Source organism: Geotrypetes seraphini, chromosome 16 (genome assembly GCF_902459505.1).
Source record: "Geotrypetes seraphini chromosome 16, aGeoSer1.1, whole genome shotgun sequence".
NCBI classification, from domain to species: Eukaryota; Metazoa; Chordata; class Amphibia; order Gymnophiona; family Dermophiidae; genus Geotrypetes; species Geotrypetes seraphini.
This window is the reverse complement of record NC_047099.1, coordinates 28,972,168-30,125,600: the sequence shown is the minus strand read 5'-3', so window position 1 is coordinate 30,125,600 and position 1,153,433 is coordinate 28,972,168. Positions and strand designations below refer to the sequence as shown.

Here is a 1,153,433-nt window from a genome sequence, read left to right as displayed (position 1 = left end):
GGGGAGGGGGGCGGGGTGGGAAAGGTGTGAATTGTAGACTCTGCAGGACCCCAAGACGGAAAGAAACATCGAGTTGTTGGGTTTTTTTTAATTTTTTCAGCATGTCCTTTATAAGCTGAACTCTGGGGCAGCATGTCTCCTACTGGGGGGAGAGGTCTGCAGGTCCCCTCCAAGGGAAAGAAGCATGGAAGATTCTTTCTCCTTAAATTCAGATTGGGAGGAGGGTGGGGCAGAGCTCTCGGGGCTGCAACAGATTATCAGAGGTTTTCCAAAAACAAGCAGATAGGACTTACCTTTGAACCCCAATCGGCTCCCTGCAGCGGCTGGCTGTAAGCGGTAGCATGCCGTCTGGAGGGTGAAAGCCCCGATCTGTTGCTTGCAGAGGCTGTGGATTTACGCAGCAGCATGCAAGACTCCTATCGGCTGCCCTGCAGAGGATGGCTGTGCGTGGCAACATGCAGGGATTCCTGGAGAGATCTCTCGGTCTGGCGAGACTCCTATCGGCTGCCCTGCAGAGGCTGGTTCTAAGTGGCAACATGCAGGGACTCCGGGAGATATTTCTCTACCGGGCCAAGTGCAGGCGGGGGGATTAGCTGAGCCAGGGCATCCCGGAGGCTCCTTGCCACTGTAGCATGTGGATCCCCCGCTGCTGCATTCTGATGAGGATGCCTGCTGGAGGAAGATTCTCGGGCCTCACTTCTCTTCATGCCCTGCGGAGGCTGGCTGTAAGCAGCAACATGCAGGAACTCCTGGAGAGATCTCTCGGTCTGGTGAGACTCCTATCGGCTTCCTGCTGGGGCCGGCGGCTAGCGACAGCATGCAGGACCTCCGGGAGAGATTTCTCGACCGGGCAAGTTGCAGTCGGGGGGGTTGACTGAGCCAGGATGTCCTGGGGGGCTCCTCACCGGATTCGTCTGTGGATCCCCCGCTGCTATGCTCCGATGAGGATGGCTGCTGGAGGAAGATTCTCGGGCCTCACTTCTCTTCATGAAGTCTCTCAGTGCCTTCTTCCTTAGCTTGCATGCCCGTGGTGACATGTGCGCACAATGCAAGCCACATGGAAACCTCGAGCGCCGGATCCAATCAGTGGGCGCACAATTCATGAGGATCCAGTGTGTTCATTCTTCTCCTGCATCCCAGTTGTTTCTTTAGATAATTCAGGCATCTTCAAGTTGATGAGTAGAAAAGTTGTAATGGAGAGCTGTAGAAAAATCTGACCGATGGGAACGGGCGGAAACTAAAGACTGGGGATTAGGGGGAAGCAGGGGGAAATGGGTAGGGCTCGGGCATGCCCAGTGGGGCCCGGGCACTGCATGTGCTCAGAGAGAGAAAAAAAAAAAATCTCTCTGAGCTATTGGAGAGCTTAACCGCAAATTGGGAGGTGTTGGGACAACACCCATATGTGGCTGACTTATCCTGCTTGTCCTAGGAGAACACAAGAGCACATAGTGCCATTGGGGGACTCAGTACCTGGACAGAACCCTCTAAAGTAGGTGCCCTAAGTAAACCTTAAGCCTTGTGCCATGCCTCCCCTCCCCCCCAATCAATCATGATTAACTCAACACCTTCCTTCCCAGAGTAATTAGGATAAAGTACTTAGGTCCCTAATGTTAGACACCTATTTTGGAGGCGCCCAACTAGATAGGTGCCTATAAGAACATAAGAAGTGCCTCTGTTGGGTCAGACCAGAGGTCCATCGTGCCCAGCAGTCCGCTCGCGCGGCGGCCCATCAGGTCTAGGACCTGCATAGTAGTCTTCTATATGTACCCCTCTATCCCTTCAATCCTTTTTTTTTTTTCCTACCTTATCTATATCCTTCTAACTGTACCCTTCTTCATCCTATATCTTCCCTATCTATATCCTTCAATAACTTCTTCTTTCAAGAATTTATCCAATTTCTCTTTGAAACCCTGTAAAGTACTCTGTCCTATCACACCCTCCGGAAGCGCATTCCAGGTATCCACCACCCTCTGAGTGAAGAAGTACTTCCTGGCATTGGTTCTAAACCTGTCCCCTTTTAGTTTCTCCGAGTGCCCTCTTGTCCTTGTAGTTCCCCATAGACTGAATCTTTCCCTCTCCACATTCTCAATGCCCTTCATGATCTTATATGTCTCTATCATGTCTCCTCTGAATTGATTAACAAGCTTTAATCAGTAATAATTGAAATTTAGACGCCCATCAAGAATGAGCGATTCTGCAGTAAGGCGCCTCTAAAAATTTAGGCGGCCTTCAAAAAAAATAGACGCTATGCACGTTAGGCGTGGGCGTGGCTACGTTTGAGGCAACTTGTTGCAGAATCGCTGCTCTTAAACGTCCTTGAGCACTCACATAGGTGCCGATCTTTTAGTTGTACCTAGGGCTGGCCTATTTATTGGGGGCTTCCAAAATAAGTGCCGCTCAGCGTGATTCATTAAACAACACTCAATTTTACTTGAATCGCGCTGAACATAGTAACATAGTAGATGACGGCAGATAAAGACCCGAATGGTCCATCCAGTCTGCCCAACCTGATTCAATTAAAATTTTTTTTTTTTTTTTTTTTTTTTCTTCTTAGCTATTTCTGGGCAAGAATCCAAAGCTTTACCCGGTACTGTGCTTGGGTTCCAACTGCCGAAATCTCTGTTAAGACTTACTCCAGCCCATCTACACCCTCCCAGCCATTGAAGCCCTCCCCTGCCCATCCTCCACCAAACGGCCATATACAGACACAGACCGTGCAAGTCTGCCCAGTAACTGGCCTAGTTCAATTTTTAATATTATTTTCTGATTCTAGATCCTTTGTGTTCATCCCACGCTTCTTTGAACTCAGTCACAGTTTTACTCTCCACCACCTCTCTCGGGAGCGCATTCCAGGCATCCACCACCCTCTCCGTAAAGTAGAATTTCCTAACATTGCCCCTGAATCTACCACCCCTCAACCTCAAATTATGTCCTCTGGTTTTACCATTTTCCTTTCTCTGGAAAAGATTTTGTTCTACGTTAATACCCTTCAAGTATTTGAACGTCTGAATCATATCTCCCCTGTCAGTGTCTAGTTTGGCGCCAACCTTATGGGCGCTTCTTATAGAATTTGCCTTTTAATGGATTACTATCCTCCTACCTTACCAATCAATTTTCCTGCTCTAGACCTGGGCGAACCACAAGACCTCAATCATTTTTTTACCTTTCCATCAGTTAAAGGTTCTACCCACAAGAGTTTCTTATCCAAGCTCCTCGCCTACCAAGATTGGAGTCAACTAGTCCGCTCCTCAACCGCCCATAGGCATTTTAGAAAACTCTTAAAAACATTCTCTCTTCTCAAATTAATCTTCCTAATTTAATAACTTCTTTTCCCTTATTATTGAGTAAACTCTCCCATTCCTTTCCATCCTTACTTTTCCATTGCTATAAGTTTTAATTCCTCTGCCTTGATGATATTATTGCCAATATTTCTGTCACCTTGTTTTTTAAATCCTGTAAACCGCTTTGAACTGTAAGGCTTTTGCGGTATACAAATAAAAAAATGATGTAAAGTTCATTCAGACGGTGAGGGGAGGGAAGGGGGGGGGGCTTTAACAGCCTCTTATACTTCTCAAACTTCTTTGTGCTATGTTCTGTGTCTTTCCTTTTGTTTACTGTATTGGCTTCATTCAAAGGTTTTAAAAAAAACCCCCCAAAAAACAACTTTGCCAGAAAGGAAAAGTCCCTTGAAGTCAGTAAAACTTTTCACATCAGCTCTCCTCATGATATGAAATTACCAGTGCTTCAGCATTTCCCTCTCATTTGTCCATCTTTTGTGGCCAGAGTGGCCCCCATTCAGTCAGAATTAGGATTACTGATCTGAAGACTTTTGTTTTGCAGGGGAGGGTGGTCACTTTAGGAATTCTTTTTCTCCCTTCTTTCTGTTTTGGCAAGGCTCTGTTCCCCCGCCTATCGTTTCTTCATCTGCTAGCGATTACGTGCCTGTGGTGGGACGGCTACTGGGGAGTCTGGGGCCAGCTTGTCCCATAGACGAAGGCAAGGAACGGGAAGGAAGGATGCAGCCAATCTCTCTCCTTTTCCTGGCAGTGTTGGCATGGGCAGCCATCCTGTGCAGGGGGCAGCAGGGAGCACCCCAGCCAAACATCACGAGGTAAAGTGGCCCTTGTAACTCTCAGAAATACAGCATTAAGCGCCTTTCTCCCCACTCACATTTCAGGAGGATTATCATCCATGAGTTGGCATAGGTGCATAGAAATGCAAGATTACCTGTGGGGATGGGTGTAAACTTGCCACTAAGAATATGTATGTGGGTTTCAGTACATGCTTCTGACATGTGCATGAATCAGTGTTTGCTTGCGTGTCTTTGTGGCAGTATCCATGACATCCTGTTTGTCTGTCTTGCCTGTTTAGATTGTAAGCTCTTTCGAGCAGGGACTGTTTTCTTCTTCTTTGTGACTCTGAACAGCGCTGCGTGTGTCTGGTAGCGCTATAAAAATAATTTGTAGTATCTGTATGTGTCGATGTATTTGTCTATAAAAGATGGTTGGGGGGTGAAGAATGGGACACCCGCGTGATAAGCTGCAGCTAAACTGAGAAATCTCCCAGAGATCAAAAATTGAGGGCAGACTGGAAATCATTCTATCATTACTGTCGGGGATGCTGTATGTCACTCCTTTTCATCTAAGTTACTATTTGTTAGCAAGCCACCGTCCTGTCTGTGATCAAGTTTCAAGTTTTATTTATATTTGATTAATCGCTTAATTAAAATTTTTTCTAAGCGAGTTACAATATATAAAAGTTGTTGTATATTTCTCTGTGTGCCTGCAACCCATCAGTGATTCATGGATTACCTCTATATTCTTGTGTCAAGACCCAGTACAATGTGTGTGTACACACCTCAGAAGCAGGGAGCTTCTCCCTCGCCAATGCACCGTAGGCTTACTTATAGGCAGAGCAGACAAATGCCTACAGGTAGCTGCCCCAGTGGGGTGACTGCTCTGTCTCTGTGCAGAACTGTTGACCGGGGCCTGCATGATGATCAAATATCAGACAGAGACTCCATCAAAACTTGTCAGAGCTTTGGAGAGGGACTCCCCGGCTGTGATAGGTAGGATCCAGACCTTCAGCTGCCTAAGGACAGCTGGGGATATATATCTGACATTGCCAATACACAGGGCAGTGTGCTTGTATACCACAGAGGCAGGAGGCTTCTCTCTCACTGACACATCATAGCCCACAGGGGGGGGGGGGTGTTGTCTCTGCATTCCACACATCTGGATAGTTTTCACATTGTTCAAGGACTTTTCGAACAAATCAGAACAGCCAACCACAGTCCAAATCCGTAGGTCTGACTCTTTTTGCAGACTCAGAGAATGATTACTTTAGCTTTCTTTGGACACAGTATCCGTTCCAAACATCTGGATTCATTTAAGTCAGATTTGCTGGCAGCAAAATGCAAGTGACGAGCCAAGACCATGCGCATTCCCTGAAGTTTTTCTCTTTCTTTTTTTTTCCACTTCTTAAAGAGGAACAGTATATGATGGTTCCCAGCAGTTGAAATGCAGACGCAGAGATGCCAAGGTTCGATCATTAAGAGTGTGTCACACTTTCTCACTCTCTTTGAACCCTATTCCTCACTCATCAGAGTTTTAGTACCAGTGTACTCATCTTGATCATTGGGAAACCTTAGAGAACATAAGAATGGCCTTACTGGGTCAGACCAATGGTCCCTCAAGCCCAGTAGCTTGTTCTCACGGTGGCCAATCCAGGTCACTAGTATCTGTCCAAAACCCGAAGAGTAGCAACATTCCATGCTACCGATCCAGGGTAAGCAGAGGCTTCCCCCATGTCTTAATAACAGACTATGGATTTTTCCTCCAGGAATTTGTCCAAACCTTTCTTAAAACCTGCTACATTATCCCCCTTTACCACAACCTCTAGCAATGCGTTCCAGAGCTTAACTATTCTCCGAGTGAAAAAATATTTCCTCCTATTGGTTTTAAAAGTATTTCCCTGTAGTTTCATCGAGTGTCCCCTAGCCTTTGTCATTTTTGACGGAGTGAAAAATCGATCCACTTGTACCCGTTCTGCTCCGCTCAGGATTTTGTAGGCTTCAATTATATCTCCCCTCAGCCTTCTCTTTTCCAAGCCAAAGAGCCCTAATCAAACACAAATCTGAGCACACATTTCTTCCACTGCTTCCCCTTGCTCAGTCCCCGTTTCCTTTTACTGCGAATACATTTCCTCTGAAATCAAAGGGTTCATACTTTTAATCTTTAGGTGGAAAGTAATTTTCGGGTCAAAAAATTGACCCAAATTGTTCCCCGCTTTATCTAAATTCTTTCAGAGGCTCCAAAGAAAAAGCCAATAGCATTTAATGCTGCCTTGATTAATTTGCAAAGCAATACTGCATTTAAATCATTCTCGATTTATACCCGGGAAGCACCGTCTGAATTTCTCACTCTTTGGTCTTCAATCTCACTCCTTGGCGTGATAAATCTCAGTCTTTGGGATGGTTCACCCTTAACATCTTAGGCCTAGATTCACTAAACTCACCTTTCCGATCCAATCCGATCCGTGAGCGACCCATGGCCGAGTCTTCCCGGATGACCGATTCACTACGAGTCATCATGCAAATTAATTTGATCAGGGGCACTCCCCACAGCGACCCCACGGATTGCTGCAGAGTGATCCTGACGGATGCACAGACCATCTTCTCCGCACAAGTGAGGTCAAAACAAGGGGGGGACACTTTAATGGAACACAACATGCTTTAGCCAGAACTATGTGCAGCCAGGAACAGAACACATTTTTAACCCGTGGGTTAAAACCATGGGCTCGCACTGCAGGGACAGGGTGGCAGAGAGCAGGAGAGTCGGCAGAGCTTGCCTTGTGCTTTTTCTACAAGGGAAATGTGTTTAAATTGGTTTTATTTTTGTTTTGATACTGGGATTTCAGGGCGGCAGAGAGCAGGACAGTCGGCAAGGACATGAGCGACTGGTCCTCAGCAGTTGCTTCTTTTTGATCGGCCAGCCCAATCGGTGTTCCTTCGTTGGTTTGCTGAATCGATGCCTTCCTACTTTGCATGCCATTTCCCCTCATTTGCATGTGCGGCTCGGATCGGCCAGAAGATTATTGAATCCGAGAAGGCTCGCAAACTGGCCAGAGAAGGCTCGCAAAGCTTAGTGAATCTAGTGTTTACACATGTGATAGTACAGAATTCCAGTAGGTGGCAGCAGTGCAATGTTCTATAAGGTTGGTCCTAAGTGGCTTAGCTTAGCATACAAGTACAATTTACAGCATCCTGTGTGGAGAGTGTGGCACAGTAATTAAAGCTACAGCCTCAGCACCCTGTGGCTGTGGGTTCAAACCCATACTACTCCTTGTGACCCTGGGCAAGTCACTTAATCCCCCCATTGCCCCAGGTACATTAGATAGATTGTGAGTCCACTGGGACAGACAGGAAAAAATACTTGAGTACCTGATAAACTCACGTAAGCCATTCTGAGCTCTCTTGGGAGAACAGTATAGAAAATTGAATAAATAAATAGTGTGACAAGTTTCAGCCTCTGATAACCAGAGCTGGTATTGTGACATCATAATGCCTCATTCCACCAATGCCTAAGAGGCAACCTCATCAGTGATGTCACAATGGCTTCATTGCCCTATACTTGGCTCACTTCTACTACATTTTGATTTCTAGAGTGGCGCAGTGGTTAAAGCTACAGCCTCAGCACCCTGGGGTTGTGGGTTCAAACCCACGCTGCTCCTTGTGACCCTGGGCAAGTCACTTAATCCCCCCATTGCCCCAGGTAATTTAGATAGGTTGTGAGCCCACCAGGCAGACAGGGAAAAATTATAAATTCATGTAAAACTGTTCTCAGCTCCCTGGGGAGAACGGCATAGAAAATTGAACAAATAAATAGTGTGACAAGTTTCAGCCTCTGATAACCAGAGCTGGTATTGTGACATCATAAGGCCTCGTTCCACCAATGGTAGGGTTACCAGACATCTGGATTTTCCCGGACATGTCCGGGGGTCTGGATGGCTTTTCAAAACCCAGCACTTTTGTGGGGGCGGGGCTTGGGGGGAGAATAGGATGTGGCTGGAGGCACAACTGGGTGGGGCTGGAGACAGAACAGGGTGGGGTCCTATGTCTGGGGATTCTGTACTGATGGGATATGTGGGATAACTTTATAAAATGTCCTTTATGTACTCAAAATTACCCCCTAGGGCAGGGGTGTCCAATGTCGGTCCTCGAGGGCCGCAGTCCAGTCGGGTTTTCAGGATTTCCCCAATGAATATGCATGAGATCTATTAGCATACAATGAAAGCAGTGCATGCAAATAGACCTCATGTATATTCATTGGGGAAATCCTGAAAATCCGACTGGACTGCGGCCCTCGAGGACCGACATTGGACACCCCTGCCCTAGGAGTTGAAGATGCTGGGGAGCTATGGTGAAAGGTATAACTTTCTTTTCTTGGTTTGTTGTTTTTTTTTGAAGGCCCGTGTTTCTGTGCGGAGGGGATCTAACGGCTGACTCTGGATACGTTGCTAGTGAAGGATTTCCAAATTTCTACCCTCACAATAAGAAATGCACCTGGACCATTACGGTATTGTGTTCCCCTCATTCTAATCCACTTTATTTTTCCATTCACAATTTTGATTTACCTAATGGCGGAGTATTTATTTATTTTAAAAATTTCGATACCTTTCTATTCCAAAACGGTTTACAATAAAATTACATGCATAAAATATTGAAAGAGGTCAGAACAGATAAAAACAAAAGCAGAAAGATTCAATCTTTGCAATAGGTCAAATGCTCAAAGAAATGCATCAATGAATAATTGCATTTTCAGCAATTTCCTGAATGAACTCCTATCCCCACATTTCCGAATTTGACCAACAAGGCCATTCCACAGTTTTACTCCTGCACATGAAAAGGTCACGGCCCAAGAGGTTCCCCAAATAGACTTCACTTGACCAAGAGGTTTGACAAGATGAAAATGGGCTTAACAAATATATTTTAAAAAGGAACTAACTGGATAGTAGGTAACAAAATACCAGCTAGTGTTCAATAATACCAAAATGCTCAAGTATACTTAATGTTACACAGAAACAACTTTCAGTACTCACACGTTACAGTTAACAGTTCATGGTGTAAACCTTCACACAACCAATACTCTTAGTCAGACTAACACAGTGGTCTCAAACTCACGGCCCAGGGGCCACATGCAGCCCGCCACGTACTATTTTGAGGCCCTCGGTATGTTTATCATAATCACAAAAGTTAAATAAAACAGTTTCTTGATCATATTTCTCTTTAGCTGTAAACGACAATATTATTATTAAGACTTAGCCAAAAGGAAAGATTTATAAACTAGAAAGTGTTTTACCTCATGCGAAATTGTCATTTCTTTAATAAGCCATTAACTATAGTCTTCCACTTCAGGTGATTGAGGCCAGCAGCGTGCCTGATTTTAAGGCCAAATGGGATAGACACGTGGGATCTATTCACAGAGAAAGGTAGGGGAGGGTCATTGGGGTGGGCAGACTAGATGGGCCGTGGCCCTTATCTGCCGTCTATTTCTATGTTTCTATTGTTTCTGAGGCCCTCCAAGTACCTACAAATCCAAAATGTGGCCCTGCAAAGGGTTGGAGTTTGAGACCACTGGGCTAACAGAACTCTACTTATACTTTGAAGAGCAGATGAGGTATGAGACTATATTATTCTGTGTACACATGGTATGGCAGAGTTGGTACTTATTTTCATGAGCTCGTCGTTCTCTTGCATTGATTACCTTTGGTGGATGGCCTCTGTCCTGTCTCTTCCAGATGTTGGTGGTCAGCTCCTCAGTGCAGGGATCTACGACTCTAACTCAACAAACTCAAAAAAGGACTCCCTTCCTTCTGTGTGCTCCGATGGGGGGTTTTGTTGGGAAACCCTCCCACTTTACTTAATAGACATCGCGCCGGCGTTATGGGGGGTTTGGGGAGTTGTAACCCTCCACATTTTACTGTAAACTTAACTTTTTCCCTAAAAACAGGGAAAAAGTAAAGTTTTCAGTAAAATGTGGGGGGTTACAACCCTCCAAACCCCCTGTCGGAGCCCTAAAAACAGTAAGTTTAAGCAGCACGCGCCTCCGCGCTGCGCTCAATTGTCTGGGCGCGCCTTTGTCCCGTCGCGCTTTTGACCTGACACCATAAATATTAGCTGTTTCACTAAACCAAGCTCACAATCAGCTTGAGAGTGATTATGTTTAACTGTTAACATCCTTTAAAGTGTTATCGTGTAGGATTATGGCGTTGTGCAACAGTTCTAGATGTTTCTCCCATAGGTGGTATTGCAAAAATGGCTTGTAATACTGTGCATTCACAGTGTGTCCCTCACGAATTGCATAACACATAAGACAACCTGAGAGACTATTTTAAAGGATGTTAACAGTTAAATAGTTTGTACTTGTCATGCTTTTTTGCTTCTTCCCTACCAAAGACCACGGTGTCAGGTCAAAAGAGCGCCGGAAAAGTTAAATTTACAGTAAAATGTGGAGGGTTACAACCCCCCAAACCCCCCACAACGCCAGCGCGATCTCTATTAAGTAAACTGGGGGGGCTCCCCAACAAAACCCCCCGTCGGAGCCCCTAAAAACTGTAATTTTCTTTGGCGCGCGCCTCCGTCTTGCGCTCAGTTGTTGGTGCGCGCCTTTGACTTTTGCGAGATTGTCTATGAACTGACCATGGTGTCAGGTAAAAAGCGCGCCGGGACAAAGGCACGCCCAGACAATTGAGCGCAGCGCGGAAGCGCGCACTGCAGAAAATTACTGTTTTTACAGCTCTGACGGGGGGCTGTGGGGGGGGAACCCCCCACTTTACTTAATAGAGATCGCGCTGCGTTGTGGGGGGGTGGGGGGGGTTGTAAACCCCCACATTTTACTGAAAACTTCACTTTTTCCCTGTTTTTAGGGAAAAAGTTAAGTTTACAGTAAAATGTGGAGGGTTACAACCCCCCAAACCCCCCACAACGCCGGCGCAATCTCTATTAAGTAAACTGGGGGGGCTCCCCAACAAAACCCCCCGTCGGAGCCCCTAAAAACTGTAATTTTCTTTGGCGCGCGCCTCCGTCTTGCGCTCAGTTGTTGGTGTGCGCCTTTGACTTTCGCGAGATTGTCTATGAACCGACCACGGTGTCAGGTCAAAAGCGCGCCAGGACAAAGGCGCGCCCAGACAATTGAGCGCAGCGCGGAAGCGCGCACTGTAGAAAATTACTGTTTTTACGGCTCTGACGGGGGGCTGTGGGGGGGGAACCCCCCCACTTTACTTAATAGAGATCGCGCTGCGTTGTGGGAGGGGTGTGAGGGGTTGTAAACCCCCACATTTTACTGAAAACTTCACTTTTTCCCTGTTTTTAGGGAAAAAGTTAAGTTTACAGTAAAATGTGGAGGGTTACAACCCCCCAAACCCCCTACAACGCCGGCGCAATCTCTATTAAGTAAACTGGGGGGGCTCCCCAACAAAACCCCCCGTCGGAGCCCCTAAAAACCGTAATTTTCTTCGGTGTGCGCCTCCGTCTTGCGCTCAGTTGTCGGCGTGCGCCTTTGACTTTCGCGGGATTGTCTATGAACTAAAGACCACTGCAGTCATTGTTCATCTGGTGGCAACATTAAGAAGCACATATCACACACTTTCAAACGTTTATATTAGATTTCCAGAGTTGGCGCATTTTCCTAGGATAAGCAGCATGAAATCCGTTTTACCACTTGGAATCTTGCCAGGGACTTGGGACCTGGGTTGCCAACTGTTGGAAACAGGATACTGGACTTGATGGACCTTCAGTCTGTCCTAGTACAGCAATTCCTATGTTCTTATGTGAGACAAGTGTAGGACGGTTCTTAGACAGTGGAGCGCAAGACGTCAGCGCACCGACAATTCGGCGCAAGACAGAAGCGCACGGGGGAAACAGTAATTTTTAAAGAGCTCCGACGGGGGGTTTGGGGTGGCAACCCCCTCACTTTATTGGTTAGTGTTCGCGCTGCTGTTGGAGGGGGGTTCGGGGGGTTGGAAACCTCCATAATAGCGAAAATGGAATTTTTTTGATTTTGGGGGGGGAAAAGTTCAGTTTTCTCTATAATGTGGGGGATTTCACCCCCCCCACCCCCCACCCCCGCAACGGAAGCACGAACACTAACCAATAAAGTGGGGGAGTTGCCATCCCAAACCCCCAGTCGGAGCTCTTTAAAAATTATTTTTTCCCCCGCGCGCTTCTGTCTTCCGCCGAATTGTCGGCGCTGGATTGTCGGCGCGGTGGTGTCTGGTGCGCGATTATCCCGTCACCGTGTAGGACAATCAAGCCATTGTGACATCACTGATGGCTCTTAGACATTGGTGGAATGAGGCTTTATGACATCACAATCTGAGCACTGGAATGTTGCTACTCTTTGGGCTTCTGCCTGGTACTTGGGACCTGAGCTGGCCACTGTTCGGTCTGTCCCAGTATGGCAAATGTTCTTAGGAGAGAAAAAAATAGTTGTCATCGCAAATGAATCAGTAAGACTGAAAAGGGACTAGTTTATTCAAGGGGCACACACTGTAATAACACTGAAAAAAAAAAAGGTACCAGTTTACTAAAGGCCTGGCAAGGAGCAGATTGTAGGCGTCCCATAAGACTGGAGCACTCTAGATTCTGCATGGCTTCCGATATCTTGATTTCTCAGCCAAAGCCAGGTTGTTTTGGCGCTTTCCTCTCTCCCTCAAGTAAACAGAGAAGCAACCACTGCAGACACTTGCAATTAGAGGATTTAAAAGGGCCGAGTCTGTAATTTTCCTGAACTTAAGCCATGCGGGAGAAGGCTCAAGCTATAAACAGTGGCAGTGAGCAGGATGGCAACATGTTCTCTGGTCTATGGTGGGATCGGAAGAAATTGGAAAAGGGTTCATCTCTCAGTGACCCCCCTCTGTATAAGTTAATCATCCCTCTTCTCTCAGCAACACCTATTCCTGAGAAAGCCCCTTTGCTTCTCGGTGAAAGCTTCATGATGAAGATGAGCACCTCCTTCATACCTCCCAGCTGCTCTCTTTTCTTACTGGCATCTCTTCATTGGCCCCACCCAAAACTTCTCATCTCGCATTGACACCCCTCATCGGTCTTTACTCCCTTCATCTCTCTGTGAACCTCTCAAAAGAGTGAAATGGTGTTGGAAATAATTTGAAACACTTTTAAAGCATTCTAGCTTGCAGTTTGTTTGAAAGGCCCTGCACGGCATCCCTCTGTAACCTGAAATAGCAAATAGCTGCCTGGATACCTTCCATCAACTTTCTCTTTCCTTGTGTCCTTATGTCCTGCTCTCGACAGGTCTCTGAATGGTTTGATTGTGCCCTTTATTGTTTTTTTGAAGAAATCTGACTCTTCACTCTCATTGACATGCCAAATAAAATAGTATCATACATTAAAGCCACCGGATTTTCTGATAACCTATTTATTTGGCCCCATATTGATTTCCAAAAAGCCAAAATAAATGGACAATAGAATAGCAGATGATCTAAAGTCCCAGCTTCGAGATGACAATGCCAACATCTATTAGACTTAGAGCGATCTAATTTTTGTAAACGAACAGGGGTCCAAAATGCTCTATGTAACAGAAAAAAACAAGTTTGTCTCATAGATGCAGATACTGTACATCTCATCCTCCAAGACCAAATTCGTGGCCATTGAGATGCAGTAATTTGATGCTTAATACTCCAAATGTCCCGAAGACCAGTTTTTGGTTTTTTATTCATAAATCCAGATATCAATTTATACCACTGTGCGGCCTGGTGTCCCAAGAAGTCCACCTGAAAGCATAAGAACTCCAAACAATATTGACGGATTAGCGGTATATAAGAAATAAATTACATTACATTACATTACATTATTAAGATTTTTCCATTCAGGGAACCCCGCCTGAATCGCCTGCTTCAGTTGCAACCATCTAAAACTCTGTGATTTATTAAGACCAAATTTATGTTGCAACTGTGAAAAGTCAAGCAGCTTACCATTAGATATAACATCCTCTAAAGCAGTGATTCCCAACCCTGTTCTGGAGGAACACCAGGCCAATCAGGTTTTCAGGCTAGCCCTAATGAATATGCATGAGAGAGATTTGCATATGATGGAAGTGATAAGCATGCAAATTTGCTTCATGCATATTCATTAGGGCTAGCCTGAAAACCCAATTGGCCTGGTGTTCCTCCAGAACAGGGTTGGGAACCACTGCTCTAAAGTACATATACCTGCCATTACCCAATACTTCCAGATGATCTTAAATCCGCCAATTTGAATCTTGGAGTTAAGCCATATAGTTTTATTTGTTGATTTATGTATTGGAATAGGTGTTAGGTTATTCACATATCTTAAGGTTTTCCATGTATCTACTAATATTATAATATTTCTTTATATATCCTAGGCATTTTGATACTAAGAACATTGTTTAGTCGCAGAGGAAACATGAGTCACCATTCCAACCATATCCAATCTGGAATATTTTCAGTGGGTTCTTGGAGGACCCAATACATATCTTGGTGCATAATATAGGATTGATGGTACCTATAAAAATTGGGAAAATTTACCCCTCTCTCCACAATTGGTCTTTGTAAAGACACTAAAGCAATTCTAGCAATTTTATCCAGCCAAATAAATTTTGTAAGAATACTATTTAACTTTTTGTAGAAAGACCCTTTTAAAAAACTGGTATCATACCCATTTGGTATCAAACCACAGGCAAGATCATCATTTTAACAGTTTGTACTCTCCCCCACCAAGATAAATGTAAAGGATTCCATTGCTCAAGTTTTCTTACCTATCATCTACTGGAGTAAGAGAAATACTGGAGAGTGGGCATCTGCATGGGCCCTTATACAGAACAGAGTTAGCAAACTGGTTATTTTCTGTTGCCATTGCCTAGTAAGCAAGCATGAACCCACACCTCTGGACTGGTCTAGCAGAATGATTAGGAATTATTTAATTTGATTTGTTAAATGTGTTTCCTCATCCTCAGGTGCCGGAGGGACAAATTGTGATGCTGTCTTTTCGTGTCTTTGACATGGAGCCAGATTCCGCATGTCGCTATGACTTCCTGGATGTATATAATGGGCACTCAGTAGCCATGCAACGTCTGGGGCACTTCTGTGGCACCTTTCGGCCTGGTGCTCTTCTCTCAACCAGCAACAAGATGATGCTAGAGATGAACTCAGATGAGGCTACTAATGGCAGGGGCTTCTTGGCATGGTACATGGCTGGTATCCCACATGTGAATGGTAAGCAAAGTCAATTTTTGTGTCATGTGGATATGTAGACTTTGGAGCTGTGCTTTTAATTCTCAGGATCCTCTTTCCTTCTGCAGACCATCAGTTCTGCGGCGGGAAGTTAGAGAAACCTCAGGGAAGCCTGAAGACCCCCAACTGGCCAGACAGTGACTATCCAGCGGGTATCAGCTGCTCCTGGCATATAATTGCTCCACAAGACCAAGTAAGAAGGAGAAGGGGAGGTGAAAAATTTATGGCAAAGCATCTCTGCCTCACCCCCAGAAAATGATCATTCCATCAAGATGGAAGCATGATCTCTTCTGGGGAGTCCAAATTCTGGAAGTACAATGCTTCTTCCCAGCTTAACCAGAGAATTCATGATGGCCCTATGGTATCGGTAGGCACTTAAACTTTGCTGTTTTTTGCCATTTTTAATGGTGTTTCACAATTAACTTAGGCACTGAAAAAGCGCTGGTTTTAGAATTTCTTCCTAAATGTTCAATGCTAATTTCTAGTGATCTGGTGACCAGAGCTTATGAGTCTTGGCCAGTATTCAGCTGAGACCTGCATAAGACACTTCTGTGGGCCCCAGCTGTGGGCCCCATCTGCTAGGACCCACCTAAGGCATGTAAGTGTCCTCTGCTTCTCCAATTCATCCCTTCCTCCTCTTCAATGCTGATCCCCGTCTCTGATATCAAGAAAGGCCAACTAAACCCACCTCAAATCCCCTCCCCCTCCCCCCAAACCTCCATGTTGAGTTCTGGTTTTCTAGCGAGATCTTAAGGGCAGAAATGATGCCTACTCTCTCCTGTGCACCACAGCTTCCTTTACAAAATGGGTGCCACAATCTCTAGCAGTAATCTTGCTGTATTAGTGAGTACCACAAGATTGCTGCCAGAGGTTATGGCAGCCATTTTGTTAAAAGAGATGTAAAAAGCTGTTTACGTGGTATATAAAGTTTTTACTAAACATATCTCGAGAAACTATACCATATTCCTCAGCTTGGTCATCAAAGGAAAGCATTGTGCCCTCCACCCAGACTTGATTAAGTGTACACAAAGAAAGTTTAGCCCAATAAATAAAAGTCCTATAATATTGGTTAGGGAGGAAGTCAGGCAAAAAAGAAATCGCAGAGAGGATGAAATACCTTCCATCTGGGAACAACTTAGCTTGCTGTTTGAGCCAAGTGGCCAACGGTACTCTCGTAAGAATATCAAGGTCCGGCAAAAGCTAACATAGTCTATCAAGGGGAAGCCATGGCAAAGCCCACAGAGGGATACTTTCCACCATCTGCTGTTCCTTGCAAAGCCAAGGATTGGACACACCCTTTACCTACTCTTCTATTATATGAAGTTTAGAAACCTTATGATACAAAGCAAAATGTGGGATTCCGATACCACCCCCTAAGTCTGGGTTGATACAGAACAGACAAAAGGATAACTGCACCTTGTCACCAGGAACGGGACAGTTCAGACTGCTCTTCCATACTGTTGAACACCCTGATCAGAAGAGCGCCGGAGCAGTTCCTGCCGCTGCCGGCGCTAAAACAATCGTCTTATTTTTTTATTTCCTTGATATTTTCTTCTGTTTTGCTGAAGCAAGAGTTTTCTTGTAAAATATCTTTAAACAGCAATAAAGTACAACTTTACATACATAATAAAGCGTATTTATGTAAAGCGATGGCAAACAGCATGGTAAACGATAGCATGGCCAAACACTGTCTGCCAAAAATGGTAGAACATAGTTAACAGAGCATGGTAAAACTTGATTTTACTTGCTCTATGGACTTGCCAAGTTCACACGGTAGAGAGTACTTTTGAATTTTCATGGCCGTCTCTGATTCACAACCCGCTTATCACCACGCTCTCTCTCTAGATCATTCAGCTCTCTTTTGGGAAGTTTGATGTGGAAGAGGATACTTCCTGCCGTTATGATTATGTGGCAGTGTTCAATGGGGGTGAGACGGACAACACCCGGCGCATTGGAAAATTCTGTGGGGACGTTTCACCCAGGTGAGCCTGTTAAAGAACGCTCTTCCGGAGACTGTCATAGGGGAAAACACCCTCCAGGGATTCAAGACAAAGTTAGACAGGGTCCTGCTGAACAAGGATGTACGCTGGTAGGGCTAATCTCAGTTAGGGCGCTGATCTTTGACCAGAGGGCCGCCGCGTGAGCGGACTGCTGGGCATGATGGACCAGTGGTCTGACCCAGCAGCAGCAATTCTTATGTTATGTTCAGAGAGGACTATTGAGGAGGAATTCTGATGAGAACTAGATGGGAAGGTTTCCTCTAAGGCAGTGGTCTCAAACTTGCGGTGCGCCAGGTACTATTTTGAGGCCCTTGGTATGTTTATAATAATCACAAAAGAACTGGGCAGGGCCGGAGCCAGGCCGGAATGGGGTGGGGCCTGAGACGGAACAGGGCGGGGCCATATGGCCAGGCTTTTGTGGCCCGAAAAATGTTAGATGCATTGATTTGTTGATAATCTTTCTGTTTTCAGCACAATTTACTCAGATGCCAATGAACTCCTGGTCCAGTTTGTGTCAGATCTCAGCGTCACAGCTGATGGGTTCTCAGCCAGCTACACCATCATACCTGCAGTGGAGAAGCCCTCCATCACAAGATCTGAGGCCACAATTGCTACCGCCCAGGTGCCCAAGCCTGTCCCAGGAAAGAAGCCCAAGGCCACCATAAAGCCAACTACTCGACCCAAGCCCACTGACAGACCCAAGCCAACCAGAAATGAAAAAGCACCACAACCAAAAGTGCCCTCTTCTACCCCCACCAAAGCCCCAGGTACACCCAGCTAGTGACTACTGTAAGACCTGAGGGGCAGTGGCATAGCAAGGGGGTGCAGGGGAGGTGGTGTTCACATGGCCTGGGAGAGAGGGTTTCTAGTGGAGGGCATCTTCAGCTGGCATGCTTGGCACTCCCCTCCAGCTACACTGTTCGACGGACCTGAACCCAAAGTGGTCCACCTATGGCTACTCCACTAATTTGACAGGCAGGACACCTCGCCTTGGAAGATAAGCAGACAGGCAAAAAGGGGGAGAGTGTGGCGCAGTGGTTAAAGCGACAGCCTCAGCACCCTGGGGTTGTGGGTTCAAACCCACGCTGCTCCTTGTGACCCTGGGCAAGTCACTTAATCCCCCCATTGCCCCAGGTGCTTTAGATAGATTGTGAGCCCGCCGGGACAGACGGGGGAAAATACTTGAGTACCTGAATAAATTAATGTAAACCGTTCTGAGCTTCCCTAGGAGAACGGTATAGAACATTGAATAAATAGTGTGAACAGTTTCAGCCTCTGATAACCAGAGCTGGCATTGTGATGTCATAATGCCTCATTCCACCAATGCCTGAGAGCCAACCTCATCAGTGATGTCACAATGGCTTCATTGTCCTTTACTTGGCTCACTTTTACTACATTTTGGTTTCTAGAGTGGCTTTTTGCTTGTCTACTCCACTAACTTGTAATACTAGTGTCTCTAACAGATGCACTGGAGTGGGGAGTAAAGCCACATTTGACTCAGCCCAACCCTAAAGATTAGACCTGCGCAAACTGGGTTATTAACACTGTCTTCCTTGTCCATAGCCAAGCCTCCAGCCACACAGTGCCCACAGCGATGCCAGAAGAAGGGGACCCTGCAGAGCAACTTTTGCAGCAGTGAATTTGGTGAGAGCATGATCTGTCCCTTTCCCCCACATATAGGAGATACATAATAAAGACTACCAGTTGACTAATCAGATAAGCCTAGATGGCTGAAGCATCTGTTCCTTTCTGGGAAGTACCCTAGAGCTCAACAAGGTTTTCCCTGTTTGAACTCCTTTACGGGAGCTGACCCCGGAGGATCCTGGGAAGAAGAACCCAGATTTATCTGTCACAATGCAGTTCCATGCTGCAAATCTTTATTGGCCAAACTAAATCAGGGTTACTTGGCAGAGCCCCTTGACATGACATCTAGAAACTTATTGGTTCATGACATGATAGGGTTATCATACATCCGGGAAAACCCGGACCTGTTCTCTTTTTAGAGTACTGTTCGAGTGTCCGGATGGGTTATTTTTAGGGGGAAATCTGTCAGGGTTTAGCCAGCCTGCAAGCCCACCCAGTTTGGCAGGGATGGATCTCCCGACTCCCCCACTTACCTCTTCCCCGGCCACTGCAATTGAATTTCCAGCAGCTGGCTGTAATAATGAGGTAAGCTTGCTGCCACTGGCCTGCCCAAAAAGCCGCTTCTCTGCAGGTCCCACCTGCGTAGGGACAGGAAATTGCTACAGAGAGGCAGCTGCCCGAAGATTCAATTAGGGTGGCCAGGGAGGAGATAGGTGGGGGAGTCAGGAGCTGGAGAGAGAGGTCAATAGGGGAAGTTAGCAGCATCAGAGGTGGGAGGAGAGAGGGCTGAAAAAGCAGCTTTGAGGTTGAAGGAGGGAGGGATAAAAAAATCAAAATCAGGAGGGGAGGAGTGGGGGCTGGAGAAACAGCATGGGGGGAGGGTTGAAGAAGCATTATGGAAAGGGCTGGAGAAAAGAGCATGGAGTAGGGTAGTGTTGAATGGGAGGGGAGAGACAGAAACTGCAGGAGAGGAGATTGGAAAGAGAGAGGGACACCCTTGGGGGGGGGTAGGGAGAGGGAGAAAGAAGCACTAAAAGGTTACAGATGATAGGAAGAGGGACCAAGAAAGTAGGTGAAAGATGCATTTTACAGAGTATTGGTGGGGTCACGTGGCCTCATTTTTGTTTCAAGATAAGTACTGTTTTAGAAACGCTTTGAATATTATAGCTCATATGAAGAATTACAAAAATAATACCAACAGCAGTGGATTTGAGTAATGTTCATATGAGTTATGGAAGGAAGGGAACAATAAAGCGCACTGCATTAGCGATGACCTGGTGGAAGCACTGAGCACGTAACAGCTATTGGCATTAATTCAGTATTTATTTATTAATTTGGTAATAAATCCAGCATATAGCTACAAGGCATGTGTGGTAAATGAAATAGAATAAAGATATAAAAATGAAATTGAAAGAAAGCGGCATTAATAGAATAAGGAATCGGCTAATGTATTTTCTCCTTTTCCTGCCAGTGGTCACGGGCACAGTGAAGACACTTGCCAAGGTTGCAAATGACAATAGCCTCTATGCTACAGTTTCCATCATTAACTCCTACAAGGTGGGCAGCCTGAACGTCCAGCAGGCTGGGAAGACCATGAACATTAAGATTGTGCTGGTGTGCCCACGCTGTCCCATTCTTAAGAGAGGTACGAAATCAAACTTCCCCGACTTCAATATATTTATAAATGATCTAGAAACCGGGATGAAGTGCGAAATAATAAAATTCGCAGACGACACCAAACTATTTAGTGGTGCTCGGACTAAAGAGGGCTGCGACGAATTACAAAGGGACCTGAACAAACTAGGGGAGTGGGCGACGAGATGGCAGATGAAGTTCAATGTAGAGAAATGTAAAGTATTGCATGTAGGAAGCAGAAACCCAAGGTACAACTACACGATGGGAGGGGTGTTATTGAGTGAGAGTACCCAAGAAAGGGACTTGGGAATAATTGTGGACAAATCAATGAAGCCAACGGCACAGTGCGCAGCAGCCGCTAAGAGAGCGAATAGAATGCTAGGTATAATCAAGAGGGGTATTACAACCAGAATGAAAGAAGTTATCCTACCATTGTATCGGGCGATGGTGCATCCGCATCTGGACTGCGTCCAATATTGGTCGCCGTACCTTAAGAAGGATATGGCGATACTCGAGAGGGTTCAGAGGTGAGCGACACGTTTGATAAAGCAGGGGTGTCCAACCTTTTGGCTTCCCTGGGCCGCATTGGCTGAAAAAAATGTTTCTGGGGCCGCACAAACGTGCAAACGCTGCAGCAAGACAGAGGAGGGAGCCGGCAAGACGGTAAACACCCCAGAGCAGCAGAGGAAAACACTGCATTGCCCTCGACCGGAGCCGCACAAAATACTTCACAGGGCCGCATGTGGCCCTCGGGCCACAGGTTGGACACCCCTGCCTTAAAGTATTGTGTTCCATAGATTAGGACCCTCATATGAAAAGGCTCTCTTTCTAATTGATTGTAGTTCTATCTCTCTCAAGCCTGGGATTTCACATCGGTCAGGTTGAGATAACCTTAGAGCTCTATTAGGTTGATATCTGGCCAGTTGTGTCACAACAGAAGAAAGGTTGATAAGATAATCACATTAGGAATTATGTTTTTACAGCTCTATCAGTGCCGACTCCATTTCTAATGGTTTCCTCTCTAGTAGTTGTCAAGCTGGATAGGCATCCAACCTGACAACCAAACCTTTCACTGTGAAGTCTGGGATCGTGTTGGGTCAAATGAATCCTAATTTTCCCATGATCTTCCATGCTTGGTTTTAGTTTTCCAGTCTGACTCTGTTTTCTTCTCTGTCATCTCCCTATTGCAGGTGGCAGTTATATCTTCATGGGCCGGATAGACGAGACTGGTAGAGGCCAGTTACAACCTGAAAGCTTTGTGGTGCTCTACAAACCAGAGCAGCAGCAAGTTCTGACCAATCTCAGCAAAAGGAGCTGTTGAAGAGGATCAGAGTAGCCAAAGCCAGAGGAGCACACCACTCCCACCCCAAAAGACGTCAGGAGAACAGAGAAAAAGTTAAATCAGGACTAGGACATATGGGACTCCATAACTCCCAGTGGGTTGCTGCCACATTCTGAATACAGTTATAAGATTACCATAAGGTTCTGTGACTATGACATTAGGAATAGCATAAGCCACTTCTGATATTACCCCATGCATGCTTGAATTTGTAGTTCCTGCTTCTCTTAAAGACACAAGAATTCTACGTTATTTGAAGCTGCGTTTAAATCCTAACCCTACCAACGTATCTGTCTGCCATCCCCTCTAGTCCCGTACCACCCCTTCAGTCCCCTTTAATTCCCTACATGAGTACTAAGTTCAGACTGTCCTTTTTATCCTATGTTATTCTGCCTCATCAGGCCCCTCCTCTAGTTCCCTACACGAGCATTATGTTCTGATTCCCCCTTTTGTCCTGAGTGTCTGTCATAATTAGATTGTAAGCTTTTCTGAACATGGACCGTCTCATGCATGTCCAATGTACAGCGCTGCCTGCACCTGGTAGCGCTATAGAAAAAATAAATTGTTGTTGTTTACAGATGCAATGGGGTGGGAAGTAAATCCAGAACTGGACCAGCTTGTGTCCAGTGACTCAGCTATTGGCAAGCCTATCAGTAGCAGAGCCTAGGTGAGCAGGGGGTATACCACCTTTGGAGATCCAGCTTCAGATTCATCCCTACTGATAAAAAAAAGGAGCTTGCTCTTTCTGCTTTTCATCTAGCATTTTTCTTCTTGGTGGTGGCATCATGGGATGTTTCAAATACTCAAGTATCAGTTAAACACCCAGGAAACTCCAGCAAAATTATCCTAATTATGGAATTCTATTATTCATAATAAAAAAATATTTTTAAAATATTACTTTTTATTTTGTTGAAGGCTGCTAAAATCTGAAATTGTAGTTGTTCGCCGGGGGGGGGGGGGGGGGGAGGCAAGGGGGGGATGAGATGACATTTACCCCATGCTTCATGTTCCCTCACCATTTTATGGAACTAAGGTATTCATTTTTAAAGCATATGGATGTCTCAATATGGCTAAAAAAAAGATTCATCAGCCAAAAATGACCAAATTGCGCTTTTCAAAAGGCAGAATTTGGACATCCTACACTACAATTCATCTAAACAGCAAAGGGGCATAATATGGGTGTGTTATGGGACTGTGGAGGACCCAAATTTAGGACAGCCAATAACAATAATAAAACAGGAAGAAACATCCAAGTCATAAAAGAAGGGTGACCTAAGTTAGACCTGTTTCAATCACGTACAGTGCCTTAATTGAGTAGCTGATCAGTAGAAGAATTAAGGCATGACCCCCCTACTTAAACTCCAGTGGTTACTGTCTCCCTCTCTCAACATTGAAAGTGGCACGGGAAAGGGGAACAAGGCTCCCTGACAACATCAGGTATTATGGGTATTCGGAACACAGTAGGAAGCAGGTCTGAAGGGTAGCCGAGTAGACAGTGCACTCAGTGGCATAGCGAGGGTGAGAGGCACCCGGCGCAGTGGCACCCTTCTCCGCCCCTCTTCTCTGCCGCCCTCACCTCCAGACTGCTACTTTCCCACCCCCCTCCTGCCACATGCAAGCTGCTTCCCTTCCCTCGTACTGTAGGGTCATGAAATAGTTAACTGTTGTTTAAAATATTGCTCTGGCCTACATAACTGAAAACAGTGTATAATCTATTGACTGCATCTGCCTAAAATGTATGTCCCTACCTTACCACATTGTAAGCTGAATAGATAAGAGTTTGAGCCATGATGTACCCTGCCCTTCTGTACATTTAACTGCAAGAGTTAGATAGGTGTCCTGCTAGTGACCTGCTAGTGTGAGCTTAGAACCAATGAGTGTTAAGAAAAGTAACACGTGAAAAGCTTTTTCTAGAATTCAGTTGTATAGCCAGAAAAATGAATAAATATCTCTGTAACTTCCTGGTTTCGGCACTTCTGAGCCAGCTTGGAGCTCAGGGGTCCAGAATGCATGCTGTGAATAAAACTTGTACTTTCTTCACGCCTCTGACTTTGTGTGTCCAAGTGACCTTTCATTTGGCGCCCGAACAGGGACTTGAAGGTCTCTTGACCACTGGTTACTCGATTGGTCACTTGTTTCTGGTCCTACGGCTGATATGTCTGCTTAGCCGGCTGCCTTCCTTTTGGGGGGTTGGCAGACCTCAGGACGTTGGACCGCTTCAACTGACTTATCTAGTCTCAGTTTAAAGTACAAGAATCTGTATCTGTATCTGTATCTGTACCTGGAGTGGCCACTATCTGGTAAGTGGGGATTGATCATCCCTATCCTGTCTCTCGTCTCCTGCCTAGTAAGCCACGTGATCTGTCGCTGAAAAGTTGTGGGAAAGGGATTCTAGGAACTGTTATTTTCTGGTTGAGTAACTGAACTGAAATCTGTTGTGTTTTGTGTGTTTGAGAGTGTCTGAGACGTCCTTGAGGACGAAGCGAGTGTGGACCTGTTAGTACTGCGTTTCCCTAGTCCAGAGATGGGCGGGGCCAGGAATACAGGGAAGTGTTTTTGTCCTCCATTGCACAATGGGGGGATGTCTGTCTACCTGTGGGGATCCCTTGATATGTTAGCTAATTTTAAAAAAGGAATTTGTCTTTGATTATACTTAACAAATCAACCCTTATTTGTCTGTGCCAGTTAGAATGGCTGATATTTGGTGTGGGCTGGCCCCCTCTGGCTCCCTGGAAGAGGACATAACCCGTCAAGTTTTTATGCATTCGTTTGCTGTCGGTTCCTCTTCCAGTCAGCCTATTTTGCATTCCAATTGGAAAACCCTTCACCGTCCTTGCTTCAGACTTTGCCAAATTCTTCCCTTCATCTGATTCCCAAGACCTGCAGTATCCCGGGTTTTTTTATGAGTTCTGTCTGTTCAAATGTATCAGTGAAGTTTAAACTGTCAGTTGTTCACAGCATGAGAGGAGAGTACTTTTCCTTTTGTGCTGATAAGGGCCATGAAGTGTTTAGCACTTCAAATGCGGTTTCTCCTGAAACAGATAAGTAGTTTTAGATTTAAAGTTTTTGGCTATGTTATAAAATGTTTATATATATTTAGAAATGTATATAAATGAAAAATATGATTTCTGGAACTTATATTCCATGCTAAAAAGAAGTTCTTTGTCCAAATTTAGTAGTTATTTGTCTAAATTTAAAAATTCTGAAAAGGACTACATCTGTAATTTGATCTCTTTGATCTTTATGCACTTCTCTCTCTCCTTTGTGAAATTCTGTAGGAAGGGGGAGTAAGTCTCTACTGAGACCCATGTTGATTGTAAAAAAAAATAAAAAATGAACAATATTTAAACTTGTGAGTACAGTAAAACTTTGGTTTGGGAGCATAATTTGTTCCAGAAGTATGCTTGTATTCCAGGGCACTAGTGTACAAAAATATACATACTTGTATTGCAAGCCCTTGCTCGTTTGGAACAGTCACTGCATTCCTGCAGCGTCATATAGAGAGGAACCATTGGCTCAGTTGTAAAAATGTGATGCTTCTATACTGTATGTACGTGTATTGCAAGACGTTGCTGATATAGCAAGTTAAAATTTAATCATTGCTTGTCTTATAGAACACTTGCAAACCAAGTTATTTGCAATCCAAAGTTTTACTGTATATTCCAATCTTTGTTTTGTATTTCTGTATATAAAAATTGTAAGTTTACTTATAACAATGTAATTTTTAGGAATGCTTTTGTATTGAAGTAAATATTTTTGCCAGTCAGCTGATAGTGAAGGGACTGCTGCTTTAGAGAGCGCTTGTGTCAGACTACCCTGCTTAGTGGGTGGATCCAGAACTGCTTTTAGCTTAATTTTATAAGTCAGCTCTTTGGGGTAGGAACCTGATATAGAATAGGGATTGAGAACAATTCTTATGTGTTAGTACACATCTTAAGTTCAATTATTTTGTACCTTCTCTAATCTTTTGTAAACCACATAGCTCTTCACGGTATTGCGGTATATAAACTGTTATTATTATTATTTATCTGAGTCTTTCAGATAGTGGGTCTGCCTTTTAAATTTTCCTGTGGCCATATTTACATTGATTTCAAGTATGCCTTCCTCGTGTCACCTACCTTGGCTTTCAAATCTCCAAGGGTACCAGGTCCCTTCCTACACCGAGGTCTAGGCTGTCTGTAGTCTCCCTGTCCCTGATAACTGCAAGGCTCTGAGCACCTTTCTCAGTATTGCAGGATACTGTCCCATCTGGATCCCTGATTTCTCTACTATTGCTCGTCCTCTGTATGATTCCACCAAAGGCGCTGACTCAGCCCCTTTTGTCTGGACCCAACTTCAGGAGCGGTCTTTTCGCTGCCTCCAAAAACTTCTGACTCAGGCCCCTGCCTTCTGGCCCTTCTGCCCAAGAAGCTGAGCTTTATGCCCTCACTTTTGCCCTGCGCCACTCTGCCTCTCAGTCTTGCAATATATATATACTGAGTCCAAATATGCTTTCCTTAACTTGCATTCCCATAGGGCCATCTGGAAACATCGAGGTTCCATTATAGCCTCCGGCCGCCTGATCCATCATGCTCCCCTCATTCTTGACCTTCTTGAGGCTGTACAACTACCCTCACGTGTTTCTGTTATGCACTGCCATGCTTACAGATGCGTGATGGACCTTGTCTCTCGTGGCAATGCCCTTGCCGACCGCACAGCCCGAGCTGCCAGTCTCTGCCCCCTCTTTCGGCTCCTCTGTATACAATCATTCCTTTTCTGGATTCCCTTACACCCCAGTACGCTTCTCAGGAACAGACTTGGGCATGCATTATTTTGGGCCAGTCTGTCCTGAAAGGGGGGTGGATACAAAATGCGCCAATTCAAGTGCCAATCCAGACCCACACACTGATACTTCAAACGCAAGCACAACACCCTCTTAGTTATTCCTCAACACCTGGCCCTCACGATTGTCAAAAGATGCCATGATCTGGCACACTCTGGAGAACCCGCTATGAAAATTGACTCTCAAGAGACATTTCTTTATCAATCACCTTGATCAGCTAGTCTGGAATATGGTCCGACAGTGTGTTGTCGGTTCTAGAATAAAATTCCCAATCAGATGACTGCCACCTCTTGGATACCAACCTATTGGAACATATCCGATGCAGGTTCTGTCTGTAGATTTTACCCACATGCCCATTTCCCGTTCCCTCAGTCACTTCCTAGTCTTCACAGACACCCTGACTAGATGGGTCAAAGCCTTCCTTACTTGCACTGAACGCGCCAGAGACGTAACCAAACACCTCCTGAATAATTCCGTGCCTTGATCTCCTTGTTTTTATAGGCAGTGACAATGGCCCTGCTTTCATTGCCGATGTTGTCCAACAAATTGCTCAGGCCCTCCAAATTGAATAGAAATTATATGCTGCTTACTATCCTGAGAGCTCTGGTCAGGTCGAAAGAATAAACAGAACTCTTAAGACCCTTCTCACAAAATGAATTGAAGAAACTAATCTGTCCTGGCCTGTCCTGCTGCCTTCTGTTCTTTTTCAGATTAGATGCATCCCATCTAAGCCCCATTTGAGCTCATGTCCGGCCGGCCACCACCCATTGTGAACCCAGATCCTGGTTCCTTTGCTACTCTGGGATCAGATATCCTCCAGAGTCAGGTCCAGTCTTTAGCTAAAGCCCTTTAAGAGTTCCACAAATGGGTCCTGGAAAGGGCCCCACTATCGATAGCTACACAAGTCCATGGGTATGTCCCTGTAAATACAGTATGGCTAAAACTTGAAAGTCAGACCCCCTGAAACTTAGGTGGATAGGTCCTTTTACTGTAATAATTTCTTCTCTTACAGTTGTCAAGGTGTCCGGACATGAAACTTGGTTCCACTACAACACGGATCTTCAGCTGAAGCTTTCTAAGACCTCAAAAGTTCTGAATATTTACCACTGTACTTAGCAGGTGTTCTGAATATAATTCTTTATGTGTTTGAGTTTAATTGACTGCCTGTGGTTCACACTGCCTTTAGCAAGTGTCTTGAGTATAACTGTTTGAAGTTTTCTAGGTTGTGCCTGAAAGAAAAATGAGCTTCCTATGTTAGTATATATAGATATGATATTTGTGTTGCCCTCACTTATGTTTCTTTCTTCTGTATTTTGTACTTAACAAGTGCAGCCCCTTTGCCTGATGTTTGTTTGCATGAAGGAGTTAAGTACAGAAAGTGTCAAACATTTGAGGGTATTTTCTGTTTCCAACCTACTGGTGATGAAGTTTAAAAGTGGGCGGAAATCTGCATTTATAATGTTGAGGGTCCACTTATCAACTAGACTCTTATTGTAGACCCCACTCGCCCGGTGTCTTTGTATTGTGATACATGTGTGCTATTTGATGTTTCTCAAGGTCATGGTACTACCCCTAATTCAGTTTTGTGTGGCTCCCTAGATTGACAGCGTTATTATACCAAATGTGCTAAGTATATAGGTCTGTATAACCTGATGCCTTTAAGAACTGCCCCTATGAGGAAACCTTCACTAATGGTGGAGCCTGTCCTTTATGAGAAAGAATACCCCGTCTGCCTCCCTTACTATAGGTCCTAGCTCCGGCCCCTTGTGTACTACAGGCTACTGTAATCCCATGGTTTTCACTATCACTGACCCATATAACTGGAATGCCAATGTCCAAGTCCAGAAGGCCAGAGACTGCATGGCATTGTATATTGATGGTAAAAGGTGAGACTCAGGTACTGATGTATATGTCCGAATTGTATCCCGCTCATGTGCTCCTGTCTATCACTCTGTGGTGTTTCCCCAGTTTTATGAAATTATGAAAGTAGATACTAATATCCTGTAATCACTAGAAATCTGTTTATATAGTTTGCTGAAACTATAGGTCAGACTCTTAATGTTAGCAATTATTTTGTATGAGGAGGGACTGGTATGGGAGAACAGTGGCTATGGGAGGCAATGCAGCTGGACATGTTAAACCTGACTTCACAGACCCTCACTTTTACGTCAGATCCACGACCTTCACGATGGGCCTTGTGAACCTCCATTATTGCTTCCCACTGTCTTCAGCGTCCTTCAGACACTGCTTAATGAAACTTCCTATGAATGATAGTCAGCTCCTGATATTTGATATTGGCTCTGTGATCCGTTTGCCTACTCTTGGTTGCCTGCTTAATGGACTGGTACATGTGTGCTTTGCATGATTCGTCCCAGCTTCTTCCCGATGGTGAACACCTGGGAGCCCCTGTATTCAACACCAGAGGTCGCCAAAAGCGGTCTACTTCCACCAATTCCCTTAAAATAGGTGAATGGGGTGATGACTGGCCTGCAGAACGGATCATTGCTGCTTATGGACCTGCCACATGGGCCGAAGATGGCACCTGGGGCTATCGGACCCCAATCTATATGCTGAACTGCATTATTTGTCTACAAGCTATATTCAAACTGATAACTAATGAGACCACCTGAGCTTCGAATGCTAAAATGCACACTGCTATCTATCAGAACTGCCTAGCTCTAGACAGAAGGTAATGTCTGTGGTAAATTCAACCTCTCCAACTGCTGCCTTGAACTTGAGTAAAGTGATTGAGAACGATGTGGATCGTATCACCAAACTGGCTCATGTTCCTGACCGTGACCTTACTGCAGTTCTGGCGTGACCTTACTGCAGACTGGATCTCTGGTACCTTCAGCTCCTAGTTGCCCTCTGGTTCAGCATTGAAGATCATCTTGCTGGTTGCTGCCCTGTCTTCTCTGCTCCTTTGCTGCCTGCCCTGTATGGTCCCCATAGCCATAAAGCTGCTCCACTGAACTATGGACTCTGTTGTCAAACGTTCCACTGCTGCATTGGCCCTCTCCCAGTATCGTCCCTTACCCACTGGGGACCCCGACTTTCCTGACCCCTAACTTTATTTTGTCAGGCTTGGCTCCTTAGGTACGCCAGCCTGAAAGGGGGGAATGTAGGGTCATGAAATAGTTAACTGTTGTTTAAAATATTGCTCTGGCCTACATAACTGAAAACAGTGTATAATCTATTGACTGCATCTGCCTAAAATGTATGTCCCTACCTTACCACATTGTAAGCTGAATAGATAAGAGTTTGAGCCATGATGTACCCTGCCCTTCTGTACATTTAACTGCAAGAGTTAGATAGGTGTCCTGCTAGTGACCTGCTAGTGTGAGCTTAGAACCAATGAGTGTTAAGAAAAGTAACACGTGAAAAGCTTTTTCTAGAATTCAGTTGTATAGCCAGAAAAATGAATAAATATCTCTGTAACTTCCTGGTTTCGGCACTTCTGAGCCAGCTTGGAGCTCAGGGGTCCAGAATGCATGCTGTGAATAAAACTTGTACTTTCTTCACGCCTCTGACTTTGTGTGTCCAAGTGACCTTTCAGTACCTCTGTAACATTCCTGGCATGAGCAGCAACCCCCAAGCTGCTGCGCCAGCATCGGCTCTTCCTCTGATGTCACTTCCTAGGTGCGGGTCCAGGAAGTGACATCAGAGGATGAGCCGACACTGGCGCAAGCAGCAGGTTGAGGTTGCTGCTCGCACTGGGTACGTTAAAGAGGTACATGGGAAGGGGGCACGCAAGCAGTAGTGGGGTGGAGAGGCGAATGGGTGATGGTGCCCGGGGCAGACCCCCCCCCCTTACTACACCACTGAATGGCAGTAAAAGCCATGTGTCATTCTGTCCTCCTTTTTCTGGAGCCATATGGTAACCCTACTAGCTGAGACCACTTATTAGCGGTATATAAGAATTAAATTAAAATTAAATTAAATTTTGATGGCGAGGCCTGTCACCTCTCCAGCTTCCATCCTTGTTCTGTCTTGTATTTAGTACAGAGGGCTTAACAGTCAAGCCATTCACCCCCACTACCACTGCATAGGCATGACCGAAATAGCGGATGACGTACGTTACTACAACAACCAATCAGCTACGAACTACAGGGCTGAAGGCGGCCTTTAGTTAGATAGGCGGATGGGATATCCAATCAGCTAGTTCGGCCAATCTCTGCTAGCCGGGGGAGCGGAGCTGAGCACGAAGGGCTCTTTTTTTTTTTTTCTTTTCTCTTTTCAGGGGCCGTTGGGCGCTCTCATCAGGTAACGCGAAATCTCATCCCGCTGGCCCTTTTAAAGCCCTGCCCTGACGTCATCAAACACCCGCACTCTCATAGGCCGAGGAGAGAGCCAGTGAGCGCGTTCGCGATGACGTCAGCGCAGGGGGGCCGCTTGGCGATTGGTCGGCTAGAGAAGGGCCGGACGTATTTCCCATTAAGCTTTGCGGCCGAGGGGTCAGTTATGGCCCCGGAGGCACGCAAATACGCGGTTTGAATTTAGCGTCGTGTGACCGCTATGGAACAAGTGGCGTCACGCGGGCCCACTTTGAAGCCGCCAAACGCGGCGACGTCTTGACTTCACCGGTGACTTCACAAGTAAAGTGGACAAACTGCCCGTCAAGCAGGAGGCGGCCTTTTATTCCGTGGTAAGAGGGCTGCCCGCGCGCGCTCGGGAGGAGGGTTGGAGCCCCGACGCTGCTAAGGGAGCTTTGATACATGTGGCGCGAGAGGGGGGTTTACTTTGATGCATGTGGCGCGAGGGGGTGGTGGGGTTGCTTTGATGCATGTGGCGCGAGAGGGGGGTTTACTTTGATGCATGTGGCACGAGGGGGTGGTGGGTTGCATTGATGCATGTGGCACGAAGAGGTGGTGGGTTGCATTGATGCATGTGGCACATAGAGGTGGTGGGTTGCATTGATGCATGTGGCGCGAGAGGGGGGTTTACTTTGATGCATGTGGCGCGAGGGGGTGGTGGGGTTGCTTTGATGCATGTGGCGCGAGAGGGGGTTTACTTTGATGCATGTGGCACGAGGGGGTGGTGGGGTTGCTTTGATGCGTGTGGCGCGAGAGGGGGGTTTACTTTGATGCATGTGGCGCGAGGGGGTGGTGGGGTTGCTTTGATGCATGTGGCGCGAGAGGGGGGTTTACTTTAATGCATGTGGCGCGAGGGAGTGGTGGGTTGCTTTGATGCATGTGGCGCGAGAGAGGGGTTTACTTTGATGCATGTGGTGCGAGGGGGTGGTGGGTTGCTTTGAATTATATGGTGCGAGAGAGGGGTTTACTTTGATGCATGTGGCACGAGGGGGTGGTGGGTTGCATTGATGCATGTGGCACGTAGAGGTGGTGGGTTGCATTGATGCATGTGGCGCGAGAGGGGGTTTACTTTGATGCATGTGGCGCAGAGGGGGGTTTACTTTGATGCATGTGGCGCGAGGGAGTGGTGGGTTGCTTTCATGCATGTGGCGCGAGGGAGTGGTGGGTTGCTTTCATGCATGTGGCGCGAGGGTGGTGGGTTGCTTTCATGCATGTGGCGTGAGGGTGGTGGGTTGCTTTCATGCATGTGGCGTGAGGGGGTGGTGAGTTGCTTTCATGCATGTGACGCAAGGGTGGCGCTCTGCTTTGCTTTGCTTACTTTCTGCTTCCTTTTCTCCCATATGCCCAGCTACTGTCTGAGGGATCGCTTAACCAACCGCAAGAGGACGATGCTCGCAAATGCCCCAGCGGACTAATCCTCCATGCGCCGGGGGCCGTCTCAGGCCCCGGCTGAAGATCACCGTCCCGCCGCTGGCACGGTGGAAGCAGGTGGCAGGAAGAGCAGGCAAGAGCCGGCAGCTTGCCCCGGCTCGGTGCCGGTCTTCGCCTTCCCTGCCGAGCTGGTTTTCTGTGCCGATAATCGGAGCAGCCACAAGCAGGTGCTGACTCTCTACAATCCCTTCGGCTCTGTGCTCAGGTTCAGAGGTGAGGAACCTTTGGGTGTAGGACTAGCTGGGGGTGCTGGATTCACTAGGTAGGATCCATTGCAGGAATCATTCACCACATGGTCCTAGATGCACTAAAAATGGTAGCTAAGACTCTGCAGGTTGCTGTGGGCTGGTATTTTTTTTCGGATGATTTCAAAACGGTGATCGATGTTCAAATGGCTTCCCATGCAAATAAGTTTTGTGGATGTCTGCCAAAATCCCATCCGATCGATTGTTCAGAAAGGGATTCTCACAGATGTGCAGATATGGCAGGGGAAGCCCCAAAGCAATCTCCTGCCAATCAACTGTTCGGGGCAGGAAGACTTTTTTTTAATGTGGCACAGATGGTGTGTTTGTGTGTGTTACACACTCATAATATATGTCCTTATAAAAAAAGTACCATTGCCGCCTCCCACCCGGATGATGGCTGCCTCCCTTAACGAAGGCCCACAGGAAAAAAAATTTGGCAGGAGGGATGCCCACTCCCTCCTGCTGGGTGGCCCACTGTAGAACCAACCCCCCATGCTGCAAACCATCTCCCCTTCCCCATCCCCAAACTTAAAAAAAAACAGCAGGAGGGATGCCCACTCCTTCCTACCCCCATGCCAGGACCCTTCCCTTCCGCACTGCCCATACTTTGAAAAAGAATCAGCAGGAGGGATTCTCAGTCCCTCGTGCCTCAACCACCAACCCACCCCCTTACCTGAAGAAGACAAGAGGCGGGATACCCAGTCCCTCCGCTCACCTCTCCCAAATGGTGTGCCTTCATCTTCCCTGTGTATTCCAGGGTGCCCTGGTCAGGGGATCTCTAAGGCCCTGATTAGCTCAGATGCTTAAGGCCTGTCCCAGGGGGTGTTTGAGCCAATAAGGCCTTAGATCCCCTGCCCGATGCATTCTGGGATACAATGGGAGGGCCCTTAGGCATCTGAGCCAATCAAGGTCTTAGGCCCCTCCCCATTCATCACAGGATGCACCAGAAAGGGGAAGGCCCACCATTTTGGAGAGGCAGTCCTGTGGGTAGGAGGGACTGAGCTGTCTTCAAATAAGAGGTACAGGGGTGGGTTGGAGGGTATGGGGGAGCCAGGGGGCTGAGGCAGAAGGGAGTGGGCATCCCTCCTGCTGATTATTTATTTTTTTAAAGTTTGGGAGTGAGGAAGGGGAGAGGGTTCATGACATTGGGGTGGGGTTTCATGGCGATAGGAGAGGGTAGGCATCCCTCTGGGCTGTAGTGGGAAACAGACAGACAGAAAAAATAATCAGTTTTTGGGGTCGTTATTAGTTGTTCCTAAATTTAGTGCATGGCTTTGCAATGTTGGGTCATTGATCAGATGGCTCATTTTAATATTGATGATCTCAATTTAATACTAATTAGTTTGCATGGCGGAGTCAGAGAATGTACCAACGTACTGAAAACCACATGGTGAGACATTTGGAACATCAGGTTGGAAAACTAAGTCGTTGCTAAACCAGCCAAACTAGTTTAACGACAATTGTTAGACAATTTAGTGCCTCCGGCCCATAGTCCCGCTCACAACCTGTTTCCTGGAGTCGGTAATGCTTCTTACCTCGAAGGTGGTGTTTCCTGGTAATGTGAGTGACCTGGTATGCCCTACTTCCTCTGGCAGTACCTGCAAAAACCTCCACAAATATTACATTGTGTGAAAAGGTCAAATTAATTCAGCCAGAGGAAATTGCCTTCTGCCTCACTATAAAACCAGAAATATATTTATCTGTTGCTGGAAATAGGTAAAAGCTGGATCTTGTGCTTGCCACCTTAAAAACTGCTAGTGGTTCCTTTGAATGGAAAGGATAAGATTCAGAGGATCTGGCTTTCTTTTTTTCACTGAGCAGTTTGTCCAAGTGTCCTTCATACCCTTCAGTGACTTAAAGTGGAAAGCATAGAATTAAGGAGGACCTAGCTTCTTTTTGTTCTCCGTAATCAGGGTAATCAACTTGGAGAGGAAAAAGAAGCTTGTGTTCTTCAGATCCCCTGGATCCTATGCTTTCCATCTGGATGATCTGTCACTGCTGTGTTAGGTTTTAAGGTGGGAAATAAATCATCTGGAGAACATAGCTCTTACCAAGACAGAGAAAATGCCAGTAAGAAGCACTGCTTGCGAACTTTTTTTCTCTGATTGGAACATTAATGCACAAAGAAGTGGGTGGTAGACTTCTTTTGGTAAGGATGGCTCTAACATGGCCCCATTCATGTTTCTGTCAGCAGCTGACTTGCTACGATCAAAGTCAAATACTTTTAAAAACCAATAGGAAGAAATATTTTTTCACTCTGGAATGTGTTGCCAGAGGTTGTGGTAAAAGCGGATAGAGTAGCTGGTTTTAAGAAAGGTTTGGGCAAATTCCTGGAGTAAAAGTCCATAGTCTGTTATTGAGAAAGACATGGGGGAAGCCTCTGCTTGCTCTGGATCGGTAGCATAGAATGTTGCTACTCTTCAGGTTTAGGCCAGGTACTAGTGACCTGGGTTGGCCACCGTGAGAACGGGCTACTGAGCTTGATGGCCATTGGTCTGACCTAGTAAGGCTATTCTCATGTTTCTTATGTCTTAAAATACATTTGACAGGATCTGAGGCACATGAATAATTTTAACTGTGCCTTAATCCTTCCCTTCAGTGCAGGTGTTGCTTCAGATTGTTGAGTCGGAGCACTTTGCTGATAGGGAAAGCAGGTCTGCATGTTAAAGTCCATTTCCAGGGCAAGGCCATAAAGTTGAGACTAAGGTTACTACACCCAAGCTCAGCTTACCCAGTGAGGCAGGGGAGGTGGGGGCTGGGTTCACCCCTTCCAGAACTTCAGCACTCCTTTACCTTTGCTAATGGGGATTCCGAGGCCCCTGTCATTGCTCCTCTCTTCATGCTGCTTCCTCAACCCTTTAATTGGCAGATAATGAAACGGCTGCTTTATGTAACTTGATGTTGAACGAGAGCAACAGTGCAAAGTAACAGGCCTTTGGAGATGCAGATCTCCCATAAGAGCCATAGAAGACACATGTTGCTTCTGAGCAACAATGCCATATAAAGAGTTACTTGAATCTGCTTTTTCTAAGGTACTCATACACTCTTCAGCTCTTCCACCTTCGTCCTTTAAATTTCGCATACAATGTTTTGCCACAAGACCTCAGAAACACCACTCCTCTGTCCCACTCTAGGTGTCGCACAATACCTCATAAAAGAAATGAGGAATTGGCTGACACACCTGATCCTTGGGAAGAAAAGTCTAAGGAGATGGGGCAAATCTACAGATTAGTGAATACCTCAACCAGACATAGGAAAACTCACACCCCATTCTCATACCCCCAATTAAGGAGGTCAAACGGAAAAAACTATATGATGGCCTCCTAGCCACTCAAGCAGCCAAACTGGATAACCAAATCACCAATCTACTGACGACATCCCTAGACTACAAAACTTTTAGAAAAGAAATAAAGACCATACTCTTCAAGAAATCCCTGAAAAAAGAAATAACATCGCAAGTTTCAAACACCACCTCTCACTAAAGCCAACTACCCCAAACAAATAACCATACTCATTTCTTACTCTCTTTGAAAATGACCAAATTTCTTTTTTTTTTGTAAATTCTTGTTGTAATACTTCCTTGATAATTCTTTTGTAATCCACTTTGAACTGCAAGGTATTGGTGGAATAGAAATCCCTAATGTAATGTGATGTAACTCTCTGGGGAGATTCATGTGTTAACTCCTCGCTGGTCTAGTTTCCATTTTATCCATTTCATTAATTTTATTTAAACCTCTTATTTTTATAGTTTTATAATTTTACTTATCTTGGTAATAGTCGACTGTTTTTTCACTTCAGTAGACTAAGCAGTTGGACCCGACATGTTTTGCCGTCGCTTCGTCAGGGATCCACTCTACAATAAATCATATCACAGTAATTAAAATCTCTTCAATATACCCCCATTACCATAATACAAAAAATCATACCCATCTCAACAAAATTCTCCTTACCATAGCCGCTAACATCCAACTAGAGAGTTGCGCGGGGACAGAAATCCCACCCGTCCCCACCCGTCATTCCCGTGCAGCTCTCTACATCCAACCCACACGTTCACTTTTGTTTGTAAGATGGCGGTGGCGTTTCAGGGCTCATTATTTATAGTTGAACAGCTGAAAGACCAACCCCCCTCGGGATAAACCTATTACTGGAAAAGCCCGCCTCCTGCCCCAAGGACGCAAGCTAACTCCCGCAACTACATGCTAACATATCTAAACAGCTGAGATTCCACCGGTCCTATTGGTAGAATCAGAACACAGAAGCCCACTCAATTTCAGCGTTCAAACCGGCTGGCTCAACAGTATCGAGGTTATGGGTCCAGCGTTGTTCTTTGATGTTTAACACTCTCTCCATATTACCTTCCACCCTCCCTTCTTGTTGTAAACAATCTTATCACCCTCCATCTCAATTCAGATACTGTGTGTTTAAATCGCATCATATGCTGAACTATCGGAGCTTGAATGTTTTCGTTGTTAATACCCCCCCAAAACCTATGTATTATCCCTAGACCTGACTTAAGAAGTTAATACCCCCCCAAAAACCTATGTATTATCCCTAGACCTGACTTAAGAAGTTAATACCCCCCAAAAACCTATGTATTATCCCTAGACCTGACTTAAGAAGTTAATACCCCCCAAAAACCTATGTATTATCTCTAGATCTGACTTAACAAGTTAATACCCCCCAAAACTTATGTATTATCCTTAGACCTGACTTTAATCCAGGTTTTTTGCATGGCAATGTGCAGCACTGCTTCTAATCTACGGTACTTGACCAGTTTTTTTTTTTTTTTTTTTTTTTTTACAGGGTCACCTTCTCTCTTAGGTCAACCAAAACAGGCTAATCTAGTCCTAGTTTTGCCCCGCTTCATATATGTTACACTGAGTAGTTTCTGATCTTTAAACAAAATGTAATTTTAGACAACGGGGACCTGAGTAAATACACAACACAGTTTTTAAATTATTTTTTAATTTAATTAAGGAACAAACCCCCTCTTTTACATTGGAGCAGTTACCGTCGCTAAAACCCGCACTATGCATTCGTAAAAGAGGGGGAAAGATTGTTGTTGGGTTTTTAAAAATTCTCCAAGGCCAATTGTCCTCCCTGCCTCATGGGTTGTCATTCCTAGAGGGGTTTATTCCTGTCTCTGTCTAGAGTGGATCTCTTGTCATAAAGCACAAGTGAAAATTTTCATCCTCCATATTTTACCCTGCTCCTTTCTGAGATCATGTCCTCCTTTAGATCTTCGAATGAGACGAACGCATTCAACTCTATGATGTAATGAGAACAAAATTGGATTTGGCTTAGGCTGTCCCTAGTGGCTGGAGCTGGCATTAACATTGGTGCTTTGGCTCATGAATTTAGAGCTCCTTTGATATAGTCTGCAGGGATATTACGGACCTCTCGGGGCAAAACTGAGTGTGAACAACTTCTGGGACTGGTTGTACAAAAGCAGGATGTTTCATAAATTTATCAGTGCTTGAATGTGCAGGGGGGGTGACTCCCTCGAGATATATGAAATCGTGGGAGATTGATATGGGTAAACCTGTTTCACAGAAGGAGTGGGAGCTGTTATGGTGACACGGCTTCCCTGGGCATGGCAACTCCCATAGTGGAGAATGGCTATAAACTCAAGAGCTACTTGCCAAATTGCAGCGGGGCGCTCCGAGGACCCTTTTGGAGAGGCTGTGGGGCGCCTGGTACATACTTTCATATGTGGTGGAGCTGTTCTTTCCTTTCCCCATACTGGTCCTCTTGTGTTTCAGCTTTTGGCCGATATATTGGGCGCTTCTTTCTCTCCCTCTGCTGTAGTGGCTCTTTTCAATCCTGTATGAGGCTGAGGGGGAGGTAGCATTACTTTTGATGGCCACCCAAGTGGTGCTGGCCCAGTTTTTGGAATTCTCAAACTATCCTAGATTGGAAACTGATTGTTTGTAAGCTAAAAGATTGGCACATGCTCTACAAATTGACTGCTTTGAGAACGGGTGCCTGGGGCAAATTTAACAGACTGTGAAGGTCCTTTGAACGATGGTACAGTGTACATGCTTAAAGTATGGTATTTGATGGTGTTTTGCTGTTGAACGGGTTGGGGGGGGGTTGATTGCTTGTTTATGGTGAGGTTATTCTGGATTAGCTGTTGCTTCCTTGTGTCTTACTACACCTTTGTTTGCATTGTATTAGCTGCTTTGCCTGTGTTTTTCGATAAAAGCATAAATAATTTTTTTTTTTAAACCCAGAGCTCCTTTGACAAAACTGCACTAGTGATTCCAGTACATCAAATTGTGATGAAGCCCATTCAGTCCCTCTGGACTTCATCTTTTTGCTGCACTGGAAGCAGTAGTACGGGTTTGTAAAAGGAGCACAGCAGAACTTCTCAGACTTGTCTGGTTTTTGTTGCTCCCCTTCTGGTGTTATTAAATGTGACTCTTCTTTTCTGGTTGCTTAAGTTCTCTGCACAGCTCCATTCAGATATTCGGTGGTGGATGCCAAAGGACATATCCGGCCACAGTCTTGCATAGATATGTAAGTCTTTGCTCTTGCAAAAGAGCTTTTTTTTCAGTTATTTGCACAGTTAAAAGCATCTGACCCAGGTGATAAACCCTTTTTCATTTCTCTGTCTTTGGCTGCTGAATTATTGACTTTTAAACAGTTGGCTATTAATGTAATGTAATGTAATTTATTTCTTATATACCGCTAAATCAATCTAAACAGGAATTTGTTTTTATCCCAGGACAAGCAGGCAGGTATTCTCACTAACGGGTGACGTGATCCAACGGAGAATAGCTGCCTGCTGTCCCTGGATAACAGCTGTTACGGTAAGTAACATTGCTTTTCCATGTCAAAGTCCTGGGATGGTAGAAATTGCTAGTCATTGACTGTCCAGTATCTTGTGTTACAGTTGGTGAAAGCAGACATGGGGAGGCTACAGCAAACCTAGCTAATTTAGTTTTGTTTGAAGGGCATGCACACAGAGTTGCCTTTTACTCGAGGGAAAAGAAAAGATGTATTCTTATCCAACTAAAATAGAATTTAGGTCTCAGAAACAGGTACCAATCCTGGGAAGGAGGGAATAAACAGGGTTCCCCCCAAACCACTCCTTGATTTTTTAATGGTTACAAAACCAAAATTTCTTGGAATATTCTTTCACCTTTGAGGCTACAGTTTCATCAACTCATAAAGTTTCATATGGTATCTATTGATTCCATACGCTCGATGTGCGCCCCACCTGTCACTCGGCAAACATTGAAGCGATAATCGAGCTCGGACCAGACTCTCTGAATCATATCCGGCGTGATCACGTTTATAGCTTCAGTGATGTGTTCCTGCAGATCACCCATAGTTGCGGGGAGTGGAGGTAGGTACACTCTGTCTTTCACATACTCCCAAAGGAAAAAGTCACAAACAGTAATGTCCGGTGATCTTGGGGGCCACTTGAACACCTGGTGATTTTGTCACGTTGCATTGTCTGAAGGTTGTAACTTCTGCACCAATTGCAGCTTATAAGGGTGAAAGTGCAAGAGATCGGTTGTGTAAGAACTTGCTAACTGTGCTTTTTGGGACTTGTATTGGCTGTCATCTTATTTCTAAACATATTCCAATAAGTTTTGATTTTGTAACCATTTAAAATCAAGGAGTGTTTTTGTGGGCACCCTGTATTTAGACTCCTCTTAGCAGTATGAGCTGCTGTAGGCTTTATTTCTCACCTGGAATTATGTTGCACATACAGATTTATCTTTGTGTAATTTTCCTGGACTGTAGATTTAAATTCATATGTAAAGAGCAATTTGATATGTCTTTGTAGGTATAGATGAGGGATTCTTACTTGTTCTGCAAGGGCTGATTATTAAGCTTATAGTAAGAGCTGAACTGGTTCACAGTCCTACAGAATAGGAGTTTAAAAGCATTCCCATTGTAAAGAATACTAGCTTGTGAGAAGATTGGACTTCAACTGAACTAGAGAAGCAAAGCATCCTGAAATTAACACAGTCCCTGTGTGGTGTGTAGAGGGGTAATGGCTGACCTTCAATCACTTCCTCTTGCAGCGTCGTGAGGCACAGGGATATCAGCACTCGGCATTACGGGATAGTTGACAAGTTCCGGATTGAGGTATCGGAAGAGGGCACTCGGAAGATTCTGGGTCAGAAAGATATTCCTTCTACTTTATATCCCACCAAGAGGCTGGAGCCGAGCCCAGTGGAAAGGAGGAGGGAGGCCCCGGCGAATTGGTACCCTTCATATATACTGTCGCTGCAAAGAGGTGAGCAGCTGTTGGATATTCCTATTGCTGATGACTGCTTTGTAGCAGATGGAAATGTGCAAAGAAGGGAAGGAGGCAGAATAACAGCAGTAGAGGTGACGAGTACTCTTTTCTTGCACAGGATCCTCGCGGCCACTCTCTCCTGGCATCTTGGCGCTCCACATCTGCGTAGGAGCCATCTGCCTGTGTCTGCTGATATTGCCTCTGCAGGGTGAGCCCAGCTTGCTGGTCCCAGAAAGCCTTCATGTTTCGGTCATACAGAAGCTGGTGGCTGCCTATGTCCTGGGTAATGTGTTATCATGTTTATTTCTTTTTCCGTGATTTACCTCCGTATATTCATTTAGAACCTAGTTTTCTGAAGTTCAAGTTCTTTCTTTTTGAAAAGGCCTTAGGCCTTTAACCTTTCACCTTCCTAATTCTCCTTTCTAGCTACTCCAGAGAGATCTAGAGCCTGATCTGAGGAGACAAGGTGCTTTTTAATTCTATAGCTTATCTTTTAATATAGTTTTAGTTTTGTGTACCTTTGTATATGTGCATTTCTTTTCTCTTATTCAAATGGATTTCCTTTCCTTTTACATTTTTAAGTTTTATGTTTGTACATTGCTTTGACCCCCCACGTGCTGGATAAAGTGGTTTATCGAATAAACATAAGTTAGGCTAACCTCCAGTGTGGGAAGGGGTAAAAATATTTGTCCATAATGGGTCTCACTCTCCTTTTTCATTCTAATGAAAGAGCATAAGAACCACCAAGAATGTATTAGGCCAGCATCCTGTCTCCAACAGTAGTCAGCCTTGAATTGCTAGAAAGCAGTCTCAAGAGCAGATCAGTTACTTGTTCCTCTCTCCCAGGGATAAATGGTAGCTTTGTTACTCATTTTTTATGGACTTTTCCTTCAGGAACTTGTCCAAACCTCTTTTAAGCCCAGCTGTGCTAGATGCCTTAATCACACGCTTCAGTGTCTACATCTTAATTTATGCAGAGTGACCAAAAAAAACCATTTTTAATTTGTTTTAAATTTGATACTAAGTTTTGTGGAATGTACCCAGTCCTAGTTCTGTTTGAAGAAGTAAATAATTATTCTCTCTTTATAAAATCATGAGGGGGTGGAACAAATATAAGGGATATAATAGACATTTTCTTTTCTTTTTTTTTTCTTGCACCATTCCTGGAGATACTGCAATACCAGGTTGATGCGTGGAGTGGATGAAGCAAGCTCCTATTCCATCTCCCTGTTCCAAAAATCAATTTAATATATCGTCCCTAGATAAGGGACATATCAGATAATAAATTGATAAGAACAGATACTACACTTGATCTTAGCCAAAAGTCCAATCTGCAGGCTGAAGAACTGTACTCTAATACTTTTTCCCAAGGGAGCTATTCTATCTCTTTAATCAGCTTTATTATCCTTTGCATATCTTCTAGTTTTGCTATATATTTTTGAGAAGGGGAGGTAGTCTGTGTTTCACTGTATTACCGATTGAAAAAGAATTGTTGGCTGTAATAAAGAGTTGAAAAATGGCAATAAACTGGTGAAGTGAGAGAGTGGGGAAGGAAAATTGAAAGGGATATACTGCCTTCTAGTGCACTGGGTATAGCAGGCTTGACAAGTGGGTTACTTCCCCCAAAACTGTGAGTTTCTTGCAGAAGGATGTCATTCACATCTTTTAGCTCCGCCTCCTTCCCCAGAGGGCTGTATTCTGTCTCCTCAGTTTTTCCTTGTGCAAGTGAGTTGAGAAAGTGTCTTTCTTATCTGCTCTGAGTAGATTTGTATTTTTGGGTTTTCATCCAAATTTTTGAGGCTTGCGGTGCTCAGAGGACCCCACCAGTCCTGGGACAACTCTGCCTGTGAGAAGAAGGCAACCATCTGAGAACCTGTTCAGCCAGCCTGCATTTTCGCTTTTGGAGCTTAGGGACCTTTTTCCCTCAAAGCTAGGCTTGCACCCTGTCAGTTACTAACTTCCTGCCTACTGCCTCCATCGAATTGTGTGTCCAGAGAAAGATGTGAATAACATCTTTCTGTAAGAAGCTTGTGGTTTCAGAGAAGTAACCCACTTGTCCAGCCTACTATACTCATCTACTGGAAAAAGATTATCAAGGTAAGAGCCTAATCTTACCTCGCTGTAGTTACAGTGAAAGCTGTTTACATATTATATTCAGGTACTTGTTTTGTTTATGGAGAAATACCCAGAGTTACAAAGTGCCGTAGTGGGAATCAAATCTGGTTCCCATGGGTCTCAACCTATCGCATTGACTATTAAGCTCCTCCTCCACTTGGGGCAATAATCAGCATCCACTGGATAGAGCTGTGCCATGGCTTTGGCCATTCAAAAGGACCCCTCTGGGATCTCCCAATGGTCCATTAGCATTTTTGTAATGTCTTGATGAGAGAAAACCCAGGTGGTTTGTGCTGCTCATAAGCGAGGACTGCAGCGTCTATCTTTAATTCTTGGGGGGATTCTGTGATCACCTCCAAAAGCACTGAAGTCTTAAACAGCGAGCACCCAGTCAGGTGCTCTCCAAGATCAAGGGCCTCCACCAGATCCTCCCCCCCCCCCCCCCCAACCAGAGATGAAGCAGCATCTTCTGCTACAAAAGACCCTGATCTGGGAGAGTAAAGGCATTGAAATAGAGCCCTCTTCGTTCGTCTTCCTCAGACTGGACCTCCCCGTCTTGCACATAGCACTGCTGCTGGGGAATTGCGCTCTTCGGGAGGGGACCCTGGCACCATGGCCATAATCCCCGAAGGTTCCATGCGGCCCTTATTAATCATGTAAGCTTTAAACATTATACAGCTCCTGCAGACACTTGTGAGTTCCCTTCTGGGGTTTTGCAGCTGTGCCTCGCTGGGGACATACTTGCAATGCTCTTCGCCTCGAACCTGGACTTTTTTCCTGGTCTTTGCACCATCTGGGCGCTAACACCCCCTCAAGGGACTAGAGGATAAGCCAGTGGCTCCTTCCCCCTCGTGTGGCACGTGGAACATGCCCGATCCTCAGATGGCCATCCAGTGCAAATCTGACATGAATCCAACTTATCCTGGCCTAAGGAGTCCATTCCATCTGTTTGTTTTTAAGCAAAAACAAGGTGTGTTGAGGCAGATAGAGGCTTTTATTCTCAAATTGGGAAGTCCAAGATGGCCACTGTAACAGCGATTTTAGCTCAAAAAACAGCCTGGGAGAGGTACATTGGGGTCCAAAAACTAATGATTTGGGGATTTTATAGGTGGGGGACCCTGACTCTAACCCCAGAACCCAAAAAACCTAATTTGAACACCACCACCACCTTGATTTTGTTTTCAGGCTGTTATCCTGCTACTCACTGTTTCATGCTAGGAGCTATAAGTGTTGAAGCTGCAGACAGCTGACAGGGAGAACTTCTGCCTCATTAGCCTGGAAACCAGACTGCTTGTCTCTTTGGACTGCCTCTCAGGCCCAACAAACTGGCCGGAAATCTCAACCTCCACCGGACCTCGCATGCACAGTTGGGGGGAGGAATATAGTCAGCTCCGATCCTGGAAAAACTGCCACTGAGCCACGCGGTCAGCAGCCTGTGCTCAAATCCACTGTGGCCAAACCTGGAGCAAGCCTTGCTCCCAAGGGATTGGTCCCTGAACTGTTAGTGCAGGCTGTCCAAGTGGATACACTGCAAAGCAGTCTGCCCCTTAGAAGCAGACCCTCAACCTTAGAGTTGGCACATTGTAAACCGCTCTGAACTGTTTGTGGTATTGCGGTATACAAAAATAAAGTTATTATTATTAATCTCTTTCTCCTCAACAAATCATTTCCGGTCCTATTAACTCTCCTCTTCTCCCCTCTTAAATTCAATCAATTTGTACCTCGCTTAATCTATTGTAAACCGCATAGAACTTAACGGTATTGCGGTATATAAACTGTTATTATTATTATTTACAAGAATTCTCGTGAAAAGTGGTTAAACCATCCAAAGGTTTAGGAAGAAAGTGTCTGTCGCACTAGAATGATTTTTATTAATGTAAGACATAGTGTATGGTAGTCTGTAGGATGCCTGTAATATATGTAAATTGATGTTGCAGTTTTCTCTTGCAATTCTGGTATGCTTTTCTTAAGACTTTCTTTAATGTGTATTGTACAGTGCTGTGTACATTTAAGATTGAATGTAAATATTGTGATCTATTGCAATGTTGTGCAAATAGTGGAATAACAAGTTAACAAATCAAATTCTAGAATTAGGTAGTAGTAATCCTTCTATTCCTCAGTGGGACCGTTTTTCTGACTTTTTTCTCTTACTTCCCTGCAGGACTTCTGACCATGGTATTTCTCCAGGGTTAACAAAAAGACATGCATCATGGATCAGTTTTATGATTGTTTTATCTAGGAAAATAAAAGGGGAAGAGTCCTGGACTGCACTGGATTATAGACAGCGGGTGCCGCCATCCCTCAGCTTGGTTCGGGAAGAGGTGCTGTGTCTTTGCAATAAACCCATCTTTTCCCACCTCTGATTTCAGCGTGAGTTTGAGAATACTCCAGCTACAGACCCAGCAAAGGAGAGGTGCTCTTTATGAAGCTTCTGGACCTGGAAGTAATCATTTCTGTAATCACAGCCAGGCTGTCCTCTCTTTTGCACTGCTTGCCTTTATGGACCAATTCATCATTTCCATTCCTGACCCAGAAATAGTGTTGTGTGTGCACTACAGACCCAATAAGGGGTCTGAGCACTTTAGAATAAAATTGTATAGCATTTAATCCTACTGGGGCTAGCAATATTACTGACTAGACTAGTTCACGTCCTCATTGAAGAAGCTCAGCCGATAGCACCTAGTGACTGGTCACTGTTGGTGCTGGCCAGACCACGTATCTGGTTGGTAACTGCTGGAAGGTGCTCCGACAGTGACCTCTAATAATTCCTCAGACACACTCCGAGTGACAGTTGGTGAGCAAATTCTGACAGTGACACCCGCGAGTCGGTGAGTCGTTGGAAGAACTTGGGACAGCAAGAGCCAGTTGTTGATCAGCGACACCACTGGAAGGACACCTAGTGGATAGTTAGCAAAGGGTACTTGTGCCAAGACCACTTTTTCCTGATGTGGATGTTACACTGCCTGTTCAGATCATCTTAAATGCCAGTGGTTTAGGTTGGGGAGGAAATGTTTCTAAATTTGATTATAATGATCTTTTTGTTTTTATCTTAAAATCAAGATCTTTTTTTTTTTTCAATTTAAAATCGGGGACTCTCGTCAACATATAAAATGAAAGAGCTGGAGTACAATACGCTCCTGCAATAGTTTGCCCGCACCTCTTTTTCCAGCCTTGCCCTTGCTGTTCCTTTAGTATATAGAACTATGAACCTTCCCACGTCCCTTCTGCAGTTTTAGTACGTTGCATCCTTTCTGCTGTGCTCCAGAGTTCCAGGGATAGTAGAGGTTTGGATTTGCCGGCACTATTTAAAACAAGAAATCCCCCAGTGTCACAGGATAAATCAAAGTGGGTGGGTGTCCTTGTTCGGCAACATGGTAACTGACCAGAATTTGTCAAAGGATCTACCTTTATTTTGAGCAAGCTTTCCTGTTATTATTATTAAGGGGGGTAATATGCAGCCCACAGTAGTGTTTTTCATACCGTACGTGGACAGCGATATTGAACATCTGGCTCTAAAGCAGATGGCCTAACATTTGTTCAGATAGTTACCCAGTTAGAGGTAACCATTAGCCAGGTCACTCCCAAGTCTGTCATAGCTCTAGATCAGGGGTCCCCAAAGTCCCTCCTTGAGGGCCGAATCCAGTCGGATTTTCAGGATTTCCCCAATGAATATGCATTGAAAGCAGTGCGTGCACATAGATCTCATGCAGATTCATTGGGGAAATCCTGAAAACCCGACTGGATTTGTCCCTCAAGGAGAGACTTTGGGGATCCCTGCTCTAGATAGTATTGGATCAGTTGGGGCTCATGATCAGTAGCATTTGTGTGGAGGGTGGTTGTTTTTTGTTTTAATTTGTCCTTTGAAGCTGTACCAAAAGTCTTAGTATCCCCCCTTTCCCATTTAATATATGCATTCCAACTGCTGCTTTATAGCCTCCAAATGTTTGCTGAGATTGGGAGGTCCAAGCATGTATAAAGTTTAGTATTTCATGTTTCTTAACATAGCATGGCCAACTACAGCTTAAGTGCCAATCTTTCCAACTGTTTGGGTTGGTTTGTTTTATTTTTGTCAGGAATGAAGTGTTATTGTCTGTGTCATGTGTATGGTTTAGTTCTAAATGAGAGAGTCATGTATTGGGTGCTGTGGGAGCTTTTAAACCCACACTTTTTGTAGTAATGGTACAATCTATTTTCACTCTTTACTGTTAAATAAAAGTTTCAGAGTTAAAGGAAGGACTCGCAAAGCTCCTGTTCTGACTTTGTTAATTGTGTAAGTCAGGCATGTCAAAGTCCCTCCTCGAGGGCCGCAATCCAGTTGGGGTTTCAGGATTTCCCCAATGAATATGCATGAGATCTATTAGCATGCAGTGCATGCAAATAGATCTCATGCATATTCATTGGGGAAATCCTGAAACCCCGATTGGCTTGTGGCCCTCGAGGAGGGACTTTGACACCCCTGGTGTAAGTGTTCCAACAGCTGTCACAGCCTGCAGAGTCAAAAAGCCTCCAGGCGCTATTTCATCATACAGAAGTATGGAGCATGATATCAGTATGCCTGGTGGGCTTCAACGACAACTATTCAAGACACTAATTGACACATAGGAAAAAAAATGTCGTCAAATGGAGAGGTTCTACCTTTAAGAGGAAGAAAAGATCACCCCATGCTAAGTTTTAATGCTGCAATGTGTACGATTAAAAAATGTTTGAAGATTATTTAGATTTTAAGTAAGCAGCCTTTATTTCAGATGACTTTTCTTCAGCTGAAGCATTTATAGCAATAGTCTTTATTAATTTTTAAGCTGGGGCCATTTGGATTCTAATCAGCTGAAGCAGAGCTGCCAGATATCTTCCCAGGCAGGGCCCTTTCTCTGCTGACCAGTGTGTATGTGTGTCAGTGACATCCATTGCTACCAGCCCACTTTCAAACTTCAGTGTCTTGTCCCTCAAGAATGCAGCTATGATCAGTGGAAGGATGGCTTCAACATGCCTGTCTCGATAGAGCCAGGCCGGTATATATCCATCTTTGTTCACCTTGCCCCCTTGAACTGTCAATGGCTTATAATTTTATATTTTTTAACTTAAATTTTATTTAATTTTTAAACATATAAGCCTGTAAAATTGCAGCACAAATTCAACTTTTACATAAAAGATAATAGAAAAATCAATGATCTTAACTTCCTACACAACCCACCCTCGACATCCACCGCCCCATCCTTTAGAGCAGTGGTTGCCAACCCTGTCCTGGAGGACCACCAGGCCAATTGGGTTTTCAGGCTAGCCCTAATGAATATGCATGGAGCAGATTTGCATGCCTGTCATTTCCATTCTATGCAAATATCTTTCATGCATATTCATTAGGGCTAATTTCAAGTTTTATTTAAATTTGATAATCGCTTATATATAATTTACTAAGTGAGTTACAATAAAATAAATATACAATTTAACATACAATTTAAAATGGGTTAGACGGACAGACATATAGACAAACTTGAAAACAAGGAAAAAAGGGAGAAATTTACAAAGTTAATGTTTTTCATTTTTAAAAAAGAAAAGAAGCCATGAATGGAAGGTACATGAGGAAAGGTAAAAAAATTTTTTTTTAATATATAAATGGTGTTTGGTACGTTGGATATAAGTCATTTAAAGATTAAAAGCGTCTCTAAAAAGGAAAGTTTTCAGGTTGTTTAATCTATTAAGATCTTTTTCTTCTCTTATATGTTGTGGTAGGTTATTCCAGGTCTGAGGGGCCATTACTGAATATATGTCATGGCATCTAGTGCCAATAACTTTTAAAAAATGGATCGCTAACAGCCTTTGAGCTGTGGAACGGAGAGAGCGTGACGTATTATATGGAATGAGCATCCGGTTTATAAATTGAGGTTTGTGGACAGTGTTTTAAACACTAGAAGCAGGATTTTATAGGTTATTACGGTGATTAACGGGGAGCCAAAGCGAATCAATCAAAAAGGGAGTTACGTGATCAAATTTTTTTCCGTTGTGGATGATTTTAACAGCGGTATTTTGAATTATTTGTAAACGTTTCTTTTCCTTTTGAGTGATATTTAAAAATAGTGACTTGCAATAATCGAGCTTAGCAATGCCAAGTGAATGTATTAAAATATTTAATGATTTAGGTTCCAGAAACTTGGACGTAGAACGGATCAAACGCAAGTGGTAAAAACAGCATTTGACAACATTACTAATATAATCGTGATACAATAGTTTGTCATCGATAATCCCAAGTATTTTCAATGATGGCACTAGGTTTAGATGTATATTATTAATAGTAAATGGAGCGGCCAGATTTAACCCCTGTTTCTATAGAAAAAGTAGTGCTTTAGTTTTTGTTATATTTTAAAGCTAATCTATTTAGAGTAAGCCAATTTTTAATTTTTGGTTGATCTGGTATATTTCGTCTATATTTTCTGGATTGAGGGGATGAGTCGGCTGAATATTGTCTGCGTAAGCATAAGTAGTAAAGCCTATTGATTGCCATAGACTTAGTAAGGGGGAGAAAGAAAAATATTAAAAAGTAATGGAGACAGAATGAAGCCTTGAGGAATGCCATCGTTAAGAGTGAAAGGGTTTGAGATTGTGTTATTGAAATGCACCATAGATGAAGGATTAGATAGGAAAGAAGTAAACCACTGTAAGGTTAGATCGCAGATGCCTATGGTTTTTAACCAATTGGCCTGGTGGTCCTCCAGTGTCTCTTCACTAGTCCAGGTTTTTTAAAATATATTTTTTTCTCAAATCCTTAAAAGTGCAGAAATACTTATTACAATTTTTTGTAGCTAGATAGCTGAATTAGTGCAACAGTGTAACTTTGTAATTCAAGTAAACTGCATTTCAAAGGCCTTTTCTAAGCCTTTGACCTACAGTTTACTTGAACGGGGGGAGTATGCCTTGAAACAGCCTCCCCTGGCGAAACATGATTGTGTAGGCGCAAATTTCCCCTCCTCTCCCCGAATACAGATAATTTGTAACTTTGTAATTTAACTTCAGGCGCGTTTATATAGAGTCAGGACCTCTTTGTTTATGTGTTAGTGAACTTTGTGTGATTTGAATTACCGTATTTTTTGCTCCATAAGATGCACTTTTTCCCCCCCAAAAGTGGGTGGAAATGTATGTGCATCTAATAGAGCAACTATAACAATTTACCCCCCCCCCAGGTACCTTTTTAAATCGCACAAGGCAGAAGCGAGCTTTTTGTGCTCCGGCCCCACTCCCTGAATGGCTGCCGTCAATTCTCAGGTTGCAGGGCTGGACTGGAGTGTGAAAAGCTCGCTCCTGCCTTGTGTGCTGCTGGCCGCAAGATATGAGGCAGCCGTCCAGTGAGGGAGGGGCAGGAGCATGGAAATCTTGCTCCTGCTGATACACCACTGGACCACCACAATTTAAAAAGGTACCCGGGGGGGGGGGGGGGTGTCGCAGCCTACCACTCGACCACCTGAGGGGGGGACAGGTGTAAAGCCTAACAGGGAGAGGGGCTGTCTGCATAGCCTGGAAGGGAAGGGAGCTGGCTTCAGAGCCTGGCATATTTTATTAAGTATATTAGCACACAATTTAGTTCAGAATGGTGTTTTCCTCCTCTAAACCTAGGTGCGTCTTATAGTGTGAAAAATACAGTTATATATGTTGTAATGTCCACTGCTCACAATTTTGTGATAAGTGGTTTAGAAAAATGGATTAGACATTAGAAAACTTTTCACATCACTACCAGCCTGCTGTCCTGAAGAGCCATTCTTGTTGACTGGATATATGCATATTTTTGTTGCAACTATTGATCTTTCCATTAGAGAGAGACGGAGAAAAAGTATTATAGGAAGGTTGCATTTTCATTTTTTTAAGCAGACAAGGAAATGAACAGGAAACAGCCAACACTGTACATCTTGATTGCAAATACCAGTTTATTCAACCAGAAACAAGATCCTTCATGCGGGGCGGGGGGAGCATACTGACAAAAATAAATCCCACTAACTTAAAGAAAAAGGGAAAAATAAAGGTTAAAATTAGGCTTTATTAAACTCGAGCTGCTTGGTCAGTTCCCTATCACCAATGTATGGCTTGGAGTTTCCAGGGCCTTTGCCTTCCCACACCCCAATTGCTCCTTGTCATAGAGACAGAGAAACACGACGGCAGATAAAGGCCAAATGGCCCATCTAGTCTGCCCATCCGCAGTAACCATTATCTCTTTCTCTCTCCGAGAGATCCCACGTGCCTATCCCAGGCCCTCTTGAATTCAGACACAGTCTCTGTCTCCACCACCTCTTCCGGAAAAGTTCCACGCATCTACCACCCTTTCCGAAAAAAGTATTGCCTCAGATTACTCCGGAGCCTATCACTTCTTAACTTCATCCTATGCCCTCTCATTGCAGAGTCTCCTTTCAAATGAAAGAGACTCGACTCGTGCACATTTACATTACGTAGATATTTAAACGTCTCTAACATATTTATCTCCCCTCTCCTGCCTTTCCTCCAAAGTATACAGATTGAGATCTTTGTCTGCCAGCTTGTAAGAGGTCCTATTTCATGTATATCAAGTATTACAAAAATTCAGTAAACAGTTTTCCAATGGTGTGCTTCCTATGAAGGCCTAGAAGACCTGAAACACAGGGAAGGGGAGCTCTTTTTGTACAGTATATACTTCCTGTGTTTGCAGGTCTCGACACAAGGTGGAAGACAAACCACAGGGGTCCTTTTACTAAGGCACGCTATAATGGACACGTTAGCATTTAGCGCGGGCTAAAACGGCCAGCACGCCTTAATAAAAGGACCTCACAGTGACTCGCTGCCCAAGAGGTTCCTTCCTCACTTTTTCTTTTTTTATTGTTAGGTTTTCGTGAGGTTTGGTTCCTTGTTTTTGGTTTGGAGAGGTTTCTAAGTTAGCCAGCTGTGTATGGCCTTTGCCAAATGATTCCTAGGGCACTGCTCCATAGAGAAAATAGAGCTTAAAACAATTGGGATGTGCTCTTTCGTAACTAAAGAGGGCCGTTGTTTTCTCAGTGAAAGCAATGCCCATTCAGAAAAGAGCACCCTTAGGCTCTGCAAGCCACTGCCATCCATAATTTGAGCCCTTCAGGATGTACATGGACATAGGCTGTCTGAAAACTCCAAAACCTTTCTCTTGTATTTTATCAACCCATCCATTTCGCTATCAGGACTTCCCAATTCTCCCACCGAACCTTGCAAGGTAGATATCCATTAGCAGCTTTCAAAGCAAGGCAGTGCAGTGAGCATGAGCAGCACGAGGTGTCTTCTTTACTTCATACAAAAAGAAACTTTAATAAAATAATTTCTAAAACTGCTATAAAGGTCCATTACACAGAATCAGTAGATTGTCTCGTATGCCCAAGAAATCCCTTCAAAACCCACAAAAGAGGCAATACAATTAACCCCTCAATAAGAGAAAACCCAAACCTGCAAACAGTAAGATATCTTGGATAGGGTCATAACGCTTCATTTCATGTCCTTTAAAAACAAATACACAAAGCGCAGGAATCCGCAGGCACGATCCTGACACCATTGCACTAACTCCAAAAGGCCCAGTCAGATTGGGTTCTAGCCACAGGGCCGTGGGACGAAGGGCAAAGAGACGGGGGGAATAATTGAACAATTTACAGTGGTAAGAATTAAGTGTCAGAAAACACAAAGCAGTGTACTGCATCAGAAATCTCTTAAGTATTAAAAATTAAACACAGAAAGGACAAGGGAAGGAGTGGATGTGATTTGATTAGGCAACATCTGTTACTCAATGGGCAGAAAGTGTGTTACTATGCCAGAACAGCTGTCCAACAGTAACAAAAGATGTCCCCCCCCCCCACCCAGTACCACAGTGTTCTGGCAATATAATAGGAAATGGGGGGAGAAATATCGGCAGACTATATAGGCAGTCCCTGGGTTAAGAACGAGTTACGTTTTTAAAGTCAGATTTGTATGTACACTTCCCCCTCCCCATTCGTGGTTCCTGCACTCGCGGTTTCATATAATCACAATTTTTTTCTGGGGAGGGGGAAAATAAAAAAAACAGTCTTAATGTTAAAAAAAAATCCATCTTTTTTTCCTCCCTGCCGCCTTCCCAGTCTTACCTGGTGGTCTAGAGGGCTTTCGGGGCAGGAGCGGTCTTCCTACGCTCCTGCCCCGTGCAGATCGCCATGAGGAATTGGCTGCTGGGAGTTCCCGTAGTCTCTCGAGACTACGTCAGGAACTCCCTACAGCCATTTCCTGATGGCGATCTGCATGGGGCAGGAGCGTAGGAAGATCGCTCCTGCCCCGAAAGCCCTCTAGACCACCAGGTAAGGCCGGGAAGGCAGCAGGGAGGTGGGGGTGGGTCAGAGCCGGATAATCACGGTTTTCAGCATTCGCGGTCCGGCTCTGCCCGTATCCCCCGCGAATGACGAGGGAGAAGTGTAACTCAGAACTTGTATATTTTAAGATACTCGCTGTTTACCTCTGCTCCCAGCTGACAAAAGGGTCACTGTTCCTAACCAGTGTTCCCTCTAAGCTACAGCATGCACAACCACACACACTATTCTTAATGTGGCCATGCATCATCATTCCTGAATCTGCTGCAGAAGTGTAGGAGTTTATGCCACTGGAAATACTGCTCAGTGAAATAGAATGAAGCCGCAACCATGTTCTTAAGTACGAGTTGTACTTAAGTCAGGCGTCTGTAACTCGGGGACTGCCTGTAAACATTTATCCAGGTGTGACAAAAAAACCAATATGTGAAGGCTAGTGGAAGATATGAGGCCTACATTTTGTGTCTGATAATCTGGGAGATGAAGGCACAAGAAGGGCCTATGAGCATGCTAAAATGGTTTTGATTGCACAGATTTCTGACAATAATGTGCACAATGCTACTGTTGTTTTTTTTACAATGTTTAAGGAGGCAGCAACATGTCTTCAAAACTCAAACAAAGTAGCATTAGGAAGCAAAGCAATTAAACTAAAAAACAAACAAACTCTACCAGGACTCCAGATACCATTTTCTGTGCTAGATTCCAAAGTCAACACTGCCATCTTGTGACTGCACAAGGACAAAAAGCACAATGGAAAGGAGACAAGCAAGCCTATAGCTCTGAAGGGTTTATTTCAGCTTTTGGACTTTTTTTTTTTTTTTCCCCCCTGGCACGCTCTCTTCTGCTTTGACACAGGAAGAAAGGGAAAGAGAAAAGGAAAAATAAAAACCCTCAACTAGCAAAGGTGGCCTAATTGAGTATTAAAATGTCAGAGACATCAAAGGTGGAGAAATGTGAGAGCGTGAGATTTCAAAAGAGTGAGGTTGAATATAAAAGTGTGAGATTTTTCAGTGTAAATCACGTATACTGCTTTACTAAGGACACCTGGAACGCGCTTCCCGGAGAGGTAATAAGACAGAGTACAATTCTGGGGTTCAAAAAGGGACTGGATGACTTCCTGGAAGCGAAGGGGATAACAGGGTACAGATAGAGGTTTACCGTACAGGACAGTGAGCGAATAGGGTATGGATATTTCAGGTTAGGTAGGGAACACTTTCAGGTCATGGACCTGGGGGGCCGCCGCGGGAGCGGACTGCCGGGCACGATGGACCCCTGGTCTGACCCGGCAGTGGCAACGCTTATGTTCTTATATAAGATTTGCCGCTGCTGGGTCAGACCAGTGGTCCATCGTGCCTAGCAGTCCGCTCACGCGGCAGCCCTTAGGTTAAACACCAGTGCCCTATTTGAGTCTAACCTTACCTGCGTATGTTCTGCTCCAGCAAGAATTTATCTATCCTTTTCTTGAATCCCTGAAGGGTGCTTTCCCCTATAACAGCCTCTGGAAGAGCGTTTCAGTTTTCTACCACTCTCTGGATGAAGAAGAACTTCCTTACGTTTGTACGGAATCTATCCCTTTTTAACTTTAGCGAGTGCCCCCTAGTTCTCTTCACCTCAGAGAGGGTGAACAATCTCCCTTTCTCTACTAAGTCAATTCCCTTCAATATCTTGAATGTTTCGATCATGTCCCCTCTGTTCAAGGGAGAAGAAGCCCAGTTTCTCTAATTTCTTGCTGCACGGCAACTCCTCCAGCCCCTTAACTATTTTATTCGCTCTTCTCTGGACCCTTTCAAGTAGTACTATGTCCTTTTTCATGTACGGCGACCAGTCATTGGTGAGGCCCCACTTGGAGTATTGTGTTCAGTTTTGGAGACCGTATCTGGCGAAAGACGTAAGAAGACTTGAGGCGGTCCAGAGGAGGGCGACAAAAATGATAGGAGGCTTGCACCAGAAGACATATGAGGAGAGACTGGAAGCCCTGAATATGTATACCCTAGAGGAAAGGAGAGACAGGGGAGATATGATTCAGACGTTCAAATACTTAAAGGGTATTAACGTAGAACAAAATCTTTTCCAGAGAAAGGAAAATGGTAAAACCAGAGGACATAATTTGAGGTTGAGGGGTGGTAGATTCAGGGGCAATGTTAGGAAATTCTACTTTACGGAGAGGGTGGTGGATGCCTGGAATGCGCTCCCGGGAGAGGTGGTGGAGAGTAAAACTGTGACTGAGTTCAAAGAAGCGTGGGATGAACACAGAAGATTTAGAATCAGAAAATAATATTAAAGATTGAACTAGGCCAGTTACTGGGCAGACTTGTACGGTCTGTGTCTGTGTATGGCCGTTTGGAGGAGGATGGGCAGGGGAGGGCTTCAATGGCTGGGAGGGTGTAGATGGGCTGGAGTAAGTCTTAACAGAGATTTCGGCAGTTGGAACCCAAGCACAGTACCGGGTAAAGCTTTGGATTCTCGCCCAGAAATAGCTAAGAAGAAGAAAAAAAAAAAAACAAAAATTTTTTAAATTGAATCAGGTTGGGCAGACTGGATGGACCATTCGGGTCTTTATCTGCCGTCATCTACTATGTTACTATGTTACTATGTGTTGGACGCAGTATTCCAGGTGGGGGCGTACCATGGCCCAGTACAACGACTTGATAACCTTCTCAGATCTGTTTGTGATCCTCTTCTTAATCATTCCTAGCATTCTGTTTGCCCTTTTCGCTGTCGCCACCACACATTGCGCGGACAGTTTCACTGACTTGTCTACAAGTACTCCCAAGTCTCTTTCCTGGGGGCTCTCTCCGAGTATAGCACCGGACATCCTGTATTTATGCATATGATTTTTGTTACTGACATGCATCACCTTGCACTTATCCACATTGAACCTCATTTGCCATTTCGTGGCCCATTCCTCGAGTTTGTTTTATGTCTCATTGTAGGTCTTCGCAATCCTTCTATATCCTCCACCTTGGCTATTTCTCTTAGTGCCTCTGAAAGGATAAATAGAACCAAGCTGTAAGCCTCATCCAGTAGACATCTGCAGGAGATGACTGTGGGCAAGAGACAAGCTCCCAACTCAACCAGGTCTAGTCTGTGGAAGTGGCTGCTAGGATTGACCAAGTTCGGAGAAATACTAAAATATTCCACTGAGTACCAGCAGAGTGATGCCACTGGGAAGGATCAGTGTCTCTACCTCCCTCTGCTGCCAAAGGGATAACATCCATCAGTCAAGATGAAAAAGAAGCCAATTTTCAAAGGAATTTGCACAAGCAACAAAGTTGACCTGGATAAATTTCTTCCACTTAGGGAGGGGGATGTGCTAAACTTACCAATTGTCTAATGATCATTGCTAAACCGGTTTGACCGACCCGATGCACAAAACTGCTGTCCATGTGTTTCTCCGAGCGATCACTCATTCTCCAATCTGAGCATGCAAATGAGGGGATTAGTATTGAAATTCCATGCAAAGTAGGCAAGCGACTGATGCACAAAATGGCTTCTACCAGCAGAAGAAATACCGATCCAAAACTTATCATAAGAACATTAGAAACGCCTTCACCGGATCAGACCTAGGTCCATCTTGTCCGGCGATCCGCACACGCGGAGGCCCAGTTAGGTGCTCCTTGTTGGAGACCCGGGTTTCCCGTATCCCCGGATATGATTTGCAAGAAGGTGTGCATCCAACTTGCGCTTGAAACCATGAACACTAGTCTCCGCCACAAGCTCCTCTGGGAGAGCATTCTCAAAATTCTTAGTTGATTAGATCCCCATGACTCACTCCATTTGTTATCTAACTTTTTATAAACCGCATTGAACTTCAAGGTTATGGGGTCTAGAAATCCAATTTTATATGATGTTATGTTACAAGTCGCTAACTATCCTTGCCGGCTTTTCTGCCCTGAAAGTAACAGAATCAGTATCGAAGTTATACTATAAAAACAAATATAGATATGCAGTGGAACTTATATGTGTAGTATATGCTTATATCGTATTCACATTGAGAACGCGTGTGTTCAAGTTCCATTCAACGCAGGCCCGTTATCAGCTTACACAATAAAAAATGTAAGGGACTGGGGCAGAATAAGGGGTGCTCACAATTCTTTTCTTTCCAAAAGATAGCAAGTAGGACCAGCATTATATATAACACATTTATGCTACCCATAGTAAACTGTAACTTCCCCACCCCCTTCCGTATGGCCTCGATAGTCGCATGTATATGATGTCACAGCTTTGCATTGCTACACGCTTTATGGCACGAGAAGCCACAGAGCATCGCGAGATTGCTACACTGCTCGCTTTTTACAAAAGTTTTTCAACAGCTCCGTCCAACAGCTACCTCCAATAACGAACTCCTTTTTAAGAGCTCTGTCCAACAGCTTCCTCCAATAACGAACACCTTTCAAGAGCTACCTCCGACAGCTTCAACAGCCACCTTCAACAACAAACTCCTTTCCAACAGCTACCTCCAATAACGAACTCCTTTTTAAGAGCTCTGTCCAACAGCTTCCTCTAATAACGAATACCTTTCAAGAGCTACCTCCAACAGCCACCTTCAACAACGAACTCCTTTCCAACAGCTACCTCCAATAACGAACTCCTTTTTAAGAGCTCTGTCCAACAGCTTCCTCTAATAACGAATACCTTTCAAGAGCTACCTCCAACAGCCACCTTCAACAACGAATTTCCTTTCCAACAGCTACCTCCAACGAACTTCTTTTTAAGAGCGCCGTCCAACAGCTTCAATAGCTACCTCCCAAGACACGGGAAATCTCTTTCGGCATTCCTTATATCACATTTTTCGACAACAATACTTTGTGGCTGATGACGCGTGTGAGTAAACCACGCCTATGACTGACATACAATAGGCGCATGCATACATTGCATCAAGAACCAAAAGGAATACTCTGCGCATGCGTTTAAATCGCTCTCACAGCAATCGATCGGATGAGATTAGGGTGAGCCTCTTCTTAAATAGCTTGCATGTCAACTTGGTTGCGCATCAATCGCTCGGCCAGAGAATCGGCCAACAGTGATCCAGTCGGTATTACCAACTGACTTTAGTGCATATAGCCCTTAGTGGCCACACATATATTAATAGATTTCCCATCACGTGCACTTTTAACTATCGGGAAAAGAAAAGATACAGGGGCCGAGAAAGTACACATGAGATTTGATTTTAAAATCCCTTCTTGTACTTTTTGGATATACTGTATATTACACCTGCTGATGCCAAGACCAAAAATACTGTTGTAGTTGTGAGTTTTCACACTGTCCTCACCATAAAAGATAGAGAGAGACATTCACAAGATGGAGCTAAAAAGAGAAGCAGAGATAGGGTGACAGGCTGATGGAGGGCCAAATAAAGATGTGGGGGTACACAAAAGCTTCCTCTTTCTACTCATCTATGCCTTTGAAAAGTCTCTCTCAGCAGTTAGCTTACTTAGTTCCTAAGAACCAGCCGTCAGAGGCAGGAAAGTATGCCCAAATTTCTTCCTACAGGTTAGGGACAGGTGGCTTTTCTTCAGTTAGGCTTGCGTCTCCTACTAGTATTGATCACGATCAGTGTAATGAAATGGAGCCTCTGCCGAGTGAAAAAAGGAGATCAGAGAGTGTACGTACTAATGATGAGTGAAAATTAGTATCTCTGAAAAGTCGCTTGCTGCCTAAGGCTTGGGTAATGAAATTTATCACAGAGCAGGACTGGAGGGAAAGCAAGCGTTAGGCTAGCTTGAAGTGATTCCTGTATAGCTCTCACCCAGAAAAAAAACATTTTGGTGTGGGTTTTTTTGGGGTTCACATATATATACTGCGAACCAAAAAAAAAACCTACACCAAAATGTTTTTTGTCGTATCTTCCACAGAACTCAGCTGAGTCTTATGAAACTCAGGGCTCCTTTTACTAAGCTGTGCGCTAGTTTTTGGCGAGGGGTTAGCGGGCTAAAAACGCTAGCGCACCTTAGTAAAAGGAGCCTTTAGCGCGTTATGTCCTGAATGAAGCTGATGTAAAATGTTGTAAATATTTCCCACCTCACCATGAATCGTTGCTATGGGATACGCACAGAAACGCTACCCGTGTTGTTCTTTTAAGGGCAATTGAGCGAAAATACTATTGAGTTGAACAGCAGCCCTCCCTATTGTTTTTTCCCTAATTGTTCTCTTTTACTTTGCCTAATGTAGTTCTTGCCTTTTACCTTTTGTTCTTATTTGTCTTTGTTTTTAATAGTTTTTATAGTTACAGTTTGGGGACGTATTGTCACCTCAAACTTGTATTTTAGTTAAAGCTTGTTTTCTGTTTTTACAAATTTGTACACTGCCTAGAAGGCTGATTGGGCGCTATAAGAAATTTTAAATAAACTTGAAACTTTTAAGTCATGTAACCCCTCACTAAATTTTGTGATGGGCTTGTCCTTTTTTTAAAAAAAATTTTGCTTTTAAATCTATTTTACTGACTGTAAACCGTGTAGATATATTTTGATGGACGGTATATCAAGAAATTAATAAACTCGGAAACTTGGAAGCCTTGTGAAAATGAATTGATGCTATGGGATATGAACACTGTAGAGAATGACACGGTGACAAAATTCATCACCGTTCCCGCCCCCGTGGGAAATAATCCCATGTCATTTTCTAGTGTCTATTTCAACCTCGGTCCTTCTACACCAGCATTCTTCAAAGCAAAGCTTGCGGGTCAGTGGTTGTGGCCATTCATACTCTGATTCTTATGTGAGCCAAGGATAATGAAGCCATTGTGACATCACTGATGTGATTGGCTCTTAGGCACTGGTGGAATGAGGCATTATGACATCACAATATCTGCTCTGGATACCAGAGACTGTCATTCTTTAGTGTCTATCTCAACCTCAGTCCTTCTACACCAGCATTCGTCAAAGCAAAGCTTGCGGGTCAGTGGTTGTGGCCATTCATACTCTGATTCTTCCCTCTCTCCTTAAAGAATGACATGAAGATGGTTTCCCGCGGTTATCTGCAGGGATGGGAACGGTGATGAATTTTGTCACCGTGTCATTCTCTAATGCACAGAAGCAGACAGTCTCTGTATCAAAATGATTTTCACTGCAGAAGACTGAATTCTGATAAAGAACTTGATGCTGCTAAAAGATAACAGCAGTTGACGATTGCTGAAAGAGTTCCCACAGAAGGGTTGGAACAAACAGCCTTGACGTGCTACTCCGCAAGATCCAAGCAGCAAGCACTGTGGATCGTAAGCCAGGCAGCAGACGACCGCACTTGATTTGCACACAAGAGCACATTGACAATGTACTGAGCCAGGACACGCGAAAAACACATTAAACAACTTGCCGAATAGCAACAGACCTCTGGTTAGGATAATTCATGACTATATGAAATTAAAGTGTCATGCTCAAGAGTTAACGTTACACAACAAAAACACATGCCTGAAACGGAGCTAGCAGCTTTTGACCAAGTACCCGGAGCAGAGCATCAGCTTCATCTGGTTTACAAGATGGAAAGATATTTATCCCAGGACAAGCAGGCAGCATATTCTCTACATGTGGGTGACGTCATCCACGGAGCCCCGACGCGGACAGCTTTTCAAGCAAACTTGATTGAAGATTTCAAGTTTGCTGGTGCTGCACCACGCATGTGTGTGCCTTCCCGCTCCACTAGAGGGCGCATCCCCTCCTCGTGGTCTTCAGTTCTTAGTTTTCCGCGGAGCCAGAAAGCCCTGTCGTTTTTCTCTCCGTGTTTAAGTGCCTTTCTAGCACCGCGGCTTCTTTGTTTTGTGCAGGAGTCGCTGTGCGCCTTTTTTGTTTTTGTGCTTTTCGTAAAAAAAATAAATAAATAAAATTGATCGCCTGTATGTGCCTTCAACAACATTGAAGCGTGAGGTTAATGTCCAATCAGTCATGGTCTCAGTCACAATCTCAAAACTGATTCACAGATCTGCGCTTCATCAATCCTGGGGTAAAGACCAATGGTGTATACTACCAGGAAGTCCTCTTGACGCAGAAGCTGCTGCCAGCGATCTGTCGCATGTCTACATCTTCCAACAGGACAATGCCTCAGCGCATTGAGCGAAGGACACTGTAGAACTGCTACATTGGAAGACCCCAGACTTCATTAGTCCAGACCTCTGGCCCATGAATTCACCAGACCTAAACCCAGCTGAGCACCGGATCTGGGGGCTGATACAGGAATGCGTCGACCAGACAGGAATATTTGACGTCGAAGACCTTAAAGAGCGCCTCATCTCTGTTTAGGCTGAGCTGAAGTAGAGCGTCATTGACAAGTCCATAGCTCAGTGGCAGCCAAGGCTGAGGGCGTGCCTTCATGCAAAGGGAGCACACTTCAAACGTCTGCTTAATTGAAACATTACTTTTTGACTTTACATTTTTCTGCAAGATACGCCACAAAACATTTTGATGTCTTTTTTTATTCAGTTCACAATTCATTTTCACAAGATGGTGTTGTGGGAAATATTACTACAGTTGACGTCAACTTCATTCAGGACATATGACACTAAATTTCATAAGAATCAGCTGAGAGTTTTGTGGAAGATACGACAAAAGATTTTGGCGATTTTTTTTTTTTTGCGGTTCACAGTGTATGTATGTACAGTCAAACCTCGGTTTGCGAGTAACCCGGTTTGCGAGTGTTTTGCAAGACGAGCAAAACATTCTCGCAAAACGTCTCGCAAACCAAGTGTTGACTCGATTTGCGAGCACCCCCCGATAACCGGCATCGCTCCCCCCCTCTCGCAAAGGGCCCCTTCCCGCTCGAATCGGCACCCCCCCCCCGCGAGAACAGGAACCCCCCGCCCGACCAACTTTAACTCACCCCCCCTTTGGCACCGGCACGCAGCCCACAAGTGCCGGTGCCGCTTGAAGATCTTCTTCCCAGTCTCTGGCGGCTTTGAGCATGCATCTGCGCATGCTCAAGCCCTTCTAATTCTCCCTCTCGCCGAGAATCTTGGCAAGAGGGAGAATTAGAAGGGCTTGATGCATGCTCAAAGCCGGCAGAGACTGGGAAGAAGATCTTCAAGCGGCACCGGCACTTGTGGGTTGCGTGCCGGTGCCAAAGGGGGGGTGAGTTAAAGTTGGTCGGGCGGGGGGTTCCTGTTCTCGCGGGGGGATGCCGATTCGATTGGGGGGGGGGCCTTTGCGAGCGGGGGACAGCGGTTTTCGTGCTGGTGCCAGTCCGGGGGGGGTGTGTGAGTTAAAATTGGTTGGGGGTGCCTGTTCTCACAGGGGGTGCCAGATCACGCGGGGGGGTGGGGGGCAGCGCCCTGGCCTCGGGGGTGGGAACGTATCAAAGCGAGTTTCCATTATTTCCTATGGGGAAACTCGCTTTGATAAACGAGCATTTTGGATTACGAGCATGCTCCTGGAACGGAATATGCTCGTAATCCAAGGTACCACTGTATATCACACATAAATTGTCCATCTTTATGAACAGATTAATTTAACAGAAAGGGCTACTTTTGACTTCGGCAGGCTAAAGGTGATCAGCTCATTTAAACTTATTATTTTTATAGTGCTACCAGACGCATGCAGCGCCATGCATTAAACATGCAAGAGACGGCCCCTGCTCGAAAGAGCTTGCAACCTAATTATGACGGACACATTGGACAAACACGGTGAATCAATATATGCTGCTCACATAGGGAAATACAAAGGGACGAAGAGTAGAGGGAATGACAAACATGGTGGTCTACTGAATGCTTTTCTGGATTTTCTGATGTGCAGCGAGTACTAGAGCAACAGCGTGATGTCCTTCGGTAACGGAGAGATTTATTGGCACTGCAGTCTATTGGCCATACTGTGCCAAATACCTAGTCACATAGTAGATGACGGCAGATAAAGACCCGAACGGTCCATCCAGTCTGCCCAACCTGATTCAATTAAAATTTTCTTCTTCTTCTTCTTAGCTATTTCTGGGCAAGAATCCAAAGCTCTACCCAGTACTGTGCTTGGGTTCCAACTGCTGAAGGCTCCGTCAAAGCTCACTCCAGCCCATCTACACCCTCCCAGCCATGAAGCCCTCCCCAGCCCAATAGGTTTCCAATAGGAGATAGTGTCTCTTTTCATATCATCATTGGGAGAAGAATATTTTCTCAAGAAAGACCACAGCTAAGCATTGCTAGAACACTCATCTCTTCTGACCATGATTGGGATTCATTCCTCTCTCGCATCTTGGGGGGGGGGGGGGGGGGGGGACAGCACCTCATTTTAGGGAGAAAGTTGGGTATTTTAAATAAGTATCTTGCAAACCAACTACTAATCATCTCTATATTTCAATGTCTCTCATTGCCCATCTGCCCGCCATAAAGGGTTTAAAAAAGTGCCAGTCTAATACCTTTCGCAATTGCAGCTCATCTCATTCCATCTTTATAAAGATTTTCCTTCCTCCTAACCTATCTCGGCTCCTCAGCCATCCATTCAACCTCTGCACATCCTCACCTCCAACGTCGACATGCTCAAGTTCATCCATTTCACCTACATGTCTCATGAGTTAAATAGAGATTTCACTCTCTTTAAGATCTGGAGCCGAATTCTGCCTTCGCATGCGTGGGGGAGGCGTATACGGGTGATACTTGTAGGCTTTGTCCTGGTGGCCGCCGCGGGCCTCAGCGTCTCCGGTGTAGTAGTAGCGATGACTATGATTGTTGTTGTAATTGTAGTGACTCCAGTGGTGGTTTGGTCGATGCTGATGGTTATGCTTGCGTGGCTGATTGTGTCCCTGGTTGGGGTACTCCTTGTCCTGAGGACTGAAGTATTGCCGAGCACGCCTGGGCTTTCTGCCGCTGCCGTCCAGTGAGTTCCGTCGATATTGCTGTTGGTAGTGGTTTTCCTGGCGCTGGCGGTTCCCCTGCTGCTGCTGCTGGTTTTGCTTGCGGTAAGGCTTAGGGCTATAACTGTACCAGTTCCTCTGGGGATTCTGTATTTGCTCAACGGGTGACACTTCGTCCTCCTCTGCTGGCTCCACAGGAAGCTCTCTGCTTTCTACCAAATTTAATACTGATACTTGGTTGTCTTCTGGGAGGAGAGAGGGGTTGGCGGCATCCCCAATTCCAAGCATGAAGGCGGAGTTGGGTCCCCAAGAATAACGGTGTTGTGGGTTGCTTTTGAAAGGGAAGCGTAACTTGCACTCCAGAGGGGGCACAAAGCGTCCGGGACCTGTGTGCTTGCGCAGACATTTGGCAATTTGCTGCTGTTGGAGGTTCTGCACCTTCATCTGCTCCTGCTTCAGCCATCGCAGCCGGCCTCGGCGGAAGGATGGATCCTCCTCCATCAGCCTGGCCACCCGCTCATCATTGGAAGGTTCCTTTTCACAATCCAGATACTCATTGGTGCCCGAGCCATCGCGTTCCAATTCCTCCAAGCGTTCCGTGTACCACTGCATGATCTGGTCAGTGTCGGCATTTTCCTCGCTGCAGTCTCCCTGCTGACAGAAAAAAAAAAAAAACCCATTTGTTGTGACTGTCCCAGAAGCATAAGCACAAGAGACAGGAGGCTATCCCTCTTTGTTATTTATTACAAGGAACAGCTTATGGTCAGACTTCACCTATGTGGGCTAACCCTCAGTTTAAGAAACAGCTTATGTCTGTTATTACCTGGGACTGGACAAGGATACTATTTAGAGATTAGGTAAAGCAAGCATATATTCTCACATGTGGGTTATGTTATCCACGAAACCTGGTACGGACAGAATCCAAGCACACTGTCACTTTAATTTTAAGGCACTGCCTGTACCACATACATGCCAGTGATTTCCCACCCAACATATGCTCATGGGACCTGCAGTTCAGTTACAAAGCTAAGACGCCAATTAACCCTTTCAGGACCATAAGGATCGTAGGCCAATTTTTGTGGTTTTGACGACATTTTTATGGTAAAAAGGGCTTGCAGATGCCAAAAAATTGATTTTTTTTGTGAAATATCATTATTTTTTTTTTTTTTAAATCACACTTCTGGCTTATGGACAGTGTGGCAAGTGAATCTTCTCGTCAATCTGGCAACGACGCTAATGAATGAATGTCGGAACCAGTTTGTTTACATAAAGGCAGTATCATATGGAATCCGTACATATCAAATTTAGAACTGTAGACTATCCCAATCAAAATTTATAGGATTTTAAAGTTATGGGACAAATATGTCCCTTGGTCCTGAAAGGGTTTTAAGGGAGGTAGGCAGGTTGTGAGAATATATACCTGCTGTCCTTGGAGAACACCTGCTACAGGTAAGTATCTTTGCTTTATCTGAGGACAAGTAGGTACAATATTCTCATATGTGGGATTCCCAAGCTGTCAGGATCTTGGCTCTAGAAGAGATTTAACACTGAATATACATCAGCCTAGTGAAACCCAAGAGAACTGGAGAGAAAGTAAACAAATTTTGTAGAACTGCTTGCCCAAATTGAATTGCTGGAACCTACCTAAATTTCAGAAAATTAGTAAAAACAAACCTGTTTAACCTATTTGTAACCTAAGACCCCTTATGCCCTACCTCTTGTTTCCCAAGATCTCTTATGCCTTACCTCTGTATACTGCTCACCTATATAAATTGTACCTATATTCGTTGATTGTCCAGCCCTTCTTTGTTGTAAACCGCCTCGAACTACTACGGCTTTGGCAGTATATAAGAATAAAATGATTATTATTATTATTATGGAGTTTTTGCTCTAAACTGTAGTGTGTGGTGAAGGTAAGAATTAAAGACTAAGTGGCCCCTTTGCAGATGTCAGACCAGCCTCAGTATATGAGTAGGAGATACAGTCTGGTTACAGGAACTCCAAAGTCTGTTAGGGTTGAAAGCCAGAAAGAGCTTGGAGGAAGTTGTCTGATCTAGAACATCCACTGGGCAGAGATAGAATAGACTGACACCTTGCTCATGACTCATGATGTCACACACAGCATTTGCTACATAATTCACCCCAGAAAGGATCATCTGAGGATCCTCGTCTTCCTCCGAGGCCGGGTCCTGAGATAACCGAATGTAGCAAGCTCGTGGCACAAAGAAAGCTGCGGCTGCCACTTTAATTCCTAAGGCTAAAGCTTCAAATTGCCTCTTGAGAACCACATCTACCTTGCAATCCTGAGTATCATTCAACATTACACCTCCTTCACAGGGCAAGGAAGACCGCTTGGTGACCTATGCTACCAACAAATCCACCTTCAGCTGAACAAACAGCTGTTGAAAATCCAGAGCCATGGTGCTCCATAGTCTTGGCCACTTGCAGGGACCCTTCTGGAGACTCCCAGTGGTCAGTGACTAGCTTCGTGATGTCAGGAAGTGAGGGAAAGAATGTGGTCAGAGTCACTGAGCCAAATTGAGTCACTGAGTCATATTGAGTACTGCGACGTGGATGTTGGTGGAAATTCCAGCTGCAATTCATGCAGCGAATTAGCTATTAACCCTTTCAGGACCAAGGGACATATTTGTCCCATAACTTTAAAATCCTATAAATTTTGATTGGGATAGTCTACAGTTCTAAATTTGATATGTACAGATTCCATATGATACTGCCTTTATGTAAACAAACTGGTTCCGACATTCATTCATTAGCGTCGTTGCTAGATTGACGAGAAGATTCACTTGCCACACTGTCCATAAGCCAGAAGTGTGATTTTTTTAAATAAAAATAATGATATTTCACAAAAAAAATCAATTTTTTGGCATCTGCAAGCCCTTTTTACCATAAAAATGTCGTCAAAACCACAAAAATTGGCCTACGATCCTTATGGTCCTGAAAGGGTTAAGCATAGAAACGCTGATGCCTTGAACAGCCAGGGGTCTTCCCCCTGGTCCAAGGCCACCACTGATTCTTGTCCGCTGGTCTCATACAGAGAACCAGTCTCTGCCAGGGACACTGCATCCTGGGACAAAAAGGGCATGGAATCGGACCTTCCATCCTCCCAGTCAATGTCAGACTGGATATCCTGGACCAGTTCTGGGTCCTCATCTGCACGTGGCGCAGACTGTCTAATCTCCGGTGTCGCCACCACTGTTAGGACTCCAACAGATGCTGGGGGACCCCAGAAGGAACTCTCTGAAGGTCCTCCTGCGCTTAGCCAGTGTGGTACAGAGTCACAAAGAAGAAGAAAACAGTCCCGGCTCCAAAGAGCTTACAATCCAAACAGACAAACGGGATGTCATGGATACACTTAAGGGGAACAGTTAATCAGCTGGCTGGGTTGGAGGGCAGAGGAGTAGGCTATATCAACAAGGTAGGTTTTCAGACTGCTTTTAAACAAGGGAAGGGGCCCAACGGACAAACTCGGGTAATTTATTCCAGGCATAGGGGGCATCAAGATGAAAGGAACGAAGTCTGAAACTGGCAGTGGAGGAACCTCAGACTTAAAATGACAGGATCCCCCTCGCCCCCCCCCCCCCCCCCCCCGAAAATAATAAAACTGCAGAGATCGAAAACACATCTGAGCAACTTGCTTGCAGAAGAAACACTGAGGGGGCAGGAGCAAGCCTACTGGGAAGGAGGAGGAGTTGAAAGATAAGTAATATCATTCTGCAAGCAACTTGCGGGTTCAGATGCAAAACCCTAGCGTTCAAGACTACTAGACAACATTGCGCTAGAAATGAATTGTAGAAAGAAAATTTAAATGAGCAAACAGCAGCCTATAGTCTACTCTCACTTGGGATAGCAGAATTCCTCTCTGATAATATATGTCACCTCTGGTTCAGAGATATGGAGAGTCCAATTCAAATGTGCCAGTATAACATTCAAAATCCTACATGGGATTTTTTTCTCCATTGATTACTCTCTTGTTCAACTCCCATTAGCCTTTATCCTCTAATGCAGTGATTTCAAACTCGTGGTCTGGGGGGCTACATGCGGCCCTTCAGGTACTATTTTGAGGCCCTCGGTATATTTATCATAATCACAAAAGTAAAATAAAAGAGTTTCTTGATCATATGTCTCTTTAGCTATAAATTACAATATTATTATTATTAAGACTTAGCCAAAAGGAAAGATTTATAAACTATAAAGAGTTTTACCTCATGCAAAATTGTCATCATATATAATAAAAAGCTAGCCGCGCATGCGCACTCATACTGCGTGCTTCCATGATCTCTGATCTGTGAGATGTAGTTCCGTGGCCGCAGGAGTGCGCATGCGCGGGTCCCCAGCACTTACCTAGAAGGAATGGCCGCCAGCGTTGGACTCCCTCATGAGCCGCACCAGCGGTGTCGGCTCCTCTCATGAGCCGCACCAGCATCGGAGAAGGCTTCCGACGCTGGTGGGGATCATGAGGAGCCGCAGCGATACTTTACGTAGAAAGGAATGGCCGCCAGTGTTGGACTCCCTCATGAGCCGCACCAGCATCGGAGAAGGCTTCCGACGCTGGTGGGGATCGTGAGGAGCCGCACCGATACTTGCCCGGATTAGGCCAGACCGCGGGTCGGGCAGGGACGCACCAAAGAGACTCCAGCCGCGAGCCATGCGAGGGAGGGAAACAGACTGAAAAAAAAAAGGTAAGAAGCTTGGCTTGCCTGCGGGAAACTCGATAAGGGAAGGGGGACCCTTTGAGCAGGCTAGACCGCAGGAGGGAAGGGGGAGGGACCAAAAGGTGCAGGCCACATCTGGTAAGAGTAGGGAAGGGGGTTGGGTGAAAATGCTGCTACTGCTGCACAAGGACCTGGAGGGGAAGGGAGAGGGTCAGAAAGACAGAGAAAGGGGGCCAGGCAGAGACAGAGACAGTGGGAGGGAGAGAGACACAAAGACATACAGACATATATTCTAGCACCCGTTAATGTAACGGGCTTAATGACTAGTTTCTTTAATAAGACTATTTTTTTTCTGAGGCCCTCCAAGTACCTATAAATCCAAAATGTGGCCCTGCAAAGGGTTTGAGTTTGAGACCACTGCTCTAGGGGAATTCACAAATTTAAATTAGCCTTCCCTTCTAGTAGGGGAATTAAAGCTTTCGGTAGGATTTGTCAATCTTTGGTATTTTCCTTTGTAAAAATTTGGAATGAACTTACCTACCGAAATTAGACTCCTTCCTTCTCCGATAATTTTTCGGAAAACTTTAAAGACTTATTTATTTCAGAAATTTTTAACTAAGGAATGGATATGCTTCACCATTAAATATTATAAAGACGGATCTCACCTGGGGCACAGGAATGACTTGCTCCATCTTCAGCATGCGATCCCGCAGAGAGCGAATCTCCTCATCCTTCATGTTGTTCTGGAGCTTCACCTCCTGCAGGACACCGGTCAGCTTGTCAATGTGTGCCCGCAGGTCATCTACACCTCTAGACCCTCCTCCTCCACCACTGGTACTGTCCTCCCCCCGGTCCTCCCCCACACCCACAGTGTCCCAAACATCGCGGGCCACCGCCCGCCACGTGTCCTTCTCGTTGGGATCCTTCTTGCTGTACATGCGGCACAGCTCTTTCATTTTGACAATGGCCATAGCTTCGATCTCCTGCCGGGTGTGCTTGAAGTCGTTGAGCGCCACCTCGTAGCAGATTTCCTTCACAGCCTGCATCTTCAGGTCCGCCATGGTCACCCATTTCGGGTCCTTGCTAATGCGTCGGCGCTGTGGGATCTGGTAGACACGGATAGGTTCCCGCCTTTTGCCGCTACTAGGTAGCCCGCATTTCTTCACAATGGTCTGCACTTTGTTGGCAGGGAGCTTCTCCCGCAGGGAGGAAATCAGCTTCCAGCTCTCCTCACATGAGCGTTTATCAGAGTCATCCCCGCTGTCTGAGTCGGCATACTTCAAGAAAACAAACAAGAGTTACAGTAGGTTTTAGTTTTGGGTGTACTTTTGTCTTGCCTCTGTTAATTTTTGGTCTCTTAGTTTTCCACACCAGTTAAATAATTTCTGTCACAACAGAAGCAGACTGACATAATCACTCCCATGAAATTCCTCAAATGAGAAACTTTCAGAGCATTACACTAAGAAACAATGAACAAACTCAAACTACTAAAAAAAGGACAAGAAAAATATACAGGGAGGGTTATTTCAGGCTGGGGTGGAGAAGTTGCAGGCTAAACCAAACGAACCGGGAAAAGAAAAAATCAAAAGTCCCCCCTCAGATAATTACATCTTCTAACCAAGAATGAAAAGGCACACAAAAATGTACTCGGACTATATCACACAACACTTGTCATGAATACCGAACCGTGCTCAGAAACTGGTGATTATTGAGACCAAAAACCCGGGACAACCCGGGAGTTTTAGCAGATGGCAGACAAGGTTTCTCTCATTGCACTGATACTGGCTTGGCAACAGCTCAAAAAAATTATTGTAGGAAAACCTTATCTTAATTGCTTGAATAAGACTCTGGGTCCTAACTCGTTTCGCGATAGCTTCCTCTGAAGACCCTTAAGCTGCATCTCAAAAAGTATGGTCTACCGAAACATAAAACACTCTACAACATTACATCAAAAACACATGATCAAACACATACTCGCAACAGGACGTGCCTGTCTCTCTTATGGTGAAAAGCTTCCAAAGATGCAGACAAAGCCCTTCACAATGCTAGACCGATTTAAAGCTCCGAAACCGGAAGTGACATCATCCACTGAAGCAGGAAGTTGAAAAACCAGAAAAAAAACCCCAAAACTTTCTGCTGGTGTAAGAAAGCCCACCATTCAACGTCTTTATTAAGGCCACCAGGAGCGATAGTATCCCGCTTGAAAATCCATTTTTGCTCTTTTGTCCATAATACTTCCATAAGGTTACCACCTCGAGGTAACTGCGGGGGTTCCAACACAACAGACTTCAAGTCAGAGATCACATGAGCGGTTAAAGTCACCACAACAAATTTTGCTTAGATGTTCCCCCACACATGTTTTAATACTTCGTGTGGTGTGGGTCACGTGTGTGACGGGGGAACATCTGAGCAAAGTGTCAAAGTGACCCACACCACACGAAGTTTTAAAACACGTGGGGGGGGAACATCTAAGCAAAATTTGTCGTGGTGATTTTAACCGCTCATGTGATCTCTGACTTGAAGTCTACTGTGTTGGGAGCCCCGCAGTTACCTCGAGGTGGTAACCTTATGGAAGTATTATAGAGAAAAGAGCAAAAATAGATTTTCAACGGGATACTATCGCTCCTGGTGGTCTTAATAAAGAAGTTGAACGGTGGGCTTTCTTAAAGCAGCAGAGACTTTTGTTGGGTTTTTTTCAGGTTTTTCAACTTCCTGCTTCAGTGGATGATGTCACTTCCGGTTTCGGAGCTTTAAATCGGTCTAGCGTTGTGAAGGGCTTTGTCTGCATCTTTGGAAGCTTTTCACAATAAGAGAGACAGGCACGTCCTGTTGCGAGTATGTGTTTGATCATGTGTTTTTGATGTAATGTTGTAGAGTGTTTTATGTTTCGTAGACCATACTTTTTGAGATGCAGCTTAAGGGTCTTCAGAGGAAGCTATCGCGAAACGAGTTAGGACCCAGAGTCTTATTCAAGCAATTAAGATAAGTTTTCCTACAATAATTTTTTGAGCTGTTGCCAAGCCAATATCAGTGCAATGAGAGAAACCTTGTCTGCCATCTGCTAAAACTCCCGGGTTGTCCCGGGTTTTTTGGTCTCAATAATCACCAGTTTCTGAGAACAGTTCGGTATTCATGACAAGTGTTGTGTGATATAGTCCGAGTACATTTTTGTGTGCCTCTTCGTTCTTGTTAGATGGTGTGGAGAAGCAACAGAACATGAATTGATCAAGTCAAAATTCCTGTTCTGTAGCATTTTTCCCACTGGTTAGAAACCTTTTGACAGTGTTAATTTTCTTAAAGAGGAACCAGGTTGGGCCTACAGAAGTTCTATTTCTCAATCTACTGTTAAGAGCCTTAGCCAATAGGGAGAGAAGAAGATGGTGGATGCTGCAGATGGGCTGACTGGATGGGCCATTTGGCCTTTAGGTTTCTATATTTCTATACTTAAAAAACTTTTTCTGGATTTAATGCAATGCTATTTGAAGGCCTCATTCTTTATTTACTTTTCAGTTAGTGTTTTCACTAACTATACATTTTGTTACTTGATAATTATTTTGAACTAGTTTTTTAGCCCATCACATTAACGGGTGCTAGACTTAGGCATTTCTTTCTCTCTGCCCCGTCTGTCTTCTTTTCTCCCTTATTTTTACCTCCCCCATGTCCAGAAGCACCCCTTCCCTGCTCCCCCTGTCGAGCAGTAGCCCTTCTCCGTTCCTTTAACCCCCTTCCCTGCTCCCCCTGTCCAGCAGTAGCCCTTTTCCGTTCCTTTTACCCCTTCCCTGCTCCCCCTATCCAGCGTTAGCCCTTCTCCATTCCTTTTACCCCTACCTTGCGCCCCCTGTCCAGCAGTAGCCCTTCTCCATTCCTTTTACCCCTACCTTGCGCCCCCTGTCCAGCAGTAGCCCTTCTCCATTCCTTTTACCCCTTCCCTGCTCCCCCTGTCCAGCAGTAGCCCTTCTCTGTTCCTTTTACCTCCCCCCTGTCCAGTCAGGATTGCACAGTACTGATGTCACAAGTTAGTCTGTCTCCACCTGCTGGCAGAGGAGCGTAAACCCATCAGTTTCTGTGCTGGTCTGGAGGGACAATAAAGAATGAAGTACATTTTTATCTAAACCTGTTTTGGTCATGATAAGTCAGAAAAAGGTACTGTGGAGATTTGAAAACTAATAACGTCTTAAATAAATAGCCCCCTCTTTTACAAAACCATAGCACAGTTTTTAGTGCCGACCGCTCATAGGAATTCTATGAGTGTCAGAGCTGTTACCGCCATGGCCAGCACTAAAAACTGTGCTACAGTTTTGTAAAGGGGGTGGGGAGGGACAAATGAATGAATAAATCAATCAGAACTGCCTCTCGGTCTTCACGTGAAGTCAGAAATTCTCTTTGCCTTAGGGCTTCCAAGCCTTTGTTTCCTGTCTTACTGAGTCCTGATAATATTTCCGTCTTAGCTCTTCTAGTGAGAGGCTGTGCCAAGCAGCCGTTATTCTGCTGGTTCATTATAACCGCCAGTTTCTCTTCTAACCTAATAATGGATATATTTGGAAGGATTTATTTTTTATTTTTTACCAGTCTCTGCTGCTCCAGTAAGAGGTCAGCCTCCTCCTTCTCTCTCTTGTACTGGTATTCCAGATCTTGTAGTCTGTAAACAATGGGAGAGAAATTAGTGCTTTGGATTGATGTGCTATTTCTACCACATCAACTAAGATGGACAGAGATTATTTTAAAAAAAAAAAACCAAACCAACCAACCTGTTATGGCCTATTCTGAAAAACAATTGTGTAGAATTGTAACCTGCCTTGTTATGTACTGTGAGCATCATAAGAGAGAAGCATGGAAGGGATCTGCTTTGGTAAAGATTTGTCTGTCCAGCCTCAATCAGGCTGAGGAAGAGGGCAAAACGTCGGTGATAAACCAATAGCCTCTTTTGAAAAGAGGACAAGAATTTGAGAAGGCAAGGGCTAACAACGATAAACTAAACCAACAATACTGTACATTCAAATCTAGAGTAAAAAACTAAACCAAAACCAGCACATGGTTATGTGGTCTTCATCATAAGGCATATGGGGACAGACTTAAAGATCTCAATCTGTACACTTTGGAGGAAAGGCGGGAGAAATGACATCCCTCAATAAATTTAAAAGCAGTTTAAAGACCTTTCTTTTTAAAGCTGCGTTTGATGATTGATAGTCCTTTTAAGGACGGTAATGGAGGTCTGTTCCTTTCCATTAGCCTTGTATTTTCAGATAATTTGCCCATTTCCCCCTTCCTTCTGTTTTACCCTCTCCCCATTCCTTTCTATCAAAATATTGTAGTTCTGCCCAGTTACCCCATGTATCAGTAAGTCATTGTTTGTCAGTGCGTCCGATTGTTGTTGTATTGAAATTTGTTTGTAAAGTATTTTTGATATAGTTTCTTTTTTATACAATGTAAAACTGCCTTGATATTTGATAAGGCGGTATATCAAATTTTTAATAAACCTGAAACCTGATAGAGACGTCTAAATACTACATGATGTAAATGCGCACGAGTCGAGTCTCTTTCATTTGAAAGGAGACTCTGCAATGAGAGGGCATAGGATGAAGTTAAGAGGCGATAGGCTCCGGAGTAATCTGAGGAAATACTTTTTTACGGAAAGGGTGGTAGATGCGTGGAACAGTCTCTCGGAAGAGGTGGTGGAGACAATTCATGTCTGAATTCATGAGGGCTTGGGATAGGCACATGGGATCTCTCGGAGAGAGAAAGAGATAATGGTTACTGCGGATTGGCAGCTCTCTGACCTCACAATGCAGGTGCACAGAGCCTTAGCCTATAGGAAGAGGAGATGCAAATGTTAAGAACCTTAGCCAATAGGGAGAGCAGGAGATAATGGTTACTGCAGATGGGCAGCTCTATGACCTCACAATGCAGGTGCACAGAGCCTTAGCCTATAGGAAGAGGAGATGCAAATGTTAAGAACCTTAGCCAATAAGGAGAGCAGGAGATAATGGTTACAGCAGATGGGCAGCTCTCTGACCTCACAATGCAGGTGCACAGAGCCTTAGCCTATAGGAAGAGGAGATGCAAATGTTAAGAACCTTAGCCAATAGGGAGAGCAGGAGATAATGGTTACTGCAGATGGGCAGCTCTATGACCTCACAATGCAGGTGCACAGAGCCTTAGCCTATAGGAAGAGGAGATGCAAATGTTAAGAACCTTAGCCAATAAGGAGAGCAGGAGATAATGGTTACAGCAGATGGGCAGCTCTCTGACCTCACAATGCAGGTGCACAGAGCCTTAGCCTATAGGAAGAGGAGATGCAAATGTTAAGAACCTTAGCCAATAGGGAGAGCAGGAGATAATGGTTACAGCAGATGGGCAGCTCTCTGACCTCACAATGCAGGTGCACAGAGCCTTAGCCTATAGGAAGAGGAGATGCAAATGTTAAGAACCTTAGCCAATAGGGAGAGCAGGAGATAATGGTTACTGCAGATGGGCAGCTCTATGACCTCACAATGCAGGTGCACAGAGCCTTAGCCTATAGGAAGAGGAGATGCAAATGTTAAGAACCTTAGCCAATAGAGAGAGCAGGAGATAATGGTTACTGCAGATGGGCAGCTCTATGACCTCACAATGCAGGTGCACAGAGCCTTAGCCTATAGGAAGAGGAGATGCAAATGTTAAGAGCCTTAGCCAATAGGGAGAGGAAGAGATAATGGTTGGATGGGCCATTTGGCCTTTATCTGCCATCATGTTTTTATGTTTCTACATTATGTTATGGATCTCAGAACACCTGGATTATTCCACATATGCAGGAACTCTTAGCTTTGTCAGATGGAAACATGAAGACATGTTGCCTTCTGTGAGGTACGAATATAAGTGTGTGTATATATCAATGTAAACTGACCTCTTCTCCATCTCTAGTTTGATATCAATGCCTTGCTTTTCCAGCAGCTCCTTCTGAGCAAAGTTCCAATCCATGGGCTCCAGCTGCATCTCTGCACCAGTACTGCTCCTCTCTCGCTCTAGCCGTGCCTGCTCAGGGTGGTTGAAGCGGAACACGTGATTCTTGCCCATCACAATCCGATTACCTACGAAGAGGGGACATTTATATAACAAAGGCACCGATCGGTGGGCGCCAGATGGTAGGCATTCTGTAATCACAATGCTTCAGCTGCAGCTTAGCTTCCCCTTCCTGTCCACCGCCGAGGAGGGTTAGAGCCGCGTCACAGCATTTGCCCCACTGGCCCACAGTAGAAACCTCTTATCGTGGCTTTGTAAAAGGAGCCTTATGAATCCGTTAATAGCAATCAAGTTGTAACACCACACAGTGGGATCTTCTTTCTATTAAAATGTTCAAAATGACTTACATAGTCAGTTTGGAAAATAATAGTGAATATGGTGAAGGACTTGCTATTCTTTTAAAGTACTATAACAATAATTATGTTTGTGACGTTTTCTAGTATGAATTTATTTTAAAAAAAATTTGATTCTGCCAGTCCTAAATTACTTTTCCATGGTGAGTTCCACCACAATGAACTAACACACAATCCCCCCTGGCGCTTAGTGCACATTTCAATACCTATGGATGTTGAGAACGCTGTTGACACAGTTTCGATAATCTTGGTCTGGCATTGGCTTATCCAGTTTTTATCATTGGAGCTCTTTTATAGCGTCACTCGATTGTTCGACAACTAATTGGATTTGACTCCCGATGCAGGCGTTTCGTGCCGAAACACGGCCCACGTCGGGTCATTTAATAAAGTGAAATTTGCTATCTCAATTTATGAGGCTCTTGGTGCTCTTTATTGGTCCACTATAATGTTTAAGAACAGTGCCATTAGCCAAAGCGAGGGAAATTTTATAAGAGATCGCCTAAGTTTGGAGGACAAGCAGATGCCTATTTTTAGCTTCAAAAGAGATTGAGACTTATACAGAACATGGCAGCCCACCTAATTTTTGATCTGAAAAAAAATATGACCATATTACTCCATCTTATCGACAGTTGCACTGGCTGCCTTTTGAGGCTAGCGTATTGTTTAAATTCGGTTGTATCTGTTTCAAAGTGTTGTTTGGTATGGCGCCTATTTATCTGTCCTCATGCTTTGAACGATACAAACCTAATAGGATTACTCGAGGGCAATAGTTATTTGTTCTCTCGACTATTAAGTCTTGTCGTTACAAGAGATTTTTCGATAAATTGCTCGGTTTTCAGGCAGGTAAAATGAACTTATGGTTATGTACCATTATCTCTCAGGTTCACTCATATATGTCCATTAGGAAACTACTAAAAAATGATTTATTTAACAAATTTGTAAACTGATGTTTTAGAATTCTGATTGGTAAATGCATATTGTTTTTATAGCTTGCATATTTAGTGGATTTCAATGTACTTTTAGTAAATTGTATTTTATTCATTGATTGTATCATTTTTATTGTATGTGAACCGCCTAGAACTATGTGGTAGGGCAGTATATAAAAATAATAATAATTATTATTATTTATAGACCCTTTCCACTCGGCACCAAGAGCCCAGGTAGTAAACAATGTAATTTTACTGAAGCAGTGGACATGTATGTGTAAATGTTAGAGTAGAGATGGAGAAGAGACGGCTCAGGGGTGATATGATAGAGATCTATAAAATACTAAGTGGAGTGGAAAGGGTAGATGTAAATCGCTTATTCACTCTTTCCAAAAATACTAGGACTAGGGGACAAGCGATAAAGCTACTAAGTAGTAGATTTAAAACAAACCGAAGAAATTATTTCTTCACATAACATGCAATTAAACTCTAGAATTCATTGCCAGAGAATGTGGTGAAATCAGTTAGCTTAGCGGGGTTAAAAAAGGTTTGGCTAATTACCTAAAAAAGAAGTCCATAGGCCATTATGAGATGGCTTGGGGAAATCCACTGCTTATTCCTAGGATTAAGCAGCATAAAATCTTTTGTACTACTTGGGATCTAGTTTTGGACCTGGGTTGGCCATTGTTGGAAACCGGATACTGGGCTTGATGGACCTTTGGTCTGTCCCAGTATGGCAATTGTTATGTTCACATGTTATAAAGAATGGGTAAATCACAGCTCTGCAAGTACTCTACCTCTGAATATACAGATGTACAGGTGGCTGACACAAAGTATATACTTTAATGGCACTGCGCATAACCCCTGGGGTAATTTTATAAAAGTGTAAAAAAATCCTCTAAAAAAAATAACCCCCAATAAAACAGATTACAAACATCTGCTCAAACAGTGTCACATTAGAAGATCTGAGGGAATTGACCTTCTTTGGACTAAAATAACATTTATTCAAAAATAATGACACAAATGAAATGTCCAGATCAAGCAGACATCTTTGTAATTCAAAATTAAGGAAGTGACAAATGCATTTCTGGAAATTCACTTTTGATTAGATCACTAGACTGCCGCAGGTAAGCTGGGTCCAAATCCCGCGGCTGGTCCTTGTGACCTTGGGCAAGTTATTTAACCCTCCCTTGCTTCAGCTACAAATTATGCCCCCCCCCCCCTTTTATTAAACTACGGCAGAGCTTTTTACCGTGGGCCAGCGAGGTAAATGCTCTAACTGCTCATTCAATTCCTATGGGTGTCGAAGTTTTTACCTTGCCAGCCCACGGTAAAAAGCTCCACCTTAGTTTGATATAAAGGGCACTAAGATTGTAAGTCCTCTGGGGATAGGAGAATACCTAGCGTAGTCAACTGCAACCTACAACTGAAAAAGGTATGAACAAAATCTAAATATAGTCTCCCAGTTTATAAGGATTCAAGTTCTCCAACACTGCTATAGTCACATATTGCCACTTCACTGTCCATTACTACCGTATATACTCAAATATAAACCGAGGTAACCATTTTTTCTGCCGAAAAAAGGTTGACTCAAGTATAAACTGAGGGTTTATATACAAATATAGGTATTGGTGGTACAGGAGCAATTCCTCCTTGTGCTGTCCATCTCTGCATCCCCTGATCCCGCCTTGAGCAGGAGCGATCGTCCTACGCTCCTGCCTCATGCAGCATAGCTGGACCATCCAGGGTGTGCAAGGAATGCCTTTTCAGATGCGGGGGACAGGAGGGAGGTGGGGGTGGTGGGGAACCAGCCGGGACAGGCTCACCACTGGACCGCCAGGCCTCAAAGTAAGCCCGGGGAAGGCCTGCAAAGGGGGGTGCAGAGCAAGCTGGGAAAGGACACAGTAGGGGTTGCTCCTTTCCCAGCTCACCGCTGGACCACCAGGGTTCAAGGCAGGCCTGTGGGAGGCCTGAAAAGGATCCGGGAGGGGGGTAGGGAGTGCACATCAGGAGATGGCTCAATATACACCAAGATCTCTGTTTTTTGGGCCCCAAAATATTGGTTTATATTTGAAATATATACGGTATGTAGATCCAGTCCTCAGGGCATACTTAGCCAGTCAGGTTTTCAGTATACTCACAATGTATATGCACGGAATAAATTTGCACAGAATGGTAGTACATGCAAAATTTATTTCATGCATATTTATTGTGGATCTCCTCAAAACCTGGCTCATTTGGTATGTCCCAGGTTGAGAACCTCTGGTGGTTGAAATTGTCAAAGGACAAGAAGAATGAAAACAAATTCCCCACGTACCAGACTTTAGCACAAATGACTCGGTGACTTCTTTCCCATTGATGTACGTCTCGGCTCCTTCAAAAGGCTCTAGAGTCACAATCACTGCACAAAAGGCAAAAGGGCAGCAGTCACGCCTCATGTACGTTAAAGAGCTCCTTGCTGTTCACTTGTTACATCATACAAAGAAAACACTGGGGGTTCCCCCTCCATTTCAAACCTTGCAATATGTATTTACATGAAATTAAGTACCTTGAACGTGTTCTCCTCAGCTACAATACCTTCTCCATTGCAAGCGTAGGACAGGAAAATCAAAGGTTAGTTAGAGTCTAAAATCCCTATTCATTATTGACTCTATATCAGTGGTCTCAAACTCGCGGCCCCCGCCAGGTCCTATTTTGAGGCTCTCGGCATGTTTATCATAATCACAAAAGTAAAATAAAACAGTTTCTCGATCTTATGTCTCTTTAGCTATAAATTGCAATATTATTATTATTGCTCACAGTGATGTAGTGGGGAAGGGGGCGGTCTGTCCCAGGCGCCATCTACCTCTGGGTGCCGGCACCCTTCCCCCGTAATTTTTCAACTTTGGCGCAACTAACTCTCTAGTTATCCAGCAACGTTCACAAGGATGTGGATTTATACCGTTCCTTTACCTTCTCCATTCTGGTTGGTGCAGGAACGGAACAAGCAGTGTTGCTCTTTAATGAACTGTCCACTCAGCTTAATGTCCACATCAATGCGGCCAACTCTGCAAGAAGCACCGGGATGCACAAAAAGAGAGGGCGGTTACTCTTACGAAGCAACACCAAGCGTTCAGGAGATGTAGACATTAAGAAGAGAACCTGACAGACAGATGGAAGAGTAGTCTGGTGGTCCTGCAGGTCCAACACCCGTCTAAAGGATTTAAAGCGCTGTCTTTTTCACAGAATTTTATTTTTTTTTAAAACATTCTTTATTCATTTTAAATCATACAACAAGTGCACAAAAATACAACATAAGAACAATCATACATCACTTGTATATATCTTTCATTAATATCATGAATACATAAATAAATAAATAACCCCCTCCCCCTACCCACCCATTATCATGAAACATTACATACCCCTACCACCCTCCCTCCCCCTTTATATAACTAAAATTTCATCAAAGGAAAACAATGCCTATTCATTACAATATTTAACCAATGGCCCCCCAAATCTTTATAAAATTATTATAATTACCTTTCTGCAAAGCAATTACTCTCTCCATCTTAAAAATATGACACCAGGAATTCCACCAAAATGTATAATTAAGATTGGTATAATTCTTCCAATTATTCATAATATGCTTAATAGCAACTCCCGTCATTATCATTAAAAGTTTGCTGTTATGTGATGATAATTGACTTTTTCTCCTCATAGACATTCCAAACAAGAACAGTATCATAGGATAAAGCAACATGGTTTTCTAATAAACAATTTATTTGAGACCAAATTGAATTCCAAAAGTTCATAATGCAGGGACAATGAAAAAGTAGATGATCTAAGGTCCCCGCTTCTAGATTACAATGCCAGCATCTATTAGATCTAGAGCTATCCAACTTCTGTAAACGAACAGGGGTCCAAAAAGCTCTATGCAACAAAAAGAACCAGGTTTGTCTCATCGATGCTGACACTGTACATCTCATTCTCCAGGACCAAATGCGTGGCCATTGAGAAGCAGAAATCTGATACTTAATCTCAATGCTCCAAATGTCTCTAAGACCAGTTTTTAGTTTTTTTTATTAAGAAATCCAGATAACAATTTCTACTCCAATTAATAAAGTACACTAGTTTAGATGTGATCCTCAAAATATCCTGATTCCGTTTTCTTTATGCTTCAAGTCTATTAGTGACTCTACGTTTTAATTCGGTTCTGTTCTTTTATACAAATCTTCATACTCTCTTAACCAAAGATCTCGGAAACATCACTCCACCGCCCAATCTGTAATTTTTCTTAGCGGAGAGAATTAAGTGTTAAATCCTCATAGGTCTAGCGATTGGCTGGCCCAGAATTTCCTCTCCGACGTCAGAATTGACGTCGGAGGTGAAGGCTTGTGGGTCCGCCGCTTGTACGCACCTGGCCTGGCTCGGGGAGGCAGGAAGAACAAGATCGCAAAGGCAACGAGATCGACTCGCATTGCTTTTGCGATCTACTGGTCGATCGCAATCAGCCATTTGGGCACCCCTGTGCTAGTATTATGGTTTACGGCTCTAAGGCCCTCTTTTATTAAGGTGCGCCAAGCGTGTTCGCGTGCGCTAAATTAACACGCGTGCTAAACGCTGATAGGATAACATGCGTGTTAGCGTCTAGCGTGCGTTAAAAAGCATAGCGCACCTTAGTGAAAGAGGGGGTAAGTATAAACAGTGATTTGGATAGACCATTTTAGAAGAAACTCAAGTCTATTAGTTACATATTTATTACTATACAGTATAAGAAAGAACTCAGAAAAGGTAAAACAGAGCAATGCAAATTCTCTTGCCTTCCCTTGTGAAGTAAAGAATCTTTTTATCCCCAAAATGTGCAGAGTACGCTGTATTATTTTGTCCTTTTTTTTTTTTGGTTTAAGTTTTTTTATTGATTTTTTTTCATTTAACAACAAGTGTCATAAATTTTCATACAATTATCTTAATAATACACTTGATATTTCTATAATGTATTTTATACATAACATTTCTTATCTTATATTTCTTATGATTTTATATATCATATAACTGTAATTATTTTTCTTATAAAGTTATACAACATATATATTGTAATGATTTTATCAATTATTTTTTAAATTATTAACCTTTTTCCCCTCCCTTTATTACATTGTTTTCATGTAAGAATACATCTATTAATAATATTTTATTTATAATTTATAATAAAGAGTATAAATCCCCCTCCCATATCCCCTCCCTCCCTTTCTTCTTTAACTATTTTCTTATTATGGGAAAATGAAATTCAATTATTACAATATTTTGTTAATGGTCCCCAAATCTTTTTGAATTTATCCATATATCCTTTTTGTGTTGCAAATGTATGTTCCATTTTATATATATGGCAAACTGAGTTCCACCAAAAATTATGGTTCAATCTGTCACAATTTTTCCAATTGTGTGTAATTTGTTGTACTGCTATTCCAGTCATTATAAATAAAAGTTTGTTGTTATTTGATGAAATTTGACTTTGAGATCTTGTCCTTTAAGGGGTTGTCATTAATTTAATTTGAGAAAGGTCACAAATAAACCAAAAGTGCAAATTACTGCCAGGGAGGGAAGGAATAAAGAAGAAATAGACAAAAGGGAAAAACAATCGATCAAAGGCAAGGATAAACAGACAAAGAGAAGAAAGAAGGAAGGAAAATGGAGAAGAATGGAGAGAAAAAAAACCCAACAGTCTTTGCTCAGAGTTCAAATATTAGCATTACCTGGTGATGCCATCCTTAATATGATACAACAAGCATTCAGACATCAGGGGGTCTTCATTCAAATTCACTAAATGTGGTGTCTGCAAATGGGCAAAAGGGAGAGTGTCAAGAGCTCTATTCTGATAAGGAAAGGTGTGGCAGGCAAAGCAAAGTTATTGACCGGTAGTAAGTGATATCCGTCCCCACACATTGGTGAAGTTGTTTAACCGAACCCAGGCTGGGACAAAATCAAAATGCTAAAAAGCTTTCTAGAGCAATGCATTTGCCCATGTACAGGTTCTTCTAGTCCTGTGGTCTCAAACTCGCGGCCTGCCAGGTCCTATTTTAAGCCCTCAGTATGTTTATCATAATCAAAAAAGTAAAATAAAAGTTTCTCGATCATTTGTCTCTTTAGCTATAAATGACAATATTATTATTAAGACAGCCAAAAGACATTAACTATTTTTTCTGAGGCCCTCCAAGTACCTACAAATCCCAATATGTGGCCTTGCAAAGGGATGGAGTTGGAGACCACTGGCTTAACTGTAACCATGACATCCTGTTTGCCTTTGGGAAGCAGAGCTAAGATTGTGATGTCATAATGCCTCATTCCACCAATAAGAGCCAACCTCATCAGTGATGTCACAATGGCTTGATTGTCCTGTTCTCCCCTCTGCTCTCCAACCCAGCCAGTAGATTAACTGTTCCCCTTAACTCAGTGGTCTCAAACTCGTGGCCCGCCAGGTACTATTTTGAGGCCCTCGATATGTTTTATCATAATCACAAAAGTAAACTAAAACAGTTTCTTGATCAAATGTCTCTTTAGCTATAAATGACAACATTATTATTAAGACTTAGCCAAAAGGAAAGATTTATAAACTAGAGAGTTTTACCTCATGCAAAATTGTCATTTCTTTAATAAGATATTAATTATTTTTTTCTGAGGCCCTCCAAGGACCTACAAATCCCAAAATGTGGCCCTGCAAAGGGTTTGAGTTTGAGACCACTTTCTAGACCACTGTTCTTCAACCTTTTTACACCTATGATCCTGCAGAAATTAAAGAATTATTTTGTGGACCGGCATCGGTCCGCAGACCAGCGGTTGAAGAACACTGGGCTAAGTCGTGGGTCAGACCCTGCCCATCTCTACCCAATCTCCACCTCAGTCCCTGCCCTCATAGTCCTAATTGTAACACTATTTTTTTCCATTCATATATACACATAATATAATCTTATTAACAACGCATCGATTGCAATGCGGACCGGCAGTTAAAGAACACAGTTTTGGGCCTGATGCACATGCCGGCCCTGTGGACCGGCAGGAAATTTCTGTGGACCGGCACCAGTCCATGGACCGGTGGTTGAAGAACACTGTTCTAGACTATCTCACCTCTGCATATATCTATTATTTGGAAAAGCCAACTCCTACGGAAGGAAAGTCGATTCTGGAAGGAGTCAAACTGATAATCCCCTTGTCCTCAGAGATACTTACCGTAACAGGCAGATATTCTCACATATGGGTGACCATCATCCACGCTGCCCGGCACAGAGAGTCTGAAAAGTGAACCGTCACTTTAAATTTTTTTAAAAAGTGCTCGCGACTATCCGCACCGCACATGCACGGCTGCCTTAACGCCCGAAGAGGCTCGAGGTACCTCAGTTCCGTAAGCAAGCTAAGAAGCCAACCAGGGGAGGTGGGTGGGATGTGAGAATATCTGCCTGCTGTCCCCGGATAACACCTGTTACGGTAAGTGACTGTGCTTTATTCCAGGCATACGGCACCGCAAGAAAGAAGGGATGGAGTCTGGAGTTGGCAGTGGAAGAGAAGGGTACAGATAAGAGGGGCTTGCCCAACGAGCGGAGATCACAAGGAGGAGATGAACTGTTTCTATTTTAATTATTATTTTAATCACTACTTCAGGTATATGCATTGGAGGTAAATTACTTGCCTAATTTGCTTTTAAACTATCATGTAGCATACAGCAAGTATAACATTATTCTTAAAAATCTCTCTAGTCTCTCAACATTGAAATAAGAACCACTGAACTTTCCAATTAGGTTCCACAGATTGGCAGCCACTTACCTTCTTAGGGGAGAAGACTCCCACTGTCCCGCCATCTTCCCTCAAAGCTACACCCATCTCAGCCAGAAGTGTCTCCCTGAAAGACAAGAAGCCACAACTATTTCAGAGTAGGGAGTCTCCAGACAGGGCGACAAAAAAGTGTTAGTGAAGATCACAAAGGATACATGATTATGAAAGATGGTTTTAAGAAAGGTTTGGACAAGTTCCTGGAGGAAAAGTCCACAGTCTTTTATTGAGAAAGACATAGGGGAAGCCACTACTTGCTCTGGGTCGGTGGCATGGAATGTTGCTACTCCTTGGGTTTTGGCCATGTACTAGTGACCTGGACTGGCCCCTGTGAGAACGGACTACTGGCCTTGATGGACCATTGGTCTGACCCAGTAAGGCTACTCTTATGTTCTTAATGTTAAAACTTTGAGTTAAAAATAAAATAAAACTGAACAGCGGAGTTGGTTCAACTAGGATCACAGAAATATTCTTTTTCAATCGTGTTGTGTCAATCATTTATGCTTTTCTTACCTTCTTGTGTTCAAAACCACAAATCATGCGTCCATAAATCCGAACACAAGCCAGGCGCAAACAGCTAATTCTCTCCCACAGCCCAGCAGGACTCACCTTTCCGTGCGAATAGCTTCTGTTTTGCGTAGTTTTTCCTCCCATGTCTCATTCAGCTCAGCAATGATCTTCTCCGTTTCCTGCAAAATCAATGGAACATCTGCATTTTCATTTTGTGGCCCTTATTAACCTTCTTCTTGGAGAGCGGAGGTGGAAAGGAAGCCCCATCCTCACCAGATTTGTCCCCTGTCACCCACACCCCCAACGTATCCTAATTTGTAAGTGCATATCCTTTACCTCTACAGTGGTATCTTGGTTTACGAGCATAATTTGTTCCAGAAAATAATGGAAACTCGCTTTGATACGTTTCCCCCCCCCCCGAGGCCAGCGGCACCGCTCCTCCCCCCCCCCCCAAGAACCGGAATTGCTCCCCCTGCCCCCGGCGATCGGCAACCCCCCCACCCCGCTCGCGTCGCACACCCTCCCCACCGCGATCCGGCATCCCCCAGGCATCCACTCACCCACCCGATCACATTTCATACCCCCGTTTGGCACCGGCACCAACGCACAGGACATGATTAGAGAAACTGGGCCGGATCGCGGGGGGGGGGGGGAGAATGCTTGTAAATCGAGGTACGCTCGGTTTCTGAGGCGCCGATTTTGCGACTGTTTTGCTCGTCTTGCAAAACACTCGCAAAACGGTGCACTCGCAAACCGAGGTACCACTGTATTTCTAAACTCTTTGTGGTCGATATTCAGCTGACAGTGATGACTAATCTAGCAAGTGGCAATCAGTGTTTAAAAGAACAGACTTGGAGATATTCAGTACCTTTCGGAAAATCTGGACTCCTAGCCCCGCCCCCAGGCCTACCTAGTTCTGATGATGCTGTCAGAGAAAGGAACAGAAGTGTATACAGTGCTCCCCTGCGAATTTGCGGTCCACGATTTGCGGTCCTGGTCATTCGCAGTATTTTCCAGCCATGAATAACCGGCCAGGAGAGGGCAGCCGGAGCGCAGGCGAGTGAAGGAAATTACTCGCGGTATGCTCCGATCGCCTTTTCCTGTACTAAAGTCGGGCTTGATAAAAGGACCCCCTAGTGTATCGTCAATTTAATTTAGCTTGATCCCCCCTGTGTACCGTCAATTTAATTTAGCTAGAGCCATTAAGGAAAAAAAGTGCAAGCTATATCCAAATAAAAGAAATAAACATCCAACACTGCTTTACAATATTTCCAAAGCGTGAAAACATGTTCAGGGAAGATAATACAGTTGCACTTTGATACAGCGACCCATGTAGGTCTGTATGCAAAAGCAAATTCTCCCCAAATACCTGCAGTCTTTCCATGGCTTCTTCTGTGCAGATCACCTGCTCGTCCAGGTCGGAGTATGCTTCCAGTTGTCCGTTAAAGGCTGGTGGAGACAGGGCCTGGTCCAGGTTAGCCGAGGTGGAATGGAAAGGCGGCAACGGCAACTCCGCCCTATCGCCAATACCGCTGTGTTCAATCTTCAGATCTTTCTCGCATGAAAAACACCCAAGCAAGAAAGCCGGAGAAAATAAGCCCAGTGTATGCCCCGCAGTTCTGGAACTCTGTGCCCCCTTTTCTCAGAAGCGTGCCATCTCTAGTCAAATTTAAGAGTTCCTTAACCCTTTCAGGACCATAAGGATCGTAGGCCAATTTTTGTGGTTTTGACGACATTTTTATGGTAAAAAGGGCTTGCAGATGCCAAAAAATTGATTTTTTTTTGTGAAATATTATTTTTATTTAAAAAATCACACTTCTGGCTTATGGACAGTGTGGCAAGTGAATCTTCTCGTCAATCTGGCAACGACGCTAATGAATGAATGTCGGAACCAGTTTGTTTACATAAAGGCAGTATCATATGGAATCCGTACATATCAAATTTAGAACTGTAGACTATCCCAATCAAAATTTATAGGATTTTAAAGTTATGGGACAAATATGTCCCTTGGTCCTGAAAGGGTTAAAAACTTTCCTATATAAAGATGCTTTCAAAGAGTAAAACTCTGTGCGGCGACACTTTCTTTAAAATGTTTACTCAAAGGATAAATGCCTTAAGTTCAGATCTAAAGAGACTAGGCTTTTTTCCCCCCCTTATTCCCTTTTGCATTTTCCCGTCTACTTTCCTATAATTAATGCAGTTCTTTCCCTGTTTTCCTTCTGTATCAAGTTTCTTTATTTTTGATATACCGTCTATCAAAATAAGTGTCTAAACGGTGTACAATATATAAAATTGCAAAAAAACAATTAAAAAAAATAAAAGCAATATTTTAGCAAATATTTTAAAAAATCCTACACGAATTTAGGTTAACGTAGAGGGAAAGTAGTCTATGTCTAAGTTGGTTTAATTTTTTAAGCTGTAAAATGATGACTTTTTGTTTTTAATATGTACGTCGCCTAGAAGGTTTTTTTTATTATTATTATTTCTTTATTAATTTTCAATTTAAATCAAGCTAAACACTTGTACAGAAAGCAATAGTCATAATATCAAAATAATTATAAAGAAATTAAACATCCAATAAGAAAACATTATTATTTAACTATTTAAGCTCAAGTCCTCCTAAAGGAACACACTATACATTTACATGGATGTCTCAAATAAAAGGTTGCCCCCAGAGAAGTAAGCCTAGAAGTTTTATAGGCGATACTATCAAATTTTAAATAAACCCGAACCCTAGCCGTTTGGATGCTGGAGACCGCACCTGCTTTTTGGGCCTGGCGTAATCGTTTCCATGGGCTGATGATACTGGAACGACATGCCCGTCTCACCTTTAAATGAAAGCGTGGTTTTTTTTTTTTTTTTACAGATTTGGGATGCTTAGATTCAGTTTTTGTCTCCTAGGGCTCGGAGCTTAGTTTTGAATTCATTCTAACTTGGGGGCTCTTTTCATCTTCTTTTTTCGCTCTTGGGTACTCACCATGGTGTGTTTGTGGGTAGGGGAGTGATGATGGTATGTAGGGGGGATGTATGATTGTGCTTGGTTCAATTAAGGGGGGATGGATATAAGGGGGGACCTATTGGAGGGGGCTGTGGGGTTTTCTTGTCTGGGGGGAGGGTGGTCTTTGATCGTTGATTGTCGGAAAATATCAGAGTACAGCTCTCTGACGAGTGTGTCTGCTGGTTTCTTTATACTTGGGGGGTTTGGGGTTGGGGATCGTTTAGGGGGTATTTCCTTCCTACTGGTTATTGGGTTAGTGAGAATTATTACCTGCTGTCTCTATTTTTTTTTTTTATATTATTTTTATTGAAAATGTCTGGCTTTGTGTTATCGTGGGTCTTGTGGGACTGGGTTGACCTGCTGTCTCTATTTGGCTGTTCCTACTCACTGCGTTCGATGGGGGGGAGTCTCTTATTACATTACATTAGTGATTTCTATTCCGCCTTTACCTTGCTGTTCAAGGCGGATTACATAAGAATTGTTAAGATATTAAGACGTACTTAAGGAATAGTTTGAACATTTTCTGGTTTGCCAAGGAGTAGTTGGTATCGCAGGAGGAGTTCAGATATTAAGAAGTACATACTGTTAAGATATTATCTTGTGGGGGGTGGTTTCTGTGGGTGGGGGGGGAGTCGGAGAGGTGCTGCAGGGTGGGGGGTACATTATGCTTGAAAATTCTTGATGACTGCCTATTTGCTGTATATTACTCCTTACATGTTACAACTGTTCCGTGTTCCTGGAACGGAACCCCCGCGAATATCGGGGGAGTACTGTATTCTAGTTGTAAGTTGATTTATACATTACATTAGTGATTTCTATTCCGCCGTTACCTTTCGGTTCAAGGCGGATTACACAAGAATTGTCATGATGCTACGAAATACATTTGGTGGATTACATGAGAATTGCCATGATGCTAGTAAATGCCTAACGAGCGGTTTGAATATTTTTTTGGTTTACTATGTTGAGTCGGTTCAGCGAATGGCCACCAGGATGGTCTCAGGACTCGAGGATCTCCCGTATGAGGAACGGCTGGGTAAGTTGCAGCTATACTCACTCGAGGAGCGCAGAGAGAGGGGAGACACGATCGAGACGTTCAAATATGTCACGGGCCGTATCGAGATGGAAGAAGATCTCTTTTTTCTTAAAGGACCCACGGCAGCATTTTTCGGGCCTACATTTCAGGCGGCTATCGCGGTCCTCAGGAGACGCCTAGGGTCGCCTAAGCTTGCCTAAGGCCTAAGCCTCCCTAGGCTCACGAAAGCACCTACAATGTAGGCAGCCTGCCTCAGGGTGCGTTTTTTTTTAATTTAAAAAAACATGCCTCCCGATTGGCTTGTTAGACAGCGGTAGGACGCCTAATGTCACCTACAATTGGGACGCCTTTTATAAAATTTGCCCCTAAGTGTCTTGCTATAAAATTATCCTCTTAAAGATGATCAACAACTGAGCTCTCTTCTCCCACAGTGAACACATGACTGTTACCTCCTAATTCAACAGCAGACAGTCCCTGGGCAAACAGCAGCTCGCGCAGCCGCGCCACCTCCTCCTTCAGCTCACGGATCAATCGGGCATTTGGATCCTCATTGATCACTGCGTTACATTTGATCTGCTTGGCCCGATCAGCATACCTTAAAAATCAAAGCATATTTCGTTCAAGGTATTAGTTCACCCAGGACCCAAATCACGTATTATGACATCGGAGTAATTTTACACAGGCACGCCATAAGAATGGGGATTGGGGGGGAGGGAGGGAGGTTTGTAAATGTACTTATTACTCGTAATGTACTTATTACTCGTACATTACTGTGTAAATGTACTTATTACACAGCATACCATCTTTCCCCCCAAATCTACTCGATTTAAAAATATTAAGATGTACGCAGGGCGTTCAATAGAAATACGATCACGTTTCACCCCTTTTGATTAGCGCCCATTGGTTACCAGTTGAACACAGAATCAGTTATAAAATCCTACTTTTGACATTCACAACAAAATCAAACAACCAACCAGATTTCATCAACAGACTTTTAATTCCCTATAATACATTAAAATCTCTTCGTTCAACGTCTCAGAATCTTCTCGTTATACCTTCTTTAAAATTGATTTTTTTTTTTTTTTAAATCTTTATTCATTTTCAATTCGTTCAACAAGTATACAATGTTATATTGAATAACATACAGAATCACTTGTACATCCTAACCAATATTCTTTAACCCTTTCAGGACCAAGGGACATATTTGTCCCATAACTTTAAAATCCTATCAATTTTGATTGGGATAGTCTACAGTTCTAAATTTGATATGTACGGATTCCATATGATACTACCTTTATGTAAACAAACTGGTTCCGACATTCATTCATTAGCGTCGTTGCTAGATTGACGAGAAGATTCACTTGCCACACTGTCCATAAGCCAGAAGTGTGATTTTTTTTTAAATAAAAATAATGATATTTCACAAAAAAAATCTATTTTTTGGCATCTGCAAGCCCTTTTTACCATAAAAATGTCGTCAAAACCACAAAAATTGGCCTACGATCCTTATGGTCCTGAAAGGGTTAAGTATTGTAAAAACCCCTCCCCCCCTCCCAACATCACCCATGAATTCCCGCAAATCATATACTACACCCCTTTTTTATTATAATATTTCTAATACATAAAGGTGTCTAATCATTTGAATATACAATCAATGGCCCCCCCAAATCTTTTTAAAATTTGCATAATTTCCATTCTGTAAAGCAATGACTCTTTCCATCTTGTATATATGACATACAGAATTCCACCAAAAGGTATACTTGAGTCTTGTATAATCTTTCCAGTTCCTAGTAATATGCTGAATGGCAAATCCTTTCTTTAAAATTGATTAATTAATAATTTTGCCGTCACTGCCCCTACTCTCTGGAATTCGCTGCCTAACCACTTGCGTGGTGAATCCGATTTAAAACAATTCTTGTTCCAGGACGCCTTTGGATAACAACTGTCCTTTTAAGGACAAAATTAAAACTGTTACTTTTTACCCTAACCTATTGTACTTTCCTTTTATGTTGCATTTTTCTATAACGATTGTAGTTCTTCCCCACTTTCCTATTGTTTGAAGTAGGTCCAAACGTTTTATCTGTGCTTTATTATGACACTTGGATTTTATCCAGTATCCCTTGTTTTTATATGTTTTTACGTTTTAATATGTTTTTATGTAATTTTATATTGTACACCGCTTAGAAACCTGGTTATGCGGTTTAAAAAATCTTTTAATAAACTTGAAAACTTGAAACTATCTACCTCAGTGGGAAGGGAGAGAGTTTTCAAAAAACGTTTATTTTCCAATATAGTCCCCCGATAGCTCCAAACACTTCATCCCCTTTTCCTGCGATGACTTTAACTCCTTTGAAAAGAATTCTTCTGTTTGACCTTCAAACCAGGACGCCACAGCTTCCTTGACATCTTCATCACTTGAAAACCGCTGTCCGCGGAGAGATTTCTTCAAAACTCGGAGCTGGAAATAATCCGAGAGAGCCAGATCAGGACTGTAGGGTGGATGGTTCAGCTTCTGAAACCCACATTCTCGGATGGCAGCCTGTGATTGTCGTGAAGATGCAGCACACCTGCTTTGAGTTTTTATCATCTTTTCTCCTTGACCGACTCGTGCAAAGCAATCATTGTGTTGGCGCAAGTCTCTCCAGTTATGGTGATGTCTTGTGTGGCATGAACTCCAGAAGCAAAGGTCCTTCATCATCCCGGAAGACAGCTGTCTTGGACATGCCCAACTTTTCATGAATTATTTTCAAAACTATATCTACCGAGAGGCCCATTTCTTCAGCTATTCGGGAAACCTTAATTCATCTAATCTGACAAAATTAAATCCTCGACTTTCTTGCACATTTCCACAGGCCGTCCAACGTGAGGGTCATCTTCAATGGACTCTCTACCCCACTTAAACTGCTTGAGGAGTGTGTGGCGCAGTGGTTGGATCTACAGCCTCAGCACCCTGGGGTTGTGGGTTCAAACCCCGCGCTGCTCCTTGTGACCCTGGGCAAGTCACTTAATCCTCCATAGCCCCAGGTACGCTAGATAGATTGTGAGCCCACCGGGACAGAGAGGGAAAAATGCTTGAGTACCTGATTGTAAAAACCGCTTAGATAACCTTGATAGGCGGTATATAAAATCCTAATAAACTTAACTTAACTTAAACTTAACTTAACTTCCTCCAAAATTTTACTTTGTAGAATGATGGGGGCAGACTCACCCTAAACTGCAGTCATGTGTTCATGGATCTCCTTTGGCTTTTTCCCTTCTTTTGTGAGAAATTTTATCACTGAACGGTGCTCCAAATCTAGCAGTTTCTTACCTGATTCGCATAAGGACTCTCCTGACATCCTGCCTGTTGGAATGTTAGACTCGAACTGAGCCACAACTGTGTATGGGTAACTTTAAGACATGTCACAGTCTCTGCAGGAAGATGAGCCTGCTGGCCAGAAACTGTATTCTCCAATACTGGACTGTCCAGGACCCTCCGGCATTTTGGCATTGGAGGAACCAGTTGCAAAAGTTGGCCACCTGGGAGGCGAGGGATGCAGGGGGTCTCGGAAGTGGAAGCTAGTGATCCCGAATACATGGGAACCATATCTGCATTCATTGCATCCAAAGGGACGTAGTGAGATATTAAGGTGGGTGTCCCAATACGGGCACTCAGCTGATGATGGGGCGAGAGAGACAATGGGGCGGGGTGGAGAGTACCGGCGCGGGAAGAAGGGGGTTTTTTTTGGGGGGGAAGGGGGGGTGTTCCATTGGGTTTTGATACTCAGTAACAGTTACAGTCTCTAGAGATGAGTGGGGGGAGGGAGGTGGGATAGCTTTCTTCGGGGCTCATAAGAGTCCAGGGTCTCGAGGCGCCATGCCACTGACTCTGGCCTCGCTTGCCCATGGGCAGAGTTGGCAGGGAGTATGTTGATGCTAATCCTAGAATGTTGATGCTTGTTTTTTAGTGTTGAGGACGATGCCTCATTGTTTGTTGATGAGAACCCTACTTTGCCACTGTTTTGCTTCTTCTGTTGTTTGCATCAATAAAAATTGTTTGAACCGTAAGACATGTCACAAAATGCATGGACTTGTTTCAACATGCGTGCTACTTTCTTTCATACTCAAGTAGATAAATTCTTGAATGTCACTCATATCACGAAGCATCAGATCACAGGTCTATCAAGCCCAGCATCTCACCTCTGATAAAAGCCAATTTAGGAAAATAGGAAACACCTGGTTAAGTCCCAAAGAAGTGATTCATTCCTTGTTGCTCACTCTCAGTAATAAATGATGGATTTCCCAAGTCCACAAACTAATGGTTTATAGACTGATCCTCCAGAAACTTGTCCAACTCCCCTTTTAAACCTAGTTATGACAGATACCTTTCACTACATAGTCCAGCAAAAAAAATTCCTGAAGGGGAAAAATCTTTCTCTAATTTGTTTTTAATCTGCCGCAAACTAGTTTTAAAGAGTGTACCATATTGTAAAATGTAAATAACTATTCCTGTTGAAGAAAGCGAACAGAATTTCTTCACAGGCAAGCCATTCTCTCCCTTTTTATCATTCCTTCCCCCTTCTCCAATTCTCCTCATTTTCAAAGCATTTAGACACAAGGCCCGGATTCTGCCTAAGCGGCTTTTGAGAATCGCACACGGGCGTCCTATAGAGAATTGCGGCTAAGCCCGCCTAAGAACCCGATTCTCTAACCGACGTCCATGTCATATGTGCCGATTAAAGAATCGGGTTGCCGCTGAGCTCATCACAGCAAGGGATCTCCCTGCCGCGAGAAGTTTAGCGGCAACCCGTCCCCCCCCCCTGAAGACTACTGCCCAATCCCTTCTGCCAGAACTCCCCCCACCGGTACATTGCCGGCAGTAAGGATACCCAATCCCTACTGCCGGAACCCTCCCACCCCTACTGAACATTGCCGGCAGAATGGATGGGAAACCCCCTCCCTGTACATCACCAGCAGAAGGAATGCCCAGTCCCTCCTGCCGGAACCTCCCACTCTCCCATACATCGTATACCCCTTGCACCTTTCTTTACTCTTCCCCCATTCCTTCCCCCACACTCCTTTTTGCTTTATCCAACTGTCCACTTATCTCTTCCTCTCTTACACCAAATACTTTCTCTTTCTCTCCTTTTACCTTACCACCTCTGTTCCTACTCCTGATCTCATCCCACATTCTAGCTCTCTGTCCCCATCCCTGGTGCCCTGAAAGCACAGTTACTTACCGTAACAGGTGTTATCTGGGGACAGTTGGCAGATATTCTCACATCCACCTCCCCTAGTTGGCTTTTTAGCTTACTTTTGGAACTGAGGAACTGCGAGCCAACGTCGGGCAAGAAGGTACTCAAATGTGCATGATGGGGGCAGTCTCAAAGCTTCGCAAAAACTTAAAGTGACAATACACTTTAGCACTGTCCGTACCGGGCTCCGTTGATGACGTCAGCAACATGTGAGAAAATGCTGCCTGCTTGTCCTAAGATAACTTCCCTTACTATGGCCACTACTCCTTCTTCCCCTCCTACTTCACAGTCCCCTCTTTCTTTCCCCTCCTGCACCATAGCTTTTACCTGAGTGTGCTGAGGGTTTCTTCATAGTTAATATCGGCTGGACTAAGGGCTGCGATCATGGCTGTTCGAGAGTTCCCACCTACGAGAAAGGTCAAGATTTAGTTCAGCTTTAATTCTGGATATACCGCCCTTCAAGCAAAAAGCAAAATATCTGCCCAATAATAATAATTTAAAAAAAGCCGCCCCTCCCAACAAAGCACCCCTCCCTCCCCGAACCAAAATAAATGGCTGGAGGGATGCCTCCCTCCCCCCGTGCGAACTGATATGGCAGGAGGGATGCCCATTCCCTCCTGCCATCAGGCCCCCCTGCCGTCACATTGGGTGCCTTCCCCCTCCCTGTACTTTTAAGTCGGGAACAGGAGGGGAGCTCAGTTCCTCCTGCTCCTCTGCCGGCAACAATGCGGGCCTTAGGCCCCTCCCCGGTGCATCATGTGATGCACAGGGAGGGGCCTAAGGCCCTGATTGACTCAGGTGCCTCGGGCTCCTCCTTTGGGACTTCCTTAGGGAGGAGCCTAAGTCGCTGATTGGCCATTGTTTTGGGCAGGGAAGGGAATCAATTTGAGTTATTATCACACATACACAACAAGTAAAAAAGTATCTTTCAACAGGTTATGGGAAGGAGAAATGAACATAAATGATTATGAATAATGTGACACAGGATGTGGACCTGAAATGATATATAGATCATAAGAGGTCCTATGATCTGTTTTTTCAGTATATTATGATATGTTCATTCTTCAGTATTAGTAAAGTGTTTCAAGGGAAGTTTTAAGAATTGTTATGTAAATGATGGTATTTTATAAACATTTAGAAATAAAAGAAAGGAAAGAGTAGTGAACCTTGATGGTTTTGGGTTTATTAAAAAGCATTAAGATTAAGATTTATGGTTAAGAATGTACAAGTGATTGTGTATAATATATTGTATAAAATTGTAAACTTGTTGATTGATGTAAAAATGAATAAAGAAGTTTAAAAAAAAAAAAAAGTATTAAGATTGGAGCAGCATAAAATTATTTGATCATCGTTTCACCCATTTTTCCTATACGAGGTAACACAGTTGCCGACAGGCCTACAGCAGTCGGGTTTTAGGATCGTAAAACCCGATGCAAAATAGTCAAGCCAATGTTATTGAATCAATCGCTTGGCTATTTTCCATGGGGGTTTTACAAATTTGCACGGCCGGATCGGAAAATGGGCGATCGAGGGGGAAAACACGCGGTGAATGGCCTTTTCCCTGTACCCGTGGCGACCAGGTATTTTCCTCTCCATTTCGGCATGGTTAAGCCACCGTGTCATTCTCTAGTCTTAGGTTCCGACATATAATTATGCTTATGTGAATTCCCAATATCTTTCGTCTCCTACAGCCCTCAATTTTTGTCCACTTGTAAAATCATACTTTGATTTGGGGAACTCGGAAGAAATAACAAAAGCGTCTCTCGCTGCTGGTTATCACCGAGTGGAAGCCAAACATCAACCCCTGAAGCCACCAGTGTGCTGGCATTTCATGACCTATACACAGGGCTCCTTTTACGAAAGAGCGCCAGCGGTTTTAGCGGTGACGGGACAAAAACGCGCGAGGACAAAGGCTCGCCGACAATTGAGCGCAAGACTTCATCGCGCCGCAGGAAAACCTTCTTTTAATAATAATAATAATAATAACTTTATTTTTTCTATACCGCCATAATCTTGCGACATCTAGGCGGTTCACAGTGAAGAGAGCTGTACAATCAGCGAATTACAGTACAAATAGGGAAAGATGGCACTGAGCAGTCAGTGATTATAGAGTACAGAATAGTAAGAATTATAATATTTGTATGTTACAATATAATATTAACGTTACAGTGAGGGGGGCTGGATAGCCAGCGAATTTCAGAATACAGTTGGTGAGGAAGTCAATGAACGTTCAGTGATTATTCAGTCCAATTATTGTAATTTCTTTCCTATTTATCCTCACAATTCAAGTATGTCTTTATACCCTAACTAACATTTTAATATACGTATGTAATTAAGTATGTTTAGTATTTAAAATTTTTTTATTTTATATTGCCAATAATATTTAATTTGTATGTGTTAAGGTATTAATCTGTATGTATTAAGGCTTTGTACATCGCTTAGTGATTTAAAATAGGCGATTCATTAAGAATAATTAAACTTGAAACTTGAACTTGAACTACAGGTACAATTAGAGAGAATACGCAGTATCAACATGATGTGTATTAGCTTTAATAATAATAATAATAATAATAATTTTATTCTTATATACCGCCATACCCGGAGAGTTCTAGGCGGTTTACATCAGTTACAGTAGTATCTGCGTTAACACGCAGATTTACAAACAGTTTGAACAATTTTAAACAATTTATCAGCAATACACAATTTATCAGATAGAAACAAATGTTAAAGCGGGGTTTACAGCATTTTATCATGTAAAGATAATTTATCCGATATAAATAGTTTATCGGATATAAGCAGTGTTAATCGAACTTAACAGAGGATGACTGGCGGAGGGGAGCTAGGGGAGAGGGGAGCAATTAAGGGGAGGAGAAGAGCGGGGGTGGGTGGGGGGGCGTGTAGTGATGTAAGCGGGGGGGGGGGGGTTGTTAGGGGTCTTGTTTGCCGAATAGGTAGGTTTTGAGTGATTTTCTGAAGCCTAGGTAAGTGGGGGCCTCGAGTATCATTTGTGCAAGCCATGGGTTGAGCTTTGCTGCTTGGAAGGCGAAGGTTTTGTCTAGGAATCTTTTAAGGTGGCAGAGTTTTAGAGACGGGAAGGCGAACAACTGAATTCTACGGGATTTCTTAAAAAGGAGGGAGTTGTCCGACTAGGTAATAAATCTATTGAACAGAGCGGTCTTAATTTCTTTCCGGAAAGCGCCGTAGGTCGACCTGCCTCTATCAATGAAGTTGCCTAGCCAGGATTGCTGTCTACCAGCTTGAAACTTAAAAGTTCTGTCCAGAAAGGTCCTGTACTTGCAATCAGTGATCTTCGGATAGGCAAAGAGGTTGCGATTTCTGGTGTCCTTTTGGGGGGTGTATAGTTCGAAGTGAGGTAAGAGATAGGTGGGGGGGGGGACATTCCCCCACACCAGTTTGTAGCAAAAGCAAGAGAACTTGAATAAAATTCGTGCCTCTTTGTAGTAGGGGCTAATGTGATCACTTTTCTTTAGTCCGAAAATTAAGCGGACGGCCGTGTTTTGCACTATTCTTCATTTTCTCACGGTTTTTTTTAGGTATACCCACATAAAGAGCTCCGACGGGGTTGTGTGAGGGGGGGAACCCCCCCCCACTCTACTTAATAGGGATCACGCTGCCATGTTGGAGGGGTGTGGGGGTGTAATCCCCCACATTATACTGAAAACTTTTGCAACACACAAAGGATATATGGATAAGTTCAAGAAGATTTGGGGACCATTAACAGATTTTTGCAATGACTGATTTTAATTTTTTCCCATAATAAGATAATGGTTAAAGAAGGGAGGGAGGGAAGGGGTAAAGAATTTATTCTCTTTATTATACATTATAAAAAATATATCATAATGAATGAATGATAGTCTTATGAGAAATTAATGTGATAAAGGGAGGGAAAAGGGTTCATAATTAAATAATAATTGATAAAATCATTACAATATATATGTTATATAAATTCATAAGAAAAATAATATAAAATATGGTTTATATAAAATACATTATAGAGATATCAAGTGTATTGTTAAGATAAATGTATGGAAAATTTATAACACTTGTTGATGTGTGAAAAAATCAATAAAAAACTTAAAAAAAAAAAAAAAAAAAGAAAACTTAACTTGTTCCCCTAAAAAATAGGGAAAAAGTTAAGTTTCCAGTATAATGTGGGGTTACCCCCCCAACGCCAGTGCGATCACTATTAAGTAAAGTGGGGCACCAACACCCTCCTTCGGAGCCCTTTAAAAGAAGGTTTTCCTGCTGCGCGATGAAGTCTTGCGCTCAATTGTTGGCGCTCGTTTGTCTCTTGCGCTTAAGACTATGAACCGGCTTTAGTGTGCGCTTAAGGCAAGCTACATTGCCCCGCGCACTACACACTAATGCCTCCGTAAAGCTGGCTTATTTTCCGCCTAGCGCGGGGGTTAGCGCGCGCTAAAAACGCTAGCGCGCCTTCGTAAAAGGAGCCCAAAGAGTTTCCGCCGGAAAGCATGAGCTGTCAGGATGCTTACCCAGGTTCTCCTTCAGCAGCCAAGTGAGCACAGAGTCACGGTACGGGATAAATTCAGTCTTTTTCTTCTTGTTTTGCTATCAACAAAAATCAGATACACAAAATGCGATTACTAGGGTGGCTACACTCTCCAGGAGTACCGAGGAAAAGGCAACACTTACCACCTCAGCCAAGGCAGAGATAACTTTCCCCAAGGTTGTCAGGGACTTATTGATATTTGCACCCTCCTAAAAAGAGAGAGCAAAGTGTTAGGCAGAAATTAAAATCTATTGTCACCAAACAGCATGAATTGCCATGAGCAGGACAAAGCCAAGATGACTGTGGGGCTTCTTTTCAAAGCACTCAGACACACAAAGTGCCATAGAAACCTAGAATACCGTATATACTTGAATATAAACAGAGAGAACCTTTTTTCTCCCAAAAAAAAGGGGGGGGGGGGGAAAAGGTTGCCTCAAATATAGACCGAGGGGCTTATAGTCAAAGTGCCCTGCCGTGCACCAGTCCTCCTTCCCTCCCTGCTTCCTTTCCTGTCCAGCTCTGCACCCAGCCCCCAACACACATGAGCGATCCTTCCCTTGTCTTGTCCTAGCCGTGGCTTACGACACCATGGGCAGAACTTCATGACATACTCATGGCTCACCTTTAACCTCATGCCTTTGGCTCCAGAAGAGTCTGCTCTTTCACTTCCAGCTAAATCAACCAGGCTTATCTTACTGACCTAATCAGGAGGAGAGCCAAAAAGAGAAGAACATAATAAACATTCGGGCTAAGATCTCCAAACAAAACATAATACAGAAGGAGAAAGACTAGCAACGTGCATTGCTCCCCACGGAGAAAGGGTACTCATAAAATGGAGTATAACCTAAATCATAATTAAATAATGGTTTTACAAGCGGTTATTCTTATAACACTAAATTAGTTCCAGGAGAAGAGTCAAACTATGGGCTAGATACACTAAAGCTCACCGACCCAGGCGATCCATGGCTGAGTCTCGGCAGGCGACCGATTCACTACAGCGTCCTCGTGCACATGAAGTGATTGGACGCCCGCCCCTTACCGACCCCCAGGGATCGCTGCAGAGCGATCCAGACGCAGGCGCAAACCATCTCTGCCTGTAGATGTGATCCACGCATGCACCTGCTCTCCGCACAAGCTTGAGGTCAAAACGAAAGGGGGAAGGGTGGCTGCCCTCGCTAGAACACCCTTTGCAGGGGAAACAGAACTCGCCACAGTGCGGCCCCGCTTTAAAACCGCGGGCTCGCAGAGAGGCAGGGCGGCAGAGAGCAGGGTGCTTTGGCGGCAAAGAGCAGAGCAATCGGCAAGGACGTGAGCGACTGCTCCTCAGTAGTCGCTTCTTTTTGGATTGGCCAGCCCAGTCGGTGTTCCTTCTTCAGTTTAGTGAATCGCTGCCTTCCTACTTTGCGTGCGCGGATGGGGTGGGAGGTTGATCGGCCAGGAGGTTAGTGAATTGGGTCGGAGAAGGCTCGCAAAGCTTAGTGAATCTAGCGCTATGAACTGTGAAAAGATAAAATTGCTTTCCAAAAATGAGTGGAGGTACGTACCCGGCTGGCATTTGCATTTAACACAAGAGGCATCATCCCAGAGTCCCAAGCTGGCTCCCCGCTGTCGGGTTAAGTAATATCGGTGCAAAATCTTAAATTGAGTGTCCTGATACTCAACAGATTTAGTGAATGCAAAAAGGGTGGCAAAACAGCCCCCTGCTTACCTGGGTGACCTTTTCTCTATTTCTCCTTCTATTTTCCATCTGTAGGCCTATTTCTTTCTCTATACTCCTCGACAGCTCCTCTATCTAGGACTGGGGGGGAGGGGGGAGGTTTGCTTGTGTTTGTGTGTGTGGGGGGGGGATTAGTGAGAACGGGGGGTGTGCCTGTTGTCATGTGTGTGCTTGGTGAGCATGGGTTTTGAGTCAGGCTTGGGGAATGTTTATTTGGTTATTTGAGGGGGTAAGTAAAAATAGGTGGAGTTGGCACTACCTTGTGGCGGGGACTTTCCTTGTATTTCTTGTTCATGGATCCTTCTCGAATCCCTGATGTCTCTGGTTTGGTTTGCATTTACCAGCTGTTTATGTATCCCTTGTGTTATTTGCTTGTAGATTATGGCATGGTTGCCGCCTGAATGTATGTGCTGCTTCACTGCTAATAAACATATGTTTAAAAAAAAAAATTAAAAAAAAAATGCTTACCTGTAATAGGTATTGTCCAATGACAGCATGATTTCCAACAACATACAGTAAATGCATAATATCATCAAAAAGTTGCCAGTAGATCTAAACGAGTTCCTAAAAAGCCTTTCCAAGCTTTTCTGAGCATGTGTGAAATTTCCTGCACATATGCTGCTTTTTGGAACCCCTGGATTCTTTTTTTTTTTAATTATTATTTATTTATAGAATTTTATAGTATTACCAAGCATATACATCTTGTACAGTAAAGTGAGATCAATAACATAATAAACTAAATTTCCAAAATTGAGATATACCATAATACATAATTCAATTTGAAAATAAAGATACATAAATGAAGTAATAAATGATCTAATTGATCACACACTAGTCTTCCATATATTGGATCCAAGATTTAAAGAGAGGAGCAAATATAAATCAAATGGGTTAACAGGAAAACCATGTCTTACTACAGTGCGGGGAGCTAACCTTCCATGGGCGCTGTTATTCCCTTCTCAAGACGTTTCGCTGAGAGAAAACTTATCAGATGAGACGGCTCTGTAAAAATATACTTCAAAGATAAATATCTGACTACACATTTACATGGATATCTCAAAAAGAAAATACCCCCTATTTGAATCACTCCAGGTTTCAGAAGTAGAAATTCTTTTCTTCTCTTTTGAGTCTCTCTAGAGACATCAGGAAAAATCTGAATATGATGTCCCAGGAAGTACCCCTGGATTCTTTAATAAAGCCAGGGCTTCTGATTTTAGGTTTTAACAGATAAAAACGTTGATAATCACTTCCAATGCAAAAAATTTAAATCGACGTTGACTAGGTAAAACACCAGAAAACGACAAGTTTCTTTAGTCCTTTCTAAACCTCTCCGGGCTTACTTTGTAAACACTCCCTACTTTTTCTGCATGGACAACTCCAAAGTGATTCCACTGGAAAAGATAACCAAAATAGTTACCCAATACTGATATTTTATACCTCAACGAGCTCGTAATTAGCTAGAAAATCAACACCTAAATGTACAATTTTGAAACACCTAATAGAGGACCTTACCGGACTAGCACAAACCCAATCTTTTTCAGATCTGTAATTCATCAAGTCGGAGCACGAGTCGATGACACCTAATGCAGAAGACAACCTTAAAAAGGTATGAGCATTTCCCTGGCTAATTAACCTCAGAGAAGGTGACATTATTTTTAGCTGTTTCCTTGAGTCCTGCTAGATGAGTCCAAACCATTGGGTTGTGTCCCCATACTGGTTCAGAAGGATAAGAAGGAACAAACCTTACAGGTCACCCTCCTTATTTGCGGGTTTGGCATTCGCAAATTCAGTTATTTGAAAGCCTCCTGGACCCCCTCCACCCCTTACCTTAAAGCCCTGGTGGTCTAGAAGTGAAGCAGGGCAAGAGCGATCTTCCTACGCTCCTGCCCCACGAAAGCACCAATCAAAAAATGGCGGTCTCCCGAGTTCCCACAACCCCTGGATGTTTTTGAGATTTGTTGGAGTTGCATCGTCCGAGAAGGGAATTAAGATCTGCACGGGATATGAGATTGTCGTGGATGAGAGAGAGCAATGTGATGCACACCAGGCTCGGGAATTTTGGAACTCACTGACAGGTCAGTTACGAATATGTAAGCCTAGGGATACTTTTAAGGAACTTTTGAAGACACAGTTATTTGTCAATGTATGTAGGTGAGTAAAAATACAGCAAGTATTTTAAAAACTCTTGAAGATTTAGGGCTCTTTTTTTTTTTTTTTTAATAATTTCTTTATTCATTTTTAAACTTACATCAAGTGTACAGTAAATATCAACCAAATATAATACATCACTTGAAAAATTTTCAATATCATACACCAAGAAGATTTAACCCCACCCCCCTCCCAAATTCATATACAACTAAAGCAATGTTACTTACCGTAACAGTTGTTATCCAGGGACAGCAGGCAGCTATTCTCACTAGTGGGTGATGTCATCAGACAGAGCCCCGGTACGGACGTCTCACAAGCACGTGTTGCTTGTAGAAACTTAAAGTTTCTAGATGCCCGCACCGCGCATGCGCCGGTGCCTTCCTACCCGGAGATCCGGGCGTGTCTCCTCAGTTCAGGTAGCTAGCCTGAGAAGCCAACCCAGGGGAGGTGGGTGGGACGTGAGAATAGCTGCCTGCTGTCCCTGGATAACAACTGTTACGGTAAGTAACATTGCTTTATCCCAGGACAAGCAGGCAGGTATTCTCACTAGTGGGTGACCTCCAAGCTAACCTCAGTGGGATGGAGGGGGAGTTGGCGACTTAAGAGAATAAATTTTTCAATACTGTTTGGCCAAACTGTCCATCCCGTCTGGAGAGGGTATCCAGACAATAATGTGAGGTGAATGTGTGAACCGAGGACCAGGTGGCAGCCTTGCAAATTTCCTCGATTGGTGTTGATCTGAGGAATGCTACTGAGGCTGCCATTGCTCTGACCTTATGGGCTGTGACCTTACAAGGAAGTGATAATCCAGCCTGGGCATAGCAGAAAGAGATACAAGCCGCCATCCAATTAGAGATGGTGCGCTTTGATACGGGTCTTCCCAACTTGTTAGGATCGAAGGAGACAAAAAGTTGAGGAGTGGTTCTGTGTGGCTTGGTGCGATCCAGGTAGAAAGCCAAGGCACGTTTACAGTCTAGAGTGTGAAGGGCCGATTCTCCGTGGTGAGAATGAGGCTTAGGGAAGAATACTGGAAGTACAATGGATTGGTTGAGATGAAATTCGGAGACCACCTTAGGCAGGAATTTCGGGTGAGTGCGGAGGACCACCTTGTCATGGTGGAATACTGTGAATGGTGGGTCCGCCATCAATGCCTGGAGTTCGCTGACTCTGCGAGCGGACGTAAGGGCTACAAGGAAAAGCACTTTCCAGGTGAGATACTTCAGAGGGGCCCTGTTGAGTGGTTCAAACGGGGGCTTCATGAGGTGGGAAAGGACTACATTGAGGTCCCAAACTACTGGGGGTGGTTTGAGAGGAGGGTTAACATGGAAGAGTCCTTTCATAAATCTGGCGACCACCGGATGGGCCGAGAGGGGTTTCCCTTGTAGAGGCTGGTGGAACGCCGCAATAGCGCTCAGGTGGACTCGTATGGATGTGGACTTGAGCCCAGATTGAGATAGGTGTAGGAGATAGTCCAGCACGGAGGATAAGGAAGCTCGCTGAGGTTCCTTTGACTTAGAAACACACCATGAGGAGAATCTGGTCCATTTCTGGGAGTAGCATTGTCGAGTGGCGGGCTTCCTGGAAGCTTCCAAGACCTCCCTCACTTCTTGTGAGAATTGGTGAGGGGTTACGTTGAGAGGAACCAAGCTGTCAGGTGGAGAGACTGCAGGTTGGGATGAAGTAGTGATCCTTGATGTTGAGTAAGTAGTGAAGGAAACACTGGAAGTGGTACTGGTTCCCTGCTGCTGAGTTGAAGTAGGAGGGAGAACCAAGGTTGTCTGGGCCACCGAGGAGCTATTAGAATCATGGTGGCCCGTTCGAGTTTCAGCTTGACCAGAGTCTTCTGGATCAGCGGGAATGGTGGGAACGCATATAGAAATCGTTTCCCCCAGTTCAGTAGAAAAGCATCTGCCTCGAGGCGATGAGGAGTGTAGATCCTGGAGCAAAACTGAGGCAGTTTGGCGTTGTGGGGAGCCGCAAAGAGGTCTATCTGAGGCGTCCCCCATTGCGTGAAGATTTGGTGAAGGGGGTTGGAATGGAGAGTCCATTCGTGCGGTTGTAGCAGACGGCTTAGTTTGTCTGCTAAGACGTTGTTCTCCCCCTGGATGTATACTGCTCTGAGTAGGGCGTTGTGGCGCACCGCCCAGTCCCAGACTCGTAGAGCTTCCTGGCAAAGGAGGGCCGAGCCCGTGCCTCCTTGCTTGTTGATATAATACATGGCGGCCTGATTGTCTGTGCGAATGAGGATTACCATGTCGTGGAGTCGGTGTTGGAAAGCTTGGAGCGCATTGAAGATGGCTCTGAGTTCCAATAGATTGATTTGGTGTAGTCTTTCCGCACTGGTCCAGAATCCTTGGGTGCGGAGACCCTCCAGGTGGGCCCCCCATGCGTAATTCGACGAGTCGGTTGTGAGAACTTTCTGATGGGGGGGAGAGTGCATCAGCAAACCTCTGGATAGATTCGAAGAGGTCATCCACCAAAGTAGAGACTGCCGAAGAGCAGGTGTGACTACGATGCGTTTGGACAGTGGATCGGATGTCTGATTCCACTGTGATGCCAGGGTCCACTGGGGGATCCTGAGGTGGAGTCTGGCAAAGGGTGTCACGTGTACTGTGGAGGCCATATGGCCCAGGAGCACCATCAGTTGTCTCGCCGGTAGGGTTTGGCGAGTAGCCACCGACTGGCAGAGATGAAGAAGAGACTCCATGCGTTGCCGGGGCAGGAATGCTCGGAGTCGGGTGGTGTCCAGGACCGCTCCGATGAAGGGGAGGGACTGGGTGGGTTGTAGATGAGACTTGGAGAAGTTGATCTCGAAGCCCAAATTCTGGAGGAAGTAGGTTGTAGCCAAGGCCGCCGAAGTGACCTCTGGGGCTGACGGGGCCTTGATGAGCCAGTCGTCGAGGTATGGAAACACCTGTAGACCCCTGTCCCGGAGTGCTGCGGCCACTACCACCAGGCACTTTGTGAAGACTCTGGGGGACGAAGATAGGCCGAATGGTAGCACTCGATACTGTAGGTGCAGATTTCCCACCCGAAATCTGAGGAACTTTCGGGAGGCCGGGTGAATGGGGATGTGAGTGTAGGCCTCCTTGAGATCCAGGGAGCATAACCAGTCGTTCTGCTCGAGGAGGGGGTATAGAGAAGCCAAAGTCAACATGCGAAACTTCTCTTTGACCAGGAACTTGTTGAGGGCCCGAAGGTCTAAAATGGGTCGCAGGTCGCCCGTTTTCTTCGGGACGAGGAAGTACCGGGAGTAAAACCCTCGGTTCAATTGGTCTGACGGGACCGGCTCGACAGCCCGAAGCTGAAGTAAGGTTTGGACTTCCTGAAGAAGAAGGGCGGTCTGCGTCGAGCTTGAAGGATACTCTCTTGGAGGATGGTCCGGGGGGGCCCGGTGGAATTGAAGAGAGTATCCTTCTCTTATGATGGAGAGGACCCATAGGTCCGTGGTTATGGCCTCCCATCGGTGGTAAAAAAGATGGAGGCGGCCCCCTATGGGAGAGGCCGAGGTTATGCTCCCGGGAGGGGTGTCAAAAGGGCTGGGGAGCCTTAGGTACAGCCGGTGGCTGAAGTTTTTGCTGAGACTTCTGGGGAGGTTGTCTCTTCGCAGGCTGTCTCGCAGCAGGCGTTTGTCTGGGCATGTAACGCCGCTGGTAAATCAGGGGTGGCCTGGAAGGTCGAGACTGTTGAGGTTTGGGTTTGGGCCGCAGGATGGATTGAAAGGATTTTTCATGATCCGACAGCTTCTTGGTAACAGTTTCGATAGACTCATCGAACAGGTCAGCTCCAGCACATGGTACGTTGGCGAGTCTGTCCTGTAGGTTGGGATCCATATCGATAGTACGGAGCCATGCCAGGCGACGCATAGCTACCGCGCTTGCGGCGGCGCGTGCCGAGAGTTCGAATGCATCGAAGGAGGATTGCATCAGCTGGAGGCGTAATTGGGAGAGGGAGGCTACCACTTCCTCGAACTCGAATCGAGCTTGGTTGTCTATGAACGGAGTGAACTTGCGGAGCACCGGCAAGAAGAACTCCAGATAGGAAGAGAAAAAGAAGTTGTAGTTTAGCACCCGTGACGCCATCATGGAGTTTTGGTAGAATTTTCTACCAAATTTGTCCATCGTTCTCCCCTCTCGGCCCGGCGGTACAGAGGCGTAGACCTGGGAGGGATGAGAGCGTTTAAGGGAGGACTCGACCAGTAGGGATTGGTGGGAGAGTTGAGGGCCCTCGAACCCTTTATGGTGCACGATGCGGTATCGAGCATCGAGTTTGCTGGGGATCGCCGGTATGGAATACGGTGTTTCGAAGCACTGCATGAAGGTCTGGTCCAGTAATTTATGCAAGGGGAGCCGAAGCGACTCCGTTGGAGGGTTAGGTAAATGCATGGTGTCCAGATACTCTTTGGAGTATCGGGAGCCCGTGTCAAGGGTCACATCCAGATCATCCGCCATTTGTCGGAGGAATGATGAGAAGGACAATTGTTCCGCCAGCGTCGGTCTGTGGGACGGGCTGGAGGAGGAGGAGGCCTCCAGGTCCGTGGACATCGGGGAGTGACAAGGAGAATCGGGCACCGGTGGCTCCTCGTACTCCGGGCCCCTCGGAGGGGACACCTCTGATGAGGAGTATCCCCTACGTTGCAGTTTTTTCTGCGGTGACACCTCCGAATGGCGTGAGGAGTGCCAGGATGAGTGTCTCGATCGGTGCCCGTCTCGGTGGCGGGACGGGGATCGGGATCGTCTGTGCATCGCATGGTCTCCCGAGGCCCCCAAGTGGATAGGGCTGGAAGCAGTGGATCGCAACTGGGTTTGCGATGCGGGTTCTTGCGATGCTACCCAAGTCTGGTAAGGAGTACGGAAGAACTCTTCCTGACTATGCCCAGGGCTTCGAGTATCGATCGAAGGTCTGGTCCCATGTTGGCGCGGAGGCGTAATGGGTTCTAATGGCGGCATATCGGTAAGCGAGGCTTGCCGCGCGGGCATCGCCGCCCTCCCCCGTTCGTCCTCGTCGGTTGTCGAGGTCGAACGGTGTGGGGGAGGGGGCGGACCGCCCCTTTGGACCGGTACCGGGAGGTCACCCTGTATGGCAGCGATGAGCCCGGGTCCGATGGTCTGCATGAGCTCAACGAATTGAGCTTCCAGCACGGACCGTAGCGAAGCCGATAAGGAGGGATCCGCACCGAAAGGGGGTCCTCCTGCACGGACATCGCGCTCCTTCGAGGTCGAGTGCTTCTGCTTAGTAGCTTTCGGCACTTTGATGACCATTGGTGGCACTGTGGAAGGAAGAGGTACCTGAACCGAGGAGACCGGGGCAGGCACCGACGTCGAGCTCGTGGATGGTGTCGGGGTGAGCGATGCCGGTTTCACCACACTCGATGCAGGAGGGGTCGATGCCGGTTTCGCCCGAACCGGGGAGGTATCAGATGAAGTGGAGGCTGAGGGATCCTTAGCTGCGTCCATCTTGAACATCGATTCCCACAATAGGCAACGCCGCTTGAATGAGCATGCCGTAAGGGTAGAGCAAGGCCTGCACGATTTCGGGATGTGGTCAGGGCCCAAACACTGCAAACAGCGCCAGTGAGGGTCCGTGAGTGAAATCGCGCGTTGGCACTTGCTGCACTTTTTAAACCCGGTGATTGGCCGGGACATAGGCCGGAAAATCTCCGCCGCGAGGTCGAAGCCAGTGGGCCTGAGCCACGTGGCCGGCCCGTTCGACCCGCCGGAGGAAATAATCTTCTTTTTTTTTTTTTTTTTTACTGAAAAAGAAAAGAACTGTTAACTGTAATTAAAAGAAAACGAAAACGCGGACAAGGAAGGCAAATTTAACTGAATTCAGCTAGCGCATGAAGAAGTTGAACTTCTCAGCTCCGCGGAAAAGAAAGAACTGAGGAGACACGCCCGGATCTCCGGGTAGGAAGGCACCGGCGCATGCGCGGTGCGGGCATCTAGAAACTTTAAGTTTCTACAAGCAACACGTGCTTGTGAGACGTCCGTACCGGGGCTCTGTCTGATGACATCACCCACTAGTGAGAATACCTGCCTGCTTGTCCTGGGATAATATATACCACATGAAAATAATATCTTACGACAATCATCTATATATTCTTAATGGAAAAACAAGAAATCTCCCCCCTCAAATCCACATGTGTATTAAGATTGGGAAAAGTGTAACTTATTCGTTACTATAATTTAATAAAGGTCCCCACACATCCTTAAATTTATTATAATAACTTTTTTGAACAGCCAACGTTCTTTCCATTTTATACACATGACAAACTGAAGACCACCAAAAACAATAATTCAGTCTTTACAGTCCTTCCAATTATGTGTTATTTGTTGGATGGCAACTGCTGTTAATATCAATAAAAGCTTGTTATTATTAGCAGATATTTGACATTTAGCTCTCATAGACATGCCAAATAAAATTGTGTCATATGACAATGCTACATGGTTCTCTAACAAACAATTTATTTGATCCCAAATAGACTCCCAAAAAGCCTTAATGAATGGACAATAAAACAATAAATGACCTAAAGTTCCAGCTTCAAGATGACAATGCCAACATCTATTAGACTTAGAGCAATCCAATTTTTGTAAACGAACAGGGGTCCAGAGTGCTCTATGCAACAGGAAAAACCATGTTTGCCTCATAGAAGCAGACATCGTACACTTCATCCTCCAGGACCAAATACGTGGCCTTAAAGCGCTGAATAGCGGGGGCTAGCCGCTATCGCCTCCTCTTGAGCAGGCGGTAGTTTTTTGGGTAGCGTGCGCTAATCCGGTGTGTGCGCGAAATTTGTAAAAGGAGCCCATCTATGTGAATGAAATGAGTTATGCTCGGAGCGGAGGATGTAGGAGAGTTTACGAGTATAAGTTGTATTGTTATTATTTATTTTGAATTTTGTTTGGTGAGCTGCCTGGACTTTAAGCGGTATATAAATTTTTTTAAATAAATGATTATATACATTTTTTTATTGCGGCTTTCACAGGGCAAGAGCGTAGGAAGATCGCTTCTGCCCTGCTTTACCACCTTAAATGTAAGGTGTGAAGGGGTCTTGGAGGCAGGAAGAGGCGGGATTTAAGGATTGGGAGGGCCCCTAAAGTTATTTGCGAATATATAATATTTGCTATGGGGATATGCCCCTAACTCCTGCAGATATGGAAGGGGGAGTGTATGCTTTTTTTTCTAAAGACAAGAGGATATATCAGCCACGCAAGTGAGAATAATAACTCCACTTCTAGCTTAGAGCCTTCTTCAGTAGATTAGCCAGCCTGCCGTCAAAGACACTTTTTCCCTTGGAAAATCATCCCGTGGAAAATCAGCCCTTGGAAAATCATCCCGTGATTAAGGAAGCCAAAACATTCTCAACGACACCATCCACGTATCTATGCATTCATCTCCAGGATGCATGCTTCTCTGACCTGGCCTTTACCCTCGACAGGGAGGATGGACGAGAATACCACCTACGCGCCTGTCTGCTTCACCTTCTCTTCCAGAGACACAAAGTCACTTTTGATACGTTCGCAGGGGTACCTGGCAGTATCATTAGTGCCAACGTGGATAAGCAGCATCGGATAATAGTCATCAGGCTTGATGAGTCTTGGCAATCTCTCCATAACATCTTGGATTTTGGCACCAGGCAGACCGCATACCTCCCAGGACATCATGTCTGGTCTGCAGATGGACGCTTCTGTACCCCTCAGAAGGGAATCATCAACCACCACTACCTTACGCCTTCTAGTGGTCATTGATCCAGCAATTTTTGGGATTTCAAGCTTTGGTCCTTCCTCTCCTTGGGATTCTCTCATCTCCTCTACTTCCAGGGCAGCATTCCGGTTCTTCAGTTCAAGGGTGGGTGGAGTCACAGTACCAATCTTGCAGGATTCTGTAATCTGAGTCCAGCTGTCTTCCCTAAGCACAGCCTCTTCTTCCCCACTGCTGGAAATCTTCATGACACCTCATGAACAATTTAATCAATGTACTTCTCATTCTCATGGATGCTTCTCGTCTTCCCACCTCCTCTCTCAGTTCGTTTACTTCCTTCATGAGGGATTGAAGCTGACGACCACCTTGCACATGGAACCACTCCCTCTGCCTGGGTAACATTTTCTGTCTGCACAGAGACAGAAGCTGTAACCTGAGCAGCAGCTTTGGTAGCACGATGTTTCCCAGCCATACTGTGGTTGCAGAAGTACTTACACCTGGATGAAAAAAAGAAAGAGCAGAAAAATCCTACGAAAACAATGTCCTGTTCCTGGTTGGCCGAAGAGGTAAAAAAGCTCTGCCTTGGGGTGGGTGGAAGGAATTAACCTCAAGAATAACCTGCGCAAGTCTGATCTTTAGGAAAGTTCTCAGAGTTGTCTCAAACTAAGAGGCTGAGACCAGCCAGAGATCTCTCCTCAAGGAGCACTTTTCAGTTAGGGTGAGACGATTCAAAACCCCATGAGGCCTGACAGTTTTCCAGGCCTCTCTCCCACTTACTACTCCCCCAATGTCTCGAAAAAGTCCTAAACAGATCCAAAGTCGCCTTTTAGTCAACAGTTCTCTCCTCAAGCAAATATATGCAAATTATATATGCAGTTCACAGGTTAATGCTGAGCCTCCACAACCTCTCTTAGAACCAGGCTTGCTGAGGGTTAGGCTTTAAGAAAGTCCTCCGTAAGGTCAGTATACCTCAGCAAGTTAAAAATTATACACTACACTCATTTTTGAGTGATGTAAGTGTTCCCTTGGGTTTGACACCCAATAATCTCACACCTCCATCCTACCTTCTCTGTGTCAAGGCTGGTCATCTCATCATGCCGTTTCTGTGTAAAGACGATGGTGAAGACTGCATGCGAGCGGCTACTTGTCTCATTCATGTTGGTGGCTGCCACAGTCCTTTTAGGGAAAGAGAAGTGCAGAGACCTTCAGAGCCTTGAAGCTAGGAACAAATGCCATGAAAAACAGCTTCCCCAGATTATTTTTAAATAACATATTAAAAATACTACTACTATTTATTATTTCTATAGTGCTGAAAGGCTTAGTAAAAGAGGGGGTTTAATAATAACAACAACTTTATTTTTAGATACCGCAGCACCTCAAACAGGTTTACAGCAATAAAGAGACTGTGTACAAACAGCGACGTCACAAAAAGGCCTCGTCTCCTGAATTAGATAACCCATACCTCAGATTTCTGCTTTGCAAAATCCGATTCCTTCTACTCCCCAGTGGCATGTAATGAGCAACGCAGCACTGATTCAAGGGTTAGAAATGGCTACCTGGCTTTGTTTCCACAGTCCATTAGGTCTGCAATGTCATCAAAGGAGGTGACCGCCAGTTTGGAGAGGTCTTCAACATAGGGTCCCATGATGGGGTGTTCACGCACTCTCAGATTGCCCTTGCTCTTGGGGTTTAGAAGGTCCCGCACACGCTCGCAGTAAATCTCCATGTAACTCACCTGCAAAAATTCAAATAAATGTAGGGATATTATGCTTAACAGAAATATTAATTCACTCTTACTGGGATCCACCAATTGATTATAGGAGAACATAAGAATAGACTTACTGGGTCAGACTAATTTTTTTAATTTTTTTTTTTTTTAATTTATTCAATTTTTCTATACCGTTCTCCCAAAGGAGCTCAGAACGATTTACCATCAAGCCCAGTAGCCCGTTCTCACGGTGGCCAATCCAGGTCCCTAGTACCTGGCCAAAACCCAAGGTGTAGCAATATTTTATGCTACCAATACAGAGAAAGCAGTGGCTTCCCCCATGTCTTTCTCAATAACAGATTATGGACTTTTCTTCCAGGAACTTATACAAACCTTTCTTAAAACCAGCTACGCTATCCACTCTTACCACATCCTCTGGCAACGTGTTCCAGAGCTTAACTATTCTCTGAATGAAAAAAAATTTCCTCCTATTGGTTTTAAAAGTATTTCCTTGCGACTTCATCGAGTGTCCCCTAGTCTTTGTAGTTTTTGACAGGGTCAAAAATCGATCCACTTGTACCCGTTCTACTCCACTCAGGATTTTGTAGACTTCAATCCTATCTCCCCTCAGCTGTCTCTTTTCCAAGCTGAACAGCCCTAACCGTTTTAGTCTTTCCTCATACGAGAGGAGTTCCATCCCCTTTACCATCTTGGTCACTCTTCTTTGAACCTTTTCTAGCGCCACTATATCTTTCTTGAGATAAGGAGACCAGAATTGAATGCAATATTCCAGATGAGGTTGCACCATGGAGCAATACAGGGGCATTATTAATAATTCCTAGCATCCTGTTTGCTTTTTTGGCCACCGCTGCACATTGGGCGGAAGGTTTCATCGTATTGTCTACAATGATACAAGTACAAGTACAAGGGGACACTCAGAGAAATTGAAAGGGGAGAGGTTTAGAACAAACGCCAGGAAATTCTTTTTCACCCAGAGGGTGGTGGATACATGGAACGCGCTACCGGAGGATGTGATAAGCAGAAGCACGCTACAGGGCTTCAAAGAAGATCTGGACAGATACCTGGAGGACAAAGGGATAGAGGGGTACAGATAAGAGTAGAGGTAAGGTTATAAGGATAGGATTAGAGATAATTTATAAAATTAGTCAGGCAGTGGGCCTGATGGGCCGCCGCGGGAGCAGACCACTGGGTGAGATGGACCTCTGGTCTGCCTCAGCGGAGGCAACTTCTTATGTTCTTATGATACCCAGATCCTTTTCTTGGATACCAACCTCCAAGGTGGACCCTAGCATCCAGTAACTGTGGCAGGAGAACAGGAAAGGAAGTGGTCAAGTGACGAGATGAGAATCAGCGAATCTAGGGTTCAAATCCCGCTTCTGCCATCAAAGGGGGGGAGTTAAGTCCGTTTATTTTACCATAAGATGGATTATTTTAACACAAGTAGCAGCGTCTCAATTATGGGATTCACTGCCCGGATATATCAGAGGATAAGTTGCTCTAGACAGGTTTTCAAAGTTTTTTGAAAACGTTGCTTTTTAAAGATGCTTTTGCAAATTAAAATTCACTTATCGAACGCATCTCTGCAGATTTCCTCTTTTTAGCATTCTGTTCCTGCTTTTTAACCCCCTCCCATTATGTGACCCTTTAACGTAGCCTTTTTTTAAAATGCTGTCGTTCTGCCCCCTTTCCCATTGTTGTCTGTAAGTCTGTCTCTCTTTGTAAATGTAGGTGCAAAAATGTTTTCGTTACCCCTTTTTTTACATTCGCTTTGAAACTATAAGAACATAAGAAGTTGCCTCCACTGGGTCAGACCAGAGGTCCATTGCGCCCAGCGGTCCACTCCCGCGGCGGCCCATCAGGTCTATGACCTGTGAAGTGGTTCCTGACCATTTCTATAACCTACCTCTGCTTCTATCTGTACTCCTCAATCCCCTTATCCTTTAGGAACCTATCTAAACCTTCCTTGAACCCCTGTACTGTGCTCTGGCCTATCACAATCTCTGGAAGCGCGTTCCATGTGTCCACCACCCTCTGGGTAAAAAAGAACTTCCTAGCGTTTGTTCTAAACCTGTCCCCTTTCAATTTCTCCGAGTGACCCCTAATACTTGTGGTTCCCCACAGTCTGAAGAATCTGTCCCTGTCTACCTTCTCTATGCCCTTTAGGATTTTGAAGGTTTCTATCATGTCTCCTCTAAGTCTCCTCTTCTCTAGGGAGAACAGCCCCAGCATTTTCAACCTGTCAGCGTATGAAAAGTTTTCCATACCATTTATCAGTTTAGTCGCTCTTCTCTGGACCCCCTCAAGTACTGCCATGTCCTATGTTATAAGCGTTTGCATCAAATTTTAATAAACATGAAGATTCCACTTTATGCAATGAGACTGTACTAAAATAACCTGACTTGACAGATGCCCTGGTAACCTTGGCTAAATCATTATCTCCCACAGCCACAGGGACCCACTAAGACAGTAAGGGGGAAATTCTAAAACCGATGCCTAAGTTAATCGAAGAACGCTATTAGAAACGGCAAAAAAATGGCAAGGTTGAGGCACCGGAATCTTAGGCCGCTGAATGCCAAAGTAGGCGTGGCCAATGCCAGCCTAAAGTGCCTACGTAGGGGCGATTCACTCAAAGATAGACGCCAGAGATGTAGGCCTGGAAAACCTTGGCCTATGTTTCTGGCAAACAAATACTTCAAAAATTCATTTAAATATAATACAGTGGTGCCTCGCATAACGGACGCCTCGTACAGCGAACGCTGCGCATAACGAACTTTTTGTCTTGCTCCCTATAACGAACTTCGTTTCACACAACGAAGTCGCCCGAGGGGCCCGGGGGGGGGCGGAACTACTCTCGCCGCTTTCTAATGTGAGCCGGGAACAGCAGCACCCTCCTGTCTGAATGCAGTGTTCCATCATCTCCCTCCACCTTACCTTAAAAACCGAGTTTTCCGGCTTTCTTTTTCGGCCAGCCACACACTTTCAAAGAGCAGCACATGCGCGCATGCTCTGTTGTTCAATCTTCTCCTCTGACGCAACCGGAAACCGGAAGTTGCAGGAGAGAGAACATTGATCAACTCCAGCAGCTGCGCGTGCACAGCTTTTTGAGATCGTGCGGCTGGGTGAGGGAGAAGGCTGGCAGGCTCTGCATGTGAGGTGAGGTGGAGGGAGGGAAATGTAGGGCTGCAGAACGAATTATTTTGTTTTACAGGTATTCTTATGGGACAACAGGGCTGCAGAACGAATTATTTTGTTTTACAGGTATTCTTATGGGAAAACGCGTTTCACACAACGAACGTTTCACATAACAAACTTGCTCCTGGAACGGATTAAGTTCGTTGTGTGAGGCACCACTGTATATATTATTATAATAATAATAACTTTACTCTTCTATATCACCATAGTCAGATGACTTCGAAGAGGGCTGGACAATCAGCGAATTACAGAACGCAAATAGTGAAGGTACAACATATTACATAGACCAAAAGGACAATATAAATTTAGTGTGGCTTCTTTTTAGGAGACGAATCTGTTGAACAGTACAGTTTTAATTACTTTCCGAAAGGCGCCGTAGGTCAGCCTGGCTCCCTTGCTTGAAACATGAAAGACCTGTCCAGAAAGGGTTTGTATTTACAGCCGCTGATCCTTGGGTATGCAAATGTGTTACAATTTCTGGTCGACCTTGTGGGGTTGTGTAGCACTAAATGTGGTAGAAGATAGGAAGGCTCTAGTCCCCAGGCCTGCTTGAAACAAATACAGGCAAATCTGAACATTATTCGCGCCTCCATTGGCAACCAGTGTAACCGTCTGTAGTAGGGGCTAATGTGGTCGCTCTTCTTCAATCCGAATATCAAGCGAACTGTTCTGTACTATTCTTAGTTTAGAAACATAGAAGATGACGGCAGAAAAGGACCACAGCCCAACAAGTCTGCCCACTCTAATGACCCACCCCCCCTAATTTCTTCCTTGAAGTGATCCCACATGCTTATCCCATTTTCTCTTAAAATCCAGCACGCTGCTGGCCTCAATTACCTGCAGTGGAAGACTATTCCAATGATCAACCACCCTTTCGGTGAAGAAGTACTTCCTGGTGTCACCATGAAATCTCCCACCCCTGAGTTTCAACGGATGTCCTCTTGTCGCCGTAGGACCTTTAAGAAAGAAGATATCCTCTTCTACCTCAATACGGCCCGTGACATATTTGAACGTACTGTTCAAATACGTACTCAGATAAACGATATTGCAGTAGTCCAGTATTGATAGAACCAAAGACTGCACCAGTAATCTAAAGGATGTAGGGTCAAAGTATTTTTTTTTAATGGTCCTTAATTTCCACAGTGTGCAAAAGCACTTCTTCACCGCCATATTCGTGTGGTCAACCATAGTTAGATGTGTGTCTAAGTGTGATTCCCAGTATTTTTATAGTTTTAGGAATTGGGTATTCGTGACCATTTAGATGTAGCGATGTTCTGGTTATTTTGTCCTTTGGGCCTGCAAGTGCAACAAGTGCATTTAAAGCGCTCAGATCACCAACCGAAAAGTGCTAGAAAGTACAAATGAATGTTGTTTGCTACTCTTTGAAGATTTCATTGATCGATCACGGAGGAGTAGACGACAGTGCTGTTTAGTATGCGAGGTAGGAGTGATATTTATCATGATTAAATTTTTTTTTTTGGGGGGGAGGGGTTTTACAGTGCCCTCCCCCCCCTTCCTGATGATGCTAAAGTGAAACTCGAGTCAACGGGAGGCAAGGTAGTTTTAATCACAATGAGTTGGGGGTGTTTGGTTTGGAAGCTGTACCAACACAGGACCTCATGGGCGCACCGCTTTTCCTCCAAGAATTCTCATTCATTCAAGATAAGTGATTTATTGAACAATGTTATATGTTAAAGTAAAGTTTAGAGTGAGCTATTACCACCTTGAAGGCGGTGCATGGGACCTTTAAGTGCCATGATGGTCCTGGCAAACAACCAGGGTTAGAAGGTTCATTTGTACTTTTTAGCACTTTAAATGCACTTGTTGCACTTTATATGAATTTTTTAAAGTATTTATTTGTTTGTAACTGGTGGAGTATTTTTGGTATTTGTTTTTCAACACAATTATTTATATTTAAAGCTTCTTAGTGTATTATGACTATGTTTCTGGCACCTGGTCTTTGCTGGGAATCCCAATAGTCCACAGCTTGCCATCAGCTGATCGCAGCAGAGGATTCCCCAAAACCGCAGCTTTGGGGAGTCTTGCAGGCTCAGCTGATTGGGGATTCCCCTGCCGCGATTAGCTGAACCAGCAAGGAGATCCCTGATTCCTCTCTTTCCCCCTCCCTCTCATCCACCCACCGACAGATCCTCCCAGTATCTTTCCAAAGAGAGACCCCTCCCTTAAACCCAACATCTCCCCACACACCCCTTGTACCTCTGATGGAACATCAGCAGGAGGGATGCCCGCTCCCTCCTGCTAGCAGACCCACCTCATCAAAATGGTAGGCTTTCCCCTTCCCAGTGCATCTTGGGATGCAATGGGAGGGGCCTAAGACTCTGATTGGCCCAGTCTGTCTGCTTCTGCCCACCAGGACACCCAATGTTGCATCCTAACCACCTTCCTGACACCAGAAGTACGAACCCATGTCTCCCTGCTTGTTGACATAGTATATTGCAAACTGATGGTCTTTCGAGGCATCTCTTTCAAGTAGGGTACGGGTCTCAAGTACTGAATGGATCACCCAAATTCTTCTAGGAAAAAAAAAATGCTGGGGCACTGTTTCCTGTGTTAGACTCTATTAGCGATATCACTCATAGGTGAAGATAAAGAGTCCTCCTTGTCTTCGGAGAGAAAAAAAATCCTCTTTCACGTTTTCTTTTACAACTGTCCTTGGTGAAACCGACAGCAAAAAAGCAAAATCAATCATTTATTTTGCTCTATGAGTGTTGTGTTGTTACATGGATTGGTTTTCGGTATAATTTTATATATATTTATTGATCAGTAAGCTATACATAGTCATAAATACTGCATATTTACTGTGAAAAGTGAGCAGTCTTACCTCCACTGAGAAAGAGAGGTCGGCACACTTGTTCTCACTAATTCTGGCAAACAGATCGGCACAAAGCTATAAAAAAAAAAAAAAAAAAAAAAGAATTTTATTTTGCTATTAAGACAGGAGTTTTAGCATCCCATCTCTTCAATGTAATTCTAACCATGTAGCCTTTGGTCAGAGCAACTCTATTCAATTTTCAAGTACCACAGATCCTGCATATATTTTAGGCTTCAAGTATACATCACATCCTAACTTTCACCCTTAAATACCGAGAAAATGTGGCATGAAACAAGAGTCTCTCTCCTATTCCTTCTCCAAATCCCTTCCCCTCCCTAGTTCAATGCCTCCCATTTCCTGTCTCAGTCCTTCTCTACCTCTTCGAAGATGCTATGTGCTGGCATGGGGCCTTTTAGTACAGGCCCACGTTCAAATGCTACCATGTCCTATCCTCTCCTCAACAGGAAATGCATCATGGGAGTACAACGTTTCTTTGAAGCAGCACTAGAATAGACAAGCTGACAACAGCTGCATGGGGAAGGGAAGGAGAAGCAGGATTAGGGGAGGGGACAGAAAGTGAGAAGCCAGGTCCCAGAGGGCTTAGGGAGGAGAAGGGGAAGTTTATGACTGAGGCAGGGTGGGAGAGGAAGGAAAGGAGAAATGCTGGACCTGTGGCTCGGCGTGTACAGTATATAGGTTACCTCCTTGAGGGTTGATTTTCAAATCTGATGAATAAATTTTGTGATCTGTATGCAAGTGTGTGTGTAGTAATTGCATTTCCTACCGTGTTTCCCTGAAAATAAGACAGGATCTTATATTAATTTGTGCTCCAAAAAACGCGCTAGGGCTTGTTTTCAGAGAAAGTCTTATTTTCGGGGAAACACAGTATCTATCCTCGACACTTGCCGTGTTATACCTATCCCTCCCATCCCTTTGTGCACCGGAACACCAACAACATCACCGATGACATCATCAGTGATGCAGCAGAGGGCAGGCCCTGACAGGGAAGGCCACGAAGCAGCCTGTTCAGAGCGCTGCCACCGGTTTTGAGGCCTTCAGAGGCATGTAAGGCGGTCGGTGGTGTTCCGGTGCACAAAGGGATAGGAGGGAGGGATCTTAACTAGAGCTTAGTTTTGGGTTAGGGCTTATATTAGGACCCTAACCCGAAAATCATGCTAGGGCTTATTTTCAGGGTGGGTCTTACTTTCAGGGAAACAGGGTAGCTGTGGAAACATTAGGCTTTTTGGATGCTGCACACCTGAAGAATTTTGTATTTTCCCTTTTATTTCAGCTTTATGATACAGCCACTGTAACTCCCTCCTTTACAAAAACGAACCGGCGTTTTTAGCACCGGCCATTGCAATAGGTCGGAAGCTCATAGAGCTTTGCCGGTAGCGCAGCTTTGTAAAAAAAATAGCCCAAGTTGGAAAACCTTTTCTTCACCAAAGTGTTGCCTGGGAGCCTTGATAACAGAGCACCCTCTCTAACACAGCAATAGAAGGTAACTTTTGGAAATACTACTGGTATGAATGGGACAGAACCTGTCCCTTGTACTTCTGCCAGCATTGGGACTAGATCCCCTGTAGGATTTTTAGATTAGCACTGGTAGAAAGGGGACTGAATATACTACCAGTGCCCATGCTTCAACAACTAACAGCATATGGATGTCTTTGCAATGTGGACAATTGGCCTTTGACTGCATTCTTCCAAGTTGCTATAATAGAGCCTGATCTTTGTACATGTGAAGACTCTTACCCCCTCTTCTACGAAACTGCGATAACAGTTTCTAGCACGGGGAGTCGCGCTGCTCCCGACGCTCACTGAGTTCCTATGAGCGTCGGGAGCAGCGCGGGCCATTTCATGCGACTCCCCACGCTAGAAACTGCTATCGCGGTTTCGTAGAAGAGGGGGTTAGATTATAGCGGCAATGAGATTATGCGATTCGCATTGGCAGGGCTGGGACAGAGACAATTCTTGCCAAGATTAAGCCGTCTGTTGAACCAAGAGCTCAGTAGACTAACTGGGGGGATGCACAAAAAAAACTTACCGATCGTCGCTAAACAGATCGATCGAATCGGATTCCCCGAAGCACCAAACTGTCCACCGCGTGTTTTGCCCCTCGATCCCGCCCATTTTCTGATCCGATCCGACCCATGCAAATTAGTAAAACCCCATGCAAAATAGCCAAGCGATTGATGCACTAATGTCGATTGCTCTAGACCTGTCGGTAACTGCGCAAATCGTTGGCATGAAAACTTGTTAGTGCATCGATCACTGTTTGGGAATCGGCCAACAGTGATCCAGTCGATCATACAGACTGATTTTTGTGCTTCTAGGCCTAAGGATGATAATACCCTTGGGATGATTCCTTGCTGGTCCTTTTCTTGTTTGCCCATCATGGTGTAGGATTTTCCACCTCCTGTTTGTCCATAAGCAAAGATACAGACATTATACCCTTCAAAAGAATGCAAAAGCATCTCCTCCCCAATGTCTTTATACACTTGTTGCTGTGAGGCAAAGTTTGGGTCTTCATCCTGGAAAAAAAAAGAAGCCACGGGGCAAAAATATTTTCAGAAAAACAAGAAAGGAGATATTACAACATTTAAATACCACAAAAGTATAATACAAAACTTTTGTGGCAAACAGTTATTCAATTTAGTTTCACCGATAATAAAATTAAAGCTAACAATAGACAGAGTATCATGCAAGTATAATACTCATGGAATTTACGGATGAGACCAGCCTAAAGTCTGACAAGGGCTGCTCTGGATTTTTTTATGTTAAATATTTAATCTAATGTTCTTTCTCTCTTTTTTTTTTTTTTTAATTTCATTTTTCAATAACATATCAAGTATCTACTTGTACAGAAAGGTAAAGTCAAGCCAAAAATCTATGTAATACAATACAATACTAAACAGATTATCTGCTGTCTTAATAAGAAATGTATATAAAGCTTAACTTTAACTCAAGTCCTCTAATTAAGGAAAGCAAGATGTAGAATCAGCGAGTAAATATAATATAATATTAGAAAATAAAATGAAGACTAAAGGTTGTATAGACTGAGAAGGTAATCAATGAGTACTCAAATTCCCTCTCCTTTTTTCAGAGAAGCCATTGACAAGAAGGTTGTAAGTTGGCTAGGATCAAAGAATCCATATTTTTGTGTTTGATAAATTATCACACATTTACATGGGTGACGAAGAAAAAAAGGTCGCCCCCCCAAGAGCAATATAACTCCTGGCTTTAACAACAGAAATTCACGTCGACGTTTCTCGTGACAGATCTGGAAACATTTGTATCTTGTACCCAAGAAAAGCTTTCTGTTTATTTTTAAAGAAATTCAAAATTAAAAAAAAAAAAAAAAAAGACACTACTTGCTCACCTTTAACAAATTCCACAATCATTTTCAGGGATTAAAAATAAATCAATCTAATGAAGTCACATAGGCCCCGATTCCATAAAATCCCCCTAAAGCAGTGAATCGCAAACTGTGTGCCGCGGCGAGATTGCAGGACATGGATGAAAACCAGAATTGTTCATAATTACAAATTTCTGCATGCACCGTTCGACAGATAAGAGCCTGACTGAAAGGAATAAGCCACCTGATGCATAAGAGCAGGATGGCAAGGAATACGAGTCGCCTCATATGAAACAATGGCTCCAAGGACAAGAAAAGACAGAGAAGAGAGACCTACGGAAGGTTTCCAGACAGACAAATAGTGCATACGTCTAAACCAGTGGTCTCAAACTCAAACCCTTTGCAGGGCCACCTTTTGGGTCTGTAGGTACTTGGAGGGCCTCAGAAAAAGTTGTTAATGTCTTATTAAAGAAATGACAATTTTGCATGAGGTAAAACTCTTTATAGATTATAAATCTTTCCTTTTGGCTAAGTCTTAATAATAATATTGTCATTTATGGCTAAAGAGACATATGATCAAGAAACGGTTTTATTTTACTTTTGTGATTAGGATAAACATACCGAGGGCCTCAAAATAGTACCTGGCAGGCTGTATGTGGCCCCCGGGCCGCGTGTTTTGAGACCACTGGTCTAAACCATCTGGTATTTGTAATAATCCAATTCCCCCAGTCTTACAGCTATAGTTCCTAACAAGGGTCCACAATTTCACTTGTGCTTTCGCAATTGCTTCAGATCAGGATTGTGCAGACCCTACATTACGAGCACAAAGAACTCTAAAAAAAAGAAAAATACTTACCGAGGTGTGGGACCAATAGGAATAATCGAAGGTAAAGCTCTTGAAGGCATCTTTTGGCTGTTTTGGATTGGTAATACCTGAGAAGAAAGCAAATGGATTACAAACATGTCCCCCAAATGGTTTGTAAACTGAAATAATTCTTCGAGATCTGGTTCAAATAAGCTGCTATCTGAATTGCAGGATGAACGTCAAACGGTTGCAGGACAGTGGCAAAGATGACAAAATTGCAAAAAAGCAATATTGATTTTTTTTTTTAATTCTTTATTCATTTTTAATCAATCGTGTACAGAGTAAAACCATACAATGTCTCATAAACAACACTTGGAAGATCTATCAATATAAACAACAATTATATATATATATAAACCTATAACCCACCCTCCCTCCCCAATCTTATTATTAATATACAGAAATATAACATAAACCCATCCCCCCTCGTCATCATTATCATGGTGTATAAATCAAGAGAAAAAACTGGTGTTTAATCATCACAAAAAGTTGTCAATGGCCCCCATATATTAATAAAAGTCTTATCATTTCCATTTTGTACAGCTAATGATCTTTCCATTCTAAACATGTGACATAGTGAATTCCACCAAAAGTTGAAATTAAGTCTACTACAATCCTTCCAATTGTTTGTGATTTGTTAAATGGCGACTCCACTCATAATTAATAAAAATTTATTATTAAATGATGATATCTGACTCTTTTTTCTCATAGCTGTTCCAAATAAGACCGTATCCTAAGATAATGCTACATGATTTTCCAGTAAACAATTTAATAATAATAATAACTTTATTTTTCTATACCACCACAATCTTGCGACTTCTAAGCGGTTTACATTCAAGAGAGCTGGACATTCAGCGAGTTACAATATGCAGATAGTCAGAGGAAATACAGAGTGCATCAAGTTTAAGAATGCGAAAATATAAAATATACATTTCACTAAGAAATTTCCGAGAGGACCTGTTAGAAAAAGGTCGCGAATTACCAAAAATACATCGAAAACTATAGCAGCTTTGAAAAAGTTATGCTCTAATCAGCCACTTAGATATGTTCTATAGACAGGCATATCCTGTATCTTACAACCAGAATAAGCATACTATCAAATACAGACAGGACGTGGAAGAAAAATGCTGACTTTAAAAAGCTCTTCCCCAAAATAAGAACAGTCCAAGACCATCACAGCTATTTAGAATGAATTTACTTGATCCATAAGAACATAAGAACATAAGCATTGCCTCTGCTGGGTCAGACCAGGGGTCCATCGTGCCCGGCAGTCCGCTCCCGCGGCGGCCCCCCAGGTCCATGACCTGGAAGTGTTCCCTACCTAACCTAAAATATCCATACCCCATTCGCTCAATGTCCTGTAAGGTAACTCTATCTGTACCCTGTAATCCCCTTCGCTTCCAGGAAGTCATCCAGTCCCTTTTTGAACCCCAGAATTGTACTCTGTCTTATCACCTCACCAGATGGAATAGCAGGCTAAAATAGCTCTTAATAAAAAATCAATATAATTTTCTAAGCACTTTGCATCTAACTAAACTTCTCCCTCCGTATTCGCTCTGATAGGAGATTAACAGAACCGCAAATACAGAAAACCTGCAAATAACTTTTTCATGTTATTCGCGGTTTTCTAATAAAAACCATCGTGAATATGGTGAAACCGTGACTAATATGGTGGGACACCTGGCCTGTTCCTGAAGGAGAGGCAAAACACGGTGAAGAAAGCGCTGGAATCAGCAATTTTTCTATGCAAGCTGATGTAATTGGGGGGAGGAGCCGGCAAGCTAAAACCATGAATAATCGAAACCGCGAATGCTGAAGCCACAAATACGGAGGGAGAAGTGTACAATCTTCCCTTCCATGCTCTGTTATTCTGTGAAGACTTGAACACAAGAGATACAGCATGCAAAGAAAGCCAGCTCCTCCCCCTACCCCATCAACTGCCAACTCCAGACTCCGTCTCTTCTGCCTTGCTGCACCGTATGCTTGGAACAAGCTGCCCGAATCCCTACGGCGAGCTCCGTCTCTCGCAGTGTTCAAGGCCCGTTTAAAAGTCCACCTCTTTGAGAGTGCTTTTGACTCCTAACTCCTCTCACCTTGGGCTCTGCATTCCCAACCCTCTATGTCAGTGTTCTTCAACCGCCAGTCCGGTCTGCAGAAATTTTCTGCCGATCCAGAGGGCCGGCACCTCCATCGGGCCCAAGAGATTGTTCTGTAGCCGCCGGTCCTTGGTACGATCAATCGGTGTCTTTGGGACGGCTCCCTGAGTGCACAAAGCCGTGGGAAAAGGCTCCTACCCGCGGCCTGCACCTGACCCGGAAGCCTTCTCTCTGACTTCGCAACGTCAGAGGGAAGGCTTCCAGATGAGGCGCGGGATGCGCGCGAGGAGCCGCTTCCCACAGCTTTGTGCAATGCAGCACTCAGGGAGCTGGCCCGAAGACGCCGCGTTGATTGCACTGTGGACCGGCCCAAAGATAATACCGGGGGGCAGGCCAGAAGGCAAGGCACATGGAGGGACATGGAGGGAGAGACACAACAACGGTAGGGGAAATGCTTTTATTTTTTTTATTTAGTGATTGATTTGTCTGTTTTCTTTATTTAGTGATTGATTTGTCTGTTCAGGAAGAAATGCATTTGTTTCTTTTCCTCTGGGGTTGTACTTGCAGAGTCTTGCATCTTAGGGTTTGTTTGTGAATATTAGTACTTTTAGTTTTTGGTCCTGCATTTGCATGGGGTTATCTCTTTTCTGGTAGGAATGAATGTTGAAAAGCATACAGTATGCTTTGTGTATTTTAATTTTGTGCTTAACCATTATGTATTGTTAATAAAATTGTGTTACAATTAGTACCATTATGGGGGCGGAGATTGGGTGGAGATGGGTACGACTTAGCCCAGTGTTCTTCAACTACCGGTCCACAAAATAATTATTTTATTTCCGCCGGTCCATAGGTGTCAAAAGGTTGAAGAACACTGCTCTATGTCATATCATGTTTTCTTCTTAGATTTGTGTTATCTTTGATTAGCATCTCTTGTATTTGTTTTGAAGAAAACATTGTTGACATATGCTACGGGGATTCATGTAGGGGGTTGAATAATTGTAAAATTGGTGAAGTACAGAACATCAGACATTATTGGATGTTTTATAAACTTTGTATTGTTTGAATTGTGCTTTATAATTAAAAAAAAAACGTTTGAACATATTGTATATTGTACACTTCTCCCTCCGTATTCGCTGTGATAGGGAATTAACAGGCCCACAAATACAGAAAAACCGCAAATAACTTTTTCATATGTTATTCGCTGTTTTCTATTAAAAACCATTGTGAATATAACATATAACATACCGCCATGATGAGACGACTTCTAGGCAGTTCACACTGAAGAGAGCTGGACAATCAGCGAATTACAAAATGGAAATAATAAAAGGACAACATTTTACTCAAGAGTAGACAGAGTAAGATTATTAAATTTAGTGTGTGTGACCGCGAATAACATGGTGGGAGACCCGGCCTGCTCCTGCAGGAGAGGCAAAACGCGGTGAAGAAAGTGCTGGGGACCGGGGATTTTCTCTGTGCAAGCTGACGTAGTTTGGGAGGAGGAGCCAGCGAGCTAAAAACTGCGAATAATCGAAACCGCAATTGCTGAAACCGCAAATACGGAGGGAGAAGTGTAATTCCCTCTCTTCATACTCACTACTTTAGCTCACTTTCTCTTCTGTTTGTACCTATTGTACACCACATTGACCTACCCCAAAAGTAAGCCCTAGTTAAGATCAAACCCCTGAAGCCCCCCCCCCAAAAAAAAAATGTTCCCGACACTCCCTGACTCCATCCCTGACATTAGTGCTGCCCAATTTGCTGAAAAAATTGGACTCATCGATTCAGCAACCCCCACTCCTGCTGATTTAAGAGGCCTCAGAGCGGAGGTATGTCAGTCTCAAGGTGGGAGGGTCAGTGGGGTTCTGCTGCACAGGGGGATGGGAGGGAGGGATAGAAAGATGCTGCACTTGGGGGGGGGAGAAAGAAAGAGGAAGAAATGGGGTGGAGGAAAGGAAGGGAGAGATGATTGTTCTACATGAAAAAAATAAGACATCTCCCGAAAATAAGCCCTAATGAATTTTTTGGACCCAAAATTAATATAAGACACTGTCTTATTTTCGGGGAAACACAGGTAATAATAAAAACTTGGAGACTTAAAAACTCCTATCACTATCCTTTTCCCCTTTACACATGGAATTTTTACCCATAGGGATTGCAAGGTGTTTACCACAATCATGAAGGTACCCAAGAGTGTCCTTCGCGATAGGGACTGCTGTGTCCCGAGCTGGTCTTTCATCTCATCGTTCTTGCTTCGTCTCCGACTGCGTGCTTGCAACGAGATTACTATGAAACCTGTTTCAGCCTCCCCACCTGCTGGCCCCAACAGTTGGTGTGAGAGAAACTTGAAACAGAAGCTAACCCTGTATCTTTTTCCAGCCTGTTATCCAAAGCCCTTGGCAGCGGGCCACCTGAGCTTTTCCAGGCAATTGAATGTCACGTGGCCGAGAGGCATGAGCGAGAGAGAGGAGTGTCATTTCCTAAGAGAGGGAGCTCATACTCTGGCCTTCCTTTAGACAAGACAAACTTTGTATGCTCTAAAACTAAACTAAGCTAAAACTTAGCTTTATACGCCGGGTCATCAACCAATTTGGAGCTCGACTCAGTTAACATTAAAAATTAAAGTACAGTGTTCCCCCGGTCATTTGCAGTCGGCGGTTCGCGGTCCCGGTCAATTGCAGTATTTTCTGACCGCGAGCCGCCGACCAGGAGAGGACAACTGGAGAGGCAGGACAGAGCAGCTGGAGCGCTGGCGCTGGCTTTGATACGCAGCTCCCGATCGGTAAGGCCCGACTTTAGTGCAGGAAGAGGCGGTCGGAGCATACAGCGAGTGATTTCCTTCACTCGCTGGCGCTCCGGCTGCTCTCTCCTGCCTCTCCTGCTGCCATCTCCGGTCTCCCCCCACGAAAAAGAGTTTCAAAGGCAAACTTCTCAGCTCCGCGGAAGAGAAAGAACTGAGGAGACATGCCCGGTGCATCGGGCGGGAAGGCACGCGCGCATGCGCGGCGTGGGCAACTCGAAACTTCTAAAAGTTTCGACCAGCAAGTATGCGTGCGATATGTCCGCATCGGGGCTCCGTTGGATGACGTCACCCACTAGTGAGAATACCTGCCTGCTTGTCCTGGGATAATGCCTCATTCTACCAATGCCTTTGAACCAACCTCATCAGTGATGTCACAATGGCTTCATTGTCCTATTCTTGGCTCACATAAGAAAATAAGAGTTGCCATACTAGGTCCATAAAGTCCAGTGTCCTGTTTCCAACAGTGGCCAACCCAAGTCTCAAGTACCTGGAAGAAACCCAAAGAGTAGCAACATTCCAGAGCTGAGATTGTGATGTCATAATGCCTCATTCCACCAATGCCTTTGAACCAACCTCATCAGTGATGTCACAATGGCTTCATTGTCCTATTCTTGGCTCACATAAGAAAATAAGAGTTGCCATACTAGGTCCATAAAGCCCAGTATCCTGTTTCCAACAGTGGCCAACCCAAGTCTCAAGTACCTGGAAGAAACCCAAAGAGTAGCAACATTCCAGAGCTGAGATTGTGATGTCATAATGCCTCATTCCACCAATGCCTTTGAACCAACCTCATCAGTGATGTCACAATGGCTTCATTGTCCTATTCTTGGCTCACATAAGAAAATAAGAGTTGCCATACTAGGTCCATAAAGCCCAGTATCCTGTTTCCAACAGTGGCCAACCCAAGTCTCAAGTACCTGGAAGAAACCCAAAGAGTAGCAACATTCCAGAGCTGAGATTGTGATGTCATAATGCCTCATTCCACCAATGCCTTTGAACCAACCTCATCAGTGATGTCACAATGGCTTCATTGTCCTATACTTGGCTCACATAAGAACATAGGAATTGCCACACTGGGACAGACCAAAGGTCCATCAAGCCCAATGTCCTGCTTCCAACACTGGCTAACCCAGGTCCCAAATACCTAGCTAGATCCCAAGTAGTAAAACAGATTGTATGCTGTATATCCTAGGAATAAGCAGTAGATTTTCCCAAGCCAACTTCAAATTTCAAGTTTTAATAAAATTTGATGGATCGCTTATTTGTTATTCAAAGCGATGAAGAAATCTAATGGCTCATGGACTTCCAAGTTTATTAAAATTTTGATATACCGCCTTATCCGGGATTCAAAGCGGGTTTACAGAAATTAAAATTACATAAAAAATACAGGACAATGGGCAGTAAACAAGGGCAAATATATATGACATACTGGAACGAAAGGAGATGCGGAGGAACTACAATGTTTGGATAGAAAAGAACAGAAAATGGGAAAGACAAAAAGGAGGGTGGACTTCTCTTTTTAGGAAATTATCTAAACCTTTTTTAAACCCTGCTAAGCTAACTGATTTTACCACATTCTCTGGCAACAAATTCCAGAGTTTAATACACGTTGTGTGAAGAATTATTTTATGTGGTTTGTTTTTAATATCTACTACTTAGTATGTCCAAAAATTTCTTGTACAAAAAACATTTTTGGAATGCCAATATTTATGCACAGAAAAAATTACAGTTCATGTACGGACATCATTTTTTTCCTGCTTTGACCTGTGCACAGAATTGTCACCTCCTATTCTGTCTTAAAAGTTGTGGGCACTGCAATGCTTGCAGCAAAAATAAAAGAAACTAGTTTCAAATCCTCTCAAACTCTTCCACAGAAGAATGAATAACAGAACAAGAAAACATATGTAAGCATGTACAAAAGAACATTTTACATACAACTCCATCACATTCCACCAACTCCAACAATCATCTCACAAGAAATATCCATACGGTTGAACAAGGCTTTGGCGGCGATAACCCTATATGTCGGAACAACATTTAAGTAACCAGATCAACCTCTACCCCCGTTCTTCACTAACACCTTACCAAACTCCACAAGATGAATGAGGAAGAGACAGTGTCAGTTGAATCCATTTCACATAAGCCCCCAGCTACCCCGTCCCCTTCTAAATGTTTGCGTGTTATTTGCTTTCTGTCCATCTAATTTTAGCATGTCAACTGCTTTGATCTAAGGAACTGCAGTACAGTATAATCTCGTTTTAACGGACTCGCATATAACGGACACTCGCATATAATAGACAAAAAATTTGGTCCCCAGAGCCGCTTTTAACTGTAGTTCTGTTCGGCTATAACGGCTATAATGTTTCTGGGGGCCGCACAAATGCGCAAACGCTACAGCAAAACAGAGGAGGGAGCCAGCAAGACGGTAAACACCTGGGGACAGCAGAGGAAAACACTGCATTGCCCTCGATCGGGGCCGCAGGTTGGACACCCCTGCTTTAAAACATTTTTTAGTGTTCTGGTTTTGCAATCATTTCGTGCCGTACCAATGTTTTGCTGAGTTTTGTTATTGATGTTGCAGATATGCTGGTGCAGTGACTGTTGTTCATCGATTTACGTTGTTTCAAGTTGACCTAAATAAAGTTTTTAAAAAATGCAACTCTGGGTATAACGGACTCTCGATATAACGGACCATTTTTCCAGGTCCCTTGAAGTCCGTTATAACGAGATTATACTGTAAAAGACCCCCTTAATGAAGAGGCGAGTTCCAAAACACAGAAGCTCTCTTCTGGATAAATGGCAGTTTTGTAGTTTAAGAATTCCAATCGACATAAAAGAAAATTTTTTTCACTGAATATCAACTCTCTTATGAATACACGACTTGCAGTGCAAATTTCACACATCCTATGACTATATATAAAGGCAGTCTGTTTCCAGTATGAACTCATCTTTGGGGGGAAAAAAATGTACTTAACAGATCCTAGAACTCAGCTCTTCAAACACTGACTTGTCTGCTATTTAATTCACTAAAACAATATTATCCAAGATTTACACTCAAACTGAGAAATCAAAATAGGGTCTTGAGAAAGCAATACGATAAAAACGGTAGGGAGAACGAGAGGGCACTCTCTAAAACTGAAAGGGGATAGATTCCGTACAAACATAAGGAAGTTCTTCACCCAGAGAGTGGTAGAAAACTGGAACGCTCTTCAGGAGGCTGTTATAGGGGAAAACACCCTCCAGGGATTCAAGACAAAATAGATAAAGAGAGGTTGTTCACCCTCTCCAAGGTAGGGAGAACGAGAGGAGACTCTCTAAAGTTAAAAGGGGATAGATTCCGTACAAATGTAAGGAAGTTCTTCTTCACCCAGAGAGTGGTAGAAAACTGGAACGCTCTTCCGGAGTCTGTCATAGGGGAAAACACCCTCCAGGGATTCAAGACAAAGTTAGACAAGTTTCTGCTGAACCAGAACGTACGCCGGTAGGGCTAGTCTCAGTTAGGGCGCTGGTCTTTGACCAGAGGGCCGCCGCGTGAGCGGACCACTGGTCTGACCCAGCAGCGGCAATTCTTATGTTCTTAATATCAATTATAATAAGGAATTAAAACAATAGAAAAAAATATAAAAATAACCTAACATATAAAGATGAAGATAAAGATATAAAAAATATAATGATGAATAGCCACACTCTGCCTACTTAGCTGTTTTCCTTATATTAAATGTGTTTTGCTTATAGGGTGGGATTGGGATGGGGAGATGGTTTTTGCATTGTCTTGTTGAGTTCTTTAGTCTCCGTGCAGAAACTCCGCAGATGACTATCTTATCTTTAGTTTTGAACAAGTTTTGTACATGCTCTGACTGTTGTATTTAATTTGTACGTGTCTTTGTTAAAATAAAATAAAAAATAATTTTTTTAAAAAAAAAGTGTTTTGCTTAAGGGGAGGTACTGTCGGCCAGATAACGGGGACTAGATCACTGAATGATTTTTATTTCTTTTTGAATGATTATCTTCTTGGTTGTATCTAGATATATCCCGCGTAGGAAAATTAGGACCATCCCTCCCCTTTAGAACCACAGAACATCCCCGCTCAGAGTTTCAAGTTCCCTCCAATCCTTCCGCAAACACCTGAAAACTTGGCTCTTTTCAAAATCTAACACCTCCCGCTCTTTGGTTCTTTATCTTCCTAGCTCCTTTCCTATAACCCTTCATTGTAGCTCCTTTTCAACCTAACCCTGTAAACCATGCCGAGCTCTACGCTTGTGGAGATGGCGCGGTATACAAACCCAAGGTTTAGTTTAGTTTAGATATTCTTGAATTTGTTATATAATTTGTAACAAATGAATAAAAATTAAAAAAAAATTTTTAAACCCCCCCCAAAAAAACCTAACAAACCAAGAAAAGTAAAATCAGGAACAAAAATATAGCAAGGAAAAAAAAAAGTTCCTGTATGTGTCATGCCAGGAGACATTACTGCAGGGCAGTCAGCCTAGCATTCTAATCATAGCTCCAATACTTGTGGCTTCCAAGTTGTTCTAGGGGCTGTTTCACCACTGCCAATGATACGGCAAACAGTATGACAAGGTCATGTTATCGAGCTCAGGCTAAACGTTTAAGCTTTGCTCAGTTTCTTCCAGCCACACCCCACAAAAGCCCACACGGACCCCTCTCTCACCTGATCCCTTTGCTCACTTCTCCCCCCCCCCCACCCTGGAAGTCTCCCAAAGATCTGAAGAACCAGCCAGCAGCTGTCAGGATTCTTGCACCAACCTTTCTACCAGAAGAGCTAAATTTAGTTTCAAGCACGAGGGACAGGAAGAAGGCAGCTTTTATATCTCAATAGGAATTTAGTTCTGAGAATTCCCAATACTGGAAAGCACTGTGTTGAACTTTCACCCTCTCTCCCCAATTATATCGGCCTTTTACTGAAATACATGCATCTCCCTATATTTTTTTTTCTTTCCAATGGAATGCTGCAAATCAGAACGGGATGATTCATCATAGTCATTTGACTGTAGCTGCGCCGAATCATCCTCTCCATGTCACCGTCAGTGTCTCTTCTCCTCTCCGCCCCAGTGTCGTAGTAAGGGGGAGTGGAGGGGTGGGGGTCACTCCCCAGGTGCTGTCTTGTTAGGGGCGTAGATGCCTCTCCTCCTCTCGGTCTCCCTCCCCCCCCCACAATACATCTTGAAAAGTTTGTCAGTGCGAGCAGCTCCTCTTGCTCGTGCCGGCCTTGGCTCCCTTCCGATGTAACTTCCTAGTGGTGGGACCAAGACATCATGTCAGAGGGGAGCCAAGACAAGCGGGAGCGGGAGATGAAAGACGCTGCTCACGCCAGCAAACTTTCCAAGAGGTATATAGTGGTGTGGTGGAACTCAAGAAGCAGGGAAGAGTAAGGGGCATCCCTAGTTTGGGGGGGAGTGTGGGGGAAGTATTGGCTCCCCAAATGAGGTCAGGTGCTACTATGATGCACCTGAGCTGATAGCTAGGTGTAGGAAGATTCATCGTGGCCAATTCGGCACTGAAATGCCTACGTTTGACTGTGTTGAACTGGCCGCTTGAAACTGCCACGCTGAATCATCCTAGAAACATAGAAACACGATGGCAGATAAAGGCCAAATGGCCCATCTTGTCTGCCCATCCGCAGTAACCATTATCTCTTTCTCTCTCCGAGAGATCCCATGTGCCTATCCCAGGCCCTCTTGAATTCAGACACAGTCTCTTGTCTCCACCACCTCTTCTGGGAGACTGTTCCATGCATCTAACACCCTTTTTGTAAAAAAACTATTTCCTTAGATTACTCCGGAGCCTATCACCTCTTAACTTCATCCTATGCCCTCTCATTCCAGAGTTTCCTTTCAAATGAAAGAGACTTGACTCATGCGCATTTACATTACATAGGTATTTAAACATCTCCTTCATATCTCCCCTCTCCCGCCTTTCCTCCAAAGTATACAGATTGAGATCTTTAAGTCTGTCCCCATACGCCTTATCACAAAGACCACACACCATTTTAGTAGCCTTCCTCTGGACCGACTACATCCTTTTTATATCTTTTTGAAAGTGTGGCCTCCAGAATTGTATACAATATTCTAAATGAGGTCTCACCAAAGTCTTATACAGGGGCATCAATACCTCCTTTTTCCTACTGGTCATACCTCTCCCTATGCAACCTAGCCGTCACCTTTTCAACCTGTTTGGCCACCTTAAGATCATCATATACAATCACACCCAAGTCCCGCTCTTCTGTCGTGCACATAAGCTCTTCACTCCCTAATCTGTATCGTTCCCTTGTGTTTTTGCAGCCCAAATGCATGACCTTGCATTTCTTAGCATTAAATTTTAGCTGCCAAATTTCAGACCATTTTCAAGCTTCATCAGGTCTTTCTTCATGTTATTCACACCATCCGGCATGTCTACTCCCATTGCAGATTTTGGTATCATCGGCAAAGAGGCAAATCTTACCTGACAACCCTTCAGCAATATCGTTTATAAAAATGTTAAAAAGAACAGGCCCAAGAACAGAACCTTGAGACACGCCACTGGTAACATCCCTTTCCTCAGAGTGATCTCCATTAATCACTACCCTCTGTCAACTTCCACTCAACTAGTTCTTGACCCAGCCCGTCACTTTGGGACCCATCCCGAGGGCACTCAGTTTATTTATTAGACGTCTGTGTGGAACACTATCAAAGGCTTTGCTAAAATCTGAATATACCACATCTAGCACACATCCTTCTATCCAATTCTCTGGTCACCCAGTCAAAGAAATTACCACGCAACGTCATAGGGGGAGGAATGCAGTCAGCTCCGATCCTGGATGCCTGGGAACAGCTCATCCTGCACTCAAGTCCACTGTGAACAGAACCTGGGATGAGCTGCTCAAGCCCATTGTGGATGAACCTGGGAGACTATTGCTCCCAAGGGTACAGACCCTGAGCTCTGAGAACTACTGCTTTAGACTAGCCACAAAGGAATCCTGTGAGGCATGTGCCCGTGGGCTACAGACCTTGGCCCTGAGAGTCTGTATCTTCTCGCAGCCAGAGATGCCCCGGGGTGATTGGGATCCTCTGCAGCACTGAAAGCCTCAGACCGGATAATTAAAAAACCCTGAAAATAATAAAAATTAAACTTGAGCAGAACAGACAGGCTTCCTATTCGCTTGTAGAGAGAAAGACTGAGGGGGTGGAGGGTCATCCCAGAGTAATGGGAAGTGAAGAAAAAAACAAACAACTTTGGGTTCTCTACAACCCTCGCAGCTAATGAGGTTTTAACTGCTGGTCAAGACTACCAGTCCTACTGCACAAGAATGGGTGGGGGTGTGTTGGAGTAGGTACGGGGGTACCCCTAAAACAAAAGTCAAGCTGCATTGAAGTGAGGGAAAAACCAAATAAGATGATGAGAGGAGGAAGGGACCGAGAAAGAAGAGATGGTCTAAGAGGAAAGAAAATGTAGGGTGTGCACAGATTTATTGGGGAAGAGGACTGGCTGAGAGGGGGAGAATATGTGTTGTATAGATGGACCAGGATGGGTTGGAAGGCATAACATGAGCATGGTAGAGATCAGTGTTTCTCAATCCAGTCCTGGAGTACCCCCCTTGCCAGTCAGGTTTTCAGGATATCCTCTTCATTTGCATGCACTGTCTCCATTATATGCATATTCATTGTGGATATCCTGAAAACCTGACTTGCAAGAGGGTACTCCAGGCCTGGGTTGAGAAACACTGGTATAGATGGTCTGGGAGCAGGATAGTAAATTGTGGCAATGAATTGGGGTTGGGGGGGGCATTTATTTTACCCACAAGTCCTCCCTGTGCGTTACAACCCACCTTGTTTTAATTTCCTTGGTATTTATTTATTTTAAAAATTTCTATACCATCTATTGCAGGGGTAGGGAACTCTGGTCCTCGAGAGCCGTATTCCAGTCGGGTTTTCAGGATTTCCCCAATGAATATGCATTGAAAGCAGTGCATGCAAATAGATCTCATGCATATTCATTGGGGAAATCCTGAAAACCCGACTGGAATACGGCTCTCGAGGACCGGAGTTCCCTACCCCTGGTCTATAGCCTAAACAGTTTACAAAATCTTACATAAGTTTTAAGACAATATAAAAAAACAAATAAACGTAACTACAGTAACACCTTGGTTTGCGAGCATAATTCGTCCTGAAAACATGCTTGTAATCTAAAACACTGATATAAATCAAAGCGAATTTCCCCATAAGAAAGATTGGAGACTTCACAACCCCAAAACTTTAATACAAAATGCTGTATGTACTCGTATTGCAAGACCTCGCTCGTTTAGAACAACCACTACACTCCCGCAGCGTCAGAGAGAGAAGAGCCATCGGCTCAGTTGTGATGATGTGACGCGTGTATACTGTATGTACACGTATTGCAAGACTTTGCCTGTTTAGAATAGTCACTACACTCCCGCAGCGTCAGAGAAAGAAGAACCATCGGCTCAGTTGTGATGATGTGACACGTGTATACTGTATGTACTCGTATTGCGAGACTTCGCTCGTTTAGAACAGTCACTACACTCCTGCAGCGTCCGAGAGAGAAGAACCATCGGCTCAGTTGTGATGATGTGACGCGTGTATACTGTATGTACACGTATTGCAAGACTTTGCCTGTTTAGAACAGTCACTACACTCCCGCAGCGTCAGAGAAAGAAGAACCATCGGCTCAGTTGTGATGATGTGACACGTGTATACTGTATGTACTCATATTGCAAGACCTCGCTCATTTAGAACAGTCACTATGCTCCCGCAGCGTCCGAGAGAGAAGAGCCATCGGCTCAGTTGTGATGATGTGACGCGTGTATACTGTATGTACTCGTATTGCGAGACTTCGCTTGTTTAGAACAGTCACTACACTCCCGCAGCGTCCGAGAGAGAAGAACCATCGGCTCAGTTGTGATGATGTGATAAGTGAATACCGTATGTACTTGTAATAATAATAAAAACTTTATTTTTTTTATACACCGCACTACCACAAATAGTTCAGAGCGGTTTACGGAGGAACAGACTGCACAGTATACAGACCTTGCTTGCATATCAAGTTAAAATTTAATAAAATGTTTTGCAAAACACTTGCATACCAAGTTACTTGCAATCCAAGGTTTTACTGTAATCAGATCCTCCGAAAATCAGCAATCAGGACAAAATCAATGCCTAAAAAAAAAAAAAAAAAGGCTTTTACAAACAATTGTGTTTTGAGTCGTTTCTAAAATGCAACTCTATTACCACACTTCCGGATCTGCCCCACAAGTGAGTTCCACAATTTTACCCCCTGCACGGCAAAAGGACATTGCGCTAGTTTCTACGTTTCTGGAATACGGCTCTCGAGGACCGGAGTTCCCTACCCCTGCAATAGATGGTATAGAAATTTTTTAAATAAATTAATACCAAGGAAATTAAAACATGGCTGTAAACGCACAGGGAGGACTTGCGTGTTCTACGTGTTTTTTGGTAATTTGTGGCGCGTTGAGCATAGTAACATAGTAGATGGCGGCAGATAAAGACCCGAATAGTCCATCCAGTCTGTCCAACCTGATTCAATTTAAATTTTTACATTTTTTCTTCTTAGCTATTTCTGGGCAAGAATCCAAAGCTTTACAACTAATACAAAATACTGCAATAAAACTTATCCATAAAGTAGGCAGATACGACCATATCACCCCTCTTTTAAAAGAAGCACACTGGCTCCCTATTACTCACCGCATCACCTTTAAAATTATCTTACTATCCTTTAAAATAAAACTTTCTCATCTGCCCTCATTCCTTGATAAACTTCTCATTCCCTACTGTTCCTCACGCACTTTGAGATCAACTGATCAAAAACTTCTTTTTATCCCCTCTATCAAAGACTTCTATAATACACGTAAAGTAAATTTCGCAGTAACTGCCCCTACCCTCTGGAATTCCCTGCCACAGCTACTCCGCGACGAATCACGACTCGACAAATTTAAGACAGATTTAAAAACTTTTTTATTTCGTGATGCTTTCGCTAACACCTAGAGCCATCATTCCTTTTTTTTTTTTTTAATTTTTTTTTTCTATTTATCAATAATAACCGCTTTCTTTAAAGCGTCCCTCTCCATTATGTTTTATCCTAACCCTACTATCTCCATTTTTCTTCTCAAATATGTAACTTCACCCTCCCTTCCCCTCTATCCTCACTGTCTAGTTCGTCTGGTAATGTTATTTGTATATACACAATACCTTTTTTTAGTTTCTTTTAGCTTCTCTTTCTTTTAAATATACTGTTAACCGGCCAGATATTAACTTGATGGTTGGTATATCAAAATTAATAAAACTTGAAACTTGAAAACTTTACCCGGTACTGTGCTTGGGTTCCAACTGCCGAAATCTCCGTTAAAACCTACTCCAGCCCATCTACACCCTCCCAGCCATTGAAGCCCTCCCCAGCCCATCCTCCACCAAACGGCCATACACAGACACAGACCGTGCAAGTCTGCCCAGTAACTGGCCTTAGTTCAATATTTAATATTATTTTCTGATTCTAAATCCTCTGTGTTCATCCCACGCTTCTTTGAACTCAGTCACAGTTTTCTTCTCCACCACCTCTCTCTCTCTTTCTTTGTCTTTCTCTCTCTCTCTCTTTCTTTCTTTGTCTTTCTCTCTCTCTCTCTTTCTTTCTTTGTCTTTCTCTCTCTTTCTCTTTCTTTCTTTGTCTTTCTCTCTCTCTCTCTTTCTTTCTTTGTCTTTCTCTCTCTTTCTCTTTCTTTCTTTGTCTTTCTCTCTTTCTCTCTTTCTTTCTTTGTCTTTCTCTCTCTTTCTCTTTCTTTCTTTGTCTTTCTCTCTCTCTCTCTTTCTTTGTCTTTCTCTCTCTCTCTCTTTCTTTCTTTGTCTTTCTCTCTCTCTCTCTTTCTTTCTTTGTCTTTCTCTCTCTTTCTCTCTCTTTCTTTGTCTTTCTCTCTTTCTCTCTTTCTTTCTTTGTCTTTCTCTCTCTTTCTCTTTCTTTCTTTGTCTTTCTCTCTCTCTCTCTTTCTTTCTTTGTCTTTCTCTCTCTTTCTCTTTCTTTCTTTGTCTTTCTCTCTCTCTCTCTTTCTTTCTTTGTCTTTCTCTCTCTTTCTCTATTTCTTTCTTTGTCTTTTTCTTCCTTTCTCTTTCTGTCTCTTTTTGTTTCTCTCTCTCATAGTAACATATAGTAGATGACGGCAGATAAAGACCCGAATGGTCCATCCAGTCTGCCCAACCTGATTCAATTTAAATTTTTTTTCTTCTTAGCTATTTCTGGGCGAGAATCCAAAGCTTTACCAGGTACTGTGCTTTGGTTCCAACTGCCGAAATCTCTGTTAAGACTTACTCCAGCCCATCTACACCCTCCCAGCCATTGAAGCCCTCCCCTGCCCATCCTCCACCAAACGGCCATACACAGACACAGACCGTGCAAGTCTGCCCAGTACTGGCCTTAGCTCAATATTTAATATTATTTTCTGATTCTAGACCCTTTGTGTTCATCCCACACGCTTCTTCTCTTGCCTCTTGTTCTGCTTTCCTTTTCCTGCTGCCTTTGCAGCCCACGAACAAGGACCGTCAGATGCTCAGCCGCTAGATCCGGTACTTACACGTAGAGCTCCCTTGCATCTGAATCACGCACTTGGCATCTCTGTTGATTTCTCGTGAGTTGAAGGGCCGTACCCTCACTGCCACTTTCACAGAAGCTCCCGTCATCTTTGGATCATTGCAGATCAGCCTCTGCTGCAAACTGTTCCTAAAATGGTCTGTAAAGGGAAAAAAAAATAAATAAATAGAGTCCTCGGTGCAAAAGCAATTAGACACAATTATACCCAAGCTGCACTGACGGCCCATGAAAAGCTGGCCCTGGCAACCAACCTTACAGCCAGGACTATCGCAATTACTACGGGCTCCTTTTACTAAGCCGCGCTAGGGCATTAACGCACGGAATAGAACGCGCTAAATTGCCCCGCGCGCTAGACGGTAACGCCAGCATTGAGCTGGCGTTAGTTCTAGCCGCGTAGCGCGGGATTAGCGCACGCTAATCTGCTGCGTGCCCTCTAAACGCTAACGCAGCTTAGTAAAAGGAGCCCTAATTTTGCTTCTCATTGACATGTAATACATTCATTCGATCATTTATTTTTTTTTTTAAATGTATATTCCGCTACATCCACAGTTCTGAGCAGATTCCATCAAATATACATAAACGTGACATTTTATTAAATTTTTCAAAGTTGATACAAACATAAAAAAAAGAGAGGAAATCGTATCAAGCACAGCAAATGACACAAAATGTAAAACAGATTGTTCCTCTTGTATGAATTAAACAGATACAAAGGATTGTAAGTGGGGGGATCAGATCGGCAGGACGTATAATTAGACGATTTTCGGAACAAAAAAAAAATTTGGACGTATTTTTCGAAAATGTGTCCTAAGCTATTTTTTTTTAACTTTGGACGACTTGCGACTTGGACGGAAACGGACTCGGACGTCCCTTTCGATTATGCCCCTCTCGGTGAACAAATATTGGTCTCCTTTACGCACCTAAGGCGTCTTTTACTAAGGCGTGCCAGCCGATTTAGCGTGCGTTAAACGCCAACGCATCCGTAGAATATAACGGGCACGTTAGCATTTGGTACTTGCTAATATTTAGCGCGTGCTAAATCGGCTGGCACGCCTTAGTAAAAGACGCCTTAGGTGCGTAAAGGAGACCAATATTTGTTCACCGAGAGGGGCATAATCGAAAGGGACGTCTGAGTCCGTTTTCGTCCAAGTCGCAAGTCGTCCAAAGTTAAAAAAAATAGCTTAGGACACATTTTCGAAAAATACGTCCAAATTTTTTTTTGTTCCGAAAATCGTCTAATTCTACGTCCTGCCGATCTGATCGTCCAAGTCGCTAAATCGTCCATCTTTATACCACATTTTTGTCCAACTTTTCGGCCAAGTCAAAAATGCCCAGAACAAGCCCTGTTGGACGTGGGAGGGGTCTGCAAAGTGATGGACTGAACACCCAGACATGGCACCTAATGGGGTACCTTACAGGGCACTGCTGTGAACTTCACAAAAAGGGTGCCATGTCTTCATCTCACTACAACTCCCTTATAGGCCATGGTGAGCCCCCCAAACCACCTCCAGAATCCTCTAGATCCACTTATCTGCCACCCCAATAGCCCTTATGGCTGCAGGAGTCACTTATATGCTAGCAAAAAAGGGTTTGGGGGATGTATAGGGGAGTGCACGTTTCAATATCAATGCAGTGATTACAGGGGCTTATGGGCATGGGTCCTCCTCTCTATGGATCCCTAACCCACCCCCAAGACGGCTTAAGACGCCTCTGTGCAACACGACTAGGCTTTCCTATGCCAGGAGGCCAGGTGATGATGTTCTGGAGGGGGGGGGGTGTCGGTGATCACTGGGGTAGTGTGTGGGGGTCTGTATTATGTTTGCAGTGCTTATCTGGTAAATTTAGGTGGGATTTTGTGACTTAGACCATGTTTTAAATGGTCTAAGTCACAACGTCCAAGTTCCGTCAATCCTGTGCTTTATAACTTTCGGTTATATATGCAGTACGACTAAGTCTGAGCCTGCCCACGTCCCGCCCAAATCCCGCCCTCGATACTCCTCCTGACAAGCCCCATTTAGCTATGGTCGTTCAGCGGCACTATGGAGGCTTAGGTCGTTTATAAATACGTCCAAAACCCGGTTCACATATCGGCACTTGGACGTTTTTGACCGATGATCGTCCAAGTGCCGACTTAGGCCGGTTTTTGGACGTTTTTCTCTTTCAATTACGAGCCCCTGAGTGTATAGATCCCATACGTTCTGCTAAGGCTAATTCACCTTTTTGATGGTGTCAAACTAAGTTTCACCAAAGATGGGTTTGAAGTAGATTAGAGGATTTTCAATTGGAAAGAATAAGTTTCTGTATATCAAAGAGCTTTTCATTTGATTCAAGAAGAGAAATAGCAGGTGACTGAGACTTAAGAATCACTATTGATAATGAAAAGATTGCATTCCAAATGAAAAATCCTCTTTAATACAGACCAAATTTCTAGCCAGTAGGAATGAACCAACAAACATTTATAAATCATATGCGGTAGGGAATCTGGTTGAGTTTAAACACACACAAACAAATTGCAACAAACCACATACAAAACTCATAAAAAATTTTCATTCTACACCAAGCTTTACAAACCCATGGTAAACTAAAAGCCTACCTACAAAAAAATTAACAGACCTACTTATATTCTCTCTCGAATAACGTTTTCACACCTCTCCTGAATTGCGTCGCAGTAAACAACTGCTCGATTTCAAACTGGGAATAAATTCCACAAAACAGACTGTCAAGTTCTTTACTTGTCTCACCAAATTCAGTGACGGCGTCATCCGATTCTCAGATCCCAATGCCCTCTTTGGCTGGCAACTAGAGAACAACGAGCTTCAAACTGCAGGACGGTTGTCTTTCAAAACTTTCAAGATCAAACTCAAAGCCTTGAACGCAACTCGCCGGGCAACATGGGGGTCAACGTTAAATACCGCGCTGTGATTTTCAGTTCAACGCCTGCACGTGACTTTTTAGCAAGAGACAAAGCAGCTCGGGAGTGTTCTTGCTCTACCTGACGTCAGCAGACAAGTAATTGTCTAAGGATATGAGCAAACTCTTTGATGATAGCATTTAAACAAATAGCACATACCAAGCCTCGTCTTCATTGCAGTCTGAACAGAAGTGATTATAGTCAATTAAACTGAGCCACACACAAATGCTAAGTGAGGGAGGAAAAGGATCACGTGTGTGTGTGTTTGTTTCCAAGTGGCCAATACAAGCCACAAGTACCTAGCAAGATACTTTCCTTTTACAAAATTATCCAAAGCTTTTTTAAACTCTGCTAAGCTAACTGCCACCTGAGTTTATTACACGTTAAGTGAAGAAATAGTTTCTCTGGTTTGTAGCTCTCTAAAATTGCACTGTAAGGAAATCTCTACCACATAGCATCATTTCTCAAACAGTACCAGCTCTCTTCCATTGTACTGTAACCCCCTCCCCCCCAAAAAAAAAACAAAAAACCTGTATGGCAATGTACCACTAACAGCATCCTATACTATTCTAAATTGCATCTATTTAAATTGCATTGTAAGTCACCTTGAACCTATTTAGGCACGGTGCGATTCAAAATCTCAGATTAGATTAAATTTACTATTTAGGAGAGTGACACGGGGCAAACATTCATCCCCATTCCCTCTCCGCAACAAAAGATTTTTCCCATTCGCACCCGGTTCACACAGTGAAGTGCGTTTTGTAATCCCATCCCCTCACCATCCCCGCAGTCTTAATTTTCTTCCCCGCATCTCCTCGCTTAAAGCAGAAAGGAAGATTTTATGTTATTCTAGGCTAGCTTAATACACCACCAATCTTTTCTGTAAATTAGAATACACCTGTTAGATGTCTCTCTAAGAAAAATAAAGTCAATGCACATTCAATGCTAGCCTTTTTCATACACACACACACCCTCACCCAGAATGGAATAAGTAATCACAAACTAAAATCAGAAGTTTGTAGACAAAAGTTAAACTGAACTGCCAAGAAGCCAGACTCTGCATACACTGCAACACCACAGAATGAGAAAGTTATGCATGTCCCCTAATACTGTGCAAAATATCAACAAAAAGAAAATGAAAAAAGCTGACAAATAAATCATCACTTTACAAATTAACAAATAGAAATAAAACAAATAATAAAAAGTAAAATAATACCATTTTATTGGACTAATATATTTTTCAATTAGCTTTCAGAGGCCAAAACCTCTTTCCTCAGGTCAGTACAGTATTCTGTTAAACTCAGAGTATCCTGTCCTGATCTGAGGAAGGGGGTTTTGGTCTCCAAAGGTTAGTCAAAAAATGTATTAAAATTAGTGCAATAAAAAGATTGCCCTATTTCCATTTTCTACATTTATCAACACAGCTACAATACTACTTCAGATAGATTGTGAGCCCATCGGGACAGAGAGGGAAAATGCTTGAAGTACCTGTATGTAAACCGCTTTGAGTGTGGTTGTAACTACAAACTACAAACAGGCAGTATACAAGTCCCAATCCCTTTCCCTTTATCCTAAAGTAAAAGAAAAAATTATTTTTCTACCTTTGTCATCTCCGGTTTCTACTTTCCTCATCTTCTCTTCACTCTCTTCCTTTCATCCAGCATCTTCCTTCTTTTTCTGCCCCTTTCATCCACTATTCACCCTCTACCTTCTATCAATTGTCTGTCCTCGCCCCCCTTGAATATGGCATTTGCCCTCTTTCTATGCCCTTTCCATAAACTATCTGCCCCTCTCCCTTTTTACCTTCTCTCCATTTTTATATCTTCCTATCTTCCACTCCCCCCCATGCCCTGGCATCACTCTCCTTTCTTTACTTCCTTCCCATCTCATCCCACCCCATTCCATGATCTGGCATCTCTGTCCTTTCCCCTCCATCTCTGCCTCCCTTCCTCTACCCCATCCCTATGTCTGGTATTTCTATCCTCTCCCCCCCATGGTTTGGCATCTGTCCTTTCCTCCCTCCAGGTCTGGTATCTGTCTCCTTCCCTTCCATATCTTCCTCCCTCATGCTCTTGCATCTCTTTTCTCTTCTCCACTCCTTCTATCTTTCCCTCATCCTCCCTCTCCATGCTTTAGCCTCTGGCATCTCTTCCCTCCCCTCTCCTTCCCCATGGTCTGGCATAGCTCTCTTCTCCTTTCCCTTGTTTTCTTTCTCCCTCCCCCTCCCCAATTTGGCAGTTTCCAGACATTGCTGAGGGAAAGCACTGGCTCAGCTCCCGTGGTCCTGCCTCTCTCTTCAAGTTGAACAGGTCCCCAGAAGTGGCAGCAATTTCCACACGCTGCCTGCCACTGACACCTAAGCTTCCCCTCTGCCATGAAACAGGAAGTTTACAGCCGAGGGGAAGCTTCCGGGTCAGCAGCAGGCAGCGTGTGGAAATTGCTGCTGCTTCCGGGAATCTGTTCAACTTGAAGAGAGGGCAGGACTGCAAGAGCTGAGCCGGTAAGTATGGGGACTCGGGAAGGGATTCCCCTTTCCCGCAGCACTACTGCGGAATGGGGTGGTTGATCGCTGGAATAGTCTTCCACTTCAGGTTATTGAGACCAGCAGCGTGCCTGATTTTAAGGCCAAATGGGATAGACACGTGGGATCTATTCACAGAGAAAGGTAGGGGAGGGTCATTGGGGTGGGCAGACTAGATGGGCCGTGGCCCTTATCTGCCGTCTATTTCTATGTTTCTAATGGTCTACTAATACCATGGCAGTCCCGGGGGATTTCTTAAAGTTCCCTTGTTACCGTGGTAATCATTCCCATGTCACTCTCTACTTAGTAATTTCATTGCATGCCCCCCCTAGTCCTAGTATTTTTGGAAAGAGTAAACAAGCGATTCACATCTACCCTATACTATACTCTGTATTTTATAGACCTCTATCATATCTCCCCTGAGCCATTTCTTCTTCAAGCTAAAGAGCCCTAGCCGCTTTAGCCTTTCTTTATAGGGAAGTTATTCTATCCCCTTTAACATCCTATCCCCTTTATCATCGCCCTTCTCTGTACCTTTTCTAATTCCGCTCTATCTTTTTTGAGACGCGGTGACCAAAACTTGCGATACAAAGGCATTAAAACATTCTCATTTTTGTTTTCCCATTCCTTTGCTTTCTTAGCCGCCACTGCTAAGAGGGTTTCAGTTATCAACGAAGACACCTACATTATTTTCCAGGGCGGCGACTTCTAATGTGGAACCTTGCATCATGTAACTGTAGTTAGGGTTCCTCTTTCCTGCATGCATTACTTTGCACCAGGGTGGTTGATCCATATCACTAGTTAGACAGATTTAGGCCCTCTTTACAATGCATGTGTTAGCATTTAGTGCTTGTTTTGCGTGCGCGAAAAAGCTTAGTGCACCTTTGTAAAACAGGGGGCTCATTTTAATCATTTACATCCATTTGCAAAAGAACAATGAGGCCAAGAGTCTTTTTCTCAACTCTGTATATTTAATAACATTTTTGCTGTGAAGAAGCAGCGTGTTATCTCTGTACAAATTCACAGTTTTGAGAAATGCAAAACCAAGCATCTGTAATATCATCTTCTAGTCGGGAAAAATTGCCTGTGACATTATGAATGGATTAATGGAATTCATTTATCAAAAAATGTAAATATTGCATGAATATACCCTCCTTGTCCAATCCATCATCCTCTCCAGATTGGACTATTGCAACTCTATCTACTTAAGCCTAACTAAGAAAAACCTCCACAGACTCCAACGGATTCAGAATGCCGTGGCCAAGCTCATCTTCGCTAAAAGTAAATTTGACCATGTCTCCCCGCTCCTGGCCAAACTCCACTGGCTTCCGATAATCGCCAGGGTCCACTATAAATGCGCCTGTTTAACTTTCAAAATCCTATACGGTATCCTCCCTCCCTTTATTCCTCTTTCTTGGAATTCCTCAAACCCTAATACCACCAGATCCTCCCACAAATTAAAACTATCCTTCCCCTCGCTAAAAGGCATTTCCCACACAGGAAAGCTAGGGACCTCCCTCCACTTCAAAATCACTGAGCTCTGGAACAACCTTACCTCCCCTCTTCGGAACTTGAGCTCTCTCCAAGTTTTCCGCAAACATCTGAAAACCTGGCTTTTCTCAAAAAATGTAAGTCTCCCTCCAACTTAGGAATCAAGGAAACTCTTATATCTTGGCATCCCAAGTCCTCTAAATTTTCTTCACACTTCTACCTCTAACCCTCTGTTGTAGTTCCTTCCTATTTCTCCTACTGTAAACCGCGTCGAGCTCTACAAACGTGGAGATGATGCGGTATACAAACCTAAGGATTAGATTAGATTAGAATATACAGCCTCATGCTACATAATTAAAAACTAATCCTTATTATATAATAGCCATACTGGGTCAGACCAGTGGTCCATGTAGCCCACTATACTATCCTGTTTCCGCAGTGGCTAATCCAGGTCACAACTACCTGGCAAAAACCCCAAATAGTAACATTCCATGCTACCGATCCCAGGGGAAGCAGTGGCTTATTTCATGATGAATAACTTTTGGACTATAATGTATCTTAAATAGAAAACTATCTTTAGATAAATGCTTTTTTTTTTTGAGGAAAATCTTGTTTAAAAAAATACAAGTTTCATCTTTATACCGTTTAATTTTTGCAAATAATTAATAAAACATATTGAACTTAAAAAAAAAAATCAGATTTTATTTGCGCTTGCTTACATTAAAACTTATCCGCCATTTTGATGCGCAGCCTCCCAGTCTCACAAGGTCCTCTTGCAATTTCTCATGATCCTCTTGCAATTAAAAACAACTTTGTGTCCTCACCAAATTCAATTCCAAGTTTATTTATTTATTTATATTCCGCATTTCCTACAATTCTATGCGGTACTCAAGTATTTTTCCCTGTCTGTCCCGGTGGGCCCACACTCTATGTAATGTACCTGGGGCGCGGGGGGATTAAGCGACTTACCCAGGGTCACAAGGAGCAGTGTGGGATTTGAACCCACAGTCCCAGGGTGCTGGGGCTGTAGCTGTAACCACTGCACCACATTACGGTAAAAACCTCCGAAGCGGCTGGCATCCCCCCCCCCCCCCGAAGCGGCACTGTGGGGTTCTTCTTCAGATGACCCACAGAGGAGGCAGACAGAGGAGATGGCGTTCCAGCACCCGGCACCCAACAGGGATAGACCCCGGGTTCTAGAACGAATAGTTGCTGTTGCCACTATTTTCTATGGGGAACTTTGTTTTGATAAACGAGTATTTTGGATTGCGAGCATGCTCCTGGAACAGATTATGCTCGTAATCCAAGGTACCACTGTACAGCTTCATAATGAATACTTTATCGCTCTCATTCAAACAGGATATCAAGAGAGTGGATCTAGTTGGAATCAAATCCTGAGAATCCTCAAGAAACTATATCTATATCGCCAGGTGTCAACTGGTCCCACTCCTTGATCCGTTACTAACCTCGGTATATAATAAAAATTTGGAAATAGATATTGAATCAGGATTAGCTATTCCCAAAATCTCCTTAAGATATTTACTAAAAAGAATCTGATCATCGGAGCATTTAGCGCTTCGGGCCGCGGTAGAAACCTCTACCACAGCTTAATAAAAGAGCCAAACACATCAGTGATGTCACAAAGGCTTGACTGTCCTATTCTTGGCTCACATAAGAGCTGCTATACTGGGACAGACCGAAGGCCCATCAAGCCCAGTATCCTTTTTCCAACAGTGGCCAACCCAGGTCACAAGTACCTGGCAAGATCCCAATAAGTAATGATTTTATGCTGCTTATCCTAGGCATAAGCAATAGATTTCCCCAAGGCATTTCAATAATAGCTCATGGATTTTTATTTTAGGATATTATCCAAACCTTTTTTTTAAACACTGCTAAGCTAACCGCTTTCACCACATTCTCTGGCAACAAATTCCAGAGTTCAAGTATGCATTGAGTGAAGAAATTTCCTCCAGTTTGTTTTAAATCTACTCTTTAGTAACTTCATTGCATGCGCTCTAGTGCTAGGATTTTTGGAAAAGAGAAACAAGCGATTCATATGTACTACAGCTGCCCGATTCAGGGAAAAATGTTTCGATTCAATTTGGCATCTTGAATCGATTTTTCGATTTCAATGACACAGCTTTTAAAATTGAATCAATTTTTATTTTAAAAATTAAACAAGCCAGATTAATGCAAATCAATCCTGCACAGACAATGCTAACAGAAAACGAGGTCCTTTTCATACACACAGAACACACATTGGCCACCGTGAGAACGGGCCACTGGGCTTGATGGACCATTGGTATGACCCAGTAAGGCTATTCTTATGTTCTTACCCTCGCTCGGTATGAAATAAGTAATCACAAACTAAAGATAGAAATATGTAGACTAAACAGCCAAGAAACTAGACTCTGCATACAACAAAAACAGTAACAACCATACCACAAAAACAGTAACACATGTCCCCTAATACTGTGCCACCCTCTTGGCCTGCAAATAAGAGGTCTCTTAAGATATCTGTCATACAAATTCTTTATAAAAGTAGTCCTGATGTTAATTTACACTGTTTACCATGATCTGCACTCAAACACTTTCTTCTTTGTAAAGAATTTGTACAAGACATCTTAAGAGACTCCTGATGCAGGCCAAGAGCCAAAACACTGGCAGTGTCGGGTCTTTTTAGTGAATAAAGAATCATCTGACCCAGTTCTCTTGGCATGTCCACTCTTTTGGGGGTGTCGTTGACTTTTCTGTGTACTGTACTTGCTCTAATACTGTGCAAAATATAAAAATAGCCGATGTAAATTTGGAAAAAACAAACAAACGAATAAACAACAATCACCACTTTGCAAATTAACAAATATAAATAAAATAAAATAAGAAAATACCACTTTATTGAACTAAGCCATTTTTAAATTAGCTTTCAGAGGCCAAAACCTCATTCTTCAGGTCAGTACAGTAAACTGCTGTTACGATATCCTGCCCTGACCTAGTTAGTAAAAAAGTATTAAAATTAGTCTAATAAAAAGATTACTTCATTTCCATTTTCTATTTCAAAACATTTATCAGTACAGCTACAATAAAGCAATCTTTTTTTCTACCTTTTGTCATTTCTGCTTTAATCATCCTCTTCACTCTCTTCTTTCCATCCAGCATCTGTCCTCTCTCTCCCTTCCATGTATCTGCCCTCTCTTTCTGCCCCTTCCATTCACTGTGTCCCCAACTCCCCATCCCTCCCCCTGTGGCACTTCCCCTCCTCCACTTCATACAAGGGCAAGCATCTCTCTCTTTTTTCTCTTCATTTGTGGATTTAGCATCTTTCCCACTTCTCTCTCTTCCCTCTGCTCTTCCAGTTCCCCCGTCTCAGCATCTCTCTCTCTTTTCCTCCCTCCGCTGACTTAAGCCTCTCCCTCTTTTCTCCACTGCCTTATCTAATCTCTCTCTTGTCTCCAGGCCATCTCCTTCCCTGTCTGCTCTGTAGTAAGGCATCTTTTTTTCTTTCCCCCCCCCCCGAGATCCAGCACCCTCCCATCCATTTCCCCCCCCAGAGGTTTGATAACTTCCCCTATTTCCTTCCTTCCCTGCCTCCCTCCCTCCCTTGGTCTCTATCCCCCCTCCCACCTACCTACACACCGCTGGCTCTTGCCGGCGTCAGGCCTTCCTTTCTGCTGGATCCCACACCTACTTCCTGTTTCTGCGAAGGCAGGACCTGGCAGAGACGAAGGCACAACGCCGGTAAGAGCAGCGTGATGTGAAGGTTGCCGCTGTGGACACGTTCCTTGACCATGACGACGCTGGGCCTGCACTGAATCGGTAAGACTGATTTTTTTTTTCCCCCAGATCGAATCAATTTGATTCAAGTGAAGTGAATTGGTGAATCGATTTGAATCAGGCAGCTCTATCATATCTCCCCCTAAGCCTTCACTTCTTCAAGCCGAAGAGCCCCAGCCGCTTTAACCTTTCCTCACAGGAAACTCATCTCATCCCTTTTTATCATTTTCATTGCCCTTCTCTGTACCTTTTCTAATTCCACTATCTTTTACAAAGGTGCGCTAAGCTTTTTAGTGCGCGTTATTGTTTTTTTTGTCCTAATTTATAATTTTTGGAAATCTATTTGGAGTCAGATTAATAAATTACTTGAGAACCCAGTAGCACTTTCATATTGGTACATCAATGAGGAAAAAGAGTCAAATTTCCTCCAAAAATAATAAACTTTTACTTATAATGACAGGAGTTGCCATTCAACAAATTACAAGAAATTGGAAAAACTATGATAGATTAAGTTACAATTTTTGGTAGAATTCACTGTGTCATATTTTCAAGTGGAGAGGATATTAGCTATTTAGCAGGGACGTTATAAAAAAAATTCATTGATGTTTGGGAGCCATTAACAAATTATTGTAAAGATTGTTTATAATTAATTTATTTCTTCCCCTTTATTTATTGAAGCATAGGGTAGGGGGGAGGGTGGGATTAATTTTAAATTATCTGAAATTATAAGAATATAATGGAGGGAGGGAGAATAGTAAAATGATTTCAATATATGTAAGATTAATAAGTTATATTAAATTGAATATGATGGTATTATTATGTACTTGTTGAAAGTTTAAAGAAATAAATAAATGCTAACGTGTACATGTTATCCTAAATCCGCCCTAAAACGCTTAGTGCGCCTTCGTAAAAGAGGGCCTATATCTTTTTTTGAGATACGGCGACCGGAATGGCACACAGTTTTCGAGGTGTGGCCGTACCATGGAGCGATACAAAAAAGGCATGATAACATTTTCATCCTTGTTTTCCACTCCCTTCCTGATCATTCCTAACATTCTACTGTATTTGCTTTCTTAGCCCACGCCACACGCCGAGCCGAGGGTTTCAATGCGACTCCTGACAAGGAACTCTGCGTCACACAGCTATAGTTCGGGTTCCTCTTTCCCCTCACGCATCACTTTGACGTCTCGCATTAAACGTCACCTGCCACTTTGAACCTCGGTCTCCCGGTCTCACAAGGCCCTCTTGCCATTTTTAACAGTCCTCTTGCGACTTAACAACTTTGTGTCGTCAGCAAATTTAGTTATGTCACTAGCTTATTTCTATCTCTAGATCAGGGGTGTCAAACTCAGTCACATTAACCTTTTCAGGACCAAGGGACATATTTGTCCCATAACTTTAAAATCCTATAAATTTTGATTGGGATAGTCTACAGTTCTAAATTTGATATGTACGGATTCCATATGATACTGCCTTTATGTAAACAAACTGGTTCCGACATTCACTCATTAGCGTCGTTGCCAGATTGACGAGAAGATTCACTTGCCACACTGTCCATAAGCCAGAAGTGTGATTTTTTTTTAATAAAAATAATGATATTTCACAAAAAAAATCAATTTTTTGGCATCTGCAAGCCCTTTTTACCATAAAAATGTCGTCAAAACCACAAAAATTGGCCTACGATCCTTATGGTCCTGAAAGGGTTAAGGGGCCAAAATCCAAAACACAGGCTAAGTTGCGGGCCAGACCCCGCCCTCATAATAGTACTAATTGTAACACAATTTTTTCCATTCAATTTTCATATATACAATTACACACAATATAATCTTATTAACAACACATAATAACCACAAAATTAAACTACACAAAGCACACTATATGCTTTCAACATTCATTCCTACCAGATAGCTCCTAAGCAAATAATAATAACAACTTTATTTTTATATACCACCATACCACAAACAGTTCTAAGCGGTTTACAAGGGAAGAGACTGTATAGACAGCGAACTTTCGAATTTACATTGGCTTGTTAAGTTTAGTCCGGTTTATCTGGAAGTGTATTGAAAGTACATTAGGTTGAGGTGGGGTCAGAGAAATTTGTCAAAGAGATAGGTTTTTATTGACTTTCTAAATCTTTGGTACGAGAGTGCGTTTGAGATGAAAGTTGGTTATACATTTGTTCCAAAAACTAGGGGACCAAAAACTAAAAGTACTAATGTACACAAACAAACCCTAAGATTCAAGACTCTGCATGCGGTACAACTCCAGAAAAAAAAAATAAACAAATGCATTTCTTCCTGAACAGTGCCAAAATATAAACAGCAGATGTAAATTCTCAAAATGGACACAATTCATTCACTAACTTGAAAATAGAATCATTCCTCCTACCTTGGTTGTCTCCCTCCCTCCATGCTGTGCCTCAATTAGGTGTCTTACCTTCTGGCCCACTCCCGCCTGGCCGCTTTATGCTGCCCGCAGTGTGATGTGCGCTTTCATTGCCGCCTTCGGTGTTAACATCTGGCCGGCTCCCCCTTCCTCACTGCCGCAGTGTGCACAAAATACGTGCGGCAGCTCCTCGCGCCTCATCCGGAAGCCTTCCCTCTGACGCACGCAGGATCCGCCGCCTGCGGCACTGTGTACTGTGGCAGTGAGGAGGAGGGAGCCGGTCAGAAGATAACACCGGGGATGGCAATGAAAACACCGGGGGCCACATCAAACAGTCAGGCGGGCTGGATTTGGCCGGCGGGCCTTGAGTTTGGCACCTGTGCTCTAGATCAGTGGTTCCCAACCCTGTCCTGGAGGACCCCCAGGCCAGTCGGGTTTTTAGGATAGCCCTAATGAATATGCATGAGAGAGATCTGCATATAATGGAGGTGCCAGACATGCAGATCTACTCCATGCATATTCATTAGGGCTATCCTGAAAGCCTGACTGGCCTGGGGGTCCTCCAGGACAGGGTTGGGAACTACTGATCTAGAGCACAGGTGCCAAACTCAAGGCCCGCCGGCCAAATCCAGTCCGCCTGACTGTTTGATGTGGCCCGCGGTGTTTTCATTGCCGTCCCCAGTGTTATCTTCTGACCGGCTCCCTCCTCCTCACTGCCACAGTACACAGTGCCGCGGGCGGCGGATCCTGCATGCGTCAGAGGGAAGGCTTCCGGATGAGGCACGAGGAGCTGCCGCATGTGATTTTGTGCACACTGCGGCAGAGGGAGCCGGCCAGATGTTAACACCGGGGGCGGCAATGAAAACGCGCATCACACCGCGGGCAGCATAAAACGGCCAGGCGGGAGTGGGCCAGAAGGTAAGACACCTAATTGAGGCACAGCATGGAGGGAACCACTGTTCTAGAACATGTTAAAAAAAAAAAACAACCCAAAACTGACATCCTCTGAATTTAAGGTTTTACATAGGTGCATAGAGGTTACATTTTTAATATACTATCTTTAGTATACTTGATGTATGTCTGTATCAATGACCAGCAATATAAAGTACATAGTAACTAGACAGAGGAGGGCAGAGCCTACTATCATTTCACAGGTATGTGATCTGTCGGCATGGCTGTTACAGCACTTGACTTAAAGCAGTTGAAATAGCACAAGACTTCTTATTGCAAGTATTTTCAGGGGACAGGACTTCTGTAGTCCCAAATACTTCTAACAAAAGGTCATCTACTTCTCCCCCTAACAGGCATTCATCTCCCTGAGGATGTTTAGGGAGGAAGGGGCTTCCCACCTATACCAACCTTCAGTTGGAGCCTGGGGCAAGCACCTGAGGTCTTCAGGCAGAAGGGCGATGTGGGCTAGCCATGCTGCTGCCTGCGAGGGAGGAGAGAGGACTTCCAGGATCTACCCGGATATGCCAATATCCAATAGTTCTCATCTTAAGAAGGGCTGTATCTGCCCGGATTCAGCTGCCATCCCCACCAGTGAGGCTGGAAGCACCCGTATTCAGCACTCCTTCCCCACCAAAAGAACAGGATCTTCCAAGATCCACCAGGATCTGACAGTATCCAGCACTCCTTTCCCATCAGAATCTTCCAGGATCCAGCAATTCTCACCTCAAGAAGAGCTCTATCCGCTTAGATTGAGCACCCTTACCACAAGTAAGGCTAGAAACACCCATATTCAGCATTCATTCCCCACAAAAAGCACAGGATCTTCCAGGATCCAACAGTCATTAACCCAAGAAGTGCAGTATCCGCATGGATACAGGGGAATCAAGGTTTTCTGGTGAGACTGGATGCTGTATCCATGTGGACACAGTCCTTCTAGTGGCAATAACTGCTGGATCTGGGTAGATCCATACCATTCCTACCAGAAGGGCTGGATGCAACCAGATTGTTCCAGCATCTCTCTTGCTCCCTATCTATCAAACTTCCCCTGTGATGTCCAGCATTCCTGCCCTTCCCTCATCCCCCTCAAGATGCCCACCATTTCTCTCTTCCTCACCCTCTTTGAACTCCTACAGCTCTCTCCTTCCTTCCCCCTCCCATGATTTCCAGCATCTCTCCTTCATGATATCCAGTATGTTTCTCATGATCCCTTGATGTCCAACATGTTTTCTTCCTGTCATTCCTCTTGATCTCATAAATGTCTGCCCTCCCTTTCCCTCGTGTTGTCCAGCATGTCTCTCTTTCCCCCTAACTAGTAATTCCACTATCCAGTTTATTCCCTCTCTTTTTGTCTTAGCCCTCCACCCACCCAACCCATGCACTTTTCACACACACACACCCTCCATTATCCACATCTCTCTCTGTCCCTCCACCCCCACGTTGCCATGTCACTCTTTTCACCTTACTAGTTAATTATTACACTATCCCAGCTTATTCCCCTTCTCTCTCTTCTCTTAGCCGTCCTCCCACCCCATGCAACAGATTCTATTCCCTCCTCCCTCTGTTGCCTTGGGCCATTACACTTCCTTCTCCCCATGATTCCCCCCCCCATGATTTTATTTTCAGCTTCTCTCTCATTCCCTCCTCCCTCCTCCTCTGTCTTTCTTCTTCTGCCCCTTGATCTCCAAAATGCGCCTCCTCCCACTGTCTACATGATTTTTCTCCTTCCACTGTCCCCCCCCCATCCTTTCACACCACTCTTTGCCTACTTGTTCCCTACATTACGCCTCTTTCACCCCACCCACCTGCCCTTCACCTTTCTCCAGCCGCAGCCGCCTGTTTTGACTGCCCCTCTGGCTGTCATTGCGCAGGGAGTTCCCTCCTCTCCCCCCCCCCCACACGCTGACGTCTTCAGTCCTCCAGCGTCGGTCCCGCCCACACCGGAAGCGAACAGCACGTCGTAAAAGTGGGCGGGTCCCAGCCAGGAAAAGATCAAAGCCACGGGGCGGGTAGCGGGAAAAAAAAACATAAGCCCCCCCCCCCAACCCCAGGACTCCTCGTTTTAAGGTGGTCTTGGGAAAATTCCTGGAGATCCCGCCGTGTCCTGAAAACCCCCGACTGATCCACGTGCAGCATTCCTGGCGAAAATAAGACACTGGAGGGACAGATTATTGGAAGGTTGGCAACTCATCCCGCCTTCCGTCCTTCGCTCAGCAGATCCTCACCGTCATCCTGGGCTGCCTTAAGGTTCTCGCCGGAAGCCCCGGGGCCTAATAAAGCAGCCGCGGCCACTGCTGGTAGCTTTTCCCCCCCTCCCCCCACCCAGCTCCCGTGTTTTCCGTGCGCGAGCCTAGGCTCGGGGGGGAGGTCCCAGCGCTCGCTCCTCCCCCTCCTCTATCGCTGGGCCAATCAGCGCCTCCGCTTCACATCCGGACGTTTTCCTCCTTTTTTTTTTTGTACCTCTGGCGCGATTCCCGCCTTTGGGGGTCCAGATTTTCCTGCTCCCTCCCTTCTCTCTCGCCAGTGCATTCCAGCTCCCGGTGGCTGCCTCTTCGGTCCTTTCCTCCGGGGCCCCCCGAAGCCCCCTCGGTGGGCCGCGACCGGCACCCGCGATCCCCGGAGTTCCAGCCCGGCCCTGCAACCAAACCACTTCCGGGTCGCGGGCGCTCTCGGCTCCGCCCCTAGTCCGGCGGCCGCCGTGTAGCTTTCAGCAGGCTGCTTGCTGGTGAGCGTTTCCACCCCCCCCCCCCTTTTTGCGATGTTCGTAAATTCATTCTAACAAGCTGATAAACAGGTTACCGCACAATAGCAACTCGTTTCTGAAAACTCACCTTCCCGTATCCTCCGCTCATTAAATGATCATCGCCCCCACCTCCCTCCCTCCCTCCATTGCTCATTTGGAATAGAGAATGACACGGGGACGAATTTGTTCTGTCCCCTCGAGTTTTGTTGCTCTCCCTATTCAATTCCTGTGCCTTAACCGCACAACCCTCGAACACTTATGATTTTAAAGTGTCTGAGCCTTGTGCAGATGAGGACGGAGCTTAGGCATTGGTGGAATGAGGCATTATGACATCACAATCTGAGCTCTAGAATGTTGCTACTTAGGATTTTAAAGGGTTTGAGGCTTGTGCAGATGAGGACGGAGCTTAGGCATTGGTGACATCATAATCTGAGCTCTAGAATGTTGCTACCTATGATTTTAAAGTGTTTGAGGCTTGTGCAGATGAGGACGGAGCTTAGGCATTGGTGGAATGAGGCATTATGACATCATAATCTCAGCTCTAGAATGTTGCTGCTTATGATTTTAAAGTGTTTGAGGCTTGTGCAGATGAGGACGGAGCTTAGGCATTGGTGGAATGAGGTATTATGACATCACAATCTGGGCTCTAGAATATTGCTGCTTATGATTTTAAAATGAGGCTTGTGCAGATGAGGACGGAGCTTAGGCATTGGTGGAATGAGGCATTATGACATCACAATCTGAGCTCTTGAATGTTGCTACTTAGGATTTTAAAGGGTTTGAGGCTTGTGCAGATGAGGACGGAGCTTAGGCATTGGTGGAATGAGGCATTATGACATCATAATCTCAGCTCTAGAATGTTGCTGCTTATGATTTTAAAGTGTTTGAGGCTTGTGCAGATGAGGACGGAGCTTAGGCATTGGTGGAATGAGGTATTATGACATCACAATCTGGGCTCTAGAATATTGCTGCTTATGATTTTAAAATGAGGCTTGTGCAGATGAGGACGGAGCTTAGGCATTGGTGGAATGAGGCATTATGACATCACAATCTGAGCTCTTGAATGTTGCTACTTAGGATTTTAAAGGGTTTGAGGCTTGTGCAGATGAGGACGGAGCTTAGGCATTGGTGGAATGAGGCATTATGACATCACATTCTGAGCTATAGAATGTTGCTACTTATGATTTTAAAGTGAGGCTTGTGCAGATGAGGACGGAGCTTAGGCATTGGTGGAATGAGGCATTATGACATCACAATCTGAGCTCTAGAATGTTGCTACTTAGGATTTTAAAGGGTTTGAGGCTTGTGCAGAAGAGGACGGAGCTTAGGCATTGGTGGAATGAGGCATTATGACATCACATTCTGAGCTATAGAATGTTGCTACTTATGATTTTAAAGTGAGGCTTGTGCAGATGAGGACGGAGCTTAGGCATTGGTGACATCATAATCTGAGCTCTAGAATGTTGCTACCTATGATTTTAAAGTGTTTGAGGCTTGTGCAGATGAGGACGGAGCTTAGGCATTGGTGGAATGAGGCATTATGACATCATAATCTCAGCTCTAGAATGTTGCTGCTTATGATTTTAAAGTGTTTGAGGCTTGTGCAGATGAGGACGGAGCTTAGGCATTGGTGGAATGAGGTATTATGACATCACAATCTGGGCTCTAGAATATTGCTGCTTATGATTTTAAAATGAGGCTTGTGCAGATGAGGACGGAGCTTAGGCATTGGTGGAATGAGGCATTATGACATCACAATCTGAGCTCTAGAAGGTTGCTACTTAATGATTTTAAAGTGTCTTGAGGCTTGTGCAGATGAGAACGGAGCTTAGGCATTGGTGGAATGAGGCATTATGACATCATAATCTCAGCTCTAGAATGTTGCAGCTTATGATTTTAAAGGGCTTGAGGCTTGTGCAGATGAGGACGGAGCTTGCAGGAACAAGAAAAAACTCACGGGGACAGGGAAAATCCGTCCCCGTGTCATTCTCTAATTCGGAATCCCCAAGACTGTCTGCTTTTTTTCTTTACTGTTCCAGCATTCTGGATTTTTTTTTTGTCTTAACATCTGTACAGAAGTTAAGAACCCAACCTCAAAAACTTCATAATCGCCTTTAAAACTTCTCTCTTTTAATAAGCTTTTTCGGAATAAACATGTAGTCCTCGTCCATTGCTTTAAAAATTATGTTGTAATGGATGTTTTCTTTCCTCTCCAAAATATTGTAGCTCCTTGTCCTACAAGTGTTTCTGGTGTTTTTAAATTGTACACCGCCTTGCTCTCTCTAGTTCAGTTAAAGGAGGTATAGCATGTCCTGAATGAATAAACAAAATTAAAAAAAAACATCCAAGTAAGGCCTTGTTACTTCTTCCTGAACCAAAAACAGCCACTGGACATGGAACATGTGGATACAACTGGAAATTACTTGAGGCGAATTCTATAAATAATTCTAAGCAGTGAACAATTGGTAAGGATTGAAACTGGACAGTTCTTAGTGATGGGTAATTGGTTATAGCAGTGCTTATCAAACTTTTTGTGGCCATAACCCCATTTTCACAGTCACAGAAAGCATGTAATCCCTGAGCCTTACTTTGCAATCCATGCTGTGATTCCTGGCCATCATACTATGTTTGCTGCAAAACTACAGGTTATCCCTCGCCATCTATGGAGTGTGTGGAGTCCTAGTTATGGTATGGGGATTGATGAGAGGTTCAGCTCAATAACTGGACTCTTGCAACTCAATTTGGGGTTGTGAGTCTGTCCCACATTTTGGGAAGTGCTGGGTTATAAAACAGTTCACCACCAGAGGGAGCTCAAGAGAGCTCTGTAAAGTAACTTTGGGACATGGGTACTTGAGAGTTCTCAACTGGCAGGAAGTGAACTCATTAAAGGACAGTCTGGGAGATGCAGTGAGGAAGTAACTGATGTTAAGGACACAGGTATAGATGGTTAATAATTTTGAAATATTGCTTCTGAAAGACACAAAAGCCTGACTGTTGATAGAGGCAACAAAACAGAAGAGGAACAAGGTAGATAGATACAAATGAGATTAGTTTTCAAGAATGCCAGATCCTGAAGTCTTAAGTTTTGTAGAAAGAATGCCACTACAGACTGTATTGACAAATCCAGACTGATTGACAAAATAACGCTTTGTTGGTCAGGTAAATATCCTGATCAAAAGCCACAGAAGAACATGAACCTAGTAGATTAAAGGGCTGGGGAAGGATTTCTATATTTTAGGAAGTCAAATAGAGTTCTATCTATGCCTGCTGGATAAAAAAAGAAACTTGGGGAAGACAAGGTCCTAGCGGACTGAGTAACTGAATTCTTTGCTTCAGTCTTTACTGAGGAAGATGTCAAGGAGCTTATCCATGCAGAAACTGGTATTTAATGGTGGCAATCTGGAGGAAGAGAAGCAAATCTCAGTGACAATAGCGGCATGCACATCATTTATAAAGATTCTATTTCCTCCGTTTCCAGGTTCATCTGTTGGACCATGACACTTGAATACAAAACCACGGTTTATATTCGAGTTTAACAGTTTTTCTCTTTTTTTTTTTTGAGGGGAAAACTCATCTTGGTTTATACTTGGATAGGTTTATATTCGAGTATATACCGCACTCTTGACCGTGCGGTGCAGAGTTTCTACAAAATTCCCCACCTCTACATACTGCGCAGAATTCTGCCTAGCCTGCTTTTGCAGTGCAGCGGGGCACTGATGTTCACTTTCCGGCTGCCTCCCTCCCTCCTAGCACACTTACTGCTCCAGCATGGCAAGAGAAGGGGCTGCACAGCCCATCCTTCTCTGCCCCCTTGATCCCCACTGGTTTCTTTAAATTGCGCAGCTATATGGAAGTCTCCACAGCTCAAAGGATCCCAATCGGGTCTGTGAACCCACTATTTTCCAAAGTCACACTGCAGACTTCAGAGCATACCCCGAAGAAAGCCACAGCACAGGTGGCTGAAACGTCGGTTTCTACCTGACACTGGCGTAGCGAGACCCGGAAACCTGCAAGAAGCGGTGAGTTTCTGAGAGAAATCATTTCCTTGTCCTCTATTGCCTTTCAGGAATCACCTAACCTGAAGCAATGATAACTAGGACGTTAGTGAAGAAATATATATGAAGTTTAACAAAACGGCATTGTTTTATCATTCTGTTTATTTCTGTGTGCTCAAGGAGGCTAGAATGACAACCATACTAGGTGTAGCCAGCTCTAACACACCTACTCTTTTACTGAGGTGCGTTTTTAGCGCGCCTTAATAAAAGGACCCCATAGAGATTAAGGACTTGAAGATAGGAGAGAAATGAAGGACATGCCCTTTGGTGAATGAGTAGAACTGCAGACTTTTCAGTAGAAACATAGAAATAGACGGCAGATAAGGGCCACGGCCCATCAAGTCTGCCCACTCTAATGATCCTCCCTATCTATCTTTGCGGATAGATCCCACATGTCTATCCCATCTGGCCTTAAAATCTGGCACGCTGCTGGCCTCAGTAACCTGGAGTGGAAGACTATTCCAGCGATCAACCACCCTTTCAGTGAAAAAGAATTTCCTGGTGTCCCCGTGCAGTTTCCCGCCCCTGATTTTCCACGAATGCCCCCTTGTTGCCGCGGGACCCTTGAAAAAGAAGATATCTTCCTCCACCTTGATGCGGCCCGTGAGATACTTGAATGTCTCGATCATATCTCCCCTCTCTCTACGTTCCTCGAGTGAGTAGAGCTGCAACTTCCTTAACCACTCCTCGTATGGGAGCTCCTTGAGTCCCGAGACCATCCTGGTGGCCATTCTCTGGACCGATTCCAGTCTCAGCACATCCTTGCGGTAATGCGGCCTCCAGAATTGCACACAGTACTCCAGGTGCGGTCTCACCATGGATCTATACAGTGGCATAATGACTTCCAGTTTACGGCTGACGAAACTCCTGCGTATGCAACCTATGATTTGCCTTGCTTTGGATGAAGCTTGCTCCACTTGGTTTGCAGATTTCATGTCTTCCCTGACAATCACCCCTAAGTCTCTTTCTGTTTCAGTTCTTGTCAGGATCTCGCCATTTAGGGTGTAAACCTTGCATGGATTTCGGTTCCCGAGGTGCATGAGGAGAGGTATTTATTTTTTTAGATTTTTAATTAAATTCTCCAGTTCAGTGAAAAGCATTGACTATTGTATGGTCTTATACGGGGCTTCCCAATGCTGTCTTGCTGACCTCACAGCATGAGATCTAGTTAGATATACTGCTATTACTATTTATCATTCCTATAGCGCTCTTCAGTTTTATTTCATACTCTGGGATCAATAGGACTGCTTTCATCATGTACTACATCAACTAGACATAGGAAAACCCACACTCCATTCAAGTACCCTCCAATCAAAGAAGTCAAACGGAAAAAAACTATATGATGACTACAAATTATCCAAAATACAGCTATTAAACTAATCCACAATGCCAAGAAATATGACCACGTTAATCCATTATTGATGGCTCCCTATCAGCCATCGCATTTCCTTTAAGGTCATGCTGTTAATATTTAAAACCTTAACCTTTAATGAACCTCAGTTTATAGCTAGAATGTTAATACCCCATAACACTATACGACCACTCAGATCATCCTTCCAAAATCTCCTATCTATCCCCTCTCTGAAAATAGTAGGCACGAGAAGATCTGATATGTTCTCCGTAATGGGCCCCCAATGGTGGAACTCATTACCACAATATATTAGAAATGAAAAGGATCTCACCTCCTTTAAAAAATCCTTAAAATCTTATCTTTTTAAAGATGCTTTTAACATTTAAATTTTAGATTTGTTAAATATTCTCAGATTTTTTTATCTTTCCCGCTCCCCGTTGTTCTCTTCCTTTTTTGTCTATTTCCTCTAAAAAAATTGTAACTTTCCCCTCCTTTCAAGTTTGTCTTATCAAGAATTTTGTCATTTGGTTTGTCTTTTTTGTAATTTTACTTCTTTTTATAATTTTGTACATCACTTAGCAAACCGAATAAGCGATTCATCAAATACTAATGAACTTGAACTCCTAGCAACACAAGCAGCAAAACTCGACAACCCAAATCTCCAATCTACTAATTATGACCCCAGACTACAAAACATTCAGAAAAGAAATTCCTGCAAACGACTTAATACCGCTAGCTCCTTCCACTCCCTAATACCTTCCCGATTCCCCAAACCAACCTTATCTACTCCGTATCTCCTCTAGAAATTACCAGATATCTTCTTCATGTAATACCTTTTTTGTAATTCTTTTGTAATCTGCCTTGAACTGCAAGGCAATGACGGAACAGAAATCTCTAATGTAATGTAATACTGTAAACTGTGAGTGCAGCTAAGGTTTTTTTCTATATTAGAATCCTCTTTTTCTTTTTTTATCTCTGTACTTTATCCTTAAAAACAAGCATTCTACTATAGGTATCACAATTTGTTCTTGTGAAGAGACTTGTAATGCCATAGACAGAAGTGTTGGCAGGAACTGGTACTGAGTGATTTTGTGCTTAGGTTATTTTTAGATTCTTTATCTCCGGGGCCAAGAACACGGAATTCAGCCATGCAAAGCCGATTTGCTCAAGGTTCCAGAAATGGGTCCAAATAGACAAATTTGGAGTAGAGGAAATTCTACTGCATTTGAAGTATTGGATTGTCCCTTTGAAAAAAATAATACTGTGTTTCCCCAAAAATAAGACAGTGTCTTATATTAATTTTGGGTCCAAAAAATGCATTAGGGCTTATTTTCGGGGGATGTCATTTTTTTTTCCATATACAACAATCATCTCTCCCTTCCTCTCCTCCACCTCAGTTCTTCCTCTTTCCTTTCTCCCCCCCCCCCCATGTGCAGCATCTTTCTTCCCCTCTCACCTATCCTCTTGTGCAGCATCTTTCTATCCCTCCCTCCCATCCCGCTGTGCAGCAGAACCCCACTGACCCTCCTGTTGTGATGCGACAGAGGGAAAGCCCCAGTGGGGAAGGCCACGAAGCAGCCCGTTCAGAGCGCTGCTGCTGCTGCTTTAGGGGGCCTCGGAGCGTAGGTATGTCAGGTCTCATCGGGGTGGGGTTTGCTGAATTGACAAGTCTAATTTTTTTCGTCAAATCGGACAGCACTATTGGGGATGGAGTTGGAGAGTGTCGGAGACATTCTGGGGGGTCGATTTTAACTAGGGCTTATTTTTGAGGTAGGGCTTATATTGGGAGCATCTTTAAAAATCATGCTAGGGCTTATTTTTGGGATAGGTCCGCATACCTGGAAAAATTCAATATCCTAAGCGACAATCAATCGGGCTTCCGCACGGACCACAGCACAGAGACCATCATCGCCTCCTTACTAGACCACCTGCACATACTCTTCAGTCGGGGCTCCAGCGCCCTGATCTTACAATTTGATCTAAGCAGTGCGTTTGACCTAGTTGACCACACTATTCTCCTGGAATGCCTGGCCCACATTGGAATCTCCGACCGGGTACTCAGCTGGTTCCAAGGGTTCCTACGAAACAGATCCTACAGGGTACACAAAAATGACAACTTCTCCTACAGCTGGGTGAACTCCTGCGGTGTACCACAAGGCTCCCCCTTATCCCCCACCCTATTCAATATCTACCTCGCCTCCCTCAGTAACCTCCTTCACAAACTTAAGCTCAAATTCTTCATCTATGCAGATGACATCACAATTGTCATCCCTCTAACCAGTCTATCCCAGGATCTTCTCAACTACATAACTAGCATACTCAGCCAGATAGAACTCTGGATGCTCTCCTTCAAACTAAAGCTCAACCCAGACAAAACAAAATTCTTTCTAGCCACCCCCAAAGACAAAATCAAAGACACCACAATCCAGGTGAAAGGATTGGTTTTCCCACTCGAACAAACATTAAAAATACTAGGAGTCACGCTTGACAAACATCTATCCCTAGAAAATCACACAGACCTCACTGTCAAGAAAGGCCTTTCAGCACTCTGGAAACTCCGTACCATAAAGAAATACTTCGATGACACTGCATTTCGACTATTAGTTCAATCCTCTATCCTCAGCATACTGGATTATTGCAATATCATTTACCTAAGCTCCACAAAGAAAATCACCAGAAGACTAAAACTGATTCAAAACACAGCTGTCCGCCTAATTTTCGGCCTGAACAAATGGGAACACATCACCCCCTTCTACCACCAACTGCACTGGCTACCCTTCGAATCCCGAGTCCTCTTCAAGTTCGCCTGCATCTGTTACAAGACAGTATTTGGTCTCTCACCAAAATACCTCTCCCCACATTTCAACATGTATTGCACCAACAAGAAATCCCGCAGAATCCAGTTGTTTACCTTCCCCTCCATAAAATCATGCCAGCTCAAAAGATTCATCGACAAAACCTTCGCCTTCCAGGCGGCCAAGCTGAACCCTTGGCTAGCCCAAATGATGCTAGAGGCCCCGACCTACCTAGACTTCAGAAAACTTCTCAAAACACACCTCTTCCGCGAACAAGACCCTTAATCCTCACTCCCCGCATACACTCCAACCCCCCCCCCCCCACCTCCCTCTCCCCCCCCTCCTCTGGTTTCCCACACCCTCCATTTTATCTTCTCACCCAACTATGATAAACCTGTGCTAAAACTACTTTGCTTCCTTCCACGCTACCTGCAATTCCGACAAAATTTTTGTAAATCCGGGTTCAGACCGGATCCTAATGTAATGGATGTAAACCGCCTAGAACTCTTTGGGTATGGCGGGATATAAGAACATAATAATAATAATAATAATAATAAATATCATGCTAGGGCTTATTTTTGGGATAGGTCTTATTTTCGGGGAAACAGGATACCAGTTTGCATTCAAACCAATTATAATGTTTTGCACAAGTGCTACTCTTTTTTTTTTTCTGTTTTAGTGACGATTCCATTTCTGATCTGCTTATTACCATTTATATAAACGAAATCGGGTTTGAAAACCACATTTTGAGTTGAGGACTGAAAATTACACTTGGGCCTTGAAAAAGAACAGTGAATCGGTGAAGCAGATCAAAGAAAATCAAAACGGCCTTTCCAGGTTTTTTACCTGTTGTTTCTCATCTTTTTGATATTGTAGTTCTTCCCCCTTAATTATTAAGTTTGTATGTCCTATTGGTGATATTATATGTATTGGTCTTTGTAAAGCAACCTATTTTACCTGTACATTGCATAGAAACTCTGTATAGGCGGTTTAACAGATTTTAATAAAACTTGGAATCTCTTATCAAACTTCCTGATCTTTGAATCACAATTTTTTCTATGTTATGTTTATACATTCAAAGATTAGTCAGGCCTTTTCTTTCCAGTTCATATTTAGGAAATTCTTTAGTACTGAATATGCATAATTCTTGAAAGTTATTTGAAAAGGTATGAGGTTACTACTACTATCATTTCTGTAGTGTTGAAAAGTGTATGCAAGGTATCAGTTATCAAAATGGTTTTATAAAGTAAAATAAAAAATAGAAAAGACATTAAAAACAATATCCAATACATAACAAGAAGACAAACAAAAGACTTACTGGAACGAAAGGTAACGGGGCAGAACTACAATGTTTGGATAGGAAAGCTCGGGAAGGGAAAAATACACGGGGGGAGGAGATGCAGGCACATCAGCCAAGACCATCAGGCTAATGAAAGCTTAAACTTCCATAACGCATCATAGATCAAACGCATCTTTAAAAAGAAATGCTTTTAAACTGGCTTTGAATTTATCAAGGGACATAATCTCTCTTAAATGGCTAGGAGCCGAACTCCAAATTGTAGGTGCCGTAACAGAAAAAATACTGGTTCTCGTGGTGTTAATGTATCTTCATGAGAGGATAGACAGCAGATTTTGATTGGAGGTCTGATAATTTTAAAAGGTATTGCTTGCTGGCTTTTATGTTTCCATATATAACATGAGCCAACAGTTCTATTGTCTTGTGAGTTCGGATGAATCATTTTTGAACAAATATATTGGAAGCAGATGTGAAGAAATGCATCAGAAGGCAAAAGCCAGCTCTGAACAGGAAAGAAGCAGAGAAAGAAGAACTTACCGAAAACTATCAAATACTTTTATAGAACACATATGGAAACCTATAAAACATTAAATACAAACACTACATACCAAGCCAATGACTCACTAAAAATTTTGAGAATAAGTCAATATTGAAAATTCCAGATGTAAATAGTCATACCTCGGTTTGCAAGTGTTTTGCAAGATGAGCAAAACATTCTCGCAAACCTTGTCTCACAAACCGAGTTGACTCGATTTGCGAGCACCCCTGCCAATAACCAGCATGGCCCCCCCCCCCCCCCCGCTCGAACCGGCACCCCCTGCCCAAACAACTTAACTTATACCCCCCCCCCCCCGGTCTGGCACCGACACACAGCCCACAGGACGAGAATCTCGGCGAGAGGGAGAATTAGAAGTCCTTGCACATGCACAAGGCCGGCAGAAGCAGGAAGATCTTCTAGCGGCACCAGCACGTCCAGTGCCAGTGCCGGTGCCAGACAGGGGGGGTAAGTTTAAGTTGTTCGTGCCAGTTCGCACGGAGGGGAAGTCTTTGCGAGTGGGGGAGGGAGCAGCGCCGCTGGCCTCGGGGGAGTGGGAATGTATCAAAGCGAGTTTCCATTATTTCCTACGGTGAAACTCGCTTTGATATAAGAGTATTTGGGGGACGTTGAAACAGGTTAGAAACATAGAATATGACGGTAGAAAAGGGCCGGCGGCCCAACAAGTCTGCCAATCAAGATCCCTCCTACCCTCGAGAAACTATCCTCTATTATACCTCTGTAGCGACCCCATCTGCTTGTCCCATCGTCTCTTGAAGTCTAGCGTGCTATTGGCCTCAACCACCTGACGTAGAAGACCATTCCATCTATCAATCACCCTCTCGGTAAAGAAGTATTTCCTGGTGTCCCCCTGAAATCTTCCCTAAGTTTTAGCGAATGTCCTCTTGTCACCGTGGGACCCATAAGAGTAAAGATTTCCTACTCCTCCTCGATGTGGCCCGTTATGTATTTGAAGGTTTCTATCATGTACCCCCCTTTCTCTGCGCTCCTTGAGCGAGTATAAGCGCAGCCTGCTCAGACGATCTTCATATGGAAGATTTTTGAGTCCTGAGACCATCCTTGTGGCCGTTCTCTGAACCGACTCAATTCTATTCACATCCTTTTGGTAGTGTGGCCTCCAAAACTGGACGCAGTACTCCAGGTGCGGTCTCACCATGGATCTGTATAACGGCATTATAACTTCGGGCTTTCGGCTGATAAAGCTTCTTCTGATGCAGCCAAGCATTTGTCTAGCCTTTGCTGAGGCTTTCTCCACCTGATTGCAGCCTTCATGTCTACACCGATGATTACTCCCAAGTGATGGCATATGTTCTCTCCAGTTAATGGTACACAGTAGGATCTATGATGTTGGAATGTATCTCAACTTTTCATGTGTTCTATTCCTGGTGCTCTTATTCTGCCTTCTAGTGATATATGAAAAACTTATTAAGTATTTTTATAAATAGGATGGCTGAGTCACCTTAGCTTCTTTTAAAAGTATTTACTTAAGAATTGAGAGTTGCTCACGAGTGTGACATAAAGTTTCTGATTCAGCGAGTTTAGCTTCTACACCCAACACAGCTACAAATTAGTGGCCTGCTTTCATGAAGTCTCACAATTCTATTGTTCGTTTAATTGCTTTAAGAGCTTTTGCTATGTAACGTTAACCTGCTTAACTACATTTCAGTGTTTCAACAATCCTGCTGCTTGGCTTTGGAGCACGTATCTTACCTGTGTTAATAGTTGCATTACAAGTCATCAGCTACATACGTTTGGTGCTTTGATTTATTTGTTAGGATTTACTGCCATTTTGAAGACATTTTTGTCTAGAGTGAATTAATAAATATTTTTATTTAGTTAGTTTACAACCCGTCCGCCCCAGGAGCCCAGAATGGGCTACAAGGATACATACACAGTAGTCATCAAGATCCATAACTTATAAGTTACAGAGAATTTAAGACTGGTATCAATAACACCCTTGCTAGGAGAAACTAAGAACACGTGGAGGGGCCTAATCAAAAGTGGGCCTAAGTCTGAGATGGGACATTTTGTGCAAGATGTCCACAAACCCAGCAGGAAAAATGTCCATTTTCAAAGCTGCCAAACGTTTATCTTTTATTTTTGAAAAAGGCATTTAGCGTAAAAAGATGTTTTAGAATAAATGTTAGCAATGAATCCTTTCCCTTCTGCCACACTATTTTTGCCACAAAATGAGTTGTTTAGATGTTAGCACTGAATCCAAGGCACCTCCCTATTCTCCCTTCCCTTCTGCCACACTATTTCTGCCACAAAATGAGATGTTTTAGAATAAATGTTAGCAATGAATCCTTTCCCTTCTGCCACACTATTTTTGCCAAAAAATGAGTTGTTTAGATGTTAGCACTGAATCCAAGGCACCTCCCTATTCTCCCTTCCCTTCTGCCACACTATTTCTGCCACAAAATGAGATGTTTTAGAATAAATGTTAGCAATGAATCCTTTCCCTTCTGCCACACTATTTCTGCCACAAAATGAGTTGTTAGCACTGAATCCAAGGCACGTCCCTATTCTCCCTTCCTTTCTGCCACACTATTTCTGCCACAAAATGAGATGTTTTAGAATAAATGTTAGCAATTAATCCTTTCCCTTCTGCCACACTATTTCTGCCACAAAATGAGTTGTTAGCACTGAAGCCAAGGCACGTCCCTATTCTCCCTTCCCTTCTGCCACACTATTTCTGCCACAAAATGAGTTGTTTAGATGTTAGCACTGAATCCAAGTCACCTCCCTATTGTCCCTTCCCAGATGTTAGCACTGAATCCAAGGCACCTCCCTATTGTCCCTTCCCAGATGTTAGCACTGAATCCAAGTCACCTCCCTATTGTCCCTTCCCAGATGTTAGCACTGAATCCAAGGCACGTCCCTATTCTCCCTTCCCTTCTGCCACAAAATGAGATGTTTTAGAATAAATGTTAGCAATGAATCCTTTCCCTTCTGCCACACAATGAGTTGTTTAGATGTTAGCACTGAATCCAAGGCACGTCCCTATTGTCACTTCCCAGATGTTAGCACTGAATCCAAGTCACCTCCCTATTGTCCCTTCCCAGATGTTAGCACTGAATCCAAGTCACCTCCCTATTGTCCCTTCCCAGATGTTAGCACTGAATCCAAGTCACCTCCCTATTGTCCCTTCCCAGATGTTAGCACTGAATCCAAGGCACCTCCCTATTGTCCCTTCCCAGATGTTAGCACTGAATCCAAGGCACCTCCCTATTGTCCCTTCCCAGATGTTAGCACTGAATCCAAGGCACGTCCCTATTCTCCCTTCTGCCACACTATTTCTGCCACAAAATGAGATGTTTTAGAATAAATGTTAGCAATGAATCCTTTCCCTTCTGCCACACAATGAGTTGTTTAGATGTTAGCACTGAATCCAAGTCACCTCCCTATTGTCCCTTCCCAGATGTTAGCACTGAATTCAAGGCACCTCCCTATTGTCCCTTCCCAGATGTTAGCACTGAATCCAAGGCACCTCCCTATTGTCCCTTTCCAGATGTTAGCACTGAATCCAAGGCACGTCCCTATTCTCCCTTCTGCCACACTATTTCTGCCACAAAATGAGATGTTTTAGAATAAATGTTAGCAATGAATCCTTTCCCTTCTGCCACACTATTTCTGCCACAAAATGAGTTGTTAGCACTGAATCCAAGGCACGTCCCTATTCTCCCTTCCCTTCTGCCACACTATTTCTGCCACAAAATGAGATGTTTTAGAATAAATGTTAGCAATGAATCCTTTCCCTTCTGCCACACTATTTCTGCCACAAAATGAGATGTTTTAGAATAAATGTTAGCAATGAATCCTTTCCCTTCTGCCACACTATTTCTGCCACAAAATGAGTTGTTAGCACTGAATCCAAATCACCTCCCTATTGTCCCTTCCCAGATGTTAGCACTGAATCCAAGTCACCTCCCTATTGTCCCTTCCCAGATGTTAGCACTGAATCCAAGTCACCTCCCTATTGTCCCTTCCCAGATGTTAGCACTGAATCCAAGGCACCTCCCTATTGTCCCTTCCCAGATGTTAGCACTGAATCCAAGGCACGTCCCTATTCTCCCTTCCCTTCTGCCACACTATTTCTGCCACAAAATGAGATGTTTTAGAATAAATGTTAGCAATGAATCCTTTCCCTTCTGCCACAAAATGAGTTGTTTAGATGTTAGCACTGAATCCAAGGCACGTCCCTATTGTCCCTTCCCAGATGTTAGCACTGAGTCCAAGGCACCTCCCTATTGTCCCTTCCCAGATGTTAGCACTGAATCCAAGGCACCTCCCTATTGTCCCTTCCCAGATGTTAGCACTGAATCCAAGTCACCTCCCTATTGTCCCTTCCCAGATGTTAGCACTGAATCCAAGGCACGTCCCTATTCTCCCTTCCCTTCTGCCACAAAATGAGATGTTTTAGAATAAATGTTAGCAATGAATCCTTTCCCTTCTGCCACACAATGAGTTGTTTAGATGTTAGCACTGAATCCAAGGCACGTCCCTATTGTCCCTTCCCAGATGTTAGCACTGAATCCAAGTCACCTCCCTATTGTCCCTTCCCAGATGTTAGCACTGAATCCAAGTCACCTCCCTATTGTCCCTTCCCAGATGTTAGCACTGAATCCAAGGCACCTCCCTATTGTCCCTTCCCAGATGTTAGCACTGAATCCAAGTCACCTCCCTATTGTCCCTTCCCAGATGTTAGCACTGAATCCAAGTCACCTCCCTATTGTCCCTTCCCAGATGTTAGCACTGAATCCAAGGCACCTCCCTATTGTCCCTTCCCAGATGTTAGCACTGAATCCAAGGCACCTCCCTACCCTCCCTTCCCTTCTCAACCCCTGTGCCACCCCACTCTTTCTTCTCCCTTCTGCCCCATCCCGTTCCCGCCCTCCTCAGAACTCAACTTCCTGTTCGTGAGGGCGGGAAACAGGCTCGGCCGACGCCTCTCCCGAAGGCCCCGCGGCCTCTCTCTCTCTCTCCCCTGTGTTGCGTCAGAGGTAGCGGCGCTGTGGTGGGTGATGTGAGGGGGGTGGGGGGGGGGTGGCAAAAGCTATTTTGTGGGGTGGGGGCGCACCTGCCGCCCCGTAGCGATGCCTGCATCAAATGAAGCAGGATTAGAGCGTGTGGAAAACTTTCATGACGAACAACTCGGAGATTTTACACACCGTCAAGGCTTAGTTGAGTTACACAAGGGGTGGGGGGGGGGGCGTATATATGTAGGTTGGAAAGGACGTTGCTTACACAGGGGGCTCCCTCCCATAAAATATAGCAGGGGGGGGGGGGATATTTAGGGAAATGTTTTCATCTACCTTTTTTTTTTTCTTTTTTTTTATAAATCTTTATTCATTTTTGCAACTTACAACAAGTGTGTCAATAAATGACATTTGAAATTGAATACAACACTTGAAATTTCCATCATAATCAACATAATAATGATAATATTTAATCCCTCCCTCCCGTATCCTATACAATCACATAAATCCTATAACATTTTCCTTTCTTTTTGAACTACACAGTTAATAAAAATTCAGAACCCCCCCCCACACCCCTTCATTTGCATTGTACTTATAATGGAAAAATGGTATCTGTTCATTACAGTAATTTGTCAATGGCCCCCAGATCTCTTTAAATTTATTATAATTCCCTTTTTGTATGGCTATTCTTTCCATTTTATAGATGTGACACGGCGAATTCCACCAAAAATTGTAACTGAGTCTACTCCAATTCTTCCAATTACTTGTGATATGTTGTATGGCGACCCCAGTCGTAATCATTAAAAGCCTATTAAGCCTTTTAAAAGCATCCTTTGCTATGAATCTGGCGCAGAATGTTTATAAGATGTCGTACAATTGGTATCTCACTCTAGCACTCCTGCTGGCATAGCTGTAGGGGACGTGGATTTGTCTTAGTAAACGATAAAAGGAGGTTGAAGATGAAGAGTGAGGTAAATTGGAAGCAACCACAGCGAAAGGACACCTCACTGTTTTGCGTTCAACCGCAGGATGGCGGAAGCCTTCAATGGCATTCACATCAAAACTATGGGCTCCTTTTATCAAGGCGCGGTAGGGGGGGTTTAACGCGCAGAATACCGCGCGTTAAACCGCCTGCCGCACTAGTCGCTGACGCCTCCATTGACGAGGCGTTAGTATTTTGGCTCGCCGTGATGAAATGTCCGACGCGCTAACCCCCGTAGCACACCTTGATAAAAGGAGCATAGATAAGGTAGACAGGGACAGATTCTTCAGACTGTGGGGAACAACAAGTACAAGGGGGCACTCGGAGAAACTGAAAGGGGATAGGTTTAGAACCAATGCCAGGAAGTTCTTCTTCACCCAGAGAGTGGTGGACACATGGAACGCACTCCCGGAGGTAGTGGTGGGGCAGAAGACACTACAGGGATTCAAAGAAGGTTTGGATAAATTCTTGAAGGAAAAGGGGATTGAGGGATACAGATAGAAGTAAGGATAGGTTTTTTTAGGGCAGGGAACACTTGACAGGTCATGGACCTGATGGGCCACCGCGGGTGCGGACCGCTGGGTGCGATGGACCTCTGGTCTGATCCCGGTGGAGGCAACTTCTTATGTTCTTATGTGTTAAACCACTTTGGCTCTCTTCACAACCTCCTGTTGTTATATAGTCTATTTAATTACTGTTGTTTGACTTCCTGTAATTCTTTATATGAAAAATAATACAGTTTAGCTTTAGCCCTAAACAATAAGGACGCTGAAAATGAGCTCCCACATGAACCCTTGCCATTTGGGCGAAATTAGTCCCGTCAGGGCACGCTAGAGACACTGCAATAAAAGGATAAGTAAAGTTTCATTATAAATTTGATTAATCGCTTATTCAAAATTCTAAGCGATGAACATATCAGCAAAATGACAAAATTGAGGGGGCAGCAAAACAAACAAAGAACTAAACCTTACTGTTGTATAGTCTTTATTTATTTTTCATATAAGTCAAACAACAGTAATTAAATACACTATATAACAACAGGAGGTTGTGAAGAGAGCCAAAGTGGTTTAGCACATATTTTGATGTGAATGCCATTGAAGGCTTCCTCCATCCTGTGATTGAACCCAAAACAGTGAGGTGTCCTTTCGCTGACGTGGATTTGTCCCCAGGCACAAATATTTTGGGAATGGGTTTTGGCCCTGGCCACTGATACCCCAGAGATCCAGTATCCCAAAACAACTGGAGCACTTTTTGCTGGATAAGGGATCTCCAGGGCAGGGGTGCGGGCCAAAACTCGATGGTTGATAGCTCCTATAGTGACAGCTGGTCTTCATTTATTTATTCAGTTTTCTATACCGTTTTCCCAGGAGAGCTCAGAACGGTTTACATTAATTTATCCAGGTACTCAATCAAGCATTTTTCCCTGTCTGTCCCAGTGGGCTTACAATGTATCAGGGGCAATGGGGGGATTAAGTTTATTTATTTTTTTTATTCAATTATTTAGCCCGTCCTTCCAAAGGAGCCCAGGATGGGTTACAAAGTACATCCACAATATAATCGAGACAGGACAGAGATGACATAATTTACAATATAGACATGACAGTAAAACATATACACTAGGAAACATCTGGTGAGAGTAGATGGGGTTTGAACCCACAACCCCAGGGTGACACTCTCCCCCTTTTGGTTCTAGCTGCAACTTGGAAACAGCCAGCTATACCAAACAGAACAATAGTAATAGATAAATTTCAATTTATTTATTAACAGTCCTCATTGCTCTATTGGGGGTGATAGAACAGCAATTAAATGTATTTGGGGGGCGTCATCTTCTTTGATTCTGTATATTTTTACATATTACCGTACATCTAATTGCTTTGATTTTCTTGGGGGAGGGTTAGTTCTTGTGTTGGAATTATTGGGGGAACTACGAGTATGTCAAGTGTGTTATCTTTCTTATCTAGTCATGTTTATGTACAAACTCAATAAAAATAAATATTAAAATAATATTTTAGGAATAAGCAGAGTCTGAAGCTTGGCCTTAAGGAAACTGCTGGTGTTTACTACCAGAAATAAATCCTTGCTGCTGTTAATCAGTCTTGTCATATATGGAAGAAGAAGGAACCAGTGGAAGCTTTATTCCTTTTGCTAAGTAAGAGTATGATTACGTTTTTGTCTCACGCATGGTCTTCCTGATGTAGTATATAGCCTGAAACTGTAACACCTGCAGATACATGCTCCAGTATTACTATTATCATCAATTTCAGATTTGTGACACTGGACTCCACAGAATTGACTATAAATATGCAAGGATCTAGAAATGGAGAATAGTTTTTCATTTGAGTCCAGATCCCTAGCCAAAATCAGAACATCTTGAAGTTGCTGAAAATATTACTATCCCTCTGGGAATTTTCTGGACCTCTGAGGAAATATTATAAGGATACATTAGAAAGAGATATTTTAGTTTTTAAAAATGAGGACATGTCCAAAAAAGACATATAAAGAGAAGTACACAAAGAAGAGCAAATCCTCGCCTTACACAGTATACAGTCACAAGAAAAAGGCAAAGAGGACGTCAGTTCAACCAATGAGAAACCCTTTATTCAGATCTAAAAAACTAATTCCCTTGCTTTGCATCTGTCTTTAGTCATGCTGTCTGGCCTTTTTTTCTCTCTGTTTTAGTGCAATAGCTTGTATCCATACATATGAGATTTTGGGGGGACTCTGGGCTCCTCTTAGTTTTTGCACTTCTCCCGCTTGCCAGCACAAACGGTCCTCACATGCTCTCTTTATGGTTTCCTGTATATACTTTCCATTCTCTTCAAGGCACTACTTGGCTGTAACCACATAATTGTTTTTTTAGATCTGTCTTATGTAGGTATATAAATACAGTACAGTACTTGATTTATATGCATGTCTTTTATGATCCTATATATGTTTATCTTTTATGATATATGAAAAAGTTCTGAACCTTTTCAGCTGGGGACTTCGTCCGGGATTGGATTGATACCGGTTCATGACCTAAGAGGGGATTGAAGGGGCATATACTTCTTGTAAGTCTATTCCATTCCTGCTTGTGTAACATATAAAAAACTGCTGAAACAGTTTATATTTGCCAAAGAAACCACAAGGTCATTTTCTCTTTGTGTTCTGAGCTCTGTGTTTTACATTCTATTCTGTAGCTGACTAGTTTTGCCAAGGTCATTCCTCCTCATGTACTGACCCCCACATCCTGTGTTTTAGCTGAGTGATCTTGCTTCTTGTGAGTCAGGACTTAGATAAGAAACATTTGCTAGAAAGGAACATTTGCTAGACCTTAGACAAACGACAGTATTATATGTCATAGTTATGGAAACTTCCCACCAATCCCCCCCCTATGTTTGCTACTTCTTTCTAGCTGCTTTTATGTATCCTGTTACCAAATATGGTATTTCCTACAGTCATATGCTGAAAAAACTGACCCATGTAAAATGCTATAAATATGTATGCAGTACTCAGAATAAATGGACATCTCTTTGGATATGTAAACAGTCTGCATATGTGTTCTTTCTAAGGAGGTGTCCGCAGATGCATCTGTACCAGAGACGACAGAGAGTGTGTGTGTGAGGCAGTATTAGGACCAGAACCTTTTCAATATATATATTTTAACCTTTTTTGTATTTATTTGATTCATTGTCTGATTACATTAATGTCCATACTGGTTTTGTAATGTTATATATTAGTGTGTTATAATTGTTATTTTTAATGTTTTATTAGTGTCCCCTGAGGAAGGCATTCTGGCAACACCGAAACTAGGATCCTTGTTGGGACCCTATGTATGAATAAAGGATTTCTCATTGGTTGAACTGACGTCCTACTACCTACTGAGCAGATTTTAATGTGATCGTCAGGATGACAAATGTGGAACTTAGCATCATGTGGCCATAATTCTGGTTATTTCTCTTGGAGGCACTTTGTATCTTAGGGATCTTAGAGTCCAGGGCTATGAGATCTAAGGGTCTGTGGTCCATAATGTCCAGTTTACCATACCAAATGTCTCAGTAATGTTACATCTGAGGAAAGGAGTGTTAGCTCCCAAAAACTAGCTAAAAATACATTGTTAGTACAAAGAATAAAGATCCTCTTGTGTTTTCTGTTTATTTTTTCTTGCTGCACAGAATGTACAAGAAATCTTACTTAGAAGCATTTTGTACTTTGCTTGTAACTTAAATATTATACTGTGATGATCTAAAAATTAAATCTTGCTTTAATGTAACTGCATTCAAATTCTGTTATTTTTTTGTGTTGAGTATGGATTTTTGCTTCATCTTGCTCTACCAGGCAATCAAGGATGGTCAGCAGATACCACTCAGTGATTGGAGATATGGGTGTTGATTTTCTTAGCAGCCAACCTATGCTAAAATACGACCATGAGTTCTTGGACACGCCCAGCCTGCAGCCCAGGTAGCTAAGAATCAGGGCAAGTAGCATGCCAGCCCAGGAATAGACTTCTTCCATTCTTATCTCCCTTTATTTGTACTATTACTTATTTCTAAAGCAGTACAAAGCATATATGTAGCACTGTACAGACGCATATAAGAGAGTCTCTGCTCCACAGAGCTTACAGTCTAGTCAAGACAAACATATATTTACCCCCCCAAGAGATTCCTTACTGCCTGATACATGGATGGCTTCTAATAGCTCTGTAGAGAGGGAGAGGCAGGGGCAGGGAAAAAAGCCTGGTTTTGATACCATTTGATTTCTTACTAAACTTGGCTTTTAAAAAGTAATTTCCTGCATAGTTTCCCACTTGCTCATATACTTCTAGAACCAGTATTGTATAGTAACTAAATAACTAATTACTGTACTTCAGTAAAATGTTACGTGTAAAGAAGGATTCAAATCACACAAGTTGAATGTTTTAATAATCCCAATCCACCAACAGCATTCAAAAAAATGTTTAACTAATACTGACACAGGGAGAACAATAGATGGAGAAAAGACCTCAGTGTCTCTCAGGATTCCACAACTTGAGTATCCGAAGGACTTAACTTGCCTTTAAACCATATAATTTGAAGGCAGGAGGCACATTCTCAGTCATAAAAACTCCACCTCACAAAAATTAGCTTATATTCTTTACTCCACTCTAAACTCTAATATTCAATATTATAGGACAGTATACTCATAACCCCTCTTACCATCCCCTCCCTAACCCCAGATCCTACTTTTCCCTCTCTTGGAAACCTTCTCTGATCTAACGTTGTAACCCTTCTTCCATAACTCTTTTTGTAATCCGCTTTGAACCGAAAGGTAATGGCGGAATAGAAATCTGTAATGTAATGTAATAAGCCAGAATCACTTATGTTGTAGATGAAAAAACTCCCTTGCTCAATTTTTACAGATTCTGGAGTCTCGCTCTAATTTCATCTGATCGATTGCTGTGACAGCGATTTAAACACATACGCAGAATAATCCTGTTGGTTTATGCTGCAGTGTATATGCCTGTCATAGGTAGGCATGGTTTATGCGCGCGTTATACGCGTACGTCAACGGCCACAAAGCACTGTTGTCGTAAAATGCAATATAAGGAATGCCGGTAGAGATCTCCCTTCTTTTGAGAGCTGTTGAAAGGAGTTCGAAGGTGCTGTTGGAAGGAGCTATTGGAAACTTGGACAGCACCGTTGTAAAAGCGAGCAGTGAGGTGGCGTTTATACTTTTCCATCCTGTTTTCTTTGTCGCTTGTTTCTTATTGGTTTTATAATATAACTTCGATACAGATTCTAATACTTTCAGGGCTGAAGAGTTGATGGATCGTGAGCGACTGGTCTTCACCAATCACTCTTTTTTGGATCGGTAAACCCAATCGCTATTTCTTCTGCTGGCAGAAGCCATTTTGTGCTTCGATCGCTCGCCTACTTTGCATGACATTTCAATACTAATCCCCTCATTTGCTCGGATCGGAGAAACACACAACCAGCAGTTTTGTGCATTGGGTCAGGAAATCTGATCGATCGCAAAACCGGTTTAGATCGTTAGACAATTGGTAAGTTTAGGGTTCCCCTAGTCGGTCCTTACCATTTACACCAGTCTCTAGGGTCCCTCAGGGCTCAATTCTCATGCCAACTCTCTTCAACATCTATTTAGCACCTCTTCTCACTATACTTCAATCACTCAAATTCACACCATATATTTACGCTGACAACATCAAGTTTAAGTTTATTAGGATTTTATATACCGCCTATCAAGGTTATCTAAGCGGTTTTTACAATCAGGTACTCAAGCATTTTCCCTATCTGTCCCGGTGGGCTCACAATCTATCTAACATACCTGGGGCTATGGAGGACTGAGTGACTTCAGATCCTTTGTACCATTAACCCTTCCAGCTTGTTTGACATTAATTCCATCAATTCTAAATTTACTAACCTGACTGGCTTGTCAATAACAGATTAATTCTTAATCCCAGTAAATCCAAAATTGTACTTTTCTCTAGATATCAAACAGTGCTCGCAGCCTCAGTCCTATTCTCCTTTACATCTGTTCCTCTAGTCCCTTCCACTAGAGTTCTTGGAGTTATCCTTGATTCCTCCTTAACTTTCTATTTCAGAGTTTGACAGTTTTCCAACGAGCAATCTTCAAACTTCACCTGATTCATTCCATACATTCCCCTGCTTCTGCCTACAGCTCTTAATGTTCTCATACGTTCCCTAGTATCAGACATATTGATTACTGCAATTCATTATATAGCGGTATCAAAGCCAAAGATAGGAAACAATTACAAATTATTCAACATATTGCCATAAAGCTAATCACCAAGCACCATAAATTCAATCACGTTGCTCTCTTACTCAAAGCTGCCCACTGGCTTCCTGTTTCACACTAGATCACTTACAAGATATTACTGCTCGTATTCAAAATATGTTCTGCTGATGCACCTCTTTATATTTCCAGTTTTTTAACTCCTTACTGCCCACCCTGAGCTCTGTGTTCCTTAAACCAGAACCGCCTTATCATTCCCTCATTCAGAGAAATCACTCAATACCACCCGAAGTTCCATATTCTTTGTACAAGGTCCCGAGCTATGGAATATGTTACCTGCCCATCTTAGACTTCAAACCTCATTACCTACATTTAAATCAGATCTCAAAACATACCTCTTCTCTGATGCCTACAACTAATATATTTCCTTCTGGGCACCCTCTGTGTTGGACAATACTAGAGCTCATGCTTATGTACTACTTCCCCCCTTTCCTATATTATTTGTAATTCCTCCCCTTTTCCTCACTTTCCTGTCTTTAATTCACTTCACTTCCCTCCTCTCAATCATAGAATGCAAGTCGCTTAGACAGTCATTTTTTGATAAGCAGGATACTAAATCCCCCTAATAATCTTGGAAACTTCAATTGAATTGTAAAGCAGTAAAATAGTTGGGATAAAAACATTAACAATAGTTGCAATACTTTTTTCACTCAAAAAGTATTATATTAGGCAGGGGTGTCAAAGTCCCTCCTCGAGGCTCGCAATCCAGTCGGGTTTTCAGGATTTCCCCAATGAATATACATGAGATCTATTTGCATGCACTGATTTCATTGTATAATAGATCTCATGCATATTCATTGGGGAAATCCTGAAAACCCGACTGGATTGCGGCCCTCGAGGAGGGACTTTGACACCCCTGATATTAGCTTTTTAAAAACTTTTACTCAAGTAAATTTTTAATGTGTTCTTCACTGTATTTTCATTTTACTTAAGTATTAATAGATACAGTACTTGTATTTTCACTTTTACTCAAGTACTTTGACCAACCCTGTCTAAAACTGCAGTCTTGCATATTACCCAGAACCCTCAGCATCCCTTACAAACACTACGACATCTGAGAGAGGATAGGACTAGGCAATGAATATAAGGTAAACCTGAGCTCAATATGGGCCATGAGAGAGCACTCTTTATTATGTATGTGAATCTGTACTCTGTTTAGAATTGTAGATAACATGACCAATGCACTATGTATCAAGTGTCGTAGCACTAAAGCATCTTCTCCAGTTTGGAACGGGTTTTGGGCACCTCACTGAAGTGGTCTTATAAGAGTATTGTTGTTAGGGATTGACTCTGATCTTATGCTTCTTTCAGCTTGGGACTCACCTTCAAGTGTGCCTGCATATCTCCTGCTTGTCTCTGGAGAAAGCAAAGTTGCTTACCTGTAACAGGTGTTCTCCGTAGACGGCAGGGGAATGCAGCCGTACTTGCCTGCCCACCATCCCCTCAACTACTAACTTTCTTCACTGCTAGGGACAAAACTGACAGGGTAAAGGGAGGGGCTCTAGGAGTAGGATCCCCTTGCACATGCCCAGTAAGCTCAAAGTTTACCATTAGCTAGGGGAGAGCAATGGCACTCTGGCTCAATCAGAGGACTTCACCTTCAAGCGTGTATGCATTCTCCTGCTGTTTACAGAGAACATCTGTTACAGGTAAGCAACTTTGCTTTGTACACAAACCCAGGACTCCTGCACAGTAGCAAGAAGCCTTGCCACTAGGCCACTGAACAGGGTCAGAGTACAGATTTGCACAGACATTACCCAATGTGATCATTTATATACGGGGACCTGTATTTCCACAGATCACCTTACATGTGAACGATCACACCACCAGTTGTAATATGTTTGGTCATAGATGGTACAGTTTCTTCTATTATTAAAAATATAATAAAATAAATAAAGTTTTTATTTACAGATTTGGAGAAATAAAAAGCCAGCATTTGTTGTGGCTACATATGTAGGATAGTTTCCCTTTAAATTGATTTTTGATAGTATAGCTGTCTTTCTTACTCCTTGTTGAACTCTGTTTTCCAGCATCCACTGGATAGAAGAGTGTAGCGAAGCATCGCCCACACTGGTATGTATGTATGCTTTCATTCGGTGACTGCTTAATAATTAAAGCAGCAAAGAACAACAGGGTGCATGCCACAGTCCTCTAACTGCACACCTTGGGTGTTGAAATCAGCCTTCAGTCAACCTAAAATGTAAAGGATCAAAGCAACTATTCTACAGCAATATTCTTTTGTCTAAAGAGTCCTTTAATAAAAAGTATAGGATAGAAATTTCAAAAGCCTTTACACAGAAATATTTACTTGGAACAAAACTGACGGTTAGCAGAGCAGTGAAGTTATGCTCTCACTTCCATATTGCTACTAGATTGAGGGGCTCATTTTCAAAAAAGAAAAATGTTCAAAAGACACCATAAAAGTGGTACTTGGATGTTTAGATCGCCAAAACGTCCAAATCGCCATTTTCAAAATCTACTTTCTAGACAGTTTTCTATGCCGTTTCTCAGCAGTGCATCTAAATTTCCTGTTTCTACATAGGCAGGACTCGCAGAGGAAAGGACCTGACACCAAAAGACTGTTAATCACTGCCAAGTCGCCAAAGAGGGCCACTGGTGCAGTTGGAAGGGAGAAGGCCAGATGCAGAACTTGTGGGTGAGAGGGGAGAAAGAAAGAGACGGACAGAAAGAGGGAAAGGAAAGATATCATATTGGGCTGGAGGGAGAGTGGAAAGATGCTGGTTACAGGAACAAGGGAAGAGGGGATAAGCTGAGAATGGAGACAAACAGTGACACAGAAGAGACGGGGCAAGCAGGAATCCTAAAGATTAGGGATTTGGAAATGGAATGGGGAAATGCTGAAAGGGGGTAGATAGGAAAACAGAGGGAGCAATGCTGAAAGAGGCTAGATTGGCACACAGAGGAGGATAATACTGGAAATGGAGAGTTGATGGGGATACAGATGGGACAATGCTGAAAAGGGAGAGAGGCAATAGGGATACAGAGGGAGCAATGCTGAAGGGAGCTAGTACTGGAAAAGGGGAGGTGAAATAGAGACACAGAGAATCAATGCTAAAAAAAGGGAGGGAAGATAAGGACATTGAGAGAGCAGATGGTGAACATGGGGGGGACACAATGAAAATTCTGGAAAAGAGGTCGGATGCATAGGTGAGATGGGCACACAGAAATGTGATGCTGGAAAAGAGGTGGAATGGTGACTGATGGACACATAAGGAAAATGCTGGATCGAGGAGAGATGGGGGCTCAGGTTGGATGGAATGGGGAGAAAAGGCAGACATTGGAAAAAATGAGAGTGAAGAAAAGATAATGAAAGCAGAAACCCAGAGACAACCAAGATAGAAGGTTTTCCAGTGCAACAGGTGAGACATCCTAGACAGATGAGTAGTGTCCACATAGCCGCGTGCCATCTGCAGAAGGAATCCACTCTGGATTTTTTTTCTCTGTGCCTCTGCTGTACTTCACTGGGCTCTTTAGCTCCATCTACAGTTTTCCCCTTTTGCACATGTGCCTGCAGGAGTGTGCTTGTTCTGCTCTCCACAATTTATTATTTTATTTGGTGTATTTTTTGTCCCTTTTTTGGGGTTTCTGGTGCTTGGAGCGATTATTCAGCTCTGCCTGCTTTAAGATTTCACAGATTTCATTCTGCAGCTGACAGGCCAATCCCTGGTGGTACCTGTCAGCCAACCTGCATTTACTTCATAGGAGCTCGGGGCCGTCACCATCTTTCTCATGCCGAACGAGAGTTTGAGTGCTGGCTGTTTGGCATCTGTTGGAGACTTGGCAGTGTCTTGCAGGTTGCTGACTGTGTCTTCTCACCTCCATCTGTCCCTGAGCGCATCCTTCAGTCCGCAGGAAGTACAGTCAGGCATAAGGTCTGACTGGCAGCCCAAAGATCAGCGTTGTAGAGGCATTCCAAGCACAAGGCAGTGATTTTCAGATTCCAGCTACTGATAAGAGAGCTGAGGCAGGTTGCAGCATATTTTCAGCACAGGTCACTGTGAGTAAAGGCTGTAAGACTGTGAGGTGAATCAGAGAAGGTTTGAAATTTAGAAGTTTTGAGGGTTTCTGCATGTCCCCATGTTCCCCCTCCTGAAAAATCCTAAAATTGCCGTTTTTGAAGTTTGTTTAAAAATATCACGTTTTTGGTGCGATTTTCTTAACGGTGGCCATCTTGGATTTGTAGCTATCTTTTTTTCAAAAGCTCCCTGCTTCTCCATAACTGCAATTTTTGCCTCAAAACCTATTGGGATGGAGTCCTTGGGCTCTCCTGATGTGAATTCTTGCCAGGATTGTGCAAATTTAGCGCCTCAAGAGCGTTCTCGTGCCACGTGCTGCATGACACACCCAGGAGAGGCAGCAGAGTCTAGCTTAGCCTCTCCCATGTTGAAGCAGGTGTCCAAACCCTCGGCTAGCTCTGCATTGCAACAAGCTTTTTTCTTTCCTTTTTATTACTGTCTCTCTTCCGGTTAATGCATAAGCCAATAGTGCTCACTCACTGATAGGAAGGGAGACATTTTTGCTCTTCTCTGGCAGATGGCTGCATGCCGTCACCATGGTGTGTGCTGTGTTTTCTCGTTCTTCTCTGGCAAATGGCTGCATTCTGTCACCGTCGTATGTGCTGTTTTCTGACAGCATTCACTTTTTAACACAGTGATAATTTGCAAGCCATTAGGTGATTGCATCAGAGAGCAAAACCTTTGTTAGGTTCACATTAGAAGCCATGTGCTCAGCCATTGGTACATGGCTCTGATGCATGTAGTCACAGGGGATTAAACACAATAAGCAGAGATTTTATGCTGGCGGGTCACTGTATCTCTAAACCATGACTACTAGCAATGGGCAGAGTCTGACCTTGCATAGACCATGCCACATATGCAACTTTTAATTCATGTCATCTAAAAAAAAAAATTTTTTTAACTACCTAGTTGCAGCTGTCAAAGGTAAGAACACTGGTCTAAATGGATCTTTGGTGTGATCCAGTATAGCAATTCCTTTGTTCATATCAAGGGTTCTACTTCTACCTTAAAAATCAGGTTACATATTACTAAAAAAAAATCTGCCCTTCCGTCCCCTCTTCTATCTTAGATGTTCAGCCATACAGTGCACAGACCAGGTATAGAGCCAGGCATGACGTGTCTACAAGAGCTGTCTGCTTGTGAGAGACTTCCTTCCCCTAGAGAACTGTGTGGAAGGAAGAAGATCCAGCAGAAGAAGAGAGGCATCCAGAATAGCCAGGTGATGGCGGCCTTTTACCACATGGAAGATCTGAAGAGGAGGCAAAGCAACATTGATCAGTAGGCAGTCAGCCTTCTTCATATCCAGTTTTGGGTCCAATTGACATTTCCACAGCTCCTTCCTGCTCCTCCCATGTTATTTCCTTTCAGAATGGAAGGATGGTCCCTAAGGATGGGACCAATGTATTCAGTCAAGATTCTACTGTACTGTTTCCAATACAAGGTTTCCTGCTGCTGCAGCTGCCAGGGTTGTGCAATTGCTTATCCTATCTGACCCATCTCTTTGTGCTTCTGAAAGCAAATTTAAGGGGTTCTTCCTAAAGCCAGGTTAAGACTACTTTCTGTTACATCCCTTCCAGAATCCATACGCTAGGTGTTCAGTCTCAACCCGCAATCTTGGAGTTGCAGAAATCCAATAGTTTTCTGAGTACTTGCTTCACACCCTTAGACTGAGAACCAGAAACATATCCAGTTTCAATTTCTGCAAGCAATCCATGCAGGTCTTTTGCAGTTGCTCTGCTTTTTTTCTTTTTTTTTTTTCTCGCTTAAAGTTCATTTTCTTCGGTGGCTTCAGTGCCTTGTGACCCCTTCTGGTGGTCCCCTGTTGGAGGAAAAGATAAAGTCCCGTGGAGCCAGATTGCTGCTTCACAGAGAAACTCTGGAAGATTTGTGGAGCTAGCCTGCTGTGTGACACCCTTCTTAGACTTGGGGTTCCTTCCCCGGGAGTTTGCTTGCCCACTGACCTTGTCACGGGTTTTAAGAGTAGACTGAAAGCGTCTCGAGTGAAAACCTCGTGTTTCAAGGTGCAGGCTGATTTTCCCGCCCCAAACCGCATGGCAAGGGTCCATGGGGACGGAGGTCACAGTCAGAGTCCGGCCGATTGGCAGTCCAAAGATTTTCAAGAACCCTTGAAAATGCCGCGTTTAGTGGCAAAATGGGTCCCCATCGGGCTTGTTAGTATTCTGCACACTTTAAGGTAAGTGATGTTTTGCTGTTTGTAAAAAGCAAAAAAATAATTAACTTATGATACAGTAGAATTTGGTTTACACAAACAAGGAGGTGGAGATAATTTGGTCAGTGATGGAAGTCGTAAACCTTGAATAACTTGGTATTGGATTGAAATATCCCTGGATTGAAATCCGTATCCAAGTGGGTTTCTGAGACCATTTTTCTCCACGATCTCTTTTGAATACCTTTCAGTGGGTTTATTTTATATTTGAGTAGTGTTTAGGTTCCCCACCACTCCAGACCCCAAATCGCTATTTTTTGTTTTCGCCGTTTTGAGTGCAAATTTGCTGACAGTGGCTATTTTGGATTTTAAACAATCCTTTTTTCAAAGTTTTATTTCTATCTCAAAACCCCTTGATTTGATTAAAAATCATTTGGGATGGACTCCCCAGCCCTTAATCTGTTGAATGTGTGCATTGATTGTGCCGGATCAGTGACCATACACCGCATGCTGTAGCACGCTGGGGGAGGGGGCAGGAGCTTCAGACTTTGCCTTCCCCGTGGACTCTAGGGCTGGGAAGCTGGCCTAGATTCGTGACTTCGGAAAAATTATCTCGCTCAGTGGCTGTTCTGGAGTCTAGCGCAAAACGCATGCGTTCTGAGAATGGTCACTCTTGTGGTACGGTGAGCGTGCCTCAACAGAGCTCTGCCATGGTTGCAGGGTGTGACTTTTCTCCAGATTTTTTTTGGCTTCCCTGGAAAGCGTATTCTTCAGATCCCGTTTGTTTGGCGCAGACGGTGGGCGCGTCAGGTTTTTCTCAGCCTACTATGCCACTGGTGGAGCTTCCTGTTCAGGAGTCCTCTCATCTGGCTGTGGCAGACCTTGATTGACTTTCAGATATTATGCTCCTTCTGTCTCCGGGCACTGCTTCTATTTTGGATCCAACTGATACCCATGTTGGGTCTAGTCACCTTGGCCGTCCTGAGAGTCCGGATTTGGGTGATAACCCTACTGTCCACAGACTTTTTAAGCATGGTTCTATCCACCTTTTTATTGCTGATATTCTGAAAAAGCTCAAATTAGATTCTTCACCTTCTACATCTCAGGCTTCGGTCCTAGACCGTTCTAATATGCTGTCTTCCTTTTTTCTATCCCATTCACAGCTTTTTGGTTTGGTTATGGAACAATGGGATACCCCAGAAAGCTCTTTTTGACTTTCTAAAGCTATATCTAAGCTTTATCCTCTGGCACCTGATTTTCAGCAAGTTTCTGAACAGCCTAAGGTAGATTCCGCTGTGACGCAGGTTATCAGGTGCACAGCCCTCCCTAGTGATAGATGCTTAAGAATTCTCAGGATCTCAAGGTTGACATTATGTTGAAAAATCTTTTTGAAGTGGCGTTTTTGGGAATCAAAGCGGTGGCAGCTGCTTCATTTATGACAAGAGCCTGTCATATCAGATTGCTCAGTGCGTCCTCTGTGGAGGTGCACGCCTGTTTTCACTGGTGATGGTTGTGTAGATTATGTAGTGGATACCCTTTATGATCTCATTCAAGTTCTTAGTAAGGTCTCTGCTTATGCAGTGTCTATACACTGGACTCTGGATCCGGCATTGGGCAGGGGACGCTGCTTCAAAGACCACTCTAAGCAGATTTCCTTTCAAGGGCCAGCTTCTTTTTGGTAAAGGTCTGGATGACCTCATGACCACAGCGGTGGCATATGTAAATCATTAAGGGGCACAAGAAGCACTCCCTTGGGCCAGGAGGCTTGCATGCTGATTCGATGGGTGGAAGCTCATCTTCTTTCTCTCTCGATGGCCCATGTTGCCAGAGTCGACAATATTCAGGCAGACTTCCTCAGCCATCAGGTCCTGCACCCATGAGAATGGTCTCTCTCGCAGAAGGCATTTCATCTGATCATATGGCGCTTGGGTCAACCCCAGATGAACTTGATGGCTTCAGCAGAGAACTCGAAGGCCAGGCACTTTTACAGTCAACGGACACAATGCAGAAGCCTAGGGCTGGAAGACTTGGTTCAGCCCTGGCCAGCTCACAAGCTCCTGTATGTGTTCCCTCCATGGTCTCTGGTCAATCGGATCATCCGCCGGTTAGCGATGCATCCCAGCTTTGTGATTCTAGTAGCTCCGGATTGGCCTCATTGCCTGTGGTATGTGGATTTCGTCTGTCTTCAGAGGGAAGAGAAACTCCAGTTCCCTCTTCATCATTACCTTCTCTGTCATGGGCCGGTGTCCGCGCTTTGGTCCTACACAGTTATGAAACACAGTTATTTGGATTAAGTTATCTTGACTCTTTTGTGCTCAAAGAAACCCTTTACTATGGCTTCCAATGGCAAAGGCTTTCCAACAGTGGTGTGCTAATAATAAGGTGGAGCCTGAGAGGGCTCCCATTTCAGTGATCCTGGCTTTTGCTTCAGAAGGGCCTAGACAGAGGTCTGGCAGTGGCCTAAAGTTTAGGTTGTAAGCCTTTTATGTTTTCAAACATGCAGAGGCACTAGTTTGCTTACTGCTCATCCAGATGTGACCAGGTTTATGAGAGGGGCGCTTCATTTGCGTTCCCCCTTGCATCTTCCTTTCCCATCATGGAATCTTAACATCGTTTTGCAGAACCTTGGTGAGGCCCCATTTGAACCACTGAAGAATGCTTCTCTTCTGGATCTAATGATCAAGATTGCCTTTCTGGTTGCCATTGTCTCAGCATATATCGGAGCTTCAGGCTCTTTCGTGCAGGGAACCCTTTCTCCGTATTACGGATGTAGAGTTGTTCTCCATACTGTGCCCTCCTTTCTGCTGTAGGTGGAATCAGCCTTCCATGTCAACCAGGAAGTTCGGTTACCTGCGTTTCATCCCACAGGTTCAGAGAGCAAATATCAGATCTTATACAAGTTGGATGTCCAGAGAATCTTGCTCCAGTATTTGGAGAGGACTAATTTCAGGCTGTTTGATCACCTTTTTGTCCTGACTGCTGCGCCTCACCGTAGTTGGCTGGCATCCAAGCCTTCGATCGCTTGATGGATTCAAATGGCCATTTCTGTGACTTACATCACCTGTGGCAAGCAGCCGCCAATTTCACTTAAAGCCCACTCGATTAAAAGTGTGGCTGCGTTGTGGGCAGAGTCTTGCACGATTCACCCGGATTAAATTTGCAGGGCGGCTATTTGGTCCTCTCTTCATACTTTTACTCGGTTTTTACCAAGTGAATGTGGCGGCTCGTAATGACGCCACTTTTGGGACTTTGGTGTTGAAGGCAGGCTCTTCTGTCCCTCCCTAGCTACTACCATTGCTTTGGTACGTAACCTTGCGTATGGAATCCAGAAGGGATGTAACGGAATGGAAGATTAGGTTTATACCTTAGGATAATCTTCTTTCTGTTAGTCCCTGTAGGATTCCATACAACCCGCCCTCTCTGTATACACTTAATTGTTTTGGAATAGCCTACTTCTTTCTGCCTCAGTTATTCTCCTTACAAGCTTGAAGATTTTCTAGCCAGTTGCCGGATCCTGCGGGTAGTTTTTTGTGAGTATGCTCTTTACTGAATGCTTTTTCTTGGGGTGCTCGATGCACACATCAGGTTGGTTCTACATTGTTCCTCAATGTTGTTCCGAGTTGCCTTTGTGCCTGTTTATTACTTGTTCATATTTTGCAGAGCATACCGGTTCAAGACTTGTTTGTGTTGCTGGTGATCTTCCCCGTCCCCCCCCTTGTCATGGATTTGTTCAGGTATGTTACTTGGCTTTGGGACTCAACTGAATATGTTTCTGGCTCTAAGTCTAAGGGGGTGGAGCATGTACTCAGAAACGTGTTGGATTACTGCAACTCCCAGATTATCACGCGCTAACCCCCGCGCTAGCTGAAAAACTACCGCCTGCTCAAGAGGCGGCGATAGTGGCTAGTGCGGCCGGCAGTTTAGCGTGCGCTGTTTACGCGCGTTAAACCGCTAACGCGGCTTCGTTAAAGGAGCCCTTAGTTCTCCCTCATGCCACTTTCTTATGCTGCAAGAAATTTCTGGCACAGTTTGCCTGATTGCATTTCTTTGCAAAAAAAAAAAAAAGAGAGAAAGAAAAGTAAAATCTTTCCAAGATAAATTTTGCCTTTTTTAGTGATCAGAATCTTTACAATCTTCTGTTTTATTTTTGTTATCCAGAGATTATGCTGTACCTGAGCTTTCCAGACTACCCAGGTCCCTAGATGTACGAAGGACTGCAAAAAGCTTTTAAGGAAGAAAATGTGTGTGATCTTGGAAGCTCAGGTACAGGATCATCTTTTTTTTTTTTTTTTTTTTATATCTTTATTAGCAATTGCGAAGGCAACATACAACCAGGAGTGGTGAAAGCAGAAAAAAACATAACAATCAAAGAAGCAACAAGGGAAAACTATGACAGCAGATGGTTCATAGAGCAGAAACCTTGTGGCTGGATGCCCAAACACACACGAACCCCAAACACCCGGCCTTAAGCCGCAACAATCATACAACAAACAGCCCACAAGCATACCCCCAAACAACCAACACACCCAAACACACACACGTGCAGCCTTTGGTTAATTCTTGTGTTGGTTCAATACAAGGTATCAAAGTCTGCAAATAATCTGATTCTCCAAAGCTCTTTAGTATCTATAAGAGTTTGCCACCATATATGGGGCTCGCAAGATGACTGATAATGTATGTGTTGTTGGAATGATGCTTTTTTTCTGGATGCTCCGCAGGTTGAAGAGACTGCAATGGGGAGGTTACGATGCCAAGAATAGTGCAGAAGTTTTTGAAAAGGATGATGTCTCTTACCTGGCCAGCGAATTCCTTGAAGATGCCCTTCACCCTAACTTCTTAACAAACCTGATCCAGCCAAATGCAACAATGCCATATCATATGGATGGCAACTTTTTCAGCACAACACCTATTCACAGCTCTAGACAGGTAGAGTTACTTAATTCATATGGCCAAAAAAGATTATTGATCATAGAAAACAGAAACAGAGAGCAAGGAGAAATCACCGCTTATTCCTAGGATAAAAACATAAAATCTGTTTTACTCCTTGGGATCTTGCCAGGTACCTGTGACCTGGGTTGGCCACTGTTGAAAACAGGATACTGGGCTTCATGGACCTTCGGACTGTCCCAGTATGGCAAGTCTTATGTTTTTGAGGTAGGTGGTAGGATCTTAAAGAGAGCACAGTAGGAAGGAAGTTAGGCTTAGGGTATGAGTAAGTTTCCTAACTAGATCAACCTAAAAGACTAATTCTTTTCTAATTCTCTCATTGTGTACATAATGTTATATTTCTGATTTTTTCTAAAAGAAAAACAGTTAACTCCTCCATGAATCTAGTCAATTTTTAGATTGACTTGGATGATGTGATAAAACTAGACACTGCAGCTATGTGGACAAATAAATAACCAGGAAAAAGTCCTTCAAAACAGTTCACTAATTCTTTGTCTTGCCCTATAACTTTTGTATCCACAGTGGACTCTTAGCACTGAAGATCAGCCTCCCACTCAAACAGAGCAGGCCATGACTTCCTACATGTTGGCTTCAGTAGACAGGCACAAGCTGCCTTCAGTGGCTTGCTCCTCACCAGAGAGCTTCTGTGGCTTGCACTATCAGTCTGAAGAGTAGAATCAGGAAAGGACACGCCGAGCGGTGATCCCAGTCCCAGAGCACTCAATCCAAGAAAACACTCCGCAATTGGACCTCACAGACAGAGCACAAACAGACATCCAGAAGGAAAAAGCTACCTAACTGAACAGGCTAAACCAATTCTGATTTGATCCCACTGCATGCGTGGATAAGTAAAACAGAACCACCGTGTCAAATATGCAATAGGGAGTAACCAGGATGTGATTAGCATGTTCTCGATCACCACATGTGTCTGGCAGAAAACATTAGGTCCAGCAATTGGTTTTTTTTTTTTAAACTTTCATCACTTCAATGCAGTGTGTGGTACCCGTAGGCCCTGCTTCTGCGAGTCTGAAATCCTAACAACAGAAAACATCCAGACTAAAAACCCTTTTTTGCTTGGAAATGGATAACTCAGAAACGGGATAAAATCTTCACTTGTTGATAAGGTGGTCATATTGCTTCATCTCATGAGAGGCAGATCGAGCCAATGCTAGTTTTACCTCCTAGTTTGTATATGCACTTGTAGTTATAGTTTTAGAATCAATCCTTTTTTTTCCTTCTGTTTGGATCTACAGCAAATTACAAACTACCTGGGCAACATAATATGTGCCTTTATTTGATTATACAATTACTTGACAGGCAAACATTTACCGAGACTAACTTAGGGAACGGAACTTTCCTTATTACAAAATGAGCCTCAGAACCAACTAGCAGAGAAGCAAGCTCGGCTAGAAAATTAAGCCATAATAGGCTCAAACAAAGTTAAATCATAGGCTCCTCTAACTGGGGGAGAAACGCAGTAAAAAAAACTTGAGGGCTCTATTTACGCCCATATTTAGGTAGGCACGTGCTTTTTATGGAATTTAGTTTCTCAAGTTAGGCATCCAACTTTCAATTTAGTCCAATTAAAAACAATGACATGTTCTACGTTTGCATAGTTTCCTTCCAGATATTTATTTGGCTTCTCAGCTGTTGTACCTTTTAGTAGTGTAAGAAATCCTCCCAGAACTGTGGGTGGAAAAGGTTTTAAATATTTTAAATAAATTACTTAATAAATAAATTGGCTAGTTCTATTTACTGCCTCTGCTTTCTCTCTTCTTGCCCCCCATCTCTCTCCTCATCAGTTCCTGTACTGTCATTTTATTCACATTAAGAGCCCCATTTACAAAGCTGGAGCGGTGAGTCCCTGCGTGGCAAATGTGACACAGCCCATAGGAACAGAATGGGCTAGGTTCCATTTGTTGCACGAGAATCACTACCACGGCTTTGTAAAAGGTTGCCCTGTCACTGTACCTTGTGTTCTTTACAGTTCTGACCTCTGCCCTGTAAATAATAATAATAATAACTTTATTTTTCTATACCGCCATAATCTTACGGGGCCTTTTTACTAAAGCTTAGCGTGTGCTAACAGCATTACCATGCACTAAGTGCCATATGAACCAGAGGTATAAAATAAGGTGCAAAACATTTAGCTGGTGCACAAAAAGAGTGCATGAGTGCTGCCTTGAAGAAAGCCACACACACAACACAAGCACAACAGCTGAGCCCATATAAAATAAAACAAAAAAAGTCCTTTGCAGCCTTAAACAACCTGGGCAAATCAGAGCCTTAGGCCCTTCCCTGGTGCATCCCAAGATGCACTGGGGAAGGGAAGACCCGCCATTTTGAAGAAGCGGGCCTGCTGGCTGGAAGGAGTAGGCATCCCTACAGCCAGCCATCTAAGTAAGGTAAAGGGGAGAGGGCGGGGTTTAGAGGCATCGCTCCTGCTGCCGGGGGGGGGGGGGATTGCAGTTGCTTGGCGGCAGGAGCTAGTGGGCATCTCTCCCGCTATCAGGTGGAGGGTTGCTTGACTTTGGTGGCTCAATTTGTTGTTGTTTTTTGGGGGGGGGTTTGCGTTTATTCTGCGCATGTGCCCATTGCTATCACCAGCAATAGGCACATGCAAATTTAGCGAATCTTTTCTACTCTCCGACAACCTCATTTGTATAACCATTTTTTGGAGAATGACTTGCTTTTTTAAATCGCAACTATAATGGCTGTGACAGCAGCCCATCAGTTTTTAACGCAAATTTTTGAGAATCTAGCTCTAAATGCTTTATTAATTGTGAAGCCCCACACCATTTGAGAGATTTAGTGATCTAGGCTTTGACAGTTGGAGTGAGACACTGCTTGCATTTTTATTGTGCTGGAAAACTGAGGGGCAGATGTTCAAAAGCATATCATTTGATGTGATGTAGCATTTGCCCCCTCTTGTGGTCAAATGTGGAAAAGACTCTTGTTATGACATGGGATTGGTCCATCATTCCTCTCAGCTCTGCTTCACTGTGTATAAGCCAAGCCCCTAATACAGGCAAAGAACAGCCTTGATCAGAAAATCAGATTCAAGTTTTACTGGAACTGGAAACTCTTTTAAAAGTCTCCACGTCTACAATTCTAGCTTGAGAATGCCCAGCTCACCAAACTTGATGTGGTTTTATTGTGTCAAAGTTCTCTGCAATGTACTGTACTTTGCCTTTAAATTTTCATGCTCTTTCCTGTCTGTGTGCAGTGTCATCTCAAAACCTTGAATCTGACTAACATAAGAACATAAGAAATTCCTTCACCGGATCAGACCTTAGGTCCATCTAGACCGGCGACCCGTGCACGCGGAGGCTAAGCTAGGTGTTCCCTGATGAATACCTTGTTATTTTTTTTTTATTATTTATTTATAAAATTTTACAATATTTTCAAGCGTATACATCTTGTACAGTAAAGTGAGATCAAACAACATATTAAACTAAAATTGCAAAATTAATATTACTACAAGGAAATACTAATCTAGCTGATCTCACACTAGTCTTCAATATTATTGGATCCGTAATTAAGAGTAGAACATATATAATTCAAATTAATTAAATAAGAAAAATCCTTATCTGACTAACGTGCAGGAAGCTAACTTTCCATGGACGTTGTTATTCCTTTTTCTAGACGTTTCATTGAGAGAAAGCTAATCAGTTGAGATGGCTCTGTAAATATATACTTCAATGATAAATATCTAACTACACATTTACATGGATATCTCAAAAAGAAAATACTAAGGACCGGAGAACTGGCCATGCAGACCAGGAACAAGTCTTCTAGAATTGTTTTGAGATTTCTGTCTGAAATAATTTCGTGTCATGAATAAAAGCGAGTGAAAGTTATCGCTTTCCTGACGAAGCCCCGTGGTAAAATTTGGGTGCGAAACGGAGATCTTCCGTAGAATAATGAGAAAGGAAGTGAAATAGAACATTGAAGTAAAGGAAGTGAGAACAAAATATTGAAGTGAATAAACATCAGGAGAAATATAAAGAAGAAGAAAAGATAAGTGACCCTACACTATATGGAACAACAAAGCAAACAATTTATATATTTATATATTTTATAATAGAAAAAAGAAAAAAATAATAAAATGCACATAATATCAATATAGAAAATAGAGAATACATAAGGGTTCAATGATAGCTCACGGTATCGGCCATTGACTTTGAAAAATACTTCAATACTATGGCTGTGAGCACTTGAGATCCCTGTTAATCTCTAAGAATTGTTTCACAAGAGTGCATCTGAGATTTGTGCGACAGCGCATTGCAATAGGTGGATAGTGAGTTTCACAATATTAGATTGAGTGGTGATAATTTAAAAAAAGACATCTTATATGTTTATCTAAGGGATCTTTGATATGCAAAATGGTACCACAAATTATTGTTTCATAAGTTAAAGGAATCTCAGAATTTAAAATATTATTACTATGTCCCCAAATTGATTTCCTAAAAAAATCAGAATTTTAGGGCAATAAAATAGTAGATGGTCTTAATGTTCCTATGTCTAGGTCAGTGTTTTTCAACCTTTTTATACCTATGGACCGGCAGAAATAAAAAAATTATTCTGTGGACCGGCGGTTGAAGAACACTGGGATAAGTCGTGGGCCAGACCCCGCCCATCTCTACCCAATCTCCACCCCAGTCCCCGCCCCCCTAATAGTACTAATTGCACCTTGCATATCCCGTACCTCATCTGGAAGCCTTCCCTTTGATGTTGCAACATCAGAGAGAAGGCTTCCAGTTCAGGCGCAGGATGCCCGTAGGAGCCACTGCTCGTGGCTTTGTGCACTGAATCAGTGAGGAAGAGGGAGCTGGCTCGAAGATAACGCCGCATCGTTCGCACCGTGGATCGGCGGTTGAAGAACACTGGGCCAGACCCCGCCCATCTCTACCCAATCTCCACCCCAGACCCCACCCCCATAATAGTACTAATTGCACCTTGCACGTCCCGTGCCTCATCTGGAAGCCTTCCCTCTGACGTTGCAACGTCGGAGAGAAGGCTTCCGGTGCAGGAGCAAGACGCCCGTAGGAACCACTGCCCGTGGCTTTGTGCACTGAATCAGTGAGGAAGAGGGAGCTGGCTCGAAGATAACGCCGCATCGTTCGCACCGTGGATCGGCGGTTGAAGAACACTGGGCCAGACCCCGCCCATATCTACCCAATCTCCACCCCAGACCCCGCCCCCATAATAGTACTAATTGCACCTTGCACGTCCCGTGCCTCATCTGGAAGCCTTCCCTCTGATGTTGCAACGTCGGAGAGAAGGCTTCCGGTTCAGGAGCAAGACGCCCGTAGGAACCACTGCCCGTGGCTTTGTGCACTGAATCAGTGAGGAAGAGGGAGCTGGCTCGAAGATAACGCCGCATCGTTCGCACCGTGGATCGGCGGTTGAAGAACACTGGGCCAGACCCCGCCCATATCTACCCAATCTCCACCCCAGACCCCGCCCCCATAATAGTACTAATTGCACCTTGCACGTCCCGTGCCTCATCTGGAAGCCTTCCCTCTGACGTTGCAACGTCGGAGAGAAGGCTTCCGGTTCAGGAGCAAGACGCCCGTAGGAACCACTGCCCGTGGCTTTGTGCACTGAATCAGTGAGGAAGAGGGAGCTGGCTCGAAGATAACGCCGCATCGATCGCACCGTGGACCGGCGGTTGAAGAACACTGTTTTGGGCCTGATGCACGTGCTGGCCCTGTGGACCGGCAGGAAATTTCTGTGGACCGGCCCTGGTGACAGTGCCAGCACCTATTAGATCTAGAATTATCTAACTTATTCAATCTAATCTTATACCTCCCGGCACATTTTTTTTTTAACACTTGTCGCCTTGGCGCTAAACCCTCGAAGTCTCGGCCAAAGCCGCCTCCACGTGCAGCCGCCCAAGCCAGCTCGTGGAAAGTCGCCACGCGCATGCGCCGGCCCTCGCGCCCTCCTCCGACGCCGTTTTTTTCCCCTTCCCCCTTCCTCCTCCTGCCTTCCTTTGACGTAGCTTCCTGTTTCCGGGAAGGCGGGACGCGTCTGAGGAAGAGCGGTTGTGTCAGAGGGGACGGGTCACCCGAAGAAGGAAAAAAAAAAAAAGCTGCGAGATTGGCGGTGGGCGAGCCGAGGCGTGAGTCTGACGGTAGGGCTTTCAGGGGAGCAGCGGGGGGAGGGGAGACTCTGAAGGCGCGTGGTGGGCGCGCGAGGGCAGCCGAACGCGCGCGGCTCGGGGGCGGGGGGGGGGGAGGGAGAGACCCTGGTGGCTCTAAGGAAGAGAGATAACCTGGTGGGGGGAAAGGAAAGACGTGAGGGGAATAAATGGGAAAGGAACCTGGAAGAGGGAGGTGGAGGGGGGGGGAAGAGGGAGAAGGGAAGCGGGGGAGGGAGGGAGAAGGATGCAGGAAGAGAGATCTGGCGGGGGAGGATGCGAGGAAGAAGACACGTGAGGGAAGTGTGGAAGAATGATAGCGAGTTCTTGGAACCGGGTGAGGGGGGAAGATGCGAGGAGGAGACTTGGAAGGGGATAAGGCGGATGGTGGTGGTTGAGGGGGAGGAATGTGTGTGGTTCCCCCAGAGGATGGGGAAGGTCTGACGAATAATGGATACAACCCTAGGCGTCTGACGTGATTTTAAAGTGGATCTATGAGGGCATTTGGATGATGATGATGATGATGAGATCTTGCTTTTTGGTTCTGCCTGTGCAAGCAACGTGCAGTCTTGTTGCAGATTCTCTGGGTTTTGGGTTCCCCCCCCCCCCCCCCCATTTTGATTTGCTAGGCTTCTGTTTGCAGGACTTTGACTTCTTTTAAGGGTGGGCTCATATGATGGTGGTGGCACTGGCTAGTGCTCTTATGGTTAGAAAATAATACCTGATGTATGTCTGTTATTTTGTGCTAGAACTTTGTCTTGGAACTAGAAATAACCTCCCTGATTCCCCATTTGGCTGTTAGAGTGCTTCTGGGTCTGTAAATTGTTTCCACATTAGTACATAGGATAATCCTTTTATCATTTATTTTCCTTTTTCTCATTTTGCTCTTTTTTTTGGGCACTGGCATCACTTTACTGTATTTTAAGAAGCTGTAAAAATTAAATGCACTATTAGAGCAGGTATACTGTTCCTCTGTGACCTCAGGATCCTATTTAATAACTTCAGTCTGTGTGGGACTCAGTAGCTGAGATAATATCAAAGCACAGATGGGAGGGAGGAACTATTGAACATGGATCTACTTTGCAAACTTATGGGCTGTATATGTAAAAAGAGTGCTACCAGGCACACATAGGTTGTATAAATATTTTCGAAACACATCTGTGAAGTATATTTATATTTATTTTTTTCATGATAAGTGTTATGTAAACATGTAGATATACATGTGGTTCATTCCAACGTGAGGGTCTCTGGATTCAGAAAAACTAATTTAAGATGGAATAGTTAAAGAAGTCATTAGATAATTGGAAAATATTTTAGAGGAAACAGAGCAGAAACTAGAAGGATATATAATGTAAGATGATATTGTCATAAGGCAACATTATTTTAGGAATACAAATAAAGATAAGACAAAAAAAGCTGTTTTGGTTTTCTGAGATAGCTGAAAAAGAGGAAAAAATGCTAGCATTCATAAACTGCAGCAAATCATAGAAAGAGGAGGACGGGCAATAATATGTGGAAAAGGGTAAGAGAAACTGGGAAAGTACTGTAGTTAGAAGATGGAAATGAAAAGAAACTGGGAAAATAAATTTTTTGAGAGGTATGTGTTGGGAGAAAATGCAAAAGTGACTGATTCTGAGATGAGGAACACTGTAAAGAGGCTAATGAAGAAAAAGATAATTAAATACAGTATTTGATATTTACTGAGGAATAACTAGGAGCAGGAATGTAGGAAAGTGATTCAAATAGATATAAAAGTAAAGGCAGACTTCAAGCAATTTTGTTAGACGACTGTTCTTATGATGAGCTAGCTGAACTAAAGAAGGTTCTGTCCAACATCATCGCTTTATCTTCCAAGCCTATTAAGGGAAGTTCTGGACATAGGCAAACTGGACATAGGTTTAGCTAGGCTCTCTCAGATGTGCTGAGGACTCGGGAGCTTTGGATTGCCAACGGTCTGGATTTTTTCAGGCTTCTTCCAATTTGTAAATTAAGAGAAAGGAGTTGGGACCTTTTTGTGGTTACAATGAAAATGGTTTAGATTTTATATATAGGTACTTATTTTATATGTGACGCAGTGGAGGGTTAAGTGATTTTCCCAGAGTCGCACAGAGTTGCAAAGAAATCAAACCCAGTTCTTCCTGTTTTTTGGGGGCCACTGCATTAACCATAAGGCAACTCCTCCACTCAGAATGATGGCTAAAGTGATATTTTTCCAGTGAAGAGACTGTGGCCTAGATGCACTAAAGAGGATCAGTAAGACCTTGTGGGTCTGCTCAGATCCGATTTTTGGCCAATTCAAAAAGAACTATTCATGTACTAAAAGGTTTGCATGCAAATGATTCACGCAAGTTTGTTGTAATCCCCAACTCTGCTGTCCGATTGATTGCTATGATAGCGGCTCTCGCACATGCCCCGAAAGCAGCCTCCTGCCACTCAGCTGTTCAGGGCAGGAAACTTTATTTTTTTTTAAAATGGGCATAGATGCTGTGTATGCTACATATACACAATATGTAACTTATAAAAAAAAAGCCCTCCCCCCCCCCCCCCCCGCTAATGACGATCCTCCCCGATGAACGCGGCACCAAGAATCCCCCCAAATTGAAAATTTGGCAGGAGGGATACTCATGGACCCCCCTCCCCCAATAACTTTTCAGAGAAATTAGAGCAGGAGGAAAGCTCAATCTGTCCCACTCAGAGGCTTGCCAGTCCAAAATGCCAGCCCTTCACCTTCCCAGTGCATCATGTGATGCATGGGGAGGGGCATAAGGTCATGATTGGCTCGTGTGCCTAAGGCCCCTGCCCTCCCAATACAAGGGATTAGCTTGACTCGCACAAAATATTTGGCCATTGGAAAAAAAGCCCAGGCAGACCTATCGGTAACACAGACCTGTCATTTTTTTTTTTGGAATCACTAAAACCCTTGTTGCTTTTTTTTTTTTTGTGTGTGTGTATAGCCAAGCAATGTTAGTGCATCAATCGCTTGGCTAGTTTGCATGGAGTTTTAACTAATTTGCATGGCTGGATAGGAAAATGGGCGATCAAAGGGAAAAGCACACAGTGAGTCGGTTTGGGCATGTGGTGGGATCCAGCCAACGGAGAGGCTTCTAGGCACAGAAAGGAGGGTCTGAGCTGCAAGGGTTTTGGAGACTAAGCCCTGCATAGAGCTGTGGAATCAATGAGTTGTAGAGGAATGGGATAGTTGAAAGGGAGTAGGAATTTAAGAAGAATGGGAGAAAGTGTGAAGGGTCTGCTGCAGGCTGAGGAATAGAACTGGCAGTAACTGTAATAACTTTGCATGATGGTGTGGAGGTGGAAACACTGCCTGAGAGAGTGCATACACTTATGTTTGTGTCTCTGACAGGGGCAGTCTCATAAACAGAGCTTCCCTAATAAAATGTGGGCAGAGCTTCCTTTTGAAAGTCCACTGCTAGAAATGTATCTGTGCACAATACTACAGGTCTCCTTCCAAATTCATGGGGGTTAGGGGCGCAGCCCCCCCCCCCCTCCCGCAAATACCATAAATCGTGAATAACTTTAGCACTTCTACAGATATTCCTCTCCCCTGTGGCAGCTCCCCAGGACAAATGGCTGGCCTTACTGGTTTTTACAGGGGAATGCCGGCAGACTTTCAGTGTTGCTCCTTCCTCTGTTGCCACTGCTGTGTGCAGCTGGATTGACAGTTATTCTCAAAGGGCAGTGTGGGACTTTCTTGGCTACATGTGTGCTGATGAATGTGCAGTGACCCACCTCTTAGGACACAAACTTCCTGTTTCCCTGAGGTCAAAGTGCTGTGGATTTGTCAGCACGCATGCAGCTGAGGGGATCTTACGCTGCCTTCTGGAGATGGCTGTTGGTCCATTTACACACGGTGATGGCAGTGAAAGAAGGAGTGGTGCTGGCAGTCTTTGGCTTCCCCCCTGTGGGGGCAGGCTGCAGGGAACAGTATGCCTTCCGCCTTCTAAGGATGACTGGCTACTGTCTCCACATCTTCAGTTCATCTGTTACAAACCTGTAAATGAAAGAAGTTTTCAGCTTGGGGAATTTACCCAGCTAGTTAAGTTTACTGGGCAAATTTCTTTGAACACTGTCCTAATACGTCTTTCTCTCTATCTATATATCCTTTCATAAACACCAAAGAAAGTGAAACTTTTTATCTTGCTGCTTCCATTTTTGTGAAGTTTTTCCACATATGAAACTTTGTAAATATATTCCTCATCCCTGGAAACTAGGGTGGTCCAAAAGGTCCTTTTACAAAGCCGCGTTAGTGGTTTAATGCGCGTAATAGCTCGCACTAAACTGCGGGTTGCGCTAGACGCTAATGCCAGCATTGAGCTGGCATTAGTTCTAGCCACGTAGCGCGGTTTTAGCATGTGCTAAAACCACTAACGCAGCTTCGTAAAAGGAGCCCTAAGTTTATGGGGACATGACCTCCACAAGTTTATTTTTGTTCTATGTCTGACCACTGTTAATATTCCAAATTATAAGCCTTTTGGTGAACATTTAGAGGCCACTCAACAATGTTTAATACATAAAATGCAAGTACAGAATTTTATATTTAATTTTCCATCTAAACCTGAATTGTGAGCAAATATACATGGAAAGAAGTTAAAATACGTGGCGGGGCATAAGTAAAACAAACGTCTAAGTCCGTTTTGGGCCTAGGGCATTAGTCGTCCAAAGTCCATTCTCAAAAAAATATGTTCGAAATTTTTTTTCCCCAAAAATCATCTACTTCTACATCCAGTCGTTTGATCGGCCAGACTGCTAGTACGTCTATCTTTATACTACATTCGCATCCAAAAAATCGTCCAAGTCCCAAACGCCTAGAACAATACCTTTTGGATATGGGAGGAGCCAGCAAAGTGATGGACTGGCCACCCACATGTGTCAAAAGAGTAGTGGGGCACCTTACAGGGAACTTCAAATAAACAGCTCATCACAACTCCCTTTCAGGTCATGGTGAGCCCCCCAAAACCTACAACCCCAATAGCCCTTATGGCTGCAGGTGCCACCTATATAGCAGTACAATAGGGTTTTGGTGGACTCACATTTTCCATCATGAATGCAGTGGTTAGAGTGGCTAATGGGCCTGGGTCCTTCTCTCTGTGGTTCACTAGCCTACCCCCAGACTACTTAAGCCATCTCTGTGCAGCTCTACTAGGCTTTCCTAAGCCAGATGCTGATGTTCTGTAGGCAGGTATGTACATTTTTATTCCGATTTTTATAGCAATGTGGAGGGGTCTGTAATTTGTCTCTGCAGTGGTTATCTAGTCACTTTGGATACCTTCTGGGCACTTAGACTTATTTTTAGATCGCCTAAGTCACAATGTATAAGTTCCGTCCAGGCAGCCTCGAAAATCTTTCGATTATCCCTGCTGTATGACTAAGTCTAGGTCGGCCCACATCCCTCTCTAACCACTCCTTTAAAAACACCCCTTTCAGCTCTGGGCGCACAGTGGGTTTTTTTGGCCTAAAAAGTCACTGAATATGTCTAAAAACCCATTTCAGTTATCAGCACTTGGACGACTTGTCTTTTAGGTCATCCAAGTGCCGATTCGGATGTGGTTTTTAGATGTAATTCTGTTTTGATTATGAGCCCCATACTGTGTTACTTATAGCTGAAAATAGACTTGTTGGCCTAATGATTTATTATGCATTGCTCAATGTTCAGGGATGACTGGTAACTCATTATTCCTCAGTAAATACAAAATGTTTGTTGTGTGCGAACGCTGAATGGTATACTTATATTTAGTTAGTATTCATCAGTGTGGCTTTGGAGCAAGTTGGTTAGGTCTTTCTATGCTGAGAAATAAGGTGAAGGAGGAGCTGCTTCTGCTCCTCATTCTTTGTGAGACTTGAATTAAACTGCTGTATTAAGACAATTGCTCTTTTAGCAGAGTCATTGACTACTGTCATTGATGATGATGGCTGCTTCAAATACTAGTAATTTGGATCATCTCTCCAGTTTGCAAGGTCTTTAATCAGAAGTTGTTGAGCCTTTTCTTGTCCATTAGTGTCAAGAATACTAAAAAGGACATAAATTCTCTTTGTTGTATATGATGCCAGGCTGATGGGACCAAGTGACTCAGGAGGGCAGTCGAGACATTTCACTAAACTTGTGAGATTGTGGAAGCTGAAGGTTTGCCACCATCTTGGACTTTACTTCATTGCTTACTTAGTCTGTCATCAAATAAGGCCAGACCAGCCAAAATTCCTTACAAGTACCACAGATGTCTGGTGAATGTTGATGCAGCCTTGGCAACAGCCTTGTTTGGATATTTCTGGAGTTCTGAAAGCAGAAGTAAGTCATTGAGCGATGGTTTTACAGGAATAGATGCTTCATGCCAGTAGCGAATGTAGATGAGGCTAACAAAGAGAATCAGTTCTTTGCTGCCCTGCCTTTCTTTGGCAGTAAGAAAGATCTGTTGGAACAGAAGTATCTTCGCCATCTACTGTGCATGGTGGAAGAGAGCTCCGGGAGCGCGAAATGATGGATTTGCATCTGGATAACTTCCAAGAAAAATTAAACAGAGCCAAAGAAACTCCTTATAGTCTTCCTTTTCATGTGATGCATTCAAGGCTGTTCAGAAGAATGTTGCACTTTCTTTCCAAAGGACTGTTATGTGTGCATCAAACACATCATCCGCAGCAACATCATATGAATCCTGGTCTTTGTTTGGCTAATTTTTCTGAATTCTTTTGAACACCGTAACATCTGGTCCTCCACTAACTCCAGACAGTTGGGTGAAGACACTTCCAAGCACTAGTTCCATCACATGATGTCGATAGGCAAGCCATGCGAATTCTTGTCCTACTGATGATTCAGTAAAGGTGCATGCATTGTTTCTTCAGGCCTGTATTGCAGTTGTATCAAACGCCAGTCCCTGGACTCGTCTCCAAAGAGTTCATTAATCCAGTACTGTGAGACAGACTTCAGCTTCCTATTTGCCAGTTGCACTGTCAATTTTTGGAACTCCGAGTAACCTGTCTTCTCCATTGACAGTGACAAGTACTGCAATTCTGTGGATCATTTCTTTGCTTCCTGTAATGTCCATGAGGAGTTTTCCATCCCAATGCAGCAATAATGGAGTGTCTGTTTTGTCAAGGAATTTATCCTTCTGAGTGGCTGCCTCCCTTGAACTACGAACATCGGAGTGAGCTTCTTGACAATATAATTTAATTTACATCATGGCCAAGTGCTTTGGCAACATCACCAGAGACAAATGTGGTACCCCTGTGTGTCAAATTAACACTGATGCTCTGACAACTTCAGGATGTGCAAAATGTACTCCTTTGACTATTTTGACCAAGAACTGGAATAAGGGGTTCTGCTGACTTCAAAATCAGCATCTAAATTTGAACAACTGTCAGTCAACTTCAGCGATATTCTTGGAATCAGATAATCCACTAGTCAGAGGGAGAGAAGTAGCAGTTGGCTGTGTAGAACTACTGACAATGACATTTTCTGCCCCCTACTTTGACTGCAAACTTACTAAATTGTTCTTCTCGCACTCTCTTTCTATCCTCTTTGCCAGACATGCTGCATGATGAAACATCTTGCCTCTGCATGATTAAAAATTGTCTTTAATTTTCATTGTGGCTAATGTATCACTGGTAGCATTGGTGACAAGATGTTCTTTGACGGTTTCTTGATTCATCAGAACACGTTTGTTGCATCTGTGCCAGTTCCTTTTTAGCTTCTCATATTCATCATAAAACTTCAGCAATATGTGAATCCCTGAGTCTATTTGCTGATTTAGTATTCTTGCTTCAATCGAAGAACATCCCCATTGGTTGGAAGATGTGAACGGAACAGTTCATCGTTGCCCTTTCCTTCAGCAGTGCTTCTAGTTTTTGACATTCTTACTTCTTAGTTTTTATCCTAAAATGTGGCATCCAAATTGGTTTTCAGCTGCCTATTTATCTCTAAACTAACTTTCTGCTTTGCCTTAGTACTAGTGTTAAGTTGTTTTTATTCAAATAACAATAAAAATATTGTTGATAACAGCTTCAAAGAAGAGGCTACCAATGGAGGCACGAATAATTTTCAAGTTCTCTTGCATATGTTTCAAGCTGGTTTGGGGACTAGCTCCTACATACCTGCTACCTCACTTCATTCTATACAGCCCTACGAGACAAACCAGAAACAGCAACCTATTTGCATACCCAAGCATTACCGGCTGCAAATACAAAACCTTCCTGGATAGAACTTTTATGTACCAAGCAAACAAACAATAACACTGGTTAGACAGCTACATAAAAGGAGCAAGACTGACATATAATGCCTTTAGAAAAGCCATAAAAACTGCCTTATTCAACAGAATTATCACCTAAAAAAGTATCTACACCTAACACTACATATGTCCACTCCTGCTTTTAAGTCTGACATGTCTAACATATTTTGCTGCCTTTTTAAGATTCTGTTTGCTGTATCTCTCTGCCTTTTTGTAAGACTCTTTATGCTCTTTGTAAGATTCTATATGCTGTATCCCGGACTTTTTGTAAGATTCTGTATGCTTTTTGTAAGTTTCTATATACTGTATCCTGGACTTCAAAATATTGTAACTCGCTGACTTGTCCAGCTCTCTTCAGTGTGAACCGCCTAGAAGTCTCACGACTATGGCGGTATAGAAGAATAAAGTTATTATTATTATCCAACCAAAATTAATTAACAGTTTCTTAACACGTTACCACATTGTTATGATTAGGCTAGCCAGCCACATTATGAGAATATTATAGGATCACTAGTCTTTAAGCCCTTTACATTAACGGGTGCTAGAATAGAGTGTCTGTCTGTGTTTCTTTATCTCTCTCTCCTTGGCTGCTGTCTGTTTCCTTCTGTCTGCCCCCAGCACACACCTCCCACCCAAAGCAGCCCCCTTTCCCTCTCCATGGCCCCTTCTGTCTCCCCCAGCACACCCCTCCCCCAAAGCAGCCCCCTTTCCCTCTCCCTGTCTCTCCATGGCCCCTTCTGTCTCCCCCTAGCACACCCCTCCCCCAAAGCAGCCCCCTTTCCTTCTCCCTGTCTCTCCATGGGCCCTTCTGTCTTCGCCCCCAGAGTAAAACTGTCTGTCCCCAGCACACCTCCCCCCCCCCAAAGCAGCCCCCTTTCCCTCTCCCTATCTCTCCATGGCCCCTTTCCCTCTCCCTCTGGCCCCCTGAATTAATCCCCCTGCTTACCTGGCCTGCTCCTCTTCAAAGCAGGCCACGATCGTGGTGGCCGTCCCCAGCGAACTTCGCAGGCCGCTCCCCAACCCGGAAGCACGCTCCCCTGACACGATCCCGTGCATCAGAGGGAACGTGCCACCGAGGCCGGAAAGTGGCCCGCGAGGCCCGCCAAAGCCGGCCACAATTGCAGGCTGGCCCGAAGAGGAGGATCAGCGGCAGCGACAGCAGCGGTGAGCGAGGGCGGGAGGTATGGTTCCAGCTTGGTGAGGTGAGGGCGGGAGGTCTGCTGAGCTTCCTTCGGGTTGGTGAGGGGCGTGGCCAGAGTGATCATTGGCCGGGTTCTAAAATGGAACATGGCCACGGATCACACCACGGCCGCAGTAATCACGCTTTTTTAAAAGCGCATGCGCCACTAACCTTTTATTATATAGGATGAGCAACCTCTAAATTTGTCCCAAACTACTTTACATGAGGTATAGATATTCAGACTTGTGGAAGTATGTTCTGATGAGGTTGAATTTTTATCATAGTCCAGTGTTCCGCAAACTTTTTAACACCGCGGCACATTAAACTCTGCATTGGCTGGAGGGCCTCCGGCAGCGCACGAATGTTGAAGCAACATCGCGTGCATGTGCGAAGGCCATCCAACTGCGACCCAGAGCCTATTTCTATGCCAGTAGGGGTTACTGACGGAGGGGAGGTGCCTGCGCCGGCTGACATCCTATGGAACATGCCTTTTGCCGCGAGAGGCAGTCAGCTGGCGCCTCTCCTTCTCGCCAGCATCTTGTGGTACGCCTGAAATCTGCCGCAGCACGCTAGTGTGCCACAGTGCACAGTTTGCAAACCACTGCCATAGTCTTATGGCCCACCCTACTGGGCACCTCTGATTTGTACCAGAGGCAATGAAGGGTGAAAATGACTACCCAACTTCTTTTTAGTTCTTGGCTCATTGCTGCAGAGCTACCAAGTTCCAGGAGGGAAAGTTTTTGGCCAGTTCTCTGTTTGAACTTGTATTCCGATTTAGTATGCTATTTGTAGTCCCTGATAATACCAGGTGAAATCAGTGGTTCACATCTCATTGTTAGAAATCCAGGACTAGGTCATTCTCCCTCCTGGAACTGGGTAATTTGGCAGTTCTCTAGCTCTAACCGTTAAGGCACTCCATTTGAAGCTTGCACTTATAGCATTCACCTGCTGACTCACAAAAGATTACTGCCTTATCTAGGCTCTGCACTTTCCTTGCTACAAGTTTATTAGTATTTTATATACTTCCTATCAAGGTTATCTAAGCGGTTTTACAATCAGGTACTCAAGCATTTTCCCTATCTATCCCTGTGGGATCACAATCTATCTAATGAATGTACCTGGGGCAATTTAGGATTAAGTGACTTGCCCAGGGTCACAAGGAGCAGCGTGGGATTTCAACCCACAACCCCAGGGTGCCACCGCGCCACACACTTCTCTTCTGGAGAAGTAAAATGTTTTTGTTTTTTATTTTTTTTGGGGGGGTGGATCTCGGTAGGGGGTGGGGGCGCCACAAATATAGTGTAATGTTAATCTGGCCCTAGTTCTGGCAGCAGTGCTGTCAAATCTTTTCAATGCTTCTATAGAGTTGAGTGGTTCTGGTATACTGGAGATAGGCAAAGTGTTCTCTTCACAAAAGCAGAAATAAGGAGCAGATTGACACCTGCATCTCAGTAGAGTAATGGATGATGGGGTTGCAGCAGTGATCTTTACTATGAATATTGAGAAGCATACAGTATGCTTTGTGTAGTTTAATTTTGTGGTTAACCATTATATGTTGTTATATTGTGTGTGTATGTGTATATATATATATATATATATATATATATATGAAAAATAAGTGGGAAAATGGTGTTACAATTAGTACTATTATGGGGGTGGGGGGGTCTGTGGTGGAGATGGGGGGGGGGTCTGGCCTATGACTTAGCCCAGTGTTCTTCAACTGCTGGTCTGCGGACCTGTGCCGGTCCACAAAATAATTTTTTTATTTCCGCTGGTCCATGGATGTCAAAAGGTTGAAGAACGCTGGTCTAGAATGTCTAACCTATCTACTGGAAAAGATATTGTCAAGGTAAGAACATAATCTCTCTTTACTGAAGGGCTGTCTGGTAAGATTTGCCTCTGAGGATGATACTAAAATCTGAAATAGAGTAGACACCCCTGATGGTGTAGAAAACATGAGGAATGATAATATAGTGAAACTTGAAGAATGGTCTGAAAGCTGGCAGCTAAGATTTAATTTTAAGAAATGCAAGGTTATGCATTTGGGATGCAAAAACCCGAGGAATGGTACAGTTTAGGGAGTGAAGAACTTTTGTGCACAAAAGAGGAGCAGGACTTGGGTGTGACAGTATGTGTTGATCTTAAGGTGGCCAAACAGGTTGAAAAGGTGATGGTGAAAGTTAGAAGGATGCTTGGATGCATAAGGAGAGGAATGACCAGTAGGAAAAAGGAGGTATAAGGTACAAGTCTGGAGACTGCACCTTCTAAAAGATTTAAACAGGATAGAATCTGTCCAGAGGAAGGCTACCAAAATAGTTGTTGGTGTCATTATTTTAAGAATAATTTTGATTGAATATTGAGTTTGCAAGATGCCAGGAGGTTGCCTCACTGTTGCCTCTGTGAAGCTTCATCCTGCAGAAACTCCACTTAGGGCATTGATCTTAAACATATGGCCTCAGAGTTGTATGTGGCTCCTGAAGTCTTTCATTGCAGCCCTCAAACAGTTGGCTGAAATACTTTTCATATCCTGTAAATCTGTGAAATCTTATTCGTATGACAAATTTGTTTGAGAAACCGCTATTTGTGAATTTTTTTCCCCTTACCAAAGGTTTAAGGCAACCTGTGAAATCTCATTTATATGACAATTTTGACTTGTGAAACCCAGCCATGCAAGTTATATAATTCTATATATATTTCATCTGCGTCTGGCAGATTCTCTTTGTTGTAAACCGCTCAGAACTGTTAGGTATAGTGGGTAATAAATAAATTATTATTATTAATTTAAATTTTGCCCACTAGTTATAGTAGCTGCAAACAATCTCTTGTGTGTTGCTACTGTTGACAGTACAAAATAAATTAATTTTTTAAAGATATATCCTTGAGGGATCCTGGCAGGGATACAGTTTGAGGGCTGTTCTGGAATCAATTAGTATTAATTTTCGTACAATACCCAGTCTGAGCAAGCAGGTTAAGGCGGTTTACAAAATTAATAGTGTGTGTAAGCTTGAAATCTTTAGGTGGCCCTCAGAGCTTTCTCACATTTTGGCCCTTTACATGAAAAAGGGTGAAGTCCACTACCTTAGAGTATTCCTCTGCCCTGACCTGTTAGGAACTACAGTTATGAAAATGTTTATATATTTATAATACACTAAAATAACTGGCTTAAAGGCTCATATACTATGATAAGGCTTCTTTCATTTCCAGAAAGCACTGATCTGGCTTGGAGAAAGGAGTGCCTCCTTATACTATGCTATTAGTATGTCTGATGTTTGTTAATGTTTTAAATTTTGTGTTTTTTTCTTATAACTTGCTCAGAATTGTAGGATGTTAGCGAGTAAGAAATTTTAAAAATAAATGCTGGGATACCAGATCACTGTTGACTTGAGAAGGGTGCCTTATAGCACTGCGCTAGGTGAGCGGTAATTGTTCTCATTTCTCTCAGTGCTGACACTGTCCCTTTCTTCTCTCTGCAGGTACCTGGCTGGGTCCATTAAAGGTCGCATTGTTTTGAAACAGCTTTTCCAGTATGTGAAGTGAGCAGGTGGAGACCCTTAAAGATGAGTAACAAGGAGACAACAGAGGTGTCTGGTGAGTATAGTCTAGATTCAGGGACTGGAGGGGAGTTACATTATCTGACGAGCAGTGAGTGGTGGTGGAGAATATTTGTGTGTTGGAACGAGAAGGCTCAAATACCTAAACATTAAATCCAATTCTATTATTTCTAATATGTCCCCTCTGAAATTCTTAACAAACTGTATGTTATATTGTAATTTGCTGCATTTTAAGTTTCTACATACTGTAATTTCACTGACTATCTGCATATTGTAACTCGCTGATTGTCCAGCTCTCTTCAATGTGAACCGCCTAGAAGTTGCACGATTATGGCAGTATAGAAGAATAAAGTTATTATTATTATTAAAGCAGTAGTTTGTAATCTGGAGTCTGTGAGGCCATTGCGACAAGTTTTCCAGAGACCAAAAATGTAGATGCTGAGGAGGGGAAAAGGCAGGCTGCCCATATTTCTAAGGAACTCTGCTCTGAGGTGGCTTCTACCTCATCCCATGCCGCCCATTCCAAGAGAGGATAACAGCCTCTAGGAACCCAAATCCGAGCAGGAAGAAGGGGAACAGAATAGGTGATTTGCTGCCTTGAAGAGCCTGAATTATCATGGAGAGGAGGTGGTGGATGCTATCACATGACTCTGAACTGGATGGAAAAGAATATGGTTGATCACTACCACCAGAGGAAGGAAACTGTGCTGCCACCAGTACAGTGTATTCTCGCTATCCGCGTGCTCTGTATTCACGGATTTGCTTATTCATGCAAAATAAAGAGTAACTTATTTTCCCTATACACAGATGTTTTTGCTTATTCATGGCTACGCAGAGTGTAGTTAGTACAAGTGCAAATGAGTGTGTTCCCATAAGGATGAAGATTATTCATAGAGTTGTACATGAGTATTGTTTGTTTGTTTTTTTAATTTCTTTATTCATTTTTTCATATTACAACAAGTGTATCAGAAAAATACATATAATCTTATAAACACACACTTGATTTTCCTTCATGAATACTTTAAGTACAATATATCATATTCATATTTTTATAATGTTTTAGATAATATGTAAATCATTTAATATGTATGACAAATATAAATAAAATAAAAAAGCCCCCCAAGCCCTCCCTTCCTATTTCAGAAAATCTAACCTAATACTTCAAAATGCTTTAATTAAGTCATACATATTATGAGGTAAATACAATAATACCTACCCAGATCCCCACTTAACAAATCTCTTATTATTGGAAAATGTTATTAATCATTACAAAAATCTGCTAATGGTCTCCAAATCTTCAGAAATTTACCAAAGTAACCTTTCTGTGTTGCTCTTGTGCGCTCCATTTTATATATATGGCATACCAAATTCCACCAAAAATTATAACTTAATCTAAGACTGTACATACTTTTTATACAGTATTTTTTTTTTTTTAAGTATAGTAACACTGTAGAGCTAAACACATCTAAAAACCTGTTCACTTGGTCATCCTAAAAGACAGGTCGTCCAAGTGCCAATTGAAATGGCTTTCTGAATTTATCCAGGAACTTTTTAGGTCTTGCGCCCAGAGCTGAAAGATCATATGAGTATTCTTCAATTCACTTTATTTTTAGCTTAACATTATTTTTAGCTTAACATTATTTTTTCTTCCCGTTTCTTAACTTTATGGGCTTCTGTTGGAATTGGAGATGTGCATAATTTAAATCTGTTTACTCTGGTGGGGTAAATCTGCCTTTGGCCTCCAGAAGGTGACTTGATTGCTTTCATGCCCTTTACAGAAAACAAGCTCCAGCTGAAGTTCTTCCTGCCCAAGGAACTACTGGAGTGTGTGCCCTGCTGTGGGCTCCTGCCCAAGGAGCGACTGCGCTGGAACACCAATGAGGTATGGCCACCAACCTCTTACCGTTCACCTCTCTGAGGGACTAATCTTGGAACCCCCTACCTTCCCTACACATTCACTTGCATCAGAATCACTTACTATGTCTAAGCACTTTCACTGTACTTTAACGCTATTGAGGAAGAAATGACCACGAGTAGTATTTACAGAACATGAGAAGGCCTAATACTAATGATTACTAATACCGTGGATGGTATCTTGTGCAATTCATCCTGCTGCAATTTGCAGAGCGGCTCTTGGTCCTCTCTTCATAGTTTTACCCAGTTTTACCAAATGGATGTGGTGGCGCGTTCTGCTGCCATTTTTTCGGGACCTCTTTTTTGTGAACAGGCTCTTCTGTCCCTCCCTAGCTTCCATGGCTTTGGTATGTCAACTAGTGTATAGAATCTGGAAGGGACGTAACAGAATGGAAGATTAGGTTTCTATCTAAAATAATCTTCTTTCTGTTAGTCCCTGGAGAATTCCATATGACCCAGCCTCTCTGTTTACACTCAGTGGTTTGGAATAGCCTGCTTCTTTCTGCCTCGGTTATTCACCTTACAGGCTTGAAGATTATCTAGCCAGTTGCCGGTTCCCATGGGGAGTTTTCTTTGAGCATTCACATTGCCAAAGGCTCTTTCTTGGGGTGCTCGTTGCACCCAGCAGATTAGTTCTACATTGTTCAGTGTTTTTTCCCCGAGTTCCCTTTGTGCCTGTTTATTATGTGTTGATATTTTGCAGAGTATACCAGTTCTCCACTGTACCCCTTTTGTCCTGGATTTACATATATGTGCTTGGCTTTGGGACTGAACTGATTTTACCACAATGTGTGCACAATGTGTTCTGAAAAGATGTGAATTCTTGCAATACCCGGACTGTGGGTTTTATATACTGCTGTTAAAAAAAAAAAAAAAAAAAAAAAGTACATTGATCACCTACAGTGTCGTAGAGGCCATTAGGACCAATCATTCGGGATTGGGAAAGTTGATCATGTATCTGACTTCTATGTTAAGTTGCATTGGGATTGCACTGAAATACTTAGTTGATCGCATTTCCTGGGTTCAGTTCATTTTGGGGATTTGAATGTCCCCTCTTTATGGCAAGCAAGGTTGACATTGTTTGTATAAGTTATTATATTTAACAAACTTAAATTTTGTCCAGGAATGTTTGTACCTGTCGATTTAACTTGTCTAAATTCATGTTTATGAAGATATGTTTCCCATAATTTTGTATTTTTATCTAGTGTACATCGCCTAGAACTTGGAATAGGCGATTAATCAAATTTTATAATAAACTTGAAACTTACATACGGCCAGAGTGGGGTCGTTTCCTTGTGCTGGTCCTGAGATGTGGAATAACATTCTGCTTTACATTAGAAAGCAGAATGATTTGAATATTTTAAAGAAGCTCTTAAAATGAAATGTGGGTATTGAGCACTTATTTTATCCGTTGGAGCTGAAAAATGTGCTTTGGAAGATATTTTGTAACTGTTTGTTATTTATGGATGTTTTTTTAATGACGATTGTGTGTATACTTAGTTTATAGTTTATTTATTTATAGCAGTTACATATCATCAGAGTCTCACCCCTCCAAAAAAGAATTAAAGCTTTTCTTGCTGTCCTAACTTTACGCACTTACACTTCTCCCTCCGCTGTGATAAGGGATTAACAGACACGAAACTACAGAAAAACTGTGAATAACTTTTTCATATGTTATTCGCTGTTTTCTATACATGGTGGGAGACCTGGCCTGTTCCTGAAGGAGAGGCAAAACACAGTAAAGAAAGTGCTGAGAATCGGCGATTTCTCTTTGCAAGTTGATGTAATTTAGGGGGAGGAGCCAGCAAGCTAAAAACCGCAAATAATCGAAACCTCGATTGCTGAAACCGCAAATACGGAGGGCGAAGTGTATTTAGATGGTTAGTGGACTGAATGTTGCTGCTAAATGGCTGATTTGGTGCCCTGCCCTAATTCCGCCTTGGCCTACTCCTAATTTAATTGGTTAGGGCAGTGTTTTCAACCTTTTTTGGGCAAAGGCACACTTGTTTCATGAAAAAAATCACGAGGCACACCACCATTAGAAAATGTTAAAAAATTTAACTCTGTGCCTATATTGACTATATATAAAGTAATTCTCTTGAATAGGAATCAAATAAACACAAAGAAAGTATTTTATAATGCTGCCACCGCCAACAAAACCGTTGGCGGCGGTGGCACTCAAGTGGCTAAAGAGCCGCAGTTTGCCGGCCTAGGGACAACACTGGAGGGTGGCCAGCTGTGCACCCCCTTGGGACGTAAACCCGGGGTGGGGCAGACCGCCCTCCCCCCACCCTGGTATGCCACTATCTGTACCTCACTCCCTCCCTATGACCAAAAATTCTCCTTTCTTCTATTCCCCGTGTACACAACCATCTCTTTCCCTCCCTTCCTCTCTCCAAAGTCCATGCCTTCTGTGTCCAAACACTCATTCCCTCCCCCACCTCAGCATCTCTTTCCCTCCCTTCCTCTCTCCCAAGTCCATTTCTTCTGTGTCCAAAAACGCATTCCCTCCCCCACCTCAGCATCTCTTTCCCTCCCTTCCTCTCTCCCAAGTCCATTTCTTCTGTGTCCAAAAACGCATTCCCTCCCCCACCTCAGCATCTCTTTCCCTCCCTTCCTCTCTCCCAAGTCCATTTCTTCTGTGTCCAAAAAACGCATTCCCTCCCCCACCTCAGCATCTCTTTCCCTCCCTTCCTCTCTCCCAAGTCCATGCCTTCTGTGTCCAAAAACCCATTCCCTCCCCCACCTCAGCATCTCTTTCCCTCCCTTCCTCTCTCCCAAGTTCATGCCTTGTGTCCAAAACGCACTCCCTCCCCCCTTTTGTGTTCCGTGTTTGCCTCCCAGCCCATCTTTGCAACTTTCTCAGCAAAACGAAGCTCAAGCCGCGAGGCTTGTCTTCTGCTTCCTGCCTGCGCTGCCGCACACAAATAGCCGAACGGAAGTATTCTCCGACGTCAGCGCTGACGTCGGAGGGCAGGCTTTGCTTAAGCCCTCCCTCCGACGTCAGCGCTGACATCGGGGAACGCTTGCGATCGGCTATATGTTAGCTGCAGGGCAGGCAGGAACAGAAGACGAGCCTCGTGGCTCGAGATGTATTGAACTCCGCGGGTCCCCCGTCCAGCTCTCTCCTGTCCACGTGGGGCGGACCGCCCCTCTCCCTAGACTGGTGGTACTGCCCTGATGGTGGCCCTGACCGTACGGCACACCAGGCAATATCTCGCGGCACACTAGTGTGCCGCGGAACAGCGGTTGAAAAACACTGGGTTAGGGGATAGCCAATGAATAGTGATATTTTGCTGTATACACACTCGTCGCCCCATTCAGCATGTAGGCAGTTGCAAATGGGAATAACCATCGATACCTGATGTTCTCCTTTCTCATATACCAAATAACTCCCAACATGTTTGTGCGTCTCTGCGATGTGACAGTAGACACATCCTGAAAATTTTCTATTTTAGTCCTAGCTGCCCCACTTTACATGACTATGCTACTGTCATCTCTTAAACATAGAAACATAGAAATTGACGGCAGAAAAGGGCCATAGCCCATCGAGTCTGCCCATACCAATGACCCACTCCCTGACTTTTACTCCCCTATAGATCCCACGTGAATATCCCATTTTCTCTTAAAATCTGACACGCTGTTGGCCTCAATCACCAGCTGAGGCAGCTCGTTCCAATGATCGACCACCCTTTCGGTGAAGAAGTACTTCCTAGCATCACCTTGAAATTTCCCTCCCCTGATTTTCAGCGAGTGTCCTCTGGTTACCGAGGGCCCTGTAAGACTGAAGATATCATCTTTCACCTCTATACGCCCCGTGATATACTTAAAGGTCTCAACCATGTCCCCCCCTCTCTCTTCGCTCCTCCTTACTGCAAACACTTGGAGGCAGGCAGTGTTATCCCACACCTTGTTGCCCCTGCATTGACCCAAGCTATGGTGGTTCTTTTCTACCTTAATGTCCATGCTCCAGTCTTCCTTCCTGTGAGCTTTACTGCCCAGCAATGATCTGTACACTTCCTTCACACTGGCCACAAAGTTTTACAGCTGTTCTTTGAGAATTCCTTGAAGCTGCAAATTTAGTGGCATGACCAGTTTTCCAGGTCCTCAGTTATGTCCCATAGTTCTTCTGTCCCTTCAAACCTGCATATTGCTGCCAGGCCTTCTCTACTCTCTTCTCCACCCTATCCATCTGCTCCTCCAGCTCCTCCTGCCAACTGCCTAGCTCTTACTTCTGCTTTCAATTTATTTATCATATTTCAATTTTCATGTTCCAAATTTCTCCCTCGAGCTCCTGGCACAAGCAGTGAGTTTTGGCTTTAATTGCCACACGCTGCTACATCCCTGAGGCCTTGCTCCATTTCTGATTCTGGTCCTTCTGCCACCCTGTGCGTTGGACCAGCACATGCTGCCCTATTGCCAACCTCCTTTGCTCCCTCCATACAATGGGACCCTGATCTTTTTCTGTGTGGCCTTCAGATATTCAACTACTCTACATATTATAGCACTGCTCTCTACCTGGTGATGGTAGGGGTTTTCTGCTTATTTATTGCAGTCCCTTCATGGGAACTCAGACTCTAGACAGCCTTTGTTCGGGCTGAAGTTGCTTCCCCTTTCCGTCATGCAGTTAAAAATGGAATAGGTTTGCCATCTGGTGTGATGGAAAGGCCCTCGATTCTTTTTCCTGTCCCACGTAAAAAGTACTTAAATATTTCCTACATCTGTCAGTCAGATTTAAAAAAATGGTTTGTTGCCACTAAAAACAATATAAATGTGTACTGTTGTAGTTTTCTACCCTTTTTTTCTGTTGAAGGCAACCTGTAGCTAGGGAATCACGCATTGTTAGCATTTGACATTCTGCTTGTCCTCGGAGAAAACCACATTACTAATCTGTAGTAAGTGTTTTTTGTGGAAAGCAGATTTTTTTTATTCTGCTTCCCTATCACCTTCCTGTGGAGTTGTATTCTTTTATAAGCTAAAGTATGGACTAAAGGTCCTGCATGATACCAACAGGTGGAAAGTGGCACATTATCCCAGGACAAGCAGGCAGGTATTCTCACTAGTGGGTGATGTCATCCGACAGAGCCCCGAAGCGGACGTCTCACAAGCATACTTGCTTGAAGAAACTTCAGAAGTTTCGAGATGCCCGCACCGCGCATGCGTGAGTGCCTTCCCGCCCAATGCTCCAGGCATGTCTCCTCAGTTCTTTTCTTTCCGCGGAGCTGAGAAGTTTTGCTTCAATTCTCTGTGCTGTGTGAACCCGTGTTCTTGCCTTCTAGTACCGCAGTTTTGAGTTATTTTACTCTTTATCGTGTGTTTCATTTAGTCGTTTCTTGTTTTAAAAAAAAAAAATAAAAAATTTGCACAGATAACCTATTTAAAGGCTTTTAGAGACTGAGGTGAAGTAGCGTTTCCCATAACAGGCTCTGTTGACAATGTCAGTCACGGTGGGAGTACTTGTATCTTACCACTTAACACAGGTAAGTAACTTGGTTTTACAGGGTTTCTTTATCTTCCATTGTCTCACCTGGGAGGTTTTCCCGTCATTTTCCTACCGCCTCCTCCTCCTCCACCCCCAAGCCTCATTCTGTGACTCTTCTAATGTTTGTTTGAATTTGTTGACCAGTGTAGATCATGCAGGGCACAGTATGTGGGTGGGTCTGTGTGTTTGCATATACATGTGTAAATATGCATATCTGTTTGTAGGTATATGTGTGTGCATACAGTGAATAGCTGTGTGTGACTAAGAGTAGAGGAACCAAATACTGAATCTGTTTGCTTCTCCTTTTTGCTCTGTCATGCAGGAGATTGCATCTTACCTGATAACCTTTGAGAAGCACGAGGAATGGCTTTCCTGCTCTCCCAAAACCAGGTGAGACTGCAAGAGGTTCTAGGCACAGGTTATTACTGAGAACACCGAGGGATCATACCTTGGGGATAGGTGATATGTCTCTGCTTCGGATGTCAGAGGCTACTCATTCATCAAGGGGCCTTAGTGTATGGTTTAGATGACGCGGCTAATATGCAGCCAGTGGAGATTGTTGGGGAAAACAAAGAGTCTGAACATTGATTTATGTGAGAATTTATTTATTTATATACTTCAACAGTTCAGAGCGGTTTACAGACAAGAAGTCGGACACAACTGAGATAATTAAATCATCTTAATACTCATGACATTGTACGCACTATAAATTTATCAAACAAGTAAGTTTTTATCTGCAGAGACTTCAGGGGACACAGAGGGACCGCGGCTTGGTAATAAGGAAAACTTTTTCACCTGCCTTCTGTGATAGGATGTCTTCTGTGTCTCCTTCCCCTCCAGGCCTCAGAATGGATCCATGATTCTCTATAACCGTAAGAAAGTGAAATACCGCAAGGATGGCTATTGCTGGAAAAAACGCAAAGATGGCAAGACAACCCGTGAGGACCATATGAAGCTAAAAGTGCAGGGCATGGAGGTAAAGAGAGCATAGCTCATACTTGGGCCTTGGGAACCTAGCTATTAATATAGTAGGGCTCATAAGAACATAAGGTTGATATGCAAAAGTAGCTGTGATATTAGTATGCTGTAAAAAAAATAATAATATTATCCCTCCAGAAAGGAGAGAGGACTTGGGAGTGTTCTGAGGTGTTGACATATGGGCCCTGATTCTACAAAGTGCGTCCTGATTGTAGGCAGCTGAAGGCATCCTACAGCTGTCTAATCAACCAATTGGGATGCACGTTTAAAAAAAAAATGCTCCCCAGGCAGGCCGCCTATATTGAAGGCGCCTCCGGGAGCCTAGGGAGGCTCGTAAGACGCCTAAGCTCGCCTAAGGGCCTTAGGTGGGCCTTAGGCGAACCTAGGCGGCCCTACGCGTCTCCCTAGTAGAGGAGGAGACGCTTACAATGTAGGCCAACAAAATGCTGGTCTACATTGTAAGTAGACGTGGCCGCTATACTTATCGTGGCAAGGGATCTCTCTGCCGCTATAAGTATAGCGGCTGCGGCCGCCTGTCTGATTGCCGGCAGGAGGGTGCCCAAACCCTCCTGCCGAAAGATGCCCCCTCCCCCGACACTACCGATCACCGGCAGGAGGGTGCCCAATCCCTCCTGCCGGAAGACGCCCCCCCTCTGCCGACACTAACGAAAGATGCCCCCACCCGACACTACCGATCACTGGCAGGAGGGTGCCCAATCCCTCCTGCCGGAAGACGCCCCCTCCGCACCCCCTCCCCCCGCTAACAGCCCCCAAACCTCCCCCCCACCAAACTAACCTTTACTTGTTGGCCAGACGGGTCTTGCCTGTCCAGCCGGCAGGCCCGCCTCGTCGAAATGAGGCGGGCCCGCCCCTTCCCGGCCCATCCCGCGAAGCCTAAGGCCTGATTGGCCCATGCTCCAGAAGCCTGGACCAATCAGGCCTTAGGCATAGCGGGTCCGCCCATCCCCAATTAATCTAAGGCCTGATTGGCCCAGGCTCTAGGCGCCTGGGCCAATCAGGCCTCCTGAGCCGTCCTATACAGAATCCGGGCTATAATGTACACATCTTAATGGTGATTTAATTACTAAACATAAACATGATTCATTGGCCTGCACAATAGCAGGCATAACTATAACTGTTCAAGTTATATGTAGGTATTTAGTGCTCCACCAAATTGACAACATTACTGAATTATATGAATGATTTGAAACCATTTGAATTAAATGTGTCAAATGATACATTGACTGTCCAGCTGGATATTGTCTAATATTGTGTCCATCAAGTCCAGTATTCTGATGGAAGCAAGTCCTGGTCACCTGAGAGTACACAGAAGGTCATAATGGGCAGGTGAAAAAGTAAGAGATGGAAACACCCAAGTCTGTCTGGCTTTATAATTGTTTGTTTATGAAGATGTCATCCAGAAACTTGTCCATATCTTTTCTTTTCTTTTTTTTTAACTTGGCTATATTGGCCAGGATCACATCTTCTAGTGACAATTACTGCATTATCTAAAAAAAACTCTTCTGTTTTAAATCCATGACTAGTTTTGGGCCTCAGAGCATTTTATGCTGCTGGAACACAGTTCCCAGTGCTGCTGTACACACTCATGTGATGGATATTGGACCTGATGAATGCTATGTATGTTTTCTGATGGCACACGTGTCTTAAAAGTAGTGCTTTGCTCACTGGAAGGATTCACATAAGAGCATTCATATATATTCTGATAGGCTCTGAGAATGCTCCCCATTGGCCATGAGAGCACCCCTGTAATGATAGCTGGTCCCTGGGAGCTCTCTCTCTCGAGTCCTTTTTTTATGAAGGTGAAATGTTACACTTGTTAATTTGGCTCTCTTCTCTCTCTCCTTATTTTCTGGCTGCTCTTCTCACGCCCTTGCCCCTTCTTACAGTGTCTCTATGGCTGCTATGTCCATTCTTCCATTGTCCCCACATTCCATCGTCGCTGCTATTGGCTGCTGCAGGTAAGGACTGGAAAAGAAACAACTCCAGAGATGAGAAATTGGTAAAATTGAGGTAGCGGGGTGGTAGACTTTAGGAGGAATGTTAGGAAATTATTTTTCACAGAGAGGGTGGTGGATGCCTGGAATGCCCTCCGGTGGGAAGTGGTGGAGAGGAATACAGTAAGAGAATTCAAAAAAGCACAGGATGAGTACAGAGGATCTCATTCGTTTTCAATCTTACATCAAGTGCACAAACAATAAAACAATATAATTAAACACATCACTTGACAATGTTTCTGATTTATCTTACAATACATAAAACTACCACCTCCCCTCCCATCATTCCTCTCTTATTTCCCCAATAAGAAAAATGTAAAATATACCTCCCCCCAATTATTAGTACAGAGGATCTCTAATTATAATATGAATAGTATAAATGGAAGAACTAAAAATGGTACCAGGCAGACTTAAGTTTATTAAATATTTGATATACCACCTTATCAATTTATTTCAAGGTGGTTATACATTTTAAAATAGGGTAAAAACAATTAATACAAATTAACAAAACTTTAACAAAAAAACATACTCAACAAACGGGTACGAGTGGGAAGAAAAGGTAGAACTACAATGGTTAAAAAAAAGTAAGAGATAAAGGTATAAACATAAGGGAGGGGTTAAAAACAAATAAGTCCAATACAAGTGGATTCGTAAAAATAAAGACATTTTTTAAAATCCTTAAAAGGACATTTATACTTGAAAGGCATCTTTAAAAAGGAATGCCTTAAGAAAAGATTTAAATTTCTCAAGATTAGTTATCTCTCTTAAAGCATTTGGTGCCGAATTCCAGACTTGCACAATCTGTATCCCATATATGTAATTCGATTTAGGATGGCTTCAGCGAGAGCCCCAGCAATTTGGAACAGGAGGACGGTGTTGGGCAGACTTTCACGGTCTGAATCCTGTAAATGATGAGATGGTTTGGATAGGCTGGAGTGAGCTTTGACGGCAATGGAAGAAAGGAGGGAAGGAGGAGAAAAAGGAATGTATGGTAGAGAAGTGGTAAGCAGAAAATAGAGTAAGGAGGGATGTGAAAAAGAGTGGGGAGAAGGATTAGAGCAGGGGTGTCAAAGTCCCTCCTTGAGGGCCACAATCCAGTTGGGTTTTCAGGATTTTCCCAATGAATATGCATGAGATCTATTCGCATGCACTGCTTTCATTGTCTGCTAATAGATCTCATGCATATTCATTGGGGAAATCCTGAAAACTTGACTGGATTGCGGCCCTCGAGGAAGGACTTTGACACCCCTGGATTAGAGCATGGTTGCCCAAGTCCGGTCTTCGAGATCTATTGGCAGGCCAGGTATTCAGCATATCCACAATGAATATGCATGAGAGAGAGATCTGCATACAAAGAAGGCAGTGCAGGCAAATCTCTCTCATGCATATTCATTGTGGATATCCTGAAAACCTGGCCTGCCAGTAGATCTCGAGGACCGGACTTGGGCATCCCTGGATTAGAGTGTGGTAAATACAGCAATGGCGTGAGCAGTGGCAGTACAAGTACTGATAGGTCAGATTTATCTAAGTAAAACCACAGTCTTTCATTCAGAGATATGCAGAAGCTGGATCCCAACCAGGTACCTTTTTGAATTATGTGGAAGAGGGACAGAGAAGAGGGTTCAGGAGATTACCAAAAACTAAAAATGTGTGCTCTTTGTGCAGTGTGTGCTGAAGGAATATGTGATAATGTGTAGATTTTGGGCTTCGACAACAACTAAGGACAGTACTGGGCGGACTTGTAAGGTCTGTGGCCCAGAAATAAAGAAAAAAGACATTTTAATTTAATCATGAAATTGTAATGCATGTAATTATAGGGCAGACTGGATGGACCATTCAAGTCTTTATCTGCTGTCATTTACTATGTTACCCCCAGATATCTCTCTCTATCTCCATCCTCCTTCCCCCAACCTTGGGGACCCAATGCAACTGCTCACCTCTCCCCTTCCTTCAGAACCTAGCACTGTTTGGCCTACTGTTAAGTGCAGTCTTCAGCCCTGCAAGCCACTGGCAGCCCTACAGGACTGCCTGCGGCCTGCACCGGGCCTTTCCCTCAGACCTGGAGCCCCTTCTGACACAACTGACCTAATGTGCAGACTTACTCTTCTAAAACAATGCTTCCTATCTACACATTTTGCATTTCTGACTTAATTTTCTTATTTGCACAAACTATTGAAAATGTACCTGCAAGTTGATTCGAAGGTACTGAAGAGCCCTAAGCTTGGGAGAAAATCATCTATGAGGGAAGTCTTATCTTGTCAACAGAAAAAAGCAATTATTATAATTATAAAAAGATTTGGGGGCCATTGATAATTTATTGTTATGATTAGATGCCTTTTTACACTGAAAGTATAATTATAATTATGGGAAAGGGGGTGGTATATAGTTGGTATATAGTTATAATATAGGCTTAATTAATTCTATGAATATAACACATGTATGATATTTTCTGATTACAATATTTGTGAAAAGGGTGGGTGGGGAAGGGAGATAATTTATGTATTTAAGATGACAATAGAAAGAATTTCAAGTGATGTGTATGATTCAATTGATGTAATATTGTATACTTGAAGTAAGATGAAAAATGAATAAAGAATTGGAGAAAAAAAGCAATGTTGTTTCTCTGTAACAGGTACATTCTGAAGACAGCAGGACTGATGATGTAAACAAGTTTTACCTGCTTCTCCATGAGTTTGTTTTACTCTTCTGTGGCTTTAGAATTAACTGAGGAGATGAGATCGCTGTATCTTAAGTGCTGAGATGTTGCCCCCTTGTCTGCAATTTTGACAGCTTTAGCGATGATCGCATTTGCCAACCCAGTGCACAAAATGGCTCACTGCATGTTTTTCCCTTCGATTGCTCATTTTCTGATCCGACCATGCAAATTAGCTAAAACCCCAAGCAAACTAGCCAAGCAATTGATGCATTAATATCGCTTGGCTATGCACAAAACCCCCCCAGGAATTTTAGTGACCTTAAAGCGACTGGTCAGACCAGTCGTTTACTTGTCTAACCATAGTTCAGCCCCCTTTTTTTTTTTTAATGGCACAGATGCTGTGTTTTACACATGCACAATATTTGCTGCCAATGATGGCCCTCCCTGATGGCCCTCTGACACACCAGGAACTGACACCTCCCTTCCTCTCCATGGGAGAAAAAATGGCAGGAGGCATTCCTATTACCTCCTGCCAACAGAGCCCACCCCAATGTTAAGTAATAAATTTGTCAAACTGAGTGGTCTTAACTAATTTACGGAAGGAACAGTAATTCGTTGCTTGATGAATACATTCACCTAACCACGATTGTAATTTACCAGCCTGAAACGCTAAAGATCTATCCAAACAAGTCTTGTATCGACAACCATTTATCTTGGGATAAGCGAATATATGAGAGCTTCTGGTTTCCCTCAGTGGTTTATATAACTCAAAATGAGGGGAAAGATAAGTGGGAGACAGTCCAGATATCAGCTTAAAGCAGACACAAGAGAACTTAAAAAGAACTCTTGCCTCTAATGGTAGGCAGTGTAATAGACGATAATACGGACTACCATGTTCATTCTTTTATAGACCAAAGATCATCCTAACGGCCGTATTCTGAATTATCCTCAATCTTTTTAAAATTTTCTTGGGAGATCCCAAGTAAATAATATTACAGTAATCCAGAATGGATAAGATCAATGATTGAACCCATAGTCTAAATGCTACTGGGTCAAAATATTTTATTATTGTCCGTAGTTTCCACATTGCAAAGAAACTTTTTTTTTTTTTTTGCGCTACTAAGTTAATATGTTCAACTAGTGTTTAGATGCCAGTCCAACGTAACTCCCAGAATTCTAATGGAAGCGTTTATTGGGTAGGTGACTCCCTCTGTGAAAAGCTGGTAAATAAATCCAAATAAATAAAGTGATGGTTGCTAGGATGTTTGTGAAAAGTTATCTGAATGGTTGCTTTTTGTGCTGTGTCCACTGCAGCAGCAGACTTGAATACCGATGTTCTTTCTCTTCTGCAGAATCCTGATATAGTATTGGTCCACTATCTGAATGTGCCAGCCATGGAGGACTGTGGGAAGATCTGTGGCCCCATCCTGTGCTCTATTAACAGTGACAGAAAAGAATGGCTGAAGTGGTCCAAGGATGAGCTCATCAACCAGCTGAAACCCATGTGTAAGAGAATCCCTGTGATTGATAACAATCCTGAAACTGACCTACAGCAGTTGGGGAGTTGATCTACAGATTGGTGATAAAGCAGGGATGTATTAATGGGGATTTACTGCTATGGGTGAGGACAGGGTGGTGCATTCCAGGGGTTACTATACTTGAGAAAACGGCTAGAAGTGCATTTTAATATTTATTGTCCTTAGGCAATCACTACAACGGTCAGTTAATTACAGGATTTTTGTTGACGACTATTAGCTACACAATTGAGTGAGACCTTATGGTGCCAAAAAAAACTGTAAGGTCTAGATACACTAAAGATACCGACTCAATCGCTGTTGGCCGATTCTCTACTTGATTCTCCAGCAGCGATCAATGCGCTGTCAGGTTTGCATGCAAATGACTGATCAGATGCTCAGTGAGCGATTGACACGTACGCAGAGCCCTAACAGCAGTGACAGGGGAAGCAGCCTCCTGTCACTGCTGTTAGGGATTATTTTTAATGGCACAGGTGTGTGTGTGGCATGAATTTATTGACTGCGTGTGGACACATTGTATTGAGTGTATATATTGGATATCCGGACTGCTGCTCTTTCATATGCCACGTGCAAGGGGACCTGCTTTGTTTTCTTACTCATCAGGAAGCTTTCTTCAGAGGCCTACTGTTCCAGACATGTTCTATACATCTTATATAAGCATATTCTATTAAAATAGTTCTTTTGTTTGGAATTAGTGTGGGTCTAGCGTTCTTTGTTATATATTGCTAAACCTTTCTTTTAGCATCCGTGCTGGTTCTGTGAATTGGGAAAGATATACATTATAATATTGCAGAAGAGTGACAGCCAGTTAATGGTTTTGTTAAGGAATGTAGGAGAAGGATGGGATAGGAAGGCAGAGGGGTTGGGGTATGGGAGGGTGTGGATGCCAAGTGGTTCTTCTAGGGAGGGTTTACTTCAGGGGAGAGCTATGCATACTCATGAGCTATGGAATACTTTTGGACAATGAGAGGCCATCAGAAGATGAAATGCCTGGTGTGCCTAGCTGGAGGGCCAATTGGATCTTCAAATACACTGGGTTCTATTACTATAACCTCTCCTGCTACTTGAAAATTGTTACCTTTTAAATATGGATGGTATCCATTCCCCAATTAAGAGAGAAAAAATTCTAACCTGGTTGCAGAAAGAAAAGGCGGACATAGTTTACCTTCAAGAGACCCACCTTACTGCTCTCGAGCATACTAAGTTGAAAAGAGACTGGGTGTGGGAGCTTGGTTATTCTTCATTTAATGGGCGCCAGAGGAGAGTGGCTATTATGTTGCTCAAACAATTACCATTTTGTCTCCATACATTGTTGCAGGACAAAGAAGGTAGATAATTATTATTGCAGGGGAAATTTCTGTTTTGTAACCTTTATGCACCTAATATTTATGTTCAAATCATTTTTATTGATTTTCAATTTGAATTCAAGCTTAACACTTGTACAGAAAGCAATAGTCATAATAACATAAAATCATAAAATTAATTTTACATCCAATAAAGAAAACATTATTTAACTATGCTCAAGTCCTCATTCTAGATCCAAGTTTTAGAAACAGCGAAAAAATTAAAGAAAACAAGAAAAAATAAAAATTTATAGCAAGATGCTAGAAGCTGTAGCACTGAAAGTGAGATCTCATAATTATATATAGGGTTCAAGATATTCCTCCATCCAGACGAGACATTGCTACAAAAGTTGTCAATTGAGATGGTTCAAAGAATACATATTTAACAGAGCGGTAACACACTATACATTTACATGGATGTCTCAAATAAAAGGTAGCCCCTAAAGATGTAACCCCAGGTTTCAAAAGAAGAAATTCACGGCGACACTTCTGTGTCTCCCTTGTAAGATCAGGAAACATCTGTACTTTACAACCAAGAAAAACTTTTTGTCTATTTTTAAAGTAAAGTCTTAATAACCATGTTTTATCTAGCGGAAGCGCCACAGTTATAATCAGGGTTGCTGGTAATGCTAAGTCCTTATCAGACGTCTCTAATAATTCTGAAACATTTTAAAGTTTGTTGAACCAATTCTTTTTGCTGGTCTACAGAAGCTTTCATCGGCAAATAATAAACACGTGAAAATGGTGGTAACATTTCCTCTGATACTTCTAAAATTTCCACTAAATATCTCTTAAGCATTTCTCTAGGATTTACCATCTCAAGTTTAGGAAAATGAATTAACCTTAAATTATTATTACGAGAATTGTTCTCAAGCATTTCAACTTTCCTTCTCAAGTTGGTATTATTCTTAATCAAAGTCTCTTGAAGTTGTTTAGATGTGAAGATTTCCTTTTCAATTTTCTGTATAGATGCATTTGAGTTAGTCAATTCTTTTCTTAAATCATTCAGTTCTTTTGCTTGTTTTGTAATTTTTCTTTCCAAGTATTGAAATTTAGGGGTAGTAGACTTTGCAAAACCAGCAATTAAGTCTCATAAGGAATCTAAGGTTAGCACTGCAGGTTTAACCAAAGAAATTGAAGTTTGTAAGATAGTAGAGTGCTCACCATTCTGTGGGTATTCTTCAGGACCTGCCTCCTGGATATCGCCCCCTTGTAAAGTTGAATTATCCCCAGGCATATTCGTTAGGGCTCCTTGACTATGAGCCCCTACCTCCAAACCTTCTCCCAGATCCAATCTTGCCTCTGAGGGAGAAAACACCACGGACTCTGGGGTTTCCCCACCCCTGGGAGAACTAGTGACCTGAGGTTGTGGGGGCAGCGCCCTTGCATCGGGGCTCAGCGTGACATCGTGCCCTAGAGGAACAACAATGGGTTCGCCTCCCTGTGTCCTCAGCAGGCCGCCATCCGACGCCCGAGAGACCTTCTGCATTCGCCTCAGGAGTTGCTCTATGTTGCCAAGAGGGAGAACTTCGGGGCGCTGCGAGGCAGCAGCAGCATTCCGGCCTCTTCTCTTAGGCATGCTTGTAAGTATCCACAAAGCCCGTTCAGGGCTCGAGACAAAGAAAATTTCTTAGGTTGCGGGACAAGCCCGACGCGAACAGTTCAGCGCGTCTAGCTTGAAGCAGCCATCTTGGACCTGAAGATATACCCTGTATCATATTTATAACCATAAGGTTTCGTTTTCAACATAGTAGCATGTATTATAGCATTGTCCAAATATCAACTTGTATTGGATGGAGACTTTAACATTACGGCAGATCATTTATTGGACACCCTGGTATAGACAGAAGGATTATGATTGCAAGGGTGTTAATTTTTTAACTCAACAGCTAGGAGCCTTTGGTGAAATTTGCACCCTCGGGAAAAAGATTATGCCTTTTATTCAGTTATATCTACTCCTGATTCTGTACATGTGCTGATTTATCCCTTCCCGTGAACTGACTTGCAAAGAGAGAATACCGTATATACTCAAATATAAACTGACCCAAAGGTAACCCTTTTCCCCCAATAAAGCAGGAAAAAAGGTTGACTCGCATATAAACTGGGGGTTTATATTCAAGTGCCCTGCCCTGCTAGGCTCTGCACCCAGCATCTCTCCCTCCTTGCCAGGCTCTGCATCCTGTTAACTCCTCCTTCCCGATGCCTTGCAGGCCTCCACCTCGACTGCTGTAAGACCTTGTGGGCTTGTGGTGGGCCAGGACAGGAGGGATCCCTCTTGCCTTCTGTCCTGGTCGACTCTTAACAATTCTCACCTCCCTTCCACCTGCATGATTAGTATAAATAGTACCTTTAAAATCCCTAGTGGTCCAGTGATGATCTTCATACGCCCCTGCCCCATGCAGAGCCGCTGTCTGAATGAGTGCCGTAAGTTCTTGTGGCATTCACGAGGGGGTGTAGCACCATGGGTCATTTGATAGATCCAACCCCAGTACCATTCCCATCATTCATGGAAATCAGAGTCAATGGTGGCTACCCAATAAACATTTGCTAACATAGTAGGGCGCCCCCCCTCCTCCCTGCATTTCTCGTGAGAAGTTTGCTGGTACAAGCAGTATTTTCCACCTCCAGCTCACGCCAGCCTCGGCTCACCTCTGACGTCATGTCCTGGTCCTATAACTAGGAAGTTAGAAGGGAGCCAAGGCCAGCTGAATAGGGGGTGGAAGATGCTGCTTGTGTTAGCGAAGTCTTCAAAGAGGTATGTGGGGGGGTGGCAGAGAGGAGGAGAGGCACCAGTTGGGGGGGATGGGTAGAGAGGGGAGGTATTGGCGGGGGGGCAGAGAGGAGGAGAAGCACCGGTGAGGGGAGGGATGGGTGGAGAGGAGGGGAAACACTGGGGGGGAGCAGAGAGGAGGAGAGCATTGGTGGGGGAGGGATGGGTGGAAAGGAGGGGAGGCACCAGTGGGGGGGGGGGGCAGAGAGGAGGAGAGGCACCGGTGGGAGGGGGCAGAGAGGAGGAGAGGCACTGGTGGGGGGGAGGGATGGGTGGAGAGGAGGAGAGGCACTGGTGGGGGGAGGGAAGGGTGGAGAGAAGGGGAGGCATTGGTAGGGGGGGGCAGAGAAGAGGGGAGGCACAATTCATTATGGTTCATCGCAGCCATCGTGGAGAAGCCAATACATTGCAGCTCTACCTATACTTTATCCAAACTACACTCTAGTTTGGATAAAGTATAGGTAGAAACACCTTTGCACAGATGTCGCATGCTTTTTATGCATGTATGTCACAGCTCAATTTTAGAAAATCCCCTTTCAGCATGTAAAAACTGAATCAAATTACCCCCTTTATGTGCTCAGATAGACCCTTATGGAATTGCTTGGGGGTATATGTGCATAAAAGTAGGCACTTAAAACGCATAGGGGTAGCTATTTAGTGCTATCTTTGGATATTCAGTGCAGGATCATGTCAAGGCACTGGGTTTATGCAGCCAGCTCTCTTTTATGTGGTCAAGTGCGATAGTCAGCACTTAATTGCCTAAGCAGCTCTGCATAAAACTAAGGCTGTGTTTTATGTGGTCTGATTTGGCCACTTAACCGCATAGGCGCCACCTCCACCCCCAAAATAGCCAGTTTCCTGGTTTAATGCCACTGAATTTTAGTGCCTAGCCGCACATAAGCAATATAAGCTTTTCCTGTAAATGGTTAGTCCTGGTATGCAGCTGGAAGACAAATATCACAAGGAGTCCAGCAGAAGACAAACCCCATATCACAAGTAATTGAAATAATTGGAGTAGACTCAATTACAGTTTTTGGTGGAATTCGTTATGTCACATTTATAAAATGGAAAGAACAATAGCCAAACAAAAAGGGAATTATAAGAAATTTAAAGAGATTTGGGGGCCATTGACAAATTATTGTAATGAATAGATACCATTTTTCCATTATAAGTACAATGTAAATGAGGGGGGAGGGAGGGAGGGAGGGATTTTAGAAATTTATTAGATGTTTAGATCAATAGGAAAGAAAATTGTATAGGATATATGTGACTGCATAGGTTATGGGAGGGAGGGGGTTAAATTTTATGATTTAATATTAAACATGATAGAGATTCAAGTGATGTATTCAATTTCAATTGTCATTTATTGAAACACTTATAAGATGTAAAAATGAATAAAGATTTTTTTTAAAAAAAACTAAAAAACAATAAACCCCACGAGAACAGGAGCCAAGCAAATAGTGGGATGGGACAATGGACTTTCCACAATCAAAGGAGCCAAAAGGATTATGTCAAAAAGTTTGTTTCCAATCGCAGTGGTCTGGATCCGACACAGCACTGTGTTTCGGCGTAAAGTACGCCTGCCTCAGGGGGGGGTCACAAATACTACAATTTAAAAATGAACAAATATAAAAAGTAAATAAAAACTTAGCATATGAAAACCTGATAAAAAGATAAGAAACACATAACCAACCTGTAGAGAGAGAGCAACACTCTAAAGAAAGAACAAAAAATTATAGTCCTAAAAGAAAACGCAAAAACCACATTATCCTCAGTGCTATTGCTGCTTTTCATGAGCCAGTCCATGGGAAACTCCTTTCAGCTCATCCCTTGGTCTCCAGATTCATGCGAGGACTTTTCAATGTGAAACCACCTCTTAAACCACCTCCTGTGATCTGGGATCTTAACGTGGTTCTTTCAGCCTTAATGAAGCCTCCGTTTGAACCTTTGGCCACGGCTTCTTTCAAATTTCTCACTTGGAAGGTTCTCTTCCTGATTGCTCTCACCTCTGCCAGGAGGGTCAGTGAGCTCCATGCACTAGTAGCAGACTCACCTTTTACCGTCTTTCATCATGACAAGGTGGTTCTGCGTACACATCCAAAGTTTCTCCCTAAGGTTGTCTCTGAATTCCATCTCAACCAATCCATTGTTCTGCCTGTTTTCTTTCCGAAACCTCACTCTCACTCTGGAGAACAGGCTTTGCATACTTTGGACTGTAAGTGGGCTTTAGCTTACTATTTAGACCGTACTAAGCCCCACAGATCATTCTCTGAACTCTTTCTGTCCTTTGATCCGAATAAATTGGGACATCCTGTTTCTAAACGTACGCTGTCCAATTGGCTCGCAGCGTGCATTTCTTTCTGTTATGCTCAGACCGGACTGACACTGGAAGGTTCTGTCACAGCCCATAGAGTTCGAGCCATGGCAGCATCTGTGGCTTTCCTCCGTTCCACACCTATTGAGGAAATCTGCAAGGCTGGTACTTGGTCCTCAATTCATACTTTTACATCTCACTATTGTCTGGACGCATTCTCCAGACGGGATGGTCACTTCGGCCAATCTGTTTTGCAAAATTTGTTTTCCTAATGGCCAACCTTCCCACCATCCCTCTTTTTGTTAGCTTGGAGGTCACCCATCAGTCAAGAATATGCTGCCTGCTTGTCCTGGGATAAAGCACAGTTACTTATCGTAACAGGTGTTATCCAGGGACAGCAGGCAGATATTCTTGCGTCCCACCCACCTCCCCGGGTTGGCTTCTTAGCTGGCTTATCCTAACTGGGGACCGCGCGCCTCCGTCGGGCAGGAAGGCACTCGCGCGTGCGCGGTGCGGCCTGCTAGAACTTTCCAAGTTCTTAGAGTGCAATCACTCTAAAATTGTCCGTACCAGGGCTCCGTCGGTGCCGTCACCCATCAGTCAAGAATATCTGCCTGCTGTCCCTGGATAACACCTGTTACGGTAAGTAACTGTGCTTTAACTGCCTCATTATCTATAGCAACATAGGGGTCCTTTTACTAAGGCGCATCTAACGCGTCCATTATATTCTCTGGCTGCGTTAGCATTTAGCGCGTGCTAAATCGGCTAGCATGCCTTAGTAAAAGAGAGGGATAGTATATTACACATGCATTATATAAATATCAAAAGAGACTACAAAATCTAAAAAAAGAAGAGAAAACATACCCAGTTGTTCTAATGGGTCAATTAATGAGCAATCCGGAGGATTTACACCACCACAAAGATAAATATCATAAAATAATAAGACAGCCATCAAAAAAGCTAAATTTATTTTTATTTTTTTTATGTTTGTTTTTAAATTGTAGTATTTGTGACTCCTGAGTCAGTCATACTATACGCCGAAACATAGGGCTCCTTTTACTAAGGTGCGCTAGCGTTTTTAGCGCACACGTTTTTAGTGCTACGTGGCTAGAACTAACGCTAGCTCAATGCTGACGTTAAGGTCTAGCGCGCACGCTATTCCATGCGTTAAAGCCCTAACGCAGCTTAGTAAAAGGAGCCCATAGTGCTGTGTCGGGTCCAGACTGTTGTGATTGGAAACAATAAACTTTCTGACATCATCCTTTTGGCTCCTCTGGTTGTGGGAAGTCTATTGTCCCATCCTACTATTTGCTTGGCTGCTGGAAGACATCCACCACCGGCAAGAATCCCCTGCGGATGCAGCCTTTGGCCAGTGTCTGTCCTCCCGGCTCCCTGGTTTCACTAGGCATGCGCACAAGAGCTTTGCTTACTGTGTAGCTCTTGTGTGCTTGAGCCAGACAGGTCCTGAAAAATAATTTCCCAATGTTTAACACTAATAGCGTACATATGATTTGCATGCTATTAGTGCTGAACATTAAGAAGTTATTTTTTGGTGCTGTTCCGGCGGTATTCTGTGCTGTATAGAACACTGCAGGAGTTCTGAGCATTGGCCTATACGTGCTCTTTTATAAAATGAACCTGTTTAATTATAGTTAAGGCATTGTTTAAAGAAGGTACTGATCTTTTTCTTCTATAGTTCATGGGATTAAATGGACATGCAGCAACGGGAATGGAACAACTGAATTTTCCATTGAGCAGCTGGTGCAGCAAATCCTGGAAAACCACCAGGCAAAGCCACAGCTGCGTACCCATGCCTGCCTATGTAACAGCTCCCGAGGTTAGTACTTTCTTTACCTGTATAATATAATATAATCTTCTATTTGTGCATCACTCATACCTATACAGGCTCAAGGTAAAGAGAGGTAAGAGGGGAGAGGAAGAGGAGGGAGAGAGAGGAGGTGGATAGGTAAGAGGGAGAGGAAGGGGAGAGAGGAGGAAGGGACAGGGAGAGAAGAGAGGGTAAAGGAGATTAAGTATCAAACAGATGGGTTTTCAGTTTTCTTTGGAACATGATGTGGCAAGGTTTAGTTCTGGTCTTTTCTGTAAGGCCATTTCGAGTTTTGACTCCTAGGAAGGTAAGCATGGAGTGGAAAACTCGTTTAGAGTGAAGCTCTTTAGTGGATGGGAGATTTAGTAGCATCCGGTTGAGGGTTCTGCGGGAAGTAGACCATGCTATTGAGAAGAGTTGGATGAGTGGGGCCGCAGAGTTTCCATGAAGTATGCGGTGAATTGATGCAAGATATTTTGAAAGTTATTCGTGATGGGATGGGTATAACAGATCTTGAGTTTAGGATAGGGTACTACATGCTTGTTTGAACAGGCTAGAGATACATAGAGAAATCAGTACATCCATCCTGATAGGGGAGGTTTGGCCTGGCAGTTTTCTTAGCCTTTTGAGCTTCTAGTGCAGCTTGGACTGTACAACCATAAGACTGACAACTACCCCAAGGTTTTCTCATTTAAGAACATAAGAATAGCCTTACCTGGTTAGACCAATGGTCCATCAAGCCTAGTAGCCTGTTCTCACGGTGACCAATCCAGGTCCCCCGTACCTGGCCAAAACCCAAGGAGTAGCAACATTCCACGCCAATATCCACCAATCTAGGGCAAGCAGTGGCTCCCCCCCCATGTCTGTCTCAAAATCAGACTATGGACTTTTCCTCCAGGAAATTGTCCAAACTTTCTTAAAACCAGCTACGCTATCCACTCTTACCATAACCTCTGGCAATGCATTTTTACCTTTCCTACCTCTTTTATCTAGCTCTGCAGCTACAGGTAAGGGTTGTGGTTACATAAGTATATAAGATGATGCATGCTGAGTAAGACCAAGGTAGATCTCATTTTCAGTAGTTGCCAGGCTGTGTCACAAATACTTGGCAGTTCCCAAAAAGCAGATCTGTATCTTATAGCTCACTTCCAGGGATAAGTGATAGGTTTTACCATAATCAAAAACCAGGACAGTGAAAACAAAATATAAATCAAAGTGTCAAGATTCCACCAATTATATAAAAGATGATTTTCAAACGGTCATCTTACATAAAAGAGGGGAAAAGCCTCAGAACCCCTTTTGAGCTAGAAAGGTAAGTAACTTCATAGACAACCTTCTTAATAGAACATAAAGCTTCCTAATTTTAGTCATTCAAGTATCACATCTTAGGTTCTTCAGTCTAACTTTAGTCAGTTTTTTAAAGTATACACTTATTTTCTCTTTCAGCTGGAGGCAGCTGTCCAACCGGCAGTCCAGCATGTTTTACTAAGCAACTACAAATTGTTAGCTTCATCAGGAATTAGGACCAAAAATAAACAAAAACTCAGACTAAATAAGACTTGTTTCAAAAACTTTAAAATATTGTACAAAAAGCATTTCTTCTCATTTACTCATACTTCAGCAACTGTCAGCTTGCTCAAACCCAAAGACCAAGTTTGCTGCCTACTCTGACTTCCTTTAAAACACGGTGAGTGATGTATTCACCCTGCCCAAAAAACAAAAAATCAGAGTCTTGAAGAAACAGCTCAAAAAAAGTCTAAAAATAAATGATGCCATTTGATCTTCTCGTTTAATCCAATGGATTCTTCGGATATCAATTTAAAAATCTGCTTAAGCTTCTAAAATAATGTTCTCCGGTCTCCTCTGTATTTAAGGGAAGGGACATAATCAAGCACAGTACAGGTACAAGATCCTTTATCCAAAATTCCGAAAACTGAAAAGCTCTGAAAACTGAAATTTGATGTGAGTCGGAATTAGTTGGTTTCCCCGATGTGACACATGCGGAAACCAACGCAAGTGCATGCATTTATCCTGATCTCTGCACAGTTCAAGTAAGAGGGCTGGAAAGTGGAAAGCTGAAGATTTCTCTCAGTGAGAAGCAGAAAAGGAAGTGTTTATCTCCCTTCAATAGCACAGAAAGTTGAGGTATTGAAGCTTGATGAAGATGTATCTGAACATTGGATGATTGAAGAATATGGTGTGGAAACAACAACTGTATATGATTTAAAGAAACAGAAAGATAAGTTGTTGAAATTTTACATTGAGAATGATTACCAGAAATCAATGAAAATCAGAAAAACATTGCATGGGGCAGAAATTGAAGGTTTAGATCATGTGCTGATTGGATGTTTTTGGAAAAGAAGGCATGAATGCATGCCATTGATTGGTTTGATGGCATTGAAGCAAGCCAAAAAAATATCATCAAGAACTGAACATTGATGGTGAGTGTGAATATTCAGAAGGTTGACTGCAGAAATTTAAGAAGTGCCATGATGATAAATATTTCAATATCTGTGCTGAAAAAGCTTCTACTGATTGAGGCAGCTGAAAGTTACATTGATGAATTTGCTAAGAGAATATCTGATGGAAACCTTGAACATAAGAATTGCCATACTTGGGACAGACTGAAGGTCCATTGAGCCCAGTATTCTGTTTCTAATAGTGGCCAACCCAGGTCCCAAGTACCTGAACAAATTTACAGTTCTGTTGAAACAGCTCTCTACTGGCACTGTGTTCCTAGAAAAATAGTGAGAGCAGTTGATGAACTAGCACTATCTGGTTTTAAGGACATAAAGGACAGGATAATTGTTCTTGCATGTACCAATGCTGCAGGCACACTCAAATTAAAGTTGACAGTGGTTGGAAAAAGCCAACATCTCCGATGTTTGAAGGGTGTACTGTACATCATCTATCTGTGGACTATTATGCAAACAAGAAGGCATGGGTAACCAGAGAAACATTTAGTGATTGGTTCCATAACCACTTTGTGCAAGCGAGGGGGGAGGGGATTTTTTTTTTTTTTCCTTTTGGATTTTGGTGGTGTATTTACCGTTGACATTCAACCTGTGTATGTTCTTGCTTTCTGAAATAAAGAATATTTTAAAAAATGGACGAACATCAATTCCTGATGATTTTTTTTTTTTAATTCTTTATTCATTTTAAAACTGACAAACAAGTGATTAATATTAAAACATTACATTACTAATAAAATATACAGCACTTGACATTCTTATACATATAATCCATTAAAGTAGAAATTATAACCCTTTCCCCCCCCCACCCAACAATTCTTCAACAGAAATCCAATCATTAAATAAATGATGATTAATGTTCTGGTTGTCCTAGTACAGTCATCACTGATGAGAAGGTGGATCGTGCTGACATCGTCATTCATGAAAAAGGCACATTTCTTTAAAAGTTCTGGCCAGGGAATTAGATGTCGGTATCAGATCCACAAATACCATTGACACGGAGGTTCTCTGGTATCGCAAGTTGTGTGCATGGTGGGTGCTGAGGATGATTTCATGTGCAGATTTCCATGGCCTTTTTGGCTTGGTATAATGATGATGAAGGCTTCCTGACACCTATTGTTACAGAGTACAAAACTTGGGTGCATTGTTATGAGCCTGAAAGCAAGAGGCAGTCTTCACAATGGCGTCACACATCTCCAGTCAAGAAGTTCAAGTCTCAAACCTCTATTGGAAAGGTCCTATTCACTCTCTTCTGGGATATGAATGGACCAATTTTGGAGCACAGTCAGGAAAAGGGTGAAAAAGTGAATAGTGCCTGATACAGTCAATGTTGGATGAGGAGCTGAAGCCAAAAATATAGAGCCGTCGCAGAGGATTTTTGTCTAAAGACATTCTCCTTCATGATAACGAGTTCCCTCACATGGCCACTGCCGCTGTTGGGTCAGACCAGTGGTCCATCATGCCCAGCAGTCCGCTCACACGGTGGCCCTTAGGTCAAAGACCAGCGCCCTAACTGAGACTAGCCCTACCTGTATACGTTCTGGTTCAGCAGGAACTTGTCTAACTTCGTGTTTTCCCCTATGACAGACTCCGGAAGAGCGTTCCAGTTTTCCACCACTCTCTGGGTGAAGAAGAACTTCCTTATGTTCGTACGGAATCTATCCCCTTTCATTTTTAGAGAGTGCCCTCTCGTTCTCCCTACCTTGGAGAGGGTGAAGAATTTTGACATGATGATTGAGTAATAAGTGATAAAAAATTTGGAAGCGTTTTTGCTCTTTTAAGAGGGTTAACTTACCCTTTCTAGTGAGGAGGTTAGACCATTATATTCCCCACAGGATTCTGAGGATTTTTCTCTCTTTCATGTAAGATAATTGTTTGAATATCATTTTTTATAATTGGTTGAATCTTGCCACTTTCCCAAATTTATCTTCATTTTTATGGCCTTTCTCAGTAGTTTGTCCAAACTTTTTTTGAGCTATATAAGTTCCCTTGACTGAGTCCTCGAGCAATAAGTTCTACATTTTAATTGTGTGCTATGTTTGTTTTCAATCTCCGATTGTTAACTTTGCACCCTTTTTTTCTCTCCAAAAAGATTTTGCTCGGCAAACGTACAAACGGGACTTTCAAAAGGACCTTGTATGTTTTCCTACAGCCTATGTACGTACAGAATCTTGCGTATTGATTGTTAAATTTCTGGACCGCCTATGACTAAGGGGTTAACAAATAAAACATTCACAATGGTTCAGAGACGGTACAATGACTATGTACTTTCAGTTACAGTACAATCACGAATAGGATAAACGATAATGTCAAAAACTTCACTAAGGGCTCCTTTTACAAAGCCGTGCTAGTGGTTTTAACGCACGCTCCGGATTAGCGCGCCCTAGCCGGAAATCTACCGCCTGCTCAAAAGGAGGCGGAAGCGGCTAGCGCGTGCGGCATTTTAGCGCTTGCTATTCCGCGCGTTAAGGCCCTAGAGTGGCTTTGTAATGATCACAATTCAGATTTCTTTATTTATTTATTTTTAATCTTTTTATTGATTTTTCCATACTTCAGTAGTGCAATACATGAATATATAACACATAATACGTCAATATAAGCACCTTCAACTTAATTATATATAACCAATCATTTTCTCCCACCCCCCCACTCAATGATTATTCAATAAAACACAGCGACATAGATTTTCCCATTAACCTTACCTTCTTTAGATTAATAATATCCTCTCACCCTTCCTCCCACCCCAATTGTAAATACAGAGTACTTTACAGGGTTTCAAAGAGGAATTGGATTAATTTTTGAAAGAAAAAGTTATTGAAGGATATAGATAGGGAAGATATAGGATAAAGAAGGATACAGTTAGAAGGATATAGATAAGGAAGGACAAAAGGGATGGAAGGATATAAAGTAGAGAATGAAAGGGTGACAAAATTCATCACCGTTCCCGTCCACGTGAATAACCGCAGTAAACCATCTTCATGTCATTCTTTAAGGAGAGAGGGAAGAATCAGAGTATAATTGGGCACAACCACTGACCCACAAGCTTTGCTTTGAAGAACACTGGTGTAGAAGGACTGAGGTTGACATAATGACAGTCTCTGGTATCCAGAGCAGATATTGTGATGTCATAATGCCTCATTCCACCAGTGCCTAAGAGCCAGTCACATCAGTGATGTCACAATGGCTTCATTATCCTTGGCTCCCATAAGAATCAGAGTATGAATGGCCATAACCACTGACCCGCAAGCTTTGCTTTGAAGAAGGACCGAGGTTGAAATAGACACTAGAAAATGACATGGGATTATTTCCCGCAGTTATCCACGGGGATGGGAACGGTGACGAATTTTGTCACCATGTCATTCTCTAATAAAGGATCACTTACAGGTCATGGACCTGATGGGCTGCCGCGGGAGCAGACTGCTGGGCACGATGGAGCTCTGGTCTGACCCAGCGGAGGCATATTCTTATGTTCTCTACGGTCAAATTAGGACAGAAATATCCCCCCCTCTCCCACCCTACCTTGGATGTGTATGAAAATAAACAAAAACCGACTTATAATCAAAGACCTGCTATAGTGAAGTAACATAAAATGCCAACGGGCCCCAAACCAATTTAAAAAGATTACCGTACCCCAAACTTTCTGCATTCATTTTCTCATATTCATAACTGGAGCACCACTTGCTTTGTAGTTGGGATGGGGATATTTGTATCCTATCAGTTCTTTGTCAAAACTTGATGATACTGTTTGCCCTTGATGGCTTTTGCTTCTGTTTGTCATTTTGTCCAATTTTGGTGACCGGTTTTTATAATCAATAAAAAATTGTTTCAATCTAAAAAAGAAAATGGGATTCGTTGTGTTAAATCTAAAATATCAATTTTTCTCATTTGCCAGTAAGAATCTCTGGAATTCAATTCCAGGTATAATGAGATTATGCAAAGATCATGTGTCTTAAGAAAATATTAAAAACACAATTATTTGTGGACACCTTTCTTTAACTCTGTGGTTATTTGTTTCAGATTTAAAGAATTCTGTATGGAGGAAATTTGTGGGGAAGATTTATTTGTTTACTGGATTTTATAATGTTTGTGCTTGAAATTGTGGCTGTAAATGTTTTGTGCATTAAGCGATTCATATATTTTTAAAATAAACAAATAGTCTGAAAGGAAAGTTGACTTTATTGATTTGGTTGCCAGATGTCGGTTGTGAATCTGTCTTTAACACCATTGACTATCCTTAGAGTGATGCTGAATATATGGATTTTTTATTTTTAAATGAAGCAACCAGTGTTAGAAAAAAAAAAAAGACACTTGACTGGCTGGAGGAATTGAATATTGATAAGCCTCCCTGGAAATAAGTACTCGCACACACCTTCAGAGGCAGGGTCTGTTAGCGGTTCCTCTAAAACCTGGCACAGATGTATTGATACGTGAAGCAATTTTGCAGCAGTTGGGATGCCTTTCTCCATCACTTGGGAGAATAATCATGCCTTTGTAATGCACCCAGCTGACTCAGGGTTTAGAAAGTAGGCTCTGGAATCAGTCTGATCTTCCCAAGATTTGGGGAAGGGGGGGGGGTACATACAGAACTAGTACAGTAATGAAACGGTGAAGGATATAGCCTGAAATGGACACAGAGGATTTTCATAATGAAAGAGTATGGGGATGAGGGAAGCAGAGCCTCATCAGAGGTGTAAAATGAAAGGAGGCACAGAGGATCCTCAGGTCTGGAGAAGGTTTAAATTGGAGATCATGTGGGTGTATGGTAATGCAGCAGGAAGGGAGAGGGGCAGAGAATAGATAAATGTCTGTTGCCGCGTTGCATATCTCTGTGTCTGGTCTCTTAATTTTTGCCTTTACTTATCTTCCATTTCAGGAACACCTGGCCACATCCCTCACAAGTTCAGCAACACTAAGCACCGCATCATTTCCCTGAAGGTAGAAGTGCGGCCTTGCCCCTATCCTGCCCTGACCGAAGTGCAGAATATTGATCCCAAGGCTGAGCCAGAAGTAAAGGAAGGCAGACTGGAGAAGAATATTGCCCAGGGCAGTGCTGGAAGCAATGAGATGTCGTCTGTCTCTTCATTAGAGACCCCCGACTCTACCCATAGCTCTCCCGTAGCCTTTGGGGAGCGGGAATTGAGTGCCGTGAGCCTGACCAGTAGTACTGTGGCTGTAAGCCCTGTGGCTTATACACTGCCACGCAATGCTGTCATTGTCATGACCAGCCTGGCCCCAGAAAAACCCATGACACTGACACCCAGCCGACAGCTAATTGTGCCCGAGGCCAGCAGCACAGCCATGCCACCTGGGGGCCATGAACTAGCCTTGGCTCCAGCTTCAGGTCTGGCACTAATGCCCAGCCCAGGCCTTGTGCTTTCACAGAACCTGGAAACAAATATGGATACAGTGGACAGCCCGATTGCTTGTTTTGATCCAGACTCCTTTCTCAACAGTCCCAGACGTGGGCAGACCTATGGGGGAGGGGCTGCATTCAGCCCACCTCCCGCTGGTGAGCCGCCACCACAAAGTGAGAGCAAGATTCCAGAGCATGCTGGACTCTTCTCGTCAACAATACTGCCACCAAGGCTGGAGAAGCCAGAACATGGGACCCCCAAAACTTTCCTCTATGGCCCCCCATTGCCCTCAGGATGCCCTCAGAATCCCTTCTTTATCCAGGATGATGAGGAGAGTGGACGGGGTCAGGGTTCTGAATCGAGTTTGGAGCAGCAAGAGGAAGTAAAGAGTGGAGGTAGTTTGAAGGATGAGTCCCTGCCTTCCTCTGTACCCTGTAAACCTGAGGTCACTGAGAGAGAGACACCCATGGACACCAGCTCAAATTCCACTGGTGATAAGAGGACTGTGGACACAAGTGCAGAAGCTGTGTCCAGCATGCGTGACCTGTATTCCATTATTCAGAATGACCTGGGTCCTCCCTCTCCTGTCACTGCTGTTGCCGTGGCACCGCCAACTGCCACTGACCTCCACATTGGCAACTTCAACATCACCTTCGACAGTCAGTTCCCAGACATCATCTCTGATCTCTTGCCAGAAGAGGAGGAGGAAGGGAGAGGAGTTAATGCTAGTTTTGCTGAGGGTCAGAGCCAGACAAATGAATCCACACATGCTGGCTTTCCCCTCCCTGCATCAGGATTCCCAGAGTCATCTACACAGACTGTACCTGAAGCAGCTCCATCGGCACTACCACTGGTCTGCATCACAGACTTCTCTCCAGAATGGTCCTACCCTGAGGTAAGCCATTAAATGAAGGCAGTTGGAGTACAGTTCTGAGAGTGACTTCTAGAAAGTTCAGCAGTTTGGTGCATTGAGAAGGGTGCGAAGCGATTTCTTTAGCACTCTCCAGACCAGTAGAGGTTAATCTTTACGAATGGGTATATATCCAATCATGACCAGCAGGTGGAGACTGAAAACAAAACTGTGGGACAGTATATAATATACTCCCTTCTCTATTTACATCAGTCTTCTTTCAGTCTCCAGCAGGTGTTGAGTGATCTGTACCCATCTCCCTTGGTAGGGCTGTTGGAATTTGTTTACGGGGTTTCTAGTCCCTGTTTTTGGCCGGACGGAGCTTGGGCGGGCCCTGTTTGGGGGTCCGTCTGACCTCGGGGGTGTCAAACCCGGCGGGTCTCAAGCGGGGTCCCTCCCCCCACTTCCTCCACCTCCCCACTTTTTTTTAGAGGAGCCTCAGCAGTAAGCCTTGCCCCCTAAATCAAGCAAGGCATATTGCTTCGAGAGCCTGTGGAGTCTGTTCTGTAAAAAAAAAAAATCCTGAGGTAGTGCCGGTCTGCAGGGTTGCTTCCCTGTCAGTTTAATGGTTTTTACTGTATTTTTTCATCTAACCGGCACTTTGTTTCTAGCTAGGTTGCGTATGGAGCAATTGTGCCCTTCTCCGGGGGAGTGGGACACAATTAGGTCCAGCCGCGAGGCACTCGCGGCCGGACTGAATTCGGTAGTTTGGGCCGGTGAAGTGGTGGAGCTCCGTCGGCAGCGGCTGCAGGCCGATGGTGCCTCGCGAGTCAGCTGGGAGCAGTGGGGAAGCCCGGTCTTCCCCAACCGCCCACGGAGGGATTCCCTGAAGGATTCCCTCTCAGCTGATTTTTTGACAGCTGATGCCGACTTGCCTGTTTTAGCGGCTGGGATTGTTCAACCTTCTCAGCCGCTACAGGCCATGGAGGGAGCATTTTTGGCGGGAACTTCGCCATTTTCTCTGTCTGGCCCCTCCATTTTGTCTGCAACCTCAGGTGACCTTCCCCCTGTATTGCAAACACAGGGGCAGGTTTCAGCAAGGACCCCTGCTGGGGCAGGGAGTCCCTGGGGACCCCCAGGGGTTTTTTGCCCCCAATTTAATTTCTTTCTTTGTGCAGATAATTGGGGGTCCCACGTGCACCTGGGGGGTTTCGGGGGTGGTTTCCCTCCGCGCCCCCTATGGCTTTGCCTCCCTCTTTTCGTTTGGCGTCCCCTCTTCCTCCTCCCTCATCTAAGCGCCCGCGGGGGGGCTTGGATTGCAAATTGGTGGTCGAAGGAGCGTGTTGGCATGATTGAGGACCTGGCCGCTTTGGTGGGCTTCCAGGATCCTCTGGAGGGGATGCCCGCTGGCAGCAGGGCGGCGGGTTTCCCGTCTTCCAGAGCAGATGCGTCCATGGTGCACTTTTTATTCAGAGGGATGAGTTTTTAGACCTGATGTAGCAGGTCTCCTTGGTGCTGCATTTTTGAAGTTGCACCACCGGAGATCCCGCGTATGGGGGCCCCTCTGCTTCAGGGGGTCTGTCCTGTTTCCCGCTCTTTTCCTGTGCGTCAGGATTTTCGGGATTTTGTGCTGGCGCAGTGGCCTACGGGCGCCGTTTTGTTTGGTGTGCGCCTTGGCTCATGGGTATCCCACCCGGAGGGGGATAGGGCTACCTTAATTTCGCCAATGGGGGACGCGGTGGTCTCGGCACTTACTAAGCGGCATACCGTGCCTGTTATGGACGGTTCTGCTCTTAGGGTCTCTGAGGAGCATACGTTAGAGACACTTCTAAGTATAATTTTGATGTCTCTGCCTTGGGGGTATTTGTGTGGGGCTGGTGGCTCGCACCGTGTTTCGGTGGTCTGAGCGTGTCCTGGATCGTGAGTCTGATGACTGGTCCTTAGTGGATCAGGAGGTGGTGAAGATTGAGATGACTGCCTCGTTTCTCTCGGTTGTTCTTTGTGACATGGTGCAGCTAAGTCTGGGACTTTTGATGGCCGCACGCTGTACCTTGTGGCTTTGCGCTTGGTCGGCGGTTGCCGCGTCCAGAACTGAACTTCCCAAAATTTCCCTTTCGGGGGTTGTTTTTGTTTGGAGAGGAATTAAGTCCGGTGGTTCAGACTCTTGACAGACTCTGAGGTGCCCCGTCTGCCTGAGGACCGTGCCCGCCCGACGTCTCGGGTTGGCATTGCCCAGGGGCGTCTGCGGGAATTTTGCAAGTTTCGCCTAGGGCATGGGACTGCTTCTTTCCAGGCTTCCGGTTTTTCCCCGGGGTCGGTTGGCTTAGCGCATGCAGTCCTTTCAGGGGGCCCGTCGGGGGGCTGGGAGTTCCCCCCCGTTTCCCCTGCTTCCCATCCTGCGTGATGGCTCTTTGCCGGCGCCCCCTTTGGTTCCCGTGGGTGCCCAGCTTCGCAACTTGTTTCCCAAGTGGGCCGAGATCACGTACGATCAGTGGGTCCTGGTGGTGGTGCGGGACGGTTATGTACTTGAATTTTGCCCGCTCTCTGCTGGATCATATCTAGCCTCTCCATGTCAGGTGGCATGAGAGACGCTAGCCTTTCGCCAGACCCTTCAGCGCTTGCTAGATCTCAAAACAGTTGTCCAGTGTCCCCTCAGGAGTGCGGTATCGGCTGGTACGCCTTTTCCTTTGTGGGGCCCTAAAGGGAGGGGACCTTTCGGCCCATCCTTGGTTTAAACCGAGGTCAACAGGACTCTCAGAATTACCTTTTATATTTTGATTGAGTAAATAGTAATTTTGTTATATAAATGTTACTTCATTTGTTTTATGTTATGTTGACTTAATCATACTCTGTACAAGAAGTTTATTCTTGATAATATATTCAAAATAAATAAAGAATTAAAAAAAAAAAGAATTACCTTTTATTCGCATGGACACACTGCAGTCTGTCCTTCTGGCGGTTCAGCCGGGGGAGTTCCTGACTTCTCTCGCTCTGGCGGAGGCCTACTTGCCTTTTTTTCCATTCGGACCTCTCCTCAGCTCTTTCTTTGCTTTGCGATGTTGGGTCTGCACTATCAGTTCTGTGTGCTTCCCTTGGGCCTGGCCACAACTCCCCGGACATTCACCAAGTTGATGGTGGTCATCACGGCGGCATTGCAGTCGGAGGGCATTCTGGTGCACCCCTACTGGGATGACTGGTTGATTCGGGCGAAGTCGTTGCAGGAGAGCGCCCGAGTTACGGCTCGGTGGTTGAGTTTCTCCGGTCACTGGGCTGGGTGGTCAACCTTTCCAAGCATCTGGAGTACCTTGGGGTTCTGTTCGACACCTCCTTGGGGAAGGTCTTCCTTCCAGAGGCCCGGGTAAGCAAATTGCAATCTCAGATTCGCCTTCTTTTGGCATCCCGGTGTCCTCGGGCGCAGGATTTCCTCCAAGTCTTAGGGTCGATGGCAGCGTTCCTGGATGTTGTGAGGTGGGCGCGGGCCCACATGTGTCTCTTCAGTATGCTCTGCTCCGTAGATGGTCACCCCAGAGCACAGTTTGGAGGTCCCTGTCCCTCTGTGAGGCTTGGCGCGCTGCAGTCTTCTTTGGTGGCTCCAGACCTCTCATCTGGTCCAGAGGATGAGTCTGGATCTATCGCAGTGGACGGAGCTTCTCAAAGATGCCTGTCTCCTCGGTTGGGGGGGGCTCAGTGTCTAGGTCACTCAGTTCAGGGCACCTGGTCCATGGAGGAGGCGTCCTGGTCGATCAACGTGTTGGAGACCAGAGCCGTCCCTCTGGCGCTGTTAGCCTTCCGCTCCCTCTTGATGGGCAAGTCGGTCAGAGTCCTGTCTGACAATGCCACAGCGGTGGTTTATGTCAATCGTTGGGGCACCAAGAGCACTCAGGTGGCGGGGGAGGTGGCTCGGCTCATGCTTTGGGGCGGAGTCACGCCTTCTGGACCTCTCGGCCTCTCACATGGCCGGGGTGGAGAATGTTCAGGCGAACTTCCTCAGTCACATCTTAGATCCCAGGGAGTGGTGTCTCAGCCCCATGGCTTTTCAGTTGATAATGCAGGCTTGGGGTCAGTCCCTGATGGACCTGATGGCCACGAGTGGCAATGCCGAGGTGTACCGCTTCTTCAGTCGTCGCAGGGATGGACTGGCCGAGGGTCTGGATGCTCTGGTTCAACCATGGCCAACAGAGGGGCTGTTGTGCATGTTCCCTCCGTGGACATTAGTGGGCAGAGTTCTTCTCCGCATTGTTCGCCATTCGGGTCTGGTGGTTCTGGTGGCTCCAGATTGGCCTCGACATCCATGATACGCAGATCTGGTGACACTCTGGTGGCGGATCCTCTTCCTCTGCCTTCCTTGGACGACCTTCTGACGCAGGGTCCCATTCCCATGTTCGACCCGTCTCCCTTCTGTCTTACGGCTTGGCTTTTGAAAGGGGTCGTCTTGGTAAGAAGGGGTATTCAGATAGGGTGATTTCTACACTCTTGGGGTCCTGGAGGCTTTCTACCTCTCAGGCTTCTGTGTGGATTTGGCACTTCTTTGAGGGGTGGTGCCAGGTGCGGGGAGTGGTCTCTCTTCGCGTTTCTATGCCTAACATCCTAGAGTTCTTGCATGTTGGTCTGGATAGAGGCCTGGCTTCGGCTTCTCTCCGGGTTCAGCTTGTGGCCTTGTCAGCCCTTTGGGGGTTTGTGACAGGTCAGCGTTTGACAGCCTTTCCTGATGTGATTCGCTTTTTGCGGGCGGCCAAGGTGCTCAGGCCTCCCGTGCGGTCCTCTGTTCCCTCTTGGAATCTCAGTCTGGTTCTCTCTATTCTGATGCACCCGCCCTTCGAACCGTTGGGCGGCTGCTCTTTGCAGGACCTTACTCTGAAGACGGTCTTTTTGGTGGACATTTCTTCCGCTAGGCGTGTTTCTGAGCTACAGGTTTTCTCTTGTAGGGCTCCCTTCTTGGAGTTTTCTAGGGAGCAGGTTGTCTTGAGGCCTGTTCCTTCCTTTTCTGCCAAAAGTAGTTTTTCCTTTTCATGTCAATCAATCTGTGGTCCTCCCGGTCTTGGGTAGTTGGGAGGGCTCTTCTGAGCAAAGACAGCTGAGCAAGTTGGATGTTGGTTGGGTCCTTCGCTCTTATGTGCAGCGGACCCAGGAGATCAGGAAATAAAATCATCTCTTTGTCCTTCTGACTGGTCCTCTTAGGGGGGCTGGCGCTTCTAGGGCTACTATTGCATGCTAGATCAAGGAGACTATTGCTTCCGCTTCTCTTCTGGGGCAGCAGCCCATTCCGGAGTTTCTCAAAGCTCATTCTACTCGGGGTCAGGCGGCTTCTTGGGCTGAGTCGTCGCTCGTGCCTCCAGTGGACATTTGTAAGGCTGCGGTTTGGTCTTCCTTGTATTCCTTTGTCAGCCTCTTTCGGGTAGATGTTCTGGCGCGTCAGGACGTGGTGTTCGGTGTGTGTGTTCTGGTGTCAGCCCTTCGGGGGTCCCGCCCGTGTGAGGGACTGCTTTGGTACGTCCCATTCGTAAAGATTAACCTCTACTGGTCTGGAGAGTGCTAAAGAAGGAGAAATTAGGTTCTTACCTGCTAATTTACTTTCTTTTAGCTTCTCCAGACCAGTAGAGGCCCCCACCCTGTCTGTTGTTGTTGTTGTTGTTGTTGTTGGGGCTGTTTCGCGGGCAGATTTTGTTTTTTGCTGCGGGTCCTAGTATTTTTCTAGGGCCGGGGAGAATTAAAAAGAACAGCGGCTGTGGCTCGGTTGGCTTAGCTGGCGAGCTGTGGGGACATTTTCCTTCTGGTATTTCTCCTCTGCATTTTCCAACAGCATTTGGGTATGTTATTTGTTACTCCTGTTCGGAGTATTGTTTTCTTTCTGTTTTCCAGTTCTTAGTTCTGCTTGGCTATTCGGCAGACTGATGTAAATAGAGAAGGGAGTATATTATATACTGTCCCACAGTTTTGTTTTCAGTCTCCACCTGCTGGTCATGATTGGATATATACCCATTCGTAAAGATTAACCTCTACTGGTCTGGAGAAGCTAAAAGAAAGTAAATTAGCAGGTAAGAACCTAATTTCTCCTTCCTTACTTGCCAACCACAATGTTGGCTTTGCAGGTGCTGCATCAGCCTTTCTGACTCTCTCTTCTGCTCTGTGTATTGGGTCCTGGATTCTCACCGCTTGGACCAACTTCTGTCCCTTGAGTTCTTGTAGGATCTCATTCATAACTGATTTGTTCCTTGTGACCTCATGCTGTAATCTATCCCATGCATGGTGTGTGCCCTGTGATTTTCTTATGCAATTGTCTCATGTTTGGTTATGTGCAGGGGAGGACTGTTAGTGAAGCAAGAATCTAATCTGTCTCCTGTGTTGAATAAATGATCAGCGAGCAGCCTATATAGAAATCAGCACACTGAACCTTCTGCCATACTGTCGGTTATCTCTCTTTCATCGGCTCCTCTCTTTACCTGATCATCTCTTGTTTCTGATTATTTCTAGGGGGGTGTAAAGGTGCTGATCACAGGCCCGTGGCAGGAGGGGACAGAGCAGTACTCCTGCATCTTTGATCAGATCTCTGTTCCTGCTTCCCTCATTCAGTCTGGGGTCTTACGTTGCTACTGCCCAGGTAACTCTTCTAGGTGGTTTTTAGCAAATGAGTCCTCTCTTTCCAGATCCACATTGCCTTTACTGATTCTCTGCCGTCACATCTCTCTTTAAATTCCCCCCTTATCCTTACTGATCTCCTCTCCCTCACTTCTTCTTGAGTCTCCCTGTCCTTATTGATCTCTCCCTGAGTGACACCTCCCAATTCTTACCGGTCTACTCTTGTATTTCTCCTTGAGCCCCCCACCATGCGTACTGATCCTCTGTTTTTGATTGCCTCCCTGTTGTTTAACTTGGTCATAAAATTTAAATAAAGTATATTAAGTGTAAACTGCTATCCAAAAATACACACCCTGATAGCATTTTGTGCCTCATGGTAAATAACATTGGCTTTAAAATTTGCTATTAAGGTCAAAAACATTCAGTCTTCTTATGGCCATCCTAACATTGTATATTACTGATGCGTTATGTTTATGTTTGTTTGTTAAAATCTTTATAGATCACCTATACAACCAAAAAGGATCAAAGCGGTTTACATCATAACTTAAATTTGTGAAAAGAACTCCAATAAAAAAATAAAAAGGAAAGAAAAATGAAATGACATTTCTAAAACACATTATCATATTACATTTCTAAAACCTATTATATTACAATTAAAATTAAAAATGCAAAATATATATAAATACAAATTAATACAAATCAATGCAGACTGCAGTCTGAAATTCAATTACTCAATTTGGAAAAGCCATTTGAAAAAAAAATGTGCTTTTAGTTGTCTCAAAGTTTTGAAATGATCCTTTCTTAACTCTACTGGTAAATTGTTGCATAAAATTGGAACTAAATAAAAAAAATGCACCATTTCTAGTTGACAACTGACTCCAAAAAAAGAATTGCCAGCGAAACTTAAAAGAATTCAACAATGAGGCAAAAAATGGCCAAAATGTTCCGTGAGTGATTGCAGAACAGCAAAACCACCAACATACAAAGGAATATGTATACTGAAATAATAATAAGAGTGTGACAATGTAAGGTACCCTCAGCGCGCATAAGCGATGGGAGAAAAGCTCCTCTCTTTCTTTCCAGCCTGCCTTGAAGTCCATTTGGATACTTGATTCATGGGTTCCTGAGGAAGGGATTTTGTTCCCGAAACCAGGCTTGGTTGAACCTGGTTTTGTGGTGTTTCATCTACGTTGTTCCCGCACCCCTGGACGTTGAATGAAGACTTTTCAAGCTAAGTTGCTTTTTCGATTTTTTGCTGGGAGTTGCCTGGGGGTTTCCCTGAGTGATTGCAGTTTGTGAATCCATTTTTTTTATTTGTGTTCATTGTGCACTTGTTTGGGATTGTGCTATTTAATTTCAAAACACACTATAGGTACCCCATGATGGTGTGTAGGTGGGGGCTTTCTAGCCTCTACCTTTTCGCTTGAAGCGTTGGAGTTTTTCTCCCGTCGCTTATCCTGCGCACTGAGGGTACCTTACATTGTCACACTCTTATTATTTCAGTATACATATTCCTTTGTATGTTGATGGTTTTGCTGTTCTGCAATCACTCACGGAACCTTTTGACCATTTTTTGCCTCATTGTTGGATTCCATTTCTAGTTGAGGCAAGATGAGCCTTGGAGATATGGGGAACAGCTACTCTATCAGATCTCAATAAACGCCTAGGCGCATAAAACAACACTGGCAGTGTAAATATTGTCTCTGGGGTTGTAATATCAGGTGTTCCATAACCCAGCAGCAAGGGTAGCATTTCCCATAAAAGCATTTGCAACACTAAATGTAGAAACTTGCAACTACGAAATGTAAAAAAACCCCAAAAAACTCTGTCTTCAAAAGACCTCGATTTCACGTTACTATGAAATGTGTTGGGTTAGATGTAGAGAATGACACGGGGGAAAAAAATCTGTCCCTGTCACCGGACCACCGTCCCCTTCACTGCCCCGTCCCCGCAGCATCCATCCTTGCCTCTCGGCACCTCGCTGCCCTTCGGCACCCCTCGCGCTGTCCGTGCATCTCCCTCCCTCCCCCTTACCTTCACGGCGCGTTTTAAGGTTTGAATAGCTTGTTGAAAGCCACCAGAGTGTTTGCGCAGTCGTGTGCGTGTATGGGCGGAAGTTTCTCCTCTGACGCGGGCGGAAGCTTCTCCTCTGACGCAACCAGAAGTTGTGTCGGAGGAGAAGCTTCTGCCCACAAACGTGTGCGACTGCACGTACGCTCCAGCGGCTTTCAACAAGTCTCAAACCTTAAAACGCGCCGTGAAGGTAAGGGGGAGGGAGATAGATTCGGATAGGTAGGAAGGAGGGAGGGGGGCCGCGCACGATCGGTGACTGCGTGCGTTCCCTCCCTTAACTGCGGGGACAAAGCCATTCACTGTTCCACGGGGTGGTGGATGGCCTTGTCCCCTTACCTGCAGTGAGCACCTTTTCCCCCTCCCACCGTTTTGGCGGGTTACCCGAGGCTAGCCGCAGGTAACATCCACCGTGTCATTCTCTAGTTAGATATACATTGATCTTGTTTATCAAATCTTGGTTTGGTACATCCTTTCAAACTAATCTGATGAAGGAAGAACCTACATGGTCATATATTTTCCCTGTTCCCCTTTTCATACCTTGGAATTTTTCCCATAGGACATCATTTGTTTTGTCCTTTCCTTGTGAAAAGACTCGGCCCGCTATTTGATTTCCAGGTTTTGAAAAGAATAATTTGAGCTGCCAGAAATAACTGTAGAAGATTTTTAGAAGAACTTACAAGTTTCAAGTCATTAAGTTAACCCCCAATAAAAATAGCTTGATCTTTTTTTCAGTGGTTTATTAATTTTTATATTAATAAAGCAACAAAACATTTTAATTTCATGGGGCTACAGCATCACATTATTTTTAGTTAAACCACCTTAGCAATCAACATTAACCAAACTGCAACACACTAACTACAAAAGTGCCTCCCTCCACCTCAATATGTTCATGTTGCAATGCTGTGATTTGTGCTTATGTGATAAATATTCTAAACTAGTTTTTTAGTCCGTTACATTAATGGGTACTAGAATAGATGTGTAGACTTAGGCATTTCTTTCTTTCTTTCTCTCTGCCCCCTGTCTGTCTTCCCTTCTCCCTTACTTTTACCTCCCCCATGTCCAGCAGCACTCCTTCTCCCTTACCTGCTCACTGTCCAGCATCCGCTAGGCCGGGCAGCCTCAGGGCTTTTGCTAGGCTGGCCCGCCTCGCATTATCGAAGTGGGCCGGCCTATCAAATGCCCTGCGGCTGCTGCCGGTCCGGGAGTGAGAAGGAGAGGCGTCGTCAGAAGTCAGGCGTCGTCGGAGATCGGGGCAGGAACGTTGCTGGGGAAACCGCCGCACGCGTCGCTAACCGCCGAAAGCTCCTACTGTGCATGCGGCGACACGGAGCCACGGATCAGGGATCACGGCCGCACGAAGTTTCCACTGCGCATGCGCGCTGAGGGTTTTATTATAGCGGATGCCTGTTTACCACTTGGTTGGATGGGAGTTTTGCTTGTTTCCAGTAAGTAACAAGTGTACAGTCAAAATACAAATTCTGTTACATCTACTCTGGATAAAAATCCAAAACCAAGAGATCTGTGGAATATGATGTTACTGATGCAGGCTTTATTGAAACAAAAGAATCCACAATCATTAAAACAATCCAGTACATCCACAACTTGAAACAATGGAGAGGACCCAACACGGTCTGTTTGACCAGTGTTTTTCAACCGCTGTTCCGCGGCACACTAGTGTGCCGCGAGATGTTGCCTGGTGTGCCGTACGGTCAGGGCCGCCATCAGGGCAGTACCACCAGTCTAGGGAGAGGGGCGGTCCGCCCCACGTGGACAGGAGAGAGCTGGACGGGGGACCCGCGGAGTTCAATACATCTCAAGCCGCGAGGCTCGTCTTCTGTTCCTGCCTGCCCTGCAGCTAACATATAGCCGATCGCAAGCGTTCCCCGATGTCAGCGCTGACGTCGGAGGGAGGGCTTAAGCAAAGCCTGCCCTCCGACGTCAGCGCTGACGTCGGAGAATACTTCCGTTCGGCTATTTGTGTGCGGTAGGGCAGACAGGAAGCAGAAGACAAGCCTCGCGGCTTGAGCTTCGTTTTGCTGAGAAAGTTGCAAAGATGGGCTGGTAGGCAAACACGGAACACAAAAGGGGGGAGGGAGTGCGTTTTGGACACAAGGCATGAACTTGGGAGAGAGGAAGGGAGGGAAAGAGATGCTGAGGTGGGGGAGGGAATGCGTTTTTGGACACAGAAGAAATGGACTTGGGAGAGAGGAAAGGAGGGAAAGAGATGCTGAGGTGGGGAGGGAATGAGTGTTTGGACACAGAAGAAATGGACTTGGGAGAGAGGAAAGGAGGGAAAGAGATGCTGAGGTGGGGGAGGGAATGCGTTTTTGGACACAGAAGAAATGGACTTGGGAGAGAGGAAGGGAGGGAAAGAGATGCTGAGGTGGGGGAGGGAATGCGTTTTTGGACACAGAAGAAATGGACTTGGGAGAGAGGAAGGGAGGGAAAGAGATGCTGAGGTGGGGGAGGGAATGCGTTTTTGGACACAGAAGAAATGGACTTGGGAGAGAGGAAGGGAGGGAAAGAGATGGTTGTGTACACGGGGAATAGAAGAAAGGAGAATTTTTGGTCATAGGGAGGGAGTGAGGTACAGATAGTGGCATACCAGGGTGGGGGGGCGGTCTGCCCCACCCCGGGTTTACGTCCCAAGGGGGTGCACAGCTGGCCACCCTCCAGTGTTGTCCCTAGGCCGGCAAACTGCGGCTCTTTAGCCACTTGAGTGCCACCGCCGCCAACGGTGTTGTTGGCGGTGGCAGCATTATAAAATACTTTCTTTGTGTTTATTTGATTCCTATTCAAGAGAATTACTTTATATATAGTCAATATAGGCACAGAGTTAAATTTTTTAACATTTTCTAATGGTGGTGTGCCTCGTGATTTTTTTCATGAAACAAGTGTGCCTTTGCCCAAAAAAGGTTGAAAAACACTGTGTTTGACCATTAAAGTCTTCCTCAGGGGTCCTATGAATGTAAAGATAAATGAAAGCATGTGAATGGATGGTGATCCAGTGAGAAATAAGTACAGTCGTGGTAAGAGTGTACATCAGTTATAAGACACACAGTGATAAAAAGGAGTGACGATACCCAGTGGACATGACCTAAATGTGAGACTTGATGGTGTGAAAAAAATATTTGTCGATGAATGCGAGATGTCAAAAACAAAAGAGTGCAAATGTGACTTGACAGGCAGCCAAAACTGAGTGTGCGAGAAGTGTGGAAGGACAGTCACAGGTGAAAATGAGAGTAAAACAGAATTACGTACCCGATTGGTCTCTACAAAAGATTTTGTGGATATAATAACCTACGCTCTTAGAAGACATAAGATATAAGGCTAATTCTAAACATCTGATTTAGAAATCGAAACGAAAATAAAATGAAGGTAAGATCCCTAAATGGATAGTCGGCGACGAGAGATTAGGAGTGTTTAGGCAGCATCTTTGTAACAGTTATATGGTATAAAAATACCGGTAGTGTAATAGGGGAGTCTTGATACATTTTGAAAAGCACCTATTTGCTGCTATACCATAATTCAAGCTAAGATACCATGCAGCGTCAAAAAGCTAAAAAGAACCGTGCACCAGCATGCTAAGGTGCACTGAAATTTAGCTTGCCGTGTCTAAAAAAAAATACAAAACTGTGCCGGCAGTAAACTAAATAAAAATGGACATGTCTAGAAAGGACAGCGAGTTAAATCAAAATGCTGATATAACCCAAACTTTGGATTGAAGTTGATGCCAGAATACATAATATGTGATCAGCCGGATTAATATAGCAATTAAAATAGGCCTGTGCGTCGATTGACTTCCTCGCCATGCTGAGACAAAATCCTAACACTGGATTGAAATAATGAGACCATGAAAGAAAAACAAGAAGCGGTAGCTAATTATTAAATCAAATTGGTGGAATTCGTTATGCCATATTTTTAAGATGGAAAGAGCAATAGTGGTACAAAAAGGGACATATAATAACTTTGCAAAGATATGGGGGCCATTGGAAAAATATTGTGATGAATAGGCATCAATTCTTTTCTTTTCTTTTCCTTTTCTTTTCTTTCTTAGTTCTATTTAGCACACTCAAGGGGGAGGGTGGATTTGATGTGTAATTCAATAAGATATATTATAATATGTTGTATAAAATAGTATATTCTATTTTGTTGAGAATGTGATGAAGGGTGGGTGAGTGGGGATCTTACACTATTAGTGTTTATGTGTTAGATATTACAGTGCTACATTGGAATTACTTTATGATATATTTTTGTGCACTTGTTGATTTGATTTAAAAATGAATAAAGATTTATAAAAAAAACAAAAAAAATCAAACTTGAAACGGAAAAAAGAAAAAAAAAAGTATCTTTAAGCCATATTAAAAAAAAAAACCGGAGCAATGGTCAGCGCTTGCACCTTAAACAGTAAGTGGAGAACATATTATAAAATCACACTCAGGTGATATTGATCGGTCCTTATTAGTGGAACAAACTCCTGAACAATAGACTTTGAAAGCAATATGATAGCGTAATAAGAGCAGACTTACCAGCGTAGGTGAATGTTTTCCTCGCGCGTGATTAGGTGCAAGTTTTTATGCCTCGAACATGATGTCTTGGGTACATAGTGTGAATATGGTGTAGTGCAAAAAGGGGGAAATATGGCGTATAAACCACTTAAACCAATCATACATGCCTGATGAAAAAAAGTATATATTGGACGGATTGCTAAACGACATGACTAGCCTTAATCTTTTCCTGTCGTGTGTCCCGGACGACGGGACATTCCAGAAATGTCGTTGCCATCGTGGATAAACACTCTGTATGGACTAATAAAGAGCCAGGAACACAAAATATTTGAATTTACAGACTTATGACTTATTTACATTATGTTTACAATAGCCATAAATGATAACGGTGAATAATACAAAACTTTGCTAAAATAATTACGACTGGAACCAGCGTAACGTAAAATTTATTACGATAGGAAAAGATTAAAGAATGCTATTGGGCAGAAGAAAGCAAACCCTATTAAAGTGATGCTGACTGAATGCCGGTTTTTAAAGCAATGTGTAAAATAAGACCTGCCATAGCTTAGCATGTGTGAGTGTCAGTGCTGTAGAAAAGAGTGTGTATCATAAAGGCAACATAGGCTACTTAGACTTAGGGCTCCTTTGGGCTCCTTTTACGAAGGCGCGTTAGGGCCTTAAGGCGCGGAATAGTGTGTAGAGGTCTGCACGGGAACGGGGATCGCGGGAATCCCACGGGGATCCCACTGGAATCCCCCCTAACCCACGGGACTCCCACGGGGACCCCCTTCTAGCCAACGGGACTCCCACAGGGATGGAAGGCTTTGGAAGCAGGGTTCGTCCATATAATATAATAGACACGTCAACCTTAGTAAAAGAGGGGGTTTATAAGTGAATTACCTGAACAGAAAACAAAAAACGGGTTCCATCAAAGAGATTCCACAAGGAAAACAGCAGCGCAGACACAAAAGAAACTGTGGAATTGATGATCCTGTCAGAAGTAATTGCTGCTTTTTATGGGGACGGGCGGGGATGGAGGTAATTCCTTGTGGGGATGGGTGGGGATGGAAAGGATCCTGGCGTGGACGGGTGGGGACGGAGAAGATCCTGGCGGGGATGGGTGGGATTTCTGTCTCCGCAACTCTCTAATAGCGTGCTCTAGCCGCTACCGCCTCTTTCCTCACATTAGCTCTCTTATTTTCTAAACAAACATAGAACATTCCATTGCACACACATTAAGAGCTCCTTTTACGAAGGTGCGCTAGCGTTTTTAGCGCACGCACTGGATTAGCGCACGCTAGCCGAAAAACTACCGCCCTTATCCATCTTCACCAAGGAAAGGACAACAGCTGACCTTCCTCCTTTACAGATATAAATATAACTTTCATGTCACTTTATTTCACTAGGAGAGCTTAGCAGGTCTGTACAAACACTGCCTACCCTCCAGGACATGGCCCATGAGTCGGCACTAAACTCCAGGTGCATTTAAAGCACAGTTACTTACCGTAACAGGTGTTATCCAGGGACAGCAGGCAGATATTCTTACGACCCACCCACCTCCCCGGGTTGGCTTCTTAGCTGGCTTACCTTAACTGGGGACCACACTCTCCTCCGTCGAGCGGGAAGGCACCCGCGCATGCGTGGTGCGGCCAACTAGAACTTTCTAGTTAAAAGTGTCCGTACCAGGGCTCCGTCGGTGACGTCATCCATACGTTAAGAATATCTGCCTGCTGTCCCTGGATAACACCTGTTACGGTAAGTAACTGTGCTTTTTTGTACCCCAAATTAATAAGACACTGTCTTATTTGGGGGGAAATGGTAGTATAAAATTAAACACATAATTAATGCATAATAGAATAAGGTGCTCATCTCGTTTCCTCAAATGGCATTTACTGAAGCATCATTACCTTTTACTTGCACTTTTACAGCTCACTGTTCAATTACCTCTCTTTCATTCCAAGACCAAACTGGCATCTTATACTGATCTCCTTTGCTCTTCTCCTTCCTTGACCAGCCTCACACCTTGAGAAATCCTCTTCCCTCTTTTCTCCAACTATCATGCACCTTATTCATTCTCCCCCTTACATGATGTCTTGGAGTCTCATTCACACCTCACAGTCAACTGTTTATAGTTTCGGACTTGTTTCAGTATATTTACACTTTCTAGCTGCTTGCAGATGCCCAACAGAGTTTCCACATAAACTCACTCTTTAGTTTATCAATTTATTTGGAAACTGCTTTGGAGGTATTTCAAACTCTTTTATCACTGGTCCCATCAGAGCCTCTCTGTCAAGCTGTCATACCTATTGATGACATCGCTTTCTCCTTGCATCTCATACTTTTTATCTCTTTAGCTATATCCTCCCAGTACTACTTGATCACTCACGCTCACTTCTTTTCCTGAGCCCCCTTTTCCTTGCTGATCTCTTGTTTTCTCATGCATTCTCCAGCATCCATACTGATCTCCTGCCCTCTCACACCTCTCCCTAAGTCTCTCTGTTTTTACTGATCTCCTGTTCTCTTGCAGCTCATGAGTCCGGACTGGTCACTCTGGGAGTGGCCAAGGACAGCCAGATAATTTCTAGTTCAGTTCTGTTTGAGTATCGGGCTCGAAATTTCATGTCTCTTCCAAGCACTCAGCTGGATTGGCTTTCCCTGGATGGTAAGTGCATTTTCTGCTGCTACTGGTCACTGTGGAGTAAACAAACATTTTCTGTGTACAAAGCATGTTTTATACATGGAAAAGAACTCTTTAATTTCACATGAAAAATAGGCTTGTGGAAAGCTATATATAGGCATTCCTAGGGGCATAGTTTGGGCAGAGCAGGGTCAGAGTTGCGATGTGCTTGTGTATTGGAAGAATTGGACAAGGCTTAATTATAGTTTTTGGTGGAATTCACTGTGTCATATGCAGGGCTGCGGTATCGGTAGATAAATGTTCCGACTCCGACTCCAGGTACCCGAAATTTCCTCCGACTCCTTGACTCCGACTCCACAGCACTGGTTAATTTTCAGATTGTTAAAATGGAATGTCAAGTTGAGAGAAATGAGCATTTTCGACACCACCTTCTTTTTGCTTTTAATCAAGGTTTTAAGGCCGCAGAAGCTGCTCACAACATTTGCGCTGTGTATATAGTGGGTGCTATAGCTGAAAGAATCGCTCGTGATTGGTATGCCAAGTTCAAAAATGGAGTCGGTAGATAAATGTTCTGACTCCGACTCCTCAGTTTTTTGTACTTCTGACTCCGACTCCAGGTACCCGAAATTTCCTCCGACTCCACAGCCCTGGTCATATGTATAAAATGGAAAGGACATTGGCCATTCAGAAAGGGAATTTTAAGAGGTTTCAGGAGATTTGGGAGCCATTAACAAAATATTGTAACATTTAAATAGTATTTTGCCCTTTAAATATGCACATCCGGGAGGGGGGAGGTGGTGGGTTGATAGGTTAATGAATTTTGAATAATTGATATGGATGATTATAGATATTTTATGTATGGGCATTGTGATTGTTTAGGGGGGATTAATTCTGTAATGGATATTATAAGAATATTAAGTGTGATATTTGAGTATAAAATGTTGTATTTACTGTTACACTTATTGTAAGTATTGAAAATAATATATTAAAAAAATCTTTATTCATTTTCAAGTCTTACAACAAGTGTATAATATTCAATCAGAAAATTTTTAAACAAATCACTTGACAATCTTACTTATAATCCTTAAAATATATACAGTGGTACCTTGGATTACGAGCATAATCCGTTCCAGGAGCATGCTCGTAATCCAAAATGCTCCTTTATCAAAGCGAGTTTCCCCATAGGAAATAATGGAAACTCGCTTTGATAGGTTCTCACCCTCCACCACCCTCCCCCCGCAATCCGGCACCCCCCTGCCGCCATCGGGCACCCCCCCTGCCGCCATCGGGCATCCCCCAGCCGCCATTGGGCACCTCCCCACTGCGACCTGAGGTCCCCCCAACCCACCCAAACTCTCTTTTCTTACTTTGATGTAGCCTCCGCACCGGCACCAGCAAACCGGTGCACTCGTAAACTGAGGTACCACTGTAAATATAAAAGAATCCCTTCCCACCCACCCATTTATTAATACTAAAACAATTAACAATTATCTTTCCCAATCCCACCCCCCCTATACCTTATCTAATACCAAGGTGTTTGAAGTATTGAAAATAATAAAGAAGTGGGAAGAAAATAACATATGCAAATCCATGCATAAATCTACACCTTTGAAGCAGGTGTAAGTTTATATTTATGGTTTATTAAAAACTTTGATAGACCACCTGTCCTGCATAGCATATCAAAGCAATGTACAATATTATTAAAAACAAAATAGAAAATGAATATCGCTCATCACACGTCACTTTATTAAGACCGATGATGAACACATCGCCCCAGTAAGGGCACGAAAAATGAATACAGTAGTGCCTTGGGTAATCAAATTTACTTGATATAAGTTTGTTTTCTATTGCGTTTCAGTTTGTTTTTTGAAATTCTCTGTAGTTTTTTCATTTTCAATTGATTTACAAGAAAACATACACAGTAGAGGTCAAAGTTTACAATACACTTTCCAACACATTGCAAACATCAATCAGCTTTGTTTATATTCAACAAAAATTGTAGACCGGCACCTAGCGATGCCTAATTCAACCATGCCTGTTCTCTGCCCATAACCACACCTACTTTTCAGGTATGCGTCAGAAGGCGCTGTGCGGAATTCTGCACCTAACATTTATATTTTGAATCAGTTGTTCAATTAACTTCAATTACTACGCTATTTAAGCTATTTGAATGAATTTAGGTTAGGTGTTGCCAGGCAGCCTCAATTGCAGCACTAAGGCACTGTTTATAGATCCCTACGTGCTCCCACATTATTAACTCTGTGGCTAACACTTCCACGTCTCTTCTCTGCCCATGCCACGCCCTGTCAGAAAATTTCAGAAAAATGTGGCAATGCATGGTAAGAGGCAAACGACTTCAAAACAACCAATGATCTGGAATTCTCTTCCTATATACTTAAGATCTGAACAAAACCTGCAGAAGTTTAAAAGCAGTTTAAAATGTTTTCTTTTTAAAGACGCCTTTAACTGAATATTCGATATAAGCCCAGCAATTTTAACTTTCCCCCTCCCTACTGTGCTTCCCTTTTATGTACCTTTTCTATATAAAAATTGTAGTTCTACCCCCCTTCCTATTGTTTCTTAATGACTTAAGATGTCAAGTTAGTTAAAGCTGTTTGTCTTCCTGTAACCTCATAAATTTTTAAATTTTATTGTACAACGCTTTGGACCTTAGGATAAGCGTTTAATCAAATATTCAAATAAACTTGAAACATGTAGCCTGTTACCACACATTAACTGCATGTTAACTTCTTATATAAGAACATAAGCACTGCCTCTGCCGGGTCAGACCAGGGGTCCATCGTGCCCGGCAGTCCGCTCCCGCGGCGGCCCCCCAGGTCCATGACCTGTAAGTGTTCCCTACCTAACCTAAAATGTCCATACCCTGTTCGCTCAATGTCCTGTAAAGTAAACCTTTATCTGTACCCTGTTATCCCCTTCGCTTCCAGGAAGTCGTCCAGTCCCTTTTTGAACCCCAGAATTGTACTCTGTCTTATCACCTCTCCGGGAATGCACTTTAGTAAGTGAGCCCCTAAATTAGTCTAATAAAAAAGTGTCGCCTTACTTTCTGAATTTTTTATTTATTAACCTTTAGAGTGGGCTAACACAGCTGCCACCGTGCAGCATTCCCCCGGGGTCCAGTGACTGTTGACAGTGTTGTAATTGTCAGGAAGCAATGGAGTTCTTTGTGGTGGCTAGCATAGGAGCCAACTTGAAAACTTACAACAAATTTCCTCTTATCCAGCAAAGGAAAGCAAAATGCACCTGGTGCAGCCTGTATCTAAATGCGGACAAATCAAAAGTCAAGTCTATCTAGTCCAGGGATCTCAAAGTCCCTCCTTGAGGGCCTCAATCCAGTCGGGTTTTCAGGATTTCCCCAATGAATATGCATTGAAAGCAGTGCATGCACGTAGATCTCATGCATATTCATTGGGGAAATCCTCAAACCCTGACTGGATTGCAGCCCTCAAGGAGGGACATTGAGACCCCTGATCTAGTCTGTCAATAACACTTTTCTCCAACCAGTCCCTCAGCCCATCTACACCACACCTCTTTTCCATCAATATTTTTTACTTCCCCTAATTTCTTTATACCTTGCTCTCATGCTGCTCCATGCCTTTTTGCTTTTTTTTTTTTCTTCTTTAGGGTGGGGGGAGGGGGTGGGGTGTTTTTTTATTTGGGGGGGTATGAAAATTGGTCTGTGTTTCTTGTTCCCATTGTGATTTTGGATTGTATTTTTTTTTGTTTGACCAATAAACAGTTTTTGAACATACCTTGCTCCTTGTCCTCTTCCCCCACCCCCCATCACTCTCTCTCTGTACCTTATAATTTTTTTTTCTCCTTTTGCAAAGGCATAATTTATGTTTTATATTTGAGGTCAGGGAATTTAATAGTTCTTATCTTACTCCACACCCTAAATCTTTTGTAGCCTGTTCTGCTTCTTATTTCCCCTTGACCCTTACTTCTATATCCCTACATTACCCAGCAAGCTCCAGTGTACTGTATTTTTCCCTCACCAACTGCTGTTCAATGTAGGTTTAGCTCACCTATCCCTTCCTCTACAGGTGAGACTTCATTTCCTTGGTAGGTTTAATTCATCTCCATTCTGTGACTCCCTATTTATCATAAATGGGTCATTTTCCTGCTACCATCCAGTTTCTTATATCCCACAAAATTTTGGCAAAGATTCATTGCAGTTTACAGTAAGATTTCAAGATCCATCTTTACATTTATAATGAGATTCAAAGAACATTAATAGACACAGATCATGAGGAATACAAAAAGAAGAGATATGTCTAACATTTTCCTGAAATTATAAGAAGAGGAGAGTTGACGCAAGTACGTGGGTAAGTAAAGGCCAAATACATTTAATGGCTTTAATAGAAGTAACTGAGCAATTGAACATATCACTTTTCCACATAGTCCCCGTGCAAAATGATGCATTTGTTGCATCATTCAATTAGATTCTGCATTCCTGCAGGGAAAAGGGCCTTTCATTTATATGCTTGTAGTTTAGAAGCTTGATGATCACCACCATTGGGGCCCAAATGATGTGCTTGTTCAATTCATAATGGACCTGCCAATGATTGAAAGAGAGACTTCTAACTCTGCTCAGGTAGACCCATAAGATATAAATTTTCATGGTGCCAGCAATTTTCAAGATGTCCAGCTTTTCCTCTTAACTGGTTAATTTGGTATATTGTGCAAATCTGCTGTTTGCTGCACTTGATCTTCTAGGTCAGAGACCTGCTGTCGATATTCATAGTCTCTCGGGGTCCATCCAATGTGTCTAGCTTTTCTGAAATTTTCTGCAATTTCTTTTTTTCATTGATGTCTTGACTGCCAACTTCACTTCATTGATGATTTTGGCCACCCAGCCCAAACTGACGGAGTTTGCACCTGTTGTGTCTCCATCCACCATCTTTGTTTCCTTCTGGTGTCTCTCTTCTGTTCTTTTCTCAGCAGTTTTGTTGTAATTTCTACTACTTCCTGGGAAATAAATGCTTAGTATAGAATGATGTTAGCCAAGGAGCTAAATTGATTTGCTCTAAGGGAATTGGGTGTATTCTCCACTCTTATGCCTGCTCTCTAGCTCACTCTTTACCCCAAAACAGTTCACTCCAACTTAGATAGTATAATAGCGCTAGATAATATATCAATGTTTTATCAATTCCTTCTTAGTCCAGTTTCTTTACAACAGTACATCATATGAATTCAGATATCCACCCTTATCAATAGATACAGGTGGTGGGATTCTTCATGATTCCAAGTACTATTTCCCAAATATTTACTTATTTCAATTATTTTATATAAATATATAAATAATAAACTTAGCTTATTCAAAGTCCATTCCCCTTCCTGATGCGTTTCGCTGAACTTTCTCAAGGTCGGGGGAACTGGACATTACAGCATGATGTACTGTTATAAAGAAACTGGACTAAGAAAGAATTGATAAAACATTGATATATTTAGCGCTATTATACTATCTAAGTTGGAGTGAACTGTTTTGGGGTAAAAAGTGAGATTCTCTTTATATATACTATAAATATTGAAAGATGGCTCAAATGCTCTCTAGTTCAGCATTGCATGACTTCCCAGCATTACAGGATTAAAAAAGAGTGTGGGTAGGCTGGGAAAATGGTAGAATCAGAATCTTAAACTTAGTATGACTTGAATTGGGAGTCAATGTTATTCCTAAAGCCGAGGGTAATATCTTTTAGCATGTACTTGTATTTTGTATAAACTTTCAGTTTGATGTCATGGACCCCAGCCAGTAAGAGTTGACAGTAGCCTAAGAGATTGATAACAGATGCATAGAGTAAGGTCTTCAGTCTGTCATTGCTACTACATCTGTAGCACATGTTAGAATGTGGAAGGTGTTTGAGTACTGGTGTTCAGTTTGCAAGCTATTCCTTCTATCCTGAACCGGTCCATGTTTCGGATAACGCGCCTTCCTCAGGGGTCCATGGTGGTTAAGGTTTGAAACAAAACCGCACAAAAGATAACAAACAAACGCCTATGTAAAACCAACTTGCGTAGTATATGCTTATCTACATTGGTTTTACATAGGCGTTTGTTATCTTTTGTGCGGTTTTGTTTCAAACCTTAACCACCATGGACCCATGAAGAAGGCGTGTTATCCGAAACATGGACCATGTCGGGTCCCTTGGTTGGCAATAAGGTTGTATATCTTACTGCATTTTGATTGGTTTAATAAACAACGCCTGCATCTTGTACATTATCTGCAGTTTGTTCGTTGTTTTTTGCTTGCTTCACTGTAGACTACGTTGGATTCTTCTTTTCTTTGTATTCCTTCTATCCCTCCTTTTTTCAGAGATGGTTGGAGCAAGGTTTGACCTTTTAATTCACTTAAGGTTCAAGTAGCATCCTTCTCTTATTTCAGGGACAAAGTTGGTGTGTTTTTCATAGCAGTTCAGCTAAATGTTATGCATTTTTTACTGGGGTCAAGCAGATTTGTCCATTCTTTAGGGTAGTCTTGTACCAGTGGTATTCAACTTAGTGCCGTCCTTCTTGGCAGGCCTTCTCTTCAAGCCTCTCTGACAGTCCTCCTTGAAAGAACTTTCCTTGAAAATGGAATTGCTGGTTGCTACCTGTTCGTCTAGGTGAATTTTAGAGTTGCAAGCCCTTTCCTGTAGGAATCCCTATTAAGTCTATCTTGGTGGATTTGGTTTCCAGTCGTACTTTTCCATCTTTTTTGTTGAATGCAGTATCTCCATTTCATGTGAATCACTCTTCTGTCCTTCCAGAAGCCTTCTAACAGATAAGATTCTGCATAAGAACATAAGAATAGCCTTACTGGGTCAAACCAATGGTACATCAAGCCCAGTAGCCTGTTCTCATGGTGGCCAATCCAGGTCACTAGTACCTGTTTAAAACCCGAGGAGTAGCAATGTTCCATGCTACCGATCCAGGGCAAGCAGTGGCTTCCCCCATGTCTTTCTCAATAACAGACTATGGACTTTTCTTCCAGGAACTTGTCCAAACCTTTCTTAAAACCAGCTACGCTCTTACCACATCCTCTGGCAACGTGTTCCAGAGCTTAACTATTCTCTGAGTGGAAAAATATTTCTTCCTATTGGTTTTAAAAGTATTTCCCCGTAACTTCATTGAGTGTCCCCTAGTCTTTGTAATTTTTGACGGAGTGAAAAATCGATCCACTTGTATCTGTTCTGCAGGATTTTGTAGACTTCAATCATATCTCCCCTCAGCCGTCTCTTTTCCAAGCTGAAGAGCCCTAACCATTTTAGTCTTTCCTCAAACGAGAGGAGTTCCATCCCCTTTACCATCTTGGTTGCTCTTCTTTGAACCTTTTCTAGTGCCACTATATCTTTCTTGATATTCGCAGAGTCCTCCGTTACCTATAAATCATAATTCCTTCAAAGTATGATAATGTCCTTGTCTTCCTTGGTGGTCAGTATAAGGGTTAGGCAACCTTTATGTTACTCAGTGCATTGGTTATTGAAGCAATGTTCATTCTCAGCCAGAAAATGGTTCTGCAGTGTCATGCTCATTCCACGAAGGACAGGCAGCGTCTTGGGCAGAAGCCAGAGCAGTGACCCCAGAGGATATTTGTAGAGCAGCTGCTTGGTTATCACGGCATTCTTTCATCAGACATAAAGTTGATCTCTGAGACTGAAGTAATTTTGGCAGGGTTGTTTTGGAAAGAGCATTGTCTTGACCCTCCCTGAGGAAAAAGCTTTAGTACATCTCATTGTTCTGAACTGGTTTAACAGGAAGATATGGAACATGAAGCTTACTCTTACTTTGATAATATCCTTTCTCCGGAGACAGCAGGGGATATGCAGGCACACTTGAAGGTGAAGTCCTCTGGCTGAGCCTGAGTGCTGATGCTTTCCCCTAGCTAATGGTAATCTTTGAGCTTACTGGGCGTGAGCAAGGGGACCCTGCTCCTAGAGCCCTTCCCTTCGCCCTGTCAATTTTTTCTTCGGATGCTCCTGAAAGGTCGCAACTCTCCCCCTCTCTTCCTAAAAAAAAAAAGAGAATAGGGACCCCCCCAAGATAAATCCTAAGTTAGAGTTAAAAAAAAAGACTAGAAAAAGCCCTTTCTTTATAATTCTTCAAACGGGGGAGGGGGGGAGGTAAAGGTAGCATACAACGTTAAAGCATTGATGAGGACAAGATAATTACCTTTCTTCTCATCAATGGCGGTATTAGATGAGGGCATTAGGACCGCAAAGATGTTATTCTTTCCTCTCAGTTACCGTGATGGATGGCGCTTCCCCCCACAACTTCTCTTCGCGCTGGAACTTCAAAGAAGGCCGCCAGACCAGAACATTTGCTGCTCGCTCCTGTCTCAGTACCACAAGGGGAGGGAAGCAATTTGCTGCTGAAGCCGTTGTCAAAGAGAAAGTCAGCAGATTTGACAGGCCATAAAAAGAAGCTCCTGACATTGGATAGATGCAACACCTCTTCTCCACCAGCAGCAACCTTGATACAGAGCTCTCTGAAGGAATCTGAAGTGGCTACTGTAAGTTATGAGGCTCCAGTGAAGCTCCCGTGGCCTCAGTCTTGGCTCCACAGTCCTCCTGGCATCGCTCTGTTCCACTCTCTTTATCCTCTCCCATCCAGTGTCTGTTCCCCTCTTTTTCTCCCCTCCCATCCAGCATCTCCTCCCCACTTCCTTCTAGCATCTGCTCATTCTCTCTCCACTTTCAGCATCTATTCCCCTCTCTCATGCTCCCCTTCCAACCAGCATCTTCTCCCCTTCTCCCTCCACTTCCCTTCAGCGCCACTCAACCTTTTCCCTTCGTTGAGCCACTTCCCTCCCCTCACCTTCACGGGCGTTCTATAGAGTTTTCTTTTTCTGGGTGTATGGATGCGGCAGTGTTCTCACAAGTCCCGCATGACTGCCCCAAAGCTTCTCCTCTGATGTGATCTGGGCATCATGGGTTTCTCCTAGCAGTAGGTACAGTTTTATGACATCCGCAAAGGAGTGGATCTGTATTTAATATTTGCGGGCTTTGTCTAGGACAGGTCTGATGAAGAGATTGAATAATAGGGGTGATAGCAGAGCCTTCTACAGAATACCGTATTTGATCGGTCTCTGTTTTTGATAGCACATCGTTGAGTTGAACGCATTGGGATCTGTTTTTCAGGAAGGAGGCAAACTATCTTAGCGCAGTATCTCCGATTCAGATTTCAGAGAGCTGTTCAATGAAGAGAGGGTGGTCGATAGTGTCAAAAGCTGCGCTGAGATCCAGCAGCACTAGAAGGACATCATTACTCTTGGCCATACGCTTCTAGCAGTCGAAAAGGACGGTTTCAGTACTGTGGAATTTCCTAAATCCCAATTGGAAGGCAGATAGGGCTCCTTGTTTGTCGATAAAGGGGGGCAATTGGTTCAACACTGGTTATCAGTGGATAAATCAAGGAGGTGAAAAGCTCCTCAAACTTTCAGCAAACATATAAAGGAAGTCTTAACCATCTGCAAAATCTGCCATACCAGGGAAAACACTTGAAAATACCCCTTGCAGTTCATCTTTACCTTGAGAAAGGTAACTCCGTGTGCCTACAGGAAGCCAAAAAAGTTTTCTGTACTGCCTGTGTATCAATCAGTATTCTGACTTAAGTTCTGTTATGCCTATGAAATTAGTCTGTCACTGCCGCAAGGCGCACATTTGGTAAGGTAAGTGCTGGATCCCGATCTTTATCAAGGAGAACCTCTTGTTGGATATCATTTGCAATTAAACATTTGAATATCACAGAAGCGGAAGCTTTTGTTCTTGAACATCTGGGAACCCTATTTGCAGTCCTTGCACCCAAAGGGCCGCAGTGCAATATTACGGTGGTTGTCTTAATCCGGGCAGTTTGAAGTTGACGGGGTGGAGACTACCTGGGGGGTTTCTTTGGATTTCGGCTTGTGCTATGGGATGGGGGAGGGGGTATACTCTGATTGCAGTTCTCGGTCCGAGTAGAGGGAAGAACGATGGATGGACTGTGCCAGGGCTCCACAGAGTCCAGGGCCCTGGTATGCGTTGCTAGTGTCATTTGACCTAGGTCTTTAGGTGGAATAGTTAAATAAGTGATAAACAGCATTATGTACCTAGAAAATGCGGAAGCTGCTTCATTGTTCCTTATTCGACTTTGATATCATTTGTCTGCTTCTGATGTTTTGCTGCTTTCAACAATAAAATCGTTTGAACCTAAACGTTTGAACAAAAGTATACATTAAACAAAAGAGGCTTTTATTGCCCCTACTTTCTTCTCCTCCCCCTTTATCTCCCCGGGCAGATTTTGTATTGGAACTGCTTTACCCAGCGTTTTCTCACCCCTCATAGGTTTCTATATGTCTGGTTATTGCCCTTCTTTTTTCCTCTTGCTCCCTCTAGTAGTTTGTGTCTGTTTCTTGGAAGTGATTTTTATGTGTTACTGTAGAGGGGAATGGATAGTTTATGGATTGGCTGTGGAGAGGGACAGTAGGGCAGCTGCTGGGGTTAATGCTGCTTTTGACAGACAGTTCTGACAGGTGGCATGGAAAGATTGCAAGTGTGACCCATAACAATGCCCCTCTATAAATCATGGTGGAGCTAGAGAGAGCTGGCAGACCACCCATGCCCTCAGCTCTTCTGAGTACGATAAATATTTCTGTCTCCTGCCCTTCTGTGTGAGATTTTGGGCTGTAATAGAACACTTCAGAGACAGGGAAAGAGAACAGTGACAGATAGGGGATGTTTCAGACACAGTTCCTGGTCTGCGTTTCCTGCATTTGGTCCTCTGGAGCTACAACACTGGTTTAAATTTCTTTATTCAGTTTTGCATATTACAACAAGTGTATCAGAAAAATTCATATAATCTTATAAATATACACTTGATTTTCTTCATGAACACTTTAAGTACAATATATCATACTTGTATTCATATTTTATAATGATTTAAATATTATGTAATACATTTAATAAATATGACAAATGTAAATAAAATAGAAAACCCCCCAATCCCTCCCTACCTAAAATCTAACCTAATACATCAAAATGTATTAATTAATTCATACATATTATGAGATAAATAAAATAATACCCACCCCCATCCCCTCTTAACAAATATCTTATTATGGGAAAATGTTATTAATCATTACAAAAATCTGCTAATGGTCTCCAAATCTTCTTAAATTTACCAAAAGTTATAACTTAATCTGTCATTTTTCCAATAGTTCTAGTCCTTTCCGGTTGTATTACCTCACAGGCAGCTTAACTTTTTTTCAGGATGTATAGTGCTGTAATGTAGCACTATACTAGAACATGAAGCCATTTCAGAACTATGGGGGTTGCAAAATCTTCATTTGGGGCCATAAGCAAAAGAAAATCTGCATGTACTACTGACATCATGGTCAACTGATGCACTTTCCTTTCAGCCATTTGTGAGTAGAGCACAGAACAGTGTATACCTGCTGCTAGCCACTGAAAATGAAGGGCAAGGACCTGGAAATTGCCACTTCTATTCATACCTTAAATAGAGAATGAAGCAGCATTTCAGCCTATGAAATAAAGTGTATAAAAAATTACAGTTTTATATAATCCAGAAACAACAATAAAAGACAATATTATAACTGAAATATTCCATTTTCAAAATACAATTATTATTTTTTTGTTTGTTTTCCAAAATCCTTATTCATTTTTAACTCATACAATCAGTGCATAAAACATGTATTATAAAAATAATTTCTTTTTTTTTTTTTTTTTTTTTTTTTTTTTAAATTTTTATTTATAAGTTTTCCATTCTTACATTATTTAAGTAATATAATATACAATTAATTATTACATTTCTTAAATATTATCATTAATAATACATCATGTTGAAATATAATATGATAACACTTATACAATAATATGTATAATATAAATCCCATTCCCTTCTTATATAATATATTTCATTAATTATTCAAAACCCACCCCATTCATGTATAATTATTTATCCTTGTGCTAAGAACTAATTATTAGAATAATTTGTCAATGGTTGCCAAATTTTATTAAAATTAAGAAGATTTCCCTGTTGTAAAGCTATTATTTTTTCCATTTTATAAATATGACAAACAGAATTCCACCAGAATGTGTAATTTAATTTGGTGTAATCTTTCCAATTTTGGGTAATTTGTTGCATGGCGACTCCTGTTAATATCAGTAATAGCTTATTATTATTTGCTGAAATCGGACTCATATTTCTCATTGCAGTGCCAAATAATATGGTGTCATATGAGAGTCCTACATGATTTTCTAGTAATTTATTAATTTGGGGCCAAATTGAATTCCAAAAAGCATTTACATAGGGACAGAAAAAGATTAAATGATCTAACGTCCCTATTTCTAATTTACAATGCCAGCATCTATTAGATCTAGTACTATCTATTTTTTGCAGGCGCGTTGGGGTCCAGAACACTCTATGTAATAAGAACAACCATGTTTGATTCATAGATGCTGACCTTGTAGATCTTAATCTCCAGGACCAAAATCTTGGCCATTGAGATTCAGAAATTTTCTGTCCAATCTCAATACTCCAAATATCTCTAAGACCTGTTTTCTTTTTTTTATTTAAAAATCCGTATATCAATTTGTACCATTTTGCGGCTTGGTGACCCAAAAAATCCGTCTGGAAACATAGAACCTGTAGGCTATATTGATTATTTAGATTTTTCCATTCAGGGAACCCTACCTGAATGGCCTGCTTCAATTGCATCCATTTAAAATATTGTGTTTTATTTAAACCAAATTTGTTTTGCAATTGTGAAAAACTAAGCAGTGATCCTTCTGATATGACATCATTCAATGTTCTTATTCCTGCATTTATCCATTGTTTCCAGACGATTTTATTTCCGCCAATTCTGATCCTGGAGTTTATCCATATTGATTGAGTTAGAGATTTAATAATAGGTTCTGGTGATAGATTACTGATATATCTCAATGTTTTCCAAGTGTCAAATAAAATTCTGTGGTCTTTGTATTTTTTAGGCATTGTTATGGTTATTAATTGTTCTGGATATAAAGGGAACAGGAGCCGCCATTCTAAATATAGCCAATCTGGTACATTTTCTAAAAGGTCTGGGAGGATCCAATACATACCCTGTCTTAAGATATAGGCTTGATGATACCTATAAAAATTTGGAAAATTTACCCCCCCTTCCACAATTGGTCTTTGTAATGATACTAAAGCGATTCTTGGTCTTTTCCCACACCAAACAAATTTTGTAAGAATATTATTAAGTTTTTTATAAAATGACCCCTGAAAAAATATTGGAATCATACTCATTTGGTAACAAACCACAGGCAATATCATCATTTTAATTGTTTGAATTCTTCCCCACCAAGAAAGATGTAATGGATTCCATTGCTCACACATTTCTGTTATTTTTTTTAATAAAAGTTTTTCATTCTCTTTGATTGTGTCTTCTATTGTATTTTTGATCATAATTCCTAAGTATTTTATACCATCCTCTTTCCAAATAAATGAATATGGGTCAAATAATCCTTTGGTACAATGAACATTTATTGGGAGAATTTCAGATTTATTCCAATTAATTTTATATCCAGAAAAAGTACCATATTTTTCTATTAAATTTAGTATACATGGAATAGTAGTTTCCGGTTTTCTTAAATATAATAATATATCATCTGCATATGCAGATAATTTAAATTCAAAACTGGTAAATGATATTCCCTCTATCTCCTTAGTTTTGTTTATTGCAATTAATAAAGGTTCTAGGACAATATCAAAAAGTAAAGGAGACAGAGGGCATCCCTGTCTAACTCCCCTATGCAAGTTAAATCTATTTGATAAATTATTATTAATATATAATCTTGCTCCAGGAGAGCTATACAATGTCTGAATCATTTTAATAAAACCGGATCCTATACCAAACCATTGTAAAGCTTGGTATATAAAATTCCATTCCACTCTGTCAAAAGCTTTTTCTGCATCTAAAGATATTAAAAAAGCTGGATCATTTATATTTTTTGCTAAATTTAATGAGTGGAATGCTAATCTAGTATTATTTGATGAGTGTCTTTTAGCAATAAATCCTGTTTGATGTACATCAATAATGAAAGGGAGAGCTTTTGCCAATCTTAATGCTAATACTTTAGCCATTAATTTATTATCCACATTCAATAATGAAATAGGCCTGTAATTTGATACCAGAGTAGGATCTTTGTTTGGTTTTGGTAAGACTATAATTATCGATTCTGCCATAGTACCAGAAATTTTTTCATTCTTTAATTGATATTGATATAGATTTAACAGATGTGGTAATATAATATTTTGGAAAAATTTATAAAATTCAACAGTATACCCATCTCCACCTGGAGCGGATCCAACTCTAAGAGACTTCAATGCTGTTTCTAATTCTTTTAAAGATATAGGTTCTTCTAAACTTCCTTTTATATGATCTGGAATATTTGGTCCAATATATGAATTTAAGAAAGTTAATCCGTCTTGTTCTTTATTTTTATAAGAATTGGAAGTATATAATTCTTTATAAAAATCAAGAAATTGTGTTATAATATCTTTTGTGTTGGTATGTGTATTACCTTGTGTATCTTTAATTGCAATAATCTTAGATTTTCTTTTCTTTGCTTTTAGAAAGTTTGCTAATAATTTCCCTGCTTTATTTGAATTTCCATAATATTGTACTTGTTTGTTGAAAATGTCTTTTCTTACAATTTGAGAAGAAATTTCATTGTATTTAACTTTTAATTTTAATAATTCTTGTAATGTATTATTTTCCCATTTCTCAATTAATTTATTTTCTAATAATTTAATTTGCTTTCCCATCTCAATAAATTGTTTTTTTTTTTGTTTGTTAATAAATGTTGAATATGAAATAATATTTCCTCTCATAGTTGCTTTAAAAGCATCCCATAAAATCTCAGCATTAATATCATCTGATTCATTAAATTGAAAGAATTCTTGCATTTTTATTTTAAAGTCTTCAAGAAATTTTGAATCCTCTAATAAATCATTATTAAATCTCCAAATTAAATCAAAATTTTCAACATCATAATTTTGAAGATTAATCCACACACCAGCATGATCTGAAATTATAATGGAATCAATTGCTGCTTTTAAGACACGCTGCGCTATATTATTAGAAACAAATATATAATCAATTCGTGAAAAAGATTTATGGACCTGAGAACAAAAAGAAAATTCCTGATCATTAAAATGAAGAATTCGCCATATATCTACTAAATCACAAGATAGTATCAAATTATCTAAGCCTAATGATTTTATAACTTTACTTGGTTTTTTATCCAATATCGGATCCATTACAGCATTGAAATCCCCTGCTACTATTAAATTAGATGTAGCCAGTGGTAAAAGCAACTGTTGAATTTGTTTAAAAAACTCCATTTGATTCGTATTAGGAGCATATAAATTGAATAAATTCAGGGTAGTATTTCCCAGAACCATTTCGACATGTACCCATCTTCCTAAGGGATCATAATTAATTAATTTAAAATCTGCATTACATTTTTTATTTATTAAAACAGCCACTCCAGCCTTTTTCTTTAAAGCCGGTGCAAATAAACATTTAGAAATAAAACCTCCAGATAATTTTTTTGATTCAATTTCCGATAGATGAGTTTCTTGAATAAAGTAAATGTCCGCATTTTGATTTTTAAGGAACGATAACAATTTCTTCTTCTTAATAGGATGATTTAAACCATTGACATTCAGTGAATACATTTTTAGATCCATCTAATTAATAATTATATTTATCCAATATTTATCCACTATTCTATGATTATTTATATGATTAGTTCCTAGCACATTCATTAAAAATTTATCCCCTATCCCACCCATTAATTTCCCTCCCCTCCCACCCTTTATCTTATTCTGATTTGGAACACGCATTGGTCATGCAAAACCTACAACTCCATCTCCAGGCAACTAATAATTCATTATATTATTTAAAAACATATTTTTGAATTCAATACATTCTTTATATTTCTACCCTTATATTCTTAAAAATTATATTCATTTAATCTATAAAATTTTATAAATATATGAAATTTATATATATTTGAATCATAAATTATATTCAATATGCATACATATAATATAATATTCTTAATAGATAAACATATTTCAAATGTAGCTCTTATTCTCTATATATATCTCTATATATCTTCATATAAATTAAGTATATCCATTTTTAATATAAATATATAATATGAATCTTAATAATAATGTGTTTCAATCATTTTCATAAATCATCTTCATAATAAATTAATTTGAATGAATAATTGATTAAAATATACATTTTATGTCAATACATAAGTTTTATAATAAATTCATATTTTATTAAATATCTATCATTCATTTACTTATTTTCTTATTTATCATAATAAGTTATTATGACTGAATAATTAAATAAAATAAAATATTTATTAGACATCTATTTTGTTAATTATTTCTGTAAATAATCAATTATTTTTCTTATATATATTTCTTAAAATTATAATTTCCTTATACAGAGTTAAAATATTGATTTTATAATAAATTAATATATTTCATTATTAAATCTTATTCTCAATATAACAATTACAAAATTTTTTTTTTTTCAATATTTAATGATAATTTCTTTGTTACTCATTTATTATTACTTAATCTTAATAATTTAATATGTTATATAATTAAATGTATTATCTAATTTGATTAAAACTTGTATTTTATATATAATTTTTATTTATATTTTGATAATAAATATTTTTATATATTTTTTTTTTTTTTTTTTTTTTAATATAATAATAATTAATAATATTGGATGCTGATTTTTAAATATTATTATATTATTGCATCCATTATTCCAATAAATACTATTTCCAGTTAGTAACATTTCTTATGTCTTAAAAAATATTTTTTTTTTTTTTTTAATAATCTTCTTTATTTTCATTTTTTTCCATCTTCATTCTTCTTTCTTCTTTCTTCTTTCTTCAGCTGAATTGTTCTGTTTTTTATATAAACTTAGGATCTTTTTGTGCCAGAAATTCTTTCAGCTTTGCCGGGTCTTGAAAATATATGGATTTATTTCCACTGGATATTCTCATAGTGGATGGATAATATAGACCATATATGTATCCTTTTTCCTTCAGCTGCTGTCTGTATGTGAGGAATTGTTTTCTTATGTTAGCAGTATATTTAGCAAAATCCGGTACTAAAACTAGTTTTGATCCTTTATAATTCAAGTTTTTATTTGCTTTTGCCATTTTTAATATTTCTTGAGCTTGTTGATAGCGTAGCACCTTGAATATCAAAGGTCTTGGAGCAGCCTGGTTTACAGGCTTTCTTGTGGGGATTCTGTGGGCTCTTTCAATTTCTAACGGCCATTTTGAATTGAGCTGAAGCAGTTTAGGTAACAGATTTTCCAGGAATTGTACTGGATCTTCTCCTTCAATATTTTCAACCAGCCCCAAAATTCTGATGTTCTTCCTTTTTCCTCGGTTTTCCATGTCCACCATTTGATTTTTTAAAGCTGTTATTTCTTTTTTATCATTGTCATATTCCTTTGTGAAAGATTCAAACCTCTCCACTTTTTCTTCCAGCACTGTCATTCTCAGTCTCTCAGTTTGGATTTCTTGTTTCATGTTAAGGAGCTCTTCTTTTACTTCAGATATTTTATTGGAGTTTTCAGTCAGCATCAGTTTTATTTTATATAGTTCAGTCATTATATCAGCCTTTTCAGTGAGTTCTTCAGTCTCCATCGGGAACGGGACACTCGATGGTGACAGGGGAGTAACTTTTGTTCTTTTTGCTGAGATACCTGATGTCGAGGGTTTTTCAGCTTTCCCCTGCTTCATATTTGCCATCTCCGACGTTGTTTTAAGTGTTTTTAATCGCGATTTGAAAAAGTAGAAATATTATTTTTGTTCCGTTTGTTGCCTGGATACGGGAGCGCTGCAGTTAGGCTGCCATATCGTGCGCGCTCCAAGCCACGCCCCTATAAAAATAATTTCAATATCGCACTGTACTTATCTAACATATGAACTATAATAATGTAAAATTCCCACCCTCCCCCCTTCATCCCATGTTCAATTAAAATAGAATAATCAATAATATACCACAATATTATAACATCTCATATTTAAATACATCCCAATCCCACCCTCCCCCCTTTTTTTTTTTATTATTGTTTTATATTTTAGCTTCAGCGAAATAAAATTTATTCAATTTTCTATACCGTTGAGCTCAGAACAGTTTACATGAATGTATTCATGTACTCAAGCATTTTTCCCTGTCTGTCTCTGCAGGCTCACAATCTATCTAATGTGCCTGGGGCAATGGAGAGATTAAGTGACTTGCCCAGGGTCACAAGGAGCACTGGAACTCAATTTCCCCATCCCGTCCCCATGAGATTTGTCGGTGTCCCTGCCCCATTCCTGTAAGCTCTGCCATAACTGCACAAGCCTCGAACACTTATGATTTTAAAGGGTTTGAGGCTTGTGCAGATGAGGACGGAGCTTAGGCATTGGTGGAATGAGGCATTATGACATCACAATCTGAGCTCTAGAACGTTGATGCTTAGGATTTTAAAGGGTTCGAGGCTTGTGCAGAGGAGGACGGAGCTTAGGCATTGGTGGAATGAGGCATTATGACATCACAATCTGAGCTCTAGAATGTTGCTACTTAGGATTTTAAAGGGTTTGAGGCTTGTGCAGATGAGGACAGAGCTTAGGCATTGGTGGAATGAGGCATTATGACATCACAATCTGAGCTCTAGAACGTTGATGCTTAGGATTTTAAAGGGTTCGAGGCTTGTGCAGAGGAGGACGGAGCTTAGGCATTGGTGGAATGAGGCATTATGACATCACAATCTGAGCTCTAGAATGTTGCTACTTAGGATTTTAAAGGGTTTGAGGCTTGTGCAGATGAGGACAGAGCTTAGGCATTGGTGGAATGAGGCATTATGACATCACAATCTGAGCTCTAGAATGTTGCTACTTAGGATTTTAAAGGGTTTGAGGCTTGTGCAGATGAGGACAGAGCTTGCAGGAATGGGTCAGGGACAGGAAATTAACTCACCGGGATGGGAAAATGAGTTTCTGCACGTACGGGGGGAAAAATTTGTCCCCTTGTCATTCTCTAGTTGAATGTACAGTAAAACCTTGGATTGCGAGCATAATTAGTTCCAGAAGCACGCTTGTAATCCAAAGCACTCATATATCAAAGCGAATTTCCCCATAAGACATAATGGAAATCCAGACGATTCATTCCACAACCCAAAAACTTTAATACAAAATACTTTTTTAAAAAAAAATTCTTTATTCATTTTAAAAATCTTTCATCAAGTGTACAATAATCATAATAAACACAATAAATCAGAGCACTTGCATATCTTATCATTATAATCTAAACATATAAATGTAACCCTCTCCCCACCCTCCCTCAAATCCCTTCATTCATGTAAAGAAACCTATATTTGAAACCCTCCCCCCTCCTATTACTATATGATGTCTGACTAATAGGAAAATGGCATTTAATCATGACAAAAAGACGTTAATGGCTCCCAAATTTTAATAAAATTATTATAATTTCCATTTTGTATCGCTATTGATCTATACTATACTATACATATACTATACATATTTGTATTGCAAGACCTCGCTCATTTAGAACAGTCACTACACTCCCGCAGCGTCAGAGAGAGAAGAGCCATCGGCTCAGTTGTGATGATGTGACGCGTGTATACTGTATGTACTCGTATTGCAAGATCTCGCTCGTTTAGAACAGTCACTACACTCCTTCAGCATCAGAGAGAGAAGAACCATCGGCTCAGTTGTGATGATGTGACGCGTGTATACTGTATGTACTCGTATTGCAAGACTTTGCTCGTTTAGAACAGTCCCTACACTCCTTCAGCATCAGAGAGAGAAGAACCATCGGCTCAGTTGTGATGATGTGACGCGTGTATACTGTACGTACTCGTATTGCAAGATCTCGCTCGTTTAGAACAGTCACTACACTCCTTCAGCATCAGAGAGAGAAGAACCATCGGCTCAGTTGTGATGATGTGACGCGTGTATACTGTATGTACTCGTATTGCAAGACTTTGCTCGTTTAGAACAGTCCCTACACTCCTTCAGCATCAGAGAGAGAAGAACCATCGGCTCAGTTGTGATGATGTGACGCGTGTATACTGTATGTACTCGTATTGCAAGACTTTGCTCGTTTAGAACAGTCACTACACTCCTTCAGCGTCAGAGAAGAGCCATCGGCTCAGTTGTGATGTGTGTATACTTGTATTGCAAGACCTTGCTTGTATATCAAGTTAAAATTTAATCAAATGTTTTGCTTGTCTTGCAAAACACTTGCAATCCAAGGTTTTACTGTATGTAAAATAAAGAACTAAGGCTGGTACTGCACACACTTGCACGGTCCATCCAGTCTGTCCATTAGTTATACCCATTAAAAATACATGATTAAATTAACTTGTTTCTGCTTTGATACTTCTGGGTCACAGACTGTAAAGTCCACCTGGTATTGTCCTAGGTTCCAGATGCTAAAGTTGCCATCCAAGCCCACTCCAGCCTATCCAATCATCCTGTTTGCAGACTATAAAGTCTGGCCAGTAACATCCTCAACTTCCAAGTTATTGATGCCATCCCCAGACCATTCTATGCCAAATCACCATACATGAGACATAGACGGTGCAAGTCTGTGCAGTACCGGCCTTAGTTCTTTATTTTACATACATTTCTCCAAAGTATATGGACTTGTTCTGTTTCCCTGCTCCCAACTCCTTGTCTAATCCCTGCAAGCTTCATAGCACTGTGTGGGTTCAGTCATACTTGTACATACGTTCATGCTAGTAAAGTGTCTTTTTATATTGCCGTCGAGGGAGGCAGAGAAGGTGCCTCAGACACAATTCTAGTAAAAGAAAATTAATGTGCATGAGAGGAAAAAGAGCAAGAAAGAGTTGAATTGAGTAAAACTTGCTTGGGTTAAGGAGAGCTGACTTCATCTTGCCTGTGTTAGAGAGAGAGAGAGCGAGCCTCAGCTTTCTTAGATGAAAGGGTTGAGGAGAGATGGAGGGGAACCGTCCTTAGTTTGCCTGGATAAAAGGTCTGAAAAGAGAGAGGGGAGGGAAGTGCAGGGGAGCCATCACCAGCTTGCCTGAGAGAGGAGGAAATGTAGGGAAGTCATTCTCGGCTTGCCATTATGACAGGGCAAAAAGAAAGAGAGGAGGGAAGCACAAAAGAGCAACTTGCCTGGGTGGATGAAGAAGGGAGGAGAGCTGGCCTCAAGAGGAGGAAGTGATGTGTGTGAAAGAGAAGGATGAAGAAGAGCCATTCTTAAAATGCTTGGGTGATGGCTATGGAAAGATGGAGGAGAGCCAGCCTCAGCTTGCCTGAGTAAAAGGGCTGTAGAGAAAGAGAGAGAGGAGGTGTGATGCAAGAGCGAGAGAGATGAATTGGGTCTGGGTGACATGGCTTCAGTCCCACTGTCACTTGTAGCTATTTTAGTCCCATAGCGGAAAGCCATGAAGGGGGGGAGGATGGGGGGGGGGGGGGTAAAAGTCCTTCTTTAGTTTGTCATAATGCAGGCCCTGACGTGTGAAGCAAGCCCTTTTGTATGTGTGTTCGTTTTTGGGGAGTGGAGGGAGGTGAAAGGGTGGGAACAGGCAGGGTTGTCTCCGAAGTCCTGTGAAACCTGAGCCCTGAGGTGCCCTCATTATCCAGGGCAGAGACAGAGCAGACACTTCAGTGCTCGGGGCCTGGCTTGGGAGCCTGGTCTCTCCTGGCATCCCTCGCTATGCCTAAGTGAATGTGATACAGAGCTGTCCTTCATACTCTGTGGATGTAAGAAGGGGCTTGTGTGGATCTCAGAGACTGCAGGGACTTTGAAGAGATATTACAATGGACCAGGACAAGGAAGGTACAGTGTAGAGAGGAGGGGCCAGAATGCACTGCCATGTGAGAGAGATATTGAAGGATCGTATGTGCGTGTATGGCTCTATCCAAGTCTGTGTCTGTTTGTTTATGCGCTAGTCACTCTGGGAACATGATCCGGATATGTGTGTTAACGTGCATCTGTGTTCCTGAATATCTCAGTACAAGAGGTTATTAAATTTCTACACTATTGACGATATGTCCTTGGCAATACAAGGTGCAATCCGCATTGTGGGTTTTGTTTTGGGTTTTTTTTTTTTGGGGGGGGGGGATATGAGACGTATTTATGTGGTTTTGATGGGGAGCTGTAGGCTCTAAGAAATGCCATGCATTTTCAGAGAGGACAGCAACTTGTTGGATGATGCTGAGAGTGTTTGCAATAATGCACAAGGCATTATATCAGCACAGTAGTGTGCAAGACTATGAAACATTGTTATGATTAGGCAACACTGATGAGACGTGCAGAACCATAAGAGATGTGGCACTATATGAAGCATTATACTAGCTACACGGCATGGATTGGGTGCATGCAGTTTTTCATATTTATACAGCCTTGATAGTGCATGCGAGGCTATATGAGAGATTTATTTATCAGATTTTTTATATACCACCTTGGGGGAATATTCCGCTTAGATCCAGATATTTAGTGTTGGCATTGAATGTCCAGGTGGTTATGTAAGTGCTACTATGTAAAAAGCTATCCAGGCAAATTAAGACGGCTGTATATTAGGTCCTACTTGCCTGATAATTATCTGGGCAACAGCAGTGCTTATTGGTGGTTTCTGGATAATTCCAAGCTCTGCCCCTTCACTAACTGGAGAGTGTCAGGGCAGTTGGTGGTCTTTGGCGCGCTCTGGTTACATGCTGCTGAATATCAGCATTAGACCCTGCCAGTCTTATTTAGCTGGGTAGGAGCCCTTTATAAAATAGCATTATGTCCATATAGTGCTAACATAGTGGTTCCCAAACCTGTCCTGGAGGACCCCCAGGCCAGTCGGGTTTTCAATGTAGCCCTAATGAATATGCATGACAGAGATTTGCATATAATGGAGATGCCAGGAATGCAGATCTGCTCCATGCATATTCATTAGGGCTATCTTGAAAACCCAACTGGCCTGGGGGTCCGCCAGGACAGGTTTGGGAACCACTGTGCTAACAGAACTGAATAAAATAGTACATTTACTCTGTTGATTCCCGATATTGGCTAACTTTCTTCACACTGTCTTCCTTTCTTAGACAATCAGTTCAGGATGTCCATCTTGGAACGGTTGGAACAGATGGAGAAGAGGATGGCTGAGATGACAGCCCTGAGCCAGCAACAGCAAGGAGGCAGTGGAGATAACCTCCATAATCAGGTGAGCAACCTCGGGACTTCTTCCAGCCCTGTGATGTCTGTTTAGTCTTTCCATTGTACCAGTTTCCTTGATGTAACTGCTTTCATGTTCACAAAGAGTGAAATGGTGTGGTGGCCATGTCAATTAACATAACATCGTACTTATAAACCGCGTAACCGTTAAGTTCAACGTGGTTAACAAAAGATTAATAATAAAATAATATAAGAAACATATTGCTTAATTCACCAAATACTTTGAAAAGAGGTAGGTTTTCAATTGAGCTCTAAAATGTTTATAAGAACAAGCCCTGTGCAATAATGGTCGAAGTTCCCTATCATAGAATGCAGCCTGGAGTGCTAATGTATGTTCTAGAGATTTCTTACCCTCAAGGTAATATGTAGAAATAAAACAAAAACATAACCTTTTTTATTGGACTAACTCCCCCCCCCTTACAAAACCATAGCAGTAACAGCTCTGATGTTCATAGGAATTCTATGAGTGTCTAAGCTCTTACTGCCACGACCGGTGCTAAAAACCACACTATGGTTTTCTAAAAAGGGGGGGGGGGGGTTAATGTAGTTTATGATTAGCTTCCAGAGGTAACCCCCTTCTTCAGATCACAAAGAGTGATTGCAAATCTAAGGGTCAAAACAGGTTAGGGTCACACACTGATGGCTGAGTGCACGACTTCTGACTCTGAAGTTCACAGCCAGGATGCAGTCATCGGTGAATATATAAACTATTGCCGTACTACAAAGCGTGAACTGTCAGAAAAGAAAGTGCACATTTTGACATAATCTGCAGCTCCTTGCCAAAATATCTCCCTTCCTGTCGCCACAAAAATTGCTGAAAGCTCTGGTAATCTAGCAGCCTTTTTCCTGCCCCTGATAAATGAACATAAGATTTGCCGCTGCTGGGTCAGACCAGTGGTCCATCGTGCCCAGCAGTCCACTCGTGCGGCGGCCGTTAGGTCAAAGACCAGTGCCCTATTTGAGTCCAGCCTTACCTGCGTACGTTCTGTTCCAGTAGTAACTTATCCAACCTTTTCTTGAATCCCTGAAGGGTGCTTTCCCCTATAACAGCCTCCGGAAGAGCGTTCCAGATTTCTACCACTCTCTGGGTGAAGAAGAACTTCCTTACATTTGTATGGAATCTGTCCCCTTTTAACGTTAGCGAGTGCCGTCTCATTCTCTTCACCTTGGAGAGAGGGTAAACAATCTCTCTTTCTCTACTTAATTCCTTTCAATATCTTGAATATTTCGATCATGTCCCCTCTGTCTTCTCTTTTCAAGGGAGAAGAGGCCCTGTTTCTCTAGCCTCTCATTGTACGGCAACTCCCCCAGCCCCTTAACCATTTTTATTGCTCTTTTCTGGACCCTTTCGAGTAGTACTATGTCCTTTTTCATGGATTTAGTACTCCAGGTGGGGGCGTACCATGGCCCGGTACAACGGCTTGATAACCTTCTCAGATCTGTTTGTGATCCCCTTCTTAATCATTCCTAACATTCTGTTTGCCCTTTTCGCCGCCGCACATTGCACGGACGGTTTCATTGACTTGTCTACAAGTACTCCCAAGTCTCTTTCCTGGGGGCTCTCTCCGAGTATAGCACCGGACATCCTGTATTCGTGCATCTGATTTTTGTTACCGACATGCATCACCTTGCACTTATCCAGGGAGTCTAGCAGCATCCCCACCTAACCTGCCCCCTGCCCCTAGCGTAAAAAATAATCCCTAGTAGTCCATCAACCTTCATCACCCAATTTCAAGGTGCCCACTTGCTCATACCTCCGGCATCGCCATCATCCATTAGGTGGCAATCTTCCCAGTAAGTCAATAAGCATTGCCTTATTTGGTATGCTGCCCTTGACAATGCGTCAGAAAGAAAGTCACAGTTTGTACCTAAAAGAGCAGAAAGTAGTGTGCAAAACACCAGTCAGCCAACCTTAGAATTAGGGTCATTAGTGAAGCTTGTTGGTTATCTTTTTCTACCACAATGTATTTACATTTGCATCCTGTGGCCCATGTAGACTTAGTATGAGTTTAGATGATAGAAGTTCTAGCCTTAGTGTGACTGCCTTGTGCACAGGGCCTGTCCCACGCATTTAACCTCTGCAGTATTTCTTCTGTAAAACTACTGATGTGCCAGGGGAGGGCAGAGCGATCTCAGCACTATAATTGGTACATTAGGTCAGGATACATTTTAAGCCTATGAAGGTTTGGAAGATTTTTTGAGAGCTCTAAAGAGAGCAATATTCAGCTGCCGTAGTCAGCATTTCTTTAAACACTGGCTGCCGCCAACTGAATTAAACCCAGATGTTTATTGCCAGCCCCTATCCAGGGCCTGGCACTGAATATTCAAGTGTTTGGCAACACCTGAAAGTTATCTGGATTCACCTGAATACAGCTGCTTTTCAATGCATATCACTGTAGCTAACAGCATAGTTAGGACAGCATTATATGTGGTCCAGTGTGCCTGGTTAGCTATCTTGACACTGGTACGGAATATCAGTGGTGTCTGCCTCCGCATCCAGACCACTGTGGTGGACAGAGAAGATAACTAGAAGCAATGGCCAGTTAAGTGCTACTGAAGGTCTGTTCTAGGGCCAGCAACATGGTTTTAACTGAGCAGGAGAATCTCTACCACGTTAAACCTTGTTAAAAATTGACCCCAAAATAACAGTGAGGAATTGAAAGCTCTGTAACGTCTATGGCTGAAATTGTACTTGTTCTGATCAGTTCTTAGATGGAATTCAGATCTGAATATTTATTAGTGCATCCACTTGCCTAACATTTAGAGCAGTTTAAGTTTCAAGTTTATTTAAAATATTTGATTTAATCGCAAAATCCAAATCCAAAGCGATTTACATAAATTAATCCAATGCGATTTACATGTCAAACTCTGGCCCACGTGTAATAAAAGTTGGCCCGCCAGACATTTCCAAATTTATATTTAAGCTGGCCTGCCGGCAGGAATCGCTGCTCCTCTGCCTTCGCCTGGTCCTCCTTCCATCCCGGCTTCCTGGTCTCCTCTTCAAAGCAGCCTGTTGAGGATTGCCAGCCGGCTGTAGCGAACCTCGCAGGCTGCTGTCAACCTACCCAGCACATTCCCTCTGCCGCAATCCCGTACATCAAAGGAGGGGCGGGACCGCAGCTGAGTGGACGTGGTGTGGAGGCTGCTGCAGCCTGCTAGGTTCGCTACAGCCGACCGGCGATCTTATGCTGCTTTGAAACAGGTTAGGGCATGTTCAGTTGAGGTGGCATTTTGGAAAAAGATCTACTGACTTAAAGCTTTTTCTAAAAACAAACAAACAAACAACCCCCCCACCCAAAAAAACCAACAACAAACAAACAAAACAAAACATGTAGACTTGCATATTGTGTAATTGTCAGCAATATACAGGTTATGGGTCAAGACGTGCCTATGCTGGACTGAGGGAGGGGGGAGAAATAATGGGTCTAAAACAGAGAAGAGGGAGAGAGATGGTGGACAATGGGATGAAGGGAGGGAAGGAACAGAAAGGGAGAGAAGTTGGACACAAGGAATGGTGTGGAGGGGGGATAGAGATACTGGATAGGAGGACAGTTGGGAAGAGAAAGGGAGAGCTGGTGGACCCTGGGGTGGTGTGGAAGGAGGGAGAGATACTGGATGAAAGGGTAGTTGAGAAAAGGAGAAATGGTGGGGTCCAACGCTGCAGCAGGAAAGGGAAATGGAAAGGGAAGACAGAGATGGAAGATTAGCACGGAGAAAGAAGAAAACAACAAATGGGCAGGAGACCCTGGCATGCAAGTTATCAGAAGACAACCAGAGCCTGGGACCAATATGATTTGAATAATGACCAGACAACAAAAGGTAGAAAAAATAATTATATTTTCTGTTTTGTTATTACAATATGTCAGATTTGAAATGTGTATCCTGCCAGAGCTGGTGTTAAACAGCAAGCATGAACTAGGACTTTAAAGAGGGAAGAAAAGTCTTTTTTATTTATTTTGTTTACATCACAGAGCCGGCGTGGGGTTGGAGAGGTTGTAACCCTATACTTCTCTGAATAAGGGGTCCTTTTATTAAGGTGCACATTTAGCGTGCACTAAATCGGATAAGGTACCTTAATAAAAGGACCCCTAAGTATCTTAATAAAAAATTTGGCCCGCAACTTAGCTTATGTTTTAGATTTCGGCCCCTTATGTGATTGAGTTTGACACCCCTGATTTAGAGAAACATATGCAAAGGCTTCTACTACTGCTATTACTTATCATTCCTATAGTGCTGCTAGATGTAAAACATTCAAGAGACAATCCCTGCTCAGTAGAGCTTACAGTCTAATCAGACAGACAGACAAACAGAACAAGTAGGGAGTTTCTCAGGCATGGGTGCTTATATGTGAGTGGGGGTTAGGAGTTAAAAGCAACCTTGCAAAAGTGGGCTTTTAGCCTGGATTTGTATACTGCTAGGGATGGAGCTTGACGTACTGACTCAGGCAGTCTTTCTAGGTGTATGGTGCAACAAGAGAGAAGGAACGTAGTCTGGAGTTGGCAGTAGAGGAGAAGAGTACAGATGAGAGACTTTCCCGATGAATGGAATTGCCCGGGGAGGAATAGAGGGAGAGAGATTGAGGGGCTGCAGAGTGAGTGTACATTGTGGGGTATAAGAAAGTGTATGATATGGTACTTGTAAGTCAATAAGAGGAGTTTGAACTGTATGCAGAAATAAATAAGGGAGCCTTCCGTTCTGGAGGGGATAGAAAGCAGGTCCAGCATTGAGGGAAGGGGGACCCCATAGCTATAGGAGGCTTCTGGTCCAGCATCTCTATCTATTACCCTCCTTGTTCTATCGGAAAATGTATTTTTCTTTATAGGGGTTGCTGGCAGCAGCAGGCATTCTGATACACTGCTTTTTGCCTACCCTAGAGCTTTCCCTGTGCCATGTCATCTTCTGACACAACTTCCTGTTTTTGCCTGAGCAGAACACAGCAGAGGATAAAACTACAAGGCTAGCAGTAAGCAACGTATCAGAATCCCTGAATAAAAACATTTCTTAAGGTAGATTAGAGAGAGGAGGTGATTTAGAGAAAGGAGAGAATTTTTTTTTTTTTTTGGGGGGGGGGCTGGAGGGAGAAATGACAGGTCTGGAGACAGAGGGGAAGAGAGAGAGAGAGAAAGAGATGATGGACAATGGACGAGGTGAGGGAAGGTGTTGGAACTGGGGGGTGGAGGAACAGAAGGGAGATATATTTGACAATAGGAGGCAGGGTGAAAAGAGAGAGGGAGAGTAGGCATAAAGAAAGAGGGAAAGGTTTTGAACCTGGAGGCAAAAGAAATGGAGTGAGAAATTCTGTACAATGGGAAAGAAGGAGGGCGAGATGGGCTGTGAAGGTGCTGGTTGAATGGAAGGGAAGGGACAGAGAATTCAGGCTAGAGGGGGGGGGTGCGAGAGGGAAAGGAAAGGGAGAAGACATACTGGACTACAAGAGTGGAAAGAGGGAGACAGAGGGTAAAAGGTGGAACCAGGTGGAAGAGGCAAGGGGGGTGACAAGGAGATCAGTGAGAGAAGGATAGTGAATGGTGAGGCAGAAATGTAGTAATGTGGAATTAGATGTTAAATAGAAGAGCTAGGGTGTAAGAGAAGGACATGGAAAGTTGATAGGTAGCTGACAATTTAAAAAGGAGAATGAGCATATGTGAAGAAGTTGTTTTATTTATGTAATGGTGGTTGAGGAGAGTGGATCAGCAGAGCCCCTTCCTTAAATTCTGCCCTCTGCCCCAGCATATCTAGCACTGGCCTTGGTGGAAAGATCATATATGCTTGCATGGGATTGCAAACCTAGAAAAATAATTTGATGAAAACTAGCCCAGCTCCCCAGGAATCTTGCTGGAGACTGATTTATGTCCCAAGCAGAGCAGATCCTAAAGGCCAGAAATGTCTGAGTGCAACAGAATATGAGGCTGAAAAAGACTAGAACTCAGTGGGCTGAAAATTACTGGTAGAATGGAAAATGTGTTTTAAAATAGCATATGATGGATCTAGCCCCTTTTTAAAGGACAGACTGCAAACTATCAGTCCTTAACTAGTGCATACTGCATAAGAAAAATATTTGGAAGTATTAGAAGACTGAGCCCAGCTAAGGGCTCTGCTTCTGGCTGAGATTCTTCCTACTATTCCTCAAAACAGATGGGTTAGTTTTTGTTTTTTTTTTTGTTTTATAAATCTTTATTCATTTTCTTATGTTACAACAAGTGTTTCAAATAAATTCATTATAAACTTGAATAATCACACTTGATTAACTTACAGATTAATATCAAATTTAAAATTTCTTTAGAAAATCAATATTTTATAAAGTTATAATATTATGTAAGAAATCTAAATTAATATAATTATTATTGAATATATTGATGGGTTAGTTTTTGATGTTTTCCCATATGGCATGGAAATTAGATTTGATAAAAGCTGGGGTAGGAGGGAGGTTTCAGTCTATAAGGAAATAACCGTGCCAAGAGAAATTTAATCTATATTTAAATAGGTCATAGTGAAAACAACTTGGAGTGTTTTGGTAGAGAACAACGAAGCAAAAATGTATCTTGGTGAACAGCTGTAATCAAAGATTTCTTTAGCAAAATGGGTCTTGCTAATGAGTGCCTTGAGTAGGAAAGGGAAGCAAAGGAATGAGCTCAAAGAAGGGAGGAGGCAAGGATTTGGGGCTTATTTGTAAGCATTGATTCTACGAGAAAACGGGAGTTCAACACATGAGAGCAGAGAAAGCTGAGGGTTGGAGGAGGCGTCTAACTTATGGCTTTTTCTCCGGGGGTCACAGTTCTGGTATGGAGAGGCCAGTTGAAGGTGAAGGCCAGTAATGAGGGGAAGGGAGAGGGAAAGAGGGAATATGGGGGAGGAGGAGTGAGAGGGAAGGGAAAGGAAAGAGAATATGGAGGAGGAGGAGTGAGAGGGAAGGGAAAGGAAAGAGAATATGGGGGAGGAGGAGTGAGAGGGAAGGGAAAGGAAAGAAGAAAGAGAATTTTAGAACACAAAGTACAAAAGGAAAACCAGGTGATTCAGATATATACTACACACTGGAGGGACAAGGAACTGCCAGCCTGTGGGCCTGATGTAGGTCATGCTTCAGTACTGTCCAGCCTATGGATTATCCTCTCCCTCCCCTCTTCAGTCCTTGACAACATTTTTTTAAAACCTGATGGGATTTCACTAAAAAATAGCTTTTTGCAAGTACAGTAATATGCAAATTGATGCCACAGAACTACTGCTGAATTTTCCAGCCTTACTAGTCATATATGGTCAGAGGACTCGCACAGCACTTAGTGTGATGTGAATGTGGGCCTCTCCTGAGGGTTCTACCTGTCTTACTGTTTCTGAGCTGGGCGATTATCCACAAGAATCATGTGGTATAAATCAGTCCAGCCTGCTGGATAATAATAGCACATCCTCCATACCTCTCGTGTGTCAGAGCCAGTGAGCCCTCTTTTATCTCAGCCTGCTATATTAGGAAAGAGTGATGGGGGTGTGCAGAATAGTCCAGGGCTTTTGCAGAATGGAATTAAGAGGTCTTTCATTCTCCTGCCAAAGGAACAGAGCACATACTTTCCACAGTGTGATATGCGTACATGGACCTGGGGAGGTGGGGGTACTGCATTTTTGATTATCAGCTATGAAGTTTCCTTGTGCGTCAGTGGAAAAACTCTTCTTACAATAACATTCACCTCTCCTGTCCTGCTCCTTGCCCCTTCCTAGGCTTTCAGTGCATCCTCCTTTGGCCTAAGGCAAGAGGAGAGCAGGGGCTCAGGATTTTCCCCAGTCGTTCAAGGCATCACATAGTTGATTACTGGAGAGGGGAGCAAGATTTGGAAACTGTTATGTTCTCCCTGCTCAAAGTACAGACAAACCAAAAAAAAATCAAAAACACCACAGGTAAATAATATATACTTTTTTTTTTTTTCCAAATCTTTATTCATTTTAACATATACATCAAGTGCTCAAAGACACTCTTCCAAATAATATATACTTAAAAATGTATGAACCAGGGCAAAAACAGATCACATATTACAACAACTAATTCCAGATAAGCACTAGTTCAGATTTAAACTGGGAATCAGAGTACCGTATATACTAGAATATAAACCGACCCAAATATAAACCGAGGTAACCTTTTTTCCCCCTCCCAAAAAAGGAAGAAAAAAGATTGACTCAAATATAAACGGGGTAGGGGGAGTGATATTCAAGTGCAATGCCCTGCCAGGTTCTGCACCCAACCCCCTTCCTTATTGCCCTGCCAGGCTCTGCACCCTGTTCCCCCTCCCTCCCTGCTCTGCCAAGCTCTGCATCCAGCCCCCTCCCTGCCCTGATGATCTCGGCACCCAGCCTCACTTCTTCCTGCCCTGCCAGGTTCTGTACCCTTTCCCTCCTCCCGAAGCCTTACAGGCTTCCACCAGGTCTGCTGTAAGACTTGGTGGGCTGGGACAGGAGGGATCCCTCCCGTCTCATGTCCCAGCCAACTTTAACAATTTTTATTTCCCTCCCACCTTCCCCCCTCATTCCTTTTATATCCCTGGTGGTCCAGCGATGGGCTGGGACAGAAGGGATCCCCCCCATCTCCTGCCCCAGCCAACTTCAACAATTTTTATGACTGGCACTTTGAGGATTTTAGAAAATTGCTCAAAATCTATCTTTTTGCTCAGACCTTCCATGGTTAGCACTTTGCCTCTCTGAAAATGATGATGTTTACCTCTTTTAAGACCGTTAGAATGTATAATTAGTCATTCTGATCCCAAATTTTCATCTTGTATGTGGTTCTTTTAAAATGTATGTATCCTAAATTATGTATGTTAAACTGTGAGCCGCTTTGGAGAAAAGCGGACTATAAATGTTTTAAATAAAACACTGAGCTGTTTCTTGGGGGGATTTGTTTTGTTTTTGTTTTTTAAATTGACCCATTGATTGTTGATATTATGGAGCAGACGGAGCAGAATTCACAAGATATTCTCCTCCTTGGGAACTGAGGATTCAAATTTTATTTCTATTTATTTGGTATGTTTTGCTTCAGCAGACATCAGGCGATTCGTTTGAGGCACGCATTGTTGCGGTTTGTGAGAAGATGATGTCGCGCCCTTGCTGGCTACGCTCAGAACGTCTTGTCCATTATGTTGGCTTCCGTGGGATGACGCTGCTGCACCTCGCTGCTGCTCAAGGTTATGCCAGATTGGTGGAGACCCTCATCAAGTGGAGGTGCGCAAAAGAACAGGGACAGGGCTTAATGAGATCCTTATTGAGAATATATGAGAAAGCACAGTGCATGTAATATAGCAGCAAAATTGAGAACATTTCTGTAAAACAGCAAGGAAGTACTATATAACGCTTCAATGCTGAAATTAAAAAAACAAAACGCACAGCAAAATATTTTAGTAGGAATGGTGACTGTGTTAAGTTAATGAATGATGCTTTCCAGACTAGAAAAAGGTATCTGCTTCAAGTAAGTTTCTAAAAAATTACGTATTTTTCGCTCCATAAGATGCACTTTCCCCCCAAAAAAAGTAGGTGGAAATGTCTGTGCGTCTTATGGAGTGAATATAACAAATTTTACCACCACCCCCAGTACCTTTTTTAATTCTGGTGGTCCAGCAGTGTATCGGCAGGAATGAGCTTTCCGCGCTCCTGCCCCTCCCTCGCTAGTCGGCTGCCTCTTCATATATTGCGGCTAGCGGCGCACAAGGCAGGAGTGAGCTTTTCGCACTCCAGGTTGGCCCTGCACCGCTCCCTGAATGGCTGTCGTCGGTTCTTGCGAGTCCCGCGAGAACTGACAGCAGCCATTCATGGAGCAGTGTGGGGCCAGGCTGGAGTGCAAAAAGCTCGCTCCTGCCTAGTGCGCCACTGGTCGCAAGATGTGATGAGGCAGCCGCCAGCGAGGGAGGGGCAGGAGCACGGTACACTCGCTCCTGCCGATTCACCATTGGACCACTAGAATTTAAAAAGGCACCGAGGGGGGGAGGGGTGTAAAAAAATTGTTAGTCGGCTGGGACGGATCCCTCCTGTCCTGATCTACCACTAGACCACCAGAGGCAGGACAGGGTACAGAGCCTGGCAGGGAGGGGGGCTGGCCGCGTAATCTGATAAGGCAGGGAGGGCCGGGGCCGGGTGCAGAGCCTGGCAGGGAAGAGGGGACGGTGCAGAGCCTGGTAGGGAAGGGGGGACAGGGTGCAGAGCCTGGTAGGGAAGGGGGGGCAGGGTGCAGAGCCTGGCAGATAGGGGGACAGGGTGCACAGAGCTTGGTAGGAGTGTGTGGTTGGGTACAGAGCCTTGCAGGGAGTGGGGAGGGGGGTTGAGAGCAGAGCCTGATATATTATATTAAATATATTACACAATTTGGTTCAGAATGGTTTTTTTTCTTGATTTTTCTCCTCTAAGTTTTCAAGTTTGTTTTTTTTAAGTTCTTTATTCATTTATAATTTACAACAAGTGTACAATAAATAACAAACTTGATGAATCTCTTAACCTTAATACAAAGTGATGAACAAATCTGAAAAATAATATACATCACCAAATTTGTTGAGTCAGTTGAAACAACATAGACAAATCACATAACATAAACCGGACCAAAAGGGAAGTGGGGGAAGAAATACAATGTCTGATAGTAAATGAGACGAGTAAGGGACAGATATAACAATAGGGAGTTATACAAAAAAAAAATAAAAAAAATCAAAAGCTGGAATTAAAAAATGTGACCTAGGTGTGTCTTTTGGTCAGGTGTGTCTTATAATGCAAAATAACGTCATATTTCAAAGGAAAGATTGTGGCACTAATTCTTCATATTCTTTTATTTCTTTTGCCTTAATGTGCCTGACACAAGTAAAAAAGGCATGAAAATCTGTGTCCCCTGTGAAAAGAGCTGGTGATTATCTAACAGGCTTGCTTGCTTTATTTATTTATTTGCTAACACTTTTATTCTGCATGTGCAATACAATATTCACAATATAAACATTTACATTACCAAAAATACCAAAATCTTCATCTCATCACAAATTTTTAAAAAAAGTATTAATATATGCACAGTTCAGTTTATTTAATCTATAATAATAAAACGCTAAGCGCTCATGCGCACTCTTAACGCCGTGTTGCCTGATCTGTAGTTCCGTGGCTGGCACAGTGCGCATGTGCGCTTACCACGCATCTCTCTGTCTCGCAGAGGGCTTGCCGGCTCCGGCCAGACAAAGTTCATTTTTTTGTTCAAAGCCCTCGCCACGGCTCCTCTATCGAACCTCACCAGAGTCGGAGAAGACTTCCGACTCTGGCGGGGATCGAGAGAGGAGACGCAGCTTCGGCTTTGAACTAAAAAATGAACTTTGGCTGGCCGGAGCTGGCAAGCCCGTGGCGAGACAGAGACATGGCTCCCTTACTGCCCCCTCCCCCTTCCCTTCCCGCGGTCCCAACTACAAACCTGCCGATTCCAGCAGCGTGTGCAGCACTCTACACACGCTGCTTCGGGGCCTTCTACTGCCCTGATTTGCTCTGCCACGTCTCTGGAATCGGAAGGTTTGTCGGGACCGCGGGAATGGAAGGGGGGGAAGTAAGGGAGCCGGCCAGACCGCGGGAAGAGAAAGGGGAGGTAGGGGAAATGCTGCTGCTGCACAAGGAAATGGAGGGGTAGGTAATGCTGCTGCTGCTGCTGTGGCTGCTGCACAGGGAAATGGAGGGGGAGGGAATACTGCTTTGGCTGCTGCACAGGGAAGTGGGGGGAGAGAAATGCTGCTGCATAGGAGGCAGGGAGAGAGACAGATAGATAGAAATAAAGACAGACAGCGAGTGGAAGGGAGACAGAAAGAAAAGAAGAAAGACACAGGGGCAGGGAGAGACACAGACAAAGGGGGCCAGGGAGAGAGACAGACAGAAAGAAAGACAGCGGGAGGGAAAGAGAGAGACAGAAATATATATTCTAGGACCCGTTAATGTAATGGGCTAAAATACTAGTATACCATAAATATTTGGTTTACAGATTAGTAAAACTAGGGAAGGAGTTGGTCATGAACCCTGAGGACACAATAGTGGACAAGAGGAAAAGGGGGTAGGAGAGGTTATAGCATTAACAAGGGTATGACGGGAAGGAGGTAGTGGGGAAAATAGCTCTGATAAGGGGAAATTATTCCTCCAAAAAAGGTAAATAAAGCCAGGGTGAAGCAGTTTGCTTTTAACTCAGATTTAGATTTTGCGAAGGATGGTTCACAGTCTCACACTAATCCAAATGCATGTGTGCAAATATGATTTTTCAACAATTTCTTAAAATTTGGTTTTACAGAACACCCCCCTCCCCAAAAAACACCCCAAGAAAACCCTGCTCCTTTACTATTTGGGGAAATTTGATTCTCTGCTGAATTAAGGACACTATGGGCTCCTTTTACTTAATGTGCTAGCGTTTTTAGCGTGCGCTAAACGAAAAATAGTAATGCAAGCTCTATGGAGCCGTTAGTGTTTAGCACATGCGGCATTGTAGAACCTTAGTAAAAGGAGCCCTATACGTTCCTATTGTGTTAACTGTTTGTTATTCCAGCCTGACCTTTTAGTAAGATTCAGGTTTAAAGTCAGACCTTATTACAAGCTTCAGGTTTAAAGTTTGTGTACTGCTCTAAAAAAAATAAAAAGGGGGGGAGGGGGCTTTGGATTTAAATTCTCTTGTTTTTCTGCTCTTCAAAAGTGAAGTTTTGTAAATTCTGTGTGTGCTCTGCTCAGTGGAAGAGGGAGCTTTGAGTTTGGAAAATCCTGTATCTTTTTGTTCTGCTCAACTCTGTAGTGAGATTAAGGATTTGGCTTGCCATTGGACCATTTAAATAGTTGCCTTGAACCAGAGTCTAGCTAGGAGGGGCCATTTCCTGGGTACTTCATTTCCTGGGACAAAGCCTTGTTTTATTTAAAATCTTTCTATACCACCCAGCCTTATCAGATCAGGGCAGTTTACAGTTTCCAAAAACCAAGTTTAAAAGAAGAAAAGGAACTCCATTAAAATAATAGTAAAGACCTAACCACATCCAAAAGAGACGTTCAACCAGAAATCCATTCATACTCCTATTACCATATTTTCACGTAGATAACGCGCACCCGTGTAAAACGCGCATACGGGTATAGCGCGCGGGAAACCGACATATATGTAAAAAAAATTTTATATACCGCGCATGCTGCCCCGACTCTCCTTTCGCCCGCCCCGACTCTACTCTGGCCACCCCGACTCTCCTTTCCCCCGCCCCGACTCTCCTCTCCCCCTTGAAGTCCTGTCCCCACCCTGAAAGCCTGATGCCCCCCCGACGTCCGATTCACCCCCCCCCCCCGCAGGACTGCTCGCACCCCCACCCCGAAGGACCGCTCGCACGCACCCGCACCCCCACCCCGAAGGACCGCTCGCACGCACTCCCACCCGCACCCCCACCCTTAAGGACCGCTCGCACAGCCTCCCGACCCCCCCCCTCTCATCATGTAGAAGCTCCTACCGGTGTCCTGCTGCTTCCTCTTGGTGGTCCTGGCCCTTCTGTGAGCCCTGCGTATGCGCTGCTTCGTCTTCCAGCGGTCCCGCCCTTTCTCTGACGTCATATACACGTTATATGCGTGAAAATACGGTACTTATCAACACTCTTAAGGACCAAGACTAATAGTACAATGTTTTCCCTCATTTCTCTAAGAGCTAAGTAATCCGGAATTGTATATCTCTGATTTTGCTTTCAGCATATCATCTTATACTTTCCCTTTTCCCCTTCAGTCAAACTATGTTCAGCTAGTTAAAACAAAACAATCCCTCCCCCCAAAAAAATGGGTGCAGCTGTTGTGCATATGTTGTGTGTCCCATGCATAGGGGACAAAACATGCACAAGAGCTACTAATTTTGCCCTACAAGTAAACTCCTTGTAATGCATTTGCATAAGGTTTTCGGTGGCTGCTACGAGGATTGGTAACAGCCCCCGAGAACACTTTTGAGCATCGGAGGCAGAGCTTCCGTGCCAGTAAGACTGATTTAACAAGTTTTACCAGCATTACATGCTTTTGAGCCTTGGAGCCGTAGGGTTTTAAATTTAGCCCTGTAAGATACTGGTAGCCAGTGTAGTTTTTGCAGGAAGGGTGTAATGTGGTCTGGTCACTTGTAGTCTTCTATCGGTCATTATGCAGCGTTCTGAATTAGTTTTTTTAATTTATTTATTTGCAGCTGATGCAAACTTTTTGGTTAGACCAGTGTACAGGGCATTATAGTAGTCTAATTGTGATGTTATCATGGCAATGGACCACTGTGGTCAGACTTGTTTTTTTAATATATGGAGAGAGATTTTGTAGCTGCTGTAGATGAGACTATTTTTTTAAAGGTTCTTTGAATTTACAGGTTCAGAGTGAGTGATGAGTCTAGCAGTATCCCAAGATTCCTGAGCTGTGATTTTGGGAGGAGTGTATGTTCTGGGCTCTTTTGGGAGGTTGGACTAGAAAATCGAAAAAATATATAAAAGTTGGGTATTTGTCCACTTGTGTTAGGAGCCTAAAGAATCTCGGTTTTGCTTGTATTTAGGCAGTTTGTTTGCCCATTTCTGAGTTGTGGTTAGACAGTCAGTTTATTCAAAGCTGTGGGTAGATCTTGTTCAGTAGGTAAGAGTAGTTGCATACCATCGACATAGACTGTATGACGCAGGACCTACTCTTACTGGAACAATGGTCCATAACTTGGCAACTAAGTTTTAATGCCAAAAAGTGTAAGGTCATGCACCTTGGCAGCAGAAATCCTTGCAGAACTTACACCCTAAATGGTGAGACCTTAGCAAGAACTGCAGCAGAACGAGACTTGGGAGTGATCATTAGTGAAGACATGAAGACTGCCAATCAAGTGGAGAAAGCTTCATCCAAGGCTAGACAAATGATGGGTTGTATCCAAAGAAGTTTCGTCAGCCGGAAGCCTGAAGTTATTTTATTTATTTATTTTTTTTAAATCTTTATTCCTTTTTATTTCTTTCAACAAGTGTACAGTATTATTACAATTAATTTACATAACACACTTGGCATTCTTAAACAATATTATTATACATGTTTTTATTTCCCCCCCCACCTCCCACCCTTTTCCATATCAATAAAATATTCCTTCCAAATTTATATATAATTATATATCCCTTTTTGATAATACAATTAATCTGACATGAAATCTGTCCCTCCCCCCATCCTTCTTCCTCAAACACTTTAAACATTTTATTATACCCAGTAATGCACAACAATAAATATCCCATCCTATTACATATATCTCCTTATTTTTCATAACAACATATTTCCAATATTTTTCCCTCCCTATCCCTCCCATCCCATCCCATTTCTATATATTATCCCCTAAGGAAAAAGAATAAATTTTACTCGTTATAATATTCAATTAATGGCCTCCACACCTCTTGAAATCTTTTAAAATACCCCCCTCTGTATCACAAGAAATCTTTCCATCTTATACATATGACAAACTGAGTTCCACCAAAAATTACAATTCAATCTAGAACAGTCTTTCCAATTAGTTGTTATCTGTTGAATTCCCACTCCCGTAAGAATCAACAATAATTTATTGTTTGCTGTAGATATTTGGCATTTGGCCCTTATACACATTCCAAAAATCACTGTGTCATAGGATAAAGCCACATGACTCTCCATCAACATATTAACTTGATCCCATATTGATATCCAAAATGCCTGAATACATGAACAATAAAATAAAAGATGGTCTAGCGTTCCAACTTCAATTTTACAATGCCAGCATCTATTAGACTTAGAGCAATCTAATTTTTGTAATCTAGTAGGGGTCCAGAATCCAGAATGCTCTATGCAACAAAAAGAACCATGTTTGCTTAATAGATGCTGACATCGTACCTTTAATTCTCCAATACCAAATATGTGGCCATTGAGATGCATTAATCTGATGCTTAATCTCAATGCTCCAAATATCTCTTAATCCATTTTTAGGCTTCTTATTTAAATAATTAGATATAATTTTATACCACTTTGCGGCCTGGTGACCCAGAAAATCTGCCTGGAAACATAAGAATTCTAAGCTGTAATGATCATTTAAAGATTTCCATTCAGGGAACCCCACCTGAATAGCCTGCTTCAATTGCAACCATTTATAACTTTGTTTTTTATTCAGACCATATTTATGTTGCAATTGTGAAAATTCAAGCATCTTACCATTATCAATTACTTCCGTTAATGATCTTATACCTGCTTTAATCCAATCTTTCCAGACAACCTTAAACCCGCCTATTTGTATCTTGGAGTTTACCCAAATAGTCTGTTTCGATTTTAAAATAGAATCAGTAGTTAATTTGTCTACAAACCTTCTTCAAAATTATAAGTTTTATTCTCATAAGTTACCCTCATAATAGCAGGGTATATCAATCCATATCTTGCTCCCATTGCTCTCAGTTTAGGTCTTAAATCCAAAAGCTGTTTTCTTTTGTAGGCTGTAGCTTTTGCAAAGTCAGGTACTATCCTGGCATTTAAGATCCTTGTTTGTTTTAGCCAGCTTTATAATCTCTACCACCTGCTGATGTCTTAGCAGCTTAAAGATTATTGGATGGGGACCCTTCTGACTATTTGATCTTTTCATCGGTATCCGATGTGCTCTTTCTATCTCCAAAGGAAAAGAACTTTTAAATGGCAAGATCTTTGGGATAAAATTAGTCACAAATTGAATAGGATCATTCTGCTCAATCCCCTCAGGTATCCCAATCAGATGCAAATTATTCCTTCTTTCACGATTTGATAAGTCTTCAAAATCCTTTTTCAACGCCTCTATTTCTCTGTGATCTTTTTTACACACCAGCATCTCTGCCTCAGATTTCTCAGCATGCTTTTCTAACTGCTCAATTTTGAAGTCAACTGCCTGCTTTCTATTTGTCAGACTCTCTATTTCCTCCTTCACAACTTTTATATTTTTAGCGTTATCACTTACTATTTCTTTAATTTTCTGAAGTTCATTCATCAAATCACTGTTATCAATTTCTTCCTGAGGCAACGGGACCACTGTCGGGGATACCGAATCCATTTTTGTTCTTTTTTTACTTCCTGCTCCTGAATTCACCGGATTACTTTTACTAGTTTTACCCGAAGCCATTTCTTACTTCAATTCTCTCTTTTCCTTCACTTTTCTTTAATTTTAACTGCCAAAATCTTAATAAAATTTGCCTGTCACAACAGAGCTAATCCTCTACCCAGCCATCTTCGTGCGCTGCAAAGTTCTAGAATCTGAAGCCTGAAGTTATAATGCCATTGTACAGATCCATGGTGAGACCCCATCTGGAATATTGTGTACAATTCTGGAGGCCACATTATCAAAAAGATGTACTGAGAGTTGAGTCGGTTCAGCGAATGGCCACTAGGATGGTCTCAGGACTCAAGGATCTCCCGTATGAGCAACAGCTGGGTAAATTGCAGCTATACTCATTCAAGGAACGCAGAGAGAGGGGAGACATGATTGAGACGTTCAAATATATCATGGGCCGTATTGAGGTAGAAGAAAATATCTTTTTTCTTAAAGGACCTATGGCAACAAGAGGGCATCCATTGAAAATCAGGGGTGGGAGATTTCATAGAGACAGCAGGAAGTATTTCTTCACCGAAAGAGTCGTTGATCATTGGAATTATCTTCCACTGCAGGAAGTTGAGGCCAGCAGAGTGCTAGATTTTAAGAAAAAATGGGATAAGCTTGTGGGATCACTTCAAGGAAAAAATTAGGAGGGTGGATCATTAGAGTGGGCAGACTTGTTGGGCCGTGGCCCTTTTCTGCCATCATTTTCTATGTTTCTATATATAGAATTTTGTGTCCACTGACCGAAACAGCTCAGCCAGAGGCTTAAGGTAGATATTAAATAAGATGGGAGACGGTATGGACCCCTGTGGCACCCCACAGTTCAGTGCCCCAAGTAAGGATGTGCTGTTACTGAACAGAACTGATTGTTTGTCTGTCTGACAAATAGGATTTGAGCCATGTAAATACAGGTCTTGTAAGCATGATATGTTCCACAGTATTGAAGCTGCTGAGAAGTCCAGCAACACTAGTATGAAGAGAGATCCCCTGACACCGTTTCTGTATAGATCTTCAAGAAAGGACACAAGAATTGTCAGTTCATACCCGGGTCTGAAACCAGATTGACACAGGTCTAGCCAATTGCCTTCATTTAGCCATTCATTGAGTTGAATGCAGACTTGTCCGTTCTTTAAGTTTTGCCAGGAAAGTAATTTTAGAGACTGGTGGGTAAAGGACAGCATAAAATTAAAAGCAAAAACCATAAGGGAATCATGAAAAGCATCCCATTGATATTTTGAAGGGAAATGAGAGGAGAGGCAGATGTGAGATTAGAGATTTAGTTGGGAAGGCTGCAAGATTAGTTTGAGCTGCTTCTGGAGTCACCTTCCTCACTGTTCTCAGCCTCTTCTTCCTCCTTACCATTTGAGTAGTCATTGTATTATAGTAGGTAGTAACAAATAAATCAGTTGACCCATCAAGAATGCTTCTGTCCTCCCCATCCCTTCCCTACCACCCTGACTGCTCCTGTGATTTATCATCCCTGCTTCAGTGCTCCCCCTCTACCACTTCTCTTGTGAATTGTTTCTCTTTCATTCGCTATTCTTTTTTCCCTTCTCCTCACTGCTTCTGTGGCTAGTCTTCCTCCCTCCCTGCTCTGCAGTATATTTCTCTTCCCCCACCTGCCTGTGCTTGCCCATCTATTCTTCCACCTGCAGTGATCCTGCTGTCTTTGTGTTTCTTCCTTCATGCTCTGCAGTTTTTCCTATTTCCTCCCTTCAGTTCTCCTATGGTCTCCAGCCTCCTTTCGCTATTCCTGCAATTTCCCCTTCATTATTGTGTAATATGTCTTCTCCTCAGTCAGTGCTCTTGCAGTCTGTCCTTCTCTTCTTCCTCCTCATGCTCTGCCTTTTGTCTGAGGTCTCACCTCCTTCCTGGTGGTGTCTTGTTTCTCTTCTGCGGTCTCTCATTGCTCTCTTAATTCTTCAGGACGGTGAATGCCCAAAGCTTGGACCTGGAGCTGGAGGTGGATCCTCTTAATGTTGATCACTTCTCCTGCACACCACTGGTGAGTGATTGCTGTCCACAGACACATCTTCTCTTCAACACTGTTGTTCATGGGTAGCCTCCTTACAGGGACTTTAAATCAAGTTAAGTATCCTCCATGCCCAAACATCTTTAAATAATGTAACTCAACATTTAAATGTAAATACCTGTAGGCAGAAAGATGGGCTGCTCTGCGTGTCACATGTCTGATTATATACGAGTTGGTAAGAAGTTGTATATATGTACCTGGAGTGAAGAGACTGAGTCCAATCTCTGTAGTTTATGTTAGCGGACTTAGAAGAATTGGGGCAGACAGAGAGGTATAGAGAAGAAACCACCAGAGAAATACTGAGTGGTTCTACCTCTAGTCTAACAGCTCCTATCTGTTCTGAAAAGAGTATTGGGTTGGAGTGACAGGAGCTTCAGTTGCAGGATTCCCTTGCCATCAGAAAGGTATGTCTAAGAACGTAGACTCAAGAAAAAAGGGTTAAAACTGCCCTTGTAGTTGGCAATTCAGTCATTAGAAATGCGGATGCCTAATTGGCTGGTGCAAAATCAGACCTTACGTGTTACCTAGATAGGATTTTAGAGAGTGCTGTGGAGGAGTTAGCGATCAAGGTGCATGTGGGTACCCTTAACATAGGAAGGTACAGTAGGGAGGTTCTTTAGTCCAAATTTAAGGTTTTATAATGGAAATTGAAATTTGGAAGCTTATGGCTTAAAAAAATGATGCCCTAGGAGAGAGAATAGATTTTGCTAGCTCCTGGAGACTGAATTTTCCCATTTGCCTCTTCGAACATGTAGCCCTGCTTACTACTTTCTGGTTCTCACCAAGGTTAAAAATGCCAATGACATCTAAGGATGCTATATAATATTGAGTCAAATATAATATAGCATTTTGCACATTAAGGAACTAATTCTCGTCAGGCCGCCAAAACTTTAGGCGTCCTATTGCTGCCTAACTTAATTGTTTCAATTAGTGATAAACGACACAGTAATTGACTGTCGTTTAAAACCAATTAAAAGGTGATTTAAAAAAAAAAAACAGCCACCACTAAGCAGCCTCCCAGACTGGCGACTATCTCCCTGGTGGCTAGGGACACATAGTGATGCCAAAGACTTTGGTGTCACTGTGATTCTGATATGACCCTGGAGCAATGTTGAAGTTAAGATGGAGCTTTATAGGGAGATGATGAAGAACATGTACTAGCATACACTGAAGGTTGTATCTTTATCAGTAGAGAAACAATGATGCTATCAATTTTGTCATTTTACCCATGATATAGTCTCATGGCAAAATATGCCTGGTATTCTGTGAACACTGACTATTAAATGTTTGCACAGAGCTCTGTTCTATTTGTGTACACTTAATCACAAATCTTTCCAAAATAATGGAGAAATGCCTGTTTAATCTTTGGTGTGTGAGATAAGTACCCATGAGAATGTGTTCTTGTGTAGATATAATGCATAAAGAGATGGAGCACTTAAATGTGTATATCCATATCTTATCTCAAAATACTTCTAGTTATATACCCATAGACCTTTCTTAGAGACTGACATAGCTGTGTTATCTCCTAGTCAGGGCTTCTGATAACATGAAGTAAAGTTGGAAAAGTATTCTTTGGGTCCCCAAATTAGAACAGATTAGCTTTTCATACTCTAAAGTTGATGCAATAAATGTGAACATAAAATGACATATTTGAAAATATTGAAAACAGGTAAGCTGCTTGTTGCTAATGTGTCCAATTGGAAACAAATGTGACTCACAGAGTGAAAAGTTACCAAAAGTGGGGCTTGTGAATTGCTTGCAATTGGTGCAGAGCAAAATAAAACTAATTTAACTAATATGGACATCAAAGAATATAATGCTTCACTTGACAATAGGCAAAAGTATCACCCCAGTCCCCACCCAAACGATCTCCAAAAGCAGCTAGAGGCTTCAGGCAACCCTCCTCCGTCAACAGATGTTCCACAAGATGAAAGCCGCGAGCAGCCCAGCTGAGAAAAGCAGGGCTATCTCGGCCCGGAGGAATGGCCAAGTTCCCTCGGAGGAGAAGTTGATTCGACACACACAGGTCCCCTCCCAGTCTGCTGACCAAGCTCCCCCACACAGTGTCTTCTCCCCACTCTCTTGTCCATTTCCCTTCAGCACCTTCTCCCCATTCTCCACTTCTCTTCCCCTTTTCCCTTCAGTGTCCTCAGTCCACTCTCTCTCCACTTCCCTTCAGCGCATGCGCATAAAATCAAGCAAGCAATTTTATATCATTTTCATTCTATTCATTCATAGTAATTAAAGTCTAAGTAATGGCAGTCACATAACAAAACATGATTTTACAAAATTAATTCCCTGCACAGTCAAGCCTGCAAGGATTACTAGATGTCTTTCAGCAGCTCCCCCTTACCTTCATGGCGATTTTCTTTTGTCTTCCAGCTGCCCAAGCCAGCTTTCATCAAGTCGCGTGTGGCTGCTGAAACTTTTCCTCTGATGCAAATTCCTGTTTTCGGTTGCGTCAGAGGAGAAGGTTTTTGGGGGGTTTTTTTGATCGCCAGCGGCAAACAAATGGGAAAAGTCTAACCCTTATCATAGTTCCCCTGACCTTGATAAAGATCAGCGAAACGCGTTGGGACGGGGAATAAACGATGACATAAGATAAGTTATCTTGATATAAAGATTTAAATGAGTTGGAATAAAATTGCATATTATAAGCTAGAAAAATAAGCTATATTGAAAGGTTATAAACGTTCAGCTTTGAAGGGAATAATGAAGAACACCACTACTACCAATTTCGATTAAAATGGTGGAATCTGAACTCCCTCATAGCTGTTTATGAGCATTTAAGTATTGGATGATTTTCGATATTTGCAGAAAAGTTTGGAAGACCACCATCCCATGGCATGGTTTTCCAGTGCATTTTCCATGTTGAAGAGAAGTGAAAAATGGAGCGAGAAGCGTCCATTGGGGGAAAGTGGTGTTCTAAGGAGGATGTAAATTGCCAGTAATGTATGAGAAAGGGCTGGGCTGTGTTCAGAAAAATCAGTCATGGGCCTCTCTTTCTTCTCTGACCCCTAGATGTGGGCCTGTGCTCTGGGACACATGGAAGCTGCCGTGTTACTCTACCGATGGAATCGGCAGGCCCTCGCCATCCCTGACTCACTGGGACGGCTTCCGCTGGGTGTGGCTCGCTCTCGGGGACATGTGAAATTGGCCATCCACCTGGAGGAGTTGCAGAGGCAGGACCATGCTCAGGAAGAACTGCTGAGAGGTGAGAACCTCTTTCCAGATGCTGATTTGAGCGAGAGAGACTGGCAGGAGCTGGTCAGGGGCCCAACAGATGCCAGGAGGATTCCTTCTCCATTAGCTAGCAGCCCTGACACAGGTAAGAGGGGTGGACAGCAAGAAACAACAGAGATAAATTTTGATTGGGATCCAAACCACTCTTTCTCCCTGTCCTTTCCTTCATTTCTCTCTGCAGGCCTGAGTTCAAGCAGTAGTATCTCCTCGCCTTCGGAGCTATCTGAGGGGCCTGTTTCCGTCACCTCCGCCTATTCCAGTAGCTCTGCACTCCGGGAATCTCCCAATCGTAGCCCTGATCACCATATCAACCAAGACATCAGCATGGACACATCTGATAGTCAGCGAGCCATTCACTGCAGCCCTAGAGAGCCTCTCTTCTTCATGGAGTATGAGCCTGTGTTGGCAGACTCTCAAGTTTACTCTTCCTCCTGCAGTGGCATGCAGGATCCAAGTGATGAGGAGATACTGAATTACAGCAAGAGTGCAGAGAACGAGAATTACCTCTCCACCATGGACGTGCTTAAGGTATATCAGCCTGATACACGTCATCGCTACACAGGCTTTGAAGGATCATTCCCTGAAATAGGCTGGATAGAAAAGTTCAGGAAAGAGGCCTCATAGAAGGAGATTCTTTGGTCATATTCAAATCCCCTGGTTTAAGAGTAAAGTTCATACAGTGGTACCTCGGTTTACGAGTGCACCGGTTTGCGAGTGTTTTGCAAGACGAGCAAAACATTCGCAAAATCGGTGTCTCAGAAACCGAGCGCGCCTCGATTTGCGAGCGCTCCCCCGCCCCGCGAACCGGCACCCCCCCCCCCACGCTGCCATCAGGAACCCCCCCCCCCCCACCGCCATCGGGCACCCCCGCCGTGATCGGGCACCCCCCCCCCCCCCACCGCAACCTGAAGTCCCCCAGAGCCCTCTTCTTACTTTAATGTAGCACCGGCATGTTGGCCTCCTCTTCTATGCTGGCCTTGAGCATGTGCGCATGCTCAAGGCCTACGAGTTCACGTTCTCGGAGAGAATGTGAACGTATCAAAGCGAGTTTCCATTATTTCCTAAGGGGAAACTCGCTTTGATAAACGAGCATTTTGGATTAAGAGCATGCTCCTGGAATGGATTATGCTCGTAATCCAAGGTACCACTGTATATCCCATTTAGAGGCATTATCTTGGGAGAATCCCTAATAAGTGTCTGGAGTTGTGCATTATAGGAGAAGTCCTGATGAGTCAGATTCAAAGTACTAATGAGACTTCACTGGAGAATACATGAAAAGATGTGTATTGCATCACTGATTGTTTATCTCTGGTCTCAGGTGGACATGATCACTTTGGCTGAACAAATCATTGAAGCCACCCCAGACAGGATAAAGCACGAAGACTTCAGCTGCTCTGAGACTCCTCTGAAAGAGCGCCATGGAAACCTGGCCCTCAGCAAGACAATGTCCTGGCTGACCAGCTACCTGGAGAATATAGACCCACTGCCCAGCCTCTCCCAGCACAAGTAAGAAATTGCATATATGCTTCAGGGATTGTGCTGTGACAGGATGTTTGCCTTGGTCCAGTTCACAAACTCTCCTGCATTATCATATGACCTTTTCTTTTTGCTTTATTTTTTCTGGGGTGGTTTTTTTTTTTTGGGGTGGGGGGTTTGATTGATCTTTAGCAAATATTCAGATTATAAAATCAAGAATGAATTAGAGACAGCAAAAGGAACAACATGAACTATGATGAGAAGCAACAATGATATTTGTCAAATTTTATCAATATTATTTCCCTCGGAGCTCACAAAACCACCTTGTGTGAATCTTTTCATAAAGGCGGTTAATAAATCCCAATAAATAAATAAAATTAAAGCATGAAAAGATGGTCCAAGAGAGAAACGAGAAAGATTCAAGGAGAAATATATATCAGTACAAATAGTGGAAAATTTTTTTTTGTTAGTGTACATATTGCTAATTACTGTTACTTGATTTGGTTCTCCATTTTTACCTGCTCTTAGACAGCTTCCTATGCTTCCACACCTAACCCCCATTTCCTTCTCTTTCCTCTCAGAGACAGCTGTCGTGCCGCCTGTGCTCTTGTCCGTCTTGCTGAGCAAGCCCGCAGTGTACAAAATGAGCCCCCTTTAGGTTCTTGTCGCACATCTCAGGACACTACGGGTCATGGAACACGGAGCAAGAAGATTACTAAGCGGACAAGTGAGACAGCCAAACTCAAGTTGATCCGGTAAGAGTAGGCCAAGTTTCTTATAAATTTGATAAAACGCTTGTCAAAACACTAAGCGTGTTACAGCAATAAAATAGGGATAAGAACAGAGATAAAACCAGAATTAAAAACAACAATATTAAACAGACGAAACATATTAAGACAAACAAGACACAAAATAAGGGTAGTAAAACAAAAGGATAGTGGGGAGAACTACATTATCCCAGGACAAGCAGGCATGATATTCTCACATGTGGGTGACGTCATCTACGGAGCCCTGATGCGGAAGCATTTTCAAGCAAACTTGATTGAAGATTTAAGTTTGCTCTGCTGCTCCACGCATGCGTGCCTTCCTGCTCCACTAGGGGGCGCATCCCCTCGTGGTCTCCAGTTCAAAATTTTCCGCTGAGCCTAGAAGTCGTGTTTTTTCAGGCTCTGCCCCAACTGCCTTCTAGCACCGCAATTTTTTCTTGTTTTTTCTTGTTTCAACTGTTCCTGCTTCGTTTTTCACCGACCCGGAGGCTTCCGGGTCCCCGTGGCCGCGTGGCTACTCGAGCCGCGGCCAGTTTCGATTCTATGTCCCGGCCTTTGACCGGCTTTAAAAAGTGCTCCCGGTGCGAGCGGCTTCTTTCCATCACAGACCCGCATCGCCGGTGCATCCTCTGCCTGGGGGCCGCTCATCCAACCGACTCCTGCCCCCAGTGCGCTACTTTCCAGAACCGGGCCCTCCGTCGAAGGAAAGCCCGCATGGCGGATCTTTTCGCCCCGGACCAACCCGGGATTCGAACAACCACAGCTCTCCCACCAGTCGCTGCTAGTAGAATCCTCCTTGAAAAAGGCCCACCCATCCCGGGTCTCAGCCGCGGTCCCCCCAGGCCGAGAAGGCCGAACCCTAGACAAGTTCGGCAGGAGACTATATCAAAATGCGATGATGGCCTCTATGGTGCAAAGCTACACTTTCACCTTCACATCCTACCTCAAACACCTCATTGGACTATTGAGAGCCTTTGAGACTGACCTACCGGCCTCCCGCCAAGGAGCGTTTGGCCTGCTTTTAGAGTCCCTCTCCAACCTGCGCCTCCATCTATTCCACGCGGCCTATAATGGCTTCGAACTATCCCTGTTGTTTTGACGGGAGTCGCGGAAGGGGGGGGGCCCCTCCGCCATAGTCCCAGGCCTCCTTCCCATCGGGGGTCGCCTCAAAGCCTTTTACCCTCGCTGGGAACAAGTCACGTCGGACGCATGGGTCCTTGGAATGATCTCATCAGGATACTCTCTCAACTTTCGGGCCATTCCTCCAGACAACCCCCCAAGTTCTTACCTAAAGTAGTGTCTGATTTTCATCTCAATCAGTCCATTGTCTTACCTGTGTTTTTTCCCAAGCCCCACTCTCATCCCGGAGAGGTGGCGCTCCACACTCTTGACTGTAAGAGAGCGTTGGCCTTTTACCTCCAACGCACTCAGCCACACCGGAAAGTCCCACAATTGTTTTTGTCCTTCGACCCAAACCGGTTAGGTCGCCCAGTCTCCAAGCGCACCTTGTCCAACTGGTTGGCCGATTGCATCTCCTTTTGCTACGCTCAGGCTGGTCTCGCACTGCATGGTCGAGTAACGGGACACAAGGTCCGAGCGATGGCAGCCTCCGTAGCGTTCCTCAGGTCCACACCTATTGAGGAAATCTGCAAGGCTGCCACGTGGTCTTCGGTTCATACTTTCACCTCCCACTACTGTCTGGACTCACTGTCCAGAAGCGATGGCCGGTTCGGCCAATCGGTATTGCGAAATCTATTTGCTTAAATTGCCAACTTCCCTCCATCCCTTTTCAGTTAGCTTGGAGGTCACCCACATGTGAGAATATCATGCCTGCTTGACCTGGGATAAAGCACAGTTACTTACCGTAACAGGTGTTATCCAGGGACAGCAGGCATATATTTTCATAACCCACCCACCTCCCCGAGGTTGGCTTCTTTGCTAGTTAAGTGAACTGGAGACCACGAGGGGATGCGCCCCCTAGTGGAGCAGGAAGGCACGCATGCGTGGAGCAGCAGAGCAAACTTAAATCTTCAATCAAGTTTGCTTGAAAATGCTTCTGCATCGGGGCTCCGTAGATGATGTCACCCACATGTGAGAATATATGCCTGCTGTCCCTGGATAACATCTGTTACGGTAAGTAACTGTGCTTTAAATGCACCTGGAGTTTAGTGCCGACTCATGGGCCATGTCCTGGAGGGTAGGCAGTGTTTGTACAGACCTGCTAAGCTCTCCTAGTGAAATAAAGTGACATGAAAGTTATATTTATATCTGTAAAGGAGGAAGGTCAGCTGTTGTCCTTTCCTTGGTGAAGATGGATAAGAAGTGATGGGTTTGAATTTCAGACATTAGAGTAGGCATTAGGAACGACGTGTTAAATTATTGAATTTTTTGCCTGAAGTTTGCGCCTCCTTTAGCCTTCAAGCTGAATTGAACTGGCTTCTGCTGGGAAACAGTATCAAGATTCTTCGTTCACAAATGCCCAGCTTTTTTCCCCCCGATTCATAAGTCTCTACAGTGGAGCCACGGATCGTAGGTCTGTCTAGAATCCGCTATGTGTGTGTCCCATGTCCAGCCTGTAGTTACCATTATGAAATGGCTAATCTCCACTTTTCCAGCACCCAAAGGGCTGTGAACATTTGCTTCTCTGGCATCACGAGCCTAGGGATTGGAATTCTTTTTTTTTTTTTTTTTTTTAATTCTTTATTCATTTTAAATCATAAACAAGTCTACAATAATATATCCATTAAAATTTCAATTTGAAATTCTTGAACATATCAACTAAAACAAAAATATATCTCCCCCCCCCCCACCCTACTTAAATTAACCAAAATTCTTGAATCATTTTAAAACAGACAATAAATGTACAGAAATAGATCCATTGGAATTCTGACTTGGGAAACACACGTCGGTCTTCTACATGGCAGCATGCAGTATACTTAGCCATTGGGTTGGTCCAGGTTGAATATTTTAACTACAAAGGAAATCCAGCACTGGAACAGTCTCTCCAGGGAGGTGCTGGAATCTCTGACAGTGAAGGATTTTAAGAGCAGGATAGAGATATATCAGCCTGGTATGGCTTTTATTGCCTGAAAGGATCAAATGAATCCCTAAGCTCCTTTCTACCAGTACAGGCAGTCCCCGGGTTAAGAATGAGTTCCGTTTTTTTGGTGACAGGATAATCGCGCGTCAGACGCTAGCGCGCCGACAATCCAGTGCCGACAATTCGGCGGAAGACAGAAGCGCGCGGGGGAAAAAATAATTTTTAAAGAGCTCCGACTGGGGGTTTTGGGGTGGCAACCCCCCCCCCCTCTTTATTGGTTAGTGTTCGCGCTGCCATTGCGGGGGGTAATCACCTTAATAGGAAGACTTTTTGTCGAAACGTGGACCGTGTTGGGTCCTATATCCCTAATGGACTAGGTCCTTTAAGGCTTTTATGTGGATGAATTTATTTTTATGTGGATGATTTCAGTGTACCTTTGGAACTTTGACACCTTCAAATAAAGTCCATTTAGGAATATCGTCACTCCACAGAATTTTTTTTTGTTTTCTCTGGATTTTCTTCTTTGTGGATATTTCGGGGTCAATTCCTTTTGTTTTTTGTCTTCTTTCCAAGACCACATTCTCACCCTGATGAAGCTACGCTCCACACATTAGACTGTAAACATGCTCTTGCTTATTACTTGGATCGAACCAAGCCTCTCAGAAATTTTACTCAACACTTCCTCTCATGCGATCCTAATAGACTTGGGGGCTCCTGTCACCAAAAGAGCCATCTCCACATGGCAGGCAGACTGTATCTCCTTTTGCTATGCTCAGGCTGGGCTGACACTGGAAGGCCATGTCACTGCACACAAAGTACGAGCAATAGCCGCTTCAGTAGCTCACCTCCATTCTTTCCCCATTGAAGACATCTGTAAAATAGCCACATGGTCATCAGTTCATACAGTCATATCTCACTATTGTTTAGATGGTCATTCCAGATGAGACAGTCACTTTGGACAATCAGTTTTAAGAAATGTATTTTTCCATTTAGATGCCAACTTCCCTCCAGCCCTTTCATTTTTGCCAGGATCATGATAGAATTAAACATGGCAGCAAGGGAGTCCCACATGTGAGAATATGCTTCCTGCTTGTCCTGGGGTAAAGCACTGTTGCTTACCCGTAACAGGTGTTATCCAATGACAGCAGGCAGATATTCTCACAACCCTCCTACCTCTTGCCATTGGATAACACCTGTTACAGGTAAGTAACTGTGCTGTGTATGTTCTTTTCAAGTTTCAAGTTTATTCAGTTTTTTGATGAATCGCCTATTATAAATTCTAGGCGATGTACATATTACAATTTATATAGAAGAAACTTACAAAATAATTCAAATTTCAAAATTAAAACAATACATACATGAGTTTGAGGAATGGGGATAAAAGTTACAATATTTGGGTATAGTTAAAAAAAGGAAAAAACAATGGGAAGGGTATTATAAAACCAGAGCACCATGTAGGAGAAAAATTTCAAAATAATTAAGAAAAGAAAAGGAAAAAAAAACAACAAAAAACTATATTTTAAAAATCGTAGGCATCTTTAAATAAATAAGTCTTTAAAAGTGTTTTAAATTTAACAATATCTAGTTCAGATCGAATATACTGTGGTAAAGTATTCCACCATTGAGGGCCCATAACTGTAGAAATATCTAGTCTTCTAGTCCCAATAATCTTTAATGAGGGTACTGAAAGGAGATTTTGTTCCGATGATCGCAGTGAGCGTTTTGGCTTATAAGGAATTAATAATTTGGAAATGAATTGTGGTTCATTAGATGCTAATGTCTTAAAAATAAGAAACATTATTTTAAACATGATCCTTCCTTCCTACCACCTCCGATGGTCTAATGCTTTCTTCCTTCCTTGTCTCGTCTCCTCATGGGATGCTGTCTTCCTCCCTTTCTTCTTCTTCCATGGTCTCATGTTTCTACACTACCCGTCTCTCTTTTTTTTTTTCTCCCTCTTCACTGTCTTCTCTGGTCACAGATATTTCATGCTTTTTCCCTACTTCTTTCCCAGTCTCATTCTCACTCTCCTTTTTAGGTCTGTATGCACAGAGCCATTGACACCGTCCACAGCCCATGCCTGTCTCAGTCCATTACAGTCTCCTCTGGGAGACATCGCCTTCGACAAGTTTGATCCTCCATCCACTGCCAATTGGTCTGATTTCCTAAATGCCTCTGCTAATGGCAAAATGGAGAGCGAGTTTGCACTGCTGACGCTATCAGACCATGAGCAGCGGGAGCTGTATGAGGCTGCTAAGATCATACAAACAGCCTTCCGCAGGTACAAGGTATGAGATCTAGAAATGTACATCTGTGGAGAGAGATTACAGTGGTACCTTGGATTACGAGCATAATCCGTTCCAGGAGCATGCTCGTAATCCAAAATGCTCGTTTATCAAAGCGAGTTTCCCCATAGGAAATAATGGAAACTCGCTTTGATACGTTCCCACCCCCCCCACCCCCGAGGCCAAGGCGCTGCTCCCCCCCCCTGCTCGCAAAGTCCCCCCCCCCCCCGCGTGATCTGGCACCCCCCGTGAGAACAGATTCTCGGCGAGAGGGAGAATTAGAAGGGCTTGAGCATGCGCAGATGCATGCTCAAAGCCGGCAGAGACAAGGAAGAAGATCTTCAAGCGGCACCGGCACTTGTGGGCTGCGTGCCGGTGCCAAAGGGGGGGTGAGTTAAAGTTGGGCAGGCGGGGGGGTTCCTGTTCTCGCGGGGGGGGTGCCGATTCGAGCGGGAGGGGGCCCTTTGCGAGCGGGGGGAGCGATGCCGGTTATCGGGGGGGTGCTCGTAAATCGAGTCAACACTCGGTTTGCAAGACACGTTTTGTGAGAATGTTTTGCTCGTCTTGCAAAATACTCGCAAACCGGGTTACTCGCAAACCGAGGTTTGACTGTATATAAAAATATAGCTTATATAGCTGCAATAGAAGATCTTGGTAGCAGACAAAAAACGTTTATGGACAGAAAGAGATCATCGCCTACTCTAGCAATAGTAGCCGTCATCTTTTATTTCTCTCCTCTTTCCAGGGTCGCAGATTGAAAGAGCAGCAGGAAGTGGCAGCTGCCGTCATCCAGAGATGTTACCGCAAATACAAGCAGGTGAGGTGCAGTGCTGGCTTTGGCCAACATGAAGGAGCCAATGACATCTCTAATTTTTCATTCCCGATGAGGTATCTGAGTTGGTGAAGCCACCACTTTTGTTAGAAATCTGAATAAAGTAGGGGTGCTGCAGTGCTGATTATCATCAGAACTGCATGATGAATCCTCATCACCTGGGGAACAAACTTCATGTCTATTTCTTGACTTAGTTATATCCCCATGTGCCTCAAGGAGAGCTGCAGTTTTGGATCAGGCTCAAGCAGGACATAATGTACTCGCATTTGGGTGACTTCATCCACCGAGCCCTGGTATGAACGTTGCCGGGCATTCTACAACTTCTGCCTCTGGCAAATCCAGCCCTGCCCATGTGCATGTCTTTGCACAAAACCCACAGTTTCACTTCTTCCATAGAGCAATGAGGACATGTCTGTCTTATGTCTATCATGCAGTTCTTCCTCTGAGATTTTTTTTTTTTTTTTTGCCTTCCTGCCTTTTCAGAGTGAGTAGCGCAGGACCATTTTTATTTTTTTTCTGATCCCCTTTAAATTTGTTAGTGTTTTCAGCCAGGCTAAGGTTAAGGGGTTCTAAAGTCCAGAGAGTAGGAACAATTACAGAAAAACTGGTAGATCTAGCTTTGTGTGATTGAATCTGTAAATTAATAGGAATGTGGAGCACATGAGGGAACATAGTGTAGAGTCTGTTGGCATCAATTCTTTAAAAGAAATACCATAATGAACTGGGAGCCGATGTTCAGACTTTAGAAGGGGAATCAGACTGCCATATTTTGAAGCGCTGTGAATAAGTTTAACCAGTGGATTTTGGACTAGCTGTAAACATTTGATAATGAAGACCATGAAAAAGAGAATTACAGTAGTTCACATGAGTGATGACTGAAGTATAAATTAATAGGCAAAGGGACTGCAAATCAAAGATTGAATGGGCAGCTCTGATCCCTCTGAAGGTGAACAACAGTAGAAATATACTGACTGTCGGCATCGACACTTAGTCTGGCTGTAGCAGTGGGCTTCCAGTCATGGAATGGTGCTCAGAGCCACATGCCACAGTTAATGGACAGGCTGAACAGGGTGCTGCAGCTGCCCAAAGCTTCTGAGAGTGGGGCATTTCCTCAGTGGATCTTTTTCGCCACTTATCTCAACAACAAAGACTCTCGGTACGGTTCCAGACTCAAGTCACACCACAGACTAGCATTGGATGCCTTTCTTCTGGATTGCTTATCCTCGCATTCCTCTGGTTCATAAGACTCTGCTGAAATTCAAGCAGGACCGGGCACCATAAGAACATAAGAATTGCCGCTGCTGGGTCAGGCTAGTGGTCCATCGTGCCCAGCAGTCTGCTCACGCGGCGGCCTTTTGGTCAAAGACCAGCGCCCTAACTGAGACTAGCCCTATTAGCGTACGTCTTTGTTCAGCAGGAACTTGTCTAACTTTGTCTTGAATCCCTGGAGGGCGTTTTCCCCTATAACAGACTCCGGAAGAGCATGCCAGTTTTCTACCACTCTCTGGGTGAAGAACTTCCTTATGTTCGTACGGTTCCTTAGATTCCAATCTATCCCCTTTCAACTTTAGAGAGTGCCCTCTCGTTCTCCCTACCTTGGAGAGGGTGAACAACCTGTCCTTATCTACTAAGTCTATTCCCTTCAGTACCTTGAATGTTTCGATCATGTCCCCTCTCGATCTCCTCCGTTCAAGGGAGAAGAGGCCCAGTTTCTCTAATCTCTCACTGTACGGCAGCTCCTCCAACCCCTTAACCATCTTAGTCACTCTTCTCTGGATTTTATTTACAGTACTTATATACCACTTAAAGCCAAAATTGCTTACAAAGAGACTTCCACAACAAAAATCAACAAATAATATGCAATTGTAAATCCAATGACGTGACAAATATCTCAATATAGTACAAAAAACAAACTTGGAAGACGTTCCACAGTAATCCAAATGCAGGGTAAGGGCCTAAACGGCAACCAGTCTCTTGCCCTTCCTCGACACAGGCCGTGTTTCAATAATATCTTTGTCAAGAGGAGGAACTAAGCTGGAAATGGAATATACACAACACCAACATAAAAAACAAACAAAACACATATTAACTAAACAAAATAAACAATTGCATATTATTGGAGCTACAACTGCACATCACCACTTTAGCACCTGACTTTGCTTTGAATTTGGATCTGACTTGGTTTTGCCTCATTCTAAGATGGTCGGGATGCCCATCTGCTATGTTGGGTTCATCGGACTTTCTAGTAACGTCATCTACTGTTTGTTTATTTACTCTATGAATAGTGCACATCCCATGTGCTGTCTTTGTATTTGTACTCATATATGTTTTTTAGCTGTGTACATGTATGTGTCTTGAGTGGTTTGATGTATTTTGATGATAAGAATGAAATCAATTAAGCTAATAAAGTATATAAGGTATTTATAAATTAGATTATTTTTGTGAGGGGGCGTGGCTTGGAGCGCGCACGATATGGTAGCCTAACTGCAGCGCTCCCGTATCCAGGCAACAAACGGAACAAAAATAATATTTCTACTTTTTCAAATCGCGATTAAAAATACTTAAAACAACGTCGGAAATGGCGAATATGAAGCAGGGGAAAGCTGAAAAACCTTCGACATCAGGTATCTCAGCAAAAAGAACAAAAGTCACTCCCCTGTCACCATCGAGTGTGCCGTTCCCGATGGAGACTGAAGAACTCACTGAAAAGGCTGATATAATGACTGAACTGTATAAAATAAAACTGATGCTGACTGAAAACTCCAATAAAATATCTGAGGTAAAAGAAGAGCTGCTTAACATGAAACTAGAAATCCAAACTGAGAGACTGAGAATGACAGTGCTGGAAGAAAAAGTGGAGAGGTTTGAATCTTTCACAAAGGAATATGACAATGATAAAAAAGAAATAACAGCTTTAAAAAATCAAATGGTGGACATGGAAAACCGAGGAAAAAGGAAGAACATCAGAATTTTGGGGCTGGTTGAAAATATTGAAGGAGAAGATCCAGTACAATTCCTGGAAAATCTGTTACCTAAACTGCTTCAGCTCAATTCAAAATGGCCGTTAGAAATTGAAAGAGCCCACAGAATCCCCACAAGAAAGCCTGTAAACCAGGCTGCTCCAAGACCTTTGATATTCAAGGTGCTACGCTATCAACAAGCTCAAGAAATATTAAAAATGGCAAAAGCAAATAAAAACTTGAATTATAAAGGATCAAAACTAGTTTTAGTACCGGATTTTGCTAAATATACTGCTAACATAAGAAAACAATTCCTCACATACAGACAGCAGCTGAAGGAAAAAGGATACATATATGGTTTATATTATCCATCCACTATGAGAATATCCAGTGGAAATAAATCCATATATTTTCAAGACCCGGCAAAGCTGAAAGAATTTCTTACACAAAAAGATCCTAAATTTATATAAAAAACAGAACAATTCAGCTGAAGAAAGAAGAAAGAAGAATGAAGATGGGGAAAAAAAAAATGAAAATAAAGAAGATTATTATAAAAAAAAAAAAAAATTTAAGACATAAGAAATGTTATTAACTGGAAATAGTATATATTGTAATAGTGGATGCAATAATATAATATTATTTAAAAATCAGCATTCACAATTATTAATATCACTAATTATTATTATATTAAAAAAAAAAAAAAAAAAAAAAAATATATAAAAATTTTATTATCAAAATATAAATAAAAATTATATATAAAATACAAGCTTTAATCAAATTAGATAATACATTCAATTATATAGCATATTAAATTATTAAGATTAAGTAATAATAAATGAGTTACAAAGAAATTATCATTAAATATTAGGAAAAATTTGTAATTGTTATATTGAGAATAAGATTTAATAATGAAATATATTAATTTATTATAAAATCAATATTTTAACTCTGTATAAGGAAATTATAATTTTATGAAATATATATAAGAAAAGTAATTGATTATTTACAGAAATAATTAACAAAATAGATGTCTAATAAATATTTTATTTTATTTAATTATTCAGTCATAATAATTTATTATGATAAATAAGAAAATAAGTAAATGAATAATAGATATTTAATAAAATATGAATTTATTATAAAACTTATGTATTGACATAAAATGTATATTTTAATCAATTATTCATTCAAATTAATTTATTATGAAGATGATTTATGAAAATGATTGAAATGCATTATTATTAAGATTATTATTATATATTTATATTAAAAATGAATATACTTAATTTATATGAAGATATATAGATATATATATAGAGAATAAGAGCTACATTTGAAATATGTTTATATATTAAGAATATTATACTACATGTATGCATAATGAATATAATGTATGATTCAAATATATATAAATTTCAGTAAATTTATAAAATTTTATAGAATAAATGAATATAATTTTTAAGAATATAAGGGTAGAAATATAAAGAATGTATTGAATTCAAAAATATGTTTTTAAATAATATAATGAATTATTAGTTGCCTGGAGATGGAGTTGTAGGTTTTGCATGACCAATGCGTGTTCCAAATCAGAATAAGATAAAGGGTGGGAGGGGAGGGAAAATAATGGGTAGGATAGGGGTTAAAGTTTTAATGAATGTGCTAGGAACTAATCATGTAAATAATCATAGAATAGTGGATAAATATTGGATAAATATAATTATTAATTAGATGGATCTAAAAATGTATTCACTGAATGTCAATGGTTTAAATCATCCTATTAAGAAGAAGAAATTGTTATCGTTCCTTAAAAATCAAAATGCGGACATTTACTTTATTCAAGAAACTCATCTATCGGAAATTGAATCAAAAAAATTATCTGGAGGTTTTATTTCTAAATGTTTATTTGCACCGGCTACAAAGAAAAAGGCTGGAGTGGCTGTTTTAATAAATAAAAAATGTAATGCAGATTTTAAATTAATTAATTATGATCCCTTAGGAAGATGGGTACATGTCGAAATGGTTCTGGGAAATACTACCCTGAATTTATTCAATTTATATGCTCCTAATACGAATCAAATGGAGTTTTTTAAACAAATTCAACAGTTGCTTTTACCACTGGCTACATCTAATTTAATAGTAGCAGGGGATTTCAATGCTGTAATGGATCCGATATTGGATAAAAAACCAAGTAAAGTTATAAAATCATTAGGCTTAGATAATTTGATTCTATCTTGCGATTTAGTAGATATATGGCGAATTCTTCATTTTAATGATCAGGAATTTTCTTTTTGTTCTCAGGTCCATAAATCTTTTTCACGAATTGATTATATATTTGTTTCTAATAATATAGCGCAGCGCATCTTAAAAGCAGTAATTGATCCCATTATAATTTCAGATCATGCTGGTGTGTGGATTAGTCTTCAAAATTATGATGCTGAAAACTTAGATTTAATTTGGAGATTTAATAATGATTTATTAGCGGATTCAAAATTTCTTGAAGATTTCAAAATAAAAATGCAAGAATTCTTTCAATTTAATGAAACAGATGATATTAATGCTGAAATCTTATGGGATGCTTTTAAAGCAACTATGAGAGGAAATATTATTTCATATTCAACATTTATTAACAAACAAAAAAAAAAAACAATTTCTTGAGATGGGAAAGCAAATTAAATTATTAGAAAATAAATTAATTGAGAAATGGGAAAATAATACATTACAAGAATTATTAAAATTAAAAGTTAAATACAATGAAATTTCTTCTCAAATTGTGAGGAAAGACATTTTCAACAAACAAGTACAATATTATGGAAATTCAAATAAAGCGGGGAAATTATTAGCAAACTTTCTAAAAGCAAAGAAAAGAAAATCTAAGATTATTGCAATTAAAGATACACAAGATAATACACATACCAACACAAAAGATATTATAACACAATTTCTTGATTTTTATAAAGAATTATATACTTCCAATTCTTATAAAAATAAAGAACAAGATGGATTAACTTTCTTAAATTCATATATTGGACCAAATATTCCAGATCATATAAAAGGAAGTTTAGAAGAACCTATATCTTTAAAAGAATTAGAAACAGCATTGAAGTCTCTTAGAGTTGGATCCGCTCCAGGTGGAGATGGGTATACTGTTGAATTTTATAAATTTTTCCAAAACATTATATTACCACATCTGTTAAATCTATATCAATATCAATTAAAGAATGAAAAAATTTCTGGTACTATGGCAGAATCGATAATTATAGTCTTACCAAAACCAAACAAAGATCCTACTCTGGTATCAAATTACAGGCCTATTTCATTATTGAATGTGGATAATAAATTAATGGCTAAAGTATTAGCATTAAGATTGGCAAAAGCTCTCCCTTTCATTATTGATGTACATCAAACAGGATTTATTGCTAAAAGACACTCATCAAATAATACTAGATTAGCATTCCACTCATTAAATTTAGCAAAAAATATAAATGATCCAGCTTTTTTAATATCTTTAGATGCAGAAAAAGCTTTTGACAGAGTGGAATGGAATTTTATATACCAAGCTTTACAATGGTTTGGTATAGGATCCGGTTTTATTAAAATGATTCAGACATTGTATAGCTCTCCTGGAGCAAGATTATATATTAATAATAATTTATCAAATAGATTTAACTTGCATAGGGGAGTTAGACAAGGATGCCCTCTGTCTCCTTTACTTTTTGATATTGTCCTAGAACCTTTATTAATTGCAATAAACAAAACTAAGGAGATAGAGGGAATATCATTTACCAGTTTTGAATTTAAATTATCTGCATATGCAGATGATATATTATTATATTTAAGAAAACCGGAAACTACTATTCCAAGTATACTAAATTTAATAGAAAAATATGGTACTTTTTCTGGATATAAAATTAATTGGAATAAATCTGAAATTCTCCCAATAAATGTTCATTGTACCAAAGGATTATTTGAACCATATTCATTTATTTGGAAAGAGGATGGTATAAAATACTTAGGAATTATGATCAAAAATACAATAGAAGACACAGTCAAAGAGAATGAAAAACTTTTATTAAAAAAAATAACAGAAATGTGTGAGCAATGGAATCCATTACATCTTTCTTGGTGGGGAAGAATTCAAACAATTAAAATGATGATATTGCCTGTGGTTTGTTATCAAATGAGTATGATTCCAATATTTTTTCAGGGGTCATTTTATAAAAAACTTAATAATATTCTTACAAAATTTGTTTGGTGTGGGAAAAGACCAAGAATCGCTTTAGTATCATTACAAAGACCAATTATGGAAGGGGGGGTAAATTTTCCAAATTTTTATAGGTATCATCAAGCCTATATTTTAAGACAGGGTATGTATTGGATCCTCCCAGACCTTTTAGAAAATGTACCAGATTGGCTATATTTAGAATGGCGGCTCCTGTTCCCTTTATATCCAGAACAATTAATAACTATAACAATGCCTAAAAGATATAAAGACCACAGAATTTTATTTGACACTTGGAAAACATTGAGATATATCAGTAATCTATCACCAGAACCTATTGCTAAATCTCTAAATCAATCAATATGGATAAACTCCAGGATCAGAATTGGCGGATATAAAATCGTCTGGAAACAATGGATAAATGCAGGAATAAGAACATTGAATGATGTCATATCAGAAGGTTCACTGCTTAGTTTTTCACAATTGCAAAACAAATTTGGTTTAAATAAAACACAATATTTTAAATGGATGCAATTGAAGCAGGCCATTCAGGTAGGGTTCCCTGAATGGAATAATCTAAATAATAAATATAGCCTACAGGTTCTATGTTTCCAGACGGATTTTTTGGGTCACCAAGCCGCAAAATGGTACAAATTGATATACGGATTTTTAAATAAAAAAAAGAAAACAGGTCTTAGAGATATTTGGAGTATTGAGATTGGTCAGAAAATTTCTGAATCTCAATGGCCAAGATTTTGGTCCTGGAGATTAAGATCTACAAGATCAGCATCTATGAATCAAACATGGTTGTTCTTATTACATAGAGTGTTCTGGACCCCAACGCGCCTGCAAAAAATAGATAGTACTAGATCTAATAGATGCTGGCATTGTAAATTGGAAATAGGGACGTTAGATCATTTAATCTTTTTCTGTCCCTGTGTAAACGCATTTTGGAATTCAATTTGGCCCCAAATTAATAAATTACTAGAAAATCATGTAGGACTCTCATATGACACCATATTATTTGGCACTGCAATGAGAACTATGAGTCCGATTTCAGCAAATAATAATAAGCTATTAATGATATTAACAGGAGTCGCTATGCAACAAATTACTCAAAATTGGAAAGATTACACCAAATTAAATTACACATTCTGGTGGAATTCTGTTTGTCATATTTATAAAATGGAAAAAATAATAGCTTTACAACAGGGAAATCTTCTTAATTTTAATAAAATTTGGCAACCATTGACAAATTATTCTAATGATTAAGTTCTTAGCACAAGGATAAATAATTATACATGAATGGGGTGGGTTTTGAATAATTAATGAAATATATTATATAAGAAGGGAATGGGATTTATATTATATATATTATTGTATAAGTGTTATCATATTATATTTTCAACATGATGTATTATTAATGATAATATTCAAGATATGTAATAATTAATTGTATATTATATTATTCAAATAATGTAAGAATGGAAAACTTATAAATAAAAATTTAAAAAAAAAAGATTATTTTTGTGCATTACACCTATTCTTTGAGATTGTTTTTACAAGTTGCTTTTTTCATAAGGGATTCTTTATTTTTAATATATGTGTTATTTTTGAATTCTTTCTTGTTTTTGATTATCTCTCAGTTTTGTTTGGATTGTTTAGCACAATATTTAAAAATAATACATAAAATGTAATCCCTTCCTTCCCATCCCTACCATAACATATGCAATCAAATATATCCTATGAAATACTTTTTTTAACTTATCTAATCATTTAATAAAATTCAGAATCCCCCCCTCCCCCCTCCCATCCCTTCACTTGCATTGTACTTATAATGGAAAATGGTATCTATTCATTACAATATTTTGTCTCAGGAGCAATCTAAGGAAATACTTTTTTACAGAAAGGGTGGTAGATGAGTGGAATAGTCTCCCGGAAGTGGGGGAGACAGAGACAGTGACCGAATTCAAGAAGGCGTGGGATAGACACATAGGACCTCTTAGAGAAAGAGATAATGGTTACTGCAGATGGGCTATTTGGCCTTTATCAGCCATCATGTTTCTATATTGGCTTATCACAGTGTCTCTCAAACGTTTTTTTTTGCTCTGGCACACTAAACGGAGCAAATGGTTTTTGCGGCACATTATAATTGAAATTATAAAATTGCAAAACCAACAAAAAAAAATTAAATTTGAGAGCTGTTTAAAGTTCTTTATGCTTTGTATAGGTGAAACTAGATAGAATAGAATTGCTAATCAATGTGATGGATGTGCTTGTTTTTGAATGCAAATTGATTCAAAATACGGCTCGATGGTCAACAAGCAAACACGCATTTCATCATCCACCATCTGCAGTCATTCTTTTTTCTTTCTTTTTTATTTAATTTCTGTCAGAGCCAAATCCACGTTGCAAAGATAAGATCCAAACGGAAACAAAGCCTTGATTATTTTGTTGCTCGTTAGGATAACTACTGCATTAAAAAAAAAACTAAAATTACTTGCCATAAGTTTTCAAGGACCAATCACGTCAAAGAATGATGCTTGTTTGGGTAGTTGTATCCTTATGCACACAGACGTTCATAACATTGATGAGTCTTGCGCATGCGCTCTCGTGGCATTCCTGGAATCTCTTCAGGGCACACCACTGTGCCGTGGCACACAGTTTGAGAGACACTGGCTTAACAGGTAGTTGCAGGTCAACAAAGATAGGCAAAGCTGATCTTGGTTTTTAACTCTTTTGTACCTCTGAAAGATGCAAGTCAACCATCTCTCAGCAGACGCTGCCCTGTACTAAAACTTACTGCATTAGTTCAGTTCCCAACTCTTACTAACTGGCTGTTCTGTCTCCTCCCTTGCTAGCTGACCTGGATAGCGCTAAAGGTAATGAGCCGCTGGCTCTTTGCATGTTCCCTGCATCCACTCCATCCTTCCTCTCTTCCCAGCCTCCAGCTTTTTTGTTGTGCCATTACAGCTCTTGCATCCTTTTAGCTTTACAAGAAGCATTGCAGAAGGTCTGAGCTGCTTTCAATGCTTGGAAGGCTGACGAAGGGAGCACATTCAACCCTCGGAGAAGAAGAGCAAAGCACTGCTCTCTTAGAAGGATACTTGGTGACTGATCAGTGAGAGGCCTTGAAAGGAGCTCTGACCATTCAGTAGTACTGCTGGAAGGAGCCCTAACAGGCAGAGAATGAAATCCCTTTGCAGAAAGTGATATATGTTCCATTCATTCATCAGTCAGTTATTACTGCTTTACTGAAGTGGTTTAACTGGAAAAGATACAAATTACAGTAGATATGAGGGAAATATTTTTTATAACTCTCCACATGTTGTGAAAGCAACAGGATCTCCCTCCACCTCTTAGGACAAATTCCTGGCCCCCAAACAAACCCCAGCAGATCTCTCCCCCCCCCCCTCTGGTCCTCACTGCTGAATTTATATGTACAGTGGTGCCTCGCATAACGGACGCCTCGCACAGCGAACGCTGCGCACAACGAACTTCAGGTCTTGCTTCCCACAACGAACTTCGTTTCACACAACGAAGTCGCCCGAGCTGCATCGCTTAACTGCCCTCTCTACGCCTGGCTCCCTGTGCAGTGGCGCTACATATTTTAAACCCCCCTGCCGCCGCTGCTGCTGCATATTTTAAACCCCCCTGCCGCCGCTGCTGCATATTTTAAACCCCCCTGCCGCCGCTGCTGCATATTTTAAACCCCCCTGCCGCCGCTGCTGCATATTTTTAAACCTCCCCCCGCCACCGCATATTTTTAAACCTCCCCCCGCCGCCACATATTTTTTTAAAAAAGCCACCACTGCTGCAACTTTAATCTCACCCGCTCACTCGAACTGGTGGTCTAGCAAATTTCCCAGCCAGAAGCGCAGACAGAGATCAAGAGCAAGCCTTCTGTGCTACTGCCTGGGCCTGCGCTGATCTCTGAATGGCTGCAGTCAGCTCTCGCGGGACTCACAAGAACTAACTGCAGCCAGCTCTCGCGGGACTCACAAGAACTAACTGCAGCCATTCGGAGATCGGCATGGGCCCACACAGGCGTGCAGAGGAATTGCTCCTGATCTCTGCGCTTCTGGCCTGTACGCCACTGGCTGGGAAAGATGGGAGGAATTAAAAAAGGTACTGGGGAGTATGTGGGGGGTGATTATAATACACAGCAAGGATCAACAAAACCCCTGTCTCCCCTCCCCTTCACATATATCCCCTCTATATCATGCTAACAGCTCTAACAAGATAAATTTATCTTTTTTTATGTCATCTTAGCATATTTTATGCTACAGAACTAATTATTTTTTTTAACATGTATTGTTATGGGAAAACGCGTTTCACATAACGAACTTTTCGCATAACAAACTTGCTCCTGGAACAAATTAAGTTCGTTGTGTGAGGCACCACTGTATTAGATTTTTTATATGTATACACACAAAAAAAGTTTATTGAACTAGAGGATGGCTTTACATGATGTTTGTGGGTAACCTTGCATGCACTTCAGGGTGCTATAAGCTTGATAAGCCCTGGTGAACTTCTGACTTTTTGTCAAAAAAGTTCCCATGAACTGACTGCCATCCCCTGTTATCCTTTAAATCTTTAGAATTTATTAAAGCGTCTATTTCATATCAATTAAGCAGTGCAAATCTGAAAGCCCGCAGGTTCCAGACAGTTCTAAGAATTGAGAGTAGGTCTCTTTTTCTGAGTTCCTATGTTATCCCAGGACAAGCAGGCAGCATATTCTCAACAGTGGGTGATGTCACCGACGGAGCCCTGCAGCGGACAGCCTCGAAAGCAGACTTGCTTGAAGATTTTTGTAAGAGCTTCCGAGTGCTGCACTGCGCATGCGCGAGTGCCTTCCCGCCCGAGTTAGGGCGCGCGTCTCCTGTGAGGAACCTCAGTTCAACGTTTTCCACGGAGCCGAGAAGTTCTCTTCTTTAGCTCTACAGCCTTCGTTGCCTTCTCTCACCGCGTCTTTTGTTATTTTATTAGTCGCTGTGATCGCGTTTCATTATTCTTTTCTTTCTCATACCGTATTAAAAAAAAAAAAAAAAAAAAACCTTTTCTTTAGCACTCTCCAGACCAGTAGAGGTTAACTTTACGATTGGGTATATATCTAATCATGACCAGCAGGTGGAGACTGAAAACAAAACTTTGGGACAGTATATCCTAGCCCCTCCTCTCTATTTCCCTCAGTCTTCTTTCAGTCTCCAGCAGGTGTTGAGTGATCTGTACCCATCTCCCTTGGTAGGGCTGTTGGAATTTGTTTAGAGGTTTATTGTCCCTGTTTTTAGCCGGACGGAGCTTGGACGGACTCTGTTTGGGGGTTCGTCCGACCTCGGGGGTGTCAAACCCGGCGGGTCACGAGCGGGGTCCCTCCCCCCACTTCCTCCACCTCCCCATATTTTTTTAGAGGAGCCTCAGCAGTAAGCCTTGCCCCCTAAATCAAGCAAGGCATATTGCTTTGAGAGCCTGTGGAGTCTGTTCTGTAAAAAAAAAAAAAAAAAAAAAAAAAAATCCTGAGGTAGTGCTGGTCTGGAGGGTTGTATCCCTTTAAGAAAACTGTATTTTACTGTATTTTTTCAACTAACCGGCACTTTTTTACAGCTAGGTCGCGTATGGAGCAATGAGCACTTCTAAAGGGAAAAAGTGCTCATTGTGCTCCAGACGCGAGGCACTCGCGGCCGGCCTGTGCAAGCGGTGTTCAGGCCGGTGCGGTGGAGGAGCTCCGTCGGCAGCGGCTGCAGGCGCCCAGAGCTCCCCGCCGATGGTGCCTCGCGAGTCGGCAGGGAACGGTGGAGAAGCCCGGTCTTCTCCGTCCGCCCACGGAGGGATTCCCCGAGCCGCCGACGGTCGGGTTTTAGAGGATTCCCTCTCAGCTGATATTTTGACAGCTGATGCCGGCTTGCCTGTTTTAGCGGCTGAGACTATTCAGGTCTCTCAGCCGCTGCAGGCTATGGAGGGAGCTGTTTTGGCGGGAAAGACGCCATCTTCTCTGTCTGGCCCCTCCATTTTGTCTTCCACCTCAGGTGACCTTCCCCCTGTTTTGGCTAAGCAGGGGCAGGTTTCTGCTGGGTCCCCTGCTGTGGCAGGGAGTCCCTTGGGACCCTCGGGGGGTTTTTCCCCTGATTTTTTCTTTTCATTATGCAAAGCCTATTTTCAGGCGGCTGGGGGTCCCGGTTGCGCCCAGGGGGTCTCGGGGGGTGGGGTTTCCTCCGCGCTCCCTGCGGCTTTGCCTCTCTCGTCTGACGTGACGTCCCCTCCGCCGCCTCTCTTGTCCAAGCGTCCGCGGGTGTCGTGGGACGAGGATTTGTGGTCGGAGGAACGTGTCGGTCTGGAGGAGGACCTGGACCCTTCTGAGGAATTCCAGGACCCTCTGGAGGGGACGGAAGCTGGCGGCGGGTTGTCGGGTTTCCCGTTCTCCAGTGACGAGGCGTCCGTGGTGCGCCTTTTTCAGAGAGATGAGCTGCCTGACCTTATTCAACAGGTTTCTTCGGCTTTGCGTTTTGAGGACGCGCCGCCGGAGACTCCGCGTGTGGGGGACCCTCTGTTACGAGGGATCCGTTCCGTTTCCCGCTCTTTTCCTATGCATCAGGATATTCGGGATATTATTCTTGAGCAGTGGAAAACGCCGGAGACGCCGTTTCGGCTGGCGCGCAGCATGGCTCGCCTGTATCCCATTCCTGAAGGGGATCGGGCTACGTTAGCTTCGCCAGTCGTGGATGCGGTGGTCTCGGCTATTTCCAAGCGGCATACCGTGCCTGTTGAGGGCGGTTCTGCCTTGCGGGACTCTGAGGAGCGCAAATTGGAGACCATCCTTAAGCAAAATTTTCAAGTCTCTGCCTTTGGGGTCCAGGCGGCTATTTGTGGGGGACTGGTCGCTCGCGCCGTGTTTCGGTGGGCGGAGCGGGTCTTGGATCGAGAGTCTGACGACTGGTCTCTGGTGGATCAGGAGGTAGCGAAGATTGAGATGGCTGCCTCATTCCTCTCGGATGCTCTGTATGACTTGGTGCGGATCTCGGCTAAGTCCATGGCTTTTGGCGTGGCCGCAAGGCGTGTGTTGTGGCTGCGCGCTTGGGCGGCGGATGCTGCGTCCAAAGCTAAGCTTACTAAATTTCCCTTTCGGGGGTCGTTTTTATTTGGAGAGGACTTGGATAAGTTGATTCAGACTCTGTCGGACTCGAAAGTTCCCCGTTTGCCGGAGGACCGTGCCCGCCCGGCGTCTCGGGGTGGTGCGGCCCGGGGGCGTTTGCGGGAATTTCGCAAGTATCGCCCTGGGCGTGGGGCTGCTTCTTTCCAGTCTCCGGGGTTTTCCCGGGGTCGGTTCTTCCAGCGCATGCAGCCCTTTCGGGGGGCCCGTCGGGGGGCAGGGAATCCCTCCGCCGGTTCCCCCGCTTTCCGTCCTGCACAATGACGCCTTGCCGGCGCCCCCCTTGGTTCCGGTGGGGGCCCGGCTGCGCGACTTTTTTCCCAAATGGGCCGAGATCACGTCCGATCAGTGGGTCCTGGAGGTGGTGCGGGACGGTTATGCCCTGGAGTTCGCCCGCTCTCTGCCGGATTTTTTCCTCGCTTCTCCGTGTCAGACTCCTGGGAAGACGCTGGCGTTTCGCCAGACCCTTCAGCGCTTGCTAGATCTCAGGGCAGTAGTTCCAGTGCCCCCCCCGGAGTGGGGCACGGGCAGGTACTCCATTTACTTTGTGGTGCCCAAGAAGGAGGGGACTTTTCGGCCCATCCTCGATTTGAAAGGGGTCAACAGGGCTCTCAAGGTTCCCTCTTTCCGTATGGAAACGCTGCGGTCGGTCATTCTGGCGGTGCAGCCGGGGGAGTTTCTCACTTCTCTCGATCTGACGGAGGCCTACTTGCATGTTCCTATTCGGACCTCTCATCAGCGTTTCCTGCGCTTTGCGATCTTGGGTCGGCACTATCAGTTCTGTGCGCTTCCCTTTGGGCTGGCCACGGCTCCCCGGACGTTCACCAAGGTGATGGTGGTCGTCGCGGCAGCCTTGCGGTCGGAGGGCATCCTGGTACACCCCTACCTGGACGACTGGTTAATTCGGGCCAAGTCGTTGCAGGAAAGCTCCCGGGTTACGGCTCGGGTGGTGGAGTTTCTCCGGTCGCTGGGCTGGGTGGTCAACCTTTCCAAGAGTCGGTTGGTTCCGGCTCAGCGTCTGGAGTACCTCGGGGTGCTGTTCGACACCTCCTTGGGGAAGGTCTTCCTCCCAGAGGCCCGGGTGAGCAAATTGCAGTCTCAGATTCGCCTGCTTTTGGCGTCCCGGTGTCCTCGGGCGCGAGATTTCCTCCAGGTCCTGGGGTCGATGGCGGCGTCCCTGGACGTGGTGAGGTGGGCGCGGGCCCACATGCGTCCTCTCCAGTATGCTCTGCTCCGGAGGTGGTCTCCCCAGAGGCACGGGATGGATGTTCCGGTTCCCCTGCGAGGCTTGGCGCGCTGCAGTCTGCATTGGTGGCTCCGGACCCCTCACCTAGTTCAGGGGGTGGGTCTGGATCTTCCGCAGTGGACGGTGCTCCTTACGGATGCGAGTCTCCTGGGTTGGGGGGCCCAGTGTCTGGGTCACTCAGCTCAGGGAACCTGGTCCACGGAGGAGGCCTCCTGGTCGATCAACGTGTTGGAGACCAGGGCGGTCCGGCTAGCGCTGTTGGCTTTCCACTCCCTTTTGTTGGGCAAGTCGGTCAGAGTCCTGTCGGACAATGCCACGGCGGTGGCTTATGTCAATCGGCAGGGGGGCACCAAGAGCACTCTGGTGGCGCAGGAGGCGGCTCGGCTCATGGTTTGGGCGGAGTCGCATCTTCTGGACCTCTCGGCCTCTCACATTGCCGGGGTAGAAAACGTTCAGGCGGACTTCCTCAGTCGTCACTTCTTGGATCCGGGAGAGTGGTGTCTCGGCGCCGAGGCGTTTCAGTTGCTAGTGCGTGCTTGGGGGCAGCCCCTGATGGATCTGATGGCTACAAGTGGCAACGCCAAAGTACCCCGCTTCTTCAGTCGTCGCAGGGACGGTCTGGCCGAGGGTCTGGATGCTCTGGTCCAACCGTGGCCAACGGAGGGGCTGTTGTATGTGTTCCCTCCTTGGCCATTAGTAGGCAGAGTACTGCTTCGCATTGTTCGCCATCCGGGGCTGGTGGTCTTGGTGGCTCCGGATTGGCCTCGTCGTCCGTGGTATGCGGATCTGGTGAGGCATCTGGTGGCGGATCCTCTTCCTCTGCCTCTCGAGTGCGATCTTCTGACGCAGGGTCCCATTCCCATGTTCGACCCGTCTCCCTTTTGTCTTACGGCTTGGCTCTTGAAAGGGGCCGCCTGAGTAAGAAGGGATATTCCGACAAGGTGATCTCTACACTTTTGGGGTCCCGGAGGCTTTCTACCTCTCGGGCTTATGTACGGGTTTGGCGTCTTTTTGAGGAATGGTGCCGAGCGCGGGGAGTGGTCTCCTTTCGCGCTTCTCTGCCTAACATTCTAGAGTTTTTGCAGGATGGCCTGGATAGGGGCCTGGCCTGGTCTTCTCTTCGGGTTCATCTGGCGGCCCTGTCGGCTTTTCGGGGGCTGGTGACAGGTCAGCGTTTGTCAGCCATTCCTGATGTGATTCGCTTTCTTAGGGCGGCCAAGTTGATCAGGCCTCCCAAAAGGCCCTCGATTCCCTCTTGGGATCTCAATCTGGTTCTCTCTGTTCTAGTGCGCCCTCCTTTCGAGCCGTTGGATGGCTGTTCGTTGAAGGACCTTACGCTGAAGTCGGTCTTTTTGGTGGCCATTACTTCCGCTAGACGGGTGTCTGAGCTACAGGCTTTCTCTTGTAGGGCTCCCTTCCTGGAGTTTTCGAAGGAGCGGGTTGTTTTGCGGCCTGTTCCTTCCTTTCTGCCGAAGGTAGTTTCTCCTTTTCATGTCAATCAATCCGTGGTCCTCCCGGTCTTGGGTAGTCGGGAGGGTTCTTCTGAGCAACGACAGCTGCGCAAGTTGGATGTCGGTCGGGTCCTCCATGCTTATGTGCAGCGGACCCGGGATTTTCGGAGCTCCGATCATCTCTTTGTGCTTCTGGCGGGTCCTCGTCGGGGGGCTGGCGCTTCTAAGGCTACTATTGCGCGTTGGATCAAGGAGATGATTGCTTCCGCTTATCTTCTGAGTCAGAAGCCGGTTCCGGAGTTTCTCAAGGCTCATTCCACTAGGGGTCAGGCGGCTTCTTGGGCTGAGTCGTCGCTCGTGCCTCCGGTGGATATTTGTAAGGCTGCGGTTTGGTCCTCCTTGCATTCATTTGTTCGGCATTATCGGGTAGATGTTCAGGCGCGTCGGGACGCGGTGTTCGGTGAGCGTGTTCTGGTATCGGCCCTTCGGGGGTCCCGCCCGTGAGAGGGACTGCTTTGGTACGTCCCAATCGTAAAGTTAACCTCTACTGGTCTGGAGAGTGCTAAAGAAGGAGAAATTAGGTTCTTACCTGCTAATTTACTTTCTTTTAGCTTCTCCAGACCAGTAGAGGTCCCCACCCTGTCTGTTGTTGTTGTTGTTGGGGCTGTTGCGCGGGCAGTTTTTGGTTTTTGCTGCGGGTTCTAGTATTTTTCTAGGGCCGGGGAGAATTGAAGAACAGCGGCTGTGGCTCGGCTGGCTTAGCTGGCGAGCTGTGGGGACCTTCTTCCTTCGGGAATTTCTCCTCTGCATTTTCCAACAGCATTTTTGGGTATGTTATTTGTTACTCCTTTCGGAGTATTGTTTTTTCTCTCTGTTGTTTTCCAGTTCTTGGTTCTGCTTGGCTATTCGGCAGACTGAGGGAAATAGAGAGGAGGGGCTAGGATATACTGTCCCAAAGTTTTGTTTTCAGTCTCCACCTGCTGGTCATGATTAGATATATACCCAATCGTAAAGTTAACCTCTACTGGTCTGGAGAAGCTAAAAGAAAGTAAATTAGCAGGTAAGAACCTAATTTCTCCTTATTTTTTATTTTTTCTTCCAGCAGCGGCCTTACGGCCTAGGCCTGGTCGCTTACCTCGTTCGGTACATCGGGCTTTGTTTTTTCTATGTCCCTGCCTCTAACCGGGTTCAAAAAGTGTAGCCAGTGCAACAAGACCCTTTCAATCACTGATCCCCATAGTTGGTGTATTGTTTGTCTGGGTCCTGAACATTGTCCCGACACTTGTTCGCGCTGTGCTACCCTCCAACCTCGGGCCCTTCGTTGGCACTGTGCCAAGCTTTTTCAACTTTTTGGCACGATGGACCAGCCGGCTGACAAGGTCTCGATCTCGGCTTCGGGGATGGCCTCAACCTCTAAGTCCTCGACCTTGACTCCAGCTTCTGCCTCCACCAAGACCTCGACCTCAACTCCTTCGGCCTCGAAAGCCTTGGCAGCACCTCCTCTGAAGACCTTGAAGGGTAAGTCTCCTGTCTCTCCTTCAGGTACTACTTCTAAGAAGCCTCCAGAGTCACAGGCATCCCAGGCCATATCTACCGGCCTACCTGCCTCGACTAGACCTCCAGCTAAGCGTGCCTCCAAGCATCGGGAATACTCAACCTCGAGGTCACCCTCCTTGGAACGCACTGCTGCACCTTCGAGACCTGATCCTTTTGTCTCGGTGCCCATGTTCGAGGACATGTTAAAAGCCATTCTGACCACACAGATTTCCTTGGTCATGGCTCAACTCCTTCGGTCCTCGACCCAGCTTCCTGTGAGCCAGCCTGAGCGGCAGTCTGAGACCCCAGTGGAAGCACCTAGAGGCAAGCCTCGGAAGTCTCGCCGGTTCTTGTCCAGTGACTCTTCATCTACTCCTCGGACACAGTCTCCTCCATCTTGACCGAAGCATCGCTTGAGGCATTCAAGGCATCTCGCTCCTAAGCTTCAGGAGACATCTCTTCAACAGAAACCTTCGCCTTCTTTGGATACTGAGACTTCTATGCCTCATCTATCCAAGGCTACTGAGACTTCTTCCAAATCTGAACATAAGTCTCGCAAAGCTATTACACCGGCTGCTTCTCCTCAAAGTCCATCGAGGTCGAGGACTCCTCCATCGAGACCGCCTCCGAGGGAGCCTTCTCCTGCCTCGACCCACTCTGTTCCTCGAATCCTGGGAACTTCACCATCGAGGGTTTTGAAGCGCAAACACTCACTCACTCAGGTAGTGCAGCTTCCTCAATCACTGTGCACCTCGACTCTGAGCCTCTGTGTCAGTATTCCAGAGAGGCTTCTCCCTCCTACTCAGTAGTTCCTCGGTCTCGCACTCCTTCTCCGGAAGATGCCTTGATCTCGAAGTCTGCCTCTTTTGCCAGGTTCGTCTTCGACATGGGAAAAGCTCTTCAGCTGGATCTCCACTCTGATTCCAAGTATACACCTGAATACTTGGCCGACATGGAGTTGCCTCATCCACCCAAGGAGACCTTGAGGCTTCCTATGACTCCAGTATTGAAGCAAACTTTCTTAAAGAATATGGAAACTCCTTATTCCATCACAGCCATTCCATCCAAGCTAGAATCTAGGTATCGCATAGTACCCTGCAAAGGCTTCGAGAAATCTCAATTATCCCATCAGTCTTTGGAGGTGGAATCTTCTTTAAAGAAAGCTCATCCATCGAAGCTTTACACTGCGGTCCCTCCAGGCAGGGAGGGTCGTATCATGGACAAGTTTGGCCGCAGATTATACCAGAATTCCATGATAGCTAACAGAATTCTCAATTGTAACTACATTTTCATGGCTTATTTCAACCATTTCCTCAAATTACTGCCTAAATTCTACCCGGCTCTTGAGGAACAAAGTCTTCCAGAATTCAAACAGTTCATCAGAACTCTGTCTCAACTTCGCCTCTTCATGTTGTTGAGCTCTCTTCTAGAGTTTCGGCCTTTGCAGTAGCCATGCACCGTCTTGCCTGGCTCCACATTGTTGATATGGATCCCAATCTGCAGGACCGTCTAGCCAACTTGCCTTGCCAGGGGAATGAACACTTTGATAATTCTATTGAAGCTGCTACAAAGCTCCACTCAGAACATGAGCGCTCTATTGCTTCCTTGATTTGGCCAAAGCCTAAGACCCCTCCTGCTCGGCCATACAAGCAACCACCGCGTCGTTATCCCCCAAAAACGACACCAGCTTTCTCCAGGCCTCCGCCTAGAAGGCCTCCACAACAACAACGACAGCAGAAGGCTCAGACTCCTGCTGCGACTAAACCAGCTCAGTCTTTCTGACATTCCCATTCTGAGCATGCCAACCTCCCTGCATCACAATTCTCTTCTGCCCATAGGAGGTCGTTTTCACCATTTTTATCACCAGTGGGAGATGATCACCTCAGATCTCTGGGTTCTCACCATCCTTCGGGAAGGATACTCACTTCACTTTCTTCAGGTGCCTCCAGATAGCCCTCCAAGAGATTGCCTTCCAATTTGTCGCAACTTCCCCTTCTTCTTCAGGAAGCTCAAGCTCTTCTTCGCCTTCGAGCTGTCGAGGAGGTTCCTCTAAACCAATGGGACATGGGCTTTTATTCCCGTTATTTTCTAGTTCCAAAGAAGACGGGGGATTTGCGACCCATTCTGGACCTCAGAGCCCTCAACAAATTTCTAGTCAAAGAGAAGTTTCGGATGCTATCTTTACCAACCTTATATTCCCTGATGGACCACTTAAATCACCCCCAGTGGTCTGGGATCTCAATGTTGTCTTGGCTCAATTGATGATGCCTCCATTTGAACCAACTGATAAGGATCATTTCAAGTACCTTGCTTGGAAAGTAGTTTTCCTGATTGCCCTCACGTCTGCTCGAAGAGTCAGTGAGTTACAAGCTTTGGTTGCGGATCCACCTTTCACAGTTTTCCATCATGACAAGGTGGTCCTCCGTACTCATCCAAAATTCTTACCTAAAGTTGTTTCAGAATTTCACATCAATCAATCTATTGTTCTTCCAGTATTTTTTCCAAAGCCTCATTCTCACCCTGGAGAAGTGGCTCTCCATACTTTGGACTGCAAGCGTGCCTTGGCTTTCTACTTGCAACGCACTCAACCTCACAGGACAGCCCCACAACTTTTCATCTCCTTCGATCCAAATAAGTTGGGGCACCCTGTCTCGAAGCGAACCATCTCCAACTGGATGGCTGCTTGCATCTCTTTCTGCTATGCTCAGGCTGGTCTCCCTCTGCAGGGTCGAGTCACGGACCATAGAGTTAGAGCTATGGCGGCATCTGTAGCTTTCCTCAGATCAACTCCTATTGAAGAAATCTGCAAGGCTGCCACTTGATCCTCGGTTCATACATTCACCTCTTGGCCAATCTGTTTTGCAAAATCTTTTTTCTTAACTTGCCACCTTTCCCTCCATCCCATTATGCTTAGCTTGGAGGTCACCCACTGTTGAGAATATGCTGCCTGCTTGTCCTGGGATAAAGCACAATTACTTACCGTAACAGTTGTTATCCAGGGACAGCAGGCAGATATTCTCACAACCCACCCTCCTCCCCTGCTTGGCTTCTTAGCTAGGTATCTGAGGTTCCTCACAGGAGACGCGCGCCCTAACTCAGGCGGGAAGGCACTCGCGCATGCACAGTGCAGCACTTGGAAGCTCTTACAAAGATCTTCAAGCAAGTCTGCTTTCGAGGCTGTCCGCTACAGAGCTTGGTCGGTGACGTCACCCACTGTTGAAAATATCTGCCTGCTGTCCCTGGATAACAACTGTTACGGTAAGTAACTGTGCTTTTTGACCCCTCTCTTATAGAGTAGGCTAATTTATTACTTTGGATTTTTAACTACCTGCCCTTATCCCTGTAGTACGCTTTGTACAAGAAGATGACGCAGGCTGCCATTCTGATCCAGAGCAAGTTCCGCAGCTACTATGAGCAGAAGAAATTCCAGCAGAGCCGACGGGCAGCCGTTCTAATCCAGCAGTACTACCGGAGCTACAAGGGCTGTGAGAAGCTGAAGCAGGGCCACAGGGCTGGAGCCACCATGCAACAGAAAATCAAGTCAGTACCATAGCGCGCTTGGGTGTCCTTTGGTTTCACCATTATCCTTAGATCTCTGTATGACTATATTTATGTATTGATGTTTTCTAGTGTCTGGGTATGTGTATCTTTTAGGCTGGTTGTCTCTTTCCCCTGATTACAGTGTATCTTTGTGGAAGTCTGCATCAGGCATTGTTTTCCTTGGATAGAAAAGAATCTGTTAACCTTGAAGTGTGAGATTCACCAGAGGAAGAACAGGAGGTACACTTCTCCCTCCGTATTAGTGGTTTCAGCATTCACGGTTTCGATTATTCACGGTTTTTAGCTTGCTGGTGCCTTCCCCAAAATTACATCAGCTTGCATAGAGAAATCGCTGATTCCAAGCATTTACAGAGAAAATCGCCAATACCCAGCACTGTTTTGCCTCTCCTTCAGCCACCATGTTATTCACGGTTTCACCATATTCATGATGGTTTTTAATAGAAAACAGCAAATAACAATCATATGAAAAAGTTATTTGCGGTTTTTCTGTATTTGCGGTTCTGTTAATCCCCTATCACAGTGAATACGGAGGGAGAAATGTATTGTAATTCTTAATTCAAGGTTCACAGATCCCATTCAAATCTTATGTGAAGATCTTCAGGGCGATTATTGATAATAAACTGAATTTTAACATGCTGATCTCTAGCATGGTGTGAAAATGTTTTTACACACTAAGGTTATTCGCTCACTCCATGGTCTTGTGCATGCTTTAACTAGATTGCTGTAATGCTATTCAACAAATTCTTAAATTGACAACCATCCATCGCTACAACTAATTCAAAATAACTATGATCATGTTCATATTTGGAGCAAGACGATTTGATCACATAAACTCACTTTTACAAGCAGACTGGTTGCAGGCTACTTACTGGTTTTCAATTAAAATATTGATGTGGTGAGTGGGGAAAATGTGCACAATATATGTGCTCTGAGCACATATGCAATCATTGACCCAGTACATGGGTCAATTTTGTTACGTCAAAATAGCATAACAATAGCAACAAAATTGGCAAAAATAAAAAGCCAGTCTTACAGAGGACAAGACAGCTTTGACAGCATGCAACACTCACCGGCTTAGAGGTCAGATGTTTCAGTGAGATCTGGGATCAATAAATCACTGCTAAGGGGAATGGCCAAGATGGTGGCTTGATTGCTGGCAGTGCTTACCAGTTGGGAGTTTGTGGTTGGAAATCTTTCTTCCGTGGCCTCTGGTGGGCAGAAGTCGTCTTCAGATTGACCAGCATGCGAGCAGTGTGATCCGGATTGGCTCAGGCGCCCGTGGCATGCGGATCTGGTTCATTGGCTAGTGGCGGATCCTCTCAGACTGCCCCTCTCGCCCGATCTTCTGACTCATGGTACCAATCGCATGTTCGATCCGGGTCCCTTTTGTCTTATGGCTTGGCTCTTGAAAGGGTTCGCCTGAGGAAGAAGGGAGCTGCTTTTCCTCACTTTCTGGAGTTTCTGCAGGCTGGCTTGGAGCAAGGCCTTGCCTGGTCTTCCCTTCTGGTGCAGCTTGCTTCTTTGTCTTCCTTTCGTGGTCTCTTGCGTGGTAAGTGTTTGGCCTCTTCTTGAGAACTGTGAAATTGCTGTGGCATCCAGTGCGGCCATCGGTTCCTGCCTGGAATCTCAGTTTATGTTCTCTCTGTGCTCGTTTGTTCTCCATTTGAGCCTCATGGCATCTGCACGTTGAACATTACTCTTAAGGCTGTTTTCTTGGTGGTCATTACTTCTGCGAGACGCGTTTCAGAACTGCAGGCTTTTTCATGTAGGCCTCCCTTCCTGGAGTTCTCTAGGGAGTGGGTCGTGCTGCGGCTGGTTCTCTTCTTTCGAAGATGGCTTTGCCGTTTCATGTCAACCGGTCTGTGGTTCTCTCAGTCGGGAGGGCTCATTGGAGCAGAGGCAGTTGCGCAAGTTGGATGTCCATATGGTCCTTCGTTCTCATGTTCAGCGGACCCAGGAGTTTCACATGTTGAATCGTCTTTTTGTCCTCTTAGTGGGTCCTTGTGAGAGGGACGGTGCTTCCAAGGCTACCATTGCACATTGGATCAAGGAGGCTATCGCTTCGGTGTACCTTCTCCAAAAGACCCCTCTCGGGGTGAAGCAGCTTCTTGGGCTGAATCTTCTCATGCCTCTGGTGGATATCTGTAACACTGCAGTTTGGTCTGCTCTCCATTCCTTTGTTTGACACTGCCGTGTGGTCATTTAGGTGCGTCGGGAGGTGGTGTTTGGTGAGCGTGTGCTTATGGCAACCCTTTGGGGATACCACCCATGATGGGTACTGCTTTGGTACGTCCCAACCATTTCTGTACTTATCTGGAGGGACACTAAAAAAGGAGAAATTAAGTCCTTACCTGCTAACTTTCTCAGTCCCTCCAGACTGGCACAGACCCCATCGGGTCATTTTGTTTAGTATTTTTGTGAAGAGTATGGGGCCTTTTTGTGGATTTTGGTTGTTGCTGGTTGTTTGTGGAGTTGAAAGAGCAGCAACGTTTAGTTTGGCTGGTGAACTGTGGGGCATTATGAAAGGTTCTTGTTCTAATCAGTATCGAACAGTGTCTTGTGGTCCGATGTTATTCCTTGGTTTTCTCCATGACTCTGGAGTTGTATGTTCTTGCTCAGCCTAGTTGATTTCTGCTTGGCTATTTGTAACGACTGATTGTAAGAGGGACTGCACAGCCCACTTGTACTGTAACTAAAAGTCAATGTCTCAGTCTCCGCCTGCTGGCAGAGGAGCGTAAACCCATCCATTTCTGTGCAGGTCTGGAGGGACTAAAAGAACGAAAATTAGCAGGTAAGGACCTAATTTCTCCATTCCCCAGATGGGATCTCATAAGTGATATGCTTTAAAAGCTTTTAATCCTTTTGTGCGCAGTGGCTCCTGAGGGGCAACAGAGTGAGACCTCCAATGTTTTGATTATACAGAAAAAAAATCTCTCCATCTTACTGTACTTGACAGTTTTATGGTTATGCCAACAGACTGCTTCAGACTTCTGAACCACATCTGTGCATATAACAGGCATCTTTTGGTACAGTACGTAAAATTATTTCAGGCGAGGGTAATTAGGAACATAAGGTCCTTGGAGACCTGTGTACATCAGAAGGCAGATAACTGAAACTGATTTTATCCTGAGGGTTTTTTTTCTATTTTATTTTCCTCAGAGGCTCCTTTCTGACCAAGAAGCAAGACCAGGCAGCTCGGAAGATTATGCGTTTCCTGCGTCGCTGCCAGCACAGGTAGGGTTGCAGTGGCACTCGTTATCAGTTTCTGGAAGAAGCAGAAGGTACTCTTCTTGATGATGGGCCTGCTTTTATATAAAGTAGTGGCCTTTATAGTAAGATGAGCAGCTGTATGTTTGGGCCTAGGCTGAGGCTTTCTCTTCATTTAATACACAAGAATCAAAAGGGAATTAATTAGGGTCATTTGAAGCAAGATTCTGTTTTCCTGTACCATCCAGTCCTAGAAGGGTCTGTATCTTTGTTCCTGTCCTTAGCAATCTAATCTGATCTGGAATTTATGAGTTGCTCTATGCCTACAGAGGTTCAAGGTGACTTTCAGTACAGTTGGAAGATTAGATATGCATTATAGTACAAGTATAGAATGCATTAGAGATACATTAAGGCCTTTGGGATTCTTTGAGAGAGAGATTATTGAATCATGCAATTGAAGAGGTAGTTTGGTACAAGTCAGCGGAGCTGCTTGGAGGTACATTGAAAGAACATTAAGGGGAGAATATTTACAACAAGAGAACTAGCAGGGGTGTCCAACCTTTTGGCTTCCCTGGGCCGCATTGGCCGAAAAAAATATTTCTGGGGGCCACACAAATGCGCAAACACTGCAGCAAGACAGAGGAAGGAGCCAGCAAGACGGTAAACACCCAGGGGCAGCAGAGGAAACCACTGCATTGCCCTCGACCAGGGCCGCAGGTTGGACACCCCTGATAGAGGGTTTGATGAAAGATATCATGAGTCATCTAGCCCTAGAGGAGATGAGCTGTTCATCTCTGTATTTGTCTCCTGAGACACTAACAGGTCGATGCTCAGAACTCCTGCGTTGTTCTCTAGAGTGCAGATTACCGCAGGAACAGTATTGAAAAATAACTTCTCAATGTTCAACACTAATAAAATCATATGCACACTATTAGTGTTGAGCATAGGGAAATCATTTTTCATTAAGGAAGAACCTGCTTGGCACGTGCACATTAGTGAGCGCAAGGAGGTGGCTGATGGATAGAGCACACGGGCTCCTGGAATAGACACCCAAGCCCCGCACTGCTGCCAAACCAGGGAATAAATGGCTGCTTCCTCCTTTCCATCAAGCAGCTGACATTCAGGACAGGATACGATATGCGGCCACTTCACCCTATTGCTGCCCTCTGAAAGAACAGAGCTGGAGGAATTTAGGGGATGGTGCCTAACATGGGCAACTTTGCCCAGCAAGCAATTGGAAATCATATCCTAATTTCAGCTCCAAGATGGCATTAGGAATTCAAGCAGTAAGGGCAGAGTTTGATTGGTGCGTTGTTTCTGAGCATCAAGAGGTATACTGCACACCTTGTTTACGTCTTCTTGACTTACATTTGCATGTTATTTGCGCTGATCTTGTCAGGTGCTAATTGCTTCTAGCGCCAGTGTTAGGTTCTAAACTTTGGCCTGTAAGTAATTAAAAGTGACCAGTTCTGCTCTCATCCCATGAGCCATCCAGATTTAGAGATGACGGTTCTCTGAACCCTGTGCTTGTCCCTTGGAATCATATGGTCCTACAGGCTCTGTAGCCATGAACCTATCCTCTAAACCAGGGATCTCAAAGTCCCTCCTTGAGAGCAGCAATCCAGTCAGGTTTTCAGGATTTCCCCAATGAATATGCATTGAAAGCAGTGCATGCATAGATCTCATGCATATTCATTGGGGAAATCCTGAAAACCCGACTGGATTGCGGCCCTCAAGGAGGGACTTTGAGACCCCTGCTCTAAACCTTCCTGTCTTAGAGGTAACAGACTTGGGTTGGTGTGGTATTTTTCTTGTGTTCACCCCGAGACATCCATTTCTAGATGCAACTCTGTACCCATTCATTGATGTCTGATACTAGAGATGACAGGCTTGGTATCCATGAAGCTTCATCTGGTCATAGAACTGATCGGTTTATTCCCATGTCCACTCCCAGAAACATCCTGTTCTAGAAGTGATGGGCTTCTGTACCATTTCCCCAAAACTTCCATTCTAGAGGTAACAGCTCCTATCTATCTGCTATTCTTTTGGCCATTCTAACCCTAGTCATAGAAACAGAGTATGACGGCAGAAAAGGGCCGTCAGCCCAACAAGTCTGCCCACTCAAAGAACCCTCCCTCAGTACCCATATGTTCAACCAGCCCTAGAAGATAAACTATGCCCCTGTATTTCTTCCTATTGTTTCAGCCCTAGAGGAGATAGGATCTTATAATAATAATAATTTTATTTCTTATATATGTGCCAGACCTTCAGAGGCTGCTTTCCTTATCTTCCCTTAATGATTCCATGCTGCTGTGCTACTCCTAAGAGATGGGGAAAATGGCAACACAGGATTGCTTGAGAAACCTATTGAAAGATGGGAATCTGTCATCTCAAATTCTGCTGTAAATATCATATTTACTGAATGTAGTCCAGAATGCCTAGAGGTGGCCTTTGGAAAAACAATGTTTTGTGGTGAGCTACTGAAATTAGGAAGTATTTCCTGTCTGCATGGAGGCATGTGAATCTGTAAATCATAGAGTAGCATCTTCTAGAAGCAGACAGAGTTCATTGAACATGGCAGGAGTAAGGAGAAGTGCGAGTCCTTTGCAAATACATTTATAAAATGTGAATTTAGCATATTCTCAGAGGAGATGATATCCTATGGAAGGTATTAGCAATGTGAATTGTGAATAAAAAGGATGTTAAGACAATGGAAAGGATGGGGGGGGGACAGGGGTAATGTACAGAGCCACAGAAAATGAGGAGGAGAGAAATGCCAAATGCAAAAAGCAGGGGGAAGAGAGGAGCATTCAAGGGAAAAGCCAATGCAGTAAGCAGCCATACATGGAGATTGTGTTTGAATTTTTTTCATTCCCTGGGCCTGCTGGAAATGCAAGGGGGGGGGCATGGAAGGTAAGTCACACTCGTGTACCAGTGCCACCTGGTTCCTAGATCCAAGGAAACCAGAAACAAGAGGCAAAAGAGATGTCAGAGTATCAACTCTTTATTAAGTCAATCCAACAAAAGTCATAAAAATAGATGCAGTCTATAGTATAATGTCCATCTCGATATAAGTTCAACTGAATCTAGATCACGCTTAGATTGTCCCAACAGGGACAATCCATAGATGCCTTCATCAGGGAATGAATGGACACTGTCCGTGAGGGACTGCAAAAACCGTCTATTTTTATGACTTTCATTGTATTGACTTAATAAAGAGTTCCCTTGGTTGACATTCTGACATCTCTTTTGCCTCTTGTTTCTGGTTTTCTATGATATTGTTGAGGCAAAATTCTTCTCTCCTCTTGTTCCTAGATTCAAGGCCCATAATCGGTGCTTGGTGCTGGTCAAAGACTGTGGTTATAATGACTAAGCTGGGTGAATTTGGAGCAACATATAATAGCTGGAAGCTCTTAGGAATAGTAGGAAAATGCTCAGCTAGACCCCCTCCTTTTCTTTAATCAAATCAAAACATGTACATGGGATCAGCTCAGAAATGCAAATTTCCTCTTTGTTTTCTTTTTCATTCACAAAGAGATTGCACATATCTAAGCTTCCTTTAATTTCTCCCTTTTCCTTCCTGTAGAATGAAAGAGCTGAAGCAGAGCAAGGAGCTTGAAGGACTGCAAAAGCGAGGTTTCACTACCTAAGCTTCCCATTGCATCCCATCAAAGGGCCAACGCCAACTCTTCCCATCTGCTGCACCTACACTCCACCGATCAGAGCGCACTCTCACTGGCTGCAGGAAGCTAACCTAATCTCATGCCCTTCCCACCCATGTCTATGTATATATGTATATAAAAGACAACTTTCAAAGCCTTTTCCAAAATCTTTGAAGTCTTAACGTTGGCGAGAGTTCTCTTCACCTGCTGTGTACTAAGACTTGTACAGAGTGGCAGGAACTGGTGGCACAAACTATGAGAGGGTGGGGAAGAAGAAGCTGGCCGGTACCAGCTCGAGGGAGGGGGAATGAGTGAGATTGAAATACTGAGTGCTTCTTGTGGATTTTCAGTATGCATTACTACAGGTAAGGAGAGAGATGGATAGGTCTTAGGTAGAAGAGACTTCCTCCTAGAATGCTCAGATCGAAACCAGGCTCTGGTTCCTTAAAATGTCTGATACAGGAAGGGGATGTAGCTCCAATCCTGCAGATGGCAAGAAGGTGAAGGACAGCTGGGATTGTACGGCAAGAATTTTTATGGTTGTGTTCCACTACAATAGGAAAGGGAATATTGAGGTCCTGAGACCTTGGCTTGTATGGGCATTGTATACTGTGATACTTTGCTATACCATGCCTGACCTATAATGTCAGTATACAGGTGCATATTAGTATAATACTCTTGGCTTTTAAAAAAATCATGCACTACAAGTAGCAACTTCCTGTAATATTCCTAGCTTACGTACAGCAACACCTCATAAGTCCAAGAAAGCACCAAGCTAGTCGGTCTGTAAATGCCAAAACAAGAGCAAAATAGCAGGCCAGGCAGCGATGATCTGTAAATGAATTGATTAGATTACTAGAACCTGTGGAAGCAGTACTCCAGTGCCTGACATGGCCATGTTTTTGCCCTCTACTACGGCTGCCGTCAGTGGCAAAAAGAACCAAAATGGTATCTTAAAAAACGCATTTATCACAAAGGCAGAGTTTCTCTCCCTTAATCAACAAGTGTTGTAGATGCTGGTTCCTTCTTGTCTTTGACCCCTGCTGGGTTATGTATTTGTATATCTAGGGTCCAGTTGGTGCACACAATATCAGCCAAGAGGGATGTCGGTTTTGTCCTTAAAATATAGATTTAGCTTGAGCTAGTCCTTTTCACCCAGAGATTAGTGTTCTGCAAGCTGAATTATTTCAGAGTACCACAGTTAATACACACGCTCTAGAGCATAAACTGATCCACATTAGTTTTGAAATGTTAAGATTGTGTGCATGTCCTCATGTTTCTGTGGAGCAGGAGCAAGAGAGAGTAGTAAACCTCTGTGCAAACTTTGCTTTCTTTGTGGGACCAATCTGCGCAGAATGACCTTTACAGAATACTAGTCTGCAGGGCATTTATACCTGCGAAAAGCTTGTGTCCTGCTAATGGCCGTTAGGTATGCAAATAACATTGTGCCTAATTTCTGGGAATGCCTGTTGCCTTTTTTGGACTTACATACTATGAAAGTTAGGTGCACATGTTATAGGACACAGAGCAGACCTGTGTGTAAGTCCTAATTACTGCCAATTAAGTGCCAATAATTATTACCTAAATTGGCTAATTACAGGGAAAGGGGATGGGATTTGATATATTGCCTTCAGCAGCAATCAGTGTGGTTTACATTTTATATACAGGTATTTATTTGTGCCTGGGGCAGGGAAGGGTTAAGTGACTTGCTCAGTCACAAGGAGCTGCAGTGGACATTGACCCCCAGTTCCTATGCAGATCTGTAAATGTGCCCAAGATTGTACACCCAGCTTTGGGCAACCTGTACTGAATCTGGCGAACAGTTTTTGCACAGCCCAGCTCACCTGTTTGTTTGTTTTGTTTTAAGGTTTGTGAATGGAGGAGGAAGAAGAGGCCTTTTATCAAGCATAATGTAGATCAGTGGTCTCAAACTCAAAGCCTTTGCAGGGCCACAATTTGGATTTGTAGGTACTTGGAGGGCCGCAGAAAAAATAGTTAAAGTTTTATTAAAGAAATGACAATTTTGCAAGAGGCAAAACTCTTTATAGTTTATAAATCTTCCCCCCTCCAAAGGCCTGCATGTTCCCCCTTTCTTTGCAGCATCCTCCAGCTTCCCCCCTGGCCTCCCAGTCTTAGTTTCAGCTAATTACCACAGCCTACAGAGAGGATCGCCAGTGCTGTAGCATTCCTTGCAGGTTACCATCGGCCTCCACAGCACGTTCCCTCTTTCGTGGTCCCACACCTCTTCTGACATCAGGGGCAGGATCGCGGCAGAGGGAAAGTACTGCTGAGGATGACAGCAGCCTACAAGGATCGCTACAGCACCGGCAATCCTCTCTGCAGGCTGCGGTAATTATCTGAAGGTAAGAGTGGGAGGCCAGGGGGGAAGCCGGAGGATGCTGCAAAGAGCGGGCAGCACTAGTACAGACCGTGGGCCCGCAAAATAGTACCTGGTGGGCCGCCAGTTTGAGACCACTGATGTAGATGGAGGGTTTTTTGGTCACACGAGGTCTGACAGTTTCCCCATGGCAGCAGAGCAGGGCTCACTCATCAGATCTTATAGCAGTGCAAAGGATCGCTGGCAGCTGGGCTCCTAGGCTGCCTTTTCCTTTCACTAAATGATATCCTTTCTTAGAGCTCCTTCAGCCTTGGATGTCATTCACATTAGGACAGACTTTGGCGCTTCCACTGGCACACCCTTATAATCGCATCCAGTCACGTGCCTGCTGCTGTATTCTCTTCTGAAACGAGAAGGGATACACTGATGATACTCTTGGCCTAACATTTAGTTCCTATTCCTATCTCCATTGGTTAATTTTAATTTATTTTTAAACTTGTGTGTTTACATTATTTTTACTACTTTTTTTTCTGCTGACAATAACATTTCCCTTCTGGTGCTTACCAGGACTGCATAATTCAGATTTCTTCAAGTTGTAGCAATGCGAGTGCCTTGGGTTTGGTTGGTAGAATGGATTGGCTACGGCCATCTCTACAATATCAGGCTCAGGTTTGCTCAATTCTTGATATGTCCATCTTTCACACAGCCTACAAAGGCTCAGGAAGGAGCAGTTCTTTCTTTTTTTTTATTGTAATGTGTTTATGTAATTTGTTATTTTTTGGATGTTTTATTGTATTCCGCATAGTATTGCAGGATATGCGGAATATAAATTTTTAAATAAATAAATTTAGCTGGCATTAGTAAATGGTTAATATCCTGCTACCAGTGTGACTTCAGCCACTCAAAGAAAACAGCCTAAACATCATGTTTTTCATCAGCTTTTGACCTGGATTGGCCCCTGTGCAGATGAGATACTGAGCTAGATGGACCATTGGTCTGATCCAGTAAGGTTATTATGTTTTAACTTGCAGGCAGCCATCAGCTACATATACTTCCAAAGCATCTGGCTGCTGAAGGAATCGTTCTCAAACCTGGGGACTACCAGCCAGTCTGGTTTTCAGGATACCCCTAATGAATATGCATGAGAGATTTGCATGCTTGTCACCTTGTTATATGAAAATCTCTCATGTATATTCATTAGGGATATCCTGAAACCCAGACTGGTTGGTGGCGCCCCAAGGTAGAGTTGAGAACCACTGAGAGAGATCCTGAAATCCCAACTACCAGTGAAGTTACTAGGACAAGTCTGGTATGGCATGCTTTAACAGAACATCTCTTTGGCTGATTTTCTTAAATCTGCTTTAAACTGTTGAGGAGGGTGGAAGAAACAGTCACAATGCCAGTAGGTGTACTAAGAGTCTTGTAGTTCTGCCTTTCTCAACCTAGCCACTGGGAAAAAGTGTAATGATATTCCCTTCCTCATTGACAACTGCGAGAAGAGGGTACAAAATCCCAAATCTTTTAACTGCTCAGCTAACCACCCCCACCATTCTCTGCTTCTGCTGAGAGTTGGTATGGGGTGGAGTCCTGGCTCTAGCTAGCACGGTTCTGAGTACACTTCCCCCTCCCTATTCGCGGTTTCGATTATCTCTGTTTTTTCCCCCAGGCCCGCCCCCCCTCAGAATCGCTTGTTGGCATAAAAAAAATGGCCCCGGGACTTGGAGGGGGGGGATGCGATCAAAGGTGGAGGGAGGCGATCGGAGCATGGACCTTACCTGATGGTCTAGCATTGACGTGGGGCAGGAGCGATCTTCCTACACTCCTGCCCCGTGCAGAGCCATGCTGTGAGTTCCCGTGGTCTCACAAGACTACAACAGGGAGTTCCTGTTGTAGTCTTGTGAGACCACGGGAATGCAGCAGCACTGCTCTGCACGGGGCAGGAGTGTAGGAAGATCGCTCCTGCCCCACATCAACCCTAGACCATCAGGTGAGGTCCAGGGGTGGATCAGAGCCGGCCAAAAGTTACACGTGATTTTTCCCTATCCGCGGGCTGCAAACAGGGAGGGAGAAGTGTAATTGCTGCTATGCAGTTGACTAGGAAATAATATTTTAAGAAACAGAAACATAAGGGTATTTTCATTCCAACTGAAAACAAGACGAAGCCTTCATTTTAATGCAATAGCCAGGGAGACAGCTTAAAATATATTTATTATACAGACTGCAAGATAGCTGGTTCAATGCTAGGAAAAGCTCTTCTGAAGCCAGGACCTCCAATAAGTCAGCACAAGTAACGGGCTGGAAGTACTTAAGCAATGCTAACTGAAAGTGAAAAAGTTCTGGAAGGCTGCACACTGCCTGAGCAGGATGGTATGTGACAGAGTAAAATGATAAGGGAAGAATAGATCAGGCAGACAGAAGAATTAGGGGTAGAATCTGAAGGTGGCTGACTGAAATCATGAGGTCTTCAGAATGTGACAGTGGAAAGCATTTCACACTGAAAATGTCATCTTTCACCTCTTCATGCAATGCACTTTGAAAAGGTATTACCACATTTGTGTGTGTGTGTGTGTGTACCATGAATGCATTTGTTTACTCCTAGATGTAATAAATCAGAAAACTGACATGTACAGTGAAACTTGAAATGTGCACTTTGTACATACTGTAATATAAAGATTATACTGATTTCTATTTAAGATTGACGCTGATGCGAGGCAAGACGGGAAGAAAACTTTAGTTGTGGAGCAAAGCATGAATTTAATGCTTGTTGTATGTTCAGATTTTCAACTCAGAGGCATCTCTGTTCACTGTTCCTGTGTTTGCATGATATTAAAAGGACAATACAGTCGATTTGGAGAGGGAGAATGCCTTTGTTATGGATGTACAAAACAAATAAAAATTGCCTTGCTTGAATTTTGTGTCGGGAATTTTACTTCTGGGAGCCTATGCTGATGGGAATTTGCTAAGAGAAGAGTGACCTTGTGCAATAGGAGATGGATTCTGTAATTGGTGTCTAAAAAGATGTCAAAGCGCCCATTACAGAATCATGCTTACTGCTACTACTATTAATTATTTCTATAGCGCTACCAGATGCAGGCAGCCCTCTACAGAGTCTCAAAGAGTAAGAAAACAGTCTCTGCTCGAAAGAGCTTACAATCTAAACGGGCAAGACAGACAAACAGGATGTCATGGATACAGTTAAAGGGAAGGGTTAACCAGCAGGCTGGGTTGGAGCGCAGAAAGGAGTACAGGACAATCAAGCCATTGTGACATCACTGATGAGGTTGGCTCTTATTGGTAGAATGAGGCATTATGACATCACAATCTGAACTCAGCTTCCCAAAGACAAACAGGATGTCATGGATACCGTTAAGGGGAACGGTTAATCAGCTGGCTGGGTTGGAGGACAGAGGCACCTAAAATGTAGGCCAGGGTTTTATAGGCCTAAGTCCTTTATAGAATCACACCTAGTGGTGCTTAAGTCACTCTCTGATTCTAAACACACAGAAAAGAAGCCTGCTTCTAATACCAGTGCCATGATCTTGGGAGGAGGCTGTAGCTCTTTGCTCTCTTGTGATGTGGTGTTGCCCCGTGTACAGTGTTGTTTTGTATTCCTATTCAGTCCTGTGCACATTGCGTCAGAGAGACGGTGTTCTCCCTGGAACAGCGAATAGTGATTGTGGAAGGCTGTGTGAAGCGGATCGATTAAGGAAACGCAAGAGGCCTTCGCCGACAAGTATCCAGGAACAAAACCACCAGCTAAACATATTCAGAGTCTGATTCGGAAATAGCGTCAAACTGGCTCTGTCGCAAACATGAAGAAATCGAGGCCTCCATCAGTCCAGACACCCGAAGTCGGTCTGTGACATTCAGCAGTGGATTGAAATTAGGCCCCGAAAATCAACTCATTCAGCAAATTGGTGTATCACATATGTGTCGGCGAGTGCTGAAATCTCTGAACCTCAAACCGTACCAAATAACTTATGCAGGAAATGAAAAAGCCCGACAAAGCTAAATGCCTAAATTACTGTACATGGTTGCTATGATTGCTGACATTTAGACCCATCGCTGTACTTATAAGGTACTGGTCCGTTGAAAATCCCCACTTAACTCATGAAACACCACTTCACAACCAGAAAATTGGTGTTTGGTGCACGGTATCAGGAATATGTTAACAGTGGGCCCAATTTTCTTTGACTACCGCAGTTTACCTGGACATCTTTGACCAATTTTTCGACCAACTAACACCAGAAGAGAAAACGTACTGCTTTTTTCCAACAAGATGGGGCAACACGTCACACCTCGCGCAACTCACTGGCACAGATTCATGAACTCTTTACAGCAGAGCGAACTGTGAGCAAAGGGTTATGGCCACCATGTTGCCCAGACTTGTCCACATGAGATATTTATCTGTGCAGAAATTTAAAGAAGAAAGTGTACGTCAACAATCCACATACCCTGGATGAACTCGAGGAAAACATCGTGAACGCTATCCGCAGTATCACTGTTGAAGAGGTGCAAGCAGTATCGGCCAACATGATCCGACGTGCCCAAAGGTGCATAGACATGAACGGGAATCACTTTCACCATTTGTTGTAACGTGAATATAACTTTCTCGTTGTTCTCGTCATGGGCTACTTTTCCGTGGCCCACCCTGTAGAATCGCACCTAAGAAGATAGATACCAATCTCCCAATTATTTTTTTTTTCAATTAATTTACTAATTCATTTAGGCACCTCTTATAGAATTTCCCCCTAGTTGCCTGCGCTATAATTTCTGAGCTATGTACCAAGACACAGCCATACCAGAAGACCCTCATTCAAGGCATGACTGAAGATAAATGCCACCTCTATGTATACAATACAACCTTTATTTACATACCACCAGTACCTCAAGGAAGTTTACAGTGGTTTACATAAAACAAATTAATACAAAAATTGTGAATTGGTTATCCTACAATTATAACTTAAGTACAAATTCATCAAAAAGATAGGTTTTCAGATATTTTTTAAATTTCTTAAAGGTTAATTTGCTGAATAAGCAGAGTTTTCCATAGTTCAGCTGCTTGATAAACCCAGGTTGATATACAGTCAAATTACAATTAATATACAGTCAAACCTCGGTTTGCGAGTGTTTTGCAAGATGAGTTTCCTTTGTTCTTGGGTTTCCCTTTTTCCTGTGGTGACTTTTTTTGTCTTGGGTTTTAGAGCAGTGGTTCCCAACCCTGTCCTGGATAACCCCCAGGCCAATTGGGTTTTCAGACTAGTCCTAATGAATATGCACGCAGCAGATTTGCATGCCTGTCACTTCCATTATATGCAAATCTCTCTCATGTATATTCATTAGGCCTAGCCTGAAAACCCAATTGGCCGAGGGGGGGGGGGGGTTCCCTCCAGGACAGGGTTGGGAACCACTGTTTTGGAGTGTGAACCTACCAGGACAGATAGGGGGAAAATAGTTGAGTACCAGAATGTAAACCATTTAGGCTGTAAGTGGTATATAAACACTAAAAATTACTTAATACATACTTTTACTGCCCTAGCCTTTAAACGCCTTCCTGTAATCTTCAGCCTTCCTTTTTTTTTCCACGAATCGACGCGCTCTGCCTTCCCCTTTAAGAGCCAGTGGACCCTGGTTTTATTTGTCCGCCGACGCCAGGCGCCTTTAAGGGGGGGGCGACAAGCGTCTCAGTCATTCCAAGATGGCCGACCTTCTGGGTTCGATCCTGAACTCCATGGAGAAGCCCCCGACGGTTGGTGATACGGAAAGTCGGCGCAAGGCCCGCGGTGAGTCTCCTTTCCGCCGACTCTCTCCACCATCCCCTAGTTGCCCTCTTCTCCCCCCCGCTACCCCCGTGGCTGCGTCACTTACTCCAACCCCTAACGCGCAGGAGAGCTACCCTGGGTCACGCCCACTCGCCTGAGGCGGTCGTTGATTGGGCACTTGTTAGCCAGGCAGTCGCCCTTCCTAGAACTTAGCAGTGGCGAGATGTGATTGGAGAGTACCGTTGTCTTTCCTCCCTAGGCTAGGGTGCAGCTCCTTCCTCTCGTGTTAAAGTTTGGTCGGCTGCTAAAACTGTTGGCGTTAGTTGATGATGGGGGGGGAATCCTTGGCGTTCACTCTGATTGGTCAAACGCGTATCGTTTTAACGGTGCCTCATTGGTCCGATGCGCAATGATGCAAGGACCCAACGATGATTGGTCAGCCATTCCTCACGCGTTTAAAAGCAGCCTAGCATTGGGGGGTCATCTAACCTAGCCAGTAAAGGGTTCAAGGAAATCCACAAATGAATAGGCATGGACTAGATTAGCATATAATAGATTTACATAGTTCATGCCTATTCATTGAGATTTTCTTCTGTGGGGTTGTTCCTTTAAGTGTGTGAGGCTTGGCATCTATAAAAATGTTAATTGCCCAATTTTTTTTGGGACTCCTTACCTGGTCAAATTAGAGTTACAATATTTGTTAAGCCAAAAAAAGGACACCTGACCTCGGCCCCACCCCTGCTAATCATGCCCCTAAATTGCCCCCCCCCTTTCCCTCAGTGCAGCCTTTTACTCTCCAGCCCCCAACCCAGGTCATCCCAGAGTCAGGTATGGGCGGCTCGCTGAGGCCCTCTTTTACTAAGGTGCGCTAACTGATTAGCGTGCGCTAAACGCTAACACGTTCCATGTTAGTCTATGGATGCGTTAGTGTTTAGCGTGCACCAATTAGCGCACCTTAGTAAAAGAGGGGGTGAGTCTCCCCTTTCCCCAGTACCTCCTCCGGCGTTACAATTTCAAAACTTTGGGCAATCAAAAGGGTGCAGGTTTCTATTCCAGATATTTCCTGATCCCCCAAAAGACAGGGAGTTATTGACCAAGCTTAGACCTCAGGAAGCTCAATTGGTTTGAGAAGAAAGAGAAATTCTGTATGCTCTCAATAGCTTCCATAGCCCCCTTACTGGCTGTCCTCGTTGGATCTTCAAGGTGCATATACCCATTCATCCCTCTCACATCAATACCTGAGGTTCCTTCGCAAAAACACCCACTTTCAATTCAGAGTTCTCCTGTTCAGACTATCCTCAGCACCTAGGGTATTCACAAAATGTGTAATAGCCATCATACCTCTGTCTACAAGGGATCAAGATTTACCCATATCTGGACGATTGGCTCATTTCGGCTACGTCACGAAGCCAAAACTGCACTCGCACGTCCAGAGCCTTAAGTCTTCCGCTTCGTGTAGGGTTCATAGTGAACAAGGACAAATCCAATCTTGCTCCAATTCAATGCATATAATTCATAGGAGCTCTGATAAACACTCAGGACTCACGAATGTACCTTCCACTCCAAAGAGCCCTTGTGATTTAATTGCTGATTTGCAAACTGAGGTCTTTAACAAGGGTTATAGCACACCGCATTATGGTGCTTCTGGAACATAAAGCAGCCACAGTCCAAATTACTCCTTAAGCCATGAGACATCTTCAGTGGTTACTAAAAGATCACTGGGATCAGTATTCTCAGTCACTGTCAACGCAAATTTGCCTTACAGCTCAGATTTTTCACAATCTACAGTGGTGGACTCAACCTTCCTACTTGATAGGTGGAATGCCCCCACACACTCCCTCAATGAACACTGACCCCCCTCACACCGCCATAAAAATCAGAATAAAAACGTACATACCTGTCACCGGAACATCAGCACCTGCTATAGGAAAGCCTTTTAGAGCTGCACAGAGGTGTCTTAAGTAGCCTTGGGGATGGGCTAGTGAGCCACAGAGAGGAGGACCCAGGCCCATAAGCCACTCTTAACCACTACATTAATGGTGGAAAATGTGAGCCCACAAAAACCCTACTGTGCTGCCATATAGATGCCACATGCAGCCATAAGGGCTACTGCGATTCTAGACGTGTGGGTATAGTAGGTTTTGGGGATGTTTTGGTGGGCTCAACATTACCTATATGGGAGTTCTGGTGAGATGTTTATGTGGCACCCTTTTTGTGAAGTTCACAGCAGTGCCTTGTAAGGTGCTCCACTGCTCTGTTGCCATGTCTGGGTGGCCAGTCCATCACATTTTCTGGCTCCTCCCACTTCCAAAAGGTCTTGTTCTGGGCATTTGGGACATGGATGAATATTTGGATGAGAATGTGGCATAAAGATAGACGTAGTGGCGGTATGGACTGATCAAACGCCTGGATGTACTGATGGATGATTTTTGAAAAAAAAAGCATATATTTGCGCCCTGACGACTTTGGGCGACTAGCGCCCTACGTCCAAATTGGACTTAGACATATGTTTTGATTATACCCATCCACATGTGTAATGCTGTCGGAGGTGCTTTGAGACTTTTTCTCCATCTTGATAGTTGAAAAATTAACTTGATGTCTCTAATGATTCACCCCCTCCGTTGACACAAACATAACAATTTTGGAATGAATAGTTTGGGATATTATTTTTGTGCATACCATGATTGGAATAAACCTCACTCCTAAGCCAGGGCATGTAGAATTTGATGGGGAAGGTGCTTATTCATATTCCTTCCTTCCTTCTTGTTTTTTTTTCCTTCCAGAACAAGCAGCTCGACTGAAGAAGATGCAGGAGCAGGAGAAAAGGCGAAAGGTGGAGTTTAGGAAACAGGTGAGCAGCTGAACTTGGAGCTGTGGCTGGAGTTCCAATCAATGCTGGCAATTCAGCACTTTATAAAGCTCTCAGTTCTTGGGGCAAGCTGAATGTAACCCCTGGTTCACTCATAAGAACATAAGCAATGCCTCTGCTGGGTCAGACCTGAGGTCCATCGTGCCCAGCAGCCCGCTCACGTGGCGGCCCAACAGGTCCAGGACCTGTGCAGTAATCCTCTATCTATACCCCTCTATCCCCTTTTCCAACAGGAAATTGTCCAATCCTTTCTTAAACCCCAGTATCGTACTCTGCCCTATTACGTCCTCTGGAAGCGCATTCCAGGTGTCCACCACCCGCTGAGTAAAGAAAAACTTCCTAGCATTTGTTTTGAATCTATCCCCTTCCAATTTTTCCAAATGCCCTCTTGTTCTTTTATGTTTTGAAAGTTTGAAGAATCTATCTCTCTCTACTTTCTCTATGCCCTTCATGATCTTGTAGGTCTCTATCATGTCTCCTCTGAGTCTCTGCTTTTCCAGGGAGAAGAGCTCCAGCCTCTCCAATCTTTCAGTGTATGAAAGGTTTTCCATGCCCTTAATCATTCGTGTAGCTCTCCTCTGGACCCTCTCAAGTATTGCCATATCCTTCTTAAGGTACGGTGACCAATACTGAACACAGAAAGACGCAAAAAGAGTGGGACTGACCACAATATCTGGAAAAACTGATAACATTTCTTTTTAAACCACAAATTGAAATGTGGTTGAAAATATGGTAGCCTAGGAAGGGACCTGATATTTTTATCCATATTTGAGATTGTGGTTTAAGAATAAATTTTATCAGTTTTCTAGATACTGTCGTCGGTCCCGTTCCTTTTGTGTCTTTCTGTCAGTGCTCGTGGGATTCATTTGGCTCCTTTTTTTTTGTGGTCACTCTTCTCTGACACATGGTTTCAGCTCAGAGTTGAAAGGCCCTCGTGCACCCTATGGGTCTTCCAGATTCTTTCTTTAAGGCTCATAACCTGTCATTTACCTCTGTCAAATCCAGGGTTTGGGACTTCTCCAGAACAAAAAGTAATGAAATGGTGATTAATGACACAGTGTGCACCTTCTTTGGGTAACATCTACTCGGAACAGAATGAAATTCAAAACATGTCATCAGTTAGCAACAAGTTTCTTTAAACTCCTTGACCCAGTGCTTTTAGGCTCTCTTCATTGGGACATGATTTTAATTGTTGATATGTGCTTCTATCATACAAAGCACCTTTCCTTCACAAAATGAGACATTTCTTCTGTGGTTCCTCTTCTGAGAATCCTCTGCAAGTACACTGTTTAAAAAAAAAAAGCCTATTGCCACCCTCTCCTTGGATTCAAAGCCTCCGAATGTAGGACATACACCCAGGATCAGTCTAGGCTCCAGAGAGTATAATTTCCATAAGTCTTCACAAACTGGTGTGAAGACTGCAACAACAGCACAAAGAATATGGATAATATTCCCTTTTGTATGGGAATCATTACTTGATTGCTCTCTCATAGGAATTCCAAGCACACTCCCTAGAGCCCTCAGCAATCACCATGAGCCCTGGACTTTTTCCTTGACGAAACTCAGAAGGAAGGAATAAGATAATTTTTTGCTCTTTCACTATATCGAAACCACTAAGAGCTAGATGCACTAAAGTAAGCGATCGTTGCTAAACTTGTTTTCACAGCTTGATCAATCAGGGCTTTAGGCTCCTCCCTCAGTATCCTGGATACAGAGGGTGGTGCCTAAGGCCTGATTGTCTCAGACGCCTAAGGCCCTACCCCTTGGGAGAGGCCTTAGGCATGTGAACCAATCAGGGCCTTTGGCCCCTCCCCGTGTATCATTTATGACTGGCGGGCCCAAAGCAGGAGCATCAGAGCGGGCTTCCTGCTTCCAACTTTTTAAAAAGGTACAGGGGCGGTTTGCGGGCAGGTTGTGTCAACTGGCAGGAGAGAGTAGGCATCCCTCCTGCCATTTTTAAGGGGTTTGGGGGAGGGGGGACGGTGGCTCAGGGATGCCTGGAATGGGAGTGGGGGCATGACGCAGGGGTGTTCTGCGTGGCAGGAAGAATTGGGCATCCCTCCTGCCATTTATTTTGTGTTCGGGTTGGAGGGGGACGGTGGTTTGGGTGCCTGGCGCAGGGGGGGGTGGCCATGGCACAGGTGATAGCGTGCAAACTTGATAGCACATCGATTGCTGCTCAAGAATCAGCCAATAGCAATCCAGTCGGTATCTTTAGTGCATCTAGCCCTAAGCTTTGGACACCCTGTACTGTCTACAATATACTACCTTTTTTTGTTGTTACTGTTGTGTTTCTGTGAAGGCACATATTGGTAAGGACCCTCCTTATGTTTGAGTACATGTTAAAAAACTTCTACCATGTTCTGCTGGAGAACCTTGGGAGTAGCCCTAAATATCCATTTATAAAAATGTATCGTTCTCCTGTAGAGTCCCTCAAGATCCTAAATGCCATTTTTCTCCAATTGTGTTTCAGATGGAGAAGGAAGTGTGTGATTTCATCCAGGACAGTGCGCAAACAAAGAAGAAATTTCTGCCAATGGGGAAGATTGAGAGAAGTATCTTGTGAGTTGCATACTTGCCAGAGCGCCTTCTACTTTCCAGCTCCCCAGAGACAAGAAAAATCTGTTTTTACTTGAAAGGGAGCCTGAGACATTTAGCAGCAATCTTGAATTCAAACCATGTACTCTCGAGCAAAAGATGTCACTGAAGGGAGAAAAACTACAGTATTGCAGGGAAACCCAGAAATGTCCATGATTCATCCCCTCCTCCCCAAAACATACAGTACAAAAATTAGTACATCTTTTTTATTAGGGTTTCCAGACATCCAGGGAAACCTGGACAGGTCCTCTAGAGGACTGTTCGGGTGCCCAGACGGACTTTCCAAAACCCAGCAGTTCTCCAGGTTTTGGAAAGCTCTGGCTGTGCGTGTAGGGCCTCTGAGCATGTGCGGATGATGTCATACATGACCACGCATGCTCGGAGGCTCCCGGACGTGGCCCAGAGGTCAGGAATAATGAGACGAGGCTTTTAGGGGGCAGGGCTTGGGCGGGGTTTAAGGCGGAATGGGGCAGGCTGGAGATGGAACAGGGCAGGGCTGGGCATCCAGAATTTTGCTGAGAAAAATATGGTAACCCTATCTTTTTATTCCATAAAAATACATCCCACTACATTGTATGCATTAATGTGTTGCCAGAATTGAAGAAGGGAAGGTTGGGTTTTTTTGGGGGGGGTTGTATCTTTCTCCTCCCTTAACCCTCTACTTCCTATCACAAATCACAGATTAGAAAGCTGAAATTCTGCTCTGAGGGGTAAACAAAGGGGTTATTACAAAACAAATTTCCTATAGTCCTATAGGAATCAAGGAAACTCTTATATCTTGGCATCCCAAGTCCTCTAAATTTTCTTCACACTTCTACCTCTAACCCTCTGTTGTAGTTCCTTCCTATTTCTCCTACTGTAAACCGCGTCGAGCTCTACGAACGTGGAGATGATGCGGTATACAAACCTAAGGATTAGATTAGATTAGATTAGTCCTGGCTTACCGTATATCTCAAACATAACTGACCCAAATATAAACCGAGGTGGCCATTTTAAATCCTTTTTTTCCCCTTCTGCTGCTTTTGGCTACTGCTGCTTTGAGGGATGGGGGCTGTGCTGCAATCATCTCTCCTTTTCCACAGCCCTCAGAAGGGCCAGGCAGCATCTAAAGCCTAGATTGTGAGGTGGATCAAGGTGGCTATTGGTCACCTATGTTTGCAGGAACTGTCAAGTGCTTCCGGGTTTGAAAATCCACTCAAAGCTTCTTTGGGCCCAGGCAGTAGCCCTGGAGGAAATTTGTAGAGTGGTAACGTGGCAAAACCATCATTAGGGGGCTTTGTCTTTCCACTAAATCTGCTTTTCTGCATCCCATTTGTTCGTAGCACCACAGTCTAGATGACTGGGAAGCTGAAATTGTATTACCAATAACTTCTCTTCCTTTTCGTTGGGCCATACCTTTCTGAGACCTATTTATTTATTTTTAAAATTTCTATACCGTTTTTATCCAAAACGGTTAACAAGGAGATCTTTGTATGAATTAAAGTGGTCCAGAAAGCTGGCGGGAGAAATAAAAGGGATCAAGCCTTGAAAAATCCGTAGCGAAACATGTCGGCAACATAATCCCCATTGGTGCGACCACAAATATTAAGTTAAGTACTTTTCTATAAAAATCTAAAAAAACTTCTAAATAATGGAGGTATAATAATGAAAAATAATTTATAAAATACATTAGCGTTTTTGCAACAAAAGTTATATGCACTGAGCATTTTGAAAAAAGAACTAGCGAGGAACGTACTTGTCAAGCTTAAGTCTGTGAACTCAGTGAGCCTGGAGTGGTATTCTGTATAAAGGCATTAGCTTGAAATAATATATGTGTGTGCTTATGGGATATACAAGACTGAGCTAGTCTGCATTATAGAGCATATCTACCAAAATAGCTCTTCTTAGGACCAAACCAGACTTGGTAAAATGATGTCCTTTGACTAAAGCCTGCTGAGGTCTAGCTGCAGGCAGAGCACATCCTGAGATAAGATAGAGACGTTTAAATACCAACACAGCTTAAATACAAATGCGTCGAGTCTCTTTCATTTTCATTTAAAAGGAAACGAGAGGCGATAGGCTCAGGAGTAATCTAAGGAAATACGTTTTTACAGAAAGGGTGATAGATGCGTGGAATAGTCTCCTGGTAAAGGTGGTGGAGATAGCCTGTGTCTGAATTCAAGAAAGCCTGGGACAGGCATGTGGGATCTCTTAGGGCAAGGAGGAGATAGTGGATGCTGTGGATTGGGCGGATTGGATGGGCCCTTTGACCTTTATCTGCCATCATGTTGCTATGTGATCTGCATCCTATGAGCAAGTGTGAACCTTTGTTAATAGTGTAAGTAATGCACAATGGTCTGTTTTAACGTATACCTGCGCCTTAATTACTGATTTCTGGTTTTCTGTGTGTCTCAGGCATGATGTGGTGGAAGTGGCTGGACTAACCTCTTTCTCTTTTGGGGATGATGAGGAAAGCAGATACGTCATGATCTTCAAAAAGGTAAGGGTTGTCCAGGACCCACTGTAGAGAGTCTCATGTGAGGATGTTCTTGAATCCCATGTGGGAATATCTCTTGGTGTACTGGTGCTGTCCAGGAGTCCCTGACATCCTCACAAAGGTTAATGGTCACCCTTTGATCCCCTTTTTGTTCTGGACAGGAGTTTGCTCCCTCGGATGAGGAACTGGAAGCATATCGTAAGGGAGAGGAATGGGATCCACAGAAGGCGGGCGAGAAACGGAAAATGAAGGTACTTTTTTTTTTTTTCTGAATAGATTGTTGCGTTTATTAATTTATTTGAAACGTTTATAGCCTGCGCTAGGTGGAGTAGGGTAATGAGCAAGCAGCAAATTGGCCATCCCTGACTTTCCCATCACTGCCTCCAGTATCATTCGGTAACTAAGTGCTGAGAACAAATTTCAAGTTTCAATTTATTTGATATACCGCAAATACAACCCACGGTTAGTCTAAGCGTTTTACAATAAAATATATTATTAAAAGAAAATTCAAAGGTTCCACTGTACTATGAACTCAATCAATTTTGTTAAGAATAGTACCCTAGATTGGGATATATCCAACGTGCTTACATGTTGCTGGACAAGATCAAAGGCTGCCCATTGTGAGATATTGGTATATAAAGAGGATACATCCGCTGTCACCAATGCCCCTGAGATGTACGTCTTTTAACATATTTAAAAAAACCGTGAAGAGTCCTTAACATAGGATTTAGCCCGCTGTACCAAATCCCTTATGTGGTTATCCAAATACTGTGATAATGGTTCCATTAGAGCAGTGGTTCCCAACCATCCCATCGTGTCCGGGATTGGCTCTCTAATGCAGTGGTTTCCCAACCCTGTCCTGGAGGACCCCCCCAGGCCAATTGGGTTTTCAGGCTAGCCCTAATGAATATGCATGAGAGAGATTTGCATATAATGGAAGTGCCAGGCATGCAAATATGCTCCATGCATATTCATTAGAGCCATCCTGAAAACCCGATTGGCCTGGGGGTCCTCCAGGACAGGGTTGGGAAACCACTGCATTAGAGAGCCAATCCCGGACACGATGGGATGATGTTGATTTGATATGCCACCTATATGATAAAAGTTGAAGGAGTCCTTTTACCAAAGTGGACCTAACTGCTAATTTGTCCATAGGAATATAGTAGGCATCTTAGCAGATAATGTGCGCTATATCAGCAATACAATATCATGATAAAATAAGGGAATTATGAACAATAGAGAACAAAAAGTAAGCAAAACAGTAATGCAACGGGGAGGATAGAGGAAAGAAAAGATTATAGTGTATTTCAAGAAGGGATGGGAGGAAAAGATTAGAACAAGGGGCGGGGGCAATAAGACATCTTTCATTTAGTTAGGAAGTGCAGGCTATTCTGGGGGGAAGAAACAAATCTTTTTTTTTTTTCTCCGTGGCATTCCAGACTGCCGCGCAGAATTTCATAAGCTTTAAGCCAGTGTCCCGTAAACTTTTAGCAGTCATTGCACTCGGAGGCCGCGGCTGCAGGGCATCCGGAAATGCGCGGACACCGACACGATGATGTTGGCCGCATGTGTGATGTCATCACGTCGACATTTGCCCACGCACAGAGGCCCTTCAGACGGGGCCCTAAGCCTGCTATCACTATGCCAGTGTGGGGGGGGGAAGGGGGGTTGACGAAGGAGAGGCGCAGGCCTTTTGTTGTGAGAGGCACACCCCATGCTTACCTCTCCTCGCTGGCATCTCGTAGCACACCTGAAATCTCGCCCTGGCACACAGTTTGCGATACACTTCTTTTTAAGCAAAGCTTTAAATTTGGAATCATATTTATTTAGATTTAGCGCAAGGTAGAAACATAGAAGATGATGGCAAAAAAGGGCCATAGCCCAACAAGTTTGCCCACTCTATTGACCCACCTCCCTTGATTTTACCTCTTTAGAGAACCCACGTGTGTATCCCATTTCTTTTTAAAATCCGGCACACTGCTGGCCTCGATCACTTGAAGTGGAAGTTCATTCCAATGATCAACCACCCTTTCGGTGAAGAAATACTTCCTGGTGTCGCCATGAAATTTCCCACCCTTGATTTTCAGCGGATGTCCTCTTGTGGCTCTCCAGGAAGAGGGAAATGACCATCTTAGGGCCCCTTTTACACAGCAGTGGTAGCGAGTACTGGCGCGGCAAATACAATGCAGCCCATTGGAATTAAATGGGCCACGTCACGTTTACCACATGGGAATCGCTACTGCAGCTTTTAAAAGGGACCCTAAGTTTGTACCTGAGGAAACGAAGAGCTTTAGTGACTCGCTTAAGATCACAAGGAGCAACGGCAGGATTTGAACAGAGCTTCCCCAGTTGATACTTTGTACACAGATTCCTCCGTCCGTAATGCACACTGACTGGATTTTTTTTTATTTATTGCCGAGTAGGAGTTGGCCCAGAAGGAGGCTGAGGAAGAAGCCTTGAAAGGTCCCCTGAAAGTCAATCCTAACACTGACTACAAGGACAAGTACAGCCACCTCATTGGCAAGGTTGCAGCTAAGGACGCAGCTCACACACTGGAGGCAAACAAGGCTTATGGCTGTGGTAAGCTCTACAGCGGTGGACTCCGTCCCCCCATCTTCTAACCTTAAGACTTAAATTCTCATAATTTATAAGACTGGATTGCTCAGGTCACTCCGGTTCTGTTACCTTGGGGCTAGAGGTGCCAGGAGATGGGCATGGGGATAGAGTCTGTCGCCTTTAGGATGAGCACGAGCACAGTTCAGCGCTGAAACTTTTAGTCACAAAACCAGTTACAGGTTTTGTTTTTTTTTAGGTTAAACCATTTTTTAATTGACGATAATTGACAACGTACAGTGTGATATGACAGGCAAACAGAAAATAGCAAAAGAATTAGGAACAACAATACACAAAGTGAAGCGATCGTCATCAATTATTATATAAACCCCCCTCCCTCATTCCAATGCATTGCTATCATATAAGAACCAACCAATTATCCCAGGACCCTTGGTTCTTATAGGTCCCAGAAATAAAAAGCAACAGATTCCCTTCCCCCTGTTACCAGTTTTTAACTCTTGTACAAAGAATCCTTCAATTTCTTAACTCAGTGGCTTTAATTACACCTGTCTTTCTTCATTCAGTTCCTGTCGCAAACAAGAGGGACACACGCTCCATCGAAGAGGCCATGAACGAGATCCGCGCCAAAAAGCGACTGAAACAGTCAGAGGATGATGGCCCTGGATCCAGTAATTCATAGACCCAAGGAACCCAAGAGAAGGGCTGAAGCCCACCTCCCCCCCCCTCCCTTTGGCTCTGCTGTTTTGTCTCTCAGACTCCGTCACCGTCAGCAAAACCGTTTTTGAGTGGGAAAGCGAAGGGCTTCCAGTCAAGCGTCCTTTCCATTCCTGAGCTTGCAGAAGTTCGTTCTTGATGAAAGAGAGAGCAGAATCCCTTGGTTTGTCATTGATCTTGGACTGTCGTTTGTCTTTGGTTTCAAGCACAAAAAGGCTGTTGTAGGTGTACCATCGGAACGTGATGTTGCATAATTAGAGGAGTGCTTTCAGTGCTGGTTAAATGATCGTTGCCAAAGTGAATAGTTCAACCTTTGGTGGATGGGGAATTACTGGTGAACCACTGGACCTTTCTGTTCTGTGCAAAAAGTTGCTGATGTTTTCACTAATCTGACTCATGAATGGAAGAATTTGGGATCTCTTGCTAGGATGTTGTTTATGGACTCAAACTTTAGTAATTACAGATTGTAAGCTGGGGGAGGGAGGGGGGAATTAGCTTCCAAGAAGAAAAGGAGGCAGTCTGTGAACAATGTATATTTTATTGTTGGCGGAGAAGAGAAAACTTTTGCTTTTAATATCTCAAATTTTAGCTTTGGCTCCAATTAGCTTTGTCTGGTATATACTGTAGATCCTTTGACGTGGAGGGTCTGGGTAGAGTATCGCTGATGGTTTTATAATTGAGTGAATTTTGGTGGGGATAGAGACTTTAAACAGAGCGACCTTCCTTTGCAGGACTGAGCATTTACTTTGCAAAGCTCTAAAACAGGGGTGTCCAACCTGCGGCCCGAGGGCCACATGGAGCCCAGTGAAGTATTTTGTGCTGCCCCGGTTTTCCTCTGCTGCCCCCTGGTATTTACCGTCTTGCCAGCTCCCTCCTCTGTCTTGCTGCAGAGTTTTCGTGTTTGTGCAGCCCCAGAAACGTTTTTTTCGACCAAGGCGGCCCAGTGAAGCCAAAAGGTTGGACACCCCTGCTCTAAAACATACTGGCAGAGAGCTACGTGACATCATATAATGAACAGGCCTTTATAAAGCGAGACTAAAAACCCCTTCTTCCATATATGGTTCAGTATTTCAAAATGCTAGTCTCCTTTCCCAGTGAGGTAAGACGTGATATTTTTCCACTTGAAGCAAATAAGGCCGTTGAATATCGGTACAAACCGTCGTAGCGCTATCCTGTCGGTGCCGGGATGGAGCTGGGACTCACCCAGTTAAGAACATAAGAACATAAGAAGTTGCCTCCACTGGGTCAGACCAGAGGTCTGCTCCCGCGGCAGCCCATCAGGCCTATGACCTGTGAAAGTGGTCCCTGACTATTCCTATAACCTACCTCTGCTTCTATCTGTACCCCTCAATCCCCTCATCCTTTAGGAACCTATCTAAACCTTATTGGAGAATTTTCAATACACCAAAGTTAAGACAGCAAAAAAAAAAAAAAAAAAAAGAGTATCCTAACTTGAACCGGCAGTATTGCGTAAATTAGGCCTAGTATTGAATATCTAAGTAGCGGTCAGCACCTCTGCAGCTGCTGACCATCACGGACTCAGTATTAACCTGCACGTGTTTTAACGGCTAGAGTGGTTGTCTTGTTTTGTACTGCTCCATGTCCAGTCGAAAGCCTCTTCTTTTTTAAAGCAAGGTAAGAATTATTTTATCCCCTTCCTTTGCAGCTGTATCTATTTTATGGCGGTTTTTTTTTTTGGGGGGGGGGGGGGGTGTTGTTGTTTTTTTTTTTTTTATTTGAGAATGGAGCCGTTTGCTGCAACTCCAGCTCAAGGCGTGAGAGCACCTGGAAACTCCAAGCTCGCATCCTTTTGAAGCATTTAGAATTTAATTTTTATGTTTTTCAACCCCTGCTCCCCAGACTTGGGAGTGCCTGGCTTTGTTAGATCTTAGATAATAAGCTGGGGGAGTTGTGACTAGTTCCTGGAAGGGGGGGGGGATCACCATGAAAGACCAACTACTGTAGGCAAGGATAAACTACTATCTACCCGGACACTGTGGTGGATTCATGATGTGGAATCGTGGACAACAACCCCGTAGCCAGGGGCCAGTTGCAGCCATTCTTGACCACCTCACTATTTCTCCAGTACACAGCTCCTCCCTACCTTTTCCTAAGACTGCTACTGGCGTATCTCCATAGCGATTATGCTGTACCACACAGCTTTCACTGAGTTTGAGCTAGAGAATGACACGGGGACAAATTTTTCCCTGTCCCCGCAGGAACTCATTTTCCCGTCCCGGCGAGTTCTTTTCCTGTTCCTGCCTCATTCCGGCAAGCTCTGTGTCCTCATCTGCACAAACCTCAAACATTTTAAAATCATAAGTAGCCACATTCTAGAGCTCAGATTGTGATGTCATAATGCCTAAGCTCCGTCCTCATCTGCACAAGCCTCGAATACTTTAAAATCATAAGTAGCAACATTCTAGAGCTCAGATTGTGATGTCATAATACTTCATTCCACCAATGCCTAAGCTCCATCCTCATCTGCGCAAGCCTCAAACGCTTTAAAATCATAACTGTTCGAGGCTTGTGCGGTTAAGGCAGAGCTTACAAGAACAGGGCAGGGACAGCCACAAAACCCGCGAGGACGGGGCGAGGGAATTGAGTTCCTGCGGGGACGGGGGAAACATTTGTCCCCGTGTCATTCTCTAGTTTGAGCTAGAGGCCGCCCATAATCTCGCTCTTTCCTCACAAGGCAGAGGACACCATGCAGTTCAAACCTACTGTGAATTATGTGGTGCTGGAAGAAAACAAGACATCCGGTTTAAGGTTAGCAGTACCACAAACAGGCCTCCAGGGGCAGTACAGGAGAAGATTAGAAACGGAAGGCGGGGGGAAGACAGTAGGGTGGAGGCTGGCACAGTGTCTGACATTTTGTGCAGTGATCTTGGCTCTCGCACCGAACTGTTTTGGAAAAACTTTCCCCCCCCCCCCCCACTTGAAAAACAGTGAAGATTCTTGCAAACCTCAAATGAGCTGCAGACGATGTGCATAGCAGGTCTGTGAAGATAATAGGAGGGGCTGGGGAAGGACATCCTTCCTGAGCCGACCCCGCATTCTTTTTTTCCACTATTGGTTAATACTCGTATCATCAAGTGAGGAAGCTGCAAAGTTTTGAATTCACCTCCGGGACAGTCGTGGAAACAATTTGATTTATTTTTTTCCTCACTTTGCATTTCTTTTTGATTTGTATTTTAGAAGGGGTTGGGGGTGAGTTAACAGTGGTTCCCCACCAGCCAGTCAGGTTTTCAGGAGAGCCCTAATGAATATACATGAGAGAGATTTGCATATAATAGAGGTGGCAGGCATACAAATCTTCTCCTTGCATATTCATTAGGGCTCTCCTGAAAACCTGACTGGCTGGTGGGGAAGCATATGTTTTTTTTTTACTTAAGATCTGGAAGGTTTATAAAACCTTCATTGAACATTTTAGCCTCCCCTCTCCTCAAATACAGCTCTTAGGGAGCTCGTAGAGCTCAGTTTGGATGGGTCTGCAGCCCACATCTTGGTTATTTCTTTTGCATTAATGGCAAAGAGGAGTATTTATGTGCTGCTGATGTGCTGAAAACATTTACAGTTTTAACTTTTTGTTCTTAATCATACCGTTTAAATATTTATACATCTTTTATGCCCCTTTGCCAAAACATGAAATGCACTGGCCAGTTGTGTTCCCTTTTTTTTGCCTTGTGGGTAGGGCGCGCTTGTTTATCGGTAGTTGTGGAATGCAGGGAAGGGAGAGACTTGGCGAGCACAGCTGGGTGTATTCAACCCCTCCGGATTGCATTCAGAGATTATGTAATATATTTGATCTACAATTTTTTTTTTTTCCAGTTGTAGATGAAGGTGAGTTATATTTTCCTGTCCCTGGAGAGCTCATAATCTAAGTTTGTACAATTTGCAAAGGAAGGTTAAGTGACTTGCCAAGGTCGCAAGGAGCCACAGTGGGATTTAAACCAGGCTTCTCCGGCTCTCAGGCTGCTGCTCTGACCATCAGGTTATTCTTCCGCTCAGAAAGGCCTATGCATTTTTGTGTGTCTCATTGCTCTGTGACTTCCAGCTTACCTATGCCTTGGTTTGCTGGTTTCAAAGGAATAAAAGGAAAATCACGTTTTCCTGCAGAGTGACAGCGGAATGCAAAGCTCAGGATGTGGTCTTGACAGCTGACATCAAAAAAGCATAGAGTGGTTAAGGCTGTTAGAGATTTGCCCAGTGATGTCAACCGGAGGAAAATCTTTCTTAGCTTCCTAAACTATCAGTGTACAGCAAGTGTTATGGCTGTAAAGTGATTGTTAAAATGCAAACCTTTTAAATTAAGAAGCTGGTGCAGTACAGGAAACTTTAGGGAAAGACTGGACCTTGGCTAAGCTTTTGGTCCTTGAAGCAAAGAAGATGATTTAAAAAAAAAAAAAGATTCCCCAGCAGGCTTGACCTTTTAGAACAGATTCTCAACTCGGTCTTGGAGTACTCCCTTGCCAGTCAGGTTTTCAATTTATCCACAATGCATATGCATGAAAGAAATTTGCACATAATGGAGGCAGTGTATGCAAATCAAGTTTATGCAAATTCAATGTGGATATCCTGAAAGCCTGACTGGCAAGGTGGGGGGGGGGGGGGGTTACTCCAGGACCGAGTTGAGAAACACTGTTTTAGAAGGCACAAAGCAGCCACTCATATCTTCTAGTCTACAAAATGATTTCTAGGATAGGAGGGGAGCTGTAAAAATAAAAGCCAAAAATAGAATCCCAGCCTTGTTTGACTTAAATACTGTGTATTTTAAAGAGATCTGTAGTTAAATAAAACCCAGTATCTATGGTTTGCTGTTTGTGGTTGTGTTGTGTGTTGTTTTTTTTAAAAGTGGGAATCCAAATTCTTTAGTGTTGGCATCATCTGCCGACCACAGTTCAGTTCAATTTCTTGGTGTACCACCATTCAGACTAGACGATACCATACAATTCAAAGCAGACTTTACAAAGCTAATTAGAGGAGAGGGGAATGGGGTTAAAGGGAAGGGAGAGAGAATATCACCGGCCGGTATCGATCCCAGTTTAGCCCAAAGACACCATAAGCTTCGGTATACAGATAGGCCTTCAATGTACTTTTAAATCAACTGTGATTCAACTCCAGAAGAAGAGAGATCCAGTAGTAAGGCCAGGGTAAGAAACACAAGTCTCTGATACACTCCAAGTAATGTGTTCAAGCAGATGGCAGAAACTGGTCCATACAAGACTGTAGAGCATGAAGAAATGACGGGATTGCACGCCAGAAAGGTATTCATGGGATGCCTGTGTGGAGTGCCTTATGAACCCAAAGAAGGACTGAACGGGAGATGCATGGTCAAATTTTTTTAGTTCTGCTAAGTAAACATGCCGTGGAATTCAGAATGGGATAAAAACATAAGCATTGCCATATTGGTCAGGTTGAGGGTTCACCTAGGCCCGAGATATGCTTCAACCTGTAGCAATCTTTGCCTAATGATGGGATCCCAAAGTGTCTGGATAGAAATGGATAGGCGTGGTAGGATGCCTCGCTCTGGTGCCGTTTTAGGAACCCTTCGTGCTCCCTACCTGACTTGATGCACCTTTCCCCCTGTGCTCTAGCTTTCCCCTAGTTTTGTAGTTAGACTATCGATATTGAAGCAAAAGTGGTCTGGAGAAGCAGCGCATCATGACAGCCTACAGACAATTTAAGGGAAGCTTTAACTATCAGTTTGTAAAACTGTTCATTTACAAAGAAATGTAATACTTATAGCATTCCAGATTTATACCCTGGCCACACAGCCTGCAAAAATCTCACTCTGAGGTAGGGTTGCCCTACGGCTCCAGAAAAAGGAGGACGGATTGAATCATCCGGGTTCTACTTCCATTGAAAGCGGATGTATTAAACAGTCCTCCTTTTTCTGGATCCATTTGGTAACCCTACTCTGCGGGATAGGGCCGTCCTTGTCTTCTCTGTTGCTGCCCATGTTGTACCTTCTCTATGACAAGAGAGAGAGTGTGAAACTTGCACTGCCCCTGACTTAGAGGCAGTGTATGTGTGCTTGGAGGACGGGACCGTGACTTCCCATTTCTAAAGTGCTGTACCAGTAATAAGAGACAGTAATGCACTCGTCAGCCATTTTCTCTGCTCCGTTCGTGGTCGATTTTATTATGATAGCCAAAAAAGGTCACTTGCGCCCTTGAGCTCTGACATCCTGCGTGCTGGCCTCTGATCTTTCAGGAACAGGATCCGGTGTCTTCTGCAGCATTGTCAGCTGTTGCTGTCTCTTGCAGGGTCCTGATGGCTGCAGGTTCTGTTAAGGCTCCCTCGTGTGAAGATCGCTGGGCTGGCTTGGGTGGAACAGTGGGAGAGCTCTTTGCTAACCCTGGTTTTCTTCTTACTCATCTCCGGGCCATAACATTAGTCAAAGTAACTTGTTTGCGTGCATAGGCCACAACCTACTTCTAGAAGTTGTAACCAGCAATAAACCTCCCTTTCATGCTTTTCTCCCACCCGTATTGAAATCCAGTTTATTTAAGTTTCAACTAGGAAAAAAAAAAAAAAAGGTTATTGGCTGTGTAGCATTAACAGCTGTCATGATGGTTGGGGCGGGAGAGATAGAGGCGACACAGCTTTGGCTTCTAAAGCCAGGTTGGTCCTAAGGAAACTGTATTCTGAGATGACAAGAGTAGGGTATCTGCTGGAAAGGATGGGATGATTGGAGGAGGTTCCAGTTGCTATCCAGGAGCAAAATTTCCACCAGGGAGCATCAGCTTTAAGCCAGAGGAGAATGGGGCTCCAGCCCTTCCATGACCACATACAGAACAGGGAAAACTTTTTTGTTCTTTTTTTTTTAATTTTTTTTAAATTTTCTTGCATCATGGGGAGATTGTGTTCCCTTCGTACACAGCCTGGCTGAGACTCCCTTTTTACTTAGCACGGGGGTTCCTGAAATGGTGTCCAGCAAAGTGGGCCTTCTGCCCCAGCTCTTCCTCAATCCTGGAGGAGAAAAGATGGAAATGACAGCGAGGTTACAGGGTAGGGTTACCAGTAGTAAAATCGGGACCCCCCCTAGACGCACCCCCCCCCCCAGGCCCGCCCTGTTGCAACCCAGTCCTGCCCTTGCCCACGCCCGCGCGGATGCCCTCATGCCCAACTCGATTTCAAAGGAAGCTTTTCAAAACCCGGACAAAGTGCTGGGTTTTGAAAAGCTGAAAATGAGAACATGTCCAGGGAAATCCGGACTTCTGGTAACCGTAGTTACAGGGGATACCACGCTTGTTGTCCCTCTAGATTTTATTCTCATTCCCCACGCTCTCCAGCTCCTTCTACAAGCACTTTGCAAATGTTCCATGGGTATCCTTTATAGAATTAAGGAGTAAAAAAAGCAATTGTACGATCTTAGCACCTAATTCAGTGTCTCTCAAACTATGTGCCACGGCACGGTGGTGTGCCATGAGAAATTCCAGAATTTTACTTTATTTAAAAGAAAAATTCCCTTCGTAATTATACACTAGACTAGATGCAAGAGTCTGTCAATCTTATGAGCGACTGTGAGCGTGAGGATACAGCCGCCCAGACAAGCATCATTCTTTGACGTGATTGGTCCTTGAAAACTAAGGGCAAGTAATTTTGGTTTTATTTTTTATGCAGTAGTTATCCTAACTTGAGCAACAAAGCAGTCAAGGCTTTGGTACCGTTTGTATCTTCTTATCTTTGTGAACTTGGATTTTTCAGCTCTGACCTTAGATAGATTGTGAGCCCACCAGGACCGACAGGGAAAAATGCTTGAGTACCTGAATAAATTCATGTAAACCATTCTGAGCTCCCCTGGGAGAACAGTATAGAAAATTGAATGAATAAATAGTGTAACAAATTTCAGCCTCTGATAACCAGAGCTGGTATTGTGACATCATAATTCCTTATTCCACCAATGCCTAGGAGCCAACCTGATCAGTGATGTCACAATGGCCTGACTGTCCTTCACTTGGCTCACTTTTACTACATTTTGATTTCTAGAGTGGCGCGGTGATTAAAGCTACTGCCTCAGCACCCTGTCAATTGTCAATCATCCGCTAGGCACCATTTCTAAAATCGCACTTCGCGGTGCCTAAAGCGTTGAAAACTTTAGGCGCCCTGCCACTGATGTCAGGGTTTTTCTTGGCTTGAAAGAGTGCGCCTGTTAGATACCCAACCGGTGCCCAAGTCAAACCACACTTCAAATCCGGCTGTAACCACACCTACTTTCTGGTAGGCGCCTCGGGGCTGATGCTTGCCTGGAAGTGGTGGGCACTTACCGAATTAGGCGCCTACCAGCTAATTCTCTTTTTAATGGCTCTTTAATGATGCTTTTCAATTATCGGCACCTATTAAGCCTAACTGAATAATTGTTAGGCACTTAGGTGATGATGCTGTGCCTTGCCCATCTAATTTGAGGCACCATTTGTGTAAAACCAGGCACCTGCTTATAAATTGGGCTCAAGGGCACAGTTGGTAAAAATTTGAAAGGAAGCTCTGGAATGAGAGGGCATAGGATAAAGTTAAGAGGTGACAGGCTCAGGAGTAATCTAAGGAAGTACTTTTTTTACAGAAAGGGTGGTAGATGCGTGGAACAGTCTCCCGGAAGAGGTGGTGGAGACAGAGACTGTCTGAAATTCAAGAAAGCACAGGCAGGCACGTAGGAACTCTTAGAGAGAGAGGAAGAGAGAATGGTTACTGCGGATGGGCAGACTGGATGGGCCATTTGGCCTTTATCTGCCATCATGCTTCTATAACCATAAAGCTCTATGACCTCACAGTGCAAGTGTTAAGAGCCTTAGCCAATAGGGAGAGGAGGAGATAGTGGATGGGCAGTCCAGATGGGCCATTTGGCCTTTATCTGCCGTCATGCTTCTATAACCATAAAGCTCTATGACCTCACAGTGCAAGTGTTAAGAGCCTTAGCCAGAGGAGATAGTGGATGGGGCAGACTGGATGGGCCATTTCGCCTTTATCTGCCATCATGCTTCTATAACCAAAATGTTCTATGACCTCACAATGCAAGTGTTAAGAGCCTTAGCCTATAAGGAGAGGAGATAGTGGATGCTGCGAATGGGCAGACTGGATGGGCCATTTGGCCTTTATCTGCCATCATGTTTCTAGAACCAAAATGTTCTATGACCTCACAATGCAAGTGTTAAGAGCTTTAGCCTCTCCTCCTTGGATTAGCAAGCTCAGGGCCCCATCTGCAGGGCCTCCGTGCATGCATGTGATATCACAAATGTCCGCAGGCCCTCCAGCCGTGGCCCCAAGTTTAGAGTTTTGCAGCTTCAAAAAATTTGCAAGCCACTGCTGTGGTCTAAATTTGCTGCTCAGCTTCAACTGAAACTGGCTGCTAGGGCCCAACTAACTCAACCCCATGTATGGAACAAGCCCCTTCTTCCTCCCCCCCCCCTCTATGCATAGAATAAACCTCCTCCCTCCCCCTATGCACAGAACCAACCTTCCCTCCACCCAGGTCTACTATCTATCCCCTAGTGGCTTTGTGGATAGTCAGGGAAGGAGCAATTTCCCATGTGCTTTCTGCTTCCAAAATGGCTGCTGCAATCTCTAACAACAGTTCCATGAGACCGCCATTGGAGGTTACAATAGCCATTTTGAGACTGAAGCTAGCATGGGTGGGAGCGATCCCCAGAGCACTTTGTAAGGTCATGCTTAGTAAAAGGACCCCGTTAACTGGACAAATCTTTTGAACACTGGCTCCATCTATTTTTGAATGTAAAATCTGGCTAAAATGATATTGCTTTCAAGCCCTTGGAAGGTTTGTTAAATGCTGTCGCTACCTTTACCTAGGTTATACTGTTGGATAGGTCAAAGTTACTAAAATAACCTTTTATCGAATCACAACTCCTTTGCACCATTCTCTTACCTCATTAGTTGGTTGTACTTGGCCAAGCGCTCAGACCTGCAGGGTGCACCAGTCTTAATCTGAGGAGATTGAGAATGGGGAAAAAAGTCAGTAGAAAGAAAATGACTGTTAACTTGTTTTCTTCTTTGAATATACAGGAGCTGCTGCAGTCTGCTAAGTGTCCAGCAGGTGGTGGTGTTACCCCACAGCTGACTTTTTTTTTTTCCTGCTACCCACAAATGCCTTAAAAATGATTCAGAAACTTCAAATTAAAACCAGTTAAAATTTACTGTTTTAATTCAGATTTTTATCTCATTTCCTAGCAACTGTTAAAGTGTTGAAAAATTCTTTCCCAAGGGCCTTCTGTACATAAAGAACATAAGCCAGTTTCAGCCATTATAATTATTTGATACCATCATTCAACAAATTCTTCTAGCTAGGAGCGGTCTGGAGTCTATACAGGATAAACAGAATCTCAGTCTAAACCAGGGGTCTCAAAGTCCGTCCTTGAGGGCCGCAATCCAGTTGGGTTTTCAGGATTTCCCCAATGAATATCCATGAGATCTATGTGCATGCACTGCTTTCAATGCATATTAATTGGGGAAATCCTGAAAACCCGACTGGATTGCGGCCCTTAAGGAGGGACTTTGAGATTCCTGGTCTAAACTGTGTGCTTGGAATGAAGGCATGGCCTACGGCAGGGGTAGGCAATTCCGGTCCTCGAGAGCTGGAGCCAGGTCAGATTTTCAGGATATCCACAATAAATATGCATGAGCTAGATTTGCATCTCAAGGAGGCAGTGCATGCAAATCTATCTCATACATATTCATAGCGGAGATCCTGAAAACCTGACCTGATTTCCCCCATGAATATGCATTGAAAGCAGTGCACGCACATAGATCTCATGCATAATCATTGGGGAAATCCTGAAAACCTGACTGGATTGCGGCCCTCGAGGAGGGACTTTGAGACCCCTGCACTAGGGTCAGCATTTAGGCAACATGCCAACTACCACAGATAAAATGAAACCTTTCTGCCCTGACTTTATCTATTAGTGGTGTGAATACGGCTGCTAAGCAGATAATCATCAGGCTGCCCTGGCACTTGTCCAGATATCACTGAGGTGGTCAGACTCAGAGGAAATATTCAGTATGTGTTAGTAGCACCTGCTAACCAGAAAAGTTTGGCACCTAAATCCGTGACCTCTTTTCAGCTACATTTAGAAGCTTAAAGGGAGCACAGGATTTTTAAAGAAACTGGTCTTTGTTTTAACCTTGTAGCCTTTATATGATTCAAACTCGTATTTCAAGTCAAGCAATGGCAGGAGTTGCTGTCAGCTACAGTTAGAGGAGCCAGCCGAGTTTTGGGTGGCAACACAGTAATGGTATTTGGATGACTGATCTATCATCTTTGTGAAGTCCGCCCCGTTTTTAGTTAAGATTGTATTGTCTCTCTGAAATATGTATGTTAACACGTAATATGCCTAGAACATAAGGATAACCTTAATGGGTCAGTAGCCCGTCCTCACGGTGGCCAATCCAGGTCACTAGTACCTGGCCAAAACCCAAGGAGTAGCAACATTCCAGCATCTCAAAGAATAGCAAGATTCTGGAACCCCAGAGCTGAGATTGTGATGTCATGATGCCTCACTCCACAGTGCTTCAGAGCCAACCTCATCAGTGATGTTACAATGGCTTGATTGTCCTATACCCAAGGAGTAGCAACATTCCAGCATCTCAAAGAATAGCAAGATTCTGGAACCCCAGAGCTGAGATTGTGATGTCATAATGCCAGAGCCAACCTCATCAGTGATGCTACAATGGCTTGATTGTCCTATACCCAAGGAGTAGCAACATTCCAGCATCTCAAAGAATAGCAAGATTCTGGAACCCCAGAGCTGAGATTGTGATGTCATAATGCCAGAGCCAACCTCATCAGTGATGCTACAATGGCTTGATTGTCCTATACTTGGCTCACATAAGAACTTAAGAATAGCTATATTAGGTCAGACTAATGGCCCATCAAGCCCAGTATCGCATCATCATGGTGGTCATTCCAGGTCACCCGTACCTGGCCAAAACCCAAAGAGTAGCAATATTGCATGCTACCGATCCAGGGCAAGCAATGGCTTCCCCCATGTCTTTCTCAATAACAGACTATGGACTTTTCCCCCTTTGCCTCCTAAAAATATATGTAAAACATGCAGCCATTAAGCTAGAAATGAAACACAGATTTAGACATAAGACTGCAAAGGCAGTGATTGAGGTATAAAACAGGCAAAGTGATATTTTAAGGACTTTATCTGCTATAACCTTAACATTTGGAAATTCATTGTTTAATACAATAAGAAACCGTTATGACCAGCATGGGCTGGGCAAAGGGGTTTTATGGAAACATCAATCTTGTCTTCATCTTGAAAATGAATTACTCACCTGTCCGGTGCAAAGTCCAACCACAAGGTCAGCAATGAAAGTATCTTCAGTTTCCCCGGAGCGATGGCTGACCATCACACCCCATCCATTGGTCTGTGCCAGCTTACACCTGAAATATATACAGTCCACGATGATCTCACACTGCCACCTCCAAAGCCATGGCCAGGGGGGAGAGGGACATTCATGACCAAGGGAAGAGGTTCTTAGCTTTGCCTTTATTTCTGTTCAGATGAGAGGTGTTGTCATATTTTCCTCTATGTTCCTTTCATCATGGGGTTTGTCCAAAGCTGAACTAAAGGCAAAAGCAGGACCCTAGGGTAGACATTCTTACATTAAGAGACGAGTGTCTCGGGAAATTCCCTTTGGTTTATCATTGTTTTTCAGATTAGGCGAGATTCAAAATAGAGAATGACACCAGGACAATTTTTTCCCTATCCCTTCCCTGCGAGTTCTTTTCCTGTCCCTGCCCCACTCCTACAAGCTCCGTCCTCATCTGCACAAGCCTCAAACACTTTAAAATCATAAGTAGCAACATTCTAGAGCTCAGATTGTGATGTCATAATGCCTCATTCCACCAATGCCTGAGCTCCGTCCTCATCTGCACAAGCCTCAAACACTTTAAAATCATAAGTAGCAACATTCTAGAGCTCAGATTGTGATGTCATAATGCCTCATTCCACCAATGCCTAAATTCCGTCCTCATCTGCACAAGCCTCAAACTCTTTAAAATCATAAGTAGCAACATTCTAGAGCTCCGCTTGTGATGTCATAATGCCTCATTCCACCAATGCCTAAGTTCCGTCCTCATCTGCACAAGCCTCAAACCCTTTAAAATCATAAGTGTTCGAGGCTTGTGCGGCTAAGGCAGAGCTTACAGGAATGGGGCAGGGACAGGTACAGCGACAGGACAGGGACAGGGACAAATTTGTTCCCCCGTGTCATTCTCTATAATGTCACACACATGCTTTCATACCCTCCAAACACGGACAACTGCCAGCTTTTTGAAAAACCGCCCGGACAGAGGACATGTAAATCCGGACATATGTTAACCCTATGCGGCATGCCCTCCCCCCCTTTGTTTTATCTTTCCATACATGTGTTTCCCTTTCAAGCCATTTGCTGTTTTGCCCACTAATGTTCCACCTATCTTTCTCATAGCAGCATTCGCACTTGGGCTCCCACCCTAAAAACTTACGCCTGGATGGACTCTGTGACGGAGCCGATCTGATTGACTTTCAGCAGTAGGCAGTTGCAGGCCTTGACCTCCACCGCCTTGTGGATTCTCTTTGGGTTGGTGACTGTTAGATCATCCCCCACAATCTGGATTTTCACCTCCTTGGTAAACGTTGTCCAATTTTCCCAGTCATCCTGGTCGAATGGGTCCTCTATGGAGACCACTGCATGAGTAGCAGAAGACAGAATAAGGGCGATAAGAGGGAAATGGAGAGTCTACATCCAGTGCTTCCCATAGCGTCAAAGATATGCCTAGCAAGGGCAAACAACTGTATGCTGGAATTTATAGTTTCTGCATTTCTTAGAGATGCTATAGAGCAGGGGTGTCAAAGTCCCTCCTTGAGGGCCGCAATCCAGTCGGGTTTTCAGGATTTCCCCAATGAACATGCATGAGATCTATTTGCATGCACTGCTTTCAAGACCTCATGCATATTCATTGGGGAAATCCTGAAAACCTGACTGGATTGCGGCCCTTCAGGAGGGACTTTGACACCCCTGCTATAGAGTAAAACCAGGATTTGCTCATAGTAACAGAGTAACATCGTAAATGATGGCAGATAAAGACTTTAGAGAAACAGAAGACAGCTCCCCAAAGAAAGAACAAACAGCTGGTGTCCAATCACCTTTATTGTATCTCAAGACGTTTCTGGGAAAGGTGTTCACCTACATTGCGGAGCTATATTTCAGAGGATTGCATATAGGGCGTTCCTATTTTGTCAGAGGATTGGTGAAGGCATAAAACGCTGAATAAATTTTCAGACTCCTGAGGCAGGACCCATTTGGGGCTGAAACACGATCGTGTCGAGTCTTGAGATACAATAAAGGTGATTCGCCACCAGAATCTCCTTCGCTGTTTGGCAGATAAAGACCTGCATAGTCCATCTAGTTCAGGGTTGGTGTGTGTATGGGTGGGGTGGGGGGGGACAAGAGGGCAGCTGCCCTGGGTCTCACAGCTCCAGGGCCCCCCCCCCCGAGTGCTGAGATGGTCTTCCATCCTCCCCATCCTGTTCTGAAGACCCCCCCTCATCTTTTAAAATGTAAAAAGGTTGCTGGTGCTCACGGCTTTCCCGGCGCCGTTTCTCTGACGCGGTCTGCTCCCCCTCTGATGCAACTTCCTGTTTCCACTTGGGTGAGTGTGTGAGTGTGGCGCTGTGGTTAGAGCTACAGCTTTGACATCCTGAAGCTGTGGGTTCAAATCCTGCTCCTTGAGATCCTGGGTGTCACTTAATTCCCATTGCCCCAGGTACATTAGACAGAGCGGGAGCCCACCAGGACAGTTATTGTAGGATATGCAGAATATAAATTATTTTGTAGGATATGCAGAATATAAATTATTTTTTTTAAACACAGAGCCAGGGAAGCCACGAACAGCAATAGAATCGCTGCCGTACTGGCAACCCTTTTGCATTTTAAAAGGTGTGGGGGGGGGGGGGCTTTGGAATGAAGTGGGGAGAAGGGAAGAACATCCCAGCCCACTGGGGCCCCCTTGAGCAGCTGATTTTTAAATGTATGGGAAGGCATGCAGTGGACCCGTGGGCGGTATGGGGGAGGAGGAGAAGGAGGAGAAAGGCTGGACGGTTGTTCATTTGGTGAGTGGGGAAATTGGGGAAGGGGGCAGGAAGTAGAGCAATTGGGGCCCCCCCCCCTTCTTAATTTCTGCCCAGGGCCCCAGTATGCTTAACACTGGCCCTGATCTGGTCTGCCCAACAGTCAAATTGGTTAACAAAATTACTAATACTTTACTCAATTCAACCTTAAGATATCTTCCCCTCCCCCACGGAGATATACAGCAATCATTCTAGCCAAAACTTCTATATATTTTTGGGATGTAAAGTTGTTTTTGGATGGGCAACAAACTGGAGATGACAGTATGTAGGAAAGAGACTGACAGAAACACTTTTCTGCATTTCAGTAGTTTTTTTTCCATGCATTTGAAGAGGAGTTTTGCCCATTTCCCAGTTTTTGCGTTATCGTAGAACGGGTTCATCGCCATCTAAAGAGCTGAGTGTACGATTGTCTGGGAGGAGTTATCCACTACCTACGATCAAGAAAGCAGTTTGTATTCAAGTATATACAGCAATCCTGATCTCTTCGCACTCTTTGGGACACAGACCGTAGAAGCCTGCCTAGCACCGGTCTTACTTCTGAACTTACTGGAGTTGGGTTTTTAAAAAAATATATATTTAAGTCTTTATTCATTTTAATAACATACAAAGTGCACACAAAAATACAACAATTGGCACCAAATAACAGCACTTATTACTAACAATAATAATATAAACATCTTTATCCCCCCACCCCCCCCCCATCCCTCCCAATCCGGATGTGTGTAAAACTCTAAAATTGAAGGCTTGGACTATTAATTGGTGGATGCTAAAGGGCCCCAAATCTTATTAAAATTTTTACCATAACCCTTTATTTCTGAATTCATACGTGCGTATCGATGACACAAGCACAGGGATTCCCACCAAAAGGTGCGATTCAATGCATCGCAATTCTTCCAGTGTTTTGTGATCATTCGTATAGCAACCCCAGTCATTACAAGAAGTCATTTATTCTCAGCTGCAGAAACTAGGGACTTGGGTTGCAGTATAGTTCCCAAAGAGAACCACATCGTAAGACATGGACATGGAGGTACCCGATATCCTATTAATTGTAACCCAGAGTTGTTATTAAAGCCCGTTCCAGCCCATCCTGATCTGAAATATGGGATACAGATCATGCAAGTCTGCACGGCACTGGCCTTACTTCTCCACTGCTATCTTCCTTGCCATCTAAGGACCACTCTTGCCCATCATAACACATCAACAGCCATCCGGGGAAATCCGGACGTCTGGTAAGCCTAGGCATAAGCAGCTACAAGGGGGGGATAGGTTGAGCCTAAGGGGTTACACTAATTCCTCTGGATCTGCAGGGAGGCTTCTACACTGTCAGATCTGCCTCTCTTATCTCCTCTTTTGTCCGAACCGGAGCAGCCGAGCACTGTGGCGCAGTGGTTAAAGCTACAGCCTCAGCACCCTGGGGTTGCGGGTTCAACCCCACGCTGCTCCTTGTGACCCTGGGAAAGTCACTTAATCCCCCCGTTGCCCCAGGTACATTAGATAGAGTGTGAGCCCACCGGGACAGACAGGGAAAAATGCTTGAGTGCCTGAATAAATTAATGTAAACAGTTCAGAGTTCTCCTGGGAGAACGGTGTAGAAAATTGAACAAATAAATAAGTAAAATAGAACACTTCTTTATTCTCTGTTCTTCCTCCTCCTCCTCCTCCTCTGCTAGTCTGGGCATACCTTCTGCCTGCGGGGGCAAGAAAGAAACAGCTTTTCCCTGTTCATTAGGGCTCCTGCACTGCTCTGCTGAGCCACTAGGGGGAGCTGCGCAGGCCGCGAATACTTGTATGTTGGCGGAGGGGTAGGGTTACCAGATATCCGGGTAAATCCAGACACGTCTTTATTTTAGAAGACCGTCTGGGTACCCGGATGGATTTTCAAAACCCGTCACTTTGTCCGGGTTTTGGAAGGCACCCCCTCCCCCCCCCCAAGTTCGGGGCTGCGTCTGGAGGGCCTCCGAGCGTGCATGGAGGCGACACGATGACATCACACGTAAGCACGCATTTGATGTCATCAGGTCGCATGTTTGGAGGCCCTAAGAAGATACGAGGTTTGCGTGGGGGGCAGAGCTCAGGATGGAATGGGGCAGGACCACATCCTATTTTTTTTTTTTTTTTTCATGACGAAATCTGGTAAACCTAGGGAGAGGGAAGGGGGGCGGGCCTGAATGTTATCTCCATTTCCCTGAAGTCGGCAATATAAATCCCAGCTGTGCTTGCAATGAGGGGTGAAGAGGCAAGACCTGAAGGTGTGCCTCTGACTTACCAGGGTAGTGGGCAATGAAACTCTTATATAGCTCGCCCAGCTTCTGTCCGCTGATACGGCGATTGGGATCATCCGGAGACTTGAAGTCCAGGTCATATTTGCCCTCGCGATAGAACTCGGAGGCAGCCACGTCCATGCCAATGACGATCTTGTCAGGGTATCCAGCCTTCTCAATGGCAGACTTCAGGAGTTCTAATGCTGTAGAGGAACAGAGGCATTGCCGTTAGCATACCGCTATGCTGATCCGTGGCGTAGTGAGGGAGATTGGTGCCCTGGGAGGTGATGCCCAGCATCACCAGGCTATTCCCCCCACCCCAACTCTTCCCCCCACCTTCTGCGTGTCTCTTTTTTTTTTTTTAATAAATTTTTATTAATTTTTCATTCAACAACAATGCATTAAAATATACATATACTGTACGTATAATTAGCTTCAAAATTGCATTTAAATTAATCATAGAAATACTTCAAAAACCTTTCTCCCCTCCCTCCCACCCCAACACAAGAACAAAAACAAAATGCATTATTTCAGACATATAGTGAAAATCATATTGAACTTATTGATGTGATATCAGAAGGTGGCCGAGGCTGGGGCGGGCAGCAGGCGGAAGACGAACATTTCAAGAGGTAAAGAGGGGGAGGAGAGGTGCCGGCATTCTCCAAGAAGATGGCGCCCGGGGTGGTCCGTTCCCTCCTCCTTACTAAGCCGCTGGTGCCGATTATATACCCATAAAACAAGAAAACGGCAGAGACAGCTGAGGAATAGAGGTTCACAAGCACAGACCCATGACAGAAATCATTTGGACACACCAGACAGGAACTCAGAACAGACAGCTGAAAAGCTGGGCTCCGGCAAAAGTGAATTTTATATATGGGTGAAAAGAGGGTTCACCCAATAGTAAAGGAATGCCTTATACTGGAAAAATGCACCCTTCAACTGTATAACATTTGGCACTTTTCACTCTCTTGTACCCACAATTAAGTAATGTAAGAGTTGGTGATTATTATGCAAACTAGAGAATGACACAGGGACAAATTTGTCTCCGTCCCCGCAGGAACTCAATTTCCCCATCCCATCCCTGTGAGTTTTTGTTGCTGTCTCTTTCCTATCCCTATAAGCTCTGCTTTAACTGCACAAGCCTCGAACACTTATGATTTTAAAGGGCTTGTGCAGATGAGGACGGAGCTTAGGCATTGGTGGAATGAGGCATTATGACATCACAATCTGAGCTCTAGAACGTTGATGCTTAGGATTTTAAAGGGTTTGAGGCTTGTGCAGATGAGGACAGAGCTTGTAGGAATGGGGCAGGGACAGGAAAAGAACTCGCCGGGATGGGATGGGAAAATGAGTTCCCCTCGAGGACGGAGATTAATTTGTCCCCCTGTCATTCTCTAATGCAAACGGAGTAATGTGAACCGGTGTCAGTTGTGGTGTATATGAGTGTCAGAATGTAGAAAACCATTCGATGCTTTCATTTACAAAAGGAATGCAAAATATGTAAATAGAACAGTCAAGTGTTAGTCTAAAAAAAAGGAGACAAAGGAACAAAACCAAAAGAAGTCTGAAAAAAGATACTAAGAAAGCAAGACTTCAAAATTCCAAAGTGCACAAAGGGATGAATGATTTCTGTCCTCTATCAAGGTCAACTCCGTGTTGTATATTGCCACTCTTCACATTCCCCCGAGGCATCACTTCTTGTAGTACATACAGGCTGAGGGGCTCCACTTTCCATGACATTGCTCTTGAGAAAGCCTTATGCTGCTTGCCCTATGCCCCCCCCCCCAGATCATATTACTGCGCTAATTTTATCCGTGGCCTTTGGGGAAGAGAGACGGGGCTGGCTGAGGAAAAGGAGGGTCTGTCTGCAAAGGTCATTCTCCAGGACTTCAAAATTAGAAACCGCTACGTGCAGAAATAAAGGTCATTAAATAAAAAGAATTATGAGATATCTTTTCATAAGACTAACTTAATACATTTCTTGAGTAACTTTTGGGACCCGATTCTCGTTTCATCAGATCAGATACAGACTGGAGAAAAAGAAAAGATGGCACTGTCTGAACATACAGTATGTTATAAGTGAATCATAGATAACATTACAATGATAGTGTGAAAAGGGAAACAGGGATAAGGGAGGGGAGATGATTTATAGAATCAGGGCCTTTGTATCTATTGGCCACCTTCTTATCACCCTGATAAGAAGGTGGCCAATAGGTACAAAGGCCATGATTCTATAAACGGTGTCTAATTCAGTAGGCACCTAAGAAAAGGCATGCCATTTAAAATTAGGCGCTGTTTGCAGTGGCACCTCTCCCCCATCCCCTTCTCAGCCTCCTGCTCCTTCCTGACCGCCACCCTTCCCCCGTACCTTTACAATTTTTTATAATAGCGCTGGGATCTGCACCCGACTCTAAGTGCATGGATTTACACTAACTGAACCCCGATGTAAATCTCCGTGGGATCCCCTGCGCATAAATCCTAGGAACGTCCTGGCAATGCCCCTCAAAGGCCATGCCTGCTTTTTGGATCCGCGTGGAAAAATGTACGCATACATCTTTCTAGAACATAAAGGTGCCCACGTAAATTCTAATTTTGGCCAATTACCACCACTAATCGACTGCTGGCACCCAGTTATCTATGCTAATTGGCTCATTAAGTAATTAAATTATGCGCACAAACTGGGCATATGCCCAAATGTGCACACACAATTTTGAAGGCTATATAGAGAATTAGGGGGTTAGTAAAGTAAGATCCATGACTTAGCTTTAGATTCTGTCAGCAAGGGGGATCATTCTGTCCTGAACTTAGCTTTTCTAAAATTTACTTCATTTATAAAGTCTAAAATACAATTGCATTAACCTATATAAAAATTTTATGGATCGGTGAAAATCCTGTACGCTCTTCCTGTCTGCATCGCAGAAAACACATTAGGAAGGAAGGTACTAAGCTGAGATCCAAAGGTTTATAATGTATGGCGATTGTTTTGAGTTTGATGAAGATTTACTATGCGGAAAATGATAATTGATAAATTGACAGCTGTTGGACATCAAATTCTATTATGTGCAATTTCTAGGGGGGGAAGGGGTGGACAAAGTAGGAGCATAAGTGGGTCAGTTGCGTGCCTAACAGTCAAGAGTGCATGTTATAATGCTAAGTTATCGTCAACTCCATAACTATATTTTGTTGACCTATATCTTTACAACCTAGCTGGACAGCAAGTCCTCTGCCTCACCTTCATTGTTCTCCAGGATGTTGGGTGCGAATCCTCCCTCATCGCCGACATTCGTGGCATCCTTCCCATACTTGGCTTTGATGACAGACTTCAGGTTGTGGTAGACCTCTGCCCCAATCCGCATGGCCTCCCGGAAGCTGTTGGCCCCCACTGGCAAGATCATGAACTCCTGCATGGCTAACTTGTTTCCAGCGTGTGAGCCGCCGTTGATCACGTTAAAAGCCTGTAGGGGGGGAGGGGAAGAGCAGGTGAGCAGATGAAGGGGGATACAGAGGTTGAATGTTAGGGTATTGGGGGGAATTGGTTGTATGTACGGGAGCAAGGGAATACATTGTAGTTTGGTCTTTCATATAGGAGAGCAAAGAGGAACTCATAGGCTTGTATTTTGTAATCTACCTACTTTTTTTTTTTTTGGGGGGGGTATAAAGTGGAATATAAATATTGAATTCAATTAAGATCAAGTAAGTGAGAACGGGGAAGCCGTACAGTTCTTCAGGTTATGAAAAGGAGATCACGCGCCAACCCCCACGCCGGCCGAAAAGCTACCGCCTGCTCAAGAGGAGGCGACAGCGGCTAGCACGGCCGGCGGTTCAGCGCACGCTATTCCGCAAGCCCGGCGTTGTAAAAAGAGCCCCACGTGTCCCCTGTTGAAGGCGGCAGGGGAATTGCAATAGAGCACTCACGGGAACAGGCAAGATGAGTTCTTTGTTGCCAGCCAGGTCAGCGATGTGGCGATAGAGGGGCACACCCTTCTCAGCGGCACCAGCTTTGCAGACCGCCAGAGACACCCCCAGAATGGCATTGGCTCCAAACTTAGCTTTTGAGAGAGAGAGAGAGAGAGAGAGTCAGAGATAGTTAAGTCCAGAAATTCAGAGAAATTACACACTTACAAGGATATCTAAGAAAAAATAATCCCCCCATCTGGGTCACACCAGGTTTTAACAATAAAAATTCCCTCCTTCTTTTCTGAGTTTCTCTCGAAACATTGCTACTTAGGATTTTAAAGGGTTTGAGGCTTGCGCAGATGAGGACGGAGCTTAGGCATTGGTGGAACGAGGCATTATGACATCACAATCCGAGCTCTAGAATGTTGCTACTTAATGATTTTAAAGTGTTTGAGACTTGTGCAGATGAGGACGGAGCTTGCAGGAAGGGGGAAAATGAGTTCCCGAAGGGAAGGGGAATAATTTGTCCCCGTGTCATTCTTTAATCAGGAGTTAAAAGCTTGTTCAAAAAGCCAGGTCTTTAATACGGACTTGAACGTTTTAATTGATCGTTCAGAAACATAATGCTAAAGGCCCTGAATTCCATAGTGCAGGGGCTGCAAAGAAAAAGGCACTATGCTGGATACTTTCCAGTTGCACAACATGGGCTCCCAGCGGGACCACGATGCTCATTCAGAGATCTTAAGAGCAGAGTATGGGATGGTAAGTAAGTACATATGAGATATTTCATCATAACTCCAGCAGTGTAGTTTTACCAGTGGCGTAGTAAAGGGGGAGGGGTCTGACCCGGGCGCGGTCTTGATAGGGGCACCGGCACCCGTCCTCCTCTCCGCCCCCTCGCTCCTTTCCAATCCCTCCCTGCTGCATGTGTGCCCCCCTTCCCTTCCATCGTATCTCTTTAATTTTTCACTGCGCAAGCAACATTACGAACTTGCTGCCCATGTCGGTGTCGCCGCTCTCTGATGTCACTTCTGGGCCCCGCGCCAGGTGATGCGACGCGGGCAGTTAAGTTCGTGAGGTTGCTCATGCCTGGAAAATTAAAAAGGTTCGAGGGAAGGGGGTGCACGCGTGGTGGTGGGGGGAGGTTGGGGAAGGAGTGGGGGACAAAAGAAGATGGCGGGGGGGGGCACCAATGCCCTGGATGCCACTCACCTTCCTTGACTATAGTTCATATATTGTAGCTCGTGAAGTTAATGTTCGTATTTCCATCAAAACTGCTCATGTAAACCACTCTGAATTGAAGTCTACAAAATCCTGAGTGGAGCAGAACGGGTACAAGTGGATCGATTTTTCACTCCATCAAAAATGACAAAGGCTAGGGGACACTCGATGAAGTTACAGGGAAATACTGTTAAAATCAATAGGAGGACATTTTTTTTTCACTCAGAGAATAGTTAAGCTCTGGAATGCGTTGCCAGAGGTTGTGGTATGAGAGGATAGCGTAGCTGGTTTTAATAAATGTTTGGACAATTTCCTGGAGGAAAAGTCTATAGTCTGTTATTGAGAAAGACATGGGAGAAGCCACTGCTTGCCCTGGATCAGTAGCATGGAATATTGCTACTCCTTGGGTTTTGGCCAGGTACTAGGGACATGGATTGGCCAACGTGAGAACGGTCTACTGGGCTTGATGGACCATTGGTCTGGCCCTGTAAGGCTATTCTTATGTTCTTATGAATTGACTTCATAGTCATTAGTTAATGGTCTCGAAGCTTTAAATAAACAATAAATTTGAATACAGTTGGAGACCCAATGTATGCAAGTCTATCTCATGCGTTTTCATTGTGGTACTTCTGAAAACTCCACTGGCTGGGTTATGTCTCCACAGGAGGGCTGAGAAGCACTGACTAATCCTCTGCCTGACCTCAGACGAGTCACTTATGCACTTATGGACTTACATTTGTTCTCTGTTCCATCCAGTTCGAGCATCAGTTTATCGATCTTTTCCTGTTCTACCACACTCAGTTTCTGCAGAAAAATGACCAGAGATGGAGAGATTAGCAAGAGTGAAGAGAAAGTGTGGCGCGGTGGTTAAAGCTACAACTTCAGCACCCTGGGGTTGTGGGTTCGAACTCATACTGCTCCTTGTGACCCTGGGCAAGTCACTTAATCTCCTTCCCCCCCCCCCATTGCCCCAGGTACATTAGATAGATTGTGAGCCCACTGGGACAGACAGGGAAAAATGTTTGAGTGCCTGAATACATTAATGTAAACCATTCTGAGCTCTCCTGGGAGACCAGTATAGAAAAAAAAAAAAAAAAAGCTCATAGTCCTTCACAGAGCTCCCACAATCCAGCCCATTGCTTAGAAAGTCTTGTGATGCTACTAGAGAATGACACGGTGACAAAATTCATCACCGTTCCTGTCCCCGCGGATAACCGCGGGAAACCATCTTCATGTCATTCTTTAAGGAGAGAGGGAAGAATCAGAGTATGAATGGCCACAACCACTGACCCACAAGCTTTGCTCTGAAGAATGTTGGTGTAGAAGGACCGAGGTTGAAACAGACATTACAGAATGACAGTCTCTGGTATCCAGAGCAGATATTGTGATGTCATAATGCCTCATTCCACCAGTGCCTAAGAGCCAATCACATCAGTGATGTCACAATGGCTTCATTATCCTTGGCTCCCATAAGAATCAGAGTATGAATGGCCACAACCACTGACCCGCAAGCTTTGCTTTGAAGAATGCTGGTGTAGAAGGACTAAGGTTGAAATAGACACTAGAAAATGACATGGGATTATTTCCCGCAGTTATCCGCGGGGACGGGAATGGTGATGAATTTTGTCACCGTGTCATTCTCTATCAAGCTACTCTTTAAACTACTGCTAGCCTGAATACAGTACTAGTCAGTAACTCTCTCTTCTTCCACATTTATTAGGGTGAGGCATTAGTAAGTCCACTTTTTGTTGAAAGCACCATCGACCCAGGAAATTGGGCATGGAATGATCATCATCCAGTCGACAATCTCAATAGCTGAAGTAGGCTCTCTAAAGTTATATCATTTCTTCACCCCCAACTATAAGGGGCCGCTGAAAAGTTCTCAGCTCAACCAACAAAGTCGGGGTAGTCTCCATCGAGGACTATACACTTGGTCCAGTGCTTTTCCACTTTTTTCATTCTATTGGAAAGATACAGAATGAAAAAAAGGTGGAAAATTGCTGAACTACATATGTAGCCCTCGATGGAGACTGCCCCGACTTTGTTGGACAGGCTGAAAACTTTTCAACGGCCCCCTCGTACATTCAAAATCATTTCAACTACAGATATAATAAAATGCCGGGTTCCGAGTTAGGAGTGGCAACCCAAGAAAAAGACCTGAGTGTCATTATGGATAATTTGTAGAAATTTCCAGTGGGCTGCAGCTGCTAAGAAAGTGAATGGAATATTAGGGATATCCAAAAAGGGATGGAGAACCTAACTGAAAATATGATTTCCGTGTACAGGTCCCTAGTGCATCTTCGTTACATTACATTACACTGGTGTCTTCTATCCCGCCAATACCTTTCAGTTCTAGGCGGTTTACAAAAGAATTGGCTTGGGCATTCCCAGGGAGATTACAAGGTTGATAGTTGGAAAATGCATTAGGATCTGGGGAGTCGGGAAGGTTTAGTTAGAGCAATTGACAAATATCTTGAATGGCATGGTTTTCAATTCTTTCCCGAAGGTTTTGTAGTTGGACATTATGGTCATTAGATTGGAGAGGTAGTGGTCTAGTCTTGCTGCCTGGGTTGCTAATAGTCCGTCATATATGTTTTTGCTTTGTATGCCTTTGACTGGGGGGGGGGGTAAAGTGTGCCTTTGTTCTCCTTGGTCTGGATGTGTTGTTCCGATTAGGCGATTGTTTAAATAGCTTGGTCTGTCTTCATTCAGGGCTTTGTATAGGGTACAGTAGAATTTGTATGGTATGTGTGCTTGTACTGGGAGCCAGTGTGAGTCTTGGAATGTGGAGGTAATGTGGTCGTATTTCTTCACCCTGAACACTGGTCACTCCATCTTAACAAAGATAATGCAACTAGAAAAGGTTCGGGAACGGGGCAACAAAAATGATAAAGCTGATGGAACACCTCCTTTGTGAAGAGAGGAGAAATGTTAGATGTTTATAAAATTACGATTGGGGTGTAAGGATAAATAGGGAAGAGTTGTTTAACTGACCCCTTCGAAAGCTACTACCTTTAACCTCTCGTCCCTTTATAGTTAGAAGCACACAAGGTGACAATTTCCTATCAGTTACTCTCTTCCTTTTTTTAGTTCTTTTGTCCTCTGCAGTCCCTGTCTTTAGCTTCAGGTCCTCTCCCTACACTGTGAATGTCCTTTTGTAACCCATTCTGAGCTGTTGGGAGGACAGGATAGAAATCTAAATAAATAAATACTGGAAACCTTTTCAAGGAGCGCAGGTGCAATAGTCTTGTTGATGTGGTCAACTGCATGCAACACGCCTGCAAGAGGAAAGAAAGTGATCAAATCAGTGAGACCCAGACACTGATCCCCTCCCCCCCTCTTCCAGCAGCCACAAATCTCACACCTGATTAACTGCTGAAGCCTTCTTTGGCTCTTACCTTTTCCCAAGTACCTGGATTTATCTCCATCACGAAGTTCTAAAGCCTCATAGATGCCAGTAGAGGCACCGCTGGGAACAGCTGCCCGAAATCGGCCTAGAAGTAAAGATCCCACAATCAATGATGGTGCCCAGCTATCAAATTCCAAACCTCGACACCCTACAAATTCCTTTCTCATCTCCGACTAGCCACTAGAATGTTTCGCACTCCTATCATGGAGACACAAAGCCAGTTGAGTTTTCAGGATTGCCTGAACAAATATCCATGAGACAGATTTGCATGCAATATGTGTCTAGTGTATGCAAATTTATCTCCTGCATATTTATTGTGGCATTTCTGAAAGCCCAGCTAGCAATGTGCGTCTCCAAGATAAGGTTGGAAAACTAGAAGTCATCCACAAGGATAACACAGTAGTTCTAACTGAGAGTATCAGAGGTACGATGCCATCTTCTAGAAGGGAAACTCAAGTTGTTCATACAGCGACACCTGCTGATCTAATGGGGAACAGCACTGGAGCAGTCCCAAAGAAGGATGCTGATAATGAATATGCAGGAAATAGATTTGCATACAGTTGGCATCCTGAAAACCTGACTAGTTAGGTGTGTCCCAAGAAATGGATTGAGAACCACTGGATTATGGATATTCAGACACCTTCTGGTACGCACCTTTGCCGGTATAGAGATCCACCTCAACTGTGGGGTTCCCGCGGGAGTCCAGGATTTCCCGGGCATGAATGCGTTGGATAGACATAGTGCCTGCAGGAGAAAGAGCACAGATTATTAACAGAGTGCTACCAGAAGCAGCTCCCGTTCCTGCGCCTTCACTCACAACTCTGAACTAAGGTGATGTGCTATCACTCCGTGGCAATTACCTAAAAGTAACGAATCAGGCACAATAATAAGACCCTTCTCAGAGGAAAGGATGCCCTCGAGCAAGAGGTCACAGTATGAGGCACCAAGATAGACGAGGAGCTTCAGGAGTGAACCCAGAAAATAATTTCTTCATGAAAAGAGTGATGGATGCATGGAATGACCTCCGCAGGGGGAAATGATGGAAGCAAAAACAGTAACAAAATTCAGTTAAACCTGTGATGAGCTAAGATGCATAGTTGCAACGTAGTGAAGAGAAAACTGAGATTTAATGGGATCTGGTGGCATTACAAAAGACCAACCAAAAAGGAGGAAGGAGAAGAGCCCCTAGGTGTTTTACCCATATTTAACTTTTGACTTCAGTCGCCATTGGGTGTTATCAGTGCATAGGGTAGACGACTTTCAAATAACCTATTTCCATTGGGTAAAACACTTTTATTTGTATTTTCAGTTTAAAAAAAAAATCCTACTCTTAAAAAAAAAACTCAGAGCAATTTACGATTTTACGAAGAAAAACTTACAGTGTAATGTAAACAAAACGGAAAAATGCAACAATGGCCAAATAAAATAAAACCAATAATACAATGACTTCTATCCCCTCCCCTTGGCCAAGTTCTACTCTTCCATTCTTCTGTATGATGAGTACAGTCAAGATGACCAGTTCTGAAGGATAATTGACCTTCTGAAGGATAATTTTGTAACAGGTCATCTAGGCAGAAGGTCAAAAGTGGGCTCCTATTTAAAAAAGACAAAATAAGCACCTAGGATGCTTATTTTGAAGCATCCACATCTAAATGGCAGCCTTTAAGTGTCTGGAGAGACGTTGACATTGAAATGCCATTTCACAAGTATCATTCAGACATGTGGAGTAGAGAATGACATGGGGACAAATTCGTCCCCGTAGGAACTCAATTTCCCCGTTTTGTCACTGTCGCTGTCCCTGCCCCATTCCTGTAAGCTCTGCCTTAGCCACAAAGGCCTTGAACACTTATGATTTTGAGGCTTGTGCAGATGAGAACGGAGCTTAGGCATTGGTGGAATGAGACATTATGACATCACAATTTGAGCTCTAGAATGTTGCTACTTATGCTTTTAAAGTGTTTGAAGCTTGTGCAGATGAGGACGGAACTTGCAGGAATGGAGAAGGGACAGGGACAGGAAAAAAAAAACAATTTGCGTTGTGGGAAAATGAATTCCCGTAGGGATGGAGAAAAATTTGTCCCCTTGTCATTCTCTAGTGCGGAGGCTCACTATATCTAGGTGGCAAGGAGGCATGGGGAAGGTGGGAAAAGGGAGTGGTCCGGGCGGGATAGCAATACAGATGTGCATTCCCTATTTCACACTCGCATGCAGTGGAAAATCGACACATCTGAATTTCGACCTGCTCCAAGGTGTGACTAAGAGCCTGCTTCGGGATCATCTCCATTCCAGTGTTCCCCCACCTTTTGCATACCCTGCACCTTCGTGGGGGGGGGGGATCTGCTCTTGTGGTGGTGGTGGTGGGGGCTTTTAGCGCCAGGAAAGGGGGGAAGGTCATGCTAGGAGGGTCTGGGCTGGTCACATCGGGATGGGACTGCCTTGGCTGAAGGAGCAATGATTTAAGAAAGCTGCTTCTACATCTATGTGAGGGGAAGAAGTATTTTTTTTTTTTTTTTGGGGGGGGGGTTACCCCCCTCCCCAATGTTCAGCTTTCTAAAATTATTTAGAGGGACTTGCTTCTATTTTCCATGAAGCTGCATGTTTATAGAACCTTTTTGTCCTGATTTGGACTTTGGAATTCCCCTCTGAACATCCTTTTGAAAATGCCCCCCCCCCATGTGTCCTTATATCTGTTCACTTTTACACCATCTGGGAGCAGCTGTGAATGTAGGCACATGAAGTACAAGTATATTGTATAACCTACATCAGACTTTATTAGGGAAGGGAAAGGGGACGGAACTTCTATACTGCCTTTCTGTGGTTACACATTCAAAGTGGTTTACATATAGAGTATATATAGGTACTTAACTAAAAAAAAAAAAAAAATGCACTTGGGCAAATCCACTGCTTTTTCCTAGGATAAGCAGCATAAAATCTGTTCTACTTTTTTGGGATCGTGCCAGGCACTTGTGACTTGGGTTGGCCACTGTTGGAAACCGGAGACTAGGCTTAAAAGACCTTTGGTCTGTCCCAGAATGGCAACTCTTATTAATAAAGCAGATTTTGAATAGGTTAATCCAGGAATTCACCGAGGGGGGGGGTAATAGCAAAGGAAAAACCACGGGGCACTTTAACTAAGTAGCAGTAGGATCGGTGCATGCTTCCCATGCGCTAAAATATATATTTTATGCTTTAGCACAGAGGGTATTTTTGGGGGTGGAGAGTAGGCATGTCCTGCAATTAATTGCTTAGCATGTGTGAAGGGGGGTAGTCTGTCCTGGGCGCCATCTTACTAAGGGCGTGGCACCCTCCTCCTCTGTGCCCCCGCTCCTCTCCTTGCCACACACATGTACCTCTTGCCTTACCCTGTACCCTTTTTTACTTCCCCCAGCGCGAGGTTCCTGCCCGCATCGGCACTCTCTCTGATGTCACTTCCGGGAGCCGCACCTAGAAAGTGACGTCAAAGGGCGAGCCGACACCGACGTTGGCCATGCTGCTCACGCCGAAGTTAAAAAGGTACGGGGAAAGGGAAGGGGGGCATGCGGGTGGCCGGGGGGGGGGCGCCATTCACCCTTACTGTGCCATTGCATGTGAGCGCTGCCATGCGCTGACCAATTAGCGCAGGATTAGTTCAGGAGCCCTTAACCTCTGCTAAATACACGGCGTTAAGTGCTCACACAGTCGAGGCCACGCGCTAATTTTGCAATTAAGAGGACGACAGTAACGTCGGCTATTTTGGAGCCATGCTAAAAAGCGGCCACCGCGCGCGGGGAAACCCACCCGCTATAAACAACACAGGCACAGCTTCGTAAAAGGATCCCTATGCGTGGCAGCATAAAATATACATCAGATGACAATTAGAGAGAGGTAAGGAGGAAAAGCAAGGGATTAAAATAACGAAAAATATAAACACATCCTGGGCACAGTTGACATGAATACAATAATGTCAGTTTTTGTTATGACATGTTGCATGCGTATTAAAGTGACACGTTCTAAGCTGTTGCAATTTTTGCCATAAAGAAATATTAAATGGAAAATGAAAGAATTAAAATACAGGTGAAAGTTGGAAAGGAAATAATGTATGCACAAATACCGAAGCCCAATAAAGAAATCTGAGAATTATTTAAGCAGGTTGATCCCAGAATGAGAGGAAATTAATGAACTAGAGTCTGTAGTGCACATTAAGCAAAGGGCTTAGGGTATCTTCACTTTACCTGATACTAGCCTGTGCCGACTGGAGGTCCTCTGGCAGGTCTGGAGCAGGGAGCTGGAGACACCCTACACCGGCTTCTCCTGGCCATTTATACCGAACGCCTGCCCACTTGGCAGCTAGCTAGGGGATCAGCTATAATTTCCCCTCATGCAGCTCTGGCTGTGACCTGAGCCTGGCTGCTTGTGGGGAAAAAGGAGTGGGGGGTGTCAATCCTGGGACTGAGTCCAGGTCCACATTTTTCTCATAACCTAAAAATGTCACTTATAAAATCATTGCGCTCTCTCGCTTCCTAGGGCAGACCTACCCAGTTCCAGTAGTAAGGTGTTTTTTGGTTGGTTTTTTTTTGACCGGTCCTGGTTTTGAACTTACACCTCAAAGCAGCAAAGTGTTTCTAGTGTGTGATCGTACCCATTAAATTTGTACTGCACGTCCCATAATCCATCAGGATGGAGTTTGTCAGAAATTCTTTTCAAACTTCACACCTTTATTAAAACTTTTTAAGCAGTTAACAAAACATTAATAGCGTTTCACAGGTTCAGAGAGAGAGTTATCAACATGGGCTATACGGCAGGCCCTTTGCCGTATGGCTCCAGAAAAAGGAGGACGGATTGAGATATCTGGATTTTACTTCCATTGCTTTCAATAGAAGTAAAAGCCAGGTGTCTCAACCCGTCCTCCTTTTTCTGGAGCCATACGGTAGCCCATGACCCTTCACTAGTACTCATTTTAGAAAGATCTCAAGTTTGAGATGCTGCAAAACTGCAAACGCCCCCAAGGTTGCATGGGGAGAGCTGTATGGCCAGTAAGAAAAAGGAGGTATTGATGCCCCTGTATAAGACTTTGGTGGGACCTCATTTAGAATACTGTGTACATTTCTGAAGGCCGTACATTAAAAAAAGATATAAAAAGGATGGAGTCAGTCTGGAGGAAGGCTACTAAAATGGTGTGTGGTCTTCGTCTTAAGGCGTATGGGGACAGACTGAAAGATCTCAATCTGTATACTTTGGAGGAAAGGCGGGAGAGGGGAGATATGAAGGAGATGTTTAAATACCTACGTAATGTAAATGCGCATGAGTCGAGTCTCTTTAATTTGAAAGGAAGCTCTGGAATAAGAAGGCATAGGATGAAGTTAAGAGGTGATAGGCTCCGGAGTAATCTGAGGAAATGCTTTTTTACAGAAAGGGTGGTAGATGCGTGGAACAGTCTCCCGGAAGAAGTGGTGGAGACAGAGACTGTGTCTGAATTCAAGAAAGCCTGGGCACATGGGATCTCTCAGAGAGAGAAAGAGATAATGGTTACTGCGGATGGGCAGACTGGATGGGCCATTTGGCCTTTATCTGCCATCATGTTTCTCAATTGATCAAAGTTCTTTTTTGTGTCCAAGGCCTTCTCCTTGCTACCACTGAGTGTATTTTTCTCTTCTTACTTTATCTAATCATAGGATTAGTATCTGGCTCCAGAAAAAGGAGCTATTTCTGGGTAGTAGGTTTTAAAACATTCTTCAATATCAACTCCAAAAAGGAGAAAACACCTATAAAAATACATACTTTTTTTGAGACACTTTTTCATAGGTTAGTATTGCCTTCAGATTTTGTATTGCTTTTTAAATTAAAACTTAAAATAAGGTCCGAGGGTAGGAAACGCCTCAGAGTTCCATTCGGAGTCATTATAGAGGATTTCTCCCAGCTCCTTTTTCTTTCTTTCATCGGGCATAAAAACCTACCCTCTGGCACCTTGATTTTTAAACTTCTCACCACATCAATTCTTCAAATTATCCTTAACATATTTCAAACACATATCAAAATACTTGCTGTAATCCCATCGCCATGACTTTTTAAAAATTTCTTTACGTATTTAAATCAACCCGAGGCTGGCAGCATTTCACGGCTTGAGTTGTTTTTTTTTTAAATCATAAATGTAGTAGAAAATAATCATGAGATTTTTGTGAACAGCTTCCAGCCAACTAAATAGCACATAGCCAGCAATATTCAATGGGAGACAGACAGGTATCCCTTGCTGAATATTCAGCTTAGTGGATTGGCCTGTGACTGGCTATGTCACATGACAGCTGGTTACCGCAAATATTGGCTAAGTTTGGTGACCAGATAGAACCGCCTATAAGGGTGGTATATCTTTGGCCATTAAGACTTAGCTGGCTAGCCACTAAGGCTGGTCTAGCCAGCTATGTCTCGGCTAGCCAAAAATAGACTGGAAATTCAATGACAGGGCCGGATTCGATGCTGGCATTGAATTTCCGGTATTGCTGCGGGACGCGGGAGATCACCGTCTTTCTCCACAATCTGAGGGGAGGGGGGGTGGGATAAGCTTCCAGTCAATTGGACAGAATCTTAGAAAAGATTTTCATGACGCAGTTAAGAAGAAAATTAATAAGCCTATAACTCCTACACCCCTCTACCGGTTTACCATCTCTGTGTATTGCTACTGCTTTGGCTGTATAAAAGGAATCAGAAAGTAGTTCCCTTCCAGAATTCCCTAAAGCACCTGCTTCAACTTTTGAGCTAAGTTTGAACATATTGCCTTCTAGTGATCCTCTCCAACAGGACCATAGTGAGGTGTGTGTGAGCAGTGGCAGCTATACATTGAGGACTCCAAAATGTTGTCCTTTCCGTTGACTTCTTTGCTTGCCTGTGATGCGGTGGGCAGGATTAGAGCTTCAGGGGTCATGTTGCATGGGGTGTGTTCCCAGCCTGGGACGGTCCTGTTCCCCAGCAATCTATCTGCCTTTAAAATATTAATGGCTATCTCTACTATCCTGATTGGGCTGTTTAACTAGTCCGTCTCTGCATCATTTGGTTTTGTAAGCCCCATCCAAATATCGTCTAATATTGCTAATATCTGTCTGGAACTCTGAGCTATAAAGGGTTTCATAGAGCTTTCCTAAATTCTTCAGCATCTGAATTTCCTTTCATTCTCTCTTCCATCCCTACCAGCGGCTCCTTTTTTTTTTTTCTTTTTTAGCTGCATCCTGGCAGTTTCCCCATTCTATCACCTGTTCCAAAACATTCCTCTTGTAGAACCTTATCAAATTCTAAAGAATAGGAGGCTTGCGCCAGAAGACGTATGAGGAGAGACTGGAAGCCCTGAATATGTATACCCTAGAGGAAAGGAGAGACAGGGGAGATATGATTCAGACGTTCAAATACTTGAAGGGTATTAACGTAGAACAAAATCTTTTCCAGAGAAAGGAAAATGGTAAAACCAGAGGACAAAATTTGAGGTTGAGGGGTGGTAGATTCAAGAGCAATGTTAGGAAATTCTACTTTACGGAGAGGGTAATGGATGCCTGGAATGCGCTCCCGGGTAATGGATGCCTGGAATGCACTCCCGAGAGAGGTGGTGGAGAGTAAAACTGTGACTGAGTTCAAAGAAGCGTGGGATGAACACAGAAGATTTAGAATCAGAAAATAATATTAAAGATTGAACTAAGGCCAGTACTGGGCAGACTTGCACGGTCTGTGTCTGTGTATGGCCGTTTGGTGGAGGATGGGCTGGGGAGGGCTTCAATGGCTGAGAGGGTGTAGATGGGCTGGAGTAAGTTTTAACAGAGATTTCGGCAGTTGGAACCCAAGCACAGTACAGGGTAAAGCTTTGGATTCTTGCCCAGAAATAGCTAAGAAGAAAAATTAAAATATTTAAATTGAATCAGGTTGGGCAGACTGGATGGACCATTCGGGTCTTTATCTGCCGTCATCTACTATGTTACTATATTACTATGTATGTTACTGGGTTTTTTTTTCTGAGATAATTTCTGTCTCACCTTTTGGCAGTCACATGTTGGCAGGGAGTGTGTGGCACAGTGGTTAAAGCTACAGCTTCAGCACCCTGAGGTTGTGGGTTCAAACCCATGCTGCTCCTTGTGACCCTGGACAAGTCACCAAATCCCCCATTGCCCCAGGTACATTAGAGAGATTGCTTGTGTACCTGAATAAATTCATGAAAACAATTCTGAGCGCCCCTGGAAAGACAGTATAGAAAATAGATCCCATACTATCTTTTTTTTTTTCAAGTTCCTGGAGGAAAAGTCCATAGTCTGTTATTGAGAAAGACATGGGGGAAGCCACTGTTTGCCCTGGATTGGTAACATGGAATATTGCTACTCCATGGGATTTGGCCAGGTACTAGTAACCTGGATTGGCCACCGTGAGAACGGGCTACTGGGCTTACTGACCCAGTAAGGCTATTCTTGTGTCCTTATGTTCACCTGTGGTCCTTTCTTGATCAAGGTTTTCTCATACTGTATAGGCTTTTCCTGTTTCTCAGAGTACTCAATCCCCTTTGTATCATTTAGGTCCAGATACAGATCCCGTGGGGGGGTTTTTTTGGACAGAGAGCACACTCCACCGCACCCATTTAAAAAAAAAAAAACAAAAAAAAAACCGCAAGGTATCTCTATGCATTTTTTTTAAATCCCAGACTGCTATATGGCTAAAAATATCCATACGCTTACTTATACTTATTAGACACCAGCAGCATGCCTATAACAAACATTCTGTATTTATTTTAATTCAATGTACAAGTATAGTTTCAAGTAATAGTTAAGATTACCATATACGGTAACTCCAGAAAAAGGAGGATGGATTGAAACATCCGAGTATTACTGTCTCAATCTGTCCTCTTTACTGCCATTAGAAGTAAAACCCAGATGTCTCAATCCATCCTCCTTTTTCTGGAGCCATATGGTAACCCGAATAATAGTAAACCAAACACAAGAACAGTAGAAACCTACCACTATCAACATTTCCAATGTAAAAATAGTAGATACCCAGGCTTGTGTGGGATGAACACTTGATCCAGTATATTAAACATTAGCCACCCCAAAATTAATCAAGTAGGGAGGAAAAAAGCCTAAGAACCCATTTACTGTAGTACTGTGATAATATACGTGATTACTGGGCAAAAGTTTGGGGCACTATCTGTAACTTGCTGAGAATTAAAGAACCACTAACATTGAATATTATTGTAATGGGTCATTTGGGGCTTCGGTAGCCAATATCTGATGATCAATCTAAATTATTAAGAATTTTGCTTAATTTGGCCATTAAAATCATCATGTTAGAGCAGGGGTAGGGAACTCCGGTCCCCGAGAGCCGTATTCCAGTCGGGTTTTCAGGATTTCCCCAATGAATATGCATTGAAAGCAGTGCATGCACATAGATCTCATGCATATTCATTGGGGGAAATCCTGAAAACCCGACCGGATTCCGGTCTTCGAGGGCCGGAATCCAGTCGGGTTTTCGGGATTACTGCTTTCAAGGCACATTCATTGGGGGAATCCTGAAAACCCGACCGGATCCCGGTCTTCGAGGGCCAGAATCCAGTCGGGTTTTCAGGATTACTGCTTTCAAGGCACATTCATTGGGGAAATCCTGAAAACCCGACCGGATTCCGGTCTTCGAGGGCCAGAATCCAGTCGGGTTTTCAGGATTACTGCTTTCAAAGCACATTCATTGGGGGAATCCTGAAAACCCGAATGGATTCCGGCCCTCGAGGACCGGAGTTGCCCACCCCTGGTCTAAACATACCTCTTCTAAACAGCACATACTGTCTCTTTTCTATGTGGTTAAAGGTATGCATTGACTTTCTGGGGTTTAAGCTTCCATTTATCCAGAGAAGGCTGACTTAAGGCACACTAAAAAGGTGATTAAGCCTTTGCAAATTTTCCCTTAGCTATCCTGACCCTGCAGCGTCCTTGGGTGACATTTTTCTTCAGGCCATCATTTGTGTTAAGGAAAGGGTCACAGGAACAGGAACAGAGCCAGCAGCTGTCAAACTCTGACCTTTACTGCCCCAAGCGTATCACATACTAGGACATGGTCTTGAGGTTATAATAGGGCAAAAAGGGATGCAGGAATAATTGAAGGCAAGTTACGGGGTGTTCAGGGGTTGTATGTGTATATATGGAGAATCTAAGATGAAATACAGAATGGAAAGGGGAATGAGGGAGCTAAAAAAAATAAGAACCAGTGGGGTACCCCTCTGACACAGCTTCCTCTTTCCACCCGGGCGGTTTGCGTCAGAGGGAAGCTTTGGGCTGAGGAACGCTTGCAGTTGCTGTTGCTAATCTTGCTGTCTCTGCCAAGGGGGCCCGATCTGAGTTTGTGGGACCAAGGAACGGATTAATCCAGTTTCTATTATTTTCAGTAGGAAAAATTGTCTTGGAACTCGAACGTTTTGGAACTCGAATGGGGTTGAGAGGAAGGTTAGAAAGCGTAGAGAGAAGTGGGAAGACTACAAGGATGAGGAGAGGTGTTTAGGAATGTAGAGGAAGTAGAGAAATGGCAAGAGCTTTGTAGAACTATATACTGTAAATATAGGAAACATAGTAACATGATGGCAGATAAAGGCCAACTGGCCCATCCAGTCTGCCCATCCGCAGTAAGCATTATCTCCTGCTCTCCCTATTGTCTAAGGTTCTTAACATTTGTATCTCCTCTTCCTATAGGCTAAGGTTCTGTGCACCTGCATTGTGAGGTCATAGAGCTGCCCATCTACAGTAACCATTATCTCCTGCTCTCCCTATTGGCTAAGGTTCTTAACATTTGCATCTCCTCTTCCTATAAGCTAAGGCTCTGTGCACCTGCATTGTGAGGTCATAGAGCTGCCCATCTGCAGAAACCATTATCTCTTTCTTTCTCTGAGAGACCCCATGTGCCTATCCCAGGCCCTCTTGAATTCAGACACAGTCTCTGTCTCCACCACCTCTTCTGGGAGACTGTACAACGCATCTACCACCCTTTCTATAAAAAAGTATTTCCTTAGATTACTCTTGAGCCTATCACCTCTTAACTTCATCCTATGCCTTCTCATTCCAAAGCTTCCTTTCAAATGAAAGAGACTAGACTCATGCACATTTATATCACCTAGGTATTTAAACACCTCTATCATATCTCCCTTCTCCTGCCTTTCCTCCAAAGTATACATGTTCCCATACGCCTTATGATGTAGACCAAGCACCATTTTAGTAGCCTTCCTCCAGACTGACTCCATCCTTTTTATATATTTTCGAAGGTGTGGGCCTCCAGAATTGTACACAACATTCTAAATGGGGTCTCACAAGTGTCTTATACAGGGGCATCAATACCTCCTTTTTCATACTGGCCATACCTCTCCTATGCACCCTAGCATCATTCTAGCTTTCTAGGGGTACAATGGAGCATAGGTGCGTAGGGGTAATATAGGGAGCTTGTGAGTTAAAATAATTTTGTAGAGGTCAGAGGGAAATGGACTGGGAAGGGGAGAAAAGGAGTGAAGGTATGTAGGTGTGGGGATGAAAGAGTTCAGGGGTAAGAAGAAATATAGTGTGTTGAAATAAGGAGAGTAGAGATGTGTAGGGTGAGGTGGAAATAGGGGTAGGAAATGATGGGGATTAGCGCCCAAGAAAAGGATCTGGGTATCATCGTAGACAATATGATGAAACCTTCCGCCCAATGTGCGGTGACAGCCAAAAAAGCAAACAGGATCCTAGGAATTATTAATAAAGGGATGGTTAACAAAACTAAGAATGTTATAATGCCCCTGTATCGCTCCATGGTGTGACCTCATTTGGAGTATTGCGTTCAATTCTGGTCTCCTTATCTCAAGAAAGACATAGTGGTGCTAGAAAAGGTTCAAAGAAGAGCGACCAAGATGGTAAAGGGGATGGAACTCCTCTCGTATGAGAAAGACTACAACGGTTAGAGCTCTTCAGCTTGGTAAAGCGATGGCTGAGGGGAGATATGATTGAAGTCTACAAAATCCTGAGTGGAGTAGAACAGGTACATGTGGATCGATTTTTCACTCCGTCTAAAATTACGAAGACTAGGGGACACTCGATGAAGTTACAGAGAAATACTTTTAAAACCAATAGGAGGAAATTTTTTTTCACTCACAGAATAGTTAAGCTCTGGTACGCCTTGCCAGAGGATGTGCTAAGAGCAGAAAGCGTAACTGGTTTCAAGGAAAGTTTGGACAAGTTCCTGGAGGAAAAGTCCATAGTCTGTTATTGAGAAAGACGTTGGGGAAGCCATTGCTTGCCCTGTATCGGTAGCATGGAATATTGCTACTCCTTGGGTTTTGGCTAGGTACTAGTGACCTGGATTGGCCACCGTGAGAACGGGCTACTGGGCTTGATGGACCATAAGGCTATTCTTATGTTCTTATGTACAGAGTTGGTATGGGAGGAAAAATGCAGAATATAGAGATGAGGCGTTGTGTTAAGGGATGCATGGGAGTGCAAGAGTAGGGAGAGGTGTGTAGATTTTGTAGAGGTAGTACAGGACTGAGGAGTGCTGTTCAAAGTCAGAGTGAGATGGAAAGTACAGTGGCGGACTGGCGGTGCACAGTACAGTGGCAGGATTAATTTGGGAAAGGACAAAATTATAGGAGTGTAATAGAAAGTCTAGGTGAGGGGGTGGGGGGGATGAAGGAGTGAGAAACAAAGTACCGAGGTAGGAAAAGAGATGTTGGGGTTTGATGGGAGTAGAAATTAAAGAGGTAGGAAGTAATTTACAGAAGAGAGGTGGGAGGAGGAATACAGGGACATGGAGAGTGCAAGAGGGAAAACAAAGATTGGGAAAAGTGCATAGGTATGGGAGGGGAATATAGAGGTTGGGGAAAGCATTTGGATGTCATAGGGAATACAGGAGTGGAGAAGGCGCATAGGGCAGGGGTGGATTTATGTGCTGGAGGCTGTGGTAAGAGCGGATAGCATAGGTGGTTTTAAGAAAGGTTTGGGCAAATTCCTGGAGGTAAAGTCCATAGTCAGTTATTGAGAAAGACACGGAGGGAAGCCACTGCTTGCTCTGGATCGGTAGCATGGAATGTTGCTACTCCTTGGGTTTTGACCAGGTACTAATGACCTGGATTGGCCACCGTGAGAACGGGCTACTGGGCTTGATGGACCATTGGTCTGACCCAGTAAGGCTAATCTTATGTTCAGAAGTGGGACGGTAGGTAGGGTTATTTACCATATGTTCCCAGGAAAAGGAGGATGGATTGAGTCATCTAGGTTTTACTTCGTGAGAGAGACTAAGGAGTAGGAAAAGGTTGCATGGTTGGGAGAGGAAGTAGAAGACTGAGGGCAGTTGTGTAGGGGTTGGAGATGAACTACAGATTTGGGGGCGGTGTAAAAAAGTATGCTGGAAAAAAAGGTGCTCAGAATTCTGGTGGGAGGGAGATAGCAATGGTGAGGGGAAGTATGAGGTGAGGAAGAGAGAAAGGGTATGAAGTTCAAGTTCAAGTTTATTAGTATTTGATGAATCACTTATTCGGTTTGCTAAGCGATGTACAAAATTATAAAAAGAAGTAAAATTACAAAAAAGACAAACCAAATGACAAAATTCTTGATGATAAGACAAACTTGAATTGGGAGGAAAGGAGGGGAAAGTTACAATTTTTTTAGAGGAAATAGACAAAAAAGGAAGAGAACAATGGGGAACGGGAAAGATAAAAAATCTGAGAATATTTAACAAATCTAAAATTTAAATGTTAAAAGCATCTTTAAAACAATAAAATTTTAAGGATTTTTTAAAGGAGGTGAGATCCTTTTCATTTCTAATATATTGTGGTAAGGCTTAGAATTCAGGTAGAACTCTGGCTAATGAAGTTTCTAAATGAGTCCCCTCCTTAAACTACACTCAGCTGATGGTAACAAGCAGACATTTCCTACTGAGAGTGTCCTATATATAGAGACACAGTAAAGGTCAAGGAGTACCTTATCACTTGCCCTTCAATTCCAAGCAGGCATTTAAAGGACACGGAAACCCGATCGAAGCCCCACACCCATCCCTGGAGCAAGGTGCCATCTAGGGTGCAACCAAGGAAGGGGAGCTTGTAATATTCTGGGAAAGGGGAACAGAAAGATCAATGAGGATGGGGATAGGTTGAAATAACCGTGTAGAGGTCAGAGGGAAAGAGAGGTGTAGGAGTGGGAAGGGGGAGCACAGGAGTGAAAGGTAGGTGTGGGGTGAAAGAGAGTAGAGAGGTGTAGGGTGAGGTGGGAATGGGGATGGGAAATGATCTACTGAGTTGGGATGGGAGGATAAATAAAAACCGCACAGCAATCCTTCGCAGCTTTTATGTGCTGATTTCAAGAATAAACTATAAACCCGTGGTTTTAAAGTATCATATACGGGATGAAAATCAAAAATATCCACGTGGACTCAACAAAGCAAGAAGAGCAGATACAGCTGTATTTAGTTCTTTAAAGGAATTTAATTATTTAAAGGAAAAAGAGCCTCAGAATCTGGAGCTAATGAACGCTACTGGCTCGAATTCCACACTACCACCAAATGGACTTTTAACTACAAATTCATATAATTTAATTCTTTAATTCTTTTAATGAATTTTGTAAAAATTCTCCATTTTTTTTTCAATAAGGATTTTTAAGTGACTCAATGTTATCCCACATCCGATATTTGGCAAATATCTTTCTCTATTTATATGAGGAACTCAATAATTCACCATCTATTTACTATATCCTCATTATATATTATCAAGGAGTTTCTTTAACATCAACGATCTTCCAAAGTCTTCTGATATATTATGATTTACTTGAAAATTATATTGTTAATCCTTTCAAATATCACTTTTCATTTCTCTTCATACAGTCTTATATTCTGGTTATGGGATATGACCTCAGTGGCTACTTCTGTACAGAATAAATCTGTTGAAAGTACAGAATTTCAGTGTAGCTAGCCTCCTCATTGGTCTTATCCCCCTGCCTACCACTCAAATCTATTTCTTTATCATTTAAAGTGCTTTTAGTAATCATAAATAACTTAATATATAACTTAGCTTTAAAGTGCTTGCAGTAGCGGTCTGCACAGGAACGGGGATCGCGGGAATCCTGCGGGTCCCACGGGGTTCCTGCGGGAATCCCCCTAACCCACAGGACTCCCATGGGGACCTCCCTCTAGCCCACGGGACTCCCACGGGGACCCCCCTCTAGCCAACGGGACTCCCACAGGGATGGAAGGCTTTGGAAGCAGGGTTTGTTCATATAATATAATGGACACATCAGCCTTAGTAAAAGAGGGGGTTTATAAGTTAATTACCTGAACAGAAAACATAAAAAGGTTCCACCAAAGAGATTCCACAAGGAAAACAGCAGCATAAACACTAAAGATGTACAGGTCATTGGTGAGGCCCCACTTGGAGTATTGTGTTCAGTTTTGGAGACCTTATCTGGCGAAAGACGTAAGAAGACTTGAGGCGGTCCAGAGGAGGGCGACGAAAATGATAGGAGGCTTGCGCCAGAAGACGTATGAGGAGAGACTGGAAGCCCTGAATATGTATACCCTAGAGGAAAGGAGAGACAGGGGAGATATGATTCAGACGTTCAAATACTTAAAGGGTATTAACGTAGAACAAAATATTTTCCAGAGAAAGGAAAATGGTAAAACCAGAGGACATAATTTGAGGTTGAGGGGTGGTAGATTCAGGGGCAATGTTAGGAAATTCTACTTTACGGAGAGGGTGGTGGATGCCTGGAATGCGCTCCCGAGAGAGGTGGTGGAGAGTAAAACTGTGACTGAGTTCAAAGAAGCGTGGGATGAACACAGAAGATTTAGAATCAGAAAATAATATTAAAGATTGAACTAGGCCAGTTACTGGGCAGACTTGTACGGTCTGTGTCTGTGCATGGCCGTTGGAGGAGAATGGGCAGGGGAGGGCTTCAATGGCTGGGAGGGTGTAGATGGGCTGGAGTAAGTCTTAACAGAGATTTCGGCAGTTGGAACCCAAGCACAGTACCGGGTAAAGCTTTCGATTCTCGCCCAGAAATAGCTAAGAAGAAAAAAAAAAAATTTTTTAATTGAATCAGGTTGGGCAGACTGGATGGGCCATTTGGGTCTTTATCTGCCGTCATCTACTATGTTACTTTAAATTATATGAACTTTTAGTTAAAAGTACGTTTGGTGGCAGTGTGGAATTCAAGCCAGTGATGTGACCAGGAGCCACTAAAAGAACCCGCATTGGGTACATTAGCTCCAGATTCTGAGGCTCTTTTTCTTTTAAAGAATTAAATTTCTTTAAAGAACTTAAAACAGCTGTACCTCACATTCTTGCTGATTTCAAGAATGACATTATAACAATTATCTTTTTCATATGTTCCTGCTGCATCGTGCCAGAGCTTAAGTTGACCAAGGAAGACCTTCCCTGCGTCTACAGGTTATTTGTCTCCCTCATATCAGCTTATTTGTGTAATAATGGAAATTAATCAGGAGGCCAGTTCCTAGCCTGTAGGGGGATCGTGCGTTTGTTTACCAAATAGTCAATAAAATAGTGGGTAATCATATTCCTTATGCATTCCAGGTTGTCTAAGCCCTAAGGGTCTCTTACATAATATGCACCTTCTGATCATTATAATTTGACACTTGTAATGTAAATACATTTTCTATTTTGCTAACATTGAGCTTGGTCTATTTGCTTATCAGTAATCCTATTGGCACAGGGGGGTTTGGATTTGGATCTGTGTGAATACAGATAAATAAAGAGATTTTATACACCAGATTGCTAACATTTTATAAACTCTTTATTCCGGTGTCCTGGTTTATCACCAGGCCATGTAGGCTACCCCTGTTCCCTACCAAATCAAGAATCATATCTTTCTGTTTCACTCTGTCTAGAACTAAAACAGCTAAAACAAATTTGAAGAAGACTAGAATAAAAATTATGAAAATCAATATCACAGTCTGACCAAAATGATTTCAAGTGACACAGGCACCCTACTGTGATCTTCATTGAGGCTAAGGCCTATTTCTCAAATGCAATCAGCCAAGCAAAATAAACAAACATCTCCACCCCCCCCCCCTGAAAAGCAAACAGCCCACCTAGATAACTATTCAGACGGCTGAGGGAGATATGGTTGAAGTCTACAAAACCCTGAGTGGAGTAGAACGGGTACAATTAGACCCATTTTTCACTCTGTCAAAAATGACAAAGACTAGGGGACCCTCGATGAAGTTACAGGGAAATACTTTTAAAACCAATAGGAGGAAATTTTTTATTTTCACTCAGAGAATAGTTGACAGAGGTTGTGGTAAGAGCGGATAGCATAGCTAGTTTTAAGAAAGGTTTGGACAAGTTCCTGGAGGAAAAGTCCATAGTCTGTTACTGAGAAAGACATGGGGGAAGCCACTTCTTGCCCTGAATCGGTAGCATGGAATATTGCTACTCCTTGGGTTTTGGACAGGTATTAGTGACCTGGATTGGCCACCGTGAGAATGAGCTACTGGGCCTGATGGATCATTGGTCTGACCTAGTAAGGCTATTTTTATGTGAGCTACTAAGAAAAACACCCTTTCTCTCCTCTAGCATGGCCTCAAACCACACTGTAACAAATGTGCACTTTTTTTTTTTTTTTTTTAAACAAATAACAAAAAAGAGGAATGGATTTGTTTTCTAGTATAGTGCACATTTTTTTCTTAGCCACAATCACACATTTAATTTAAACTGGACTCTGGGACTTTAGAAACCTTCTACCAGTTCATTATCCTCCATAGATTAACAACACTCTGCACACCTTCCTATCAGCTCTTAAAGTTAGAGCATGCAATGAGGATCCTTGCCCTTCCTGGTTAGTCAAATAATTCCAGACTAATGAATCACTTCCAGTCCATGGTGAATGCGTCATTAGCTGAAGATTGCCTTCCTGACTGTTTAAAACAAGGAATAGTTAGGCTGAACTTAAATAAAACTTAATCTAGACTCAAACAAGCTAAAAAAAATTATTGACCAATCTCAAATCTACCATTCCAAGGCAAGAGTATTAAAAATGTCATACAAAATACAGAAAACAGCAACCAAAATGATAAAGGGGAAGGATCAGCTCTCCTATGAAGAGAGGATAGAGCTGTGCCTCTGAAACATTTTTAGCTCCAGCACACTAAACGGAGCCAATGTTTTTCACGGCATATTATAATTGAAATTATAAAATTATAAAACCAACAAAAAATGAAACTTGAGAGTTACGAGGGTCATTTCATAAATAATGCACACTATTATTTTTTAATTTACATGTTTTATTTATTTTATTTTTTTTTCAAGTATTTCTTTACATTCCTTCAATATAGCCTCCCTGCTTTGCAATGACCGAGTGCCAACGTCCGGGAAACTTAATTATTCCATCCAAGACACCGTTTTTGTTCAGTTGCCGAATGGCCCGGGTAATGGCGGAAGAAAGCTCTTCCAGAGATGCAAAACGATGTCCATGCATAGGATGGGAAAAAGTCGAAGTCTGGTGGACTCATGTCTGGACTGTAGGGAGCATGAGGTAACAACTCCCAGCCATATTTGCGTAGATTTTCAATGACGACATTCCCTATGTGTGGACGAGCGTTGTGAAGAATGAGTGGTCCAGCCAAGAGCAATTGAGGTCGGGATTAGTGCATTTTTCTGTGCATTTTTTTGCAAAAAAAATCACGATAGTACACTGCTGTGACACTTTTTCCACATGGAACTTTGTCTGTGATGATGATGCCTTCATGATCATATGCAAAAATCATCATTTGTTTGACTTTTGATTGAGCTCGTCGAAATTCTTTTTGGTCGTGGGGAAGATGGAGCTCTCCAGTCGTCAATGAAAAACTACACGAATAGGGCTGGGAGGTGTTACCTCATGCTCCCTACAGTCCAGACAGGAATCCACCAGACTTCGACCTTTTTCCAAAATTGAAACAGCTTATGCTTGGACATTGTTTAGCATCTCTGGAAGAGCTTTCTTCCGCCAGTACTCGAGCCATTCGGCAACTGAACAAAAACGGTGTCTTAGATGGAATAATGAAGCGTCCCGGACTGGGACTCGGTCATTGCAAAGCAGGGAGACTATATTGAAGGACTGTAAAGAAATACTTGAAAAAAAAGCCCCCAAACAAACATGTACAGTGGAACCTCGGTTTGCGAGTAACCCGGTTTGCGAGTGTTTTGCAAGACGAGCAAAACACTCAGCAAACTTTCGTCTTGTAAAACGAGTGTTGACTCGCTACACAAGCTCTCACTATGGTGGCCCAGGGGTGGGTACCTGCCTGTGGGTGCTGCAGCCCTTGCAGCGTGGTGGTTTCCTTTCCCCGGGGTCCCCGTGCGGCTCTCCTCCCTTTTCGGCCGATGCCTCTGCCGTCCACCAGCGCCTCCCGGCTTCCGATTCAAGCCAGCCGCCATCCTCCAGATGCATGCGCAGGACCTCTGAACTCCCCCGTCAAGCCGGCGCCGCTCCAACAACGCGCGCACCACGTACAAGCACGCAGGATGCACGAATTATGCTCGTAAACCAAGGTACCACTGTATATAAAAAAAATAGTGTACATTATTTATGAAATGACCCTCGTAATTATTTAAAATTCTTCAAGCTATGTATGGGTAATTGTAACAACAGTGAAACTAAAGTAGATAGAATTGCTAATCAATGCGATGGATGTGCTTGTTTTTGAGTCCAAATTAACTCAAAATGCGGCTCAATAGTCAACAAGCAAACATGCATTTCATCATCCACCATCTGCAGTTGTTCTCTTTTTTTTTTTTTAATTTAATTGCTGTCAGAGCTGAAAATCCAAGTTCACCATGATAAGAAGATTCAAACGGTACCACAGCCTTGATTGCTTTGTTGCTCAAGTTAGGATAACTACTACATAACAAAATAAGACTAAAATTACTTGCCGTCAGTTTTCAAGGACCATTCACATCAAAGAATGATGCTTGTCAGGGTGGCTGTATCCTCACGCACACAGACTCTCATAACATTGACAGACTCTTGCGTATGCAACGTCCATGTTGTCTATTCTTGTGTATACTTATGAAGGGAATTTTTTATTTTTTTTTTAAATAAATTAAAATTCTGGAATCTCTCGTGGCACACCCAGAATCTCTTCGGGGCACATCGTTTCAGAGACACTGGGCCAGGGAAGTTAGTGTTTTTCCACTTGGAGAATAGACAGCTGAGGGAAGATATTAGAGATTTATACTGTACAGTAAAATCCTTAATGAGGAATGGGTAAATGCAACATGATTGTTTATTCTTTCAAAATGAACGAAAGACTAGGGGACACACCACAAAGTTACTAAGTTGTACATTTAAAACAAATAGAAGAAAATACCAATGCATATTATTACACTATGGAATTCTCTGCTGGAGAATGTAGTAAAAGCCAGTTAATGTAACCAGGCTTAAAAAGGTTTTGGACAAGTTCCCGGGGGAAAAATCCATAAACTGATTGTTGCAGTCGTCCAGATCTCACCACGTCTGGGTAGGTAGGATTTTGAGGAGTGTGGGGAGACAATGTCGTCGTCCCCCCCAAACGCTGAATTGGCAGACCACAGAGAGGGGAGATTGATTTGATGTTATTTTTTTTATAGCATAGTCACCACGGCACGTTTCATGGGATGATTCAGCACTGAAACAGCTGCGCTGATCAAATGGCCGCAATTCATCGTCCTGGACCCCAGTTGTTTAAAATACAATAGTATCGGGTGGTAAAGGGTCTGAAGAACAATCAAAATCACTTTATAATTGATTCTCAGTACCACTGGCAACCAGCGCAATTTTTGCAGCATTGGGGTTATATGTTCACTCCTTGAAACACCCGTTACCGACCACGCCTCTGCACTTGAACTGCAACGCCCGACACCTTGTTTTAAAAATCCCAAGGTCAAGGGCGTTGCAGTAGTCCAACCGAGAATCCAGGCACATGTTTAGAACTAGGGTTACCATATTTGTCAAGACTCCACACCTCCACTACCCGACCTGCTGCACACAAACGCCATTCAGAGTTCAACGTAACTGTGCCACCCATTCTCACCCAGATGCTGCCATAGTGTAATATGTGTTATTTTGATTGTCAGTCATGTCATCTCTGTCATGCGTCGGACATATTGTGAATGTACCTTGTAACCCGTTCTTGGCTCCTTTAGGAGGACGGGCTAAATAAACAAGCAAATAAATAAAAAAGAGGACCCTACCCTGGCCCCACCCATGACCCACTTCCACTCCACCCACAGTGCCCTGCCCCACCCCTGCCTCCCACTAGCCTGGCCTCTATCGTGCCCCACCTCTCCAGTGCAGGCTCTCTTTCTCTCTCTCTCTTCAGCCCCTCACCCAGGTCACCCCGGAGTTGGGCATGACTCTCTTAAGTCTCCCCTGTCCCCACATTCCTCCTCCGGTGCTGCAGTTTAAAAACTTTGGGCCGCCAGCAGCATTAATGACGTGATCCTTCTGCCGTCAGCCTGCCCTGGAAGTCTTCGCTCCACAGCGTCCCGCCTACATGGGAACAGGAAGTGCTTCAGAGTGAAGGTTACCAGGGCAGGATGATGTTGCTAATTAGAGAATGACATGGGGAAAAATTTTGTCCCCGTCACTGGACCACCATCCTCTGCACCGCCCCGTCCCCGCTGGTCCTTTCACCGCCCTGTCCCCGTCTCTGCCATCCCCTTCACCGCCCCGTCACCGTCCCCGCTGTCTCTTTCACTGCCCCGTCACCATCCCCGTCTTCAGCGTCTTCTCCTCTCCATCCCCCCATCCCCAGCACCCTTCACGCGGTCCAGCAGCTCCCTCCCACCGGCCAGCCGTGCATTTCCCTCCCTCCCTCCTTTTTCCTTACCTTTTCTTCTTGAAACTGGAAGTTGCGTCAGAGAAGACTTTTTCCAGCAGGCAACATGACGCGACTTCAAGGTTCCGGCTATAATACAGCTCGTAGCCTTATAGAAATCACCAGTTTCAAGAAGAAAAGGTAAGGGAAAAGGAGGGAGGGAGATGCATGGACGGCCGGCGGGAGAGAGTGGGCTGCCGGATCAAACGCTCGTTCACCGCGCGTTCACTATTTGTTCACCGCCCCGTGCTACCATTCACCACTCCACGGGGCGGTGAATGGCCTTGTCCCCGAACTCGCGGTGACCTTTTTTTTTGGGTCACCATTTTGGCGGGTTACCCGCGGCTAGCCGCGACATGACACCATGTTTTATAAAACGTGCATTTTTGGGGGGAATTTTGACACAGATGAAAAACTACTCCCGACATGGGTTTGCTCCTACTCGTTTCACACCGTGAAATTCCCCCCACCCCGATGCTAACTATCATGTCCGCGTTCTAATGTTATCCCCCAGTTATTTCTAACAATATGTTTCAAACTGTGATGTAAATTCACACTTGTCGTAACCTACTATGAGTTCTATTAGTTGGAAAAATCACTTCCTTTCACCATTATATATCACCAAAGTCCAACCCTTCCTGTCGGAGAACACCACCGAAACCCTTATCCACAACTCTCGTCACCTCTCGCCTCGACTACTGAAATTTGCTTCTCACGGGTCTTCCTCATAACCGCCTCTCTCCCCTTCAATCCATCCAAAATTACGCCAGAGCCGCTATACCCACATCATCCCCTCTCTTCAAATCACTCCGTTGGCTCCCCCATCTATCGCCGCATACAATCCAGACTCTTCACCATCGACTTACAAACGCATTTACTCAGCAGCTCTGCAATATCTCACCCTCTCTTATCTCTCTCTGTACTACTCCCCAGGAAGTCCGTTCATCAGGTAAGTCTCTCCTATCAGTACCCTTCTGTGCTAATGCCAGCTCCGGAGTCCGTTACTGCTTTCTTGCTGCGTCATACATCTGAAACAGGCTCTCGTGCTCCGTGCCCGACTGTATTCAAATCCAAGCTCAAGACCCTTCTTCGAGGTTGCTTTTAACTTCTAACCCCCATTTGCTGTGAAGCATTCGTGCCTGATGAACTCCCCAACCCCCTACTTGTCACATTTGTAAGCTCTTCTGAGAAGGGACTGTGTCTTTGCATGTTCTAATGATAAGTAGCAGCATATTTCTACACCTCTGCTTTGAGACTGCAGTGAGGGGCTTCTGCCAGAAGAGGTCATATGAAGACCTAAGTCAGGAAACTTTTCCTCTCAGAGCGAAAGGGGTTTTATTACAGTCTTTTTGTTTGCAGAGGAAGGAGTTATCTATTCCCACCACCACGCAGTTCTCTCCTGCTTCTTTTCTCTCTACCTCAGGACTGCAGGCATGTGCTGAAGCTCATTGCAGGGCTTTCTAACATGTAATTTATAATAATAATAACTTTATTCTTATATACCAGTTCAAGGCGGTTTACAAGAGAAACTGAGCAGTTAGTGACTTGTACAAATCATTAAAAAGTACATAATAGACAAATGAACTAAAACAGTGAAAACTTAGGTTACAAATCTATTAAATAATTGCGTTTTTACTAATTTTCTAAAGGAGTAGAAAGATGAAACACATGGAATAATTTTACCGAGCCAGTCGTTTGATTTGATTTCTTATATACCACTATACCGTGAGGTTCAAAGCAGTTTACAATGAAGATAGATTAAAGATACATTAAAATAAAATAAATTAAAATGGTACTTTGGATTTCCCTAGCTGTCCCGAAGGCTCACAATCTAGCTAAAGTACCTGAGAAAACAATAAATAAAAATAAAATAAATGAAATAAAGTAAATTCCAGTCAGACAATAGGATCTGAAGTTAGAAGTTCATAAAGACGATATGCCAAGGAGCGAAAGATGGTATGCTCCTTGAGCCCTGACGTATGCAGCCAAGCCAATGTTTTGTGTTCAATGTTGTAACCTAACCATGGGGTCCTTTTATTAAGGCGTGCTAAAATGCTAAGGCAGGGGTCTCCAAAGTTCCTCCTTGAGGGCCGCAATCCAGTCGGGTTTTCAGGATTTCCCCAATGAACATGCATTGAAAGCAGTGCATGCACATAGATCTCACGCATATTCCTTGGGGAAATCCTGAAAACCCGACTGGATTGCGGTCCTCAAGGAGGGACTTTGATGACCCCTGTGCTAAGGCATCCATTATATTCAATGAGGGCCTTAGCATTTAGCGTGCGTTAAATTGGTTAGCGGGCCTTAATAAAATGACCCTTATTATATGCACAAATGGGTGTGTATATTTGTAGCAGATTTTATATTTTGTGCACAAAATAAATTGTAACGGTACCTGAAGTTGCAGACGCATAGATACCAAGTTACCCAGCTCTAGGCAGGTCCTGGTTTTGAACTTACATCTCAAAGCAGTGTGGGGTTTGTAGTAGAGAATGACACGGTGACAAAATTCATCACCGTATCCGTCCCCGCGGATAACCGCGCGAAATAATCCCATGTCATTTTATTGTGTCTATTTCAGCCTCAGTCCTTCTACATGCTATACTGCCCTTAACTCTTATTGGTATAGTATAATTTAAATTTCTTTGGTCGAATGCTTTACCCTTCATTCCACAGCTTTGGGACCTCGCCCAGCTATTTTTTTGTTTTTTGTTTTTAATTGACCCATCCATCCCCTTTCAATAAAAGAGAAAAAGTTGCAGGTCCTTCAAAGTTGTTAAATGACAAGAGGATTTTGAAAAATTGCAAAAGGACCTTGTGAGACTGGCAGACGACGTCTAATGTGAGCAAGTGCAGTGGCGTAGCAAGGGGGGGGGGTCTTGCCACTCCTTGAGATCTTGCCAGGTACTTGGAAGCTGGGTAGGCCACTGTTGGAAATAGGATACTGGGCTTGATGGACCTTTGGACAGTATGGCAACTTTTATGTTCGTATGTGAGCCAAGTATAGGACAATGAAGCCATTGTGACATCACTGATGAGGTTGGCTCTTAGGCATTGGTGGAATGAGGCATAATGACATCACAACCTCAGCTCTGGAATGTTGCTACTATTTGGATTTCTGCCTGGCACTTGAGACCTGGGTTGGCCACTGTTGGAAACAGGATATTGGGCTTGATGGACCTTCGGTCTGTCCTAGTATGGCAACTTTTATGTTCTTATCTGAGCCAAGTATAGGACAATGAAGCCATTGTGACATCACTGATGAGGTTGGCTCTTAGGCATTGGTGGAATGAGGCATTATGACATCACAACCTCAGCTCTGGAATGTTGCTACTATTTGGATTTCTGCCTGGTACTTGAGACCTTCAGTCTGTCCCAGTAGGGCAATTGTTATGTTCTTATATTGTTATGCATTTCTTATGTTCTTATATTGTTATGCTAAAGAAAAGAAACAGGTGTGAAATCTTGGCTAATGGTAGCTGAAGAAGAATGAACTAACTTTTTACATTTCCTCAGACCACGAATTAAAGCCCCATTAAAGCTTTAGAAAATCCATATACAGGGCTTTCAAACCTTGTGAATAGTGCAGCTATAATAGCACAGAGAACTGTGTGCACGGAACCCATGCTAAGCTCTGCATTAAGCCTCTCACACTGTATTACACTGGACTCTCAGCCAAAACCAGCCTTGGATGTAGCAGAATGAGCCTTCAGACTCTCTCTACCCAAGGAAGTCTCCTCCCCCTCCCCCTCCCCCCCCCCCCCCCCATTTTATAAAGAAACACTTGGATCCTTTTAAGGAAATTATTTGTCCTAAACGTTAAAATGAGGAACTTTGCAAGCGCAGAGGATTCGGTATGAATGCAGATAAGGGGGGGGGGGGGGGGGGGGGGTCCTTCCCAGTTTCAGACGGCCAAACACATGGGGTTGTTGGTTTTTTTTCCAATTTGTCAGAGTTATGAGGACTTTAAAGAGGCACCTATTACAAGCCTGTTCTATACAGGAAACTAGGGGATAAATTATTCAGCCGGGTGGTGGTGGTGAGCGTTTTGCTGACTTCCGTCAGTGTTATTTCCCCGCTATTCAATGCTTGGTCATGGTCCAGGCTTTGGCACTGAAAATCCAATTTCTGTGGAGCCGTCTAACACATTTATTTATTTAAAATCTCCAACCCGCCTAGATTCAGATAAAACTAAATTCTTTATAGCCTCGCCACACCCACCTGTCACCACAACACCACTACGCATTAACAATCTCAACTACCCTATTCAACCTACAATGAAGGTTCTGGGGGTAATACTGGACCAAGGTCTAACCATGAAAGACCATGTGGACTCCCTAGTCAGAAAGGGGTTTTTTACTCTCTGGAAACTTAGGTCCATTAGAGCATACTTCGACGCTTCAGCATTCAGAATTCTGGTACAATCCCTAATACTAAGCCATCTTGATTATTGTAACATTGCCCATCTGGCAATCTCCCGGAAGCAAATGCAGAGACTACAACTGATACAAAATGCGGCAGTCAGGTTGATCTTCGGGTTGAAGAAGTCCGATCACATAACCCCTTCCTACCGACTCCTGCACTGGCTGCCAATGGAGGCACGTGCGAAGTTCAAGCTGGGATGTCTCTGCTTCAAGGTACTATCTGGTCTAGCCCCTAAATATATAACTGACCTCTTCTCCTTCTCAATCAATAGACATAAGAGAAGAACACACCTGAAGTTCGTTTCCCCACCGGCTAGAGGATGCAAATTTAAGAGACATCATCAACAACTTCTAACGTATCAAGCAGCCTTATGGGGCAAAGACCTGGAAAAACTAATTACACACACAAACAACTATGGTGAATTTAGGAAACACCTAGAAACATACCTGTTCTCGAAATACCTAGGTAACGAATCTGGACAATAGACCCCATCACAATCCCATCCCCAAATCTGATCTTGTAAACTGTTAACCACTAATCTCTAACTATGAATGTTCCATTCAATTTGTAGAATCTTTCTAATTCATTGTAAACCGCATAGAACTTCACGGTCCTGCGGTATATAAACTGTTGTTATTATTATTATTATTAGATCTAAGCGTTTTACAAAACCACAAATACATCATCACATAACCAACATACAAATACGTAAACAAACGTATCTAAAACATCTCCAATTGAGATCCTAGGTCAATCAAGAGAATGCCTCAACAAAGTTGTCTTCATTAGTTAACAGCGGAACCTGGAGCGGCCCGCTCTCACACAAACCCCATGCCACCCCACCCATCCTGGTTCCCAATAACACACTCTACACTGTCGTTGGTGAAACCTGGCGCAGCCCTGTTTATAGATTCACTAAAGCAAATTGATCGTGTAATGATCAGTTTGTGACCCCTTTGCGACCCGATTTCCCTCCGGCCCGATTCACTAACCTCTCATGCAATCCGCTTCCAATCTGCACATGCAAATGAGGGGAACGGCATGCAAAGTAGGCGGGGACCCAATTCGCAAAACAAATTTTGCGATTTGACTGGGCTGGCCGATCAACCCAAGAAGCGACTGCTGGGGACCAGTGCAAATGTCTTTTCTGACCCCCTTGCTCCATTGCTGCCCTGCTCTCTGCTGCCCCCCTGCTGTCCCCCGAATCTCTCCTGCCTGCCGCCCTGCTCTCTCCCCAATCGCTGCCACCAGGATGGTCTCGGGGCTCAAGGATCTAACGTATGAAGAAAGACTAAAAAAGTTGCAGCTGTATTCACTTGAGGAACGAAGAGAGAGGGGAGACATGATTGAAACGTTCAAGTACATCATGGATCGCATCGAGTCGGAAGATAATATTTTCTGTCTCGTGGGTCCCTCGACCACCAGAGGGCATCCGCTGAAAATCAGGGGAGGGAAGTTTCATAGCGACTCCAGACAGTATTTCTTCACTGAAAGAGTGGTGGATCAGTGGAACAGACTCCCAATGCAGGTAATAGAGGCCAGCAACGTGACAGATTTCAAGAGAAAATGGGATGCTCACGAGGGATCTTTAAGGGAGTAAATTTAGGGGGGGCGGATAATTGGCAGGGGCAGACTCGATGGGCTATGGCCCTTTTCTGCCACCATTTTCTATGTTTCTATGAATCTCTCCAGCCTGCCACACTGCGAGCCCATGGTTTTAACTGCGGGTTTACAGCGGGTTAAAACCATGGGCGGCTACAAAAGTAAAATAGAAGTCAGCTCTGCTGGTGCTGTGCTTGAGAAGGGAGGCAGGGTTTCAAGGGCTGGCTTGAGAGCAAGAGAGTCGGAGCCCGAGAGAGAAAAAAAAAAAAAAGAACGGACACAAAAATGCATGTGTAGACCATCTGCAGGGAAAGCGATCCGAGCAGGCAGAGGGGGGCGTTCCTCCGATCACCCTCATTAGAATTTTTAGATGTTGTGAATTGGTCGGGCCTGCTGGAATCGGCCACAGACGGAAAAGAGAGCTGGTTCTTGAGCCTGGCGATCTCAAAGCACTTAAAAGAGATTAAAGGCATAAAGATTCTGTATAAGATTTTAAATATCCTACAGGTACATTTAAATTGAACGCTCAATCGAAAGGGGAGCCAGTGAAGTTTCCTCAAAAGAGGGGTGGGGGGGGGGGAAGACACATGATCAAACTTCTTTTTTTCCGAAGATCAATTTGGCCGCAGTATTCTGGACCAACTTAAGCCGTTTTCACATTTCTTTTAATCAATCCTTCTTAGAGTTGCAATAACCCAACGCTTCTCAGCATTCGTTTAACCCCCTCATTTACAAAGTCGCGCTAGCATTTTTAGTGCCAGGTGCGGCGGTAACAGCTGAGAGGCTCATAAGAATTCTATGAGCGTCGTAGATGTTACTACGGCAGCCGGTGCTAAAAAGACTAACACGGCTTTGTAAAGGAGGGGATAACTTTACTCTTTCAGCTCAAATTATCAGCATAAGAATTGTATAATCTCCTAACAAGAGCCTTGTTTCGCCAGCGATACTGGCTGCTTCAGGGGAAAATTGTAAGTATTTTTCCAGTGCCCTTGATGGATGTTATTTATAATACCATGGAAATCTGTTCGCTGAATAAAAACTATTCCAACATAAAACATTTTTCTTTATAGAAAACATGTTTATACAAAGAACATGCTTTATAAAACTACCTCCGGAAAGAACTGCCCCTCAAGAAAAATAGATTATTTGGCTTTCTGGCTTGAATGGCAAATTACAGCAGAGAAAATAGGGGTGGGGTGACGATGATCTAATCGAGTCCATGTATTCATACATTAGCTGTAAGATCAAAAGAAAGAAGCTGCAGACAGACGGCTTCAGGCCACAATGAGAGGTAAGACGAGGATGTAACTTGTGCCCCACCCTCTTCCCTCCTCCCCCCCCCCCCATCTCCACAATATTATCCTGAGCCCCAGGGCTAACACTGAATGATTCAGAGATCACGCACTGCCTGCAAAGGATCAGGACGTTTTCTCCCTTCCTTTGCAAGACAACCTAACTTACTACTGATTTACTGCAAAGTACAGGCCCTACTGATGAATCTGGAAAAGCCAAAAAATTATGATTTTCCAGAAAAAAAAATAATAATGCTCTCTAGTGGAAACTCACATTTTACCTAAATATCCAAGGAAATAATTGATTACAAAGAAAGCAGCTCTAGTAAAGAAATCCTTGGCTGGCTTCGGACTAGCTCTCACTCTCAAAATCCTATTGCATTTATTCCATAGCAACATTTAACCAGTTCTACTAAAACTAGTGGCAGCTCAGGGGTGAACTATGCACAGTTTACATAATTCTGCAGCACCATGGCGACACCAAAAAGTATTTCTTCACCGAAAGGGTGGTTGATCATTGGAATGAGCTTCCAGTGCAGGTGATCGAGGCTGGCAGCATGCCGGATTTTAAGAGTAAATGGGATACCCATGTGGGATCTCTAAGAGGGTAGAGTTAGGGGGATGGGTCATTAGAGTGGGCAGACTTGATGGGCTATGGCCCTTTTCTGCCGTCATTTGCTATGTTTCTATGTTTCTAATTACAGATTATATTTGCATGCATGTGCATATAACTGTACGTGCAAATCCCTCCCAACTAAATATTTCGGTGAAGGGATAATCGCGGGCCAGACGCCAGCGTGCCGACAATTCGGCGCAAGACAGAAGCGCGCGGGAGAAAAAGTAATTTTTAAAGAGCTCCGACCGGGGGCTTGGGGTGGCAACCTCCCCCCCCCCACACTTTATTGGTTAGTGTTCGCGCTGCCGTTGCGGAGGGGGGTGTAGGGGGTGAAACCCCCCACATTATAGAGAAAACGGAACTTTTCCCAAAAAAAATCAGAAAAAGTTCCGTTTTTGCTATAATGTAGGTTTCCAAACCCCCCCCCAAACCCCCCTTCAACAGCAGCGCGAACACTAACCAATAAAGTGTGTGGGGGGGTGCCACCCCAAAACCCCTGTCGGACCTCTTTAAAAATTACTTTTTTCCCTACCCCGCGCGCTTCTGTCTTGCACCAAATTGTCGGCGCTGGATTGTCAGCGCGCTGGCGTCTTGCGCGCCACTGTCTATGAACCAATATTTCTTCAATCGGTTGTGTGGATTTGAATTATATGTTATTACAGCAGACCCTCAATATCCATGGGGGTTAGGGGCAGAGCCAGCCCGCGAATAGGGAAAATCGTGAATAATTTTTTGGGTCGGCTCTGACCCACCCCCACCTCTCTTTTGCATCCCCGACCTTCCCTGGTGGTCTAGCGGCGACGCGGGGCAGGAGTGATCTTCCTACGCTCCTGCCCCATGCAGAGCCATGCTGTGCACCTATGCTGTGAGTTCCCGTGGTCTCACGAGACTACAACGGGAGTTTCCGTTGTAGTCTCGCGAGACCATGGGAACTCACAGCACGGCTCTGCATGGGGCAGGCGCGTAGGAAGATTGCTTCTGCCCCGCGTCACCCCTACACCACCAGGTAAGGTCTGGGGGATGTCCGGGGCAGCGTTTCTCAATTAAAAATCAAGGCTAAAAAAAAATAAAAAAATCGCAAATAACCGAATTCGCGATTGGGGAAACCGCAAATCGGGAGGGGGAGCTGTATCATTCTTTCCCAACTGAGTCTTCAGGTTTGCAGTCGATTTTTCTTTCTCCTGCTAACCTATCCTCAGTGGCGTAGTAGTGAGACGGGGAGGGGGGGGGCCTCCGCCCTAGGTTCCATCACCCCTCCTCCTCTCTGCCCCAGCCTCTTCCCACTCCTCACCACGCGCATGCCCCCCCCTTCCCTTCCCCCATACCTTTAGTTGTTCACAACTTTAATGTGCTCCTCGCGACCGCGTCATCTCTCCTGCTGATGTCACTTCCAGGTGGAGTGCATAGAAAGTGAAGTCAGTGGGAGAGACGATGGGGTTGCGAGGAGCACGTTGAAGGTCTTGTTGCTCATGGCGCTGAACAACTAGAGGTGTGGGGGTAGGGAAGGAGGCGCGCGTGCGGCAGGGGGGATCGGGGAAGGAGCGGCAGGGCGGAGGAGGGGCGCTACTGCCCGGGCACCTCTTAAAAGCCTCTACGCCACTGCCTATCCTTAAAACAGAGAATCACAGAAAAATTAAGGCAGATGTAGCCTTGGGTAAATGGCCTTGTCCCCGTAGCCACGGTGAACACAGGTTTTTTCCCCACCGTTTTGGCGGGTTACCTGCGGCTAGGTAACAGGCACCATGTCATTCTCTAGTTGGGAGACCCAGCTTCTGAAAACTAAGCAGGGAGAAGCCAGCTCTCGGGGTGAGCCTCTAATGGGGGAGGGCTAATTTAAAGTAGCCCTACCTCCAGAAGAAATTCAAGGGCTGGGATATGGCGGCAATTTTGTCTTTTGATCAGAGCCCACCAACTGACCAGTGGAAGATCTGATTTGGAAGTCTGGGTTCTGTGGTCAAAACCTACCAACTGACCCATTGGAGTGGAAATTGTAAAGTCATCTTTTTGGAGTGTTGGAGACGTGTACATAGTTGGACAGTGTTATCAAAGACAACTGTTCACTGTTCATGAGAATTACTCTTCTTGTCTTGCTAAGGAGAAGTAAAGTTTGAAGTTAACCCAGTGTGATCTGCTATTATTTTGAAATGAGAGTGGAAGCCTGGTGCAAGCTTGCTGTGGGACGCCATCTTATGAGTGGATCCCGGCTATCGGGTAAACAAGGGGGGTTACAGAAATAGCACCCGAACAACAGGGACTTTGAATGCAAGCAAATTTCAAAGGCCACACCGTTTGGACTATAATAGACTGATTTTATGACTTGAAATTTGATTTTTTTCCAATGGTACCTGGCCAGCCTTGGACTATATCTTCTGGCAGAGAGCAGGTGGAGGAACAGCCAAAGAGCCATGAGTACCGAGAGCGTGAAACAGCGTGAGATCCAAATGCTGAGCCTTGTGAATGGGCCCAAAGAGTATCTGTTGGTGAAAATCTGGCGGAGGAGCTCTCCCATGCCGGGGCCAAGATTAACCCTGGCTGGAAGGGAGCCAGCTTGCCGGAGAGAGGAGATCACACTAATCCAGTGTGAGGAACGGGAGTGCGTCAACAGAATGAAGGATGCATGGAAGGAGATTGGAGAGAGGGGCCTATAATGACCGCACCCTGGAAGATCGGTGCCATCGCAAGACAGACCCCCGAGGGCGCGGTCTTTATAGGCCCCTCTCTGGCCAATCTCCTGTTGAAATAAATGCCCAAGAGGTGAGCCTTTCAATTGAACAGACGGAAGTTCTGGAACAAGGGGGCAAAGGATGAAAGTGAAAGAGGATAGATGTAACCTGAGGTAAAACTCCTTCATCGAAAGAGTGGTGAATCCGTGAAATGGCCTCCCCGGTGGAGGAGGTAGAGGTGAATTCAAGAAAGCATGGGACAAGTACATATTTATTTCTAAGGGAGAGAAAGGGGTAATAGGTGGCATGGATGGGCAGACTGGATGGGCCATATGGTCTTTATCTGCCTTCATTTTTTCTCTCTATAAGGATGTGGTATGCACCCTGCTGTGCAGAGAGACAGGCAGATGAATGGCTTGTGCTTTTATATATTGAGATTTTGTTATTTTAGTTGTTATAATTGTATATTATGAATGTTATACATCACTCAGGGCTGTTTGCAATGAATGATTGATAAGTGTGTTAAAATTAAATGAACATGTCATATTCAGAGAAACTCCCTGAAGAGCAGGTGCAGAGCAAAGGTAGATAGCTTCCCCTCGCTACTCTTTGTATTTCAATTCTAATGTCACCTAAGCAACAAAGACACAAAGTACCTCCAGTAACAGACACACACACAAAAAAAGATTCCTTGCACGGTTTGTGTCTGTATATGGCCGCTTGGTGGAGGATGGGCTGGGGAGGGCTTCAATGGCTGGGAGGGTGTAGATGGGCTGGAGTAAGTCTTAACGGAGATTTCGGCAGCTGGAACCCAAGCACAGTACAGGGTAGAACTTTGTATTCTTGCCCAGAAATAGCTAAGAAGAAAAAATTAAAAAAAATTTAAATTGAATCAGGTTGGGCAGACTGGATGGACCATTCGGGTCTTTATCTGCCGTCATCTACTATGTTACTATGTAAGTACACTTAACGTCACACCATAAAAGCACCAATCCCCTCCCCCCCTCCCAATTCAAACAGCAAGACCCCCCAAGCAATGAAAAGGCAGCACTGCAAATATTACGCTGGTCCCATTCTGGCAAAAAACCCCAAAATGAACTAGGTTACTGCGGATGGAAACTACAGTCTAGCAGAATACCTCGCCTTGGTCACACGCAGAACACAGACCGACGATCGCCTCATATAGAATAAGGGACCACCAATTAGAAACAGAAATGAGTAGACAAAACTAAACCAAAAAACCCACAAGATGTCAGAATCTTCATGCAAGGCAAATTTGAGAAAGAGGAACTGAACCCCCCCCCCCCCATTTCCTTCCGTGCTGTGCAAAATGCAATCTCCACTATAACCTTCAATGTCATTTTTACCCTTTCACTTCTTATTCAAACTCTTTTAGGGCTTCAGACATGCCATTGGTTACCAGACATTTCTATGGTCACCGAATAAACTTACGGCCATGGCTTCCTCACTAGCCCCATCATGATTATTTTTTTCATGTTTTTTATTTGATTTATAAACTTTTTAAAGCGCTCCGTGCTGAATTTAATAACTTAATCCTTATGTAAATTTAAAACTTATCTTAATTTGATTAGTTCAGTCTTTTCTCATAATATCATCGGGAAGGGACCTGTCATTTCGACATGTTTCGCCCTCCGGCTGTTTCAAGAAAAGTCCCCCCTTTTCCAACTTATCTGCACCATCCCGATCCACATAATATTTCTTGAGATAATAAGTTTATAAATCAAATAAAAAACATGAAAAAAAAAGCATGATGGGGCTAGTGAGGAAGCCATGGCCGTAAATTTATTCGGTGACCATAGAAATGTCTGGTAACCAATGGCATGTCTGAAGCCCTAAAAGAGTTTGAATAAGAAGTGAAAGGGTAAAAAAGGACATCGAAGGTTATATAGTGGAAATTTTTATCGATGTCTTACTTTTGACTGCGGGATATACTGTTTAAGTGCAAAATGCAATGGCAGAAGAGATGCAAATTTCCCAAAGCTGAAGGAGAAAATTAAAAAAAAAGTCTTCATATAAGAATGAGGAGAAAATTCTCTCTATATAATCCTGGGAACAGGAGAAAACCTCAGCAAACTAAAAAAAAAATCTCCCCTTTTTTACTAAACCGCGATAGCGGTTATTAGCGCAGGGAGCCGCGCTGCTCCCGACGTTCACAGGGGCTGAAAGAAGAAGGATAAAGCATAGAAGTTGCCGGTCTGGTCTACAGCTGTCTGCTGGAGCACACAGAAAGTATAACAGATGTCCCCTGAGGCACTTAAGAGGAAGAAGAATGGATTAGTGGGGAGATCTGATGCTGTCTTCAAAGAGAAGGTTAAAGAGTAAGCCATTCAGACAGGAAAGGACCAGAAGCTGGAGAGTGGTGGAACTGGTAACTGGATAAGCCTTGGGAACAGAAGGTCAGAAGCTACAGAGAGAGAGAGAATGGAGAGGTCATATTAATAAAGAAGAGTGTGTGAAAGGTGAGATCCAGGGCCCAACCTGTGCCCTAAAGCGGTGTGTCGCAAACGTTTTAAGCTGCGGCGCAGTAATCTCGGGGCTGTGGCTGGTGGAGGGCACCTGGAAATGTGCATTGTCGACGCAATGATGTCATATTTTCTCCAGGAATCCCCGGACACATGACCCCCCGCCCCGATCCACCTTCAGTCCCACCATTATAGAAACATAGAAAACATCGAAAGATGACGGCAGAAAAGGGCTATAGCCCATCGACTCTGCCCACTCTACTGACCCACCCCATTAAGTCTGAGTGCAAATGACCCAGTTCCTTAAGTTGTTGACGATGTTGAGATATTGAGCGCAAACATATTTTTTTGACATATTTGTTTTCCATTTTCTGGTGGATGTCCATAATTTCACTTAAGTCGTTTGTTTCCAGTGGGTGAAGTAACTGGAGATCATCGGCATATGCAAATGGGGTAAAGTCTATTGATTGACATAATGTAAATAAAGGGGCCAAAAAGATATTGAATAGTAGGGGTGACAGGATAGAGCTTTGGGGGATTCCGTAATTGGAACTGTGACTATCTGATTTGGAATTATTATTATTATTTTTTGAATTACTATAGTTTACTCTGAAGGTCCTATCTGCAAAATAAGATTTAAACCGTTCCAGTACCTGATCAGTGGCTCCAATAGATTCGAGTCTTTACAGAACTAGGGTATGGTCAATTGTGTCAAAGGCGGCCGAGAGATCTATGGAAATGAGTAGAGCAGATTTGTGGTAGTTTATGTGGCATAGTATTTTAGTTGTTAATCCTATAAGAGAGAGTTCAGTGGAATGGTGTTGTCTAAAGCAGGTCTGATTAAGGTGTAGGACATGTATTTTTTTCTATAAAATCTAAGAGTTGATTAAAGACTATTTTTTTCTGCTATTTTCGCAAGAAATGGGATGTTTGCAATTGACCGGTAGCTGGATGGTTCTGACCTTTTCCCCTTATGATCTTTGATAATCCTTCCAGGCTTTTGGCAACTGTCGTGCAGGTGGGCTATTAGAGACACAACTGCAGTTGCCACCTACATACGAGACCAGCTGACCGCCATGGAATCACAGATAAGTTTTGTTTTATATGTCAATTTTCAGTTGATTTCAATCAATGTTACGGCGGTCAGGATAGAGATAAGCTATGATGGTCCCAGCGGCAACATTGGTTTGGTTTTTACACTAAGGGCTCCTTTTACTAAGGTGCTAGCGTTTTTAGCGCATCCTGAAGATTAGCATGCGCAAACCCTGCGCGACACGGAACGCAGTATTATGTTCAGTTTTGGAGACCGTATCTGGCGAAGGACGTAAGAAGAGTTGAAGCGGTCCAGAGGAGGGCGATGACAGAAGGCTTGCGCCAGAAGACGTGTGAGGAGAGACTGGAAGCCCTGAATATGTAGACCCTAGAGTAGAGAATGACACGGTGACAAAATTCATCACCGTTCCCGTCCCCGCAGATACCCGCGGGAAATAATCCCATGTCATTTTCTAGTGTCTATTTCAGCCTCAGTCCTTCTACACCAGCATTCTTCAAAGCAAAGCTTGCGGGTCAGTGGTTGTGGCCATTCATACTCTGATTCTTATGTGAGCCAAGGATAATGAATCCATTGTGACATCACTGATGTGATTGGTTCTTAGGCACTGGTGGAATGAGGCATTATGACATCACAATATCTGCTCTGGAAACCAGAGACTGTCATTCTGTAGTGTCTGTTTCAACCTCGGTCCTTCTACACCAGCATTCTTCAAAGCAAAGCTTGTGGGTCAGTTGTTGTGGCCATTCATACTCTGATTCTTCCCTCTCTCCTTAAAAAATGACATGAAGATGGTTTCCCGCGGTTATCTGCGGGGACGGGAACGGTGATGAATTTTGTCACCGTGTCATTCTCTACCCTAGAGGAAAGGAGAGACGGGGGAGATATAATTCAGATGTTCAAATACTTGAAGGGTATTAACGTAGAACATAATCTTTTCCAGAGAAAGGAAAATTGTAAAACCAGAGGACATAATTTGAGGTTGAGGGGTGGTAGACTCAAGAGCAATGTTAGGAAATTCTACTTTACGGAGAGGGTGGTGGATGCCTGGAATGTGCTCCTGAGAGAGGTGATGGAGAGGAAAACGGTGACTGAGTTCAAAGAAGCGTGGGATGAACACAGAGGATCTAGAATCAGAAAATAATAGTAAATATTGAACTAAGGCCAGTACTGGGCAGACTTGCACGGTCTGTGTCTGTATATGGCCCTTTGGGGGAGGATGGGCCGGAGAGGGCTTCAATGGCTGGGAGGGTTTAGATGGGCTGGAGTAGGTTTTGACGGAGATTTCGGCAGTTGGAACCGAAGCACAGTACCGGGTAGAGCTTTGGATTCTTGCCCAGAAATAGTTAAGAAGAAAAAATTTAAAAAAATTAAATTGAATCAAGGTTGGGCAGACTGGATGGACCATTCGGGTCTTTATCTGCCGTCATCTACTATGTAAGCTCTATGGAGGCGTTAGCGTCTAGCGAGCAGCAATGTACCATGCACTAAAACCGCTAGCACACCTTAGTAAACGGAGCCCAAAATCTATAAGGTTGCGGGTCTGAGCACTTCACAAACAAACATAAATAAATTTTTGATGCTTCTATATTTACACTGTGATTTGAGAAATGGTACAGTTTAGCTTCATCACAGAGTCATTGGCTGGACCTCCCAAGAGTTGATTTTATAGTTCACCTAGAATGCTAAAAACTTTATTTTAGTAGTCGGGGGAGGGCGAAGCAGCAAAACCCCAGGAACCTCTGGATGCTACCTGCTCGGTTTCAAGAAAACCGAGGTCCTAAGGGTTAACATTTTTAAAAACTTTTTCCTGGCATGTTTCAGTTTCCGACTTCATGCATTCCGATGTCAGCGGTCACGACACCGGGTGTGCCTGCCGGTTTTAAAAAAATATTTCTGGTGCTAGCACGGGGCCGCTGGTGAAACTTATCCCGCCAGCAGCCGAAAAGCGCATGAGAGTCCCGTGGTCGCTAGTGGAACTCGACCCATCGCTGGCCGAAGACTTCAGGAGGAAGCTTGAAGCTGCGGCAATTAGGAAGGCAGAAGAGGAGCTGGCAAGGAGAGAGGGAAGCGTGTGGGTGGCGAAAATAATAAAGAGGATGTTGAGAGGGGAAGTGCTCGGTGGTAGGGAGGGTATAAGCTGAGCGAGCGGCGAAGATGGAGAAAAAGTGAGAGAACAGGCAGACGGGGGCAGGGGAAAAAAAAAAAAAAAAAGTGTCCTGGGCATGTGAAAGTTTGGTGGTGAAAGAAAGGGGGGAGAGAGCAAAGAAACTGGGATACTGGTGCTATATTTGGTTTGGTTTGTTCATTTATATCCCGCCCTTATCCAGGGCAGGTTACAAAGTACAGAGACAAAATACAAAATTGCATCTAAAAGTACAAAACAGACAAAATACCAGACAATAAAACATCGGTGACCGGCGCCTTCCTGTCAGCAATCCCTATTCTTCCTTGTCCATTGAATCTCATACCCTGTATTTCATCAGGCAAAAGAGGTGCCGTTTAAGCGATCTCTTACAATTTTGCATATTTTGATGCAAAGTCCTATCCCTGGATGATGTAAGCCTCAGCTTTCTTACAGATGGAATATGCAGATCCAATTGCTCTGTAGACCGAAACGACCGAGACAGGGCCTGCGGCAGAATACCCCGGACAAGATGTTTGGGAGCCACATTGTACAGACACTTGTAAACAGTTAACAATAACTTGTCGCGTATCCTATCCCTCACCTTCAACCAGTACAAGCTCACAAAATATTCCGTCACATGCTCCCGTCTTCCCAGTCTAAACAGAGTCCTGACCATTGAATTCTGGGCAACCTGGAGCGAGCTTAGTGCCGACCCCGGGCGCCCCCCCAGGAGCACCGAACCACAACAGCCAAGAACCGACAGAAAAATTGTCTGCAAAACCATCCTGAACAAGTGGGCTGACAAACACGGCCTAAGACCATTTACCAAACGGAGATGGAAATACGCCTTCTGGACTACCGCCAACATACGCCCTTTAAAGGTAATCCCTGATGTCCGCAAGCACTCCTAAATAATTCACCTCTTGCAGAACCGGCACCTTTTCCCCCCCAGTAATGCAAACGCTTCTGGGACAGACAGTGGAGGTAAAAAGAGAGGGAGATGCTTTGGGGGGAGGTGGGTGGAAAGAAGAGATTGCTAGGCGGGGAGAAAGAGTTGGGATTCTGGACACAGGGGAGAATACTGGAAAGAGGGTAAGAGAAGAGAGCAATTAGGGACACCGTGGCAGAGCCACGGCCGCCACAGAAGAAAGCACTGTGCTGAAGAGGGTGCTGGGGCCAGGGCAGGATTAACCCTTTGTGGGGCCTTAAGCAAACTTCTTGGTCCCACGCCACGGCATAAATTCCATGCATAAACCTCCAGAAATTTGTGAACACCGGTATTTTACCCTCTAACGCACCCCCTGGTAAAATCGTATCAGTGCATTTGAAACTACGTGCAGCATCTTTCCTCCCTTGTGCACCATCTTTCTATCCCTCCCTCCCAACCCCATGTGCAGCAGAACCCCGCTGACCCTCCCACGGTGAGACTGACATATCTCCGCTCCGAGGCCTCCAAAACCAGCAGCGGCAGCAGCAGCAGCACTCTGAGCAGCCTTCCCCGCCGGGGCCTTCCCTCTGCCACGTCACTGATGGATGAGAGGGGAGGAAAGATGCTGCACATGGGGGAGTGGAGGAGGGGAGAAAGGAAAGAGGAAGGGAAAGATGATTGTTGTACATGAAAAAAAAAAAGACATCCCTGAAAATAGGACCCAAATTTAATTTAAGACACTGTCTTATTTTCGGGAAAACACTGTATTTCTATTTTTAGTTTGTGATTACATATTCCATACTGGGTGAAGGTGTTTCTGTGTTCTGTGTGTACGAAAGACATGGTTTTCTGTTAGCATTGAGTGTACAGGATCAATCTGTACTAGTCTGGCTTATTTAGCTCTACCGTGAGTATATTGGTATTCTACTACTCACTATATAGTATGTAAGATGCTGCCTTTTTCTAGCTACACTCTTGTGCAACATGTGGATTATTACTAAAAATCATGTTTTTTCATATAGAGGAGGGGGGTGTTAAAAAAAATGATGGGTCCCGGGTATCACATATGCTAGGTACCTTGTGTATCCAAGTTAGATTGTATGCTCTTCTGAGCAGGGACCATCTAACATTTGAAAAAGGGAACGACGGATTGAGACATCCGGGTTTTACTCCGACTGCTTTCCATGGAAGTAAAGCCCAAATGCCCCCTATCTGTCCTCCTGACTTCCACCGCGTTTAGTAGAAGTAAAACCCGGATGTCTCAATCCGTCCTCCCTTTTTCTGGAGCCATATGGTAACCCTAGAAACAAGTAAGCCAACAGAATCTGGATTTATGATAAGTAAGGACCTCTGACCCTGAAGAAAAAAACCGAAACGTGGTTATGTCGGAAGGGGAGATCCTTGCGATGCCTCGACACCGCAGATAAGTGTCTTTCACTACTTATACAGTGGTAGCTCGGAATCCGAACACCCCAGAACTCGAATGATTTGGAATCCGAACTTTTTTTTTTTAAATATCTTTATTCATTTTCAAAAAATTACAACAAGTGTACAACAATCATTCAGAAAGACCTTAAATCATCACTTGACATTCTTATTTATATTATTCCAAATAAATAATTATATAAAGAAACCCATTCCACCCTCCCAGATACCAATTTATGTTACTTCAAATAAATTCTTATATTCTTTTTTTTTTTCTTCATTTTTGCCCCGGAATCCGAACGCTGCTTTGGAATCCGAACTGCAAGCAGTGCTCAGCCCAAATCTTCCCCTCTGACGCTGTTTCCTGTTTCCGCCTGGGAGGGAAGCTTTGCAGCTGCCATTGCCGATCTTGCTGTCTTGCCGCTGGGGATCCCGATCTTGCTTCCTCTGCCGCTGGGGGGGGGGTCCCGATCTTGCTGTTTCTGCCAGGTAGACCCGATCTTGCAGAGTTTGTGGGACCAAGGAACGGATTAATACACTTTCTATTCTTTTCAATGGGAAAAATTGTCTTGGAACTCGAATGGGGTTCTGGAACGGATTAAGTTCGGATTCCAAGGTACCACTGTATTCTATTACTCAAACTAAATAGAAAATGCATAAAAAATTATGGGACCTATGAAGAACTGAGCGGTTGAAGCGGGACACTAAGAAACGTGCGGCTCAACGTTGATAGCAGCCTTCTGAGGATCCCATAAGATAAAATAAATATGTGATATTGTTCCTACACAGGGTAGATCTTAAAATAGGATAAGAATTATTGGAAGTCCCCTGGATGGGCAGCGTGAAATGTTGCTACTGTTTGGGTTTCTGCCAGGAACTGTGACCTGGACTGGCCATTGTTGGAAACAGGAAACTAGGCTAGGACCATTGGTGGCTATTCTTATATTGTTGTGTGTGAGCCAAGTATAGGACAATCAAGCCATTGTCGCATCACTGATGACTTTGGCTCTTAGGCACTGGTGGAATGAGGCTTTATGACACCACAATCTAAGCTCTAGAATGTTGCTACTCTTTGGGTTTCTGCCAGGTACCTGCTCTGGCCACTGTTGGAAACGATTGGGGATCCAGGTCTCCTGGGAGGGGGGGGGGGGCTGGGGGAGGTAGGGGTTAGGATTGCTTTAACAGTGGAATAGATAAGTTGTATTATCTTTATTAGTTTACTAAGATTGTGAATCATATTCTATGTTGATTATGTCTTGTGGTGAGATTGCTGTATTAGAATAAAAATTATTAAATTAAAAAAAAAAAAAAGGAAACAGGAAACTGGTCTAGATGTACCATTGGTCTGACCTAGTATGGCTGTTCTTATATTCCTATGGGCCCTCCTAAAATGTAGAAATATATGATAAGGAAAACTGTCCATCAGAGCAAAGTAAAGTAGTTGGAAAAGAAACCAAAAATAAAGCATCAACATCTCTCAGCCTCTTCTGAGATGGGCGTTCCCCTCTATTGTCATGTACCACTTCTTTACTGCATTGTCCAGTGATTCAAACCCTCCCCTCCCCCCTCCTCTACCCCCTCCATCCTCCCCCCCCCCCGGTTCCTTTGCAGGTGGCTCTCTGGCTCAGGTTGGTTGAGTCATTTTCTTCTCTGTCTGTCCCTTCCAGTATAAATCATTCTTTAAGGCAGTGATTCACAAATCTATCCTGGGGGGAATCCCCCCCCCCCCCCGAGCGAATCAGGTTTTCAGGAAATGCACAATAGGGTTACCATATGGCTCCAGAAAAAGTTGGACGATTACTTCGATTGCTTTCAGTGGAAGTAAAAACCCGGATGACTCAATCAGTTCTACATGGTAACCCTTAAAATATGCACGAGATAGAATTGCATACCAAAAATGCAGAGCAGGGGTCTCCAAAGTCCCTCCTCGAGGGCCGAATCCAGTCAGGTTTTCGGGATTTCCCCAATGAATATGCATTGAAAGCAGTACATGCATACAGATCTCATGCGTATTCATTGGGGAAATCCCGAAAACCTGACTGGATTTGGCCCTCGAGGAGGGACTTTGGAGACCCCTGAGGTAAAGTATGCAATATCATGTAAAGCTGACTGGCTGGGATTGCCTAGCACAGGTTGGGGATTCAATGTTTTATGGCATAGATTTGACCCTGATACTCTTTCCTGACTCTGCTTTATCAATTATGGTTTGGATGTTATCGAGCTTCTTATGCCACCACATAGCAAGGCAGTTTACAAAGCAAATAAAATCTGGAGAAATCAATTGCATTGATTTCTCCAGGTTTGAGGTTCGCCTAAAAAAAAACTCATCTTTTTATGGAGGTTTGGGATCCTTATATTCAGAATCTTGCACCAAGAATACGAAGTTTGGTTATCAATGATTTAGTATGAAAATTAGGTTTAATCATTACAGTTATTTATTTTAATTCTTTATTTTTGTCAACTTTCATCCAGGGTGAGGGATTTCATTTAGGGAGAAAGATAGGAGGGTAGGGGATGGAATTAAGGGGGGTATAGATAAGATTGGATTAGTTCATATGGAAATTTAATTTGAAAGAATTATATAAATTTGTATGAAATATTATTATTATGATTCTTATTGTATTGAATGTATTTTTGTATTATCCTATTGTATTGATTATTTGATTCTTTCAATAAAATTGTTATATATAAATCCCCCCCAAACACAAATAAAAAAAAAAAATCTGAGACCAGTATTCCTTTTAGAAATGTATTTGGTTTTTGTCTTTTTTTTTTTTTTTTTAGTAATCTGGAGCTGAGGCCCTGTTTATAGGATAAAGAACATAAGAATAGCCTTAGTAATCCAATCAATACAACCAAGTACATTTGCCTCCTTAAAACCTAATAATGTTACCCTGGATTGTATTTGGGACCCAGTTGCAAGCCTGGGTCAGACTTTATCTCCACAAATACAGGAACTGGGAAAAAAAAGTTTTGGAACAAAAGGAAGAATTTAAAGCTGTTAAACAAGGTACTTCTTTATTGAAAACTAAAGTGGACAATATTGAAAAATAATTATCAGAAGTAAAACAGGTGCAGGGTACCTTAATTAGAGACAACACTAATTTAAGAAGGAAAGTTTAAAAAAATATATCTCGCTCAAATAACCTCAGAATACTGAATTTTCCTAAAACTTCAATGATATCCACAAAAGAGATGCTGGAAAAAAAATATTTAACTGAAATATTAAATGTTTCTGAAGATATGCTTCCTCCTTTTGTACAAGTATTTTACCTCCCGACGAAAGTGCAAGAAGAATCTTCTGCGTTGGCACAAAATCAGGATTCTCAAATGGATGTGACCAGGATTTAGTAAAACCCGCTGCCCTTCTACTTACGGTGGTGTTAACACCTGATAAAAATTGGCTACTGAAATTGTATTTAAAAACAGACATAAAGAATTTCTTGGACAAAAATGATAGGAGGCTTGCGCCAGAAGACGTATGAGGAGAGACTGGAAGCCCTGAATATGTCGACCCTAGAGGAAAGGAGAGACAGGGGAGATATGATTCAGACGTTCAAATACTTGAAGGGTATTAACGTAGAACAAAATCTTTTCCAGAGAAAGGAAAATGGTAAAACCAGAGGACATAATTTGAGGTTGAGGGGTGGTAGATTCAGGGGCAATGTTAGGAAATTCTACTTTACGGAGAGGGTAGTGGATGCCTGGAATGCGCTCCCGAGAGAGGTGGTGGAGAGTAAAACTGTGGCTGAGTTCAAAGAAGCGTGGGATGAACACAGAAGATTTAGAATCAGAAAATAATATTAAATATTGAACTAAGGCCAGTACTGGGCAGACTTGCACGGTCTGTGTCTGTGTATGGCCGTTTGGTGGAGGATGGGCAGGGGAGGGCTTCAATGGCTGGGAGGGTGTAGATGGGCTAGAGTAAGTCTTAACAGAGATTTCGGCAGCTGGAACCCCAGCACAGTACTGGGTAAAGCTTTGGATTCTTGCCCAGAAATAGCTAAGAAGAAAAAATCTAAAAAATTTAAATTGAATCAGGTTGGGCAGACTGGATGGACCATTCGGGTCTTTATCTGCCGTCATCTACTATGTTACTATGTATAAGAAACAGATGTTCCCAGATGTGACGAAGGAAACCCAAAAACGTCGACATCAGTTCTTGCTTCTTAAACCAGGGGTAGCAGCGGTGGGGGGAGTTTTCTTCTTGTGATATCCCTGTAAATGTATTGTCAAATATAGATCTAATACATATATATATATATTTTATTTTTTTTTAATTTTTATTTATTGAATTTTCTATACCTTTCTCCCAGGGGAGCTCAGAACGGTTTACATGAATTTATTCAGGTACTCAAGCATTTTTCCCTGTCTGTCCTGGCGGGCTCACAATCTAGCTAATGTACCGGGGGGATTAAGTGACTTTCCCAAGGTCACAAGGAGCAGCGTGGGTTTATTAAGAATACTCCTGTAACCACAGTCAGAAAATTGCTATGCCTTTGTGAAATTGGATGCGATTCCATTATTTTCCTTACTTTTTCCCACACATTAAGATTCTTGGATTTATGATTTTTGGACTAAAGTATTGATAAAGAAAAGTATGTCATACATCTATTACAAATTGTAATGTCTTTCTCAATATTCTGTAGAATAAGTTATTTCTTGATTTGTTTAGTGTTAAATATAAATTAAATTAAAAAAAAGAATAGCCTTACTGGATCAGACCAATGGTCCTTCAAGCCCGGTAACCCATACTCACGGTGGCCAATCCAGGTCACTACTACCTGGCCAAAACCCAAGGAGTGGCAACATTCCATTCAGAATCCTAAAGAATAGCAAGATTCTGGAATCCCAAAGTGTAACAAAAGATTCCAGAACCATTCCATGCTACCCATCCAGGGCAAGCAGTGGCTTCCCCCGTGTCTTTCTCAATAACAGACTATGGACTTTTCCTCCAGGAACTTGTCTAAACCTTTCTTAAAACCAGCTATGCTATCCGCTCTTACCACAACCTCCGGCAACGCGTTCCAGAGCTTAACTGTTCTCCGAGCGAAAAAAAAAAATTTCCTCCTATTGGTTTTTAAAAGTATTTCCCTGTAACTTCATCGAGTGCTCCCTAGTGTTCGTAATTTTTGACGGCGTGTCTATTAGGTTATTGCGTTGTATATAAGGATGTGGGTCTAAACTGATGAGAGCAGTTACAAATATTTCCAAAAGAGGCAGCCAGGTCTTATTTGGCAAAAGAAAGCGAGAAAGTGTTTTGTATTTCAGCTACATTGACCTCCTGTGCTGTCAACTTAAACTACTAATGTTACAGTTTAAAAAGTTCTCCAGAACTCAAGGCTACAGTATTTGAAAGACTGTATTGTTTGTTATGCTCTCAATAGATCATTGCGCCCTGAAACAAGACATGTATTGTGTGTCCCAGGTAATGAGGAAGTGAAATTTGTAAAGCGGAAGAAACCAATGTTCAGGGTTAGGGGCCCTGAACACTGGAATCGCTTACCACTGGAGCTGACAGAACAGCAGTCTTTGCTTTCTTTTGGAAAGGGGCCAAAAATATTTTTAGTTTTCTCAGGTTTATGATTGCATTTGATAATTACGAGGGTCATTTCATAAATAATGCACACTATTGTTGGGTTTTTTTTTAATTTATATGTTTTATTTTATTTTTTTCAAGTATTTCTTTACAATCCTTCAATATAGCCCCCCCCCTGCTTTGCAATGACAGAGTCCCAACGTCCGGGAAGTTTCGTTATTCCGTCCAAGACACCGTTTTTGTTCAGTTGCCGAATGGCTCGGGTACCGGCGGAAGAAAAGCTCTTCCAGAGATGCAAAACGATGTCCGCGCATAGGTTGTTTCAACTTTGGAAAAAGGTCGAAGCCTGGTGGACTCACGTCTGGACTGTAGGGAGCTTGAGGTAACACCTCCCAGCCGTATTCACATAGTTTTTCCAATGATGAGTGGAGAGCTCCATCTTCCCAACGACCCAAAAAATTTTGATGAGCTCAATCAAAAGTCATGATCATGACTTATGCTTATGATCATGCTTATGATCATGAAGGCATCATCATTACAAAGTTCCATGTGGAAGAAGTGTCACAGCAGTGTATTATCATGATTTTTTTTGCAAAAAAAAGTTGCTCTTGGCTGGGCCACTTATTCTTTATGACAACGCTCACCCGCACATAGGGAGTGTCGTAATTGGAAAAACTACGCAAATACGGCTGGGAGGTGTTACCTCACGCTCCCTACAATCCAGACGCGAGTCCACCAGGCTTTGACCGTTTTCCAAAGTTGAAACAACCGATGCGCGGATATCGTTTTGCATCTCTGGAAGAGCTTTTCTTCCGCCGGTACCCGAGCCATTCGGCAACTGAAAAAAAACGGTGTCTTGGATGGAATAATGAAGCTTACCGGACGTTGGGACTCTGTCATTGCAAAGCAGGGGGGCTATATTGAAGGACTGTAAATGCTTGAAAAAAAAAAACAATATGTAAATTTTATAAAAAATTAGTGTGCATTATTTATGAAATGACCCTTGTATTTTCTTTGATTATAATTCTATTAATTTCTATTGTCTTGTTTGTAATTTGTGGACTATTTTAAATGATTATTACATGCTACGCGGCTAGAGCTAACGCCAGCTCAATGCTGGTGTTAAGGTCTTGCACACGCGGCTTAGTAAAAGGAGCCCTTAAAACACTGAAATATAAATGTTAAGTATTTAATTAATATAAATACACATTGAAGGGGTTTTGTTGGGATTTACACATTAATGCAGTTCATGTTTGATTTAGGGCGGAGGTGTGACCTTGAAGAGAAAAGCCTCTCCCCCCTCCCCGATGAAACTTAGCCGTGAAACGGTTGGGTAGCCGTCGGGCTACAAAATAAGTGCTCCTCTTGATTTTTTTCAACACACCTGACCGATAATATTTTAGCCTACGTCGAATAATTAATTCAGGAAGAAGACCAATGATGAACACTTCACCCCCAGCAAGGACACGGAGAACAATTCTAGTAGTTTCCAAGTTCCAAGTTTCCAAGTTTATTAGTTTTTAATATCCCGACCATAAAGCAAATGTCTGGCCGGTTAACAATGTTTTGTAAAGGCTAAAAAATTTATAAAATGAAGTGAACGTAAATGACATAGATTAGACAAACTGGAAAGTGAGGAAAGTATGGGAAGGAGGGGAGAAATTACATAGTCTAGTAAGGAAAGAGAAGATGGGGAGGGGATAGAACATGAAGGATAGGGTAGCTTTGTTGAGGCAAATACTTACTCGCGGTAAGAAGCAGAAAAGAGAAAGAGAAGAAAAAAAAAAAAGAGGAAGATTTGGGAGAAGCAAAAGAGTGATTTAGGTTCATTCGAAGGCATCTTGAAATAAAAAAAGTCTTTAAGCTAGTCTTGAATTTGATTAAATTTTGTTCGTTGCATAAATATTGAGGAAGAGAGTTCCATAATGTAGGTGCAGTTACTGCAAAATTAGTTTTTCGGGTGTAGTAGAATTCTTTTAGAGAAGGGATAAAAAGGAGTTTTTGGTCAGTGGATCTTAACGTACGAGGAGAACATTGTGGAATTAATAGTTTATCAAGGAATAGTGGTTAATGGAAAAGTTTAATTTTAAAGGAAAGTAAGATGATTTTATAAGTGATGCGATGGGTGATGGGGAGCCAATGGGCCTCTTTAAGAAGAGGAGTAACATGTTCAAATTTACCTTTTTTGTATATTAGTTTTATAGCAGAGTTTTGTATTAATTGCAGTCGTTGTAGTTCTTTTTGAGGGAGTCCGTTTAAAAGGGAGTTACAGTAGTCTAGGTGGGAAATAACTAGGGAATGAGTTAAGATGTTGATTGAGTCAGTATCTAGGATAGGACAGAGTGATCGAATAATACGAAGTTTAAAAAAGCAGATTTTTACGACCGAACTTATGTAGTGTCTTGGGTGTTTGAGGTCTTGTGAAATAAGTGTTTGAACTTTGCTCCAGTTCGCTCTTAGCCAGTCAGCAATGATATTCGGATCGATAATGAGGTAGCAAACTGGCCAAAAATATGACATACGTAGCGCGTCTCCGTCTCTGGTATCCTGCCTAGTTTGTGTGTGTCATCAGCTCTCACATTTTCAAAATACCTGCTCTCTCCGTCCCTGTCTTCTGTGCCTTTATGTACAGTACATTTGTGTCTGTGCGTACTGTGGTGTGGGTTTCTTTTCTGTGGCCTTGGCTGCGATCTTCCATTGCATGCAATGAAAAGCCACACTGCGTGGTGTTTCTGTGTTCTCTACATGGTGTCTGCCATGTTGCTCGTTTTTTGTTTTTTTTTGTCTTCCTTGGTTATAATTATGTCGTCTTGCCTTTGTGTTCTTTCTTCACGCTTCGTAGCGCAATTGAGTTTCTTTGACCTTCTTTTCCCGTTACCACTCAGGAGTCGGGGACCAGGCATGGCACCAGTGGATGCATGCCTACATTCCCTTGGGTTTCCCCCAGGAAGAAGAGATGTCCTCTGTTGGAGGTTTAGTCTTTCCAGTTTAGTACAGGTACAAGATCCTTTATCCGAAATCCCCGGGACCAGGCATATTTTGGTTTTTGGAGCTTTTTGTGTTCTGGAATGGTAATGCCAAGCGAGAAAAAGACAGACTCTTTTCGGCGTCTCACTGCCACCCTGAGTGGAATCTGCAGCTCTCTTTGCCATTATTCCAGTCTTCCGATTTGAATTGTACAGAGAACAGGATGGTTTCAGTGTGTGTCATGTCGAGGAAATTGACTACTTCCGGTTCGTGTGAAATTTGGGGTTTTGGAATTTTGGATAAGGGATCTGGTACTTCCAACCCAGCCCGCTGGTTAACCGTTCCCCTTAACTGTTATCAATGACATTCTGTTTGTCTGTCTTGGCTGTTTAGATTGTAAGCTCTTTGGAGCAGGGACTGTTTTCTTATTCTTTGTGACTCTGGTAGCGGCTATAGAAATAATTAATAGTAGTACCTGTATCTTGCTGCTTTTCCTGCATGTCATCCTCAGTGATAAGATATAAATAGACAATCTTCCTAAGGAGAAAATGGTTTTATAAGATGATCATGTTTGTGGCTCCTTCCCTATTAACATTTCAAAGTGCTACAGATACTAAAGCATTCCATGTCACTGATTAACACCTTCATGTGCCTTTGACACCCCTGACATTTAGAATCCCTTCTTTTTATTCCCTTAGGGCAGGGGTAGGGAACTCCGGTCCTTGAGAGCCATATTCCAGTTGGGTTTTCAGGATTTCCCCCAATGAATATGCATTGAAAGCAGTGCATGCACATAGATCTCATGCATATTCATTGGGGAAATCCTGAAAACCTGACTGGAATACGGCTCTCGAGGACCGGAGTGCCCTACCCCTGATCTAGGTGCAGGGACCTATCACTTAGGGCAGGGGTAGGGAACTCCGGTCCTCAAGAGCCATATTCCAGTTGGGTTTTCAGGATTTCCCCCAATGAATATGCATTGAAAGCAGTGCATGCACATAGATCTCATGCATATTCATTGGGGAAATCCTGAAAACCCGACTGGAATACGGCTCTCGAGGACCGGAGTTCCCTACCCCTGACTTAGGGGAAGAGACCTGTTCACTTAATATTAGGGCAGTCAGCCGACTCTTTCTTGCTTAGTTTTCTATAAAGAAAATCCATTTCTAATATTGATGGTGTACATATTAACATTGTTGTAACCATGTGTACATTTCTGAACAAAGAAGGAAAAGATACATTGTGAAATGTTCACATGTCTCATTTTGTCTTTTAGTTTTGCATTACAATGTTCATGATAGATCGGGACGGCCTGGTTAGCTTTGAGGGTGACTCCAGCAGTGGGGCAATGTGGCTGACGCCAGACAGACTTCTATGGTCTCTGTCCCATAAGTGGCAAGAAGGATCAGGAGCAATTATGTGTGTTTTATACCCATTCAAATAGTCTGAGTACAGGTCTTACCTATCTCCGGGGGAGGGGGGGGGCGGGAAGACATCTTATGGAGCATAGCAAGTAAAATTAATAATTACTGGTTTGTAACTTGCTTCACCATTGCCTTGAGAAAAAATACTAAGACTAGGTAAGTAGTAGATTTAAAACAAACCGGAATGTTGTGAAATGAGTTAGCTTAACAGGGTTTAAAAAAAAAGTTTTAGACAATTTCTTAAAAGAGAAGTCCATAGGCCATTATTGAAATGGGTTGGGGAAACCCACTGCTTATTCCTAGGATAAGCAGCATAAAATCTATCTTACTGCTCGAGATCTAGCCAGGTACTTGGGACCTGGGTTGGCCACTGTTGGAAACAGGACACTGGGCTTGATGGACCTTCAGTCTGTCCCAGTATGGCAACTCTTATGTCTCTTATATAGTCCCAACCAGTGTAACAGTATATGCATCATTTGCACGGTATGTACTGTATTTTCACTGCTGGCATGCATATGGGCAGAGTTTTGGCGATGTGTGGGTATGCAAGCAATGCACGTAGATAAAATACCATCAATTACATGCATTCTTGAAAAATGTAGGCACAATCATTTACATCACCTTGAAAGTTGATGTAAGTGATCAAATCTATGTCCCATGTTGAGGATCTCCCCTCTCTATGTCCTTATCCTTGCCCTGCTCAGTATTTTCCCTCTCTGTCCATATCCTTCCTTCTCTGTCCAGCATCACTTCTGTGTCTTTATCCCCCTCCCTATGCCCAGCATTTCCTGTGACCCTATCCCCCCCCTGTCCAGCTTCTCTCTTCATTCTTTCTTCCTTCCTGCACAGCCCATTTGTTGTAATCAGTATATCTCCATTTCTCTTCTTTCCCTCATTTTCGTTTGAAAAGCGCAAGTGCGGACTTCCTCCCTGCTCGACACAGCTTTAAAACCTGGATCCCTGGACATGTCCTCAATAGAAGGACATGTCCAGGGTAATCCAGACATCTGAAAACCCTAAGCGGGAGACCCCCCCCCCCCCACACACACACACTTTTATTGGTCTTCTCCTGCCCTCCTGGCAACAGGCCGGGATCTCCCACTGAGTTGTTCCGGGTGCTGCGGCAGCAGGAATAGGCCTTCATAAAAGGTCATTTCCAGCAGCAATTAATCCCCCCCCCCCTCGGCACCCAGAGTCAACTCCTTTCTCCTCTGGCCACCTATTGACTAGAATACAAGAAAAGCACAAAGGCCCGGATTCACAAATAAGTCGCTTTACATTAGGTGCTGGCAGGCACCCAACGTAAGTGGTTTAATTGGGTTTAAGTGGTGTGATAACTGGTTGCGCCATTAAAAGCCAATTAAACCCTTAATTTAAAAAAAAAAAAAAAAAAAAAGCTGCTGCTATGAGGCCTCCAGGAGCGACGCCTAGGTCCCTGGTGGCTAGCGGTGCATAGTGATGCCAAAGCGCATGTATGTGATGTCATTGTGCCGATGTCCGTGCATGCACAGACGTGGTCCCGAGCTTAAGAAACTTTGTGTGGAGGCAGAGTGGGAAGCAGAATGGGGCGGAACCAGGTGTCCTTTTTTTTCCCCCCCCAAGTAGGAAATTCGGCAACCCTAGCGGTAGAGATGGGATGAAAGCCTGGCACTCATAGTAGAGAGTTGTGCGGGGACAGAAATCCCACCCATCCCCGCCCGTCCCCTCTCTGTCCCCACCTGTCCCTGTCAGGATCCTCTCCGTCCCCACCCATCCCCGCCAGGATCCTCTCTGTCCCCACCTGTCCCTATCAGGATCCTCTCCGTCCCCACCCGTCCCCGCCAGGATCCTCTTTGTCCCCACCCATCCCCGCCAGGATCCTCTCTGTCCCCACCTGTCCCCGTCAGGATCCTCTCCGTCCCCACCCGTCCCCGCCAGGATCCTCTTTGTCCCCACCCATCCCCGCCAGGATCCTCTCTGTCCCCACCTGTCCCCGTCAGGATCCTCTCCGTCCCCACCCGTCCCCGCCAGGATCCTCTTTGTCCCCACCAGGATCCTCTCTGTCCCCACCTGTCCCCGCCAGGATCCTCTCCGTCCCCACCCGTCCCCGCCAGGATCCTCTTTGTCCCCACCAGGATCCTCTTTGTCCCCACCCATCCCCGCCAGGATCCTCTCTGTCCCCACCTGTCCCCGCCAGGATCCTCTCCGTCCCCACCCGTCCCCGCCAGGATCCTCTTTGTCCCCACCAGGATCCTCTTTGTCCCCACCCATCCCCGCCAGGATCCTCTCTGTCCCCACCTGTCCCCGTCAGGATCCTCTCTGTCCCCACCCGTCCCTGCCAGGATCCTCTCCATCCCCACCCGTCCCCGCAAGGAATTACCTCCATTGCCCGTCCCCATAAAACGCAGCAATTACTTCCGACAGGATCATCAATTCCACAGTTTCTTTTGCTGTTTTCCTTGTGGAATCTCTTTGGTGGAACCCTTTTTTTGTTTTCTGTTCAGGTAATTAACTTATAAACCCCCTCTTTTACTAAGGCTGACGTGTCCATTATATTATATGGACGAACCCTGCTTCCAAAGCCTTTTATCCCCGTGGGAGGGGGGTCTCTGTGGGAGTCCCCTGGGCCAGAGGGGGGGTCCCCGTGAGTTAAGGGGGGATTCCTGTGGGACCCCCGTGGGATTCCCACGATCCCCGTTCCCGTGCAGACCTCTAACTTGTAGCTCTGCAATGCCAGTCCATAAATGTCACGATTGAGGAAAGACACATGAAATCCTTACACATTTTATAAAAACTGAAATATACATATGTTTGCCGCTTCCTGTGTTTTGAGAACTTTCATTAAGTTATAATGCATGTCAGAGTACTTTGGTAGGGATCCATATGGTGACAGGTCTAGACGATAAAATGCACAATGTACAGTTAAACAGCAGAGTTTGGAACACACCCCGAGGTATATGTTCTAAATTCCATCGACTCAACACCTACATCCTGCTCTCTTTCTAATCTACTCCTCCTATTCCTCCCAGCTAAGAGATTCCTGGATGAGATAGTGCCACTGATGCAGCTGCCCACAGTTAACTCTTTTGCATGCAGGGACTTGAGACTGAAGAGTCTGGAATTTGCCAATCGATCTTCCACAGCGATCTAAAAATTCAGAGAGGCAGATTCACCCAAATATCCCTTGCCATCTTAATTCTCCAGAAAACCAGATTAATGTGCAGACCTGCAAAGTCTCTTGCATTGAGCAGGGAGGCTCCTGCTGTGGAAGGACATTTCCTATCTAAAATTAGGAATCTCCTGTGAAATGAGGCGGGCTTGGGAGTGTTTGAATAGCTTTTTTTTTTTTTTTTTTCTGCTTGCACTCAGTTGCAAACACCTTCACATCTCACAATCAATACTTCCTGTTGCAATATTAACAGGAAGGAAGTGTCATCTGTGAGATCTGAAGATGTTACAGGGTCACAGAGGGGTTGGAATGAAGGTGGGACATGAGCAGAATGGGATGGAACATGAGCTGGGATGGGAAATGAAGTCAAAAGATCCCACTGAAAAATAATTCTTCCCCTTAGCAACTGTATACCTGAGACTGTCTTAGCTTTACATTAGAGAATGACACGGTGGTTGTTACCTGCGGCTAGCCGCAGGTAACCTGCCGAAACGGGAAGAGAAAATTAGTGGTCGCTGCGGGGACGGGGACAAGGCCATTCACCGCCCCGTGGAGCGGTGAATGGTCTTGTCTCCGCAGTGAAGCCAGCACGGATCGCGCGGTCCAGCATCCCCACCCGATCGCCGCATCCCACGTCCTGCCATCTCCCTCCCTCCACCTCACCTTAGGTGCTTGCCGAATCCGAGTTTTAATTCTTCTCCCAGCCAGCACACTTTCAATAAGTCGCGTGTGCGCAGCTGCTTGAATTGTTGAATCTCCTCTGACGCAACCGGAAACAGGAAGTTGGGTCAGAGGAGAAGATTCAACAGCTCAAGCAGCCGCGCGCGTGGCTTATCGAAAGCGTGTGGCTGGGAGAAGAATTAAAGTCAGACTCGGCAGGCACCTAAGGTGAGGTGGAGGGAGGGAGATGGCAGGATGCGGCGATCGGGCGGGATGGTGCTTCTGGACCACGCGATCCGTGATCGTGCATGTTCCCTCAAGTTAGAAAGGAGGGAGTGGACAGTAGTCATGGGGACGGGGCGGGCACAGTGATCGCGGGGACGGGGCGGGGACAGTGGTCGCGGGGACGGGGCAGTGACAGGGATGGTGGTTGCAGGGACGGGGCGGTGACGGGGACAAATTTTTTCCCCGTGTCATTCTCTACTTTACATCATGCACTGTTGGAATTTTTGCTCATGCCTATTTAGGGTCGCCAGATTTTCCAGTCGGAAAATCCGGACCCCCTAGACCCGACCAGTTCCACCCATACCCGCCCTGTAATGCCCCCAACCCCCCCCCCCAGCCAACGCTGCCTGCTCTTGTCGGGCAGGAGGAAATCCGCGCACGTGCGGATGTCACATGATGACATCACGCGCACGCACGGATGCCCTCCGGCGCGGATGCCCCTCTGCCCCACACCGATTTCTTCAAAGATTTTCAAAACCCGGACATCTGGTAACCCTATGTATATTCATAAGTTTAAAAAAAAACCAATGCCTTGTAAAAGTCTTCACACCCTTGCATATTTTTTAAAATTGTCCAATCTATAAATATTTTATCTATTTATTCATTTTTTTTTTTTATCCCGTCCTCCCCAAAGAGCTCAGAAGGGGTTACAGGTTAAACATACATAATATACAATTGACAGGTTACAATTTGCCAAAGATACAGTACAAGTTTTTTTCGATATAACTTTTTATCCTAACGTGACACACCGTGGAAATCTAATATCAGTATATATAATATACAATTTACAGGTACGGAGCTAGTACCACTATAAATTTCTTTCTAATCTATCGGTTGTGGGCAGGGGATTTAGGTGAAGAGCTATGTTTTCATTGCTATCCAAAAGTTGAGGAGTAAGAATTTGTTTAAAGATGCATATGGATGCTAAGTAATCAGAGGGTCAGCTTTTGATAGGATTTCCCTCACTGCCCTCTTGTCCTTAACCTTATTTGCACTCTCTTCTTTTTATTTAAATTGTATTTCCTCCACTTTCCTCTTGTTTTTATGTATGTTAAGAACATAAGTGTCTTGAACCGCTGAGTCAGACCACGGTCCATCTCTCCCAGCCGTCCGCACCCGCCGCGGCCCCCCCCCCCCCCCAGGTCCATGACCTGAATGTATGTTATGTCCCCATTTTTAATTGTTAAACGCGTTAGAATTTATGATTTGCGTTTCATCAGAATTTTAATAAACTTGAAACTCGGTCTTTATCGAACTTTGTCCCTGTGTCATTCTCTAAAAATGTGAGACTAGTATCAATATGTAATAACTTAGCACATATTGGACAACTGACAACCGAATTCAATGATTATAACCCCCCACCCCCGGCAGATGCTGCATTTGGATTTTAATGAATTCCTGTTCAATGACACCATTTGTGTCTTGTCTTGCCCAGCTGCTCAAGCATCTTACTCTTACGGCAATATGTAGATTCATCCATCGCTGCTGGCAACGAGGAACATTTCGACATTTAATAGACCCTTATTTTCCTGTTCATCCACTACACAGTTTTTAGGCTCTCTTCTGTAACCATGTCTGAAAGACAATCCAATTGCCCTTCAAGATGACGTAAAAACATAGGCAACTGACTCTTTGGGAAAGTGTGTAAAGTAGAGCATGACACAGGGGCCAATTTTTCTCCATCCCCGCGGGAACTCATTTTCCCGTCCCGGCGAGTCCATTCCTGCAAGCTCTGTCCTCATCTTCACAGGCCACAAATGCTTTAAAATCATAAGTAGCAACATTCTAGAGCTCAGATTGTGATGTCATAATGCCTCATTCCACCAATGCCTAAGCTCTGTCCTCATCTGCACAAGCCTCAAACCCTTTAAAATCATTAAGTAGCAACATTCTAGAGCTCAGATTGTGATGTCATAATGCCTCATTCCACCAATGCCTAAGCTCTGTCCTCATCTGCACAAGCCTCAAACCCTTTAAAATCATTAAGTAGCAACATTCTAGAGCTCATATTGTGATGTCATAATGCCTCATTCCACCAATGCCTAAGCTCTGTCCTCATCTGCACAAGCCTCAAACCCTTTAAAATCATTAAGTAGCAACATTCTAGAGCTCAGATTGTGATGTCATAATGCCTCATTCCACCAATGCCTAAGCTCTGTCCTCATCTGCACAAGCCTCAAACCCTTTAAAATCATTAAGTAGCAACATTCTAGAGCTCAGATTGTGATGTCATAATGCTTCATTCCACCAATGCCTAAGCTCCGTCCTCATCTGCACAAGCCTCAATCCCTTTAGAATCATTAAGTAGCAACATTCTAGAGCTCAGATTGTGATGTCATAATGCCTCATTCCACCAATGCCTAAGCTCCGTCCTCATCTGCACAAGCCTCAAACGCTTTAAAATCATAAGTGTTTGAGGCTTGTGTGCTTAAGGCAGAGCTGGCTGGAATGGGGCAGGGACGAGATGGGGAAATTGAGTTCCTGCAGGGATGGGGACAAATTTGTCCCCATGTCATTCTCTAATGTAATGGCCACAGGAGCCACACCCAACACCCTCCTTGTCCCACTACAACCACCACACTCACACAGTACCCAAGAAATCATTCACACACACCAGACACGGCTAACATGCAGCTCACACACAGCTGAGCTCATGAATTACCCAACACTTCTCTCCGAAAATATTTTATTTCCAGAAGCGTAAGACATGTATCACATACATACAAAGACATGACTAGTCACAAACAGGAGGCGCATAGAAGGAAGCTTCTAGAGCGGGGGGGGGGGGGGTCTGTGCTGATGTCAAGTTTTAACAGAAAAGGAGACTCTTCACTGCTCTTCGGAAAACCATCAGCAAGTCTAGTGTCCTGGATTTGCATGGACAGCTGGTTCCATAGCGGCGTGCAGGAGCGTTTGCGCGCAGTTTCCGTTTGAAGAGATCTTCCTGGCAGAGGCTCCCGATCCTTGGAAATTAGATAGTATCTGAGTAGAAACCCTGATTCGACTCCTACAAATGAACAAGGTTCTACGGGATTGGAACGAGCACAAGAGACTCGTTCTCTTGCAAGAGCCGAGAAGGTGGATCCCGTGCAGAGTTCAATCCGGGGGCTTTCTTCAGAAGAAGCCTGAGGTGGCAATCCTTTTTGAGGATACTCAGAATCCAGGAATCCGTGGCGATGGTCCGCCGAGCCTAAAAGAAATAATGAGTCCGTCCTCTACCCTACGCAAAGATCAGGATACATATTCTGGTGTTGGGATATTAGAATCACTTGTCCTAGCAACTCTATACCTCAGAGAGAGAGTGTGTGAGTGTGTTTTAACTCTTTCACTAAGTTTCCCAGAGGTCAATTTATTGTGAAGTAAAATACCAGAAGCTCACCCAAACATAACAGCCAAGACCAGAGGGTAGTCAAATGGAAGGCCGTGCTTTGGTGGGGGGGGAGGGGGGGTTTCAATTGCTTAAGCTCCGCCCTCTCCCTTTGATGAGCTATTTGAGGATTATGCAGCAGCTGTTTTTTTTTGAAAGTACAAAATCCTGCCATACCAAGATGTCTGCTTGATGAACAAGAAGGAAGAGGGTGGAATGATAGCGAGATGCTGCATATCTTTTATCGTGAGAGAGCCCCAGGGGAATCCACGAAATGGATCAAGCCGAGTTTTTTTTTAAATTGAAATTGTTTGCAAAGCAATACCGATGGAGGCCCTTCCAGCTCTTATTGGATCATCCTCCACACTTCTTTGTGCATTACGGACATTTATATAGTAAAAACATGTCTACAGCTGTGCAGCTGAATCCCTGTCAATCAAACATTAGTTCCTAAAAAGGCTGTAGGACCTCTTTCTTTCCATTCACCAGTTCTTTCTATGTATTCAATTACATACAGACTCTGTTCTTGGTTCAGACCGTAAAGTTCTTTGGTTAACTTCTCCTGAAAGCAATGGACGTCTCAATCTGTCCTCCTTTTTTTCTGGAGCCATATGATAACCCAACCTTAGAATCTCAACGAACACCATGATCTTGAGCAGTCCAGCTCCTGCTCTGGAGTTTATTTAGGTCATGACTGCATCATCCCTACAAAGAGGGAGAAAGGGTGAGAGGGAGAAGAAATCCTGCATATGGTGGAGGAGAGAGAGAGACATGCATGGAGAAGAAAGAAGGAGAAATTGTTGGGACAAAGGGTGGAGGGCAGGGAGAGACGGTGCACGGGGAGAGAGAGAGAAAGAAATGTTGCCCGAGAGCTACACTACTTGACATTGTTTTCCAACCGGGGAAAGAATGAGGTGAAAGACAGGAAATTTAAGGTGAAAGACAGGAAATTCAAGGACATTCTAAGTGAGGAATCAACAAGCTGGAAAGGGATGCCAATTAGAATTAGAAACGGAGGATCGACACCTAAAGTGGAATGAGAGACAGGAATTGGGAGGACAATCTGAAGGAGGAAGTCTCTTCCAGAGATTAAGTGAGGCTGCTTGATTAGGGGTATCGTTAAAAGTAAGGAAACAGCAGCATTTCCAAAGGAGTGAAAAGCATGAACCACTCCCCATGAATACCTTGAATCTGTGTAAATATGAACTGTCTGGGAAGATGCCTGAAGTAAAGCCTTACAAGATTCACTAAGGGCACACGGATTGGATCGGATCCATGTCCAGGGGGCGGGGATGATTCACGATTCGCCCTCGTGCACTCTATAGCGATCCTGACGCATGAACAGGCCATCTGCAGCAGCGACCTTTAAAAAAAAAATTAAAAAAAATTTTAACTCTTAACTTTTCTAACTTTTGCGAGCCCCAGTGAGACTGTGGTTTTAACCCGCGGGTTAAAACCACGGGCTCGCACTGCAGGGAAAGCGATCGGGACATCGTGCTGGAAAGTCAGGGTGGGGGGGTGAGAGAGCGGGAGAGTCGGGGCAGACAGAGCTGGAAAGTCAGGGGGGGGGGGGTGAGAGCAGGGCGGCAGAAGGCAGGGCAGTCGGAAAGGACCTGAGCGACTGGTCCTCAGCAGTCGCTTAGTTTTGGATCGGTCAGCCCAGTCGAACTCCCTCATTTTGTTTAGTGAATCGCTGCCTATACTAGAGAATGATACGGTGACAAAATTCATCACCGTCCCCGCGGATAACCGCGGGAAATAGTCCCATGTCATTTTCTAGTATCTATTTCAACCTCAGTCCTTCTACACCAGCATTCTTCAAAGCAAAGCTTGCGGGTCAGTGGTTGTGGCCATTCATACTCTGATTCTTATGTGAGCCAAGGATAATGAAGCCATTGTGACATCACTGATGTGATTGGCTCTTAGGCACTGGTGGAATGAGGCATTATGACATCACAATATCTGCTCTGGATACCAGAGACTGTTATTCTGTAGTGTTTGTCTCAACCTCAGTCCTTCTACCCCAGCATTCTTCAAAGCAAAGCTTGTGGGTCAGTGGTTGTGCCCAATTATACTCTGATTCTTCCCTCTCTCCTTAAAGAATGACATGAAGATGGTTTCCCGCGGTTATCCGCGGGGACGGGAACGGTGATGAATTTTGTCACCGTGTCATTCTCTACTGTCTACATTTGAACGCCGTTCCCCCTCATTTGCATGTGTGGATCAGAGGAGGATGGTCGGGACAGAGGTTGGTGAATCGGGTCGGAGGGAAATCGGGTCGTAAAGGGGTCGCAAACCGATCGGTACACGATCAGTTTGCTTAGTGAAACTAGCCCGTATTTTTGCAGAACAGCGAGAGGGAAGTACAGCAGAATCAAGACGCTCATGAAAAAGGAATCCTTAGGGGACCGGCCCTAGGCTATTTCATCAGGGTAGTGATTAACAGTGGTGCACCACGGGTGAGTGGCACCCCTCCAATGCCCTCTTCCTCATTCCCCCCCCCCCCCTAGCGTGCGCATGCCCTCTTCCCTTCCCCCGTACCTTTTGCAAATTCTAGTCGTTACGGTTAATTGTCCATAAGAATACTCGCAGTGTAATACTCAATTTGTAATTGCATAAATTTATATTTAAAAAGGTGCGTAGTCACTTATTCACATATTAGTTTATAAAATTTTCTGTTTTCAATAAAACTCGTATGGCTCGTTGAAAAGCGCTGAAGTACCCATGTGGCCCTCGTGGCGAAAAGTTTGGGAGACCCCTGCTTTATAGAATTGCCCCCCACAAATTGTCACAGTCGCATTGTGCGGTGCTGAGCCTAACCGAGCATTCAAGACCTACCCAGAAAGTTAGCAAAAGGCCTCTGCAGGCAGCTGTAAGTCTCCGTCACCCCCCCCCCCCCATCTGACCCCTGGTGATGTCAGTGTAGGTAGACAGGATGTCTCCCTACCTGATAGGATTAGTTTGACTGATGGGATTAGAAACCAGACAGGCTATCTCTCCTTGAGAACTGGGCTTTCAAAGGAATTCACATCTTGGTAATCAAGAGACAACACACACACACACACACACAAAAAAAAAAATAATAATTATGACATAGGAAGGTGCTGACAATTCAGGTATATTTACACTAAACTTACCAATCCTGTCCCCGACGATCGCAAAACCAGTTTTACTGGTTTTGCGATCGTTACCCGAACCGATTCACTAAAGAGCTTCCTGATCAATCGGATCCATGCATGAATAGGAAGCCATCGATTCGCTAAGTAGAAGAAGAAACACCGATTGGGTTTGCCGATCCAAAAAGAAGCAACTGCCGAGGACCAGTTGGTTACTATCGTTGCCGACTCTCCTGCCCTCTTCCGCCCTGAAATATCAGTATCGAGGTTACAACCCCATATAAAACTACCATCAAAATTAAAAATAAAACTGTAAAATACGTATACAATATGCGTAAGAATTCCTTTTTTTAATCTATTCTGTAAAAAGCGCATGGCGAGCCCGTGGTGTTAACCCACGGGTTTAAAGCGTGCTCTGCTCAATAATCTGGCCACATAAAATAATTCACTGCGTCGGTCACAAATCATTCCTTTTAAAAAAAAAAAATGCCCAACTCGTAGGGCCAGCAAAAGGTAAACGGCAGCCACCCCTCCCCCTTTCTTTTGAGCTCGCTTGTGTTTTGCCGCCAATGACGTAATAAGGGCAAAGAGCTAGTGCATGCGTAAATTGCGTCAATAAACAACAAGGATACTCTGCACGTGCTTCCGATCAGATCATCTGCATGCGGAATCTGTAGTGAATCGGTCGCTCGGCAAAACCCGGCCTAGAATTGCCCAACAAGGATCCAGACCGGTAAGTTTAGTGAATCCAGGCCAAAGAGAAACAATTCTGTAACGACTTTTTGGTCTAAGTGCTGTACATTTGTAATAAGCCTATTAGCAGCGGAACCTGGAGCGGCCCGCTCTCATATCACACCTCCTACCACCCCACCCACAATAACACACTCTACGCTGTCATGGGTGAAACCTGGCCGCAGCCCTGTTCATTGAAATAAACATATAACTTCAATAAATTATAACCATGTTTAACAAACAGGCATTGTAAACAACATTGCAACCAAAAACAACTTGACCCCGAGCTACTATGGCCATGAAATGGCTCCCCCCGACCCCGCCATGCTGCCTTGGAGGACCCGGCGACCGTTTGGGTCCTCCAGCTCCCCCCTCTTTATCTACTCTCCTGTCAACCCCCTCGCTGTGGCCTCTACCAATCCGGAACCTTCCCCCCCCCCCAGCGGGAAGATTCGATCTTTCCCCTACTCTAACCCTTTTTCAATCCCGCCCCCTCCTCCCAACAGGCGCTCTCACGGGCCTCCAGCTCCGCGTTAGATGCGCCCATCGAGACAGGCTCTCGGGCCTTCTGACCTATATAAAATACTTTTTTCTCCGCACCACACCTGTCGTCTTATTGTGCTACAACCCCCGCTGCCCCTGAGAAGTGGACCCAGGATCAAAGAAAAAAAAAAAAAGAAACCCAGAACAAGACAAAGATGCCAGTATTGAAAGGCATGCAAGCAGGCAGGAAGCTAGCTCTCCTGTACACTTATATTGCTTTCAGTGGTCTACATGTTTATGTTTATCGAACACCGCTGTAAAGATTATATTCAGTGCAAAAAAAATCCGACCTTGTTACCCCCCCCCCCCCCTTTTGCAAGAAGCCCACTGGTTGCCAGTGGAACACAGAATCACTTACAAAATTCTTCTGTTAACATTTAAGACCAGACAAAACAATCAACCTGAATTTATTAATAATCTTCTTACTCCTTATGGTCAAATATATTTTATTGAGCAATCAAGAACACAACAGAGTAACACAAAGTACAGAACCTGCTCAAAATTTTGAAATATTCCCCAAAAGAACCCCCCCCCCCAAATCCCCACCCAACCCCCCCCCCTCCCCACCATACCCACCCCTGGGTCCTCCTTCGAAACACAAATTAACAAAATCTGAATAACAAACTATACAAAAGAGTCACAAAAGGGTAAGTACAAACAAAAGCTTCAATTAAGTATCCGGCTACGAGCCAGAGGGGTCAAAGTATTCCAGAAAGGTTCCCAAGTGGTCTGGAAAAGACGACCTGGGCGAGAAGACAAGTCAGTCACATCCCTTCGCTCCCACATCAAAAGAGAGATCATGCGGCTCCTCCAAAGGGAATAGTCCGGAGCCTCAGCCTCAAGCCATTTTAACAGGATACATTTCAATGCGATCAGGATAGACCACTTGAGGAAAGCTGCAACTCCTTTGGAACGTGGAAAGTAGTGAGGAACAGTCCCAAATAAAAGCAAAGGGGAACTGCGAACAGTAACACGCCAAATAGTCTCCACAAAAGCAAATATAGCAGTCCAAAAAAGTTGTATCTGAGGACAAGTCCAAAACATGTGGCCTAAGCTGGCTTCCGGAGCCTGACAACGAAGGCAGGCTGCATGGGGACGGAAGTGAGCCAAATATGCCCTTTTAGGAGAAACTTCTTACTCCTTATAATCCTTCTAAGACCCTAAGATCGACCTAACCTTTTCTCTATTCCCTCACTGAAGTATATAAATACAATGAGGTCTACTATCTTCTCTGTTACTGCCCCCTCCCGCTAGAATAGTATCTCAAATTACTTACGCGAAGAGTCAATTCTTTATAATTTTAAGACGAAGCTAAAGACATTTCTCTTCCTTGATGCCTTCGAGACCCAACTGTCCTTTTTAAGGGCAATTGAGTTCAACATTATTTATAGCAGCCCCTCCTATAGTTTTTTCCTTAATTGTACTCTTTTGACTATTGTAGTTCTTGCCTTTTTACCTTTTGTTCCCGTTTGTCTTTGTTTTTAAGTCTTCGAAAGTTATCGTTACAGTTTGGTGACGCAATGGCAGCTTAAACTTCTATTCCAGCTAAAGTATGTTTTATGTTTTTATGAATTTGTACGCCGCCTAGAAGGCTGACTGGGCGGTATAAGAAATTTTAAATAAACTTGAAACGTGACTGGGGAGTCAATTCAGAGGGTTCATAGACAACCCCGCGAAAGACAAAGGTGCGCGCCGACAACTGAGCGCAAGACGGAGGCGCGCGCCGAAGAAAATTACAGTTTTTAGGGGCTCCGACGGGGGTTTTTGTTGGGGAGCCCCCTCAGTTTACTTAATAGAGATCGCGCCGGCGTTGTGGGGGGGGGGGTTTGGGGGGTTGTAACCCTCCACATTTTACTGTAAACTTAAATTTTTCCCTAAAAACAGGGAAAAAGTGAAGTTTTCAGTAAAATGTGGGGGGTTACAACCTCCCCCCCACACCGCTCAAAAACGCCCCCACAACGCGGCGCGATCTCTATTAAATAAAGTGGGGGGGGTTTCCCCTCCCACGCCCCCCGTCAGAGCCGTAAAAACAGTAATTTTGTGCGGCGCACACCTCCGCGCTGCGCTCAATTGTCTGCACGCGCCTTTGTCCCGGCGCGCTTTTGACCTGACACCAATTCAGAGTGGTTTACATGAGCTTCTATAAAGGTGTTACAATACAGAGTTAGCGTTTCTTGAGATGGTTTTCAATTCAGACATTTATACCATAGTCGATCATCCTACGTATATACACATATAATACTAGTATTGTGTACTATGTCCATACTAAATCCTTTTTATTTGCACACATAATACCTATATCATGTTCTATTTTGTGTTCCTAATGGGGACTATTCCATGAAAGAAGACAAAGACCCTCTGCAAATTGAAGTACCTGGGCTGCTTTATTAATTAGTCTGTGAAGAGGATGGTCTTTAGTCCTTTCTTGAACTTTCCGTTGTCCTTTTCTAGTGTTTAAATTCCTTCAGAAGGGCGTTCCATCAACTTGGAGCCATCACTGAGAACATTCTTGCCCTAACACTTTTGTATTTGACGTCTCTGAAGGAGGGTATTTCCAACAAGGTGTTCTTGGCTCGAGCACAGGGCGCGTGCATGTGTATGGTAATGCGGTCTGGCCGCTAGATATTGCCAATGTTAACTCTTTCAGTAGCAGGGTGGCACTCGTCTGCCTCGATTTTCCCAGGCAGAAATCCTGCTGCCATGCTTTGTACCATTTGAATCTGCAGCACTTAACCGGACTGAAAAGTAGGAAGGTCAGGATATGTGGCTTTGGGAAATATTCAGCGCTGGCACCTGCACAGGTATATGGTCTAATTTAGGAGAGTTAAAAAAAACTGACCAAAACTAGGCTGCTTAACTATGCAGGTGCCAGTCCTGAATATTGAAAGCCTGGCTGGCGCAAGGGTTGAGTGCTGGGTTAGTAACAAGAGGCTGAGGGTTCAAGTCTCAGCTAAGGAGTAGGGGTTGGTACTGGTTCAAGTGAAGAGAAAAGGGTAGTGACACGAGGTTGAGGGTTCAAGTCTCTCTCCTGGAAAAGCGGAGACTGAGAGGGGACATGATAGAGACTTACAAAATCATGAAAGGCATAGAGAAGGTGGAGAGGGGCAGATCCTTTAGATTAGCGGGGACAACAAAAACAAAGAGGTCATTCAGAAAAACTGAGAGGGGACAGATTAAAAACGAATGCAAGGAAGTTCTTCTTCACTCAGAGGGTGGTGGACACCTGGAACGCGTTTCCAAGTGAGGTGATAGGACAGAGTACAATACTGGGGTTCAAAAAGGGACTTGGATGACTTCCTGGAAGCGAAGGGAATTACAGGGTACAGATAGAGGGTTACTTTACAGGACAATTAAGCGAATAGGGTATGAGCGTTTTAGGTTAGGATCACTAACAGGTCATGGACCTGGGGGGCCGCCGTGGGAGCGGACTGCCGGGCATGATGGACCCCTGGTCTGACCCGGCAGGGGCAATACTTATGTTCTTATTGGGCTGACACCCGCATAACTTTCTTTTGTTTGAAAATAAAACAGCTTAATCCCCCCCCAACCATGTCCTCTCTCTCCCCCAGCCTATGGCAAATCCTCCTCCTCCTTCCCTCCCCCACCTCCCTCCCTATCTAGATAGGTCCCCCTGGGCCTACCTTTCTCCCTTGTGATCCAGTATGGGGTCACTGGGAGCAAGGAGCACAGTCACTTTTCCGATGCCTCTGAAAAATGACTGCCACAACCTCTTGTGGTACTTCATATAAACTTCCTTAACGTTCAATTTTAGTTAAGATATTAGCTTGGCTTTGGTGTACCTCAAGCACTTTGGGGGGGGGGGGGAAACAAGTGGAGTAGAACGGGTACAAGTGGATCAGTTTTTCACTCTGTCAAAAATTACACAGACCAGAGGACACTCGAGGAGGAAATATTTTTTTTTTCACTCAGAGAATTGTTAAGCTCTGGAACGCGTTACCATCGGTTGTGGTAAGAGCGGATGGCGTAGCTGGTTTTAAAAAAGGTTTGGACAATTTCCTGGCAGAAAAGTCCATAGTCTGTTATTGAGAAAGACACGGGGGAAGCCACTGCTTGCCCTGGATCGGTAGCATGGAATGTTGCTACTCTTTGGGGTTCTAGAATGCTGCTACTCTATGGGGTTCTAGAATGCTGCTACTCCCTTGGGTTTTGGCCAGGTACTAGTGACCTGGATTGGCCACCGTGAGAACGGGCTACAGGGCTTGAGGGACCACTGGTCTGATCCAGTAAGGCTATTCTTACGTTCTTAACTTGCATTTTAAACAGGTCTCTATGAGAGAAGGGAGCCGCTCAGCCTGGAAATGAAGCCGCATCGGGCCTCTTTTATCGCCGGCCAAGGCAGTATTAGCTCCGACGCTCATAGGAATTTTATGAGCGACGGAGCTTTTACCGCCCCCTGCTGGCGATAGAAAAGCCTAACGCGGCTTCATAAAAGAGGGGTGGGGGAGGGGATCATTATTTCATTGTAGCGCTCCCTCCTTCTCTCACCATTGGAAGGAGCCCGAGAGCTGGTCTCAAAGGGCGGAGAGTAACACGGGGCTGGGAGGCCCGTGTGTTGCTTGCAGGCAAGGTAGGGAAGAAGGGGGGGGGGGGGTTGGTAGAGAAGAACCGTTAGAAGGAATTATATGGAAGAAGGGGAGGGGTTCGCGCCAAAAGGAGAGGCAGGGATTGGATAGTGCAGGAAAAGGGGGGCGTTTTACTTAAAGTTTTAGCATGAGCCTTGGAGGACTGAGTTCATTGCAGGTCCTCCAAGGCATATTTTTGTCCCGCCCTCCCTCCCTTTGGTGAACTTCGTGGTGTGTGAGGCGGGTCTCCCGAGCTACTGGGTGCTGGGGCTCATCCGGCGATGAGCGGTGGGCCGGCTGGGAGCCGTGCCTTGGGGTCAGGTGACCCGGGTTAAAGGGGCATGAGGTCATGCCACCCCTCAGACACTTGCTGTTGGTGGCGGGGTCGGGGGCAAAGGTACTGTTACACAGGGTAGCTCGGGAGGAGCTTGCTGAGGTTCATTGTTAATTAAGGTTCAATGTGTTAATGATGTTAATTTATGCAAATGTATTTATGGGTTAATGTGATATAATAAAGAGCTGCGGCTATTTACCACAATAAGGTGTGTTGTTTTATTAATATGGGGTAGGGAAAGGAGGGAGAATGACAACATGATGGGACTATCCAGATCCCGATGTTACTTTCTCACTTCAACCACACACTGGTTTTGTCACAAGAGATACATTAAAAATGTACCTTTCAGAAAATGTTTATTTGCAACAGTGTGTCACCTCTCTGCAAACATACAACAGTTAAGCAAAAACTTCTTTACAATCTTTGCTTGACCCCCCCCCCCCCAGCTTTCAGGCGCCCTTTGCACTCTTCTGAGCAACTCTTTCACTATGGCATTAATTCAGCAGGGTTCACAGACAACCCCGCGAAAGACAAAGGCGCGCGCCGACAACTGATCGCAAGACGGAGGCGCGCGCCAAAGAAAATTACAGTTTTTAGGGGATCCGACGGGGGGTTTTGTTGGGGAGCCCCCCCCAGTTTACTTAATAGAGATCGCGCCGGCGTTATGGGGGGTTGTAACCGTCTACATTTTACTGTAAACTTAACTTTTTCCCTAAAAACAGGGAAAAAGTTAAGTTTTCAGTAAAATGTGGGGGGTTACAACCCACCACACCCCCCACAACGCGGCGCGCCCGTCAGAGCCCTAAAAACAGTAATTTTCTCCGGCGCGCGCCCCTGCGCTGCGCTCAATTGTCTGGGCGTGCCTTTGTCCCGGCGCGCTTTTGACCTGACACCATTCAGCAGTGCCTTTTTTTTTTTCACAATGCAGTACACAAGGGATTTTCCTAAGCATGCCACTGCCTATCCTAGACCTCTTTAGCGAGAGGTTTCTTCTGTTGTGGTGTACATCACCAATTTACAACAGTTACTAATCGTTTTAAGGGATTCCTATAACATTCAACATCGGGTCTCCTGAAGCAGGAATCGAAACGGGGCCACGTTGGGACCCCCGGATTTTCTACAAGATAAGTTAAAGTGTTACAGTCAATTTACAAGAGCGATGTTTGCTTTATGAGTTATAAGAAGAAAGAACACCAAACATATTTTTTTATGAGCGTTTTGAAAGACTTTGGATATTTATTTATTTATTCAAGACCTTGGCTTGGAGCGTGATCATTATTTGACGCAGTTGCAATGACTGGAAGGTGAACTCTTTACCACTACTAGGGGTTTTTTTCAACCTTCCTTGCAGAGTTTCATGTCTTTGAGCAATTAACAATTTTTTGATCGCCCTCCATAGACGGGTCGCTCATTCAAGTGAAGTCAGTTTATATTTTTTGGTATTTATAATAATAATTTTCTTGACTCTTTATTTTTTTTTTCAATTATTATCCCTGTAATTTCTGAAGGAAACTTTCTTCTGTGCAGAGCAGAACTGACTTTTACACAGCTACCATAAAAAGCATTGGCTGACTGAGAAAGCGCCACTTCCTGACTTCTCCCCCCCCCCTTCCCCCAGTTTGCAGCAAAAATAAGTCTCACTGTTAACATTACCCAAATACAATAAGATACACTCTATTTATATACCGCCAATACCTCATGGCAGTTCACAGAGGTTTACATAAAAATAAATGAGCTAATGCAACATTATAAACTGGTTAGCAAAGAGTTATATCCTTTTAAGTACAAATTCTTCAAACCAAATAGGCCTTTAGCTCTTTTTTTTTTTTTTTTGGGGGGGGGAACTCTTAGGGCTCCTCTTACGAAGCCGCGTTAGTGACTTTATCACAAGCACCTTTTTAGTGCGCGTTAGCCGAAAAACTACCGCCTGCTCAAGAGGAGGCGGTAGCAGCTAGCGCGGCCGGCAAATTAGCGCGGGTTAAACCGCTAACGCGGCTTCTTAACAGCAGCCCTTAAAGTGAATTAGTTGCCCTGCTGGGTCAGATTAAGAATCCATCTAGCCCAGAATCCTGTTTCCATGATGGCCAGTCTAGGTCACCTGATGTGAGTCCCCCCCCCCCCCCAAAGAAACAGCAAGATTCCACGATACTTAACCTCATTTATGTGAACGAGGAGCAGTTTGCATAAGTGCTCTCTGAGCTGGTGTCGGAACCGTTGGATATATTTTGCAAATATTTTGCATTCCTCGGTCTAACGAAGTACAGTGGTGCCTCACACAACGAACTTAATCCGTTCCAGGAGCAAGTTTGTTATGTGAAACGTTCGTTGTGTGAAACGCGTTTTCCCATAAGAATACATGTAAAACAAAATAATTCGTTCTGCAGCCCTACATTTCCCTCCCTCCACCTCACCTTATATGCAGAGTTTGCCAGCTTTCTTTTTCACCCAGCCGCACGCTTTCAAAAAGCTGTGCACGCGCAGCTGCTGAAGTTGATCAATGTTCTCTTCTCCTGCAACTTCCGGTTTCCGGTTGCGTCAGAGGAGAAGATTGAACAACAGAGCATGCGCGCATGTGCTGCTCTTTGAAAGTGTGTGGCTGGCCGAAAAAGAAAGCCAGAAAACTCGGCATCTAAGGTAAGGTGGAGGGAGATGACGGAACACTGCATTCAGACAGGAGGGTGCTGCTGTTCCCGGCTTCGGCGAGAGTAGTTCCGCCCCCCCCGGGCCCCTCGGGCGACTTCGTTGTGTGAAACGAAGTTCGTTATAGGGAGCAAGACAAAAAGTTTGTTATGTGCAGCGTTCGCTGTACGAGGCGTCCGTTATGCGAGGCACCACTGTATATATATTAAGATCATGTTGGACCCCCTGACGCAGGCAGTCTTGCTGAAACACAGCTGGTGTTGGGCTTGCACTCCATTTTTACCGAACTCTAAATTAAAGCATATCCTGATATGAAAGGCCCATAAGGGCCATGCTCTCCTCCCTCAACCCTGTCAGTGGCCCTGGAGCCTGCCTCACGATAGAGGAAGGGTGTGTAGGTGAACCTTGCAGCAGACAGTAACCAATGATGTTGCTTCACTGACCCTGGACCTGGGACTACAGAGCAGCTCATTAAAACAGCCGGGTTAGTGCCTTACCTGAAGACAGGAACTGCAGCGAAGTCCAGCAGTCTCAAGGCATCCACTGCATCAGACAGCTGCCCTGTGCAGACAGAAAGGAGAGTTAAGATGGTTAATGCTCCAGATATAGCAGACTGAAACCATGAAGGCCCCTCCCAGGGAACGAAACATTCAGGTGAGTTGAAGAATCAAAAGTAGTGACTAAGGGGCAGGTTCTCTGCTAGATGATTTCTCCCGACTGGACCATAATCGAAACCTGAGATGTCCATCCCCCAAGACTTTTTAGCCTTCACTGGAGATGGTCCCAAAAAGTAGGTCCAGGCTCCCAGCAACAAGATGAAGTTCTCTGGCCCAGAGATTGAGACGTCACTATGTTACTGTTGCAGGAGGTTATTGGTGCATCCCACACATGCCTGTTTGCCCTCAAGGGACAAAGGCGTTGTGCCCACACCAAGGGAAAAGGCTGAGGCGACATCTGTCCACCGTAACAACAGGGACACTGAGGATCGCATTCACAAATGAAGGCCGGTAAAGAGGGATGTCCGCCACGAGGCTGGGGGACAGGCCTCTGGGGGCTGACATTTCTCTCCAAGAGGAAAGAAGAGGACGTATCTTTCATAGAGAATAGGAGACGGGATATTTATCTGGGTAAACGTTTTGTGGACAGATTGGCCTCCATGAAGACTAGATGGGCTAGATGGATCATTGGTCTGACTCAGATAAATTTTATGTTCACCTATCTTCCTGTTATGCCATGTTTTGGACTCTTTTTTTTTTTTTTTTTTAAATTTTATTTTAAATGATCACCAATATTTCCTGTTCTAAAATGGCTTAAAAAAAATTTGTGGAGTCGTTATAGTTGTCTTTTATCCTTATTTCTGTTGGTATAATACACACACATCCAGGGGGGAGGGGGGTATATCTTTCGTGTGACTTTATTCCTTGATGAAAATGTTGGTTGGGTGTGTGTGTGTGTGGGGGGGGGGTTATTGTTGTATTGATACTGATTGATTATAAGTGCTTATTTTTTATTATTATTGGTATGTATATTGTATTGCATTTTTTGGCAGCTTTGAAAATTCAATAAAGATTTAAAAAAAAAAAAAAATTGTGAACGACTCTTGCAATACCTATCTCACTTAATTTAGACAACAGTAAGGTATGATTTACTGTGTCAAAAGCACCAATATATCAGACTGTACAAGAATAATTTTTGCCTTTCTTGGCTTAGAACAGGGGTGTCCAACCTGCGGCCCCGTGAAGTATTTTGTGCGGCCCCGGTCAAGGGCGATGCTGTATTTTCCTCTGCTGCCCCCGGGTGTTTACCGTCTTGCCGGCTCCCTCCTCTGTCTTGCTGCAGCGTTTGTGCGGCCCCCAGAAAATTTGTTTTTCAGCCAATGCGGCCCAGGGAAGCCAAAAGGTTGGACACCCCTGGCTTAGAACCTTTTTTTTTTATTTTTGTACTTCAGTAACTAATGCAAGTAAGATAAGGTCGGTACTAAAGGGAGAACTCAATGCATACTGAGAAGACTTTAAACCAGGGGCGTAGGCAGATACCCAGCTTCAGGTGGGGCTGAGCCCGAAGTGGGTGGGCACGACAACCCCATCCCCTGCTGGGCATCTATCTCTCCCCTCAATAGCTTTCAAAGCCTTCAGTTCAGCAACTCCCACCCGTTGCTCATAATGGCCCCAAGCTTTTCCTCTGTGACCTGGTTCCGTCTATGGAGAAACAGGAAGTTGTGTCAGAGGGAAGGCTTGGAGCTGGTGTGAGCCATAGATATGAGTTATTACTCACTGCTAGCAAAGAACTACCACCTATTTCTGTGCCCCCTTTTCGAGACGTGGATCCTGCACTAAATCTACACACAAAACCCTTAATTGATTCTAATTAACATCAATAACTTATCAAAATATTAATTCTCCAGATTCATTTAACTCAGGGGGTCTCAAAGTCCCTCCTTGAGGGCTGCGATCCAGTCGGGTTTTCAGGATTTCCCCCAATGAATATGCATGAGATCTATGTGCATGCACTGCTTTCAATGCATATTCATTGGGGGAAATCCTGAAAACCCGACTGGATTGCGGCCCTCAAGGAGGGACTTTGAGATCCCTGATTTAACTGGACAACAGTTCTGATTTAACTCTCGTAAAGAAAGCAAGCACCAAGGAAGAGACCAGTTTCTTGTTTTGTAACCAATGGGAAGGAATTATTTAAAACTTCCGGTATGGAATGTTTCCAATGAAGTAACATATTAAAAACAAACTCAATCCGTCTCTCGGACTCGGGGATAATTTAAGGAAAAACTTCATGGAAACGGTGGTGAATAGGTGGGATTGCATCTTAGTTAGGGCTACCAGACGTCCGGATTTTCCCGGGGGTCCGGACAGCTTTTCAAAATCTGGCACTTTTGTCCGGGTTTTGGAAAAGCCTCCTCAAATCGCGTCGGGTACACTGGACAGGCCATAGGCTCTTTACCTGCCTTCTTTTTTTCTCTGTCTCTATACATAGGAGATGAATTACTTGAAGCCAGAGCAAATTTTAATTAATTTTGACTCTAGTACTATACTCCTTACTAGGGATATTGCACAAATTGTTAGTGGTTAGCATATATTGATTTATCGAGTTTCTAGAATCCTGTGGATTACAGGACTGGAGGCACCACGGATTCACTAGAGGTAGGTCTTGTCAGACAAATCTGATCAATTTCTTTGACTGGGTGATCAGAGAATTGGATAGAGGATGTGCGCTAGAGGCGGTGTATTTAGATTTTAGCAAAGCCTTTGACAGTGTTCCACGCAGACGTCTAGTAAATAAACCGAGTGCCCTCGGGATGGGTCCCCAAAGTGACGGGCTGGGTCAGGAACTGGTTGAGTGGAAGGCGACAGAGGGTAGTGATCAATGGAGATGGCTCTGAGGAAAGGGATGTTACCGGTGGTGAGCCTCAGGGTTCTGTTCTTGGGCCTGTTCTTTCTAACATTTTTATAAATGATATTGCTGAAGGGTTATCGGGTAAGATTTGCCTCTTTGAGGGCGATACCAAAACCTGCACTAGAGTAGACACTTCCTATTTCTTCTCTGTAAACCGCGCCGAGCTCTACAAACATGGAGATGATGCGATATACAAACCTAAGGATTAGATTAGCAGGGGAATTTTAGGAAATTTCAGAATATTTGGGAGCCGTTAACAAAATACTGTAAAGATTGAATATCATCTTTCCTCTTGAATATGTGCATCCAAAGTAGGGGGAGGACGGGGGTGGGGGGGTCGGTTCTTTTATTAATGCAAATAATGTGGGGAGGGGGGTTATTTCATTTGTTCTTATATTAAAGAAGGTTATTGATTATGGGGAACGGAGAGATATGTGATATGAATTAGATTTTAATAAGATATTAAGTGATGTATTCAAGAATAATTGATGTTATATGCTATTTCACTTATTGTAAGTTTTAAAAATGAATAAAGAATATTTAAAAAAAAAAATATATTGCTATTAACACTTGGTCCTTCTTAAAAATTACTACAAGAGCATTTACCACCTCATATTCTGTAAGCGAAAAGAGCTCCTGCATTATCAGCATACGATCCAACTAGCACCCACTAACTGGTTAGTGCAGGAATGCCCATGCTCCATACCCCCTCAAAAAATGCAAAAAAATAAAAATAAAATTGAGTGCGATTAGCAGGGGGCAAATCAAGGGCTCCTTTTACAAAGCAGCAGTAAATGCACCAAAGGCTACTGAACTCCTATGGGCTTTGGCAAATTTAACACACGGCTTGGTACAGGGCCCCCAAAAAACCACCGTCATACATGGTATTTCATGTATGACGGCGTTCATGAAGACGGCGTTCGTGAAGAGCAGTGGTTCCCAAACCTGTCCTGGGGGACCCCCAGCCAGTCAGGTTTTCAAGATATCCCTAATGAATATGCATGAGAGAGATTTGCATATAATGGAAGTGACAGGTATGCAAATCTCTCTCATGCATATTCATTAGAGATATCTTGAAAACCTGACTGGCTGGGGGTCCCCCAGGACAGGTTTGGGAACCACTGGTGAAGAGGATTGCGAAGACCTGCAACGTGGCGTAAACACGCTCGAGGAATGGGCTGCGACGTGGCAAATGAGGTTGAACGTCAATAAGTGTAAGGTGATGCATGTCGGTAACAAAAAAAATCTTATACGCGAATACAGGATGTCCGGTGCGGTACTCGGAGAGACCCCCCAGGAAAGAGACTTGGGAGTACTGGTCGACAAGTCGATGAAGCCATCCGCGCAATGCGCGGCAGCGAAGAGTGAACAGAATGCTAGGAATGATTAAGAAAGGGGATCACAAACAGATTGGAGACGGTTATCATGCCGCTGTACCGGGCCATGGTATGCCCCCCCACCTGGAATGCAGCATCCACATTGTATTTCTCGAAAGGGTCCAGAGAAGAGCGATTAAAATGGTTAAGGGGCTGAAGGAGTTGCCGTACAGTGAGAGATTAGAGAAGCTGGGCCTCTTCTCCCTTGAAAAGAGGAGACTGAGAGGGGACATGATCGAAACATTCAAGATAATGAAGGGAATAGACTTAGTAGATAAAGACAGGTGTTCGCCCTCTCCAAGGTAGGGAGAATGAGAGGGCACTCTCTAAAGTTAAAAGGGGATAGATTCTGTACAAACAAGGAAGTTCTTCTTCATCCAGAATGGTAGAAAACTGGAACGCTCTTCTAGAGGCCATTATAGGGGAAAACACCCTTCAGGAGGCTGTTATAGGGGAAAACACCCTTCAGGGATTCAAGACAAAGTAGATAAAGACAGGTTGTTCAACCTCTCCAAGGTAGAGAGAACGAGAAGGCACTCTCTAAAGTTAAAAGGGGATAGATTCCGTACAAACGTAAGGAAGTTCTTCTTCACCCAGAGAGTGGTGGAAAACTGGAACGCTCTTCTGGAGGCTCTTATAGGGGAAAACACCCTTCAGGGATTCAAGACAAGGTTAGACAAGTTCCTGTTGAACCCAGAACGTACGCAGGTGGGGCTAACCTCAGTCTTTGACCTAAGGGCCGCCGCTTGAGCGGACTGCTGGGCACGATGGGGTCTGACCCAGCAGCGGCAATTCTTATGTTCTAATACATCTTAGTATAAGGGTCCCTTATTCCACTAAATTAAGAACATAAGAATAGCCTTACTGGGTCAGACCAATGGTCCAAGTCCAGTAGCCTGTTCTCACGGTGGCCAATCCAGGTCACTAGTACCTGGCCAAAACCCAAGGTATAGCACTATTCCATGCTACCAATACAGGGCAAGCAGTGGCTTCCCCCATATCTTTCTCGATAACAGATTATGGACTTTTCCTCAAGGGACTTGTCCAAATCTTTCTTAAAACCAGTTCTTACCACATCCTCTGGGCAATGCCTCCAGCCTCATGAGGCATCTGCTCCATGTCTGTATTGGAGAGAGGACTTTGATGACAACAGGAAACTGTTCCCTTATTTTGCTTTTTAGGCTCCCAGGGACTACAGTGGAGAAGGATTCAAAAACTATAACCAATATTTTTCCCCAAATAAATCAGAATGAATGGGAAAACGAGACATTTTATGTTTGAACTGAAATCGCTTCCCCTTCTTGTACGTTTGCGTCAAACCTTATCAACTTCCTTCTTTCTTGCAATGTGCGAAGAGGCAAAAGAAGAAAAAAAAAAAATTCTCACAAAGAATTAGATACTGTATATTGAAACTCCACAAATAAACTATATAGGTTTCAATTAGAATAGGGGGCACAAAGTGCTGACCCAAAAGCCGCTTAACCACGGCAGGAAACAACCGACGAATGGCGCAAAAACTTAAAACGAAAATGTGTAAAAAGGAGAATAATATAAAAAAAAAATGGTTACAGATTCTTCCGCCAAACAAAACAGTCCCCTCGTCCGAAGAAGACGCCAACAGGATATCCATCAATGCAGTTTATTTACAGCATTTATAGAAGTGGAGGGGGAAACCCCCCCCCCCCAAAAAAAAAAAAAAAACCAACAAAAAAAACACCTTACCAGCAAGAATAAGAAAAGCAGAAGCACGTGAGCAACGAGGACGCGAAGGAATAACTTTTGTTAGTTCCCCCCCCCCCAACGAAAACCAGACTCAGCGCCACATGTAAAAAAACAAAACAAAAAACACAGCTAATTTAATTGTGCATGTCACATTATCGCTAGAAAGTTACGAATGCATTCAACTCTATTTGGAATGTTTTGTTTTTGGTAGAAAGATTAAAGTTGTTTGCGGAAGGATACCTGGGCGGAGGCGGGGTTGACCACTTCCTCCTCCGCCCTTTTTTTTTTTTTTTTTTTTTTTGCCTAATTGCCTTTTCCCGCCTGGCGTTTTTAAGAGGCGGCGGCCGGCGACGTGTGCTTTTTCTCTCTCTGCAGTCGCGGCAGAAGCGAGTTCGGCGTCCCGCGAGGGGGTTGTGTTGTTTTTTTTTTTTCTTCTTTGGAACGTTGCCCTAGGAGTTGCCGCTGGCGTGCGCGTGAAAGAAGAGAGCGCGAGAGCGTCGCCCAATCCGCGCGCTGGGAAAGGACGTGCAGATTTATCTCTTTTTTTTTTTTTTCCCCCTCCTCCCCCCCATCTCTCGCTCTCTCCGTTGCCCGCTATTGACCCGGTTCCGCTTCGGGGGCAGCGAGAGGCTTCGTTTTCCTTTTTTTTTCCCGGTTCGCGAAAGAAATCCTACCGCGCTCGAGATGTCTGGCTGGGATTGTTACATCGATTCAATGATGGGGACTAAAGTCCTCCAGGACGCTGCGATCTTTGGCCTTCATGAAAATAACCCGTCCTTGTGGGCCGGGTACAAATCCGGCTTCCTGTGCAAGTCCACGGTAAAAAAAAAAAAAAAAAATACTATGTCTGCACGTTTTAGGTACTCTTTATCTTTATTCGGTTTTTGGTAAAAGTTGACATTTCTTAATTGAAGCATGCTCGGGAAGAAACTTCCTGCAAACTCGCTAAGTTTTCTTTTAGTTTTAGGAGGGCTAAATCTCTCTTCCTTGTTGGTTTCTTTGTAACTTGCCCAACTGACTCTGAACTCCGTAGATCTATTTTAGATGGGGAGGGGGGGGGGTCTTGGAAAAGAACATGTAACCTGTTGGGTGAAGTCAAGAAGAGACATTGTTTCAAAGGTGACCCCCCCCAAAAAAGCAACGATCCTGCTTCTTGGGCTCTCCTGGATTACGTTCATTTAAGATTTGATCTACCGCTCCTGCGGTGTTGCAAAGTATCAAACTGAAATGAAATTAAGGGATTTGAGGAAAAAAAAACCTACCAAATCTGTCCCCCCCCCCCCCCAAGGGCTCAGTCTGGAAGCAATGGAGGGCAGGAATTTACCCTCAGACGCCATGTCTGCAGAAGAGGAAGTTCAAAGTAACTCTTTTATTTTATTTTTTTTTTAATGTGTTTAACTACACCACTAGAATTGCATTTTCCTAGTACAGAAACTAAAATAAAGTCCCATCTCTCGTTTTTTTTCTGGTTAAGCTGCGTAAACGCCGGTGAACGTACTTTGAGGGGCGTTAGCCAGTTACGAAATCGTTCCCGTCCTGTCCACGTGTTGCAGCATTTAAGCGATATATTTTTTTTTTTTTACGCTTTCCAAAATAACGCCGCAATCGAGGCGGTGGCGGTAACTCATTTTTTTTTTTTTTTAATAAATCTCTATTGATTTTCCAAACTTCGACAGTGCAAGACAATTGAACATAAAACTGCACTACTGAAAAAAACGTAATACATAAAACAATCGTTTTCTCCCTCCCAAATTATTAATTCAAGAAAGACGTTGCACTATGGTGTTGCACTATTACAATAATTTTAATCATCAAAATGCATTTTCCTCCACCCCCCCCCACTTCCGGATGTGTAAGGAAATTTATAGAAAGAGGGATACATGACAATTATTTCGAAGCTAAAATGAACTTAACGGGGGGGGGGGGGGAGGAAATTCGGCGCCAGGGGAACAAATGGGAGCGATTTGTTAAGAGCTTCATGAAAGTATATCGTCTAAGCACTATGGAAACTTTTGCATGCACTTTCAATCTCCGATTCCTCTCCCCCCCCCCCCCCCCCCCCATTTTTGATAGGTCGATTTCCGGTTAAGCGTTGTCTTAAAATTGCAAGCATGTTGGATCGATCGTCTTTTGTTTTCATGTTTGCAGATTATGGTCTCGAAAGGGTGGGCAGATCCCGGAAGTGAACCGAGGGCTGGGTACATTTTACGAGACGGGTGCATCTAGGTTTCACCCTCCCCTCCCCCCCCCGACACGTCTTGAGTCTAGATCTAGAATGCCCCCCCCCCAACACTTCTCTATAAAGCTAAAAGGGAGACGGGGGACGACGAAAACCGAGCGTTAAAACGTGGCCTTTAAACGGGACTGCTCTCTTAGGCCGAGCCTAAACTGTGAAGTAGCCGGCCACATCCTTTTGGGGGGGGGGGGGGGGGGAGGGTTTCAGGATGTGGTGACGAGAAGCAAATTGCGTCCGTAATGCGTTAAGATTAAACTGTACCAGGGGAGACTGTCGCCTATTGTAAGGCGACTTTGGGGGTGTTTAGTTTAGTTTTTTTTTTTCTTTTTCTCGATCTTCCCTTTCACTGGTTGCGTTGGTTTGGCGTTTTTGTAAACTTTTTTTTAAAAAAACAAACAAACAAAACGTGAAAACGAGGTTTTAGACGTCCCCGTTTCGGCACTTGACTCGCTCAGCGAGGCCTAAGTTTACAAAAAACAAACCAACCAAAAACAACTAGCTAGGCATCTGGGATAGGCATAGATGGGGGTGGGGTGGGGATCGGTTATATTTGCCTCCACGTTGCTATTATAGTCCCACCGTTCACTCCCTCCCGCTTCCGGCTTTTTTTTTTCCTCCGCCTAGCGGGGCAGGATGTGAGTTTGCAGCATTGCAAGAAAAAAAAAAAAAAAGTTGGGCTGGGAAGGGCTGCGACTAGGCTCGCGCTTCTTCCTGCTCGCGCCTCTCGCGCTGCTTTTGCGGGGGTTGAGGCACGTTTCAGATCTTAAAAAAAAAAGCTACGCTTCTGAGGGCGGTATAACGAGAAGCAGGGACCTGTCCCTCGCCCTTATGCAGACACGGCGGGCGGGGGGGGGGGTGTGGGGGGAGGCGCGAAGCTGAAGAAGCTTCTGAATCCCAGGACAAGAATAGGAGTTGCAATTCTCTTGTTTAAGTGAAGTTTACTAGGGGGGGGGGGTCTGGCTCACCACAAGCTTGACATGAAGAGGGTGAGGGGTCATCTGTTACAGGGCTTTAAAAACTTTTCTTTAGGCGAGTTCAGTTTCCTCTTGGGGAAATGTTCCAGTATTTTAGGTTAAAAAAAAAAGCTTGGAAGGGCACCCCCTGTCTGTATGACCTGTGAAGTCCTGGGAAGAGCAGTTGCTGCCACGCCACAATGTGGGAGGAGTAAATCCCAAAAAAGTGTTTCAGAAGTTTCTCAGGTTAGCTGACTCAAGCGGGTTTTTCTCTTTGAGCATGCTGTAGATCACTGGTTCCCAACCCTGTCTTGGAGGACCACCAGGCCAATCGGGTTTTCAGGCTAGCCCTAATGAATATGCATGAGAGAGATTTGCATATAATGCAAGTGACGGGCATGCAAATCTGCTCCATACATATTCCCGTCTCTTTCTAGGGTAGAGGGCCAAGTCAACTTTCTTATATACTGGCCTTGGAGATCTCTTCTTTCAATGTGAGCCAATCTTTTTTTTTTCTCTCTCTCTCCTTACACTGACACCGAAAAAGATAAGTTATTTGCATGCCATTAGTTTGCTAAATTTAAGGGGGGGGGGGGAAGAGACACATATCTAGTGTTAAAACGGCACTATTTGAAAGTGTCCTTGTAAGGCATGGTTTTTCTTGGTCATCTTCTCCCATGTTCTGATGATCCTTAACTGATTGTGTTGGTTTGGCATTCTTGTAAACTTTAAATGTGAAACAAAGTTTTAGACTTACCCATTTTGGCATTTTTACCTCCGAGGCCTATGCTTATAGAAACTGGAAGAAATCTGTCTGGTATAGGTACCGTAGCATTCGAGGATCAGTTGCACAGTATTTGCCTCCAAGTTGCTAAGTCCCATCGTTCGTTCTGCCTCTGGGCTGAGTGGAGATTCGACCTTCCTCCCTCCACTTTGGTGTTTTTTCACCCGACATGAGGCAGGATGTCGGCCTTAACAAGAAATAATTTGGGGTTGGGTCTTCACAGCCGTGTGGTTGGGAAAGCTTCATGCTTGCACCTCTCTGCAGTCTGCACCGAGTGGGGCATTTTTCAGATCTAAAAGCTTGAGGTTGGCTTAATGGGAAACGGGGACTTCTCTCGCGTTGACTTGACTCGTCCCTGTGGGAGCCACCCTTCTGCAGACATTGGGGGGGGGGTGGGGGGGGGGAGATTGAAGTTGTCAAGCTGTGTACCACCCTAACTCTCATGGCAAAGCTTTAGTCATGGTACATGGGCTTGTGCCACCGGAGCTTGCACGCCTCCATGAAGCTGAAAGTTTCACTACCATTGGGACCTCCCAAGTTTTAGCGGAGATGTAAAGACTTAACAATGAACAACCCATCTGGGCAACAGCGGATGGGCAGTGCTGGAGGTGAAGGATCACGTTTTGATGCGACAATGGCGCCAAATTAATACCGCACAGAAGAAAGGCCTGGCGATCTACTTCTGTATTTTGCCATGAAAACTTTTTATCATGAAGTTGCTAGGACTCATCGCAAGTCTGGCCCCCCCCCCAACGCGCAGCTTACTAAATCAGTAAGTGGTATATCCTATAGAATGCTGCTGCATTGCTTAATACATGGTAAGTCATCAGCAGATAGAGATGTCGGGATGACTGGATGGACTACGAGGGGTTGCCAAGTCCATGGCTTTGTAACGCTAAAGGATTGAGAGAATTTATTTACACACATTTTCAGGGATGTGGAGTCAGGAGTTGAGGAGTTGGAGACAATTTTGGGGTACTGGAGTCATGAGTACCAGAAACTGAGGAGTCTTGAGTTGAAGGATTTAGCAGGAAAAGCAAATCAAATTGAGAAATTCAATAGGCTGAATCTTTTTTTTTTTTCCCCTTGAATAGGCTTGCACTGGTGGGGGGGGGGGGGCCTTCACAGCTAACATTCACACAAGAATGGGGATGGACAAATGTGAGAGACGGCATTAAAGCTTTAAGGCTGAGAAGAGGGTGAAGGACAAAAAGGAAGGTAATGTGGTTTGGGGTGAAGAGTGGCTTTAAAATGATTTGCCAAATGCACAGATCTGATATTCGCTCGCCAATCTTAAGTCTAGGAAACTCCCAATCCAGGATAAATCTTATTGTCCACTAAGGAAGTGCCCTGTGCCCACTTCTCCTCCCTTCCCCCATGACTCCTGTAAACCTCCTCTTCCTAATATCGACTAATATCTAACCGGAAGACAGAGCTATAACAAAGCAGGATATGATTAAATTACTTGGCCATTGGTCTGGAGAAGGCATAGCTCATCGGTGGCATGGAGAGTTGCTTTTATAAAATAGAGTTGAAAGAGCCTAAGCCAGAAGAAACCACCCATGACAACCTGAGAAACTTGGTCCTGAAACTCAGGCTGAGTGTCGATGAGCAAGTTACCAAAAGAAAATAGGACTATAGTACTCAATAAGCAAAGAGGAACCCACAATGGACCTGAACAGTTTGGATGGATTAAGGACCAGTTTGTTAGAGAAAACTTGGGAGTTGTGTAGTGCCTTTTTTTTTTTGGTAGCTTTACAACCACACAAGTCAAGCAGAGATGAGATAAGTCTGTAATGGAGTTGGGAACCAGGGTACATCTTAAACTGCATGTCATATTGTCCCAGGATGACTTCCATTAAAGCAGGGATGTCAAAAGTCCCTCCTCGAGGGCCACAATCCAGTCAGGTTTTTAGGATTCCCCCAATGAATATGCACAAGATCTATTTGCATGTACTGCTTTCATTGTATGCTAATAGATCTCATGCATATTCATTGGGGGAATCCTGAAATCCCGACCTGGATTGTGGCCCTCGAGGAGGGACTTTGACACCCCTGCTTTAATGGAAGTTGGGACGTCTCCATATAATCATCTCCTAGAACAGGGGTAGGCAATTCCAGTCCTCGAGAGCCGGAGCCAGGTCAGGTTTTCAGGATATCCCCCATGAATATATATGAGATGGATTTGCGTCCACTGCCTCCTCGAGATGCAAATCTATTTCATGCATATTTATTGTGGATATCCTGAAAACCTGACCTGGCTCCAGCTCTCGAGGACTGGAATTGCCTACCCCTGCCCTAGAATATTGAGGGCCAGATTCTCAAAACTTAGATTGCCTTTTAACGCAGTCACTAAACCACAGCTTATGGTCTCTTCAGAGCAGTCAAGATTCTGCCATGCAAATGGGGCTCATTGGTATTTTAATGAGCACTTCGGTGGATTTTTCGCCAAGCGCAACAGTTGCTTTTGGCGACCAAAAATCAGCAATTGTTAGTACTGTGAAAAGTACGTCTGTAGCTTCTGAAAAAAAAATAGATTACACGATTCACATAAATTTAAGTTGTTTTTTTTTTCTGGCTATGATAAAATTTGACATTAAAAAACAAATTACAAGATTTTCATGAACTATAATAGTTTTGGGGGAGAAAAGGCACATCTTATGCGTGCTTGTTGAAAGCCAATGTTGCATCTCCACCCCTTCCCTTCATCCAGTATCTCTGGCATGCCTACTATTGACACGCCACTTAAGTGTCGCTTTTCCTGGAACAGGGACACATTTACGCCTCTTTCATGGTATATTCTGCACATGTGCCGATCACTTACTGCCAGCGACTCATCTCAAGTAAATGTAGCAAAACTTTGCCACTCTCGGCCAACCTCGTTTGCATGCACGATTTTTTCGTGCGACTCGCCCGTTTTGAAATCGCTACACTAACGGCTGTGACGGTGGCCCCATCGGTCTTGAGGATCTAGCCCTGAGTGTTTAAAACCCTAGACCAGTGTTCTTCAACCACCGGTCTACAGAAATTTCCTGCCTGAAACTGTGTTCTTCAACTGCTGGTCCGCAGTGCAATTGATGCGTTGTTAATAAGATTATATTGTGTGTGTATATATGAAAAATAGTGTTACAATTAGGACAATAGGGGAAGGGTCTGGGGTGGAGATTGGGTAGAGATGGGCAGGGTCTGGCCCCAGTGTTCAACCGCCGGTCTGCGGACTGATGCCGGTCCACAAAATAATTATTTTATTTCTGCCGGTCCATAGGTGTAAAAAGGTCGAAGAACACTGCCCTAGACGACCTGCTTTTAGCTTTCTTTTCAGCAGGGTTACAGTTGTATTTCACCACTCTCCCTCTTGTATCTCGTCGGTCTGTCTTGACTTTGTTATCGATCCCTGATTTTTATTATATTTCGTACCATCACTTAGAATTAAGATAGGCGATATATCAGACGTTTGTTAAACTTGACACCGAGGCATTGCTTGTAAAACGCAGGGAAATGCACAAGTGACTTGATTCTCAATATATTGGACTAATGCAGTACAAGCTTGCAGGGCACCATTAAACAGGGCCTGTAATTGCTTGTATGCAATGGGAGAGTAACATTCATAGGCAGGGGGAACTGTTACAATTATGTGGCTCTAGGTAGTAGAGATAGTGGAGCCACTTGTACACCGTGTATCATTCTACAAAGTAGCAAGGATAGAACTCTTGCAACTTTTTTTTTTTTTTTTTTAAATTTGAGACCTGCTTACATTTCTTTACTTCCCTCTCTAGGTTTGTTATGGACCCCTATGGTACAGGCGCAGGAAATCTTATGTCTAGTTTTCTGTTGCTATGATTAGAGAGTTGCTACCCCAGATATTAGAGGTCCTTCAGGATTTCCCCAATGACTATGCTTAGAAAGCAGTGCATGCAAATAGATCTCATGCATATTTATTGGGGAAATCCTGAAAACGCGACGATTCCGGCCCTCGAGGACTGGAGTTGCCCACCCCTGCACTTGGGTCTTAGGTGTTCACAATAAAGCTTTTCCCATAAGCTTGCAGAACCTAGGATGCCTGTTATAAATTGGACAAAGGTGAGAATTTTTTATGAATCTCGAATCATAAAAGTGAACATTCAGCAATAAGACTAACCTAAAAGGCCAAAGGTCAAAGCTTAGTCTTCTGGATATGGCTTTGCCAGGCCTAGGCAACTAGTCCTCAAGGTTACTACTAGCTCTTCTATAGTGCTGAAAAGCATTTGCAGCGCCATCTATTTGACACAATAGATGGCCCCTGTTTAGAGCTTACAACCTAATTTAGTCATACGTGACACATAGGGTTGGGTGTAGAACCCAAGATGAGGCATCAGGAGTTGAAAGCAGTCTTGAAGGCTAAAACGCCAAGTTGGGTTTTCAAGATTTCTGTAATGAAATATGTAAAATACCTTTGTTGTTGTTAATTGTTCGCATGTACTGATTCGATCTTGAAGCCACAGCTGGGTTGTGGCTTGTTCAGTGGCAGATACCTACTCTTGTTCTGTGGTAAAGTTTCTACCTTCTCTTGGTGGTTCTGGTATACGAAGGCTTGTTCAGTGGCAGATGCCTACTCTTGTTCTGTGGTAAAGTTTCTACCTTCTCTTGGTGGTTCTGGTATATGAAGGCTTGTTCAGTGGCGGATGCCTACTCTTGTTCTGTGGTAAAGTTTCTACCTTCTCTTGGTGGTTCTGGTATATGAAGGCTTGTTCAGTGGCGGATGCCTACTCTTCTGTGCCTCAAGTTTCTACCTTCTCTTGGTGGTTCTGGTATATGAAGGCTTGTTCTAATGTTCTAAGTCATGGTTCCCACTGTGGGTTGGGGGGCCACCAAATAGACAGAACTAGTGAATCCATCACGGGGCTGTTTGTTCTGGACGTCACTGTCCTAGTAGCAATGGTCAGCATGGGTCTTGTAAATAAGTGCTCACTGGCCTGGCTCTGCCCTCTTCTGGGTGGTCTTTGTTAGACAGAAGCCTATGCAGATTTCAGGGGGTCAAAGTGAATACTGACCTAGGGCCTTGTGTTCACTGGGGGGCTACAGCATTACTGCCCCAGGTACATTAGTTTGTGAGCCCACCAGGACAGACGGGGGAAAAAATGCTTGAGTACCTGAATAAACTCATGTAAACTGTTGGCTCTCCTGGGAGAAAGGTGTAGAAAGTTGGAAACATAAAATAAATGAGTGAGAGGTGGCAGATATAGATGGAAGAGACATTGGAGGTCTGCTGTTCAGTTCTCCTGTCAATTTGTGTAACGTTTCAGGAAGCGGCGTCCACTCTGAATGAACTCTGACTTAAAACCCAAGATTTCGGTAGACATGTCTACCTCCCCTTAAGAGCATCTTATGTTCTATGCCAGGGGGTCTCAAAGTCCCTCCTCGAGGGCCGCAATCCAGTCGGGTTTTCAAGATTTCCGCCATGAATATGCATGAGATCTAGGTGCACGCACTACTTTCAATGCATATTCGTTGGGGAAATCTTGAAAACCCGACTGGATTGCGGCCCTCAAGGAGGGACTTTGAGATCCCTGTTAGGTATTTTTAATCGGTTCCACTTTTGTAGACTTTCTCAGCCTTTGTGCTTAAGCAAAGATGTTAACTTCTCCACATGTAGCCTAGCATTTTTCTAGTGTTGACCACTACCTTAATTGAAGTATCTCCATATTTAGAAGTGATCAGATCATTAGTAACCTAAATTATTAAATTTTTTTTTTTTTTTTTAGTTTGCTGCTTTGTTTTAGCAAACTTTACAGAGTAGGTTACAATAAATTGGTGATCGAAGCATCTTTACTAACTTAAAGGGCTTTTTCTCTAGTGCTTCTTATTGAAGATATTAAAAATCTGTCCTAGTTTAAGATACTTACGTAACCTTGTGTATGGAGAGCGATAACATTAACTCTACTTTCCTCAAAGTAGAGTGACATGGTGACAAAATGCATCACCATTCCCATGTCATTCTTCAAGGAGAGAGGGAAGAATGGAGAGTTATGAATGGGTACAACCACCGAGCCTCAAGTCTTGCATTGAAGAATTCTGGTACGTATAGGACTGAGGTTGAGACACTGAAGAATGACATGGGATAGTTAGAACATTAAAAGGCCATAAGCGTTGCCATACTGGGATAGACAAGGTCCATCAAGCCCTGTTTCCAGCAGTGGCCAACCCAGATCTTGAGTACCTGGCAGAAACCTAGAGTAGCAAAATTCCAGAGCTGGTATTGTGGTGTCGTAAAGCCTCATTCCACTAAAGTCTTGCATTGAATGGTGGGATAGGACTGAGGTTGAGAGACACTGAAAAATGACATGGGATAGTTGGAACATTAAGGCCATAAGCATTGCCATACTGGGACAGACAAGGTCTATCATTTCTAGCAGTGGCCAACCCAGATCTCGAGTACCTGGCAGAAACCCAGAGAGTCGCAACATTTCAGAGCTGTGATTGTAATGTCATAAGAGCCAACCTCATTGGTGATGTCACAATGTCCTATACTTGGCTCAAATAAGAATCTGAGCACAACCACCAACTCTCAAGCCTTGCGTTGAAGAATGCTGGTGTACAAGGATTGAGGTTGAGATATTCACTAAAGTATGGAATGGGATGGTTTCCTGCATGGACGGGAACGGTGATTTTGTCATGTCATTCTCTACTTCAGAACTCAACTTACCCTGTTACTCAAGTTTTCACTGTGATAGGGGATTAACAAAACCGCAAATACAGAAAAACCACAAATAACTTTTTCATGCTCGCTGTTTTCTATTAAAAATCATCATGAATATGGTGAAACCGCGAATAACATGGTGGGGAGACCTGGCCTGTTCCTGAAGGAGAGGCAGAACACGGTGAAGAAAGTGGTGGGAATCGGCTATTTTCTCTGTAAATGCTTGGAATCGGTGATTTCTCTATGCAAGCTGATGTAATTGGCGGGGAGGAGCCAGCAAGCTTAAAAACCGCGAATACAGAGGGAGAAGTGTACCGAAAGTTTAATCGCAACTGAACAGGTCGTAGGAAGCTGACTAGCATTTGTTCTCAACACTAAAAGAAAGTAGTCCTAATCCTTGCGCAGCTGCTTCTAACCTACAGCGGTTTGCATACTGAGCATCTGGCGGCAGCTGTTCTTGGAATTCCATAGGCTTATCAAGTTGTAACTTGTGGCTTTCTTACCCCTCTTGCCAGAAAACTGACTCGCAGAGTAATTGGAGGAGGCAGGGATAATGGTCCGTCTTAAATTCAGACTTTCTGAACCAACAAAGCAGGCCTAGGAATGTTAGGGGGAAGGGGAGAGTGCTTTTGGAATGGGGCCTGTTGCTTGAAGGCAGCATTCCAGTGGCTGGTAGAGTTGACTAGTTGTCATGCTTATTAACCCTGCTAGAACAGTCTCGATTCTGTCTCTTCTGTATGGTTTTTAATAGCCTAACAGTATGTGGCATTCTTAATGCATGTCACTCCTTTTTTAAATGAACACTAATCCCCAAAATGCCCATGCACCAGGATGTTATGCTTAGTTCTAAATGTTCTGGTCATGCATGGATGGAATAAGGCTGAGAACTAACTTTCTAATTACTTGGGTATTTATGAAGGTAACAAAGCTAGATTTAAATCTCTCCTAAAGGGAGGGGTTGAAGTAAAGAGAATTGGATGTGATCTCTGCATAGCTTAGATCAGTGTTCTTCAACCACCGGTCCACAGGGCCAGCATGTGCATCAGGCCCAAAACAGTGTTCTTTAACCGCCGGTCCACGGTGCGATTGATGCGGCGTTATCTTCGAGCTAGCTCCCTCTTTCTAACTTATTCAGCGCACAAAGCCAAGGGCAGTGGCTCCTACGGGCATCCTGCGCCTGAACCGGAAGCCTTTTTTTCTGATGTTGCAACGTCAGAGGGAAGGCTTCTAGATGAGGCACGGGACATGCAAGGTGCAATTAGTACTATTATGGGGTTGGGGGTCTGCAGTGGAGATTGGGTAGAGATGGGCGGGGTCTGGCCCCCAACTTAGCCCAGTGTTCTTCATCCGCCGGTCCACGGACCGATGCCGGTCCACAAAATAATTTTTATTTCTGCCGGTCCATAGGTGTAAAAAGGTTGAAAAACACTGGCTTAGATGGTAATGGCAGTCTTGCCCCATGAGTTAAGAGGGTACACTACTTTGTAATAGAAACTGCATAAGGCAAAAGCTGTTCATGCAAGCTTGAGCAGACTTTTGTGGTTGTACTAGCTTTTTTGGTTTTTAAAATCTGAGTAGCTCTTCAAATGTTTGAGCTTACAGAGTTGCTAGAATTCTTGTGAACTGTACTGTCCCATCTGATAGCAAGAAGCATGAGATCCAATTTCAGTGTTCAGATTAGATGGGTCAGAATACATCAACTTTTTTTTTTTTTTTTTTCTTTTCTCGTTCCCCTTCTTGAGTACTGTGTATAGATGCATCTTGTCTAGTTTGTAACTTTTCTCTAAAATCCTGCATAGTACCAGAAGACTGGAGTGTGGCCAACATAATCAGCAGGGCTGTGGAGTCGGAGGAAATTTCGGGTACCTGGAGTCGAAGTCAGAAGTACAAAAAACTGAGGAGTCTGAGTTGGAACATTTATCTACCGACTCCATTTTTGAACTTGGCATACCAATCACGAGCGATTCTTTCAGCTATAGCACCCACTATATACACAGCACAAATGTTGCGAGCAGCTTCTGCGGCCTTAGAACCTTGATTAAAAGCAAAAAGAAGGTGGTGTCGAAAATGCTTATTTCTCTCAACTTGACATTCCATTTTAACGATCTGAAAATTAACCAGTGCTGTGGAGTCGGAGGAAATTTCGGGTACCTGGAGTCGGAGTCTGAAGTACAAAAAACTGAGGAGTCTGAGTCGGAACGTTTATCTACTGACTCCACAGCCCTGAACATAACGCTGACTTTTCTGGAACCCTTTAAAAAAAAAAAAAAAAAAATGATCCGGGAAATCAGACCAGTGAGTCTTTAGTGCTAGGCAAAATGGTAGAGACTTCTTTTTATAAAAGAACAAAATGACATATACATAAGCATGGATTAATGAGAGAGCGCCAAGATGGATTTAATAAAGGGAAATCTTGCCTTGCCAATCTACTGCATTTCTTTTTGAGGGGTGAATGAAAATGTAGATAATCAACCAGCTCACCTTACTTATTGTATATTTGGATTTTCAAAAGGCATTTGACAAAGCATCTCGGATCCTGTGACTTAAGTCTTCCATGAGGTAATATCCTTTTATGGATTTAAGAACTGGTTGAAAGACAGGTTTAAATGGGTCGGTATTCTCAGTGGAGAAGGGTGAATAGTAGGGTTCCCCAGGGGTCTGCTGCTTTTTACCATTATCTACTAATGGTCTAGAGATGGTAATAACTAGTGAATTGAATTTTTGATAAGGTGGTTCAAAGGTGTTAAATTACGAGAGGACTTCAGTGAGACTGGTCGTCAAAATGGCAGATGACGTGACGTTTAACATGAGCAAGTACAAAGTGATGCATGTGGGAAAGAGGACCCCAAACCAAGAAACTTGCGGAGAGTTGATGTCCAAGACGGAAGGCTTTATTAAAACAATAAAATAATCCACATAAAAATGTGTAGGGCCTGAACCGCTGGAAACATATGGACCCAACACAGTCTGTGTTGCAACACCTATTGCCGCCTTCAGGGGTCCCTGTAGGTCCTAAAAGCAGGCTGTGGATTAGATATGAAAATAAGAGAGGATCTCTGCGCTGATGAGATGAACTCCGTAAGAGGAACCCAAGCTAACTACATGATTCCATGTGTCGCTGCCCAAGAAAAGGATCAAAGTTCTGTCAATGAGGATACATTGAAACTCTTGGTTCAATGTGTGGTGGTGGTTAAGAAATCAAATAGAATGTTAGGAATTCTCAGAAAAGGAATATAAAAAAAGATGACAATGTTGTAATGCCCTATGGCAGGGGTAGGGAACTCCGGTCCTCGAGAGCCGTATTCCAGTCGGGTTTTCAGGATTTCCCCAATGAATATGAATTGAAAGCCGTGCATGCAAATAGATCTCATGCAGATTCATTGGGGAAATCCTGAAAACCCGACTGGAATACAGCTCTCGAGGACCGGAGTTCCCTTTCCCTGCTCTATGGTATGGCCACACCTCAAATTCTGTGTGCAATTCTGGTCGCCGTATCTCGGATAATAGCGGAATTAGACGAGAGAGAAGGGCGACCCATGATAAAAAGATGGGATGACTTCTCTGAGGAAAGGGTAAAGTAGCTAGGGGCTCTTCAGCTTGGGGAAGACAGCTCAGGGGTGATATAGAGGTCTATAAAATACTGAGTGGAGTGGAAAGGGTAGATGTGAATCGCTTGTTGGCTCTCTCCAAAAATACTAGGACTAGGAAGATATTAAGTAGTAGATTTTAAAACAAACTGGAGAATATATATCTTCACACAACATGTAACTAAACAATGGAATTTATTGCCGGAGAATGTGGTGAAATCAGCAGGGTTTAAAAAAAAAAAAGAGTTTGGATAATTTTTTAAAGAGAAGTCCAAAACCATTATTGAGATGGGGAAATCCCACTGCTTATTCCTAGGATATAAGCAGCATAAAAATCTGTTTTACTATTTGGGATCTAGCTAGGTGTTTGGGACCTGAGTTGGCCAACAGGATGCTGGGCTTGATGGCCCTTTGGTCTTTCCCCAGAATTGCATCTCTTAGGTTGTGTTCTTTTGAGCAGGGACTGTCTTGTTTTTGATGTACACTGTTGCTTATGTTATCCCAGGACAAGCAGGCAGCATATTCTTGACTGATGGGTGACGGCACCGACGGAGCCCCGGTACGGACACTTTTAGAGTGATTGCACTCTAAGAACTTGGAAAGTTCTAGAGACCGCACCGCGCATGCGCGAGTGCCTTCCCGCCCGACCCCGACGCGCGGTCCCTCAGTTTCTTAGTTTCCGCGGAGCTAAGAAGTCGCATTTTCAACGGCTGTTGAAAGTATTTTTCATTCGCCTTCCCGCTCGCGTAAACTTTTTCGGGTTTTTTCTGCCCTTACTTTTTTCTTTCTTTTGTAAAAAAAAAAAAATCTTATTTTTTTGTCGAGTTTTCTTGATTTGCCCCGGCGGGGCCTACTGCCATCATCGAGGCCTCGGCCTTCGATTTGGCAGAAGCCGTTTTTCCGTTCATGCCCCCCCAGCCCGGGTTCAAGAAGTGCCAGCGGTGTGCACGGCCTATTTCACTTACAGACCCACACAACTGGTGCCTTCAGTGTCTGGGTCCGGAACATCAGGCCGCCACCTGCACCCGCTGTGCCACTTTGAAAAAGCGGACTCTCAAAAATCGAGAAATCCAACAGAGACTGCTTTTCGGCACCGACATGTCCGACCCCGTGTCTTCGGCACCGGTTTCGGTACCTGTTTCGTCGGCACCCACCTCATCGACGCCACGCGATACCGCGTCGGCGTCGCAACATCCAGGTAAGCCGGCTAAGAAGCCTTCCCCGCTGGAACGTCCTCCGGTCTCCAGTGCAGAGAGTCCAGTCCTGCCGACCGTGAGACGCCAGCGGAAGCGCTCCGCCCCTATTGAGGTGAGTCCCTCGACATCGGGCTCCTCATCTCCGGGGCGTAGAGCGGCACCGCAGGTACCGCAGAAGAAAAAAGCGGTACCGGTGCCCTCCCTCGATGATCGCATTGCGGCCATCTTGCAGGTGCAGCTGAGGGAACAGCTTAAACAACTCCTTCCAGCTCTCCTGACACCGAGCCCTCCGGTGTCGGTCTCCACTGGGCAACCGGTACCGATTGTGGAACAGTCTATTTTGTCCCCATCCACTCCTTCGGTACCGGTACACTCGGCCTCATCGGTATTGATGCCTGTCCTCGCACCGGAGCCCAAGTCTCTTCACCAATCGGTACAGACTTCGGCTCCGGTGCAACCGATAACATCTCCCGGTACCGTGTCGATGAGGTCGGGTAAGTCGGTACACAAGTCCCGACACCTGGACCCGTCCACTCCGGAGTCTCGGAGCCGTGGTCCCCATATTCAAGACCCTGATCTGTGGGGCGATTCTGAAGAACCTTTTCTGTCAGAAGGAGAATGTTTGTCAGAGGAAGACGAGCCTGTACTTCAGGACACTTCCTCCAAGCCTGATTCCACCTCTTTCTCTTCTTTTTTAAGAGATATGTGTGAATCTCTTTCCATTCCTTTGGAGGCTGAGTCTAAAAAGTCCAAAGCTTTTCTGGACGCTCTTGATTTTGACCAGCCTCCAAAAGAATTTTTGAAACTCCCTTTACATGACATCCTGAGGGAGACCTTTTACAAGAATCTGGAGACTCCTCTTACTGTCCCGGGAGCCCCTCGCAAATTGGATTCCCTTTATAAAGTAATCCCTATACCTGGTTTCGATAAACCGCAACTCTCTCATGAGTCTCTTCTTGTAGAATCCACCCTCAAGAAGTCCTTGGGAGCTAGTGTCTATGCCTCTGTCCCTCCTGGCAGAGAGGGTAAAGCCATGGACAAATTCGGTAAGCGACTTTACCAGAATGCGATGCTTGCTAATCGTTCTGGTAACTATGCTTTTCATTTTTCGTTTTATTTAAAGCATCTCCTTACCACCATGGCTTCCTTTGAGCAGTACCTTCCTGTGGGGAATCGTGAGGCTTTCCATCAGTGCTCTTCAGCTCTTTTCCAGCTCAGAAAATTCATGGTAAGGTCTATATATGACACTTTTGAGCTTACCTCTAGAGCAACAGCCATGTCTGTAGCCATGCGCCGTTTGGCTTGGCTCAGAGTCTCTGAGCTTGATGTTAATCATCAAGACCGGTTGGCTAATGCCCCATGTTTAGGGGATGAGCTGTTCGGAGATTCTATGGACTCAACGACCCAGAAGCTCTCGGCTCATGAAACCCGCTGGGATACCCTTCTTAAGACTAAGAAGAAACCTCCACCTTCACGGCCATTCAGACAGCAAACGGCCTATCAGCGGCGTTTTGTGGCTCGCCCCTTGCAGCCTTCCACTCAGCAACCTAGGAGGCAGCGGCAACAGCAGCGGCAAACACCTAGGCCTCAGCAGCAACAACCAGCTAAGCAGCCTCCTCCACAAAAATCGACTCAGCCCTTTTGACTTGATACTCGAGGGCATAGCCAGCGTTCAACCATCTCCTCTCCTCCCTCAACCGATAGGAGGACGACTGTCTTTCTTTCTCAGCCGGTGGGAAGTTATCACTTCGGACCAGTGGGTCCTCAACATCATCCGCCACGGCTACTCTCTCAACTTTCACACCCTTCCGGGCCAAAGTCTACCAAAAGAGTCTGCTTTGCACACTCCTCAATCTGCCCTCCTTTGTCAGGAGGTTCAGTCCCTCCTGCTTCTGAACGCCATAGAGGAAGTTCCTCTGGACCAAAGAGGGCAAGGATTCTACTCCCGGTATTTTCTAGTCCCCAAGAAAACAGGAGACCTCAGACCTATTCTAGATCTGCGAGATCTCAACAAATGTTTGGTCAAAGAAAAATTCAAGATGCTATCTCTAGCTACGCTTTATCCTCTCCTCGATCACAACGACTGGCTATGCTCTCTCGATCTCAAAGAGGCCTACACTCACATTCCAATTCATCCGGCCTCCAGACAGTACCTTCGCTTCATGATCAATCGCTGTCATTACCAATACAGAGTGCTCCCCTTCGGTCTTGCCTCCTCTCCAAGAGTGTTCACAAAATGTCTGGTAGTGGTGGCAGCGTTTCTACGCTCCCACCACCTTCAGGTTTTTCCCTACCTGGACGATTGGTTAATCAAGGCCATTTCATCTCAGACTGTTCTTCTGGCCACCAACCAGACCATCTTTTTTCTACAACTACTGGGGTTCGAAATCAATATACCCAAGTCTCACCTTCTGCCTACGCGGAGACTTCAATTCATTGGAGCGGTACTGGACACGGTCCAGATGAGAGCCTTCTTGCCGGACAACCGTCTTCACAACCTCCAATCACTCTGTCAGCAGGTGCTGTCCCAGCACTCCATTTCTGCAAAGCAGATGATGATTCTCTTGGGTCACATGGCCTCCACAGTTCATGTCACACCCCTGGCACGGCTTCACCTGCGCACTCCTCAATGGACCCTGGCTCTCCAGTGGTCTCAAGCGACAGACTCTTGCTCACGACACATATCTGTGACATCGTCTCTTCGTCAGTCTCTGCAATGGTGGTTGATATCCTCAAATCTCTCCAGGGGCCTTCTGTTCCATCTGCCTCCTCATCATCTGGTCATCACCACCGACGCCTCCCCTTATGCATGGGGAGCTCATCTGAACGAGTTCCAAACTCAGGGCCTTTGGACTCCTCAGGAAAAGAAGCATCACATCAATTTCCTGGAACTCAGGGCAATGTTCTATGCCCTCAAGGCCTTCCAACACCTTCTATTTCCTCAAGTCCTTCTAATTTGCACAGACAACCAGGTGGCTATGTACTACATCAACAAGCAGGGGGGAACGGGCTCTCGCCTCTTATGCCAGGAAGCCCAGAGAATCTGGTCTTGGGCGTCCTCGCGCCGCTTATTCCTGAAAGCGATTTATATTCAGGGAGAACAGAACTTCTTAGCGGACAAGCTCAGCAGAGTTCTCCAACCCCACGAATGGACTCTCGACCCATCGACTCTACAGTCCATCTTTGCACAATGGGGCACTCCTCAGGTGGACCTTTTTGCAGCTCCTCACAATCATCAGTTGCCCCAATTCTGCTCCAGACTTTACTCACCGTCTGGCAGCGGATGCGTTTCTTCTGGATTGGTCCAATCTATTCCTTTATGCTTTCCCTCCTCTGCCTCTCATGCTTCGGACCTTGTTCAAACTAAAGAGGGAACGAGCCACCATGATCCTGATTGCTCCACGGTGGCCCAGACAGCATTGGTTCTCCCTTCTACTTCAACTCAGTTCCAGGGATCCATTTCTACTTCCACTGTTTCCATCTCTGCTTACACAGGATCAGGAAACCCTCCTCCATCCCAACCTGCAGTCTCTACACCTGACAGCTTGGTATCTCTCGGGCTGACTTCAACTGATCTTTTGTTATCTCAGCCTGTTCGCTCCATCCTGGACGCCTCCAGGAAACCAGCCACTCTACAATGTTACCATCAAAAGTGGACGAGGTTTTCTTCTTGGTGCCTCCTACATCATCATGACCCCAAGTCTCTTGCAGTGGAACCTCTATTGGATTATCTGCTTTCTCTGTCTACTTCTGGTCTCAAGTCTACTTCCATCAGAGTTCATCTCAGTGCCATTACGGCCTTTCATGAGCCGGTCCAGGGGAAACTCCTTTCAGCTCATCCCCTGGTCTCCAGATTCATGCGAGGTCTTTTCAATCTGAAACCACCTCTCAAAGCACCTCCGGTGATCTGGGATCTGAACGTGGTTCTTTCCGCCTTGATGAAGCCTCCATTTGAACCCTTGGCTACTGCCTCTTTCAAGTTTCTCACTTGGAAGGTACTTTTTCTTATTGCTCTCACCTCTGCCAGGAGGGTCAGTGAGCTCCATGCACTAGTTTCTGATCCACCTTTCACTGTCTTTCATCACGACAAGGTGGTTCTACGTACACATCCAAAGTTTCTTCCTAAGGTTGTTTCTGAGTTTCATCTCAACCAATCTATTGTACTACCTGTTTTTTTCCCTAAACCTCACTCTCATTCCGGGGAACAGGCTCTTCATACTTTGGACTGTAAGCGGGCTTTAGCTTACTATTTAGACCGTACTAAGCCCCACAGATCATCTCCCCAACTTTTTCTGTCCTTTGATCCTAATAAATTGGGACGTCCTGTTTCTAAGCGTACGCTATCTAATTGGCTTGCTGCGTGCATTTCATTCTGCTATGCTCAGTCCGGACTGACACTGGAAGGTTCTGTCACGGCACATAGAATTAGAGCTATGGCAGCATCTGTAGCTTTCCTCCGTTCCACGCCCATTGAGGAAATCTGCAAAGCTGCTACGTGGTCCTCAGTCCATACTTTTACATCTCATTATTGTCTGGATGCTTTCTCCAGACGGGATGGACATTTCGGCCAATCTGTTTTGCAAAATTTGTTTTCCTAATGGCCAACCTTCCCTCCATCCCTCTTTTTGTTAGCTTAGAGGTCACCCATCAGTCAAGAATATGCTGCCTGCTTGTCCTGGGATAAAGCACAGTTACTTACTGTAACAGGTGTTATCCAGGGACAGCAGGCAGATATTCTTGCGTCCCACCCACCTCCCCGGGTTGGCTTCTTAGCTGGCTTATCTTAACTGAGGGACCGCGCGTCGGGGTCGGGCGGGAAGGCACTCGCGCATGCGCGGTGCGGTCTCTAGAACTTTCCAAGTTCTTAGAGTGCAATCACTCTAAAAGTGTCCGTACCGGGGCTCCGTCGGTGCCGTCACCCATCAGTCAAGAATATCTGCCTGCTGTCCCTGGATAACACCTGTTACGGTAAGTAACTGTGCTTTATAGTAGGACATATTTGCCTTTCACTAGATTGTGTTCAGGGTGAGAAGACCACTTCATTGTCATATACAGCATTCTGACAGTCTTGGTTCGCAACATTTTTTTAAAAACTCAATAAAAAAAATTTTTTTTTTAAAACAGGGCTTGACAAATCCCAGGCACCAGGATGTAGTTTCTAGGTATTGTGTGACCTGGGATTTCAGGCACCTGATTCTTTTTTTTTTTTTATTTTCCCTTTGGGTAGCACTGCCCCAAACGGCTTCTTCCAGCCCTGCATGGTGATCAGGATCTGCATATACTTTAGCCATGCAGTGCAAGGTATTTAGAAAGTCTTAATTTGAAACCACAAGACTTCTTAATTCCCCACTAGGGAATTAATTATTATTTGCGTTTTAGTTGCAGGGATATACAGGGATGAGCAGTTTGAACCAGTGCTGTGAATAAGGTAAGATCCAGAGAAATGGGTGGGGAAGTTGTCTCATTCTGCTGTTTCGCTTTAGCCATCTAATGGGTGCTGTCAATACAGCTGGCATGCTTTGGGAAGGGAGTCTATTGGTATAATCTTCCTAGCCATGCCATCTACCCCTTTTGAGATCCAATGTACTTATCTCAAGCTTTCTTGAATTCAGAGGCCCTTGTCTTCCCACTTCTACTGAGCTATTAAGGATTCACCTTATGAAAGTATTTTGAGGTCCCTTCAGGCTCTTATCCCTTCAGTCATCCTATGCATCCTCATTTCAACATTTTCTTTCAATTGAAACTCACCTCGTATGTTTATGCTACGTACACACTAAACATCTCTTGTATCTCCCATCCCCTGTGTTTTCCTCCAAAGTATACGTATTGAGATCTTTGTTCCTGTTACCTTATGCCAAAGACCACTCACCATTTAGTAGTCTTCCTTGGGACTGACTCCATCCTGTTTTGAAGGTATTGTCTCCAGAATTGTACAGAATGTCCTAAATGAGACTTCACCAGTCTTAAATATAGGGGCATCAATACCTCCTTTTTCCCTACTGGCCATTCTCTCCCTTTGTACCCAAGCACCCTTCTAGCTTTTGCCATCTCACCAAGTCCCACTCTTTCATGGCAAAAGTTCTCCCACCCCAAGAAAAAACAAATTATACTGTTCTATTAAGCATTGAATCTTAGCCAAATTCTAGACCATTCCTCAAACTTCACTAGGTTTTTCCTCATGTTATCCACACCATCAGGGGGTTTCTTACTCTATTTCAGACCTCAGTATCATCTGTAAAGAGGTAAATCTTACCAGTCAGCCCTTCAGAAATATAATTTTTAAAAAAAGAACCAAACCTTGTGGCACACCATTGGTAATATCCTTTCCTCAGTGATCTTCTGTCTTCTTCTACTCAACCAGTTTCTGACCCAATCTTGCTGAGGGCACTCAAGTTCCACATGCCTGTGGAACTGTCAAAGACTTTGCTAAAAGCCTAAATACACATACAGCACACTCTCATCCAATTCTTTGGTCACCCAGTCAAAGAACTTGATCAGATTTGTCAAAGACCTGCTTCTAGTGAAGTCACTAGCCTGTAGTTCCTTACCTCTTTCTTTCAGTTTAGTGGAGGAACCATCCACCCACCCTTTTCTAGTCTGGTACCACTCCCAACTTCAAAGAAGCATTGAAAAGATCAGTCAGCAGAGCTGCCAGAACTTCCATAAGTTCTTCAGTACCCTCTATTGCTTTGTCCACCTCTAGCTAGCTCCTGGTGAAATCGTTCAGGGTGTACCACACATTTCTATGTCCATTCTGCTTCCAGTCCTACAGCTGTGAACACAACAAACATTTTAAGCAATTCAGCGTCTTCCTTAGCAATAGCAGCAGATGAATCCAGAGACTAGTGGGATAGCACACATCTACCAGCAGGTGGAGGTATAGAGACTGATTAGCAGGTGTCCCTCTTCGACGTAACTTCTCCTGTTCCTCAGTATTCTTTATCTCCAGTAGGCGGATGGTTGCAGTTCCACTGGCTTCTGGATTTAGTTTTGGCTCCTGTAGAGTGCTCTTCAGTGAGCAAGGGGTGTTTTGGCTGAGCAGTGTCAACTTTGGAGGTTACACCTGGGCCCCCAGGTCCCTGCCCCACCCTCCCTCTGGTGATTGAGGGCTGACTTGGTCTCTTTTTTTTTTTTTCTTTCCCATACTCGTAAACAACAACAAAACCAGCGAGACCAAATTTACTGTATGGGTTTCTGCCCTGCCAGTGCTGAGTAACCAGCATCTATCAGCCCTAACAAAGAGGTTGTGAGTATCAGTCTCCAAGTGTTTGGACTGAGGGTTTGGTGTCAACATGAGTAACACGCAAAGCAAAGCTGACTTTTTTTCAGCAGGTGCCCTGGCCTCTGTTGTCCAAAACAGATGTCGGCGGCAGTACGGCTGCCTTTGGCAATGACACGCAGTCTGGCTTGGTGAGTTTCTCAAGAACTGGTTCTTTTAATGCACTGTGCGTTCTCGTGGCATGCGGCCCATTGTGATCGGCCTGAGGATGCTTTGAAGGGAGACTCCGCTCTGTATTCTATTTCCCAGTTTCAGATTGTTTCTGAACTGGGTCGGCAGATAGCACATCGCCGCAGAGTGCTGTCGATAGCAGGAGAGTACCCGGTGCTTTGTACGGGTTTCCCTAGCCTCTCTCGGGGTCTCAATGGTGAGGCTTTGCATGGTTGGATGTTTCCTTCTTCGGGGCTCTGTGCAGCACTGTGTGTCTGGTAGCACTATAGAAATAATTCTTGGTCGTAGTAGTGATATGGAGACTCTAGTGATGGAGCAAGGTGGCCTGGTGGCACTTCTGTCAGCTTCTAGATATTCCTACCCTATACCACTTTTGCACGTCTTACCAACACATCTAAAGTCTTGTTCCTCCCCTCAATTTTACTGTCTGCTGTCTTCCATATTTGCTTTACTGACTACTTGACCAGCCTCAACTTTTCCAAATATTTTTGCCTGTTTCTGCAATTTTTTTTTGGGGGGGGGGGGGCAGCCTTCCCTTTTACTCTACATGGATTGCCTTTACAGTAGCTCAGTTTTCTAAGAGCTAATGCTTATCTGGGAGGGGATTCAAACTATCCCTCCCCCCGTCACTGGGAAACGGTTGGAAGAAGTAAAAGGTCCTAGAACAGTGGTTCTCAACCCTGTCCTAGGGGACCCCCAGCCAGTCAGGCTTTCAAGATATTCCTAATGAATATGCATGACACATTTGCATGCCTGTCTCCTCCATTATATGCAAATCTCTCTCATGCATATTCATTAGGGATATATTGAAAACCTGACTGGCTGGGGGTCCCCTAGGATAAGGTTGAGAATCACTGCCCTAGAAGCTGGCTTGAAGATTTAATACATTTTTGGCCTGTAAAAGGGTCATGGGTTTTGCTATACCGCCTGTCTGGGCACAATCAAATCTGTAAGACCAGTATATAAAATCCAGTGGAAGCCTTTACAAAATTAAGGCAGGCTGGGCTGCAGGTGTTGGTACTCTAAACCAGTGATTCCCAACCCTGTCCTGGAGGAACACCAGGCCAATCGGGTTTTCAGGCTAGCCCTAATGAAGATGCATGAGAGAGATTTGCATATGATGGAAGTGATAGGCATGCAAATTTGCTTCATGCATATTCATTAGGGCTAGCCTGAAAACCCAATTGGCCTGGTGTTCCTCCAGGACAGGGTTGGGAACCACTGCTCTAAACATCAGTATTAGCAAATGTTAAAACGTTTACCAGTTAATGCAAGTTTTATTTTGAAGTTGGAGTTGGTACATTTGATTCCACAGCCCTGGTAAGGTTAGTCTTGTATAGTAAACTTCACAACAAAGGCCCTGTGAAGGAACTTCTATTTTAATCTGTACAACTGTGTGTAGCAGATGTTTTTAATTTGGAGCTCCTTTCTGCTGTTAGATGCTATACTGCAGCGGTCTCAAACACGCGGCCCGCGGGCCACATATGGCTCTCCAAGTTTTATTTGCGGCCCGTGGTCTGGACGCGATCATTCTCTTTGTTTTGGAGCAGCAGCGTGTCTGGCCGTCTCGTTCTGTTCAAAGCCACGGGTTGGCAGCTCCTTGCGCTATCCATGGAAGAGCCGGCCAGACAATCTGCTGCTCCAGTGGTGTAACAAGGGGGGCGGTCCACTGTTCTCCCTAGAGTGCTATCTATGGAAGAGCTGGCCAGACAAGCTGCTGCTCCAGTGGCGTAACAAGGGGGGCGGTCCACTGTTCTCCCTAGAGTGCGGCTCTTCTAGAGCAGTGGTGCCCAACCTGCTTCCCTTCCCTTCTCACCGCTGCCATCTGGGAACAGGCCGGCACTGTGTTCTTTGATCTCCCTGCTTCTCTTCTGCTCGACATCAATTCTGACGTCGAGAGGACGTTCTGGCTAGCCAATCGCTGCCTGGCTGCTTGGAACGTCCTTTCCGACGTTAGAACTGGCCCCGTGGAGAAGAGAAGCAGGGAGATCTCAGCCTGTTCCCGATGGCGGCAGCAGCAGCAGCAGCCTATTCCCCGGCGGTGGTGGCATGGGGAGGGCAGGAAGAAAGAAAGAAGGGGGGCAGGGAGCCAGAAACAAAGCAAAAAATGGGACACAGAATCAGAAAGACAGACAGAGAAAGAAAGAAAAAGTTGGGGGAGGGAAAGAGGTCTGGAAGAAGGGAAGAAATATTGGATGCACAGTCAGAAGAATAAAGTGCAACCAGAGACTGATGAAATTACCAAAGGTAGGAAAATGATTTTATTTTCAATTTAGTGATTGAAATGTGCCAGTTTTTGAGAAAGAAAAGATATTAAACTTTAAATGTGAGGGCTGCAGAAAAAATAGTTAATGTCTTATTAAAGAAATGACAATTTTGCATGAGGTTAAAAACTCTTTATAGTTTATATATCTTTCCTTTTAGCTGTTAAAGGAAAGTTTTATAAACTATAAAGAGTTTAATCTCATGCAAAATTGTCATTTCTTTAATAAGACATTAACTATTTTTTCTGCGGCCCTCCAAGTACCTACAAATCCAAAATGTGGCCCCGCAAAGGGTTTGAGTTTGAGACCACTGCTATACTGCATACCCAAAAAGGTCAAAGCAGTGCGCAAGTTTTGTTTCTTTAAAAAAAAAAAAAAAAATTCTTGCTCTACCCAATACACTAATCCTCTTTCTTTTTAATTCCCATTCCTTCAGCCTCAAGAAATAAATATGTTAATTGGGCAGGACCGTAATGCAATCCTCACTAAAGGTGCATGTCTAGGGGGTCAGAAGGTGTCTGTGATCAAGGATAACTATATAGATGATGGTACAATAGATGCCAGAACAAAAAACAGCTGTGGAGGCCCAACATTTGCCGTTTCGATCAGCAGGACTAAAAGCGGTGAGTTATCGCTTAACATTGGGGTGGGCTGAGAAGCGCACAATTGAGCGGAACATTGGCTAAAGACTGGAAACATTTTGTAAAGTTAAAGATCCTCTTCCAGAGTCTCAAGAACTTTGGTGCTAATTAATGCACCTGGGCTGGAAGAGCAAGTACACTTCCCCTTGTGTATTCACAGTTTCTGTATGTACGGTTTAATTTTTTGGGTTTTTTTTTTTTTTTTTTTTTTTTAAACTTAAAATTCTTTTTTTCAGGCTATTTTAAGCCTCCTCTTAAGCCTTACTCGGTGGTCTAGTGGGTTTTCGGGGCAGGAGCGATCTTCACCCGCTCCTGCCCCGTGCAGATCGCTCACAGGAAATGGCTTGCGAGACTACGGGAGCTCAAGGCAGCCATTTCCTGTGAGCGATCTGCACGGAGCAGGAGTGTGGGAAGATCGCTCCTGCCTGAAAACTCGCTAGACCACCAGGTAAGGCTTAAGGGGGGATTTCAGGGCTTAAAATAGCCGAGGGACGCGCAGGGGTTAGAGGCAGAACCGGCCTGAATAATCTCTCTCTCTCTTTTTTTTTTTTTTTTTTTAATATTCATGGGCCAGCTCTGCCCCTAACCACTGCGAATATGGAGAGGGAAGTGTATTACAACTGCTAGTTTGTCCTAGAAAAGGTTGCTTGATTTGAACTGCATGTTTACGATACCACGTGCAAAACTATTTTTGATTGTAGCACATCTCGGACAAGATTGTGTACCAAAATGCAGATCATTTCTTAAAACATTCAATGCAAGGCCCGTGGAGACAACCTGTCCAGGGTTCCATCCCCCTCAACATGGGATCCAGCACTTAATCCTTTTCACTTTTGATCTGCTCTACTCACATCTCGGACGAATATCTTAGTGGCTCGAGCGCAGGCTGTGGGTGCCATGTGTAAGAACCCTTGGGGTATCTGGGTGCCAGATGTATATTTGCCCATCCCCATCATGCTTTCAGGTTCTGTGGGGGTGGTGGTCTTGGTGGGGTGGTCTGACTAGCAGCCCAAAGATTTGAGTTTGGAGCCTTCTTTAGAAGCATCTGAAGCGGAAAGTCCTTTCTATCTTTCCAGCTGCACAGAACTGCAAGGACAGCCCTATCGATTCCTATGGGAAATTTCGGGGTGGGTCAGAACTCCGTTTTTGAAGGTTTCTCTGGTTAGTTCCCCACCTCCAAAATTCCAGTTTGCATTTTTGGATTTTCAGAAGTTTCCACGAGCTATTTTGGCACAATTTTTCTAGGAGCAGCCATTTTGGATTTCAGTTGATCTGCCTCAAAACTCCTTTTTTGATTTGTCATTTTGGGATTGACTCCTCAGGTGGTGAGGACACTATTTCATGTAAAACTTGTCGTCCAGGGCCGGTGAACCGCAGTGGGTCTGAGAAATGGGTAGGAAGTACCAACAAGGACCCCCCCTCCCCCTGTCTTGTGTTTGATGCAAAGTGGAAACATATGGAGTCTGAACCCACAAGGTCTCAGCCTGGAGGATCTTCAGGCTTCATTTTACTTCCCCTGCACGGGGCTTCTCCCCATAGTGTTTGAATCTCAATGGAGAGCATGTTTGCAGTCATTGACCCTGGGAGGGTCTTCTCCAGTGTCTGCTTCTCCGTTAAGCAAGTTGGGTCCTAGCTCTAGTGACCTGAGTCACTCCCAGGGCTGTGGAGTCAGTAGATAAATGTTCCAACTCAGACTCCTCAGTTTTTTGTACTTTAGACTCCGACTCCAGGTACCCGAAATTTCCTCTGACTCCTCGACTCCGACTCCACAGCCCTGGTCACTCCATGCCACTTTTATATTTGGGCTCTGATAGTACTGGATGACTCCAGTTCCTTGCTTGGGTCCAGCAGTCCAAAGGCCTCCCTGGCTCGTGACCAGAAGGATGACCCTCATATCTGCCACCTCTTCAAATGTCTTTTTTTTTTTTTATTATTCTATGCAACTTACACTATCCTGATGATCTCACAATCTTGTTCAGCAGCAACCTGCATAAACAAACCCTAAAATGGTTATACCAAGTTTAATTTGTGTGAGAACATATACAGGATTTAAAGTTATTTGGGGGGCTTTGTGTTAAGAGCAAGGAAAATGAGCAATTTGATTAGTGTAGTAGAATTCTTCATCCTGAACACAAACAGCTTGTAAGTTCATTGTCTGTCCTCTTATTTAAAAAAAAAATAATAAATTCATATCTTCATGTAAGCAAGCCAGTTTTTAATAATTCATATCTTCATGTAAGCAAGCCAGTTTTTAATAATTCATATCTTCATGTAAGCAAGCCAGTTTTTAACTACAGGTTTTGTTTTCAGGTCTTCACTTGAATGTGCTTGCTGGTCATTGGCTATACCTATATGGTATATAACAAAGCTCTGAATCCTCTTAAAGGCATATCTAGTTAGTTTTAGAAAACTACTAAAAAAAAATGCAATTATGTAAATGTTGCCTGTTCAGGAATTCTAAACGCAAGTTAGATGTGCCTGGGATTCAAGAGCCAAGGTATAATAGTGTATCTCGAACTGTGTGCCTCCTGAGATTTCAGCTGTGCCATGGCACACTGGAGAGGGTAGGTGCCGGCTGACTGCTTACAGGATGTGCAGCGAGAGGCACATTCTCTGCAGGCAATCAACCGGTGCCGGCACCTCTCCTCTCCAGCCCGCTTCCCTTTTGGCATCCCCCCCCCCCCCACACTCAGGGCCCGTCTGGAGAGCCTTCACACACATGTGGATGTGATGACATCATGCGTGCACATGTCGGTCATGGCAACGTCTGCACACTTCCAGATGCCTCGAGCCGTAGCCACTGCGTTAAGTGTGCTGTGGCTCAAAGTTTGCTGGACACTGGTATAATAGGTATACCTAAAGGGGGGAGCAAGTAGCTTCCTGGTGTAAGGTCTGCCTCGGTGGACAAGTTCTACAGTCTATTGTGTTAAATCATTTCCTAAGCCTTGGGGGGGGGGAGGGGGCGTGCGACTCACCTGGTCACAGTCCTTGATCTGCAGTAGCTTTTTCATAAAGCAAAACAAATATTTTAAAACTCCTTTTAGTATTTCATAATATGGTGTCAGGTCAAAGGTGCGCCCAGACAATTGAGCGCAGCGCGGAGGTGCGCGCCGCTCTAAATTACTGTTTTTATGGCTCCGACAGGGGGGCGTGGGGGAACCTCCCCCCCACTTTACTTAATAGACATCGCGCCGCGTTGTGGGGGGTTGTAATCCCCCACATTTTACTGAAAACTTCACTTTTTCCCTGTTTTAGGGAAAAAGTTCAGTTTACAGTAAAATGTGGAGGGTTACAACCCCCCCATAACGCCGGCGCGATGTCTATTAAGTAAACTGGGGGGGGGGTGTTCCCCAACAAAACCCCCCGTCGGAGCCCCTAAAAACTGTAATTTTTGTAAACCAAAAATAAAAATAAAAAAATAAAAATAAAAATAAAAAAAAATAAAAAATAAAAATAAAATTTTAAAGGTAATTCGATGGGTTATAGGGAGCCAGTGTGATTTAATTAGTAAGGGGGTAACATGGTCAAATTTCTTTGCATTGTAGATTAATTTGACTGCTGTATTTTGGATGATTTGGAGACGTCTATTTTCTTTTTGGGTTATGTTAATTAGAAGAGAGTTGCAATAGTCCAGTTTAGAAATAATAAGAGTGTGAACCGCCTAGAAGTCATCTGACTATGGCGGTATAGAAGAATAAAGTTATTATTATTATTATAATTTTGTGCGGCGCGCACCTCTGCGCTGCGCTCAATTGTCGGCGCGCACTTTTGTCTTTCGCGCCGTTTGTCTATGAACCCATAATCTAGGTAGGGCATTTTGTAGCAGTTACGTACTAACTTTCACCGCTGGCCTCCCTGAGCAAACACTAATTAGTGTAAAATGTGCAGAGCAGCCTTTGCTTTTTTAAATGCGAACACTTCTGTACAAGTTGTGTAAATTGTGTTGCATCTCTACAGACTAAAATTGTCCCCCCCCCCTCTCTCTTCCCAGCCTTGATCATGGTAGTTGGCAAGGAAGGAGTCCACGGAGGCACAGTCAATACAGCAGTTTCTCCCACAGTTGAGTACCTGACAAAATCAGGATACTGATGGATCCAAATCGACACCATCCCTCCCTCCCCAGCTTTTTCCTCCTGCATTATCCAATCCGGTACTACTGAGCACATCGGCAAGAGGTGGGCACAATCCCCCAACACGAGGAATTCAGCTACAGCTGCTTGCTTTCTCAGTTCTTGCGCCATGCCCTTTTTGTCGACATGAAGTCCCTTAGCAGCCAATGTCCTCTTGTATAACTTTTTTTTTTTTTTTTTCCAGAATTTATATTGGAATATGAAATAAAATTGAAATTCTAAAAAAATTGTATGGTTTTGTTTTATTTTAATTTATATTCCACATATCCTACAATTCTATATAGATTACAATAAAACATCCAGAAAGATAAGACGTACAAGTAAGTCTTACACAGCAAAGCATATTACAGTTTTTTGGGGGGTTGTTTTTTTTTTTTTTTTTTTTTTTTGGTAGTATGGTATAATATAGCAAGGCAGTTTTCTCTATTCCCATCCTGTCCCTTTCTACCTTGTCCCTGCAAAATTTCCATTTGCACAAGCCTTGAACACTTGATTTTATCTTTAAGTCTTTGTGGTTTTTTTTTTTTTTTAATTCTTTATTCGTTTTTAAACTTTCAAGTGTACAGAAATCATAATAAACACTATTAATTAGATCACTTGAACATCTTATCATTGTATCTTATAAATATAAATGCAACCCTCCCTCTAAGCCCAAGTCTTTGAAAAGTATATTCTGTACAACTGTTCCTATAAATCACAAGTAGAGCCTTTCATTTTGATCTGGTTATGGTACAACCCTCCCAAAGATTCAGCTGCTTATATTTTTACATCTGAGAGGACAATTGGATTGTCTTTCAGACGCAGATATAGCGGAGAACCTAAACTATAGTGGATGAATGGGAAATAAGCTAGCATATGTTCCTCGATGCTAGCACAAGTGGATGAATCTGTTGCGATAACGGTAGGATTCTCTTGAGCAGTTGGGTACATGATGGGGAAGGACATTGCAGATGATAGGAAGTCTGATTAGTAGATGAGACTTGTTGCCACATCAGGCAGATGAGACAACTCATTTAACAGGTGTGTGTTTTTTAAATCCAAAAGCAGCTTCAAGTTTAAATCACTGAATTCAGTTGCCAATCGTCTTTAGGTGGTTGGGGTTTTGTTTTTTTTTTAAATAAATGTACTGATACTAGTCAAGTCTTCAGAGAATGGCATGGAAATGGTTTGTCCCTGTCCCCATTTAGTATGGGGGTATGTACTTGAGGTGAAGGAAGTTGAAGTAACTCGGTTCAAAATGGTGGCTTTAAAAGTCCTGCATGGCAAGAAAACAATTCTGTTAGGGAGTTCTGTGCTCATTTAAGCTTTCACATGTAGTTCAGTTGCAGAACCTAAGGACGGCTTGAAGTGAAATGTGCCTTGGCCACTGTTTCTCGTAACGCCCAAATACTTCCAAGGTAGGCTGCTGCACATCACAGCCTTCAATCTCTGGAGGGAAAAATAACAAAACTAGTAACATGGCAGACTTGATATGAGACTTCTGTACGGAGCTGGCTTTGGTGGCCCCATGCTACTTGCCCTTCTAGCTAAAGCTTTGTGTGGAGGCACTAATTTTCAGCCTGTTCTCAAGCATTAATGCAGAGAGCTGCATTGCTTATATTCCTGCCCCAAGGGCTGATGCAGTTATTCTGTGGATGCTCTGCTAGGTCCCCAACTGCTCCTTGTACATATCCATGTGTGATGCTTTTTCTAAGCTGGGAGTGGTGGCCGTTAACAGCTGCTGGGCTGTTGCTCTTGAAAGTAAAAAGTGTGAGTAGAGGAAGGTGCCAGGCAGAAATGGAGATTGGGGTCTGGTTCCCTGCAGATGTAAATCTTTATACCTATAATTCAGTGTTTACCAAGTCAGACCTGGTATACCCCCTTGCCACTGTCCAGAGCTTGATCAGCTTTATATAGACAAAATATAAAGTTCAACTTATCTTTAGCTGTTTCGGTAAAATGCATCAAACAATTCCATTCTGATAGTGTCTCAGAGTTTGAAGTATGTTCTGGCTGCTATCCAATAACCAACAAGGCCTGTGTTTCATGGGGTTTTATCTTCCCCACTGCATAGGGGTATTTTTCACAGCAGCCATTTTCTGCTTTCAAACTCTTTGAAGGGTGCCGATTTTCAAGTGCTTCAGAGGTATTTGCAGCAGAGCAGTATTTTGGTGACCAGATGACAGTATTTTTGGGGGGAAGGGTTACAAAATCTTCAGACATGATGTGCCAAGTTGAACTTTGTAAGTTTCATAGTGCCATGTCATGCCCTTGGTTGAACTTGAGAACTGTTCAGTGCCCTTCCTCATATTAATATTTAGAGCTTGTAATCTGATATATGCAGGTTTCAGAGTTAATGAAGTATTTAAAGCTTCATAGTAGGATTATTGGGTAATGTCCAAATGTGGCTATTCTCCACTTTTAAAAATGCCATCATTGGTTGCCAGAGTAAGAAATTAGGTTAAACTGCATACCAACCCAGTTTTATATCTTCCAGTATATCAAATGCCTAATAAAAAGATCAATTTTTCTTGACCCTGTATAATCAGCCTTTTCATGTTAGAATAAATGGTATCTCTCCATCGGAACACTTAATTATGGCATTTTCAGTCTGCTGTCCTGCACCTTTGGAGATACATCTGCTGCTGGATTAGACAAAGACATGCTGAAATGCTTGTGCTGTGTTTTCATGGCAATGAAGCCTTATCAAAGCACAATAACATGTGCAATTGGGATCAGGCCAAAGGCATGAATACCAGTTATGGGTATGTACTCCAGTTATCTTGGAGACCTGTCAAAAAAATTAGCTATGACAAAGTATGAAGAGACCTGACCAGGCAAATGCAAGAATCTTACTAATAAAAACAAAACCCTGCAATCTGAGGGATATTGAAAGAAGTACAAAATAACAAGTTGAGTTTTATTCTAGAGAGCTTGAGAATGCTATAACGATGGTCTTGAGCTACTTTGAAACAAAGACCATGCTGTGAATATATGCACATGCTTGATGAGACTTCTCCAAACCTTCCAGATGAATCCTGAACTGGGGTAGCCTTTCACTGCAATGGCCTTTGTCAAATGGACTTGCAATCTTGACCATGGAGAAATACTACTTAAATTGTAAGCAATTCAGAGGTTCTTCAATATATCTATCTCAGTGGTGTAATGGCTTCTATTATACAAAAAATAATCCACCATGCAGAATCCACAGGTTCTTAGGGCTGTAACCTTCTTTGCAGGACTTCTCTACAGATGAAGGGCCCAAGTACCTACTTCTGCTTTTTTGTCAAAGGAGAAACATGATGGCAGATAAAGGCCAAATATCCAGTCTGCCCATCCTCGGTAACCATTATCTCTTCCTCTGTTAGAGATTAGAGAATGACATGGTAACAAAATTCATCACCGTTCCTGTGGCTAACTGTGGGAAATAATCCCATGTCATTTTCTAGTGTCTATTTCAACCTCAGTCCTTCTACACCAGCATTCTTCAAAGCAAAGCTTGCAGGTCAGTGGTTGTGGCCATTCATACTCTGATTCTTATGTGAGCCAAGGATAATGAAGCCATTGTGACATCACTGATGTGATTGGTTCTTAGGCACTGTGGAATGAGGCATTATGACATCACAATATCTGCTCTGGATACCAGAGACTGTCATTCGGTAGTGTCTGTTTCAACCTCGGTCCTTCTACACCGGCATTCTTCAAAGCAAAGCTTGCGGGTCAGTGGTTGTAGCCATTCATACTCTGATTCTTCCCTCTCTCCTTAAAGAATGATAGAAGATGGTTTACCGCAGTTATCCGTGGGGATGGGAATGGTGATGAATTTTGTCACTGTGTCATTCTCTATTAGAGATCATATGCATCTATCAAATTAACAAAAAATGAAAGCACATAGCAATGACACAGAAATGTTTTCAGAACATACAAGGAATGAAACCATAATCACTTAAACTGACAGTGGCAACTGTCTTAAAATGTGATGAAATATAGACACAAATATTTGCTTTTACAGTTGTAATGGGAGCTCTGGTCTTTTGGGATAAAATAAGCATTCTGAATCTGTTTTAGTGTACTAATTTCCATAATCAAGTTACACAGAAGTGGTTTCTCGTATCTGTGAACTATTACATGTTGAGAGAAATTAGTTTCACATAAGTACATTTGAAGCAAAAGGAAGTTCTGTAAGAGCCATTTTTTTGTTAGCTGTGGGTATTTCCTTTTATGCATCGCTGTTGTAGGGAGGTCATGGGTGTGATGATTGTGGTTAGGAGGGGCATCCAACATCTCTCTACCTTGTTTCCTAGGTCCATCTCTCTTCCTCTTCCCCCCCCCCAAAGCAGCATTTTCTCCCCCTCCACCCCCTATGTCCATTTATCACTCTCATCCCTCCAACAATTTTTCTTTTTGGTGATGTAGGGATAGAAGCGATAAGCCAACTTTGGTAAGATGCCCAAGTCTTCATATAAAAAGCCTTTTCCATGAAAAGTGTAAATTCTAGGGAAAATCCATGCACAGGGTCTGAATCTTGAGAACTACTCTGCTGAAAATAATTAGAATTTCCTACAAAGCTAGGAGATAATATAGGAGAGTTATCTGGGGTTGAAACAGACACCAAGAATGCTCTTGAGTTTTGACCAGGGGTGTCAAAGTCCCTCCTCGAGGGCCGCAATCCAGTTGGGTTTGCAGGATTTCCCCAATGAATATGGATGAGATCTATGTGCATGCAAATAGAGTTCATGCATATTCATTGGGGAAATCCTGAAAACACAACTGGATTGTGGCCCTTGAGGAGGCACTTTAACATCCCTGGTCTTGACTGTACCATACCTGTATAAAAGTTCCAAATCGGCAGAAAGCTTGTCTATGAGCCTTTTCACATTATCAACCGTGCCCTACTGAAGTATGTGACCCTTGTTTTGTTCTGGTTGCACTGCCATAGTAAAAACTACAAAGTCATGCAGCCTGGGCCTATCTGTGAATGATTGCTTACAGTACAGTACTAAACTCCCCTGATATCAGGGGTGGTTTTCACCAGCTGTTATCAAGACTAAACAAAGGCCAGTACTGCTTCTGCAAACGATACTCACCTTGCTGGTAGAGAAGACCTTAACCCAGGCATTCAAGACACCTTCCCCGTTCAAGGTAGAGGCCCTGTATTATAGAACAGGTTATCATGTACTCTTAAAAGGAACTGACTGTTCCTCTGCTTTTAGAGGTTCTGTGAAAGCCCTGCTTGTTTGAACAAGTTCTATTAATAAACTGATGTAATAGACTTGTTGTATTTTCAATATTTTTAAAATGTGTTCTCTGGCATTATAATCCAGTTTTCTTTGTCTTATTATCCACCTTGAGCACAATTAAGTTAAGCAGATTAGAAACACTCAGATTATGCCAACAGGGCCTTGTACAACCTTCATATATTATTATTTTTAGCTATTAAGAACGTACTGCATTCCTGGAAGAATTTATCAAAGTAGAATTCATGGTCTGGTGGAATATGGTCAGCATCACTATCAAATTTGAAGGTGCAATCGCAGGAAAACATCAATCCACTGGCACATTTCTTAAAATCTGGGGCCCTGTCCAAATTTACTGCATTATACAGTAATTTAGAACATATTACTTAAGACATAATGACCACTTTTTGTTGGGTTTACATGATGCTCGGTGAGTGTACTCCTTATATTTCTCCTATTGATAACGTGGGTACTGTCATCACTTTGTATTACTTCATGTCTGTTATTACATAATCATGTATATATGATCTTGATTTGTACAGTTAACTGGTAAGTCTTAATTTATATCATAATATTAATAACATCCATTAAAAAAAACAAACACTCAGCTTAGATTATAAAGGTTGATACACAAAAATACTCCTTTACATTTTAAAGCGAGGTGGTCATGGAGAGAACTGAAACCCCCAACTGGTGCTAGCACTGCCATACCACCTGGGGGATGGAAGGGTAATGCATTCAATAGAGGGCCTTTTTATGATACAATTTGACTTCAAAAACTACTGTTGGCTATGGAGAACCTCAGGGTGAGCAAAGAACCCCTCTAGGATGGAGGAGAAAAAAAAGCCTCCGCAGAAAGTGGCAGTAAAAGTCAGAAGTCGGTCATAGGTGGCTAATCCTTGGGCAGTGTTAAAAGAATGATTGAAGAGCCCAGATTTCCAGGACCTTAGCCGATGTTTCTTCATGTGCACCTTTAACCTAGGAGGGAGTGTGTCTGCTGTACTGCAAGGTGTGTATAAAATGGCTGAAGTCTTTTTATGCCTGACTTTATGGCACTTTATGCCAAGGCTTGTTTTCTCCAGCCTAGAGGGGTTCTTTGCTCACACTGAGGTTCTCCATAGCCAACAGGAGTGGTTGGAAGTTATATTGGTTTACCTGTTGGGACCCTTTCTGTTTGTGCTTTTTATTTATTGTCAAAGTTAGATTATGGTAATTTAGGGCTACTTTTACAAAGCGCGTTAGGGCCCTAAAACGCAGAAGAGCGCATGCTAGCCGCTACCCGCCTCCTCTTGAGCAGGTGGTAGGTTTTCGGCTAGCGCATGCTAATCCGGTGCATGCGCTAAAAACACTTTGTAAAATGAGCCCTTAGTATACACAGCTGAAACATTTACAAACAGTGCAAAACACTGCGATTAGATTATTAGGCCATGCATATATATATCCGTGATCATGTGACACCTCTGTATCTAAAATTCTATTGGTTACCAATGGAATTTAGGATCAAATTTAAGATCTTGATGTTGGCACATCAAGCATTATTTCAACTACAGTTTTCACATCTCTCTAACTTGGTGTTTATTTTATGCCCCAAGACGTTTACTACGATCTTTGACTGACAACAGGGTAGTTGTTCCTATATTTCAAAGGCTTATCTTGCGTCAGCTAGAGACTGTGTGTTCTTTTATTTAGTTTCACGGCTATGGAATAAACTTTAAAAGACATCTAAAACGCACTTTTTTCCAATTGGCTTTCTCAATTTGAATAATTGAGTTTGGGACTGTAATTTGAATTAATGTAGTGATTAATTTCAGATATGGAAAAACAAAATTTTTTAATTTGTATGTATTAATTATGGTTTATTGAGATTTGACTGTTTTTATTAGAACTGTCATGGAAATGCTGATTGCTTAGTATTTTAGAAAAAAAAATAAAACTTTTGTTTTTGCTCTTCTCTATCCTATTTTTAAATGTAGTTCCTTTCTCGATGAATATGTATTGTACACCTCTTGGATCCTTTTTTTAGGCTGTTATGCGGTATAGAAAGTTTTTAATAAACAAACATACAACCAAAATGATTTACATATTATATACAGGTACAAGTGTCAGTTTAAAATGAAAAGCTCCTTAAATTCTTTTTCTTTCTGATCATTCATGTTAATGAATAAATGCCTGATCTAAAAGAAAAAAAAAAACAGTCCTACAAAACCAGGCTCTACAGATTAGCTGACAGAAATACAGACTGGCTGGGAGACCTTCTTCTTAAGGCATGACATCAGCAACACTCAGGTTCCACCTGCATACATAATCCAAACATAGGGACTGGTCGGGTAGGGCGAAAAGGAAAGCCCAATCTGCCACAATTCTCATCAGAGTGGTGACACCTTTATCATAAGTCAGAGAACACACCTTTGTCTTCCCCGCTCAATACCAGAACCTCCAGATTATATTTAAAAAAAAAAAGTAAAGTCAAACAGGTTAGAGTGGTACTGCAAGGATTAAGTACTATGGAATTTAGCATTTGGAAAGCTTCAAGTTGCTATTTAGTTCTATTTTCAGGCATGTCAGGAGAAAGTTTTGTCACCTTTCACTCACTATTTTTTTTTTGGGGGGGGGGTGTCTCTCTGAAGCAGTGTATATGAAATGTGGTCTACGTAAAAACATTATTACACTACTAGCTTTATAGCCCGTTACATTAACGGGTGCTAGAATATATGTGTGCGTTTGTCTTTATTTCTTTGGGGGGGGGGGTATTGTTGGGAGACAGCAGACTTGAGAGAGACTTGGGTGTGCTGGTGGATGCATCACTGAAGCCATCTGCACAGTGCGCAGCAGCCTCGAAAAAAGCCAACAGGATGCTTGGCATCATAAAGAAGGGCATAACAACCAGAACACGGGAAGTCATCATGCCATTGTATCGAGCGATGGTGCGTCCACATCTGGAATACTGCGTTCAGTATTGGTCGCCGCACCTCAAGAAGGACATGGCGGTACTTGAGAGAGTCCAAAGGAGAGCAACGAAAATGGTAAAAGGGCTGGAACACTGCCCATACGCCGAGAGGTTGGATAGGCTGGGGCTCTTCTCTCTGGAAAAGAGGAGGCTCAGGGGAGATATGATAGAGACCTTCAAGATCATGAGGGGCATAGAGAGGGTGGATAGGGACAGATTCTTCAGACTGAAGGGGACAACAGGTACGAGGGGGCATTCGGAGAAACTGAAGGGAGATAGGTTCAGAACAAACGCAAGGAAGTTTTTTTTCACCCAAAGGGTCGTGGACACTTGGAATGCGCTACCGGAGGAAGTGATCAGGCAGAGTACGGTAAAGGGATTCAAACAGGGATTGGACGGATTCCTGAAGGATAAAGGGATCATGGGATACTGAGGGAGGAGCTGGGATGTAACACAAGTATAGAAAGCTAACCAGGTAATGAGTATAGAAACCAAACCAGGTCGTGCATGTGCAAGACCGGAGGGTTAGGACTTCGATAAGAAGACAGGACTTAAATGAGAAACCAAGGTGGCAAGGGAGCCCCTTCTGGTGATAGACAGGTCGTGACCTGTTTGGGCCGCCGCGGGAGCGGACTGCTGGGCGGGATGGACCTGTGGTCTGACCCGGCGGAGGCACTGCTTATGTTCTTTCTCTCTCTGTCTCCTTAGCCGCTTTCTGTATTTCTTTCTTTCTTTTGGCTGTCTACCACCACCCCTTGAGTGTTCCCCCTGTCCATTCTCCCTTCCTTTTACCTCCCCTGTGTCCATCACCACCCCTTCACTGCTCCCCTTATCCAGCAACAGCCCTTCTCCCTTTGTTTTACCTCCCCCCTGTCCATCAGCACCTCTTCCTGCTCCCCCTGTCCAGCAGTAGGCCTCCCTTCATTCCCCCCCCTGTTCATCAGCATCTCTTCCTGCTCCCCCTGTCCAGCAATAGGCCTCCCTTCCTTTTCTCCCCCCCCTGTCCATCATCACCTTCCTGCTCCCTGTCCAGCAGTAGGCCTCCCTTCATTTCCCCCCCCTGTCCATCAGCACCTCTTCCTGCTCCCCCCTGTCCAGCAATAGGCCACCCTTCCTTTTTCCCCCCCCTGTCCATCAGCACCTCTTCCTGCTCCCTGTCCACGGGAGTAAGTACAGGGCCAGTCTTTGCCATTCTCCCCGGAGTTTTTTTATTTACTCAGATAGAGTCCTTGCCACCCCCCCCTTCCCTTCCCGCAGACCTGATTACGAACCCGCCAATTCAAGCAGCGTGTGCAGCAGTTTTCACACGCTGCTTCGGGTCCTTCTACTGCCCAGATTTACTCTGGCACGTCCCTGATGACATCATCAGAGACGCGGCAGAGCAAATCAGGGCAGTAGCAGGGCCCGAAGCAGCGTGTGAAGACTGCTGCACACGCTGCTTGAATCGCCAGGTTCGTAGTCAGGTCCGTGGGAAGGGAAAGGGGGGGGGCAGCCCGGCTCCATTTCTCGTTTCGTCCCGGGGGGGGGGGCAGGAGGCGCTCTTTGTGGAACTTGTGGAGGTGATCGTCGGCTGGTGACGTAGTACGCGCATGCACACTCATGCTGCCACACCCCGACAGAACAGGGATCAGGGAACACGTGGCGCAAGTGCGCATGCGTGGCTAGCAAGCATTTTATTATTATTACTATTATTCTATTGTCCATATCACTAAGGGGCCAAATAAATAGGTTATCAGAAAATCCGGTGGCTTTAATGTATGATACTATTTTATTTGGCATATCAATGAGAGTGAAGAGTCAGATTTCGTCAAAAAACCCAATAAGCTTTTACTTATTTTGACATGAGTTGCCATTTAACAGATTACATTTAATTGGAAAAATTGAAGCAGATTAAATTAGTTTTTGGTGGAATTCTTTATGTCATCTATATAAAATGGAAAGAACATTAGCCACACAGAAAGGATATTTTAGTAAATTTCGAGATGTTTGGGGACCATTAACAGATTATTGTAATGAGTAGTGAACATTTCCCCTTAATAATACAATTGAAAGGATGGGTAGGGATGGGTAGGGGGTTTCTGATTCTTTATTAAATGTTTGGATTAATAGGAAAGATTATATTGTATAATATATGTGAATGCATATGATATGGGAGGGAGGGGGGTTATAATTTCATTAATTTAAGTTGATTGTAATAGAATACCAAGTGATGTTTTTAATGTTATTTCTTGATACACTTGTAAAATGAAAAAATGAATAAAGATTAAAAAAAAAACATTAAAAAAGTGGGGGCACAAGCCGCGATACAAGAAGTGAAGTTTCTCAAGATAAGTGCTGAACATTTTAAACAGTATTTGATGGCTTCTTTCTCCGTGATGATGGAACAGTGCACTTTTTTTTTGGATAAAGCTTTTCACATTTTGATTGTTAAGACTCACAAAAATATTTATTTCTAAATGTGTAGTAATTAGAATGAGTGTAACATTTTGTCCATATGTACATAATGGCTTAAAACCATCTTTAAATTTTTGAGAGACTTTTCATTTTTAAGGGATTTTTATATTTATAAATTTTCCTCTTCACATTAATGTTTTACCCTGTTGTGTTGCAAGTATAAGTAAGCAGCATAAACCTTATACTTGTCTTCCAGATTTGGCCTCCAAAATAGGTTAACAAAGCAGCCAGCAGCCAAAAATAAATGTGAGTTTTTACACACAAATAAACTCCTAAGTTCAAAACATGTCGGTTTATAAACAAAGAAAATAGCTCTAAAATATGTGACAGAAATAACTTTCAAGAAAACAAAGATATTTTCTGTTCTCGGGGAAACCTGGAGCTGTCAACAATATAAAAATTACATATCAGAAAGTACAGAATAAGTTCATATGGACCAAGAAATGAATGATCAAAAAGAAAAAAAAGATTTCCGGTACTATCTGGATGAAAAAGCGAACATATGCAGGTCTGCTGGAATAGTTAGGAAGGACAGCAATCGTTGTCCTTAAGACTACAGTATTTGGAAATGGTTGAGTAAGTGGTTAAACAGTATGGTCCCGGTTTTTAAGGTGCAACACTTCTATCATCAATCAGAAGAAAATTCTAAAGCAAACCGTGAACACAACCCCTCAATTTGATTTTTAAATCCAGGTTCTCCCCAAGGACTTGGTGCTCCAGTCTTCCCATAGACCCAACAAGAAACCATTTGATTAGAAAAAGCACCCCATCACGACTTGTCTCTTGGAATTTTGTGCTGGTTTCTTCTTCTGTTCTGCTCCAAAGGAAAGTCTTAATTAACATTGTCAAATGAGGCAAGACTTGGTCCTGAACTCCATTCCCACAGGGGTTTGAAAATACAAATCCACAAGTTTGCCACCTTAAGATATTTCTGGGTCAAAAGAGAAAAAAAAAGATTACAAGTGAATTTGCAATAAGATTCTGCTTTATATGCCAGGGGAAGGGGTGGGGCAAGCCTTATTCCCATAGCTCAGAAGAGCCTGTCCACCTTATCCAACACTAACACCGCTGGCAGCCAGCAGCGACTGGAGACACCTCTACCCCCATTTATGCGACAACCTTCCCACACAGCTGCTTGTCCCATGCTAGACACTAGCTGGAGACGGCACATTCCACATGTAAGAAACATCTTGTTAGTGATGGGTGGAGGCATGTTTAAAGGAAGAGCTAGATTATGCTCTGACAACAGCAGCTCCGGGTATCAACAGGTGCCTGCTGTCATGCACCTGCTCCTCTTCCTCTTCAGGATGAGCTGGGGACTCTGCCATGCTTCCAAAGGAAGGTGTCCTTGTAGAAGGTGAGGAGCGCAGCAGTGGCGTGCGCTCAGAGTCTTGCTCATTCCTTTCTTCCTCCTCTGGGTCCCTCAGGCTCTCTGTCTCAGAATCTGAATCCTCAGCTGTGCGAATAACACGCTGCTTGCACACAGGGCAGGTCTTCTTGGTCTGGGTGAGCCATGGGTCCACACATTTGCAGTGGTAGGCTGTAGGTGGCCATATAAGACAGTTACAGTAAATACCTTATAAAGAGAGATTCTGCATACAGTTACACATTTTACTACAGATACTAGAGTGTGACATAGTGATTAGAGCAGCAGATTCTGGAGATCTTGGTCCTATCTCAGCACTACCAGATCCGCCCACATACTCGGACTATCTTTCCCCTCGTTAAAAGGTGTCGTGTATGCAGGTAAATTAGGGAAATCCCTTTTCTTCAAATTCACTGAGCTTTGGAATAACCTCCCTTCCCCGCTGTGGAACCTAAGCTCATCCGCAGGTAGGAGTGCGCATGCACGCTTAGCTGTGGCAGTGGCCGATTAACAGAGGCAGCAAACTCGCCGCGACTCCCCCCTCCCGCCCTCACTCACCCACCATCAGAGAAACATCGCTATGGCTTACCGTATTGGACCGCAAGGAGGTCATTGGGAGTGCTGGTGGCGGACACGTGCACAGAATTGGCGCTCGGGGGCAAGTAAAATGGGAGAAGGGCCTTAAACTGCTGGCCTACCTGCTATCCACCACGCGCAAACTTAAATCCAGGAAAAGCGGCACTACCGGTAGAAGTTTATTTTTAAGATTAAAGGTGCTGCGGCAGCTCCTCTCATGAGCTGCACCTGCGTCGGAGAAGGCTTCTGACGCAGGCAACGATGGTGAGAGGAACCGTGGCGGCAACTTTAAACTTAAAAATAAACTTCTACCGGTAGTGCAGTTTTTCCTGCTGTGCCCTCTCGATCTCCTTGACCACTGTGAGTGCGATGGTAGGCCACACCGTGGGAAGCAAAGGGGGGGGGAATGCTGCTGCTCAGAGAAATGGACGCAGAGGGAAGTACTGCTGCTGTTGCTGCACAGGGAAGTGAGGTTGAGGGAGGGAAATGCTGCACAGGGAAATGAAGGGGGAGGGAATGTTAAATATGGAGCAGGGAGAGAGACAGATAGAAATAAAGAGATAGACAGACAGCAGGAGGGAGGGAGACAGAAAGAAAGGAAGAAAGACACGGGGCAGGAAGAGGGACAGAAAGACAGACAGAGAAAGGGGGTCAGGGAGAGAGAAATACAGCAGGAGGTAGAGACACAGAAAGAAAGACATCTATTCTAGCACCCGTTAATGTAACGGGCTTAAAGACTAGTACTTTATATATATATATACGTACAGTATATCTATATATAGCACCCACCCTCTTAAAAAGTTTTGGTTATGGGTTCCCATAACATTTCCTACTTTTCTTGTACTTCTATGGCTTCGCCCATCAATCCAGGTATCCTCAGAAAATGTACAGGTATTATTGCAGAGGAGCAAATGGAAATTGGTTCCCTGTCATCTACCAGCTGCTCAAATTTAACTCCTTAGTTTCATATTTTTGAAATACCGCTCTGTATCTCCCCTCTCCTGAAAATTGGTTCATGATAATTGCTGCCCCGGTGGATATTCCATGTTTCCCCCGCCAAAAAAAACCCCCAAAAGCTTCAGCAAGTACTGCGTAAATGGATTTTTCAGTGCTCTACCCTTCTTTAGCCCACATGGACGCTAGAAGAGATGTCTAAGTGGGCATAAACCACTATTCGACTGCTCTAAGTTGGGCTGCCGGTTTATGTGTTCCCCCCCAACCCCCGTCCAGTAAATGCTTAAGCTGCACCACTTTATAGTACCATGAAACGTTAGGCATTCCTCCTCCAAATTCTTGCTTTTGCCATAAAATTTCCCTTGCTAACCTTGGGTTTTCCACTCCTTATACATAGCTAAATGGTGACGGGACAAAAGCGCGCAAGACATCAGCGCGCTGACATTGGAGCGCAGACAATTTGGAGCAAGACAGTAGCGCGCAGCGGAAAAACTTACTTTTAAAGAGCTCCGATGGGGGGTGTGGGGGAACCCCCCCACTTTACTTCATACTCTTCACGCTGTCGTTGGGGGTGTGTGGAGTATGCAACCCCCCACATTATAGAGAAAACTGAACTTTTTCCTAAAAAAAAAAAAAAAAAAAAAAATCGGAGAAAGTTCTGTTTTCTCTATAATGAGGGGGGTTGCACCCACCACACCCCTCCAACGGCAGCACGAAGAATATGAAATAAACTGGGGGGGGGGGGGGGGTTCCCCACTCATACCCTGCCTCGGAGCTCTTTAAAAGTAAGTTTTTCCATGGCGTGCTGGTGTCTTGCGCCTAATTGTCTGCGCGCCAATGACTATGAACCAGCTAAATAGGTCTTTTTATCATCTTGACCGATAATGTCCGAAATAAGAATAACAGCTGCTGTAAGCTATTCATTTTTAAAACAGCTCTGTGGCCCCCACCAGGAAATATATCTCCTCTCACCACTAGCAACACATCAAATTGAGATAAATTAGTTCTAATTTGTGCTCCCAGATATTGTATTGCCATCAGAATGAGAATTCTTCCCCGAGTAGCTCTTTAACCTTGAAGCCTGATACTGATACAATGGGCAATGTGAGCCTAGGGATGTGTAACATACAGCAGAATGTCATCTCCAAACAATGCAATTTTGTTATTTAGATCGCCCACCTCTAATGTCCTTATTTTGCCTACTTTTTTCTGCAAGAGGCAAACAATAGAGGGAATATAGGACATCCCTGACTGTATAGGAAAAGGTTCGGAATATCCTCCATTTAGTTATACTTGCACCCAAATGCCCATCCCCCTCCTCACTTTATGAAGGATTCCCATCAGAAACTTCCAGCTTTTCAAGCAGCATCTCCCTATCTTCACTTTGTTGAGCTAACCATATAATGTGAAAGGTTCTTTTGATAATATCTGTCACCTGACACACGTCCCGCTTGACCTAAATGTACAAGTTACAGGAACACCTTTACCAGTCTGAATACCAAGATATTCACTATTAATTTTCAAGAGAATCAAAATTCAAGAGTAATATACTATACATCTATAAGACCCACATACTGATGGGTCTTTCCCTACCTTTGACAAAATTGTTATATCTGCCTCTGTCACTCCCCCTATTACCCAACTTTCCTAGCAGCCTTTCCATTTCCCCCACAATTTTGTTATGGAATTGGGAAGTTAACCATCCAACCCTGGGGCTTTCATTGCTTTCAGTTCCTTTATCATCCTTACCACCTATGCTCCTTGGTTGCTCCTGCACCTAGACACTGATTAATATCCTCCTCCCTTTGCCCCTTTCCTACTGCATACAGTTTGTTGATAGTAATTTACAAATAGTTGCCTTATTTCTTTGTCCCTACCTTTTACTTTTATTCTTAACTGCACACCTCTACTCTATCAACTTCCTTGCTAAAAGTTTCCTGGTCTTATTCCCAAGATCAAATAATATTTGTTTAAGTTTAATCTGATGAAATTCTATTTGCAGTGCTCCTGTCTCAACTTTCACCATTTGTTGTTCCATCTCTCTTGCTGCGCTCAATTTATGTTTTTTCTCTAATTCAACTAACTTTTCTTGTAGTTGTGCATTATTTCATCAGTATTCCCCTAACCATTGCTTTGAGGGCATCCCACAAAATTCCACCCCCCTCCAAACTGTTCTGCATAAAGGGCCTGATATTCAGACCATGGAAAGCAGCCCACCTAAGTCCCATGGTTAGTGGTGAGCCCAGATATTCAATGAGAGGCCATTTCCAGCATTTGAATAACCGTTTGTTTGTTTTTTTACTGGCTATAACTTAACTGGTTATGTTGATGTTCAGTGCTGACTGGTTAAGTTATGACTGCTATTTAGACAGTCCGATTTGCCTTCTAAACTTAGCTGGTCAGTGCTGAATATTGCTAGTTATTGCACAATATAGCTGGTTACCCTTTAGCTGCTAACTATGAATATTCAGCTGAGATAAGAATTGCCGCTGCTGGGTCAGACCAGTGGTCCATCGTGCCCAGCAGTCCGCTCACGCTCAGGTCAAAGACCAGTGCCCTGATTGAGTCTAGCCTTACCTGCGTACGTTCTGATTCAGCAGGAACTTGTCTAACTTTGTCTTGAATCCCTGGAGGGTGTTTTCCCCTATAACAGCCTCCGGAAGAGCGTTCCAGTTTTCCACCACTCTCTAGGTGAAGAAGAACTTCCTTACGTTTGTACGGAATCTATCCCCTTTTAACTTTAGAGAGTGCCCTCTCGTTCTCTCTACCTTGGAGAGGGTGAACAACCTGTCTTTATCTACTTTGTCTTGAATCCCTGGAGGGTGTTTTCCCCTATAACAGCCTCTGGAAGAGCGTTCCAGTTTTCCACCACTCTCTAGGTGAAGAAGAACTTCCTTACGTTTGTATGGAATCTATCCTCTTTTAACTTTAGAGAGTGCCCTCTCGTTCTCTCTACCTTGGAGAGGGTGAACAACCTGTCTTTATCTACTTTGTCTTGAATCCCTGGAGGGTGTTTTCCCCTATAACAGCCTCCGGAAGAGTGTTCCAGTTTTCTACCACTCTCTGGGTGAAGAAGAACTTTCTTACGTTTGTACTGAATCTATCCCCTTTTAACTTTAGAGAGTGCCCTCTCGTTTTCTCTACCTTGGAGAGGGTGAACAACCTGTCTTTATCTACTTTGTCTTGAATCCCTGGAGGGTGTTTTCCCCTATAACAGCCTCCGGAAGAGTGTTCCAGTTTTCTACCACTCTCTGGGTGAAGAAGAACTTTCTTACGTTTGTACGGAATCTATCCCCTTTCAACTTTAGAGAGTGCCTTCTCGTTCTCTCTACCTTGGAGAGGGTGAACAACCTGTCTTTATCTACTAAGTCTATTCCCTTCATTATCTTGAATGTTTCGATCATGTCCCCTCTCAGTCTCCTTTTTTCAGGGGAGAAGAGGCCCAGCTTCCCTCATCTCTCACTGTATGGCAACTCCTCCAGCCCCTTAACCATTTTAGTCGCTCTTCTCTGGACCCTTTCGACTAGTACCGTGTCCTGGTTATCTCAGGCTGAATATCGCCGTTAGCTGGTTAAAAGCTATTTAACTGGTCAGCAGCTGTTTTTGGCTGGTTAAATAATTCTGAATATCAGGGTAGCGGCTAGTGCCTAACTGTGGCCCTCACATCTTTCTCCATTTCTTTTATTTGCCAAAGTTTATTGTTAAAGTAAGCAAACTGAATATATAACATCAACCATAGAGCTAAAATCTACAATGACAATAGCAACAATAATAGAAGACTATAATATCGTTTCACACAAAGAAAACCCACAATAAACAAAAAAAAAAAAAAGGGAGGGAGGCGGGTTGAGTGTATGCATATTTTGAATACAGCATCATTTTTCTATGCAATCTACCTCCACTTAGCATATATATATCCCATATCTTATTGAACCAAGTTAATTATTCCTTCTTTCATGCTGTTAAATACATCACAAGTCTAATAAAGTCCAATTTCCTTAGAAAGAGATCTTGTGTTGATAGTTGTTTTTGTTTCCAATGTGCCACGATCATCAATTTTCCAGCAGTAAAAAAGTAGCACGATAACATAAGAATAGCCATACTGGGTCAGACTAATGGTCTATGTAGCCCATCTTCACGGTGGCGAATCCAGGTCCCTAGGTTCCTGGCAAAAAACCATTCCATTCAGAATCCTAAAGAATAACAAGATTCCGGAATCCCAAAGAGTAACAAGATTCCGGAGCCTCAAACAGTAGCAAGATTCCAGTGGCTGCCCCCATGTCTTTCTCAATAACAAACTATGGACTTTTCCCCCAGGAAATTGTCCAAACTTTTTTTAAAACCACTCTTACCATAACCTCTGGCAACGCATTCCAGAGCTTAACTATTCTCTGAGTGAACAAACATTTCCTTCCATTGTTTTTTTTTTTAAAGTACAGATTTCCCTGTAACTTCGAGTATCCCCTAGTCTTTGTAATTTTTGACAGAGTAAAAAAAAAAAAATTGATTCACTTGTACCAATTCAGGATTTTGTAGACTTAAAGTAATCTCTCTCCTCAGCTGTCTCTTTTCCAAGAGGGTTTACACTCAAAAACAAGCATATCCATCAAATTTAGCAATTTTATTCTCTCTTCTTTAGTTTTACTGTTGTTACAATTACTCATACACAGTTTAAAGAACTTTAAATAAATAACTCTGAAATTTAATTTTCTGTTGGTTTTGCAGTTTTATAATTTCAATTATAATGTGTCGTGACGAACATTTACTCCATTTGATGTGCTGGAGCTAAAATGTCCGAGAGGCGCTGGCATATATATTTATCAGGGCTAGCAGCTGACCCTGACATTTCTCTTCGATAGCCACAAATTTCCTGTCCGATCTGTATATTTCCCCTTATGCAACATAATTGCAACCTCAACAGTCTTGTGCCCTCCTCCCTTAGAGCTGATAATATCTGAGTTCAGTTTCTTTCCATGCTTCAGAAAATGTTCATCCCTTTTCTGCAAGTTCATATCCTGAAGCAAGTCAGGATACAGGCAGCTCCTCTTCAGTCCATTCAAGTTCCAAGATCTAATTGTTAGCTCTGACTTTTCTCTGTCCACCCTCCCTCTCTCCCTGGATCCGCTACCTTGCAAAGATTGATAGTTGCCTCCTACCTGGAATAGAACAGGGGAAACAAAACCACAAACACAAATACACAAAATAAGGAGTGGAATTGTCCTAATGAGACTGGTGAATACAAGCTATTATGAAAGTGTCCTTTTATTCATCCAATGGTTCTAATGACTTTATTCATCCAATAACTCGACATGTACATGTTTCGGCCAAACTGGCCTGCTTCAGGTGTTTAGAGGGTCTTCTGGGTAATACCAGATGATATTTTGAATAATATGTGGATATTCAAGTCAGTGCTACAATATAGAATCTTTTGCGACAGTGCTTGGAGCCAAAAGGTCCTGAAGCACGCCAGTTTGCCCGAAACATGTACCTGGCCAAAACCCAAGATGCAGCAATATTCCATGCTACCAATACAGGGCAAACAGTGGCCTCCCCCCATGTCTTCTCAATAACAGACAATGGACTTTTCCTCCAGGAACTTGTCCAAACCTTTCTTAAAACCAACTACACTATCTGCTCTCACCACATCCTCTGGCAACGCATTCCAAAGCTTAACTAATCTCCGAGTGAAAAAAAATTTCCTCCTATTGGTTTTAAGAGCACTTCCCTGTAACTTCATCAAGTGTCCCCTAGTCTTCGGAATTTTTGACGGAGTGAAAAATTGATCCACTTGTACTCGTTCTACTCCACTCAGCCATCTCTTTTCCAAGCTGAAAAGCCCTAACCGTTTTAGTCTTTCCTCATACGAGAGGAGTTCCATCTCCTTTACCATCTTGATCGCTCTTCTTTGAACCTTTTCTAGCGCCACTATATCTTTCTGAGATAAGGAGATCAGAATTGACAGCAATACTCCAAATGAGGTTGAACCATGGAGCGATACAGGGGCATTATAACATTCTTAATCTCGTTAACCATCCTGAATCTCTTAACTTCACCCTATGTCCTCTCATTCCAGAGCTTCCTTTCAAATGAAAGAGATGATTCTTGTACATTTATGCCACGTAGGTATTTAAATGTCTCATCTCCCCAGTAATGCCTTTCCTCTAAAGTATACATATTGAGATCTTTAAGTCTGCCCCATATGTCTTATGATGAAGACCAAGCAACATTTTAGTAGCCTTCCTTTAAACCAACTCCATCTTTTTTATAACTTTTTGAAGCGGTCTCCAGAATTGTACACAATATTCTAAATGAGATCTCACCAGATTCTTATACAGGGGCATCAATACCTCCTTTTTCCTACTGGCCCTACCTCCTCCTATGCACCCTAGCATCCTTCTAGCTTTTGCCGTCACCTTTTCAATCTGTTTAGTCACCTTAAGATCATCATATAAAATCACACCCAAGTCCTGCTCTTCTGTCATGCACCTAAGTTCTTCACCCCCTAAACTGTACCGTTCCTTCAGGTTTTTGCAGTTCAAATGCATGACCTTGTATTTCTTAGTAGAGAATGACACGGGGAAAAAATTTGTCCCCGTCTCTCGTTCAAAAGAGCCAATAGGAACTCTCTGCTCTTGGCAATGGGAGGAGTCCACACAGTGCGTATGACAGCTTCCTGCTGCCATGACATCAGAGACATGGTTTGCTGAATTTCTGCACAGACAGATTTAGGGAATACAGGAATCCCCCTCCTCACTGCACTTTGAAAGATGCAATGAACATGGGAATCCCCCCCCTCACACTTTCACTAGAGGTTTTCAGGTATTACCGTCACTGCTAGTTTAACAAAAATGAGTAACCTGCCCTCCTACTGTCTATAGTAGAGATCAGCCAGAGCACAGTACAACTGAACGGCTTACCATGAGAGCAAGGCAGGATCCTCAGCTGGTCTCCTTCCTCATACTCATCCAGACAGATAGCACACACGTCATACTCATCACCTGGCAAAGTGCCAACCCAAAAGAAACAAAGAAAATGGTATTTAAAAAAGTTATAAAACAATATAGACCTGTCAACCTACAGAAAATATGAAATATAACATTTTCAGTGCAGCACAGAGGAAATATATCATGTCATTTGAGTTTAGCCCTGTCCTGGCTTTCTGATATTATTTTCTTAGGTCCATATTCTATAAGTTAAGAGAAAAACGCCATTTAAAAGATGTCTTTTAAAATGATTTTCAAGGCACCTAGAAGTGCCTAAAAAATCAGCACCAGGATGACACCTACATAGGCACTTTAAGGCGCTTAACGCCACTGTAAGCGTAGCTAATGCCAGAGGAGGTGAGAGGCGCCATAAAGCGCCTAAGTAGGTGTGATTCAAGTCAAAACAGCACAGTCATGCGACCGATGCCTGCTTTTAAGGCAGCCACTGACAACGGCGCCGTTTAGAGAATCCAGGCCTTAATGCATTTTGGTATTTATAGTGCCAATTTATTTATTTTTTTAAAAATTCTTGATTCATTTTCAAATCCATCAACAAGTCCATAATAATTAATCAAACATAAAATTATCATAAATCACTTGACAATCTTATTTATATTCTTTGAAATATTTATCTATAAAAGAAACCCCTCCCATCCCCATTTATTAACAATCACATATTATCAATTTATCTTTCCCTACCCATCCCCCCCCTATTTCTTATCTAATATCTAGGTGTTTAAGATGTCTGATCATTAGAATAAATAATCAATGGCCCCCAAATCTTTTTAAACTTATTATAAATTGGAAAGATTATACGAAGCTTAATTATACCTTTTGGTGGAACTCAGTATGTCATATTTATAAAATGGAAAGGGTGCTTGCCATGCAACAGGGAAGTTATAATAAGTTTTACTTTTTAAAAAATATTACAGCAATTGTAATAAAAAGAATACATATGTAGTATTCACAAAGAAAATAATAGGCATTACGTTAATGTGTCTAGCCCACATCTTGGGGAAACAGAAGTACACAAAACAAGAAAAATTTAAGAAGGAAATACTTTGAAATATTACAGCTCTAATACAATTTTATTTATTTTATTTAAGTTGTCTTGATCTCATTAGACAATAAATTCTCAAGATGGTTCCATAAAGCCCAGTTACTTAAGCTGTAACAGGTGTTATTCAAGGACAGCAGGCAGATATTTACATGTGGGTGAGGTCTTTCACGGAACCAGGCACAGGAACTGTCCAAAGTGAACTGTCACTTTAAAAATCAAACATACCGTGCATGTGCTTTACCACCCACTGCCAGCTAGCAGGACCATCGTTGAATAACAAAGCTAAGAAGGGGAGATGGGTAGGTTGTGAGACTATCTGCCTGCTGTCCTTGGATAACACCTATTACAGGTAAGTAACTGTCCAAACCTTTCTTAAAACCAGCTACTTTTAGCCACTCTTACCACCACCTCTGGCAATGCGTTTCACAGCTTAACTATTCTCCGAGTGAAAAAATATTTCCTCCTATTGGTTTTAAAAGTATTTCCCTGTAACTTCATCGAGTATCCCTTAGCCTCTGTCATTTTTTACTTCAAATCATATCTCCCCCTTAGCCGTCTCTTTTCCAAGCTGAAGAGCCCTCTTGGTCACTCTTCATTGAACCTTTTCCGGTGCCGCTATATGGTTCTTGAGCTAAGGCGACCAGAACTGAATGCAATACTCCAGATGAGGTCGCACCATGGAGCGATACAGAGGCATTATAACATTCTTAGTCTCATTAACCATCCCTTTTTAAATAATTCCTAGCATCTTGTTTGCTTTTTTGCCCACATTGAGTGGAAGGTTTCATTGTATTATCTACAATGACAGCCAGATTTTTTTCTTGTGTGCTAACCTCCAAGATGGACCCTAGCGTCTGGTAACTATGATTTGGGTTATACTTCTCTATGTGCATCACTTTGCATTTGTCCACATTAAATCTCATCTGCCATTTGGACACCCAGCCTTCCAATTTCCTAAGGTATGCCTGTAATTTTTCACAATCTGCATGCATTTTAACAACTTTGAACAGTTTAGTGTCATCTGCAAATGTAATCACCTTGCTCGTCGTTCCAATTTCAAGATCAGAGAACACATGACAGGAGGAGGAAGAAGTGAACCACTGCACATCAAGTCACTTCCTCCTCCTCCTCTGCCAGTTTAGACTGGACTGCTTTTGTGAACCGCAGGACCCTGCAGTTCACGTGGTCTGGTCTAAGCCAGCAATGGAGGAGGAATTGACTCAGTTTACAGCGTCTGATGCTGGCACCAAGAATTCTGTGCATTCTGCGGCAGAGAAATTCTGTGCTGAACAGTTGTGTAAGATTTCCCTAGGAGTAAAGGGTGCACACTATATTAAAATGAATGGTAAAGAGGCCACTAGGTATTCCTCTAAAATGCACAGAAGTTTGGGATTTCAACAGATGCACTGTGCAAGAAAATTGTCACCAGGTCAGGGCATGTGGAAGGACCGGAAGGCAGACACATCCTAATAAATTGCATGCGAGGCCGTTTGCCCCCCCATAAAAAAACATTGTAGGCCCTTGGTGAGGTGTGCATTGTGAGTATAAGATAATAACAAAGGGAGCACCTGAAAGCGATACAACCATTTTGGAAAAAGCACCATATTATATAAGGCCACCCATCCCGCCACTGAAAGGGAGAAGGTAGACCAATTTTGCAAGCTTTGCAGAGTATCATGCAGTAGGGGTGAAATATTGTCAGTTGTAGAGTGTCTGAAGATCTCTAGGAATCCAAATCCCCAAATATTTAATAGAGGCAGTAGCCCATGTAAAAGGAAAGTCCCCCTCCCATGATTGTTGTAGTGCAATCGGGCTGGCCAAAGCTACAGATTTCTGGTAATTTAAGGAAAATCCCAAGTAAAATAGGAATTTATCTAGAGCGTGCATAAGGTGGGGAATAGAGTGGCAGGGATTAGTTAGAGTAAATAATAAATCATCCGCAAAAGCTAATACTTTGATTGAGTGGTCTGCAAAGTCAACTCCAGTTATATCGCGGTCTTGAGATACAGTGCGAAGAAAAGGTTCTAAATAAAGCAAGAAAAGCAGGGGGGACAAGTGACAACCCTGTCTGGTACCCCTTTCTATCAAGATGGGTTCCGTGATTATTTCGTTAACCAGGACCGGTTGACAGAATTTAGTGGCTTGTTTTTCTTTTTCCTGCAATTCGATTGGCTGCAACTTTAAAAGACGAAACAGGAGGTAACAGCAATGTGCACATGTCTGAACTAAAACAAAGTGCCATCTGTGTATGAACAAGGCGGTTCTTCTGTGCATAAATATCAACAGCACAAAAGTTTTGGGTCCCTTTGACAAAGTCTGCCCGGTGCCGTCTTGAGGTTCCCACTGCCGGAGTATCCATTGAAGCCCGTTCCAGCCTATCCTATCCATCCTGTCACTGGAGCTTCTATCAAAGCCCTCCCCAGCTCATCCTAAACCAAATCACCACATACGGGACACGGTGGCAAGTCAAATGCGCACAAGACAAAAGCGCGCGGACAACTGCGCAAAGACAACTGAGCCCAAGACAATTGAGCGCACTGTCATTGCGCTCAATTGTCTCACGCTCAGTTGTCTTGTGCGCATATGACTAGGAACCACGGGACACAAACCTTGCAGGATTGTCCAGTACCGGCCTTAGTTTGGTTTCTGCATCAGCTTCAAGGTTCTGTTTCAGAGAAAAGTTTTTGCCCCCCGAGAGTCAAGAATTTAAATGGTACATAATAAAATATAGGGGAGCAAAGAGGCCTAATGAACATAGTACTGGGTTGAGTCATTTTGGTGCTCATTTTCAAAGCACATAAAGTTATATAATAAAATATATATATCTGCTTTGAAAATTAGCCTCTTTATCTCCCTGCACCTTAGTTCTAATCCGCAGCTCTGCCCAGGACTCTCTGCCCAAGGTGACACAAATATTCAGTGGAAGAGATGAACCTCAAATCCTTTTTAACCCTTTCAGGACCAAGGGACATATTTGTCCCATAACTTTAAAATCCTATAAATTTTGATTGGGATAGTCTACAGTTCCTAAATTTGATATGTACGGATTCCATAGGATACTGCCTTTATGTAAACAAACTGGTTCCGACATTCATTCATTAGCGTCGTTGCCAGATTGACGAGAAGATTCACTTGCCACACTGTCCATAAGCCAGAAGTGTGATTTTTTTAAATAAAAATAATGATATTTCACAAAAAAAATCAATTTTTTGGCATCTGCAAGCCCTTTTTACCATAAAAATGTCGTCAAAACCACAAAAATTGGCCTACGATCCTTATGGTCCTGAAAGGGTTAAGGCTGCCCTGCTCACTGGCTCATTCCTCCCTACTACATGAAGCTCACTGAGGAATTTCTCCAGGATGAGCAATTGTATTTGAGGGAAGAAAGCAGCTATGAATCTAACAACATGCACTAGAAAAGCATTCAGAGGAAGTCTCCATTACATAGGTCACTGTAACAGGACATTCCAGCATATGGATCGGAAAGGAGGTGGCCCAGCCCTATGAGCCCTCACCTTCCTAGTGCAGAGGAGAGGAGAGGGATGAGAAACGTTGCTGCAGGGCAAAAGAAGAAAAAAAATATACATCTTTGGTTTCTTTACAGCTCCTCACAATTCTTTAAAAGAAAAAATTGCATTAGCAATTCTTCTTAGTGTCAAGAACATTTTAAAAAAAGCAACAAAAAAACAGAAGTCAGAAGTGCCTCAGTTCTTCCTGCTGGGAGGGCGGGAGACAGGAAGCTGCGAGGGGGACCTGGGTTGCAGGGACCCACTCCTTATAAGGTAAACATCAGCTCCCTGATTCGGCTCATTTCCTCTCTCTTTAAGCCATCCTCCCCACTGCAGCACTTTCTGTACATCTACCTCTTTAACCCTTTCCGTGTGAAAGCAAACCTTTTCTTCAGTTTTCTTGTATTTCTAGACAGGCCAAGGTGGAACCTAAACCCATCTGTGTCAGTTTCAGCCTTAATCCCATCATAAAACTACTCTGGCCTTCATGACATTCTTGGCTATTTATCCTTCTTTTATATCAAGCATTAACAGGAGGGGAGGGGGATACAAAACAGGGCAACTGAAAGAAAATCCCTTTGGTGAAACTGAAATATGCCCATTGCCAACCACGACCTTTAGTCCATTCTCCAACTTTGAACAGAACTATAGAGACCTAAGAGATTGTTTGGTGACAGGCCTACATTGTTGACAAGGATAATAAAATAAACTTCTTTCCAGAAAAGAATGAGTATTTATTTATTGTGAGTTTCTATACCGCAACTAATGACTGGGGAGTCAATTCAAAGCATCCCACCCTTAGATCAACCAACAGATGAAATGCACTAGGAAACCAGTGAGCTGATATTTTCAGGAATGCCAACTGGGCAGCTGCTTCAACACACCGATTATATAAACATTTCCGGCAAGTACACTTTCAAATTAACGCACACGCATAATTTTCTACATATTTAACGTGTGCATATAAATCACATAAGTGGCTGGCAGCAGGCACAACAGAAAAAGGCGGCACAAATGTCATGGGTAAGCTGATGTGACTGGCAGTCATCCAAAGCCAGTCTGCCACATGTTCCCACTGGTCAAAAGAGAAGGGAGCAGCAAAATTGTGCAGGCAGAATCAGTTGGAGAGGGGTAGCACACAGCAGGAAACCAGCATAGAGCTTACACATGCTCCCATCGAGCCAACAGGGCAGGAAGAGCTACCTGGGAAAACTGCTACACACTTTTAGCTTCCTGGGAAAGTAGCTGGGTTGGCCTATATGATATGCATGAACAGGAGGAAGGGGATCAGTTCACAAGAAAGAGAAAAGCCTGGAAATGACCGGGTAGTAGTGGGAGATGGAGGGTTGGAAACTGCTGGAGATAAAGGGTCAGGATCCTCATGAGGGAAGTGAGGTTAAAGGGTCAGTGATATCTCATGGGGAGGCATGGAGGATCTGGTGGGGAAAAGGGCAAGAGGAAAAAAGTGAAACTCCTTGGGGAAAGGGAGGGCCTGATGAAGTAGTTTGGTTTGAAAAGGTTTGGACAAGTTCTTGGAGGAAAACTCCATAGTTTGCTATTGAGATAGACAAGGAGGAAGCCACTCCTTGCCCTGGGAACAGATAGCATGGAATATTGCTAGTGGGTTTCTGCCAGGTACCCAGGTACTTGTAACCATGATTGGCCAGAGTTGTAAACAGGACAGTGGGCTATATGGACCACTGATCTGACCCAGTATAGCTATTTCTATGAGAGGAGAATTCCCTAATGAGGGAAGAAAGAAAAAGTGGGGATGACGGGGAAGGAAGAAGAAAGAGTTCTCAGTAAGATCAGATGGGGATAGACTTAGTGGATAAAGACAGGTTGTTCACCCTCTCCAAGGTAGAGAGAACGAGAGGGTACTCTCTGAAGTTAAAAGGGGATAGATTCTGTACGAACGTAAGGAAGTTCTTCTTTACCCAGAGAGTGGTGGTGAACTGGAATGCTCTCCCGGAATCTGTTATAAGGGAAAACACGCTCCAGGGATTCAAGACAAGGTTGGACAAGTTCCTGCTGAACCAGAACAAACATAGGTAGGGCTTGTCTCGGTTAGGGCACAGGTCTTTGACCTAGGGGCCGCTGCGTGAGTGTTCTGCTGGGCGCGATGGACCATTGGTCTGACCCAGCAGCGGCAATTCTTATGTTCTTAAAAGTGCTAACATTTATGTGCCAATTATGGATGTAAATGATTACATTATGTGCGTGCCACTGTTCTAAATACATACATGACACTCCCTACTGCAAACTTGCAGATTGAGACTCTACCCATTCAAACATACTGAACCCAGTTGCTCACGCTACACTCTCAAACACATTGTACCTACTAGCCACTCACTTCCTCATTCACTCCTATTACAGTAAATTGTTCACTACTGTAAAAGTACCTGCATCTACTTGGAAACAAGTTCTCCTTTAATTAACCTATTTGGGGGAAAATGAAAGTATCGACTTTTGCATAATTCTGAATTTATTTGGTACTTCATTTTTCTCTTAATACCCACAAGATAACTGCATCTCACAAAACAAAGCCTTCCTGCGACACCAGTATTCTCATTTATCTCAGTTAAAACAAACAAACCCTTGCATTATGTAATGAAGTTGTGCAACCACTATATACTAGTCATTTTGTAACCAGTTTCAGTGACAATTCACTAAGCTGGAACCACACTGAAGGGCAGAGGGGTGAAGGGAGATAATTAATGATACCTTGGCAAAGTGGAATAACCTGAGCAAATATGCTTCTCAAAATGCTTAATAGAGCTGAAACTTTGCATGTATATCTTGCAACAAACAACAATTGTGCAAATCCTCTGATCCTAAGAATATACCCTTTCATGCCTCACTGTTATAGCACAAAGCAAGCATCTGAATTAAACAAAACACATCCAAAACTCTGACAGAAAGGATGTCTGACTCTGAACGGCAGGAGGCTGGAGCAGGGTTGGTGGCAGAGCCACTGAAGACGTGCCCAGTTAGCAGCTGGCTGGAATCAGTGTGCCAACTGGGCTCAGGCAGGGATCTAGAAGCATAATTCTGGCTGATCTCGTTGGTAACATTTTCAGAAAGCAAATGTCGTAAAGTAAAGCAAGCAATAAGGTAACCTAATATCCTGTTTGGGCAGGTCTCTGTCTCACTCTAAACTGTAAACAACAGTGCCGTTGCCTTACTTCCTTAAGGGTACTGTTCACAAGGGTTTAAAGCTCACATTCCTGTTTTCCTGGAGGATTTGCTATCACAAATATTTGCTTGTTAATAAGGGTTTAAGGTTGCTAGCTTTACATGCATTTGCTCTGCAAAATTGTTAAATACAGACATTTGTTCTCATTAATTCTTGAAAGAAATATGCACATACTAGTCATTAAGCCCGTTACATTAACGGGTGCTAGAATACTGTTCACCCTCTATGTTGCCCCTTCCATTCACTGCCCTCTCTTCTCTTTCCATCCAGTGTCCGCCCCTTCTCTCTCTGTCCCATATGGCCTCTCTCCATCTCCTCTTTCCTTTTCCCTTGGTCTGGCATACCTTCCTCCTTCCCTCCATGCCCTGCCATCTGTTCTTCCCTCCAAGCCACTCTCCCCTGTGCTCACTTTCCTCCTTCAACTACTTCATCGGGCAACAGCAGCATTCACAATTCATTGCTGTTGCTGGCTTCAGGTATTCCTCTCTGGCCGGTCCTGTGTTCATGAAGTAGGAAGGACCCGCCAGAGAGGAAGACCTGAAGCCTCAACAGCAGCGAACTGTAAACGCTGCTGCTGCCTGAAGCACCCGAGGCAGACGGTTCTCTCCCCTCCCAGCCCAACCCCCGCTGACTTTGCGACCCTCCCGGCGAGATGACTTTAATAGCAAACCTCCCTCCAGCGTTGGCAGCCGCAGCACGCTAAACAGGCTGGTTCGCGGCTTTCTTCTGCCGTTGAGTCTATCTGTCGCGTCATTGATGACATCAATAGTGACGCGGCAGAGGGACTCAACTGCAGGAGAAAGTCGCGAAGCAGCCTGTTTAACGTGCTGCGACTGCCAACGCTGGAGGGAGGTTTGTGTAGAAGCGATGTGTGTCTATGTGTCTTTTCCCCTGCAGTACCTTTGCAGCACTTTGCTGCGGCGCATCCTCCCATCCTGAGTCTGTTTCTCCCGCTTTGTGTGGCCACCGCATATGCACTCTGGCCACGGACCTACGGATCAGGGATTACAGATCACGCAGGTCTGAGTGTGCATGCGCGGCTAGCGTTTTATTATATGGGATTTGCTCATTTGAGTGTGAAAGAGAAAATACTAGACAGTAAACTTGTACGTTTAAGAGGGTTAATTACAAAGTTACTTGTATGGTAGAGAGCACACAGCTGTGTGCAAACATGTAAGCATCTCTGATCAAACCACGTTTCCAAATGACTCCCTCCGAGTGCACTTTCAATGTGATAGGCAGCTGCCTACTGCAGCCACATATATGGAGGTAATGCCATTTTAATCCCTTTGGAAAATCAAGTCCATAGATGCCAGCCTCCCTTTCTTAGCAAAAAGGTAACCCAATCTACAAAACTCATTGGTAACTTTCAGGTTCTGGAGAAGTGCTCATTTGATATCCAGCAGATGTAATGCTTTATCCTTATTCTTTGACCACATAGGATGAAAAGCGGGCAAACCTATTTCCTGATTGACGTGGACGGCAGAGACTAAGAAGGACGGAGCCATGCATAAGAAATGGCTTCCTACTGGACAGAACTTGTAACTCAGAGGCTCGTTTCGTGGACGTAATCGCCACCAAAAACACCATCTTGACCATAAGATTCAGAAGGGAAGCCTCCCGCAAGGGCTCATTCTGAGCTCTACTGAGACCTTGCAATACGGTGTTAAGATTCCAGGATGGGAATAGGAGATGCACCTGAGGGTGCAACTGAAGAGCCCCTTTAATGAACCGGATGACAGCTGAGTTAGAGGCCAGAGACCCTTCTTTCCCCTCCGAGCTTAGAAACAGGAAAGGCCTGCTATCTGCACTTTCAGCGATCTGACCGACAGAACCTTCTGAAATCCCTCCTGCAAAAAGTCCAGGACTATCGAAATTGGGGCTCGTAAGGGCACTACATCATCCATTGCACAACAGTGCTGAAAAGACTTTCAGGCCTTAACATAGGCTACCACTGTCGATGGCTTTTTAGCTCCAAGCAGAGTGGGGATAACCTCGTCTAAGTAACCTTTGCTCATCAGGGCAGCTCGCTTAAGAGACATGCTGGAAGCCCAAAGTTGTCTAGATTTGCTATCATTCCTGGACCTCAACTGAGAAATCCACTTAGACTGGTAGTCTGAGGCCTTCATACTTCTGGAGATGAACTAGGTCCGCATAGTCTGTGGGACCAATCAGGTGCCACTAGGACTACCAACCCCAGATGACTCAACCTAGCATGGGCCACGGGGGAAGCATCACAAAAGCCCCTTCTCCGGCCATGATTGGCTAACACATCCAACCCTGCACTTCCAGGCTCGTACCTTCAGCTGTAAAAAGTGAGCCACTTTTGTGCTTACTGCTGAGGCCATTAGATCCATCTGTGGGTGTCCCCACTGATGAATAATGGATTTGAATGCTTGGGGGGGGGATCAGTGACCATTCCCCCAGTTCAAGAGTTTGCTGAGAAATTCGGCCTGCATATTTTTCACTCCTGCTATGTGTGCAGCCAAGAAAGCCTGCAGAGGGGCTTCTGTCCACAAGAAAAGGAGTTCAGCTTCTAGACATAACAGGGTGCTTCTGGTGCCTCCTTGGCTGCTGACATAGGCCACCAGTGTTGCATTATCCAAGAAGACTCTGCATGCCTTGCCTTCCAGAGACTTCTCCAGGGCATGCAGCGCATTCAAATAGCTCTGAGTTCTAGGCGATTTATGAACCACTTCTGCTGCGCCAGTGACCAATGACCCTGAATTGAGTGTCTGTTGCAATGACCCCCTCAACCGTAAAGGTTGGCATCAGTCATTAGTATCTCATAAGAATAACCTTACTGGGTCAGACTAATAGTCCATCTAGCTCAGTATCCCATCTTCACGGTGGCCAATCCAGATCATGAGTACTTGGCCAAAACCCAAATAGCAGCAACATTCCTTGGTACTGATCCAGCGCAAGCAGTGGCTACCCTACCCCCATGTCTGTCTCAATAGCAGACTATGGACTTTTCCTCTAGGAACTTGTCCAAACCTTTTTTAAAACCAGCTACATTAACCACTCTTACATAGGACAGAGAGTCAGGACAGTATACCTGAATGTAACTTGCCCCGAGTTACAAAAAAAGTCATGAGTTAAACCCAAATCTAATTTTTAAGTGCTCAGATAGCTGCTTAGAGATAGCAATCAAACTGAGGTTACAAGAGTCAGAGGATTTGCTTAACTGTGGACTTATTCTAATTGAGTAATGAAAAGTCTAATATGTCAAACTTTTGGGGTCTTACCAACAACTTATTTTTTTTATAAATCTTTATTCATTTTCATATCTTACAACAAGTGTATAATAAACAATCAGAAAAATTTTTAAACAAATCACTTGACAATCTTACTTATAAACATTAAAGTATAAAATAATCCCTTCCCACCCACCCCATCTATTAAAAAAAAAAAGTTCTAATGAAATAACTGAACTATTCATACATTTACACATGCCATATTCACTTTATTGTTTTCAATCTGTTAAAAACCAGAAAATATAATTTTGCATTCAACATTTCAGAAAGAAATTTGTACCATGAAGAGGAAGCATCAGCTTCCATTCTCTCAGGAATTAGTTAAAATATACAACTTGAGCAGGGGTGCCTAAAGTTTTGCATACTACTGTACAAAATGGATTACAGCACTATGCCCTTGAACACTCACTACAAGGTCATGGCTGCAGGAAGAGCCCACAAGAACTGTGAAACTATTGCCGCCTGGGACACATCCTGTTTTACAGCAGGAAGTTCTGTTTATATTCAATGAAACAGCTTTTCAGAGCGAATGCCAAGTGCTTCAAGCAGCTGACTAGATTTGGGTTACATTCCAGTACTGCATGTCATCAGATAAAAACCATTTGGTCAACCTGTCTGCTCTATTGCTCCTAGTTTAGCTCATTTATATTCCGTCTTTATACTAGGCGGATCACAACATTACATTAGTTTAGCTTTTCACTCTTCCTTGGCCTTTCCACTAAAAAAATATCTCCCAGCTTGTCTACAAGACAGCTCTCCTCCTTTTTTCTGCTCTTAGCTCTCAGGTGTGCTCAACTCACACAGGTGCCCATCCCTTTAAGCACACTAAACCTCTGCTAAGTCTACTTTGCCAGCAATTCTTGGCAGTTTGATGCAGTTGTACTGCCAAACCATGCAAGCTGGATTTGTCATGTCTACATTTTGACCTTCTGCTGTTCTGGCTTTCCATACCCAAACAAAAAGCTTAAGCTCCACTTGCCCACTTTATTCTCTCTTCCTCGTTTTACTTGAGCTTACTATTGGCCCAATTATGCCTGGATCATGTCATGGTCGGTACTAGTTTCCATCACCACTGTGGAAAAGTTATTGAAGGCAACCATCAGAATCTCAGTAAAGATGGGAGATTTTCTAATAGTTCCACTACACTCTTACTTCCGACGTCTCGTCCTTGAGCTTCTCTCTCAATGAACAATGCTTCTTGTTATATTTTAAAGAGGTTGGAATGTTCTTTTCACCCACCCATTTCCCTTCTTTCTTCTATGAGCACACCAGGTTCCTTAAACCCCTCTATACAAGGTTTGTTTTACAGGCCTTGTACCATTTTAGTAGCTTTTCTGATTTGCTTCAATTCCAGGACTATCCCTATGAAGGTATGATCTCCAAAACTGAACTCAAGGTATAGAGATTATTACTCCTGCATCCCTTTCCTGTTTCCAGCTCCTCCCGCCAAACCGATAAAGAGCAAGTGGATTTTTGCATAACACTATGACACAAGACATACTTTTACTGGAGCACTGGGCTACTATTTGGCAGCTGAATTTTAATGCCAATAAGTGTAAAGTTATGCACCTTGGTAGCAGAAACCCATGCAGAACCTACATTCTGAATGGTGAGACCTTAACTAGAACTGTTGCAGAACGGGACCTGGGAGTAATCATTAGTGAAGATATGAAGACAGCCAATCAAGTGGAGAAAGCCTCATCCAAGGCAAGACAAATGCTGGGTTGCATCCGGAGAAGTTTTGTCAGCCGTAAGACCGAAGTGGTAATACCGCTGTACAGGTCGATGGTGAAACCACATCTGGAATACTATGTGCAATTTTGGAGGCCACATTATCAGAAGGATGTGCTGAGAATAGAATCGGTTCAACGGATGGCCACCAGGATGGTCTCAGGACTCAAGGATGTCCCATATGAAGAACGTCTAGGTAAGTTGCAGCTATACTCTCTCGAGGAACGCAGAGAGAGGGGTGACATGATAGAGACGTTCAAATACGTTACTGGCCGTATTGAGGTGGAAGAAGACATCTTTTTCCTTATAGGACCTAAGGCGACAAGAGGGCATCCGCTAATCTGGGGCGGGAGATTTCATGATGACACTAGGAAGCACTTCTTCACCGAAAGGGTGGTTGACTGTTGGAATGATCTTCCACTTCAAGTAGTTGAAGCCAATAACGTGACTGACTTTAAAAACAAATGGGATCAACATGTGGGTTCACTTCAAAGAAGAACTTAGAGGGGAGGGTTATTTGAGTGGGCAGACTTGTTGGATGACAAATCAATCATTTGTTTTCAATGCATTTGTTTCTTTTCTTCTGGGGTTGTACTGCATGCAGAGTCTTGCACCTTAGGGTTTGTTTGTATATATTAGTACTTTTAGTTTTTGTTCTCATATTTGCATGGGGTTATCTGTGTTCTGGTAGGAATGAATGTTGAGAAGCATACAGTGTGCTTTGTGTAGTTTAATTTTGTGGTTAACCATTATGTGTTGTTAATACGATTATATTGTGTGTGTGTGTGTATATATATATGAAAAATGAATGGAAAAATGATGTTACAATTAGTACTATTATGGGGGTGGGGGTCTGGCCCACGACTTAGCCTAGTGATCTTCAACTGTTGGTCTGCGGACTGGTGCCTGTCCACAAAATAATTATTTTATTTCCGTCGGTCCATAGGTGTCAAAAGGTTGAAGAACACTGGTCTAGAGATACATGGACATAAAAATCAATGGACTGTCTGTAGTAACATGGAGCTTGTCAGAAATCCTGGCAAGAACACTGACACGACCCTGGTGTGTGGGAATCATGGAAGGAAGAAAGGGGGAAGGTTATGCAAGGCAAAATCTCAAACCATTAAAAATAAACTCAATCAGAAGGTCAAAGTCAGATTTACATCAGTTCTTCCACAGTTGAAAAACGGAATGAATTGGGGGAAGTGTGACACTGCTGTAGCACTTCTGAACTGAGTCAGCGGAGGAGAAAAAAAAAAAAAGAACGTTTCAAAGTCAGAAAGGTCAAAAGAAAGTCAAGAAGTACAGAGACCTAGAGATTCCACCCAGCATCACACATTTACAAGGATTATTATTACTGATAATTAATAAAGGATAAGATGCTAGAGAATTATGCTAACCAGCATATGAGTGTGCATGTGTGTGTTTGGGGCAAGACAGGAATATCCCTAATACCCACTAAAATGCTTGACCCAAAACAAGGGTAATGAAAGAAACACACTTTCTCTCAAGGGGATGTAAAACCAGCTAGACCAGCTATTCAACTTATTCATAAGAGATATGACGCAAGGACTTAGAGGAAGGGTATCACTGTTCGCCGACAACGCCAAACTTTGCAACATAGTAGGCAAAAGCTTGTTACCTGATAATATGACACAGGACCTACTGCTGCTGGAACGATGGTCAACAACTTGGCAGCTAGGCTTCAATGCTAAAAAATGCAAGGTAATGCACCTGGGTAAGAGAAACCCGCGCAGAACTTATGTACTAAATGGTGAGACCTTGGTTAGGACCACGGCAGATCGAGATCTAGGGGTGATCATTAGTGATGACATGAAGGCTGCCAATCAAGTGGAGAAGGCTTCCTCCAGGGCAAGACAAATGATGGGTTGTATCCGTAGAGGTTTTGTCAGCAGGAGACCTGAAGTCATGATGCCATTATACAGATCCATGGTGAGGCCTCACTTGGGAGTACTGTGTTCAGTTCTGGAGACCACACTACCGTAAGGACATGTTGAGGATCGAGTCGGTTCAGCGAATGGCCACCAGGATGGTCTTGGGGCTCAAGGATCTCACGTATGAAGAAAGACTAAAAAAATTGCGGCTGTACTCACTTGAAGAACGAAAAGAGAGGGGAGACATGATTGAAACGTTTTAAGTACATCACGGGATGTATCGAGTCGGAAGATGAGATCTTCTGTCTCATGGGACCCTCGACCACCAGAGGGCATCCGCTGAAAATCAGGGGAGGGAAGTTTCATAGCGACTCCAGAAAGTACTTCTTCACCGAAAGAGTGGTGGATCATTGGAACAGACTCCCACTGCAGGTGATTGAGGCCAGTAGCGTGACGGATTTTAAGAGAAAATGGGATGCTCATGTGGGATCTTTAAGGGAGTGAATTCAGGGGGGCGGATACTTGGAATGGGCAAACTTGGTGGGCTATAGCCCTTTTCTGCCGCCATTTTCTATGTTTCTATGAGCATCTCCAGGAGCAATTCTTATTTTCAGATAAGCAACATTTCAATTATTATTCCACATTCTGACTTTGTGTGTGATGAAGGACTACTATATTTAAGAATAGGATGAAATAAGAAACATGATTTGCCTTTATAGGTCAGAAAAAGTACATTGTAGCTCCAGGGTCTTAAATTTATTTTATTTTAGAAGGGAAAAATGCTAGTTGAAACACTGGATTAAAAGCACTGCAAGATCCTTCCACTGAAAATTTGCCCTTCCTCCGGAAAGCTCATGCACAACCTGAATTTGTGTTTATATTCCTCTTCTGTTAGTAAGACATGACAGTGTGCTAATTGTTTAACAAGATGCATTATAACTCCACGAGAGAAATCTCTTCTCTATGAGAAACACAAAGTGATATTGCCAATTTACATGAGTCGTATTTGAGAATCAAATAGCCACCATGCCCCCCTCCCCCCCAAATCAAGCCTCTGAGCAAGAGATCCTAAGGGGTAGGGAACTCCGGTCCTTGAGAGCCATATTCCAGTCGGGTTTTCCCCAATGAATATGCATTGAAAGCAGTGCATGCAAATAGAGCTCATGCACATTCATTGGGGAAATCCTGAAAACCCAACTGGAATATGGCTCTTGAGGACCGGAGTTCCCTACCCCTGGGTCTAGATAAAACACAGTTACTTACCTGTAACAGGTGTTATCTAGGGACAGCAGGCAGATAGTCTCACATGTGGGCGACGTCATCCATGGAATCCGGCATGGACTATCTAAAATTAACTGTCACTTTTGAAGAAATCAAGAGAGACTGCCCATTTTGCACGTGTGGGTGCCTTCCTGCCTGCTGCCAGCTCACAGGATCATCAATTCAGTACAAAGCTAAGAAGCAAAGAAAGGGAGGTGGGCGGGTTGTAAGAATATTTCCCTCTGTTCCTGGTTAACACCTGTTACCTATCATAACTGTACTTTATCCCAGGACAAGCAGGCGACATGTTCTCACATGTGGGGGACTTTCCAGCTAACAAATAGGTTTGGAAGGAAATTGGCTTCTAATTGTAGATTAAACTTTGGAGAACTTTGTGACTGGAATAACAATGGAGCAATGGTCCAACTTCATTAGCGGCTACTAACTTCTTCTTCCTGCCTCCAACTGTTCAAGCCAGCAGATTACTAGCAACAGCGCAGCAGGTGTGACAGCCCTGTCGGGGATGGCTAAGTGTTGGTTCTAGACCAAAGGAACAAAGTCCAAAAATTAAATCAATAAAACAGAAGATTTAACCCCCCCCCCCACAAAAAACACAAAACAAAACAAAAAACACACAAAAAAACAATAAAATAAAGGCAAGGCAAAAATTCAAAAATAAAAAAGTAGGGTTGATGACCTAATTGGCTGCCAACTTGTTGAATTAAAGTGATGAGCTGGTTGAGGGAGGATGTAGGATTGTATGGGCTTTGGCCTATCACACAATGAGAAAAAAAATTCTACATTCATCCCTAGAGTTGCATCTACTATGCAATGCAAAATTTGCAATGTATTTTGCATTTGTGTAATCCCATCTAAATACACTGACTGTAGCGTAACAAATGGGACGGGCCTCCTCACTGTCGGTCAAAATCCACATGAGGCATAACTCCTATATGAGGTGAAAAATAGCTAATCAGGGCAAAATGGAAACCAGGATATTGTTTTTTTTCAATACTCAAATTAATCTGGTTTTGTCCTTAAATCGTTTTTTTTTCCTTGGTTTGTTTTAGACTAAATTATATTTTAATTGATATATTGTTAAGGCATTTTTGTACACCGCCAAGACGGTTTGAAATAAACTTGAAACTTCTGTGCAGCCCTATTTTGGGGGAAGGGTAGGAGAGAGAGTGCAAGGAAGCACCCTGTTTTTGTAGGCCAGAGACAGATCCTGCACGGCACTTTTCTTTTGTGGTTTTACTAGAGTAGACATCTATGGTTTCAGTCCGATCACCTAACAGCACTTGCCTTTTTTGATGACAGAATCGCACCAGAAACAAAGCTACAAATAGTGCAAAACTAACAGCGTTCACCATTGCCAGACATTCCATGATGTCTCATGCATACAGATGAAATGGAACCTGGGACTTCTGAAAATCTTGTAACAGAGAACACAGTCATTTCCTGATCTCTTGATTGAAGGAGGATCAACAAAAGCAAAAATATTCCTGAAGAAACATCCCAGAGAATGGACTGATGATCCAGTTTTCAAGGACCTTTGGAAATCGGGTATCCAAACTGTCTGTTGTTTATGATGCAACAGAACAAGTCATAAGCCTCACTGAAAAATACAACGATACTTTGACAAAAAATAAAGAACAGAAGCAATTTGTTCTTTTGCTAGAAGTTTCCTTCTGCATCAAAGGAGGCTCTTAGGTCATAAACCGTTGCTTATTTGTCAAGTGCACAAGAATTACAATATACTGTTAAGCTTATGGTAGTTTAAAAAACAAAACAAAACAGCAAGGCAAGTAAAACTGTGTGCGTTTTTCATTTTTATATAAAGGAATAAAATTAGCCTTGTAGACAAACAAAATGTGTTAATTTTTTAGACTATCCTAATGACACAACTAGAAGACTGTGCCAAACCTTCCAATTTATAGTCAAACATTATCATACAATTCTTTTCATTTCAACAAAGGTCTTTAACTGTTCTGGGGAAAAAATGTAATATATTTATTCAAAGGGAAACCTTCAATATTTCTGTCAAATATTTCTTAAACATTTCTGATGGGGATATCCCAGTGGCTTTAGGAAATTCAAAACCCTAAGATACAGGTGCCTATCGAAATTCTCCATTTGTTTCATTTTCTTTTGAAGAAACAGACTACTATTAACAACTGTATTTCTAAACTCCTGGAGATTCTTAATTGTCTCCCTCCAATTGTTGGAACTGGTTAGAGTAGTTGATTTTAATCATGTCTATTGCCTTCGATAAAGTATCCAATTTCAAAGCAAACAAAGTGACTTCCTCCATCGATTTAACCGTTGAGGTCAGATCCTGCAGAGCCTTCCATATCGATGACAATGAAAATACCACAGAAGCTGAAGAATTCACTTCCAGTTCCAAGAGTCTCCGTTTCACAAGGGTTGATTATCAGCACACGACCCAAGCCCAAGGCTTGTAAATCAACCTCTGGTACACAGGACTTTGCCTTCGCCAACACAGCAGTTGCTGGACATGGCGGTAGACTAGAATCCAGGGGAGAGTGTGACGTCTTGCCCCATGGCATCGGGTGCTTCTTCGCTATACTGCAACAGAGTCAACATCCCTGAAGTCAATTGCCACCGTCCCGATGGCATATCATCAATCCTCTGCTGTGCCGGCAAGGAAGACCAGGCCAGAAAGAGAATAGCTTTGATCACCCCCTTCCCCTTAGAATGGGGCATTAATTCAATCATTCCGAATGGATCTGATGGACAATTAGGAATACCATTATGCCACTGTATAGTTCTGTGTTATGACTTATCTTCAGTTCCTTTCCATCATCATGTGCAACATTTCTTTCTCACAAAGAACCTTCTCACTGCTAAAGGGTGTCATGTCGCCATCTTGACATGCCCCCTTCTTTTTTTTTTTTACTTTCTTCCTTCTATTTTTGGCACAGATTTGGCTAAAAAGAGGAGGTGGAGGGAGGTTATAGGAAAGGAGGGAGAGGCTACTTTGTAATATTGTGCAAGGGATCTAAATGGGATACAGGAAAAAAAAATATTTGGTATTGATAACGTTTGCAAGATGCTGTACGAGTGACCGAGATATTAGACAACATTATGAAATGTCAACAAATTAATGCTTGATGTTGTGCACATTTAATAAAAGAACAGAATTAAAGACACTGGACTGTAAGTCTATATATGCCCTAGGTATAAAACCAGGATTAGTTCAGCCAAATCCATAGTATAGAGTCGACATTATTTCTGTTCTGTAGCATCAGAGAGATTTTCCCACTGTGCAGCTATGCATGAAACACAGACCTCCTCGTCTTTTGCCAATCTTGCTAAGCAGCTGAAAATCGGACTCCAGTACTTCTGCTGATTCAGACAGTAATGAGAGATCAGGTTGAGCCATGCTCACAGCACAGGCAGCCTGAAAGAAGAGGTGACTGTGGAGACAGCTCTCCCTGCTGGGAGACCAACATTATTACAATACATACACACAAAATTAATTCAATAAAAAGAAATTAGGTTCTTGATAATAACTTTTCCAGTAGATAGGAAAGAACTGACTCCTTGTAAACTGATCCCTTCAAAAGCTACTATCTTTAGACTCTCATTCCTTTATAGTCAGGAAACTGTCTCCTTGTATGCTTCTATTGGTATCCTCTCTTCCTTTTTTTAGTTCTTTTTAGTTATTTTGTCCTCTGCAGTCCCTGCCTTTAGCTTCATGTCCTTTTGTAACCCGTTCTGAGCTGTTGGAAGGATGGGGTAAAAATCTAAATAAATAGGTTACTCTATCCATTCTTGCGAGCATACTGCAGAATAATGTCAATCACAGCTTTTGAAACCTCCTCCAAGGAGTCTGCTGCCCCCGTCAGTTCGTTCCAAAGCATGCAAGAGATCCAAAGTAAAAGACAGAAGGAAAAGAGGGAAGTCTTCGAAACCAAGATTCTGATCTGCGACATGGTCTTCCCTACACGTTTTCACTAAATTCTATAGGGTGGATGTGGTAGCGCATGAGCATTCTGCTTTTGGATTCTCAGCTCTTGAAAGCAGGCCATCTTGAAATGGTGGCTTTTAAAGCCAGGACCTACTAGTGCTACCTGATTCAGGGAAATATTTTTCGATTCGATTCAGTCTATTGAATTGATTTTTTTAAATTCAATTCTATTTTCCTGTCCAATCGGGCATTTTTTTCAAACATCCTGGCAGGTTTATTTTGTAGTTTTTCACCCCACCCCCTTTGCCTTCTCCAATCCCATGTCAGTGTTGTGGTGTAAGCAAAATAAACAAAAAATACTTTTCCTCTCTCTGTTAGACAGTGAGCATGAGATAAGATCTAATACCATCTCTGGCAGGATATACATTTCAAATCTAATATATTGTAATCACAAAATAGAAAATAAAATGATTTTTTTCTACTTTCCGCTGCCATATCCAACATTTGTTTCTTTCCCCATTGTCTTATCATCTCTTTCTTTCTCGTCCCCTGCCTTATGCCCTAGGTCAAACCTCTCTTTTCCCCTCCATGCAGCATCTCTCCTTTCCTCCCCTCCATCATCATGTGCAACATTTCTTTCTCTCTCCCCAAGCACCATCCACCCTATGTCCAACATTTCTCCCTCTCTTCTCCATGCATGTCATCCTCCCCTCCACCATACAAAGGATTTATCCCTCTTACCCTTTCTACCTCTTTGTGTCATCTCTCCCTTCCTCTCCTCCACACCAATTCTTCCACTCCCCCCGCAGTGCAGCATATTTCCTCCCCTCCCACCCATGAAGTAGTTTTTGATCCCTCCCTCCCATCCTCTGTGCAGCAGTACCCCACCGACCTTCCCACTGTGAGACCTGACATACCTCCGAGGCCTCCTAAAACAGCAGCAGAGCTTTGAACAGGCTGTTTTGCGGCCTATCACGCTAGGGCTTCTCTCTGCCGTGTCAATGATGACATCAGTAATGCGGCAAAGGGAAGGCCGCAAATCAGCCTATTTAGAGCGCCACCACTACTGCTGCTGCTGCTTTAGGAGACCTCAGAAGTATGTCAGGTCTCACCAGGGTGGGGGTTGCTGAATCAGCAAGTCTGATTTTCTTGGACAACAAATCAATTCAGTAAAGTGAATCGATTAGAACTGGCGCATCGGGCAGTACTAGAAATGACCTACTGCATGAGAAATTCTGTTCTTTTTGGGACCTGCACATTCTCTTGACCAGGACTGGCCACTGTTGGAAGATTAGCACAAAGTACTAACATGAAAATTTACAGCACAACCAGCTGAGATTATTATTATTATTTTTTTTTAATGTAGGGATGTAACCAGAAGTGTAAGCAATAAAATATCTTGGTGGAAACCTTATACAGAAGTTATTACAGCAGTAGTTTGCATCACAGCACTTGATCTCACCTTTCTTAAATTTATGAATGGGCACTTTCTTCAGCTGGTCCTTGGATAATCTATTTCTCCTCAGGCGCTTCCGGTGCTGCACGCAACGAGCAATCTGCCAGAATACGAAATGGACAGCATTGTATTATCAAGCAGGGAGTTTGATATTACAGCCAGCACTGCTGTCCAATCGCTAATGAATGGGCTGCGCCTTTGTTTTCAGAGATAAAAGTACTGGCTTTAAAGGAGATCGGTGATTCTGTTAGATTAACTATGTGCAAGGTGGTGCTTACCATAAGACCCAGTCACATATTTTATTTGTCTGCTAGCTGCCCAGTTGAGTTACTAACCCCCCTCTTTTACAAAAGGTGCGCTAATCGATTTAGCGCATACTAAAAGCCAATGTGTCCATTATAGTCCATGGATGCGTTAGCACAGTGGTTCCCAAACCTGTCCTGGGGGACCCCCAGCCAGTCAGGTTTTCAAGATATCCCTAATGAATATGCATGAGAGAGATTTGCATATAATGGAAGTGACAGGTATGCAACTCTCTCTCATGCATATTCATTAGGGATATCTTGAAAACCTGACTGGCTGGGGGTCCCCCAGGACAGGTTTGGGAACCACTGTGCTAACGCATCCATGGACTATAATGGACGCATTGGCTTTTAGCATGCGCTAAATCAATTAGCGCACCTTTTGTAAAAGAGGGGGGTTAGTAACTCAACTGGGCAGCTAGCAGACAAATAAAATATGTGACTGGGTCTTATGGTAAGCACCACCTTGCACATAGTTAATATGCATGAGAGAGATTTGCATATAATGGAAGTGACAGGTATGCAAATCTCTCTCATGCATATTCATTAGGGATATCTTGAAAACCTGACTGGCTGGGGGTCCCCCAGGACAGGTTTGGGAACCACTGCGTTAGCGTTTAGCATGCACTAATCGATTAGTGCGTGCTAAATCGGCTACCGTACCTTAGTAAAAGGCCCCGTAAGTGTCTTGCTGCTGTGATTTCTGCTAAAAGGCTAGATGTGCCATGATCAGGCAACAGGGTTATATCGCTAACCTATTTGGATAATATTAGATGCTGCGAGACCAAAATAGACAGGAATAAAAGTGAAGAGGGCAGGGGCAGCTTATGCTACTTGCTCATCCAGTCAAATATCTGGTCTCTGTACTGCTGCATGAACCACACCAATGCAGCAGCAGAGAGAATTGTGGGCCCAATTTATATTCGCCTCTTCCCCCCCCCCTTACTACCGAGCACTTACCAAAATAGTGCACATGACAACGATGATGATGCCAACCACACCAGTGAAGGGGATGAGGTAATAACCCAGGAGGGAATTGGACTCAGGCACGAGGATGACATGGGCACTGTGGAAGAAGAGAAGCAGCAGAAAGGTCCTGAGGGGTGAATTGTACAGGCACACACGGTAATGTGGGGAAAGTAGTTCCAACACCACAGAGAGTAGCAGCAGGACCACGCAGGCAATCATTGTGGACAAGGGGACTCAGGGGCATGCATCCCCCCCCCCCTCACACAAGAGTCTGTCAGTTGGCACAAGCTAGTTGTTGTTACAAAGGGCTGCCCAGCCTGCATGCCTGCGATTCCTTAGTAATGCAGGGCTCAAGGATCATCCATACAAGCAGCTCTGAGTGAGTGACACCTGCAGGCCACTTCCTCCCAGCTAGTGATGTCACAAATGAAGAGAAGGGCTTTGTGATGTCACACCTCGGCTCACGCAAATCTACCAAGACAACCTGGAGACAGGCCAGCTTTCCTCAGCTCCCACACTTCTATCATCCTGCTTCTGCTATCAGTAAAAAAAAAAAAAAAAAAAAGCAGCCCTGAACATCTGGGAGCCAAAAAACTAGGACAGACTATAAATGAACCTTATTGGATTAGTTACCTCAGAGATATGATGCTGCTGGATGCATCAGGAAAAGGAATTGCTATGTTAGGGAGACAATACAAGAGGGAACTTAGTTGCAGAAGAGTATAAGAGAATCACTGATTGTCAGAAAGGAGAATACAAAGTTACTACAGAGTTTGGAATCAGTATGGATGGAAGAAGTCTTAACACACAGATTGTTGGCAGAGCCCTGGAATATGACAGGCTGGGGTCAATTCTGAATTCTTTAAAGAGAAAAGTCTCTGTATGTTCTGTCATCTGAACTTAAATAATAGGTGGGATATAAATTTTAGAAATAAATAAAGTATGTGTCCAGGAGATATCTCCTGCTGTCTACTACTGGAGAACTTCTACCTTACAATGTCCGTCTCCAGCTCTCCATTCATCCCTGAAGAGGCAGACTAAGTAGTATTCAGAGTATATAGGAGAGTGTGTGGCTACAGCCTCAGCACACTGGGGTTGTGGGTTCAAACCCCACGCTGCTTCTTGTGACCCTGGGAGAGCCACTTAATCCCTCATTACCCCGGCTATGTTAAGAGTACGAGCCTGCTGGGACAGATAAGGAAAAAAAAAAATGCTCGAGTATCTGAATGTGATCCTCCTAGAAACTTACTGATAGTGCAGAAGAAAAGTGTTACAAATAAATAAAGCTCATGCACTACGCTATAGAGGTTGATAACCTTAATAGGGCAGAAGAAGACTGCAGGGGGAAGAGGAAACCACCCACTGAGGTCAAGGGAAGACATCTGCTGAGAACTAGAGACTATAAGAATTCCCACTGAGAAGCCGACACTCCCTTTCAAAAGGCCAGCTCTTAAAAGGTGTATGAAACCTAGAAAGTGAGGGTCAATATTCAAAAGGCTCCTGCCTGGGTTAAACTGAGTAAGTCAGCACCAGGTATTCAGCAGCACTTAAACCTTCAGTGTTGCTATCACCACTAAGAACATAAGAAGTTGCCCCCGCTGAGTCAGACCAGAGGTCCATCTTGCTCAGATGTCCGCTCCCGCGGCGGCCCATCAGGCCTAGTGCCTGAACAGTGGTCCCTGATTAATTTTGTAACTTACCTCTAATCCCATCCCTCTACTCTTATCTGTACCCCTCAATCCCTTTGTCTTCCAAGTACCTATCCAAAGCTTCTTTGAACCCCTGTAGCGTGCTCCTGTTTATCACATCCTCCGGTAGCGCGTTCCATGTATCCACCACCCTCTGTGTGAAAAAGAACTTCCTGGCGTTTGTTCTAAACCTCTCCCCTTTCAATTTCTCTGAGTGCCCCCTTGTGCTTATTGATCCCCTTTAATTTGAAAAATCTGTCCCTGTCTATTTTTTCTATGCCTTCATGATCTTGAAGGTTTCTATCATGTCTCCTCTAAGTCTCCGCTTTTCCAGGGAGAAAAGCCCTAGCTTTTTCAGTCTGTCAGTATATGAGAGGTCCTCCATGCCCTTTATTAGCTAACCAGAGCAGCAACATGGCTGGCTAGTGGCAACCAGCTATCCCAATGTTACGTAGCAAGTTAATGGGGCACCAGTCTGAATTTTGGTTGATGGCTTAGTTAACTTCTGGATTGGTGGTCATAGCCGGATATTCAATGGCAGGAGCCGCACATGCCCTGGCATCAAACATCCAGGGTTAGTTCAGTCCACGGCCAGAAGCGGCTTACCCTCAATGATTCTCCACAAACAATATGGCTGCTGGACTAAATGGCTGTTTTTACGCTAAATATCAAATCATGCAAGTGTCTAACTTTGCTGTGGGATGCATACGGCAGAGCATTTACTGAATATTTGGAGAGTTTGTGCTCTGGATATAAACAAGGAATGACTGCGACCTGTAGGATTCAAGTTGCATAACAAGGTACTTCACGGCATTGAAGAGTCAAGTCCAGCTCTGAAAACACCACCACTATTTGGCATTAGAGGCATCCACTTTAACATCAGATCTTTTCTTAAGCTTTCTTTCCATCTTCACATTTTTCTAAAACACTAAAAGGCCAAAGATTTCTCACAAAAGACAAGAGCAAAATGTTCCGAGAGAACAAAAATCTTTTATTACAAGACAAGCAAAAGGAATCTCCTTCTCTGCTCCCTGCATTCAGACTATAAATGTGTAAGTGCAACATCTGTTGGAGTTTTAGTGCAGTGTTCTTCAACCTTTTGACACCTATGGACCGGCGGAAATAAAATAATTATTTTGTGGACCGGCAGTTGAAGAACACTGGGCTAAGTCGTAGGCCAGACCCCGCCCATCTCCACCCAATCTCTGCCCCAGACCCCGCCCCCATAATAGTACTAATTGTAACACCATTTTTTCCATTCATTTTTCATATATATATATATATATATATATATATATATATATATATATATATATATATATATATATATATATACACACATACACACATTAACAACACATAATGGTTAACCACAAAATTAAACTACACAAGCACCCTGTATGCTTCTCAACATTCATTCCTACCAGAACACAGATAACTGAGACCAAAAACTAAAAGTACTAATATATACAAACAAACCCTAAGGTGCAAGACTCTGCATGCAGTACAACCCCAGAGGAAAAGAAACAAATGCATTTCTTCCTGAATAGAAAGCTGATGTAAATTGATCACTAAATTAAAAAAATAAAATCATTCCCCCTACCGTTGTTGTCTTCCTCCTGCCATGCTGTGCCTTGCCTTCTGGCCTGCCCCCCAGTGTTATCTTCAGGCCAGTTCCCTCTTCTTCAGTGCTGCAGTGCAGAAAGCCGTGGAAGCTTTTCCCTCTGACGTTGCGAAGTCAGAGAGAAGGCTTCCGGTTCAGGTACAGGACGCGCGTAGGAGCCTCTGTCCACGGCTTTGTGCACTGCAGCACCGAGGAAGAGGGAGCCAGCACGAAGACAAAGCCGTATCGATCACACCGTGGACCGGTGACTGGGGCCCGATGCACGTTCCGACCCTGCGGACCAGCAGGAAATTTCTACGGACTGGTGGTTGAAGAACACTGTTCTAGTGATCGTAGGATACCAGTGCCTCTCTTCCCAACTCTGGATTTACTTAGACTCTTAACAGGGGACATATCTAAGCAGGAGGTGTTTTCAAAAGCTCTCTTCAAAAACGAGAAAAGAAATGAGAATAAAAAGAGGGGATTTTAACTATTTTGCCTATCTTTACCAGCTCAAGAGCTTCTCAACATTCCTTGGAACCAGCCTTCAGCCAAGGATACAGTGGTGAAAGTTTTCTTCAATTTAGATGGGCTGTTACAAAGGTGTACTGCTTGGCAGTGCACTTTTATAAAAGAACCAGTTAGTTACGTGGATGTTTTCCCCTAATTTTATCAAGTTTCAAGTTTTTGGGGTTTTTTTTTCCAATTCTTTATTTATTTTTCAATTTTACAAGTGTACAATATGACATCAAATTAATCATATATATCACTTGAATTTCTTTTCTAATATCATCTTCAATACATAAATTAAGCCCCTTCCCCAACCTCCCTTTCCACAAATATTATAAATCAAACATCTTACATATAATATATTCAAAAATATTGATTAAACCAATAATATATATATATATCCCCCTTTCCCATAGTTATAATTATACTTTTAATGTAAAAAGGTGTCTAATCATTACAATATGTTATCAATGGCCCCCAAATCTTTTTAAAATTATTATAATTCCCTTTTTGTCTGGCAATTGTTCTTTCCATTTTACGATTTCTTTACGATTGGCTAAGGCTCTCCCTTTTATTATTGATATGCACCAAACAGGATTTGTTGCTAAGAGACATTCTTCTAATAATACTAGATTGGCTTATCATACTCTAAATTTAAACAACAAAAAAAATGTTTCAAGTTTATTAAGTTTGTTGTACATGCAAAGTCAAGTACTTCAATGCGTATGACAATTTAAAATTAGGAGACAAAAAATGAAACAATTTTATACAAATAAACGTACAATGTAACGTACAAATAATTACCGATACAAAAGGAGAGAGGAACTACAATCTTTAAAGAAGATAAAAGTACAAAATATTGTAATGAGTAGACATCACTTTTTATGGGAGATTATATTTTACGCATTGGGGGGTGGGGGTGGTATATTTTCCATTGAGAGTTTGTTTTTTTATTTCTTTAGATAGGGCGGGAGGGAGGGGATTAATATTTTTATTTTAGATGATTTGGAAAAATGTTCAAGTGTTGTATTGAAATTATAATGATTATATTTCTGTACACTTATTGTATGTTTGAAAATGATTCATGAATTTTAATTTCAGTAGGGTGGGGGGGTGGGGATATATACTTTTGTTCTTGATGATATGATTAAGATTTTCAAGTGTTACATTGAAATTTAATGGATATATTATTGTACACTTGTTTATGATTTAAAATGAATAAAGAATTTTTTTTTTTTAAAAAGTACATTTAGGGAAAACACATCTGGAGGGTAACAAAGAATAATTTTTAAAACATGGCTAAGACTAAAGGAGAGGGTAAGGGAAATTGCGACTTATACATAAGGTCTGATTAAAATTAGGAATTTGAGCATATCCTCCTCTTACTCACAACATTGGTCTTCTGGCTGAGAGGCACATGATGTGGCTCTTTTTGAAACCTGGTGCCTTTTCAGCCAGATGTCACCGTTAGGTAATTCATTTCTTAAAAATGATTTTTGATGCTACAACTGGCTGGTCTTGAATGTCAAGCTATTACCAACTTGGATTCGAGACAAGGGTCTTTATTTTGTAAATGCTGGTTACCGTTCTGTAATACTCTGAAGCCCACAGCAAGAAGCAGATTATTCAACTAGTACTTATTTGTTTGAAGCTACCGTAACCTCTTTTGTTGCTGCTGTTCCTAGATTGAGTTGGGAGGGCAATGGGAGTTTCTGTATTTCTGTAATGGAGATAAGATGTAACTCACGCTATACCTTATTTGAATTAATAAAAATGATTTAAACATACATCATTTTCCATTGACAGTATATTTATACTTAGGGGGGATGCTATGAAATTTTATTTAAAGTTTAATCATTATAATAAGATTACATTATTTATATGATACTTTTGATTGGAATATATTGAGGGAAGGGTGGGTGGGAGGGGATTAAATTTATGTTTTTACGATGATAATAGAAGGAAATTCAAGTGTTGTGTAAAAGTTTTAAATGATATAATGTTGTGCGCTTGTTGTAAGATGAAAAATGAATAAAGAATTTAAAAAAAAAAAAAAAAGATTTAAAACAAAATTTTTTTTTTAAAGCTTTGCCGACACTAAAAATCACATCAAGGTCTGTGAGGGGGAAGCTCAAAGTGCCTAACTTGGCTCACAACTTGCAAACCAAATATAGTGTAATATGTCAAAGAACATGTCACATTATATGATGTTATAAGGCGCTCTCAGTGTGAACCCTCAGTGATAGGAGCACAGCTCCGACACTTCACTTCTGGGCCAAGGCCATAAGCCTCCACCCGCACACCATCATCGAGCGCCCTGTGTGTGCAGAAATCAAACCAATCAACAATCAAAGTGAGTAAATGAAACTCAACACAAGCAACCTGAGCGACCCCCACACAAACCCTGCCAGCCAAACCCCCTCAAAAAACTCACACAAAATCACAAACAAAGTCAAAAACCATACCAAAAAGTGAAAAACATGTCCAAAAGAAACAATACTTATCCAAGGCTGAAGAGCTCATCTGTGCGGTTTCCATTCTAAAAGCAAAAAATTACCAAAAGAACCCGACCACTTTTGTGCATCCCCATGAATTATCTAAGAAAAAAAAATTCTTTATCAACTAGAACTGTAGCTTTAAACTTAAAAAAGCAATGTAAATTAGAGACTGACGAGGAGACAAATTTATCCCCGTCCCCGCAGGAATTCAATTTCCCTGTCCCGTCCCCATGAGTTTTGTCGCTGTCGCTGTCCCTGTCCCATTCCTGCAAGCTCTGCCTTTCGAGGCTTGTGCAGATGGAGACAGGGCTGGCAGAAACGGGGCAGGGGCATAGACGGGGACAAATTTGTCCCCGTGTCATTCTCTAATTGTAAATCAAACATCTCGCTAAGGAGACTGGAATCAGCCAATGCGCTCATCTGCTGTGGGGGAGGTCCCTTTCTTATCACCCCCCAGTATGTGTAGCTTCTGAAATTTACATACCCTTTGTAATAGGTGAAGTTGGCAGCCAGGGAGTTACCACTGCTTTCACCCACAAAAACCGATGGGATTTGGATCTGCTGCTTTATTGTTTCTGCAGGGAAAGAGAGAAAGCAGGTGGCAGTACACTTGTTCTGGTTGAATTCTTCTCACACGTTGAGAAGGATCTCTATGCTTTACAGTACAGGAGAGAGGAGTTGCACCCATGGCAGTGCCATTAGCAGTAGAGTGGGGGGGGGGGGGAGGGTGTCAAACCTGCTTCAGTGCACTAGCTTTCTAATACTCTGACTAGTACACCATTACAAAAAGTAGGTGCTCATCAGGGATGCTAAGGAAAGATTGCTAATCTTCTGTCTTGTAAACAGGAATGGTAGTCCTGACCAGCGGGTTAAACCCTCATCAGCCATGAGGGGTGTAGAGAGCCCACCGTTTTGTTTTGGAATCTCTCAGAGAGAGAAAGAGATAATGGCTACTGCGGATGGGCAGACTAGATGGGCCATTTGGCCTTTATCTGCCATCATGTTTCTATGTTTTCATTCTCCACCTGCCATCACTCTGGGATGAGCTCCACCCCCTCAATTGGTACCAAAGCTTCTAGCGAGCCCTCGAGTGCAAACATAAGAGAGGGGTGCAAGGAAACTCCCTGAAATGACATAAGTCTGTTCTCTCTAAATATAAAACATTAAACAACAACACTTTTAAACCACTATAAATGAAACAAAGAAGGTGGAAATGAAAGGAACCGCCTCTAGTGTGCCATCTGCCCCAATAATAGTTCTGTTGCTCTTACAAGTCAATTCCTCTTCATTCATGACCCTACAGGGTAGACGTTAGAAACAAGACATAGAAACAACGAAGGTAGATAAAGGCCAAAGTGCCCATCCAGTCTGCCCATCCGCAGCACCACTATCTCCTCCTCTCCCTAAGAGATCCCATGCACCTGTCCCACGCTTTCTTGAACTGAGACACAGTGTCTCCACCACCTCTACCGGGAGACTATTCCATGCATCTAACACCCTTTCTGTAAAAAAGTATTTCCTTAGATTACTCCTGAGCCTATCACCTCTTAACTTCGTCTTATGCCCTCTCATTCCGGAACTTCCTTTCAAATGAAAGAGATTTGCCTCATGCACATCTGTCACAACAGGTATTTAAATGTCTCTATCATATCTCCCCCTCTCTTGCCTTTCCTCCAAAGTATAAACATTGAGATCTTTAAGTCTGTTCTCATATATCTTATGATGAAGATCACTGACCATATTACTAGCCTTCCTTTGGGCAGATTCCATCCTGTTTTATATATCTTTTTGAAGGTGCAGTCTCTAGAAACTAAAACCAAAGTAAAGCTTAACTTTAAATAGCGGGTCATCAACCTAAGGAAGCTCAACTCGGTTTACAACAATTACATAAGAACTGAAAGAAATAAAAATAGAGGTTTCAAAAGAGAATTAATTGTCAAAATGGTTAGGAAATAGAAAAGTTTTTAGAAATTTACGAAAAGATCAGAAAGGACTGGAGCTCCTCAAAGTTAAGGGGAGTTCATTCCATAGTTGCAAAAGTTTAAAAACCAAAGATTGACTAAAGATCTTAACTCCTTTAATTCCTTTTCTGGAAGGAAGGGAGGGTTTGAAATGTTGGATGCCTCTTGCATAGGAGAATCTGTAAACGCTCCATAATAAGGGAGCGAGGGGAATAAAAATATATAAAATTTTGAAAGAGATGCAAGCACATTTGAATTGAATTCTAAGAGAAACCGGGATACACAACTGCCGGTTTAGACACATAAACACAACTGCCAATTGGCGAAAAAGTAAGAGAAATTATCCCCCCCATTCCAACTCCATTCAAAACCAGCAGCAGCTCTCCATTAACACAGCAAAATTCCCTCCCCCTCCAATTTCAGTTCTGCACCCCCCTGCCACCCTTTGCTATTTCCAGTCAAAGAGGGCGGCAGCTCTTTGCTGCATGGTCTTTGTGCCTCCCCAACCCCATGTGATTGCACAAGTCTCCCACCCCTAATTCCATCCTGAGGAGACAACAGCTGTCCTGTGATACAGCGCTCTCTCCTGTGTCCTTCAATCCATTACTAGCTGGAGTTGTAAGATTCTTTAAAAACCTTTCCTTGCACTCACCATTGTTCCACATCATGGTCAACAGGCTCTCCGAATTCACATTATGTACAATGACTGCTTGATAACCTACTAGTTGAGCGTGAAGCACCTACAAAGGACAAAAAAAAAATCAGCACCTCTTACTGCAAATAAAGAAGTTATCTAGGGACTTTTTAGAACCAACTGCATCTTTGGGCTCCCAGCTCAATCAGAGCTAGCATGAATATCTGGCACTGTAAAGTAGAGCAGTGATTCCCAACCCTGTCCTGGAGGAACACCAGGCCAATCGGGTTTTCAGGCTAGCCCTAATGAATATTCATGAGAGAGATTTGCATATGATGGAAGTGATAGGCATGCAAATTTGCTTCATGCATATTCATTAGGGCTAGCCTGAAAACCCAATTGGCCTGGTGTTCCTCCAGGACAGGGTTGGGAACCACTGAGGTAGAGAATGACACGGGGGACAAATTTTTTCCCGTCCCTGCGAGTTCTTTTCCTGTCCCCACCCCAATCCTGCAAGCTCAGTCCTCATCTGCACAAGCCTCAAACGCTTTCAAATCCTAAGTAGCAACATTCTAGAGCTACTCTGTGATGTCATAATGCCTCAATCCACCAATGCCTAAGCTCCGTCCTCATCTGCACAAGCCTCAAACCCTTTCAAATCCTAAGTAGCAACATTCTAGAGCTCAGATTGTGATGTCATGATGCCTCATTCCACCAATGCCTAAGCTCCGTCCTCATCTGCACAAGCCTCAAACCCTTTCAAATCCTAAGTAGCAACATTCTAGAGCTCAGATTGTGATGTCATGATGCCTCATTCCACCAATGCCTAAGCTCCGTCCTCATCTGCACAAGCCTCAAACACTTTCAAATCTTAAGTGTTCGAGGCTTGGGCGGTTAAGGCAGAACTTACAGGAATGGGGCAGCGTCAGGGACGAAACTCGCGGGGACAGGGAAATTGAGTTCCTGCAAGGATGGGGAAAAATTTGTCCCCGTGTCATTCTCTACTGTAAGACATTTGTTACTATTGTCCAGGCATTTTCTCTCATTTTATATCCCTTATCAGGCTGACTTCAGTTATTGCAAGACAGTTCTTAGCCAAATATAAACATACCAGGGCTCTCTTCTAGAAATCTGCAAACAAGGGTCATAATCTCAGCCACTAGGAGCCACCACTGTGGTATGACTGGAATGTCAATTTCCCACAAAGGCTTTTAAGCTATACTTCTGCAGCATCTCCAGACCTGGAGCTGAATCCAGGTGTTCTGCATGGCTATGCAAAATGTTACTGTGCCAACGAGCATGAATGAGTTTTTATTCACAAGAAGACAAGTGAGCACCCACTGACCTTCACATCAAAGTTGCATTCGTATCGTCGAATGAGAGCAATGAAGGAGTCATTGCCCGATGCTGCCGGGGGACCTTCAATGGGTGTGCAGGCATTCTGAGGATTTGCTTCAACTAAGAAACCCTGTAAAGAGCAGCAGCAAAGTCAGCAAAATAGTAGCCCTTCCTCTACAGAGCAAGCCATGGTATGATGTCCTGCTTGTCTACTAGCCATCCCCAGCTCTCTTCAAAAGACAGAAGGGGGGCGGGGGGGGGGGGAGGGAGATTCCTCCTTACCTACCCACAACCTTTTTTTTAATATATATTTTTATTGAAAGTGAAAGAGGTCACAACCAGACAAAATACAAAACTCGGCAGCAAAAATGCAGAAATGTGCAAATATCATAAAGAAACAACAAGATCAACAACCTTTAATCCCTTCCCCAACACAAAGAGGAAGGTGGCATTCTCTCCGATTGACAGTGAAATAATATTTTTAAAAAAAAAAATATCTTTTTTTAATAACAAGACTAAAAGGGGAAAAATGTGAATAGAGGACACCCAATTGATATTTATTACTTTCAATGATTCTTATTTCTTTTTTATTATTATTATTATTCTTAGTTGAAGTAATGGAGTAAGAGGGGAGAAGCTGTAAACAGGGAGATATACAAAAAGAGGGGAGATGTGGGCATGGATGGGAGCATAGGAACAGGGACAAAGGGGAACGCTTTATGGGGGTGGTATATGGATGCAGTCAGTGGGGCAATGCCAGACACAAGAGGGTATATGGATACAGAAGATGGCTAGACATGAGAGAGAAGAGGAACGCAGGAGAGAGATGTTGGATTTGGGAGGGGGGCATAGGGACACAGAGGATCAACACTGGGTACGGAGAGGATAGGGACACAGAATAGTGATGATGAAGGCAGGGCGATGGGCACAGGGAAAATATTAGAAAGGGAAGTATAGGAGACAGAGAAGGGAGATGCTTACTGAACTTGTGGGAAAAAGACATACATAGAAATGGAAGATGAATGGTGAGCATGGAGAAAGAAAACATGTTAAATGGTCAGGAGACAGATGGAAACGGAAACTAGAGCCTGAGAGCAATGTGATGTGAAGAATAAAATGACCAGGTAGAAAAAAAAAAAGATTTTTTTATTTTGGGATTAGATAGAGCAGATACTGGATGGCAAGGGGGAGAGAGACAGAGGCAATACTACCTAGGTCAGGGGGTAGGCAATCCCGGGAGAGCCGGAGCCAGGTAAGGTTTTCAGGATATCCACAATAAATATGCATGAGATAGATTTGCATCTCAAGGAGGCAGTGCATGCAAATCCATCTCATACATATTCATTGTAGATATCTTGAAAACCTGACCTGGCTCGGCTCCGGCTCTCGAGGACCGGAATTGCCTACCCCTGACCTAGGGGAAGACAGGAAGGGACATGGGCGAGAAAGAGAGCGTGTTAAGTGTGCTCTCCGAATGTTATGAAATATTAAATATGACCCCCCTGATAAAAAAAAAAGGCAGGAGAAACCTGTCTTTTGCTATGCAAGATATTTTTGTGTTACTTCATGGTTTTTGCATTTGTTCTTTGGATACCAACGACAGTGCTTAATGTTATCTTATCAGAAATCCTTTTAAGAGTTTTTTACAGATTGTACTGTATGCTTTTTGTTCACTAATAAATTATCTTGCATTAAAAAAAAGAGAGGAAGAGACAACTACTGAAATCCTTTTCCACCCTCACACGTGGATAATAAAGACATAGCATCAAATTTTACCTTTAGCCCTTCCTTGGGCAGGGAAGCTCCAAAAAAGGCTGGCAGGTCATAAAAAACCATGAAGGAATTGGAATACTGGAAAGAAAGAAGGTGGAAAGTGAAACGTTGCCCATGTCGGTACAAATGCAGCGCTTTCCTATCCACGCAACCGATGTGCATTCTTGAGAGCTCACATATATCTTTTTTAGAGGAACTTTATGACAGTACAAGAAAAAGAATCATAGCCTGCAGAGCAACTATTTTTTCTCCAGGATCACATGAGGGTTTTTTTTAAAAATCTTTATTCGTTTTCATATCTTACAACAAGTGTATAATATTCAATCAAAAATACATTTTACAAATCACTTGACATTCTTACTTATAATCATCAAAACATAAAAGAATCCCTCCCCACCCATTAGTAATAAACCAGTTTAAAACAAATATCATATATCCCAATCCCACCCTACTTATAACCTTATATAATAAAAAAAGGGGTGGTTAAGGTGTCTGATCATTAGAATATGTAATCAATGGCCCACACATGAGGTATTAAAACCTTGCATAATCTTGAAAAGAAATACAGTAAAACCATAGATTGCAAGTAACTTGGATTGCAAGTGTTTTGCAAGACAAGCAAAACATTTAATTAAATTTTAACTTGATATACAAGCAATGTCTTGCAATACAAGTACATACAGTATACACACATCACAACTGAGTCAATGGTTCTTCTCTCTCCGACGCTGCAAAAGTGTAGTGACTGTTCTAAGCAAGCAAAGTCTTGCAATACGAGTACATACAGTATATATGTGTCACATCATCACAACTGAGCCGATGGTTCTCTCTCTGACGCTGAGAGAGTGTAGTGACTGTTCTAAATGAGCGAGGTCATGCAATACAAGTACGTATAGTATAGTATTTTGTATTAAAGTTTTGGAGTTGTGGAACGAATCGTTGAGTTTCCATTATTTCCCATGGGGAAATTCGCTTTGATATATGAGTGCTTTGCATTACAAGCATGCTTCTGGAACAAATTATGCTCGTAAACCAAGGTTTTACCGTACTATAAAAAAAATTTTTAAACTAAGTTAACAGAGCTGACAGAAACCAAAGCTAACCAACAGTATGGAGTTAACAAATATTGATGAATGGAGGTGAACACTAAGGTGCAGATAAGTGGCGATTAAAATAAAACACAACTCTGAAGAGAGAAGTGAGTTTTAATTGCTGACAAGAAAAAAAAAATAAATCAACTCTGAAGAGAGAAGTGAGTTTTAATTGCTGACAGGAGAGAAATGAGTTTTGCTGACAGGAAAAAAAAAAAAGAGCTACTGGGATAAAGTTTGGTCATCCATTTCTGAGTTACTTTCTATATCTTATAGACTAGTTATTTTTTGGCACTATTGATATAGATGTTGAGTTAGATACTTATAAAGTCCAATTACTGAAAAATCTAGTTATGATAACTATTAAATCAATTCTTTTTCACTGGAAAGATTATTCTAAGCTGGATTACAATAATTGGTGGAATTCGGTGTGTTTATATGCTAAATATGAAAAAAAAATGCTTGCAGTTAAGTGTGGCAATTTGAGAAGATTTAACAAAATATGGGAATCTTTGCTTAAATGGGACAGTAAGGGAATTTTTCAAGTACCTTTCTTATTTCTAATCTTAATGTATATTTTCTGTAAACCGCTTAGAACCTAACGGATGTAGCGGTATATAAGAAATAAATTACATTACATTACATTTTGGGACAGTTAATATGATACTCTTACAGCATATCACGACTAATGTTTTCTATTTATTGTATCAGCATTGTCCATTTGTTTCTATATATTATGATTTTTATTTAAAATCTAATAAAATATTTATGAAAAAAAAAAGCTCTCACTCACAGTCCCTAATATCTATATATAAGCTCTGGTAGAAATGGAAAGAGCAAAAGACCAGGAGGCAGGATACAATGGGGCCGATATTCAGTCTGCGATTGTCAGTCCTTTTTAATCAATTGACAGCAGCAGGCAGAATTAAACCCAGATATTCAATCCCAAGACATGTCAGGGCACCAGTTGGAATCAGCCATCAACCTGAAAGTTGTGTGGGTGCTGGCCAATAATCAATATTTGCATCTACACAGTTAGATCTGCCTTTTGTGTGCTCCTATCTGCCTGATTAGCTATCCAATGACTATTCTGGTCTCCTGCAATTCTCATTGACTTCATTTGGCTCACTTTAAAAGCTAAGTTGGCTGTGGTTTCATTTTGCATCTTGGGGATTAGGCTGGGGAGGACTCTATGAGTGGGTTTTCAGTTTGATTCACTCTCTCACTTAGTTCACTGTTTGTGACTTATTCATTGTTATTAATGCCGCACAGTTGATTTTGCACACTAGGGACGCCCGATGATGGTGTGCAGGCGGGGTGATTCACCTCCGTCTTTGTAAGTGGAAGCGCTGGAGTTTGTTCTCCCGTCGCTAATAACCTCACACTGAGAGCGTCCCTACTCCTTAATTGACATAGTTGTGTGGTTTGGTTTGTTAGCAGTGATTAGCTGATACACACACTCATAGAGTCCTTATTGACATTTTTTGCCTTCTTTTTTGTATCTTTTTAAGCACCTTTTGGCAAAGGTAGAGGAGTTTATAGTATTGATTAGCTATCTGGGCATTGGTGCGGAGAAAAATTAACACCAGACGTAACACACTTTTCTCAGTCACAGCTCCTCAAATTTGGAAATTATTACCGGCCTAGGTAAGGGTGGTAAAAACCCTTGACAAGTTTAAAGAGAAATTTAAAAAAGTTACCTATTCAGGGACGCTTTTGAATAATACCTTTTTTGTTCTCTTTCCTATTTCGATTGGAGTTCCTCCCTTTACTTTCCTCTCATTCTCAGGAAGTCAGTGCTTCCTCCAATAATTGTCTGTCTCCTCTATTTTTATCGTACATCACTTTGAAATTCTAAAAAAGTGATTTTATCAGATTTTAAATAAAAACTTGGAATACAGCCGATGCTCACATAATTGCCGGCTTCTCTCATCAACTGCCGGCACTAATTGTGCAGTGCCACATGGCAGTTAAGAGCCAATATTCAGTGGCATTACCCGGTTAAATGCTGCTGAACATCGGCAGCCAGGACACTGAGCACAATCACTACTGTCTAGTTAAATAGCTTTGAATATTGGGCTCAAATAGTCACTTTTTAGACTAATAGTACACAATGGATAGTGCTGCTGCTGGAAGGGCCTGGCAAAACTGCATTATTTCTGGGTACATGTTTGCTGATGGATGAGACTTGTAGATGTTTTTTATGCCACACAAATAAGAATACACCAGGGGTGTCCAATGTCGGTCCTCGAGGGCCGCAATCCAGTCGGGTTTTCAGGATTTCCCCCATGAATATGCATTGAAAGCAGTGCATGCAAATAGATCTCATGCATACTCATTGGGGAAATCCTGAAAACCCGACTGGATTGCGGCCCTCGAGGACCGACATTGGACACCCCTGAGATACACACTTGGAGAGCTAGGAATGAAATTATATGTGTAGCCGTCTCTGGGAAAACGTGACTAAAGTCACTAGAAACAAAAAAAAATGAGGTTTTAACGAATTCTGTCAAAAACAATTTTGTAATACAACAGTACAAACTCCATCCCTGTATGTGAAAAAATTATTAGTTACAGAAGTTCAAACGTGTAACTTTTTCAGACTGTTTATGGACTGATAACATGAAGACATGCCCACGTTCAATATTTCAGATCGGCCACTTTAGTCAACTTTTAATCTAATCTACAATTTATGAGTCTCTCTATGCCTAATTAAGGTCACGGCAACGTACAATTCAAGGGATCGACAAAATGCATAGAAGAGTAAAAGAGTAACAAGACAGTAAAAGCTAGAAGGAGTTGAGTCTTCTACAAGGGAACTTTTCCCAGAGAGGGTCACATATTAAGTTACTATGGAAAATAATTTGGCAACATCAGACCCAAGTCATGACTTACGGCATAAATGACAGCTTCGGCAGTGGGTCCAGTCCAGATGAGGGTCAGCAAAGTAACTACATTGCAGATCTGTAGGGTGATATACTGCACTGTCATAGCTGCCTGTGAAAGCAGGAGAGGAAAACCGGTTAACATGGATTTTAGTTTGTCACAACTATCGTGTTTGTTTTAACTCATTTGAACCGTCTAGCGCTTAAGCGGTATTGAAAATTTTTAAATAAATAGTGGTGTGATCTCCCTTTCTCACCATACAAAAGCTTTTATAAAATACTGGGAAACCGAACATCCCAGTTCTTACCTAGTTGTCCTGTGTACGAACAAGTTTTAAATATTCGGCTGAAATTTTACCCAAATTTAGGGTGTTAGATTTAGAATCCTAATTTAGGCCTTGCAACATACAGAAGAGCATTTTTTTTTAATAAAGTCATCAAAATGCAAATCAAGATGCTTTGCTCATTACACCCAAAGCCTAAAAGTGTAGTGGACTGTGATTCTGGAGAACTGGGTTCAATTCCCACTGCGGCTCCTTGTGCCACAGGAACAAAAACTTAAGAACTGCGAGCCCATTAGGGCCAGAGAAAGTACCTGCATATAATGTGTATAGTGCTGCATGTGTCTAATAGCACTATAGAAATGATTAGTAGCAGATATATTTGCACAGAAGACATCTAAAAAGAAAAGGCATTTTCCAAACAGACATGTGTAACTTATAAATGCATTATTTTGAGAGAAAATGGCCACACAGACATCACTGCAGATCAGAGGGGCAATGGTCAGAGCAGTAGACTTTAAACAATGGCACCCAGGCACAATTCCCACCATACCGCCTTTAATTTGTATTGTGAGCCCACCAGGAACAGAATAATACCTTTATGTAGGTACAAGTAGGTAGTTTGTTGTATTTGAAGAGCTTACAATTTTCACCACAAATGTACTAGGTATCTTGTATCGCTCTATGGTACAGCCACACCTTGAATACTGTGTGCAATTCTGGTCCCCATATCTCAAAAAAAGATATAGCGGAATTAGAAAAGGTACAGAGAAGAGCGACGAAAATGATAAAAAGGGATGGGATGATATCCCTATGAGAACATAAGAACATAAGAAGTTGCCTCCACTGGGTCAGACCAGAGGTCCATCTCGCCCAGCGGTCCGCTCCCGCGGCGGCCCATCAGGTCTATGACCTGTGAAGTGGTTCATGACCACTTCTATAACCTACCTCTGGTTCTATCTGTACCCCTCAATCCCCTTATCCTCCAGGAACCTATCCAAACCTTTCTTGAACCCCTGTAAAGTGCTCTGGCCTATCGCATCCTCCGGAAGCGCGTTCCATGTGTCCACCACCCTCTGGGTAAAAAAGAACTTCCTAGCATTTGTTCTAAACCTGTCAAAAGCGGCCAGGGCTCTTCAACTTGGAGAAGAGATGGCTCAGGGGCGATATGATACAGGTCTATAAAATACTGAGTGGAGCAGAAAGAGTATATGTGAATCGCTTGTTTACTCTTTCCAAAAATAGTAGCTTTATCGCATGTCCCCCATAGTCCTAATAAGTAGTAGATTTAAAACAAACTGGATAAAATATTTCTTCAGATGTGTAATTAAACTCTGGAATTTGTTGCCAGACAATGTGGTGAATCAGTTATCTTAATAGGGTTTAAAAAAAAAAAAAAAAGGTTTGGAAAATTTCCTAAAAGAGAAGTCCATAGACTATTATTAAGATGGCTTGAGGAAATCCACTGCTTATTCCTAGGATAAGCAGCATAAAATCTGTTTTTCTACTGGGTACTTGGGACCAGGGTTGGCCACTGTTGGAAACACGATACTGGGCTTGATGGACCTTCGGTCTGTCCCAGTATAGCAGCTCTTATGTGAGCCAAGAATAGGACAATCAAGCCTTTGTGACATCACTGATGTGTTTGGCTCATAGGCAGTGGTGGAATGAGGCATTATGACATCACAATCTCAATTCTGGAATGTTACTACTGTTTGACTTTCTGCCAGATACTTGGGACTTGGGTTGGCCACTGTTGGAAACAGGATACCGGGCTTGACGAACCTTCGGTCTGTCCCTGTATGGCAATTCTTATGTTCTTATTCTAAGGAAACATTGGTACCTTTTAAAGAGTTTAGACTGGTTTAAAGATAAATCTATGTTTACGGCCCATACTAAAGGACAGAATTTGAAGAATAAACTTGTTCCATCAGCCTTCCCCATTCTCACGGCCATCAAAGAATGGTCTGGACATTTTAAATGTGAGAAATGGTTTTTTGCAAACAAATGACGGTTAACCGACACATTTATGTCTCCAACTAATGGTATGAAAGTGAAGTTGACATGTTTTACAAATTGTTCTTCATCACATATGATTTATATAATCATCTGTTCAAGCTGCGAGTTTCCCTCTCAACACTACGACAGGAACTCACGGCAGCCATTTTGGATGAGTGATCAGCACGGGGCAGGAGCGTAGGAAGATCGCTCCTGCCCTGAAAGACTGCTAGACCACCAGGTAAGGTCCAAGAGGCGGGAAATAGGTGGGGGTGATTCCGGTTTTAGGAAATCGCAAATAATCAAAATTGCGAGTCCTAAAAACCTCGAATCAGGAGGGAGAAGTGTACGTATATACTCTAATATAAACAGACAGACAGGTATATATGACTCTAGCCACCTTGCTGGGCAGATTGATCTTTATCTGCTGTTATTATATAAGAGGAATATAGGAGAGAAAGAAAGAAGAGGTAGTATGGAGCTGCAGAATAAATGCACTTGTAGTAGTACTTTAAAACTAAACTAAACTTTAGGTTTATATACCGCATCATCTCCACAATCGTAGAGCTCGGCACGGTTGAGAGAGAAAGGAACTCCAATGAAGGTTAAAGGGTATAGAGAAAGGATATTTGGGGGGCTTACAATGCCAAAGATGGGGTAAGTATTACATTTTTGAAAACAGCCAGGTTTTCAGATGTTTGCGGAAGAGTTGGAGAGAGCTCAGGGTCCGGAGGGGGGAGGTAAGGTTGTTCCAGAGCTCAGTGAGTCTGAAGGGGAGGGAGGTCCCTAGTTTTCCAGAAAGCCAGTGTAGAGCTGTGAAAGGAGAAGTAGCATACTTGTAACAATGCTACAAGAAAAACTGCAGCGCTTAATTCTGGATAGACTAGCAGAGTAAAATGGTTGAAATACAAATCTGTGAAGAGGTGGTCGTAGTAGTCCAAGCAGACAGCAATAAAAGAGTGGGTTTTACCCCCATTGCAGGCAGGTACTAAAACATGGATTTTTAAGTAGAATGTTATGAACTATTTGTCTTGTGATAGATTTTTTTTTTTTAATGAATGAAAGTCATTATTACTTCCTGAACTTGTTGGTTATAATTTCACAGATTCACAACTATTTTCGTTTTTCATTTATTAGCCAACAGAGCAGCAAAACTAGACCGCCATCTCTCCAATTGCTGACTATGAAGCCCAACTTCAAAACATTCAGAAAAGAACTTAAAACTTTTCTATTCAAAAAATTTGTCAAACGATCTAACTAAACATGATCGACCCTCCACAGATCCCGATGCATACATCTATTAACCATGTATTGTCCCTGGAAATACCCAAGCCTACTCGTATTGTAAACCGCCTAAAACAGTGGTTCCCAACACCAGGCCAGTTGGGTTTTCAGGATAGCCCTAATGAATATGCATGGAGCAGATTTGCATGCCTGGCACCTCCATCATATGCAGATCTCTCATATGCATATTCATTAAGGGTATCCTGAAAACCTGACTAGCCTGGTGGTCAGGAGAGGGTTGGGAACCACTGGCCTAGAACAGGGGTAGGAAATTCCGGTCCTCGAGAGCCTGAGCCAGGTCAGGTTTTCAGGATCTCCACCATGAATATGTATGAAATGGATTTGCATGCACTGCCTCCTTGAGATGCAAATTAGAGAATGACACGGTGACAAAATTCATCACCGTTCTCGTCCCTGCAGATAACCGCGGGAAATAATCCCATGTCATTATCTAGTGTCTATTTCATCCTCTGTCCTTCTACACCAGCATTCTTCAAAGCAAAGCTTGCGGGTCAGTGGTTGTGGCCATTCATACTCTGATTCTTATGGGAGCCAAGGATAATGAAGCCATTGTGACATCACTGATGTGATTGGCTCTTAGGCACTGGTGGAATGAGGCATTATGACATCACAATATCTGCTCTGGATACCAGAGACTGTCATTCTGTAGTGTCTGTTTCAACCTCAGTCCTTCTACACTAGCATTCTTCAAAGCAAAGCTTGCGGGTCAGTGGTTGTGGCCATTCATACTCTGATTCTTCCCTCTTTCCTTAAAGAATGACATGAAGATGGTTTCCCGCGGTGACGGGACGGTGATGAATTTTGTCACCGTATCATTCTCTAATGCAAATCTCTCTCATGCATATTTATTGTGGATATCCTGAAAACCTGACCTGGCTCCGGCTCCCGAGGACCGGAATTGCCTACCCCTGGCCTAGAACACCAATGCAATGTATTTTAGAAGTAACAAAGGTCCTAGCTTTGCCCCCCACTCACCTCTCCCGACAGAACTTGCAAGCAGGGGGGGGGGGAGCAGTCCCCCTTCTATCTCTCAGATCATGCACCAAAGAAAGACAAAAAAGAGCAAACACAATAAACTCAAACCCAACAAGAAAACGGGCATAACTGGGCTCAGGGCCTATTTCGTTTACACGGGATAAAAAAAACCAACCCCGAAACTACCCCTGAGCCAATCGGCTACGCAAGAAAACAAAAGTCTCTTTCCCCACCCTGCTTGGCTCTTTGAACTCCTTTCAGTCGCTGCCCCTCTCCCTAGGGAGGGCTCATGGCGTTTTGTGTCGTTTTAGCCACGTTTATTGTCGGGGAGGGGAGAGCGACTGTGAAGCGTTCCGAGCAGTTAAAACAAACAGCCAAGAACGTCCAATCCGGCGCGACTGAAAACGGTGTAGTACGGTATTACGTCACACGCTTCGGCGGCCCGCGCGCGCCCCCCCTCTTCGCGCGCATTCCAGTCGGTCCGTCCGCGAGCCAGCACCACCTCTCCGTGACCCCTCCCACCCCCCAACCGTCAGATTGATACCTGAGATCGCCCGCCGTCAGTCCCGCAGCTTTCCTTCTTCGGGGGTGACCGTCTCCTTCTAACGCCGCTCTTTCCTCCGACGCGTTCCTCCCTCTTTACCGGAAACAGGAAGTCGCGAGGGATGAGGGGGGGGGGGCAGAACGCTGGAAAAGTGTGTTGGGGGGAAGAAATAAAAAGTTTGCATGGGAGGAAGGCGGAACAAAGCAGTGTGAATGGAAGTCCCGTGTCTTATGTTAATTTTGGGCCCAAAAAACGCACTAGGTCTTCTTTTTTCTCATGTACAGTGGTCATCTCTCCCTTCCTCTCCTTCACCTCAGTTCTTCCTCTTTCCTTTCTCTCCCTCACGTGTGCAGCATCTGTCCTCCCCTCTCGCCCATCCCCTTGTGCCTGCCCTCTGCAGCATCTTTCGATCCCAGGGGTCTCAAAGTCCCTCCTTGAGGGTTTTCAGGATTTCCCCAATGAATATGCATGAGATCTATGTGCATGCACTGCTTTCAATGGATTCAGTGCATGCCAATCCATCTCATACATATTCATTGGGGAAATCCTGAAAACCCGACTGGATTGCGGCCCTCAAGGAGGGACTTTGAGATCCCTGTTCTATCCGTCCCTCCCGTCCCCCTGTGCAGCTGAACCCTTACACCAGGGGTAGGCAATTCCGGTCCCTCGAGAGCCAGGTCAGGTTTTCAGGACATCCACAATGAATATGTATGAGATGGATTGGCATGCACTGCCTCCTTGAGATGCAAATCTATCTCATGCATATTTATTGTGGGTATCCTGAAAACCTGACCTGGCTCTCGAGGACCAGAATTGCCTACCCCTGCTTTACATTGTGCACAGCATCTTTCTATCCCTCCCTCCGTGCAGCAGAACCCTTGCACCGCTTCTATCCCAACCCGTGCAGCAGAACCCTTGAGCAGTCCCCCTGCCGTGCAGCCGAACCCCCGCTGACCCTCCCATCTTTCCATCTCTCCCTCCCGTCCAAACCCTGCCGACCCTCTGACTGCGAGACCTACATACCTCCTTCCAAAGAGCAGCGCCTGCAACACTCTAAACTAGAGAGTTGCACGGGAACAGGGACGATGGGAATCCCGTGGGACTTGCGGGTTCCCCCTTCGGGTCATGGGAATCCTGTGGGGATGCCCCCTCAGGTCATGGGGATCCTGTGGGGACCCCCTTCTTGGACTCAGGGATCCCGCGGGTTTGGAGGTAGCTCGAGCCGTGAGGCTCGTCTTCTTTTCCTACCTGCAGCACACCACATGTAGCCAACCCGGAAGTCTTCCCCTGAAGTCAGAGAGAAGGCTTCGCGTCTGTCACGTGCAACTGGCCCTGCATGCTGCACATGACTGACGCAAAGCCTTCCCTCTGATGTCAGCGGAAGACTTCCGGGTCATGTGGTGTGCTGCAGGCAGGAAAAGAAGACGAGCCTCTCGGCTCAAGCTGCCTCCAACCCCTGCTGTTAACTGGACTCAAACGTGGAAGGCAAATGCGAGACACAGAAGGGGGGGAGTGCATTTTTGGACATAGAAAGCATCAACTTGGGAGAGAGGATAGAGGAAGGGAGGGAAAGAGATGCTGAGGTGGGGGAGGGAATAGAAAGGGAGAATTGGGCATGGGTGTGTCAGTGAAAGGGAAAAAGAGATGGTCATGTACATGGGGAATAGAAGAAAGAGGATAATTTTTTGTCATCTGGAGGGAGTAGGATACAGATGAGAGGGATAAATGTGGTGGAAAGGGAACAGTGGGACAGATTGAAAGGGATGCAAGAGGGAGGAATGTTGGACACAGTGGTGAAGGGAATGGAGGGAGAGATGTGGCATGGTGCTGGAGAAGAACTGGTGGGCAGTGGCAAAAGATGCTGCACATGGTCCGGTGGATGAGAGAGGGATAAATGCTGGACCATGGTAGGAAGAACCAATGGACATCAACAGAATAATTTACAGAAGATGGGAAAGCAGAAAAAAAGAAATGGGACCAACTTGATAGAAAAATAAATCTCCAGACAACAAAGGTAAAAAACGGAATTTATTGACTAAAATATGTTAGCTTTGGGAAATGTATATTGTATTGTGTTCAAAAGAAAAGGAAATGCATTTCTGGTTTTATTTCTACAGTGTTGAAGTACTTGCTGACCCTTGCTGTGGCTGGTGGGGATCCCCAAGCACTGCCAGCAGAGGACCTCCTCTAGAGATGGCCAGAACTTCCCTCCACAAGCACAGCAGTCACTGGCAGCATATATGAGCCACTGAGGTGCCAGCATCTGTGACTCAGGGATGCTACTGCTGCCTGCCAAGCTTGGCAAAAGGGATCCCTGGCCAACTGCAGAGGAGGTCCTCAGCTGACAGCTTGGGGGGGTCCTCATCAGCTGAGTATTTATATTTTATATTTACATTAAAGGCTGTGGCAGAAACCCATTTACAAAGTATGCATTCTTCCCAATTAATATTTCCAAATTAATAAAGTGTCTCTGTTTATTTGTAAATGGGTCTTTACCAGAGCCTTTAATTCGGTAGCATAATTAAATGAAATAACTACTTCTGAAGTTTATAGGGATGGGCGGGGACAGATTTGATTCCAGTGGGGACGGACGGGGATGGGTTTGACTCCTAGCGGGGATGGATGGGGATGGGTTTGATTCTACCGGGGATGGGCGGGGACGGGTTTGCTTTCTGTCCCCGCGCAACTCTCTACTCTAAAAAGGCTGCGCCGGTGCCTTCCGTGTGCCACATTGCTGATGACATCATCAATGATGCGGTAGAGGAGGGTTTGGATGGGAGGGAGAGATGGAAAGATGGGAGGGTCGGCGGGGGTTCAGCTGCATGACGGGGGTGAGAAGGGGAGCGGGGGGGAAGTGCTGCTGCCTGCGAATCCAGGGACATTCGTGTTAGGCTTCCGGGGACTAGGACTTATTTTCGGGGAAACATGGTAGTTCCAACGGCGTTCACATGCCAGCGTAGGAGGCGGAGTCTCTCAGTAATTAGCTACCTCTGAGACGACCGAATACCGCCTCCTAGTCTCGTCATAAATTCTACGCAACCGCTCATACTGTCTTGCCCAGGCTGATGTCGCCAGGCTCCCACTGGCACGTACATGGAGCAGCAGCAGAAGAGACCATCTGACCTACTGACGCATGCATGTGGCTTTCTCATGCTGCTAGATCGCTGCACATGGGGGTCGCCACACACCCATGTGCCAGAGATGATCCGCCTGAATCCAGAACTCTGAAATACAAAAGTTGCTTACCTGTAATGGTGGCTCTCCTTAGACTGTTGATCTTACAGCCACACTACTACTACTATTTATCATTACTATAGCGCTGAAAGGCGTATGCAACGCTGTACATTTAACATACAATAGACAGACCCTGCTCAGAAGAGCTAACAATCTAATTTGACAGACAGGACGTCTCAGGATTGGGGAGATTATGATAGAGAAAATGATACAGTGGGTATAGGTATCTGACAGCAGTGAGCAGGTCCGCCGAGAAAATCCGGGCCCTGGTACAAAGATTTTTAAGATGACATGTTTAAGGCCGGTACCTGAAATGAAATATAGAACATAGAAATTTGCCGTCTTTGTTAGATCTTTTATTGATCTCCTTGTTCTTCCTATGTGGTTACTTTGTTGTTTGTGACTCCTTGTCTGGATCATTTGCCATTTTCATTAAAAAATATATATATAAAAAAGAATCTTGTTATTGATTCTAAAGTTAGGACAATACTGCTATTGTCTTTCCGCTAACTGTCAAGCCGTTTATAGTCTCAAATCTCTCGATAACGTAGTCAAAAAGGCACGCGTTGTCAGTGAGTCCTTTATGCTACAATTACAGCATTTACAGGGAACTTTACCTGTGGAATTATTTCTTCCTTTGCTGTCCTGTAAAGTCTTCTTTGCAGTCTATAATGAATTAGCGTGGTTCGTGCCTCGTTTTCTTCTTCCTCCCGGGATTTGGTGGGAAAGCAAGGAGGAGTAATCCGAGCAATAAGTTTGAAGCTAGGAATGAACACGTGAGAACCCTCGATAGCCACTTTCACAAGTTTTTGTTCGTTGAATCTTGAATGCACTGTATTATGTCACTCAAAAGTATTTTGTCATTGTCACGGCCTTCTGTTACTTCACGCTCACTCAGCACTTCGCGATCTTGTATGCGAAAGTTCTCGTGCCATTCTTTGTCTTAGTTTGTAAGGACGTCTCCTTCTCGAGAAAACAACACGTTTCGGTATTTCGGCTTCATTAGGCCCCCTTTTGCTTCATAGGCCCTGGAGCGATGTACCGGCGGCACCCCCTTCTCCTTGGGCCTGATAGTGAGTGGTAGTTAAGAGTTGAAAGCAGTTTTTTTAAAAGTGGACTTTTAGCTTGGATTTGAATACTGCTAGGGATGGAGCATGACGTGTTGATTCAGGCAGCCTGTTCCAGGCGTACGGTGTGGCAAGAAAGAAGGGACGGAGTCCGGAGTTAGCAGTGGAAGAGCAGGGTACAGATAAGAGCGGCTTGCCCAATGAATGGAGTTCACGGGGAGGAACATAGGGGGAGATAAGTGAATTGAGATCTTGGAGGGCTTCAGAGTGAATGTACTTGTAAGTCAGTAAGAGGAGTTTGAACTGTATTTGGAAATGATGGGGAGCCAATGAATTGACTTGAGGAGTAATGTGAGAATAGCAGCTCTCACAGAATATGAGTCGTGCAGCAGCATTTTGAACGGATTGAAGAGGTGAGAGTTGGGTATGTGGGAGGCCTGAGAGACGTATGTTGCAGTAGTCTAAGCGTAAGGTGATGAGAGCATGGATAAGGGTTTTGGTAGTGTGTTCAGAGAGGAGAGGACATATTTGGTAATATTATAGAGGAGGAAGCGACAGGTTTTGGCAGTTTGTTGGATCTGAGCTAGAGAATGACACAGTGACAAAATTCATCACCATTCCCGTCCCCGCGGATAACCGCGGGAAATAATCCCATGTTTACACCAGCATTCTTTAAAGCAAAGCTTGCGGGTCAGTGGTTGTGCCCAATTATACTCTGATTCTTCCCTCTTTCCTTAAAGAATGACATGAAGATGGTTTCCTGCGGTTATCCACGGGGACGGGAACGGTGATGAATTTTGTCACCGTGTCATTCTCTAATCTGAGCAGAGAAGGAGAGAGAAGAGTCAAAGATCACCCCGAGGTTGCGAGCTGATGAGACAGGGAGGAGGATAGTGTTATCCACAGAAATAGAGAATGGCGAGAGGGGGAGGTAAGTTTGGGGGAAAGATAAGGAGTTCAGTTTTAGCCATATTCAGTTTGAGATGTCGGTATGTACAATATATACAGTAGGGGTACAGGGCGGGAAGGCTGACACCTGAGTGGAAAGCTCTTCCAGAGCTTTCTAGCTCGAGACTACCGAGGTGGATCCGTCGGGGTGATGTCACTACTTGTGTGGCTGGACAGATCACCTGTCCATGGAGACTAGGTTGTTCTGACCACAACTTAAGCCAGCTAAAAACAAGATCTATCTTGTATACATGAATGTTGACAAAGTTACTGTTTATTTATTTATTTAAAATTATTTCTAACCCACCTATTTACAAATCTAGGCGAGGAACAATAAACATACAAAATAAATATCAAATAACAAAATACACCCTAGAAAATGCCCATTAAATCCCTATGGGCGTCGGAGCGATTAGATATTTGTCCAATAGACTGCAGGGGAAGAAGGAGTTGCTGTAGCCTAGTAGCTGCCAGTGGGGAAGCCAATTGCAGTAGACTGGCAATGATTAAAGGAACAGACAGATTTTTAGATAACTTTATTGACATGACAATTATATCCATGTTGCCAAAGTAATACCTGTCAAACATATATCAAATAATCCCTCACATGTGCTTCACAGCTGTATTATGTTCTTGAATATTCAAATATATAAATAGAGACTTTCTCTTTATTACATGCTCAGAGATATAAAGCTCCTGGGAAACTTGTCCCCATTAAGGAGCTTACCTCGTCCCGGCCATTGTATATGAGAACACAGTAATTGCACCTACGTGTCTTTGAAACGAATCTTATTAGACCAATAAGGTCAAAAACGAAGCCCTTATCTAAAGATGTTTAGAGGGTCTTGATGCAGACCACGCTTTGTTGGCTTCTTCAGGAAACCAAATGTAAATATAGAGCGTGCTTATCCAGGTTGAAATTGTAAATTTGATCCAATCACCTCAACCAAATTAAATGTCCACTGTGTATTCTATGCAGTGCCTGGTAAGGTCTCTGTGAAAATACAAACGTTAAGACTAATGTACTTCAAGCTTATATCCAGAATGAAAATAGATTAATGTAGGCGAATACGGGAAAAAGTACCTGTCAAAAAATGCCAAATTCAAATAAATTTAGATGCTAATCTAATCTAATCCTTAGGTTCGTATACCGCATCATCTCCACGTTCGTAGAGCTCGACGCGGTTTACAGTAGGAGAAATAGGGAGGAACTACAACAGAGGGTTAGAGGTAGAAGTGTGAAGAAAATTTAGAGGACTTGGGATGCCAAGATATAAGAGTTTCCTTGATTCCTAAGTTGGAGGGAGACTTACATTTTTTGAGAAAAGCCAGGTTTTCAGATGTTTGCGGAAAACTTGGAGAGAGCTCAAGTTCCGAAGAGGGGTGGTAAGGTTGTTCCAGAGCTCAGTGATTTTGAAGTGGAAGGAGGTCCCTAGCTTTCCTGTGTGGGAAATGCCTTTTAGCGAGGGGAAGGATAGTTTTAATTTGTGGGAGGATCTGGTGGTATTAGGGTTTGAGGAATTCCAAGAAAGAGGGATAAAGGGAGGGAGGATACCATATAGGATTTTGAAAGTTAAGCAGGCGCATTTATAGTGGACCCTGGCGATTAGATGCTCTTCAATGGCGCAGTCCAGCGCTGCTATGCCTTTCAACTGCCACTAAATGCTGACAATTTTTAAGCGGAAGTCAACGTAGTGAAAGGCTGAGACTATACGTAATGACCTCGGACATTTAAAAGGTCAAAAACAAGTGTATTATTTGCTGCCGTTCAGTTAAATATGTTTTTTTTGAACCTCATCAATTAACTGCTTTTCTGGCTTTGTCTCGACTGGATAAAGAGGAATCAACAAAAGCTCAATAGTTTATATAAGCTGTTCTTATATCTCAGTTCTGTCTGTAATTTGTCTAATTTCTATAATAATTTTTCTTTTTTTTTTCTCGCTTAACGTAATCTTGGATCTCTTTTTTTGAGGACCTGAGTTGGGTTAGTTGAAATAATTTTCTTTATGTTTATCGTGATTCATATTGGTTATAAGTTATATTTCACTAACCTACTTTCTGTACAAGTGAATACTTGAATATACCATTAAAATGATGCATATTTGTTTGTATTGAGGACCTTGGGGTGCCTGAGCATTGTATTTGACGTTGTTTGCATCAATAAAAATTGTTTGAACCTAAAAGGTCAAAAACAAAAACAAAAAATCAGCTGTCACAGAAAACCGACTTCAGATGGAAAAAATCAAAAAGAAACACAAAGAACACTCTTCACAAAAGAGCGTATTAAAAAAACCCCTTCACAAAAACGCTCACCACTCATGACCTGTCTTGCTCCAATATTTCCTGAGAGCTGGACAAAACTGAAGAGCCCCCCCATTGCCAATTTCCTATGACCCCAGTTGTACACTAAAGTCTCCTTTTACAAAATTGCGATAGCAGTTTCTAGCGCGGGGAGCTGTGCTGAATGGCCTGTTCTGCTCCCGACGCTCGTTGAGTTCTTATGAGCATTGGGAGCAGTGCGGTCCATTCAGCGCAACTCCCTGCGCTAGAAACTGCTATTGCAGTTTTGTAAAAGAAGGGGTAAGATTCTCTGCTTATTTATCTTTTAGTTCCTTACTAGTGTTTTAGCCCATTACATTCGTTACAGTAACGGGTGCTAGAATAGCCCCACCTATACCCTGACCCTGACTCTGACCCCACCCATGCCCCAGCTCTATCATGCCCGTACCCTGCCTCCCACTGATCCCAGTCCCACCACCTCACCTTTCACCATTTCCTTTGTACCCTTTTGGCCCTCATAGATCCTCCATTGCATTTATCACCTGACAGGGTCTTTACTTACCCGAGGCGGCAGCAGCAGTCCTGATGTACCAATCTTTCCTCCCTAAGTGCCCCAAAGCAGCAGTGGTCTTACCATTTCCATCTCTCCCTTTCCCCCTTTCACACCCTCTACCATCTCTCTCTGGCCCTGTTTCACCCCTTTTGCCATCTTTCCCTTTCCTGTCCCCCTCTATCCCCTACTATCTCTCTTGGTCCCCCTAGTAGCCCCTCTGTCCTTCTCATCCATCTGTCTCTCTCTCCTTTCCTCACTTGAGTCCAACATCTCTCCCTTCTCCCACTCCCTCCCCCGAATCCATCACCTCCTGCCTCTGCGGAGCTCTCGCAGCTCCTCCTCATCCTCCTCCAGCCAAGCTTCAGCCATCTACACTGGCTCTGGCTCGGGGGATACAGAGAGAGAGAGATTTGTGCGCATGCGCACTCCTACCTGCGGTGCCCTACAGCGCATGGAAAACGGAACACGCAGATGGGAGCGCGCATGCGCGAGTAGGCTTTTATTATATTAGATATTTTTACTGCTAAATTGGCTGTACCTGTATCACCGACTGCTAGTAAAAAACTAAATATAATTGCACATTTTTGGGGTGTTCTAAGTGTATTTGCTTGCTCCTTGCAAAAGAGTCATGCAAAGAACTGTGGCCCTATCTAGATCATCTCTGACTCTTGTAGCATACAGTAGTCTCTAAGGAGGCACTGCTTACCCAGAAGTCAAAACCCAACTTCCAGTAGTTAAAGGGGATTTTAGATTTATCTCATGCCTTTCTCAAGTAGTTCAAGGCGAGTTACTTTCAGGCACAGTTGGTATTTTCCTGTCTGGAGAGGGCTTATAAATAAGTTTGCATCTGAAGGAATGAAGGGTAAAATGACTTTCCCAAGATAAAAGAAACAGCAATGGGATTTCAACTTCTTCTTCCCTGATTCTCTTACTATTAGGACTCCGCAAGGGCCTTTTGTCCCACAAGGTGGAAACATTTCGGCTAAGGTCAGGAGGGGGAATGAGTGCTAGAGATAACAAAGTGGCGGGTGTACACATTGCTTCCTGCAGATGCTTGTACTGAGCTGTGAAAGTGCCGCCTGCTCATTGCCTCTTCTCATTATAAGTTTTCATACACATTATCAAAGGTCGATACTGTCTCAGATGCTGATTTTGGTATCTAAAAAATAAAAAGACATGTAAATAGATAGATATACAATATGCACATCAGTGACTTCTGCTGTTAGCACAATAAACACTCCTGTATAACACCCTTCGGCTTACTTCCCCTACAAATGCTCTTCTACCACTTTTTAGACACTCCCTTAGAAACTAGTACTCGTATTTCCTCATTCATTCTCTACAATCCTCCCATAGCTAGCACTCTTTATATCATTTCACCCACCACAGCCAATATTCACACACCAGTCCTTAGTGCGCTCCCCTTCACACTCAGCATTCCTAGGGTTAGCAGATTTTACTACACTTCCCGCCCCGTATTCGCAAATTCCGTTATCTATGGATTTGCTTATTTGCGGTTTTAAATAAAAAAATACATTTTCATTTTTCAGGCTATTTTAAGCCCCCACTTAAGCCTTACCTGGTGGTCTAGTGGGTTTTCGGGGCAGGAGCAATCTTCCCACGCTCCTGCCCCGTGCAGATCGCTCACAGGAAATGTCTCGAGAGACTATGGGAGCTCAAGGCAGCCGTTTCCTGTCAGCGATCTGCATGGGGCAGGAGCGTGGGAGGCAACATGGATTCACAAGAGATAAGTCTTGTCAGACAGATCTGATCAATTTCTGTGACTGGGTGACCAGAGAATTGGATAGAGGGAGTGCGCTAGATGTGGTGTATTTAGATTTTAGCAAAGTGACAGGCTGGGTCAATAACTGGTTGACTGGAAGGCGACAGAGGAAAGGGATGTTACTAGTGGTGTGTCTCAAGGTTCTGTTCTTGGGCCTGTTCTTTTTAACATTTTTATAAGCGATATTGCTGAAGGACTGTCAGGTAAGATTTGCCTCTTTGTGGATGATATCAAAATCGGCATAGACACCCCGGTTGGAGTGAATAACATGAAGAAAGACCTAGCAAAGCTTGAAGAATGGTCTGAAATTTGGCAGCTAAAATTTAATGTTAGGAAATGCAAAGTCATGTATTTGGGCTGCAAAAACTCAAAGAAATGGTACAGTTTAGGGGTTGAAGACCTTATTTGCACCACAGAAGAGAGGGATTTGGGCGTGTTTGTATGTGATGATCTTAAGGTGGCCAAACAGGTTGAAAATGTGACGGCAAAAGCTAGAAGGATGCTAGGGTGCATAGGAAGAGGTATAGCTAGTAGGAAAAATGAGGTATTGATGCCCCTGTATAAGACTCTGGTGAGACCTCATTTAGAATATTGTGTACAATTCTGGAGGCCGCACCTTCAAAAAGATATAAAAAGGATGGAGTCAGTCCAGAGGAAGACTACTAAAATGGGGACAGACTTAAAGATCTCAATCTGTATACTTTGGAGGAAAGGCGAGAAAGGGGAGAAATGATAGAGACGTTTAAATATCTACGTGGCATAAATGCGCATGAGTCGAGTCTTTCATTTGAAAGGAAGTTCTGGAATAAGAGATGATGTGTGGAACAGTCTCCCGGAGGAAGTAGTGGAGCCAGAGGCTGTGTCTGAATTCAAGAAAGCATGGGATAGGCACATGGGATCTCTTAGAGAGAGGAAGAGATAATGGTTAGTACCGATGGGCAGACTGGATGGGCCATTTGACCTTTATCTGCCATCATGTTTCTATGTTTTTTATACTATTTTAACCTTTAGTTTTATATGTAAACCACATAGATGTTCCTCAATTGCGGTATATCAATTATTAAAGAAACTTGGGAAACTCTACACTTCCCTAATATCTTCCACAATGGTATTCTAATCATGAGCATCCTTTATTACTCAAGAATAGAGTGCTTCTAGGGATGGCATACAGAGACCCTGTAATTACTGATTTTCCATCTGTGTCTGATGATTAGAAATCTAGTCAACCCTGACTGTCCTCGTTAACACTTACCTTGTGTTCTACTCGCTTGCTTCTCTTCTTCCTTTTCATCTTTCCTGCCTGTCCCTTAACTTTTTCATTCTTTCTGAAGTGCTGTACCTCTGAGTCACATTGATTCTGTGATTAAAAAGCTATATTTATTTTATTTGGATTTATTTACTGCCATTTTGAAGAAATTCACCCAAGGCGGTCAACAGTAAGAATAAGCCAGGCATAGGCAATAGCAGCGGTGAAACTATTCAAATAACAGTACATACGGTATAGAATGACAATAAAAGAAGACCCGATATTTCCACAGTAGAGAAGTAAAGTCCAAAAATGAAAACAAAAGAGGCTGTGGAAAGAGACGTTCTTGATGTTGGTTTATTTATTCAAAACAGATTGCATCCAAAAGTCAGTAAATAACAATCTATATATGACTTGAAAGAAGAGGATCCAACACAGTCCGTGTTTCGGCAAACACGCCTTCCTCAGGGGTCCTACAATCATGAATTGTATGAATGTATAATTGTCACCATTTTCTTCACTTCCTTTGCACCCATATAGTTCGCTTTATTCACACTCACGCATTTCACTTCCTCTAGCCCTTTTGCTTACAATTATATACACTCATAAACCAACATCAAGAACATTTCTTTCCACAGCCTCTTTTGTTTTGTTTTTTTGGACTTAGAATGGCAATACAATACACATCAAAACATCTTAATACACAGCATAGGGTGTAAGAGGAAGTAGAATACAGTGATGCCTTGGAATCCGAACTTAATCCGTTCCAGAACCCCGTTCGAGTTCCAAGACAATTTTTCCCATTGAAAATAATGGAAACTGGATTAATCCGTTCCTGGGTCCCACAAACTAAAATTTTAACAGTAAATACACTGGATTTTAGGGGCAGAAACACACACATACAATGTGCAGGGTGTTCGGATGCCAAAGCAGAGTTCGGATTCTGGGGCAAAATTTACTAGAAAAAAAAAAGTTTGGATTCCAAAACATTCGAGTTCTGGGGTGTGTATATAGACAGATAGAGGAGCATGATTGAAATAGAAAATAGAGGTGACAAGCTTAAGGAAAACATAGAAACATAGAAATAGACGGCAGATAAGGGCCCACGGCCCATCTAGTCTGCCCACCTTAATGTCCCTCCCCTACCGTTGCCCTGTGAATAGATCCCATGTGCCGATCCCATTTGGCCTTAAAATCAGGCACGCTGCTGGCCTCAATCACCTGTAGTGGAAGACTATTCCAGCGATCAACCACTCTTTCAGTGAAAAAGAATTTCCTGGTGTCACCTCGTAGTTTCCATAACTTGTATATGGAGTTAGAAAAGGTACATAAAAATTATTCCAACTAGAGCACTAGTGGATAATCAAGTCTTGCTGCATTATGTGTAGCTGGTGTTAGTCCTTGTATATTTACCCAGTTAGTTTTTTCCATTAAAAGCTTAGCAGAACAGCCAAACCCCCCACCCACTCCCTGAAGCAAAGACAGTCACACACCAAGAGAAGCTCCTCCAGGAGTATGTTGACCGTTGCTCCTGGCCAAGCTAGTTTCATCTTCCTACCCGCGCAGTTCTTCCTCTTGATAAAGAGTGTTATCGAAACGCGACTCGCGTTGAGGGAGTTGAACGAGTTATGGAATGTATTTATATTCAACATTTCACATTGGATGGATTTATTCTTGATGTTCCTGAACAGGATTTTGAGCACACGATTGCTGCACTTGCACCTTGCTTTGGCGTTGCACAAGTTTCAAGTTTGTTTATTAATTTGATGAATCGCTTATCCATAGTTTACTAAGCGAATTACAACGAATTATATAAACGTTAAAAAACATACATATAATATTAAGTAAAACAGGGTAAAAAAACAGATTCATAAACAAACTTAACAGAAATACAAAAAGGATAAAAGGGAAAAGTTATCCCCACCTTCCCCACCCTTTTACATCTAACTCGTAAACTCTCCACTGGAGTTCCTCTCTCATCCTAATTCCTGTAAACCGTGCCGAGCTCTGCATTTACTGAGATGGTGCGGTATATAAACCCAAGGTTTAGTTTAGTTTAAAAAAGGAGAAAACATTCAGGGAGAAAACATAAGGAGGGATGACTTAACTACACTGCCTAAATTATGTTTATTTTAGAGGCTAAAGACATCCTTAAAAAGATGGGTTTTTAGTTTATTTTTAAAATGACTGAGTTCTTTTTCATCTCTTATGGATTGTGGTAGGGAGTTCCAAGTTTGAGGGGCCACTATAGAAAACATGTCATGACGTCTAGTACCTACAACTTTTAAAGAAGGAACTGCCAATAATCCTGCACATAGACTTATAAACACTTGCCTTTTCCAGATGGTTAAGGACCTACACTTTGCTTTTCAACGTCTCCTCGGACTTTAGTTTGAAGTCTGAATTAGTCTCTGACTGCTTTCAAAGATAAATGAGCTATTTATTAATGAATGTTTTATTTATGACTGTCTTAACGGAGATATGAAATTCTCTGCTCCTTCCTCTGAGTTTTTGGAATATTTTTATTGTTAAGAACATAACATAAGAACATAAGCAGTGCCTCCGCCGGGTCAGACCATAGGTCCATCCTGCCCGGCAGTCCGCTCGCGCGGCGGCCCAAACAGGTCACGACCTGTCTGCATCACCAGAAGGGGCTCACTTGCCACCTTGTTTTCTCATTTAAGTCCTATCTTCCCATCGTAGTCCTAACCCTCCGGTCTTGCACATGCACGACCTATTGGGTTACTATACTTATTACCTGGTTAGCTTTCTATACCTGTGTTACATCCCAGCATCTCTCTCAGTATCCCACGATCCCTTTATCCCTCAGGAATCCGTCCAATCCCTGTTTGAATCCCTGTACCGTACTCTGCCTGATCACTTCTTCCGGTAGCGCATTCCATGTGTCCACGACCCTTTGGGTGAAAAAAAACTTCCTTGCATTTGTTTTGAACCTATCTCCCTTCAGTTTATTATTAAATGATTACTTGAATGAATTGATATTACTAATTTTGGAATAGTGGATTCTCTTGATTTAGGGTTCCTTTTATGAAGGTGCGCTAAGGGCTTAATGCGCGGAATAGCGTGCACTAAATTGCTGCATGCGCTAGCCGCTACGGCCTCCTTTTGAGCAGGCGGTAGATTTTTGGCTAGCGTGCGCTAATCCGGTGCGTGCGATAAAACAGCTAGCGCCACCTTTGTAAAAGGAGCCCTTAGTGTATTCTAGTCGCTGTGAATCTATATGATATATTTTTTCTCTCAGGTTTTTTGCTGGTTTGTATAAGTTACAGCCCCCAACAACTCTTGTAAACTGTGTTCAATAACAGCCTGTTCACCAACTCCCAGTTCTCACACTGCTCACAGCCAGTGGTGTAGTAAGGGTGAGCGGTGCCGGGGGCGGTGGTGTCAGTGTCAGGGATGTCATCAGTGACGCAGTAGAGAGAAGGCCCCGGCGGGGAAGGCCTCGAAGCAGCCCGTTCAGAGCTGCTGCTGCCACTGTTTTGGAGGCTTCGGAGAGGAGGTATGTCAGGCTCATGGAGGGAGGGTCGGCGGGGTTCTGCTGCACAGAGGGATGGGAGGGAGGGATAGAAAGACGCTGCGGAGAGAAGGCCCGTTCAGAGCGCTGCCGCTGTTTTTGGAGGCCTAGGAGCTGATGCACAAGGGGATGGGTGAGAGGCGAGGAAAGATGCTGCACATGGGGGGGGGGGAGAGAAAGGAAAGAGGAAGAACTGGGGTGGAGGAGAGGAAGGGAGAGATGATTGTTGTACATGAAAAAAAATAAGACATTCCCCGAAAATAAGCCCTGGTGCATTTTTTGGAGCACAAATTAATATAAGACCTTGCCTTATTTTCGGGGAAACACTTTTAAAGGATCTTCAATTTTCTTTGGGCACAAGATGTTTAAGTCCAGTGCTGCTTTTGTCAAAGGTATTTGTAGTGAGATCCTGTTCTCTTGACCCACTTTCCCATAGCACTTACTGGTCCTGGTAGATCCTTATCCTTTGGGTGGCCACAGGCTCCTTCAAAGACATCATAAAGATTAGCTTGGCACGGCTGTAAGGACTGTGAGAAACAACCAGAGTACACATCTCTGAATGAATATGAGTTCACACTGAAGCTATTAACTCCTTTCAAATAAAGATGACCACAGAAGATTTAGAAGTGAGTAGTTTTTCGAGATCTGCGATTATATTATAAGTCACTTTCACGAATCAGCCCCCAGATGTAATCTAGATGGGCCTGAGCCTAGGTAGCCATGGATGTGGGTATAAACACACTCATTTGTTCTCAAATAAAGAAGTCACCTCTGTTATAAACTTTGTGAATCTCACTACCCAATCACGTAATTGCGCTGTCGCACAAATCTTATGCACTAACACAGGTTGGTTTAGAGATTAACAGGGGTCTCAAGTGCCCACACCAGAAGCCTGAGTCATTTGTCAAAGCCACTGGCTAATACCGTGAGCTATCATCGGTCCCGTATCTTATCTCTATGCCTATGATTTGTGCATTTTAGATATATTAATATTGACTTATTTTCTTTATAAATTAATCCTAAAATCTATATTATTTAATGCTTCACCATTCCAAATACTTCAGAATTACTTTGCTTTTTTTGTATCGTTTTCTTGCTGTTATATTCCCATTCCATGCAATTCAGGATTTCTCAACTTATTTTCATAACGTTAATCCTGTTATGTTAGAATAACAGGATTAACGTTATGAAAATAAGTTGAGAAATCCTGAATTGCATGGAATGGGAATATAACAGCAAGAAAACGATACAAAAAAAGCTAAGTAATTCTGAAGTATTTGGAATGGTGAAGCATTAAATAATATAGATTTTAGGATTAATTTATAAAGAAAATAAGTCAATATTAATATATCTAAAATGCACAAATCATAGGCATAGAGATAAGATACGGGACCGATGATAGCTCACGGTATTAGCCAGTGGCTTTGACAAATGACTCAGGCTTCTGGTGTGGGCACTTGAGACCCCTGTTAATCTCTAAACCAACCTGTGTTAGTGCATAAGATTTGTGCGACAGCGCAATTACGTGATTGGGTACTCAAATAAAGAAGAACAAATGAGTGTGTTTATACCCACATCCATGGCTACCTAGGCTCAGGCCCATCTAGATTACATCTGGGGGCTGATTCGTGAAAGTGACTTATAATATAATCGCAGATCTCAAAAAACTATTCACTTCTAAATCTTCTGTGGTCATCTTTTTAATAACTTCAATACAAATACGTGTTAATTGTGATTCATATGTTGATTGTTATGACTTTATAAGTACGCAGAGATGAAAATTGGTCATTTTCACATTTGAAATAGGTAAATTGCAAAATTTGACTATCCTGGTCATAAACGCAAAGTTTTATGGAAATAACAGATATTTTCTATACTTTTTAGGCATGAGCAATTAGGAAATGAAACTTAGTGGGAAATTTTCTAACTGGCGCTTAAACCTAGGCACCCTATTGGTACCAAAATTAATTAGCATACCCCATTTGAAATGGTTGATGCCACCTTTGGGGCCTCGGTTTTGTGGGCTGGCTCTTCTGTTCCACCTTAGACATTGCCATTGCTTTGGTACACCACCTACATTACAGACTCCGGAGTGGATGTAACAGAATGGAATATTACGTTCTTACCTTTGGTAATCTTCTTTATGTTAATCCACAGAGAATTCTGTAAGGCCTGCCCTCTGTCTACCCTGATTCCGTCTCGCCTGCATTTTCTGCCTCAGACGTTTCTCCCTTTCAGGCCGAAGTATCTTCCAGCCTGCAGACGGGCCCTCTGGAGAATCATTCTATATGCATGAGTACATATCTGTGCTACTGGCTAAGTTTGAGTTTGTGCTCGTTGCACAAAGCAGGTTGGGTCAAATTGCTGCAATGTTCATGCCTGTTTCCTGTTTAGTAATCGTTCTCTTATATGTTGCAGAAGAGAACAGAATAGGTTTATGTTTGAGGGGAAGTTCCCTAAGCCCCCTTCTGTGTATCCTTTGTACCAGTGATGTTCGATTACTTTTGGACTCAACTGTAGGGGGCTCTGTGTTCCTCTGCTAAGCAGGAGGAGCAGAAAAAAAGTGAATGTGGCTTTCCTCAAGACTCGGTTTGGGGGTACAGATTGACCACCTACTTTGCAGACTCCTCCATGAATTAACAGAATGAAGATTACCAAAGGTAAGAACCTAATCTTCCATTGTTCTTGGTGGCAGTAACTTCAGCCCACAGAGTAAGTGAGCCCCAGGATCTAATAGCTGACTCACCTTACAAAAAATATCATCATAACAGTGTGGTTCTTCGCCCGCATCTCAAGTTCATTTCTAAGATTGCGTCAGAATTCCATCTTAATCCGTCAATTGTTCTGTCAGCATTTTTCCCCAAATTGCATGACCATCCCAGCAAAAGTGCACTTCATACCCTGGACTGCAAGAGAGCCCTGGCCTTCTATCTGGAGCAAACTAAAGCACATAGATAGGGTTACGGGATTTTCCGTGCACGTGACATCATCGTGTCATATCTGCACATGCACGGATGCCCTTCTACCCGAAGGAACGCTTTTCAAAACCCAGACAAAGTGTCCAGGTTTTGAAAAGCCATCTGGAGAAATCCTGATGTCTGGTAACCCTACCCATAGAGAGACCATCAAGTTTATTTCTTTTGATTCTAACAAGTTGGGAACAGTTGTTGGCAAACACAATTTATTCAATTGGCTGGCAAACTGCATTGCTTTTCTGCGAGCAGGAAATGATTTCAGAGGGAGCATCAGACTAGAAGTAGTTGCTTGCGCTGGTGAACATTTTAAATAGGTAGAGGTGGTGGGGAATGGAGGGCACGAGTATGGTATGGGGGGGGGGGGTGGAAGTGCCGGCGCCCCCACCAAGAAGGTGTCCAGGGTGGTCTCTTCCTCCCCACCTTACTGCGCCACTAATCAGGTCCTTTATTTCTAAAAAACTTGAACTTTCTTGTAGCAGAGAGTAACTGCTTAAAACTCACCGTATAGATAACGCTGGTTTTGCATGTTTCCACTGTATTGGAAATACATGGGGTTGCTTCCTGTTGACCTGTATCCTTCTGGCAAGATTTTCCATGTGGCCATAAAGGGTAGCCCTAGGCAAACATGAAGAAGCAAGGATTCAAATGTTAGTTCTCCTTGTTATCTGCTATGGCAGTGTCCTGCAAACTTTGTCGAGCCGCAGCACACTAAATGTAGTGGCCATGGCTTGAGGCATCTGGAAGTGCACAGACATCGCTGTGATGTCATGCACATGCATGACGTGATCATGTTGACGTCCACAAAGGCCCTCCAGACGGGTCCTGAGCCGCTAGTGGGGGTGCCGGCAGGAAACAGGCCTGGAGAGCAGGAGAGGCGCTGGCTGATTGCCTACAGGACGTACTTCTCACCTTAAAGTTTGGAGACTTGAATGTGTTAGTGCCCTATAATAGGATAAAAGCACTTGCATTTTCAGAAACCCATGAAAGTGGGGATGGGCGGGGGGGACACAGGAGGGACCAGAATCATAGTGTATGGGTGGCATGGTTTCCCCTACCCCACTGACCCAGGGATAGAGACAGGTCAGTGAGAATGATTGTGTTTTATGGGAAGGCTAGAGAGAGCTTCCCAGTTATGATATTTAAGTGCTTAATTTGGCTGCAAAGCATAAGAGAAGAGAAAGGCAGAGTCAGGGTAGCCTTGGCCGGTCCTGGAACCCAGGTTCCAAGGATTGTTGGCCATCACCAAAACGGAGGAGGGAAGCAGCAGTGCTGTGTGGAAAGTACAGATGTTTCATTAAAGTAAACTGTATATTATGTATATTGGTATTAGATCCTTAGTATGTGTAAGTTAGGATAAAACCTTGTATTGAAAAACCTTGCACTGTAACTATGGTAAATTGTAACTTGTTAACTGTATATTATATATGTTAACCTGTAACACGCTCTGAGCTCTTTGGGGAGGTCGGGATAGAAAATGAATTAAATAAATAAAGCTTAAGGAAAGCTAATGAACTATTGTCCTGTAATTCTGTGCACCCGTGAAAAGGTTTCCTTTTGGTGGATGGCATTTGAGCCCATACAGTGAACTATACATTTCCAGAATAAAAGTTTTGTTTTGGAAGACTCAGTTTGTCATTACCCTGTGGCCCCTCAAAGGAGTGCTGGATTGTGCGCTAGTGGCAAAGGTCGGCTCTTTGCTCAGTTGGCAGACCCCGGCCCCGCCATAAAGCGTACCTTTTCCTCTGGCTTACCTTCTTCTTCCACAACAGCAGTGCTGCCGTCTCTGCACAGCCCACCACTACTAAGATAACCAAAAAGGCAATAAGGCACAAACGGAGGGTCCGATAGTCCTCTTGGAGTAACTTATACCCTTTGTCTGGGAGAAGAATAAGAAGAAAATCAGAAGACAAACACAAGAACCCCGATAACTACATGGCTTCTTTTTTTTAATGGGTAGATAAAAATCAATTGGATTTTTAAAATTTAAATCAGATTTTTTTTAAATAAAATGCTTTTTTAGAGGAAAAATCTATCTGAGGGCGTGGCCATGGGTCTGGATTTTCCTGAAGGAAAATCTGGTAACCCTAGCCTTGGTCATACATGGAGAAAACAAATAAACCATCTTCATATATAGGCCCACAAACTAAATGTACTAATGTACACAAATGAAACCCTAGAATGCCAGACTGCACACAGTACAGCACCAGAGAAATATATAAAAAAATTTGATTTCTTCCTAAACAGTCTCTAGGTGCACCTCCCTCTGTCTTTGTCCTTAACTCTGTTTCTTAGTCCTCCTTATCCATTTGCTGTTTCCTCTCTCTGGCACTGATACTTTCATATCCAGATTTGTTCCATTTGTCTGCCTCCATCTCAAATCTATCTACGTTTCCATCTCTTCCCTACCCATCTATCCATGAACAGCATTTCCTCTTTCTCTCTTCTATTCCCTTCTCCATCCATGTGCATCATCTCCTTTTCTCTTCACTTCCCCTCCATTCCATCCTTGTGCACCATCTCCCCTTCCCCTCTGCTCCATTCAGGTGCACATCTCTTCTCTTCCTTTCCCCTCCCCTCTATTTATGTATTTCGTTTTATAGCCTGTCCTCCCAGGGGAGCTCATAATTGGTTACATTACATACATAGTACAGATTAGACTTGTTCTAGTCTTCCAAAATTAGAACTGAGATCCATGTGAATGTTTCTTTCCCCTAAACAGTTTCCTTCCCCTCCTTCCATGTGCACCATATTCTCTCCTCTTCCTCACCCCAACAACCATGTGTATCATTTCCTCCCTCTCTTTCCTTCCCCTCCCTTCCATGTCCACATCTCCTTTTTCTTTCCATTCCCTTCCATCCACGTGCACCATCTTCCTTTCCCTTCCCCTCCCAACATCACTCCTCTGTATCCCTGCCTTTTCCCCATGTTCAGCAATGTTCCTCTGTGTTTCTGTTCCTATACTCTCTCCCGTGTTAGGTGCCATTGACTCATGTTCAAGTCCTACCAGTATACAGAAGTAGATTGCCAGGCCTTTCTTCTGTGCAGTATAAATTCAATGTTGTCGCCATTTGTCACATCAAACATGATCCTCTGCCTCCAACACTGCCCATCTGCTGCTGCCCAAATGGGTGGTACATCGTTAGTCTGACATCTCCATTGAAACCTGTCCACCTTGGGAGGCCCTGCTGGTAGTGAAACTACCAACGGCATAGCTTTCAGCTTCTCAGATGCGCACAAGCCCAAGTGGCAAGACAATCCCATGTACAATGACTCTCCCCATCCCTCTCTCTTCTGTGTCTCTTTCCCTCCCCATATTCAGGTTCTCCCCTCTCTAAGCTTTGTTATCTACATCCTTCAGCAAGCACCCCTCATATGCAGGTTCTCCCGTCTTTCCTACTTCTTCATCTGCATCCCGCTGTAAACAACCCCACTGTCCCCCACCTCAGTTCAGCATCACTCATTCTGGCTCTTCCTGAGTGTGGCATCTCCCCTGTTTCCCCTCCTCCTTTTGATCAGTCCGGGCTGATCTTTCTTTCTCTTTTCCCATCCTCTGTTCTCTCCTCACTTTCTGCCTACTTCCTACTCACCTGGCAGTCTTACAAACCAGGGGTCTTTCCTCTGCAGCACCTTCCTGTTTCCATACGAGAGGGACACTCAGAGGAAAGCTCCCTTGGAGTGGTCAAAGAGCCTGGCTGAATCACTGCCAGAAAGACAATTGTTTGTAAGACTATCAGGTAAGGGAGGGATGTCAGACTTGTGAAGTGTGGATGGGAGGGCAGAGAAAGTTCAGATTGGACCAGGCAGTGTTCTTCATAACAAAGTCCATTGCCTGTAAGCAGTTGCAAAAAAATAAAAAAATGTTAGAAGGACTGCATGGGCAACCCAAGTAGTCTCCGAGGGCCACCATTTGCTTGCAGGCTTTGCATTGAAGAACACTGGCTTAGGTAGGAAAAGGGTGAGGCTTAGGCAGATTCTCATTTCTGATTGGTTATATGACCAGAAGAGGGCATGGCCACCCTCCAAAAAATGCAAAATTAGCTTTGACAAAAGCCAGTGAACCTTAACGCTAATTTTGTAGAGGTCAGATAGGAACCTGAGTCTAGATATCATAACTCTGTTCCCTTAACTTGAGATCACATGAGCTAGAGATAGATGGCTGACGTGGGATTACCTGAGGGAGTTGTAAGGCGATGTGGATGAAGGGGTAGATGACATTGATATTTCCTTTAACAAAGGTTAAGGCAGATGAGAAAGTCAGCATAATTGAATAGGAAAGGACTTCACAGGGTAACACAAGTCAGTATTACGAGGGGGTGCTGAAAAGTTCTGAGCCCAACAAGAAGGGAATGATGTGAAGCCAAGTTATTCCACATATTCACCCCTAAGTTCAACACACTTGGCACATCATGTCCGAAGTTTCTGAAACCCTTCAAAAAATACTCTGATGTTTAGTCACTGCTCCACTGCTGCAATCACCTCTGAATCACTCGAAAATTGTCAGCCTTTCAAACTCTTCTTAAAGTTTGGAAACAGAAAATAATCATATGGAGCAAGATCTGGTGAGTAGAGTAGATGGTCTATGCACTAAAACCCCAACTGCGTCAAAACATCCATCATTTTGCCAGCCTTGTGAGCAGGTGCATCGTCTTGTAAAAAGAGAACTCATTTCTGTAGCTTCCCTCTCCTTTTTTCTTTCAATGCCTCCTTTAGTCCAGTGGTTCCCAACCCTCTCCTGGAGGACCTCCAGGCCAGTCGGGTTTTCAGGCTAGCCCTAATGAATATGCATGAGAGAGATCTTCATATAATGGAGGTTGCCAGGCATGCAAATCTACTCCATGCATATTCATTAGGGCTATCCTGAAAACCCGACTGGCCTGGTGGTCCTCCAGGACAGGGTTGGGAACCACTGATTTAATCAGCACAGCAAGTTATAGTAATATTCTGCATTAACTGTTTGGCTCTTTGGAAGATAGTTAGTCATTACAATACCTTCCTGATCCCAAAAAACTGTAGCCATGACCTTTCTTGCTGACTTTTGGGTCTTGAATTTTTTTGGCCTTGGAGAACCTGAGTGCTGCCATTGCGTGGACTGTTGTTTTGTCTCAGGATCATAATGGTGTAACCATGTTTCATCAACAGTAACTAGTCGTTCCAAAAAGTTTATAAAGTCAATTCCACCTAAGTTCACGTCGGTTAAGCGCACGCTTCGGTTATGCCTACCACCATGGTCCTGTTTTTTTGTTTTTATTTACATTAAAGTCAATTGACGTAAACTCCGGATATTTGCAATTCTGATAAGCACACAATCCGCTCATGCACACTGATGTCGTAGGTCCCACTTGTATTCTTTCACGTAAAGTTTACTCCAGTTAAAAGCAATCACGTAGATGAGCTGCGTGTTTCGGAACAGCAGTCTAGGCCTGGCCATGTGTTCGAACTTTCGGAACTGCACCGTGGCATTGCGTGGACAAAAATCATTGTCTTTGGCTGAACATGTCCACCATGCTGATGTCAGACTGAGCTTTGGCGTTGTTATTACAGTACTTGTGCATAAATTGGAAGGGCTTGTCCCCTGAGAGTGGTGTACTCCAGGTCCTTCTGCAGTTACTCACGTTTAAATATATCACAGGCCGTATTGAGGTGGAGGATGATATCTTCTTTCTTAAAAGGTCCCTCGGCCACAAGAGGGCATCCGCTGAAAATTTCATGGCGACACCAGGAAGTATTTCTTCACCGAACGGGTGGTTGATCATTGGAATGATCTTCCGCGACAGGTGATTGAGGCCAGCAATGTGCCGGATTTTAAGAGGAAATGGGATACACATGTGGGATCTCTAGGGGGTTAAAATCAAGGGGGGGTAGGTCATTGGAGTGGGCAGACTTGATGGGCTATGGCCCTTTTCTGCCGTCATCTTCTATGTTTCTATGGTCTCCCAATTAAAGCAATAGAGGCCTATACACTGCTTGCAAACGTAGCAAAGCTATTGGCTTCAGGGTGCCTGCCTGTTGAATATGAAAGCAACAGAAAACAAGGGATAATCGCAAACTTCAAATGCGATTACAGGTCACTCGTCCTAAGATATGTGATGGCAGTGATCGATGCAAGCACGGAATCCTGCCCCCGAGCTGCTTATCTCGCGAGAAAAATGACTGTACTCGACTCTCTTCACATGTAAGCGTCCGCTCCATTTAAGCACACGTAGCAAACCGGTCCGAGGGGCTTGCACGTAAGCGGAGTCGACTGTAGTTTATTATATTCCACCTTCATACAAGGCGGATCACAACATCACTTACATAATTTAAAACAATACAAAAGTAGAAAACAATCAATTCAACAAAATTCCACATCATTAAGAGGACTTATTTCATCTGGCTAAAAAGATGTCGCTTCAACAGTTTCTTCAATTGACACAAATCTTTCTGTTGTTGAAGATACACTGGAAGTAAATACTCTTTCTTAATGTTTCATGCTGTAGAATTTTATAAGATGGAATAACCAAATCAAAATGATCTGCAGAACACGGTAACCTAGATGAAACATATGGCACAACACAGTTCTGCATATATATAGGCGATGACTGATTCAGACTCAAATACACCATCAATAACATAAGAATATAAGAATAGCCTTACTGGGTCAGACTAATGGTCCATCTAGTCCAGTAGCCTGTCCTCACGGTGGTCAATCCAGGTCACTAGTACATGGCAAAAAACCAGAGTAGCAACATTCCATGCTACTGATCCAGGGCAAGCAGTAGCTTCCCTCATGTCTATCTCAATAACAAACCATGAGCTTTTCCCCCAGAAAATTGTCCAAACATTTCTTAAAACCAACTACGCTATCCGTTTTTACCACAACCTCTGGCAATGCGTTCCAGAGCTTAACTATTCTTTGAGTGAAAAAATATTTCCTCCTATTGGTTTAAAAGTATTTCCCTGTCAACCAATACATCAAAATAAAATGTGCAGTTACATGTTCAAATCAAGGAAGTGTCCACTTGACACCGTTTCTTGTCAATATTCAAACATTTGGGCACCCACTTGGCTTCTGCATACCCAGCTGCTCGTGGATTATACACCCAACACATTCCCTGGAAATCTGTCGTGTCTCCAGCAATTGTTTTAGTCGATTATTCGCCAATCTTCTAAAATCAGTTCATGGACATGGTCAACAATTTCATGATCTCGCTGCATCTTCAGTCTCAAAATCTCCACGCTGAAAGTTTGCACACCACTTCTTTACTATGGAGTATGATGGGTATTTTTCACTCAGTGTTTGCATCATACATTCATGGATTTCCTTTGGAGTTTTCTTCTGCAAGAATAGGAACTTCGTGATGGCTCAGAGTTCCGCACTTGAAAATTCCACACTTATTTTTTTTTTTAATTTATGAAGTTTAATACATTTACAATATCAAAAGATATCAAAGAAAAAAATGAATTTTCAATGCAAATTTCCAATACACCAAATAATACAAAAACAATCCTTTACAAGCCCTCTAAATGGGGAAACATAGTTGCATATTTAACAAACTTAGTTTTAAAGGAAAACAAAGAAATGGGTTGAATTCCAATGAACCCAAATCATTCCCTACTAAATTAGGACTCTGACTTCCAACCTAAATTTCTCATCAAAGAATGAAAGAAGATAAGGTAAAAAATGAAAGGAAAAGCAAAAATTCTCACTTCTGTTCACGAGCTGATAAAAATTGTTGCAAATGCCACACTTTTTGTTGACATGGTTCAATCAAAGATCTGAAACTATGTCAAAACATCGCATTATGATTCTGCAAATTGGCACTTTTCAGCTACAGTGGCAAAATAATGCTCAGAATTTCAGGAAGTTAGTAGGGCTGAGAACTTTTCAGCACTGGCCGGGCACATCTCCCCTCCAGTCTTTATTGATTTAATTTACCTCTTACATCGATAAAGGTCCCATCACCTTTTTTACTCTCAAGTCCCCAGGTGGCATTGCAGTAGTAGATATCTTGGAAAGAAGAGTCCCATAGGAGTGCCTCAGAATAGGTAGAGCTGAATGCTGTTGTGTTGATTCCAAGATTTATATGTTTTGGGTATCCAGCCAATGGGACCACTTTCCCCTGTGGATCCAGTTTATAGAAGCTAAGGATAAAACTGTCACATTCTGGTGAGTCTCTGCAGTTGACGGTGCAGTTTATATTGACAGACTTCTTGGTGAGAGTGACCTGGAATGGTGGCCATTGTGTCACTGATTTTATCGTATCTCCTGCAGGGACAAAATACAACATTTTATCATGTAGCTATGGGATTGGAAGCAATTTAAAACAAACTAAAAGGGAACTTTAAAACAATCCAAGAACATAAAACCTTTGAAATCAAAATGATAAGGTATTTTGACACCTAACAGACAGGACTTAGCAGAGATCTGGGCTTTCTTTCCCACTATAAAGGCATTTAAAACTGCTCTGCCACTGTTCTGTCTGCTGCCCACCCACTTCTCCTTCTTCCTATCCCTGAAATGCTTTCCTCATATATACTGATATTTGTTTACATTTGCTTTTTTTCTGATCTGAAGAAGGGTCACCTTTGAAAGCTCATCATAAAATGTACTGAGTTAATCCAATAAAAAAGGTATCACCTTCTTTCCTTTGTTTTATTTCTTTATATTACCATCAGAACATAAAGAATCATGCACAGATAGAGCTGTAAGGGACATAAAAAAAAAATAATTCAGATTCAGAGAAAATTGTGGATGGGTAAGACTGCACGAGCTCATCTACAGCCACAGCACTGTGGAACTGAGAGGGTTAACGGAAGCATTAGGAGGCAGCATCAGTAGCAATGCACATGCTTCACTGCAATGCTAGGCTGGGACAGAGGCAGCAGGATCGGTGACAACAGGGTCACAAATATAATTGTGCCAGGCCTATGGCCAGAAGCTGGTTTCCCGGAAACACTGCAACATACTACATCACATACAGAGGGAGCAGGAGTTGCATGTGTGCTGTAAAGTGTTATAGAGAATGTGGCGCTGTGGTTAGACCTACAGCCTCAATACCCTGAGGTTGTGGGTTCAAACCCCCCAAGCTGCTCTCTGGGCAAGTCACTTAATCCTCTACCGCTCCAGGTACATGAAATAGACTGTGAACTCACCGGGACAGAGAGGGAAAATGCTTGAAGTACCTGTATGTAAACCACTTTGAGTGTGGTTGTATAACTATAAAAAGGCAGCATACAAGTCCCAATCCCTTTCCCTGATGTCATAATGCCTCATTCAACCAATAATAGCCAACCTCATCAGTGATGTCACAATGGCTTCATTGTTCTGTACTTGGCTCACTTCTGATATTGTATTGGAGGAGAGTGTGACACAGTGGTTAAAGCTATAGCTTGAACACCCTGGGGTTGTGGGTTCAAACCCTGTGCTGCTCCCTGTGACTCTGGGCAAGTCACTTAATCCTCCACTGCCCCAAGTAACTAGAGTTGCTGTCAAAGCTAATTCCAGCCTATCTAATCCATCCCAAATTTATGGAGTTCCCATCAGAGCCCTCCCCAGCCCATCCTAAGCTGAATAGCCATATACGGGACACAAACCGTGCAAGTCTGCCTAGTACCAGATTTAGTTCTTCAGTTAATACCCTTAATTTTCTGATTAGAGATCTATGTTTGTCCCATGCTTTTTTAAATTCCAGCATCATTTTCTTTTCTACCACCTCCCTTGGGAGGGCATTCCAGGAGTCAACCACCCTCTCCGTGAAAATAAATTTCCTAATATTACTCCTAGGTCTACCACCCTGCAACATCAATTTATGACCTCTAGTTTTACCATTTTCCTTTCTCTGGAAAATATTTGGTTCTATATTAATACCTTTTAAATATTTAAACATCTGTATACTATCTTCCCTGTCCATCCTGTCCTGGAGGACCCCCAGGCCAATCGGGTTTTCAGGCTAGCCCTAATGAATATGCATGAGAGAGCTTTGCATATAATGGAAGTGACAGGCATGCAAATCTGCTCCGTGCATATTCATTAGGGCCATCCTGAAAACCCGATTGGCCTGGGGGATCCTCCAGGACAGGGTTGGGAACCACTGCGCTAGAGTATACTTGCAATATTTCCGCTAGTGTAGTTATTGAATACCTTTTTAACTGTGCTGGTTTTTAATTGTGACTCACAACACACTCGGATGAGTGATGGTCATTTCAGAATTCAGTTTTGCTAAAAGCGTAATGGTTTGAATTGTAGAGCAATAAAGTTGCTGGAATAAAAACGTTAACAACCGTTCGATTCATTGCAGTTTTACTTTTCACTCACAAAGTATTATATTAGGCCAGTGGATCCCAATCCTGTCCTGGAGGACAGTTGAGATTTTATAATAGCCCTAATGAGAGATTTGGATATAATGGAGGTGATAGCCATGCAAATCTACCCCATGCATATTCATTAGGGCTGTGGTTCCCAACCCTGTCCTGGAGGACCACCAGGCCAATCGGGTTTTCAGGATAGCCCTAATGAATATGCATGAGAGAGATTTGCATATAATTGAAGTGACAGGCATGCAAATCTGCTCCATGCATATTCATTAGGGCTATCCTGAAAACCCGATTGGCCTGGTGATCCTCCAGGACAGGGTTGGGAACCACTGCATTAGGGCTAACCTAACTGGCTGGTGGTCCCCCAAGACAGGGTGGGGAACCACTGTATTAGACGATATCTTTTTTACTTTCATATAAGTACATTTTTAATATGCTTTTCACAATACTTTTACTTAAATATTAAAAAATGCATTATTTTACTTTTGTACTTTGACCAAGTGAACAACACTGCAGTTTTCTTTCTGTTCATAATCAAACTTCTTTTAAATTGCTAGACATAAACTTTGTGTGGATGAAGGGAGAGAAAAAGAGGAAGTGAAGCAATAAAGGGTGAGTAAACCAAAATAAAGAGGAACTTTCTACTAGTTCAGTCCACAAATAAGGCCTTTCACCTTGTGACAGAGGCAGTGATGAGATTTAACTCTTGTGGGTCTGTTTTCTAGACACAGGGCCCCCTTTTACAAAGCTATGGTAGTGAGTCCCAGCACTTCAAATATGAAGCAGCCCAAAGGAATTGAAAGGGCTTCGGTGCATTTGCCCCAGGGGAATCGCAACCACAGCTTTGTAAAAGGAGCCCATAATGGTACTCAGAGCAAAGGTTTCTGTACGCATTACCTTTCTCCTCTACTTAAACAGACTTCTTGTTTTTTCAATGTTCTCAGATTAAATAGCACCTGTGTATTACAGTTTTTCTATTCAAGTTTGTTTTGAGATCTGGGTTCCTTCCCAGCCAATATATATATATATTTTTTAAGTTCTTTATTCATTTTAAAACTTTCATCAAGTGTACAAAAATTGCAACACAATAACATAGATTTAAACACTTGTACATCTTATATTTTTCTGAAATCATGAGAATTTACATTATTTAGGAAAGGCAGAAACCCACATACCTCTGCACTGAAGACCTCCTAGAAGCAGAAGCTGAAGTAAAGTTGGTCCTGATATAGTGATCATCTCTGGAATTTGAGGGTTGGAGAGTGCAGACAGGAAGAGTTTCTAGGAGTCCCCCAGCACTCAGTTACAAGACGGAGACTCTCTCACTTCTTTGTCCATCACTTCCTCTTCCCTTCTGGTTTCTGTCCTGCTGTTTATTTCTTTTTAGTACAAATAAACTCCTCCTCTGCAGGATGAGACCAGCTTAATGCGAAGAACATGGGGGCTGAAAACACCAGAAATTCAAGGTTCCATTAAAATGCAGAGAAAGTGGAGCTGAAAGTACTGGCAAAATGCAATGAAAATAGGGGATGATAATTGCAATGGTTCTTGCAGCAAAAAAAATCTTTCACCTGATTCTTTAATCAGATCATAAGAATAGCCATACTGGGACAGACCAAAGGTCCATGAAGCCCAGTAACCTGTTTCCAATAGTGGCCAATCCAGATACCAAGTACCTGGCAGAAACTTAAATAGCAGCAACATTCCAGAGCTGAGATTGTGATGTCATAATTCCTCATTCCACCAATGCCTAAGAACCAAACTCATCAGTGTTGTCACAGTGGCTTGACTGTCCTACACTTGACTCACATAAGAATTGCTGTACTGAGATTGAAGGACCATCAAGCCCAGTATCCTGTCTCCAAGTGGCCGACTCAGGTCCCAAGTACCTCACGTGTCAATCACACATCGGCACCATTTATAGAACTGTGCCTGTTTTTAAAACAGGCACCTTAAATGTAGGCAAGCATTTTACAGGCTACATTTAAGGTGCCTGTCTTGCACCTATGGAAGTGCCTATGGTCGGGAGTGGTTCCTGGGGACTGTAGAAGAGCGGATGTGGACCCTATTCACAAAAATGGTCACAGGGAAACTACAGGCCAGTAAGTCTCACTTCGGTTGTTAGAAAAATAATGGAAGTGTTGCTGAAAGAAAGAATAGTGAACTTCCTAGAATCTAATGGGTTACAGGATCCGAGGCAACATGGCTTTACTAAATGTAAATCTTGTCAAACGAACCCGATTGAATTTTTTGATGAGGTGACCACAGAGCTGGATCAAGGACATATGCTAAATGTAATTTACTTAGATTTCAGCAAAGCCTTTGACACGATTCCTCATAGGAGGCTCTTGAACAAACTTGAAGGGCTGAAGTTAGGACCCAAAGTGGAGAACTGGATTAGAAACTGATTGACGCTAGAGGGTGGTGGTTAATGGAAGTCGCTCGGAGGAAGGAAAGGTGAGTAGTGGAGTCCCTCAGGGTTCAGTGCTGGGGCCAATCCTGTTCAATATGTTTGTGAGTGACATTGCTGAAGGGTTAGAAGGAAAAGTTTGCCTTTTTACGGATGATACCAAGATTTGCAACAGAGTAGACACTGAAGAGGGTGTGGAAAACATGAAAAAGGATCTACAAAAGTTAGAGGAATGGTCTATCTGGCAACTAAAATTTAATACAAAGAGTGCAGAAGACTATATTACTTGATTGCTTATGTGTATGCACTTTGTATTTAATGTTAAAAAGAAAGCAAGATATCACAATACGTCCTCCTTTTTCTTTCCTGGAGCCATATTAATGAAAATAATACCATGAGTACTGACAATTAGGCAATGTAATATGGCCCTAAAGCGAGGTTTTCACGGGCCACCACAAGTCAAAGCAGGGTCTAGCAGCAGTTTATATCCCACCAAACGATCAGCAGCGCCAAGAACGGACAGCCAGAGTGAGGCTCGGAACGCACAATAATCCCAGCTCCAAGGCGGAAACTCGTCACGCCCCTCTTTTCTGTCGCCCAATAGGGAGAGATGTGGCGAGCTAGAGGCCACCTTCCCGCGCCTGCGCTCTCTACCCCGGCCCCGTGGAGTGTTTTACTGTAAAGCCCGGTGTCACCTTGCATCTCTCGAGAAGCCCGAGAGGTGGAAAACGACGGCCATGAGTTCCTCCCAGAGCAGCGGCGGCGAGGTTGGCAGCAAGCCCAGGACGTCCCCCAAATCCATCAAATTTCTTTTCGGGGGCCTGGCGGGGTAAGATCCGGTGCTTGGCGCGCGCAGCCCGTTTCCTAACTTGCGACTCCTGGGCTTCCTTCAGCCTCGTTCGTTGCAACCCCCCCCCCCCCTTGATCCTGCTGTCCTTGAACCTAACTCGTTGCACTTCCTGATCTGGCTGCGCTCGAGCCTCGCATCCCCTGACACTCCCCCCCAGCTGTGCTCGAATCTCGTGCCTTGCACCCCCTGATTGCGCTGTCCTTGACCCCCCCACTGCTTGCACTCCTGATCTTGCTGTCTTTGAACCGGTGTCCGGCACCCTCTTGCCGTTCAGCCCCTGAACTTCAATAGAGCGGGTCTTATAAAAACCTTAAAATGTGGTGTGACACAACCCAACATCTTTCTCCTCTGAATTAGCCAGCTTTTGACCTCTAACCCTCTCCTTTAATAAGCCAGGCGACCTTTGGATGATTACGTGATTCTAGGATGATAGGCTGATCTTGGGGTCATTTTACCCCAGTGCAAGTTATGAAACTATATAGACTTACACGTTTACAGCATTCTAGAGAAAAGGAGTCACTAGATGCACAGATGTAAAACTGTGACAGACTCCTTGAAGACCTGATGCAATCTTGAAAGACTCCATTGGTATTGGTCTTTCTAGTCTGATGCAGCTAAATAACAAGCATTTGCTAAGGTCCAGGTTGAATTAATTCTTTACACAGTACTTTAAAAAATAGAGGTCTTTGGAAGAGTATTAAAAGTTTGAACCAAAAAGTGTTCATGTCTCATCATAGATTATAAAATCAACATGTGATGGGTGTTAGAAAAGAGCTGATCCTGTTGTATTGTGTAAGGCCAGGGGAAGATCAGAGAGATGCCTGTACCCACACCTCCTTCCTGTCTCCTAACATATAATAGGGGTTCAGATCCCTTCTATACCATTTTGTATTGTTGCTAGCATGCAAAACTACAGCAGGGAGAAGACGGAGAAACCCCACATCTGTGAGAGCTATGGAAATAATTTTTCTGTGACCTATGGTTATCTTTTCTACCGAGGCCTCTTTCTCCACTTTTTTGTTTTGCTTCAAGTAAAGGATTATAATTTGGATATTTTTGTGATGTGATTATACTTGGATACACTCAGTCACTTCACCAACAAGTAGTTTTTGGGTTTGGATTTACCTTTGGTCTTTGCCATGTTTCAAAGTTAATATGTGCAGTAAATAAGTGAATTAGCTCTGTGCCTACCACTGAGAAGAGAGAGCTATTCACTGATCAAGTGCTGCATAAATTTTAATCCTATGCAACAAACATAGTTTGTCTCTTTCTTTGTCTTTCTCTCTCCTGTTTTCAATGTAGCATGGGTGCCACAGTTTTTGTGCAACCGTTGGACTTGGTGAAGAACCGCATGCAGCTGAGCGGTGAGGGAGCCAAAACAAAGGAGTACAAAACCAGCTTCCATGCTGTTGGTAGCATCCTCAAGAAGGAGGGATTACGTGGCATCTATACAGGGTAAGGAAGAGGTCTAGACAACATCTATTCCTGAAATACTTAGGAGACCAACCCATTCAATCTTAGTCCTTAACAACCGAGTGCAAGAATCACCTGTCGCTAAATCTGTACTTTGTTTGTTCATTCAATCTGTAACTCTGTTTATTCACTCAATCTGTAACATTTCTAAGCATTGTAAACCACATAGAACTTCACAGTCCTGCGGTATATAAACTTATTATTATTATTATTATTATTAGACAAGGGAACTCTCAGGGGTATGTATATCAAGTAAGAGGGCATTAATATGCATATATTGTATACTGTAGAGAAAGACAGATTGTCCTCAATACAGAATGCAAACTCGAGAGCCATGTGGGCCTCAACCTACAAATTGTAAAATGGAGTCTGATTGACCATCAGATACCACACGACTGAATTTCGGGTTTAATTTCACAGAAGTTGAATTTTACAGGGAAAGAATCAACATGTAAATTAAAGCTTTGTAAGTTTTTGAGCAGGGGAGGCAGGTACAACAGGGTAGGTATGGGATGAGAAAAGCAAAGGCTTCAAATAGGTTTGAGAGGGATGGGAGAAAATCCATTCCTTGAGAGCTATAGACAGGTCTGACTCCAAGCCAATCAAAAGGACTCTGCAGGGAGAGCTGATGGATATTCATTGTGGGCAGTTTGAAAACCCGATCTGTTTTCTGTCTTCAGATAAAGTGTCAATTTCTTAAGCTGGCCTTAGAGACAGACTGAGCTAGTCTAACTTCTGTGCCTATTGCATGTTTGGACTTAAATGTTCTACTTTCTTAGAAATACATTTCACTGTGTATCCAAGTTTATTCAAAATTTATTATACTGCCAAATCAAAACTTCTTAGCGGTTTACAGAACATTAAAAGGTTATAACATAATGTGAATAACAAGGCTTAAAAACATGAAGTAAAACCATCAAATTAGTAACAAAACAAAACAGGAACAAAAGGAATTAAGGTAGAACTACATTATTGGTAGGAAAGGGAAACGGAATTGGGAGGAGAGACGTAAATTCTTTCAAAAAAGAAAGGGATCAGAGTCTGTGCTGAAGGGGAAAAAAATAAAGAGAGAGAGATCGTCCTTATGAGGACGGTTAGAGCCCAAAGGCATCTTTAAACGGGAATGCTTTTAAGTTGGATATAAATTAAAGAGGAAGCTTCTCTTAAATGGTTAGGAGTAGAGCTCCAAAGAGACGGGGCAGTAACTTAGAAAATATAAGCACGTAAGGTTAATGTGTCTTAAAGATGGAATAACCATTAAATTCTGACCGGAGACTTTTTTGTGGAGAATGTCCGATGTCTATTAATGAATTTGGTTAGTTTCAAGGGTTTTAAAGATTAAAAGCAGAAGTTTATATGTAATTCTGTGCTCGATGGGTCACTAGGACTGTCTCAGTCTATCTCTAATGATATATAGCCATTGAGTTAACTCTATTATGACCCTGAAATGAAATGGTTTCAGAGTAAGCTAAGCAAGGAAAGAGGCAGAAAATGAGACAGTAATTTGTAGAAGTCAATACATAGTAACATAGTAAATGACGGCAGATAAAGACCTGAACGGTCCATCCAGTTTGCCCATAAGTTATACTCATTAAAAAATACATGATTAGATTAACTTGTCTCTTCTTTGATATTTCTGGGCCATAGACTGAAAAGTCTGGTATTGTCCTAGGCTCCAAATGCTGAAGTGGCCTTCCAAGCTCACTCTAGCCTATCCATCCATTCTGTTTGCAGGATATCTACCGTAAAGTTTGGCCAGCAACATCCTCCTGTTCCATATTAGTGGAGTTCCCATTGATGCCCACCCCAGCCCATCCTAAACCGATTCACAATATATGGGACACAAACCGTGCCTTAGTTCTTTAATTTACATCCTTCATTTTCTAATTAGAGATCCTCTATTTTTATCCCACGCTTTTTTGATTTCCATCACCGTTTTCCTCTCCACCACTTCCCTCGGTGGCTATAGGAGAACACTGTGTAGAAGGTCAAGTGACCAGCTTATAGCCAATGGGATTAGGATGCATATACCATACTTCAACACATGCGCAGCCAGTCTGGTACTCGGACATCCACACCAAATATGCTTGAGACAGATTTGCATATAGTTTCTTCACTGTATGCAAATCTCTCTTACACATATTCATTGTGTGGATATCCTGACCACTAGAAGAGAGATACTTAGATAGTGAAGGAACTTTGATGCAAATCTGTCTCATGCATATTCATTGTAGATATCCAGAAAATCTGACTGGCTGGGTGTGTCCTGAGGACTGAGGTGAGAACTTCTGGAGAATACAGATTGCACGCATTGGCTAATAACCCCTCATTCCTTACAGGCTGTCTGCGGGACTGCTCCGACAGGCTACATACACCACTACACGGCTGGGCATCTACACCATCCTGTTTGAGAAGCTAACCAAGGAGGATGGCACTCCTCCTAACTTCTTCATGAAGGCATTGATTGGTATGACTGCCGGCGCCACTGGGGCATTTGTGGGCACGCCAGCAGAGGTAGCCCTCATCCGCATGACAGCTGATGGCAGGTGAGTCCCAGGAGAAGGGATTAACGAGGAGGTTATGTTCTACAGTGACTCTATCCACTCTGATGTTAAAGCTGCGTTTCTTCTGCTCCACAGGCTGCCTCCTGATCAGAGGAGAGGCTACACCAATGTGTTCAATGCCTTGGTGAGGATAAGCCGTGAGGAGGGGATCCCCACGCTTTGGAGGGTAAGATTCAGGACGTGATTGCTCATCTTTGTGGTACAACTTCCATCTTTGCTTTCTTCCCAATAGCAGATCTCCTTTGGCACTGTACATCTTCCTTTGTAGGAATCAAGATATGCATTGTTAAAGGTAACTTCTTGTTTTCTTTAGCTCGGTAGTAAGAATCTGAAGGAATATAACAGGAACTGCCAAATGGTTTAGCAAAAAAGAAGTGTCTCTTCGAATGAATCTGCAATTTGATGGAGTGTGCAATTTGATGGAGAGAGATCTTCAGTAACTCATGGCTCTATCATTCTACTGTTTGAGTTGAAGGGTATAAAATTTATGCAGTCAAATGCATTAAAGTGGGAGTTTGAAATTTTGTATTAATTTTTTTTAAATTAAAGAGCCTTACTCCTTCATTTAGCTTATAAAACCTAGTAAGCTTATGCAGAGCTGGAGTTTTGTCTCTGGCTAGTGAAAATTTGTACAGACAGTCATAGCCTCTTCTGCTGAAGTACTCTTGGTAAAATCACTGAAACTAGAAATGACATGATGGCGCTTATTTGTGTTTTAAACTTGGAAATGGTAGTTTTACGTATGCTTGTTTTATACCGCTTCAGCATATGACAGATCTAAGCGGTTTACAATACAGATATTTTATGAAAGGAACTCCATTAAATATAGAATGTATATAGCATAATGTTATAAGAGTTTTTTAAAAAAAATTGTCAAGTGTAGGAGAGGCCAGTAATCTTGAGCTGGAGTCCAAGATCCAGCAGACTTATCACCTTAGTTGGGCTGAGAACTAGTTGGTTTTCTTGAAGACAAGATGATATTTTGGGTAAAGCAGAATTAATATGGGCAAGATCAGGGGAAAGAGGATGGGTCTCATAAAAGAGAAGGATGTTCATTAGCATAGATAAAAGCATGAATTCAAGACTTTGAATTAGAGTAGCAAGTGGACTCAGAAAAGTATTAAAAAGAAGAGGGAGGAAGTACAGAGAGCCTCGTGGAACCCCACAGGGAAACGAAAAACTTCTTTGCATGATGAGTATTGAATGCAGAAAGTTCAATTGTCGAGAAATGAGAAAAAACCAGAACCTGAAATCCCCTGGTCGTGGCATCAAGAGAGCAAAATGCCGTGGTCCACCAGATCGATGGCGGCAGTAAGTTCTAGAGCAGGGGTGTCAAATGTCGGTCCTCGAGTTGGGTTTTCAGGATTTCCCCATTGACTATGCATGAGATCTATTAGTATGCAATGAAAGCAGTGCATTAAAATGGATCTCATGCATAATCGTTGGGGAAAACCTGACTCGATTGCAGCCCTCGAAGACCGACATTTGACACCCCTGTTCTAGAGAAATCAAAAGTACTATATTGCCCTTGTCAAGCACGGCATACAGAGGGCTTAAGAAAGCGGGCATAATTGTTTCACAACTGTGTACCCAAGGCAAAAACCAGCCTGATGAAGATGGAGAGTATTTACATCATTAACATTTTATTATTTTGACCACAATGAATATGCATAAACTTGATCTGCATACACTACCTCCAGTATATGCAAATTTATTTCATGCATGTTCATTGTGGATATCCTGAAAACCTGACTGGCAAGGGGGTACTCCAGGACTGAGTTGAGAAACACTGCCATACCATTCCATATCCCTCACTAAAAGTGAAATATCAAATCTAAATAAACCTTAACTCCCTTGGAGCTTCTTTAAAAAGTAGCTGTTGTCATCAGTGATGTCACTTCTACTGAAATTGTATAAAAATACAATTTCAGTAGACTGCAGAGTATGAATAATATACATGGACATGAAGACTGTTTACAAGGCTCCATAAATGGAAGTGTCATTTTTTTGTGTGTTTTAGGGCTGCATCCCCACGATGGCAAGAGCAGTTGTTGTGAATGCGGCCCAACTGGCCTCCTATTCTCAGTCCAAGCAGTTCTTGCTAGATTCTGGTGAGTATAAAGCACTTCCTCTCAAGTTTAGTTGAGATGATGGGGATTCCATGCAATGTCGAATTTGCACAAAATGTGGTCATCCACTCGCTCTTTGACAGGTTGGATTCAGGATCCGATACAACTTGTGCCTCAGGTGTGTTTGCTCGGGTTACATAATGTTAGAGAAGCTCCTTGGCAGACAAAATTGGTCCGAATGGGGTTGGCAGCAGCCAAATGTTTGATAGCGCAGTATTGGAAGAAGTTAGTTGCTCCACCAGAAGTTGAATGGTTGGAAAAATTACGAAAACTTGCTCAGATGGAATGTTTAGCTGCTAAGCATTATGGTTATTATGACAGTCAGAAGCGGACTTGGGACAACATTTTTCATTGTATTTGATCCTATCTTTCTGTAGAGTGGGGAGGGGGGGGTTAGGGGGGAAGGGGTAGGGTGGTTGTTTGGGAGTCTCTTTGCAGAAACAACAATGGGACTTCCGCATAGTGAATATTATGTTGATGTTTTTCTTGTTTTCTTTTTATCTTATTTTATTATATGGTATTATATGATGGGCTGTGGGATTGGGGTATAATTGTGCACTGATTACTCTGTGGGCTATATCGAGGGGTTGTACTATTCTACAGTGGTGTTCTTGTGGTGATTATATTGTTATTGTTTTTATTATAAAATTCTAATAAAAATTGAAAAACAAAAAAAAAATATGTGGTCATCCACAGCCGTAAGAGGAGGAGGGCAGCAAGGTGCTGAAAGGAGAAGGATGGTGACAAGCCTTTGTAAGCTAAGGGGGAGGAAAGAGCTGAGAGAGAAAGGGATGAGTCTTGAGGGGGGCAAGGGAATTTGTGTGAACTCTTTTGAACACTTTATTTGGCATTGTTGCTCAGAAGCAACATGTTTCTATGGCTCTTATGGGAGATCAACCAATGAAAACTACTGGGTCGAATTCTAAACTGCGTCTCCCAAAAAGCAGAACCATACAGCAAAACTGAAAAGGAAGAACTTGTAATGTGAACTTCACTTCAATATATAAACTTTCATCCAGAGAGGTGCTCAGAACCTTGAAAAACAAGGTGAAATAAATGCTAACTGGGGACAAGCCCCTATAGGCATTTCAGTGTTCTATCATTGCATCCTCTCCCGTGATAGAAAGAAATATGGTGAAAAATATTTTACTAATGTCCCAAATCAATCATGTGAAAAAATAATAACTTCAACGCTTTTCAAATGTGAACTTAACTTGCATAAGTGCTTGGGGAAGCTGTCTCACTCCAGTGGGTCCTTCAAGCCCAGTAGCCTGTTCTCATGGTGGCCAATCCAGGTCACTAGTACCTGGCCAAAACCCAAGGAGTAGCAATATTCCATGCTACCTATCCAGGGCAAACAGTGGCTTCCTCCCATGTCTCTCAATAACAGACTATGGACTTTTCCTCCTGGAAATTGTCCAAACTTTTCTTAAACCAGCTAACGCTATCCATTCTTACCACATCCTCTGGCAATGCGTTCCAGAGCTGAAAAAAAATTTCCTCCTATTGGTTTTAAAAGTATTTCCTTGTAACTTCATCGAGTGTCCCCTAGTCTTTGTAATTTTTGACAGTGAAAAATCGATCCACTCGGGATTTTGTAGACTTCAATCATATCTCTCCTCAGCCATTCAAAGAAGAGTAACCAAACTGATAAAGGAAATAGAATGAGTTTCATGAGGAAAGGCTATTGGGGCTCTTCAGCTTGGCAGAGAGGTGACTGAAAGGAGATATGAGTGAGATCTACAAAGTCCCGAGTAGTGTAGAATGGAAAAGAGTGAATCCATTTTTTTTTTTTTTTACCCTTTCACAAAGTACAAAAACCAGGGGACATTAATAGAAATACATTTAAAACAAATAGGAGGAAATATTTTTTCACTCAACAAATAGTTAAGTGCTGGAACTCATTGCGGAGGATGTGGTTACAATGCTTAGCATAGTTGGGTTTAAGAAAAGTTTGCATAAGTTCCTGTAGGAAAAGTCCATAGTCTGCTATTGAGACACTGCTTTTCCTGGATCTGTAGCTTGAAAGATTGCTACTGTTTGGGTCTCTGCCAAATACCTGTGACCTGGATTGGCCACTGTTGGAAACAGGAAACTGAACTATATAGACCAGGGGTAGGGAACTCCGGTCCTCGAGAGCCGTATTCCAGTCGGGTTTTCAGGATTTCCCCAATGAATATGCATGAGATCTATTTGCATACACTGCTTTCAATGCATATTCATTGGGGAAATCCTGAAAACCCGACTGGAATACGGCTCTCGAGGACTGGAGTTCCCTACCCCTGATATAGACCATCGGTCTGATCCAGTATGGCTTTTATGTTCTAAGGTACTTTTTAGCAGCAAGACTGGCACAAATAATTGAATCCCTAGGACCTCCTTATTCATTTTTCTTTAGTGATCTAGAGGGAGCTCTTAAGGTAAACTGTTAGTTTGTTATAAAATTGTAGATGGAAAGACACACACATTTGTTTTACTTCATGGTTAGTCACCAATTGGGATGATGACATAAAAGTTGCCATACTGGGACAGGTCAAAGGTCCAACAAGCCCAGTAGCCTTTTTTCAACAGTGGCCAACCCAGGTCATAAGTACCTGGCAAGATCCTGAGAACCCCCTTCCAGATTTTATGAAAAGCATCCAAACCTTTATCTCCCCCAACATACTATACTGCTACTACTATGAATTATTTCTATAGTGCTACCAGATGTACACAGCACTGTACAGAGTCACATAGAAGACAGTCCCTGCTCGAAAGAGCTTACAATCTAAACAGCCAAGACAGACAAACAGGATGTTAATCAGCTGCCTGGGTTGGAGGGCAGAGAGAGTACAGGACAATCAAGCCATTGTGACATCACTGATGAGGTTGGCTTTTATTGGTGGAATGAGGCATTATGACATCACAAGCTCAGCTCTGCTTCCCAAAGACTGAAACTTTTCATACTATGAATTATTTCCAGATGCATGCAGCGCGTTCAGTCACAAAGAGTAAGAAAACAGTCCCTGCTCGAATGAGCTTCCAATCTAAACAGCCAAGACAGACAAACAGGATGTCATGGATCCAGTTAAGGGGAACGGTTAATCTGTTGCCTAGGTTGGTGGGCAGTGGAAAGTAGGGTTATGGATTGAAGGCTATATCAAAAAGGTCGGCAGGGCCGGATTTAGATGAAAAGAGGTCCTAGGCTATTCCGCTTATGAGGCCCTTTCACCTCCCATTTTTAAGTTTGTAAATTACATGAGAGATAATAAAATACATCATTACTGTGATATAAATCAATATGTTAAATGAAACATGTTGTTATTGGTACTAACCTTTATAAAAAATGTGACACGGATAATAAATAAAAAAAAGTTGAGAACACTTATTTGGACATTTATTCTCAGCACCATATATAGTACTTGTAACAATAACTAATCAAACATAACACACAACATTGCCCCTTCCTATGTCCATAGTGCCCCAGTGCGTCCTTCCTCACCCCATCCCCCCCCTCAGATGCCCGCCTGCCTCCCATCCCCCTTCCATTGAATACCCCCCCATGCCATCCTGCCTGCCTTCCTTCCATTAAACCCCCCCACCCCCCCTCTGATGCCAGCCTACCTGCCTCCCATCCCCCTTCCACTGAAACCCCCCCCCCCCCCCGATGCCAGTCTGGGCCGCCCTGTCCTGACGGATCCACGTTTTGCCTCTCTCCCCGCGGGGCTGGGCTTTGCCCAGCTGTTTCCAGACTGACGTCTTTCCCTCCCCGATCCTCCTCCCAGGGCGAGAAAAAGAAAGGGAGAAGCCGAGTTGGCGCCCCGTTGCGGCCGGAGCCGGTTCCGATCCCGAAGCGTAGAATTTCTCCTTATTTTCGGTTCAGTGTTTGTGTTCACTGTTTTTAGAATAGTGTAATTTTAATTTTGCTAACAATTTGAATGTAGGCCCCTCTTGATCTTGAGGCCCTAGGCTGAAGCCTAGTTAGCCTATAGGAAAATCCGGCCCTGAAGGTGGGGTTTCAGTCTGTTTTTAAACAAGGGAAGGGAAGGGGCTCTACTATACTACGTACTTCTGGCTATTCAGATTCCTGTTTATCATTGAAAGAACTATTTTCATGGCACTCGGTGGAATTTGAGTACACGAGCGAAACGTGACAGTGTCTTGCTTCTTGCATTTCAGGCTATTTCAGAGATGACATCCTCTGCCATTTCTGTGCTAGCATGATCAGTGGGCTGGTGACGACAGCAGCATCTATGCCTGTGGATATTGCGAAAACAAGGTAGATGACAGAAGGGAACTGGCTTGGTGGGAAGGGTGTAATCTGTAGACGTTGGGGGTTTTTTTGGTTGCTTCTGTGGAAAGAGTCGTAACCTACTCCTTGCTCAGAAGCCTGACCTAGATCTGTGTTCACTCTATTTTCCCATTATGCCTCCTTTTGTAGTGGGTGACCCAGGGCCAGTGCAAGGATATTAAGAACCCTAGATGAAACTTTATTCTTATTCCTCCATTTCTTCCCTCATTACACCGATGTAGGCAAAATTTATTGTGACAACCAAACTATATATTAAAACCTTTTTGCCAAACAGGGGACCCAACACGGTCCGTGTTTCGGACAACCTTCATCAGGGGTCCAGGGTAGAAAAAGGAAAAAACATATGTCACAACAAATGTTGAAAAGTATATAATAAAACAAAACTGATGTTATGTAACACCGAGAGTCACTGGGAATCGTAAAAATCGCTAGTTTTGTTTTATTATGTATCGTTGTACATATCTGCAGTTTTGGCTTGTTTCTTCCTGGTTGGTTTTATCACTGCAGACAAGGTTGGACTCCCCTCTTTTTGTTTCTGTTGCTTTTTTTTCCCTCATTACACAACATACCTACTAATGGCAGATCTGGCATATATCATTTACCTAATCCAGGTGACCATACAAATTCTTGAAGAGAGGAGGAAATAGTGGATGTGCAGATTTTGCATACAAAATTATTAATTTTCATAATCTTGGATGTGTCCTTTTGGACAAGGTGACTTGAAGCAATGTTTAGATCAATGACATGTGACCCTTGATGCAGGCATATCGCCCAAAACATGGCCCGTGTCTGGTCTATAGTAAAGTTTCATTTCCCACTTCCCTTCTTAAGGTGCTCTGCGCTTCTTTTGGATATGCTTTGTCGTACTGGGTTAGTTCCCTCTGTCTTGCATTTTATTTAAAAACTTGTCACATGCAGAATGCAATTGAACCCTCGCTAAATAGGATTGTGAACTGGTTCTGGATTTAAGCTAGTCCTGGTATTACCCCATAATAATTCATTTCTTTGATATACGACCTATTTTTGTAGTAAAATAAATTTTAATCAATACAAAATGCAAGAGGGATGGATTAGCTTATCTTGAATATTTGGAGCCAACTGATAACCCTATCACTAAATAAATAAAGCACTAAAAATTTAGATTAGAAACACCAACAAGCTGGACTCTGCATTTAGGGGGCTGGTTTATAACTGGGCATAAACCAAGGAAGATGACCCAATGACTCCACAGTAGAGAAATATGAGCAAAGCAAAAGAATCTGTGGAGAGTTGATGTTCCTGATATAGACTTTATTGTAAATACAACTTGATAATCCATAAAAAAACATATAGGACCCAATCCACTAGAAACGTGGGACCCAACACGGTCTGTGTTTCGCCAAAGATGTCTTCTTCAGGGGTCCCTGTGGTCCATAAAACAAAACTTGTGGATTATCTACTGATCCATATACTGTATAAACTCCACGTGAGCCAGTGACTCATGGGCATCGCAGCTGAGGTGCCAACTTCACATGGGTTATGAGACCATTCTATAATGACATTTTGCAATAAAATAAAATTTTGCAATTGCAATAAAATTTCTAAATGTAAAAAAAAAAAAGAAGACGACGACTTGGGAATGAAATTTTAAAGGGAATTTTGTACATCCTGGCATTGAGTAGCAACTAGTATAGATGTGCTGACCCCGCCGCTGGATTTTGACATGATGCATGTCGGCGATTTGCAAGATATCTGCCACATGAATGGAGGCCAGCCTGAAATCTCATTTCCTTCTTGCTTAGGATCCAGAATATGAGGATGATTGACGGTAAACCAGAATACAAGAATGGACTGGTGAGTAGGGGGCAGTGTACGAGGCTTGGGTGGGGGGAGTGAACTTGCTATCCCACTGGATAGGGAAAGAAGGACTTAAGAATGTATCGTGCCAGGTCAGACTAAGAGGGCCCAGCCCAGTCCCAGTCTGATGTTCAGGATACCCAAAATGAATATAAATGAGATTAATTTTCATGCATTTGACTCATTGTGTACTGCTCTTGTCTCGTGCATATTTATTGTGAAATCCGGTTCATAGACAACGGCGCGAAAGACAAAGGCGCGCCCAGACAATTGAGCGCAGCGCGGAGGTGCGCGGAGGTGTTTTTAGGGGCTCAGACGGGGGGTTTTGTTGGGGAACTCCCCCCCACTTTACTTAATTGACATCGCGCCGGCGTTATGGGGGGTTTGGGGGGTTGTAACCCTCCACATTTTACTGTAAACTTAACTTTTTCCCTAAAAACAGGGAAAAAGTGAAGTTTTCAGTAAAACGTGGGCGGTTACAACCCCCCACACCCCCCACAACGCGGCGCGATCTCTATTAAGTAAAGTGGGGGGGGTTCCCCCCCCACGCCCCCCCGTCGGAGCCCTAAAAACATTAATTTTGAGCGGCGCGCACCTCCGCGCTGCCCTCAATTGTCTGGGCGCGCCTTTGTCCCGGCGCGCTTTTGACCTGACACCCTGAAATCCTTATTGGTTAGACAACTTTCCCAAATCTATCAGACTAATTGTTTTAATGGACTTTTCTTCTGGGGATTTGTCCAAATACTTTGTAAACTTAGCTATGCTTTTGCACTGAGTGAAAAAATATTTGTTTTAAATCCATAGCCCTCTTACTATATATTTATGTATTCCATTTTCTATGGCCGTTCTGCCAGGGGAGCTCAGAATGGTTTACATGAATTTGTTCAAGAGCTCGATCATTTTTTCCTGTCTGTCCCAGTGGGCTCTCACCATGGGTGGCATGTCCTATAGGCAATCAGCCTTCCCTCCAGTCCTCTTCCCTGCTGGCACCCCCCACTGGCAACTCAGGCCCCGTCTGAAGGGGCTTTACACATGCGCGGACCTCGACGTGATGATGTCACAGGATGCCTTGAGCCGCAGCCACTACATTTATTATTTATTTCTAAAGTTTCTTGACCGCCTATAACTGAGCAGTTTGCCATGTAAAACATTCACAATGGTTCAGAGGACAACATACATAAGGACATAAGAATAGCCTTACTGGGTCAGACCAATGGTCCCATCAAGCCCAGTAGCCTGTTCTCACGGTGGCCAATCCAGGTCACTAGTACCTGGCCCAAACCCAAGGAGTAGCAACATTCTAGAACCTCAAAGAGTAGTAGGGTTCCGGAACCCAAAAGAGTAACAACATTCTATGCTACCGATCCAGGGCAAGCAGTGGCTTCCCCCATGTCTTTCTCAATAACAGACTATGGACTTTTCCTCCAGGAACTTGTCCAAACCTTTCTTAAAACCAGCTACACTATCCGCTCTTACCACATCCTCTGGTAACGCGTTCCAGAGCTGAACTATTCTCTGAGTGAAAAAAATTTCCTCCCTAGCACTCCCCGATGTAACATTTAACCAGTCAATGTGGGGGGGGGGGGGGGGGGGGAAGGGTAATTGAAATCACCCATTATTAATTATACTGTTGCCCTTTTCTCCAACAATACTTTCAGTACGCACATTTTGCCCACTAAAGGTAGCAGAAAACCTGCAGGAAAATTACATATCATCAATCCTCAATGATCCTAAAACACGGGTCATAATTCAAATTTTACTCCTGCCACGGACAAAGTTTGGGGGCACTGGTTTAGCAGGTTCTTTACGTACCATTACATTACAAAAAATCTCTTGTATTCTGCCTATACCAGACAGTTCTATGCAGATTCCAAAGTTTAAAAGAACCAGGCAGCCCCTGGGATAGACCTCACAATCGATACTATAAATAATCATACGTGCCAATATTTTTTTAAGATACTGTAAAAAGCCTTTAACATTTTGAGAAACAAGAAATAATTCTCAAGCTTCCTAATTTGATATGCGAGTTCATTCCAAGAGGCCAAATAAGAAAACCCCACTGAAAACACTTTTTTTGGGCGTGAATTCCCTTAGTATTTGGAAACTATAAAGATGAAGAATCGCGTAAAGTTACTAGACCTACTACTCCTTGAGAAACAGTGTAACATATACTGAGGAGCATCGAACGTAATTTGAATTGGATTCAGGCTTCTGCTGGCAACCAATGTAGTCTAACCGCCATAGGAGAGACTGCCATTTTTATGAGTGGTAAAAATCTGGTCGGGCCTAGTTTAGAGTGCTGAGCAGCCCTGTCATCGACTTTGTATGTGACCTTGTGGTAAGCTGCTTTCTCTCCCTTGGCCTTGATTCTAATCCCTGGCTCTGGCACTGACTCTCTGCATGCACTTCTATTTTTATGTCTCGTTTGAGTAACTGGCTTCTCTTCCTTCTGCAAATGTATTGCTTTGCGCATGCCGCTGATGAGATGATCCCTGCAGCCCACCCGTGGTTTATGAGGCCTTAAAACTGTACAGCACTCTGGAATTGTTTTAGTGAAAGACTCCTGGGTGTTCTCAAAGCAGTTGGTAACCCATCTTCTCTTCCCTGCAGGACGTGCTGATGAAGGTGGTCCGCTATGAGGGCTTCTTCAGTTTGTGGAAAGGATTCACTCCATACTATGCTCGGCTTGGGCCCCACACCGTCCTTACTTTCATATTTTTGGAGCAGATGAATAAATTCTACAAGAACTTCTTCTTGAGCGCCTGAGGTTGGCTGTGGCCCTCCCCCTCCTTCTCCTTTGCCTGCATTGACTTGGGTGCTTCAGTGTGCTGAGGATCAGACCAAAGGGATGAAGCTAGGAGGAGAACTGTGTTTTATTTGTGGAACACATCGGAGGAGACTGCTTTGACAGGGATACCTAGTGACTGCTCATTGAGAGATGCCGGGAGGATCTCCAACGACCACATCTAGTGATCAGCCAAAGAGTTCAGCGAGATCCTTGGAAGGAACTTTGAGAGTGATGCCTAGTGGCTTAGACAGAGGATATATGATTGGAAAAGGAGGCGGGAGCTGTGTGTGTCACTCCTAGCAAGATGGATTATGGGTGACATACCATCAGCACAGCCCAAGCTTATAAACTTCTTACTATTTATTACAAAGATGTCCTCCCGGAACCAAAATCCAGTGTGTTCCCTCTGGCCTCCTAGGAACTGAACAATTTGTAGGGGGACTAACTGTGACCCTGGAGCTTCACTGAACTTATGAATTAAAAAAAATTTTAACAGCAAATTAGAAATGCTTGGGCACCAGGGGCGGGGGGAGTTGGATTTATTGATGGGCTGCACTTGGCTACCAGCTGGTTGCAGTTCCTTGGGGATAGGCTGAGCTAGTCTTGGTTTTACAACTGCTGCATATTTGGCCATGTACTTTCTGCCTTTCTTTAAAATCCCTGGAACCACAAATTTGCATTGGGAATAAAACTAGCACTGGCTCGACCCCCTCTCTGATAGGTTTTCTCCTTTCAGCCTCCACTAGATCCCATCAGACTGTCTCTGTATGCCGAGATCAGCTTCCAAATCATGTTCCACCACTCCAGTTTTTTTAAAGCCTGGAATTTCCCCTTGTTACAGCCTTGGGGTCTTTTAACGTAGATTCCAACGCCTGGATGTTTAAATTTACCCAGTGGCGGAATTTGTGAGTGCAGCTGTCAAACCGCTGTTTATTCAGAAGGAATTTTGTTGTTGTTGTTTTTGTTTGAATGAATAAGATTCTTTTAAAAAAAAGAAGAAAAGGTGGCTAAGAATATGCGGGTTATGTAAGCAGACCATGAGGCACCTCTGTTTTGTAATAGGGGTTTTAGCTGCATTCTTTCATTTGTTGCTGGTTTTGGATCATGCACAGAGCATTATGGGTAGTAGGACTGAGAAGGACAATAAAATCTGATCTTTTAACAACAATTTGAGTCTCTCTGCAAATCCCGTTCACTCGTTCTTTATCGTCCCTCCAGACCGGTGGAGACTGAGAACACACTGGGCTGTGCAGTCTCTCAATCTGTTCTCAGTCCCCAGCAGGTGGAGTGGTAAGCCTGTACGGTCGTCTTTTAGGCCTTGGCAGGGTTTTTGGGGACATGTCAGGCAGTGGCCTTTTTGTCTGTCCCTATTTTCTGGTTGGACTGAGCTGGGGTCCCGCGGGACCATTCCACCCTGAGGCTGTCGCATTCGGGTGGTGGAGTCCCTCCCCCCCATTTCCCTCACCTCCCCAATTTTCTTTAGAGGAACCTCAACTGTAGATATTGCTACTGTCTGGCAAAGTCTACAGTTTTGATTGTCTGTGGGGTCTGCTCCTTTTATTTAAAGTTTCCTAAAAAAAAAACCCCAACAAAACCCACAGACCTGAGGCAATGCTTTTCTATCTGTGCCGGTTCGCAGGGCTGTGTTAAGAACATAAGAAGTTGTCTCCGCTGGGTCAGACCAGAGGTCCATCGCGCCCAGCAGTCCGCACCCGTGGTGGCCCATCAGGTCCATGATCTGTCAGTGGTCCCCGAACTCATCCTATAACCTATCACTACTTTTATTTGTACCCCTCAATCCCCTTATCCTTCAGGAATTTATCCAAACCCACTTTCATTCATAATTTTTTTTCCTCCCATTCAGCTTCCAGTTTCATTGAGCCAGTCTCACGGTTAACAATAAACACTTCTCACAAGCCATTCACTCAGTATCTCTTTTACTGCCTCCCACATACTAAATACCAGTACTGGCACAGGTAAACAGATAGACACATACATGCATTGAAATGGGGAGACACAGCCATGACTACACAGATAAACATATAGAAAGAGATCACCTGGAATATTGCATTCAATTGCGGCACTAGAAAAGGTTCAAAGAAGAGCAACCAAGATGATAAAGGAGATGGAACTCCTCTTGTATGAGGAAAGAATGAAAAGGTTAGGGCTCTTCAGCTTGGAAAAGAGACAGCTGTGGGGAGATATGATTGAAGCCTACAAAATCCTGAGTGGAGTAGAATAGGTATAAGTGAATCAATCTTTCACTCTGTGAGAAATTACAAAGACTAGGGGACACTCGAAGTTACAGGGAAATATTTTTAAAACTAATAGGAGGAAATATTTTTTTCACTCAGAGAATAGTTAAGCTCTGGAATGCATTACCAGAGGTTGTGGTAAGAGGGATAGTGTAGCTGGTTTTATGAAAGGTTTGGACAAATTCCTGGAGGAAAAGTCCATAGTCTGTTATTAAGACATGGGGGAAAGCCACTGCTTGCCCTGGATCGGTAACATGGAATGTTGCTACTCTTTGGGTTTTGGCCAGGTACTAGGGACCTGGATTGGCCACTGTGAGAACGAGCTACTGGACTTGAGGGACCATTGGTTTGACCCAGTAAGGCTATTCTTATGATCATACAGGGACAGAAACACGCGCACACACAGAATGCATCCATAGCCTTCAAAGAGATGTTTGTTGTGGAGGGAAAACTTTCTAGCATATGTAAGGACCCTTGCTGTGTCCCACCGTGGTATCGGTGCAAGATTTGAGAACTCCTGACTTTCAGACTGCCACTTCAGACCCAGTTGTCTGTAAAAATAAATCACACCAGGAATGTCTTTATATCATCAATGGACAGATTGGTGAATGGAAATTATCTTATCATTTATTAGAATTTACTAGGCCGCTTTATCTGGCGTAAAGGGCCGATGCAGAAGGCCTTGTGGTAGAGCCGCAGCTCTACAGTGAAATTAGTTCTAACTTGCAGTGGCATGCTATATGCAGTGAGTGGGCACGTTACTGCCATGTTACAATCGCGGCAGTCATTAACGGCCTATTACGAAATGTCATTCTTTCTGTCGGTGCCTGAGCCATGTTTGTGATGGTCGAGCAAATGCCTCGACCTGACACCTAGAAAGGGGCGAGTGAAGTGGCCCCAGAGAAACTGTGTATGATTCAGGAATGGACCGTGGGAAATGAAACACGAGGAAAATGGATAGGATAAGAGAAAAGATTTTGCTGAAAGGCTGCAATTGTAGAGTTTAGCTCACGGAGGGCTGGTATTCTAGAGGGGAAACCTCTCTGTACTTGAGAGGAGGGGGGAAGGGATCTCCCTCCGTGCTGGAACAAGGTTGCTGACTCATGTGCTAGCAGAACCCTTCACCTTAGTTGTGCATGTAGAACATGGACAGACTCTCTCACTCGATACAGAAAAACATGCAGACAGAAACTGAAACGGACCCTCGCCACTGCTCCCACCAAGAAAGCAGACTCTATAAACAGTGCAGTACTGGAAACCCTGAATATGTATACCTTAGAGAGGACAGGGGAGATATGATTCAGATGTTCAAATACTTGAAAGGTATGAACGTAGAACAAAATCTTTTCCAGAGAAAGGAAAATGGTAAAGCCAGAGGGCCTAATTTGAGGTTGAGGGGTGGTAGACTCAAGAGCAATGTAAGGAAATTCTACTTTATGGAGAGGGAGGTGGATGCCTGGAATGCGCTCCTGAGAGAGATGGTGGAGAGGAAAACGGTGATGGAGTTCAAAAAAGCGTGGGATGAACACAGAGGATCTAGAATCGGAAAATAATAGTAAATATTGAAAAACTGGGCAGACTTACACGGCCGGTGTCTGTATATGGCCGTTTGGTTGAGGATGGGCTGGGGAGGGCTTCAATGGCTGGGAGGGTGTAGATGGACTGGAGTGAGTTTTGACGGAGACTTCAGTAGTTGGAACCTAAGAACAGTACCGGGCAGAGCTTTGGATTCTTGTCCAGAAATAGCTAAGAAGAAGAAAATTTTTTTTTTTTTTGTAAATCTTTATTCATTTTCATATCTTACAAGAAGTGTATAATAATCAATCAGAAAAATTTTTAAACAAATTACTTGACAATCTTACTTATAAACATTAAAGTATAAAATAATCCCTTCCCACCCACCCCATCTATTAATAATAATTCAATTAGTAATTATCATATTTCCCAATCCCATCCCACCTATATCTTATATAAAACAAGGTGTTTAAGGTGTCTGATCATTAGAATATGTAATCAATGGTCCCCAAATCTTTTTTTAAAATTGTGATAATTTCCTTGCTGTATAGCAAGCACCCTCTCCATTTTATAAATAGATTGGGTAATTTTTTTTTTTTTTTTTTAGATTGAATCAGGTTGGGCAGACTGGATGGACCATTCGAGTCTTTATCTGCCGTCATCTACTATGTTACTATGTTTTATACTGGTAAGAGAGAAAGAGTTATGCGTTTACTACAGTACTCAGCTAAATACAAAATTTTTTTTAAAATGCAAAATTCATATAGCAGACACATCCCAAAAGTATTAAATAAAAATCCAAATTTCTTTTCTATCTTTTTTTGTCTGGGCAGTTTTCTAGTAAAGGAGACTGATTTTAAGATGCAACTTACACATTTTAAAATGGTCTCATTTTCTCAATGTCTACAAAATGGGGGGATCAGCGCTAGGGGTGAGCGACCTTGAAAGAGGCCTGGGAGTGATGGTAGACACAACATTGAAGGCGTCGGCGCAGTGTGCCACGGCCTCAAGGAAAGCAAACAGAATGTTGGGTATCATTAAGAAGAGTATCACGACCAGGACAAAGGAAGTCATCCTGCCACTGTATCGTGCTATGGTGCGCCCGCACCTGGAGTACTGTGTTCAGTTCTGGTCGCCGTACCTCAAGAAGGACATGGAGGTACTTGAGAGAGTCCAGAGAAGAGCAACTAAGCTAATAAAGGGCATGGAGGACCTCTCATATACTGACAGACTGAAAAAGCTAGGGCTTTTCTCCCTGGAAAAGCGGAGACTTAGAGGAGACATGATAGAAACCTTCAAGATCATGAAGGCATAGAAAAAATAGACAGGGACAGATTTTTCAAATTAAGGGGATCAATAAGTACAAGGGGGCACTCAGAGAAATTGAAAGGGGAGAGGTTTAGAACAAACGCCAGGAAGTTCTTTTTCACACAGAGGGTGGTGGATACATGGAACGCGCTACCAGAGGATGTGATAAACAGGAGCACGCTAGGGGTTCAAAGAAGGTCTGGACAGGTACCTGGAGGACAAAGGGATTGAGGGGTACAGATAGGAGTAGAGGTAAGGTTATAGGGACAGGATTATTAGAGGTAAATTATAAAATTAGTCAGAGACCACTGTTCAGGCACTAGGCCTGATGGGCCGCCGCGGAAGCGGACCGCTGAGCAGGATGGACCTCTGGTCTGACTCAGCGGGGGCAACTTCTTTTGTTCTTATGAACATCACGCTCTGCACAGAAACATTTCTTGCAAATCCCGGATGGGTTTCTTTTTAAACAGAAAAAAATGGGGTAGACGGGTAGGAATGCTTTTAGACAGTAGGCAGCAGAGGAATAGAACAAACTACCAGAAAATATAAAACATTAATTTACCCCCTACTTTACAAAGCCTCGCTAACGTTTTTAGTGCCAGAGTTCTTACTGCCGCAGCTGGCGCTAAATACGCTAGCGTGGCTTTGTAAAAGAGGGCCTTATTGTCCAATCCTGGCTTTTAAAGGGCTTTGAAATCTAAGAGGACATGATAGATAAAGCTTTGGTGGTTTTCTAATTAATATATTGAATGTTTTATTGGCTGTGTATTGCATTTTTGTAGATTTTATTTTTATTGTAAACCATCTTGAATGGCTTCTTACCAAGAAGAGGGTATAAAAAGATTTCTGCTTAATTGGGTTGATGTTGGTCTTCTAAATTCTTTTCCACATTTGCCTTTCCATTTCTTGTCCTTCTCCATATCTGTCTGGCATTGAAATTTCTTTGTTTCTTGTTTTGGTTTTTCACTTTTCTCTGCTTCTATCCATACAATTTTTGCCCCTCATTCTCCCTTCCTCTCATCCTCTAGTCCTTAGTCTCCTTTTCACCTTTCATCTACCACTTTTACTAAAGGGCAAAAGGGACAGCTGCTGCAAGCCCCTGCATAAAGAAGGCCTAGATGGGCCATTGGTAGATGGGCCATTGGATCACAAGACCCTAACTGACTCCCTCTCCCTAATTCCCTTCCTCTCCCTTATTCCCTTCTGCTGCTGCTGTGCCTCCAGGCTTCTAGCAGCAATGAACACAGCACCAGCAATAGGCATCTGGAAACCTTAGAGCCTAAGAGCTCATGAAGGCCCTGCTGGTCCCGCTCTCTCTGATGATACCAGCAGGGTCTTTGCAAGCACAATGGCTCCTGTTGCATCCTGGTCTAGCTTTGCTGATTGCTGCTGGATGCCTGGGGAGAGGGGAGAAAAGGAATGAAAGGTAGGTGGGAGTGGGGGGGGGGAGAAAGGAAAGTATGAACAATGTTGGACTTTGATAGAGAAGGAGAGATGGTAGCAATTGGGAGGGCAAAAAGAGTGTAGGTGCAATACCAGACCAGGAAGTGGAAGGAGCATGGGGGAAGGGTCTTGCTGGACAGCAGTAGAGAAGGGGTGATGCTGGATGTGTGTGAGAGAGGGAAGAGAGAGGCAGTGCTGGACTGAGGGAGAGAGCGGGGGGGGGGCAGGAGTGCTGCTGCATCATGAGGGAGAGAAAGGGTGATGGAAGAGTGGGAGGGAAGGAAGAGAACGGGCAATACTGACAGAGAGTTGGTGGGGAAAGAAAAGAGAAGGAGCAATTCTGAAATGGTGGAGGGAAGAAGTGGGGAGAAAAGATGGACCAGGGAAGAAAGAGGGTATACTGCACAGGTGAGGGGGATGGAAGAGAGTATTGGCAATGCTTGAACCAGTGGGAAGGGAGTGGGGGCAAAGGCATTGCTACAGGGTAGCAGGGGGTGGTAACCGCCAGGGACAGCCATCTTTGCAATGCCGGTGAGCACAGAGTGAAAGTGCCGAAGTAAGTTTTAACAATCTTTTCTAATGTTTCAAAGACTTGTAGGTTATATTTTTTCTGTTTACTTGCTAGATACACGCTTTATTGTGTTTTATTGTACAGTCTGGAATGCCTTGACACAGCTCCAGTGAAATGCTGGCTGGCCATCGTTGGCTACGGCTGAGCAACGGCTGTGTTTTATTTGGAAGATGCGAGACAGTAGTGCTGCAAGATAAATAAAAGAGTTCTTGAGTACTGTCATGAGCAAATGAACTTCGAACTTTTGAGCTTAAGTTTGAGAAAGATTGAACTTTTACAGAAACACACTATCAAGCATACCATTTGAACGTTGACAAACATTTATGATATAACACAGCCAGTTCACATGTATAATATCCAAATAATAGTATTTTGGCTCACAATTTAAGAATATTTAAAATAATTTAAAAGTGTTTGGTGAGGAGGAGGTATTTTAAGCCTGCTCGCATGCTAACTTGCTAGCGGTAGGCGTGAGTCTGAGGCTTTTTCCTCCTCCTTTAAAAATACATAAATTTCGGTAATTAGAAACATGACGGCAGATAAAGGCCAAATGGCCCATCTAGTTTGTCCATTATAAATTCAGTAATTGTGAGCCAAAAGTCTTAAAAGCAATCTTTCACATAGAATGGCTTGTGTATTATTCAAGGGTGGTTGAGAGTTGATTATGTGGATCCCTTGAGTTTGTGGATTTGTTGGTTTTCAGGCGGTTTCAGCCAGCAGATGGAGCCCAAGGTAAACTGCTGGCCCAATCTGAATAGTTTTGTCCATCCTTCGCCTTTCTTTATTATTTCAGCCTGATCCATCTACCCCTCATGCAGCCTCCTTATCCCTCTCATGGGCAGCAGAACAGATTAATGAAATATCAACTCAGTGGGACCAGTCTTAACAATAAAAGCTGTAATCTCACAGATCTTATGAGACTGGTCCCCTAGCAGCAGGAGGTAACATTTCAGTTAATGCTTCACCTGTTGCCAATAGGAGGGAGAAGGATACTGTACGGCACAGAGAAATCCTGCGGGAATCTAGGGCGAGGGATTTGGCTGGATTAATAAGGAGGCGAGGCCAAGGAGTTGGCTGGTTCTGCAGCCACCGAGAGCTTCTGTAAGAAGGGATGAGAGAGAGGAAGGATCTTTAGTAGGAGGTTTGAGAAGTGGGGAAAGTCTCTAGAAGGAAAAACATGTGAAGGTGCATAAATGAGGCCAAGGGAGGAATGTAAGAAGAGGAAAACGTGAGGGGTAAAGAGAGAGTGTGATGGATCTAGTGGGCTCAGGAAGGGGCTAAGAGGTAGTATAAAGAAACAGGACTATGGAAGGAGAGAGAGAATATAGAATTGGGAGTGCAGGAAAATTAAAAGAAGAGTAGGAGAAGCTTACAAGGGTGTGTGTGTGTGTGGGGGGGGAGTGACAGTAAAGACAGTTGAGGATTTGAGAGGTGGTGAGTACAGAGAATAGAACAGTGAGACTAGGGAGTGAGTTAATTAAAGACAGAAAGAGAAAAGAAGGCTGAGAAAGGAAGGAGGATGAGAGAGAGACAGTGGGAGTGCTGGGGAGAAAATGAGGAGGGGGGAGATAGAAAGCTGGTTGGAACTTGGTTCTATATTGAGATTCTGCCCAATTCAATAGAGAATTCATACTTAGAAACATAGAAACATAGAAAGATGACGGCAGAAAAGGGCTATAGCCCATCAAATCTGCCCACTCTACTGTCCCACCCCATTAAGTCAGAGTGCTGCTCGACCCACGTAGAGATCCCACGTGGATGTCCCATTTATTCTTAAAGTCGAGCACGCTAGTGGCCTTGATCACCTGCACCGGTAGTTTGTTCCAGTGATCCACCACCCTTTCTGTAAAGAAATACTTCCTGGTGTCACCACCAAATCTCCCTCCTCTGAGTTTGAGCGGGTGCCCCCTTGTGACTGAAGGTCCCTTAGGAAAGAATATGTCGTTTTCCACCTCGACACGACCCGTGACGTACTTAAATGTCTCAATCATGTCACCCCTCTCCCTGCGCTCCTCTAGAGAGTAGAGCTGCAACTTGCCCAGTCTTTCCTCGTATGAGACCCTTGAGTCCCTCATACGAGGAAAGACTTCACTCCAGTAGCGTAGTAATGGGGGTGGTGGTGGTTTGCCCCAAGCAACCGTCCTCCTCTCTGCCCCCCCCCCGCTCCTTTCCATTCCTCCTCCCCACCATGTGTGCGCCTTCACTTCCTCCCACTGCACTCAGCAACTCCAACCTGCTGCTTGTGCCAGCGTCGGGTCTCTCTCTGACATCACTTCCAGGTCCCATGCCTAGGAGGGAGAGCAGATGCAGGTGGCAAGTTGGTGATGCTGCTTGTGCCAGGAAAGTTAAAGAGGTATGGGAGAAGGGAAAGGGCGCACGCATGGCGGGGGGGAGGGGGAAGGAGCAGGGGGTTGAAGAAGAGGGCGGGAGAGGAGCACCACCACCCCGGGCGCCTCTCGCATTCATTACGCCACTGATTCACTTCCACATAGATTTCATTTTATTTGTGTCAGTCCTGCCCACAATTGCATGCCTAAGTGAGTATCAAACATTAATAATAAAATTATGTGTATAAAATATATTTGTCTGTTGGTGACTGTGACCTAGGATTCTAAATGATGGTAGCAACTATAATGGTAATTTTACTAGGTGGCTCGAAACTAGCTGAAGGGAAAGAGATTATGTATAGAAGTGCTTGCCCCCCTGTTACCACCCCAAATATTTGTGTCTAGAGATGCCATTGGTGGGTGGAAAGGGCACTGATGGACTGGTGGGAGGGGAGTGGATCAGAAGCTATCCTCAAAGATTGTGTCGGGTGTCATCGGTTGTTAAAATAGTCTTGCATACTGGCCTTTCCCATTGCCCCCTCTGTCTTTCTCTTGTCCTTCTTCCTTTTTCTTTCACTCACTTCTTAATCTCCATTTTCATCCTCTGTTCTCAGCCTTCATCTACCCTCTATTACCCCTCATCTCTTCATCAGCCCCAGTTCGATCCCTTCCTTTGTCTCCAGGCCATTCTGTCTTACTTTCTATCCCATCTCTTAATTGTCTCTTTCACCATCTTTTTAACCCCATTTCTACCCTCTATCATCCTTTTCAGAGACCCATTTCCTTTTTCTCTCATACCCTTCTATTTTATTGGGGCTTGTATGCCACCTTTTTGTAGTTTTACGCCCACACTCAAAGTGGTTTACATACAGGTACTTCAAGCATTTTCCCTATCTGTCTTGGCGGGCTTACAATCTATCTAATGTACCTGGTTAACAATGCTATACTAGTGCCTAAGTGAAGGAAAAGATCTCGGAACACCACACCAAGGATCATGAATTTCTCCTTCGGTTTATTGTGATGCAAGGTATCATCGATCAAAAACCTTCATGATCCTTGGTGTGGTGTGGTAGTCTGAGATTTTTGCCTTCACTTAGGCCCTAGTATAGCATTGTTAACCATCTTTTGAGTATCTTTTAAAATTATCCACAATCCATAGAAGGTCACTGACTTGAGAGACATCCAGTTAAAGATTTTCATAGTGCCTTCCAAAGCTCTTTTTCTGCCACTTTTCAGTTTCAAGTCACCAGGAAGAAACTAAGCCAGCCTTTGTTTTATTTCTGCTGTGTTTCTAGATTTGTAATTGTGAATTTTTAAAGAAAACCACATACTAATATATTCTACAGAATCGGATAGACATTTCTTAATGATCTGGAGTCAACTAGTAAGCATTAATGGAAATTTCTGCCACAAAAAAGCATGAACAGTGGACATGTATTCAGGACTAGGGTGAGGAAGAAATTGTTTCTTGTCTTAGATAGTATTGGCAGCATATTTCCTTTCCCTGGCTCCCGCTATCTCAGTTTGTCTGTCCAAACTGTAAGTAAACTGTTTTTTAATATTGAATCCCACTCCTGAAGGCCCCCTGAAGATTGAAAACAAAGGCCTGGTGTTTTGTAAAGCCCGGTCTGAGGTTTTCTCCAACAAGTCATCATTCCTCAGCAAGCTGTAGCGGACCAACCAAATGTTAGGGTGCCTTCCAAGCAGTCTTTTGGTAGGTTTGTAGTATTTCCAGTAAACCCAGCCTAGCCAGCTCAAGAGTAACAGTATCGCTAGCAGCAGGGCTAGCAGTGAGAGCAGCGATAGGATGAAATGCAGCAAGCAGCAATGTTTGATCAGAACATCTCCGAAGGTCCCGCGCTGCTGGCTGGGGCTTCCAAGATTGCCAATATCGTTGCTAGTCCAAAGGGATTCTGAGGTGGAAGTTACAGACTCTTGAGAGATCTGCGTGGTGTCCATCATTAAAGTTGTTAATTTCTCTGTAGTTGTTATGGGAGGGGTATTTGATAAGTTCTTTATGGATGTTAGAACATGGCTGGGTAGTTCAGTCACTGTCTCTGGTGATGTTAAGGGATGGCTTGTTGGATGGGTTTCTGTGGTTGTAACCAGATGGCTTGTTGGATGGGTTTCTGTGGTTGTAACCGGATGGCTTGTTGGATGGGTTTCTGTGGTTGTAACCGGATGGCTTGTTGGATGGGTTTCTGTGGTTGTAACCGGATGGCTTGTTGGATGGGTTTCTGTGGTTGTAACCGGATGGCTTGTTGGATGGGTTTCTGTGGTTGTAACCAGATGGCTTGTTGGATGGGTTTCTGTGGTTGTAACCAGATGGCTTGTTAGGTAGGTCTCTATAGTTGTTACGGGATAGCTGGTTGGATAAGTTGTGATAGTTAATGAATGGCTAGTTGGAATGGTGCTTATAGTTGTTGTGGGCTGGCTGGTCAGATGAGTCTTTATAGGTGTTATGGGATAGCTCTCTATGGTTGTTAGTAGATGGCTAGTTGAATCAATCTGTATGGTTGTAGTGGAATGGCTAGTTGTATCAGTTTTGATGGTTGTAGTGGGATGGGTGGTTGGATGGATTACTCTTGATGTGGTTGAAATAACAAATGTGGGGGGAGGCTCTTCTATGAGAATGAAGCCATCCCCTTTGTGAGATGCCCTACAGTAATCTGTCTCAAAATCTTGAACAGGGATACCTTTCATTTTCAAAGGTGAGGCACACACCAAACTTTCAGGCATATTAAGTGTCAGGCTTCCATTGTTGATATAAATGACATAGCTGGTTTCTACGATCCAGTTTTTAAGATATTCTAGAGCACAGATGCAGTGCCATGGATTGTCATCGAGGTACACAAAGGCCAGATTATCCAGATCCTCAAAGAACTGATCAGGGAGTGCTGTCAGGTGGTTCCCAGACACATAGAACTTTTCTAGTTTCTTCAGGCTTCTAATCAGGTGTTTGGGGACATTCTGGAGATTGTTATAAGACAGATCAAGAGTCTCCAGATTGGACAACACTTCAAAAACCTGGTCAGAAAAGGAAGTAATTTTGTTCTTCTTCAAATCCAACTCTTTTAGGTTGCTTAAGTCATGGAAAGCGTCATCCGGAAGTTCAGAAATTGAATTATGGGCCAGCAGCAATTTGGTCAGCCTTTTGAGGTTGCTCAGTTTGGGAAGCTCAGAGAATGAATTGCTGGATAAAATCAACTCCTGAAGAGGGAGAGAATGCTTGGTGTCTAGACTCATCAAATGATTATTGGAAAGGTCAAGGTCTACCAACTCAGGAAGGTCCCGAAAGGACACAGTGGATATGGTCTTGAAGTGGTTGTTGTTGAGCAGCAGGATGCCAGTGGCTTTGGGGATGAAGGCAGAAGGGACATAGTCTAGGCCCTGGTGGCTGCAGGTAGTCTGCAAGATGCCTTTTATAAGGTTGGTTTCATTGGTGCACAGGTCTTGTAAATAGACAATTGCAGGCAGTGCTGATGCAAGCAGGAAGTAAAGGAGCCATTTCCTTAAGAAAGTATCCATGGCCTGAAAAACAGAATAAACCCCAGAATAGAAATTGAGTCACCAGAATTATGTTGCGATCTCATAAGATTCCTTCTTGCAGAACATATAAAAAAAACTCAACACAGAAGAGCATACGACTAAGCCATGAACCATTGAGTCCAGCATCTTGGCTCCCAACCCTCTCCTGGAGGACCACCAGCTATGTATGGGACAGATCTGCATGCCTGTCACCTCCATTATATGCAAATCTCTCTCATCTATATTCATTAGGGCTATCTCGAAAACCCAACTGGCTGGTGGTCCTGCGGGACAGATTTGGGAACCACTGATCTAAACTACATGACAGATTTTCTGTCCAGTCCCCCCCCCTGTCTTTTTCCTTATAGTTGTCTATGGAAGAGTAAAGATTTTCTTATTTCTCAAAGCACTGAAATGCGTTGCCAGAGGTTATGGTAAAAGCGTAGTTGGTTTTAAGAAAGGTTTGGACAAATTCCTGGAGGAAAAGTCCATAGTCTATTATTAAGACATGGGGGAAGCCTCTGCTTGCCCTGGATCGGTAGCATGGAATGTTGCTACTATTTGGGGTTCAGGAATCTTTTGTTACTTTTGGGATTCCAGAATTTTGCTATTCTTTAGGATTCTGAATGGAATGTTGCTACTCTTTGGGTTTTCGCCAGGTCCTAGTGACCTGGATTGGCCAGAACAGGCTACAGGGCTTGATGGACCATTGGTCTGACCCAGTAAGGCTATTCTGATGTTCTAATTAGAGATTTTTCTTGACTAATTGCCCTCTCTGTTTTTCTTGAACAAGTCCGTATGCGCTTGTATAAATTTTAAAAAACAAACAAACTACGTGACAGATCCCAAGCAGCAGATTCATTCCTTTTGCTCATTCCCAAGGCTTTTTCCAAGGCTGCTCTGCTGGCTTAGGAATTATTTATGGAATCTTCATTAAGGAACTGGTCCGGATTCCTCTTATTGCTTGACGGTGCAGTGAGTGAAAAATTGCTTCTTATTGATTTTAATGGAGCATACCTAGTTCTTATGCTGTTTAAAAGAGAAATTAATTATTCCTCTGCTTGCCTGTTTTGCCCCTCATGATTTTATAAACCTCTCTCATGTTCTCTTTGATGTTTCTTCTTCAAGCTGAAGGGCCCTAACCTATTTAACCTTCATCCTCTTTGTCATATTGATTTTGCTCTTTACTATATCTTTTCTAGTTCTGCTATATCTATATATTTTTGAGATGTAGACAACTAGAACATAAGAACATAAGAAGTTGCCTCCGCTGAGGCAGACCAGAGGTCCATCTCGCCCAGCGGTCCGCTCCCGCGGCGGCCCATCAGGCCCATTGCCTGAGCAGTGGTCCCTGACTATCCCTATAACCTACCTCTACTCCTATCTGTACCCCTCAATCCCTTTATCCTCTAGGAACCTATCCAAACCTTCTTTGAAGCTCTGTAACGTGCTCCGGCCTATCACAAAACTACAAAAGGCCCTGATTTTATATAAGATGGCTAAGGTACCTAGATAATCTAGGCACCTAACTTACCCCTCCCCCTTTTACAAAACCATAGCGCGGGTTTTAGCACCGACCCAGGAAGTAACAGCTCCGGCCCTCATAGAATTCCTACGCGTGTCGGAGCTGTTACCGCCGTGACCAGCGCTAAAAACACATGGGGCTCCTTTTACTAAGCTGCGATAGCATTTTTAGCGCACGCAGGATTTTAGCGCGCGCAAAAACCTGCGCTACGCGGCTAGAACTAACGCCAGCTCAATGCTCGGGTTAAGGTTTAGTGCGCACTAAAACTGCTATCGCAGCTTAGTAAAAGAGCACCTGGTTTTGTAAAAAAAAAAAGGTGGGGGGTTAATTCTTTTAGTTGGCTTAATCTGTGCTAATTGAAAGCGCTATTAAAAACCAATTAAAAAAAGGCAGAAGATATCCAAGATGGCCGCGAGCTGATGAGAGTGAGTGAGACGCCGCCAGAGATTCTAACGAAACAACATTTACCTAGTGCCTTATCGATGCCAAAAAGGAGAGGGAAAGGCCACCCACTCGCACCCTCACAGCCTTCCCCCCTCCCCCATGGAGAAGCTGTCTACCTTGTTTCTGGATGCCAGTGAGCCCAGCTGCTTCCTATGCCGGCGGTCCTGCCCCTTCTCTGAGCCCTGCTGCGCTGCTTCCTCTGCCGGCGGTCCTGCCCCTTCTCTGAGCCCTGCGCTACGCTGCTTCCTCTTCCGGCGGTCCCGCCCTTTCTCTGACGTCAGAGAAAGGGTGGGACCGCCGGAAGAGGAAGCAGCGTAGCGCAGGGCTCAGAGAAGGGGCGGGACCGCCGGCAGAGGAAGCAGCTGGGCTCACTGGCATCCGGAAACAAGGTAGACAGCTTCTCCATGGGGGAGGGGGGGAGGCTGTGGGGGTGCGAGCGGTTCTTTGGTTGGGAGTGGGAGTGCGAGCGGTGGGGGTGCGAGCGGTCCTTCCGGATGATGAATCGGGCGTCCGGGGGGGGGGGGGGGCATCAGGCTTTCAGGATGGGGACAGGACTTCAAGGGGGGACAGGCAGACCTTCAAGGAGGGACAGGACTTCAAGGGGGGGCAGCCAGAGGAGAGTCGGGGCAGCGAATGGAGAGTCGGGGCAGCAAACGGAAAGTCAGGGCGGGTGAAAGGAGAGTCGGGGCAGCCAGAGGAGAGTCGGGGCGGCATGCGCGGTATACCCGTGAGCACGGTATATAAAAATTTCTTTACATAAATTTGTGTTTCCCGCGCGCTATACCCGTGTGCGCGTTTTACACGGGTGCGCATTATCTACGTAAAAATACGGTACTCTGGGACAAACATTGTCACCACAAATTAAAGTACTAGAAGAGAAATACTTAGAACAAAGAAATGAAATAAATGGACTTAAACAGGAAAATATATCGATGAAAAATAATGTGGAAAAAATAGATAAAAAGATAAGTGAAGTAAATCAAATCCAAACGACACTGATTAAAGACAATCTCAACCTTAGGAGAAAGGTGGAAATGATGGAAAATAATATGCGGTTGAATAATCTTAGATTTTTGAACTTCCCAAAGATTCCTTCTTTATCAGCAAAAGAAGTTTTGAAAAAGTACTTTTGTGAAGTTCTTAATGTTCCTAACGATGCCTTTCCTCCCTTTTCCAAAATATATTATTTGCCAACATCAAAAAATTCGGAAGAACAGCGTCCACTAGAACAACAAGGTCAGGGTGAACAAATGGATATAACATTATTATTGGAATCTTCAATGAGGGAGGTAGCTATTCCAGCTACCCTATTGGCTACGGTGGTTTTATCACCAGATAAAAATTGGATATTACAGCTTTATTTTAAGAATAGACATAAAGAATTTATTGGATATAAAGTTCAAATATTTCCGGATGTGACAAGGGAATCTCAGAAACGAAGGAAGGAATTTTTGCTTCTTAAGCCTGGGGTCGCTGCAATGGGGCCATCATTTCTTTTACGATATCCTTGCAAATGTATTGTAAAGTATAAATCTTGCAATTACCGTATTTGCCGGCGTATAGGACGACTGGGCGTATAAGACGACCCCCCAACTTTTAGTTAAAAAATAGAGTTTTGTGTTATACTCGCCGTATAAGACGACCCCTTCTTCCGCACACCTTCTCTACCGCCCCGGGTGCAGCACAGCCGGCCAGGTTCCCTTACTTTTGTGGCACTTCCCCGACCAACCGACAACAGCCCCGGTCCGACAAACCTCCCTGCCCTTAACCGCGAATCTAAATTACCTTCTTACAGCTGCTGTAAGAAGGTATTTAGATTCGCGGCTACAGGGCAGGGAGGATTGTCGGACCCGGGCTGTTATCGGTCGGTCGGGGAAGTGCCACAAAAGTAAGGGAACCTGGCCGGCTGTGCTGCAACCGGGGCGGGGCGGCCGCCCCTCTCTCTTGGTAGCCACTCGAACCGCGAGGCTACTCTCCTTCTCCTTACCTGCCATGCCTGCAGCACAGAGCCGAACGGAAGTCTTCCCGACGTCAGCGCTGACGTCGGAGGGAGGGAGGGCTTTGTTTAAGCCTTGTTTAAGCCCTCCCTCCCCTCCGACGTCAGCGCTGACGTCGGGAAGACTTCCGTTCGGCTCTGTGCTGCAAGCAGAGAAGGTAGGGAGAAGAAGAGCCACGCGACTGAGTACATCCAGCCCCGCAAGTAAGGGCATGTAAACTGTACCCGGCGTATAAGACGACCCCCGACTTTGGGGAGGATTTTAAGGTACTGAAAAGTCGTCTTATACGCCGGCAAATACGGTATATTTTCTTTGAACCCTCTCAGCTGACAGGATTTCTCTCCAGAAAATCTTAATGTATAAATTTACTCTTGGTCCATTCTCATCTGACCGCCTAATTTGTAATTTGAATTTTTTCTTTTTCTTTTAAATAGTTTCTCACTCAGGAACATCTTGGATCTCAAATTTTGGGACTTTAATTTTGATTGAGTAAATAGTAATTTTGTCATATAAATAAATGTTACTTCATTTGTTTTATATTATGTTGACTTAATATTCTGTACAAGAAGTTCAAAATATAAAGAAAGAATTAAAAAATAAAAACCAATTAAAAAAAACATTTTGAAAAATGAATTAGCCGGTCAACAAATAAAAAGTTTTTCCTTGCTCCTGAGAACTTAAGAAGTATTCTTAGTTAATTTAATGACGCTGATTTCAGATCTGTAATTGAAGTTCAGCTAGCACGCCAGGTTTCTGAAATACACGTTACTGATTTTTTTTAGACAGTTCGCCATATTGGCGCAATATTGCGAGTATGAACTGTGTCCCACCAAACTTGTGTTAAGGAGTTTTCTCTGAAAACAAACACGAAAACAATAAGGAGACGTGTTGCAGCATATATTTACGCTTCTCTTAACCCTTTCAGGACCAAGGGACATATTTGTCCCATAACTTTAAAATCCTATAAATTTTGATTGGGATAGTCTACAGTTCTAAATTTGATATGTACGGATTCCATATGATACTGCCTTTCTGTAAACAAACTGGTTCCGACATTCATTCATTAGCGTCGTTGCTAGATTGACGAGAAGATTCACTTGCCACACTGTCCATAAGCCAGAAGTGTGATTTTTTTAAATAAAAATAATGATATTTCACAAAAAAAATCAATTTTTTGGCATCTGCAAGCCCTTTTTACCATAAAAATGTCGTCAAAACCACAAAAATTGGCCTACGATCCTTATGGTCCTGAAAGAGTTAACTCACACAAAAGTGATGTCGGCGTGCTCAGAAATGTTTGAGGCACTTGCTTTTACGCTGGTCTCTCTTTGCAAGAACCAACAATAGTCTCCCATCATACGAGGAATGAACTTTCCCTGCTAATCTGCTTTCCATCACCCTGAAATCTCGATGAAATCTTTCCCCATGTTCATCGCTGACATCGCCAAGATTGGGGGGGAAGAAGTGCATTTGAAGTGACGTTCTGGCACCCATTAGCTGATATGCTGTCGGCATGTTCGCCACAAGCTCGGCATAATTCTCTGATCTGTGATTACCAAGAAAATTCTGACCAACCAGTGGGCAGATAAGCGTAGAACCAGAGAAGACGGAGGAACGTAGAAACTAGAGACTAGGGGCTCCTTTTACGCCGCCGCGTTAGCGGTTTAATGCGTGTAATAGCGTGTGCTAATTTGACGGCCTTGCTAGCTGCTACCGCCTCCTCTTGAGCAGGCGGTAGTTTTTCGGCTAGTGCAGGGGTTAGGGTGCGCTAAAAAGGTGGCGTGCGACAAAGCCGCTAACGCGGCTTCGTAAAAGGAGCCCTAGGACCAATAAAAATAAGAGTCGGAAAATAAGTCGGAAAAAAAATGTATTTTCTGTGTAGCGACTGAAATGTATATCTGCCAGGGCCAATGTTTGTCTGGGGGTATAGGGTCCCAAAGCCTCCTAACAAGGCTGTGTATTCTTCAATTTCAGGCACGCTTGGGGTTCTCTCTGATCTGGGTGCACCCCCCCCCCCCCCTAACGCTGATCCTTGACATCTGCTGTCTTTATATTTTGCACTATACAGGGTGAGAAATATCTCTTTCAATTTCTCTGCTGTTGGCTTCTTGGTGTTTGTTTAACTTTCTATTTTCAGTTTGTGGTCACTTATTTCTTTATTGTACTGCAAATTTATCTGTGTTCTGCATGTGTGAATGAGGCTTCACATTTCATTAACATGGAGTTTCTATGTTTATTTAAAAAAATATATATATATGTTATGTTCCACACAATCCACAATACTTGGTGGATAACAATGTATGTCTAGAAATGTGGTTTGTTCAGTTTTTCTAAAAAATAAAAAAAAGTGCTCCTTTTCTAGGGAAACAGTAAAAATTCACCAAATGGTTCCACAGTAGAAAGGAGACAACCAAAAAAAAAAAACGAAGCGGCACTGTGGGGACTACGATCTTGAAACACAGTTTTTAGGAAAGAGTCTTCACAGGTGAAAGCGATGCATATATTTGAAAAATCCAATAAATGCACAGGATTGGATCGGTGGTGTGGACCCAACACGATCCGTGTTTCGGTATTAGACAACCTTCTCCTGGGGGTCCTATGAAAATAGGTAAGCGCGTGAGTCTGCTAATAATTGTATGCGATGATGACATAGTGCTCATGTGAGAGATTAGAGAAACTGGGCCTCTTCCACCTTGAAAAGAGGAGACTGAGAGGGGACATGATTGAAACATTCAAGATACTGAAGGGAATAGACTCAGATAAAGGCAGGTTGTTCACCCTCTCCAAGGTAGGGAGTACGAGAGGGCACGCTCTAAAGTTAAAAAGGAATAGATTCTATACAAACGTAAGGAAGTTCTTCTTCACCCAGAGAGTGGTAGAAAACTGGAACGCTCTTCCGGAGTCTGTTATAGGGGAAAACACCCTCCAGGGATTCAAGACAAAGTAGATAAAGGCAGGTTGTTCACCCTCTCCAAGGTAGGGAGAACGAGAGGGCACGCTCTAAAGTTAAAAAGGAATAGATTCTATACAAACGTAAGGAAGTTCTTCTTCACCCAGAGAGTGATAGAAAACTGGAACGCTCTTCCGGAGTCTGTTATAGGGAAAAACACCCTCCAGGGACTCAAGACAAAGTAGATAAAGACAGGTTGTTCACCCTCTCCAAGGTAGGGAAAACGAGAGGGCACGCTCTAAAGTTAAAAAGGAATAGATTCTATACAAACGTAAGGAAGTTCTTCTTCACCCAGAGAGTGGTAGAAAACTGGAACGCTCTTCCGGAGTCTGTTATAGGGGAAAACACCCTCCAGGGATTCAAGACAAAGTAGATAAAGGCAGGTTGTTCACCCTCTCCAAGGTAGGGAGAACGAGAGGGCACGCTCTAAAGTTAAAAAGGAATAGATTCTATACAAACGTAAGGAAGTTCTTCTTCACCCAGAGAGTGATAGAAAACTGGAACGCTCTTCCGGAGTCTGTTATAGGGAAAAACACCCTCCAGGGACTCAAGACAAAGTAGATAAAGACAGGTTGTTCACCCTCTCCAAGGTAGGGAAAACGAGAGGGCACGCTCTAAAGTTAAAAAGGAATAGATTCTATACAAACGTAAGGAAGTTCTTCTTCACCCAGAGAGTGGTAGAAAACTGGAACGCTCTTCCGGAGTCTGTTATAGGGGAAAACACCCTCCAGGGATTCAAGACAAAGTTAGACAAGTTCCTGCTAAACCGGAACGTACGCAGGTGAGGTTGGACTCATTTAGAGCACTGGTCTTTGACCTGGGGGCTGCCGCGGGAGCGGACTGCTGGGCACAATGGACCACTGGTCTGACCCAGCAGGGGTAATTCTTATGTGAGACATAAAGGGCTAGAGAACGTGGTGAAATCGGAGGAGCGAATGTATATGTAGGGTTACCAGACGTCCGGATTTCCTTTTGAGGACATGTTTGGGCTTCGGATGGCTTTTCCAAACCCGGTACTTTGTCCGGGTTATGAAAAGAAATCGCGTCGGGAAGAGTTATCTGAGGATGCAGCACGGTGACATCATGTGCACGTGAACATGACATCATCACGTGGCATCCCTGCATGCGTGGATGCCTTTCTGCCCGACGAACAGTCAGCTGGAGTGGGGCTGGGGGCGGGGCTGAAGGCAGAGCTGGGGGCGTAATGGGGTGGGGATGGGTGAAACTGGGCAGGCCTGGGGGCAGGTCTAGAGGGTCCAGATTTTACTGGTGTAAAATCTAGTAATCCTATGTATGTGTAAAATTCACAAAACGCAAGAGAGGTTGGAAATGAAGTGTGATCCAATGGAGGGGGGACATATTCATAGGGGATCTGACTCAAGGGCTTCAAGGTAAAATAACACTATTCGCCGATGACGCCAAACTATGTAATATAGCAAGTGAATGCAGTTTACAGAATTATATGGCGCAGGACCTGCTTACATTGGAAAGTTGGTCCTCAACCTGGCAGCTAGGCTTCAATGCTAAGAAATGTAAGGCCATGCACCTCAGAAGCGGAAATCCATGCAGGACGTACTTCTTGAACGGAGAAACTTTAACTAGGACTTCAGCAGAACGAGATTTAGGAGTAATCATCAGTGCAGACATGAAAACTGCCAATCAAGTGGAGAAGGCTTCATCTAAGGCAAGGCAGTTGTATCAATAGAAGTTTCGTCAGCCGAAAGCCTGAAGTCATAATGCCGTTGTACAGGGCCATGGTGAGACCTCATCTGGAGTACTGTGTGCAATTCTGGAGGCCACATTACAGAAAAGATGTGCGCAGAATTGAATCGGTTCAGCGGACGGCCACCAGGATGATCTTGGGGCTCAAGGGTCTCTCGTATGAAGAGAGACTGAACAAATTGCAGCTCTACACTCTCGAGGAACGTAGGGAGAGGGGAGACATGATCGAAACATTTAAGTACCTCACGGGACGTGTCGAAGTGGAAGATGATATTTTCTTTCTCAAGGGACCCTCGGCCACAAGAGGGCACCCGCTCAAACTCAGGGGCGGAAAATTTCATGGCGACACCAGAAAGTATTTCTTCACAGAGAGAGTGGTTGATCATTGGAACAAGCTTCCAGTGCAGGTGATCGAGGCAGACAGCGTGCCAGACTTTAAGAATAAATGGGATACCCATGTGGGATCCCTACGAGGGTCAAGATAAGGAAATTGGGTCATTAGGGCATAGACAGGGGGTGGGTAAGCAGAGTGGGCAGACTTGATGGGCTGTAGCCCTTTTCTGCCATCATCTTCTATGTTTCTATACAGAAATGTGGGTAAATGAGAAGGCGAAAAACAGGTCATGCCACTACAGTCTTTATGACGCTGCGTTTTACTAGGTAGGTCTTTATGGGGTGAGTTTTAGAAGTTACTACTGCCATTGTAGATTTTACTCTCTGGGTTTCCTTTTATCAAGCTGCGGTAGGGGTTTAACGCGCGAAATACCGCATTGAGCAGGCGTTGGTTTTTTAGCCGGCCGCGGGGGTTAGCGCGTGATGAAATGTCCAATGCGCTAACCCCGCTAGCGCGGCTTGATAAAAGGAGTCCTCTGTCTTCGGTGACTTTTTTTGTAGAGCTGTAGAATTTTGTATCACTTTACAACAGTGGTCTCAAACCCGCGGCCCGCCAGGTACTATTTTCAGACCCTCGGCATGTTTATCATAATCACAAAAGTAAAATAAAACCGTTTCTTGATCATCTGTCTCTTTAGCTATAAATGACAATATTATTATTAAGACTTAGCCAAAAGGAAAGATTTATAAACTAGAAAGAGTTTGTTTTACCTCATCAAAATTGTCATTTCTTTAATAAGACATTAACTATTTTTTTCTGAGGCCCTCCAAGTACCTACAAATCCCAAAATGTGGCCCTTCAAAGGGATGGAGTTGGAGACCATTGGCTTAACTGTAACCATGACATCCTGTTTGTCTTTGGGAAGCAGAGCTGAGATTGTGATGTCATAATGCCTCATTCCACCAATAAGAACCAGTCTCATCAGTGATGTCACAATGGCTTGATTGTCCTGCCCTTCAACCCAGCCAGCAGATTAACTGTTCCCCTTAACTCAGTGGTCTCAAAATCGCGGCCCGCCAGGTCCTATTTTGAGGCCCTCGATATGTTTATCATAATCACAAAAGTAAAATACAAGTTTCTTGATCATCTGTCTCTTTAGCTATAAATGACAATATTATTATTAAGGCTTAGCCAAAATGAAAGATGTATTATATTTTTTAAATCTTGATTCATTTTTAAAACTTTCAATAAGTGCAATACAGGATAAAAACATTTTACACTTTAAACATCACTTAATATTCTCACAAGATACAAACAAAGGAAAGATTTATAAACTATAGAGTTTTACCTCACGCAAAATTGTCATTTCTTTAATAAGACATTAACTATTTTTTTTTCTGAGGCCCCCCCCCAAGTACCTCCAAATCCAAAATGTGGCCCTGCAAAGGGTTTGAGTTGGAGACCACTGAGCTACAATATGCCTTTACTGAGAGGGTTTATGGTGCTGTTAACTGTGTTGACACTAGAATTGAAAAATTGTTTTGTATGACAAGTTCTATGGGGAAACGCCATAGCTGTGTTTTGCACCCATTATTGGGAGTGTGGAGAGAGGAGTGAGGAAAGGGAAAGGTTCCGTGTATGCAGAATATATGTATAGATTTAACATCATTTGGGGGAGTATATGTTTGGGGGACTATGGCTCAGTAGGGCCCGAAGAGTACAATGTATTGTAAACTCCCCACTCTTCAGCAGAGGCAGCTAATTGGAACAGATACAGGGCAATCGGCCATTTATATGAGTTTGACTCTTTTGTGTACAAAAATTGAGAAGGATTCACGGGAGCATGACCACAGGGCATGCATATGTCCCACTATTTGCCCACCAGTCCAATAACATTGTATCGTTTTTGTTTTATTTGCATTTGTTAATTTGTAATAGATCAGTCTTTCTCTGGTGTTGCACTATATGAAGAGTTCAGTTTAATTTCTATGAAATATCTCTCTTTCAATTTCTCTGATGTTGGCTTCTTGGTGTTTATTTCTTTTATGTATTGTGATTACTTATTCTAAACTGTGTGAAGATCCATGTTCTGCATGTTTGAAAGAGACATGGTTTTCTGTTAGCATTGATTACATAATTGCTCTGTTTTTAAGCTGGTTTGCTAGTTTTCCAATAGGTTTATTAATGTTCTAGTAGTCACGGCAGTGTTTTTGGCGCTGTCTTTTCCTAGGTAGGTGCTTGTGTTACTTGTGGAAGTTACTGCTATTATGGTATGTTGGTATTGTCCTGGTAGGTCTTGAGTGACATAATGTTTTGAATGACTTAAGTTCACACAGCTGTTAGGTCTTGTTGTTTTTTTAATGGCACAGATGTTGAGCACAGTCTGCCCCATTTAAAAAAAAGAAAAAAGCCCCCCCACGCTGATGGCCTTCAACAATGACTCCCCCCCACACAAATTAGCACCGTGACCCCCCCCCATGGCAGCAAAAATGGCAAGAGGGATGACTTCTCCCTCCTGGATGAAAATCCCCGTGCCATGCACCCACCCGGTCCTAGACCCCGTGCAACTGACCCCCCAACAATCCCCCTCCCCCCTTCCTTCTGAAAAAAAAGGTAGGAGGGATGCCACTCCCTCCTGCCACCGGAAGCTCCCCCAAACCTAACCCCATACCTTTGCTAGACGGGAACTGGAAGGAAGCATGTCCCTCCAGCTCCAAGCCCCGCCCATGAAAAATGATGGACCTTGCCCCCCCCCCTTGCACCAGACCTTAGGCCCCTCACTGTGCATCACATGGGATACAGAGGAAGGAGCCTAAGGCCATGATTGGCCCGTCATTTCCATGGGCGGGGCTTGGAGCTGGAGGGACTTACTTCCCTCCAGCTCCCAACATCTAGCAAAGGTACGGGGGAGTTTGAGGAGTGGGGGTGGGGTTCAGGGGAACATCTGGTGGCAGGAGGGTATGGGCATCCCTCCTGCCAATTTTCTCTTGTGGGGGTGGTAGGGATTCCTGGTGCCACATTCATCGGGGTCATTGGGAAGGGCCATCATCGGCAGTGGGGGACATTTTTTAAAAAAAAAATTTTATGGAACAGATATTTTGCATGTGTAACACACACAAAATATCTGTGCCACTGAAAAAAAACACTGAATGAGTCGGATGACACGCTGCACCTCGGGAGACCCTTGACACAGCGCCTGTATAGTGCGAAACATGTTGGGTTAAACTCCCCGGCGTTGGCTGGATTTAGCTATGCTACTTAAAGCTAAGTACAATTAAGTACATTTGATTCTTACAGCTAAGATGGTTTTATAGGTACACATAAAAAAGATACAAAAAAAGAATTAAAAAACAAGACTAGCAGATTTAAAATGACTATGAGCGGCCAATGATGAAGCGCCACATAAATCTCGCCGCAGTTAAGAGCTAGCACAGCGGTGGAGTGGTGGGGCTGAGGCATCCTCATAATTCATTGAAACGATTTGAAAATACTCCATACCGGTTTCTTTATATGATTATAGTACATACTGAAAAAAAACAAGGCAATCCAGTCGATAACACAGTTACTAGGCTAGTCATTTTGCTTTTTAATTTTTTTGCATAGCCAAGTGACGTTAGTGCATCAATCGCTTGGCTACTTTGCGTGGTGTTTTAGCTAATTTGCATGGCCGGATCGGGAAATGGGCGATCAAGCGGAAAAACACGCATTGTGCCGTTTTGTGCGTGGGGTCGGTAAAAGTGATCGTCGCTAAAGCTGTGAAAACAGGTTTGGCGACGATCGCGGACTTTAGTGCATTTAACCCATAATACTCTAGTAACAGGTTCCACAGCTTAATCTCTGCACCCCCCCCCCCAAAAAAAAAAAAAGTGCTATGAAATGTTTATCTGCTGGTTATTAGTTTCATTGTTTTCGTGTTTGAAAGGTTAAAAATCCTCCTCACCAACATACTACTCTATGACAGATCAGGTACAACGTGACAAACATAGCACAATCCCCCCCTCAAAAAAAAGTTTACTATGCTAGGGTACACTGCTTGGGATGAATTTCTTAAAAAAGGCAGTAAATAAATCAACTATGCGAGCACGGACAGCAGCATTGCTGTCTTCCTCCTCCATACACGCTGCCTCCCTAAAGCCCAGGTACAGCCCGGGGAGCAGTGGCGTAAGCGTCCCTCCCTCCTTCCCACCAAAGGATGAGTCCATCTCACCTGTCCGCTGTCTCTGCCTAGGGGATTTGCTGTGGTCTGAGAGGACGTTTTGTTTCCAGATGAGAGCTAGCGATCTCTGTTGGGGGTGGTGAGGGGTGTCTGCTATGCATCCATCCTATCCAGACGTCAGAGTGATACAGCAGGACCCGTTATCGGCCTTTTTTCCTCACACATCCTACAGCTCTATATGCAGTTTCCTGTTGACTTTTTTTTTTTTACGGTTATTTTTGGAATGTTCTAGGTGACAATGTACCAACGGGACTTGGAGTGCGGTCACCGTATTTCCCTAATATGTGGTTAAAACTGTGAGGTCAAACCATCTATCCAGAACTGTAGCAATCGGGAGAGGAAGGCAGACAAACTGAGATGGGGCTATCTAGTGTTTTGCACCGAGTGCCACATGTCAGATAATCAACCAGTTTGTTTATTCATTTATATCCTGCCCTTACCCAGGGCGGGTTACAAACTTACATACAAAACTATAACATTATATAAAAAATACAAAGACAAAGGAAAAAACCTGCAGTGATGATGTACAAGATGCCAAGTCTTTAATGAAAAGTCATAGAAAATATATATAATCATAAAACAGTTTGTATCATAAGAACATAAGAATAGACCAATGGTCCATCAAACCCAGTAGCCCGTTCTCACGGTGGCCAATCCCTAGTACCTGGCCAAAACCCAAGGAGTAGCAATATTCTATGCTACCAATACAGGGCAAGCAGTGTCTTCCCCATGTCTTTCTCAATAACAGACTATGGACTTTTCCTCCAGGAACTTGTCCAAACTTTTCTTAAACCAGCTACGCTATCCGCTCTTACCACATTCTCTGGCAACGTGTTCCAGAGCTTAACTATTCTCTGAGTGAAAAAAACATTTCCTCCTATTGGTTTTAAAAGTATTTCCCCGTAACTTCGTCGATTGTCCCCTAGTCTTTGTAATTTTTGACGGAGCGAAAAATCGATCCGCTTGTACCCGTTCTACTCCACTCAGGATTTTGTAGACTCTGATCAAATCTCCCCTCAGCCGTCTCTTTTCCAAGCTGAAGAGCCCTAACCGTTTTAGTCTTTCCTCATACGAGAGGAGTTCCATCCCCTTTACCATCTTGTTCGTTCTTCTTTGAACCTTTTCTAGGATTGATGAACCCGGACCTGCCACGGTCCATGTTTCGAAGAAACACTCCTTCCTCAGGGGTCCTAGATTGTGTAAATACAAAAAAACCTGATGGCTAAAAACTGGAATCGGCAGTGAGCAGTTTTGTTGGATTCTTTCTTTGTTGTTGCCTATCAAAAATACATACGCCATCAACAATAAATACACCCACAAGACAAAGCAAGAAATCGCAAACAATAAAATACATGGGCGACCAGCACCTTATCATCTTCTCCTTTTCATTAATAACATAGGGATCCTATTACTAAGGCCCTCTTTGACAAAGATATGCTAAGCACTTTAGCGCATGCTAAATCAACACGTGCCCTAACACGTCCATAGGATAACCGCGGGAAACCATCTTCATGTCATTCTTTAAGGAAAGAGGGAAGAATCAGAGTATGAATGGCCACAACCACTGACCCGCAAGCTTTGCTTTGAAGAATGCTGGTGTAGAAGGACCGAGGTTGAAACAGACACTGAAGAATGACAGTCTCTGGTCTCCAGAGCAGATATTGTGATGTCATAATGCCTCATTCCACCAGTGCCTAAGAGCCAATCACATCAGTGATGTCACAATGGCTTCATTATCCTTGGCTCTCATAAGAATCAGAGTACGAATGGCCACAACCACTGACCCGCAAGCTTTGCTTTGAAGAATGCCGGTGTAGAAGGACCGAGGTTGAAACAGACACTACAGAATGACAGTCTCTGGTATCCAGATATTGTGATGTCATAATGTCTCATTCCACCAGCGCCTAAGAGCCAATCACATCAGTGATGTCACAATGGCTTCATTATCCTTGGCTCACATAAGAATCAGAGTACGAATGGCCACAACCACTGACCCGCAAGCTTTGCTTTGAAGAATGCTGGTGTAGAAGGACCGAGGTTGAAATAGACACTAGAAAATGACGTGGGATTATTTCCCGCGGTTATCCGCGGGGACGGGGACGGTGATGAATTTTGTCACCGTGTCATGATCTAGTCCAGTCTGCTCAACAAGAAAACCAGATAGTCTAAGGTATGTTGTAATACTTCATATTCATAACGTGATCTTGATTTGTCCTTGCTATTTTCAGGGCGCGGACTGTAGAAGTCCGCCCAGCTCTAGCAGTCATCGAAGCCCCACTCCAGCCCTTCCAAATCTCTCCAGCCATGATCAGGATCCAGACTGTAGAAGTCTTCCCGGCACTGCCTTTGCTTCTCAATTACCGGTGTTGCCATATAATCACCGCTAAGCTTCTTTGGTTCCTGCCTTCCATACAGGATCCCTTTGGGTTTCTCCCACCCATTTTTGAGTTCCATTCCTTTTTTTCGTCTCTACCACCTCCCGCTTTTCATCTCCTGGACAAGGCGGTGGGTAGGATTTGCACTTCCCAAACAAAAAAGGAGTTCCATTGTCCTTGATTTTAAACAAATAGCTGATTTTTGTAAATATAATCATGTCGCTGGCTTCCAAGTTCTTACTGCATTCATCATTATCATCATAAGAGCATAAGAATTGCCACTGCTGGGTCATCGTGCCGGTCCATCGTGCCCAGCGGTCCGCTCCCGCGGTGGCCCTTAGATCAAAGACCAGTGCTGTAATTGAGTCTACCCCTACCTGCATACGTTCTGGTTCAGCAGGAACTTGTCTAACTTTGTCTTGAATCCCTGGAGGGTGTTTTCTCCTATAACAGTCTCCGGAAGAGCGTTCCAGTTTTCTACCACAAAATATTTTCCAAGCAACTTAGTTAGTTAGGTGCCATCGACTTGTGTTCGAGTCCCTGCGACTTGGTGAGTTTCAGATCTAAAAACAAACCAGCTTTGTGTTAGTCTGGAAAGGTCCTCCAGTGCCATCCCCGTGCTTGTTTTCAACGTATCCAGCCATCTGGTTGTAGATTGAAGCATGTAAAAAAAATCTACACAAACAACTTTGTATGCTTCAGATAGAAACATAGAAACAGACGGCAGATAAGGGCCGCGGCCCATCTAGTCTGCCCACCCTAATGACCCTCCCCTATTTAACTCTGTGTAGAGATCCCACGTGACGATCCCATTTCTTCTTAAAATCAGGCACGCTGCTGATACTCGGATATCCTTTTTGAACTTTGTCTTATTCATATTTTTAAAGTGCTGTTTTTCGTCAATGCTCATCCCACGGTATTTGTGACCCTTGATGCAGGCATTTCTTTACGCCAAAACACAGTAGTGTGTAGGGTCTTGATCATTTGTGATTGGACGACATAAACGTTTTGTCATCATCCTACTGGCCTTGTTTATTGCGGAAAGTCCATTGTCCGGCCCCACTATTTTCCCGACTTGTGATAGTAGAATCACCACCCAGGGACCACATGATATGCCATAGAAAGAGAGTTACAAATACAAGCATTGGCACCATATGTGCTGGGACCCTTGCTATGACACCGGGTACGCTCTGAAAATTTACTCAATATTAGCATAATGATGTATATAAAAATGTTTATGGTTTAATCGCTCCTATGAATAACCTATGTCAATCTACTATAGTGTGGCAAATTGTAGCCTGTTAACTGTATATTATGTATGTTTAAGCTGTAAACCATTCTGAGCTCATTGGGGAGGACGGGATGCAGAACGAACGAAATAAAGAAATAAACAAACAAATAATAAAATAAACCAATTTATGGATTGCGGAGTAAATTACACTTCCCCCTCCGTATTCGCGGAGATAGTGGATCGGCATGGCCGCGAATAACGTTACATGTTATTCGCGGATTTTCTGTAAAAAGCCCGAAAAAAGATCCAAAACCGCGAATAACCTTTCCTGTTCCTATGAAGAAAGTGCCGCGATTTTCTCTGTACAAAGCTGGGAGGAGCGATTCTGTGCATCGCTGGGAGCAGCGACTTCCTGTGATGTAAATTTAGAGGCAGAGCCTGCACATGAAAAAACGCAGACACCGAAACCGCGAATAAAGAGGGGGAAGTGTATATATATGTTGCTTAAAAAGTTAGTGTAGAACAAAAGAAAGGGAACAGAAACCCCACGTAAAATTGAACAAGACAGCAACTAGTGGGAAGTGTGATATACCACGTCAACCTTGAGATAGACGATCTTTATTTTGGTGTATATTGACTCCATTGGATCTCTCCAACATAGGACACTTCTTTTTTATTTATTTATTTATGAAATTTACACATTTATTATCAAGCATATCATCTTGTACAGAAAGTGAGATCAAGAGAACATAATAGTATTATTTACTCTCAAGCCTGAAAGTAATGCAAAATAATAAAAGAAAATAAACATCATAACTTAATCACACACTAGTCCTCAAATTAGGATCCAAGATTAACGATAAGAGTAGAAATTCTAGGCAGACTTGCACGGTCTGTGTCTGTGCATGGCCGTTTGGTGGAGGATGGGCAGGGGAGGGCTTCAATGGCTGGGAGGGTGTAGATGGGCTGGAGTAAGTCTTAACAGAGATTTCGGCAGTTGGAACCCAAGCATAGTACCGGGTAAAGCTTTGGATTCTCGCCCAGAAATAGCTAAGAAGAAAAAAATAAAATAAAAAATAAAATAAAAAAAAATTTAAGTTGAATCAGGTTGGGCAGACTGGATGGACCATTCGGGTCTTTATCTGCCGTCATCTACTATGTTACTATGTTACTAAATTAAAGAAAAACATTTTTTAACAAGGAAAATCGTTTAAACTGCTACTGAAAAGTGAGCTAATTATTATTACAATGGTACAGATGGTTCTACAGACTCAAGACGTTTCGCAGAAAGGAAAGCAGTCAAGTGAGCTGGTTCTACAAATACATATTTCAAGGAGCGGTATCTTATGACACATTTACAAGGGTACCTAAGAAAGAATAAACCCCCTATCTGAGTCACTCCTGGCTTTAACATAAAAAATTCCCTTCTTCTCTTCTGAGTCTCTCTCGAGACATCAGGAAATATCTGGATATGGAAACCCAGAAAGTCCTTGGCCCTATTTTTAAAGAAAAGTTTAAGAATCCAATCCTTGTCTGGGGCCAAAGCCACAGTCAATAAGAGAGTGGCTGGGATAGCCATTTCTCTATCTGATTGCTCTAACAAAGTGGAAACGTCCAAGGGTTCTTTCTGTGGTATTCCTTCGTCTTCTTTCTTTTGAGGATCCTGATTTCTTATAGGTAAATAGTAAACCTTTGTAAGAGGTGGTAAAGCATTTTCAGGTATTTTAAGGATTTCCAGAAAGTACCGCTTTATCATATCTCGTGGAGAAATTGATAATACTTTAGGAAAATTATTTAAACGCAAATTATTAATCCGAATATTGTTATCTAAAGCTTCCAATTTTCTCTTCATAATCGTATTATCTTTAACAAATAAATCTTGGTTACTCTTAATTGATCCTATTTCCACCAAAAACACTTTACCGTCCTGGTACAATCCATCATCTTATCCAAACTCGATTACTGTAATGCCATTTACCTGTGCCTAACAAAAAAAAGTCTTCACAGACTCCAGCTCATCCAGAATACTGCGGCCAAATTGATTTTTGCTAAACGCAAATTTGATCATGTCTCCCCCTTACTTACCAAGCTTCACTGGCTCCCTGTACTTTCCAGAATTCACTTCAAATGCTCCTGTCTAGCTTTCAAGATAATTCATGGCATCCTTCCGCCACTAATCCCTCTATCCTTCCTCGCCCAAACGCCTGCTACCACCAGATCCGCCCACAGACATAAACTATCCTTCCCCTCTCTACGTGGCATCCCCCACGCAGGCAAACTGGGAAGATCCCTCCTCTCCAAAATCACGGGCCTTTGGAACGATCTCACTATCCCGCTGCGAAACCTGGGCTCCCTCCAGCTGTTCCGGAAACAACTGAAAACCTGGCTTTTCTCTAATATATAACATCTCCTTCCTACTTCCCCCTTTTCATATGCCCTTGTAAACTCTCTCTCCCCTCTTCTTGTATTTTTAAGCTTTGTAAACCGTGTCGAGCTCCGCTTCCGTGGAGATGATGCGGTATATAAACTTAAGGCTTAGTTTAGTTTAGTTTAGTTTAATTGTTTTTAAATTCTTCTTTTCTTCTTGGATATCTAATTTCAATGATACAGTCTCTTCCTTTAAAGTTTTTATCTCTTCTTTCTGGATTTGTATTTCTTTATCCAAGTTTTTTACCTGTAAGTTAAGGGCATTTCCAAAATTGGACACTTAAGTCCCAAAGAGAGTCTAGAGTGACTTCAGAAGGTCTAACAGGAGAAACAAAAGTTGCTTGTCTCGTTAATAAATGTTCACTCGGCTGGTTTACCTCTCTGGAGCCTTGATCCCCTTTAGCTGGAGTTGTTCCTGCCGCCGGTTTTTCTAAAAGGAGTAAATCACTTTCAGCTGTCTTCAGTTGCAAGCCCTCCGACGTACTGGCCTCTCGAGAGGAAAACACTTCCTCCTCCGGCGTGCTCTCCTCTCGCGGTGAGCTTGCTCCCAGCGGCAACGGCTGTAGGGGCGGTGACCTTACGTCGGGGCTCAGAGAGACTTCTAGCCCAAGGGAGTTCGCCGCGGAACTACTCTCTGCCGGCGCTCCCAGCGGGTGATTCCCTGACGAAACCTGCTCACTCAGGAGACGCCTAAAAATGGCATCCACTGCAGGCAGAAGGGTCTCCGAGCATCGGGAGGCTCCACCAACGCTTCTTCCCCTTCTCTTGGGCATTTTCCGAAGGTAAGCGAGACACTCCTAAGCGTCCACACAGCAGCAGCAAGCGGCAGCCATCTTGGATCTAACTCTCAGGACACTTCTTTTATGGGACTATTTATTTATGTGGTTATATATGTATTATATTTTGAGTCTCTATACACCAAAATAAAGATTTTCTATCTCAAGGCTGACATGGTCTATCTCACTCCCCGCTAGTTGCTCTCTTACCTAAAAAAGTTAGCTCATAGCTTTGTTCTTGCGCCCGGGGCGGCGGCATCTGGCATCGCCACACCCAACTCTTTCCTGCAACCACCCCACTCTTTCCTGCCCCCCTCTTCCCTGCTGCTTGGGTGTCCCCCCAACACTTCCCTGCATCTTGAACGCCCACCTTTCCTCTTGAAATGTTCGCCGGCATGGGCAGCATCCTTCCACCTGCTGCTCTCGCCAGCATCAGCTCCCTTCAGACATCATGTCCTGGACCTGCGACTAAGAAGTGATGTCATAAGGGAGACAATGCCGACATGAGCAATAAGTAGAAGATGCTGCTTGAGCCAGCGAACATTAAAAAAAATATTTGGGGGGGGGGGGGGTCGGAAAGAGGAGAAGCATTTGGGGGGGTGGAGAAGAAGAGAAATATTTGGGTGTTGGAAGTATTTGGGGGGGTGGAGAAGTATTGGGGGGCGGAGAAGAAGAGAAGCGTTGAGGGCGGAAGTATTTGGGGGGCAGAGAAGAGGAGAAGTATTTGGGGGGGGTGGAGAAGAGAAGCATTGGGGGTGGAAGTATTTGGGAGCAGAGAAGAGGAGAAGTATTTGGGGGTGAAAGTATTTGAGGGGCAGAGAAGAGGAGAAGTATTTGGGGGGTGGAGAAGAGGAGAAGCATTGGGGCGGAAGTATTTGGGGGGCAGAGAAGAGGAGAAGTATTTGGGGGGTGGAGAAGAGGATAAGCATTGGGGTAGTGGAAGTATTTGGGGGGCAGAGAAGAGGAGAAGTATTTGGGGGCAGAAGTATTTGGGGAGGCAGAGAAGAGAAGTATTTGGGGGTGGAGAAGAGGAGAAGCATTGGGGGGCAGAAGTATTTGGGGGTCATACAAGAGAAGTATTTGGGGGGGGCAGAAGTATTTGGGGGGTGGAGAAGAGGAGAAGCATTGGGGGGTGGAAGTATTTGGGGGGCAGAGAAGAGGAGAAGTATTTGGGGGTGGAGAAGAGGAGAAGCATTGGGGGGCGGAAGTATTTGGGGGTAGAGAAGAGGAGAAGTATTTGGGGGTGGAGAAGAGGAGAAGCATTGGGGGGCAGAAGTATTTGGGGGTCATACAAGAGAAGTATTTGGGGGCAGAAGTATTTGGGGGTTGGAGAAGAGGATAAGCATTGGGGGGTGGAAGTATTTGGGGGGCAGAGAAGAGGAGAAGTATTTGGGGGTGGAGAAGAGGAGAAGCATTGGGGGCGGAAGTATTTGGGGGTAGAGAAGAGGAGAAGTATTTGGGGGGTGGAGAAGAGGAGAAGCATTGGGGGGGCGGAAGTATTTGGGGGCAGAGAAGTGGAGAAGTATTTGGGGGGCAGAGAAGAGTAGAAGCATTGGGGGCAGAAGTATTTGGGGGGCGGAGAAAAGTAGAAGCATTGGGGGCCTAAGTATGTGGGGGGCAGAAGTATTTGGGGGTGGAGAAGAGGAGAAGCATTGGTGGGCAGAAGTATTTGGGGGGGGCAGAGAAGAGGAGAAGCATTGGGGGCCTAAGTATTTGGGGGGGCAGAGAAGAGGAGAAGTATTTGGGGGCAGAAGTATTTGGTGGGGCAGAGAAGAGAAGTATTTGGGGGTGGTGGAGAAGAAGAGAAGCACCATCCCCCCTCCCGTAAAGATGGCGCCCAGGACGCTCCACCCCCACCCCTCTTACTACACCACCACTAAGGCTGAGTGCATGAATTTTTACTCAAAGTTTCACTAGACACTTAAACATAGGAGCATAAAATGTGGTGGCAACACAGGGGGATTTAGGGCAGGGAAAGGAGTGAGGGGTGTTGTACTGATTTTTAGCACCAGACTCATAAATTAGGCTCATAATCCGGAGGCAAGCGAATAGCGAGCTTAAATATAAGTACATAATTTTTAAGCTTCTAAATTAAGATGAATTTTCAGCCGAAAAGTTGGGCTCCTTTTATCAAGGTGTGCTAGCGGGGTTAGCGCGTCGGACATTTAATCACACGCTGACCCCCGCGACAAGCCAAAAAACTAACGCCTTGTCAATGGAGGCGTTAGCAACTAGCGCGGCAGGCGGTTTAACGCGCGGTATTCCATGCGTTAAACCCCTACCGCGCCTTGATAAAAGGACCCCTAAGTTTTGCTGAAAATAGGACACAGGTTTAACCCTTTCAGGACCAAGGGACATATTTGTCCCATAACTTTAAAATCCTATAAATTTTGATTGGGATAGTCTACAGTTCTAAATTTGATATGTACGGATTCCATATGATACTGCCTTTATGTAAACAAACTGGTTCCGACATTCATTCATTAGCGTCGTTGCCAGATTGACGAGAAGATTCACTTGCCACACTGTCCATAAGCCAGAAGTTTGATTTTTTAAATAAAAATAATGATATTTCACAAAAAAAATCAATTTTTTGGCATCTGCAAGCCCTTTTTACCATAAAAATGTCGTCAAAACCACAAAAATTGGCCTACGATCCTTATGGTCCTGAAAGGGTTAAGAGGATCATCATTTTTTTTTTTTTTTTAATTTATTCAATTTTCTATATCGTTCTCCCAGGGGAGTTCAGAGCGGTTTACATGAATTTATTCAGGGCCTCAATCAGTTTTGGAGCTCTGCATTTTCTGAATATCGGGACCTGTTTAAAGAAATGGGCCCCTCTTGATGATTTTTGTAGAAACTTAATTGGTAATCTCACTCGATTCCTTTTTTTTTTTTCTCTCTCTCTCTGAAATGGAAATTTGCAGCTTTTGTGCGTTTTATTTTATTTATGCTTAATTTGTGTTAGATTGTTTCGTTTATAATGCTGTTTTCTTTACAATGATGTAATATAGAATATATCTACTATATGTATGTAACTGATGTATTATTTTTTTAAAAAAATAATAAAACAAAAAAAATTATTAATGCTATAAATATTTTACACAGCTTAAAAAAAGAATGCTGCACAAAGAATAAATATTTTTTATATTAATCCCCAAAACTTTACAGAGGGGGGAGCTCTGGGGTGACTGGGGGGATGTGTGTTCTGCTGAGCGGTGTGGATGGAGCTGTGTGTGTGTGGTGGTGCGGGCCCTGCGTGGTCCTTTTGGGTCATTTCTATAATATAAAAAGGTGAAAGGTCACTGTCCATGATATACGGCTTTCTTATTCTTCTTGTGTCCTCTTCTGCCCCTACCTAGGTTGCCCCCAGTTCCTTCTTTTCACTAGCTCTTTTTTTTAATTATCGATGGGGATACTCTGGGGGGCTCACTATATGTTTTTTCTGTTTTTACCATTTGTATTGGACCACTTTTGAGCCATTGTTGTTTGCCATTGCACCCTGTTGGGTGGTGTATTTTTCACTGTTAATAAACATACGTTTAAAAAAAAAAATACTTTACAGAGCTGGATGTGAGGGAGTGCCCTTTTTCTCTTTTCTTCCTTCTCAATACTTGAGGGGTCCGCGACCATCTCCCTCTTTCTCGATTCTTTCAAAGCAATGCCAACACTGTCACCAGTTGTGAAACTTGAGGAAATCTTGAGAACAGCTGGGGAGAGCAGGGGGGGAGGGGATCGGGTCTCTTCTGCTTCGTGGTATCGGAAGTGGCAGTCTGAGCGTCCTCTCCCTCCCCCCCCCTCATAGAGGGATAGCCCAAATTCCAGGATCATGTCTCTGCCATCAGTTTTCAGCCCGCTGAGCCAACATGGAGGTTTTCCTGCTTCTTTCCTTGCTCTGCACTTCCTTCTGTGGTAAGCTGGGGTGTCTGTGAAATGGTCTGGGGTCGCCTGGTTAACCCTGGGGAACATGGGAGAGACAGAAGGGAGCGCATTGAGGGTATTTCCACTGTATATCTTTCTGCAGCTTGTTCTAAAAGGGATTATATCTGCTGAATGATTCTCTAACTGGGAGCAAGTGTGAGTGGGGGATTTCATAGCGCTAAAATGTAAACCATGCAGTTAAACCTGTCCCACCCCCCAATTGCTTCTCCGTGTTTTCTGTGCTTTAGCAATCTCTGCCTCGCAGGAATTGAGGCTTTTCGAGGACCTGTTCTCCAACTATGACAAGGAGACCCGGCCTGCACAAAGTGTAAATGATGTCATCAGCGTGCAGCTGAAGCTCATCCTCACCAACCTCATCTCCCTGGTAAGGACTATCGCCACCAGCCAGGCATTATAACACATAAGGACTGTCACTTAAGAGGTGCTGTAGCACAGAAGAAGTGTCACTATAGCAAATAAGGACTTCACTGGGTGGTATAGCACATAAGAAGTATCACTGCCAGGCAATATAGGACATAAGGACCGTCAATGAGCAAAGCTATTTACGTTATAGCGCAGCAGCGATATTTTTATGAAAAGTCTATGAAAAGCAGATGGCAGATAAGTAGTTTGGCCTATATCAGTGGTCTCCAACTCAAACCCTTTGCAGGGCCACATTTTGGGATTTCTAGGTACTTGGAAGGCCTCAGAAATAAATAGTTAATGTCTTATTAAAGAAATGACAATTTTGCATGAGGTAAAACTCTTTATATAGTTTATAAATCTTTCCTTTTGGCTAAGTCTTAATAATAATATAGCAATTTATAGCTAAAGAGACAGGTGATCAAGAAACTTTTATTTTACTTTTGTGATTATGATAAACATACCGAGGGCCTCAAATTAGTACCTGGCGGGCCGCGAGTTTGAGACCACTGAGTTAAGGGGAACAGTTAATCTATTGGCTGGGTTGGAGGGCAGAGGGGAGAACAGAACAATCAAGCCATTATGACATCACTGATGAGGCAGGCTCTTATTGGTGGAATGAGGCATTATGACATCACAATCTCAGCTCTGCTTCCCAAAGACAAACAGGATGTCATGGTTACAGTTAAGCCAGTGGTCTCCAACTCCATCCCTTTGCAGGGCCACATTTTGGGATTTGTAGGTACTTGGAGGGCCTCAGAAACAATAGTTAATGGCTAAGTCTTAATAATAATATTGTAATTTATAGCTAAAGAGACATAAGATCAAGAAACTGTTTTATTTTACTTTTGTGATTATGATAAATGTACCGAGGGCCTCAAAATAGTACCTGGCGAGTTGCGTGTGGCCCCCCCGGGTCTCGAGATTGAGACCGCTGGCCTGTATGAACTGTTAAGAAGATAAAATGGAGTTTGCTGGTTTGAATTTTTTTGTGACCACCTGAGGCTACCAAAAGAACTTTGATGGTATGCAGGAGGAAAATTCTCAAGAGTCCACGAACGCACACTAAGGGCTCCTTTTACTAAGGTGCGGTAGCGTTTTTAGCGCACGCGCTAACCCCCGCGCTAGGCAGAAATACTAACGCCAGCTCTATGGAGGCGTTAGCGTCTAGCGCGCGTGGCATTGTAGTGCGCTAAAATCTCTAGCACAGCTTAGTAAAAGGAGCCCTAAGTCTAGACAAAATCTAGTGTAAGATATCTAAGTAAAAATCTAAGTAAATAATTAACATAATGAATAGGATAGGTTGGGGGGTTGCCTATGATTTGATTGGGAACGAGTGAACTTACAAGTTTCAAGTTTAATAGTTTTTTTGATTAATCGCTTAATCATACTTCTAAGCGATGAACAGTTTAAAAATTACATTTGATGGGAAACAATACAATAAAAAAAACAGAATTTAAATAATGACAAGGGATTGAAATTTAACTTAACATACTCCAAACATTGGGTAAAGGGGGAGTGAAATACAAATCAATAAAGTAAAGTAGAAACAATAAGGGAAAGATAAAGAAGGTAAACAAAATAACAGTAAAATATTATAAGATGAAATTTATTAGGGCTATGGGGTATTACCACGGGGTATTACCACGTTTGAAACCCAGTTGGGTTAATAGCTCCATACTCTGAGGCTTCCCCCCCCTTTAAACAATATTGGTTAGACTGTGGCGTATGTAAATATAAATATAGCTATAAAAGATATAGGAAAGGAATAATGAAGGTAGATCTCAGTAGTTCATGATTCCGTCGTGGGCTATTTAGCACAGACCAGCTGTCACTGCCACGTGGAGGGCAGTTCTATAAAGAGATACCCAGGTGGCGCTGTTCTATAAAGGAAAGGAGAATACTTTTTTAAACTTTTTGCCTTTCATTACTGTCCTATCTTTTCTTTTTTTGAAATCTTGATATTGTTTTACTCTTCAATGGGATTGGCACGTGGGATCTCTTCACGGAGGGAGCTAGGTATGGGCAGACTTGATGGGCCGTGGCCCTTTTCTGCCGTCAGTTTCTTTGTTTCTATGTTATTTATTGTACATTCAATGATAGTTGAGTTTATTTTGCTTTGCTGAGTTATGCTGAATCCTTATACAGTCAAATCTCGGTTTGCGAGTGTTTTGCAAGACAAGCAAAACACTGAAGCAAATTGTGCCTCGCAAACCGAGCGTCGACTTATTGTATAGCACGAAAAATATAGTTAATTATATGGCACTGTCAAAGTTTGAAAATCAATAAAGATTAATTTAAAAAAAAAAACCCCACCCATTTAATATACTGCCTATCTAAGCGGTTTTTACTATCAGGTACTCAAGCATTTTCCCTATCTTTCCCCGGCGGGCTCGCAATCTCTCTAACATTCCTGGGGCTATGGAGGACTGAGTGACTTGTGCAGGGTCACAAGGAGCAGCGCGGGGTTTGAACCCACGACCCCAGGGTGCTGAAGCTGTTGCTCCAACCACTGCGCCACACGCTCCTCCAGAGTAAAAGAGGAAGTAGAGAAGAAACAGGAGGGAGGGAAAACATAGCCACCGGCAATGATGCTGCTCTAAAATGCATGTAAAATATTCTTAAAAGAACGGTCATAGTCCAAAGGCATCGCTGAACAAGAATGTTTTTAAGGTGGTCTTAAGTTTCAAGTTTATTCAAGATTTGTTGAATCGCTTATTTAAATTTACTAAGTGATTTACAAAAACAAGAAAAATAATACAAATACAAGGTTAGTTAAACTTTAATACAATGTTAAAAAAAAATAAAATTAAAATTATACAGACTAACGGACACATAAGGAAAGAAGGGTAAAATTACATATGTATATAAAAAAAAACAAAAAGATATGAGGTAAAAAACATGAGGTAAGGGAAGGAAATGAGGAAAAAGATAAGTTGAGGAAGGATTAGGAAAATTGGTTTCATACGTTATATGCGTCCTTAAAAAGGAAACTTTTTAAGCTACTTTTAAACTGCTTTAAATCTTTTTCAGTTCTAAGATACAGGGGCAAGTTATTCCATAATTGTGGGGCTATGACAGAAAAAATATCAGTACGACGAGTTCCAATAATTTTTAGTGAAGGAACTGTTAAGAGATTTTGGTTGGTTAAAGCTGTTTACTGACGTATCCTCTCTTAGGCGGCTAGGCGCTGAGTTCCAGAGCATATGTCCTGCCATAGCCATGTTTGCCAACACCCTCTATAAACTTGTAACCCGTCCTGAGCTCCCCCGGGAGGCGGGATATAAAGCCAAAAAAATAAATGAACATTAAAAAATGAAATAAAATATACCACATATCAAGTTATGCTAACCGCTGTTACAACATCCTCTGGCAACGAGTTCCAGGGCTTAACTCTTCTTTGAGTAAAAAAAAAAAAAATATTTCCTCCTATTTGTTTTAGAAGTCTTCCCATGCCCTGGAGATGTATGCGTAATGTACAGTGCTGTGTGCGTCTGGTAGCACTATAGAAATAGTACATAGTAGAAGTAGTTTTATAAATTAGGGTTATAAGTGAGTCCTGCCCGTGTTTTGCCAGAATGGGCGCATTTACAGACTCGAACAACTGCGGGGTTGACGGTAACAGGGACCGAAACAGTTGTGGACCTTCGAAAGACTTTATGACATCAGCAAAGGCTTTATGACATCAGCAAAGGCTTTATGACATCAGCAAAGGATTGGTTTGGTTCCTGTTTCCATCACCTCTGCTGCTATTTGCTCCTGTGACACACTTGTGGTGGATCGTTTCTTCCGTTCTGTTCCCATATTTACATAATAGCATGGATATTTTGGCATGTATGTGCATATTCTAGTCATTTATCTGGTTTGTATTGAGAACCGACTCAGAAAACGCTAACTTTGTATTGTAACACCATTGCAGAAGCTCATGTATTGTAACTCCATTACAAAGCTCGTATAAACCGCTCTGAATTGACTCGCCAGCAGCGGTATTGAGGCTTACAATAAACAATCTGTGTATTTCCTGGATAGATGTTAGTTCTTAATAGGATTATCCCCGTAATAACTGTCACCGAGCGATGATATATCACGTACAGTGGTGGTATAGCTCATAAAGCTGCTGCTGCAACTGGGTATTATAAGAACATTATAGCATACAGCAACTGTCTTTGCCAGACAAGGACTTTTATTGCCAGCTGTTACAGTGAATAAGCAATGTTTTTGCTCTTTACAGAACGAAAAGGTGGAGACACTGACAACCAACGTATGGATTGAGATGGTAAGTACTAAACCGCCTACATGCAGCTGAGGAAAGATTGTGAGAAGTGTTCTCGGTTGCTGCGCCAGGCTGTGGCTCTGGGAATGAACTGTGAGTAAGAGAAACGCTTCCTCGCTAAGGACTTTGCAGAAGGACGAAGTGTTTCTGAACTGCAAGGACGTTGCGAGTCGCTGAAAGAGAGGCTCGTGTGAAAGAATCCTCTGCCCTGCGTGCTCTGTAGCTGCTATCTTGGAACGTTGCTCTCATTCCGAATACTGGGATGCCGGGGCAGGGATCAGGCCACGTAGGCAGGCAAAACCGAGCTGTGGAAGTAGGGCTATGTCCTGTAATGTGATGACGGGATCAAAATAGGAAACTGAGGCAAGAGACCTGATACCAGGTTCCAGCCTCAGAGACTATTTAAAAGTCACAGAGAAAACAGCATAAGGCAGGTGGCTCAGAACATCAAAGTTCAAAATTATAAACCAAGCCAGTTTGATGTCTCTCAAGAAAATGGTACTGTGAAATTAGAATAATAAAATAATTACGTCGCATAACTTATAGGCCGGAGGAGCAGGAGGGACTGAGCCACCCCTCCTGCTCCCAACTTACCGGTACTGGGGGGGGTCATGCCGGGTGGTGGGAGGGGTTCCGACAGCAGGAGGGAGTTGGCATTCTCTCCAGCCATATCTAAGTTTTGGGGGCGGGGGGTGCCGATGGCAGGAGGGAGTATCCCTCTTGCTATATTCGCATGGGGAGGTGGGAGCGTCTGGTGGCAGGAGGGAGTGGGCATCCCTCCTGCCATTTTGGAGGGTTTGGGGGGGGAGTGAGGAAGCGCTTTGTCGGGGAGGGGGGAAATCTTTTTTTTTCTTAATTGGCCTGATATTTTGTGTGTGTAATACATGCAAAATATCTTGCAGCAATTGGGCTTCAGGATAGTAAAACCTGATTCAAAATAGCCAAGCAACTGTTAGTGAATCAGTCGCTTGGCTATTTTGCATGGGGTTTTACTAATTTGCATTGTTTGAATCAGATTGGATTGGACAACACACGATGGGCCTTTTAGTGAATTGGGTGGGTAGCAGCGAAACGGGTTTAGCAACGATCGCTGACTTTAATGCATCGGGGCCTTGGTGTCTTTCATGTACCCCCCCACCCAGGCTTTACCCAGTCTCTTTCCCCTCACCTGGCTTCAGTCTCTTTCCCCTCACCTGGCTTCCTGCTTCCCCAGCGTGACTCAGTTCTCTGCAAGCCTGAGCTGCATGGTGCTGGAAGTTCAAGTTGGTCTCATGAGACTTGAAACTGCGAGACCAATCCAAACTTATGGCACTGCTTGGCTCATACTTACAGAGATTTGAGCCATGGCGGGGAAGCAGGAATTTTGCCATAAGTGCCAGTTTTGTGGGTGCTGGAGCACTTCCAATGTAGAGCTTCAGGGGAAAGCTCCCACCTTTCCCTGCAGCCCATTGGTCAAATATTCCTTAGCTAGCCAATAAACTACAAAGGAAGCGAGACCAGTAGCTTAGGAGATGCCATTAGTCAGACATTCCTTAGCCAGCCAATAGACAAAGGGAAAAGCAGCATGGAAGGTTGGTGTCTCCTAAGTTACTGGTTCCGCCTTCCCCAGGTTAGGAATATCTGACCAATGGGTTAATAGCAGAGAACAGAGAAGAACTGCAGTGGAGGTCAAACAGGCTTCCTACCTTAGGTCTACCTATAGAGAGGAGGAGAGGACCTGAGGGAGGCTCTGGGAAAAAAATGAAGAAACAAAGAGTAGCACAGGCACTGAGAGCTAGAAGAGATGGGTTGTGAAGAGAAGAGGTAGGGTTACCAGATGTCTGGATTTACCCAGACATATTGCTGCAGAGAGAAGGCTTCCTGGGCAGACTGACGGAAGCAGGTTCACCTCACTGGTCAGCCTGAAGATTAAATTTCAGTGGAGGAGGTAGGTGGGGGACAGGGGAGAAACGTACCCAACTCTAGGATGGGCCAGGGTTAGAAAGAGAGAAAACCCTCATCAAAGGATCCTGCTTGTGGGAGGGGGGATTGGAAAGAGTGGAAGGGTTGGAGGGAGGGAACGAGAGAGATAGAGAGAAGCACCCTTGGAGGGGGGAGGGAGAATGAGAGAGAGAAACACTCACTAAAAGGGTACAGAAGATGGGAAGGGGGGACTAAGGAAATGGGTGAAAGGTGGAGATGGAGTGGGGGAGGGATGAGACTGGTGGGATGCAGGGGTGTGGTTGGGGGCAGGACAGGGGCAAGACTGGTGGAAGGTAGGTGTGGGGGCCGGGTGAGGTCACATGTCCTCTTTTTTGACTTCACAAATATACCTAGTAACCTTAGGCTGAAAAGAAGGGGAAGAGAGAGACTGGAAAAGAATAAGGGAGAGATGCTGGACCCTGGGGTAAGCAGAGGGAAAAGAGAGAGAGAGAGACTGTATCCTGAAGGATATCCTGAAGGATACCAGAATGATGCCAGGCTGTGTATGTGTGGACGGAGGTAGAGAGAGAAGAGAGACGCTGGGCCTGGGATGGGAGTATAGAAGGAGAAGAGAGAGGCGACAATTTGGATGAGTGGAAAGAAAGGGACATAGAAAAAATGCTGGGTATGGAGGCATCATAGAACAGGAACATAAAGAAGAGATCTTTATTTTAAAAATGCTGGACACGGGGAAAGATAGGGACACTGAGAGGACAGGGGAGCAGGGAAAGGGACAGACAGGATCATAGAGGGTAGATCCTGGAACAGAGGTGCAGAAGAAAGAGAGGAGTAACGTCAAAAAGACAAAAGACCCTGACAAGAACAGAGAAAAGCAGAAAAGAGAGACGACAAAGGGAGAAAATAAAGTATTTTATTTCTTTATTTATTCGATTTTCCTACCCAAAGAGCCCAGAATGGGTTACAAGTTTACATACATAATAAAGGTTGGCGATAAAATAGAGTAAGATCTTCAAATAAGGATAAGCAGCAATAATAATAATAATAATTTTATTTTTCTATACCGCCTAACCAGCAGTTGATAGCGGTTTACACAATAGGTACTCAGCATACAATATAATAATAACATCATACATAATAAAATTCTAAGGGCTCCTTTTATCAAGGTGCGCTAGCGGGGTTAGCACGTCGGACATTTCATCATGCGCTAACCCCTGCGGCAAGCCCAAAAACTAACGCCTCGTCAATGGAGGCGTTAGCGACTAGCGCGATAAACCCCTACCGCAGCATGATAAAAGGACCCCTAAGTAACTAATACAAGCATTAAGACTAATGAATAAGGAAAACGCAATATAAACTAAAATAAGTATAGATAAAAAGATTAAAAGTACGTTATAACTACATGATAATATGAAAATCAATAATGTATATTATATTGTTTAAATAAGTGGGTTTTAAGATCTTTTCGCAATTGAAGTACGTAAGAAATGGAGAAACAAGAAGATTTAGGGGTCCTTTTATCAAGCTGTGGTAAGGGTTTAACGCGCGGAATACCATTGATGAGGCGTTAGTTTTTTGGCTTGCCTTGGGGGTTAGTGCGTGATGAAATGTCCGACGCGCTAACCCCGCTAGCGCACCTTGATAAAAGGAGCCCTTAGACACGAATTCATTAATCCCGCTTGAAACGCTAAGGTCCTATCCAAAAATTTTTTTTGTAACGACATGCATTTGCGGAAGGGAACTAAAACCAACCAGATCTACGAATATTTTTCTTAGAAATAAAAAAAAAAAACAACACTAAAATGAGAAACAAGGTAAGCCGGCGCTAAGCCCAATAAAACTTTAAAACCAATGCATCCAAATTTAAATAGCACTCATAAGCACATAAGCAATGCCTCCACTGGGTCAGACCAGAGGTCCATCATGCCCAGCAGTCGGCACACACGGAGGCCATCAGGTCCAGGACCTGTGTAGTAGTCCTCTATCCGTACTCTTCTATCCCCTTTTCTTCAGAAAGTTGCCCAATCCCTTCTTGAACTCCAATACTAACTAGAAACGCCTTCACCGGATCAGACTTTAGGTCCATCTATTTTGGCGACCCGCACACGCAGAGGCCAAGCCAGGTGCACTCTAGCCTCAAACGATAGCCAGCGAAGCGATAAGGCAGCTGGTATAAGGACTTTAAGGGGTCCTTTTACTAAGGCGCGCTAAATGCTAATGCGCCCATTATATTCTATGGACGTGTTAGCGCTAAATCGTCTAGCGAGCCTTAGTAAAAGAGGGGATAAATGAAGATAAGGCAAGGTTAACGATACGGGCACATTCTTCATACAGAACTAAGACAATTTCAATACATAGTATGGAAAATCGAATATATGCCTTGGGACTTATTACGGCCAAAAGACGTTGGGTAAGGCACTTTTAACGATATAAGCACAAACACTTACCATTAGTAGGACAAGACGATTCTTAATCGTGACGTGTCAGCTTTGGGAAATGGGCATCGCTAAGATTTTGCATTGGTGGCAGATTTTCTATCTAGGGCTGGCATGTGTTTGCTTTTTTGCAGGGCTTGTACACTGGAGCTCTGCAGGGTTTTCTCCGTTCCCTCCCTCCAGTCTCCCTAGCTCGGGGGAGATGGTATTATAAGAAGCCCATCTTGATTTTTCCGCCCAGGGCCCATTTAGTTCTAGCTGTGCCACTGCGGTGAATGTTTATTTTCTGAAAATTCTTCCATGAGCCTGTTAGGTCTAAAACTTCCTAGAAAACCCCAGCTATCCCCCTCTATTTTACGCCTGATCTGTATACATCCCCTGAATTGTAACTTCCTGGATATGTCCAGCTGTCTTACACTGTAATCCGCTTAGAACTGTAAGGTAAAGGCGGAATATAATAATAATAATAATAATAACTTTATTCTTGTATACCGCAATACCATGGAAGTTCAATGCGGTTAACAATAGAAGAGACTGTACATTTACAGCGAAGTTACATATTACAGCGTTGTTACATTTACAGCAATGTTACATATATGGCAGTGAAAATTAACAGCGAAGTTACATACATTTACAGCGAAGTTACATATTACAGCGTTTTTACAATTACAGCGATGTTGCATATATGGCAGTGAAAAGGCATGTACTAAAGAAGAGACTGTACATTTACGGCGATGTTACAAATTAAAACGGTGTTACATTTACAGCGATGTTGAGTATATGGCCGTGAAAAGAGATATGCTATGGAGGCCTGAGGGGCCATTAGATCAAAACCGAGATTGGGTAAGAGTGGCCATATCGAGGTAGGGAGGGAGCAGGGAAGGAGGGAAGGCAGAGTTAGCGGAATTTGTCGAAGAGGTAGGTTTTTAGTGACTTCCTGAACAGGTGATAAGGCGGGGAGTTGGAGATGAGGTCGGTTAGGCAATTGTTCCATTTGCCCGCTTGGAATGCTATAAGTCACTAATGTAATGTAATGTAAAACAAGATGGCTGAACACATTGGAAAAGGAATACATAGCCTGTGACCTGTCGGCCGGAGAATAAATTGTGCTAGCATTTCTTCTCCTTCTCTCTCTCTCCCTCAGACCTGGTTGGATTATCGCCTGGTGTGGAACTCTTCAGAATATGATAACATTGAAGTCATTCGGGTCCCTTTCTACATGGTCTGGCTTCCAGACATTGTGCTGGAGAACAAGTGAGTAACATTAGGTCTGTGAATTTGAATCTTCTGAAGTAGGGTTCACAGATGTCCGGATTTACCTTGACAGGGCCTCTTTTTAGAGGACATGGTCCGGGGGTTCCGGACGGCTTTTCAAAACCAGGAACTTTGTTCAGGTTTTGAAAAGTTTCCAGCACAGGACCATGTCGGGAGGGCTTCTGCGCATGCATGGATGCAATGCGGCGACATCACATGCATGCATGTGACATCATCACGTTACACAGCTGGATGAATACGTGGAGGGGCATAACCCCAAAAAATGTCTAAGTCCCTTTTTGGCCTAAGGCTTTAAGCGCCCAAAGTAGGCTGCACAGAAATGTTCATTCTTGACAAAAACATCCAAAGTGTACGTTCAGGGATTTAATTACCCAGATCGCCACTATATCTACTTTTAAGCCCTATTCTTGAAAAAAAAAAAATAGCCCAAGTCCCAAACGCCCAAAACAAGTCCTTTTAGGCATGGGAGGGACCAGTCAGTCCTTCACCTAAAAGCACGATTCTCTAACCGGCGTCTGTCATAAGCGGCAGTTAGAGAATTGTGGAACTGTCCCTCCCCCTCTCAAGGATCGCGGCAGGAGAGATGCCCAATCTCTCCTGACGGAACCTGCCGCAACCCCCTCCAAATGTTCGCTGGCAGTAGAGATGCCCAGTCCCTCCTGCCCGTCACCCGTCACGACCCCAATAGTTCTCTAGCAGGAGAGATACCCAGTCAGTATATTCCTAACTTGATTTACTCCCAGAGAAACTATCCCCAGTCTACTCGGTTTATGAGCCTCTTCTACAATACAGTGTCGGAAGTTTTATTGAAATAAATGCACAACATTCAGGGCCTGTCATCAATTAGCTTCTCTTCTGACATAATTTCCTTTGTTGAAACCACGCTGCTTTGGATCCTGGAAGACGCAATGTTTGAGATCCACCACTCTTCTTTCTTTTGGTAGTGGCTCCTTACCAATTACAGAAGTCAAGCTGACAAACCTGCAGTTAACAGCCTCCTTCCTGTTTCCACTTTATGAAAAGGATCAAAATCTGCCCATCTCAAGTATGGCTCCAAAGATTGATTGAACAGGGAAGTCGCTGGAGCTACCAGGACTTCTCTGTGCTCCCTTAATATATACCATCCTGCCCCGGTGCCTTGTCCAGTCTCGGTGTTGTGAATGCCATGCAGTTTTTTCACACCATCCCTAAGCAAACTCTCAATTTGCGAGAGTTCAGATATTAGCGCAGCTGCTGAAGTAATAAATGGAATATCCCCCTATTCTTTTTTCCCCATATATTTAAATATTTAATTACTTTATCTATATATATTCAATCATTCAATTAATAATTATTGACATTAATATTGATAAATTCATTTTAACATTCTTACATAAAATTCTCTATATAGAATTCAATATAAATATCTACTTAAATAAAGTAAAAATATTCATATACATTAATTAGTATCCTAAAATTCTTTACCTCCTTATTAATTATCCCTTTTTTAAAAATCCCAATTCCCTAGACTTAACCCTTTATTTAATAAATTTTTGTAATTCATATCAATTAATATCTACGTGAATATATGATTATAATAAAATATATTAGAGTGGGGGGGAATGTATATTATATGGAAATAAGAAATGAAAAAAGGGGAGGGATTCATTATATATGATAAGATGAATTATTTGTAATTACAATTTTCATGTAATAATTGAATATAATATGTACAATTCAATTGTTGTAAGAATGCAAAAATCTATAAATATCATACAAGTAAGACACCAAACCCCATGTGCACATTTTCACATTTGTCAGTCTCTTTGGGTAGGGTCTGTTCTTTTATTTATTAATTTTTTTATTAATCTTTATTCATTTTTAAAACTCACAATAGGTGTAACATAAAATACAATCATTTCATACTTTAACATCACTTAATATATCATCAAATTCTAACTCGCATCAAATATCCCCCCTCCGTTATACCCAACAATTATTCCTAAGCACAAGAAATCATAAAATTTTTGCTTCTTAAGCCAGGGGTCACTGCAATGGGGGCATTATTTTTATTACGAGACCCATACAAATGTATTGCAAAGTATAAGTCCTGTAATTACATTTTCTTCAAACCTTCGCAGTTGATGGGATTTCTCTCCAGGAAATGCCTTGAAGGGGAGATAGTAATAACTTAATTTATTAGATTACTCTTGTATCATTTTCAGCTATCCGCCTAATTGGTAATTGGATATTCTCTTTTTTTCTTTATTTTGTTTTCTCACTCATGATTGCATCTTGGATCTCTAGATTTGGAACTTTAAAATGATTAAGTGAATAATTTTGCATCTAATTATTATTTTTCTTTTGGTTTATATCAATGATGTGTTAATCATATTCTGTACAAGAAGTTTATTCTTGATAATTTGTTTAAATAATTTAAAAAAAATTACTATGCACTATTTTGATCATTTTAGTGTCTCTAATTAATGGCTTTTCACTTTTTAGTTCTATTCAACTTCTTTTATTTTTTAACTATTGTAAACCGCATAGAACTTTATGGCCTTGCGGTATATAAACTGATTATTATTAGCTTGGTCTTAAAAGCAGTATATTAAGTACAATAAACTTGTAAACTTATTACTAATACTTCTTGTTGTTTGGATAGTGAGATTTAGTACAAGGGTAGGCAAGTCCGGTTCTTGAGAGCTTCAGGCAGGTCAGGTTTTCAGGATATCCACAAAGAATATTCAGGATATAGATATGCATTCTCTGTCTCTTTGGCAGTCGTGTAGTGCGAGGGGGGGGGGAGCAGTCTTCCCTGGGCGCCATGTTGGTCAGGGTGCCGACATCCCTCCACCTCTTCCTGTTCCTTCCCTCATACCTCTAGTGAAAGTTGTTAATTTGCAGCGGCCAACAAAGTGCTCTTCGCAATCCCATTGGCTCTCCCGTTGACATCACTTCCGGGTGCTATGCACAGGAAGTGACATCAGAGGGAGAGCTGACGGGGTTGCGAGGAGCAACAACGTCAACTAGAGATAATGGGGGAAGGGAAAGGGGTGGTGCGCGTGGCAGGCGGAATTGGGAAAGAGAGGAGGGCACCACTGCCCTGGACACCTCTCACCCTCTTTGGCATGCAAATCTATCTCCTACATAGTCATTGTGGAAATCCTTAAAATATGACCTGCCCAGGGCCGACCCCTGGTCTAGTAGGTTACAAAGTTCCTGCCTCATGATTTTTGGTAGAGGCAGAAGGTTTATGGCTTTTTTTGAGGTTAAACAATGAACGATGGCATCGGAAGAGAGCAGAAAAGGAAAGTCTGACGTAGGCATTGTGTTACTGTCTAATGCAAATGTGTCTGTTCTCTTGTACTTCTACTTCCATTCTGCCTCATTTACGGTCTCAAGAAATCGGATCATGTAAGCTCTTATAACAAAAAACTACACGGGTTGCCTGTGGAAGCAAGGGTCATTTTAAAGTTTGCTTGCCTTTGCTTCCAAACCATAACAGGTTCATCCACAATCTATCTATCCCATCATTTCAAATTTCCAGGCACAACTTGTATACGTAGTGCCAACTTGTTCACCTTTCCATCTGTATCTACAAGAGATTCCTTGATTGAGCATTATCATTCCAAGCAGGCAAATGGAATAAATGTTTAACCAACTTTATTTCAAATGCACCTTCCTATCTAACTTTTAGGAAGTCAATCCAAACTTATCTCTTTGATACATTTCTCTGACTCCATTTCTGCCATGATGTACTTCCAAAACACTTCCAGGAAAAATGTGATTAATCTTACCATGCTAATGTAATCTTGAAAGTTTTTTGTAATCTCGTTGTCTGTATACAGTCTCTCCCCCTGTAAACCACTCTGAACTGTTTGCAGTATTGCGGTATATAAAAATAAAGTTGTTGTTATTACTCCTAACTTTCCTCTATCCTTCCATCTTCTCCCTCTCCCTTTTCTCCTACCTCTCTCCTTCCTGCAGCATAGATGGGAAGTTTGATGTGGCTTATTATGCCAATGTGTTGGTGTATGCCAGTGGCGACATGTACTGGCTACCTCCAGCTATCTTCCGCAGTACCTGCAGCATTGAGGTCACCTACTTCCCTTTCGATTGGCAGAACTGTTCTCTAGTCTTCAGGTATGAGACATCAAGGGGAGGGAGAGAACAAGGGAGAGGAGTGAGTGGATGGCTAGCTAATTACTGGGACAGGAGTTGTTAGCGTAGTTTGAACAGATGGAAAGGTCATCAAGGAGAGGCTGAGCCAGTTCTGATTTTACCCCCGTCCGTGCTGGGATTTGTCTTCCCAGAATGCAGTGGGGAAGTTTAAACCAGGACTGGTTTAGGATCCATCCATAATGATCTAGAGCAGTGGTTCCCAACCCTGTCCTGGAGGACCACTAGGCCAGTCGGGTTTTTGGGCTAGCCCTGATGAATATGCATGAGAGAGATTTGCATATAATGGAGGTGACAGGCATGCAAATCTGCTCCATGCATATTCATTAGAGCTATCCCAAAAACCCGACTGGCCTAGTGGTCCTCCAGGACAGGGTTGAGAACCACTGATCTAAAGCCAACTGATCACCTTAAATATCACAGCCACACTAATCATTGTTAGTCCCAAACATAGTATACCCTGGGACAGTGTGAGCAGAGAAGAGAGCTTGGAAAAAAGCTACTGTAGGAGAAACATATGTGACCTGGATGTCACTGAGGACTAAATTCTAAAAAAAACTGGTGAAAGTGGATAGCGTAGCTGGTTTTAAGAAAGATTTGGAAACTTCCTGGAGGAAAAGTCCATGCCCTGGATCGGTGGCAAGGTTTACTCAACCACGCAGAGTTCTCGACCAGGATCGGTTTACTTTCGTATTCGACCATCTTAATTTTTAACCTTGATCCATGGGTTTTTTTTTGCATTAGGACCCCTGAGGAAGACAGGGTTGTCAAAACACGGACCGTGTTGGGTCCAGAGTCCCCAATTATTGGGACCTAGATATCTCATCATGAGAATTAATTGTTTGCACTCTCAATAAAGCCTGCATCTTGGACATCATCTTCTCCACAGTGTGTTTTTGGTTTTGGTTGCCCTGGATCGGTGGCATGAAATATTGCTACTCTTTGGGTTTTGGCCAGGTACTAGGGACTTGGATTATCCACCGTGAGAACGGGCTACTGGGCTTGATGGACCATTGGTCTGACCCAGTAAGGCTATTCTTATGTTCTTCTTACATGAGCCAAGTATAGGACAATTAAGCCATTGTAACATCACTGATGAGGTTGGCTCTGAGGCGCTGTTGAGGCATTATGACATCACAATCTCAGCTCTGGAATGTTGCTCTCATCAGGGCTCCGGAATCTTGCTTACTTCTTGAGATTCTGCAATGTTGCTACTCTTTGGGTTTTGGCCAGGTACTAGGGACCTGGATTGGCCACCGTGAGAACGGGCTACTGGGCATGATGGACCATTGGTCTGACCCAGTAAGGCTATTCTTATGTTCTTCTTACATGAGCCAAGTATAGGACAATTAAGCCATTGTAATATCACTGATGAGGTTGGCTCTGAGGCGCTGTTGAGGCATTATGACATCACAATCTCAGCTCTGGAATGTTGCTCTCATCAGGGCTCCGGAATCTTGCTTACTTCTTGAGATTCTGCAATGTTGCTACTCTTTGGGTTTTGGCCAGGTACTAGGGACTTGGATTGGCCACCGTGAGAACGGGCTACTGGGCATGATGGACCATTGGTCCGACCCAGTAAGGCTATTCTTAGGTTCTTATGGTGTAGACAAAACCCTCTTAACACGATTCTATAAACTGCACTTAGTTAGGTGTGATTTATACTATAGAATAGAGCTTACGCCTGGACCCGCAACTACATTTAGGCATGACCGTTTACACCATTGAAACATGGTGTAAATCCTGATGCCTAAATTAGGCATGGAGCCCCGTTATTCTAAAACTGTGCGCGTATATTTGAGGAACGCTCCCAATCCGCCCATTACCCTCCCCTGGCTGCTTCCCCTTTTTTGCACATAAAATTTACACACGAAAGTTTCAATGAAATCCAATTAGCACCAATAATTGCTTGTTAAAGATGCCAGTTATCAGCTCGAATTGGCTCGTGATTCAATCAAGCAGCGCATGCAATTGAAAGCACCATATGTAGAATCCTTAGCAAGTATAGGTAGATTATTTTCTTTTTATGCACTAGAAGTATCATAATGACTTAAGCTTCTAGCAATTTTTAGCAGCCGTTCCTGTAAGGGAAAAGCAGGGGAGGAGCTAGGGTGTCCCAAAGATCATACCTAAAGACAGTACTGGGCGGATTTCTACGGCCTATGGCCCAGAAGTATTAAAGAAAAAAGACAATTTAATGATGAATGTATTATGCAAGTGACTATTGGGCAGACTGGATGGACTGTTCAGGTCTTTATCTGCCGTCATTTACTATGTTACTATAAAAGTCAAAGCTTTGGAGGGAAAGAGGTCGTTGTCAAGGTCTTTCTCTTGGCTATTCCTTTCCGCTGAGTTGACAACAGGGATCATAAGTTCCTTGCATCAGGGAGAGCCCAGTTGCTGATCTAAGCCTCAAACAAACAAAATGGAGTAGAAGGGAGTGCAGCCTTAGCCTCATCCAAGTCTGGAGGGGTATTGCTGCCGTCCACGGACAGTAGGAAGGGCTCTGGAACCTGTGGAACAAGGGAGATCCGAAGAAAGAGGAATTCTCTGAGAGCTGGTGCTAGAAACACAGCAACATGAGAAATGAGATCATGTGGGAGACAGGTGCCTGATGTTGTCTGAAGCTGTTCATGGATGTGAGGAATCCACTGAGTGCAGGTGAAATCAAAGCCCAGAGGAACCTAAATAACTGAGTAGGGTTACCAGATTTTCCCGAAGGAAAATCCGGACCCATGGCCACACCCTCAGACCTTCACTGTTCTGCCTGTCACGTCTTGTTCTGCCTCCCAGCCCCGCCTCCAAATGGCAACCACGGACGCGACGCAATGATGTCACCACGTTGCATCCACGCGGATGCCCCTTCTTAATGGGAAGCTTTTCTTTTTTTTTCCCATTATTTTTTATTTTCAAATTTTACATAAAGTGTACAAAATATTAAAATACAATTGATAAATACATAGTATCACTTTTATATCTAATACATTATATATCTAAATTTGATTTTCCCCCTCACCCTCCCCCCACCCTTTTATTACTTTAATATAATATTTTAAATTTTCAAATTTTACAGAAAGTATATAACATGTTAGAATACAATTGATGAATATTCAATAACATTTTTTTATCTAATACATTATGTTCTAAATAAATTTTATCCCCTCTCCCTCCCCCCACCCTTCTATTACTTTTCATTCATACATTACATATTGTATAATATATTATAACATATTATGTAGAAATTATTTTCCTTACCCCCCCTCTATGTGCGTCATAAAAAAGATCCTGAAAAGAAGAAAAGAAGAAGAAAAATCCTACTATTTATTCATTACAGTATTTTGTCAATGGCCCCCATATTTTTATAAATTTAGTATATGTCCCCCTTTGTATTGCTATAATGGGAAGCTTTTCAAAACTCGGACAAAGTACGGGTTTTGAAAAGCCATCCGGACTCCCAAGACATGTCCTCGAAAAGGAGGACATGTCCGGGGAAATCCGGGGGAGAAGAGAAATAATCCATCTCAGTAGCCAAAGAGAAGAGTGAAAGACTATTTATTACTACCTTTGAAGAATCAAATTGCTAAACATTTACTGAAATTCATGTTTCATCCAGAAAAGGTTTGGTTACGCTACTGAGTATGCTGTCGAGTTCTGTGGGCCAAAAGAGGAAGGAAGGGAATGTATGGAATGGCATGTAGACCTCCTAGTTGCCTTGTCCATTTCAGGGCCTTGGAATCTTCCCTCCAACCCTCAGGAGCCTAAGAAAATCAAAATAGTTCTTTAGCCCCACAAATCCACCACTAACACAAAGGGTGTTCGCATGGGGATGGGAGGGCAGCTCCACATAACTTGAGAGACATTCCCCAGTACAGAGCAGGTGAGCACTCTTGCACTTCCTGATTTCCTTAAGTACTTTTCCTTCGTTTCTTTCCCAGGTCTCAGACATACAGTGCCAATGAAATTGATCTCCAACTTGCACTGAACCTTACTGACAACAAACCAATTGAGTGGGTGGACATTGACCCTGCAGCCTTCACAGGTAGGTGTTGATCAATTTGTCCTTGGAGTTTGTTGTACTAAGAGCTGTACGAGCGTGAGTCCCCTTAAATGCGAGATTCTTCCTTAGGGGAAGGGAATGGCAATTCTTATGTGAGCCATTGTGACATCACTGCTGAGGCTGGCTCTTGAGGCATTGGTGGAATGAGGCATTATGACATCACAATCTCAGCTCTGGAATGTTGCTACTCTCTGCTCTTTGGGCTTCTACCAGGTACTTATGATCTGGGTTGGCTACTGTTGGAAACAGGATGCTGGGCTTGATAAAAGGGAAAGGGAATGGGGGACCGGATCGGTAGCATGGAATGTTGCTACTCTTTGGGTTTTGGCCAGGTACTAGTGACCTGGATTGGCCACTGTGAGAATGGCTACTGAGCTTGATGGACCATTGGTCTGACCCAGTAAGGCTGTTCTTATGTTTGGGATGGGAAAAGGGAACAATGTCTGGAAAGCAGTATATGTTAATGCTCGAAGTCTGGGAAACAAGATTCTTGACTTGTATACTGCCTTTTTCTGGCTTTGGCATTTCAAAGCGGACATTCAAAGTGGTAGGCACTGGAGGATTAAACATAGAAAGATGACGGCAGAAAGGGCTATAGCCCATCAAGTCTGCCCACTCTTCTGACCCACCCCATTAAGTCTGAGTGCTAATGACCTAGTTCCTTAACTCGACCCTCGTAGGGATCCGACGTGGATGTCCCATTTATTCTTAAAGTCAAGCACGCTGGTGGCCTTGATCACCTGCATTGAAAGCTTGTTCCAGTGATCTACTACCCTTTCTGTGAAGAAATACTTCCTGGTGTCACCATTAAATTTCCCTCCTCTGAGTTTGAGCGGGTGACTTTGCCCAGGGTCACAAAGCGCAACACTGGGATTTAATCTCACAACCTCGGGATGCAGAGCCACAGTCCTTCCTTAGAGTGGTGGTATTGCTCCAGAGGAACTCTGCCTTTTTTTTTTTATTTGGCTTGTTCCTCCCCTCAGAAAATGGAGAGTGGGCGCTCAAGCACCGGCCAGCCAAGAAGGTCATCAATAAGAAGTTTTCTCCAGCGGACCTGGAGTATCAGGAAATCCTCTTCAACCTGGTGATTCAGAGAAAACCTCTCTTCTACATCATTAACATCATTGTGCCCTGTGTCCTGATGTCATCTCTGCTGGTGCTGGTCTTCTTTCTGCCGGCACAAGGTAACTAATGCGTTCATTTTTGCAGCCAGTTGGTGTTTCAATGTTGCTTCCTCATCTATATGAGCTTACCGGAATGTTCCTGAAAGTCAGCTCTACGGATGGGGATCCTAAAGTAACAGGTATAAAAGCAGCTTGACCACAGGGCAGTTTCCAGTGAGAAGGGGTGAAGTGGGTGGGTCTTGAGCATTTGGGGGTGCAATATTTGAGGGAGGATAACTGGAAGAGATATCTAGGCCCTGGCTATACTAGGAAATGTGGAGTCATATATTTTGTTTACCCTGGGTCCCAAAATAGCTCCTAATGACTGTTTGAAAATGGTGTATAGGTAGGGGTTTGTTGTTATTTAAGGGCTTGAAGCTGTTCTAAGTTAACTGGATAATTATCTGGGCACGACTGGTGCCTTGTTAAATCCTGGCTCTGCCCTGGCCACTGAAAATACATACACTGCAGTACTATCTGTTATGTGCTGCTGAAAATCTGAGGAAAGCCGATCGGCAGAGGGTTAACTGCACAGGAGCCTTTTCCATCTAGTAACCTCTGCTGATTATTGGCTCCGTTTTCCCAGCATGTATCACGTATATGCAAATACCAGAGCACAGGGACTCGGCAGCACAGAGAACCGGAAGAATTAGCGCAGTGGGTCTTAAGAACGGATATATGTTATTTATAATAGATCCCTGATGCAGGCTTGAAGATGAAGCACAGCCCGTGTTGGGTTTTGAACAGTTTGCTTTCTATTTCCTTTCATAAGTCCCACCATGCTTGATTTTTCCGGTTCTCTGTGCTGCTGAGTCCCTTTGCTTATACTTGATATATGTTGGGAAAACAGACACATAATCATACGTGGGCCACAGAAAAGCAGTGCCGCTTTCCCACAGTAAGAGAGACCCAGAGAGACAAACATTTGATCTAAGAATCAAGTAAATATGTCACTTTTGGCTATCCCTTAAACTATCCTGGTTGGGGCACTCAAGCAATACAAATTGCCATCTTTTTTGGTTTTTTTAAAAAATATCCATTGAGGGTTTTAGTTCATTCACGGTGCCGCCTTTGCGCTATCTCCCATGTTTATTTATCCAAACATTTATATCCCACATATCCGGAATCTTAACAGCATATTCATAATTAAAACAATACAACCACATAGTAACATAACATAATATCAACCTAACAACCTCACTCCCATAACTTAAAACAGAAAAAGTCAAACTGTATTTGAACTAAAAACCACCCGACTCTGGGAAGGCATTTCTAAACCCTTCCCCCCCCCAAAAAAACCAAAAAACCCGCTTTCAAACTTTTACGAAAAGTAAAAAAAAAACCCCGGGAATCAGACAAGTTGAATCTGGTAGTGAGTTCCATGGTAGGGGTCCTACCACCTCAAAGATTTGAGAGCGACTTACAGTTTTTATTTAATTCTTCAGATTATATTCACTCTGCGCAGTCATTGTCGTGCCACCTGTCTTTCGATTTCAGCAAATAGTCTTTGTTTCCATTTAGGGCTGTTGAAAGCATATTTTCACAATCTGGGCTTATTTGTGGGTTAGGTAGGTTCGCATTTAATGACGAGGATTTTGTGTTTGTGCTAACACAGCTATTTTGTTTTAAACTTGCCTTCAAGAGCAATCTTTAGGTCGGTTTAGATCACATTCTAGCCACTTTCTCATTATTTCATTCATTCATGAGCACATAAGTTTTTGTTATGCAATTATACATTGTCATCCAATTTTCATTCACTGTGGTGTTGATATCATCACAGCTTCCACATCTAGATATCATATCCATCTTATTTTTCCTGAAGGCAATGCTCACCTCACACTTTTCTATGCACATCAAATATATTCTTTCACTTTAGATTCATTTAGGGTATTCATGTTTGATATTCAATCCTATTCACACATAGCATAAGTTTTCGGCCTTTAAACTTTTAGGGCTCCTTCTACTAAGATGCGGTAGCGTTTTTAGCGCACGCAGGAAATTACCGCGCACTACGCAGAAAAAATAACACCAGCTCAATGCTGGCGTTAAGGTCTAGCGCGCGGGGCAATGTAGCGCGCGCTATTCTGCACGTTAAAGCCCTGACGCAGCTTAGTAAAAGGAGCTCTTAGTTCAGTCGTTACTTCTAAGTCTTCTTGACAATTGTAACATTGTCAGTTTGACATGTACCAAGAAAGAGATGGCTGGGCTTAGACTGATTCAGAATACGGGGGTCAAACTGATTTTTGGTCTAAAGTAGTGCTGCCCGATTCACAATTCGAATCGATTCACCGATTCGAATCGATTCACCGATTCGAATCGATTCAATTTTTTTAAAAAAAATCTGCCTCCCGATTCAATGGCCAACCCTTCCCCCGTGCCTTTCTAAAGTAGGAGCTGCAGTGCTGCCTCTTGCTGGTCGTCCGCTGCTGCTCCTGCTTGAGGCGGGAGGCTGATCCTAGAAGATTTCTGTCCTGGGTCAGGAGAGATGCTGGTAAACAGATAAGGACCTCCCTTCCATGCTCAACAAATTGCAGCAAAACTCCTCTTCCCATACTTTTCACAGCAGTACTTCCTTTTAAACAGTGAGGCTGATCCCGGAAGATGAAGTCATTGGTGTCAGACTTTCCCAGCTTCCCCGCTCTTACCTCCTTAAGGCTAACAGGGCAGCTTGCAGGCTTACTGGTGTTATAGCAATCCCCGCAGCTGCCCGTGGTCCTCAGCGGCACTTTCTCTCTGCTGCGATCCTGCCCCTGCTCTGACGTCAGGGGCAGGATTGTGGCAGAGAGAACGTGCCACTGAGGACCACGGGCAGCTGCAGGGATTGCTATAACACCAGTAAGCCTGCAAGCTGCCCTATTAGCCTTAAGGAGGTAAGAGCGGGGAAGGTGCAGGCTTGCGAGGAGGGGGGGAGCAGGCATTAGTTCGCGGCAGAGAAAAAGTGCCTTCGTGGCGGGAGGAGCAGGCCTTCGCGGCGGGGAAGAGCAGAAAAAGTGCCTTTGCGGCGGGGGGGGGGGGGGGAGCAGGCCTTTGTGGGGGGAACAGGTCTTCGGTGGGGAGCAGGCCTTCAGGGCAGGGAGGCAGACCTGTGCAAAGGGAGGAGGAGGAAGAGTTTCTTTGGCGGTGGGGAGGCAGGCCTGTGCAGAGGGAGGAGGAGCAAGGAGTAAGAGAGGGGAGGGGAGATGCCAGACCTGGGGTGAAGTGAAGGGAAGAGACAGACTAAACCAAAAATAGGGGGAGGAAAGCAGAGGAGAGGTGCTGGACTAATGGAGAGATGGAGAGAGGGAGAGAGAAACGCAAGACCACAAGGGGAAGGGTACAAGAGGGACAGATACTGCTCCAAAGTAGGTGGGCAGGGTTCAGGATGGCAGGAGAGATAGTAGGAAAAAGCCTGTACCTGGGGAAGGGGATACAGGAGGTAAGAAATAGAGAAAGAAGAAGCTGGATATGGGGAAAGATAAGATGCTGGGCATGGAGGGAGCATAGGAACAGGGACACAAGGGGGACAGTACTAGAGAGGAGAATAGGGGCACAGAAGAGAGATGCTGGATGAAAGGGTAGATGAGAAAAGGAGAGATGGATGTGTGGATGGTGGGGTCCATCGCTGCAGCTGTGGGGGGATGGAAATGAAAAAAAAGGAAAGACCTCCGGGGGAGGAAAGGGAAACAGAAGGGGAGAACAGAGATGTCCACCATTACCCCAAGTCCCTTTCTTGGGTACTCTCATTCAATGACATCCTTCCCATCGTATAGTTGTACCTCGGGTTTCTGCTTCCTACATGTAATACTTTACATTTCTCAACGTTGAACTTCATCGGCCATCTCGTCGCCCATTCTTCTAGTTTGTTCAAGTCCCTTTGCAATTCTTTGCAGTCCTCTTTAGGCCGAGCTCCACTGAATAATTTGGTGTCATCCGCAAATTTTATTATCTCACACTTCGTCCCTGTTTCTAGATCATTTATGAATATATTAAATAGCAGCGGCCCGAGCACCGAGCCCTGCGGAACACCACTAGATTCCTCCTAGCATCCCATAAAACATAGGAGAGAATCACCTGCTTTGTTTAATTTTCCATCTGCTCAAGGATGTAAGAGCAAGAAATCCTTGGAACATACACTGGCATTTCAGGCTGCTTTTTATGACGGAATTTAGGCCATTGTTGCGTAGTGCTTATTCTTACAAGCACTTCAGAATTCAACTGCAAACTCATCTTTTTTTCAAAATATTTGGCAAATTAATTTAAATCATCCTTAGGTTATGTTATTTTTAATCTTTTGTTTACTGCATTAAACTTACGGTTATGCGGTTTATAAGTACGATGTTATGTTATGTTATCACCTATCTCTGCACATCACTCTGATGCTTGCTTCCATACACAACACTTTTTTAAATAATTTTTTTAAATTATATATATAAATGTCCTCCCTGAACCTCCTACACCTTTCCCCCCTAGAAACTCTCTACACTTACGCTGACGATATCCTGATCCTCCTCGAGACCGACACAAACCTCACCAATCTCGCAGCAAACATCTCTTCATGCATAACCAAACTTCAATCCTGGGCTCTTGCTGTACAAATGAAACTAAATGAATCCAAAACCAAACTACTCTGGCTTGGCCCCAAACTTGATCATTTACCCACCTCCATCCCACTGCCCACAGGCTCCTCTCTACAACTAGAGTTCTCTAGCAAAGTTCTGGGCATCACCATAGATTCCTCGCTATCCTTCAACGACCACCTCAACTCCCTGATAAAAACATGCTTTCACAGCCTTCACATGCTGAGGAAAGTGAGGTCCTGCTTCCACCAAAAACACTTTGCCGTGCTCGTACAGTCCATCATCCTCTCCAGATTGGACTATTGCAATTCCATCTACCTTAGCTTAACAAAGAAAAGCCTCCACAGACTCCAACTAATCCAGAACACCGCGGCCAAACTTATCTTCTCAAAAAACAAATTTGACCATGCCTCTCCACTCCTGTCCAAGCTGCACTGGCTTCCTGTCATCTCCAGGGTCCATTTTAAATGTGCCTGCTTAACCTTCAAGGTGCTCCACGGCATCCTTCCACCTCTTATTCCTCTATCCTGGAATTCCTCAAATCCACTCTCCACCAGATCCACGCAAAAATTAAAACTATCCTTCCCCTCCTCAAAGGGTATCTCCCTCGTCGGTAAACTCGGGTCCTCCCTCCACTTCAGAATCGCTCAGCTCTGGAATAGTCTCCCTTCCCCTCTCCGCAACTTGAGCCCCCTACTACCATTCCGTAAGCTTCTGAAGACTTGGCTCTTCTCCAAAACGTAACCCGTCCCCTCCCTACTATTATCACACCTAACCTCTCTCTTACTTACTTTTACAAACCCACTGGAGTTCCGTTGCTTCCTAACCATGTAAACCGTGTCGAGCTCCACCTGTTGGAGATGATGCGGTATATAAACCCAAGATTTAGATTTAGATTTAGAAATGTATTTTTTAATTATCTTTTATTTTCATTTCTTTTATTTGTCTTAGGTATATCACAAATCTATTCTGTTTTCATTTCACTTCCATGTTGATTTCCATTTTTGTCAAAGGACCCCCTGAGGAAGGCAAAATATCGCCGAAACAAGGCCAGTGTAGTGTCTGGCTCTTACTCTGAGAGTATCACGTATATGGTGTCATCTCCATAATATCTTTGACACAAAACTTTCTGTACTTCATTTGTTGTGGTGGTTGTTATATGGAATTTTGTGTATAATAAACATTCAAATAGAAACTTCCTGCATCTCCAGATACACCTTTTCTGTTACTCGGATACATCGATTTTGTTGTGGAACATTGGTCCTGCTTTCCAGACTTTGTTTTGGGTTTTAATGCATGGTCAGTTCAGATTATGGTCAGTTCAGAGCATTCATGGTGTGAACGATGGTGATAGGCTTTGCGAAGGCTAAATGTTCCCTTGGAGATTCATGGAGAGGCCACTCCTCCTTTCCACCATTACAGCAGGGAAACTCCACTGCAAGCTTGGAGGCAAAGTGACGCTCCTCTCCTCTGACACCCTGGGCACCTTTTTTTCCTCTCCATTCTGATGACCGTCTAGTCATGATATAGTCTATAGTTATTTGGGGACAAATGGCTGCTGGTCTTTGAGTATTCTGCATTCCAACTCATCCCTATCACGTCTGTTCTTTTTCTCTCTTCCCTGCAGCGGGAGGTCAGAAATGCACCCTCTCCATCTCTGTGCTCCTGGGACAGACTGTGTTTCTCTTCCTCATTGCACAGAAAGTACCGGAAACCTCTCTTAGTGTGCCACTCATTGGCAAGTAAGTGCTGAAGTCGGGCCTTTTATTTGCTGTGATACTGGTGTGTATCCTGTGATATTATGACAGATGTGTGTGTGTGTGTGTTGGTATCTATCTACTGTGATGCTATGACTGTGTCTGATTTCAAGAAAGCCTGGGATAGGCACGTGGGATCTCTTAGAGCAGGGGTGTCCAACCTATTGGCTTCCCTGGGCTGCATTGACTGAAAAAAATGTTTCTGGGGCCGTGCAAATGCTGCAGCAAGACAGAGGAGGGAGCTGGCAAGATGGTAAACACCTGGGGGCAGCAGAGGAATACACTGCATCGCCCTCGACCGGGGCCGCACAAAATAGTTCATGGGGCCGCAGGTTGGACACCCCTGTCTTAGAGGGAGGAAGAGATAATGGTTACTGCGGATGGGCAGACTGGATGGGCCATTTGGCCTTTATCTGCCATCGTGTTTCTATGGTTTCTTTAACCATATAGTTCTATGACATCACAATGCAGGTGTAAAGAGCCTTAGCCTATAGGAAGAGGAGATGCAAATGTTATGAGCCTTGGCCAATAGGGAGAGGAAGAGATAATGGTTACTGTGGATTTGTTAAAGCTCTGAATATTCTGCCGCATCGACCAGGATCCTCCACCTCCAACACTGCCCATCTGCTGCTGCCGCTGCCGCTGCCCAGATGGGTGGTACATCGTTAGTCTGAAACTTGTCTGCCTTGGGAGGCCCTGCTGGCAGTGAAACTACCGAGGGCATAGCTTTCAGATTCTCAGATGCGCACAAGCCCACAGGCCGGGAATCGTAGTGCGCCCGACTGGCGTGTAGGGCAAGGTTCTGGAATTCCTGGCATGGGGCGAAATGTTTTTAATATTTGGGTTTGGGTGTTTTCAAGTATTTATTCTGACTACGGAATTGGGAGGGAAACATAAAACCCTTATTTATTTAAAATTTATATACCGTATATTACCTATATGGTTTCCATAGTAACAAGCATAAAATGTTAAACAAACATACGTATAGTTCAGTTGTTAAAAAAACAACACTCTTAAAAATGGTCGATAAACATCAGAAATCTTCAAATCCAGTTTGAATATAAAATTTCAACTCAAAAAAGCCTTCACAAACAGTTGAGTTTTTAACATTTTTAAAAAATCCCCATTCTAGCAGCATACAAACGCAGAATTCCTGGCAAGGGTATTCCACAGCTTTAAACCCGCAACAGATAACATAGTCGTACCAATCTTAATTAATTTAACATATTACCTTCCAATCATAATTTCATACTGTCTTCTGATCTCAGACTTCTTTTAGGCTGATAGATTTAAAAAAAAAAAAAACAACTCTTGAAAAACAGCAGGAGGAGACTTGGTACAACCCCAACCTGCTGCTCGTGCCAGCATCGGCTCTTTATTGCAGGACAAGCAGGCAGCATATTCTCACACAAGGGTGACACCAACGACAGAGCCTCGGCCTGGACTACTTCAAAAGTGCATCGCCACTTCAAGTCTCCAGAAAGATTGTGATGGCCCGCACCGCTCATGTGCCTTCCCGCCCGACATAGGTGCATGGCCCCTCGGTTTCTTAGTTTCCGCAGAGCTAAGACATTTCAAAGGCCGTTAAAAGCTTTTTTGCCTTGCACTCTCGCGTTTGTGACTTTTTAAGTCATTTTCGTGTTGTTTTTTTCTTTCTTTTTCTTTACCTTGCCTTTGGTAAAAAAAAAAAAAAAAAATTCTTTTTTTTATCCCTTGCGGTTTCAGGCCCAGCAGGGCATGTTTGTCCACCTTGGCCACTGTTTTTAATTTGCCCGAGGTGGTGTTCCTGTCGATGTCAAGCTCACTGACGGAATTCAAGAAATGTGGTCGAGGAAAGAATTTGGAATTGGACTCTTTGTTGTATTGGTAACCAGTGCAACTGCTTCAATACTGGTGCTATGCGAGTCATTCTAGAAGTACCTGTGATCAATCTAGCTGGATTTAATAACGTACTAGAAAGAAGATGCTTCAATGAACGCTCAAAGATAAGGAGGTCATCATATGAAGCTGAAGTGCGAGAAGCTCAGAGTAATAGAACGAAATTCTTCTTTCCTGAGAAGACGATAGATGCCTGGAACACTCAGGTCCTTATAGTTATGATACGTCCACCTCTAGATTAATTGCTCAAAGAGGGAGCAAGAAGAACATAAAAAGAAGTGAACGTTAGCAATTGATGACAACAGTTTATTTGTTATTATGACGTTTGAAATCTGTTTCATAGATTTATTACTAAAATTGTCTATTTTTTGACCCCCCCCCTTTTTTTTTTTTTTGCTGTAAACAATTTGAAATACGGGGTGATGTTTTAAGACTTTATTCTGTAATATCTATATGGAACACCTTCCCGGCAGAGGTGGAGGAAACCAAAATACTGACACAATTTAAGCATCGTTTGGATGATGACCAAGACAAAGAGGAAAATGACTGGAGACTGCGCAGTCTGCAAGCATCCTAATATAATGGGCGTGGAGGAGCAACAGGTCGGACTAGACGAGGCTCTTAGGTGTCAACGGCATTTCCCTGTTGCCCAAGCAAGTACTGTCATTCAATTGGACATGTGTGACTTGTATGGTTGGCAAGAGGCATATTCCCTCCCCCAAGAGATGATGGAGACCTGCCATTTGAATTAGTCAAGCACCTTTGCGCTATATAAGATTGTTTTATTAACCCTTTATTGGGCGTCGTTGCTCAGAAGCAACATGTGCTTTCTATGGCTACTGTGGTTGCTGATGGAGGCACGCATGAAGTTTTTGCTTTAAGGTACTATTCGGTTTAGCCCCTAAATATATAACTGACCTCTTCTCTTTCTCAACCAATAGACATAAGAGAAGCTCACACTTGAATTTTGTTTCTGCACTGGTTAGAGCAGGGGTAGGGAACTCCGGTCCTTGAGAGCCATATTCCAGTCGGGGTTTTAGGATTTCCCCAATGAATATGCATTGAAAGCAGTGCATGCAAATAGATCTCATGCATATTCATTGGGGAAATCTGAAACCCTGACTGGAATATGTCTCTTGAGGACCGGAGTTCCCTACCCCTGGGTTAGAGGATGTAAATTTAAAAGACATCGCCAACATTTTTTCTCATATCAAGCAGCATTATGGAACAATGCTTATTAATACTTATGGGGAATTTAGGAGACACCTAAAAACACATCTGTTCCTGAAGTATTTAGGTAGCTGATGTGCACAATCTTTCCCACAATAACTGATCTCTCGGGCTGTTAGTCACTAGTTTTCAACTTTGTTAGTTCTACTCAATTTGTAGCATTTTTAATCATTGTAAACCGCATAGAACTTCACAGTTCTGCGGTATATAAACTGTTATTATTATCATGCATTTCCAAATGCCTGTTACTTGGCACTGTTGCTCTCGTTCAACGCAGCCGTTTCACCTTCTGCCGATTAAAGGGTTAAACAAACGACAACAGAATATGTTGTGCAATTCTGTCATATCCTCAATGGAGGGACAAAAAGTTCTCAGGTATAGAAACATAGAAGATGACGGCAGAAAAGGGCTACAGCCCATCAAGTCTGCCCACTCTGCTTACCCACCCCCTGTCTATGCCCTAATGACCCAATTTTCTTATCTTGACCCTGGTAGGGATCCCACATGGGTATCCCATTTATTCTTAAAGTCTGGCACGCTGTCTGCCTCGATCACCTGCACTGGAAGCTTGTTCCAATGATCAACCACTCTCTCTGTGAAGAAATACTTTCTGGTGTCGCCATGAAATTTTCCGCCCCTGAGTTTGAGCGGGTGCCCTCTTGTGGCCGAGGGTCCCTTGAGAAAGAAAATATCATCTTCCACTTCGACACGTCCCGTGAGGTACTTAAATGTTTCGATCATGTCTCCCCTCTCCCTACGTTCCTCGAGAGTGTAGAGCTGCAGTTTGTTCAGTCTCTCTTCGTACGAGGTAGGAAGATGTCCATCCAAGACAAACGATGGAATCTATTGGAATTATAGATGCACTTAGGAGTAAAACTGGAATTGATTCATTCCACTCATGACTTAAAGCCACAAGGATTTAGAACAGTGGTTCCCAACCCTGCCCTGGAGGACTATCAGGCCAGTGGGGTTTTCAGGTTAGCCCTAATGAATATGCATGAGAGAGTTCTGCCTATACTGGAGGTGCCAGGCATGCAGATCTGCTCCATGTTTCAAGTTTCTTAGTATTTGATGGATCGCTTAATCGGTTTTCTAAGCGATGTACAAAATTATAAAAAAGAAAATAAAATTACAAAGAGACAAACCAAATGACAAAATTCTTGAAGGCAAGACAAACTTGAGATGGGAGGGAAAGGGGGGAAAGCTACAACTCTTTTTAGAAAAAAGACAAAAAAGGGAGAGAACAAAAGGAAACGGGATAGTTAAAAATCTGAGAATGTTAAACGAATCTAAAATTTAAGTGTTAAAAGCATCTTCAAAAAGATAAGATTTTAAGGATTTTTTAAAGGAGGCTATCCTAAAAACCCGACTGGCCTGGGGGGTCCTCCAGGACAGGGTTAGGAACCACTGATTTAGAAGTTAAAGAGCTCCCCCTAAAGTTAATCACAGGCAGTGCTGGAGGGATCCTCGCCCACTTTCTGTGCCAACTCCTTTTTGCATTTGGTTTTCAGGTATCTAATCTTTGTCATGACAGTGTCCACCCTGGTCGTCCTGAACTGTGTTGTGGTCCTGAATGTCTCCCTGAGGACACCAAGCTCCCACAGCATGTCACGGAAGATCAAACATGTAAGAGGGAGAAGAGAGGATGGCTCATCAGAGCCTGGTGCTAAGCTCTAGCTCCTATAATGTGATACTCCCTTGAATGGGTCTTCTTCTGCCTTAGGTGTTTCTTGACATCCTCCCTGGGTACTTGGGAATGCACCTGCAGCCCTCTGATGACCCCTGGGACGTTTCACAGCCAAGGAGAAGGAGCTCCTTTGGAATCATGCTGAAAGCTGAAGAATACATCCTGAAGAAACCAAGAAGTGAGCTTATGTTTGAGTGGCTGAAAGGCCGACATGGACTAAACAGAGCTTTCTTAAGTAAGTATGATTGAGATACCAAAGAGAGACAATTTAAGCATGAATTTATGATGGTGACTGTTGGGTAGACTGGATGGACTGTTCAGCGTTCAGGTCTTTATCTGCCATCGTTTCTCAGTGGTTCCCAACCCTGTCCTGGAGGACCCCCAGGCCAATTGGGTTTTCAGGCTAGCCCTAATGAATATGCATGAGAGATTTGCATATAATGGAAGTGCCAGGCATGCAAATATGCTCCACACATATTCATTAGAGCTATCCTGAAAACCCGATTGGCCTGGGGTCCTCCAGGACAGGGTTGGGAACCACTGGTTTATGTTACTATGTATTAATGGATTGTAATCACTCCCAGCTTGATGCATGTTTTAGTTCCATCTTACTGGAAGTAGGCAGTAGCTAATCCCATCATAAAGCTGATTCATTGTTTCTATTTTGTTTGCTCTATATCCATTCTTCCCATGCCCGGTACTTGTGACCTGGGTTGGCCACTGTTGGAAACAGAATACTGAGCTTAACAGACCTCCAGTCTGTCCCAGTCTGGCAACTCATGTTCTTATGTTTCCAAAGTTGTAGAGAAGCTGCCCAACACGTTCCCTTTTTGGAAAGGTTTTCTCTCCCATCATTTTACTAAGTGCAATTTGCTTGTTCTGGTAGATTTCATTAGGGTTATACTAGATCAGGGGTTCTAAACCCAGCCATTCAGGCTATCCACCATGAAGGCGCATGAGATAAATCTACATGCATTACTTCAATTGTATTCAAAATTATCTCTGTCTACTCCTTAATTTTGATTAATTGTATTAGCCGTAAACAGTATCGATTTGCTGAAATAATATGGTATATCAAACAAACATGTAATGTAATAGCTTCCCTAGACAATGCACTTGCTGCTTCCTCTATCCCAATTGGGCCATTTCAGCCCCCACCGTCTCCTTCCCCTTTTGATCTGCTTGAGTTTGTCTTTACCCCCCTTCCAGACCACCCGGGCCAGTGCCTCTACTTTTCATCTGGCCAATTGTTGCAGACTCTGACCTCCAGGCCACAGGGTAGAGACTTCCAGCCTGTGAGGATGCAGAACCATATGCATAGAGCCCTCGTGGAGCCTATTTGCATATGTATTCAGGTCAGTAGAGGTCCCAAAAGTTGGACCATATAGAAACAACACAGTCACTCATGTATAGGGCCAGCATTGCCCAGGTATGTCGAGAAGGGGGTGGACACATGGAAGACTCAAAGTGCAGGTCATGGAACCAAAGTATTGACAGATACAAATGGGCAGACTGAGTGGACAAAGAGTCTGGATTATTCTACATAAGAATAGCCTTACTGGATCAGACTATCTAGCCCAGTATCCCGTCTTCACAGAGGCCAAGTCAAGTCACAAGTACCAGGCAGAAACCCAAAGAGTAGCAGCATCCCAGAGCCGAGATTGTGATGTCATAATGCCTCATTCTACCAATGCCACAATGGCTTGACTGTCCGATGCTTGGCTCACCTAAGTCGTATAGCATTTTCATTCTAAAACTTTTTTTCTATATTTTTAAATTAGTGTGGTAAGAGTGTGGCACAGCGGTTAAAGCTACAGCCTCAGCACCCTGGGGTTGTGGGTTCAAACCCACGCTGCTCCTTGTGACCCTGGGCAAGTCACTCAATCCCCCCATTGCCCCAGGTACATTAGATAGATTGTGAGCCCACCGGGACAGACAGGGAAACATGCTCGAGTACCTGAATAAACTCATGTAAACCATTCTGAGCTCCCCTGGGAGAACGATATGGAAAATGGAATAAATAAATACTGTAGTGTGAAAGGTTTCAGCCTCTGATAACCAGAGCTGGTGTTGTGATGTCATAAGGCTTCATTCCACCAATGCCTGAGAGCCATCCTCATCAGTGATGTCACAATGGCTGAATTGTCCTACACTTGGATCACTTCTACTACATTTTGATTTCTAGAGTGGCGCAGTGGTTAAAGCTACAGCCTCAGCACCCTGGGGTTGTGGATTCAAACCCACGCTGCTCCTTGTGACCCTGAGCAAGTCACTTAATCCCCCCCATTGCCCCAGGTACATTAGATAGATTGTGAGCCCACCGGGACAGACAGGGAAACATGCTCGAGTACCTGAATAAACTCATGTAAACCGTTCTGAGCTCTCCTGCGAGAACGGTATAAAAAAATTGAATGAATAAATGTCTGTTTATGGACTTTTCCTCCAGGAACTTGTCTGAACCTTAATCAGCTACATTAACCTCTCTTGTCACATCCTCTGGCAACACATTCCAGAGCTTAACTGTTCTCTCCTATTGGTTTGAGAAGTATTACTCTGTACCGATCCAGCTCAGGGACACGTCCTTTGGTTTAACCATTTGTTCTTCTATTTTCTCACCAGTGGATGGGACCGATATGGAGATCACCACCACCCTTTATAAGAACCTGGCCTTATGCGCACCAGCCATCAAGGAATGCGTGGACGCTTGCAACTTCATCGCTGAAAGTACTAAAGAACAGAACAGTGTGGATGCAGTACGTAGCCTCTCAATACTATATTTATTTATTTCATTCGTTTTCTATCCCGCAGAACGGGTTACAGGTTAAACGTACATAATATCAGTACAAGATTGCAATGCAAGTTTTCATCCTAGTTGGCACATATTAGGTGTAGTTATCCTTACGTGACACAGACTGGTCCGGTTCCCAATATACAATTTTTTGTAGTCCATGGATCAAGGGAAGGGGGGGTCAGAGGAAGAGATAGGTTTTTATTGCTTTTCTGAAGTTGAGGAGACCTTCAAGAGATCTGATCTTCGATGGCAGCTGATTCCAGTGTGGGAGTAGGACCGTTGTTTGGGAGTTTGTAGTTGAAGGGCATGGCCAGGAGGCGTATTTCATCCTGGGAGCGGTGCTCAAAATGACGCATGCAATTGAATTGCCTAAGACGAGAAATTAGCGCCGATATTGGGCACTCATTGGAATTTGTGTGCACATTTTTATAGTTGTCACTCTTATTATTGCATGTTTTAATTGTTGTAAACTGGGACGAGTGGTTACTAGGAAAGCGGAATATCAGAAATAAATGAGAGGAAACCCAAAGTTTTTAACATTCATCCGTCTAGAAAGAGGTTCAAAATTGTCATCTTTGGGAACTGAACGACTGCATATGATAGTGCAGAACTGAGGTGCATTAAGAACATAGACACATGGTGGCAGATAAAGGCCAAATGATGCAGGCTGCCTATCTGCAACATCCAATATCTCCTTCTCTCCCATTGTGAGGTCACGGAGCATTATTGTTATAAGCTAAGGCTCTTAACATTTGCACTGTGAGGTCATAGAGCTTTATGGTTATAGAAACATGATCCAAAAATTTAACCACGTGGTTCCAATAACAACTACTACACAAATAGAAGCAGGACTGTTGAGTTGTTGAAACGTCTCCAAGATAAGTGCTGCTTCCTTTATACAATGCAGTATGTTTTTGATTGTTTCATTTGCCGATTCTGACCCAAATAAGTGTGAGGTGTATGTGCACCTTTCAGGTGAAAAGAAAGTGCATCATTTTTCTAAAGAGTGGAGAAGTTTTAAAGAAGCTATTAAAGATTATTATAGTAAAAATTAAAAATCAAAAAAGAAATTTAGTGGTAGTGTGGAGGTAGAGCCAGTGATATGAGCAGGAGCTTATGAACATTGTTCAAATGAATAACCCAAATCGGGTAGATTGTTTCACATTCTGAGGCTCTTTTACCCCCTTGATGAGTATTAAAGCTGCACCTTACAGAATTATTTGGTTCACCGGTGGATTTTTTTGTATAGAAACATGATGGCAGATAAAAAGCCAAATGGCCCATCCACAGTATCCACTACCTCCTCCACCTGCCTGTCTCACGCTTCCTTGAACTCAGACACAAGTCTTTGTCTCCACCACCTCTACCAGGAGACAATTCCCCACATCTACCACCTTTTCTGTAAAAATTGGAGGGGGGGGGAGAGCAAATATCCATTGAGTCCAGCATCTACCTTCAACCTTGGCCAGTCTGAATCATCAGAACATACCCAGCCGATCCCACAGACTAGTTTCATTCAGCCGTGGCCTTTCCCAATCTACCTAATAACTATTTACCAAACTTTGTAAATAGCTTAGCTGGACCCCCTATAGGTGGTATATGAAATGTAAATAAAACTTGCAAACTAATCTTTTTTTTCAGGCAAGCCTTGACCACATTCTCTAATAGAGCAGGGGGGGGGGGGGCAGGCAAGCAAGAAGGTCTCAGTGGTGGGAGCAGATCCACAGTTAAATATATTGGTAGAAATTTGGATTATCAGGATCTATTGCAGGGCAGAACTCTGTTTCCTAGAGCTTGTATAGGGATCTGACAGTCAAAATGTTTATCCTTCCTTTGTTCAGGAAATGCTAAACTGGAAACTGATTGGGAAGGTCATCGATAAGGTCTGTTTCTGGGCCGCCATCTTGCTGTTCACCATTGGGACTCTCGCCATCTTTCTGAATGGACATTTCAACACAGTGCCTGAGTATCCCTTCCCTGGGGAAAGCAAGCAATACTTACCACAATGAGGTCGATTCAGTCTTGCGAAGGGTAAGGATCTGCTTCCTGCCCCCCACCCCAAACATCAACTTCTAATTATGATCTTTCCTTGTACGGAAAACAACTGCATGTTAAATACATTTAAGTTACCGTTATACATGTTAATTTAACGTGTGTTCCCGCTAAGCTGCGCTGGCGCACAAAATATTACATCGCAGCGCACAAGTTTCACGTCACAGCGCACACTCGAGCGGAGGTGAGAGGAAGCGGCGGCGGTCTGCCCTGATCGCCTAAGATGCAGCAGCGGCGGCTCCTTTCATGATCCCCGTAAATTACGGGGATGCCGCCGCTGCTGCATCTTAGGCGATCAGGGCAGACCGCCGCCGCTTCCTCTCACCTCCGCTCGAGTGTGCGCTGTGACGTGAAACTTGTGCGCTGCGATGTAATATTTTGTGCGCCAGCGCACGCCAGCGCAGCTTAGCGGGAACACTGCATTGGATAGGCAGTAATGAGATGCAAACTGTGTAAATCCAAGCAAAACACCTTATTACTATGTAAATAGAATGACATGGCTTAAGGTGACGCCACAAGCTGCTTTATTCTTGGCCTGATGCTCTGGGGCGCTTCTTAAAGAGGCTGGTCAGTCCTTCCCGCTGATACCTGCTCATCACAGCACTCAGCCCGGTGTGCTACATTTCCACAAAAGTGGTCCCACCTGCAGCTACCCCGAAATATCCCTGGGGGGTCTAGTAGGCCTGGGGCAGGCAACATCCCTTGTCACTCCTGCCAGAGCCAAGTTCAAAATGGCACTGTAAAGGTATGACGGGATATAAATAATAATAATAATAATTTATTCTTGTATACCGCCACACCCAAAAAGTTCTAGGCGGTTCAGATCCATTAATTAAGATCCGTGCTGACACACGGATTTACAATATTTTGACAGAGTTACAGCAGTAGAGAAAGGGAGCGTGGGAGCAATAAACAGAGTTTTATCAAAAGTACAAGCAGCAATAAAGGAAGGGAAGGAAGGTAAAGGAGAGAGGTGATGTAGGGGAAGGAGGGGAGCAAAGGGAGCCAGGGGAGAGGGGGTAGTTGCAGGTGGAAAGGGGTTAAAGGGCTTTCCTATTAAAGCTATTAATAGGAAACCCCAGTGCTAGGTAAATTACATGACAGTGAAAAAAAAAACAACTTTTACCATACCTCCCTCTCTAAGATAAGTTGGAGCATCTGACCCACACAATCTCTGGTTTAAAATATTTCATACAAGTTTATTCTGATTCATCCATAATTTAAGTATTAACATATATAAATTTAAACTTGCTAACATATTTAATTTGGTCTGTCACTGGCGTCGTGATCTGAACATCGTCTGCATATATACAAAAATTGTAACCCTGATGTAGAAGTGGATGAGCAAATGGAAAAAGATAAATGGTTTTTTTTTTAAAAAAAAGCTCCCTGAATCACTCTTCAGTTAGAAAATCATTCCCCTCCCTAACCTGTTATTCTTAGAGAACAGGAGTAGCCTAATGGTTAATACAAAGCTGCGATAGAAAGTGGCCTAAGCAAGTACTTAAGTGGGTCTTTCCCAGGTGTTAAGGCCACTTTCTACAGCTGCTGTAAAATGGCAAATTTTCCATTTTTGCATTCATGGTCATGCGTTAATATTACGATAAGTGTACACGACTGAATCTAGCAAATAGGGAGCAAAGGCAGCGGCTGTTATCAAAAATTAGCATGCGGAAATATGGATTGATGAGGATAGAAAAATCCACGTCCAGAAAAATGTAAAAATATTTCTAGCGTATGTTTTGCACAGAATGCCTCAGCGTGTCCCCGCACTAAGTCCTTTTAAGGCAGTGGTTCTCAACCCTGTCCTGGGGACCCCCCCAGCCAGTCAGGATTTCAAGATATCCCTAATGAATATGCATGAGAGAGCTTTGCATACCTGTCACTTCCATTATATACAAATCTCTCTCCTGTGTATTCATTAAGGATATCTTGAAAACCCGACTGGCTGGGGGGGTCCCCAGGACAGGGTTGAGAACCACTGTTTTAAGGTGTGGGAAGTACGCTAGTTCTTACCAAAAAGGCGTACTTAAATCTCCATTCAGTGGTGTAGCATGGGTGAGAGGTGCCTGGGGCGGCGGGTTTTGGAACGTCCGTCTGGGAGCGGAGACAGTTCTCTAAAAAGAGGCCTTGTCCAGGTTTTTCCGGACGTCTGGAGTAATGAGGAAGAGTCCACTTTCTTATTTATCAGGGCAGGTTTACCGGAGTCTACTAACTCCAATCGATTTGGTTCCAGTAATCTGTGAAAGCACCGCCTGAGCGGGAGGCAACTACAGCACAAGACCCTCCTCTACCTGACCTGATGGATGGGGCTATTTGGCCCTCGCAGGTCTCGGCTCACCAGAAGTTTGAGATTCAGGAGGGCGGCACATGTCCAAGTTCTTCCATAGACAAATAATATAAAAAATAAGGATCTGCATGTCAACAATACGTCGAGGGGTCCTGCGCTGTGCAGTTTGTTCCCCCTTCCTCGGTTCCTTTGGATTTTTTCCCTTCATCTTCAGCAAAGAATAGCAAGGACTTTTCCTATAGGGTAATCTTGGTATTCCGAAAACTTGAGTTATCTCTGAAATGAATTAGAAAAAGAAGAGATGGGAATCGTGCATAAGTTAGAGATAAAAATGATTGTTATTATTTATTAAAAAATTTATATACCGCATACAACTATGCATATCGTGCCACTTCCCCAGGTGCTTCCTATCCTTGCTATGCCACTGTTAGCATGGCTTGTAAAATGGCCGCCTCATTTTATTCGCCAACCAATCTCAATCATATTGAAATATGCTTCCCCCCCCTTTGTGAATTAAATCCTAGAGGATTACACCGAAATGTTGATCTTTGTTGGGAACAGTATCAGCAGATTATACTACAAATGATTTGGCGTCTCTCATAACTGTATGTTAAAATTTCTTATAAATAAATAAAAAAACAAATATGAATTGGTCACACTCTGTTGGTATCTTGCCAAATTCTATTATGAATAATTTCAAGCCTTGAATCTGTTTGGACATAGTGCGACTCAGAAAGTCCAGATTAAATTATTTCTCTCTTATACACGAGACCCAGGAATACAATTTTAGTATTTTCTGTTTATGTTTTACCACAGCTATTTGACTTAATGTTAACTGTTGTATGATATGTTTTTATCATTCGTCAACTGCCTAGATATTTTTATATGAGATATATCAAATGTAATAAACCACATAATTGTGAAATTACAGGATTTCTGTTTCTTCTAAGGACTGTATCAACCTTCAGACAAGGATGCTTTCAGCTCCTACTCACCACAAAAGTGCCTTTATCCATCCTATCAATCTCTCTACAAGAACTCCCCAACCCTATATGTCCTTGTCTGTCTGTCCAAATTAGATTGTAAGCTCTTCTAAGAAGGGACCATCTATTACATGTTAAATGGACAGCGCTACAGAAATAATAAATACGAGGGGGTGCTGAAAAATTCTCAGCCCAACCAAGAAGTGGTTATGGTTCAATGATCTGAAACAATGTCAAAACACAGAATTTTGTTTCCGCAAAAAGAGCACGTAATGAAATAAGATAACACTCAGAATTTAGGAAGTTGGTTGGTTGGAATGAGAGCTTTTCAGCATCCCCTTGTATGTAATAAAAGTGGGCCAAATATAGGACAATCAAGCACTTGTGACATCACTGATGAGGTTGACTTTTACTGGTGGAATGAGGCATTATGACATCACAATCTCAGCTTCACACCACCAGAGGGAGCTGAAAAATTCTCAGCCCAACCAAGAAGAGAATAACGTGGCTTTGATTCAATCAATGATCTGAAACAATGTCAAAAATAAAATTTTGCTTCTGCATATTGGCACTTAACGAAATAAGATAACCCTCTTTTCAGCTACAGTGGCAAAATAACGCTCAGAATTTAGGAAGTCGGCTGGTTGGGCTGAGAACTTTTCAGCACCCCCTTGTATGTAATAAAAATGAGCCAAGTATAGGACAATCAAGCCATTATGACATCACAATCTCAGCTCTGGTTACCAAACACTGACACACTACGAAGGGGAGCTGAAAAGTTCTCAGCCCGACCAAGAAGAGAATGACGTGGATATGGTTCAATCAATGATCTGAAACAAGGTCAAAACAGAAAATTTTGTATCTGCAAATTGGCATGAAATGAAATAAGATAACCCTCTTTTCAGCTACAGTGGCAAAATAACGCTCAGAATTTAGGAAGTCGGCTGGTTGGGCTGAGAACTTTTCAGCACCCCCTTGTATGTAATAAAAATGAGCCAAGTATAGGACAATCAAGCCATTATGACATCACAATCTCAGCTCTGGTTACCAAACACTGACACACTACGAAGGGGAGCTGAAAAGTTCTCAGCCCGACCAAGAAGAGAATGACGTGGATATGGTTCAATCAATGATCTGAAACAAGGTCAAAACAGAAAATTTTGTATCTGCAAATTGGCATGAAATGAAATAAGATAACCCTCTTTTCAGCTACAGTGGCAAAATAACGCTCAGAATTTAGGAAGTCGGTTGGTTGGATGGAGAACTTTTCAGCACCCCTTCGGAGTAGTAACAGTATGGCCAACAGGCTACTTGACATCCGTCAGGGATATTATGCTGGAGACAGAGAATTCCTACACTTTGTTAGAGTTTGGCAAGGTCTGATGGCAGCTGAACAGTTCTACACGTTCCCAGTCTCCCGGGCAGACCTTTTTCTGACCCAACGCAGCGGTTCTTGTACTTACTTCAGGCTGTCGGTGTGGGTCTTGTACTCCATGATTGTGTTGGGTGGTAAATTCAACACCCGCCGCAAGGTGTCACGGATGCGTGCGTTGGTCACCTGGTCGCTGGCAGTCTTGTTCCAAATGGATAAGATATCTTCCTGCAAGAGGAGAGGAGAAAAACACGGGGTGAGCGCTCTTGGCAGCTTGTGATGGACTCCACTTTCCAATCTTATTTGGCTACTGATCTCGGGAAGGCTGACAAAGTGACAACGGGATAGTTTCATGCACTTTTGGGGTGGTTCAAATATTTTTCCTAAGAGAATATAACGGAACCCTCATATTCTTTTTCTTTTGTTTTTTTTTAAATTCTTTATTCATTTTTACATATTACAAGAAGTGTATAAGAAAAATCATTCAAACTTATAAATATACACTTGATTAACTTTCATATATCATTAAAAATATAACTTTTCAGCTAATACCTCTATTCTATAATATTTTGAATATTATGAACTATTCCTAGTATCTAAACAATTGATATCAAGTTAGAAAACCCTCCCTCCCCTTACAAAAGTTCCATTCCCAATACATCAAAAACAGTTAAATACTCTTATACATTATAGGATTTAATCTTTATTACCCACCCACACCCCTCCATGTCAAATATCTTACTTTGGGAAAACGTTATTACTCATTACAAAAATCTGTTAATGGTCCCCAAATCTGCTGAAATTTACCAAAATATCCTCTTTGTGTTGCTATTGTGCGCTCCATTTTATATATATGACACACAGAATTCCACCAGAAACTGTAATTTAATCTGCTATGATTTTTCCAATTGAATGTAATCTGTTGAACCCTCATATTCTGCCACCACCTTTTCATATTTACGAACTAGATTTATTTATAAATGTTCTACTCTCACCTTTTATTCTATTGTCCATTTATCTTATCATTCTGGAAATCAATTTGGCCTCAAATCAATAGGATGTTAGAAAATCCGGCAGCTTTGACATATGATACTATTTTATTTGGAACAACTATGAGAGCAAGAAGTCAAATTTCGTCAAGTAACAACAAACTTCTGTTTATTTTAACTGGAATAGCAATACAACAAATAACATATAATTGGAAAAAACATGACAGGTTAAATTACAATTTCTGGTGGAATTCTGTATGTTATATATACAAAATGGAATTTACCATTGCAACACAAAAAGGATATGTGAATAAATTTCAAAAAGTCTGGGGACCGTTAACAGATTTCTGTAATGAATGATTAAATTTTCCCATGATAAGATTTTTGATTAGAGGGGAGTGGGGTGGGATTTTATTTCTGATTATTACATACTTTATCAATAATTGAATGAATTCACAATAAAGTTGATTTTATAGATTATTGACTGGGAGGGAGGGGGGGTGTGGGATTATTATATTCAATAAGAATTATATAAATTTAGATTTCTTGCATAATATTATAACTTTATATAATATTAATTTTTCTAAAGAAATGTTAAATTTGATGTTAATATATGAGTTAATCAAGTGTGTATAGTCAAGTTTCTAATGAGTTTATTTGAAACACTTGTTGTAACATAAAAAAATGAATAAAGATTTATAAAACTAAAAACTATAAATGTTCTACTCTGGATTTTGTAGACTTTAATCATATCTCCCTCACCCTTCTCTTTTCCAAACTGAAGAGCCCTAACCATTTTAGTCTTTCCTCGTACAAGAGGAGTTCCATCGCCTTTATCATCTTGGTCGCCGTTATCTCCTTCTTGAGATAAGGAGACCAGAACTGAACACAATAATCCAGGTGAAGTCGCACCATGGAGTGATAACAGACAGCATAACATACTTAGTCTTGTTAACCATCCCTTTTGAAAATAATTCCTAGCATCCTGTTTGCTTTTTGGCTGCCGCCGCACACAAGGCGGAAGGTTTCATCGTATTGTCTACAATGACACCCAGATCTTTTTCTTATGCGCTAACCCCCATACACTGAGATATTTTACCATTATTCCACCAGAATGGATAAGAAAGACATGATTCTTTATCACAAAATTGTTCAAAGGTAGAGCCTTTGAAGTGTTCCAGTTAATTTTGTAACTGGAATAAAAGGAAAAAGCATTAACTAGTTCTAACAACCTAGCAGCTAAACTAGTGTGATATAATCCATAAAGTCATCAGCGTAGATAGAGAATTAAGGCCAGATATTTATTTGCAATACCGTATAATCTCGTTATTACGGACTTCAAGGGACCTGGAAAAACAGTCTGTTATATCCAGAGTCCGTGATATCAAGAGTTGCATTTTTTAAAAACTTTATTTAGGGCAACTTGAAACAACGTACAATCGAGCATAACATCAAGAACAAAACTCAGCAAAACATGGGTATGGCACGAAATGATTGCAAAACCAGAACACTGTACTGGAAAGAAAAATACTCTTGTCATTTTTTTTCTGGGCTGCATTTTGATACTTTATCACCGGCATGCCACGTGCCTTGTAGGCGGAGCCTGCATGTCCGTTATAGCCGAATAAAACTACAGCTAAAAGCTGCTCTGGGGACCAAAATAGTTGTCCGGTATATCCAAAAATCCATTATATGCGAGTCCGCTATATCCGATGATTTTCTGTGTTTATAATGGCGCTCGGCCGGGACCAGTGGACCTTGTCCGCTATATGCGAGGTTCCATTATAAGCGAGTTCGGTATAACGGGATTATACGGTATAAGAAATATCAACAACACTGCCTTCTCTTTGAATTGAGGAGAACCCATTTGCCTTTTTGTCATAAGTTGGAAACGTTACTTTTTATTGATAATTAGTCAAATCTTAATTACTGGTCATGGTAAACCCTCTACTAGCTAGTTGTAAGAAACACAATTAGTCAGTAAAAAGGAAATTATCTATCCCCTTAGTGATTACTGCAAATCCCTGAACTACAGGGCTCAACCCTGGAACACCTCGTAATATCCAAAATTCTACTCTCTTACTTCCTCTTAGCACTGCTCCCCTATAACATCTTAATACTCTCCTCCTGCTGCCCCCTTCGCTGCACTGCCTTCTCACTTTTAAATAAATAGTGCTTATTTGGCTCAGGACTTACCTTACCTCCTAGAATTTTCTCATTTGTAAAGAGAAATTATATTGTGAGGACTTTTTTTCAGATATTGATATACACATGTGAGGAGGGAACAGGGGACGTGTGATAGAGAGAAGGTAAACAGAGGAGGGCTGAGGTTCACTTTGGGGTGAAATGTTAGAGTAATGGATGTACAATATGTAGGATTGCAGGCTTAAAATGTATAGGGAGCAGTAAAGAGGGGAGAGGGGTGTGATGCGAAGGGTGTGTGCAAGGCTTGGAAGAAGACAGAGGAATGAGGGGAAGATTAAATGTGAACCTGAGAGCAAGTTATGGGGGGGGAGGGATGTCAAAGTGCAGGCAGTCATAGTCACCTGGAAGCGAATGGACACCACGACACCACAGATCTCCTCTCCCACCATGAACTGTTCCCCGAGCATGGCCAGGATAATGTTTTCCCAGAAGCGCGAGGCCAGTCCCTTCCTCAGCCGGATGATCCACTTCCCACCATTCTTATTCGCCTCATCCTGAAGAAGAGAAAAAATATTTATTTATTTATTCAATTTTCCATACCGTTCTCCCAGGGGAGCTCAGAATGGTTTACATGAATTTATTCAGGTACTCAAGCATTCTGTCCTGGTGATCTTACAATCTATCTAATGTACCTGGGGCAATGGGGGGATTAAGTGACTGCCCAGGGTCTCAAGGAGCAGCGTGGGTTTGAACCCAGAACCCCAGGGTGTTGAGGCTGTAGCTTTTAACACTGTGCCACACACTCCTCCTCCATATCCCACCTCACCCTCTGGAGAGGGATGGTGTCAGCAAGTCATGAGCCTTTAGCAGCTCAAGAACAGGAAGCTATGATCCAGGGCAGGAAGAACTGTTACTGGAAACATCTCTCCTTTATGGAAAACCATAGGCCTGCTCCAGCAATTCAAAGGATTAGTTCCTTGACCTGCTAAACAGACAACTCAGGATCAGGTCTGCTCTCTACCTCTTTCTGAGGTGGGTGTCAACTAGTGCTGCCCGATTCACGATTCAAAAAAAAAAAATCGGCTTCCCGATTTGGACCCTCTCCCCTCGCCCCCTAAAACAGGAGCAGCAGCGCTGCTCTTGCTGGCCGCCAAGGGCAAGGAGGGAGGGTTAGTCGGGAAGTGCTGTGTCCGGCTTCACTCCTGGCCTCCCCGAAAGACTGCCCACCCCCCCGGGAAGGCTTCCGTGCCTCCCCGAACCGTTTACCTTACAGCTTCAGCCAAAGATCTCAGCTATAGCTCTTTGCACTGCAGTGCTTTGAGCCGTTTCCTCTGCTGTAGTCCCGCCCCTCCTCGGACGTCAGGATGTTTGAAAAAAAACCACCCAATTGGGCAGGAAAATCGAATCGAAAAACCAATTTAGTAGGCTGAATCGAATCAAATTTTTTTTTCCTGAATCGGGCAGCACTAGTGTCAACTGAATGCTGCTCTTACAGTGACTTCTAGTGGCCACTTAAAGAACAGCACCATTAGGCATTCTTCAGGAAAGCAAAGTTCCTTTTGTTAGGGCAGGGGTCTCAAAGTCCCTCCTTGAGGGCTGCAATCCAATCGGGTTTTCAGGATTTCCCCAATGAATATGCATGAGATCTATGTGCATACACTGCTTTCAATGCATATTCATTGGGGAAATCCTGAAAACCCGACTGGATTGCGGCCCTCAAGGAGGGACTTTGAGATCCCTGTGTTAGGTATCACTCTCAGGGACATCATCCTGAGGGCACCAGAATGGACCTTTCTCCTCAAACTTTGGAAACAAGGACTCCTTAATGCACACCGACTGCTCCTCCACTACAGTAAAGGTCAATTCTATAACCCAGTGATTCCCAACCCTGTCCTGGAGGAACACCAGGCCAATCGGGTTTTCAGGCTAGCCCTAATGAATATGCATGAGAGAGATTTGCATATGATGGAAGTGATAGGCATGCAAATTTGCTTCATGCATATTCATTAGGGCTAGCCTGAAAACCCAATTGGCCTGGTGTTCCTCCAGGACAGGGTTGGGAACCACTGCTATAACCTAAGCACCTATATTTACCAGCACTTTATGAATGTAAATATTTAGAATATAGCACAGTGGTTCCCAACCCTGTCCTGGAGGACCACCAGGCCAGTCGGGTTTTTGGGATAGCCCTAATGATTATGCATGGGGCAGATTTGCATGCCTGTCACCTCCATTATATGCATATCTCTGTCCTGAAAACCCGACTGGCCTAGTGGTCCTCCAGGACAGGGTTGGGAACCACTGATATAGCACTTATGTAATGTAAGTGGTAGCAGGGCTATTCTGTAAATAACTATTTACATATTGGGTATTTGACAAAAGGGGACATACACAGGGGTGAAGCATGGCAGGGCTCCCACTTATGCACATAACTTACAGAATACTACAAATTACACATTTTATTTCAATTTAGAATCTGCTTTTATGCAAAGCAGAATACAAAACAACATACATCACAAAACATATTCCTAGAAAAATCAGACCACAAACAGCAATAGAAACAAACAAACAAAAAAAAAATCAAACAGCAATTCTACACTCATTACAATTCAAAGTCAGCCTGTGACGACTTAATGTTATTCAGACATACACCCCAAAAGTTTCCACGTACCTCCCACATAGGTTTAATGCCCTCCTTGAAGAGGTGGAAGTCACTATAGCCTGACAAATCTCCAGGCCTCACCAGATGGCTGTACACCCACCAGAACTGCTCCACCTAGACAAAGGAACATAAGAGGCTGGTTAGCACAGAATATCACTGCAGTGGCCTGTGAGGGGAGGAGACTGCAAGTCAAAGATAGACCAGCCTCCAGCCCTAGTGAGCAATGTCAAAGTTACTGGAGAGCTGAGCACCAGAGTCTGAATCTTGGTGTAACATGAGCAATACCCAGTACTTGCCCTTCCTGAGGCCATCATAGTCAGCGGAATAGGTAAAAAGGCAAAGAATTCCGGAGAGTAGGAGCCATAATACAGAATGAAGAATTCCAGAAAAAGTTGTCTAATTGAGGGAATGACTAACGACTGCTGTTGCAAGGAGTGTAAGGTTTTTGAGGCGAACATGGGACCAGAAGACTATATAAAAATGAGGGACGACCACTTGAGAGAATCTGGTGGGAAAGGATATTATATTTAAAGGGGAAGCCTGGGTTCTGATCTTAGAAGCGGTGAGATGTGATCGAACTTAGAACAGACGTAGAAACATGACGGCAGATAAAGGCCAAATGGCCCATCTAGTCTGTTCTACACATCTACAGAAAGGGTGGTAGATGCGTGGAACAGTCTCCCAGAAGAAGTGAAACATAGAAAATGACGGCAAAAAAGGGCCTCGGCCCATCAAGTCTTCCCACTCTAATGACCCATCCCCCAAGAGATCACACATGTCTATCCCATTTTTTCTTAAAATGTGGCACGCTGCTGGCCTCAATCATGTGCAGTGGAAGTTCATTCCAGTGATCACCCTTTCGGTGAAGAAATACTTCCTGATGTCATCATGAAATTTCCTGCCCCTGATTTTCAGCGGATACCCTCTTGTGGCCGTGGGACCTTTAAGTAAGAAGATATTATCTTCCACCTCGATACGGCCCGTGATATATTTAAACATCTCAATCATGTCTCCTCTGAATTCAAGAGGGCCTGGGATAGGCACGTGGGATCTCTCAAAGCAAGAGATAATGGTTACTGCGGATGGGCAGAAAGGTGATATATCATGTCCCATTTCCCTTTGGTAATATCTGACTTGTGTCTCATCGCCAATCACTTACCGAGGCTACCGTGCCAAATTGCTTAATGTTCTGTTCGTAATTCTGACTGCTGGCTGGGCGGCTGGGGATACGGCAGGAGTACCAGAAGGTATAATTATATTGTAGGGGATGCTCGCCTTTCCCTGGCACCACAACCTGCAAGAGAAGAGAGGGTACTGAGCGCCATGCACAGGAGCGAGGGCAGGGCGAACACAGAATATACATGAAACAAAGAGTGCCAAGAAAGGATTCGTTTTTCAAGAAATTCCTGAAACAGCAATAACAACACGACCTCTAAATGCTCTTAAGATCTACAACTTACCTCTCTAGCTAATCACTGTAATTCTGTCTTTTTTAAATTAACCTTTTGTAATCCGTCTTTTTTAAATTAACCTTTTGTAATCCGCCTTGAACCGCAAGGTAATGGCGGAATAGAAATCCCTGATGTAATGTAATGTAATGTAATGTAATGTTTGTTGGAAAATGGTAGAGTGAGTGGTTTAAACAAAGTCTGTCAGATTTAAAAATCAGCTAAAAAGCAGGACAGAGTTTTTGACCTATTTCAAAACGTTTGTCAGCGGGGTAGGAAAAAAATCTATACGCTTGTTTACCATACAGTTCCTTATATCCTGCAAATTTCAACAAGGATTCAATGCGGTTTACAATGAGATTCTTAAACCATTAAATATGGTCAACAGTTGATGGTTAAAAGAGAGAAGAGGTAGTTTTCTTGCATTGATAATGTGAGTCCTGTTGATATAAACACAGTGGCAGATTATTCCAAATTTTGGGGCCTTGAAATTTGACAATAAGATTCATGCATCTTTTTCTGGCAAACCTGTAAAGGAGAAGGAAAGGTCAACTCCTCTCCCACTCATCCAGGCACTTCTCAAACACCCAAATTGACCCAAAGGTAAAACTATGATGGATATGAAAGTATCTATTTCATATTGCTGCTAATATTTATTTTATATCATCTAATATAATAAAGCCCTAAGCGCGCATGCGCACTCCCACCTGCGTGCTCCCGTTTTCCGTGCGCTGTAGGGCACCGTAGGTAGGAGTGCGCATGCGCGAGAATCCCCCGAGGTGATGTCGGCCGCGGCGGCTGTAGGCCACAGTGGCTGTCGGCGGCTGCAGGCCGCAGCGGCAGATAGCTGAAGCCTGGCTGGAGGAGGACGAGGAGGAGCTGCGAGAGCTCCACAGAGGCAGGAGATGAGGAGAGAGAGACAGATGGATGAGAAGGACAGAGGGGCTACCAGGGGGACCAGGAGAGATGGTAGGGGATAGGGAGAGATAGACTTCAGGGAGTGGAAGGACAGAGGGGGACAGGAAAGGGAAAGAAGGCAAAAGAGGTGAAACAGGGTCAGAGAGAGATGGTAGAGGGTGTGAAAGGGGGAAAGGGAGAGATGGAAATGGTAGGACCACTGCTGCTTTGGGGCACTGAGGGAGGAAAGGTTGGTACGTCAGGACTGCTGCTTCCGCCTCGGGTAAGTAAAGACCCTGTCAGGTGATAAATGCAACGGAGGATCTATGAGGGCCAAAAGGGTACAAAGGAAATGGTGAAAGGTGAGGTGGTGGGACTGGGATCAGTGGGAGGCAGGGTCCGGGCATGATAGATGTGGGGCATGGGTGAGGTCAGAGTCAGGGTCAGGGTATAGGTGGCGCTATTCTAGCACCCGTACTGTAACGAATGTAACGGGCTAAAACACTAGTAGCATTTATAATATCGTACTAGACCTTCCCCTGAAGAAGCCGTCCAGGAGTGAAACGGACTGGCCATGGTTCCGTCGGGAGCAAATGATACAAGCAAACCTTTCAAAATAATCATAATGCAGAAAAAGTATTTGCACACCGCTAGTTGAATGATTGCACTGGTTAGATATCTGCACATGCACATAAATACACAGTTTGAAGAAATATAATTACAAAAGAAAAAAAACCGTTTTTTTAGACCAGTGATGAATTTCAAGCCCCTTTAAAGTGTTTTTATATATTGACGCCTTTAATAACTAATTCTTCCTTTTTTCTTTCCGCATCCATAACTTAAAAGGTCAATTGTCTTTGTCCCCCTTCCTATTGTTTTTTCCCTGAATTTAATTAAATATTTTAAATTCGAATTAGTGATTTTATAATCGAATGTAACCATTAAATAATTTTTCCTTATGTTTCACTATAACCTATTTAAATTACCTTTAAATGTAATGTTATATGTGTTATTAGTATTTTAGATAATTGTTTGTTTAACTTAATAATTGCAAGTGTGTTACCAACTATTTTATTTGTACATCGCCTTGAATTTTGAATAGGCGATAAATCAAAAATACCTAATAAACTTGGAAACTTTACTATTGAGCATTTCAAACCCTTGGACGTTTGTGGTCTTTTTCCCTTAAGTCCTCATGCTCATATCTAGTTACTGGCATTTAGGTGTGAAAACGCAAGAACAGTGGTACCTCGGTTTACGAGTGCACCGGTTTGCGAGTGTTTTGCAAGACGAGCAAAACATTCGCAAAATCGGTGCCTCGGAAACCGAGCATGGCTCGATTTATGAGCGCCCCCCCCGCAATCCGGCATCCTCCCCCCGCAATCGGACACCCTGCCCCCCGCGATCGGCCACCCCCCGCCATTGTTCTCTCTGTGAACTCGCAGGCCTTAAGCATGCGCAGATGCTCAAGGCCCAGCAAGAAGGAGGCCAATCTTCGGGCACCGGCACCAACATGCAGGACATGCCGGTGCCTAGATGACAGTAAGCAGCGGCGGCGGCGGTGGGGGGTGGGGTGCCCGATCGCAGGGGGTAGCAATGCCGGTTCTTGGGGAGGGGGGGGGGGTGGATAGAGCAGCGCCGCTGGCCTCGTGGGGTGAGAATGTATCAAAGCGAGTTTCCTTTATTTCCTATGGGGAAACTCGCTTTGATAAATGAGCATTTTGGATTACGAGCATGCTCCTGGAACGGATTATGCTCGTAATCCAAGGTACCACTGCATGGCATGGCAAACCCTTGACCCACCCACGCTGTGCAGAATTCACAACAGACACGGGAAGTAGAGGAGGAAGTGAACTACTGGAAAGCGGGTCACTCCCTCCTTTTGTACCGGCTCAGACCCGATTGTTTGTGTCAGTGTATCGCAAACTGTGTACCCCAAGATGCCGGCGGCAGCTGACTGCTTACAGGACGAAAAGCGAGAGGCACATCCTGTAATCAGACAGCTAGCGTCTCCAGCACCTTGGCTCCTTCTCCTCGCCTCTCCTTCTGCAGCACTCCCCCACCTGCGGTAGTAGGAGGCTCACGGCCGCAATTGGAGGGCATTTGCGCATGCGTTGGATGTCATCATGTCGATGTTCATGCGTTTCCAGATGCCCTGCAGCCCCGAGATTAGTGTGCCAGCAGCTTAAAAAGTTTGCACCATACTGGTTTACGTGCACTGTTCTCTCGCACACATAGCATTCTGCCAGGAGCAGACCATATTCTATAACTGCATGCTCAATTGCACACTTAGCTTTCTAGAATCGGAGGCCTGTATGTGCACTGTGAATCTGTACCTTGTATTTTGGTGTGTTTTCTCCTGTTCCAGATCCGGACGTTTCTTTCTTCTGTGGTACGTTCCAGTTTCCATGGCCATCCTCCTCCTGATCTGTCAGCCTAAAGTCTCGGGAAAACAAAATTCCCTAAATATTCAACTGCGTTTCAGCTAAGAGGGTGCTGAGAAATGGTCTCCCGTCTAATAAACCCTGGGTAACACCCCCAGGTTCACGTTCAAAATTCAGACCCTACATGAAAGAAGCAGGAGGACTGAACTGTCCCGTTCCTTGACAGGCTCCCAAAATCGCACTATTTTTGGGTTTGTTAATTCAAGAACAAATCAGTCTATACAAAATATGCACAAGTGAGGGAAGAAACCCACATATCGAACCCAACTTCCCATTTGGAAGGGAAAATTTGAAAAAGAATGATTATTTTATTCATTAGCATTTATTTACCACCTTTTTGAAGGAATTTACTTAATAAGTCAAACATTTCGTAACAGCAAAATTACTTATCTGTAGCAATGTTCTCCTAGGATAGCAGGTATACATTCTCACATGTGGGTGATACTAGTGGCGTAATGAGGGCAAGTGGTGCCTGGGGCATTGGCACTGCCCCCCTGCCGCATGCACTCCCTCTTCCCTTCCCCCCCCACCAACTTGCTGCCCGCGTTGGCGTCGACTCTCCCTCTGATGTCGCTTTCTGGGTTAGCGGGAGAGCTGACGCTGATGCGAGCAGCATGTTGGAAGAGCTAGAGGGAAGGTGAGGGGGGAGTGAAGGCATGGGGCGGACAGGATGGGTGCCGGCGTGGTCCGCCCCTCCCCCTTACTATGCCACTAGGTGTCACCATCACTACTACACCTCATTTCTATAGCAGTACTCGATATATGCAGTGACCCAAAGAAGCCCTGTGGAGAGATGATGTTAGAAAACCAGCGGAGCTTCTGCGCATTAGTACTTTGGGATTATTTAGCTTTTCCACGTAGGACTGGCAGGGACCCCCGAGGAAGACTTTCTTGTCGAAACACGGACCATGTTGGGTCTAGATCAGGAGTGTCCAACCTTTTGGCTTCCCTGGGCTGCATTGGCCGAAAAAAATGTTTCTGGGGCCGCGCAAATGCTACAGCAAGACAGAGGAGGGAGCCGGCAAGGCGGTAAACACCCGGGGGCAGCAGAGGAAAACATTGCATCTCCCTCGACTGGGGCCGCACAAAATACTTCACGGGGCTGCATGCGGTCCTCAGGCCGCAGGTTGGACACCCCTGGTTTAGATCCTTAAGGTTTTTATGTGGATTGTTATGTTGATTTTCTAATAAAAAGTCCATATCAGGAACATCGTTTCTCCACAGTGCTTCTTTGGTTTCCCTTGGACTTTTTTTCTCTGTGGATTCTCCAGGGTCAATTTGTTTGCTCTTTGTGCAACTGCAGCCCACAGGGATAGAATATGATCTACACTACCCTCTTTAGTTGTTAATCAGAAAATTATCCAGCCAATATTCAGCCGGCGGCAGTCAACATTGTTTTTAAACATAGATCTACAAGCCTTAAATAACCTAGAACAGTGGTTCCCAACCCTGTCCTGGAGGACCACCAAGCCAATCAGGTTTTCAGGCTAGCCCTAATGAATATGCATGAGAGAGATTTGCATATAATAGAAGTGGCAGGCATGCAAATCTGCTCCATGCATATTCATTAGGGCTATCCTAAAAACCCAATTGGCCTGGTGGTCCTCCAGCACAGGGTTGGGAACCACTGACCTAGAACAGGGGTGTCAAAGTCCCTCCTCGAGGGCCGCAATGAATATGCATGAGATCTATTAGCAAACCATGAAAGCAATGCATGCAAATAGATCTCATGTATATTTATTGGGGAAATCCTGAAAACCTGACTGGATTGTGGCCCTCGAGGAGGGACTTTGACACCCCTGACCTAGAAGCAATTTAGAGTTACCATATGGCTGCAGAAAAAGGAGGACGGATTGAGACATCCGGGTTTTACTTCCATTGCTTTCAATAGACGTAAAACCCGGAGCCATATGGTAACCCTAAGAAGCATAAATCCATAACTGTAACTGTGGGAAATACCAGGAATGGCTCTGCTTGAGTCCTAATGACCTTCTTCCTGGGATATAACCCCCTCCCCCCAATTCTATTTCTAGCAGACGCCCTACTGGGACTGCTCGTTTAACGTTAGAACTACAAATCCCAGAATGCCCAGAGAACACAAACACGCAGGCCTACGCCCATCCCGGAACTAGAATCCCCTCGCCTCTAACGTTTACTCACGGAGGCTCTCCGGGTTGGCTCATGGCTTCCACGCCGCCGCCAAAGTCTTTCCGCGTTGCCTTCGGCCTGCCTTTTTCAGCTCCGCGCCCGCTTTCGCGCCAGTTTCCCGGCTCCTCTCGCTTTCGCGCCCGACCGCCTCTAACCTTTTCGGCCAACTTCTTACTCGTCTCCGGCTACGCCGCCCACCTTCGACGTCCCTCCCCCACACGCTGACGTCCCGGGTGCCCCGCCCCCCTCCGTCTCATAGCTTCTCTTTGGTTCACGTCAGGTACTTCCTCTCGCGGGATCTCATGGCGCGTGCGTTTGATGCGAGTTCGCTGACGCGGGCAGCTTCCGGTCACGTGGGCTGGCTGCGCTGTCACGCGTAGTCAGCAAGGTGTCTTGGATTGCTGCCCTTTAAACAAATTGGGTTCATTTTGAAGGCCGGCGGTGGGAATCTTTTGATGGTGGCGTGTTGTTTGTTTGTTTTTTTGGCCTCTAGTCAAGATTAAACTAAAAAAGTGTTTATAAACTTCAGTCTACTAGTGCAACTGTCTTTGCAAATGTCTAGTCTCACTACTCCTTGCTGCAGTCCTTACATAAGAATAGCCTGACTGGGTCAGGCCAAACAATGGTCTATCAAGCCCAGTAGCCCGTCTTCACGAGTAGCAAAAGCCCAGCATCTCAAAGCACATAGCAAGATTCCAGAACCCAAAAGAATAGTAACATTCCATGCCACCGATCCAAGGCAAGCAGAGGCTTCCCCCGTGTCTTAATAACAGACTATGGGCTTTTCCTCCAGGAATTTGTCCAAACCTTTCTTAAAACCAGCTAGGCTATCTGCTTTTTACCACAACCTCTGGCAATGCATTCCAGAGCTTAACTATTCTCCGAGTGAAAAAATATTTCCTCCTATTGGTTTTAAAAGTATTTCCCTGTAACTTTGAGTGTCCCCGAGTTTCTGTGATTTTCGACAGAGTGAAAAATCGATCCACTTGTACCTATTCTACTCTACTCAGTCAGAACACTTTTCAGTTTTCACTCGCCTGTATTATGACTAGTTCCAGTTGCTGTGCTCTGTACAGCCAGTATCTGTTATTTGTCTCCTTTTCTATATTCTCGAATGCCCCTGCATTCCTGCTGCATATGGTTACTCTGACATTTTACACTCATCAAAAGACGTGGTGGAGAGGAAAACAATGACTGAGTTCAAAGAAGCGTGGGATGAACACAGAGGATCTAGAATCAGAAAATAATATTAAATATTGAACTAAGGCCAGTACTGGGTAGACTTGCACGGTCTGTGTGTATATGGCCGTTTGGGGGAGGATGGGCTGGGGAGGGCTTCAATGGCTGGGAGGGTTTAGATGGGCTGTAGAAGGTTTTAACGGAGATTTCGGCAGTTGGAGCCCAAGCACAGTACCGGGTAGATCCTTGCCCAGAAATAGCTAAGAAGAAAAAATTTAAATTGAATCAGGTTGGGCAGACTGGATAGACCATTCAGGTCTTATCTGCTGTCATCTACTATGTAATATGTTACAATACTATAAGTGTTTTCCCTGGGATTGGTAGCATGGAATGTTGCTACTATTTGGGTTTTTGGCAGGGAGAAGGCAGCAAGGATACAGCCCAAGACGTGATCGACCTACCCTGAAAAATTGAAGCTAAGTAGTAATCCGTCCAGGAACAATGGCTTGAAGAGAGGAAAGCAAAGTCAGCCAGCCTTGGTTTTCTTTCCCTATTAGACTGTGAAGTACTTGTAGCCTTATTTTGAAAGTTCTCAAAATGGGGAGACACCTTAGAACCATGGCAACAGATAATTAAAAGTAAAATCAATAAAAACAGCAGACGCAAATAGACTCAAGAGCAGACACTTTATTACATGTTCAAGGGGTCTCCAAGCTTTATCATCCAGAATATTTTAAGCCCTGTTTATTGTTGTTTAGAGTTTGTTCGGTTTTATTTTTTTGTTTTTTTAAACTTTTTATAATTTGCTACATAAAATATCTCTTAACTGTGATCATCCTGATTTTTTTCCTTAAATTTTTAAACTAGTCAGGCATCTGTCAGTTACAAAAATAAGTATTAGGCTCTGTTCTTAATCTTCTAATCTTACAGCAGGCCTCTATCCATTGCCTGTGTCTATAGACGAGCTGAGTTTTAGACTGGGTGGCTTCAGGTGACGTAGTGCATAGAGCTCTGAAGAGAATGTGGGGGTATGGTGGTACATCACATCTTTCTGTACAGAATTTGATTTCCTCTAAACCTGATTGTGCGTGTTTGTGGGAGAGAGAACGAATGTGTTCTCTTTGTCTCTGAGGTTTCACTGCCACAGAAGATAAGGTTTCCTGGAAGAGGCAGAAATCATTAATGACCTTCACTCACTGGGGAAGCAGAAAACTATTATATCTCACCTGCTCCTATCTAGGCAGTGAAAGGCACCCCCTGCATTCTATGGCTAGGGTACAAAAGAAGCAGCATCATTCTTGCACATTTAGGTAGAGAAACAGAACATCATTGTGCTGGAGCATGGTGGAGAGAAAGACACTTATTCCAGAGTTATTAGCCTTTCCTTATGTGTTACCAAGCTTTACACTATTATTCAGAATTACTGTTTCCCCGAGGCTTCCTATCCTGACTCTTACACAAACCTTTATCTCCCTCTTTGCATTCTTGGGCTTTGCATTATGGCCCTTGTGTTACCAACTCAGCCTTTACGACCTTTTCACACAATATCCACATTACCAGCTGCCTGATCCTTATGCCCATGCACGTGCTTTCCCACCTTGAGTCCAGAATGAGAATCGGTTCACCCTCCTCCAGTTGGCATACATTTTGGGCTTTTGCCCTTATTCTAAAGTTAACAGCTCTTCTGGGCTTTTTACCATTTTGCCAGAGTTATTTGCTCCTTTTCCATGTTTCTGAAATTTACCATTAATCTAGTTACCAGCTTTCCCCCTCAAAATCTCAAGCGTATTCTACTTATCATTTCCCAAACTTTGCATCATTACTCTAAAACTAATGGGTCTACCTCCACCCTCTTAGATTTCATACTACCAGTCTTCCCCTCTGTAGTGTCAAGACCTCGTACTGATACTCCAGAATTATCAACGATCCTTTTAGAAACATACTCAAAGGTGCATACATTAGTGTGGCTGCTCATTTAAGCATGAGCATGTGTAAAGGGCTAGAGGGTTGTGGTGATGAGTACAACCAAAGAACAATGCCAGGCTCTAGCTGGATAAAGTACTTCCCACTCATCTCCTAAATGCCTTTCAGGGATTACAACTCTTGATATTTATCTCCTCCCTGAAAAATGGAATAAATGTGACACATCTATAGCTTCCACTTTCACACTGCACTCATCAGAGGTGCTGATTTGTTTCAGATGTTTCTGGGAATGATCCTTCTACCCAGCCTCCTTTGCCTATTCCCAACACAAATAAAAAGGTGGGTCAGGAAGGCCATCGATTTTTTTTTTTTTTTTACAGTTCACCTGCTAAAAATTTCAGATTTTTTCTTTTTTTGCAAAATTATTTGCTTCACTGATTGTCCTTGAGCAATCAAAAGGAGAACAAGAAACAGAAAAAAATTTCATCAAAAGCAAGCACAGCTTCAAGATATCATAAAAAGCATGATGGGAAACAGTCACATGACCACAAACGCTGTAGGCATGACATCACATCCCAGCAGGCTCTGGTGACCACAATCAGGAAAGCAGGCTTAAGAAAAAAAATCTGTATATACCAGGCAAGTTGGATTTTACTTTAAATAGTTTTTTTGTTGTTGCCATCTTCGCCAGATACATATCGTACTCAGGAAATAATTAAGTTTCATCCAGTGTGTTCTTGTCAGTCCTCATCAACATGTAGCTGTCTCACCAGTTCATGATGCAGTTTCGATTCAAGGTCATAAAATATACTTGGCTGCTACCACCAGAACGGACAGATGCAAAGAAAACCTGGGGGAGCAGAAAAACAGAAGGCCAATACTGAACATTAGAAACTGAAGAAACCCTCCATATCATAAACAGGAAAAGGTTACACTGAAGGTGCTCATTAATTTACATTACATTACGGACTTCTATTCCGCCTATACCTTGCAGTTCAAGGCGGATTACAAAAGAGCTAACTGTGTATTCAGGCATTTTGGGTATCAATCTGGGATCAAGTTAATCTTTTAATGGAAAATCATGTGGCACTGTCATATGATATGGTTCTATTCGGAATGTGTATGAGAGCTAAATGCCAAATATCTGCAGCAAATAATAAACTTCTGATGATCCTTACAGGAGTGGGGATACAACAAATAACGTTTAATTGGAAAAATTGTTCTAGACTAAATTACAGCTTCTGGTGGAACTCAGTGTGTCATCTGTACAAAATGGAATGTTTAATTGCAACACAAAATGGTTATTTTAATAGATTTCAGGATGTGTAGAGGCCAATAATAAATTATCATAATGATTAATGTTAATTTATTATTCTTTTTCCTTAGGTGATACTTGATTGAATGGGGGGTTGGGTGGGTTAGGGAGATTTACATATATATTTGCATATCTTAATTGACTAATATATATAAGAATGTTATTATTTGTATATGGTTATGGGAGAGGGATGGGATATAAATCTTTTAGATACATATTGTAATGGAATTTTCAAGTGATAATGTACTATGTTAATTTATATTTAATGTACACTTGATGTATTTATTAAAATGAATAAAGACTTGGAAAAAAAAAAGAGCTAACTGGACATTTCCAGTGAAGTTACAACAGTTTTGGGGTTTTTTGGGTTTTTTTTGGTTACAAGGGAGGAGAGGTAGCTGGATTAATTCCGGAAGAACTTGCAAATTGGATATTAAATTGACTGTACGTTACTGTGTGATATAACAAATAGATTACAGTTAGAGTACAAATAAGATTATGTAACATTTCAGGGATCTGAATACTTGGTTGGTGTTTTGGGGAGGAAGAGATTATTTAAGTGGAGGTTTTGGGGGAGAATTTATCTAGGAGGAGGAGGAAGGGTACTAAAGCAAGAAATATCATCCAAATTCAATGCTTAATTTGAGCTAATGTGCATTAAATATGTCTGTACATACATTACTGATAATGTCCATTAAAGTGGTAGTGATAAAATCTGGTTTGAAGCAAACAAAATATTAATGTTGGGCTGCAGGGAAAGCAGCTAATATTAAAATGGCTTAAAACAACTCCCCCGCGTGGGTTTTAGCACCAGCAGTACCTTCTCCGGCGCTCTTAGGAATTCTATGTCAACTATGAGAGCAAGAAGTCAAATCCCGTCAGATAACAATAAGCTTTTGTTTATTTTAACTGGAATAGCAATACAACAAATAACATACAATTGGAAAACATATGACAGGTTAAATTATAATTTTTGGTGGAATTCTATGTGTCATATATACAAAATGGAGCTCACAATAGCAACGCAAAAAGGTTACATTAGTAAATTTCAGAAAATCTGGGGACCGTTAACAGATTTTTGTAATGAATGATTAACTTTTCCCATGTTAAGGTATTTGATTAGGTGGGAAAAGGGTGGGTTTTACTTGTTGTTATTATATAATACATGAGTATTTCAATAATTTCACAGTAAGGATAATTTTATGATTTATTGAATAGGGAGGGAGGGGGAGGGACTATTAGATTCAATAAGGATGATATAAATGTTAGATATCTTTCATAATATTTAAAATATTATAGAATTTTAATTTGTAATGAAATGTTAAATTTGATGCTTATATGAGAGTTAATCAAGTGTGTATCTTTAAGTTTTAAATGAGTTTATTTGCTACACTTGTTGTAACATACAAAAATGAATAAAGAATAAAAAAAAAAAAAAAAAAAGGAATTCTATGAGCATTGGAGCAGTTACTGCCGCTGCTAAAAACCCACGCTAAGTGTTAGTAAAGGAGGGGGAAATTGCATTAAACCATTTGAACTGCATTAAGCCAAGTAAGCTAGCTGTATCTTAAAATCTTTGGCAGGCCTGCTCAATGTGAACATAAAAGGGCAACAAAGCCTCATATATCTCCTTATCCACCTAACTATGGACCACTAATTCTCATGGCAGACAATCTGGGAAAGATATTTAAAGCCTCCAGCTGTGGGATATTAATATAGAGAAATCTGATATTAAAAGTACCCAAAATACTCAGAGAGATATCTACATCAAAATCTTCTAAGATGTCAATCATCTGGTATGAATGGACACAAAAATTTGTCTACAAACATGGAGATAATGGTTCCAAAACGGAACTGTTCCCTGAAATGATTGGCGTACCTGGGGGGGGGGGGGGTTAGTTATGGATTTGTGCATCTTGGAAAAATGTAGATGGTAGGAATAGTACGGAACTTAATGATCAAAAATTATTTTCCTTTTGATGTGAAAAAACCTGCTTCAAAATCTCTTTATTAATTCAGACATTTCTTTTTGAAAATCTTCTGTTGGGCTCTTACCAAGCGGGGAATAAAATTGTGTATCATATTTTGCCACTGGATCTCTCCAATATATTAGTTTCCATTAAGAATAACAATACTGCACCCCCTTCTATTTCTAGCAAGGGAATTGACGGCCTCATTCTGTTCCCTGGTTAGAATATAAAGCAAAGTTACTCACCTGTAGCCGACGTTATCCGAGGACAAATAGATAGATATTCTCACATTTGAGTGAGTCCGGTATGGACAGTGCAAAAATGTACTGTCACTTGAAAAATCTCAATACTGTCCTTACCATGCATGCCCGAGTGCCTTCCCGTCTGACGCCGGTTCACAGGACCATCAGTTCAGTAACAAAGCTAAGAAGCCAACTAAAGGAGGTGGGTGATTAGCTGTCTTCGGATAACACCTGCTACAGGTAAGTAAGGAGAAATTAGGTTCTTACCTGCTAATTTACTTTCTTTTAGCTTCTCCAGACCAGTAGAGGTTAACTTTACGAATGGGTATATATCTAATCATGACCAGCAGGTGGAGACTGAAAACAAAACTTTGGGACAGTATATCCTAGCCCCTCCTCTCTATTTCCCTCAGTCTGCCGAATAGCCAAGCAGAACCAAGAACTGGAAAACAACAGAGAGAAAAAACAATACTCCGAAAGGAGTAACAAATAACATACCCAAAATGCTGTTGGAAAATGCAGAGGAGAAATTCCCGAAGGAAGAATGTCCCCACAGCTCGCCAGCTAAGCCAGCCGAGCCACAGCCGCTGTTCTTCAATTCTCCCCGGCCCTAGAAAAATACTAGAACCCGCAGCAAAAACCAAAAACTGCCCGCGCAACAGCCCCAACAACAACAACAACAGACAGGGTGGGGACCTCTACTGGTCTGGAGAAGCTAAAAGAAAGTAAATTAGCAGGTAAGAACCTAATTTCTCCTTCTTTAGCACTCTCCAGACCAGTAGAGGTTAACTTTACGAATGGGACGTACCAAAGCAGTCCCTCTCACGGGCGGGACCCCCGAAGGGCCGATACCAGTACACGCTCACCGAACACCGCGTCCCGACGCGCCTGCACATCAACCCGATAATGACGAACAAAGGAATGCAAGGAAGACCAAACCGCAGCCTTACAAATATCCACTGGAGGCACGAGCGACGACTCAGCCCAAGAAGCCGCCTGACCCCGAGTGGAATGAGCCTTGAGAAACTCCGGAACAGGCTGCTGTTTCAGAAGATAAGCGGAAGCAATCGTCTCCTTGATCCAGCGCGCAATAGTAGCCTTAGAAGCGCCAGCTCCCCGACGAGGACCCGCCAGGAGGACAAAGAGATGATCGGACTTCCGGAATTCCTGGGTCCGCTGCACATAAGAGCGAAGGACCCGACCGACATCCAACTTGCGCAGCTGCCGTTGCTCAGAAGAGCCCTCCCGACCACCCAAGACCGGGAGAACCACCGATTGATTGACATGAAAAGGAGAAACAACCTTCGGCAGAAATGAAGGAACAGGCCGCAAGACGACCCGCTCCCTAGAAAACTCCAAGAAGGGAGCCCTACAAGAGAAAGCCTGCAGCTCAGAAACACGCCTAGCAGAAGTAATGGCCACCAAAAAGACCGCCTTCAAAGTAAGGTCCTTCAAAGAACAGTCGTCCAAGGGCTCGAAAGGCGGACGCACCAAAACAGAGAGAACCAGATTAAGATCCCAAGAGGGAACCGAGGGCCGTAGGGGAGGCCTAAGCAACTTGGCCGCCCGCAAAAACCGAATCACATCAGGAAGAGCCGATAAACGCTGACCTGACACCAACCCTCGAAAAGCCGACAGGGCCGCAAGATGAACCCGGAGAGAAGACCAAGCCAGGCCTCTATCCAGGCCATCCTGCAAGAACTCCAGAATGTTAGGCAGAGAAGCGCGAAAAGAGGTCACTCCCCGCGCCCGACACCATTCCTCAAAGAGACGCCAAACCCGCACATAAGCCCGAGAGGTAGAAAGCCTCCGGGACCCCAACAGTGTAGAGATCACCTTGTCTGAATATCCCTTCTTGCTAAGGCGACCCCTTTCAAGAGCCACGCCGTAAGACAGAAGGGAGACGGGTCGAACATGGGAATGGGACCCTGCATCAGAAGGTCGTCCGAGAGAGGCAGAGGAAGAGGATCCGCTACCAGGTGCCTCACCAGATCCGCATACCACGGACGGCGAGGCCAATCCGGCGCCACCAGCACCACCAAACCCGGATGGTGAACAATGCGAAGAAGCACTCTGCCCACCAGCGGCCAAGGAGGGAACACATACAACAGCCCCTCCGTTGGCCACTGCTGGACCAGAGCATCCAGACCCTCGGCCAGACCGTCCCTGCGACGACTGAAGAAGCGGGGCACTTTGGCGTTGCCACCCGTGGCCATCAGGTCCATCAGGGGCTGCCCCCAAGCCTGCACTATCAACTGAAACGCATCGGCGCCGAGACACCACTCTCCTGGATCTAGGAAGTGACGACTGAGGAAGTCTGCCTGAACATTTTCCACTCCGGCTATATGAGAGGCCGAGAGGTCCAGCAGATGGGATTCCGCCCAAACCATGAGCAGAGCCGCCTCCTGCGCCACCTGAGTGCTCTTGGTGCCCCCCTGACGATTGACATAAGCCACCGCCGTGGCATTGTCCGACAGCACTCTGACCGACTTGCCCAGCAACAGGGAGTGGAAAGCTAACAGCGCCAGACGGACCGCTCTGGTCTCCAACACGTTGATCGACCAGGCGGCCTCCTCCGCGGACCAGGTGCCCTGAGCTGAGTGACCCAAACACTGAGCCCCCCAACCCAGGAGACTCGCATCCGTCAGGAGCACCGTCCACTGCGGGAGATCCAGACCCACCCCCTGAACTAGGTGAGGGGTCTGGAGCCACCAACGCAGACTGCAGCGCGCCAAGCCTCGCAGGGGAACCGGAACATCCATCCCGTGCCTCTGGGGAGACCACCTCCAGAGCAGAGCATACTGGAGAGGACGCATGTGGGCCCGCGCCCACCTCACCACGTCCAGGGACGCCGCCATCGACCCCAAGACCTGGAGGAAATCTCGCGCCCGAGGACACTGGGACGCCAAAAGCAGGCGAATCTGAGATTGCAATTTGCTCACCCGGCCCTCTGGGAGGAAGACCTTCCCCAAGGAGGTGTCGAACAGCACCCCTAGGTACTCCAGACGCTGAGCCGGGACCAACCGACTCTTGGAAAGGTTGACCACCCAGCCCAGCGACCGGAGAAACTCCACCACCCGAGCAGTAACCCGGGAGCTTTCCTGCAACGACTTTGCCCGAATTAACCAGTCGTCCAGGTAGGGGTGTACCAGGATGCCCTCCGACCGCAAGGCTGCCGCGACGACCACCATCACCTTGGTGAACGTCCGAGGAGCCGTGGCCAGCCCAAAGGGAAGCGCACAGAACTGAAAGTGCCGACCCAAGATCGCAAAGCGCAGGAAACGCTGATGAGAGGCCCGAATGGGAACATGCAAGTAGGCCTCCGTCAGATCGAGAGAAGTGAGAAACTCCCCCGGCTGAACCGCCAGAATGACCGACCGCAGAGTTTCCATACGGAAAGAGGGAATCTTGAGAGCCCTGTTGACCCCTTTTAAATCGAGGATGGGCCGAAAGGTCCCCTCCTTTTTGGGCACCACAAAGTAAATGGAGTACCTGCCCGTGCCCCACTCCGGAGGGGGCACCGGAACAACTGCCCTGAGATCTAGCAAGCGCTGAAGGGTCTGGCGAAAAGCCTGCGTCTTCCCCGGAGTCTGACACGGAGAAGCGAGGAAAAAATCCGGCAGAGAGCGGACGAACTCCAGGGCATAACCGTCCCGCACCACCTCCAGGACCCACTGATCGGACGTGATCTCGGCCCATTTGGGGAAAAATTCGCGCAGCCGAGCCCCCACCGGAACCAAAGGGGGCGCCGGCAAGGCGTCATTGTGCAGGACGGGAAGCGGGGGAACCGGCGGAGGGATTCCCTGCCCCCCGACGGGCCCCCCGAAAGGGCTGCATGTGCTGGAAGAACCGACCCCGGGAAAATCCTGGAGACTGGAAAGAAGCAGCCCCACGCCCAGGGCGATACTTGCGAAAATCCCGCAAACGCCCCCGGGCCGCACCCCCCCGAGACGCCGGGCGGGCACGGTCCTCCGGCAGACGGGGAACTTTCGAGTCCGACAGAGTCTGAATCAACTTATCCAAGTCCTCTCCAAACAAAAACGACCCCCGAAAGGGAAATTTAGTAAGCTTAGCTTTGGACGCAGCATCCGCCGCCCAAGCGCGCAGCCACAACACACGCCTTGCGGCCACGCCAAAAGCCATAGACTTAGCCGATATCCGCACCAAGTCATATAGAGCATCTGAGAGGAATGAGGCCGCCATCTCAATCTTCGCAACCTCCTGATCCACCAGAGACCAGTCGTCAGACTCTCGATCCAAGACCCGCTCCGCCCACCGAAACACGGCGCGAGCGACCAGTCCCCCACAAATAGCCGCCTGGACCCCAAAGGCAGAGACCTGAAAATTTTGCTTAAGGATGCTCTCCAATTTGCGCTCCTCAGGGTCCCGCAAGGCAGAACCGCCCTCAACAGGCACGGTATGCCGCTTGGAAATTGCCGAGACCACCGCATCCACGACTGGCGAAGCTAACGTAGCCCGATCCCCTTCAGGAATGGGATACAGGCGAGCCATGCTGCGCGCCAGCCGAAACGGCGTCTCCGGCGTTTTCCACTGCTCCAGAATAATATCCCGAATATCCTGATGCATAGGAAAAGAGCGGGAAACGGAACGGATCCCCCGTAACAGGGGGTCCCCCACACGCGGAGTCTCCGGCGGCGCGTCCTCAAAACGCAAAACCGAAGAAACCTGTTGAATAAGGTCAGGCAGCTCATCTTTCTGAAAAAGGCGCACCACGGACGCCTCGTCACTGGAGAACGGGAAATCCGACAACCCGCCGCCAGCTTCCGTCCCCTCCAGAGAGTCCTGGAACTCCTCAGAAGGGTCCAGGTCCTCCTCCAGACCGACCCGTTCCTCCGACCACAAATTCTCGTCCCACGACACCCGCGGACGCTTGGACAAGGGAGGCGGCGGAGGGGACGTCACGCCAGACGAAAGAGGCAAAGCCGCAGGGAGCGCGGAGGAAAACCCACCCCCCGAAACCCCCTGGGCGCAACCGGGACCCCCAGCCGCCTGAAAATAGGCTCTGCATAAAGAAAAGAAAAATTCAGGAGAAAAAACCCCCCGAGGGTCCCAAGGGACTCCCTGCCACAGCAGGGGACCCAGCAGAACCTTGCCCCTGCATAGTCAAAACAGGGGGAAGGTCACCTGAGGTGGAAGACAAAATGGAGGGGCCAGACAGAGAAGATGGCGGTTTTCCCGCCAAAAAAACTCCCTCCATAGCCTGAAGCGGCTGAGAAACCTGAATAGTCTCAGCCGCTAAAGCAGGCAAGCCGGCATCAGCTGTCAAAAAATCAGCTGAGAGGGAATCCTCTAAAACCCGACCGTCGGCGGTTTGGGGAATCCCTCCGTGGGCGGACGGAGAAGACCGGGCTTCCCCACCGTTCCCTGCCGACTCGCGAGGCACCATCGGCGGGGAGCTCTGGGCGCCTGCAGCCGCTGCCGACGGAGCTCCTCCACCGCACCGGCCTGAACACCGCTTGCACAGGCCGGCCGCGAGTGCCTCGCGTCTGGAGCACAATGAGCACTTTTTCCCTTTAGAAGTGCTCATTGCTCCATACGCGACCTAGCTGCAAAAAAGTGCCGGTTAGTTGAAAAAATACAGTAAAATACAGTTTTCTTAAAGGGATACAACCCTCCAGACCAGCACTACCTCAGGATTTTTTTTTTTTTTTTTTTTACAGAACAGACTCCACAGGCTCTCGAAGCAATATGCCTTGCTTGATTTAGGGGGCAAGGCTTACTGCTGAGGCTCCTCTACAAAAATGTGGGGAGGTGGAGGAAGTGGGGGGAGTCCGTCCAAGCTCCGTCCGGCTAAAAACAGGGACAATAAACCCCCTAAACAAATTCCAACAGCCCTACCAAGGGAGATGGGTACAGATCACTCAACACCTGCTGGAGACTGAAAGAAGACTGAGGGAAATAGAGAGGAGGGGCTAGGATATACTGTCCCAAAGTTTTGTTTTCAGTCTCCACCTGCTGGTCATGATTAGATATATACCCATTCGTAAAGTTAACCTCTACTGGTCTGGAGAGTGCTAAAGAATTTCACTTTATCTGAGGACAAGCAGGTAGTATATTCTCACATGTGAATTTGCTTCTTGCATGTCTGTGTGTGTCGGGGGTTGGGGTGGTCTGAATTGTTTTGCTAACGAAATTGGTGAATGCGTGATCATTGGTGGAGACTCTTTTCCAGTAAAGGAGAGACCAGTAATGTTAAACCTTCTTTCCCCCCCACCCTTTAGGAGCGCTAATGCATCTATGCTTCTCCAATTTCTTGGAGTCTCTTTAACACAGTGAAAAGATTTACAGTCAATATCCCCTTTGGAACCTCCAGTATTCTGGGATACACCATATCAAACCATCATCTTGCTTTCACTTATATCACTACATAGAATTCTACCCAGTCTGTAAAATATAAGCAAAGACATTATTTGCTCTACCTTATCGTTCCGCTCACACAAGAACTTGAGGCGCTGGGCTCGCTTGTGCATGAAGACCCCATCCAAATGTCCTGTTTCCACGGAGCGGATTTCTATTGCTTTCTCACCCCAGCCCATGATCTGATTGGAGCAGATGTAAGCTAGGGAGGTACAAAAAAATGCTTGAGGTAAGAAAACAGGTTGACAGAAAGTAAAAGTTGATAACCTGTCTGCCATCTCAAGAGAGAGTCATGTCAGCTTATTGACTAGATGTAATAAAGGTACAATCGTATTCTGTAAAGAACAATCTCAACTCAATGTACGTTGTAGATAGTTAAAGTAGGGGTTCATTCACACAAAAAATCACAAAAACAGGACAGTTGACAAAATCATAAATAAACGGAGAAAAATAAACCTCAATTGTGGGTTGCCAGGACTACACAAGTACCAAAGCTCACCACCTCATCACGGGTTTATGAAAAAACTCCGTACAGTTATAAATTGCTTTCATACTTCAGTATCTCTTTAGAAGAATAATTTTCAGAAAATTCTCAAAGAATTTAGAATTCAACGTCCTATAATTTTCTGTAAGTAAGTGAGACAGCCCCAAACTAACTAAATATGTGGCAATCAGCTACAGCTGTAGATAAATTCTAAACAACGTCTAGTGGCGTGGCTAAACACTTTTGCATCTTAGCGTGTATAAGAGAGTCAAACACTCATCTGAAGAAACATCTTCGTCCCGATAGAAAAGATCTTCTATTTCGCCTGCAAGCAGGCTACTTCAGGGGATTCGTTAACAAAGTTGTCTCCACGCTGTCAGCTGTATAACGGGCGGCCTGTCTCTCTCAAAATGGCCCTCAGACCGAGATACGCGCCCGACTCGTTTAAAAACAGAATCGAGTCGGGCGTCATGACATCATCGCAAAAACGCGAAGGGTCATAGGTCAATCCTCACTGCTTCACATACAATACTCAATCCAAGAAAATCAGCCTCACATTCATAAGAAAGGTTGCCACTCATATTCAGAATTTAAACCTTGTGGTTCTATAGTATGGAGGCGGCTTATCCATTGTTGTTCCTTTTGCCATAAAAGCTTTCTAATATCTCCTCGTCTCATTGAAGGGATCACTTTCTCAACCACCCAGTGTCCACACTGTATGAATTGTAAAATCATGTCCACCATTTCGAATTTCATAAATCCTGTTGATGGGAAAAATTACATTCTCAAACATACCTCCACCTGTCAAACAGCTAACGTAATTTATATAATACAATGCCCATGTGAATTATTCTACGTGGGCCAAACATCACGTAATTTAACCACAAGAATAACAGAGCATAAAAGTTGCTTGAATACATGTAAAATGACAGCTCCAATAGTGGCTCACTGTTTAAATTTAAAACACAAGTTTGAAAGCCTTAAATGTTGGGTGGTTGAGAAAGTGATCCCTTCAATGAGACGAGGAGATATTAGAAAGCTTTTATGGCAAAAGGAACAACAATGGATAAGCCGCCTCCATACTATAGAACCACAAGGTTTAAATTCTGAATATGAGTGGCAACCTTTCTTATGAATGTGAGGCTGATTTTCTTGGATTGAGTATTGTATGTGAAGCAGTGAGGATTGACCTATGACCCTTCGCGTTTTTGCGATGATGTCATGACGCCCGCTCGATTCTGTTTTTAAACGAGTCGGGCGCGTATCTCGGTCTGAGGGCCATTTTGAGAGAGACAGGCCGCCCGTTATACAGCTGACAGCGTGGAGACAACTTTGTTAACGAATCCCCTGAAGTAGCCTGCTTGCAGGCGAAATAGAAGATCTTTTCTATCGGGACGAAGATGTTTCTTCAGATGAGTGTTTGACTCTCTTATACACGCTAAGATGCAAAAGTGTTTAGCCACGCCACTAGACGTTGTTTAGAATTTATCTACAGCTGTAGCTGATTGCCACATATTTAGTTAGTTTGGGGCTGTCTCACTTACTTACAGAAAATTATAGGACGTTGAATTCTAAATTCTTTGAGAATTTTCTGAAAATTATTCTTCTAAAGAGATACTGAAGTATGAAAGCAATTTATAACTGTACGGAGTTTTTTCATAAACCCGTGATGAGGTGGTGAGCTTTGGTACTTGTGTAGTCCTGGCGACCCACAATTGAGGTTTATTTTTCTCCGTTTATTTATGATTTTGTCAACTGTCCTGTTTTTGTGATTTTTTGTGTGAATGAACCCCTACTTTAACTATCTACAACGTACATTGAGTTGAGATTGTTCTTTACAGCTTATTGACTAGAACAGCCTGCAAGGCCGTGGACATATGCATTTGGTATTGTGGCAAGTAATAATAATAATAATAATAACTTTATTCTTCTATACCGCCACAATCTTGCGACTTCTAGGCGGTTTACAATCAAGAGTGCTGGACATTCAGCGAAATACAATAAGTAGATATTCAGAGGAAATACAGAGATAAGAGACCTCAGGAGGCAATAGTATATAAATGCAATTTGCTGAACGAAAATGTAATATGCAAGTAGCTCTTAGCGCACTGTTGTCAGTCTATGTGAAATGTAAATGGCATACAGAGTAAAGTTGGGATTAAGTCTATGAGGAGGTGGGAGGGAATACAGGACTGTTAATCCTGCTGTTCCAAGAGAACACTGGGTTTTCCTATGGATAAACAGTCCCATATGGTCTATGCCAGTGGTTCATAACCCTGTCCTGGAGGACTACCAGCCAGTCAGGGTTTTGGGATAACCCTAATGAATATGCATGAAGAGAGATTTGCATACAATGAAAATGACCATGCAAATCTGCTTCATACATATTCATTAGGGCTATCCTGAAAACTTGAATGGCCAGTGGTCCTCCAGGACAGGGTTGGGAACCATGTCCTAAGTTGTCTTGATGTTGCTTTGAACTGATCTTTGAGAACTGACTGGTTGAATTTACTAAACCTACGGGAGTCTGATTCTGTGTAGTACTGCTAAGCAAACTATACACCGAACTCAGCAGCTGACTTGCAAATTTCCTGAGCAAAAACTAGATAAGAGTATGAGCTGTAAAAGCAATCACTGCTATGACATGATGCTCACATACAGACTACTACTATTTATTTCTATAGTGCTCTCAGACGTACACAGCACTGTACATTAAATATTTAAGAGACAATCCCTGCTTGATTGCTTACATATATGACCTTGCAGTGAGAGACTTGCTTTTTGACAGTAAATGGATATAGCAACCTCCTGCTTATATCAGCGTTTTAGGAGACAACTGAAAACATTTTTTATTCTATTTTGCAAACGGCATAGAACTTAATGGTATTGCGGTATAGAAATATATTCTTCTGTTATGTTATGCTCATAGCTAAGCAAAATGAGAGTGGAAATAAATTTGCATCTATGGAAATAACAGGAAAGAATGACACTGCAATGTCACTGTAAAATAATTTCTTTGCTATAATCCACTTTAGCAAAAAGGAAAGAAGAGGGTCGATTATAAATGTGTCGGTTCCAAGCATTCTGTGAACTAGGTGGAAAGGGAAAAGATTCTTTTTTTTTTTTCATATTTATTTTTATCTTATTGAAATATTTTTCAAAACACAATACGAGTCGATAATAAAACAGACAATAGAAAGTCATCCGCGTGGTTCCTTCAAAGAGACTTAAAGACACCGAACAATACCAAAATAGAAAACAACTCCCCCCCCACACACAAGGAAAAGATTCTTAAATGTACTCAAAGACCATGGAAATGTGGCAGAAAAAAAATATTTTCCATTCTATTGGAAGCCACATGACTGATTAAAAATATTTTTGAAACATGCTAGGATACAGTCGACTCCGCTTAAGTGCAAGGCCTCTGGACCGGATTGCCACATGCGCTTAAGCGGAGTGTGCACTTAATAGGAGTACCACTTTTTTTGTCAGGCTGTCGTTTAGCCAGTATCAGCAGCTACCTGGGGTGATGGCGGCAACAGCAAGCAGTGCTGAGGGGAAGGTGCTGGTGAGTGCTCGGCGCAGGTCTCCCCTCTACTTGCTGCCTAGGATGGCTCGTGAAACTGTGACGTTCTGGGGAGGAGGGTGGGGGAGATAGTAAATGCGGTGCAATGAATACAGAGGACCCGTGTTTGCATTTAACCGGAGTCAACGTAACATGAAAGAATAGAGGTGGGACCTATGACTTCAGTGCGCATAAGGGGATTGTGTGCTTATCAGATCTTGAGTTTATGTCCATTGACTATAATGTTAAAAAAACAGGACTGTGGTAGTCAGGTGTGGATAACCGGAGCATGTGCTTATCCGACGTGCACTTAGGTGGAGTCGACTATACATGTTATATCTGGGATGATGTTTATTACTGATATAGTATATGCAAATATAACCCATTTGGAGCTACTGCTCCCAAACCGAAGTCAACTGGTCCCAGAAATTTTTGCTGTCAATTAAACCTCCTACCTCAAACTTGGAATGACCTCATAGGATCGACCAGAATGGAACCTAGCTACATCATGTTCCGGAAGAAACTGAAAACACATCTCTTCGATACAGAAACTCCTAAAATCCCACTATTCTCCTTTCTTGCCCGAGTATCTCTCTCCTTTCTCCTCCCTGACTCTACTTTTTTTCCCCCACTTCTCTCTGTAAATCGCCTTGAGCCTGTATAGGTAAACGTGACGTACAAATAGAAGATTAGATTCGATTTATGAAATTACTTTCTTCTGAGTAACTGATATTGCTTTGTAGCCCTCTCTCTGGCACCTGGGCCCCAGCTGCATGTGCTCCACAGAGTGAATTATGTTAAAAAGGCAAAATCCTTACCCACAGAGGTGGGCATCTCACCCCACTGCAGTACCACGTCTTTGATGATGCGCCCATATGTGTTAACATAGACTCCCTCATCCTCATAGCACAGCAGCATCTCCATGCCATCCGTGTTGGGTAGGAAAATGATTGCATGTGGGTTTATCTGGCTCTGGATCTAAGTTAGAGAAGGGAGGAAGGTGAAAATGGGACAAGAACAGATATCCAGTAAACCCTAGTGAAAACAATTTCAAACATCATGAAAATGCCACTTTAAATTAAGAATGCAAAGATACTGCTGGACATGAGCTTATGGATGCTTTGAGATGATTTTGAAGGAGTTCATGAAAGCTCAGGAACAGCGTCCTTTTTGGATAAATCTTATATGGGTCCAGTGAAAGGAATCACAGCCAGCACAGAATCCAATTTTTTTCCAGGACTGGCAATACTTAGAACTCATTACAATGTGTTGAGATGAGAGTAAGGAGATGAGAGTAAACAAACACATTTAAAAGCAAAACTATTACATTTTACATGGGGTGCATAAAATTAAAATCCGAGGCCACACACCCCAGGTGCAACTGGTCACCTTTTTGGACACCTTTATGGGCTTCATTACATAGCTTACAGAAAGTATTCCACTAGTATAGTGAAATGTTTGACCTTTGTCTCCAAATACATCTACATTCAGGGACAGTGTGCCGCACAGTATTTTCCTACCTCACATTAAAAATTGCTGCTACTCACATGCACGGGGATATAGATATCATAATTGTTTCCAGAATCCACATCAACAGCATGGAACCCAGCACAAGAGCCATAGATGACCTTTAACCTCTGGCCTTCTTCTACAGTGAGATCGACTAGCTGTGGTCGGTGTGGAAGGTCAGCAAAGGACTAGATGGGAGCAAGATGGTTAGTGTCACCATAAGAAATTAAACCAGCATCTATAAATTCAATTAACGAGATTTTTCTTACTGCGAACAACTGGATGAGGGAACACAAAGTAAAACTTAACCCAGACAAAAACTAAATTTTTCTATGCTTCTTCTAAAAAACTACAGAAATTAAAATCCTGGGTGTGTATCTGGATAAGAATTTATCTATGAAAACATTTACTACTGCCTTGGTTAAATGCTGAAGGAGGGTTTGAATTTTTTTTATGGCTAGCTGTCTGGAAGAAGTTCTTAATGCAGCTTTTGATGATGGATTTTCAGCCAAACCCAGGCTTGATCTTGTGAACAGTAAACTCTAAAAAGCCTGAAAACTTTAAACACTTATCTTAAAGAGTACAGCGGTAGCTCGGAATCCGAACGCCCCAGAACTCGAACGTTTTAGAATCCAAACTTTTTTTTGTAGTAAATTTTGCCCCAGAATCCGAACGCCCTGCACATTGTATGTGAGTGTTTCTGCCCCAGAATCTGAATGCTGCTTTGGAATATTTGTTAATATTTTATCTTAAAATCCAGTGTATTTACTGTTAAAATTTGAGTTTGTGGGACTCGGGAACGGATTAATCCAGTGTCTATTACTTTCAATGGGAAAAATTGTCTTGGAACTCGAACGGGGTTCTGGAACGGATTAAGTTCGGATTCCAAAGCATCACTGTATTATATTTCAGTTTCACCCTATTAAAGCAGCAATATTCATTAGATTTTTCAAACATTTTATTAGCTGCTTAGTCTAGAATCTAAATCTCTTTTATAAATGAACGTTTTCTTATATTTTTTGATAATTTGGAATAGCTGCTCATTCCCCAATGAATATGCATGAGATCTATTAGCATACCATGAATGCAGTGCATGCAAATAGATCTCATGCATATTCATTGGGGAAATCCTGAAAACCTGATTTTAATCATTGTAAACCGCATAGAACTTCACGGTCCTGCGGTATATAAAAAAATTGTTGCTATTATTATTCGAAAATCATTCAAGGGTAATTTATAGACAGGCCACAGTCCAATTAAGACACAGCTAGTGCATTAACTGTGTTCTCTTGCACTCTTGTTTGCTTTCATCCTAAGGATGAGGCAGGGCTCTCCTGGTTTTCTTCTCCCCTCCCCTACAAGGCTGCATATTGCCTTTGCAGACATGAAGGTAAATCATCAACAAGTAGTTTTATCAGGTATTCTATTTCATTTAAAACAAACAAACACATGTGAAAGAAAAGAATGGCCACAGCCTGCAGCATTGGCTAGTCACGAGTACCTTAAAAGCCATAAACTTGTGGTATGGTTTGGGTGCCCAGGCGTACACTTCCACAGAGTTCTTCAGAGCAATCACCAGGAACTTGATGCGTTCATATTTTACTGTTACCATAGAAACAAAAGATGAGAGGTCATCTTAACTGCCCTGCAAACCATCCCAGAATTTTCCTGAATTCACAAATTCCCACACTGTACAAAAGAGCTTTTCTGAAAGAGCGACCTTATAATTTGAACGTGGCAGAACTGACTCATCCTCGTATCACCCTCCTAATCCAACTCTCTTAGCGACTCTGCTGTGTACACATTCCTCCATACCCCAGGCCTGCCCCTCTTACCAACTTTGTAGTGCACACAGCCTTCCATGTCTCCCACCGTGGTCCAGCCCTGTTTTTTTTCTACCTCGGGGTCATTGTGAAGGATCTTGTTCCTCAGCCAGGACAGGTAATAAACTCTGAGCTTGTTTCTTTTACCTGCAGTTAGGAAACAAAATAAAAAAAAAAAATCTAAATACTTTCCCAGTCTGAATCATTTTATATTGATGGGGAACGGAATGGAGTAACAGAGTGTGGAAGAATGCCAAAAAAATAACATTAGCTTGAGCTAATCACAAAATCCCCCTATTACATAAAATTGTCTGGAATGTCTTTATATACCATTAGATAACTGTTCTCAACTATAATTAGGGTTATCATATGGCTCCAGAAAAAGGAGGACGGATTGAGACATCCAGGTTTTGCTTCCAGTGAAAGCAATGGAAGTAAAACCCGGATGTCTCAATGCGTCCTCCTTTTTCTGGAGCCATATGATAACCCTAACTATAATCAAAGGTTTATAAAAATGACTTATAATTTTCCAATTTTTTTAAAACTAGCAATTAAAATGGTCACTGAAGTCAAGATATAAGACCCATATTTGCTCATACATACAGTATATAGTAACATATATACATAGTAAATGACAGCAGATAAAGACCTAAATGGTCCATCCAATCTTTCCCATAGTTACACACATCATAAATTCATGTTGATGAAAACATGAAACAGTCCGTGAAGTCTGATGCTTCTGCCAATTTTCTTAAAACGACTTTATGGACCGTCTAATATGTTTTTGTTTTAACTTTTAATTTATAACATTTTATTGAAGGAATCAAATAAATATACAATAATAAGATACAAAGAGATATTCATTACAATTAAATTCACAATAATAATATTTCCAAACATATTTTTATCATTCCTCCAAAATATATTAAAAATACCTAATCTATTCCTTTCTATATCCCCCCTTGATCCCTTCCCCTTCCCCCCTTCTACCCCTTTATTCTTTTTATTTCATTTATAACATTTTATTGAAGAATTACCATGAATATATAATGATATAATATATTAAAATAGTCATTACATTTAAATTTACCATATTAACTTCTAGTTTATAACATTTTATTGAAGACATCAGTAAATATCTAATATGTTTTCAATCAACATTTTTTTCAGCTTCATTTGTTTGTTTATACACTTGAGTTAATTTAATTGTTATGAGAATATTATGTATTATATTTCTGTATATTTGTATACTTGTTTAATTCCTTCAATAAAATGTTACAAACTATACATTTGAGTTAAATATCATATCAATAAGGGATGAACACAGCAATATACAATATTGCATTGAAGTTCAGAGTCCTGAGGCAGGCCTTACGGCCGAAACACATACAAGCCGAGTCTTGACTTCAATAAAGCTATTGAGCACCACAGGTTGCTTTTTCAGCAAGGGGTGGTGATGTTATGAGTTTGGTATGACATTGTGGTAACTCATTTTAGGTCATGACATGATAGCATTATGGTAACTAATAGTGCCTGACAGTACGAAGCATTTTTGTTGTTTACCTGCAATTATATCACTTTCTTTTCCAGAGATAAATAAAAAAGATTTGTCATCGATATGTGAACATTTCTTAAGAAATTTATAAGATGGAAAGAGCAATTGCTTTGCAGAAAGGGTCTTACAATAAATTTTTGAAGATTTGGGGGCCGTTAGAAAATTATTGTAATGGGTAGACATCATTTTCTTTAGATAATATGTGTATAATTAGGGGGGGTGGGGGTTGTTTGGAATTTTTATTAAATGCTTACTTCATTATATTCTTTTAGATATGTTTAATTGAGTTGATTGTAGTAGGGTGGGTGGGAAGGGGTAAAAATTCAAGTATGTATGTTATTATTAGAAAGATTTTCAAGTGTTTCAATTTGTTATAATGGTATATTACTGTACACTTCCTACAAGATTTAAAATGAATAAAGAATTTATAAAAAAAAAAAAAAGAAAGAACTGAATATTTCACATGACTGTAATATCCTTGCACAGTCCCTATGCTTCTTCACGGCAACAAGGGGGCATCAGTGGAAAATCAGGGGCGGGAAACTGCACGGTGACACTAGGAAGTTCTTCTTCACTGAAAGGGTGGTTGATCGCTGGAATAGTCTTCCATTTCAGGTTATTGAGGCCAGCAGCGTGCCAGATTTTAAGGCCAGATGGGACAGACATGTGGGATCTATCCGCAAAGATAGATAGGGAGGGTCATTGGAGTGGGCAGACTTGATGGGCTGTAGCCCTTATTTGCCATCTATTTCTATGTTTCTCCTGGCTAGCAAGTATTAGTGATTTGACAGTTAGGCACTGCAAAGCCTACCAGAGATGGTGATAAGCAAGTTGAGCCCCTCCAGCACATCCATCTGCTGGAAACGCCTCCGGTTGATGAGGCTGTACACTTTTCCCTGTCCGCTGCGATCCAGGAGCATTAGGCCATTCTCTGTCCCCACCAGCAGATTCACTCCTGTGAAACCAGGAAAAATAATCATTTCATTTATTCATTAATTGATAGGCAGGGTAAAATCAAAAACAACATTCCAATGAACGCAAATTAAAACATCGGTTACACAAAAAACTGTGCTTTCTGGTATAAAAATGTATTTTGAGAAAATGGAGGCAGAAGTACCCTCCTATGACAGCATGGAAAAATGAGAGCTATACTTTGCTGCATATAGAGAGGCAATTTCTACAGACTTGGACGCTTGTTTGGGACTCTATACCTCACAGAGCCTGTAGCTATTTGTTGAACATGTAATCTGGAGTGGTTGGGCAGGGGTGGGTTGGGACTACGGTGGAAAGGGAATGGGAAATGTAAGTTGTTTTCAAGCACCACCGTGAAGAACAAACTTGAGTGGTGCCTTGTTTTATGGTTTGACAGTGTACAGTCAACAATAAGAGCTTATATTAAAAATATTGCTGGTTGTATATATTCTGGAGAGTTCAAGCTACGTGTCAGTGCTCTGTTTGAGACTGTGAGATATTTGCTCTTCTTCGCTCACCCCACAACGCCGCGCAGAGGATCTCCGAGTTGAAGCGTTTCTTGTATTTCCGAATCTCCGGAGTGTCACTGTGTGGCCGAATATTGGTGGGGTTCACATTCACAACCGAGCCTTTTCGTACCTCGAACTTCAGCTGCTCTAGTGCACTTCCATCCCCACTCACAAACGCAGCTAAATCAAGAAAAGAAATTGGAAATCAATACCTGGAGAGAGAGAGAGGAAAAAAAAAAAAAAGGCACGTATACACATATCTATTCCCAAACACAGTTCTGGTCATCCAGCAGCATAGTAAGGGTGTGTGGCGCCCCTGTCCCGCCACGCATGCGCCCCCTTTCCTTTCCCTGTATCTTTTTAACTTCTTCGGCGTGAGCAACATGCCCACGTTGGTGTCGGGTCGCCCTTTGAAGTCACTTCTAGGCACGGTTCCTGGAAGTGACATCAGAGAAAGCGCTGATGTCGACGCAGGGAGCAACCTCGCACACCAGGGAAGTAAAAATAGGTATGGGGGAAGGCAACGGGCGCTCGTGTGCAGCAAGGAGGGGGCCCTTAGGAAGACCACCCCCCCCCCCCTTACTATACCACTGTGGTCACCTGCCCCTCCTGTGCTACTGTTTTTCAGTGCAGTGCATCATCTCGCCTCTCCCTTCTACATGTTAGGATTACTCTCTATTGCATTGACTCTCTCCCCTTTCCTAGACATGCTTCAGCCTTACTTCCTTTCCTTCTCTGCTATGTGTTTTATTCAGAGGCCAATGCCTCTGAATAACTGCCACAGGCGGAAGAGCATGGTTAACAATACGTATGTGTGCATAATGCAGAAATGAATTTGGCATGGAAATTAGCTTGCATGATTACACTGGTACACTAGATTATTAGCCCCAGTCAGTGGCATAGTAAGGGGGATGCGTGGGGTACGGACTGCCCCGGGTGCCGAGTCGGTGGGCACCTATCCGTCCCACCCCACTTGCGCCATCCCTCCCCCCCGTACCTCTGTATTATCTTCACTAGCACGAGCAACTTTTGACTGTTGCTCGCACCAGCCTGGCTCCCCTTTGAAACACTTCCGGGTCACGGGCCAGGAAATGACATCAGAGGGAAATTCAATGCTGGTGCGAGGAGCATACTGCAGAAGCCACTCACGCTGGTGAAGATTTAGAGGTATGGGGGAGGGGGAAAGGGATAGCACAAGTGTGGAATGGGGGCAGGAAGGGGAATGGAAGGAGTGGGGGTGTGGAGAGGAGGAGGGTGCAGGGGGCACCACCACCCCAGGTGCCTCCTATCCTTACTACGCCACTGGCCCCAGTGCAGAGAAGTACTTAGAAGATTTTAAGGAGAGCACACATGAGAAATTTACCACCAGGTCTGAAGTGGTATAGAAAGATTAGCTTGCCCTCCTGCATTGCGACAGAAAAACTAATAGCGCCCCCCCACTCCGAGCCCTCTGGATCCTCAGACCCCCCACCCCTTAGGTGACCACCCATTCCCAAATTTTCCTAGTGTCTAGTGGCACCCCAATCCTATACTCTCCCCCGAGATGACCCCCCTTCATCTGACCATACATCCTCTGTAGTACACTTTTTAAATTTAAATCACCCTCATCTCATAAATTAAAATACACAATCTCTACAATCCCATTCCAACAACATTACTTAAACGATCATTGTTACCATTTATTCTCTCAATGGTACCTCCAGAGTTTTCCCTAATCCTTAGAAACTTGCAATTCTGTCCTCCAAAATTAAAACTACCCAAATCACTTCAACAGATCGCAGTAATTATTGTCCCTTTTTATCAAAAATTGTAGAAGCCATAGTACATAAACTACAAGACTTTATAGACAAAACCAGTAGAAAAGTGGCCTAGTGGTTAGAGCAGCTGCCTCGGCACCCTGAGGTTGCGAGTTCGATTCCCACTGCAGCTCCTTGTGACTCTGGGCAAGCCACTTAACACTTTCATTGCCCCAGGTACAAAATAAGTACTTGTTTAAAATACATCAACCACACAGAAAAAGTGGTATACTGATTACTGCCATTTCAGTGGTAAGCTTGTATTTTGTAGCCAGTCAGCAGCTCTAATGCACAGCTTTCTGCATCAACCCCCTCAGTTCTCTGAACCCTATGTGTGTCAGTGTTGCTCAAGGTTGAGAATACTTGAAGGGATACTTTTCATGTGTCTTGCAGTTTTCTTTCAACTGTGTTTGAAGTTGTAAATCCAGACATTGTTTGCCTTTTCTTGCTGAAATATTACAATGGCTATTTTATGTTTGAAAAGATGTGTGTTCTTATGCTATGTTTAATCCAGACATTGTTTGCCTTCTCTTGCTGAAATACTGCAAGGCTATTTTATTATGTAGTTTTCCTTAAGCTATGTTTGAATCTGTAAATCCAGACTATTTGCCTTCTCTTGCTGATATATTACAAGGCCATTGTATGTTTGAGAGATGTGTTTTCTTATTCTGTTGTGAAGTAAATGTAATTGTTTTCTTAGCTGTATTTGTAAGAAAATTTAGATAAGAGGCTCTGACCAAAGCACTTCTAGACTTTGGTCTTAGATAGTAAAGGATTTGTTATTTCTTTTAAAGTTGCATGTGATCTGTGTCCATATATGGTTTGCATTTACGTCATATGCTGACGTCCCTTACCCATGTAAAATGATATAAAAAGAGGTACAGAATATTCAATAAAGCGGACATGTTTGGGAGATAATAGGCGTCTGTTTTCTCTTAGATATTGTCCCCGGATGCATCTGCTTGTCAAATGACAGTGTGTGTACGGCCATAATCGGGCCTTATCCTTTTCAATACTCACTTATTACAGCAAGCTCTTCCCGATATTTACCTGCAACCGGGACGGTGTCTCCTCCCCCACCTGATGTATGGTAGACCCCAAGATCAACAAACATAGTAAAGGCAGCTTTCCCAGGCGCTTTCACTAGCCCCCGTGACTGATACTGCAAAAGAAAGGGACGCAAACTCATCAGAAAAGAGAAAGCAACAGATACTACACAACTGGAAGAGACAAATGCATAGAGATAAAATGGGAAGGGACATGCATATAAAAAGAGGCACAGGAGAGAGATCCATTTACACTTAGGTCATTTTTAAACTGACTGAGCAAATATTATGTAAGTGAATGAATACAATAAATATTCACGAAAGACAGGTAACATTTGAGCTACTACAGAAAAAGGTGTGAGCAAAATCCAAATAAATAACCACCATGCTAATAAGAGGGAGACACAAAAGTACAAGAGATACACATAAACCACCCAGGTTTTCCTCTTCATACCAATTATGCATATAAAAAGATATTTCTTCATATGCAACCTCGTTATCCTTATTGAACCAGAGCATCAGCGACAACGCTTAAAGCTCAGGATTTTCATCACTTTAAGCTTTATGTGTTTGCTCTTCATCGGCTCTTACCTTATTAACTTAAAGTAGAAGTGTTTTTAATTAAATTTTACTTAGCTTGTATTTTTATGCATGGGGAAGGACCTAGTGAAACTTGAAGAATGGTCTGAAATTTGGCAGGTAAGATTTAATGCTAAGAAATGCAAGGACATGCTTTCAGCTGCAAAATCCCAGGGAATAGTACAGTTTAGGCGGGTGAAGAACTTTTGTGTATGAAAAAGCAGTGAGAGTTGGGCGTTGATAGTATGTGATGATCTAAAGGTCAAACAGGTTGAAAAGGTGATGGCGAAAGCTAGAAGGATGCTAGGGTGCCGAGGGAGAGGCATGACAAGTAGGACAAAGGAAGTATTGATGCCTCAGTATAAGACTCAGGTGAGACCTCATTTAGAATGTTGTGTACAGTTCTGGAGACCGTACCGTCAAAACAGGATGGAGTCGGTCCAGAAGAGAGCAAGGAGCCAAATTTCATCTAAAAACAATAGGCTTTTATTGATTATGACCAGGGTCGCCATACAACACATCACGAGTAACTGGAAGAATTGGAGTAGACTTAGTTAGTTTTTGGTGGAACTCATTTTGTCACATTTATAGAATGGAAAGAACAATAGCTATTGATAAATTATTGTAATGAATAGATACTATTTTTCCAATATAAGAACATTGCAATAAGGGGATGGGTTGGGGGTTCTGAATTTTATTACATGTTTAGATCAATAGAATAAAATTTTCATAAAATATACTTGATTATATAAGTTATTGTAAGGGTGGAAAGGAGGGGATAAAACTTTATGTTTTATTGTTCAATATGATAAGAATTCAAGTGATGTATTAAATTTCAATGTTAATTAATGATACACTTGAACACTTGATGTAAGATGTCAAAATGAATAAAGATTTACAAAAAAAAAAGAAGGCTAATAAAATAATCAGTGGTCTTCATTATAAGACATATGGGGACACAGTTAAAGAACTTACAATAACTTATATAATCAAGTAATCTGTAGTAGTGTTTCTCAACTCAGTCAGGATCTACAATGAATATGCATGAACTTGATTTGCATACACTGCCACGTAGGTATTTAAACATCTCTATCATATCACCCCTCTCCCGCCTTTCCTCCAAAGTATACAGATTGAGTTCTTTTTTTTTTTTTTCCAAATCTTTATTCATTTTAATACATACATCAAGTGTACATTAAATACAAACTATCATAATACATTATCACTTTGCATATATATATATATTGCATATTTTTAAATGATTAATATACATATGAATTTTATTATTTGTGTATGGTTATGGGAGGGGGTGGGATATAAAGCTTTTAGATACACATTGTGATGGAATTTTCAAGTGATAATGTATTATGATAGTTTGTATTTTTTTTTTTTTTTTAATTTTTAATTTATATAGTTTGTATTTAATGTACACTTGATGTATGTATTAAAATGAATAAAGATTTGGAAAAAAAAAAAAAAAAAGAACTCAATCTGTATACTTTGGAGGAAAGGTGATATGATAGAGATGTTTAAATACCTACGTGGCAGTGTATGCAAATCAAGTTCATGCATATTCATTGTAGATCCTGACTGAGTTGAGAAACACTACTACAGATGACTGCCACCAATCCCACTTCTAACCAGGGCTGTTGCTACTGTCTACTGGAGCTCAAGTTGACCAGAGTTGTTCTATACGTGCTTATGAATGCAGACTTAATTGGAAAAGAAGCGTGCAGCTGGGGATGACTAAAAAGAGCCTCACGTCAGTGCTGTTGCTGTCCTTGGCAGGTGAGCTACTCTGTCCTTTGGAGTCTGTAGGTGAATGGCTGGGCTGGACCACATCAGGAAGGTTGGTGTAGCCATTACTGTCCGTGTGCAGCATGCTACGCTCTTCCTCTGGAGTCTGAGGAAAAGGAGCCATAGTTAGTAATCACCAGAACATAAGTGCGAGACACACTCTCCTGTCATGCAGATGGGGAATTCCAGAGAAGAAAACAAATGTTTCAGTGGTAATTTTCTTTAAAAAATAGAAAAAAAAATGCTGGGTCAGGGACAGGGGTAGGGAATGAAGTCCCACCTTCCAATTCAGCTGCAAACAGAGAAAAGCAAACTCAGAAAGTTCTAGGTCAGCAATCTGATATGACCTAACTGAAAATCATCGCTTCTTACAGGAAGGGGAGCAAATGCTAAGGGTGGAGATTTTTACAGGAAGAGGACAGAAGAGAAAATATTGTTGCATGGACTATTGGGGAGAGGGACTAAATTCTACAGGTATTGGTTGTGGAGTGAGTTAAAAAGAAAACACAGTTGGCATGAGATCCGGTGGAAGCAGAAATGCGATCTGGGGGTGGGGGATGGCCTATGAATGCTTCAAAGTGGGGTACAGGGGAAGGGCAATAAATGTGGCACTGGTAAAGAAGAGGTTATATTTCAGTATGCATGGGTGCTTGGGACATGGAAGAAATCCTAGGGGGGATAGGGAGGGCATGGAACTGCAGAGGTTGTGTAAGAGGGAGTCGATGCTTGCAGGAATCAGATGCTGTCTACCATACAGAAAAGTGCGTAGACATATCTGGTACTCACCCGCTGGACAATCATAGTGCCGTCTCCATAGGGGCTCTCTGCAATCTCCTCCATGTCATGTACCACCATTGTACTGACACTGTCTGTGTCCGCATCCTTGCCACTCCTGTGAAAGAGTGCACACCAGTGTCAGAATGTATACATTGCTTTCAGGCACTCCACTGTTGACTTGTTTTCATTTGAAAACCCATTTGGTTCTACTTTTTATTCCTCCTGGGGAACCCCACTATTAACCTTTCCCCATTGAGAGTATTAACCCATTTAACCCTACTCTGTTTTCTATCTTTTAACCAGTTCTTAATCCATAAAAGGACATTACCTCATATCCCATAACTTTCTAATTTCCTCAGAAGTCTTTCATGAGGTACTTTGTCAAATAAATGCCTTTTGAAAATCCATATACACAATATCAACCTGTTCACCTTTATCCACATCTTCATTCACCCCTTCAAAGAAATGCAGCAGATTGGTGAGACAAGATTTCCCTTGACTAAATCCATATTAGCTTTGCCTCATTAATCCATGCTTATGTATATGCTCTATAATTTTGTGCTTTGTAAGTCTCTCTATCATTTTGCTCAGCATTGATATCAGACTCACCCGTCTATAATTTCCTGGATCACCTCTAGAACCCTTTTTAAAAACTGGTATTTCATTGACCACCTCTCCAGTCATCTGGTTCCATGCTGGATTTTAAAGATAAATTACAAACTACTAACAATAGCTCTACAAGTTCATTTTTCAATTCTATCAGTATTCTACGATGTAAACCATCTGGTCCAGGCGATTTGCTACTCTTCAATTGGTCAAGTTGCTCCATTACATCTTCCAGTTTCTCTGACTCATCTGTATCAAATACCATTTCTGACACTGGTATCTCCCAGCATCTTTCTCAATGAAAACTGAAGCAAAAAATTAATTTAATCTCTGCTATGGCCTTATCTTCCTTAAATGCCACTTTTACCCTTCACTCATCTAGCAGTCCAACTGATTCTTTTCCTGGCTTCTAATATTCCTAAAAAGGTTTTCACTATCGGCCTCTTTTACAAAGCCGCACTAGCGGCTGCGCTGTGCTAACGGCCCCGAAGCCCATAGAGATTTAAAGGGCTTCTGGGCTGTTGCCCTGTGGCTTTGTAAAAAAGGCCGTATATGTTTCTTTTCTTTTTTTTTTTTTCACTAAAGTTTATTGAACAAAACAATGCATAGAACAATGCAAAAAGAAACAAGTCAATAGCAGATGCACAGTGCATTCTTCAGTGCACCCGCCTAGAATGTATACCACCCCGCACAAAGTAACCCCAAAAGGGAATCTTCTTTTCAAGGTCTCTCTTTGTCTTCCTTATTAGTGTCTTGCATTGACTTGCCATTCCTAATGCTGTTTTCTATTATTTTCAGTTGGATCCTTCTTCCACTTTCTAAAGGATTTTCTTTTAGCTTTCTTCACTTTACTTGTTAACCATGCAAGGTGCCGTTTGGTCTTTCTTCCTCCTTTTTTAATTTTTTTTTTAAATGTAATTGATTTTCAGAATTACACCAAATCACAAAATTTGAATAGCAAAGGAAAATAAGTACACACTAAAAAGGAAAAATAGTAAAACAACTTACCGTAAACAATTCCTTTCAGCACTGAAATAAAGAAAAGAGGGGATCCAAGAAAAATAAATTAGGAGATACAAACTAGCAAACCGAAGAAAGCTCTACACCTATGGAAAAAGTCTGGTTCTCCATTACATCTCTTCAAAGCTATACCTTAACAACCGGAACCACAAAGAATTAGAATCCTTCCTCCTTTTTTTAATACATGGAATATATCTGATCTGGGTTTCCAGGATGATATTTTTGAATACCATCCATGTCTGATGTAAATTTTTGACCTTTGCAGCTGCTCCTCTTAGTTTCTTTTTTTACCATTCTCCTCATGTTGGCATAGTCTTCTTTTTGAAAGTTAAATGCTATTGTATTAGATTTCCTTTGTGTACTTATGCCAGAGATTATATCAGAACTGACCATGTTATGATCACTTATCAAGTGGCCTCATGATCATTACTTTCCACTAAGAACTAGGTCTAGAATTACTTCACCTCTTGTCAGTTCCCAAACCAGTTGCTCCATAAAGCAGTCCTTGATTTTACCTCTCTAGCATGCCTTGATGTTACATTTATCCAGTCAATATCAGGGTAATTGAAATCACCCATTGTGCCTTGTGATCATGAAAGACGACAAAAAGATCTTAGTTTACCACTCAGTTGAGCTTCTGCAGGAAAGAGATCATTCAAGCTGTCTTCTTCCAGGCCTCTTGTTCCAAATCAGCCAATCATTTATGTAGAGATGCAGTTCAATCCTAATGCCACAGCCACGTGATCATTATTTTGGTAAAGATCCAATGGGCTGCTGATCAAGCTAAACAAGAGCACTCTACCAAGATGACCATAGAGTCACCATTCAGAAATGTGGATCCCTCAAGGAAGCGCCAACCCTCCCCCACCCTTGAAATCCAGAATAGGTCAAAAAGTCTCCCCTTTCTTAAGGATTACAGAATAACAGAGTGGAAGGATCATGAACTATCTATCTGGCCTTCTTGTCCGTCAAAAGGGTCAGCTTCTCCGTGAGCCTAATAAGGCATGAAAAATCTATTACTAGAGTGCAGATGCTCCCAGACTCTAGAATGAACCATAAGAACATAAGAGTTTCCATAGTGGGACAGACCAAAGGTCCATCAAGCCCAGTATCCCGTTACCAATAGCGGCCAATCCATGTCACAAGTATTTGGCAAGATCGCAAAAGAATAAAAAAGATTTTATGCTGCTTATCCTAGATACAAGCAGTGGATTTTCCCAAGTACTTCTTAATAATGGACTATGGACTTTTGTTTAAGGAAATTATGCAAACCTTTTTTTAAACTTTACTAACTGGTTTCTCACCACATAATCAAGCAATGAATTCCACAGTTGAGCGAAGAAATATTTTCTCAGGTTTAAATCTACTACTTAGTAGCTTAATTGCTTGCTCCCTAGTCCTTTTGGAAAGAGTAAACACGCAACTCACATCTACCCTTTCCACTCATTATCCAACACTGTTGAAGTATAGCACAGTTAGTGTGAACCAAATAACTTATCTTTGTAGCATATCCAGGCTTTTGTGCTTGAGACATTGCTTTAATATACTAACCGTGATTAATACACTAAAGAGAATTTGTGCTATTTGAGTTCTACTAGCAGTGTGGGAGCGGAAGGAGGTTTTTCTGCCAGTGACGTTACTTGCCCTCTCAAGTTAGAGAAGGGCTCTTCCCTAATGGGGCTCTGAGGCTTTTCCTCCGTTCCGCTACAAGCACTAATCCAGCACTGCTGTCTTTTCACTTTTTTCAGTTGCATGGCTTTTTGTTGAGAGAATACAAATTTCAGCTGTGCAGGAGGTTATTTTTTGAGTGATCTTGGAACCCAAAGATCTACCCTTCTCCATTAAGAATCCTTCTTACAGACATCCTAGAGGACTGCACCATGTCCTCTGGACGTTGTTGACATCTGGCTTCCTCCAGGTCCTTAATCTGCAACAGATTCCTGCAAAAAGTAGCAAGCTGTGGAAGCCTAGTTTGCTGAGGTGTGCCTTAGAGGTAGCAACAGCTGACCAATTCCTAAGCTACGACCGAGACCAATGAGTGTGAACAGATGTGAATAAGGTCATACATGTGCCACAAAGGCTGCTACTGACTAATCCATAGCACTGATTTTCAGCACTAAACTCATAAATTTAAGCAATCTTAAATTACAGTCCTATAATTATAAGCATAACTTTTGAGCATCTAAATGAAGAAGAATTTTCAGCTAAAATCTCTCTTCACTCTTTGGAAGTTACGTACGATTAAGTCTTTTTTTTTAGTCCCATTGCATTCAGAATACTGGTCCAATCTCTGGTACTTAGTATACTGGACTACTGTAATTCAGTTCATTTGGCAGGTCTTCAGTTAAATTTGAAATTTGCAGAGATTGCAAAAACTCCGGCTGTGCGTCTAAGTTTTGATTTGAAGAAATCAGATCATGTTACTCCATATTCTAGACAACTCCATTGGTTGCCTTTTGGTTTAAATTTGGGATGCTCTGTTATAAAGCCATACATGGTCAGGCACCTGGTTATTTACTAGAACAATTTACATTTTTTTAAGGCGGTTCGTCCACTAAGGATAACGTCATTATTTGAGTTCCCTCCAGTACGAGGATGTCTTTATAAGAAATTTTTGCATCGAACAACTGCATATCAGGCTGCTAGTTGGGATTCGGAACTGCGTATTTTATTTCATATGTAAATTTCTGAAAACTATTAAAGACATCTTTTTGTAAAATTCTTAGGCAAGTAAGGAAGGAGAAATTAGGTTCTTACCTGCTAATTTACTTTCTTTTAGCTTCTCCAGACCAGTAGAGGTTAACTTTACGAATGGGTATATATCTAATCATGACCAGCAGGTGGAGACTGAAAACAAAACTTTGGGACAGTATATCCTAGCCCCTCCTCTCTATTTCCCTCAGTCTGCCGAATAGCCAAGCAGAACCAAGAACTGGAAAACAACAGAGAGAAAAAACAACACTCCGAAAGGAGTAACAAATAACAAACCCAAAATGCTGTTGGAAAATGCAGAGGAGAAAATTCCCGAAGGAAGAATGTCCCCACAGCTCGCCAGCTAAGCCAGCCGAGCCACAGCCGCTGTTCTTCAATTCTCCCCGGCCCTAGAAAAATACTAGAACCCGCAGCAAAAACCAAAAACTGCCCGCGCAACAGCCCCAACAAGAACAATAACAGACAGGGTGGGGACCTCTACTGGTCTGGAGAAGCTAAAAGAAAGTAAATTAGCAGGTAAGAACCTAATTTCTCCTTCTTTAGCACTCTCCAGACCAGTAGAGGTTAACTTTACGAATGGGACGTACCAAAGCAGTCCCTCTCACGGGCGGGACCCCCGAAGGGCCGATACCAGTACACGTTCACCGAACACCGCGTCCCGACGCGCCTGCACATCAACCCGATAATGACGAACAAAAGAATGCAAGGAGGACCAAACCGCAGCCTTACAAATATCCACAGGAGGCACGAGCGACGACTCAGCCCAAGAAGCCGCCTGACCCCGAGTGGAATGAGCCTTGAGAAACTCCGGAACAGGCTGCTGTTTCAGAAGATAAGCGGAAGCAATCGTCTCCTTGATCCAGCGCGCAATAGTAGCCTTAGAAGCGCCAGCTCCCCGACGAGGACCCGCCAGGAGGACAAAGAGATGATCGGACTTCCGGAATTCCTGGGTCCGCTGCACATAAGAGCGAAGGACCCGACCGACATCCAACCTGCGCAGCTGCCGTTGCTCAGAAGAGCCCTCCCGACCACCCAAGACCGGGAGAACCACCGATTGATTGACATGAAAAGGAGAAACAACCTTAGGCAGAAAGGAAGGAACAGGCCGCAAGACGACCCGCTCCCTAGAAAACTCCAAGAAGGGAGCCCTACAAGAGAAAGCCTGCAGCTCAGAAACACGCCTAGCAGAAGTAATGGCCACCAAAAAGACCGCCTTCAAAGTAAGGTCCTTCAAAGAACAGTCGTCCAAAGGCTCGAAAGGCGGACGCACCAAAACAGAGAGAACCAGATTAAGATCCCAAGAGGGAACCGAGGGCCGAAGGGGAGGCCTAAGCAACTTGGCCGCCCGCAAAAACCGAATCACATCAGGAAGAGCCGATAAACGCTGACCTGACACTAACCCTCGAAAAGCCGCCAGGGCCGCAAGATGAACCCGGAGAGAAGACCAAGCCAGGCCTCTATCCAGGCCATCCTGCAAGAACTCCAGAATGTTAGGCAGAGAAGCGCGAAAAGAGGTTACTCCCCGCGCCCGACACCATTCCTCAAATAGACGCCAAACCCGCACATAAGCCCGAGAGGTAGAAAGCCTCCGGGACCCCAACAGAGTAGAGATCACCTTGTCTGAATATCCCCTCTTGCGAAGGCGACCCCTTTCAAGAGCCACGCCGTAAGACAGAAGGGAGACGGGTCGAACATGGGAATGGGACCCTGCATCAGAAGGTCGTCCGAGAGAGGCAGAGGAAGAGGATCCGCTACCAGGTGTCTCACCAGATCCGCATACCATGGACGGCGAGGCCAATCCGGCGCCACCAGCACCACCAAACCCGGATGGTAAACAATGCGAAGAAGCACTCTGCCCACCAGCGGCCAAGGAGGGAACACATACAACAGCCCCTCCGTTGGCCACGGCTGGACCAGAGCATCCAGACCCTCGGCCAGACCGTCCCTGCGACGACTGAAGAAGCGGGGCACCTTGGCGTTGCCACCCGTGGCCATCAGGTCCATCAGGGGCTGCCCCCAAGCCTGCACTATCAACTGAAACGGCGCGGCGCCGAGACACCACTCTCCTGGATCTAGGAAGTGACGACTGAGGAAGTCTGCCTGAACGTTGTCTACTCCGGCTATATGAGAGGCCGAGAGGTCCAGCAGATGGGATTCCGCCCAAACCATGAGCAGAGCCGCCTCCTGCGCCACCCGAGTGCTCTTGGTGCCCCCCTGACGATTGACATAAGCCACCGCCGTGGCATTGTCCGACAGCACTCTGACTGACTTGCCCCGCAACAGTGAGTGGAAAGCCAACAGCGCCAGACGGACCGCTCTGGTCTCCAACACGTTGATCGACCAGGCGGCCTCCTCCGCGGACCAGGTGCCCTGAGCTGAGTGCCCCAAACACTGAGCCCCCCAACCCAGGAGACTCGCATCCGTCAGGAGCACCGTCCACTGCGGGAGATCCAGACCCACCCCCTGAACTAGGTGAGGGGTCTGGAGCCACCAACGCAGACTGCAGCGCGCCAAGCCTCGCAGGGGAACCGGAACCTCCATCCCGTGCCTCTGGGGAGACCACCTCCGGAGCAGAGCATACTGGAGAGGACGCATGTGGGCCCGCGCCCACCTCACCACGTCCAGGGACGCCGCCATCGACCCCAAGACCTGGAGGAAATCTCGCGCCCGAGGACACCGGGACGCCAAAAGCAGGCGAATCTGAGATTGCAATTTGCTCACCCGGCCCTCTGGAAGGAAGACCTTCCCCAAGGAGGTGTCGAACAGCACCCCGAGGTACTCCAGACGCTGAGCCGGGACCAACCGACTCTTGGCAAGGTTGACCACCCAGCCCAGCGACCGGAGAAACTCCACCACCCGAGCAGTAACCCGGGAGCTTTCCTGCAACGACTTTGCCCGAATTAACCAGTCGTCCAGGTAGGGGTGTACCAGGATGCCCTCCGACCGCAAGGCTGCCGCGACGACCACCATCACCTTGGTGAACGTCCGCGGAGCCGTGGCCAGCCCAAAGGGAAGTGCACAGAACTGAAAGTGCCGACCCAAGATCGCAAAGCGCAGGAAACGCTGATGAGAGGCCCGAATGGGAACATGCAAGTAGGCCTCCGTCAGATCGAGAGAAGTGAGAAACTCCCCCGGCTGAACCGCCAGAATGACCGACCGCAGAGTTTCCATACGGAAAGAGGGAATCTTGAGAGCCCTGTTGACCCCTTTCAAATCGAGGATGGGCCGAAAAGTCCCCTCCTTCTTGGGCACCACAAAGTAAATGGAGTACCTGCCCATGCCCCACTCTGGAGGGGGCACTGGAACAACTGCCCTGAGATCTAGCAAGCGCTGAAGGGTCTGGCGAAAAGCCTGCGTCTTCCCCGGAGTCTGACATGGAGAAGCGAGGAAAAAATCCGGCAGAGAGCGGGCGAACTCCAGGGCATAACCGTCCCGCACCACCTCCAGGACCCACTGATCGGACGTGATCTCGGCCCATTTGGGGAAAAATTCGCGCAGCCGGGCCCCCACCGGAACCAAAGGGGGCGCCGGCAAGGCGTCATTGTGCAGGACGGGAAGCGGGGGAACCGGCGGAGGGATTCCCTGCCCCCCGACGGGCCCCCCGAAAGGGCTGCATACGCTGGAAGAACCGACCCCGGGAAAATCCCGGAGACTGGAAAGAAGCAGCCCCACGCCCAGGGCGATACTTGCGAAAATCCCGCAAACGCCCCCGGGCCGCACCCCCCCGAGACGCCGGGCGGGCACGGTCCTCCGGCAGACGGGGAACTTTCGAGTCCGACAGAGTCTGAATCAACTTATCCAAATCCTCTCCAAACAAAAACGACCCCCGAAAGGGAAATTTAGTAAGCTTAGCTTTGGACGCAGCATCCGCCGCCCAAGCGCGCAGCCACAACACACGCCTTGCGGCCACGCCAAAAGCCATAGACTTAACCGAGATCCGCACCAAGTCATAGAGAGCATCCGAGAGGAATGAGGCCGCCATCTCAATCTTCGCAACCTCCTGATCCACCAGAGACCAGTCGTCAGACTCTCGATCCAAGACCCGCTCCGCCCACCGAAACACGGCGCGAGCGACCAGTCCCCCACAAATAGCCGCCTGGACCCCAAAGCCAGAGACCTGAAAATTTTGCTTAAGGAGGCCCTCCAATTTGCGCTCCTCAGGATCTCGCAAGGCAGAACCGCCCTCAACAGGCACGGTATGCCGCTTGGAAATTGCCGAGACCACCGCATCCACGACCGGCGAAGCTAACGTAGCCCGATCCCCTTCAGGAATGGGATACAGGCGAGCCATGCTGCGCGCCAGCCGAAACGGCGTCTCCGGCGTTTTCCACTGCTCCAGGATAATATCCCGAATATCCTGATGCATAGGAAAAGAGCGGGAAACGGTACGGATCCCCCGCAACAGGGGGTCCCCCACACGCGGAGTCTCCGGCGGCGCGTCCTCAAAACGCCAGACCGAAGAAACCTGCTGAATAAGGTCAGGCAACTCATCTTTCTGAAAAAGACGCACCACAGACGCCTCGTCACTGGAGAACGGGAAATCCGACAACCCGCCGCCAGCTTCCGTCCCCTCCAGAGAGTCCTGGAATTCCTCAGAAGGGTCCAGGTCCTCCTCCAGACCGACCCGTTCCTCCGACCACAAATTCTCGTCCCACGACACCCGCGGACGCTTGGACAAGGGAGGCGGCGGAGGGGACGTCACGCCAGACGAAAGAGGCAAAGCCGCAGGAAGCGCGGAGGAAAAACCACCCCCCGAGACCCCCTGGGCGCAACCGGGACCCCCAGCCGCCTGAAAATAGGCTCTGCATAAAGAAAAGAAAAATTCAGGAGAAAACCCCCCCGAGGGTCCCAAGGGACTCCCTGCCACAGCAGGGGACCCAGCAGAACCTTGCCCCTGCATAGTCAAAACAGGGGGAAGGTCACCTGAGGTGGAAGACAAAATGGAGGGGCCAGACAGAGAAGATGGCTTCTTTCCCGCCAAAACAGCTCCCTCCACAGCCTGCAGCGGCTGAGAGACCTGAAAAGTCTCAGCCGCTAAAACAGGCAAGCCGGCATCAGCTGTCAAAATATCAGCTGAGAGGGAATCCTCAAAAACCCGACCGTCGGCGGCTCGGGGAATCCCTCCGTGGGCGGACGGAGAAGACCGGGCTTCTCCTCCGTTCCCTGCCGACTCGCGAGGCACCATCGGCGGGGAGCTCTGGGCGCCTGCAGCCGCTGCCGACGGAGCTCCTCCACCGCACCGGCCTGAACACCGCTTGCACAGGCCGGCCGCGAGTGCCTCGCGTCTGGAGCACAATGAGCACTTTTTCCCTTTAGAAGTGCTCATTGCTCCATACGCGACCTAGCTGTAAAAAAGTGCCGGTTAGTTGAAAAAATACAGTAAAATACAGTTTTCTTAAAGGGATACAACCCTCCAGACCAGCACTACCTCAGGATTTTTTTTTTTTTTTTTTACAGAACAGACTCCACAGGCTCTCAAAGCAATAGTCTTGCTTGATTTAGGGGGCAAGGCTTATTGCTGAGGCTCCTCTAAAAAAAATGTGGGGAGGTGGAGGAAGTGGGGGGAGGGACCCCGCTCGTGACCCGCCGGGTTTGACACCCCCGAGGTCGGACGAACCCCCAAACAGAGTCCGTCCAAGCTCCGTCCGGCTAAAAACAGGGACAATAAACCCCTTAAACAAATTCCAATAGCCCTACCAAGGGAGATGGGTACAGATCACTCAACACCTGCTGGAGACTGAAAGAAGACTGAGGGAAATAGAGAGGAGGGGCTAGGATATACTGTCCCAAAGTTTTGTTTTCAGTCTCCACCTGCTGGTCATGATTAGATATATACCCATTCGTAAAGTTAACCTCTACTGGTCTGGAGAGTGCTAAAGAAGGTAGTATTTTTCTTGTATTTCACTGTGATGTACAGTCTCATGATAAAGTAAACTGCATCGATCTGGAAGGTATTGCGGTCTAGATATGTATTTTAATGGAATGGAATGGAAGTAGGTCACAAATTTAGAAGACCAGCATCAGGTCCAACATTTTTCTTTAAAGTGTGGTAAGTGAATAGCTTCGATACCAAGTGAAGGTGGTAGGACCAAACATAGCATAAAGTATATGAAAGCTTGAAAAGGCACATCATCAATCACAGATGAATAGTTGGTAAAGCCTGAAACAGAAACAAAGGATGCTCTGTAAATGAGGAGTGAACAGCAAAGCCTAAAGCTGGCAGAGGATTATCAGTCTCGGAGAAGCAAGGAGTAAAGTCAAAGAGAAAGCTTATGGTACTGCAGCAGGAAGGGAGACTGAATGGGCAGACAGATTATCTCTTACTTCATTTATGAAGAGACAAATACTTTGTTAGCAGCTCTGCCTCTTACCTTGGTCCAGAACTGTCATGGCTTTCATCTTGTCTGTCTGTGTCCCCCTCTTCTTCCTCTTCTTCACTACTCCCCACCTCATCGCTGGAGGAGGAATAATCCATGGCTTTTCGCTGAGGCTTGGGCACATCCTCACCACGATCCTTCAGCAAACCATAATCCTTTGGGGAAGAGATGATAATGAGACACTGGTTGAAATATTATTCCTTTTTTCTCATGCTAATCAAATGTGGAAAGACCTGAAGACACCATTTCATGCTTCTTAACACTGTCTCATTTCAGGATTACTGGTCAAGTTTCCCATGCCACTTATGTCTAATTATAGAAGATGAAAATGTTTTAGGTGTATAAATATAGATATCAGTTGGTAATACACTACAAGTTGATTAAGGGCATAGCATGATCACTGCTTCATGCATATGAAACATACCCATGTCTTCCAACTTAGGACTTCCAGTAGATGTGTTTTAATAAAGGTTACAGCATTGTGGATTTGATATACTGCTTGTCTTGTACAACTAAATTAGTTTACATTTATTATATGCAGGCACTCTTTCCCTGGAGGGCTCACAATCTAAGTTTTTGTATCTGAGACTATGAAGGGATAGGTGACTTGCTCAGGATCACAGGGAGTTGTGGTAGGAATCAAACCCCCCCGTTCCTCAGGTTCTTAGCTCACTGCACTAACCATTAGGCTATCCCCTCCACAGATTCTCTCGCATTCCTGCTGCTCATAAGCATCAAGGGGCCGCCACAGCTGTGATGGTTTCAGTGGCAGGCCTTAAGTGGCCATTCCAAAGCAATGGAGAATTAGGTGGCTTGTTTAAGGCCACAAGGGGCCAATGGGATTTGAACCTGGGCTCTTAGCTCGCTGCTCTAACCATTAGGCTACTCTTCCACACACAAATAAGAAATTAGGACCAAGCAACGGTCAGTCCTGGTTTTAGCTTTACTACATCCATGAACTTTTCACTTCAGTAATTCTTAAGTAAAGCAGGGGCTGCAAATATATAGATACAAAAGGAGTAAAACTGATATGGGGAGCTGGATTCTCATGTAGTAGTTATAGTGGGAGCGATTTGACTTTATGAGCGATTCTTAGCATAATAGTATGTAAAGTACATGCATGCTATTTGTGTGGAGAATCACTGATAAAGTGGGGAAGGAACTGTGCCTGGTGTTTGCTCCTCCCTCCTGTCAAAGCTGCTCTCCATGCCTCGATTAACTGAGCCACAGGTCTCCCTGAGTCCTGTTCATCTGACTGGTAGGGAGAGCAGCTGAAGGGAAAGTCCCTCCTCAAGCCGATACTTCCCCTCACCTGCAGCTGCCTAGCCCCCACCCTCTGTAAAAGACTGGCAGGAGGGATGTCCACTCCCTCCTGTCTCAGTCGCCACTGCCCGGACCCATCGACAACAACCGTACTTTAACAATGAAGAATGGCAAGAGGGATGCCCACTTCCTCCTGCTGGCAGGCTGCCAGGGTCCGACAATCCCCCGTTCCCCAACGCTGAATGACGGCTGGAAGGATGCCTACTCCCTCTGGCCGGTAGGCCCACCTCTTCAAAATGGTGGGCCTTCCCCTTACCTGTGCATTCTGGGATGCACTAGGAGGGACCTAAAGCCCTGATTGGTTCTTGTGCATAAGGCCCCTCCCCTGGGGCCCCTGATGGGCCTTACAATGTGCCTTAGGCACCAGAGCTAATCAGGGCATCAGTCATGACCAATGAATGAATGGGGAGAGAGGGTGGATAGAGAAATGTCAGTATTTTCTGAATAATGCAGCTGGCTCTATATGGATATGAGAGCAAGAAGCAAAAATACTTGTAGGATGCTAAGTATAAGTTAGAAAATTTGTGCCCGCCCCTGCAATTAACCGTGAGATACCATCCCTGTGTCATTCTTTAAGGAGGGAGGGAAGAATCAGAGTATGAATGGGCCCAGCCCCTGACCCTACTGGTGTAGAAGGACTGAGGTTGAAATAGACACTAAAGAATGACACAGGATGGCTTCCTGTGGTTATCTATGGGGACAAATTCTGTTCCCCCCCCATGTCATGCTCTACTTTATTATTCTAACATTGTTGCCAGTTGAAGCACAGTATTTTTTATCATTGTACTTTTTTAATTGAATTTTCATGGTTTTATGTGTCGGTGTTTAATAAATTATCTCCAGAACATCTGTATCCACAGTTTTTGTTTTCATCGGTGGATCATTGGGTCTCCCCATTTTTCTTTGTTGTGCTGCTCTTAATTAAGATAAACATACACTTCTTAAAGTGCCTTTATCCAAGGTACTTTAGAGATACAACATGGAACTGGATATCCTCCTATCTATCAAGCAGGAATATTATTTCCATTGCCCATGAATGATAATGAGAACAACAACTTCACCTCATGCATGTCACACAGCAAAGCAGACGTGTACGCACATACGCACATGCCACTACACACCAATATTACACTAACCTCGCCTATTGCTCGCTTATAGCTCTGATGGAGCAGCGTACAAAAAAGAAAGGAACCGAGTTAAAAATCATTATGTAAACCAGTCCCCTCTCCCAAAGAATTCAAAATCCTCTCATTCTGTGACAACATTAGCAGGACAGGTTCTCTCAGCAGGTCAGCAATAGAAGGATAGCATCTTAAAGAACGTTCTGCCTTAGCACCAGAAGTACAAAATACAGCAACTGTATAGCGTATGCTTAGGGTGTATTGGAGGCCATTACTGTTCTACAGATTAAAAAAAAAGTGCCAGAAGAAAGCTAGGATATCTGTTTGAGATAATAGTTTCAACACTAGCAATGAGCCCCACACAACTGCCTTATTTGATACAAAAGGGCGCATTATCTAAATATATGCTCATAGGTGCACTGCCCTGCAGTGAGCAAATAGGGCTTAAAGCATTTGCAAGGAGCAAAAACAGTGGTTCTCAATTAAACAGTCTGATTTTCAGACTATCTACAAAGATTAAGGCTGAGACAAGTTTGCAGTGAAAGTATGTGAGGCTCCTCATGCACATTTATTATGGATAGCCTGAAGGTTTTACTGGCTGCGTGTATCTTGGTTTGAGAACCACTGATACCTGTTTCTTGCAATGAGAAGGAAATTAGGCAAGCAGTGTAAGGACGAGTTATCCTTGGGTACTGGTGGGGGAAGATGCTATTGGAATTTGAACTCTACCAAAATTTTCCTGCTAATTTTGTAAGACTAACTTGTCTTTTTCTACTATGTTAATGTATCCCAGTGCATATCTGACCCCCCCCCCCCCAATATGAAACAACTCTCGCGCTGAGAAGTCAGCATCTAGAGGCTTACTGCAGGCCGTCCAGGACGGGATCGATGGTCCTCAGGCTTGGGTTTGCTCACGTGGGAAAGAATCGGGGAGCTTTCAATCTTAGAGGTGGCTGTTGATAAATAAAAACACAGCAATGAATCGGATTAAATGCAAATCTGCAGGATCAGCAAAACAAGGCATTTCAGGAAAAAAAAAAAAGCAGTCAAGAAAACTTAATACTGTGCACAGTGGAAATGAGAAGGGCTGCAACTATATAAATTGCGAGAGGCAACAGTACCACAGTATTGCAATCAAACTAGCTACTAGGGCGGGCATCACTGCCTTCTAATGATGGCACAAATGATTGTCATCTTGCTTTACTTCACAAGCCTTTTCATTTTCTGTTCTGGTTTTGATGAAGACTTTAGTGTGTGAGCATGTCCAAAACTATATGCTACAAATGTGTGGCCATCACAAGAAAAGCAGCCCTGGAAAATACGGTAATGAATAATCAGATGATTGAACCACTGTTACATATATAGGAAAATATAGATTCAAGTAAGTTCATGTTCACAAAGCATTCTTCATCATCAGTGCCACTATTTGAAATATTTTTTTTCAATGAAAATACAAAGATAAAATGCTTTTCATGAAACTTCCCCAAAGTGCAAGTCTTAAAGTTCATATTTAGTCAAGAGTCTCTGCTACTTAGTTGAAACACTAGGAAATGTAAGTGGCCTTTTCATACTTGCAAAATGCTCTCTTGAAAACAAAATAGGGGTCATTCACTAAGAGTACATACGAGTGTCATTAATATACATTATTTGCTGCACTGCATAAAAATAGTCTCTAAGGTACTAACAGATTTAGTATATATTGGCTATTAACAAATGACCCCCAATATTAAATAAGGCTTTCCCAAATACAATAGAATCTCACTTAACCGGCACCCAGGGGGTGACAGTGAGTGGAAGGGGCCTGCTGTAACTCCACAGAGAGTCAGTAATGAGCTCTAATAGCGCTGAAGGCTTGAACAGCCAGCGTAGAGTAGGGATCCTTCCTTTGGTCAAGGAACAACACTCCTTCCTGCGTACTTGCTCCTGTTTACAACTCTATATCTTCCAGCAGGGGCATAAAGACTGATCCCTTGCCCTTTAGAGTCCCTGTTAGAAAGGTCCATAGGATCCTGATCAGCTGCTGCCAATGATCTTCATGCGCCCTGGGAGCCCAAACCCCCTTGTGCGGCCCCTGGCTTGCTGTCAATCCTCATATGAGGATCCAACTATCCAAATAAGCTCTCCACATCAAATTAGCAAATTCAGGAGAAAAGGTTTTACTAGGCATCACTGAGTCTCCTTTAGATAACTCCACCTAACATCTCGGGCTCCGCAGCTTCTACACTTATGCTTATGTAAGCCACGGTTCCGAGGCTCTAGGAGGGATTTTCTCCTGGTAGGCAAGCCCCCCAGAGATTCCTCAGCCCTAGAGATCAAACGGGAGGCTAAGCCCAATGTTCCCACTTCCCCTTCATGTGCTGGCGCGGCATGTGGCACAAGGAGCGCTCTTCTGGCATCCATCCAGGGAAAAATGGCATGAATTAGGGGTAAAAGAGCATGAGTACTCCATCCCTGCCAGTTTTGAGGCAAAATGATTCGATTTGAAGAATCTGGAGAACTCTGAAAAAACCAAAACAAACAGGAAATCTAATATGGCTGCAGTGACAGTGGGGACCAAAAAACGGCTCAAAATCAACTTAACTAAAAGTTAAAAAAAAAACCACAAAAAAACCCAACCCTCAAAAAACAGGATTTTAGAGGTGGTGGACCCTAGAGAATGTGGCAGAAACCTCCAAAGATAGGTTTTCAGATCCACTCCATACCAGCCGCTGCCGATTTTGCCCATAGGCTAATATAGCCTTACTCACTGTGACATGTAATCTGAAGGTGCTGCAGCCTGCCTCAGCTCTAAGAAGTGGCTGGATCTGAGAGAGAAATCCCTGCCTCAATCAGACAGTCTTCCAACACTGAGATCTTCAGGCTGCCAGTTGGACCAAAGGCCGACTGATTCTCAACCCCTGCGGAACTACACACGTGAAGGGTGAAATCACAGCCGGCACCCTGAAAAGCCATGCTGAGCCCTTTGCAGCCTAACAGCCTGCGCTCAAGCCCCTACCGTTCAGTAAGTGAGCTAAGCTACTAGGGATATGGACCCCGGGCTCCACAAAGTTTTCTACAGGCTGGCCAAACAGGTCACCAAGTGATTAACCTGATGGCTGCAGACCCAAGTCTGCTTCTCCATATAGGCAGTTTACCCACACTGGGGAGTTCTGGTGCATTGATAGCTGCAAAAAATGAAAAAGTACTGAAAATAATAAAAAATATAAAGAGGAGATCAGAAAGACATCTTCCAGCTCACGTGCAGAAAGGAAAAACTGAAAGGGGCAACAGAGCCCTCTGAAGAAAGAGGAGGAGAAGTTGAAAACTTGGAATGGATTCCTTCTACACCGCTCGCGAGCATGGGGAGAATGACACACCTATTGCACTAGAATATTATTGTTTAAGTAGTTTACATATTTATATTTTATTAAGCATTGAACAATACAAACACATACTTGATCGGAAAAGTACAAAAGAAACAGCTCAATGCTCCCAAAGAGCCTTGTTAAATGTGTCAGCAACCCCTTTTCTCCCCCACCTCCAACAAGACAAACCCAAAGGCAGCCCCTATCTCAAATAACCCTCGTGGGATATACTGGGGAAGAGTAATGAATGGGGCAGGAGTGATCCCCGCCATTCCTACCCATCCAGCTCTGGGTTCAAAATGGCACCTAGTGACCCTCAATAGTAGTCTTGATGGATCTAACTGCCATATAAAGTTGCTCTACCACTATCATTCTTTAGCAACTTACTGCCACAAAACTACTGCGAAGGGGGTCACCACGCACCACTTTGAACCTGGAACCAGAGGTGTCTTCAGGAGGGAGGGGTATCTTTATACAGAGGGGTGGGATGGAGGTGTTATCTCTATTCCCATTAAGAAGCCTCTCACAGAGGAAAATTACCGTATTTTTCACTCCATAAGACGCACCTAACCATAAGATACACCCTAGATTTAGAGGAGGAAAACAAGAAAACACACATTCTGAACCAAATTCTCCCTGCCAGGTTCTACACCCAACTCCACACTCCTTGCCAAGCTCTGCACCCTGCCAGGCTCTGTACCCTATCCCCCCTATCCCCGGTCTAGTGGTAGGCAGGGACAGGGCGGGCAGGCAGGGGCAAAGTTGGGATGTGGGAAAGAGGCTAATCTTGTCAGTTTGGGTGAGTGAGGACACTCCCTCTATTTGGAGTTGGAGGAATCATCTTCATGTCCTGTTGCTGTTGGAGTGTAGGGTGGCTATTCATACCTCTAAGCGTAAGACACAACTTTTTTGGATATGGGATCTGTATATACAATCCTTGCCTCCTCGGGCTCATAGTGAAATTTTGAACTCCTTGGCCTAACTCTTGGGGGGGGGGCCTTGTATGTTCGGGACTATGGCACAACGTAGTATTTTATTTTTTTTTCTCTCTCTTTCTTCTTTTCTTCTGTTTTTGTTTTCTATTTGTCTTTCTTAAGCTTCCATATTGTCTTTTGAAAAACTGAGCACAAAACCGATTTAACATACTATAGAGCAGGGGTGTCAAAGTCCCTCCTCGAGTCGGGTTTTCAGGATTTCCCCAATAAATATGCACGAGATCTATTAGCATAGTCAGTTGGGGAAATCCTGAAAACCCGACTGGATTGCGGCCCTCGAGGAGGGACTTTGGCAAGAATTAGGGACCCCTGCTCTAGAGTAAAGACACTCTTAAAACAAAGGAGTTCATTTACTTATGGTTTGGGAAAATATCTGCCCAGGCCCAAAGGAGAATAAATTAAGGGGTCCTTTTACTAAGGTGCGCTAGCCATAGTGCGCTAAATCAACTACCACGCCTTAGTAAAAAGACCCCTAAATGTTTGTTGACTCAGGGTGCCTAAGAAGAAACAGTGGCTCATGTATGGAGTTTTACTTGAAAAAGACAGACTATAGGCTCCTTTTACTAAGGTGCGCTAGCGTTTTTAACGTACGCAGGAAATTACCGCACGCTAAGCTTCTAGAACTAACGCCAGCTCAATGCTGGTGTTAAGGTCTAATGCGCGCAGCTATTCTGGGCGTTAAAGCCCTAACGCACCTTCGTAAAAGGTGCCCTATGTGTTTTTTTTATTCCCCGACTCTTCTTGGGCCTTAGACGTTATGTACCCCCTCCCACAAGAAACTACAATCCCCTTCATATTAAAGAGTAAGCTAGTGTTACATAGTTTTGTGACACTGCACCTTAAACATAATAATAAGACACATGACTAGCTGATGCAGGGAGATATCCTGAACAGAAATGGGAATGGCATTCCTTACCTCCTATCCTGTTCCGCTCCAGAGATCCGGCTTGGGGGAAGCTGGGGTGCCCCGCCTGAAGGAAGCTGTCAGCTCGCTCCCAGCCTGGCTCACTGCGACGCAGGTCAGGGTTACTATAGGTAAGAAACAAATACTGAGAGCAAAGTAAGATCTGAAAAGTATCCAGCTCAGTTATTTTCTTCCCCAGCCCTCATCCAACCAATTTAGTTCCTTGTCAACATGTCAGCCTTTGGCTATACAGTTTCTACTTCTGACATATCCCATTTAGCCCAGGGAAACCAAAGTGTATCTGAGACATTAAGTATGGCCTGCAAGCTGCACAGCTGTAACAAGTCTTCTCCGAGAATATGTCCCGACATGTGGATGATATAATCAAAGAAGCACACCACAGAACTCATGCAAATCTTCCCTTGAAGAACATCAACATCTTGAGAAGTAGGAGAAATCTTAAGAGGACCAACAGCCTGTAGTCCTCAAAGAACATCTAGTATGGAAAAGCAGTGTTGCTTTTTTCAAAGGCTAGGTAAAATATCAGCCCTCATATACATGCATTCTGAGTTACACCTTACCTTTAAAACATTTTGGCCTTCTGATGATATAGGAGAAACAAGCCTGATCCTCCCTACTTATTCACATAGAACACAATTACCTAATGGTCAGCCTGAATTAGGGCAATTTTATTGGCTAAAATATCTCTGAAAGCCTTTATAACATTTAAGGCCCTTTTTACAAAGCTGTGGTAGCGAGTCCTAGGCGGCAAATGCAACACAGCCCATTCAATTCCCATGGGCTTCGTTACATTTGTCATGCTAAGAGTCGCTGCTATGGCATTGTAAAAGGGGCTCTTAGATTTGCTCTTTGCTCAAGGAACTTTATCTGGTAAAACTTTTTCCTGAGAATGTAGATTCTGGAAGTGGAGACCCTTTACATTGGCTCCTAGATCCAGGTTGGACATGTCTATGGTTATCTGAAAATTAGGAAGGCTGTAAAACCCTGCTTTCCCTTGGGAGATCGGGTTAGTGAAAGTGTTCTAGAGGAGTCCTGATCCCCAGATTAATTTACAGGCCTGAGCTGCTTAGGTCCTAGCTCTGGATAATAAGAACAACACTGTGTAACTGTGAAGTTGCAGGGTGCTGCCAAAGGGGCACGCCCTAAGAGGCACTCCTTGCTTCTTGGGTGCCCCTTTGGAGCGCCACTGGCTTTTTCTCTTACAGTTTTGCTATTAGTAAAGACCCACAAGTCTTTTTATTACCGAATTAGTAAGAGAAATTTCAAGTCATGAGGGGTAGGTGTTGCCCCTAATTCTGTTAAAGGTTCCACAGATAAACATGTATTGAGGGTATCAGAGACTATCACTAGGATTACTATATTTGACGATGGAAAAACTCAGATGCATGGCCCTATCCCAGGGGTTTCAAAGTCCCTCCTCGAGGGCCACAATCCAGTCGGGTTTTCAGGATTTCCCCTATGAATATGCATGAAATATATTATCATACAATGAAAGCAGTGCATGCAAATAGATCTCATGCATATTCATTGGGGAAATCCTGAAAACCCGACTGGATTGTGGCCCTCGAGGAGGGACTTTGACACCCCTGCCCTATCCCATTCTGTCCCCAGCCCCGCCTTGTTCTGCCTCCAACCCTCTCTGTTCCGCCTCCAGTCCCACCCCCAAAAAGCGCATTTCTTTTTTCCTGACCTCCAGGCCATGTCTGGAGGGCCTCCAGCATATGTGGATGTGTGCGATGTCATCCGCGCATGCTTGCTGAAGGCCCTCCAGATGCAGCCGGAGCTCAGGGCTTTCCAAAACCTGGAAAAAACTGCCGGGTTTTGGAAAGTTTGTCTGGGAACCCAAACAGTCCTTTAAAAAGAGGTCATGTCGGTCTGGAATCAAGATGGCGACGGAGTGAGTCGCGCTGTCGGGTGGCTCCTGCACTTTGTTGGCAACTTTTCAATTTCTCTTTGGGAACTTACATTTTTTTTTCTTCTGTAACATGCCCAAACACAGGGGTAAGCAAAGGAGTGTTCTTCCTGCCTCCTCTTCCACCTTTTTGACGCAGCAAACAGCAATAACAGCTTATGCTGTTTCAGCCAGACAGGGCGTTCACGCTGACTGAGGTGGGCAGACCTGGGTCTTGGAGGGCGAAGTCTCGCTCAGCCCGCTGGGATCTGGAGTTCCTCTGCGCCCCGACGTTGGGGATGCCTACAGCAGCCCAGGAAGCGCCGGAGTTGATGTCTCCGTCGGCGCTGCAGGTTTCGCCTTTGACCCCCGGATGAGGACTATAGCTTGCTGACTTCCCTATAGCTAGCATCTGAGCCCCGAGGACGTGAAATTCGGAGTGAAGCAGGGACTGGAGAGGCGGATTCTTTTGTGGAACCTCCAGGAATATCTTTCCCAGCTCCTCTGATCAGACCATCGGTGATTGATATGGAAGCGATCTGGAGTGCCTTGGAATCTTTGCATAAGGTATGCTCCCAGTTTGTTTCCTCAGTTCAAAATTCTAATACTCAATTTAAAACTTTTGATGAGAAATTCCAACACCAGTCTATTAGAATGGACAAATTAGAAAAAACTGTGGCAGATGTTAAAGTATCTACTAATTTACACCTGAAAGAAAAAGTTTTGCTCACTAGGAAAATAGAAAACTTGGAGAATGCAAACAGGAACTTGAATTTGAGACTCTTAAATTTTCCTGTCTCCAAATTTCAATCACCTAGAGATTTATTTTATTCCTTTTTCAAATCAGTTTTGAAATTTCCAGAAAATAACATGCCACCGTTACAAAGGTTATATTACCTTAATCTTCCAAAAGTGCATGAAGAAAAAGGAGGAACATCACCAGGAGAATTGGATCTCACTGGTATGTTAGAGACATCTCAAGAGGAAATTTCAGTTAGAGCTACCTTACTGGTAACTTTTGTCTTTCTTCAAGATAAGGATGCAATTCTTCGTCTATTTTATAGGACTGATAATGTGGAATTTCACGGATTCAAAATTTCAATATTTCCTGATGTATCGAAATGGACGCAAGCCAGACGTAAGAAATTTCTGGCTTATCGTCAGTTAACTTTGAATTTGGGAGCAACCTTTCAGCTACGTTTCCCATGTAAATGTTGCATTACATATCAGAATAATAGATATATTTTTTATGAACCTGATCAGATACAATTTTTTTTTGAGGGTAAAGCAACTACAAGAGGCCCAGAGACTTCCATGAAATCTCCTAACCAGGCTAATAATTGATTCCAGCTGTACTCTGTAATTTGATTAATTTAGTTATTTCTTGAAGTCCAACTTCCCTTGGAATTTGCTTGATTCTCTCTCTCCTTAATGTGGACTTTAATCATGGTTACTAGTGTGGAATTATCTTATAATTTTATTTTTGGTTTTTCTTCTTAAAATTGATGTATTTCCTTTCAAGTATTGTTTATTCAACTTGTAAAAGAATATAAATAAATAATAATTTAAAAAAAGAGGTCATGTCTGGGTTTCCCCGGATGTCTGGTAACCTTAACTATCACTACTGATTCCTCCTTGAGTCAGGAAATGGTATCTCTGAGCTCTGCAGAACACACTCCTCCCCACACAATTAGCTGCACCATTTGCTGCTTCCTCCAAAATTGTAATTTCTTTGACTACTACTATGAAAAAGATTTACAGATGGAATTAACTGTATTACTTTCAGTGATAACAGTCCCTACTTTTGATAGAGAGTGTGTGGTTGAAGTTACGTTTCTTTGTCTAACATTTACTCAGCAATTATGGGGTTGCAGATAACTTACTTACTCATGATCCTCAGCTTTGCTTTGGACACCAGTTACTGCCCTGTTTGCTCCTAACTTTGATCTATGTTGAATGCTCTAGTCATCTGATGACCTCAACCTCCAGTCCTCCAGGACAACTCCAGACTACAAAGAGCACTGAAAAGGTCAGCCAATGGAGCCGCCAGAACCTCTCTGACTTCCTTGAGTACTCTTGGATGTATCCTATCAGGCCCCATCGCTTGTCTATTTTTAGTTTAGCTAGCTCCTTACAAACACAATCTTCTGAGAATCTGTCCTGTTCAACCACATATCCATTCCCATTTCTTATTTTCTGTGGGCCTACCCCCCCCAGCCCTTCATCTGTGAACACAACAGAACTTTATTCTTATCAGCTTCCTCATATTTATCCTCTTCACCCTTGAGCCTCACAATGTCATTTTGCCTCTATCACTTACATATCTAAAAAAGCGTCTTGTCCTCCAATTTTACCATATTGACTATCTTTTTGTCCATTTGTATCTGTTTTCCTGACATCTTTCACAGTTTCTCATAGCATTTTCAGGTATTTTTGCCTCTCTCCCACTTGACAGCATTTTATTATGCTATTAAATGCCTAATAAGAAATGGGTTCTGAAGTGGCGGACAAGAAATTTATTTTTTGATTCCCCAGGATAGTTTAGAACTTACAATATTTTATTTACAGTACTCATATGACGCTTCAAAGCAGCTTACAATGAAACATCCACAATAAAAATCAACAAATTCCTCACATCCCTACCAACCCTTACAACTACTGACATAACCCCAGCAAATAAATGACAAAAACAATTCTCAAATACATGAAAATGCATCTTCAAATAAATAAGTTTTTAAAAAACTTTTTAAAATTGTTGTAGCGAGGTGCAAAAGCGAACATATCTGGCAGACTATTTCACAGCCTTGGGCCTGCAATACTTTTGAGGCAGGAGCAGCAGCTGATACATTGATTTGACAGAGACAGTCTTTCTTATTTTGATTTTTATCTTATTTCAAGAATAATAGCAAGAAGGCTATCATTATAGGTGACATTAATTAAATGTATTTATAAGTTCAAGATTCAGACTCCTGAAGCAGGCCATAGTGGCCGAAACACGTACTGTATGTGTCGAGTCTTAATCAATAAAAATAAAGGAATTGAGCATCACAGATCACCTTTACTGTTTTCTTTGTCTGACCCGCTAGGGAAAAGGCACAAGAGATGGTAACAGCATAGTAGAAAAATCTGGTACTGTTGCTTGCTAAGTTACTGCAGATCTTAATTCCCAGCCTGGCTCATACAGTTGAATTGTGGACTGAAGACAGGCAGGTGCTGACATAAAAAAAAAATTGGAAAAGCTGTAGAAGAACTTTGAATCATATCTGAAAAGTCACTGGCAACCAAGCAGTTGGTACAATTTTGGTAAAATGTGATCAAACCGACTCCCTCCCAAAATAATACAGCATGTTACAAAAGTCTAATCTACTAAGTATTAGCGCTCGAACCACTAATCTAAAATCAAAAGCCAAAAGGACATTTTTAACTCTTATCAGCATTCTAAGATGGTAGAATGAGGAATGCCCAAATTGTGCTGATTCTTCAAAGACAGTTCAGAGCCAATCCAAAGAACCTAAGTTCCCAACAACCTGTTTTACTTCAAGCTTCTCTCCCACAAATTAACTCATCCTTCCAATTACCAAAATTTCAGACTTCATCACATTCAATTTTAACTAATTTTCTCTCATCTATTCATTAATCGTACTCATATAATCATGTAGATGAGCTGCAACATCAATGCCTTCGTCAAAATGCTGGCTTTGATGTCTTATTTTAAGGGTAGTAGATGTGTGGAACAGTCTCCCAGAAGAGGTGGTGGCTTCAATCAAGGCACATGAGCTTGTCATGCCACGGGGGCTTGCGTACATCTGAGAAGCTGAAAACTATGCCGCTGGTAGTTTCACCACCAGCAGGGTCTCCCAAGACAGACAGGTTTCCGTGAAGATGTCAGACCAATGATGTACCACCCATCTGGTCAGCAGAAGATGGGCACTGTAGGAGGCAGAGGATTGTGTTTGATGCAACAATAGCAATAGCAATTTATACTGAAGAAGGAAGGTCAGGCTACCTACTTCTGTATTCTGCCAAGAAAACTTGATGACGATGAGACAAAGAATCAATGTATAGTGCTGGAAGATGGTCCCTAGGTTGGAAGACACTCACCATGCTACGAGGGAAGAGCTGATCATCACCCAGAATATGTCCAGTGAAGCTGACAGATCAAAGCTGCTAGGACATCCTGATGTTGATGTTGCTGGACAAAATGGGAGATCAGAAACTGTAAAAATATTCTTAATATAGGAACATGGAGCATATGAAGCATGAATCAAGGAAAATTGGAAATTGTTAAAGATCAAATGGAAAAAAAATTGATTTTCTAGGGATCAGGGAAATCAAATGGACAGAACAGGGTCATTTCAATCAAACAAGTATTGGACCATCGTCATCCTCATGGTTGTTTTCAATGTGTTCAACCAACTGATTGCAGGTTGCCCTCTTCGCCTGGTTCCTTTGAGCTTTCCAAACCTGCTGTCCTCCTCCAATGATCTTTCTCTTCGGTCAGTGTGACCAAAATAAGACAGTCATAACTTCATTTGGACTTTGAGTGACATAGCCAGTTTGATCTCTTCCAGAACCGATTTGTTAGTTCTTCTGGTGGTCCACAGCACACATAAAATCCTTCCCCAGCACCAAAACTCAAATGAGTCAATCTTCTTTCTGTGTTGTTGCCACAGTGTCCAGCTTTTGCATCCGTAAATGACCACTGAGAAAGAGTGTGTGGACAAGTCTGATCTTTGTTTGGAGTGTTATTTCCTTACCTTTGAATACTGTGTCAAGAGCCTTCATTGAAGAGCGACCCAGTACTATTCTGCAGAGTATTTCTTCCCTACTAGTTGCAATAGCTAGTGCAACAGAAAGGTCCCACCTACAATTTGTTTGTTGACCTTTAGTTCTACATATATTCTTACTTCACTCACTTTCTTAAAAGCAGAAGGAAACCACAAGGAGTTTCATTCTTACCTGGGAATTATTTAAAAAGGGATGGTTAACAATGTCATAATGCCCCTGTATCGCTCCATGGTGCGATCTCATTTGGAGTATTGTGTTCAATTCTGGTCTCCTTATCTCAAGAAAGATATAATGGCACTAAGACAGGTTCAGATAACAGCGACCAAGATGGTAAAGGGGATGGAACTCCTCTCGTAAGAGGAAAGACTAAAACAGTTAGGGCTCTTCAGCTTGGAAAATAGACAGCTGAGGGGAGATACGATTGAAGTCTACAAAATCCTGAGTGGAGTAGAACGGGCACAAGTGGACTGATTTTTTGCTCCATCAAAAATTACAAAGACTAGGGGACACTCGATGAAGCTACATGGAAATACTTTTAAAACCAATAGGAGGAAATTTTTTTCTCAGAGAATGCTTTAAGAAAGGTTTGGGGAAAGGGATTCAATATATATGATATGATATTGTACATACAACTATAATTATTATAAACTAAATATTATGCTATTCATTTATTGTAAGAATGAAAATTTTATAAATAAAAATTTAAAAAAAAAAGAAAGGTTTGGACAAGTTCCTGGACGAAAAGTCTTTAGTCTGTTATTGAGAAAGACAAGGGGGAAGCCACTGCTTGCCCTGTATTGGTAGCATGGAATATTGCTACATCTTGGGTTTTGGCCAGGTACTAATGACCTGGATTGGCTACCGTGAGAACAAGCTACTGGACTTGATGGACCATTGGTCTAACCCAGTAATGCTATTTTTATGTGCATTTGGCTGGACTTCCACAGCTCTCTTCGGTGTTTAGGCTCATTTGGCAAGGGAGCATTCTGCAGCTCCCGGGCATAGAGCTCAGTTCTAAGTGCTGGTGGTAGAACACATAAAAAGTAAAAGGGACATAGGGAAGGCATCCTGAGAGACCTCCTTGCCACCAAGATTCTGCTACACTAACCCAGTATGACAAGACTTTCACCCTCACATAGATCTGTTCACCTGTCTGAGGCACTACCATTTGTAGCATCTCAGATTTACCAGACTAGAATGACTCACCCCCGAAGATGTCCAGAATTCCAAGATGCCAGCATGACTGCTGCAACATGGAAGGTTCCAGTGGCGTTTCTCTGCACACAGGAATAATGCCTGACTATAGGCTATTACCCATAGTCATAGAAAGACCACCACCAAATAAGCTGCATGAAGAAGAAAAAATATATAGATGCTGCTAAAGCATTAAAAGCCTACTCCCTACAAACCTAGAGTCAAAATAGAAGTTTCTATGCATTTACCGCATTGAAGATGAGGAGGAGCTAAGAATTTAACTCTTTACTGTAGCAGGCTGTTGATGGGCCTTGTCTATTACATTCCCTGGGTAGAACAAGAACAATCCTACATGGAATTCTATGTACATAAGGAATTCTACTATAACATACTACAGAAACAAAGCTATCATATGATGTCATGCAACAGTAACCACTAAACACAGAAAAAACAAAAGTCTTCCTTGCAAGCCCAACAGACAAAATTACCAAAACAACGTTGCATGTAAAAGATCGTGACTACCCGATTACTAAAACAATAAAAATATTGGGAGTCACATTAGACACACTTTTGACAACGGTTGAACACACGAATATAGTGGTAAAAAAAGTGTTTCCCGACATTATGGAAGTTAAGGACCACCAAAAAATACTTTGACCCATTATCATTTAGACTACTAGTGCAATCGCTAGTGCTTTCTACACTGGACCGCTGCAATATCGTTTATATGGGTATACCCAAAAAAAAAAACAGTGAGGAAACTTAGAATTGTCCAAAACACGGCGGTCCGCTTGATATTTGGGTTGAAAAAGAGCGACCACTACAGACTGCTTCACTGGCTGCCAATGGAGGCGCGAATAATCTTCAAGTTCTCTTGCGTCTGTTTCAAGCTGGTTTGGAGACTGGCTCCTACCTACCCGTTACCTCACTTCATACTATACAACCCTACGAGACAAACCAGAAACTGTAATCTATTTGCATACCCAAAAATTACCGGCTGCAAATACAAAGCCTTCCTGGATAGAACTTTTAAGTACCAAGCAAACAAAAAACAACACTGGTTAGACAACGACATAAAAGGAGCAAGACTGACCTATGACACCTTTAGAAAAGCCATAAAAACTGCCTTATTCGACAGAAATATCACCCAAAAAATACCTACACCAAACACTAAATATGTCCACTCCTGCATATAAATCTGAAACTTCTAACATTTGCTATCAATCTATATATTGTATTTCAACTGCCTTTTTAAGATTCTGTCTGCTGTAATTCTCTGACTTCTGCATATTGTAACTCGCTGACTGTCCAGCTCTCTTCAATGTGAACCGCCTAGAAGTCTCACGACTATGGCGGTGTAGAAGAATAAAGTTATTATTATTATTACTAGAGAAACATGGAATGACGTCACAAAACGGCGTCACTAATTCTGTTCCCATACTGTCATGTGGAATGTCATGCTGTGATACTGAATGCATTTCTTTGAGTATCACTAAATTAATGACAGATTTTACTAGTGCCAGTGAAACACGCTGGGGTAAGGACTGAATTCTCACCTTGCTCTCACTGCCTGAATTTGCCGGCTTCCAATAGCTGCACTGGTGTTCAAGGCAGTAGCAATGGATGTCGTCCTTTGGGGTACCTGGTGAGAAGTAAAGAGACAAGACTGAGACCAAAGTGCTAGAGGGGGACGCTCTTGCTACAGTGCAGCAAAGGGCAGCTGCACGATGCCACCCTCCTAATGGAGAAGCTGCCTGTAGAAACGCCAGATGACAAGCTGCATCATCTCATCCATGCCAGCATCTGCCATTTCTCCAAATAGAAAAGGAGGAATATCACCTTCTATTAGACCACTAAACATTAAATAGTAGTACACGCGTGAGCAAAAAAAGCATTACTGACGGACAGAGACAAGACATGTAAGGGTCAGCATTTTAAACGCCCATCACGGTGATTAAATTGTTCACATATATTCGGTGCTATCTGCAGCATGTAAATTATAGAATACTAGCACTTGCACGTGCTCAGTGGTATTCCATAACATTTATGCACAACTTGCTTGGCGTGTAAATTCTTGGGCAGGGCTTGGGATGCCACATTTAGGCACAACATTTACACCTGCTACTGAGATGGCAAAAGTTAGCGTGCCTTAACCCTTTCAGGACCATAAGGATCGTAGGCCAATTTTTGTGGTTTTGACGACATTTTTATGGTAAAAAGGGCTTGCAGATGCCAAAAAATTGATTTTTTTTGTGAAATATCATTATTTTTTTTTTTTTTAAATCAAACTTCTGGCTTATGGACAGTGTGGCAAGTGAATCTTCTCGTCAATCTGGCAACGACGCTAATGAATGAATGTCGGAACCAGTTTGTTTACTTAAAGGCAGTATCCTATGGAATCCGTACATATCAAATTTAGAACTGTAGACTATCCCAATCAAAATTGATAGGATTTTAAAGTTATGGGACAAATATGTCCCTTGGTCCTGAAAGGGTTAATGGCAAACTTAAGCTTGCATTCTATAACAGAATCTGGGCCTCCAGATGCTGTTATAGAATAAGCACTTAACCCGCTGCATCTTGCCGCCTAACTTCTGGAAATGTCTCTCAAACTGTGTGCCATGGCACAGTGGTGCGCCCTGAAGAGATTCCAGAATTTTTTACTTTATTTTATTTTTTTAATTTCTTTATTCTTTTTCAAACTTACATCAAGTGCACAAAAAGAACAACATGAAATACTATCATGTAACACTTGAACATCATACATTATATTCTTAATATGTAAATTAATTAAAAACCCTCCCCCCTCCCATCTTTCTATACAATCATTAAAACTATCATATTCCTTCAAAATTTCAATTTCTTTATTTTTAAAAATTCCCTTCATAAATAGACACTTGAATAGATGGCACGTATGTCGCATATGCAAGAGTCTGTAATGTTATGAGCGTCTGCGTGCGTAAGGATACAACTGCGCAGACAAGCATCATTCTTTGATGTGATTGGCCCTTGTAAAAACTAATGGCAAGTCATTTTATTTTTTAGGCAGTAGTTATCCTAACTTTAGCAATGACGCACTTACTGTTTGGATCTTTTTTATCTTTGCGAACTTGGATTTTCAGCTCTGACAGAAATTAAATCGAAGAAAAAAAAAAAAAGAGAACGACTGCAGACCAGGGATGATGAAATGCGCGTTTGCTTGCTGACTATTGAGTCGCGTTTAGAGTTCAACTTTCAAGTTTATTAAAATTTGTTAACCCGCTTATCATATTTCTAAGTGGTGTACTTAGGTAAATAATATAAAATCTGGGTTTTACATTTAAATTTCAAGGACAAACAAACATACATTGTCAGACAATAGGTTAGGGAGGAGAAATACAATATTGGATAGGAGAGCAAGACGATGAGGGTTAAGTACATTAGGAGAAGGAAATCTGGTGTGTGGTGATCTTTGGTGGGGAGATTATAGGTCAAATACGTCTCTAAATAAGAAAGTTTTAAAGTTAGATTTGAATTGGTCTAACAATGATTCTTCCTGTAAATAAATCGGCTTGGAATTTCATAATTGCGGAGCATTTACCGAGAAAATCGTATTCTATCTACTTTAGTTTTACCATTGTTACAATTACCCATACCAGCTTAAAGAACTTTAAATAAATAACTCTCTGATTTAATTTTTTTGTTGGTTCTGCAATTTTATAATATCCGTTATAATGTGCCGCGAAAAACATTTGCTCTGTTTAGTATGCTGGAGTTAAAAAAGTTTGAGAAACGCTGCTTTAGCTGGGTAGCTAAGTGGGTAAAGTTAAAACAACCTTTATTCTGCACTAACTTCATTTATATAGCTAATTGGGGATAGTTGCCAAATATCATGGACTATCTGTAGAATTAGGTGGAATAAACACTACGTTATCTACATAGTGGTAGATTCAGGGGCAATGTTAGGAAATTCTACTTTACGGAGAGGGTGGTGGATGCCTGGAATGCGCTCCCGAGAGAGGTGGTGGAGAGGAAAACGGTGGCTGAGTTCAAAGAAGTGTGGGATGAACACAGAAGATCTAGAATCAGAAAATAATATTAAAGATTGAACTAGGCCAGTTACTGGGCAGACTTGTACGGTCTGTGTCTGTGTATGGCCGTTTGGAGGAGGATGGGCAGGGGAGGGCTTCAATGGCTGGGAGGGTGTAAATGGGCTGGAGTAAGTCTTAACAGAGATTTCGGCAGTTGGAACCCAAGCACAGTACCGGGTAAAGCTTTGGATTCTCGCCCAGAAATAGCTAAGAAAAAAAAAAAATAATAATTTAAATTGAATCAGGTTGGGCAGACTGGATGGACCATTCCGGTCTTTATCTGCCGTCATCTATATGTTACTATGTATAGCTCCATATAGTGCAGCTGACTATTCACAGATAAGGCCTCGATATAGCAATTATCTGGATACGTGCTTTTGAATATCGAGCTGTCATCATCTGAAGATGACTTTAATCTCTTGATGGATATGTTTTGAGGTGGCGTAAAACCCTAATCTATAAGCAACAATTCTGCACAGATACATTACAGTTTATTTCACAGGGAAGACTAGCCCAAAGCACTGTATTTCATTCCTTTTACTTCGGCCATCATTTTTCTGCTGCATGCACCAAATGGTTCATCTTAAAGCAAATTGCCAGCAGCCTACAACTGGACAAGCTACAGCTCAAAAGCCAGAAACAGTCTACGCCAGGGATCTCAAAGTCCCTCTTTGAGGGCCGCAATCCAGTCGGGTTTTCAGGATTTCCCCAATGAATATGCATTGAAAGCTGTGCGTGCATGTAGATCTCGTGCATATTCATTGGGGAAATCATGAAAACCCGACTGGATTGCGGCCCTCAAGGAGGGACTTTGAGACCCCTGGTCTATGTGGTCCTTTTATCCAACCCATTTGACGGTGGCAAATTTTAATGCTTAACACTGCTGAAACTCAGGGCTCCTTTTACTAAGCTGCGTTAGGGCATTAACGCGCGGAATAGCGCGTGCTAGAGTGCCATGCGTACTAGATGCTAACTAAACTAACTAACTAACTAAACTAAACCTTGGGTTTGTATACAGCATCTTCTCCACAGTCGTAGAGCTCAGCAGGAGTTGGGAAAGAAAGGAACTCCAATGGGATTATAGGAATAAATAAGAGAGTTTAGAGGGGCTTACTGTACCAGAGGGAAGGAAAAGTTACATTTTTGAGAATAGCCAAGTTTTCAGATGCTTACGGAATAGTTGGAGGGAGCTCAGGTTACGAAGCGGGGAGGTAAGATTATTCCAGAGCTCGGTGATTCTGAAGGGGAGGGAAGTCCCTAGTTTTCCAACACGGGATATACCTTTTAATGAGGGGAAAGATAGTTTTAATTTTTGGGTGGATCTGGTGGAATTAGGATTTAAGGAATTCCAAGATAGTGGAATAAAAGGAGGAAGGATGCGTGTAGGATCTTGAGCTGGCGTTAGTTCTAGCCGCTTAGCACGTGCTAATCTGCTGCGTGCGCTAAAAACACTAGCGCACCTTAGTAAAAGGAGCCCTCATTCACCCACACAAATATATCCTATTGTACCAACTTAAATGCTCCTTTTAACCCTTTCAGGACCAAGGGACATATTTGTCCCATAACTTTAAAATCCTATAAATTTTGATTGGGATAGTCTACAGTTCTAAATTTGATATGTACGGATTCCATATGATACTGCCTTTATGTAAACAAACTGGTTCCGACATTCATTCATTAGCGTCGTTGCCAGATTGACGAGAAGATTCACTTGCCACACTGTCCATAAGCCGTTTGGAGGAGGATGGGCAGGGGAGGACTTCAATGGCTGGGAGGGTGTAGATGGGCTGGAGTAAGTCTTAACAGAGATTTCGGCAGTTGGAACCCAAGCACAGTACCGGGTAAAGCTTTGGATTCTCGCCCAGAAATAGCTAAGAAGAAAAAAAAATAATAATAATAATTTAAATTGAATCAGGTTGGGCAGACTGGATGGACCATTCGGGTCTTTATCTGCCGTCATCTACTATGTTACTATGTATTTTGCCTTGGTAAGGTTAATATCTGCCTAAGTAAGGTTGATATCTAGTCAAGTTATACGTGGGATATAAGTGTTAAATCGGTATTGGTTTTGGTACATTTCACATTCCACTACATGATCAATAATTAAGGATTTGAAGGCCTAGAGATTATCTACGAAGTCCAAGATGACAAAAATTGATTTGTTTTATACTTAGATTCAGAATGAACAGTTCAACTGGAAACAGTTCTGTGTTGATCCAAGATTAAGAGAGGTCTGACAGGAAGACTGGTTTGTTTTGGTCTACATGGATTTCTATGTATTCAGCTTGGAAAAAAATGGGAAACTATTACCCAGTTTAATATATTAGGAGGGGTTTTAGAAATTATGACTTACTGAAGGCTCAATAGTATGCAGGATAAAAGATCATGGGAAGGCAGGTTCAGCAGAGAGAGATGACCCCTGCATGATATCTTCCATGTAATTTCTTTGTAATATCTATGTCTCTGTAGCAATTCTAATATTGTGTAAGCCTCAATGATTCCTAGCTGACATTTGCGGGATACAAGAGTTGATATGGTATGGTATGTTATAAGGATTGATCATTGTGGGAGGATATGAAAGCTACTTAATTTTTTGCTGTGTGTCACTATATTATATTTTACTGCAATTCTCCTTGAAGAGCATAGCAAGAAGGTGGATCGTTAAAATTAAGAAAATAAATAAAATACATACTATCAACGATTTCCATTTGGTGAAAATTTTCTTGAATAAAAGAAGTGACGTAACAGAAATGTTTGTACATTTTCCTTAAAAAAAATCCAACTATAAAGCCTTAGTACAATAAGCAGTCATAAGCTGGGTTTTACTAAAATTAATTAAAAGCTTTTAGCGTGGGCCGGTGAGGGAAATGTTATGGCGCTCATAGGAATTCTATGAGTATTGAAGCATTTACCTTGCTGGCCCGCACTAAAAACCTCTAGTGCCATTTAGTAAAAGGAGCCATACTAACTTATTTTAGCAAATACACATAGCATCCACTCACATGCCGGGGGTTTAAAATGAATGCTATCACTGGCATTAACAAAAGAATTTAAAGAATACCTGGCAAAATGATATGATATGGAGCAGTGTCTCAAACTCGCGGCCTGCCAGGTATTATTTTGAGGCCCTCGGTATGTTTATCATAATCACAAAAGTAAAATAATTGTTTCTTGATCATATGTCTCTTTAGCTATAAATTATAATATTATTATTAAAACTTAGCCAAAAGGAACGATTTATAAAGAGTTTTACCTCATGCAAAATTGTCATTTCTTTAATAAGCCATTAACTACCGGTATTGTTTCTGAGGCCCTCCAAGTACCTACAAATCCAAAATGTGGCCCTGCAAAGGGTTTGAGTTGGAGACCACTGATGCGGAGTGACTGATCTTTAAAGAAAGATATAATTTCACTGAGAAACTGAATTACTGCAAATGAGAAAAATATAAGCAAAAATATCTAATCTTTTGATTGTATATTGAGCTCTGATGATGTGCCACTTATCTGAGAAAGGTGGACTTAAGAAATGCCTAAGCATTTCTAGACTGTTCAAAATTAGATGCTATTCAGTTCAAAATCTAAATTCAGAGCTGCAAAATACATTTGGTCAAATTCAGCTCTGTAGGGTTGCCAGATTCTTTCATCTGTCATGCTACTACCTTGTTCTTATGAGCTAATATTTTTCCTCCCCTAATTCCACTATCCTGGAATTCTTTGAGACCAGATTCGCCCACAAACTCAAATGATCTTTCCCCTCGTTAAAAGGCATCATGTATGCAGGGAAATCCCTTTTCTTCAAATTCACTGAGCTTTGGAACAACCTCCCTGCCCCGCTGCTGAACCTAGGCTCATTCCAATTATTCCGAAAGCATCTGAAAACCTGCTTTTCTCCAAAAAGCTATCTATTTAAAATGTAAAGCTATCTATTTAAAATGTAAAGCTAGCTATCCTATTCATAACCTCTAATTTCTTATTATGTCCTTCCCTCATTTATTGAATTTATCTGTAAACTGTGCCGAGCTCTATCTTTATGGAGATGATGCGCTATACAAACTTAAGGTTTAGTTTAGTTTAAATTGTCAAGCTGAGGCTCTAGACTTTTCCTACAACTGATTGCAAGGCATACCAGAAGACCTGACACAACTACTTTAAAAGCATCCCATGAGAGACTAGATAATCCCCTCCTCCCCCAAATATCCAAGCTTCCATGTTCACTAGAGATTTATTATCTCACCCTTTGAACAAGGTTATCTGAGCAACTTTCAATCCAGCTAGAAGATAAAAATAGAATAACTTGACAGTCCAAATGGGAGAAGGGGGTTCAAACTACAAAGTTTAATAGGATAGTAGGGGGTTAACATAAAAGAGCAGGGGAATACTGCTGAATTGCCTTGCCCCAAGTACTAACACTTCTCTTTGTCCCCAAGAAATGATTCATTGATATGCCAAAATTTGAGGTATCAGCATGTAACCAGTGGACCCATACTGGGCTGAGATCTGACCAAATCCACTCACCTATTCCCGTTCCCTGAAAGTCTTAGATTATATACTTCGGTTTGCTCCATAATACCATGTCTTCCTTTGACCTAAACTTGCATGTCAATCCTCTCTTTAGTCATTACACACCTGAATTATTGTAATGCTCTATACCAGGGATCTCAAAGTCCCTCCTTCAGAGCCGCAATCCAGTCGGGTTTTTAGGATTTCCCTAATGAACATGCATTGAAAGCAGTGCATGCACATAGATCTCATATTCATTGGGGAAATCCTGAAAACCCGACTGGATTGCGGCCCTCAAGGAGGGATTTTGAGACCTCTGCTCTAAGCTGAGCATGTGAGCAATTATTCATACATTCTGGAAGTGTTGCCCACAGATTTTACTTGGTTGCTCACAAAAATACTTGCAAATGTGGAGTATTGTTGGTTTTTAGAACTTGTTGCTCACATGAGAGAAAAGTTGCACACACCTGAACAATGCTTAGAGCAGGGATCTCAAAGTCCCTCCTTGAGGGCCGCAATCCAGTCGGGTTTTCAGGATTTCCCCAATGAATATGCATTGAAAGCAGTGCGTGCACATAGATCTCATGCATGTTCATTGGGGAAATCCTGAAAACCCGACTGGATTGCGGCCCTCGAGGAGGGACTTTGAGACCCCCTGCTCTATACTCACGATTAAGACCTTCTTATCTCTCAAGCACCTTTAGCTAGTCCAAACTACCACTGCCAAACTACTCTGCAATGCCCATTGTTAGTATTTGACTGGTGGCTTCCACTATCTGCAAGTATTCAGTTTAAATTTCTTCTCTTGATCCACAAAGGTCATCTTCTTTCACTCCAGTTTTCATTTCTAATTTGTTGCTTCCTTATATCCCATCACAGACAATATGATCATCACAAAATGCTCCCCTACACCACCTCTGCCCCCTCACTTACATCTTGAGGTTACATACCAAACAGTCTTCAGTTATAACAAACCTAAATAATGGAACACTTTACCTTTGGCTATCAGATTGGAATCTACTGCCCCCCCCCCCCAGACCTTTAACACTGGAATTCTTCTTGACAACGGACACGTCCCCCTGCTATTCTATTTCTTTTCTCTATTGGAACAGTCTACTGAGTACTGTCTCAATGGTGCATGGTGAACTGTCTCAATGCATTTTTTTTTTTTTTTCTAAATGCACTTGGTGGTATGTCAATCCTTGGAAAATAAGTACATAAATATTGAATGGGAGGTAGAGCTTTACTCTGTGCATAGTCATTTGGGAGCAGTGGAGGATACAGCTTCAAACTTAAGAGCTCAGAGCCTGATACTCAGTGAAAACTGTAAGAACAAGATTTATCTTTAGGGTCTGATAACAAAGAAGTTAATACCTTCATTTGGTACTTTTGAATTTCCAGAAGTTGATGTAGCTCTTTGTAGTGGTCTTTTTGCTTTACCACTGCCTTTATATAGATGATAAGAGGGGACACAATCTCAGCCACCTCCAATGTAGTCACACTGCCAAGTAAGTGAATCCTGATTGATATATGAATGACCCTCAGAGGTACCTCAAGATATTCAAACCAATTTCATTGCATCTGGCTTCACGTACCCATTCCTCACCGGGTCCTCTTATTGAATAATTTAATTTTTTTTAGATTTTTAAATATTTATAAGTATTTCTTAATTTATCTTAACCATAATAAATATATATTAATTAAACTACTTAGCTTGGTAATTGTTTGTGGTCGGATGTTCAGGGATTATTTTGCCGACATGTTTCACCCATCAGGGTTTTTTCAAGGCTAATATCCCTTAATTTAGCTTTTAGCCATGACTAGCTGACCACCCAGTATTGTAAACAAAGATCACAGTGCTGTTTAGAAATTGGTTACCACTGCCTTTGGCATAAGCTTAGTAGATCTGGATTTTTTTCATCTTGTAAACCGTGCCGAGCTCCACATCCGTGGAGATGATGCGGTATATAAACTTAAGGTTTAGTTTAGTAAATATTGCTTAACCTTGCGCTACAGAATTTCAGGGGCAGCAGAACACTTTTAGTTGGCGTCTGACCCTGCCCTCTTTCCCTCCAGTTGCTGATGCTGTGTTGGGCAAAATACTGGTCAGGCTATGGCCCCAGTGGCCCACCACAATCTGAGACACTTGTAGAAAATCTTATACTGATTATGGACCATTTTTGCCTATACTATGTATGTTACATGGCCTACTGCCCAACTACCTTACTAAATCAGTTCCTATTCGCCGATCCACACGTCACCAATCATTCTTCACCTTCCCCTCAATCAAAGGTTATATTCAGAAAAGAGTCATCAACAGATTCCTATCATACCAAGCCACTTTCAGAGACCCAGATGTCAGAGTTATCAGCCTCTTACATGCACTTTAGAAAGCTCCAAAAAAAACCACCCCTTTTCTCTAGCCCTTCAGTAGCCCTTCCTAAGATACTTTCAGATGTAATTGCTATTGTTAACCGCTCCTGACAAGTTATGTGGTAGTTCTCTGCACAGAACTGAAAGGCTTTTGCGACATATAAATAAAAATCCGTTATGCTATTTCTGCCATCATCATAAAAAATACTGACAACACGAACACAAAGAGAGATTAAATCTTCAAGACCGAAAACATAAGGAAAAGGGGAGGGAGGAGAGGGAATATGACTTATAGGTGATTGGAATACAGAACATATAGGAAAAACTTTGAAACTTAAGAAAAAAACTTAGGCAGAAAATAAGACATACCTTTGAAAAGTAAATGCAGCAAAACTAATTGCCACAGTAGAAATGATGTCTCTCTGTCAATTACATTACATTACAGATTTCTATTCCGCCATTACCTTTCGGTTCAAAGCGGATTACAAAAAGAGTTATGGAAGAAGGGTTACAACAAACTGAGGCATGCCACAGAACTATGTACTGTTGTGCACACCTAGAGAAAGATCTGGATTTTTTTTCTAGAATGCTCTAGAAATGTGTTCTGTGGTCTGTGTTGCCAGAGGGTATTAACCTTCAGTGTTAACAATGACTTCACCTTGTCTTCACAGAAAGGACAAAAAGTAAGAGAACTTACTACACAATTGCCACTCCGTGTAAAAGGCATGGCATTAGGCACTCAGTTTCAGACAAAAAATACTATCCCTTTATCAATATTTACAAAGAACCTAAAAAGTTCTGGAACAATCTAAAAAAAAGAAAAAAGGCAGGTTCATTTACTGCGATATTCTCAGAGGTCTATTTTACCTGCTTTAAGCAAAGAAGCAGCAATACCAGGTAACAAAGCGAAGTAAGCACAATGATTCATACGTTTATACAGAACTACTCCAGCAGAGTAAAGCCTCAGATCCCTCAATTAGCACCACCATATTTATAAGCTCCTACAATTATACATCAAAGAAAAGAGCTACAGATTTTGCCACCCTCAATGTTCACTTTGTATAGCCTCTGTGAGGTTCAGCAGCAAAGGGGAGCTTCAGATCCCTCCACCAGTAATGACCCCTCTGAAAACCCTTGCAATTACATGCCCAGTGAGTGGAAATATAGCCTCCGATCCCTCCACCAGCAGAACCCCTTTCTTTTACCTTGGGCGGGACCTCTGGCTCCGGTTTGACCCAGGGTCCTCTCTCATCTCTGCTTCCGGAACGGGGCAGTGGTGGTGGCAGTAGCAGCGCTGGGCTCTCGGAAGTGAAGTCCGAGCCACGGCGGGCCATTTCCCCTCGTGCTGGTGATGGGGCACCCTCGGGAGGCAGGAATACGGGTGTGGTCTTAGCTGGTGGCTCCTGCATGGACTGTGACCTTGGCACTGGCGTTGCATATGGTTTTAACGGCACGCGGTGGGCTACATGGCTCTGTGGAAATGTTCAGTGCACAATTTGAAATTAAAAAATTACAAAAATAAAATGGAAATGGAAAAAAGTGAAATAAAGTATTCTTTTCTTCCCACAATGTAAAAATGAAAAGTTAAATTCTTAACTTTGTTTTCCAAATAAATATTTCTGCTTACTTCCTTTAAAGTATCTCCTGAAATCAGAATTAACAATACATTTCATTTTCCTAGAAGGCTGAGATACTATTTTCCTATTAACAAAACAAGGCCCAATATTCAAAGGATTTATATTCTTAACTCTCACAATTATGCTCTTCAGATAGCCTCTTTGAAAATTAGTTTGGGCTGGGTACCTAAATTTATCCCCCAAATTATACTTAATTTTTAAATTTAGTAGCATAAAACTGTGTGTGTGTGTGGGAGTGGAGATTTACCGTAGTATATGGAGAAAAAGTTAGGAGCTTAACACTGATTTTCAAGACTGGGCTCGTAAATCAGGTTCATACATTTAGGCAAAATAAAAAAGCAGGCCTAAATTTACAAGCATAATTTTTACGGTCATAAATTCCGATGCATTTTCAGCTGAAAACTTGTATATTAGTATAGTATTAGACCTCTAGTATGTGTCGTTAGGATGAAAACTTGCATCGTAAACTTGTCCTGAACTTATGACAAGTCCAGTGCAAATCAGAACCTGTTGTATGTTTAACCTGTAACCCGTTCTGAGCTGTTTGGGGGAAAACGGGATAGAAAATGAATTAAATAAATCAATTCAGCTGAAAATAGATCACAAATTTAGGGGCATAGAGTTTGGGCTTATATTTGAATATTGGGCCCCCAACTAATGTCATAGCTCAAAACCAGCTTGTTTACATTTTTCTGGCGTCTTCTCTGCATTTTGCCTAAAGTACTGGAGTCTCCAGCAAAAGTGGATTGCCGATCAAGGCTTCAGCAATCTCCAGCACAGGTTTAAAACCAATCTGAGTGTATATAAAACTTAGACCATATAATAACACAGCCCATTCACTGTAATTTTATATTGTCTTTCATGCTTTAAAGTAATCTCTGATATTGTAAACATGCTTTTCACACAGCTGGCCAACCAGCTTCATTATATTTTTCTAAAACCAATTATTTAATAGCCACGGACAGAAAGCAACAGAAATCTATATTTGGAAATCAAACTCTTCATGGCTTGCTTCAATTTTTTTTTTTTTTAAATTAATGGATTTAAATAAAAATAAACTCAAAGACAGCATCAAATAAATGTTTACACCAAATAAACAAACGATGTAGGAGCAATGAAACAAATCAAAGTTGAGGACAGACAGCTCCAGTCCTTGAGAGCTGCAATTATGGCTGGGTTTCAAGGTAAAGAGAAGATGCAAATTAGCCAGGTATGCAAATATAAAATTTGTGAATATATAGTAAAAATCTCTCAGGGAGCATAGTTGCCTGTAAATGGACTTTAATGTGCTGGTTGCTTACAATTACACAGCACTCTGGGCGCCCCCACCCCTTTATTTGGCTAGATGGAGAACTTACACTATGAATAAGAAAAAGTTCCTTAGGTCAGGAGATCAACATCTGATGTGGGGGCATCTTGAACAAGTCACTATCTCCTTATACATCTCATTAACGACTTCCAAATCACTCATCCTGTCCAACTGATCAGGAATACTGTTGGTATTTTCTGTAGGTCTACTGGAATTTATGGTTGCTACCTGATCCATGTCAACCTTATGGGCATATCCACCGCATCTATGGTTTAGTCTCGTTTTTTTCTTAAAACAATTAAACTACAAGCCCATAAAAGCAATTTTATCTATTAAAACAGAGCTACAAATCAAATGATCCAAGCGTAAGTCTTCTTTAGAAGAATATAATTGAAATAAAACATGAAAAGGCATCATAAAAATCAACGCTAGACTTAGAACAACCTTGTCAGGTCTGAGCTGGATCAGTTGGCAATAATATATAATATATATTATTAGAATAATATATAAGATAAAGCAATTGAGGAATCTGGAAACTGAATGATGTAAGGAAGAAAAATGTAAGGGGTGATGCCACCGAGGTATTTAGAGATGAATAATATATGGAAAGCCAAGCTGCTTACCTGTAACAGGTGTTCTTTGCAGACATCAGTTCACCAGTCACACAGATGGATCATATGACCACAAATGGCATTGGGTGAAACAAACTTTCCAGATCTTTCTGGTAAAGATTCTCTAGGATGCATATGTAGGATTTACTGCATTATGACAGCTATGTTCCCGATGAAACAAGGTAAGCATGCAGAAAAAACCAATTATAAAGGAAGAAGAGGGAGAGTTTGTATGAATAATGAACTGTTGTCCATTACACTGAAATCAGATGTTGCTTATTGAAAACAACCAATTCACCTTTCATACAATTAAGGCTCATTAACCAAAGGCCGTCTTCGACAAGGAAAGGGAAGATCAGAAAAAAAAAACGCATTTTTGGATTGATTCTTTTTCTTTAAGGAGCACAGACAGCACAGAAAACAAATCAAAATCAGAAAAATAGGACCAAGAGAGGGAGTAAGGCTGTATCCCTTGAAAAGGTCATAGAAGATGGATAGTCCAAACCTAAGATTCTAATAGGTGGCTATGTCTAGACAATAAGTGATCTGAATTAGTAGACTGAGTTCCATATCACAGCTTTCTAAATTTCCCTAAAAGAAAGTAAACAGATGTATCCAAGAGCTGTTTCACTGTAATAGGACATGTAGTCTACTACCCAAAATGGAAATGTTCCATTTTGTCACTGCATTGATGTTTATTGAGGTCAAAAGAGAAAAATCCGAGGTATGGAGAGCAACTTCACCTTTCTGGGCGTGTGCCTAGAAGAGAATGTTTTGTCAATACAAATTTTCAACTGTGGCTATAACACTCTTCAAGCCTTCCCCAGCCAAACTGGTCCAAATTGGAGACATCCGGGGACTAATAAGATATATCATGCTATCTCTAATACTTCCTGTCAGAGCTCTATGGTCGTTTACATGATCCAATGCCCGTGCCAACTCCTCTATATTGGGAGGACTAGTCGTAAGATTAGTGTTCGTTTGACCGAACACAAGTCTCGCATTAATACTGGTAATATCGAAGCGCCTCTTGTACAACACTGGAGGGATAATAAACATAAAATTACAGATTTAAGATGGAGGGTTATTGATCAGGTTCATGTAGGGTGGGAGGGTGGCGACTCTAAAAGTAAACTAAATTATAAGGAGCAAAAATGGATCTATTCTTTGAATTCAGTTACTCCTACTGGCTTGAATGCCGAAATAGAATGGACTACCTTATTATGAGGCAAAAAAAAAGGGGGGCGTTGTTTTACGCTAAGATTGATGTCATCACGCTTTGAAAAGGATCTAGGGTATTTAAATGTGTGAACGCTGCGGCCATGTTTCCTGTCTTTAAACTTTGACGCGGGGAGCATGAGCTGATGTACTTGAGGTAACCTAATCAACAATAAGATTGCTTTGAATGATGTTAAAACTACTGTAGTAAGTTGATACTATTATATATTTTACTACTTTGCAGTGGGATTCCTTGATACAGCCCTGTGGGGCGAAACGTAGTCTACGTCGGAGTGCATACCCCCACCCGCGTAGCTAAAGATAAGTACTGGCATACGTTTTTGAAATATAAATATAAATTAAAACTAAATTATCTTTAAAAATGACAAAAAATATAAGGGACCAATGACGATTAGGGGTGCCATTGGCTCTGCATGTTCTAAAAGTTTAGTGGCATGCAGACAGTACCACTGAGGACCGTGAGATATAAGTTACTGTTTACTTTGAAAATGTTTTGAGACCTTCCATACTTATGTTGAATAGAAGAGAATGTTGGCAGATGATTAAGATGGAAGTCCAACATTACCATAAACAGACACTTAGGATGCCTGCATGGAAACTATGACTCCACAAGTGAAGTTACCATCACCAAAAGAGTAGCAACCTTCTAGAACCCTAGCATCCGGTAACTATAATTTAGATTATTATTCTTGATGTGTATCACTTTGCATTTGTCCACAATAAATTTAATCTGCCATTTGGATGCCCAGTCTTCCAATTTTCTAAGGACTTCCTGCAATTTTTCACAATATGTATATGTTTTATAACTTTGAATAGTTTTGTGTCATCTGCAAATTTAATCACCTCACTTGTCATTCCAATTTCAAAATCATTTATAAATGTGTTAAATAGCACCAGTCCCAGTACACACTATTTACCCATCTCCACTGAGAAAAATGGCCATTTCTGCCCAATAACTAATCCTAGAACAGGAAATTGCCTCCTATCCCATGGCCCTTTAAATTTCTCAAGAATCTCTAATGAGGAACTTTGTCAAAAGCTTTTTGAAAATCTAGATACACTACATCAACCAGCTCACCTTTATCCACATGCCGCTTTATAGAGCAATGGTCAGACCACACTTGGAATACTGTGTCCAACACTGGTCTCCATATCTGAAGAAGGATATAACACTGCTGGAGAAGGTGCAGAGGCGAGCGACGAAGCTAGTAGAAGGTATGGAGAACTTGAGCTACAAGGATCGCCTCAGTAAACTGGGATTATTCACCCTTGAGAAGAGAAGACTGAGGGGATCTGATAGAGATTTTTAAATTGTTAAAAGGAATCGACAAAATGGAGCAAGCTCACTCACCAGCAGGGGGAAAGGATGGAGAGCAAGAAATAGCTTTATTCACATTGGCGAATGTGACCCAGACTCGGACCAGAGGTCATGGCCTGAAGCTGAGAGGGGACACGGCCAGGACAAATGTCAGAAAGTTCTGCTTCACACAGCAAGTGGTGAACGCCTGGAACTCTCTCCCGAAAGAGATGGTGGAGGAAACTACCATTCTAGGATTTAAGGGAAAATTGGACGCACATCTTCTTGCAGGACACATTGAGGGATACGAGTGACTAATGTATGCATCAGGGTACGCCTGGCTGAACCTCCGCATGTGCGGATCACCGGACTGGATGGACCCCAGGTCTGATCCGGTGCAGGCATTTCTTATGTTCTTATGTTTATTCATACCTTCAAAGAAGTCAAACAAATTGGTGAACCCATGTTGACTCTGTCCCATTAAACCATGTTCGTCTAAGTGTTCCATAACTTTATTTTTTATAATTGTTTCCATTATTATGTGATTCCATATCAGTACAAAGATGAGCCTGATCTCAGGTTAGACCTTATTAGGCTAAGATAAAGAAAGAAAAAATAATTTAACTTACTAGGCCTGTATTCCTGCCTCAAAACTGAATGTGCATTAGCTTACACCAGGGATCTCAAAGTCCCTCCTTGAGGGCTGCAATCCAGTTGGGTTTTCAGGATTTCCCCAATGAATATGCATTGAAAGCAGTGCATGCACATTGATCTCATGCATATTCATTGGGTAAATCCTGAAAACCAGACTGGATTGCGGCCCTCAAAGAGGGACTTTGAGACCCTGGCTTACACAATGGCTCAAGAATCAAAGGAGAAATATTTACTTTATGAGAGTGCACTGAGTATCAAAGAAATTCTCCTCTACAAATTTGTGACTCCATAGCCACAAGAGAATTTCTACAGCGTTAAGTTTCAACAAAATACTCCTCTGGGTAAAAAGTGTTATATGGTCTATGACGCAGCATATAGAGACTCTTGATAAAGGCACGTTTGCTGAAACACTGCCAGTGTCGAGTTCAACTGTTTACACTGTATTGTCTACCAATAAAGAATATCTTGGATCACCCATCACCGAGTATGTGACATCTTTTGTCTCACGACTCCTCTATTTGAATTGAAAAATATGATTAAGAACATAAGCAGTGCCTCTGCTGGGTCAGACCACAGGCCCATCACGCCCAGAAGACCGCTCCCGCGGCGGCCCAACAGGTCATGACCTGTCTGAATCACCCCTTGGTTTCTCATCGAAGTCCTATCTTCCCATCAAATTCTTGACCCTTTGTCCCCGCACCCCTTTCAGTACCCTACGATCCCTTTGTCCCTCAGGAATCTGTCCAATCTCTGTTTGAATCCCTGTACTGTATTCTGCCTGATCACTTCCTCCGGGAGCGCATTCAATGTGTCCACGACCCTCTGGGTGAAGAAAAACTTCCTTGCATTTGTCTTGAACCTATCCCCCTTCAGTTTCTCTGAGTGCCCCCTCGTACCCGTTGCCCCTCTCAGTCTGAAGAACCTGTCCCTATCCACCCTCTCTATGCCTCTCAGGATTTTGAAGGTCTCTATCTCCCCTGAGCCTCCTCTTTTCCAGAGAGAAGAGACCCAGCTTATCCAGCCTCTCAGCGTATGGGCAGTTTTCCAGCCCTCTTACCAGCTTCGTTGCTCTTCTTTGGACTCTCTCAAGTACCGCCATGTCCTTCTTGAGGTGCGGCGACCAATACTGAACGCAGTATTCCAGATGCGGGCGCACCATCGCCTGATATAGTGGCATGATGACTTCCCGCGTCCTGGTTGTGATACCCTTCTTTATGATGCCCAGCATCCTGTTGGCTTTTTTCGCCGCTGCTGCACACTGTGCGGATGGCTTCATTGATGCATCCACTAGCACACCCAAGTCTCTCTCAAGTCCGCTGTCTCCCAGCAGTGCCCCCCCCATTTTGTAGTTGAACAACGGGTTCTTATTTCCTATATGCATGACCTTGCATTTCTCAACGTTAAAGCGCATTTGCCATTTGTTTGCCCAGTCTTCCAGCTTGTCCAGGTCCCTTTGCAGGTCCTCACACTCCTCCCTGGTCCTAACTCTTCCGCAGAGTTTGGTATCTTCCGCAAATTTTATAACCTCGCATTTTGCCTCCGTTTCCAGGTCATTGATAAATATGTTGAAGAGTAGCGGCCCTAGCACCGATCCCTGCGGCACACCGCTCGTGACTCCCCGCCTCCCTGGCCAGCCCCTCCTCGTATTCCCTTTTTGCTTTTCTAACCTCTCGGTGACATTCCTTTTGGCAATTCCTGTGCTTCTGGTGATTTTTCTCCGTTGGGTCCTTTTTCCATCTCCAGAAGGACACTTTCTTGTCACTTATTGCCCTCTTTACTTCAGTTGTCATCCAAACCGGGCTTTTTGACCGCTTGTTCTTACAGCCTTTCCTGAAACTGGGGATGTACAGGTTTTATGCTTCCTGCAGGGTGTCCCTGAATAGGGTCCAGGCGCTTCCTACAGTCTCCATCCTAAAGCTGTTCTTGAGCTTCCTCCCCACCATTTCCCTCATGGCAACATAGTTCCCTTTCCTGAAGTTGAGCGCAGTCGATGCGGTCCTCCTCACTATGGGTGTCCCTCTTTCTAATGTGAATCTGATTGCGTTGTGATCACTGTTGCCTAGTGGTCCTCCCACTTCTACCCCTCTTGCAGGCCCCCCTAATCCGTTAAGGATGAGGTCAAGAGTAGTTCCCCCTCGCGTCGGTTCCTTGACTAGTTGTTCCATGAAGCAGTCCTTCACAGCTTCTACGAATTCCGTTTCCCTGGTGCAGTTGGAGTGACCCGTACTCCAGTCTATCCCCGGGTAGTTGAAGTCCCCCATCACTGTTACATTTCCAGTACTGCATTCCTGCTTCAGTTCCGCTTCCAAGTCGTGTCCAACTGCATCCGGCATACCAGGTGGACGATAATACAGCCCCAGTTTTATGTCTGCACCTTTGGTTCCCGGCAGTTTGACCCATAGTGATTCCAGCCCCTCTGCCTTTGTCGCCGTATCCATCCTGACCAAGTAGATAGAGTCCTTTATGTATAGTGCTATGCCTCCCCCCTTCTTGTGGGTCCTGTCCCTCCTGTAGAGCTTGTACCCTGGCAGCGCCACGTCCCATTGATTGTCCTCTGTCCACCAAGTTTCCGTAATTCCAATTACATCCAGGTCCTCTCCTTTGGCCATGACTTCCAGTTCACCCATCTTGGCCCTGAGGCTTCTTGCATTCGTGTATAAGCACTGTAGGTCCCGGCGTTTGTCCCCCACCTCTGCTTTTACCTGGACCTCCTTCCCTTGAGTTTCGGGCTGTTCACCCGTTAACTGTGCCTCTGCTTTACCCTCATCCTTTACCCTCGCAAATTTCTGCCTCCTCGTGTCCCCTCCACCCCCCTTCCCCGCTTGTCCTCGGAAATTTCCTGCCCTGCCAGCCCCCTCCCATGTTCTTGTCCCCTGGGCCTTGGTTTGATCCCTCTTGCCTTGTGGCTCCTCCTTATTGCCTTCTGCTTGCATTTTGGTTCCACCCCGCCCCCCTGAATCCCCCTGCCACTTAAGTCCCTCACAGCAAGTTGCTGTTACCTGGTGCTTCCCTCGTTGTCTGATCTCGAGCTCCATCGGTTCCCCGTCCTCTTCCCTGTAGTAGTCTTCCCGTTCAGCATCCTTTCTGGATACCGTTGTCCGAAGCGTCATCAGGTCTGCTGTCGGCTTTCCCCCTCTCCTTAGTTTAAAGCCCTCTCGATCTCCTTCTTCATGTTGGTTGCCAGTATTCTTGTTCCCACCGTGCTCAGGTGCAGGCCGTCCCGCCTGTAGAGCTTGCTCTTTCCCCAGAAGGACGACCAGTTCCTCACAAAGTGGAAACCCTCATCTTCGCACCATTTTCTCAGCCACGCATTCACATCCTGGAGCTCGGCCTGCCTCCTTGCATCTGCCCTCGGGACCGGCAGGATCTCCGAGAAGGCTATCCTCTGTGTCCTCCGTTTCAGCTTCCTTCCCAGGACCCTGAACTGGTCCGTTAGCGCAGGCATGCTGAAGTTCCTCCGGCTCACATCATTTGTTCCGACGTGGATAATTACTGCTGTCTCCTCTGTTTCGGCTCCGTCCAGGATCCTCTCGATTCTGTCGGCGATGTCCTTTGTCTTGGCCCCTGGGAGACATGTCACTAGCCGGTCCTCTCTCCCTCCGGCCACATGACTGTCCACCTCCCTCAGGATCGAGTCTCCTACAACAATTGCAGTCTTCCCCTTTCTCAGTAGCCTCCTCTGCCTCAGGTCCGTATCCTTGGTGTATCTTGGTGCTCCTCCCTCGGGGTCCTGGTTCGCCTCGGCCCCCTCTGTTTGTTCGGCCTCTCCACTGGGTCCATCCTCCGGTGGGTTGTGGCTCTCATCATCTAGGGACGCCTGTCCGTGATGCTGCTGGTCCTTCTCCTCCACCCTCCTATAGGCTTCTTCGATGTATCTCTCAAGGTCCCTCACCTGATCCTCGATGGAGCTTGCTGTGTCTGGTTCCTCAGACGCCTGGCCTGGCTCTTCTAGGGCGTACAGCCCTTCCAGCTCCTGGATCCTGGCCTGCAGTCTCCCGACCTCCTTTTTCAGGCTCTCCAGTTCCCGACACTGACTGCATATGTACTCCCGCCTTCCCGAGGGGAGGTAGTCGTACATATGGCAGTCCATGCAGTACACTGGAAAGCTCCGCTGTGATCCGGCTGCCTCCATTTCAGTCTATCTGCTCTGCTCTCTGGTCTTTCTCAGCTCTCCTACTCTGGTCTCCGCTCCCTCCTGCTACTGGTGTCCTCTCTCTCTGCCTGCTGGTGTCTCTCACTCTGCCTGCTGCTGCTGGAAATAATTTATTTCTTATATTGGTCCTATAGGAAATTTCACATCCAGGATGGCTTTTGCAAAGTATACCACAGAACCTTGAAGATGGCACTGGTGAAACTAATCTCTAGGAAGGCATGCTCACTTTGAAATATGTGGAATCTCTAACATCCAGACTCCTGGAACTGTGCATCAAAGAACTATAATAACATGGGGACTCTACTTGGAACTCAGTGTTTGCTATCTTTAGCTCGTACCACATGGCTTGATTCTAACCAACACTCAAAATGAAATATCAAAGATGACAGGACCTCGTTTGGCTTCTTACATGGGTTATATATCAATCCGCCAAGACCAGCTTCTGAGAATGGAACTTCTTTTTCTCTTAAGCGCTTTAGTTTAGATTGGGAGCCCATTCGGGACAGAGAGTGAAGTCCAAAATGCCTAATGAATTTAGTTTTGTAAACCGCTTAATACTCATGTACAAGTGGTGTATCAAATATAATAATACAATATAGAAACACAGAAAACTTATAGCAGATAAAGGCCAAATGGCCCATCCGCAGTAACCATTATCTCTTTCTCTCTCCGAGAGATCCCACGTGCCTATCCCAGGCCCTTCTGAATTCAGACACAGTCTCTGTCTCCACCACCTTTTCCGGGAGGACTGTTCCAAGCTTCTACTACCCTTTCTGTAAAAAAGTATTTCCTTAGATTACTCCGGAGCCTATCACCTCTTAACTTCATCCTATGCCTGTGCACTTGGGACAGAATTTGAATTTTGTTAAGATTTATTTTTTACATCTTCTCAGACAAGCAAACAGATGATGGATGCAAAATCAAGATAGAAAATGTTATTTTCAGAAAACTGTGAAGTCTGTTGGAAATATATTTGCTTGTGTCAGCATAAAAAAACAAAACACAGAACAGCAGCTGCAAGATTTTACAAATGTGCAAGGTAAACTTCTAGTCTTTATCAGAAAGTTCTGGAAAGTTTGTTCTGTTTGTCATGGCAATATGCCTTAACACTCAAGACGGTCATGCAGTCATGTGATCCATTTGTACGGCCAATAACCCTATCCATTTTTAGAAAAATAAACACAGGAGATCAATGAAAGAATAATAAAAGAAGATGATGGCCATTTCTCATCTACTTTGCTATGCATGACTGGTTGTAAGTAATGACCTTCAGTAACGCTATATACAAGGGTTCTTCATAAAGTTTCCGCACTTTCATGTTTTCGCAGGAAATGGTTGGGGTGGGAGAAGTGGTAAAAAGGCATGTCATAGAATGTCAGGGGAAAAATATATCGCAAAATAGGATGATTAAGTGGAAAAAGTGATGCAATTTGCTTTTGAGATATTTAATGAATAGTGTTAAAAAAAATAAAAAGTGCAGAAACTTTTTGAAGGTCCCTTGTGTGTGTATAAAATTACGAACTGTGTACAGTGCCTTGCAAAAGTATCCACACACACACATACATTTTTCACATTCTGCTGTCTAAAAAATACAATTCAAAATGCATTCAAGTGGGAGTTGATTTCACTTATCTACATAGCATATTCTATTCTTCCAATGTGAAAAATAATACAAAAAATTACTGAGGACAGGGATGTCCTAAAGGATTGTGGCACCCTGAGCCAACTTTTGCATTGGTGACCCCCAACATTGTTTCTCCTCCCCCGTGCTCCTCCCCAACCCCCCCCCCCCCCTACAACAGCCTTCCAGACCTCCAGTCCACTCACATTGGCTTCCAACCAGTCAGCTTCCATGCCCCAACTGCCCACATCAGCTGCCTTAAGACCAGCTCCCTCCACCTCTTCACCAGCCTGCCCGCATACTCCAACTCCCTCTGGGAAGTCTAGGGGCAACAGAGATTGGTGCATTCCCTAGCAGCAGCCTTGTGTCCAAACTGGGACAAATAGGGCTGGCTGGCAAAAGGACAAAAAATGGGTCACTGGTAGGGTTACCAGATAGCTCCTGTTATCAGGGACAGGTTGAATTAGTCCTGTTTTTATTTCCTTTCCTTATAACCTAAGTGGTGTACATTCAGGTACTCAAGCATTTTTCCCTATCTGTCCTGGCAGACTCCCACTCTATCTAATGTACCTGGGGCAATGGGGGATTAAAGGTGACTTGCCCAGGGTCACAAAGAGCAGTGTGGGATTTGAACCCACAACCCATGTTGGAAAACTGGTCCTCAACATGGCAGCTGGGCTTCAACGCTAAGAAGTGTAAGGTCATGCATCTTGGCAGCAGAAATCCATGCAGAACATACACCTTGAATGGAGAAGCACTAGCTAGGACTTCAGAAGAACAGGACTTGGGAGTAATCATCAGTGCAGACATGAAGGCTGCCAAACAAGTAGAGAAGGCCTCATCCAAGGCAAGGCAAATGATGGGATGTATCAAGAGAAGCTTCATCAGCCGCAAACCTGAAGTCATAATGCCACTTTATAGAGCCATGGTGAGACCTAATCTGGAATACTGTGTGCAATTCTGGAGGCCACATTACTGTAAAGATGTGCTTCGAGCCAAGTCGGTCTACGGATGGCCACTAAAATGGTCTCCGGACTCAAGGGTCTCTCATACGAGGAAAGACTGGGCAAATTGCAGCTCTATACTCTAGAGGAGCGCAGGGAAAGGGGTGACATGATTGAGACATTTAAATACGTCACAGGTCGTGTCGAGGTGGAAAACGACATATTCGTTCCCAAGGGACCCTCGGTCACAAGGGGGCACCCGCTTAAACTCAGAGGAGGGAAATTTAGTGGTGACACCAGGAAGTACTTCTTCACAGAAAGGGTGGTGGATCACTGGAACAAACTTCCGGTGCAGGTGATCAAGGCCACCAGCGTGCTCGACTTTAAGAATAAATGGGACATCCACGTGGGATCCCTACGAGGGTCGAGCTAAGGAACTAAGTCATCAGCACTCAGACTTAATGGGGTGGGTCAGTAGAGTGGGCAGACTTGATGGGCTGTAGCCCTTTTCTGCCGTCATCTTTCTATGTTTCTAACCTCAGGGTGCTGAGGCTGTTGCTCTAACCACTGCACCACACACTCCCCAGGACTGGTTCAATTTATCCCTGATGGTCTGGAGCCATCTGGATTAGCTGTTATGCTCCTACATCAGCCTCCAGGCACAAAGCCAGCCCCTTTACTACCCCCAAGTACCTGTCTCTTTCCTCCCTCTCTCTTTTCCTTTGATCCAGCATTGCCCCTTTTCCCTTCTCTTCCACAACCATCCTACACTGCCCCCTTTTCTGTTACCACCCATCCCCTCTCCTCCTTCTCTTTTAGTCCAGCATCACCTTTTTTCTTTCTTCCCATCTCACCCACCAATTCAGCATCAACCCTTCTATCTTCCCACCCACCTACCTGCTTAGAGTCAACCTTTCCTATCTCTCTCATCCCAAGCATCACCTTCTTTCTTCCCCTAGCTATTCAGAATTAATCCCCAGTCCAGCATTTCCTCTCAAAGTTAAACCTTCCTCTCTCCCTTCTGCTGCAGCTGCTTCCAGTGTTGTTCCTCCAGGCCTGGAACAGCAATCAAACAAGGTGTGATAACAAATGCCGAGGAGTCTTCAAGCCCATGTGCTTGCAAAGGGCCCGACAATCTCGACCCCTCTGACAGAGAGCATGGAACGAGCAGGGCCTTTACAACTGAATGGGCTCAAAAGTTCCCTGGCATTTATTATTGCAACTTGGTTGACTGGTTCCATGTACCCAGAGGGACAGCAGTAACATCAGTGGCAGTTTGCTTGACATTTTTAAAGTCTTTTTACTAATAATATTTTTATTTTAGGCTATTATTGCTCAGAAAAGGCTGTCTTCTCAGCATCAAGTGCTCATTTTTCACACAAATGTGACAAATACCCCTTCTCAACCATTGCAATAATGCATTATTAAAAAAGTCTATAGAAAAAATGATATTTTAAGCATCAATTACTTCTGATTATACTTATCTTCTGTTTAATGTTCCAAACTGAAGTGATTCTCTTATTTTTTGTGATGATTTTCAGGGAGAATAACAGTTTTTTTCAATTTATGTTTCTGGCTCAGCAAACCATCAAATAATTTCCCAACTGGGATCCCGGCTTCCTCAGGGGATAACTCTACAAATAAAAATGATATATTTTCTACAACCTTAAATCTCTTGTTCATTATAACATTTTCATGACTCACTTATGGGCTTTATTTTTAACTCCTTCATAGTAACCTGCTGAAGACATCTCACCCTAGAATTCTTAAAATGGTGTCCCTAAAACTGTGAAAATTAAAAACGGCAAGACCCAATATTCCGCAGAAAAGGAGCAATCCGACAACAAAACAAACTGTAGACAAAACACAATGTTCTTGACCTTCCTTTATTTCTTCAATCAGTGTTAAGAAAAATATCCACATCAACCATATTAAAAACTAACGGACAGCTATTTTTCATCAATCAATGGGGAAATTTCATTCTTCCTCCCAAATTATGAAGTGTGAACAGCAGTTTATATTTAAATGGAATACAGTTGTACCATTTGAACTACTTTATAATATGGATTGTTTGGGAGGAAGAATGAAATTTCCCCACTGACTGATGAAAAATAGCTGTCCAGTAGGATGTGAGTTTGTTAGGGACACCATTTTAAGAATTCTGGGGTAAGATGTCTTCAGCAGGTTACTGTGAAGGAGTTAAAATGAATCCCATAAGAAAGTCATGAAAATGTTATAATGAACAAGAGATTTAAGGTTCTAGAAAATACATCGCTTATTTTTAGAGTCATCCCCTGAGGAAGCCAGTAAGGCGAAAACGGGATCCCAGTTGGGAAATTATTTGATGGTTTGCTGAGCCAGAAACATACCGTATTTTTCAATCCATAAGACATACTTTTTCCCCCCCAAAAGTGAGTGGAAATAAGGGTGCGTCTTATGGAGCGAATATACTCAGCCGCAGAGAGAATTACACCCTCCCGGGTCCTTGGACACTGCCCTCATGCTGTGTGGCTCTGCTGGTGTCTGGGTGAATGAGATAGGGAAAATGCTTGAGTACCTGAGTGTAATAAATGTATTAATCTTCTTGGAACATCCATTTGGCCATTCCATTCTTTGCTATATGTAATCAGGATTCCGTATAGAACATAGTACAGAAATCATTTTCACCTCACTTTTAAGTGAAATGAAAGTTTAGATAAAGGTTTGGTTACCCTGCTGGTTTCATTAGATCTCTTGGCAGCCTTTGACTTAATGGATAATCCTCTCATGATTCAGAGACTGTCCTCAAGGGTTTATTGGGTACGGTCCTGGCTTGGTTCTTTTCTTCAATAGCGATCTTTTACAGTAACACGTAGTTGCAACCTCTTCATCCTTCTGTCTTCCGCGTGGTGTCCCTCAAGGGTCTATTCTGTCTCCTTTATTAAATTACATTTTTAAGTTCACTGGCAACTCTTATTCAGTCTTTTAATATCTCTACTTATATATATGTAGATATTCTTTTGGTGTATCACACAGATCTTATAGCTGCTAATCTTAAACCTTTACAATTGTGTCTAGAGGCTGTGGCTGATTGGCTTTTAACCCCATAAAACTATCACATGCTGGATTTTGAATCACATTTCTCCACCATCTGTTAACCCCTGTTCTTTTTGGTTCACCTCAACTACCTGTGAATTCTTTCAGATATCTCGGAGTCATTATTGACTCTCTGCCTTTACTGAACAAATTACTTATATTTTTGTGGACCATTTTCTTCACATTGCACTAGCATTAATCCTTCCTATTCTCTACCACGCCTTCGGTGACCTCACCTTTGCATTATTTCAATGTAGTTTATGCAGGATTACCTCAATCAGCAATGCAAAAACCCAAATCCTGCAATCTCATCAAAACACTATGGCACATTTTCTGTGCAATGCTAATCAGAAGCATCATGCCAGTTCACTGTTTTTTTTCAATTACACTGGTTGCCTATTTCCTTTAGAATTAAAATCCTATTCTTAACCTTTAGGGTACTCCAGACGATTTGGAGAATAACACTATACGTATGCTACGTTCCTGTGAGATCTTTCCATTCACTTAATGACCATCAGCTGGTCTTCCTTTCCATATTACAGGCACCCAGGGAGTCCACACAAGCCGGTGCTTTCTTTTCTCTAACTCCATCTTTATGGAACAAAATACCTCAGGAGCTTCACATCCAAATTTCTTGTACAAAATTTAAAATAGGATTAAAAATGCATTTATTGTCAGTGGCGTTTAATCCCTCCAGCACTGGGAGATGTAGTGATTTGCTCCAGTCTTTCATTTCTGTAACCCTTCCCCTCTCTTTGGTTAAATTAAATTCTTTCCTATTTTTAATGAGATTCTTTTTTCAGGGACCTGAATTTTTTTTTATCTTTGTACATTGCTGGGACTTTGCTAGTCCAAAATCAGGCGATTGATTTTAGTGTAATAAAATAAACATATATTGAGTTCTTTAAGACTGTCCCCATACACTTGTCATTTTAGTAGCCATCCTATCTGTAATACAAGACATTGAATTTCTGCATAGCTCCTTCAGGATTCCCAATATTTCAGAGGCAAAAAGCAGTACATTCACTGTAAAGATACCAAGCAATACATGGGTTTTTTTTCCCATTTTCTTACAAATCAGATAGAATGGACTTACTTTCTCCTGCCATTGCAAAGTAGTATACAAAGACTCTACCACCTCCTTTTTCTTGCTATCTATTGCTCTTCCTATGTACTCAAACACTGTTCTGGCCTATCTGTTTTATAATAGAGAGCCATTTGCTATAATTAGAACTCTGCTGACTCAAAGACTTCTTCAATGCCCATGTCTCTGTCAAGCAATCTTCTGATGCAAGACTATGAAATACGTAAGGCTCTTGGCCACATTGCCCCAAGCCTCTTTGGAGCCAGAATTTAGAGTAAAGAATCAAGAATGACATCAAAAGGCTGACCTTTAGTCTCTTCGGAGCCCATCAAGAGCGATGTTGAAAGACTTTCTTATGGTTTTAACATATAGGACACAACCAACCATTGCACGATGTTATCAAGGCATCAACTCAGCTCATCAACATCTGACCTTAGTTTGTTGTAAACCACTTTGATTTGTTTGTGAAAGGCATTTCATCTTATCTGTCAGGACAACTACTCACTTTTCTTCACTGGAATTCCATACACTGTTCACAGCCCAGCTGTTGTCTGAGGGCAAACATCATGAAGGTCATAAGTCAAGCTCTGCAGTTGCTTTCCTTTTTAACAGGTGGCCTAATTGTGAGCCATAGGGAGCTGTTTGTTTTTAAAAAGACCTGATTGGTTCCATATGGCATTTTAAAGAACTGGCATTTTATTTTTGTTCTGTGACTGTCTTTACTCCTGTAAATAGTTCTTGGTCCATGTAAATAAATTTGTCTGTTATTGCTGTAAGCTACATGTTTTGTATGAAATTACATACATATGGAAGGAGAATGAACTCAGGTTAGTTCATTCTTAGACATGAATAAATACTAAACATCCAGAGTGCATAATGGAACTTCTTTCATGCATGTCTTGGCTCTACTAGCTGGTGAATTATTGGCACTCCTACCACCTCTTACCTTGCACCTTACCACTAGTTAAAGAAGCTGCTTAGCCTTCTTCTGAAAGACTGTGCCTGCAAACTCCCTAACATGGAGAATAGTCTTTCACAAGCACATCAAGACCTGGTAAGAAGCTAAGTGAGAAGTGTGCACAGCATTTTGAAAAAAAAAAAAAAATCTCTCTCCAAAGATTCCGATATCCAAATTGCTCTCCCTGAAGGCACCAAGGAATGAGTCTTGGAACTTTTGGCTCTTGAGTATCAATTCAGCTACCACAAAATGGTTAAGACTTGGAATAATACAGAATACAGCAGTTCGCCTGATTTTTGGTCTTAAAAATACAATCATGTAAGCCCTTATTATTTAAAGCTCCATTGGTTGCTATTTGAGGCTAGAGTTTTGTTTAAATTTGGCTGTATCTGTTTTAAAGTTTTATTTGGATTGACTCCAACCTACCTCTCTCCCCACTTTGAATTTTTTAAATTCAAATAAAAATACACAAAAAAAACTTACTGGTTTACGTTTCCATCGGTAAAAGCATTTCGTTATAAGAGACTTAGGGAAAAAACTTTTGCATTTCAGGCTAGTGCAATGAATTCATGTCGGAATACGCTTATTCCCCAAGCTCAATCTTATTATTTATTTAGAAAAATTCTTAAAACTTATCTGTTAGATAAATATGTGGCTTAATTGCCATTTTGTATTTTCTGAGAAATTTTGATATGCTTATGTAAGTAATTCACTGTTTGTGCAGTTCTTTCTTGCTGTTAAACCACCTTGAACTAATGGTTTGGTGGTATATAAGAATAAATTATTATAATATTATTATTATTATTATATTAAGAAGCTGTTGCTTCTTCAAACCAGGAGCCTTCTGGACACTTACGGTAGAGTTAACCTTCTTATTTATAGGCCTACAGACAAGGGGGTTTCCCACATTCTCATCTGCACATCTTTGAGGATTCTATTAAAACACATTTTCAAAGCTTCCCTTTGAAGAGGGGAGGTCAAGCAACTCAAGAATGTCCAATGTTTCAGCCTTGGGTTCCTCCTCCATCTCTAACTTAAATAAAATGGCCTCAATCATTTCCTATACAAAAATCAACGAATAAGAGTTCCTTAGGAGAGTATTTTCTTCTCTCTTATGGAGATAAATCTGATACAACCAGCTGAATCCCTTCAGAGAACACTTCTGTTTCATAATCCGAATCCTGATAGTGTTTAAAGTTAGACCCTGAAAAATACTCCTGTGGAGAAGTCTAGGACATTGCCTGTTTTGACCTACTAACATTGGCATCAGGCCTTGGTGAATCTTCCTTTCCGGATACATTGGAAATTGATGACTACACAGTCAACATCAACCCTGAGGAACCCCCAGCAGGAAGTATGTGCGTCTCAACTTGATCTCCCTCTGTTATCAATGATGTCAAAGTTGCATCAACGCATTGAACAAAGAAGTGCTCCATCGGCTCATCAAATCTCCTTAAGACCTAATCCTATCGATAAAGGTGTGGGGAACAAAGTAAGAGTGACGATGACGGACATCTCAGTGCCAAAAAATTCATTCAAGATGCATTTCATGATCATAAAGGCCTCTCAGACATCTGTGAATAAAATTTACAATGAGATGGATCATAATTAGGCCCCAGGCATTATAGGCCACAGATATCATGGGCATCTGTGATGAATACAGTCCTGTTGTACTGGGTATGTATGCTTATGATTCATCCAGTACTGCAAATTAAAAAAAAATCCATCAAAACCATTTACAATAAAATATATAAAATATAATGGAAAACAGTGTAGAGAAACAGTGCAATGCCAGTCCCATCCACAGTGCAGAGCCAAGTGAGCTAGTCATCAAATGCTCACTTAAAAGAAAAAAGTTTTTAATTTCAAATTTTATTTTATTGAAAACAAAAATGATAATACAAATGAGAGAGCTATACAGCAAGATCAAATAAAAGAAATAATCTTCCTATTACTTGGAGTTATTGAAGTTCTCTATTTCTTCCCATTCCTCCTTCACTCCTCCCCCAATTCTTGATTCTCCCCACACTTACCCATTCTCCCTATTTTTCTTCCCCCCATAAGAAATAAGGTTTTAAAACTGACAGAACAAAATTTAGCCCAAGATATTTGGGAAGCTGGTTTCACAATAGAAAAAAATGTGCAAAATAAATCAATAAAATCAGTATATTGTGCCAACTGAACACGAATGATCAAACGTTCACCAGAGTTGGAACACAGCAGGTAAGGAGTTTCCTGGGGAATCAAGATACTGGAAAGAGAGAAGGAAAGTCTAATGGTGGTATTATGAATTAGATGCAATCCTTTAAAGGCAAACTAATGGAATGCATTGTATAGAGTTTCAGTAATCAAGACAACTGTGATGAGAGCATTTGTCAAGATAGGGATGGTATCTCTGGTCAGAAAAGACTGTACAGAATGAATTTGGCATAGGCAACAACAATAAAAACTGAATATGACCATTTAAGCAACCCGGGGCTCAAATGAAAGTTCAGTGTTAATCATCATGGCCCAGAATTCTAAGTAAGGAAGCCAGCAATATGTGCTGGCTTAAAAGAAGAGATATCCTTAAGAGTGACTTGTCAATCAGGCATTTCTTTGGGTGGACTATCGTCACAGTTCAATTTTATTTAATATACCGCATATAAAATAAAGTCTAAGTAGTTCACAAAAGAGATATATTAAGGGGAAAGAATAAGGTAGAAAACAAAAGGCAACTTTAATTACAAAGGGACAAAATAACTAAAGCTCAAGAAATGAGTGAGAATCTCACATAAAAACATAAGAATAGCCATACTGGGTCAGACTAATGGTCTCGTCCTCATGGTGGCCAATCCAGGTCAAAAGTACCTGGCAAAACCCCAAATAGTAGCAACTGATCTAGGGCAAGCAGTGGCTTCTCCTATGTCTCTCTCAAAAGCAGATTAACCTTAATAAGGATGGGGAATGAGACAATAGGTAGAAAAGATAATTAAAAAAAAATAAAAATAAAAATAGACCAGACAGTGATAAAAGACTGAATGAGAGGGGAGGTTCCAAGGCGACAGACATAAGATCTGACTCTGCAGAACACTTGCCTTGACTTTATTGTTTGGCGACATTTTTCCTACTTGAATGGAGATGTGAAAGGGTGGTCAGAGGGCTAGACTCTCCAGCATCCTTGATATGCTTCAATATGGCTCCATAGATGCCTTTGTCATCTGTGGAAGGCAGATGGATCCAGAGTGGGGGCTGTTCACTGTTTGCCCAAATAGAGGGGGCTGGAAGGTTTTGATGGGCCAGATGTCTCACTAAGCCCAAACTTAGGGTCTCCACTCCTGCAGCCATGAGCATCATGAGATAGATGACAGGAGCCTATGGGAGACTTTTACAGGTTGTGAGACCTATTCCTGCATTTTGCTAGAGTTGCTGAAGTCACGGGCTTGTACAAACTGGTTTCAGTTCAGATGCTGAGATGCTAATGTGTGGCATGCGAGTGTGTAGATTTTTTGCTGTGAAGAGTTTCACAAGGACACCATACAGTGCTATAAATACAATGAGCTATTTAATAGTGCTGAAAGAAAATGCAAGTCAGCAAGACACTCCATCCGGGAACCTAAGAACTGATAAAGAGATGCCAGGCTAATACACTGAAGTACTGATACTGATGTACCCGTGTGAAGAATGGAAACTTCAAGAAGAAAAAAGTTCCAGAAGCTATGTCTTTCCAGGGCCCCCCAGGAAAGAATGGAGGCTTGGACTAGGAGTGGGTTAGATAGGCAGCATATCTGCTCCAATAGGGTGATACATATTCACAGCCAGGGGATGGTCTAAGACAAAGTAACTTTCTGTATAAAACCCCCATGCTTAGGCAGAGTTTCTTTAGAGAAGCTGTGCCATACTTATAGAAATATGCTGGCACTGTTTATATGAGTTTTTTTCTTCTCTCCATTGTATATGTCCAAACTGATTTATTTCTGATTTGCCAAATGCTGCTATAATACTTATTACTAGAATAAAAAGTTATTTGCTTTGGAATATACAATGTTAGATAGATGCTGCACCAGGCAAATCCAAATCAACAAGACCACCCAGAAAGCCTTTTTAATTATGCACAACCTGCGAAAAATAAGAAAATTCTTCGACAAAGAACAATATAGGCTCATAGTCCAATCCCTATTCCTAGGACTACTGCAACATCCTATACCTACCATGCCCCGCAAACATGATAAAACAATTACAGATTGTACTAGACAACATCGCATACCTAAACTCACACTGGCTACCGATACAAGCGCGAATACTATCCAAATTCTACTGTCTATTATTCAAAGTAATGAATGGCACTGCCCCCACATATCTAAACAACTGCCTAAACTGGAACAATACAACTAGACAAAGGAGAACTCAGTCCCCATTTACCTACCCCCCCATTCAAAGATGCACAGCGCAAGAAGATGTATGACAATCTACTAGCAACGCAAGCAGCTAAACTCGACCACCCCATATCCAACATGCTGACAACAACAACCGACTTCAAATCATTTTGAGAAGAAATCAAACCCCTGCTATTCAAAAAATTTATCTAGATATCAAAACTCATTCCCATGTCTATCCCCTCTTTTGTAAACTTTCCCTCTCTTGTAAACTTCCCTTCAAAGTCTCATCCACTCTTGTAATTTTCCCTTCAAAGTCTCAATCATGTAAACAGCACCCTAAATTGTAATTTTCCTGGTAATATCCAGCTATCTTCTTTTGTAATCCACCTAGAACTGCAAGGTACTGGCGGAATAGAAGTCACTAATGTAATGTAATCTTGTTGGTTTTTGTTTTTCCTTCACGATGGATCCCCAGTGAGGTAAAGTAAGCAGCCTTTATTTCAATCAACTTCTCCTTACTTCAGTGACAGGAGTTCAGTTGTACAGAATCCAGGAGCTGCCAAGCTGCCAAGAGAAGATATAGTCCCAATTGGAGACACTCGGAAATAATGAGAAGGGTACAGAGGGAGATAAGAGTGCTCTTATCTGAGAGGAACCCAGATCAAACTATTCCTAAGGCTGAAGACAGAGATCAAATATGGAGGTTCTGAATTTGAAAAGGCAATTTCAAATCTATCTTCGATGTTTTCTGATAGGCTTGCTGATAGTTCTTTGGACACAATTTGGCTTGCAATTATAGACTTAGCTAAGACTTTTTCATGTGATTCAGGATTTAAAACCACAAGTGAAAATTTTGGAAGCTAACTAAAATCTCAAGAGAAGTTTACTGAATTATGATTTTTGGCTAGAAACACTGAGAATCTGAGATCAGATTTATACAGAAGCAAACTGTTAAATCTACATTTGATCCTGATGCGACTTCAATTCGCTTTTCAGTGGGAAAGCATAAATAAAGTGATTAGAAGCTGAACTTTCCTAAAGAATTGAAAATTTCAGCCAAAGATATTTAAAAAGTATTTGAAGAAAGTACTAATTGCTCTCTGAAGATTTGTTTCCATGTACTGTTCATGTTTATTATGTTCCTGAAAAGAAATCTAAACCCTAATGTGTCAGTGGGATAGATATCTGCAAATTCATAAAGGGATAATTTTGGAACAAGTGGTCAGTTGTAAGCAACTATGTTGGTAACTTTGGATAATAGTTCTGGAAGGTATTGCTTGTTGAAAATGTATTTTATAAACAGGGATATATTGTAGGGGGACAAGAGATTTTTATTTTTTTCTGATATATCCCATGAAATTCAGAAGCAGAGGAGACAGTTTTCGTTGCTCTGCCCTGGGGATCTTTAGTTGGGAGCATCCTTTCATCTCAAGTTTCATTGCCAATGTATTATAAAATTATCATTCAGAGAAATATGTACTTTGGGAACCTCTCACCTGACTGTTTTTAGAAACCAGGGGAATGAATGTCTCTGTCCCTTTCAGTAGGAGTTTTGTTGTAAGATTTTGTCAGACCATGAGTACTATGATTTTTTTTAGTTATCAGTGTTTTTTTACCCTTATGATTTTTTTCCTTATCTAAATGCATCCTGATTATACAACACAATACTGCACTTATAATCCACAATTACCAAGCAAGAGGTTCAATGGGGATTACAAAGGATTTGACCAGATAGAAACTATAAAATACAAATGCACATTTAACTGCTCTTTAAGTTATTCTTTGAGGTATTTGTTAAACAAGTTTTTAATTTCTTTCAAAATCTCATAACTTATCTCCAATTTAACAGCTGTCGGTAAGGAATTGCAGCCAAGGCTGCCTGAAAAGTAAAAAAAATTGTGAATATGCTTATATCGCATTTGTCTCACAGAAATTTCCAAGTATTGATATCCACACTTTGATAAAATAGATATCAGAGAAACAAATATAGAGGGGTTATTCTATGAGTTATTCTAAAACTCAAAATATAAACTATAAACCTCTTTGGGCTTATCATATTTCCCTGTTTGACATATCAGTCTAGCTGAGGAGTTTGCAATCATTGTTTCAGTCTGACAGAACATCCTACGTAAAGCATATTGCAGTAATCTAACTCAGTGGTCCCCAACCTTGTCCTGGAGGACCACCACACCTATTGGGTTTTCAGGGTAGCCTTAATGAATATGCATGGAGCAGATTTGCATGCCTGTCACTTCCATTATATGCAAATCTCTCTCATACATATTCATTAGAGCTATCCTGAAAACCCGATTGGCTTGGTGGTCCTCCAGGACAGAGTTGGGGACCACTGATCTAACTGACTGATCACTAGAGAATGAACTACCGATGTCAAATGACTACATATAAAATAACTTCTAGTTCAGCAAAGTTGTCTTAATTTCCAAATTTTCTTTTTACTTAGTAAACTAATATGATTAAAGTAATGCTAGATTATGTACTGAAACCTCAATTTTTTGAACTTGAGCTAAAGAATTACTTTTAAGTTGGTTATTCATGACCATAACTGAAATTCTTTTCCTATGTATATATTTTTTTTCATTTGGCTTACTATAGAAAATGGTTTCTTGGTTTATATTTGAAATATGATAAATAAAAATTTTAAAGAAAAGTGAATCGAGATCAGGTGACCTGATCTCAGTGCGATATAGAATCTGATCATCATCTGCAAAAAGTAGGGACTCATTCTTAGTGACTTGATTAGGGTTTAAGGACATTATAAAATAATTACTGAGGCCAACCCCAACCCCTGAGGCACTCTTAACTGGTGAGATCAATGGAATCAGATAAGGTAGAGGCAATCCTTGCACGAAATGAAAGAGAGCACAGAAAGGACTTGAACCTAGCATGAATGATGCTGATCTCTATAAGTCGAGTTAATAAGAGAACATGCTCAACAAGATCAAAAACTGAGGAAAGGTAAAGAAACCAGAAAGAAAAAATTATTGGAATCCAAATGTTTTACTTCATCCATGAATGAAAGATGGATTTTAGTGCTGTAGTGCTTATGAAAACCTAAAAGTCAAGAGTTCAAGGTATCAGCATTGGAAAGAAAGGTCTAACTGAAACAGAACGACCTTCTCTACAACTTTGGATATAAATGGGTGATAGAACCGAGTCAATAATTTGCAGGACCAGTTGAATTCAGAGAAGGTTTCTTAAGTAGCAGGAGGATAACAGCATTTTTCCTACAGTGTGGGAAATAACCTTTAGAGAGGCTATAGGTGAATCAATCAATCAATCTTAGTGTGGTATTCTTTGCAAAGAAAGATGGGAAAGAAAACGGAGAAGTGAGTACCTTATTAAGAAATAAAGTAGAGCTTCTTAAAACCATTGTGAGGTTTTTTTTTTTCTGGGACATATTGGCCAGAAATATAGTCAAAGAAAGATCAAACTTGATTTTCATAAAAAATGCCCTAACCAGAAGCCCAAGGTCCTCACTGAAGGCCTACACTGGGCTGAACGCAAAACAAATAATGGATAAACAGTCAAAAACCTATCTAGGACACTAACAAAAAATACCACACAACAGCAACAGAAAAAGCAAGAAAAATTAGTCATTTTAACAGACAAGAATTCTGACATGCAACCAACCAGTTCCACAGAAAGATGAAGGCTGAAGTGGTCCTGTGCAACAGCAAGTGGGAAGTGGTATATATGCTTGGTGAAGCAGTTCAAAGGGTTCTAGAAATTACTAAGCTGGAGAAGCTTTTCCAGGTGAGCTCTGTTGGTGATGCCATTCATACTGCGATGACTTGCTATCCTGCTTTTACTCTGAAAATATTTTTCAGGCAGCAGAATGTGAAAACGTACAAGTGCATGAAGACTTTTAAAAAGCACTGAATTGTGCATCACCTATTTTATTTTTCTTTGCCTTTTCTTTCGGACCCACCTTATACAGACATTACCAATATGAATACACCATGACTTTTAACCCTTAGGTAGGTCACTGCTAATACATTGTGACTCTGAATACAGCAGATTATTACAATAAGTTGGAATAACAACAAGAAAGTAAACATGGTTCCTCTTCATGCAGACAAAACAACTGGAAGGAAGTTCCAGTAGGGTAATTGAAAGGTGGTGAATGAAGCTCTGAACTGGCTGGCAAAGCTTAATTCAAGAAACAAAGTAATGGTTAAAAAGGGCCCAAGGCTGAGGAAGAGACTCTGAAAGAGATGTGAAGCTCTTCAAAGTCTTCTGCATTCATCCTTGTGGGGTAGAATCTACCAAAGACAGAGAGCAATGGAACAGAGTCAACACATATAACCCTTCTTCCAAGAGGCAATGCAAAGGAGCTTCAACTGAATAGTATTTGTGAGAGAAGTACTGTTTTCGTTTTACAGCAGGCAGAGGCCAAGTCTCGCTTAACTTTACAGGTACTGTTTGATGCCCTCTTACCTTATGCTGCCCCTCCTGTGGCTCCACGGGGCGCTGCATGGGGGGTGTCTGGGAGGCTGGAGAAGAGTTGAGGGAAGTGGACTGCAGCAAGGGGTCTGATACGGTGGAACCCATCTTGGTTTTGGCAAGGGGTGAGTTTTGTTTATTCATCCTTGAGCGCTCCTCTACCTACAGCGGTAACAATGAAGTCATTAGCACTAAACCAAGTCTTCACAGTGACCCCCAATGGAGCCAGAAGGGAACATTCAGGAGATGCATCTCTCCTGACTTAAACTGCTGAAGGATAGGTCTTTCAAAGAGGAATTGGTTGTTTGTTGGAAGGAGCAGCACTACAGAAAAAGCATGCTTAAAGCTACTCTACAATAAGAGTCAAGTTACTATTTTACATGAGCTTGAGACAGGAGAAGATGCCATTATAGATATATCTTGGCTACTTGTTACTCTCTAAATGTCTCTCAGCACCACTTACTTGGAGTCTATGTAAAGTGCAAGGTAAGGAAAACGCTATAACAACCAATATTCTCCTGTTACTCTCCCTTCTCTTCCCATGCCCTATTACCCTGAGGTCTGTGGACTGCACAAGACCAGGAAAAACTATGTAACAAACAATATTTTCATGATATTCTTCTATTACCTAGCAGCACTGCTGCATAAACCTTATGACCAGTATTCTCCTGTTATTCTTCTGCTTCCCCTCAACATTACCACCTGGAATATCTGTACATCCTAAGGCCAGGACAACCATCTAACGCACAATATTCTATTATTCTATCAGGATTTGGAGTTCATCTACAATATAGCAGGAACTTCCCACAACAGCCTCATTAAGCTTACATACAGACAAGACCAGGAACAAACACTGTTCTTTTATACAGCTCCTTGGCACTGCTGTTCAGAAACATAATCGGGAATGGATCCCTAAGCATTCACATTGTCCACTCTTCCCACAGTGTCTTCTAAAAAAAAAAAAAAAGCATTCCTAAAATGCATGAGTGGAGGAGTAATGTAGCAGTTAGATTAGGGAATCTCACCGACATTCCTTGTGGCCTTGGGTAAGTCACTTAACTCTCTATTGCCTGAGGTCCAAACAAACACTGTGAGCTCTTTGGGGACAGGGAAAGACCTAGCCTACCTGAATGTAATTTGCCTTGAACTACCACTGGAAAGGCAAATGAAAAATATCATAGAGTTTTTATATTTTGTGATTTATTTTGCACAGATTATGCCATGACGTAAGACTATACTATTTGTCCATGCCCACCTGCAACACTGAATATTGAACTTTCTTTCTTTTTTTTATTTTAGGGATATCACAGTGCTTACCCTTTGAAGAAACCAAACCACCAAATTCTATAAATAACTCCAAAAGGTAGGTACACAATTGGCTGTGCAGTTACAGAATAAGGCCCGTTATGTGCATAGCGTAATTAATTAATTGCACCAAACTGGTGATAAATACCAATAACTGGCATTAATGCACACTAATTGGTGTTCATTTATCACTGCACATAAATTAATGTATGGCAAACTGTGTGCTGCAGTGAGATTCCGGGTGTGTCACAAGAGGCACATTGTGTAGGTGAGTTAGCTGGCACCTCTCCTCCTCTTCGCATCTCCCCACCGGTGTAGTCATTTCAGGGTTAAAAGCTCAGAGTCCCGCCTGGAGGGCCTCCATACTTGTGTGGACATCAATGTGATGTCACACATGCACGTGACATCATCGCGTAGACCCTCCAGCCATGGCCACGAGCTTAGTGTGCCGCGGCTTGGAAAAATTTGCGAGACAGTGCTATAAAGAGTGCATTTAACTTTTCTTGTATGCAAATGAAAAATGGGCATGGGCATGTCAGGGCATTCTGACTGTTCTTGTTTACCCTTTATAAAATAGATAGAAACATAGAAACATGATGGCAGATAAAGACCAAATGGCCCATCTGCAGCATTCACTATCTCCTCCTCTCCCTATTGGCTAAGGCTCTTAACATTTGCATCTCCTTTTTCTATAGGCTAAGGCTCTTTACACCTGCATTGTGAGGTCATATCATAGGCTGTTTTAATCTCCTTAATATTTTTAGCTATAGAAACATGATGGCAGATTAAGGCCAAATGGCCCATCCAGTCTGCCCTTTGATGGGTACCATTTTCCTTTATATCTTCAATCTAAAATTTTGGGGGTGGAAGTAGATAATTTATTAACCTTGCATAATCATGTTCAATCAGTTAATAAAAATTATTTTTATACATTAAGAAAACAGAGCCATCAGAAAGTACTTTAAATTCTAGGTATTTAGGATTATGGTGCAGTCACTATTATCATTAGAACTGGACTTCTACAATCTTATTCTAATAAATTGGTACTAAATCATCAATTAATTGTTTGCAATTACTTTAAAATGCAGATATCAGTTTATTTTTTGGCTTATCCAAATATCCTTTCTACCCTAAACTTCACTGCCTTCCTGTAGCTGCTCAAATATAATTTAAATTATGCATCATGATTTTAAAAATTTTAACCGGTGAAGCTCCTCTATTTGCTAGATATGGCAGCCTCGCTGCAGGGTTCAACCACGAGATATAACACCCAAAATCTTTTCTCGTTATGATTCCCAATATTTAAGAACGTAAAATCAATTAGGCAACTTTCCTCTTCTATCTAATACCAGATGGGTGAGTTGAGGAACCAATTTCCATTTTCTTTAAGATCCGGTGACCGTTATTTCTGGTTTAGATAAAACTTGTAAACTTTATTTTTCAAAAGTTTGATCTTTTAACTAATTAGTTTTATCTAACTTAGATTTTATAATAAAGTTTTGTAATTACTGGATGAAATGACCAGCTCTTGTTTTATGGAATCCATCCTTGAACTGTTAAGATATAGGTGGAATACAAGACCTGGCATATAACATAGTAACATAGTAGATGACGGCAGATAAAGACCCAAATGGTCCATCCAGTCTGCCCAACCTGATTCAATTTAAATTTTTTTTTTTTTAAATTTTTCCTTCTTAGCAATTTCTGGGCAAGAATTCAAAGCTTTACCCGGTACTTTGCTTGGGTTCCAACTGCCGAAATCTCTGTTAAGACTTACTCCAGCCCATCTACACCCTCCCAGCCATTGAAGCCCTCCCCTGCCCATCCTCCACCAAACGGCCATACACAGACACAGACCGTGCAAGTCTGCCCACTTAACAAACAGTGGTATTCAGTGGAATATTAACATAGTTTTAAAATTAGTATATAGACTCCTCTGTACTAGCTTTAAAACTATTTTAATACCCCACTGAATGTTTTAAAAAAAATTTCTGGGGTCATATGGGGGACCTGGGCTGTTCTTGTGGTTGGTGTGTTATGGGATCACGGACGGGAGATATCTGTCGCTCACTGTTTCTTTTATGCTCAGTAGCCCCAAAACATTTATTGGCTATTATACTAGTTCTTTTTGATATGCTCTAGGGGGGTAGTGGGCTCCTCATTCTTTTGGCTTTTTTGTTTTTCTTTTGACTGTGCATACTGTAGTCTTTATACCATTACTGTGTTCTCTGACGGTTGATTGTATTGTTTTGCACTGTTCACAGCCACTTTTGTTTGCATCTGTATTTATTGTATGCCCTTTGTTACTCTGGTTGACCTCAATAAACATGATTTCCAAAAAAAAAAAAAAATAAAAATCATCAGTACCATTATGTGGGCTAAATTGTCTAAAGTACAGTCAGAATTCCTGTAGAATAAGGCAGTAGGCATATAAGCTGGTTCTATATATTTACACTAATTTTCAGTAGCTTAAAAAATGTCAGCATTTTATTCATAATATACATAAGTTTTGCCACAAGAACAAAAAAAGGTATCTTGGGGCATTTCAAATGAAAATGATACATCCAACATGAATTTTAGAAAGTTATGGGTTAAATGGGTAAACCTATGTATACACATTCAGTCACATAATCTGAAATTCAAACTCAATTTAAATGAAAATTGTATGTTTGAAATCTAGGTTGCTTTGTGAGTGTTTCACATTCCGCAAGTAACTCTGCAATTAGGTGTTATCGCTGAAAATTTACCGCCACAGTTTCAACACAACATAGGAGATATTAATAATCTCTAGGTTAGTTAGTAAAATTGTACCTGGGCGCATCACTTCTCAGTTCTGTAAGAAAGGTGTTTATAGGCTCATCAGTAATAGATAGAAACAGTTATGTCATAGTTCTATATGAAAGACTCTATAACAGCGATATTCACTATTTTGAGGGCCACAGTGGCAGTTAGCTCCAGTAAAGGAGGGGGTCCCTCTCCAATGATGTAGAGTCAGCCCAGCTGTTCAGGCACACACAGAGCAATATGTGTAAATTACATGAAATTTGATTCTTCAGACACTCTCTCTCTCTCATACTCATGTTGTCTCAGCCAACTTACATTTATTTATTTAAGCATTGATATACCACTTATAAACTAAACTAAACCTTAAGTTTATATATTGCATCATCTCCACAGAAGTGGAGCTCGACACGGTTTATAGGAATTAATAAAGAAAGGAACTCCAATGGAAAGAAGAAGGGTTTGGTAAAAAGGAAGGAAAGAGGGGACTTAGTATAATGGAGAGGGAGGGAGTAGTTACATTTTGGAGAAAAGCCAAGTTTTCAAATGTTTTCTGAAGCGTTGGAGGGAGGTCAAACTCCGAAGATGGGCAGTAAAGCTGTTTCACAGCTCGGTGATCCTGAAGAGGAGGGGATGTTCCAAGTTTTCCTGTATGGGATATGCCTTTTAAAGAGGGGAAGGATAGTTTGAATTTTTGAGTGGATCTGGTGGAGTTAGGATTCGAGGAGAGCCAAAAGATAGTGGAAAGAGGGGAGGAAGGATGCCGTGAAGAGATTTGAAGGCTACACAGGCGCATTTGTAGTGAACCCTGAGGATGACTGGGAGGCAGTGAAGCTTAGACAGAAGCGGGGAGACATGGTCGAATTTGCTTTTTTGCGAAGATTAGTTTAGCTGTGGTGTTCTTATATTCTTAGTGGTTTACATTCAGGTACTCAAAGCATTATTCCCTGTCTGCCCCGGTGGGTTCACAGTCTATCTAATGTACCTGGGGCAATGAGGGATTAAGTGATTTGCCCAGGGTCACAAGGAGCAGCGTGGGTTTGAACCCACAACCTCAGGGTGCTGAGGCCGTAGCTCTAACCACTGTGCCACACATTCCCCTAACACGTCCCCTAATTCTATCCAAGTTAATTTCATTTCCCACCCCCAAGCCTCTCCTTCAGTTAGCTGCCAAAGCCGGGTCCTCCCTGCCCTTTCCCCGAATCTTGCTGCAGGCATGCCTCTGGGATCGCTGTTCTGTTTTCTTCCAGTATTATGTGGCTCTCTGTGAGCTTAAATCACATCGGACTAGATTCAATAAATAATGCCCACATTTGGTCACTGAAAAAAAATAAGACGCTGAATACTATTCTTTAAACGGCACTCCGGGTTGGGTGCTGTTTACAAAATAGCGCATAGCACCGAGATCCATTCCACACCCAACTTTGGAAGTGAGGATTTACACCTACTGAAACCTGGTGTAAATTACCTAATATGATAATTTTAAAAAGGCACATATAATAGATTAGGAATTATTATTGTGACAGATATTTGACAAAGAGCCAGGATTTCAAGGGTTTCCAAAATCTTAAACAATTATTTTCACATCTAATTATGTGTGGTAGGGGGATGATAGTATTAAAAAGTTCCTTAGAAGATGAGAGAGGAATTAACGAATCTGGTAGAAGCTCAAATTTGTTTAAGAAACTGGACATTGAAGGTGGCTTGATTTTCAGAAATGATATTATATACTGTGCCAATCTCCATACAGCAACTTAAAAGCTAAAACAAAAATTTAAACTCAGTGCAAGCTTGTAGAGGTAACCAATGTAGCTTCTTTAATAGAGGGGTCACCCTATTAACCTTTTCCTATCGTATGTCCCGGACGACGGGGACATTCCAAAAATGTTATTGCCATCGTATGTCCCATGGCATGGGACATACAGTACACCTTCGACCTATCATTTGTCCCATCTATTTATTACCAAGTAGTTCAGAGTCTGAGTTGGATAATGATTCGGACTTTGATGCAGAAAATGTAGCGGGCAGTAGCGATAATTACGATTGGAACCAGCGTAACGTAAAATTTATTATGATAGGAAAAGGTTAAACTTGGGGGTCCTTTTATCAAGCTGTGGTAGGGGGTTTAACGCGTGTAATACCGCGCGTTAAATCGCCTGCCGGGCTAGCCGCTAATGCCTGCATTGAGCTGTCGTTAGTTTTTTAGCCGGCTGCGGGGGTTAGCGCTAACCCCGCTAGCGTGGCTTCATAAAAGGAGACTTTAGACTTTAACAAAATAATTTTAGCAACAGAATTCTGTAATAACTGCAATCTAGTTACTAATGTTCTCATGAAACCCATGTACAAAGAGTTATAATAGTCCAGAGGCAAAAACAGAAAAGCATGGACCAACATCCATAAATCTAGGCCAAAAAAAGATCTAAATTGAGATAAGAAACATAACTTTTATAAAACAGAATTTATTAAATTAGCTTTAATAACTGGAATGAACACAATAAGAAAATCTACCTTGTCAGCATTCAACTCTCAAAAAGGTCACTGGGATAAAATGAGGAAAATGGTTAAAAAAGAGCTAAAAAAGGAAAAGCTGCAAAGACAGGACTTTAAATCAGCCTTAGACATTGTTCAAAAATACCATCTTGGAAGCCCAGACCAGCTGTATTCCACATATTTAAAAAGGTGAAATGAAGGCCAAAAGACATCCATCATATTTTTTTTAAAAGTCAGGCAAAAGAGGTTATTAGAATTAGTGTCTTTAAAAAAAGGAAAAAGATCTTAGTGATAAAAACAGGAGGCAAGAAGAACTACCAGGAGGTTAGACAAAAAGCAATGATAAAGAAGGCTAAAGAAAACTAGCTTGCCATAGAGGCAAAAATTTATTATAAAAACTTTTTCAAGTAAATTAGAAGTTGAAATCCTGTAAGGAAGTAAGTTGACCCATTAGATCATCAAGGATTAAAAGAGGTAATCAGGAAGGACAAGGTCATAGTGGAAAGTTGCCGTACAGTGAGAGATTAGAGAAATTGGGCCTCTTCTCCCTTGAAAACAGGAGACTGAGAAGGGACATGATCGAAACATTCATGATATTGAAGGGAATAGACCTAGTAGAGAAAGAGAGATTGTTCATCATCTCCAAGGTGAAGAGAACGAGAGCGCACTCGCTGAAGTTAAAAGGGGATAGTTTCCGTACAAATGTAAGGAAGTTTTATTTTCACCTAGAGCAGGGGTGTCAAAGTCCCTCCTCGAAGGCTACAATCCAGTCGGGTTTTCAGGATTTCCCCAATGACTATGCATGAGATCTATTAGCATACAATGAAAGCAGAGCAAATAGATCTCATGCATAGTCATTGGGGAAATCCTGAAAACCCGACTGGATTGCGGCCCTCGAGGAGGGACTTTGACACCGCTGACCTAAAGAGAGGTAGAAATCTGGAATAGAGAGTTGCATGGGGATAGAAATCCCACCCATCCCCGCCAGGATCTTCTCCATCCCCACCCATCCCCGCAAGGAATTACCTCCATCCCCACCCGTCCCCATAAAAAGCAGCAATTACTTCTGACAGGATCATCAATTCCACAGTTTCTTTTGTGTTTGCGCTGCTGTTTTCCTTGTGGAATCTCTTTGGTGGAACCTTTTTTTGTTTTCTGTTCAGGTAATTAACTTATAAACCCCCTCTTTTACTAAGGCTGACGTGTCCATTATATTATATGGACAAACCCTGCTTCCAAAGCCTTCCATCCCCGAGGGAGTCCCGTTGGCTACAGGGGGGATTCCCGCGATCCCCGTTCAGACCTCTAATCTGGAACACTCTTCTGAAGGCTGTTACAGGGGAAAACACCCTTCAGGGATTCAAGACAAGGTTAGATAAGTTCCTGCTGTACCAGAACATACGCAGGTAAGGCTAGACTCAAAGAGGGCACTGGTCTTTGACCTAAGGACTGCCGAGTGAGCGGACTGCTGGGCACGATGGACTGCTGGTCTGACCCAACAGCGGTAATTCTTATGAAAAGATAAAGGAATTCTTTGCTTTTGTCTTTACTGAGGAGGATGTAAGGATGATACCCACGCAGGAAATAGTAGTTAAAGGTGTCGATAAAGAGAAATTGAAACAAATTTCAGTGAACCTGGAAGATGTAAAAAGCCAAATTAACAAGAAAAAAGCAGTAAATCATCAGGACAAGATAGTATACACCTTGGAATACTGAAAGAATCAATACATGAAATGAAGACTCTATAACCTATCATTAAAATTATTCATAATACCTGAAGTCTGGAGATCAGCCAATGTAATGCTGATTTAAAAAAAAAAAAAAAAAAAAAAAGGGTTCCAGGGGTAATCTGGGAAATTAGAAACTAACAAGTCTGATGTCAGTGCCGGGCAAAATGGTAGAAACTATTACAAAGAATACAATTACTGAACACATATATAAACATGGGTTAATGGGATAGAGCCAGCATGATTTCAGCCAAAGGAGACTGGACTCTTTTGGAGCACTGGTCTTGACCTTGGGGCCACACGTGAGCGGACTTGCTGGGCAGGATGGACCATTGGTCTGACCCAGCAGCGGCAATTTTTATGTTCTCACTAATTTGCTACATTTTTTTTGGGAAAGCGTGAACAAACAAAAGGAAAAAATTGAGCCAGTTGATGTAGTGTATCTAGATTTTCAGAAAACTTTTGACAAAATCCCTCATGAGAGACTCCTGAGATTAAAAAGTCAAGAGACAGGAGGCAATGTCCTGTTGTGGATTGGAAACAGGTTAAAAGATTAAAAACAAAACAAAACGGGAGGGTAAGGTAAAATGAACAAATTCTCTCAATTGTGGAGAGTGAACAGTGTAATAATAACCAAATGTATTAATATACTGCCTTATACCAAGTAGCCCAAGGCAGTTTACATAAAACACAAGAATACAATATTTAACATTCACAAAGGTACAAGCCTACAACAAAATTCAACAGATCAGACATTGCCAACTCCAGGTCTTAGCATAAATCAGGTTCACACCAAATTCTGAATACTCTGGCTTCTAATTTACTGGAGAATTCATTTTAAATGTTCCAGTGTGATCTTTAAAATTCTGTATGGGATTTCCCCCCCCCCCTATTTTTCATCTCACTTTCAATTCTTGTTTGCCATTTAATTCCAGAAGTGCCCAGAAATATAAACTTGATTTTCCTACCATAAAGAATATCAAAACTACAGCCAAGTTTTATTATTCGTTCAGCTTTTTCTTTGTAAAAATTTGTAATGAGCTTCTGTCTGAGGTTAGGCTTCTTTCTCAATTATCAATTTTCCGGAAAATGCTATAAACTCATTTATTTCAAAAGCCTTTAACAAATTCATCCTTTTCTAATTAACGATCTTTCACCTGTCAATTTTGATCCCTTCTTTGTCTGATTTCCAACATTTGTAAACAGAGTCAAGCCCTCTCTGAGGGATGAATCTATATATAAAACTAAAGGATTGGATATCATATCTCTACAGTAAGAAAGCCACAGATCAGGACCACCTCAGGGAATAAGCAGTCGCTAATAAACCTATTCTAACACCTAAATCCGAATCAACCTAATATTAATCAGTTGTAAAACTTTGTAAAAAGCTTTTTTATTCCGTAATACCCCTCCACATCATCACCCATTAAGGGAAATTCCAAACTTTTATCATCTAGCAAAAACTTCAAATATTCGGGATCATAGAACAAATGTCTTCTAGAGCAGTGTTCTTCAACCACCGGTCCACGGACCAGTGCCGGTCCACAGAAATTTCCTGCCGGTCCACAGGGCCAGCACGTGCATCAGGCCCAAAACAGTGTTCTTCAACCGCCGGTCCACGGTGCGATTGATGCGGCGTTATTTTCAAGCCAGCTCCCTTTTCCTAACTGATTCAGTGCACAAAGCCACGGGCAGTGGCTCCTACGGGCATCCTGAGCCTGAACCGGAAGCCTTCTCTCTGACGTTGCAACATCAGAGGGAAGGCTTCCAGATGAGGCACGGGACATGCAAGGTGCAATTAGTACTATTATGGGGGCGGGGTCTGGGGTGGAGATTGGGTAGAGATGGGCGGTGTCTGGCCCATGACTTAGCCCCGTGTTCTTCAACCGCCGGTCCACGGACCGATGCCGGTCCACAGAATAATTCTTTTATTTCTGCCGGTCCATAGGTGTAAAAAGGTTGAAAAACACTGTTCTAGAGCAGTGGTTCCCAACCCTGTCCTGGAAGACCCCCAGGCCAGTCGGGTTTTCAGGACAGCCCTAAAGAATATGCATGGAGCAGATTTGCATGCAGGGCAACTCCATTATATGCAGATCTCTCTCATGTATATTCATTAGGGCTATCCTGAAAACCTGACTGGCCTGGGGGTTTTCCAGGACAGTGTTGGGAACCACTGTTCTAGAGGAAATAACTACTGTACATTTGCAAGAGAAACAAACGGAAAAGTATCACCTAGAGATACAACAGGGGAGCTACCTCTATCAAATTTATGATTAAAAAGAATAAACTTGGCTGCAGTAATTATAACAGTTGAAATTGACGTAAACTGCTCCCAAATAAGGATCTGTACTGGGACTGGTGCTTTTCAACATTATTTATAAACGATTTGGGAAAAGAATGATGAGCGAGGTCATCAAATTTGCAGATATGAGATAAAATTATTCAGTTGTTAAACTGCATGAGGACTGTGAGACATTGAAGGACCTTACAAGACTGCAAGATTCGGCCTTCAAATGACAGATGAAATTTTAAGGTGGATAAGTGACGCATACTGAGAAGGATAACCTAAGAGATAACATCCCAGAAAAGATCTCGCTATTACTTTGGACACTACATCAAAATCTTCCACTCAAGTTGCAGTGGTGGCCAATAAAGCAAATACAACACTAGGAATTATTAGGAAAGGAACAGATAATAAAATATTCTAATGGCTCTATACTGCTCCATGGTACCATAGTAACCTTAGTTATACATTTTGGTGGAATACAATTTGTCATATATTCAAAATGGAAAGAGCAATAGCAATACAAAGAGGGTCATATACTAAATTTATAAAAATATGGGGGCCATTGACAAAATATTGTAGTGAATAATCATCAATTTTTCTCTTCTTCTTTATGGCACATCAGGAGGGGTGGGTAATGGAAATAATATTACATAATATGTTATATAATGTGTATATGGTGATTGGAAAGCAGTTGAAGGGTGGGTGGTGGGGGAGGGGGTAAAAATATTATTAGAATTTTATGCAGTAGATATAAAAGTGATATTGTGTAATAATTTGTTGTAATTTAATATTTTGTGCACTTGATGTAAAATATGAAAATGAATAAAGAATATAAAAAAAGAAGAGCTACCAAAATGATTTAAGGGGTCAGAAGGACTCTCATATGAGAGCTTAGGGCTGTTTAACTTGGAAAAGAACATTTTTAAAAAGCTCCAGAAAAAAACGCCACTAGGGAATATGAACTCACCACTGTTTCAGGGACTTTAATGGACCTCCACACTAATAGATGCTGGCATTGTAATCTAGATGTAGGGACTTTGGATCATCTTTTGTTTTACTGTCCCCATATTTTAGCCTTTTGGAACTCAATCTGGGATCAAATAAATTGTTTATTGGAAAACCATATAGCGTTATCTTATGATACTGTGATATTTGGAATGTCTATGAGAAAAAAGAATCAGATATCATCGTATAATAATAAACTTTTAATGATTATGACTGGAGTTGCCATCCAACATATTACTAATAATTGGAAAGATCATAATAAACTTAATTTTAATTTTTGGTGGAACTCAGTATGTCACATATATAGAATGGAAAGATCATTAGCGGTACAGAATGGAAATTATAAAAATTTTATTAAAATATGGGAGCCATTAACATCTTTTTGTCATGATTGAATGCCATTTTTCTATTAATTATACACCATTTAGTAGGGGGTGGGGGGGGAGGGTTTCAAGTATATAATCTTATAATGATTTAGGGGCTTTGAGGGAAGGTGGGGAGAGGGTTACATTTGTACTTATAAGCTATAATGATAAGATGTTCAAGTGCTCAAATTAATTGTGTTTATTATGAATTTTTGTGCACTTGATGAAAGTTTAAAAATGAATAAAGAATTTAAAACAAAAAATGGACCTCCACACTTCTCTGTCTTCTCCTACTTCTGTGAACACTCCAGTGGAAACAGAATGTTTGCACAAGAAGAGGTCCATTAAAAGTACAAATTGCTTCATTAACTCACCATTGCACTGGTTACCAGTGGAGGCACGAGTAATGTTTAAATTCTCATGCCTGTTTTAAGTCACATTCTTCTTTCCTCCGATCTTCATCTAGCCCTTTCCTTGGAGTTCCTTTCTCACCACAATTCCTGTAAACCGTGCCGAGCTCCACGACTATGGAGATGGTGCGGTATACAAACCTAAGGTTTAGTTTAGTCAGTTTGGGGATCGGCACCTACATACCTGCTATCTCATTTCATGCTAAATAACCCCTTAAGGATAACCAGGAATTGTAACCTATTTGCTTACCTGAAGATTTTAGGCTGCGAACATAGGTCTTATTTAGACAGGATGCTTGCTTTTCAAGCAAGCAAACAACAGTCCTGGTTGGGTAATTATATCAGCAGAGTCATGCTGTCTTATGGCGCTTTTAGAAAAGAAATTAAGACAGCATTATTTGACAAATTTATCTCTTAATCTGTGCTTTTATCTTTAACATAATTAATTTTACTCCATCAATTTAAAATTTTTAATGTCTTTTTTAATATAACAGGCTAGATTCCTTTTCTTATTATTTTGTATTTCACCGATTGTCCAGTTTTTCTCTTTTGTGGAAACCGTCTAGAATTCTTCTGATTAAGGTGGTATAGAAAAATACATTTATTATGTCGAGCTCCACTTCAGTGGAGAAGATGCGGTATATAAACCTAAGGCTTAGTTTAATTTAGTTTAGTTAAGCAAGAATATTTCAAGTGATGCGCATTTAAGTGAAATAAGTTTTAGGTAATAGACAGAAGGTTTTTATGCTGATGGTAAACATACACCTAGGCACCTAAACTGCTGAATGTGGTGTTTGAGGCTTTTATTTCTGACTGGAATCTTTAATACGTTTAATGCCGCAGCCGCTCAGCTGATCGCGGCAGGGGAATTCCCCCCTTCCCCATCAGCTGAGTGTCAGAGACTCCCCAAAGCCATGATTCTGCGATCGGAAGCTGCTTTTAAGACAACTTGGGCGCTGGTTATAGAATCCGGTCCCGAGTACAGAATCCAGCCCCGAGTACTGTTCCTACAGCCTGAGGCTCAAGATAGAACCCAAAGCTCAATTACGCCTTCTGACAGCAGAACTGGATCCGGCCCTGAGGGCTGTAATGCAGTATTTTTTCTGGAGTTTTTTAAAAACGAATAAAGATTTATAAAAAAAAAAATATATATATTTTTTTTATTAGCACCAGGCTTCTGCATTTTTAATTGCAGCTCGGAGACAGCTGAGGAGGTTTACGATAGAGGTCTACAAAATCCTGGATCAAAAAGAATGGTAAATACAGATTGATTATTTACTCTTTCAAAATGTACAAAGACTAGGAGACACATCATGATGCTATACAACTCACTATCAGAGGATGTGGTAAAAGCAGTTAGCATAGCTGGGTTTAAAAATGAGTTAGACAAGTTCCTAAATGTTTTAAGGAAGACCTGTGGGAAAGCCACTGCTTTTCCCTGGGGGTAGATGGGCTAGAATATTGCTACTTTTTGGTATTCCGCCAGGTACTTGCAATCTGGTGTGCCCACTGTTAGAAACGGGATACTGGGCCAAGTGGACGTTTACTCTGATTTAGTATGGCAACTCTTAAGTTCTTATGTAAAAATATTAATTTGTATATTTGAAGAAAGGCAAGACATGGCCTCTTTAAATTGAAGGGAAGCTCTAGATAAAGGGACACAGAATGAAGGTGAAAGGAGATAGACTCAGAAGTGATCTAAGGAAATATTTCCAAATGGATATGTGGAAGGCCTTCCAGTGGAGACGATAGAGATGTGGACTGTGTCTGAGTTGAAGAAAGCATGGAACAAGTACAGATCTCTAAAAAAGAGGAAACGATTGTAGAACTTAGTTGGTACAGATGGGCAGACTTGAAAGGCCGCAAGTTTTTATCTGCTGTCCTTTTCTCTGCTTCTATACTCAGACACGGAAGCGCAAAGAGTTTTACAAGTTATATAAAAAAAGGCAGCCTCTGTACTGACTGCAGAGGCCAGCACACCTGAAGAATAGGATCTGAAAAGTGCCCGATATTTGGCTTTTAAATATTTAACTCTTGTTGCCAGCCAGGCATACTATACCTCTCTGGCCCAAGCTGGTTTGTCGCTGGGGTTCAGATTTCGGTTGTAATGATACAAGGGTTTCTTCTCAGCCTGTTGTTGTTGTTGCTGCTGCTGCTGCTGCTGTTGTTGTTGCTGCTGCTGCTGCAGAGATTTGAGGTATGCATGCTCCTGCTGCAGCTGTCTCTGCAATCTCTCCGACTGTCTCTGCTCCTCCAGCTGTTTCCTTTTGTACTCCTGCAGAGAAAAGTGAAATGATGATTAATGGCCATGATCTAGCATGGTGCGCATCAGAAAGGCAAAATATTTCAGAGATTGAATGAGTCTGAAGGTCTTTATATGGCATTATAGTCCGTATCTACCTGGCTTTAAAGGAAATGGATTTAGCAGAATAGTTTCTACTCTGAGGTCCAGTTCTGCTGTCGAAAGGGGTAATTGAGTTTTGGATACTATCTTGATCCTTAAGCTGTAGGAACAGCACTCGGGGCCAGATTCTGTAACCAGCACCCAAGTCGGTGGTTGCCTTTAAAGCAGCCGCAGATCGCAGAATCAAGGCTTTGGGGAGTCCCTGACACTCAGCTGATGGGGAAGAGGGGAATTCCCCTGCCGCGATTGGCTGAGTGGCATTGAACCCCCACCACACTGTCCACAGTAGGAGGGATGCCCACTCCCTTCTGCCAGCACCCGCCGCAACAATCCCCGGCAGGAGGGATGCCCTTTTCTTGAAGGCCAGCTGGAGGGATGCCCGCTCCCTTTGACTGGCAGGCCTGCCTGTTCCGAATAGCAGGCCTGCCCCTTCCCGGTGCATCTTGGGATGCACTGGGGAGTAGCCTAAGGACCCTCCCTTAGGAGAGGCTTTAGGCACCTTGGCCAACTGTAGTTCAGGTCTCCTTCCCAGTGTATTCCAGGATGCACTGGGAAGGGGCAGGTGCTAGCAGGAGGATGATAAAGGGGGGGGGGGGGGTCAGCCAGAGGGAGTGGGCATCCCTCCTGCTGGGGATTGTTGTGGCAGATGCCGGCAGGAGGGAGTGGGTTTCCCTCCTGCCGTGGACAGTGTGGAGGGCGATCCCTGCTGCGGTCGCTCAACCGATCGTGGCAGGGGAATTATCTCCCCTCCCTCATCAGCTGAGTGGCAGGGACTCCCCAAAGCTGTGATTCTGTAATGATTGACAGGCAATCAGACTTGGGCACCGGTTACAGAATCGCGGCTTTGGGGAGTCCCTGCCACTCAGCTGATAGGGGAGGGGGGAGTTCAACTGCCCCAATTGGCTGCTGTGGTCTAGCAGCAAAGATAAGGGACTGAAATGTAGGCCAGAGGTTTTCAGGCCTACATTTCAGCCGCCTATCTTGGTGTGATTCGCGGCTCGGTAGCTGCTTAGTCCGCCTAATGCCACTCCAGCGTTGGCCTCGCCTACTTTGGTGTTCCACGGCCTAAAGCGGCTACCTAGCCGCGATTCCAGTGGCCATTTCAGCCGCCTTTTATTTAGGCGTCGGTAGGCGCTTCAACCCTGCCATTTCTGACTGCATTTTTCAATTACTTAGGCATCGTTGGAGTGCCTACCGATGTCTAAATTTAGGAGCTGGTTATAGAATTTCCCCCTCATTGCCTACAGGAGAGGAAGGGCCAGGTCTTCCAGAGAAATGGAGTGGCTGGCCAAGTAGCAGCACTGAGACAACGGCATCAGATACTGAACAGAAATCAGCTGTAGTATATGGGAAAGAGGAGCCTCAGATGTGAAGGATTAGGAAGGCATGCAAAGAATGCCCTAAGAAGGAAACTGGATGGAAAGAAAAAACAACTAATTCTATGACATTAGAGGAGTTATCTCCCTGTGCTTCAGTTCTAATCCTCAGTGCTACTAAATAAACCTGCAAGTGGGGACATTCTCACACCATAAGAAACATTAACAACAACACTTTATCCTATGCCCTCTCCCTTCCAGAATTTTCCTTGATTTGAAAAAGACTCACCTCATGTACATTAACGTCACAGAGATATTTAAACATCTCTATCATATCCCCTCTCTCCCGTATTTCTTCCAGAGTATATATACTAAGTTCTCTAAGTCTGTCCCCATATGATTTATGACAATGACCACTAACCAATTTTGTAGCAGCCCTCTGGATTGACTCCATCCTATTTCTATCTTTTTGAAGGTGTGGTTTCCAAAATTGCACACAATATTCCAAATGGGGCCTCACCAGAGACTTATACAACAACATTATCACCTCCCTTTTCCTATTGGCCATTCCTCTCCTTATGCACCCAAGCATCTTTCTGACTTTGACTGTTACCATTTCTACCTGTTTTGCCACTCTGAGATCATCAGACACAATCACCAAGTCCCGCTCTTCTTCCTTGCACAGAAGTGCTTCGACTCTAATACTATAACGTTCTCCTGGATTTTTGCAACCCAAGTGCACCTCCCCTGCATTTTTTAGTGTTAAATCTTAGTTGCCAATTACCAGACCATTCTTCAAACTTCGCCAGAAGTCAGACTGACTCGTAAGTCCCTACCTCCTGCTTACTTCCGCTCTTGTGTGGAGGGACCATATCCGCCCTTCTCTAGTCCTCTGGGACCACACCAGACTAAGGAAGCATTAAAAAGATGCAACGGAGAAGAAAAAAAAAAAAAAGATGCAACGGAGACAATGGAGCCACCAGAACCTTTCCGAGTTTCTTGAGTACCCTTGGATGTATCGCATCAGGCCCCATCGCTTTGTCTATTTTTAATTTAGCTAATTCCTCACAAACACACATGTTTACAAATTACGCTCACCGCTTACCACTGTCTACATCTAAGCCCTACAGTAAAACCACATTTATTCTGATACCTCAGATAGATCCCTATCTAGAGAAACAGTAGACATTTTTGAGATTACATTCCCCATCCCATGAAGTGAAAAAGCAAATCAACAGAGCCAAACAATCTGTTCCATTGTCATCCTAAAAAGAGAAAATAATAAAATGTCCCTTGTTGTCACCTATAGCTCTGAGCTGAAACCATTAAAATGTATCATAAAATATCTATAACCCATCTGGACAAATGTCATCCTCTCACAGGCCTTAGCTGTTGGTATGCCAGGAATACTACCTACTAACTTGAAAATGATATTCACCAGTACCCACAAACTGCACAATGACATCCACTTAAAAGAAGTAGCCCTGCCAAAAGTCCAGCTGCCGGGGTGGGGGGGGGGGGGGGCAGTGCTGGGCAGGTTGCTTGATGGCAGCAGCGGGAGGGAGTGGGCATACCTTCTACCGAGGGTAGAAGGAAGGGGAGGGGCAAAATATTTTGCCAGGTCTGAGCAGTCAAGCCTTACTTTCCTGTCAATACCTGAGCCAATCAGCGCTTAGGCACTGACCAGAAAGTAAGACTACAACATCAACAACCTGCCAGAAAATTGTGCCCGCAAATGTAGGATGGGAGGTTCGGGGAATCGCCCAGTAATAATACAGTATCGTTCAGAGTGCTCATTTAGATATTAATGACCTCGTTGTAATACATTTGCATGGCAGAGTTGGAGTCTGCCAGGAAGCTCAGAAAAGACCAAAATGAGAGTGGATTTGAGAGCTAAAACAGGACATCTCATTTGTGAGAATAGATATAGAAGCCAACCTCGGATATCTGGGCAAGGGTCTTAAAAAGGCAGAGGGAAAAACAAGAGGTTGCCATCTCTACTCTGAAGCAGTTGGAGGAGTTAAATTGTGCCAATATGGAACTACTGTACACAATATAGGACTTATATACTACTATTTCTCTTTATTATTTCTAAAGTGCTGTACATTAAACACGCAAGAGACGGCCCTTGCTCAAAAGAGCTTACAATCTATGTAATTATGACAGACACGAGGCCAAAGGTGAATTTATACATGATACTTAGGTGGTAATTGCAAGGGACTTAAGAGTTGGAGGGGTAGGGTAGTAAGAGGGAATAACAACAGACAACAAAAGCAGGAAATGTAACCCACCTATTTTCATGAAGTGCTGAAACGCCAGAATATATGTGCTAAGCAGCAGTAATGCAATAACTTGCTGAGACCCAGATAATGCACAGGAGCCAACCAAGATTAAGCTTAGAAGATACATAGGGCTTTGGTGGACCAAAAAATGAATGTGTCCAAGGACATCATTGACTGTTTCCACAGTTAAAATTAGAAAGAATTGGTAGCAGCAAAACCACAAGCAGCAGGAACAATAACTGCGATATCTATTAAATTGAGGTATTTCAGGATTCATTCCCATTTAATCTATGAAAAGGCAGGACTTGAGAAGTCACTATTAAGCTGCATGGGAGAATATAAGATATAGGTTGATGCTTTCTTTGCATTTTCATTTGCAGCTGGAGCTATGATCATTATGTTTATTAAAATCTTTATAGACTGCCTATACAGTCAAAAAGGATCAAAGCGGTTTACATTATAACTTAATTAAATTTTTGAAAAGAACTCCCTCCATTAAGCAATAAAAAGGAAAGAAGAAGAAGAAAAAGAAAGAAATTGATGTTTCTAAAACATATTACAATTCTAAAACATATTAAGCTCAAATGACGGAATAAGAGAGAGAAAAAAATATGTTTAATTTTGTTTACACCTCTCCAGCATGGGCTGGAGGGCAAAGAGGGGTGGGGTGGGTGGAAAGGCTACAAAATAAACCCACCAAGACATTTGGAAAAAATACACCCAATTGGGCTGGAAAAGTGAATCGAATTGAAAAATTGATTCAAATCGAATTGAAAAAATTATCCCTGAATCAGGCAGCAATAGTACTCAGAGGGAAAGGGGGATCTAGGGGTAGGAATCGCATTATACCCGACAACCTTTCTGCCCTCAAAAATAAGAGAGAGAAATCAATGGGAAGGAACAAATTTTCTGAGAAAGCCTCACAACTGAAGTTTATGTTTATATTTAAAATCTGATTCGCCGCCAAACCTTACAAAAGTTCTAAGCGGGTTACGTATAAAATAAAAAAATTAAAATTGAAAAGAACTCCATAAGATAAAAGAAAGACCTAAACTAATCATTCATAATAACTAAGTTACAATCAAAATCCATTCTAACAAAAAAGTAAATAAATAAAAAAAAATTAGACAGTGGGTCAAATTGCCTGGGAATCTCTTGAATTAATGAATATGTTCATTCGGAATAGAATCTATACCAAAAGCCTTTTGAAAAAAATATGTTCTCAGTAATTTTTTTAACGTTTTATGATTTAATTCAGTACAGAAGTTGATTCCCATTTTGTTCTATATACCAGTGGAAGGAGTAGTCTATTGTCCTGTAATGATCTTAATGCTCAGTTTGCATAGGGAGAGGTATGGCCAGTAGGAAAAAGGAGGTATTGATGCCCCTGTATAAGACTCTGGTGAGACCTCATTTAGAATAGTGTGTACCATTCTGGAGGTCACACCTTCAAAAAGATATAAAAAGGATGGAGTCGGTCCAGAGGAGGGCTACTAAAATGGTGCGTGGTCTTCATCATAAGGCGTATGGGGACAGACTGTATACTTTGAAGGAAAGGCAGGAGAGGGAAGATATGATAGAGACGTTTAAATATCTACGTAATGTAAATGTGCATGAGTTGAGACTCTTTCATTTGAAAAAAAACTGCAATGAGAGGGCATAGGATGAAGTTAAGAGGTGACAGGCTTCGGAGTAATCTAAGGAAATAAGTTTTTACAGAAAGGGTGGTGGATGCGTGGAACAGTCTCCCGGAAGAGCTGGTGGAGACAGAGACTGTCTGAATTCAAAAAGGCCTGGGATAGGCACATGGGATCTCTCGGAGAGAGAAAGAGATAATGGGGCTCATAATCGAAAGAGAAAAACGTCCAAAAACCGGCCTAAGTCGGCACTTGGACGAACATTTCTCAAAAATGCCCAAGTGCCGAAAATAAAAACGGGGTTTGGACGTATTTCTAAACGACCTAGGCCTTCATAGTGCCGCTCAATGTCCAAAGCTAAACGGGGCGTTTCAGGAGGCGTGTTGAGGGTGGGGGTTGGGTGGGACGTGGGCTGGCTTAGACTTAGTCGTACAGCATGTATAACCGACGGAACTTGGACGTTGTGACTTAGGCCATGTATAACATGGTCTAAGTCACAAAAAAACACCTAAAGTCAGCAGATAAGCACTGCAAACACATAAAACAGACCCCCACACACTACCCCAGTGATCACCAATCCCCCCCCCCATAAAAATTTTATTCACAACTTTAAATTTCAACCTCCAGACCATCATCACCTGGCAGCCTGGCAGAGGCAGTTTAAGTCATCTTGGGGGTGGGTTAGGAACTCATAGAGAGGAGGACCCATGCCCATAAGCCCCTGTAATCACTGCATTGATACTTAAACATGTACACTCCCTTATGCACCTCCAAAACCCTTTTTTACTGGCATATAAGTGGCTCCTGCAGCCATAAGGGCTATTGAGGTGGTAGATAAGTGGGTCTAGGGGATTCTGGAGGTGGTTTGGGGGGGGCTCACTGTCACCTATAAGGGAGCTGTAGGGAGGAGAAGACATGGCACCCTTTTTGTGAAGTTCAAAGCAGTGCCCTGTAAGGAACCCCACTAGTTAGGTGGCATATTTGGGTATGCAGTCCATGACTTTGCAGACCCCTCCCACGTCCAACAGGGCTTGTTCTAGGCATTTTGGAGTTGGATGGAAAGTTGGACGGAAATGTGGTATAAAGATGGACGATTTAGCGGCTTGGATGATCAGATCGGCAGGACGTATAATTAGACGATTTTCAAAAGTAAAAAAAAGTTGGACATATCTTTCGAAAATGTGTCTTAGGCTCTTTTTAACTTTGGACGACTTGTGAGATGGACGTAAACAGACTTAATTATGCCCCTCCACGGTTACTGCGGATGGGCAGACTAGATGGACCATTTGGCCTTATTCTGCCATCATGTTTCTATGTCAAAGATTGCATTATATATATATATATATATATATATATATATATACACATATATACACACAAAATCTGAGTGTATATTGTTATAGTTGAAGATTGAAGTATTAAATTTACAGACCAGTGAATTTTTGGGATTTTTAACATATACACTGGAATAGTACTTGATATACTTCTGATAATTATAAAGACAAAAGATTACAGATAACCAGGTTCAGAAGTATGCAATGTTTTATGCGTCAATACTAATATGTCAAATCTAATTCTATAAGTAACCAAGGTATTGTAAGAAAAGGGGGGGTGACTCGATCATATTTACTTTTTTGCCCATATAACTTTAATGTCACATTCTGCAGTTTGTAGCTGTCTCATATTAAATTTTGATAAACCAGTATAGATGTTACAATAGTCCAACCTGGATACAAAAAATGCATGTATCGAAGTATGAAAATTCTTATTCTCAAGCAATCCTCTGATAGTTCTCAAAGATCTTAGGGTATAAAAACCTCTTTTTATAATATTTGATACTTGATCCGAAAAAGTTAATTGTGTGTTCACAATTATACCTAAGTATTTAAACTTTTCAACCAACAGAATGGTTATCCCATCAAAATTCAACGTCAAATCTGGTGTTGGAATATGTCATGTTAGCTCACATGAATAACTCTTACCAAAATCTACTATTTAGTACAATGGGACATGCCCAATTTGATCCTTGGATAAAGATTTAGGAAGCCTGGTGGTACATATGCCTATGTATTACTGGCAATGTATGCAGAGAAGCATCCCAAAGAGCGAGATTAACCATGCCAAAGAGTGGGAATGAAGAACAAAGAGTGAGATTTTGCAGATGGTACATCTATGGTATAAATCTAGAATAATTTAAGTGTAGTATTGCATTGTAAAAGAATTAAGGCAGCATGAAAATGATATTGGCTTTTCTTTGAATGCAATTTGGGTACATTTTTTGAGTTGAAAAGTATCTTCTACCCAGTAGTTAGACGAATGTACATCATTTTCAGAACATATGTACTTGCTGTAAAGGGAAAAGGGACAGGGGAAGGGGAAGCAGTAGGCAGGGAGGTATGCTCAGATTTCTTCTTACTGGTTGGACCACTTGGTTACTTCTCCAAAGTTCCCTCGCATGAAAGCAGTGATCAAGATCAGTGCACTGATACTGAAGATTTGATGGTGAAAAACAGGGTTTAAAGTGTGCGAGAGTAAGAAATGTTTCAAATGAGCGTGACACACTTCTGACAAGTGAAGCTTAGCATCTTCAAGTCTTCTTAGTTTTGCATGCCCTAGATAGGCACATTCTGTTTCTCAGTGCCTCCAATAACATCACCCTTATATGGAACCGATAACCTGCTTTGTCTGTGAAGAAAGGCTTTTTGCTCCAGCTTGTTACAGAAAATACCATAAGGTTTCTGAATGCCAAAACTTGGGCTGACATACACATGCTCAACACCAAGGGCCACTGAATACATCAAGAAATAAACTCCTTGAATTTTAACAAGTTCCTATTAAATCCTCTTGTTCCATTCCATCTCAAAATTTGCAGATGATAGTATAGCGGCTTGCCTAATAGAGGAACTGACGTTCTCCATGGTTCACTGAAGGTTGATACCAAAGGCTCTCGACTGGACCACTAAAGAGAGAAGAAACACCAAATGTATGGAAAGCTACGATTACCTCTAGGACTATATGGCATGTGTTGCACCTCCATGCTCTCAAAAACATGCATAGAAGAAGCAGGTAAATTCTTTGAAACCTGTGACAAAAGCACTTGTCTTCATTCCAGTATGTGTATGGTAGAAGTGGGAGAGGGAGGGGAAAGGGAGGGTGCCAAACTTGTTTTGGGTTAATCTTTTTATCAAGGGGCCGAGGAGATTAAGGCCTCCTGGGGCAAGTGGTCAAAAATTACTGGCTGTAGATACAAGACTTTTTTGGATAGGACTCTTGCATTTCAAGCAAGTAAACAGCAGTCCTGGTTGGGTAACTACATTGCTGGAGCCATGATGTCTTATGGTGCATTTCAAAAAGAAATTAAGTCAGCACTGTTTGACAAATTTATTTCCTAAATGTGGCTATTACTTACACTGAATATATTTAAGAAAGTTGTTGTATTTTAACTAGTTGTATTTTTGCTGATTGTCCAGCCTTCTTCTGTGTAAACTGCCTAGAAATTGTTTGGTTACGGCGGTAAAGAAGAAAAAAGTTATGTTATGTTATAAAGCTGGACTTTTCTTTCTTGGTAAGATAGGAGTACAGTTTGATCTTTGAGGCATAAACTGCACGAGATGACATATTTGCAGAGATAATGAAACTTGAAGTATTATTAACCTACACACAAAGATTTGTAGCAAACCCCATTAAGGTCAGCAGTGGAATTTGGGACAGAACCTTTAGTCACTAGTCTGCTTCTCTGATATGGTGACAAAAAAAACCTGAAACCTCAAAATTAGACATTCAAGATGGTAGATGTCCAGAGAAAAACATTTTACGTGGAAAGACTGGGCTTCAGCAAATGGGCACTACTTGCTCAGCAGAACAACTGACTAGCATTAAGGACCTGGAAGATTAACCAAAGTGGTTGGGTAATACCATACTGAAAAGCCTGCACAACACAAATCCAGCTGCTGACTGTACATGCTGAAATGCATCAAAAACATTCCTCAAGCCAAAGATAGGGATATGTAATATTTGCAGAGACGGTGCCCTTAACAGAAGCAGTGACAAGGAAAGAGCGCAGGGAGGGTAAGCCAGTGATGAGAATATGAGTGTGACTTGTATGCTTATGGTGTCATTATCAGAGCAAATGACACAGCGTGTGAAGGGAGGAAAGGGCAAAATCTGTGATAGGACTATGCGCTGATTGTCTCATTACCAGAAGCAGTGATACACTGTGAGAGGAAGGAAAGGTGAGCCAATGATGGAACTATGAACTTTGTGGTGGACAGTGAAGGTGTCATTACCAGAAGCAGGGCCTGTTCTTGCAGGAGTTGTTGCTGCAGGATCTCTAACTGTCTCTGTTCCTCCTCTAACTTGTGTCTTATGTATTCCTGGAGAGATAGGGAGAGAAAGGGAGAGAGAAGGGGAAACAGAAACAGAGAAACAGAAGTAAAGCAAAAGGACAGGATGGGAAAACAGTACAAAAGGAGGACAAGGACAGATTGCATTGTCACAGTCTTTCCTGGACACTTTCAAGGCAGGATAAATGCACAGCAATATAGAGAGTGCCCACAGAAACACTCCTTGATTTTAAAAGCTTAGAAAACCAAAATTTATTGGAATATTCTTTCACCTTTGAGGCTACAGTTTCATCAACTCATAAAAGCTTCATATAGTATCTGTTGATTACATACACTCGATGTGCACCCCACCTATTACTCGGCAAACATCGATGCGATAATCGAGCTCAGACCACAAGCTCTGAAACAGATCTGGCGTGATCGTGTTTATAGCTTCAGTGATGCGTTCCTGCAGATCACTCATAGTTGCGGGGAGTGGAGGTACGTAAACTCTGTCTTTCACGTACTCCCAAACAGTAATGTCCGGTGATCTCGGGGGCCACTTGAGGAAGACCTGGTCATTTTGTCACATTGCATCGTCTGAAGGTTCTAACTTCTGCACCAATTGCAGCTTATAAGGGTGAAAGTGCAAGCGATTGGGTAAGATCTTGCTAACCGTGCTTTTTGGGACTTGTACTTGCTGTCATCTTATTTATAAACATATTCCAATAAGTTTTTATTTTGTAACCATTTAAAATCAAGGAGTGTTTTTGTGGGCACTATGTATATATATATATATATATATATATATATATATATATATATATATATATATATATATATATATATATATAGACACTCATCCATTATATCACAGGCCTCACTATCAATGGCATAGATTGTGTCTTGGGAGGATTCTGCATAACTAACAGTTTTTCTATATCTACTGGGATCTTGCCTCCTCTTATCAGAGGTCAACTCTCCTATCACAGGTGTCCTCTCAGGAGGACTACACTACTGAAAGCGTTTGGTCTCTTCTTATTAGGGGTTCTTTTAAGAACACATATAATTTGGTTTTGGAATGTGGATTTATTGTTCGTCTTTTCCAAATCTAAAACTCAAGGCAAATTGCAGGTATATGAATTATTTCCTTAACCAAATCGACTCACAATTTAGTGGTACCTGAGATAATTGAGGGTGAATCAACTTGTCCAAGAGAACTAATGGGAAACTGAAGTTTAAACCCCGATTTCTCTGGTTCAAAAATCACCACGTTATTCATCCATTCTTTAGGTCACTTTTGAAAATGTCTGTGCATACACTGGAATCAAATCTCCTTTTATGAGGAGTCTCTGTAAATAGTTGAGTGCCTATCTCAGTTGCCCAAAAGTTGTCTCAGGATGACTAGATCTGACACAGCATCTCCACATATACCAGGATACTCTTACAGAGGGTCTGTGACAGCAAGAATTGTTTCTCTCAGTTGCCTCAGGATAATTGTATCCCTCTGAGATTCTCCATACATACATGGAAACCCTGTCACCTGTTGGGGGAAGGGAATCCTTTGAAAGGCAGGTAATGCATCTCTCAGAGGCACAGGAAGTCCCTCATAAAGACTCTATTCTGCTTAGATATTCTCTACATATATTGGGGACCCTACTAGAAGGATCCTTTCGGACTTGGGATGTCTCTTTCAGTAGACCAGTTTTAAAGTGAGCCTGCAGTAGACTCCTGGACTTCTGTGAAGTAGTGAGAGATGCATTCTCCTGACTAGAAATACTTTGTATGAGGAAACAAAGACCAAAGAAAAGGTAAAACACAAGAATAGTATTCAGGAAAGATGACATAACCACAAATTTATTAAAAGCATAATATTTCAGCACAGGCTAGTTAGGACAAAATGCCTGTCTTGAGTTCCTTACGACTCCTTTATAGCAATATATATGCTTGGGAGCAATACAGATCTGGTCAATTAAAGTCACACACATTCACACACATTTTTTCTCTTTAGTTTTATTTACAGCAGTCCGTTTGCTCAGAGTTTATCTTTATAAACAAGAATACCTGACTGGTGTAAAGCAGCCTCACAGAACACTATACTCAAGCAGCTCCAGAATATCTTCCACAGGCTCCTACCTTTGAGAAGAAGGGTAAAAGTCCTGGAAGTAATTTAAGGGTTGAGGTGGAGGGGGATGGGATAGTCCTGGATTTCCTCTCCACAGGCTAATGGATGGCCCTAAAGATTTTCTCTCTAGACCAGGGATATCCCAGCACCTATTATTCACAGGGGGGGGGGGCAAACAACCCAGTAAATCCTTTCTATGGAAGGAAAGAATAATACTGAAGTTCTTCAATACAGACCATGAAAAGAGAGGAGGAGGAAAGACAGATTTGTAGTTCCTCTCTATAGAAGGAAGGATAGTCCTGGAGTCCCCAATTATGAGTCAGCTTCTCCCATGCATCATGGTCACACACTGATTCAACATGCTCACAATACAAAATGAACACAACAGTCCAACAACAGAACACCATAAAGAGGTAAAGATAAGGAGAGAAGTGTAAGGCCTGATGTAAATGGCAGCAGTCATGTGAAATCCTTAGTCTCGTGGTTCCCAAACGTTGGATGAGGATCCCAAAAGGGGTCAAATCATCACTGGAAGGGGTTATACAAAGAAAGCTATAAACATTTACAGACCCTGCCTCTCCTCCTATGTTGGCTTTCTATTAGAATGGAAAACCATACAAAGTACCAGGCTCTGCGAGTATACTTTATACTGACACACAGGGGTCTGCGATTGCAGCTTTCATGTTTTGGAAAGTGGAGGGAGTGGAAGGGTATGGAATTTTGCTATTTTGTTTTCTTCATCACCATCATCATCAAGTCATATGAACTTTTAAGGGTTAAAATGGGTCATACTGAATAAAAGTTTGGGAAGCACTGCTTTAGCTAGTACCCTTTCATACCACTTCTTTCTATTCCTCTGTAAGTGTACAGGACTGTTTAGCATGTCAGATCTAAGAATGCATTCCTAACAAGAGATAAAAAGTCAGGCATTATTTATCAGTATACATAAATGACCTATGACGTGCCCCTCCAAAGAGACATCACCTTGAAGTGGTGGAGGGGCTTGTATATTTCAGTGACTTTGAGGACTCTGCTGTAGGGCCACCCATTATCAGACAGGCCTCTGAGGGGAAATCAGATGATAAGTGTCCTAAACCTGTGAGAATCAAGATATAGTGACTTGAAGAGGACACCAGGAAAATGGCTGCTCTCTCCAAAGGCACTAACTATGATGGGGAAGAGAAGGGGAAAGACTCGAATGTACCCTCAAGTTCAGACTTCCACTCCCTACCTGAAGCAGTCAACGCAGGAAGATTGTGGCCTCAGACAGCCGGGCACATTGGTTGGAACTTTGGGCAGCTCCATGGACATCATGGAGCTTAGCTTGGAAAGGGTGTTATTAAGCCACCCCTGTGGTCCAGAAGTGCAACTGCATCAGGAAGCAAGGTGCAGAGGGTGGTGTCTGCCTCTGATTTAGCTGTCTCTGCTGGAGAAATCCCTGCTGCCATTTCCACGCCATGTGGATTGGTTGAGACAGCTATTTGGGGAGCTTCTGCTGTGGCCTCCAGAGCAGTGAAGTTATCTATGATGCCTTCTGGAAGAACCCTGGCTGAATCATCAGCAAAGGCAAAAATGAAGTTAATATGGGAAGTATTTTAGAGCCTGGGCAGGTCCCACTAGGTACTATTTTCTCAATTTTCTAAATGCAATGCAGATTTTTCTACACAACTTCAGGCTCAGACCCAGAGCTTACATGCTTTCATTTGAATTTAACTGAGTTTCTTGAGTCATATGGAACTGATATTAGGGAAATCAACTCTCATGTCATTTTTGTGCTGGAGCCTGACTGCAACTTGGTGTTGAAAAAATAAATTAGGTCCTACTTCTGGCTGCCACTGTTCAAGGGAGTGGAATTTGCACAGTCTCTCTGAGGCGACCAGTGAGACAAGGCATGCTGAAGGGGTGCATGTGTGCCTTTACTCATGGCACCACCTCCATTGTGGCTACCATTGACCCAAGGCTTGAAGGTAATGCCATGCAATAGGCTCTGGCTTGGCCAACAGATCTGTAATTTGACCACGAATCTTCTGGTCTGGAAGAAAGACTCGGCTTTCTACCATGTTGAATAAGACCCACAAATATTCCAGGAACCGTGTCAGAACTAGGTGGTTCTTTCAAAAGTTCACCATCCATCCCAGACTCTGTAACGTCTCACAACTGCCGCTACCGCCTTTTCTCCTTGCTTGCAGGACTGCACTCTGATGAGCCAATCGTCCAACTATAGGTGCACTCGCCAACCTGCTCTGTGGAGATGAGCGGTCACTACCTCCATAATCTTAGTGAAAGATCAGGGTGCCATTGCTAGCTCAAAGGGAAGCGCTGATAACTGATAGTGATCCTTCAACACATGGAATTTCAGGAACTTTCTATGTCCCGAGAAGACTGGGATGTGAAGGTAAGCTTCTGTCAAATCTAGGGCAGCCAGAAACTCTTCTGGCTCCACTGCTGCGATGACAGATTGAACGGTCTTCCTCTGGAACTGAAGAACTTTCAGGGTCGTGTTGACATGGTTGAGATCCAGGAAGGGCCTTTCTTGGGCATGACAAAGTATATGGAGTATCTGTCAGAGCCTGAGTCTTCTGGAGGGACTTGTTCTATAGCTAGAATATCTAGCAACCTTTGTAACTTTGCTTGGACCTTTACTGGCTTCTCTGGCTGGCCTGTCGGCGAATCCTAGTCAGAGAGAGGGTGCATGGACTCTATCTTGTAACCAATACTCCCTCTAAGCCAGGAAAGCAGATTTGCAAGTCATGATGTGTTCTGAGCAGCAGGTGATTTGGGCCAAATTATATAAAAAAATTGAGAAGTTAAATTATTTCTATTGAACTAGAAAGAAAAATATAAAGCTGTACATAAAATATATTTATAATCATATACATATTAAATCAATATTAAAAAGTAACTTAAATGGGAATAAAGTGATGTGAAAAAATTTTAACCACCCCCTCCATTCTGATATGTCAGACAGCACTACAACCATAAAATATGGAGTTTACCTAGCTATTTTTTAGGTAGGTTGCCAAAGGGCCACCTGGCTTCAGCTCCACTAGCCTTTAGTTTGCTGATTATGAAACATAGTTCGAGCAGCCAGCTGAGAACTAGGGAAGCCAGGGCTTAAATCCCACTGATGTGGCTTGAGATCTTGGACAAGACACTTAACCCTCCACTGCCTCAGATACAAAAATTATAAGCCCTCCAGGATCATGAAAAATACCTACCATACTTAATGTAAGTATTTTTATTGAGTCTTTCCATTAACTTGTACATTAATACCAAGCGTGTAAAATTGTGTACCCTGTAGCTCTACATGTCACACAGACACAATACACTGCCTGGTACCTGATCTAACGTATCTTTTCTCATAGGCTGAATGCTGTACCGATTACAGCCTGAAGTCATAATGCCGTTGTACAGGTCGATGGTGAGACCTCATCTGGAGTACTGTGTTCAGTTTTGGAGGCCACATTATCAAAAGGATGTGAAGAGAATGGAGTCGGTTCAGCGTATAGCCACTAAGATGGTCTCAGGACTTAAGGATCTCCCATATGAAGAACATCTAAGCAGGCTGCATTTATATTCTCTCGAAGAACGCAGAGAAAGGGGTGACATGATAGAGACATTAAAATATCTTACGGGCCATATTGAGGTGGAGGAAGATATCTTCTTCCTTACGGGGCCCACGGCAACCAGAGGGCATCCGCTCAAACTTAAGGGTGGGAGATTTCATGGTGACATCAGGAAATACTTCTTCACCGAAAGAGTGGTTGATCGATGGAATGGACTTCCACGTCAGGTAGTTGAGGCCAGTAACGCACTCGACTTCAAGGGTTGATGGGATAAACATGTAGGTTCGCTCCGGGGAAATGCTTAAAAAGAGGGTTCTTGTTGAGGAAGAGTTCTTTGAGTGGATTCGCTCGGGGAAATTCTTAGAGGGAGGGTTCTTGTTGAGGGAGGGTTCTTCGAGTGGGCAGACTTGTTGGGCCGACGGCCCTTTTCTGCCGTCATACTCTATGTTTACACAGACACAATGCATTGCCTGGTAACTGATCTAACGTATCTTTTCTCATAGGCTGAATGCTGTACCAATTACACAGACACAATGCATTGCCTGGTAATTGATCTAACACATCTTTTTTCATAGGCTGAATGCTGTACTACCTGTAGTAGCAACTCTATTAAATGTCCGTGAAAAACATTCCATTGTAACTTCCTGGGTAACTGTAATGTAATGTAATCCAACCTTGAACTGAATAGGTAAAGGTGGAATAAAAAACCTGATTAACATAACCTTTTAACCCTCTTTAGGATGGATAACAAAATAGTGACTGAGCGCTCCATGCTCCAGGATGGCTCTTCCATCCATCTCCCCAATCTTCAAATAATCCCAGAAAACATCTAAAAATAGTAATTCTTTCAAGCCTTTCTTAAACACCTGGAAGGAAGTCTTAAGCGAGAGTATAAAGATTCCAGAGGGAGGGGCCCATTACATTGAAGACTAAATTATGAATAGTATCTTTTAAAAAAACGAGGGAATAACTAGTTGATTCTATTGTGATGATCATAATGTCCTAGTTGATAAATAGGGTACTATTACAGAGAAATAACTGTGTTGTACCAGAATAGAAGGATTTGTGAACAACCTTAAAATCTTAAGTTACAATATAAGTAATGGGAAGCAAACATTCTTTTCTTAAAAGTATTGCCTGATCCTAGTTTTTTACACCATGTAGAAGTTAACAGCTGTGTTTGAAAATAACTGAGTCTGCCAAATTTCTGTAAACTGAAAACCTTTGTGTACGGAATTACAATAGCTTAAAGTGAGTGAGCATCATTGAGTGTACTAGGATTCAAAGACACTATCACTCCAATTTCCCTCTCTTGATCTCGGCATATCAACCTCTCACTCCCTAGAACATATGACTCCTTTGGATTTCCATTCCCCAAGTCCATCACTCTGCTCTTGTTCACATTAAATTTGAACTGTCAAACATTAAAACAGTCTTCTTGTTTTTGTAGATCATTTCTTATATTATCTACTCCCTCCAAGGGTCCATTCTATTATAAATCTTTATGTTGTCTGTTCCTTCTAAACTTTCAGCAATGTTGCTTACAATATATTGAATAGAATTGGCCCAAGTACTGATCCTTGAGGCATTTCACCACTTCCAAGCAAATTTCACTTACCACCTCCCTGTTATTCGTCAGTCAACCTGTTTCTAATCCAGTTCACCACTTTGGGTCTCACTTCAGCCCTCTCAGTTTATGAGCCTGCTATGAGGAATCATGTCTAAGACTTTATTGAAATGCAAACAAATTACTTCTAAAGCATGTCCTTGATCCGATTCACTGGCCACCCAAAAACAATCAATCGGATTCATTTGGAATGATGTTCCTTTGATAAAATCTTGATGTCTTGGATCTTGGAACCCACTGGATTCCAGGAAATTCACTATCCTTTCCTTCAGCAGCACCTCTATTACTTTTCCAACTAATGAGGTTTACTGGACTGTAGTTTCTCACCTCTTTTTGGTTTCCATGTTTTTGAAAAGGGACCACATTCACTCTTCTCCAGTCCTGTGGAATATCTCCCATCTCCTAGGATTATCAAACAAATCTTTAAGGGGTCTTATCAGAACCTCTCTGAGATTCCACAATATCTTGGGATTATCTCATCCAGATCCATGGATTGTCCGTTTTCAATTTTTGAAGGTTTTTTTTTTTTTTTTTTTAAACACTTTCTTCCAGAAACAACATGAGATATACTCCATTCCCACATATCTGTATCAGCTGATCAAGGTCATTCTCCAGGATTTTATTCTCTGAACCCATTACAAAAGTATTTATATAGCATGCTCACATTTTCTTCATCTCTTTCCACATATCAGGTATTAGCAACTTTCAGTCTTACAATTCCATTTCTAGCCCTACTCCTTTCTCTAAAATACTTAAAAAAAGTCTTCTTGCCTCTCTCTACATTTCTAGCCTTTTTTATTCTGCTTGTTTCAGCCATATTTCTCTTTCTTCATCTTCTTCGAGTTTTGTCCGATATTCTTTCCTGTGATCCTTTCCATGAATGCCACCTCTTTTGCCTTTATTTTTCCAGCCACTTGTTTGGAGAACCTCATTCATTTCCTTTTTCTCTTACTTTTGTTAATTTCCTTAAGCAAAGATGTGTTGCCTTTTTTATAGCTCCTTTCAGCTTAGACCACTGTCTTTTCACTTCTTTTGTGTCCTCCCATCCCATAAGCTTTCTTCAGGAACTCCTCCATTTTATATAATCGACATGTTTCAAATCCAAGACTTTAGCTCTTATATCAAACCAAACCATGATCACTTACTGCTCAGCTGGGTGCTGTGGATATTAATATATAAAAACCAAGAGGAAAACCCATAAAATAATCAATGAACAAACACACAACCCAATTGTGGACTCTCTTCAGTAATCCAAAAATATTAAAATTGGGGAACCCCCCCCCCCGAAGCCTGTGTTTAGGCGACTAAAATATCACTATAAAAAGTGACTAATGTGTTACTACTAAACAGGCTGCAATCCTCCACTAAATCCTCTACTCAAATACTTGTGTTTTACCCTGCTGTCTTGTGCAGCACCTATCTTCCATATGATCTTAACAGGAACTGTTTCAAGCAAGACTTCAAGGGATCAAAAAGGTGCTCAAACTGTGTCAAAAAAAACTGCTGACTTGGCTTTTCTGGCTGGGTTGTGTGCTTATTAGACACACTTTCTCCTTTTTCGAGTGCTGGATTTAGTGTCACCTGGCAGCGTGGACAGGACAAATAGGCCAACTGGTCCTTTTTTGAAATCATGTACTAAGGTAATAAGGCATGTAATACTAGGCATAGCCTGTAGTCTGTTCTCACTACACATGCCTTCTCTCCTCATAGCCTGCACATTATAAACCAAGAGAAGTCATAATCTAATCTAATTTCCATCTTATAAACCGGATCATTCCAGCAAGGACTCGAGCCGGTTAACAAAGTTTAAAAGAATATAATATAAAATAATAATAGAGGTAATAACATTTTTTTTTCAATAAACTAGATCAGTCCTCAGTTAAGAATCTCTGAAAGAGATAGGTTTTCAGAATTTTCCTAAAAAGTGATAGAGATAATGACGTTCTGATAATCGAGGGAAGATCGTTCCAAACTTTTACCAGGGATTAGGCTAAGGAATGTGAAAATTTACCTAGGGTTTTAATCCCTTTAACAGAAGGGAAAAACAATTTAAATGCATGTGTATTCCTGGTAGCGTGAAACCGAAGAGAGTTAAATGATAGAGGTAATAAAGGCGAAAAAATTCCATGTAAAATTTTAAAAATTACATTGGCACATTTAAATTGAATTCGCCAGTAAACAGGAAGCCAATGAAGTAACCTCAACAATGGAGAGGCATGATCAAAAATTCCAAAAATTACTTTGGCCGCAGTGTTCTGAATGATTAAATTTGGTTAATCCGCTATACAGGGAATTTGCATAATCCAGATGTGCCAAAATAATCGCTTGAACCAAAACCGCAAAATGATTTTGATGAAAAAAAACCTCAAACTCTCCTCAACATCCGTCAACTAAGATAAATTGTTGATTTGATTATTTAAAGATAAAGAAAAATCTAAAATAAAACAAAGGATTCTAGATGAAAATTCAATTGTTAAGGAGTCTCCTGATTTCAGTGCTATAACCTGAGGTGGATTGTGTAGTAATGGACCAAACCATCGCAGTCTGGTTTTAGAAGCATTCAATTTCAGACCCTGCCTGTTACCTGTTCTCGCTCCACCTGCCTGCGCTCCTCCTCTCTTCTCACAGCCTGCATGTCCTCGATGCGCCGCTGTTGTTCTTTCTCCTGCTGCTTCCGTTGCTCCCGCTCTCGCCGCTGTTGCTGTGGAAGAGAATAAAGACTTGTTTCAAGCAACACGAGTAAAAATGGCACACATAAGAACATAAGAATTGCCGCCGCTGGGTCAGACCAGTGGTCCATCGTGCCCAGCAGTCCGCTCACGCGGTGGCCCTCTGATCAAAGATCAGTGCCCTGAGACTAGCCCTACCTGAGCACGTTCCGGTTCAGCAGGAACTTGTCTAACTTTGTCTTGAATCTCTGGAGGGTGTTTTCCCCTATGACAGACTCTGGAAGAGCGTTCCAGTTTTCTACCACTCTCTGGGTGAAGAAAAATTCCTTATGTTCGTACGGAATCTATCCCCTTTCAACTTTAAAGAGTGCCTTCTCGTTCTCCCTACCTTGGAGAGGGTGAACAACCTGTCCTTATCTACTAAGTCTATTCTCTTCAGTACCTTGAATGTTTCGATCATGTCCCCTCTCAATCTCCTCTGTTCGAGGGAGAAAAGACCCAGATATAACCCTCAGATGCCATCAATTAACAGTACAATTATTTGTCAAACCAAGACTCTCTCAGTATGACCACATTCGAGATTTCACTCCTTCCATGGAACTGATTGAGCCTTCATGTATACACTACAAAAACAAATCCAACAGCAACTTGATTCCTTGTACCTCCTCCACACGCCTACGCTCCTCTTTCTGTTCTTCAATGCGCCGCTGCCGCTCATGCAGCAAGTGTTTAATATGGGCCTCTGAGTCTCGCTGCTGGGCCACCATCTGCTGCTGTTGCTTCATGGCCTCCGAGTTGCTCTTGTTCTCCTGCTGCAGACGAAGGAACTCCCGCCGCAGGGTAGATTCCCCAGGAACATTCATGATGGAGCTAAACAGAGGCAAATACAGTCATCCTGTGAAGGTAAATCCTATGCTCTGCAGGTGCAGCCTCTACTGTTCCAAAGACTCATGTGGCGTAGCGAGGGTGAGAGACACTTTGGGTGGTGGAGCTCCTTCCCCGCTCTCTTCTCCGCCCCCCCTCCTGCCATGCATGCCCCTTCCCTTCCCCCATACCTCTGTCTGGATATAAATAAAGAATGGTGATATTAACAACAGAAAATGAATCCTTAAAAGGTGAGACCTAGTTGCTGACCCTAAGTATTCAAAATGTGGGAGAGAGAGGGAGGGAGGGAGAGAGAGAGAACGTGTCCCTTCCCTTCCCCCATAACACTCGTGGCCCGAGCAGCAACCTCAACCTGCTGCTGGCACCAGCATCGGCTCTTCCTCTGATGTCACTTCCTAGGTGCGAGTCCAAGAAGTGACATCAAAGGAAGAGCAGGCACTGGCGCAAGCAACAGGTTGGGATTGCTGCGTGTGCCACGAACGTTAAAGAATCACAGGGCTTTGGAATAACCTTACTGCCCCACTACGGAATCTGGGCTCCTTCTAACTATTCCGAAAGCACCTGGAAACTAGGCTATTCTCAAAAATGTAATGCTCTCTTCCCCCTATACTCAACCTCCAACCCTATTATGCTGTTCCTTCCTTATATTAAGCTCTTGTAAACCATGGCGAGCTCTATAATTGTGGAGAGGATGCGGTATATAAACTTAAGGTTTAGTTTAGTTTAAAGAGATACGCGGGAAGGGAAGGGGCACACGTGTGTGACAGTAGGGGGGTGGGCACGTAGAGGAGGAAGGGTGCCCGTTCACCCCTTCAAGACGGCGCCCAGGGCGGACAGTCCCTTCCTTATCTGAAACAGCTCAGAGGGACTCCTCATTTATTAAGTCATTCCCAAAATATCTAGATGTCTCCTCAATTATCAGACATCCTAAGATATTAATCTGCCTCCCAAGTGAGTAAAGCACACTTCCCTCCCTCCCTCTCTCAATGATTATTGGAAGAGGAAACCATCTGCTTATGTCCAAAGGCTTCCTAGCTGGTGCCCTGTGCTCTCTCCATTTTCGGCAGTGCTAGCTCTCTAATGTTATAGTAGGTGCAACCATCCTGCCCACTTTCTCTTCCCCAATGCACTCCTACCTGGGTTCTCCTTCCTCTCCATGGCTGTCCTCTTCCTCCTCACTCCCACTGTATTCATATTCCGTCTCATCTGAAGGGAAGAAGGAGAAATATTTGCAGTTCATCAGTTTAAATCTACATAGTAAAAGTCTGGATATAAATAAAGAATGGTGATACTAGCAAAAGAAAATGAGTCCTTAAAGGGAGACCTAGTTGCTGACCCTAACTATTCAAACTGTGAGAGCGAGAGTGAGAGGGGAGAGATGGAGGGGGGGGAGAGAGGGACAGAAAGTGAGAGACTTTCAAACTAGAATTTAGAGGAAAGCTGGCATACAGTCAGAAGCACATGGCTTACACAGTAGTATTTTCAAAAGATATTTGTACAACAAGAAAGTCAGAATAACGTAATAGAGAGGTTGTGTCAAAAACTGAAATGGTACAGATAGATTTAAATAACAGCATAAAGATGGAAATAACTCCAAACTGCCTGTATCATCTGCTAATAAAGAGGTTCTATTTTAGGTTCTTATTATAAATGATAGTATCAAAAAATGTATTTATTTTGATATATTAAAAATCTTTATAAAACAAACTTGAGGTGATTTAAAACAATAAATTAACAAAATTTAAAATATATATAAATAAAATGCTTAAAATACCTCTCTTACTACGTATTCATTCCATAAAGCTGCCCTATCATATCTTCAGATCCAATGCAACTATTTACAGGAAGTGGTCATGAAGTGCAAGCCCTCTGGTACTCTGCTGCAGGCCTGGTAGAAGCTGAGGTTCAGAAGGGTCATGGCATCTTTTGAAGGTTAGATTATTTACATCTCATGTCCAAGTTGACAGCATAAGGCGCCACACATTGGGAATATATCATAACGTTTGGGATAAATATTTAGACTGGAGACAGGTCCAGCACTGAGTGGACTTTGGTTAGGGGAGTTTTGAACTGAGGCTGCCGGCAGAAGTATACAGACAAGCCTTCTGATTTTATCAGTCACTCTGGGGCTTCAGCACAAAGTTTCCTTAGGCAAGTGATATAGTAACATAGTAGATGACGGCAGATAAAGACCTGAATGGTCCATCCAGTCTGCCCAACCTGATTCAATTTAAATTTTTTAATTTTTTTCTTCTTAGCTATTTCTGGGCAAGAATCCAAAGCTTTACCCGCTACTGTGCTTGGGTTTCAACTGCCGAAATCTCTGTTAAGACTTACTCCAGCCCATCTACACCCTCCCAGCCATTGAAGCCCTCCCCAGCCCATCCTCCACCAAACGGCCTTATACAGACATAGACCGTGCAAGTCTGCCCAGTACTGGCCTTAGTTCAATATTTAATATTATTTTCTGATTCTAAATCCTCTGTGTTCATCCTACGCTTCTTTGAAATCAGTCACAGTTTTACTCTCCACCATCTCTCTCGGGAGCACATTCCAGGCATCCACTACCCTCTCCGTAAAGTAGAATTTCCTAACATTGCCCCTAAATCTACCACCCCTCAACCTCAAATTATGTCCTCTGGTTTTACCATTTTCCTTTCTCTGGAAAAGATTTTGTTCTACGTTAATACCCTTCAAGTATTTGAACATCTGAATCATATCTCCCCCGTCTCTCCTTTCCTCTAGGGCAGTGTTTTTCAACCTTTTTACACCTATGGACCGGCAGAAATAAAAGAATTATTCTGTGGACCGGCATCGGTCCGTGGACCGGTGGTTAAAGAACACTGGGCTAAGTCGTGGGCCAGACCCCGCCCATCTCTACCCAATCTCCACCCCAGACCCCGCCCCCATAATAGTACTAATTGCACCTTGCACGTCCCGTGTCTCATCGGGAAGCTTTCCCTCTGATTTTGCAACGTCAGAGAAGGCTTCCAGTTCAGGCGCAGGATGCCCATAGGAGCTACTGCCCATGGCTTTGTGCACTGAATCAGTTAGGAAGAGGGAGCTGGCTCGAAGATAATGCTGCAACGATCTCAACATGGACCGACGGTTGAAGAACACTGTTTTGGGCCTGATGCATTTGCTGGTCCTGTGGACTGGCAGGAAATTTCTGTGGACCGGCACTGGTCCATGGACCGATGGTTGAAGAACACTGCTCTAGGGTATACATATTCAGGGCAGTCTCTCCTCATACGTCTTCTGGCGCAAGCCTCCTATCATTTTCATCGCCCTCCTCTGGACCGCCTGAAGTCTTCTTACGTCCTTCCCCAGATACGGTCTCCAAAACTGAACACAATACTCCAAGTGGGCCTTACCAATGACCTGTACAGGGGCATAAACACTTTCTTCCTTCTACTGACTACGCCTCTCTTTATACAGCCCAGCATCCTTCTGGCAGCAGCCACTGCCTTGTCACACTGTTTTTTCGCCTTTAGATCTTCGGACACTATCACCCCAAGGTTCCTCTCCCCGTCCGTGCATATTAGCTTCTCTCCTCCCAGCATATACGGTTCCTTCCTATTATTAATCCCCAAATGCATTACTCTGCATTTCTTTGCATTGAATTTTAGTTGCCATTCCTCTAACTTTTGCAGATCCTTTTTCATATTTTCCACTCCCTCTTCGGTGTCTACTCTGTTACAAATCTTGATATCATCTGCAAAAAGGCATACTTTTCCTTCTAACCCTTCATCAATCACTCACCAACATATTGAACAGGATTGGCCCCAGCACCGAACCCTGTTTAAATAAAATCTACATAACAGGGTGACTTCTGTCATGTGTGGTGGTGGTGTTGTCCAGCAGGTTGGGGTTGGGATTGCTGCTTGCACCACGAATGTTAAAGAGGTACGAGGGAAGGGGTGCACGTGTGAGATAGTGGGGGGGGGGGGCACGGAAAGGAGGATGGGTGTCAGTGCCCCCCATCAAGACGGCAGAAAGTGATGCACATTGGGAAGAATAATCTGAATCACAGTTACTGGATGCTAGGGTCCACCTTGGGGATTAGCACCCAAGGAAAGGATCTGGGAGTCATTATAGACAATATGATGAAACCTTCCGCTCAATGTGCGGCGGCGGCCAAAAAAGCAAAAGGTATGGTTAATAAGACTAAGAATGTCATAATGCCCCTGTATCGCTCCATAGTGCAACCTCATCTGGAGTATTGTGTTCAATTCTGGTCTCCTTATCTCAAGAAAGACATAGTGGCGCTAGAAAAGGTTCAAAGAAGAGTGACCAAGATGGTAAAGGGGATGGAACTCCTCTCGTATGAGGAAAGACTAAAACGGTTAGGGCTCTTCAGCTTGGAAAAGAGATGGCTGAGGGGAGATAGGATTGAAGTCTACAAAATCCTGAGTGGAGTAGAACGGGTACAAGTGGATCGATTTTTCACTCCGTCAAAAATTACAAAGACTAGGGGACACTCGATGAAGTTACAAGGAAATACTTTTAAAACCAATTGGAGAAAAAAAATTTTCACTCGGAGAATAGTTAAGCTCTGGAACGCGTTGCCAGAGGATGTGGTAAGAGCGGATAGCGTAACTGGTTTTAAGGAAGGTTCGTACAAGTTCCTGGAGGAAAAGTCTATAGTCTATTATTGAGAAAGACATGGGAGAAGCCACTGCTTGCCCTGGATCGGTAGCATGGAATATTGCTACACCTTGGGTTTTGGCCACCGTGAGAACCATTGGTCTGACCCAGTAAGGCTATTCTTATGTTATATTCTTATACTGGCAGGAAGTGGGGAAAATTGCTAGTTAGCATCTTGCATAAACCCTGTCCCCTCTTACTGGAATGCTATTTATTAAATGCTCCAATTCCTGGGTTTACCAAAACTGCTCTGCATTTATTCACAGCAGCACATCTTGTATTGGCAGCTAATTGGAAAAGCGGCCGAATGCCTGAATTGCCAAGTGTTCGCTCTAGGTTAAATTATTTACATCTCATGTCCAAGTTGACAGACAAAAGGCACCACCCATTGGGAATATATCATAACGTTTGGGATAAATATTTAGACTGGAGACAGGGCCAGCACTGAGTGGATTTTGGGGGTTGGTTAGGGGAGTTTTGTGATTTCACCACTGCCTATTTTGCAAACTGGGACCCGAGAACCTTCACTTGTGTTTGGGGATCTGAGGTGAAAAATGAGGGGATGTTTTGATAAAATTTCACAACTGTTTTACGCTTCTTTATTGCATTGTGTTGTTTGGGGCCTTTTGCTTGCCTATGTATTTTGCAGCTTTCAATAAAATCTACACCAGATACAATAAATGAATCCTATGCAAATAATGTGTATATAAAAACACCAATTGCAAGGGGAATGTGTACTGTCGCTATTAAATTACATTACATTAGAGACTTCTATTTCGTCATTACCTTGCGGTGCAAGGCGGATTACAAAAGAGTTGTAGAAAGTGGGTTACAAAAGAAGATCTCTGACCATTTCCAGAGAGAGTAAAGAGTAGATCAGGTAGGTTCAGGGAGTCAGGAAGAATATGGGAGGAAGGGGGTAATCGTGGTGTTAAGATTTTTTTTAAACGATTTCTTGAAAAGTATAGACTTTGAAATCTGATCATTGGAATTTTTATTTCCACATAATATACATTTCCCTCCCCATTCTAATATAACTGTTATTATACCAAATTAAATTATACATTCTGGTGGAATTCAGTCTGTGATATATACAAAATGGAAAAAATAATAGCATTACAACAGGGAAATATTCATAATTTTAAGAAAATTTGGGAACCATTGACTCGATATTCCAATGATCAGATTTCATAGCACATTAGTAACAGTTATATTAGAATGGGGAGGGAAATGTATATTATGTGGAAATAAGAAATGAAAAAAGGGGAGGGTTATATTTTATATGATAAGATGAATTATTTGTAATCACAATTTTCATGTATTAATTGAATATATGTAATATTCAAATATTGTAAGAATGCAAAAATCTATAAATAAAAATTTAAAAAAAAGAAAAGTATAGTCTTTATTTCTTTTCTGAACATCTTGTAGTCTGGGGTTGTTATCAGTAGATTGGCGATTTGGTTGTCTAGTTTTGCTGCTTGGGTGGGTAGGAGGCCGTCATATAGTTTTTTCCATTTAACTTCTTTGATTGGAGGGTGTGTGAAAGGGGTGTGGGTTTCCCTATGCCTGGTTGAAGTAGTTTGGATGAGGCGATTGTTCAGGTAGGTTGGGCTGTCTCCGTTTATAGTTATGTCCATATTACCCCTCTCAAGTCACTTCGTTAGCTCCCTATTTGTTTCCGCATACAGTTCAAACTCTTCTTACTGATCTACAAGTGTATTTGCTCCGCAGTTACTCAGTATCTCTCCTCTTTCATCTCTCCCCACACTCCTCACCAGAATGTCTCTCTTATCTATACCCTTCTCCTCTACAGCCAACTCCAGACGTCATCTGTTCTACCTTGCTGCACCATATGCCTGGAACAAACTGCCCGACTCAATACGTCAGGCTCCGTCTCTGGCAGTATTCAAATCCAGACTTAAAGCCCACTTCTTTGAAGATGCTTTCAGTTTCAAACTTCAATCCAAATCAATCCTTAGATTTTTATACCACATCTTCTCCAAAATTAGGGGCTCGACTCAGTTTACATAATTAGATTGATTGAAAAAGTATCAATATTTTAAATTAAGATAACAAAATTCCCCCCCATAAAAATAACAGAATATACTTCAATCCTTAACAATAGATCATTAACACTCATTTGAACGATTATTAAGGAACCGTTTAAATAGTAATGTTTTCAAAAATTTACGAAAAATCTGAAGAGAAAAAAGTGTTCTTATGTTAGAGGGAATTTAATTCCAAATCGCTATAAGAATATATGAAAAAGATCGGGTGATGTAGCACACCGATTTCTTTCTTTTGAGAGATGGAAAAGAAAGTTTGTACTTCTGGGAATTTCTTGAATCTAAGGAACATAAAGAGTTGACAGACAAAAGAACTAAAGGCATGAATATTCCATGTTGAATTTTAAAGATCACCACTTGCACATTTAAACTCTAAAGCAGATGGGAAGTCAATGAAGATTCTTCAAAAAAAGGGATATCTGATAAAATTTTCTCTTCCCAAAAATTAATTTTGCCGCCATATTTTGGATTAACTCTAACCTTTTAAAATTGCCTTTACTCAAGCTTACGTAGATGGAATTACAGTAGTCTAGCTGCACCAGAATTATGGCTTGTACCAATACAGCAAAATGTTGACGAATTTTCCTTAACATACGAAGACTAAAGAAACCCACCTTCTAGCACCAATATCTATCTTATCATTCCCTCTGTAATTCCCCCACCTAAGCACAGAGTATTGGTGCACCTTCTTGTCCAGTTTGTCTGGCTTGACTAGATTGCAAGCTTTTTTGAACAAAGACTCTCTCTTCTGTGTTTTGATTTACAATGCTGCATATGTCTAGTAGCATTATAGAAATGATTAGTAGTATAAAGCAATACAAAGTTTGAAAATATTATTTGCCACATTGTGCTTGATTTATATTAATTATATATTCATAAAAAATTAGCCTGTTTCTGTTATTAAAGTTCTATTATTATTTCACAAACACATGGTAGCTTTTTCTTCAGATACAACCCTAGAGCAGACACTTGGTTAAAGAAGGGTGGGGTGGGGGAATGGTGCAATAGTAGGTGTGGCAAGGGACATGGGGCAGGACATGAGGGCAGAACAAGGAAGAGGTATAGGTTAGGCATGGAGCAGGGCAGACATCAGGTTTTTCTCTGTCTTAAAGTTAGCAACTGTACAGGTATTACAAACTCAAAGAAACAGACAAATTTTATTTTCTAGGCCACAGACTATTATAGTAACATAACAGAGCTCAGTGCAATATACTGTATTCATTAGAATGTGAGCTAACCTTTGGCACACAATGTTCTAATGCACGAACAAAAAATAATCTATCCCCAGTACGATAAATTAATGGCATGCAAATTACTGTATGAGTAGGTAGGGGGGAAAAAAGCAGACATTGCCACAGTAATAAGCAGTGGTTTGCTATATTGGGAGTAAAGTATCTCCCTTCTTGTCAGTATATAAATGGGGATCTGGCTGTCCCGATATCCTGACCACTAACCCCATATTAAAATTGTCCCAACATCTTTGCACTTTTCTTCTAGAAGTTCTAGACATGGTAGGGGAGAAGTGATGGAACTGACCTTTCTCTCCACGCTTTTTCCGTGAGCGATCTATGTGATCTTTCAGCTGGATGCGCACCTGGCGCTCTGTGGGTTGGTCTCGGATGAAAGGGTATTTTAGGAGCTGTTCTGTTGGCGGCCGGCTCAGGTAGTTCTTAATCAGACATGTGTCAATGAAGTCGATGAACTTCTTTGACCTGTGAGAAAACACCAATGTGACTTCTCGGAATAGCATCACATCACTATCACTCTCATTGAGTAACCCAGGTTCCAATCCTGCCCCAGCCATCATTGTAAATGTGTGACCTGAATCATGATCCTAGATGTGGTCACCACGGCCATTTTGGGATCACAATCTAGGTGGGCTCTTCATAGGTGCATTATTATTCTGCACATCTTAGGAAGGGGGTTCACACAATTTTATTTGGCCATAATCTGGGGTCATAGCCACAAAGATTGATAAACACTGATGTAATACCAAGCCAATACCTCAATCACCATCCATATGGGTCAGAACCCAATTTCTAATACCTGCATCCAATTAGATCATAAGAATCAGAAAACCTATGGGAGGAATGATTTAATTAGCATGTCTTAGTTCCCTGCAGCCCATGGAGCAGAGTACTCTCTGAAAATGAAATAATGTCTCTGGATAGTATACCATTTTTTGGACTTCAGCTTTGGAGGAGGGTTCCTGGGGATGAGGAACAAGGCTCTCATTGGGTGCATGTCACACAACGCTGTGGAGAAAGACAAGCAGAGATGGTTGAAGACACTCTTCACAGCACAGTTACAATCATGTTCATCTATAGTCACACTCCATTTCACTTTTTGCCTTTCCAGGAGCCGAAAACAATACTAAGACACAGCCAATGCCTATCTCAGCCTAACAAAGTACTGAGTGGAACGGCCACAGAGATTAGCGGTCAGTGAAGAGTCTCGCTTGGTTTAGGATCTAATTATCTCTATTTTGAAAGATTTCAATTTTTATGATTGGATTTTAAGGCAGATAGTTTTTGGAATTTTTGTTGATTGTTGACTTCCAAGTTCTTTTCATGTTTCTATTCTGAATTCAAGAGGGCCTGGGATAGGCATGTGGGATCTCTCAGAAAGAGAAAGAGATAATGGTTACTGTGGATGGGCAGACTAGATGGGCCATTTGGCCTTTATCTGCCGCCATGTTTCTATGTTGTGGGGTTTAATTCGATGGGAGGTTTAATTTATTGTTACATTTGGTAGGCATTGTCTACAAATGTTAGAGATCTTTGATGGTTGTCCAGGAATCCATAAACCAATGATCTTGATGTCAGTGCTGGGCAAACTGGTAGAACCTATCTATATAATAAAACCCTAGCTGCGCATACGCACTCTTAACTGCGTGCTTCCATGATCGGTAGGTCTGTGGCCGCAGGAGTGCGCATGCACGCCTAGCTGTGACAGTGGCCGGCAGAGGGGGCAACGAAGAAGGAGGAAAAAAAAAAGCAGGAGGAGGGTGAGACCAAAGCCATTACTCTGGAGTTTTACGCCGGCTCCCTTCCCCCGTGACAGCGCGATCCCATGGTCTGGCTGTCGGTGGCGGCTCCTCAATCTTGGCTCTGCAGTTGGGCGGCGAGGGAGGTGGGAAAGGCAGCCGCTGCTCCCGGAATCCACTGTTGTTGCCGTTGCCGCCACCGCCTCCTCCCCGGCCTGGGTGCGCAGCGTGGGGAGTGGGGCCCGGCGACGGATGCAGCAGTAGTGGCGGCTCAGAGGGGCGGTGATAGTGGCGACACCGGCAGCGATTCCTCCCCGCGTAGAGAGTCTCTGGGTAGGTTCAGGGTTGCGTGGGCATGCTCGCTAATCACCCATACCCCTCAACTCACTCGCAGCCGACCAGCACGGAAGTTTCGCCCCGACCGGCTCCTCCAGGCCGACGACGCTCACTATCAATTTCTCTATCATTGGACAACCTTCAAGATAGAAAGCAGGGAAGCTGCAGAATTTTATGCCTTTTATTGTGATTTAAAAATCCTGAACTTTAGTTAAGTCCTTTCTTTGCAGTTTCCAAGTATCTGATCATTTTAACTGGATTATTTTAAAGTTCCCTTTTCAGTAGTGAAAGGGGGCCAGGGAGTGAACTTGCTTTGCTTTGGGGGGAGGAGTGTGCCGGGGGCAGGGAGCAATCTTTATTTGCTTTGGAGAGGATACAGAAGGGGGCCATAGAGAAAGAGAAAGAAAGGCAGGCAGGCAGGGGGCCACGGAGAGATAAAGCCAGACAGCGCACGAGAACGAAAGACAGGGGGCCAGATGGAGAGAGACGGACAGAAAGAAAGAAAGAAAGAAAGAGACAGGGGCAGGGAGAGACACAGAAAGAAAGAAAGACAGACAGACATATATTCTAGCACCCGTTAATGTAACGGGCTTAAACACTAGCTAGAAATATAAAATTGCTAACAACATAAGTAGCCATGACTTAACAGTGTAGAACCAACATATAATCAGCATGCTTTACCAGTCTGATAGATTTTTTTTGAAGGTATTAACAAACAAGAGAATAAGGGTAAGCCAGTAGATAAAGTGTATCTGAATGTTCAGAAAGCATATGTCATAAGAGACTTCCAGGAAATTAAAAAGTTATGAGGTGGACTACAAACTGGTTAAAAGTAAGAGAGAGTGAGCATTCCAGAGACTTGTACTTTTTATTTATATAATTCAAAATAAATCATACAGATAGCAATTTGAAAGGCAATGCACAATCTGATCATTCTTCCCCCCCCCAAACAAACAACTTTTAACAATTACTTAAAGAAACAAGCAAGAAATAGAAGAAAAACTATAGCTCAAACAAAGTCCACAATATAGGGAGCAGAGCTGTAACTATAGGAAAGAAAGATGTATATTTATATACTTTAAAAACACACTACTCTCTTCAGGAAATGTGAGAATGAATCTGCTCCAACAACTTGAATGATGTGGAGCAAAAAGACCTCAGTGCTCACAGCGCACCTCTTAAAGAGGCCACACACTAATCCCTAGGTGCGCTGTGAACACTGAGGTCTTTTTCTCTACATCATTAAAGTTGTTGGAGCAGATTCATTCTCACATCTTGGTCAGACACAGTTTGACAAGTACCTGGCAGGATCCCAGAAATAAGCAGTAGGTTTCTCCAAGTCTACCTTAGTAGCCATTAAGGCTTTTTCCGCCAAGAGTTTGTCCAAACTTTTTGCAATGCACTCCCGAATGAGGTGGTGGAGAGGAAAACGGTGACAAGAGTTCAAAAAAGTGTGGGATGAACTCAGAGGATCCCAAATCGGAAAATAATGGTATATATTGAAGAAGCAGGGCCAGTACTGGGCAGACTTGCATAGCCAGTGTCTGTATATGGCCATTTGGTTGAGGATGGGCTGGAGTGAGCTTCGATGGAGACTTCAGTAGATGGAACCTAAGCACAGTACTGGGCAGAACTCTGAATATCTGGCCCAGAAATATCTAAGAAGGAAAATTTAAATTAAATCAATAATTTAAAGAGAGGGCAAGGTTGGGCAGACTGGATGGACCATTCGGGTCTTTTATCTGCTGTCATCTACTATGTTACTATCTCCTGAAGAGAGTAGTGTGTTGTATATTTATATTGAGTTAGTTCCTACTCTTGCCTTTTTTTGATTCTTCTGTGGATTTAAAAGTAAATAAGCCATGCTGAAACAGCTGCACAACACACTTTCTAGCAGTGTTTTTCAACCTTTTTACACCTATGGACCGGCAGAAATAAAAGAATTATTCTGTGGACTGGCATTGGTCCATGGACCGGCGGTTGAAGAACACTGGGCTAAGTCGTGGGCCAGACCCTGCCCATCTCTACCCCAGACCCCGCCCCCATAATAGTACTAATTGCACCTTCCACATCCCGTGCCTCATCTGGAAGCCTTCCCTCTGATGTTGCAACGTCAGAGAGAAGGCTTCCGGTTCAGGCGCAGGACGCCCGTAGGAGCCACTGCCCGTGGCTTTGTGCACTGAAATCAGTTAGGAAGAGAGAGCTGGCTCGAAGATAACGCCGCATCGATCGCACCGTGGACCGGCGGTTGAAGAACACTGTTTTGGGCCTGATGCACGTGCTGGCCCTGTGGACCGGCATTGGTCCATGGACCAGTGGTTGAAGAACACTGTTCTAGCAGACATCAAGCCAAAGAGAATGCAGGCCTCTTACCAAGAGGTGCAGTAACTGGGGCTTTACCACTTAAGAAAAGAAGGCAACTCATTTCACATTTTATAAGTTAAAAGTTTATTTGAGAAGGGAGATTGGATTATAACTCTACGACTGGGCAGATGCCTTGTCTTCTATACGCTTTTGCTACTTTGTTGATGTGAAAGCTGTTGCAGTTACGCCCGGTTTATTTGGCCTTTTTCTAGCAGGTTTAATGACCTTCGTTGCTGACGTTATTTTATCTGGCATACAATTTAACGTGCATGCTTAGTATTTTTTGTAGTACAAGTTCGATGATAGCAGCTGATTCAAAGATGATTATTGTTTTATGCCTCCGAAAATCTTACATGGCCCATGCAAGCTGGATATGAATTGATGCACAGATGGTGATCACTATCATCGGAAGGCATCTGGATTTACTAAATAGTTTTTATGCTTCATTTGTTAACTCTCCAATTTGTAATGATTAAATTTATATTTTTCACTTATATGAGCTTTCAATAGTTTTCTTGGTATGGGAGATTTAAATGATGCTCTATAATTGGGTGTGCAACTATCTTGTCTTTTATGCAATCTTCTTTATTATTTACAAGTACAATAAAAACTGCTATTAAATATCTATTTTTTTCAAATATGATAAACTTTATATAGAGATTATAATTTGTGCATTTCTGGCTTCAACCTTCCATTAAAGTTGCTATATTGATTAGTTTTCTATCACTTGTTATCTATAAATTAATTTTAATTCAAAATTTTCAAATTTTACGGTTGGTCCACAACTTTATCAAGATCATTAAGTTTTACTGCTCTTCCAAATTTTCAGGTTTTACTGTAGATCCAAGTTTTCCAAAGGTGTAACACATGCTATGAGTTTATCCTACTGGGCAGACTGGATAAACTATGCAAGTTATCTGCTATGTTACCTATAGTCACACCCCTGTTTCAAAACTACAGCACATTGTGCTGAAAGCAATAGAAGCCAGGAAAACTGCAGCAGTGGGTATCAGCCATCAGGTGCAAAGCAAGAGACATACTATATGGAATTGTGTAATCAGAACTGCAGGTCAAGAGTTGTCCATATTCAAAGTGACTTAAGCACCATGTTCAGCAGACTGGCTGCTGATATTCACCAGCCAACCTGAAAGTGGGCATGAGAGAGATGCTCCAGAAGCAGAGTCAGGGGATGTGCCAGTTATGCAGGTACCAGTGCCCACATAGCTAACTGGGCAAACAGGACTGCTGCATAAAAAGCAGGTCTAACTTTGCCCAATTAGCATTACGGGCACTGTTCTCTTTCTATCAATTGTAGTTCAAACCCTTCTTTCCTTTTGTTCCCATTCGTCAATGTTTTTAAATATTGTCATTTCCCCTTGTCTGTTTCTGTTTAAATTGTATTTTATTTGGCGCATTGTTTTGATGTTTTTGTACACCGCCTAGAAGGCTTGATTGGGCGGTATAAGAAACTTGAAACTTGATATCAGCTACTGCCTGAGTAACTTCTGGGTACAGTCTCTAATCCTGTGCTTTTCCTTTCCATCTGAGCCCCATTAGTGTGTGAATTGTTCGTATAACAATGACATCAGATAAAACACACTTACGTGGGGCTCCTTCTGCCATCTCTATCGCAGTGATACCAAGGGACCAGATGTCACTCTGTAGGTCAGAAGAGAAAAAGTCACTCATCCAGCAATCTCGGCATTAAGTGCAAGTATGTATGCGAAGCCAAGGCATTATTTTACTTTCTTCTTGGACAAACAGGATCTCTGTAGCCACAAAAGTCTGCTTTATAAATGTTTTCTGAACATGCATAGGTTGTCTCAAGCTCCATCTCAACACTATCCTTCAACCTTTTTCCAGCACAATTACAATCAGTTGGTTCCTTCTCTGTTTTTAACCAAGAAAGATTAGAAGCTTATCCTCAGTCTCTAGAAATATTACATGTCTGGCAAAAGTCAAACTATTTGAGCAAATCTGCTGTTCATTACGCTAGACCTAAAGCCAAGGTTGGAAAGGTGCCACTCTGACATGTATTACCTGTTTATTTGGTGTATGGGGCCATCACACATTGTACCAAACTGTATCAAATGTATCTTCATGTCAACCAGGGCATGAAAAATAAAGTCATAAACTAAAGCTTCTGAATGCTTCCGAGGCTTTGCACACACCTGAAACTGGTGAAGCAAACAAGAGGCAGGACTCTTGCCAGCACAAGATATGAAAGCACTAGAACAGACCATAATGTTTAAGTTTAATTACTTTTTGATATACCACTCGTGAATCCACTATCAAATTGATTTTACATTCTATTCTATTCCACTTTATAACATGCACTAATCTTAAACTAGATCCTAGAAGGATAACAATACATGTAAAATACAGCTTACATTTTCAAATCATAAACAGAAAACTATAACAATTAAAAATAATAAGTCTTTAAGACGGTGTCAGGTCAAAAGCACGCCGGGACAAAGGTGCGCGCAGACAACTGAGCGCAGTGCGGAGGTGCGCGCCGCAGATAATTACTGTTTTTAGGGCTCCGACGGGGGGGGCGTGGGGGGGAACCCCCCCACTTTACTTAATAGAGATTGCGCCACGTTGTGGTGGCGTTGTGGGGGTTGTAACCCCCCACATTTTATTGAAAACTTCACTTTTTCCCTGTTTTTAGGGAAAAAGTTAAGTTTACAGTAAAATGTGGAGGGTTACAACCCCCCAAACCCCCCACAACGCCGGCGCGATCTCTATTAAGTAAACTAGGGGGGCTCCCCAACACAACCCCCTGTCGGAGCCCCTAAAAACTGTAATTTTCTTTGGCGCGCGCCTCCGTCTTGAGCTCAGTTGTCGGCGCGCGCTTTTGTCTTTCACGGGGTTGTCTATGAACCCTTCAAGACTTTACAAAAAACATAATAAAAGAAAATTTTCCTTGACTTAATTGGAAGATCATTCCATAGCTTACATCCAAATGTGAGGGTAAACCAAAAAGTAAAGGCAAAATAAAATTAACAGCTTTAATAGAAGTAACTGTGAGCAAATGAACATATCACTTTTCCACCTAGTCCCCATGCAAGACGACACATTTGTTGTATCGTTAAAAAAGATTTATCAATTAGAGACTTCAAACGAATATGTTTAAAATGATGGATAACCAAGATTCAAAGAGCACTGAAAACAGGAGTTAATCCGATTAATAGGAAAGAACAATTAACGCAGACCTTCTGGTCCTATACCATGCAATAATTTGAAGATTAATAGGAACATCTTAAAATTAATTTTCTTTTCAATCATCAACCAATGCAACTGTTGCAAAAAAATGGAGAAGACCAATCATATTTCTTTGCTTTAAAATCAGGCAAATTGCTATATTTTGTAACAACTGCAATCTATTTCTCAAAAAGCGAAGTTACTTACCTGTGGCAGGTGTTATCCAAGGACAGCAGGCAGATAGTCCCACATGTGGGTGACATCATCCATGGAGCCCAGTACAGACAGTGCAAAAGTGTACTGTCACTTTTAAAATGAAAAAAATCTCCAACTCCTTGTACCGCGCTTGCACGAGGGCCTTCCCGCCCACTGCTGGCTCATGGGACCATCAGTTCGGTCACAAAGCAGGTTGTGAGACTATCTGCCTGCTGTCCTTGGATAACACCTGCAGGTAAGTAACTGCTTTATCTGAGAACATTCTACCACAATTAGCTGACTCACCATTCAAGTAAATAAATCTTTCCCCACGTCATGGGAAGAACGCCGCGGCCATCTTTTGATAGCGAGCGGCAGCAGTGAAATGGAAAAAGTTTACTCTTAACTTTTGGTGAGTGGAGCTGTTTTCAATATATAAGATATAAGGATATTGTAATATAGAATGGCAGTTTGAATGTGGGTTTATTTTGTCTTGCAGTTCCCCCGACCTTGAAAAAGAAATGCGAAACGCGTCGGGAAGGGGAACCGATAAGGAACTATAAAAGATAAAAGATAAGTTATTCTAATTTATAATAAATAACGAAAAGTTTTAAAAAAAAGGTTAATAATCCTAATATAATTATGGAATGATGAAGAGTACCACTTAACACCACCAGTTCTATTATGATAAGGTGGATTCTGAATGTCCATTGAAAAAATATTAGTCCATTCAAAAAGTATTTGATTGAGTGTGGAGTTTGAAGTGGGGAAAGATTTATCTGAGAACAAGCAGGCGGCATATTCTCACATGTGGGACTCCTTAGCTGCCAGGTTCATGCCTCTGAGAAGAAGGTTATTAATAATTACCATGAGCCTGGAGAAAACAACAAGGTTGGAGGTAAGTTGGCTTCTAAGTGGAAAATACATTTTGTAGAACTGTTTGGCTGAACCGACTATCCCTTCTGGAATGAATGTCCAGTTAATAGTGGGATGTGAAGGTATGAAATGAGGACCAGGTGGCTGCTTTACAGATGTTCTCAATGGGAGTGGAATACAGATGAGCTACCGAAGTTGCCATTGCTAGAACTTTACCTTCAAGCGTAAGTCCAGCCAACATAGCAAAAGGAGATAGTCTGCCAACCAAGTGGAGATGGCTCTCTTGGTGACAGGAGCACCTAGTCTGTTAGGATTGAATGACAAGAACAGTTGAGTTGAAGTCCTGTGAGGTTTGGGTGCGATTAAAGTGATAAGGAAGAGCATGGTTACAGTTTAATGTGTGGAGTGCAGCTTTACCAGGGTGAGAATGTGGTTCTGGAAAAAAAGCAGGGAGAACTAAAGACTGGTTTAGAAGAAATTCTGAGATGATCTTTGAGAGGAATTTCAAATGAGTTTGAAGAACTACCCTGACATGGTAGAATTTTGTATAAGGTGGATCTGATACAAGCACTTGAAGTTCACAGACTCGATGTGCAGACATGATAGCTACAAGGCATATCACTTTCCAAGATAAAGTCGAAAGAGGCTCAAATAGAGGCTTCATCAGAGTTGAAAATAAAATATTAAAGTCCCAAGACTAGAGGAGGTTTAATTGGAGGCCTGATTATGGAGAAGGCCTTTCAAGAATCTTAAATCAAAGGATGTACAGACAATGGCTTTTTGTCTAGTTGAGTGTGAAAAGCACTAATGGCACTGATATGAACTTTGATAGAAGTAGATTTTAGACTAGAGTGAGAGAGATGTAGAAGGTAGTGCACTGATGAAATGAGTGTGAAATGAGTCCATTTGAAATGATAACAGCACTGAGTAGATGGCTTTCTAGAGGCTTCAATGATGGCTGACACTGAGGCAGATATTGCAAATATATTTAACGGCTGAGAGATACCATGCTATGAGAGCCAACGAGCATAGATTGAGATGGAGGAGAGATCCTTCATTCTGTGTTAGCAAGGTAAGAAAAATTTGAAGTGTGGACTGTAAGGGGGGGGGGAGTCCTAGGGGGAGGGGGATTGTAGGGCTTGTTCATTCCGTTGCCTATCTTTGGTTTATGGTTTTCTGCTTACTGTTTTACAATTGCATTTGTTGATCACAAGATGCAGCTCAACCAAAAAAATTATTGAATCCTAAGGGGGTGGAAGTTCAAGCAGAATTTTGGGAAGAAAGGTTGACCCGAGAGGTATAAATTGTAGTCCCACAGCATATGGTTACAATAAATATTGATCAACTGGGGAAGGGATGGTACCATTGTTCCCACATCCCTTAAATTAATTCAACTTGTACGTCAACTCAACTTGTATTCCACTAATCTTTTGTAAACCGCATAGAACTTAACGGTATTGCGGTATATAAACTGTTATTATTATTATTATTAAAACTTCTGAAAGAGCAGCTTCGAATGGCAGAAAAGAATTGGATTAAAACTAAAACCAAGAAATCTAACCTTATTTGTAGAAACATGCAAAAAAATGTATAATGCAGACATTTTGAGGGCAAAAAAAGAAATACTATACTAAGAAGATTAAAGGAAATAATAACATGGGACAAATGTTCTCATTGGTGAAGCAGTTAGTAGGTGATTCAGGAAATAAAAAAGTAATACTATGATGAATTCAGAAGTCCTGCTGATTATTTCAATTTTAAAATACTCAATCTGAGAAATAACATTTCTACATGTAATACAAATATTCAATCTATTGAAGGATTTTCAACAGCAATAACTTCTAAGTTGAATCATTTCCAACCTTGCTCTTTAACGATTTTGGATAAATTAATTAGAGGAATAAAATGACCATGTATTACCCTGGATCTAATCCCTGCATCTTGGATCTCACACTCCAGACACGCTATAAGCGCAATACTACTGTTAATGGTTAACAATAGTCTAAAAGAAGGGGTTCTGTCCAGCTATTGGAAAAGTGCTACTGTAAGACCAATCATGAAAGCGCAAGGCGCAGATGCAATGGATGTTAAAAATTCTAGGCCAATTTCAAACTTATGTCTGCCAGCAAAGCTGATGGAGAAAATTATCCTTAAGCAGTTAGTTTTATTGAAAAGATGAATGCGATTCATCCCAAACAATGTGGTTTCAGGAGAGGGCATAGCACTGCGACAATTTTGACATCATTTCTCAGTGATATATGGGAAATCAGGATAAGGGTCAGCTAGTACTAGCAATCTCTCTAGATCTAACGGCAGCTTTTGTTGTTGTGGATCATGATTTATTATTACAAAGACTACAAATTATCGGAGTACATGGAGTTGCTTTATCATGGTTTAAATCTTTCATGTTAGGTAGAACCTTAACAGTATATCAAGGGGTAGATCTCTCAAAAGAGAAAACAGTAATTTATGACGTCCCTCAGGGCTCTGCCTTGTCTCCTTTATTATTTAACATCTTCTTAAGTCCCCTAATAGCATTGATCCAAGAAAAGGGTTTACATGTCTACTGTTACAATGGTGATATTTTGTTATTAGCTAAAATATCACCCGCTTCCTTAGATTTATCGGTTCTCCAAACGGGATTGATTAAGATATCTAAGTGGATAGAGATCAATACATTAGTTGTGAATGCATCAAAATCTCTAGCTTGTTGGTTTACAGGTACAAAGGAATGTCCTACATTAGCATTTTTGCTAGATGGTAGACCCCCTTCCTGTTTTAAATACCTAGGAATTAACCTTGACCCTGTGCTCATATTTGAAAATCAGATAAATGCAGTTGTCAAGAAAGGGTTTTATATTTTGAGACAGTTACGCACAATAAAGGCGTTCTTTACACAGGGGGCGCTATAAATGTTATTGTATGCTCTATTCACTTCCCGACTTGATTATAAACATGTGGTTTAGCTAGGTCTGCCACAATCTCTCTAAGAGATTACAGACATTGCAAAACTCAGGCATTAGGTTACCAGGTAATACCAAGAAATTTGATCATGTTACAGCTTTATACAAAAACTTGTATTGGCTTCCTATGTCTTGAGAAAGACACGGGGGAAGCCACTGCTTGCCCTGTATCGGTAGCATGGAATATTGCTACACCTGGGGTTATGGCCAGGTACTAGTGACCTGGATTGTTCCACCATGAGAACGGGCTACCGGGATTGATGGACCATTGGTCTGACCCAGTAGGGCTATAGTGTTTTTCTAGATGCAAATATAAATTACTCTGTTTTGTTCACAAGACTCTTTGGGATCAGGAGCCAGCATACCTTATTAGATGGCTGATTCTGTATACACCTTCTAGATGTCTAAGGTCCCTTCAAGATTTTTTACTAGTACCTCCCCACTTTAAAATGGTTCACTGGGCCATTACTGGAGAAAGAGCATTTTTCTGGCTCATTGTGAATCTTTGGAATAATCTTCAGAAAGAATGAGTTACAAAAAAATGTAAAGTTTTGTTAAAAATGCATTATTTTAGGCAGGCTTTAAAGGACTGAACATGATTTTTAACAAGGGTTGTTAACCATGATTTTCTTTTAGGGTGAATGTGTCTAAGAGTGTTTTGTTTTCTAAGTAAATCTTAAAAGAACGTTTAATTACTGGAGTTCTTTTCAACCAATCATACAAGGTAAGTCAAAAAGTAAAGGCAAAATACATTTAACGGCTTTAATAGAAATAACTGTGAGCAAATGAACACATCACTTTTCCATATAGTCCCCATGCAAGATGACACATTTGTTCTATCATTCAACTAGCTTCTGCACTGCTACAGAGAAGGTTTTCAGCTTCTCCCGAAGCCAGGTGAGCACCGCTTCCTTTACTTCATCATGTTTTGTCTTTTGCTCTCCGGGTCACAGCGATGCACCCAAACTAGACAGGATTAGAAAACACTAAGATAAAGGAGATGGCAAGGTACATACCCTGTAGTCATAAGTAGCATCAGGATTCTCATCACAAGCAATGACTTCTGGTGCCATCCAATAAGGTGTTCCAATGAATGTATTCCGCCGGCCTACTGTCCGGTCCAGTTGAGCACTTACACCAAAATCAACTGTGAAAGGGAGAAGATTATAAACATGAGGCAATTTCAGAGACAAGATTCAAAGTTTTCATACCACCCGAGGGCATGGATAAGTGTTTTGGTAGTATTCATAGAGAGGAAGGGTTGGATTTTGGTAATATTATAGAGGAAGAAGCAGCAAGTTTTAGCGATATGTTGTATCTGGGCGGTGAAGGAGAGAGAGGAGTCAAAGATAACCCTAAGATTACGAGCAGACAAAACAGGAAGGATGAGAGTGTTGTCCACAGAGATGGAAAATGAAGGAAGTGGAGAGGTGGGTTTAGGTGGGAAGATGAGCAGCTCTGTTTTAGTCATATTCAATTTTAGATGGCGATGAGACATCCTTGTGGCAATGTTGGACAGGCAGGCTGAGAGTCTGGTCTGGGTTTCAGTAGAGCTATTTGGCATAGAGAGGTAGATCTGGGAGTCATCAGCATAGAGGTGATACTGGAAGCCATGGGAGGAGATCAGCGTTCCAAGTGAGCAAGTGTAGATTGAGAAAAGGAGTGGTCGCAGGACACCAATTGATAGTGGGAAGACTGTGGAGGAGGAAACACCATTGCATACACTGAAAGTACAATGGGAGAGATAGGAAGTAAACCAGGAGAGCGTATCAATGAGTAGGGGATGATCAACGGTATTTATGGCGGAAGACAGATCGAGAAAGATGAGAATGAGTAGAGGCCTTTGGATCTGGCCAAGAACAGGTCATTGGGAACTTTAGTAAGGGCAGTTTCCATGGAATGCAGAGGCGAAAGCCTGACTTAAGCTCTGGAACACATTGCCAGAGGTTGTGGCAAGAGCGGATAGCGTAGCTGGTTTTAAGAAAGGTTTGGACAATTTCCTAAAGGAAAAGTCTATAGTCTTGTTATTGAGAAAAACATAGGGAAGTCACTGCTTACCCTGGATCAGTAACGGGGAATATTGTTACTCCTTTGGTTTTGTCCAGGTACTAGGGACCTGGATTGACCACTGTGAGAACAGGCTATTCTTATGTTCTTAAGCAGATCCAGAATAGCATGGGAAGAGAGGAAATCCTGGCAACAAGTAATTTGGATAAGAAGGGGAGGAGAGAGATAGGGCGATAGTTGGAGGGACACGTAGGGGTCCAGTGAGGGTTTCTTAAGAGGTGTGACAACAGCATGTTTGAAGGCATCAGGGACAGTTACAGTGAAGAGCAATAGTTGAGGATGTGACAGATAGGAGGGATGACAGAGGGCGAGATAGCATCGAGTAGGTGAGTGGGAATTGGATCAGAGGAGCAGGCAGTGGGTTTGGAGGATGAGAGAAGATGTGTGATTTTCTCCTCAGTGATCTCAGAGAAAGAAGGTGGCAGGTGTCGAGGGGAGGTTAGGAGAAGGGGCAGATGGAGGGAGGGAAGGGGAAGCAGCCTAGTAGAGAGCTCAAGATGAATCTTGTTGTAGAACTCCGCCACTGGGGAGAAATTAAAAGGGGGATAGGTAGCAAGGGTGCTTTGAGTAGGGAGTGGTAAAGAGACAACGAGGATTGGAGCTACAAGAAGTGGTTAAATGGATGCAGTATTCTTGTTTGGCTGGCGAGAGGGCAGACTGGAATGATGTCATAAGAACATAAGAAACGCCTTCACCAGATCAGACCTAGGTCCATCTTGTCCGGCGATCCGCACACGCGGAGGCCCAGTTAGGTGCTCCTTGTCAGCATCTATTATACAACTTCAGAAACAGATCCTTTAATAAATATGCTACAAGTGAAGAAGTGTAATGTGCTCAAGAGAGATCTGAATTTGGTAAAAAAAAAAAACCAAAACAAAACACCAACAACTGTGTTTCTCAAGCTATCATGGAAGACCACCCAGCCAATCTAACTCTCAGGATATCCACAATGAAAATTCATGAGATTTATATGCAAGATCTAGAGACAATTTGTGCAAATTTATGTCAGGTCTATTAAGAAACACTGTGGTAGAAGAGCAGTAGCAATCTTTCTATTGGTACTTTATTTAGTCCTAATGTTTTAGCCCGTTACATTCGTTACAGTAACGGTTGTTAGAATAGCCCCAACTATACCCTGACCCCACCTATGTTCCGCTTCTACCATGCCCGGACACTGCCTCCCACCACCTCACCTTTCACCATTTCCTTAGTCCTCTGTACCCTTTTGGCCCTCATAGATCCTCCACTGCATTTATCACCTGATAGGGCCTTTCGCTCTGTGTGGGTCTGGCCTCCTGGACCCCCATTACTTACCTGAGGTGGCAGCAGCGGTCCTGACGTACCAACCCCTCCTCCCTCTGTACCCCAAAGCAGCAGCGGTCTTACCATTTCCATCTTTCATACCCTCTACCATCCCTCTCTGACCCTGTTGCACCCCTTTTGCCATCTTTCCCTTTCCTGTCCATCCCCCAAGGCCATCTCTCTCTCTCCTGCCCCCTCCATCCTCCCTGAAGTCTATCTCCCCTACCATCTCTCCCTGTCCCCCTTGTAGCCCCTCTGTCCTTCTCATCCATCTGTCTCTCTCTCTCTCTCTCCTTTCCTCACTTGAGTCCAACATCTCTCCCTTCTCCCACTCTCTCCCCCGAATACAGCACCTCCTGCCTCTGCAGAGCTCTCGTAGCTCCTCCTCATCCTCCTCCAGCCAGGCTTCAGCCATCTACACTGGCTCCGGGCTCGCAGCGTCGCAGAGCGAGGGCGATGTGGAAACCGTCGCAGGCTTCTTCTTGCGATGGGGATAATAAAACCCTTAGCGCGCATGCGCACTTGAAACTCCGTGCAGGCTACTGCGCATGCAGAGGCACAGACGCAAGGAGTTTCAAGTGCACATGTGCGCTAAGGGTTTTATTATAGCGGATTACATTAATGATCATTTGGAAAGAGATTATTGTTATATTTGCTTTCAAAAAGAGTCAAGGATGTGCCACAAAGAATTAAATGCTTACCTAGTTTCACTTCAGCATTCTCGGTCAGTAGCACATTCTGCCCCTTAATGTCTCTGTGGATCACTTTGTGTGAGTGAAGATGTGCCAAACCCTGAAAGAAAGGAAAGTGAATGACACAAGGAGATGATGCAGAGTCAGAAGAGCAATAAGGAGCTGTTATTACAAGGAAAAACTCTGACTATCCCAGAGAAAGAGGGAGAAAAGTATTTACCAATGGAAGGGATGTTCTCTGACCTCTGTAGAAATACATATGCTGCAGTCTCTTACCCTCAGTATCTCCCTACAGAGACGACTTAGTAAAGAAAGCCCAGGGAGGCATAAGAACATAAAAATGTTTTGGTAGAACCAAAATGTTCCATCTTGCTGGATGCCAGGAACAAGATTCATGTGAGGGCCCTCCTGAAACCCCCTTAAGAACCAAACAGGAGAACCTCTTCAAATAAAAAGAGTTTAAAAGATAGCTTGGTTTTGTTAATCAAGTAGGAAATTCCAACTTTTTCAGAATCCGGTCCTTCTTCTTAGAACCTGTGGACTAGAACGCTGGCAATCTGACTTCTTGATTGGCATGGAAAGCCAAAACAAACTTTGGCAAAAAGGATGGAAGGGTACGCAAAGAAACTCTGGCTCTGTGAACTTAAGGAAAGGTTCTCTGTATGAAAGAGCCTAAAGCTCCGAGACTCTTCTTGCTGAGGCAATAGTCACAAAAAAACCCCTCAGATCCTTCAAGAACACTTCTTTCAGTGGCTCGTATGGAGCCTGACTGAGGCCTTGCAAAAGCACATTAAGTTTCCATGAAAGAAATGGGCATTTTACCAGGGGCCTGATCCGCTGCACTCCCTTTAGTAATCTGGTTATGTCTGGATGAGACACCAATGAAGCTTTACGCTCTCGAGACCTGAAACAAAAGAGTCCTGCCACTTGAACTTTGAGTGACGTCACTGTAAGCTACTTGTCAAGGCCAACCTAGAGGAAGGCTAATACTACGAAGATTGGAGCAGAGCAAAGCTCTGTCTTCTCTTTAATTCACCAGTGCTGGAAAGTTTCTCATGCCTTAATATAAGCAGAGACTGTCGTAGGCTTTTTGGCTCTGAGCAGAGTAGCAAATGACCACTTCTGAGTATCCCTTGTGTGCTAATGCCACACACTCAAGAGCCATGCTGGAAGAGCAAAGCAATCTGGATATTCTATAACCACTGGTCTCTGAGAAAGAAGGTCCAGCTGTACTCGCAGTCTGAGACTTGCACCCTTCTGAGGATGCACTAGGTCTGCGGGGCCAAGAGAATGACTGTTCCCTTATGGCTTGTAATTCTGTGGAATAACTAGCCTATCATGGGCCAGAGAAAACATGTACAAGAGTTTGCTCTTAGGCCACGGCTGGATCACAGCTGCCAGACTTGAGCTTCCAGGCTCGGATCTTTTTGAAAAATCAGTCCGCTTTCTTATTTCTTGCTGCTGCCATTAGATTTAATGTTGGGCGACCCCAATGTCGAACAGTGGATTGGAAGGCTGCTGCAGACAGTGTCTTGTCTGTTGAGAAAATCAGCCTGGACAATGTCCACTCCCACTACATTTGTTGCTGAAAGCACCCGAAGATGAAACTTCATATACCTGAATAGTAAGCGAGCCTCCAGACACAGCTGCGCACTCTTGGTACCTCCCTGGTGATTGACATACACTGCCATAGTAGCATTGTCTGAAAAGACTTGGACCGCAAGCCCCTCCAGACTCTTCTTCAGCCTCTGCAACATCAAGGGAATAGCATGAAGTTTCAAATCTGTTGATCGACTACTTTTGGGAGGCTGATCAATGCCCCTGGATTGGGCGTCTGGTGCAGTGACCCCCCCCCCTCCCAGCCAAACAGGCTGGCATCTGTTGTCGAAATTACCCATGAAGCTATTCAGAGGGGCATGTCCCTTGATAACACCTGTGGACAGAGCCACTGGAAACAGGATACTGGACTTGATGGACCTTTGGTCTGTCTCAGTATAGCAATTCTTATGTTCTTGAGTGGGATCTAACTGGTTCATTCAAAAGTTTACAATCCAGTCCAGACTCTGCAAAGTTTACACAACTGCCGCCACTGTCCTTTCTCTCTCTTTTTGAGAGGGGGCTCTCATGAGCCAGTCGACTAGATAAGGATGAGCCAGCTCATATTGGCCCGGGTTTCTTTGGCCCAGGGAGCCCGATTAAGGAGACCACCTCGACAGCAATGTGCTCTGGAGAGTGGCTGCCATGGAGCCTAGCACTTAGAGGTAATGACACGCGGACAGATAAGGTTTGGCCAACAAGATCGTTATCTGGATGCAAAGCTTCTGTCTGTGCGCCTCCGGAAGGTAGACATGACTTTCTGCTATGTTGAAGACTCCCAGGTATTTTAGGAATTGGGACGGAACCAGTTGGCTCTTTTGGAAATTCACTATCCAGCCCAGGATCTGCAGAACCTGAACCACGCAGGCTACTGTTTGTTTGTTCTCCTCAAAGGAACGATAGAGCTCTGATCAGCCAGTTGTCCAGGTATGGGTGAACCTGCAAGCCCGACTTGGGTAGATGGGCAGCGACCACCATCATCACCTTGGTATAAAGTTGCGAGGAGCTGTTGCCAGCCCAAAGGGAAGAGCCGATAACTGGTAATGGTTTTCCAGGACATGAAATCTCAGGAACTTTCTGTGCTCCAGAAAAATGGGAATGTGCAGGTAGGCCTCCGTCCAATCTAGCGAGGCCAAAAATTCCCCTTGTGCTTCCACCACAATGACTGAACAAACAGTTTCCATGCAAAAGTGTGACACTTCCAATGCCACACTGACGTATGTAAGATCCAGAAAGGGTCTCTAATCATCTGAACCTTTCTTGGGTACGACAAAGTCTAAGGCATATCTGCCCGAGCCCGAATCTTCAGGCGGTACAAATTCTATGGCCTGAATAGCTAACAGCCTCCGAACTGTAGCTGCAACCTTGCTTGTTTTCTCTGTTTGCCCTGCCGGGGAGTCCACAAACCTGCCCATTAGGGGCTGGGCGAATTCGAGTTTGTATCCGCTCTGAATTTTCTCCAGTACCCAATGTTCTGACAAGATCTGCACCCAGGTCTCCAAATACTCCTAGGGCTATCCCCCTATCTTCAGGGGAACTGTTTGGGGCCTGGTGTCATTGTACTTTCATGGAAGTTGGAGCAGAATGAGAACTGGAGACTTGGCTCTGCCTGAGACCTGAAAATCTTTGTCAGGCTTCCTGGAAGGATCTTTGAGAGGAGGCCACACCTTAGGAGTACTGTCAAAAATGCCTGCAGCCACAAAAATTAGACCACCCAGGTCTTCTAGAGGCTCACGGTCTGCTGTCAGAGATTTCTGCCAACAATTTGCCATGCTGGTCATGAGATCGTCCAGCCCCTTTCTGAACATTTGTCCCTTTAAAGGAAGTCTGCTGAGCGTAGCCTTGGAGGAGGAATCTCTAGCCCAATGCCTGATCCAAAGCATTCTGTGGGTTGAGATTGACTATGCCGAAATTTTGTTCATGACTCATGATGCTGTAAAGAGCTTCGGCTAAGTAGTCCACTCCTGCTAATAGGAGCTGGGGCAAAAGCTCACCGTTGGCCAGCATGAGTCCTCACAACCTGGTATGACAGATGTATCACAATGGGAGCTGCAGCAGCAGCCTTGATTCCCAAGGCAAGCGCTTCAAATTGTCTTTTAAGAATCACATCCACGCTGCGATTCTGCATATCCTTTAATACCATGCCTCTTCACTTGGTAGGAATGTGCATTTGGTTACATGCGCTATCAAGCTGAACGAACAGCTGCTGACACTTCTGTGCCATTGGATACAGCCGAGCTATTGTCTTGACTACATGTTCCGTGACATTGATGCCAGGATGCCAGGGAAATGAAGAAGACTGGGCTCTCACTTCACTGATTATAGAGCAGGGAGCAGAACCTGCTGGAGTCCAAGTTTAACTCCTGCAAAGAGTCTGCAATAATCTCAACCATAGCTAAGGGTATTAACAGCCGGCGGACCATGGGGTCATCCCCTTTACCAAGAGCCACCACTGTATCTTATGCACTCGCACCGGCTTGTGAACCTGCATCTCCCAACAGGGAGAGCTCATTCTGTGACAGTAAATATACTCCTCAGCTTCTGAATCTCACTCGGAAAAGCCCACGTCATCTGACCAGGCTCCATCACTGAGGTAGATATGCCGAGAGCCCAAGCCTCCTTGTATGCTTCCTGGTGCGCTGCCAGACTTCCTCTGGGGATTTCGTCCATCCAGATAAGCTCTCCACATCAGATTGACAAAGTCGGGAGAAAATGCTGTATTAGGCAGCACGGAGTCTCCTTTAGTCCAGCTGGTGTCTCTTGGGCTTCGCAGCCTCCACGGACCTGTGCTTAGAATGACCACTGTTCCGGGACTCTGGAAGAGATTTACTCTCAAATGACAGACTCCATCGACTGTTCTTCAGCCCTAGAGCACAAAGGGGAGGCTAAGCTGACTGCTACTGCCCCCCTTCATGTGCTTGTGGCATCCAGCACAAGCCTGGCATGAATTGAAGGTAAAGGAGCTAGAGGACTCCATCACAGCCAGTTTTGAGGCAAAACAAAGTGATCTGAAGGTTCTGGAGGACTCTAAAAAAAAAAATAAAAATAAAAATAAAAAGTTGGAGCATCCAAGATGGCCACTATGGTAGCGTTTTGATGCCAAAAAATGGCTCCAAAATACTTTAACTAAAATAAAATCCAGCATTTTTAGGACTTTGGAGATAGGTAAATCTAAGGGAAGGGGCAGAAGCCTAAAAAAATATATTTTAACGACCTCCCCCCCCCCCCCCCCCAAAAAAAAAAAAAATTTCCTCATAGGCTTTAACAGTTTTACTCACTATGACCTGTACTGGAAAGTGGCTGCTGCCTGCCTCAGCTACAAAGGTAGCTGGATCTTGGAAAAGAAATCACTGCCTTAAACAGACCACCCTCCAATGCTGAATCTTCGTGTTGCCAGTAGGACCAGTGTCTGACTGAGCCTCAAACCCCTGCGGACACGAAAGGGGGGGAGGCAAAATGCAGTCAGCACCCTGTAGAACCCCGCTGAGCCCCCTATGGATGCCTGACAGCCTGCACTCAAGCCCCTGCGACACAGTAGGTGATCACTGCTACAAGAGGAATGGATTCCGAGCTTCCAAAAAAGTTTCTGCAGGCTGGCCAACAGGTACCAGAGGGATTGACCTGCCAATTGCAGACCTCAGTCTGCTTCTTCTCCATGCAGGCAGAGCTGAACCCTCGATGAGGGGAGCTATGAGCACTGAAAACAATTAAAAAAATCAAACAAACAAACGCATGAAAAAAACACAAAAAGACTAAAAAGAAATATACAGAGCAGATCAGAAAGACTCCTTCTGGCTCATGTGCCGAAGGAAAAACTAAAGGGGGCTAGAGCCATCTGGTGAAGGAGGAGGGATTCAAAAGCTGGAGAGGATTCTTTTTGCACAGCTCACAAGCATGGGGATATTACCCGTCCATCCAGAATGACACACTTATTGCACTAGAACTATTTTTATGTAGTTATATGGTTATCCCTATATTTTATATTTGATGTTTGATGTTTTTAACTTTATATGTTTGGTCTGTGGCATTACCTATTTATTTATGCATCTAATTGTTTTAGTTTTGCATGTTTTAAGTTTTCATGATTTTATACTAACATGGTTTTCACGTTAACAGTTCTTATAGATCCCTATGCAGCTCCTGATTGGGGCAAAACATGGCCACGTGAGGCCATTGTCTTATTTTAAGCGTAGTTTATTAATAAATACTTTTTGAAATGACTTTTCCATCTGATATGCTTCTTCTTCCTTCCTTTTATTCATTTTGTATATCCTCACAATCCAATTTGCAGGATCTGTGCTGAGAACTGAGTTGACAACCACGGTTCCAGAAGTACTTTGTGGGATTACTGAATTAAGTTCTTTTTAAACAAACTAAAGTATGAAATCAAAGCTATATCTAAGTGGAGGTTAGGGCAAATGTATTGAGTCTTCTACAAGGCTATGCATTTTTATGGCAGGTTCCAGCCTTATCGAATAAATTACCAGTTGAGAATTGCAGTAAAGCTTCTTGGAAAAACTTAAGATTCTACTAACATAGTAAATGACGGCATCCAGTCTGCCCATTAATTATTCTCATTAGAAAAAATACATGATGCTCTAAGTCTAATAGATGTTGGCATTGTCATCTTGAAGCTGGGACATTAGATCATCTTATATTCTATTGTCCATTTATTTTATCATTCTGGAAATCAATTTGGCCTCAAATTAATAGGATGTTAGAAAATCCGGTAGCCTTGACATATGATACTATTTTATTTGGAACAACTATGAGAGCAAGGAGTCAAATCTCGTCAAATAACAACAAACTTTTATTTATTTTAACTGGAGTAGCAATACAACAAATAACATACAACTGGAAAAAGTATGACAGGTTAAATTAAAATTTCTGGTGGAATTCTGTATGTCATATATACAAAATGGAACTCACAATAGCAACGCAAAAAGGTTATATTAGTAAATTTCAGAAAGTCTGGGGACCATTAACAGATTTTTGTAATGAATGATTAACTTTTCCCATGATTAGATATTTGATTAGGGGGAAAAGGGATGGGTTTTACTTGTTGTTATTATATAATACATGAGTATTTGAATAGTTTTCACAGTAAGGATGATTTTATGTATTATTGAATAGGGAGGGAGGGACGGGGGATTATTATATTCAATTAGAATGATATAAATTTTAGATTTCTTACATAATATTTAAAATATTATAGAATATTAATTTGTAATGAAATGTTAAACTTTATGCTTATATGAGAGTTAATCAAGTGTGTATCTTTAAGTTCATACGAGTTTAATTGCTACACTTGTTGTAACATAAAAAAAATGAATAAAGAATTAAAAAAAAAAAAAATACATGATTAAATTAACTTGTTTCTTCTTTGTTATTTCTGGACCATAGACTGAAGTCCACCAGGTATTATCCTAGGTTCCGACTGCTGAAGTTGCTGTCTAAGCTCTAAGTTGCCATCTAAGTTGAAGTTGCTGTCTAAGTTCCAGCCTATCCAACCATCCCGTTGTTTGCAGGATATCTACTGTAAAGTCTGGCCAGTATCGACATATTTTAAGATGGCATTTGGCCTTCTGATGATCGATTGCCCATATGGCTGTTTTACTCTCCTATCTGATTCATGACCGTCTATTTCTTACTTTTGTTCATATACTGTAGATTGTCTCCTGTTTATCTTCATTAACAATTTATTATACCACTCGCAGCTTGTTTTTTCAATCACTTAGATCTCCTTTGGTGAGATACAGCTTCTAGCCCTCAGTATTCCTCTAAAGAAATTGGCGCTGAAGTCTCTTACCCGAAGTATTTCTCTGCAGATATAGGCAATACAGTCTTCTTTCAGTGCATTTCCTTTGGTATTCTTCACAAGATCCGTTACAGAACCTGCCCCACAGAACTCCATCACCAACTGCAACAAATAAAAAGGAGGATTTATTTACCAGCATGGCCTCGCTCCTTTATTTATTTATTTTAAAAATTTCTATACCGTCTATAGCCTAAACAATATCTTACATACATAAGTTTTAAGACAATATAAAAACAAATAAACATGGATTCAAAACTAACAAAATATGTCTCCTTTAACAAATATATCTTCTCATCCCTAAACTCTAGGTACATTTCAACTGGTTTGAACAATATTCATTCTTAATTTTTCTTCTTTTATTAGTTTAGATGAATATGCTATGTTCAACTCACTGGGTCTCCATAGGAGCTTATTGTTCATTTCTCGTTTTATGGCTTCATATAACTGTTAGGTTATATTTAATATACATAGATGCTTATTGTTCCATTATTGCATCTATGATAATGTATTTATCATTTCTCTCGCATGATTTCCTTATGTAATCTTTTTTCTTTCTTATGTTAAAATTTCAATAAAAAGATTTAAAAAACTAAATGAAAACAATCAGAACCTCAGAAAATCAGCAATCAGGAAAAATCAATGCCTAAAAAGAGGCTTTTACAAACAATTGTGTTTTGAGTAGTTTCCTAAATGCAACTCTATTACCACATTTCTGTATCTGCCCTACTAGCGAGTTCCACAATTTTACCCCTGCACAACAAAAGGTCATTGCGCTGGTTTCTACATGTTTTGGGTAGACATCCGCCTTTAACAGTGCTGAATTTTCAGAATGCAATGACCTTTTCGGTTGGTAATTAGCCATCTTACTTTTGAAGAGTTCAGGGATCGTACTGTACAGGAATGGATGACTATTCATCACTGCTTTGTACTGGACTCTGAATGCAACAGGCGGTCAGTGTAATTATTGAAGGTAAGGTGAACAAATTTCAACGTTCCCGTTATCAATCTAGCCGCTGCTTTCTTTCATTCTTAGTTGTGCCTTCCACAGCACACTAACTAACTAACCTATTGAAGAGGACTTTAAACTACAAATATTAAATATCTCTACAGAAATGGGACTAAGAGCATCTTCTTGAAAGCTATGTATACTAAAGCTCTTAGTATGGACCTAGAGCTGCGATGGAAGATGCCGATTGGTGGTCACAGAAACACAGCTCACAGAGAACCATTCCTGAGCTACAGTTAAAATAGACTCTAATCTATTCAAAAAGGACAGGGTAGGAGAGAGAATGACATTATATATTAAAAATAATATAAAAGTGATATAATTGCAGGACTTAAAGGGTAATCCTTACAAAAAACTAGGAATGAGGAACAAAAATATGAATCCAAAAACCCGACTCCCACTTATAATAATAGGTGGTAGTTCAGGGGAAACATGTAAAAACAGTATACAAAAACCTGGAAACCTAAAAATATTTTTATAGTGAGGAGAGGTATCAGTGACTACTAGTGCCATCCTGGCACTTTAAGAATGACAAATCCGACTGTCACCACCAGTTCACATCATTTCACTCCTCCTCAGTGTTTGAAATTTCAATGTGTAAAGAATATATTACACATTATTCCTTTGAACCATCACCTAACAAAATGTGTCTCAAAAAGGTGCTTAAACAGCCTCAAAAGTGAAAATATATATAGAGTTCATAAAATGTAGCAAAAAATGTAATGCCTCTGTGAGTAGGCTGACTAGCATTTCCCCCAATGGTAAGTATCGAGAAATAGTGTGCTCTACAGAAATTGGTTTTGGCTAATTTTTTAACTTTTTTTTTTAATGAGCAATATTGCAGAAAAGCTGTCTGGTAAAAGTTCACATCTTTACAGATAATAAAATCTGCAATAGGGTCGACACCTCTGATTGTGAGGTAACATAAGGACATTTCTACGAAAGCTTGAAGAATGGCCTGGAATTTAGTTGCCAAGATTTAAAGCTAAAAAACAAGCAGCATCTTGCATTTGGTCTGCAAAAACCCAATGGAGTAGAATATATATATATATATATTCCTATATATTCCTTATATTCCCTACTCTCTCCTTGCTGTTTGCAACTCTATGATCAATTTGATATGTAACCACTTGTAATCTCTGTCTAACTAATGTGAACCGCCTAGAATTCTTCGGGGTATGGCGGTATACAAAAAAATTTACATATATATATATATGTAAATAATCCAACACCTATTCCAATACATAAATCAACAAATCAAACTATTTGGCTAAACTCCAAGATTCAAATTGGCGGTTTTAAGATCATCTGGATGATGGCAGGTATACTTATATTAGATGATGTTTTATCTAATGGTAAGCTGCTTGAGTTTTCACAATTGCAACATAAATTTGGTCTTAGTAAATCACAAAGTTTTAGATGGTTGCAACTGAAGCAGGCCATTCAGGCGGGGTTCCCTGAATGAAAAATTTCACTAATCAATTTAACTTGGAATTCTTATGCTTTCAGGTGGACTTCCTGGGGCACCAGGCCACACAGTGGTATAAATTAATATCTGGATTTATGAATAAAAAAACCAAAAACTGGTCTTCGGGACATTTGGAGCATTGAGATCAAGCATCAAATTACTGTGTCTCAATGGTCACGAATTTGGTCTTGGAGGATGAGATGTACAGTGTCTGTATTTATGAGACAAACTTGGTTTTTTGTTGTTACATAGAGCTTTTTGGACCTCTGTTCGTTTACAAAAATTAGATAGCTTTAAGTCGAATAGATGTTGGCACTGTCATCTTGAGGCTGGGACTTTAGATCATCTTTTATTCTATTGTCCATTTATATTGACGTTTTGGAAATCGATATGGGGCCAAATAAATAGGTTGTTAGAAAATCCGGTGGCCCTGACATATGATACTATTTTATTTGGCATGTCAATGAGAGCGAAAAGTCAGATTTCTTCAAAAAACAATAAGCTTTTACTTATTATGACTGGAGTTGCCATTTAACAGATTATATTCAATTGGAAAAATCACAGCAGATTAAATTACAGTTTTTGGTGGAGTTCTGTATGTCATCTATATAAAATGGAAAGAACATTAGCCACACAGAGAGGTTATCTTGGTAAATTTCGAGAGGTTTGGGGACCATTAACAAACTTTGGTAATGAATAGTACACATTTTCCCTTAATAAGATAATTGAAATGAGAGGATGGGATGGTTTTTTGATATTTTACTAAAATATATATTGTATTGTATAATATAATAAATGAATATTTTTGATGGTATAGAGATGGGAAGGGAGGTTAAATTTCATGAATTTCAGATGATATTAATAGCAAATCAAGTGATATTTTTCAATTCAAATGTTATTTCTTGATACACTTCATGTAAGTTGTAAAAACGAATAAAAATTATAAATTAAAATATATATATATATTTCTGTGCATGAAATAAAAGCAAATCTTGAAGATGATCATATCTGACAAACTTAACAGGTGGAAAACCAATAGCAAAAGCCAAACAGGCCAAGCAGGTGGAAAAACCAATAGCAAAAAACCAGAAGGATATTTTGGGGCACAGAGAGATGATTAGCCAACAGGAAAACGGTGATAATGCCTTTGTATAAGTCTTTTGCAAGACCTCATTTAAAGTACAGTGGAACCTCGGTTTGCGAGTGTTTTGCAAGACGAGCAAACACTCAACAAACTTTTGACTCGCAAACCAAGCACTGCGCGATAAACGAGCACTTACAGCCCAGGAAGCGCCGCTTCGGGGATTCCTCCTCCGTCTTCCGGCCAGCCTTCCACGTCGGGTGCCTTCCGCAGGTTGGAGGGCCTCTGTCTGGGCCTGCGCGGCCGAGTGCCGTCCCGCCTGCACGTTGTGTGTGATGCGCACAATGTCAATCATCAGCGTTGTGCGTGTCATGTGCGGGTGGGGCGGCGCTCGGCTGCGTGGGCTCGGGTGGGGGCTCTCCAGCATGAGGGGGGCATCCGACATGGAGGGCTGGCCGGCGGATGGAGGAGGCATCCCTCTGAAGCAGCACTGCGGGGTTCTCCGGCGGCTGGCGGACATTAGATGAATCCCACCCGATGCGGCACTGTGGGGTTCTTCTTCGGATGACGGACAGAGGAGACGGCGCTTCAGCACCCGATAGGTACAGACCCCGGGTTCTGGAACGAATCGTCCGTGTTGCCACTATTTTCTATGGGGAACTTTGCTTTGATAAACGAGCGTTTTGGATTACGAGCATGCTACTGGAACGGATTATACTCGTAATCCAAGGGACCACTGTACTGTGTACAATTCTAGAGACAACACCTTAAAAGAAATAAAGATTAATCAGTAAGAGGATGGTTACTAAAATGATCAGTAGTCTTTGTCATAAAGTATAAGGGCACAAAAATATTGATGCTCTAGGTCAGGGGTAGGCAATTCCGGTCCTCAAGAGCCGGAGCCAGATCAGGTTTTCAGGATATCCACAATAAATACGCATGAGATAGATTTGCATCTCAAGGAGACAGTGCATGCCAATCCATTGTGGATATCCTGAAAACCTGACCTGGCTCAAGCTCTCAAGGACTGGAATTGCCTACCCCTGCTCTAGGGCTGCAATCCAGTTGGGTCTTCAGGATTTCCCCTATGAATATACATGAGATCTATTAGCATACAATGAAAGCAGTGCATGCTAATAGATCTCATGCATATTCATTGGGGAAATCCTGAAGACCTGACTGGATTGTGGCCCTCGAGGAGGGACTTTGACACCCCTGCCCTAGAGCATCAATATTTTTGTGTCTTTTGAAATATCAGTGTACTATAGTTGGGAGTTATTGAGTTGTTATAAAGTATAAGGGGACAGACAAAGATCTCAATATGCTTTGGAAGAAAGGTAGGAAGGGTAGATATGATAAAGACATTTAACAATCTCCATGGCATATATGCACAGGTGACAAGTCTCTTCCAACTGAAAGGAAGCTCTGGAATGAGGGGACATAAGACAAAGGTGAAAAGGGAAAGATTCAGAAGTAATCTAAGGAAATACTTCTTTATAGAAGGGATGGTGGATAAGTATATTGGCTTTCTGTTAGAGGTGGTAAAGACAGCTTATATCTGAAATGAATAAAGCATGGGACAAGTAAGAAGATCTTTAAGGAAAAGGAAGGGATGGCAGAAGTATGAACTGACAAAATGGATAAGCCATATTGGCACAACTGGACTATTGTAACTTCATTTATGTGGGTTTGAGCAAAGGAAATTTAAAAAAAAAAGACTCCAGTTAATTCAAAATACCGCTGCAAGACTGATCTTTGGTAAAACAAAAGTATGACCATGTGTCACCTCTGTTAAGGAGTTTACATAGCTTCCTTTTCGATTGAGAGTTCAGTTTAAATGTGCCTGCATAGTTTTAAAAATCTTACATGGTATCTTTGATTCGTTGGTCCCTCTAATTTTAAATTCTTCGAGATCGTCAAGTTGCAGAACTGTCCATGTATTTAAACTTTCTTTTCCCACTGTAAAAGGTGACAGATCTAGCAGCAAAATTATTCATTCCTTCGCCTATTTACTAAAAGCAATTTGGAACAACCTCCCTTCTCAAATAAGATCCTGTCTATCCCTTCAAGTTTTTCAAAAAATCCTGAAAACTACTCTGTTTCAGCATTTTCTAGCAGATAAGTTTCCATGAGGTCAATTCTCTCTATTAACTACAACTACTGTTAACTGAGTCGAGCCTCGTTTCTTAGGGATGACTCAGCATATAAGTCCAAGACTTAGTTTAGTTTTTATCTGCTGCCCTTTTCTACGTAACACAGCTTCCCCCTAAGGATTTCTCCGTTTACTCCAATCCAGTCTTTCGGTTTATATACCGGATCATCCTCCAGACAACAGAGGCTCGACTCGGTATACACAATAAGAGGTTGTAATAGTTTCTTCAGATAGAATTACTTATGTAACAGTTTTTTGAAAAAGAAAAAAAAGTCTTCAGATATTTTCTAATCTAATCTCAACTGGTAGTTCGTTCCAAATAGTAGTAAAGATGTAAACAAAGGAGCAAGAGACATAACCTTTATTCCCTTGGTCTTATAGTTCATGAAGTGAACGTACATGTATACACATAGATTAAACTTGCATTGCTGCTGGCTGTGCGGCACCTGTTCTATTGTGGAGAGATGGTTGCCCCCTGAAGGCAATGTCACTCACCCAGAGCTGGTCATCGTTGCCTGGTAGGCTCTTCTTGATGAATGCTCCATAGTAGGTGGCGATGTTTCTATGATGTGAGTACTTCTTGAGCATGTTAATCTCCTGTTTAATTTCTTCCTCTTCATCCTTTCAAAACAAAACACAGCAGAAACAAAAGATAAGGCTTCTCCATCCTTGGATACGGGAGAATATGCTATAATTACATTACATTAGAGATTTCTATTCCGCTGTTGCCTTACGGTTCAAGGCGGATTACAAAAGAATTACAAAAAACGTATCACAAGACGAAGATATCTGGTAATTTCTAGAGGAGAAAGAGAGTAGATGAGGTTGCTTTGGGAGTCGCGAAGGTATTGGGAAGTGATATTGAGAAGTGGGAAGGAGCTAGTGTATTAAGTCGTTTGCAGGAATTTCTTGAAAAGCAGCGTCTTTACTTCTTTTCTGAATGTTTTGTGGTCTGGGGTCATAAGTAGTAGATTGGAGATTTAGTCGTCGAGCCTCCATTTCATGCAACATACAGAAAGCTAAATAAAAATGGTTTATGTTTTTTATTTATATCCTGCTTTATACAAAACAGGTTCCAAAAATGCATACATAGTAAAAAAAACAACAAAAAAAAAACACAACACACACATTATAAAACATGTACATGTAAGCACAAACTTGCCTTAACTGTCTTGTCCTACATAAAATAAACATAAAAAACAATCCACCCCACCCTCACATACAATACTTGCCCAGATGCCACTCCTGTCTCTTTGTATCATTTATACATTCAAGTTGTAATACTACAATGTCTTCTCTCTTAGCACCAAATCCCCTTACAAAACCAACCAAGCACTGAATCAAAAAAATAATGATTAAATATTTAATGAAAGGACAAATTAGTATTGGCCAAAAAAGTTGAATAAATAAATAAATACATAAAAGTTTTTTTGCCCTGGCAGGAAGCTCATAGGTGACCAGCACCAGGTTAATAACCCAAATAAGTCCTGCCCCGTACATCATCTAGTCCTGTGCAAAATGCATAATAGCGGCCAGTGAAACAGATCAGTATTGAAGGGGGAAAGGATGACGAATCAAAAACCTCTCCGCAAGTGAAAAACTAATCAAAAATTTAAAAAAAAAAAAAAAAAATCACAAAAATATATATATCAAGATCCACAAAAAGAATAATTAATCAAATAGTCGTTTTGTAGCATTTATTATTATATTTGGCATATTCGGGTTTGTTTGTGGCCTTCTCTCTTAGCACCCATATTTCATCTGACAAAACAGATGATGTTTCAACAAACGTTTAAATCAGTGGTTCCCAAACCTGTCCTGGGGGACCCCCAGCCAGTCAGGTTTTCAAGATATCCCTAATGAATATGCATGAGAGAGATTTGCATATAATGGAAGTGACAGGTATGCAAATCTCTCTCCCTAATGAATATGCATGAGAGAGATTTGCATATAATGGAAGTGACATTTATGCAAATCTCTCTCATGCATATTCATTAGGGATATCTTGAAAACCTGACTGGCTGGGGGTCCCCCAGGACAGGTTTGGGAACCACTGGTTTAAATGAAGTGAGATTCCCTTGCTGATATATGCAACCCGGGAGTTTATTCCACTTTACTGGGCACGAACATGAAAATGTCGCAGCCCTCATGGTTTGTAACTGCAACTCCTTTCTAGATGGTATCGCCAAATCACCGTTACCAGCAGAACGTAATTTTTAAGAGTGAAGTCTGATATGTGATTACCTGACAGGATAAGAGTAATCCTCACTCACGCAGAGTTACGACTCAGTATTGTTTTCAGTTTTTAATCCACGTGTTTTTATATCAGGACTTTTAAGGATCCCCTGAGGAAGACAGTATTGTCGAAACACGGACCATGTTGGATTCAAGTCCCCAATGGTTTGGGTCCTAGATATATTTTATGTGGATTATGAATTTGTATATTTCTTAATAAAGTCTGCATCCTGAATATCACCATCACAGAGTTTTTTTGTTTTTGCTGGACTCGCATTTTCTGTGGGATCAAGGGTCAACCTGATGCTTGTTTTCCTATTATGGATAAAGAACTGGTTGAAAGAGAAAGCAGAGAGTAGGTTTAAATAAGAACATAAGAATTGCCGCTGCTGGGTCAGACCAGTGGTCCATCCTGCCCAACAGTACGCTCACACGGCGGCCCCAGGACAAAGACCAGTGCTCTAAATGAGTCCAGCTTCACCTGGTACGTCCCAGTTTAGCAGGAATTTGTCCAGCTTAGTCTTGAAACTCTGGAGGGTGTTTTCCCCTACAACAGACTCCGGAAGAGCGTTCCAGCTCTCCACCACTCTCTGGATGAAGAAGAACTTCCTTACGTTTGGAATCTATCCCCTTTCAACTTTTAGAGAGTGCCTTCTCATTCTCCCTACCTTGGAGAGTGTGAACAGTCTGTCTTTATCTACTAAGTCTATTCCCTTCAGTATTTTGAATGTTTTGATCATGTCTCCTCTCAGTCTCCTCTTTTCAAAGGAGAAGAGGCCCAGTTTCTCCAATCTCTCACTGTACGGCAACTCCTCCAGGACCTTAACCATTTCAGTCGCTCTTCTCTGGACCCTTTCGAGTAGTACGGTGTCCTTCTTCATGTACAACGACCAGTGCTGGACGCAGTACTCCAGGTGAGGGCACACCATGGCCCGGTACAGCGGCATGATAACCTTCTCCAATCTGTTCGTGATCCCCTTCTTTATCATTCCTAGCATTCTGTTCGCCCTTTTTGCCGCCGACGCACTTTGTGCAAATGACTTCATCGATTTGTCAATCAGAACTCCCAAGTATCTTTCCTGGGAGATCTCTCCAAGTACCGCCCCAGACATCCTGTATTCATGCATGAGATTTTTGTTACCCACATGCATCACTTTGAACTTATCCACGTTGAACCTCATTTGCCATGTCTATGCCCATTTCTCCAGCTTGATTATACCACTTTGTAGACGTTCGCAATCCCCCTGTGTATTCACTACTCTGAATAACTTCTTATCGTCTGCAAATTTAATCACCTCACTCGTCGTACCAATGTCCAGATCGTTTATAAAGATGTTGAAGAGCACCGGTCAATATTCTCAATGGAGAAAGGCAAATAGAGCGGTTCATACAAAAAAAACAAGAAACAGCTGTGAAAATATTAAAGCAAAGCCGAAGGACACTACTTGGCATTAACAAAGGAGGAAAAACCTCAGAACTCTGTTGGGAAGGAAAACCCTCCTCAGGCTTGAGGGCGCAAATCATTTCATTGGCATAAAAACCTCCAATGTTAGCACAATTTATAGCCTTTATACAGTAGTCATTTGGAAAAAAAACCCAAAACGTTAAACAATACTTGCTTTTTACATATTTATCAATGATCTAGAGAAAGAAATATCTAGTGAGATAATTAAACCTGCTGATGACACAAAGTTGTTCAAAGATGTTAAGTCACAAGAGGATTGTTAAAAATTGCAAGAGGATCTTGTGAGACTGGGAGATGTCAAAATGTGATCAAGTACAAAGTGATGCATGTGGGAAAGAGGAACCTGAACTATAGCTATGTGATGCTGGATTCTATGTTAGGAGTCACTGCCAGGAAAAGGATCTAGGTGTCATCGTCGAGGATACACTGAAGTCCTCAGCTCAGTGTGCGTTGGTGGCTAAGAAGCAAATAGAAAGTTAGGAATTATCAGGAAAGGAATGGAAAACAAAGATGAAAATGTTATAATGCCCTTGTATCGCTCTACAGTATGGCCACACCTCAAATACTGTTTGCAATTCAAGTTGCCATATCTTAAAAAAAAAAAAAAAAAAAGATGTAGCGGAATTAGAAAGTTACAGAGAAGAGTGAAGAAAATGATAAAAAGGACGAGACAACTTCCCTATGAGGAAAGGCTAAAGCGGCTAGAGTTCTTCAGTTTGAAGAAGAGAAGGCTCAGGGGTGATATGATAGAGGTCCATAAAATACTGAGTGGAAGGTTTCTTGAATTGAAACAGTTTGTAATACAATTGGGGGCCAAATACCAATTGAGATATCCTTGCAAATGTAAGATCCTTTTGGATCAGCATTCATATATATATTTTTGAGCCCTCTCAATTACAATATTTCCTTGAAGGAAAGGGAATAACAACTTCCAATACCTCTGAAGGGAATTTAGGACACCCCTAAAGTAAAAGTAAGAAGATGTAACTCTACAATTATTATGGTTTTTGTTATTATTCCTTAAAATCAATCTCTCAGATATGTGAATTGTTTTTCCTCTAGAATGTGGACTTATTTAGAGTGAATTTTGTAATGGACACTGTATCCAGGTATATTATTTCCTGTAGAATTGAGGAAGTTCTCTCTTTATTTCTCATATACGTTATATTTATATATAATGATAAATAAAAATAAATAAATAAATAAAAATACTGAGTGGAGTTCTTATATTTTTATTGGTGTATTTCGCTTAGAAACACTTAAGCGATTTGATCAAATACTAATAAACCTTGAAAGGATAAATGTGAATCATTTATTTACTCTTTCCAAAAATACTAGGACTACAGGGCATGTGATGAAGCTACTAAGTAGTAGATTTAAAACAGACCAGAGAAAATATTTCTTTACACAACGTGTAATTTAGCTATAGAATTTGTTGTTGGAGAAAGTGGTTAGTTCAGCAGGTTTAAAAAAAAAAAAAAGTTTGCATAATTTCCTAAAAGAGAAGTTCATAGGCCATTATTGAGATAGGATAAGCTGCATAAAATCTGTTTTACTACTTGGGATTTAACTAAGTACTTGGAACCTGGACTGGCTACTGTTGAAAATAGGATGCTGGCTTGCATGGACCTTTGGTCTGTCCCAGTATGGCAATTCTTATATTCTTAAAAGAATAAAGAAAGATGCAAGCTGAAGGTAGAGACCTAGAAAACTGATGCCCACTGCTCTGCAGAAAGAAAACAGCAGGCAGGAAAACAAGAGAAATTAATGAAACAAGACGTATATACAGACAGATGAATAAACAAGACATGCACACACAGAGGATGATGCAATGTTACTGAAGATGGTGACAATACAGGGAGGCCCTTTTCCTAGTGATGTTCTAACTGTACCTCAGTAACATCCATGACTTTAATGGCTGCCAGCTGCCCTGTTTTGACATGGCGCCCCTGAAAGTTAAAAAAATATATATATTACATTAATTCCAAAGTTATGAGAGTGGACATGTTATAGGAGAGACAGATTGAAGAACAAGGAACAATTAAAGCAATATTTTTCCTCCTGAAGGCAAGGACTGTGACATGCACCTGAAAATTTGTCTTCCTCATTTGTTCTCTAAAATAAGCATACCATATATATTCAAATATAAACCGAGATTTCTGGGTCAAAAAATGGCCAAAAATGAGGGTGTCAGTTTATATTCGAGTCTTTCCTCTCCGCCAACTCCTACGAACCAGCAATTTCAGTCCGTACCCACATCCGCACCCCTACCCCCACTCCCACCAGCTGGCAGCTAGCATTCCCTTACTACCAAGCAAGAGTAAAAAAAAAAAAAAAAAAAACCTAAGCCTACCATGATTTCCTGGTGGTCTAGTGGCACATTGGAGCAAGAGTGATTCCCACTCATTCCTGCCCATTCTTTCTCTGCAATAAAATGGCTGCTGAGATTTCCAACGGCAGTCTCGCAAGGCTGCCGCAAGCAGCCTGTTTTCAGCACTGCCTGTTCTGTTTCGGTAAGTGAGGGAGGGAGGGGTGTTTTGTGGCTCAGCACCGCTGCCTTGGGTCTGAAGGGAGGAGGGAGGGATTTTGCGGCTCAGGACTGCTGCTGTTGCTTTGGGGCTGGAGGGAGGGGGTTTGCGGCTCAGGACTGCTGCCGCTGCTTGTTTCTGGACTGGAGGGAGGGGGGTTTCGTGGTTCAGGATTGCTGCTTTGGGGTCGGAGGGGGTGGGTTTAATGGCTTAGGATCACTGCCGCTGCTTGTTTTGTGGCTTGAGGGAGGGTGTTTCACAACTCAGGACTCCTGCTGCTGCTTCAGGGCTGGAGGAGGGGAGGGGTTCAGGACTGCTGCTGCTTTGAGGACCTTTTTTTTATGGTGAATGTTTTTGCCAGTTGCTTGAATACCGGTTAATCAGGATTCTACTGTAGTATTTTATAACCAGCTAGAAGAAAGTCTTTTATTACTTATAAATGCAACCAGGTTCCAGTTACTAATAATAAACTTGGTTGGTCTTGCATTAGCCAGTCCCTAATTACGTCTGTTTTGTTTATCAAGGATCTAGCATTAATACAATAGTCAGGGATTTTGTGAGCGAGGAGTTGTTTGGGAAGAAGTTATGTTTAACCTTTTGGGTCATAAGGTTATTGATCAATCTACCATGGTCTAGTTTCTTGTGCTAATTCCTTCTGGGGTCTATTGACTGTGACTACTTCAGTTTTCCTCATTATTGGGTTGTGGCTTTTTGAGAATTAGTTTGTGTTTGAGAGGTTTACTCTGCTCTATCTGGATTCTATTGGTAAGGGGCTTTTTGGTAGTGTGCTTTCTGTTAGTTGACCTAGTAATATTATCAGTAAGCCTAGTTTTATCCACATTCTAGCTATGTTTCTTAGCATTTTGAGAGTTATTAGATAGCAGTTAAGTAGGGAGTATTATTTTTACAATAGGTAATATAGCTATAACAAACCTTTGGTTGACCTGTCTTTGAGGGGTGTTTGGTTCTCATTGGGTGGGTTCTTCAGCAGTTTTTGTGATATCCGAGGGCTTTATTTGGAGAGCTTGTTGTGGCTGCGTAAAGAAGTGCATTAAGAAGCACATCTTTGGCTTGCGCCACCCAAATAGGTGTCCTGGGGGGGAGGAGGAGCAAAGCTATCTTAAATGGCTTAATTGATAATAAACAACATGGTAATTGACCATGTTGTTTAAAATCAATAAAAATCTAATTTAAAAAAAATCTAGTCGAGTACAAGCACCTACAAATGACAGTGGCCAACTCTCATCCATAGAGACGCATACCAGTGCTTATGTCAATAGGCATGGTTTATGCCACAAGTTGACGAAGGCATCGGTAGGCGCCTCTATGATGCAACTCTTGTTGAAAGTAGGCATCAGAAATGTAGGTCTGTAAAACCCTGGCCTGCACTTCCTGTGCCTACTTTCAATGTGATCACGATAATCTAAATGGCGCCATTGTATGACTGACACGCAATCAGCGCCGCTTTTCTAAGGAGCCACCACCAGCGGCATGGTTTAGAGCAGTGGTTCCCAACCCTGTCCTGGAGGACCACCAGGCCAATCGGGTTTTCAGGCTAGCCCTAATGAATATGCATGAGAAAGATTTGCATATAATGGAAGCGAGAGGTATGCAAATCTGCTCCATGTATATTTATTAGGGCTAGCCTGAAAACCCGATTGGCCTGGTGGTCCTCCAGGACAGGGTTGGGAACCACTGGTTTAGAGAATGCAGCCCTTTGTGTACCAGATCTCCCTTGAATGAAGTCAGAAGCACAGGCCATGGCAAAAACACTATTTAAAATGGAAGATCCCAAGCCTTGGCAAAGATGCTACCTAAAATAGAAGACCAGGTTAGCAAATAAATGGCAAAGTATTCTCATTCATGTGAAAGTACATGGATGCCCACACAGTTCCACATTCAACATGCAGTAAACAAGAGCAGAATGTTTCAAACTCACCTTATATACTTGTCCGTATGTGCCATTGCCAACCACTTCTACAAGTTCAAATATACCAGCAGGGTCCTACAAGAGAGGAACAGATACAAGAAAATTAGAAGCTGAAAATGGAGCAGTGTTTCGAGAAGTGCATTGTGATCAAAAGCTAGGTACAGGTAGAACGCTCCTAAGCTTCATGAACTCCCGACATCCATGAAAAAAGGGCTCCGTCCTGTGATCAAAGCCCAGAACACTAGGAATTTAAGTTGGTAACCCTGAAAGTGTAAATAAACTATGGCCCTCATTTACCAAGCTGCATTAACATGTTAATGCACATTATTGAAATGTAACGCATATTAAATAATGCACGTTCTATTTTTCTCAATCAGTTCTCCTTACTAACTATACGTTCAACTCAGATTAACACAGCTACCAAGTTATGAAGTTTTGAGAGAGAGTTTTTAAGCCAGTTCTGAATTTCAGCCAACCGTAACCTAATATATTATAGGGCATGTAGCCTCGAATGGGCAGATCATGGACTGCAAATACCATACTACTTTTGGGATGTTAGTTTGAAACCCTTAGAATCGGGCAACTTGGCAGTTCTAAAATACCATGTTGTTAAAATATCAACACAGTTTAGTAAAAGAAGGCCTCGGTAAACAAAGGCTGCTCAAGGATAAAATAAAGGCAAACATCTGATAAATATTCAACTTGAACTAAAAAACCTGGTCCAGTCTGCAATCCTTGAGAGCCAGACTTGGATCAAAAAGGTCAAGAAATAAGTTATTGGTATGAACTTTTAGCTGGACTAATTTAATATAATTGTGATAAGCTTTTCAAGTTATAATTCCATCCTAGTGCTAAGTATACTACATTATCTAAATACAGTAAATGCAAACCGCTTTGCTTATATGATAGAAAAGCACACCGCATCCCATTTCATTCACATCAAAACCACTGCAGTATGTAACATCTCAATTGTGTTTAAGAGAGAGTGAATCCATATGGTCTCACTAATTTTCCTAAAAGTCACATATAAATATTAAAAAGTAAAAACAAAAGGGCATAAATTCTCACTAGACCATGTGTTGGTATAGCATGCTTTAGTTTAAATCTTCCGTTCTACATAAAGAACCAAACCTGCTGTTTAACCAAGCCTGAAATCCCCAATTCATCACATCTTTCCATTAGCTGTTTCTATCACATCAAAAGCAGCACTTAAATCAGTAGACATCAATAAGACCTTTTCTTTCTTCTTTATCTCTCAAAAAAGCACAGTTATTAACCTGTAACAAGTGTTATCTGAGGACAGCAGGTAGATATTCTCACATTTGAGTGACGTCATCCAGAGAGCCTGGTACGGACAGTATTAAGTCTCGACACTACCCATACCATGCATGATCCTGTGCCATCCTACCCTAAGTCAGCTCACAGGACCATCAGTTCAGAAAAAAGCGAAGCAGCTAAATAAGGGAGGTGGGCGGGTTGTGAGAATATCTGCCTGCTGTCCTCAGATAACACCTGTTACAGGTAAGTAACTCTGCTTTATCCCAGGACAAGCATGCAGCATATTCTCACATGTGAGACTCCCTATCTGCCAGGGTAAAGGGTTGGAGGGAAGTTGGCATCTAAATGGAGAATAAATTCTGATAAACTGCTTGACAGAACTGACTATCCCATCTGGAATGATTCACCAAACAGTAGTGGGATGTAAAGGTATGCATTGAGGACCAAGTGGCTGCTTTGCATATGTCTTCAATGGGAGTGGCACGTAGATGGGCTTCTGAAGCTGCCATTACTCTTACTTTATGTGCAGTGACACGACCTTCCAGCGTCAGCCCAGCCCGAGCATAACAAAAAGAGTTAGTCTGCTAGCCATGTGTGATAGGGGCTCTAAGTCTGTTTGGGTCAGGAACAGATGAGTGGAAGTACTGTAAGGTTTGGTGCGATCTCGGTAATAAGCAAGAGCACGTTTACAGTCCAATGTGTGATGTGCAGCTTCTCCAGAGTGAGAGTGTGGTCTTGAAAAGAAGACAAGAAGAACTATAGTCTGGTTCAGATGAAATTCTGAGACGACTTTCAGGAGGAACTTCAGGTGAGTATGAAGAACCATCCTAACATTGTAGAATGTTGAATAAAGGTGGATCTCGTACGTGCTTGGAGTTCACAGACTCGATGTGCAAAAGTGATGCAGATTAAGAATACTACTTTCCAAGTGAGATGTTTGAGAAATGAAGTGGGTTGTGGGTTCAAAACCACGCTGCTCCTTGTGACCCTGGGAAAGTCACTTAATCCCCCCATTGCCCCAGGTACATTAGACAGATTGTGAGCCCACCGGGACAGATAGGGAAAAATGCTTGAGTACCTGAATAAATTAATGTAAACCGTTCTGAGCTCCCTTGGGAGAATGGTATAGAAAATTGAATGAATAAATAAATAAAAATGAAGGTTTGACATTAAGATCTCAAATAGAAAGGATGACATTAAGATCCCAAGCAACTGGAGGAGGTTTGATTGGTGGTTTGGTAAGCAGAAAACCTTTCATGAATCTGAAAACTAAACGGATGTGTTGATAAAGGGTTTTTAATCATAAGGGTATGAAAATCTGTAATAGCACTGAGATGAACCTGAGATGATGTAGTCTTGAGACCAACCAGAGTCAGAGAGATGTAGGAGGTAGTCCAGAACTGATAAGAACAAATGATTGGATCTAACGAATTTGTCTTACACCACACTGTGAAGCAGGTTCACATAAAGCGATAACAAAGTTGTGTGGAAGGTTTTCTAAAGGATTCAATGATGGTCGACACTGGTGCCGAAAGTGGGAAAGTAATTACTTCTTGGGAGACAGATACAATGCTATGAGCGCTAATGAACGTAGATTGGGATGGAGTAGAGATCCTTCGTTCTGTGTCAGCAGTGTTAGAAAGATATGAAGTGTGATGGGCTTCTGTACATTATATTGTAGAAGGAGAAGAAACCATGGTTGTCATGGCCATTGAGGTGCTATGAATATCATATTGGCTTGTCTTGGCAAAGTTTGACTAGAGTTTTCCCAAGAAGAGAAATTGGAGGGAAATCATAAAGAAAGATGTCCTGTCAGCTGAGGAGAAACACATTGGACTCTAGATGATTGGGAGTATAAATTCTGGAACAAAAGACTGGAAACTTGTAATTGTGGGGGGATGTAATAGATCCACTTGTAGTATCTCCCAGGCGTTGAATATTTGACATAGAATAGTTGAATTGAGTGACCACTCATGGGGTTGTAGGAGTCTGCTCAACTTGTCTGCTAAGACATAAGAATAGTCTTACTGGTTCAGACCAATGGTCCATCTGCTTTCATGCAAGATAGAATGATTAAGCATTCTATCGCCCAGAACCAAATTTGTATTGCTTTCTGGTGCTACTTGGTTGTCCGTTTGAATGAGTACTACTTGATTGAGGAGGCGATCCTCAATCAAGGTACATAGAGCATTTTGGATTGCTCAAAGCTTAAGGAGATTGATGTGGAGTTTTTTTTCATGGTAGTCCAACTGCCTCGAGTATGAAGGCTGTCAAGGTGAGCTCCTCAGTCAAGCATGGAGGTATTGGCTGTTAGTATCTTCTGATGCAGTGGAGTATGGCAAAGAAGGCTTATGGAATGATTGGTGGGTAACAGCCACCACTGAAGAGACTGGCGAAGGTCTGAGGTTACTTGAATCTTTTGGGAAAGGGTTCCAGAGAATTGAGACCATTGGGTCAAAAGAAAGTCCACTGTGGTTCCCTGAGATGTAAAACGTGCAAATGGGGTCACATTGACTGTAGATGCCATGTACCCAGAAGACGCATCATTTGGCATGCAGTGATGCAATAGAGACTGGAGATGTTTTGGTAGATCTGCATGACAGTTTCTAGTCTCTGCTGTACGAGGAAGGCACAAGCTTGAGTTATATTCAGAAGAATTCCAATAAATTCTAGAGTTTGAATGGACTGTAAGTGGGATTTCTCTTAATTGACTGCAAAAGCAAGAGTTTCCAGAAGTTAGAGTGGAATCCACGGTTAGTTGAGCAATTTGAGGTGTTGGGGCTTTGATCAACTCGTCATCTAGATAAGGGTACACTTGAAAGGTACAAGAGTGGAGTGTGGCAGCCATTACTACTTAGCATTTCTTGAACACTCTGGGTGCTGAGGCCAGTCCAAAGGGAAGCACCTTGTATTGGAAGTGGAATGTACCTACTCGAAAGCGAAGATATTTCCTGTGGGCTGGAAGGATGGGAATGTGTGTGTAAGCTTCTTTGAGATCTAGAGAACAAAGCTAGCTGTTCTTTTCTAGCAGAGGTAACAGGGTGTCTTCTTTACCAAATATTTGTTTAGAGCTCGGAGGTCTAGAATTGGAAAGACTTCTGGTCTTTTTCAGTATGAAGAAATATTTGGAATGATATACACTGGTCAGCAGTGTTAGAGCCTGCATGGGAAAATATTTGGCGGGTCTTCTTCAGCTCATTAGGCCTGACTTAAAAATTAGTGAAGACCACCGTCATATGGTCTATATCTACAGTTATTTTATTTGTTTCAACATATGTCAGACAGCCAGAAGCAGTCAAGCCACCAATCTTGAATAAGAGCAAAATATTCTGGTACTGCATGATTATAAAAGAGTCAATAATAAAACATTCACTTCTTACATTTCAGAAAAGAATTAAGTGCTGTGCTTCAAACACATTCCCAAGTGCAGCTGAAGACTCAGTCCAAGGTGGGCACAATAAAAGGCTACTGGCTTACCTAAAAGAGAGTCAACACACAAGCAGGGTGGGGCTCTAAGTAATAACCAGTTAGAACATAGGCTTATGGCGTTCATACAGCTGCCCCAAAACATTTCCAAATGTCTCAGTTTCTCAAAATGCATATAGAGCATGGAGCTGAAAATACCAAACGCTACAGTATAATGTAATGAAAGGTTCCTAGAGAATGAATGATGGTGCTTGGTGGGAGTGTGACCTAAATCCAGATCATGGGGCTTTTGTTTGAAGAATTGCTTGAATCCTGGAGAAAGCACAGAAACAGCATAGAGTATTCACCGAGCCTGGTGCTGGGTTCTGTTGCTATGCAACAACAAAATTAAAAAAGGTAGAAAAATGAACGAGGAGTCGTTGTGGCAGTGGGAACAATGCCACTGACAAATTCTGAGAAGTAAGAGAAGCTTAGCACTGTCATCTAAGAATTTGTGCCCAATGGCTGGAAATTGCTCATCACCCTTCCTTTGCTACTTATCTAAGTCTTTCCCCTGATATCGAAACAAAGTATAGTACTGCTTTCATTGTATGCTAATAGATCTCATACATATTCAAAGTATAGTACTAGATAAGCAAGTTTTGGCACAGCAGGATCATAGCAACTGGACTGTTGGACATCTGCTGGATTGCTAAGCACTGTTGACACTGTAGCTCCTGCAATGATGCTGCCTACATCCTATGATATCACCAACATGCAACAGTTTGTCCTGATGGTTTAGGTTCCTATCCAGTTCTTCTACAGTGAAAACAAAACAAAAAGCTCAGACCCGTGTTTCGACTACCTCTGCCAGCACTGATCTGCGAACTGATATAGGTATGGATTGTGCTATCATCTGGTAATGGCAACCCTTATTCCCAGGGGTGCAATTATAGATCTTTGAATTTTCTGTGTTATTTCCACTGCATGGTGGCTGAGCTGCTCCAATACCATGATTACAGATCATTTTAATTCAAGGGGATGAGTCCACACAAAGTTACTGATCCATTCCACTCACCACAGGTTCCATCCACCCCTGGCCTTATCTCTGATTTCTAGGCCCATGACCAACTAGAACAGGGGTGTCAAATGGCGGTCCTCGAGGGCTGCAATCCAATTGGGTTTTCAGGATTTCCCCAATGAATATGCATATAACATCAAACTAAGGAACTATCGATTAATTAAATTACATATATTTTTATTATAATATAATACTGTTCATAATAATGTATATCATTCACATAAATATAACCATGCTCAATAAATAGACACAACTCATTCATGCAATACAAATTCCCACAATCCTCCACATATATCTATATCAGTACAAAACGTTCATGTGCATCACCCATCCAAACAGGGTATAAAACGAACACCATCTGTCCTTATCTTGAAATAAATTGTTGTTATGTAAGTGCCATAACTTCAAATATATCATATGATCCTTATTGCTTTTCCGTCCAAATATGGCAATTATCCATGCACAAATGTAGCCATTATCAACACAGTTCTGTGTTTCACCAATTAGGCGTCTTCAGGAGCTTAAAATGGCAAAGGCTCCGTTATCATCAACCTCAATAGTCTTCAAAATATTTACGACGACAGCATCAACTAGTGGGACATTCAAACCAGGATCACTCCTTAGCTAAACAGCTATGATATATTTGAAGTTATGGAACTTACATAACAACAATTTATTTCAAGACTAGCTTTATAGCCCGTTACATTAACGGGTGCTAGAATATATGTGTGTGTGTCTGTCTTTATTTCTTTCTCTCTCTGTCGCCTTAGCCGCTTTCTGTATTTCTGTTTTACTTTCTTTTGGCTGTCCACCACCACCCCTTGCATGCTTCCCCTGTCCATTCTCCCTTCCTTTTACCTCCCCTGTGTCCACCACCACCCCTTCACTGCTCCCCTTATCCAGCAGCAGCCCTTCTGTTTTACCTCCCCCTGTCCATCAGCACCTCTTCCTGCTCCCCCTGTCCAGCAGTAGTCCACCCTTCCTTTTTTCCCCCCTGTCCATCAGCACCTCTTCCTGATCCCCCTGTCCAGCAGTAGGCCTCCCTTCCTTTCCCCCTCGTCCATCAGCACCTCTTCCTGCTCCCCCTGTCCAGCAGTAGGCCTCCCTTCCATTTTTTCCCCCTCTGTCCATCAACACCTCTTCCTGCTCCCCCTGTCCATCAGCACCTCTTCCTGCTCCCCCTGTCCAGCAGTAGGCCTCCCTTCCTTTTTCCCCCCTTTCCATCAGCACCTCTTCCTGCTCCCCCTGTCCAGCAGTAGGCCTCCCTTCCTTCCCCCCCCCACCAGACCAGAATCTCCCCTCTGTCTATCCCCCCATCAGTCCAGCATCTCCCCTTTCTCTACTCCCCAACAGTCCAGCATCTCCCTTCTCTCTATCTCCCATCAATCCAGCATCTCCCCTCTGTCTCCTCCTGTCAGTCGCTGCCGTTTGCCATCTGGTCAAGCCGTTGCCGACAGGCGGGGTCCAGCTCCGGTGCGTCGCTCGCGCACAGCAGCAGCGCCACCAGCAGCAGCGCCGCCATTGCCGCTTCCAGACACTGCGGGAGCCCCCTGCACCTGCACATCACCCTGGCACGGGTAGGTGAGCGGCAGTTGATTGCAGGGCGCGCGAGGCCAGTTTTTCAGCCCTTCTCGAGGGGGCGGGACAGGCTGGTGAGGAGCTTCGGGGGCTGCTGCTGTTAGCCCCGGCAGAGACGGAGCAGCCGAGCTGAGCTGGCGGCACAGCCCTCATGTGTCCCCCCCCTTTCCCCGGTGCCAGCGCCACTCTCCCTCTCAGCGGGCTGGGCCGGATCGCGGCTTCTTCGCTCCGGACCTCGGCAGTGGGGCAGTGAGCGGGTGCAGGGGGATCGGGGCCATGCTGCCAGCGGGACAGCCCCAGCCCTCTCCCTCCTCCCCTCGCGGAGCCTGGTGTGATTCGAGAGAGTAGCCGCGGCGGCGGCTTTGAGCTTAAAAATAAAGTTTGACAGGTAATTTCCGATGCGTGGTAAGCGCGCATGTGCACTCTCGCCGCGGACACAGCGCAACAGATCAGATCTCAGGGAACACGTGACGAGAGTGCGCATGCGTGGCTAGCATTTTGTTATTATAGATAAGGACAGCTGGTGTTCATTTTAGACCCTGTTTGGATGGGTGATGCACATTAACTTTTTGTACTGATTTAGATATATGTGGAGGGTTTTGGGAATTTGTATTGTATAAATGAGTTGTGAGTTTGTGTGTCTATTTATTAAGCATGGCTATATTTATGCGAATGATATACATTATTATGAACAGTATTATATTATAATAAAAAGATATGTAATTTAATGAATCGATAGTTCCTTAGTTTGATGTTATATTAGTACTTTATTGGGGCTATCAACAGGTGTGATAAGTCCTGTTGGGTTTTGTTTGTTGGTTTTCAATGAATATGCATGAGATCTATTAGCATACTATGAAAGCAGTGCATGCAAATAGATCTCATACATATTCAATGGGGAAATCCTGAAAACCCAACTGGATTGCGGCCCTCAAGGTCCGACATTTGACACCCCTGAACTAAAAGGTTGGAAAGTTAATTAGAACATCTCAGTCAACCAATAGCTCTTAGAAATAGAGTCTACTTAAGTCCACAGAACTAAATCTACTACTACTATTAACAATAATAATAATAAAAAAATACTAGCATAGCCTAGCATATAATAAGCAATCTTAGGGAAATTAACTTCACATACTCCTACTCCATGAGCAATTTAGTTAAATTTAAAAAAAAATCACAAATAAAATACAAGCTGCAGTCCAGCGAGATAGGGACTATCCCAGTCCTTTGCACTGAATGTCACATGTTTGATTTCCATATGTGTATATTTGATGCAAACAGTTCCAAGCACTCAGGGAATAGGTCCAATCTCTGGAGACTAGAGCTAAATCAAACAAAGAGGTTTATAGAGGAAGCCTACATGGATATAGTAGAGAAGTCCCACCTCCAATCTGACAATTTCTGTATTACCACAGAGGAGAAAGGTCACCAGAAGGGACAGCATCATTATGGAGAGGCAGGAAGTGATCCTGTATCCACAGGACCTGTCCTCCAAGGGATGCAATATCCTCATATATTGAGAATGTCTCTCCAGGGGTTTCTGCCCAGGAGGGAACGGTTAGGACTGCCTGGCAGCCACTGAACCAACCCAAACTGGAGAGGAAACAAGGTATTGAAGGAAGACCAGTTCCTAGGACTCGAAGCAGCGAACACACAGATTTTTGGCCAACGATTAACTGATACTGGCAAATTAGCAAGCTTTATCACTTCTCTTGAAGAAGCCCGTTGGTGCAAAACAGATTGGGCTTCCGTCGGGTTATAAAAGATAAGTGCTTGATAGTTTTTACAAAGCCAGATGGAATATTATTGTGGTTTCAAATCCATGGTTGCCAGCTCAACTGCTCATTTGAGTATCAGAGAAATAGATATTCAATTATAGAATTACGCCTATAGTATTTAAATTTAGCAATATTTAAATGAATTAAATTATTTAAAATTTTCAACAGAGGTTTTGACCTATGATGATACCTTAACCCCCAAATGGTTTCAATCTATTGATTGGATTCCTGGGGTATTTTGAGGTCTTTTTCCTCTGTTTTAACACAGATTATGCACTATATATAATTGTGAGTGCTCTACACTTTATGTCAATCTGAGGATGTTGACACTAGAGACATAACTCACCTGAATCTCAAGGCAGAAGTTAGGGAAGTAGCAATGGCTTCAATAAACCTTTTTGCATCTAAGTTATACAACTCTAGATGATCACATTTCCTGAAATGAATCACTGAAAGGACACAGACCCAATGTCCTACCCTCTGCAAGATATTTTAGAGTTTCTTCTTCACTTATCTAAATTGGGAATTCAGATTCCTTCAGTGCAGATTCATCTTGTTGCATTATCTATCTTCCACAATCCTACTAAGGGAAAACTAGTTTTGGTTAATCCTCTTGTATGAACACAAAGCCTCCTGTAAAAAGTCTACACATTTATAGGATCTCAGTATTGTTCTCTCACAATTGCTTGAACCACCATTTGAATCAATGAGCTAAATTCACCTTAAGTTTTCATAAGTAAAATGGCTTTTCTGATGGCTATTAACATCAGATGTAAGCTTCTTTAAACTCCCCCCATGCATTCAGTTCTTACATAGCAAAGCGCTCCTGTGCAGACATTCCAAGTATTTGCCTAACATAAATTAGTCTACGGTATTACCCTCTTTCTTTTTCATGCCTCATTCTGAAAAGGCAGAAGAAACACTTCATATGCTAGTCTGTCTTCTTGCCTTGCTCTATTTAGCAAAGACTGCAAAGATAAGAAATTCTTCTCAACTATTTGTGTCTTTCAATCCCAGCAATTTAGGCATTTCAGTTTCTAAGGCAACACTATCCAGACAGATTTCTTTTTGCTATTCAAAGAAAGACATTTCATCGCTGGGCAAGATTACAGCTCATGCCCATCATAAGAATATAAGAATAGCCTTACTGGGTCAGATCAATGGTTCATCTAGCCCAATAGCCTGTCCTCACAGTGGCCACCTCAGGTCACTAGTACCTGGCAAAACCCCAAAAAGTAGCAACATTACATGCTACAGACACCAGTAGGCTGTCCTCATGGTGGCCAATCCAGGTCACTGGTACCTGGCAAAAAACCAAATAGTAGCAATATTCCATGCAGCCAAACCAACCTCTATAGCTTACTTTAGAACCATCTCCATTTTGGATATCTGCAAGGAAGCAACATGATCTTCAGTTTACTAAACATTATTACTGCCTTGACTCTCTCACAGAGAGAGGCTTGGACTTCAGTCAAGTTTGCTCTGAGAAATTATGTTGCTTTTTAAGAGAACTTTTCATTCCATTACTCCTCCCTTTTTTTTTTTTTTAGCAGACTCTTACTCTGCTGCTTTGAAGTCACCGATAAGTGTGCCTGCATTCCTCTGCTTGTAACAGGGGTTCTTGACAGACAGCAGAGGATGCAGCCACAGTTTTTCCCTCCTTCCATCCCCTACTTTTTCACATGTACTGCTTTAGTATTGCCTAAGGAGATTCTTGGAATGTTACTAGTGCAGGAACATCTGCACATGCTAAGAGACCTCAAAATAAAACAGCTTCTCTGAGCTTCAAGAGAGCACCACGCACAGGAGGGCATCACTAGTAAGTGTGGATGCATTACCCTGATATTTATAAAGAAATGCTATAACAGGTAAGCAGCTACGCTATCTCTTTTAGTATAATTGAGTTTCCTTGAATGGTAGGTAGTTGAATATTAGTGACAGACTCACGGCAAGGAAATAATACTGCTCCTGTCTTTCATGAATTCAGTTTTGTGCTATTAAGAAACAGTCATTCTGTAATGGTATCGAGTTTAGTGGTTAGACCACAGGAGAATTCAGGCGAGTATGAATCCATTGGGATTAGCAGTTATCATCCACATAGACACCAGAACACAAACAACTGGTCATTAACATGAAGATTAAAGCCCCCTAACAGAACTGGGGTAGAAGAAACTATTAAGAAAAAGAAAACATAGATAATGTAATATAACAACTGAAACACTCACTGGGATCTTGCCAGGTACTTGTGACCTGGGTTAACCACTGCTGGAAACAGGATACTAGGCTTGATAGACCTTTGGTCTCGCCCAGTATGGAAACTCATACGTTCTTATTCGTAAGCACCAAGTACAATATGGCCCCGTCCCTTATGGGTTCCATTTCCACAACTGTGAGTTGCTCTTCAGATATTGCTAATTTGAAATAATCTTGCAGTACATTAGCTCAAAAGTTTGTGACATTAGTAAGGGATCACTGTATACATATTGAGAAGGTGGAAAATATCTTTGAAAGAAAATTCAGAAGTACAGTACGTAGTTCAATCCTTAGTTAAGGCTATGATATCCTTCCAAATAAATGTATTATAAAATACAGTACTTAAGTGACAGATATGTTTTTTGATCCAGAACATCTAATTCCTTTTTGGATTTAAAAAAAGTAGTATCTAGGCAAGTCTCTTAACCAGCATTGGAAGCTCCCTGGATGTGGTTTGATTAGTATATCCTATTTAGTTAGATTCAAAAGCCTGTCTACTTTTTTCTGGAAGTTTTCTCGTTTTAAGTATCCACCACTTCCCCCCCCCCCCATATTTTTGTGGTATAATGTTAATCTAGGTATTGTTATACTATATTTTCTTCAAATATTTTTTTATTATTACAAGAATGTTTACCTTGGATGTTGTATTTCTTTAAAAAGTGGATGCTTGTAATATAAATGTTTAAATTCAAATATACACTTTAAAAAAAAAAAAAAAAAAAGGAAAAAAGAATTGCAATACTTGTCACTGGTAATGGAAAAGAAAGGTTACTTGAGTTCCAAAAATTGACTGTGGAACTGAAACAGCAAGCTGAAGCCTGTCTCACAGTACTGGATGTGTGGAATCTTCGCAAATAAGTGTGGGGACTGGTGTTTGATATCACTGCGAGTAATACAAGCCTGAAGAATGGTAAATGCACCTTCACAGCATCATCAATAGGACAAGAGTTAGCATGGCTCGCCTGTCGACATGTTATGATGGAACTGGTGCTTGGAAGCATCTTCACCCAACTGATTGGAGTTAGGAGGACCAGACATTACGATGGGTGTTCAAAAGATTTCAGTAAAATTGGCCACACACAAACCAGAATTTGTATGAGGTTGATGCAGACGAATCAATTCTTCGGAAAGAAACTGCAGCTTTCTGCAGAACAGCCTTGAATGCATCACAACCAAGGGAAGATGACAAGAAGTTTCTTGAGCTGTATTTAATTTTTCTTGGCAGCTGCCTGGATGCAGACAAAGCAAATCCATCATTTCGAGCACCCAGATCTTCTACCGCGCATGGAGGATGGTGAAGGCCATCTACAGTATTAAGATATTTCTGTTCCAGAAGCAGTTCTCTCCTACTATCAAAGAAAGGACTTGCTTCTGCTTTCAGAACTCCAGAAATATCCGAACATTGTTGCCAAGGCTGTGTCAACAACATTCACCAGACATTTGTAGCATCTGACAGAAATTTTGGCTGGTCTGGCTTTTTTTGATAACAGACTAAGCAATGAAGTGAAGTTCAAGATGGTGGCAAACCTTCAGCTTCCACAATCCACAAGTTTGGTGAAACATCTCGACTGCCATCCCAAGTCACTCGGTCCCATCAGCCTGACATCATATATTACAAAAAGAACTTATGTCTTCTTTGGTGTTCTTAACACAATGGGCAAGAAAAGGCTCAACAATTTCTGGTTAAAGATCCTGCAAACTGGAGAGATGATCTTCAATGGCAGTAATCAACATAGAAATATGATGGCAGATAAAGGCCAAATGGCCCATCCAGTCTGCCTATCCACAGTATCCACTATCTCCTCCCCTCCCTAAGAGATGCCGTGTGCCTGTCCCATGTTTTACTGAATTCAGACACAGTCTGTCTCTACTACCTCTACTGGAAGACTATTCCATGCATCTATTACCCTTTGTGTAAAAAAAAAAAATATATATATATAATATATATATATATATTTCCTTAGATTATTCCTGAGCCTATCACCTCTTAACTTCATCCCATGCTCTCTCATTCTAAAGTTTCCTTTCAATTGAAACAGGCTCACCTCATGCATATTTATGTCATGTAGGTATTTAAACACTCCATAGCCATCATATCTCCCCTTTTCCTCCAAAAGTATACATATTGAGATCTTTGAGTCTATCCCATACACCTTATGATGTAGACCACCGACCATTTTGTAGCCTTCCACTGGACCAACTCCATCCTATTTATATCTTTTTGAAGGTGCAGTCTCCAGGATTGTACATAATTACCGGGGCATCAATACTTCCTTTTTCCTACTAGCAATTCCTTTCTCTATGCACCCAAGCATCCTTCTAGCTTTTGCTGTCACATTTTCAACCTGTTAGGCCACCTTAAGATCATACTATCATACTCAAGTCCCACTCTTCTTTCATACATCAAAGTTCTTCACTCCCTAAACTGTACTGTTCCCTTGGGTTTTTGCAGCCCAAATGCATGACCTTGCATTTCTTGGCTGCCAAATTTCAGACCGCTCCTCAAGCTTCATTAGTTCCTTCCTCATGTATGTTATCCACAACATCAACTCCATTGCAGTTTTGATATCACCTGAAAAGATGCAAATCTTATACCAGACAGCCCTTCAACAATATCATTTACAAAAATGTTAAAAACAACAGGCCCAAAAAACCAAACCTTGAGGCACACTACTGGTAAAATCCTTTTCCTCAGAGTGATCTCCATTAACCACTACCCTGTCACCTTCCACTCAACTAGTTCTTGACCCAGTCCATCACTTTGGGGCCCATCCCAAGGACACTCAATTTATTTATTAGACACCTGTGCGGAATGCTATCAAAGGCTTTGTTAAAATCTAAAAACACCAAATCTAGTAAACTCCCTCTATCCAATTCTCTGGTCACCAAGTCAAAGAAATTGACCAGATTTTTCTGACAAGACTGCCTCTAGTGAATCTGCTGAAAAAACAATTGCCTTCATGCAGCAGTATAATTCAAGTCTAACAAAGAATGAGAAACAGAAGTAGCTCCTCCTTTGCCTTATTGATCAGCACAGACTTATCCAACTTGCTCCAAAGTCACACTGATGAATACTGACTGAATGTAGCGTTCACACAAACATATTGTATTTACTGTGGAATAATGACATTAGTTACCAGTCATCACTGAACATTGAACAATCTATATATACATGGACAGATTTCACCCAAACTTGGTATACATATCAATTACTATCTGGGAAAAAATACTGTGGGGGTGGGAAGGGGGATGACATGTAAAGAATCATTGAAAAAGATAGATATTGCTTTGACCAATGGTGTGAAGCTTGGGGAATGATGTCACAGTCATCAGTATATAAGGAAGTGCAGCTGTGGTGTGGTAAGGCCTAAACAGAAAGTGAAAACTGAAAATTTGTGTGATGTTAATCCTCACGTGAATGTTCAAGGGAATTTATATCCGGGCAACGCTGAGTGATCAGCTAGTTCATACAGTAATAAATCTTTAGCCCAACAAGCCTATTTTATGCTGTAAGTATTTTAACAACTTTCCATGTGCATTTGCTCATAATTCAGGTTTAGATGGGAAATTAATATAAATTCTGTACTTGCATTTTATGTATTACATTAAAAAATCATTGAGTGACCTCTAAATGTTCACCAAAAGGCTTATAATTTAGCACAATTAACAGTGGCCAAACATAGGACAAAAATAAGGTCATGTCCCATGAGCATGACTTTTATGGACCACTCTGCTCAGCATGTAATTAAATTCTGGAATTTATTGCCAAAGAATGAGGCAAGATCAGTTTAGCAGGGTATAAAAAGGTCTGGATAAGTTCCTAAAAGAAAAATCCATAAACCATTATTAAGATGAACTTGGGCAAATCACTGCTTATTAATGGAATAAGCAGCATAAAATCTGTTTTACTCTTGAGATCTTACCATGGAAAATTTGACCTGGACTGGTCACTACTTTAAACAGGTTACTGGGTTTGATAGATCTTCAGTCTGTCCCAGTTTGATGATATGTTCTTATTATGTACTTTTTGGAGACAGAACGAGAGAGCCCATGGAAACCATCTTGCACTTCTACAAAAATAGAAGCTTGTGGAAGATCCTTAAGTAAAGGATGAGACAGAAGAATTAAATTAATAAATAACTTTTTTCTGCGCATCTCATTAAAGCTGGATTTCTTAGCCTCTCACTTTTGATGAAACCCAGAGCAACTGCTGCAGTGGAATGCATTTATTTAGATTTGCTAATCACCCTTTCCAAAGCAAGATGCTAAGCGTCACTGTAGAGACTACACTGAATTCTTCCGTCCAGTGTGTGGCAGTAGCCAAAAAAAAAAAAAAAAAGCAAACAGGGTGCTAGGAATTATTAGGAAAGGGATGGTAAATAAGACCAAAAATTTTATAATGCCTCTGTATTGCTTCATGATACTGGGGAGAGCTTCAATGGCTGGGATAGTTAAGATGTGCTGGAGTGAGCTTTTGATAGAGACTCCTGCAAATGGAACCTAAGTACACTACCAGGCATGGCTCTGGTTTTCTGGCCTAGAAATATCTAAGAAAAAGGACCATTTAAATTAAATTAATTTATGGATCATGTATGGTTGGGCAGACTGGATGGACCGTTCAGGTCTTTATCTGCCGTCATTTACTATGTTACTATGTTAACCTCACCTTGAGTACTGTGCTCAATCCTGGTCACTGTATCTCAAAAAAGATATAGCGGAATTAGAAAAGATATAAAGAAGAGCAACCAAAATGGTAGAGGATGGAACTCCTCTCTTATGAGGAAAGTCTAAAGAAGTTAGCCGTTTCTTTTCTAAGTTGAAGAACCCTAAGGGGAGATATGATCAAGAACTATAAAATCCAGAGTGGTGTAGAACAGATAAAAATGAGCCAATTTTAATCTCTTTCAAAAATTATTAAAGATTAAGGGACACTCAATGAAGTTACATGGAAATTCCTCCTATTTGTTTTAAAGGTAATATTTTTTCATACAATCAACAGTTAAGATCTGGAACTCATTGCTTGAGTATGCAGTAACAGTGGTTGTATCTGGGTTTTAAAAAAAGGTTTGGACAAGTTCTTGAAGGAAAAGGCCATAGGCTGCCATTGAGACAGACATGGGAGGGGGGCCACTTTTTGCCCTGGGATCAGTAGCATGAAATGTTGTTCCTGATTGGGTTTCCAAATACTATTTGGATTTCTGCCAGGTACTTGTGACCTGGACTGGCCACTTGAAAACAGGATAGTGGGCTGGATAGACCATTGGTATGACCAAGTATGGCTATTCGTATGTTCTTATGTATGCTAAAGGCAAATGACTTTTCAGGCACACTTGGTATCTTCCTTCCCCCAAGGGCTTACAACAAAGTCTGTACCTAAGCCAAGAGACAGAGATGTAGCTTGACCTCACAGGGAACGCCAGAAGAAGTGGGATTTGAATCCTAAATTCCCTAATTTTCATCCTACCTCTCTAATCATTAACTCTGTCTATCCTATCCTTCCTTCCAAATCATAATCTGCACCCAGGAATTGTGATGATAATCAATAATGGAAATCTGGAAAAAAAAAAAAAAAAGGCAATGTAAATCAAATAGCACCAGTCTTATGTGAAAGCTGGTTTTAAGAGGGGAGAAAAGCAACAGAGATGGCCTATCAGAAGCTGCAAATAACAGGTGCTTGATGAAAAAATGTTGAAAGGAAAAAAATGCACTAAGCTACCCAACTGCTAAAAGATAAAAATGAATATGGGAAATGGATTGTATTTAAGAGGATATTCAACGTACAGTGAGATGCAGTCACAGATAAAAAAAAATTGCTGAGAAACATATAGAAATACAATTCTCCCTCCGTATTCGCGGTGTCGGCATTCTCGGTTTCGATTATTCACGGTTTTTAGCTTGCTGGCTCTTCCCCCCCCCAATTACATCAGCTTGCATAGAGAAATCGCCGATTCCCAGCACTTTCTTCACCTGTTTTGCCTCTCCTTCAGGAACAGACCAGGTCTCCCACCATGTTATTTGCGGTTTCACTATATTCATGATGGTTTTTAATAGAAAACAGTGAATAACATATGAAAAAGCTATTTGCGATTTTTCTGTATTTGCGGTTCAGTTAATCCCCTATCACAGCGAATACGGAGGGAGAAGTGTAGTTCCATTTATCTTGGGTACCACCAACCAGAGATATAAAGTATTTTCAAATATGTCTTTGAGTTTGGTCTGTATATGCTTTAAAAAAGGAAGCTTTTTTCATAGAATGCCAATATTTCAAGAAAAGCACTAGATGACATTTGAAAGCCTGATATCAAAGCCATGATACATACCCTGGTTTAAGCGTGAGATTCATTCCTGTGAAGCAAAAAAATCAATCCCTGGTGTTATCTCCAAGTGGATTTCAATGTGTACATGCATAACTGGATGTTTAGCATACATAGAGACTAATGTGTGGGTTGCTAGAAGTGCTGTACATACATATGGCAGTGTGGGTGTGCTGGGGTGGGAGTGTAAGGTGGTGTCACAGCATAATGCGAGTTGCTTGCTGTAATATATGGTATGGAATGTGTGTGGTTTGGTCAATTAGCATGGTTTGTATTTTTAGGGAGGCAGTGTCTCCATACGAGTTAGTTTTGCACATAGATTATGTCCTTACCTCAATAATATCTTTTCCAGTAGATAGGTGTCATTTTGGACAAGCGGGTTACGTACCCATGGCCGTGAGTTATATGCAGAAGGAATCCACTTCGGATTTTTTCTGTGACCCTATTATTTCCACCTGCAGTTAGTACCCAAGCATGCCACAGCTTCATCAAAATTATGTGAAATAAGGCCAAAAATGGGAAATTTCCCAAACAAATCAACTGTTCTGCTCAAAGATAGAAACTAGACCAATTTCAGGAAGAAGAAAAATGGCAGAAAATCGAATGTGAAAGATGGATATAGGGCAGGAAGTGAAGAAGGCTGCAAGAAAAGAAATAATGAATGGATAGAATGGTCCGGAAACAGAATTCAGAGCACAAACAAAGGGTAGCAGAACCTGAGGCAGGGAACAAAATGATCAGAAAAATAAAATCATTAAGTAACAAAGGTAAAATAAGATTGAAAAAGATTTTCAGTTTAGTAATTGAAATGTGTCAGTTTTGAGAATTTATATCTGTTGTCTATATTTTGCCCTATAGAAGAAGAAATGTGAGGGGGGACGTTTTATGCGATTACAACTTTTAATCGATATGCAGCCATAGAGGGAAATTGTTCCAAAATCACAGAGAAAGAGTTACTACCCTGTGCAATATGTATGTACAGTTGTATGTGTATGTCAAAGAGCATTGAGTGGGTTGATGGCTATGCTGTGTGTGAGGTTTTGTTACTGAGTGCTGTGTGGGTTGCGCCCTGGGTTGTATGAACAGGGCATAAGTAAATGCTTTTTTTCCCCCTCTGCTATGAATAAGGACTGAATCATTCTCATGCCAACCTATTTCTGGTAAAAAATAAAAAAATAATAATAAAAAATAAATGTAATCTCCCTCCACTTAGGGATCAAGATCCTGTCTCGGTTGTGCTGACCACCGTGTGGCAAGTTTCAAGGTTCTTTATTTTTGATATACCGTCTATCAAAATACATGTCTAGACAGTGTACATTATATAATGAGAACTCAGAACCTATTCACCTTCCCCCCTCATAATGGTACCCGACGTAAGAAACTTTACGATAGCCTTCTAGCGACACAGGCAGCGAAAATTGACCCCACCATCACCAAACTGATGATCAAAACAACAGACATCAAAGTGTTTCGAAAAGAAATCAAAACAGTTCTATTCAAAAAACACGTCCTTACTTACTAATCTCCTCCCACTCGTATATGCTTTCTCCCCCGTGAATAACACATTAGTCAATCCGTCGAACCATACCTACCAAAAAATATTCAGATTCCTAAATAAGTATCTACCACATGTATCCAATAAACTTCTTCCTTCAATGTTAGGTACTCTTCTTCTGTTACCCGAATATATTGTTATTCTCCACTGTACCCTGTAAGTACTTGAATCTTTACAATGTAATTCCATCGGAAAAATCCAGATATCTTCTAAGTTGTAATTCTCAACTGTATCATGTAATGTACATGAATGTGCAGATGTAGGTATTTCTTCCGATTCATTCAAGTCTCCTCTCTCCTAAGTGGTGGCATACAAAGATTTTCTTCTTCCTGTTTGTAACATGAGGTGATGCTCACTCTACTGTCTAATGATGTTATAAGCAGATGGCATGAATTTCAAGACACACTACTTCTCCTTAGCTTTCTGTTCTTAATTTTCTAGGTAACCTATCTCTAAAGTTTCATCTTTGGCTTTATTTCAACTAATGTGGGCTGAACAAATTTTAGGTTTTTTCCCTCTTACCATATTGTTCGTTCCTTCCCTTTCCCCTGCCTTTTTTGTTTAATTGTAACCTACCGACTCCCTCCTTTCCTCATAATTCTTTGTTGATTTGATTGTTTAATTGTATTTTCTGTTTTATTTTTTTCTTCCCTACCCTATTTAATTTTTATATTTACTTATTTTAATCTGATATTGTAAGCCGCTTAGATTTGGTTTATATTTGCAGTATATTAAATAAATTGAACTTAAAAACAAACAAACTTCCCTCGCTTCCTGCATCGTCTTTGTTTTGCTGAGAATGCACATTTTACAACCTCACAAATAACCAAGATTAGGTTTTGAATATGGTATAAGCCATAAGAGCAAAGCGGTGCTAAGCAGCTTTCTGAATGGCTCCTGAGAATTCGTGGGAGCCATTCAGGAAGCCACTCGGCACCGATCAGCAGATTTGCTTACCTGTCACCTCCATTTTATGCAAATCTCTCTCATGAATATTTATTAGGGCTATCCTGAAAACCCAACTGGCTGGTGGCCCTCCAGGACAGGGTTGGGAACCACTGCTCTAAAGCATGAGAGGCTCACCACCTGCACCTTGAGAGAACCAATCCCCAAGCCTTTTTCAAAACTGTCCTGAAGAAACAGGATTACAGGTTTGGGAGCCATTTATAGCTGTAATTTCTGACCAGCAGTTATGACTACCTCTGACTATCCTTTCTGCTTTAAGGCTGCGTGCTCAAGAGCCATGCCATAAGACCAAAGTGTTCCAGATTCTCCAGGGCAATTAGTCCGTGACAGAAGTGTTGGAAGTAACGGCAGCTCAAGACATCTGTCCCATTGTAGCTGCATTAGATTCGTGCACCATAGATGACATGGCCAATTCGGTGCCTCTAGAATCACCAACCTGTGATGGGTTGCTATTCTTTGAATGACCCAGTCTACCATTGACCAAGGGGGAACACATACAACAGCTCTTCTGTTGGCCAATAGAGCGTCTACGCCAGCGCTTCCCAGCTTGATTCGCCCGCTGAAATACTGAGAGACTTTCTCGTTGTCTGCTGATGCTATCAGGTCTATTGTCAGTTTCCCCCAGCACTTCACAATTTGGTCGAAAACACTCTGGGACAGACACCACTCCCCTGGATCCAAGGTTTGACAACAGAGAAAGTCGGCTTGTGCTACGTCCACTCTCACTACACGTGCTGCCAATATGTTTATGTTTATTTATTTTAATATACTGCTAAACATCAAAACGGTTTACAATAAAAATAAGAATTATAAATGGAATGCCATTAAAATATAGGAAAGGACAACATATAATAATATTTAAAATTAAGAAACATAAACCAAATTAAAATTAAGAATAAAATAAGGATAAAAACCTAAAACTAAAGATGTACACCTACTTTGCTCAGGAGTATGAGAATACAGTCTTCCTACCTAGCCCTTCCCCGCCCCTTTTAGGAACTCTATGAGTGTCGGAGCAGCACACACAGCAAGCCAAACAGCACTAAAAACCACTTTTGTGGTTTTGTAAAGGGGGGGTATATATGGACTGAATTATTTCCCAAATTTAAGTCCCCTGAAGACTTACTATTTTCAGAAAGCATTTAATATTCCTTTTCCGAGTCAGAGATCCGTAATTAAGTTAGTCCCCGACTCACGATAGGCCACACTCCTAATTTAAAGGAATATTAAATGCTTTCTGAAAATAGTAAGTCTTCAGGAGAGACTTCAATTTGGGAAATGATAATCAAGTCCATATAGAGGTAGGAAGACTGTTCCATAAGAATGGAGAAAGGAAAAAATAAGATGAGCACATATATTCATAATTTTTTTTTTTTAATTCAATTTTCTATACCGTTCTCCCAAGGGAGCTCAGAATGGTTTACATGAATTTATTCAGGTACTCAAGCATTTTTTCCCTGAGCTAAGTGGTGAGATGGCAATACAAGCCTATCTGAAGGTGGGATACTGGGCTAGATGGACCATTGGTCTGACCCAGTAAGGTTATTTTTATGTTCTAATAGAACATAGTGGTCAAGAAAAGGTATAAGGGGTTCTTAACAAGTTTTTTCTATTCCGCCTTTATTGAAATAGTTTCAAGGATGGATAACGGAAATAACATTAGATAGGCATAAAGGTTCACCAACGAAAGGCTTTAAAAGTCAGGCATAGAATTTAAAATTGACATTGCAGTGCAGATGAATTAACAGTGGAATTATGCGATCATAAAGTTTTGCATTACACAGAAGTCTGGCTGCCAAGTTCTGTAACATTTGCAGGTGCCTAAGATTAGAAAAGAAGTACCACAAAAAATGGAATTGCAATATTTCTATCCTGGAAATAATAAAAAGAATGAAAGAGAGTATGAATTGTTTGGAATTCTAAAAAAAAGAGCTAACATCTTAAAAATCTCAACCAAAAGAATCCCTTTTTAAGTACTTGGGAAACATGTCGAAAGACAGTGATGAGTCAAAGACTACGCCCAAGTAACAAAAAAAGTGGACAGGGATCAAATCTGTATTAAATAGTTTTTTTGCAAAGACACCGGGAGTATGCCTGTGATCCAACAAACTGTACTTTTTCAAGAGTTAAGGACCCTGAGTTACAAGCCAATTTGTAATGGAGTTAGTACACTTCTGAAGATGCTTCTAGGTGGGCTTTCGTTCAACGAAAAAATTGAGTCTCCAATTTTAATGAAGTACTCTTCATGCCTCCTTGTCTGACGTATGCCATTGCTGTAGCATTGGCTGAGAAAACCCCGACCGCTTTTGCCTTCCAGGAACTTTTCAAAGACCTGCAGTGCTCTCAGTTCCAATCTGTTGATGGACCAATTTCTCCGAGAGGGTAACCAGTGGCCTTAAACTGGGCAACCCCTGCAATAATATAGATGATGCCTTCTGCAATCCTTTGGGTGAAGGGAAGAAACCCACTTGATAAGACTACTGTACCCTTTACACTAGACTTTATATTTATTCCCTGTTTCAGAAGGAAAACAAACCTCTATATCCTAACAGACTGCGATACTAGAATTTACACCTACCAAGCATGTTTAGATTTTGAGTGGCATTGCACTGAAGGGGTTAGCTGAGGTTGCCCTCTTAGTACTCTTGTTATTTGTCCCCCCAACCCCCCATCCAAAGCCATACTGGTCTCTTGTGACAACATCAGAAAATACATTTATATTTCTAAACTGGGAAATGATAACCATATATGTGTCAGTGCATACATATTTATTTTCAACATTTATTTTTCTAAAATGATGTTCAAGTCTCATGTACCTAGTGCAAAAAATGTCCATTTCTCATGTATTTTAGAACAGGCTCTACATTAGAAGATTCTGTTCTGAAATACTGGTGAACCTTGAGACATCCTGACCTGGACATCTGAAGCTTTTTACATCCTTTTGAAAATGAGGCTATAAATTTTAATTTTTCCTGACTTCTCTTCTCCCCTAATTTTAGCTTTTTCCCCACTGCACATCTCTAATCACAAATAATATAATTCTATATACATCAGAGGCAGAAGACCAAAAACTCTGTCCTATACTCTAAGTGGCTGCTCAGAAAGCCCTGGAAATTGAGTGCTTGAAGGGAGTCAGACATGCAAGAAAATTCAATTTTATACCAAACAATGTGCAGACACTCTGCCTCTATATTGGGGTGTGAATAAAGCAGCTGTTAGGAGTAATGGGGGGGACGACCTGGAAAAAGACCTGCTCAGACATATTGCTGGCTATAAATCTACCCAGAAGCTTGGGGGAAACCAAATTAAAGCCCCAGAGCTAAAGCAGGCCTGGAACCAGACAGCTGCTATCTTATATGTAATCTCAGCCATGGCCTCAGACATTGCTCTAAAAATGTAACACGTATGAAAACAAGAGAGATGGTTTAAAGAAGAGAGCAGAGGGCTTTAAGGTTGAAAAACTAAGGGGTCCTTTTACTAAGGCGCATTGGCCGATTTAGCGTACACATTAAAATTTAGCGCGCCTTAGTAAAAGAGGAAGGTAAGTTCAGAAGGCTGCCAAGCATGCATTGGGATTTCCAACCATTGAGGATTTCAACAACACATAAGACAAACGTATGTCTAGTACTATACAAGTAGACTTTCAAGAAACCAGAGAAACTAGATTATACCCTTTCCCTACAAGCCAGGTCCCTTCTCACCCTATTGGTGATTCTGGGTAAGGAGGAGGGCTGGATCCCTTTCAGTCTTGCCATTTTACAATTTTAGGCAATTGTTCCTCAATAGATTATGTCAGGGGTAGGGAATTCCGGTCCGAGAGCCGTATTCCAGTCAGGTTTTTAGGATTTCCCCAATGAATATGCATGAGATAACATAGTAACATAGTAGATGACGGCAGATAAAGATCCGAATGGTCCATCCAGTCTGCCCAACCTGATTCAATTTAAATTTTTAAATTTTTTCTTCTTAGCTATTTCTGGGCAAGAATCCAAAGCTTTACCCTGTACTGTGCTTGGGTTCCAACTGCCGAAATCTCTGTTAAGACTTACTCCAGCCCATCTACACCCTCCCAGCCATTGAAGCCCTCCCCTGCCCATCCTCCACCAAACGGCCATACACAGACACAGACCGTGCAAGTCTGCCCAGTACTGGCCTTAGTTCAATATTTAATCTTATTTTCTGATTCTAGATCCTTTGTGTTCATCCCATGCTTCTTTGAACTCAGTCACAGTTTTACTCTCCATCACCTCTCTCACTAGCGCTTTCCAGGCATCCACCACCCTCTCCGTAAAGTAAAATTTCCTAACATTGCCTTTGAATCTATCACCCCTCAACCTCAAATTATGTCCTCTGGTTTTACCATTTTCCTTTCTCTGAGATCTATGTGCATGCACTGCTTTCAATGCATATTCATTGGGGAAATCCTGAAAACCCGACTGGAATATGGCTCTCGAGGACCGGAGTTCCCTACCCCTGGATTATGTAAAGACTGGTTACTTAGCTGACATGTAGAAGTTACAAGGGATTGATTGCAGCAGCAGCAGTTGGGACGGGGACATGCCATGAAAGAAAAGCCTTACAGTTGTGGAGCGATGTGGAAGAGAAGCGTCAGGCTGAGAACAAGGGAGCCTTGGTTAAAGTCCCATCTCAGCAACCTATGGTTTGGGGCAAGTCACTTAAACTTTCAATTGCCTCAAAAGGAAGCCATGTCAACTAGAACAGGGTTTCTCAACTAAATCCTGGAGAACCCCCTTGCCAGTCAGGTTTTCAGGCTATCCACAATGAATATGCATAATTTAATTTGCATACACTGCCTCCATTATATGCAAATTTCTTTCATGCATATTCATTGTGGATATCCTGAAAATCTGACTGGCAAGGGGGTACTCCAAGACCGAGCTGAGAAACATTATTCTAAAACAGGGGTAGGCAATTCCGGTCCTCGAGAGCCACAGGCAGGTCAGGTTTTCAGGAGATCCATAATAAATATGTAAGAGAGATTTGCATCTCAAGGAGGCAGTGCATGCAAATCCATCTCATACATATTCATTGTGGATATCCTGAAAACCTGACTGGCAAAGGGGTACTCTGGGACCGAGTTGAGAAACACTGAATTAGAACATGAAATCAGGCTGCTTGAAGAGAAGCTTATTTTGCTGCATGACAATTCACTACTCTTACAGCTACAAACATTGCAATATGCCCACAATACTTTATTGAATAAGCAAGCTAGAGAAGAAATAGCTGCCTGTTCAGAAACTTTTTATGATGATCATAACAAAGTGGGACATATGCCGGTACAGCACCTTAAAAGGTATGAAAAACAGAGAGAGGGTATACTATTTAAAGTCTCCATCAGGATAATATTTATATAAAGATAGGGATATTATTCAGCAGATTTTCAGAACTTCAATGTTCAGCTTTAAACAAAGGAGGAAGAAAATTTGAACTTGCTAAAACTGAAATAGCTTTCCAAGCCGACTACACTTATCTGAAATGAAGCATTACGCTTGCAGAAATCAAGAAGGCCTTAGGGGCTCTATTTTCAGGTAAAGCGCTTGGTCAAGATGGTTTCACTGTCAAATTTTAGAACATTTGTTGATATCCTAACTCCTAAATTGCATTTTCTATTATCTGGAGTATCTTAATACATCTCAATCACTGGGCACGTTTGAGGAAATGGATATAGTGGTATTCAGCAAACTTGGCAGGTTCCCAAGCATCCGCAACATCAGGCCAATTTCCCTTATTAATGTGGAAGCTAAGCTATGTGCCAAGATCTTAGAAGAAATATTAAAGTTCTGCCTGATAAAGCACAGTTATTCACCTGTAGCAGGTGTTATCAGAGGACAGTAGGCAGATATTCTCACATGGGTGATGTCATCCATGGAACCTGGCAGAGAGTCAAAAAGTGTACTGTCGTTTTATTGCCCATACTGCGTGATAAATTTGATAAATTGCTCAGCTTTCAGGCTGGTAAAATGGATCAATGACTAAGAACCATTATTTCTTAAGCTCATTCATATATGTCCTTCAGGAAATTACTAAAAACTGATCTATTTGAAAAATATGTAAATTGATGTCCCAGATTATTTACTGGTAAATTATATATTGATCTCACAGCCAGTACATTTCTGCTGAATTTTCTTGTTCAATAGCATAATGTATTTTAAGTTCAACTTTTTAGAATATATCATACTGATCTTATAGTTAATACTTTTTGACTGAATTTTATTGTATTCTAGTATATTGTATTTTATTCATCTATTCACTTATTGTATAATTCTAGTTCAACTTTTTAGAATATTGTATTTTATTCATGGACTGTATATTTTTAGAATTGTATGTGAACTGCTTAGAACTATATGGTAGGGCGGTACATAAAAATAAAATTTATTATTATTATTATGAATGCTGGTGCCTTCCCACCCAATGCTGGCTTGCGGGACCATCAGTAACAAAGCTAAGAAGCCAACTTAGGGGAGGTTGTGAAAATATCTGCCTGCTGTCCTCAGATAACACCTGTTATAGGTGCGCAATTATGCTTTATCAAAGGACAAGCAGGCAATATATTCTTACATGTGAGACGCCCTAGCTGCCAGGATCATGCCTCCGAGAAGATTATTGACAACTACCATGAACCAAGCAAAACCAAAAGAGTTGGAGGGAAAATGGCATCTAAGTAGAAAATACATTTCACAGAATTGCTTGGCCGAACCGACTATCCCACCTGGAATGATTCTCCAAAGAATGTGAATGTATGAACTGAGGACCATGTGGCTGCTTTACAAATGTCTTCAAAGGGGAGTAGAACATAGATGACTTACTGAAGTCACCATTGTTCAAACTTTATATGACGTGACACGCCCTTCAAGAATCAGCCCAGCCCAAGCATAGCAAAAGGAGATACAGTCCATCAGCCATTTGGAGATGGTTCTCTTGGTGACTGGAGCTCCAAGTCTGTTAGGATCAAATGACAAGAACAGCTGAGTAGAAGTGCTGTGAGGTTTAGTCTGATCCAAGTAATAAGCCAGTGCATGTTTACAGTCTAATGTGTGGAGTGCAGCTTCACCTGGGCGAGTGTGTGGTTTTGCAAATAAGACAGGGAGTACTATAGACGGATTCAAATGAAATTATGAGATGATCTTCTGGAGAAACTTGGGAAGAGTATGAGGAACCACCCTATTGTGGTAGAACATTGTGTAAGGAGGACCTGACACAAACACTTGAAGCCTTTGCTTGCCCTGGATCGGTAGCATGGAATGTTACTACTCTTTGGGTTTTGGCCAGTTGCTAGTGACCTGGATTGGCCATCATGAGAACAGGCTACTGAGCTTGATGGACCATTGGGCTGACCTAGTAAAGCTATTCTTATGTTCTTAAGTTCACCAACTCTGTATGCAGAAGTAAGAGATATGAGGAAGACTACTTTCCAAGTAAGATATTTGAGAGATAAAGATGAAAGTGGTTAAAACAGAGGTTTCATCAGAGTATAAAGTATAATATTAAGATCCCAGCAACTGGATGAGGCTTGATTGGTAGTTTGCCCCTAAATACATAATTGACCTTTTCTCCTTCTCTGCCAACAGACACAAGAGAAGCTCTCATTCCTACTTCGTTTCCCCCCCAGTTAGAGGTTGTAAACTGAAAAAACACACCATGAACACCTTCTTTCACATCAAACAGCATTGTGGGGTAAAGACCTAGATCAACTGCTTTTGCCCACTACTTATGAGGAATTCAGAAAACGTCTAAAAACTCAACTGTTCCTAAAATATCTAGACAACTGACCCACTCATCTTCTTTCTCCTCCATAGTGATTCCTTTGTCCTATTAATCTCTTTCTCAACAACGCATTTCCGGTCCTATTAACTCTCCTCTTCCCTCCTCTTAAATTCAATCAATTTGTACCTCGCTTAATCTATTGTAAACCGCATAAAACTTAAAGGTATTGCGATATATAAACTGTTGTTATTATTATTAATAAACTTAGTTACCCTATCCAGCCCACCATAAAGATATTAGGTGTAACTCTGGATCAATGCCTAACCATGAAAGACCAGGTGGACTCCTTAATCAGAAAGGGATTCTTTACTCTCTGGAAACTCAGATCCATTAAAGCTTATTTCGATACATCGGCATTCAGAACCCTGGTCCAATCCCTCGTACTAAGTCTACTTGACTAATGTAACATCGCCTATTTGGCAATTTCCCAAAAGAATATGCGACATTTACAACTGATGCAAAATGCAGCAGTCAGACTGATCTTTGGGCTAAAGAAATTTGACCACGTGACACCCTATTACCGGCAGTTGCATTGGCTGCCGATGGAGGCACGCGTAAAGTTTAAATTCGCCTGCTTCTGCTTTAAAGCACTACATGGACTTGCCCCTAAATACATAATTGACCTTTTCTCCTTCTCAGCCAACAGATACAAGAGAAGCTCACATTCCAACTTCGTTTCCCCCCCAGTGAGAGGTTATAAACTGAAAAAACACCATGAACACCTTCTCTCATACCAGGCAGCATCGTGGGGAAAAGACCTAGAACAATTGCTTTCGCCCACTACTTATTAGGAATTTAGGAAACGTCTAAAAACACACCTGTTCCTAAAGCATCTAGACAACTGATCCACTCATCTCTCTCCCCTCAATAGCGATTAACTTGTCCTATTAAACACTTTCTCCTCAACAATTGATTTCCTGTCCTATTAATTTTCTTTCTTCCACCCCTCTTAAAGTCAATCAATTTGTACCTTTGCTTAATCTTTTGTAAACCGCATAGAACTTCACGGTACTGCGGTATATAAACTGTTATTATTATTATTATTAAAGGCCTTTCATGAATCTGGAAACTAGAGGATGTACAGATAATGTGGTTGTTTTTTTTTTTTTTAAATCTAAGAGTATGAAAAGCACTAATAGCACGAGATGAACTCTGACTGAAGTAATTTTGAGACCAGCATTAGAGAGGTGTAAAAGATAGTCTAGAACCGATGGGAGAGGACAAGTGATCAGATCCAAAGAGTTGAGATTACACCATACTGTGAAGCGAGTCCACTTAAAATTATAGCAGCACTGTGTGGAAGGTTTTGTAGAAGTTTTAATAATGGCGGACACTGGTGTAGATAGTGTAAAAGCATCTACCTGCTGGGAGAGAGATACCATGCTGTGAAAGCTAATGAATTGAGATTGGGATGGAGGAGAGTCCTCATTCTGTGTGAGCAACGTTGGGAAGACCTGAAGTGTGATGGGTTCCTATACACTGAATTGCAGGAGAAGAGGGAACTGTTCTAGACGTGGTTACCAAGGTGCTATGAGAATCAGGATGGCCTATTCTTTGCAAAGTTTGAGTAGAGTCTTCCCAACTACAGGTACTGGAGGGAAAGCATAAAGAAATATGTCCTACCAGTCAAGAAGAATGGCATCGGACTCCAGGAAATTGGGTGTGTAGAGTCTGGAAAAGACGACTGGAAGTTTGTGATTGTGGGGAGGAAGCAAAGAGATCCACCTCTGAAGTTCCCTCAATCTGAAAATATTTGTGTATGTACATGGAAGATTTTCTTCACTAAGGACTCCTTTTACAAAGCCGTGCTAGTGGTTTAACGCGCGTAATAGCCTGTTTTGGGATCGGACTGTGATCTATTTACCATGGAACTGTTTTCACAAATAATAGCCTTTATGTGAGAGAGTTGACAATTTCACAAAGTTACAACAAAGTGGCTGCATGAGATTGAGTGACTCAATTGTTGTTTTTTTTAAATGTGCATGGACATGAGGTTCAGGCACCCCAGCTGTTCATATTTAATTATTTATGAGTCTGTTTTGACCATGAACATCTATAAGGATATGTGTGTACCAATGGCCTTCTGCTTTTATGTATTTTTGCTAAACGAGGTGCGTGGTACCTGAAATGAAGGAAACTTTAGATTATCGCTGCTAAATACATCAATAGATTTTTGAAGGCTTAGCAATTTGTTTCGAAGTACTATTTCAACTTTATGACATTTGATAAAGACAAACATAATTTGTCTTTATGAATCCCCTAAAATATGATCCCCGAAAGGTAAGACCGCCTGGTGGCTCCATTCTCACTAAGCTTATTTTGATGTTTCACTAGCAAAGCTGCACAGTTAAGACTTCAGAAGACCGAAGCAGCCCTTAACAGCATGCTCCATTAATAAATTACATAGTGACCACAAAGGGTGTCAGTCAATCACAGCAGCCAAAGAGAGCCAGTTCAACGTGTTTACTTACTCCTAGTCAAATTAATACACTGTACCAATTAAATCATTCACAAAAGTTAAATTTTCGTGTTCGATTTCATAGCTTTGACAGTTGCCACTACTTATCCGTAGAGGCATCTAGCTACTTGGAGGGGGGGGGGGGTTAATCCTGCGAAGTACTTGTGACTTGGAATGACCACTGTTAAGAAACAGGACACTGGGCTAAATTTACCTTTGATCTGACCAAGCAGGTAATTCTTATGTTTTTAAGATAGGCAGCGTAATGCAAGAGAAGGAACAAAAACTGTGAACAGTAGATCTGGGGCTTGATCTATAGACCTTCAATTTAAAACATGACAGTGTGCAATCCACTTCTCTCCAACCAAAATAAAAGGGCAACACAAGATCAGAAATACAAATCCCAACTACAAAAGGCAGATGCTGAGTATTAAAAACAATCAAAAACAAAAACCATGAGCAAGGAGAGTCGAGAGAAAGGATTCAAGAAAAGGTTGGATAAGTTCCTGCTGGACCAGAACATACGCAGGTAAGGCTAGACTCAACTAGGGCACTGGTCTTTGACCTAAGGGCCGCCATGTGAGCGGACTGCAGGGCACGGTGGACCACTGGTCTGACCCAGCAGTGGGAAATCTTATGTCCTTATTATTAGGCAGAGTTTTCTCATGGCTGGATACTTCAGCATCAGCTTTTCCAAGAGGAAGAGTCTGTTCACAAATGAAAATATGAACTAAGAAGGCATGGAAAGAGTGTGGAGGGCTGGACTGCCAGAAAAGTTTTTAAAACCAACCTATATAGCTTAGTTCAAGATCCCATCCCACTATAATACAGAATCAAACACGGGCTTTTGCTCTTCTGGGATCTTCAGACCACCACCGAGTAATATAATGTCAAGTAGTATCAATCTTCATTAGTCCCAACAAGCTGTTACTAAACCACACTTTTTCTTCTTTAATTTCTTTTTTTAATATATTTTTTTCTTTTTGATTTAACTTTGTTTATAATCAATAAATAAATCCATATATATAAGAACATAAGAATTGCCACTGCTGGGTCAGACCAGTGGTCTATCATGCCCAGCAGTCCGCTCCCACGGTGGCCTTCTGGTCAAAGACCAGTGCCCTGACTGAGACTATCCCTATCAGGGTACGTCCTTGTTCAGCAGGAACTTGCCTAACTTTGTATTGAATCCCTGGAGAGTGTTTTCTTCTATGACAGACTCCGGAAGAGCGTTCCAGTTTTCCACCACTCTCTGGGTGAAAAAGCACTTCCTTTTGTTCGTACGGAATCTATCCCCTTTCAACTTTAGAGAGTGCCCTCTCGTTCTCCCCACCTTGGAGAGGGTGAACAACCTGTCCTTATCTACTAAGTCTATCCCCTTCAGTACCTTGAATGTTTCAATCATATCCCCTCTCAAACTCCTTTGTTCGAGGGAGAAGAGGCACAGTTTCTCTAATCTTTCGCTGTACGGCAGCTCCTCCAAACCCCTAACCATCTTCATTGCTCTTCTCTGGATCCTTTCAAGTAGTACCGTGTCCTTCTTCATGTACGGCGACCAGTGGTGTACACAGTACTCCAGGTGAGGGCGCACCATGGCAACCTTCTCCGATCTGTGCGTGATCCCCTTCTTTTTCATTCCTAGCATTCTGTTCGCCCTTTTCGCCGCCGCCGCACAATATATGGATGGCTTCATCGACTTGTCCATCAGAACTCCCAAGTCCCTTTCCTGGGAGGTCTCTCCAAATACCGCCCCGGACATCCTGTATTCATGCATGAGATTTTTGTTACCGACATGCATCACTTTACACTTGTCCACATTGAACCTCATCTGCCATGTCGATGCCCATTCCTCGAAGCCCGATTATGTCACGTTGCAGATCTTTACAATCCCCCGTGTCTTCACTACTCTGAATAACTTTGTATCGTCTGCAAATTTAATCACCTCGCTCGTCGTACCTATGTCCAGATCGTTTATAAAGATGTTGAAGAGCACGGGTCCAAGCACCGAGCCCTGCAGCACCCCACTTGTGACGCTTTTCCAGTTAGGGTATTGTCCATTCACCCCCACTCTCTGTTTCCTATGCTCCAGCCAGTTTTTTATCCACATGAGTATTTCACCCTCGATTCCATGGCTCGCAATTTTCCGAAACAGTCATTCACGCGGAACCTTTTCGAACGCCTTCTGAAAGTTCAGATATACAATGTCGACCTGGTCGCCTTTGTCTATCTGCCCGTTCACTCCCTCGAAGAAGTGCAGCAAGTTTGTAAAACAAGATTTGCCTTTGCTGAAACCGTGCTGGCTGGTCCTCATCAGACCGTGTCAGTCAAGGTGATCGATGATGCGGTCCTTTATCAGCGCCTCTACCATCTTTCCCGGTACCGAGGCCAGACTCACCAGTCTGTAGTTTCCCAGTTCTCCTCTCGAACCTTTTTTGAAGATCGGCATAACATTTGCCACCTTCCAGTCCTCAGGAATCTTTCCCGTTTTGATCGACAGGTTGGCTATCAGTTGAAGCAGTTCAGCTATGGTCCCTTTCAGTTCCCTGATGACCCTCAGATGGATGCTATCCGGTCCCGGGGATTTATCGTTCTTGAACCTATCAATTTGCCTGCATACCTCTTCTAAACTGACCGTCAACCCTGTCAGTTTCCCGTTTTCACTTCCAGCATACATGCTGTGTATACCCTCTTCGGTAAATACAGACAAAAAAATGTGTTCAGTCTGTCGGCGATTGCCTTGTCCTCTTTTATCACTCTCTTTATTCCTTGGTCATCCAATGGTCCCACTGCTTCCTTCGCGGGTCGTTTCCCTTTAACATATCGAAAGAACGACTTGAAGTTTTTTGCCTCCTTGGCTATTTTTTCCTCGTAGTCTCTTTTGGCCCCTTTTGGCCCCCTTTTGGCACCTGCGTTGATGTTGTTTGTGCTTATTCCAGTTTTCGTCTGTTTTTGATCTTTTCTATTCCTTAAACAAGGTTTTTTTTGTCTCTGATCGCTTCCTTAACCTCTTCATGGTTGCATTATTATTATAATAATCTCCATTATTAAATGGTACTTAGTTTTATTGAGTGCTCATCTCCTTATCTCCGATGCATTTCACAAGCCTTTCGCAAGGCGGGGAGTGCTGCAAACATAAAGAACTAAAATTAGAACACAACCACTGCAAATATTTTCCTCTTTGTTTTTTTTTAAAAAAGGGGAGGAAACTCTTACCATAACAGGTTTAAACTAAGGGCTCCTTTTACAAAGGCGCGTTAAACCGCCTGCCGCGCTAGTACCCAACGCCTCCATTGAAGAAGATTTTAGGATAAACGTTCACTGCTGCCAACACTCAGCCAAGATGGCCAGTGTTGGAAACAGGATACTTGGTTAGACGGATCTTTCATCTCTTTTCCAAGCTAAATAGTCTTAACCTCTTTAGCTTTCCTCACAGAGAAGACATTCTACCTCTAACATTTTTGTCACCCTTCTGTGTACCTTTCAGACTTGTTCTCTATCAGTTGTAACTGTCTGCACCAAGAGTACACATATGTGGCACTCAATGCAAACGCCATCTTGCTGCTGGACTGCTGTCTGCATCTTAACTTCCTTGAGTTATTTAAAATTTCTTAGATAGCTCAAACTAACGTAAAACACTTCTAATGTACTAGTTTATTTTGTGTGTGTTTAACCAATGATCTTCAAAGGAACTACAATTCATTGAGGAAGAACAAGGCCATAGCGGAAAGACTGAATGAATTCATTGCTTCGGTTTTTACAAAGAAAGATGCAAGAGATCTACCCGAGCCAGAAATAGTTTTCAAGGGTGATGATGCAGAGGAACTGAAAAATCTTGGTAAACCTGGAAGACATACCGGCCAAATTGGCAAATTACAGATATAACGGAATTAGAAAAGGTTCAAAGAAAAACAACCAAAATGATGAAGGGAATGATGAAAATGATGAAGGTTAGGGCTCTTCAGCTTGGAAAAGAGATGGCTGAGGTGAGATATTTGCATGACTGAGGTCTACAAAATCCTGAGTGGTGTAGAACAGGTACAAGTGAATTGATCTTTTACTCTTATCAAGAATTACAAAGACTAGGGAATACTCGAAGTTACATAGAAATACTTTTAAAACCAAAAGGAGGGAACATTTTTTCACTCAAATAATACTTAAGATCTGGAACTCATTGCCAGAGGATGTGGTAATAGCAGTTAATGTAATTGGGTAAAAAAAAACAACTGGAAATGTTCCGGGAGGAAAAGTCCATAGTCTCTGCTACTAAGACAAAAATGGGGAAGCTGCTGCTTACCCTGGGATTGGTCGCATTACATGTTGCTAATATTTGTGTTTCTGACAGGATACCGGACTAGATGGACCATTGGTCTAAGGCCATGGATCTCAAAAGTCCCTCCTTGAGGGCTGCAATCCAGTTGGGTTTTCAGGATTTCCTCAATGAATATGCATTGAAAGCAGTACATGCACATAGATCTCATGCATATTCATTGGGGAAATCTGAAAACTTGACTGGATTGCGGCCCTCAAGGAGGGACTTTAAGATCCCTGGCTTAGACCAGCGGGCAGGAGTGAGGTATGAGCCTGAGTCTAGGACAAGGAGGGTAGCAGGGTGCACGGCGGTGGCGGCAGGGAGGGCAGCAAGGTGCAGAGTCTGATGGGGGAAGGAAGGAAAGGGGCTGGGTGAAGTGCCTGGCAGAAAGGGAGCTGGGTGCAGAGCATTTCAGGGCAGGACACTTGAATATTAAGCCGCCCGACATATTCGAGTCAACCATTTTTCCTCTTTTTTGGGGGGGGGAAACGGGGTCTCGACTTATATTCGAGTATATACGGTATATGCCATAGCTCAACTTTGTGCTCTCTATCTCCGCCTGCTGGTAGGTGAACTTAACCCACTACGTCTGGATTCATCTGATGATGATGATAAGGAAAAGCAATTTTAAAAAACTTTGCTAATTGCTCCAGCTTTCTCAGCTGGGCAGCAGAAATATAAGGACAGGGAACACAAGAATCAAGTTTCTTTATTTTTGATATAGCGTTTATCAGTCAGGTATCTAAACGGCATTCTTGTGTTTAATCCACTGAAAATGCAAATCTGTTAACTATGTAATCAGAAAATAATGGGTATACATTGAAGGAACTAGGCAGACTTGCACGGCCTGTGTCCCGTATATGGCATTGAGTTGAGGACGGGCTGGGGAGGGCTTCTATGGCTGGGATGGTTAAGAAGGGCTGGAGTGAGCTTTGATGGAGACTCTACCGGGCAGGGCTCTGGGTTTCTGACACCCCTCCTGATTCGCGGTTTTCCCACTCGTGAAGTCGGTTATTCGCAATTTTTTTTGCCCCTTGTTTTTTTTAATGGAGAAACGCTGTCCTGGACATCCCCCAGACCTTACCTGGTGGTCTAGTAGTGACGCAGGGCAGGAGCTATCTTCCTACGCTCCTGCCCCATGCAGAGCCTTCATCACAATGGCTGCCGTGAATTCCCGGGAACTCACGGCAGCCATTTTGATGATGGCTCTGCACGGGGCAGGAGCGTAGGAAGATCGCTCCTGCCCCATGTCACCGCTAGACCACCAGGTTAGGTAGGGGATGCAGTAGGGAGCCAGGCGGGGTTGGGTCAGAGCCGGCCCCAAAAATTATTCGTGATTTTTCCCTATTCACGGGCCGGCTCTGCTCCTAACCCCCACGAATATTGAGAGTCTGCTGTATCTAAGAAAAAGGTCATTTACACTAAATAATTAATTTATGGAGCATGTATGGTTGGGCAGACTGGATGGACCATTTGAGTCTTTATCTGCTGTCATTTACTATGTTACTATATGCAGCAGATGTTTAAAAAAAAAGCATATTTAGTAAAAAAACAATTTTAGTCCATTTTCATTTCATCTTTACTTTTTCACATTTTGCTTTCCTCAATACTGCCCTCTTTCTGCTTCCCTAGCACTTCCTTCACTCCCCCTCATGTCCAAGTGTTCTTTCCCACCAATCTCTTCCCCCCTCCCCCCACCACATACCCACTTATCCCGATATGTTTCTCAGCCCACCAGAATTCAGTCCATTAGCTCATTAATAGAGCTCTTCTGGCAGCAGCCATCTATTTTGTTTGACATTAGCTGGGCCCCATGAGTGGTGGCAGTCGCCACAGTATCTCTTTGCGGCCCAGGCCCCAACAACAGCAGCCCCTATAGTTCTCACTTGCCCATGCTCAGCCAGCATCTTTTTTATCCAACACCTTTTTTATCCAAAATCCTGGGATTTTTTCCAAGTCCTGAAATGTAATCTGAGCTAAGCAAGCATTTTCTTCTCTTAAATTTAAAGTAACATAGTAAATGACGGCAGATAACGACCTGAATGGTCCATCCAGTCTACCCGTTAGTTATACCCAGTCCATCCAGTCTACCCGTTAGTTATACCCAGTCCATCCAGTCTGCATATGTTATGTTACTTCTAAACAGATTCATAAGCCTTGATATACAGTATTTAGTAGAGTAATCTGAGGTTTCCTTCATTATAGGTACCAAGCATCTCATTTAGCTAAAAGAAAAACAGAAAGCCCTTGATACACATAGATCCTTAGATGTTCTCAGCCATAACAGACCCACACATAATTAAAGATTAACAGCTGGGGTGCCTGATCTTCATGTCCACATACATTTAAAAAATGCCTCTTCAGCATAATTTTGTGAAACAAAATCAACTCTCACATACAATTATTTTTGAAATCAGTTCCAAGGTAAATTACTTGTTATGTCATCTTCCCAAATTAGATTCTCATAACCGCGCATAGTTCATCTTGAGGCTTACAACACCCACATAAGGTTTTGATAACAATTAGAAAGGCAGTACTCTGATTTACCTAGATTGAAAAAAGAGTGCAAGAAGCCAAGAAGCAGAATGAAAAACCTAAGGTCGTAATTATTTTATACAGGAAAAAAAAAGCTTGCTAGGACTTATTTTATTGTACAATCAAATAGTCAGAAATAAAACAATACTTTATTTTCACCTGTTGATATTTTCCTTGAAGATCTTTTAGAAGCAAAACTTGTTTACAACATAAAGTGGGCGTTTACTTTCGTTTTCTGGTCTCTCCTCAGGTATACTTTTCTAGCAAACTATTACCAATAAAATGGAGTTAACAGAAATCAAAGCAATTAGTATTAAACTGTTAAACTGTCTATGGCTCAAATGACATCTTCAAAGACATTTTAGTTGAACCCCGACAGCCTGCATGTCTATGAATGGTCACAAAGGGACTTTATTTTCAAAACCCATCTCCCAGAAGTGACAACAAAATATCTACTAATGTGCAGACCTTGATTTAAAAAAATAAGATACACCTGAACAAAGCCTGCTTTGATCATTTCTATTACCTAGTAAAAGAAAAGGGTAGAGAAAACACTTCAAAAAGTACAAATAACGTATGGAATTGCAACTACACAAATCTTATGAAAATTAATTTTTCATCCATGCTCTTGAGAAGAATAGCTAGATCAATATACAGTGTTACCTTGGTTTACGAGCATAATTCGTTCCAGAAGCATGCTCGTAATTCAAAGTTCTCGTATATCAAAGAACGTGTCCCCATAGGCCACAATGTAAACTGAAGCAATTCGTTCCACAACCAAGATTTACTATGGTGGCCCAGGGGTGGGTACCTGCCTGTGGGTGCTGCAGCCCTTGTAGCGTGGTGGCTTCCTTTCCCCGGGGTCCCCGTGCGGCTCTTCTCCCTCTTCGGCCGATGCCTTTTCCGTTCACCAGCGCCTCCTGGCTTCTGATTCAAGCCGGCCGCCATCTTTCTGACGCACACGCAGGACCTCTGAAATCCCCCTTCAAGCTGGCATCGCTCCAACAACACGCGCCCACGTACAAACACGCAGGACGTCCTGCGTGCTTGTACGTGGTGTGCGTGTTATTGGAGCGGCGCCGGCTTGAAGGGGGAGTTCAGAGGTCCTAAACATGCGTCTGGAGGATGGCCAGCTTGAATCGGAAGCCGGGAGGCACTGGTGAACGGCGGAGGCATCGGCCGAAGAGGGAGGAGAGCCACACGGGGACCCCAAGGAAAGGAAGCCACCACGCTACAAGGGCTGCAGCACCCACAGGCAGGTACCCACCCCTGGGCCACCATAAAGAGAGCTCATGTAGCGAATCAACACTCGTTTTGCGAGACGAAAGTTTGCTGAGTGTTTTGCTCGTCTTGCAAAACACTCGCAAACCGGGTTACTCGCAAACCGAGGTTCCACTGTACCATTTTGCTTGATGCCCTGTTCTAGATAAGCATAGGAAGTACAAAACAAACAAACCTCTTGTAAATGGTAATAGTGGTTATGACTGACTTAGGGGTCCTGTTACTAAGGCGTGCTAAACACTAATTGGTCCATTACATTCTATGGAAACGTTAGCGTTTAGCGCGCCTTAGTAACACTAGGGCCCAATCCGGGCAGGTCTGACGAATTCAGCAAACGCCAACATGCAGATGAGGGTGATCGGAGGAACGCCCCCATCTGCGGGCACGGATCGCGCTATAGCGGATTGTAGATGGTCTGAGCATGCGCGGGACCTGCGGGCCGTCGGAGTTATTTATTTGTTTTCATTCTTCTATTTTTTTTTTACACTGCGCAGCCAGGTTAGAGCTGGACTCAGGGCCGGCATAGATTTTTTTTTTTTAATAGGCGATCAACGAACTTTTGGGAGCCCATGGTTTTAACCCGATGGGCTTGCAGTGCGGGGAAGGGTGGGAGAATTGGGGCAGGCAGGGTGTTCGGGTTTGGGGCTGCAGGAGGCATTCGGGGCAGCAGGAGATCGGGGCTGACAGGGCAGAGAGCGGGGCTGAAGAAGGCAGGGCAGTCGCAAAGGGCTTCAGCGACTGGTCCTCAGAATTCGCTTTTTTTTTTGATCGGCCAGCCCAGTCGGTGTTGCAGGGTTTTCTTTAGTGAATCGGGTCCCTGTCTACTTTGCATGCCATTGCCCTCATTTGCATGCGCGGATCGGAGGATGGTCAGAAGACAGGTAAGTGAATCAGGCCAGGGGGGCAAACTGATCGGTACATCGGTTTGCTTAGTGAATTTGGGCCTTAGTCTTGCTGAACTGAAAAAAAAATGTTGACAGACCAACAGTTGATGATCTTGCAACCCAGAATAATTCCCATTAGCACATAGAGGTGCAGGTTTAGCCACAATCACTGCATAAAAAAAATGTCTGACAAACACATAAGCTGCCAAGTGGTAATGTTTAACTAAACTTTAATAGCAATATAACAAAAATCATATTGCTTACTTTTTATTCCACCAATCTGACACTTCAGAGCAGGGGTTCTCCCACAGAATCCTTAGCACATATCCAGCCAGTAGCATTTTCAAGGTATCTACAATGAATATGCATGAGATTGATTTGCATATAGTAGAAACAGTGCAATGCAAATTTGTCACATGCATATTCATTGTGGGTATCCTGAAACCTGACTGGCTGGGTGGGTATGTTCCAGGGACTTATTTGAGCATCAGGACTTCAGAATTACAGTATATTAGTTTAGAAGTGTATTAAATAATACTATGTAGATTTATTCCTCTCCCTTCCCAGCCCCCATAAGTAGCGACTAACGTTTCCACATCAGGTAACACAGTAAAAACAGACAAGTTAACCTTTTCAGAAACCGAAAACGCACATAAATCTGACAAGTGTCATCCTCACAACTGCCACGATCTAATCACAATATTGATTACCACATAGATTGTCAAACAGTCTTTACATTTGCAGCATGAAAGCAAGAGACAGTGCTTGGATGCACATTGAACACTAGTGGCCTAAAACGGGAGCAGGAGGCGACACAGTAAGATGCTTCACAAGAGATGCTATTAGATCAGCACATTTTTTGGGAAATAAACATGTAAAAATCTAGGTATGCACTCCATAAAAACAGGACCTAGCCTATCCAGCTATATATATATATATGTTACCAATTACTGTCTTGCACTGCAGATATCGAAAGGCACTTGAGCCTCACGAATTGGAAGAAATCAGAATTAAAAAAAAAAACAACAAAAACCCCATTAAGCCAGATTTAAAGTAGAAGACTAGGAGAGCAAAAGCAAGGTGGGTCACTCGTACTGCAGTGAAAAGCAGCCGCCAGCTCTTTCAACAGCCCAGCGTGGGAAGAGGCATGAATTCATGCTGGGGAATCCCGGCCTGGGACCAGGTCAGACGGCGGGTGACAAAAAGCACCCTTAAAAAAAAAAAAATCTTTATTGATTTTCAAGCTAAATCAGTGCATTACAAACAACCAAACAAAAAGAACAATAATTACTACATGCATTGCACTATTTAGGTAACACATGTGTCATGCAATTCTTCCCATCCTTTCTTCATGTATGCATAATATAGCATAAAATTAAAAAAAGTATATTTTTTGATTATAATATCCAGCTATATAATTAACAACTCCCATACTTTGTGATATATGAATAATATAGCATAACCGAAAGCGCCCTTGCAAAGTTAGGCCAAGCGCTCCTTCGGGTTTAACAGCTGCAAGAACTGAAGGAGAGCTCCGGAAAACCGGCACCAGGGCGGCACATGCCGATATTTGGGGAGGGGGGCCTTTTTTGGCTCTGTGGATATTTGGGGGGGGGGTCATTTTTTTTTTTTTGGGGGGGGGTGTTGAAAGAAATGCCAACGCAGGGCAAAGATAAACGGCAGAGGAGCAACTGTTTTGGGGTTGTGTTTTTTTTTTTAGGGGGGGGGAAGGGGGTGCTGCTTACCCTCAGAGCTGTGAGGTCTATGTCATCGAGGCTCCTGGCCGGAGCGGGATCGGACATCCTTCCACGGGGCAGCAATTGACGGCAGGGGCCGAGGGGCGCCTCCTCGCTTCCTTTGCGCCCCCTCTCCAACTACCGGCTTTCTACCCCGCCCCCGCCCCCCTCTATACCACACCTTCTACGTGACCTCTGCTCCCCCCCACCCACCCACCCCCCACTACCCTTCCCACGCGCTCTCTACCTCCCACTCCCTATCCCCCGGCTCCGCATTGACGGCTCGCGCCAGGCTTCCCACGCAAACCGACGCCGGCTCTCCCGTTCGGAGCCTTCTCTTCCCCCTCGCCCTTAGGACTTCCGCGTTCCCCGCTGCACCCCCCCCCACAAGGAGGACCGAGCGCGGGGGGTGGGGAGCGGTAGCACCGGCTTCCTCGAGCGCAGCAGCGGCCTATTCCCGACGACTACCTGTTAGCTCCGCCCCCCTCCCCCTAGCGCGAGCGACGGAGAGCAGGGAAAAAAAAAAAAAAAAAAGAAGCCAGCAACGCGCCTGCGTCGGCCCCCGTTGCCGACTTCTCTCCATTCCCTGTAACCAAGCCTCTTTCCCCCCCCCCTCGCGTGCCAGGCGCTCTTCTCGCTCTAGGGCTGGGGACGCCGGGACGCTACGTCGAGGCGCGCGCGGCGGCCGAGTGGAAAACCTGGGGGGAAAAAAAACGAAGCAGTTTGCGCCGCGCCGGTCAGAGGTGTTGGTTGGGCTTTGATGATCGACGCTGCTGTGGCCTATCCCGGCTGGAAGATGCAAAGCGTGACCCCCCCCCCCGTTATTTGTTTTGTCACTTTTCGGAGCCGTTCCTCCTGGGGAATGTGCATGGATTTATTCAGAGCCTTTTTCCCTGTTTGGCCCGGCGGACTTGCAATCTATCCAATGTACCTGGGGCAATGGGGGGGGGGGGATTAAGTGACTTGCCTGGGGTCACAAGGACTTGTACCTGGTAACCATCCCACCCGAGTATAAATTCTACACAACCAAGGGAGTCTACTTGCAGCTGCTCTCGGATCTTTTGAAGCAGACCCCCATCCTTGGGACGCCTTCATTTGAGAATTATGCGCTGCGCTCAGGATATCTACGCACCTTGGTTTGCAAGCATAATTCGTTCCAGAAGCATGCTTGTAATCCAAAACACTCTTATAGCAAAGCAAATGTCCCCATAGGAAATAATGGAAACTCAGGCGATTTGTTCCACAACCCAGGGCAGGATTAATTCATCGAGGGCCCCTAGACATACAAGTACACTGGGCCCCTTGCCCTGCCCCACCCCACCATGTGCCCAGGCGGAAACAGGAAGCTGCGTCAGAAGGAACCTTTGAGCAAGCAGCACCGCTTGCAAAATTACAGTTCCCGTTGCCTTTCTTATCCACCTTGCTTGCTTGTCTTACTTTCCATTGATGTTGGGGGGGGGGGGGGGGGGGATGGCGATCGTGTTGCCGATCGATGCTGGAGGGGCCCATCGCTGTTTGGAAAAAACAATGTTGATTCCCTCTTTCATCAGGCCCCCCCTGACCATTTTGGGCCCTAGGCACATGCCTACTTGGCCTATTGCTTAATCCTGCCCTGCCACAACCCCAAAACTTTTTTTTTTTAAATTATACAACCCCAAAACTTTAATACAAAATTTCAAATATCATTAACTGGGAAGAATGTGAAATATCTGTAGATAGAGCTATCTGGCTTTAAGCTAGGCAGTTCAGAGTCTACTTTTTTTATTCCTCTTGAAAATCACAAATTTTCAAAAAATTAAAGCAACAATACAAGGAACAAATAAAGGAACTTGGCACATAGTACATGAAAACATTTCTTAAATGATATAAATGCAAGCCCTGAACGTGTTACCATCATGCTCCAAATCAAGTAACCGAGAACAGATCACCCACATTGACTCTTCACAGTGATCTTGGTTATATCAGAAATTAGAATAATCATAAGAGGTTATTGCAGAATCCACCATTCTAGGATTTAACTTACCTCTCTAGCTAATCATTGTAATTCTGTCTTTTTTAAATTAACCTTTTGTAATCCGCCTTGAACCGCAAGGTAATGGCGGAATAGAAATCCCTAATGTAATGTAATGTAATGTAATGTAATTTAAGGGTAATCTAGATGCACATCTCCTTACGAGAGGCATAGAGTGATACGGGTGACTAAAATTATGCCAGGGTACACCTAGCAGGGCCTCTTGAGTGTGCGGATTGCCAGACTTGATGGACCTAAGGTCTGATCCGGCAATTCTTATGCTCTTATTACTATGTAACGCCTCCCCTCCCATGCCATAGCTCCATTGTCACAAATTCAATATAGAACTATGAGCTTTATATGGAAATCCCTCCCATATTGGCTTGACTAAGGGAACGATGTGGAGCCATGAAACTTATAAGTTATTCCAAAATTCACCCCTGAGCTCGGCACATTGTGTCTGAAGTTGCTATAACCCTTCCAAAAATATTCTGATGTTGGCCACTGAAATACTGCTCCGCTGCTGCAATCACCCTCCAAATCACTCAAATATTGTTGCCTTTTGAAACTCTTTTTAAGGTTTAAAAAAAAAATACAGCAAGATGTGGTGAGTAGGGGGGTTGGTCTTTGCACTGAAACCCCAACTGCATCAAAACATCCATCGTTGTTTCACCAGCACTGTTAACAGGTGCATTGTCTTGCAAAACGAGAAATCATTACTGCAGCTTCCCTCTCCTTTTTTTGTTTCTTTTAGTGTCTCCTTTAATTGGCACAGCAAGTTACAGTAGTATCCTGCATTAACCCTTGGAAGATAAGTCATTACAACACCTTCGATCCCAAAACACAATGGCCATGACCTATCCTGCTGACTTTTGGGTCTTAATTTCCTTGGCCTTGAAGAACCTGAGTGCCACCATTGCGTGGACTGTTGTTTTCTCTCAGGATCATAATGGTGTAACCATGTTTCATCAACAGTAACTAGTTCCAAAAAATTGGCACCAGCTTGCTGAAAATGCTGCAAAATCAGTATCATTTCTTGTTAGCATTCAATCATTTGGGCACCCACTTGGCTGACAGCTTCTGCATACTCAGCTACCACACTCGACACATTCCCTGGATATTGTTTTAGCTGATATTTGCCGATCTGCCCAAATCAGGTCATGGCATGGTCAACAATTTCAGGAGTTGACACCATTTGAGGCCTCCCAGACCTTGCAGCATCTTTGGTCTCAAAATCTCCTTGCTGAAAGTTTGCACACCACTTCTTCACTGTGGAGTATGATGGGCATTTTGCCACTCAATGTTTGCAACATACTTCATGGATTTCTTTTGGAGTTTTCTTCCACAGGACTCATTTACTCTTTGATATTGAAGTTTTCCCTTCTGTTGTGCCTTTTACACACCTATGGTATTGAATTTATTGTATTATGTTTTCCCTCTTCCTTCTCTTTTATAGGTAAATGTAAGTAATTATTTCATAGGTACTATAATTAGATTATGAGCCCGTTGGGACAGAGAGGGAAATTCAGAGTACTTGATTAGATTTTTGTCCATTACTTAAGTGAATTGTTTTGTAAACCACCTCGAATTCTTTGGGAGATTTAGCGGTATATAAGACACCACATTAAATTAAAAATGAAATGAAAATGCCTCATTTATATTTTATTTTAGTACTGTATTTATATATCACTTATAATCTAAGTGGTTTACATTCAGGTACTCAAGCATTTTCCCCTATTTGTCCAGGTGAGCACACACTCTATCTAATGTACCTGGGGCAATGGGGGATTAAGTGACTTGCCCAGGGTCATAAGGAGCAACATGGGATTTGAACCCACAACCTCAGGGTGCTGAGGCTGTAGCGCTAACCACTGCACCACACACTCCTCACTCATGAGGTTGCCCCTCCATTAGGATTCCTGCAAACTGTACATTAGGTGTTTCAGCAATTCAAACTTTGCATTCTGTGCCTGCAACATCAGGATCCACTGGACTTTTATCTCAGTCCTAATTTTGCTGCATGCTAATTTACCCTCCACAATGAATTTAAGTGAGTTATGGTGGCTGCATGTGTATATGATTTGAGCCACAATGATGTATATACATTTCTGCATGGCAGTTTAAGCAGCCAGTGTATGCTTTACACAGAGATCTATTTTTAGTTCAAGAGAATTCTGGAAAAGAAAGCAATTGGATGATCTACTCCACCTAGGCGCTGTGTTAATGCTGCACCTACACTATTCTCTCCAACAACAGGATACAGGAACAATTTTTGCATGAGTTGGATTGGCAAGGACAAGAGCTGAGGTTAAAATGTGCTTTAGCTTGGTGACAGCATCTGTACATTCCTCCTCCCACACATAATCTTTACTTTTCAACAGGGAGTAGAATGGGGCTGCTACTTCAGCATAATTATGCATACATTCACAGCAGAACCCCATGAGCCTTAGAAATGACTGGAATGATTTCTGATCTGTAGGAAGTGGTAAGTGCTGGGTCAGTTCTACCCTCTGCGAATCTGCAGACTTACCATCCTGGCCAATGGACACTCCTAAAAAGGAGACTTGTGATTTACACAGCTGAGCCTTGGTAGGATTAACTTTAAGAGCAGCTTCTAAGTGAGCTGTTAAAATCTCTCTTATATGTGCCCAGTGTGCAGACTAATTCTTGGACTGAATTAAAATGTCATCAACATATTGTATCGCAGGATTACACGTGCCAGGACATTGTGCATATATTTATGAAAAATTACTAGTGAATTTTTATAGCCCTGGGGGAGGACTGACCATGCATATTGTTTATTCAGCCATTGAAAAGCTGTTTTGTACTGGCATTCAGTGGCCAGAAGCAGACTCCAAAAGCAATTAGAAATGTCTAAGAGAAAAATTTGCATTGGAGGTTCAATTTAGAAATAATTTCAGAGTAACAGGCTAACACTGGTGTCACTGATTTGTACCGCTCACATGTGAAACTGTGGTGGACTTGAGAATCTGTCGCACTGAAGGATCATAGAAATGGACTTCCCCCCCTCCCAGTCCTCACCAATGCTTGCAGCCATCTTGTTCCAGTGCAGCAAAGCCAGCTTTGTACAGAACTCTTCCTTTACCGGTACTGGCACACTTGGAGGCAGACAGTGTTCCCTAGACCCATCAAATAGGCTTTACACAAGAGACTGACAAAGTTTTAAAACCCCTGGACCGGTGGCCTTAAGGACCCTAGACTGGGATAGTCGGACCTCAACTGCCTTCACTTGCTTGCGTTTCGCTTCCTCGTGTGTGACCTCTGAACAGTGTTTCTTCTCAGTAGTCCTGGGCTTTTTGGAGTTCTCCCACCCTGAAGAACTCTACAGAGGCTGAACTCAAAGCTCCCACCCCTTCCTTTCACGCCCCCAGCATGTGGAACATGACTGCTTGTCTGCCAATAAAACTGTGCAAAAAAAGGTATGAAATAGGGGCAGATTGGCCTGGGGCATCCATTGCAGACGATTCCTGGACAAAATGAGGGGTTTTGAGGCAGAGGGAAGCCTTTATATATTTTTAAAAATCAATAAAAATCAAAGATGGCTGCCACCACCAATAAAATCAGGCCAAAAACTGCCCTTGGAAACTTTTCTGAAATGCAAAATGTCCAAAAAGATGTTTTTGAGGAGGAACCAAACTATAACCCCAGAAACCCTCAGATCTACCTTTTTCTGATCCCCCCCCCCCCCAAAAAAAAAAAATTCCCCATATGGAATAAAGGGAGCACTCACTGTGGCTTCTGGTGCCTGTCCGTTTGCAGCAGCCTTCCTGTAGAGAAAGAATTTCTGTCTCTGAGACTGCCTGAAATGAATCCACTACAGGAAATCTAGCTGCCAATCAGGAAGACTCTGACAAGGACTTCAAACCCTGAAAATTCACATGGCACGCTGGAAGTAGATAATTTGCAGCCAGCAACCTGATACCCAAAGGGTTATTATACAGGGGCCCAATAGCCTATGCTCAAGCTTCTGATCAATCAGCAGGCGAGCAAGCTCCCCAGGGAACGGACCCCAAACTTTTGATGGATGACAAAGCAGGCTGGCTCCACAGGTAGTATCAGAGATTAGCCTGAGAGCAGCAACCTACCCTTGCGGGTCTGCATCCTTTCCGTACCAGAGTAAGCCCAACACGGTAGGGTTACCAGATGTCCTGATGGAGGACATGTCCGGGGGTCCAGATGGCTTTTCAAAACCCGGCACTTTGCCCAGGTTTTGAAAAGCTGTGTCCGGCAGGAAGTCCACGCATGTGGGGCCGTCATGCGATGACATCATGCACGCGTTAAATTATCACGTAGCGTCTGTGCAGACTTCCTGCCCGACAAGAGCAGGCAGTGGGGGCGGGCTTGAGGATGGGATTAGGGCAGTGATGGGCAGACCTAGGTGTGCCTGGGGGAAGGGCTAGGGGTCCAAATTTTCCAAAAGGAAATTCTAGCAACCCTACAAAAAGGGGACCTCCAGGCACCGAAGCCATGCATAAGCAACCCAAAAATAATAAAAGGAGAGCATAACAGAACACACCTTCTGCGTTTGCTTGCAGCAGAAAAAACTGAAGAGGGAGTGAGATACCAGACGTTCATGTCCTGGGGTCCAGAGACGGCTTTTCAAAACCCAGCACTGTCAAAATCATGTCAGGAAGGGGCAGACGCGGATGCTGTCTGGGGGTGTGGCTAGGGTGGAATGCGGCAGAACTGGGAGAGTGGCCATGGGTCCGGATTTTCCTTCGGGAAAATCTAGTAACCCTAGAGCAGTGGTCTCAAACTCGCCGCCCGCCCGGTACTATTTTGAGGCTCTCGGGATGTTTATCATAATCACAAAAATAAAATAAAACAGTTTCTTGATCATATGTCTCTTTAGCTATAAATGACAATATTATAATTAAGATTTAGCCAAACGGAAAGATTTATAAACTATAAAGAGTTTTGTTTTTTTTTACCTCATGCAAAATTGTCATTTCTTTAATAAGACATTAACTATTTTTTTCCTGAGGCCCTCCAAGTACCTACAAACCCAAAATGTGGCCCTGCAAAGGGTTTGAGACCACTGCCCTAGTGAGAGGAGTTTGCAAAGTTCGTGCCTAAAGGAGGACAACAGCTTCAGCACAGAATCCTATATCTTTGCAATAGAATCTGGGTTCTATGTAAAAAAAAATAGACTGAAACTGCTGAACTGCACCTTTGGAATCTGCAAATCTAACGCTCCTGCATATCTCTATCACATAATAACTGTTTACATGTGATATGCACGGATTGCACTTCTTTTTTTTTTTTTTTGAAAATATGTTTATTAAAGGATCAGTGCTGCTCACTCACCCCGCTCCTAATAATAAGAGCATGCAACCACTGTAACTACCGGCGTTCAAAAGGATGCGTCAGCTTCGCAAAGGCACGCCCCAGCAGGAAAAAGCAACGTAGGAGGGCAGGCGCGCGTACAGACCGGTCGCGAGGAGCCCGCGCGCCGGCAGTTAGCCTGAGGGAGGGAGGGAGTGGGCGTGGTTAAGGAGAGCGAGGCTGACGACGACGACGCAATTGACGCTACGTAGGAAGTGAATGGCAGGAAGCAACTGCCACCGCTGTGGCGTCTCGAGCGCAGGGAGCGAGACGGCGGGGCACTAGGTCGCGGCGACGGGCGAGCATGCGGCGGTGGGAGCGGTCGGGGCCGGCGGCCGAGCCCGAGGGGGGCGCCCGGCTGAGCCGGGGCCGCTTCTTGCCTTGGCTCTCCTTTCTCTGCGTTATCCTGGACCTCCATTTGGACGGTGAGGGGGGGGACGGGCACGCGCACAGACTGGTTCTCTTGCTTAGGCGGGTGAAGTCTTTAGAGCTTCCAAGTGTTCTTCCAAGGAGCCGGCAAACAAAATAGAATGGTACATGCAGGAGGTCAGGGGAAAAAAAAGGCCTCTGATGTGTCCCCTTTTTATAGGAACTCTTCTGCTCTGTTAATCTTCTGTTTTCCTAGGGATGCAGTCGATCATTTGCCCGGCTGACTAGCCCGGAGCGTCCGTCTCTTTGCATTCAGGGAAGAGAAAAAAGGTGCTTGTTCGGTTCTCCTGGCCGAATTCTGCGCACCGTATTTCCCCCAAAATTCTGCGAAGTTTTTATTTGCACCGTTTTGCCTAGACTTCTCCTGTCCCGAGGCCTGACATTTCTTCCTGCCTCCTCGGTTCCCTCTCTCACTTACACCCCTTGGCGTCTCTTCCCCTTTCTGATCATGGTCACACTCGCTTCCTCTCTCTTCCATCCCTCCCGCCCCATGTCCACTCGTCTCCCCCCCCCCCTCACTTGCAGTGCAGCATCCATGTCCCCTCCTCTCCCCCTTCCCATTTGCAGGGCAGCATCTATGCCTCCCCCCCCCATTGCAGTTCAGGATCCTTATCCCTTTCTCTCTCCCCCCCCCCACAGGCTAGCAAACAAGTTCTCTCTATCTCCCTCAATTGTGGTCTATACTTCAGGTCCCTGTCCCCTCCATCCCCCCCCCCTCATGGGTCTGGCCTCTCCCTCCAGCCAACATCCCCTCTCCACCCCTGAGATCAGACATACCTGTGGGCATTCCAGAGCGGCGGTGACAGCAGCCTACCAGCCAGAGGTAGAGCTTGCCATGGCCTTTCTTCTGCCATGTCATCTATCTACAGGAAGTGATTTGGCAGAGGGAAGGCCCTGGTGAGGCCGGCTGCAAGCAGCCCTTTCACAGTGTTGCCTCTGCCTTCTGGCTGCTGCCACTGCTGCTTCCTTTAGAGGCTTCAGGTATGCCTGAGTCATGGGAGAGGGGAGAGGGAGGGTCAGAGAAAGAGAGGACAGACCCACGTGGGGGAGAAGAATGGGACAGGGTGAAAGGATTGTGCAGAATTCTGCCAGGAGTAGCTTGTCTCCAGTTCTCCTGAACCACTTCTGTTGAAAATATCAGTCAGTGGATTTGCCATTAGCTGTCTTAATTTCACATTACATTAGCTATGTTTAGCTAGCTCTTCATGAGCAATCTTCTGGTAGTCATTTTGAGTTCTGTCTGTGAACAATAAGCAGAAAGAAAAAGCACAACTGCTTTTGGCAACTGACACTGGTTTTGATAAAGTGGTATGAATACTTAAGACACATTGGCCAATGATTATGATGACAGAACACCTTCCAGGATAAAGGCCTGAGAGTTGCCTATTCTAGAGACTGTGGATGGAGTGAAACCTTATGCAGTATGAGGCATTGCGACAAATCTATTGTGCTGAAGGGGAGGGGGAGGGCATAAATCATGTGGGGAATGTGTGTTTTGTTCATCAATGTTAGAAGTGGAAGATTTATTTGAACATCCTGTGGACCACAGACAGTACCATTTTTGAGGTTCACTACAAACTGCTTGATAAATTACCGTACTTAGTGTATGTGATTATTTGTCCATCCCTCAAATTATATTTATTTATTGGTATTAACTGCCTTTATAAAGAGATTCACCCAAGTTGGTGTAGGTTGAACATGCCTCCCACCAGTTAAGAGTCAGGCTTGGCGAGCACAAAAGTTGTCTGAAATGTAAACAGTTGAAAGAACTCATGGTGCAGCATTGTCTGTAGTTACAACATTAGCTCTTTTTTTTGCACTGTAAGGGAGGAAATACATTTCTTTCTATTTTTCTGGTATTGCACTATATGCAGAGGCTGGCATATTAGGGTTTCTGTTTAAATTTTGTTACAGAGTTACTTATCCTGTATTTAAAGAGAAGCTATCTGGGTTCTTCATGTGTGACCAATACCAGGTGATCTACTGGGTTCTTCATGTGTGACCAATACCAGGTGATCTGGTAGAGAAAGATTTCAGTGTCATGGTCCCACACTGGTCGGCTTTCCTTCAGCCATTTTTAAACCCAAAGTGGCCCTGATTTAAAAATCTGCAAAGGCCACTGCCCTAAACTAATGAGTGTATTTTGTTAATACCTTAATCCAAAGTTGGTGGTGTAGGGTGCAAAGATGTCACTTGTTCTGGGCCCTAAATCCTGAATTCTGTAACTGGTGCTATTGTCAGTGTTAAAAGCAGCCACTTATCACCTGTCGATCATGGTGCATATAGGTGCCAGAATTGCCTACGGGAAAGGTAGGTGCCAGAAATGTAGGCCAGCGTTTTCCTTGCCTATATTTCCGGCGCCTACCCATGAGGTGAATTGTGCCTCCATAGGTGCTTTAAGGCCACTTCTGTCGTTAGCCATACCTACAAGGATGTTAGGCAGCCTAAAGCGCCTACAGAGGCACAATTCTGGCACCTTGAAACTCAGTTAAAAATGTTGTTTCAACGGGGGTTTTTTTTTTGTTTTTGTTTTTTTACTGCGTTTGGGTGCCTAAAAATCCTGCACTGCTTAGAGAATCCAGGCTTAAGGCCCGGATTCTATAACAAGCACCATTGTCGGTGTCTGCCTTAAAAGCAGCCCCCAAGTGTGTGTCAGTCACGTAATGGTGTTGGGTACAGAATCGCGCCTATGACAAATGTAGGCCATGGTTTTCCTGGCCTACATTTCTGGTGCCTACCTATTATGTGAATCACACCTCTGTAAGCACTTTAGGCCGCCTAATACCACTTCCAACGTTAACCATGCCCACAGGGGTTTCAGGCAGCCTAAGGTGCCTATGGAGGTGTGATTCCAGCGCCAATTTTTTTTTTTTTAGGTGCCGGTAGGCGCCTTGAAACTCTCGTTTAAAAATGGCGTTTCAACAGCAGTTTTACTGAGTTTGGGAGCCTAAGAAACTGGCACCGTTTAGAGAATCTGGACCTAAGTGTGCCTTCAGCTTTAGAAGATGTAACTTGCTCATTGATTTTTGGGTCCCATTCCCAAACTTCTGCTTAATACCTGTCCTGCCTTAATCTGATCCTCACCATGGGGGTTTGGGGGCAGTGTAGGTCCTTACCGTGCCACAATCTTCCAGACTCCCTCCCAGAACCTTATGAATACTTGTAGTAACCTGCACCTCCCCTCTCAGAAGAGCTAAGAGCTTTGTGCTAATGATTCTGCATGGTACTTGGTGACAGGGCTAGATAGTGTCAGGATTTTCTGTGGGAGGTATATAAGAAAAGAGGTGAGATATAGAGGGGCAGCAGAATTAACCCACTTGTAGGTCAGCAATAGGAGCTTGAACTGTATGCGATGGCAGATAGGGAGCTAGTGAAATGACTTAAGGAGAGGGATGACATGAGCGTAGCAAGGCTAGTAGAAGATGAGTTTTGCATAGATTGCAAGGGGGAGAGGCCAGTTAGAAATAAATTGCAGTAATCTAAGCATGAGGTTACGAGAGCGTGGACAAGAGTCCGGATAATGTGCTCAGAGAGGAAGGGGTGAATTTTGGTGATACTGAAGAGATGGAAATGACAGATCTTAGCAGGTTGTTGGATGTGCGTAGAAAATGGGAGGTCGGAATCGAAGACAACTCCAAGGTTATTTACCGAGATGGAGAAAGCAAGAGGGAGAGCAGAGGGTTTACGAGAAAAGAGGAGCAGCTCAGTCCTGGGCATATTTAGTTTCAGATGTCGTCAGGACATCCAGGCAGCAATGTCAGCCAAACAGGCAGAGACTTTTTCTTGGACTTAGGTGAAATTTCAGGTGTAGAGAGGTAGATCTGGGAGTCATCGGCATATAGGTGATACTGGAAGCCATGGGAGATCAGGGCACAGAGGAAAGAGGTGTAGAGAAAGAAGATAAGAAGTCCTAAGACAGAACCCTGAGGTACGCCAATCGTTAGCGAGGTAGCAGCAGAAAAGGACCCACCAACACATCTACGAGCTATCTAAAATGGCACTACATAGGTTTTTGAGAATATGACCACAGAACAAAGAAAGTATAATGTAATCTGGAATGCCTAAAATATTTTAAAGGGAAAATTATATTGTTTTTTTTAAATTTATTTATTTATAATTTCAAAATATATTACAAGAAAATAAACATTTTGTTACAGAAATACAGTAGGTATAATGTTGTTTTGAATTTATAAAACAAAAGAAGAATAGTCTTTAATTTTTCTTAGATCACAAAACTAGAGGGGGGATTAAGCCAGAAAATACTGACAAGATATTTAAACAATAAGCAACAAGGTTAAGGAATAAGCATAACACTAGACTTTGCTAATTACTTTACTTTCCACTCAGTCAATTTGAGGCGATTATTTTCTGCTCCAAAAAGGCCTTAAGCTAGTCTGAGCATACTTCACTTTACACTTGCAAGGATAAGTAAGTAGGAACGACACCCCCAGAGATTTAGTTTCTTGTCTTAATGACAAAAAACTGTTTTCTTCTTTCCTGTGTAGATTTGGTAACGTCTTGATAGACCCAAATCCTTTTACCGTGAAATAGTTCTTTTGAGTTACGAAAATATTGCCTCGTGAACGCCTCTAAATCTTGCTGGAAGACAAAGGATACTAGATGTGTAGTTCTTATAGATGTTTCTGAAATAGATTCTTCCAAGATTGCTGATATATTTTGTAGATCAACTTGAGGAGTTTGGGCATTCTGTTTTTCCAAAGCTTCCTGGGATTGCTTTACTTTGTGTGGTAGATAATATATCTTATTTATCGGGGAAATACAGTCCAAGGTATACTTTAAGATTTCAACAAGATAATTTTTGAACATATCGTAGGAAGAGAAGATTATATTGATATCAAGATTAATCGCAAAAGGGGAAGAGAGAGAATCATTACAAGTACAGTAGGTAAGATGACTGAGTAGAGTACATACCCATTGACCTTTATAAAGTTATGATACAGGAGGTAGCTCAATTGCTCGCAGTGTTAATAAAGTTCTAGATAATAAGGTACATACCACAAACAACTAAGTTGAAATATCTAAGTCAAATTGTTATACCAGTGAAGTTATAGAACCTCTATTCTCCCTCCCCATTACTCCATTCATAACTCTGCAGTTGTAAGTTGCCTTGAATCTGTTTAAGCATAGTGCGACTCAGAAATAGTCCCCCCAAACCCCTAGATTAGATGAAAAGGGGCACCCTTACCAGATGTTTGAATTTCAGTTTTGTTTACATTTCATTGATTCTCTGCATTCAACTCTCAGACATCTCTTAGGTTTGTACATTTTGTGTTTTACTCATGGGGCCTGGAGAATCAAAGAGCTGTATATCCACTTACATTCCCTGTGAACTGGACAATCCTTTTCCCTATCTGTTTCTAGACCAGTTCTAGCTCCCTTGTATAGGGCATATGGTGCAATTGATTGATCCGATTTTCTTATTTTTCAGGACTGCTCGCTGCCAGTCATGCTGAGATTGAGAATCATCTAGAGATGGGCCGGAAATTGTTGGCAGCAGGGCAGTTGGCAGAAGCACTCTCTCATTATCATTCTGCAGTGGGTGAGTTTATTGTAGCTTCTCTTAGACTTCATTCTTTATTTGATTTCTTATATACCACCTGAAAGCTTTCTCCCACTGACTGCTCCAGCCAGTTTTTTATATAGTGAGCATAAAAGACCTGTTTTATACTTATAGAAAGTATGGGAAGTTTATTTGTTTAACCCTTCCTTTTTCTAAGCCATGGTAGAGGTTTTTACTGCGCCCAGAGTTCTAAAAGCTCTGACGCTGCTTCGACACTCATAGAATTCTTATGAGCATCGAAGAAGCATTTAGCACTCTGGGCTAGAGAATGGCACGGTGGCTGTTATCTGTGGCTAGCTGCGAGTAGCCATGGGTAACCCGCCAAAACGGTGGAGGGGGAAAGGTGCTCACTGCAGGTACGGGGACAAGACCATCCACCGCCCTGTGGAGCGGTGAATGGCTTTGTCCCCGCAGTTGGTTTTTTGTTTTTTTTTCTTGACGTTCCCATCCAGACAACAATTCCTTGACGTAATCCCCCATCTGAGCAAAGTTAGTTTTCAAAAAAGTCTAGAACCTTTACTTTTGAATGAGCCCTCTGTAACCTTCTTAATATTAAACCGTACCATCAGTGATCACTGGATGCCAGATGATCACCAACTGTAACATCAGAAACACTTTCCCAGTATGACCTCATCCTGCGTGGATTCTATTACCAACTGCTGGAACTGTTCTCCTTGTCGAGAATTCAGGATCTCTCTACTTTTAGAAGACTCCGCAATAGGGATATCCCAATCAACAACCGGCATGTTAAAATCACTTATTAGTAAAACTTCTCCTTTTTTAGATCTATTCTGTTTACTATTAAATCTCCGTCCACTTCTTCCATCTTTGGAGGCAGCCTGTACTGTATATCACACCAATGTAAGTATATTTACCATTCCCTCTTTCCAAATTGATCCACAGTACCTCTTCCTTGCCCTGCAGATCCGGCAATTGATTGTATCTTGTCTTTTTTTTTTTTTTTTTTTGTGGGACAATGACTGTAGAAATCTATCCATCACTGGCTTTAGTTCCCCAACTATTCTTGTCTACCATAATTATTACATTACATCACTTGTATCCCACACTTTATTCTTACTAGTTCATTTAAATCAGTCTTTCTGATCCTCAGCAGGGCCACCACCCACTCAGAATACTCTCATAGTGAGTGGCTTTATGTCCCAAATCATCACTGGATCATTTTGTTATTTAATGTGGTTGCTTATTATCTTAATATTACTTTAATAAATATGTTCTACAACTACTTAGCGGTATGGTCTCGTTTCAACATGGGAAATACACCAACATGTTTCACCCATTAATTTTAGTAGGTTTTTCAAGGCTACCACTCCCTATTGTGCTTTACGCCATTCCAACTGCCCACAGCGTCTTGTATAGAATCCTATGGAAGCATTAGAGGTAGCTCAAAAAATCCTCACTTTGTCTGATGATGACAAACATAAATTTATGTGAATAAATCTCCAGGATGTAATTCTGACCAAAATGGATACACTACTGCAATCGTGTAATGTAATGTTACCAAGAGATACTATGTGTGATTTTTGCCACAGGTTTGAAAATGCATCCAAATGTTAAATGGCTTCCATATTAAGAAATACATAGTAACTACAGGACATCTGTTGAGTTAGCTTAGTTCTGACAAAAATTTGAGTTACTTTGTTCTGGCTTTTCAGGGCAGAATACCATTAATTCTCTGTCATATCCCTCTGTGTACACCTTAAACTTCCAAACAGCTTTGTTGGGCATATGTGATTTTCATCTGTACTCGGCTGTCTACTAGTCCTGCATCCTTGGGAAAAGAATATTAGTGATACTTGAAGTTGCTCCCTCTTTTGCAATGGAACACTGTTAGCTAGTGCTCTACTCAGAAAGAATAGATGTCAGTTTTGTTAACTGTTAATGATCTTCCATAGCATTATTCTTTTTCTTATCCCTAAAATGTGGTGCCTCTAAGTTCTTTAACATGAGATGTAATGTGTAGCACACGTGAGGCAATCTGAAATCTCTGATCTAGTTTCTTGTAGTCTCTGGTTCAGACCCTCATCGTTTCTCTTTTAATCTCTCGCTTGCAGAAGGCGATCCCTACAATTATCTGACTTACTACAAGAGAGCTGCCGTCTACCTTGCTATGGGCAAATTTAGGTCCGCACTGCCAGATCTCTCAAAGGCCATAGAGCTGAAGCCTGACTTCCTTGCTGTAAGTTATCCCCTTCAGTACAATATAAACTCCTTACATACTTTCTACAAGTCCAGCGAGCTATTGGGGCTGTGTATCGTTGGTGGGAGGTATTTTTCTTCTGTTGCGGGAGGGCTCATAATATAAGTGTGTACCTGAGGCAATGGAGAGTAAAGTGACCTGCCCAAGATCACTTGTCTCCTCTGTTTCTCAGCTTTCTGCTCTAACCACTGGCTGCTACTCCTTTTCATAAAGCGAAGGGCACCTCTCCAGTCTGATACAAAGTGATAATTTGTGTTTTGGATAATTCTTCCATCCATGTGTAGCTTTCTGTACGAGGGTAATTTGAATGTTTGATGAATAACTCGATCTTCTTTTTGGTAGGCCCGATTGCAGCGAGGGAATATTCTCCTGAAACAAGGCAATACTATTGATGCCCGGAAGGATTTTGAGGCTGTGGTGAGTACTACAAAGTAACTTAAGACAAGTGCCTGAACAACTATGGTGGTGATGTTAAATCATGCCACCTGCCAAAAGGTGCTTAAGACATCCTACATTTTTTACGCATGGCCTACCCATAAGAACATAAGTAGGGTTATGATTTTAAAATAGGTGTGTTTTGGATAAACACTGGAATAACACCAAATCCTCGAGCATTATAGGTATCTTCTGGACAGATGTTTGTTTTATTAAAATTCTTGCTATACCGCTTAAACTATAAATAAGAACAAAGCTGTTTACAAAATAATATAATATAGTAATAAAAGAATTCCATTCAGATAGGAAAGCTCAATAAGACATAGCAGAACATTCATATGCAAACAATACCTAGGAATTCAGACTGTCAAGCTATTCCACAAACCTGCAACTCCTCTTCCTTATCCAATCTTCTGTGCTGCTCCCGTCAGGTTTTCCTTCTGCACACAAGCTGAAAGGTGTCTTTCTGATCTTAGTTTAAAACATTTTTATTTTCAGGTTTTCAGTCTGAACTTTAGAGATTTCGATGCTCCAGAGGTCCCCAGTATTCCTGGGGCAACTGTGCCTGGGAGAAGAAGCAGACGAGGTGTCTGCAGCTGGCAGGCCAATCTCTGGTACATGTTCAGCCAACCTGTTTAAATATTTAAGGAGATTGGGGTCCGTTCCCCTAGAAGCTAGCTCACTCTCTGATCATTTATCAGGAGCTTGAGCACAGGCTGTTGGGTCTGCAGTGTAGATTCGAGAGACTGTTTTGGTATGTCCCATCCATCCAGAATGAAATACCTATTGTGCTAGAAAGAACGGTTAGGTTCTTGTAAATAGATGTGTCATTCTAGAACCCTGCCCTCTGTCTTACAATGAGCCTTCTTATTGTCTCTAACAAGAATGTCAGTTCTCAGAATGTGGTTTTTCATGTCAGGCTGACTAAAGAAGGATGAATACATGAGTAAGGACACAAAAGGCACTGGAGTATGTAGAGCTCAATAAATGTTTCCGCTGGGTGATATTTTCTTCTCATAAATTGTTGTTTGCTGTAGATTGTTATTAATAGTGTTCATATTACTTGTTTAGCAGAACAGAATGCAACTGTGTTTTTGGGGAATCTCCCTGTGCCCTCTGTTTTTATGTTTCTCTTTAGCTTTGGTACAAACTGAAGGGGGCAGCACGGTACACTGGTCAAGGAGGAGTGAAAACTTATTTGTATCATCTTGTATCCTGTTCTCTCTTTATGTTCTCGTATATTTATTTTTCGTTCCATCAGAAAAGGTAACATATTATTTATTGCATGAGGTATGAACACACATACACCAATTTTTGTATTGTCAAAGAATCCCTAAATAGCTGGAAAATATAGAACTTTCAATTTATAAACACCTCAGAATAGAATCCTTACAAAGAAACTATGCTAAGTTGGAGTAAGGTTATTCAAGGCCAGGGCTTTAAGTATTTGGCAGATCTCCAAAAAGCAAATCAGTTTTATGGCTTATTTTGAAGGATAATCTATTGCTTTCCCAAGTCATCTTATATGAACTCCAGGAGCTTGTCCAAATCTCTTTTGAAGTCTGCTTTGTTGGTCACCTTGATGACTTTTTGGAAACAGATTTGGTAACTTAAATTTGCGCTGCATAAAATAACTTCTTTTTTTTTTTTTTTTCCAATTTGGTTGGGGTTGGTTTCATAGTGTTCTCATCAGTGTGTTTAGAAGGGTTGAACAACCATACCAACTCCATGAATGTGTAAACCTTTGTCATATCTCCTCTAACATCTTTCTCAAGCTGGAGAAACCTTTCTTCACAAGGGAGGTGTTCTGCTTGTTTTATACCTTTTGTTGCCCTTTCTGAACCTTTTCTAGTTCTTTATACTTTATAAGATGGGGGTGACCAGAGTTGCACAGTAGTCAAGGTGCAGTCATAGGGGAAAACACCCTCCAGGGATTCAAGACAAAGTTAGACAAGTTCCTGCTGAACCAGAACGTACGCAGGTAGGGCTAGTCTCAGTTAGGGCGCTAGTCTTTGACCTAGGGGCCACCGCGGGAGCGGACTGCTGGGCACGATGGACCACTGGTCTGACCCAACAGCGGCAATTCTTATGTTCTTATATATATAGAGACATCCTGATTGGGTTTTTTACCTCCACTTTTTTTGTCTCCTTTTGCTTTTTTTTTTTTTTTTTTTTAGCACCTACAGCTCAGTGGGCTGAAAATTTCAGCATATTGTCTACAGTGATTCCAAGATCTATTTTGGTAGTCAATTTCAACTCGGATCCCAATTCTGTATACCTATATTATTTTTCCTTATGTGCATCACTTTGCACTTGTCCATATTTAAATCATTGGCCATTTACCGGATCCTTCTGAAATTACTCAGTCTCTGCTTAATAACCCTGCCATTGTCAAATTTGATCATGTTACTTGTTGCTCTTTTTTTCCAGATCATTCATGTTTAAACAGGACAAGTCCCAATATGGATTCTTGGGGTATTGTACTACTAACCTTTTCCAGTTGGAAAACTGGACAGGCACTGTGTCCTGTCCATATTTTAATTTCCTGCTTAGTCTTTTTTGCAGAGGACCCTTTCAATTTTCAGAAGGCTTGATCAGGCATACTCTTCCTTACCCTGAGCTCTTGTGTCTCTCCCTGTGTGAATCACTTCACCTGCTGCTTGTTTATTTCCTGCCTGCCTGTGATGCCCTCCTATGGGATTCTTGCAATCTCTTTCAGCTGCTGTCACTTAATTGTTCTTGGTGATTTTTCAACTTCCACAACAATGATTCTCGACCTCAAGATTAACATTTTCTCTCCGTACTTTATCACTTAGATTTCATGCAATATATTCCATGTTCTAACTCCACAGTACAGATTATACCTTAGACAATCGTCCTCGAAGTCCTCCATTGTGGCCCTCAAGCAGTTGGCTGAAATGCTCTTCAGATCCTATTAGAAAATGACACGGGGAAAAAATTTGTCCCCTTCCCCACAACCACTGTCCCTGCCCCCGTCACCACGACTACTGTCCCCATAGCATCCATATAAGCCTCGGTACTGCAATATTTAGCTTATTCCTTCCTTATAAATCAAAGTTCTGGCTGCTGAACTAGAGAAAGAGATGTTCAGCTGGCAGGGCTTTGTTTATAAATTTTTATCAACATAACTAATATACTACTTTATCCTAAAGCAAAAAAGAAAATAAATATAATTTTTTTTTCTACCTTTGTTGTCTGGTTTCTGCTTTCCTCGTCTTCTCCTCATTCAGTTCCTTCCATCCACTGTCTGCCTTCTCTCTGCGTCTTCCATTTGCTCTGTTACTGTTCCTCTCTCTTCCATCTCTCCCTCCACACCTCCCCAATTGGTCTGGCACCCATCTTCTTCCCTCCACTCCCCCCATAGTCTGGCATCTCTGTCTTCTTCCCTTCCAGCGTCTTCTCCCCACTCTCTGTTCCCCATTTCTCTTAAGCACCTTCTCCCCACTCTTGTCCCCATTTCCCTTCAGCATCTGTTCCTCTCTATCCCACCTTCCCCAGTTCCCTTCAGCATCTGTTCCTCTCCACCCCACCTTCCCTCCCTCTTTCGCTTCCCCAGTTCCCTTCAGCGTCTTCTCCCCACTCTCTCTTCCCCCATTTCCCTTCAGCATCTGTTCCTCCCTACTCCACCTTCCCCATTTCCCTTCAGTGTCTGTTCCTCCCCACCCCACCTTCCCCAGTTCCCTTCAGCGTCTGTTCCTCCCCACTCCATCTTTCCTCCCTTTCTGCCCCTTACCTTTGTGGTGGGTGATTTCTAAATTTCCTTCCTACGAGCAGCCGGAGCATTGAAGTTGCGTGTGGCAGCAGGCAAGGTCATCTCTGATGCAACTTCCAGAACTGTCTATAAATGTCAACATGTACAGTGCTATGCATGTCTTTCAGCACTATATAAGTGATAAGTAGTAGTAAATGCACTAGAGCCTCTGTTGATCTCTCTTCAATGTTCTGTTAGTATCTTTTGAAGATATCTTAGAATAACTTCTGCAAATCTGCTAACTATACCCCCCTTTCTAATTTTAAAAAGGAGATAGAACTGCTTTTAAACATTAGCACCAACAATCTGGTTCCACACTGGTTAAAGTGGAGCTTATCTTTCTTATAAATACTAAATTTATGTAACATTTTTTTGTCTTCATAACTATAACTAGTTCTTCTGATACTTGCTTATAAAAAACATCCTGAACATTCGCCGTGCCACTGTTGCCTTTCCTTCTTGGCCCATTTTTTGTGGCAAGCTGCATTGTTGGAAAGGGACTGTCTGGGAAGTGCCTGAAGATGCATTGTTGAACTGTACAATCCTTGGGGGAAATGAGGCTGCTGTAGTGAAATTAGCTGTACAGTACTGAGCAAAAGGGGCCTAGGAGGGAACGGGAGTTGGTGGGGGCTAGTGGTGAATGTACCGTGTTCCTCAAAAGGGGAACTTGGTGACTTTGCTACAAGACCTGGGCCAATTACTTTGTCATTGGGTGACGCTGTGGTAGGACACTGTCAGAAATGAGAGATCTTCTGAAGCTATTCAACTGTAAGATCATTTTAGTAAGGCACTGCTTGGTACACTAGACGTGGTAGGTTTTTGCTGCCTTTTCTGAACGTGCCTGTCATTGGATCATGTGAAAGCAAACACCTTGTTACATAAGTGTCTACAGTATGGGTTAATTCTGTAAGAGACCACCTGTGTGTGAAAAATCCTGTATAAGCTGCCTCCTTACATTTGTTACCTATGGTCATACTTTTTTCTTTTCTTGCTCCCTAATAGTTGCAGACACACCCTGGTCATGAGGAGGCTAGCGGCCAGCTCCAACGAGCTACAGAACTGGAAATGCATATGCAGGAAGCCCAGCTAGCCTATGAAAGAGAAGACTATGGAGGAGCCATTGGACTCCTGGAGCATGTTATTGAGGTACACTATACTACCTGAAAATGGAATAAGGCTACTGGCAGAGGTCAAACCCAGAAAATATGTTGTTCTTGTGCCCCACCCTCCCCCCGCGAACAAAATCTTTCATGAGGACAAGCAGGATATATTCTTATCACAGGGTGATGTCATTCATGGAGCTGGACACGGGAACACTTCCTAGTGCCTTTTTCTAGAACCTTTGACAATGATTCATCACACATCTCATCAAGTGGGATCAGCTCAACTCGGGCTTCTTTTTCTATGGAGCAGTGAGCTTGTCCCACAAAGCTCGTGTCTCGGCATCCGTCACAGTCATTTTGGTGGTGTAAAATTTATTTGTACGAGGGAGCCACTGAAAAGTTCTCAGCCCAACCAAGAAGAGAATGATGTGGAGCCATGAAACTTACAAGCTATTCCACACTTTTCATTTCAATGATATGAAATGAAACGAAAAGTGTCAAAAGTATGGAATAATTTGTAAGTTTCATGGCTCCACATCATTCTCTTCTTAGCTGGGCTGAGAACTTTTCAGAGATCCCTCATATTTCACATGGGGACATTTCTCCTTAGTGTTTTGATTTTTTTTTTGGGGGGGGAGGGTTCAGGTTTTTTAGAACTTAAGTTTTTATGGCCCTCTAGATCCCCTTAAAAACCTCAGGCACCTGGCTAGGTAGCATTTTCACTATAAAGCCATTTGATTTTTCCTGCACTAATCTTTCTAGATGTGTCCCATAAAAATCCCAGTGGTTTCAAAAAGTGCATCAGATGCTGCAGGATAACATTCATGATACTCGCATAAATGGTGCCTGCAATGCCTGGAGCCCAATCATGATTCCTTTTGTGAACTCCATTGTTAGATGTCAATAAGGGTCATCAAAGGTCATGAAAAGCAGCATGAAAATTTTTGGCACTGAGAAATCTGGTCCACTGACTTTAACATTGGAGGTATAGGTCTCTAGGGCTCCAAGTTTCAAGTTTGCACCAAACTGGTTTGTATTGACTTTGAGAGAACCTCTATCTTCCTCAGCGTCAAGAGTTGAAAGTTATTGCATCTCCCCTTTCCTTCTCTAGAGTATGCAGGAAGGGCAACTCAGCTGGAAGGGGTGCGCTAGCCTCCTATCAAGCCATGATCAGGCACTAATGTGCCCTAGATAACTTTGAAGACGTCTATTTTAGCTGTGTCCCCCCACCCCCCCCACATACACACACACAGCCTTGATAAGTAGCAGCCCTTGGGGTTGTGCTGCAGGAACAGATGAAGCACCAATTTGTTTGACAATATGCTATGTCATTGAGAGCATCTATGCTGGTATCTCAGGAGATCTGTCTATCTTGAAGGCAGATATGCTGCCTTTGGGGAGCACATCAGTGGCAAGGCCTTGAGTTAACCAGTGAACTTGTATTGATCTTCAGTCCCTCAGGGTGAGGTGGTGGAGTCTCCTTGGGGTACTGGGGGGTTTCTCCTATCTTGCTTGTGTAATGTTCTCTGTGTTTAGTTTTTAGTGTCTCCTTGTAGAGGTGAACTGCTCAACACCATAGTAATTTTGTTGCTGCACCAACTGCCATGTGTTTTCTATAGCTGTTGACTACTGCATTGCTCGAAGGGGGAGGGAACTTGGAGACCAGATGTCAATGTGGTGCTGCCCTAGGCAACAGTGTAGTCTTGCCTAATGGATAGATCCATGTATGTTGCTTTAAAAATTTGACCTCTTGCCTCCAGTTGAACATTATAATTTTGTGCCCAGATATTTAGCAGCTACTTCTTTTTTGCCTTTTTCCAGCTATCTCCATGGGATCCTGAAGCCCGAGAACTCCGTTCTGAATCCTACCTGCAAGTTGGAGACCTCTCTAAGGCTATTCTGGATCTGAAGCCTACTACCAAACTACGTAGTGATAACAGGCCTGCCTTCCTGAAGCTGAGTAAACTCTACTATATGTTGGGAGAGCATGATGAGTCTTTAAAGTAAGCCCCATGTCTCTCTTCTGCTTTTGAAGGCTCTCTTCCACTGCCTGTTTTTTGGGGGAGTTCTCCCTGGCTCTTGTCTGATTGAATCCTAAGTTCTGTTGTACTTAGGATTCTGTAATGTAGCTGTTCCATCTTCATAGTCACGAACCTTGCAGAAGGGTATCGCTCAAATCTTCCAACTCCTCTTTAGCAGTGAAGAACAGCTTCCCCTTCAATTTTTCAGCTCTTTTGGTAATTTCTAGCCATTATACACTTAACTTGTTAAATGTAGAATGTGATTTTTTTTTTTTTTAATTTTAAATTCTTTATTGATTTTACATCTTACAAAAGTGTATCATAAAATAACATTTGAACTTATACAATATCACTTGATTCTCTATCAATTTAACTTAAATTATAGTATTTAAACCCTCCCTCCCAACCCTACTAATTCATATGGAATGTGATTTTGATGACTCTTATTTCTTGTGAATTCCAGGCAACTCATTCAGCTGTTGTCTTTTCAAAGCAAATAAACCAAAGTGTCTAATTTGTGGAAAAGTGTTTCACTTTTTTTGTCCAAGTGAGGCACAGATGCTTATGTTGCAGCCCATCATTGTGTTCATCCAGACCCCATCAGATTTTGCTAACAGACTTGTTTGAGCTGTCCCCTGATTCTTTTACCTTGTGCCTTGTGTTCAGTCAGGTTCGTGAGTGCCTAAAGCTGGATCAGGATGATAAGGACTGCTTCTCTCATTATAAGCAAGTAAAGAAACTATCCAAGCAGCTAGATTCAGCAGAGGAGTGCATCAAGGAGCACAGGTAAGAGAAATTTTTTATTCCCGGTGATGTCTGTTATGCTACAGCCCTGCAGTAGGTAGAACTTCTAGAAACATAGAATATGACGGCAGAAAAGGGCTATAGCCCATCAAGTCTGCCCACTCTAATGACCCACCCCCCATGACTTTACTCCCTTAGAGATCCCACGTGAATGTCCCATTTTCTCTTAAAATCTGACACGCTGCTGGCCTCAATCACCTGCAGAGGTAGACTGTTCCAATGATTGACCACCCTCTCTGTGAAGAAGTATTTCCTGGAATCACCACGAAATTTCCCTCCCCTGATTTTCAGCGGATGCCCTCTGGTGGTCGAAGGACCTATAGGACAAAAGATATCATCTTCCACCTCGATACGGCCCATAACATATTTGAACGTCTCAATCATGTCCCCCCTCTCTCTTCGTTCCTCTAGTGAGTACAGCTGCAATTTATTTAGCCTTTCTTCATACGTGAGAGCCCTGAGCCCCGAGACCATCCTGGTGGCCATTCGCTGAACCGACTCAATTCGCCGCACATCTTTCCGGTAGTGTTCCAGAATTGAACACAATACTCCAAATGAGGTCTCACCATGGATCTGTACAGTGGCATTATCACTTCAGGTCTCCTGCTGACAAAACCCCTACGGATACAACCTAGTGCTCTAGTCTATAAGACAAATTCAAAATTGTGCACGAAATTTCACATACAGATGTGTTAGACTTAAACTAGCCACCAGAGTAATGAGCTTAAATATAAAGCTCTGAAGAAACTACACACAAGTTCCTCAGAATGCCACACAGTTTTAACGTATGGTAGCTGTCCTCATAGGAACCTTATAGTGTGCGTTTTTTTACTTTATATATTATTCAATAAATTATAAGGTGTTTGTGCTTAATATTTTATAGCATAATAACAATAGTAGCAAAGTAGCAATTACTTAGCTTTTTTAGAAACTGGATCTGGCTCAATCCCCACCGACGCGTTTCATTATTTCATCAGGGTCGGGGAAGGAGAACGCAGAGCAGTTCTATGTCTTAGCGAAATGCTAAATCCATGTTTGATGAGCCGGCATAAATGGACCTAGTTCTAGGTGCCTATGTTGCCTCTTTTAAAGAGGGACCATTTTTGTCATTCTACTTAAGTAACCTGTTATAAAATCTCCCCCCACCTTTAAAAATGAGTAGGTGCAAAGTATGCATGTTAAAAAACATTTCCTATACTGTACCAACTCTGTGGGTGGCCAAGCAGGATGAAATGCTTCCGGATCTTTCATTCACCCTCAACTTAATCAAATCACCACCTAATGGGGAGTGTGTGGCACAGTGGTTAGAACTACAGCCTCAGCATCTTGAGGTTGTGGGTTCAAACTAGAGGTCTGCACGGGGATCGCGGGAATCCCACTGGTCCCGTGGGAATCCCCCCTAACCTAAGGGACTCCCACGGGGAACCCCCTCTAGCCAACGGTATTCCCACGGGGATGGAAGGCTATGGAAGCAGGGTTCGTCCATATAATATAATGGATACGTCAGCCTTAGTAAAAGAGGGGATTTATAAGTTAATTACCTGAACAGAAAACAAAAAAAGGGCTCCACCAAAGAGATTCCACAAGGAAAACAGCAGCACAAACACAAAAGAAACTGTGGAATTGATGATCCTGTCAGAAGTAATTGCTGCTTTTTATGGGGACGGGCGGGGATGGAGGTAATTCCTTGCGGGGATGGGTGGGGACGGAGAAGATCCTGACGGGGACGGGTGGAAACGGAGAGGGTCCTGGTGGGGACGGGTGGGGATGGAGAGGATCCTGGCGGGGATGGCTGGGGATGGGTGGGATTTCTGTCCCCGTGCAACTCTCTAGTTCAAACCCACACTGCTCCTTGTGACCTTGGTCAAGTCACATAATCCCCCATTGCCCCAGGTGCATTAGATAGAGTATGAGCCCACCAGGACAGATAGGGAAAAATACTTGAGTACCTGAATATAAACCACTTAGGCTATAAGTGGTATATAAATAAATAATGTATCTAAAAGTGCATTCATGATGGAAGCTGCATATAACTTTTCAGTGCATTTGAAGGAGGCAATTTCCTTTCAGGCTTTTTCACCTAGGTGAGTGCTTTTTGAAACATTGTCCCTTTTGTATCCTCATGATCTACGTATTGACTGGCAGCCTATATCTGGCTTATAGCAACTTGCAAAGAAAGGGGTAGGGGGAGGGCAGTTTGCTGCTAAATTCTGATAGACTAGCTAAGATCCCATTGGAAAGGCTGTAAAATAGAAGGTGTTTTGAACCAGCCATACATTAGCCCAATAGCTGTCTCTTTTGACAACTTTGTTAAAGGAAATCTCTGGGTACAAGCCAAGGAGATGCATCTACATTATCTTACAGCCATCAAAGTGAGTATATGCTCTTCTAAAGTCCAGGACTCCCTAGACGTGTATATCTTTCATAAAACACAAAAAAGGATGGAAAAATGGAATGGCGGAAGAGGTACCCACAAGACTTTACTGGTGCTAAGTTTTACATAGACCTATTGGGAGGAGGTGAGATGCATTAACAGCTATATCTGTAGAGGTGAACCTGGTGCAGCAAAGGCCCTAGACCAGTTGGGCCAGAATAAAGCACTGCAGTCCTCAAACTTTAGAGCAGGTCAGCTTGGGATAGAGGAGTGACAGCCAGGCCTCCGTTCCCTCTACAATGCAAGCATTGCCTGCCCCCACCCATCTAACAGAGACAAATGCTGAAGCAACATTAAATGCAACCAGCTCGCCCCTAAGAAACTGCAGTAAGGAGCCCTGTAATACAGAAGAGCCTCATCTCTTATAGCACGGGTCTCCAAAGTAAGGCCCAAGGGCCACATTTTTTCTGCAATATGATTGTATCCTGCCCGCGGAAGAATTGTGCAGAAATGCGCCAATTGGACTAATTTTCCAATGAGAATTCACAAAAACTTTGTTTCCGCGGAGCGAAGAAGACGCATGTGCTTTCAACGGCTGTTGAAATATCCTACTTTGCCTTCCCGCTCGTGTATTTTTCTTCCTTTTTGCTTTTTTTCCCTTCGGGTCTCTTTTTTCGTCAAAAAAAAAAAAAAAAAAAATTTATTTAATTTGTCTTTTCCTTTCTTTTTCTGGCCGTCCCCGGCGGGGCCTGTTGCCAACATACAGGCCTCCGGGTTTGATTTTGCGGAGGCCGTCTTTCCATTCATGCCCCCTCAGCTGGGTTTTAAGAAGTGCCAGCGGTGTGCACGCCCGATCTCTCTCACTGACCCGCACAATTGGTGCTTACAGTGCCTGGGTCCAGAGCATCGGGCTGACACCTGCACCCGCTGTGCTACTCTTAAAAAACGTACGTTAAAGAATAGGCAGATCCAGCAGAACATCCTTTTTGGTACCGGATCTGCCATGGAGTCTGCCACACAATCGACGGCGCCGACAAAATCGGCACCGACTACCTCCACACCGCCTGATCCTTCCTCGGGGTCGATGGCGTCAGGTAAGCCGGCTAAGAAGCCTTCCACTTCCCTTGAGCGCCCTCCTGCCACGGCGGCGACACCGGTCCTCCCGGCATCCAACCGCCCCCGGAAACGCTCCGCCCCGATTTCGGTGAGTGCCTCGTCATCGGCCTCCTCATTGCCGGGGCGTAGAGCAGCACCTATGGTACCGAAAAAGAAAATAACGGTGCCTCCTCTGGACAACCGCATTGCGGCCATACTCCAAACTCAATTACAGGAGCAGCTACAGCAGCAACTACAAAACCTGTTGCCATCTATATTGGCCCCGCTCCTTCCGGTACCGGACCGGCCCGAGCCTCGCACCATACCACCGGAGTCGACTCCATCGGTACCATTAAACACCTCCATGCCGGTGCTCGCGGCGGAACCCATCAACCCTCTCGTACAACTCCACTCTGATGCCGAGCCTCTCCGACATCGGGACCGTCACCAAGCCCCCCGAGACCGGCACCGCTCTTCTTCCCCCGGTACCGTCTCCATGCGTTCTGGCAAATCTCTCTCTAAGACTCGCCACGCAGAACCATCCACACCACCGTCCCGTCCGATACACACCGACGTCAGGGACCCGGACCTCTGGGAAGAATCCCAACCCGGTACCGATGATGAGGCTTCTTCAACCGACGAGGAGCCCTCCACAATCGATACCGGTTCAAAGCCTGAACAATCCTCGTTCACCAAATTTCTTCGGGAAATGTCTGCGGCTCTCTCTCTCCCATTAGAATCTGACTCTAAGAAGTCACAGGCTTTCTTAGATGCCCTAGACTTCGAGCAACCCCCCAAAGAATTTCTAAAGTTACCCGTACACGACATCTTATGGGAAACTTTCTACAAGAATTGGGAGAACCCTCTCTCGGTACCGGGGGCCCCTAGAAACTGGATAGTCTCTACAGGGTCATCCCTATCCCGGGGTTTGACAAACCCCAACTACCCCATGAATCTCTTCTTGTCGAGTCCACCTTGAAGAAAACCCAGGGATCCAGTATTTATGCTTCTACCCCTCCTGGCAGAGAGGGCAAAACGATGGATAAATTTGGCAAGCGCCTTTATCAAAATTCAATGCTTGCAAACAGAGCCAATAATTACACCTTTCACTTCTCCTTCTACATGAAGCATCTGGTTCAACAACTCTCTTCATTACAAAAGTACCTTCCTGAACATAAGGTCCCTCTTTTTCAACAACACATTTCCAGTCTTCTCCAATTCCGAAAATTCATGGTGCGCTCTATTTATGATTCTTTTGAGCTCACCTCTCGAGCTTCGGCCATGGCGGTTGCCATGAGACGCCTGGCCTGGCTGAGAGTTTCCGACCTCGATGTTAACCACCAAGACCGCCTAGCTAACGCACCTTGTCTTGGTGATGAACTTTTCGGAGAGTCCCTAGACTCCACCACCCAGAAACTCTCTGCTCACGAGACCAGGTGGGATACTCTCATCAAACCGAAAAAGAAGACTCTGCCTGCTCGCCCCTATAGACAGCAGTCTTCATACCAACGCAGATTCTCAGCCAGACCCCTTCACCCACCTCCGCAACAACCTTGCCGACCTCGTCAGCAACAGCAAACTCAGGCTCGCTCCCAGTCTCATCAGCCTGCCAAGCCTCTACCTCAGTCTAAACCTTCTCAGCCCTTTTGACTCCTTTCTCCAGGGCATAGCCAGTCTCTCACCAGCGTTACCTCTTCCTCAACCTATCGGAGGACGCCTGCGACTTTTTCTCAGCCGTTGGAGGTCATCACATCAGACCAGTGGGTCCTTACCATCATTCGCCACGGCTACTCTCTCAACTTCCAGACTCTTCCACCAGACTATCCTCCCGTAGAGTCTGCTTCTCACTCCTCTCAGACCCCCCTCCTTCTCAAGGAGGTTCAATCCCTCCTTCTTCTCAATGCCATCGAAGAAGTCCCCCAAGACCAAAGAGGTCAGGGATTCTACTCCCGCTACTTCCTGGTTCCCAAGAAGACAGGAGACCTACGTCCCATCCTCGATCTCAGGGACCTCAACAAGTGTCTGGTCAAGGAAAAGTTCAGAATGCTCTCCCTTGCCACCCTTTACCCTCTTCTCTCTCAACATGACTGGCTATGTTCCCTAGACCTCAAGGAGGCCTACACTCACATTCCAATCAATCCGACTTCGCGTCGCTACCTCCGGTTTCAGATACAGCACCATCACTACCAGTACAAAGTGCTACCCTTTGGCTTCGCATCATCGCCCAGGGTGTTCACCAAGTGCCTTATTGTGGTGGCGGCCTTCCTCAGGTCTCACAACCTCCAGGTGTTCCCCTACTTGGACGATTGGTTGGTGAAAGCTCCTTCGTCTCCGCTTGTGCTACAAGCCACTCAACACACCATCTCTTTCCTCCATCTTCTGGTGTTCGAGATCAACTACCCCAAGTCGCATCTGCTTCCCACACAGCGACTTCAGTTCATTGGAGCCATTCTCGACACCACTCGGATGAGGGCGTTCCTCCCCTCTGACCGTCAACAGACCCTGCTCCATCTTTGCCGCCAGGTCCTCCTTCATCACTCCATCCCCGCTCGGCAGATGATAGTCCTCTTGGGCCACATGGCATCGACGGTCCATGTACTTCCTCTGGCGCGACTCCACCTCAGGACTCCTCAGTGGACTCTAGCCAACCAATGGTCACAGACCACAGATCCTCTTTCGCATCCCATCTCTGTGACATCGTCTCTTCAGCTATCTCTTCAATGGTGGTTGAACTCCTCCAATCTTTCCAGGGGTCTACTCTTTCATCTACCCCCTCACTCCACGATCATAACCACGGATGCCTCCCCTTATGCGTGGGGAGCTCACCTGGACCCACTTCGCACCCAGGGACTCTGGACCCCTCAGGAGCGTCAACACCATATCAACTTCCTGGAACTCAGCTATGTTATATGCTCTCAAAGCCTTCCAGCACCTTCTCTATCCTCAGGTTCTTATCCTGTGCACAGACAACCAAGTCGCCATGTACTACATAAACAAGCAAGGCGGCACCGGATCTCCCCTCCTCTGTCAGGAGGTCATCCGCATCTGGACCTGGGCCATGGCCCACAGCCTCTTCCTCAAGGCTGTCTATATCCAGGGCGAACAGAACTCCCTGGCCGACAACCTCAGCCGCATCCTTCAACCTCACGAGTGGACTCTGGATCCTCCCACACTCCGCTCCATCTTTGCTCGCTGGGGCACTCCTCAGGTGGACCTCTTTGCAGCTCCTCACAACCATCAGCTGCCCCAGTTCTGTTCCAGACTCTTCTCTCCTCATCGTCTGGCCCCGGATGCATTCCTGCTCGACTGGACGGATCGGTTCCTCTATGCCTTTCCTCCACTGCCTCTGATGTTGCGGACGCTATTCAAACTCCGCAGGGACGGAGCCACCATGATTCTCATCGCCCCTCGGTGGCCTCGTCAACACTGGTTCTCCCTCCTGCTCCAGCTCAGCTCCAGGGAGCCCATTCCTCTTCCTGTGTTTCCTACTCTACTTACACAGCAGCATCAGTCTCTACTACATCCCAATCTGTCCTCGCTCCACCTGACAGCTTGGTTTCTCTCGGGCTGACCTCTCCAGGGAATCTGTCTCAGCCTGTCCGTCGTATTCTGGATGCCTCCAGGAAACCGGCCACCCTCCAATGTTACCACCAGAAGTGGACCTGGTTCTCCTCTTGGTGTCTGCTTCATCATCACGATCCCACCTCATTGGCGGTGGAAACTGTACTGGACTATTTGCTCTCTCTATCTGATGCTGGCCTCAAGTCCACCTCAATCAGAGTCCACCTCAGTGCCATCCTGGGGAACAGGCATTGCACACTCTGGACTGTAAGCGTGCCCTTGCTTACTACCTTGACCGTACCAGGGCTCACCGCTCGTCTCCTCAGCTCTTTCTGACCTTCGATCCTAACCGTCTAGGTCGTCCTGTCTCTAAACGGACGCTTTCCAACTGGCTTGCTGCCTGCATTGCGTTCTGTTATGCTCGGGCCGGTCTCTCACTGGAAGGTGCTGTCACGGCCCACAGGGTCAGAGCTATGGCTGCTTCTGTGGCTTTCCTCCGCTCCACGCCCATCGAGGAAATCTGCAAGGCTGCCACTTGGTCCTCAGTTCACACGTTCACTACTCACTACTGTCTGGATGCTTTCTCCAGACAGGATGGACTTTTCGGCCAATCTGTATTACACAATTTATTTTCCTAATGGCCAACCATCCCTCCTCCCTCTCTGTTAGCTTGGAGGTCACCCATACGTTAAGAATATGCTGCCTGCTTGTCCTGGGATAAAGCACAGTTACTTACCGTAACAGGTGTTATCCAGGGACAGCAGGCAGATATTCTTAGGACTCGCCCTCCTCCCCAGGTTGGCTTCTTAGCTGGCTTATCTTAACTGGGTACCACGCTCTCCTCCATCGAGCGGGAAGGCACCCGCGCATGCGCGGTGCGGTCGACTAGAACTTTCTAGTTAAGTGTCCGTACCGGGGCTCCGTCGGTGACGTCACCCATATGTTAAGAATATCTGCCTGCTGTCCCTGGATAACACCTGTTACGGTTAATTGTCCTTAAGAATACTTGCAGTGGTGCAGTGTATTACTCAAGTTGCTACTTCTGGAAGGCCATATTTTGCAGAATTGCACAAAAAGGGTGAAGCAGAATTTCCTTTCTTGTTCGCAAATTTAGTTATTTCAGATCTTAAACAGCAATTTCAGAAGCGTTTTGCTGATTGGATGCCAATGCTAGGGAAATTAGATTGTTTCAAAATCCATTTGACTGTGATGTTGCTGATGTCCCAAGTTAAATTCAAATGGAAATTATTGAACTTCAGGCAAATGAACATAGTAAAAATAAATATAAGGAAGGAAATGTGATCTTTTTTTTAATAAATTTTTGAACTCTGAACAGTTTCCAGATTTGAAGAAATTTGCTTGTAAATTTCTCTCCATTTTTGGGATAACGTATCTTTACAAACAAACTTTTTCCCGAATGAAATATATCAAGTCAAAATACAAGGCAAATTTATCTCATGAACATTTGACGTCGCTACTTGTAATTAGCGTTTCAAAATTTGAACTTCAGTTTTAATTAGATTTTAAAAACACAAAAACAGTTCCATCATCCACATTAATGGTTTTATTATAATTTGTGATTAAAATATGAGAATTTTCTGGTAGTGTTAGTCATTAATATACGATAATTTAATCTCACATACTCTTGTCATTACTTTATAAAATTTTCTGCTTTTAATAAAACTCAAATCTAGAGTTATCTTTTTTTTTTTTTTTTTTACTACAGCCTGCTGAAAAGTGCTGAAGTACCCAATGTGGTCCTCATGGCAAAAAGTTTGGAGACCTCTGTCTTATAAGAACAGTCACTTTTCCCAGTTGACTCAAACTATAAAGAGACCTCAGAATGAAAACCAGCCTACTCATTTGTCTACCAAATGCTTTGCCTCTAAACAGTCCTTTTTATAACATCATATACTGAATGCTGTGCTGCTATGCTATACTTCGGTCTTGTATCCTGCCAAATCCTCCTAAAATAGAGCTTTAGGTGTGTTACAAATGACTACATATAGCTTGTTGCAGGTTTCTGGGTCTCACTGTGTTTTTGTCTGATAGAAACAAATGTTTCAGCCATCATGCTGTGGTTTTCTTCAGAGTGTGACTTTGGAAAAAGTAGATTCACTGACCTGATTGGGAACAGGGCAGTCCACCAGTTTGAATTTTGGCGGGAAAGTCAGTTGTTCTTGAGTCATGTCAGAGCCATAGCTGTTTTGGTTGCCCACTGGAGGTCAGGTTTCGGTCATTTAGTCCACAAATTCACATTGTATTGAAAGACACAATAATCAGAGACTTGAAGAAAGCAACAGGGTTTATTCAGCATATATGCGACTCCCGAGCACCAAGTTGGCAGCTTCAGAAGTCCCGAAACCAGGAAGTTACAGAGATATTTATTCATTTTTCTGGCTATACAACTGAATTCTAGAAAAAACTTTTCAAGTGTTAACTTTTCTTAACAATTATTAGTCCTAAGCTCACACTAGCAGGTCACTTATCTAAGCCCTGCAGTCTTTCTGTTACATGTCCAGGAGGGTGGAATACAATATCGTGTATGCTGAGATAACCATAAGAAGCTAAAATGCCCAAGCTAAAACACCTAGTGCAGGCAGGCTAGAACATGAGATAAGTTAGGTCTGCAGCTAAACATAATTCAGCATTTTATTAAAGAGAAACTCAGAAAAGTCAGTCCCAGACTCCTTCAGTATTACTGCTTTGTGCAGGATATCGGATGCAACAGTCAGTTTGGTTGGAGAGTCCTTCAGAATTTGTTTGGAGTCTAAACTCCAACTGCATTCTCCTAAGCCCTTTGTTTTAATCTATTCTAGGTTGCACCTACACAACAGATTTATTCTTTATGTTGATTATGTCTCATTAGCCTTAATCCCCATTGTCTATTGTTTTTGGTGGGCCGGCTAGCTAGGGTTTCCTATATGTTTGAAATGCTGTCCTGCTTGTCCTTGGGGAAAACACCTGTTACAAGTGTAACTTCTCTTTAGAGCCATAACAACTTGACGCCGAGCCTGAAGATATTTCATACCTAAAATTTCTTCAAATAATTCCTAAATTAATGTTTTTACATCTCTAAGGCCACTTCTCAGCAAACAGAATTTGAATTCCATCTTGCAGTTTAACATGCAAAAAGGTCATAATCTTAACAGTTCGTCAGATTTTTCAGTATCTCCAACTAAAAATTTGGCAGACCTGTCTCAACTCAGACTTTCAAAAGACTGGCCCCAAATTATAAAATACAGCCCATCTAGGACAATAGCACTCAATGTACTTGGAAATCTAGGTGAAGGAAGTAGTTTATTTTTTTTTAAAACTTGACATTGAAAACCTACACTAAGATCCACTAGGTTGCCCTCAGCATTCTTTGTCATATTGGCTATTTTTGTCATCACCTTTTGCAAGATTACATGTGTGGCATCTCCAGTGGATGTTGAGTGCAGTTTAATGGCAGGAATCCACAACCTTTCTGGAGGTTATCCTTTTTTAGATTCCATACTATTAAATCTTCATCGTATCTAGGCAGCATGTGTTTATTTACCTGCACATAAGAACATAAGAATTGCCATACTGGGCCAGACCTTGGGTCCATCAAACCCAGTATCCTGTTTCCAACAGTGGCCAACCCTAAAGAGTAAAACAGATTTTATGCTGCTTGTCCTAGGAATAAGCAGTGGATTTTCTCAAGTTCATCTTAATAATGGCTTATAGACTTTTAGGAAGTTAGCCAAACCTTTTTTAGACCCTGCTAAGCTAACTGTTGTATTTATGCAGCTAGATTCATAGTGGCTACAGAATGAAAATTACAGTTACCATTTTCTACCACTAAATGGCACCAAATACTGCAAAATGTAGTAGCTATGGAGAAACTGACAGTCCTTAGAAAAGATAAAAGTCCAAGATTGAACAAAGCTAACCGTCTTATTTCCATGATATTTCACTGCATAGCCATTCAGTGGAGTGGGAGGGGAGAGGAAAGTTTAATGTGATGATGAGATGTGCTTCTTTTGTTATATGATTTATGACGCTTGTTCATGTTTACTCTTTTTCTAATACCAATTTAAGTTTTAAGAAAGTCATTTGAAGACTAACTGTAATGGAGCTCCCAAAGGAGTCTTCCGAAAGAGCCTGCTCAGCAGGTGGGGTTTTTTTTTGTGGTTTTTTTTTTTTTGTTAACTGAATACCTTTTCCCTCTTTTGAAAGCCATGAGCTTCTCTGTTCATTCATTCCCTCCCCCTCCCCCCCACACTCCACCACTCATTTCTAAGGTGGATCTGCAATAATTCTGGTGGTACCCCACTGACAAATACAAATTTGATTTTCTTGGCTTTTTTTGCTAGCAGCGGATTGGCCAGTTGCTGCTGTCCTAACAGGAAGGCTGCCTCCTGCACCCCGATCTCAAGACTCTAGCCCTAACTTTGTGGATATCGAGTGCCAATTGCCCACCTTCTAGTCAGTAGGACTTGCAAAATATTAGTATATGTTTGTTTATACTTTTCTATACAGCCTCTTCTGAAACCCTCCCCCCAACAAAACAGGCCAGTGTGATATCTAACCCCCTCTCCCCCCTACCACTACCAAAAATGATATTGTAAGCCCTCAGATCCTTCAACCAAGGAATCCTAGCCAATGGTTTTGTTTCTCTTGAGTGCAAGGCTAATGGTTAGGCTAACATTACCTGCTCTGAACCCACCATTTTCTCATATCTCTTTCAAAAAACTGAGAGAAGATAGAATAGGCTTGCTGCTGAGGTAATGGGGATCAAAATGGTACCATTAGTAAGAGAAATTGGGATAGGCTTAGAGGAAACTCGAAAAAGGGCTACATTTGCATTAGGTAGAGAAAATGGACAATTTAGACTAGACTAAGATCTTCATTTGTTGTCATTTTCTATGTGTGTAAAAGCTGTTTTTTGCTTTGTGATATCACTTTAAACTCTTGTTATCACTCGTAAACAGGTATGATGATGCAATAGATAAATACAAAGCAGCTAAGAAAACAGAACCCACCATTCAGATCTATACTGCCAAAGCCAATGAGAGGATCTGCCACTGCTTATTCAAGGTTAGTGGGTCAATGATTTCCATGCGCCTTTCCACACCAGTAATAATTATCCAGGGTCGGCCTTCTTTTTTCTTTGGCGCATACTTCTCATCCTGTATTAGCAAAGATCACATTCTGCTGTTTTATGCAAGGTCTGTCTTGAGCAGTGCGTGCGATTTTATACATAGATCACGTACCTTGTAGTGATTGGTCTCTTTTCTTTCCAGAGTAAAAGAAGCTTGGAGGCTATTACCATCTGTACAGAGGCACTCCAGCATGACCCCAGGAATATATTCATTCTTCGTGATCGGGCGGAGGCTTACATCCTTAATCAGGAGCTGGAAAAAGGTATCCTGGCTTGTCTTCTGTGCCTTGTCTGTTAATTGTTACCACCCGTTACGAGCTCTTTAGGGAGGATGGAATATAAATCGCATTAAATAAATAAATATATTTAAATATGATAATGTTAATATTATGTATTTTTTTTAGTTTGTGATTTTAATACAAGTTTCCCCTTTTTAGTGTCCCCCAAGGAAGGCATATTGTTTATGCCGAAACTAGGATCCTTGTCGGGACAATGATTCACACGATAAAACAATTGGATAGCTGATTGGATATCTCACTTGTCTTTTTTTTTTTTTTGTATTTGTCTGGATATGATCCATTTTACACTGCTGTTATGCCAAGGCATATGACACACTTCTCTCCCCTCCCCCCCCCCCCCCATTTACAAAAGCATAGAAGAGGTTTTTAGCACCAGTTGGTATGCTGAATACTCTTGGAGCAGCGCAGAACATTCAGCGTGCCGGGTGGCCCTAAAATCTACTTCTATGCTTTTTGTAAAAAGGGGGGGACGGGGACTGTAGGATGTATTGAAGGGAAAGAAGAAAGTGGTCTAGTGAGATACTAATTGTTAGCAGGAATCTCCATCATTTCAGAAGCAGAGGTTTACAAGAAAAGGGTTTGGGTGTATGTACTACGTTAGATTCACCAGTGGCATTATTGTCCAGTTAAGAGGTCAGACATCACTGCAGTGCTTTCATAGTTGTGAGACTTAACATTGTTCCTTTTCAACTCTTTTTATATTTGATTGGTGAAATGATATAGTGCCCTTCCTGCTTAATACTATTTTGCTTTGTTGCTGACATTCTTGTTCTGACTTGTTGCTTGCAGCTGTGGAAGATTACCAAGCAGCAAAGGAGTTGGATGGGGAAAATGAGGAGATAAAGGAAGGGCTAGAGAGAGCCCAGAAACTGCTGAAGCAGTCTCTCAGGAGAGACTACTACAAGATTCTGGGAGTTAAGAGGTGGGTGTCCAAAAATGTTCTTATGGAAGCAGAACTGTTGCCTAGAAATTGCACATTAAGGTTGAGTATATGGTGGTTGATAGGTAATTACCAAACCCAAGAACAAAAACACCTTCCTAAAACTAGCACTAAAATGATTTTGAGCTTAAAGTTTGAGGAAGGAATTCAGCAGGTTTCTTCCTCTCCTTTAATAGTATCTCGGGTTCATGTGTTTTCTAGGGAGCAAAGTCAGCTCTAGGGCAGTGGTCCTCAACCCTATCCTGGAGGATCACCAGCTGTTTGGATATTCAGGATATTTCTAATGAATATGCTTGAGTCTGTGTGTTGCATATCAAATAGGGTGTTAATGTCCAGGTTGCAAGGCAAGCCATGAAATGGAAGAACCGCCAGACACACTATAAAGATAAGTGTGTATGTATATGTAAATATAGTAAAAGTGTGACAATGCATGGGTGGTTGGGACATTGATGTGGCTATGATGGTAACCCTTGCCTATCCTGTGGCATTTTGGTTATAGGTCTGAGCACCTCATATTTTTAAAAAAATTATTTTTTCAAAATATCATTTTGAATGAGGCGTAAACTCTTATTTCAAAGTGGACTTGTTTTTTTGGTTTTAGTTTTAAATTCTTTATTCATTTTAAATCTTAAACAAGTGTACAATAAAATATCCATTAAACTTGTTTTTTTGGTGGAAAGTGTTTACATGCAAGCGGTGATTTTCAAGTGTGCTCCTAATGTGAATGGTAATGAATATGCATGAGGCATATTTGCATGCCTGTCTCCTCCATTATATGCCAATCTTGCTCATGTATATTCCTTAGGGATATCCTGAAAACCCAACTGGCTGAGGGTCCCTCAGGACAGGATTAAGAACCACTGCTCTAGGGTAACCAGTGTCAAGAGCAAAAAACCTCTGAAATTGGAGCCTCCCCAACGGGGAAAGCAATCTTCACTTATGGTTTGTTTGTTTTTTCAAACTCTTTATTCATTTCTCATCTTACATCAAGTGCACAATATTACATCATTAAAATTTATACATACACTTGAATTTCTTTCTATTATTATCTTAAATACATAAATTTATTCCCTCCCTACCTTAATCATAAATTTCATATAAATATTACATTCTTATCTAATGATGAAACCTTAAATAGAACTCTATACCACCCCCACTCCCCCATATTATAAATGTACTTTCAATGGAAAATGGCGTCTAATCATTTATCTAACAATTATGTTTTCATTTCCCGTACGCTTTATCCTCTTCTCAGACTTTCCCACCCCTTCTTCTATTTTCATTTGAAGCCTCAAAGCTATTCCTTCTGCCTTCTAGAGACTTTCCACCATTCTCCCTCATCTTTACCCTAAAGGTAATACTTCACAGGGCCGCATGCGGCCCTCAGGTTGTAGGTTGGACACCCCTGCTATAAGGGGATTATGGTGAGATGTTATGTTTAATGTACAGCACTGGTGTGCATCTGGTAGCGCTATAGAAATAACTGTTGAGATTTGTACCTCGGCCTTTTTATGTGAAGTTCACTGCAGTGCCCCCTAAGGTGCCCAGTGCTCTGCCGGGATGTCTGTGTGGCCAGTCTACTAAAAATGCTACCTTTTGACATGTTTGGTTTTTTTTTTGGGGGGGGGGGGTTTAATTCTTTATTCATTTTTAACACTTCAATTGTGCACAAAGATAATACATTTACATAAATTAATATCATTACAGCACAATATACTTAATAGAATAAAGACAAGACTTATTTTCTCCCACCCACTTTTCAAATTACAAACACCTCCTAAAATACTTGTTTTTTGTTTTTTTTAAATTCTTTATTCGTTTTTAAACTTTCATCAAGTGTACAAGAATCATAATAAACACTATTAATTAGATCACTTGAACATCTTATCATTGTATCTTATAAATATAAATGCAACCCTCCCTCTAAGCCCATTAGTCATTATAAGATCATAAACCCTCCCATTAAACCCTTCCCCTCTTTCATCACTAAGTGGTGTATAATTAATATTAATTATATCCTAAAATACTTGTAATTAACCCTTCTATACTTCTTAACAATGCCAAAACATATCCCCCTCCCCGGATGTGCATGTTTTCCCCAAATTATACAAATAAATCAATCTTTACAATATTTAGTTAATGGTTCCCAAACTTCCATAAATTTTTTATAATAACCCTTCAGACACCTTAACCACCCCTTTTTTTATTATATAAGGTTATAAGTAGGGTGGGATTGGGATATATGATATTTGTTTTAACTGGTTTATTACTAATGGGTGGGGAGGGATTCTTTTATGTTTTGATGATTATAAGTAAGAATGTCAAGTGATTTGTAAAATTTATTTTTGATTGAATATTATACACTTGTTGTAAGATATGAAAACGAATAAAGATTTAAAAAATATATATATAATAACCCTTCGAATGGCCATAAACTTTTCCATTTTAAAGATATAACAAAGGGATTCCCACCAGAATGAATAATTTAATCTATCCCCATTTTCCAATTCTTTAAAATAAGCTGCATTGCAACTCCTGTCATAATCAAAAGTTTGTTATTTTTTGCCAAAATTTGACTTTCTGCCCTCATAGATGTTCCAAATAAAATGGTATCATACGATAGTGCCACTAGATTTTCAAATTTGGCATATTTGTGCATTTTTCTTTTGGACATAATTTTTTCAAAAGGATAGACTCGGAGGCACGTCTGAGAGAATGAGGAAAGGCAGAAAAGGGGAAATATGATGGAGATGTTTAAATAAAAAAAAATAAGAATACAATATTTATATGATATTTTTGATTGAAATATTTGAGGGAAGGGTGGGTGGGGAGGGAATAAATTTATGTATATACGATGACAATAGAAAGAAATTCAAGTGATGTGTAAAAGTTTTAAATGATGTAATATTGTATACTTGTTGCAAGATTAAAAATGTTACTCACCAGCAGAGGGATAGACCTCCAAGATCCACATTAATTTAAAAAAAAAAGGATGGAGAAAAAGCCTCAAGGAATATATATATCACGCAGCAACCAATAATGATTTTAAGCTGGCGTTGTTCTTGTCATTGGCATAAAAAACTCACACCCACAAAATATAAGGATCTAATAGGGAAGCCCCCCCACTGCTGTGTACATCAAAACTAGAAATCCAGAATAGAAAAAAATTAGTACTTGGCTCTAACGCCAAAAGGCTACTGCTACAGCTGTGTTCATGACGCTGGCGCCACTCTTTTTCATCGGCGTTCAGACTTTCCTTCGCAGGCATATGGGATTTCTTAGGGAGAGGAGGAGATAGTGGATAATGTAGATGGACAAACTGGATTGGCCATTTAGCTTTTCTCTGCCATCATGTTTCTATGTTTCTGTGATCATTTTCAAAACTGGATTTTTTTTGTGTGTTCCACAAAATGGGGGAGGGGACAGGGTCATTAGAGTGAAATTATCTTCAATCAACATAGGAATTGATTTTAGCTGCACGAGTTCCTTTAACTCCTCTGGGGTTCTATACCAGCGCAATACCATCTGTATCAGATAAGTTTCTTGCTGTATCTTGCTGTAATATGGATGGTATTAGGGGACAGTGGAAACAATGATGGTCCCCTATTGAACCTCAGTTGGTGTTATCACCAGTTCACGGGTTTAGGGTCTGAGTTTTTCACATAAATATTTCTCATTAATTTTGTCAATTAGAGCTGTGATTATTGTCTACACGTGTTACGTTATTATCACAGAAGAATATAGATTTTCTCTCCGTTATTGGTGAATGTTCCACAAAATGCCCAAACTAGGATTTGGGCTTCATATTGAAAATGCCTCCACAGGTCTCGTGTTTCCAGAGTTGGTTCTACCGGGGACCACTGGGCTCACTGATATGATAGAAAAAAATGGCTTTCTATAATGTAATTTTTCTCAGTTTGTGCAAATGTAATCCTTGTATGCATTTATATGTGATGTTGTTTTGCTTAGCTGTGCTGTCACAACTGGCCAGTGCAAAACACGTTTAACAACCCACTGATTTCTATAAAAAGAATAGAACAGCTTCTGTTAAATCAATATTAAACCCCAAACTACATATGACATTTATTAGAAAAGAAAAGATACATCACTGTGGATAGAAACTGCATCCTTTAGCCTCTCACAAACTGGGTAGCCCTCAACAGTCAGACTAGGAGCCATTTCTATGGGAAAGGCTTCTGGGCAGTGCATATTCACTCCACAAATAAGCTACAAGCATAACAACGCTGAGGGGCTTCTTTTAAGAACATAAGAAGTTACCTCCGCTGAGGCAGACCAGAGGTCCATCTTGCCCAGCGGTCCGCTCCCGTGGCTGCCCATCAGGCCTAATTGCCTGAACAGTGTCCCTGACTAATTTTGTAACTGCCTCTAATCCTCTAATCTTATCCCTATAACCTACCTCTACTCCTATCTGTACCCCTCAATCCCTTTGTCTTCCAGGTACCAATCCAAACCTATAGTAACAGCATGCAATATTTACCTTTCAAACACACACATGGTAGCACGTTCGTTCTTGTAATTTGTCCATTTAATGTCTACACTTCCCTCCCCTCATAATTTAATTTTAACTTTTAATTTTTTTTTTTTACATTGTAAACCGGCCAGGTGTTCTTCGATGGTCAGTATATTAAAATTAATGAACTTGAACACTCCTCTGTCTGCATAACAACCAACAGACACTACCAGGTTCCAGCAGACATTGCTTTTTTTTTTTTCTTCATAAATCTTTATTCATTTTCAAATCTTGCACCAAGTGTACAATATTCAAACAGAAAATTTGTACAATTCACTTGACATTCTTAACAATTATTGTCTAAAAGCTTATGAGTATCTCCTCCCCACCCATTCCATTCAACAAAATAAACCCAATAAAACCCTTAACATACCACCCCATCCCTATACTAACAATCTTTACTCCATGTAAAACTTTTAACAAGTGTACAAATATACCCATAGATAATATTGAAATCATCACTAACAAGAAAAACATAAATATTATATGTAAACCCATATCCCTCCCCACTTCTCCAAAATTATAAAAATGAACCATATAATAAAAACCCTTCCCCTCCTTAGTATTTTAAGGTGTATATTTCAATGAAAAATAAGAAATGGTATTTAATCATCACAAAAAGATGTCAATGGTTCCCAGATTTTAAAAAAGGTCTTATAGTTTCCATTTTGTACAGCTAGTGATCTTTCCATTTTAAACATGTGACATAATGAGTTCCACCAAAAATTGAAATTAAGTCTACTGCAATCCTTCCAATTGTTAGTGATTTGTTGAATAGCGACTCCAGTCATGATTAATAAAAGTTTATTATTAGATGAAGAAATCTGACTCTCTTTTCTCATAGAGGTTCCAAATAATACCGCATCATAAGATAGTGCTACATGATTCTCCAGTAAACAATTTACTTGATCCCAGATGGAATTCCAAAAGGCTAACATATAGGGACAGTAAAACAAAAGATGATCCAAAGTCCCTACATCAAGATTACAATGCCAGCATTGCTGACAAGAACTCAGCTGGAGCTAGCTAGAGCTATGAGTCAGCTAGAGCAGTGTTTTCCAACCCTGTCCTGGAGGACCACCAGCCAGTCAGGTTTTTGGGATAACCCTAATGAATATGCATGAGAGAAATTTGCATATAATGGAGGTGAAAGGCATGTAAATCTGCTCCATGTATATTCATTAGGGCTATCCTGAAAACTTGACTGGCTGGTGGTCCTCCAGGACGGGGTTGGGAACCACTGAGCTAGAGCAACAGTCAAGAGAGACAACATAGTAACATAGTAGATGACGGCAGATTAAGACCCGAATGGTCCATCCAGTCTGCCCAACCTGATTCAATTTAAAAAAAAATTTTTTTTTTTCTTTTCTTCTTAGCTATTTCTAGGCAAGAATCCAAAGCTTTACCCTGTACTGTGCTTGGGTTCCAACTGCCGAAATCTCTATATAGTGCTGTTCTTAGACTTACAGGCCCTGGGCCCTTTCACTACAGATATATGAATCATAAGAAAATAGCTGCTTAAAGCATGTTTCCTTTATATAGTGCATGAGTTTGCAGCTTAACCAGCAGTCGGATCTCTATTTAAATAGTTTCCTGTCTTCTACTTAATCTGGAACCATCGATAGAGAAGCCCAACTGATCTGGCTCAATATTTCTACTGATAACATTATATAGTTTTGGTCTTGAGTGTATTGGGCTCTCCAGAAATCCTGTTTTAATGGCTAAAGAGGGCCAAGTAACAAAGATGGAGTTGAATCGTATTGTTTCTTTCTTTTCATACCCTACTTCCCTGCCCCTCTGATCCTTGTGAAGCATTGTACATTTATAAATGTTTCTTTCCAGAGATGCCAACAAGCAAGAGATTATTAAGGCTTACAGGAAGCTGGCACAGCAGTGGCATCCAGACAACTTCCAGTCAGAGGATGAAAAGAAAGAGGCAGAAAAAAAATTTATAGATATTGCTGCAGCAAAAGAAGTGCTCACAGATCCAGGTATTAAAACTTTCACCGTTACTTGGGATAGCCTTGCAAGTTCTAAACAATGCATCTTTAATAGGATATCCTTTTGTACTTCTAGGTGCTAATGCATGTATCCTGTTAGCCTTACATCCTCTGGCGCTAAAGCACATATCTTTATCGGGGTAGCCTCACACACAACTGCTAAACATTTTTTTTTTTTTTTTTTTTTCTTTTTCCAGAATTGCGGCAGAAAGTGGATGCTGGAGAGGATCCCCTGGATCCAGAAAACCAACAGGGAGATGGAGGGCACTCCCAGCACTGGCCCTTTGAGTTCAACCCTTTCAGCTCTGGAAACTTTCACTTCAAGTTCAGCTTTAACTGATTTTGGGAATACGGTGTCCAGAGACGGGCGATTATGAAATGTTGCAAGTGCTGAAAGTGACGATCTATTTTACTAAACTTACTCTTAAAAGATTTTTTTTTATAAAGCACATAAGGTAATGACTGCACAAAGACAAGTTACAGTTATCCACGTGGCGTACTACTTCTTACCTTAAGAATCGGACAGATGTTTCTTTGAAACCAAGATTCCTAGTTCTGCCGTTTTGAATCTGCCGCGACAGAAGGTCGGAGAGTTCTGACCCTGCACACAGGAGCCAGCATTTTCTTAACAGATTCTGTTCTGACTCTGTTGCTTTCTTGTATGAAAGACATTTTGCTTTGGAAATTATCCTGCAGGGTGTGGTAGGGTTGAGCACAAGTACTCAGAGCAGTCCTAAGGATACTATATATCTTAATGTAATTACAGACTGCCACAGATTTTCTGTAATTACATTTTTGTCAGGAATACTATGCTTTAACAGTATAAGTGCTTCCTATACTTACCTACTGACAGAAGTAAGAATATCGCTGAAGTCTTTAAGCAGCAACTTATATACATCAACAAAATCATGTTAGCAGGAAGTATGGATTATTTGATGTTCCTTAGGAGAGACTGATCCACGTGAAGATAATTACAAATTACATTTTATGTAGTTTCTAAACCAGTTATGTCCCTTTCCATGTGTGGTGATGTGGCACTGCCTTGCATGAAAGAATTTGAAGGCTTGATGAGTTCGGTTTAAATACCTCTGCAAAAAAAATAAACATAAAAAACAACAACTTCACATTAATCCTTAACCTGTCCCTGGCTTGTCTTTTAGCCTTCATTCAGATTTTGTTCCTTTTTCTGAATTGATTTGGTTTCTAGTGGAAAAGGTACCAAGCAAGAGTACCTGTGGTGCAAAAGCATTGAACATAATGGGCTTTTATACCTTTAAAGAACCACCTAATTAGCTAGAAAATAAACATACAAATATACAGTTAACACCTAAGAATAAAAACACTATGTGCTAGATGCACTAAAGTCAGCAATTGTCTCTAAATCCGATCTCTTTTACTGACAAAACGGTCCACTGTGTGTTTTTCCCCTCAATTGCCCATTGTCCGATCCAGCCATGCAAATTGCCTAAAACCCCATGCAAAGTAGCCAACCGATTGATGCACTAACATCACTTTTGAAAAGGTTGGCAGCAGGAAGCCCGCTGAGGTTCCTATTTCAGACCGTCAGTCCTAAATGATGGGCCTGCCCTTCCCCGGTGCAAAGTGTGAGGCATGGGGAGGGGCCAAAAGCCCTGATTTGTTCAGTATCCTAGATATAGAGGGAGGTGTCTTAGGAGACTGATCCAATCATGGCCCTTGGTTCTTCCCCATGCATCACATGATGCACTGGGGAGGAGAAGGCCTGTAAGCCTGAAGCAGGAGCCTCAGAGCGGACTTCCTGCTTCCAACTTTTAAAAAAGGTATGGGGGATGTTCAGGGCTGGGGGGAGTGTTCGATGCCAGGAGGGAGTGGGCATCCCTCCTATTTTTAGGGGGCTCGGGGGAGAGCAGTGGCTTTTTTCTTTTAATGGGACAGGTTGTGCATGTGTAATACACACACAACATCTGTGCCATTAAAAAAAAAAAAGAAGCCCTAACAGCAGTGACAGGAGGCAGCTTCCCCTGTCACTGCTGTTAGGGCTCTGCTCATATGTCAATTGCTCACTGAGCGATTGGTCGCGTTGTCGTGTTTGCATGCAAACTTGATAGCACATTGATTGCTCCTGGAGAATCAGCAAACAGCGATCCAGCCAGTATCTTTAGTGCATCTAGACCTATAAGCTTTGTTGGCAACTTCATCTACTGAAGTCTATTAAGGTATGATTATAAGTAGCAGCTTTAAAAGGGGAGTGTGCAACTTTAGGGTATTCTTGCAAAGTTTGTCCTCAAAGGCAAGTGCAATTGTAAGCCCCCATAAGTGAATAATCCAACAGGGCCTGGCATGGGAAGAAATTGTTATAGTTCTGAATGCTTTCCAGAAGCTTTAATGTACTATTTTCTTAGCATCATTACTCATAACCTATGGATGGTAACAGAGAAATCAAATAGTTCTTTACGATTAGCCCTGTGTTATTGCACATAAGGTGCAAGCAATGGCGACTTCCATAGCCCATCTACACTTCAATCCTGTTGAGGACATCTGTAAAGTAGCCATTTGTTCCTCAGTTTATACGTTAATGACTCGGTACTGTTTGGAAAGTCTTTCTGACAGGATTATCAGTTCGGCCACAAAGTTCTCCAAAATTTAATCTCCAACTAGAAGCCAATTGCCCTCCAACTCTCTTTGTTAGCTGGAGAGTGCCATGTGAGAATATGCTGCCTGCTTATTCTGGGATAAAACATAGTTGCTTACCTGTAACAGGTGTTGCCCAAGGACAACAGCAGATATTCTCAGAACCCGCCCACCTCCCCTTCTTGGCTTCTTAGCTTTGTGACTGAACTGATGGTCCCACAAGCTGGCAGTGGGCAGGAAGGTACCCATGCATGCTTGGTACAGGCAGTCTTTTAATCTCCTAAAATGACCATTCACTTTAGACGGTCCATGCCAGTTTCCGTGGATGATGCCACCTATATGTGAAAATATCTGCCTGCTGTCCCTAGATAACTCCTGTTAAGGTAAGAACCGGTTTTCTGTCTCTTCTCTACTACATTGTAGTTCCTGATGGAGATGTCAGTGACTGGCAAATTACATTTGTAGATACAGTTCTGAGGATTGCTTCCCATGTCAACTGGAGTGGAGGAGGAGCCTAATCATTAGCCCAGTGGGCTAAAAAAACTGGGGAACTGGGTTCAATTCCCACTGTGGCTCCTTGTGACTGTAGACAAGGCACTTAGCCCTCCATTACTCCAGGTACAACTCCCCCCCCCCAAAAAAAAAAAAACAACAACCCAAAAAACAACCAAACAAACTAGGCAAAGAGGAAGTACCTACATATAATGCGTATGTACTGTGTACATCCAGTAGTGCTATAGAAATGGTTAGTAAACATCAAGGAACAAACCATGTGTGAACTCCAGCGATGTTTGCTCTTTCACAGGCTACGGGTTATTTTTACTGTTTTCTCGTTTGCGGTTTTACTTGATCCCTTATCGACCTGGGACCCCCCTGATGAAGGCGTGTTAACTAAACACGGGCCTTGTCGGGTCTCTAGGTTTGTTTTTAAGGTGGCGTTATTAACCGCACTCAATTATCTTATACAAATAAATTTAGCCTGCATCATTGTACGTGTTTCTGCAGTTTCCCTTGTTTTTGAGTTACCCAACAATAACATCCTATTCAAGACAAACACCGCAAGACATCCCAATTTGCTGAAGCAACTCGCTCTACTCTTCAATTCCTCTGGAAATGGCCAGATAACTTCTTTTGTAATCCGCCTTGAACTGCAAGGTATTGGCGGAATAGAAATCACTAATGTAATATTGATAACTGAAAAACCGTGGTTTTACAGGCAAGTACAAATTGCTTACCTACCGGGCCTAAAGAGCGCCAAAAGGATCCAGTCAAATACTCAAAACGCGAGTGAAAGAACACTGCGGGAAAACCTGATTTAAATAAACAATAGTGTAGTGACATACAGAATGTGGTGGCAGCTAGGGTGCATGCAGAAACAATCTGGGACGTAGCTTAGGGGCGCCAAAATACAAAATAAAATCGCCAAAGGTAACGCGTTAATGTAGAAAATATATAAAAATATGTCTAAGGGATTATGATTGGTGTGGTGTGGAATGTGTGGGCTAAATGTATGTGTGTTGAGTATCAACGTGAAATCCTATAGTTGAAGAGTTTGCCAAATGACAATATAAAGAGACCTTAAATGTGAAGAAAAAAATAAACCTAAAAATTAGGCATGCGCATAAAGCCATTGGTACAGTCATTTGTACATAAAGTCATTTGTACAGTCATAAATATCCAAAAAGAAGTTGGTGGACAAAGTGGGCACAATTGCATGGTCTAGACATGCATAGGAAAATGTATGATGGCTACATTAGATGGACTTAAATTAGAATAAGATGTGTCAAAAGAGATCCTATGACAGCCAGTAATACACATTTTTGGTGCAGCTGATGCAAATGATTTGGATTTACAGTCAGTAATGTTTGGGTATGCAAATGGATTACAGTTTGTGGTTATCCTTGTAGGATTATATAACATGAAATGAGATAGAAGGTAGGTGGGAGCTAGTCCCCAAACCAGCTTGAAACAAACGCAAGAAAACTTAAACATTATTCAGCAACTTATGCAGCAACTAGTTCAAGAAGACAGAATAATATAAGTTGGATTAAGACGGACCTAAGATCTCTACTGCATTGGCAGGTTTAGTAAATCCTTTACCGACCTACTGTTAAATCTCAACAGCAGTGCCTGAGGTCCTAGCCAATACCTCCTGAGAAATCAGCCTCTTAACCGGAGGATATATATATATATATATAACAGTGAAAAAATACAGTCAGGATCAAGACTGCACAGGAGCATATGTGACAGTAATTCATGTAAACAAACAAGGCCCCAAATTTCTCTCCATGGCTCCCCCTGCAGATATTTACAGGTATTACCCCTGCAATGGAGGTAATACAGCACTTGTACATTTTGAGTGTCTGTCTCGCCTACTTTCTGTTAAGGTTCAACTGATCCTGTTGTGGAAATGTTTGTGGGGTTGGTATAGCCTTTTGGAGCCTCCTATCAATTCCAATGTCTGAATAAGGATTTACATATTTTAAATTACAGCATTGACTGATTTATATGATCTTGGTTAAATGGGAATGTGGCAAATAAAGAACTGAAAATAAGACTGGCAGTAGTTTAGTTCAGTTTTGGGGTACCAGAGATGGGCTGAGCCTTCCCCTACATTTGCCCAGTCGCATTTACAAAGCCCAGTTTCTTAAGAAAAGCAGGGCCAATGCATCATAGGGTAATATTAAGACTAGCTGAGCCATCCAAGTGTTTGTACGCAGATGGCTATGATGTCGCATGGCTTTGTGACATCATAGCTTCTGCCTCCTCTTCCCAGCCAGTTCTTAGCTCTCTGCATTCAGTGCTGGATGTTTTTAGGCCCCTCATGGTCTCTCTGAGGTTAGTCGGCTGTTTTGGCATTCCCAGGAATGGTTACTCTGAGCCATGTGCTAAAGGTGGGGCTGTGCCTCCTCTCCTGGTTCACTAAGTCCTGCCAAACAGGTGCGTAGTGGATTATAACAGTTCAACAGGTCAACATTTTGATTCTTCTCCACTTGTCAAAGATGTAATCATGATGCTGCGTTGTTATGTGTATGGATGCTACTTAGAACATACAAGTTATCCTCCCGCTGTACAGGGCAATGGTGCGACCGCATCTGGAGTACTGCGTCCAGTACTGGTCGCCGTACCTAAAGAAAGATATGGCGATACTCGAGAGGGTCCAGAGAAGAGCGACAAAAATGATAAAGGGCATGGAAAACCTCTCGTATGCTGAGAGGCTGGAGAAGTTGGGGCTCTTTTCCCTGGAAAAGAGGAGACTTAGAGGGGATATGATAGAAACTTATAAGATCATGAAGGGTATAGTGAAGGTAGAGAGAGACAGATTCTTCAGACTGGCGGGGGCAACAAGAACTAGAGGACACTCAAAAAAATTGAAGGGAGATAGGTTTAGAACAAATGCTAGGAAGTTCTTCTTTACCCAGAGGGTGGTCGACACCTGGAATGCGCTTCCAGAGGGGGTGGTTGAGCAGAGTACGGTTTTGGGTTTCAAAAAGGGATTGGAAGAATTCCTGAGGGGTAAGGGAATCCAGGGGTACAATTAGAGGGTTACTATACAAGACAAAATGCTCTTGAGTAATAGATCACTACAGGTCATTGACCTGGGGGGCCGCCGCGGGAGCGGACTGCTGGGCATGATGGACCTATGGTCTGACTCGGCAGAGGCCATGCTTATGTGCTTATATATAAGTGCCTGTTTAATGATGCAACCTGCTGATGCTCTTGGATCTCACCACACGGGTAAAATTTCACGGGGCTCAAACTTGATACTGTGGGCTGCACAAGAAGAAACGGGGCAGGGTAGAGAATGAAAAGGGAAAGCGCAACCTAGGCTTGAAAAGCGTTTGATGAGAGGGCGAGGTTAATAAGAGGCAGAAAGGGAACGTGGCAATAGGGGGCGTGAGGGTTGTTTTGTTTTTTTACGGGATGACAGGTTAAATGAGGAATATCTGTGGAGAAAAGGGACAGGAAGAAGAAGAGGACCAATAACAATTCAACCATCCAGTCTGGCTACTTTTATTCATACTGTTGTCTACCCTCATTAGGGATGTGTCTGTCTCCCTTAATAATAATAACTTTTTTCTATACTGCCATAATCAGAAGACTTCTAGGCGGTTCACACCAAAGAGAGCTGGTCAATCAGCGAATTACAATAGGCAAATTATTAAAATACAACATTTTACACAAGAGTGGACATAATAGCAGTATTAGATTTAGTGAAACTTCTATTTAGGAGATAAATCTATTAAAGGATGCAGTTTTTATTTCTTTCCTAAATGCGCCGTAGGACAGTCTAGCTCTATTAATGTAGTTGCCTAACCAAAATTGCTGTTTACTTGGTACATAAAGAGTCCTATCCAAAAAGGATTTGTATTTACAGCCAGTAATGTTTGGGTATGCAAATGGATTACAGTTTCTGGTTATCTTTGTAGGATTATATACCATGAAATGAGATAGAAGGTAGGCGGGGGCTAGTCCCCAAATCAGCTTGAAACAAACGCAAGAAAACTTAAACATTATTCAGCAACTTATAAGAAGACAGAATAATATAAGTTGGATTAAGAAGGACCTAAGATCTCTACTGCATTGGCAGGTTTAGTAAATCCCTTATCGACCTACTGTTAAATCTCAACAGCAGTGCCTGAGGTCCTGGCCAATACCCCCTGAGAAACCAGCCTCTTAACCGGAGGATATCAGTCACTTTCTATGGCATGGCTTCCTAGTTAAAAAAAACCAAAAAAACCTGCCTCGCCCTAAAAGAGTATGTGTGAGATTCAGTAACTACCATGTTTCCCTGAAAATAAGACAGTGTCTTATATTAATTTGGGGTCAAAAAAACACACTAGGGCTTATTTTCAGGGGATATCTTATATTTTTCATGTACAACAATCATCTCTCCCTCTCCTCCACTCTAATTTTTCCTCTTTCTTTTCTCTCCCCCACATGTGCCGCACCTTTCCTCCCCTCTCACCCATCCCCTTGTGCCTTCCCTCTGCAGCATCTTTCTATCACTCCCTCCCACCCACCCCATGCAGCAGAACCCTTGAGCAGTATCTATCCCTCTCTCTCATCCCCGTGCAGCCAGAACCCTAGTGCATCATCTTTCTATCTCTCCCTCCCATCCACCCCGTGCAGTAGAACCACACCGACCCTCCCACCGCGAGACTGACATACCTCCCTCCAAACAGCAGCGTTGGCAGCACTTTAAACAGGCTGCTTTGCAGCCTTCTCCCGCTGGGGCCTTCCCTATGCTGCGTCGCTGACGACATCATCAGTGATGCAGCAGAGAGTAGGACCCAGCGGGAGAAGACCGCAAAGCAATCTGTTTAAATTGCTGCCGACGCTGCTGTTTGGAGGGAGGTATGTCGGTGTCATGGTGGGAGGGTCGACAGGTTTCAGATGGGAAGGAGAGATGGAAAGATGCTGCACAGGTAAAGGGTGGGAGAGTCAACGGGGTTTGGTGGGGATGGCGAGCAATGCTGCCTGTGAATCCAGGGATGGAATTGGTATAGAAATAGTTTATTATGTTATGTTGTTTGATGTTGGGGTCTACTACAGCTCTTCCTCTGTATACGTGTGGGTTAGGTGCAGAGCTGGCCCGCGAATAGGGAAAAATTGTGAATAACTTTTTGGACCGGCTCTGACTCACCCCCGCCTCCCACCTGCATCCCCGAACCTTACCTGATGGTCTAGCAGCGACACGGGGCAGGAGCGATCTTCCTATGATCCTTGCCCGTGCAGAGCCGTCATCAAAATGGCTGCCATGAGCTCCTATTGTTAATTGGTGTAGCTACTCTAAATATATTTTCAACCAGATGAATCTGAAGCTGTGCTCCAGCTGTTTGTACCATTTCAGGTGTGTGTCTTTGTTGCATAAAGTTGCTTTTTAAAACTCTTTAATTTCAGATCGTTATGAATTATCCTAACCACAGTTGTCTGGCTTATTCCTGCTTCTCTCGCTATTTGGTGAGTTGTTTGGTGTGTTTGCAGTGTGTCCTGCCTCAGTACAAGATTGCGTGTAACGTCAATATGCTCTTGTGTGCAAATTTGAGCACGGTCATCTGCCTGGCTTATGATCCACAGTGCCCATCGCTTGGATCTTATGTAGCAGCATATAAAGGCCGTTTTTGTTCCAACTCCTCTTTGGGAGCTCTTTCAACAATTATTGGTTGTAACCTTTTAGCAGTGAAAATCATCTCGATACAGAGACTGTTTGTTACTGTTTCTATGTTTACAAACTATGTCTGCTTCTGCGCATATTCCATAGCAACAATTCATTTTCACAAAGTAGTGTTGTGGTGCCATGAGTTATATTAACAACATTTTACATCAACTTCATTCAGGCCATGACACACTAAATTTCATAAGAATCGGCAGAGTTCTGTGGAAGATACAACAAAAAACATTGTATATTATAGACAGTAGGCAAATGGGTTTTTCTTGACAGTCAATAGATGGGAGTCTTAAGTCTGAATGTGGAAAAACCAGAGGTGATGTTTCTGGGGCAAAGTGGTGAAGAGTTTTGGCCAAAATTTATGACTGTTTTAGGAGTTAGTCTATTGGTAAAAAGGAAATGACTGTATTAGCAGTTAAACTAGATTCTGGTTTAACTATGAAATATCAAATTGATAAAACAATTCAAACTTATTTTGGTCAACTATATTTGTTGCATCGCCTTAAACCAATGCTCTCCCCTTACGATTTTGGAACTGTGCTACAAGGAATGATTGCATCTAGGTTGGACTACTGCAATGCTCTTTATCTTGGCATACCTAAAACTGAGCTGTTAGGCATTGCAGTGGTACAAAATGCAAAAAACTCCAAAGAAAATTGCTAGAGAAACTTCAAAAGAAACCAACCAAAAGGCAAAAAAATGGTCCAAGGGTTCCCAGGGTGGTACAATAGTGTTGAAGACAACTCTAAGAAAATATCAATAATAAATTACTTACAATTTAGTGAGAATAAGGTACCCTCATATGTGAGGGGTCAGCGACGGGAGAAATCCTCCAGCGCTTCCCACAACAAGGTGGAGACAACCAGGCCCCCACCTGCACACCATCATCGGGTACCTAAGTGTGCTTTAAATCAACATAACACAATCACCATAAAATATAGTGAACAGTGAATATGAGTGAATTCAATCACAACTACCACTCTGGGAACCCCCCAGCCAACTCCCAATCCTCAGATGAAAAATGAAAAGGAGACTTAGCTTGTTTAGTGCTGTCATTCAGTCGTCCAGGAATACAAGGGCAGATGACACGCCATAGAATACCAGGTCCAACCAGCCTGGTTTCGGGAACACGTCCTTTCCTCAGAAATCCGTAATTTAAAAAGTCAGTCACATAATCCAAGTCAGCTGGTAGGAGGGAGGAACTAACAGAGCGGAGCAGAAGCTGCGCTTAAGAGCCGGCGTCAGTGACGTAACGCATCAAAGAGGCCAATCACAAGCAAGCAGGAAATAAAGGACAGAGACTAAACAATAGTATTCCATTCAATGCTATCATTCAATCCATGTGGAGATACACACTGTAATTGGAAGATCCAGAACTGCTCCCTAAGATTGATATGAGCCATTTGTCACCCTTAAAATCAGTCGGGAGTTGTTCAAGTACGAACCATGATAGGTCTAAAAAATTATGATCTTTCTCAAGACAATGAGGGACAAGAGGAGCAGAACTGGATGCAGTGTGAATCCTACTTTTGTGTTCAGAAAGTCTCGTTCTGACTTTCCTGCTTGTGCGGCCCACATAAATCAAATCACAGGGGCAAATGATCCCATAGATAACCCATTGAGAATCACAGGATGTGGATTGTCTAAGCTGGTAGTTAAGGTGAGTATGAGGATGTTGCCAACATGAAATAGATAACGCATTGCTACACATATTACAGTGCCCACACGCCTTGTGCCCGCCTAGTGGGTTAGCCCGAAATACAGTAAATGTTAAACAATTTTTTATGTTCTTAGGACGAGAAAAGGCAATACGGGGAGGATCTTTAAACACTGAGTGGTGATCCAATCCATGCCAGTGTTTTCTGATGACATTAGCTACCAGATGGGCTTGGTCCGAGAAGGATACAACACAAACCTGATGATCAGCTACAGGTCTTTGAACTGGAGTCAATAAAAGGTCAGGATTGGCATAGCGGGCTTGTAAATAAGTGCGTTTGATAGTCCACTCGGGATACCCCCGAGCCTTAAAGTGCAGGGTCAAAAGTCTGCCATGGTGGAACAAATGTGATGTATCTTCAAAAATTGACTAATAGGCAAAGATTGCTTTAGGCGAGGTGGGAGACATCTTGAATAATGTAAATACATGTTGCGGTCTGTGGGTTTTCTGTAAACTGTGGTGATTAATTTGCCATTGAATTTGATGACTACTGTGTCAAGGTAAGTAACCCTGACCTGTCCAATGGTGGATGAAAATTTCAAATGAATGTCCAGGGTATTGAGCCATAGCAAAATTTTAAGCGTCAAGCCAAAATTTTGACCCTGCGCTTTAAGGCTCGGGGGTATCCCGAGTGGACTATCAAATGCACTTATTTACGAGCCCGCTATGCCAATCCTGACCTTTTATTGACTCCAGTTCAAAGACCTGTAGCTGATCATCAGGTTTGTGTTGTATCCTTCTCGGACCAAGCCCATCTGGTAGCTAATGTCATCAGAAAACACTGGCGTGTATTGGATCACCACTCAGTGTTTAAAGATCCTCCCCGTATTGCCTTTTCTCATCCTAAGAACTTAAAAAATTGTTTAACATCTACTGTATTTCGGGCTAACCCACTAGGCGGGCACAAGGCGTGTAGGCACTGTAATATGTGTAGCAATGCGTTATCTATTTCATGTTGGCAACATCCTCATACTCACCTTAACTACCAGCTTAGACAATCCACATCCTGTGATTCTCAGTGGGTTATCTATGGGATCATTTGCCCCTGTGATTTGATTTATGTGGGCCGCACAAGCAGGAAAGTCAGAACGAGACTTTCTGAACACAAAAGTAGGATTCACACTGCGTCCAGTTCTGCTCCTCTTGTCCCTCATTTTCTTGAGAAAGATCATCGTTTTTCAGACCTATCATGGTTCGTACTTGAACAACTCCCGACTGATTTTAAGGGTGACAAGATGGCTCATTTCAATCTTAGGGAGCAGTTCTGGATCTTCCAATTGCAGTGTGTATCTCCACATGGATTGAATGATAGCATTGAATGGAATACTATTGTTTAGTCTTTGTCCTTTATTTCCTGCTTGCTTGTGATTGGCCTCTTTGATGCGTTACGTCACTGACGCCGGCTCTTAAGCGCAGCTTCTGCTCCGCTCTGTTAGCTCCACCCTCCTTCCAGCTGACTTGGATTATGTGATTGACTTTTTGAATTATGGGTTCCTGAGGAAGGGACGTGCTCCCGAAACCAGACTGGTTGGACCTGGTATTCTGTGGCGTGACATCTGCCCTTGTATTCCTGGACGACTGAATGACAGCATTGAACAATAAGTCTCCTTTTCATTTTTCATCTGAGGATTGGGAGTTGGCTGGGGGGTTCCCAGAGTGGTAGTTGTGATTTCACTCATGTTCACTGGTCACTACGTTTTATGGTGATTGTGTTATGTTGATCTAAAGCACACTTAGGTACCCAATGATGGTGTGCAAGTGGGGGCCTGGTTGTCTCCACCTTGTTGTGGGAAGCGTTGGAGGATTTCTCCCGTCGCTGACCCCTTACATTTGAGGGTACCTTATTCTCACTAAATTGTAAGTAATTTATTATTGATATTTTCTTAGAGTTGTCTTTCTTAGAGATACTGTTGTACCACCCTGGGAACCCTTGGACCATTTTTTGCCTCTTGGGTGGTACAAAATGCGGCATCATGGTTAGTTGCAGGCGTGGCCATAAATGAACATATAACACCAGTGCTTCTAAGATTGCATTGGCTACCAGTGATGCAATCACCTAATTTGCTTTCTACTGATCAGTCTGCTGGCCACAGAGAACATTTTTTTGCTTTTCCTACACCTAAATCTTGCCACTATAAGAGAGTTTTAGATAGAACAATGGCATTTCAAGCTGGCAAAATGAATACTTGATTAAATGAAACAATCTCAAAGGCCTTTTCCTATCCATATTTTAGGAAATTGTTACAGACCTTTTTGATAAAATTTGTCCCTTCATAATTTTCTTTAGTATTTCTCGTCATGTATACTTCCCTGGTTGTCAGTTGTCTCTTATTGTGAACCACTTAGAACTTGTCATGATATTGCAGTATACAAAATAAAGTTATTATTATTATTAGTTATAGGTAAGAAATATTACTTTACCTTAGTTTCCAGATGAATGCAGGTCAAGAGCTAGTCCTGGTTCTACTCCCACTGGATTAACTTCTTGATGACCAGAGCCAGCTGAGAATTGTAGGTCCATATCAAGGCTTCCCAGATTTAGCTTGGGAAGATCATATGGTCAGCCAAGTTTTCAGTTATTCCCAGTGAAGATCTATGAGCTAAATGTGGACACATTTGAGATGCAGAACAAGGACTTTTCTTATGTGTACTGACTGTGAATAAGTTGAAAGCTCAACTGGCTATGGATGATCAGGTCTACCTGGAGTTAGAATAGATCATATTGTGACAGATCAGCACACCTGACCTAAATGCTAGATAAGCAACAGAGGGAGAAAGTGTTTGAAGGAAAGTAAAATGAATTCAGAATTATGGGAAGAACACTGAACTGTAATAACCTTCTCTTTCAGAATGTGGCTTTCGTCATGACTATGATGGACATCCTTCTTGGAACAGCAACCACAGTTTATATCATTCCAGCATTGTCAACAGCATGGACTCTTTCCCTGGGGAATGGCCTTGGGTTGTCAGTCTCCAGATCCAGGGCCATCATTTCTGTGGAGGCTCCCTCTTGAACTCCTGGTGGATCCTTACAGCTGCACATTGTTTTCAGGATGAATTGTGAGTACTGTATCTATTTTCCCCATCTAACTTTCCCCAAGGAGAAGAGGCTGGACTAAGGAAAAAAGACATAGAATGAATGGTGAATACATGAAGAGTGGGTTAGGTTGAGTTGGAGGAGAGAATGAATTGAGGAAGGAGAAGTTGAGGAGTGGAGGTCTGGTTTCTGTGGAGGCTCCCTCTTGAACTCCTGGTGGATCCTTACAGCTGCACATTGTTTTCAGGATGAATTGTGAGTACTGTATCTATTTTCTCCACCTAACTTTACCCAAGGAGAAGAGGCTGGACTAGGGAAAGAAGACATAGAATGGATGGTGAATAAATGAAGAGTGGATTGAGTTGAGTTGGAGGAGAGAATAAATTGAGGAAGAAGGAGAAGTTGAGGAGTGGAGGTCTGGTTAAAGAAGGGAGATGGGCGGCTGGGTTCTCATTCTTCTCAAAGTTAACATTCAGATTTTTCTGGGTAACTTGAGTTATCCAGACAATATTTTAAAATCCATTCCTTCTTCCTTAATTGAAGAAACCAAGTGTCGCTTATTTCAGGGCTTCCCTGTCCTGGAGGACCACCAGCCAGTTGGGTTTTTGAGATAACCCTAATGAATATGCATGAGAGAAATTTGCATATAATGAAGTTGACAGGCATGCAATTCTGCCCCATGCATATTCATTAGGGTTATCCTGAAAACCTAACTGTCTGGTGGTCCTCCAGGACAGGGTTGGGAACCACTGGCTTATTTTATAAAGATGGTCACCTGTTATTTTTTAAAATAAAATACTAGCACAGTGTGCTATCAAAGGCAAGTGGTATACCAAGTTTTAATAAACATAAATATCTGCTCAGGACCTAGTATAAATGCATGCATTTATAAAACATGTGGCAGTATATAGAGGGCACTTGAGTTCTTTCTAAATTGCATAGCAAAGACTTATAATGACTCTAATCAGTATAAGATTTGTGACCTTTTGACTTAGATTACTCTCACAGATTTTGGATCACAGGGCTGCCTATCCTACCTGTGACGAATGATGTTAGGAAGAGGAAATTCCTTTTCATCGATTCCTATTTTGTGGTCCAACCATCCTTAATTTTTTCATTTTGGTGATTCCTTCCATTCAGACACGATTCTCAACCTCTACTGTTTCATCACGTAGTTTAACTCTTTACTGTAGACTTAGCACTCTTCTTCTCTCTGATATGATACTATATTAAATTAGTCTTTTAAACTGAGTTACTATTCCAAATTGAAGTAGGCAAGTACTGATCTAATATAACTCCTATTGTTTTATCCTTATTTGTTCTCTTTCCTATATCAAACTGTAGTTCTTCCCTGATTTCCCTACGAAGTGTACGCATCTTAGTAAAAGAGGGGGGTTAGTGAAGATATAATATAATTTTATAGGTTGAACATGAGGATGTGTGTCGGGCTTCTTCCTCATAGTTTATAAAATACAGACACATATTTAAGCAGCCTATTTTTCTATCTCCATCCATCCATTGAAGTTGGTGATTGCAGTAAGAAAAAATGTACGCACATAGAACATGATCAAAGTTTTCTGCAACTTGTTCACTGACTTTACACCATGGGCATATAGGCCAAATGGCTCCTCGGGCATGCAAACATGCAAACCCAATATGGATGCCAAGCACATTCTCCTGGTGGTCTAACAGATATTTGGTTGGCAGGAGTAGCGCTCCCCCCCCCTCCAGAATGACATGCTGAAAATGGAAGGTATTGGTCCATACCTAAGCCCATCACCATAGATTATTAGATTGATGAGCTTCCTCCAGGAGAGAGATAAGAGCTGAAGGAAAGTTGCACTCAAGAGCCTCATTCTAACTTGGAAACTTGGTGGGAGAGGTGCAGGAAGGGGGAGGTGGGCACGGATCACAACAAGAAGGAACATCTATATAGTATGGGCTAGCATGATTTATTGTATTTAATATTCCACCTTTCCTGGAACACAGTTTTTTCATTATAGGATAGGTACAATGGTGTTACCACTGTCACAGCTAGAAAGACCCCAGTTGGCATATTGGGTAACCTAATAGAGATCTAAGAAGGATTCAGTCCAAATCTGAGTCCTTTATAGACTGCCAGCTATCAGGTGGGCGCACTTTACTTTGGCCATGAGCAAGAAAGGAAGAGCAGCTTGGAGGGGGCTAAAGGTAGACGTAGCAATGCTTTACAGGTATCTGAAGATTTCAATCAAAAGGGTGTCCTAGAAAAGCCATTTCTAGAACAGCCCCTTGCCACTCTTTTCTTGTAACTAGTAACATATCAAGAAACTCAGTGAAAACAGGGCAGAAGTACACAAGGGAAACCTCGTCATAGACTTAGAGGTCTAGGGTATGCATAGGCATGCCAGAAAAGGTGTTGCCTTAAGGAATTTGGTTTGAGTCAAAGCGATCTCTCTTTCTCTATAGATAGAGGATCTGAAGAAGTGGGCCCATTACCTCTGGCTGCATTGGCAAGCCTGGCTGCAGGAGGTACAGGAAGAGATGGATCAGGAGAGAGGTGAGCACACCAACCATAGGGTGCCAACATGCATAACCCATTATTTCTTTCACTTTTTCCTGACATGTCCTTCTTGAGGCAACAATTCTGCAGATGCTATAATCTGTAGCCCAAACTGTCAGCTCATCAGGATCATAGTTTCATGATATCGGGTGTCAAGACACAAAGAACAGGGGTTCTGCAGCACTGACAGCTTCCCTCATAAGCATCCTACTATGTCAACTTAATGCTAAAGCTACTCACAAATGAACAAAAACTTAGAAACATGATGGCAGATAAAGGCCAAATGGCCCATCCAGTCTGCTCATCTGCAGTAACCATTATCTCCTCCTCTTAAGAGATCCCACATACCTATCTCATGCTTTCTTGAATACAGACACAATCTTTATCTCCACCACCTCTTCCGGGAGACTGTTCCACGCATCTACCACCCTTTCCATAAAAAAGTATTTCCTTAGATTACTCCTGAGCTTATCACCTCTTAACTTCATCATATGCCCTCTCATTCCAGAGCTTCCTTTCAAATGAAAGAGACTTGATTCATGCGCATTTACGTCTCGTAGGTATTTAAATGTCTCTATCATATCTCTGCTCTCTCGCCTTTCCTCCAAAGTATACAAATTGAGATCTTTAAGTCTGTCCCCATACGCATTATGATGAAGACTACGCACCATTTTAGTAGCCTTCCTCTGGACTGACTCCATCCTTTTTATATCTTTTTGAAAGTGTGGCCTCCAGAATTATATACAATATTCTAAATGAGGTCTCACCAAAGTCTTATACAGGGGCATTAATACCTCCTTTATCCTACTGGCCATACCTCTCTCTATGCATCCTAGCATCCTTCTAGCTTTCGCCGTCACCTTTTAAACCTGTTTGGCCGCCTTAAGATCATCGCATACAATCACACCCAAGTCCTGCTCTTCTGTCGTGCAGTTAAGTTCTTCACCCCTTAAACTGTATCGTTCCCTCGGGTTTTTGTATCGTTCCCTCGGGTTTTTGCATCCTAAATTCATGACCTTGTGTTGCTTAGTATCAAATTTTAGCTGCCAAATTTCAGACCATTCTTCCAGCTTCGCTAGGTCTTTCTTCATGTTATTCACACTATCTTGGGTGTCTAGAAACATAGAAACATAGAAGATGACGGCAGATAAGGGACATAGCCCATCAGGTCTACTCTATTGCAGATTTTGGTATCATCCGCAAAGAGGCAAATCTTATCTGACAGCCCTTCAGCAATGTTGCTTATAGTAGCAACTGTACAGAAGAAAAGGCATAATGGCATTTCTAACTGTATGTGTTTTAAATGTGATATATCAGTCCATCCATGTTTTGTAGGGTCCCCTGAGGAAGGTGTTTAGATATGCCGAAACTTGGATCCTTGTTGGGACTGTGCTTTTGAAAGAATAAAGGTTTTTGCTTGGTTGGAAGGACATCTTCCTTGCCTTTTCTTTTGTCCCAAAGCTACTCACAAATTATCCACTCATCTTCATCTTGCCATAGACTACAACGTGCTCATTGTTGGTCCTCGAGGTCTGCAGTTCAGTCGGGTTTTCAGGATTTCTCCAATGAATATGCATGAGATCTATTTGCATGGACTGCCTCCATTGTTATACAGATAGGTCTCATAATATTCATTGTGTAAATCCTCAAAACTCACCTGGGTTGCAGACAAATTCCAGAGCCCTTCAGCAATATTGCTTATGGTAGCAACCGCACAGAAGAAAAGGCATAATGGCATAAATAAATCCCTTTCCCCCTTTATTGTGGAGATTCGTTTACTGTCTACAAATTGCCACTGAAAAGTTGGTGATACAGGACTTGTCCATATAGCAAGCTATTATACAGATATGTTCTTTTGAATATTTAATCCTATTATTTTGTACATTTCATTATCAACTTTACTAAATTTATGCAGCTTAGCCATTATGTCTTTGACCTTTGTTTGAAATAGTTATAATATAATTTATGATATGCTTTAATGAGTATATTGGTGGGGGGAAGGGGGAGGGAAATTAATTAATTAATATATTTATGAATTTATTGAAGGAATTTCAAGTGCTGTATGATTGTCTTTCATGGTGTTCTTTTGTGCACTTGTTGTAAGTTTGAAAATGAATAAAGATTAAAAAAAAAAAAAAAAGAAATAGTTGCCAATAAGTCACAAAAGGGGTGTGAAAATACTCAATGTATACAACAAAGAACACTACCCACAAAATATAATATAAATCTGTAAATATCAGCTTTACATATGATAAGATAGCTCAGAGACATGGAGGGGCACAACAGAGGGTGAAAAACCCCAACTACCTCACCACCCAATTATTGCTTAAGCCTTCATACTTTTAAGCCAATTTTTCAATTATTAAAAAAAATGCTGTCTCAAATTATTCAAATATGTGCGAAAAGTTAAAAAGTGACTTAGCTAAAGCTTGGTTCCTTGGTTTCGACGTGGCACGTTTCGTTATACTGCTTCAGCAAACCAAACAGCTCTGTGCTCAACTGTTCTTACTAAAGTCTAAAGCAGGGGTCCCCAAAGTCCCTCCTTGAGGGCCGAATCCAGTCGGGTTTTCAGGATTTCCCCCAATGAATATGCTTTGAAAGCAGTGCATGCACATAGATCTCATGCATATTCATTGGGGAAACCCTGAAAATCCAACTGGATTCGGCCCTCAAGGAAGGACTTTGGGGATCCCTGGTCTAAAGTAACAGCAAAAGGCGGTGTATCTCTCTCGAAAAGAACTTCACTCTTAAAGGACGCTCCCAGGCTTAGTCTAATGGTGACTAGACTAGTCTAACGCCAACTAGTCTTAACGGCTAGACTAGACTAGTCTAACTCCATTAGACTAAGCCTGGGAGCGTCCTTTAAGAGTGAAGTTCTTTTCGAGAGAGATACAGTACACTGCCTTTTGCTGTTACTTTAGACTTTAGTAAGAACAGTTGAGCACAGAGCTGTTTGGTTTCTTGAAGCAATAAGTCACAAAAGGCTTAAAAGCTTCTAGAAAGTATAGTTAACTCTGTCAGAATATCACATTTTCAAAGCTAGTGGTGACAAAATTGGGTAGCTGGCATGACATGTATAAATTGACTGCATATTTAACTATAGAAAATCCTTCTATTGTATGTCAATAAAGACCATATAAGCGCATCAATGTATAGAAATCCAAAAGATTGTGCTTATTTGCTAATCCTATATTCAAAATTAGTAGCCAAAGGAAAAAAAAAAGACTTCAAGTGCTCATGGGTGCCGGATATTAGATAAATCTGTTTTGGACACTCCTTTGTGACCTATCAATAGTCTTTTAAGAACCCTTTGTGTTCTTACTTTTCTTCTTTTTATCTATTTACTTTACTTTTTATCTTTTATTTTCACTCATTAGTCATAGAAACATGATGGCAGATAAAGGCCAAATGGCCCATCTAGTCTGCCCATCCACAACTATTCTCTCTTTCTCTCTCTGAGAGATCCTACATGCCTATCCCAGGCCCTCTTGAATTCAGACACAGTTTCTGTTTTCACCACCTCTTCCGGGAGACTGTTCCACGCATCTATCTTTCCGTAAAAATGTATTTCCTCAGATTACTCTGGAACCTATCACCTCTTAACTTCATCCTATGCCCTCTCATTGCAGAGTTTCCTTTCAAATGAAAGAGACTCGACTCATGCACATTTACATTACGTAGGTATTTAAACGTCTCTATCATATCTCCCCTCTCTCGTCTTTCCTCCAAGCTGGGAGCTTGCGGGTGAACAGCTGGGACTTTTATTTCTGCGCGGCGGGCCGTTTTGTGCATTGGGTCGGTAACAGCGATCATGGCTAAAGCTGTGAAAACAGGTTTAGCGACGATCACCAACTTTAGTGCATCCCCCAGTTGGAGTATGCTGGTGGAGTCTTTCAGAAGAAGAGATACCGAGGCGGATGAGCTGTTTAGTGGAATTGGTCTGGGCAGGCCTGACTCGACTTGAGGTTATGGAACTGGAAGGTGTCTTAGAATGACAAGGGTTTATGTTATTTTACTTTCTAATTTTTTTTTTGTTTGTTTTATTTTTGCTGGGTTTGTTTAATTTTGCTACTTTTTCTTTCTGCTTTGACAACTATCGTATTAATTTTTCTTCACTTTATGTTTCTCTAGCATGTAAATAAATACTTCTTTCATAGGTATTATAGTTAGATTCTGAGCCCGTTGGGACAGAGAGGGAAACTCAAAGTACCCGATTAATAATAATAATTTTATTCTTATATACCGCCATACCAAAAAAGTTCTAGGCGGTTCACAACAAGGTGAGCTAATACATGAGATACACATAAAATACAAATTAGAATAATGGAATAAACAGATAAAGACAGAAAACATTTACAATATAATGCAGAAAATACCGACATGGTAGGGAAAAAGTAATACATAGAACAGATAAAATACATCAAGTTGAATATAAGGAACTTGATTGAAAAAATGAAGCAGAATGCATTAAGATACCAGCCTATCAAAAAGTTGAGTGCTTAACAATTGTCTAAAATCAAGATAGGAAGAGACCTCTAACATAATTTTTCCAAGCCATACATTCAATTTAGCAGCTTAACCCTTTCAGGACCAAGGGACCTATTTGTCCCATAACTTTAAAATCCTATAAATTTTGATTGGGATAGTCTACAGTTCCTAAATTTGATATGTACGGATTCCATAGGATACTGCCTTTATGTAAACAAACTGGTTCCGACATTCATTCATTAGCGTCGTTGCCAGATTGACGAGAAGATTCACTTGCCACACTGTCCATAAGCCAGAAGTGTGATTTTTTTAAATAAAAATAATGATATTTCACAAAAAAAATCAATTTTTTGGCATCTGCAAGCCCTTTTTTACCATAAAAATGTCGTCAAAACCACAAAAATTGGCCTACGATCCTTATGGTCCTGAAAGGGTTAAAACGAGAGGGTTCTCTCAAGGAACTTCTTATAATGACAGGATTTTATGGAGGGATATGAAAACAAGTGCACTCTACGTGTGGTCTTTTTGGCGTGACTCAAAGAAAAATGAGACACAAGATAACCTGATAACAAACCCGAAACTGATTAGACTTTTTTTAACTGATTAGAATTTTTAACTTCCCTTTCCTTCTGTATCTCCCTTGTATGTCTCTTTAACTTTTAAATCATTTGTAGTTCTTATCCCTCTCTTCCCTTATGTTCTTTGTTTTGTTACGTTTGTCAATCGTCTTGTCAGACCTGAGTTTTGTTATTTATTGTATTGTTCCCCACATTTTGTAATTTTATTATTTTGTACATCGCTTAGAATTATGATTAAGCGATTAATCAAATCTCCATTAAACTTGAAACTTTTCCATTTAATTGTTTTGCAAACCGCTTCGAATCCTTTGGGAGAGTTGCCAGATTAACAGAGAAGAAGCTTCTAGGACTATACTGCCCCAATGCTACCATCATCACACTGGCTATTAGTGGCGAGTGAAAACTCCTGTCAAGGTGCTCAGCTTTTGTTTTTTAGGCATTCAGTAAGCAATACTACTTAACAGATCTGCTAATCCCTAGGTTCCAAGGAAATTACTCTGGGTTTTGCAGCAGGCCTTGCTACCCATTCCTTCTCAGGTAGGGTTACATACCACGGAAGTAAAACCCGGATGTCTCGATCCGTCCTCCTTACTTCCATCGCTTTCGGTGGCAGTAAAACCCGGATGTCTCGATCCGTCCTCCTTTTTCTGGAGCCATATGGTAACCCAGGTATAACTACAGCATACGGGACAGAAAGCTTTTGTTGATGTGGGACCAAAGATACAACTCCTTGCCTTTGTCTTTGAATTTAGAAAGTAATCGTTTGAAGTTCTGTAAATTACTCTGGGTTTTGCAGCAGGCCTTGCTACCCATTCCTTCTCAGGTAGGGTTACATACCACGGAAGTAAAACCCGGATGTCTCGATCCGTCCTCCTTACTTCCATCGCTTTCGGTGGCAGTAAAACCCGGATGTCTCGATCCGTCCTCCTTTTTCTGGAGCCATATGGTAACCCAGGTATAACTACAGCATACGGGACAGAAAGCTTTTGTTGATGTGGGACCAAAGATACAACTCCTTGCCTTTGTCTTTGAATTTAGAAAGTAATCGTTTGATGTTCTGTAAATAGGCCGTCGTGGTTATGTTCAGTTTAAATTGTTATTATATGAATGCTAAAGGTGGTTTTCATAGGTTGGAAATGGAATTATGCTTTTATTGCATTTCTGCTTTGTTTTATTTTTATACTTTTGGCCTAGATTCACTAAGCTCAACGATCGTGTCCCGAGCAGTTTGCGACCACTTTGCGACCCCCGACCCGATTCACTAATCTTCCTCCCGATCCGTGCATGCAAACGAGGGGGGTGGGCATCCAAAAGAAGGAAGGCAGCGATTCACAAAACAATTTCGGGAACGCCGACTGGGCTGCCTGATCAGAAAAAAGAAGCGACTGCTGAGGACCGGTCGCTCACGTCCCTGCCGACTCTCCTGCTCTCTGCCAGCCCTTCCCCGCAGCGTATCCTGAACAGTGCTTAAGAGGTGAAGGGAGAGCAGCGGGGGCTGCCGCCACAACTCAGGCACCGGAGCCGGGAGGGACGAAAGGCAGAGGAACCAGGAGAGGTGGTCAGGGGCGGGACTTCTGGGGAAAGAGAGGGGGAAGGCGGCGGCGGGGTCCGGGAAACTGTGGGACGAGGCTCGGTCCCTGGAGCCGGCAAGAGGGAAGTCGGGAGAGCAAGCACATGCGCAGACCATCTACAGCAGTGGTTCCCAAACCCTGTCCTGGGGGACCCCCAGCCAGTCGGGTTTTCAAGATATCCCTAATGGATATGCATGAGAGAGATGTGCATACCTGTCACTTCCATTATATGCAAATCTCTCTCATGCATATTCATTAGGGATATCTTGAAAACCCGACTGGCTGGGGGTCCCCCAGGACAGGGTTTGGGAACCACTGATCTACAGGCAAGGAAGATGGTCTGCACATGCGTCTGGATCGCTCTAGAGCGATCCGTGCAGTCGCTGTGGGGCGTGCCTCTGATCGAATTCATTTGCATGAAGAGGCTTACTGAATCGGTCGCCTGGGAAAACTCGGCTACAGATCAGACACGGATTGGAAAGGTAAGGGGGGGGGTTTAGTGAATCTAGGCCTTTGGAGTATGTTTTGTGAAACCTTTTGAATAAGGTCTGTAATCAAATTGGACTCACTCACTCAATGCTCTATTCTAGCTTCCTGTCTAAGAACTTAAGAGTGGAGGCGGGAATTACAACCCTACGCAAAATAAAGGATGTAACGGAGGTGAGGAAAATAATCACCCACGCGTTCTATGATCACAAGAACCTTGACAATGACATCGGCCTGCTGCTGCTTTTCACTCCAATACGCATGAACTCCTTGAAGGTGCCTCTCTGCCTCCCACTTCCAGGGGAATTCAACCGTGAAGACTGGATGACATGCTACATGACTAGTTGGGATACAAAAGTGGATGGTGAGTGTATTTACTTATTTATTTATTGTCCTATACAATTCAACCTTGGCTTGCAAGCATAATTCGTTCCGAAAACATGCTTGTAATCCAAAGCACTCGTATATCAAAGCGAATTTCCCCATAAGAAATCCACAACCCATAAATTTTAATACAAAATACTGTATGTGCTCGTATTGCAAGACCTCGCTCGTTTAGAACAGTCACTACACTCCCGCAGCGCCAAAGAGAGAAGAACCATCGGCTCAGTTGTGATGATGTATGTACTCGTATTGTACTGTATGTACTCGTATTGTAAGATCTTGCTTGTATATCAAGTTAAAATTTAATAAATTCTACGTGATGGCCAGGCTTCCACCATATTTGCCGAACAGGTCCCTCCACTCCCAGGATGAAATACGCTTCAGAACGCCCCCAGGCTGTACCTTACAACTGCAAACTGACAAACGAAGCAATTGTTGTACCTGATTGCTCTACCACTACCAATTGACGGGTGTGTACCTCTGGCTGGCATCCAAACATTGTTAGAACTGCATCAGAACAGGAAGGGGGAGGGCCCTCTCATTGGTGGTCTGCTTAGGCTGATTCCATGCCAGCTACAAAGTTCTGCACAAACCCAGTATGCCTCCACATATCCCAACATCCCCACTGATCCCCCCAGCCCAGCCCCCTCCCGACACACATCAGCAGGAGGGCTGCTTTTTCAAAATGGTGGCCCTTCCCCCTCCCAGTGCATCTTGGGATGTACTGGGAGGTGTCTAAGGCCCTGATTGGCTTTGCTTTCCCTCTGATATCACAGGGACACTCCGATGTCAGAGGAAAAGCTTCCAGGTCAGCCACTGCCTGCAGCTTTGTGAACAACTGCGTAAGAGGAGGAGGAGTAGGAGTAGGCCTATGCACTTCTTCTTCCGTGGGGATTGGGGGAGGTCTTCCAGAAGGATTGCCACCAAACTGATGTTTCTTCCAGGGGGGTTGTATGAGCTTGCTATTTCTGACAATTGGTAGATGTAAGAGATAGGGCAACAGTTGGTAGGACCAATACTGAAAGTGATTTAACTGGACAGGAGGGTCCTGCCTAGTTAAATTGCTTCTGATCGTCGAAGTGCTGATGTTCAGCAGCACTTATCCGGTCAATGCTACTTAATATCACTCATTTTATGAACGCCTTTATTCCGTCTGCCAACCTTGACCTAGTCTGTTTGGTTGAAACCTGGCTTCATGACTCTGACACCACCTATCTTCATGTTTCCTGCCCTCCTGATGATAAATTTCTCTACTTTCATAGGCCCCGTAAAATGGGAGGAAGCTTGACAGTCTTCTCCACTTCTCTCATTATTTCTACTCCTTGTTCTCAAAAATATGCAAATTTTGAGCTTCTGTCCTTTCATATCCTGGGTTTTCCACCTTTAGAAGGCCTCTATCAACCTCTCCTGCCCCCTCAATCTCCCAAACCTCTTTTCTTGCTTGTTTTACTTTTCTCCGTTGCTCTCCCCGTTGTGGTATCCAGTGTAAAATGGGTATCATGACCTCTACTTGAAGCTTTACAATGCCATATTACAATAGCTGCTGCAACAGGCAAGAGAGTGGATTTTGATCCTACCTACAGGACCCCACTGGACCACCAGGTAGGCCTGGGAGAGACATATAGGGATGAGAGTTGGAGGGGGTCCTTGGATCACCTTAGAATACGTGTGGGATGGGAGGGATTGGGGTCAAGAGAGGGTCATTCCTAGGAGCAGAGAGTACCTAATATGTGTCCTGACTCATAAATGTCTTATAGGGTTCTAGCAAAATATCATCTGGGACCCAGATAAACCTCATTGTCTTCCTTAGATTTATTTTGCCCAGGATATTCAATGCCAGAGCCCGAACATGGCCTGGCATTGAATATCCAAGTCAAAATCTGCCTACAGCAGTCAACCTTTAAAAAATGCTGACTACCGTTGACTGAGTATTATTAGCTAGGTAGTTTGTCTGGATAGCTTAGCAGTTAAAGTCCAAGGCTGAGTTCTGAGGAAACCTGGTTTAAAAACTGCAGGTGATTTTTGCGATCTTGCCTTAAGTACAAACTTTTAGAATGTAAGACCTCTGGGGACAGGGAAATACCTAGAATACATGAATGTAATCTAATCTTGAGCTACTGCTGACAAAGGTGGGAGCTCAATTCAAATAAATAATGAATTTATCTCAGATAATTAAAAGCACACCATTCAGATACTAGAGCCTCTAGGTTATCAGTAGCTGGGGTGAAACTATGGAATGCCTTGCGAGGTAGAGTTACCAGATTTTAGTGGACTAAAATCCAGACCAATAGCCCCGCCCCTCAACCTGTTCTCATTGAGAGGGAGGGCATCCGCCCATGTGCAGATGCCCTCTCGACGCAGTCCCAAAGAATGTGCCGGGTTTTGAAAAGCCGTCCGAATGCTCAGACATGTCCAGGTAAATCCGGATGTCTGATAATCCTATTGTCAGGTCAGTTCCATCTTTGTGTGGAACGTACTAGCTTTAAAAGACTATTGAAGACAGTTATTTGTTGATGCATTTATGTACTAAGACGGTCAGTATGACAGATGTGCAGATGTTAAGACAGCATGATTTTAGTTGTAGGATGTATTGTTTGTATATTTTTTTGGAAACTGTCTAAGTTTAGGCAGTGTAGACCATTTTTAAATAAATAAATAAACTTCCTTTGAAAATTGACCATATCTGTTTATTTTCAGAAAAAACGGTAAAACCTCCAGTACTACAGAAGGCAGAGATGGTCCTGTTGGATTGGAACCTATGTAAGATGTGGCTATGGTTAATAACGAAGAACATGATATGCGCGAGTTATGAAGATAAAGACCGCAACACCTGCCAGGTTTCAGTTTATATTTAGTAATACTCTATGTTTGTATAATATCATGGCCAAGGACTGATTCATACAGGACTTAATTTCTATAATACCGTATAATAATACAGGAGACTCTGTTAGCTGAAACTCAATTAACCAGAACTCTCAAGCAACAGGGAAAAAAAATCTAAGAAATACTGTAATACTTTAAATTACAATCAAAATAAAATCAATTTCTTTGAGAAATTTAAGTGTAAACTTGGCATGCCACACCTGAGTATGCCTGGAACAGTTTATGGTATGAAATTGAACAAAGCTAAAACTAAGCTTTTGTGGATAGGACCAAATCTAGATTATCTGCCTCCCATAATAACATTGGCCTCAGGAATCACTTTACAGATTGAATTCTCTTCTAAAATTTTAGGTGTTATTGTAGATTCTTCACTTACATTTAAAGATCAAATACATTCTCTGATTAAGAAGTATTTTTTCAGACTGCGTATGCTAAAAAGGATTAAGGCATTTTTCCACCATCAGCATTTCACATGTTTGGTACAATCTGTCATACTAGCTCGGTTGGACTACTGCAATGCAATCTATTTGGGAATAACCAAAGATACTCTGATTCCTATATAAACATTTTCCACACTATCCAATAAACTTCTTATGTCATTATTAGGCAACTTCCAATCTGTAAACCGTATATACTGATATTCTCCACTATATTCTCTTATCACTTGATTCCCTGATATGTAATTTTCATAATTGAATCCTCTACCACACCATGTAATGTACATGAATCACTGTTATGTAATTTATCTAGATAATCTTTATTACGCAATTCTTTTGGTAATGTCCAAATCTCCTATAATTTGTATTCCGCCTTGAACAATATATAATGTATTCAAAATTAATTTTCCTATGAACTGTTTTCCTACCTTCTTCTACTCTATGTTTATAACCTAACTAATTTATTTTTCTCAAGTACTTTAGCAAGAATGTGAGCCTTTGGGACAGTCAGGGAACTCTAAGTACTCTCTCTTCATCTTAATTAATCTTACTTATTGCATTTCTTCTGTTTGTACTGTAAACCGCTTAGAACTTCACGGTACAGCGGTATATAAGAAATAAAATTATTATTATTATAATTTGCAGAGACTGCAATTGATACAAAATACCGCGGCCAAATTGATTTTCAGGAAACGGAAATTCGATCAAGTATCGCCTTTGTTGGAAAAACTTAATTGGCTTCCTATTTGCTTTGGGATTCAGTTGAAATGTGCATGTGTTGTCTTCAAACTCTTATTCGGTATCTTTATACCGCTGGTTCCATTAACTTGGAATACCCAAAGAGCTATGTTTTTGCGAAATACACAAAGATTAAAACTTTCCTTCCCTTCTTTTAAGAGAATTAGAACTAAAGGAACTTTGGTGACTTCTTATATATTTAAGCTAACTGAGATTTGGAATGCTATTCCACTTATAATAAGAGACTTAAATTCATTTCAATCATTTTGTAGAACATGGAAAACATTATTCTCTAAGTATCTCATCTCGTTCCTCTTAATTTTTCTTATTGTTTTTCCTAGATCCTTCGGTTTATCTTTCTTTCTTTTATTTATTCATTGGTATTATTTGTTGTTATTATTAATCTATGATTGTTAACCGAGTCGAGTTCCATTTCCATGGAGATGACCCAGTCTATAAACTTAAGTTTTAGTTTAATTTATGGCATAGTATGGAGTATAGTATTAGTTAGGCCTATTTTTAATAGTAACTCTCATGCATGTTGCCTGGCAGTGCCATCATTTTTCTCTGCTCCGTTTTGAATACTTCTTGATCCATTGCTTTTAGTTTTTTAGCCCAGACTTTGTGGAAGAGATTTAAATCAGTACTTAAAATGTGGCTTTTCCAGTGCGTCGGGAGCAGCGCGGGCCACTCTGCTAAAAACCCCTAGCACCTGAAATTACCAGATCCATCCAAAAACTTAAACTATCTTCCCCCTCGTTAAAAGGCGTCATCTATGCGGGAAAATTAGGGAATTCTCTTTTCTTTTTTTATGGTGCTCTGGAAACTCCGCACCATAAAAAAAATACTTTGACGACGCCTCTTTTCGTCTGCTGGTACAATCTTCTATTCTGAGTGTTCTGGATTACTGTAATATCATATACTTAGGCGCCTTCAAGAAAATCACCAAGAAGTTGAGGCTGGTCCAAAATACTGCCGTCCGTCTCATCTTTGGCTTGAAGAAATGGGACCACATAACCCCTTTCTACCACAAGCTGCACTGGCTGCCGTTCGAATCCAGAGTCCTATTTACGTTCTCATGCATCTGTTACAAAACAGTATTTGGTATGTCGCCGGACTATCTTTACCCTCACTTCAACCTGAGCCACAACAATAAGAGCTCCCGCAGAATGAATCTGTTCGCTTTTCCCTCACTAAAATCGTGTCACCTTAAAAGATTCTACGAAAGAACCTTCTCCTTTCAAGCGGCCAAACTAAATTCATGGCTAGCCCAAATTATACTTGATGCCTCTTAAAACTCAGCTATTCAACAGACCAAATCCCTAATCGTTCCCCTTGACTATCCCCTCTCACTCTTCTAAGATTGTTGCCCACTCCTTACGGCTTGTATACATTTTTCCTTGTATGCTCCTTCCTTATGGCGTGTATGCATTTCTCCTCACTTAAATTGTATGCATGTACTTATTGTATCTATTATATCTATTGCATGTATTCTGCTGCATGTCCTTATTGCATGTACTTATGCATGTCCTTATTGCATGTACTTTTTATATATATGCATGGTTTTTTTTTTTTTTCTTGTTCCCTTCACTTAAATTGTAGATGTATAACTAGCATGTTAACTTTTTATAATTGCTGTGTTAATTTTTATTTGTTGTCAACTGCAACTGCACTGTTTGTATTGAATCTAACTGCTGTGAACCGCCTAGAACTCCCTGGGTATGGCGGTATACAAAATAAATGTATTATTTTTTTTTTACATTTTATTTATTCATTTTTGAATTCTTCATTGTTGGCTTTGTATTTTTTCTCTACTTATAAAATCAATAAAACACTTTGAACAAAAAACAAACAAACAAAAAAAAACATAATACAAACAATTTTCACATATCACTTGTATTTACAATCAAATATTCTTGTAATATAAAATACATACCCCCCTTTTTATCAATATTCCTAATTCCATATGATATACATTTCCCTCCCCATCCCCACCTGTCTACTACCCATGTGCTAAGATATCTGATCATTAGAGTAATTAGTCAATGGTTCCCATATTTTTTTTAAATTATGAAGATTCCCTTGTTGTAACGCTAACATCTTTTCCATCTTATATATGTATTATTATTATTATTCAAAATCACTGAGCTGTGGAATAACCTTCCTGCCCTGCTGCGGAATCTGGGCTCCGTCCAATTATTCCGAAAGCATCTTAAAACCTGGCTTTTCTCAAAAATGTAAAGCTCACCACCCCCTTTATAACTACTAATTCTTATGTTCTTCCCTCATTTATTAAAGTACCTGTAAACCGTGCCGAGCTTTATCTTTATGGAGAGGATGCGATATATACATTTTTTTGTAAACCATCTTGAATGACTTTGCGAAAAAGAGGGTATGAAAAGTTTAATGAATAAATGGCCTTTTATATTTAAAGTGTACAGTATATTTACCCCCTCTTCTACAAAGTTGTGCAGTAATGGCCCCGAAGCCCATAGAGATTTAAAGGGTCTGGGGGCTTTTGCCACCCGGCAGCCGCAAGCGCAGCTTTGTAGAATAGGGGGTTAATGTAGACCAGTGAAACAAAACCTACTTTTATGCATTTTGATCTGTATCTGTAGGCAGCAGAATATGAAAAGTGGACAAGGGTGTGAAGATTTTTACAAGACGCTGTATGAAACTAAGATCAGTATGCTCGGAAGCTGATGGCTACTATTTTTCTCCCTCAGGGTGACAGCGGTGGGCCACTGATGTGCAGGAGCTGGAAGAATGATTTCTGGTTTCAGGTTGGGATAGTGAGCCGGGGCCAAGGCTGCACCCAGAAGAAGCACCCTGGTGTCTACACTGATGTCTCCAGATATCTGAACTGGATAGAGACAGTGACGGATGAAGCTGGGGTACCCTTTACACTGGAGGATGCATTTGAGGAGGAATCTTCTGACCCTAATTATACAACAGATACCTTGTCTGCTACTGTATACTCCCCCATGCCCACAGATACCTCATCTGCTACTGTATACACCCCCACGCCCATAGATACCTCGTCTTCTACTATATATACCCCCATGCCCACATATTCCTCATCTGCTACTGTATACACCCCCACGCCCATAGATACCTCGTCTTCTACTATATATACCCCCATGCCCACAGATATCTCGTCTGCTACTGTATACACCCCCACGCCCATAGATACCTCGTCTTCTACTATATATACCCCCTTGCCCACAGATATCTCGTCTGCTACTGTATACACCCCCACGCCCATAGATACCTCGTCTTCTACTATATATACCACCATGCCCACAGATATCTCGTCTACTACTGTATACACCCCCACGTCCACAGATACCTCGTCTTCTACTATATATACCCCCATGCCCACAGATACCTCGTCTTCTACTATATACACCCCCATGCCCACATCTAGCTCATCTGCTACTAAATATATCCCCACTTCCACTGGGGCCAGAAAAAATGCTCAATTCCGTTCCACTGGGACCTCCATGGCTACTACTTCTTCCACTGGGGCCAGAAAAAATGCTCAATCCCGTTCCACGGGTGCCCCCATGGCTACTACTTTGCCTCCTGGTGTTACCACACCATCTCCATTCCCTACCACTTGTACCTCCATGGTCACGACCCGTACCACTACTACTGTCTTTACTCTTACTGGTTTCACCACAAATATTTACTCTCCTTCCACTGGTTCTTCTGGTGCCACCATGGCTAATACCACCTTCGCTTTCAATCCCTTTCATGCTATTAGAACTCCTGACTCTGAGTTTGAGTAATACCTTGAGCAACATTACCTCCCTAGAAACTGAAATTCATAGCTTCACTTCCAGGTCCACTGCTGCCCCCACAGCTACTGTACTGATACCCCTGTACTTACCCCCATTGTCTCTACTGCTCCCATTGCCACCAGTGCCACAGCCACATAACTTTTCAATCCAAGCTTTACCTTACCCTCTCTTACAAAAGCCAACTCTCCTTTACGCCATCACCAGCATTGCTAAACACCACCGTTATCGCTATTGTCGGTGGCGTGGCGAGCAGCGCCCAGGGCGGTGGCACCCCCCTCTCCCACCCTCTTCCCCCCTCCTCCTGCCCCACACGCCCCTTCCTCATACCTTTTAAACTTCGGCGCCAGCAGCCACAAGTTTGCCACCCGTGTCAGCTTCGGCGCTCTTGCTGATGTCATTTCCTAGGCATGGGTCCCAGAAGTGACGTCGGAGAGAACGCCGAAGTCGATGCGGACGGCATGTTCTTGGCTGCTCGCGCCGAACTTAAAAAGGTAAGGGGGAGGAGTGGGAAGGGGGCATAGAGGAAAGGGGTGCCAGCGCCCCGAGGAAGGCCGCGCTCAGGGTGGACCGCCCCCCCACCCCCTCTTACTACACCATTGACTATTGGGGTACCTATCTTCAGCGCTATCCCAGTAGTAACTGCCAATTTGAAGGATACCCAATTCTGTTGTCTCAGCTACTCAGCATCCCATTATTACTCTATTCTACAGAATCTAACTGCCCCCAATGTCAACACTACAACCATCACTAACACCTGTATCGTTCTTACCACTATTCTGCTGTACTGATGATCTCCACCATCATCAACCACAACTTGTGAGAGTATTTTCTCGCATTATCCATGCAGCCCCCTCCAGTGCGATTCAGATGAAGTCACTTTTGTCTATTGCTTTCCCTGAAGATGCTATCATGGCTTATATAATTAGCAGCTCCTTTACTCGTATCATAAACTCTGAGTACCTCCCAAGGTAAAAAGACAATATATAATCTAATTATTTGTGAAAAATAAATGTTTTATATTCCCAAACATGACCTTGAAATTATTTACATTCATCATAATGATCACATTCTTACTATGTAATTTTCTGGCGTCTGAATACAAGGCTAGAAAGACTCCAAACTAACCAGCCTTGCTAGTCTTCTACTGCCCCTCAACACTTCTGAGGTGTGTGCATATAGCACAATCAAGATCAGCAATACATCACAATAGCCAGTCGTCTGTTACACTCCGAATGCATCCTGCAAGGCCAATCCCTTGTACTTGTACAAGGGAAACGGATGGAAAGAGCTGAAGTTAGGGACGTTCCAATAATGGGTTCAGTATGGCATGTGTTGCCGTTGGAGCTACCTCGACCGTTGCTCACTAGCAGAGCTCCGATGAAGCTAAGACAGACCTGGCGCACAACAGCACAAAGGACACGGTGCAGATGTGGCGTAGACCCGGCACGGGCCGTGTTTCGGTCGTAACAACAACCTTCTTCCAGGATCCGGTCTTGCCGCGAGCCACAAGTTTATAAATGCGAAACAACGCAATACAATCTGTGTATACAATTTTGTAAATTTACAGACTGCGCTCGTTGGGTACCCAGTTTTTATTGGTGGCATTTCGCATTTTTTAAACCGGTGGCTCGTAGCAAGACCGGACCCCGGAAGAAGGTCGTGTCGGGTCTACGCCACATTTGTTCCGTCTCCTTTGTGCTATTGTGCACTTTATTGTATATACTTCAGCACCATTTAATTTATAACATATTTTTGAAGGAATCAAACAAGTATACAATGTAATACAGAAAGATATTCAATACAATTAGATTCAGAATAAAATAGTTCCATACATAGTTCAATCATTCCTCCAAAATATATTTCCAAATGACCTAATCCATTCCTTTCTACATCCCCCCTTAAACCTATCCCCTACCCCCTACCCTTCCCCCTCATACAATTTACATTCAATCCTTTTATTAAAGGAATAAAATAAAAAATACACATATAAATTATACAGAAAGATGATAATTACAAATAATAAATAATTTAGAAATGTTAAAATTCTAATCCAAATCCAAATATTATATAAAATTATACAGTTCCTTCAAACATTTGATATAATAAACCATAATCCCCTCTATTCATACCCCCAAATCCACCCTCCTAACCCATAATCAACTCCCCCTCCCCCCGATGAAATTTGACAAAAAATTAAGAAAATTAAAGAGCTGGAGTGTAATTTAAACAACCTTAATTTCAACGTAAATCATTGAGAATTATCGGCACCATTTATAAATAAATTCTATCACAAGGTCATCAGTTCCATGTTTTTAGTTTTTTTGCCTTTTACTTTGTGCTTGTTTTTGTGGAACTATCTTGGTGGACTTTTTTGGTGTTCTCTTGCTAAGACAGACCTAGCAGCTTGGTGAATTGATATAAATTACTAAACAAAAGCAGGAAGTACAAATGGATGAATTATGTTATGTTATACAGATTTTTTTGTTCTGCCTTTACCTAATTAGTTCAAGGATGGATAACCATAATAAAGAACTGGACCAGTTTGTCCAGGAATTACAAAACTGAAACAAAGACTTATTTTACAATAATTAAGCTCAGTAAAAATCAATCGTGAGGAAAATAAAAAGGATTTAAAAAGGTTCCTATACTGAAGATAATGTCCACAAACACAGACCTCCCCTCTTGTACGAAACCGCGCTAGCGGTTTTTAGCGCAGAGAGCCACGCTGAATGGCCCGCGCTGCTCCCGACGCTCATAGGAATTCAATGAGCGTCTGGTGCAGCGTGGCTCTCTGCACTAAAAACCACTAACGCGGTTTCGTAGAAGAGGGGGAGAGTCCCAAAGGAAGCTGGTTTCAAAAACCAACAAGTTGGTATTGAATAGACAAAGAAAATTGTTTGATAGATTTCACATTCTTAGCCGTAGGACATTTTAATTAATAAAGATTTCTCATTCGATATTTAGAAAGAGGATTGTACAATAAAAGTTACTAGATTAGTCAAATAATTTGGGGCAGTACCTGTTAAGATCTTGAAAACTGTGACTCCTAACTTAAATTTTAATCCAAATATCCATAAGCCAAATATAAGTCTTATAGCTGAGTTACAGCATTATGATATGGAAAACTGATTTCATGAACGGCATTAATAAATATCTTACAAAATGTAAAATAAGGTAAAATAAATCAATTAAGCCTTGGAAAACTAGATTTAGCAGGCATATGATACAGGGCAAGGGAATAAAAACATTCACAAAGATTATACAGTCTGATAAGCCATTCAGAAGCAGCTATGAAAGAAGAGCAAAACATTAAGAATGTATGCTCATTTGAAAAGAAAGTTAAACTGAAAAGAATAACCCTTTTAAACTGTGAAAGTAAAATATAAATTACTAAAGTGACAAGTGCAACCCTGGCCACATTTCTGGGCAGACTAGGTGGTCCTTGCTGGTATTTATCTGCCATCGATTACCACTTTACAATGTATGATTTAGACCCCATTTGTTTTGTGATACCAGATACGGTAAAGCTGCTGTTGGGAGAGAGAGCAGAAAGACTTAAAGCTTGTTTGACCAATCGCATTGAAAGTTTTTGAGAAGCAGCCAAACAAGCCTATCCATGTCTCCCAAATTCCTTGGCCGAAGATGTTAGCAGTTTAGCAAGAGACGATGCGATGAGAACAAATGCCAGAAAGTTATTTTTCACCCAGAGGGTGGTGGATACATGGAATGCGCTTCCGGAAGCTGTGATAGGCCGGAGCACGTTACAAGGCTTCAAAGAAGGTTTGGCTAGGTTCCTAGAGGATAAAGGAATTGAGGGGTACAGATAGGAGTAGAGGTAGGTTATAGGGATAGTCTGGGACCACTTCTCAGGCAATGGGCCTGATGGGCCGCCGCTGGAGCGGACCGCTGGGCGAGATGGACCTCTGGTCTGCCTCAGCGGAGGCAGCTTCTTATGTTTTCAATAGCCCTCTGTTGAAGACTTGGGTCCCCTTTTACCAAACTGCACTAGCGATCCTTCGGCAGCAAACGCAACAAAACCCATCGGAACTGAACGGGCTTAGATGCATTTGCTGGGGCGGAATTGCTACCATGGCTTTTTTTTTTTTTAAAAGGAGCCCTTGATGTGCCCTGTCTAGGTGCACCCTTATTTTGGGGTTTTCCAGGAACAAAACGAGCAAATCTCTGACAGGTGGGAAAGGAGCCTTGTTCTTTTTTTTTTTTTTTTCTGGTATCCGTAGGATAGGATATGGAGGTTATTCCTTCATTGTGTATGTGTTTGTGCTCTGCCTACCCTAGCCTCCCTTTTCTCCTCCTCCTCCTCCTGGTTCTTCCTTATGAGAAAGATAGGAAGTGGAATTAGGGAGTTAAATGGCTCTCTTTCTTTTGCTCTGCCCTCTCCAGCCTCAGCCCCCTCAACCCCTATTCCCTGGGAAGGAAGAAACTGGAGCAGAAACCAGAAGGTTGTTTTCTGCTGCCTGATACTTGCCAACAAAGTCATCAGGTCATAGATTTGTATGCTTTTGCCTGCCGAAGGCCTAAAATAGTTCCACCCTAGGCAACTGTCTAATTTGCTTAATGGAAGCGCTTTCATCTGAAATCTGGGAAACATCAGGATGTCACTGTGTGTCGCTATGATGTCACAAGTCTATGTGATGTCACAGCAGTAGCCTTGTCTCCCCCCAGCCAGTTCCTGAGTCCTTGCTCTTGATATATGATGCTGTCTGGGCAACTTATTAACTGCCTTTCCAGCATTCTTACAGATGTGCTCTGTGAAGTATATAATTAAAACATGGTTTTGCCTTCTAACCTGGATCACTGGGACTTGCTGGGCAGGTACGTAGTGAATAATCAAACATTTCTAGTATATTGCATACACCCCCATTCTTCTGTGTACAGTTTATAATAGCGTATCAACTGTGATAAGATCTATGGCATGGGATGTAATCAAGGAACTCGGACCACTTCTGCACATAGCTCTGACAGCTACCGTGCTTCCCTGAAAAAAAGACAGGGTCTTGCATTTTTTTTGGAGCTAAAATTAATATATTAGAGCTTATTTTCGGGGGATGTCCTTTTTTTTTTTTTGTAGCCAGGTTGCTGGGGCCGCTGAGCTGATCGCAGCAGCCACAATCAGCTCAGCGGCCCCTTTTTCGGCACTTAGACCTGGTTTGACTTCGTCTAAGTCAAAAAGGTCTAAGTGCCGACCAGGCAACCTGCCTACGGTTTTGGTTATACCTGTTGTACGCCTAGGTGTAGGTCGGCCCACCTCCCGCCCACTGCCCGCCCTTTCCACTCCTCTAAACACGCCTCTTTTCATGTGCAGGGAGAGGCAGGGGAAAGGCCTCAGCTGTTTTTAGATACGTGTAAAAACCAGCTTTGGTTATGGGTACTTGGACGATCAGGCTTTTTGATCATCCAAGTAGCCATTTAGGACACATTTTAGACGTTGGTTTTGTTTTTTTTTATTAAGGACCCCTTATTGTTTATAAAATCGACAATAGGGGACCATAGTGTACCTTGTGGATTATTAGCCAAAGGTAAGCGTTTTACGGAAGCATATTGTTCCAATCTTTTATACATACAAACAGAATTCCACCAGAAAGAATAATTTAGTCATGAGGCAGATTTCCAGTTTAACAGAACCTGTTGTATACCCGGTCTGTGTCTGGCTGTTTGGTTGAGGATGGACTGGGGAGGGCTTCAGTGGCTGGGAGGGTGTAGAGGGACAGGAGTGAGCTTTGATGGAGACTTCTGTAGTTGGAACCTAAGCACAGTATCGGGCAGAGCTTTGGATTCTTGCCCAGAAATAGCTAAGAAGGAGGGGGGGGGGGGGGAAAAATTAAATTGAATCAGGTTGGGCAGACTGGATGGTCCATTCGGGTCTTTATCTGCCGTCATCTACTATGTTACTATGTCACAGATATTAACATATCAATCAGCTTTGGTTTACATATAGAGTGAGTACAGCAGACAAGTAAAGAATGTAAAATTACTATATCAAACGAAATATCAGAGGTACAGTTCGTTATTACTTTGATAGTGGACCAGATGCCATTCCAAAGAGGGCAAACCTCCTTACAGTCACAAAGTATATGAGATAGTGTTCCTGGTAAGGTGCAACAGTGCCAGCACTGATCCTCTATATGAAGTGAGGCTTTTTTCATACGAGATGGAGTCCATGCCACATTCCACATTAGGAAATAAAGTGATTGAGATAGGCTAGCAGATAGTAGAGGCCTATTTGTCTTAGACCAGGGGTGTCAAAGTCCCTCCTCGAGGGCCGCAATCCAGTCAGGTTTTCAGGATTTCCCCAATGAATATGCATGAGATCTATTTGCATGCACTGCTTTCATTGTATGCTAATAGATCTCATGCATATTCATTGGGGAAATCCTGAAAACCCGACTGGATTGCGACCCTCGAGGAGGGACTTTGACATCCCTGTCTTAGACTAAAAGGTTTAGAGCATGGGTGTCAAAGTCCCTCCTCGAGGGCCGCAATCCAGTCAGGTTTTCAGGATTTCCCCAATGGATATGCATGAGATCTATTTGCATGCACTACTTTCATTGTATGCTAATAGATCTCATGCATATTCGTTGGGGGAAATCCTGAAAACCCGACTGGATTGCGACCCTCGAGGAGGGACTTTGACACCCCTGTCTTAGACTAAAAGGTTTTCCAGTTAGAGCATGGGTGTCAAAGTCCCTCCTCGAGGGCCGCGATCCAGTCGGGTTTTCAGGATTTCCCCAATGAATATGCATGAGATCTATTTGCATGCACTACTTTCATTGTATGCTAATAGATCTCATGCATATTCGTTGGGGGAAATCCTGAAAACCCGACTGGATTGCGACCCTCGAGGAGGGACTTTGACACCCCTGTCTTAGACTAAAAGGTTTTCCAGTTAGAGCATGGGTGTCAAAGTCCCTCCTCGAGGGCCGCGATCCAGTCGGGTTTTCAGGATTTCCCCAATGAATATGCATGAGATCTATTTGCATGCACTACTTTCATTGTATGCTAATAGATCTCACGCATAGTCATTGGGGGAAATCCTGAAAACCCGACTGGATTGTGGCCCTTGAGGGGAGGGACTTTGACACCCGTGAGTTAAGAGTGAGATAAGGAAACATTGAGCTTTGTAGACCATACATCATCTGAACACTTTTTAATGAATTTTTTTTTTTTTTTAAATTAAAGCTTTGAACATAGTGTATCTGCAGAATACAATTTGTAATTGAATGATATAAATCGGAATGTAGCTTCTGCCAATGTTTTAGGTCTCGCTATCCAAGCGATGGTGTTCCTTTTATTATATATTTTTTTCAAATATCTATTGTTTTTTAAAAATAAATATATTGTATACTGCTTTGATCTGCCTAGGTTTAAGTGGTATACTCATTAAAGCCCAAATACTATAAGCAGCGTCTAAAGTTAGACGCCGGCTTTGGAGGTGCCTAACTCGATAGGCGCCTCTCTAAGTTGAATAACAAGCTCAATTAAGTTCAAGTTCAAGTTTATTTGATAAATCGCCTATTAAAAACATTCTAAGCGATGAACAATATTAAAACAAAATATAGGGAAACAGACAAATTTTAAAACAATTTTAAGACAATATGTTAGACAACAAATGTTATTAAGAGACAAGTAAAAAGTCAAAGTGCTAAGAGAGTTTCTTTTTACATGTAGCTTGGTGACAAACATGATATAAAAGGGAAAAAGGGAAAAGTTACAATATTTTTAAGCAAGAAAAAACATAGGATAAAAACATAGGGAGGGGGGAGGTAATTTAAAAAAACCCAACAAAACATTAGTTTAATCGTTTAGTTATTAAAAGCATCGTTAAATAAAAATGTTTTTAAAAAGTTTTTTAAAAGAGAGAAGATCTTTTTCTTGTCTAATATAAAGTGGTAAAGCATTCCAGGTTTGAGGAGCTAAAACAGAGAACATTTCATTTCTCCTTGTTCCCACAATTTTTAGGGATGGAACCGATAGTAAATCTTGAGATGATGATCGAAGAGATCGAGATAAATGATACGGAGTGATCATTCTAGATAAAAATTGCGGTTCGTTAAATAATAGTATTTTAAATACCAGAAATGCTATTTTAAAGGTAATTCGATGATTGATGGGCAACCAGTGAGATTTAATTAATAACGGTGTTACGTGGTCATATTTTTGTGCTTTGTGAATAAGTTTTACTGCTGTATTTTGTATTATTTGAAGTCTCTTCTTTTCTTTTTGCGGTATATTAAATAATAGAGAGTTACAGTAATCTAATCTAGAAATGATCATATAATGAATAAGTATATAATGAATAAGTATATAAGCTTTTTAATCAGCGCTGATTGAAACGTAGGCGCCTATCAAGAAAGCGCGATTCCGTAACAAAAGGCGCCTCTAAAAATGTAGGCGCCCTTCAAAAAAACAGGCGCCGTGCATGTTAGGCGCGGGCGTGGCTACACGCTAGGCGCCTTGTTGCAGAATCGCCGCTCTTAAGCGTGTGTAAGCGCTCGGCTAGGCGCCTCCCCTTTTAAGTGCGCCTAGAGTAGGTGCCGCTCAGCGCGGTTCACTAAACAGCACCCAATTGGGCTTGAATCGCGCTGAATGGCGCCTAAATTTTAGGCGCTGATTATAGAATTTGGGCTTAAGTTTTTAACGAACGCAAACATTGCACTTATGGACTTGTAGCTCAAGTATTGCTCAGAAGAGCGTTAACCGATTAGCACGCGCTAAACATGAATGCGTCCATACACTAACATGCACACGTTAGCGTTTAGCACGCGATAATTCGATTAGCGCAGCTTAGTAAAACAGGGCCTATCTCAGTCTGCTTGATGGTAGCTTTAGTGCTGGATGGCAAGTATATGTATGCCATCTCTGACCGGTACAACAATAAATTCCAAAAATTTGAGGCAATGAACTAAAAGATCTGTTACTTTCAGATTGTGGATTTCGAAGCAAGTATGACCAGAATTCATCGGCAACAAAAAGTCTAAAGGAATCCAGGATCATCGGCGGCAGGGACGCTGAGCAGGGAGAGTGGCCGTGGGCCGTCAGTCTCCAGCTTTCTAGACGCCATTACTGCGGAGGCTCCATCGTGAGCGCCTGGTGGATCCTTACGGCCGCTCACTGTTTTTACGGTGATAAGTGAGTATCTTGGCCTCAAATCAAAATCTTACCAGATCTCTTATGTTTGCAGTGCCCGCCTCATTTGTAACGCCGGAGCTTCCGCCATAATTTTCAGTCCCTGCACTTTCTATATTTTGCTGAATCGTCTTATTTAAAAAAAACAAAAAACCCCATTAAGAAAGGACGGACCTTAGGCCAGAGAGAGACGGGATGGCAGATACGGGGACACTGTGGAGGGGAGAGATCATTGCGGTGTTGCTGATGGGTGGGCCTGAGGCAAAAACGGGTGGGTCTGTGCCCATCCAGGCTCACCCACAGCTACGTCACTGATGTATTGTCTGATATTCAAAGCAATTTAAGTCTCCAGGAGAGGCTCCTGGTTGCTTGAATTGCTTGTGCCAGAACTCAGTCAGGGTAGTTCTGTCCTTTTGGCTGGGGTTTAAACAATACCACAGTCTGCACAGATGTAAGATGATGTTGCTGTGCACCTGGAAGCTCTGTGTTGATTAGATCATAAGCTCTGTTGAGCAGGGCTCTTTTGACTGGGGATTCCCTTGGTGCGATCAGCTGAGCTGGCCACGTCTGCCTTTAGTAGGGTTACCAGATGTCCGGATTTTGGAGGACATGTCCAGGGCTCTGGAATAGAGGTCTGCACGGGAACGGGGATCGCGGGAATCCCGCGGGTCCCGTGGGAATTTCCCCCCTAACCCACGGGACTCCCATGGGGACCCCTCTCTGGCCCACGGGACTCCAACGGGTACCCCCCTCTAGCCCAAGGGACTCCCATGGGGATGGAAAGCTTTGGAAGCAGGGTTCGTCCATATAATATAATGGATACGTCATCCTTAGTAAAAGAGGGGGTTTATAAGTTAATTACCTGAACAGAAAACAAAAAAAGGGTTCCACCAAAGAGATTCCACAAGGAAAACAGCAGCGCAAACACAAAAGAAACTGTGGAAATGATGATCCTGTCAGAAGTAATTGCTGCTTTTTATGGGGACGGGTGGGGATGGAGGTAATTCCTTGCGGGGATGGATGGGGATGGAGAGGATCCTGATGGGGATGGGTGGGGATGGAGAGGATCATGGCGGGGACGGGTGGGGACGGAGAGGATCCTGACGGGGATGGGTGGGGACGGAGAGGATCCTAACGGGGACGGATGGGGACGGAGAGGCTCCTGGCGGGGTCGGGTGGGGATGGAGAGGATCCTGGCAGGGATGGAGAGGATCCTGGTGGGGACGAAGAGGATCCTGGCGGGGATGGGTGGGGATGGAGAGGATCCTGGCAGGGATGGGTGGGATTTCTGTCCCCGCGCAACTCTCTACTCTGGAAGGCTTTTCAAAACCCAGCCCTCTTCAAACTGCATCGGGTAGAGAGGAAGTCCGCGCATGCCACGTGATAACATCACGCATGGCGTCTTCGCATGCACAGACTTTCCACCCTGCCCAATATGATCAGGCAGTGGGTGGGAGGGGGGCAGAACTGGGGGGCGGGATTAGGGCATTACCGGGCGGAACTGGGCGGGTCTGGGGGGCGGATTTAGGGGGGTTCCGGATTTTCTGATTTGGAAAATCTGGCAACCCTAACCTTTAGGTTTTGAAATGTAGGCCTGCATTTGTGTCTGTCGTGGCCCTAAGGAAACACCTAAGGTCACTTAAGTTTGCCCAAGGCCACGCCCAGCCTTGGGTAAGCTTCAGTGTCCCTAGGTGTCTCCTTGCACCCGCGACAAATTCCTACAGTGTAGGTGGCCTGTCTCAGGGTTTAGTATCCAGTGTGGAATACACCTATAGTAGTAATGCTATAGAAATGATACGTAGATTACCCAGTAAGGCTCTTATGTTCTTATAAGAATTTATTGGTTTGAGACCAGGGCTGTTTTTCCACACTCATTGCACACTCTTTTCAGTCAATGAGGCACACCACTCCAGGTTTGGTGTTTTGGAACCAATGAATATACTTAAGTCACTTTAGGCAATTAAAAATAAAATAACGATGGCAGAGGTAGTAGCTAAATAGTAAAAATGAAGGAAAAATGTTAAAACCACAACAAACAGGTACTCAAAAGGTAAACCCAGCAGGAGAAAAATATGTAAGATAATCGAAGGATAAGATCTCAGAATTGCCACTCCGTGGATAATAATAAAATTAACCAACTATGGAATTGTGGCAGGAGTATCTTTCATAGATCCAAAAACCTTCATACTGTCAGTGTGCCAGATTATAACACGTTTTTAAAATTATTTCAAGCATTCTTAGAATTGTATTAAGAACAAAAGCACTTATCTTTCTAGCTTTTGTCAATAGCTAGCGGTTGTTTGATTCTAAGAATGTTATTTGCACAAAGTTCTTTGCACAAATGAGATCTGTTTACAGCTATTTGCACTATTAAGTTCTCATATTTATTGATTCTATAAATCTAAAAATTTAAAAAATAGAAAAATATAAAATCTTAAGTAGACAAAAAATTAAAAAAACAAAGTAGTAAATGTTTGAAATAATTTTATAAATGTGTTATAATCTGGCACACTGCTAGTACGAAGGTTTTTGGATCTATGAGTGGAGTAGAACGGGTACAAGTGGATCGATTTTTCACTCCGTCAAAAATGACAAAGACTAGGGGGCACTCGATGAAGTTACGGGGAAATACTTTTAAAACCAAAAGGAGGACTTTTTGTTTTTTTTCACTCAGGGAATAGTTAAGCTCTGGAACGCGTTGCCAGAGGTTGTGGTATGAGAGGATGGCGTAGCTGGTTTTAAGAAAGGTTTGGACAAATTCCTGGAGGAAAAGTCCATAGTCTGTTATTGAGAAAGACATCGGGGGAAGCCACTGCTTGCCCTGGATCGGTAGCATGGAATGTTGCAACTCTTTGGGATTCCGGAATCTTGCTGCTACTCTTTGGGATTCCGGAATCTTGCTACTCATAGGGGGCTCTGTATGGAATGTTGCTACTCCTTGGGTTTTGGCCTGGTACTAGGGACCTGGAGTGGCCACCCATGAGAACGGGCTACCGGGCTTGATGGACCATTGGTCTGACCCAGTAAGGCTATTCTTATGTTCTTACTATTTGCAAAGTCTCTTTATCTCCTTTTTTAGTCTTTGTCCTTCCTTTATTTCTCACTGTCTCGGCAGCTTTTTCCCCACTTTCTAATGGCAATAGCGTACATAGATTCAAAAGAGGAACAATTAAGGCCTGCCTACCAGGGGGCAAAGACTAGTTGTTCTTTACCTATTAGGCTTGCCAAGTTTATTCCCCAAACTGTCTGCCATTAGTTTAGGAAAAATTTTTAAGTATACTCAGGGCAGTTCATAGTCGAAAGCGCCCGACTACAAAAGTGCACCGGAAACTGAGCGCAGACAACTGAGCACAAGGGTGAATTGCGCCGAAGAAAAACAGTATTTTAAAGGGCTCCGACGGGGGTGTTGGTGGGGAACCCCCCCCCCCCCAGTTTACTTAATAGAGATCGCGCTGGCGTTGTGGGGGGTTTGGGGGGGTTGTAACTGCCCTCATTATACTGGAAACTGAACTTTTCCCCTGTTTTTTTAGGGAAAAAGTGAAGTTTCCAGTATAATGCGGTGTTTAGAAACTTTAAAAGGAAGGCTTTTATATATCAAAATAGTTATAGCACCTTTATTACATCCAGAAGATGAATAGAAGTATTGTCTTCTTCAGCCATCTTCAGCTTCTCATGTTCAGAGTTGGAGAGCTTTGATGTCTGCAAAACACCTGTAAAATTTTAGCACGCTTAATGGGAGACCCAATTCCTGCAACATTCCAAGACAAGCGTCTGATATTTTTAGTAATCATAGGGTGTAAGGCAGAAAACATAGACATTTTTTATAGTCATCATGACTAGGAGACCGCAGCCCCAACCCCATTCACTCTCACCCACTGTCGATTAAAACTAACACACACATTCTGGTTGTAAGCATCCCACACTATACCCTCCCCAAATCTTACCCAACATATTAACAAGCCCCCACTTCCAAGAAGAGGTCGACTATCCAGGTGTATGCTGACTCTCCTCAGCAGAGTCACCCCCCCACAAAAACAATCGCAAAGAGGGTTGTGAAAAATTTGCACGAGGGCCTTGCGAGACTGGGCAATGGCAGATCACGTTTAATGTGATCAAGTGCAAAGTGATGCGTGGGGGGGGGGGGGGGAAAGGAACCCGAACTATAGCTACGCGATGCTGGGTTCTATGTAAGGAGTCGCTGCCCAGGAAAAAGATCTAGGTGTCATTGTTGAGGGTATGTTGAACCCCTCAGCCCAATGTGCGTTGGCGGCTAAGAAGCAAATCGAAAGTTAGGAATTATCTGGAAAGGAATGGAAAACAAAGATGAAAATGTTATAACGCCCTAGTATCGCTCCATGATGGCGGCTGCATTTCAAATACTGTGTGCAGTTCTGGTCGCCGCATCTTTCAAAAAAAAAAAAAAAAAAGATATAGTGGAATTAGAAAAGGTACAGAGATCATCTTTTGTTTTATTGTCCCCATATCTTAGCCTTTTGGAACTCAATCTGGGATCAAGTAAATTGTTTATTAGAAAATCACATAGCATTAACTTATGATACTGTACTTTTTGGTATGTCTATGAGAAAAAAGAGTCGGATATCAATGTGTAATAACAAACTTTTATTGATTTTGACTAGAGTAGCCATTCAACATATTACTAATAACTGGAAAGACCATAGTAGGCTCTATTTTAAATTTTGGTGGAATTCAGTGTGTCACATATACAGAATGGAAAGATCAATAGCGGTGCAAAATGGAAATTATAAAAACTTCATTCAAATTTGGGAACCATTAACGTCCTTTTGTCATGATTGATGCCATTTTCCTAATATTTCTATATTTAATATGTAAGATAAGGGTGGGGTGGGGGGAGGGTTTCTATTATATGAAAAATAAAATTACTAGAGGGATTTCGGGATGGGAGAGGGAGGGTTATATTTGCAATTATAAGATATAGCGCTAAGATGTACAAGTGGTTAAATCTATGTTATTGTGTTGCAATTTTTGTACACTTGATGAAAGTTTTAAAATGAATAAAGAATTATAAAAAAAAAAGAAAAGGTACAGAGAAAGGCAATGAAAAACGAGAAAAGAGATGGGATGACTTCCCTGCGAGGAAAGGCTAAAGTGCCGGGTTTTGAAAAACCGTCTGGACATGCCCTCTAAAAAGAAGACATGTCCGAGTGAATCCGGACGTCTGATAACCTTACTCCAGTGCATTTGCTGTGGGAGAATCGCTAGTGAGGCTTTGTAAAAAGGGGACCAAAGCCTTTTTTTTTTCCACCAAGGCAATTATTTTTACTTGGAGACTTAGGGCTCCTTTTACAAAGCTGCGATAAGAGGTTTCCACTGCGGGCCGGTGAGATGAATGCTCCGACGCTCCTAGGAATTCTACGAGTGTCGGAGAATTTACCTCACCGACCCACGGTAAAAACCTCTACCGCGGCTTTGTAAAAGCCAGTGTTAACAAGAAGAGCAATGCTTCGTTTATATTTTGGATACTGTTTCTCCCCAAAGACCTCAATTTCTAGTAGAGTTTTCTTTCATTTTTCTTTCCATTTGAACTCTCTCCTTTTCCTTTTCCTTTCCCATCTTCCCATCTCTATCTCACCTTCATTTTTGCTCTTTTCCTACCTTCTTCTTTTCCCCTTATTTTCTTCATCCTCCCCTCTTTCCTTCCTTTTTCCCTTCCCCTTCCCTTTGGTTCTCAATATTCCCTCCCCCACTTTCTTTCTTTTTTTTTTTTTTTGTTCCTTTTGCCTCTTGGTCTTTTTCTTTCTCTGCTTTCTTTTTGGTTCTTTCTCCTCAGGATTTTTTTTCACCTCTTCTTATCTTTATATGTTATTTTTACATCAGTTGCATCCATTCAAAGCACATAGACATGGATTGAGCACTTGTTGTTACAACCCTAAACCACTAGAGTGTGTTCTTTACTTACGCATGATAAACGCACCTATTTGAATATATAAGCCATTTTTTTTTTTACAAGTTAGACAATTGTCCCTTGATTATGATGTATAATAATACAATATGATTTCACTTTATAACATATTAATCATTCTTTTTTATGAGGTGTATAGCCATATGTCATATTAAATATGAGTTCTTACAAAACATCAGGGTGGTTCATTTTCACAGTAAAGTCAAAACCATAAAAAATAGAAACATGACAGCAGATAAAAGCCGAATGGTCCATCTAGTCTACCCAACCACAGTAACCATTATTTTTCTCTCTTTGAGAGATCCCACGTGCCTATCCCAGGCCCTTTTGAATTCAGACACAGTCTCTGTCTCCACTACTTCTTCTGGGAGATTGTTCCATGCATCTACCACCCTTTCTGTAAAAAAGTATTTCCTCAGATTACTCTGGAGCCTATCACCTCTTAACTTCATCCTATGCCCTCTTATTCCAGAGTTTCCTTTCAAATGAAAGAGGCTCGACTCGTGCGCATTTACATTACGTAGGTATTTAAACGTCTCTATCATATCTCCCCTCTCCTGCCTTTCCTCCAAAGTATACAGATTGAGATCTTTTCACAAAGACCACACACCATTTTAGTAGCCTTCCTCTGGACTGCTTCCATCCTTTTTATATCTTTTTGAAGGTGCAGTCTCCAGAATTGTACACAGTATTCTAAATGAGGTCTTATACAGGGGCATCAATACCTCCTTTTCCTACCGGCTATACCTCTCCTTATGCATCCTAGCATCCTTCTAGCTTTCACCGTCACCTTTTCAACCTATTTGGCCACCTTAAGGTCATCGCATACAATCACTCGTTGATATAAGACTGTGAATGATCAAATAAAATGACGAGAATAGCTGGAGCCAAAAAAGGTATTGAAATTTAGCCCATTAGTGGATACATTGATCGATATCAATTTGAAGACTCGCAAGACTCATGAGGCAGGCCATGTTTGCTGAAACATGCACATGTCTAGTCATTGAGTTTTGGGATGAATTAAAGGACACTTACGAAATAGATTGAGTCCACCAGTTTTTATAGGATGTTATATACATCTGTACTGTATATAACAAATTTTTAAATAAATAAAAGATGGAAGCAGAACCAGAGCTAGGGCACAAGATAATTAGAAAAATGTAATCACCAGATAACAAAAGTAAGAAAAATGATTTAAATTTCAGTTTAGTGATTGAATTCTGTCAGTTCTGAGAATTTGTATCTATTCTTATATTTTGGACTATATAGGAAGAAAGATGAGGGGGTAGTTTATACAATTAATCATCCAAGGACAAATTTTAATCATGATTAACTGAGAGATTAACTCCCCCTTTTACAAAACCGTAGCACGGTTCTCAGCGTCTGCCACGGCGGTAACAGCTCCGACGGTCGCAGGGATTCCACTAGGGTCAGAGCTGTTACCGCCACGGCCGGCGCTAAAAATCGTGCAATGGTTTTGTAAAAGGGGTGTCAAATTTTTATTTATTTATTTTTTTTTTTTGCAATCATGTTTATTAAATTAAAAAAAAAAAAAAAAGAGTACAATCCACCAATACAGCACCGGAGCCAAGCTGTCATACAAACGAAAGAAATCGCAAAGAGAATATCACAAAAGTCAACAGTTGGAAGAACTTCCCATTCCCCCCTCCCCTTCCCCCAATCCAGGAACGTGAGAGAAAAAGAGTACAGAAGTCGGGGGGCAACCAAGTAAGACACGGCTGCGGGCATGTGGAGTCAAGGTATCCATAAAGGGCTGCGAAATAGTGAGCCACACTCACCCCTGTTTTAGTATGGGGTGTAAAATTTGTAATCAAATAGCAGCCCTAATTTCAGTAGGTTTTCTAAAGATTTTTTAGGCAATATATAATGGGGCCCTTTTACTAAGGCGCGGTGGCCGATTGCTAAATTCTAACGTGTCCATTATATCCCATGCTAAATGCTAAATGGGCTAGTGCGCCTTAGTGAAAGACCCCCATACCGAGAGCAGTCATATTACCACCACTTCTTTATTTTGATATCCCATTGGCTTTTGCTATCCTTTCTGCTCAGGACCAAATACAAGAACTTGAGGGTGGAGGTTGGCGTCACGGTGCTCCACCAAGCAAAGGGGGTAAAAGAAGTGACGAAAATAATTACTCACGAGACGTTCAGCGAAGCGTCCCTCGACAATGACATCGCTCTGCTACTTCTCTCATCCGAAATACTCCTTGACGACTTTATGACACCCATCTGCCTCCCACCACCAGAGACATTCAAGATCGAAGACTGGAAGACTTGCTTTGTGACTGGGTGGGGTACAACTGTGCCTGGTGAGTGCACCATATGCCAGTTGTCATGGTTACAATATGATTTAAAATCGTAAGTATATATATTTTATGCTCCACTCACTTAGAGAAGTGCATCTAATAGCTATCAATTGAATGCAGTGTTATATAATCACTTTTCTCTTCAGGGAAAGGCCTCCGAATTTGAGCCTACGCGCAGTCGTGATGTCATAGACTGAGGTAGTCAGCGTAGTTTTAATACTCCTTGCTCCAGTCATTGGCCAAAAACCTGATCACTTATACTTTTCTTTTATGATTTTTAGCTATTTTTAACTAATTTACTAGTCCGGAATTTAGTTTACTCATTATAAATTTTCTTTCTTAATTGTAAACTTTTCTTCCTCTTCTGTCACAGAATTCCTTCACTATTCACCATTCCTTCACTATTCCTTCACTATTCACCATTTTCAACAACTTTTTTATGCACTTATCCATTATACTGAAAAAAAGTGACATCTAAGGCAGTGCTTGTTCTTAAAAAAATGCGCGCATAAAAAATTTGTTGAAAATGGTGAATAGTGAAGGAATAGTGAAGGAATGGTGAATAGTGAAGGAATTCAGTGACAGAAGAGGAAGAAAAGTTTACAATTAAGACAGAAAATTTATAATGAGTAAACTGAATTCCGGACTAGTAAATTAGTTAAAAATAGTTTAAAAAAAAATCATAAAAGAAAAGTATAAGTGATCAGGTTTTTGGCCAATGACTGGAGCAAGGAGCATTAAAACTACGCTGACCACCTCAGTCTATGACATCAAGACGGCGCGTAGGCTCCAATTCTGAGGCCTTTCCCTGAAGAGAAAAGTGATTATATAACACTGCGTACTATTGATAGATATTAGATGCACTTCTCTAAGTGAATGGAGTATAAAATAAATATTCTACGATTTTGATTATCTACACCACTCGGGTTAGTTAATTTAGGTTGTATACAATATGATTTAGTCAAAAAAAGCAAGAAGAAAATGTCTATTATCCAGAAATTCTAGTGGCAATGCAAGCACATATGTTTATTCAATTTTTTGTACTTTACTCCCAAGGGAACTCATAACGGTTTACATGAATTTATTCAGGTACTCAAGCATTTTCCCTGTCTGCCCCTGTGGGTTCATAATCTATCTAATGTATCCATGGCAATGGGGAGATTAAGTGACTTGCCCAGGGTCACAAGGAGCAGCATGGGTTTGAGCCCACCACCTCAGGGTGCCGAGGCTGTAGCTTTAACCACTAAAGTTGAAAGGGGATAGATTCCGTAGAAAACTTGAACGCTCTTCCGGAGTCTGTCATAGGGGAAAATGCCCTCCAGGGATTCAAGACTAAGTTAGACAAGTTCCTGGTGAGCAAGAGCGTGCGGTGGTAGGGCTAGTCTCGGTTGGAGTGCTGGTCTTTGACCAGAGGGCCGCCGTGTGAGCGGACTGCTGGGCATGATGGACCACTTATGTTCTTATGTTCTTATGTTACCTCTCTAGAAATCAAACTGAAGTAGAAGTGAGCCAAGTATAAGACAATGAAGCTGTTGTGACCTCACTGATGAGGTTGGCTCTTAGGCATTGGTGGAATGAGGCATTATGATGTCACAATACCAGCTCTGGTTATCAGAAGCTGAATCTTGTCGCACTATTTATTTATTCAATTTTCTATACTGTTTCTCCCAGAGAAGCTCAGAATGGTTGACATGAATTTATTCAGGTACTAGGTATTAGGTGCAGTGGTGAAGCCAGGGTGAGAGGCGCCAGGTCGGTGGTGCCCTCTTTTCTGCCCCTTCCCGCTGTTTGCCCCTTCCCTTCCCCTGTACCTCATTAACGTTCCCAGCACAAGCAGCATCACCAACTTGCTGTCCTCATCGGCTTTCCCTCTTACGTCACTTCCTAGCGTGGGTCCAAGAAGTGACATCAGAGGATGAGCTGACGCTGGTGCGAACAACAGATTGCAGTTGCTGATCGTGCCAGAAACGTTAAAGAAGTACGTGGGAAGAGAAGGGGTGTGCATGGTGAGAATGAGGGGGGAGGGGGAGAGGAAGAGGAAGAGAAGGGCCAGCGCCCCCAAGACAGCGTCACAGGTTGACGCTTCTGCTTGCCAGCGAAGAGCTAGAGGTATGGTGGTGGGGAATTGAAGGCATGTGCGGCGAAGGAGGAGTGGGAATGAGGGGGGAGGGGAGAGGAAGAGAAGGGCTGGCGCCCTCACCAAAACAGCGCTGAGGGTAGTCTGCTCCCCTTACCACACCATCGGTCTCCCCATGTGCGGACACAGAGCGTGCAAATCTGTTTGGCATTGGCTCTGTTGTCAATTGGCATTTGGTACTGGCTCTGTTCCCCCATACTGGATCTCGCCACTCTTTGTCTCTCACTATTTGTGGGACCGACCGTCCAAGGCCATGCATCGTGAGAACACCTTAGGTCTCCGATAGGCCTCTTTGTGCCTGTTTGGGTGATGTTTTTGTAGTACCTAGTATAAAAGACATGTGCAGGATGTGATCACACAATGGAGCATTTTGACTGATTGCTCCCAGTTTGTGGAATGGTTTACCTGATGAAATGAGGAGCATTACTGATTATAGGAATTTTTTTATTGTGGTCCTATGTTTGTCAAGTCTGTATTTATCGTCAGTGTAGTTTAACTGCTGAGAACATAGTGGGTTATGTACAATATGCATTAAATAAATAAAATGTACCTACTGCCCTCTGTTGTCTGTCTTTCAACCAATGTATAATTCTGTTCCCTACCTTAAAACCCAACCTGAGGCTGCTCAGTTTACTAATACATCGTCCTATGAGGAATTATAGGAAAGGCTTTGCATTCGATTTACTGTAGTCTCTAGTAACCACTGCTTGGAGTTAGAAGGTTGCAACTCATTGGAGTTAGAAAGTTGCAACTCATTGGAGTTAGAAAGTTGCAACTCATTGGAGTTAGAAGGTTGCAACTCATTGGAGTTAGAAGGTTGCAACTCATTGGAGTTAGAAAGTTGCAACTCATTGGAGTTAGAAGGTTGCAACTCATTGGAGTTAGAAGGTTGCAACTCATTGGAGTTAGAAGGTTGCAACTCATTGGAGTTAGAAGGTTCACCTTCCTTTCCTTCATTAGCATCTCTATTACCTTTCCCATCATCAAGGTGTAGCTTCCCGCTACTTCTCTGTTACCACTTTTGTAAAGAGATACTACATCTATCCATCTCTCAAAGATCTATTAAACATCTGATGTACTGTATGTTCTGGCTCTTCCAGAGGAGGGCTACCAGACGTCCGGATTTCCCTGGACATGTCCGGGAGTACGGACAGCTTTACAAAACCTGGCACTTTGTCCAGGTTTTGAAAAGAAATCGTATTGGGAGGGGGGAATCTGCCCATGCCTTCCTGCCTGATGAATGGGCAGTTGGGGGTGGGGCTGGGATGGGTTGAACTGGGTGGATTAGATACTTGGGGGGATGGGTTGGGGGATGGAGCTGGGCAGCTGGGTGCAGTTCTCTGTTGTAGGTCCAGATTTTTATTCTCCCAGCATCTAGGCAAGGAGAAGTCTGGCGCTCATCTTCAGCATTTGTTTTGTGGCATTGAAAGTAAGACTAAGGAGAGATAAGGAGGCAATATGCAGAAGGGCATTGAAGAATGAAGCAATGTGGGATAGAGGTGGAAATAAGAAAGGACAGAAGGTTAGGTAATAAGAGGGGGGCACAGTGAATAGAGGAATGGGGTGAGAGGGTGCTTGGGGAGATAGGTCATTGAGGGAGGGGCAAGAGCTAAAGAGAATATGGGGTAAGAGAAAACATGGGAGAGTTGGGTTGGGATGGGTTAGTGAGGAAGAAGCAAGAGAGTGAAGGGGTTTTGAAAGATTACTGGAGGTTGGGTCGTTGAATGAGTAGAGGTCCGCCTATATACTTACTGATCTTGGAGGTGCAGTAAGTTTGTTTTACTGGTGACCAGATAATCTGTGTCCTTGTTTCAGGTGACTTGAGTAAAGGCTCCTCAGTCCTCCAGAAGGTTGAAATGGTCCTGATAGACTGGAATCTGTGTATGGAATGGCTCTGGACAATAACACAAAATATGTTGTGTGCAGGATATGAGGAAGGAGGTCTCGATGCCTGCCAGGTTACCTTTTACTTATTGTTACAGTGTATGTGTTTTTATAAGGTTATCAGAATTTGGTACCGCAGGAAACAAGAATCCCATGTTTCCCTACCAAGAGTGATCAAGCAGTTCATCTGGGGATACAGTTAGGCCTGGGTGGGCTTTTCTGAATGGTGGGGGAGTGTTCCAGGGGAGGGAGGCCATTTTTTTTTTTCTGTTTGTAGAAGGAGTGCTTTGTCGGGGTGCGGAAAGAGTTCAGAGGAGTTCAGATGTGTGTTCTATGGCTATGACAGGAGATCTACATCTCCAAAAGCCTGTTTACTTGGCACCGTTGCTCTTGTTCAACATAAAGTAGCTGTTTTCACCATCTGCCAATTAAAGGGTTAAAAAATAATTCATCCAAGGTCCACATATGCTCTGGTGCCTAACTTACCCATTTTTAACACCTAATATTTGGTACCAGTATCATTAATGGCTGAATATCGAAAGGATGGATTGTATTGTAATTTCAGTAAGGAACCGTAAGGGCTTGATGTGTATCCCTACTGCCAGTGAGTTCTAGTTATTTTATAGAAAGATGACGGTTTTTTCCCTCTCTCTACAGGGTGACAGTGGTGGGCCCCTGGTGTGCACGGGCTGGAAGATTAGTACCTGGCACCAGGTGGGGATTGTAAGCTGGGGGAGGGGCTGCGGTGAAAAGAAGAAACCCGGCGTCTACACTCTGGTCTCCAAATACAGTGACTGGATACAGTCAGAGGCGACAAAGGCTGGGAAGCCATTTAAGCCACAGGAACTGACCACGCAGGAGACCTCCACAAATGTCCTCCCAACCTGTGACTTCCAGGAAGTACACGTGTCTATAGAAAGTGCAAGTTCAACCTATCCAGCCTACTCCTGGAGAGCCCTGACCAGTTTTGCTCTCGTCCACAGTGCCTCCTCCTTTCCCTGAGGCTGCTAGCATGAATTATCTATCTACCAACTCTTTAATTTATTGAAAACCAGAGCCATTTTGTACTATATATATAAAAAAAAATAGTGTGCCTTTCCACCAACAAGTTGATGTGTGTTATAGAATTATTTACAATACATAACATATTGCAATTTCTAAAATCTTTTAAAGGCCCGGTAACGTCCCACTTTCCTATTGTAACCTAATAACCACACTTCAAGTATTGGAAAAGCAGACACAGTATAGAAATGCAATAGTGGATTTTAAATAAACCATCCTTATTCACCAATCGATCAAAGAAACAGAAATGGAGAGCTACAGTGAAAGCAAATATCTCTATAACCACCTTTCTAATTTGACAAGATAGTGACCAAAGCCAGAAAGATGCTAGACTGCATAAATGTGGGTCTAAAGAACAGAAAGGAGGAGCTGATAACGCCCCTGTACAAGTCATTTATGAGACCTCATATTAAGTTCATTATTGGAGGCCATATCACACTAAATATATAAAAGGACTAGAAGTGATCCAGAAGAAACCGACTAAAATACTATAGAGTCTGTACTAGAGAATAACACGGGAATACATTTTTCCCCATCCCCGCAGGAACGCATTTTTCCATCCTGGCGAGTTCTCTTCCTGTCCCTGCCCCATTCCAACAAGCTCCGTCCTCATCTGCACAAGCCTCAAATACTTTAAAATCATAAGTAGCGACATTCTAGAGCTCAGATTGTGATGTCATGATGCCTCATTCCACCAATGCCTGAGCTCCGTCCTCATCTGCGCAAGCCTCAAACCCTTTCAAATCCTAAGTAGCGACATTCTAGAGCTCAGATTGTGATGTCATGATGCCTCATTCCACCAATGCCTGAGCTCCGTCCTCATCTGCGCAAGCCTCAAACCCTTTAAAATCCTAAGTAGCAACATTCTAGAGCTCAGATTGTGATGTCATGATGCCTCATTCCACCAATGCCTAAGCTCCGTCCTCATCCGCACAAGCCTCAAACACTTTAAAATCATAAGTGTTCGAGGCTTGTGTGGTTAAGGCGGAGCTTACAGGAATGGGGCGGGGACAGAGACAGAACTCGTAGGGATGGGACAGGGAAATTGATTTCCTGCGGGGACGGGGAAAAAAAATAATCCCCGTGTCATTCTCTAGTCTGTATCTGAAGACCTAAATATGTACTTCCTAGAGGACAGGAGAAACGGGGAAGATAGGATACAGTTACTTTATTTATTACAATTAATTAATGTTTGAAAGACACAAATAAACCAATGAACGTTTTCCCAAGAAAAGGAAGCTGTAAGGGTGTAAATTTTAAAGCAACATCCGGAAATACTATTTCATGGAAAGGATGGAGGGGGTGGAGACGAGCCCAGTAATGAAATTTTTTAATAAATGCACGATTTAACCACAATGTGGTTTTTCCCATGAAGCTGCTTTAAGCATAGTAACATAGTAGAAGACGGCAGATAAAGACCCGAATGGTCCATCCAGTCTACCCAACCTGATTCAATGTAACTTTTTCTTCTTAGCTATTTCTGGGCAATCCAAAGCTCTGCCCAGTACTGTTCTTAGGATCCAACTACTGAAATGTGATACAAATGATGTGACTGATATTTAGTGACACTGCCTAGGATCCATGATAGCTGTTACAGGGAAACACAAGTATTATGAGAACGAGCAAGGCCAGAAGTTTTCAGCACCTGATGATAGGTGCTTGACAGAAACACACCCTCCCCGCACGAGATAAGCACGCGTTTGTATATCCAATCTGGCTAAAGGGGATGGGGGAAAAAGTATCCAATCCATAAAGAGGGGCTGGGTATACAACCCACGAGCTAAGCTAGATGTTTTCAAGACATGCTGATTGGGGATTACCCTCTCAACATGAGATAAGCACGCGTTTGTATATCCAATCTGGAAAAAAGGGGATGGGGAAAAAGTACAATTTAAGGGAGGAAAGTTACCTGTAAGGGAGGGACTTTTCCACTGCTGACGAGCTGTGTGATGATATTTTGAATAAGCCTCCTGATCGTGGTCCCCCGACTACGGAGTGATGATGCAATAACCGGTAACGTATTGATTCAAACTCTGTACTTAATCAATGATTATGGCTAGAAATATTGTATTTATGTAATAAAACTTAATTTGTATACTATTTTAATTTCCTGGTATTCTTCCCAGTGAGGACAGTGACCGAAGGCCTTTTATTGCCTTTTTAAATAGTAATACATGAAGTCTTCTTCAAAGCTCACTCCAGTCCATCTACACCCTCCAAGCCATTGAAGCTCTCCCCCAGCCCATCCTCCACCAAAAGGCCATATACAGACAGAGACCGTGCAAGTCTGCCCAGTACTGGCCTTAGTTCTTCACTATTTACTATTATTTTCTGATTCTAGATCCTCATTTGTTCATCCCACGCTTCTTTGAACTCCGTTTTCCTCTCCACCACCTCTCTCGGGAGCGCATTCCAGGCATCCTCCACCCTCTCCGTAAAGTAGAATTTCCTAACATTGCTCTTGAATCTACCACCCCTCAACCTCAAATTATGTCCTCTGGTGTTACCGCTAGCTAGCTGGTTTTACTGTATGATAGGCTTTAGCCCTGACTTATGCTAAAGTCTACAGTATATTAAAAACCAGCAGTGTATGAAAAGGCGGATAGGGAGGTTCAGGCATGACATGGGTGGATCCGAGGTGTGATTGGGGGTAACAGCTACTGCATAGGTTGGTACTGTATGCTAGCTCAGTGTTTCTCAACTCTGTCCTGGAGTCCCCCCCCCCCCCCTTGCCAGTCAGGTTTTCAGGCTATCCACAATGAATATGCATAAACTTGATTTGCACACACTGCCTCCATTATATGCACATTTCTTTCATGTGGATATCCTGAAAATCTGACTGGCAAAGGGGGGGGGGAAGGGACTCCAGGACCGAGTTGAGAAACACTGTGCTCCACATACCACCACCTCGAGAGGAAGAGGAGGTAATGTAGCTCTACTACTAGCAAACACGTAGCATAGATATAGCCCTAACCCCAATCATCTTTCCCTCGCAATGATTCCTCTGCCTGATCTGATCTCTCCCTTCTCCAGCTTGGGTGTTCCTTTCTGATCCTCCACCCCTATCTGATGCCCTCTTATGATTCCTTCAATCCCACTCCCCGTATCTACTCCTCGGATCCCTCCCTAAACCCTATCGAGTCCTTCCCATGTAGTAAAGTCTCTTCTACATATCACCAGCCTGATCCTCCCCCTCCCCCACACACTTCTGGGACTCTCAGGAGGAAAGCTTGGTGGTCTGGTGGTAAGAAGCAAGAACAGGCCCCCTCTGCACACTCTTCCGGCATAGTCTGTATCGACTCCTCTCCAATTCAAATGGATAATAAAGTTAAACTTCTTAGAGTCATTCTAGAGAAGGACCTCATCTTTCATCAACAAGTTAGTGCAGTTATACAAAAATGTTTTCATAAGCTTAGGCTCATCCATTCTATTTCTTCTTTTCTTGATCCCTCCTCAATTAATATCCTGATTCACTCCCTAATAATTTCAAATATAGATTACTGTAATGCCCTTTATCAAGGTATAACCCAGAAAGAAATCCGTCGTCTACAACTACTGCAAAACACTGCCGTTAAATTAATCTATCATGCAAAAAAATTTGACCATGTCACTCCTCTCCTCCGCAAAGTACATTGGCTACCTATTACTCATCGTCTCTCCTATAAAATACTCCTCCTCACTTTTAAAACAAAAAACTCGAACCAACCGGCGTTCATAGATAAACTCTTGATCCCTTATTCATCATCCAGGACCCTCCGATCAAATAATAAAATTTACTTTCCATACCATCAATATGAGAACTATTTTACGATACTACTCGCAAATCCATCTTTTCCAATTACCGCCCCCACTCTGTGGAATGCCCTCCCATTAGACGTTCGATTGGAGAACTTCCTGGAAAAATATAAAGCCAAACTTAAAACCTTCCTCTTGTGAAAGTGTGTTTTGTAATTAAAGTAAATTAAAACATTTGGAATTATGTGTAGTACCAACAGCGCCTAACCTAGGCACTGTTTATAGACTCAACCTCATAATGTATCTTCATTCAATTGAAATAACATCTTCAATCAATTATGTTGTTCAGTTCATAACCCCCCCAAAACCCCCCCCAGAACAAACACCTCTTGCTACTTAATAAAACCGACAGCATTTATCTGGAAAATGAGTCCTTATGGGGGATCTTTGTTTCACCAAATGGCTTTGTGAGGGAAAATTGCTATCCATTAATTCCGTGCCAACAAAACTGATATATAACACTATGGGCTCCTTTTACAAAGCCGCGGTAGCAGTTTAATGCGTGTAATAGCGTGTGCTAAACCGCCAGCCGTGCTAGACGCTACCGCCTCCTCTTGAGCAGGCGGTAGTTTTTTGGCTAGCACGGAGGTCAGCGCGTGATGAAAAGCCCCACGCGCTGAAGCCGCTATCGCGACTTCGTAAAAGGAAGCCCCATGTAATATGATTTTTGTTCCTAGGCAGTCAGTTTAATTTCCTAATTGCTCATGCGTAAAAAGTAGAGAAAATATCTGTTATTTCCAAGAAACTGTGCTTTTGTGACCAGGATAGTCAAAATTTTCAATTTACCTATTTAAAATGGGGAAAATACTGAATTTTCATCTCTGCGTTATTATAAAGTCACTAGTCTTATAGCCCGTTACATTAACGGGTGCTAGAATATATGTGTGTGTGTCTGTGTTTATTTCTTTCTCTCTCTCTCTCCTTAGCCACTTTCTGTATTTCTGTCTTTCTTTTTCCTCGACTGTCCAACCATTCTCCCTTCCTTTTACCTTCCCTGTGTCCACCACCACCCTTTCACTGCTCCCCTTATCCAGCAGCAGCCCTTCTCCCTTTTTTTTTATCTCACCCCTGTCCAGCAGCACCTCTTTCCTGTCCCCCTGTCCAGCAGTAGGCCTCCCTTCCTTTTTCTCCCCCCGTCACTTCCCCTGTCAATCAGCACCTCTATCCTGTCCCCTTGTCCAGCAGTAGGCTTCCCTTCCTTTTCCAGCCCTCCCTTCCTTTTTCTCCCCCCGTCTGTTCCCCTGTCCAGCAGTACCCCTTACCTTGCGTTTGGCCTTCGCCGACAGCCACGGCGGCCTGCAGCCGCCAAGAGCCGGGGCGGCCAACAGCCTCTGCCTAAGCGTGCATGCGCACTCCTACCTGTGGGGCCCTACAGCGCACGGAAAACGGAACACGCAGGTGGGAGTGCGCATGTGCGCTTAGGCTTTTATTATATTAGATAAAAAGCAGCACATGACTGACAATTAAGGGCTCCTTTTATCAAGCTGTGGTAGGCGGTTAACGCGCGGAATACCGCGCATTCAACCACCTGCTGCGCTAGTGGCTAACGCCTCCATTGATGAGGCGTTAGTTTTTTGGTGTGCCGCGGGGGTTGGCGCGTGATGAAATGTCCAATGCGCTAAGCCCCGTAGCGCACCTTGATAAAAGGCGCCTTAAATTTCCAAGTTTGATTAAAATTTGATTAAACGCCTATCAGGAATTCTAAGCATTTTACAATGATAAAAGAGGGAACATAATCAAAAGACTAATTTAAACAGGACATAATATTGACACACAATTAAACGAGAGGTAAGTAAAGCAGACAATGAAGGAGAAAACAATAAGAGGGAACGGAGAGACCTGTTTACTGTTGGAACCAAAAAGCGTTGGGGGAAAAGGTAAATATTCAAAGGCGTCTTTAAAGAGGAAGCATTTTAATCCTCCTTTAAATTTGTCCTGATTAAGCTCCGCCCTAATATAAGTTGGTAGAGAATTCCAGATCATGGGAGCCGTAACCGATAAAGCAGTAGCCTGACAAGTGCTAATAATCTTTAACGAGGGCACGTGGAATAGATGTTGGTTGGTGGACCTTAGGGTTCTAGGGGGATCGTGTGGGGTGAGAAGTCTATCGATGAAGGCGGGTTTTGAATATTCGGACAGCGATTTTATAAGTTATTCTGTGAGGTATTGGAAGCCAATGAGCTTTTTAAAGAGAGGGGTGACACGATCGTATTTCGTAGGGTTTGTAATGATTTTAATGGCGGTATTTTGAATTGCTTGAAGGCGTCTAATATCTTTCTGACATATTCCATTGTATAACGAGCTGCAGTAGTCAATTTTAGAAATGATGAGAGAGTGAATTAATATGTTTAGAGATTGAGGATCCAGAATGCTAGCTAAAGACCTAATCATTCCCAGTTAGCTTCTTGGGAAATTCCTTGCATTTCAGGATCTTCTTTATATGTGGTCTGACGAAGACATCAGCTTTGCCTTTTCCTCCGACAGATTAGGGAAGCTGTCTTGAAGGTACTTGTAGGCTGTTTTGTGCATTTTTCTTTTTGATGTATTTTTTTTTCCCCCAACAATAGTTCAAAAAGATAGAAATACTGAGGACACGCACATCTGAAAACTGACCATTTTCAAAACAGAAAGATAGATGTTTTACGGTTTCAAAAATGGTCATATTTGCTACTGGATTTTTGTGTGTCTTCTGCAAGATGTCCAAACTTGGATTTACACCTTTAGAATAATAGAAGTAATCACATATTCATATTGCACCTCATATCCTTGTATATTAGATGTCTATCTTCACGATCCTCAGCAGGGCCACCAGGCTCCAAATCGTCATTGGATCGTCTTCCTTAAGGAGCATAAAGCCAAGCACTGTGAAAGATATTTGAATGCAACAGCCTCTACCTACCTTGCCCAAACAACATGATAAAACAACTGCAGACCATTCAAAACACAACCATCAGACTCATCTACGCTCTTAGAAAATTTGACCACATCACTCCCGCCTATGTAGACTCTCACTGGCTTCCAATAAAAGCAAGAACTCAATTCAAATTCTATTGTCTACTATTCAAAGTAACCCATGGCACTGCCCCCAGCTACTTAAGCAACCACCTTCACCGCTACCACTCGCACAGATCAAGGAGAACTCAGAACCTATTCACCTTCCCCCCCTCATAATGGTACCCGACGTAAGAAACGTTACGACAGCCTTCTGGGGACACAGGCAGCGAAAATTGACCCCCACCATCACCAAACTGATGATCAAAACAACAGACTCAAAGTGTTTCGAAAAGAAATCAAAACAGTCCTATTCAAAAAACACGTCCTCACTCACTAATCTCCTCCCACTCGTACATGCTTTCTCCCCTGCGAATAGCACATCAGCCATTCCCTCGAACCTCACCTTCCAAAAAAACAAAACAAAACCAATGCTAGGTAATCTATTACCCGAACATATTGTTTTTCTCCACTGTATCCTATAACTACTTGAATCTTTATATGTAACTTCTCAACTATATTATGTAATGTAGAAGAATCACTGTTATATAATTCTCTCGGTAATGTCCAGATATCTTCTAATCTGTAATCCGCTTAGAACCGCAAGGCACAAGCGGAATAGAAATCACTAATGTAATGTAATATACAAGGATATGAGGTACAATATGAATATATGATTACTTCTATTATTCTAAAAGTGTAGGTTACGATATAGCACTTCTACAAGAGGTTTGAAAGATTTGCTACGGGTAAACAAACTTGGATTTAGACATCATATTGAAAATGCCCCTCTATTTCCACCATCTTTACCATGCCACTTTTTTTAATCGACTATTCAATGTCCTTTATACACTACTTAGATCAGTGGTTCTTAATCTGGGTTCGACCGAACCCCAGGGGTTCGGTGAGTCAGTCTCGCGGGTTCGGCGGAGGTCTAAACACACCTCCGACTCATATAGCGCTTCGGTCACGTTCAATCATCTATCAGTTATTCAGTGATTTTGATCAAGACTGATCGTGTACTCGGTTTCTTGATCTATCAAACTGTAACTAACGCCTTATATACATCAATCAATTCCTGATCAAAATTTGTGATTTAACTGATAGATGATTGAACGTGACCGAAGCGCTTATGATTCGTGATGATACGCCCCGCTTGTCCATAATTGGCTGCAGGTGATCACGCAACATCGCTTGGCCTATCTGTGCTGCAGAGGATTTGTGTACCTAGGTTTTGAATTTGTAAAAATCATATTTTATTTTTCCAATAAAGAAGGGTTCGATGAACACGCATATGAAACTGGTGGGGTTCACTACCTCCAGCAAGGTTAAGAACCACTGACTTAGATGGCTTTCCTGATCTGTAATATTGAAAGTTCTAAATAAACTTGGAAACATGGAAATTTGATTAATGGTAAAAAAAAACCAACCCAACTCACCTGGCCTGCATCTGGCCCTGAAGCAGTAACTTGGGTGCAATAAGTCTGTGCACGTGTCTAGGTGCCAGGTACGCCCACTGCTAGATACTAGGTTCTGACTTATGCAATCGTATTGGAATGATAGACCAGAGAATATCTGAAACTTACTTTATTACATAAAATAAAGAAAATACTATGTCAGCACACAGTATATATGTAATCACTCAGGGCTCCTTTTACTAAGGTACGCTAGCGTTTTTATCACGCGTTGCAGATTAGCGTGTGCTGCCCCCTGCGCTACACGTAAAAACTAACGCCAGCTCAATGGTGGCGTTAGCGTCTAGCACGAGCCCTAAGTAATTAGAAAATATGGCTAATTATCACACAATATATATGTTTTCTAACAAATATAATTCTTGATAACAGAATAGAGCAGTAAATCGAATATGATTAGCTTGTCAAAATCACCAAGAGTCCCAAAAGAACCTTATCTTAATCTAACCCAGCTAGACTATAGAGATAAGGTCCTGCCTCACCATTAGGTCTAGCAGACATCAGCTCTCTTGGTGATGGATTTATCTTCTCAGCTATATAGAAACATGATGGCAGATAACGTCCAAATGGCCCATCTAGTCTGCCCATCTGCAGTAACCATTGTCTCTATCTCTCTCTGAGAGATCCCAAGTGCCTATCCCATGCCTTCTTGAATTCAGACACAGTCTCTGTCTCCACAACTTCTTCCGGGAGACTCTTCTACACATCTACCACCCTTTCTGTAAAAAAAGGATTTCCTTTGATTACTCCAGAGCCTATCACCTCTTAACTTCATCCTATGCCCTCTCATTCCAGAGCTTCTTTTCAATAGAAAGCATAAAGCAAGCCTTCCGTCCAGACAGGGTAGATGGAGAATCCTCACTCGGTCAAGACAAGGACACTTGCCTCAGGTAACAGCCAGTGCAAATGAATATATTGAATAGTAATCAGGTACTCTTAAGTATTTTCCCTATTTGTCCTGGCAGACTCAAAATCTAGCTGTAGTACCTGTAAAGAAGGTCTGTTACAGGATATTAATCTGGTAAATCTAGTAATGCCATAAAATTGGTGCAACAATCAAGTTGAGCCCTCTTTACCTAAAATATGGAGATTAGAATTAAGATGTCCAGGTCAGAATTAAATTTTTTTCCACATGATTTTTTTCAGGGCCACATTTAACTCTTTGCTTCTCAGGCTATATATAAGGGGGTTTAATAGGGGAAGAATAATTATATACAGTGCTATAGCCAGTTTGTTTAAATGTTCAGAGTCCTCTGACTTGGGCATCAAATACACTCCTATCATAGTCCCATATGTCAGAATGATGACTGTACAGTGAGAGGAGCAGGTGGAGAAGGCCTTGCTTTTCCCTTCTCGAGTACGGATTTTCAGGATAGTAGAGATGATAAACACATAAGATGTCAGAGTTAGGAGAAATGGAATAAAAATGACAGATGTTGAAAATGCAAAAGTCATAGGTTGATAAACAGAGGTGTCTGTGCAAGAAAGTTTCACCAGTGTTGTTATGTCACAGAAGAAATGATTAATTATATTGGAATCACAGAAAGAAAACTGGCATATAAGAATGATGTGTGGCAAAGGCTCCAAAAAAGCTTTGAACCATGATCCAGCTGTCAGGAGGACAAAGACCTTCTTATTCATGATGATGGTATAACGTAGAGGGTTGCATATTGCGACATAACGATCATATGCCATGGCTGTTAGTATCATAAATTCTAGATCATTAGTGACTGAAAACCAATACATCTGTATAATGCATGCACTGAAGGATATGATATTACTCTGTGTCAAGAGGATTGCCAGCAATTTTGGCACGGTAACTGTTACGGAAGAAAAGTCTGAAACAGATAAGTTGGCCAGGAAGAAATACATGGGGTTGTGTAAGTGTCGATCGACACATACTATGCAGATAACGAGGAGATTCCCCAGCACAGCCATCAAGTAGAGGAAGGAGAAGAGAGAAAAGAGGGGAAGCTGCAGCTCTGGGAATTCGGAGAACCCAAGAATCAAGAATTCTGTCACCCTGGTGTGATTTGTCATTTCCATGGATTCCTAATCTGTGGATTAATATAATATGAAAGAACAGACATAATGGAAGGAAACTCACAAATATATTTCAGAATCAGGAAAAATACTATTAAAATGAATCCTTGCTACGTGATGACAGATTCAGATAATAATAAAATAAGCTATTCATGCTCTGAACATATCGGTAGCTGTTTTCAGTGTCTTGTAAGAGAGGAGTCCCACAGCCTCATTTACATAATTTCACACTCATAGTGCCACCCAGTTCTACAATCACACATTCTATGGTTATTTCCAAAATCGACTACTGCAATGCCCTATTTAAGGGAATGGCTCAAAAGGAAATTAGGCGTCTGCAGATCATCCAGAATGCTTCAATTAAACTTATTATGAAAGCCAAGAAATTTGATCATGTGACTCCTTTACTTAAAAAAGCACATCGTATAATGTATAAATTAAGTTTGCTCACCTTGAAATCTCTCATATTTAAACCCCCAGCTTTTATTTATAAAGTCTTGATACCTTATACTTCATCAAGATTACTGAGGTCGAATGACTAATACTTATTGGTCATTCCCTCTCTCAAAAGTATTAACCCACGGCGGCAATCTATCTTTTCCATCACAGCTCCTCAAACATGGAATTCACTTCCGATTTATTTAAGAGAGGAAAAGAATTTGGAAAAATTTAAGAGCAAGCTTAAGGGTTTTCTTTTTAAAGATGCGTTCAATGACTAAATGAATTGCTTACGACTTTCATTTTATCTTTACATTTTCTGAGAGTTTCCTCCTTCCCTTTCCTATTGTTCTTAACCTTAATTGTTTTTCTTCATATTAATCAGATTGTATTTAAGAACATAAGAACATAAGCAGTGCCTCCGCCGGGTCAGACCACAGGTCCATCCTGCCCAGCAGTCCGCTCCCGCGGCAGCCCAAACAGGTCAAGACCTGTCTGAATCCCCAGAGGGGGTCCCCTTGCCACCCTGGTTTCCCATTTAATAAGAACATAAGACTTTCCTAGTCTTTCCTTGTGTTTTATTATGTTTGTATAAGTTGGTTTTTATTATGTTTAGTAGATTTAGTCCCTTTGTTAGTTATGTTTGTTTCCCCTAATTCTGTAATTTTTATCGATTTGTACATCGCTTAGAATTTGGAATAGGCGATTAATCAAATTTTATAATAAACTTAAACGTAATGAAACAGTCACAGAATTAAAGAGGAATAATTAAGTAATAAAACATGTTCCTTGTTTCACATTAATTATTGCAACTTTCAAAATGATTTGTGTGGGTAAACTGCACTTAAAATTTGGTAATTGGGTTTGAGCAGTTAGCTGAGAGGAGCGTCCCCCTAAGCTGCAGGCAACTTTTCTAGAATTAATTGTTGGTGGAACAGTCTTTATGCCTAAAAGAAGGGGGAAACAGAGGGGCTTCCCTCCACCTACCTCTGGCCCTTCAACGCCATGGCAGACTGTAATTACAGCTTATACAGTCCAGCCTTCTATGTCGGGCGCTTCTGCTGCTGTGAGCGGGGGAACTTGCAGCTTGGATGGCATTAGATGCCGCTGAGTATCTGGATAGTATGGTGAGTCTGGTATTGTCCTTGAGCACCAATATCCTGGGACTCTCTAGATATTTTATTTTTATATACCTAGGGTAGTCTTTTTGCTGTCTTAGGCAGAAAAAATAAGGAACACAAGTACAGTATGTCAGGTGCAATGTCTGGGAAAATCTGAACAGGAAAAGGACCTGGGATTATTAATCGATAGGACACTGAAGCCATTGGTGCAATGTGCGGCGGCAGCGAAGAACGCGAATAGAATGCTAGGCATGATAAAGAAGGGAATCACGAGTAGATCGGAGAAAGTCATAATGCCGCTTTATAGAGCGATGGTCAGACCACACTTGGAATACTGCGTCCAGCATTGGTCTCCATACCTAAAAAAGGATATCAAACTGCTATAGAGGGTGCAGAGACGAGCAACAAAGCTGGTGAAAGGTATGGAGAACCTGGATTACGAGGAAAGACTTAAGAGACTGGGGTTGTTCTCTTGAGAAAAGGAGACTACGAGGGGATATAATCGAGACATTCAAAATACTGAAAGGAATCGACAAAATAGAGCAGGAAAAAACGTTATTTACAATGTCCAATGTGGCATGGACAAGAGGACATGGGCTGAAGCTAAGGGGGGACAAGTTCAAGACAAATATCAGGAAGTTTTGCTTCACGCAACGAGTGGTGGACACCTGGAATGCTCTCCCAGAAGAGGTAATTGCGGAATCCACCATTCTAGGATTTAAGGGTAAGTTAGATGTACATCTCCTTATGAGTGGCATGAAGTGACATGGGTAAGGGTAAGCTAGATGCACTTCTCTTTACGAGAAGCTTAGAGCGATATGGGGACCAAAACTATGCCAGGGTACACCTGGCGGGGCCTCCGCGTGTGCGGATCGCCGGACTTGATGGACCTAGGGTCTGTTCCGGAGATGGCGCTTCTTATGTTCTTATGTTCTAGCTATAAATCCCCATCTGTAAATACGTCCTTAGACCACCCTGGACCTATCCAGATAATATCAAAGCAGTCTACAGAGAGATGTAGGAGGTCTTACTAGGTATTCTTCTTGGTGGCATTTTTCCAAAAAGTAGGTGCAGCTATTCAGGTCGTTGGACCTTAAATAAACTAAACTTGATTTATTAAACTTCTGTAATGATACTGAAGTGTTTGATGAGGTCAGCCACAGTTTGCTAAAAACCATAGGGCTCCTTTTATCAAGCCGCACTAGCGGGCTTAGCGCGTCGGACATTTCTTCACGCGCTAACCCCCGCGGGCCGGCTAAAAGACTAACGCCTGCTCAATGCAGGCGTTAGCGGCTAGCGCGGCAGGCAGTTTAACATGCGGTATTCCGTGCGTTAAACCCCTGCCGCAGCTTGAAAAAAGGACCCCATAGTGTTGATTAACTTGAATTCCTTAGTGACTAGCCTTTGGAAAGAAGTCTGCACATGGTAATATTCTTAATAAATATTTTTTTGTGCTATAATGGGAGGATAAAAGCTTTTTATTTATAGGCAGATTTAACTTGTAACATCTGGTGATTAGGTTCCGATCTGCTACATTCATCTTTTTGCCTTTATCGCTTTGGACGTCTACATCTTTCTCTTCTCCTACACCGATGTTTTTAGCTTAATGTGTACTTTCCTATCACCATTGTATTTCTCCCTTTTCCCTCATTGTTTCAGTCTGTTTGTTTGTATTCGTACATTGTATTTATTAATATGTCTGTAAGTATTACTCTCTGTGCCTATTTTAATTACTGTGTATCGCTTAGAAATCGGATAAGTGATTTAATCAAATTTTAAATAAAACTTGGAAACTGATGCTGCATTTTATCTTATTAAATTGATTGATTGTATATGTAAAGGTGACATTTTTATGGAAAATAACTTCCGGCATCTCTGTCAAGAAGCATTACATGAATCGAAATAAGCATCAATAAACAATAGTCCAACTTCTAGCCTATGGGAAAGGAAAATCTGGTCCCATCACTCACCTTCTTGGCCAATGGTCTCTGCATTTCTGGCACAAATTGCTAGGTAAGCTAGAAGAGTTTAAAAAGGTTGATAGGTCCTTTGGGTTATTATCCCTAGACACTTACATCTTGAAAGTCTTTTAAATCTTAAAGCTGATATATACATGTCTTCTATAGAGTATCGCCCAAGAGTGTAAAAATCCAGGATGAGGATGAGATAATGTTGTCTATTTAGCTGTGAAACTTTGTTATCGTGTGCTTAATGCATGTTAAGTATAAATGATTATGGAATAGCGTTCTTTATTATGGAATATCAGAAGTTCTATAAGATACTTCACAGATTGCTCCCACCTCAAAAAGCTCTTGAGGCAAAAGACTTCCTCCTTTACCTTGAGCCCCAGCTGAAAATGGTATGACCAAAATTCAATTCCTTCCCATAGAGTTGTTAGTGATTCTATCTCTTCCATGATCTTTTTCTACAAATGACCTCAGTCAACAGTAATTATCAGGGTTCTCCTCCATTTTACAGATCCAAAATAAGTGGGAAAAACTGCCCAATTAATCAAAAAGATGCATTCGCTTCGGCATGTCCTATATCTCACAGGCCTATTTAGTTTTTTAAAAATATTTTTAATGCATAAAGAATGGGAGAAAGAGACCTCAGTGGGTCCCTGTTTGTAATAATTGATCAAAAAACTCCCATACAAACCAAAGCCCAAAACATAGGGGCCGGTGCTTAACTCCAAGGTACTGTTTGGCATGGTTGTCAATCAACAACTAGTTGCCGTTTATAGAAGAGCGACTATGATGGTTAAGGGGTTGGAGGAGCTGCCGTACAGCGAAAGATTAGAGAAATTGGGCCTCTTCTCCCTCGAACAGAGGAGATTGAGAGGGGACATGATCGAAACATTCAAGGTACTAAAGGGAATAGACTTAGTAAATAAAGACAAGTTGTTCACCCTCTCCAAGGTAGGGAGAACGAGAGGGCACTCTCTAAAGTTGAAAGGGGATAGATTCCATACAAACGTAAGGAAGTTCTTCACCCAGAGAGTGGTAGAAAACTGGAACGCTCTTCCGGAGGCTGTTATGGGGAAAGACACCCTCAGGGATTCAAGACAAAGTAGATAAAGACAGGTTGTTAAAACCTCTCCAAGGTAGAGAGAACGAGAGGGCACTCTCTAAAGTTAAAAGGGGATAGATTCCGTACAAACGTAAGGAAGTTCTTCTTTACCAAGAGAGTGGTAGAAGACTGAAACGCTCTTCCAAAGTCTGTTATAGGGGAAAACACCCTCCACGGATTTAAGACAAAGTTATACAAGGTCCTGCTGAACAAGAATGCGGAATACCGCGCGTTCAACCGCCTGCTGCGCTAGTCGCTAACGCCTCCATTGACGAGGCGTTAGGTTTTTAGTTTGCTGCGGGGTTTAGCGCATGATGATATGTCCAACGCGCTAACCCCTGTAGCGCACCTTGATAAAAGGAGCCCTATGTAACACGATTTTTGTTCCTGGGCAGTAGGTTTAATTTCCTAATTGCTCGTGTCTAAAAGGTATAGAAAATATCTGTTATTTCCATGAAAGTTTGCTTTTGTTACCACGATAGTCAAAATTTTTTTTAATTTACCTATTTAAAATGGGAAAACACTGAATTTTCATCTCTTCATTATTATAAAGTCATAAAAAGCAACACATGAATGACAATTAACATGCATTTATATTGAAGTTATACAAAGATGACTACAGAACATTTAGAAATGAGCTAATTTTTTTCAGATTTGTGACTATATTGAAAGTTACTTTTACGAATCAGGCCCCAGATGTGGTTAAATGTTAACGTCGGGGAGTGCTAGGGAGGTAAAATTCTTATACGTCATAAATGACTGCTTCTTGGAGCTTCAGGAGCTGACAAGAGGGGGAGCTGTTTTAGATATGGTCCTTAGTGGAATGCAAGGCACAGTACAGGAGTTAACTGTGTTGGGTCTGCTGGGAAACAGTGATCATAATGTGATCACATTTGAGCTGATTGTGGGAGTGACAGTGCAAAAGAAATCTACTGCAGAGGCGTTTAATTTTTAAAAAGGCGACTATGATAAAATGAAGAAAACGGTTAAAAAGAAGCTAAGAGGATCAGTTGCATAGGTTAGGACTGTAAACTAGGCATGGATGTTATTTAAAAATACCATCATGGAAGCCCAGACCAAATGTATCCCATGTATCAGGAAAGGTGGAAAGAAAAAGAAATGAGAACCGGTACAGTTAAAAGGTGAAGTGAAAGAGGCTATTAGAGCCATAAAACGTTCTTTAAAAAATGGAAAATGGATCTGAATGAAGAAAATAAGAAGAGACACAAGCACTGGAAGTTAGATGCAAAGCATTGATAAAGAAAGCTAAGAAAGAATATGAAGAGAAACTTGCAAAAGAGGCAAGACTCATAACAATTTTTTTAGGTACATCAGAAGCAGAAAACCTGTGAGGGAATCCCTGGGACCGTTGGATGATCAATGAGCAAAAGGGGTGCTCAGGGAGTATAAGGCCATAGTGGAAAGACTGAATGAATTTTTTGCTCCAGTCTTCACGGACGAAGATGTAAGAGATCTACTTGAACTGGAAATAGTTTTCACGGAGGAACTGAAAGAAATCTCGGTGAATCTGGAAGATGTACTAAGCCAAATCGACAAGTTAAAAAGTCAAAAATCACCTGGACCGGATGGTATACATCCCAGGGTACTAAAAGAACTCAAACAAGAAATTTCTGATCTGCTGTTAGTGACTGTAACCTATCACTAAAATCATCTGTAGTACCTGAAGATTGGAGGGTGGTTAATGTTATGCTGATTTTTAAAAAGGGTTCCAGGAGAGATCTAAGAAATTACAGACTGGTAAGCCTGACTTCCGTGCCGGGCAAAATGGTGGAAACAATTATAAAAAATAAAATTGTGTAACACGTAGACAAACATGATTTAATGAGACAGAGTCAGCATGTGTTCAGCCGAGAGAGATCTTGCCTCACCAATTTGCTTGACTTCTTGAAGGTGTGAATAAACATGTGGAAAAAGGTGAGCCGGTTGATGTAGTATTTCTAGATTTTCAGAAAGCTTTTGATAAAGTTCCTCATGAGAGGCTCCTGAGAAAATTAAAGAGTCATGGGATAGGGGGCAAATTTCAGTTGTGGATTAGGAATTGGTTATCGGATAGAAAACAGAGAGTAGGGTTAAATGGTCATTTTTCTCAATGGAGGAGAGTAAACAGTGGAGTGCCACAGGGATCTGTACTGGGACTGGTACTATTTAACTTATTTATAAATGATCTAGAAATTAGAACCTTGAGTGAGGTGATTAAACTTACAGATGACACTAAACTGTTCAAAGCTGTTAAAACTTGTGCGGATTGTGAAAAATTGCAGGCCGACCTTGGGAAATTGGAAGACTGGGCGTCCAAGTGGCAAATGAAATTTAAAGTGGAGAAATGCAAAGTGATACACATTGGGAAGAATAACCTGAATCACAGTTACCAGAGGCTAGGATCCATCTGGAGTTAAAGTCCATAGTCTGTAATTGAGAAAAACATAGCATATAATAAATGCCTGTAAACTTATCTTAGTTATCTGTCCACTCCCGACGGAGCCCGTTTTGCTGACAGTCAGCTTCATCCGGGGATTGCCTAAGGACCGATGCACAAAAACTTACAGCCACCACAATTCATTTTGCCGCTCTTGATGCTCCCTACTGAAACTCTGTGCCAGTGCAGCAGGGAATTTCAGTAGGAAGCATCAAGAGCAGAGCGGACTGATAACTAAGATAAGTTTAAAGGAACTTATTACATGCGCAGCCTATAATTGATGGCTGTTTTAAGAGTTTGTCACCTTTGATATTCATGGTCGCTTTCATACCCAATTGCTGCTCACTGCTATGCATATCGAGAGCTGGTTATAAGTGTATACCAGCTATGATATAAGAATATATTAATAGTAAGGAGAAGTGTAAAAAAATAAAAAATAAGAAATACATAAAAGTAAAATTTTGTTTAAAAAAGTAGTATTAAGAGAAATGCATGTGTGGGGGAGTGTGTGGTTGTGGGGGAGTGTGTGGTTGTGGAGTGATTGTTGCGTTTTGTATGGAGTGTTGGAGGGGTGTGTGCATTTGGTATGGCTGGGGGGTTGCTTCTGTTCTTCTTTCTTTGAATAATTAAAACTTTGCAGATTGTGACTGACTGGCTCAGAGCTTGGCCGCTTTTACTTTCTTTTTCTGAGTTACCAGATCGTGTATTGTTGGAATTTGTATTCCCTCTATTTGGACCTGGTGATATTGTACTGCTGGGTATCGGTGTCATCTGTGTTGCAACTGCTTCTAATAAACATTATTTAAAAAAAAAAAAAAAATAAGGATAAGAAATACACGACACACAATTAGATAATTTATTTGATTTAAGTATTGCACTTTTACACAATAGGTTGGTGTTTCTGGTATTTATGAGAGGTTTTTTCAGGGTCCATGATTGAAATCTAGAACTGATAAGTCTCTGATGGATTTATCTTCACAGCTACATAGAAACATAGAAGCATGATGGCAGATAAAGATCAAATGGACCATACAGTCTGCCCCTCAGCAGAAACCATTATCTCTTCCCCCGTGACTATCCCAGGCTTTCTTGAATTCAGACACAGTCTCTGTCTCCACCACCTCTTCTGGGAGACTGTTCCACGCATCTACCACCCTTTGTGTAAAAAAACGTATTTCCTTAGATTACTCCAGAGCCTATCACCTCTTAACGTCATCCTATGCCCTCTCATTCCTGAGCTTCCTTGCAATTGAAAGCATAAAGCAAGCCTTCAGTCCAGACAGGGTAGATGAAGAATCCTCGGTCAACACAAGGTCACTTCCCTCAGGTAATAGCAAATGCAAACGAATGCCAGTCCTTTGTGATGCAGGTTCTAAATCAGAGGCCAAGTTCAGCAGCGTCTTATTTCCTAGCTCTCAGCTGGGAGCAGACAGATTTTTTTTCTTATCAGTTGTTATTGTCCCTGTAAAGTGCACAAGAGCTACAAAACTATAGGTACGAGTTCCCCTGAACCCAGAATTGTGCCGCAGATACTTAGTGCATGTACAGGTGACCCACCGGGGAACCAATGAGGACCGGTCCAGCAGGGGCTCTAGGTCACACTGAAGAATAACGAATAGTTTTCTTGAAAAAGGTCATCAGGAGACAGCCATTCTTGCCAAGATGATAACGGCACTGGGTATGGGAAGCTGCCTCTCCTCCACAAAGTCACATGGCGATGGAGTTCCAGTTATGGTAGATGTCCCTGGCTGTACACACACAGATCTTGTAAACACATCTAGAATGCTTCAGGACAGCGAAGATGGTTCTTGGCCTAAGTGTCAGGCCTGCAGGGTTCCAAAAGGTAAAGCAGGAATCGGCGCAAAGCCTACTTTGTATTCTTCTGATTGAGCATAATCACAGCCTACGTTAAGAGGAATATAGTCAAAGACCTTAGGAGAAAGAGTGAGGCTAAGGTAGTAGGCATTTAACAATCTAGATTCAGAGTGAATCGGGGAGGTCTAGACTAGGAAGAAAAGGGTCACCAGAGTATCTCCACATTGTATATGTCTAACTCTGATGGGGCACTGTTGGAAACCTTCAAATGTACACAGGCATTATTTTATGTTTTCCTCAGTTGAAATAAATAACTTTTAGGGTACTCTGTGCCTTAAGGGGCTTTAACACAGTCTCAGAACTCCTGTTCTACACACATTTATTCATTTGGATTTGTAAACTGCCTTTTCATGAAGAGATTCACCAAAAGTGATCAAGTACTCTTAAGTATTTTCCCTATTTATCCTGGCAGACTCACAATCTAACTGCATTACCTGATATAGGAAAGGGAAGTTGTTGGTTTTTTTTTATTTATTACTAATCTGGATATATTAAATTTAGCAATACCATAAAATTGGTGTAACAATCATGTTGGACCCCTTTACCTAGAATGTGGAGAGTAGAATCAAGATGTCGTCAAAACATAATTTTCTTCCATATGATTTTTTTCAGGGCCACATTTAACTCTTTGCTCCTCAGGCTGTATATGAGAGGGTTTAATAGGGGAAGAATGACTATATACAATGCTATAACCAGTTTGTTTGAATGTTCAGAGTCCTCTGACTTGGGTATCAAATACACTCCTATCATAGTCCCATATAGCAGAATGATGACTGTACAGTGAGAGGAGCAGGTGGAGAAGGCCTTGCTTTTCCCTTCTCGAGTACGGATTTTCAGGATGGTAGAGATGATAAACACATAAGATGTCAGAGTTAGGAGAAATGGAATAAAAATTATAGATGCTGATACTGCAAAAGTCATAGGTTGAATAACGGAGGTGTCTGTGCAGGAAAGTTTCAGCAGTGTTGTCATGTCACAGAAGAAATGATTAATTATATTGGAATCACAGAAAGAAAACTGGCATATAATAATGATGTGTGGCAAAGGCTCCAAAAAAGCTTTGAACCATGATCCAGCTGCCAGGAGAATAAATACCTTCTTATTCATGATGGTGGTATAATGTAGGGGGTTGCATATTGCGACATAACGATCATATGCCATGGCTGTTAGTATCATAAATTCTACCTCTGTAGTGACTGAAAACAAATACATCTGTATAATGCATGCACTGAAGGATACAATATTATTCTGCGTCAGGAGGATTGTCAGCAATTTTGGCACGGTAACTGTTATGGAAGAAATGTCTAAGACGGATAAGTTGGCCAGGAAGAAATACATGGGGTTGTGTAAGTGTCGATCGACACATACTATGCAGATAACGAGGAGATTCCCCAGCAGAGCCATCAAGTAGAGGAAGGAGAAGAGAGAAAAGAGGGGAAGCTGCAGCTTTGGGAATTCGGAGAACCCAAGAATCAAGAATTCTGTCACCCCGGTGTGATTTGTCATTTCCATGGATTCATAGTCTGAGGATTGCTGTAATATGAAAGAACAGACATAATGGAAGGAAACTCAGAAATATATTATTTAAGAATTAGAGAACAATATCAACAGAGCCAGTTATATATAATTTTTTAAAAAATAAATAAATAATAATAAAATAAGATATTCATGCTTTGAACATATCGGTAGCTGTTTTCAGTGTCTTGTAAGAAATTTACATAATTTCACACTCATCGTGCCACCCAGTTATACAATCTCACATGAAACAGTCACAGAATTAAAGAGTTGCAGTATGGAATAATTAACTAATAAAATATGTTCTACATTTCACAGAAATTATTGCAACTTTCAAAATGATTTGTGTGGGTAAACTGCACTTAAAATGTGGCAATTGGCCGCTTGAAAACCGACCTGTCTCGGTTCAGCTAAAAGTCCACACCATATTTATAATACTTCAAACTGCTTTGAATGAAGCCGCAACCAAAGGGCCGCATTAAGATCCGAGGAAAGAAAAGTGCACACAACAGTGACATTTCAAATATATGGGGCTCTTTCACTAAAGTTATTGCACTTACCACACTTTAACCCTTTCAGGACCATAAGGATCGTAGGCCAATTTTTGTGGTTTTGACGACATTTTTATGGTAAAAAGGGCTTGCAGATGCCAAAAAATTGATTTTTTTTGTGAAATATCATTATTTTTATTTAAAAAAATCACACTTCTGGCTTATGGACAGTGTGGCAAGTGAATCTTCTCGTCAATCTAGCAACGACGCTAATGAATGAATGTCGGAACCAGTTTGTTTACATAAAGGCAGTATCCTATGGAATCCGTACATATCAAATTTAGAACTGTAGACTATCCCAATCAAAATTTATAGGATTTTAAAGTTATGGGACAAATATGTCCCTTGGTCCTGAAAGGGTTAACTGCAAAGGTTAAGTTTTGTAAGAACAAAGTCGTTACAGTAAATGCAAGCCATGAACCCAGCACCCGCCCTGCATTTAGCAAACAGGGCAGAAAAACGAGAGTGAACTCTATAACGGGGAACCACCAACGGGAGCCCCAGTGCTGTGATAGGATCAGCAGAAAGGGACTATACAATGTTTTCTTCACCTGAGATGCTTTTCATGTTCTGCCGTCTAAAACCTGCATTTACCTAAAGTGGGGGATGAGAATTTGGGGCTTTTTTTCTTGATAAATATTTCTCATTCTGCAGAGATATAATTAGTCCATTCTGGAGGCTAAAATTTGGCAGGATTATACAGCTGATATCCCTCTATTTTGGGTTATAATAATGTTATAAATTATAAATATACACCACTTTTGGTATGTTTTTGTTCAGTGGCTCACATATGAATCTTTCAGAAGAATATTCTAGACCAGGGGTGTCAAAGTCCCTCCTCGAGGGCCGCAATCCCGTCGGGTACTCAGGATTTCCCCAATGAATATGCATGAGATCTATTTGCATGAACTGCTTTCATTGTATGCTAATAGATCTCATGCATATTCATTGGGGAAATCCTGAAAACCTGGCTGGATTGCAGCCCTCGAGGAGGGACTTTGACACCCCTATTCTAGACAGAAACGTCTAGGGAGGGCATTCCATAGTGATGGGCTCCTGACTCTGAAGATTTTTCTCTGTGAAAGTTGTAGCAAATATGTCAAAATAAAGGAACGGCCAGGCACTTGGATTGGAAAGAACTGAAGGTTCTAGATCAGGGGTGTCAAAATCCCTCCTCGAGGGCCGCAATCCAGTCGGGTTTTCAGGATAAATACCTTCTTATTCATGATGGTGGTATAACGTAGGGGGTTGCATATTGCGACATAACGATCATATGCCATGGCTGTTAGAATCATAAATTCTATCTCAGTAGTGACTGAAAACAAATACATCTGTATAATGCATGCACTGAAGGATATGATATTACTCTGTGTCAGGAGGATTGTCAGCAATTTTGGCAAAGTAACTGTTATGGAAGAAATGTCTAAGACAGATAAGTTAGCCAGGAAGAAATACTTGGGGTTGTGTAAGTGTTGATCGACACATACTATGCAGATAACGAGAAGATTCCCCAGCAGAGCCATCAAGCAGAGGAAGGAGAAGAGAGAAAAGAGGGGAAGCTGCAGCTCTGGGAATTCGGAGAACCCAAAAATTAAGAATTCTGCCACCCTGGTGTCATTTCCATGGATTCATAGTCTGAGGATTACTGTAATATGAAAGAACAGACATTTCCCCAATGAATATGTATGCTACCTATTAGCATACAATGAAAGCACTGCATGCAAATAGATCTCATGCATATTCATTGGGGAAATCCTGCAGCCCTCGAGGGGGGTCTTTGACACCCTGGTTCTAGATGGAAAGTATGGGAGAGGGCCTGGAAACTGGAGTAATGAATCTTCTGAATAATGGAAAGGATGTTGAACATATGTGTATAGTTGCAGGACAGCATTTGGCTGGATTACTATTTATACAGGAATTAATCTAGAATACATCACCAACCTTTACGTGCAAAGTTGGTACTTAAATCTATGTTGCTGTTTTTACAATTACCTGCTTCGTATGTGGGTAATTTTATGAAGATTTAATTCTGTGAGTAAAACCTGTTTTATATGTGGAAAAGGCCTTTTATAAAAATGAATGATTGTATACATCCAAAGAACATAACATTTACATTTATTGACTTGTATTCTGCCTCAACCTTTCAGTTCTAGGCGGATTACAATTCCAGGGAATTACATTTCAAGTTTATTACTAGACAGACATTGGATTAGCTTTGCAAGACATATTTCCCAAATAATATCATCTTGATTTCTTTCCAGAATGTTCTATAATCCGAGATGTCACCTAAGTATACATGATGATTAGAATTCACCTACTTTTAAGCAATTTGCACGTAGGTATGATCAGAGGATTACTTTGGGTGTAGTTTAGTCATGATTTCTGTACACATTTGCAAGCTCCTTCCAGAGATACTCCAAGGACGACTTCCATTCCTTACTGGTTTTCTGCAGAATGCCACTACTGTTCCCATTTCTTTGCAACCTAGTCGTTGACCCACTGTGAAAGCTTTAAAAATGGTGGGATTTCCATTATCATTGATTCCCTGATAAAATTCAGGCAATGTTCCCTCTGAGGCATAGAGATATTGAATAACAATTACGTCCTGGTTAAATTCTACATATCAATGGGCCAGGAGCGTATGTGAAGCTACTCGAAAATATATTAAACACTATTATTAAGACCATATTGTTTCATCAAGCATATTCACCTTGACTCTTCATGTATTTTCCCCAAACTATCTTGGTTGTTTGTCTGTGACAGTCAGGGGTTATTATTATTTTATTTAATGCTAAGTGCCACACACACACACACACACACACACAGACCACCAATATTCAGGCACTCTCTAAATATCTTATTTTTGGTTCATAGACAACGGCGCAAAAGACAAAGGCGCGCCCAGACAATTGAGCACAGCGCGGAGGTGTGCGCCGCTCAAAATTACTGTTTTTAGGGGCTCCGACGGGAGCTTTGTTGGGGAACCCCCCCACTTTACTTAATAGACATCGCGACGGTGTTATGGTGGGTTTGGGGGGTTTTAACCCTCCACATTTTACTGTAAACTTAACTTTTTCCCTAAAAACAGGGAAAAAGTGAAGTTTTCAGTAAAATGTGGGGGGTTACAACCCCCCACACCTCCCACAATGCCCCCACAACGCGGCGCAATGTCTATTAAGTAAAGTGGGGGGGGGGTTCCCCCCCACGCCCCCCGTCGGAGCCCTAAAAACATTAATTTTAAGCGGCGCATGCCTCCGCGCTGCGTTCAATTGTCTGGCCGTGCCTTTGTCCCGGCACGCTTTTGACCTGACACCTTATTTTTACATACCTAGGGCAGTCTTTATGCTGTCTTAGGTTGGTACACCGTCATAAGCGCGGAGGACAACGGTTCGCCGACAATCCCACGCCAACCTTTGAGCGCTGGAGAAATGCGTGCCGCCGCTTCCGCCGCTTTGAGGCCTTTTGCTTTACGCTGTGAGGGAGGGTATGGAGGGGGAACTCCCCCAACTACAGTAAAAACTGCTCGTGCTCCCGTTGGGGGGGGGGGGGGTATTTGGGGTGGGGAACCTCCCCAGTACAGTGAAAACTCCCGTTCTCATTCCCGTTTTCGGTCTTCGGGAATTTTCAGTGTAGTGGGGGGTGTTCCCCCCCCACCTCCAGCAGAAGTGTGAGGACTTCTAAGTGTAGTGGGGGGGGGGGGTTCCCACCCACACCCCTTCTTAGAGCGCAAAAGGGAAGGGCTCAAAGCAGCGGTAGCGGCGGTGCGCATTTCTCCTGCACTCAAATATCAGCCTGGAATTGTCGGCACACCGTTGTCCGCTGCGATTTTGACGCGTCACCCTTAGGTTATATGAGTAACCTAGCTAAAAATCACACTATCTGTAATACATCAGTCACTGTTCCTTAGATCACCCTGGCCCTATTCAGATAGTGTATATAAACAATCAAAAGTAACAAGAGAGAGAAATATACAAAAAAAGAGGTCATAAAAAATCAAAACAAGCTAAGAACCCCTCACATTCAATCACATACACAATATTACATTACATTACATTACTGATTTCTATTCTGCCTCAACCTTGCAGTTCTGGGCGGATTACAAAAGAGACAACTGGACATTTCCAGGATAATTACAGAGAGAATTCTGGTCATTTCCAGGAGAAGTTACAAGAATAATGGAGCTGCATATTTCAAGAGCTACAAGATGCTGTACAAATAGGAAATAGTGCAGATCCAGTATATATACCGTTAGGGAAGCAGTTGACATGCTTGAGGCTAAAGAGAAGGGAACTGGTGGAGGGGGGAGGAGGGGGGATTTGCGTTGAGGGGGGTCCGGTTGGGGTTAAGCCATCTGGTATACATTTTTTGAATAGGTGGGTTTTGATTTCTTTTGCAAAAATATTTGTAGTCGTTTGTTGTTATCAGCAGGTTGGAGATAGTGTGGTCCAGTTTCGCTGCATGCGTTGCCAGCAGACTGTCAAATATCTTTTTGCGCTGGGTGCCTTTGAGTGCGGGGTAGGTAAAAGGGGTCTTAGAATATAAATGTAACAAGCGTTGTTACATTTAGCCTATTCAGATAGTGCCAAATCAGTCTTGAGGGAGACGAAGGGGTCCTATCCGGCTAGTGTTACTACATATTCTTCTTGGTGGCACTTTTCCAGGAAGTAGGTGCAGCTATTTAGATAAATGTTTTTGGTCGTTGGACCTTCAATAAACTAAACTTGAGTTATTAAACGCCTGTAAATGAAGATATTGAAGTGTTTGATGAGGTCAGCCACAGTTTGCTAAAAATCACAGTGTTGAATGAAATTGAATTCCTCAGTGACTAGCCTTTGTCTACCTGGCAAGGAGTCTGTACAAGGCAATATTCTTAATATGTTTCTTTTGTGCTATGATGTGATGTGCTGGATGCTGCATTTTATTTCACTAAATACATTGATTTGCCTGTAGAGGTGACATTTTAGGTCAAATAACTTATCTCTGGCAAGAAGCATTGCATGAACCCAAATAAACATAAAAAAAACCCAATAGTACAACTTCTAGTCTACGGGAAAGGAAAATCTGGTTCCATCACTCACCTTCCTGGCCAATGGTCTCTGCATTTCTGGCATGAATTGCCAGGTAAACAAGAAGTGTTTTAAAAGGTTGATCGGTCCATTGGGTTATTATCCCTGGACATTTTTACTTCTTGTTAATAGTCTTTTAAATCTTAAAGCTCATACAGTACATGTCTTTTAGAGTCTCCCCCAACAGTGGAAAAATCCAGGAGATCCTATTTATTTTCCTTTTTGGTGGGCGAGTTTATGTTTATGCTACAGAAATGAGAAGATAAATGCTGATATGTTGGAGCATAGCAATTTAGTCATCCTTTGTAACTTCATTAGGTACCTTTTGTTTTTAATTTTTATTTCCATACACATCCAGGACAGGGTGGGTGGGGGTGGGGATATCTTGTTGGTTTATTCTTTGATTACCGTATTTGCCGGCGTATAAGACGACTGGGCGTATAAGACGACCCCCCAACTTTTACAGTTAAAATATAGAGTTTGTTATATACTCGCCGTATAAGACTACCCCTTCTTCCGATTCGCGACCCCCCCCCCCAAGCCGGCAAAAACAGCTTTGCACCGCAGGCCCAGCCGCCCAAGACGAGTCGGAGGCCCCTACCCGCCGCATCCTGCACGTGGGCAGACTCAGCACAAACGCTGCTGATGGCCCCAATCGACACGCTGACCTCCCCGCGCACGCTGACCATCTTCTCTCTGCCTGCACTTTCCCCGCGGCCCTCTTCGGCGACTCAGCAGGGGCAGCGATCAAGACAGGCTGCAAACGTCGGGACCTTCCCTCTCTGAGTCCCGCCTATTTTGTTTCAACTTCCTGTTTCCGCATAGGCGAGACTCACAGAGGGAATGACCGCCTGTCTTGATCGCCCGAGGCTGGGAGGAACAGAAGATTTCTGCAAACACCATCGGGGCAGAAAATTTAACGGGTCCATCTCGCCGGTCCTGTGCGGACCGGCAGGAATTTTCTGCGGACCAAAGAACTGTGATGTAAACAGTACCCGGCGTATAAGACGACCCCCGACTTTGGGGAGGATTTTAAGGTACTGAAAAGTCGTCTTATACGCCGGCAAATACGGTAAATGTATTGGATGGGAGGGGAGGGATATTTTTCTTCTGCCTTGTTATTGATTGAATATAAGTGCTTGTTTTGATTATTAACGTCTGTATAATTCCTGGCGCTTTGTATTAGTTTTGAAAAATTAATAAAGATTTAAAAAAAAAACAACAAAAAAAAAAAAACAAAACACTTTGTACATTTTTCTGCAGTTTTGGTTTTGGTTTTTTTATGCAAATTCATGAAACTAAGGGGTCCTTTTATCAAGCTGCGGTAGCGGGGGTTAACGCGCGTGACTTTTCATCACGCGTCAACCCCCGTGCTGGCCTAAAAACTACCGCCTGCTCAAGGGAGGCGTTAGCGGCTGGCGCGGCCGGCAGTTTAGCGCGCGGTGTTACGCGCGTCAAACCGCTCGCTCGGCTTGATAAAAGGAGCCCCAAGTTACTTGCAATCCAAGGTTTTACTGTATCTTTGTTTAAATGTGATATGCCTTATCATAGGCATGGTTGAATATTGAAAATGACCCTCTGTATCATGCTTCCCTTTCCTTATTTCTCCATGTCACTTTTTTATCTACTATCCAATGTATTCTATATTCGCTTTATACACTACTTAGATCGCTTTTCCCAATCTGCAAGATTGTACGTAAGTTCTAAACCAGTAGTTCCCAACCCTGTCCTGGAGGACAGCCAGCCAGTCAGGTTTTCAGGATAACCCTAGTGAATATGCATGAGAGAGATTTGCATGTAATGGAGGTGACAGGCATGCAAATCTGCCCCATGCATATTCATCAGGGTTATGCTGCGAACCATTGTTCTAAATAAACTTGGAAACTTGGAAATTTGATTGATGACAAAAAAAATCTCACTTGGTCAATACCTTCAGAGGAGGACCCTAGGAAAAGACTAAGGCTCGGGGAAGTAGGCATTTAAAAAGCCAGGCTCAGAGTGAATCAGGGAGGTCTAGACTAGAAAGAAGAGGTTCACCAGGGTGTGCCCACATTGTGTGTATCTGACTCTGATGGGGGCAATGTAGGGCACCTTTAAATGTACACAGGCATTATTTTGTGCTTTCTTGTTTTGAAATAAATACCTTTTAGTGTAGTCTGCGACTTTAAGGGGCTTCAACGCCGTCCCAAAACTCCAGTTCAACACACATTTATTTATTTGGATTTATTAACAGCCTTTTCTTGAAAAAATTCACCCAAAGCAGTTTGCCTTACATTGAATAGTAATCAGGTACTCTTAAGTATTTTCCTATCTGTCTTGGCATGCTCACAATCTATCTTGGATTACATAAGAACATAAGAACATAAGCATTGCCTCTTCCGGGTCAGACCAGGGGTCCATCGTGCCCGGCAGTCCGCTCCCGCGGCGGCCCTCCAGGTCCATGACCTGAAAGTGTTCCCTACCTAACCTAAAATGTCCATACCCTATTCGCTCGATGTCCTGTAAGGTAAACATCTATCTGTACCCTGTTATACCCTTCGCTTCCAGGAAGTCATCCAGTCCCTTTTTGAACCCCAGAATTGTATTCTGTCTTATCACCTCTCCGGGAAGCGCGTTCCAGGTGTCTACCACCCGTTGAGTGAAGAAGAACTTCCTTGCATTCGTTATGAATCTGTCTCCTCTCAGTTTTTTTGAATGACCTCTTGTTTTAGTTGTCCCTGCTAGTTTAAAGAATCCTGTAAAGAAGGTCTGACACATTTTTGTTATTAATCTGGATAGATTAAATTTAGTAACGCAATAAAATTGGGTACAGCAATCATATTGACCCCACTTTACCTAGAATGTAAAGATTAGAATTAAGATGTCCAGGCCGGAACATAACCATTTTTTTCCATATCATTTTTTTCAGGGCCACATTTAACTCTTTGCTTCTCAAGCTGTATATAAGGGGGTTTAATAGGGGAAGATTGACTATATACAGTGCTATAACCAGTTTGTTTGAATGTTCAGAGTCTCATGACTTGGGTATCAAAAACACTCCTATCATAGTCCCGTATGTCAGAATGATGACGGTACAGTGAGAGGAGCAGGTGGAGAAGGCCTTGCTTTTCCCTTCTCGAGTACGGATTTTCAAGATGGTAGAGATGATAAACACATAAGATGTCAGAGTTAGGAGAAATGGAATAAAAACGGAAGATGTTGATAATGCAAAAGTCATAGGTTGAATAACGGAGGTGTCTGTACAGGAAAGTTTCAACAGTGTTGCCATGTCACAGAAGAAATGATTAATTATATTGGAATCACAGAAAGAAAACTGGCATATAAGAATGATGTGTGGCAAAGGCTCCAAAAAAGCTTTGAACCATGATCCAGCTGCCAGGAGAGCACAGACTTTCTTATTCATGATGATGGTATAACGTAGGGGATTGTATACTGCGATATAACGATCATATGCCATGGCTGTTAGTATCATAAATTCTACCTCTGTAGTGACTGCAAACAAATACATCTGTATAATGCATGCACTGAAGGATATGATATTACTCTGTGTCAGGAGGATTGTCAGCAATTTTGGCAAAGTAACTGTTATGGAAGAAATGTCTAAGACGGATAAGTTGGCCAAGAAGAAATACATGGGGTTGTGTAAGTGTCGATCGACACATACTATGCAGATAACGAGGAGATTCCCCAGCACAGCCATCAAGTAGAGGAAGGAGAAGAGAGAAAAGAGGGGAAGCTGCAGCTCTGGGAATTCGGAGAACCCAAAAATCAAGAATTCTGTCTCCCTGGTGTGATTTCTCATTTCCATGGACTCATAGTCTGAGGATTACTGTAATATGAAAGTACAGACATAATGGAAGGGAAGTGAGAAATATATTATTTCAAAATCAGAAAAAATACTATTAAAATGAATCCTTGCTACATGCTGACAGATTCAAATAATAACACATGTAATACAAATTTTGTTCCTGGGCAGTAAGTATAATTACCAAATTGCTCATGCCTAAAAAGTATAGGATCTGTTATTTCCATAAAACTTTGCTTTTGTGACCATACAGGATAGTCAAATTTTGCAATTTACCTACTTAAAATGTGAAAATGCCAAATTTTCATCTTTTCATTCTTATAGTCATAAAAAGCAACATATCAATCACTGTTTACATATATTTAGATTGAAGTCATTATAAATGTGAAAACAGTAGATTTAGAAGTGAGTAGGTTTTTGAGATTTGCAATTACATTGTAAGTCACTGTCACAAATCAGCCCCCAGATGAAGTCTCCCATCATGCTCTCATTATATTGTCCTTGGTAGTGGCATTCAAAGTCCAGTATTTCCTGGTGGAAGTGCTCCCCCTTGCTCCCCCGAGTTTACTTTCATTGTTTCCTTGAATGTCTCAAGATGAGCACCAAAGACATTGACTTCTTCAACAGATTCTCAACCAACTCCACACAGTTGTTGGCCTTGTCATTGCCCGGGAAGCCTAAAACCACTGCGACAAAGCTGTTCCAAGACGCTTTCCCTTTCCTGGTTAGCTTCTTGGGAGTTTCCTTGCACACCAGGATCTTCTTTATCTGTGGTCCGATGAGGACACCATCTTTGGTTTTTGCCTCAGATTAAGGAAGATGTCTTACTGTTCCCTCTAAGCTGAGCAGGTGTCCTCCAGCTGCATTGCTACCACTAGGGGGTGGAATATTTTCAGTCGCTAAGAACAGGTATGTTCCCTGAAGTCCTGCAGAACTTGCCTGTCCCTCACAATTGAAAATGTGACAGTAAAACAACACCCTCTATTGGTGAGACTGTGGGTGGAGGACTCCTGCTCAGCTTAGAGGGAACACTTACATCTTTCTGGGTTATTCATCTCTGTGTGTCTAAATTCCAAGGGAGTGTGCTGAAGGCATGTCGTGGGCGGACTTAGGGTGAGTTTAGGCCTTGGACGTTTTGCAGTGATAATTGAACATTTAACAAAACATCCAGGGCACCATTTAGGGCGCCAGGGGTGTCAAAGTCCCTCCTCGAGGGCCGGAATCCAGTCGGGTTTTCTGGATTTCCCCAATGAATATGCATTGAAAGCAGTGCATGCAAATAGATCTCATGCAGATTCATTGGGGAAATCCTGAAAACCCGACTGGATTCTGGCCCTCGAGGACCGACTTTGACACCTGTGATTTAGGCTCTCTTTTACAAAGGCGCGGTAAGCGTTTTAGCGTGAATTTAGCACTAACCGCTAACATGTCCACGTTAGGATAACATGCACACGTTAGCGTTTAGACATTTGGGGCTAGACCTGGTTTAAAAATGAATAAGGGTCAAAAAGGTGCCTAAACTAATCAGATGACCACTGGAGGGATCAAGGTTCTATCTTTGTAATTCAGCATAGTTCCAATTTTCGGAACGTTATTTTATTTGTGTTTGTCTTATTTTTTTTGATCATTAAGAGAGCCAAAGACATTCCTTCTTCATGCTAACAGGCATTACACAGTTGGAATATTGATTTGGTAGAGAATTTGGTCCAACGTGAACTCCAACCGGTCAGGGAATAGCCCTAGCCTTTGTGGCTGGAAATGACTCTTGCTGACTTTCACTAGACGTCTTAGGAAGAGGAGGGTCCCCAGAGTATACTTACATTGCATATGTATGTCTGACGGTGCATTGTTTGAAGACTACAAATATATACAGGCACTGCTTTGTGCATTTCTTTTGGGACATAGGTACCTTATAATGTGTTCTCTTAGGCTTTTGTAGCTGGCATCATGCTTGTTGCAGTTTTCTGGGTCTCATCGTATCAGGTCAGGTAGGACTGTTGTTTCAGTCATCACGCTGTGGCTTTCTTCAGGGTACGCTGTGAGATCTAGAGTTTGTCTTTATGGATAATGGGGTGCAGTCCAAAACCCAAACCAGCACCAGCATGCCATGCTTAAAAGTAGGCTGCTACTGACCTGAGCAGTGAACTGTGTTCAAAAGTAGACTGCTGTCTCGAACAGCGTGCTGTTTACAATTAGATTGTCACTGACCTGTTTTTGCCTCAGCCCCGGACGCAACCCCAGAGGAGGCGAAACATGGCCATATCGGGCAATTGAGAATGGTCAGCGTTTGTTGTAATAAAACAATTTATTTATCTATTTTTATGTTGGTCTGCTGATTTTGAACTGGATCTTACGGATTTTGCAGATCACTTGCCTATCTGGTTTTTTGTGACCTTTATATATAGCGGGTCCTCAAACCTGATTGGTTGGGGCTTGAGGTGAATGAGGCAGGAAAGTCTATTGGTCACCAATTTGAATTTTGATAGGAAAGTCCATTGGTAACAGATTTGCATTTTGGCAGGAAAATCCATTGGTCTCTTTTTCTGTAGAATGGAAAATGATCTGGTGACTCTGGGTTAAATGTTCTCCTAGACTTCAACAGCTGGCATCAAGCTTGTTGCAGTTTTTCGGGTCTCGCTGTGTCGGGTCAGGTAGAACCAAAGTTTCAGCCATCGCGCTGTGGCTTTCTTCAGGGTATGCAATATCTAAGTCTGTCAAACAAAGCTGCCCATTATTTCATAGGAAGAACATCTTTAAACTAAAACTTAGGCCCTCTTTTACTAAGGTGCGCAAACTGATTAGTCCACACTAAACGCTAACGCATGCGTGTTAGTCCATGAATGCGTAGGGTTTAGCGTGCGCTAATCTTTTAGTGCACTTTAGTAAAAGAGGGGATTAAGTTTATAGGCCAGGTCTTCAACCAAAAAGGTGCTCGACTCGGTTTACAATATTGTAAGATGCTAAGACCCTGCTCTTCAAAAAATACATAAAACCTATCTAACACGACCAGTTCCTACCCAAACCCCACCTACCCACTCTATACCCTTAATATACTCTAATATGCCCCCCAACTACCCAACTAATGCTAAATGCCTCTATTTACCCAACACTTACCACCTTAGATCTCGACAACTCCCTGGTAATTCTTATTACCCAAACATTTATCACCTTAAGATCTCGACAACTCTTTGATAATCCATATGTAACTCTTACGACATCTCTTATACCTATTCATGTAAACTTGAATGTAATTTCTGAAAACTTTTATGTAATCCGCCTTGAACCGCAAGGTATTGGTGGAATAGAAATCACTAATGTAATGTAAGTATAGTACATAAATATAGAAGAAGAAGAATCTAGAATGGCTTAGTTTCCAAAGTGTTTAGTAAAACAAGAAAGTTTTCCGAGTTTAAACGCACCAGAAATTTTCTATTCCACGGGAAAAAGAGATAAACAGATTTTTCTGCCAAAATGCAAATCTATGACCAACAGACTTTCCCACCAAAATTCAAATTGGTGACCAGTAGACTTTCCTGCCTCATTCTCCTCAGCCCCCAGCCAATCAGGTTTGAGAACCCACCATAAATAAAGCAAACTCCAGACCGCACAGCATACCCTGAAGAAAGCCACAGCATGATGGCTGAAGCATTGGCTCTACTTGACCCGACACAGCGAGACCTGGAAAACTGCAACAGGAACTTTTAATGCGTTCTGAGAGTGGGTTCAGCTAGTCTGTGGCCTTGAGGGGCCTCCCTGCAGGCCCAGAACCCCAATTGTTACCACAACCACTGACAACTTTTGGAAGGCTAGTTCAAATAAATACTTTTGAGAAGGAATAGGTTGGTTTCAGGGTCAATTGCAAGAATATAAAGAGGATCTGACACAAGCCAGGCGGTATTTACATTACATTACATTAGTGACTTCTATTCCGCCAGTACCTTGCAGTTCAAGGCGGATTACAAAAGAAGGTAACTGGACATTTCCAGGAAAATTACAGTTTAGGGTTGAGTTTATGAAGGGAAAATTACAAGAGTGGAGGAGGCTTTGAGGGGGAATTTACGAGGAGGGGTGGAAGAATAAGGGGAAGTGTTTTGATATCTAGATAAATTTTTTGAATAGCAGGGTTTTGATTTCTTTTCGAAATGATTTGAAGTCAATCGTTGTAGTCAGCAAATTGGCGATGTGGTGGTAAAGTTTCGCTGCTTGCATGCAATAAAATCAGTGCAAAGGTTATGATAAACCCAATTTACCTAGAATGTAGAGATCAGAATTAAGACGTCCGGGTCAGAATGTAATAAATTTCATCCATATGATTTTTTTCAGGGCCACATTTAACTCTCTGCTTCTCAAGCTGTATATAAGAGGGTTTAAGAGTGGAAGAATGACTATATACAATGCTATAACCAGTTTGTTTGAATTTTTTCTTGACCTGGGCAACACATATACTGCTATAATAGTCCCATACAACAAAACGATGACTGTGAGGTGAGAGGAGCAGGTGGAGAAGGCCTTGCTTTTCCCCTCTCGAGTACGGATTTTCAGGATGGTAGAGATGATAAACACGTAGGATGTCAGAGTGAGGAGAAATGGAATGAAAACTGAAGACACGGACAACGCAAAAGACATGGGTTGAATAACAGAGGTGTCTGTGCAGGAAAGCTTCGCCAAGGCTGTTATTTCACAAAAGAAATGATTGATTACATTGGAATCGCAGAACGAAAACTGGGATATAACAATGACGTGTGGCAATGGCTCCAAAAAAGCTTTGAACCACGAACCAGCTGCCAGGAGAGCACAGACTTTCTTATTCATGATGGTGGCATAATGTAGGGGGTTGCATATTGCGACATAACGATCATATGCCATGGCTGTTAGTATCATAAATTCTACCTCATTAATGATTGAGAACCAATACATCTGTACGATGCAGGCACTGAAAGATACAATATTACTCTGGGTCAGGAGGATTGCCAGCAATTTTGGCATGGTGACTGTTATGGACGTAATGTCTAATACAGACAAGTTGGCCAAGAAGAAATACATGGGGTTGTGTAAGTGTCGATCGACACATACTATGCAGATAACGAGGAGATTCCCCAGCACAGCCATCAGGTAGAGGAAGGAGAAGAGAGAAAAGAGGGGAAGCTGCAGCTCTGGGAATTCGGAGAATCCAAGAATCAAGAATTCTGCCAGCCCGGTGTGATTTGTCATTTCCATGGATTCACAGTCTGTGGATTACTGTAATATGAAAGAACAGACAGGATGGACGAAAACACATAAAATACGGTACATTATTTCAGAATCAGAAAAAAATACTATTACAACGAATCCTTGCTACACAATGATAGAACTAGATAATAATAGCATAACATACACGGACTTTAGAAAATCCCTGAAAACTCGACTGTTTAACAAATTCTAAATTCCCATACCCAACTCTTCCTCGCCATGACCCTTCAACCTCGCCCCCTAATTCCAAGGCCCGAAACTAATTATACTTTCCACCTTGAATCTCATGTACTGACATAATGTATCTTTATTGTAACCCATATACTGACTAAATGTATCTTTATGGTAACCCACCTGTATCCCTTACACCAGGGGTGTCAAAGTCCCTCCTCGAGGGCCGCAATCCAGTCGGGTTTGCAGGATTTCCCCAATGAATATGCATGAGATCTATTAGCATACAGTGAAAGCAATGCATGCAAATGGATCTCGTGCATATTCATTGGGGAAATCCTGAAAACCCGACTGGATTGCGGCCCTCGAGGAGGGACTTTGACACCTGTGCCTTACACTGACAAAATGCACCTTGATAGTAAACCACTTGTATTGTAAACCACTTGCATCCCATGTACTGACTAAACGTATCTTTATTGTAAACCATTTCTATCCCATGTACTGTCAAAAGTATCTTTATTGTAAACCGCTTCGAACTTCACGGTAAATTATTATTATTATTATTAACATATTTGTGCTCTGAACATAGCTCTATTCAGTTTCTGTCTCTTGTATGAGGGGTGCCACAGACTCAGACTGATATAATTGCACAATATAAGGGGCCTATTGTGAGATGTGATTGTGCACCAGGGACTTTTTATGTGAGGTTCAATGTAAACGCCAGACGTCCGAGAAATCCTGGACACGTCCTCTTTTTAGATGGACTTTCCATAACCCGGCAGTTTGTCCAGGTTTTGGAAAGCTCCGGCTGCCGTCTGGAGGGCCTTTCAGCCAGTATGCGTGGATGTTGTTACATGCATCCGCGCCTACTGGAGTCCCTCCGGACGCAACCTGGAGGTTGGGAAAGAAGAGACGAGGCTTTGTGGGGTGGAGCTGGGGGCAGAACATAGAAACATAGAAGATGACGGCAGAAAAGGGCTACAGCCCATCAAGTCTGCCCACTCTGCTTACCCACCCCCTAATGACCCAATTTCCTTATCTTGACCCTCGTAGGGATCCCACATGGGTATCCCATTTATTCTTAAAGTCTGGCACGCTGTCTGACTTTAAGAACAGGACGTAGATTGAGGCGGAACAGGATGGGGCTGTAGGCAGAACAAGGTGGAGCTGGGGGTGGAACAGGACATGGCCATGCGTCTGAATTTTACGATGATGGTAACCCTATAATGGTCAGTCAATTATAAATGTTGGCACCTCCTACATCCCAATGACTTGTATTGCGTGTATTTCTCTTGGACATGTTACTTTCAATAATTATTTTATTTATTTAAAAAAAAAATTTCTATACCGTTTAAAACGAAACGGTTTACAGAATTGCATACATAATGTAAAAACAAAATCATCATAACATAGACATACAAATAATCCTCAAAAATCATATCTACAAACTAAAACCATGTTAAAAAAAAGGTCGTGAACAGTTTATTAGCTTTACCAAGGAGGACAATTATCGACAAATAATTGTGTCTTGAGTAGTTTCCTAAACGTGCCCTTTTTATGGCAATTTCGTATTTGGCCCACAAGAGAGTTAATATTTTAACTCCTGCTAGCTGTACTAGAGTCTTATATTAGAGTCATCTATTCCTTTATCATATGAAGCCATTATTTGTGCTACGTTGTTACAGGTAAAGCCTGTGTTAGATCAATAGAAAAGCTGTCTTTTATTGATCCTGACAGCAATAGCTATTCAAATGATCACGAGAAACTGGAAATGCCACGACAGACTTAATTGCACATTCTGGTGGACAAGTGTGTGTAACACATACAAATATGAAAGAATGAACGCGGAGCGCTTGGGTTTTAGTAATGCATTTAATAAAATATGGAGCCCGTTGACCGCATGTGTCAATATGCAATAATAGCAATGTATTTTTCTTTCTTAGAGTTCCTTACACATCCAGGGTGGGGAGGGGGAGGGGAGGGAAGGATATTTTGAGGAGTTAATTATTTGAGTATAATGCTATATAAATAATATGATTTAATGTATTCATAATTGAAAGGGGATGGGGGAAATGGCTGTTTTTGCTATTCTAATTACATTACATTACTGATTTCTATTCCGCCTCAACCTTGCAGTTCTGGGCGGATTACAAAAGAGGCAACTGGACATTTCCAGGATAATTACAGAGAGAATTCTGGTCATTTCCAGGAGAAGTTACAAGAATAATGGAGCTGTATATTTCAAGAGCTACAAGATGCTGTACAAATAGGAAATAGTGCAGATCCAGTATATATACCGTTAGGGAAGCAGTTGACATGCTTGAGGCTGAAGAGAAGGGAACTGGTGAAGGGGGGAGGAGGGGGGATTTTATGTAATCTTCTATGTAATGCACTGTTAAAGTTTGAAAAACAATAAAGAATTTATTAAAAAAAATAAAAAGCTAGCTGTTAACAGACAAACTAATGTTGACGTCCAGAGTCTGTACCTGGATCCTTGCAGCTGTTGGATGATGCCAAAGCAGCCTGGTCTGATCTGGTTACTGCTACTAGATATTTTTTTTTTTCCTCAAAGACACTTTTGCAGGGAGCATCTGCAGCTGTCCAGAGAAATGTTTTTGGACATCGAGCCTAAATAAACTAAATTAGAGATATTACTCTACTGTAAAACACGGGGCTCCTTTTACTAAGCTGCGGTAGCGTTTTTAGCCCGCCCTGCAGATTATCGCGTGCTAACCCCTGCGCTATGCGGAAAAACTAACGCCAGCTCAATGGAGGCATTAGCGTCTAGCGTGTGCTAAAACCGCTAGCGCAGCTTAGTAAAAGGAGCCCATAGTAACATGGTAAATGGCGGCAGATAAAGACCTGAATGGTCCAACCAGTTATGCCCATTAAAAATACATGATTAAATTAACCTGTCTCTTCTTTGATATTTCTGGGCCGTAGACTGTAAAGTCTGATATTGCCCTAGGTTCCAAATGCTGAAGTGACCTTCCAAGCTCACTCCAGCCTATCCAATCATCCTGTTTGCAGGATATCTACCGCAAAGTCTGGCCAGTAAATGAAGATATTAAAGAGTGTTATGAGGCCAGCCATAGTGCTGCAACGAAAGGAAAAGGGGTCGGGACTTGTTATACCACCTTTCTGCGGTTATAATCAAAGTGGTTTACATATTATATGCAGGTGCTTATTTAGTACCTGGGGCAATGGAGAGTTAAGGACAGACTTCTAATTCAGTTTAGTGGTTAGCTTTTGCTTACCTAGAAGGGAGCCTGTAACTTGGTGATATTCTTAATATATCTCTGTTGGGCTATAATATGATGTATTGATGTTGCATTTTATTGTATAATAGGCTAATCCTAGACCAAGAAATTCATAAGCATAAAATTAGACTAGAGACTTTGGATCTCAAGTGCCTGCAGTTATTTTGCCTTTAGAACAAGTCTTGGCTAATACCTTTCTTGCGAGCTATCATCGGTCCTTTTGTCTCTTTTTTTACTTTTTAATTTATTTTATGTAAAAACTTTTTCTTTATATAATTCATTTTTCTAAATTCACTTTTTATCCTTATCTTAAATTTCTATTATTATTATAGTTATCGTATTTAGCTCGAGTGTGATTTTTCTACCATCTAGGAACAAACGACGGAAGATCTCCATTATGCTTTCACTCTAATCAAAGAGCTTCTTCAGTTAAACAACAACCGACTTGCATTGAACATCAATAAATCTAACGTGTTGCTCTTCCCCTGGAAAGATAATCCTAAACTCATCCTTCCGATCTCCATTAATGGGCTTTCTTTACAAGTTGTAAACAATACTAAAATACTTGGAGTAATTTTTGATCACAAACTCTCCTTTCATGATCATATTAGTAGCGTCATCAAGTCCTCATTCTTCAAACTTAGACAAATACGTTCTATCTCACAATTTCTCAGTACCGATTCTTTAAAAATTCTTATTCATTCTCTCATCATTTCAAAATTAGATTATTGTACTGCTTTGTTCAAGGGAATAGCCCAAAAAGAAATCAAATGACTACAGATCATACAAAACACATCTATTAGGCTTATTACCAAAGCTAAAAAATTTGACCATATAACACCTCTTCTTAAGGAAGCCCATTGGCTTCCAGTGGCCCACAGAATACTATACAAACTTAGCCTGCTCACTTTTAAATCTCTTCTTTTTAAAACTCCTGCTTTTATTCATAAATTATTAATCCCTTACTCCTCTAACAGAACTCTAAGATCAGATGAACAGCATTTATTAACAATCCCTTCATTAAAAATAATAAATACGCGCCGGCAGTATATTTTTTCAGTCACAGCTCCTCAAAACTGGAATTCTCTCCCTAGTTATTTACGAGAAGAAATCACATTAGAAAAATTTAAAACTAAATTGAAAACTTTTCTTTTTAACGACGCCTTCACAATTTAACCCCAGCGGAAATCTTTACCTTTTAAGAATTTTAATGAGTCTTAAAATCAACCTTTTCTTCTTTCCACAATCTCATATCAAATCATTTTCATTTTTTACCCTTTCCTTATGTGTTTTCCATTTTTGTATCCCACTCTTTAATTATATATTGTAATTTCTTCCCCGACCTATCCTTTTGTTTCCAGTTCTTGTCAATTGTCCGTGTCCCGTCAGTCATTATTTATTTTATATATATATCTTTTTACTGTAATTTTAATTACTTGTAAATCGCTTTGAAGAATGACAAAGCGATTAATCAAATACATATTAAACTTGGAAACTTGGAAACTTGGAAAAGAGCATTTTGTATTTGCCAGCACTATCTACTTTTCAGTGCCTCCTCGGTGGAGGCTTATGAATTTCTTGGTCTAGCATTAGCCTATTTTTAGGACGATATTAGTGAGCTTCACTTGTTAAAAGAAGGAATTAGCATTAGAGAATGACACGGTGACAAAATTCATCACCGTTCCCATCCCCGCAGATAACCGCGGGAAACCATCTTCATGTCATTCTTTAAGGAGAGAGGGAAGAATCAGAGTATGAATGGCCACAACCACTGACCCGCAAGCTTTGCTTTGAAGAATGCTGGTGTAGAAGGACAGAGGTTGAAATAGACACTAGAAAATGACATGGGATTATTTCCCGCGGTTATCCGCGGGGACGGGGACGGTGATGAATTTTGTCACCGTGTCATTCTCTAATTGGCATTTTATTTTATTACATAAATTTATTACGTGTGTAGATGTGACATTTTAATGACAACTTCAGACATCTCTGGCAAATAAATTAACATCAAATCCATTGATAGAACTTCTAGTCTATGGCAAAGAAAGGACTATTCCATCACTTACCTTCCTGGACAATGTTTTCTGCATTTCTGGCATCAATTATCAGGTAAGCTAGAAGTGTTTAAATGAAGTCGACAGGTGCTTTGGGGATATTATCCCTGGATACTTAGAACTTGTTAATAGTCTTTTAAATATTAAAGCTGATATAAACATAACTTCTGTTGAGTCCGCCCCAAGAGTGTCAAAATCCCATTTACTTTTTAGTTAGTAAATGCAAACCCATGAAACCAAGCAATAGGATCAAATTTCAGGTTTAATAAAAATTTGATTAGATCGCAAAATCGTAATTCAATGCGATTTACAAATAATGATAAAATTGGGGTAAAAAAAGAAAAACACATTAATCAAACCAGACGGTTAAAACAATTCTAGACCAACCAACCACATAATGTAAAAAATAATAAATAAAGAGTTAAATACAATTTATAAACAAATAAAAAGGGCGAGGTGATGAAACAACAGGATGGGGAAAAGGATACCTGCTCAATTTTCACCTATTATCATTATAGTCCTATCATCCTTATAGTGTACCCAAGAAAAGGACTTGGGGGTAATAGTGGACAAGACAATGAAGCCGTCGGCACAGTACGCAGCAGCCTCTAAGAAGGCGAATAGAATGCTAGGTACTATCAAGAAAGGTATTATAACCAGAACGAAAGAAGTTATCCTTAAGAAGGATATGGCGATACTCGAGAGGGTTCAGAAAAGAGCGACACGATTGATAAAAGGTACGGAAAACCTTTCATATACAAAAAGATTAGAGAAACTGGGGCTCTTTTCCCTAGAAAAGAGGAGACATGATAGAGACTTACAAGATCATGAAGGGCATAGAGAAAGTGGAGAGGGACAGATTCTTCAAACTTTCGATAAATACAAGAACGAGAGGGCATTCGGAAAAGAGGGGACAGATTCAGAATCAATGCTAGGAAGTTCTTCTTCACCCAAAGGGTGGTAGACACCTGGAATGCACTTCCAGAGAGTGTAATAGGACAGAGTACGGTATTGGGGTTCAAGAAGGGATTAGATAACTTCTTGAAGGAAAAGGGGATAGAAGGATTAGATAGAGGATTACTATACAGGTCCTGGACCTGATGGGCTGCCGCGTGAGCGGACTGCTGGGCATGATGGACCCCTGGTCTGACCCAGCAGAGGCACTGCTTATGTTCTCATGTGTGCTGAATTCAGTTTTGTTATGGCATCCCATGATAAGAAGAGAGCGGTGCTGCTGTCAAATTAATCTATCACGCAAAAAAATTTGACCACGTCACTCCTCTCCTCCGCAAAGCACATTGGCTACCTATCACTCATCGCCTCACCTATAAAATACTCCTCCTCACCTTTAAAACAAAAAACTAACCAACCGGCGTTCATAGATAAACTTTTTATCCCTTACTCATCATCTAGAGCCCTCCGATCTAATCATCAAAATCTACTCTCCATACCGTCAATATGGGAACTGTTTGACGATACCACTCGCAAAACCATTTTTTCAGTCACCGCCCCCTCTCTGCGGAATGCCCCCCCATTAGACGTTCGGTTAGAGAACTCGCTTGAAAAATTTAAAGCCAAACTTAAAGCTTTCCTCTATAAAGATGCCTTTTAGAGAATGACACGGTGACGGTTTACCCGCGGCCACCGCATTTAAGCCGCGGGTCACCGCCGAAAACGGGGAAGAAAACTAGCAGTCGCTGCGGTGACGGGGACAAGGCCATTCACCGACCGCGGAAACGGTGGACAGGTTTGTCCCCGCGGGCCAATGTACCCCCTTCTAGGAACCGCTATTTACCTGTGTTTCACCGTACTCCTCATTTGTCAGATCAACCCTTCCTGCCAATCGCAGCAGAAGGGTACCCAACCCCTCCTGCCGGTCCTCCCAATGGCCTCCCCTAAGATCGCCGGCAGGAGGGTACCCAACCCCTCCTGCTGGACCCCCCCCAACGAACCCTCCCACCCCGGAACCCCCTTAGTCTTACTTTCCAAGTTGGACCGGACAGCTCCTCGCTCGTCTGGCCAGCAGGCCTGCCTCCGTCCAAATGAGGCGGGCCCGCCCCTCCCCTCCCCTGCCTAACCCACAGGATCCTAGGGCCTGATTGGCCCAAGCACCTAAGGCCCCTCCTATAGCGGGAGTGGCTTTAGGTGCCTAGACCAATCAGGCCCTAGGATCCTGTGGGTTGGGCAGGGTAGGGGCGGGCCCGCCTCATTTGGACGGAGGCAAGCCTGCTGGCCATACGTGTGAGGAGCCGTCCGGTCCAACTTGGAAAGTAAGACTAAGGGGGTTCCGGGGTGGGAGGGTTCGTTGGGGGGGGGGTCCAGCAGGAGGGGTTGGGTACCCTCCTGCCGGCGATCTTAGGGGAGGCCATTGGGAGGACCGGCAGGAGGGGTTGGGTACCCTTCTGCTGCGATTGTCGGGAGGGCCGTTGGGGGAGTCTACAGGAGGGGTTGGGTGCCCTCCTGCCGTGATCGCTGGGGGGAGGGGAGACTTGCAGCCATAGCCGCGGTCACTATGCTAATCACGGCAGGGAGATCTTTGCCGCGATTAGGTACAGTGGCCGCGTCTACTTACCATATAGGCTAACATTGTAAGCATTTAAAGTACATGTCGTGTTTGTTTTTGCATTGCTAGCCCCAGGGGTGGTGGAAGATTAGTGATTGAAAAACTGTATGAAAAATAACTATTTTAAATTTAGTGATCAAAATGTGTCAGTTTTGAGAATTTATATTAATTAATTTTTTCTCTGCGTGTTTTGTTTTTGTATAGTTATTAACTAATATTTAACTAAGTTTTAAAGTTTTAAAGAATGTTTCCTTTATACGTAAATAAAGAAAAGTGAATGGGATTGCAGTGGCGGTGACGGGGCGGTGAATGGGGTGGCAGTGGCGGTGACGGGGCGGTGAAGAGGATGGTGAGACGGGGACGGGGCGGTGACGGGGATGGTGAGACGGGGACGGGGCGGTGACGGGGATGGTGAGACGGGGACGGGGCGGTGACGGGGACCAATTTTTTCACCGTGTCATTCTCTAATGCCTTTACTCTTTAGTATCAGCTTCCGCCTTTTAATCCCTTGAGTCTTGTGAAGCTTTGAAACATCAAATGCTTCTTTTGAAGTGATTCCCAATCCTAATGTTTTTGCCACTCCCCATTTACCGTTCCTTTTTTAAAAATTAATTTTACTTTGATGTATTTTAAACAACCTTCCCCTCCCCTACTTTCCTTCTCTTTCGTGTATGTTAACCTAAATTTGTCTAGGATTTTTAATATTTGATAAAATATTGCATCTGCTTTCTTTGTAATCTTTTTATATTGTACACCATTTAGACACTTGCTTTGATAGATGGTATATCAAAAATAAAGAAACTTGAAACTTGATGTAAGATATTATTGTCTATTTAGCTGTGAAACTGTGTTAATGTTAAAATGCAGGTTCCCCTTTTACTAAACTATGGCCCAGAGTGCTAAATGCTCCGATGTTGTTATAGGGGGGTGGGAGTGGGGTAGGGGTGGGGGGTGAGGTTATTATGGAATATCAGAAGTTCTCTAATATACTGCATAAATCACTCCTGCCCCAGAATTCCGTTGCCTGAGGCCAGGCCAAATATGAATACAACACGGATGGCTGGAGGAAGAACTCAGTGATGAAACAGACACCCAACTGGAGAATACATATCAAACAGCGGAATTGGGGTGAGGAGATGCAATAATAAGCGACAACTGCCTTTAATCCAAGGGCATAGAAAAGTAGAGTGTTTTTGTAATTAGATAAAATTTAAAAAATACTCTGGTTACAGGACACACAGATAAGTCAATTTTTCTCAGAAGCAGTGTCTCCAAATGGGTCACTTTTGCATAGGATAAGAAGTCCAGTATCGTTGCTTGTGTGCTTTCTTGCAGAAGGCTACACACTGTCAGTGGCAATGAAAAAAATCAGAAATTGTGGGGGTTTGCCTGTCCATAAAATGGTAAATCTAATTTTAGGTGGCTGCATATCCCTGGCGTTGCATGGGCCATGGGGGCAGGACTGGGGCATAACAGGACGGAGATGGGTGGAACTGAGGGGGGAGGGGTGTCTGGATTTTACTAGAGTAAAATCTGGCAACTACTCTTGGTACTTGAGGATCTTCTTTCTTTTCCTGCAGCTCATAGAGTTATCGCTAAGGGCAGACACTTTGCTGATTAACGTCCATCGGGGGTTTTTCTCTTTCACCACTGTGTCCAGTTTCTTTGCATCCAGCTTTTTACTGGTCAGAATAGGGATGACCCAGGTGATCATAACCTCTTCATTCTCGAGAATTCTCTTAGGGTTGTGGGTCCCCCAGTGCTCTTCCAATCCAATGATGCTAAAGTGTTTACAAAGTTCCCAGCGGATGTGAGATGTTATTTCATTGCATCTTTCTACATTGAAAATTACTACCCTCAGCACCTTCCAGCCGTCTATGAATAGGGTAACTGTTCCTAGCAGTTACATTTCTGTTTTTCCATTTTCCCACTCCTGTATTTGATGCGATCCGTATCTCCCATAATCCACCTTTCTGGGTTGCAACTTTCTAAATTCTTATCCTTAAATTTGTCCAGTTTTGATTGATTTACATTTCCCACTGTTTCCACATTAACCACCAGTTTTTTTAAAAGCCTTTATGCTAGACATTTGCCACAGGAGGGCAGCACTGAGCATCTCTGCAGTACTGATTCCTGAAGCAATGGGGCCCTCTAGTGGCCAGTGACTAGAATAGCCTCTGCAAACTACCGGTAGAGTGAAAGGGCAGATTTTGAACAGAAGTGAATGAATGAATCCCTTTTTATTTGCCCTTTTAAACTGTTCTCCATCGGTTGGTTATTAAGATAAACTGCTTTGAGTTCCATGATTGCGGATGAGGGCGTTCTCTAAATATATACTGTGATAGAGTATGAACATAATCCATCTCTTGAGTCGTTTTCACTGTAATCTGCTCCAGAAGTCCCTCTCAGTGAATGTCTGAAATGGACTTCTGTAGCAGATGCTACTAGAAGCTACCTTAAGAGACTGGGAATCCAAACGGCAAATGATGTTTAATGTGAGCAAGTGCAAAGTGATGCATGTGAGAAAGAGGAACCTGAACTATAGCTATGAGACGATGGGTTCTGTGTTAGGAGTCACTGCCCAGGAAAAGGATCTAGGTGTCATTGTTGAGGATACGTTGAAACGCTCAGCTTAATGTGCGACGGCTGCTAAGAAAGCAAATAGAATGTTAGGAAATATCAGGAAAAGAATGGAAAACAAAGATGAAAATGGTATAATGCCCTTGTATCGTTCTATGGTATGGTCGCACCTTGAATACTGTGTGCACTTCTGGTCACTGTATCTCCAAAAAAGATACGGAGGTGTAACCTATGGAACTTTGTGAATCTTAATTAGTTTGAAAGTGAGCCCCAAAGTGGAATTAGAAAATGTACAGAGAAGGTTGATGAAAATGATAAAAGCGATGGGTTGACTTCCCTATGAGGAGAGGCTAAAGCATCTAGGGCTCTTTAGTTTGGAGAAGACACAGCTCAGGGGTGATATGATAGAGGTGTATAAAATACGGAGTGGAGTGGAAAGGGTAGATGTGAATCGCTTGTTGACTCTTTCCAAAAATACTAGGATTAGGGGGAATGCACTGAAGCTACTAAGTAGATTTGAAAAAATCCAGAGAAAATATTTCTTCACACAATGTGTAATTAAACTCTGAAATTCATTGCTGGAGAATGTGGCAGAAGTAGTTAACTAAATCTCCAGCATCCTCAAAGCAGGCAAGAGCCAGTCCCAAAGCTGTAGAAAACAGGAACCTCCCTGGGCTATAAAAAGCTGGCACTGAACAGGAGGACGGCCTGGAAGAGTTCTGGGCTCTCTGTGATCTGTGACCCACCATGGGATTAAAATCATCAGAGATTGTGTCTATGTTGAACTCCTTTTGACTTGCTGAAAATTACTCACATGAATGGTCCTATACTTTTAAAGTCAGGTAAAACTTGAGATTTGAACCCACAATTCTTAATACTGCCTTTGTTTTCAAGACTAAGATCAAGGTAGGAACTCAGGATGGAAACTACCTGACAGCCACTTGCAGTTCCTGCTAAGTTGTCACTCTACAAGTGTTCTTATATGTGCTGTAGTGATTTGAACCCAGAGATGGAGAAATAGAAGTTCTGAAAAGCTTTTGCTGTGAAAGCTTGGCTGTCTCAAGGGTTGAGTGCTGGGTTAGTAACAGGAGGCTGAAGGTTCAAGCCTCAGCTAAGGAGTTGGGTCTGGTACTGCTCCAAGTGAAGAGAAGTCTTTTTTTTGTGTCAATTACTAGGATTTGTGCTCAGAGATGGACAAATACAAGTTCTGAAATGCTCTTGCTGTGAAAGCCTGCCTGATTCAAGGGTTGAGTGCTGGGTTAGTAAGAGAAGGCTGAGGGTTCAAGTCTCAGCTAAGGAGTTGGGGGCTGATGCAGCGCCAATTGAAGAGAAGTCTTTTTCTGTATCAACTATTAGGATTTGTGCTCAGAGATGGACAAATACAAGTTCTGAAATGTTCTTGATGTGAAAGCCTGGCTGGTTCAAGGGTTGAGTGTTGGGTTAGTAAGAGAAGGCTGAGGGTTCAAGTCTCAGCTAAGGAGTTGGGGGCTGATGCAGCGCCAATTGAAGAGAAGTCTTTTTCTGTATCAACTATTAGGATTTGTGCTCAGAGATGGACAAATACAAGTTCTGAAATGTTCTTGATGTGAAAGCCTGGCTGGTTCAAGGGTTGAGTGTTGGGTTAGTAAGAGAAGGCTGAGGGTTCAAGTCTCAGCTAAGGAGTTGGGGGCTGATGCAGCGCCAATTGAAGAGAAGTCTTTTTCTGTATCAACTATTAGGATTTGTGCTCAGAGATGGACAAATACAAGTTCTGAAATGTTCTTGATGTGAAAGCCTGGCTGGTTCAAGGGTTGAGTGTTGGGTTAGTAAGAGAAGGCTGAGGGTTCAAGTCTCAGCTAAGGAGTTGGGGGCTGATGCAGCGCCAATTGAAGAGAAGTCTTTTTCTGTATCAACTATTAGGATTTGTGCTCAGAGATGGACAAATACAAGTTCTGAAATGTTCTTGATGTGAAAGCCTGGCTGGTTCAAGGGTTGAGTGTTGGGTTAGTAAGAGAAGGCTGAGGGTTCAAGTCTCAGCTAAGGAGTTGGGGGCTGATGCAGTGCCAATTGAAGAGAAGTCTTTTTCTGTATCAACTATTAGGATTTGTGCTCAGAGATGGACAAATACAAGTTCTGAAATGTTCTTGATGTGAAAGCCTGGCTGGTTCAAGGGTTGAGTGTTGGGTTAATAACAGAAGGCTGAGGGCTCAAGTCTCAGCTAAGGAGTAGGGCTGATACAGTTCCAAGTGAAGAGAAGAGGTTGAGGGTTCAAGCCTCAGCTAAGGAGGAGGAGTTGATACTATTCCAAGAGAAGAGGGTAGTTTTACTCAAATTTAGTCCATTTTTCATAATAAAAAGTAGCACAATCCCAAGCTGTTTGAACACAGGTCTATCTACCTCCCCCCCCCCCCCCCCGGTCTCTAACCACTGCTTACCTGCTCTGGCCCCACCTAGCTTCAGACCAAGCTATACTTGAACCTGTGACCTCTGTTATTCAATGCAAGTCCTTTAGCCAGTAGTCAGCCAGACCCTAGTGTTTTCGGTTTCTTCCCTTTATACCTTTCATGCTTTGATTTGGATTTAAAATTCACACATGCAGTCAGGGGAGTTGAACTCAGGACTCATTGATGCAACGTAACAAACCTTTCCTCTAGTCCACCACTGGACTGATGAAGGTTGGTTCGCTTTTTCTCCCCATTATACTTCTCCTTCCTTTATTTGGCTTTAAAATTCAAACAAGAAGGGGGATTTGAACCCATGACTGTTGGGTACTGAGCAGAGACACAACCAATAGACCACAGGCTGCTTCGTACAATGCTATTCATTTTTCTCCCTCTTCTGTCTTTCATTTCATGATTTGGATTTAAAAACTCAAACATCCAATCAGGGGAGTTGAACCCAGCACTCCTTGGTGCAAAGTAACAAACCTATCCTCTAGTCTACCACTGGACTGACGAAAGTTGACTTACTTTTTCTCCCCCTTATGCTTCTCCTTCCTTAATTTGGGTTTAAAAGTCAAACTATTTGGTCAGAGAAGGGACCTACGCCAAGTATGATTTGTTAGAAAGCAACCTATCTTTCCTCCGACCCACCATGGGGGAAACAAAGGACTTCTTCTCTTTCCTTCCCTTTATGCCTTGAATTGAAATTTACAACTTCTTGGGCCTTTACTTCTTCCATAGCAGTTGTTAAAAAAAACATTGTGGCTTTGGTGATGATGCTAATTTACATGCATAAATAACAAATGCATCCTATATAATAAAACCCTAGCCGCGCAAGCGCACTCAACTGCGTGCTTCCATGAACTCTGATCTGTGAGATGTAGATCCGTGGCCGCAGGAGTGCGCATGCGCGAGTCCCCAGCCTTACTGCTTCCCAGCTGCCAGCGTTGGACTCCCTGCTCTCCAGATCGCGGTGTCGGCTCCTCTCATGAGCCACACCAGCGTCGGAGAAGGCTTCCGACACTGGCGGGGATCGAGAGGAGCCCTGCGACACTCGCCCAGAGCATGCCAGACCGCGGGCCGGGCAGGGAAGCGCCGAAAGAGACTCCAGCTGCGAGCCGCTCAGTGGGACCAGGCAGGCAGCCACGCGAGGGAGGGAAACAGAAACAAAAAAGGGTATGTGCAGGGAGAAGCTGGGCCTGCCTGCGGGAGGGGGGGGGGTTCTTGGAGCAGGCTACACCGTGGGAGGGAGGGGGAGGGGCCAAAAGGAGCAGGCCACATCGTGCTAAGAGTAGGGAAGGGGGGGGGGGGGAACATGCTGATACTGCTGCACAGGGACTTGGAGGGGAAGGGAACTACCTGGAGGAAAGACACAGGGGCAGGGAGAGGGACAGAAAGACAGAGAAAGGGGGCCAGGGAGAGAGAGACAGTGGGAGGGAGAGAGACAGAAAGACAGAGAAAGGGGGCCAGGGAGAGAGAGACAGTGGGAGGGAGAGAGACAGAAAGACAGAGAAAGGGGGCCAGGGAGAGAGAGACAGTGGGAGGGAGAGAGACAGAAAGACAGACATACATATATTCTAGCACCCGTTTATGTAACGGGCTTAATGACTAGTTTAGTAATAACAGCACACAAAATTCGGAATCTGCAACGCAGTCAGCAAGGTATTTCCTTCATTCCTGACTTTATTTATTTATGTAAAAAAAACCCATTTCTTTTCCGCTTAACAGCTAGGCGGATTACAATTTACATACAAAATAAAAAGACAGAGCCATAGGCCCTCTTTTGCAAAGGCGCGCTAAGCGTTTTAACACGGATTTAGCGTGCGTTAAATCAACGTGTGCTAACCACTAACGCCTCCATAGGATAACATGCACACGTTAGCGTTTAGCGAAGGCTAATATTTCGCGTGTGCTAAAAAGCCTAGGGCCTGTTTTACAAAGCTGCACGGTAACGGCCCTGAAGCCCATAGAGATTTAAAGGGCTTCGGGGCTGTTTCCGCGGGCTCCGTAGAACAGGCCCTTAGTGCGCCTTTGTAAAAAGAAGGGGATAGTCTCATTAACAGATTGCCCCGAGTGTTTTAAAATATTGACCGTCCCTTAATTGCTCTTCTCAGAGCTACATTTAACTCTTTGCTTCTCAAGCTATAAATCAAGGGATTCAACAATGGGAGAGCAACGATATATATTGCAGTACACAGCTTGTTGGATTTCACCGAGCCTCCTGACTCTGGTTGCATATATAATCCTAGAATAGTCCCATATAGGAGAACGATAACAGTCAGATGTGAAGAGCAGGTGGAGAAGGCCTTCTTTTTCCCCTCTCTAGAACGGATTTTCAGGATGGTGGAGATGATAAACATGTAGGATGCCGAGGTCAGAAGAAATGGAGTGAATACTGAAAACACCGATCCTATAAAGGTCATAATTTGAATAGCGGAGGTGTCTGTGCAGGAAAGTTTCTGCAGCGCTACGAAGTCGCAGAAGAAGTGATTGACGACATTGGAGTCACAGAAAGAAAACTGGGATACCGTAATGGTATGTGGCAACACTTCCAAAGAACCAGTTAGCCACGAAGCCCCTGCCAAAAGCACACAGACCCTCTTATTCATGATAACTGGATAACGCAGGGGATTGCATATTGCAACATAGCGATCGTAAGCCATAGCGGTGAGAAGGAGATATTCTACCTCGAGACAGGCCAAAAAGCAAAACATCTGTGTAATACATTCATTGAACGATATGGTGTTACTCTGTGTTAGGAGAATTGCCAGTAATTTTGGCATGGTGACCATCAGGGAAGAGATGTCAAGGATTGACAAGTTGGCCAAGAAGAAATACATGGGGATATGGAGGTTCTGATCAGCATATACTATGCCGATAACGAGGAGGTTCCCCAGCACGGCCATCAGATAGAAGACGGCGATGAACGTGAAGAGAGGGAGCTGCAGCTCGGGGAATTCTGAGAACCCAAGAATCAGGAATTCTGTCACACTGCTGTGATTGGTCATTCCTCCGTTTTCGCACTTCACAGAGTAGTGAGACTCTTTTTTTTTTAAATGAGGAAAAATAAAAGTAAATGAGTAATTTATGAAACGCTGAAATAATGTAACTTTATTGCACAACTAAAAGTTTGTTTAGTTATACGTGAAAACAGGCAATCAAAAATATCCTATATGGCACCAGTTTGACTGGTATTTTTATTGATTAGAAACTTTTCAACAATGTTACGTCACAAAGTCAAAGAATATGGAAATAAAGAAATAAAATCATATCTTATCCACCATCTGTCCTTATATAAGAATTGCGATTGTGATAAGTGAAGAGGTATGTAGTAGTATCACTTACATTTTCTTTTTCATGACTCCTCATTCACTTATACATTTTTTATTGTGATCTTTCACAACTGGTCATCACGGACACCATGTTTTTTTTTTTTTTTTAGCATTCTTATTATTCATGTGAAAATGCCTCTTCACTTATCACAATTGTGCAAGGCTTTCAATTTCAATCTCAATTTGTATGTCACCGTTCGTTTTGTAGTTCACTTTCCATTGGACACCATACACACTCATACACGCCATACAGTACTCACTCACACTTAAGACTAACACACATCTTTTAAAATTCACACCCTAGGATCCCTGAGGAAGGCGTGTTTAGCCGAAACACGGCCCGTGTTGGGTCCTTTTATGATAAATGTGGACAGTGTTTTCATTGGTTTTTATCAAGAATATATTGAATGAACTACAACCGAAGGTCCAAGGACATTGAGGCCCTCTTTGACTAAGGTGCAGTAAACAGTTAGCGAGCACTAATCGATTTAGCATGCACTAAACGCTAACGCATGCATGTTAGTCTATCGGTTAGCGCATCTTAGTCAAAGAGGAGGTGAGTTTCCACAGTCTTGTTTGTTTGGATCTGTTCTTTTTTATTTTGTGGAAATTTGGGTCTTCTTGATTTTGCCATACCAGTGGACAGAACATGGACAGATTTTAATACTAATATGCAGCACAAATATCCAGAAAACAGCTCACCACGTAGCGGCCTCAAACAGACACAGTCTCATAAACACACTATAAAAATTGGAGAAAAGACCTCAGTGTCTTAAGGGGAACCAACAAGAACGGTCCCCCTACGGACAATCTTGTCTCAACACAAAGTTGAGACAAGGAGATGCATCCTCGGTCAGAAAAACTTCACCAGTGTATAATTCTCCAATAGTCTTCTAATTCAAACATCTCAAATTTGTGTTCAGACAAGATTGTCCGTAGAGGACTGTTCTTGTTGGTTCCCCTTAAGACACTGAGGTCTTTTCTCCAGTTGTTATAGTGTGTTTAGGAGACTGTATCTGTTTGAGGCCACCGTGTGGTGATCTGTTTTCTGGATATTTTGGTGCATGTTTCAAGCAAGCAAACAGCAGTCCTGGCTGGGTAACTACATCAATGAAGCCAGGCTGACCTATGGTGTCTTTCGGATAGTAATTAAAACTGTATTATTTGACAGATTCATCTCCTAAACAGAAGCCGCACTAAATTTATAAATCTATATTTTCCTTCTGTCTATTTCTTGTGTAATATGTTGTACCCTCACTTTTTGCATTCTGCAATTCGCTGACTGTCCAGCTTTCTGGTTGCATACTGGTTGCATACTTGAGATTAATATTGCATACTTGAGATTCGTATTTTCCTTATGTCTGTTCCTTATGTAACATGTTATACCCTCACTTTTTGCATTCTGTAATTCACTGATTGTCCAACCCTCTTCGATGTGAACCGCCTAGAAATCTGGCGGAATAGAAGAATAAAGTTATTATTATTAGTGTTTATAACTCTCAAGTCTTGTTTTGTACTAATTTTTATTAGATTTTAATACTGCCACAAAACCAGAATGAAGACCTCTGGTGAATAGAGTATCTGAAACAAAATGCCAATTATATCTATGCCCATCCCACCTATACCAAGATATGCCAGAAGCAGTACTGAATTGGTTAGTCAAGATGATTAATTTGGAGAAATTATTCATACACCTATGACAGATTCATCTCCTAAACAGAAGCCACACTAAATTTATAAATCTATATTTTCCTTCTGTCTATTTCTTGTGTAATATGTTGTAATATTTTAGCTGTAAGATTTAGACCTATCCCAAGCTGCAAGCTATAGACTGATAGCAAGCATACCATTCATGACAAAGCTGGTAGAGTTTATAGTCACCTCCTAGCTAAAAGATTATATATCAAAATGAAATCTATTGCTCTTCCAACATGGGTTCAAGAACAGACACAGTACATAAACATGCTTGATTGATCTGACAGCATTAGATCAGTATTAAGTATGGGTACACAAATATTACCATTCAATGTCTCAGCAGCATTTGACACGGTCAACCACACTCTGCTGATAAAGAGTTTAGCTGAAATACGAATCTCAGGAATGGTATTACAATGGCTCCAAGGCTTCCTGGCAAAAAGACGCAACAGAGTGTTAAAAGATGGTACCTTCTTTGACTACTGGTTTCCACCATGTGGAGTACCACGAGGTTCTCCCATCTCACCGCTATCATATATTATCTTTAAGACCAAACTAAACTCAATAATCCTCATACGAGGGGAATGGCTCTTTTCATATGCAGACAATATCTTTCCACTAATTCCAACAAGTCGGACCCAAACAAGCATGTCTACCATACGGTCCAGAATGTTAAAGTGCAAGAATGGGCAGGGAGACACCATCTCAGATTAAACACTGCAAAAAACTCTTATGGTTTGGCTGACACACACACACCCCTAATCCCGTTTACCATTATTCTGACAGAGGGCACCAGCTTCGACACTGAGAAAGCATCCAAAGTACCAGGACTCACTTTAGATAGCTTGTTAAGTTTTGAAGACCATGCTAACAACTTACGTCCCCTCTTTCGCTAAGGTGCGCTAACCGATTTAGTGCACGCTAAACGCTAATGCGTGCATGTTAGTATATGGACGCGTTAGCGGTTAGCGCACCTTAATAACAGAGGGGGGTTAAGCAGAAAATCCTTTCTTACGCTACGCCATGAACCCAGTAGTTGTGCGGATATTATGTACCAGAACCCGCTTAGCAAACTGGATAAAGACAGGATTTCATTTAGCTATGAGGCACCGGCACTCTATGTCTTCATTGTTCCAGGGTACCAAGGGTCGGGGGGCTGCTGTCTATGCCAGGTGTATGGTGGTGGGTGCTGTTCACTCTGGGTGCGTGGAGTTGAGGGTGCTGAAGCCGTCATAGGGCTGCAGTCCACTTGCGCGCAGCTCCTGCCCGCTCTGACATCTGACTTCCTGCTCTGGGGTAAGAGACCGGCAGAGCCAACGACCATGCAATGTGGAACGCAGCCACAAGACCACTCCCTGTAACCTCCCTGTTGCCTGGCGGAGGAGGTGCTTTGACTGGAGGCATTCAACAACCACCGCTTCATTGTCCACCTCACTACTAGCTCCTTGCTAATTCTACTCACAGGCTATCCTAGCACTAGCCCCACATTACCAGAGCAAACAGAGAAGACATTCGGCAGTATAATGCACTTAAGTGTGGCTGAATATTCAGGAACAGTCTGCAGAACACTTCCCCTGCCCCAATTAAACCCTTTTCAATAGCTACCCCTTTATTTTTGTGCTAATTTAAGGAGATTTCAAATGAAGACAAGAGGGTCATCTTACGGGCATCCAAAGAAAACATGTCAGTAAAAAAAAAAAAAGCAGAAAGTATTTTTTCCTCATTATACAACATTGGATGGCATCAGAAGGCAACCCATTTATATCTCAACTGGATGTTTAAATTTTTTGAGAAATGATCTGGCTAGTACAGATCGTGTGTACTTTAAGACAGCAAAGAATTACAAACGGAACATATTCACCAGAAGAGAATTTGTAGACAAAATCTCAGGAAATAATGCTTTGGAGCACATTAGCACAGGATCAAATCTGAGCAGAGAGGTCTAATCTCACCATGTACCTCCTTGGCTTTCTGTGTATCTCTGATATGAAGACCCTGATGAATTAAAGGTGTTTATGTTGGCTGATAGTTTCTTTTGGGATTTGATCCCTGGATATACAGACCTTATTAATTGTTTTCTGAATCTTACAGCTAAAATCATTAAAATTATTTCTATTCAATTCCTATGTAGCTTGTACCTGTAAAGCTTGCATTCCCATGGGTGCTTTGCACCTGTGTATCAGTGAGCTTCATTTTCTAAGGGAAACTATCTGCTGAATTACCCTTTGAAAGTATGTATAGTGAGTTCAAAATGCATTCTGAGTTTGCCCCAGCCCCCTTTGCCCATGAATAAATATATATATATTTTAAATTTGGATATTTATATACTGAGTCAAAATGTTGTGTGATCGTAGCACCGAGGTACCCCCCTCTTCAAACCCAGCATGTACCCAAAAAGAGGGAGAAAAGGTCTCAGACTAATATATCAGTATAGAGCCAAAAGGTACAAATCAAAACTGCTTTAAATATTTTCACTGGCAAAAAAACTCCCTCACAGAACAGCTCAGGTGTAGAAAAGGGCAAAGTCACCCAGAGACACGTTCAAGGACTTAGCTGACAAAAGACGACTTGAGCTCCAACGCTGTCACGTCTTCTCCAATCTTCCCAACAAGCAACCTTGTTTCACCAATGTTTGGCTCATCAGAGGAACAAACAATGCAGCCTATATTTTATCATAAAGGACTTGTGTGTGTCTGCCACATCCTGTGAATTTGTTATATATGTATACTTGTCATTTTAATTTTGAAATTTGATGATATTTTAATAAATTGATTGTCCCTGCAGCAGTTTGACTAGTGTCCCTTCCCCACTTCTCTTTGGTTCTCACAATCTGTCTAACATACCTGGGACAATGGAGGATTGAGTGACTTGCCTAGGGTCACAAGGAGCTGCGTGGTGCCGAGGCTGTAGCTCTAACCTCTCCTTCCTATGCTGGTACTCTGTGGACAGTAAGAATAATTTCTTCACATTGTTAGGAGTGAGGAACTACTTAAATATAGTTTCTCTGTAGTTATACAGTATATATAGAAATAAAACAAAAAGAATTCAAGTGAAACCTTATTTATTGGTCTAACAACTAGAGCGTGCTCAGATTAGCTTTTGAAGGTAACCCAACCTCGTCTAGTTAGTCCAAAAAAAAGGTATCACTTGGATTCTTTTTGTTTTGTTTTATTTCGGCAACCACAATGGAGACCATCACCTCTGCACAAATATCAGCAAAATCCAAAGGAAAAATGCAGAGCGCGCCTGGGCTTCAAAATCCTCTTTATTAGTGACAAATAGTAAAATCCACATGCAAATCAGCCTTTATCAATCATAAAAGCACGTTGCAAATCATGGACTTGACACGGACTGCGTTTCGGCTAAGGTGCAATCTCTTGAACGCTATCAACGGTGTCTGCTATGTAGTCAGGCTACGCCAAATTTTCCACCTTCTTCTATGCAAGACAACAAGGATTTCCTTCCAGGGCATTACCTGCATCATTAATAACGTTCGTCTTGAACTAAATTTCAAAGCTTTCAAGACACTATTAAGAACATAAGAACATAAGCATTGCCTCTGTCGAGTCAGACCGTAGGTCCATCATGCCCAGATAGTCCGCTCCCGCGGCGGCCCCGCAGGTCAATGACCTGTAAAGTGATCTATTACTCTAAAGCATTTTGTACTATATAGTAACTCTCTAATTGTACCCCTCAATCCCCTTTTCCTTCAGGAACTCGTCCAATCCCATTTTGAAAAACCCAAAATCGTACTCTGCTCTACCACCTCCTCTGGAAGCGCATTCCAGGTGTCCACCACCCTCTGAGTGAAGAAGAACTTCCTAGCATTAGTTCTGAACCTATCCCCCCCCTTCAATTTGTTTGGGTGCCCTCTAGTTTTTGTTGCCCCCGCCACTCTGAAGAATCTGTCCCTCTCTACCTTCTCTATACCCTTCATGAACGCATTTATGAAGAAGATATTAACTTATTTTTAATGGAGTGTCTTTTTGTTTCTCCTCTTCCATGATTGCATAGGTCTTTCCTATATGTCTTGGAGTTCCTTCCTTACCTCTGTTGAATACATATTTTAATTGTTCGCCGCAAGAACTGTTGTAATAAACATAATATAAAGGTGTTAGAATATGCTTCTCCTAATTATACTGGCCTACTCAAAAAAGACATGAGAGCTTGGGAGATGGGCTCAGAACAGCCGTCGTTCTTAATTGGTGGTGGTGGTGGTAGTAGGATCAGAGGCAGGGGTGGTTGGCATGGAGAGGCACTTGATGTTGGATGAAGGAGTGGGCATATATCTGCGAATAAGGAACATTTTTTTTTTTTTTACTGGTAATGGGATTTTGGTTGCAGTTCTAGTGACAGAAATATAGTGACATTAGATAGAGTTTAATTATAGATTTATTGAAATCTTCATTAAAGAATGACACAGGGACAAATTGGTCCCCGTCCCCATCCTGTCCCTGTGAGTTTTCTCCCGGCCCCATTCCTCTAAGCTCTGCCCTAACCGCACAAGCCTCGGACGCTTATGATTTTAAAGTGTTTGAGGCTTGCGCAGATGAGGACGGAGCTCAGGCATTGGTGGAATGAGGCATTATGACATCACAATCTGGGCTCTAGAATGTTGCTGCTTATGATTTTAAAGTGTTTGAGGCATGCGCAGATGAGGACGGAGCTTAGGCATTGGTGGAATGAGGCATTATGACATCACAATCTGAGCTCTAGAATGTTGCTGCTTATGATTTTAAAGGGATTGAGGCATGCGCAGATGAGGACGGAGCTTAGGCATTGGTGGAATGAGGCATTATGACATCACAATCTGAGCTCTAGAATGTTGCTACTTAGGATTTTAAAGGGTTTGAGGCTTGCGCAGATGAGGACGGAGCTCAGGCATTGGTGGAATGAGGCATTATGACATCACAATCTGAGCTCTAGAATGTTGCTGCTTATGATTTTAAAGTGTTTGAGGCTTGTGCAGATGAGGACGGAGCTTAGGCATTGGTGGAATGAGGCATTATGACATCACAATCTGAGCTCTAGAATGTTGCTACCTATGATTTTAAAGTGTTTGAGGCTTGTGCAGATGAGGACGGAGCTTAGGCATTGGTGGAATGAGGCATTATGACATCACAATCTGAGCTCTAGAATGTTGCTACTTAGGATTTTAAAAGGTTTGAGGCTTGTGCAGATGAGGACAGAGCTTGAAGGAATGGGTCATGACAGAAAAAGAACTCACCGGGATGGGACGGGAAAATGAGTTCCCACGGGGGACAGAGAAAAATTTGTCCCAGTGTCATTCTCTAATCCTCCTATTCTGTAGTAAAGCTAGTGGTAAAATTGTCAATAATGATCACAGTAAAATCGATTGAATTTAACATGGGTTTAGTATAGACACACAGGGCCAGAGTCTGTAAATGACATCTACATCGACGGCTGACTACAAAACCGGGTGCCAATCATGCTTTGGAACCTTTTACAGAACTGCGGCTAACGGTGCTTACCAGAAAACGTACGGGTCTGCAATGTAGGCCAGGGTTTATTGGCTTACTACTACTTATCACTTATTTAGCACTGAAAGGCGTATGCAGTGCTGTACATTTTGACATTTATAGACGGTCCATGCTCAGAAGAGCTTACAATCTAACTTGGACAGACGGACATGACATACAGGGTTGGGGGTTCAGCACCCACAGTGAGAGGTATTAGGAGTCGAAAGCACTCTCAAAGAGGTAGGCTTTTAACTGGGCCTTGAACACTGCCAGAGACGGAGCCCGCCATAGGGATTCAGGCAGCTTGTTCTAAGCATATGGCGCAGCAAGGCAGAAGGGATGGAGCCTGGAGTTGAAGAGAAGGGCGGAGCTCACGGGGGCGGGGGGGAGGGGAATCATAGGGGGAGATAAGTGAAGAGAGATAGTGAGGCCTACATTGCAGTTGTCTAAGTCCTTTAGTGAATCATGCCTCATGGCGCCTAAGTCCCGCTCCACCCCCTAACCACGCAATGACAGCGCCTCCATTGTGGATGTCTCCCAGTGCCTACTTTTTCTTAACGAGTTCATAATCGGTTTTAAATGAGGTGGTCAATTACCACGCTGATTAAAGCCAATTAAAACGATTAAGTTAGGCAGCGGAAGGGCATCTACCCCCCCACCTAACATGGCAACGTTTATAGAATATGGCCCACAGAGTTTACCGAACCATCTGCAAAACAGGCTCTTATAGTTTGATTTTCAAAGCTCTCGAGTGCCTCAAAATGTCTTTCTATTTATTGCTTGTCTTAGAGCTGCATTTAACTCTTTGCTTCTCAAACTATAAATCAGGGGGTTTAACAATGGCAGAGTGACTATGTACATTGCCGTAGACAACTTTTTTGAATTCACTTGGTTTCCCGACTCGGGCAGCACGTAGACTCCTATTATCGTCCCGTACAAGAGAATGATAACAATAAGGTGTGACGAGCAGGTGGAGAAGGCTTTCCTTTTTCCTTCTGTAGAACGAATTTTCAAAATGGTGGAGATGATAAATACGTAGGATGTCAAGGTTAGGAGAAATGGAATGAGGAGTGTAGGTACTGATAATACGAAAGTCATAGTTTGAACGATAGAGGTGTCTGTACAGGAAAGTTTCAGCAATGCCACAAAGTCGCAGAAAAAGTGATTGACTATATTGTAATCGCAGAAGGAGAACGAGGCTATAGTAATTGTGTGTGGCATTACTTCTACGGAACCAGATACCCACGAGGCACCTGCCAGAAGAGCGCAGACTTTCTTATTCATGATGATGTGGTAATGCAACGGATTGCATATTGCGACGTAACGATCATAGGCCATGGCGGTGAGAATCAGAAACTCTACCTCAAAGCAGGCCAAACAAAAAAACATTTGTGTAATACATTCATTGAAAGAGATGGTACGGCTCTGAGTTAGGAGGACTGCCAGTAATTTGGGCACGGTGACCATCAAAGTAGAGATGTCTAGAATAGACAAGTTGGCCAAGAAGAAATACATAGGGATGTGGAGGCGTCGATCCGCACATACTATGTAGATAATAAAGAGGTTCCCCAACACAGCCATCAGGTAGAGAAGCGAGAAGAGAGTGAAGAGAGGTAGCTGTAGGTCTGGGAATTCTGAAAATCCCCAAATCAGGAATTCTGTCACGCTGGTGTGATTTTCCATTGTATTGTATTCATACTTCATGGTACACTCTGGAAAAGAGAAAAGAACCCTGGTAAATGAAAAGAAATCCCAAAACAACCCACCAAATGCCATATATTTATGAAAATAAATAGGAAATCAGATTCACATAGGAAGCAGAGTCAAAATAAACAAACTACCCATTTGCATATCATGGGCCAGATTCTATAAACGGCCCTTCCATTAGGCATCGCGCACTGACAAACGCCAGGTCCCAGGTTCAGTTCCTTCACAGAAGTTTCATTAGGGATAGAATCAAATAAGAAGCACAGCCAGGGGTGATTATATAAAGAATATATTATAGAAATAGTCTTACAGAAAAGTAATATTTCTAAGCATTACAATTAAGCAGAGAGCATTACACTTAAGCAGAGAGCAAGCAGTCTCACTGCCTTACAGAGGTCAGAGGTAAAGAGGGACATAGAAGGCTTGTAGTTCTAGGAAGCTTCGTGTTCCATAGATAAAGGGAAGGATAGACACAGAGAGGGAGAGCCAAGACAGAACCAGAGTGCCAAGCAAAGAGCCAAGAGATAGTTATATAGAAAGAGAGAGAGAGAGTGAAGACCCCTCTCCTGATAGCCCCATAGAAAAAGAGAGAGAGCTGTGTGTTGCAGAGAGCAGGCTTTTATACCTTGGCTCAATATAGAAACCTGTATGCCCCAGTATCTTTCTGTTTAGAATTTGTAAACTGTTTGAAACAATGGTTAATTTAATTGCTAAGGAGGGTGAGATACCTGTAAGCATGGTGATGGGATTAAGTCTCTGGCTTGATCTGTGCACCATTCTCCTAAGCACCGTCTTAATCAGGCATTAACACCTTTTAGCTAGCCATGATTCAAGCAGGGCTACTTGAAACTTAAAATATATCAATCAGGGCTACTTAAAACAGTTTCCCTGCACTAAGGGTCTATCTGCCTTCCCATGCCAGGGTCAGATTGATATAATCTCCCAGAGGCCTCTAGGCTGACAGCCTCCTCTTGAGGAGGCGGTAGTTTTTTTGACTAGCATGCACCAATCCGGTGCGTGCGTTAAAAACGCTAAACCGGTGCGTGCGTTAAAAACGCTAGCGCGCCTTCGGAAAAGAACCCCTAAATGTTAGGCTTGACTTGAGGCCCAAAATCCCTCAGGGCCCCGTTTATCAAGCAACAGCGGAGCCCGTTTCGAGCGGACCGGCGAGGTATATGCTCGTTCAGTTCCTAGGAGCATTTACCTCGCCGGCCCGCACCGAAACAGTCTACTGCAGCTTGATAAAGGGGGGGGGGGGGCCTCGGTCTTCTTTCCCGGTGAAAGTCTGGGAGTCATTCCCAGATTATGGCGTTTGGGCAGCTTTGGGGTGGAGGCGAAAAAATTCAGCTTCGGCAATGGCACCAGTAGGTTTTGGAGGGCAGGGAAGAGCGGGGTACATGTTGTGCCTTCACCACAGCTTTTAATCAGACCAAACATTGCCTTTTCCCCTCCTCTGTATCTGGCCAGCATTTTAATACTGGTGGTACATAGGATTCTTTTAGTATAATAATAATAATTTATTTGTATACCGCTCTATCGCAAAGTTCTAGGCGGTTCACATACATTAATAACATTATACAAACAATGAATAGAAATACAATACTCTAAATCAGGGGTGTCCAATGTCGGTCCTCGAGGGCCGCAATCCAGTCGGGTTTTCAGGATTTCCCCAATGAATATGCATTGAAAGCAGTGCATGCAAATAGATCTCATGCATATTCATGGGGGAAATCCAGAAAACCCGACTTGACTGCGGCCCTCGAGGACCGACATTGGACACCCCTGCTCTAAATAATACTAAAATTATACAGTAAAAGAATAAGATACAATTTGCAAAAATACAGTAAAAACCCTCAAGAACATTCTAGCTATAAGATCAATCTACTATTTGCCTGTCAATATTCTGGAACATCAGTTTACAAATTTATCGAATAGAAACATAGAAACATAGAAAGATGACGGCAGATAAGGGCCATAGCCCATCAAGTCTGCCCACACTATTTACCCACCCTCTTAAGTCTACTGACCCCCTAAAGAATAATTGTAATTATACTGTCACTCTACTGACCCGCTCATTCAGTCCTAGTGACCCTATCCCTTGGCATGACCTCGTAGGGATCCCACATAGGTAGAATAGATCCGTTTTTAGTAATTTCCTAAAGGACATACAAGAGTAGGCCTGGGAAATAGTAGTCCTTAGCCATTGGTCCATTTTACCTGGCTGAAAACCGAGCATTTTATCAAAAAAATCTCTTGTATCGACAAGGTTTGATGGTTGGACTAACAAATATATATTGCCCTCGAGTAATTCTGTTAGGTTTCTAATGTCCTGCTATAGAAACCGAGTGACCGTAGCAGGACGTTATGAGGTCTGAGTGCAGTTAAAGATGAAACTGACTGGTTAGATGCAGAAGTCATAAAGGGGAGGAAAAATTGGTCGTGCCAGGGTCCACGTAGCCTAACCCATTGTGACACCAACCGATTGCCAAATCAATGTATCGGGAATGAGACTCACCAGTCTACCAAGGGGTGCTGAAAAGTTCTCAGCCCGACCAAGTAGAGAATGACGTGGATGCGGTTCAGTCAGCGATCTGAAACAAAGTCAAAACAGAGAATTTCGTTTCTGCAAATTGGCACGAAACGAAATAAGATAACCCCCTTTTCAGCTACAGTGGCAAAAGAACGCTCAGAATTTAGGAAGTCGGTTGGTTGGACGGAGAACTTTTCAGCACCCCCTTGTATGTAATAAAAATGAGCCAAGAGTAGGACAATCAAGCCATTGCGACATCACTGATGAGGTTGGCTCTTATAGGTGGGATGAGGCATTATGACATCACAATCTCAGCTCTGGTTACCAGACACTGACACACTTCACACTACGAAGGGGAGCTGAAAAGTTCTCAGCCCGACCAAGAAGAGAATGACCCGGATATGGTTCAATCAATGATCCGAAACAAAGTCAAAACAGAGAATTTCGTTTCTGCAAAAATTGGCACAAAACAAAATAAGATAACACCCTTTTCAGCTACAGTGGCAAAATAGCGCTCAGAATTTAGGAAGTCAGTTGGTTGGATGGAGAACTTTTCAGCACCCCCTGGTATGTGACCAAATTTAAAAGAGTGTGACATTACTTTTTTTTTTTTTTTTCTGGAAGACAATCAATAAATGCTGTCACAGAACTATAAAAATCAGAGATTGCCTGCAATTATTTTCTGTTGTCCGCACCTCTCTCTACGTATCATGACCGCCTTCTGACCCTTTTGTTATTTTCTTGCTTTTCAAATAATATTACAAAATTGGAAAGACTTTACAAAAATTGACTTCAACCAATGGTGGAATTCTGTCTGTCTCCATAATAAATACGAACGCCACATGGCGGATCGTTGTAACGCCTCGCTTTCCTATACTAAAACTTGGTCGATTATGCTAGACTTTTGTGGTATGGACCTTTGACTGTACACTTACCTGATCTTTTTGTCTTACTCATAGTGATCTTCAATATGTTTATTATGAGCACTAATTTGGTTGCTGTATTTACCGATTTGATAACTCTCTGATTGATTTCGTATGACTACATTCTAATACATCAATTAATATAACATAATAAAAATTGAATTTTAAAAATACTCATCTATTAATCAGTATAAAAAAACTGCTATAATAAAAAGTTCAGAGATAAAAACTGTTAAAAACACAACCTGATAAGAAAAGGCACCATATTAACATATACTTTAAAGGAATCAGCATTCTTGTTTATCAAATAAATGAGTTTTTAATAGTTTTCTAAATATAGGGTATGAATAAGCTTGGACAATCAACGGACTCATCCAAGAATTCTTCTTACCCGCCTGATATTCCAGTGTCCTATTCAAAAAAGTCCTATAACGACAATCCCTTGAAGTAGGGAAGATAAACATACCTGAATTTCTGGTATGTTTTTTTTGAATAAAACAATTTTAAATAAGAAACCAGATAAGAGGGTAATCATCAATAAAGAGCATCCCTGAAGAGAAAACTCTTCGGCGAACTTTTAAATCTGTCCAGCGATGTTTCCTCTCGGAGGCAGATAGGTGATACGTTCCAAATTTGGGGGGCTGTGACTGAAAAAAAAAATACCCAGGTAACTATCCAGATAACTCAGAACGGCAAAAAAGCTGCCCTATGTGCTATCCAGGTAGAACTGCCAGCTCACTGATCAATTCTGCTATTTGGGAGGTGGGGTGGGGGTGTTATATGCAGTTAGAAATATCCCTTACACGTTTTAAAAATTGCTTTCAAAACCACCTACCTTTTTAAAGAGGTTTTTGGAGACTCAGGGTGATCTGGTGGAGTGGGGTAGTACTCTGCAGATTCTGCTGTCTTTCTTCTTTTATGTATTTAGAATTATTATTATTTTTTAAAAATATTCTTTATTCATTTTGAAAACTTACAGCAAGCGTACAGGAATATATCACTAGTAACAACAATAACACTTGTAATTCTCATATAATTCTACAAACATAAAAATTATATCCCGTCCCACCCACCTTCTTTCAAATATTATAATCAGTTATATCATAAATATAATATAAACACATAATATAGTGAAATTTCCCGAAAAACTCCCTCCCACCCCCCAATGTGTACATATATTCATCCAAGGAAAATGATGTTTACTCCTTACAATATCGTTCCAATGGCCCCCAGATCTTTATAAAATTATTATAGTTCCCTTTCTGTATTGCAATTGCTCTTTCCATCTTAAAAATATGGCATACCGAATTCCACCAAAATGTATAATTAAGATTAGTATAATTTTTCCAGTTATTGGTGATATGCTGAATAGCAACCCCAGTCAAGATTAATAATAGTTTGTTATTATGTGCTGATATTTGACTTTTTTTCCTCATAGCCATGCCAAACAGAATAGTATCATAGGATAATGCAACATGGTTTTCTAATAGACAATTTACTTGAGTCCAAATTGAATTCCAAAATAATCTTATACAGGGACAATGGTAAATTAAACGATCAAGTGTCCCCGCTTCCAGATTACAATGCCAGCATTTATTAGGCTTAGAGCTATCTAATTTTTGTAAACGTACAGGGGTCCAAAAAGCTCTATGCAACAAAAAGAACCAAGTTTGCCACATAGATGCTGATACTGTACATCTCATTCTCCAAGACCATGTATGTATTTAGAATTTGGCCGTTTGGAGGAGGATGGGCAGGGGAGGACTTCAATGGCTGGGAGGGTGTAGATGGGCTGGAGTAAGTCTTAACAGAGATTTCGGCAGTTGGAACCCAAGCACAGTACCGGATAAAGCTTTGGATTCTCGCCCAGAAATAGCTAAGAAGAAAAAAAAATAAAATAATAATTTAAATTGAATCAGGTTGGGCAGACTGGATGGACCATTCGGGTCTTTATCTGCCGTCATCTACTATGTTACTATGTTACTATGTTACTATGTTAATTTAAACCACTTTGATTTTTTATTTTTTTTTTAGAATTGTGGTATAGCCAGATTGGCGACAAACATAAAGCAAAATTATTATTATTTTTTTTAAATTATTTTCCCTGAATTCTCGATGTAAATAGAATCTCCAAATGTTTGCTCCTGATTGTCAGGAGTTTGGGAATGGGGGCGAAGGGTGTCGATACTGTCAACATCCATATGATTTACATTGAGCAGCACTTTGGCATTATATCCCTAGATAAATTTAAATCCAGTTTGAAAAACGTTTCTTTTCAAAGATGCTTCTGAAGTTCGAGCGTCCTTTTAAGGATTCTTTGAATTTGATACCAGTTTGGCCATTCTGGCCTTTCTACTTCATTTCCCCCGTTATCTGTTCTTTACCATCCAAACATTGTTCCAATATGTCACGTGTATTTGTCTGTCTTCGTTTAATGGCCTTGTCCTGTGCTTTTACGTAATTTTAATTTCTGTAAAACCACTTTGAATTCTGACAAGGCGGCATATCAAAATTTTAATAAACTCGGAAACTTAGAAGACAATATCTGAGCCTACTGGTTATTTTTTTTTTTTTTCTGAAATGATCTAGCTAGCACAGTTCACCTGTAACTTAGGGCTGCAAAAGCCGAAAAGAATGACATCTTAACCACATTCACCAGAAGAGAATTTGCAGACTGAATTTGAGGAACTGATATAATTGGAGAACATTAGCACACATTCTAATCTAAAGAGAGGTCTGATCCCATCACTTACCTTCTTGGCCAATAGTTTCTGCAGCCCTGGAATAAAGAACCCGATGAGCGAGCAGTGTTTATGTCGGCTTGTTAGTTTCTTTTGGGATATGATCTCTGGATATAGAAACTTTTGTTAATTATTTTCTGAATCGTAGGGCTATTTTTATTTCTGTACCTCCTGTAGAATTCCTGTGTAGCTTGGCATTCCCATGGGTACCTTTGTACTTGTAGGTCAGCAATCTACATTTTCTGAATTACCCTTTGAAAGTATACACGGGGAGTTAAATTCTATCTGAACTTGTCCCTGTCCCTTTTGCCATAAATAAAATCTTGGTGCTCATTTGATAGTGGGATATGGGTTTGTTTACTTGGAAGGGGGGGGGGAGGGGAATGAGAAAATGGGGCAGAGCTACTTAAAAGGGTTTTTTTTGTTTGATATACCATTTTTCCTTGGGTATCAGAGTGATTTACAATAGATAAGTAACCTTGCGATATGGCAAATTACATTCCATGCCTACAAGACATACCACTGATTCACAAGAACATAAAAATTGCCACACTGGGACAGACTGAAAGGTTAGTTCGTACCTGGCAAGATGTCAAGGATTAAAACAGATTTTGTGCTGCATATTCTAGGAATAAGCAGTGGATTTCCCCAAGCCGCCTCAATAATGGTTTATGCAGTTTTGTTTAAAAAAAAATAATCCAAACATTTTTTTAAACCCTGCTAAGATAACTGATTTCACCACATTCTCTGTCAACGAATTTCAGAGTTTGATTACACGTTGAGTGAAGAAATATTTTCCCCGGTTTGTTTTAAATCTACTACTTAGTAGCTTCATTGCATGGCCCCCTACTCCTAGTATTTTTGGAAAGAGTAAACAAGAGATTCACAGCTACCCTTTCCACTCCACTCAGTATTTTATAGACTTCTATCAGGTCTTCCTTGAGCTGTTTCTTCTCTAAGCTGAAGAGTCCTAGCCACTTTAGTCTTTCCTCATAAGAAAGTTGTCCCACTCCTTTTATCATTTTTGCCACCCCTTTTCTGTACCTTGTCAAATTATGCTATATCTTTTTTGAGATACAACAACCAGAATCAAGCACAGTATTCGCGGTGTGGCCGTACCATACAGTGGTGTGCAGTCAGGACCTTCAGGGGATTCAGTGAATCCCCAGCTCAACAGCCCTGCTTTTTTTTTTTGTTTCTTTGTCTACTTTCTGCTTGATACAGTTTGATTTGTTAGGCAGACTGCCTGCTCGACTAGTCAAACTGCATGAAGCAAAAAGTGAACAAACATTAAAAAAAAAGCAGGACTCTAGGGCTGGGGATTCATCCAACTCCCTGAAGGCCCTGAAGGCTTCTACATTTATTCTCTATCCCTGTGCTGAAAACCGCTTGCGTGGTTTTGCAAAAGAGGGGTAAGTTAGGCACCCTCGATTCTAGACACCTAGAGGTAGACACAGTTTCTAGTATCAGGGCCTATGAATGTATGCATGGGCCTAATTAAAGAAAGAAAACACAGTGTTCTTGACTTTCATTTATTTCTTCAAAATATCTTCCAACAATGATAGGAATATGTCCACATCAAACATATTAGAGACTAATGGACCATTAGTATGATGGGATATAAATAAAGCTATTATTATGTCAGCAATACTCCACCAGTCATCCCCATTAGAGAATGACACGGTGACAAAATTCATCACCGTTCCCGTCCCCGCGGATAACTGCGGGAAATTCTAGTGTCTATTTCAACCTCGGTCCTTCTACACTAGCATTCTTCAAAGCAAAGCTTGCGGGTCAGTGGTTGAGGCCATTCATACTCTGATTCTTCCCTCTCTCCTTAAAGAATGACATGAAGATGGTTTCCCGCGGGGACGGGAACGGTGATGAATTTTGTCACCGTGTCATTCTCTAATCCCCATCATGTTTGGCTTCATATATGGTTGGCAGGGTGGTGACTTCACAACTAGTATTTAAACATGTGTGACCTGAGCATACAAGGCGTGGTGGTTTAGGTTCTGGTCACCTTGCTGGCCAGACTGGTTCAGGAGATTGCTCTGGGGAGCTGCTTTCTTTACACAGTAACAATATAAATGATGGCATAAAAAGACCTTCACAGTCTATTCCAATCAACAATGTAGTCATGCCAAACCAAATTGTCCACTTTTTACGGTATGGTAGCTTTATTTATATCCCACCCTTCCTCAGGGTGGGAAACAGGCAAAACATACATAATATCAAATTACAAACATCAATACATAAGAAGATTAAAAAAAACCCAGTCAACCCCTAACAATTTATTCAGGCAGAGAAAGAAGGTTGAGATAGGCAGCACAGCAAATATTGTAACATTTCAACTTTGCCTTGAAGGACAACAGATCTTTCATTGACTTCAGGGCTTGAGGCAGCTTATTCCAGTCCAATGGACTGGCCGTAGAAAAGGTCCCAGACTATGTGATGGCCAAACAGAACTGTTTCAAATTGGAAACGGTCAAATCACAAGAGGAGAAAGAGCGAAGGACTTGCCAAGGAACATATGACTACAATGCAATCTGCTGTAAGCTAACAATTCATTCCTTCCAGACCATTTTCTCCAACCATTATCAATCTCTTCAGAGAGCTAGAAGTTCCAACTAAATATTGAGGAAGTAGAATACACTTAGTCTTACTTTTCCATCTTCCTTGACAGATGTATGAAGTCTAATTACCTTAATACACGTGGTTCGTCAAGAAAGCCCTCCAAAGGGACAGGAGATGGAGAAGATGGACTCAAAACAGCCATACTGTTCAAATGGTGGTGAGGTAGGGGTAGTTGGCATGGAGGGTGCATTTGATTTCTTATTGGTGATGGAAGTTTGGACTGCAATCTAGTGGCAGTAACATAGTATCATTAGATACACTTTCCAATCAAAGTTTTATTGAAATCTTAATGTTCTGTAGTGAAACTGGTGGTAACATTATCCAGTCATGATCGCCGTCAAGTTGAGTTGATTCAACATTGGTTTTGTTAGCAACACTCAATCTCCAAAACATCTGACGTCAAAAACCAACCAAACCTTTTGTCAAATATTTCAGTCTGACGTTCAAAAGTCTTGGGGGTGGCTCAAAGGCGCTGATTCTATAAGTGGCGCCTGAAACAAGCGGCGCCTAGAAAAATGATGTCGGCCGCGGGTCAATCATGTTCAGGAGCTACTTAAAGAATCGCCTAATCGGTGCCTAACGACAGACTTAGGTGCTGGTAAAGGCCTACATTTCCAGTACCTAGGTTCATCATAGAATTACGCCTAGTGATGCTAAGAGATGCTTAAGGCCCACTCTGCCCCTAAACATACCTACTTCGATGTGCAGCATCACTAATCATTACTGGGTGCCTGGGTGTTAACCGCCAGTCAAAGGAGGCACTTAGTGGTGCCTAAGTTTTTTAAAAATTGTTTTTGAATCGATTTTTAACAGCACGATCAATTGCACCACTTAAAGTCAACTAAAACAATTAAGTTAGGTGCAATCTAGACGCCTCTTACAGAACTGCCCTCAGAACGTTGTCTTTCGGTTTATTGCTTTTTTCAGAGCTAAATTTAACTCTTTGCTCCTCAAGCTATAAATCAGGGGGTTTAACAGTGGAAGAGTGACTATATACATTGCGGTAGGAAGCTTTTTTGTTCTCCCTGAATTTCCTGACTCAGGCAGTACATACACTCCAATTATGGTCCCATATAGGAGAACAATGACAATCAGGTGGGAGGAGCAAGTCGAGAAGGCCTTGCTTTTCCCTTCTGCGGAACGGATTTTCAGGATGCTGGAGATGATGAACACGTAGGACGTCAAGGTTAGAAGAAACGGGGTGAAGACTGAAAACACCGATACTATGAAAGTCATGGTCTGAATGATTGAGGTGTCCGTACAGGCCAGTTTCAGGAGCGCTACAAAGTCACAGAAGAAGTGATCGATTATATTGTAGTCACAGAAAGAAAACCTTGATACAGTAATTGCGTGAGGCATGACTTCTAAACACCCAATTATCCAGGAAGCACCTGCCAGAAGAGCACAGACTCTTTTATTCATGATAATGGAATAACGCAGTGGATTGCATATTGCGACATAGCGATCGTAAGCCATGGCGGTGAGAAGCAGGTACTCGACTGCAATGCAGCCCAAACAACCAAACATTTGTGCAATGCACTCATTGAGCGATATGGTATTACCCTGTTTTAGGAGGACCGCCAGTAATTTTGGCACGGTGACCATCAAAGAAGAGATGTCTAGAACGGACAAGTTGGCCAAGAAGAAATACATAGGGATGTGCAGGTGCCGATCAGCAGATACAATGCAAATAATGAGGAGGTTCCCAATCACAGCCGTCAGGCAGAGGACTAGGAAGAGGATGAAGAGAGGGAGCTGCAGCTCTGGGAATTCTGAGAAACCTAGAAGCAGGAATTCTGTCACACTGGTGCGATTTTCCATTTTTCTATGTTCATAGCATGGTAGAGTATATGAAAAAAAGTAAAAAGAATTGAGGTAAATGAAAAAGAAATCTAAGAATGCAAACAGAAGAGCAGATTAACATAGAGAACAGCGTTGAACATGAAATAAGCTATACATTTGCGCAGTCAAACGGTTGCATAATTAAAAATGCTCCATTGGGATGTACTTCACAGAGAAAGGCATTGCCATATAATTACACAATTAAATATTTATACCAGCGCTGGATATAGGCAGTGCCTGCACAATTGCCGGCTTTTACCGGCTTCTGCCCCCCCCCCCCAGACCATCCCATCACTAAGGGCTCGCTAAATATTAGTGCGTGCTAACAACGAGGTAAATGAAAAATACTAATGCCAGCTTTATGGAGGCGTTAGCGTTTTGCGCGCGTGGTATTATAGCGCGCTAAGTCCGCGCTCTAACCGCTAGCGCACCTTAGTAAAAGGAGCCCTAAGTAGGCAATGTTGGAGAGACACTCAAATGTCAACAAAAGGGCTAGTAGGAGGGGTGCAGACCGCCCCATGCGCCAAGTTGGTGGGGGTGTTGGCACCTCCCCGCCCCACCACACCATGCCACGCTCGTGCCATCCCTTCCCCCCACCCTATACCTCTGTTTTATCTTTGCTCACACCAGCCTGGTTCCCCTCTGAATCACTTCCGGGTCACAGGGCCAGGAAGTGCCATCAGAGGGAAATCCAACGCTGGCGCGAGAAGCATGCTGCAGAAGCCACTCACGATGGCGAAGATGAAGAGGTATGGGGGGAGGGAGAGTACAAGTGTGCAATTGGGGGAGGGGGGCAGGAAGGAATGAGGGCACAGAAGGAGTGGGGGTGCAGGGGGTTGCGCCACTGCCCCGGGCGCCTCGTATCTTTACAACGCCACTGGGTGCTAGACACAGTTATTAATTTTTCTACTCAAGTTCAATATTTGGGTGCAGTTTTGGATTCACAGTTAGTCATTTCGAGCTCATATACAAGCAGTGATAAGAAAGACCCATTTTAAGCTGCGATTGTTAAGTAATGTATGGACATATCTCTCTGGTGATGATTATAAGCAAGTTCTGGTCTTGACTATTCTAATATAGTGTTTTTAAGTATTTCCTTTTCTACCTTGCATGCTCTGCAAGTTACTCAGAATTCTATTATTCCAGCCTTATTTAGAATAAAAAAGTAGGATCACATGTCTTCATATTATGTCACACTTTATTGACTGAAGATGGAGTCCAGAGTGCTATATAAGCTATTAGTTTCAAGTTTATTTAAACTTTGATATACCGTTCATCAAAAACATACCTATACGGTTTACAATTATGAAAATACTATTAAAATAAAATAAAAACTTAAAAATAAAAAGTGGACGGGCAACGAAACAAATTGACTTACTGGTACAAAAGGGAGAAATGGGAAAATCTAATCTAATCTAATACTTAGTTTTGCATACCGAGAAAGCAAAGTTAGGCCAGTAAAGGCATATAGAGAGTTATCAGAAAGATTAGTTTCCAAAATGTTGGGTGGTGGACACATGGAACGCGCTTCCGGAGAATGTGATAGGCCAGAACTCTGTACAGGGGTTCAAGGAGGGTTTGGATAGGTTCCTGGAGGATAAGGGGATAGAGGGGTACAGATATAACTTGAGGTAGGTTATAGAAGTAGGCAGAAACCACTTCACAGGTCGCAGACCTGATGGGCCGCCACGGGAGCGGACCGCTGGGCGAGATGGACCTCGGTCTGACCCAGTGGAGGCAACTTCTTATGTTCTTAACAGAATGGTTTTCAAAGACTTACGAAAAAAAAAGGAAGGGAACCGGAACTTCTTAAATGAAGTGGAAGGTTGTTCCAGAGTTGGGTAAGCTTAAAAGACAGAGATTGACTAAGAGTCTTGATTCTTTTAATACCTTTACTAGATGGACAGGACAGCTTGGAATATAAGTACAGTGATTCAATAAAATCATTAAAGGGAGGGAAGAGAGGGAGAGGGTTCAGACACTGGGGCAGGGTATGGATCGCTTCAAAAGAAGCGTTTCAAATCTGTACTATTTGAGCATGCATCAACTGGCAACTAAATATTTGATGGATTGTGTTCCATCTTATGTGTTCCATCTTATGTACTCTGCTGAACATTTTGATTGAATTATTCCAACACGAAAAAAGCTGCATTTGGAAACAAGAAGAACTAATTTATTCTCTTCTGCCGGGCCTACTAGATGGAATAAACTCTCACTTTACATCAGACAGTGGAAGGACTGTCATACTTAAAAAAAACAAAACCCAACCTGTTGAAACGTTACTTATTTTGCGAGATGAAATACGGGAATTAGCGTTTCAGTTTTAGCATGCGCTAAATTGCTGTGGGCGCTAGACGCTAACGCCAGCATTGAGCTGGCGTTAGTTCTAGCCCCGTAGCGTGGGTTTAGCGCACGATAAAATTCTGCGTGCGCTAAAAACGCTATCGCGGCTTCGTAAAAGGAGCCCTATATGTTTTGTTGTACAGTACTCCCCTGATATTTGCGGGGGGTTCCGTTCCAAGAACCCCCACGAATCTTGAAAAACCGCGAATACGGTATTTCATGGGGGGGGGGGGACTGGAGAGGGCAGCGGGAGAAGCAGGAGAGAGCAGCCGGAGCACCGGCGAGTGAAGGAAATCACTCGCGGTATGCTCCGAGCGCCTCTTCCTGCATTAAGGTCGGGCCTTACCAATCAGGAGCTGCGTGTCTAAGCAGCTTCTGATTGGTAAGGCCTGACTTTAGTGCAGGAAGAGGTGATCGGAGCATACAGCGAGTCATTTCCTTCCCTCGCCCTCTCCTGCCTCTCCAGCTGTCTTCTCCTGGTCGGTGGTTTGCCGTCGGACAATACTGCGAATGACCGGGACCGCGAATGACTGGGGGAACACTGTATCATTATATTGATTGTGTATGTGAAGATGTAATCCACCTCATTAAAGTCAGACCATAAACAGTAAACTATAAACCATTCAATGACAGTGTCCGGTTAAGTACCACCGGATTTTATTTAACTAAAATCTGGTAACCTTACCGGTAGGCTAACTGCTAGGATCAACTGGTAGTTAAGAAACTCTCAGTCCTACAACCTTCTGTTGCAGACTGTCGAGCCATTTCCCAGATTTTGGGGTTAATGCAGGTTTTCGGTGGCTGTAGCAACGGCAGATTTTGCAGTTCAGGGAAGAGTTTGGTTGTTAGTGGGTGGCACAGAAGACCAGATGTTGCTTTTCTCCTTTTCGCCCTCCTCTGCATCTGGCCAGCAGTTTAATACTGGTGGAGAGCTGGGTTCTTCCTTTTGCAGTCATGAGATTCTTTTAGCAGAACCCAAGACGCCATAAAGAGCTCTGCTGTAGGACCTGTGTGGCTGAAATAGGAAAGTATGAGAACTCGGCCCACTGAAGGAAGAAATACTGATATGAGACTATTGGTCAGATGCAGAAGTCACAAAGGGGAGAAAAATGATCACTACCAATATTGCTATTTGAACCTGAAGTTATTGGGTTCAAGCCCAGCACTGCTTCTTGTGACCCTGGTCAAGTCACTTAATACTTCATCGTCCCAGGTACATTAATCAGATTGTGAGCCTACTGGGAAGGATAGGGAGAAATACTTTAGTAAAAACAGTGTATAAATACTAAAAATCTATCCTATATAATAATACCCTTAGCGCGCATGCCCATAGCTCCGTGGCGGGCAGAGAAATTGTAAAGCGTGCGGCACATGCACGTTCAGCGGTGTCCACACATTCGGCGTGTGCACACATGACGATTTGCTTCGAGTGGAGGTTTAACCTAATCCAGCAGCGGTTACTGTGTGCCGGTTGCCCTTCCCGACACAACGCGTGAGAAAAAAAAAAGCTAGGATGGGGCACGATAATTGACAGGGAGAGAGATTGGAAGAAAAAAAACCAAAAACCAGACGGGACATTGACAGACTGGCACACTGAAAGACAGGTAGGTGGGAGTGAAAGACACACACAGAAGGACAGGGGGCCAGGGAGAGAGATTGAAAGAAAAAAACCCAGACAGTGGACAAGGAGAGAGACACACAGAAAAAAAGACAGACAGACAGTGGCCAAGGAGACAGACAGCAAAAAAAGATAGACAGACAGACAGCGGCCAAGGAGAGAGAGACAAAAAGAAAGACAGACAGATAGAAAGCGGCCAAGGAGAGAGAAAGAAAGAAAGACAGACAGACAGACACACACATCTATTCTAGCACCCGTTAATGTAATGGGCTTAAAGACTAGTATATATATAAAATCAGATGTATCTGTGTGTGTGTGTGTATGTATGTATGTTCCAGCATAACTCTGAAACACATGGAGAGATTTCAACCAAACTTGGTATACATATCACATACTATCTGGGAAAAATACTGTGGGGTTGGGAAGGGGGTGACATGTAAAAATATTCAAAAAAGGCAGATATTATATACATTTTATCCTTTTTCCTTTCTAATAGAAGATTGGGATTAGAGAATGACACGGTGGATGGTACCCGTGGCTAACCTCAAGTAGCCGCGGTAATCCACCAAAATGATGGAGGGGGGAAAGGTGCTCACTACAGGTACGGGGACAAGGCCATCCACCGCCCCGTGGAGTGGTGAATGGTCTTGTCCCTGCAGTTAAGAGAGGAAATGCGCGCTGTCACCAATCGCGCGTGGCCCCCTCCCTCCTTCCTACCTACCCACCTGAATCTATCTATCTATCTCCCTCCCTCCCCCTTACCTTCGCAGCGCATTTTAAGGTTTAAGACTTGTTGAAAGCCGCCGGAGTGTACGTGCAGTCGCATGCGTCTGTGGGCAGAAGCTTCTCCTCTGATGCAACATCCCGCTTCTAAAATAAACAGCCCCGGGACTTGTATCGGGGCGAGGAGGGAGGCGATCTGAGGAGGAGGGAGGCGATCGGTGGTGAGGGGGGGGGGGGACGATCGGAGGTGGAGGAGGTGAGCAGCTGCCCCAGGAGCACGGGGCAGGAGTGTAGGAAGTTTGCTCCTGCCCCGTGCTATTTGTAACCCCCGCGCAGAGGGAGGGAGAAGTGTATCAATAAAAAAATCAAACAACCTATCAATTTCTACCAAATAAAAAATCTTTCGGGGTTTTTTTTTTTTTTCAAAAAAGAAGATAATGTGATTCCAGTCTAATTAAAAGGACAAAGGAATTCCAAAAAGGGATCAAAAGAACAGAAAATGGTGTAGTACAGTTCCGGAGGTACTGAACCCCACTAAAATTCAAAGGGCGAAGTAACAACGAAAGGAGTATCTGAAAAGTGGTACCCGCACTAAATTTAATACTAATTCGAAGGCCAACCCATGAAATGTTTAGCACATCAGACATGCTGATGAAAAAACTCCAAATATGCTCACGAGTGGAAAACCGCTGAAGTTTAGCTAAGATGGGGGAAACACTCTCCAATGTTCCCGTTTTAAATATGAATCAAGCTGAAGGGTTCTGAATACATTGCAACTTATTTGACAGCTTAAAAGTCAAGTTGGTTGGGCCAGGTTCCAGGTGGCCTACCTATAGATTTCCCAAAGTAGTAAAGTCAATATGAACATAGAAGATTTAGAATCAGAAAATAATATTAAATATTGAACTAGGCCAGTACTGGGCAGACTTGCACAGTCTGTGTCTGTGTATGGCCGTTTGGTGGAGGATGGGCAGGGGAGGGCTTCAATGGCTGGGAGGGTGTAGATGGGCTGGAGTAAGTCTGAACAGAGATTTCGGCAGTTGGAACCCAAGCACAGTACCGGGTAAAGCTTTGGATTCTCGCCCAGAAATAGCTAAGAAGAAAAAAAAAAAAAAAAATTTAAATTGAATCAGATTGGGCAGACTGGATGGACCATTCGGGTCTTTATCTGCCGTCATCTACTATGTTATGTTACTATGTTAATATGCAAGGAATAGATTCATGTGTTTTTATATTGCCAAATTTAAAAGATTGTAACCTGGCATTTCTTTTTTGGGAGAAGAAGGTAACCAAAACATGCTAGAAAAGCAAAATTTTAGACTGCATGCAATTAGATCAGATCTGGTTTCTCAGGAAATTTACACTTATTTCTTCCTTTGTGGGCCAGTTGAAACCGTATAAGTAAGTCTCCTTTAAAATGAGTCGGGACCTTCAATTACCCAAGTACTTTTGTGTATGCGAGTTCAAACTATACAGGATCTTTTAAAATGAACCGTGACACGGGGGCAAATTTTTCCCCATCCTGCTGGAAATCATTGTCCCCCCCCCCCCCATTCCTGCAAGCTCTGTCCTCATCTGCACAAACCTCGAACACTTTAAAATCATACATGTTCGAGGCTTGTGCAGTTAAGGCAGAACTTGCGGAAATGGGGGCAGCGACAGCGACAAAACTCACGGGGACGGGACGGGGAAATATTTGTCCCCATGTCATTCGCTACTGTGGATCTGTGACTGTTACTGGGAACAAGAAACTATTTTCCTGTATGATTCAGTGGAAAATAGCACTCGCTCGTCAACAGAGCTGCCTTGAGAGGGAATGAGCGAATCCGGACGACAAAGCGACACAGAACAAACTTAAATTCACATAAGTATGTTGAGGCAGATCTTAAAAAGTTCTTGTATGCGCATTAAGCCAGAAATGAACTGGGCACTAGCTCATATTTGGACCAGAGCCTTGTTAACTTGGTGGGCAAAGTTTGGAGTGCCTTTCAGCTCTAGGCGACAGATCCTAGAGCTTGCAAAGGTGTGTGCGACTCACAAATGGAAGATTAGATTACATTAGATTGACATATTTTGCCAGTTATCAGACCGAATATTACCACTGACAGGCTAAATTCTGTCTCTGCCCAAACCCCACCCCCAAATCGCCGATAACCTAGCTAGTTAGGGAATGGCTGGTTAATGGTGATATTCTGCAGCATTATCCAGTTAAGCTAGCACAGATCATCTGTAGGTTAGAATTGCAAACGCATCAAACAATTAACCCCCCCACACCCCCTTTTTACAAAACTGCAGAAGCAGTTTTTTAGCGCCGGCTGGCGCGTTGAATGTTCCGCGCTGCTCCCGACACTCATCGAGTTCGCTGTGCCTGGCCTGCGCTAAAAACCACTTCCGCGGTTTTGTAAAAAGGGGAGGGGGGAGAGGGGGGTTAAATGAAAAGCACACCCGGCGGAAAAGAATTTGAGGATCTGATAAGTTCTCCATGTTCTGATCTAGAGTAAAGAATGGTCTGATCGCATCACTTACCTTCTTGGTCAATAGCTTCTGTGTCTCCGGTACAAAAAAGCCTGATGAGCTTAGAAGCGTTATGTGTGTTGATCGTTTCTTTCGGGATACGATCTCTTGATATACACAACGTGTTAATTATTTTTGGGGGGATCTTGCATCTACAGTAATATTATTTATGTTATTCCTGTACAGTCCCTGTGCAACTTGTATCCTCGCGGGTGCTTCATACCTTTGACTTATCAAGCTTCGCTTTCTAAGGTGAAACTACCTGTGGAATTTCCTTCTGAAGCGACATATGGAAAGTTGAAATTTAACTCTTCGTGTGCAGTTGCTGGGATGGAGCCAACGTTGTCCTAGCTCATCCCTGCCCTTTTCACCCGTGGGGAACTGTGGGTGTTCTGTGGGCAGCATTTTAATTATTCATTCAATTTTCTATACTGTTCTCCCAGGAGAGCTCAAAATGGTTTACATGAGTTTATTCAGGTACTCAAGCATTTTTCCCTGCCTGTCCTGGTGAGCTCACAATCTGTCTAATGTACCCAGGGCAATGGAGGGATTAAGTGACTTGTCCAGGGTCACAAGGAGCAGCGTGGGATTTGAACCCACAACCTCAGGGTGCTGAGGCTGTAGTTTTAGCCACTGCGCCACTCTAGAAATCAAAGTGTAGTAAAAGTGAGCCAAGTAAAGGACAATGAAGCCATTGTGACATCACTGATGAGGTTGGTTCTTAGGCATTGGTGGAATGAGGCATTATGACATCACAATAGCAGCTCTGGTTATCAGAGGCTGAAACTTGTCACACTATTTATCCATTCAATTTTCTATACTGTTCTCCCAGGGGAGCTGAGAGCGGTTTACATGAATTTATTCAGGTATTTAAGCATTTTTCCCTGTCTGTCCCGGCGGGCTTACAATCTTTCTAATGTACCTGGGGCAATGGGGGGATTAAGTGACTTGCCCAGGGTCACAAGGAGCAGTGTGGGTTTGAACCCTCAACCCCAGGGTACTGAGGCTGTCGCTTTTAACCACTGCGCCACACTCCCCCCATACGTGCTTCAAACTGGTAGGAACTGTGTGTTCAGGACTGGAAGAGCAGTCTATGGTTAGTGCTGTGGGCTTTGATCCTGGTGAACTGCATTTACCTCTCCCTGCAGCTCTTTGTGACCTTGGGCAAATTGCTTAACCCTCCATTCAGTGGCATAGTAAGGGGCGGTGGGGGTCTGCCCCGGGCACCATGTTGGTGAGAGCGCTGGCACCTCTCCTTCTCTCCGCCCCCACTGTCTCTTCCCACTTCTCCCCTCGCCACGCGCACGCGTCCCCTTTCCCTTCCCTCTAGTTGTTCACCGCCGTGAGCGACAACTTCGACATGTTCCTCATGACCGCTCAGCTCTCCCGCCGACATCACTTCCAGGTGCTCCGCATAGGAAGTTACATCAGAATGAGAGCCACCGGGGTCATGAGGAGAACATGGATGTTGTTCCTCGCGGCGGTGAGCAACTCGAGGTACAGGGGAAGGGAGGGGGTGCATGCGCAACAGGGGGGGAGCGGGGAAGGAGCAGAGACAGGGGCAGAGGAGGGGTGCTTCTCATCCTCGCTACGCCACTGCCTCCATCACCTTAGGTAAAAATCTTAGATTGGGAGCCCACTAGGGACAGAGTAAAAAGTACCTGAATATACAGTGTTCCCCCGCGAATTTGCGGTTCACGAATCGCAGACTCGCTCATTCGCGGTATGCTCTGATCGCTTCTTCCTGTAGTAAAGTCAGGCTACACCAATCAGGAAGCTGCGTGTCAAAGCAGCTCCTGATTGGTGTAGCTTGACTTTGCTACAGGAAGAGGCGGGCGGAGCAGACCGCGAGTGATTTTCTTCACCCGCCGGCGCTCCAGATGCCCTTTCATGCCTCTCCAGCTGCACTCTCCTGCCTCCCCTGCCTTTTGACAGGCAAAAAAAACCCCGCATTTGCGGTTTTTCGAAATTCACGGGGCTTCCTGGAAAGGGAATCCCCGTGAATTTCAGGGGAGTACTGTAATGTGTACGGCGCTGAATAGGTCTAGTAGCATTCTAAAAATGATAAGTAGCATGAGGGAGAATTTATGAAAAGGCTTCTTCTGTAGACATTGCTGAAACCCCTATTGAAAATCATGCTTTTATTATGGAGAAGTGGAATAATCAATTAAGGTAGTAAGAAACCCAAAGGAGTCAGGGAAACAAAACTCACAAAAAATCAGGGGTGTCAAAGTCCCTCCTCGAGGGCCGCAATCCAGTTGGGTTTTCAGGATTTCCCCAATGAATATGCATGAGATATATTTGCATGCACTGCTTTCATTGTATGCTAATAGATCTCATGCATATTCATTGGGGAAATCCTGAAAACTTGACTGGATTCCGGCCCTCGAGGAGGGACTTTGACACCCCTGTTTTAAAGCGAAGGTGATTCAAAACTGCAACTCACATGCATTTCTCTTTGAGCGCTCAGAGAATTGGTTGTCAGACTGCGGAAGAAGCCCACACGACGGAGCGTCTGAAGTAATCACCTCTAATCATTGCACGTGAGACACGGTGTACAAATTTATAGTCATAGAAATCAATGTGGAGATTCAAAACGTGAAAATGTATCGGAAAAAAGCTGGGTAGGGCTCAGAAACAGATGTTTGTAGCTGAGTGCGGCAGATTTCACACCTGAGCGCTGCAGTACGGGTTCTTTGAAAAAGCCCAGGCAAAACGCGTTAGAACCCAGAACGATTTATGGCCTGAAGAAGTACGACCATGTAACTCCTTATTATCGTGAGTTGCATTGGCTCCCAGTGGAGGCCCAAGTGATTTTTAAGTTGGGATGTTTATATTATAAAGTTGCTTTTGCTGTTGCTCCATCATATCTTGTTGATGATTTGTTATCGTGACACATGAGAGGAGTAGAAAGTCTCATGCCTTATTTAAGTTTCCTTCAGCAAAGGGCTGTAAAGGTAAGAGACATCATGGGCATTGTCTTTCTTTTTTTTTTTTATTTATAAATCTTTATTGATTTTCAAGTAGTAACAGTGCAATACATATGAATCTGAACGTTTAACAAATATGAAACGCACTTTGAACTTACAAATATTTGAAAGTAATCTTTTCCCCCCACCCTCTTTACTTAATCAATAATCCGTCCATTACTGATTAGACTTATATCTTATAAGCATTACAGAAAACTTTTGAAGACTTTTCTTTTCTCCAAATTTTTGGCTGGCTAAATTTCTGTGCATCACATTATCTCTGTATTTTCCCATAGCATAATCTTTTGTTAACCGCATTGAACTAAAGGTTATGCGGTCTAGAAATTTGCTATTTTGTTATGTTATGTAAGTCCTGGGGGGGGGGTGGCAGCATGAGGAATTGAGCACTCCCCTGCCGTAGACATTCGGGAGTGGGGATGGGGTGGCTTTGGGGGTTCCGGCAGGAGGGACTGGGTATCCCTCCTGCCTGGGGATGTCTCGGTGGGGTGGGGTGGGGGGAAGGATGACAGGTTCCCTGTCACGACCACTAATCCGATCACGGCAGGGAGATTCCTTTGCCGTGATCAGCCGTGACATGGACACCGGTTAGAGAATCGTGGTGGTTAGGCAGGCTTAGGCATCTGTCAATGAGGACAGATACGATTCTACATAGGACACCCATGTGCGATTCTCAAAAGCCGCTTAGGTGGCTTCTGAGACCGGGCATCCTATACAGAATCCGGACCAAATCGTCTAATTCTAGCCAGTCCCAAAAAGGCACACTATGAACCTAGTCAAAAAAGTATATAGAAAACGATCACTTCAAAATAAAATCTGGGCAAACAATGAGCAACACAAGAAAGAAACCCAGAAATATATGAACTGAAAAAAATTCTAATGATGTACAGGTATGAGATAAGCTGAGCAGGAGTCCTCCACCCACAGTCTCACCAATAGAGGGTGCTGTTTTACTGTCACATTTTTCAATTGTGAGGGACATGCAAGTTCTGCAGGACTCCAGGGAACATACCTGTCCTTAGCGACTGAAAATATTCCACCCCCTAGTGGTAGCAATGCAGCTGGAGGACACCTGCTCAGCTTAGAGGGAACACTGGCAGATAAGTGCTTTTTTCCAAATCCCTAGTACACGTATGAGATAAGTGTTTTTTTCCAAATCTAATTACAACTTGAAGACATACAGGAAATTTCTTATGAATAGTCACATGAGATTTGCATTATTAATAATACTTTATAAGTTGTATGCAATGATTGGATGGTAAGACCATACAAGTGGGGGAGTTCCTCCAACTGACCTTTGGGTCTCTGAGCATATACTTTTACAAATATATATATTGCACCTCATTAGATTTCTTTTCAGTTCATATATCTCTGGGGGGTTTTTTTTTGTGACACTACGAACCTAGCCAGCATTCAGTTTTTTCTTTTTTATCCTCATACTATGGAATGATCTCCCCCCCCTCCCCCGACATTTGCAATGAGTTTTCATTCCCTAGATTTAAATGTTTACTTTAAAACCCATTCTTAAATATTTACCTTCAATTCTAATTTCTTATTTTTCTGTCCCCACTTTATGTGGGCATTTGCTCAGTTTCTTATATAAGAACAAGTTTAAGTGTTTATGTTAAGATGCATAAGTAAGCTGTGCTCTGTGGACTTAAATCCCCAGAGGGCTTTGCTTCTCCCAGAGAGCTAGGCTGCATCCACAGAACTGAGTCTAGAATTGTTCTCCTACCAGGTTTTCACCTTTATTTCTAACAATCTAACACAGCTTAGTTTTATGTCTGAGACTGGAGAACAGCGTTATTGCCACAAGGTGTGGACACACTCCCACCTCCCTTTTTTGAATAGGAGAGGCTGGTAGATTAAGAAGATTCTGTGACAAAGTTGACCTGCCTTGAAGTCATCAATTGTGTTTATTCTTTACTTCATGTTATTAACGAAAGCTGTTCAAAAAAATACAGAGTCTGGCTGGTAACACTAAGATTACAGAAGTAAGGGTTAACTGTATAGGAGTTTCATTCAATTGTCAATATAATTCAGAGTGAGTGTAACAGTGTTTGGTCATTGAGAGGGGTCCTGCTTTTCAGTACAAAGCCTGAGGAGATTCCGGAGAGCTGTAAACTGTCCAGTAAAGCTATAGTCAGCATACTTATACTTTTGAGAATATCAACAACAACAAACCTATAAGTTGATTGGCCTGACTAACTGGCTATGCTATAAATAGAAGAGTATTTGTAACTGGTTAGGTGTGCTCTTTGTTTGCTTGTTATCAACTTTCTTATCTAGACTATGGAGTTCCTTTCATTTTTAGAACTGTACACTGCCTAGATCTACCTTCTGGTTTACATGTTTTAATAAATATAAACACAATCAATTAGTGTATCTGCATTACCATGCACCAAAGGGTTAGCACGGGTTTACTGCGTGAGATCTTACCACCTACAAAACAAGTATCAGTAAGTGCTCCTGTGTTCATTTGTATTAATGACTGCATGCTAATTGGCAATATGGCTGAAACGTTCTCAGCCCAACCAGGAAGAGAATGATGGGATATGGTTCAATCAATGACACGAAATAAGGTAGCCCCCCCCATAGAATTTTGTTTCCGCAAATTGGCACTTAACAAAATACGATAACACTCTTTTCAGCTACAGTAGGGAAATAACGCTCAGCATGTAGCAAGTTGGTTGGGTTGGGTTAAGAACGTTTCCGCACCCCCCCTCATATTAGTACTTGACCATTAATTTAACAAATTAAGAATTGGACATATTATTGCTGCCGTTTGGGAAGATCGAAGGAACTAGGCGAAGAAGGCAACTTGCAAACAGAAGGCTGGACATGTTGAAAACAACCATGGGGATGATGCTGGAGGACCTTACCGCACTAGCACAAAGCCAATCTCTTTTTAGATCTGTAGTTCGTCAAGTCGCTAGGACTCGAACACAAGCCAATGGCACCTAACTAAAAATAGCCTTGGCACATGGTTAAAACCTGTGTAAAGATGTGCTAAGGTCACTTTTTAACACAGCTTAGTAAAGAACTCCTTAATGCAATATCTAATGTGACTCCCCCCCCCCTCCCTCCGGAGAATGTCTTTGCAGTAGAGTATGCGGCAGTCTTCTGTGACTCACTAGGGAAATGAACTATGGAAGCACCCTTTAAGTGGTGGAGTTGGAGAATCCAATCTAGAGAGGTGGGGGTGGAAAAAGGGGATAAAAGGATTATACTGAAAAGAAATTGGGCTTTAGTTATCCTGACACCCACCAGAGCCTGTGTACTGAGAGGGATACCTGGAAATATCGGCAGCATTTAAGGTAAAATCTGGATCCCTAGGCCAACCCCCAGGCCCGCCCAGTTCCACCCATTACCGCTCCGTTATGCAGGGCTTTGAAAAGCCGTCCAGACCCTTGAACATGTTCTCCTGAGCTGCAGAGCCCTCCCCCCCTCCCCCTGACATCCCCCTGACATTCTCCACAGCCTCATGACATCCCTTAACTCCCCTGACATCCTCGACATCTCTGATATCCCGTACTCCCCCCCCCCACATCCCCTGACATCTCCGCTCCCTCCCAACATTACCTTTGTAAAATAAAATGGCAGCAGGGACACTCCCTCCCTTCTGTCTACAGAGCCATACGCTGCAAATGATGGGGGCTGAAGGCTGAAGGCCCTGATTGGCTCAAAATCATCGGGGAAATACGGGATGTCAGGGGACGTATAGGATGTCAGGTGGATGTCGAGGATGTGAGGGGGAGGTACGGGATATCAGGGGGATGTTGGCGATGTCAGGGGGAGGGGGTGTAGGAATCCCCAAAACCAGTTCAACTGACGGGGATTTCTTCTGCTGTGATTAGACAAGGTAGTTGGTACAAAACTTGCTTTTATATGTTTTTCACATGGACTTTTTATTTTAATGGGCAAACAAGGTAGACGTTCTAAGGACCAAAACTTATACCTAGCTGATTTTCAAAAAATAAAAGATAGACGTTTGGCAGTTTGAAAATGGACATTTTTTTCTGCTGGGTTTGTGGACGTCTTGTACAAAATATCAAAGCTCAGACTTAGGCCCACTTTTGATTATGCTCCTCCAGGCCTATTAAAACATTTAGAATATAACTTATATAAGTCAGGTTTCTAAAAGTGTTTAGTCGCTGACGGTATTAAGGTACTGGTTATGGCTTTTTTCAAAGAAACTTTTAGGTCTTTGTTTCTCAAGCTATAGATCAAGGGGTTTAGCAGTGGGGGAGTGACTACGTACATTGCTGTAAACAGCTTGTTTGACTTCGCAGAGTCCCCTGACCTATGCTGCATATACACTGCTAATATAGTCCCATATAGGAAAACGATGACTATAAGGTGGGAGGAGCAGGTGGAAAAGGCTTTGCTTTTCCCCTCTGTAGAACGGATTTCTAGCACGGTGGAGATGATGAACACATAGGATGTCAAGGTTAGGAGAAATGGCGTAAAAGTTAAAAATACTGAATCTATATATGTCATCGCATTAAGCAATGAGGTATCTGAACAAGAAAGTTCCAACAATGCTGTGATATCACAGAAGAAGTGATTAATTACATTGGAGTCACAGTAAGAAAACTGGGATACAACGAGAGTATGAGGCAATATCTCTAATAGACCACCTATCCACGAGGCAGCTGCCAGAAGCGTGGAAACTCCCTTGTTCATTATGATGGTGTAACGTAGGGGATTACATATAGCAACATAGCGATCATAAGCCATGGCAGTGAGAAGCCAAAATTCGACGCCAACGGACGCCATAAAACAATACATCTGTAGAAAACATTCAGTGAGAGATATGGCGTTATTTTGAGTGAGGAAGATTGACAGCAGTTTTGGCAACGTGATGGTCAAAGAAGAGATATCCAGGATAGACAAGTTGGCCAAGAAGAAATACATGGGGATGTGCAGTTCTTGGTCGGCACAGATGATGCAGATGATAAGAAGGTTCCCCAGAATGGCCATCAGGTAGATGAGTAAGAATACCGTGAAGAGAGGGAGCTGAAGGTCTTGGAATTCCGAGAATCCCAGGATTAGGAATTCTGTCACACGGGTATGGTTTTTCATCTTCCTGTCGTCACACATCATGGTGTGCTGAGATATAAAAAGAAGCAAACAAGAGGTCTATTAAATAATGCAAATTATATTGCAGTTATATCACAGTTATTGTAGAGATGTGGACTAACGGAGCAACAATCCTGCCTGGGTTACACAGTTGACTAACAATCAAACAGGCAAATAGACACAAAATAATTAGGGGACAATTCTTTACCTGGGCACCACATGTTAGATGCCCTCCGTATTCGCGGTTTCAGCACTCGCGGTTCGCCTATTCGCGATTTTTCGCTTGCTGACTCCTCCTCCCCAAATAACGTCATAAGTAAAGTACCTGTACCGTACTGCTAAAAAAGTTTAACGCTTACCAGTATTCACTCAGAAAATCGCTACTTCCATGCTTTTCACCCACAAAATCGCTGCTTCCAATCTTTCGCCCTCAAAATTGTTGCTTCCCAGCTCCCCAGGGTGCACAGAGAAAAACGCTGCTTCCCAGCGCTCACAGAGAAAAACGCTGCTTCCCAGCATGCACGGAGATAATCGCTGCTTGCCTGCTATCAGCCTGAAAAAGTTATCCGCGGATTGAATAGTAAAAACGGTGGCTATTACAAAAAGCCGCGAATAACAAATAAAAAGTTATTTGCGTTTTTTCCGTATTTGCGGCTATGTTCCGCCCGTAACCACCGTGAATACGGAGGGAGGAGTGTACAGATTCTGCTATAGACTACGGGCATAAGCCCACAGAAATTCACATCATGGCAGGCATAAGTGAGCTCACCTAAACCATGGGGTAGTAAGGGGGGCTAGTCTGCCCCGGGCATGGTTTTTGTAAAGGGTGCCTCCTTTCTGCCCCTGCTCTTTCCTGACCCCCCCTCCGCTGCGCACATGTGCCCCATCCCTCATCCCTTTCATTTTTCCCGCGCGAGCAGCAATTCTTGCTCTCTCTGACGTCACTTCCAGGCCACGCGCCTAGGAAGTGACGTCGGAGGGGTAGCCGGCGTGACACGGACAGCGAGTTCATAATGCTGCTTGTGCAGGGAAGATGAGAGGCATGAGGGAAGAGGTTCGGGAAGGAGCGGAGGATAGGGGAGGGCTGCCACCGCCCTGGGCATCACTTACCCTCGCTACGCCACTGCACCTAAATGCTACCTATCACCTGTAATTTGCGCATGCATGTGGATACATGTCCTTGTGAATCATGAACCAGATAAGGAAGAGATGGTAAAGTAGGATCAACTGGAAACAATCTAGAAATACAAATTATCTCACTTTAGAATGTCAACTATGGGAAAGGAGGTTAAAGGGTTTCGGAAACCCGCTTGATTTAACCCATAAATGTGTAGCATCAAGACCAAAAGGGTTAGAATCTTAATCAATGACTCTTAGTTCCACTTCCTCCCCAGTGTTTACCTTAAATCTTACTGTAATCAATATACTATATATTCCAGTTTTTCAGAGAATTTTAATAGTATTTTCACTTATCTTTCATATGCAGAATCATTAGCCTGCCCCGACGGGATCCGTTTCGCCATTGATTACAGTAAGATTTTGGAGGTGGAACTAAGGGTCAATGATTACGATTCTTTAGTTTTGATGCTACACATTTATGTGTTAAATCAAGCGGGTTTCTGAGACCCTTTAACCTCCTTTCCCACAGTTGACCTTCTAAAGTGGGATAATTTGTATTTTAATAATAATAATTTATTTTCTTATATACCGCCCCACCGACAGTTCTGGGCGGTTCACAACAGAAAACTGAAACATTTCAGTTAAAAAAAATACAATTTCCAAAACAGCGCATTAGATATTACATCAGTTAAAAAACAGGATCAAATAAAAAAAAATTCAATGAAAATACATAACCTAATAAAACACCACTGTGACTATGAATAAGAATCAGCATTATTATTTATCAAATAAATAAGTTTTCAATACTTTCCTAAATGTAAAATAAGAAGAAGCTTGAGCGATCAACGGTCTCATCCAGGAGTTCATCTTCCCCGCCTGATATTCCAATGTCCTGCGGGGAAGATGAACTCCTGGTTGTGCCTGTTGATTTTGGGGGGTGATACATGTCCTTGTTCTATAGATTGATTCTTGTCCCACACTGCCCATGTGTACAACCCCTCACAGTTACCCACGAATACACTTCTGTTCTATTTTATAAAATAGAATAGGGTGAACGTATGCATGTAAGTGCCAATTATCTCAACACTTACGGAACATGTATGTACAGTATATATGCCTCACCATACTGGGACCTGAAGCCCAGTATCCCATTACCAGCAGTGGACAATCTAGGTTACAAAAGATCTCAAAAGATTAAAACAGATTTTATGCACCTTATCCCAGGAATTTGGTGTGGATTTTCCCAATGGCTTGTGGACTTCTCTTTCAGGCACTTGTCCAAGACTTTTCTTAACCCCTGCTAAGCTAACTGCTTTTACCACAATCTTTGTCAATAAACCCCAGAGCTTAATTACATATTTTTGTTGATGTTTTAAATAACTATTTATTTACAGCCCCGGAGGAGGCATTGCTCCATTACGTAAGGAGATAAATGAGGGTATCTCCGCCAGTCCATAAAATACTTATTGCAAATAAGACTACTCTGGCATGTTCAAGTAGCCTCCACCAGTGGCTTAGTAAGGGGGGAGGGGTGGTCCATCCCGGGCACCCTCTTGGTGGGGTGTGCCACCCCCCCCCCTACTGTGCTACGCTTCCCTTCCCCCATACCTTTTTAACGTTCACAGTGCAAGCGCAACCCCAAGCCAACGCCAGTGTCGGCGCTTCTTCTGATGTCACTTCCTGGACCTGCGCCCAGGAAGTGGTGTCAGAGGACGAGCCGACGCTGGTGCGAGCAACGGGTTGGAGTCGCTGCTCACGCTGCACACGTTAAAAAGTGGATTACAATAATTACATGCACAAATCCAAATATGGGGCAGATTCTATAAACAGGCGTCCCGATTGTAGGCAGCGGTAGGTGTTTTACCACTGTCTAGCCGCCAATTGGATGCATATTAAAAAAAAAAACAAACCCCTAAATCAGTGTTTCTCATTTCAATCCTGGAGTACCAAGTTTCAAGTTTAATAAAAATCATAATTCAATGCGATTTATAAATAATGATAAAATTGGGGTAAAAAGAAAAACACATTACTCAAACCAGACGGTTAAAACAACTTTAGACCAACCAACCACATAAGGTATAAAATAATAAATAAAGGGTTAAATACAATTTATAAACAGAAGATGGCATCTGGAGCAGGACGCTGAGAGGAGCACTTCCCTCTTCTGAAAAAATTTTTCTTCATTTCACTATTCAAACGTTATACTCTATGCCTAAAAGAAGAGGGAAAACGAGGGGTATCCCTCTACCTACCTCGGGCTTCTCGACGCCGAGGCAAACTGTGATAACAGCACTCACAGTTCCTCCTTCCATGTCGGGCGCCTGTTGTCATTTTAACATTGTGTATGTAAATCGTAAATCGTTTGGTTTTAAACGGTATATAAATTTTTTAAATCAATAAATAAATGCTTAAACTAGAACTTGTGCTAAAATAAGCCATCAACAGTAGCTATCTTACCTCCCCCCCTAGTTACTAATAATGGGGTTTAACAGTAAAACAATATCTTATTTGCTTACAAAAAAAAAAAAAAGGGAGGAAAATGTATCTACATTGACAAATTTCAAACATTCCTTACGGACTAATGAATGATTCTGCAGGGCTAGCTTGGGCCATCTTCAATTAGATTCTGAAACGTAAAGTCCCAGGCATTTAGTTCATGGGCTTGAGGTGTGTCTCCTTTGTCTTCATTCAAAAAGAATATTTAACCAAAACACTTTTGTATACAATCTGTGCAGGGTTCGTAAAAAAAGAATGGTGGATTTGTGAGTCATAAAGTACTTATCTTTCATTCTCTGTAATATTCAACACACACACCTCAATACAGCAGACACACACACACACACACAAACACACACACCTCAATACAACAGACACTCCCACACCCACACTTCAATACAACAGACAGACACACCTCAATACAACAGACAGATACACCCACACATCTCAATACAACAAACACTCCCACACCCACACTTCAATACAACAGACAGACACACCCACACCCACACTCACACACCTCAATATAACACCCACTCCCACACCCACACTTCAATACATCAGACAGACTGACACACATCTTAATACAACAGACAGACAGACACACACACCTCAATACAACAGACAGACATTCCCACACACACTTCAATATAACAGACATACAGACACACCCACACACCTCAATACAACAGACAGACAGACAGACAGACACCTCAATACAACAGACAGACAGGCACACCCACACACACACACACACACATCTCAATACAACAGACAGACATTCCCACACTCACACTTCAATATAACAGACATACAGACACACCCACACCCACACACCTCAATACAACAGACAGACAGACACACACCTCAATACAACAGACAGACAGGCACACCCACACACACACACACACACATCTCAATACAACAGATAGCCACACCCACACCCACACTTCAATGCAACAGACATACACACACACCTCAATACAACAGACAGACAACCACAGCCACATCCACACACCTCGATACAACAGACAGACACACACCTCAATACAACAGACAGACAGACACAGACCTCAATACAACAGACTGACAGGCACACCCACATTCCCCCCACACACACACCTCAATACAACAGACAGACATTCCCACACCCACATTTCAATACAACAGACAGACACACATACTTCAATACAACAGACAGACAGACACACCCACACCCACACACCTCAATACAACAGACAGACACAGCTCAATACAACAGACAGACGGTTCATAGTTAAAACCACACGAGACAATCGTGCGCAGACAAAGCCAGGCCGAGAATCGCGTGCAGGACATCAACATGCCAGATTTAAAATCAATTTGAAAGTGCTCTGAGGGGGGTTGTGTGTGTGTGTGTGGGTGGGGAACCACTGCACTTAACTTAGTAGTGTTGGCACTGCTGTTGGGGAGGGGAACCCCCCCATTATAGTGGAAACAGGTTTTTGCCTATTTTTTAAGAAGAAAATGTTTTTTTGCCTGTTTTGGGTTTATTTTTTAGAAAATGTGTTATTTTTCTTCTTTCATTCTATTGTATAAATATATATTTTACACCAAAATAGAAGATGTTCATATCTGTAAATCAACTATATACTTAGACTTAGGAGTGGAGAAGTAGTCTCGTGGTTAGTGAAGCAGCCTGGGGAACTGGGTTCAAGGCCCAACGCAGCTTCTTGTAACTCTCAGAAAATCGCTGAACCTTTCATTGTCCCGGCTACAAAACAAGGACCCGTATTTAACAAACATTGAGCTTTAGTCGAAGACCCTCCCCAAAATAATGTACACATACTCTTAACATTCAAACCTGAGCGTGATGGGTTAAAGGTTTGTCAAAAATGACTTAGTAAGAACCGATTAGTTATAAACTGCACTACTGTTTTGTAAAAGGGGGGAGGAGGTTAATGATGAACCCATTCACTAGAAAAAAGAAACATACTTGAAGAAAGAATTGGAGGATGAGCTATAAAGGAGAACATTTTTACAGGCTACAAAGAGGTAGGAACAATCACTTACCTGCTTTACCAATGGTTTCTGCATTTCTAGGATGAATCGAATGACGAGCTTGGACTCTTTATGTTGGTTGATTGGTTCCATGGGGATCTAATCCCTGGATTCACAGACTTGGCAATCAGCTTCTACATTTTATGACTACTATAGTTTATGCAATTCCTGTTGAGTCTCCCAGTTTCCCTGCATAGCTTGCTTTCTCACGGGCTCTTTGAGTTTTGGGGGTCAGGAAGCTAGATTTTGAAGCGCACACTAAGGATGGAATTTGCTTTGAAAATATGCACGGAGAGATTAAAAACAAACAAACAAATAAATAAATCGTAGACGCTAGGGCCTGGATTCTGTAAATGGCGCTGTTTTCAGTGGCTGCCCAGAGACGTGGTGCCGTTCGTGTGCCAGTCAGGCGATGGCACCATTTACAGAATCATGGCCACATCGAAAGTAGGTGCTGGAAATTTAGGCAAGGGTTTTACAGGCCTATGTTTCTAGTGCCTACTTTTGACAAGAATGACGTCTATAGAGGTCCACTTCCGGTATAAACCATACCTATTTTTGACATAGGCACTGGTAGGTACCTCACTAGATGGGAGATGGTCACCATTCTTTGTAAACACCTCCAGGCCGCCTCAGAAGATCACGTCAAGGGAATTCCTGATCAGACGAACCGGCAGGCCTCCCCAAAGTCACGACTGCCATGATCAGCTGAATGGTTGTGGCAGGGGACTCTCCTGACACCCACCCGAAAAGTATCCTGACAGGAGGGTTGCCCACTCCCTCCTGCCTCTACCTCCCTAGAAGCCCCGACACCACCATAGAAGCTCTGGTTCCCCCCCCAACTGGAAGCACCCCCCAAACATCTAGATACCCCCAAAACCCCTCCAAACCTCCAGATACCCCCGGCACCCTCAAACATCCACCTTGCACCCCTAAGACCACCCTGATACTTCCCATCCCCATATCTTCTATAAAGGAATGCTGGCTTGAGGGATGCCTATTTCCTCCAGCTGGCAGGCCCAACTCTTCAAAATGGCAGGCCATTCCCTTCCTGGTGTATCCTGGGATTCACCGGGGAGTGATCTAAGACTCTGATTGGCTCAGATGCCTAAGGCCCCTTCCATGTGACTCTGGGCAGACTGGATGGACCATACAGATCTTTTTCTGCTGTCATTTACTATGTTATTATGTTACTATAATAGAATTCATTAATCAAAGGTACATATTTTTGATAAATATGAACAAAATTTAATAGATATACAATTACACTAATTCACTATTATACTTAGACATGGGGTTAAGTAGTCACAATTTCAAGGTTTTATACTTATGGTAGTTTCTATAACTGTTTGTTACTTTCCCAAACTGTCTAGTTAAGGGTTGTCTAGTCAATGTCTTAATGGTGCAACTATTACAGAAGGGTATTAGAACTATCAAGGAACATAGAATATTTTAAAGTGCAAGATTTAAAAAAAATATGGGAGTTACCAATTCTCCAAGGTCCTATTTTAACTCATAGGCAGATTTGAGGTCATTATCCATGACTGTCTATTCCTTCAGAGGTTTTCCAACTGAACAATTGTGTAGGACAGAGCACTTCTGCTTCCTATTCAATTTTCTCTTATAGCCCCAACAGTATCGGAAGTCCAGGTTTTATTGAAAGACCTTTAAGCTATAAGTGGTGGTAGGAAATGGATTCCAAAGGATTATACTGCTTAATTGGTGGTACTCTGGAGTTAATGATAAAGATAATTGGCCTCGAAAGGGAATGGGGGGACTTGCGTACCGACTTTTTGTGGCTTTGGCATTTCAAAGCTGACAGTCAAAGCGGTGGGCACTGGAGGATTAAGTGACTTGCCCAGGGTCACAAAGAAACCACTGGAATTTGATCTCACAACCTCTGGGTGAGCCACACCTTCAGTCTGTCCCAGTATGCTAATTCTTATGTTTTTATTTGAGCTGAGTATAGGACAATTAAGCCATTGTGACATCACTGATGATGCTGGCGCTTAGGCATTGGTGGAATGAGGCATTATGACATCACAATAAGAGCTCTGGAATGTTGCTGCTCTTTGGGTTTCTGCCAGGTACTTGTGATCTGGGGTTGGCCACTCTTGGAAACAGGATACTGGGCTTGATGAAAGAGAATGGGGACTCGTATACCGCCTTTTTGTCGCTTTGGCATTTGAAAGCGGGTATTCAAAGCAGTGGGCACTGGAGGACTGAGAGACTTGCCCAGGGTCACAAGGAACAGCACTGGGATTTCATCTCACAACCTCTGGGAGTAGAGGCCCTACCAGTGAGCCACATTGGATGCAAACTGAGGGTGTGGCATGACCATTGTGTTACTGTTGACGGTGTTACGGCTGCAGTAGCAGTACAGAATAGCTTAATTTAGCCAGCCAGACTTCCAAAACTGTTGCAGGCCCCTCTCGTACACAAAACACTTACCTGTTTTCCTTTCCTTCCCTGAAGGGCTGCCTCTACAAGAAATTCCTCGACAGATCCCTAGCATTCCAAGCGGGCAAATGGAACAAATGCCTTACATCTCCAATTCCCCCCCCCCCTATCAAATGTTCAGGAAGTCAATCAAAACTTACCTTTTTGACAAATTCCTCTAACTTCTCCCCCCTCTTCCCTGCATCCTCCTCTACCTCGACTTACCCCCAGTCTCTCCGACTCCTCCAATCTTGTTAGCCACTAAATGGCTTAGCAAAACGGATCACTCATTCCAACTAACTATCCCATCTTCGTTACTCCTCTTACTAAATGCCTCTGCTCTACCATATCGAACATCGCTGTACGTAACTTCGACCGTATGTCACACGGCCGTATGTAACACCGCTGTATGTTACTCACAGCAAACGTAGCTCCATTGCAAATGTAACTTTGCTGTAAAAATAACTTCACTGTAAATGTACAGTCTCTTCATCTGTTAACCGCATAGAACTTCCATGGTTATGCGGCATACAAGAGTAAAGTTATTATTATTAATGTTGACGTCTTATTGATTTTATCAGGGCCACTTTTAACTCTTTGCTTCTCAAGCTATAAATCAGAGGGTTGAAGAGTAGGACAGAAACTACATACATTGCAGTAGGCAGCTTGTTTGATTTTACGGTGTCTCCTGATTCGCATTGCAAATACATTCCTATCAAAGTCCCGTACGAGAGAAGGATCACAGTAAGGTGGGAGGAACAGGTGGAGAAGGCCTTGCTTTTCCCCCTCTCTGGAACGGATTTTTAGAATGGTAGAAATGATAAACACATCGGATGTCAAGGTTAGTAGAAATGGAGTGAATAATGTAAATGCTGATGTTCCACAAGTTGAAATTTGAATGACTGAGGTGTCCGTGCAGGAAAGTTTCAATAATGCCCAGGGCTTGCAAAAGAAGTGGCGGAAATACAATTGGAATGCAGAAATGATATGTGGCAACGTCACCAAGGACGCAGTTACCCACGAGGCACCTGACAGAAGAGCACAGACCCTCTTATCTAATATAATAAAACGCTAGGCCGCGCATGCGCACTCCCATTGCGTGCGGTCCGTTTTCCGTGAGATGTACAGCATCTCAGATAGGAGTGCGCATGCGCCCGAAACACTCTCTCTCCTCCCCCGAGACGGATAGTTGTCGGCCCGTGCTCTTCTTCGCTCTGCCCTGCTCCTTGCCTTACTATATTTTTAAGTTGAAAGACGAGGCAGCGGCTCCTCTCAGGATCCCCAATGCAGTCGGGGATCTTGAGAGGAGCCGCCGCCACCGTGTCTTTCAACTTAAAAATACACTAAGGCAAGGAGCATATAATAGGATAACGCAGGGGATTGCATATCGCAACATAACGATCATAGGCCATGGCTGTGAGAAGTAGATATTCTACCCCAAGACAGAAATAATAGTAAAACATTTGCGTAATGCGTAATGAAATATATGATATTGCTCTCGTTTAAGAGGACTGCCAATAATTTTGGCACAGTGACCTTAAGGAAGCAGATATTCAGAGCAGAGAAGTTGGCCAAGAAGAAATACATGGGGGTGTGCAGATGGCGATCAGCGCATATTATGCAGATAACGAGGAGGTTCCCCAGCACGGCCATCAGGTAGAGAATGGGAAAGAGAATGAAGAGAGGAAGCTGCATCCCTGGGAACTCTGAGAATCCGAGAATCAGGAATTCTGCCCCCATACTGTGATTTGTCATTCCTGTGGATTCATACAACTTGATGTGCAGAAACGTGAGAGAAGTCAATGAATGAAAGCAAGCAAAACATCTACATAAGACGACAAAACGATTCACAGTGATGCATCAACAGAGCAATAGATTCACGCGAACGGCACAGTTAATGAGTAACTCATATGCAATCACATACTCAAATAGTCGCATAGAGAGGTGGTGGAGAGGAAAACGGAGTTCAGAAAAGCGTGGGATGAACACAGAGGATCTAGAATCAGAAAATAATAGTAAATATTGAAGAACTAAGGCCAGTACTGGACAGACTTGCACGGTCTGTGTCTGTATATGGCCGTTTTGGTTGAGGATGGGCTGGGGAGGGCTTCAATGGCTGGGAGGGTGTAGATGGGCTGGAGTGAGCATCGAGGGAGACTTCAGTAGTTGGAGCCTAAGCGCAGTACCGGGCAGAGCTTTGGATTCTTGCACAGAAATAGCTAAGAAGAAAAAAATTAAATGGAATCAGGTTGGGCAGACTGGATGGACCATTCGGTTCTTTATCTGCTGTCATCTACTATGTTAGTCATATGTGGAATCAATTGCCAGTCGATATAAAGGTTGCTGAATCCTCACCTAAATTTAAAAAGACAACTTAGGACATAGTTTATTCAGCAGGCATTTGGAGTTTGGACAGCCAGGGAGAAAGCATGTAAATGAAGGATGAGAATGGTTGCTTTTATTTTAAGCGTGTGCTATATATTTGTTTGTGTGTTCTGATCTGACTGGAGTATGAATGATTAGGTCTTCCCCATATTTCATAAGAGTTCCTTTTGTTTAATTATTTTAGAATACTTATATTTGTAAACCGTCTAGATCAGTGGTTCCCAACCCTGTCCTGGAGGAACACCAGGCCAATCGGGTTTTCAGGCTAGCCCTAATGAATATGCATGAGAGAGATTTGCATATGATGGAAGTGAGAGGCATGCAAATTTGCTTCATGCATATTCATTAGGGCTAGCCTGAAAACCCAATTGGCCTGGTGTTCCTCCAGGACAGGGTTGGGAACCACTGCTATAACCTAAGCACCTATATTTACCAGCACTTTATGAATGTAAATATTTAGAATATAGCACAGTGGTTCCCAAACCTGTCCTGGGGGACCCCCAGCCAGTCAGGTTTTCAAGATATCCCTAATGAATATGCATGAGAGAGATTTGCATACCTGTCACTTCCATTATATGCAAATCTCTCTCATGCATATTCATTAGGGATATCTTGAAAACCTGACTGGCTGGGGGTCCCCCAGGAGAGGTTTAGGAACCACTGGTATAGGTTCTAGTTTAGAAACAAAGACAGAATTGATCCCACCTCTTTACCTTCTTGGCCAATATGTTCTCTGCTCCTGCTGCTCCCGCTGCGTCAGGGATTTTAGCAAGAGTATCTTATAAAAGCATTGCAATGCTTTTATAAGATACCCTTGCAAAAATCCCTGATGCAGCCAGGGCAGGATTAATTCGTCGAGGGCCCCTAGGCACACAAGTACACTGGGCCCCCTGCCCCGCCCCACTCGACATGTACATGTTTCGACCCAAAGGCCTGCTTCAGGAGTCTCAAAGTTCTTCGGAATGAAAAAACACCTAACATGGACCTACTAATCATTCATTTAGTGTTTTGACTCATTCTAGAAAAACTACCGAACGTCAGTATGCCCAAGCATAATGAGTCAAAACACTAAATGAATGATTAGGAAGTCCTTGTTAGGCGTTTTTTCGTTCCGAAGAACTTTGAGACTCCTGAAGCAGGCCATTTGGCCTGAAACATGTACATGTTGGGTCATTTACTTTCTGGATGAATAAAGGACTTTTTTTTAAATGAAGATTGAGTTCACCAGGTTTTCATTGGACATTTCCACCCTATATCTGTTGTTTTGATGATGATGCTGGGCATCATCAAAAAGGGTATCACAACCAGGACGAAGGAAGTCATCATGCCGCTGTATTGCACAATGGTGCACCCGTACCTGGAGTACTGTGTTCAATACTGGTCGCCGTACCTCAAAAAGTACATGGCGGTACTCGAGGGAGTGCAGAGGAGGGCGACTAAACTGATAAGAGGTATGGAAAATTTCTCATACGCAGACAGGTTAAAAATGCTGGGGCTGTTCTCTCTGGAGAAGAGGAGACTTAGAGGGGACATGATAGAAACCTTCAAAATCCTAAAGGGCATAGAGAAAGTGAATAAGAACAGATTCTTCAAACTGTGGGGAGCCACAAGCACTAGGGGTCACTCGGAGAAATTGAAAGGGGACAGGTTTAGAACAAATGCTAGGAAGTTCTTTTTTACCCAGAGGGTGGTGGACACATGGAACAAGCTTCCGGAGGAGGTGATAAGCCAGAACTCTGTACAGGGGTTCAAGGAAGGTTTGGATAGGTTCCTGGAGGATAAGGGGATAGAGGGGTACAGATAGAACTTGAGGTAGGTTATAAAAGTGGTCAGAAACCACTTCACAGGTCGCGGACCTGATGGGCCGCCGCGGGAGCGGACCGCTGGGCAGGATGGACCTCTGGTCTGACCCAGTGGAGGCAACTTCTTATGTTCTTATGTTATGTCTTTGCTCTTTGTGGATTTGGTTCTCCTGTTTGTCGTTCCAAATAGAAACATAAAAACAAGATGGCAGATAAAGGCCAAATGGCCCATCCACTCTGCCCATCTGCAGTAACCATGATCTCGTCTTCTCTTTAAGAGATCCCAACGTGCCTATCCCACACTTTTTTGAATTCTGACACAGTCTCTGTTTCCACATCGCGGGCTAAATATTGCTGCTACCTGGATACCTTCTGGTTGAGGGCATTGTTCCCAGATATTTAATGCCAGAGACCAGATATGGCCCAGTAATAAATATCTGAGGTGAACTCTGTCCGTGGCTGTCATTTTAAATAAACACTAAAAGCCTCAGATTGAATATTGCATGATATAATTTTCCTCACGAGAGACTCCTCAGGAAATTGGAAGCTCAAGAGATCAGAGACAACGCCCTATTAAGAACTAGACACAATCTAAAAGACAGGAAATAGAGACGAGGAATAATGGTCAGTTTTCCAATTGAAAAGGGCTCAATAGTTAATTGCGATATATTTACAAATGAAAATGGAAAATAAATTATTCAAAGTCATTAAAACAGCAGACTATTGCGAGGAATTTCAGAAGAATCTTGTGAAATTAACCCCCTTTTTCTATAAAGATTAAAAAAAAAACACCAAAAATTTTGTGTGCAATTTTATTGAATAAGGCGCGATAACTGATTTAGAGCTCACTAAATACTAAGGAACCCATTATATTCTATGTGCGCCTCAGCATTTAGCGCTCGCTAATCTTTAGAGTGTGCTAAAATGGTTAGCGCACCTTAGTATAAGGACCCTTATTTTAATTAACACTGATTGACATTTTAACAGGCATTAATTAGATTAGCATTCACAAGGCAGGGGGGAGGGGTTGGGGGTCTAGGTGGGATCAAGTAAACTCTTTTTTCATTCCAAAAATATGGTAACCCCCTTGATTTTCCCGCCAGAGCCCCAGTACTGAGGGAGACTCCTGAAATTGCTGACAGCTTGTGAAGGGAAAGTCCATGTGGGTTTGCTAGAAGGGCAGACAGGAGAGTGTTCCAGTTTGGTGGGAAGATAGTGTGATCCTGAGTTGAGGAGTGAGGGTGGGAACTGGAGAGGCTCACCAAAAAAATAATTGGGACTTTGCTCTTCTAAGGGTATCATTAGGAGAGGGCAAGGATTGCGTGGAGAGTGACATGGAGCCAAAATTTGTCCCCATCTCCGTCCCTGTGGATAACCGCGGGAATCCATCCCATGTCATTCTTTAGTTCTATCTCAACCTCAGCCTTCAATGTAAGTCTTGAGGGTCAGTGGTTGTCCTGTACATATTCTTATTCTTCCCTTTCTCCTTAAAGAATGACATGGAGATGGTTTCCCACAATAACTGTGAGAGTGAGGCCCTGCTTCTAGAAGAGTCTGCGTAGAATGTCTCATCTTGATGGGAAAGATTGAATGGCCTGGGATGAGGAAAAAGGGTGAGACCTGGAGCAGCTCACTGCATGTACAAAAAGAGTTTTTTGAAGAGATTGAGGAACATAATGAACTAATTCTTGACTTTGCCACAAAGAGCTTGAAAACAGTTTCAGTATTCAGAGAGCGTGAACAGTAAAGCGTTTGTGAATTAAATCTACAATCAAGGTTCAAGTAAAGTTCCAGTTGCCAATTGCAGCTTGGTCTCTGCTGAATCCTTGACAAGAGATAATGTACTGGCTGAGTGTGGTGATTTAACCCAGAAAAGTGATCCTTCGGCCTACCAAACCCAATCTGTCCTCGTCCCATGCCCAGCTCAGAGACAATAACTTTTCCTTTTGTAAACCCTGGTTGTGTGTTCTGGACCTGAGGATCTAGCTGGTGTCCAAGACTGTGTGTGAGTGAGACCAGGGTTCCACAATGAAGAACACTGCTCTAAGGCATCCATGGTATATTGCTGTGAATTTCTGACAGACCATTTTCTTCCAGTTTCAAGGAGACAGTGTCCTTCATTAGTTAAACATAATTCAGTGGAATTTAGATTACAGAACAATCCTTATCCCAAAACACATTTAGAATTTGTGCTCTACCCTATTAATTTTCTGTAATAACATATAATATTATATAATTAAGTTTGCTATCCAATTAATAAGAGATCTGATGAAATGTGCAATCATAGCTGTGCCCAAGTTTGCATCCAATTAGACCATCCTCTAGGACCAAGTGTGGAACTACTTATATCACTGGCTGACTTGCGTGTTCATTTAGATCAAGAGGAAAATGCCTGATTTCAGAGGAGCTGTCAATTGATATTGCAAGACAGTTTCTGCATTTCTTCTGCTCACAGTACAAGCACCCTGTGTCCCATTTAGGGCAATGATATGACAAAACCGTAAGAGAGGTGAATCTGAAGCCAGTATAGAAGTCTTCTGAAAGAGGAAATGATCCCGCATCACGTATTCTGGGTATTGGGTGAGGTCTTGATGTTGGTTTTGGCAGCAAACAGTCAATTCCAGGCACCAAGATGTATTTGTTCCTTATTAAGTCATTATGGTAAAAGTTACTTCCAGGGAGGAGACCTGATTTTGGGTGGGTTAATTCAGATGTCACAGATTACTGCATATGACTTTAAAAGTTTTACTGACTTCAATAGATCCATTCTTTGTGCTGGGTAAGTAGTTTTCTGGTTTATTTGGGTGTTACTGGATAGCATTTTATGAATATTTTTAATTTTTAAGGAAATGTTGAGACTGCTTAAAAGTCAATAGTATCCATTATAAGCTGATGAATAATATTAAATTGAATATGGTCAGTATAAGAATATATCTAAAAATCATAAAGAGGAAGGCAGAAGAGTAGGATAGATGTAATAGGATTCATGTTATCAAAATTAGTTTATATCTTAGGCACTTTTTATATCCCTTAGGTTTGTTTTGAACATATTAGGCCAGAATTGAAGTTTGTTAAGTCTTTTTACACTGGCTATGATCTTATGGAAATAAACACAAATATAAATGACTGTAAAAACATGCTTAATATCAAATAGAAGACAAAATCATTTAAACATTAAAGAGCCCTACATGGGACCAATCAAACACAAACCAGATTCTAATATATAAAGATCTTCCATTAAAATTTTTTTTTACAAAGCCCTTTAAAAACATTTAAAAAATTGAACAAATTTTGCAGAGGAGAATAAGAGCTTTTAATTATCAAAATAAGAGCTCTTAATTATCAAAAATTAGAGATTCCAAATAAGTCATGCCTTCAATTCTATCCTAAAAGTTGAAAAACCTTCTCAAACATGAAGCTTAAAAGACGACTGATGTCTACATGCAGGCAGATCTCAGTTCTACTTCTTTTTAAAAGATGATTTGTATTAAATCTGCTTGAGAGATCTGGAAATTGGTATGACGAGTGAGGTGATTAAATTTGCGGATGATACGAAGTTATTCAGAGTAGTGAAGATGCAGTACTTGGGAGTACTGGTCGACAAGTCAATAAAGTCGTCCGCGCAATGTGAGTCGGTGGCGAAAAGGGCGAACAGAATGCTAGGAATGATTAAGAAGGGGATCACGAACAGATCGGAGAAGGTTATCATGCCGCTGTACCGGGCTATGGTGCGCCCTTACCTGGAGTACTGCGTCCAGCACTGGTCGCCGTACTTGAAGAAGGACACGATATTACTCGAAAGGGTCCAGAGAAGAATGACTAAGATGGTTAAGGGGTTGGAGGAGCTGCCGTACAGCGAAAGATTAGAGAAACTGGGCCTCTTCTCCCTCAAACAGAGGAGATTGAGAGGGGACATGATTGAAACATTCAAGATACTGAAGAGGATAGACTTAGTAGATAAAGACAGGTTGTTTACCCTCTCCAAGGTGGAGAGAACGAGAGGGCACTCTCTAAAGTTGAAAGGGGATAGATTCCACACAAATGTAAGGAAGTTCTTCTTCACCCAGAGAGTGGTGGAAAACTGGATCGCTCTTCCGGAGGCTGTTATAGGGGAAAACACCCTCCAGGGATTCAAAACAAAGTTAGACAAGTTTCTGCTGAACCAGAACGTACGCAAGTAAGGCTAGTCTCAGTTAGGGCGCTGGTCTTTGACCTAAGGGCTGCTGTGATAGCGGACTGCTGGGCCTGATGGACCACCAGTCTGACCCAGCAGCGACAATTTTTATGTTCTTATGTTCAAATGTATATGAAACAAGAGGGTCATTCAGGAAGTTATTATTTTAACCCATATAGGGATGAGAGTTAACAGGTTGATATTCAGTAGCACTTGCGCTGTTAGCATTGGGTGATAACCACATTAATATTTTGGGAGTAATATTCAGAGAGCAGTGTTCATCGACCAACAGATGGCAATGAGTGGACTGTGCAATTTCTAGACTTGTTACTGAGGCAGCTTCTGATCCGGTGGGAGAACGATGCATTGCTATGTATTTGTATGGATACTGGTTATACTTTATTTGTATTTATTTGTATACATTTATACAAATGTACTTTTGCATTTGTATAAATATATAAAAGCAAATAAATTTCTCCTCAGCTTTGCCTCTAGGAATGTCCACTTTAAACATGTAGACTAGATAAGAACGCTTAAATTTTATAAAATGTGCTACACAAGGGGTCGCTGAAAAGTTCTCAGTCCGACCAACAAAGTATGAGCAGTCTTCATCAAGGGCTATACACTTAGCCCAGCAATTTTCCACTTTTTTGTTCCATATTTTTCCGATGGAAGAAAAATAAGTGGAAAATCACTAGACAAAGGGGTCCTTTTACGAAGACTTGCTAGCCATTTTTAGCACACGCTAACCACTAACGTGTCCATTATATCCTATGGACGTGTTGGCATTTAGCGCGTGCCTTAGTAAAAGGACCCCTAAGTGTATAGCCCTCGATGAAGACTGCCCCAACATTTTTGGTTGGACTGAGAACTTTTCAGTGGCCCCTTGTATGAGTGAAACCCACTTTTACATGTAAAAAAAAATCCCATTATTAAATTATCTCTTCAGTTGATGGTTTTCGGTATTGGAATATGAGATGTAAGAAGTAAAGACTAAGGAAAATGTGCATATAATTCATAATTTTCTGTTTGAATATATAACTGAATAAAAAAATAATACATTTTAAACCATTTTCTTGTTCACAGAACGAAACTCTATTTCTATAGGCATCTCTTGGCCTTTTATTTTGCCATCAACGAGATAAACCAAAATCCCGAGATATTGCCCAATATCACCCTTGGCTTCCATATATTTGATACGTGCACTACCGCCTTAGTTTCCCAGTGTAGTGCTCTGATTATCTTATCAGGGAAAGAGACCCCTGTTCCTGGATATAGATGTCACCAGCAGGGCCAGTTGGCTGGTTTCATTGGAAGTCTCTCTCCAATGACGTCAAATGTACTGACAAGACTTACAGGTGTCTACAGATATCCACAGGTACAGTAAGGACAAGTGTCAGTTTATAATCTCTGGTGTTTGCTGCCTCCTTGCCTTCTTTTTCTTGTCCTTGTTTTGTAAACCTGGATTAATGCAGAGGATTTCTTGAGTTTAATCAAATATTGAGATTGTGATTTTATTTTTCAATCTAGCAGAGAAACATAGAAAAATGAAGGCATATAAAGAACATATGGTCTATCTAGTCTACCTATCAATGCCATCTACAATCACATTCCAATGTCCCAAGCTTTCTTTGTAATTTGCACAGAGACCTCGGAAAATGTTAGCAAATAAAGATCATGGGACCAATATTCAAAGCAATTTAAGTGGGAGGAAGCTCTCCTGTTGCTTTCCAATTGGCTAAGTGGGGCTATTCAGCTGTATTAAACCAGATGGTATTACTGAATCTGCTCTTAGACTGCCCAGCTAAAAAGTGGGCAGGTCAGGGGTAGTGCTGTCCTAAATTAGGCCACTAATATGGGTGCTAGCAGTGAATATCAGGCTGGCACCTGTATAACTTTCATTTTATTTGAAAAATAATATAAACATTATTCAGGAGCCTCTGATCCTCCTCCTAACCCTCCCAACTATGTCCCTTCTTTCCTTCCCAGTTCCCCCAGTCTGTGGCAAATCCTCCTCTTCTTTCCCCTACCATGCCCCACCCCCCAATATATACCGCCTCCCTGGTGGTCGAGTATGGGATTGCTGGTAGCAGGAACACAGCCCCCTTGCTTCTTCCCCTTGAGTTGCCATGGAAAATGACTGCCATGACCTCTTATTATATTATTAGGGCATGTGTAACAAGACAGCAGCAAGACACACAGGGGTATTGTAGATTCAATAAAGTGTGCAAAGAGTTAGGCCCTGTAAAATTGAGCATTAATCAAGTATTTCAGGGGAGGGTTTTTTTTTTATGCTAATGAGGTTTCTGCCCGACCATCTTAAGACACTTGTGTGGGGTGTGTGGGTTTGTTTCTGAGGCTTTTTCCTCCCTTTAATTTCTTCTTGGCCGGTGTCTGTGTTTGTTCGCCTTGCACTGCTCTTGTGGATGTGCTATATATTAGTTTAGTTCACTGACATTTCAGAGGAATATAAAACTGTACACCCTCAGCAATTTGGGGCTTCTTTTACAAAGCCATTGTAGAGGTTTCTTCCGTTGGCCGGTGAAGTAAATGCTCTTAGGCTCATAGGAACATTTACCTTGCTGGTCCGCGGTAGAAAGCTCTACCACAGCTTTATAAAAGTCAGCATTGGTTATTGAAGTAATCACAGAACGAAAGAAAAAACTGCAGGAATGGTGCACAAGACGCCAAGTCTGTAACAAACATAAATATAAGCATAAAACAGTTTGTATCCAAAAGGTTTGGTGAACCCAGACCCAATACAGTCTGTGTTTCGAAGAAATACTCCTTCCTCAGGGGTTCTAGAATGTATCAATTACAGTAAAAGCTCGGATTACAAGTAACTTGGTTTGCAAGTGTTTTGCAAGACAAGCATAACATTCGATTAAATTCTAACTTGATATACAAGCAAGGACTTGCAATACAAATACATATAGGGCTCCTTTTACAAAGCCACGCTAGGGCCTTGACGCACAGAATAGCGTGCGCTAAATTGCTGCGTGCACTAGCCGCAAACCACCTCCTTTTGAGTAGGCGGTAGATTTCCGGCTAGTGCACGCTAATCCGGTGTGTGTGATAAAACCACTAGCGCGGCTTTGTAAAAGGAGCACATAGTATACACACGTCACATCATCACAGCTGAGCCGATGGTTCTTCTCTCTCTGACGCTGCGGGAGTGTAGTGACTGTTCTAAACGAGCGAGGTCTTGCTATACGAGTACATACAGTATACACATGTCATATCATCACAGCTGAGCCGATGGTTCTTCTCTCTCTGACACTGCGGGAGTGTAGTGACTGTTCTAAACGAGCGAGGTCTTGCTATACGAGTAGATACAGTATACACATGTCACATCATCACAGCTGAGCCGATGGTTCTTCTCTCTCTGACGCTACGGGAGTGTAGTGACTGTTCTAAACGAGCAAAGTCTCGCAATACGAGTACATACAGTATACACACGTCACATCATCACAGCTGAGCCGATGGTTCTTCTCTCTCTGACGCTGCGGGAGTGTAGTGACTGTTCTAAACGAGCGAGGTCTTGCTATACGAGTACATACAGTATACACACGTCACATCATCACAGCTGAGCCGATGGTTCTTCTCTCTCTGACGCTGCGGGAGTGTAGTGACTGTTCTAAACGAGCGAGGTCTTGCTATACGAGTACATACAGTATACACACGTCACATCATCACAGCTGAGCCGATGGTTCTTCTCTCTCTGACGCTGCGGGAGTGTAGTGACTGTTCTAAACGAGCGAGGTCTTGCTATACGAGTACATACAGTATACACACGTCACATCATCACAGCTGAGCCGATGGTTCTTCTCTCTCTGACGCTGCGGGAGTGTAGTGACTGTTCTAAACGAGCGAGGTCTTGCTATACGAGTACATACAGTATACACATGTCACATCATCACAGCTGAGCCGATGGTTCTTCTCTCTCTGAGGCTGCGGGAGTGTAGTGACTGTTCTAAACAAGCGAGGTCTTGCTATACGAGTAGATACAGTATACACATGTCACATCATCACAGCTGAGCTGATGGTTCTTCTCTCTCTGACGCTGCGGGAGTGTAGTGACTGTTCTAAACGAGCGAGGTCTTGCTATACGAGTAGATACAGTATACACATGTCACATCATCACAGCTGAGCCGATGGTTCTTCTCTCTCTGACGCTGCGGGAGTGTAGTGACTGTTCTAAACGAGCGAGGTCTTGCTATACGAGTAGATACAGTATACACATGTCACATCATCACAGCTGAGCCGATGGTTCTTCTCTCTCTGACGCTGCGGGAGTGTAGTGACTGTTCTAAATGAGTGAGGTCTTGCAATATAGTATAGTATTTTGTATTAAAGTTTTTGGGTTGTGGAACGAATCGTCTTGAGTTTCCATTATTTCTTATGGGGAGGAAGTGAGCATCCCTCCTGTAGTTTTACCATGGGGGTGTCATCAGGATGGCAGAAGATTCCTCCTGCCATTTTTTTGGGTTCAGGGGGACACAGTGGCTTGGGGGATACCTGGCTCGGTGGGGGGGCACATGTTTATCGATTGTCACCATGGAGGGCCGTTTTTGGTGGTGGGGGAATTTTTTCCTTTTTTTATTGGACAGATATTTTTCATGGACGTAGTTTAGAAAATCGAAGATTTTAGGGGGGTTAGGCGCCTGTCTGTCAGGATAGATGTGATTCTGAATAGGACGCCCATGTATGATTCTCTAAAGCTGCAAAATTGTATACCCACATTTCTAGAATTGAGTTTGTATGTATATGTGTGTGTGGGGGGGTGGGTGGGTGGGGGGGTAGTAATAATAATAATAATTGCAAAGAGTGGAATGGCATGGAGAATTAACAAAGAGTGAACCTTTCAGTTATTATACAATAACTTATGATGTCTTAACTTTTAATACAAGAGATAGTATATAGCTTATCAGGTTTCAGGTTTTATTAAAATTTGATTAAAAAATGCTTTTATAATGAATTCAAAGCAATGTACATAACAATTATACACATTGAGAGACGTACAATGGACTAACTATAGACATACTTGCAAATGGAGCGGAAAAGGGTAGAACTACAATTTCAAAAATAAAGATCAATTAAGGAGAAAACATGAAGGGAGGGGGACCCTGTTAGCTTGAGGTTCCTATTCTTCAAAAATTACAGCTTTAATGATGGGCAAAATAGATCAGAGTTTTTCTCCTAAGTTAATTCTCGAAGGCATCTATGAAGAGGAAGCTCTTTAGTGAACTTTTAAATCATTCTAATATTGTTTCTTCCCAGAGATGAATAGGTAAATGATTCCATTGCTGGGTTGCTGTGATAGAAAATATTTCATTCTGCCTTGTATTGATTACTTTTAAAGTAGGAACTGTGAGGAGATTTTGATTTGTTGATCTAAGGGTTCGAGATGTGGAATATGGAATAAGGAGTCTATCCAGGAAAGCTGGTAAATTTGACTGTCTAATTTTGAACATTAAAAGAGCTAATTTATAGGAAATTCTGTGTTGGATTGGAATCCAATGAGCTGTTTTTAGTAGTGGGGTGACGTGGTCGTACTTTTTTGAGTTGGTAATGATTTTTATTGCGGTATTTTGTATTATTTGTAACCTCCTTATTTAATTTTGAGAGATACCTTTATAAAGAGAATTACAGTAGTCTAATTTGGATATGATTGATCAATGTATGAAGATGTTTAGAGCGGCTGGATCCAAGACTTTACCTATTGATCTGATCATCCTTAACTTCCAGAAACAATTTTTTACTATCATACTAATTTGATCATGGAAGGTCAACTTTTCGTCAATCATAACTTCTAAGATTTTCACTATAGTGACTAATTGAATTATGGTGTTATTTAGTTTTATCGAAACATTAAGAGCGAGATCTTTTTTCCATGGGAATAGAATGGTTTTAGATTTAGCTACGTTTAGTGCCAACATGTTTTCATTCAGCCAGTTACTGATTTGTTGCAATTTCGAATTTATTTTAGTTATGTATTCGGGGTCATTGAACGTAGTAATTGTATGTCATCTGTATATGAAAAAATTGTGAATCCTATAGATTCATTAGTGGTGATTTGAAAATATTGAAAAGAAGGGAAGACAGTATTGAGGCCTGTTGTATGCCAAAAGTAGAGGAATAAGATGTAAAGATTGAGTTATTCAATTTTACTTTTGATATGCAATCTGTAAAATAAGACTGGAACCACTTCAATGCGAGATCTGAGACTCCTATTGCTGCCAATCTTTTAAGGAAGAGCGCATGATCTATAGTATCAAAAGCTGCTGAAATACCTAGTGATATAATAAGAACGGATTTATGGTGGTCCAAAAAATACAGGATGTTGGTAGTCAATCCTATTAAAGAGTGTTCCGTTGAATGATTAATTCTAAAACCTGTTTGGTTCGGTTGCATTGTCTGGGTCTTTTCCACAAAGTATGTCAATTGATTGAATACACAGAGTTTGTTCAAAATTAGTAGGTTAGCAATTGGCCGATAGTTAGATTCTAGATTTGAGGAAATAGTGTGATCTTTTAAGATAGGTCGGATAATGGATTCCTTCCAAGACTTTGGAATTGTGCCAGTAGACAGACTGGTTGATACTAGTTTGTGAATAATCGGCCCAAAGATAGAAAAATAATGTTTAACTAACATCGGTGGGATAATATCAAGATTTGAACCATTGATATTTATGGATTATAGGAGTTTTTTAAAGTCCACTTGGGAGGGAATACTAAACTTGATACATTTTGAAGTTGGTAAATTATAAATATCTTCCTCCTTTGATGTTTGGAGGGGGTTACTTGGGCCTATATTTTGTCTTATTTTTTCAACCTTTTCCTTAAAATGATTTGCTAAAGCTTGGGCTGTTAACTGGTTTTTTAAACAATAGTTTTTTCCTTGATCAGTTTTTGTTAGGGATTTAAAGACAGAGAAGAGGGCTCCAGAGTTTTTTGCTTTAGTGATTCTGTTGGAGTTGTATTTCTTTTTTGCTTCGCAGATTTTGCGTCTATAATATTTTCCTTTTTCATTGTATTTATTTAGGTTATCTATGGATTTATTAGTTCACCATTTCCATTCTAAAGATAGTATTTTTTTTTTTTAAGTTTAGTAAAATTTATTAGGATTATATGGAAAAAACATAAAACAAAAATATTTCAACAGCATCAACAACAGATAAGTCGACCAGAGTCTGTACAAAATCAGTAGTAAAGAGTATCAGATCAAATATCCATAATCCAAAATCTAGGTGCACAAGTAACAGAAAGAGAAAAATGATATTATAAAAGCAATCAAAGATATGAATCAGGTAACAGCTGGGAATACAGTAAAATGTATTACTAAAAACTAATATATAAGGTGCAGAGAAACACAGAGCAAAACAGTGACCCAGGGACATTAATCATGTTTAGTCCAATAATATAAAACAGGATCCCAGACATCATGAAAATGGCGTAATGAGCCCATCTTTCTAGCGTAAAGTAATTCATATTTGACAATAAGGGTGATATTGGACCACCAAGCTGTATGTGAGACATCAGACAGATTCTTCCAATTAGAGAAGATAATCCAAAGAGCCAACAAAGTAAGGGCCCTTAGGAGGATACCCTCCGAGTCTGTAATGGAAGATTTCAAGGCATGTGCACCAATTAAGTATAAGAGATATCCTCCGTGATATGGAGTATCTTGAATATATCAGACCAGATCAATTTCCAGAAGGTGTCAAGTAATGGACAATCGTAGAGCATATGCCTAAGATTGCCCTCTTGCATGGAACAAGACCAACACATCTTTGAATTGGAGGGATTAATTTTGGCCAGTCTGCAAGGTGTCCAATACGCTCTATACATCATAAAGTAGGCTGTTTGTAATATGGAAGAGGAGTGTAGGGCTTTGCTAGCCGATAACCACAATGTAGTCCAATCACTTTCTTCCAAAGTGAAAGCAAGCTCTCTATGCCATACCTCTCTCGTAGCCCTGTCAGGGGTGTATTTGTAACCTTGGAGCAATTTGTACCATTTAGAGGTTTCCTTACTAGAAGTGGCAATCACAGCACAAGACGATAAGTAAGTAGGAAGATCCGTAGTATAGTCATGGAGGGAAAAGACCTTTTTGATACAATGGGTCAATTGAAGCCATCTGAAGAATTGTGAAGGTGGTAAGTTATGTGTTCTACAGATGACATCAAAGGGAAACCATGATTTACCATCAAATAGATGAGAGATGTTCCAAAGGCCATGATCTTGCCAAAGTTTCCAAGATACTATTTTATTCTGAATCTTAATAGTGGTATTATTCCAGAGAGGGACAAACAATGAAGTGGCCCAGGGTATCTCAACTAGTTTGTCTAATTCTCTAACTGCAGTGAGTGTAGAAAGAATCACAGGGTTTTGTTCTAGAGCTGTGAGTCCATGCATAGCAGGGGCATGTTTCAAGAACAACGGATTATCATTTGCTTCCAGAGACACCCATAAAGGAATACAATCAGTCAGGGAAGTATTAATCCACTGCGAGCTTTGTCTTAACAAGAAAGCCAGGTGGTAGTCGTAAATGCTAGGGAAGTTCACCCCTCCATTCTGTTTGGTACATTTAAGCTTTTGGAGACTAATTCTGGGAGTTTTGTCATTCCAAAGAAAGGAGACCAGGATGTTCTCTAATTTTTTATAGTCTGATTTTTGAAGTAAGCAGGGAAGCATGCTCAGAGTGTAGTTGATAACTGGAACTAACATCATCTTTATGGTATCAAGATGGCCCCACCAAGTGTGCATAAGGGGCGACCATTGGGATGTGAGACATTTAATTTTTGTAAGAATGTGATCTAAATTATAGGCAATCGTATCCTCAATTGTTAGTCCAAAGTACACTCCCAAGTACTTAATCTTATTGGGAGTCCAGATAAAACCATACTTTCTAATATCCTCCCTAGTTTCAGGACAGTTAAGAGGCATGATTTCAGTTTTGGTCAAATTGAGTTTATATCCCGATAACACGGAGTATAAGGAAATCAGTTCAAGGATGTGAGGTATAGAAGCAGGAGTTGCATACAATAGGACATCATCAGCATAGGCTGATAATTTGATGTTAAGTGATGAAATTTGAAGTCCCACAGCGTTGGTATTCGTACGAATCACCGTTAGTAAGGGTTCAAGGGCTATATTAAAAAGTAAGGGTGACAGTGGACAACCTTGTCGTGTGCCTCGGCTAGGATGGAAGGGGGCAGAGAACAGATCATTAATAGTCTAGTTGTGGGAGCTGTATATAGGATTCTGATCATAGACAAAAAATACGTTGGAAAGCCATACCATTGTAAAACCTGGAAGATGTAACTCCATTCTATACGGTCAAAAGCTTTCTCGGCATCTAGTCCCATAATCAGTAAGGGGGCTTGCAAGTCTCTAGATCTATGAATAACATTGGTCAATAGTCTGGTGCTATCGATAGAGAGGTGACCCTGCATGAAACCCGTCTGGTCAGGCGAAATAATCTGTTGCATGCTGGGAAGCAATCTGTTGGCAATAACTTTTGCAAAAATCTTAGCGTCGATATTGATTAAAGAGAAGGGTCTATAATTTGCTACCTGCAAGGGTGATTTATTGGGCTTAGCCAGTACAATAATGGTCGCCTCAGTAAAGGAGCCAAAATTTTTTCCAAGACTGTATAATATCTGTAAAGAAGGCATGCACATGTTGGAGCAACTGAGGCAGAAACATCTGATAGAATTCTGCCATAAGGCCGTCCGGCCCAGTAGCTTTGTTCTTGGTGACGTATAGCCAAAGCGATTTCATCCCATTGTAAAGGGTGAGATAATTCTTGTTCATGTATTGAAGAAATCGGTGACGGAGGAAGAGATTCTAAGAACATGGATGCAGAGGAGGAGTCATCTAAGTCCGAGGTGTAGAGAGAAGAGTAAAAATTTTGAAAACAAGTAACAATGTCTGCAGAGGTAGTTAGAATGGTGCCTTTATTGTCATCTAAGGCAGGGACATATGTCTTAGAAGACCAACCTTTCAAATATTGAGCTAGTTGGTGTCCGCATCTATTGTTATCCACATAATAGGAGGTGTTTTTTAGAAGCAGTGTATGAGAGGCAGATTTGATCAGAAGTGCGTTATATTCCACTCTGAGTGCACGAAGTTGCATCAGAGTGGAAAAGTCCGCAGGGTTAGCTATATGGGAAGCCTCAAGCGATTTAATTTTATGTTCTAACTCTTCAGTTAATTTCAATCTTTCTCGCTTCAGATAGGCTGCTCTCGATATTATCTCCCCTCTAATAAACGCCTTGAATGTGTCCCATAGGTTCACCCAATTAGAAGAGGTAGGACTATTAAAAATAAAGAAGTCAGTAATTGCTGCAGAAATATATTCTACAAAGTCAGGTTCTTGGAGAAGTGAATTATTGAATCTCCATTGACGATATGGCAGGGGATTGGCAATGTTTTGGAGGGACAGTAATATAGCTGCGTGATCTGAGATGGCTATTTCCTTGATAGTAGTAGTTGAAAGATATGTAGATAAAGAGGCACTTATCAAAAAGTAATCAATACGAGAGTACGTGGAATGTGGGGGAGAGTAATAAGCAAACTTATGATCCATAGGGTGAATGAGTCTATTAAATCAAATTGAGTGATAAGATCATGTAATTTGTGCCTGGATCTGGATTTTTTGTATTGTGCATGGGATTGGCGATCACATGCAGGATCTAAAATTAAATTAAAGTACCCTCCTAATATATAAAACTTATTGGGTGATGAAGATATCTGGACGGCCAGGTCATCAAAGAAAGTGGGTATATCTACATTGGGAGCGTAAACATTGATACAGGTAAGAGATATTCCGTTCACATCCAGAAGAACCTTGACCCATCTGCCATGAAGGTCAGTACTGTGAGAAATCCACTGAATGTCCTGTCTACGCTTCACAATCACCATAACCCCATTCTTTTTCTCAATAGCAGGAGAAAACATAATTGGTAGAGTCCCTATCTCATAAATGAGATTCTTGTAGTAGGGTAACATCTGGTTAAAGGTGGGTTATATAGTCACATATTTTTTGTTGTTTGACTGGGTTATTGAGTCCCTTAACGTTAAGGGAGCAGAAAGATAGTGTCATATTAATATAAAGAGATCAACATTGAGGACTGAATGAAAAGTAATATAATTATTGTATGACGCCAAATAAGCCGTGTAGTATACTGTGAAATGCATTGCACAGTATAAGTAAGGACAGTACAATGAGACAGCATCAACATCAGTAGCACAGGAAACCAAATCACCTTTTGGAGGTCCCTTCCTATTAGTAACAGTGACCGTATGCCCAGGGTCAAGTACAGTATGACTAGCAGAATGTATATATTGTGCCAGCGTTGAAAGACACAAAGCTTTGCACAGTTAATATCCAAATGCAAACCAGAAACTGAAAATGAAGGTAAATCAGGTTAGCGCACACAGAAAGAATTGTAGTAGGGAGAGTAATAAAAGAGGAAAGATGAGCGAAGTACATGAAAGAAAACTCAAAGAAATCTGACAAAGTGGTAAGGAGAAGAAGTGACAGACACAGGGACAGGAGAATACAAAGGGATAGAGAGGCCACACAGGCAGACAGCGGCCGGTTCAACGCTGCCCGGATATCCACAAAACAAAACAAAAAAAGAGGATCATGTTCGTTGCTCACAAACAGGAGCTCAATAAAGAACTGCAAAGTGAAGCATGTGCAATATTAACAACAGATTACTCAGAAATAGAGTATTCATGTAACTCATATCGCTAACAGAGCGTAGAAGAACTGCTAAACAAACCATGGAGAGGCAAAATGCAGAGATAGCATCATTTGAATGGAGGGGAGCTCATGTTTTGTCTATAGAGCTCGGTGCTTGGGCCTCCAAATAGTCCGCCAGTTCATGAGGGTGAGTAAAGTTCTTTGTAGTGTTATTAAACGTAACCCGGAGAGTAGCTGGATAAAGCATGCCGTATTTCGCACTGATATGCTTGAGCTTGGGAAGGTATTCTAAGAGCAATTTTCGTCTCTTGGCAGTGTGCTTGGATAGGTCAGGAACGATGAGAATGTTATGTCCTTCAAATTTCAAAGGGTGTTGTAGTTTCGCTTGGCGCATAATCTCCATCACCTGAGTATAGTGCAGCAGTCAGACAACTATGGGCCTTGGGTATTTTGCATTGGCATCCATCTTGTGTGTAGGCACCCGGTGAGCTCGGTCGATTTCCATTTCATGTTTAAACTCGATGTTGAGAAGTTTCGGCAGGATCATTTGGAGAAAAGCTATAGTGTCTTTGCCTTCCCACACTTCCGGAATGCCCAGTACATGTACGTTATTCCTATGAGATCGGTTTTGGGCGTCTTCAAGCTCCTGTTGCAAGATGGCAACCTTTTAGAATTGGCGCCGTAATGATTTGATATTTGCCTCATTCGATTCTATTTTCTGCTCCGCCGTATCGAGTCTAGAACGGCACACCGCCATTTCGACAGTGAGGGAGGCAAGGTCAGCTTTTATGTCTTCGGTGTTCTGGGTTGTATTAGCCAGGAGGTCGCGCATGGCGCGAAGTTCCGCCATGACAGTTTGTAAAGATTCACCTTCTTCCTTAGATGGAGGATTTTTTTGCGGTGAGATCAGTTCCACGCTCTTCTGTTTTCCAGTTTTGGAAGCAGCCATCATTAGCAGACTCAATGTTAAAGGTTAGCAGTAAAATGCACTCGTTAGCAGTGATAATGAAAGCTTTTTAGGTTTCCATTCTGCAGAGCTCAGCCACTATACAGTCATTTACTGTGGTGCTCGCTAGCGCCCCCTCTAGTAATTGTTTTTTGATAAGGGCTAGTTCCGCTGTGTACCAGGGGTTTTTTTTTTACCATGAAAATTTATTGAAATTTTGTAAAACCCAAAAGGGGGAAAAATACATTTACAGAACAATTGTGATATTAAACTGGTAGAACAATTGATGAAAAACAGTAATTTTCTAGTAATATAAAACAAGTTAAAAGTACATTGCTCGATTTACAATATAAGATAGTATCAGGAATATTGTAAGATAATTAGTGTATGGTCTTACCACGGGACTGTTGTAAGTGTAGGAGTGGAAACCCAGGAGCTGATGATGGTGGAAATGAAAATCATATCTAGAGTGTGTCCTTTTGCGTGAGTAGGGGCATTTATAAGGTGGTGTTAAAGGCATAGCAATATAGTTAACAAATGCTCAATGCATGGATTTAAAAAAAAAAGTTTTCCTTTGTTGGAATATGAGAGATATGCCATTATGTTTATCTCAATCAGTTTGTTATAAAATCATTAGGAAATCAAAAGAAAACACTGAGAAATAGTAATTGTATTTTTCCACAGTATACTCCATTTTCCTTCTTAACAAAATGGCTCTTAAATGGGTTGGTATAGCTGCAGGGTCTTGTGCCAATATCTTCAAGCCTGTGATGGTCTCAGAGCCTAATGCAACGAGTTAATTGCAAAGTATAGGATCCTTTTATCTAAAAGAGGGCAAACTGTTCAAAGTCTTGAAGTGAAAAAGGATCACTTTTTATATTAGAAACATATAAATCAAATATGAGGCTCTTGTCTATCACAAAACTAAAGCAAAACAAAGGTTTTACCTTTTTCTTTGGAGCCTGTATATTCAACTGTGTGTCCAATTCGTCAATACGCCCATTTGCTTCAACTTAAATTTGAAGAATTCCCTTGTTTGCATTTTTGTTTTTAATGCAGATCAGTTATGGAGTGATGAATCGACCTTTCAATGACCGAATTGAGTTCCCATTCTTTTATCGCACCGTCCTTAATGGTTATGCTCAAAATCAGGGTTTGATTCAGCTCCTGAATTTCTTTGGATGGAACTGGGTGGGGATTTTCACGTCAGACGATGAGAGTGATCAGAGGGACAGTGAAGAACTGAAGAGGGAGATCATCAGGAGTGGCAATTGTGTAGCTTTTGTGGAAACAATGCCCTTGGTCTACTTCCGTGCAGTGGTACCCGTTCAAAAAATTACAGCAGCTGCTGACAATATCTCTAAGTCATTAGCCAAGATGGTTATTATCTACAGCTCTAGTCGTATTTTGGCATCACTTTTTTGCTACTACCAAATCTTGAGAAACATTAAAGGTAAAATGTGGTTCATCTCTGTTGCCATTTCTTCCCTTAAAAACTTTAACAGACCATTTATGATTCCAGCTTGCGAACCATTGAGTGGATCTCTGGCATTCACCATTGCTAAAGGAAAGATTCCAGGATTCAAAGATTTCCTCTACAGTATCAATCCATCCACATTCCTAGAACCCTCTTTCCTGCAGTTTCTCTTGAAGGAGGCATACAACTGTGATACATCGTCCAATTTATGCACAGGGAAGGAGACACTGTCTAATATTCTACGTTTGAAACTTGATGTGGATAATTTTCAGTTCACTCATAGCCTGTACACCTCGATCTATATCTTGGCCCATGCTTTGCACAACATGTACATAGTCAAATTCCAACATGGAGGGGATCTGAAAATGGAATTCCAACCATGGCAGGTAAAATTCTCCAGACCGATTCTTTTCTAATAAATAATTGGGTAGATATTCAGCAGGGTTGAACTGAGCAGGAGAAGATCTTGTCTGGTTAAAGCCTGCTAAGCTAGTCATCCATCCGTATTCAGCGGCTCTTACCCAGATAGTGCCTGTGAATATCAACCGTAACTACTGCATCACTTTCTGGTTAGTGCTGGGTGGTCCAAAGGCAGAACTGGAGCAGAGTCAGGGTGAAACCTGAAGCTAACTAGTTAGTGGTGATTTCCATCCTGCTACCCCAGTTAGTTAACAGTAAAATTGGGTCAGAAAAAAAGTTCTTCCTAAATTTACCTGGTTAGCTACTAACAAGTTATCTAGTGGGAGGTAACCAGAACACAGATATTCAGGCCCAAATTCTGTAACCAGACATTTTATCCTTTATAGTGCCCCTCTAGCTATACCCCTCAATCCCCTTTTCCTTTAGGAACATGTCCAACCCCTTTTTGAAACCCAAAATCGTACTCTGCTCTACCACCTCCCCCGGAAGCGCATTCCAGGTATCCACCACCCGCTGGCTGAAGAAGAACTTCCTAGCATTTGTTTTGAATCTGTCTCCCTTCAGTTTTCTTGCGTGCCCTCTTGCTTTTGTTTCCGCCTAGAACCTAGATGTAATCCGCCTAGAACCTTTACTTTTGAATGAGCTCTCTCAACACCTGTCTTAATGTTAAACCACAATGACCAAAACCTCGTTTGTAAAAGGCTCCCAAATACAGCGAGGTTAATATCAATATTTTTGATGGTCTGGAGAATTTCAGCAGGGGGGAACCGACCGAAGACTGTAACCCCGGAGAATCAATGTGCTGCGCACCCTCAGGTCAAGAGCACGAGTCCGCTGCTATATCACTTTTTCTCCATTTATCTTTTTTTGAAAAAAAATAACAGTTTTTCATATTTTATTTGATATTGTATCATCCCTATGGCTTAAATGACAAAGTGCAATGACTAATTAAACAATATAAATTAAAAAAAAAAAATAACAACAGAACTAAAAAAGACCTTCCTCTAGCCGTCTTTTGCGTTTGACAGTAAGGGCTCCTTTTACTAAGCTGCGATAGCGCTTTTAGCGCACGCAGAATTTTAGCGTGCGCTAAACCCCCGCTACGCGGCTGGAACTAACGCCAGCTCAATGCTGGCGTTAGCGTCTAGCGTGCGCGAAAATCGCTATCGCAGCTTAGTAAAAGGAGCCCTAAGTGTTCCTTTTTACCTTTCTTCCATTTTCACATATTTGGAGCAAAAAGGTTTCTTGCAACAATTACGTCACATTCTTCTTTCAGCTGGTATTCTGAGGGTGCGCTGCACATTGATTTACCGGGGATACCACCTTCGGTCGGTTCCCCCTACTGAAATTCTTCATTTTGGAAAATCTAAACATTTTTTTCATATAAATCTAACAACTTTAAACACAGAATTTTAATGAACACAGCCCCCCCCCCAAATATTGCTATTAACCTCACTATACTTGGCAGCTTTTTACAAATGAGGTTTTGGTTATTGTTTAAATCCCTTTGAGAGTTTCTGGTATATTTCACAGAGTGTTAATGTTAAAGCACACCTTGAGGTGATGACTGGTTGCCAGATAAAATCAGACACTGTAACATCAGAAACACTTTCCCCATTTATAAGCACTAAGTTCAGTATAGCCCCATCCCACGTGGGTTCCATTTCCAACTGCTGAAACAGTTGTGGTTTTAATATGATCTTTAATATATAACACCACTTCTCCTCTATTTCTTCCTTTCCTGTCTTTCCTAAACAGCTTATAGCCTGGAATAAATATATCTCAGACATGGTTATGCATGAACACTAAATCCAAGTCAGCCTCTTCCATCACAACCTCTAGATCAAGAATCTTGTTTTCCATACATCAAACATTAGTACGAGTATATACTGCTTTCCATACATTGTCCCCTTTTCCCATTTGTGTAGAGGTATTTAGTGATTCACTTATCTGGGGGTTTATACTCACCTGGGAGCTTTGATCACCCTCCCCAACAATTCTAGTTCAAAACCCTCTTCAGTAGACTAGCCAGCTTGCCACCAAAGACACTTCTTCCCTTCTTTGATAGATGTATACCCTCCCTGCTCAAAAGCTCTGAGAAAATCATCTTCTTGATCTAGAAAGTCAAAACACACTTGATGACACCATCCAAGGGACCACACATACATCTCCAGGATGTGAGACATCATGTCTGATCTGCAGATGGACTATTTTGTACCCCTTAGAAGGCATCTCTTTTGCATGTAAATTATGCACATATCTACTCATGGGTGTGACCCCCTTTCATATAGGCGCTAAAGGGAATATATGCACATATAAAATCACAGCTACCACATACGTGGATAAGTACCATGCAGTGGTGTCTTCTACCCGTGCATAGGCTAGTATTCTGTAACACACCAGGTATTCTCTGCCTACCTCTTGGTCTTTCACATCCTCCACTGATTTATGTACAAACATGCACTTAAATTTACAAAACTGTACCAATGTGGTCAATGTGTGCCATTAAAAAGATTTAATTGCATAAAATAGGAGAGTGGTAAATGATATGTTAGCACACAATTTAGTAATTTGAGACCTGTGATTGTAAGTCATCTAGGAACAGAGAAATATCTACTTTACTTGACTATAACTCATGAAATACTACGGAAAAGGCACGAGCTAATTCCACATCTGTGCTTATGTTCATTGGCATTTGATATATCATCCTATCTTGGAGAAGTTCAGGGTAGTATATTTTCCCTATCTGTCCTAGTGGGCTCACAATTTAACAATGATGCCTGGGTGAAGGTTGTCATCTTTTGTTTTTCTTTTCCACTTCTTATAGTAAAGATATTGCATTGATATAGTGAAAGATTTTTCTATATATTTGTAAAGTATTTTTAAATAAAAAATTAATTCTGGATAAAAAAAATACCAATTGTGGACTTTCAACTTTAAGTTTCAGATATAGATTTCTAACCATTTATTTCCATGTGTAGCTTAACCAGTACATTAAAACGGTTCACTTCAAAACCCCTGGTGGACATGAGATCTTCTTTGATGACAAAGGAAATGTGCCCGTGTACTATGACATTGTAAACTTGGTCCAACTGCAGGATGGTTCCTTAAGCAGCGTCAAAATTGGAAGCTTCAATCAATCAGCTCCAGAGGGCCATCAGTTCTTACTGAACTCAAGTGCCATCTTGTGGAATTCATACTTTAACCAGGCTTGTCATTTTCTAATGTTCTTTTTGAGTAGACCATGTCTTTTTGGGTAGACCATGTCATGATGGTTGCAGTTGCCTAGGTCTTGCCACGTCTGAAAAAGTTGAACCAACATTTCAGCCATCATGATGTGGTATGAAGAAATTTGCAACACAATGGTTGGAATGTTGGTTTCATTTATTCAGATGTAGCAAGACTCAGACAATTGCATCAGTCAGAATTCAAGGAGTTTACAATTAGTACACCAAAGGGTCTGATAGCAGAAAGGAAAAAGGCTCTGAATTATTAAGCTATTAAATATTGAGATAATAACGTAGAAACATGATGGCAGATAAGGGTCAAATGGCCCATCTAGTCTGCCCATCCGCAGTAACCATTATCTCTTTCTCTCTCCGAGAGATCCAACATGCCTATCCCAGGCCCTTTTGAATTCAGACACAGACTCTGTCTCTACCACTTCTTTTGGGAGAATGTTCCATGCATCTACCACCCTTTCTGTTAAAAAAAGTATTTCCTTAGTGAAACAATGAGGCCCAGAGTCTTTGGAATATGACTATATTTCTCCTCTTTTCAGACCCCTCGATCTGTGTGCTCTGAGAGCTGTGCTCCTGGATACAGGAAAATTGCTTTACCTGAGAAGCCGGTCTGCTGCTTTGACTGTGTCCCTTGCTCTGCAGGAGAATTCTCCAACACAACAGGTGGGCAAATCATGTCATTTATCATTTTCAGACTATGCATATCCTCTCTATAAGTACAGGCAAGAATACAGGAGCACGCAGGCCAAGAGCCAATCAAATGACAGGGAGACTTGTCTGTCCCTTCAGGTTAAGAAGATGAAGAAGCTAAAAATCTAATATTCAAGAATTTTTCAGCATTAAGAAACAAAGAGTCTTCAAGAACCAGCAGCTAACCCAGAAATGAATGGAAATATAGTCAAGGCTCTTTCATCATTGAGAACACTCTGTAATCTTCATGCAAGTTACCTAATACGTTATTCAGATATAGGCTATAAGAACCAGACTCTTTATAACACAGTGGGGAAAGGTGTAGTCTGCAACCAAGAGGAACAGGGGTTGTTTCTCAACAGATCCTGACAACTTATTCTCATACAATAAAGGCAAACATCCAGCATCTCATATGTTCACATGCAAAAAAATATCCTGGAATCTCTTCAGCAAGGATAATTTCAATATGAATACAGATAAATTCCTGAATTGCACAGTCTTGAAATGAAAGACTGGATACATGTACACTTGCACTGTGGCTCCCACCTATTACCATCAGTGGAGAGATTCATAAGAACATAAGGACATAAGCAATGCATCTGCTGAGTCAGACCTGAGGTACCAGCATGCCCAGCAGTCTGCTCATGCGGCAGCCCAACGGGTCCAGGACCTGTGCAGTAATCATCTATCTATACCCCTCTATCCCCTTTTCCAGCAGGAAATTGTCCAATCCTTTTTGAACCCCCAGTACCGTACTCTGCCCTATTACGCTCTCTGGAAGGGCATTCCAGGTGTCCAAAACACCTTAGGTAAAGAACTTCCTAGCATTCGTTTTGAATCTGTCCCCTTTCAACTTTTCTGAATGCCCTCTTGTTCTTTTATTATTCAAAAGTTTGAGGAATCTGTCCCTCTCTACTCTCTCTATGCCCTTCATGATCTTATAAGTCTCTATCATATCCCCTCTAAGTCTCCTCTTCTCCAGGGAAAAGGGACCCAGTTTCTCCAATCTTTCTCTATATCTTTCTCTTTCTCTCTCTCTCTCTTTCTGTCTCTCTCCGTCTCTCTCTCTCTCTCTTTCTCTTTGTCTCCCTTTCTCTCCCTCTCCACTCTCTCTATGCCCTTCATGATCTTGTAAGTCTCTATGATATCCCCTCTAAGTCTCCTCTTCTCCAGGGAAAAGGGACCCAGTTTCTCCAATCTTTCTCTATATCTTTCTCTTTCTCTCTCTCTCTCTTTCTGTCTCTCTCCGTCTCTCTCTCTCTCTTTCTCTTTGTCTCCCTTTCTCTCCCTCTCCACTCTCTCTATGCCCTTCATGATCTTGTAAGTCTCTATCATATCCCCTCTAAGTCTCCTCTTCTCCAGGGAAAAGAGACCTAGTTTCTCCAATCTCTCAGCGTATGAAAGGTTTTCCATCCCCTTTATCAGGTGCGTCGCTCTCCTCTGAACCCTCTCGAGTAACGCCATGTCCTTCTTAAGGTACGGCGACCAATATTGGACGCAGTACTCCAGATGCGGACGCACCATTGCCCGATACAATGGCAGGATAACTTCTTTCGTTCTGGTTGTAATACCCTTCTTGATTATGCCTAGCATTCTGTTTGCCTTCTTAGCAGCTGCTGCGCACTGTGCCGTCGGCTTCATTGTCATGTCCACCATTATCCCCAAGTCCCTTTCTTGGGTACTCTCATTTAATAACATCCCTCCCATCATATAGTTGTACCTCGGGTTTCTGTTTCCCACATTTAATACTTTACATTTCTCAACGTTGAACTTCATCTGCCATCTCGTCGCCCATTCCCCTAGTTTGTTCAAGTCCCTTTGCAATTCTTCACAGTCCTCTTTAGTCCGAGCTCTACTAAATAGTTTGGTGTCGTCTGCAAATTTTATTATTTCGCACTTTGTCCCTGTTTCTAGATCATTTATGAATATATTAAATAGCAGCAGCCCGAGCACCGAGCCCGCGGGACCCCACTCGTAACCCTCCTCCAGTCCGAGTAGTGGCCCTTCACTCCTACCATCTGTTTCCTACCCGCCAACCAGTTTCTGATCCATCTATGTACATCTCCTTCCACCCCATGGTTCTTCAGTTTCCGGAGTAGGCGTTCATGGGGCACCTTGTCAAAGGCTTTTTGGAAATCTAGATATATGATATCTATGGGGTCTCCTTTGTCCATCCGTTTGTTAATTCCTTCGAAGAAGTGCAATAAGTTCGTTAGGCATGATCTCCCCTTGCAGAAACCATGTTGGCTGGTTATCAGAAGTTCGTTTCTTTCAAAATGTTCATCGATGTTTTCTTTTTTCAGTACTTCTGCCATTTTCCCCGGAACCAAGGTCAGACTCACCGGTCTGTAGTTTCCCGGGTCACCTCTTGATCCCTTTTTAAAGATGGGCATAACGTTGGCTATCTTCCAGTCCTCTGGGATCATGCTTGTTTTCAGGGATAGATTTGCTGCAGTAGTTCCGCTATCTCCTCCTTTAATTCCTTCAGAACCCTTGGATGGATTCCGTCCGGACCCGGGGATTTGTCAGTTTTTAGTTTTTCTATCTGTCTGCGTATATCTTCAAGGCTCACTTCCATGGATGTTAATTTTTCTGCTTGATTTCCATTGAAGAATTGCTCAGGTTCCGGTATGTTGGATGTGTCTTCGTTTGTGAATACAGATGAAAAGAACATGTTAAGTCTTTCTGCCACTTCTTTCTCCTCCTTCACCACTCCCTTCCTATCTCCGTCGTCCAGTGGTCCCATCTCCTCCCTAGCCGGTTGCTTCCCTTTAACATATCTAAAGAACGGTTTGAAATTTCGTGCTTCCCTGGCTAGCCTTTCTTCATACTCTCTTTTGGCTTTTCAAACCACTCGGTGACATTCTTTTTGATACTTCCTGTGCTCTTTCCAGTTCCCCTCAGTTTTGTCCTTTTTCCATTTCCTGAATGAATTTTTTTATTGCCTATCGCTTCCTTCACTATTTTAGTTATCCACACCGGGTCTTTTGTTCAACTCTTTTTGCACCCCTTTCTGAATCTGGGGATATACAGATTTTGCGCCTCGCTCACCGTGTTCTTGAGAAAAGACCAGGCATGTTCTACCATTTGCCATTTTTTGGAAGTGTTCCTAAGTTTCTTTCTTACCATTTCCCTCATTGCTTCGTAGTTTCCTTTCCTGAAGTTGAAAGTAGTCGCTATGGTTCTCTTACAAGTTATTCTACACTTTTCTTGACACTTTTCATATCATTCAAATAAAAAATATCAAGAAAAGTGTGGAATACTTTGGAAGTACCATGGTTCCATATCATTCTCTTCTTGGTTGGGCTGAGAACTTTTCAGTGGACCCTCATAGACCATCTTTGGCCACTATAAGTGGTTTAGCTTGTGCTAATGATTAGTGAATGCTAAATGCTAAGACACCCATAGGAATAGAATAGGCATTTTAAGATTTAGTGCACGTTGTTAGCATGCGTTTTAAATTGGTTACTCCATATTTAGGATTAGAGTCAGTAAATGGCACCCGAATATTGGCACCTAAAAAAATCAGATTGCTGGTGGTTTTTACACCTAATTTTAGCCCAACACTCGAATCATCTAAGTCCAGCTTCCTCATGATTACTTCTGATTAGAGGTTGAAAAGAAAAGGCGAGAGGATGCAGCCTTGTCTTGTACCCTTTTTGATCATGAGCAATTCTATATCTCCATTCCTGGTTCACACTGTAGCTTCTTGATCATAGTAAAGTGATCTGATTAACCTGATCAGGTGCTCTGGCACTCCTACCTCACTCAGTGCTTTTCAAAGCTTGTCATGCTCAACACAGTCAAAAGCCTTGGTATAATCAATAAAGCACAGGCAGATCTTCTGGTACTCTCTCACCTTTTCTATGATCCATCTCACGTTTGCAATGTGATTTTGGGCCCCTCTGCCCTTGCTATAGAAATGTTAAATATCTGTTGCAGCATAGAAGGATGCTACATTGAAGAAACAGGCCAGATGCTAAATACAAGGATTAATTTACACAGATATCATATAATTGCAGTGCCAAACAGAATATCTTCTCTATGGGACAACACTTAGAAAACTAGAACACTGCATCAGTGATATTATGGTGAGAAGTCCATTTTCACTATGCCAGTAAAATAAGTCTTTTTCCCTTTTTGATATGCAGGTTGTGTATTAATGTTATTATTAGTATTAGCACACTTTATCTGCACCAATGGGAACATTTATCACCTCCTATTAAGGAGCCGCTAACTGCTCTCACATTAGGTCTGAATTATTCAGGTAGCACAAGACTATTATACAGCATTACTTCAGTAATGCATTCTTTGACCATGACAGGCCCGCTCCCAAAAATAATTTTTGACAAAAAAAAAATTAAAAAATCATGCACTTAAGCCCGTAGAGGGGCATTTTCAAAACATACGTCTAAGTCTGATTTGGACATACGGTACAAGACGTCCAAAATCGGCAATAATAAAATGCCTATTTTCAAAACACAAACCACCATATGTCTAGAATTCTTTTTAATTTAAATCCTGTATCTGGATGTCCAGACTACTGGGACACCCAGACCACCAATACCACATTTTTGATCAAAATTTCATCCAAGTTCCAAGTGCCCAGAACAAGACCATTTGGATGTGGGAGGGGCCAGTCCTGTAATGGACTGTCCACTCAGACATGACAACAGAGCAATGGGGCACCATAGAGGGCTCTGCTGTGAACTTCACAAAATGGGTTCAAGATAAACATCTCATCAGAACTCCATTATAGGTTATGGTGGGCCCCCCAAAACCCACGATACCCACCAGTCTACAACCCCAATAGCCCTTATGGCTGCAGGTAGCACTATAGGGTTTTGGCCTATAGGGTTTTGGTGGGATCACATTTTCTACCATAAATGTAGTGGTTAGAGTGGCTTACGGGACTTGCTACTCCTCTCTATGGTTCACTAGCTCACCCACCAGGCTACTTAAGACACCTGTGTGCAGATCTACTAGGCTTTCCAAAACTAGGTGCTGATGTTCTGGAGATAGGAATGTACATTTGTATTCTGATATTTGTGGGTGTAAGGGGATTAGTGAGCACCGGAGGAGTTACCTTGATGCATGCAGTGGTCACCTGGTCAGTTTGGGAAACTTTGTGTCATTTAGACCCTTCTGAAACAGGTCTAGTTCCAAACGTAGAAGTTCCATCCAGCATAAGAACATAAGAACATAAGCAATGCCTCCGCTGGGTCAGACCTGAGGTCCATCATGCCCAGAAGTCCGCTCACGCGGCGGCCCAACAGGTCCAGGACCTGTGTAGTAATCCTCTATTTATACCCCTCTATCCCCTTTTCCAGCAGGAAATTGTCCAATCCTTTCTTGAACCCCAGTACCTTACTCTGCCCTATTACGCCCTCTGGAAGCGCATTCCAGGTGTCCACCACACGTTGGGTAAAGAAGAACTTCCTAGCATTCGTTTTGAATCTGTCCCCTTTCAACTTTTCCGAATGCCCTCTTGTTCTTTTATTTTTCGAAAGTTTGAAGAATCTGTCCCTCTCTACTCTCTCTATGCCCTTAATGATCTTGTAAGTCTCTTTCATATCCCCTCTAAGTCTCCTCTTCTCCAGGGAAAAGAGACCCAGTTTCTTCAATCTCTCAGCGTATGAGAGGTTTTCCATCTCTTTTATCAAACGTGTCGCATGTCTTGAAAAATGTTTGATTATCGCTGCAAGGCATCCATGTCTAACCCACCCTTGTGACCGCCCAAAGTCCACCATGCCCATCTTGTGCTCTGAATGTACAGAAGTTGGAACACCTCGCTAGACGTACAAAAAGACAGTTTTGATTATCAGCACTTGGATATCCTGGTGATTAGGACATCTATTTTTTTTTTTAATTATGGGCCCCATATTATATAAATGGCGCCTAAAGTTAGGCATTAGAAGGTGCCCTACCAGCATCTAACTTTATTGGTAAAGACCATTTACAAGTGTTTTTAAACATTGTTTAAGAAAATAATGTAGGTGACTACAAGCACCTAGAAAAATAGCCCCTTCATCGTGTCTACAGAGGTGCCTTAGAACGCCTCAGGTCAAAGTATAGAAAAATAGAAACATAGAAATAGACGGCAGATAAGGGCCACGGCCCACCAAGTCTGCCCACCCCAATGACCCTCCCTATCTATCTTTGCGGATAGATCCCACATGTCTATCCCATTTGACCTTAAAATCTGGCACGCTGCTGGCCTCAATAACCTGAAGTGGAAGACTATTCCAGCGATCAACCACCCTTTCAGTGAAGAAGAACTTCCTAGTGTCACCGTGCAGTTTCCCACCCCTGATTTTCAACGGATGCCCCCTTGTTGCCGCGGGACCCTTGAAAAAGAAGATATCTTCTTCCACCTCGATGCGGCCCGTGAGATACTTGAATGTCTCGATCATATCTCCCCCTCTTTATCAACTAGGACACCATTAGCATTATTCGCGTGTCTCTTACTATCCCTAGACCCAGAGCTACAGCGTGTACCTGTCCCGGACTCCCCATGACTACAGTGTGCTCCTATCCCAGACTCGGTAAGGTGTGTACCCTGTGGGGGTATTCCCGTTTGGGCTACTTGAGCTCCTTTAGTGCATTTTGCAACGTGACCTTAGGCATTCTGAGGCACCTCCATAAATACGATTCTTGTCAAAGGTAGGTGCTGGAAAGGCAGGCCTTTAAAACCCCGACTTACATTTCTGGCGCCACAATTCTGTAAATGATGCTGTTGGGTGACTGACACGCAATTGGCAGCCATTTCATAGGTGGCCGCTGATAACGGCGCTGTTTACAGAATCCAGCCCTTAGTGCATGGCAAATGGTAAATAAAAAGAATATGCTCCAACACCTTTTGTGGTAAGCTATTTTTGCTGCACTAAGTGCACTTTGGGACTTAGCATCTTTTAGTAAAAGGACCTCTTAACTTAGTTTTGTTTAATAACAACACCGAATATTAGCATTTTCCAACTGAATGACAAGCATCATCTCTAATTTTGCAGATAAATTTTGTTCAGCCAATGAGTTGACCCAACAGAATTTGTGTAGTCAGCAGAAAAGGGTAATTCAAAAATAAAAATGTGTCCAGATAATCAAGAAAGTAAGATGTAAAAAGACATTTTATTTTCCACAGATGCAGAGAATTGCATGAAGTGCCCTGAAGATCACTGGCCAAATGAGAAGCAGGATGACTGTCTCCCAAGAACCATTACTTTCTTATCCTATGACGATCTGTTGGGTGCAGTTTTGGCTTCTATTGCTATCTTCTTCTTCCTAATTAGTGCCCTAGTTCTGGGAATCTTTATTAAATTCAGGGACACACCTTTGGTGAAGGCAAACAACCGAGATCTCAGCTACATCCTCCTCTTCTCCCTCATGTTAACTTTCCTCTGCTCCTTGGTGTTCATTGGTCATGCTGGTAGGGTGACCTGTCTTCTCAGACAAGCTGCTTTTGGGATCATTTTTACCATTGCTGTTTCCTCTGTATTGGCAAAAGCAGTTACAGTTGTCATTGCCTTCAGTGCTACCAAGCCGAGTAGCAAGTTAAGCAAGTGGGTAGGGACAAGAGTCTCAAGCTATCTAGTCCTTCTCTGCTCCTCTGGTGAAATTGTGATATGCATTTTATGGCTGCTCATCTCTCCTCCCTTCCCGGAGTATGACACAAAGACTGTAACTGGGCAGATGATATTACAGTGCAATGAAGGGTCCACCATTGCATTTTATAGTGTGATTGGGTACATTGGTTTTCTGGCTTTTCTAAGTTTCATCGTGGCTTTTCTCGTACGGAAGTTGCCTGACTGTTTCAATGAGGCTCAACATATCACTTTCAGCATGCTGGTGTTCTGTAGTGTCTGGGTGTCCTTCATCCCGGCCTACCTGAGCACCAAAGGCAAATACATGGTGGCCGTGGAGATATTTGCCATCCTGGCTTCCAGTGCTGGACTACTGGGCTGTATATTCATCCCCAAATGCTACACTATTCTTCTCAGACCTGACCTGAACACGAGGATGCACTTAACAGGGAAACATCATTTAACAAAAAGCAAATAAAAATTCCATCCATATGACATTGGTGTTCTCACCTCTGTACACAAATGCATGTTATTTTCAAAGTTTTTAAAAATAAGTGAGTTTAACAATCTTTAGGGCTCATTTACTAAGCTGCAGTAAGTGCTACTGTGCTCTTATCACAGCTCAAAATGGCCTAACATGGGAAATGCTGAGGCCGATTATGTAACTGCTAAATCAGCGCACGCTAACCAAGCTCTATGTTCAAACAATTTTTATTTTCAAAAGTGAAGAACAGCCAAAACACACTGAACGGCACATTATCAAATAGGAAGAATTGCTGTCAAAAAGTACGAAAAACACAAATAATAAAAAAAATCACATCGATATATAGCGGCGCTAGAAAAGGTTCAAAGAAGAGCGACCAACATGGTAAAGGGGATGGAACTCCTCTCGTATGAGGAAAGACGAAAACGGTTAGGGCTCTTCAGCTTGGAAAAGAGACGGCTGAGGAGGGAGATAGGATTGAAGTCTATAAAATCCTGAGTGGAGCAGAACGGGTAGAAGTGGATCGATTTTTCGCTCCGTCAAAAGCTGCACCAGCGGTTTTTGCGCACACTGCTTTGCTGCGCACGCTAGACGCTAACGCCGCCATTGAGCTGGCGTTAGTTTTTACGCGTAGCTAACCTGCAGCACCTGCTAAAAACGCTATCGCAACTTAGTAAAAGGAGCCCTAGGAGGGGGGGGGACACTCGATGAAGCTACAGGGAAATACTTTTAAAACCAATAGGAGGAAATATTTTTTCACTCAGAGAATAATTAAGCTCTGCCGTAGGTTGTATTTTTATATATTTGCAATTAATAATTTAATCTTTATTAATAAAGATTAAATTAATAAGGATTAAATTATTAATTGCAAATATTGTTGAATGAAGGCATTATAAATTATCCTTTATATCCGCTATTCCCTTGTTTACAGATATTTAGTTGTGGGTTGGATAATCTATAAATTGATCCATGTGTGTAGTAGATTGTGATAAGAGCAGATAGTCTGTTATTGAGAAAGACATAGGGGAAGCCACTGCTTGCCCTGGATCGGTAGCCCTTAGGCCCATCAGTGTGTATCCCAGGATGTACCGGAAAGGGGAAGGCCTGTCATTTTGGAGTAGTGGGCCTGTGAGCTGGAGGGATGGGGTAAAGGTGGTGCTGAGGTGGTGTCAATAAATGGTAACCCTAGATTTTGGTCATCCTGATTCTCCCGTCAGAACCCTAGTACTGAGGGAGACTACTGAAATTTCTGACAGCTTGTGGATGGAAAGTCCATGAAGGTTTGCTAGAAGGACAGACAGCAGAGGGTTCCAGCTTGGCGAGAAGATAGCATGGTCCCAAGCCCTACCCAGTTCCACCCAGCCCTGCCCTGTTACACCCATGTCATGCCCCATTCCACCCCAGCCTCGCCCACCAGCCCGCCCCCGCAACCTGCTCTCGGTTTCGGGACTGCGTCAGGAGGGCATCTGGGCGTGTGCCTAGGCAACATGGTGACATCACATGCTTTGCACATGACGTCACTGCTCTGCATCCGCACGTGTGCAGATGTCCTCCCGACGTGGTCCCGAGGCGGAAGCTTTTCAAAACCAGTACAAAATGCAGGGTTTTGAAAAGCCTGTCTGGATCCCTGGACATATCCTCTAAAAAGAGGATATCTCCGGGAAAATTTTGACGTCTGGTAACCCTATCCCGGGCTGAGGAATGTAGGTGGGTCTTGGAGATGCTCATCAAGAAAATAATTGGAACTTTGCTCTTCTAAGGGCGTCAGCAGGAGAGGACAGGACAAAGACCGTGTGGCAACCCATCTCAAAGGGGTAACTGTGAGAGCGAGACCTGCATGGAGTGTTTCCTCTTGGTGGGAAAGATAGAGTGGATCCGGGCGGTGACGGGACTAAATCGCGCGAGACAACGACGCGCCAACAACTGAGCGCAAGGTTGACGGCGCGCCGAAGAAAAGCACTATTTTAAAGGGCTCCGATGGGGGGTGTCGGTGGGGAACCCCCCCACTTTACTTAACAGACATCGCGCTGGTGTTGTGGGGGGGTTTGGGGGATGTAACCCCCCACATTATGCTTAAAACTGAACTTTTTCCCTAAAAAACAGGCAAAAAGTTCAGTTTCAAGTATAATGAGAGGGGTTACAACCCCCCAAACCCCCCACAACGCCAGCGCGATGTCTGTTAAGTAAAATAGGGGGGTTCCCCACCAACACCCCCCCGTCGGAACCCTTTAAAATAGTGCTTTTCTTCGGCGCGCCGTCAACCTTGCGCTCAGTTGTCTGCGCGCCGTTGTCTCCCGCGATTTTGTCTATGAACCATCCGGGCTGAGGAAGGAGGGTGAGACCTGGAGCCGTTCACCACTTGTACAAAAAGATTTGTATGAAGAGTTTAGAGAATATAATGAAAGAATTCTTAAATTGGCCACAAAAAGCTTGAAAACAGTTTCAGCATTCAGGAAGTGTTTCTGATGTCTCTTTTCTGTATTTGGACGTTTTCACATCACTGTCGTACACTTTTGTATTTTATCTGGTTGTGACCTTTTTCACTTTCAATAAAAATAAGTTGAAAAAAAAAAAAAGATTGTGAATTAAATCTGCAATCAAGTTTCAAGTACAGTTCCGTTTACCAATTGCACCCTGGTCTCTGTTCATTCTTTGACAATAATAATAATAATAACTTTATTTTTCTATACCGCCATAGTCAGGCGACTTCTAGGCGGTTCACATTGAAAGAAGACTGGACAGTCAGCGAATGATAAGGAGCCTAAAATAGAAAAGTTACATAAACAAGGTAACAGTTGTTATCCAGGGACAGCAGGCAGCTATTCTCACTAATGGGTGACGTGATCCAACGGAACCCCGATGCAGACACCTCACAAGCAGTCTTGCTTGAAGAAACTCGAAGTTTCGAGTTGCCCGCACCGCGCATGCACGAGTGCCTTCCCGCCCAGCACAGGGCGCATCTCAGTTCAGATAGCTAGCAGAGAAACCAACCCAGGGGAGGCAGGTGGGATGTGAGAATAGCTGCCTGCTGTCCCTGGATAACAACTGTTACGGTAAGTAACATTGCTTTATCCCAGGACAAGCAGGCAAGTATTCTCACTAATGGGTGACCTCCAAGCTAACCAAAGTGGGATGGTGGGAGAGTTGGCAACTTAGGAGAATAAAATTAGCAATACTGTTTGGCCAAACTGTCCATCCTGTCTGGAGAGGGGAGACATGATCGAGACGTTCAAGTATCTCACGGGCCGCATCGAGGTAGAAGAAGATATCTTCTTTTTCAGGGGTCCCACGGCAACAAGAGGACACCCGTGGAAAATCAGAGGCGGGAAACTGCACGGTGACACCAGGAAATTCTTTTTCACCGAAAGGGTGGTGGATCGCTGGAATGGTCTTCCACTTCAGGTGATTGAGGCCAACAGCGTGCCTGATTTTAAGGCCAAATGGGATCGACACGTGGGTTCTATTCGCAAAGTAAAGGCAGGGGAGGGTCATTAGGGTGGGCAGACTGGATGGGCCTTGGCCCTTATCTGCCGTCGATTTCTATGTTTCTATGAGAAAGCATCCAGACAATAATGAGAAGTGAAGGTATGAACCGAAGACCAAGTGGCAGCTTTACAAATCTCCTGAATCAGTGTCGATCTGAGGAAACCTACAGAAGCTGCCATTGCTCTGACCTTATGGGCTGTGACTTTACTGTGAAGGGGTAATCCAGCCTGGGCATAGCAGAAAGAGATACAAGCCGCCATCCAGTTGGAGATGGTACGCTTAGAGATAGGACGTCCCAACTTATTCGGATCAAAGGAGATAAAAAGTTGAGGAGTTCTGTGCGGTTTGGTGCGTTCCAAATAGAAAGCCAAAGCACATTTACAGTCCAGAGTATGAAGAGCTGATTCTCCAGGGTGAGAATGAGGCTTTGGAAAAAACACTGGAAGAACAATGGATTGGTTGAGATGAAATTCAGAGACAACTTTAGGAAGGAATTTCGGACGAGTGCGAAGCACCACCGTAAAAGGAGAATCCGCAACCAATGCTTGGAGCTCACTGACTCGAACAGAAGTGAGGCCAATGAGAAACACCACTTTCCAAGTGAGATACTTAAGTGGAGCCCTGTTGAGAGGTTCAAATGGAGGCTTCATGAGTTGAGAAAGGACGACATTGAGATCCCAAACCAAGAGATAAGGTAGTGGCTGTGTGGTGACTGAACATGGGAAAGTGATCCTTCGGCCTACCAGGAGGAGCTAACTGCTGCCTGAGACTGTGTGTGAGTGAGACCAGGGTTACACAGTGAAGAACACTGATCTAAGGCATCCCTGATATAATTACTTGCTGTGAATTTCTGACAGAGCGTTTTCTTCCAGTTTCAAGGAGATAGAGTCCTTCCTTAGTTAAACACAATTCAGTGGAATATAGATTACAGAACAGACCTTATCTCAAAACACATTTAGGATTTGTGTTCAACCCCATTAATTTTCTGTAATGACATATAATATTATATAATTAAGCTTGCTATCCAATTAATAAGAGATCTGGTGAAATGCGTAATCATAGCTGTGCATAAGTTTGCATCCAATTAGACCATCCTCTAGGACCAAGTGTGGAACTACTTATATCACTGGCTGACTTGCGTGTCCATTTGGATCAAGAGGGAAATGCCTGATTTCACAGGAGCTGTCAATTAACATTGCAAGACAGATTCTGCTTTTTTTTCTGCTCACAGTACAAGCACCTTGTGTCCCATTTAGGGCAATGATATGACAAAACCGTAAGAGAGGTGAATCTGAAGCCAGTATAGAAGTCTTCTGAAAGAGGAAATGATCCCGCATCACATATTCTGGGTATTGGGTGAGGTCTTGATGTTGGTTTTGGCAGCAAACAGTCAATTCCAGGCACCAAGATGTATTTGTTCCTTATTAAGTCATTATGGTAAAAGTTACTTCAAGGGAGGAGACCTGATCTTGGGTGGGTTAATTCAGATGTCACAGATTACTGCATTTGACTTTAAAAGTTTTACAGACTTCAATAGATCTGTTTATTGTGCTGGGTAAGTAGTTTTCTGATTTATTTTATTTTAAAAACATTTAGAGAAATTGATCAAATTTTGCAGAGAAAAATAAGAGCTGATAATCACTGGTGCAGGACCTAATTGTTAAAAATTAGAGATTCCAAATAAGTCATGCCTTCAATTTTATTCTAAAAGTTGAAAAAGCTATCTCAAACCTGAATCATGAAGGACGACTGATGTCTACAGGCAGGCAGATCTCAATTCTGCTCCTTTAAAAGATGGTTTTGTATTAAATCTGCTTGAGAGAATATGAAGTAGATGTTCAAATATATATGAAACAATAGGGTCATTCAGGAAGTTATTATTTAAATCCATAGACGAATGAGAAGTACTTGCGCTGTTAGTATTGGGTGATAAGCACATTAATACTTAGGAGTAATAGTCAGCCAGTGTTCACCGACCAGCAGGTGGCGATGAGTGAACAGTGCAGCTTCTAGGCTTGTTACTGAGGCAGCTTTTGATCCAGTGGGACAACAATGCACTGCTATTTATTTGTATGGATACTGGCTATAGATGCGTACTTTTGCATTTGTTTAAAGCACAGGTGTCGAAGTCGGTCCTCGAGGGCCGCAATCCAGTCGGGTTTTCAGAATTTCCCCAATGAATATGCATTGAAAGCAGTGCATGCACATAGATTTCCTGCATATTCATTGGGGAAATCTTGAAAACCCGACTGGATTGCGGCCCTCGAGGATCGACTTTGACACCCCTGGTTTAAAGTATATGAACGCAAATAAAATTCTCCTCAGCTTTGCCTCTAGGAATGTCCACTTTAAACATGTAGAACAGATAAGAACGCTTAAGAAGTAAATTTTATAAAATGTGCTATACAAGGGGCCGCTGAAAAGTTCTCAGCCCGACCAAGCCTTGTTATGCCTGCGGCTGACACACCCGCTTTAGCATGCGTTAAATATTATAAATCTATGGACGCTTTAGCGATTAGCACGTGCTAAAACGGCTAATGCACCTTAGTAAAAGGACCCCTTAGTTCAGCAAATTTCCCACTTTTTTGGTTCTGTATATTTCCGACGGAATGAAAAAAAAGTGGACAATCACTGGACATAGGGGCTCATTTTCCAATAAGATAGACGTCCAAAAGACAGCACTTGGATGTCTTTACTAGTCAAAATGTCCAAGTGGGCATTCTCAAAACAGGCTTTCTAGACGCCGTTCTGGTTGTTTAGTCTCCAGTGCTTCTAAATCTTAAGGGGCGCATTAGAGGCATGTTTTCAGCAGGCTTAGTGGGCTTTGGACTTGAACGCTCTGCATGGGTAATCAAAACTTTTTTTAAAAAAAAAAATGTCCTGGGTAAAGGTTTTTATTAGATGTTTGGAGTTAGACCTGTTTTATAAGCATCTAAATGCTAAAAAGGTCCCCTAACTGACCAGATGACCACTGGTGGTCACTGAAGCCTTCACACTAACCAAAGATGTGAGAAACAACTGTACTGTCCGGCCTATATGACAGATTCACATGGTTCACATACACTGGCACAGCAGAGCAGAAGGGCACGCTAAGGATTACTGCAATGAATTTCATATTAAAAGTCCCAGGTACAGATGTCGCTATAGCATGCTTATAGTGTATGTTGAGCCCTCCAGAACCTACTGTACCTACATAAAAATGGTACCTGCAGGCATAAGGGCTATTGTTGTGGTGTACAGGTGGGTACAATAAGTTTTGGGTGGGTTTTGGAAGACTCACCATTCAATATAAGCAAGTTATAGTGACATCTGTATCTGGGACTTTTAATATGACATTCACTGCAGTAATCCTTAGAGTGCCCCTCTGCTGTGCTCAGGAATGTCTGTGAACAGTTTGCTAAGAATGCTGGCTACGTGGACATCAGAAAAACGTGCTTTTGTGCGTTTTTCATGTGTTTGTCTGTATATTCGAGAATGGCCAAAAAAGATAGACATACTAAAGGCCCAAACATCTAGATTTATTTTCTTTTTCCTTTCTTTTTTATTTTTTTTTATTTTTTAAATAAATCTTTATTCATTTTTTAAACTCACAATAAGTATAACACAAAATACAATCATTTTATACTTTAACATTACTTATTATATCATCAAATTCTAGCTCTCATCAAATATCTCCCCTCCCTTATATCCAACAATTAAGCATAAGCAGAAGAAATCATAAACTATTCCCACCCTCCCACCCCACCCTACACGTGTATGAACAAAAAGGAATTAAAGTTTATTCTATGCAATACTTTCAATCTTTAAAGTATCTTGTTAATGGCTCCCAAATAACCTGAAATTTCTTAAAATTTCCTTGCTGCGTGGCAATTATCCTTTCCATTTTGAAAATGTGACACAAAGCGTTCCACCAAAAGCTATAATTCAGCCTATCCCAATTTTTCCAATTCTTTGTAATTTATTTTCTAACAAAAAAAGATATGCTTCTTGCGGTTCTGAAAATGAACATTTTCTCTACTGGATTTCTGGACATCTTTCCCAAAATGTCCAAACTCAGACTTAGACATCCTACTGAAAATGTCCCTCTAAGTGTATAGCCCTCGATGGAAACTGCCCCAGCTTTGTTGTTTGGGCTGAGAACTTTTCAGTGGCTACTTGTATGAGTGAAACCCACTTTTACATGTAAAAAAACATTGTTAAATTACATCTTCAGTGGATATTATTTGGTATTGGACTAGACGAAGGGGTAAGAAGTAAAGGCTAAGGAAATTGTGCATACAATTGTATAATTCATGCTTCTCTGTTTGAATATATAACTGAATAAAAAAAAATTACATTTTAAGCCTTGTTCTTGTTCACAGAAAAAAACCCTATTACTATAGGCATTTCTTGGCCTTTTATTTTGCCATCAACGAGATAAACCAAAATCCTGAGATATTGCCCAATATCACCCTTGGCTTCCATATATTTGATACGTGCACTACTGCCTTAATTTCCCAGTGTAGTGCTCTGATTATCTTATCAGGGAAAGAGACCCCTGTTCCTGGCTACAGATGTCACCAGCAGGGCCGGTTGGCTGGTTTCATTGGAAGTCCTCTCTCCAATGACGTCAAATGTACTGACAAGACTTACAGGTGTCTACAGATACCCACAGGTACAGTTTATAATCAGTTTATAATCAGTTTATAATCTCTGGCGTTTGCTTCCTCCTTGCCTTCTTTTTCCTGTCCTTGTTTTGTAAGCCTGGATTAATGCAGATAATTTCCTGAGCTTAATGAAATATTTAGATTGTGATTTTGGCATATAAAGAGCAGATGGCCTATCTAGTCTACTTATCATTGCCATCTACAATCACATTTTCTCCCTTAGAGTTCCAATGTACTTGTCCCAAACATTCTTTTGAATTTGCACAGAGACCTCAGAAATGTTTCTTGGAGAAGGCCAAAGGGAAATATGTGTGGAATAAAACAGAAAATGATAGTAAATAAAGATCAAGGGCCCAATATTCAATGCAATTTAAGTGAGGGGAAGATCTCCTGCTGCTTTAATTGCTTCCAACCACCTAAGAGGTAGATGCACTAAAGTCGCTAAACCAGTTTCGACTGCTTTAGGGATGATTGTATTTGCCGACCCAATACAGATAATGGCTCACCACGTGATTTCCCCCTCGATCTGACCATGCAAATTAGCTATTTAATATTAAAAAGCCATGCAAACTAGCCAAGCGATTGATGCACTAACATCGCTTGGTGATGCACAAAATAAGCAATGGGTTTTAGCGATACAAAAAAAGCGATTGGTTAAGGCCAGTCGCTTACCTGTCTTACCGATAATTAAGCCCCTTTATTTTAATGGGCACAGATGCTGAATGTGTTACATATACAATATATCTGTCTCATTAAAAAAAAGAAAGTAAAAATCATCCCACCCACCTGCCGAAGATGGCCTTCCTTGAAGTCACCCTGACGAATGGCACCAGGGACCAATCCTCCTCCAGCACCAATGAAAATCAGCAGGAGAGATGCCCACTCCATCCTGCCATGCCAACCCCCCAGGAGGAGCCATCTGAGACAATTACGTAAAATATCTGTCCCATAAAAAAAATGAAAAAGCCCCCCACCACCAATGACAGCCCTCCCCAATGACCCCAAAATGAACAGGGGCCCAAGAAAGAAAATTGGTAGGAGGGATGCCCACCCCCTCCTATCTAAGGAGACCCCCACCCAAATCATTCCATACCCTCCCCCCCAAAAGGTAGGAGGGATTCCCACTTCTTCCTGCCAACAGAGGCCCTCTCCCCAAAATCATTCCCTATCCTCCCTAAAAAAAACCCAAAAGGCAGGAGGGATGCCTACTCCCTCCTGCCAATGGAGACTCCCCACCTTCCTCCTGAAAAAAAGACAATAGGGATGCCTACTCCCTCGTGCCACCGGATGCTTCCCTCAACCCCCTCCCCATATCTTTGCTAGACGTTGGGAGCTAGAGGGAAGCATGGTCCTCCAGCTCCAAGCCCTGCCTGTGGAAATTGACGGGCCTTCCCCTCCCTGGTGCATCATGTGATGCATGGAAAGGAGCCTAAGGCCCTGATTAGCTCAGACGCCTAAGGCCCCTCCCATTAAAAAAAGAAGCCCTAACAGCAGTGACAGGAGGCTGTTCACTGAGCGATTGATCTGTCAGGTTTACATGCATTTACTACCTCCATGCAAATCATTTGCATGCAAATTTGGTAGTGCATCAATCATTGTTCTACAATCGGCCAGAGAATTGGCCAACAGCAATCCAGTCAGTATTATTGACTGACTTTAGTGCATCTAGCCCATTCAGTGTAATTTTCTTGGTTTACCTCTTAACAGCTTCTCACAATTCTATCATTTTTCATCTTTCACATTTTATATTTATTTGGTATACTGCAGATCTCATTGTAAAATTATAGGGTTCCATATCCAAACAATTTATCTGGGCAGGCGAATCCCTTGCCTGGCTAAATCTTGCTGAGCTGTTCTTCTGCCAATATCTGCAAGCCTGTGATGGTCTCAGGCTTTGATGTTTTACCTTCTACTTTGGAGCCTGTATATTCAACTGTGTGACCAATTCGTCAATACGTCTATTTGCTTCAACTTAAATTTGAATAATTCCTTTGTTTGTATTTTTGTTTTTAATTCAGATCAGTTATGGAGTGATGAATCGACCTTTCAATGACCGAATTGAGTTCCCATTCTTTTATCGCACCGTCCTTAATGGTTATGCTCAAAATCAGGGTTTGATTCAGCTCCTGAATTTCTTTGGATGGAACTGGGTGGGGATTCTCACTTCAGAAGATGAGAGTGATCAGAGGGACAGTGAAGAACTGAAGAGGGAGATTATCAGGAGTGGCAACTGTGTAGCTTTTGTGGAAATTATGCCTGTGGTCTTTTTCCTTGCGGTGATACCCTTAAAAAAAATTACAGCAGCTGCTGACAATGTCTCTAAGTCATTGGCCAAGGTGGTTATTATCTACAGCTCTATCAATTTATTGCCATCACTTTTTTGCTTCTATCCAGACTTTAGAAACATTAAAGGTAAAATGTGGTTCATCTCTGTTGCCATTTCTTCCCTTATAAACTTTAACAGACCAGGTATGATTCCAGCTTGCGAACCATTGAGTGGATCTCTGGCATTCACCATTGCTAAAGAACAGATTCCAGGATTCAAAGATTTCCTCTACAGTATCAATCCATCCACATTCCCAGAACCCTCTTTCCTGCAGCCTCTCTGGAAGGAGGCATTCAACTGTGATCCATTGTCCAATGTATCCAATTGCACAGGAAAGGAGATGCTTTCTAATCTTTCACATTTGCAATTTGATGTGGATAATTTTCAGTTCACTTATAGCCTATACACCTCGATCTATGTCCTGGCCCATGCTTTGCACAACATGTACCTAGTCAAATCCCAACATGGAGGGGATCTGAAACTGGAATTCCATCCATGGCAGGTAAAATTCTCCAGACTGATTCTTTTCTAATAAATAATTGAGTAGATACAGACTTTTAAGTAATCGAAAGATATTAATATAAAAACAAATCTTTTCCAGAGAAAGGAAAATGGTAAAACTACTGAGCATGAATTGAGGGTGTGAGGTGGAAGGCTTAGGAGCAATATTAGGAAATTCTTTTTCAAGGAGAAGGTGGTGGATGCCTGGAGTGTCCTCCCAAGGGAGGTGGTGTAGATGAAAACTGTTATGGAATTCAAAAAAGCGTGGTGTGAGCACAGAGGATCTCTAATTAGAAAATGAATGGAATAAAACAAGCTAAGGCCAGTACTGGGCATCCCATATAGGGTGATTTGGTTTAGGATGAGCCGGGGAGGGCTTCGATGGAAGCTCTAGTGACAGGTTGGCTAGGATAGGCCAGAGTGGGCTTCAATGGCAACTCCAGAAGTGGGATCCTAAAGACAGTACTGGGCAAAATTCTATGGTCTATTGTCTAGAAATATTAAAGAAAAGACAAATTTATTTGTCTACCATTGGGTAGACTGCTGTACCATTGGGTACCATTGGGTAGACTGCTGTAATTTACTATGTTACTATATTCACAGGGTTGAACTGAACAGGCGAAGATCGTGTCTGGTTAAAGCCTGCTAAGCCAGTCATCCATCCATATTCAGCAGCTTTTACCAGGATAACATAACATAAAAGCCTTCTTCTATACCGCAATAATAGTAAAGATCCATGCGGTTTACAAAATTAAGGAGACATTCAAGATGGATGCGTTCAATTACCTAAAATTTGGTGAACAAATAGGTTTTAAGGTTTTTCCTGAAATGTTGATACGGCCCAGCATTAGCAATCGGCGAATTTAATTCTCTATCCCAGGAGGCTGCTTGATACGCCGAAAGACGTTGGCGGTATTTCTTATATTTCCATTCTTTGATAGAAGGGAATGAGAAGAATGTAACTGATCGTCTTGGACGCTTTTCGTTAACGATAGAAAAAGAATCTACTAAATAGCTGGGAATAAGACCGAATAGTAATGTATAGCAGATGCAACCAAATTTAAACATAGGATAATGCCCCTGAATGACAACCGTAACTGCTGCATCAGTATCCGGTTAGTGATGGGGTGGTCCAAAGGCAGAACTGGAGCAGAGTCAGGGTGAAACCTGAAGCTAACCGGATAGTGGTGATTTTCAGCCTGTTACCCCAGTTAGTTAACTGGGTAAAAGTGGGTCAACAAAAAAATTTCTTCTTAAATTTATCTGGTTAGCCGCTAACAAGGTATCTTGTGGGAGGTGGCCAGAACTCAGATAATCAGTAAAAGTGGCATATTGTTCGTATCTTAATAGGGGTGGGGGTAGGAATTCATAGCTGTGTATGGACTGAAAGGACAAAAAGACACCCACATATAGCTTATTTTATAAAGACACCTAGGCATCCATTTTCTTTAAAATGTACTAGCAGCACATCTTGAAAAATAAAATGCGGGCAAAACACTCATTTATAGTTACACCAGTATGGGAGTAGGTATAAATATAAATATGTGACCAGATGTATGCTATAAAGTACCAGCAACTTACTGAGGAAATTGTCACCTGAACAAAATATTTTAGAAAACCCCTCTTCACTTAGGCCTCCTTTGATTAAACTGCGAGAGCAGGTTTTTTAGCACAGGGAGCCACGCTGAATGGCCCGCGCTGCTCCCGATGCTCATAGGAGCTTAATGAGCGTCGGGAGCAGTGTGGGACATTCAACGCGGCTCCCTGCGCTAAAAACTGCTATCGCAGTTTCATAAAAAAGGGGGGTTCATTTTTCTACATTCTATAACATAGAAACATAGAAACTTGATTACGGATGAAGGCCCTTCCAGTCTACCCATCCACAGCATCCGTTATCTCCTCTTCTCCCCAAGAGATCCGATGTGTCTATTCCATGCTTTCTTGAAAGTACATGCTAAATTTGTCATTCAATCCAAACTCCGGAAAATATTTACAGGCTTGTACGAGTATATATAATTTTTCCATTGCATCAATTATACAAGAGATAATTTCATCAGATTCTTTATACAAGGAGCTGCCGATAAGTTCTTAGCCCAAGCAAGAAGAGAATGATGTGGAGTCATAAAAATTATGAGTTATTTATAAAATATTGTTAAATTAAAAAAAAAAAAAATCTGGATAAAAAAATACCAACTGTGGACTTTCAACTTTAGTTTCAGATATAATTTTCTAACCATGTATTTCCAAGTGTAGCTCAACCACTACATTAAAACGGTTCGCTTCAAAACCCCTGGTGGACGTGAGATCTTCTTTGATGACAAAGGAAATGTGCCCGTGTATTATGACATTGTAAACTTGGTCCAACTGCAGGATGGTTCCTTAAGCAGCGTCAAAATCGGAAGCTTCAATCAATCAGCTCCAGAGGGCCATCAGCTCTTACTGAACTCAAGTGCCATCTTCTGGAATTCATACTTTGACCAGGCTTGTCATTATCTAATGCTCTTTTTGAGTAGACCATGTATTGCACGCTATAAAAGCAACTAGGTAGAGAATGGGAAATGTAAAGTATAGCAGGATTTGTATGATAAGTTGGTGATATAGTGTTCAATATGCAAATCTATTTAGCTGGTTGCTGTCCGGTTAAATCGCTTGGTTAGGGATAGGCACTTAACCAACTAAGTGTTGCTGGATATTATGGTTAGCACGAAACACAAAGCTGGCTTTCTTCAGTCATTCCAGGGGTGGAGTCAGCACTTGGCCATTTAAACACTGATATTAAGCAGCCAGGGTTAGCACCTAAATGAGACCACTTAAATGTCTATCCCATCTTTATGCGGTAACCCATGGCCACTTAAGTGATGAATATTGACTTAAGCAGCTATGTGTTAGTCAGCTTAAAAATAACCAAATAGATAAAAACCAAAGTCCACTTGGGTCCCAGCTTTGAATATCTGGGAAATTGGCTGTCAGCAGTGATGAATATTGACCCCATAATGGCCATCTAAGAAATGGTCATACCATAAGCAATGCAATTCTAGATTTGTGCACATTAATGACAGTAGCAAACCTAGACTTTGAAACGTGGTTGATTGTCATGAAAAATATTTGCCTATACCCATCTGTAGAGCAGATTCCCAAACCTGTCCTGAATAGCGTTACCAGACATCTGGGAAAACTCGGACATGTACTCTTTTTAGAGGATTCTCCGGGCACCTGGAAGGATTTCCAAAACCTGGCAATTTGTCCAGATTTTGGAAGTCCCGAGCTCGGAGGCCGCGTCTGGAAGCCTTTGTGCATGTGCGGCCATCACTGTGCACGTGCATGTGATGTCATTGCATTGACACGTGCATGAAGGCTTCTGAATGCAGTCTTTGAGCTCAGGGAGGTACATGTAGGGGTGGGGCTGGGAGCTTTGCTTATGTGGTCTTAGTGCTTTGATGGTCAGAAGTGATATTCAGTGGCATAATCCAGGTAAATATCATTAAAAATCCTCTTCCATCTCATTGACTGTGAGTTAAGCAGGTAAGAGTCTTTCCTGCCTAGTTAGCTTGATTTGAATGTCAGTTCTTGAAATTTTGGGAATGAAGAGGGAAATGTTGTCAGTGGAAATTTTAATCTTAGCAGATATGAATATTAACTCTACTAAAAGCTTAGAATTACATCTATCAAACGTTACGTGTTTATGTGCTAAAGCAAACATTAATAGTAAAAAGACCCCTTTAAAAAGAATGGGATCTGCAGTAAATAATGCATTTTTTCACTTGGTAATGATGATGCCATGAAAAAACAGGGAAGTACTATTGTATGAAGCGTATAAAGTACATTTTGCATAGCAGCTCTGTAGTGGCTTTTGTTACCTTGGATTCGTTCTTAAGGATCATATGTTCTCTTAGGCTTCTGTGGCTGACATCACGATTGCTCCAGTTGTCTGAGTCTTGCCATGTCTGAATAAGTGGAAATGACATTTCAGCCATCCACATCACAATGACTGAAATGTCTGCTCTATTTATTTGGAGGTAGAAAGACCCAGACAACTGCAACAACCAGAATTTAAGGAGTACGCCAAAGGGTCTGATAGCAGAAAGGACAAAGGCTTAGAATTATTAAGCTATTAAATATAAGGATAGAAAGGAAAACAATTAGGCCCAGAGTCTCATAGAAGAAAATCAATTGTTGCATTTGAAATTCTCTCATTATCCCTCTTTTCAGACCCCAAGCTCTGTGTGCTCTGAGAACTGTGCTCCTGGATATAGGAAAATTGCTTTACCCATGAAACCGGTCTGTTGCTTTGACTGTGTTCCTTGCTCGAAAGGAGAATTCTCCAACACAACAGGTGGGCAAATCATGTCATCATTTTCACAATATGAATACTTATACTGTATGATGTCAACTTAGTGGGTTATGCAAAGCCTGTATATAAGGAAAGACAAGATAATACAGGAACAAGCAGACCAGGAGCCAATCAAATGACAGGGAGATTTGTCTTCCCCTTCAGGTTGAGTTATTTGGCCTTAATAAGAACATAATACAATGGCCAAAAATAATGTTTCTGGGGCCGCACAAACGCACAAGCGCTGCAGCACTTAAGAGGAGGGAGCCGGCAAGACAGTAAACACCCAGGGGCAGCAGAGGAAAACACTGCATCGCCCTCAACCGGGGCCGTACAAAATACTTCACGGGGCCGCAGGTTGGACACCCCTGTATTCAATGACATGTATTTATTTATTTACTAGTACTTTTTACTTTATTTTAACAATGTTGTACTCTTCTTATATTATATGTATCTCTTTTATATTGAATGTACTTAATTTGTCGAATCTTAAATGATTTGCATTGTTTTGTACTAATCTTAACTGTTGTGAACCGCTTAGAACTCACGGGTATGGCGGTATATAAAAATAAATTATTATTATTATTAACACTACATAAAAAAATTTTAAACCCAACAATTAAACAGCATAGATTAAAAAGCATGAAAAAAGGTGACAAACAGAACTTACTGGTAACCATGCTTTAACATCAAGCCACATAGAGGCCATTTTAGTAAGGTATATAAATTTTTAAAATAAACAAATAACTGATTTAGCGCATGCTAATGATTATTGCATGCTAAATGCTAAGAGATCCATAGGAATATAAGGAGCATTTTAACATTTATTGCACACTGTTAGCATGCGTTATAAATTGGTTAGTTCACCTTAGGAAAGGGATCCCACAATTAGGATTAGAGTCAGTAAATGGCACCCAAATATGGGCACCTAAAAAAATCTGAACCCTATACTGTTCTGTAAAAGAAGAGTTACCAGATATCTGGAAAAACCTGGACATGTTCTCTTTTTAGAGGAATTTCCGGGTGCCTGGACAGATTTTCATAACTTGGCAGTTTGTATGGGTTTTAGAAGGCCCTGAGCTTGGGGCCACGTCTGGAGGGCTTCCATATCTGGCTTCCGTATCATAGGTATCTGGCCAATTGGAGTCTTAGGACACTCCCACTGCATCCCAGGATGTACCAAGAAGGAGGCGTAAGACTCCGAATGGCCCAGATGCATAAAGCCCCTCCTATGGGAGGGGCCATGGCATCTGAGCCAATCAGGGCTTTAGGCCCCTCCCATGTGCATCCCAGAATGCACCAGGAATGGGAAAGCCTGCCATTTTGGAATGGTGGGCCTGACAGCAAGAGGGTTTAAGCAATCTTCCTGGTGGACTTTCTTCCGGAAAAGTATGGGGGTGTGGTTAAGTGTGCTGGGGGGTCTACAGGTTTGGGGGGTGTCAGTGGGGTCTACAGGTATAGGAGGGGTCTGGAGGAGGTGTCACTGGTTCATGGGGAGGATGGGAAGTTCCATGGGGATGACGCAGGAGGGACTGAGCTGGCTGACTTCAGGAGGGGTTCGGGGGCAGGGGGTTGTGGGAATCCCTCCTTCTCAGCTCTATGGGAGGAGTTCAGGAGCAGGAGAGAGTGGGCATCCCTCCTACCAGTCGATTTCATGGGGGATGGAAGGATTCCCTTGCATAATCAGCTCTGCTATTTGAAATGTCTGCCAGCATTTTGCTAGCTTATTTTTCAGGTGTTTGTTGCAGCCCTAGGAGATGCCTAGAGCTGCTTAAGCTCACCTAAGGGTACTTGCAGGTGAAATCATGCCTTGAGAGAACTTAAGTATCTTGAAGCATCTCCCTCACCTATAACAAACAACTACAGTGTAGGCGGCCTGCCTTGTTTTATTAAAGTGTGTCCTGATTGGTTGCTAGACAGCGGTAGGATGCCTACAGCTGCCTACAATCATGATGCTCATTTATAGAATCTGCTCTTAAGAGCACATTGAAATTTAGCAACTTTTAGTATAAGCACTCCCTAGCTTAGTTTTGTTTAATAACAACACTGAATATTAGCACTTTCCAACTGAATGACAAGCATGATCTCTAATTTTGCAGATAAATGTTGTTCATCGAATGAGTTGACATACCAAAATTTGTATAGACAGTAGTAAAGGGTAATTCAAAAACATAAATTTGTCCAGATAACTATGAAAGTAAGATGTAAAAAGACTTGTTATTTTCCACAGATGCAGAGAATTGCATGAGGTGCCCTGAAGATCATTGGCCAAATGAGAATCACAATGACTGTCTCCCAAGGACTATTATCTTCTTATCCTATGAAGATCCATTGGGTGCAGTTTTGGCTTCTGTTGCTATTTTCTTCTCCATAATTAGTGCCCTAGTGCTGGGAATCTTTATTACATTCAGGGACACACCTTTAGTGAAGGCAAACAATCGAGATCTCAGCTACATCCTCCTCTTCTCCCTCATGTTAACTTTCCTCTGCTCCTTGGTGTTCATTGGTCAAGCTGGTAGGGTGACCTGTCTTCTCAGACAAGCTGCTTTTGGGATCATTTTTACCATTGCTGTTTCCTCTGTACTGGCAAAAGCAGTTACAGTTGTCATTGCCTTCAGTGCTACCAAGCCGAGTGGCAAGTTAAGCAAGTGGGTAGGGACAAGAGTCTCAAGCTATCTAGTCCTTCTCTGCTCCTCTGGTGAAATTGTGATATGCATTTTATGGCTGCTCATCTCTCCTCCCTTCCCAGAGTATGACACAAAGACTGTAACTGGGCAGATGATATTACAGTGTAATGAAGGGTCCACCATTGCATTTTATAGTGTGATTGGGTACATTGGTTTTCTGGCTTTTCTAAGTTTCATCGTGGCTTTTCTCGTACGGAAGTTGCCTGACTGTTTCAATGAGGCCCAGTTTATCACTTTCAGCATGCTGGTGTTCTGCAGTGTCTGGGTGTCCTTCATCCCGGCCTACCTGAGCACCAAAGGCAAATACATGGTGGCCGTGGAGATATTTGCCATCCTGGCTTCCAGTGCTGGACTACTGGGCTGTATATTCATCCCCAAATGCTACATTATTCTTCTCAGACCTGACCTGAACACGAGGATGCACCTAACAGGGAAACAACATTTAACCAAAAGCAAATAAAAATTCCATCCATATGACATTGGTGTTCTCACCTCTGTACGCAAATGCATGTTATTTTCAAAGGTTTTAAAAATAAGTGAGTTTAACAATCTTTAGGGCTTATTTACTAAGCTACATTAAGTGCTACTGTGCTCTTATCACAGCTCAAAATGGCCTAACATGGGAAATGCTCGTAACTCATGTAACTGCCACATCAGTGCACTTTTCATTTTTTCTCTTGGAAGGGGCAAGTCAGGGAGGTGAGAAATTGGGCATTCCTGTGCTAATCAGTTAGGATGACTACATTCTCATGTGGAAAATGATTAGCACAGGATTACCACATGAGTCTTTACCACCAATGAAATGGATGTTGATAAGAGTTCATGTGGTAATTTATTTCATAGTCACTTACAAATGGCAACATTAGCGCATGTCTAATTATAGAAAACATGGAAAATCTACCATTTTATTTTTGTGGTTTAAATGGCCTTAGCACATGGGAAAAATCTAAGCAAGGGCATGCCTAGGCCTTTTTTTTTTTTTTTTTTTACTGCAGTGTAGTAAAAAGATTCCCTGTGTGTTTTTATGATTTGGTACATGACCAATTAGGTTCTCGTCATGAAAGGGTAATATAAGGTTGTTTTTATAGTCACTGATACCCCAATAATCTAATCTAATCTAGTTTTTGTATACCATATTGTCCCCTTATTAGGATCCAGAACAGTTAACAATAAAAAATCTGATCCATCTAGCCTAGTATCCCATCTTCACGGCGGTCAATCCAAGTCACAATACCTGGCAAAAACCCAAAGAGTAGCACCATTCCAAAGCTGAGAGTGTGATGTCATAATGCCTCATTCCACCAATGCCTAAGAGCCAGCTACATCAGTGATGTCACAATGGCTTGATTGCCCTATGCTTGACTCACATAGCTGTTCTTTTGGATGCCGACGGCATAGTAGATAGCGATGTTATCTCATTAAGTATCCCCAGCCTTGACAAAGAGTTGCAAAACGCGTTGGCGCAGGGAAGTATTACTGCAATGCTGGAGCAGCACTTGTGAACTATGAATCAGCATGACTTTTCTAAGGAGCCAAGTCATTTAAATTATTTAAATATCAGTTTAAATAAAATATTTTATATCAGTTAAATATTGAAATAATAATATATTATTATATTATTAATAATATATTAATAATATATTAATTTTTTATATTAATTTTTATATATATAATAATATATAATTTATATATATATAATAATATATAATTTATATATATATAATAATATATAATTTTTATATATATAATAATATATTTTATATATAATTAATATATTAATA

General features: G+C 42.9%; 20 protein-coding genes, 1 long non-coding RNA gene and 1 pseudogene across 47 annotated transcripts; 12 read left to right on the top strand and 10 right to left on the bottom strand.

The window, feature by feature from the left end:
* The first annotated feature begins 3,929 nt into the window (after positions 1-3,929).
* Positions 3,930-22,725, top strand: PCOLCE (procollagen C-endopeptidase enhancer). The gene is made up of 9 exons (XM_033925596.1): positions 3,930-4,111; positions 8,468-8,576; positions 14,994-15,252; positions 15,339-15,463; positions 17,116-17,252; positions 17,742-18,037; positions 18,834-18,914; positions 20,326-20,499; positions 21,680-22,725. The coding sequence occupies exons 1-9, from the start codon at positions 4,017-4,019 to the stop codon at positions 21,808-21,810; spliced, it is 1,407 nt and encodes a 468-aa protein (XP_033781487.1). The 5' UTR covers positions 3,930-4,016; the 3' UTR covers positions 21,811-22,725.
* An 8,344-nt stretch (positions 22,726-31,069) lies between these two features.
* MOSPD3 (motile sperm domain containing 3) lies at positions 31,070-47,247 on the top strand. The gene is made up of 6 exons (XM_033925162.1): positions 31,070-31,295; positions 32,312-32,607; positions 39,083-39,158; positions 40,679-40,893; positions 41,015-41,179; positions 45,173-47,247. The coding sequence occupies exons 2-6, from the start codon at positions 32,385-32,387 to the stop codon at positions 45,202-45,204; spliced, it is 711 nt and encodes a 236-aa protein (XP_033781053.1). The 5' UTR covers positions 31,070-31,295; positions 32,312-32,384; the 3' UTR covers positions 45,205-47,247.
* On the bottom strand, positions 42,044-42,246 carry LOC117350948 (annotated as a pseudogene).
* A 15,164-nt stretch (positions 47,248-62,411) lies between the features above and the next one.
* KIF1C (kinesin family member 1C) lies at positions 62,412-155,791 on the bottom strand. 7 transcript variants are annotated; one of them, XM_033924028.1, is made up of 22 exons: positions 155,664-155,791; positions 139,163-139,318; positions 122,665-122,741; positions 120,805-120,984; positions 118,460-118,525; positions 112,253-112,431; positions 111,761-111,872; positions 99,753-99,830; positions 99,274-99,339; positions 99,114-99,189; positions 94,927-95,005; positions 89,815-89,960; positions 86,704-86,885; positions 85,434-85,513; positions 84,819-84,894; positions 82,757-82,836; positions 79,977-80,071; positions 79,342-79,425; positions 75,630-75,813; positions 73,313-73,385; positions 69,412-70,023; positions 62,412-64,727 (listed from the first exon to the last, which is right to left on the bottom strand). In XM_033924028.1, exons 2-22 carry the CDS (start codon positions 139,266-139,268, stop codon positions 63,795-63,797), a joined length of 3,564 nt encoding a protein of 1,187 aa, XP_033779919.1. In that variant the 5' UTR covers positions 139,269-139,318; positions 155,664-155,791; the 3' UTR covers positions 62,412-63,794. The 7 variants fall into 7 exon arrangements, with proteins under 7 accessions (XP_033779919.1, XP_033779918.1, XP_033779920.1 ...); XM_033924027.1 differs by lacking the exon at positions 155,664-155,791 and adding an exon at positions 155,429-155,561; XM_033924029.1 differs by lacking the exon at positions 155,664-155,791 and adding an exon at positions 155,009-155,083.
* Positions 155,792-183,955: 28,164 nt separating this feature from the next.
* Positions 183,956-190,726, top strand: LOC117350067 (protein INCA1-like). Its single transcript, XM_033923995.1, has 3 exons — positions 183,956-184,068; positions 189,676-189,883; positions 190,427-190,726. The coding sequence occupies exons 1-3, from the start codon at positions 184,013-184,015 to the stop codon at positions 190,577-190,579; spliced, it is 417 nt and encodes a 138-aa protein (XP_033779886.1). The 5' UTR covers positions 183,956-184,012; the 3' UTR covers positions 190,580-190,726.
* A 5,194-nt stretch (positions 190,727-195,920) lies between these two features.
* CAMTA2 (calmodulin binding transcription activator 2) lies at positions 195,921-340,041 on the top strand. Of its 6 annotated transcripts, none has more exons than XM_033924889.1 (23): positions 195,921-196,043; positions 208,937-209,051; positions 210,793-210,896; positions 216,733-216,800; positions 217,251-217,386; positions 219,296-219,367; positions 223,412-223,565; positions 231,718-231,858; positions 239,194-240,569; positions 246,996-247,122; positions 256,209-256,343; positions 279,476-279,594; positions 288,625-288,803; positions 298,576-298,654; positions 301,703-302,009; positions 302,106-302,452; positions 303,243-303,430; positions 303,982-304,155; positions 309,246-309,495; positions 310,238-310,309; positions 332,230-332,423; positions 335,604-335,678; positions 339,238-340,041. In XM_033924889.1, exons 2-23 carry the CDS (start codon positions 209,021-209,023, stop codon positions 339,299-339,301), a joined length of 4,392 nt encoding a protein of 1,463 aa, XP_033780780.1. In that variant the 5' UTR covers positions 195,921-196,043; positions 208,937-209,020; the 3' UTR covers positions 339,302-340,041. The 6 variants fall into 6 exon arrangements, with proteins under 6 accessions (XP_033780780.1, XP_033780782.1, XP_033780776.1 ...); XM_033924891.1 differs by having other exon boundaries at positions 288,622-288,803; positions 301,703-301,895; XM_033924885.1 differs by having other exon boundaries at positions 288,622-288,803.
* Positions 340,042-341,823: 1,782 nt separating this feature from the next.
* LOC117350562 lies at positions 341,824-347,515 on the bottom strand. Its single transcript, XR_004537272.1, has 3 exons — positions 347,177-347,515; positions 346,106-346,316; positions 341,824-342,054 (listed from the first exon to the last, which is right to left on the bottom strand). It is a non-coding gene; the product is annotated as an uncharacterized LOC117350562 (long non-coding RNA).
* On the top strand, positions 347,282-360,102 carry SPAG7 (sperm associated antigen 7). The gene is made up of 7 exons (XM_033924892.1): positions 347,282-347,434; positions 350,197-350,264; positions 352,756-352,844; positions 355,275-355,359; positions 355,518-355,607; positions 357,780-357,936; positions 358,494-360,102. The coding sequence occupies exons 1-7, from the start codon at positions 347,350-347,352 to the stop codon at positions 358,607-358,609; spliced, it is 690 nt and encodes a 229-aa protein (XP_033780783.1). The 5' UTR covers positions 347,282-347,349; the 3' UTR covers positions 358,610-360,102.
* A 4,654-nt stretch (positions 360,103-364,756) lies between these two features.
* On the bottom strand, positions 364,757-388,845 carry ENO3 (enolase 3). Its single transcript, XM_033924317.1, has 12 exons — positions 388,778-388,845; positions 385,221-385,310; positions 384,556-384,651; positions 384,377-384,435; positions 381,892-381,961; positions 379,955-380,088; positions 379,272-379,494; positions 376,045-376,242; positions 372,134-372,335; positions 370,939-371,047; positions 368,528-368,586; positions 364,757-365,619 (listed from the first exon to the last, which is right to left on the bottom strand). Exons 2-12 carry the CDS (start codon positions 385,303-385,305, stop codon positions 365,550-365,552), a joined length of 1,305 nt encoding a protein of 434 aa, XP_033780208.1. The 5' UTR covers positions 385,306-385,310; positions 388,778-388,845; the 3' UTR covers positions 364,757-365,549.
* Positions 388,846-461,221: 72,376 nt separating this feature from the next.
* Positions 461,222-490,953, top strand: PFN1 (profilin 1). Of its 2 annotated transcripts, none has more exons than XM_033924478.1 (3): positions 461,222-461,628; positions 486,392-486,578; positions 490,588-490,953. In XM_033924478.1, the coding sequence occupies exons 1-3, from the start codon at positions 461,494-461,496 to the stop codon at positions 490,683-490,685; spliced, it is 420 nt and encodes a 139-aa protein (XP_033780369.1). In that variant the 5' UTR covers positions 461,222-461,493; the 3' UTR covers positions 490,686-490,953. The 2 variants fall into 2 exon arrangements, with proteins under 2 accessions (XP_033780369.1, XP_033780371.1); XM_033924480.1 differs by lacking the exon at positions 461,222-461,628 and adding an exon at positions 464,140-464,244.
* A 9,733-nt stretch (positions 490,954-500,686) lies between these two features.
* On the bottom strand, positions 500,687-555,219 carry RNF167 (ring finger protein 167). 3 transcript variants are annotated; one of them, XM_033924297.1, is made up of 11 exons: positions 554,332-554,750; positions 550,651-550,785; positions 549,783-549,884; positions 545,800-545,874; positions 544,031-544,153; positions 542,704-542,791; positions 540,575-540,665; positions 533,783-533,888; positions 532,527-532,620; positions 511,157-511,237; positions 500,687-502,883 (listed from the first exon to the last, which is right to left on the bottom strand). In XM_033924297.1, exons 3-11 carry the CDS (start codon positions 549,876-549,878, stop codon positions 502,576-502,578), a joined length of 1,062 nt encoding a protein of 353 aa, XP_033780188.1. In that variant the 5' UTR covers positions 549,879-549,884; positions 550,651-550,785; positions 554,332-554,750; the 3' UTR covers positions 500,687-502,575. The 3 variants fall into 3 exon arrangements, with proteins under 3 accessions (XP_033780188.1, XP_033780186.1, XP_033780187.1); XM_033924295.1 differs by lacking the exons at positions 550,651-550,785; positions 554,332-554,750 and adding an exon at positions 554,876-555,219; XM_033924296.1 differs by lacking the exon at positions 550,651-550,785.
* A 1,436-nt stretch (positions 555,220-556,655) lies between these two features.
* On the top strand, positions 556,656-602,298 carry SLC25A11 (solute carrier family 25 member 11). 2 transcript variants are annotated; one of them, XM_033924581.1, is made up of 9 exons: positions 556,656-556,889; positions 583,347-583,401; positions 587,352-587,504; positions 589,862-590,068; positions 590,162-590,252; positions 592,107-592,197; positions 596,374-596,473; positions 598,288-598,339; positions 600,953-601,209. In XM_033924581.1, exons 3-9 carry the CDS (start codon positions 587,353-587,355, stop codon positions 601,106-601,108), a joined length of 849 nt encoding a protein of 282 aa, XP_033780472.1. In that variant the 5' UTR covers positions 556,656-556,889; positions 583,347-583,401; position 587,352; the 3' UTR covers positions 601,109-601,209. The 2 variants fall into 2 exon arrangements, with proteins under 2 accessions (XP_033780472.1, XP_033780471.1); XM_033924580.1 differs by lacking the exons at positions 556,656-556,889; positions 583,347-583,401 and adding an exon at positions 585,831-586,028 and having other exon boundaries at positions 600,953-602,298.
* On the bottom strand, positions 563,351-585,716 carry NFAM1 (NFAT activating protein with ITAM motif 1). 5 transcript variants are annotated; one of them, XM_033924583.1, is made up of 8 exons: positions 585,606-585,716; positions 583,965-584,233; positions 580,412-580,741; positions 574,248-574,372; positions 572,998-573,111; positions 569,965-570,048; positions 565,993-566,097; positions 563,351-564,116 (listed from the first exon to the last, which is right to left on the bottom strand). In XM_033924583.1, exons 2-8 carry the CDS (start codon positions 584,026-584,028, stop codon positions 564,057-564,059), a joined length of 882 nt encoding a protein of 293 aa, XP_033780474.1. In that variant the 5' UTR covers positions 584,029-584,233; positions 585,606-585,716; the 3' UTR covers positions 563,351-564,056. The 5 variants fall into 5 exon arrangements, with proteins under 5 accessions (XP_033780474.1, XP_033780476.1, XP_033780473.1 ...); XM_033924585.1 differs by lacking the exon at positions 585,606-585,716 and having other exon boundaries at positions 565,993-566,111; positions 583,965-584,459; XM_033924582.1 differs by lacking the exon at positions 585,606-585,716 and having other exon boundaries at positions 583,965-584,459.
* An 8,358-nt stretch (positions 602,299-610,656) lies between the features above and the next one.
* Positions 610,657-633,770, bottom strand: GP1BA (glycoprotein Ib platelet subunit alpha). The gene is made up of 2 exons (XM_033925252.1): positions 633,676-633,770; positions 610,657-614,080 (listed from the first exon to the last, which is right to left on the bottom strand). Exon 2 carries the CDS (start codon positions 614,075-614,077, stop codon positions 612,023-612,025), a length of 2,055 nt encoding a protein of 684 aa, XP_033781143.1. The 5' UTR covers positions 614,078-614,080; positions 633,676-633,770; the 3' UTR covers positions 610,657-612,022.
* Positions 620,405-673,793, top strand: CHRNE (cholinergic receptor nicotinic epsilon subunit). Of its 3 annotated transcripts, XM_033925253.1 has the most exons (12): positions 637,823-637,986; positions 638,244-638,380; positions 642,650-642,694; positions 648,191-648,300; positions 652,291-652,446; positions 656,418-656,521; positions 657,523-657,723; positions 663,886-664,000; positions 668,635-668,749; positions 668,847-669,045; positions 671,430-671,563; positions 673,443-673,793. In XM_033925253.1, exons 1-12 carry the CDS (start codon positions 637,941-637,943, stop codon positions 673,608-673,610), a joined length of 1,530 nt encoding a protein of 509 aa, XP_033781144.1. In that variant the 5' UTR covers positions 637,823-637,940; the 3' UTR covers positions 673,611-673,793. The 3 variants fall into 3 exon arrangements, with proteins under 3 accessions (XP_033781146.1, XP_033781144.1, XP_033781147.1); XM_033925255.1 differs by lacking the exons at positions 637,823-637,986; positions 638,244-638,380 and adding an exon at positions 620,405-620,651; XM_033925256.1 differs by lacking the exon at positions 637,823-637,986 and having other exon boundaries at positions 638,284-638,380; positions 652,296-652,446.
* Positions 673,794-675,862: 2,069 nt separating this feature from the next.
* On the bottom strand, positions 675,863-691,258 carry LOC117350813 (eukaryotic translation initiation factor 4E type 2-like). The gene is made up of 7 exons (XM_033925444.1): positions 691,044-691,258; positions 688,776-688,875; positions 685,254-685,388; positions 684,104-684,208; positions 681,834-681,986; positions 678,390-678,526; positions 675,863-676,219 (listed from the first exon to the last, which is right to left on the bottom strand). The coding sequence occupies exons 1-7, from the start codon at positions 691,064-691,066 to the stop codon at positions 676,180-676,182; spliced, it is 693 nt and encodes a 230-aa protein (XP_033781335.1). The 5' UTR covers positions 691,067-691,258; the 3' UTR covers positions 675,863-676,179.
* Positions 691,259-692,877: 1,619 nt separating this feature from the next.
* MINK1 (misshapen like kinase 1) lies at positions 692,878-906,658 on the bottom strand. 6 transcript variants are annotated; one of them, XM_033923495.1, is made up of 32 exons: positions 906,482-906,658; positions 865,286-865,351; positions 862,711-862,767; positions 857,614-857,739; positions 851,403-851,513; positions 844,007-844,097; positions 840,953-841,083; positions 834,303-834,357; positions 829,189-829,267; positions 828,549-828,724; positions 821,433-821,502; positions 820,074-820,281; positions 819,327-819,443; positions 809,389-809,475; positions 799,523-799,738; positions 785,088-785,255; positions 758,895-759,161; positions 748,303-748,388; positions 738,865-738,977; positions 734,474-734,562; positions 731,160-731,320; positions 720,460-720,565; positions 719,639-719,779; positions 717,302-717,413; positions 714,465-714,635; positions 713,786-713,929; positions 711,432-711,566; positions 711,098-711,198; positions 709,635-709,784; positions 708,906-709,065; positions 704,101-704,240; positions 692,878-694,983 (listed from the first exon to the last, which is right to left on the bottom strand). In XM_033923495.1, the coding sequence occupies exons 1-32, from the start codon at positions 906,536-906,538 to the stop codon at positions 694,900-694,902; spliced, it is 3,975 nt and encodes a 1,324-aa protein (XP_033779386.1). In that variant the 5' UTR covers positions 906,539-906,658; the 3' UTR covers positions 692,878-694,899. The 6 variants fall into 6 exon arrangements, with proteins under 6 accessions (XP_033779386.1, XP_033779389.1, XP_033779388.1 ...); XM_033923498.1 differs by lacking the exon at positions 758,895-759,161 and having other exon boundaries at positions 906,482-906,657; XM_033923497.1 differs by lacking the exon at positions 785,088-785,255 and having other exon boundaries at positions 906,482-906,657.
* A 7,340-nt stretch (positions 906,659-913,998) lies between these two features.
* LOC117350739 (dnaJ homolog subfamily C member 3-like) lies at positions 913,999-951,257 on the top strand. Its single transcript, XM_033925278.1, has 12 exons — positions 913,999-914,254; positions 919,708-919,818; positions 921,912-922,036; positions 922,400-922,474; positions 927,267-927,410; positions 929,189-929,370; positions 930,055-930,174; positions 942,181-942,286; positions 942,493-942,613; positions 943,439-943,571; positions 949,963-950,111; positions 950,318-951,257. The coding sequence occupies exons 1-12, from the start codon at positions 914,134-914,136 to the stop codon at positions 950,458-950,460; spliced, it is 1,530 nt and encodes a 509-aa protein (XP_033781169.1). The 5' UTR covers positions 913,999-914,133; the 3' UTR covers positions 950,461-951,257.
* A 33,599-nt stretch (positions 951,258-984,856) lies between these two features.
* Positions 984,857-1,004,001, top strand: LOC117349792 (serine protease 55-like). The gene is made up of 5 exons (XM_033923386.1): positions 984,857-984,941; positions 990,509-990,713; positions 998,722-998,981; positions 1,002,931-1,003,073; positions 1,003,657-1,004,001. The coding sequence occupies exons 1-5, from the start codon at positions 984,857-984,859 to the stop codon at positions 1,003,999-1,004,001; spliced, it is 1,038 nt and encodes a 345-aa protein (XP_033779277.1).
* Positions 1,004,002-1,054,594: 50,593 nt separating this feature from the next.
* On the bottom strand, positions 1,054,595-1,055,524 carry LOC117349791 (olfactory receptor 13F1-like). Its single transcript, XM_033923385.1, has one exon. It carries the CDS (start codon positions 1,055,522-1,055,524, stop codon positions 1,054,595-1,054,597), a length of 930 nt encoding a protein of 309 aa, XP_033779276.1.
* Positions 1,055,525-1,120,496: 64,972 nt separating this feature from the next.
* LOC117349790 (vomeronasal type-2 receptor 26-like) lies at positions 1,120,497-1,133,670 on the top strand. The gene is made up of 4 exons (XM_033923384.1): positions 1,120,497-1,120,511; positions 1,120,846-1,121,649; positions 1,125,465-1,125,588; positions 1,132,754-1,133,670. The coding sequence occupies exons 1-4, from the start codon at positions 1,120,497-1,120,499 to the stop codon at positions 1,133,668-1,133,670; spliced, it is 1,860 nt and encodes a 619-aa protein (XP_033779275.1).
* A 10,019-nt stretch (positions 1,133,671-1,143,689) lies between these two features.
* On the top strand, positions 1,143,690-1,152,112 carry LOC117349789 (vomeronasal type-2 receptor 26-like). The gene is made up of 5 exons (XM_033923383.1): positions 1,143,690-1,143,731; positions 1,143,827-1,144,636; positions 1,146,889-1,147,116; positions 1,148,845-1,148,968; positions 1,151,196-1,152,112. The coding sequence occupies exons 1-5, from the start codon at positions 1,143,690-1,143,692 to the stop codon at positions 1,152,110-1,152,112; spliced, it is 2,121 nt and encodes a 706-aa protein (XP_033779274.1).
* The last annotated feature ends 1,321 nt before the right edge of the window (positions 1,152,113-1,153,433 follow it).

Coding starts and splice junctions, on each gene's coding strand:
- PCOLCE (XM_033925596.1), top strand. CDS start 4,017: ATGCAGCCAATCTCTCTCCTTTTCCTGGCAGTGTTGGCATGGGCAGCC. Junction 8,577..14,993: donor AATGCACCTGGACCATTACG/GTATTGTGTTCC, acceptor CCTCATCCTCAG/GTGCCGGAGGGACAAATTGT. Junction 18,038..18,833: donor TACCCCCACCAAAGCCCCAG/GTACACCCAGCT, acceptor CCTTGTCCATAG/CCAAGCCTCCAGCCACACAG.
- MOSPD3 (XM_033925162.1), top strand. CDS start 32,385: ATGCGCCGGGGGCCGTCTCAGGCCCCGGCTGAAGATCACCGTCCCGCC. Junction 32,608..39,082: donor CTCTGTGCTCAGGTTCAGAG/GTGAGGAACCTT, acceptor TGGTTGCTTAAG/TTCTCTGCACAGCTCCATTC. Junction 39,159..40,678: donor CCACAGTCTTGCATAGATAT/GTAAGTCTTTGC, acceptor TTCCTCTTGCAG/CGTCGTGAGGCACAGGGATA.
- KIF1C (XM_033924025.1), bottom strand. CDS start 149,225: ATGATTAAAGCAGAAATGACAAAAG. Junction 99,340..99,752: donor CCAAAGGCATGAGGTTAAAG/GTGAGCCATGAG, acceptor CTCTCTTTTTAG/GAGGGTGCAAATATCAATAA. Junction 64,728..69,411: donor AAGTCATTCCTGTGCCCCAG/GTGAGATCCGTC, acceptor TTTTTCTGTCAG/CAGGGAGACTGCAGCGAGGA.
- LOC117350067 (XM_033923995.1), top strand. CDS start 184,013: ATGGCGGCCTTTTACCACATGGAAGATCTGAAGAGGAGGCAAAGCAAC. Junction 184,069..189,675: donor AGGCAAAGCAACATTGATCA/GTAGGCAGTCAG, acceptor GATGCTCCGCAG/GTTGAAGAGACTGCAATGGG. Junction 189,884..190,426: donor CTATTCACAGCTCTAGACAG/GTAGAGTTACTT, acceptor TTGTATCCACAG/TGGACTCTTAGCACTGAAGA.
- CAMTA2 (XM_033924885.1), top strand. CDS start 209,021: ATGAGTAACAAGGAGACAACAGAGGTGTCTG. Junction 209,052..210,792: donor GGAGACAACAGAGGTGTCTG/GTGAGTATAGTC, acceptor TGCCCTTTACAG/AAAACAAGCTCCAGCTGAAG. Junction 231,859..239,193: donor CCTATGTAACAGCTCCCGAG/GTTAGTACTTTC, acceptor CTTCCATTTCAG/GAACACCTGGCCACATCCCT.
- SPAG7 (XM_033924892.1), top strand. CDS start 347,350: ATGGCCGACCTTCTGGGTTCGATCCTGAACTCCATGGAGAAGCCCCCG. Junction 350,265..352,755: donor AGGTGGAGTTTAGGAAACAG/GTGAGCAGCTGA, acceptor ATTGTGTTTCAG/ATGGAGAAGGAAGTGTGTGA. Junction 357,937..358,493: donor AAACAAGGCTTATGGCTGTG/GTAAGCTCTACA, acceptor TTCTTCATTCAG/TTCCTGTCGCAAACAAGAGG.
- ENO3 (XM_033924317.1), bottom strand. CDS start 385,305: ATGTCTATCCAACGCATTCATGCCCGGGAAATCCTGGACTCCCGCGGG. Junction 372,336..376,044: donor TTTCATTGCCCACTACCCTG/GTAAGTCAGAGG, acceptor CTACTCATGCAG/TGGTCTCCATAGAGGACCCA. Junction 371,048..372,133: donor GTCACAGAGTCCATCCAGGC/GTAAGTTTTTAG, acceptor TATATATTTCAG/GTGTAAGCTGGCACAGACCA.
- PFN1 (XM_033924478.1), top strand. CDS start 461,494: ATGTCTGGCTGGGATTGTTACATCGATTCAATGATGGGGACTAAAGTC. Junction 461,629..486,391: donor GCTTCCTGTGCAAGTCCACG/GTAAAAAAAAAA, acceptor CCATTCCTTCAG/CCTCAAGAAATAAATATGTT. Junction 486,579..490,587: donor GATCAGCAGGACTAAAAGCG/GTGAGTTATCGC, acceptor CTCTCTTCCCAG/CCTTGATCATGGTAGTTGGC.
- RNF167 (XM_033924295.1), bottom strand. CDS start 549,878: ATGACAGTGCAGTATATCACCCTACAGATCTGCAATGTAGTTACTTTG. Junction 545,875..549,782: donor CCGAAGCTGTCATTTATGCC/GTAAGTCATGAC, acceptor CTTTCTTTCCAG/TATTCCAATTCCTTCATGGT. Junction 542,792..544,030: donor AATGCAACTTTGATGTGAAG/GTCAGTGGGTGC, acceptor TGTCCTTTGTAG/GTGCTTCACGCTCAACTAGT.
- NFAM1 (XM_033924583.1), bottom strand. CDS start 584,028: ATGATCACTATATCAGGACCAACTTTACTTCAGCTTCTGCTTCTAGGA. Junction 580,742..583,964: donor AGGAGGTCTTCAGTGCAGAG/GTATGTGGGTTT, acceptor TTGTCCCTGCAG/GAGATACGATAAAATCAGTG. Junction 564,117..565,992: donor GCAAGCGAGTAGAACACAAG/GTAAGTGTTAAC, acceptor TTTATTTTTTAG/ATACCAAAATCAGCATCTGA.
- SLC25A11 (XM_033924580.1), top strand. CDS start 585,937: ATGAGTTCCTCCCAGAGCAGCGGCGGCGAGGTTGGCAGCAAGCCCAGG. Junction 586,029..587,351: donor CTTTTCGGGGGCCTGGCGGG/GTAAGATCCGGT, acceptor TTTTCAATGTAG/CATGGGTGCCACAGTTTTTG. Junction 587,505..589,861: donor TTACGTGGCATCTATACAGG/GTAAGGAAGAGG, acceptor CATTCCTTACAG/GCTGTCTGCGGGACTGCTCC.
- GP1BA (XM_033925252.1), bottom strand. CDS start 614,077: ATGGATACTTTCTTAAGGAAATGGCTCCTTTACTTCCTGCTTGCATCA.
- CHRNE (XM_033925253.1), top strand. CDS start 637,941: ATGGAGGTTTTCCTGCTTCTTTCCTTGCTCTGCACTTCCTTCTGTG. Junction 637,987..638,243: donor GCTCTGCACTTCCTTCTGTG/GTAAGCTGGGGT, acceptor TCTGTGCTTTAG/CAATCTCTGCCTCGCAGGAA. Junction 657,724..663,885: donor CTTCTTTCTGCCGGCACAAG/GTAACTAATGCG, acceptor TCTTCCCTGCAG/CGGGAGGTCAGAAATGCACC.
- LOC117350813 (XM_033925444.1), bottom strand. CDS start 691,066: ATGAGCCAACCCGGAGAGCCTCC. Junction 688,876..691,043: donor AGCCAACCCGGAGAGCCTCC/GTGAGTAAACGT, acceptor CCGAGACTTTAG/GCTGACAGATCAGGAGGAGG. Junction 681,987..684,103: donor GCATTAAACCTATGTGGGAG/GTACGTGGAAAC, acceptor TCTCTTCTTCAG/GATGAGGCGAATAAGAATGG.
- MINK1 (XM_033923495.1), bottom strand. CDS start 906,538: ATGTCCGATCCCGCTCCGGCCAGGAGCCTCGATGACATAGACCTCACA. Junction 851,514..857,613: donor GCAACGATGACCAGCTCTGG/GTGAGTGACATT, acceptor TATTTGTTGCAG/TTGGTGATGGAGTTCTGTGG. Junction 738,978..748,302: donor ATTCAGGCAGTGAGAGCAAG/GTGAGAATTCAG, acceptor TCTTACCTATAG/TAACCCTGACCTGCGTCGCA.
- LOC117350739 (XM_033925278.1), top strand. CDS start 914,134: ATGCGGCGGTGGGAGCGGTCGGGGCCGGCGGCCGAGCCCGAGGGGGGC. Junction 942,287..942,492: donor TCTGCCACTGCTTATTCAAG/GTTAGTGGGTCA, acceptor TTTTCTTTCCAG/AGTAAAAGAAGCTTGGAGGC. Junction 950,112..950,317: donor AGAAGTGCTCACAGATCCAG/GTATTAAAACTT, acceptor TTCTTTTTCCAG/AATTGCGGCAGAAAGTGGAT.
- LOC117349792 (XM_033923386.1), top strand. CDS start 984,857: ATGAAAGAAGAGCAAAACATTAAGAATGTATGCTCATTTGAAAAGAAA. Junction 998,982..1,002,930: donor GTGGGGTACAACTGTGCCTG/GTGAGTGCACCA, acceptor TCCTTGTTTCAG/GTGACTTGAGTAAAGGCTCC. Junction 1,003,074..1,003,656: donor GAGGTCTCGATGCCTGCCAG/GTTACCTTTTAC, acceptor CTCTCTCTACAG/GGTGACAGTGGTGGGCCCCT.
- LOC117349791 (XM_033923385.1), bottom strand. CDS start 1,055,524: ATGACCAATCACAGCAGTGTGACAGAATTCCTGATTCTTGGGTTCTCA.
- LOC117349790 (XM_033923384.1), top strand. Junction 1,121,650..1,125,464: donor TGGAATTCCAACCATGGCAG/GTAAAATTCTCC, acceptor TCCTCTTTTCAG/ACCCCTCGATCTGTGTGCTC. Junction 1,125,589..1,132,753: donor AGAATTCTCCAACACAACAG/GTGGGCAAATCA, acceptor TATTTTCCACAG/ATGCAGAGAATTGCATGAAG.
- LOC117349789 (XM_033923383.1), top strand. CDS start 1,143,690: ATGGTCTCAGGCTTTGATGTTTTACCTTCTACTTTGGAGCCT. Junction 1,147,117..1,148,844: donor GGAATTCATACTTTGACCAG/GCTTGTCATTAT, acceptor CCCTCTTTTCAG/ACCCCAAGCTCTGTGTGCTC. Junction 1,148,969..1,151,195: donor AGAATTCTCCAACACAACAG/GTGGGCAAATCA, acceptor TATTTTCCACAG/ATGCAGAGAATTGCATGAGG.